At 36.7% G+C, this 975,175-nt stretch overlaps 3 protein-coding genes and 1 pseudogene across 13 annotated transcripts; 2 read left to right on the forward strand and 2 right to left on the reverse strand.

Annotated features, from left to right (window-relative positions):
• Positions 1-2,361: 2,361 nt before the first annotated feature.
• LOC140523965 (proteasome subunit alpha type-1 pseudogene) lies at positions 2,362-3,216 on the forward strand (annotated as a pseudogene).
• Positions 3,217-225,446: 222,230 nt separating this feature from the next.
• MAP2K4 (mitogen-activated protein kinase kinase 4) lies at positions 225,447-428,030 on the reverse strand. 9 transcript variants are annotated; one of them, XM_072645063.1, is made up of 14 exons: positions 427,835-427,939; positions 406,301-406,409; positions 386,435-386,467; positions 355,646-355,742; positions 331,408-331,582; positions 315,268-315,387; positions 306,953-307,072; positions 304,924-304,975; positions 296,808-296,935; positions 282,511-282,588; positions 278,832-278,980; positions 274,288-274,333; positions 272,511-272,611; positions 225,447-225,927 (listed from the first exon to the last, which is right to left on the reverse strand). In XM_072645063.1, exons 5-14 carry the CDS (start codon positions 331,444-331,446, stop codon positions 225,771-225,773), a joined length of 990 nt encoding a protein of 329 aa, XP_072501164.1. In that variant the 5' UTR covers positions 331,447-331,582; positions 355,646-355,742; positions 386,435-386,467; positions 406,301-406,409; positions 427,835-427,939; the 3' UTR covers positions 225,447-225,770. The 9 variants fall into 9 exon arrangements, 8 of the variants coding, with proteins under 8 accessions (XP_072501164.1, XP_072501158.1, XP_072501165.1 ...); XM_072645057.1 differs by lacking the exon at positions 406,301-406,409 and having other exon boundaries at positions 427,835-428,030; XM_072645064.1 differs by lacking the exon at positions 386,435-386,467.
• Positions 428,031-473,727: 45,697 nt separating this feature from the next.
• ZNF18 (zinc finger protein 18) lies at positions 473,728-512,207 on the forward strand. 3 transcript variants are annotated; one of them, XM_072645066.1, is made up of 7 exons: positions 473,728-473,849; positions 477,747-478,220; positions 481,594-481,813; positions 482,300-482,391; positions 502,531-502,615; positions 503,069-503,176; positions 505,458-512,207. In XM_072645066.1, the coding sequence occupies exons 2-7, from the start codon at positions 477,840-477,842 to the stop codon at positions 506,249-506,251; spliced, it is 1,680 nt and encodes a 559-aa protein (XP_072501167.1). In that variant the 5' UTR covers positions 473,728-473,849; positions 477,747-477,839; the 3' UTR covers positions 506,252-512,207. The 3 variants fall into 3 exon arrangements, with proteins under 3 accessions (XP_072501167.1, XP_072501168.1, XP_072501169.1); XM_072645067.1 differs by having other exon boundaries at positions 477,818-478,220; XM_072645068.1 differs by having other exon boundaries at positions 473,729-473,849; positions 481,594-481,774.
• DNAH9 (dynein axonemal heavy chain 9) lies at positions 507,589-967,035 on the reverse strand. Its single transcript, XM_072645065.1, has 69 exons — positions 966,616-967,035; positions 961,783-961,979; positions 957,410-957,568; positions 954,778-954,908; positions 949,380-949,591; positions 949,023-949,256; positions 924,742-924,909; positions 914,813-914,929; positions 913,685-913,835; positions 905,688-905,802; positions 889,521-889,589; positions 876,387-876,513; positions 874,148-874,403; positions 869,776-870,017; positions 868,539-868,674; positions 859,270-859,463; positions 858,747-859,171; positions 855,113-855,335; positions 845,388-845,554; positions 842,105-842,975; positions 836,416-836,546; positions 836,023-836,149; positions 822,224-822,376; positions 818,704-818,829; positions 817,627-817,866; positions 816,983-817,143; positions 810,778-810,934; positions 807,256-807,360; positions 797,657-797,814; positions 794,948-795,086; positions 778,294-778,581; positions 773,726-773,936; positions 766,989-767,116; positions 762,630-762,738; positions 761,678-761,825; positions 750,644-750,818; positions 736,185-736,358; positions 735,699-735,906; positions 725,021-725,186; positions 722,680-722,782; positions 719,088-719,327; positions 715,705-715,866; positions 709,885-710,081; positions 687,172-687,334; positions 685,140-685,263; positions 681,560-681,702; positions 678,376-678,537; positions 677,877-678,110; positions 666,204-666,464; positions 662,913-663,338; positions 649,996-650,115; positions 640,460-640,648; positions 634,381-634,616; positions 630,390-630,512; positions 626,871-627,075; positions 621,737-621,901; positions 614,970-615,110; positions 607,752-607,922; positions 592,357-592,479; positions 574,494-574,687; positions 573,158-573,306; positions 565,197-565,324; positions 562,003-562,230; positions 559,096-559,287; positions 556,714-556,905; positions 543,342-543,512; positions 539,316-539,498; positions 514,539-514,928; positions 507,589-508,015 (listed from the first exon to the last, which is right to left on the reverse strand). The coding sequence occupies exons 1-69, from the start codon at positions 967,012-967,014 to the stop codon at positions 507,788-507,790; spliced, it is 13,440 nt and encodes a 4,479-aa protein (XP_072501166.1). The 5' UTR covers positions 967,015-967,035; the 3' UTR covers positions 507,589-507,787.
• Positions 967,036-975,175: the final 8,140 nt, after the last annotated feature.

Raw genomic sequence — 975,175 nt, forward strand, 5'->3', positions numbered from 1 at the left:
TGAAAAGTATTTACTTTCATTTTATGAAATGTTATTTAAATGCAAAACTTAAAAAGCCCTACATGATAAAAGAAGTTCTTGTGTTGCTCACTGCTATTAAAATGTCAGAAATAGTTCATGGAAAACGTATGTTGATAAAATTTGTAAAACTCCTTTCTGGAACGATACTGTTTCCAACAGAATTTCTGTAATTAGTAATGACCAATTCCAGCAGTTTATTACCAGGTGTAAGAGCAGCTCAAAGTTTGCAATTCAGTTAGATGAAATAACTGTTATTTCTAACATGGCACAGTTGTCACTTTATGTAATGTGCTTAAGAAGGAAGCATGCATGAAGAATTATTGTTTTGTCACATTTGGGAAGGCACATAAGAGGGAAGATATGTATCTTAATGTTGATTAATTTTTCACAAATGAAGGTTTACAGTGGAAATAAATTCCTTTGGAATCTGTACAGATGATGCTGGAGCAATGATGGGTGATATTATTGGATTTGTAGCAAAAGTTAAAGTTGGTGGCAATAAACATATTTTTTTTATTTCACTGCATGATCCACTCATAGCCAAAAAAAAGATCACTAAAGTTAGATGCTGTGCTTTGTGATAATGTAAAGATCATTAGCTTCATTAAAAACTGTGCTTTTAACAGTTGTTTTAAACCTTTGGAAAGACATGGATTGCATTTACAAAAGCTTATTACTAAATGCAGAGTTAAGGTGGCTCTCAAGAAGATGAAGTTTAAACAGATTATTGAAACTGAAAGATGGAGTTGTTATATTTTTGATTGAGAAGAAATCCAATTTTGTTAATTTTTTTATAATGACTTATGGCTTTCAAAACTGTGTTATTTGTTGGATATTTAAAAAACTTAATGATTTAACATGTTGCTTCAAGGGAAAAATTGTAACATATTTATGTTAAAAGATAAAATTGAAATTTCACTTAAAGTTACCATATGGAAGAATAGGATGGAAAATGGTTCTTTGTAAGAGCTATAATTGAATATTTGAAGCACCTGGGAACACAATTTCAGAAATATTTCCCTTCAAATTTTGATTCTAAATAGCTAAGTAAACAATAAACCATATTCTATTGAAGTAAAAAAATATCAGTCATCTGTCATTAAAAGTTCAAGAAGAGTTTGCCAAGTTAGCAAGTGACACAGGTGTAAAACATAATTTTCAGCAATTTCTGAAATGGTCCTAAACATACTTCTGCCATTTTGTACTATATATTTATGCAAAATGGTGTTCTCCTCATCAATGATTACAAAACAAAAATATCAATCAATTCTGAAAAACATTGAAGATATTCTATATCCTCTCTGTCCAGAATATCAAATATTCTACTAAGATAAAATTCTTTATGTAAAAATAAACAAGCACATCCACCTCATAAGAATGCAAATTTTCTTCCATATTTAATCAATGGCAAAATTATATGTATGCCAAAGAATTGTTTTAAAATAAATTTCTTTATGATTTTTTTGTGAGTAAATATTTGATTTGTATGCTTGTTTTATATACCTATATACCTGTGAGTGGAAATAGTTTAAGAAACACTCATGTGTCCCTCAGGATACTGTCCTGGGTACTCTTCTCTTCTCCCTTTACACTACTTCACTTGGTGATTTCATTAGCTGTCATTAATTTAATTGTAATCTCTATGCTGATGATTTTCAATCTTCGTATCTCTGCTCACCTCCAATCTTGCATTTCCAACTGCTTTTCAAGACACCTCAAACTGGATATCCAGTAAACATCTTAAAATCAATATATACAAAGAAGAATTCATTATCTTCCCCCTCTCCACAAAAGACTGATCTTTAATAATAGAGAGGCATTTTAAAGTTTTTGTTAGGAAAGAAAACCAGACCTGAAGAGATTATTTGCTTATTACAAAGACAAACAACAGAAATTCAGGAGTGAAAAATGCAGCAGACAAGGACAGGAAAAACAAGAACGACAACAGAGATGTTTTTCTTACTGTACACAAGGAAATAGGATAGAAATCTAGTAGCACTAACAGTGAAGAAGTAGACAGAGGGCATTTAAGAAAGAACCTGGCAACAACTTGCCTCCAGGTGAATCAATAGGTTTTTGTTGTTTTTGTTGTTTTATCTTTTGTTGGACTACATTAAAACAGAAGAGAATATATGAAAGGGAGTTAAGGGAAGAGGGGAAGATAGAAGAGTGTATGATGTTCTAAATCCAGGCCTAGCAATGAGGAAAGGATGACTACTGTAATCTCAGAAAGAGAAGACCTGACAGCAGCAGCAAGTGGCTCGCCTGGTACCGCCTCCGACCCACCTGGTCCTTCTGCCCCCCTCTGCTGGAGGTCTCTGCTCCACCATCACTGAGAAAATGTTTCTAAACCAATATGACAAGGACGCGTCTATTTGGAGCCCTCAGAGCAGAATTCATGAAAAAGAATATGCACTGGAAGCTGTCAAATAAGGCTCAGCTACTGAGGGCCTGAAATCCAAAATCCATGCTGTATTGGTTGCTTTGAAAAGGGCACAGTCAGAACCCACGGCTCATCAGAAAAACAATTCTACATATTGATAATCATATTGGAATTTCAGTTGTTGCTGATTAACACTGCTGATGTTAGGCTGTTATTCAACTTCATGCTTCAGGAGTGTCTAGGTTCCAGATTTGAGTTTGACAGACCTCTTCCAGTGTCTGGCCTCTAATAGGAAGTAAGACCCAGATACTGACACAGAGTGATAGCTGGGGACAACATGGAATGAGACTGCTCATCACTGGTTATCGTGATATGGGCCCTCACATCTTCCAAACCTGTCCGTCTGCAAACTATATTGACTGTCTGGCTATGCCCATTGGAGCCCGCTCTCATTAGGCCAGCACTTACTTGGAAAGGTGCAAGTCCAAGTTCAGTGACTGTAATTTGAATGATCTGGTGAAACATGGTCTTCCTGCCTTGTAGGAAACATTTCCTGTAGAACAGGACCTAACTGCAAAGAATGTTTCCTTTGGAATTGTTGGGAAAGACTTGGAGTCCACAATCTATGATGATGTGTCTCCTTTCCTGGAAAGTCTTGAAGAAAGACCACAGAGAAGAGCACAGCCTGCTGAGCCTGCTAAGGAACTTGCAGAGAAGGCTAATGAGCCCATGGAGCACTGATCTGTCTAAGCCAGTCTATATTAGCAAGTTTAAAAGGAATACTTCTGTCCATATGCCAGTTATTATGCTTTCAGCCAGTTGCAGAGTTATAGAAAGAGATGTTTAGAAATCAGTCCTGGAAGGATTTTCCCAGAGGTTATAACTGGGTACATTTTCTTTCGGAGGGAAGATGTGATCATTTTCTAGAAAGAATGAGGTATCAGCATTACTGTTTTTATATGAAGAACATATTGTTTTTGTGATTTTAAAGGCAACTGTGAAGTAAAATTGTTTCAACTGAAAAAAAAAAGGAAAGAGAAGACCCTAAAGGGGAGTAGGTAAGGAGGAGGGAGGAGGGCTTCACAAAGGGAGAAAACAAAGTATGTTTTACTTTGGTGGTAGGAGAGGGTTCCACTGATGAATACCCTTAGGGTTTAAAAGAGATGGTCTATGAAAGGAGATGGGGACCTTACACTGGGTGTGGCTTGTTGGATTTGGAAGGGGAGGAGTTGGTACTCCTGAGACCAACTGGCACTAGGGAAAGTGGGAGAACATGGACATATGGAGGAGATTATGAGGTTAAATGGGGGAAAAGGTAAATAGAAGATAGTACAGATCAGAGGTAGGCTGCATAATCCAGTTTGTAATGGAGGAAGAGCCCTACCATGGGGCAGTGTACTCTCTGATATCTACAATATTTAGCATTGTAATGAGATTGAGACACAATAGAAAAGAGAAATCCTTGGGGTAAGGGCCACAGGGCAGTTGCAGAAACTTCCTACAGGAGAGAACTTAGAATGGCTACCTTGGAAGCTTTAGTTTCATGAAGAATACAAAGAAAAGAGAGAGACCGGGTAATTATAGGTATAATGAATTAGATTGAAGGTCTAGAGTGGATAGAAAAAGAAGATCAATAATGAAGAGAGTAAAAAAATCCTTTTTGGAAAGGGGTGCAAAGATGAAACTTAAAACCTTTACAAATGAACATATTCTCTTTTTAATGTTACTGGTTTTTACTTCTCTTTTTCTATATTATCCTTCATTCTGATGTATTTGCACTCCCAATCAATTGTTCTCTCTCGTTTCTTTGATGAGGTTTGCCTTCGCAGATTCCATTTTCCTGTTCTGGCCATTACTTTTGCTGTGCAGGCCATAAATTCTGCTTTCATCATTCTGACTTTTCTATTGAACCACCCAAGAACAGTGTGTTGAGTTCCGTATTCTCTTCATAATCCTCAGGGTCTCATCAAGTGTTGGATCATTTTCCTTCATTTTGTAGTATTACTAGATCCAGAAGTCATGTTTCTTTGTGTTGATACTATTTTTCTTGTTGATTTATCTGCTTTTGTTCAAGATCTTTGAATCTTCTTAGTGAAATCCTTGCTTATTTCAGTCCTCCCTCCAATCCCTCCCACCTCTGATTTTCCTTTCTCATGCACTCCAACTCCCTGTAGTTTCTTTGGGGGCTGGATCTCAAAACATCTCAGCCTCTACCAAACAGTGCAATGCATGATTCTCCAGCATAGATATTTGCCCCAAGTAGTGTCCCCAGCTGAATGCTGCGTTCTTTCCATCAAACTTGGTGTAGTGCTACACACACATCCCCCAACCCACACACAGTGTCCCACTCCCTATATTCCTTAGTTCTTTGACTTCATACAGGTAGTACAGAACTTTACAACATATACAGGTCTGCAGTAGGTTTTTGCTTTTGAAGGACTACACTGGTTCTCTGTTATAGCCAGGATAAATTTCTGTAGCTGAGAGCTACAGCAATGGAAGGAGGATTTGGAGGTGGCTTTTCTTGAATTCCTGTGCTGTGTCTTTGGTCTGCTAGAGAAGCCTCACTATCAGTAGCATGAGATATGAGCAAGAGGTGCTGAATGAGCTCAGGTTTAGTGAGACATCCCTTTGGATTCTGGGCATCCTAGACTATGAAGACAGCTGAAGTTGTTGTATGTTTGGCATATAATTTCTGTTTTGGAGAGATTTGAGAAGTTGTATCAGAGAAAGTTTCTAGTCCTCCATCTTGTTCACATGACCTAATGTTCCTTGAGAAGAGATTTTTAAGAAGAGAAAACTACAGAAAAGTCAAGAAAAACAAGAGCTAAGAAAAGGCCATTAGATTTGGCAATTTAGCAATCATTAGTAAACTTTGGAGAGAGGTTTCGTTTAAATAAAAAAGTTAGAAGCCAGACTGCAAAGAATTAAGAAGAAAGAAGCTGTGGGGTTGGATTTTTTGTTTTGTTTCTATTTTTTGTTGTTTATTCCTTTTAGGTTTAACTTTAAAATGTGGAGTTATTCTCTTATAGATTTGTGTCTTAGACATCACTTTGTCCATGATAACTAACTCTTTCATGGTCTTATTTTTGCTTACTTCTTTCAGGGTTACTTCCTGTATTAGAACTTTGTACACTTCTAGAGAAAGTATTAGGCCCTTCTTCATTCCTGATCTGCAGTGCCTGGTATCTTGCTGCTGCTTTCTCTGGATAGTGAGCATTGTATTCTTCAAGGATCTCAGTCAGAGACCTGGAAATTTTAGTGGGGCCTAAAGAGTTTTATCTAGAGTGAAGTATGATTACTAACACTGCTTCCCTATCTGACCTTTGTATGATTCTGACCTTGGTTTATTTCTAGGGGACACAACTTCAAGCTTGTTCCTTGTTAGAACTTAATAGACAAGTGCTGGTCACAGTTCCTATCAGCTAGATAGATGAAATGTTCAACAGGTTCAGAACTATGGGATTTCCCTTGGTCTGATCTCCCTGTCCTAATTATTCAATTGCAGGCCTTACTTTAGGTCTATGTGTTGAATATGAGATTCCGCTCTGAAGTTAGAGTGACATAATTGCTGACACACTCTGTTCCCTGCTCTTTGCTCAATAGGTTCAAGCAGTCCTGGATACATGACTGTGCTCCTTAGCCTTTTATACTTTCCCTCTGTCTATTCTGATCAAAGACTCCATTTAGGGAACAGAGTAACAGTTGGCTGTTTTCCATATTGGATTCATCTCTATTACTTGTGCTATGATAGAGTCACCAGTCCACACCTAGTCCCTAGGCTGGAAAGCTCTGCATAGATTTTCCCACATGGAAGACCCTCTCCAGTGCTCTCAGGTTTCTAATTATCTTCCTATGTTAACTAACCTAGACTTGGAAAAAATGACATACTGTGGTTTCTTCTTGAATTTTCAGTCACTATTGGCATAGTGTGCTTCCTTCATCTTTGTTGAAGTGATAAAATCAAGCTAGGAGGTACTTCTTCATCTTATTCCACTATCTTCACCAGTATCCATAGGTCTTTAATAGTGTTTTCAACCTGCTTTTGCTTCCACGGTGGTATTCTTCTCTTAAACAATGACATTTTTCCTGTTATTTAACTTATTGTGTAAATAGCTTACTTGCAGGCTATGTACACTGTTATGTGTGTGTTCTAAAATATTTTTTATATTTTTCTCAGATATTACGGTAGCATGTGATTCCAACCTTTTAAAAATTCCTGTTTCAGCATATTAACTGGATTCATGCCGATACTTGATAAGGACTTTTTGAAATTCCAGTCTTAAGTGTGCCTGTCTCCTTTTCAGAATAATTAATAATGTTGTTTTATGATCCATTTCATTCTTAGGTAGAATATAAAGATTTTCTGTTAACTGTAGATTCTGCTTCTTCAGTTTTTCCTTTTTTACATTTAGCTACTAATTTTTGCTCTCATTTACTCTCACCTATATTTAGCAATGAAAGTTTTCTTTTACAATTGTCCTTCATTGATTTTGAAATAATTGTTATCATACTTGGAACTACAAATATTATTGACAAAAAATAGTATAGTCTTTGTAACTACTAAGATGTTTTCAATTTTATTAAGAAATAACACTGGTGCATAATAAAATTATTCATATCTTCAGTCCATTTCAGGGACACTCACAGCTTGCCCCTTTAGTGGTTAACACCATCTGCACTAAAGCATTTTCAGCCAACTGGAAGTTCAGTATGTTTCTCTGAACCCAGGACCTCTGTAATCCTGCGACAATTTGGAATAGTATTCACTATGCTGTCTGTGCTGCTAGATGACACAGTGGATAGAGTGCAGGGTCTAGAGCCAGGGTGACTCATCTTCCTTAATTCAATTTCTTCCTCAGATGCTCACTGTATGAACTTGGGTAAATCATTTAACACTATTTGCCTCAGTTTCCTCATCTTTAAAATGAACTGGAGAAAGAAATGGCAAACCATTTGGAGTCATGAAGAGTCAGACATGAAACAACCACCACCAACAACAACTTTTATTTACTCCAGCTTATCTTGACTTTTTATGGTATATATATAAAAAGAAATAGCACTTCTCACCCTGACATCATTACCACAATGATTTTGATTAGGACTAAATTGAAACCAAAGCTGGTCTATTTCTCATTCAAGGAAGCAGTTATATTCATTATGCCTAGGGTTCCAACCAAGACAATGGTATCACCAGAGTCTAATGGGTCTTCATTTCAGGGTTCCTGCTAAATTTTTCACAAGTACTGTAGCAGTCTCAGGACAGGCAGCAGTCATTATGTAAACATTGGCAAGCACCACCTTACTGTGCCATCATCTAGCCCTCAAAATATGGGTATTTGGGCTTAGAAAGATTTAAAATCCACACTTAACAAAAACTCTTTAGTATTAACATGGCAGTATCTTATTTGTGGTGAACCTACAGAAAAATAGTAGGGAGAAATTTAAGTAAAGAGTTGATAGGGAGTCTTTCCCTGGAAATACAGTCATGAGATAAATATTAAAATAGTAGACTGACAATAAAGAATTAAATCCAAATGTGCCTGTGCCAGCCATTAGAATAATTAGGATGAGAAGGAATTTGCCAAGAATTGTTAGGAGGAAGGCAGTATGTTGAATTTAGAGTCAGAAAATTGGCTTCCTTCCTACTTGTGTGATTGTAGAAGAGTCACTTAAACTCTTTAGACCTTTACATTTAGAGACGTATTCATTTATGACAAAATTCTATGCTCCTTCTAAGCCTTAAGGTTATAGGTATAAAATCCTGTGGGAGTCACATGTCTGAGGCCCAATGAGGTGCAGTGACTTGCCCTAGGTCACAACCACTTTCTTGTTAAGATTTTTAAATGTCAAGGTTTTATGATAAAAGTTGACAAATAGAAAGAACTAGGCTGAGGCATTCCAAGCCTACCCTTGGCAACTCATCTTCTTGTCTCTGTGATGCTATCAATAGGCCTGTACAGTGCTTTTCCATTTAGAGTTTCTGGACTTAAAAGGACCCAATTCCAACTATTTGTAACCCTCAAGGCATTTACAATGATAATTTTGACATTATGGGTAGAATAATTTCTTATTCTCATAAGGGAATTGCCTTAGTAAGTTTTGAGAGTCCACTGTCCAGAGAAATGCCTTCTTCTCCCTATTACAGAGACTGGAACCTCTCAGCTCTCATTTATTAGAACTGTTTATACTATCACTACAGTCATGATTCATGTATTTATTAAGAAGTTACCTATCTTGTAACTCTAACTATTTGGAAAATAGCTAAAACCCAAGTTATCATCATGGGGGGCAATTAGGTGATACAGTGAATAGAGTGCCAGACTTGGAGTCAGGAAGACTCATCCTCTTGAGTTCAAATCTGGCCTCAGAAACTTTCTAGCTGTGTGACCCTGGGTAAGTCATTTAATCCTGTTTGCCTCAGTTTCCTCATCTTTAAAATGATCTGGAGAAGAAAATGGCAAAACAATACAGTATTTTTGTCATGAAAACCCCAGATGGGATCACAAAGAGTCAGACATGACTGAAATAACTGGAAAATAGTAATAACAACATGATGTTATGATAATAATTTTTAAAAGAATTATGAATAGCCAAAATAGATGCCACAAAGTCTATGCCCTAAAGCTTCTGCACATCATCCAAGATACACCCAAGAGTATTTACACATGTTCCAAAGCAACTGAGCTTGTTTTACATTTTTTGCCATGGCAAATTAGGAGTAGAAAATAGAAAATAAAAAAGTCAACAAAAAGCAGATTTTCTGATACCAATGAGAAGTAAAACCAGACAACAGAGGAGGAGACAGAAAATTATAAAAAAGTATCTACACTAATCACAGATTATCATGGAAGATATCCAAGAAACTTTCCCATACCTGAACATGAATACCTGCTACAAGACCAATAAGGGATCATCTGGCCTTAGCCAAAATCCTCTTGTGAGACAAAACCTCCTCAGACAACCAATTCAACTTTTTGATAAAGAACCAAGAAAGCACAGGATCAAAAATAGCCCTTTATGTTCAGTAGTTCTTGAGGACATTGCTGGATTATAGGGATGATTATTATAATGACCTTGAATCATATTTAGTAAAATGTGTATAAGAAGAATGAATATGTCTAATATAAACAACAAAGATTACAATCCCAAATAACTTAATAAAAGTTTAGTCACTTTAAAAGGTAAAAGTAATTTTCATCATGAATTTTTCGATGATCTATGGATTCTGTTATACTTTGCTTATTTTTTGATTCAATATAGGTTTAATAGGATATAGACCTGAAAATGACTTTAGAGATTAAACAGTCACCTTCATCTTGCAGAGGAGGAAACTGAAGTCTAGAACAATTAATCTAGGCATCTAGGTTGAGCAATGGGTAGAGCTCTGGGTCTAGAATCTGAGTTCAAATCTGGCTTCAGACACTTATCAGCAGTGTGACCTAAAGCTAGTCACAACCATTTTCTTCCTTAGTTCCCTTAACTGTAAGATGGGGACAAAAAATAGTACCTACCTTCCAGGACTGTTCTATGGATGAAATGAGATATTTGTAAAGTGCTTACCACAGTGCCTGCCACATAGTAAATACTATATAAATGCTAGCTACTAATAATAAATAAATAATCATAATCATAATAAATAATCATAATCATACAAAACAACTTGCCTGAGTCTATGAGTAACAATTTTGAACTCAGTTATTCCTTTTCTAGATACAGAACATTTTTCATTTTACTGTATAGTCTCTGAATTGTCTGGATAGTTAGTCATGTCTTCCAATAATCTGAGGAAAAAAAGGATGATTGCTACATTATGGGATAAGTGTGATTTAGGGTACTCAGATGCCCTAAATTCATACCTTGACTCACAGTCAAACAAATAGAAGGTGAATAAAAACAGTGACCAATTTCATTTTTTGTCTTGTTACCATGGAGGCAACTCTTGCTTCTACTTCTTTTTTAAACTTTTAACCTTTTAATTAGCTATTTATTTTGAACATTTTTTAAAATTTTGAGTTGCAAATTCTCTCCTTCCCTTCCATTCCTTCCTAGATCCACTGAGCAGGCAAGAAATATTATAACAATTGAATATGCAAAATCATATAAAACTTATTTCTATTTTAACCATATTTCCAAAAAACCAAGAAAAATTGAAAAGTAAAAAAAAAATTATATTTCAATTTGCACTCAGAGTTCATCAATTCTCTGTCTGGATGGGGATAGCACGTTTTTATCATTAATTTTTTAGAAGTGCAAAACTGCACATATATGATCTACATTGAATTGCTTGCCTTCTCAGTGGGGATGGGTGGGGAGGGAGGGAGGGAGAGAAGTTGGAACTCAAAGTTTTAAGAACCAATGTTGAGAATTGTTTTTGTGTACAACTGGGAAATAAAAAATATAGGTAATGGAGTATAGAAATCTATCTTTCCCTACAAGAAAAGAGAGAAGATGGGCATAAGGGAAGGGGGGTGTGTGTGATAAAATGGAGGGAAAATTGGGGGAAGGGGTGATCAGAATGCATGGCATTTTGGGGTGGGGGAGAGGAGAGATGAGGAGAAAATTTGGAACTCAAAATCTTGTGAAAATGAATATTGAAACCTAAAAATAAATTAATTAATTAAAATTTAAAAAAAAAACAATGATAAGCCCAATGATTTTAGAAAAATTAGGAGACTTATATGAAATAATGTGAAGTGAGTAGAACCAGGAGACCATTGTACACAGTAAAAATGCTATAAGGACTATCAGTTGTGAAAGACTTAGCTACTTTAATCAAGACAACTATCCAGGATGATTCCAAAAGACCCATGATAAAAAAAATGCTATCTATGTCCAAAGAAAGAACAGATTTAAATTTACTTTCTTCACTTTCAAAAATAAAAAAAAAAATACCATATCCCAAGCTTTCCACTCCTTTAATGTGGAAACTGCTGAATCTTGTATAATCCTGACTGTGGTTCCATGATATTTGAATTATTTCTTCAGGACTGTTTGAAGTATTTTCTCTTTGAACTGGGAGCACTGGAATTTAGCTGTGATTTTCCTAGGAGTTTTCATTCGGGATTTCTTTCAGGAATGGATTCTTTCCACTTCTACTTTGCCCTCTGGATCTAAGATATCAAGGCATTTTTTCTTAATAATTTGTTTTCACTAAGATTGTCAAATTTGTGAGCATGCAGTTGGCAAAACAGTTCCTAATTGGTAGAGCCAAGATGGCAGAATGAAAACAGGAACTTGCCTGAGCTACCCCCAAAGCCACTTCAAATGCCTTCAAAAAGTAACTCTGAGCAAATTCTAGAGCATCAGAACCCACAAAGAAGAAGAGTGAAGCAGATTTCTAGTCCAAGACAACCTAAAAAGTTGACAGGAGGAGTCTGCTGCACCAGACTGAGAAAGGAGTGCAGTCTGGTTAGTGCAGACCACACCAATAAAGTCAAAGCAAAGCCAGAGGAAGCCTCAGGAGTGACTGAATTGGCAGCAGCAACAGCAGTGGCTGCAGCAGTGGCCATGGTAGCAGCAGTGGCTGGCTGTGCCAGGAACTGTCAGCACACAGATGAAATATTTAAAAGTCACCTATTTTGACTTTAAGGAGCCAAGATGGCAGAGTAAGCAGTAAGTTGCTATCATTCTCCTTTATGGATCTTGAAAAACCCAGAGAATATTACCCCAGAAAAAATTCTGAAATAGTGAAGCTAGCAGAAAGATGAGGAGCAGTCTTTTAGTTTGGAAGCTAGAGGGCTTAACAGGAAAGGTCCCTCTTACTGTGCCTGAAAGGGAGAACTACAGGATGAGAATCATCCCAGCAAGACATTGGCAAGACCCACCTCAACAAACCAGTACATCAGCCCGCAGTACAAGAAGCCTGGATGAGTTCCTCTTGTGTCCCAGAAGCAGAAATCAACTTTAAAAGCCGGGAAAAAGGCAAATAACATGAGCAAGAAGCAACGAAGAAAAACAATGACCACAGAGAAATATCTTGGTGATAAGAAGTTCAAAACAAAAATTCAGGAGGGAACAGCATTGTCAATATACCCATATCTGAAACCTCAAAGGGGAATATGCACTGTTATCAAACCCCAAAAGCCTTCCTAGAAGAGCTCAAGAAGGATGTTAAAAGTCAAATAAGAGAGGTATAAGAAAAACTTGGAGAAGAAATTAGAGGTATATAAGAAAGAGTCAATAACTTGGAAAAGGAAGAACAAAAATTGACTGTGGAAAGCAAGTTCTTAAAAAAATACAATTGGCCAAATGGGAAAAAAAAGTAGAGTAAAGAAAACAGCTCCTTAAAAAGTAAAATTGGTCAACTGGAAAAAAAGAGCACAAAACCTCACTGAAGAGACGAACTCCTTAAAAAGTGAAACGGGCAATGTGCAAGAAGGCAGAGTAAGCAGCAAACTGCTTTCACACCGTATGCTGGAAAAAATGAATCAAATACTGTAACTAGGGCATTAATAGATATTGGAGTGGAGGCCTCCGTTACATATGGGAATCATGATAAGTTTAAACATGCAACTCCTATCACCATCACAGGATCGAAAGGGGCTGAGACATCAGCCAGACAAGTCAATCTAAAGATAAAAATTAAACAATTACCTAAGAAAGAATATACCATGGTAATGGTACCCATTCCTGAATACATCATTGGAATAGATAAATTGAGAGGTACGATTTTAAATTTACCTGAGGAGAGGCACCAATTTGCAGTAGGGAAGTTAGGAATTAACACAGTTTTAGTGAGTTAAATAAATATAGACCCAATCACTTTGTCTGAACCTTCTGAAGTGAAATTTTAAAACAGCATCGTGTACCAGGTTGGCAAGATGAGATGACCAATACTATAAAGGAATATGTTGAGGCAGGGGTATTAGTGCCTACAACCACTTGATGGAATAATCTTGTCTGGCCAGTATGAAAGTCAGATGGGACATGGAGGATGACAGCAGATTATAGACAATTGAATAATGTCACTTCTTCCTTGTATGCTACCATTCCAGATACTATTACTTAACAGAAAAGATCCAGAAATGTGATGTGACTTGGCACACAGTTATTGATTTAGAAAATACTTTCTTTACTATCCCCAATAAATTCAAAACAATGGGACCAATTTGCTTTCACTTGGCAGGGCCAACAATATAGTTTTACACTCTTGTCACAAGCAAATAGCCCCACTATTTTTCATGGAATTGTGACTGAATATTTGGATGAATTATAGCTACCTGGTATACAGCTTACCCACTACATAGATGATATTATGATACTGGGGAAAACTGTAGGAGAAGTAAGGAAAAGTTTGACACTTTTAATTAAGCATATGATGTTGGGGGTGTAAGTTCAGTTCCATGTGGACAGTCTCGGGCAGGTAAAGGTGAGAGCTTCTAAACCTTAGAGTTCTCATGAGGCCCCCCAGGAAACAGCAGGGAATTTAGGAGTGAGATCTCGTGTATTTCCACCTCTTCCCGTGTGAACGTGATGGGAGAGAGCATCCCCGCCCTCGAGACTGGCCTGGATCTGGGCACACCTATTGTTATCTAACAGGCACGGTATTCAGGTGCAAACTATGTGGCAGGAGAGCTTAAGTAGGGTCAGGAAAGCCCGAAGGCGCTCTTAGCGCTGAGGGGCCCTTACAGGACAGAAGGCCCCTTTTCCTCTCTTCGCTCTTCCCTCCCCCCTCTCTCCCCACTTCTGCTTCCATTCTCTTACTGTAAGATCTTTGCCTCCTTGGGAGATTTCTCTCTCTCTCCTAAGGAAGAGTTCCCCCTCCACATGTAACCAGGACCCTGAATAAAGCCTAACCCTTGTTCGACTCCGGAAAGTCTCTTCTCTCATACGTTTATCCGGTTTGGCCAGCCGAAGACCTGCGATATAGGTAAGGTAAGACTCGGGTAGCCCTCAGGCCTCTAGGCCTGGCAATATGAAAAGCAAACAGTCAGAGATTAACCCTGCAAAGATTCAAGGGCCAGTGCAAACCGTAAAGTTTTGGGGTATACAATGGAATCAGGGGCTGCAAGAGATTCTCCTGCAAGTCCAACGTAAGTTTCATAATTTTCTTATCCCCACCAATAAAAAAGAGATCTAAAAGTTTATAGGATTATTTGGATATTAACAATATCACATACCACATCTAGGACAAATTTTGAAACCTTTATATAAAACTACTAGGAAAAAATATGAATTTGATTGGAGACTTGAGAAGAACAAAGCTTTTGAGGAAGGTAAGGTTGCTATTCAATTGGCCCTAGATTTATAGTCTATGTAAAGTGACCCAATAGAATTACAAGTGACTGTTCAGGATCAATATGCAAACTGGAGTTTTTGGCAAAAACAATAAAGTCGAAATGTACCCTTAGGATTTTGGTCTAGAACACTCCCTTCATCTGGAGACCAATATACCCTTTTGAAAAGCAGTTGTTAGCTGCATATTGAGCTTTAGTGGAGACTGAACAGCTGACTTTAGGCCATGAGGTAATACTAAGGCCTAGAATCCCAGTTATCACCTGGGGTAATGAGTACACCAGCTTCTCATAGAATTGGACATGAACAAGAAACTAGCATAATTAAATGGAAATGGCATATTCAAAATAGATCTAAAACAGGCAAAAGTGGAGTTTCTGCCTTACATGAATCTATAGCAAACATAGATACTGAAGGAAATGATACACCCTCTGAACCAAAACAAGAATTGTTACAGTCCTTGGTAAAATGGAATGAGGGATATGATGCATTAACTGAAGGACAAAAGAGACATGCTTGGTTTACTGATGGAACAGAAAAATATATGAGCCACAAAAGACATTGGAAAGTGATAGCCTATGACCTATGTACTAGGCAGACTTTGGAAAGTACTGGGATAGGTGGAAGTAGTCAGTATGCTGAACTTATTGCAGTACATCAACCTATCAAAATAGAACAAGGAGGATAGTGCCATATATTCACTGATTCATGGGTGATAGCTGATGAGTTAGCTATGTGGATGCCCATGTGGAAAAACAGAAGTCAGGAAATTCATAGCAAACAAGTCTGGGGCAAAGGATTATGAAAAGATATATGGGACATATCTTGGGTTACTAATTTGTCAGTTTTTCATGTAGATGCTCACGTGGCCCTTACCATGCCAGAACATGAGCACAATGCACAAGCCAATCAACTAGCAAAGACTGCTACTCAACAAATTATCCGTACTCTGACACCAACTGATGATCCAGTACTAGCAAAATGGGTCCATCAAATAGCCAGTCATTTATGGGGCCAGGCCACACACCAGTAGGCATAAGACTGAAGTATTAGTATCTCTCATTCGTTGTTAAAACAAGTAGCAGAGGAATGTTATATAGGTCAGTTGGAAAAGGAATGAACTGTTCCTTGGGCAGTAACTGGAGAGATAGAAAGGGGAAAAGTACCAGCCCTAATCAGACAAATAGATTATATTGGACCCCTACCCCAAGATAAAGGATGCAAATTTATATGTACTTGTGTTGACACTCCTAGCCAGAATGATGACACCAAACATGGAAATGAGAAAACAACAAATACATAAGACCCCAAATGTTGAGTATTGGAGTGAGGCCAGACCTTCCAGCATCATATCCAAGGACACCTGGTTTGGCAGGATATGATTTAGCTTGTTTAGAGAACTTTTTGTTGGATAGAAAAGAAATAAGGAAAATCTCTACTGGAATATGTATGAGAATCACTAAGAATCATTTTGGATGGATATTCTCTAAATCAGGGATTAGCAACTCAATGAATATATGTATTGGCTGGAGTGATAGATTCTAATTTTCAAGAAATTATTGTGACATTCCAAAATTTAGGTGATAAACCCATACCTTTTTGTAAAATTGATAAAACAGTTCAAGTGACTATTATTCCTTCTGAAACAAGACCAGTTGTAAAAACTGACCCTCCTTCTGAAATAACTAGAAGAACTGAAGGATTGGATTCTATTGATAGAATAAAGTTGGAAGTTAAAGTATGGGTAAAATGGAAGCCAGACAACCTTCCAAAGGCTGCAGAAATTATAGCATATGGAAAAGATAATAGCATAACTGTTGTCTCTTCAGAAGAAGATAATTACCAGATTGTACCCTTAACTCATATATTCTACCACGAATAAGGCTATGATAGTGGGTTCGTGTATTCCAGAACCACAGGTGACCCTATATCCCTACTTCTGGTTAATTTTTCCTTTTTTGTTTTTGGCTTTTTATCTGTTAAACTTGTTGCTAGATTTGTTTCCTATAAGGTTAGTACCTTTCACCTACAGATGTCTTATTGCTTAAGCCAGATGTCACCCCCTATGCATGACAGTGATGTATGATTGCTGGACCTGAAGTCAACCAAACTCCAGATGACAGCTGAAGAACTGATCTCTCAAATGGTACCTCCTGGGGCAGGGACAGCTCTACAGCCAATCTCCGCAGGAAGTTATGTTATGGAAGAAGAGAACTTCACCCTTTACCCCCAAGATTTTGGACCCCATTTGTTGAGGGGGAATTATGGGGCATTTGTGTTCAAGCCCAACCCTAAAATATTGTTTTATGTGCTCATTTTGTGTGATCCCTATTATACTGTTGTAAAGTTCTGTTGACACTAGTTGCCTAAGATATTATTCTATATGCTTATTTTCTATTATCCTGGTTAAAGTTCTAATACCAGCTGCCCCACTGACCTGTGTAAGGAATATGACAGATCTTGGGGCTATATGTAATAGCAATTTAAATGGAACGATCTTTTTCATTCATTAATAGGCCCATATAATCTGCTTAAATCACCTGGAAACCTAAGTCACAAGTGGTGCGAGGAGCTTGCTGAACAGGAAGAAACAGGAAAGGTGGAACAGAACCAGGAGGAAGTGAGTGAGCACAGTCGGGACAGAGGAGAGGGGACACAGACAGGTAGGCACGGTTTAGGCCTGTGAGTGTTTACTTGCTTGTGAGGAGGTCCTGGCAGACAGGGGGAGGCTTAGGAATGACTTTACCCCCTGTGATGATCATGGTCATTGGTGTCGTGGCTACCATAACAAATTTAACTTTCTGGTACTGGGATTTAGCTCTCTGATGTCTGAATAAATGTTTTTCTTCTGCCTTCTGTATGTAGAGTCTTTTACACTGTGATTGAGAACTATACAGGCATATTCATCATCGCCACCAGTGCTGTGAAAATTGCCTTATATTTTCTGGCATTTCAGAGGTCAACAAAGGAGGGTGAGAATGATTTGCTTCTTACTTTGCCATCTTGGCTGCAGTGATTTCTTGAAACTTGATATCTAGGCTCTTTCTTTGATCATGGCTTTCAGGTAGCCCAATAATTCTTAAATTATCTCTTCTTGATCTATTTTCCAGGTTTTTCTGATTTTTCATATTTTCTTCTACTTTTTTCTTCTTTTATGACTTTGCTTTTTGTTTCTTGATATCTCATGGAGTCATAAGCTTCTACTTTTTCAATTCTAATTTTTAAGGAATTATCTTCTTCACTGAGATTTTTGTGCCTCTTTTTCCATTTTTCCAGTTCTGTTTTTTAAAAAATCCTTCTGAAGGAATTAAGAGGATTAAGATAGCAACGGCTGGTAGGAATTGGGTGAACCACATTGACTCCATCTTGCCACTCAGTTCTAGAGCTAGGTCAGTTTTTTTTTTCTTTTTTTTTTAAATTTATTTATTTAACTTTTAACATTCATTTTCACAAAATTTTGGGTTCCAAATTTTCTCCCCATTTGTCCCCTCCCCCCACCCCTAAACACCGAGCTTTCTAATTGCCCCTATCTCCAATCTGCCCTCTCTTCTATCATCCTTACCTTCCCTTGTCCCCATCCTCTCTCTTGTCTGGAAGGGCCAGATGACTTTCTATACTCCATTACCTGCATTTCTTATATCCTAGTAGCAAGAACAGTACTCGACAGTTGTTCCTAAAACTTTGAGGTTCAACTTCTCTTCATCCCTCCCTCCCCACCCATTCCCTTTGGGAAGGCAAGCAATTCAATATAGGCCATATCTGTGTAGTTTTGCAAATGACTTCCATAATTGTCGTGTTATGTAAGATTAACTATATTTCCCTCCATCCTATCCTGCCCCCCATTGCTTCTATTCTCTCTTTTGATCTTGTCCCTCCCCAAGAGTGTTGACTTCTAATTGCTCCCTCCTCCCACTGCCCTCCCTTTCATCATCCCCCCCCCTTGCTTATCCCCTTCTCCCCCACTTTCCTATATTGTAAGATAGGTTTTCATATCAAAATGAGTGTGCATTTTATTCCTTCCTTTAGTGGAATATGATGAGTAAATTTCATGTTTTTCTCTTACCTCCCCTCTTTTTCCCTCCACTAAAAAGTCTTTTGCTTGCCTCTTTTATGAGAGATAATTTGCCCTATTCCATTTCTCCCTTTCTCCTCCCAATATATTTCTCTCTCACCGCTTAATTTCATTTTTTTTAAGATATGATCCCATCCTATTCAATTCACTCTGTGCTGTGTGCGTGTGTGTGTGTGTGTGTGTGTGTGTGTGTGTGTGTGTGTGTGTGTGCAATCCCACCAACTACCCAGATACTGAGAAGTTTCAAGAGTTACAAATATTGTCTTTCCATGTAGGAATGTAAGCAGTTTATCTTTAGTAAAGTCTCTCATGACTTCTCTTTGCTGTTTAACTTTTCATTCTTCTCTTCATTCTTGTGTTTGAAAGTCAAATTTTCTTTTCAGCTCTGGTCTTTTCATCAAGAATGCTTGAAAGTCCTCTGTTTCATTAAAAGACCAATTTTTCCCCTGAAGTATTATACTCAGTTTTGCTGGGTAGGTGATTCTTGGTTTTAGTCCTGGTTCCTTTGACTTCTGGAATATCATATTCCACGCCTTTCGATCCCTTAATGTAGAAGCTGCTAGATCTTGTGTTATCCTGATTGTATTTCCACAATACTTGAATTGTTTCTTTCTAGCTGCTTGCAATATTTTCTCCTTGACCTGGGAACTCTGGAATTTGGCCACAATGTTCCTAGGAGTTTCTCTTTTTGGATCTCTTTCAGGCGGTGATCTGTGGATTCCTTGAATACTTATTTTGCCCTCTGGTTCTAGAATCTCAGGGCAGTTTTCCTTGATAATTTCATGAAAGATGATGTCTAGGCTCTTTTTTTGATCATAGCTTTCAGGCAGTCCCATAATTTTAAAATTGTCTCTCCTGGATCTATTTTCCAGGTCAGTTGTTTTTCCAATGAGATATTTCACATTATCTTCCATTTTTTCATTCTTTTGGTTTTGTTTGTGATTTCTTGGTTTCTTATAAAATCATTAGCCTCCATCTGTTCCATTCTAATTTTGAAAGAACTATTTTCTTCATTCAGCTTTTGAACCTCCTTTTCCATTTGGCTACTTCTGCTTTTGAAAGCATTCTTCTCCTCATTGGCTTTTTGAACCTCTTTTGCCAATTGAGTTAGCCTATTTTTCAGTGTGTTATTTTCTTCAGCATTTTTTTGGGTCTCCTTTAGCAAGGTGTTGACCTGCTTTTCATGCTTTTCTTGCCATTCTTTTTTCTATTCAGTTGTAGTTCTAGTCCAATTTCTGTCTTGTGCAAAAACTTTATTCAATTGTGGAAACTGTAAGAAAAAATTATTGCAATATTTGAATCTTTGAATGACTGGGAAGCTGCACCTACCTACTGCTTAGGGACCTTTAACTAAGGACTATGGGGTTTATAATGACCAGAACCCAGGTCCAAAGATTAGTGCAGTGAGTTTTCTCACAGTTACACATATCAAACAATCCATATTTCTTATCTGAAAACGGGTCCCATAAGGATCAATTAGCTATTGTTTCTATGTTCCTTTGATTCAATGCAAACACTTGGGGAGAGTGGAACATCTCTTTTTCTGATTTTAGGGAATTGCACCTGTTCATTTTCCCCCTCCCTACTTGAAAAGCTTCTAATCTTTCCTCCAATTAGAAATCAGTTTACCTAATTTTATATCCTGGTTAATTGCTTTCTTTTAATTAATTGGTCTTATTTGATTAATTGCTTTTAAAACATAAAAATCTGTCTCCCTTTGTATTCTGGGTCCAGCACTAAGCTGACAATGCCTGGTCCTGATTTGTTAGGTATTTGGAATTCATTGCCTAAAAAACTGGTTTGCTTGGAGGTTCAAATCTTTGTTTCTTCTGTCAATCACCACACTTTTTCAGTGGATTGTTGTGTCTTTTTTATTACCATTTTGCCAATTCTGTTTTTTTAAATGTTTTCAATATTTTTTGTACCTCCTTTACCAAGCTGTTAATTCTCTTTTCATAATTTCCTTTCATCACTCTCATTTTCTTTCCTAATTTTTCTTTTAGGTTTATCTCTTATTTTAACTATTGCAGGAATTCCTATTGGGTTTGGATCCACTCAGCATTTTCTTTGAGAGTTTTGTAGCTGTTTTCACATTGTTTTCTTCTTATGAGTTTGTGTCTTTGTCTTCCTTGTCACCATAGTTTTTCATAGCTTCTTTTTGCATCATTTGCTCATTTTCCCAACCTATTTTCTAACTTTGAATTTTATGTTAAAGTTGGTCTCTGCTCACCTTGGGGTGGAAAAGTACTGTCCCAAGTTTCAGGCATTTTTGTGCTAATGTTTTTAGGACTAGTTCTGGGGATCTGCAAAATTTTTGGTATCTCCAAGCTGGTGTGATTCTGAGAGAGGTATGGTCACTGTTCTCCTGGTGTGTGCTCTGCTCCTTACCCAGGAATGGGTGTCCTGAAGCTATAGCCACAAACACTCCACTTTCCTTTGCACCTGTGACCAGGGCCCCTGCTTCCTTGTGGCCAACTACTAAAGCTGCTTTTTGCCCTAGAACTGTGACCCAGAACTGCATATGGGCAATGAAGTTTCCAATCAGTGCCGGTTCTACCCAGTGCCAGCAAAGAGTCCACTGTAATCTCTTTTTGACCAGTTGTCTGAACTTTACTATCTCTGGACTGAGAGCTCTGAACTACAGACAGGCCACAGGGTTACAAATATCTTTCTGTCTCTTAAGTTTTCTTGGGAGAGGGAAGGGAAATGTCTCACTCCATCATTTTGTTGGCCACTCCAACATTTGATTTCAGGTGTTATTTTAAAATTGTTTGGAGAAGTCTGTTGGGAGAGTTTTTCAGGATGACCAATCCTAATATGCCATCCTGACTTTGTTTCTGACCAATATTATTAAAAGCAACTAAAATGTTTATAACACATGGGCAGCACTGGAAATAATCCATCAATAGTATATCAAAACATTAATAGAATGAAAGCTGGAGACCTTGTAATCAGATATTACAATTTGCCACTGATTCAGATTATCAGGCGCCCAAGCATAATAGTGTGAGGTTTTAGAACTCTATATTGTTGTATCGTTAGAGTTCTGTTACTGCATTATTCATTGACATTTCTATATCATTTTCATTCAGATCTGATCAAAATCCACATACTTCAAATCAAATGAATTATTTTTGTTAAACACTATGCAATGTGCTAGAGATATAAAGACAAAAATAGAACAACCCTTTCCTTTATGGAATTTTCATTCTATTGAAACTGATGTTTTACTTTGCTAATATGTGCTGAGGTATGAGGGAGACCCTGCTAATTAATGGTTGTTTTATAATCTGGCAATCTCTGCAAATTCATAAGGATCCTAATTTTGTTCTTAACACTAGACATAATCAAATATTAAAATAGGTAACTACAAACAATAAGAGATTGACCAACAATATAAAAGATCATCCTTGGCCTACCTTCCAAGTCCTCAGAGGGAGAAATATAATATTTTTAAAGCACTTGCATCACAAAAAAAGGTGTCAAATTGAGATTCAGAAATGAAATGGGCCTCACCATTTCCCCTGTAATCCTTTGCTTTTAAGATGTAGCTTCTGCTGATGTAGACTTAGCAAACATTTGAGGCAAACTTCTTGAAACCCCCAGAGTGAAGTTCTTTTTATTCAATTATCTAATTATGAAATCAAGGTATGCATGTTTGTTTGCGAAAATATTGCAAACTAATTCATATGCTACTTCATATTTTTCATCAACTTTGCCTTTTAATAGAGAGAGTTTCCTCATCTAGGTATTACTTATAGAAGTGAAATCACAGTCCTTATCTTTAACAATAGCTAATATTTATTTGATGCCTTAATGTTTATAAAACACTTTACATATATTATCTCATTTGATCCTCACAGCACCCCTGTAAAGTAGATGATATTATTATCCTATTTTTTTAGAAGAGGAAACCAGATCATAGGGTTTCATTGATTTGGCTCATAAAAGAACATGTTTTTAAATCCCACCTCTGACCATCATCATGTATATGACAGTGGAAAAGTCACTTAGCCTCCCTTGGACTCAGTTTCCTCATCTGTAAAATCAAGGGATCAAAGCAAATGGTCTCTTGGGTCTCTTCTAGCTCTGAAGCTGAGGATGATTTAGTGTCTTCCCCAGGGTCACATATCTCAACAATAGGATTTAACCTCAAGTATACCTGAGGCCAATCCCAGCAGTCTATCCATTGTACCACACTATATTCCAATGGTCCACTGAGAGAGAGAAGAGAAGGGAAGCCATGGGAGATTTGGAAAGGGATGAAAAGATTTGGAAGAGCTGCTAAGAAGAGTGAGACAGTGAGCTGATAAAGTAGAATATTAGAAATGACTAGCAATAGTGAAGAAATAGTGGTGTTAGAGCAGGAACGTAGATGGAAAGTGATAGATTAGATGTAGAGAAGGGGAAGGTTTTAGAAGGGCAAAGCTTAGGAAGAGGTGGAATGACAGGTAGATGTGTTCAAACAGAGGAAGTTTTGAGCTGTGTTGTGAATGAGGACAAGGGTGTGATCCTGTGTGTCTAATGTAGAGAAAAGGTTTAGATAATGAGAACTAAGGAGGTGGATTAATTTGGAGTAAAATTATTGAAGGGAATGACAATATATATATATATTGAAGTCTCCCAGTTAAGGGAAGGACGTGGGGTATAAAGAAAGATTTTAAATCAACATAGAGAAATGAGGAATCAAAAAGCCACCAAGACCTGAATAGGGTGACCTATCCAGCTACGTGGACTTCAAAAGAATAAATATTGATTGTGTGTGTAGGTTTTCTCTGTATTTCTGTGTATTCTTGTGTTTATAATGTCTTTTTTAATATCTTTGTGTGTGTGTGTTTCATTCTGTGTATCTGTTTCTTTTTTATCTTTAGTGTTGAAGATGGGGATTAAATGAAAAAGATTACTTTTTAATCTTTCCACCTTAGAAACCCAATAAATCATGGAGATCATTATATATGACAGAAAAAAAGATACAACTCCAGAAACCAGTTGATAGATTTTTCAGGTTGGGTTTTGATAGTTCTAGGTAGAAGCCCATCTACTAATTGGGCATTCCTGCTCTAGCTAAAGATAGCTGTGTCAAATACTGTAAGGAAGGAGAGAAGGATCTCCCATTGTTTGGAACTTCAAAGAATCTCAACTGGTCTTTAAGGCCCCAGAATTGTTTGCATTACTAATCAAAGAACTCCACTAAATTCCATTTCTTGAAAGTAAGCTGCAAATATCAGAACTATGCTACTTCATTAGATGTTTCTTAATGCCTTTTTGCTTCCAGAGTATTGATATGTTTGCTGTAGTCTTGCCAGAGTTTGACTTTCTACAATTTTGAAACATACCCGAGGACAATGAATGATAAAATGTTACTTACAGAACTTTAAATCCCTAATAAATTCCTTAGTTGTGGTTAGCACATCAGACTATTTAGACATAACCCACAAATTGTTTGGACTGTGATAGGGGTTTTGGCATTCTTACTGCTTTAGATGGCTGACTACATAATCTGCTGACATAAAATGGCAGTCTCTATGAGAAGAATATTTATAGTTCTTCTCATGGATTAGAGAATCTTAGCGCAAAAGGAACCTCAGAGGTCATTTAATCCAACATGCCATTCAAATCACCCTCAGAAGTAAAGCAAAAAATAGAAAGGCATCAAATCTATAGATTTTCATACATTTATCAACACACTGACAAAAACTTTGCGGGGTTTTTTATTTCTTTCTTTTTTTGCAGGAGAATGCAGATGAATCAGTTGAGGCATAAGGCTACTTATTATTATGGGGATAGCAACTCTCCTTTCCCCAAGGTTGTCACAATTAGAAAGAGCTGCATGATCTAGATCAAGATCATGGAGGCACTTTGGGATAAGAGAGGGTAAATGTTCTGAAACCAAGGCTAGATCTCAAGAAGTTAGTCATGAAGTAAATTCTGAGCATAAGCTGTATTTTCTTTGCTAACTCTAGAAGTGAAATAGTGACTACTTCCCCATTCCTGGGCCCAGGGAGCCTTCAGAATCCCAAATCAGTGGTGATTTTCCTTTTGTTTAAAATTGAGGTTTAAAAAATGAGGTTTTAAAGAGTGTACATGAACCGGTAACAAAATGATGTCTGTCAATAGGTGGGGAGTATAAACGAGGTTGGAAGAATTGTGTCAAGTGAGAGACCTGAGTGAGAAAGAATAGAAGTGCAGGAGAGAGATAAGTACACTGAAAAGTGGAATAGGATAATCTATCAGGAGAGAGACTGCTGTGATTGCTGATCAGTTACACCCATGCTATGTGTCCTCATGTTAACTTGGCAATTATAATCAATTGCAATTGATATCTAGTATTCCCTAGAAACTTTGAAAAAGGTGGGAAGATATTTGTGATGGGTCCCAATAATTTCATTACTTAATTCAATGACTTTGATTTATTTTGCTATGTGGTTTTGATTGTGTCTTTTGCTTTGATTAAATGTGTTTCATTCTGGTGTGGTTCATACTAAGAATAAACAGTCAAAGAAAGTGTGGAAACTGGACTCAGAATCAGAAAAGTAAGGCTTAATTACTATATATATATTGTTTGTACTATATATAGTTTGATATTAGTTAAGTCTCTTGATAGGAATACATCTTTTATTCCTTGCCTTCCTATCTTCCCCATCTTTTTCTACTAGTTGTTCCCAAAAATTGACATTTAATCTCCTTTTTTTAACATTTCCCTCTTAAGTCCCTCTCATCATCGTTCTAGTTTTCTTCCAAGTCAACTCAAGGGCTACTTATTATGTTAGACTTTTCTTTTCCTCACCTCCTTTTCTAACTTTACTACATTTTCTCACTCAGTTGGTGATTTTCTTTCACTCTCAAAATATTTCATATTTATTTATATGTTTATATAACATGACTACAGAGGCCAAGTCTTTCTGAGCCTTATTTTTCTCATCTCTAAAATTATGACAATAATGCTTGTAATCTCTACATCATAAACTTCAAAGAGATAAAAAAAAAAGACCTTATAGTCATCTAGAAGCAAAAGAAAAAGGCATGGCTTTGCTAATAATTCCAAATGAAAGAGAAAAGAAATAAAACTGTAGGAAAATGATCCCAGGCTGAGCTTCCCACTTTATACCACAGGGTGTCAATGTGGAACCCAAGAGTAGGATATTACTTTGCTTTACCCTGCAGGTGGAATTTTGCCTCCAGAACCTGTACTGAAGGGTGTACTCAATGGCACCATGCTTCATTTTTTCATTTTTTCCAGGGGAAATCTAAGTAAGCCCTAAGTTCAAGTTTTGGGATTCTGTATAGAAGAGTTAAAAAATCATTCATTAACTTAACCTGTTATTAATAGCTCTGGGCAGATAATAACCTCCCACACCAGAATGCTAGAGTCCTAACACTGATAGTGAAATAGCCCAGCAATGAAGTACAAAACCCTTCAGAGGTATTACCAAACAGTCTTTCTTAAAAAGAGTCATGCCCATAGGCAATGGGATGAAATAATTTATAAAAGGAAATTCAGGCTTACTCTCAAGAAGTAGTGGAGAGCACAGATGGAATTTTTCAGCTCTGGCTAATCAAAATGAGGGAAGGGAGAATAAAGAAGATAGATCATACCCATTCCTGTCCATCTACTATGGAAGATGATATTGGTTATCCCAAAGACAGACCCACTGTTTTCTCTTCCTAAACAAACTACCCCATTCCATTTTCCAAGGGCACAACCAACCAGTCTTCCTCCAGCTTCAATCTTCTTTCACTCTTTCAATTCCCTGAATTCTTGCAGCTATTAGATCTGATCCCTTCCAAGAAATTTCAGTAAATATCCCCTTCCTCTTGGAAACATGCATGTCAATAAACCTACAATTTCATGTAAATACATTGTACAGGGAAAACCTTATCATTTTTTCCTGAAAATACATGCCAATGTTTCAAAAATTTTTACCTCAGACATTATAAGCTAGTCAAATCATTACTCAGATAATGCAAACTCTTCTCTTGGTGACTTATTTGTGCCTATGCCTACGCTAGTAGATAGTATGGGCTCATCATAATTCTCATAAGACCAAAGTTTTGTCCACCTAAGCCTGAAATTTGAAAAGGCCTAGGATGGGTAGCAGTGATTTATATCCTGAAGAATGTGTGTGTGCTCTAGGAGACTGCTGCAGAAGTAGCAGAAAGAAAAGGTGCTGTGTTTGCATTCAGTTCTTATATATCATTTGAACTAATAATGGTGGTATATATATACTTAGAGTCTTCTTTACCTGAAATAGGTTTCATTTGTATTTTCTGGCTCTGACAATCTTTATATGACCAAAAATTATTATCTTTTGCTTAAAGTCCACTGCAATCAGTCTCAACCTATCCATTTAGTGAATTTATAGAATTCCTCCTAATCTCTACTAATATTTTGTAAATAGGCTAGTTACCCTGTTTCTCCACAGGCAGATATGGAGTAACTTTGCACTAATCTACTCTCTTGTATATCCCATAAACATTTAATTTTGTTTTTAGCAGAACTCCATCACTTTGTTGCACATCATAACAATGGATATATCGTAACATTTGTTATTTCCCTCAGAATTCTTACAAGTTTCAGTATTTTCATTGCTGTTCAATTGTTTCAGTTATGCCTGGCTCAATTTGGAGTTTTCTTGAAAAGATTACTGGAGTGAGTTGCCATTTCCTTCTTTAGCTTATTTTACAAATAAGAAAACTAAGGCAAATAGAGATAAGTGACCTGCCCAGGGTCACTCAACTAGTCATGAACTAATTTGGACTTTACTCTTGTGTACAGTGTCAAACATTTGTCCATGCCTAGTTTCTGCCACACTGTTATCCAATTTTCCCAACAATTTTTATGAAACAGTGAGTTCTTATCCCAGAAGCTGGGGTCCTTGGGTTTATCAAACAGTAGATTGCTATTTTGATTGACTACTGTGTCTTGAGCATATAGCTTATTCCACTGGTCTACCCCTCTGTTTCTTAGCCAGTACCAAGTGATTTTGATGCTTATTACTTTATAATGCAATTTGAGATCTGTTAGAGCTAGGCCACCTTCCCTAACATTTCTTCTTATTAGTTCCTTTGATATTCTGGACGTTTTGTTCTTCCAGGCGAATTTTGATGTTATTTCTTTTTCTAGCTCTAGAAAATAATTGTCTGGTAGTTTGATTGGTATGGCACTGAATAAGTAAATTAATTTAGGTAGAATTGTCATTTTTATAATATTAGCTCAGCCTACCCACGAGCAACTGATGCTTTTCCAATTACTTAGATCTGACTTTATTTGTGTGAAAAGTGTCTTGTGATTGTGTTGATATAGTTCCTGGGTTTGTTTTGGCAGGTAGACTCCCAGATATTTTATAGTGCCTACAGTAGCTTTAAATGGAGTTTCTCTTTCTGTCTCTTGTTGTTGGGCTTTGTTAGTAATATAGAGAAATGCAGATGATTTATCTGGGTTTGTTTTGTAATCTGCAACTTTGGAAAAGTTGTTTATTATTTCAAGTACTTTTTTACTTGATTCTCTGAGATTCTCTAAGTATATCATCATGTCATCTGCAAAGAGTGATAAATTAGTTTCTTCTTTGCCTATCCTAATTCCTTCAATTTCTTCTTTTTCTCTTATTGCTACAGCTAGCATTTTTAATACCATAGTGAATAACAGTGGTGATAATGGACATCCTTGTTTCATTCTTGATCCTATTTGAAATTCATCTAGCTTATCCTCATTTCATATAATGCTTGCTGATGTTTTTAGGTAGATATTGCTTATTATTTTATGGAAAGTTCCATTTATTCCTATGCTTTCCAGTGTTTTCAATAGGAATGGATGTTGTATTTTATTAAAAGCTTTTTCTGCAACTATTGAGATAATCATGTGGTTTCTGTTAGTTTAGTTATTGATATGATCAATAGTGCTAATAGTTTTCCTAATATTGAACCAGTCCTGCATTCCTGGTATAAATCCTACCTGATCATAATATATTATTCTCATGCTAATATCTTATTTAAAATTTTTTCTTCTATATTCATTAAAGAAATTGGTCTATAATTTTCTTTCTCTGTTTCGTCTCTTCCTGGTTTAGGTATCAGAACCATACTTGTATCATAAAAAGAATTTGGTAGGACTCCTTCTTCAGCAATTACCCCAAATAGTACATATAGTATTGGAATTAACTGTTATTAAAATCTTTTAAAGAATTCACTTTTAAATTCATCTGACCCTGGAGATTTTTCCCTGGGGAGTTCATTGATAATTTGTTCAGTTTCTTTTTCTGAGATGGAGTTATTTAAGAACTCAACTTCCTCTTCTGTTAATCTGGGCAATTTATGTTTTTTAAAATAATCATCCATCGGCAGAGCCAAGATGGCGGAGTAGAAAGACACACATACGCTACCTCCGAACCCACTGCCCATAAAATACGTGTAGAGAAAAGAATCACCGGTGAATTCTGGAGCAGCAGAAGCCACAGAATGGAGCGGACGAGATTTCTGCTCCAGAGAGCATGAAAACCTCTCACAAAAGGTCCCTCACGCCCTGGACCCGAAGCAGAGCCCAACCCTGCCTCAGGGGCGCAGCCCCGAAAGGAGCAGATCTGAGCAGGCTTCAGGGACGGAATCTCCAGCAGCCACGTGGGTCCCTCCACCCACAGGTGACAAGGGTCGGTGAGAGGGTCTCTTTGGTTGGTCGAGAGGGGAGTGGGGTGCCCCCATAACTCAGGCCCCCTCGGGAGGTGGCAGTGGAGGCGGGAGCAGACGTGGGCTCCCCAAGCAGGCAGGACCCTGGATACATTGTTGAAGGTCTCTGCATAAACCCCCTGAGGGAACGGAGGCCGTGAGGCAGCCCTGCCCTGACTTGAGCACCTGAACTTAATCTCACACTGAATAGCAGCCCCGCCCCTGCCCAAAGCCCTGAGGCTGGGAAGCAGCATTTGAATCTCAGACCCCAAGTGTTGGCTGGGCGGATCTGGAGGCGAGGTGGGAGTGGAGAGGACACTCAGAAGTCAAGTCACTGGCTGGGAAAATGCCCAGAAAAGGGAAAAAAAATAAGACTATAGAAGGTTACTTTCTTGGTGAACAGGCATTTCCTCCCTTCCTTTCTGATGAGGAAGAACAATGCTTACCACCAGGAAAAAATGCAGAAGTCAAGGCTTCTGTATCCCAGCCCACCCAATGGGCTCAGGCCATGGAAGAGCTCAAAAAGGATTTTGAAAATCAAGTTAGAGAGGTGAAGGAAAAACTGGGAAGAGAATTGAGTGACATGCAAGCAAAGCATGAAAAACAAGTAAACACCTTGCTAAAGGAGACCCAAAAAAGTGCTGAAGAAAATAACACCTTGAAAAATAGGCTAACTCAATTGGCAAAAGAGGTTCAAAAAGCCAATGAGGAGAAGAATGCTTTCAAAAGCAGAAGTAGCCAAATGGAAAAGGTGATTCAAAAGCTCACTGAAGAAAATAGTTCTTTCAAAATTAGAATGGAACAGATGGAGACTAATGACTTTATGAGAAACCAAGAAATCACAAAACAAAACCAAAAGAATGAAAAAATGGAAGATCATGTAAAATATCTCATTGGAAAAACAACTGACCTGGAAAATAGGTCCAGGAGAGACAATTTTAAAATTATGGGCCTACCTGAAAGCCATGATCAAAAAAAGAGCCTAGACATCATCTTTCATGAAATTATCAAGGAAAACTGCCCTGAGATTCTAGAACCAGAGGGCAAAATAAGTATTCAAGGAATCCACAGATCACCGCCTGAAAGAGATCCAAAAAGAGAAACTCCTAGGAACATTGTGGCCAAATTCCAGAGTTCCCAGGTCAAGGAGAAAATATTGCAAGCAGCTAGAAAGAAACAATTCAAGTATTGTGGAAATACAATCAGGATAACACAAGATCTAGCAGCTTCCATATTAAGGGATCGAAGGGCATGGAATAGGATATTCCAGAAGTCAAAGGAACTAGGACTAAAACCAAGAATCACCTACCCAGCAAAACTGAGTATAATACTTCAGGGGAAAAATTGGTCTTTTAATGAAACAGAGGACTTTCAAGCATTCTTGATGAAAAGACCAGAGCTGAAAAGAAAATTTGACTTTCAAACACAAGAATGAAGAGAAGCATGAAAAGGTAAACAGCAAAGAGAAGTCATAAGGGACTTACTAAAGTTGGACTGATTACATTCCTACATGGAAAGACAATATTTGTAACTCTTGAAACTTTTCAGTATCTGGGTAGTGGATGGGATTACACACACACACACACACACACACACACACACACACACACGCACAGAGCACAGAGCACAGAGTGAATTGAATAGGATGGGATCATATCTTTAAGAAATGATATTAAGCGGTGAGAGAGAAATATATTGAGGGAGAAGTGGAATGGGGCAAATTATCTCTCATAAAAGAGGCAAGCAAAAGACTTTTTAGTGGAGGGAAAAAGAGGGGAGGTGAGAGAAAAACATGAAGTTTACTCTCACCACATTCCACTAAAGGAAGGAATAAAATGCACACTCATTTTGGTATGAAAACCTATCTTACAATACAGGAAAGTGGGGGGAAAGGGGATAAGCGGGGGCAGGGATGATGGAAGCGAGGGCAATGGGAGGAGGGAGCAATCTGAAGTCAACACTCATGGGGAGGGACAGGATCAAAAGAGAGAACAGAAGCAATGGGGGGCAGGATAGGATAGAGAGAAATATTGTCAGTCTTACACAACATGACAATTATGGAAGTCATTTGCAAAATTACACAGATATGGCCTATATTGAATTGCTTGCCTTCCCAAAGGGAATGGGTGGGGAGAGAGGGATGAAGAGAAGTTGGACCTCAAAGTTTTAGGAACAACTGTTGAGTACTGTTCTTGCTACTAGGAAATAAGAAATACAGGTAATGGGGTATAGAAAGTTATCTGGCTCTACAGGACAAAAGAGAAGATGGGGACAAGGGAAGGGAGGGATGATAGAAGAGAGGGCAGATTGGTGATGGGGGCAATCAGAATGCTCGGTGGTTTGGTGTGGGGGAGGGGACAAATAGGGAGAAAATTTGGAACCCAAAATTTTGTGAAAATGAATGTTAAAAGTTAAATAAATAAATTAAAAGAAAATGAAAGTGGAGTTTGGGAAGGCCAATGACTATACAATAAACCAAGAAGCTACAAAACAGAATCAAAAAATTTAAAAAAAAAAAATGGAAGATATGTGAAACATCTCATTAGAAAAACAAATGACCTGGAAAATACATCCAGGAGACAAATTAAAAATTATGGGACCACCTGAAAGCTGTGATCAAAAAAAGAGCCTAGACATCATCTTTCATGAAATTATCAGGGAAATCTGCCCTGATATTCTAGAACCTGAAGGCAAAGTAAATATTGAAAGAATCCACTGATCAACTTCTGAAAGAGGCCCGAAAAGAGAAGCTTCTAGGAATATTGTGGCCAAATTTCAGAGTTCCCAAGTCAAGCAGAAAATATTGCAAGCAGCTAGAAAGAAACAATTCAAATATTGTGGAAATACAGTGAGGATATCATAGGACCTGGCAGCTTCTACATTAGGAGTTCAAAGGGCTCGGAATAGGATATTCCAAAAGTCAAAGGAATGGGATTAAAATCAAGAATCACCTACCCAGCAAAACTGGGTATAATACTTCAAGGGGAAAAATCGTCATTCAATGATATAGAGGACTTTCAAGCACTCATGATGAAAAGACAAGAACTGAATAGAAAATTTGACTTTCAGACACAAGAATCAAGAGAAGCATGAAAAGGTAAACAGGAAAGAGAAATCACAAAGGACTTTCTAAAGCTGAACTGTTTACATTCCTACATGGAAAGATATTTGAAACTCTTGAGACTTTTCTCAGTATTTGGGTAGATGGAGGGATTATATATACGCATACACACACACACACAGAGTACAGGTTGAATTGAATGAAAAGACATGACATCCATAAAAAAATTTGAAAAAATTATGGGGTGAGAGAGGAAAATATAGGGAGGAGAAAGGGAGAAATGGAATGGGACAGACTATCACTCATAAAAGAGATAATAAAAATCTTCTTCAATGAAGGAGAAGAGAGAGGAGGTGAGAGCAAAAAAGTGAAACTTACTCTCTTTATATAAGGCTTAAGGAGTGAATAACATGCTCACTAAATTTGGTATGAAAATCTATCTTACACTACAGGAAAGTAGGGGAGAAAGGGACAAGTGGGGTGTGGGGGATGATAGAAGGGAGGGCAAATAGGAAAAGGGATTAACTAGAAGTAAACACTTTTGGAAAGAGACAAGTTCAAATGAGAGAATAGGAAAAAAAGAGAGGGAACAGGGTAAGATGGAGGGCAATATAATTAGTCTTACACAGTCTTATTACAGAAGTCTTTTGAAAAAGGACACATCCACAGCCTGTGTTGAATTGCTTGCCTTCTCACTTGGGATGGGTGGGGAGGGAGGAAGGGAGAGAAGTTGGAGTTCAAAGTATTAGAAACGAACTTTGAGAATTGTTATTGCATATAACTAGGAAATAAGAAATACAGGTAATGGGTTATAGAAATTTATCTTGCCCTACAAGAAAAGACAGAAGTGGGGATAAAGAAAGGGTGGGGTGTGATAGAAGGGAAGGCACACTAAGGGAAGGGGTAATCAGAATGCAAGGTGTTATGGGGTGCGGGGAATGAAGAGATGAGAAAAATTGGAACTCAAAATTTGTGGAAATGAATGTCAAAATCTAAAAATAAATTAATAAAACAATTTTTAAAAATTGGGTAAGGAGTCCTCCCAAAATCTTTTTTATGATACAAATATCGTTTTGATACCTAAACCAGGGACAGATAAAACAGAGAAATAAAATTATACACCAATTTCTCTAATGAATATAGAGGGTAAAATTTTAAATAAGATTTTAGCAAAAAGAATACAGCAGTTTATCATGAGAATAATACATTATGATCAGGTAGGATTCGTATGAAGAATGCAGGGCTGGTTCAGTATTAGGAAAACTATTATCATTATTGATCATATCAACAACAAACCTAACAGAAACCACATGATTATCTCAATAGATGCAGAAAAAGTTTTTGACAAAATACAAAACCCATTCCTATTAAAAACACTGAAGAGAATAGGAATAAAGAGAATTTTCTGCAAAATAGTAAGCAGTATCTATGTAAAACCCTCAGCAAACATTACATGCAATGGAGTTAAGCTAGATGCGTTTCCAATAAGATCAGGGGTGAAACAAGGATGTCCATTATCACCACTATTATTCAACATTGTACTAGAAACTTTAGCTGTAGCAAATACAAAAGATAAAGAAACTGAAGGAATTAGAATAGGCAAAGAAGAAAGTAAGTTGTCACCCTTTGCAGATGATATGATGATATACTTAGAGAATCCCAGAGATTCAAGTAAAAAACTACTTGAAATAATAAACAACTTTGCCAAAGTTGTGGGTTACAAAATAAACCCACACAAATTTCTGCATTTCTATGTATTACTAACAAAGCCCACTAGCAAAAGATAGAAAGAGAAATTCTGCTGGGGATGGAAGCTCAATTCCATGTGGACAGTCTCGGGCGGGTAAAGGTGGGAACTTCTAAATCTTAGAGTTCTCACGAGGCCCCCTAGGAAACGGCTGGGAATTGAGGTGAACCGAGCTATCTCGTGTATTTCCGCCTCTTCCCGTGAGAAACGTGATGGGAGAGAGCTCTCCCCGCCCTCGAGACTGTCCTGGGTCTGGGCACACCTATTGTTATCTAACAGGCACGGTATTCAGGTGCAAACTATGCGGCTGGAGAGCTTAATTAGGATCAGGAAAGCCTGAAAGCGCTCTTAGCTCGGGAGGGGTCATTACAGGACAGAAGGCCTCTCCTCCCTTTCCCTCTCTTCGCTCTTCCCTCCCCCTCTCTCCCCACTTACACTTCTGCTTCCAATCTCTTATTATAAGATCTTTGCCTCCTTGGGAGATTCTTCACTCCCTCCTAAGGAAGAATTCCCCTGTACTTGTAACCAGAACCCTGAATAAAGCTTAACCCTTGTTCGACTCTGAGAGGTCTCTTCTCTCATAAGACTATCTGGTTTGCCCAGCCAAAGACCTGCAAGAAGTAAGGTAAGAAGACTCGGGTAGCCCTCAGGCCTCTAGGCCTGGCAAAATTCCATTTAAACTATGATAGACACTATATAATATTTGGGAGTCTCCCTGCCAAAACAAACCCAGGGACTATATGAACACAATTACAAGACACTTTTCAGACAAATAAAGTTAGATATAAGTAAGTGGAAAAGCATCAGTTGCTCATGGGTAGGCTGAGCTAATATAATAAAAATGACAATTCTACCTAAAATTAATTTACTTATTTAGCACCATACCAATCAAACCATCTGATAATTATTTTCTAGAGCTGGAAAAAATAACATCAAAATTCATCTGGAAGAACAAAAGGTCCAGAATATCAAGAGGACTAATGAAAAGAAATGCTAGGGAATGTGGCCTAGCTCTACCAGATCTCAAATTGTATTGTAAAGCAGCAATTATCAAAACCATTTGGCACTAGCTAAGAAACAGAGGGGTTAACAAGTACAATAATCTAGGTAATCAAGACACAGTAATCAATGAATATAGCAATCTATTGTTTGGGACCCCAGCTTCTGTGATAGGAACACACTATTTGACAAAAATTACTGGAAAAAGTGGATAACAATGTAGCAGAAACTAGGCATAGACCAATGCCTGACCATGACCATAAATAAGAATAAATTTCAAAAGAGTACATGATGTAGGTATAACGATTGATATTATAAATAAATTAGAGGAGCAAGGATTAGTGTATTTATCAGATTTAAAGAGAAGGGAAGAATTTTTGACTAAAGAAAAGACAGAAAGCATTATGAGGTGTAAAATGGATAATTTTGATCACATTAAACTGAAAAGTTTTTGCACAACCAAATCCAATGCAACCAAGATTAGGAGGGAAGCAGAAAACTGGGAAAGAATTTTTGCAACTAGTGTCTCTGATAAGGGCCTCATTTCTAAAACATATAGAGAATTGAGTCAAATGTACAAGAACACAAGTTATTCCCCATTTGCTAAATGGTCAAAGGATATGAACAGGCAGTTTTCAGAGGAAGAGATTAAAGATATCTATAATCATATGAAAAAAACACTCTAAATTCCTATTGATTAGAGAGATGCAAATGGAAACAACCCTGAGATACCACATCACACCTATCACATTGACTAACATGACAAAACAGGAAGATGATAAAGGCTGAAGAAGATGTGGGAGAGTTAGAACACTACTACATTGTTGGTGGAGCTGTGAGCTGATCCAACCATTCTGGAGAGCAATTTGGAACTCTGCCCAAAGGGCTACAAAAATATGCATACCCTTTGATCCAGCAATACCACTTCTAGGACTGTATCCCTAAGAGATCATAAAAATGGGAAAGGGTCCCACATGTACAAAAATATTTATAGCAGCCCTCTTTGTGTTGGCCAAAAACTGGAAACCAAGGGGATGCCCATCAGTTGGGGATTGGGCAAATAAACTACGGTATACAAATGCAATGGAATATTGTTGTACTGTAAGAAATGACGAACAGGAAGACTTCAGAGAGATCTGGAAAGACTTATATGATCTGATGCTGAGTGAAAGGAGCAGAACCAGGAAAACTTTGTGCACAGCAACGACCACAGTGTGCGAGAGTTTCTTCTGGTAGACTTGGAACTTCACTGCAATGCAAGGACTTTCCAATGGTCTTTTAAGGCAAAATGCCTTCCATACTCAGAGAAAGAACTTTGGAATTCAGTCCCAGAATGTAGCAGATCATTTTCTTTTGTATTACGTTTTGGTTTGCTATATGATTTCTCCCATTCATTTTAATTCTTCTACGTAACATGACTATAGTGAAAATGTATTTAATAGGAAGGTATGTATAGAACCTATGTAAAACTGTATGCCATCTTGGGGAGGGGAGGGCTAAGGAGGGGGAAGAGAGGGGAAAAAATATTCTAAGCTATATGGTAGTGATTATAGAACACTGAAAACAAATGAAATAATAAACAAATTTTAAAAACGAATAAGGCTAGGGGAGGTGATGCAATTCCAACTCAGTTTATTTAAAACCCTAAAAGATAATGCTGTTAAAGTGTTTCACTCAATATGCCTGCAAATTTGGAAAACTCAAATAGGGGCCAATGGATTAGAAAAGATCAGTGTATGTCCCAATCCTAAAGAAAGGCAATAATAAGGTATGTTCAAGTTACTGGACAATTGTGCTCATTTCACATGCCAGCAAGGTTTTGCAAGATGAACTTCAGCAATATGTGAACTGAGAATTACCAGAAAAGCAGACTGGTTTCAGAGACCAAACTGATGAAATTTGCTAGATTTTGGAGAAAACAAGAGAGTTGCAGAAAAACATTCTTCATCAACTATGCTGATAAAGTTTTTGACTATGTAGATAACAGTAGAATATAGCAAGTTCTCAAATAAATGGGAGTACCAAATCATCTTACTTGTCTCCTGAGGAACCTGTATGCAGGCTAAGAAATAATAGAACCAAACACAGAACGGCAGATTGGTTTAAGATTGGAAAAGAAGTACAACAGGGCTGTATGATGAATCAAAAGCCAAAATTACAGTTGCCAGGGAGAAATAGCAACAATTTCAGATATACAGATGATACTATTTATATACAGTACATATCATGTGAAATGCCATGCTGGATGAATCAAAAGCTGGAATTAAGTTTGCTGAAAGAAATATAGGCCATCTCAGATATGCAGATGATACCATTCTGATGGCAGAAACTGGAAAATTAAGAAGCCTTTTGATGAGGGTAAAAGAAGAAAGTATAAAAATCTAGCCTTGAAGTTTAATATTTTAGAAAGAGAAACTAAGATCATAGCAACCAGTCCTATCTCTTCCTGGCAAATAGAGGGAGAAGAGAGAATCAGTGTCAGATTTTATATTCTTGGGCTCAAAGATTATTGCAGATGGCAACTGCAGCCATGAAATTAAGAGATGTTTGTTCCTTGGAAGGAATGGCAAATCCGGACAGCATACTAAAAAGTAGGACATCATCTTGCCATCAAAGTTTCATATGATTAAAGCCATGTTGTTTTTTTTTCAGTAGCAATGTGTGGCTGAAAGAGATGTAATGTAAGGAAAGGTGAGTGTCACAGAGTTGAGACTTTTGAATTATGGCACTGTAGAAGACTTTTGAAAGACCCTTGGTTAGCAAGGAAATCAAATCAATTAGTACTTAAAGAGATTAATTCAGGATATTCACTGGAAGGTGGAATACTGAAGCTGAAACTTAAAAACTTTGGCCAAATGGTGAGAAGATAGTCTCATTAGAAAAGACCCTGATGTTGGGAAAGTTTTAAGGCAAAAGGAGAAAGAAATGCAGAGGATGAGATGGATAGACAGTGTCATGGAAACAACTAACATCAGGTTGGCCAGACTTCATGAAATAATGAAAGATACAAAGGCCTGGTGTGCTATGATCCATGGAGTCACAAAGAGTTAGACAAGACTAAACAACAAGAACAGCAACTTCATGAGTCCAGATTCATTGCCCTATCCACTGTGCCACCTCGCTGCTCCTAAAAAATGCCTAGGGATAAAAAGTGGAGTGTCTTATTTGTGGAGTAACAAGGAGGCCAGTGTCATTGGATCATTAGTGTATGATAGAGTGTAAAACATAAAAAGACTGGAAAGTTGGTGGGGGTGGGTTATAAAAGACTTAACCAAATTTTTTATTTGGTCCTGAGGGTGATAGCAAGCCACTAGATTTCACTGATAATGGGGTTAACATAATTGGAAAATCAATCACTTTACTGTCTGATAGAATAGGCTGCAGTGGAGTAAGATCTGTGGAAGGCGGACCAACCAGCAGAGTATTATAATAGTCCAGTTATGGAGTGATAAAGGACTGACCTAGACTGGAGATAGTATGAGAGGAGAGAAGGGAGCATATTTTAGAGATGTTTCAAATGTTCAATCAACAGGTCTTAGTAACAGATTGGATATTGTGGGTGAAAGATAATGAAAAGCTGAGCATGATACCTAAGTTTTGATTCTAGGAGACTGGAATGGTGGTCATGCCTTTAAGAATAGTGGGAAAATTTGGAAGGGAGACAGTTTAGGAAGAAATATAATGAGTTCAGTTTTGGACAGTTTGAACTTAAGATGTTTATTGGACATTCAGGTTGAGATGCCTTAAAGCAGTTCAAAATGTGAGACTAGTGATTAGCAGAAAAATTAGAGCTGGACAACTAAATCTGAGAATCATTTGCATAAAGATGATTATTGAATCCAAGGGGATTTATGAGACTATCAAGCAAAATAATACAGAAAAAGAGGACAAGACAGCCCAGGACAGAACCACGTAGGATTCCCATTATAGCTCTGACCTGGCTAAAGATCCCACAAAGGTGAAAGACAAGGAGTAGTCAGCTAGGTAGGAGGAGAATCAGGATAGTATTATCTCCAAAACCTACAGAGTAAAGAGTATTACAGAGAAGAGAATAATCAATATTTTCAAAGAGATGTCCAAACAAATCAAGAAGAATGGTCCCATTGCCCTAAATTCTGCTGTATCAATGTAGTAGTCTCTTCTTGGGTAAATGTTTTCTATGGCTGGTTATCTTATCCAAGGTAATGATGTGAAGAAAGCATGTCTATCTGATTTTTTCTTGAAGATGCTCCACTGTATCAGTGAATCATGGTCTCCATTTCTGTGTTCTAGTGCCTTTTGAAGGAGACTGTGTGCTGGCCATAGAACTCTCCCTCAAAACTCCACTATAATTGATTTTTCTCCCACAACATTAGTGAAACTAGATTTAAATCATCTCCCCAAGATGAAGCTGCTATTTCATACAGGAAACACATCCCCCCAGGAACTCAGAATCATTCACAGAAGAGTGTTTTTCCTCACAAAGGTCTTAGTGTAACATTCTTTTTAGGTGACAACTCAAATGTATTTATAAACTTGAATCTCAGTTGTGGTGAGGATTCATGATATTTCCTCATTAATGCTACAAGTTTATCACATCACTTTTCTCTCTGAGAGGATTTTGTAACAACTTCTTGTAACTACTGTCCCATAACTTTTTTCAGGACTTGTAAATGATCAAATGAGTGTGGTAATCAACAGTGAAATTATTCCTTAGTAGGTTCCCTGACCTCACTCTCATATGTACTTTTCTACAATCCTCTAACTCTCTCACTCGGAACTTTATTCCTATAAATATTAATATCCATAAATCAGCAGCATTTTCTAAATATCACCTTCCTATCTTCAGGATATTTATCTAATCACTAAAGAGTAATGTGACGTTTAACAAAACTTGGTTAAATTACAAGGTAAATTAACAGCAGATATTTAAATAAATATCTGGATTAAAATAGAAGCCATAAAACAGTTAACATACTATATTTACTGCAAATCATCAAAGGACTAGCATTAACATTCATAAATGTAAATGGGGTTTAATTAGCTGCAAACAAAACAGAAATAACATTGAAAAACAATTCAATTAAAAAACTAAAAACTCCTCCCTCAAAAGAAAAGAAACAAAGCAATAGCATTCATAAAAAAAAGAAAATCTAAACAACAATTTCAGTGAGGAAGAGGAAAATGTAATATTTTTATTAAAAAATGAAATAGTACATCGAAAAAGAACAATATCAAAATCAAAAGAATAAAATTTTTAAAGTGAAAAACTAGTATTACCAAAAAATCCAATACATGATAGCCTTCTTCAAAAGGAAGTTGTATTGTACTAAATTCATCACAAGTCATAAAAGAAAAAAATGAATAGATGAATTACTAAAATGAAAAATCTAAGTAAGGAAAGCAAAATCCAAGATCTACATTAAAAACTTTTTAATAGTGGTAAAATAAATCCTTGTATAATAATAAAAATATGTACCCTTAGGGTCACATGGCCAACAAGATGGAGGATTACACACTTTTTCAAATTCTCACGGCTTCTCAAACATCTCCAAAATAAGAATTATGCACAAAGAAATAAAACACTTTCAGCTGTCTCCACAGACTGACACAAGGAGTCTAAATAGATAACGACTCAATAAGCTAACAGCAGAGGGTACTAATCTCAAATCCCTAATGTGTTTGCTCAGCACTGCCTTCTCCTGTAGTCACCATGTTTTGGCAGGATTACATAAGCCAACCCACTGGTTTGCAATCAAAGTAAACTCTGCCTTCTCTTCCCTATGCCATGGGAAAATGGTCAAACACTTCTCAAAAGAAAAATTATAAAATATCAAGAACTTAATAAAAATTGCTCCAAATCACTAATAATAAGAGAAATGTACATGAAGATAACCCTGAGAATTCATTTCACAACTTGATGACAAAAAAAGCAAATAGTCCACATTAGAGGGATTGTGTGATGACAGGATTACTTATATATTGTAGGTGAAGCTGTGCATTAGTACAATCATTTTAGAAAGCCATTTGGAATTAGGTAGATAAAGTGACTAAAATATGTATTCCCCCTATATTCACAAAAATATTTATAGCAGTAATTTTTGTGACAGCAAAGAATTGGAAACAAAGTGGATGTCCATTAATTGAATTATGTCTAAACAAATTGTAGTACCTTAAAGTAATGGAATATTATCATGTAAGGAATGGTAAATGAGGCAAATGCAAAGAAGCATGAAAAGTTCACATAAACTGATACAGAGCTAAGCAAACATAGTCAAGAAAACAATATGCACGATGACTACTCATAAATAGAAAGAAAAAACATACACATATCAGAAGAAATGTGGCACATTGCACGTTTTCAGACTTTTCTATTGTATTGATTGGTTGTGTTAATTTTTTCTCTTTTTTTCTTTATCTTTCTTTTTTTTATAAAATTCAGTTTCTTATATAAGATGGTTCTCTGTGAGAGAAAGTATGAGTGTCACTTAGGAAAACTATATAATGATATAAAAAAACAAGAAACATCAATTAAAATTTTATTTTAAAACTAATGATTTATCACAACATAAGACCACTAAACCTTTTCATAAGTGTCCAGAACCTAGCTCTAACACAAAGTCCCAACCTGCAAACTAAAACTGTAAAAATGAGTAACAATAAAAGATAAATACCTATTATAATGGTAGAGATATATGACACAAACTCGGAAGAGAATATCACTGAAACACGTAGTAGCTAAATCTCAAAGAAAAACACACTTTTAGCGCAAGATCATAATTCCTAGAAGAAATGAAACAAGAGTTTTTAAAAAATATGTTTAAAAATAATAAATTAAATGAAAACACTAAAGAATCAGAAAACAAATCTTCAGAGGAAAGACTGGGAAGAAAATTAATAGCTTACAAGAGGTACATATCCTTAGCCAAATAACAAACTCCTTGAAAATTAGAATTTCTCAAACAGAAGTCAATATTTCCAAGAAACAATAAAAAATATTAAAATAAAGTTTAAAACTTAAAAAAATAAAAAATAAGCTACTCTTATAAACATCTTATCCTTTGTAACTGACCTGGGGAAAAAAGATCAAGGAGAAATAACTTAAGATTCACTACAACACCTTAAAGCTATGACTAAAAAATAAGTCTGGATATTATATTTCAAAAAATCATGAAAGAGTACCAGGAGCCAAGAGAGCGGAGTAGCAGAAAGAAGTACAACCAAGAGTTTCCCACGACATCTGCTCCAAACAAGACTGAACTCTGATTGGGAAATTCAAGAATAAATCTCAGTGATTCACTTCTCAGACCCAGGTCAACTTAGGAAGAAAGATACGCAGTTTGAAATATCCAATGGGCAATGTAGATGTGAGGCTAGAGCTCAAAAGAAAGGTTTGAGCTGGGAAAATAAATCTGAGAATCACCTGAATAGAAATGATGATTGAAACCATAAAAGTCAATGAAATCACCAAGTGAAATAACACAGAGGGAGAAAAGAATAGAGCCCAGGACACAGCCTTGGTGGATGTACACAGTTAATAAGCATGATATAGACAAAGATCCAGTAAAAGATACTTGACAAGGAGCAGTCAATCATACAGGTAGGAGAGAAAGTAGCAAGAATGGTGCCATGGAAATCTAGAGAGGAAAGAGTGATTGACAAGTTGCAGAGAGGTTAAGAAAGGTGAAGTTTAAAATACCTTAGAATTAGAAATATGCAAAATAACCCTGAATTTTCATCTCCTACTGATCAGATTAACAAAAGCAACAAAAAAGGAAAATTTAAATACTGATGGCGCTGAGGGAAAATAGGCACATTGACATAGCTCTTATGCAAACATTCTGGGAAACAATATGGAAATATTCACAAAAATTATTAAACTGTTCGTATTCCTTAACTCAATGAGTCTATTAGTAGGCCTATGACCAAAAGATATGAAAGAAAGATAAAAGGGTTCAGATTTATAAAAACATTTAGAAGAGTTCTTTTAATAGTGGCAAACAACTGAAAACTAAAAGGAGGGAGCTACCTATCAATTGGGGAATGGATGAACAAATTATAGTCTATGAATTTAATAGAATATAATTGTGCTATAATAGAATATAATTGTTATAAGATATCATAAAAAGGATGATTTTAAATGAACCTGAGAAGACTTCAGTAAACTGATACAGAGTGAAATGAGAACTGACAGAAAAAAAATATACCATAGCTGATATTTTTTTAAAAATTAAAGACAAAATATGATTAATACTCATTCTTCATTTTAGTTGCTTCATTGAATACATTTTGACTAATTATTTTCGAGAAAAGCAATGGTGATGAATGCTACCAATCTCTTCACAGAAAAATGATGGAATATGCAGAATAACACACACATTTCTAGACATGGTCAATAGGGAAATCTGCTTCACTCAACTAGCCTTATCTATTAACAATTATTCCTTTTCCTTCCTTTTCTTCTTTCTTTTTCTTAATGGCATTTAGCTAGTTGCAGTAGATAGCATGCTGGACCTTGAGTCAGGAAGACCTGAGTTCAAATGCAGAGTCAAATGCTTGCCATCTATGCGACTGAGCAAGTAATTCTGCTCACCTCAGTTTGTTCAACTGCAAAATGAAAATAATAATAGTACCTACCTCCCAGGGTTGTTGTGAGGACAAAATGAGATAATGTTTCGTAAAGTGTTTAGTACAGTGACTAGAACATAGGAAGTAATTAATAGGCACACATGTATTTCCTTCTTTTTCTTTTTTTCTTATTGGCAGGGGAAATTGGAAGGAGAAAAAGTGAATACCAGACAATTGAAAAAAAAATTTTGTTTAAAAAACTCTTTGGCCAGTCTCTCTCTGATCTCAAATAATGACATATTTACAGAAAATGGGAATGAACTAATTAGAGAATGAGACTTATAAAATACCACCAAGCAGTGGTGAATAGAAAAATAGTACATTGTTATTGGTGTTCTTGTTATAGCTCAAACTAAATGGACAAAGGTGGGAGACAGGGAAAGAGAAAGGCTTGCATTGCTCTTTGCACCAAGAGAATAGAATTTATTATGCATCATAGGTCCTTCATATTGCACACCTGTCTACCTACTGTCAAAAATAATTCCAAGTCTTCCTAAAGAGAGTTGTGTTTTCATTCCATTAAAGATTCTGCCATTCTGTTGCAATTTTCTTCTACTCTTCCAGTCCTCAAAATTCATGTGGCTTCCAGATATCATCCCTTCTGGAAAGGGGAGATATACAACCCTGCTAAAACAATTTATAAAGTTGTTGCGATCCCCCTCTCCCCAGCAACTTGTGGTCAGGCAATATAAGAAGTGTTCCTATTTTGCTACATTTCCTTCAGCATTTGTCTTTTACTTTTTTGTCTTTTCAGACAATATGATGAGTGCAAGGTAGCAGATCAAAGTTGTTTTAATTTTCATTTGTCTAACTAGAAAATTTTTTCTTCTTTGTATTTAAAGCTTTGGTTTCTTGCTTTGAAAACTTCCTATTCATAGCCTTTGACAATATGTCAAATGGGGAATGGTTCTACTCTGTTCCATACATATATTATATATATATTTTGGAAATGAGACATTGTTCAGAGAAAAGTACTGCAAGGATTTTGCTCTTATTTTCTTGCTTGTCTTTCTAATGTTAGCTGCATTGGGTTTTGTTTGTACAATTTTTTTTTAATTTTGTGTAATATAATTTTCCATTTTATCTTTTGTGATTCTGTCTCTTGATTGGTCATGAATGATTCCCCTTTCTTTAGATCTGACAGGTAATTTCTTCCATGCTCCACTAATTTGCTTGGAGTCATGAATAATGTCCTGAACTTGGAATAAAGAAAATGAAATCCTACTTATATTCAGTAACTGTGTGACTGGGGAATGATCACTTATCTTCATTGTGGCTTATTTTTCTCATATGTATAATAAAGATAATAATATCTATACTGTCTGCCTCATGAGGTTATTTCCAGTCTCAAATTTAAAAAAAACTGTTTATTAAGCACTATATATAATAGTACAGATGTCATGATTTTGGCTATATTGTCACATTTACTCACATTTAACTTAAGTCCACTAAAAACCTCAGATCTAAGCTACAGTTTAGGAAGGACATTGGTAAGCTGAAACACTTCTAAAGAAGGACAACTAGAACAGTCAAGTTCATGCCATGTGAAGATCTTATCAAGGAAAAGAGAATAATTAATTACCAAGGACATAACAGTTATTTTCTAGTTCTTTGTAAAAATGACTCCTGGAAGAGATATTTGACTTGCCCTCTTTGGCCAAAACAATAGAATTAGGAGCAATGAGAGGAAGTTACAACTAGGCAGGTTGAGATTGCATGTTTGAAAAATGTTCCTAGTTTCTACTTGGAGCTACCTATGACAAAGTAGAATGGGCTACCTTGGGAGGTACTGTGTTCCCCTTCATTTCAGGTCTTCACTGAAAGATTAGATGTCCACTTGTTGGGCATGATGTAAAAGAAATTCTTTTTCAGAAACAGGTTATCAGGATTAAGATCAGGATTCTTAACCTTTTTGGCTCTCCTCCATCTTGTTCTCATGCTGGTGACTGTCGCTCCCCTCACCTTTTGAAATTTTCTTTTGGGTGTTGTTTTCTCCCATTAGCTTGTAAACTCCTTGATGTCAGGAAGTGCCTTTCTCTTATTTATATTCCCAGCTCTTAGCATAGTGCCTGGCACATAGTAGGTGCTTAATAAATGTTTATTACTGACTCAGACTCCTTTGACCATCTCACAGAGTCTATAGACGCCTCAGAGTGTTTTTAATAAGCTGAAATAAATATGATTACAAAGGTAATCAATTATATTAAAATGTCATTATTAAGATATTAAAAAGTTTCAAGTTCACAGACACCAAATAAAGAACATTTGAACACTAAATTTTCCTTCCAACTCTAAAATTCTGTGATTTTGGAAGAAAGGCTTGGGTTTCAGTGCTGGCTTTGTCAGTAATCATGTGACTTTCCTCAGTGGTAAAAAATGAAAAGAATGATATTCATGCTTCATGGGTTTATTTGTGAGGATAAAGATATGTGAAGTTCTTTTTAAATACTTAAGGGCTATATAAAGTCAGTTATCCTAATTTGTAGTAGTAGTAATGATATCATTAGTAATCCAAGATGAACCTAAAAAAGATCATTTGGTACCACTTCTTGCTCAATCCATAAAACTCAACGTATCTGATAAGAGGTCTACTCTCACACTTCCAATGAAAGAGAGCTCACTGCTTTGTGAGGCATTCCATTCTATTTTAATAGTTTTTTGCCCATACAAAGTTGAAAATTATCTCCCTATAACTTTTGCTTTTTGGACTGAGAGATCAGAAGAGAAGAGAGAGACAGAATGTGAAAGATCTGTAATCCTAAAGTACTGTATAAATCGCAATTGTTGTCATAGTTTTCTGCATAATTTGTATTTCTAAGATTAAAAACAATTATATAAGGTGACACTAGGACAATCTAGCAAAATATACATGTTTATTTTAAAAAAGCTCATTTGGGCAGAACATGATTTTCAAAAAAAATTATCAGGGATTTTCTGATGGAGAAATTGAATCTAAATGATAGATTTATATGTGTTATGGTTGTTTATGGCTTTGAAGACTTGCAAGCTCTTCAAGGCAGCATGAGTTTAGAAATAAGAATTGGCTAAGGCTGCCACATTATTTATATTAAATCCTTTTGTTAATACTGAGAATTTTCATTTTCAATATGATTACCAAAGTCCTGAATTTCTAAACTAGAATGTTATGCTATTGACCTCAAAGACTCTTACAACACACTAAGCTCTTTACTGACTAAAGCTTCTCTTTTTCTACAGTCTGATTTAAGCAGAAGACACACACTATGTACTGTTTACTTGCAGTTGTTAGATTTTATTTTATTTACAAATCTTAAGCACATGTTGAGTCTAAGAGCACATGTCTCCCTAAGCAGTATTGCCCACCCAGAGCTAGATGATTCACAGAATAATCAGGGATGTGATGGATCAAGTGAGGGTTTTTGAAGATGGGTGAAGACATAGGTGTGTTTGTGGGCAGCAGGAAAGAAGCTAGTATACAAAGAGAGACTGGAGATAAATGAGTAGGGATGATAGAGGGAGCAATGTGCTGGAAAAGGTGGGATGCAAAAAAGTTCATTTGTGCATTTTAGTAGAGTTTACCTTGACAACGAAAAGAGTCTTCTCTTTATGTGAAAGAGGAAGGGAAGAGATAGTAGAGAAAAGTACCTGAGTGAGTGAAGTAGAGAGAAGAAGAGGATGCTTTCAAAAAATGCAGTCATTTTATTCAGTGAAATTTGAAGCAAGTTCTCAGCTGAGAGGATGAGAGGAGGGAAAACCATTAGAGATTTAGGGAGAGATGAAAAGGTTTGGAAAAAGTGCTGTGATGAGCAAGATAGTGAACCAGATAGAGAGTTATAAAAGGATTACCTTGCTACAGTGAATGCCAAGTTGAGCCTAGGTCATCTCATGATATGGAGGTTCCAGGCAAGGACTTGCCTTAGGGTAGAACCATCCCAGGACTTAGTAGTTTGTAGTTAAAAGCAGGGGTCAGGGTTTGGGGTGAGGTGGGGGGCTACATTCATAGGGGTGAGGTAACTACATAATGTTTGTATGGAGCTGTAGCATGTCAGAAGGACTGACAAAATAACCCATGCAAGAAATTAAATCACAAAAACAAAGAGATAAAACTATGACAATGAATGAAGCATTTATTACACAATTATATGCAAAGCACTGTACTAAGTGTTGGGGATTCAAATAGTAAAATACTCTGTGCTCCTAGGAAGCTCACATTTTAATAGGAGAGATACCACACTAGGTGGTGCAATGAATAGAGCAGCAGGTGTGGAGTCAGGAAGACTTGTTCAAATACAACCTCAGACACCAGGAGTATGATCTCAGATAAGTCACTTAACCTCTGTTTGCTTCAGTTTTCTCATCAATAAAATGGGGGTAATAATAGCTCTTACCTCTTAGTGTTATGGTGAAAATCAAATGAGATAATAATTATAAATCACTTAGCATGGTGCCTGGCACATACTAAGTGCTATGTAAATGTTAGCTATGATGAGACGATGGTGGTGGTACAAAGTTTCAGCTGCAAGATTGATAGAAATATCTTATGTGCCTCTTTTTTCAGGAACATAGCAGACACTTAACTCTAGCCTCTACTACAGCATAGAAGCCTGAAAGAACACAACAAGAACAGTAACAAGAACAGAAATCCCAGACTAAGTATTTCAGTGGCTCTGAATCTACAGAATTTCCCAGAAGACTAATAGCGGATAAGTCTAGCAGCAAGCTGCTGAAACTTCCAAACAGGGGCAAACCAACAGACCCAAATCTGAATCAGGACAGTGAATAGACCTCACTTTGAATCACATCATATTGAGAGCATTGAAAGCTTGTGGACTTCCAGCATGAGTTGTGAAAATAGCAGAACATTTAAGCTCTGGTCAGATATACTCCCCAGAAGTGAACAGAGTATTCTTCTAGGAGACTTCTAACCTTAAATTGTTTCTACACATCCCATCTTTGAGATCAATATCTTTTGCTTATATTAACAGATTGTCCTTTACCTCTTTGTATTTTTATTCCCAAACATCTGTTCTTTCTTTTCTTTCTTTGGTGAGATTTGCTGATGCAGATTCAGTTTTTTCTATTCTGCCCATTATTTCTGCTTTGCTGACCATAACTAAGCTAACACAATTCTCACTTTTCTTTCAAGCCACTCAAAAACAGCATATTCTGGTTTGATACTCACCTCAAAGTCCACTAATTTCTCTGTTTTATCTGGTATTGAATAATTTTCTTCATTTTACAATACTGAGGGGATTGTGTGAACTAAACTTACTCCATCTTGTAAAACTAACTCCATTTTGAGACCTAGGTTTCATTTTTTTATAAATTCCACCTACTTGCTAATCATGAGAGTTGCGTGACATGCTGTTTAGTATCCAGAAAAGGTCACCTGTTCACTCTCCCCAACCCCAACTCTCAAAATTCAGTCATCCCCCTCCCAACTCAGAAAATCCTTACTTAATCTTTCCTCCAATTACAAATCAGATGACCTAATCTTGTATCGTGCTTTGTTTCCTGTTAATTGTTTATTTTTAGCACATAAAAATTTGTCTCCCTCCCAACTCCACCCCATATTCAGGGAATAGTAAATCTTGAGAAAGAAACAGGGTTAGATCATTTTCTTTAGGAAATATGCACACACATACACACACACATACACGCATACACACACACACACACACACACACACACACACTTCCAAATGTTTCTAATATGGAAATTCAGACTTTGGATATGTTTTAGTAACAAGGTCTCAAAATTGGATTAAGGATTTTACATACAAAATCATATTCATAATGGCAAAGAAAGTGAAATTATTTCCTTATTCTAAAGTATGTGTCTGATAATTTTAACAGACAAAGGATTCATTTTATAAGTTATACCCTCATGAATTTAGGTTTTTTAAAAAATAGTTCTTATATTAGTTACAGGGTTTAGGTAAAGAAAGAAATAACAAGTGGTATACAAAAAATGAAATTTTCTGAAGTTTCAGGTTCAGAGAACTAAATTTAAGAAATTGTACTAAACTGTATTACAATCATTGAGTAGTTTAGTGTATAGAGTGCTGGGTCAGGAAGACTTGTGTTTGGGAGTGGGGAGCAGAGCCAAGATGGTAGAGTAAAAGCAGGGACTTCCCTGAGCTCTCTCCCAAAGCCCTTCAAATACCTGTAAAAAAAAATGACTCTAAACAAATTCTAGAACTACAGAACCTATGAAATTATAGTGAAACAAATCCCCAGTCCAAGACAACCTAGAAAGTCAACAGCAAGCGTCTTTTGTACTGAGCAGGGAGCAGAGCGCAATCTGTGTTAGCTGCACCAGTACAGACTGGTCAAAGCAGGCATCAGGGGACTGAATCATTGCCAGTTGTGGCATTTTTCAGATTTCTCAACCCACGAACACCAAAAAGGTCAATGGGAAAACTCTGTGGGATCTGGGTGAAAGAGGAGTGTGTTTTGCTGGGTAACAGACTCTTGGTTTTAGTCCTATCTCCTCTGACCTCTGGAATATTATATTCCAAGCCCTCTGATCCCTTAATGTAGAAGCTGCTGGATCTTGTGTTATCCTGATTGTATTTCCACAATATTCAAATTGTTTCTTTCTGACTGCTTGCAATATTTTCTTCTTGATTTGAGAATGCTGGAATTTGGCTACAATATTCCTAGGAGTTTGCCTATTAGGATCTCTTTCCAGAGGTGATTAGTGGATTCTTTCAATATCTCTTTTACCCTCTGGTTCTAGAATATCAGAGTGGTTTTCCTTGATAATTTCTTGAAAGATGATGTCTAGACTCCTTTTTTTGATCATGGCTTTCAGGTAGTCCAATAATTTTTAAATTATGTCTCCTGGATCCATTTTCCAGGTCAGTTTTTTTTCCAATAAGATAATTCACATTGTCTTCTATTTTTTCATTCTTAGGAAGATTCTGAAGATCACGTAGCAGGATAAGGTACCAGACACTGAGGTCCTTGCTTGAACTAAACTGCTAAGCATTTAAACTATGCTTCAGAGAGCACAAGTCCAATGGGCTGGCCACGTTGTTCAAGTGCAAAATGCATACTTGCCAAAAAGACATGAAGAACTTGCATGGGGCAGGTGATCACATGGTAATCAGAAGAAGCAGTACAAGGACACTCTCCAGGTCTCTCTCAAGAAATTTGAATTTGATTGTGTAACATGGGAGACACTGGCACAGGATTGCTCAGCATGGCATGGCCACATCAGAAAGGGTGGTGTGCTCTATGAGCAAAGCAGAATTGAAACGTCACAAAGGAAACATAGGATGTGCAAATTTGGAGTAACCACCCCAAATGTTCATGCAGACTAATCTATGGTAGAACATTCCAAGTTCATATTGGTCTGCTCAGCCACAGCTGTACACAGTGAAACTTCACTTTATCAAGGTGATGTCATTTTGGTCTTCTTCAAGAACGAACAACAACCATTCACATGAAGGGATCAGAGGGCTTGGAATATGATATTCCAGAGGTCAGAGAAGCTAGAATTAAAACCCAGAATGCCCTACCCAACAAAACTGAGTATAATACTGCAGGGGAAAAATGGATATTCACTGAAATAGAGGACTTTCAAGCATTCTTGATGAAAAGACCAGAGCTAAATAGAAAATCTGACTTTGAAATACAAAATTCAAGAGAACATGAAAAGGTAAACAGAAAAGAGAAATTATAAGACTTATTAAAGCTGAGCTGTTTACGTTCGTATGTGGAAAGATGATATGTGCAACTCGAAACCTTTCTCAGTATTAGGGTATTTAGAGGGAAAGATAGATAGACAGACAGAGAGACAGATGATAGATAGATAGATAGATAGATAGATAGATAGATAGATAGATAGATAGATAGATAGATAGATAGATAGTTAGATAGATAGACAGACAGACAGACAGACAGACAGAGAGATAGACAGATAGATAGATAGATAGATAGATAGATAGATAGATAGATAGATAGATAGATAGATAGATAGATAGATAGATAGAGGGCGGAGGGTGAGTCAAATATGAAGGGATGATATCTAAAAGTAAAATTAAGGAGTGAAAGAGGAATATATTGGGAGGAAAAAGGGAGAGACAGAATGGGGTAAATTATCTCACATAAAAGAGGCAAGAAAAAGGTTTTACAATGGAGGAGAAGAGCAGGGAGTGAGAAGGAATGAATGAACCTTACTCTCATCAGATTTGGCTTAAGGAGGGAACAACATACACATTCAATTTGATATCTTACCCTATAGGAAAGTAAGAGGGAAGGAGATAAAGAGAGGGGGAGGATGATAGAAGGGACAACAGATGGGGAAGGGGTAGTCAGCAGTAAACACTTTAGAGAAGTGACAGGGTCAAAGGAGAAAACAGAATATTTGGGGGATAGGATGTGTGTTCGTCCTTCATTGCCAAAGAAGACCATGCCATCATAGAAATAATGACATGACTTCTACTTGACTTTGTTTTGAGTGAAGGAGGGCTGTGCAAGTCACCAGTCTCACTTCTCCTCCAGAGCCATCCAGTGACAAGATATTCATCAGGATGACTGGAGTTGACCCAGGATGGGTTAAGTGACTTACCCAAGGTCACACAGTTAGTGAGTGCCAAGGGTCTGAGGTGAGATTTGAGCTCAGGTCCTCCTGATTCCTGCACTGGTGCTCTATCCATTGCACCACCTAGTTGTCCATGGGGGGTAGGATAGGATGGCGGGAAATACAGTTAGTTTTTCACAACATGGCTATTACGGAAGTGTTTTGCATAATTGCACATGCATAAACTACATTGAATTACTTGCCTTGTCAATGGGGGTGGATGGGGAGGGAAGAAGGTAGAGAATTTGGAACTCAAAGTTTTAAAAACAAATGTTAAAAAAGTTGTTTTTACATGCAACTGGGAAATAAGATATACAGGCAATCTTATCCTTCAAGAAAATAAAGGGAAAGGGGATAAGAGGAGGGGATGATGAAAGGGAGGGCAGACGAGGGAAAGGGGTAAGTCAGAATGCATGCCATCTTGGGGTGGGAGGAGGGGAAAGATGGGAAGAAAACTTGAAACTCAAAATCTTGTGGAAATGAATGTTGAAAACTAAAAATAAATTAATTATTAAAAAAAAATACCTGTGTTCACATCCAGTTTCAGACACTTACTAGTTGTGTGACCCTGAGCAATTCACTTAATCTCTGTTTGCCTCAATCCACTGGAAAAGGAAGTGGCAAACCACTTTAGAATCTCTGCCAAGAAAACCCCTTGGCCTACTATGATCCATGAATTAGTCTGCAGAATCACAGTCAGACAAGACTGAATCACTGAACCACAACAATAAAATTGTATTAAGTCTTGCTATTGGCAGATTTAACATAATTTTCTAACAATTTCTACAAGTGATTTGGAACCAGAGAAGAAGTCACTTCAGAATTATCCTGAGAATGAGACCTATTCCAGAATGTCCAAAAGAAAATATCCAAAGACGAGACAGCCATATGGGACAAATGATATTCAAGATGAAATGATTAAATAGACATTGGGACCAGGTTATTAGGACACAGGGAAATTTGATGTTAGTTAATATTGATGATTATTGTGTTACTTTAACCTCTGGTTTCATGTTGTTTGCTGAGTTTCCTTGGTTACTTGGTTACTTTGGTGAGAAGTAACATGTAATGTGTAAATGGCATGTAGATCTTCCCTCTCAAACTAGTCCATTGTGAGTCCTTTAAATAGTTTGATTTGTAGTCTGACTTATGTATTATGAATATATGGAAAACCTTATTGATTTGATTTATAGGTAAGTGATTCATGGAGATCTCATCCTCCAGGAATCCAAGTGGGGAGAATTGAAGGAATTGTGGGATTTAAGTGTCCTACATCTTGTGACTTAATTCTGGATCTAGCACAGTTCCCTTTCTATCCAATTATGGGTCTAATCCAGTTTCTGTATTGTGAGAAATCTTTATAATATATGAAATAATTAATTGAGAAATAAATACAGGGGAAGAGGAAACACAATGATCACTTTTGATGATAATACCATTGTCTTTGAAAGAACTTAGAAATCTAAATAAAAATTAGTTTAAACAATTACTTCAATAAATTTGCAGAATATAAAATAAATCAACACAAATTTTTTCCTATATATGGAAGGAATGGACCATGCAATACATTAAATGTATTTATTAATATATCATATTAATTTCTATATAAGATAACATTAACTATATTTTAATGCATTATATGCAATATAGTATATTGATTATGTATAATTCATCAATAACAATGTAATTATTAATATTAAAATAAACTTAAAGTTATTGTAATAATAATAAAAATATTATCTAATTTTTTTTAGTGCCATAAGAAATCCAGTGACTGAAAAGTTGCTTTATAAAGCCAGGAAAAAATTAATAAAATTATCTGAAAGAACAAAAGATAGACTTTCAACTGTAATGAAAAAATTAGAAAGAAAAAATGACCAGAAGCTCCAGATATTAAGCTATATTATGGAGTAGTAAATACTATTTGATTTAAATAGATTTAAACCAAATATATTTTGGTTTAAAAAGAGGAAAATTGATCAACGGCACAGATTTAGAGCACACTAACCAAAAGCAAATCAACTAAAATACAATAGTACTTGACACAAATTACAATGTAATAATATTCAATCAATCCAAAGATACCAACTACTGGGGAAAAGAGCCATATTTTAACAAAAGTGCTCTAGGAACACTTGATGAAGAAACTCTCTGTGTATTTCTCTTTCTCTGCCTCTCCCCACCCCCAACTCCGTGTGTGTGTGTGTGTGTGTGTGTGTGTGTGTGTGTGTGTGTGTGTATACTTTGTGTAGTAGCAAGAAAAGTATTGGAAAAAAAGTTGATACCCATCAACTGGAAAAAGGTTGAACAAACTGTGGTACATGAGTATGACAAAATATCACTGTATGGAAAAAAACAATATGATGAAGATATATGAAATGATGAAAAGTGGATTAAGCAGCATCAAGAAACAACATACATAATAACAGCAACAATGTAAATGAAAAGAATAACCAAAATTAAAAACAGAATGTTGTAGAAATTATAAAGATCAAGTTTGGCCTCAAAACACAAATATAAGATTGTACATAGAGAGTTCTCTGGATATGGCATATACATATCATATTGCTCTTGGTTGCTTTATTGGTTAATTTTGAACAATCTATTTTTTTCTCTTTGTTATTCTTCATTACAAAAGATAGTTCTCTAAGTTGGGAGTGAGAGGGATATGTTGGGAAACAAGACATAGAAACTAATGATGAAATTTTAAAAAAAGAAACCATGGGTCTGAACTCTCCAAATGTCCTTGTTTATACTGGAGATGTAATGCTAAGGCCATTCCAATTCGAATATTCATTTACACAGCTGTTGAGCAACATTATGGGGATAGAGTTTGGACAAGCTGCCTTGTGTATACATGGGAATGAGAAGAAAACAAAGGCTACGTAATACTATTTTTTTTATAAATACATTTATTTAATAGGAGGGAATCTGGATCTCCCTAGAATTTAGGTACTGATTTTATGATCATTTTGATCATATACACTAATGAAAGTTTGAGATTGCATGTAAATTCACATGGACTATAATTTTTAACCCTCGAATAATAGCCACAAATGTCCTATAAGTCTGGTGAAGGGGAGCCCTTTTATGGGCTTGAAATGGTAGCCATTGCTCTTTTTATCCCTACCAGCACCCCAGTATTAAACTATAGACCAAAGACATTCAGATAATTTAAATGGCGAGAAACTACACTCACATTTCACTATTTGATATCCTTAGAGAATGAATGAATTTTCCAAGTAGCCCCAAAGTATTCTTTAATCACAATTTTGGATAAATATTTTAAATGTATCACCCTCTTTCTATATATGCTTCAATGTGTCTGTGATATCACAAATATTACTCTGATCTTTTGTCTATATCCTCTTATAAATCCTGCATAGGGGATTCACCAAAAATGTTGGGACCTTTTTCTAGTTCTAGGTCCTTTAATATCACTAGGGTGTCAATACAGTATTTTTCCATAAGTTATATTTGTTCTTACTAAATAGCCAATACAATTTTTTCCCCAACTTTTCATCTTTTTTGACATCTTTCACATTATTTTATCTACACAAATCATTATTTACATAGTAACATAGTAGAGCCTACTTTTGCCCATCTTATGGTTCTCCATTGCCCTTTGAGTGAAATGCAATTTTAGTTTTTCAGAAACCCCCGGAATTTAAGGATTTCAAGGGAAATCAAAGGCCATCGAGTCCAACCTTAACTTTGTCAAGAATCCTCTCTATAAAATTCCTAATGTGACAATTCAGCCTTGCTCAAGGACATCCATGCAACAAAAACCTCCTGCCTGCTTTCCAAGGTGATTCAACATTGGTTTAGGTCTAATTGTTAGGAAGTTGTTTTTTATGTTATACTTAAATATGACCCCTTTGAAGACCTCAGCTTCTGGGATAAGAACTCACTGTTTGACAAAAATTGCTGGGGAAACTGGATAACAGTGTGGCGGAAATTAGGCATAGACCCATACCTGACACCGTACATAAGAATAAAGTCCAAATGGGTACATGATTTAGGTATAAAGATTGATACCATGAATAAACTGGAGAAACAAGGAATAGTGTATTTATCAGATTTATGGAGAAGGGAAGAATTTTTTACTAAAGAAGAGATAGAAAGCATTATGAAATGCAAAATGGATAATTTTGATTACATTAAACTGAGAAGTTTTTGCACAACCAAACCCAATGCAACCAAAATCCAGAGGGATGTAGTAAATTGGGAAAGAATTTTTATGGCTAAGCTCGGGGATAAAGGCCTCATTTCTAGAATATATAGAGAAGTGACTCAAATGTATAATCATACAAGTCATTCCCCAATTGATAAATGGTCAAAGGATATGAATAGGCAATTTTCAGAAGAAGAAATTAAAGATATCTATAATCATATGAAAAAATGCTCTAAATCACTTTTGATTAGAGAGATGCAAATCAAAACAACTCTGAGGTACCATATCACACCTATAAGATTGGCAAACATGACAGAACAAGAAAATGATAAGTGCTGGAGAGGATGTGGGAGAGTTGGAACACTAGTTCATTGTTGGTGGAGCTGTGAGCTCATCCAACCATTCTGGAGAGCAATTTGGAACTATGCCCAAAGGGCTACAAAAATGTGCATACCCTTTGACCCAGCAATATCACTACTAGGACTATATCCCCAAGAGATCATAAAAATGGGAAAGGGTCCCACATGTACAAAAATATTTATAGCAGCACTCTTTGTAGTTGCCAAAAACTGGAAGTCAAGGGGATGCCCATCAATTGGGGAATGGCTGAATAAATTATGGTATATGAATGTAATGGAGTACTATTGCGCCATAAGAAATGATGAGCAAGAAGACTTCAGAGAGGCCTGGAAGGACTTATATGACCTGATGCTGAGTGAAAGGAGCAGAACCAGGAGAACTTTGTACACAGCAACAACCACAGTGTGTGAGAGTTTTTTCTGGTAGACTTGGAATTTCGTAATAATGCAAGAACTTATTTAAAAAAAAATCCCAATGGTGGATGTCTAAGGCAAAATGCCTTCCCCACTCAGAGAAAGAAATATGGAAGTCATTTGCAGAATGTAGCAGATCATATTTGTGTGTATGAGTGTTTTTGTGTATCATGTTTTGATTTGTTATATGATTTCTTCCATTTATTTTAGTTCGACTACATAACATGACTATAGTGAAAATGTACTCAATAGGAAAGTATATGTAGAACCTATACAGAATTGTATGCGGTCGTGGGAGGGGAGGGGGGTAGTGGAGGGTAGGTGGGGGGGGATAAAATCTTAATTTTATGGCAGCGATTGTAAACCATTAAAAATAATGAAAAATAAAATAAAATAAAATAAAATAAAATTGATTGGGCACAGTGTTGTTGCTACTGCATACAAAAAAAAAAAATATGACCCCTTTGAAAATACTACCTATTGCTCCTATTTTTCCCTCTGGGGTCCAGCAGAACAAATTTAATCCCTCAGTCATATAATATAGCCCTTTCAATTCTGGAAGACAGTTCTAACATTCTCCTTAACATAATAATTTCTTAAACATAACATTCTTCCTCGGTGCACTTAATATTTATTTCAGTTGGTCAGATCTGATTACAAGGCTGTTCTACATTCTGGTTGCATTGCTCTACAGAGTCTGATTCATCAATGTCCTTCCTAAAATGCATTTCAGAAAAGAGCACAATATCCCAGATGTTGTATAAATACAGTGCTAAGTACATTTAGACTATCCCTTCCATGATGAATTTAATTTGACTTTTTCTTGTTGACATAATTGTAAGTATCAATTACTGTGCCATGTTGCAGTACAGTGTTGTTCTCAGGACCTGTTGAGATTTGTAGGATTGTTTATTCCTCTATATCATGTAGCTGTGCTTTGGTATTCCTATGTTTAGTTGTATTTTTCTATCTCTTAATCACTTCTTCTTGATATGAGTGTACCTAAATCTAGTTGAGCTCCTCTTATTAATTTTTTAAAATCTCCTCTTGGTTAGGAAAATAAAGAGGCAAATTAGTTGTAAGTGTGTGTGTGTAAAGAACAAGTTAACATACTTTGCTCACATTGCTCTCTGTGTCTGCAATATTCTCCTTTAGGACCACATCACTCATGAAATTTCCCATCATATGCAGCCATTGAGGCTCCACATAGTATTTTATTTTATAGCTCTTTAATGTGCTTTCATGTAATGTTATGCTTTTTACACTTATCTGTTTTTGTCTTTGTCCCCTAAACTTAAAGTCCCATGAAAGCAGAAGTTATATCTTTAAAATGTGTATCTACTGCCAGAGTGTACCATCTTTGTGCCTAGTAGATGCTTAATAAATGTTTATTGAATGAGTTAGTGAATGTTTAGATGAGGAAAATACCCTATTAAAATCAATATAAGCTCTTAATGCATGCAATTGTAGCATTTCGTTGGCTTCTCAGAAGCTTTTTCGTTCATTTGTTACATGGTTCTTTGTCAATTTTCAAATAATTCAGATTGTTAAATGAGTGACTTTTAGGTGAGGAGTTTATAAAATACTACATGCCAATGTGAGAAACCTAAGGGTACAAATTATATAAATATTGATAAAAATACAGCTTAATGAAACCATTTACTAAATGCAGGAAGCAACTGTTCTATATATTTAAAATCATTTAAAAGTTATCAGTAGAGGAATAGAGGAATTTATCATTTTTAATGGGGAGACTGCAACTGTTTGTAAAATTGTAGAGCCTACAACAAACACAATCATAAATTGCTGTATATGACATACAGCAAAAAAAAATAGGAAAGATAGAATAGTAACTCAATGAATTCTTCTTTGTAATCATACTCATAACCACAGGGTCAGGAGGGAACTTGCACAAGTAGGGGAAACAAAACAGGATGTTTTTTATTTCCTCTCCATCATTTTTATTCTGATCTGAGAGGGGAAAGATCACAACTCAAATGGAAATTTTAGAAGCTGCCTGATTACATGCTTATGGAATATAAGAAGTGGATGGGAATTTGGAGGTCTAATCCAACACTCTTATTTTGTTAGGTGAAGAAACTGATGCATCTGGAAGAAGGTGAACACTAAGTAGAAAAGATGGGGACCAGAGATATACTAACAAATAATTCACAAGACCCTCTTCTGGAAGCTTTTTGAAGAATGTGCCGAAGTGGCACTTTGAATGGGCTATGATTTGCAAGAGTGGTGGAAGTATTCAGATCAGTAAATTCCCAGATAGCACTGTAGTATAGTACAAAGAGCTTTAGATCACAAGGCAGAAAATCTCAGTAATAGTTCTAATTCTACAAGTTACTAAATGTGTATGATTCTTCAACATCTATCCACTTTGAAAACACCTTCATTTGATCATAACATTATTTCAATTTATTTTCCTATCGCTTTCTTTCCTTGTACAAGTTCTTTATAAAAAATATCATTTAAACTCATTGCTTCCACTTCTTCACACTGAACTCATTTCTCAACAAAACTTGCTATCAGGTTTCCAACCCCACTATTTGAATGAAATGCTTCTTTCCAAGAATTCTTTTTAGATGTTCCACAGGCATCTCAAATTCAACAAACAGAACTCATCATATTTCCCCAATCCCACTCCTCTTTCTGACTTTCCTATTCCTGTCAAGTGCATCCCTAGCCTTCTAGTCACCCAGGTTTACAAACTCAAAGTGATCTTTTACTTTTCATTCTCCTTCAATCTGCCTATTCCAAGTATTGTCAATTCTACTCCCACAAATTCTCCTGTGTCTCTGCTTTTCTTTTCTCATACAGCTAACATGTAGATTAAGGTCCTCCTTACTTCTTACCCTATTAGAATGGCCTCCTAATTGTTCCCTCTGCCTAGAGAATCTCCTGTCTAATCTTCACTAAGCTGCCAAAATGGCATTTCAAAAGAACAGATCTGACTGTAGCATTCCTCTGCTCAAGAAACTTTAATGACTCCCTGTTTTCTCTTAGCCTATCTTTCTAGGCATTTCATATTACTCCTCCTCAAGGACTTTACTTTCCAGGCTAATTGGACTATTTATTCCTTGTAAATGAAATTTCCCTCACTGTGGCTTTAAAAAGTCTATCTCCTACACCTGGAACACTCACTGTCTTCATCTCCATTTCTTAGAATCCTTAGTTCCTCTCCTCAAGTGTCATTTCCTGCATCATGCTTTTCCTGATCTCCCTAGTTATTAGTTTTGCTTCTCCCAAAATTACTTTGCCTATAATTTGTATTTGCTTATTTTTGTATTCCTACTTATCCTGACATAGCACTTTGCCCTTAGAATGGTCAGGAGAAGGTCCTGACCATTTAGCCATATGGAAAGCTTTTTAGAGTGAAATTCCCTCTACTAATGCAGAACAGGTATTCAACTATAATTTTTAGTTTTAGCAGTAAAGCCAATTGCCCAGGATCATATAACTTATAAGTCATAAACTGTTGTGTCAGAAATGGAAATTAAACGTAGATCTTTCCAACTTAATACATAAGCACTTAATAAATTTTAACTGAATTGAAGTCAACTAATCTTTCTCAAGACTTTCCTCATCTATAAACTGGTCATAATACATTCATTGGCAACATCACAGGAAAGATGTGAGGATTAAATGAGATAATGCATTTGAAAATATACAGCATAAGGTTCTGTATAAATGACAATTTTTAATTAAAATGGAGTTTCTTTTCTTTCACTGAATTCTCATTATTTGATGCTAAAGGCAAACATCAGCATGCACCTTATTATCTAGCTCTCTGTTAATTTGCACCTATAAAATTTCTGAAAGAACATATTTTCTCTGAGTATTTGAAGGTTTAATTTAGTAAATAGGGATGTTAATAACCTGTATGGAATACATATTTCTGTCTTATTCTCCTGGCTGTTGGGAATAGCAACAGAGTTCCTGATCAAGTGGTAATACTAATAGACACAGTACAAAAACGGTTAGATGAAAAACATGCTTCATTCTTGGACTAGGACATGGTATTTATTTTTCAGGACCTTCTCAATGAGTGAAAAGCAAAAGTGAAAACTTTCTTATTCTTTCTACTAGGCCATATGGTTTTTCTCTACTTGTACCCCTTCACATATGTCCCCTGGGTATACATGTTATCTATGTATATGTGTCCACCATCATTTAAGGATCTGACATTTATGCACTAGGAGACTTTTTCTTGTCACTTCATTTTCTATATAATATTATTATCTCTTAATTTGAACTAATGTGTTCTCTAGGTGATTAGTAAAATAAGACATATTGATGGGCATTAGTGAGCTATGGTTTTGAGTGGCTGTTGAAACACAGAGTGACTTAACTTGGGTAGATTTTGTAGGAGTTGACATTCAAAAATAGACCTCAAGAATAGATATTCTTATGTTCTTTGTAAAGTAGGCACTGGATAAATGTTTGTGAAACATTAAAGAAATACTTGAGAACTGATGATAGAATTCATTGGAATGTAATTAAGTTCAAACAGCATTCTAACTAGGTAGAAATCTTTCCTTAAAATTTTTTTTGATTATTCACATGGAATGAGAAACAAATCTATCTGTGAATTCAAAGAAAACTTTGCTTCTTATGAGGAAAAGAGAAAAAAATGCAGTTTTTTACCAAAAAATTGTAGCTTACAAATTTAACTGTAAACCAGGCTATTTGTAGAAAATAACTCCTATTCAAATTCATTGCAAGTCAGTGGAAGAATAAAAAAATAAGTAAAACAATGGGCCTTACAGAAATTAAAGGCTGGATCTTTGAGTAGACATTCAACAAAACCCTGAAGTGATTTGATCTAAAAGGTGTATTCAAAAGTACATTCAGAAAACAAAGGTCTACCCTTGAATTATATCTTTCTCTTCCTTAAATATTGTAAGTTTATGACAGATATGTCAAACTTATGGGGCTGAGGAGGTGGGGAAGAGGGAATCCATGTATCTGCAAAACTCACATGTAGTCAGGGGAACCAGACTAAAATGGTAGTGATAATTTCAATTTGATTTTGATATCACTGATCTAGGGAATAGAGTTTTCACTTTCAAACTAATCTCCTGATTGCTGTTTCTTAATGGGGAAAGTGAGGCCCCAGCCTTTATATCCAAGACTTATCCCCCTTGCCATGAAATACCATTTTCACAGTGAACATACATAGCAGGTTGCAAGGAAACCTATTTATTCAAGTTGATAGTAAAACAGAAATCAGAAAAAGTACAGATATGAGAACATATATCAGACAATATCGATTGAAGGAGTCTCTTTTGGGGAGTAAGGCACATCAGATATACTAGAAGAAATGGTTCCAGATCTTACTCAAAGGGAAATTCCCTTAAGAATCTAGTTTAGCAAGATATGAATAAGAACATACTTGAAGAAGTTCTACATGTTGATTTCTTCCCAGTCTTTTTCCCATCGTGACCTTGAAGAGAGATGTGTCATGACCCATCTTCTCTCTTGAAGCTTATTCCCAAAGAGAGTGAAGAAAACATATCTGTCTTCTTTCAGAATGTCAACATATCTACCCCTCATGCAAGAATGGGTCAGTGATCTCCATGAACAAGGAGAGAGTCTGATACCAATTTGCTTTGGAGTTTGGGTTATAGACAAAAATATTATTAATTGTCAAAAAATTAACTTAGTAACATTTAATAAAACAAAAAACCATTTCAGCACTCGAACTGGATCGAATAGAGTGTCTAAAGAAGTGATTGAAATTTAAAATCTAGGAAAAGATGAGGAAAAAGGATCCACTGAATGAACTTCACTCTCATCAGCTGGCACAAATCTTGGTTAAACTTTCCAATTTGAGTCCATAGTAAATACATTCCAATCTTGCTCTCTAGTCTGCACAATCATCTCCCTGCATCTCATTTGCAACTCTATCTCCCCAGTCTATTGCTCCCAAACTTGAACAGAAGTTCCTTCTTCAAAGTTATAGGAACACTCAAATAATTTGAAGTCTCATGATTGTCTTTGAAAAGTTTAGACTGTGGATTATTCATCATCCTGGGAAGGGCCTTCTATGACTCTTTAATTATGGGTCAGTGAATTCATCTAGGCATTGTAGTAAGCAATTTGGAACTATGCCCAAAATGTCACTAAATTGTTCATACTCTTTGACTCAACTGTATTACTATTAGGCCAAAGAGATAAAAGAAAGAAGCAAAGGAATGTGTGTGTGTGCTATGTGTTTACACATGTGTGCACACACATTTGTATTTATATACAAATGTATATATATAATACCAATAGATTGATACTCTTTATAAGTGCTTCTCTTTTAGTGACAAAGAACTGTAAATTAAGGGAGTACACAACTAAACCTAAAAAATTATGGTAAGGGAATGTATGGAATATCATTGCACCATAACAAGTGATGAAATGGATGGTTTCAGAGAAACTTGAGATGATTTGTATGAATTGATGCAGAAAAAGTAAGCAGTAGCACAAAATCAATTTATAAATTAACAGCAGCACTAAAGAAAGAAAAGAAAAGAATTTGAAGAATGACTTTTGAAAGACTTAAAAACTGACGAATCCATTGACCAACCTTGATCCAGAGGACTGATCATGAAGTTTGCTACCTACGTCTTGATAGAGAGATGATAGACTCAAAATGTAGAATATGGCATAAATTTTTGGATATAGTCATTCTGGGAATTTGTTTTACTTGATTATGTATATTTACAAGAATAGCTTTCCTTTTCTTCATTTCTTTTCTAGTAGAGCAGGCTAGGGCAGTAAAGGGTGATAGGGCTAGGACCACTAAAACAAACAAAAAAGAAAGGAAAGAAAGAGCCATTGAAGCAACTTTAAAATAAAAAAAGACAGAGAAAAAAATGAAGCATGACCAGAAAGAAGTTCTAAAAAGCAGGAAAGGTTGATTTTAGTATATTTTATATACTACATATTTTATATAATATATATATCACATTTTAGAAGAAAAGCTTTATGTAACAAAGACCAGTGGTTTTGTGTGCAAGACCTGCTCTTTTTCTTTTCTACATTTTGTTATTGTTTGGTCATTTTTCAGTCATGTCTGACTCTTCATGACCCCATTTGGGATTTTCTTGACAAAGATACTAAAGTGGTTTGTCATTTCCCTTTCTAGAACTTTTTACAGATGAGGAAACTGAGAAAAAGAAGGTTAAGTGACTTGCCCAGGATCACACAGCTATTAAGTGTCTGAGGCCAGATTTGAACTCAAGTCTTCCTGACTCTAGGTCTGACACTTTATCCACTGTGACACCCAACTACCCCTCTGTTCCACTATGTACATGCAAATACCCATTTGATTCAGTGTTTGTCAATTCAGAATAAAAAATAAATAAATTTCAAAAAAGAAAATAACTGAGGTCATCCTTCCCAAACCTCATTTTCTCCAATTCCATTCTTCGAAGTAATTCTGTGCCCTCCTCTATTCTCTGCTCCATTATTCCAGTCTTGGAGGTGAGGTGGCTCTTCTTGTCAGTGCTGCTGTCTTTATACATCCCCTTGATCCCATCCCTTTCTGTCTCTGAGCAGCCTATATCTTCATGCATCCCCTATTTATTTTTAGTATTCAGTCTCTTCTTTCAACTCATTTTGCCATCTCTTTCAAGTTATAATCTTATATCACTCTTTTCTTTCATGAACTCTTTATCCTTGTCACTTAAACTTCCTTACCTCCTAGTCACTTCTCAGCCCTGGGTAATTTGGCTTCATTCTGTGCCACTTGATTAAAATTACTCTATTCAAGATTACCAATGATCCTCACCCCCTCCCTTTTTTTTAAAAAGTACATCTAATGTCCTTTCCTCAATCCTCATCTTTATTGATCTTTTTTAAGTGTTCGAGATTTTTGACCATTGTCTCCTTCTGGATATTTTCACCTCCTTTACCTTTCATGGCACTGTTCTATTGTGGTACTATTTCTGTCTGATACTTTTCAGTGTACTTTGCAATCTCATCATCCACATCCTGTTCCCTATGAGGGTATACCTGATGACTCTTTCCTAGGTTCTTTCTTTTATCTTTACCTTTTCTCTCTTGATGAGAGCATAAGCCCCATGGATTCCATAGATGTTGTCTCTATGCACATAACTCCCAAATCTATATAACCATCCTCTTCCTCTCTCCAGACTTCCAGTCCCACATCTCCAACTTCCTTCTGTATTTCAGATTGTGGATGACCTATAGATATTTCATAATCAATATGTCCAAAACATCTACCTTCATTCACCAGTCTCTCTCTAACTTCTCTAGGTTAACACATTGGTAGTCATTCTTGACCATTCTTACTCACCTTTATATTCAATCAGATGCCAAGTCTTATCAATGTCAGTTCCTCAACATGTCCATCAATGTCCTTTCTTTTTTCTACTCGCGGTACAACCACAGTGGTTTTGTCCTTCATTGTCTTTTACCTGGAATATCAAAATAGTCTCCTATTTGATTTCCCTATGTCTACTCTTTTCTCTTTCTAATCAGTCCTCATCAAATTAGTATTCCTAAAGGGTTAATTTCATCATATTTATAAATTGACAAACTCCAGGGAATCCCCGTTGACTTGAAGATAAAGTATAAACTGTTCTATTTAGAATTTAAAGTCCTTCAAAATCTTGGTCTAATCATGTTGATGAAATATTATTATTCTTCATACAACATACTTCAATAAAACTAGTCCATTTATTTTTCTCTGCATTTCATCTCCCATCTCTGTGCCTTCACACAAGTTTTCCCCAATATCTGTAATGCAGTCTCTCCTCCCCTTTCCTTCTTATATTTCATAGTGTTCAAGGCTCAATTCAAGTATTAGCAGTTCAAAAACTCTTTCTTGATTTTCCCAGTCATTATTTGTGTATTTGAGAATATATTGCATCCTTCTAGTAGAATGTAATCTTCTTGAGGCCAGTCTGTGCCTTGTTTTGTATTTGTTTCTCCAGCACCTAGTACAGTGCCTGATACACGGTGGTTACTTGAAAAATGCCTTTCAATCACTGATTTTTTTAAGACTGAATTTCTTCACTCCATCTTCTGCAAGAGTATTGTAAGGAAAAAGAAGAGGAGCTGGAGTGGTAGCCACTCTACATAGTTTGGTGTCCCAAGTTCATTATTAAGAGACTCAAAACCTAATCTTTCCCACTTTCTCCTTCCTTTGTTTTAGCCAGTCTGGTAGATATAAAATGATATCTCAAGGTTGTTTTGATTTACTCTTCTCTAATCAATAATGATTTACAACATTGTTATATGACTACAAACTGTTTAGATTTCTTCACTGGAAAACTGCCACTAAAATCTAAATAGCATTATTTTAATTATTTCAACTCTAACGCCTCACCGATTGACAACACAGTCCCATCAAATTTGAAAGATGAATGGACTGAGGCTCAGAAAATATAGTGGTTTCAGTAAGGTTTCAGAGATTTAAAAGTTGCAAAGTCAAAGTTTGAATCCAGATCCTCTAACATCAAATACAATGTTATTATCATTGTATAAATGCACAAGTTCTACAAATACCATCCTAAACTAGCAGCTGGTACTCTTTAATAGTCAGCACACTCATTAAATACCTCTGTCCTCCTCAGCAAGGATACTTAGCAAGTATATGCTTAGCAAGGACATTTAGCAAGGATAGAACAAGACATAATGTGAGATTCACAGGAATAAGGCACACATATCCACGTCTCTCCCTTTGAGGAAGCAGTATGATGAAATAGAAAGAATCCTGAAGTCACAGTCTTGGGACTGAAGTTCAAATTCCACTCTGATGCTTACTACTTTTGCCATATTTCATTTATCTGGGACTCAGTTTCCTTACCCTTAGTGAACTCATGAGAATGTTACAAAGAAAACATTTTTCCCATTTATTTAGGAACAATAAATATAACTGTTTCTGAAGCTGGCTGAGTTCTCCTCACTCCCCAATCTACCTAGAAAGAAAAGAGAATATAATTCACCAAGACCACGCTTATCTCTGGCTGTGGGGGCCTGTGAGGACTGAGCCTTCCTTCCTGGTCAGCACTTTCTCTTAACCCTAAAGATTCATGTTAACTCTTCTAGTGATCCACACCAGCCATAACAATAAGCTCCATCAAAGGAACAGAAAACAAAATTCCCAATTTGTTTGTGCCTTTTGAGAGTTATTGGATTATTTTTTTAAAAACAAGATTAACAATACCAATATTAACTTGTGCTACAGTCCCCAAGACGAAGTGATAAACTTCCAGTTAGTGTTTTCCAGAAACCAGACCACCCTTCCTAGTCAGGGAAGAATCAGAATTTGTCCACCAAACAGCTGTTACATTTATGTTACAGAAATGAGCTTTCCTTTCTCTTACTTGTACCTTTACTTGCCTTTCCAAAGAAAATTTATAGTTCATCCTTCCCTTTAGTTGCAAATTCCTACTGTATTTTGGTTTCTGACTTCATATATTTCACTTTTAAATTCAACCTTTTATATTGACTCTGATATGTAGGGGTTTTGTTCCTGATTAACCTCTTGACTTTTGAGCACTTGTAAATTTGATAAGTATAGAATCAATACCTTTATGCTGATCATTGATAGAAATATTAACCAGTGTAGAATCATACACAGTTTCCTGGAGATTTCCTTCCAAAGTAACATTGAAGAATTAGTTTGAAACTAGCTTTTGACTAATTCTAAACACACCCAATTATACCAGCTGTTTTTTTCAATCTCACAAAAATAGCATGAGAACACTCAGAAAATCATGAAGCAAGAGGTAACCTAGAGCAAAATTCCCCCACTTGATAGGACAGCCTCCAAGAATCCATGTAAGTGCTTCTCACTGGAATGTGGCACTTCTGCTGGGGGCATTGCTTCTAATGATCCATGATGATCATATGATGACTGCCGAACATGAATTCTTATTGTTCTTCCGTCCTTGTGAAAGGACTCTTTAACCCAGTGGTTTCCTAGATTCATTATGTCCAAAAAGATTTATCTGAAAATAATAAACTCTTTCTGGACATAGTACTGACTGACTCTCCCTGGCCCTTCTTTCATTATTTCCCCAGAGCAGAGTTGTCTTGGCCTCAAGATCCATGCCTCTTCAGAAGCTCCATACACCTGGAGAAAAAGCTCATGCTGCCCTCAATTGGCAGTTTTCTTTTCCTCTGGAAGGGTTCAGAAACGTTCTTTTCTGAAAGAGCTTGGGAGATCATGTGTTGTTGCTGTTAGTCATTTCAGTAGTGTCCAATTCTTCAAGACCTTCACTGGGGTTTTCTTGGCAAAGATACTAGAGTGGTTTGCCATTTCCTTTTGCCATTTCTTCTCCAGTTCATTTTACAAATGAGAAAACTTTCTTTCTTTCTTTCTTTCTTCCTTTCTTTCTTTCTTTCTTTCTTTCTTTCTTTCTTTCTTTCTTTCTCTCTCTCTCTCTCTTCTTTTCTCTCTTTTTCCCTTTCTCTCTTTCTCTTTTTTTCTCTTTCTCTCTCTCTTTCTTTCTTTCTTTCCTCCTTCTTTCACAAAACCTTAAACCCAGTTCAGGGCCCTGCCTGAGTTCCACTTAATGGCTGTATTTTAGGCCCTCCTAGCTTAAAGTGAATGTCAGTGGTAACTGTTTCTCTTTGCAACAAGAACCCTGAGGGTCTTCCCCTTCCAGCTTGATTTTTTTCTCTAATTAAAGGGGCCATGCCTTGGCTCACTTAATAAAGAGGCCTCTTCACTGAAAGGGTGTTACCTCACTTAAGTGAGTACCTGAAAAGGTTTTAGCCAAAAAAGGCCAGGGTCTCCCATTGCATCCTGGGTCATCTCCAGTCATTCTGATGAATATCTGGTCACTGGATCCAGATGGTTCTGGAGGAGAAAGTGAGACTGGTGATTTTGCACAGCCCTCCCTCACTCAAATCAAAGTCAACTGCAATCATGTCATCATTTCCCTGATATCATGGTCCTCTTCAAAAACAAGGAACAAATACAACAAGGGCAAAGCAAACCCTCTTTTGTTAACTGTGCAATCATATGTACCTCATTTTGTCTCAACATCAAAGCTAAATGGTGTAGAAAATGGTTACCATTTGTAATGTAATTTAAATGGAAAGATCTTTACCATTCATTAATAGGCCCATGTGACATGCCTGAGACACATGGAAACCTGAGTCACATAAGTGAGTCACATGGACCCTGTGGTGGGAGGAGCTTGCTGGAACAGGAAGAGGCAAAGCTAGAGCTGAAAGGAACTTAGTCATGAAAACACTCAGAGCTAGGAAGGATGTAAGCTGCTGGCTAGCATGAGTGAAAGAGCTTGTTTGTGATTTTGTTTAAGGGAACTGAGGTACAGAAAGGTTAAGAAACTTGTCCAGTGTCACATGTAGAGTAGGAATTATAGGCATGATTTTATTTTTCCTAAATAAATTTTTACTGATGTCTTTCGGATATTTTCATGTTACCATAGTTTTCTCCAGTATTCCTCCCTTTCCCCTCCCAAACAGCCACCCTATGTAAGAAATAGAATTTGAAAGAAATTGAAGAGGAAAAATTAGAATAACTGATAAGTACATAAAAAAGTCTGAAACTATGTGCCATGTATAAAAATTCTGGACCTTTTACCTCTCTGAAGGAGTGGATTGGGGGGAATCTTCCAATATCTTTTCTATTAATCCTTGCAGTTTTGCAACATTCACTTTTAATTCCTTTAAATGGTTATTTTTTTCTGTTTACGTTGTTGTAGTCATTGTGTGTATTATTTTTTTGGCTCTGCTTCCTTCCCTTTGTACCAGTTTATGTGGATATTTCTATATTTCTTTATGATCATTATATTCACCTTTTCTTTTCTTCACAATAATATTCTGTCTTATTCAGGTGCCAAGACTGATATCACCATTTCACGATGCATGGGCATTTACTTTATTTCCAATTCTTTGCTTTCACAAAAAGTATTGCTATATTTTGGTTTATGGAGATTTTTTTTTGAATTAATGGCTTTGTAAGGGTATAGGCCTAGTAATGGAATCTCTAGGTCAAAGGGTATGGAAGTTTTAGTTAATTTATTCAAATTCCACTGTGCATATGCTGCCCTGACTGATTTCAGTTCCAAAGTACAAGATGCCTCTCTCAAGTTCATTACTTTTAAACTTACCACCATGCTGCTGAATCAGGCCTTGATTGACACTGAGTCTCTCAGCCTCCTCTTCTTTCCATTTAGAGTGCTGGAGGGTAGAGTACCAAACTCCTCCCAATGCCTTTCTTTACAGAGAGCAGAAAACTGGACTCACAAATTACTCCTCTTTGCATTTGTTGCCCTGACTAGTTTCAACTTCATGGAACAAAATATTCCCTGGTGTCTTCCCTTCCAACCCAATTTTTGCCTCCTTTTGTGCATTGTCTTCCCCTTTAGATTGTTAACTCCTTCAGGGCAGGGACAGTCTTTTTATTAATAATATCTCCATCACTTACTACAGTGCCAGTAATGTCATAGGTACTTACTAAGTATTTACTGGATTAGTTTTATTTGCGTATTTCTAAATTGCTATTCAAAGTGTTGTATTGACAATGCACCAGTGTGCCTATCTTTCCACAAGTCATACAACATTAACCATTCCAACTTTTTTCTCATATTTGCCATTTGCAGAATGTTAGATAAAAACTCCCAGGATAATTTTGATGTGCATTTTTCTTATTGTTAGTGATTTGGAACATTCATATGATTTAATAATTTGAAGTTATTTTGAAAATCTTTTATTCATATCATTTGGTCAATTATTCATTGAAGTATGGCCTTTACTTTTATGAATGTTTGTGTATGCATGTATATATATACAATATATGCAAATATATGTAAGCTGTTTACATATATGTGTATATATATATATCCGCCTATATATACACGTATTAGATATCAAGCCCTTAGAGTATTTTGACATGGATTTTTTTCCCATTTGACAGCTTCCCATCTCTTCCTACTTGTCTTAATTTGGTTTAGATAGATTTGCAGTTTAATGAAAATCAGTTATCTATATTTATCTTTTGTAATTGTCTCTATTTTTTGTTTGGTTAAGAATACATCCAATCTATCACTTTTCCATTTCATTATATTAATTTCACAAACAAAGTTTCAAGAGTTACATTTGTATTTTTCTTCTTTTGTCTTTTTTTCCCATAGTAGGATATTTTCCCTCTTCCTCTATAAACACAGTACTTTATCTCTTCCATTGTTTTTAGGCAAACATTACTATTGGCTTCTTTTTCCTTACTTTTCTAGTTCTGGAGCTTTGCCTAACTTCTTACTTCCTTTTTCTTTCATTCTTGCATGAGGTTGTTTAATTATTCCCCTTTTTTGTTCTTTCGATCAAGTAGTCAAATAGCATCTGCCTCCTCTCCTCCCCTTCCACTTTGGTGCCAGCTAGGCTGTGCAAGATATCATGCTGAACTTGGATTCAAGAGAACCTTAGTTCAAACTCAGCTTCAAAAGCTTACTATCTGTGTAAACCTGGGCAATTCACTTAACTTATGTTTGCCTCACCATTTTTATCTGTAAAAATTATAATGATGATGATGATGATAAGAATAATAATAACACCAAACTCCCAAGATTACTGTGAGCATAAAACAATATTTTTAATGCTTTATAAACTTTTAAAGCATGACACAAACATAGCCGTTATGTATGACTGTTTTGTTCATAAGGTTTTTTTTTTTGTGACTTTTCCTATAAAGACTTTCTTTCTTTCATTCTCTTCATTGATTATCTTCCTTTTCTCTTGGTGCTAGACATGTTTTTTAGTTCATGGTAATTTTAATTATTTATCCCTGCTTTAGTTCCTATATTACTAATGGAATTAAAACTTCAAAGATACCACTTTGACGATCCTTTTTCTAAACTGTTTCCTTGTTATTACCCTGTAGGTTTTGCCCTCCGTCTCTTTTTCTGCTCTGCTTTTCTCTCGGGGATTTTTTTGCAAATGACAGAGAGGTCTTCCTATGTCCTTTACTGTGCAGTTCATCATTAACCTTTGCCCTCCCCATCCAACAAATGCATTAGTTAATCTGTAGGTGGTATGTGGTAATATTTAGTCCATAATGATTCTGGTCTGTTTCTTCACTATCATTTCTATTTGAATTCTGCATTCACCCTTCGTGCCTTGTGCTCATTTAGAAAGAAATCTCTTAATGGTCAGTTGCTATTTTGTTGCTGTTGGTTGTATATTTGTTGATCTTTTTGTGTTTCTGTTGTTTGGTCTGTTTGGCAACACAACAAATTTGTTAATTTCTGATTTTCTTTTAAGAAATATATTGAATCTTCTCTCTCTCTCTCTCTCTCTCTCTCTCTCTCTCTCTCTCTCTCTCTCTCTCTCTCTCTCTATACACCTATCTTTTAAAATCAATGACCTATCTCAAGTCTGCAGGATATTTCATCTTCTGTTGCATCTTGAGTATATTTACTCTGATACTGAACATTTTATTTCATTCCTTTCCGTGGTTTCCAGTGAGTGTAGAACAGTCTTATAGTATTCTGATTCCCTTTCCTTTATTTTTGAAGGTCTTTCTCCTAGTATCTTGCAGAAGTTGTTATTTGTCATTGGATTTATTAAAAGTAGCCATTATGCATCTTAGAGTTTTTACAGTATAGATTTTTTTTAATTATGGAAGAAATCTGAGTTGTTTCAACTGCCACTTCATTTTCTAAGTTCAGAAATTCTGTATAGTTTTATTTTATTATTCCTTGAATTATGTTATTTAATATTTTTTTACTTGTCACATCCTTCAGGGACTCAAATTCTTGAGTTTTCTGTACCCATCCTTTATTCAAGAGGAATAAATTTTGGTTATATGAAGATCATGTTGTTGTTTTGACATTTATTTTGCTTCTCTTCTTCCAGACTTTCCTTCATATCTGTATATTTGCATTCCCAACTAGTTGTTTTCTTGTTTCTTTGATGAGACTTGCCACAGTTAATTCAAGTTTTTCTGTTCTACCCATTTTTTCTGCTATGCAGACCATATACTCTCCTTTCACAATTGTTATTTCTCTCTTAAGTCATTCAGTAATACTCTGCTGTGATTCTATGCTCTCTTGGGAGCAAAAGGCTCTCTGACTCATCAAGAATTGATTCACTTTCCTTTATCTTTTAATATTTATTTCTTGATGTCTGAACTATTTTAGGTGATTTGAAGGCCACAACTTTTTCTGCCAATATCTTCCTTGTTGGTTTATTTGCTTATGTTCAAGGTCTTTTAACTAATTTTTCTTCCTTCTGAGTCTTTTGGTAACTTCTCTTTTTTCTTCTTATATATCCACAGTGATCACTTTTTGTCTCCTGGCACTGGACTTCATATCCAGCTTAGATCTCTCCTTTGCTGAGTAATTCACATTTTACTGGTCTTGTACTCTGTCTCAAGTGACTTTTGTGGAGACAACACTGGCCCTAAGCTGTTATCTAGTCTCTCTTTGTTAGGCTTAATGTAGTAGCACCCAGCAACACAGGTGACTTCCTTAGTTCCCTGGTTAAACCCCACTGTAGCATTGAGCACTGTCATGTTGCTGTCTCAAACAGAATAAGCTTTAGACTTGTGGTATTCTTCAAGATGTGGTAGTGGGGAGGGTTTGCATTAACTGTTGCAAGCTTATTGGTCAGTTTATGCAACTTGCCCAGATGTAGTGATCAGATACTAAGTGAGGAAATAATGGATTAGGGATCAACCTTCTCTCCTTCTAGTTCATCTAATTGTTACCACATTAGGGTCCTTGGCATCCTAGAATACGAATAAATGAAATTACTTTTTTTCTCTTGAACTTAATTCCTATTTGAGGGTGCGGAGGATTGAGAGGTTATAAGGGTTGGAGAAAATGTGTATTTCTACATCTAGTTGGGGCATGTGACCCAAAAATTAAAGGCATGATTTTAAGCTACTTTCTTTGGCTCCAGATCCAGTACTTTAAAACGAGATATAAATAAATTACACAAAAATTATAGAAATCCTTCCCAAAAATATATGCCTAGAAAACACTAGGAAAATTGTCAGAAATAGTGGAGCCTAATAAACAAATACAAATCAATAGAATTCATAGAATAGCAACAGGGAAGAAGCCCCAAATTTTCTGTACCTTCTTTTTGCTTAGTTTGCAATTAATTTTTGACTTTGAAGAGTATGAAACCAGCCAAACTAAGACAACATCTTAAGCATGTAGCATACTACAATAAACCAAAGGAATATTATGAATGACTTTTAAAATCTTCAAGTGCAGAAAAACAGTGTTTTGAGAAATTTATTATTATCAATGAAAATTGTTTACTTACATCTTATGAAACTTCTTATTTAATTGCAGAAACTAAAGAGTCATACATGATAGAAGAAGCCATACATACATGATAGTCATACATGTTACCTGCTGCTATTAAAATGTTAGAAATAGTTCATGGGGGAAAGTATTCCATTCTTGAATGACATTGTTTCCAACAGAATTTCTGAAATTAGTAATGGCCAATTCCAGCAGCTTACTACTCGGCTTAAGGGCAGGTCAAAGTTTGCAATTCAGTTAGATGAAACAACTGATATTTCTAACATAGCACAGTTTTTACTTTACGTAGATTTGCTTATGAAGGAGTATATGTGAGAAATTATTGTTTTGTCACCCTTTGGAAGGGCACACAGGAAGGAAAGATATATGTTTTAAAGTTGATGAATATTTATTTCACAGATGAAGATTTGCAGTGGGAAAATTGCATTAGAGTCTGCACAGATGGTGCTGGAGCAATGATGGGTGAGAATGTTGGATTTGTAACAGAAGTTAAAGCTGGTGGCAATGAATGTATCACTTTTACTCACTTCATGATCCATCAGGAATCACTCATAGTCAAAAAAAATCAGCAGAGTTAGATGTTGTGTTTCTTGATACTATCAAAATCACTAATTTCATTAAAAGCTGTGCCCTTATTATCAATAAATGTTTTATTTGTATATCTCTCTTATACGTTTATGTACCCAAAGCTGTGTAAAAAATTCTAGATCAAAAAGGGGTCATAAGAAGGAAAAGTTCAAGAAGCCTCGCATTAGATAAAGAAGGGAAAATTACTCCAAGTTATCCACCAGTTTGGCCCCTTCCCACCAAATGATAGTCACATTACAAAAAAAGTTAGTGCGTCTATTTATCCAATCAAATAGCAGACGGAAGTCAGAGAAGTTATACGGACTAGACTATATCAGAAAAGCTCTCTTCCTGGAAGTAAGCTGTCTCAGAAAAAAAACAGGAGAGAGGCCCTTATCTTGCCCAAAGGGAAAGTCCTCAAAGTTTCAAAAGGCAAGCTATGAATTGGGGTTATATTTAAGAACCAGTATCCCTTACATGTCTACACTTGCACTTACTAAACTTTACATGTCTAGTCTGTATTCTCTCTCTGTCTCTATCTTTCTCTGTCTCTCTCTATCCCTCTCCCTCCTCTCTAGCCTCTGTCTCTGCCCCTATGTCCCTCTGTCCCTGTCTTTATCTTTCTCAATGTCCTGTTCAAAGAGATCTTTTAAAGTATTGTTTTACTCTGCTAGATCAAAAGATTTTTTCCCTATCAATAAATAAGGAAATGTCAATATTTTCCATATCAATAAATAAGGAAAAAAATTAGTAACTCTAATTTTTCTCTCTGGGATCTGATTAAATCCAAGAAAAAAGCAAATAAGAAGAAAATAGCACTAAACAGTTTATCAGTAAATTAAAAATGTACATATTTATCAGAATGCTATGATATCTTTATAAAAATTAATCCTGTGCTAAAATATAAATATAAATAATATATCATAATATAATTTAAAGATAGTGAATAAGGCAAATATGAGCAAAAGAATAATGCCTAATCTGAGACTCAATAATAACATCATTCATTGGAATGAGACCAAAAAACTGCATAGAAACAACAATCATATTTAACAGAATTGCCATTGTCTTCTCCATCTTATTTTACAGATGAGGAAACTGAGGCAAACAGTGTTAAGTGACTTGCTCAGGATCACACAACTAGTAAGTATCTGGGACCAGATTTGAACTCAGGTCTTCCTCATTCCAGGCTTAGTGCTCTATCCACTTTGTGCACTATCTAGCTACCCAAAACACAAATATACCTCAATTAAAAAACAAGAAATAGAGGCAAAAAATAATCAAAACTTCGTACAAGTTATTGAGGAATAACAGCTGATTGTCCAAAGGAAAGAAATGAACAAACTCCAGATGGATTTACAAGTTTATTTTTATCAAACAGCTAAATAGTATTTGGATAGATTTTCAGGGCTTGTATTGAACCATGTCAATATGACAAAAATGATACCATTTACAGATTTACTGCTCTACTAATCAAACTTTCAAAGGCTTACTTTATGGAATGATCCAAAATGACTAAGATTCATTTGGAGGAACAAAAAACCTATATTCTCAAATCCCATTATAAAAAAAGTAGTAATTGAGAATAAATAATATTAACAGTTCTTACACCATGTTATAAAATGTTAGTCATCAAAATTATTGGATGATTGAAATTTTAAAAAGATCTGCAGCATAGACTAAACAAAAAAGAAAGCAGTACTATAAAACAGCATTCCAGAGATATCAATAAATGTTATTATCATAATTATGTTCCATTATAATCACGTCCTTGATGTACACATGCCATAAAGTCTTAGTTCAAGAGATTGGATTCCAAATATCAGGATCAAGAATTCAGATTGAGCCAGGGATGGAGTTTGTCCTAGACCAGGAAAACAGTGAACATAACCTCAATATCAGTTAGAACTATTTTCTGTTACAAAAGTTGACCAAATGACTTCTTGACATTCAAGTTCAAGAGGAGAATTGTCACTAGTTCATATGAAGCTAATGGAAGTAATGTGATGAAATGATCAATGGTATTGTGTCTGTTTTTGAGAACTGAAGCAAGATGAGAGCTTTATTAACAAGCATTGGTGTTCAAAAAATATTAGAGATACCTGAAGCAGAAAAAAAGAAAAACGTGAATGTGAGATAACACAGTTGGAGAAGAAATTAGAAAGTGCAAAGGCATGTTTTGACAAGAAATCAATATTCATATTTAAGATATAAAGACAAAAAGTGACACTGAATAATCACAAGGAAGACAAAGAGAGAGCACTGAACCAAAATGTAGAACTTCTGCAATTCAGAGCCTTGCCTGTGGAGTCCCCTATGACAGGTAAATAAGACACAGTTTTAGAATACTTTCAGTGAATCTATAACATCAAAAATTTCAAGTGTATATAAAAAAAGATTAATAGAGTATTTAAAAATTAGAACAATGCAACCATGCTAAATTATGATGTTGCTGAAGTAGTTCCTCATGAAGAGAGCTGTTCTTTGTTTAATTATATATAATATTGCAAGGTGTTTTTCATCAATGCTCATAATGTTTCAATATATACATACATGGCTACATGTGAATTAGTCTGCATTTTTGGGCACAGTCTTTTAAGTGATGTTGTAAACTATTATTTATTCATTGTATACAATATTAATTTAGAAATAATGTAACCCAAATTCTTTTTAGGAACAAAAAAACGATTTAGCTGTGTGGATATAATATCCCCTCCTTTGGCAATCAAAGTCATTGGATGAATATTACTCAGAAGAAACAATATAAGTAAAAGGTGGAGGAGGGATATTGCAGCATTGCAAATTAAGAAGTATACTAAGATGAGGAAGTTCAGAAACCAAAGAGATGAAGTATAAGTCTAGTAAGGTCCATAGAAGGAGAAACAGAAGTTATTTTATTATATTTCAGTGAATAAATAGATAAGGAATTTGGGACAGCTAACAAGCCTGGCACAAAGGTATGATATGGTAGTAATAGGAGACTAAATTTACTCAGACATCTATTGAAATGATCTATCTACTGAAAAAACAAGAGCAGCCAATAATTTCTAGACTGTCTTTAATTGATAATTTAATACTTCAAATATTAGAGCAAACAATAAGGGAATTCTATTCTGAATGTGATTCTCACAAACAGAGAAGGACCACTTGCTGGGTCAAAATGATGAGAATCCTGGAGGCAAGAGACCGCTCCCTCCTAGAGTTTATGATAGAGAAACAAATGGAAGTAAGGCATAGTCTGACATGCAGCCTAGATTATGTGAAAAGCTTTCAAAATTTTTAGAGGAAAAATAGATAAGATCTCAGGAATTAAAATGCTTTAGAGGAAGTCAGTCCAGCAGGTATGGGAAGTGCTCAAGAATGAAACTCTTAAAACAAAAAGGAAGTAATTCCAGTTAGCAACAAAAATGGAATTTTTACAGAGTCTGATGCGTCTACATAGAGAACTCTCCAAGAAATTTAAGTTTTAAGAATAAATATGGACAAGTTGAATACACAACCAGGTGACAGGCTGTATACTAAGATATCATACAGTCCTGTAAAAATAGTGAGTTGTGCTAAAGTCCAAGGATTCTTAAAAAGCAATATAGCACATATATCTATATATTAATATAATATGTATACATATATGTCTCTGTGTATATATGTATATATATACACATACACATAAACATAATGTAACTTTACTTCAATATGAGGGGAGGGCAGGGAGGAGGATCAAAGCAGGAATAGGAACTTTGCTTCAAGTTGATGAACTGATAATAAATGACAAAAGACAGAGACTAAGCTGCTCAATTTTTATTTTACTTCTTTTTTTTTTCTATTGAGGAGAATGATACTTCCACTAGACATGACAGAACAAGAATTATAAATGTTATGGGGAGGAAAGTGGTGGTAACCCCAAATAAATGATGAAATGGAATGAAAGTATAAAATTACCCTTAATGAATTCAAATATCCTGGCTAAGATGAAGCAGGACAAGTTACCTGTAGAAGGTAGAATTTTAGCAGGGACTTGAGACAGCCATGATGCAGAGTTGGGGGAGAGCATTTCAGGCATGGAGGAAAGTCACAGTGAAAACACCTGGAGTTGGGATGTGTAGTGTCTTGTTTAAGGATAAGAAAACAGGCCAGTGCCAACAGATTGAAGAATTAGAGGGAGAATGTAAGGTGAAAAAGAGTGGAAAAGTGGTGATAGGGAATAGGTTATGAAGAGCACTCACTATAAATGCAAGAGATACTGAAATGAAGTGTTCCAAAGAGAAATAGAATTCAGGATATACCACAGCTTGACCTGGATTTTCAGGGCAGCTGGGTAGCACAATAGATAGAGTGCTAGGTTTGGAGTCAAGAAGTTCAAATCTCGCCTCAGATACTTACTAGCTGTGTGACTCTAGGCAAGTCACTTAATGCTATTTACCAAAGTTTCCTCATCTGTAAAATGAGTTAGAGAAGGAAATGGCAAAGTCCTCCAATATCTTTGCAAAGAAATCTTCATCAGAGGTCATAAAGGGTTGGACACAACTGAAAACAATTAAAACAACAGTCATTCAGCAACAAGAATGAAACAGCCAATCCAACCCACAGACTTGAAACAGAACACAACCCCATATAGTTTTCCTTCCTTTTTCCAGTTCTGCAGTGATCCAAGCTCCCAACTGCAGAAATTTGATGAGGTCTCAAAAGCCAGGCATTGTAGTATTCTTTGAGGCAAAAAAAGTCTCCGAAAAAGAGAAAAAGAAGAGGATATATATTTAGGTTTGAAATAGACGTTAGCTCCACATATCTTAAATCCCAGAAGCTTGCAGATCCAAACTTAAAATGACAGAAATCACCCCAAACTATAATAGCACCAGCATGACAATGGCAGTGTGAAAATATTGAGGGACCACAGAACTGAGAAACAGGGAGCAGAATGGAATGCTTTTCAAAATGTGGGGAGGGATGAAAGAAGGAAGAAACTGTGTGGGATTCCACTAAGCCCAAGGGAAAGAGCCTACCATCCATCTGGGAACAGTTCTGAATCCATCAAAAATCATATGGGCCGGAGACATAGGGCCTTAATTATGAATTGCTCAGCAAGAGAGGAGGCCAAGACATTCTGAGATGCAATCTCCTGGTAAACATGATCAGATGGAAGAGTCAACAAGTGAACCATAAGGGGGAAAGGAGGAACAGACTGAAATTACCAAAAATCTCAGGACAGAAAAAAACTCAAAAACTTTAAGCATAAGTAGATATACTACCAGGAAAATCATTAACAGCTTCAGGTATCTATGAATAAATCCTGTAAAACAAAGGCAGTTAGGTGGCACAGTGGATAGAGCAATCAAGTCGAGAATCACAAAGACTTGAGTTTAAATCTGGCATCAGATATTTAATAGCTATGTGGTCCTGGGCAAATACTTAACCCTGTTTGCCTCAGCTTCCTCATCTGTAAAATGAATTGAAGAAAGAAATGACAAACCACTCTAATATCTTAGCCAAGAAACCCTAAATGAGGTCATGAAGAGTCAAACATGACTAAACAACTGTAAAACAAAGGAAAATAATTAAACACTTGATGAGACAAAGCATCTTGAGGATTTTAAGAATATGAAACTGCAACACACTGTTCCTCAGTGATTTCAAAGAGAAGTGAAATTTGTGAGAGCAGAATTTATGACCTGCATTGTAGAAATAATTGACAGAATAGAAAAACTTGAATCTCTAATGGCAAGTCTCACCAAGGAAGCAAAAGAAAGGAAAACTGTGTTATAAATAATTATTTTTACACTAATATTTTGGGGAATGTGGTACCATTCATCCAACTTAACATTTTTTCCTACGGGAAAATTTTGCTTTGCAATATGAAAAAATCCTATGATGAACAGAATCTCAGAACAAATTAAAATTGTAAACCAAGGTTCTATTGTACATAGTCTATACATAGACAGAGGGCATGGGTGGGAGTTGAATATAATGTGATGATTATCCCCCAAAAATAAAATTAAGCAGTGAGAAAGAAGGATGTACTTGAAGAAGGGATAAGGAAGAAGTAGAATGGTGTAAATTATCTAATATAAAAGAGATGCAAAATGGATTTTATGGTAGAAGGGAAGATGGTGGAAATGGGGAGAGTGCATTGAACCTTACTCTTATCAGAACTGGCTTAAAGAGGGAATAACATATGCACTCAGTTGGGTATAGAAATCTATCTTATCTTACAGGGAAGTAATAGGGGAAGGGGATAAGAGAAGATGGAGCTGAAAGAAGGGAGGACAGGTTGGGGGATGTGACAGTCAGAAGGAAAACACTTTTGAGGATGAATGGTACAAAAAAATAGAAGGATGAACAGATGAAAAATATGTAAAAACTATATCAAATTGCTTATCTTTTCAATGAGGGAACAGGGAAGGGAATGAGGGAGAAAGAGAATTTTGTATTTATTTTAAAAAGAAATGTTAATTGTTTTTGCATGTAATTGGGAAAATATTTTAAGAAGAAATGTTTCCACTAAAAAAAGAGGTACAAAATAGAGATGTTTATTTTTAGCATTTTCATTGGACAGTGTTAGAAATTCTAGCAATTGTAATGACAGGAAAAATATATTAGAATAATATTGGAAGTGATAAGATAAAGATCATTATTTGTAAATGATATGGTAATATATCTAGAGAAATGTACCTGCCTCAACAAAAATGTTAAAGATCATGTCACAAAAAATGTGAATGGACTAAACAATTCACTAAAATGAAAAAGAGTGATATATTTGATAAGAAAACAAAATTCCACCATCTGTGGCTTATAAGGAACACATTGAAAAAAAAACATAGACATACAAAATAAAACTGGGGGTCTGGGTAAAAAAAAAATTTAGTATGCATCAAGTGAAACCAAAAAAGCATAAGTTGCAACCATGGTGTCTGACGAAACAAAACCAAACAGTCAAAACATAAGATTTAAAAGTAAACCACATTATGCTGAAAGGAACTATAAAGCAGAAATCTCTGAAAATCCCTTAGCATGCAAATTTAGAGAATAAATGCACTGCGCTACAAGAATACCTAGACAATAGCAAATTAGAAAGTGTAAGGTTAATGGGATATAAACTCTTCCCTGCTCATTAATAGACCTCACATGAAGTCCTGGCACAAAGCCAATTAGGTTCTGGGCCTCAGAGACTCTCACACCTTCCCAATTAAGTGCTGATTTTCAAACTTCTCTGCACTAAGCCAATCAAGTGCTGAGTCTTTGATTGGAAACAGGATATACTATATTGCTTTGGAAGAAAAGGTGTGAACAGGGAGAGAAGTAGGTAGAGACAGCAACAGACAGAGGAAAGAACTTGCCCAGGGTAACTTGCTTGCAGGGAGGCTTGACAAAGAGAAATGTCAGTGCTCCCTTGATTCATGAGGAGTATCATACTAAATCTTGTCTGCTTGTATCCCAGTAGGTATGTTTCAAATAAATATTTTTATTTTGTTTTGAAGGAAGAGAGTTTGTTATATTTTGCAAATCAGCCATATATTCATAGCAGCTGCTACAGGTGTCACATCAGCATTACAAAAAACCAAGAACAAAACAAAACATATAAACCTAAAAAGTCCAAAGAGGAGATATTAAAAATCTGAGTAAAAAGCTGGTTCTTTGAAAAGAACAATAAAACTGAAAAATCTTTAGATTATCTGATTAAAAAGAAGAGGGGAGAAAATCAAATTAATAAAATAGCAAGTGAGAAATGTGAAATCACAAAAAAAAAGAACAAATTTTTAAAAATCATAGCCTATTACAAAGTCATACACCAACAAACTGAACGTACAAAAGAAATAAAATACTTTCAGAAATATAAAATACAAAAATGGTAAGAGCAACTAGAGATCTTAAACAACCCAAAATCAGAAAATGAAATAGAATGAGTTACAGGGAACTACCAAGTGGGGGGAAACTCCTGATTCTGGTAGATTCATGGAAGAGTTTTCTGAAATACTTAATATTCAGTTAGTAACAATACTACAAACATTATTTTCAGAAATTGGTAAAGAAAGCAACCATCAGTATCCTTTTACGAGACAATTATAATCTTAATACCTAAACTAAAGAAGACTAAAACACAGAAGGAAAATCCTAAGCCAATATCATTCATATATAAACCCCAAAATTTTAAACAAAATCTGCCAAACTATAAAAATTCATTCAAGAAATCATTGATTATGACCAAGTTGAATTTACTCCAGGAATCCAAGGATAGTTCAACATTAGGAAAACAATCAACATAATTAATCTTCAAAAATGAAAAAAACCCAAACCACATAATTATATCAACTCATGCAGAAAAAGCCTGTGATGAAGTGTAATAAAAGACAATAACTCTAAAAAGTAGAGACACAAAAGGACTTTTATGTTATCATAAAAAGAATCTATTTAAATTCTAAAGAATCACATCCAAAAGGGATGTACTAGAATCTTTTCCAATAAATGTGGGAGTAAAACAAGGATGCCCACTCTAATTTGATATAGTCCTGGAAATGGTAGCAACCACAATAAGAAAAAAGAAAGAAATTAAAGATAATAAATAGGAATGAGGTAAAACTATCCCTATTCATTGATGATATGATCATATACGTGGAAAATCAGAGGGAATCAGAAAGCATACTAATTGAGACAGTAGCTTTAGCAAAATTGAAGAAAACAAAATTAACCCTCAAAAATCAAATGCATTTCTATATGAAACCAAATCCAAGAAGCAATAATAGATAGTTAAATTCCTTTCAAAATAACAACAAAATGCTTATTACATGAGGAGATCAATCTTTCAAAACACACACACACACACACACACACACACATACACACACACAAAAGGCTTGTATAGAATAAAAAGTGCTACTTAAGGAAGGAATATTGTTAGAGGAAAAATGTTAGAATATTTGCTGCCCATGGCTGAATGGTGGCAATATAATAAAAATGATAATACTTCCAAAGTCAATTTATACTTTTCATCCTATACCAATCAAACTACCAAGTGTATACATTCTAGAACTTGATAAAATAATAAAATTGACTTGGAAAAGCAAAAGATCTAAAATATTAAGGGAAACAATGAAAAGAGTTAGGAATGAAGGGGAATAGAACTTTTGGGCATCAAAACATTTTATAAAGCTGCATCTATATAAACTACCAGGTATTAGTTAAAAAACAGAAGTAGACTAATGAAATAGACAACGAAATGGGTGAATTAGAAACAATACAATTCAATAACTTATATTTGATAAAGTAGAAAAATAAATTACCTAGGAAAAAGTCATTTCATAAAAATTGCTAGAAAAAAAGTGGAAAGCAGTCTGACATTGATTATACTTAGACTAACACTTAATTATATATTCCAAAAAGAATTAGAAAAGAAGCAGAACATACATCTTTCATAGCAGATGATTTATTCTTAACCAAAGAATGGAAGATATTACAAAAGAATAAAAAGATAACTTTGATATCATGAAGCTGAAAAGTTTCTACACAGACAAAATTAATGCACCTGGAATTAAAATGAAGGGGTCAAATGGGGAAAAAAATTGTAAAGGATGGGTTTCCATATATACATGCACATGTAAATGTATAGGTGTTCAGTGTATAAAATTATTTCTGTATCATGGAATTATGCATGTGTGTGTATGTGTGTGTGTGTGTGTGTGTGTGTGTGTGTATAAAACTAATAGCCCAAATAGATAAGTGGTCAAAGGATATGAATGAACATTTCTCAAAAGAAGAATTGCAAAGTATTAACAACCACCTGAAAGAATGCTCTAAATCTCCAATAATTAAAGAAAGTAAAACAATATACAACCCTTTTGGAAAGCTATTTTGAGTTGGGTGAGGGAGAGCCCTATAATGTCCAAACCATTTGAAACAGACATGCCACTATTAGGCTAATGCCTCATATACACTGATAACAAGAAAGTTCTCATATATACCACAACATCTGTAGCTGCACTTTTTGATATAGCAAAGAACTAGAAACAAAGTAGAATCTCATAAATTGAGGAACAGACAAAAAAATTGTGGTATATGAATGTGATGAGATATTATAATGCTGTTATAATTGATGTATTTTGTGACTATAGAGAAGCATGGAAAAATCAACTTGAACTGATGGAGAATGAAGTACACAGATCCAAGAAATCAATATATGCAATGGCTATAATAATATAATTGAAAAGAAGAGTCATGCAGAAAATATCAAAAATGAGTGTAACAAAATTATAAAGGAAAAGCATGACTTGAATAAAAAAATATGAGAGGATACCTCCTGTCCACTCTTGTGGAGGTGGAAGATTCACAGGTGTTGCACATTGTACATGTTGTGAGATTTTTTTCAATATATTAACTGGTTGTGTTGATTTCTTCTTTTTTGTCTTTAAGAAAAATCTGTTTATAGGATTGTTTTCTAAAAAATAGGGACAGACAACAGAAAAACTGTGATGAGGTAAAAAAAAACAGTAAAAAACTTGTTCATAAACGTAGCTCCTTGAGGTCAGGGGCTGTCGTTTTGCTTGTATTTGTACTCACATTGCTTAATCAATGCCTGCTTTAACAAATGCATCTTAATATTGATTTTTATGATGATGTCAAATTATCATATTTTAAATTATAACTCACCTTGACATAGTAAAAATAATTGAATAGATTTGTTTGTTAAAAAATAAGTGAATAAATTTATTCTTTTACTGAAATAAATTTTTCCATTTCAGATAAAAAAAACAAAATTAGGTTATTTGTTCAAATAAAAGATTAAAGAATGCACTGCAACTTCTTCCTTGATATTATGGGATGGGAAGGAAGAGGAATGGAAGGCTTATGGAACATTCAGAGTTAGTGGGCATGACGTAGATGAAGATACAGACTGAGGAGTGGTCAGATCAATAGGTAGGAGAACTAGAAGAGAGAAGTATCATAAAAACCTAGAAAAATGCAGATATCAGGGAGAAGAGAGCAATCAGTTGTGTCAAAGGATGCAGAGACATCAAAAAGAATTAAGATTGAGAAAAAAAGTCATTAAATTTTGCAATTAAGGGATCATAAATAACTTTGCAAAGAGTAGCTTTGGTTAAACAAAGAAGTTAGAAATCAAACTATATAGAGTTAAAAGGAAAGGAAGTGGCAACACCTACTATAGAAGGCCTTCTCAAGTAGCTTAGTCACAAAAAGGAGGAGAGATATATCAGGTAGCTAGAAGTGATGGATGGATCAAAGAAGGGGCTTTTTTTTAGGCTAAGACATGTGAAACACATGTTTGTAGACAGTAGAGATATTGGCACTATACAGGGAGATAATAAAGCTAAGTGAGAGTGTGGATGATAGAGAAAGGAATCTGCTAGAGAAAATGAGACAGAATGAGATCACTTGTGCATGTAGAGAGGTTTGCCTTGGCATGTAGAAGGCTCACTTCTTTTTATAAGACAGAGGCAAAAGAGGTGATAGTGCCAGAAGGCATAATGATGATATGAAGTGAGAAGGAAGGGAGAAGCTAGTGGTCTCAGTTTTGTTTTTTTTGCTAAAATAGGAAGCAAGGTTCTCAGTTGAGAGAGTGGTATAAGAGGGAGGTATGAGAGCTGTGAGGAGAGTGAAAAGGTTTAGAAAAGCCATGGTAAGTGGGAGAGTGAGTTAGTTAGGATGTGTTAAAGAATTGTCTTTTAGTAGTAAGAACCCAATCAAAATTATGTAACATAAATTTGAATTGAGTCCAGTCAGCATATGTTCATGATTTTCTCATGCTTTGTTTACCAGCACATAAATAGAGGTGAAGGTAGTAGATGGTGGGAGTGATCAAAGGTTGAGGTCTGGCATAGCAAGGTCAGCAATATAACAAGAGGCTCAGGAAGACAGTGTAGAACTGAACTGGTTCACCAAAGGATCAAAATGGAGAAAAGAGAAGAATATACCTAATGCAGGAATGATGACCTGGGAGAGAACTGAGGAGTCCAAGGATATTGAGAGGTATTTGGTTTTGGAAAGCAGAAGAGTAGGAATAAAAATATGTTGTATTCAGATATGGGAATTTCAGAGTTCATCAAAATGGGAATGAAACAGGAAAGATCAAGGGTAAGACTGTTGGTATATGGTTCAGGTGGTGTAGAAAAGTAAGTCATGGGAAATGAATCATTTGAGGAACTATAAGGTCAGGGTGCTTGAGGGAGTATCAGTATGTGTGTTGAAGTCCCTTAGTAAGAAGGCAGGAGATGAGAGGAGAGAAAAACTATGATCCAGGGACTGATCTTATTGAAGACAGAGGGTAACTTTCTGGAGGCTGATAGAAAACAGGTACCAGAATTTTTATTGAATAGTAGATATGGATTATATGAACCAGTAAAAAGTGATGAGGAAAGTTTTGGGAAAGAAAATACTAGCAGAGACAATCTACTAGAAAAGACTGGGAGATCTAGGTAGAGAGTTTAGTCTTGTTGTGAAGAAAGATCATCTATTCGTCAAAGACTAAAACTAAGGGGGAAATAGGGGGAAATGACATCAAGGCATGGTGCAATAGGATGAATGTCCCCAATTTTGCAATTTTCTGATTAAAGTACATCTTTGTTTTCAGCTGAGTTGATGCAAGAATTGAGATAGAGAGAAGAAAATTCATGGAAAGCTTGATAATTTTAATTTGAATAAGTCTCTGTGGTGAGTGGGATGGAGAATCAATAGGCTGAAATGAGAACACAGTCAAGATTAAACAACATGAAATTTTAGTGGATCAAAATCAAGTCTCCATTGTTGAACAACTTTCTCCAGCTCCAGTCATCATCATGTGAATGTAACAGTGAAGTAAGTGGCTAGTGGAAGTAATCTACAGTTGGTGTTTGGCAAGTTGTGAGTATCAACAGTACAACAGAGCAAGGGACTCGATATGGCAGTGTAGATTTGAACTTGTTCACTAAGGAATGATGACTGACTGGGAAGAGAGGAAAATGTAGCCAGAATAGATACGAGAGAAAGGTCAGACAGATAACAGTTGCAGAACCAAAATTTCAACCCAGACCTTTGACTACAAATCTAGCACAGGTCTTACACTAACATACACGTCACTGTGATCCATTTTTATTTTCTACTTTTCAATCCATGTCAGAGAAACCCAGTAATAGGAAAGTTAGATGTCACGCACATACTCTTTGACACAATACTGATCTGTTTCTTATAGAAAACATCTCATGCATTTTCATGCATTTTTAAGTTATTTTTCCCCATGCCTAGGAATTCTTTCCCTCCTTATTTCTGTCTCCCAGCATCCCTGGCTCCCTTCATGCTTCAGATAAAGTCTCACCTCCTACAAAAAGACTTTCCTAGTTTTCCTTAATTTATCCTGTATATATTATGTTTTCTCATAGTTGTTTCTATGCCTGTTGTTTCCTTAATTAGACTGTCAGCTCATTGAGAGCAAGGTCCCTTTTGTCTTGACTTGAATGGCTGCCTCTTTTCAGTTTCAGTATAGTCCTTGATTACTCATTCCTTCTCATCTTAAATTTCCAATCATTTATATAGAATTTTAAGTTCCGCCTTCATGATATCTCCTGAGTTCATCCCCTTATCTCTACTCACAAGGTCACCCAAAAACCCAGTTCATGACTTTTTCCCCTTTCATCCCTTTGTTATGTGGTTATTTTCGTTACTGAAAGGGCCAGCCAAAGACAGTTGTATAAATAACACTGACAAAATCAGCTTGACAAGAAACAGCCCCTCAGACAAAAATGTTGAGAAGAGACACAGAATGTTCTGAGGACTTAAGAGAAAACTTCCTCTCTGATAAATGTATTGAGAATATCTATTTGAAGGCAGAGTACTAAATTTAAGATAGGGACAGTGAATTTCAGTCCTTCAGATCATTAATAGATGACTGTTTTAAAGAAGGTAACTGATAAAACATAAATTAAATAATTGCTTGGGGAATATAGGAAAATTATAGCTATTGGGTTACTTGATTAAAAGGTAAATTATTTGAGCTTCACTTCCTAAGTTAAAGATGAGTCAGTACTTATATAGGGCCCTTGATTTTGAGACTTCAGAGACAAAGGGATAAGATATGAACAGATGAAGAAGGAAGCAAGAGAGAAAGCTAAGCATGGAAGGACAGAAGAGTCAAGGATAGAAGAAATAGAAAGTAAAGAAAAGCTGCTTAGAGAAATCAGAATACTGAACCTGAAAGTAGCTAACTTGGCACGCAAGCTCTACATTTGTTTTACTCATTACTCTGCAAAGAAATAATTGCCTGAAATCAGTATTGCCCTCTAGTATCATGCATGCATCTTCAGAAAAGGGAAACCTTTTACTTCCAGGGACTGAGAAAGAAAAAGAAATATAGCCTTTGAATCTACTTCACTATAAACTGCAATGATTGGTAAAGAGATGTGACTTGGTTGAGATATAATTAGAGAAAATAGAATCATTTTCTAGTTGACAAGCTAATTGGGAAAAGGCTACATGGCTACACCACTTTCTTCATCTTGTAAGAGAGAAATTCCTCAGAGAAGCATAGCAGATCTGAAGAACTTCACCATTATCCAGCTTAAGGGAACTACTTGCACTAAAATAACCTAAGACTCTGTCAGTGTCCTGGCAAAAATGACTGTGTAAAGAAGTAAAAATAAGTAAGAAAATTACAATTATTTTTACCTTCGCTTTTTCATTTAGTAAATATTAAATAATTAAGGTTCAATTCTGTTATTGAGACCAATTTTGTAGAAATGGGAGCATATCAAAGTGGTTTGGGAGTTCAAGTGGTGAGTAGAAGATCAAATACCCCTCCTACATCAGGCTTACACCTAGTACCCCCAACAGAGTTTGGTCATCGCAGAGGCTGGGCTCCCAATGTGGAATGATACACCCAAAGAGAATCCATGGGAGATAATCAAGCCAGGCCTAGCTAAGAGTGAGAATGAAATTTGGATGCCATGTTGGATGTGCAACATTGCCGTAATGAGTGACTGTGCCATGACATTTTCAGGGACAAAGCCCAGAGTGTGCTGGTAAATGTCTCTCTGAGGAAAAAAGAAAGTGCACACAGCATACTTTTAAGTTTAGTCTGCATTATGCATACTTTCTTAAGTGTAGACAATCAACAAAACAATAAATCAAGCCCTAATTTGGAGTTTTTGCCAATTTCTGAGATGTAAATGTGCACACTGAAAATTTAAGGATCAGACCTGATTCAGGCTGGCTACGGCACACTCCTGATCTTGAGATTTCAATGGACAGACCAGTAGGGATCTAGCAGGTTCTACAAGTTGGTTTTGAATATAGGCTTGGTGGATAACTTGGGTCTTTTGACAAAGAACTAACATAGGTAACTAAATGTGAACCATCTCATTAACAAAACGTTGGTTACCAGGTGAATTTTTTGGTAACATCAACTCATGAAAATAATCTATTACATCAGAAAATGTTTTCCAAATCTTAAAGCATCATGTAAATTTGAATTATAATTCTCCATTAAAATCTTACTCTTCATATAGATAACTTTTCATTGTGGAATGGAGTGACCCTACACCCTGAACTCGTGTACATTGGTAGATTCTTATCCCATAGGGTAGCTGCTACCTTTTGCCATAAGAATTACTCTGAGGGTAGTCACTCCTAATCCTGTAGCTAATGAGCCCTCAATGTGGTTTTTACCATTTTTAATCAGACAGTAGACTTATAATTAACTTTTAACAATGGCATTTACTACAATGTCACAGTTCTTGCAAACATTTCTCACCAAAATCTGGGAAACACTTTTCCACAACGTCCGTGCAGAGAGTAGACTCAAATTTAGAGTACAGGGACAGGGAACTATGCATATAGGAAACTCATAAAATAAAGGGGTTACTCACAACTTCTGGTACTCAGAGTTTTTTCTGAATTCTCAAGTTTCTAGCTTCTCTCTACCACACAGAGTCACACTTCCTGAGGTTGGTTCCTTGTTCAGGTAACTGTCTTTCTGCATTTATCCCTCCTCATTGTCTGTTTATGCTCCTGGCTGGATTTGTTTTTGCCTGTTACTCTAGTCTTTTTAATAACATGGGGGATTGGTTTGGGGGTGGGGATGTAGAGAGATGAGAGAAAACCCCCAAATTTCTTCCTCCCTTCCCCTCAAGAATGATTCTGACTCGAAACGCAAACTGTTGAATTCTAAAGTAGAATTCTGCCACTGGACTGATGAACTGCTAAAATTCCTTCTGACTTCATTCAAAGCTCCCCAGGGGTTTGGACAATTTGCTTGGTTGGACAATTATGCTTTTTCCTTCTTGATCCAAAGAGGTTTACACCTCATAAAAGGATCACAGGACATAAATTCATTTTGTTTACAGATTTACAATTAATGATATATAACTACATTCTGTAATTATATAAGCTGAGCTGAGGTAGGGCAGGGTAGAAACCATCTTCCCTCCCTTACATATGCATATAATAAATACAGATTTATAACTCACTATTCTTCAATACTTTAGTGCTTCAAGGATCATTGGAAAGCCTTACACTGCTTCCGACCCTGTACAGTTCTTTATGAGCTGCTGTGACTACAACGTCTATCATATAAAAGCTTACCTACTAATTAGCTTTGCCAGATTTAATTAAGTTGCTTCAGATAAGAGGCATTCAGTCTATCACCTATCCCATCCTTTCTGCCTTGCTTGCAATCTGTACATACAGCTTTTGAGAACTCAAGCAAATTTCATACTATGATGAGATATTGGACTAAGACTAGAAGGTTTATGTTATCATCACAATGGCATATTTACATCTTCCTATATCAAATAATAATGTCTTCCATACATGTGGTGTTTTTCTGTCATTGGAGAGAAGAAAGGTAGGTAAATGTTGCCTATGCTGTATTTAGCACAATTTATTTTAAGCTAATCAAATATTCTGAATTGTAATTTTTTTTTCTTTTTACATTCATTATTAAATTACTTGCCCAAGGTAATAGAGTTCATTATAGAAATTCATATGTTTAAACTGAAATAGAACACAGATCATCAGACAAATAGTCCATGGCACTTTCCATTTTACCATGCAACCTCCAACATTTCAGCATAACACAAAAAAAATAAAGTATCTTTCTTGAAGTTCTTTGTAAAAATATCTAATCCACACTTTTCAGATGTTTATAGGAGAGAGGTTTAAACCCCCTTTCCCTGCTATTTGATATCTGTCATCTGCTTCTAATGCACCTTGTACCCTTTTTTTAAGAAGGGGAGGGGAATCACTGATTATTTATAATAGAAAGAAAAGGATTAAATATTTACCTTGCAAAAGGTACTAACTTCAGAACTTGGTTAAACAATGAAACTCCATGGCTGGAACATTTTAAAGGAAGGCACACTATGGAAAATCCACTCATTTCCATCTGTGCAAAATTTGGACTGCTAGAGGGTGGCATCTAAGTGAGCTGGCCCAGAGACCAGTTTCACATAAACAGACACGTCTTGATAATAGAAAGTGTACAGATGTTCATTAAAATAGAGATTTCTAGGGGAATTAATGATGTAAGTCCTCTCCAGTATTTCAGGCACTCCTTGACAGTAAAGAAAGCATTTTTACATCTTGTGTTTTAATTCACTGAGAAGCCAGTTTGTACAAAGTACTGGGTAGGACTTGAGTCTCAAAAACTTTTTTCATGTAGCTTAAAAAGATGTCTCTAAGGACTGGGGTCAATAGTTTACTTACCAAGTTAAAAAAATTTGTAATAATTTATTAAATTTATTTTAAAATATGTGAACAATCTTATACATTAAATAAGAATATTGTTATGGAACAGCACAAGATCAATTTTTAAATATTTTGATCTAATGTCTTTTCATCTTTTCTCACCCTGACTGTTCTTCTCCCTGTTGCAGGCAACAGGAAGTGATTAAAGATGAGGCAGCAGTGAAGGGTGCTGTGGTCAATGTCAAGAAGAGGGATGCAGGCAATATGGCAATGATAGGTATGTGCCAACAAAATGAAAGCTCAGAAGTGCTCTGATTTGATCCATAAATCCACACACCTTTAAATAACTGTTCCACAGAAGGAGGCAGAACTGAGAAATAGAAACTCATCTAATACTTGAAAAAAATGAGAAAACTTGGGACTTCCCAAGTACTTTTGACCAGCAGAGAGTATGCACATGCTAGTCTGTCATATGCGTAGTGTCAGTTTCAATTCATAAAGCAAAATCAAGTGAGTGATTAGCATTATCTGCTTTTTAAATCAACAACAGTAATAATAAAAATGACAACTGCCATTATAATAGGGTTCAGTGGTTTTCTCATCCTTTGCCTTCTGGTGTATGAAGACAGGTTTAGCGAACCAGCTTTCTTAAATGTGTGATGGTGTATATTTGTGAACCCTATTTCCCACTTTAAAGCATGCACAGGTATTTTACAACTATTTTTCTGTCTACTTACCGTGTGGAGAAGAAAATCCTGATAACTGGCTGCTAAATCAGAACTAAATGTACATGTTCTGGGAGTGTGTATGTGTGTCTCTCTGTCTGTCTCTCTTCCTCTCTCTCTCTCTCTCTCTCTCTCTCTCTCTCTCTCTCTCTCCCTCTCTCTCTCTCTCTGTCTCTCTCTCCCTCTCTCTCTCTGTCTCTCTCTCTCACCTGTCCCTGTAGGAAAGTTTTTTGAGTGAAGAAGATGAATTGCTGTAAGCCTCCAGGAGGAGAGTCTCTCTCATTTGGTCACCATATGGCTTCGCACACATTGTGCTTTTGTTTCTTCTGTCACTATTTTATTTATTTTTCCCTGATTATAGATAGATAAATGCTAAATATGGAATAATTTTTTGAGCTTCAAAATGTCCAAACAGCCATCGGAGGTCCAACAATAGAAGGTCTTCAGAGAGCCTGTCATACTGCAATAAAAAAAAAAAAGATCCTGGATACACCTCTAAATTTAGCAATTCAAAACTCCAGACTTAATTTCCCAACATACCCTCTGATCTGTTACTAAGGCCTGTTTATTTTTCTACCATCTCTCCAACATGCCTCTTTATCTCCTATGATATTGCTCCCACCTTGGTGTAGGCCCTTATCTCCACATGCCTCAACTATTAGAACAGCCTATTGGTTGATGTGCTTCCCATAAGTTTCTCTGCATTCCAATACACCCTCCATTCAGCTGCCAAAGTTATTTTCCTAAAGCACAGATCAAACTTTGTCACACACACGCACGCACGCACACACACACACACTCAATAAGCTTGAATGGTTCTCTGTCATCTCTGACATCAAATATAAATTCCTCTGGCATTCAAAATCCTTCATAATTTAGTTATCACCACCTCTCCAGTCATCTTATACCTTATACCCCTTTTCCCATGACACTGACTTCCTTGCTATTTCTAGTACAGTTTTAGAACAAGATACTCCATCTCTCAACTTCATATTTTCACTGGCTGCCCCCTCACATATGGAATGCTCTCCCTCATTTCTACCTTCTGGCTTTCCTAGCTTTCAAGTCCCTGCTAAAATCCTACCTGCTAAAAGAAGCTGTGGAGCAGCTAGGTGATACAATAGATGGAGTACTGGGTTGGAGTCAGGAAGATATGAGTTCAAATTGAGTCTCAGACTCTCACTAGCTATGTGACCCTGCAAGTCACTTAACCGTGTTTGCTTCAGTTTCTCCATCTCCAAAGGAGTTGGAGAAGGAAATGACAAACCACTTCAGTATCTGTGATAAGAAAACTTCAAACGGGTCCACGAAGAGTTATACACAACTGAAATGACTAAACAACAGTGAAAAGGAGTTTTTCCTAATCCCTCTTAAATTCCTTCTCTCTTTTGATTATTTCCTTCTTATCTTGATAAAGTTTATTTATATAGAGTCATTTGCATGCTGTCACCCACTTTAGATTGTGAGTTTCAAGAGCACTGACTGTCTTTGAAATTTCTTTATATCCCCAGAACTAAGTAAAGAGCTTGGCACATGGTAGAAGCTTAATAAATGTTTAATTGACTAACTGGCAGATCTGTTCACAAAGTCAAAAATACATCAAAGATTTCAAGGTAACCCTGAGGTATTGATATGATTCTTCTAATATTATCACTCTCATGTCTATATCTGGTATATCTTCCCTATCATTATCATTCAACCAGTAATTAGTGCTCCAATATAAAATTACTTGTTGATTTTTGCATATGTGTTCAATAAACAAATTAACATCAATTAGCTTTTACAATTAGCTGTAGATGGTGACTGCAGACATGAAATTAAAAGACTTGCTTTTTGGAAGGAAAGCCATGGTAAATCTGGACATTATATTAAAAAGCAGAGAGACATCACCTTGTCAACAAAGGTCCATATAGTCAAAACTATGGTTTTTCCAATAGCAATGTTTGGCTATGAGTTTGACTATTAAAAAAATGAGTGTTACAGAATTGACACTTTCAAACTGTGGTGCTAGAGAAGAGTTTTGAGAGTCCCTTGATGAACAAGGATATTAAATCAGTCAATGCTTAAGGAAATTAATTCAAGCTATTCATGGAGTCACAAGGAGTTGACTGAACAACATAAGTGACCAACATAACTGAACAACAACAAAGCTTTTACAAAGGGATATTTGCTGATTAGAGACAGTAAGAACTGAAATACAAAAACACTCCCACTTTTAGGTGAAGGAGTACTGAAGTTCTTTCCCCAAAAGTCATTCACCTACTATTAGCAAGGAATTAACAAAACAGTGACAGAAAAAAGAACAGCCAAGTAGAAGGGAGTAGGACTCTCCGACCTGAAGGTTTAAAGCATGTGATTTTCATTCAAAATGCATCAGGGAGAGAGAAAACATTCTTCTCTTTGTCTTTTGTATGTATATTCAATCGCAATTCAACAACCAATTAAAAGTTTAAAAGAATTTTCTTCACCACACAGTGAAAGAAAAGAAACAGTCACATTATGTTTGTATATCTTCCTCAAGGGCAAGGTCCTATATTATGCATCATTTTACATTTTAGGAAGATGGTTCATCATGCCTCCCTGCACATCTTCAGAAGACAAAGCATGCTCTAAGAAGTGAGCTACTAATACCTATGCAACAACAATTCACTTTTTTTTTTAGAACACTTTATCATATACACGACATTTTCAATTCAAGTCAGTTCAAAAAAGGTTTTATGTGCCTGAATTATGGAATACACCAACCATGGCAAGTGAAATGAAACTAGACAGTCTGTTGTAGTAGAATAAGCATTGGATTTAAAGTAAGAATACTTGAAATCAAATCATGGCTTAGGTCCTTACTAATTTATTTGAAATAATGCATCATTTCTCCAGGTCTCTATTTCCTTGCTGGTGAAGTGACAATGGTGGTACTGGAGAACTTAAGTTTAAATCTAGGCTCTTCCTCTTGCTACCAGTTTCACCTTTAGCAAGTCACTTTGCTTCTAAATACTTCAGTTTTCTCATCTCCAAGAAGAGGGTTCAAAAATAGATAATCGCTAAATTTCTCTCCAGTTCAATTTTTTGAGTCCCTTATTTTCTTCCCTTTTTCTTCCATGCCTTTAAGCAGAGGCCTAGCTGAGCTAGAATGGATGAATTGTTTATAAAGATATGCAGGTCAAGGGATTCCATGGTTTTTCATTATAAAAGGTAAAAGTTGGTATCAAAATAATAAGGAAACAAAATCTTTCATTATTCAATTCAATAAAGAATCTGTTATTGTTGATTTAAACACTTCCTCCCTGCCCAATGCAAAACACTATAATTCCAACTTTCTCATCCTGTGTGATTCTTGTCCCCATCTAACCCATCTTCCAAAGAAAGCTCCACAACACATAAGAGGCCACCCTCTAGTTCTCTTAATCATTTCATGTATAGAAGTTCAAAACTCAAGCTATCACTAAGTCATAGAATCTCACAGTTGGAAGAGAACTGTAGAACCACATAGTCCAATTTGTAGCTGAATAGACATCTCCTCTATAGCATTCAAAACAAATTGTCATCTGGTAGCTGTCTGAAAACTATCAATTAGGGTTCGGATGGATAATTCTGTTTCTGAACAACTCTAATCATTTGGAAGTTTTCAAAATGACTTACTAGATTCTAAATTTTCTTCTTTGTAGTGGTGTGGAGTCCAGTATGGACTCCTGCTTCTTCCTGTTGGGCTCCAAATAGGACAAATCTAATAATTCTTCCACAAAATAGCCCTTCAAAAACTTGAGAGCTACCATATCTTTAAGACTTCTTTTCTCCGAGCTAAAAATTCAATGTTTCTTCAACTGATGTTCAAATTGGCATAAATTCAAGACTTCTCACCATTCTGATCACCTTCATCATGTTACTCAGTAGTTTATCAATGCATTGTCTAAAATGTGGCACTCAGAATTGGATATAATGTTCCATATGTCATATGGACAGGAAAGAGTACAGCAGACCTATCACCTCCCTGATTCTGAAAACCACAACTTTCTTAATACCAATTGGTCTTCCATGCTTTCAGCAATGTTGTCAGAAACTTTTAATGAGAATGAAAGTGGCATCAAGGTCAACTGACACATGGATGTTCAATTATTTAACTTGAAATGGCTATAAGTCAAAATTAAAGTGGAGGGAGAACTGGTGAATAATTTTTTTTGTTTGCAGATGCTTATGCACTCAATGCAGTCTCTGAGGCTGAAATGCCACAAAGTATGGATCAGTTCTCTGCTGCTTGTGCTCATTTGGGTCTAACAATTAACACTAAGAAAACACAGGTTTTCCACCAGGCAGCATAATATCATAGATATGTGGAATCATCAGTTACAGAAAATGGAGAATTTTTGACTGCTATGAATAAATTCACTTATGGATGTACACATAGATGAAGAAGTTGATGTGTTCATTGTGAGAGCTGACTTAGTATTTTGGGAGGTACCAAAAGAATGTGTGGGGAAAAAAGAGGTATTAGACTGCCTACCAAACTAAAAATCTACAGAGCCGTTGTGCTGACATCTTTGTTGTATGCCTATGAAACCTGGACCTATGAGTCCCATGCCAGGAAACTGAATTGCTTCCATCAGAATTGTTTTAGAAAGATTTTTGAAGATCACCTGGTGAGATAACATACTAGACACTGAAGTCCTTTCTTGAGCTCAATTGCCAAGCATTCAAACTCTACTGTTGAGTATGCAACTCCAATGGGTTGGACACATTGTTCAAATGCCAGATGTATGTTTCCCTAAAAGTCTCCTTTATGGAGAGCTCAATCAAGGCAGAAGCAATACAAGAACATGCTCAAGGTCTCTCTAAAGAACTCTGGAGTAAATTGTGACACATAGGAAAGTGTCTCACAGGACTCCCCAATATGGCATGCCCACATCAAAGAAGGTGCTGTACTCTATGAGTGAAGCAGAACTGCAGTAGCTCAAAAGAAACGTGAAATGAGAAAATTTAGAGACATCTCTTTTCCTGATATTAATATAGACTATTTGTCCCTGACCTAGAGCCTTTTGAGCTCATGTTGGTCTGATCAGTCACAGTCAGACACACTGTATCTTGACTTCAACATAGTGATGTCATTTTGGTCCTCTTTGAGAATGAAGGACAACAAGCAACCAACCATGATGTTCCAAAATTGTTTTTTTTTATTACAAGTAATCATCCACAAAAGGATATTCAAATACATAAGCAAAAATAATTTAAAAACAAAATTAATGATATATAAAACCATAAGCTTCTGTTATTTACAGTTTATTTTTATTATGTATATTAACTTTAACAAAATAGCATCACAATGAGCCTGTTTGGGTCCCTTCTAACCTAATTTTTTCCTGGGTGTGCTTTTGAATTTTGTGGAACTATTATTATTTATATAGATGTAAATAATAGATAGGGGGAATATGCTGGATCAATTTGGCACTAAAAATATTGCCAAAAAGATGAAATTCACTATACCTTAATACTCAAGAAACAGCTGGATATTGATACAGTATTCATTTAGAATCACCTGTCTCTATGACACAGGAGTCTACAGAAGAAGTTCAGATGAATTAAAGAAAAGATAAAGGCATTCAATAAACATCTGTGTCTATTATGTGCCAGAACATTGTGGTAGGTGCTTGGGACACACACACACACACACACACACACACACACACACACACACGGATATATATGTATATATATATATATATATATACATATAGATATAGATATACATATGTATATATATATATATATACATATAGATATAGATATACATATGTACATATACGCATATATAATTTCAAATTTTATTTAATAATTTAAATTAAATACTAATTATTTGTTATATATTTTATTAAATATTAATGTTTTATTTGGAGGGAAAGTTGAGTTGACAACAGCAGAGCAGAAAAGGAGTGGGTAGCTTTCAGAGATTTGGTGTACAGCACTGCATTTGCTTACCTGGGTCAGAACACTCACAAACACCAAGACTGGTTTGATGAAAATGATGGTGAAATTCAGAAACTGCTAAATGAAAAATGAGAACTCCACAGGATTTAACAGTAGGATAGTTCATCCACCACTAAGAAGGCAGCATTTAATTCCATCAAAAACAAAGTACAAGCAAAGCTTAGAGAGATGCAGGATTCGTGGCTCAGTAAGAAGGCAGATAAAATTCAGTTTTATGCTGATAGAATCCAAAGTGCTTTTATGATTCCCTGAAAGCTATTTGTGGACCAAAAACCTATGGTGCATCACAACTACTCATTAAGTGTTGTAGAGGAGTAAAAAAAGACAAACACAGAGCCTGGGAAGGACTGGAGATTATTTTGTTCCTTTTTGTTAGTTTTAAGGGAAGGAAGAAAGGAGATGAGAAAAGGAATAAGCAAGGGAAGAAAAAAAAATAGAAGGAAGAACACCTATTATTTTTTTCATCTTGGTTGGGGTATACCAGAAGAAGAACACACAGCATATAAGAGGGAATAAGGGAAGTAAGCATCTGATGAACCTCACTTGTGTCTGAACTAGACAAATAAGGACTGAATACATTCTGAATATGGTTTAGAAATACTTTAAATTCAACATGGAAAAGGGAGAAATGGGAGAAAAAATTAAGGAGAGTAAGTCGAGGAGGAAATAGTCACAGGTAAAACAAATTACAATGTCAGAGAAAAGATCATAAAATGGGCATTAAAAGAAGGAAAAAAATAAGTACACCAACCAGGCTGAGTTAATAAAAGCTGGGTACAAGAGTAGGATAATTATATATTACTAATATTGATCCTATTCTCTCTCTCTCTCTCTCTCTCTCTCTCTCTCTCTCTCTCTCTCTCTCTCTCTCTCTCTCTTTCTCTCTCTCAAATAAAGCAAATGCTAGGACCAAAGAGGGGGGGAAAAGCAAAAAAGGATATGGTGTATGATGTGTTAAACATAATTATAATTAAATACAATTATAATCATGAATGTGAATCAGATGACCTTGCCCATAAAACAAAGTAGGGTAATGAAATGGATTAGAATACAGATTCTAACAATATGTAGTTTACAAGAAACACAATTGAATTTTAAAGGTGTACAAAAAGTTACAGAGGAACTTAACTATATCTCAATACACAATCACTACAGATTTTATGCCAGATTTTTTTTGCAAAAAAGTAGAGTTGTGACCACTATGTGAAACTTAAAAAATTGTGCCAATATTACTTTAAAATCATTTATTAATAAACTGTCTTTAGTGCAAGATTAGGATACATGGAATACTTGTGAATATACGTTGAAATTGAATACTGACAATGTGTATGCACTGAGAATTCTAGGCTCATGGCTCCCAATGCCCAAGAGATAAATGTGTATCCATACATCACTAGTGAATACATTGTGCTCTGTTTACCTTTTAAGTGGCATGACAAACAGAATTATACAATCGTGCAATGAAAGGTTATAAGCTAATTTTTGGACTGAAAAAAAGTGTGATGATTATGTGGTGAAATACAGTAAGCACAATATATTAAGCTTCAAATGAATCTCCCACAGTCATAGCAGCAATCAGGACTTCAGACAAAGCAGAAGTAAAAATTGTCATAGTTAAAGGGACAGAGAATGACATTATGCTTAAAGCCACCATAAACAATGAAATCATATGAATACTAAAAATATTTTTACATTTCCTTTCTGTTCCCCTACAGCTAAAACAACAAAAAAACACTTTTTTTCCTTTTCCCTATCTAAAAATGAAAAACTTTTATATAAACAAAATCATTTTAGATAAAAACAGAAGAAAAGTATCTAACTGGGAAATTGTCATTGAAGATAATTTCACTAATAAAATTTCTTATATTTAAGACATATAGGGAATTGCTACAAATAAATAGGAACAAGGTCTGTTCTCAAAAAACAAATAGGCAAGGACACAATTGGCAGTTTTCAAGAGAAGAAATAAATGCAAACTATTAGCAGCCATATTAAAAATACCTCTAAATTACTATTAATAAAAATTTACAAATTAAAAAAGTACCATTTTTGCAATCAGCAAACAATAAGCACAGAAAGATATCTTTCTGTATCTTTCAGTTATTTTGAAATAGTAAAGAAGCTCAGAAGGGGTCACAAACAGGGCAATTGTATCATTGCTATGTTAAATTTAATACACATTTTATTAACAAATGCCACATAATAGAGGTTGAGATTTTAATATACAATACACTTTTTCTGTTCTTTGCATTTTGAAAAGTTCATGTCAATTTTTTAAAGTCATAAAAAAATCTTTTAAAAGTCTAAGAGCTAAAGGAGGTCCTGAACTACAGTGGTGACTGTATGAGTAGATTCAAATTGCCATGTACAGGGAATGCTACAGAGACACAAAAGGCAAGATTTGGCAACCAATTGGATATGGTTGATGAAAGTAGTCTAGAATAATGCAGAGGCTGCAAACTTCAGTGACTGTAAGGGCAGGGTGTTCCCAGTAGAAAAAGGGAAATTTAGAAGAAGGAAGGACTGGGGGTAAATAATGAGTTTTATTTTGTACATTTCGTTATGATATTTTTAGAACAGAATTTGAAGTATTCAGAGAAAACATAAAGAGAAGACCATAGGACTAAAAGGGGTAGCTATTAAGAATGAAATTCTAAAGACATAAAGAAACATTGCTGATGTAAAGGAAAATGGGGCATTGCTTCAAGAGGGACTAAGATGGAGACACAGGGAATTTATCAAACAAGCTATATTTTTAAGGATATGTACACAAAGTGGAAACAAGAAAAGAGTGAAAATTAATTCAAAGGTGTGATGTAGTCCAGTCAGAAAAATGTCACTTTTCATAAAGCTCAAGATGGGGTGAGGTTAATGAGGAAAGCAAAGAAAAAGGATTGTTTGTTTCCATTTTAGTTCTGTGAGGAAACAAGAAAAGATCAAAGCAAGGATAAGATTGTTTTTCCAAGAGAAAACTATGATGGTTATAGATAGTTCAGAAAAGGCAGAACTACTCAACTATCTATTATTTTATTTCTGATTTCCTGCCAAGGGAAATAATCCTTGGTCCAAAAAGGATGGAGTAAAAAAATGGCATAGTATTTGTAGTGCTTTAAGGTTTTCAAAGAGCTTTATAAATATTATCTTATTCAATCCTTACCACATCACCGAAAGATTGGTGATATAATTAATTGAAACATAGGCCAAGTGGGATGGGAGTAAGAAATTGCTCATCTTCTATCTGTTCATGTCACCAGTTCCAGATAAACTATATCTCAGGATGCTAAAAAAAAAAATGATGCACCCATACAATCAGAGGTAAAGGATGCTGGATTGGAAGGTACTTCCAATGTGTACATTCTGGGACTGAAGTGAGCTTTCAGGATGAAGAGGTTTCTGGGGCATGATAAGAAAGTCTGGAGAGGAAAGGATAATCTTCCATAAACAGTCCAACTCTATTTAGATTTCACAAAAAGAAATCTTTAAACATAGGAATAAAATGGCAATCTTCTCATCCTCCTCTTCCTCTCCTTAATAATAATAATAATGCAAATAGCATTTATAGAGTTTTAAGGTTAGTAAAGAGCTTTACAAACATTTTCTTATTCAATCCTCACAACACTGAGAGACAGGTGATGTTATTATCCTTGATTTTGCAGATGAGATGATTGAAGAAATAGAAGTTAAGTGAATTGCCTAAGGTCACATCACTAGTAATTATCTAAGTTGGATTTAAATTCTGGTCTTCCTGACTCCACATCAAACATTTCATCCACTGTGCCATCTAGGTTAGATCCAGTTAAGTAAAAAAAAAAACAAATGAACAAACAAAAAAGGACAGATTGGACAAGAAAACAAACCCCTACAATCTGTTCTTATAAGAAACACACTTAGGAAAACAAAGACATTCACAGAATGCCAATGAGGATTAGAAAGAAAATTTACTAAGTTTACTAAGAAAGTTTACTAAGTAAACAAAAAAAATCAGTAGTTGAGATTATGCTCTCAGAGAAAGCTGAAACAAAAATTTTACATAAAGAGAAATAAACAAGAAAACTACAATGTGCTGAAAGGGATCATAGACAACAACCCAATATTGATATTAAACTTATATGCTCTAAATTTTTAGCATTTAAATTCATCAGGGAAAGATTAACTGAATTACAAAATATGACAGGGGCAAGGAATTTTAATCTCTCAGTTTTGGATAAATAAAATAGAAAGATAAACAAAGGGGAGAAAAAGAATTGAACAAATCAAATTGCTGGAGAACTGAGAGACTTAAAGAGTCTTATAAATGGACTACAAGAGAAAATACATATTTCCCTATACAACATGAAACTTTTACAAAAATTGACCATGTATTAAGGCATAGAGGCATTGTAAAGAAATGAAAAAAAGCCAGAAATAATAAACATGTCCTTTATAGACCTTGACACAATAAAAATAGCAATCAGCTCAAGGAACACAAACAAAATACTCATACTCAGATAGAGACTTAACAATGACATGCTAAATAATTAGTGGGTCACAGAACAAATCACACAAACAATAAATATGTGCAAACAATGTGGATGAGGCAGGCATGTTTTTGAGAACCATTCCAGCACAGGGTGAAGCTATGCACTAGGGCAGAAAGAAATGCCAGTTTCAGCAAAGATGGTCCTGACCTTGTACAGGGTGGAGATCTGTTATTCAGTGCCCAGTTCTAGGTCACAAATCCAGACAATAAGAAGAGACCTGTGCCTAAGGACAGCTTTCCAGAGTGAGGATCAGTGGCAAGAACTAGGATATATACTGAACAAGATTCAAGTTTAAAAGTAAGCAACAACTATATAGCTCTGACTCCAGGAGTCAGACTCTATTCAAACCTTCAGTCTAGTCTGAAGCTTAGAATGGAATAACCAGGGAAAGAATTCTAAACCAAAGGGAGACATATAATTCTGTCACTCTGAACCAGCAAAGTTTTTCAATTGGCTGATAGTGGAGGAGTATCAGTATACAGCATCAAAACTCTAACCAGGACAAGTTCTTCAAGTGTTGTTCAGACCCACAACCAGGACAGGAAAATCGCAAAACTCAGACAAGGAGGGCAGAAACTAAATTTTCCTTGGATCAATACAATTCAGGAACAATAAAAACCGTCAGGTAACCATCCTAAACTGTCGCTGAGTTTTTGAATAATACAACACTCAATATCCCAAGAAAGCAACACCAAACCTTACCAAACACAAGTATCCTGCCTGATCTTGACATAAAGCCTAAAGTCAGGAAGTAGGTTGGAAGAATGAACAAACAAACAAGCAAACAAAAATAATTCCACCACAAAAAATCTATATGATGACTGGGATGCTCAAGGCACAGACCCAGAAAAAGAGAATGATTCCAAAACATATGCAAACAAAGTTTCCACAGCTTGGGCATGAATTCAAGTAGGATTCTTCTAAGAGATGAAGGAAGAGATTTGACGAAAGAAAGAATTTTCTAAAAATAAAAAAAGATCATTAGAGAAAAAAATGGGAAAGCAAATACAGCCATGGAAGAAAGAATTAGAAAGAAGATTAACAACTGATACAAGAGGTATGAAACCAACCAGTGAATTCCCTGAAAATTAGAATGGGCCAAATAGAAACTGTAAAGTAGGTACTATAATTTTACAGTTTTTTACATTTTACAGTTGAGGTAACTAAGGGAGACAGAAGTTAAGTGACTTGCTCAGAGTTAGTAGCTTGTAAATGCCTGAGGTGTCAGGCATTCAGTCAGTCAGTCCTGAATCTAAGCCTATCCTCCTACCACTATAGTTTATGAACACTTCATTGATGTGTTTCCATTTAAAAATCAACAAGAACTCAACTCTTTAGCAAAGACATTTCTTCAAATGGCATAGCAAAATCAGTAATTACAAAGCATTCCAACTCCAAAACCTGGGGCACACTGTCGAAAAAATATACAGAGACTTTGTGAGAAGAAAAGTGGGAATGAACTTAAAGTACAACCATGTTAGAGCACACTTGAAGAAAACATCTGCTCAAGGCAAATCACAACTGTGAATAAATTGAAGGGCCCTTAATGTCCTTACTTTCTCTGGAGGTTCATTGCTGTGGGAATCATCATCAGTGATGGACAAGTTTTGTTTTTTTATATGGATTGGTTCCTTATGAGCATGGAATCTTAGCTGCACGGGTCAATGCTCTACTTACTGGTCAAGCAATTCTCTTGTTTGTGGAGCTGGCTCCTGATCAGGCTTGCCTGCTGTTGGGCTGGACTGGGCTGGACTGGGCTGGTTGTTTGGCTGCTGTGTAACAGCTGCTACTAGGATAGGCTCACTCAGTCGCTAGGCTCACCATTCTACGTCTTTGTTGTATATGTCCATCTCGTAGACTTCCTGAGCTCATTTTTCAGTGGACAGCTAGTCTTCACTATTTTCAGACTGTGGTTTGGCTGAGTGTCACTGCATTCCTCCCAATTAGAGTGTTGCTGTGCTCTTTCAATCAAGGCAATAATCCTTAGACTAGGACTGGAAGAAGACTCTCAGATTTCCTCAAAACCTCAGATCTGAAGCTTTTCCCCTCTGGGGAGAAGGTGGGAAAAGTCTAGCTTCCCTGGTGGAACAACATTTTCAGATCTTTCCCTTAGTGATGTACTTCACTTTTACTTGAGGGAAGGGAGGTGGTGCAGTAAATAGAATTCTGGTCCTTAGTTCAGAAAAACTTGTCTTGCTGAGTTCAAATCCAGCTTCAGATGCTTACTGTGTCACCCCAGTCAAGTCATTTAACCCTGTGTGCTTCAGTTTTTTTCATCTGTAAAGTGAGCTTCAGAAGGAAATGGCCAACCACTCCAGCATCTTTGTCAAAAAACAAAACAAAAATAAATACCATTGAAAGAACTGAACGACCACTTTTGGGACAAATGTACTGAAGTGATCTGTGCCCTGGGGCAGTCTGGTGCCATAATTGCCTTCAAAGATATAGTATGGTTTCCTTTACATCTGAAAGCACTTCCATTTTATATTGCGTTGTCTTTTTTTTTTTTACTCTTTCATCTTTCAGCTTTGCTAAGTCTATATCTTGGAAAAGACTAAGGGGTACATGATTTCCATCTTTAAGTATTTAAAAGGTTGTCATGTAGCAGAAAGATTAGATTTATTTTGCTTGGCTCCCAAAGACAGATCTAGAAACAACTGGAAGTGGTAGAGAATCTAATTTAGGGATAACTTTCTAACAATTGGAGCTATTCAGAAATAGCAACTCCTGCCTGGAGAATATGAGACTCTGGTTTTCAAGTAAAAATTACATGGCCATTTGTAGAGCATATTTTCAAAGTTTTAATTCTAAGATTCTGTGATTTTTGTAGCATGGGCTTGAGACTCAACTCTGGCACTAGCTGTGTGACAAACTGGACAAGTTTCTAGGCTCACTTTCCTCATGTGTAAAATGGACATAATACTTATACTACCTACATTACAGGGTTCATAGTAGATCATACACCTAGAGGGACCCTAGAAGTCAACTAGTCCAGAATACTCACTTCATAGATGAAGAAACTGCAATTTGTCTATGCTTACATAGACACTAAGTGGCAGATGTGGAATTGAATCAGCCATTGACTCCTAACTCCTCTCTTTTCATTGTCCCAGTTAAGGAATTACATTAAAACATGGAGATAAAAACAAATGTATCACAATTATCAGATTGGCTAACATGACAAAACAGGAAAATGACAAATGTTGGAGAAGATGTGGGAAAATTGGAACACTAATTCATTGGTGGAGTTGTGACCTGATCCAACCATTCTGGAGAGCAATCTGAAACTATGCCCAAAGGGTTATAAAAATGTGCATACCCTTTGACCCAGCAATATTGCTTCTAGGGCTATATCCCAAAGAGATTGTAAAAAAGGGAAAAGAATCCATGTGTACAAAAATATTTAGAACAGCTCTTTTTGTGGAGGCCAAGAACTAGAAATGGAGGGCAAGCCCATCAATTAGGGAATGGCTAAATAAGTTGTGGTATAGAATGTAACTGAATATTGTGCTATAAGAAATGAAGAACAGATACATTTCAGAAAATCCTGGAAAAGACTTATATGAACTGATGCTGAGTGAAGTGAGCAGAACCAGGAGAATATTGTTCACAGAAACAGTAGCAGTGTGCAATGACTGATTTTGATAGACTTAGCCCTTCTCAGTAATGCAAGGACCTAAAACAATTTCAAAGGACTCATGATGGAAAAATGCCATCTATATCCAGAGAAAGAACTATGGAATTAGAACGCAAAGTGAAACAGACTATTTCTTTTTTGTTTTATTTTGTTTTTTCTTTCTCATGATTTCTCCAGTTTGTTATAATTCTTCTATACAACATGACTAATGAGAAAATGAGTTAATAGGAATATATGTGTTGAGCCCATATCAGATTGCATGTCTTCTTGGAGAGTGAGGGGGAGAAAATTTAAAACTTATGGCAGTGAATGTTGAAAACTAAAAATAAATAAATTAGAAAAAATAATAAATGTGACCTCTGATTATAGAATGTGGTTCCTATGAAAGATAGACTGAATATTGGTAGGACCCTACTGAGAGTGAAGTAGATAAGAATAGCAAATAAAAATGAAAGCTTCCTGAAAGGTCCTCTTATTCCCTTACCTTCACTTTCCTGAACCATTATCTACTTGAGTTATAAAAAATGGTACCCTGATAACTTAATACAGAGGATGATATATATCCTTTCTATATCCTTGCATGAGAGGTAATTGAATACCTTAGCATTTTCATGTCATTGTCCCTGTATATGGGGTCAAAAGGTAGGTTACAGTTGAAAGGAATTTGCCAAGTTGAGAAGTCTTAGTTTTAATTCTACTAATTTACCACTGGACCACATTTAAACTTCCTTTTTTGTTGTTTGATTAGGACAGCATGGCAAAATGAAACAAGCACTGGGATTCAACTCTGACTTCATGTTCTTATTTTTTCCCATTCTCTTACTCACTTTATGCCTGATATTTACTTTTATTGTGACTTCTGGTTCCTTGATTAATCCTTAATTTAAGTCTATCTCTTAATCTAGCTTTATTTAGCTCCATACTCAGCCTTGGTCCCATCTATTACTTTATCCACTAGCCAGCACAGTAGAAACCTTGTCCTCTCTCTTCTGCAAACCTTCTAATGTTCAGTCCCTCATTTTCACAAAGCCTTACTGATTTTTCCAGTTCTATTCCCAAGCAGAAGTCATCAAACAGAGCAGCTTTCACTCACTACAAATTTAGGGAGCACATTCTTAACTGAGCCAGCAATACTACCCAACAATTCTCTTCCATATTATCAGCTTCTTATCTCATTCTTCACAGATTGCTTAAAACTTTTTCTTCTCCCCTTAAGCCCTCAAACGTATCCCTAGATCCCATACTTGCAGTATTCACTGAGAAGATTGAGGTCATTTGGAGAGAATTCCCTCATTTCTCCTTCTCTAATTCTTAAAATTTACTGACATTATTACCCACTTGCTCCTCATACCCCCTAGTCACAGAGAAAGAAGTTTTATTTCTTACTAAAGCAAATCCTTCTACCTGTATTCTTGGTTCCATACAGTTACTACCTAAAAGCCTTTACTTGAATATTTTTATCTTTCTCTCTCCATTTGCTTCTTCCTGCTTGTCTAAAAGCATGCTTAACCCACCTCATCCATACACACACACACACACACACACACACACACACACACACACATACATATACCCATTAGTGATCAAAAGAATGAGAGATGCAAAATGAAACAACCAACCATATTGAAGTATAGATTAAGAACACTTGCACTATGCCATCCTCTGTTGCTATTTTACGCAATTGGCACACAATGATTTTGAAGTCCACTAAAATACGAAGTTTTTTTTTTTCTTTCTGATAAACAGTTGTCTAACCTCTGTCTTCTTCCAGGGAAATTGATTTTTTGAGCCCAAGTGTCAGTACTTGAAGCCAAGTCTTTCTGCGTCAATATGTAGTAACAACACAGTGCAGTAAATAGAGAGCAAGCCTTGGAGCCAGTAAAACCTAGATTTAAGTCCATTCCCAGTGCTCTAGGCCAGAGAGACCAAACAATAACTTGGTCATTGTGCCCACAATATTCCCAAGTGTGACCTGAACCTATGTAGATTATGAGTTTTTGTCCACAGGAATGTGTCTAAATGTGACTGACAAAGAGAAGTGATCCTTGGACTCTCATCTCTCTCCAAGGGAGATGTTAATTCCTTCCAGGAAATCAGAAGGAGATCTGAGCCATGAGGTAAGCCATCTCTGCTCTCCTCAGAGAAGAGATATAGTATTAGAACAGACCTTCAAAACTTGGCAGTAGGTGAGGGCCAAAATTAAAATAGGCAAAACAACTTTGGGCTGCAGATAGCTTAGACCACTGACAGATTCACAATGTTTGGTTGCTATGGGTCACATGACAAACAGGAGAGAGTGCACAGTGGTGACCCTACATTTTTCACAGGTCACCCAAAATCCCTTGGCTGACAACAAGCAGCTTGCCTCTATGTGTTGTGCAGGCCTATACTAGAATAATATCTATTTGCTCCTCACTAAGTATTACTAACCTAGGGGAAAGGAAGGAGGGCACCCAGCTATATTCAAAATCTTGAATCCCTTCCCACCTGAATGCCAGAATCATCAAAATATGGGCAGGAGAGGAAAACTGTAAGCCAGGTACTTAGCTCATCGAGGAAAGAATGACCTCAATGGATCCATAGATAATGTCCACCAGAACCTAGATTGTGTGGTATGTTTGAATAGTATAAACTTCAAATGAGAGAGAAGACACAGAAAGGAGGGAGATAAAAGAATTTCTTTCCTCCCCATGTTGGTGCTGTTTCCATGGCTCATACATAGTTCCATGTGGTCTGAGGTTAACATGGTTTGACTTCCCCTTCTCAAGATGTTCACTATCTCTTTAATAACTTGTTCTATAATTGTGCTAATAACCAAAGCCAATTTCATTGCTGTGTAAATTTCAGACTGTTCTCTTTTCCTTTCTTGAAAATTGAGGGACAACACATGTCCTTCCCAAGCCTGTGGCACTTCTTTCTTTTTCCACAATCTCTGAAACAGCACTCACTCTAGCTCTGATTCCAAGTTTCCTGCTCTTTTCTACTATCATACTGCTAGCCAAGAACCAGTCAAGGAGGAATCCCATCTCCCACCTTCACACCTCACCTTCCTGACACGGAAAACACCTCAACTTAATGAGCAAATCTGGCATCTGTCAACTTTTGTAAGCAAGCATTTCACATGGTTTACAGAAAAGTAAACAGAGTTCTGAGTAACAAAAGAGTGGCATTTATGCATTCTTTGATTCACTTTAGAGGATGGTGTAAACTGACTTTTTAACCAAGCATTAGGCAAGATTTGGGCCCAAGCCATTCTGTAATAAACAGTGACATGGCTATATTAAAATATTTACTTAATGTGTTTAAGTGACTTATAGGAAGAGTGGCTACTACATAGAAATCCTAAGTATTAAGGCGTCAGGTGCCACAGCCAGCATAAATATTCTGTGTGCACTTGTTTATAGGAAAACCCCATCTGGATTTGGGTAAAAAAGGAGGCACCCTGTTGACCCCAGTTTTGCTATTGGAAAATACAACATAAGTGTTCACTCATCTAGAATAACTACAGTGGTTAAGTGTCAAAAGATAGATGGGAAGGAATTGGCTTTTCTCAATAAAATCCAGGCTCTCCATTCTGAAGGATTTCATCAGAATGACTTTGGCATTTAAAGACTCTTAGGAAAGATATGCAGCCCAGGATAGTCCATACTTGGCCCAATGAAAGTCAATAAAACACCAATATAAGCCATATCTAGGCATCCAGAGCCAAGCAGGACAAGATTTGGAAGAATGTCTCCCTAATTCAGTATATCCCTCTACAATGGTCCACAAATACTCTGACCCACCACCACATGAAATGGTAAACAGACTGAATTTCATGCTAACTGGCTATGTGACTTACCACATTTAATAACTAAAATAACAGCAACAACAATAACAAAAAAATCAGGCAATTTGTTGAACCAGTGGGTACCTTAATGGCAATTCAATGTAGTCTGAAAGCACCAAGTCAATTTGTTTGTTGGTTTGTTTTCATTCATACCAGGTAGTTTCAAATGTGTTAAGAAACTGAAATTGATTTGATGTCTTCCAGTTCTTATGCTTTTGCATAGGCTGTCCTCCATGCACAGAATGTGCTTCTCCTTGCTTCCACAGGTCAGAAAACTCAACTTGGAAGCTCAACTCAAATGATAGCACTTGCATAAAGCCGTTCTTTATCCTCTGGATTCTACCATTTCCTTTTGAAAAGTTCCTTGAATTCACTTTGTATCTACTACATATATTATTTCCCCTGATAGAAATTGAGCTCTTTTAGGGCAGGAATTGCTTCATTTTAGTCTTGTGTCCTCAGCAACAGCAAACGTGTGGTATGGAATTGGCACTTCATACATACTTGACTATTGATTGATTGGTTGGTTGATTGGGGCAGTAGTAAAGTGTGGTGAAAGGAGCTCTGAACTGGTGTCTGAAAAAAAGTAGTACTGTCCTTCCACTAATCAGCCATGTGAATTCTCACTAAATATAACTAGTCTCTCGGACCTCATTCTACACTATATACTCTCTAAGTCCCCTTTCAATTCTGGCATATTCTGGTTGTATGAGTGAGCACCATCACCTTCTGTAAATATTGTTCAGGTAGCTTTTAGTAGGTAGTAACTGATAACTAGTCTCTTTGGTACCCAGAATTTGCCACAGTTGCAGGCAGGCAAAATTATGAAACTAATCCCTTGTTCTAATCATCTTCCCACCTTTCCTTTCTATTTGCTATACCTTCTCCACTCCTGGAACTACCCTCTCTTCTTTCTCTTGAAAGGCAATGTATGGTTTTAGAAAGTAAAGGGCTAATAATCAAAATACCCATCTGCATCTTGTCTACTTCAGCCAGGACTTGAAGTCTTTCCCTATTACTGTGTCAAAACCTCTTTGGGTCTCAGTTTTGAAATTAATTGGGGGGAATGCTTTCTGGCCACCACTTTAAGTTTGAGGGTGAGAAATGGTAGCAAAGAGTGTGGTCCTGGTATAGGATATTGTAATTCTTTGGTCCTTGTTATTTCTTTTCAATAAATATCCCTTTGTAAAAGTTAATTAGTGTTAACTAGTGATTGGGATAGTAACTGGCGTTTGATATTTTAGGAAACATATTGGATGGAGATTTGTGAGACACCCTCAATCTCCAGAGTTAGGGGTTAGGTCATGAGAGTTAACTTTTCAAACTAGGGAACTGAATAATAGATTGCATCCTAGAGAATAAGAGACAACCTTCAGCAGCACATACATTGGGAAAAGTAGAGGTTGATGAGAGAGTGCAAGGGCATCTGACCCCATTCCACCCTTCTTTCACTTCTCAAATTAAACCTAGATGATTATGTTCTCCATTAATTTTATTTATTCAATTCGAGGCACATTAAAAGCCTACTATGAATCAGATGCTACTTACTGGAGGATACAAAAAGAGAAATAGAATGGTCCCTGACCTCAGTGATTTTAAATTCTGCTGTTCAGCTCATTTCAGAAAGTGCACTCCATGCACACCAGCCCTAATCTCCCACATATACCCTTAATCTTTTAAAACGTATAACCCAAGACTGCCACCTCTATTACTATCCCTGTTTGAGGCATTAAGAACCTTCTCCCTCAATCCCTTTCAGCAGATCAAAGACTGTTCTGACGGGAATCATTCCTGAACACCTGGGTTCAAATTCAACTTACCGTACTATCTACATGATCCTGAGTAATTCATTTAGTCTCTTGGAGGATCAGCGTACATATCTGTAAAGTGGGGATAACTAGTCTCACCCTACTGGATTGTAGTGAATATCAGTGGGATAATGAGTATAAAGTGCTTTGGAAATCATAAATCATGATATAAATATGAGCTATTACCTCATCTGCCAAGTCCCCTGCCATCCTCCAAACATCTGTGATTTTATTAGTATAAGGAGTTCCTAATAAGGAAATTCATTGTCAATGCAGACTGTTAACTATTCTGTTATTTATCGTTTTAAAGGTTTGCTTGTGGCAAGGAGTCTGTATGGATCAGAAGCAGAAGTCTTCATTATCCTGATTCTAGTTAGCACTCCATCTATTTCAACCCATCCTGTCCTGTAGTGTTATGATAATTTCATCCCAATAATTACTCTTAATTAGTTATATGATAATAGTACTACTACTTAGTAGGCATTTCATTCATTGCTAGACACGAAGGAGAATATAAGAAATATAGTCAGATTTACCTTTGAGTAGAGTAGATAAAAGAAAGGAAACCCTCTTCTCTCTCCTTTCTCCCCTCTAAGAGCCATTTTCTCTGAATTTAAAGTTCCTTACACCTTAGGCTAGTCCATAGCTTTCCTAAGTTTATAGGTGACTATACTATGTGTTTTATACATAGCCCAAGAAGTATGACTTGTTCTTTTCTTTTTGGTGTTTATAACTTGTTCTTTTCAACCAATCATAAGACATTTCACATGTGGCATCATCTGTTTTGACCACTGGGTGCAGTGGTCGAAAGTTCTATGATCCTTTCACATTGTTTGTTTTCATGCATTTTGATGATATCGTAGGGAAGATCCTTCACACCTACTTTACTCTTTTGATTGAATGACTGATTGACTGATCAATTGATGTGAGGTTATCAAACTCACTCCCTTAAACTAGTAAAAAATATTTGGAGCACGGCACGAAGACAAGACAAAAAGACATGGTCCCTACTTTTGAAGAGCTCACTATCTAATGACAAGGAAAAAAATATCTATATGGTTTAGAATAGAAAGAGATTTCAGAGATCTTTTAGTACAACCTCCTCACTTTAAAAATCAGGAAAGAATCCCAGAGGTTGAGTTGTGAGTGTTCTGAATTCAAATCCATCACTTTTTATACTATATATGAGAATTTCTGAGAGGGATTGCCTTTAATAATTGAGTCTGAATTTTTCCTACTAAGACCAAAAGTCTATATCTATAAATCAGTCTCAAAATTAGAAACAAGCCTGGGTGCCTCCCAGGTATATATCTTAACACAAGAAGTCATCAAGTGTCTATTAAGCCAGGTACTCTGGAAAGTGTTGGGCATGTAAAGAAAAGCAAAAAAAAGGAAACAAACAAAAGAAAAAAACAGTTCCTTTCTTCTAGGAGCTTGAGTTATGATGGTGGAGATAACATGAAAACAATTCGGTACATGTATGGAGAAGGAAAACAGTGAGACTGTTGGGGTTGGGGAGGGGGAGAAGACAGGGAAGTAGAGTGTTCAAGGAAGGTTTTTTGCAGGAAATAGGATCTGATCTGAATCTTAAATGAATGAGAGAAGCCAGGAGGTGGAGACAAGGAGAGAGAACATTCCTTTCATAGGGGACAAAAGAAAAGGTCAAGAATCAGAAAATGAAGTGTTGTGTGGCAGAAATATCAATAAAGCCAGTGTTGCTGGATTACAGAATATGTGCAGGATGGCAAAGTGTAAGAAATCTAGAAATGTAGATAGGGGCCAGGTTAGGAAGAGCTTTAAAATCAAAGTACTTTATATTTTATCCTGGAGGCAATAGGGAACCACTGGAGTTTATTGAATAAAGCAATGGTCAGAATTGTCTTTTAGGAAAATTAATTCAAAAGTTCAATGGACCTTCCACATCCAGAGAAAGAATTATGGAATTGGATCACAGAATGAAGCAGACCATTTTTCTTTTGTGTTTTGTTTTGTTTCATTTTGTGTGATAGTGTCTCCCATTCATTTTAATTCTTCTATTCAATATGACTATGGTGAAATTGTATTTAATAGAAATGTATGTGTATAACCTATATAAGATTGCAAGCTGTCTCAGGGAGGAAGTGGGGAGGGAGGGAGGAAATATGGGGAGGGAGGGGAAAAATCTAAGATATATGGAGGTGATTATAGAACACTGAAAACAAAACAATTTTTTTTTAAAAAAAAGCTCATTGGATGATGGAGTGGAATAGGGAGAGACCTGAGGCAGGGAGGTATGAGGTAAGTAGGGCCTGAACTATGGTGGAATCAGTACCAGAGGAGAGAAGGGGGAATATACAACAAATGTGAAGAAAGTAAAAATCACAGGACATGACAACTGAATGGATATGCAGCATGAGAGAGAGGGAAGCATCAAGGATAGCATGTAGATTAATAGCTTGGGTGAATTGGAGAAACCTTCAACAGTAATAGGGAAATTAAGAGGAGTGAAGGGTGGAAGAAAATATGAATTCAGTTTTGAATTTTTTAAATTTGAGACATCTTAAAGGCAGGTATAGATGTGAGACTGCAGGTCAAGACAGAGGTTAGGGCTAGACAAATAAATCTGAGAAATATCTGAATAAAGATTTTCATTAATATCATGGGAACAGATGAGCTCACCAAGAAAAATAGTGTAGAAGAAGAGCATCCAAACAGAGCCTTGGGGAACCTCAACTTTTAGCAAGTGTGATATGGATTAAAATCAACCAAAGAAGAGAGAGGAATGGCCAGATAGACAGGAAAGAGTAGAATCAAAAGTCTAGAGAGGAGAGAATATCAAGGACAAAGAGAGTGATTGACAGCGTCAAAGGCCAAGGTCAAGATAAGGTCAAGACAGGGATGGAGCCAAGATGGCAGAGTAGAAGTAGGAACCTGCTATAGCTCTCCTCCCAAGCTCCTTAAAAAATGTAAAAATGATTCTAAACAAATTCTAGAGCAGTAGAAGCCACAAAATGACAGACATGAAAATTTCTAGCCTAAGATAATCTGGAAGATCAACAGGAAGGTTCTATTGCACCAGACTGGGAGCAGAACACAGTTCGATATGGGTCACACTTATGAAGACAGAGCAAGACAGGATCAGTCCTTAGGGGACTGAATAGCTGGCAGCTGCTATGGATTCCTGACTTCTCAACCCACAAACACTAAAGATAGCTTCAAAAGTCAGTGGGAACGGTCTCTCACCTGGTTGAAAGGGGAGTGAGGTCCAGCCCAAGCCCAGCCATTGCCCTGACCCCAGGATGGCTGTAGACACTACTGAAGTGGAGGCTGCTTCTGGAGCCCTCCACTTAATAAAGCTCAAAAGTCAAGTAATTGGCTGGGAAAATGAGCAAACAAGGAAAAAAGAAACAGACTATAGATTCTTATTTTCTCAGTGAAGAGATATTTTCTTATATCATTTGTAATGAGAAAGATCAAAACATACAGCCAGAAGAAGATAACAAAGCCAAAGCTCTGGCTTCCAAAACCACTAAGAAAAATATGAATTGGTCTCAGGCCATGGAAGAGCTCAAAAAGGATTGTGCAAATCAAGTAACAGAAGTAGAGGAAAAATTGGGAAGAGAAATGAAAGTGATGCAAGAAAATCATTTAAAAAGAGGCGACAGCTTGACTTGGAAACCCCCCCCCCCCCCAAAAAATGCTGAAGAAAATAGCAGCTTTAAAATTAGACTAACCCAAATGGCAAAAGGGGTCCAAAAAGCCAATGAGGAGAAGAAGAAAAGGAAAATGGGTCAAATGGAAAAAGAAGTCCGAAAGATGACTGAAGAGCATAATTCCTTAAAAATTAGAATAGAGCAAATAAAAGCTAATGACTTTATGAGAAATCAAGAAATTATAAAACAAAACTAAAAGAATGAAAAATAGAAGACAATGTAAAATATCTCATTGGGAAAAACTGACCTGGAAAATGGATCCAGGAGATATAAATTAAAAATTATTGGATTACCTAAAAGTCATGATCAAAAAAAGAGGCTAGACATCATCTTTGAAGAAATTATCAAGGAAAACTTCCCTGATATTCTAGAACCAGAGGATAAAAATAGAAATGGAAAAAATCCACCAATCACCTTCTGAAAGAGATCCCAAAAGGAAAACTCCTAACACTATTGTAACCAAATTCCAGAGTTCCCAGGTCAAGGGAAAAATATTACAAGCAGCCAGAAAGAAACAATTCAAGTATTGCAGAAATACAATCAGAATTACACAAGATTTAGCAGCTTTTACCCTAAGGGATCAGAAGGCTTGGAATATGATATTCCTGAGGTCAGAGGAGCTAGGATTAAAACCAAGAATCACCTACTCAGCAAAACTGATTATAATACTTTAGGGGAAAAAAAGGAATTTCAATGAAATAAAAGACTTCCAAGCATTCTTGTTGAAAAGACCAGAGCTGAATAGAAAATTTGACTTTCAAATACAAGAATCAAGAGAAGCATTAAAAGTTAAACAGGAAAGAGAAACCATAAGGAATTTATTGAAGCTGAACTGTCTATATTCCTTCATGGAAAGATATTATTTGTAACTCATGAGACTTTTCTTGGTATTAGGGTAGTTGGAGGATATATATGTATGTGTGTGTATGTGTATGTGCATGTGTGTATATGTAATGGTAATTTAAATAGGAAAATCTTTCCCATTCATTAATAGGTCCATGTGACCTGCTTAAATCACATGGAAACCTGTCACATGTGGTGGAAAGAACTGGCTGAGTGGGTGGAACAGGAAGAGTGGAGCAGAGCTGGGAGGAAGTTGGTCAGGCTAGTCAGAGCTGAGAAAGACATAGGCAAATACATACAGCTTAGGTTCCTGAGTGTTTGTTTGTTTGTGGGAAAGGGGTGTGGGGGCAGGCTTGGGAATGGCTTTGCCCCTGTGGTGATAATGGGTATTAATCTCTTGGTCACTATGATGAATTAAGCTTTCTGGTTCTGGGATTTGGTTTTCTGATGTCTGAATAAATGTTTTTCTTTTGCCTTCTTTATGGAGAGTCTGTTATATTTTAACTGAGAACTATGCCAGCCTATTGCCTTGGCAATACAGTGTATATGTATACATGTGTGTATATGTATATGTGTGTGTGTGTGTGTGTGTGTGTGTGTACATACAGAGAGTACAGGGTGGGTTGAATATGCAAGAATGATATCTAAAAAAGAAAATTAAGGGTTGAGAGGAATGTATTAGGAGAAAGAGAAAAGGAAAGGTAGAATGAAGTAAATCATCTTACATAAAAGAGGCAAGAAAAACCTTTTACAATGGAGGGGAATAAGGGGAAGGTAAGAGGGAATAAGTGAGCCTTCCTTTCATTGGATTTGGCTTGAGGAGGGAATAACATGCACACTCAATTGGGTATGGAAGTCTATCTTACCCTGCAGGGAAGCAGGGGGCAAAGGGATAAGAGAGGGGAGAAAATAAAAGGAATAGCAGATTGGAGGAAGAGGTAATTGGAAGCAAACACTTTGGTAGAGGGACAGGTCAAAGGAGATAATGGAATTGAGAGTGGGAAAGGATAAAGGGAAATATAGTTAGTCTTTCACAACATCACTTTTATGGAGGTATTTTGCATGACCACATGTGTGTAACCTTTATCGAATTGCTTACTTTCTCAATGAGGGTGGGTGGGGAGGGGGGAAGGGAGAGAATGTGGAACTTAAAGCTTTAAAAATGAATGTTAGAGGTTGCCTTTACATGAAACTAGAAAATAAGATATGTAGATAATGAGGTGTAGAAATCCATCTTACCCTACAGGAAAACAGAAGAGAAAGGGATGGGGGGGGGGGGGGGGTTGAAGGGAAGGCAGATTAGAAGAAAGGGCAATCAAAATACACACTGTCCTGGGGTGGGGGTAGGGGAGAAATGGGGAGAAAATTTGAAATTCAAAATTTTGTGGAAGTGAATGTTGAAAACTGAAAATAAATAAATTTATATGGAAAAAAGATAAGGTTGAGAATAATGAGAATTGTGAAAAAAAATAGATTTCACAATGGAGAGATCATCAGCAACTTTGGAGAGGGCAGTTTCAGTTAAATGATGAGATCAAGGGGTCTTAAAAGTTAAGAAGAGAATGAGAGGAAAGAGAATGGGAGAACCCACCATAGAGAGTCTTCTCAAGGAGATTAGTCACAAAGGAGAGACAGGATAGAAGACTATAGCTGGAAGGGATGAATACATCAAATAAAGATTTGGGAAGAATGGAGGAAATATAGGCATATTTGTACATAGTAGGCAAGCATAGGGAGACATTGAATATTAGTAGGAGTAGAGATAATAGAGGGGACAATCTACTAAAGAAGAAGAGATGAGATGGGATGATTTGTATGCTTAGAATCGTTAGCCTTGCCAAGGAGAAAGACTCTCTCTTCCTGTGAAACAGGGATGAAAGAGGTAGAGGCAGAAGGCATCTAGGTGATGTAAGGTGAGGAACAGGGTGCAAAGGGAAGCTCTCTAAGAATCTTCAAGTTTTTCAGTAATTTTATGAGGCAAGATTCTTAGCTGAGAGGTGCTCTATGGGAGGTTGGAAGAGGGATGAAAAGGTTTTGGAAAAGTGGATATGGTGAGTAGGACAGAAAATCAATTAAGTAGGTATAAAAGGATAATATTGCCATAGGGAAGGCCCAGGCGAGATTATGTTTTGTTGTTTATCCTTCATTTTTTGAAAAGGGCCAATGACATCACAGAGTGATATCTTGACTCCTGGTTGAATTGGATTTAATTGAGGCAAAGTTGTACAAAGTCTTCAGCCTCCCTCTCTCTTTCAGAGTCAAGTCCAGTGGCAAGACATAAGTCAGGATGACTGACGATGACATAGGACACTGTGGATGACCTTGGAATCTTAGATGTCTGACCAAGCTCTAAGCACTCTACAGTACCTACTTCAGCCACCTTCATAGCCACTGGAACAAATTATTCTCATCCTCCCATTCCACTTGGGGAAGTTAATTCATCAACAAGTTTATGGACCACTAGTTACCCTCAACAAGGTATGGCCTGTCCACCATGATGGTTTTACCGCAATGTGACTGCTGTGCATGTGACAGCTTCTTAGAGTCACAGGTGAGAGTTGAAGTTTGGTGGATACCAAAGGTGGATGAGCAATCCTGAAAATGGCTTGGCAAGCCCTCACACCAGAGGTGCTAGTCCTCCTTGAACACTTGCTTTCTCCAAAGTGTAAGCAAGAGTAATGAGGACCTATACCAGAGTACTCTCTCTAGTGAAGTGTAGAGGATGACAGCAAAATTTTGAGTCGGATGATTGGTGGTGCCCTAGAGAGTAAATGGCAAGTTCTGAAGAGGCAAGAGTTTTGCCAGAAACATAATGTTAAAATTTTAACATATCAAGTTTAAGATGTTTATAGGATATCTAGTTCAATATTCCTAATAAGCAATTGGAGAGTTGAAACTGGAGCATAAAAGACTATGTTTCAATACATATATCTGAGAAATATTTTTATAGAGATGATAATTGAATCCATGATAGATTTCCTATTTATGATAGGATAACTGAGAGGAAGGAGAGAAGAGGATGCAGGAATGAGCACTGGGGACACCCAAAGTTAACAGACATGACTTAGATGAAAATCCAGTAAGGGAGACAAAGGAGTAGTCAAACAGGTAGGAGAAGAAAATGGAAGGAACAAATCCAAGTAAAGCCTAGAGAGAAAAGAGTATCAAGGAAAAGAGGGAGATGAATGGTTTCAAAGGCTGCAAAGAGGTCATGAGGATTGAGAAGGATGAGGACTGAGGAAAAGCCATTGGATTTGGCAATTAAATCACCAGTAACTTTGGAGAGAGCATCTTCAGAGGAATGGTAAGGTCAGAAATCAGATGGCAGGGTTTAGAAGAGAGAGTGTAGGGAGAGGAAGTATAGGCACCTATATTTGGTGGTAGCAAGGAGTTTAGCTTCAGAAAGGAGGAGATATATAGGATTAGAGTTTCTGGGGAAATGAGGACATTTCTCCATGACTTAAAAAGAGTGAAGTAAAAACCCTTCTTTTAGGAAGCCTCTTTTTGTTTCAGAATATAAATGAGAAGTAATAGAATCTATGTGGGGAAGAGACACTGAAACAGAGTTAATTAATACTTCCAAATGGAGGAGTACATGTACAGGGAGAAAACTTTAACAGTTGCATTTTCTTTTGTTAGAAATGTTGAACAGGTCAGAACAAAGCATGGTACATCTGCACTGTCTATAAAGTAAAAAGAAATCTCTTGGTATGAAGCTCAGGGAATTAGTCTCCTTACTTTATAGCCACACCTCATATTTCAGTAGTAAAAGATATGAAATCCTACAGAAGATAAGCAGTAGTAAACCATTTGCTTTGCTAAACGGCAATGCAAATAACATGAAAGTAACATGGGAGATCATAATGAATAAATAGTAATGTATCATTAGGATAGAATGTGTACTCTGTAGACTAAACTTGCTTCTTCATGACAGCATTAGTTTGGATGCTCTCCAAAAGCTCTCTAGAAGAGCCAGAAAAGTTAGGGAAAATGGGAAAGCTACATACAATGCTGGTGCCTTCAAGAAAAAGATTTTAAAGAATAAAATGGTGACACTAAAACTTTCAATAAGGTTTAATGGTCAGGTCCTTACCCAATAAGTGGTCAAAAACTACCAATACTTCTATTATCTCAGGAGTTTGTGGCTGCTCCCAGTATCTAAAAATAAAAAAATAATAATCATTCTCACCCATTATGAAACTGTAGCCTATGACCCTGTCAGTTACTTTTTCTTCTCTTCTCTCTAGGTTTTTGAGACACCACACTCCTGGCTCTCCTCCTATCTGGCATCAAGGCTCCTTTGATGGATCTTCATCCTTATCATGCATGTCCCCAAAGGTTTGATCTTGAGATCTAGTCTCTTCTCCCTTTATACTATTTCTGATCTCATCAGCTCCCTTGGATTCAGTTATCATCTCTCCAAAAAGATCATCTTCAAAGGCAGAACCAAAGATAATAGTGTACCACTTTTTCATTTTCCAGACTTAAAAACAAACCACACACACACACACACGCACGCACGCACGCACACAAGATAATATTAGAAAAGCTCTTTTCAGTTGCTTGAGAACTTCCTTAGCAGTTGTTTCAGGGATATAGTAAGTGAGATTCTTCTCAGCATATCCCTCCCACAACATGGTAGTGAAGCCTTAGTGTGACAGCCTTTGACTCTTATTTTTTTTGTAATAGGAGAATGGCCAGTGATAACTTAGACCTTAGGAGCCTGTGCAGCAAGCTTTCATGTGGAATACAGATCATGTGCAGGACTTTTGACTGTTTCCTATCCATGAGGACCTGTTCAATTGCCTGCTGACCCAGAACTCTTGGTGCATATAAAAAAAAACCCTCCCCTCACAGGAACACTGGACTGGGATTCAGAAAGTCTTATCTCTTTCCATGACTATATTATCTTAGACAAATCATTTCACTTTTACAGACTTTGATACTTATTTTTCTTCAAATTTTCTTCTAATTCTTCAATTAGTGCTTTATTTCTTTTCCAATTACATGTAAAGAAAAATTTTTATGCATTTTTTTAAATTTTGAGTTCTACATTTTCCCCCTAAGATGGTAAGCTATGTGATATGTTATATATGTGCACACATGAATACATATGCATATATATATATATGAACATCCATATATACCCACAAAGATACACACATGCACATACATATGCTTAGTTATATATAATATATAGATATATATGTAATATATAACCATATATGTTAGATATACATAATCATACTCATATAGACATATACATTCATATGCATCTATGTAAGACCATACTATGCTTATTTGTCCTCTGTTTCTCTGAGGGTGGATTACATCTTCCTTCATAAGTCTGAGTCCATATTTTTCTAAATCCACCAATTCATCATTTCCTACACCACAGCAATATTCCAACCTTATTCTGTCTAGTTATTTTAAGTAGTCTAAAATGATATTGATTTATATGACTGACATACAGTGTAGTTTCCCTGTTTTACTCTTTTGATTAAATCTATTTTAGCCTTACCTTCGTCTGAGATCATGATTATTACCCCTGCTTTTTTCCTCTAATAAATTCTATTCCTGATCTTTATTTTATGCTTGTGTGTATCTCTTATTTCCTATTCTTCCTAACTCCTCTACTCTATTTCTACCTGCTACCTTACCCTCCTATTACTAAACCCATCCCCATCCAAAGATCTTTCCCTTATCCTACCATTCTCGTTAATCTAAACACCCTTCTATACCCCATCTTATCCTATTCCCTCACCTGCCCCTCTAAAAATCCCTCCCTTTTCCTTGCTCCCTCCCTATTCCCTTAGCCTTTCATTTCTTTCTGAATTTATATTTGTATACCCTTCTAGATATATACATATATATTACATATATGTATATAATATATATATATATTATTCCCTCTTTAACCCATTCCCAATGAGAGTAGGGTTCCAGAATTACCAGTTCTCTTCCTCCATCTAATTCCTCTATGTCAGTTCTTCCTTTCACACCTTATTTGTATAAGATAATTACTCTTTTCACCTTTTCCCAAACAGTTTTACTTTTTAGAATCATATCATATTCAGATCTACTGCAATCTTTCTTTGGAACTACCCAATTATTAATAACAGTCTTTGACATATATTTTACGTTTTCTAATATAAAAAGTTAACAGTCAGTCGTTATTGAGTCCCTTGTAATTAGAATTTGATCTGTACCTTATATTTCTCTTGGATCTCATATGTCAAATCTTCTATTAAATTGAGGTGTTTTTTTTTTAACAAAATCCTGAAAGTCTGGCAATTCATTGAATATCCTTTTTTTTTCATTTAGGATTATCTACTTTGATTTTTTAGCTGCAAAATGAGAGATTTGTACTAGATGATCTCTAAGGTTCCTTTCAACTCTAACATTATAAGATCAAATCAAAGCTGAGTTAACCTTTCCCCTTGTTCCTCAGTAAACCTGAGGTGCTAGAGAAGCTATGGATAGGGATTTAATTCCCTATTCAAACAAGGGACAAAAACAATTATAAAAGATAAAATATATATTACTTACACTAAATTGAAAAAATTTTGAATAATAAAAAATAATGAAATTAAGATGAGAAAGGAAGCAATTGACAGACGAAATCTTTGTATTAAATATTTCTGATTAGAGTTAACTATATGAACGACAAGCAGAAAAACATAGGCCAAAAGCCATACAACAATAGATTAGTGGTCAAAGGATATGAACGGATAGTTTATCAAAAGAATTTCAAGCTGCTAAGAAAACTGTTTCTCCAGAATAATGGATATAAGTTTTCACCTGGGAACCTCCTGGACCCCGAATTCAATCTTTTTACCATGATTCAACTTTTTTTTTAACATCTTCACCAAACTTGGATTCTACCACGTGCTCCAGCTCTGGTGAGTGAGCTTTTACTGTCTTTTGCTGGGGTTAAGTCCTCCAGGACACTTTTTGGAACTGAACTCATTATACTTCCCTCCCTAATTCCTCATCATCAGCCCTCTCCCACCTTTTCTAGTACCCTTTTATGTACTATATTTCCTCAGTGCTCAGGAACTAGGAAGTAATAACAATAATTTGAGTCTTTAATTCTCTGAGGTAGTTCAGTATTGAGACTCTCAATTTCAATACTTTAGAAGGAAAAAAATAATATAATTTCAATGGAGGGAAGTGTTAGAATATTGATCCTACGTTATCCTTGCCAATATTAACCTTTATATAGACACCCTTGAACCCTTGACTGGTTTGTTTTCAGTTATTTTTAGTGTTTCTTTTAATCATTTTTTCATAGGATCTTTAAAAGTTCCTTACATGTGTATTCAGTAAATGAAGATTGAACTGAATGTACTAAATAATAACTACTATTAATAATAATTATTATTATCATGTTAAATACAAGAATATTTATATTTTCTAGCACATTATTTTGTAGGACATTACTAGAACAAAATTTCTTTAGTTTCTCATTGATAGGTAGTGAGAGTACAAAATTTGTGTGAAACATTTTGTTTATTGGACAAGTTGCTTTTTTTTTTTCCAGACAGAAGCTGTTATATCTATTTACAGTTGCACTAGAGATTTTGGCTTGTGGTAGCTACTTGAAATACTTTATTTAGCCACCAGATGGTAACAAAAGTTCAAGCTACCTCCAGCTCCCTTGGGCATGCTCAAACTCCACTACTGCAGTAGGCCTGCTATAGCTAATCAGGACACCAGGTGGCACTCAAAGTTTGATCTACCAGACTCCCCTTGATTTCATCACAGCTTTTCTTCCAGGGTCCCTATGTCTTATCTAGGTATATGGGCATTCCAAGAAGTATATATCAGTCTCTCCTGGCTCATTCTGTCCATCTTCCCGTATTCTAATCTCTTGCTTCCCTTTTAAAGCATGAACCCAAAGAACTACTCAATCACATAAAAATTACGTGGATTTTTTTTACTTCAGTACAAATGAAAAACCAGTTGAAATTCCATCACATTGCTGCTGCCACTGATAAGATCTGATATCTCAACATCCTTCTTTTCCAAAGATTATATTCATAGAGAATTCTCCCCAAGTAATTTTGCTGTCAAAGATAAAAGTAGAATGGACTATCTTAATTCAGGGCATTTGTCTCTCATTATCTTTATCTTCCCTCTTGTTACTTCAATAGCACTTAACACACATGCTCCTACCCTCCCACTATGTAGAGCCATAGCTCAGTGCTTTCATAGCCCAATCAATTTCTCCCAGAATTTCTGCTATTCAGGTCAAAACAGCTACTAGCTTAAACCCCTGTAAGAGAGATAGTCTCCTGTGAGAGAAAACAAGACACCTAGTAATGTACTGTCCTTTTAAAAGAATTACAGTGACTTGTGATCTTTGGTGCCTCAAGATGCAGAAAATGCAGGAGAAAAACATGGACCTGTAGCACTATTGCAATAAATGATATACAAGTATTATTATCTCCATTCTACAAATTAGGAAACTGAAACTCAAAGAGGTAAAAATGTCTGCAAAGCTACATAATTGTTATTTGGCAAAGCCAGGCTTCAGACTGGAGATTCAATGTTTCTTCCACTAGACTGGAAGATGGAGTTTCTATTTAATTGTCTGGAAAATAGTGGAAGTTCAAAGGAGTTAAATAAAAGATGGAAAATGGGAGAAATGCCATCTCCTAGTCTGAGTAAATCCAAAAGGTTTCTGTTTGATGTTGGTTTCTATCTCTGGCCACTGTGCTCAGCCAATGACAGTGTTGAACTTCTGGGGAATAAGAAATATCTCAGAGAATCTAAATCTCCGTACCTTCCTAGTTCTCTCTTTGCCTCACTGTTTTTATTTCATCTCTCTCCTCTTGTAGTGCAAATGTGCTTTAAAAAAAAAAAAAAAAAAAGGAGCCTTGTTTACTCTGGCTATGAAACCCATGTAACATAAAACAAGACTTTTTCTTTTTATCTGGAAACTCTCAGATGAACTAACCTGGCCCATAAGAATGTTGGCATATTGGCAAAGCAGGGCAGCAGCTTGTTTTACATGATTATCTTTATGAGTTTAGTCTAGTATACTTTTTTGTTAAATAATACATGATTTCCCCACCCACACCCCTCCTCTCTCTCTCTCTCTCTCTCTCTCTCTCTCTCTCTCTCTCTCTCTCTCTCATCTGTTTATGTGTGTCTGTCTCTCTGTGTCTTTCACTCTCCTTGTTCCTCTGTCTCTTTGTCTCTGTTTCTTTCTGTTTCTGTCTCTCTCACACAAACACACACATATTAAATTGCTGGAAATCAATATGCCCTGTCAATTATAGAAAGCACTTAGCAAATACCACTACCCTGCCATGGCCATATTGGGCTATTTGTACCCTGGTATATACATTTGGCTAGGAGGCTTATCATGGTACCTAGACTGGTATGAGAGTCTCACAACTCATGGAGACAGCCTAGAAGTAAGCATAGCCTAAATGTTTTTGGGAGACTTCTCAAGTATTGTTTTCAAAATTCATTTTGCAAATCAACAGGCCCTATGTTGCCCTTTTAAAGATCTCTATAAAGAAGGGGCCAAGACAAAACAAAATCAGAAACAGAAAGGACTGATAGATTGGTAGCTCTTTCTCAATTCTGTGAGGGGTGGTATATAATACTTTTTAGTTGGAGAAATTTATCTTTCAATTCCAATATCAAATGAGACTGTAGCATGCTATGTTAGTATAGTTGCAGTGTGACAGAACTATGACAAAGCCATATGGGTAACATTTGTCACTCATTTTTGTATACTTCTATTTGTGCTCCATAAAACATAGAAGACTCTTCCAACAATGTCACCTGTGCCCAAACCAAATAAATTCTTATTCTCAGTTTGAATGGAAAAAATGTCTTGGAAGGATTGTGGGAAATCTGTGGTGTATAAGGACCTTAAGGAGCTCCGAATTCCAATAAGTATACCAGTAAACCTCTAAAGATGCACTAACAAAATGATAAAGAAAACCCAAAAGAATCTCCTCTAGTCAATGTAAAAAAAAAATGGCTACCAGAATCTTGCAGATGACCTCAATGAAGACAAGCGAGTACTGGTTATATATGGCATGGTGGGAAGCAGATGATCCCTCAGTAGGAGACAAGTCTGGAGGCAGCACCAGATCCCTGACAAGAGACTGGCCCCAAGTAGTGCTCAATGTAGGGTAACAGGAGACAGATTCAGAGCAGTGGATATAAGACCCTTGCTTGATCTAGCATCAAGGAAATCCCAAGACCAATCCAGCATCCAAGAAGAAAAGGATAACTCCATAAATCCAAGTAATGCCCCAAGGAAAAGATTGTCTTAGCTATAAGGAATACAAGAATAGGTAATGAAAGTGATACAATGTGAAGAAACATACAAAGTGGAATACCCAGAGAGGAAAGAAAAACAAAGAAAATTAATAGTTTAAAACAGGTCCTGTTAAACCTTTGCAAAGTTAAAAATTATAGAAATTAGTATGGCATCAACAGAAAATAATGCAATGAAACAGAACTATTTAAAACAAAATCAAAACTAGCAAAACAAAAATTGTGGGGAAGGAGGGAGAAAATGTAAAGAACATAATATCAAAGAAAATTGACATGAAAAATAGGTCAAGGAGAGATAATCCTGACTCATCAAACTCCCTTAAAATCAGAACCAAAAAAGAAAAAGCTTGAATATCCTATTTCAAGAAATCATAAGTGCCTAGATCTCTTAGAATGAGGTGGGAAATTGAAAAGAGAAAGAATCTACTGGCCATTTATTGAATGAAACCCTAAAATCAAAATTCCCAGGAATGTCAGTCAAAATCCAGACCTTCAAAGTCAAAGGGGAAAAAAATGCAAGAAGTGAAAAAGAAAGATTTCAAAAGAACAGCCCATATGATTTTTAAAAAGAGACAGATTCCTTCCATGGACAGGAACTAGAGATTGGGTCCAGGGGTTGACCTCCTCAAAAAGATATAGACTAAAATTATATTTTCCTGCACCTTTAAATATTATTTATCTAGAAGAAATACTTTTAGGTTCAGCCTTTTGAGTAGATTCTCTCATTGGAGGAGGCCCTCAAGGTATGGCTTCACTCCTTTCCAACCAAATGCCAGCTCCACAATGAACACATATAGTAAATAAACCTATGTATGACAACAAACAAAAATCAGAAAAGTACATACAAGAGAATATATATATCAAGTAGTGCAAAGTGTATCAGCTCTCCCATTGGGAGCAAGCTAACTCAGCTCAACCAAAAGAATCTCAGATGTCACCCAAGGGGAAATTCTTCAATGTTTCTAGTGTATTAAGCTGGGAATAAGGATATGATAGATATTACCAGCTTCTCTGTATGTCAACTTTCCCCCAGAATTAGCTATGCTGTATAGAAAGCAATTTAGAACTATGTCTCAAAAGTTACTAAACTATTTATTTCCTTTGGCCCAGTTATGTTATGTTTATTACATTGATAGGAAAACTGAGGTTCAAAGAAGTAAAGTGCTTTGTTCAAATTGATACAGCAAGACAGCAGCTGAGAGAGAGGCTGAGACCAAGTCTGGAGCTAGATCCTCTACTCCAATGTCTCCTCTACTTCAGTGACTGTTCTGCTTAGGGAATGTAAATTGAACTGGTCTACGCAGTTTAAATTTACCCTGTAATAACTTATGACAGTGAACTTCCAAAGATGATGTCATTCTGAAGAGATGTATGAAGGCTCCTGGTGCTATTCAATACCTATAGGAAAGTGGAAAGAGAAAACAGGGAGAGAATGAAGAAAGTGTTTGATCCAAACAGTCCTGGAAGAGGGTGAGAATGATGAATTACTCACTCATATGCAATGAAAAAACTTCTTGGTGAGCCAGATACATCTGTTGAATGTTGAAAGTGAGTAAATGCAGTTCAGTGAAGCTTCGGAAAAAGAATGCCGTGAATCACTAAAGGGATTCCTAAGAACTTTACAAGTACATCTGGACATTGCTTAAGTATTTGCTTTGGTGGTTCATAGAAACATATTGGGGAAGTGATTCTAATCCCTTAAGAAAGGGAGTTGAAGCAGATAGGACAATAAGAGGTAATGAATGATCCTTGACTCAACTCTTGGTAGCTGGAGGCAGCTAGGTGTCTTAGCAGATAGCATACTAGATGCTGGAGTCAGGAAAGTCTTAATTAAAATTCTACCTCAAACACTTACTAGCTGTGTGGCGCTAAGCAATGGCCACAATCTTCAGCTTCCTCATATGTAATATAAGGATAATAACAGCACATACAATGCTATGAAGACTAAATGGGATATCATACATACAGCACCTTGCCAACCTATATAAATGCCACTTGAATATTAAGTAGTAGTATTAATTGTAATAGTGGTAGGTGGCGGTGGTGGTGGTAGGAGTAATTGTGGTAGGAGGAGGAGGAGGAGGAGTAGGTGCTGGTGGTAGTGGTGGTAGTGGAGTGGTATTAATAACTTCCCCATGGGCTATGTAGTGTTATGTGGTAGAAAGAACACTAGAGACTTCAAACAATATGGCTGAATGAATGTTCATGACTTAGCCCAGATTCCTTTATCACCTCAAAACAACAAAAATATCAAACAAAGTAAAAGAATCACAATGCAAAAAAGAAGGAGAAGGAGGAAGTGGAAGATATGGAGAAAGAAATGGAGGAGGAGAAGGAGATGGAAAAGGAGGGAGGAGAAGAAGAAGAAGAAGAAGAAGAAGAAGAAGAAGAAGAAGAAGAAGAAGAAGAAGGAGGAGGAGGAGGAGGAGGAGGAGGAGGAGGAGGAGGAGGAGGAGGAGGAGGAGGAGGAGGAGGAGGAGGAGGAGGAGTTCTCAAGGAGAAAATCTCATGCAAAAAAGAAAGAAAATCAACGAAATTTCACACCCAGGAAAGGATGACCCTAGTGGTGAGAATTTCCAGAGTGGAAGTGGAGTCCCTGGGGAGAATAGTGGCTTAGGAAAAAGAAAACAAAAATACAGGCATAGCAGAACAAATAATAGCAAAAATAACCAGCACAACTGGAAGACTTCAGATCTTGACAAACCAAAGCAAAAGTTACAGAGAATAGTGTTAAGAAAGATGTTCTGATAAATATTGCCGTAACAAAACACAAAGAAATAAAGATATCATATGTCAGTAGATCATATGAGTAAACTGACCAGAAAATTTCAGGGTGCAATTGACAGAATCCATGGGAGGTTGTCATAAAATGTTGAACCAAGAAGGTAATCTTCTAATCTTAATTTCAACGTAAAAGAAAAGCAGTTAAAAATGTATGTATCAAAAGCATCATTTTGAACAGTTCGGGGTTATTCAACAAGTATAAGTAATGAGAGAAGAGTCTAGGATATTATTTTCTATTAGAAAAGCAAGGAAAGTCGTACCTTAGATGGATTATTCTGAAAAGATAAATATACCTTATAAACACTCTTATGAAAATATTTTTCACTGACAGTGTCAGAGATTTTTATTCTTTTCTTCTAAATAACAAGTTGACAAGGCTTTTAATGCAAACCATTCAAATAGCACACAAAAGGGTATATACTTGAAAAAAATAAATAACTAACTGATGGCTCAAGGTTTATATGTTAGAAGAATGTGATTAAAAACTAATAAAATTTTGAAGAACCACTTTGTAATTGAGAGGTGGGAAAAGAGTCATAAACTATGCTCTTATGTTACCTTGGCCAAAATGTGTAAATACAATAGAAAGCAGAAAAATGTAAAAACAATAATTAAACGTAAAAACAATATTTGGTATGAGCAAGAGGAGAGGTTTTGTCTTTGTGTGTTTACTAAGATTAAAACTGGTGTATCATAAGCAAGATTGTGGTGAGTTTCATAAGTAGTATAATGATATTTAATAAAGAGAAACCAAACCACAAATGTATCTTGAACGTTAGTGGTCTAAAGCCACCCATAATAAAAAGAAATGTCATATAATGAATTAGAAGACAAAACGGAAGAATTTGTCTCTTAGAAGATATATGTATAAACTGTAAATTCAAAACAAAGTATTACAACAAATTTCCTTGTGTTTCTACTGAAACAAAGAAGTTAGATTTGCAATCACGATTTAGAATCAAGCAATGTATACAATTAAAAGATAAGTAAAAAATTACAAACATTAAGACGTCATAGATATTTTTAAAATAAACATTAATATGATATACTGTAAGCTCCTTGTGGGAAAAGACTATTTCAGGTTCTTCTCTGTATTCCTGGAACCTAGCACAGTATCTGGTATATTTTTGTTGTTCAATAATTTAGTCACATTTGACTCTGTGAACCTTGGACCATACCAGGCTATGCCCTTATATCCTCCGCTATCTAATACATAGTCAGGATTATTAACAGCTTGATGAAGTGAATTTAATTGACTGTACCAAATGGCAAAATAACCAAGCTCTTAAACGTAAAGTTAACGGAATACAAAATGAAAGTTAACTGAAATGCAAAAAAAAAATCTAGAAAGTCAAGTATTAATTATGAGTGACTTTAACATTCCAGTTCCAGAAGCTGACACATCCAACAGAAAGAGAGGGAAGGAGGGAGGCAAGGACAGAAGAAGCAAAGAAAGAAGAAAAGAGGAAACAAAATTATGTAGAAAGTCGTTTGATGGATTGATAAAGCCTATTGAATAGTTATCTTAAGAATATTCCTAGGCTCATATGAAACTTTTATAAAAATGCATAATGTTCTAAGAGGGCTTGTAAACAAATTTAAGAACTTATAAACAAATGCAGAAAAGAAGACATATTAAATACATCCTTTATAGATCATAATACAATAAAAATTATAACCATAAAAGGAAATACTAAAAATGCCAAAATAAATAAATAGTTTTAGTCTTGAAATAATTCAAATACTTAATGAGTGGATCAAAATCTAAACCACAGAAATAACTAAATACACACATGACCACTTATACAATATGCATTTATTTGAGTGTGTATGCCTGTGTGTGATGTAAGTGAATAATAATCATTAGGCAGCACAATACAATTTCTGGGATCCTGCCTGCAGGTGTCCTTATAGGATATTTTTGTTGTTTTTGTTGTAGGGCAGCTAGGTGACACAGTGAATAGAGTGCTGGACCTGGAGTCAGGAAGACTCATATTCCTGAATTAAAATCTGGTCTCATTTGCCAGCTGTGTGACCCTGGGCAAGTCACTAACCTTGTTTGCCTCAGTTTCCTCATCTGTAAAATGAGCTAGAGAAGGAAATGCAAACCACTACACTATCTTTGCTACAAAAACCCCCAAATGGTGTCACACATGACTAAAAATGGCTTAAAAATGGAAAATGTTTTGCAAATTTTAAAGTGATACATAAATGTGTTTTGTTTTCATTATTATTCTCTTTCTTCTTGTCTTATAAGGTACATATGAAGCATTACCTTTCTACTGAGCCTTTCCAAATCTCCCCAGTTTCTGGTACCCTCCTTATCTAACCACTTTACATTTATTCTATATTTTTTTTCCAAATTTATATTCATATATCTTGATTCCACTGATAGAAGGTAAATTCCTCAAAAACAAGAATTATTTCATTGTTTGTCTTTGTATCTCTAAAAACTAGCATAATGTCTGACAAATAGTAGCTACTTAATACATGCTTGCTGATAGACACATTGAATGACTTAATGAATGGCTGATATCCTAAGGAGGCAGCAGGACAGGTGCAAAGAGAACTGGTTCTGGAGTCAGAGGATTAAGTTTCAAATCCGATCTCTCATGTGACCCTGGCCAAGTTTCCTTATGTGTAAGAACACTGGACTAGATGGCCTCTGGGTTCATTCCAAATTTAGGTCTACAATCTATTATTGTTCTTTTATGGCTAATGTACAATGAACTCATGTACAGGTAGGTAAAATGATATAACTGAATAAGCATTGAGGGATGTAAGCTTAACTTCTACAAGCTCACTGAAAGCATCCTTTGGAACAACTCCAGTAGCAGATAGAACAACAGTGTATTTTATCTTTTTCCTAGATGGATGTATGGGGTGTCAGGGAGGACTAGTACCTCTGATGTGAAGAATTACTGAGCCTTTCTTTAGGGCTACTAATTCACCTTTGGTGTCTACCTGTCACCCAACCCTCACTAGTGGCTCCAAGAAGCTGTAGTATATGTAGTGGTCACACTTTGTAAAACCATCTTGCCAGACAGGCTAAACCAGATTGAGGGTAACAAACAGGCCTCAAACCTATTGATGAGTTATGGGATATCTACCCCAAGCATATGAAGATTTTGCCAAGCAGAATGTGTGGATGAAAACAACTTGTTCCAATAGCCATGAAGGCAGCTGAAGCAGGCACTGTAGAGCACTTAGAGCTTGGGTCAGACATCAAAGAAGCCAAGCTCATCCACTGCATCCCAGGCCATTGCCAGTCTTCTTGACTTTTGTCCTGCCATTGAACTTCAATGACTCTAAAAGAGAAAGTGAGGTTGATGACTTCATGCATCTCTGCCTCCCTTAAATCTAGCTTATGAAGAAGTCAAAATATTACCTAAGATGTCACTGGTCCTCTTAGAAACAAAGGACAAGCTACCTAGATGATACAGTGGACAGGGTGCTTGAATAGGACCAGAAAGACCTGATTCAAAATGTGACCTTAGATAGTTACTACTTCTGTAGCTCAGAGCAAGTCAAGTAATCTCTGTTAGCCTCAATTTCCTCATCTACAAAATGAGGAAAATGATAGCACCTACCTACTAGGTATGTTGTGAGGATAAAATGGAATATTGATAAAGAGGTTTGTAAACTTTAGCTATCTTAGACCACATTTCACTTCAGGTCTTCCTGACTCCAAAGCCAGTGCTCTATCCACTGAACCAACTAGCTGTCAAGTGGTTTTAGATTATTCCAAATGATGGTATCTATTTTGAAAGTTGTCCTTGAATTTTTATGTTCAAATGATTGTAAGCAACCATTTTTCTGCAATAATGTTCTTGTTCCAGTAGAGTTTATTTTCTGAATTCTTAAGAAAACTGGGGGGGAGGGGCTGCACATGTAGTTTTATAGATTTCCATGGCCAATGAAATCCATCATCAAGTATCCCTTCCACAGGGGTCCTGGGTTGGTTTTCAGAAAACAGTAAAATGCTTTCCATAGTGATTGGTAGTAGGTAATTAACAAATATTTGTTCCCATCTTCCCTCCTACCTCCTTGTTTTCAGGGTCTCACTAGAAGCTTTCCCAGAATGCTAAAACCCAGCAGAGCTTCCCCTCCACTGGTATAGCCTTCAAGAACCCAAGGTCACCACCACTCCATCATGAGGCACTGGAGTTGGACTTGGTACAGTCCTACACAACCTTATTCAAGGGAAAAAAAGGAAGCTAGAAAAAAATGGTCGTACATCCTTTGTGGTCCTTCTGTTTCTACAGAGGGGCAGGAAAGTATCCTGAGGTGTTCAGAATTCAAAAGCTGTTAATGCATTGATAAACTTTAATTTGATTATTGGTTTCTTAAATTATTGGATTCTAGTCTAAATACCAACTATTATACATACTGATGGAGGTATTAAATCATACCAATACTGATATTCTTACTCTTAACAAAATCAGTGGAAAAAAAGAAAGAAACTGAAGCTAGATGAAAGGACAATCCACAAGTACTCTTTGGAAAGGGTCATGGTTGATGTGAATGAGTTACAGCATTTAACCAATGAGGAAGTCTGAAGAAGTACTACTAATTAAATACATGCAACATTAGGCAATTTTGAGAGTCTACCCTGTATTCATCAGCTGCAAAAATGACCAAAAGCAATGATAAATATTAGAATGACTGTGGGAAACAGAAACATTTATGGACTATTGGTGGTCCTGTGAGTGGGTATAACGATTCTAAGAAAGTAATTTGGAATTAGGCACAAAAGTTGCTTAACAGTGTATACCTTTAAGCCAGCTATATCACTGTTAAACCTACACCCAAAAGAGATCAAAGAAAGGGGAAACGATCCTATACATACAAAAAAGCAGTTTTGTCAAGGAAAAAAATAAAATAATTCTGAAAAAATAAGAGGATGTCCTTCCATTGAGATATGGCTGAATAAGTTAAGGTATATGAATGTGGTGGAGTGTCATTAAAATTAGTAAATAAATTATCTCATAAAAAAGACTTGAAATGACTTATATGCACTAATAAAAAGTGAATCTGAACCAGAAAAAACATTTATACTATAGCATCAATATTATAAAAATGAACAATTTTGAAGACTTTTATGAACTGATGAAAAATAAATGATCAGAACCAAAAGAACAATTTATTTTTTAAAATACTGTCAAAAACAGCTTTGAAAGCTATGTGAACAATGCAGCATTCAGTTATATAAGATCAATGCAACAACTATTCATTATTCTAGAGGAGTAATGATGAAACATGTTATCCATTATAGAGAGCTGATGCATTTAGGGTATAAAATGATACAAATATTTTTATATGGTTATTGAGAGATTTTTTTTCCTTGACTATGAATATTGGTTTAAGAAATGGTTTTCTTTTCTTTTTATTTTAATGAGATGAGATGAGATAAGGAGAGGAATAAAATTCATTTCCATTAATTTTCAAGTAGAGAATAAAGGTGGTGTTACAGTTATGAAGTGTTACATTACTTTCAAATAAGGTCACTGTATTATTAATTTGACTTAACTCCTTTACTCTATTACAAGTGACCTCTCATAATGTGGAATCATCTTTATGTATTCAAAGTATAAAAACAAAATATGTCAATAAAACTTTTTTTTAAAAAAAAGGACAAGAGTAAAAGCTATCATCAAAGAATTATGGGGGTAGGGTAATGGACTGGTCATGTGACATGAATATGAAATGATAAGTGATCAGCTAGAATGATCCTGTAATGCTCTCATAATTTTAGGAGAAATCAAGGAAGACCTTTAGCATGTTAGGTGGACCACTCTGTTGAACTTATGGAAATACACATACAAGAATCACTCTGTATGGGCAGGCATGGATGGGTTTCTGTTTTCATCATTGGAAGAATTTTCTGAATTGATGAGATCAGTTTCATCTGAGCTATTGAGAGAATTCATAGTAAGAAGATCTCTCATCTATTGGTTTTTATAGATTAATACGCTTCTTTCATACAATTTTATCTACTTGATCATCTTTAGTATTTAGTAGGTCTATATTTTTTTACAACCTGCAATGATATTAATATTCCATTCTCCATCAGCAGCTCTGCCTGGCTTCCACTTCACAGAACAAGTGCCCCTGCAGGGAGCCTCCTAGTGCCTCCCTTAGCTCTTCAGTTTCTTTTTTATGTGTTGTCTTCCTCATTAGATAATGAGCTTCTTGAGGGAAGAGATCTCTCTTTCTACAAGAAGCCTTTCTTGGTCATAAATTTTACTGCCTTTGTTTCCCTTCAGTTTCCTTCCTCACTAGAATGCAAGCTCATTGAGAAGAGGAACTGTATTTTGCCTTTCTTTGGATCCCCAGTGCTTAATACTCGCACATGGCAAGTACTTAATAAATGTTTCTTGACTTTTAAAAACTCCCTCATTGAGGGGTTACCACATATGTACTGTATTGGGTATTGGGAATAATACCAACAACATGTTCAGGTTCACTGTTGAAATGAAATGGGGCACTCACACATCTTTGAACAGTTAAGAAAAAGTGTTGCATTGCCCTACACCGCATGCATGTGCAACAAGAATGCAATTGAAAATAGCTTCTCTGGATGCAGTCTCCCTCATCTCCATATGTTATAATATCTAGTCATTGAGGCATGTTATGGTAACTTGTATGGTCTTCAGAAATCCACCAAATCAGTCCTATCTCCACAAATGGGACTTTAACAAGCGAGCTAGTGAGTCAGAGCAGCATCAGAGACATAATATAGATGATGATACCTCCCGAACAATCAAATCATTCTCATATAAAGTGGTGATGGTGAGTGAAAGAGCATCAGGAACATCAAGGCCACAGCACAGATTGTAACAGTTTTGGCACAGTCAACAATTCATCATGCATCAGAGTCATCAAGAGTAACATGGCTAAGTTATATAAGCCTCTTAAATGCAACAAGTGCAGGGATCTAAGTTTATACCCAGAATCTCTAAATACTGGCACCCACTCAATATTCCCTGGCTCACCCAACAAAACTTTCCCCTTTCAAGGCAATGATATAAAATCTTAATCTTTGTGAAAGTACTGCTTTTTTCTCCCACAGGGACTAAGTAAGGACTTGCACTGGTAATCCAAAAACTCAGAATTACTAATAAGACAGCTACCTGTCAGTTGAGGGAGTGGTGTTGAACTACTTCTCTCAGGTATACAGTCCTCTGACTAGGTGAGGGCCTTCTCCAGTCATCCTGATCTATATCTTACCACCCAATCCATATGGCTCCAGAGGAGAAAGTGAGGCTACTGACTGCCCAGCCCTCCCTCACTTAAATCCAATTCACTTGCATGCCATGACATCACCTCCCTGATGTCATGACTCTCATTAAAAAAGGATAACAACAACAACCTCTGACCAGGAAAGAACCTTGAAATCAAAGCAGCTCTGTGCTGGAAAAGGTTAAGGAAGGGACAGACTGAGTCAAAAAGAACTATACAAAAATATATATTCTTATCAAGTAATAAGAGATTGGAGATTGGACCCCAGTAACCATTAGAACTGGAAAGTCCTTCTTCTATCCCAGAAAAATCTAGGATGTTGGACATCTGATCTGGGCAGTGAAATATATAACAATAGCTGTTGATTAGTAGAGACTAACTACTTGCCATGAGGTTACCTATTATTGCTATAATCAACACAAAGAATGAGTGAATGAAGCCTGTATAAAGTGCTAACTGTGCAAAGTGCTATGCTAAGTGCTAAGGATATAAATAAAAAAGCAAAACAGTTCTTATATATTTAAGGCTATCAGACTAATCACTAGACTAAGTTGTGGCATTATAGGTAAATCTGAAGATACAGTAACTAAGTATCTAGACAACAGATTTGGGAATACTCATGTGAAATGTTCCTTACATATAATTGTGTTTGCAGCTCTGTATGTGGATCACTGCATGTTTAAATAAACTTGTGGATGTTTTCATTTATTTTCTGCTTTGTTGATTTGACGTGTTTTATTATGTTCATATAGCAATTTCTCTTTGTTAATTGTTTTGCATACACGCTACTATTTATGGTAAGGTGTATTTTATATAGGCTTAATAATAGCATTATTGCTGTAGCCAGATAGCACTATTTTGTCAATTAGCTACACTTGTTGTTTGTGATTTCTGTGAATATGTTTGTATTTTTGAAAGGTCTATATGCTATGTGCTGTATGTAGTTAGACATGTTGTCAATGGTCTGTATGATGCCATGTCTATTACATATACTTTCAAAGCATATTTATCTTATTTTAGTTTTAGTGGTACCATAAGTTGGTGAAAGTTTGAGAAAAGAACCTGTGTTCTAGCATCCTACTTGGGAAGAAAAGATATACAGTTCCACATTCTCTTCAGGTGTCTGAAGCAAGAGATAGCTGGGAAGAAACAATGAGTAGAGGAGTCAGTACCTCAGTCATACCCCTATCCTTAGATTACTACATGAGAAACTTCAGGGAATTTTCCCTTGGGCAAAATCTGAGGCTTTCTTGGTTGAACTGAGTAATCTCACTCACAGTGGGAGAACTCATTCACTTTGTATTGTCTGGTGTATTCTCATATGTATACCCTCTGATTTTTGTTCTGCTGTTAACTTGGATAACTTGGTTTATTTGCTATTTGATTCTCTCACATCTTAATATTCTTTGATGTCCAGTCATCAGGACAGGGTATGTTGACTCTTGTGGTCTTTAGTAATCCATCATGTTGGAATGGTCTCAATCCCATATGGGACTTTATATGCCTTTAGATGATCAGAGAGGCAGGAGCCAAGCTAATTCTGGGGGACAATTTTGTTGCATTTTAGGGAAAACTAATATTTTTTGTAAAAAAACAGGGAAACCCTTGTCCTACCATCTGCTTAAAAAATATATAGCATAAGATAAATGTATCTCTATTTGTTACGTACATGTATAGGATGTACTATAAGTTCTATGGCTAGTTGCTTACCAACTAGTATCTAGTTGCTATATTTAAGATATGAACTTCAATTTCTTAGAGTTTATATTCTAGTAAATAATACCACACATATCCAAAGAGCCTCAGCATTTTGCACCAACATCCAGCATCTATATCTTGCCAACAGGTTACATGGCAGCTTCTTCTGTATACTATGTGTCAAATGAAAGTTAAATCCACTTGCTTGAAACCAGACTTGTTTGAAATCAAAATAACATAAGAAAAACATATCTCAAAAAGTGAGCAGACATATATATATTTATGCATATATAATATATATAAATTCATATCCATGCTTATCTGTATATCAGCGATGGAGGATGAAGGTTCCTGCTCACTATCACTTTCTCTAGACAGCCAAGGAGTTTTTGTGATTGGAAATATTTTGTTACCTTTCCTTTCATTGGTCTGACACAGGCTTCCTTGACAGAGTACACCTGTTGCAATTATTCCCAGACCTAAACAATCTCTTTAGACAGCATGAGGTCAATTAATATTCTGCCTAAAATCCAAGTGCGATGATAGTGACTCAGAGTGACTGATAACATATTTTCTGAAGTCTAGTCACAGAATTTTAAGACTTCTCAATGTCTTATAAACAGAAGAAATATTATTGCTAACATAAGAGAAAAAAGGCATGGTTTTGCAACCCTGGAATATACTGGAATGATGTTTTGGAAATTGTTAAGATTATTATGGAGATTCTCCCTATACCACAAATATCTGTGGTTTTCCTATTTGGTTCCAGTCTTGCTTTTCACTTTCCTTCAATGTTCACTTGAGTTCCTTTAAATCTTTTGGTCTGGACCTGTGATTTCATATGCCAGTGTGACTTTATTTCATTTTTATTTTATTGAGTATTTTTTTTTTAGTGAGTATTTTATTTTCTCCTCAGTTACATATGAAAACAATGTTTAAGTTTTGTTTTCAAAACTTTGAATTCCAAAATCTCTCCCTTCCTCCCTCCCCATTTCTCACATTGAGAAGTCAAGCAATTTGATATAGGTTACACATTATACATGTGCAGTCATGCAAATTATATCAATAATAGCCATGTGTGAAAGAAAACATAGACAAAAATAACTCAAGAAAAATAAAGTAAAAAAGTATGCCTCAATCTGTATTCAGAAATCATCAGTTCTTTCTCTGGGGATAAATAGCATTTTTCATCATAAGTCCTTCAGAATTGTCTTGGATAATTGTATTACTAAGAATAGCTAAGTCATTCACAGCTGATCTTCTTACAGTATTATTGTTACACAGTACATTTCACTTTGCATCAGCCTATGCAAGTTTTTCCACGTTTTTTTGAGAGGATCCTGCTCATCATTTCTTACAATACAATAGTATACCATCGTAATCACATATAACAACCTATTTAGCCATTCCTCAATTGATAGGTATCCCCTCAATTTCTAATTCTTTGCCCAGAGAAAAGAGCTACTATAAATGTTTTTGTACATAAAGGTCCTTTTACTTTTTGGTTATTTTTTATCTCTCTTAGCATACAAACCTAGTAGGAGTAGTACTAGGTCAAAGGGTATGCATTGATTTGTAACCTTTTCACATAGCTCTAAACTGCTCTAAGAATAGTTGAATTGGTTCACAACTCCAGCAACAGTGCATTAATGTCTTATTTCCCCTATATCCCCTCCAAAATTTGTCATTTACCTTTTCTCTCCTATTAGTCAATCTAATAGGTATGAGGCAGTACCTCAGAATTGTTTTAATTTGCATTTCTCTAATCAATAGTGAGTTAGAGTATTTTTTCAAATGGCTATAGATAGCTTTGATTACTTCATCTGAAAATTGGTCATATCTTTTGATAATTTATTAATTGAGAAATAGCTCTTATTTTCATAAATTGATTCAGTTCTCTATATGTTTGAGAAATGAGGGCTTCATCATAGAAACCTGCTTCAAAAACTTTTTTCACAGTTACTATTACTAACTGTATTTCCTTCCATCTTATTCCACCCACTCCCGTTTATTCTATTCTCTCTCTCCTTTCACTCTATCCCTCCTCAAAAGTGTTTTGCTTCTGACACCCCCCTCCCTTCTGTACTTCCTTCTATCACACACACCCCTTTCTCTTATCCTTTTCCCCTCCTACTTTCCTCTCTAGAGTAAGATTTTTATAGTCAACTGAGTGTGTATGTTATTACCTCTTTGAGCTAATTCTGATGAGAGCAAGGTTCACTCACTCCCACTTTTCTCCTCTCTTCTGCTCCACTGTAAAAAGTTTTTCTTGCCTCTTTTATTGACATAATTTACCCCATTCTAATTTTCCCTTTCTCTTTCTCCCAGTATATTCCTCTCTCACCCCTTAGTTTTATTTTTAGATAGCATCTCTTCATATTCAACTCAACCCTGTGCTCTCTCTCTCTCTCTCTCTCTCTCTCTCTCTCTCTCTCTCTTTCTCTCTATACATATATATATATATATATACACACACACATGTATGTGTATGCATATGTATATATTCCTTCTAACTACCCTAATAATGAGAAAGATCTTATGAGTTACAACTATCATCTTCCCATGTAGGAATGTAAGCACTTTAAACTTAGTAAGTCTCTTTTCATTTATCTCTTCTGGTCATCTTTTTATGCTTCTCTTGCATCTTGCATTTGAAAGTCAAATTTCTATTAGCTCTGGCCATTCATCAAAAATGCCTGAAAGTCCTATATTTCATTGAATATCCACTCTTTCCCCTGAAGGATTATACTCAGTTTTGCTGGACAGATGATTCTTGGTTGTAATTCTAGCTCCTATGCCCTCCAGAATATCATATTCCAAGCCCTCTTATCCTTTAATATAGAAGCTGCTAATTCTTGTGTTCCATGATACTTGAATTGCTTCTTTCTGGCTGCTTATGATATTTTCTCCTTGACCTGGAAACTCTGAAATTTACCTATAATATTCCTGGGAGTTTTCATTTGGGGATCTCTTTCAAGAGGTAAAAAGTAGATTCTTTCAATTTCTATTTTATTTGTAGTTCTAGAGTATCAGGGAAGTTTTTCTTTGATAATATCTTGAAAGATCATGTCTAAACTCTTTTTTTTTAATCATTGCTTTCAAGTAGACCAATAAGTTTTAAATTATCCCTCTTGGATCTATTTTCCAGCCAAAGGAAATTCCCAATGAGATCTTCCATACTGTCTCGTATTTTTTCATTCTTTTCATTCTGCTTTATACTTCCTTCATTTCTCATAAAGTCATTAGCTTCCATTAGCTCCATTCTAATTTTTTAAGGAATTATTTTCTTCAGTAAGCTTTAGGTCCTCCTTTTGCATTTGGTCAATTCTTCTTTTTAAGGCAGTTTTCTTTTCATTAGCTTTTTGGACTTCTTTTACCATTCATTCTAGTTTGTTTTTTAAGTTATTATCTTCTTCAATATTATTTCTGTCTCCTTTACCACACTGTTAATTCATTTTTCATGATTTTCTTACATCACTCTCATTTCTTTTCCCAATTTTCCTCTGCTTCTCTTGCTTGATTATCAAAATTCCTTTTGAGCTCTTCCATGGCCTAAGACTGATTCATATTTTTCTTGGAGGTGCTGGATGCAGGAGCTTTGACTTCGTTGTCTTCTTCTGAGTGTGGGTTTTGATCTTCCTTGTCACCATAGTAACTTTCTTTAGTTAACGATTCTTTTTTCTTTTGTTTCATTTTTCCAGTCTATTTGTTGACTTTGAACTTTGTTAAAACAGGGCTCTGCTTTCAGGGTGGAGGGTACACTGTCCTAAACTTCAAGGGTTCTGTGCTGCTATTGTCAGTTCTTCCAAGGTGGTATTATCTGAGGACAGGTGTTTACTACTCTCTTAGCCTGTGCTGTGGTGTATAAGCAACCACAAACATTTTTTCTGCCCTGAAAGTGTGAGAATCATCCCTCTCCACTATGGCTGCCAACTCTGCAATCCTAATGTTCCTCCCCACCCTGATACTGTCACCGAGGACTTCAACCTAGATCTGAGAATGTGCCCAAGCCACACAATCCTGCCTCAGTGCTAGCAAAAAGTCCCCTGTAATCTCCTTCTGACCATTTATTCAACCCTCTTAACATCTGTGGACTGAGAGCTCTGGAAGCAACTGCTGCTGATGATGATTCAATCACTCCCATGGCCTGCTCCTGGTTTGCAGTGACCAGGGCTGTGGTGGTATGGCCTGCACTGGACTGTACTCCACACTCTCTGTCCACAGGTGGGGTAAAACTTTTCTGCTGACATTTTAAGTTGTCTCTGGTGTCTGTGGGCTGAGAGTTCTGGAAACTACCACTGTTGTCAGTGATTCAGTAGTCTTCTGGCTTGCTGGGGTCCAGTCTGTGCTGGTGCACCCCACACTGGACTTTGCTCCTTTCTCACCCTGTGCAAACAGACCTTTTCTGCTGACCTTTCAAGTTGACTTGGGCTGGGAATGTGTTTCACTCCATCTTTTTGTGGATTCTGATGCTCTAGAATTTGTTTGGGTCACTTTTTAAAGGTATTTGAAAGGGTTTGGGGGAGAGCTCAGTCAAGTCTCTACCTTTGTTCTGCTATCTTGGCTTCACCTCATCCCATGGGACTTTCTATGAAGAAGATCAGTAATTGTTCTGCAACTTTTAGCCTTAAAGAGTTGTCTGCAGCACTACAAGGTCAAGTAATTTGACCAAGGTCACATAGCAGAACAGGGATTTTAAAGTAAATCACATTTTTCAAAATCCAGTGCTTTTTTCCTAAAAGAATGTGTCTCATTTTCTTGGTTTCTAACAAAGTCCTCTAAGTCTGAAGAGATGATTTACAGAAAGAGCATGGTAGTTCTGGGAGTGTTTTACTTGCTGACATGCTGTACAGGTCAGAATCGTTCCTCTGCTGCTCAAGCATACCTAGCAGCACTCATTGCTTATATCCCTGTTTCTAGTCTTTTGACACTCAGCATGACCAACTTGGGAGTCCATTCAAGAGTCTTAATTTGAAAGAAGAGATAGGGAGAGAGAGGAGAAAAGAGAAATCACAAAGCACAAACTTATTTTTATCCTGTTGAAGGGTTCCTCCTCCTCATTCTCCTCCTCATTCTAACCCCAGAGTGGTGAGGGAAATTCCTTTTCCATGCCAAAGTATCACAATTTGCTCTGTCTTATTTCTGTGAATTATATCATTAAGTTCAGAGTATGTCCACAGAAACGTGAGTGGAGACAGATTCTCCAATATTACAAAGATAAAATAAATCTTTATAAAGCATGTTTATCACAGCTATCTTATGAAGGAAATAATCATTAATCTATAGTGGAAAGGAATCTTAGAAGCCATCTAACCCATCCTCCTCCTTTTACCAAGGCTTAGAAAAGTTTAATAACTTTTCTAAGGTTACATAGCGAGTAAGTGGCAGAGGATGGATTTGAACTCAGGTGCTCCGTGGCAACTCTTTCAATTGTGTCAAGTAAACAAATGGATAATAATATTTTGAATTAATGGCATCAAACTCAAATAGAAATATTTTCCTGTAGCCTGTCTGTTGACTTGGAAAACCAAAAATTAACATCTTCTGTGTTATATTGTATTTTTACTTATTTTTCTTAAACATTTCCCAATAACATTTTCATCTGGTTGCCAGGCACTCCTTGCTCAGGAGTTTTGTTTTTGGTCAACTTGATACCCTTGTTTTAAATTACTTCAGAGTAATTATTTTCTAATAATGAAAAAGGACACATTAAGAAGTCTCTGCGAAAAATCTGGTCTGTAGTTTCACTAAATCATGGGAATTGAATGAAAGAGCAAAAGAAGAAAAAAAGGAACAAAATTGAAGGACAAAAGAGAAGAAATAAACTTAGAATGTTAATTGTTCAGGTTGGAAAAATCTGAAGGAATACACAAAGAATTTGGTGTTAAAATATATTAAAGTCAAAAAAGAGATTGACAAATCCAGAGAAAAGCAGGGGGAGGACAAAAAAGAGAGGGTAAGGTGAGGAAGTAAAAGAATCTTCACCTATGGAGGGCTAATTATAGAAATAGATTAGCTGGAGAAAAATAAATATTACAATCCACTAATTTAGGTGTGAGCCAGAAGAAGAGAAGGAAAGCCGAAGAGTATAGTCAGACCACTTCAAATACAGATTATTATTGATAATATAGTAGGATACAATGGAGGAGAAAATATATCTAACAGTTATAAATATGAATGTGTTTGGGAATAATTTCAACCATAAAATGGTTGTTAGAATCAATAATAAAGTAGAATCCAATAATATAAGAAACAGATCTGAAAGATGAAGATTCAAGAAGAATTAAAATCAGTGACTGGAATATAATCTATTGTGCCTCAGATATTTTTTTTCAAAGAAGGGGTGTAAATCATGCTCTAAGAGAAGGCAACAATAAAAAGTGGTCTGATTAAAGGAGATGAATAGGGAAGCTACATTGTGCTTAAAATCAGAATGGACAAAGAAACAATATCAATACCAAAATATTTGCACAAAATGGCATAGCATTTGAATACTTAATTGAAAAACTAATTGAGCCCCACTCAGATGGGGATCACATTTTGGCTGTGGATATCCCTGATCACAACTCTACAGGTGTGGGCTGACCTAATGGTGAAATTTGAACAGGAAGTTGTGACAGTTGGGGTTTGAGCAAATAATGCTCTCAGTACAAACCTATTGATTTCATTCCTTAGGAATGAAGGGAGAAGTCATAGAATCCACCTCAGAACTTCTAGGTGGGCAGAAAAGGATGACACCATCTCCAGAAGGAACTTTTGGGTGAGGCTTCTGAAACATAAGGTTGATAAGAAAGTAATTGATAGCTAGTATAAGCTTGTATAAGAAAATTAAGCACCAGAACACCAGGTCACATTCAGCCTCCTTCAAGATTGAGGCATCCTACAAAGTCCCTGCCCAATTTGGGTCTGTTAGTCTAGGTAGTCTATGGAGAAAAGGGATGTTGTGGGATAAACAGTTATAAAAGCCCTTTCAGAAACCTGTGGGCATATTACTACTACTTATAGGGCCAAAAGGAAACCATTAGAGTTACCTGAAGCATCTCATTTAGTTAACATTTTATGATATTAGGTCCCCAAGGGGGTGAAACATATTGCTTCTCCAATGCTAGCTATGAAGAAAACTGGAATGCTTCATTATACCAGATGTCCTTAAAAAAAACCCCTGTATTATCTGTAAAAAAAAAAAAGAAAAAAAGAAAAAGAAAAAAGAAAAAAAACATTGGTAGTACCAGATAGTTTACTGTGAACTACAAGATGCTGAACTAAGTTATCATGCCTATCTCTAAAAGAAGGAGGACCCAGGATGAGTGGCATGGGGCTATCAACCTTATCAATGCTTTTTTCTTTATTCCTATGGATGAAACTAGTCAGGAACAGTTTGGTTTCACCTGGGAAGGAATCCACTATGCCTTAAACCCTAGGGCTAACATCTCTTCTTCCTACTGCCAGAGTATAGGCAGAGACCTAAAAGAGGTCTCTGAGACCTTTATTCCTGAGAATATTAGCGTACAGAACTGCGTTGATGACATACTATTTACCAGGCAAGATGAGGCATGGTGGCCTGTATGAGGGATAAGGAGTGGGAAATCTAATCTAAGAAATTAAGGATTTAGTTCATATTTTTTTCATAAGTTTTGGGGTAATACAGTGGATGTGAAAAAAACCAGAGAATGCCAGCAAGAATTCAAAAGAAGTCACTGACACCAGACATTTATTGGATCCTAGGTTTTAGGAAAGTCACATTCATCTGAATATCCTTATGGCCCCTACTTACTAAGTCACCCACAAGTCTATGTCTTTCAAGTGGGCACTAGAATAGGCTATAGCCCTGAAAAAGGTAAAGTAGATTAGTAGTCTCTCCTCTTCTAAACTTGAAACTTCATTATTCTGAAAGTCTTTGTCCATAAAGACAAAACTGAGTGGAGCCTTTGCAGGCACTAGGGGTTGCCAAAATAAGCCACCATTAGACATCTGGGGGTCTGAGCTTCCCAGAGCAGCCGCTCACTGGACTGTTTTTGACCCTTATAAAACCCTAGTTCTAAAGTTGGAAAAGATGATACAGGCTAATACAATCATCTTTGGTCCAGAGTTGCCCACTATGATTTGGGTGGTGCAAGATAGTACCTATGACAAGATAGGTAAAGCATAGGAAGTTCTATTGCTAAATGAAAATGACACATTTGAAATTATGATTGCTAGGTTACTCTGGGGTTAAAGCCCTTCACGAACAAATGGTGACTATGGCAGAGATAGGTCAGACCTTGATTACTCTGCTGGCCTACCAAGTTCCCATCTATAAAAACCTAGCTCCTGAGGAATGTCATTTTGCCAGGTTAACTGGGTTCCATCTTATATAAGATATACTTAGGTGAACCTTAGCATCCACTAATCTGGTAACATGGGATACCCTGGGGAGTAGAAGTACTGGCAGCTCCAACCAGTTGACTCATCTCCAGGTTGCATGGCTTATATATGTGAGAGAGCCTTGAGGGACAGAACAGAGAAAATCTCCATCTATACTACTTCTAATGTCCATGGATCTGACCAAGTGGTCTGGTGCCTGGAGATTAGAGGGCTAGACAAGTCATGGTTCTCCCCTATGAAGTTAAGAAAAATGGATGGATTTTGCTGATGTTCTCCATTGTATACAATTGTTTAAGGGACATGTTGACATTCATCAGAGACATATGCTAAAGAACCAGATTGGAGCTGTTACAAGAATAGCAGATTTTGGAAAGTGGGTCCACTGTCATGCCTGACAATATTATGCTGTGCTGGAAATAGAACCATTTAACTCCCCCCTCACTAAGAACAAGGCAGTTATTCCCAAACCACTGGCCCTCAACCTGTCCCCAAATGGCAAAATGGCATTCTCCAATCTCAGCAAAAGAAGTTTGTCCCTAGCGATGAACAATTGCATCGTTGTACATCTCGCTGACCATGTCAGGTGTCCAACCTCCTAGAAACCATGTCTGTAACAAATCAATGCCACCCTGGAAAGGGAGATGAAAGAGAACAAGAATTATGTATTGTCTACTATGTGTCAGACACTAGGCTAAGCACTTTTTAAAATATTATATCATGTGATCCTGACAACAGTCCTAGGAGGTAGTATTATTATGCCCATTTGATACTTGACAAACAAGATTAATAGAGGCAAACAAATGTTAAGTGACTTGCTAAGGGTTACGCAGTAAAGGTTGGAGGCTGGATTTGAAGTTAAGTCTTCCTGATTTCAAGTCCATTGTTCTGTCCATTGCATTATCAGCAGTCTCTATAAAGGGAGAGGGATCCTTTTCTCCAGCGATTTCTTGTCCAGGAAGATTTACATGATAAGAATGGACTTTTTTAAAATGTAGTTCTGCCTGATTCTTTCCAACCATTACTTATTCCTTCCCCAACACAACTGCCTTGACTTCCAGTACCTTGGCCCCTCAAAGGACTTCACACCTCCTAGAGAAGTGAATCAAAACCCATTCATTTGGCTTCCTTTACTCTGGGATGGTTCAAGAAATTCCTTCCCAGAAAGGGCTTGGGGGACACCAAGGAATTATTGAGAGGTGCCTTGCTTTCTAATAATATGGGGGAAGTGAAACTGTTGCTTTGTAACTATGACAGGTATGTAACTACTGAAAAGAAAGAAGATCCTTTAATTGACTTGGTGGTAATTCTGAGTCACTGGATGAGGGCGAGGGAGAGTCCTTTTTCAGCCACTATGGAAGAAGGAAGCATCCCTTTCATAGAGACCTCTGCCCCTGCTTTTCATTGCCACTTCATGTCAGGAAAAGAAATCTATGACTATACTGGAGGTGTCAACATGTGCGCTGTGGTTCTAATGTTGTTAGTGCTGCCCTAACTCATTATCACCACTTTGCCTTAGGACAACCACAGTGAACTTCACCCAAAACATGAACTTGACAATAAGATTGTTTCTTTGGACAGGACAGGAAAGGTTTCAAATTTTTTGCTTTTCTATTCCCCTGCATTTTTGTTTTTACTTTGGTTTGATTTGATTTTTCCCCTATAATATAGATCTTTCTAGGAGGACTGTCCAGTAAATGTCTTGAGAACTGGTCCTTCTAAAGGCAGGACAGGATTTTCCGGGTTTTGTTCTCCTCTACAATTTTGTTTTAGTTTCTGTTGTTCTGGTTTGGTTTTTATCTTGATTTTTCCTTTTTCCCTTAGCACTATCCATGCTACTAGGAATGTCCAGTAAAATATTTAATATTTGGTCCTTCTATGAGGTAGGTGGGAAATGTCCCCACATTTTTTTTGCTCTGTTTTTGTTTGTTTCTCTTCTCCCTTTCATGCATCCTTTAGTATTACCCATGGCAGGAGAACTGTCCAGTAAATGCCCTATAAATGTGTGTTCATCCTTCATTGCCTAAGAAGACCATGCCATCAGAGAAATAATGACATGACTTGCACTTGACTTTGTTTTGAGTGAGGGAGGGCTGTGCAAGGTCACCAGGCTCACTTCTCCTCCAGAGTCATGTGAATCTAGTGACAAGATAATCATCAGGATGACTGGAGATGACCTAGGATGAGGCAATTGGGGTTAAGAGACTTCCCCAAGGTCACACAGCTAATGAGTGTCAAGTGTCTAAGGTGAGATTTGAATTCAGGTCCTCCTGACTCCTGCACTGGTGCTCTATCCACTGCACCACCTAGCTGCCCCAAATGCCCTACAAATATGCTATAGTAGAATGGTAGAAGGTCCCCTAGAAGATCCCTAGGTCCTTACCAACAAAGAGTGGTATGTGATAAGACCAGAAATTCCTGCTCACTGATAGACCCTTCCCTAATGCAGCTTCTTTGTTGAAAGGCTCTTATGCACAAAATTCCTATCTGTAAGGAGTCTGGAACTCTCAAACTTAGTGGGTACCTGAGACGAGGGGAGTCATATATCCTTAATGACTTACTGAATAGATGCACTTCAAGATGAAGAGTAAGACTGCTCTTGAAATGATGGAGAGTAGGAATGCTGTATTCAACGAAGCCATATCACTGCATACCTGTTGAATATTCTTATTGTTTGGGCAAGGTAAACCTCCTTTATGAAATGTTCAGTGACACGCAAGTGCTTCATATAATTCTGACATCAAACTTGAATTAAAAAGGATGCTAGCTTTTGACCTACACTTACAGATCTGACCTTTGGTCAGACCATAATGTCTGAGACAGCACAAGATAATTTCCTTTGCATTTTCTTCTGTAACTATGTCACTGTACTTACTCAGGAACAAGGCAGTCTCTCTTCATTAGCTATCAAAAATTAAGTTTAGGTAAGCTTTAAATGTAGTGGTAATTTATGAGTCATGACAACAGAACACCATCAACAAAAATAATCCATCCCTACTGTGATACCTGAATTTTTACCAATAGCAATTAATTCCAATAATGATGATGATAGCCCCCAATTACATATCTCTTCAGGGTGTTCAAAGGGCTTTATATCCATCATCTCAAAGAGCACAACCTTTAGCATCAGAGAACCTGGATTTAAATTCCGTCTCTCACACTACCTGTGGAACGTTGAGTAAGTCATGGTTCTTCAATGTACTCCTTTCACATGACCTACTCCTCCACTTCTCCTCAGCTATACACAAAATTGTCATATTCACAATATTGTGATCACCCAAAAAATGCACCACTTTTGTCTTCATTGACTTTGAAATTTTCTTATCTGATCACATTATATCACTCTGCTTTTCCCTTTGTCTTACAACTCAAAGTCCTGTTCTGTGTCTTCATCATGTCCTCCAAACCCTGGAGTCTTCCCAGGCCATCACCACTCAAATAACTATACTCTCCTTCCTTACCCTATCCCCTTCTCATAAGTCCCTTGCCCTACCAAGTCTCAGCCTTGAATTTCTCCAACCATACCTTCCCTGTGTTCTTGTTCATATGTTGCTAAATCAAACTAGAAAAAGTCATGAAATGATACTGACTGGGTACACTACAAACTTGTTTCATAAGCTCTGCTGGACTGCTTCCTTCTGCCTATAAATATGCCTATGTCACTCTCATCCTTAAATAAGCCTTACTTGATCCATATATCTTCCCCAGCTATTGTCCCATATCTCTCTTCAATTTTCTCCTTTATGAGGAAACACCTTGAGAAGACCATCTACAACTGATACTTCCACTTCCTTTCCTCTTGCTCACTTCTTAACTCTTTAAAGTCAGACTCCTGACCTTAACATTAATTTTTCTGTCTAAATATATTTTATTTATTTTTTAAAATATAATTTATTTATTTTCAGAATTCAACATTCACTTCCACAAGATTTTGAATTCCAAATTTTCTCCCCAGCTCTCCCCTCCCTCCTCTAGGACAGCATGTACCTGAACCACTTCTTTCCTTAATCTGCCCTCCCTTCTATCATGCCCCCTCCTCCCATCACCTTGCCCACTATTTTCCTGTAGGGCAAAATAGATTTCTATACTCCATTGCCTGTACAACTTATTTCCCAGATACATGCAAAAAACAATTAATAGCATTCATTTTTAAAGCTTTGAGTTCCACATTCTCTCCCTTCCTCCCTCCACACCCACCTTCATTGAGAAAGCAAGCAACTCAACATAGGTCACACATGTGTAGCCATGAAAAAAACTTCCATAAACTCATGTTGTGAAAGACTAACCATATTTCCCTGTATCCTGTCCTGTCCTCCATTTATTCCATTCTCTCCCTTGACCTGTCCCCTACAATAGTGTTTGATTCTGATTGCACCTTCCCCCAATCTGTCATCCATTCTATTATCCTCCCTCTCCTATCCTCTCCCTCCCTGCCTTCCTGCAGGGTAAGATAGATTTCCATACCCAATTGAATGCATTATTTCCTCCTTAAGTCAAATCCAATGAGAGTAAGACTCACTTATTCTTTCTCACCAGCCCCCCCTCTTCCACTCCATTGTAAAAGTTTTTTTTGCTTTTTTGTGGGAGTTGATTTTTCTACATTCTATCTCTTGCCTTCTCTTTTTCCCAGTACATTCCTCTCAACACAATTTTATTTTTTAGGTATCCTCCTTTCATATTCAGCTGGCCCTGTGTGTGTGTGTGTGTGTGTGTGTGTGTGTATACATAGACATATATATAAACATATACCTACATACATATAATATGCACATACATGCATATACATATATATCTGCATACATATAATGTGCATCTACATGCATATACATACACATATATATACATACATATATATATATATATATACACACACATATATTCCTTCTAACTATTCTTGTACAGAGAAAGGTATGATGAGTTACAAATATCATCTTTCCATGCAGGAATGTAAACAGTTCAACTTTAATGAGTCCTTTATGGCTTCTCTTTCCTGTTTACCTTTTCGTGTTTCTCTTGATTCTTGTATTTGAAAGTCAAATTTTCTATTCAGGTCTTTTCTACCAGAATGCTTGGAAGTCCTATATTTCATTGAAATTCCAATTTTTTCCTTTGAAATATTATACTCAGTTTTGCTGCTTAGGTGATTCTTGGTTTTAATCCTAGCTCCTTTGACTTCTATAATATCATATTCAAAGCTCTCCACTCTCTTAGTACAGAAACTATTCAATCCTGTGTTAACCTGATTGTATTTCCACAATACTTGAATTGTTTCTTTTTGATTGCTTGTAATATTTTCTCCTGGACGTGGGACCTCTGTAATTTGACTACAATATTCCTAGGAGTTTTCCTGTTGGCATCTCTTTCAAGAGGCGATTGGTAGATTCTTTCCAGTTTCCTACCCTCTGCTTCCAGAACATCAGGGCAGTTTTCCTTGGTAATTTCTTGAAAAATGAAGTCTAGGCTCTTTTTTTGATCATGGTTTTCAGGTAGATGAAGTTTTAAACTATCTCTCCTGGATCTATTTTCCAATTCAGTTGTTTTTCCAATGAAATATTTCACATTATCTTCTATTTTTAATTATTTTGGTTTGTTTCATAATTTCTTGATTTCTCATAAAGTCAGAAGCTTCGATTTGCTCCATTCTAATTTTTAAGGAATTATTTTCTTCAGTGAGCTTTTGGGCCTCCTTTTCCATTTGATTAATTCTTCTTTTTAAAGCATTCTTCTCCTCATTGGATTTTTGGACCTATTTACCATTTGGGCTAGTCTGTTTTTAAATGTGTTATTTTTTTCAGCATTTTGGGGATCTCCTTTAGCAAGCTGCTGACTCATTTTTCATGATTTTCTCTCATCACTCTTATTTCTCCTCCCAATTTTTCCTATACTTCTTTCACGGTTTTCAAAATCCTTTTTGACTTCTTCCATGGCCTGAGGCAATTTCATATTTTTCTTGGAAGCTTTGAATGTAGGAGCCTTGACCTTGTGGTCTTCTTCCCATTGCATGCTTTGATCTCCCTCTAGTTGCAAGCTTTGATCTTCCTTATCATAAGAAAATATCTTTTCACCAAGAAGGTAACCTTCTTTAGTCTTATTTTTTCCCCTTTTTGGTCATTTTCCTAGCCAGTTACTTGACTTTTGAGCTTTTTTCAGTGGCACACATACTGCCCCAAGCTTCAGGGGGTTTATGCAGCTGTTTTCAGAGATATCTCTTGGGATCTGTAAATTCTTAGTTACTCTGAAGTGATCATATGATCAAAGGAGAGGTGGTTACTCTGGTCTGTGAGCAATCACAAGCATTCTTTTCTGCCTTGGAACTGAAAGTAGGATTCCCTCTCCATAGCCACTGCCAGTTCTGCCATGCCAGTGCTCCTCCTAGCCCCAGATCTGCAATCCAGATCAGCCACTCAATTTTCCCACCATCTGTGAGATGAGAGCTCCAGAAGCAGCTGCCACTGCAGCAGTGGCTGCTGACACCCTGGGGTTGGGGCTAGGGCTGTACTATATTCCTCTCTCACCCAGGTGAGAGAGCTTTCCCACTGACCTTTGAAACTATCTTTGATGTTTGTGGATTGAGAAATCTAGAAAGTACTACAGCTGCCAGTGATTCAGCATGCTGAGGCCTTCTCTAGTCCCGTCTGTGCCAGCATGGCCCACCCTAGGTTGTACTGTGCTCTGAGCCCAGTGCAATAGACCCTTCTTGTCAGCCTTCCAGATTGTCTTAAGTTGAAAATGTCTTTCACTCTGTCATTTTATGGCTTCTGCTGCTCTAGAATTTGTTTAGAGTCATTTTTACAGGTATTTTGAGGGTTTGAGGGGAGAGCTCAGGCAGGTTCCTGCTTCTACTCCACCATCTTGGCTCCACCCTCCTTAACACTCAATTGAAACTGCTCTCTCCAAAGTCACTAAAAATCTTAATTGCCAAATCTAATGAACCTTCTACAGACTTTAAAATATTATTGATCACCCTCTTTTCCTTGATACTTTATCTAGGTTTCCAGTACATGCTTCCATTCTGGTTCTCCTCTTTTCTGTCTGACTACTCTTTCCTTTGTTCAGGTCATGTCTTCCCTCTACCCCGACCTTTCCAACCTTATTATATACCTTACTCCCCTGCATTCACGAGGCAATTAAGCAACACTGACCATGGTTCTATTCCTTACACAAGACACTTCATCTTCTGACTGTACAGTTTTACCAGATATTGCCCATAACTTGAATTCTCTTCCACCTCATCTAGTTTCCCTGGCTTTCTGTGGTTTCTGGCAAAAATCCCATGTTCTACAAGAATCTGATCTCCCGTAATGCTAGTCCATTCCATCTATCTTCATTGTATGTAGCTGTTAGCATGTTGTCTCTCCTCTTTCAGAGTAGGTCTGTTGCCTCCCATTTTATCCCTTGCCTGGCACATAGTAGGTGCTTAATAAATGTTAATGACTGAATGGCTTAATTTCTCCATGTCTTAATTTACTCATATATAAAATGAAAGAACTGGATTATGCAGTGTGGGGGGAAAGCATTTATTATACTGTTTAGGGGGGAAAAAGCATTCTATTTAAATCCAACCTTATGTGATTAAAGTTTGTCCACAACCAGAATGGAACTTGACCTCAGTAACTCCCTAGTTACTAGTTAGTTCAGTTACTAGTTACTAGTTCAGTAAGAAATGACTATAAGGTGTTTCCAATTCCCCCAGGCTCTGGATATACCCAAAGCATTCTTGTTTTGAGTTGCCACACCCAGGAATTCCTGAGGAACTTCTGTGTTGGGTTATAGTTACTCATATCTATCTCACTCTCCCTTGTTTTCAGGTAACCAATTTGGCAAAATTACTTAAATGCAATTAACATGTGTGGGATTCCAGTATGGGAAACCTATTTCAAAATCCTATATAATGTAAATCTTTCAGGATCTGGAGAAAGGAAGCCATATCTCCTTTCTGGCTCACTGTCCTCTACCAAATGACCTAATAGATTTCTTTCTAAAATTATTCAGACTTTGGGGTCTATTCTCATGAACAACCTTTCCAGTTCTACATTTATGACACTACTATCTTTAAATACCCCCTAAAAAAGGCTACCAGAATGGGTTGAGAGGGGAATGTGAAACAGGGACTCAAAATTAACTTCCCCTATTTCACAATTATTCCTAGGACTAAAATCCATATTTACTGAATATTGAACTTAGATGTACTTTGTTTAAAAAAATAATTGGTTATTAGTCAAGTGGCTTATCCATTGTCTAAAATATAACTTACATCAATAATGCTTACTATAAAAATATTTCAGAGACTGAAAGAATTTCTCTGATGGATGAGAAATCTGTTTTGGAGCCCAGCTGCCTCATCTACTGCAATTGTATTGCTTCCTCAGTAATCTCCAACAAGGGCTCATGACTTAGGAGATTCTGAAAAACTTTAGGAATCTGGAATGTTCCAAAGACCTAGCCAGTATTAAAAGAAACAAACAAACAAAAAATGCCAACAAAAGCCACTTTCAAAGAAATGATGGCTAGAGCACACTAGTCCACTTCAGAAGAAAATAATAAGCATGAAGTTAAATTGTATAGGCACCCACTTAGTTATCCACACAGGAATTGTCTTCCTTAATCTTTTATTTTGAGGATGAAGTGAAAATCTAAAGCCACCTCTTTATGATGGCTTTTCACTCCCTTTGTAAGCCAGCCAAGAGAATTCCCTACAAACCAAGACTCCAGACTTCAAAGTTCATTCTGTTCTGAGCTCCCTTCCTTGTTTTGAACCTAATTTATATCATCTGTTTACCAAAAGAAATGAAAAGTAAAGCAAACCTTGCCTACCAGTATGATCCTAAAAGCTGCAAAAAAATCCTACCAAAGGAAAAAAGATACTTACTCCAAAGGGTGAAGGAGACTGTAAAGAAGTCCCCAGGGAGGTTATGGTAGTTGACTCCTAGCTGCCACTGAGGGTTAAAGTAGCAAAGATAAATGGGGTGCTAATCTCTCTATCCAATATGAACAGCCAATACCTTAGCTGGATCTATGAAAATAAAGGGGCATATGAAAAGAATTTTTAGGTTTTAAGTTATACACACACACACACACACACACACACACACACACACACACACACACACACACACACACACACACACACACATACATAATCAAATACCGATACAAATTGGCACTTTTTTTTCAGTACAGCTTATTTTGGAGAGTTGCCTGGAATACATAGAAGTGACTTGTGCTGGTCACAAAACAAGTATACATCAAAGGAATGCGTAGATTTGAGGCCTTCCCAACTCCAATGCAAGCTCTCTATTAAACCACAATGCCTTTCTTTTTAACATATGTGCACAAAAATCAAGAACAAGTAGAATGTACATAGATTTTCACTTACAAAAATGCATCTATCTAAAAGAATGTTAAGACTACGACCTAAAAGGACTTTAGCCTGTTCTTATCTGGAGACAAAGATGATGTATATAGCATGATAGAATGAAAAGAAGACTGGCCTGGATCCGGAGTCAGAGACCAAGATTCAAAACCCAGAAAGCTGTCATCCATTTGAACTCTATTTTCTCAGGGAGATTTATAGGTCTCCTTTTCAAGGTGTCAGTTTACCCCGGCATATTGACTTAGAAAACCACAAATTAACATAATCTATGTCTTGTTTTACTTTTATTAATTTTGTTAAATATTTCCCAATTGCATTTTAATCTAGTTCCTGAAGTTCTGTCCTTTTCTACACTTCCTGTTTTAGTACAAATATCTCTCACTTTTCATAAATTTGAATATCAAAGTTCCAACCATTAAATGTTGTCCAACAGGGATTTATATATTATTTTCTAGTGGACTACCTAGAAGTTCTAGGAATACCTATGTCAGGGAGCACCTGTATCCTCCCAGGTTAGTGTTCCAGAGAGTCAATTTTCTCTGTATCTTTGGTTTCCTCTCCCTGTCTTATCTGTCTATGTCTCTCTCTCACACACACATATACATATATACACAAGTGCACTCACAGTCATATGCAGACACAGGTACAGGGTTATGTACCCTATTGTGGATTCTTATTTCTCCTACTAATCGCATATTTCTGATTCAACATTTTACATAAATTTGAAATAGTATGGGTTCTTTTAAAGGAACTGACTCAATTAACTATCAAAACCAATAAAAACATTAATCTTGCAGGTCATCAATAAATATTTTTGTTGAACACACAAAGAATTGCATAGATAAGATACAACATTTAAAGTTGCTTAACCATACTTGTGTGTTCCCTGCACATGGAATAAATACACACATGTACATGTGTTCACAGACATGTAGAAAATATGAGGGTAATGCCAGGGATAAACACACTGTCTCTGATAGATTCTAGATTTATTTTATGTAATTTGTAAACCTAAATGCCATGAAGCAATTAACATTTTGGTTTTCAAGCCCTGAAGCAAAAAAGAAAATTGTCTTTCTCTTCTCACCCCAGAATGTGCTGTATACATGCAGTGTCACCGTGTGCTGCTGTCCTCAAGATATATGTACTCAATGTGTTGTTGCCAAGAGACATTTGACTAGCACCCTTTCACATGACATTTGTTTGTTCAAATGTAACACAATTCATCGTCTGTGCAGGAGAGTGTTGGTGCTGTGATATTAAACAGCCGATTACTCCTATGTTTGGCAGTCCATCAGGCACTCTGACTTTTGGAAGACAGCCAAGTCCTTACATAGAAAAGAGCATGGCATACATACATGCACACACACACCCACTTACATGTGAGTGATTCAGGTGACAGACATTTTGTCTCCAATAGATGCTTCATTTCATTTAAATAATTTATTTTCCTCCCCTCTAACCCTCACTGCAGCCATGTTCAGCCTTGTCCTATGAACTGGATTTCTTTTATGTGGTTTTTGTGCTAAGGAGATTAAATCCTTTCCAATAGGCACTGCTTTAATGGAGTTGATAAACTCTTATTGAACTTGAGCACATTAAAATGAAATGTAAACAATAGGTGGTTTGGGCATTGGCACTTGTCTCTTCTAGTCTACACCAAGCCAACATGCCTTTTCTGGAAAACAACAGCTTCAGGTCCAAGATACTTTATGTGCTTAATTAAAATCTATTCCAATAGCATAATGGTGTTTTTAAAAGGTGAACAGAATTTCTACTATTCTATAGAAGTCTAAAAGAAACAGACTGATAGCAAAGAGTTAGTGATCTTTAAATATAGCTGGCAAAAATACATTTTAAAAAAGAAGTCTTTATATTTCACAGAGATAGTAGGTGATTTGGTGTTTTACAACACCACTGTCTACTAATCTGTGATCTGTTTTGTCTGTGAATGGGATTATGATAGTGGTTTATTGAATAAAGGCCAAAAATGATGTTAAATAAACAGTTTATACAAAGCAACTAGGCTGAACAATTCAAACTCAGACTTGTTTCAGGTTTTAACCAAAATAAACTTTATTATACTTTCAATTGGACATTTGAACCTTTCAAGGTATGCTCTCTTTCTTGAATGTTAAGGGGGGGTGAGGGGAATCAGCTGCCCTGGTTCTATTTTGGGATGTTGGAACTGTAATTCTAGAGGATATATCAGCTGGGTTTGCTTTTCTTACAATTCTATGCTGTTTCTTTTGAGTCAGATCAGGTTTTCAACTCAAACATATCTCATTATTTTTTGAGTGAGGCAGCTTGAGGAAGGACTATACTGAAATAAGTCAAGGAGTAGATTTGGGTCTGGCTCCTCAATCAAGGCATTTTCAAGGCTGGTATTGGTAGCTGAGGTTCTTTTATATCTATGATTCAGTGAGGCTCAGTAATAATTTGATGATTTTATAAAATTTCTGCTGACATCTGTGAACTGAATATGTGGGAATCTTCAAAAGTTCTTAATATAAGTTGACAGATTTCAGCAGGTTTGTGAATTTAGAATTATAGAAGTATAACATGTGTACATATATATGTAATTGTACTTCAATTCAACTGATTTCCTTTGTAATGCTATGTTTTATTTTATGCATTTAAAAGCTATATTCTGAGAAGGCATCAATAGACTATTCCAGATTGTCAAAGAGATCCATGATACAAAAAGGTTAAGAACTCTAGATATACTTTACCTAAATTTAAGAAAGGATTTGACAAAGTCTCTCATGTTATTCTTGTGGAGAAAGGTGGAAGAGATAATAATATAATTAGATGGATATGCAATGCTTTGGATAGCTGGACTCAAAGATTAGTCATTATTAAGTTCACCTTAACTTGGAAAGTGAACTCCAAGTTCCCTAAGGATGTATGCTTGTCTATAAACTATTAAACACTTTTATCAATGACCTGAATAATGGCATGTTTATCAAATTTGTATATGACATAAAGTTTGGAGGATAAGATTGTTTTAAAGGGTGTAGATTAGGGAGGTAGTGGTTAGAGGAAGAGGGACAGGGTAAAAAGAAAGACTGAGAAGTATAATAGGAAAAAATAGGATGGAAGAAAGTACACAAATAATAATTGTAACTTTGAATGTGAATGGGATGAACTCACCCATAAATTAGAAACAGAAAAAAGAATATATTAGAAATCAGAATCTAATAATATGTAGTTTACAAGAAACACATTTAAAATGAGAGATACACACAGAGTTCAAATAAAGGACTGGAGTAGAATTTAATATGCTTCATCTGGTACAGAAAAAAACAGGTGTAGCAATCATGATCTTAGATGAAGCTAAAGCTAAAACAAGCTTAATTAAAGGAGATAAACAGGAAAACTACATTGTGATTAAAAGTACCATAGACAGTGAAACAATATCAGTACTAAACCCATATGCATCAAATACTATAGCACCTAAATTTTTAAAGGAAAAGCTAAATGAATTACAGGTGGAAACAGTAACATTATAACAATAGGGGACTTTAATCTTCTCCTCTCAGAATAAGATAAATCCAACCAAAAAATAAATAGCAAAGAATTCAAACAGGTGCAAAGAATTTTAGATAAACTAGATATGATAGATAGCTGGAGAGAACTGAATGGGAATAGAAAGGAATACACCTTTTTCTCAGTGGCATATGATATCTTTACAAAGACTGATCACATATTAAGGTGTAAAAATTTTGTACTTAAAAACAGAAAAATTAAATGCATCCTTCTCAGATCATAATGCAGTAAAATTATATTTTAAAATGATCATGAAAACATGGAATAAAAACTAACTGGAGAATAAACAATCTAATTTTAAAGAAAGGGGGTTAAAAAGCAAATCATAGAAACAGTAATTTCATTAAATAGAATGACAACGATGAGACAAAATATCACAACCTGTGGGATAGAACAAAAGCAGTAATCAGAGGAAAGTTCATATTTCTTAATGCTTATGTCAATAAATTAGAAAAAGAGCCAATTAATGAACTGGGTATATATTTTTTAAAAAACTAAAAAACACCTAAAAATCAACAATTAAACACTAATTCAGAAATCTAAAAATTAAAGAGGAGATCAAAGAATTGAGTGTGAAAAAACCATTGAATTAATGAATAAAACTAGGCATTGGTTTTACAAAAAAAAAGCAAAATAGATAAACCATTGGTTAATATGATTTCCAAAAGGGAGGAGAAAACCAGATCCTTAGTATTAAAAATTAAAAGGTGAATATACCATGAATGAAAATGAAATCAAGACAATTATAAGGAGCTACTTTGCCTAATTATGTACCAATAAATTTAATAACTTCAGTGAAATGGAAAATTTCAACAAAAATATCAACCACCTAGATTAACAGAAGGGAAATAGAATATCTAAATAAACCTATTTTAGAAAAAAAATTGATAGGCCATAACTGAACCTCCTAAGAAAAAACATACCAGGACCAGATTTAGAGGTGAATTCCATCAAACATTTGAAGACCAACTAATTTCCATATTAAGTAAATTATTTGGAATAATAGGTAAAGAAGGGGTCCTACCAAACTCCTTTTATGAAGCAAATATGATATTGACCCCTAAACCAGGAGGAGCAAAAACAAAGAAAGTTACAGACTATATATGTATATTCATTAATGAATATAGATGCAAAAATCCTAAATAAAATTCTAGCTAGAATATTACGAAAGTATCTTCCAAAGATTATACATTACAACAGGAATGCAGGGATGGTTTCACATAGGGAACACTATTAGTATAATTGATTATATCAATAATAAAAGTAACAATACTCTTAAGATTATATCAATAGATGAATAAAAAGCTTTTGATAAATTACCACACTCATCCCTATTTTAAAAAAATCACTTGAAAGTATAGGTATAAGTGAATTTTTCCTTAAATTGATAAGAAACATTTACCTAAAACCATCAGATGATTAGAGAAAAAGGAAAAAGAACCTATATGTTCTAAAATGTTTATAGCAGCTCTCTTTGTGGTAACAAAGAACTGGAAACTGCAGGGACACCCATCAATTGAAGAATTGCTGAACAAGTTGCGCTATATGATTGTGATGCAATACTACTGTACTATAAGAAATGACTTTAGAACAACATAGAAAAAGTTGGAAGAAATAATAAAGAGCAAAATGGGCAGAACCAAGAGAATGCTGTATACAGTAACTTCAATATTCTTTTAAGAAAAACTTTGAGCAACTAAGTCATTTTGACTATTATAAATACTCTAATTAATTACAAGGACCTATGAAGAAAGATGTTATCTGCACCCAGAAAAAAAATTGATAAGTAGAGTTATATATGGCATGCTTTTACATATATACATATATATGCATCTAATGGCAGCCATGAAGGGGGAGATACATAATAACTCCATTATATATTTAAAAGAAAAAGTAAGTTGTACATAATATATGTGCAATCTTCTTTTGTTCTATTATAGAAGTGTTTGGTTTATTTCATAACTTCAGAATAAAAAACAATTCTGAGATATAATTTTACATCTAAAATAATAGAAGGGGAAGCTGAAAAATGTTGAAGGGGATGTGGAAAATTGGGACAACAATTCACTGTTGGTGGAACTGCAAATTTCTCCAACATTTTTGGAGAGCAATCTAGAATTATGACCAAAGAGTTTTTAAACTGCCTATATACTTTGATGCCACTGATAAACAGAAGTATGTATAGTACAGTTTTACATATACATGTATACATATTTATGTCTAATGATAACCATCTCTATGGTTGGAGAAGGGAAAATATAAAAAGTGCACAGCAGAGAATAAGAGAAAATTTAGAAGGAAGCATAGAAAGCAGAGTAGCTTTGAAAGTGGCATGTAGAACTAATTAAACAGTTTCTCAAAAAAAAAGAAGTAAACAGTATGAAATGTAAATTTATGGTTTTATAGTGAATGCTCTGTGTATATTGAACTGTTTATTTTTGGTTTTACATATTTGAATTCAAAATGAATAACAAAAAAGAAGAAATTAATGAAAAGCCAGAAACCTATGAGCAACTATAATACTTTAAAGACAATCACAAGGTTCCAATGGCAATCCATATGAATGCTAAAAAAGCCTAATTTCTTTCTTATTTTCTTCTTAAAAAATAAGAAATAGAAATTTTAATATTTTATTCCTGCTTGCCAATGGATAGCACTGTGTGTTCCTGAAGATGCACACACTCTCATTTGATGAATGTTGATCTGCAAGAGTCATGTTCCTTTTTCTAGATTCAAGGTGACCCATTCTCTATACCCAAACTTATCATTCTTATAGATAGGTTCAAAAGAACAAATATTTAATAAATACTTAGTATGTGCAAAGTATCATAAATCTATCATATATATATGTAGAAAGAGAGAGAGAGAGAGAGAGATACATACACAGGACATTATGCTTAGCACTGAGGATACAAAGATAACAATTAAAAATCTCTGCCCCTAAGAGGTTTACAATCTACTCCAGAAAACTTGGTCATTTCACTGTCCCCAGAAAACACTTTACACTTGCTCAGTTCTGTGACTTTGAGAACAGTATCTTCCAAGAAACAGATCAAATCATGGTATAGAATGGCAGAGTAGTCTAATACAGAGTGGCAGGCTAAAATTATTTGAGTGTTCCCTAAGAGTCACATGATTTCTCTGTATTTCAATTTCCACATCTTTAAAATGAGGCTAATATTTGATCTAACATACTTGTTTTGAAAAAGTGCTTTATGAAGCTCATCGTGCTCTAGATATTTAGCTCTGGGTGTCTTTCCCTATATAATCACCAATATATTCAGTCTAATTCAATTCAACAAATATTTGCTAAGCTTATACTATATGTTAGGCACTGGAAATATAAAGAACAACAAAGCAGTTGCTCAAGAGTTTAGATTCTATAGGAATGATTTATCTGCTGGTCAAGATTGGGAATATTTTGAGGGGATGTATTCTACATAACACACCACCCTACCCTTTAAGGATACTGCATAAGAGTTGGTTGATGGGTTGAAGGTTAAGCAAACTCAAACCAACTTCTGACCTCTGTAAATTTATGCATGGGCCTTTACTCCTTGTAAACATTTCTGAGGGTTGTAATTATTGGCAAAAAAAATAAATAAATGTTTGGATTATATATAAATTGTAATGATTCTAGTTCTCCTTAACTACCATAAATAAATAGAAAGTGTTATTTCTATAAAACCAAGAGATAAAACACCACAATTTTTGAAGGCTCCACTAAGGAAGAGCTCAGTAAACCTAACAATCACATCTCTTTTAGAGCCCTAGACCCCTCTGTACATTTTAGCATTATACCAGACCTAGTAAAGTCATATAATTATAAGGTCCAACTCTGCTCATCATTAAGAAAAGAAGTGTCAGAAAAGCTTCTAGCTTAAAAATAATGAAAAAAAATATTGAGGCCAAAAAGGAAGGCAGACTTCTGAGAATAAAGACAGGGATCCAGAGGTCTAACAATTTACAGACATAAAAAAATCATATAAGGAATTAAAATAATTTTCATGAAAAAAAAACATACAGCAATTCTCACTTTAAAAAACTCCCCAGTGACCCTATTGCCCTATCATTTGCTATGATTGATCATCATGATGGGGTTTAGGTCAGAATCAACAATAACTCTGACTAAGATCACTTATCTCTGTTTACTTTGCTAATTTTATCATTAACTGGAAAGTCTTCACATATTTTATTGTGATGAATGACTTTGGCAAATTAGTACAGCATATTTAAATCTTTGTGCATAAAGTAAAAAAAATTTGGGCTTCGCATCATTTTCTAGAAGTGGATTATTTCTAGAAATTGAGCGTCCCTAAGGCCAACTGAGGCTACTAGGCCAGTCAGATAGCAAAAGTTCAGGCTCCTTACAATCAGGTTTTTGGTAATCAGTTTGAAGTACTATCACTTACTTGCATTTCAAAATCTCAGATTCCTACTAATAACAGAACATTTTTAAGGGAGGTTCAGATGGAATGTTATATGCAAGGAACAACGAGGTAAAGAGGTGTCAGTGGATTGCAGAGTACATGAGGAAATGGAAAATGTAAGAAGACTGAAAAGGTAGAAGGGGCCAGAATATGAAAGGATTTAAAAGCCAAAAACAGAATTTCCTATTTGTTGCTAGAAGCAATAGAAAGTCACCGGAGTTCATTAAAGGGAGTATGGAAAGATATGGTGAGAATTGCAATTTAGGAATTCCTTTGAATTCCCCAATAATTTCATCACAAAAGGTAGGATGACTGTAAGTCTTTCAAAAAGTTGTTAAGTTTCCAACCAAATTCAGAACAGTTAGAATGTAAGTAAGGTAAGATTTTATGCAGTTAGCCTCCTGTGATACTTGGTTTTCTCTCTCACCGCAAAGAGCAGTCTGAGTCATTTTCCCTTTAAATATGTCCTTGAAAAGTCACACTAAAACTAACATAGACCCTTGATTATTTGAAAAGAAGGGATGTATCTCTGTGGTTATAGAACTTTTTGTGCATCAAGATGCCTCTTAGATTAAGTAACCATTGTCAAAAGGTTGGATCTCCCAGAATCCTTATGTATTTCCCAAGAATTATATTAGGAGTAGTGGAAAGCAAGAGTTTGGTGAATGACCATTCTGTTTCAATAGAAGGGCCTCCTCATTTTCCAACCAATACTTAGTCTGGGATTAAGGGACTTTTCCTGAAGCTCGTGTCACCTGATTTCTTCTTTTCACCTGACTATATAAGCAGAAATCCTCTTCCTCTAATTAGGTTGTGGGCCTGTGTTGAATAGAATGTGTATGTGTTTGACCAGTCATACCTAAGGAAGAAAAACAATCTAGAACTCAAAAGGTTAACCCCTCCTTCACCTGTTCATATATAGTCAATTCTGCTGTAAGGCACCATATGCATTCTTAAGCATTACCGTACTATGCAAAAATGTGCAATAAAAACCAGAGGATTTATGGGAGAAATGAGTTTGGAATATAACACTCCAAACTTTGACACTGGCACATAAATAAAGATAGGAACCTAATAAAAACAGGGACACTGTACTATACATGTTAAATGGTTAAGAAATAAAAAAAAAAAAACTACAATGATTATCCTGCTCATGTCATATCTCATCTTGGACCCTGATTCCCATGGGCCATAATCTCACAAAGTCCAGGAGGCTGACCAGGGACTATTGGTTTGGTTGAAATTGAGGGACCATGGATCAATTCTCCTCTGCCCATAACTCCTATTAGATCAGATGATTTATAATAAATATGACACTTTTCCTTGACAAAAATCTCAACTTGACTTCTGGAAGGAACCATCTTTGGAAGAGATACAGGTTGTGAGTTATTGTGAGGTGGCAGAAGGAGAGGTATATCAAATCATATATGAGTGGGTGTTGCTTATTGCCCTCTTTTTTTTAGAGAACAAAATCACACATAAGCAAATGTAAAATTCATATGATGTTCAGATTGTTCCCCTAATATATTAAGCTTATTGGAACAAATTTGCATTTTCAAAAATAAATGTTATAACTACCTGAATTTATTTCCAAGCATGAGAGACTTATGAATAGCTTTCCTTGCAACTTGGCAGTTTCTTAAATGATTCTTACAATAGAGTCTCTATGGATGACAGTTTTCTGATTCAGTCTATAAGTTAGCTTCAGTCATAGAAAACCAACTAAACTGGTTCAAATGATCTCCTAAACCCATTTTAAAGTAGTTAACAGTTCCCAACCTAATCTAAGGAAAAAAGATCTGTTCTCAAAGGCTTCAGAGAGGGAAATAAAAGAAGTAAGCAAAAATTCCTGGAACTACATTGATAAAAAATGATTTTTAAAAATTCTGACTCAAGAGGGGAGGAGCCAAGATGGAGGAGTAGAAAGACACACATACACTAGCTCTTCCCCTACAGCCCATAAAATACCTGTAAAGAAGGACTCTTAGCAAATTCTAGAGTAGCAAAAGCCACAGAACAACAGAGTGGAGGAGATTTCTAGCCTAGAGTGACCTGAAAGACCAATGGGAAAAGTCTGTTGCACCAAACACGGAGCAGAGCCCAGCCCAGCCTTGGCCTCTTGGCACCGGGAAGAGCTGGACCAAGCAGGCTTCACAGAAAGAATCTCCAGCAGCAGCACAGATCACTGAACACACAGGCACTAAAGGTTAGTGACAAGGTTTTTTCGGCTGGCCAAGAAGGGTGTCCCCATAACTCAGGCCTCCTCAGGAGGTAGCAGTGGATAGACAGGGGCTCCCAAGGCAGGTAGCAGCCTGCATCCATTGTTGAAGGCCTCACTGTAAAGCCCCTGAGGGAACTGGGCCCTGTGTGGCTACCCTGCCCCTACCCTGAGCAGCTGATCTTAATCTCACCCTGAATGGAGGCCCTGCCCCTGCCTAAAGCCCCTGGGGGATTGGACCAGCTCATCTGAATCTCAGACTCCAGTGCTGGCTTGGTGGAATTGGAGGCAAGGTGGTTGTGGAGAGGAAACTCAGAATTCAAGTAACTGGCTGGGAAAATGACAAAAAAAAGGGAAAAAAATAAGACCACAGAAGGTTACTTTCTTGGTGAAGAGGTATCTCCTCCCATCCTTTCAGATGAGGAAGAACAAGGCTTACTGTGAGAGGAAGTCAAGACCCCTGCCTCCAGGGCCTCCAAAGGGAACTTAAACTAGACTCAGGCAATAGAAGAGCTTGAAAAACGAGTTAGCAGTTTACTAAAGGAGAACCAAAAAATACTGAGGAAAATAACACCTTTGAAAAGAGGCTAACAATTGGAAAAGGAGGTTCCAAAAGCCAATGAAGAGACGGAAGCTTTAAAAAGCAGAATTAGCCAAATGGAGGAGAAGGTTCAAAAGCTCACTGAAAAAAATAGTTCATTGAAAGAGAGAATTGAGTTCAGGGAAATGAATGACTATGAAATAAACCAAGCAGTTAAAAACAAAACCAAAAGTTTGAAAAAGTAGAAGATAATGTGAAACATCTCATTGGAAAAACAACTGACCTGCAAAATAGATCAAGGAGAAACAATTTAAAAATTATGGGACTACCTGAAAGCCATCATCAAAAAAAGAGCCTAGACATTATCTTCCATGAAATTATCAAGGAAAACTGTCCTGATCTTCTAGAAACAGAGAGCAAAATAAATATTGAAAGAATCCACAGATCACCTCCTGAAAGAGACCCAAAGAGTGAAACTCCCAGGAATAACGTGGCCAAATTTCAGAGTTCCCGATCAAGGAGAAAATACTACAAGCAGCCAGAAATAAACTAATTGAGTAATGTGTAAATACAATCAGGATAACACAGGATCTGTAAGCTTCAACATTAAGGGATCAAAGAGCTTGGAATAGGATATTCCAGAAGTCAAAGGAACTGGGATTAAAACCAAGAATCACCTACCCAGCAAAACTGAGTATAATACTTAAAGGGAATAAATGGTCACTCAATGTTATAGAGGACTTTGAAGCATTCATATTGATGAAAAGACCAGAAATGTGTAGAAAATTTGACTTTCAAACATAAGAATCAAGAGAAGTATGAAGAGGTAAACAGGAAAGAGAAATAATAATAGACTTTCTAAAGCCGAACTGTTTATATTCCTACGTGGAAAGAAAATATTTATAACTCTTGAATCTTTTCTCAGTATTTGGTTAGGTGGAGGGATTGTACATACACACACACATATAGACAGAGAGTACATGTTGTGCTGAATCAGAAGAGATGATATCCACACACACAAAAAAAATAAAAATTAAGGGGTGAGGGAGGAAAATACTGGGAGGAGAAAGGGAGAAATGGAATGGGGCAGGCTATAACTCATAAAAGAGATAAGAAAAATCTTGTTCAATGGAGGAGAAAAGGGAGAAAGGGAAAGGGGAAAAGTGAAGCTACTCTCTCCACATATGGCTGAAGGAGGAATTAACATGCTCACTAAATCTGTTATGAAAATCTTTCTTACACTTCAGGAAAGTAGGGGAGGAGGTGACAAGTAGGGTGAGGGGGATGATAGAAGGGAGGGCAAATGGGAGAAGGGAGTAACTAGAAATAAACACTTTTGGGAAGGGACAAGGTCAAATGAAGGAATAAAAAAATAAGGGGGGGAGTAGATTAGGATAGAGGGCAATGTTGTTAGTATTACACAACATGATTATTATGGAAGTCTTTTGCAAAATGACACATATTTAATCTGTATTGAATTGTTTGCCTTCTCAGTGGGGATGGGTAGGGAGGGAGGGAGGGAGAGAAGTTGGAATTCAAAGTATTAGAAATGAATGTTGAGAATTTTTATTGCATATAACTGGGAAATAAGAAACACGGAATGGGGTATAGAAATTTATCTTGCCCTAAATGAAAACAGAGAAGATGGGACTTAGGGAAGGGTGGGGTGTGAGAGAAAGGAGGGTACATTGAGGGAAGGGGTAATCAGAATGCAAGGTATTAGGAAGTAGGGAGAGGGGAGTGATGGGAAGAAAAATTGGACATATTACAAAGTGATGTAAAATCAATTAGTATTAAAACAATTAATTGAATTAATTACTGAGAATAAATCAAAGACATCTTTAGTTTGGGGAAAAGAATTTCAGTCTAAATTTCCTAGAGGAAGGTAACCTCAGGTAAAATTTGGCATTGATGGAAAAGTTAAGGTTTTAATGGTAAATTTGATTTTATGATTGCTATTTAATCAGGACTAGAACATGTATAGAAAGGCATGTAAGCCACTTAAGACTTGCCTCAAAAGATGTTCCTTAGCCAAAGTGAAATTATAGTCATGTCTGAAACCTGGTTATTGGAACCTGCTATTTTAAGATGCTATGGGACTATTAAGTGACTGTTCTTCTGAGTCTAACTCCAGGTATGGATAGCAAGAAAGGTGGTCTGAGCCTCCAAACCATGAAGCCAGTAAGCCTGTGAGATGCTGGTATGAACTGCAAAAGGTGATCTCCTGGGAAGGGTGGGAGAGCAGCTGTTCAGCCTGGGCTAAGGTAGGATTCTCCTGACTCAATTTCCCCACTGACACCTGGCAGACTTTAAACCTGACTGAATGCAAGTTGACAATCTACTCCTACCTGGAATTGACATGAAGCTGGGGAGATATTGGTTCCCTGCAATGTCCCTACTCCTAGTGGAAATTTCCTGAAGTCAAAAGGTTTGTAAACTTAATACTAGATTTATTAAATTATAGATTGCTGGTAGGGGAACATTCGAGGTTAAGTCTAAAATTAAGCTATTAGGCTTAGGACTTTAGACCAGCAACATTAAGTTAGGGTCCTTTAATTCTTAGTAATACTGTGGAGACAATTAGGTCAAGGGCTTGTGAAGTTAGCATACACAAATATTATTTGTATCTCAGTTGGCTAATGTTTAAAAAAATATTCTTTTGTGGCCTATATTATAAATGCTTTAAAAAGAAGCATCACCTGACCAAAAGCTGGAATTGTTTTATGTGATATGAACTGTATTAAGAATGAAAAATTAAAAAAAAAAAAAACCTAACTCAATCAGAAAAACTCCCCACAGGATTTTCCTTCAAAGCATTTGACAATTCTTTGCTTTGATTCGAAGAGATTGTCTATTTATTTTTACCTCTTTGTTCTCTGTTGTTTAAAAGGCAGTGGTTCCTCCTCTTCTATAAAGGGAATAAAGAACCATAGAAACAGATTTTCTTCCCTGATACCATCGAGAGACCACTGTTGTATTTCATTTGCTTTTATGCTATACAGAGTGAGTTATCAATAGTATTATGCTTTTGATGGGGTACAGACTCTGGGAACCCCCTTGACCTCTCCTTGAATGAAGGTTAGGCTCCTTAAGAGTCTACCCAATGTGATAAATCTTTAATAAACTGCTTTTCTTTGGCTGAATGGTTTGGATAGAATTCATTTGAGCAGCACCTGATATGCCGGTATTTTGGGGTCCCAAGCACCCCAAAACCTCAACATTTTTATTCTGTGTCATTTTTCCAGCTGTCATTTTTCTACTGATCTGACCAGCCAAAGAAAAAAGAGAGGAGAGAGTGTGAACTTTTCAGCTAAAAGTACCAGAGCTTTCAAAGTATATAGTCTTATTATCTCTATGTTATTAATTCTAGCTAAGTTGGGAATGCAGAGAGATAAAATTGTTGAAACATGTTTTAAAACTCTTCTTTAATAAAAACTGAAAATATTTTTTCTAGTCTAAAAACTTTCCCAGGCTTTTCCCTTTAGGAAAAGGGGTAAAGCAAAAGTCTTTCATAAGGAAAATGGATTAAGCCTAGATAAAATCATTTAATTACAGCAGTAGAGATTTGGAGGGACAGGAGAGATTTGGCCATTGACCCATCTAAGAGCAGTTTTCTTTATCTGAAAAGTATTGGCCTGTAGAACCCAGCCAAGGAACGTACCCTTTCCTCCTTCAATGGGAGGCACCTTCACTATCTACTTTTTCAAAAAGGCTGAGAGAGGTGGTACAGCAAGAAATGGATTGGTGGCTTTGCAACTCAACAACTAGACTAATAGTAGATTAAATAAAGTTGTTTACTGCTATTATTGTATTTGAGAAGGAAGGACATTCTTTCCTAATTTGCAGAAATTTATGGCATTGAAAATTAAAAAGAGACTAAAATTATGACCCAATTATAATATGCTTAGTGTGTATTTCTAATGTATAATTAGTATCAATCGGTTTCCTACTGGCTTTGGATTAGGAAGAAGTTCACCTCCTTAGAATGGGTAAAAGCTGAGGCTATGTAATTGTCATACAAATGCATCCAGACTCCTCACTCACTCTCTTCCATGCCTGAAGATTATGATTTCACACACTAGAGAATGTGATCTCCAAGCCCAGATTGATTTCACCCACTAGAGAATGCTCATTCCTTAGACAGAACAGGCAATGGTTTAAAAGTTTTGTCTCTAGTTATAGGGTGGGGAACCTGTGACCTTGAGCCACATGTGGCCTTTAAGGTCCTTGGGTGCATCCTTTTGACTAAGTCCAAATTTTGCACAACAAATTCTTTTATTAAGGAGATTTGCTCTGCGAAGTTTGGATTCAGTCAAGGGCTGTACTTGGCCACATATGGCCTCAAGGCAGCAGGTTCCCTCCTCCCCACACATTCTAGTGACTCTGAAAGCAGAGCAGGGAAAAAGTGATTTTTGTACCTTGAAGTTTCAAAGCCTTACTAAGTCACCTAAAAAAGAAGTCCAACATAACATAGATTCACAAATTCGTAAGTATGAAAATAATGTATAAATGTTTTATTTGACAAAATGAGGAATATTCTGTGAACACTGAAGTTTTAACTCTGATCATAAAAAGTAAAATTTTCCAATGAATTTGAGATGTTTAAGAAAAGTATGTTCATTTGCAAAAAGACAGATTCAATGAAAAAAGACAAGGAAACTGGTTCTGAAAATAATTTGAAATATGATTTGGAAAGAGAGAGGTGCAATGTTAAGAAATTAACAGCATTAAAAAGAAAGTGAAATACTGAACCAATATGTAAAAAGAAATGCAATTATGTGATTTGCAAAGCTCAGTCTAGGTTAATCAGTCAAAAAAATTAAAAACTAAGAACTCAAATTAAAAGGAAATTGGAAATATATGAAGGTGCTCTTAAAAGTAAAAATACAACTCAATTTTAATTTACCAACAGCAGGAAAAGGGAATTAGTTCAACAGAGACAAGACAAGGGTCCTCATCTTTTGACCAGGATTTCAAAAGTTTTAGGAAGTTTTAGACTTCAGTGAGATTGGAGAAGAATAGGACAATTTCCTCGGTTGTAAAGTATCAACTTCACTTGAAAAACTGCTTCAGGAAGGATTTTTTTAAATTTAGTTTTGTTTCTAAATTCTTGATACCTATCAAGTTTGGTCTCATAGATTTTGGTGTTATTGTGATTTGGAAAAATTGCTAGAATCATGCATCAAACTTTAAAGTTGAGCAATCTAAAATTTGAATTTATCTTGAATATGATGAAATAATTGGGGAAAATTATTATTCACAGCAGAGTTAAACTGTGTTCTGAAGGGTAATTACTAAAGCCACATCCTTGAATCTCAAAGAGCAAAAATGAAAGCTATTCTCTACAGGTTTCTGAATGCAAATAGTATATGGAATACTAAACTGGTAGATGAACTGAAAGTTTTTTTTTTCCCATGTGAAGTGATTTGGAGATGTAATCAACTGGATTAATTCCATTTGACTTGAAATAAATTGTTTTTTTCTCTTTTGTTTTGCATTCCATGGTCCATAATATTATTTTACATTAGGGTTATATTTGTAGTTCCTAACATTGTGATTTTGGAATTCACTGTAAAAAGTGCTATTGATTTGGGGGAATGATACTTACACTGTTGCATTTTTATCATTAAAAGATTAATTTTTCTTTTGATCTGAATGTTGATTGCAAAAAACTTGCAGAAAAGATAGTGCTCTTCTCATCTAAATACTCTTAAGCAGTCAAATGTATACATATGTTCTGGTTTATCAAAAACTTAATTTGACTTTGATAACAATACAACAGACTTTGGTAATGGAAAACAGGAAAGTTACACAAGGAATGAATATTTGAAAGTAATATTGGAAGTAATTTTGTGATTTATGTGGTAAATTATCTGACTACTGATTATTATTAAATCCATGGAAATTGGATTAATTGTAACTATCTAACTACAATTTGCTTAGAAAGAGACAAACAAAATTAAGATGTGTGTGTCCACATTTTAATTTCTCTAGAGCTGACTTGACATGCATTGCCTGGGAGTTATAGTCCAGAAAAAGGCTCCCCTAAAGAGCTCAGACCAGAACTACCTCATTTTGGGATTTGGGGGAACAGGGTTATATACCTTTTCAACAAGGGTTGATATAGCCTACAATCATTCTACCTGCTGGGCAGAGGAAAATACCTGTTCTATCAGAACTTCCACCATACTAAACCACTCCCATTCTTGGACTATCTAGGCAGAAGGATCTAATTCTACCCAAGCCTGAGCAGATTAAATCAATTCAGGCCAGGTTTGGAGTTTGACCAGGATTAAGACTCAATGCAGTCTTATTATTAGTAATCGCCCTGTGAAGAACTTTAGAGCAGAAGGGGACTGAAGTGGGGTAGAGCTCTGATCCTAATGAGAGGCATAGCCTTTTCAATGAATCACTAACTGATATGGTCAACACTTCATCAAGGGGTATGGGGGCTTATAATGGGTAAAAATATGGAAGTGGGGAGGGAATAATTGATCTACACATCCAAAGGGGCAATCTCCTTAGTAAGTAAACAAGAAATAAATTGTCCATTTAAGGCTTAGAAGTCTTCCTGGTGCTTGAGACCCCACTCAATGAAGTCCTCAGGTTGGAGTTCAGTTTAAGTAGTCTAGACCAGACTGTAAGACCCCTTGTGGAGATATTCTTTCTTGTGTCCACTCTTCTATAAAATTGATCTCAACACAATTTTAAATTACCTTGCCAATAACCAGATCAAATAATGAAAGTTAATTCAACCTTTATGTCTCTATTATTATAAAATCAAAATTGGAACCTTGGTCAATTGTCATGTCTAAGAAATTCAAATTAGGAAAAAGAAACAGGAAAACTGGAATATACTTCTTTTTATACACCCAGTTTTTTTATGCTTTGCATTATTCATTCCCCTATCAGCAGGATGAAATTCCACTAAGGAATTAATAACAGACTCCAATGTATACATAATATATCGAATGATCAATTTCAAAATAGTACATATCAAGTAATAAAACAATTCCAACTTCTGGTCATGTTCAAATAAATAACCCTTATTTAAAGTGAATGCTTCTTTCAAGGCATTGACCACAAACCATTTTTTTAATATTAACTAATTGTAACAAAACTGAGACAGGTATGATATTAACTAAGTAATAGAATAATATGCTAGTTTCATAAGTCCTCGACCTAATTATCCCCATACCATTTTGAGGAATTAAAGGATCCTAACTTATATAGGAATATTTACTAGTAACAGATGTCAAAGCTAAATACTTGGTTGTTTGGGCTAAAATTTTAGGCCAAATTGCTCAGTCTTACACTTGTATCTTACTATAATAACTCAGAAGTTTCAGTAACAATCTATTATTTAATAGATTTAATAATGCTTTTACAAAACTTTTTGGTTATAGAAAATTGCCATAAAAGAATAGAGATATAACTATAGTAGAGGAACAATGTTTCCCTAATTTTATGCCAATTCCATGCAAAAGTGATACAGATGACCAACTGCATTGAACCAGATTTAAAATCTGCCAGGTGGGATATTCATATTGGGGAAAATGAGTCAGGAAAATCCTACCTCAGTTCATATAGGATAGTCATTCTCCCAGCCTTTCCTTTGAGAACACCCTCTACAATTCATAAATACAGATCCTGGACCCCCCACAGGGTTGCTAATAGTGGCTCAATAAGTAACCATATCTAGAGTCAGACTCAGAATAAGTCAGTTAACAATCCCATAAGGTCTTAAATAGCAAGTTCCAATAATCAGTTTCAGACATGGAACTATAATCTCACATCAGTTGGGAACATCTTTAAGGTGTGCCTTAAGTAGTTTGTGTATATTCCTACACATGTACTAGTTCCTGATTAAACATCAAACATGAGTAAAATCAAATTTCCCATTAACATCATAAGTTACTACTCTAATTGGTTTGCATCACTATTTCTCAAGTTTATTTATCCTTCTCTAATCATACTCAGTCTGAAAGAACAAGATACTTGAATTCTTATACATATGATAAATTCAGACACTAATTTTAACTCTTGTTTAGATCATGGAATGAATTCAGATCTAAACAGAAAGATCTTTCTCCCTTACAGTTCATTACCTCCCATTGAACTGCTGAATCTGACTCTTGTTTCTCTGAAAGCACACATTTAAGGCCAGTCCAAGGATACAAAAATGTAAGAATGAAACTCGAAATCCACAATAGCTTTGGACATAATTGTTATAATATCAATTATTACTGCAACAAATTAGCAGGCAAATCGAAATTTAGTAGACCTTCTAAAAATCACACAAAAGATTTTGTAAAACATTTCTTTATAAATGTGTATCTCTTTCTTAAAACAGATTACAATTTATCCCAATGTTGCTATAACAAACTAAATTAATTACAAGATTTTACAAGGTCCTTTCTTTGCATAATTACCACATTTCTTTCATAAAAATACTTTTGTAAATACTTGATTTAAACAATAACTCCAAGTAGCTTAATAATCAGTCTTAATTTTCATAAGTGATAGCCAAATAATTTTAGCTGAAACTTCCTTTTAAATGTGGACAAAACTTGGAAGTTTATGATTTTTTAATCATAATTCAAAACAACATATGGTCAGATAGAATGACCTAACAACTTCCTGACCTATTCATTCTTTTTCTCTGATAGTACAATTCTTAATCCAACAACATCTAGATTATAAGGGAAATTGCTTTTCTAACAACATAGGTGATACAATGTTTACCAGATTATACAATATAAGGAAATTTTACAAATATAACAATACCATAAATAATTATCATGTACTTAAACTTGAAACAAAACCAATTAATTACCAATCATTTCACTTTAATTTAGTTGGATGTACTTCCAAATTACTTTACATAGAAAATCATTCATCTCATCACTCTTGTCGTACTGATCACACCTAAGAGAACCCATATAAAGTTACCACATATGAAGTAATTACGTTTAAATTTAAACAGTTAGCATTCAGATAGAATTTGTCCTATGCCAAGCAGTGTGCCAAGCACTTTACAATGTTGTGATCCCTACAACATCCCTGGAAATTGGATTCCACTATTATCCTCTTACAGAACACTAAACTGAGATAAATAGAACTTTCTCAAGGCTATACAGTTAATAAATTTCTTAATGCCTGTAACACTAATTAGATCTTCTCCTCCCATTAATAGGTCTCAAGTATCTTTTATTGATTTTCTTATGAGACACTGGTTCTCAAGGGTTGTGATGCCCTCTGGCTCTGAAAGGTGTATAAATACTCTGAGGTGAGGTTTTACTTTGGGGCTTACTCATTGGAAGTGTTTGTTTGGCCAGATGAGACTCTGGGCAGCAGCTAAGGAGCCCTCCAGCTTTGAACACCCAGATGTTGGTGCTTCTCTCTCTGGTAACTATGTATGTATTGCTTATGGTCATACAGTTGGAAGCCCTGTCTATGGATCTTTGTTTCTCGGTACTATCTCTGAAGTTCAGGGTGCTGACTTTTTCGCCCGAACTAAGTGAATGACGTATGTGCTTGATTAAAGTGATTGCTGACCCCTCAAAAGTTGCTTTCATTTTAGAAAAGCAGATCTAAGAACCTGTACAACAGGACCTCCTATATATGTCAGGGTCATTGCTGATATAATGCCAAATTATGCTTAATTCTGATACAAAGAGCACTCTCAGAAGTCATTCTTATTCCTTCAGGACAGATTTGGACTTAAATCAAATCAAATCTGGATTTATAATCACTAATGACAAACATTAAAATTTTTTTAAAATTCCAATACTCCCTTTGAAAGGAAATATTATCGACAAATTCATATATTCCCTTAAAAAGGCTCATAGCTGTATATACTAGGAAATACTTATAAAGTTTTAATAAATAGTTTGAAATCACACCTGCCACCACCAGGCCAGCTCAAAATGTGCATGCTAGGCCAACACTCCAAGACTAGGCTACACTGCAGCTCCTGGCCCAGGCAAAAGGAAACCTAAGGAATTTGAATCCATGCTGACAGGGTGTGTTCAGTTTCCCCCAGGCAAAAAGCTCCAGAGCTTAATAATTACTTGGACAGGACAGGGAAACATTTTAAGATTTTATATAATAATCGCAAATCACAATAACCAATATCTTTACTATTTCCAATATTTATGTCATTTTAGATTCAATAAGGCCATTCTACAGATTTATCCTGAAAGGCAAGTAGACATAAGTCCTTTTTCAAACCAAGCTACAAATTTTCCTTTTCAATCTCTCCACTTAAAGCAAAATCAAACTTTATCACACCCTCTCTACATGCTCAAATCATCTGAAGCTGGCCCAAAGGAATGCAGTAGAACTATCCGGGGGGGGGGGGGGGGGGGGGGGAGGGAGAGCACATGGGCTTGCTGGTGCATACCCCCATCTGTCTCCAAACTGTTTTTTTCCTCTACCCTTCATATTTTTGCTCGAACCATTATTTCTCTTTCCTAATCTTTCAAACCCATCACTCAGACTACCTCCACTTTCCTTTACATTGCAAATTAAAAACCATACTTACCCTATTTTGTCCAGCTTCTCTGCACCAGTTAGAATCTGGAGGGACTTAATGCCTGTGAAGGCACTTAATTTAAAAATCAAAAGAGCTGTATTTCTCCCACACCCTTCACAAACCGCATTATATAACATTAATATACATTCTAAACAAATCACTGAAACGCTAAAGTGATGGCTTAAAAGGCAAAAAATACCCTTATTTTTGCAGTTTTAAACACATTACTTAATATCAGGTACATAGGTGGGAAAGGTGCATAGACACTTCTTTAGATTTCAGTTAAGCATAAAGTACAAATTTTCGCTTTGGGATCTAATTAAGCCTGAATTCAAACTCTCAGCTTTTTCCCTTCTCAGACCTTGCTATCTTGGATTGTCTGCTCTAGATCCCTATCAGTAAAAGGCTGCTAGCTACTGATTTCACCTTCCGCTAACTTCTGGAAGAGTCTCACCCTGCTTTCCATTACTTATTGTCTAACTTAATTCTGGTATGCTAACTTACCCAGTGTTGGGACCCCAAAGAAAAAGAGTCTTAATCTTCCACTGAAAGCCTAAGGTGGGAATTCCTTCCCAGTGTTCTCTCTAATTACAGACCTTATAAATTCCTTCGAATTTTTCTGGTTACATTTGAAATCTTTCAGTATAAACACGAAACATTTTGCAAACACACCGAGAGACACAGAAACAAGGGGTGACAAGACAGTGTGCACAGACCTAATTTTCTTGTTATTAGACTTCAGAGTTACCTTTTAGTTTCATATCACATGCCAATTTACTCTAGCTGACCTATAGCCAAATTACAGAGGATATCCTCTGTAATTTGCCCCCAGAACCTCTTGGAAAAAAATTGACTGCAACCTAATACAAGAAGTCTGATAGATGAGGAGCAGGGATTTGCGGGGATAAGACTTATCTACTGTTCAGGGCTGGGACTTTAGGAGAAAGTCCTGAGGGTGCCCAGTCCCAGCGCAGTTGGGGGAAGAGTTCCCCCAAATCCCAGTCCAAATTCAAGTCATGGTGATGGCCTACAGGCTCCCAGAAATCCCCTTGAACACTCCTTGAAACTTTCCACTAGATCTGGTGTTTACCTGAGACTATAAGGCTTTCATTATGGCTATACCTAGTACCTTCTTCTTCACTTGGAAGTTCAGTTAAAGAGGGATTGATTTTAACCTGAGTTAACACTGTGGAAATGTTCAGCTGCTCTCCCTAGGATCATGTCCTTATCACTAATCAATGTGGCTCCATCAGCAGTGAATAGTTGTGATGCACCATAGGTTTTTGGTCCATAAATAGCTTTCAGAGAATCATAAAAGTGCTTTGGATTGTTACTATCAGCATAAAACTGAATTTCATCTGCCTTCTTATTGAGCCAGGAATCCTGTATCTCTCTAAGTTTTGCTTGTACTTTACTTTTGATGGAATTAAATGCTGCCTTCTTAGAGATGGATGAACTATCCTGCTGGCAAATCCTGTGGTATTCTTGTTTGTCATTTAGAAGCTTCTGGATTTCCCCATCATTTTCATCAAACCAGTCTTGGTGTTTGCCAGTGTTCTGACCCAGATGAGCAAATGCAGAACTGTACACCAAATCTCTGAAAGCTGCCCACTCCTTTTCTGCTCCACTGTTGCCAACTGTGTGTTGGTTCAACTTTCCCTCCAATTTAGCAACAACTGTTCATGCACAGACGAGAGCTCTAATTTGTTGACATTAATTCTTCTGGTAGTCATTTTGCCTTGGGGGCAGTACTTTTAATGAATGCAAATATTTAGCTTGGAAAGGGTCTCTGATCAGTCCACCACTCTGTATCACACATTGCATTTGTCACTCTCACATCTTGTCCATCTCTTCTCCTTACGACCACATAGTCTATCAGATGCCAATGTTTGCTGAGAGAGTGCATCCATGAAGTTTTATTGTGTTTAGGTAAACAGAAGACAGTGTTGATGTTGAGAAGGTCATGCAATGCACAAGTCTTCAGCAGTCAATGACCATTGCTGTTGCTATTTCCAACTTAGGAAAGATTCTGAAGATCACCTGGCACGATAAGGTACCAGACGCTGACAGGCTTGCTCAAACTAAACTACCAAGCACTCAAACTGTGCTTCAGAGAGTGCAACTCCAATGGACTGACCATGGTGTTTGAATGCAAAATGTATGATTGCCAAAAAGACAATTTTATCAAGAACTCTCATGGGGCAGGCAATCACTTGGTGGCCAGAAGAAGCAATACAAGGATACTCTCAAGGTCTCTCTCAAGAACTTTGAATTTGATTGTGTGACATGGGAGACATTGGCACAGGATCGCTCAGCATGGCGTGCCCATATCAGAAAAGGTGCTGTGCTCTATGAGTAAAGCAGAATTGAAACAGCACAAAGGAAAAGTAGAATGTGCAAATTTGGAATAGCCACCTCAAATGTTCACATAGACAATCTGTGCCCAGTCTGTGGTAGAGCATTCCGAGCTCCTATTAGTCTGATTGGTCACAGTCTTACACATTGAAACTTCACTTTATCATAGTGATGACATTTTGGTAACCTAGCCTCACCCTCTATTGTCTGTTATCTTTAGATCACTTTCAGTTTCTTCCCACACTTGATCCTATCTAAAACTCTATTGTCTTGGTTTCTGACTTCCCACCTCTAGCCACTCCTACCTACTGGCCACTCCCATCAAGATCCTCCATAGATCCCTCCTCCAATCACCCCAAACTACTGGGCCAACCCTAGATCCTTCCCACAGTCTTTCTGTATATAAAGTCCATCTCAGTCTCCAAGAAGGTGCTCAGATTCAATCTGGCCTGCTTACATTAACTTTACAAATGCTCAAACTCCTTAAGAATCTACCCAATATGGCAGATCTTTAATAAATCTTGTTTTTCTTCGGATGAAAGAAAACCTGAATTGAATTTATTCAGGCAGGTCCCAGCACCCCTAAACCTCAACATATTACAGTTCCATTAAGGTTGAATGCCAATTTTGCTAAGAAAGAGACAAATGTGTGTGTGTGTGTGTGTGTGTGTGTGTGTGTATCCATGTTTTAACTTCTCTCAAGCTGGCTTGACATGCATTGCATGGGAGTTACAGTCCAGAACTAGGCCCCTCTAAGGAGGGGCAGGGGGGAAGTCCAGAACTGGCTCAATTTGTGACTTGGGGGTACAGAGTTATATGCCTTTTCAAATAAGGACTAATATGGCCCTCCATCATTCTACCTTCTGGACAGAGGAAATACCTTTTCTATCAGACCTTCCACTATACCAGACCACTCCCAGTCTTGGGCTGTCTAGGCAGAAGGATCTAACTCCACTCAAGCCTGAACAAATTAAATCAATTCAAGCTTGGTTTGGAGTCTGACCAGGATTAAGACTCATTGCAATCTTATTAGCAGTAATGTCCTTGTAAAGAACTGTAGAGCAGAAGGGGGCTGAGGGGAGATGGAACTCTGAGTCTAGAAATCATTTTTTATATAAGCCAATTAGTATATATGGAAATTATATCTTTGAGTCAACTTTGGGTAAAAAAAAATAGTTAAAAGATTTTCCTTTTTGTCCTAGAGTATGGCAGAATAAGCTTTTCAGACTGTAACCAAGTCTTTTTGGTTATGAGTCAATAATTATAAATTCATGGTCTGTAAAATCTCAGAATATGAAATTTTCTTAGTTGCTTGTGATTCATATTTTTACCAGAACATATTCAACCAGAAAAGAAAGAAAATACTCTTTAGAAAGATCTTATACATCTTTAATAAGCACTAAAGATAAATGTTTTCACTAATTAGTATTGATTGTGAACTTATTGATATTACTGTTAACTAAAAAAAAATCCAATATCCTATTCAAAGCCATAAGTAGTATCACTTGCTATGTCACCTACAACCCTTTAGAATCTCCAGTCATCCTGACCTACATCTTGCCACTGGATCTGGATGGTTCCAGAGGAAAAAGTGAAGCTGGTGACTTTGCATAGCCCCCATAGCATTTCATGTCATGGAATCACCTCCCTGATGTCATGATGCTCTTCAGGACAGAAGGACAAACAACAGGAACCCTTTGAGACTATAATCTGATGGACTTTGACTATTTTTTTTACTAGTAATCCCTCATTCAAGGAAAGATGCCAAGAGCTACTCAGAAAGAGCATCTTAAAATATAGTCATACAGTTGAGTATAAGAGAAAAGAAGGTCAAATATGGAAAGTCTTACAAAGGTTATAGGAGCACCTTGTTCACCCAGTTTCCACATTATGCTATTTCCTTTCTGAGTGGGAAAGTTTCCTACCTGTTAGATCATAAGCCTGATTATATGGAACTATATACATATATATATATATACACACACATACATACATATACATAAATATATACATATACATACACACAGATATATATTTTTTATATGTATATATACACATCACTACTTGTTAGATCATAAGACTTGGAATAATAGGGAACTCTGTTCAGTGCTTGACTGTTCCAAAATGTCTTCATGACTTTTAGCTGAAATCAAACAGAGCTGAGGGGGTTTTGTTCTGTTATACCTATGAGAAGGCTAAAACAGTCTTGATGTTATTATAACCACATCCTTTCCCCTCCTTTCATATCAAATTTCTCAAAGGAAGCAGAATAATGAACTGCAAATGTATTATGACATCTTGAAAACAGATCTTTCTTTTTTAATTATCAGTTATCTCTGAGCCTACTGTATTAAAAATGAAGAATTTATGAACCTTATTGCTTCTATTTCTTCCATTCTGAATAGGTGGTCACCTTACTATCTTATACAGTAAGGACAAACTAGTTCTTACTTTGATTAACTTAAGAATTTTATATTCATGTATAAAATTGTCTTTAAGGGCTCACATTATCTCTCTCTGAACAATGCTTCCCTTTCCCATGACTTGAAGCTAAGATATGAGAATAAAAAATGTCCTCAAACAGACAGAGATGACACAGATGTAAAAATCTCTAATTCTTAATTAAGTATAAAGCCTTGCTTTGAGAAAGGCAACAAGATCAGACTGGGATTTATGGAGTTGACTTCCAAATATTTCCCAATAGGTAAAGAATATACTTAAAAAGCTTATGATAGTTGCAATCATATTATTATGCTTAGAATTAGTGTTTTGTTGTGCCAGTGAATAAAAAGAGCAAAATGTCAATTAGAGATAGTTGTCCTAAATGAAATACTTTATACTTAGTCTTGAAAGTTATAGGGAATAAGGCTTAAAAATCTAAAGAGATATTTAACATTTTGCACAAAGCCCACAGATAGATCTCACACAATTAACCTAAATTCAAGGGTCTTGCTTGGTTGGTAAATTATTAAGTTGTTAAATTCTCAAGTTATATTAAAGTTTTCACATATATAAATGAATTAATAGTTTAAAGGAATATTTTAAATCACATCTTTTCTGTTTGAAGATTCACTACAAAGTGTTAGAACAGTCCATTTTACAGGTCAAATCACTAAGGATTCTTTTTAAAGATTCTTCCTTCTACCAATAACCTGCATAATTCATTATTATCTACAAGGTTCAGGTAAAAGGATAAATGCTATGTTAAAACTGAAACTTTCAAAACTTTAAGAGGAGTTATAAGTACCCAAGCATGGCATTCTTCCTACAGACTTGACAATTATAAGGTCAGTTCTCAGTCAAGAACAAGCCCCAAGACCTAAAAAATGTTTTCGGAAGAATTTTATCAAGTCAGTTCAACAAAGAAGAGAGGCAGAAAAAGGTGTGGTTCCCTCTCAAATTTCTCATAAGTGTCACATCGCATGAAGTTCAAACAAAAGTAAGCAGCACATAAAAAACAGCTGCACATGGGCAGTTTGCTTGAAATACATATGTGTGTATGTATACATATATGTATGTGTGTATGCATATATGTATGTGTGTGTGTATATGCACATAAGTATAACCATTCACTAAAATTGAGGCAAAGCCAAAGCAAGAGCTAGTGGGAAAACCAAAACAAAAGCTTTGGGTAGAATGTTTTGGGTAGAGCCAAGCATTTCTCATGGTGGTCTCTGGCTTCACTGGAGCATCTCTAATGTCAGTCTAATCTCTGCAGTAAGCTTTAGGTAAGACAATTTCTAGCCACATGGAGCTAGAATCAAACAATACAAATAAATAATAAAGTGTTTTACCCAAACATAGCATTATAAGATTTTCACAAGCTTTGACCATGTGAAATAATTACTGGAAATTCAATGTGATTAGGTTTTGTCAGGCCCTACTAAACAGTATTGTTTTATCACCAGTAGATTTGGATAGCATTTCCCAGACAATCCTGGCAAGGAACTTTGCAAAGCCTGGAATCTGACCAGTGAATCTACTAGAAGAAACACATGCAAATAGGCTCTAGAATCAAGGTGGAAAATACCTATCCTATGAAATGTTAAGAGCTAACACTGCAATTAAAAAGTAGGAAAGTAGGCCAAATCAGATAATTTATAGACAGACTGTAGTCTAGAACAGAACTGTCAGACTCAGAATTGTCAAGGGAAATTTTTCTCAGAAGCAAATGACTTCACAGAGTTGACAGCTAAACCCAAGGTGATGGAAAACATATCTGCTAGAATGTGAACATTAACACACATGTCCTATTACATTTCTTCCCCTTATTATATGAATTTGTTTATAGTCCATGGTCTCATATGGTGTCCTGACACTTTTGGAAGGGTACCTAGGTGCCAGATTTGAGACAAATCTGGAAGTATAATCCTTGTTCCAGTGCAATACAAAAATTTTTGGTAATAATATTTTGTTCTCTGCCTGGGACTCCCTTTGGGACCTACAAAGGTGTTTCTCTTGAGATCCAGGTTTTTTCCTCAAAGTGAGAATATTTTTGTTAAGCAGTTGCTATTATCCAAAACAATAGTTCCAGACTCTGTGTAGCTAAAGAATGATTGTTTTTTTAAATTACCATAACTCTTCATTCTTAGTACAAGATTCTGTTTTCAATACATTCTTTATTCTCTCTCTCAATTATTACAATATGATCAACTGATGCTGACTAAGCAGTCTTTAAGTCATTAAAAGAATGGTTTGAATTTGTTTATGATATATCAACATATTTTTGTTTCATTGCTAGAATAACTGCTTTGAATTGAGCTTCTTAATTTATTACATAAATTGCCTTTACAATATTATCAGTAAAGACACTGAGTGGCCTGGATTTGGTGATACATCAAAAGGAGTATAAAAGGGGAGAACAATGGAGGGAGAACAGACATGCCAATTTCTAAATTATGTAACCGTAATGGCAAGCAAAGTAGGATCTTTTGCCGCTTTTATTTTAGACAATCAATTGCCTCTGACTGAATCTTGCCTTTGAATCAATCAAGAGTCTTTGCCTAGAAATAGTATGTATATTGTAGAGAAGGTTTTAACCAATCAGATGTGCAAGTGGGCTCTAACCTATCATATACAGGTGGGCTCTAGCCAATCAGATGCTGAGTAGAATTATATATAAAGAAAGTGAGAGCTGAGAAGAGCAGATGGAAAGAGTGCATCACAGTGGTGAGCCAGGGCTGAGAAGAAGACAGCTGAGAGGAGACCTCTGAGGGCCAGGTACTATATATATATATATATATATATCTCCCTTGAAGGGGGATGGCATGGATGAGAATGTCTATGCTCCCTACACATGGTTACGGACTCCACTAATGTTGTTCTCCCAAGTGGAGAGAGTGGTCAGTTACCTACCTGCACCCCAGTTCCATTAGCTACCAATAGTTGGATTAGCTTTTACACAGAAATATTTATTTCAAGAGATATGTAACAAAGGCATAAACTTGTATCCTTAAACACATAGGGCACATAATCCTCCTCTGTTTACACCTCAGTACCTGCAGAAGAGAAGATTCGGGGCTTAGCAATGCTGAAATAGTCCCAGATATAAACCCTGAACCCATATAGGTTTGATTCCTAAGCATGCTGGCTTCCATTCAAGTCTCTCTGATTATACCTTCCTAACTGGAATCCTGGCTTCAGAATCACCATTGCTTGAATTCCCAGTGTCCTGGGGATTTTCTCCAGCAACTAAAACTGAGGGCAAACAACACAAAACAAACACACACACCCCTCTCAGGTCCATTTAGAGCCAAGGTAAAAGAGAGAGAACAAGGGACGGAAAATTCTTCCCTTTTCACTGGTTCAGTTTATGAAGTCCTGCTGTGGATGAACTGTGGTCTTACTTTCTGGATGAATCAGTTAAGAGTAGTTAAAAAGAGCAAAACAACAAAGAAAGAGAATAGCTCAGTCTCATGGGTTTTAAAGACACGGGAATCCACCCACTTGCTGGGGTATGAAAAGACTTCCATGTTAGACAATCTAGACATACAACAAATCCTGTCAAAGGCATCTTTATACTAGGTGACCTAGGCATACCCAGTGATGTCCAAGTTAAACATAGAAGCATATCTCTTAATCACTCGTATATCTTAGATTCCAAACACAGTGTGGGAAATCTGATACAAAAAAAATTTTCCCATTAAACCTTTTCTCTTTTTTATCTTAGGTGCCTTAATTTTGTGGGGGTTTTTTACTTAATTTATTTACTTAACTTTTAACATTCATTTTCACAAAATTTTGGGTTCCAAATTTTCTCCCCATTTCTCCCCTCCTCCACCCCAAAATGCTGAGCATTCTAAATGCCCCTATCACCAATCTGCCCTCTCTTCTAACATCCCTCCCTTCCCTTGTCCCCATCTTCTCTTTTGTCCTGTAGGGCCAGATAATTTTCTATACCACATTGCCTGTATTTCTTATTTCCCAGTAGCAAGAATAATACTGGACAGTTGTTCCTAAAACTTTGAGTTCCAACTTCTCTTCATCCCTCCCTCCCCACCCATTCCCTTTGGGAAGGCAAGCAACTCAATATAGGCCATATCTGTGCAGTTGTGCAAATGACTTCCATAATAGTCATGTTGTGTAAGACTAACTATATTTCCCTCCATCCTATCCTGCCCCACATTGCTTCTATTCTCTCTCTTGATCTTCTCCCTCCCCAAGAGTGTTGACTACAAATTGCACTGCCCTCCCTTCCATCATCTCCCCCACCCTGCTTATCCGCTTCTCCCCCACTTTCCTGAATTATAAGACAAGTTTTCATACCAAAATGAGTGTGCATTTTATTGCTTCCTTGAGTCGAATGTGATGAGAGTAAGCTTCATGTTTTTTCTCTTACCTCCCCTCTTTTTCCCTCCACTGAAAAGTCTTTTGTTTGCCTCTTTTATGAGAGATAATTTGCCCCATTCCATTTCTCCCTTTCTCCTCCCAATATATTTCTCTCTCACCTCTTAATTTCATTTTTTAAAGATATGATCCCATTCTATTCAACTCACTCTGTGCTCTGTGTGTGTGTGTGTGTGTCTGTGTGTGTGTGTGTGTGTGTGTGTGTGTGTGTAATCCCACCAACTACCCAGATACTGAAAAGTTTCAAGAGTTACAAATATTGTCTTTCCATGTAGGAATGTAAACAGTCCATCTTTAGTAAAGTCCCTTATGACTTCTCTTTGCTGTTCACCTTTTCATGCTTCTCTTCATTCTTGTGTTTGAAAGTCAAATTTTCTTTCCAGCTCTGGTCTTTTCATCAAGAATGCTTGAAAGTCCTCTATTTCATTGAAAGACCAATTTTTCCCCTGAAGTATTATACTCAGTTTTGCTGGGTAGGTGATTCTTGGTTTTAGTCCTAGTTCCTTTGACTTCTGGAATATCCTATTCCATGCCCTTCGATCCCTTAATGTAGAGGCTGCTAGATCTTGTGTTATCCTGATTGTATTTCCACAATACTTGAATTGTTTCTTTCTAGCTTCTTGCAGTATTTTCTCCTTGACCTGGGAACTCTGGAATTTGGCCACAATGTTCCTAGGAGTTTCTCTTTTTGGATCTCTTTCAGGCGGTGATTGGTGGACTCCTGGAATACTTATTTTGCCCTCTGGTTCTAGAATCTCAGGGCAGTTTTCCTTGATAATTTCATGAAAGATGATGTCTAGGCTCTTTTCTTTATCATAGCTTTCAGGCAGTCACATAATTTTTAAATTGTCTCTCCTGGATCTATTTTCCAGGTCAGTTGTTTTTCCAATGAGATATTTCACATTATCTTCCATTTTTTCATTCTTTTGGTTTTGTTTTGTGATTTCTTGGTTTCTCATAAAGTCATTAGCCTCCATCTGTTCCATTCTAATTTTGAAAGAACTATTTTCTTCAGTGAGCTTTTGGACCTCCTTTTCCATTTGGCTAATTCTGCTTTTGAAAGCATTCTTCTCCTCGTTGGCTTTTTGAACCTCTTTTGCCAATTGAGTTAGCCTATTTTTCAAGGTGTTATTTTCTTCAGCATTTTTTTGGGTCTCCTTTAGCAAGGTGTTGACCTGCTTTTCATGTTTTTCTTGCATCTCTCTCATTTCCCTTCCCGGTTTTTCCTGCACCTCTCTAACTTGATTTTCAAAATCCTTTTTGAGCTCTTCCATGGCCTGAGCCCATTGAATATTTATTTTGGATTTTTGGGATACAGAAGCCTTAACTTTTATGTTGTTCCCTGATGGTAAGCATTGTTCTTCCTCTTCTGAAAGGATTTGAGGAGATATCTGTTCACCAAGAAAGTAACCTTCTATGGTCATTTTTTTTCCCTTTTTTGGGCATTTTCCCAACCAGTTACTTGACTTTTGGGTCCTTTGTCGAGAGTAGGGTATACTCTGGGAATCTGTGAGATCTCAGTTCCTCCAAAGTGGCACGATCTAGCATGTACTGGTCTGGATGCAGAGAGGTATTTTGGTGCTCAGAATCTTAGCAGTTACCTCTCCACAGTCACCTGTCCTCCAATTCTGCCAAGTCAGCACTGGGGGCTAATTTTCAGACCAGCTGGATGGGCAGGGCCACCATTCAGTGTGAGACAAAGACCAGCTTGGCCAGGGCCTCCACCTAGGGCTAAGGTAAGACTCAGATCTTCAGTGCCCCCAAGAGTTTTTATGCTCCAAAAATGGAGTTTCCATACAGACTACTGTGCAGCCTCTGTGGCTGCTGCCTGCTGACAGAGCTATGGGAAGGCCCTTCTTCCTTCCTGACCAGCTGATAAAACCCTGTCACTGACCTTTGGCGCCTGTGGATTGAGGGATCTGAGGACCCACTGCAGCGACTGAAGATTCTGCCCCTGAGGTTCTTTCCTCCCAGAGTCTCCTCACGCCTTGCCGCTCAGCCAAGGCTGGGCTGGGCTCTGTGCTCCACTCATTGTCTGGTGCAACCGATATTTCCATGGGCCTATCAGGTCACCGTGGGCTGGAAATCTCCTCCACTCTGTTGTTCTCCACTTCTGCTGCTCCAGAATTTGTTGAGAGTCGCTCTCTACAGGTATTTTGTGGGCTGTGTGGGGAGACCCTGCATAAGTGTATCTTTCTAGTCCGCCATCTTGGCTTCACCCCCTGGTGCATTAATTTTGTCTATGTAAAAGCTTTCAGATTTTCTATAATCAAAGTTGATTTTATCTTTTGTAATTGTCTCTATTTCTTGTTTGATTAAGTGTATAACTGCTAACCATAGCAGTAGGAGGTATATGAGCTGCTTCTCTTATAATTTTGTTTTATATTTTGATCTCTAATATTAAGGTCAAGTATGCTTTTAGAATGTGCTTTGGAGTATGGTGTAAGATGCTAATCTAATGCTAGTTGTGCCTGACTGCTTTCTAATGTTGTTGGTAGTTTTTATCAGATAGGGATTTCTTTCCTATGTAATTTTTATTTTCTAGTTTATCAAATAGAAGATTATTGATTTTCATTCTTGCTATGTTTTTCTTGTCTAGGAGTGCCATTTCTTTTGTCCCTTCCTCTTTTCATAATTTCCTTTGATATTCTAGATATTTTTGAAAAGTAATTTTATTATTTTTACCAAGATCTATGAAGTATTTGTTTGTTAACTTAATTGGTGTAACGTTAAAAATATAGTTTACCTTTGGTAGTATTGTGATATTAACTATATTTTCACAGCCCAGCCAAGGGCACCGAATAGTTATCCTCCAGTTATTTAAATTGTTTGTTTCTTTTAGTCATGTTAGGTAATTGAAACTATATTAGTATTTTGTGTGCTTTGATAGTTTCATCCACAGATAGTTTAAACATTTTGAACAAGAATTCCCTTTCTATTATTGCCTCTTGAATTTTACTATTATTACACAGAGATGTTGTTAATTTTTGAGGATTTATTTTCTATGTGGCAACTTGACTGAAGCTATTCATTATATCAGTAGCTTTACTAATTTATTAATACTGCTTTACCATTATATCATCTGCAAACTCTTTTTGAACATCTGTCTTTACACCATTAATTTCTTCCTTTTGTCTCTTTATTGTTATAAGTACTTCCAGAACTATATCTAATAATAGTGTAAAGAGTGGGCACCTTTCTTACACTCTTGTATGAATTAGGAAACTGTATAGTATGTCCTCTTTGCATATAATACTTGCTTTTAGTTTTAGATAGATATTTTTATGATTCTTTTTAAGGTCTTCTATGCCTATATTCTATAAGGTTTTTAGCAGAAATGAATACTATAGTCTGTCAAGGGCTTTTGTTGAGATAATCAGGTGGTTTGGGATGTATTTGTTTTTAATATGTTTGTGTTCATTGTTTTCCTCTTTGCAAACTTGATATAAATCTAATGTGGTAACGATAAACAATTTCTTGGGTGAATTGTTCTAGTCTTTATGAAAAGATTTTATTAAAAGTTTTAAGCTGATAATCATAAATGATATTGATATGTAATTCTTGTCCTGCACATTTCCACATTTAAATATTAAGAATTCATTTATCTCATAAAAGGAATTTGGTAGATTTTCTTTCTCAATTTTTGAGAACAATTTGTGAAGTATTATCAGAAATAATTTACACAGACACATACACACTTTGGTAGTTCTTTTACAACCATTTCTAATGAATTTTCTGAGATGAGGTTATTAAAATCTCTCTTTTGACTTACAAAGAGTTTTTTTTTAATTAAATTTATTTATTTAACTTTTAACATTCATTTTCACAAAATTTTGGGTTACAAATTTTCTCCCCTTTTATCCCCTCCCCCCCCAAACACTAAGCATTCTAATTGCCCCTATGACCAATCTGCTCTCTCTTCTATCATCCTTCTCTGCTCTTGTCTCCGTCTTCTCTTTTGTCCTGTAGGCCCAGATAGCTTTCTATACCCCTTTACCTGTATTTCTTATTTCCTAGTGGCAAGAACATTACTCGACAGTTGATCCTAACACTTTGAGTTCCAACTTCTTTACCTCCCTCCCTCTCCACCCCTTCCCTTTGGAAGGCAAGCAATTCAATATAGGCCAAATCTGTGTAGTTTTGCAAATGACTTCCATGATAGTTGTGTTGTATAGGACTAACTATATTTCCCTCCATCCTATCCTGTCCCCCATTACTTCTATTCTCTTTTGATCCTATCCCTCCCCATGAGTGTCGACCTCTAATTGCACTCTCCTCCCCATGCCCTCCCTTCTATCATCCCCTCCACCCTGCTTGTCCCCTTATCCCCCACTTTCCTGTATTGTGAGATAGGTTTTCATACCAAAATGAGTGTGCATTTTATTCTTTCCTTTAGTGGAATGTGATGAGAGTAGACTTCATGTTTTTCTCTCACCTCCCCTCTTTATCCCTCCAGTAATGAGTCTTTTGCTTGCCTCTTTTATGAGAGATTATTTGCCCCATTCAATTTCTCCCTTTCTCCTCCCATATATTTCTCTCTCACTGCTTGATTTCATTTTTTTTTAAGATGTGATCCCATCCTCTTCAATTCACTCTGTCTCTATGTATGTGTGCGTGTGTGCATGTGTGTGTGTGTACTCCCACCCAGTACCCAGATACTGAAAAGTTTCAAGAGTTACAAATATTGTCTTTCCATGTAGGAATGTAAACACCTCAACTTTAGTAAGTCCCTTATGACTTCTCTTTGCTGTTCACCTTTTCCCGGTTCTCTTCATTCTTGTGTTTGAAAGTCAAATTTTCTTTTCAGCTCTGGTCTTTTCATCAAGAATGCTTGAAAGTCCTCTATTTCATTGAAAGACCAATTTTTCCCCTGAAGTATTATACTCAGTTTTGCTGGGTAGGTGATTCTTGGTTTTAGTCCTAGTTCCTTTGACTTCTGGAATATCCTATTCCATGCCCTTCGATCCCTTAATGTAGAGGCTGCTAGATCTTGTGTTATCCTGATTGTATTTCCACAATACTTGAATTGTTTCTTTCTAGCTTCTTGCAATATTTTCTCCTTGACCTGGGAACTCTGGAATTTGGCCACAATGTTCCTAGGAGTTTCTCTTTTTGGATCTCTTTCAGGCGGTGTTCTGTGGATTCCTTGAATATTTATTTTGCCCTCTGGTTCTAGAATCTCAGGGCAGTTTTCCTTGATAATTTCATGAAAGATGATGTCTAGGCTCTTTTCTTTATCATAGCTTTCAGGCAGTCCCATAATTTTTAAATTGTCTCTCCTGGATCTATTTTCCAGGTCAGTTGTTTTTCCAATGAGATATTTCACATTATCTTCCATTTTTCCATTCTTCTCACTTTGTTCTGTGATTTCTTGCTTTCTCATAAAGTCCTTAGCCTCCATCTGTGCCATTCTAATTTTGAAAGAACTATTTTCTTCAGTGAGCTTTTGAATCTCCTTTTCCATTTGGCTAATTCTGCTTTTGAAAGCATTCTTCTCCACATTGGCTTTTTGAACCTCTTTTGCAAATTGAGTTAGGCTAGTTTTCAAGGTATTATTTTCTTCAACATTTTTTTGGGTCTCCTTTAGCAGGGAGCTGATCTGCTGTTCATGCTTTGACTCCATGTCTCTCATTTCTCTTCCCAGCTTTTCCTCTACCTCTCTAACTTGATTTTCAAAATTCTTTTTGAGCTCTTCCATGGCCTGAGCCCATTGGGTGGGCTGGGACACAGAATCCTCGATTTCTGTGTCTTTGCCTGATGGTAAGCATTGTTCTTCCTCATCAGAAAGGAAGGGAGGAAATGCCTGTTCACCAAGAAAGTAACCTTCTATAGTCTTATTTCTTTTCCCTTTTCTGGGCATTTTCCCCAGCCAGTGACTTGACCTCTGAATATTCTCCTCACACCCACCTCACCTCCTGGTCCTCCCAGCCAGCGTTTGGGGACTGAGATTCAAATGCTGCTTCCAGCCTTAGGGCTTTTGGCGGGGGCAAGGCTGCTATTCTGTGTGAGATTAAGTTCAGATGGTCAGGTCAGGGCAGGGCCGCCTCTCAGGCTCAGTTCCCTCAGGGGGTTTATGCAGAGACCTTCCACAATGGATCCAGGCTCCTGCCCCCTTGGGGAGCCCCGGTCTGCAGCCACCTCTCAGCTTCTACCTCCCGGGGGGGCCTGAGTTATGGGGACACCCCACTCCCCTCTCGACCCACCAAAGAGACTCTCTCACCGACCCCCGTCACCTGTGGGTGGAGGGACTTGTGCGGCCACTGGAGATCCCATCCCTGAAGCCCACTCGTATCTGTACCTCTCGGTGCCACGGCCGCGGCAGGTCTGGGCTAGGCTCCGCGTCTGCAGCACGACGGACCTTTTGCGAGAGGTTTGCAGGTCCCTCTGTCGGTGGAGGGACCCGCGTGGCCACTGGAGATCCTGTCCCTGAAGCCCGCTCGGATCTTTTCCTCTCAGTGCCGCGACCGCGGCAGGGCTGCACTCAGCTCCCAGTCCCGGCGCCCAGTCCGCAGCGCAAAGGACCCCCCCGCGAGAGGTTTGCAGGTCTCTCCAGAACAGAAATCTCCCTCGCTCCTGCTCCCTCTGGGTGCAGAATTCGCCGTGAGTTACTTCCCTGTAGCTGTTCTATGTGTTGTGGGTTCAGAGCTATGTGTATGTGCGTCTTTCTACTCCGCCATCTTGGCTCCGCCCCCTTACAAAGAGTTTTTTCTATTTTTTTAAGGTATTGCTTCTTTGTGTTCTCAGTTTTGTTAGCATATAACTATGATATGAACTGATTATTTTTATTTTGTTTCTTCTAGTTTTATTGTAATTTATTTTATTTATTTTTAATTTTATTGATTTGATTTTCTTCTCTCTTCCTAATCAGATTTTAAAGCTAGCTAAAGAACCTTTTTTCTGAACATAAACCACACCTCCTAAAAAAAATCTACAAACATTTCCCTCTACCCAGTAGAACACACACACACACACACACACACACACACACACACACACATACACACACACTGAATTGTATTAGAAATTTTGAATATCTATTTTACACTACCTGCTTTTTAAAAAGTTTATAATAATTCCATGTTAACTTTGAAAATTATCTTGCTTGTCCAGGTTTCCTTCTGAATTTTCTTCTGTTATCTTCTGTGAATTAAAAAAGCTTTTTTTCAATGAAGACTTCTGGCCAAATCACCAACAAGATAAGACATTTCTTACTAGCCACACAACCTCTTAAACTACCCACAAATAAGAATTATGCAAAGTCTAAGACCCTAAGAACCTTCCTAAACTAACAATCTGATTAATAGCTGTTGGGACTGGAAGCTCAATTCCGTGTGGACGGTCTCGGGCGGGTAAAAGTGGGACTTCTAAATCTTAGAGTCTTACGAGGCCCTCCATGAACAGCAGGGATTCGAGAAGGTCAGACTGAGCTAGCTCGGCTAGCTCAGGTATTTCCACCTCTCCCCGGGAGATACGTGATGGGTGGAGTCTCCCTGCCCTCGAGGTCGTCCCGGATCTGGGCACACTATTGTTATCTAACAGCACAGTATTTAGATGCAAACTATGCTGCTGGAAGGTTAAGTAGGATTGAGGAAGCCTGAAAGCTCTCTTAGCACGTGAGGAGCCAAGAGGACAGTAGGCTCCGTTTCTCTTCTCTTCTCTCTCCCCTCCCCCTCTCTCCCCGCTTGTACTTCTATTTCCAAGCCCTTAAGATCCTAGCCTCCTTAGGAAATCTCCCCCTCTTCCTCCTAAGGAAGACCCCCCTGCACTTGTAACTAGACCCTGAAATAAAGCTCAACCCTTGTTCGACTCTGGAACGTCCTTTCTCTCATACGTGCATCCAGTGTGGCCAGCTGAAGACCTCGAGAGGTGAGGTAAGAAAGACTCGGGTAGCCCAATACAGGCCTCTAGGCCTGGCAAATAGCAGAGAAGGCTATTCCATAATCTCTACCATACTTAGCACAGCCCCTAAAATCCCCCAAATTCCTCATGCTGTATCCAGCAGGGCTATAAAAATGACTCCATGACCTTGTGTTCTGGGATCTACTTAGCAATTCCCTTGCAGAATAGTACATGCCAGCTAACCATATATTATCCTTTTCCCCTTATCCCCTATTAATGCCCTCAACTATACCATTCTGAGGCAACAAAAGGAAAAAAAAGGGAATAAATACATATTCAAGACCTGCTGTGTGCCACGCACTGTGCTGAGTGCTTTACAAATATTATCTCATTCGATGCAAGAAGCATAAGAACTCTGTTTTTCTTGCCTTCAATCTATTGATTATTTCCAATTTTATATATAGCTTTTTTGCATGCAATTGTTTGTATATTGTCCCTCTTTAGAGAGGGGAACTACTTGAGAGTAGGAAAAAATTTTTACTTTTCTTTGTATCCCCAGTGCTTAGCAAAGTATTTGGAACATAGTGGGCACATAACAAATGTTTATTGACTCACTTCCACAGAAAAGTAGAAGCTTGTTCTACATGGATTATTGTCATGTAGTGCTCTTTGTTACAATAGTACCGAGCCAGAGTACTAAGGAATAAAGAAAACTGAAGCATAGACCAGAATGCATGTCTTCACCAACCTGAAGGAAATGTATTGTTTTCCAGTCAGGGGCAAGCGTCTCCTCAGAAATCATTTAAGGTAAAGATGGATGCTCTCCATCAGTGCATTGCCAGTGTCAGGGGAAGGTGAGACAGCTTTGAGTTCTATGCCTCCATAAGTACTCAAAGGATATGAGTAAAGAGTTTTCAAAAAAAAAAAATTTAAACTATTAACAATCATATTTTTCAGATCAATAATGATAAGGGAAATGCCAACCAAAATAAACTTCAGGCTTCACCTCATACACTCCAAATTCGAAAAGATGAAAAATGATGGCACAATTAAACAGTTTTAAAGAATAGATGGAAACTAGAGAAGATTCTACTAAAGATTGACAGTACAAACACAATTGTATTGAATCTCAGCTCTTGGATACAAGCTTCTAATTCACACAATGCAAGAATATAGTGATTATGTCGAGTTCTTCTTGGGCAGCAGATGGTAGGTGTGACAATGGCCAATTACGTCATGGAGTTTCTAAGTAAAACAGACCATTGTGTACTGAGAATTCAAGTCCAGGCTTTCTGAAAAGGATATGTAATGTCTAATCAAATTTATGCCGTTTCTCTTCTGTAAGTGCCTAGCTGATACTTGTATCCTCTTGCCTCTTGGGAGGTCTCTCATGTTTCCCTAATGATCTAATGATCGTTTGTCTCTGAGTCATCACTTGAGTTACTAGAGAGATTTCTAAAGAACTTAGGACCTAATTTTCCAGGACAGAGTATTAGTCAGTAGTACTCATTAGAAGATCAAAGATACAGATACAGACCTAGATACAGAGTGTAAGAGAAAAGGCTTCCATTTCATTGTAATCATGAATATTAATACAGACTAATAAGTCATGAAAGATATTTGGTCCATAAGAAAATACATACAGATTACTTTATGCATACCTTTCCATGAAAATGTTCAGAAACAACTACCATACTCTCTCTATATAGCTAATCTTAGGGCCATCTCCAGTCATCCTGATTTATATCAACCCAGATGGCTCCAGAGGAGAAAGTGAGACTGGCGACTTTGCACAGCCCTCCCTCACTTAAATCAAATTCACTTGCATGTTATGGCATCACCTTAATGATGTCATGGTTCTCTTTGAGAACAAAAAACAAACCCCAGCAATCTTAATTATTGTACACAAAAAGAAACAAGAGAATTGGATTCCAGTCCTCTACTTTCAACACACTGTGACTTTCAGTAAATCATGTCTGGGCTCTCTGGGACTAAACATCTGGGCTTCAATTTCCTCATCTATCACAGATATGTTGTTCTAGTGTAAGGGTAGGGTCAGGAAACCACTTCATTTCATTTTAGTCTTGACACATTAACTAAGAGACAAAATATGTCAAACATGAATAGGCCTTAGGTTAAGTATTAAAAAGTCTTTGACCTTGCAATATAGTTAAGAACATCATTTGAACATAGTAAGATATATGTTTGGATAGTATGAGAAAAAATTGGCCACACCCTAGGGATCATCTATAAATTATTACCAAAAAAGTTGGGAAGGGATGAAATTCCAGAAATGTGAAGTTCTAGCTAAAACTATTAAAAAGGAACTACCTGAGGTAGGAAGAAGGGAAAGTGAGATCTTAAGTAAATCTCCTTTCCCCATCACTTTAAGGCTTAAAGAATCTTCCTACAACTCCTATCTTCAAATTGGCATCCAAGCATCATGCCTCCAAAATGGCATTGGCTTCAATTTTTTTTATCACCGTCCTAATTGATGGTCCTAGATCAGCTAGTAGCATGTCTGTATCATTGTGAGCCAAAGATAGACTAGACTCATAGTTCTACAAGGAGCTCAACAAAGAGACTACACAATGCTTAAGGGAAACTTCTAAAGAAAAAGAATTCCAAAAAGGAAGGTTGGTCCTTTGCCACATATATTCTCTAAGCTTGAGCCCACTTTCCTCTCAATCCTGTGTGTATTTAGGGAGTGTGTGTCACTGACATTTAGGAGGATATTTTATATGAATTGTTCTTATTGTATCACCTTAGTAAATACCTTTTTCAAATGGAAAAGAAACTATGAAGGAAGCATACTGTTGGTGGCTCAGGTCAATAGCATTACAGAATCATTCCTGACTCCTCATGAGGTATCCAATGTATAGACAGTTGATTGCGCTTTGCAAACCTGGATCATCTATTTTGAATGGGAATTGGGATCAAGACTAGATTATCTCTAAAAAATCACTAAGACTCCAGGATTTGTGATTTTTAGGAGATTTTTAGTGAAGATTACTACACCCTTGGAAAATATTTTGTGTCTTGATTAAAATACCTTTTAAACATATCAGCATTGTTGGTTTAGTAAAAGTACAGTTTTATAAATCTATATAATAAAAAAAAATGATGAAAAATCTGTTGTCAACTTGATGATATATATCACCAAGCAAAATAGTATGGAAGGAAAAGAGGATAAAGAACAATGCCAGGAGGACCACTCATAGTTAAAACCTGTATCCTAAAGGAAGATTCAGAAAAGGGATCTGGAGAGGAATATAAATGTAGGAAGACAAATAGGAGAGAATGGTGTCTTGAAAACTAGATTATCCCAGAGAAGAATGCAATCAGCAATGTTACAGGCTTCGAACTGGGGCATGAGAGGGATTAGATTTGTCAATTAAAAGATTATTGGTAACTTTGGAGAGAGCACTTTAGGTTGAATAATGAAGGAATTTGTCTACCAATATTTGTTTAAATGAATCAGGGTATTTTTGTTCAGCTTCCTCTTTTAAGACAATACTTTGTCTCTAAAATTATTTTTACCTAATCTACTATTTAGGCAAACATATTTTCATAGACTCTTTCTACTAAATTTTAACCACTCATCTTCTTCCCCTTTGGCAAACCATTCTCTGATTTGGGAGTTTTACATAACTTACCTTGTTGTTTCTTCCTTTCCTTTAGTTATATAATTTTTCCACACCTGTTTTTTTTTTTTTTGTCTTCTATTTTCTATTTCAGTTAAGTGTTTAGTAATTCGAAAGCTTCTCTTTTCTCTTTCCCTGTAGCTCATTTTGTTTGAGTTATTTTTTAATTTGCTTTCCATAACTTTTTCTAAAAGCAACTTCCTTAGTTCATTTTCTATCTTCTAAACTTTTACTCTGTTTACTCTGTTTTTTATATTTATGCTTTTTTTTCTTTCCTTAGTGTCTTTGTATTCCTAATGGGCTTAAAATTTTGAATGTACCAACTATGATCTGCTTCTCTTATTTACTTGTAAATTTTTCCTGTCTCCCCTTTTTCACTGTTCTATCTCACTCTTTGAAGTACTGATTTCTAAAGGGAGGTGAAGAAGACAGAACCATGACCTCATGAGAGAAATTTCCTGGTGTCCCAATTAATTCAGTTCAATTCAGTGCTAAGGAATCTCTCTGGATCCATCTCATTAACTTTTTTAATGGTGTTTGCCTCAATGTTTATTACTTAAATTGTTCTACATTTTCTTTTTCTCCTTTGTCACTTCCTGGTCTAGATATCAAGACCTTATTTGCATAATAGAAAGAGTTTCACATAATCACTTCTTTTCCTATTTTTGAAAGCAATTAATTTAATATTATAATTGCTTATTCTTTTAACGCTTGATAGAATTTATTTATAAATCTATCTGGTCCTAGAGTTTTGCCTTTGTGTCTTTATTTTTTATTTCATTTTCATAAATGGATCATTTTTATAAATGATCTCATTTATAGTTTGTTCATTTTCTTCTGTTATTGGATTCTTTGAATTATTTATTTCTTGGCCTGTTAACAAATGCATACTATACATCTATAAATATTCATCATTTCACTTATTATTGGTTTTGTTGGAATATAATTGGGTAAAATAGTTTCAGATAATTTCCCTTATTTTAATTTCAGCTGTGAATTCTTAATTTATAATGCTATAAATTTTTTTTAATTTAAATTAGCTACTATTTTGAATTTTTTGTTTACTTTCATTTTGCTCATTTAGTCATTGATTTTTAGGATTTCTATTTTGGTGCTTAGTTGCTTTTTAAGGTATTTTTTAGTTATGTTTCCAATTCTTTCTATTTCTAATCTCTTATTTTTATTTTTCATTGATGAATCCATTTAGAGATAAACATTTTCTCACATCCAGAGAAAGAACTATGGAATCTAAACTCAGAATGAAGCAGAATATTTTCTCTTGTGTTATGTTTTGTTTGGTTTGTTTTTTCTCATGGTTTCTCCCATTAATTTTGATTCTTCTATGCAACATGACTGAAGTGAAAATGTGGTTAATAAGAATGTATGTGTAGAACCCATGTAAGATTGCATGCTATCTCAGGGAGGAATGTGGGAGGAAGGGGGAGAAAATCTAAGATTTATGGAAGTGATTTTACAAACTGAAAACAAATGAATTAATTTTTTAAAAAATATTTTCTCAGAAGGGTTGTCTTACATGTATTCCATAAGATTTGATCCTATCTCACTATTGGCATTTTTTCTGATAAACTTTTCTGCTGTATTTGTATTCCTGACCTACCCTTTTTTTTAGAATTAAACTACTCTTCAATTAAATTTTTCTTTTTCTCTAAAAACTCATTATTGAAGCAATATTTATTATATTGTTATCAGCAAAGAATGTGATCAATATTTTCATTTTCCAATGTTTACTAAGATTTTTAAGTTTCAAATTATGGTCAATGAATAGATGAGAACAGAGGGAATATCAGAAAGTATATACAAGCAAAAATGTATGAAATCAAGATTTATGATTTCATAAACAGTACTTAAGTGTTCTGCTATGTACATGGAAATGTGCTTTATCTTGGTATTTATGGCCCAAATAAAAAAAAATAATACTTCTAAAATTTAAAACAGGAAAATAAAGTGACCCAGGTACTTTGACAGAGCTTTGCATGGTATGTCGGCTTGGATTATATCTTGAGCTCCTTTGGTCTTTGAAACAAACTATGCCATTCCCTATTTCATTTTCCTTTGGGTGTAAAATAGTCTTGAATTATCCAAATTTCCTTTCCTATATATTTGAAGGTTTTTCTCTTGGTCTCTTGTAGAATTTATTTGTCAATGGAGTTTTTCAACTTCACCATCACATATGTTAGAGTTTACAGCATGGAATTGTTTTGTTTTTCCTTTTCGCCTTTAGGGCAATCTATCTAGTCTCTTGATTAGCACTTTGTGTTCTATACCCAGAAGTTCGAGGCAGTTTTTTTTTATATTTCTTTATATGTTCTCCCCATAATCATTAAGTTGCCTCCATATACGTTGTCTCCAAAGCCAATTATGCTTTGTTTCTTTGGAGATCATGTGTTCTGTCAATGTTATTGATTTTTACTTCTCTTCCTCCAGATTTTCCTTCATTTCTGTATATTTGGATTCCCAATCAATTATTCTTTTATTTCTTTGGTGAGGTTTGCCACCATGAATTCAGGTATTTCTATTCTACAATTATTTCTGCTATGCAAACCATAAATTTGCTTTGACAATTCTTATCTCTCTTTTAAACCATTCAGGATCATTCCATTGTAGGTCCATACTCCCTTGGAAAAGCACAGGGTCTTTCTCTTCATCACTAGTTGATTTTTTTTTTTAGTCTTTTAATATTTATTCATAAATATCTGTACTCATTCAATTATCTGAAAAACCATACTCCATTCTATTATTAGTATCTTCTTGCAAGTTTATTGGCTTATACTGAAGGTTTTTTATGGAGTTTTCTTTCCTATCATAACTTTGATAATTCTAGTTACCTAATGTTACCATAATGTTCATTTTCTATCTCCTCTTTCAATGGTGGTTTCCCTAGAAACTGGACCTCGAAATTGGCTCAGCTTCCTCCTATACTAGGTTATTCATGCTTCACCGGTTTCTACCCCAAGTGAACTCTTAGGGGACCAAACTGACCCCAACTGGATACTGAGCCTTTTGCAAGACCTGTGTCTTGGGTCCTGACCCTCTATTACTCAGCTACTGATCAATTACAGTAATGATCAAGCTACTGCCATCGTGGGAGGAGTAGGTGCCAATGGATGTTAGAGGAGAGGGAGTGGGCAGAAAGGAAGACTAGAGTTCAGTTCTATCATAAACTCATGGGTCAGTTTTTGCAGGCCTTCCAGTATACGGTGGCTGTTTCTAGGGTTAGGAGCAGGGTGCCAAGTGAATTCATTAGAGGTTAGCAATAATTCTTCTCTCTGACTGCTGCTACTTTTTAAAGAAGATTTTTTTATTCTGAATATAAACATCAAAAGAAGAGCATTTCCATAGACATGGCAGAAGGAAAAAAGGAGTATTCTATATGCAACCATAAACATCCATTTCACTTTGTTTTACTTTTTTTAGTAAATAGTTATATTTTTCAAATAAGTAAAAAATAGTTTTCATTAATTTTTATAAAACATTCATTTTTATAAAATTTTTAGTTTCAAATCTTTCTTCCCCCCCCCTTCATCCTCTCCCCTTCTCAAGACAGCAAGCAGTCTGATGTAAGTTATATATGTGCAATCATGTTAAACATATTTCTCCATTAGTCATGTTGTGAAAAGATGGAACAGAAGGCGAAAACTTGAAAAAAAAGTGAAGAGCATGCATCTATCTATATTCAGACTCTGTAGTAGTCTAGATGTGGATAGTATTTTCCATCTTACATCTCTTGGAATTGGTTTAGTGTATTGTATTACTGAGAAGAGCTGTCTATCATAGTTGATGATCATACAATATTGCTGCTACTACTTAACAATGTTCAACTACTTTTGCTTACTTCACTCAACATCAGTTCATGTAAGTCTTTCCAGGTTTTCTGAAATCCACCTGTTCATTATTTCTTGTAGCACCATAGTATTCCATTACATTCATATACCATAACTTATTCAACCATTCCCCAATTGAGAGGCATTTCTTCAATTTCCAATTCTTTGCCACCAGTAAAAGCTCTATTATGAATATTTTAATATATGTGGGCTCTTTAACCTTTTTTATAATCTCTTTGGGATACAGACTAAGTAGCAGCATTGCTGGATCAAAAGGTATGCACAGTTTGATTGTCCTTTAGGCATAGTTTCAAATTGCCCTCCAGAATGATTAGATTAACTCCACCAACACAGCATTAGTGTCTCAAGTTTCCCACATCTCCAACATTTGTCATTTTCTTTTTTTGTCATGTTAGCCAATCTGATAGTTGTGAGATAGTACCTCAGAGTTGTTTTAATTTGCATTACTCTAACCAATAGTGATTTAAAGCATTTTTTCATATGACTATAACCTTAATTTCTTCATCTAAAAACTACTTGTTCATATCCTTTGACCATTTATCAATAGGGGAATGACTTGTAGTCTTATAAATTTGACTCAATTCTCTATATATTTGAGAAATGAAGCTTTTATTAGAAACACTTGCTTTAAAAATAGTTCCCTAACTTTCTGCTTTCTTTCTAATCTTGGTTGCATTGGTTTTATTTGTGCAACAACTTTTTAAATTTAATGCAATCAAGACTATTCATTTTGCATTTCATAATATTTTCTATTTCTTGTTTGGTCATAAAAATCTTCACTTCTCCTGTCTGACAGGCAAAATATTCCTTGCTCTCCTAATTTGCTTATGGTATCATTTTAATGTTTAAATAATGTATCCATTTTGACCTTCTCTTGGGATATGATATGAGATATTGGTCTATGCCTAGTTTCTGCCAAACTATTTTTCAGTTTTCCCAGAAATTTTTGTCAAATAGTGAGTTCTTATAACAGAAGCTTTGAGTTTATCGAACAGTAATTTACTATAGTCATTTACTACTATGCCATGTGTACCTAACTTACCCCACTACCAAACAGTTTTGATGACTGCCACTTTATAATATAGTTTTAGATCTGATACCACTAGACCACCTTACTTTGCATTTTTCCCATTAATTTCCTTGATATTCTTGACCTTTTTTCCTTCTAGATGAACTTTGTTACTATTTTTGCTAGCTCTATAAGATAATTTTTGGTAGTTTGATTGGTATGGTTTGGCATCACTATTACTATACACTGTCCTCTCGAACTGGCTTTCCTAATTAAAATCCAAGAGGAAAAAAAACCTAAAATGAATAACCCCAGTAAGGAAAAAGAATCCACATATTGTGAAGGTCCAAAAAGAATGCCTCTGTACCTTACATTCATCACTTTTCTGTCATGAACTGTGTAGTATGCTTCATCATATGTCCTATGGAGACATGGTTAATTATTGCATTGATCAGTTTTTAAGGTTTTCAAAGTTATTTTTTTTACAGTGATACTGAGGTTATATAAGTTGTTTCCCTGGTTACATTTATTTTGTTCTATTTCAATTCATGCTACCCAAGATTCTCAGTGTTCTCTTCTTTCATTTCTTATGGTGCAATAATATTCTAGAGCATTTATATACCACAATTTGTTCAGCCTTTCTCCAATTGTTTAAGTTGTTGTCTAAGACTCCTCTTAGGTTCAATTTTTCTACCTTTTTTAATCCAACTTTCAAGATCAGAAAGTTGATGATTCTATGACTCTGTGCTATTAAATTCCCCTTTTAACTTTCCCACCTTGTTTACCTGTTGCATCTTATATATTTTTAAGTCAAGCCTCTGTATGTGTATGTATGAAGGAAAGAGGAAGAGAAAAAGAGGGAGGAGAGAGGAAAAGAGAGGGGAGATAAGAATTAAATCTTATTTTAAAATAAGATAAGAATTAAATAATCATTAATTCTTAACATAAGAATTAATTAATTTCAGATAAGAGTGAGATTCATCAGATGCCTATTTCTGCCACCCCTTCCTCTATGTTGATATATTCAACTGGAATATATACTCCATTATCTCCTCTCATTTATCATAGAAGTTGCTAGATCTTATGTGAGCTTGACTGTGATTCCTTGGCAATTAATCTATTTGCAGTACTTTTTTTTTCTTGGATGTTGGAGCTCTGGATTTTGGCCATGACAGTCCTAGAATTCTTCCTTTTAGGATTCTCTACTTTTCCCTCTCATTCTAAAAGATTTGCACAGTTTACATTTATGATGTCTTGAAATACAGTGTACAGGCTTTTCATTTGCTTATTTTAATCAAGGTTTTTAGGAAGCTCAATTATTCTTAAATTATCTCTCAACTTGTTTTCTAGGTCTGAATGTTTTTAAATCAGAAATATGATAATTTCTTTGATTTTTTCAACATTTTAAAATTTTGTTCTAGTGTTTATTGTTTTATCATGGAACTATTACTTTGTTTGGTCTATATTAATTTTCCAGGAATTCATTTCTTGGAAAAATTTTACTACTTTTTCATCTGAGCTGCTTACTCATCTTACAGTTCTTTTCTCCAAAGTTTTTTGTTTGTTTCTTTGCTTTTTATATTGCTACATTTTTTTTCTATTCATTCATGTAGTCCTTGTGGAAAATCCATTTCTCTCACAACTCTCCTTATAGTTATTAGAACTATTTGCTCCTTTTTTTGAAATATCTTTAGTGTTGTAATTTTTTAATATTTGTTGGTGTTTTCTTTTATTCACTCTTCTCTGTAGATTTGATTGAAAAAGTTGAACCTTGTGCTTCACCTCCTCTTATACTTTTTGTTGGAATGGTTAGACATACTTGGTCTCACCCTGGACCCATGTGTTCCTTTGCTGTCCTCCAACACTGGGCTTAGGTTTTTCGGGATCTTTGAAGGCAACTTCAGTGCCTTCACTGATATCTCAAAGAAAAGTGTCAGGAAGTTCAAAAATACTGGACCTAAACTGTCATGACCTGAAATCCCACACTGGTCACATTGCTGATCACTGCTCAGAGCTTCTAAAATTTCTACCTGGGGACTTTTATAGGGAATTCCATTTTTTCTTTCTTAGCTCTAGAAATAGTCTTGCAAGATGCTCATGTCCCAATAGCTTTTTCTGGAAGAATTTTGTGTTAACACTGGCTTTCCTGGAGACGGTTTTTCTATTGCTTATGGACTTTAGACTTCTCCTGACATTCTGGAGAAGAAAGTCACTTAATGTAGCTTCTAATCATTAGCTTCCATAATCATTATTTTGACTCATCTGAACTTTAAGGTTTTACTGCAGTGTGTATGTGAATAACTAGCTGACCTTACATTATGGTAGCCATTATGTCAGGAAACATCCTCACTGAAACTTTTCAGCTTTCTTTGCTTATTCATTGGTAATGGCTATCCTCCTAAACATGCTTGTTTCTCAAGGCTCATCTCTGGGTCCTCTTCTTTAATTATCTATTTCTTCTCTTCATGATCTTACCAGTTCCCTTAGTTTGATCACTGATATGTGATTATGAATCACAAATTCTTAGTTATATAATTTAGCTCTCTTGAATTCTAGTTCTAAATTGCTAGATGACTGCTGAACATCATTCTATCCCCCCTTTTCCCCTTTATGGCTAATATCCTTGAGAAGAATATCTAAAATAAGGACTCCATTTCCTTTTCTCTTTCTCCCTTCTTAATTCCCAACAATTTGGTTTCCAACCTTACATTAACTGAAACTTTCTATCCAAAGTTAATAATGTTCTCCTAATTGTCAAATCCAATGACTTTTTCTCAATAATTATTCATCTTGACTTCTCTGCAGACTTTGACACTGTTCATCATCTTTGTCTCCTTAATATTCATTTTTATCTAGGTTTTTGAGACACTCTTCTCTTTCGTTTATCTTCTACCTCTGTCTTCTCTTTCTCAGTCTCTTTTGTTGGATCTTCATCCAGGTCACATTAACTATGGATGTTCCACAGGATTTTGTCCTGGACTCTCATCTCTCCATCTATAATACTTATCTTGATGATCTTGTTAGCTCCAATGGACTTAATTACTTTTTTCTATGCCAATGATTCTCAAATATTCTTATCTAACTCTAATGTCTCTGTGGACTTTCAAGTCTTACATCTTCAACTATCTTTCAGATATCCTGAATTGCACATTGTGACATTTTAAATATCTTTGAATCTTACCTCATTACATTTCCCCCAAAAGACCTTCCCATCTTTCAAATGTTACCATTATTATCTCCATCATCTTCCCTCTTCCCTAAGATCACAACCTAGGAGTCGTATGCAATCTGTTGCCAAGGCCTGTGAATTTAATTTTTGCAACATCTCTCAAATATACTTCTTTCTCTGCTCTGATATTGTCACCACTCTGGTGCAGACCCTCATGTCCTCACATGTGAATTATTATTGTAAGAGCTTTCTGGTTAGTCTGCCTGCCTCAAGTCTCATCCATTTTCAGTCCATCTTCCATTCACTCACCAATGTGATTTTCCTAAAGCATCAGTATGGTCATGTCACCCTTATACTCAATAAACTACAAGGTGTCCCAATCATATCAAGGACTGAATCAATATCCAATGTTTGAAGTTCAACACCCTTCATAAACAATATCATTACCTCTATTTTTTCAATCTTCTTACACCTCTATAGACTCTCCTATAGACTCTTTGATTCAATGATATTCTACTCCTTGCCATTTCATGAACATTACATCCATCTCTCAGTTCTAAGTATTTTCACTGGCTATTCCCCATGATTGAAATGACTTCCCACCTTATTTCTACCTGTTGGCTTCCTTGATGTACCATCTACTATCCTACTTTATACAGGAAGCCTTTGCTAATCCCTCTTAATTCTAGGGCCTTCTTTTCTTAATTATGTCTTATTTTTTCCTATATATAATGTGTTTATATATTTTTGTTTGTTGTCTCCCAAAAGGAAAGAGGCTCACAAAGGAAAAGAAGCTTCTGGCAATCCTATGTTAAGAGCTGTTGCCCAGGTTGAAGGACCTTTTGTAACACAAGGGAACAGTAGCACTCCATCTAAAATAAAGAGTGCAGCATTTTCCAGTCAAGGAAGATGGGGAATATAGCAAGTGCTCATAGAAGAGCAAACCAGGAGACCAATGGATCAAAGAAGAACTCAGAGGCAGAACAGCCTATAGCAGCTGCCCAACAGTGGAGTAGCTTGTCCAGCTTGGTCTGACATCCATTGTCCAGGGACTTTCCTGGCACAGTCTGATAGGACCTACCTGAATGATGAAGCCCAAGGGATGATATGTCCAATACTTGGCCTGCCTGGGCAGAAGAAGTGGACCTTGAGAAACTTGTTTAGATTTGTTTAGTCAAGGTGATGGTGAAAAACCTATATATACTTGCACTAAATGCTGAATGCTTTTTCAAAGTATCAGTTTCTGTGGAGAATATAATGGTTTAAAGATTGCTGTATCATGTTTTAAATTTTTGTTGATGTGTTTTATGAGTTCTTTGTGTTTGACGCCTTTCTACTATGGAGATAGGGAATATGTAGATGGAATAAGTATCTATCCTAAGACTGATCTACATTGTGCTCTTTCCCTTACCTTTCTTTTTGAGGAAGATATGAGCTATATATAAGTTCTGGAGTAGGGTATAAAAGTCAGAGAGTGTGGGGGGAGGGATGAAGTCTGAATCCTTTCTTTAGAGTAGAGACTCCTTAGACCAGATTTAGAGGACCTTTCAGATAGGACAAGCTTCTTTGCCTTCCTTTGTCTAGTGCCAATTTGTTGCTACATTTATTTTACTGTGGCAATTCTTCCTTTCTAGACACCTTTCTTTTGTCCATCAATAATATTAACATTTGTTATTTCCATAGCATTTTAAATTTTACAAAACACATTTCATACATTATCTTATTTGTGCTTCACAGAAAACCTGTAAAGTAGGTAATATATATATATTATTATTCTGAATTTCCAGATGAAAAAACTGAGGCTGGGGAAGGTTAAGTAACTTGCCTATAATCAAACACTTAGTAAGTGTTAGAAATAGAATTCAAACTGATGTCTTCTTGATTCTAAGTCCCGCAGTCTCTTCACTACACTATATTACATGATTAGCATATTACCTGATTAGTAGTATTCACTATATTATATATTATATGATATATAAATGTGTACATCATATAAAAAAGAGATTTTTCTCCAGATACTGTTTGAAGACACAATGTGTAAACAACTCAAGGATCAATAAGATCTAGGAGAACATAAGTCAAAAACCTGAATATCATAATTCAAGAAATAATACAAGAAACCTGTTTAAAATTTCTAATCAGAGAACATAAAGTTCCAGCTCAAAGAACACACAGACTTCCAACAAGGGAAAATCATGAAGGATACTGGAAGAAATTCTATGACTCTTTTAAAGACCAATAAAATATATTTTAAAAATCCTATCACTAACACTCACTTTATTGTCTGACCATTAACCCTCTTGCATTCATTTTTCTTACCTAAAATACAGTGAAAATTATACCTGTATCACCTATGTCACCTATCCCATGGAATTATTGTTTTGAGCAACAAAAGAGGTAAATATATATATATATATATGTATATACACATATGTAAAGTACTTCACAAATCTACAAGTTTTATGTAAATGTATTGCCTTCTTTCCTCATCAATAATACTTCATTTCATGGGAGGCTTTGTTGACAATTTAATTCTAGGGAAAAAACAGAGTATGAATCAGGGTAACAGGGAATTGGAAATCTTGGAAACAAGGAACACCCCAGGGCACGAGTCCAATTACTGGATCTATGTTCCTAATATAGTAAGAACTACAAATCAAACTCATCCATTTACATAAGGTTTCCCTAACTTAGTCAACCCTGACTCTCACCATGTCCTTTTAGAGATCTTTCTTAAAGAAGCCTCTGAATAATTTTAATAGCCTGGCAACACTACCCTGGAGAAACAGAAGAGAAGGAGAGAGAACTGAAAAGAAAAAAAATATGTTCCCCTGAATACCAAGAGCAAATTGAGGGAAGAAAAATTCCTGTTGCAAGTAGAAGACCTTATTATTTGGAGAGAGAGAGGAAATGGTCCTGATATAACATAACCTTTATGGGATTAAACATAGAAACTAATTTGAACAATTTGAGACAGACAGCTCCTGCTCTCACTAAATCTACCAATGGGACTTGTGTGTTAGAAAACAAATGCAAAAGGGGACCTAAAACTAAAAAGAGCTTTATATTTTTAACTCTACAATGAACCCTCAAAAACTGACTCAATTAGAGACAGATTAGTGAGCTAGTCCCCTGGGAAAAGGGATGACTACCACATTCTTGAGAAGCCTTGAATTCCAGAAAATGGGGACCAGACTGAATAAAGTGAAATATGGGGCATTGTATGATCTTAGGACTGGGGAACAAGGCAAAGTTCTAGTTACTAAATTAGGTTACTAACATGATAGAGATTGTAAATTCCTTCCATATTTTTTAGAAAAGTGCAAAAAAGAGCTGGCAAAGAGAATAATTAGTAAATGAAAGTCAAGAATCACCTGCTGCAGGAAAGTAGAACTTCACAACATGGCAGCAGAACTGTGCACATAAACTAACATAGATGAGGACTATCTCCTGGAATAAAGCTAAACCATGAGGAGGAATAAGGGCCAAGTAACAACATAAGAGAAAAGAGTAATGACACTTGGTAGAAGGGACAGTTGAGGACAATACCTGTAAGGGGATTAAGACCTGATGGGGTAGAGGCCAGCTACAGCAATTGAGTATTATCAGTGGAGAATAGTAACCAAAGGAGACATCTATAAAACACTCAATGTGATGTAGATGGAAAAATTAAGAAAAGGAATTACAATGTCACATCCAAATGGAGCCTCTTGAAAAATACTGTGTCATGAAGACTATACAGGCCTGTAGGGAAGAATTACTAATTGAGGTAGATATCGTTACTTTTTCTGGTCTCAGCTACAAGCCCCATATGTTACTATTAACTTAAAAATAAAACTGTTTATATTTCAAGCTTTGTAAGCCTGTGTACTTGCAAGGGGAGCTGATAGTTTACCTGGATCATCTTGGTAGAGGTAATAAGTCAGAAAAGTGAGCATCTCCCTAAATTATACTCACCTCCCTTTTATAAAGAAGTATCACCTGAAATAACAGTTATACTAAGCAGATGCTTGATCCAGTTATTAGAACAAGAGTACAAATTCAAAGCAGAAATAGCAGCAAAGCTGACTCAATATTGATTCACCAGAGCTGACAACACAAAGACACCATATATTCACTCTCCCTAAAAATCAGATTTATTTCAGCACCTGAAGAAGAGTGGAAATGAATCGAGTGAAGAGATAGAAATATTGTGAGGGAGGAAAACCCTTTCAATTAATAAGCAATTAACTGAGTTCAGATTTTCAACACCTCTTCCCTAGGTTATATCCTAACTGCTCTCCTAGACTTTCCTCACTTAAACTTACCCTACATACCAAGGTCAGAAGTCTTCTTCTTAACATAACAATGCACTACTCCAAAACTGTCAATATGGCAGTGTCGTTCAATCTAGCCTCTACATGCTTTTAGTACCTTACTCCTACTTCTCTCCTTTACTTATCAAGAACTCAGATAAAACTTGATTAGCCACTTCTAGTCTCATCTACATTGTTGCTCTCTTCCTTTTCATCCATTCTTACAGATTTAGCTCCAATACTACTTCTTACATTAGCCTTTCTATCATCTCCCAAATGAATGTCACCTCTCCCTCCTTCAAAGCTCTAAGCAGTGTCCTGGAATATTTGTATCACTTATTACATGCTATATGGTGTTTTCATTATTTGTACCTCTCCCTTGGTTTCCCCAAAAAAGGTGGTAAGGTCTATGAGAACATGTTCTTTATACTTGTACTTTGCACACAGTTGGTTGTCACTTAATGTTTATCAAGTGACTGAATGATTCTATAAAGCTGACCTCAAGGAAGAAGCATCCTGTGGCAGACCTGTCAGGTAGAAGAAAAAGAAACATGGGTTCAGTAACAAAATCACTTCAGTAAAGTCCATTCCCTTCAGTCATTCTCAAAAGGTCAGACTGGAAAAAATGACCCACTAGATCCTGCTGACTAAAGTTGGCTGTAGCAGAGGCTGAAATTCAACAGTAAGATCCATTTTGTCACTGGAAATACTCCAACACACACTAGCAAGTGAATTCAATTCTTTTTTTTTCCCCGCACCTCATTGTATATATGTTATGTCTAAGAGCTGAATTCTGATAATGTCCAGCAGGGAAGAATAAATGGCAAACTCATTAATTTTCCTTTGGTTTATTCTTAAACTCCAAAGGCTAAATATTAGCTTTAGCCAGACTTGAGGCTTTCTGCAGATGTGCTTTCACATGAAAGTGTTAACTTAGCTTGGTTCCTTTGACCTTAGATTCCATTGTCTCTGGGATAATAGGAAATATATGCAAATTATTGCGCCTCCCAGCTAGATTTCATGACAAATTTACATAATGTTCAAATTCAGAAGTCACTTTAAAAAGGTGAATTGTAACAATGAGAGCATATTTGCGAAACATACATTGTTACCTAACACATTGGTAGCCCCCAGAATCAAACTCTCAGAATTAGAAAGGAATATAGGGGCTATATAGTCTAAACAAAGCTTGGTTTAAAAATGCCTTCTTTAATGAATCCAACAAATAATCATAAATTCTTTGACTGGATATGTGAAATGGGGTGGGGAGAGTCACAATTGTGCTTCAGCTGTGTTTTGCCTTGGTCACAACAGCACCCTTCTTCCATTGGCGAGTTCTTCATGCAGTGTGTAAAAGTGCTAGGCGTAAAGTCAGGAAGACCTGAGTTCAAATTCAGGCTTAAACACTTACTAGCTGTGTGACCCTCAGCAAGTCATTTAACCTATTTTTCTCAAGTTTCTCCAACTACAAAATGGGGACAATAACAATACTGCCTCACAGTTTTATTGTGAGGATCAAATGAGGTGATATTTACGAAGTGCTTAGCATAGTGCTTGGCACATACATGCTATATAAATGCCTATTCTCTTTGGCCCACTACTGGTGAGTTCCTTTCACCAAGGTCCCAGAGCAGTCATGCTTCATTTTCTGGACTCAGTCAATAAACATTTATGAAGCACTTAGTACGTACCAGGCACTGTGCCAAGCACTAGGGATACAAAGAAAGGCAAAAGATAGTCCCTGACCTTGAGGAACATACAGTCTAATGGGGATAGATAGCATATAAATAACTATGTACAAAAAAGCTCTATACAGGGTAAATAGGAAATAATCAACAGAAGGAAAGTATTGGAAATGAGATTTCCTGTAGAGGATGGTATTTTAGTTGGGACTTTAAGGGAGCTAGAGAAACCAAGGGTTGGTGAGGAGAAAAGAGCATATTCCATGCATGAAAGTCAGAGGAAATTGCCCAAAGTAAGGAGATAGTCTAATTCAAGGAACTGCAAGGAGGCCAGTGTCACTGGATTGAAAAGTAAGGGGGAGAGATGTAAGTGTAAGAAACCTGGAAAGATGGCAGCAGGATGGGGGCAATAGATTCTGAAGGGATTTGAATGCCAGCAGATTATATTTGATTCTGGAAGTGATAGGGAGTGACTGGGGTTTATTAAGTAGAGGGTGAGAATTGCACTTTAAGAAAATCACTTTTGACAGCTGAGTGAAAGATCAATTGGAATGGGGAAAGACTTAGAGGAGTCAGAACAAAATAGCAAGCTATTGCAATAGTCCAGGCATGAGGAGATAAGGACTTGCACCATGCTGGTGAAAATATCAAAGGAGAGGAGAATATTCAAGAGAGATGTTGTGAAGGGCAAGAGAATGGATATGAGTAGAAGAGCGAGAAACTAATGACGACACCCAAGTTGTGAGCCTGGGAGAATAGTAGTGCCCTCAATATTAATAGTAAAATTTTGAAGGAGGAAATGTTTAGGGGAAAAGGTTCAGTTTTGGATGGGCTGAATTTAAGATGCCTACAGGGTACCCAGTTCAAGATATCCAACAGGCAGTTGAACATTTGAGACAGGAGGTCAACAGAGAGGTTATGGATGGAGAAGTAAATTTGAGAATCATCAGAATAAAGATGATCAAGTGAAATAGTATTGAGGGAGAATATGAGACCCCAGGATAAAAATTTATGGGACACTTACAATTAGAAGACATAAAATGGAATTCCATCAATGAAGTCTGCAAAGGAGTGGTTAGATAGGTAGAGAAGTGTCTGAAAAACCTAGAGTATCAAGGGAGAGAGAATGATTGATAGAATCAAAGATTAGAGAGAGATCAAGATGAATGAGGACTGAGAAAAGGCTTTTGGATTTAAAAGAATTTTGGTTAAATGATAAGGTCAGAAGTCAGATTGATAAGCGTTAAGAAGAAAGTAAGAGAAGTAGAATCACCTATTGTAGAAGTTGTTCTCAAATTTACTCACAAAAAGGAGAAGAAATATGAGAGAACAGTAGGGATGGAGATGTCAGGTGAGTTTTCTGAGGATGGGGGAGACACAGGAATGACTGTATACATGTAGAGGGTTTGACTTGACAACAAGGGCTACCTTGTCATATGAGATGAGTGAAGGAGGAAATAGTGACAAAGGCATCTGGTTGATAGATAAGAGTGGAAGAGGGAGCTCTTGGCAAATGGCCTCAATTTGAGGTCAATATGAGGTAAGGTTCTCAGATGAGATGGTCAGGGGAAAGAGAGTCATGTTAAGTTTGAGGAGGGATGAAAAGTTTTGGAAGATACAGTAGGGTGAGCAGAATGGTGACTTAATTAGTGGGAAGTAAAAGGATAGCCTAGCAGCAGAAAGGGCCCAGTTGAGGTTAAGTGAAAAAATGTGTAGTAGTTTCAGTCTGTAGATTTACAGTGTTTTCTCCACCTTTGTTCAGCAACATATGCAAAGGCAGCCCATAAAGAGAGTGATACAAGGCTAAGGCTTGGCAGGAATACAATGATGAGGGGCAAAGGACTCAAGTGAAGAGGACTGCATAGAGTTGAACTAGCCAGTATTGGAAAAGACAAGTATAACATGCATGGGATGATAGTGTGAGAGAGAATTAAGGGTCCAAGGGATTGGAAGTCATGGTGTGGAAAAGGACCAGGGTTTGGGGCAAAAGAGAAGAAGAGGAAGTATGATAGTGGATAATGACCAGATAAGGGAATTTCAGAGTCCAAAAACATGGAAGTAGTGCTTTTCTGAGATGACAAGATCTAGAGTATTTTTAAGTGTGGCTGAAAGGGAGGTGGAGTAGGTCCTAAAAATTGAGTAATTTGAGGAACTGGAAGATTAAGGTGTTTGAGAGAATATGTATCTAAGTCCTCTGGTATAGAGGCAGGGGTGGAGGAGAAGAGAAAGATTGTGGACGAGGTACCTAACTCATTGAGGATTAAAAGGGAGGGTGTTGAGGTCTGTAGACAATAGCTACTAGGATTTTATCAGGTGCTATAGATTTTCACAAACCTCAAAGGAGGGGTTACTGAGTATTAGTAGTAGAGGGATATCCTAGAAATGGTCATACGGAGTAAGGACTATTACAACTCCTTTACCTAGACCAGTAATTATTCCTACCTGCCTTACACTCACCATTTTACCCTGTTTTCTACCACATCTCCATTTCCTTCCAGCAAACTATATATAGTATGATTCTAAGACCCTTTATCACCCTGGACAGATGATCTCAAGACCATTCACCATCCCACAACAATCTTCTAGATACTTTCCACCTGTGGTGACCTAACTTTAGCAAGACATTCCAGATGTGTTCTGATCAGGAGGAATGCAACAGGACTATAGACTCCTTGACCTTGAGGCCTCTTTTAACACAGGCTAAGATTGCATTAAGCTAGGGTTTTTTCCCTATATTGTATCCTATTGACTGAACTTTCTTCAGATAAGTATTTTTCAGACGGTTTCCTATGCCTTTCTAGCCACTCCATTCCCATTTTGTAGTGGGAAGAATTTTTTTTTAACTTGTGTAACATTTTATATTTATCCCAATTAAATGTCATCATTTTATATTCAGCCCATCTTACTAGCTTGCAGTCCTGACAGTCATCTAATTTGCTGGTATCCTTTCTAGCTTTATGTCAACTGAAAACAACAAGCATATAGTCTATGTCTTTATCCAAGTATTTGATAAAAAAATGTTAAAGAGCACAGGACACTTCTCTCTTGGACAATTAAGTAGATAATTCTTTCCAAGTTGATACAGAACTAGCAATTAAAACCTTTAGATTCCAGTCATTCAAATAGTATTTAATCCACTTAACTTTATTACTGTGGAGTTCTTAATGTTTCTTGGAAGAGTAACTTGAAGAACCTTGTCAAATTCTAACTGGGCAAATCTGAGTAAATGATATCTATAGCATTTCACTCATCTACTGTTAAAGGAAGACAAGAAGGAAGGAAAAGAAGAAAGAAAGAAAGAATGAAAGAGAAAGAAAGAAAAACAGAGAGAAAGGAAAGAAGAAAGAGAGAGAGAAAGGAAGGAAGGAAGGAAGGAAGGAAGGAAGGAAGGAAGGAAGGAAGGAAGGAAGGAAGAAAGAAAGAAAGAAAGAAAGAAAGAAAGAAAGAAAGAAAGAAAGAAAGAAAGAAAGAAAGAAAGAAAGAAAGAAAGAAAGAAAGAAAGGAAGAAAGAAAGAAAGAAAAGAAAGAAAAGAGATAGAGAAAGAAAGGAAGGAAGATAGGAAGGAAGGAAAAAAGAAAGAAAGAGAGAGAGAAAGGAAGGAAGGAAGATAGGAAGGAAGGAAAAAAGAAAGAAAGAGAGAAAGAAAAAGGAAGGAAGGAAGGAAGGAAGGAAGGAAGGAAGGAAGGAAGGAAGGAAGGAAGGAAAAAAGAAAGAAAGAAAAACTGTTCTTCATAAAGCCAGATTAACTATTTGGAATCACTGCTTTCTTTTCTAGATTTTCACTAATCTTTCTTATAATATTTATTATGGTTTATATTAATTATATTAATTCTGTATGCAACATATACACTCTGAACCCACTGTCTTGGGCCAGAGGGCTACCTTTCACCTTCAGTGTTTTTAGTGAATTGAGGAATCTCTTCATTAACACCGTTATCTCAATTCCCCATTGCCTATGTTCAGTCTGTTTATTAGAGGGCCAGTGACTAGCATAGTTCAATTTAACCATTTAACAGCAGATAGGTTTTTTTCAGGACATTTACTTAGAAAATATATTAAAAATAATCATACAAACATTCCCCCACCACCCAATGCTATGGGAGTATGTCTGCCTACACCCCCTCAGAGTCTGGTTCAAACCTTAGTTCAGTTCCTATGCAGCATTGTTCCCAACATGCTCATGTCCAGATGTGACACATCTTCCCAATAAGTCTTTTTCTCACCTTCGTCTAGGTTGGAGTCCCAAAGGACTCTCCTTGTTCTTCTGGCTGGTAAACCTAGACTCTGAAATGCTGGGATGCTGAGAGAAGCTCCATTCTCTTCACACATTGGGGACATCAATGATGCTGCTCCTGGCTACAAACCTGAACTCTGGAATAATAGAATGCTAAAGAGCCCTCTGGACCTTGTAAACTGACAAGGTTATAGACTTTATTTCCTTCACTGGTCACTAATGTCCAACTGAGCTTGCTAAATAAAAAGAAAGACTGAAGTATATATAGTTATTTTTAAAAAAATAGCTTCAGACAAAAAACTTTATCTTCACTATATTTTTAGCTGACAAAAAGCAGTTACAGAATATTTACACATGGTCCAAGGTAGTTCCCTTACATGTCATCACTATTCTCCTGGAAGCAGGTCCGTAGTATCCTCCATGTAGAGATGCCACCTGTTCCCTAGCATCTTCTATGTGAAAGATACTATCCAAACATTATCATGTTTTCATTCACCCCGAGCAGTGGTCCTATTCTTTCTTTTATCCTTCTCTTTTCCTCAGTATAGATATTTTTTAATTGCACTATATTGTAGACTTAGCTTCCCTAAGAGATGTTAAGTCTCAGCTCTCCTGATATTATTCTTTAAAAATTAGACTATACTTTTTGCATTTATAATCATTACCTCCATTTTCTGTATATTTCTTTTTAAAATCTTAAGTTGCTTAACAAGTTCCCTATACATCAGGAATAGTAGTGTCCTCCTTCACCATTAGCCCTACTTCCAACCTGCCCCATTCTCACCTCCACCGTCAAGGAAAGCAACTTTTTTTTTGGCAAAAGGGGCCTATCATTCCCACTTAAAACCATCAACAGCTGTCTAAAAATTTCCACCAGTGGGGAAAGTAAGTCAACCTGGTTGAAATAGCGACAGGTCCTCAGTGAGAGAGAGGCAGTAGATGCCAGGCAGATCAAATACTGGCCACCACCCTGACCATTACTTCACTTCATAGCTAGGTAGAGAAAGCCCAAGACCATTGCCCAAGAGGTCTAGAAATAACAGTGCCCTCCCAGATGGTCACTACCACTGCAGAAGGACATAAAGGACACCTAGAAATCCAATTCAATCAAAAAACAAATATAGAGATTCTGAATAAATGCATAAGTAAATATTATTCTCACTAATAAAACTTTTGGACAGGGGTGGGGAACATGTAGCCTCAAGGACACATGTGGTCTTCTAGGTCCTTGGATATAGCCTTTTAATTAAGTCCAAGTTTTACTGAACAGAAGGCCAAATGTGGCCTCAAGGCTGCAGGTTCTCCACCCCTGCTTTAGGATGATGATAAAATGTGAGAACTTAAATAAAGATTAGGGACTATCTAGTCTAACTTTCTCAGTTCAAATGTATGGAAACCAAGCCAAGAGAGGGGAAATGACTTCCCTAAGGTCACATAGTTAGTATATTGTATTCAGAAAGAGAGCCAAATTTATACTGAGTATATTTTGACAGGAGTTCTACTGATCTACTGTGACCCTGCAAAGGATTTTTAAACTATGGTGGTCCCCAGAGAGTTTTCCTGGATTTTCATAGGGTTTTCTGGTTTGCTACTCCTCATCCTCCCATTTATATTTTTTTTAATAAAAGGGCCATCCCTTGAGTAACTACTTTAAAATTTTTAGTTTTAAATTCTCTCACTTCCTTCCACTCCTCCCTTACCCCTTGAGAAGACAAGCAATATGATATTAATTATAGATGTGAAGTCATGCAAAACATATTTCCATATGAGTTTTACTGCAAAAGGAAACACATACACACACAAGAAGAAAAAAAACAAAGAAAGTGAAAAAATGTATATTTCAATCTATTCATCAGCTCACTCTCTGGAGGTGGAGAGCATTTTTCATCATGTGTCCTTTGGAATTGTCTTGGATCATTGTCTTGATAGGGTAACTAAGTCTTTCACAATATTGTTATTGCTCTCTGTGCACAATGTTCTCCTGGTTCTCTTCACTTCACTTTGGATCAGTTCATATAAGAGGTCTCAGATTTTTCTGAAGCCATCCCCTCATCATTTCTTATAGCACAATAGTATTCCAACACAATCATATATCACAACTTGTTTAATGATTCTCCAATTGATGGACATTCCCTCAGGTTCCAATTCCTAGCCAGCACAAAAAAAAAAATGTGGCTATAAATATTTTTGCATAAATAGGTTCTTTTACCTTTTCTTTGATCTCTTTGGGGTTACAGATGTAGTAGTGGTATTTCTCGGTCAAAATGTATGCACTGTTTGAGAGTGCTTTGGGAATGTTTCCAAATTTTTCTCCAGAATGGTTGGACCAGTTCACAACTCCACTAACACTAAGAGTGTCTCTATTTTTCTACACATACCTCTAACATTTATAATTTTCCACTTTTGTCATATTAGCCAATATGATGGGTGTGAGGTGGTACCTCAGCTTTCATTTGCATTTCTCTAATCAATAGTGATTAATAATGACTACTGATAACTTTTATTTCTTTTTCTGAAAACTGCCCTTTCATATCCTTTGACCATTTATCATAGATAAAGACCATAGATCTTATTGTTATACACTTGAATTAGTTCCCTACATATTTGAGAAAAAAAGACTTAATCAGAGAAATTGATAATAAAAATTTTCCCCAGTTTCCTGCTTTCCTTCTAATTTTGGTTGCATTAGTTTTATTTGTACAAATTTCTTAAATTTTAACTTTTAATTTCATGTAATCAAAATTATCTATTTCATTTCTTATGATACTTTCTTTCTATTGTTTTGGTCATAAATTCTTCCTTTATCCATAGATATTACAGGGAAATCTTTTTATATTCCCCTAATTTACCTAAGATATCACTCTTTATATCTAAATCATCCATCTTCTTTTGACTATTTCTTGGAATATAGTTTGAGATATTGGTCTAGGTTTCATTTCTGCCAAATTGTTTTCTAGTTTTCCCAGTAATTTTTGTCAGATGATCTGTTCTTGCCCCCAAAGTTTGGATCTTTGGAATTATCAAACACTAGATTACTTCCATCAATTTCTACTATGTATTGTGTATCTAATCTACCCCACTGATGCATCATTCTATTTCTTAGCCAGTACCGGAATATTTCATGATTACTGATTGATAATGTAGTTTGATATCTGGTACTGCTAGGCCATTTTTCTTCACTTTTTTTCAGTGATTCCCCTGATATTCTTAATATTTTACTGTTTCAGATGAACTTTGCTATGATTTTTTCTAGCTCTATAAAAGTAATTCCTTGGTAGTTTGATTGGTATGGCACTGAATAAAGCAAATTAACTTCAAATTGCCATTTTTATAATATTGGTTTAACTTACCCATGAACAATTAATATTTGTCTAATCATTTAGATGTTTTTATTTGCATGAAAAATGACTTGTAATTGCATACATATAGTCTCTGAGTTTCAATGAACACTTACGAAGTGGGTATTATATGCAAGTTATTGTCTTTGCTTCAGCTCCCAAGAAACTTATAATCCAATGGCAGAAGGTCAAGAACAAAAGAAAGTGAAATAAGAGGGGAAGGGGAAGTGTCCAGATAAAATGCTAAGAAATTTGAAGAGAAAGAGTTCACTTTCACCAGGTTTTTTGGGGGGAGGGGAAAGGAAGGGGAGAATACAGGGGTAGAAATGGAGTTATGGAGGATTCCATAAAGGATGTGACATTGAAATTGGACCTTGAAAGAGTTGAGAGATTCCATCTGAAGAAGATGCAGGAAGGAAGGGGTCCATTCTAGAAACGAGTGACTGTCTTGAAGACCAGAGATCAGGATTAAGGAGGAGGTAAGAAATACCATTCGAGTAGAGCATAAATGTATGGAATAACATGATATACTAGACAAGAAATTTAAAAGACAATGTATTAATAGTCTGGGTGAAGGTTCAGGCAAAACAGACTTGATTAGTGATTAGATAGGGAGGCAAAAGAAAATGAGGTAATGATCATTCAATGAAGAGTCATTTACAGAAATGGAGAGATTGGAAAATCAGTCAATTAGCATTTATTAAATGCTTACTGTGTTCCAAGCAAGATGCTAAGTGCTGAAGATACAATGAAAGTCAAAACACAGTCCCATTCCTCAAGAAGCTCATAATCTAACAGGGGAGACAATATGCCAAAAATTTCAACATACCTATTTTACATATGCTACATTTCAAATGTGTACTGAGAATTCATGAATTTCAGAATTAGGTGAGGTAAGCAGGAATACATAAGGCAATAAACTTTCTTTGGGTAAGACATTTCCCTTTTCTGAGTCTCAGACCCCTCAACTACAAATTGTAAGAGTTAAATTACAGTGACTTCCAAGGTCCTTTCCAGCTCTAAGACTACAGATTTCACTCCTTGGAAGTTCATGGTTTATAAATGAACCCTAAAATGGAGGAAGTCCACATCCACCTGAAATAAAGCAAAAATCTGCAAAATTCATGGTCACTTTCTTATGTATTTTCTGAGACTGAAGCTGTATAATACTGATTCCCCACTAACTTGCTCACCAAAACAAGGCCCCAGGAAAGATGCCAGTTGGCCCCAGTCAGGACTTGTAGAGAAACCCTGGGATCCAAAGATAAAAAATATGTGGGTGGTGAGGGAACATGCCAAACTATTTGGTTAGTATGGTTAATCATTTTTGTAGCTTTAAGAACTAAGAGGAAAGAGATGCCTGAATATTAAAAAGTGAAAATAAGGGGAAAATGACCCAATTTTCAGTAGAGCTACTTTTTCAAATAAATGTTGTAGCCCACTGAGCAGTACTTAAGAGTTTCTGGATAGTGAGTGATGGGGGTAGAGAATAAACTTTTACATAGCACCTTTTATGTGGCAGGCACTGTGTTACATGCTTTTCACAAATAAAACATTTAATCCTCATAACAACCCTGGAAGGCATTATCTTCATTCTGTAGTTGAGGAAACTGAGGCAAACAGAGGCTAAATGACTTGCCTACAGCTAACAAGTGAGACCAGATTTGAATTCAGGTCTTCCTGACTCCAGGTCTAGCATTCTACTGTGCCATCAGCTGCCTGGCAAGGGGGAGAAGACAGATGCGTTAAACATAGTTCCAATCCAGCCCTAGAGGAAAGGCCTGTTAGGTAGCCTTTGGGATTAGATTCCACTCAGATCTTGAAGACTCAGGGAGCACTAGAATAAAAAGTTAGTATTTAGTCTTCAAAGGATTAAAACCAAATAGTTGGATGACACTGGTAAATGAATCCAGAGCAAGACTCAAAGCTGTTTCAGATAATTAATGACTAAGAAAACCAGGGGTAAGGGTCATGGTGGTGCACACTTGCAATCTTTATTAGTGGTCAAGGCTCAAGCTGATGAACGTTGCTTAAAACAAAACTAATTTAGGTTCAGTATATGGAAAAATTTTCTAACACTTAGACCTCTCCAAAAATGAAATGATCCACCTTGGTCTCTCATCATTTGAAATTCAGCAAAAGTTTAATAATCACTGGTCAGGGATACCGTGGATAAAATTCCTGCACTGGATTGGAGTAGAAATAAATGAACTCTAAGGTCCCTTCCAATTCTGAAAGTATTTGGTCCTAAATGATCAATCTAATGATTAAGGTGGGTTTGGTACACCAGAATAATGGCAAAACTGCTCAGAATATATGAGAAATGATAGGATATTTGATACAAAAAATTACTGACCTAGAAAGCAGGTCAAGAAGAGATCAATTAAAAATCACTGAACTCCCTGTACACCATGATTTTTCTTTTAAAAGTTTGGACACTATATTTCAAGAAATGATCAATGAAAACTACTCAAATCTATTAGAACAAGAGGGAAAAAATAAAGACAGAACCCAGCAACCATCTCTTGGGAACCAACCCTCCAGAAAGTCTCAAGATTCTCATTGTCATAGCCCAAATCCGGAGTTTCTTCATCAAAAAAAAAAAAAAAAAATTTAATACTATAAGTATCCAGAAATAAGCAGTTTGAATATCAAGTAGACATAATCAAAATCATCCAGCACTTGATACCTTCTATGATAAATCAGAGACTGTCATAGGCTACAATACTTCAAAGGGTATAAGTATTAAGCTTGCAACCCAGGACAGCTGAGTATAATGTTACAAAAAGAAATTGACATTTAATGTAAGAGAACTTTCAAACATTTCTGATGAAAGAACAGAGTGGGAACTTTGAAATACAAATATGAGAGTGGAGAAAAGTCTAGAAAGGTAATTTTGTTTGAGCAAAAGAAAGAAGCTGTATGATGACTCATTGCTGATACTCTAATAAGAGAAGAAATGTGTCCCTTCAGAACTTCAGTGACTTCAAAGGGTATTCAGGGAGTTACAGAACACCTGGAAATGAATTGGCTCTGTTCTAAGGGATGAAAGAGAATAAAGTGAAGGTAGAGCAAAACAAGGAATATACTAGCCCAAAAAGAAAGAAAAAAATGGTGGGATATACTATTTCTTAGACTTGGGTAACATAAGAATAGCAAACAAACAAGAAGGAAGTGGGAAGGGGGTAATCAGATGAACCTCATTTCTGTATCAAAGGACAAAAGAGGATTGAATCCTGCTCGTGGGCATACACATAGAGTTTAGGGTAGAAATACATCAAATTCAATAATAATATTAATTATAATAATAATTAGTACCATTTATATAATGCTTACTATGTGGCAGACATGGTGCTAAGTTCTTTATAATTATTATTTCATTTGATAATAGCTCACCAGGAAAACAAGCAGTAATAAGAGGATGATATCAGTGGGTAGGAAAAAAAATCAGTGAAGGAATAATCCCTTTCTAATCCCGAATAAACTGAAGAAGGTTTGAGAGGGGAAGAGAAGTAGAAGCAAAAAAACCATTGTCTAAGAAGGTACCTTTGATTCTCCATTACAAATCTGGAGAATTGCTAATGAAAGTGTGGTGTATGAATGCAATGCAATGTTATTGCATGCTAGAATAATAATAGTTTGCAAAATATTTTGTATATGATATCTTATTTGTCCTTACAACAACCATTTTAGAGATGAGGAAATTGGGGCTGAGATAGGATAAGTGACTTGCCAGGGGTCATACAGCTAAGTATGTGTCAAATGTGGGACTTCAACTCAAATTTTCCTGACTTGAATTCCAACGCTTTATCCACTTAGCTGTCTATGACAAAAGGAGTGATGTGAACTAACAGAATGAAATGAGCTGAACTAGGAGAAAAATTTAAACAAAATTTTGTAGAGAAAAACAACTATGAAATTCTTAAAAATCTGTGATCAGTGCAATGGCCAACCATGTGTGTAGAGAATTTATAATGAAGCATTTTTCCCACCCCCTGACAAAGATAGCGTAGGGACTTATCTTGTATATATGGCCACTCTCCTTTTCCTTTCACTTGCTTATGTTTATTTGTTACAAGGGAATTTTTCTTTATTCTTTCTCTTAGTTTTCAACTGGAGAAGAGGGAGGACATTGCATGATTGCCAATAGTGATGCCGTAAAATAGAGGACCATTGTAATTTTTTTTTAAATAATGAGAACAGAAGGAAGTTTAGAAGGAAGGATAGCTAAGGACTGTTTTGAAGACAAGGTGGAGAATTTTTTTTAAAAGAAAGTACAATGAAACGAAGATTCACAATTTGATATTGAAATCTTTTTACTTGGTAAAAGCAGAGACTCACCTGAGCTCTCCCCAATTCCCATACAAACATCTTTAAAATAAAGACAAAAAATCAAAATCTGGAGCAACAAAATTAACAAAATGTCAGGACAAGACAAATTTCTAGCCCAAGACTATTTAGATGGTTGTCAGGAAAAGGTTTTTCTTACCAGGATTAGACCTGTTTGTAGCTCAGTGCAATGTAGGCTTGCAGTCACTTACAGGGGACTGGAGGCGCTCGTCTCAGGTCCAAGTCAGATAGGATCATTGACACTTGTAACCATAGGAGGGCAGGAGCCTGAGTCACAATTCCATGGTCATAAAAAGCAATAGCACTTGTGGCCTTAGTCTTGCAGAGATCCTGGTCACAGTTCCAGGGAGGAGAAAAGTACTTGTGGTCCCTCTACAAAACCGGAGCACAGGCCAGGAGAGTAACACACTTCTCTTTAGATCATACCACCTTGGAAGACATGAAAACATACATAGCCAGAACTAGCTCTGAAAACAGCAACATGAAAAACCTAAAGCTTGGGAAAATTTCCCCTTCACTCCAGGAGCAGAACTCAATTTTAATACAAGATTAAAAGTCAAGAAACAGGCTGGAAAAAAATAAGCAAACAACAACAAAAAAACTTGACTATAGAAAGTTACTATGGTGACAAGGAAAATCAAGACACAAACTCAGAAGAAGACATCAAAGTTAAAACAGGTACATATAAATAAAAATATGAATTGGTCACAGGCCCAAAAATAATTTCTGGGAAAAACACAAAAAATGATCAAGTGGGATTTATACCAGAAATGCAGAACTGGTTCAGTATTAGGAAATCCATCAACATAATTGATGTAAAACGGATAATTTTTATTACATTAAATGTAAAAGTTTTTGCACAAACAAAATCAATGCAGCCCAGATTAGCCAAGAAGCTGTAAACTTGGGGGCTTGAGTGGGGGAAATTTTCCAGCAAGTTACTCTGATAAACGTGTCATTTCTCATGTATATATAGAGAAAGAACTGAGTCAAATTTATAAGAATACAAGTCATTCTCCAACTGATAAATGGTCAAATGATATGAATAAACAATTTTCCAACAGAGAAATCAAAGTTACCTATCATCATAAGAAAAAAATGCCCTAAATCACTACTGATTAGAGAAATGCAAATTAAAATAACTCTGAGATATCACCTCATACTTATCAGATTGGCTAGCATGACAGAAAAGGAAAATGACAAATATCAAAGGGTATGTGGGAAAATATGAACACTCTGATGCCTTTTTGATGGAGTTGTCAACTGATCCAACCATTCTAGAGAGCAACTTGGAAAAACACCCAAAGGTTACACAATTATTCATACTCTTTAACCCTGCTATACTATTACTAGGTCTGTAATTTTTTTAAAAAATACAAAGGAAAGAACCTATTTGTAAAACATTTATTTATTTATTTATTTATTTATTTATTTATTTATTTATTTATTTATAGCAAGTCTTTTTGTGGCATCAAAAACTTGGAAATTGAGAGGATGCCCATGAATTGAGGAACGGCTGAACAAGATGTGATATAGAATTGTGACAGACAACTAATGTATTATACTACAAAAAACCGATGAGAAGAATTTTATCAGAAAAACTTAGGAGGACATATGAACTGATGTGAAGTGAAGAGTTATATCAATGTTCTCAGAAATACAATGATCCAAGACAATTCCAAAAGAGTTATGATGAAAAATATTATATACCTCCAGAAAGAAAAATAACTGATGGACTCTGAATGCAATTAATGCAAAGTTTTTTTTAACTTTATTTTTCTTGGTTTGGGGGGGGATGTCTGTATTTTCTTTCACAACATGGCTTATAAGGAAATAGTTTTGCATGAGTGTACATGTATAATCAATGTCAAATTGATTGCCTTTTCATGGAGAGGTGGGGGGACAGAAGTAAGGAAAAAATCTGTAACTCAAAATTTTTAAAAATGATTATTTAAAATATTGAAAAATAAAATATTAAAAAAAAATACAGGCTGTGAAAATAAGGAAAGTACTCTATACAGACCACTGCAAATTTCTTAATTTTCTCCATATTTTCTAGATGTTCAGGTCCATGACATCAATAATAGCTCTTGTAACTGGCATATATGTTTTCTTCTTACTTACTAACCATTGCTGGTATTAGGATTCTTAACCTTTTGTGTGTGTGTGTCACGTTCCCCTTTGGCAGCCTGTAGTTTCATGTCTACATTCATTATTGAAAAAAAAATACTATAGTTAGAAGTTAATAAAAAGCAAAGATGTAATTTTTTTCCCAACCAAGTTAATGGATTCTACCCACCCCGGGATAAGAATGCCTGTGCTAGTAGTTTTAGTTCATTTAAATAACCTTGATATGTGGAACAGTCATAGCACATGACCAATCTCTCCCAAATCAACCTCCACTTTGACTTGAGAAACAGGCCAGCATATGAGCCTTCCCCAAAGACAGTTATGCAATGACTTCTAATCTAACTCTAATAAATTATCAAGGGCATCCTAGAGGTCATGAGAACAAAGGAAGTATTTATAACAACATTCTTTGACTGGAAAGCCACCTCCACCTCCAAATTGGCTTTTTGATCCACTGGTGCCATTATGAGCTGGGACCAACAGATAGCAGAGTTATCAGGTGTGGAAAGATGGAACCAGAAGGATGTGTGGAGGTGAGATACTGAGATGGAATGAATGACTTGAAGTGAAGTGAAAAGTAAAGTTAGAAATTTAGAAGAAGTAGAAATCTTGAGACTTTATAACTTGGTAAACTGTTATCCACTTACTCATAAAATTAAATTCTTAAATCACACACACACACACACCCAACAGAACTTCCAGAACTCTCAAAAGAGAAGAGAACATAATCAAAGAGAATATAAGTGGCCAGTAACCTTGGACCTAGATGCAGGAACCAATACAAGGAGGAATCAAATTACCTTCTACATCTTTCTAGTAGCTCATTGTCTTTTTTAATGGAGAGCAATGAAACTTCCAAAGTATTGATATGAGACTATAAGATCGAATTAGCCATAACCTGTTCTATTCCTACAACCAGTCCTATAGAATAGGCATGAGAAGAGCTGGAGTTCTATGGTCCTATAAGAAATAAGAAAATAGGATTTTTTCAAAAAAATTAGGACATATTAATTAATGCAGGATGAAGTTAAGATGAACTGGAAAAACAATTTCTATAATTCTGAGGACTTAACAAAACTGATGAAGAATGAAAACAGCAGAACCAGGAGAAAGATTTACAAAACAACATCAACACCATAAAAATAAAAAAATTTTGAAAGGTGTAAGAACTATGATCAATAAAATGATCATTCATGATTCTAAAGAATCAATGTTGAAACAGACTTTCCAGAGATGGGGCAGATTTGAGGTACAGAAATATATACACACATATGTATATGTGTCTACACACACAGTTATCTACACATATACAGTATGTATGTATGTATAGATAGATTTGTATGCAGCCATTGTGAGAACTTTTTTTTTTTGACTATACATATTTATTACAAGAAATTTGTTTTTATTTCATTTTGTTTCCATTGGGGTGGAAAGTGGAAAGAAAAAATAATTTAATTTTTTTTAAAAAAGAGGAGTGGTACAAATTTGAAGTAATACATGCACTGTTGGATGAGGTCACTATTATTAATTTTACTTAACTTCTATTTTGTTATGACAGATTTAGTAATCTATAAATGTAAAAAAACAAACATATCGATAAAATTTTTTTTCAGTTAAATACATTCATTACATAGCCAAGAGAAGTCAGGGTGAAGTCTCTCACTGAGGGAATCCAACCCTGGAGTAGGAAGAATTGTTTAAAAGGAAAAATTTGGCCAAAAAGCATTAATTTTGAGGTGACCCTTCTCTTCACTTCTCATAAGCTACTCTTCCACCCCCACTTAAACCCCACATATATATGAATCATTACTCTTGATCTAGTTATCACCTACTTGCCACACACTCTTTGTATGGTGTTAATTACAAGAGATGGCTCAAATCACTCTAAGAGTTTTCAATTAACCTTACTCACCAGTAACATGCATAAAGGCTGTTGAAAGGGAACCCACAGATAATGATTCCCAAGAATGCATCCTCTTTGTGAAAAGAGAAATAAGAATATTCTGGAGTTTGTTTATCTTTGCCAATGGTGCCAGTTCCTAAATCTCTTCCTCACTTCTAATATCATTTAGGCTATCTTATGCCTCCACTGTCTGCAGAATACATTAGAACTAGAATTTCTGGAACTGAAACCTTTGGGTCAGAGACCATATAATGTATTCTTGGCTATGCTCTGTCAGTTACCTCCCCCATCAGGAGAGACCCTTTCAATGTCAAGGCTCCCTGGCCTTTGATTTTTTACTGCACAGTTCCTAAAAGCTGAGATCTCTGTCTCTAGGCACAAGTGGTCTTCAGACATTCAACAAGTTGGAGGAATCCTTTTATAACTAAGAAGAGAGGTCAAAAAAGATAGGAACCAATAGGGCCATAGGGACATCTCCATGAAATTTAGGGAAAACTAATCCCTGTCATGGGAAAAAAAAAGGGTGGGGGAGGCATGGGAGGGAGTATATAATTCATTCTTTAAAAGATTTGGGTTTTGTAGTTTTCAGTATTTTCTTAAGTGTCATTTGGGGTAGTGATACCATCTTTATTTTTTTCCTATTCTTTTAATATCTTCTCTTCCCTATGATATTTTGCAAGGGACTTTCAAGACTATGTCACCTCCACCATGGATTTTGTCCGCGTACTTGGTCTGGTCCAGTTACTTTTCCCAAATTTGTCTTAAGTGCCATTTCAACTTCTTTGTATAGCACTCCAGAGTCTGAGGTGATAAAGTCCAAATATGGTGGGTCCTGTGCCATGATGATGAAAATTACTCATTATAGAAATATTGACAATTTGTTCTGTTTTTCATCTATTTGTCTTCCTCCTGCCAGTTTCATCTATTAATGTTCCTTGGATGATGTGGCTCATTTGGGTTTCATGCCAAGCTTTCTTTAGACTTGTTTTTGCTTTCACTGATTTTCCTGTTTTATAAAGTGATACTGCTCCTTCCATCATCCTTCAGAGTCTTACAAATGAATTTGTATTCTAAACCAGTGTTGCCTTATTTTGCAATTTCTTGCCTCTTGGCAAGGAAATCAAGTATTTGTTGGCTAAGGTGGTTTCTAGTCTTTTTTGGCCTTCTCCTTGGAGTAATCGATTTTCACAGTTAAATTTTGACAGGAAATACTCAATTTTATTTTTTGTGATGTTATGCAGCTCTCATATTGATTACTCACTGCCTTCTGACACTTCTAAAAATGCGTTCATGATGTACAGTTATGAATGTTCCAAGTAGTCTAAATATAGAAGTATGAGTAATAAATGTTCATAAAATTAAAAATTATTCATAAAGTTAAGTGGATGAAGAATGTTTATCATCCAGACCCTGACATACAGTTTTATGGACAACCTATGTAATTAGTCCAGGATAAGGAGTGGGCTGAATTACCTTTGAGAATTTATACAATGCCTTTAATGACTTCAAAATTCTTCCTGAAACAAAAATCCATCACTTTAATAACAATAGTCCTCCAGTAATGCTATATGGTCATAAGCTATGGATTACCACAATCTATTAAGAATTAAGTTATAAAGCCATCTATAATACCACTACCATTGCAAAAGTAGAATAAAGTAGGTAATGACTCCTCCAGAAAAACTACACAAACATGACTGCATTGCCTCCTTTCCTGGGTTGCCTACACATGACTTCCCAGTCACCAGCCTTCTTTTGGCCTGTACTCGAGTCCCCTTCTACCTCTTACAAATATCTAAATATAAGGGGGCAAGCCAAGGACATGAACATAGCAGTCAGATCCTGTTCAGGACTAGGATCTTCTGAGATTTGGGGATGACTGTTACCCTGTTTGCGGAACTTGCCAATATCAGCTACACCTCAGGGAAGGGCCCTCTGAATCCCCACATCCTCAGAAGCATGTCTTGTTGAATTTTCCTTCAGAGGAGGAGCATTGTATGGTCTGTAAAGTTGAAGCTACCTTCCCTGCTCAGGTCATCACAAGTGAGATAGAATCCAGAGCCAATGGCAGCAGAAGGCCAATCAAGTATGACCTCTACATGACCAAGCATATCTAGTGTGACTTCTACCAGGAAATATATCTCACCAACACCATTATTAAGAGAACCAACTTTGAGATTTCTACAGAGACCCGTAAGGAGCTACTTTACAAAAATGATAAAATTCTCAATAACTGGGACAAGCAGGAGGCCAGGATTGCTGCCAACATCTAGGCCAACTTCCTGTATTAGTGAATCTGAATACCTATCCCAATACTGTTCTGTCTGGTCTAGAGTGTGGCAGCTAACATCCTGTCTGTGTATCCCTGAAATAAAGCACTGAAACCTCCCAAAAATATGGAATGAGGTCACACAGAGCTGAAAACCATTTTCTATTTCTGTTTCAAGGGTCATTACCCTTGGAATTACCCCAAAATTCATCCTTAGGACCTAACCTTCTGGCAACAACCTCTTCTATACTTAGCTGTTTCTCAGGTAGCAGAAACAAAATGTTTCTGAGACCATAATCAAAACATTTTCAGTGTGCTGTAGAACATGCCAGAGTTTGTACTTTGTTGGCATAGTTCTAAAGAATACAATGTCATCTTTGTAGAAAGAAAAATTACATTGGGGCTTTTGTGATTTTTCTTTCATTGATGTCTTGAACTTCTAAGATTTACCATCTTAGAAATGCTAGAAATATGAATTATTATATTATTAATATTATATATTATTAGAATCTAGCCACATCATTGACCTGGGCTTCAAGAGGTGAATATAGATAGAAAAATACAGTAGGAACAGTTTGGTTTCTATCTCTTGAAATATTTCTATCACAGAAGAGATTCCTCAGAAAATTAAGGTTCCTCAGAGCCTCAGATTCAGAGAGATCAATGTAAACCAATAAATGACATTCTCCCAAAGGAGTTGGAGGTTTTCTTAATATCATAACTTTTGGATAACTGGCACCATAAGAATTTTCTTTCTACCAATTTCAAGGGAATTGTGTAAAAATAAAGTCAAGTCAACTAGCATTTATTAAGTGCCTATCATGTGCCAGGCAGTGTGCTAAGTGCTAAGAGATACAAAGAAAGGCAAAAGACATTCCCCACTCTCAAGGAACTCACAGTCTAATGGGGAAGACAACATGAAAACAATTGTGTATAAAACAGATAGATGCAGGGTAAATGGGGTAGTCTAAGAAGGAAGGCATTAAGATTACAGTGGACTCCTGAAGGGAAGGGCCTCTCAAAGAATGTGGGATTTTAGCTAAGACTTGAAGAAAGCCAGGGAAGCTAGGACAAGGAAGAAGAAAATTCCAGGCAAGAACACCCAGATATTGAAGATGGAATCTTGTGTGTGAGGAACAGCATAGAGGCCATTGTCAACGGACTACAGAGTAGAGGAGTAAGGTATAAAAAGACTGGAGATGGAGGTAAAAGGATTTTATATTTGGTCCTGGAGTTAACATGGAGCCCCTACAGTTTATTGAATAGGGGTGTGATATGGTCAGACCTATGCTTTAGAGAGGTAATTCTGACAATTGAGTGAAGAATGGATTAGAGTGAGGAGAGACTATAGCAGAGACCAATGGGCAGGCCATTGCAACGGTTAAGTATGAGATGATGAAGGCCTGTAATCAGGTGGCAATGTCAGAGAAAAGAAGAGAGCACATAAGAGAGATAGCATGAAGGTAGACATGATAGAACTTCAAAAAAAAAAGAATTAGATATAAGGGGTGAGAGAGTGAAGAGTGGATGAGGATGACACCTAGGTTATGAGCCAAAGTGACTTTTTATAATATACATATATTTATGTATATTATATGTATTTATAATATATGTAACTATAAGAATAGGAAAGCTAAGAAGAGAGGGGTGCTTGGAAAGGGGAGAATATAATGAGTTCCATTGTAGACATATTAAATTTAAGAAGTCTACGGGACATCCAAGTCAAGATATCTAAAAGGCAGTTGGAGATATGAAACTAGAGATCAGGGCAGAGATTAAGTTTGGAAAAGTAGATATGAGAGTCATCTTTAGAAATGATCATAGATATCATGGGAGCTAATGAGATCACCAAGTGAAATCGAATAGAGGAAGAAGTGAAGAGGGGTCAGGATAGAGCCCTGGTGGATTCTAGGATTCATATATATAAGCTTAAATTGGAGAAAACAGTGGAACCATCCCTCTTCCTTTCAAATTTCATCTCTCCCCCTACAGTTTTTTTTTTTATTTCAGCCAACAATAGTTGCATGCTTCCTAGTTATCCTAGTTATTGAAGAGATATTGGGCAATATAGGAAGCAAAGCTAGAGGATTACTTGTTAGGCGTATGGTACAAGGAATTCTTGGACTCAGGTATCTCCACAATCCAGTCCATACTCCATTCAGTTATTAATCTAAACCTAAACTACAGAAGATTACTATTAACTCCAAGATCAAATATAAAATCCACTGTTTAATTGCATAACCCTCCATTACCTGACCTCTGTCAATCAAAATCAAACATAAAATCCACTGTTTAATTATATGACCCTTCATTACCTGACCTCTATCAACCTTTCCAATTTTCTTAAACCTCACTCCTCTACACATGCTCTTCAGTCCATTGACACTGATTTCCTTGCTGTTCCTCTATCAAAAGAGCACTTTGTACTAGTTGTTTTCCATGGCTGGAATTCTCTTTCTCTTCTCTACCTTCTGGCTTCCTGGGTTTTCCTCAAATCTCAGCTAAAAATCTCACCTTCTGCAACGTGTTTCCCAATCCCCCATTATGCTATTGACTTTATGAGATTACACATTAATCTTGCATATCTTATTTGTATATCATTATTTGCATGTGAAGATAGGGTCTGTTTTTGTCTTTCTTTGTATCCCCAAACATTAGAACAATGCTGGCACATAGGAGGCACTTAAATGTTTATTGACTTGTAAAACAAGGGGGTTGAACTGTCCAATTGCCTCTTCCCATGTTATAACCTGGGATCCTTATAGATTTGAAGCAGGGAAGTAACATGACTAGATCTTGAGAAGGCAGAATAGTGTAGTAAAAAGATGACTGGAATCAAACAACATAGCTTTGAATCCTAGCTCTTCTATTATTACATCTGTGATCTTGGACAAGTTATTTAATTTCTGTTGGCCTTAGACAGCAGGATATGCCCAGTGTTTCCCTGACATGACTTCTTTCCTTCCACTCACAACATAGGGAAGATTTACCTAAGACCCTAAGAGTGTAGTGCCTAATTAGCCTCAGCTTCCTTAACATAGATTCTTCCCTTGCTCTCCTACTCCCACCCCAAGCCAACTAAGGACAAAGCTGTCCCTGAGACCTAACTTCTCTCTCACAGCTTCTTGGTCATCTAGGGCAGGACTTCTTAAACTTTTTTCTAATCACAACCCCTTCATATGGGATATGCCCACATGGAGTGACAATCCACAGTTTAAGAAGCATCGCAGGAGAATAAATAGATCCAATCACATGGAACCTGGGCCCCTGAGATGGATTAATGCCTAATATTACTCAATTTGTCTTGATGATGTATTGACTAAACACATTGCCAGATGGTAATAAGGAGGGCTGCACCAACAGAATCAAATGCCACTGTATCCTAGGTACATTTTCTTGGATGTTAGGGCAAAGCAAATGTCCTTTGTTAAATGGTCAATGATTTATGAGTGCTTTATGCTGTTCCCACATTGAACCTGAGCTAAGAGAAGGAGCTGGCATGAGAATCATGTCTCCAAGAGATGGCTTTTACAGTCTCTGCTAAACCTAAATCTATGATCCCATGATCTTTTCTGACAACAATAATAATTGAGGTTTGGAAAGGCAGAAAACATTTTGGGAGGCTATCAATAAAATGATAAAGGCAGGTAGTGATGAGACCCTTGGCTTATCTAATACTTAGATAATAGATCATAGATCTAGAGTAGAAAGGAACTTTAAAGGCCATTGAATCTAGCCCCCTCATATTATAAGCAAGGAAATTAAAGATACCCCGAAACTAAGTGATTTGTCCCAGGTCACATAGGTAGCAAGTAGCAAAGTTAAGATTTGAACCCACGTCTTTGACTCCAAATTCAGCACTCTTTCCATTGCACCACACCACATGTGCACTCCCATTATCAATTCAAATTGCAACCCTCTCCATGCCTTCTTATGCTGTGTGATTCTCATCCATGCTGTTGGGCAAATAATTTGTAGAGTATCCTAACCTAATGCTTTGGACGCAATAATCTTGTTCTTCTAATACTTAATACAATGCAGCACTTGAACTATCCCATTGGCTCTCATTTTCATTACAAAACAACAACATTCTCTCTGCACTCATCCATGTTACCATCATAAGAAATATCTTAAAAGAAAAATAATCGTTTATATTTACTTTTCAATATGTTGATATTATTTGACTGGGTTTTTTTTTTTAATTTAACAAACCTGTACCACACCACATAGTTCTAATGTTGCAACAAATTTCTTTTTCTTGTGACTCCATTATAGTTTCTTTGGCACTTCCAGACAATAAATCCATAATCCATGAGCATTTTTGAATGCATTTTTAGAGTCTATGCTGCTTCTTTGACTTTGAATCATTAATAATTAATTAAGAATCTAGATGCCACAGTACATAGGACACTGGCCTTGACTCAGCAAGACTTGAGTTCAAATCCAGCCTCAGATACATACTAGTTATGAAACCATAGGCAAATCACTTAACCACTGTCTGCCTCAGTTTCCTCATCTATAAAATAAAGATAATAGTGCCTATCTCCTGCGTTTGCTGTGAGGACTAAAATGAGATGTTTGTAAAGTGCTCTGCAAACCTTAATGTTAGCGATTACTTTTAGCCATTATTAATAAGGACTTTGATTTAAAGAGTTTTATATAGAAGAAGAAAATTTTGGCTGTGTTCCCCTACAAAGTAGATTTGGACAACATATCCAAATGAAGAAGAAAAAAAAGATTGAGACAGTCTCATATTTGACTACATGCTGTTTGTTTATACCCAAAATGACAATTTTGTTAAATTTAATTTGGGGTTTTACACTTTACTGAGTCATACCCAAGTCTCTTAATTACCTGTGGATAGTTTATATGACTATATCCAGTCTGCACATGAGCAAAATGGGACTTTTTAAAGAAATAGTAATTCATTGATATTTTTCTTCATATATATATATATATATATACATATATATATATATATATATAAATTTTCAATTATAAAGGCAGATCAGTGGATAGGGTGCTAACTTCAGAGTAGGAGGACTTGAATTTGAATCTTACAATAGAAGCTAGTTTTGTGACTCTGGGCAAGTCAAATAACTGCTGTGGATCTTAGTTTCTTCATCTGTACCTAACTCAGCGTTCTTGTGAACATTAATGAGATACTGAGTTATAAATTAATTTATTAGTCTTTAATGAGATAATGAGTAAAGAATTGTGCATATCTGAAAACACAGTATACAGAGGCTAACTATTATTATCATCAGAGATGTTTTATGCAATTTTTTAAAATATATTTTTTTTATTTTTGTGGGTTTGGAAGGAGTATTGTTTGTTGTATAATTCTGTAACCTGAGTTGTTGATTTTTGTGTTTCATGGGACTGTTGGAATCAATGTTTCTGTATAAACATTAGGAGGTAAGCAGTTACATACTAATCCGAGTGGTTGGTGTTGGAGGAGTTGGGAACAGAGGGCAGAACCTAGGCAGAACTTGGAAAATAAAGGCTTATGAGAGAAAAACTGGCAGGCCCAGGCCAATGCATGGGCAGCAAGGTTATCCTTAAGAAGCACAGGAAAGACACAGGGAGAGCACTAGTACAGTCTCCACTATCACAAATTCTGTAGTTGAGCTTCCCAAATGTAGGAAAACTGAACAGATCAGGACAGGCAGCTTGCAATGTCTTAGTCTCTCCAAAATAGTACCCTTCCAATCAGATTAAGTATTCTATTCAAGCAATTCTAAATGTTCTAAATTATTGGCAAAAAGGTAAAATCAAATCTGGAAAAGACTTTAAAGACAATCTCATACAAAATCAGTTCCTCATTTTACAACTTAGAAAACTGGGAAAGAGAAGTGATTTGTTCAAAGCCGGGTAACCACAGTTAAGCTCTCAAACTCCTGAGCCAATAGTCTTTTCACTGTACAACCACTTGGCTATTACTTCTTTAGAAAATTATTACATCTGATAAACTAATCAATGGTGAGGTGATACTAGGATTGAAATAACTTAATGATCTTAACCATCCCAGGTAACACATTTGCTTTTTTTAGGGGCTTTGTTAAAATACAATGCCTTTGCTCTTGTTGTTTAGTTGTTTCAGTCATGCCCTACCCTTGGCTGACCTCATTTGGGGTTTTCTTGACAAAGACACTGGAATGGCTTGCCATTTCCTTCTCTCACTCATTTGATAGCTAAGGAAACTGAGGCAAAGAGGCATAAGTGACTTGCCCAGGAACACACAGCTAGAAACTGAGATCAGATTTAAACTCATTCTTGACCCTAGGACCAGCATTCTATCCATTGTGCCACCTAGTTGCCCAAAATACAATGCCCATTTGGGCAGTGACCAACGTGTTAAGCTGCTATTCACTTCTTTCCCATAGAAAGAAATATGATGGGGAAGCAGCATTTACTACAATTACCACTCCAAGAAACTGAAACCCAGTCCTGACCTTCCGTGTATTTCTCTCCATTATGGGATTTTTAGTTTCTCATGGCTATTTAAGTCAGCAGAAGCCATTCATATTAGAAGCAATTCCCATAGGGTTGTGTTGTGGAAATGGCATTGGACCAGAAGTTAGGATGTTTTAACTGGCAGGAGAGGACTCCAGAGAAACATTGCTGTCTTTAAAGATCTGAAATGCTGCAGTGCTGAAGGGGGAGTTAGACTTATTCTATTTAACTCCAGAGGGTAAAGTCAAAAGCCAATGAGTGGAAGTTACAAAGAGGAAAATTTAAGCTTTGATGTGCAGGAAATTTTCCTAACACTTAGGGCTGTCCACAAGCTCAATGCACTCCTTGGAAAGGAGGTGATTCTCTTTCACAGGTGATCGTCATTTCAGAAACTTACCAGCTGGCTCTAGCACACCACTCTCTCCAATCATGGGCAGAGACTTTTTATTTTTGTGTTTGTATCCTCAGCAGTAAGGCTTAGCAGTGGTAGGTGCTTAATAAATTTTTGTTAGTTGATTGATTCACAACTTAGACAAGTCACTTCTTTTGTTTCAGCCTCAGTTTCCAAGAGGATTGAATGAGATGATCTCAGAGGTCCTTTCCAGCTCTAATATTTGTATGATTATAATGAGCAAGGAGACTAGAGTCCTAGGAAACCAAAGATATGTCAAAGAATATGTTCCATGTACTATTCTTAGGAAAAGAAAAGTTTACATAAGAAATTTAAGCTTAAAATCTGCCACCATAAATAATCTATTTTTTCTAGGGCTACAAGTCATTCACTGGCTTGAATTCAACCTCAGAATCTGACAACTGCCTTTGTTGATTGAGTAATTAAAACACTGCAACTAAGTAGGAATATTTATTAATGAGAATTTTACGACTGGGATGTTTTTCCTCCTCTAAGTCTAAAATGTATGGGAAAAACAATGTAACCTTTCCCAGGCTAGGAACCACATTTGAAGAACCAAAGAAAAGGAGGCCTGGGGTCTTTCCTATAAAGCTCAGGTTCTAAAAGTCTGCAAGTCTCAGGTTCTAAGTGTCTCTAGCAGCTTCTTTCTTAAGGAAATTAGAAAACTTAGAAGTAAAGAGATCTGAAAGCACCAGCCCAGCCAGAAAGAGTAAATACAAAGCCTTTAGCCTTCGAAACAGTAAAATTAAAGGAATTTTTTTAAAGCCAGGGTAAAGGAATGACTCACTATAGTTTTTCATTTTGTCAGCCCTAGAAACAGCCAGAACTCCCCCTGACCTTTACTCTGTCATCCACTCCCAGAAGACAGCAATTTTGTTTGGTTTGTTCTCTGGAGGAAATTAATGAAGTGTGTGTGTCCTGCCATAATGTCTCCTGAATTCTAGGGCAGTGGTCAGTTGAATTATTGGCTTTTAAGACAACAGATCCTTTCCTACTAATCCTTTTCACTCACATATGCTCTCAACCCAAATGAACTATTTAACACATGCTCTTTATTTTCCTTCTGCTGGGTCATTGTTGACACTCTTCCCTCTACCTAGAATGTCCTTTTCTCCCAAGTATACCAGTCCATTTCAATCAATTAATCAATAAATATGTTAAATACCTACTGTGTGCTATTGCTGTTATTATGTCATTTCTATTGTGTCTGACTCTCGGTAACCTGATTTGGGGTTTCCTTGGCAGAGATACTGGAGTGGTTTGCCATTTCCTTCTCCAGTTCATTTTACAGATGAGGAAACGTAGGCAAACAAGGTTAAGTGACTTGCTCAGGGTTAGACAAGTAGTAAGTATCTGAGGACAGGACAAGATGACTCTTCCTGACACTAGGCCCACCACTGTTCACTGTTCCACCTACCTGATCTACTATTGCTAGGCATTGTGCTAAATGCTAAGGGCATAAAAAGAGGCAAAAGACAGTCTCTGCCCTCAAGGAGCTTATAATCAGTTTCAATACATTTTCCTCAAATATCACAACCTCCCTATTCAGTCTATTTATTTTTTGTACTTGTATTATCTACCCTATTGCCCATAATAGGTCCTATTCAATAAATGCCTTTGGCTCTTTGCTACCACCAAACCAAATATAAAATCCTCAGTTTGTCTTTTAAAACCCATCATAACCTGGTCCCTTCCTACCTTTCCAGTTTTCTTACTCCTTAATCTCCTCCATCTACTCTACAATTTCTCCCTCATGAAACTGAGAACTCCTTGATAGCAAAGACTTTTTTTCCCCTTTCTTTGTAAACCTAAATACTTAGTACTACCTGGAACACAGTAGGTACTTAATAAATACATGTTGAGGCAGATTGAACCCAAGATAGCAAAGAAAAGACAGGAAATCACCTATGCTCTCCCAAATTCCCCTCCAAACAACTTTTAAAAACACCTCAAAAAAAATCTGGAGTGGCAGAACTCACAGAAGGTTAAGGTGAAACAATTTCTAGCCCAGGATGAATGATAAGGTTAATAGGAAAGGTCTGTCACACTGGGATGAGAGTGGAATACACTCCAATGCAGGCTGTATTCCAGCAAATTCCTTGGGAGTGACTGATTCAGGGGCAGCAATGGTGGCTTCTGGAAATCTCAGGCCATAGACGTCAGACAACTGGTCAGAAAAAGATTACAGGAATCCCTTTGCTGGCACTGGGGATAGGACTCTGTTGCATTGCCCATACTCAGATCTGGCTCACTGTCCCAGCATGAGGAAGAAGACTAGCACACTAGAGCTTGCAGCTCTGGGGAGCAGGGACCCTGTTCACAGTTCCAGGGTAGAAAAGAGTACTTGTGGTCTCTTACAGACCAGAGTACAAGCCAGGAGAGTAGTAAACACACCTCTCCTTAGATCATAGCATCTTGTAAGAACAGAAAACTTATGGTTCCCTAGAAATAGCTTTGAAAGCAGCTGTAGAAAAACGTGGGGAGGAGGGTTCCTAGGAACGAATGGAGCCATGATGGCAGAGTAAAAGCAGGGACTTTCTTGAGGTCTCCCCCAAACCCCTCCAAATACCTGTAAAAATGACTCTAAACAAATTCTAGAGCTGCAGAACCCACAAAATGATGGAACAAAATAAGTCTCCAGCCCAAAATAGCCTGTAAGGTTGACGGGAAGGGTCTATTGCACCAGGCTGGGAGTGGAACATAATCCAGTGTGGACTGTGCCTCCATATATGGGACTGGAGCAGACCTCAGGGGACTGAATCACTAACAGTGAATCCACACTTTTTGGCCCACAAATGCCAAAGAGAGCATAGAAGGTCAGTGGGGAAACTCTGTCAGACCTTAGTGGAGGAAGGGAAAAGGCTAGCCCCAGGCCTTGGGGGAGGGGGTTAAGGGGGGGTGGGGCAGCAGCAGTGGTGGCAGTGGCAGAGGATGCTTCCAGAGCTCCCAGGCAACATATGGTATGGGGATAAAATGGCTGATCAGAGGGCAATTGCAGGGATCTCTTTGCTGGCACTGAGGCAGAATTCTTAGCTTTGCCCTACTTGGATCTGGGTCACAGTCCTTGGTGGCAGTCCTGGGGTGAGAAGCACTGGTGTGGGGGACTTGTGGTTACAGTGGAGAGGGAACCCTCTTCACCATTCCAAGGCAGAAAAGAGTGCTTGTAATCACTCACAGACCAGGAAAGGAGTAAACACCTCTCCTTTGATCATATCACCTTGGAAGAACTGAAAATTTACAGAGCCCTGGAAGTAGCTTTGAAAACAGTTGCACAAAACCCCTGAAGTTTGGGACAGTACATCATCCTTTTCCCACTGGAAGCAGAGCCCCACCTTGACAAAGAGATAGAAAAGTCAAGTATTTAGCAAGGAAAATGAGCAGACAATGTAAAAAAAAAAAAGAACTCAGAGTATAGAATCTTACGTTGGTGACAAAGAAGACCAAGACATAGAACCAGAAGAAGACCACAAAGTCAAAACTCCTGTATCTAAAGCCTCCAAGAAAAATATGAATGGGTCTCAGGCCATGGAAGAGCTCAAAAAGATTTTGAAAATCAAGTAAGAGAAGTAGAGGAAAAATTAGGAAGAGAAATGAGAGTGATGCAAGAGAATCATGAAAAACAAGTCAATAGCCTGATAAAGGACACCAAAAAATACTGAAGAAAATAGCACCCTAAAAAAATCAGCTAACCCAAATGGCAAAAGAGATCCAAAAAGTCAATGAGGAGAAGAATGCCCTAAAAAGCAGAATTAGTCAGATGGAAAAAGAGGTCCAAAAGCTCACTGAAGAAGATAATTCCTTAAAGATTAGAATGGAGCAGATGGAAGTTAATGATTTTATGAGAAATCAAGAAAGCATAAAAGAGAAAAAAAGAATGAAAAAATAGAAGACAATGTGAAATATCTCATTGGAAAAATCATTGACCTGGAAAATAGATCTAGGAGAGATAATTTAAAACTTATTAGACTACCTGAAAGTCATGATCAAAACAAAAAGAGCCTAGACAACATCTTTCAAGAAATTATCAAGGAAAACTACCCTAATGTTCTAGAACCAGAGGGCAAAACAGAAATGGGAAGAATCCACCAACTGCCTTTTGAAAGAGCTCCCAAAAGGAAAACTCCTAGTAATATTATAGCCAAATTCCAGAGTTCCCAGGTCAAGAAGAAAATATTGCAAGCAGTCAGAAAGAAACAAGTTGACAATTGTGGAAAGACAATCAGGATAACACAAGATCTAGCAGCTTCTACATTGAGGGATCAGAGGTCTTGGGATATGATATTTCAGAGGTCAAAGGAGCTAGGATTAAAACCAAGAATCACCTACCCAGCAAAACTGAGTATAATACTAAAGTGGAAAAAATGGACATTCAATGAAATAGAAGACGTCCAAGCATTCTTAATGAAAAGAACAAAGCTGAATAGAAAATCTGATTTTCAAATACGAGAATCAAGAGAAGCATGAGAAGGTAAACAGGAAAGAGAAATCATAAGGGACTTATTAAAATTGAACTGTTTGCATTCTTACATGGAAAGATGATATTTGTAACTTGTGAGACCTGTCTCAGTATTAGGGTAGTAGGAGAATACACACACACACACACACACAGAAAGAGTGAGAGAGAGAGAGAGAGAGAGAGAGAGAGAGAGAGAGAGAGAGAGACAGAGGGCACAGGCTGAGTTGAATATGAAGGGATGATATCTAAAGAAATAAAATTAAGAGATGAGAGATGAAAATATTCAGAGGAGAAAGGGAGAGATATAATGGGATAAATTATCTCACATAAACGAGGCAAGAAAAAGCTTTTACAATAGAGGGGAAGAGGCAGAAGGTGAGAGGAAATGAGTGACCCTTACTCTCATTGGGTATCTTACCCTACAGGAAGGCAGGGGGAAAGGGATGGGGGGGGGGGAATGATAGAAGGGAGGACAGATTGGAGGAGGGGGTAGTCAGAAGCAAACACTTTTAAAAAGGAACAGGATCAAAGCACAGAATAGAATAAATGGGGGGCAGGATACAATGGAGGAAAATATAGTCTTTCACAATATGAATATTATGGAAGTGTTTTGCACAACTCTACATGTATAACTTATATGGAATTGCTTGCCTTCTCAATGACAGTGGAGACGAGGGAAGAAGGGAGAGAATTTGGAACCCAAAGTAAAAACAAATGTTAAAAATTGTTTTTATATGTAATTGAGAAATAAGATGTACAGGCAATGGGGTATAGAAATCTATCTTGCCCTACAAGAAAGTGAGAGGGAGTGGGGATGGGGTAATAGAGGGGAAGGCAGACTGGGGGAAAGGGTAGTCAGAATGCAAGCCATCTTGGGGTGGGAAAAGGGGAGAGATGGGAAGAAAATTTGGAACCCAATATCTAATTGAAATGAATGTTGACTAAAAAATAAATTAATTTTTTAAAAAAAGGTAAGAGGAGGACCTATATGTACCAAAATATTTATAGCAGCTCTTTTTATGGTGCAATAATTGGAAATTGAGGAGATGCCTATCAACTGAGGAACAATTGAAGCTGAACAAGTTATGGCATATGATTGTGAGGGAATATTATTGTTCTATAAGAAATGACAAACAAAATGGTTTCAAAAAAACCTAGAAAGACATACATGAACTGATACAAAGTGAAATGAACAGAATGATAATGTTGTACACAGTAATAGCAATATTGTCCAATGATCAACTGTTAATTACTTAAAGATATACTTAGCAGTACAATAATTCAGGACAATTATGAAAGATTTATTGATGAAAAATACTATCTATCTCCAAAGAAACAACTACTGAAGTCTGAATGCAGATGAAAGCATACTTTTTAGAACTTTATTTTTATTTTTGTTTGGATTTTTGTTTTTTTAGTTTTCTATTTTGGTTTTTCTGTTTTCTTTCACAACATGAATAATATAGAAATATATTTTGCATGACTGCACATGTATAATGTATAGCAAATTGCTTGTCTTCTCAATGGAGAGGGAAAGGGAAGGAGGGGGAGAAGGGAAATAATGGGAGAGGGAAGAAATTTGGAACTAAAAAATTTTAAAAACCAAATGTTAAAAATTGTTTTTACATGTAATTGAAGAAAAAATTAAATCTTTTTAAAAACAAAAAAAAGAAAACAACTGCACAAGAAACCTAAAGTTTGGGACAGTACCTCTCCCCCACAAAGCAGAAAAGCAGAGCTCTGTTCCAACATACAGCAAATTCTCAAGAAGTAGGCTTGAAAATGAGTAAACAGCAACAACAATAAGAGATCCTGATCATAGAAAGTTACTATGGTGACAAGGAAGAAATTCAGAAAACAATGAAGTCAAAACAGCTATATGCAAAGAAAAATGTGAATTGGTCATAGACTCAAAAAGAATTTCTGGAAAACCCAAAAAGGCTTATAAAAATCAAATAAGAGAGGTAGATGAAGAATGGGGAATAGAAATGAGAGTAAAATAAGAAAATCATTAAAAAAGAGTCAAGACTTTGGTAAATGCTGAACAAAATAAGACCCTAAAAAACAAAACCCAAATGGTAAAAGAAGCACAAGAAATATAATGAAGAGAAAAATTCCTTAAAAAGAAGAATTGGCCAAATTGAAAAAGAGGCACAAAAACCCATTGTAGAAAATAATTCTTTAAAAAGAAGAATTGAACAAATGAAAAATGAGGTTCAAAATCTCACTGAAGAAAATAATTGCTTTAAAATGAGATATCAAAAAACAATGAAATAAAATCAAAAGAATGAAAAAATAGAAAAAAATGTGAAATATCTCATTGGAAAAAACAACTGGTCTGGAAAATAGATCAAGGACAGACAATTTAAGAATTATTGGACTACCTGAAAGCCATGATAAAAAAAAAAAGAGCTTATATATCATCTTTCAAGATATTATCAAGGAAAACTGCCCTGATATTCTATAACCAGAGGCCAAAATATTAATTGAAAGAAACTATGGATCACTTCCTAAAAGATTTCCCTAATTTCCCCATTTCATTTCCCCAAAATGAAAACTTCTAGAAACATTATAGTCAAATTCCAGAGCCCCCAGGGTCAGGGAGAAAATATTGCAAGCAGCCAGAAAGAAATAATTCAAATATCATGTAGTCACAGTCAGGATAACACAAGATTTAGCAGCTACTACATAAGAATTAGAGGTCTTGGAATACAATATTTTGTAGGGCCAAAGAGCTAGGAATACAACCAAAAATCACCTACCCAGCAAGACTGAATAATCTATCCAGGAGAAAAAATTCAATGACATCGAGGATTTTTTGAGCATTTGTGATGAAAAGACCAGGGTTTAAAGAAAGTTTGACTTTCAAATACAAGACTTAAACATAAAAACATAAACTGGGAAGAGAAATCATAAGGAATTCAATAATATTAAACTACATTTCTACATGGGAAGATGATACTTGTAACTCCTATTTTCTCATTATTAGGACATTTAGAAGGAGGGTACATAGACAGAGGGCACAAGTATGAATTAAATATGATGAGATAATTATCTAAAAATTCAAATTAAGGGGTAAGAAAATAGATACACTGGGAGAAGAGGAAAGGAGGGGTAGAATGGGGTAAATTATCCTGCATAAAAGAGAAACAAAAGAGCATTTACAGTGAAGAGAATGATGGTCAGGGAGTAGCAGGAAATACTTAAACCTTTTTCTCATTGGAATTGTTTCAAAGAGGGAATAATGTAAACATTCAATTGGGTATTGAAATCAATCTTACCCTACAGGAAAGTAGAAAGGGAAAGTGATTTTAAAAATAGAGGAGCTAATAGAAGAGGAGAGAAGACTGGGGGAGGCAGTAGTCAGAAGCAAAAAACTTTTGAGATTGGATAGGGTAAAAGGAGAGAGGAGGGAATAAATGGGAAAAATAGGACGGAAGGAAATAGTAATCATAACCTTGGTAAAAAAAAAAAATTTCAGCAAGTTTCTCTGATAAAGGCCTCATTTCTCAAATATGTAAAGAAATCAGTCAAATTTATAAAAATAGGAGTCATTCCTCAATTGACAAATGGACAAAGGATATGAACAGGTAGTTTTCAGATGAAATAATCAAAGATATCTATAGCCATAATAAAAAAATGTTCTAAATCACTATTGATTAGAAAAATGCAAATTAAAATAACTCTGAAGTACCATCCCACATCTATCAGTATGAAAAATATGACAGACAAGGAAAATGATAAATGTTGAAGGGGAGGTGGGAAAATTGAGACACTAATGCATTGTTGATGGAGTTATATACTGATTCAACTATTCAGTAGAATAATTTGGACCTATGCCCAAAGGACTACAAAACTCTACATACCCTTTGACCCAACAATACCACTGCTAAGTCTGTATGCCAAGAAATTTAAAAAAAAAAAAAAAAAGGAAAAGGATCTATATGTAAAGAAATATTTATAGGATTTTCTCTTTTTGTAGTGGCAAAGATTTGGAAATTGAGATGATGCCCATCAACTGTGGAATGACTGAACAAGTTATGTATATAATTGTGATGGAATAGTATTGTGCTGTGAGAAGTGATGAGCAGGATGCTCTTAGAAAAACCTGGAAAGACTTAACGTGAACTAATGCAAAGTGAAATGAGCAGAACCAGAAGAACACTGTTCACAGTAACAGCAATACTGTATGATGATCAACTACAAAAGCTATTCTCAGTCAATATAATGATCCAAGACAATTCCAATGGATATATGATAAAAAAAAAATGCTATCATCTTCAGGGGAAGAACTGTTGGAGTCTGAATACAGATTAAAGCATACTTTGGGGGGGGGGAATTATGGGTTGTCTATGTGTTTTTCACAACATGACTGACATGAAAATAGGTTTTGCATGACTGCACATGTATAGCATACATCAAATTGCTTGCCTTCACAATCAGGGAAGAGAAGAGGGAAGAAGGGAGAGAATTTGGAACAAAACATTTTTAAAAATGAATGTTAAAAATTATTTTTACATATAACTGGAGGAATTAAATTATTTTATCAGTAACTCAGATGAAGGCACAATGGTGTATGCCATTGTGCCTTCATCTGAGTTACTGATAAAATGTGAATCATTATTCAGTCAGTCAACATGAATATATTTATATTAAGGAATTATTTAATTACTATTTCCTCCAATTATATGCAAAAATAATTTTTAATGTTCATTTTTTAAAATAATTTAATTTATTTACTTAGGCCGATAATCTAACTTTCTGCCTCAGGGGCCTTCTACTGTTCCTGGCACACTCTTGCCTGTCCAACTCAAGTGTCCTAGGATTATTCTTTTTGATGATATGGTTCTTGTCCAGAGAAAATGCTAATATTGGGCCCATAGTATTTGCATACCTCAGGGAGATATGATCTCCACCTTACTCATAGATGAAGTAAAGTTCTTCAGTATAATTGTGGATATTCAGCCTCTCTATAGCAATATCTCCTGTAATTAGAAAGTCTTCTACTTCTTTAAGCAATTTCTCACTCTCAGAGTGTGGACAAGTCTGAAATTTCCAGAAAAAAATTCTTAGTATCATCTCCTCAGGTGTATTTCCATGGTCAAAGTTCTCAGGCAAGATTAGAAAAACTTCCTGAGTTTCCTCACCTGCCTTAAAAACAGGAGCCTAAAACTTTTTCAAATCTTTCACTTTTCTGACCAATACCCTTAAAATGTCCTCATTCTTAAGGTCTGTTATTAGGAGACCTCTATGTTTTTTAATGGCAAAAACAAGAATATCTCTCAAATATCTTAGCTCTCATTGTTTCTAGATGTTGTTCCATATATGCCCACATTAATGTGGCAATATTAATGAAACTGACAAATGTATAGACAGTACTGCAGCAAGTGGTCTATTGGATTAATATGCCCTGCTTAACAATACAAAAGTATTGCAAAACATTTCGATTCATGAAAAGAGTTCCAAAGACTTTTCTTGTATCAATACGTAGCAAATAATTATTGATTCAATAACATACAAACTTTTAAGAAATGCACTATATTAATAAATGCAAGCAGCTATTTAACAGTAGTATGTAGCCAAGCCAGGATAAACTTCTTGTTCAGTTGTTTTAGTCATGTCTGATGCTTCATGATCCCATGTGGGGTTTTCTTGCCAAAGATACTGGAGTAGTTTGCCATTTCCTTCTTCAGCTAACTTTGCAGATGAGGAAACTGAGGCAAACAGAGTTAAGTGACTTGCCCAGAATTACAGAGCTTAGGAATTGTCAGAGGCTTTAAATTTAAAACTCAAGTCTTCCTGGCTCAGGACCAGTACTCTATCCACTCTATCCCAGTACTCTGTTTAGTTGCCCCAACTTGTTACACTAAATATGTGTGTGTGTGTGTGTGTGAGATAACAATAAAAGAAAAAATTTGGTTTTGCCTTAAAGCTGTAGTCAAGTAGCATCATTCGTAATACAATGGGATGGTCCTGAGGGGGAAAAAATACTTGAATAAGCCCAGAACTGAGAATAAAATTGCCTCAGTTTTTAGAAAAAAAAAATTAACCTTTTAATTGGCTTTGGTACTTAATGTTTTTGGTAATAAGCATAACTTTGTCTACCTTCCTAAGCTCACTCTGCTTTTCAATCACTTTGGTGCCTAACATTAGAGTCTGGCTTTCAGAGTTCTACAGAACTCTTTCATGAACTCATTTACCCCCACCAACTCCTGACAGAAGCCTGATTGCTTCCAAAGTGTCAGTTACACCCTTAACACTCTAATTTCTTGTCAACCTACTTATGGTTCTATTACTTCATTACGCTAGATGTCTTCTTTTCCAATCAGTCTTTACTCAGAATTGTAATCTGTGTTAAATTACATTATCATGTAATCTGTGTTAAATTACATTATCATATAAAGAGAAGCACAGAATCCGAGTCAGATGGATCTTGGAGGTCTTCTAGTTCAAGCTATATTTGAGTGCCTTAAAGGTGTGTTCTCTCTCTTTCATTTGCTCCTTCTCTCCCTCCCTCTTTCTCTCTCTCTCTCTCTCTGTCTCTCTCTCTCGTCATATCGAACAACTAATATTAATAGATTTAGTCCAAAGGTGTAACCTATTAAGATCTTTATAGATTTTAATTATATCACCCAATGTGTTAGCTATACTTTTCACCTTTATATTGTTTGCAATTTTGATAAGCATGCTATCTGTACCTTTCTCCAAGTCATTGATAAAGATGTTGAACACCTTTGGGGCCAAACATAGATCTCTGGAGGATTCTGCTAGAGACCTTCTCCCAGTATAACTTCATGCCATTAATCAACTCTCTTTTGAAGAGTTATTATAAAAACTATGAATGACTTGAACTGTACCATAATTTAACTTACATCTTTCTATCTTGCTTACAAGAATACATGAAGGAATTTGTCAAGTGGCTTGCTAAAAGCTAGGTAAACTTTGGGTGAACCTGTCAAAAAAAAGGGAATTAAGTTAGTCTGATGTGACCTGTTCCTGGTGAGGTCATGATGGCTTTCCAATCACTGCCTGTTTTTAGATGTTAATTAACCACCCATTTAATACTACTATATTCCACCATTTTGCTTGGAGTGAAAGTCAAGCTCACTAGCTTATAGTTTTCAGACTCTCTTCCCTTCCTTGAAAATTGGTGAATTTACTAAGTCTGCTGATTTAAATTAACCACCAATAACAAATGACTATTTTTCAATCTTTCTACTTATATTGGGTTCAATTCCCTCTTCAGAATTTTGATTCTGCTTTTTCAAATTTAAAAATTATCCTACTTTGAAAAGATAGCAGAATGTGACAAAAAAGGAAAATGCTGGATGTTGGAAGGGATGTGGGAAAATTGGGACACTAATGCCTGTTGGTGGAGTTGTGAACTGATCCAAACCATTCTGGAGAGCAATTTGGAATTATGCTCAAAGAGCTATAAAACTGTGTACACCCTTTGATCCAGAAATATGCTGCTAAGTCTGTATCCTAAAGACATCCCAAAAAAGGGAAAAGGATCTGCTTGTACAAAAGTATTTACAGCAGCTCTTTTTGTGATGGCTAAGAATTAGAAATCAAAGAGATGCCCTTCACTTGGGGAATGGTTAAACAAGCTGTGGTATAAGATTGCAATGGAATATTATTGTGTGATAAGAAATGATGAGCAGGATGATTTCAGGATGAACTGATACATAGTAAAGTGAACAGAACCAGAAGAACATTATAAATAGTAACAACAATATTGTTTGATAAGGAATTGTGAATGGCTTAGCTATTCTCAGCAATGCAATGACCCAAGACAATCCCAAAAGACTAATAATGAAGCATACTATCCAGCTCCTGAGAAAGAACTGATATTGATTGAATACAGACTAAAGCATGCTTTTTCACTTTCTTCATTTTTTTCCTTTTATTTGAGCCTTCTCATTTAAAATAACTAATATGGAAATGTTTTACATATTTACACATGGATCACCTATATCTGTTTACCATCTCAGGGAGGGAGAGGGAGGGATAGAAGAGGGATAGAATTTGAAACTCACAACTTTAAATAAAACTGTTAAAAAATTGGGGAGTGGAAAGTAGACAGGTTGGATTTAAATCAGGAATGTAGAGTTGGTTCAATATTAGGAAAACTATAAATACATGAATGTATTAAAAATTATAAAGATTATATATTAGCAATTTAAAAAAAGAAAAATACTGAGTAGCTTCATCTTCTGTGTCACCTCTTATCATTGTCTTCTTCACTCCAAAGAGCAGTTCATTTCTTTGAATCCCCTCCCATCTCCTGAATATTGTGTTTTAAAAAAACAAACCAACAAACTTAAAAGTTTTCAGACTCTCTTCCCTTCCTTGAAAATTGGTGATTTAAATTAATCAGGATTAACAAATCACTATTTTTTATTCCATTTCATTTCCAAACAAACCCTTTTCATTGTCCTTAGACTCAAACTCAGGTCCCCCGATGCCCAAGAGTAGCATGCTTTCCTCTACAGCTGGGAGTTGGACATCTCAAGTTTGGAAAAACAGATATTCCCCTCTGCTGGGAGTTCAGAAGAATTGCGGGCAGATCAAAAAACGATTCTTTGCAGATGGCCAGAGAATAGGAATGGAATGCCAATGAAAAAACAGTCGTGAAAGGAGTTAAGAGACACATTAGAGACAGCACAAAATGGGAAACTTAACTGTGGACAGGATTTGGGGAGGTCAAGTTGTCCATGGGTTAATTTGTTTTGTTTTTTTTAATTTCTCATGATCCCTGATTTAATTTTAGTATTTTTTCTTTGTTTTGTAAATAAAATGCTTCCTTCTTTAAGCCTTGTAAACAGAACTGGTGTTGGCATCTAGTATTCTATCAGAGAGTGAAGCTCCCTAATGGGGTCAAGGATCCAAAATAGTAACAAATCCCCCCCAAATTGTAATGTCCTTCATGTCATGTGATAGCCTCTGCTATAAAAGCTTTGTACAGATGGGCAAAATGAGGCCCAGTAAGGTTAAGTAATTTGCATCACATAGTCCAGGAAGTAACAGTCAGCACTTCTACCTCTATAATCTAACTCTAAATCCAATGTTCTTGCCTCTATACTATATTGTCCAGAGGCAGGTAGGTGGTACAATGGCTAGATCACTGAGTCTGGAGTGAGGAAGGTCTGAGTTCAAATCCAGTTTCAGATACCTACTAGCTCTACGACCCTGGGCAAGTCACTTAACCTCTGTCTGCCTCAGTTTCCCAAGGTGTAAAATGCTATTTCATTTGACTTTCATAACACCCCACATTCTCCCAGGGATGTTATGAAGGTCAAATAAAATAACATTTGAGAATTCCTTTGCATATAGTAGGCATTGAATTCTTGCATATTTATTTATTTCCTTTCTTCCTTCCTTGCCCTCAAGAAGTAGCTAATAGTATTCCATCTCCATTAAGATCTGAACATGAGAAAATACATAAGGTCAGACACAAAAATTAGTGATTAAATGAATAATGTGACATCAGAGTAGATTTCTAAGCGAGGTCATGTAGGATTTCCTTAATACCATTAAGAATGAAATGGGCAATGGTATCAGTGGGATATAGATCAGAATGACCTAGAAGCAGGATTTTGGCAGAATGACTTTCAGAGAATCCTTCCAATGCAAACTTCCTAATTTACCCAGCATAAGTTTGAAATAGCTTACCATCTAGAGAGGTGCATAGGGAGTGATCCATGACTACTTCAGAGATGACCAGTTCACAGAAGTACCATGAATATCATCAATTAATAACAAAGTGGTTGTCCAGCTCAGTTTTATAAGCTTACTTTTCTCTCTCTCAGGTTCATTTTCTACAATCAGCTTGTGAAAGAGTACCAGTGACAATCACGTAAAGAGCACTGCACCAGGTGCTACAAGAGACACAGAGAAACAGCTGCCAAAAAACGAAGGCAGGGGCCTATATAAATATTTGACTTCACTACAGCTCTAAGTAGAAGTAGTTTTCCATCTGAAACACTACATTAAACAATTTCCTGTAATATTCAAATGCTGGGGCTTTTCCAAGGGTTCCAGAACTGAAGGCTGGGAAAACTGAGAAGAGATGGCAGAGAGGGCTTACAGAAGGTGATGTCCCTGGAGGATGATGCCTCATTTGCATCCCAGCTAAAGGGTTATTTTGACTTTCAGATTGTTCTGAACAAACCAAAATGTCTATATTTAGCAGCTCCCAGTTTGATGCAGATTCTGTCTGGAGACTGCGTGGCATCCTGCCCGTGACTAAATTAGTCTATGGGATATCTAGCACCCTGAGTTAACCAATGATCCTGTGATATTTTTAGTAACTGTAATATAATGTTGGTTTAATTGTGCTTTTTATGACTTTGTAAAGTAATCTCTAAAATAGCTGAGTTGTGCCTCTTCTTAACCCTGTAACTGGCCCCAGACATTGGTGACTTCAATGGAAAAATGAACCTAATTCTTCATCTCATGGGGTTTAGGGGTGGGGGAGAGAAGGTGGAGGAATGGTGTAGGCAAGTAGTCATAAATATAACTAGGTCATTACCCTGTGGGCTGGGATAGAAAATATTTTTTCCTGACCCAACCTCCCTTCCCCTGGGCAAAGTTGTTTTGTTCCCTTATCACCTATCCCCACTGCCACATGTTGCCACTTTGATACTTACAGATCTGTGATCCCAGTGACTGGAATATTCTGTTCATTGATGAAGATTTATCTGTGGTTGTTCATGCTGTAGATCTCCCGTTCATACCCATAGGTCTTTCAAAGAGAACTTATACAACATCCTAAAGTTTTTCTCCAGGTCTTTTTATATCAATGAAATTATCAATGAAATACTCAAGAAGTCTATTTGTTACTCCTTCAAAGTTAGAAGGCTTTATCTTGCCCGGTTGCAGTCTCCCCCTACACCTAACTCTCTCCATGCCATGTATCTCAGGCTAAAATCTCTGTCTCTTCACTAGAATAGTAGACTCCACCCCCGACCTTTGTCTCGCATAGGTTAGCATTGGCCTTATCTCTGCCACTATTCCACTTCCAGGCCATATTCATGCTATGATTCTGTGATCATATTCTAATTCCCTCTGTCCCTGTCTTTCAGTTTTCTTTTATGCATTGGTCTTCCTCTATTAGAACATAAAGTCTAGCTTGCATATAGCAGTATATTCTACAATTAGCACAGTGCCTGATAGTAAACACTTAATATTTTATCAACCTACATAGCTATCTAGGTGAGACTTAAAAAGCCATCTAGTCACATCCATAGCGGATCATCTCCAGTCATCCTGATCTATATCTTGCCACTGGACCCAGATGACTCTGGAGGAGAAAGTAAAGCTGGAGATTTTGTACTGTCCTCCCTCACTTAAATCCAATTTACTTACAAGTCATGGCATCATCTTCCTGCTATCATGGTCCTCTTCAGAACAAAGGACAACAATCCATAAAACTGAATAATCATATTACTATAGTTGACAGTTTTATAGTGCTTTAAAGTTTGCAAAGAGCATTACATATGCTATCTCATTTGATTCTTATAACAACCTCATTACATAAGAACAACTGGTATTATTATTCTGATTTCTCTGATAGAGAAGGAAACAGATTCAGAGAGGTTGATGAAAGTATTTAGAAATACAAATTTTTCCCTTGGTTTAGTCTCCAAAGTTTTTCTTTGATGAAATTTTCTATTGTTTCTAGGATTTATGGGTTCTTTGACCCATGAAGTCATTAGAATTAAGTTATTTAGTCTCCAATGAATTTCAATCCTTTCTTCAAAGGAACTTTATCAAATATGATTTTCTCATGCTGTGATCAGCAAGGTTTCCTCCATGAAATGACTGAGATGCTTCTGTGAACACTAACTTGTTGTTGCACAGCTAAAATTTTCTTTTAAAAATACTGCTTGTTCTAAGTCACTATTTACATGGTTATTTTTGCTTTCTTTTCCTGATTTTCTACATATTTTAAATGGTTTGTCAACTGCCATTGGATTAGTATCATCAAGTTGTACAAAAATGTATTGCTCAGAGCAATACTAGGTCTGTGCAATTGTAATAAAAATGCGGGGGACACTAATGATCAGTAAAGGATGTGTTCAATATTTATGCTTTTCTGCAATTGTCTAGCAGGTTTTATGCCATAATTAAGGTGCCATGCACAGTTGAAAAATGCATTCATTGCTTTCTGTTCCTATTAAGTAATTTCCAGAGAGCTATCTAAATTTTCTAAAACTCTATTCAAGTCTCCAACTTCTTCCTTGTTTAGATTTTGGTTAGTTTGTTAATAGGGGTATATTGAGATCCTCAGCTATTTTAGTTTTATTGTCTCTTTCTATGTAGGACAAGGAGGTATTCTGATCCAGCGTGTTTCCTGACTTTTGCCCTCCCAGAGACCAGCATCTCCTTTCGCACTCCCTGTTTCTAAACCCAGTTTTAGGATCAGACTGAGAGAGCTGCAGGGTTTTCTCCTAGATGCTCGCTAGGACTTCTACTTTCTGTCCACCATATAATTTCAGGTTCTGGTTTCCCTGACTGGGTTGGACTTTTCTGTTCAAACGCTCAGAATGGTTCTATAAGAGTAAAGGGACTACATGCAATTCTGTAAAAAGAAAGACTCACTGAACTACCCCAAATTTAGTTTTCTCAAAGGCAGTCCAAATATTGGGGAAGTTCTGAATCTGGAGGACTTTAAGACCCTTATGGAAAACGGTAATCACCAGGAATAGAAGATAATTGTCTTTGTTGTTCATGAACTATTTTAAGTTCCTTATGTGTTTTCTGAATTTCTTTGTGGGCTGTTTTGAGTATTTTTGCATTTTATGCATTTTTATCTGGAATGAAATGTTATCTTATAGTCAATGTGTCCACTATTATTTTGTGTATTTGCATGCGATTTAGGGAGACTTATTTTAACTGAATCTGTTGAAACCTAGATACAAGCAACATTCTTAGATTTCCTAGGATAGAGAGCCAGAGAGATAAGTAATTTTGCTGGGTAGCCCTCAAAATTGAATCCACTCAATTTAGGCCCAGAGCCTGCACTGCTGAGTACAAGGTAATACTTACACAATTTGTTTCAGAATTAGATTGATATTTTAACCTAGGTTTTCTCTTTACTCAGAGTCAAACTCTCTTACACTATGCTACACTATCTCTCTGCATGAATTCACTAAGTGGTTACATAGGCATTAGTCAAAGTGAAAGAGATCTAAGTACTTCTTGAAGTGACTGACTTTTAAAACTTGTAACCACAAGTATCAACAAGAAAATATTTGCATTAAAAAAGAAGCATTTTTGCACCAGGCGGCAGCTTAGGATCTATGAAAAACACTTCACAATTTTCCAAATACTCCAAATACTTCTTCAACCTCCACTCTTGCTCTTATTAAATGCTGGGTCTAATTCATATGTGCCAGTTCCACATATTGATAGACTTGCAGGCAACTTTATGTCATTGCCAGCCTTAGACAACAGATAATTTTTATCTATTTTATTTTTCCTATATAGATTGTTAGGCCAATCTTTTTTGACCAAGGATTCTCAAACTACCCTCTGATTATTTATGCCAAAAGAATTAGAAAATAGAAAGATGTACACTGGTTATATCATGGAGACTGTCCCATGTAAGCTCCAATTTGAAGAGGGGTTTCTTTTTATATCTATGTATATGTATACATATATATGTATAAGTATGTATGTATGTATGTATGTATGTATATACACACACACATATATATATTTTGAAAGCCTTCTGGTATTCTTGCTAGCAGATGTCATCATATGGATTAGATCAAGCTCCATCCACATTATTAGAGGGCTTAATGAGATCCATGATTGCTCAGAAAAGATTGATCCAGCTTATTGACACTTTGGAGAATATTAGCACATTCACATCTACATAATTCTTTAAGGTTTACAAAATCTTCCTTACAAATCCTGTGAGGAAAGTGCCTTATGTTCTGTATATAAATGTTTGTTGAATATAATCAAACTTAAATGAATGTGAGCTATTATGTAAGCTACTATTTCTCTATGAGGAAAAATAAAATGTATTTCTCTCCATTGGAAGCATGGAAAGCTTCCAATGACTGAATTGTTCTGATTTGTAACATATCTGTCCTTTTTCATTTTCCTTTTGAAGACGTTACTAATGACACTTTACTTCTGACACATGACAAATCTATATAGAATATTTAGCTGAGATACCCACTGAGTCCTTCCACCCATAAAACCATAGTTTCCATCATAAACTGTCTTGCCCAAATAATTTCAATAATGCAATTAAAATTTCCCAAACTCAAACTTAAAAGAAAATATTGAGCCTCCAATTAAATAGAAAATGAAACTGTTTTCACTTTAGAAAACATATTAAAAGGATAGAGCTTAAAGATTATACATGTTAAAAAAATTCATATCATGTTGATCTATGAATATGTATACTAATGGTGATCTTGAAAGAATAAATAAAATAAGGGTTGAATTTCTTATGCAAAGCAGAAAAAAAAAAAGTGATGCTCAATCTATAGCTCTTTCCCTAGTGGCAACAAATGCTCCACATCTCTCAACCTTTAAAAATAAAAAACCACCAAAACTCATTCGACCTTATCACCTCTAAAACTATTGTCCTATATCTCCTTTCACAGCCAAATTCCTTGAAAATGTTGTCTACTTGCCTTGCCTTCACTTCTTTTACTTAGTTCTCAGCCAATTGCAATCTGGCTTCTGACCTCATTACTCAACTGAAACTATTCTATCCAAACTTATAAAGATCACTGATTTCTTAATTGCTAAATCTGATGACAATTCTCTTAGAATTTACCTGCACCACTCACTACCATGTAACTTCTCAGACTAAAAAACATCTCTCTGGTCACCATTTGTTAGTATGTTAGTATTAGTTAGTTTCTCTCTCTATTAGAATATAATTTTCTTGAGGACAGGAACTGTCTTGCTTTTGAATTAGTATCTCCAGTGCTTAGTAGACAGCCTGAAAGATATTAAGTGATTAGTAAATGTCTATTCCTGCTCATATATTTCTGTCTCATTCTTTTTATAAGCCTTTTTTGTTTGATCACCATCCATGTCTCTATCTTTATCTACAAATGTATCTTATTCTGTAACTTCTCCGGAAAGAAAAAAAAGAATAACTGACTGAGAAATGATCAAGGATCTGAGGAGAAACAAGAGTAAGTGCATTTCGCCAGCCAGAATAAGCAAAAAGAGAGAGACAGAAATTTTTGAGCATTAGAAAAGGATCCAGAGAGAAAATCTGGGCCACAGCTTATAGAAGACTTCCAGTAAAGACAGTCATAAAGCATTGAGGTCTCAAGCCTAGAGCTGTATACTGAGAGCACAGGGATGGGTCCCTACACCAGAGTCTAGCTGTTGCGTTCATCCCTTGTTTTTGAAGAAGACCAGGACATCAGAGAAATGATGACATGACTTGCAGTTGACTATGATTAGAGTGAGGGAGGGCTGTGCAAGGTCACCAACCTCACTTTCTCTTCCTGAGCCATCCGGATCCAGTGACCAGATATTCGTCAGGAGTCTAGCAAAGAACACCTGAATCCTGAAGCTGTATTGCTCTGACCCTAACCTAATCCAGCTCAGAAGGCTGCTGGACTCAAGCCAAGAGGGTAATACTCAATGTGCATCTTGGTTTAAATCCCAGCACATACTACCCTTGTGAAATACATGGGTTCCAGAAACCCTGGAATAAGAAAATACTCATTTTCCAGGCTTCAGTAATATAAATTAGGACCAAAAAAAAAAAAAAAAAGCCTTATCATTCCTTCTAAAAGTACACAGAAATTGGCCCTGATACAAAGTTCTAATTCATGTAGTAAGGCTGGAAAAAATGAGTAAAACCACAAGAAAATACCACTGACACCTAAAACATAAATCTAGAAGAAAACTCCATAGCATCTACAAGCAAAGCCTTAAAGGAAAGTTAGCTATTTACCACAAGATCTTTTGGAATTGATCAAAGAAATGAAACATTTTAAGAAATGACCACAAAAAAAACCATAAAACTCTACAGGAAAGAAGAGTAAATAAGAATTTCTGTTCTTTCCATACTTTTAAAGTAAATATCCCTTTGTTATGAGAGCTCCTAAGAAAAGAATGGGAATAGAATGAGACCTTGCAAGAAAAGAATGGAAAAGAGAATAAACATCTTAGAATAGGAGGAACAAAAACTTTATTCAACACTCTCTGCAAATTAGATTGAACTAGAACACAGATCAATGACTCCATGAGACTACAAGAGATACTAGGACCAAAGTGAAAGTCTGGGGGGAAAAAAATCAGAAAATGTATGATATCTCTCATAAAACAAAAATCTAACTTGTAAAATGTCAAGGAAGGATAAGCTAAAATTCATCAAGATGTTAACCATAAAAAAGCCTAAATATCATGCTTTAAATAATCAGAGTAAAGTAAAAATAGAAAAAAATCTCCAGTAACCTTCTGAAAGAAATTATATTTTAAATTTACACAATGTACTGAGGATAATTGGGGGCAGATGGGAGAAAGCAATTAAATAGGATGCCTCCTAGGATAAAAAAGACAATGATTTAACACTGAGGTATTTTGTTAGAGCACTGGGTCTGGTTAGGTGCTCTGAAAGAAGAAGAAAAGAAAAAGAGAAAGAGTAGGAGGAGGAAGAGGAAAAAGAAGACACATGGCCCCAGAAGAAGAGGGACCACATGGTCCTCCAAATAACTGACTGTGGTTGCATTGGAAAAATGATGAGTTCTTAGAAAAGGCATAATTTCCCAAACAAGGTGGGGGAGTTTCCAAACTAAGCAGAATCCAAAGCCAAAGAACAGAGCTATGATATGGTGGAGCAACCTTACTTTCTACCAGTATTGTGAGTTGTGTGAATTGTGGAAGTGCATGGTAAGATAACTGATTATCAACATGAACGTCTTCCCCCAACTGGGAACTTCAACACCATTGTAATATTATAAATTGACAGGATTAGGGGAATTACAGTTTCACCAGAGGGAAGTTTTGATGACATACTCCAGTATAGATCCTTTATGTCTTCATATATCCTATTGGGTGAAATAAAGGTTTTCTTGTATTGTTAGCTTCAGTACTTGTCTGGGAACTGAGGCTTGTTCACCTTTTCTGTAGAATCCTAGACACAAATCAAATTTTGAAGTTCCTAGAGGAAAAATCTAACTGAGGGCATGAGATAAAAAGCATGACTATAGAACATGCCCTAATGATTGAACTTAGTCTGTATAAACACAAAGCTTTGTTTGATTCTCAATATGATCTACATTTAGATTGAAGAAGAGAAGTTTGAGGAAAGGTATAAATTGTTATACAATATTTTTTAAAGTATTAGGAGAGAGATTGATTATATTGATTCTGCTTGGCCCCAAGGAATAAAACTAGAAAAACACATGAAAGACACAAGGGTGTTGATTTCAGCTGCACATTGAGTTTCCTATTACTAGACATCTTCCAGTGAAAGCTATATCACCACTAATGAGGATGTTGTAGAAGGAATAAACTAGATCAAGAAGTCAAGGAGGGATAAATAAATTAGATAGGGAAAGTCTCCGTGAAAAGTCTAAAATGTTTAAGACAGAAGTTCTGTATAAAGAGTTTGAAGGATGTGAGACATAAGGGTCCTTGTGCGGAAGTTCAAGAATAAAATAGAGAAGGTTCTTGGAAGGAAGACAGATCACTGGAGAAGGTCCTGGAAAAAATCTATATCTCTCAATATCAGGGGACTGTAATTTTTAGGTGAGTAAGCTCTTACATAAGTGTCTAAGTTGTAGCAGGATCATTATATTGCCCTCAGAGTATCTAAGGAAGAAACAATCTGAGTATTTCAGACCCAACAAATAGTCTCTTTCACAAAGAAAGTAAAACCTTTTGAAGATCAAAGCAGAAATTGTTGTGCACTGCAAATATGAGTACCAGCACCCAAATCCAAACCAGAGACAGGGCCTCATTTTGGCTTCTCTCCAAAATATTTCAAACTAACAAGTACTATTTTCCTACTTTCTAAGTACACATTTTTTGCTCATTTGCTCATATTTTGGCACAAAGAGGTGCAAATATTTAGGAGATGTGAGGATAGGGGCCATTCTATATACAGACCAAAAGCCCTTCTCTTGATTTGTTTCTATTTTTATATGGGTATGTGATTCATATTTACCTCATTTGTTTAAATTCATTAGACAGGAGTTGAAGTCACAATAAAATAAAATAGCTCTTTAAAAGTTAGTGGAGTCATAAAAACTAATGGAGTATTTCGTTCCTTAGAATTATCTTTGCTTTGAATCCAGGAACATCAGCTGCTATGCCACACACACTGACACACAGGTGTGTCATTGTGAAACAGCACTATAGGATCATGGAGTATTCTACTGAGAAGCAGGAGACTGGTTTCCAAGCCTGGTTTTACCACTGACTTGCTCTGTGACTTTTGGCAAATTACCCTTGTTATCTGTAAATGTCTGTTCTGACTCATCCTTGTGCACCTACTTTATGTCAGGTACTATGCAAAGAGGATACAAAAACAATAAAAGAAATGGTCCCTGCCCCCAAGGTGCTTACATCATAGCAGGAATAAAAACCATGTATCCTTATAAGTAAAGAGCCCAACATAACAGATTTTATATGATGACGTAAGGATACAGAAGGCTAGAGGTGAAGCAGGAGAGGAAAGGTTGGAGCCCAGGTTGAACGGACATAGAGGAGGAGAAGCTGCTAGTTGGTGACTCCCTCCTAACCTCTGCCTCATAATTTCTCTGTGTAAGACAGTTAAAGCACCATCTTCCCTATGAAGCCTTTTCTGATCCCTCAAGACTGGTGCCCTTCCTCCAAAACTATGCTAAAATTACTTACTTTCTTATGTATTTATTCACTTTATGTTTATGCTGTGTGTGTGTGTGTGTGTATGTGTGTGTGTGTGTGTATTTATTCCCTATCAAGCATGCAAGTTACTTATAAGGATTGTTTCACTTTGTACTTGTATCGCCAGGCCTCAAACAGTGTAGTCCCATGGCATTAATAATTGTTGATTGACTGATGTTCAACAAATGTCTATTGAATTTGATAAATTCTTTACATAAAGGATTATTTACTTTTAAAGGCTTTTTATCTGTTAAATCAATTTATAAACATTACTTAATTGCCTAGTCTGAACAAGGTGCTGCACTAGGCACATGGATTAGAAAGACAAAAATGAAAGTTACTGCCCTGAAGGACTTTATATTCTACTGGTGGGATACAGTATATACACAGTTAAAGAAAAACAAATGCAATTTAAGAAGGGAGAGAAGACTAACGGTGCAGGATCAGGAAAGACAGTAAAGAGAAATTGGCACCAATGCGGAATCTTGGAAGAAGACAAATTCTGACGGGCAGAAATGAGAAAGAGCATGAGAGACATTAGACATCTAGGCATGAGAGACAGTATAAAGATGAAAGATACAATAGTTTTGAGTTCAAGGCACAGCTATGAGGTGGATTTATCTGCATCTTATGAAGGGGAGTACTATGAAATAAAGGTAGAAAGATTTATTGGAGACAGATTGTAGAAGGCTTGTGCCAGAATGAAGAATTTGCTTTTTATTGTAGAAACAGGACAGAGCAATGGAAGATTTTTCGAGGTCAAACTTGAGCCTTAGGTATTCTGCCAACTGTATAGAGAATACATTGGAGAAAGAAGAGAGTAGAAGCAGTGAGACCAACTAGGAGGCAATTACCATAGTCCAAGTCTAAGGTAATAATCATAATGGCCATCTAAGGGGAAAGAAGACTGATTGGATATATGGAGTACAGGAGATGGAAGGAGTCAAGTTTGAATACAGATACGGCTTTGCTATATGACCTAGAATTTGAGACCCTTCTTCTTTGACCACAAATTCTTTACTGATATTTAATTCTCCAATATGTTCCAGACCAGTTCTTGACTCTCATTAGAAGTTAAAAATTCAGTTAAAAATTTTATGAGTTAAAGTTCAGCCTCAGACACTTACTAGCTATGTGACTCTGGGAAAGTCAACCTCTATTGTTTTCAGTTTCCTTATCTGTAAAATGAGGATAATAATAGTACTTACCCCTCAGGACTGTCGTGAGGATCAATGAGATAATAGTTATAAACCACTCAGCACAGTGTCTGGCACACAGTGAGTGCCATATAAATGTTAGCTATTATTGTTTTCCCTTTCTGTTTCACTCCTTTTGCTCATTTCTCTCATGCTTTCCATGATGAACTGCCTAAAATCCATGGTCAGTCACTTCCACGCTGCACTCACTAACATCAAAAACTCTTTGACCTTTTGTCATGCCTCACATGCCAATCACCAACTCTCCATCATTCCCAATACTCGCTTTTCTGTTCTTGCTCACTTCAGTATATTTCTGGGGAATGTCACAGACTGTTGCTCATCTAGCCAACAACCATTTCATGCAAATTAACCACACTGTAGTTGAACAGTCCTGTCATTCATTGTCACAGCAAGTTGTGATACTCCTCACATTGCTCCAAATTCCCTGTATACTTTTTATTAAAGTATACTCCTTATCCATGACTCACTCTTGGCAGATAATTATGCCTCATACTTTATTAAAAAGACATTCAATGTAATTGTTTTCCCTTTCCACCTCAAAATATCTCCGACTCTTCACATGTGATCTAAGTTGTCTCTAAGAAGGTCCTCCCTCACTCAAAACAAAGTCAAGTGCAAGTCATGTCATCATTTCTCTTAAGTCATGGTCTTCTTCAAAAATGAAGGATGAACACAGACAGGCAAGTTGTCTCTAGTAAAAAATCAAGGTATTCTTCTTCCTTGTTACCATTAACCCTTCAAGTTGCGTCTTCATCCTCTTTCCTTTGCCCTCAGGTTTTTAACTTTCTCAGTGAAGCAGCTAACACTTCTCTTTTCTGGCTCCTTCTTTTCCCTCAGATTCATTCCAAACATATTTAAACCTCCTCCATCTTGAAGATTTTTCTCACTTGACCCCACTGCCTCTATCCACTCCCCTACCCTAACTACTGTCCTAATTTTCTCCCTTTCACTGCCAAACATCGTGAAGAAAATGAAATTTCTTAACCATCTATATTTCTCATTCCAGTTCTAAATCCTATGATCTTGACTAAAATTGGTCAGCTCCCTGAATTTGTTTTTACAGCTCTAAGGCTCCCCTAAATGGTCATAAGTGTTACTGCAAGCTCAAAACATTTCTCTATTTTATTCCAGGTTTGAACAGAAGGTCTGATATAGTCAGCCAGATAGTAAAGTTTTCTAGGGAGGATCACATGAATTGAAAAGTTATTTTAAAAATAGATGAAAGAAAACTAGCCCATTTGTGTGGGATACTCTCCTTTACCCCCAGTTCAGAAAGACTTTCTTCATCTCAGGTGTAAAGGAAGTTCAGGGATATTTGGACTAGATTCATAGGATCATAAAATTTAGAGCTGGAAGGAACCTCAGAAACCACCTAGTTCAGGGGTTGGGAACCTGCAGCCACGAGGCCACATGTGGACTTCTAGGTCCTTGAGCACAGCCTTTTGACTGAGTAGTTTTACAGAACAAATCCTTTTATTAAGGGGATTTGTTCCGTGAAGTCTGGGGACTTGAGGACCTAGAAAGTCACATGTAGCCTTGAGGCCACAGATTCCCTACCCCTGACCTAGTCCAACTTCATTTTGTAAATGAGGAAACTGAGGTCCAGGGAAGTTAATTGTCCAAGGTTGCATACGTAAATAGACTCTTACCACTTACTTAGAGGCTATCATATCAGCCATAATAGGTCTAATGAGCTAATAATGATGATGGTGGTGGTATATTGAAATACCTGGAAGAAGTCCTTCTCTGTGAAAAGAATAATCAACAACTGAATAAGGTAAAATTAACTTTAAAAGAACTTCAACAACCCCTTGGATCACAAATAAGCCAAGAGATATGTAAGTAGAGTATTACAATTGTCAATCCAAAAAGGGAGAGGAACTGAAGTGCACAGACATTCCTAGAGTACTGCTCCCTTAAGAATGACACTCACTTTAGAAATTGTTATACTGATCACAAAATTCAACCTACAATCCTCATAATGGATTTTAAGAAGTTAGATTCATGAATGTCACCAAGGAATGCTTATACCCATGCACTCCTACTATTTTCCTAGTTCAATGTGAAGTAGTTTCAAATGTGAAGTAGTTCATTAGCACTAAATATCCCATTTCAGATGTGTTAGTGGTAATCATACAAATCTTGGATCTAACCAAGAATTTATCCACTTAGTGGGTAAAGAATAATGTACTAGCACCAAGGTAAAATTAACTTTAAAAGAACTTCAATAACTTTTATAGGCAGACATATGCCAAGATATAAAATGCTACTCAGAATCAGACTGCCAGCACTGGAAGGGGCCTTAGACATCCTGATTTTACAGGTTGAGGAAAATTATATCCATACACATTAATAGTACAGTTAAGATTAGAGGCCCTTTATCCCAGGTGAAATGTTACTAGATCTAGAGTCAATCAGCCTTTGTTTCAGCCTTAAAATGTCAGAGCTGGACTAAGTGACCTTTTAAGATTTTAAAATCCCATGACCCTCTCAGTTCAATCCTCTTTCTCCATCAGTGTCTTCCATGATCTTCTATCAATGTACCCTTTTCCTAATGCTACACACCTTAGCTTTACCCCACAGAAAGGTTATTATTTTGTGAAAATTACGCAAAAATCAGATCTTGATTCGTAGAGCTGGAAGGGCTCAGCTCTAAATCATAGTTTGAGGTAGCTAGATGACACAGTGGATAGAACACTGGCCGTGGAGTCAAGAGGACCTGAATTATGGCCTCACACATTTACTAGCTGTGTGACCCTGGGCAACTAAGTCAACCCCACTTGCCTCCACACCAAAAAGTTTTTAAAAATAGAAAGAAATAAATCACATAGTCCAACCTCATTTTTCAAGGAGGAAATTGAGGCCCAGAGAGAACTGATTGATCTAAAATCCACACAGCACTAAGTTTCAAAACCATAACTTTTGACTCCATTTTCAACATTTTGATTAAGGCATACCATTTGGCATCTTAGTTTCATCTCTGACCCCAACACCTCTATATATTCTTCCCTTTGATTTTCCTCTTTCCCCACCTCTCTACCTTATCTATCTGTCTTGCAACATTCTACTAAAGAAACCTTCTAAAGGCTTTAGTGGCTTCCTGCTCACTCTAGAAGAAAGGTTCTTAAGATTTTTTTTTTCATCTATCATGGACCCTTTTAGCATTCTGAAGCCATGGAATCCTCTCAATAATTTTTCAGAAAATCATGTTGAAAGAAATGCTAAATTTCGGTTAAAGAAAAATAAAGATGCAATCTTTTTGTCCATTCAAGTTTACAGACCATGTGAAATCAATTTACAGACTCCTTAGGGCTCTGTAAGTCCCAGGTTAGGAACTTCTGCTCTAGAACAAAATGCAAATTGCTTTTGATCTTTAAAGTAACCTAGCTTCAGCCTACTTTTCTAGCCTACTTTCACAGGGCTTATTCTCATACACTCAATGGTCCAGTCAAAATTGTCTGCTTACTACTCAGATATGGCATGTCATTTATCTCCATGACTACACACAGGCTATCTGTCTTCTATGCCTGGAATTCTCATCTTCCTCATCTCTACCTCTTGAAATTCTGAGTATCCTTAAAAGTTCAGTTGAAGTGTTACCTCCTATGCAAGGTTTTTCCTGATTCACTCAGTAGTGCACTGACCCAACCCACCCTAGCTATTTAGCCACTATTTTGTAATTGTTTATCTGTACATGTTTCCTCCAGGAGAACCTAAGCTCCTTTAGGCTGCGGTTTCATTCCTGTCTTTGAGTATCCAGCATACTGTGTGGCAATAGCGGACACTTAATAAAAACTCATTAGATTTTACTTGCATCCCCTCTTCCCACTTTGAATTCCTTCCTCTTTCATCTTCTTGCTGTTAATGGCCTTTCATATTCCTGGATATATATATACACACTCTGTTCTCAGTGCTCCCACAGGAGACTCTCTCTGCAGCTAACTTACCCTAAGGGCTGATGAGGGAGATAAGCAACTTGGCTCCCAAAATTGCTACCCTGGCCATTTTCACTTGTGCCCCACATCTGTTACTTTTCAGCTTTAGAGACCTGAAATGGCACACAGTAAAGCAGGTGCTTTCAGACTCTGATTTGGGTCTGAGATGGGTAATGGGTCAAAAGGGAAAATACACAAAGCTATTAGGGATCCATGTTAATTCTATCAAGTATTTCTCCGAACTCTGAATTGCCATTGGAATTTTTAAAAATACCTCTGGGGTATTTTGTCTTTATATAAATCTTTGTCTTTATATAAAAAGTCAAAAGTTATAGGGTGCTAAATTTAATGGCCAAGTAGATAATAACAAAAAATTTAGCTATGAGGTTTATTTTTCTCCTGTAATTATTAAAACTGGCTAAAGGGGTAGGAAACAGATTCTTCAAGGAAACAAACTCCATTAATGCTTTGGGCAATGGCATTAATAAAATGAGTAGTTTGCAAAATGACTGTGTATGGTTTTCTCTAGGGAAAAAAAATACACAATAGTCCCTTTGCAACATGGCTACCTACCATTTCTACCACTGCTAAAAAGACTATAGTAAGATTTCTGTTTGTTTCATTTTTCTTATGGTTTTTCCCTTTGGTTCTAATTCTTCTTTACAACATGACTAATGTGGAAATATCTTTAACATAATTGTATGTGTAGCCTATATCAGACTGCATGCCATCTTGGGAAGAGAGGGCAAAAATATTTAGAACTCAATATCTTATAGAAGTGAATGCTGACAAGTAAAAATAAATAAATTAAAATTTTTTTTAAAAGACTATAGTGGAGGGAGTCTAAGTTTGAACATGAGCAACTTGGATTCTAGCTACACATTTTTCCACCATATAGCTATGTGACCACTAAATAATTCAAAATAAAAGTACTTTGAAAAGTCCTACACAGATAACATGGCATTTCAACAAAATGTATATATTTATAAATGTAGTTATTCTTTGCAAAAATGGTGTCTACTAACTGCAAAATAACTCAAATAGAAATCCAAAGTAGCAGATTTACATTTGCTGTTCAAGAAATCTAAGTGAGTTTTAATACATAAGTAGAAAATAGAAGCTGCTGACCAGTGTGCAAAGATGTTGGAGACATGAATGCAAAACTAAACCACCAATTTTGAGGATAATAAGTTGGTGTTGTAGTCTGGCAAATCTAAGTGTAAGTCCCTCCCATGATATAAACTAGCAAAGCAATCAGGGGAAAGTCAACTAACCTCTCACTGAACTAGGCAACTAAAACTATAAGTTGCTGAGAAGGTGTCAACCTGAATTAGTGGAGAGGCTTTTCTCATTTGTGATTCCTTATATTAATGAAATCACAGGGTTTGGTCCCTGTCTGGCGTAGGTTTGAAACAGTCAGAAGAGCTGGATAATTATTTACCCTAGGAAAGTCAGATGAAGACAAAATGTAAACCCATGTGTTCAAGTATGGCATTATGGAGTGTAGGCACAGAAGCCAAAAGAACACCTTCAACATTGACTTCCTTAAAGTGTGCCATTTATCATCACCATCATAGTAACTCAAACCTCAGTTCCCAAAGCAGGTATACACTTGTTTGAAACACCTAGCACAGGATGACATAACTGTTGGTAGAAGTCAGTCCCTGGGTAAACAAGTTGGTTTTTTTGGTTTTTTTCCCACCAAAGACAGAAAAAGCATTGCAGAGAGGGTTACAGGTCCAAAACACTTTTTAGGTGTGCTTTTTAAGACTTCTTCTACTGTCTGTAACATCATATGTGATGTATTACCTCTGGTCTTTGGACCAGAGGGATGTCTTTTGGTGCAGTGTGTATGTATCACTTCTCCAAGTGACTGGTACTACATTCCATAGGTACACCATAGGTAAACATGAAAAACCTGGCTGAAAAGGATTCCTTGTGTTCCAAATCAATTTACGCATCATATATTATCAAAGGTTAAGACACAATTAAACCTTACATGGAATTCCTCAACAATTTGCAGAGGAAGATTCAGCATACCAGATTTGGAGAATGATGGCCTGTAGAGTTTACATAGGAGATTCTGAGTTGCCATTTTCTTAAGGTTGGGCTGCTGAGTAACTATGTTCCATGTTCCACTAGGTCCATCCCTCCCTTCTTATCATACTCCTCAATTCCTTAACTCAGCCCATGCTGTAATTTTCTGGGAAGGATGAGGTACAGTGTCTGTTATCCCTGGCTGAAAGATCTAGACTATTTGTAGACTTTTCCCCCAGAGCAGATCAGCATTATAGCCAGGGAAGTAGTGTATAAAAGATATTTCTTGATAGGCAACTACGTGGAAAGATGAAAATAGCTCAATATCCAGATGAAAATAAGCCTGTTCAGGGTTCTTTCTTCAAATTAGTTTTAGGACTCTCAGTTTTGTGTGTGCTTCCTTCCTTTAGGCCCCATGGGCCTTTCCAACTTATCAACCCCTTAGTGGCAGCTGTGAGAGAATCTGCATGTATCCAGACCAGTACCTGCTTCCAGCCTGGAATCTATCAGCAAAGGCAAAGAATAAAGATGACATATAAAATCACATAGGGATATAGACCAAGATGAGTTTCTAGGGTTAGCTGTGCAATAATGCGGCCATGTAACCAACATTGCCATCCTGACCCCGAGACTCTTCAAGAGCCACACATGAGGGCTACTTAGGGAAAACAGACAACCAGTAACAACCAGCAAATGAACTGGTTTCCCTGTAGAGGTGTTATATCATGCAAGGCACGAAGGGACCAAGGTGATTATTTGATGAGCTTCTCAGATATAGCAACCTATATAAACAGGAAGAAGCAATTGCCACTTCTCAAAGCAGCTTTATTCCCCTACCCCACCCCCAGTTTGAAGGAGATAAAAATACTTTATGGGTATTTAATTCATTTTCACTCTAAATATCTGACCTTAGGAAATCAAATAACAAGGTCATCATCACATCCTAGATTTATTACAACTGACCTGCAGGCAAAAAGGATAGAGCTATTACATAAACACTTTGATTCCATGATATATCTTAAATAGAGAAGTAATTCAAACCAGAATACAGGATAAAATATTCCAAAGCTCTGAGAAGCAGATATGTTACTAAGATCCATTTTACAGACAAATAAGGCAATATCCCTGCACATTAGCTTTTTGATAATTTTTATACATTTTTCTATGGTACAAGAAAAAAAAAAATAACCAGAGCTCACAATGTACAGTTCTTACACTATTTTCACAGTCCGTGAACACTGTATACCCTTTTTTTAAAAAATAAAGATACACTGTAATAAACTCCTTGCCCTTAATAGTTTATAATAATCTATGATGAATACACTAATAAATTGCCTCTTATAAGATCATCCACACAAGAGAATGGTCAGACTAGCTCCTGGACAGTCAGAATTGCTTTCATCTCCATTAGAAAAATAGCAAAGTGACCACGTGCTGAACCAGACAAGAAGAAGTTGACAACAGAGAAGAAAACTCCCCTCAGTAGAGATGCAGGAAAGGGCAATGGCTTAAATGCAGTGGTAGGAAGGCATATATCCTGTCACTTCTCATGTCTCTGACAAGTAGACATAATGACCAAATAGGAAGAACATTTTTAAATTCTGAAATTACAGGCATGTAACTTCCAATAGCACCATTCTTTCTTTATTATTCTATTTTCTAATATTAATATCCATCACAAGCCCTGGGAGGAGAATGAGCAATTGCTGCCATGATTCGGTTCTGTGATGGTATCCCTTACAGACCCAACCATGTCTAATACATACTCTAGCATGCCTCTAACCATGCACAATAATTGTGGCTACACACAGTCTAACTTTTAGTGTCCCAGGATACAAAGAGAAGGTACACAGCTGATACTCAGAGGGGCTGGCTGATACCTGTTAGCACAAGGCAGGAGACTTAAATGACTTTCTAACACTTTCTGTCTTTGGACCTTTCTTATCCACCAAGAATTTCAATTCTAGAAAGCCATTTCAAATTGGTTTGTGGCCAAATTTATTTCTAGTAGAAAAAAGAGATTCTTTTATCACACTATCCAGTGTGCCATTCTTCCTAACCTCTATAATGTTAAAATATATCACAAGATATATTTGGAGCTAAAGGTCATTGTTATGGAAGTTTGGGGTGAATAAAAAAATTCACACATAATGAAAGGTTCAATTAGCAGATTAAGCAAATGATAATATAGTAACCATAGGTAGCCACATGAAGTGAACATTTTAGGAACTAAAGTTCTGGAACAGGGATGACTAAAAGCAAATCCTGTGCTGTTTGTAGGAAACAAACTTCTACCTAATTAATCAAAGAAATTTATTCCTCTACTCTCTCACTGCTTTATGTCTAGAAAAGTATCAGGCCTAGGGCAAGGGAGAGTCAGAACTGGAGTCACTCTAAGTCGCCTGGGAGAAGACCTTAGGGTTACAATAAAATGTTAAACTTTGTCCTTTGCACTGTTTTCTCTTCATTTAGTCCTGGGGGGCTTGTGGTAGGTGGAGCATCATTTTGGCAGCACACTGAATTCTAATAAATCAAAGATTCTTAGGGTCAGCACCTTCTATGACAAGTGGCAAACTCCTGGGTCTTCCCAATGAAGAAAAGTTGTATTGGGAAAGGAGAAAAAGAACACATTCTGTCCTGTCTCAGGGTTTTAATGTTAGTCTCTTTCAACGCAACATTTTTTTGGTAAAGACAGTCACTCTAATTTAATATATTTCATTTGAACAGGAAATTCAGTTGAGCACACTGACCCAGAACATACACGGTGACTGTAAAGCAACAGAACATCAAATCAGTAAATCTATTGCACTTAGTGAAGAAAGTAAACTCCTCCTTTGTCGTTCAACTTCAGAAGGCGCTGTGTGTCTCACTGGTCTCGCCAGTTCTTCTCATTCAGTCCTACATCTCTACATTCGCACATGGCACACTTATGTTGCCTCCTTCTTAAAACATTTGGGAATTTGAGAACACCATTCTAGTAGCTGCATCTCCAAGTTTTGAGTCTAGAAATGAATTTAAAATGCAATCCAATCACTGTCAACAGATCAATTATACTGACTTCCACATATCATGAATATGCTCATCACAAAAGGGCAGGATGAGGTCTCTCTGACCAGCACTAACACTGTGTGATCAATCAGGTATTATAGGGATGCACTTTCTATGTGACAAGAGTATACAGACATGATGGAAACGAACACCAATCTTATTGCACATGGTGTTTGGGCAAGCAATAAAAACACTGTGATGGATGAAAATTCTTTACATCTTGTTTCCTCTCAGCCCTTTTTCTAGAGTTTGACGTAGCAGCAATATCAATCAACATACATGGGAGAGGTGGGAGTTGCTGGCATTTGATCCAGGATTTTACAAACGTAGCATGCAACCTCCACTGCGCGCTCTTCGTACATCAAAATAAAGGGATGTTTCTAAAAGGCAATAAAAAAATTCAAGAATTAATACTTTTGGCTAGGACAATTCAGCACTTTTTATATTTTAACACAACCCAAAAGTACAGGATAGTGTACACATTCAGAATGGTAATAAAAGCAAAATTTTAATGTCTAGTGCCAACTCTGGCACCATTATTTCAAGCAAGGAAAGAAGCTGCCCTCTGCTGGTAACTAATCATCACAATGAAAAAGAGCCAGACCACGTTAAGGGGGAACATCTATCCTTTCTCACTCAAAAGTGGTTAGGCAACATACCGAGGCACCAAAGGAAGTTTTCTGAAAGAAGATTTTCCAATGTTCTGTTGTGGGGGAGCAGGCTTTCCCAAAAGGAGTCCCCTTTGCAGCAATGGTTGGCTTTCTCTAAAACCACTCCATAAAAAAAATGATCAACTTAGCAGGATGTATCAGCAACTTATCAGGATCTTGCTATCCTTGTGATATTTCATCCAGATGTTAAAGCTTTGACTCAAGTAATTTCTTTCCATTTCTAATGTGGCAATGACTCTCCTTCATTGCTTTTCTATATTGTCTTTTGAATTAATACCAGGGAGAAATATGACTCAACCCTGACATGTTTAAAATACTAAGGCTGGTTTTTCAATGTCTTATTGCTGATTTTACCTAGTACTTCCTCCTGTCCATATTTTCATGTGACTGAATGTGATGGAACATAGACACAGCTTCCTAATAAAAGCTGAACAAATGGCAGAAACAGTATAGCTACTTACATATTCAAACTCCCTATAATTTGAAGTTTCCACATCTGTAAAACACTGGTTCTTTAGCCCTAAATATGTGATCCTCTGATACATATGCTGATACATATATATGCTGTATTTAAATATAAAAGTTCTTTTAATGAATGAATAAAAAAAAATTATATGAGCCTTTGACTACTGTTTCTTGGGGGTAGTGGTGGGGGTGAAGTTCCAAAGGATGTTTAAATCTACCCTATGCCTTATAAATGTGAGCAACTATTACCTACAACTGTAGGTTGTAAGTAATGACACAAAATTCAAAAGAGACAAATCAATATTCCCATGAATCTTAATGTTATAGCCTAGTCAATCTGGATAGTTTTCCTGAATTCCTTTTCTTCACTAACAAATAGGTAGAGTTGACTGACAGGCATTTGTCGCCATAAGAACAGGGAGACATTGACAGACATTTTATATGTATACCAGTGCCTCCCCCTTACAGATGTTGTATTTTCATATTTTTCATATTCTAATACTCTCTTGGTTTTTGTGCAGGCAAACTTGTGTGCATGCGTGTAAACGAAGAGACAAGAGTTAGCTAGGGAATGGAAAGGGGGAACCTCCCAAGCAGTAGTTTCCATCTAGACACCTACACCTTTCAGAGTGCTCAATATCTGACAAAGTGATCACAAAGACAGGTTGTTCCTTAAAGTAAACATCAGAATTCAGAAGCATAATTCTAATTCTATGCTACAGCCAAAATTTTCTGCAGAAATGCATTTTTGAAACTCATATAGAAAAACTTTAAAATACAAAAAGTTCTCTTTATACATACCTTTTTATGACTATATTCTAATGTGTCAAACTGTACTCCCCAAACACGTTATCAGTTATAAGAGAGACCTATATTCTTGCAAACCAAACTACCCATAAGTCCTAAAGTCTCACACTCACCAGAAGTTCTTTATACTTTGGCCTTTTGGATTCATCCTTTGTAAGGCTAAAACAATATAAAAATAGGATTGTTAAAATGGAGAGACACTACTATGTTCTTCTTTTCTTAAATGCAATAAACTAACCTTCTTGGACAGAATATCTCCTTTTGGAACAAATATAAAACCAACAAAAATGAAACTCAAGACCTTATCTTGTGATTCATGATCAGGATTTATATTATCTCCTCAAAATAACCTTCCACTTCACTTTTTTTAAATTGCCAGTATAACAGGTACTTTGGTGAGATTAAGACCCAAATCAGTAGTACAGGTGAATTCAGCCTTTACTGAGGAAAACTCCTGGGGGCAACTTACTAATAGTGAGGGCAATAAAGAGTCCATGGCTAATGTCACAGCTACTAAATGCCAGAGGTGGAGAGGTGGAGATTTAGATCTCCTGACTACTAACCCAGTGGCTTTTCCACTATTGTTAAAGTGAATCTTTGGCTCTTCCTTAGACACAACATACTAGATTATTTATTTTTCTGAGAATTATTCTGGAAATTTCTTAAAGAGCTAGTGACTATCCGGCACCTTGATCCTATAGGGCAGGAGCTCTTAAACTTTACTGTATAATGAACCCTTTAGACAGTCTGGTGAAGTTTACAGACCCCTTTTCTCAGAACGATGTTTTTAAATTAATCAAATCTGATACAAAGGACTGCAAAGGAAATCAAAGATTTAATATTTTTCTCATTCAAGTCCCTGGACTCAGGTTAAAAACCTTGTTATAAGGGGTGGGGACAAAAGTTAGAAAAGCCTCTTTCTTTCATTCATCTTTAAGCATGAAGCTCTGCTGCTAAAGCTCTTTGAATTTCTGGATACCTTCAGGTGGGTGAAAGATAACCACATTCATTATGCTATTAAGAAAGTATTTTCTCTTTAAAAAATAAAATTCAATTTCTTTAGAGGCACCATAGAGCACTACAAAGTCTGCTGCATTTGGAATTGTAAGACTTGGATTTGAATTCTAAGCTCTGTCACTACTACCTATTTGACTTTTGACATGTAACATCATCTCTTTAGACCTCAGTATTCTTATCTGTAAAACAAGAGGATTGGGATAGGTGATTTGTATTCTTTCTAACTGTAAATCTGTGACTCCAGGACTCTTATCATGTAGTGGGCTGGGAGCAGGGAGGGAGAAATGTTTTCACATAGAGGACAGTGTTCAAAGTAGGAAGATACCTTAGATATGATCTCATCTTATAGATGAGGAAACTGGCTCAGACAGTATAAGTAACTTGTCCAAGTCCCACAGGCAGCCAGAAGGGCACAGATTGGAACCTGGATTTTATTACTCCAAATCCAGTATCTTTTCCACTATCACTTTATTTTCCTGATACTTAGAGTTTCCTTCTAACATTAAAAAAAAGGTATATATGATAAAATGATAACTACTACAAAAAGCACAATAAAGCAAGCATGAAAGATGCTGAGAGAGGAAAGAGGACAAAAATTTAAAAAACAAAACAAAACTTCTTCTAGCAGGTAAACTAAGATTAAAGGCAATAATCCATATTGTGTCCAAAAGAATCAATAAAACACTCTTTTTTCTATAGAAAGCTCATTTATACAAGGGATGGTTCTGGGAGTGAGTGAGGAAAAGATCAGGAAATATCTGTGTGTAAAAAAATAAAAGGACTTATTAAACTTTAAAGGAATAAGCAAAGATTCCTCTACTTCTTAGAAATATAAATATAGAAAGATCCTGTGGATTGAATGAAGAACTCCTATAGTGTTTTTCAAGCCCTTCTCCACTAAGGAGATCCCTCTGAAGAAGACAACACTCATTTAGGTGTTTAGACTCTGGAATGTATGCTTCAACAACTACCACCTATTATTTATTATTATTTTATTTATTAAACAATTACTATTTATTCCTTATAAATTATAGACTTAAAAAGGGGTAAGATCTAAGGAAAGTAAAAAGCAACCTCCTTTTTTATTAAAGAGAGTGAATAAAGTTCATGCATCTGTATGACCCTGGGTAAAGTCATTTGAAGTTTCTATGCCTCTGTTTTCTAACTTGTTAATAAATTAAGGAACTGGAGTAAACAAGTCCTTTTCCCGTTATAATTTTCTGTAACTGAATGAAGGCATACAAAATTACATGTGACAGGACAGACCTGACTCTGATACACACATTTATGGTATGAGACTGGTAAAATTTACCTTCTCTAAGTAGCAGTTTCCTAACCTTTAAAATAGTTAACATTTATTCAGCGCTTTAGGATTTGCAAAGTGCTTTACACGTATGATGTTCATAAAACCCTAGGAGGCAGATGCTATTGTTATCCCCATTTTACAGGTGAGAAAACTGAGGCTGAGAATGGTCAAGTGACTTGCTCAGGGTCACACGGCCAGTAAGTGTCTGAGGTTAAATTTGAACTCAGGTAAGTCTAGTAAGCATTATATTCATTAAGTCCTACAAAGTGGCCACTAACAGCTACTTCACCAGGAGCTGAAGATCAAATGAACATTGGTAAACCGGATTGAGACCATAATGTATGTATATATTTACATGTGTGTATGCATGCATTCATACATACACGTATACATGCACATTAAGTATTATTTATACAATAAAAATATTTCAGCACCTTTTGTAGGAAGGATTAAAATCAGTAAGAAATTTATTGCAACTTCTGGGATAATGTAAATACCAAGTCAATAAATGAATAATATTTTGTTTTTACTCTGTGTTGTTAAGGTCAGAGTAACAACAGTATAATACAATCCTGACAACATTAAACTCTAACAGTGTTTAATGAAGCTGTGAATCTGGATCTCAGGAAGTAGCAGATCTACTTGTAGCTCAGACTTATTCTTTGAAGTAGCAAGGATCAAATATTCAGAGGGAGAAGGAACCTTGGAGACACTGTAGTCCAATCCCCTCATTTTATAGGTGAGGAAACTGAGGCCCATAGAGCGACTTGCCCAAGGTCACACAAGTAATAAATTACAAAGTTGAGATTTGAATCCAAATTCTTTATTTTAAACTCAGTGCTCTTTTCCCTGTATCGTACCTGCTTGCAGGGAGTCCAAACCTGCTTCAAGAGTCCTAACATAGAAATGCTCAGAAAATCAAAAGAATGCCTAGAATTAGCTAACCTTTACCCTGTATATCACCCAAATCTCTTGGTCTAGTTCTAGGGCAGTAGAAAATTTTCCTCTCACAGCAGCTGCTGGCTATTCCACTGCTCCCTAAGTATATGTAACATTAGATTAAACACTGAGGAGGTTTAAAAAAAAAAAAAAAAGATAAAATCCTTTAATGAGAGTTAAGATATATCATATCTGACTAACAGGTAATAATTTAAGTTAGTCAAATGAGTGCTGCAGAACAGTATTTCCAAATATTCTCTTTCAAGATTTAAAAAAATCCAATATATCAAATATATTGATTTAAAATACATTATGCAATTGCACCTTTGTATTCCCGGTGCCTTGCACATAGGGGCTAGACCTGTTATTTAATTCACACAGAGAACTCCAAAGTGGGGAAACCTTTTTTAGCCAATGCAGGCCTTCTCTGCAGTTTTAGAGAGCTGTTTAAAAAGCTAAAGGTTAAGTGACTTGCACAGGGTCACAGAGCTGAAATGTGTCACAGGTTGAAGCTGAATCTAATTCTTCCTGGCTCAATGGCTAAAGTGTTCTATTCCCTTGGTTATGGTCTCTTGCACACAGGGTTTATTAAATGCCTATTGAATTAATCAATTAATGGATTTATGGACCTCTTGCAGTGATGCTACAAGCCCCCAGTACTCTGTGGTCCCCTCAGCTTGGAAACTACTTATGCTGGTTCCTGAAAGATAGGTAAGGGTTGGATAAGTAGAGGGGAATGGAAAGGATGTTCTAGTCACAAGGAAAAAGCAGGAGCAAACATATGCAATGACTAATAAATTTGTCATATTCAAGGGACAGTGAGAAGCAGAACCTGTATGGAAAAGAAAGTAATCTTTTTATTCATTCACTAATTTAACCAACGTGTGTTAATCATCTACTATGTACAGAGCACTGTGCTAGACAATGGAAGAGATTCAAAAGTCCCTGTCCTCATGGAGTTTATAATTTAGGAGAGAGATAAGACACATACTTAAGACAATTATAATATGAATTAAATAAGCGCACTAAAGAGTTGGAAGGTAGTGGTGCAAACACATTATAGTTAATTTTGAATTCAAGACTAAGGAATTTAGATTTAATTCAACAGGCAATGGCAATCACTTTAGTTGTCGTTGTTTAACCACTTTAGTTTTTGTTGTTTTTTAAAGAGCTGGATAACGTGATGAAATTCATATTGCAGGATAACTAAAATATGCTGGTACAGAACAGATTGGAGAGTGAGAAACTACAGTGAGGAGTTCAGCTGTTACACTGAGCCCTGGTGAGAAACTCTGATGTGAGGATGAGATTTTCAGGAAGGGTCCTCACATTGGCATGAACTTCAATAAAGCTATGACTACAATTACATCAAATTTCAGTGTGTTAAGTACTCACCACAAGTTGACAAAGTTAATGAAGCTTGGGGAAAATTCCCTTTCCTCGGAATTACTCAGCTGTGGGGGGTCTCCTTTTACTACTTGTGTCAGCTGATCAAATACGCTGTTCCACTTTGGGTAAGGGAATCGGCCCGTAGCCAGCTCATACTGAGGAAAGGAGAGAGGTAAAAGCAACACACACTCGGAATCATTTAATAGCCCATATAAGTGGCTTTAAAATCCAGGCCCCCAAACAAGTTTTGGAAAGGCCCTACCTAGGACCCCAAGACAAGATCCCAGTAGGGCCAGGGTAATCATTTTGGGGAAACTGAAGTGTGGAGCCCATAGAAAACTACAATTAGAAATCAGGCAAATAAAAGAAACTGCATATCAGACAAATTCAAGGACTTTGAGCTACAGAGCTACCTTAGAGAAAGGACATGCTTGTGTGTAGGTAGGGCTCCTTCAGTAATCAGCTATCAGATCAGAGATCTAAATAAATCTTGAAGGGACCTCAGAGGTCATATAATCCAACCCCTTCATTTTACAGATGAGGAAACTGAGGCCCAGGGAGGGTAAGTGACTTGCCCAAGGTCACACAGGTAGTAAGCATCAGAAGTAGATTTGAATTCAGGTCCTCTGACTCCAGAGCCAGTCTTCTTTCCACTGTATCATGCTGCCTCCAATTCAGAGACTCCTGAGTCCATCCAGAGTCCATCCAGAGTAGATAGCTCTATCGTGAAGGGCATCTGAGAGGTGAGGACGAGGGAGAAGGTAGGGAAACAGAGTCTAAATGGGTACACCCCCCTAAGGTGGTACAAAACATTTTCTCCATTGAGGGGTTCTCTGAGATAGATCCCAGGTACTTGGTATTAAGCCAACAAAATCAGAGGTGTACCCAAGTTTGAGTAGGAGACCAGGTAGAAGCCCTTGGTCAAGCAGTTCCACAAACTGAGGATTGAACATATAAGATAGGAAAACGAAAAATGAGCTGAGTTCAATGAATGAGTCTTTAGAATTCCTTGTTTTCTTGTCCTGTTCTGTTTTGTTCTGGCTGGGACATCAAGTAATACCTGACCAAAAGCATACCCTCCAACCTCTACCTCATATTTAAAATAATCCTTCAAAACCACCCAAAACAAAAACAGAGTATCTATCTCACATACATCCCTAAAATCCTTGACAATCTCTAATATGTTGATTTCTAACTTTTTTATAGAATTATTTTGGGAGGAATCTAGTCTTGAACAAGAATTCCTTCTATAATATAAGCAATAACTGGTCATCTAGCATATGCTTCACAAACCAAGATATGCTTTTCAGAATGTTTAAAAATTGTTAAAAGAAAGAACTGACAAAATCTGATTTCTTTGTACTACCAGCTAACCAATGTATTACTAAACTACTGGTGGCTAAGCACAAAAATGGCTGGAGAAAAAGATAACAATTGAAGGGAATAGCACACCAGGGACAGTTGTTCCACAGTCCTCTCCAATTTAAGTTAAATTAGAAGGACTGAATTACAATGCTAGTATGCCCACCAATGAAAAGGTAACCTATTATTGAAAATCAAGGCCAGCTTTATAGCTAGGCACAATATGTCTTCATGAAATGTTTACGCTGGGAAGTTCTCTCCCCAAATTCCTTCCCTCCCCTGATCCTCTAGCATGTACTTCCCCACACTGAGCTAAATGCTACTAGAAATTAACTCTTTAACTTTAATATTTATGATGCTATGTTCTGACTATTTCAATAAAGATACAACTCATCTGGACAACATACTTCTTCTTCTTTGCTTAATCTAACAAATTTTATCATCCTCATCCCTAATTTCTGAACATATTTCAACTGAATAGTTGTAAAGACCAGAAAGTTCACTGGTTCTCTACTTAATATTTATTATATATTTATATATAATACATAAAAAATATATGTAACATATTTTTTATGTATTATATATTTATTCCAGAAGGACTTATGAACTAAGTTCTCTTAAAGTTTAATCTCCTACATTTCACAAAGGACTACCCAATCCCATATGCTGCTATTTTATCACTCATTTGCACCCTAATATGAATAAATTTGTGAGATTTTTCTGGAGAATGGGATTTAAAAGATGAAGAAGAAAACAGGAAGACATCCCACTAGATGAGAAGGCAAAATTAGAATGGATCTGGGGATCGCTATGATCACCAGAATTCTTCATTTCTTCTTTATTGATACTTCTATGGAAATTTAGGATCTCCACATTAAAGTATCTTGCTGCTGCTGCTTAAATGACAATTACACTGTATTCATAAGAAACAATGAAAACCAGAAACATCACCTACTAGATGAATAAAGTTCAAGCATTATCACATATAAATGATATGTGATATCTACATAAGTGATAGCTCAGTGACCATTCTAGTTGGGGGTTCCTGGAGAATCCATTAAATCACACTCCTTACTAGATAAGTTTGAAGAAGTTCATCACTATGGGGATGGCTACCAAGTGACATATCTTTTGCTGAACTACTAAATTTGATTATAGACCATTTTGGGGGAAGAGGTGATGTTGGTGGGGATTATTTCCTTTCCACTTGAGGATCTGGTTCAAATGTGGATAAAATGTATGCACTACCTTGCCCCAAAATAGAGGCTAAAGTCTGACATGATCTGGTAGCCAATCCTCCAGAAAGAGATCTCTTCAAAACAACCTAGTAAGAATCAAGGTGGCATCTTAGAAAGATCATTAATGTCAGAAAGATCATTTATGTCAGAAAAGACATGGGTTCAAACCCTGCCTCAAATACTTACTAACTGCATGACCATGGGCAGGTCACCAAACCACTGTAAATTCAATTTCTCCATGTATAAAATGGGGACAATATGCCTACAGGCATATTACTTACATTACATGCTTCTTCTAAATAGCAATTAGATAAAGTGCAGGACAAACTTAGACTCTTAAGTGAAATGGAAGTGTCAGCTACGACTCTTGTTACTGTTGCTGCTACGGCTAGCTAGGCTGGCCCTTGGATGACAAGTATAGTCCACTGAAGGACCCGTGGAAGCAACTTTGTAGAACCAGTACGAGAGTAACCCTACTGGCAAAATCTTTGAGAACTCAAGGTAAATGCTACACCATGATACAGCAGTGGAGGAGGACTGTAGTGTAGAAACCAAGACACTGAAAAAGAAAAACAAAGATGAGGGAAACAGTTTCCCTTCAAATTTTCAAGCAAGTGACAGTGTGAGTAGACAGATACTTTTTTAAATGGTTTGTATGCAAGTAGCAAAGAAAATGATTTTTTAAGTAAGAAAGGTATCTGCTTCAATTTGTTGATATAAGCTGATTTTATCATAATATTATAACAAAGGATTTTAAGTATTCTGGCTATCATAACATTGTAACAAAACTAAGGTGAGTATATCATTTCTGGGTCTTGATCTGCTTCAAAGACTGCACCTTTGTGATCAAATTCGTTACCTGCTGGTATTCACACACTGTCGGCAGTCCACAGATACACCTAATTTAACTTAGGATTTACTGTTTATAGCCAAAAGTCCACAAGAAAGAAAAATGGATGCCTTCTACACTAGCAAAACTTTGCGGAAAATACTTATGCTTATTTCATGCTTTGTTGTTCTTTTTCAGTTAAAAAAAGTATTTTACAATTAGGAAAGTGACTATAAAAAGCAATCATTCAACATACCAACGTGATCCCCAAACTCCACACATCAGAACGGACATCATATCCTTGTCTCGATGCACTTGGGTCTATCCTTTCAGGCTAGAATAGAAATGGAAATCCCAGTCAATATAATAGCCAATTTCAACAAGGTTAGAGGAACTCAGAATAAACAAATAAGTATATTCTAGGACTTCTCATAGGAGATATAGCAGATCATTTGTGATTCCATTTTTTTCTTCAAGAAAGTCAGAGTATTTTACCAGATTATATTAACTGGCACAATCCTTCCAATCCAGCAGTAAGAAAATAAAGGTATCCAGGTCAGTTGCAAGGATAACCAAAGAGATATTTTTCATGCCACTATTAAGGACAAAGAAGCTATTACTGCTAGGGCTGGTAGGTTATTTTTCTGAGAATTTAGAGAATATTATAAGAAAGATAACAAAACACTTGGCAAGTAAATTTTAAATTTTATCACAATGCCTAAGAAAAAGCACAAATAAAAATTACCATCAAAACCTAGGGTCTTGTTTGTTTGACAAAATTATGTCCTACTTCACAATAATGTTGTTTGTTATAAAGGAAATTTTCTAAGATTTAAGTCAGTATAATGAATTCTTCCAATGTAGATAAATGTTTAAAAAAAAAAAAAAGGACCTAACAGTCACTGAAGGATACACCCTCACAGTATTGGCCAATATATTATAACTATATAGCTAGATAACTGAATGAATGAAGGAAGGAAGGGATGAAGGGATGGATGGATGGATGGATGGATGGATGGATGGATGGATGGATGGATGGAGTCACTGGGCATCAACAGGAAAACATATCAGAACTAAAACAGACATACTGTCTTATCCTTGTAGAAAACCTGTATGCCTGTACTTAGAACAGAGTGCCTGGCATAATGACCATTAAATAATTTCTTCTTCATTGAATGAAGACTAGCTATAGTTCTGACTGCTGCCTCTGGAAAAATGCATAATCCAGCTGCCTGGGATTAATAGCTTTCTTTACCATATGAGAATGTTGACTACTGCCATCTCTATTCATATGCCACAAGAAATTGTACTTGGTTCAGTGATAGCTAACATAGTTATCAATGATTGGTGACATTTTTATCAGTAACTTGGAGAAAAACATCAATGGTATGTTTATTAAATTTATAGATGATTTAAAACTGTAACATATGGATAACATGTTGGATATACAAGGAAAAATTCCATAAGATCCTAACAGGTTACGATACTGAGCTAGAGATAAGGTGAAATTTAATAGGGATAAAGTCTTATATTTGTTTCAAAAAACCAATTTCATTGTTCAAAATAGCTAACTAGCAGTTTATTCTCTCAAAAATTTGTTTTTTATTATTTTTGGAATTCTCTTATTTTTAAATTGAGTTCCAAATTCTCTCCTTTCCTCCCATCCCTCTCCCACCAAGAATGCAAGGAAATGATACAAATTATAGATGTGAAATCAAGCAAAACATATTTCCACATTAGCCATATTTTTTAAAAAAGAAAAGTAAAACTTTAATTTGTACTATGTCCATCAGTTCTCTCTCTAGAGGTGGATAGCATTTTTCCATCATAAATCCTTTGGAATTATCTTAGATTATTGCATTGATCAAAGGAGCAAAGTCTTTCACAGTTGATCATCATTACAACATTGTTGTTGCTGTTACATAGCTCTCCTGGTTCTTCTCACTTCACCTTGCAACAGTTCATGTAAGTCTTGTCATAATTTTTTTCTGAAACCATCTCCCATGTTATTTCTTATAGCACAACACTACTCCATTACAATCATATACCACACATTGTTCAGTCATTCTCAAATTGATGTGTATCCTCTCAATTCCCGATTGTTTGCAACCAAAAAAAAAAAAAAAGTTGCTATAAATATTTTTGTACATATAGGTGTCCTCCTTTTTCTTTGATCTCTTTGGGATACAGACCTTATAGAGGCATTATGGCAAATAAGTACAATTTTATAGCCCTTTGGGCATAGTTCTAGATTGTTTTCCAGAAAGATTGGACCAGTTCACAACTCCATCAACAATTCATTAGTATACCTATTTTGCCCTCAAAACCTCAAGCATCTGTCATTCCTCACAGGTGTGAGGTGATACCTCAGTTGTTTAAATTTGCATGTGTTTAATCAATAGTGACTAAAGCATTTCTTCATGCAACTATAGATAGCTTTAGTTTCTCCTGAAAACTTCCTGTTCATAACCTTTGACCATTTATCTATTAGGAAATGGCTCTTATTTTTATAAATTTGACATATTTGAGAACTGAGGTCTTATCAGAGAAACTATTATAAGTAATTTTTATATATTACTTTTAGCAAAATGGGGTTTCCCTGATTATCTCTTTTAATTAGGTTTACTTTTCTTTTTGATTTGTCTGAAATCATGATTGCTACCACTGCCTTTTTTTATTTTTTACTTCAGCTGAAGCATAATAGATTCTGTTCCAGCACTTTAATTCTAGTTGTCTTTTTATTTCAAGTGTGTCTCCTATAAACAACATATAGTTGGATTCTATTTTCTAATACATTCTGCTATCTGTTTCCCTTTTAGGAGGAGCTTATCCCATTCACATTCATAGTTATGACTACTAACTGTGTATTTCCCTCCAACTCATTTTGTTCTGTTTATCTTTCTCAATCTTTTTTTACCCTGTCATTCCTCAAAAGGCTAATTTTCTTCTAACCTCTGCCACTCTGAATCCACCCTTCCCTTTATCATTCTTCCCCATTTTTCTTATCCCTTCCCCTCCTACTTCCTTATTGGGTAAATTACATTTCTAAACCCCCCCCCACACACACACACACACTTTTCCCTTCTTTGAACCAATTTCATGGAGTGAGGTTCAAACACTGCCCACCAACCTTCCCTCTCCCCATCCTGCATTTTGCCCTCCACTATAAAAGCTCTTCCTTGTCCACCTCTTATGTGAAATAATTTACGCCATTCTACCTCTCCTCCCCTTCTTCTCACAGAGCATCCCTTTTTCACTTCTTTATTTTTTCTTTTGGGGGAGAATCATTCCGGCATAATTGACTTACATCTATGCCCTATGTGTAAACTCTTTCTAACTACCCTAATAAAGGTAAAGTTCTTGGGACTTACATGCATCGTCTTCCCATATATGAATGCAAATAGTTTAACTTTATTGAGTCCTTTCTGATGATTACTCTTTCATGTATACCTTTTCATGTTTCTCTTGATTCTTCTGTTTGAATGTCAAATTTTCTATTCAGCTGTTGTTTTTTTCATCAGGAATTCTTGAAAGTCCTCTATTTAATTTTGTTATTCAGTCATTTCAGCCATAAAATGTTTTTGTGACACCACTTAGGGTTTTCTTGGCAAAGATAATGGAGTGGCTTGTCATTTTCTTCTCCAGCTCATTTTATAGATGAAGAAAATTAGGAAAACAGGATTAAATGACTTGCCCAGGGTCACACAGCTAGGAAGTGACTGAGGCCAGATCTGAACTCAGGAAGACTCATCAGCACTCTATCCATTGTGCCACCTAGCTGTCCCCTCTTTTTCATTATATGTCCATTTCTTCTTTTGAAGGATTACACTCAGTTTTGCTGAATTTTTGTTCTTGTTATATCCCTAACTCCTTTGCTTTCTGGAATATCATATCCCAAGCCTTCTGTTCCTTTAATGTGGAAGTCACTAAATCTTGTGTGATCCTGACTATGGCTCCATAATACCTGAATTCTCTCCAGCTGCTTGAAGTATTTTTCTCTTCAACCTAGGAGGTGTGAAATTTGGCTATAATATTCCTGGGAGTTTTCATTTTGGGAACTGTTTCAGGGTATGATTCATGGATTCTTTCAACTTGTATTTTACCCCTCAATGGATCAAAGAGAGCAGGGCAGTTTTCCTTGCTAATTTCTTGAAATATGATATCTGAGCTCTTTCTTTAATCATGCTTTCAGGTAGTCCAATAATTCTTCAATTACTTCTCTTCAATTTTCCAGATCTTTTTTTCTGAGGAGAACTTCACATTTTTCCTATTTTTTTAAAATTTTTTGACCTTGTTTTATTGTTTCTTAATGTCTCATGGAGCCAGTAACTTCCACTTGCCCAATTCTAAATTTTAAGGAATTATTTTCTTTGTGAGCTTTGGTACCTATTTTTCCATTTGACCTTTTCTATTTTTTAAAGAGTTCTTTTCTTCAGTGATTTTTTTTTTGTTCCTCTTTTCTACTGGACCAATTCTGTTTTTTAAGAAGTTATTTTCGGAGGCGGAGCCAAGATGGCGAAGTAGAAAGACGCACATACACATAGCTCCAAACACACAAACCACAGAACGGCTAGAGGGGACCAAGCCAGGGCGAATTCTGCACCCAGAGACCACGGAGTATTGGAGCGAGGGAGATTTCTGCTCCAGAGAGACCTGCGGACCTGTCGCAGGGAGTCCTTCGCGCCGTGGACTGGGCGCCGGGACAGGGAGCAGAGGGCAGCCCTGCCGCGGCCACGACACTGTGAGGAAAAGATCCGAGAGGGCTACGGGGACGGGATCTCCAGCGGCCACGCAGGTCCCCCCACCCACAGAGGGACCTGCAAACCTCTCGCAAAAGGTCCGTCGCGCTGCAGATGCGGAGCCCAGCCCGGACCTGTGGCGGCGGCGGCCACAGCTCCGAGAGGCACAGATCTGAGAGGGCTCCGGAGGCGGGATCTTCAGTGGCAGCACGGGCACCCCAACAACAGGTGACTGACGGGGGTGGGTGAGAGAGTCTCTTTGGCGGGTTGAGATGGGAGTGGGGTGCCCCCAAGGCTCGGGCCCCCCCCCCCCCGGGAGGTGGGGGCTGAGAGGCGGCTGCGGACGGGGGCTCCCCAAGCGGGCAGGAGCCTGGATCCATTGTGGAAGGTCTGTGCATAAACCCCCAGAGGGAACTATGCCTGAGAGGCGGCCCTGCCCATGACCTCAGCACCTGAACTTAATTTAACACTGAATAGCAGCCCTGCCCCCGCCAAAAATCCTAAGGCGGGAAGCAGCATTTGAATCTCAGTCCCCAAACGCTGGCTGGGAGGACCAGGAGGCGAGGTGGGTGTGAGGAGAACATTCAGAGGTCAGGCCACTGGTTGGAGAAAATGCCAAGAAAAGGGAAAAGAAATAAAACTATTGAAGGGTACTTTATCGGAGAAAAGACACTTCCTCCCTTCCTTTCTGATGGGGAGGAACAATGCTTGCCATCAGGCAAAGACACAGAAATCAAGGCTTCTGTGTCCCAGCCCACCCAATGGGCTCAGGCCATGGAAGAGCTCAAGAGGAATTTTGAAAATCAAGTTAGAGAGGTGGAGGAAAGACTGGGAAGGGAAATGAGAAGGATGAGGGAGAAGCATGAAAAGCAGATCAGCTCCCTGCTAAAGGAGAATCAAAAACATCTTGAAGAAATTGGCACCTTGAGAACTAGCCTAACTCAGCTGGCAAGGGAGGTGCAAGGGGCCAATGAGGAGAAGAATGCTTTCAAAAGCAGAATTAACCAAATGGAAAAGGAGAGTCAAAAGCTCACTGAAGAAAATAGATCTTTCAAAACTGGAATGGTACGGATGGACACTAAGGACTTTTCGAGAAAGACAGATATCTCAGAACATACCGCGCAGATTCGAAAAATGGAAGATAATGTGAAATATCTTATTGGAAAAACAACTGACCTGGAAAATAGAATCAGGAGAGACAATGTAAAAATTCTGGGACTACCTGAAAACCATGATCAAAAGAAGAGCCTAGACATCATCTTCCATGAAATTATCAAGGAAAACTGCCCTGAGATTCTAGAACCAGAAGGCAAAATAAATATTCAAGGAATCCTCAGAACACCCCATGAAAGAGATCCAAAAAGAGAAACTCCTAGGAGCATTGTGGCCAAATTCCAGAATTCCCAGGTGAAAGAGAAAATATTGCAAGCAGCTAGAAAGAAACAATTCAAGTATTGTGGAAATACAATCAGGATAGCACAAGATCTGGCACCCTCTACATTGAGGGATAGAAGGGAATGGAACAGGATATTCCAGAAGTCAAAGGAACTAGGACTGAAGCCAAGAATCACCTACCCAGCAAAACTGAGTATAATACTTCAGGAGAAAAAAATGGTCTTTCAATGAAATAGAAGACTTTCAAATTTTCCTGATGAAAAGACCAAAGCTGGAAAGAAAATTTGACTTTCTAACACAAGAATGAAGAGAACCATGAAAAGGCGAACAGCAAAGAGAAATCATAAGGGACTTACTAAAGTTGAACTGTTTACATTCCTACATGGAAAGACAATATTTATAAATCTTGAAACATTTCAGTATCTGGGTACTGGGTGGGAGTACACACACACACACACATGCACACACACACACACATACATAGAGACAGAGTGCACAGAGTGAATTGAAGAGGATGGGATCATATATTAAAAAAAAAAAATGAAATCAAGCAGTGAGAGAGAAATATTGGGAGGAGAAAGGGAGAAGTTATATGGGGCAAATTATCTCTCATAAAAGAGGCAAGCAAAAGACTTATTAGTGGTGGGATAAAGAGGGGAGGCAAGAGAAAAACATGAGGTCTACTCTCATCACATTCCACTAAAGGAAAGAATATAATGCACACTCATTTTGATAGGAAAACCTATCTCATTATACAGGAGAGTGGGGGACAGGGGCACAAGCAGGATGGGGAGGAGAATGCAATCCGAGGTCAACACTCATGGGGAGGGAAAGGACCATAAGAAAACAGAAGTAAAGGGGGACAGGATAGGATGGAGGGAAATATAATTAGTCCTATACAACACAACTAGTATGGAAATCATTTGCAAAACTAAACAGATATGGCCTATATTGAATTGCCTGTCTTTCAAGGGGAAGGGGTGGAGAGGGAGGGAGCTAAGGAGGTTAGAACTCAAAGTGTTAGGACCAAATGTAATGTTCTTACCACTGGGTAACAAGAAATACAGGTTAAGGGGTCAAGAAAGCTATCTGGTCCTACAAGACAAAAGAGAAGACGGAGACAAGGGCAGGGAGGGAGGATAGAGGAGAGAGCAGATAGGTCACAGGGGCAATTAGAAAGCTTGGGTTTGGGGGGGGGGGGGGGGAGAAAAGGGGAGAAAATTTGTAACCCAAAATTGTGTGAAAATAAATGTAAAAAATTAAAAAAAAAAAAAAGTTATTTTCTTCAGTATTTTTTATGCCTCTTTTACCAAGCTCTTAACTCTCTTTTCATGATTTTCTTGAATCACTTTCATTTCTTTTCCCAATTTTTCTACCACCATTCTTATCACTTTGTTTAACTATTCCAGGGCTAGAATACGTATTGACATGAAATTATTAATAAGTACTCTTTAAATCTAGTCATCCACTAATACAATATCTCAAGGTATCTCCCATGTGTAAATCAGAATCATTCAGGATTCCTTGGAACATTAAATAAGAGAAATAACTTATCTTGTTCAATTATCCTCTGATAATAATCACCAGATGAGACATAAAGCAAGGAAATATTTGTATGGCAAAAGTACTGCTCACTGTGATGGAGAAAAAACTTCCTATAAAGCTTGTCCAATAATATGAATATCGGTAGAGAGACTACAGATGGATAAGAAGTTTAGCATAGAATGAAAAAGGAAGAGAATAGGCTAGGTTGCTTTAGGGAAATTGCAAAGCGCTGACCTCAAACTTTCCGTAACAGTAAAACCACATCTTTCCAATACAAATATTTTACTGGTGCTGATATACAACAATGTGACCAGGAACACCACTACCATGAAAGAAAAGCATCACACAAAGGCAGGAATGCTATATTGTAGAGATGAACGAGTTCAATGTGTAACCAATAAGTGGCTCTAAAAAGGAACAGTATCAGGATGTCATCAATATGACAGAGAGGATGGGCTTGTCACGATAAGATATAAGTATGGATGGACCGACCAAGTGCTCTACTGGTACTTTTACAATATCAGGATTTGAGTATTGTAGGGTTCACATATCTCAATCTTTTCCAGAAGAAAACCATGAAACCTTTTGCTAACACTTAGATAAACTATATCAACAAGAGTCTCCTGATCTATTAGTACAGTAGATAACAGGAAATATGGTTATCTTGGCATGATCTTTTCTAAATGATGTCATGATAGCTCTTTGTAATCACTGCTTCATGCTCATCACCCCATTTAGTAATATGTTCCAGAATCTTCTCAGGCATTTAAGTCAAGCTCACTAGCTCATAATTTTGAGATTCCGTTCTCTTGTATTTTTTGAAAAACTGGGACACTTATCCATCTCCAGTCCTGTAATACCTGAACTATTTTCCACAAACTTTCAGATATCCCATCAGTCAGTCCTTTCAGTAACCAAGGATGAGTAACGTGACTTGATGAATTTGTCAAGAGTAGCTCAGTCACATTACTGCTATTACCATACCTAGGATATCAACTCCCTATTACCCATTTTTACATTGTCCTTTCCCATTCAAAGATCATTCTCTTTGGTAATTGAGGAATGCCGCCTTCTCTCTTAGGCCAGTTGCCATTGCCCCAGACTCCCTGAGCAGCAAGTGGTTGTTTCCCTTCTTTAATCTTCTTTCCCCACAAAGTAACTTTTTTGTAGGCAAGTGGAATAAAATGACTTGCCTAGAGTCAAACAGCTAGTAAGTATCTGAGGCCAGATTTGAACTCAGGTCCTCCTGACTCCAGGGTCAGTGCTCTATCCACTGCACCACCTAGTTGTGCACCCCCTTCCTCCTCCAGTAACTTTGTTTGAAAATCTAGAACAACAAAAACCCTATTTTTGTTGTTCTTAGTTTAACTTGCCAGATGTATCCCACTCTTTCTCTGGTCCTTTCTAGAACAATCAACCAAACATTTATTAGTCACCTATGATGTGTAAGGCACTACAAGAGATGCAAAGATAAAAAAATAAAACAATCCCTGCTCTCAAGAAAACTCCATTTTATCAGAGAGATTACTTATACAAATAAGAATAAAAGAATAAATATACAACAGAATAAATAGAAAATAAACACAAGATAGTTAAGGAGAAAGAGTACAAAAGCAGCTGAGGGGGATCAAGAAAGCATGTAGAAGGTGGTGCTCAAAATCTTAAAGGAACTGAGGGATCCTATGAGAGAAAAGAAGTCCATTATAAGTAAAGGAATTATTATATAATAAAGACGGAAACTTAGGTTGTGAAGGGCTATAAAAACCAAACAGAGTAGTTTCTATGTAAGAGGAAATAAATAACCACTAGAGTTATTTGAGTAGGACAGGGACCATAGTCAAATCTGTGCTTAAGGGAAGTTATTTTGGCAGTTGTATAGAGAATGGGTTAGATTAAGGAGTGAACTAAGGCAAGAATACCAATTAGGAGGCCACTGCAATAGCTCATGAGGGAAGAGATAATGACTCTGTGACTAGAGAAAAGAGGACACACAAGAGACATGTTGAGGTGATAGAGAAATAAGATTTGTCAACTAAGTGGGTAAATAGATCTGGTAGTAACTTGCATAGAAGCAGGTAAAAATACTGGAGCTAGTAAGTTCACCAGAAGCATACAAAGAGAAAAGAGGCCAAGACAGAACCCCAGTGTACATCCACTTAGTAATGGAACATGATATAAAAATAAAGAATGCTGAAAAGGAACAAACAGATAAGTGTAGAAGCAGGAAAGAGAAGTATCACAAAAAAACAAAGAAGAAAGAACATATGGGAAAAGTCTCAGTACTGTTAAGCATGAGGGCTAAGAAAAGGCCACTGGATGTGGCAATTAAGAAGTAGTTGTAACTTTAGAGAGTGAAATTTTATAGTTGAGTGATGTCAGAACATCAAAAAGTTGAAGAGTGAGTGATAAGAGCCAAAATAAGATGCAAGGAATGTGTACCAATGCCCCTGAGTTTGTATGAGGCATTGGGGGAGATACATAAGATAAGGGCAGGAAGGGGTGCAAGGGCAAAGGGTAACAGTTTTACTTATACATATGAGGAAGATTTGGGGATTTTTTTTAATTCAGCAGGAAAGGAACTAGTAATTAAGAGGAGGCTGAAGTTTGGGTAAAGTGATTGAGGAGAGAATCTGCTAGAAAAGATAGAAGAAAAGGATCAAGGTCATATCATATATACAGAGTTGATCCTGGCAAGAACAACAGCCACCTTAATATAGATGACTAAAAAAGGAGAAGAGAGTAGAGGATGAAGTACAGTGGTTTTGAGATTAAGAGAAAAGGAGTAGAGGAGTTTATTGGGCAACACATACAAACGCAATGGCTCTTCGCCCAGCAAGAAGGATTCTGCTTTGTCCAATCAGTCCAACTCATTTCTCACAGCAAAACAAATGCAAAGCCTGTTTTTATTGCTTTTTTCTCTTAAAACAGAAAGGGCAATAGTTTAAATTGTATTACAATTCAGCTTTCTTCCAATTAGCTTCCCAGCAACTTCTTCCAGTTGGGAAAGCCTAGTCAACCAACAAAGTAATGCCTCTCTTCCAATAAGTAGGCTCTCTCCACAGCACTTAAAGCATTTCTGTTAGATAACTTTCACTTTGGCAGTTATGTGAAGGATAAATTAGAATGAGGAGAGATCAACTTTTGGAAGTCCAGCTGAGATGTAAGAAAGGATTGAAAATAAGGTGGTGGCTGTATGAGTGGAAGGAAAGGAGAGTTATTATGAAGACAGAAATGACTATATTTGTTAACAGATTGAATATTTAGGGTGAATGAAAATAAAGAGTCAAGGATAACCAAAAGGTTACGAATTTGGGTGACTGAAGGGATGTTAGTACCTCTTTAACAGTATAGAAATTTGGAAGGGTAGAGGATTATGAATTCCTTTTTGGAATTTGAGATGCCTAAGTATTCATGAACACTTAGAAATTTTGTAATGACCAAACTATTCAATGAACTCTTGCATTTTCCTTTTTTAAATCACGGATTTTCCCCCAAATGTCCTAAGTATCAAGATGAGGGAAAGAAGTTTCTACTTAGTTGAAAATGTTCAAGAGAAAGTTGGTGATAAGGTACTGGAATTCATGAGTAAGAGGGCTGGATATAGGGATCTGGGAATTATCTTCAGAGAATATAACTGAATGCATGGTAGCAAATGAAGTCACTGAGCAGATTACAGAGAGAAAACTTACTATGTGCAGTCATTTAATAATGAATATGCATACCCCTACACAATAAACAATCAAAAAGTTTCAGAAGTCATCACCACAGGTTGAAATAAATAGCTTCACCCCAAAAAAGGCACAGAATTTAAGAGCTAATGAACACTGGTATACATTTCAAGGTATAGGACCGATGTTGAGGAGGATAATCATATTTCTCTACATTATATTTCATTGTCAGAGCTATGCTATTCTGCTGCACAGTGTGCTCAGCAATTTTTATATTCCATAAACAGAAACAGTTGCTTCAAATGAGATATACTTAACAATACAGCAACACACAGATGATGATTTTTCCCCTTCTTCTTGGACAACCAGGGCTGAGGGGCAGGGGAGGAGGTAAAGACCAGGAATAGATTTTTTTAAAATGCAAGAATTCAGTGAACAATTTAATCACTACAGAATGTTTGAGTGTTCACAAGTGGTAAAAGGAGAAATGACAGCACAGTGTGGAAGAAATCACTTAGCCAAAACACAAAAGTATTATACTATCTTCCTTATTCCCAAGCACTAAATCTTTTTTCTAAACACTGGTGATATCATTTTGGGTCACTAGGTGGCAATCTCGCACCATCACACAGTAAAATGTGGGCTGAATTTGCATGGGAACCTGGGAAACAATGAATCAGCATCTGAAAATTTGAGAATGTATAAATCAAATCTGTTTTTCCATAGCTGTCACTCATTAGCTGGTACTCTGTCCCCTGGATTAATATAGAATAAGTCAACTCCCTCTTCCATATATCAGCCTTTCAAATAAATACTCAGTCTGCTATTTCAACTATTCTTCATGACATAGAGTCTAAGCCCTTCGCAAACCTATCACTCCCCTTTGAGTAAAATCTAGTTTGTTAATTTCTCTCTCAAAGTATAATTCTCTAAACTGGACTATCTGTTCCCAGAACATGAATTCTCCTATCAGTGGTGTTAAGGCAGGTCCTGATCTTTTTCATATGAACTATTAAGTTCCCACTTCCATCCTCTAATAGTACACTAGTCTGTTATGGCCTAAAGTTATGAATTTATATTTTTGTACATTTGGTTAATTTTGAAGAACCAGTCCTGCCTATGCATGTTTTTTAAAAAATTCAATAGAATAACAAATTGTCACAGCCAGATAGGACCTGAAGTTATCAAGTACTATCTCTACCTGGCTATGAATTCCCTCTAAATACCCAACAAGTGGTCATTTAAAGTTGCATTTGTGTTAAGGCCTCTAGTTAGAAAGAAGCTACTATTATAGGCAATGTGTTACAGCAGAAACAGGAGTCAAAGGACTTGGGACAAATATCACTCAAACTCTCTGTCTCAGTTTCCTTATCCGTAAAACGGGGAGCAGGGGAGGGGAAGGAGTGGGTCCCTGCCAAGGCTACCTTTTTTATTTTTGATGTCTTTAATTGTCAGGAAATTTTACCTTGCATGAAGCCTGTATCTGCCTCTCTGTAACTTCTACCCACTGCTCCTAGTTCTACTCTCTAGGAATATATAGAAACAGTTCAATGTCTCCTATATATGATAACTTTTCAAATTTGTGAATACAGATATAAAATCTTGGCTATGTCTTTTCTTCCTCACTTGGCAATCTCAGAGCTCTCCCCAAGGGGTCACTCTCTTTTAGACACCTTCAGGTTTATCATTACTATAGAAATGCAACTGGTGACAGGACACAATCCATTGCATTCTACCTCTTAATGAAGTTGAAGACAGCATTAGCTTTTTTGGAGAAAATATCAACTGAAGCCTAATAGTGAGCATGTGGTCCCCTAGATATCTCATAATAGTTTATAAACAAATTGTTAAATAAGTACATCTGTACCTGTAAAGTTGACTTTAAAAAAACCCATAAAGGTAAATTACACTTAATGCCTATTAAACCTTCTCTCCTCAGATATTTCCAGTCTTCCAATAGCTATTCCTGCTAGCTTTGTATCATTTGAAAACTGAATAAAGATGATCTGTATATTTTTACTTGTCAATAATTAAAAATGATAAACAGTGGTAAAATTGTTCAATATAATTTATATTATGCATATATTAGATACCTTTCCCATCTCTTTATACAAGTAAATGATATATAATGAGATGTGAGGCACTGAACAGGGTTATACCTTTAGATTTACACCAATCAATATTTTTCAAAGAATATAACCTGAAAAAGAATTTTTTCTAACCCTTATAAGGAACAAATCAAAAGAGGATTAGGAATTGAAAGAGCAAAGTAAGAAAATTTAATAAAATAACACGACCTAGATTTTCAAGTTATAAAGGAACTACCAAAGACCTTAATCCCCATGGAAATATGAGCAAACTCTACCAAAAATTTCATGAGTAATTAATATCTATACTGCACAAATAATTTTCAAAAACTGACCAGTAAAATACTACCAATAGAGTCAAATATGGCAGTAACATCTAACATTTGAAAGGGATAAAACAATGTCAGTAATGAGTACTGATGAAAAATTTTGAAATAAAACTTTAGAAAACGTCTACAACAATATTATTTTGTGATTACCCAAAGCTTCAACTTGTCTCAGCTTGCCTGTGCCATAAAGAACTCCTTAAACCTTTCAAAAAAGTCGCAAGAGAAGGTCCAAGTAGATGCAGTTACTATGTTTCTTCTCTGCAATCTCTGTATTAACAGTGTACATAACATTTGTGGAGCTAAAACCTTAAGGGTAAGTCTGCCCTAAACGAAAATGTTTTCAATACCAGCCAGAGAAACATGAATATCGGCAGCACCGCCAACAAACATTTGCCAAACACCTGTATGCAAAGCACTGCGCTTGGCAAGCACCGCATAATCACAAAGCCTTATAAAACATACTCCGTGTTTGCAAAGAATAAATGAGACTGGAGAGACAGAATAGGCAGAGAGAATGCTAACGAACATTCACAAGACTATATAACTGCTAAATAACAGGCAAAGACAGTAAGTGTCACAGGTGCTCAGAGGAGGGAAAGACCACTTTGGCAAATGGAGGATTTGAGGTGGGTTAGTAGAACTTAGCTAAGTGAAGAGAAATGGGGCAGAACTTTCTAGGTAGGTAGTATGGTGTAAATAGAGGACAGTCCCATAGAAAGTCATGTATCAAAACACATCAGTTCACCAACATGATAAATAACATACACATTAATGAAGACACTAAACTTACTGCCATGTACGGCCTGCACCCAGCATCTCTTGTTTTGGCAATGGAGTCCACAAGCTGTCCACTAATGCCAAAATCACAGAGTTTAATATTTCCACTTCTATCCAGAAGAATATTGGAAGGTTTGATGTCTGTAAAAGATAAATTAAATTCACTACATCAATGTTCATTTAAGAAAAAGAATAATAAAAATGGTACATATGGACTATAAATTAGCAAACATTAAATTAATATTTATCAACTCCAGTGCTTACTAGCTATGTGACCTTAGGTATGTCATTTCACAGCTCTATAATTCATTTCCTCATTTGTAAAATGGGGGAGGAGACACCAGAAAATATCGAAGGTCTTTTCTAGCACTAAGACTAAGTGAGTAACATTAAGTATAATGCTTGATCTACCATTCTCAAAAAAAAAAAAATCCACATAATATTTACTCTAACATTTATGCCCTTAATAGAAAAAGAGAAGAACATGGCAAAAGCTGACTTTACATACAAGCTGAAAAGTCTACAGATACGGATGAAAGGTAACTTTTCCCTCTAAAAGATGTCACATAGATTCTGGAGTATGAAGTAAATATTTAATTTCCATTAAAATTAGGAAAACATGATTTTTCTAAGTGTTGTTCTTTACAAACCATAAATAATAATAAAAACATGCTACAGAAAATATTCAGCTTATGTTTATGTTTTTTTACAGATGAGGGGATGAATTTGGTACAGAGTTTTGTAAGAAATGAGAATACATTTTTACATAAGCATATAAATACACACACACAAAGAGGGAAAGAAGTGTGGTGCATCAGAAAAGTGAGCCTCAAGTCAGAAAAATAGGTATGTGTTCAAGTCTTCCCTCTAATATTTACTGGCTTGTGTCTTAACCTCATAGTGCCCTAGAAAACTCTCAGTTGTCAAGAAGGTAGTAATAACCTGAATTGAGAGGAGTTTTCACATTTGTGAGCTACTTATTCCAATGAAATCACATGTCTAGTTATCCTCCACCCCCACCACCCACACATCTTTGTGGGAGATCCTGGTAAGGAACATCTTCTATCAAAGGTAGGTCAGTACCTTCTCAGCAACTTAAATCTTAAGAGAGTTACCTAGGAAACCTAGAAGCTAAAGACCATGTCTCTCCTTTAGGGGTTACACAGCCAGTATGTGTCAGATGTGGGACCTAACCACTCAACTGAAGTTCTCTCAAGTTAAAAGATATCTCTTAATTGACAAATCTGATGGTCCTTTCTCAGCCTTCAACCTTCTTTCTACATTTGACACTGCTGACTGAATACTCTCTACTCTGGAATTATATGGCACTAGTCTCTAGTGGTTCTCATTATGCCTGGTCACTCACAATCTTGGGATCACATCCTCTAACTTCAGATATTGCCCAAGTCTCACCTAGGCCCTCTTCTCTTTACTACTCATGCTATCATCAGCTTTCATGGGTCTTAGTCATCATTTCTATTAACTTACAATAATATTGAATCCAGATTCATTTTTTCCTCTACACTTCAATTCTATATCACTAACTTCCTACTGGACATTTCAAGCTGGAAATCCCAAAGACATCTCAAATTCAACATGACCAAATATCATTATTTTTCCCAAAAAAACACAATTTAATCTTGCCTATTACTGTATAAAGTACCACCATCTCCACCACTTTCCAATCTTCCAGGTCTGCAATCTTGATAACATCCAACTCATCACTCTCCCTCCTCTCTAATCAACTGCAAAAACTTGCCTCTTCTACCTCTGCAATATATCTTTTATTTAATTTCTTATCTCTATTCATATAGCCACCAACTTAGTTCAGATCCTCATCACTTCACACCTGACTATTGCATTAACCTTCTAAATAGTCTCCATGCAGCAAGCCCCTCCCCACTCAAATTCATCCTCCACACAGCTGGCAAAGGATTTTCCTTAATCACAGATATGATCATGTCACTCTCCTACTCAATGGCTTCCTATTCTCTGTAGGTCACACTATACAACTCCTCTGTTAAGTTTTCAAAGGCCTTCACAATTTGGCCTCAATCTATTATTCTAACTTCATTAAACAAGATGTCCCAAAAGATTTTTTTGAATAATCTGTATTATTACTCTCCTTTTCCAGCTTCCCTGGTAGAGTATTGCTTGAACCTCCTTCAAATATCAGGTACCAAAAAATAAATGAAGGGTAAACTTTTAGCCAAGGCCAATCAAGTAAACTATCTTTGTGCTTTTCTACCACTGTCTCATGCTAGATGGCTTAGGTGGCCCTCAAGTTGATGGCCCTGGGCTGGCATTTAGAAAAATGGGAGATCTTGAAAATGATTTTTTTTTCCTCAGACAGCTACCCTGACAACGATGACTTCTGTGACATGTTGAACCTGGCCATTTCCACAATATTTTAGTTTTCTCAAAGCTGTCTATAGTGATTTCTCTGTGTGAGTTGTGCCTTCAAAAGATCATAGGGATATAAGCACCAGAATGTCAGGGAAGACTTCTGTGTCAGCGAGAAGATGAGAATGCCTTTTTCCCCTTCAGTCCCCAGCTTGTACTGTGGGGCTGTGCCCTGAGTCACACAGCTGCTAGTGAAAAGAGCTAATGTTACACCAGGAAAATGACAACCCTACTTCTCCATAATGTAATGAGAGAAAGGGAAGGAGGGAGAGGGAGAGGGAGAGGGACAAGGAGAGAGGAGAGATGGAGAGGAAGGGGGGAGAGAAAGAGAGGGAGAGAGAGGGAAAGAGGGAGAGAGGGGGAGAGAGAGAGGAAGGAAGGGAGAGAGTAAGGGAAAGACAGAGAGAGAGAGGGAGGGAAGGAAGGAGGAGAGAGGGAGAGGGGAAGAGAGGTGGGAGGGAGAGAGAGGGAGAGAGAGAGAGAAAGAGAGAGAGATAAAGAGAGAGATGGAGAGACAGAGAGATAGAGGAGAAATTCTAGTAATTGCTCTTTAACCTTTTCAAATATATTAAAGACTTGGTTAGTAAAAACCATTCTTGTGAATATTTAAGGAGTCACTGAGAATAAGAAAGTCACGGTTATCCTCAATGTTGTGACTGTTTCTTTTTCTTGTTACAGGACTTCATTTCTGAAACCAGAGATTCTGCATGAATTTGTGGTTCATGTATAATGGAGGCAGCAAGGTATAGGGGATAGAGAAAAGACATGAAAACCAAGAAGACCTGGGTTCAAGACCTACCTCTGACATATGCGAGTTGTGTGATACTAGGCAAATCACTCAACCTATAGGTATGTTAAGCAACTCTCTAAAGGTATAAACTGCAGAGAGGCTGATGATCTGTATTGGAGGGATACTCTTCACCTGAGATTCCTATGCCAATAAAATCACAGATGGACAGATGGATGGATGGATGAATAAAGATCCCTAGTGCGCAGTCACTATGCCTAGACAATGGGGACAACTGGGGGGATCCCCCAATTTGCCAATCTGGGGAACTCCCTATGAACCTGAGCCTACACAATGGCCTTTTCTAGGTGACTCCATGTTTACTTTCCTTCTGATGACAGAGGGATTCTAGTTCCTTGCTAAAGGGCAAACACAACAAGAGATTTACTTTAGGTCTCTTGTATCCTACGATGAGAGATGAAAGGCTATGCCAAAGAAGATTGGTCATGGAGCCAGAAGCCTATTACCCAACAATTCTCAAATTCCAAAGATATTTAAGAGTATTCTTCTGGCATTTAAGTAACCCTTGGTTCTCAAAGGCTAAGCTGGAAAAATTTCAAGACAGATCTACTATCTGAGGACCAGATTAGGTAAGTTCAAAGTGATTCATTTGCTACAAGCTTGGCAACCAGGTGAAGAATTGCATTGGTCAGGATGAATCACAAACTGCATAAAAACACAAAATGACCCCTTTTCCAGTGGTGGAGTAGCAGAAAATGGAATATTAGGAATCAGTCTTTTTCCTCTATGCCTTGTAAACAAAGTCTATCTAATCCACACACATCATTTTACAGACTGGAAAACAGGCCTGGAAAGGTTAAGTGACCTCTCTAAGATCACTGGAATTGGTTTCAAAGTGTGCTCAACAGCAGTGAGAAATATCATTTCATATAATATTTGGTCATCTTTTCTGTCAGTACTCCCAAAGAGTAAAAGCAAACAAAAATAATTGAAGTTTATGAGCCAAGAACTATTTCAACGTATGGATAAGTAGAAAAGTCTATGTATACTATGATAGGATTTTCCAAATCAGGTCAATGTATAATTTGATATTAAGTTGGTTCAATGTGAAGATTGGATTCATGGAAACACTATGAATATAACTGGAAAATAGAAATGAAAGAGGCAAAAAGCCTGTGTGTTATTCAGAAGACTAACATTTGTACCTGATGAATACTTTTCTTCAAGTTGAATCAGAAGGTGCTGCCATGGTGAGCACTACATAACACAGAATACAAATGAACAAACAAAAAACCAAAGTTGACTATACCTTAATAGACAAGAAATGACTGGTTACAGAGGTAGCAGTCATCTCAGAATCAGCTGTCTCTGTGCAGTCAGATCATCAACTGTTTAGAGCAAAGGTCAAAATAAATATGAAAGTGGAAGATTAAGATGAAAAGACATCGTATGTGATTATAGCTGCTCCAACCAGAGCTATTTTAAAATAAGCTGATGACTATTAAAAAGTAGGACAGTAGGACAATGATTAGGACATTTAATCAACACAAAACTGTTACAAATATTAAGAAAAAAAGCCTAGTAACTGTCTCACTCTGCAAATACAATCTCACTGCCAAGGCGCAGGATGACAGCCAGACAGCAAAGGTTTAGAATACAAGCTCATTTGTAAAACATAACTGAAGAGGATGGAAACTAGAATCAGAAGTGCATCACAAAAGATGGGGGGGGAGAAGCAGCTGAGAAGAAAACAAATTTGCAAAGACAGCTTGGCATAGGATCCAGTTAAGGCAGATCATCTCAAGAGCATCTGTAGATTCAAACAGGACAACATACCCAAATTCAGCAAATTAAACACCTGCTACATGCGTGGCATTGTAGAAACAAAAGCAACAATGATCCAATGCTTTCCCTCAAGGAGCTTATAGCCTACTGAAGAGTGGTGGTAGGGGTGGTGGATATGACATGCCCCTAGATAAATATAATATGATATAATACAAGGTTAAGGTAGGGTGAGGACAAAGGAGATATCCTGACAAATTTTTGAGGAAAATCTGAAAAAAAAAAAATGAACACTTTCTCTTGGGAAGGGGACACCTAAAACTATACCTTGAAAGATAAGGATTCTGAATAGTGGAAATGAGAGAGTGTACTACAACCATAAAGGACAGGCAGTATGAATGCATTGGAAGCATTGTGTTAAGTTTTATATTTGGATGGAATAGTTTATAAAGAGGAGCAATGTAAATAAAGGCTAGAAAGTAAGTAGGCGTCAGACTACAGAAGGTCTTATATGCCAGAATAAAAAGTTTGTATTTTATCCTTAAGCAAAAGGCAATCCCTGAAGGTTTTCTAGAGTCACACAACCAGCATGTGTCAAAAGTGGAAGACCATCTTATTATCATCTGGAGATACCATGTCATGTTGTCGCAAACCTTATATGTTATATGAATTTGTTTTTGTGACTAACACTGCTAAAAAGTGTTTTTAAAATTTAAGTGCTATGAAAGAAAGTACAGTCTTTTATGGCAATCTGTGTCAGGATAACTACAATAGTAAGTAAGGAGATCAATGATTTATAAAGAACCAACAATAAACACGGAAATAAGTTTTGACCACTGTATAAAAAACAAACAGAAAAATCAGATTACAAGTTTTATGTGATTCACCCTTAAAGAATCAAGATATTAACATTCATATTCTGATTAAATCTTGCCTCCCCAACCTCTCCCCCAAGTATCCAAATACCAATCAATAAGTGTTTCTTCTGCAAAATAGAGAAGGCTGTGCTGGATATTATGGTAAATAGAAGCAAAATATATCCCTGCCTACATAGAAATAAGACTAATAAAAATTAAAGAATAAGAAAGAATACAAAATGTGTTATGTGCTATGAATTAGCAGGTACTGTAGCCCTCTAACTAGTCTCCAGGTGATTTCCTCATGCTGGTCTCTTCCTTAAGAACCTTCAATGGCTCCACATTACCTATGGGATAAAGAAATTAATATAACTAGGATCTGCAGAATCTGCCTCCAAACTACACTTACGAATTCACTGTCCTGCTACTTCCCTATTTAAAACCTAGTCTACTCACTTTTCCCTAAGTTTCTTGTCTCCTATTTCTCTGCTTTTGTTCAGCTGGAGCAGTGTGTTATATAACTCTGTGTGTGTGTATGTATGTATGTATGTATGTATGTATGTATGTATGTATGTGTGTGTGTGTGTGTGTGTGTGTGTGTGTGTATACGTGTCTTTGGGTCCTGTCACCCAATAATACTGTAAAATCACTCAAGGCAGTAATCTTGCACAACCAGGCTTCATCTTCCTGCTTTGTTTCATCAGTAATGAGATTAATCTTCTTACAATATTTATTTCATTTTTCTACTCCAATCCTATAAAACCTTCATAAAGCAACTTCCAGACCACAGAATAAAATCCAAACTCTTTAGTTTGAAATAGAGTCCTTAACAATCTGGACCCAATACACCTTTTTGACCTTATTCCCACCAATTTCTCACATGAACTTGCCATTCCATTTTGTCTGGCCCACTTATGTGGACCTCTGCATACCTTGACCTTTCCTGCTATTTTGTATCCACCATATAACACAGTGCTATAATACAAATGGTAGGCTCTCAACTGCTATATAGTGAACGAGTGAAAGCAACCTTTAAGAGTATAATCCAAATAGAATGGCAAGTACAGAAGTCAGATTTTAAGGAGACGAAAGAGTAGGTGGAGAGGAATGGAAGCTGCAAGGGCAGATTATGTATTAAGTTAGTTTAGCAGTATAGAAAAGGAAAGATAGAAAACACAGTTGAGGAGGCTGTAGGGAAAAGTGAAGGTGATTTAAAAAAATAGTAAAAAATGTACGTAGATATAAAAATATATCTACATATATATATATACAAACATGGGTGTATAAATGGCAATTTATATATGCATGTGTAGGCACATATACACATACATATTTCTAAAGTCAAAGGAAAATGGAGAGACTAAAGATCCTGGAGAACTAGGTACTAAAAGTGGCAACATTGTCCCTCTGGATAGAGAAATAAATCAAAGGCCAAAGTGAAAGGGCTAGATTTACAGGAGGAAGTGGAACATTATTTCCTTTGAGACTAGAGGGAATAATAACCACTTGTGTTTTTATAATAATAATAGCTTTAGGGTTCACAAAGAACTTTCTTTCAAACAGCCTTGTGAAGAAGATAATATAGCACAAACATTACTATTCCCATTTTACAAATGAGTACTTGTCCATGATCACACAGCTAGAATATGCCTGCTGCAGGCTTCAAACTCAATTCTTTGTTCATCATTCTAAAAATGAAGGATTTCTTGAAATGGAAATGACAGTAAATACAAGAGCTCATGTTACACATATTTTATTTTCTCCATAAAGAAGATGAGAAGCTGGTGACTGGAGAAGAAAGGTGACATGAAACAGCTATTGATCAGATCTAACAAGGAAATAACAAGAGGAAGAAGACCAAGCTAAGTATCTCAGAAGTAAAGTAGTGCCTCCTATTAATGAGAAGCAGTTTTGCCCAGGTTGGTGTATTGGTGAAGGAATATAACAATTTAAGCCACTTAATTCAATTTTGACAGTTTGTGGAATTCTTCATTTGGCAATATTAGTTTTCTAAACTAGCTATAAAGTAGTCATTTACATAGCTATATAGTCACATATCAAGAAAAATTGTTTCACAATGAATGAAAAGGGCACTTTAAATATAAATTGTAACCAAGTTTGAATTCATTTCCAAAATTCATATTAGTGAGACTGAGCTATGTGAGATAAAAAGGATTTTTTTTTAAAAAAGAGAGCTGTGTCTGCTGCCAACAATGCAAAACAGCTTTCAAAAAAAAATTATACCATGATACGTATGGCATAATTTTCAATGATATTTCAAATTAAGAAAAAAAAAAGTTAATTTCTTTTCCACAAAGAGAATGCCCATGCCTACCTACCTCTGTGAATAATTTTCAAGTTTTCTTTTAAGTGGTTTAGTGCTTTCACAGTCTAGGGGGAAAAAAAGTAGAAAGAGAAATGAAATATATGTTAATTAGGAGAACAAGTTACACTTACATACTCTAAGTTTTTAAAAGTTCCTAAGTAAAGTATTTGTAACCTATCATAATTTTAGTTAGAAACGATAACTGATTGCAAAAATCTAGTTTCTTATATTTCTTGCTCTGACAGTTACACAAAATAACTGATGCGTTTAATAAACAAATCAATGAAAGCCGTACTCATGAGCTTCTTTAAGAATAAAAATGTCTAACATAAGACGGATAAGAGGATTATCCCCTCATCTATCTCACTAGACAGGTTTCTATTAGTAACTTAAAAAGAGACAATTCCCCACATCATGAATTTTTTTTTTAAAAAATTTCCTGTCTCTCTCCCCCCCACCTCACCTAGAAAGTCATTATAACAAAGAATTTTTTTAAAGTAAAAAGAAAAAGAAGAAAGAGATAAAATTATCAAAACTGACAATATACACCATGTTCCTCACCCATGGACCCTCCACCCTCACCCTTGCCTCACCTCTGCAAAAGTGGTGTTTATTTATATGCTCATATTCTTTTGGGGTAAAACTTATTCTCTGTAATTTTAAAATATGTATTATTAAATGCTTTGTGGTGGTTTTTATTTCAATTTATATTGTTAAAGTCACTATCTACATTGATTTCCTGGCTCTGTTTACTTCAGTTCATGTATGATTTTCCATGCTTCTCTGGATATTATTATAAATAATATTCACAATTTCTTACAGTACAGTAATATTCCATTCATGTACCACAATTTATTTAGCCATTTGCCAACTGCAGGGCATCTGATTTTTTTTTCAATTCTTTGCTTCTATAAAAGATGCTGTTGTAAACATTTTCATGTGTATGGAGAACTTCTTTGGTATTCTAACAGTAGAATCTCTGTGTCAAAGATATGGACACTATATTAATTTTAGGTATATAATACTACAAACTACTTTCCAGAATGGTTGTATTTGCATGCCTACCGTATTTCCACAACCCAGTGAACATTGACTATTCTCATCTTTTGCTCTCTTTACCAGTTTGCTGGTTAATGTGTTAAAGCCTCAGATTTGTTTTGATTCTTATTTTTCTAATTAATAATTGAAGTATTCTTTCATGTGGTTGCTAATAGTTTACAATTCTCCTTTTGAAAACTGTTTGTATTTTTATATCACTTTTTATATGGCTTTTGGTCTTACATATTTCTGTTAGATATCTATATATGTTGGAGACCAGACCTTTATTCAAGATTTTTTCCCATATGTCATGAACTCTTTGTGCTTTTGGTGAGCCTCAGAAGTTGTATAAACCCACACATTTTTATTCTTTTGTCGCTCTTGTCACATCTGCTTGGTTAGACATAAGAGATCTCTGTTTAGATTATGATTAATCACTAGAAAACTAAGCTGACTAAGGAGAGAAGGAACTAGGACTCCTGAATTAAATTTGATGGTAACATACAAAGTACAAAACACAACCACAGTCATGCTGATCATCTGAGAAATGATAACTACAAAGAGTATTTCATGAAATTTCAGGATAAGTCATAACAAGGTCTACTCCTAATTCACTAAGTCTGTTAAGGCAAAGTGTTTGACAGATACTAAATTTTTTACACAAGATCTCTAAACCTTTCTCCTTTTAAAGGAACACCTCAAATCAGTTTGCCCCAACTAAACTAGTTTCAAAATAATATCATTTACATATTTTAACTAGGACCTTGTGTGAGGCTAGAAACACTGCTACAAAATAATTCAGCTGACAGCCCAGTTGTAATGAAAATATTATTTGACTGCTTTTTATAAACAATCATGTCTGTAAACTACAAATTACTCTCTAAGAACTTTCTGCAAGAAGATACATGGATGTGATACAATTGTACTTTAATAAATTTTTAAAGATTTTAAGAGAGATTTAACATTTGAAATAATTTTTGGAAAAATAATAAAAAAATACTTACTGCTAAAGTGATTTTGCCTAAAATTTCTTCTGGAATAACATCATCTAGAACACTATATACATATTTGTAAAACTTGTCAAACGAGGTAGACATGAGTTCCATACAGATCCAACAGTCACCCTAAAAAAAAAAAAAATCATTATCCTTAAATTATCCACTACCATTACCCAAGCACTTTAGATAATAATTTTTTCCACATGTAGTGATAAGGATCGGAGAATTTTATAATCAGAAAGGCTCACAGAGATCATTTTCAAAATTAGAAACTGAGGCCCAAAAAGGTTAAGAGACTTAAAGAATTTATTTCTTCATTTGTTATGTGACAAGTATTGTGCTAAGTGCAGGAAATAGAAATAGAAGCCAAAAACACAGCCTGTACCCTCAAGGACTTTACATTCTAACTGTTAAAGACAGTACAAAAAGGGGAGCCAGATAGGGAAGGGGTGATGGATAGTGAGACCCAAGCTGGAGCAAAGCTTCTGGGGAATTGGTGGAAAAGTCTCGAGAGTGAAGAAGGGAGCTAGGAAGGATGGGAGCATGGCCCAAATACCTCATAAAATGGGAGTTCACGTGGGAACTTACCAATCAGAAAGGCAGAAAGCCTCTCTAGGTTAAGAAGGTGAGATGGCTGCTGGAAAGGAGGTGGAAAAGTAATTATCTTAGAGGAGTTTTATTAGGGAGGGTATTAGGGTATTAGAGATAGATGAGAATGAAGAGACTTAAAGGCCAAAAATATGGCTATTTCAGCTTCCCTCTCCAACAGCTGTGCAAATAATATACAACAATTCAGAAAGTCTATGAAAAGCTATATTGTAGAGAATCTGTAACCAATGTAGCAGCACTATTACTAATGGTTATGTCCTAAGGAAAAATGAAGAGAGGTTCTGTTACAGAAATGCTTCCTTGCAAATGCCATTCAATCTAACAAGATCTTAGCTCCATCTCTCCAACAGAGGGCCAGGCCTACCTTAGCCACTGACAAATTGTGTAACCTTGGGCAGGTCACCTCCTCTCTCTGAACCTCACTTTCTTCACCTATACAATTGGGAAAATACTTTGTGTAACAGGGTTACTATATGAGGATAAAATGACACAATGTATATTAAGCATCCTTAATCATACAGTGTTACATGGATATAAACTAGTTTTCTTATATGATTCTTTTATAAAGTCCCACCCAGTGGTCTCCATCTTGAGTCAGGGGCAGTCCTGAATTCTTGAAGGTTTTATCAATGGAATACAAGCTTTGACAGATTTTACCAGGTTGATGAGACTTCCAATAAAAATCCTGTTGATAAACTATGTCTGCTTTCCAAGGGCCAGGCTAGATAACAGAGAAGTAGGCTAATCCCTTCGTGGCAAATTCACAGGCCCTAAGAATCCAAGGTAAGAAATAAACAAACAAATAAAACCAAAAAGCCCTACCAAAACTCCCCCAGAAAACAGCTCTCAATTCTGTATATAGCCCACTTTCCACCTTTGCAGTTTTGGTGAGAAAAGGGAATGGGAGGGTCAAAAAACAAAGTTTTTAGAGCATTTATAAGCATTAACTTTAACTGTTGGTACTCTAAATGTCAGATCCTTATCTAATTACCAAGCAGTTATTACTTAAGGAAGTGAACCATTACAATTCTAATATTCTTGTTATAAATAAAACCAAAGCACAAAAGAACTTTGCAGTTAAGTGGAAAGAAGTTCTCACAGGTTCTTGTGGAATTGATTTTACTGTGAATCCCAACATAAGACATATCACATGGTCATCTTATATTGCTGGGTTAATGGTAAACATTTGCAGAAAAACAACTACAAAGAACTACAGCCAATGCACCAAGAGAGGATGAGGAGGTAAAGAACTTCTATAGACAAGTTTAAAAAGTTCTATAAATTAAATGAATATGTACTTTACCTAGTGGCATCAATATAAAGCTGGGAACAGGGTAGAAAGGGAAAAATATATTGGAAAACGATTTCAGAATAAGAAACAAGAGGGGCCACTAAGTTATAGACTTACTGCTATTTATCTTCAGTATTTTCTTCAAAAAGAGAGTCAGAATACTCTACATAATGGACAGCACCAAATAATATCACAAAAGTAAAAGTGATTATATTCTAAGAGGAAATTAATAGTTATAAAGGTGGGAGTCACTTCTGAGTAAGCTATTTTTGTACAGTAAGAAATACTATTTGCTTATTAGAGCAAACATTGAAATCAGTACCAAGCTAAAAGAATTAAAATGTAATTAAAATTGCTCCAACAACCTAAAACAAACAAGTGGGTACTTACTAAAAGAACAGATAGCAACACATAAAATTACAACTTCCTAACAAAATTTAATTCATATAACTCAAACATCACAACCAGAAGACCACAAACAAGAAACTGCCTCAGTCAGCAAATATTTGCTCTCCTTGCCAGGTAAACAAAGATGGCAGCCAAAAGCAGCATCAGTTTAGAATATAAAGTCAAGTCTTATAGAGAGGAGTAGGATGTGATTATGAATAGTGATGTATCATAAAAGAATGAAAAGCAATTAAGGAAAAAATAAGGTTTACAGAAAACTCAGACATAAACTTAGTAAAATCAGATCAATCCAATAATATTTAAAGATGCAACTGGAAAGATCACAAACATGAGAAATGTAAAAGATCTGCCGAGATTATTCTAATAATTTCTATATTAATGAGATTTGGACAAGCTATTCGTACAGTTAATGTTAGCCTCCCTGCCTAAGTGAAAAAAAGGCATCAAAATGGCAGGGAGAAGAAAAGATGGGAAGAGCAGCAGGGCAGAGTCCAGAGAAGACCAAGTATACAAGGAAGAGATGCATGCTGGAGACAACATACAGGCATCTAGAAAGCAGAAAGTGATCCTTTCTAGAGACACTGCAATAAGGAAGAGTATCAATTGCTTGAGGAAAAAAAATCTCAAACCAAAAATAAGATTCATATACCCACTTTCTTTTTTAATTTTAATTTTTAACTTAAATTTAAATTTTGTTATTCTGAACATCATAAATACCAACAAACAAGAGGGTCCTCACCATCTGCCCAGAATCCTGGGCCCTGGATCCTGGAATAATGGGCAAAGAAGTACAACCTAATCAAGGGCTGGGACAGGCCAGCCCCTTTGGTCATGGTAGATTGGTGGGCTGATCCCAGGAAAGAGAAGCATAAGTTTGCGGAGATCAGAGGAGGTAGTACCAGTAAACTGGCAGCTATTATCTAGTTTGTCCAGTCCTATTTTGTCACAGATCATGATAATGGAAGATTCATATGCCAAGCAGCACAGTTGGATGCAGCAGGACAAGAGTATGAGGCAATGAGATAACAACACAAAAAGACTGGAGGGAGTTTTCATGCTGGTCTTTTTCAGTGGAGAGAGGAAGCTTTGAGTATATATTTCTATATATTTCAAAAAGAGATTCTCAAAGTAAAGGAATATGATGAATTGGCAACAATTCTAGTTGGCTATAAAGTAGATCTTGATCATCAAACACAGGTGACACAAAAATAAAGATGGCAGCTTTCATGGCAACTAAAAGTTTCACCAAATGGTATAAGCAAACCAGGAGATTCTGTTCCTATTCTGTTCCTTTCTTCTCCTTCAGTTTATCCTCACTGTATCTTGCTTGTACACAGTTGTTTTCATGCTGCCTCCTCATTTAGATTGTGAACTCCTTGAAATCAGGGACTATATTTTGCCTCTTTGTATTCTCAGCACAGCTCAGTGTCTGGCACATAGTAGGAGCTTAACAAATGCCAAGTAACTGAGTAACCACTATTTCCATACACAGAAAAGAAAATGAGGGTCGCACATGTAAATATGGACCTCTATCATAAATAGTTTGCATTTTGAAAAAGAATATAACCAATTCAATTTAGTTTCAAGGATATCTTGCTAGGCTTTTTTAAATTTAATTTTTGTGTTGTCTTCAATGCATTTTTTCTTAAAATGCTACAATGACCCTTTTCCTTCTTTTTGGCATCACTATATAGTGATATAGTTCTCTCTTCCTCTGAAATCCCTCTCTCCATTAAAACACATCACACACACGCATGCGTGAATGTAACAAAGAAGCATGGTCAAGCAAAATACATCAAACATTGGTCCAAAAGTTACTATCTTAATCTGCATGGGAAATCTCTCTCTGTCAGGTGGAGGGCATTATGCTTTATCATTAATCCTTAGGAATAGTCTAATCAATGCAATTCATTGCAATGATCAGAGTTCTTAAGTCTTTCAAAGTTCTTTTTCTTTACAAATTGTAGTCAATGTATAAATTGTTCTACTTTAATTGTTTTAAACAAATAGTTTTCTTATAAAAAAGTTTTAAGTATTTATTTGCTTTCTCTTCTATATTCCTCCTTCCCCAAATGAAAAAAAGTAAAACAAAACCCTTGTAATAAATATACGTAGTAAAGCAAAAGAAATTCAAATATTGGCCATGTCCAAAATGCATGTCTCATTCTGCATCATTGTCTGTCTGTCAAAAGACAGAAGGACATGGAGGGAATTATAGTTAGTCATACACAACATGACTATTATGGAAGTCATTTGCAAAACTACACAGATATGGCCTATATTGAATTGCCTGACTTCCCAAAGGGAATGGGTGGGGAGGGAGGGATGGGGAGAAGTTAGAACTCAAAGTTTTAGGAACAACTGTTGAGTATTGTTCTTGCAACTAGGAAATAGAAATACAGATAATGGGGTATAGAAAATTATCTTGCCCTACAGGACAAAAGAGAAGATGGGGACAAGGGAAGGGAGGGATGTTAGAAGAGAGGGCAGATTGGTGATAGGGGCAATTAGAATGCTGGGTGTTTTGGGGTGGGGGGAGGGGAGAAATGGGGAGAAAATTTGAAACCCAAAATTTTGCGGAAATGAATGTTGAAAAGTTAAATTAATTAATTAATTTTTTAAAAAAATAGAAGTACATATATCATCACCAGTCACCTAAATGAGGACTTCTTAAACTTTTTCCACTTGTGACCCCTTCAGTACTTCTTAAGCTGTGGGTTGCGACCTATTATATGTTTCTATGAAACTGCTCCTTTAGCCATTTCTTACAGCACAACAATATGTTATTACATTTATAAACCATACTTAGCCATTACCTAATTCACGGGCAACCCCTCAGTTTCCAATTTTTTGCCACCAGAGAAAGAGCTAGTATCAATATTTTTGTAGCTATCGATTGTTTTCCTTTCTTTCAATTCTTTGGGGTATAGGCCTAGCAGTGATATAAAATATATGTGTGTGTGTCTGTGTGTGTGTTATAAAATGATACATACACAAAAGGAAAAAAGAGGACTACTGTATGACTATTGTTAACAGGATGCTTACATTTTAAAATATATATTAAGAAAAATAAAAACAATACTCTAAACTCTGTAAAAGGAAAATCATTCCTCACTGTAATTCAAAATATAACTTTCAAAGCTGTCTTGATTTGCAAATTTATCTAAGATTTTCTTAAACATTTACATCTTTATATTTTTACCCTTTTATGAACTAATTTGGATATGGCTAAAATCATTAAATAAAACAGTACATAACTTGTTTACCTAAACTACTTTCTTATTGAAATAACAGCTCACTAATTCTCATATTTTGGACTAGCTGATCAAATTCACTTTTAGCTTTGTAAATGGTGATTCTATAAATGTTGATTTTATCCCTGTCTCAAGTGTTGAATAAATAAATCTTCAGATAAGTCTGAAACTGATTCTTATCTTGGTCTGTAAAGTTTAATTAAATGCACTTGCCCCAAATGAAACTCATTTGTTCCCACGGAACCTCATTGGTTCCTCACTCAGCTATTTCTGTTTTCTCTGATTTAAGCACTCCTTTTTCAAGATGTGACTGCAGCGGTGGGGTTAAACTAATTACAAGAGTTTTTAGCTCTCAAATATAATGATCTTTGCTTCACTGGAAACCAGTGAATGAAAACATCAAATACAATCATCTGATGAAAAGGGTTTGGCTAATGACAAAAAAATGCCAAAAAGCAATACCAATACCTCTAAGGTATACCAGGTCAGATTCAACAAATATTTATTACTCAGTGTCTACCCTATCTAGTCACTGTACATATATTTTCAGGCACTGAATGTATATAAACAACTTTCAGTCAAAATAAATTTTTATTGAGCGTCTATAATGTGTAATGACAGGTACAATGGGAAAATTTTTCAAAGTTGATGACATAATTCCTTGCCTCAGTAAGCTTTTCATTAAATTGGAGAGATAAGACATATACACATAAACAGACTATTGAAAATACAAAGAAGCATATGATAAAATCTTAAAGGGAAAGAAGGGAACAGGCATTATAAGAATAAGTAGCTATTGTATGTCAGGCACTGTGCTAAGCACTGTATACAAATACTTACATTTGATCCTCACAATAACCCTGAGATACAGATACTATTATTATCTCCATTTTACAATTAAGGAAACTGAGACAGAGGTTCAGTGACTTGACTAGGGTCACACAACTAGTGTCTGAGGCAAGAATTGAACCTGGGTCTTCTTGATTCCAGGTCCATAAGTTTATCTATTAATGCCACCCACTTCCTCTCATTAGCAAAATATGAGCTCTGAAAAGGCAAAGGTTTTGTTAGGGGAAAAGAGAAACTGGAACAGGACACAGGAAATAAGAGAGGCAGGGAGGAAGAAAGAGGCACATTATGGGGCATGAGAACAAATTCAGCAATAAAGAAGCAGGAATTCTTAAAGCATATACAGGAGAAAGCAGGTTGATCAGGCTTGAGAGGAAGATTTGTACAGGTAAGGTATTTCTGGAAAAGTAGAATCGGGCTAGATTGTGAGAGTCCTTGAATGCCTGACTAGAAACCATCTTGGATACATGAAGATTGTCAGAACAATGAACATGAAAGCTATATTTTAGGAAAATTAATATGCAGTCCTATGCAGGGAGAAAGAATTTAAAATGCAGGTGACCTACTGGCAGCTAGTACAATAGTCTAGAAATGAAGTATTAAGGGTTCTAACACTAGGCAGCAAAAGGGAAATTTTCCACTCTTTTCCAAAAAAAGTCAAATATAAGATATATTACAAAGGCATGAGAGTAAAAGAGGAATCAAAGATGACTCCAAGGTTTCAAGAATAGGTGAAAATGCCATTAATAGAAACTTTCCAGACCCTCAGTTTTTCCATTTTAAAATACAGAGACTGAACTAGATGATCTGAGATACTTTCAAATTTTAGATCCTATAAAGTTATGAGAATGAGAACTGAGAAATAGACACTAGGAGAGTTACTTTATGAATGGAGCTTCAGTGGGATACTAGGGGCATAAAGTCAGATTTCAGGGAGTTGAGAGACAAATGTGCAGTAAGAAAAAAAATCAAGTTGTAGAAAACACTGTTCTACCTTCCATTTAACAAACTGAAATTGCCTTCCTCAAGGAATACAGACCAGAAATAGAAGCAAAGAAAGCATAAGGTGGAGGTTTATTTACAGAATTGGAGATTGTATGATAGACATGTCAAATGACAGAGGGACAAGAAGAGTCTAGGATGGTGATGGGTACACATAATGCTGAAACAGTCATCAAACCAGTGGAGGTAGTGGGAATTTAATTCATCCCTACTTTGAGTGCAGGATAAATTATCATAGGATCCAATGAGTATACAAAATAGATCCTATGGATTTGGAGTTCTCAGAGAAAAAAAGAATCATTCATAAATTGGGAGACAGAGTAATATTTGATATAATCAGGTCAGCAGGGAACTAAAGCCAGGTGATTCAGAACAGTGAAGGAAGGTGAGGAAATTTGTATATCATAAGTCATTAATATGAATATAGAAGTAATCAAGGATAATAGTTGACAAAAGGTGAAGGAAAATAAGGAAGCCAAAATAATAGGTAAACATCTGTCAGAAGTGCTATAGAAAAGATTCCTATGCTAGGCAGGAGGACAGACTCACTAAACCATCCCTTAAGATCTAAGATTCTAATTATTTAAGTGAGGCTGAGTTTTCTTAAATGTTAAGTGACAGATTGGACCTGATGATTTCCCACAGTCCTTTCCATCTGTTATGAATATCCATCCCAATTATCCCCACGTCCTCTGAGATCTTATGTACTAAAAGCTTTAACCAAAAACAAAGAATGGAGCTGCACATAGCCAATAATAGTCTCTTAACCTCTCTATATGTTTCCCAATCTATAAAGTGAGGAAGCTGGACTGATATCTTAAGTCACTTTTACCTCTAAAGCTCTGATCTTTAATCACAATCATCAACTGCGCAGTATTTTGTGGAAAGCCACAGATATGTATTCATACCTCTCTGAAGAGTGCTCCATAAAACTGAACAATATATGGGCAATCACTACTTCGCATGACCACATCCAAGTCCATAAGAAGCTGTTTTTGTTCTTTTTCATCCACTGTTGACCGAATCCTCTGAAAAAGTAATGATCATGAAACGTTATTTCACAAAAACAGAAAATAGTCATTTTAGGAACCAGTTTTTTACCACAAACAAAAATTAAAAACAAAGACTACTCTGAAAGTTCACAAATAATATTCTAAGTCATAAGAAAACTTTCCCAAAATGAAAAAACAATTCAGTAATTTATTCTAACTATTCATTGCTTGAATCTACCACAGACATTTTAGAAATTCCTTTTTGAAATAGCTATAGGAATCTGACACCAAAACACATATTGATAATGAGAGTTACGCAACAAGACATGTATGCTGTGAAAATCAAAGCTATTATGGCAGTTAAAAAGAAACTAAGGAAAAGAAATACAGGAAAAATTATAAGAAATTACATTTTAAAAGATTTTCATAGGAGAAACTATGAGCACATAGACATACCAATTGTAGGATGTTAAAACTGGATGGAGAAACTCAGTTGATTAAGATGATTTGTTTTAGGCCACATAGCTACTTAGGGTCAAACCTGAACTAAAATCTACTTCCTGACTCCCAGGTCTTTTCTCTGAGACCAGGTTAAAAGCAAAATTCATCAAAACTATAGATTAGACTTCAGCCTAGCATAAACCTGTATAGGGGAACCTGGAAGTGAGAAAGAATGCTTTTGGTAAGTCATCACTCTCTCCTTAAATTGCAAACTCAAAGACAAAGGAAACCAGAGAAGGATTTCCCCTTATGGTAGAAAAGCAGTTAAAACAAACAGGATAATAATGCTTTTTTTAATTCAAGAAAATTTATTTTTTCTTCTCATAGTAACATTCACCACCTCAATTTCATTAAGGCACCTCATATATCAAATTTAACAAGAAAGTCAGTAGTCAAAAAAAAAAAAAAGATAGCATAGTTTTCTAAGAATTTCAAGGCACTGCTCCACAAGTGCTTGAAAGAGGAAGGCAATCACATGAATTTCTATTTCATAGATGACAAACCAAATGCACAGAGAGACAACTGACACTCCTGGGGGTTATAAGAAGTATGAACAGAAGAAGCAACTGCTTCTCTTGCTCTAAGACATGTCAGATGAAAGGACTGTAATTTTATTGTTCACTACTTCTTCAATGGCTATTATGTTTTCTATGTGAGTGAACTGATTAATCATTATAAGCTTATATTTGCAAATCTCATTTTTTATTTTATTTCCCAAATGAAAAATAAGAAAAAAAGATAAGATCAAATGCTTAAAGAAATCAGAAATTATTTGCCATCACTCCTTTACTGCCTCAGTGTTTTTATTCATTTAACAGTTGGAAACTTTGGGGGTGATATTAATAATATTCATCTTTCAGTCAAAAAGAGCATTTCAGAAAGGTAAAAATTACTAAAACTCAGTAATATAGAAAGTTGTTCATAAACTTATAGTGTTCATTTATGCAAAAAAGTTAATTACATTATTTCCTGGAAACAAGTTTTTCTAATATATGATAACCTTATTAGCATCTATATTGTGTACCAGAATCAGAACAGCAGTCCCAGACTACTGACAAGGGGGTGTGAGGATTGGGGGGTAAAGGGGAGGGGCACACGAAGTGACCAGCTCCTGCCAGCAATGAAGATGAATGATTTATTGGGGAATGAGAGCAATGCTAATTTGCTGCAGGGCAGGGGGAAAGAGGCTTTTCATTACATATTTCTTTAGACATGTGAAAAAAACACCACTATGAAAAACTTTTATTGCTATGGATATTATTAATGTCATAATCACTAAAATACTACATTTTCCTAAACTGGTTCTTTATATAGGTATGTCTGAAACTTCAACTATTTCCCCTCTCTGGCTTCAATTTCATCATGTGTGAAATGAGGGGATTGTATTAAATATCATCTATCTAAAAGAATCATCCATCTCTGAATTCTGAGTTCTAGAAACGTAATAAATTGTATGTTATGGACAAAACTTCAAAAGAGGTATAAAAATTTTTTTGGCTAGTCATTAAAGTTTGTTTTTTCTAAAAATAATGTTTCCTTTAGTATTTAAAGTAGTGTTCTGTATGTAGATGGGAAGTATTTAATAAATGTTTTAATGAATTAACAAAAAGGATGAATAAATTGGACCAATGGCTTGCAGGCCAATATCCAGGAGACTAGGTGGTGCAGTGCAGAGGTAGTAAGTTCATACTGGCTATGAAGCAGATTAAAACAAAACTGGTAAATGTTTAAATAAAAATACAATACAACATAGATTATGTTAATCTGTAGATGATTCATTTCTATTTGAGTTTGATAGTACTGATAGCAGGACAGACTTGGGAGTCAAGAAGACAAGTTCAAATTATGCTTCAGACACTAGCTAAGTGTCCCTGAATAAGTTTCAGTCTGAATTTCCTCATCTGTCCAATGGGGATAACAATAACAATTATTTCAAAGGATTATGATTATATCTGGAAATATGTATTATAACATGTATATATATATATATATACATACACACATGTATACATTATACATAATATGTAAGACAGATGTGTGTATATATATATATGTATGTATGTATGTGTGTATATGTATATATAGCTTTACAAACCCTTAGGTGCGATATAAATATTAGCTATTACTATCGTACCCAAAGATATAGTTCCATCAGCAGGCAGTACACTCATTTCAAAGTTGGCCAACCCCTTAATTTTTAGTGAGGCCCAGGAAGGGGATATGACTTGACCAAGCAAAATACCTGTTAAAAATTACAGTCAACTTTGTGACTCAAACTATGCAGATATAATCATGGCAGAAAAGCATTTTCCCTACTAAAAATGACACTATGGAATACTGAGATTGAAGGCAGGACCAGATTGAATTTGCCATTTCTTAAGGTTTAATGTGAGATACTAATAGCTAAATTTAAGCAACACTGCTTTTAGATTACCTGGATTTTACCCATTTTCTACAAGAATCATTTATACATAATTAATACTTCAAGAGCATTTCTAATTATACAAAACATATGCATATATTAACATTATCTTATTTCATTGCTCAACTCAGTGATAAGCAATCTGAATTAATCCAGGCTCCATTAACTTGTAATCTATGAGAATTTAGATTGAGAATTTACTTTTCCTACACAAATATTTCCAGACTGTATAAAAGGTCAAAAAACGTCTTGAGAAAAGTAAATAAAATTATCAAACAAGTTTGAAGTATTTAGAACTACTTTAAAAACATCCCTTTGCTCACAACTGAGTTTGCAGTTTCAATAATTATTATGTTTTCTGTACAAGAAGTTCATCTCTACTTGCCAACATTTTCTTTCCCTAGGTTAAGACACTATACAGTTGAAAGTGATACCACATTCTTTTAAAATATGCTAAAAATTCAGAACTTCTAGCAATTATAACTGGATATTTCCCTCAATTTAAGCGAAGTTTTACAGTATCAAGAAATTTTTTAAGGTAGAACACCAAAGCCTTAAAATAGAGACATGTCTAAGATACACATATTGCTAATAAAATTCAATTCAACAAATATTTATTATGTTTAATATGTACGAGGCACTATGTTATCATGTGGGGGTATAGTCACAAAAGAAAATATTCTACATGAATGGAAAAAGTCAGCCTTGGCAAGTAGAAAGATCTACTATTCCTCAAAGACCGGAACAAAAGATAGATTAACCTTGAGAGAGTATTTTTAAGTGTGATAAGTAAATTGATAATGGGTGAACTCCATCTTCTCAGTAAATTTCAAGGCAATGTTGTTTGGGGGACCTTAAGGAGAGAATGTTGAAACAGTCAGGGAACATGAATTATTAAGAGAATAATAGGATCTAGCATCAGTGAAGACTCAAGTTACGATAAGTCAATCCATCAAAGATTAAGTGCCTACCATTTGTAAGGTACTGTTTAGGGCACTAAGTATGACAAAAACGAAATTGTTCCTCACTTTAGTAGAGCTTATATTTTACAGGGTGGTGGTGGAGGCAACATATAAATAAAACTAGAGGAGAAATATAATAGAAATTGAAATAGAGAACACTAAAACTCAGGGGATCAAAGAACATTTCACAGAGGTGATATGTGAAGGAAAATAAGGATGATGAGAGGCAGAAATGAGGGAAGACATACCAGGCATGGGGAAAGACATGCAGTGTTCAGAGACAGGAGATGAAGTATTGAATTTACAAACTACTAGTCCAGTGTGACTGAAATATAAAGCGTGAAGAACAACTATGTGAGATAAGAACAAAAGTAAAATTTGGAGCCTGATTGTGGAGGGGCTTGAAAACTAAACTGAAGAATTTGCATTTCATCCTAGAAACATCAGGGAGCTACTGCAAGATTTTTTAAAAACACACACATACATGCACATGCATGCACATGCGCATGCACGCGCACGCACATACACACACACACACACACAGGCACTGACTTTCTAAGTACAATATGTGAGAGGAATGGTTAGACAACAATTAGTCTGTAAAAGTCCTATAGTTTTTAATGAACTCTAAGTCAAGAGTGGGATACAGTAATTTAAAAAACAAAACAAAACAAAAAACTTGTTCCATTCAGTTCAGAAGACAGAACCAGAGGCAATGGATGAAAGCAGCATGTAGGGAATTTTGGCTTGATGACTTCCTAATGATTTGTGGGATTTTGCTGCTTCAAGAGCTAGAAGGTTTTCCTCTAGAGTCATCGGTGGTGTTTAAGCAAAAATTCTATCACCACTTGACAACTATATCCTAAAGGAGATTCTTTTTCAGCTATGGGCTAGGGGTAAGGAACATGTGGCCTCGAGGCCATATGTGGCCCTCTTAAGTCCTCAAGTGTGGTGGCCCTTTGAATCCAAACTTCATGGAACAAATTCCATTAATAAAAGGATTTGTTCTGTGAAGTCTGGATTCAGTCCAACCTTCTCATTTTACAGATGAGAAAACTAGAACACTTAAAATGTGCCTTAGGTCACATACTTAATAAGTAGCTGAAGCAGGATTTAACCAGGTCTTCCTGACCCCCAAGTCGAATGTTCCATCCTGCCTCTTACAACAGGCACAATGAAACCTGAAGGGCAGAGTAGACTATAGACTGACTAAGGTGGAGACTGTGTGACAAATAGTAGCTCTGGAAAATATTTCCTCATCAGGCAACAGAAATTTTGAATTACAAGGATAAGGAGAGCAGGAAGCAGTAATGTATCAGCTACAGGGTGAAAAAAAAGAGAGCTGATAGAGATTCCTATGCACACTTATCAGCTTCCACAGTTAAATGTTGGAAAACTAGGGTGGAGATGAGGATGGCGTGGAGGAAGCAAAGAATTTTGGCCAGTCATCTAATCTAGTAAAACCCGCAGATCTGATCATCAGTTCTAAGACTAAACATATATTGTGCCAGCTCAGTAGTGTCATCGAGGTTGTGAAGGACCTGTATGATAACCTATACATAATACAATCTGCACCACTCCACCACCTCCAATTACCAGCAGACCTAATATCAGAAAAATGGAGGTCACATGGAGCAAGGTTACTCTTTAACTCAATTTTAAAACTCAAATTTCAACATCACTTACAACCTCTCCTTTGTTCCAGTGTTGGTAGAAGAAGTAATCCTTCTTACCCGCTCTCTACATGTGCCTTGATCCCATTACCCCCCTTCTCCAGAAGTCTACCTTTTTGATCATTTCCCTTCTCCTTAACTTTCTACTGATGAACCAACCACTAGTTCCTTCCCTGGTATCTATAAACATGCCCAGATCTCTGCCTTCACCATTCCTGAATTAGGTTATCCTTCTCAATCTTTTACAGCCTTTCACATCCTCCCTTTCACAGCCAGACCCAGAAAAAAGCAGTCTCCATTCATTGCCTCTACTTCTTTACCTCAAACTTACCTTTCAATCACTTGAAATCTAGTTTTTGTTCCCACTACCAAAGTGAAACTTCTTTCTCCAAAATCACCAATAGCTGCTTCCTTTGCCTTTTCACAATCCTCATCCTTCTTGACATCTGCCGCATTTAACAATGTTGACCCTTCCTTCTAGATACTCTCTCCTCTGTGGGTTTTTGTGGCACTGCTTTCTTAACCTTTTCAATTGATAAAAAGAGAGGGTCATCCCTGTCTCCAATGTGTGGATTTATCCCAGGTATGTGTCCTGGGCCCTCTCCTCTTTTTCTACTTTTACAGTAAACAAACTACTTTTCATCCTGGACCTCCGGAGTCTCACAATCATTCTATTAGCTCTCACAGAGTCCTGAACTCTGCAACACTGAGGAGAATACTGCATCTCTACATATCCTTTTCAGAAGTGGTTGTACAGTCTCTTATATACCCTCATTACATTAGTTGTGGAGAAGAAATACAAATATTTTTTACTCTCTCTTGTGAATTCCAGGTTTTCCCCTTTTGTCCTTCACTAACCTTCCCTCTTTTGAAGTTTACACAATTAAAATTTTCTACTCATCAAAATCATGATAGCTGCAGCATACTTACCTCCAAACCATTCTCCCTTCTTTCTCAAGGAGTTCAGCACCTGTCTTCACCATCTTCCTCTCCCTCTAGCCTTTATATTGGAAGATTTTAATACTTAAGTCACTAAAAATTTCCTAAACTCCTACTCCCTAATTCTTTAATCTCCAGGATCTGCTCTTTCACTCCACCTCAGCTACACACAGGGAATAGTCTATATACCTAATCTTGCCACAACACACATATGTTCTGCTTCCCTAATTAGAAATCCCTTTTTCTGACCATAACCTATTATTTATTCCCAATGGTTCACCACCTTTTCTTAGATCCCTGATCCCATTAAGATCTTTATTCCCTCCATCCCTCAATACTTTACCAGACCATTACCCCTGTTCTGCTTTCAATCTTCCTTTCGAAACTCAATTCAATAGTTAGTAATTTAGACACTGTACTGTCCTCCACTGAATTCTTGTTCCTCTATCCTAGCACCACTTTTCTCTTACTAAACCTTAGCCTTTGATTACTCCCACCATCAGCTTCCTCCATTCATGATCACAAGTTGTTGAACAAAGCTGGAAGAAAAAGGAAGGGAACAAGCATTGATTAAGCAACTACCATGTGCCCTGTACTGTGCTAAGCACTTCACAAATACAGCTCATTGATCCTCACAACAACCTTTAGAGGTAGGTGCTGTAATTATCCCTTTTATAGTTGAGGAAACTGAAGCACATAAAAGTTAAGTGACTTGTTCAGAGGTGCACAGCTGGTAAGTATCTGAGTCCAAATTTGAACTCAGGTCTTCCTGACTCCAGAATGCACCCTGTCCACTGTGTCTCCTAGCTGCCCCTCACAACAATGCCCATTGGATATATTACAAATTTATATTATTCAGCTTCATCTGATACCTCACTGCAACAAGGCAGTCAGTCTTTTAATTCCTCCTTAGCTGATTCCTTAAGAACTCCTTATAGAACCAATTCAGGGGTTATCTCCAGGTATCCAGATCTATATCTTGCCACAGGACTCAGATCACCCCGGAGGAGAGAGTGAGGCTGGATGACCTTGCAAAGCTCTGCCTTATTTAAATCCAATTCACTTGCAAGTCAAGACATCACCCTCAAGAGGTCATTGCTCTTCTTTGAGAACAGGCCAAACAATAGCACCTATTCTAAAAGCTTCCCATCCCTCCTAAAGTTTTGCTCTGCATTTTTGGCCACAGAAACTGCTCCTGGGTTTCTTCAGAATTCTTCATCATGCTCCAATACCTTCTCATGTCCTTCTCCCCAACTTTTCAGCTTTCTTTTGTATGTTCCCTTCTCCCATCAGATTGTAAGCCCTTGAGGGCAGGGACTATCTTTTTATTTGTATTTATATACCCAATGCTTATTAGCACAGCTGCCAGCAAATATAGGTGTTTTAAAAATATTTATTGACTGACAGGTCCTGTCCTCCCTACCCATGCCCCAGGTGAAAAAAAAAAGTGAAGCTATTCAACATAAGCTCCTTTTATGTCCATTCTTCTCGGAGTTTTTGTCTTGGGAACCCCTTTCTCTCTAATAGCTCTTTACTGTGGGAGCTCGTCTATAAACTCATTATTCCAGCCTTACTTCTAAATTGGAAAAGCCCAACTCTGTGCCATTCTGGAACAAATGTCCGGGCCTTATTTGGTTGTGTGTTGCATTCCCTGGGAACAAAGGGTTTTGTTATTCAAGGATCTCAAGGGCAGTTCCAGTCTGGGACCTAAAAACTTTGAGTGAACTCAAGACAGTCTAGTCTAGGACCAAGTCCAATTATTGCTATCCTAGTCCAATTTTTGCAAACCCCTGAGTCCAACTTGAGTTTGGGTAATGCAACTTAGTTCATGTCAGCTACCTGGAAAACTTTATAGGTCTGAAGCAAAAGAACTCCAGGTTTCTCGTTGGTCTGAGTTCCCTGTCCTGGTCACTCAGCTACAGGTCTAAGACCTGGCTAGAGCCTGAATCAATGACAGCTACTGGGTTAGTGCTAGATGTAGCTGCAACTTGCTTCTATTCCTATTCTTGCCCAGTATATAGCCTCAGGTCTTTGACTGCTCTTTGCCCTTGTCCATCCCCTTACTCACCTTGGCTAGAAAAAAATAATTCGTTGAGCTTTCTCCTTGGATTTCCCAACCAATACTTGGTCTGGCATTCTTTCTATGTCTTTGTTGGCAAGTTATACAAGAGAGCTGGGGCTGTACTGCTTCCTCCTGTTCTACCATCTTTGCGGCTCATTTTTTCTAGCCCATTTTTTCTCTGAGTTTCAGCTTCTAATTTTAAGAAAGGATATTTTGCTTCCACAAAAGTTCTTGAAAATCCTAGGCAGTAGGGAGCTTGTGATAAGATAAGCATGCACAACCTGTTCTGTAGGGAAGATCTTGGCCTCCGGGGGAAACTAGAAGGATGAGGGTGTGACAAACAACTCAGAACCTCCCTCACTACCACACCTACTTAATCTGCATAAGGAGGGAATGTAGGGAAATAAAGTGAGGAATTTGACTAACCCTAACTCTACCAGGAAGAACAGAATGGTACAATCTCACTCTGGCTTCTTTATCTGTATAGGTGTACCAGCAAGCACCACACCTACTTCTTCCAGAAAAGCATAAAATTAAACTTATTTCTTTGCCCACTCTGTCTCTGAATTCTTTCAATGAGAATGAGTCTCACATGGGTCTTTCAGAGGGTACTCTGGGACAGGAAGCAATGGGCAGTGGCATCTCATCCCAGGCTAACGACCTTGCCTGAGAAGCCCTGTGATTGCCCCAGCTGTGTTGAGGGGCATATCATGTGGGTTCTACTAAGGGCATGCTACCCTGCCAGGGAAGTCCTGTGATCCCCACAGTAATGTTAAGGGGCATATCACATGGATTCTCTTAAGGGCATGCTACCTGGGAAGCAGTAGACAGTGGAAGCTAGTCCAGGCTAACTCCTAGACCCTGCCTGGGAAGTGATCCCCACAACAACCATGTTTCTCATATTATCACCAACTGCCTGTTGGGTATTTCAAACTGGATTTCTGATACATTTAAAACTCAACACACCTGAAATGGACATTATCTTCCCCTTCCAAAAAAAAACCCAAAATAAACAAAATAAAAAACACCTTTCCTCTTCCAAATTTCCTATTTCTAATGAAGGCAGACAATCCTTCCAGTCTGACTCCTTCTCTCCACTCTCACTGCTACGTTGTTGGAATAACTTTCTAATTCCTCTCCTTGACTCACTTCTCTCACCTCTCCTCCAGTCCATTCTACACACTTGCCAAAATAATTTGCCTTGAGTGCTGATTTGACCATTCGATACGCTTACTCAATCAACTCCAGTATTTTTCTATTGCCGAATATAAACTCTTCTATTTATCTTTTAAAGCCCTACACAACATGGCCCTAACCTACTTTTCCAGTTTCACTGGACATTACTCTCTCCTGCAGCGTAATTCTGCCAGTCTGGCCTTCTCTGTTCCTTATTTTCAATGCACCATCTCCTGTTTCCATCCCTTTGCCCTGGCAGTCCCCCATGACTTGAATGCATCCTCCTTACCTCTGTCTCACAGAGTCCCTCTCTTCCATTAAAATGAAGCCCAGACACCATCCTCTGCATGAATACAGCCCTCCCTCCTTACAATGTACTTAACTCTCAAAGTATTTAACTATTTTGTTTATATAAAAATATACATACAAATATATATCATATATATATTTGTATATAAAATGCATACTTTGTATTTATGCGGTACATTTTATGCACTAGTTATCTCCTCCCAATAGAATGTAAACCCACTGTAAGTAAGGTAATTCTTTGTACTTATATCCCCAATGCCTAGCACAGTAACTGGTAAATAGCTGGCACTTAATATACACTTGTTAATTTATTGATTAATACACTTTCTCCTGGTGATCTCATCAATGCCCAAAGCTATTATCTCTAAGCAGATGACTTTTGAAGCTACAAATCCAGCCCTTATCTTTCTCTTAAATTTAAGCACTGCATCTCCAACTGCCTGCTGATTAACTACATATCTCAAATTCACTACATGCAATATCAAACACATCATCTTTCCTTAAATCTATGCCTTCTAACTTCCCTGAGGTCACCACCATTCTTTCAGTCATCCAGGTCTGCAAGCTAGGAGCCATCTTTAATCCTTCACTCTCTCTCTCACTCACCATAGCTGTGTCTTACTGATTTCATTTCCACAAGAGCTCACATATTCCTCCTCTCTAATACACCATAAAATTGTAATTTAGTCCTTCAACATTGTTCATCTGGACAACTTCAGTAGTGTCTAATTGTTTGAACTCCTTGAATCAAGCTTCTCCCTTTTAATCCATCAATGCAGATATCAACTTGATATTCTTAAGGGAAAACATGTCTGACCATGTTAACTTCTTGGTCAAGAAACTTCAGTGGATCCTTGTTGCTTATAGGAAACATATACACTCCTCTGTCTGGCATTTAAAGTCCTTTATAATCTGATTCCACCTCAGCCTTTAGTTTAGTTAGTTTACTTATTTACTCCATCTTCTATCACCCACACAGAAACATTCTTGTGTTCTTACCATACTGGACTACTTGCTGTTTCATTTACCTGGCAATCCATCTTTCAGCTCCATGCCTTTAAACAAGGTTTTCCTGTGACCCCCTAGCTTCCTTCAAGGTTCAATTCAAGTACTACCTCCCTTTTCTCAATCTCCCCCCAGCTGTTACTATTCCCTGCCCCTAAATTCACTTTTAAGCTGTTAAGACTTTTATAACACCCTGTATCTTATGTCACAGTGCTTACCATATAGTAAGCACTATACAAATGGATAGATAGATAGATAGAGAGATGTATATATGTGTGTATATATATAATATATGCTATGATGAATGAAAGCTCCTTGAGGGTAAAGACTGACTGGTTTTTATACCTGTATCCCCAATATCAAGCAGAAGTTCTTGCCACACGGTGGGTCCTTAAGATATGTTGGTTTAAGTGAACTGAATGCATAGCAAGTGCTTATTTCCTAGTCTCATGGTCTCCAGCAGTACAGATTCCATAGTAACTTTGATATTCTGGGTCTTGAGATTTCTGATGGATATGGAATGCCCTTGGTGAAAGGTCCTCTAAACGGCTTGATTGTGCAGCAAACCCTCTCTAGAAGGCTGCAGATTTTTTTTCTATAGTATCTAACATCAGGGGAATAGCAGCAGAGAAGAAAGATAGTATCCAGGACTAGCAAGAAGTATGTCAGCTTTTCTACATAGACTAATATGTTGGGAAGCAGGAGATGAGGAGCAACTAGCTCTAGAGAGTCAGGGAAATCTCCTAAAACCTGCTAGGTTTATATGAGTGTGAGAAAAACTGATCTAAGAGGGACAGTTTGTTAATAATAAAGCAGGGCATCAGAGAGAGGGAAGAGTAGGGTAGGGGTCTGAGATTCTCCACTTGGTCCTCCTACCCTTCTATATGTAAGCAACACATACTGCTCTGAAGAAGAAAAAAAAGAGAATTATTAGCAAAATCAGAACTCAGTATTGCTCTAATAGCAGTGCTTTCTTTACATATTTCTAGATTTAAGAAGACATCACAAATCCTATGTAAATTTATAGGTAGGTAACACCAAAATATTACACATGCAGTAAACAAAACAAAAAAAGATGAATGAAATTATTTTTCTGGTTCCAAAAAATAGCCTATTAAAGTAGTTTTTGTCTAATAGACAAGGTATAGTTAATACTTCATAAAAAAAAAAAAGCACCTGATTCAACTCTTTTGCTGGTGGAGCTGCTGCATTGAAAAAAGGTGGGTTTCAATGATGAGGGGTTAGTCATCCCTGTAAGCTAAGAAAATGTGTAACAGTCACCTCCAGGCCTTTCCCACCTTCTTACCTATGTCTACTGTGGGAAGAGCTCCAATCACATAAAGGTCTGAGAGGTCTACCCTAAGAGTAATGTGGAAATGGTCTTATAACTACTTTCTTGAGTGTAAAGATATTTTTACTAATTACATCATGCAATTTAAACTTTTTTTTTAATTTTCACATTATTCATATTGTAAAGAATTAGAAGCAATGAGAGGAACCATGAGAAAGAAGAAATAAAAAGAGAGAGTGCAAATAGTATGCTTCCATCTGCATTCAGATAACATAGCTCTTTCTCTGGATATGGACAGCATTTTCCATCATGAATCTTTTGGAGTTGTCTTAGATCCCTGCATTCCTGAGAAGAGCTAAGTCTATTGATTAGTCTTCCCACAATATTGCTGTTACTGTGTACAATGTTCTCCTGGTTCTGCTCACTTCATTCAGCATCAGTTCATTTAACTCTTTCCAGGTGTTTTTAAAGTCCATCTTGTGGAACAATAGTATTCCATTACATTCATATACCAGAACTTGTTCAGCCATTCCCCAATTGATAGGCATCTCCTCAATTTCTAATTGTTGGCCAGCACAAAAAGAACAGCTATAAATATTTTTGTATGTGTGGGCCTTTTTCCCATTTTTATGATCTCTTTGGGATACAGACCTATCAGTGGTACTGCTGGGTCAAAGAATATGCACTATTTATAAAAAGAGCTATAAAGTTCTTTGGGCATAGTTCCAGCAATTTAAATTTTTAAGAATTCCAATTTGTTATCTGGTCAGGTTCAACATGGGATCTTCAAAGTTTAAAAAGTGCTGGCACTGAACAAAGTTAAAATCCTACAAAGTCTAAACAGTTCTGTTTGTCTATTTAAAGCTCTGTTGGAACAGGTAAGTAAAAGAATTTAATACACTGACCCTAGCCCCTACTTGGGGAGAGAGGGAGATTACCTACTGAAAGGCTTCCAAATGTAATGTGTTAACTCAAGATGTATTCCAGACATTCCAAGACATGACTATATGATTCTGCCATAAACCCAAATCACTTATATTGCTATTATTTTTATTCATGTCTGACTCTGCATGACCCTATTTGGAGTTTTCTTGGCAGAGATACTGGAGTGGCTTGCCATTTTCTTCTCCAGCTCATATTACAGATGAAGAAATTGAGGAAAACAGGGTTAAATTACTTGTCCAAGGTCACACAGCTGGTGTCTAAGGCCAGATTTGAACTCAGGAAGATGAGTCTTTCTGACTCTAGGCCCAACACTCTACCCACTGTACTAGTTAGTTGCCCAAATCACTTCTCCATAATTTCAATTCTTTTGGTATGGAAAAGAGAATACTGCTACTGAAACTGGGGTAAGTAATGCCAAGTATAAAAGTTGAAATTGCTCTTCTACATATAAGGAGAAGTGATGCATCTAAAAGACATTTAACAATAACCTAGTTCCTAATTTTTTTTTTTACTTTTAGATTCATACTCATTGTACCATATACCTGATTGTGAAAGACAAGAAATGGTGAGTTATCTTAACCACTGCTACTACGCTAAATGTGTATACAACAAGTTGAAAATGATTCCATGGCAAGTCAGGTGATCATTAGGACAGCTCTGAATATGATTTTCTAAATACTTACAAGCCTCTGCTATATGATCAGGAAGTAACTAGTGTACCAAAATTACCTCTGCCCAAAAAAAAAACCTCCTCAGGAACCTTTAATAATTTCTTAATTAATGTTTACAGGCTTATTACTCATTGAGTAGTGAAATACATGGAGAACTTTAAATGCTAAGCCAAAAAGTTTATATTTTATCTCAGAAACAAGGTAAATTACTTCAAGCTTTTCAAGTAGGAAATTAATATAGTCAGAAATTTGATTTAGGAATATTATTTTGGCAGCTATGTAGAAGATATATTAGAGAAAGTAAAGATTAGAGGCATGATTGATTAGGATTATCCTGTGTTGCTCCAGAAAAGACAAAGAGGGCCTAGGGAGGCTGTTGTGCAAATGGAAAGAAGGAGATTGAAAGACAGTGCAGAAGTAGAATCCACAAGACTTTTTAACTAATAGGATGGGGGTTGGGCAGAGGAAGGGAAAAATAAAGAACGATTCCAGGATAGTAAAACTGAGTGACCGGGAAGACACTGGTGTCCTAAATCAAAATAAGGAAGCTCATCTGGTATAAATGACTCACCTTGTTTCCCAAAAGTGTTCCTTTGTTCTAAAATGGAGTATCTTTCTTAGATACATATTCTCAGATACATACTTAAATTGTTCAGTAAAAATGGGCATTTATTATTCTGTACATTAATCACTCAAATAAGTATTGCTAGGTCCACACAAACACAGGGAGAAGGAAAAGAAATCAGTTTCCTCCCTACCACATGGATGAAACATATAGAATCTCAGCTCTGTATTGAATAAACAGCTATAAGTTTCACTTTTGGCAAAAATGAAGATTTAGCTATAAATCTCGAGCTAACTGAATCTGGTTCCCATTCATACATAGTAATCACACTGAAATAATGTCTCTTCTTCTCAAGATAAGATGGCTCATAGCATGTATCTCAAGTAAATTAACACACAATTCAAAATGCTCTTCTAGGGAATTATAAAATATTTTTTCTAGGTTACCATTATTAATTTGTCTTTTTTACATCTCACATGTTCCCCAGGAAATGCCAACAAATTAAAAAGTTACAACCAGACTTATTTCAGCATAGACTACTATACCCATTATTGTATATTAGTTTCACAAAAATGCTAAGACAATGAAAGGAGAACACTGACCACTAATATCTAGTTACAGTCAAGTGACAAACTGATCTTTTCTCATCCAAATATCCTACTATACTTCCCATAATAACCACTTCATGGGATAAGGGAATAACTTGATTGAGGGGAGGAAAGAGAGAATGTCCAAATTAATTTTCTAATTTCTTAAGAAGGGAGAAAATAGTCACAAATCCACTAGAAGTTTATCTGAAAACCACCAAGTATTATTAAGAAATATATCAGTCCATTTTTTAATAATTTTTGGCTACTACCAATTGGCCATAAAAGCCCTTTATTATATTTATTTCTGGGCACTGAGGGAGGGAGAGGGACAATGAGAGAAAATAGATAGTATATCACTCTCAAACTGTGTAGAATCTGATATGATTATCATCAACTACACATTTTGATATGACTGTAAAAGCTAGGTAAACAGGGCAACCTTGAGGAAATAAATCTAGTCAGCAAGGCCGGTTTAAGGCTAAATTTACTGGCAGCAAGAAGAACATGGTTCCACAGAAACCATTTCTGCAGTTGCTGTTAACCCTTGCCCTGCACCTAACCTGCTCTTCCATGCTTTCCTAGCTCTTAACTTGTCTCAGTGAAACACTGCTCTTCTCTCAAGAGGTCACCATCATGGTCAACACCCATTCATGACAAGTGGTAGAACCTTAAGTCTGACACACATTAAGGAGTCCAGCCAAAATTACTTCATGTATAAACAATTACACATGCAAGCATATGTGACAAGGCACTTGTCATATATAAGCTTGTCTGGGTCAAAATATTGCAATACACCTTTAAAATAAACAGTTTGTTAGGCACTATATTTACAATAAACATATCCTTCACTTAGAATATAACTACAACAGAAACAGCATTACTGCCCCATCAAATTTCACCACCTAATGGATTAAAGTACCAAAAGTAATTATGGGCATCACCTACTTTAACTGCCATTATTTGCCCACTTGGTTTGTGGACCATTTTGTTGACAGAACCATAAGCTCCTCGTCCAATTTCTCCAAGGTCTTTCAAGTCCTCTGCAGTGAAATCCCAGTGCTGTTCGGGGGAGATCTTCAGTTTTCCTGATGATTCAATGCTGTGTGTTCTCAGTCTCTCTCTGTTAAAATATTGGGAAGCAATTTTTCCACATTTTAAATAAGTTTTAACTTTTTCTTTTTGGTAGCACTGAATAAATGTGTGGGAATGCTTGGTTTCTCAAAAGCTACTGAAACATTCTGACCTCCAGGTTTTAAAAATATGAATAAATTTTAGAAGAACTGTATTTATATTTGCAGTTAACTTTCATGTCTCCTCTGCTCAAGCACAAAATTCTTTTTCTGCTTCTGATAAAATTAATTCTACAAGCTAGTTTACGCTTCCAATTACTGAGTTATTTTCTAACTTAACAAAGCTAAATCATCAAATGCCTGCAAGAATTTTCAGATCTGCAGAATCTCAGAAGATGGAAAATCTCCCTTTCGGAGAGCATTATTACCCTGCTATATAGTACCCTAGAGATTCTATTTAATGCCAAGAAAAATGCACAAAATCCTAAGCATATGCAGAGCCAACTGACCTTACCAGAACAACTGTCATTTACTTAATTTAAATAAAGTGTTACATTCCTTCTTCAATTAATGAAGAGAATACATATAGACAGAAAGTAGGCAAGTGGCAGACAAAAAATACGCCACAGGAGAGTGTCCTGTCACTACAATTTCCTATTAAAGCAACAAAGCTGACTATAAAATTCCAACCTGGAGATTAAGGGTAAATTGAATTTTAAAAAGTGAACAGTGCAGCTATGTGCTGGTAAAAAGATAAAATTAATGAAAAATATTGTAACATGCACAGATGTACAAAAGTAAGCACAAAAACATTCTCCTTTAACAAGCCAGTAGAACAACCTATATCAAACCAAGGATATACCAACAATCTCCTATCTAGTATTTAGCCCAAAACATCACTATTTATTCCCTATTTAAAAAAACCCAAAACATTTTTGTTAAGATGCCAAGACACATGAATGAAAGAAATTTAATCTTATAGTACCAATGAAAAGGTTTCCTTTCTTCTCCAAAGTTTTAAGAATGTTTCACCTGAAACCTTTCTTTTTTGGTCACTACTTTGTTCTCCTTGGACTTCTAACTTTAAAAGTATTACTCGAGTCCCATTCTAACGTAATGAGACTATTTCACCTACTATAAGTAAGTATCCGAATTGAAAGTTTTAAGTTTGAAAGGCACCCCCCAAAAATAAAAACAAAATCAGTGAGCAGAGCAGCATTTTTATTAACTAGCTCCCCAATGGCTATACATACCTTCTAGCACCTGGAACCCTCAAAAATTCAAAAGTTACAATCAGAGGCTGAGTAGATTTTACACACAGATGGTCCAAACATCAACACTCAAAAACTGCCTACATGAAACATTCAGACAAAAGAGGAAAAAAATACAAGACACCTTGAAAGTTTTTATTTTTTATCAATTACCATCATCAGGGGAGATTCAAAAGGGCAGAAAATCCATAGGGACAAATCTAGTTCAGAAACATCTACGAGGAACAAACTCCACTTCCCAGAAGGATTAAATTATTACCTACACCACCACCCCACTTCATCCCCACCAAAATATGTGTATATATTATTTTGTCCTTTTGCTTTCTATTTACAGTCTTTCAACCTACAGAATCTGCCATTTGGAGGTACAGACTGGACTTGTGATTTCACTGCTTTAGGGAACTCTCAGTGAAAAATTTCCTATACTAATGCAGTTTAACATCTTTTCTGAAACTTCAGGTCTTGCATACTTGCCCAAGGAACACACAGCCAGTATAGATCGGAGACAGAACTTGAACCCAGGTCTGCTGGCTTTCAGGCCAGCTCTCTTTCCATTATGCCATGCTGCCTCTGAAAGTAACCTCTCTCTGTCACTTTGAACTAGGGAGAAATTTAATCTCTAATCAACCAAGCAATACAAGGGAAAATTTCAGAATCACAGAATCTCTGAGCTCAAAGGAGTATTAGAGGCAATTCAACTCATCTGTGAACAAAGAATCTTTTCTGAAATATATATATCAAAAATGGCCACCCAGACTTTCCATGAAAACCTTTACGTTATGGGGAATGCCATCTCACTACACAGAGTAGTTCACCTTTCTTTAGATTCCCTTAATGATTAGGAATTTATTTCACAGCATCAAGACTTTACCCACTGTATCTTGTATTGTCTTCAATAGACAACTAGCACAAGTCTAAGCCCTCCTTTCGTATGTGAGAGTCCTTCTGATGCTTAAAGATAGTTATCATGTGACCTGATCCTATGTTCCAAGTCTTATCTTCCTCAGTTTCTTTAAAGAATCTCACAAAGCACAATCTCAAACCCTCTTGCCATCCTTGTCACATTCCTATAGAAACTTCAGACTATTAATATTCTTAAAATGTTATGCCCAGAACTAAGGACAATAGTCTAAAGATAGTGTGAGTAAAGGAGGGTATAGGAAGAATGTACTCAACCAAATCCCTACACCTAGACTACCTGTCTTACAAAGGGCTAAGGTTACAGGAGCTCTTTTTGACTACTACATCACACTATTGACTCATATTAAAATAGTCCATTAAAAATTCCCTCTTCACTCATCATGTTTACATGAAGTTACTTTTCTCAACCTAAATATAAGATTTTACATTTATCCCAACTAATTTCATCTTTCCAGATTAGGCTCTGTATTTAACACATTTACACTCATTTTGGCCAGTGAGTACAAAACACTTCCTCTCGGTTCCAGGCAGTTTCTCTAGATGTTTGTCCTTCACAGCTGGAATGCTTTCCCTCCTCATTTCCACTCTGGCTCCTGTTTTCTCTCCTCCCCTCTCAAATTCCAACTAAAATCTTTTCCAACCTCTCATTACTTTCTTTTTTGTCCTGTCTACAGGTTTGTACCTATTTGTTTGCTTGTTATTCTCTCCCATTACATTGTGGGATCTTTGAGGGCAGAGACTGTTTTTTGTTTCTTTTCTGTATCCCCAGCACTTAGCATAGTGCCTGGCACGCAGTTAGTGCTTAATAAATGCTCATTAGTCTGAATGATGGACAAATCCAATATGTTAGCTATGCTTGCTGGCTTTGTTATCAGCCAATATTTTGTCAAGCATTCAATCTATGTCTTTCTTCAAGTCACTGACAAAAAATGTTCAACACAAGCTTCAGGATACATCAAGTTATTACTCAATGTGTGTCTGGCCATTCAATCAGTTCACAAATACACTCACATGTACTTAAGCATTTCCATCTTGTCTACAAAAATGGAATAAGCAAATTGATCAAATACTTCATTAGAATCTCCACAAATTGTAGTATAGAATTCCCTTCATTTTAGTAATCTTGTCAAAAAATGAAATCTGGTTAGCATGGCCTGTTCCTAATTGCCCCCTTTCATTTATTTAGAGACAGAAGGACCTCTAAGGGTCATCAAGTCCAACCACCTTCTCTTACAGATAGGACTAAAGCCCAGAAAGATCATACAAGATCATACAAGTGACTAAGGTAACAAAAATCCAAATACAAAGACCCACAACCAGAAATCCAGTGCTCTTTCTAGTATACCACACTGTTCCTGAATAATTTATTGTAAATACTAAGAATAATTCATTTGATCTATTGTCAGTTATCAAACAGTTTTCTTATGCCTTCTTCAATATAACTCAAAAAGTCCTTTTTTATTGACCTTAGTTTTTCACACAAGTCTATGTTTATCAATCAACCAATATTTACAAAGCATATACTATGTGGAGCCACAGTGCTCAGCACTGGGGGTACAAAAGGTAAAGGTGAAACAGGTTTTGTCCTCAAGGAGTTTGTATTATAATGGGGAAGATAGCTTGGGTTGCTGTGTGAATTTACACTCTTGGGGAAGAGGAAATACTAACAGCAGGTGCTAAGAACGAATGTAGTGCAGACATAAGTGCAGCCAGTGAAGAGAACAGAGACAGGAAATGAAGATATGTGTATGAAGGACAGTGTAGAACAGTAAACCTGTACTGCTAAGGTGTGGAGAGGGAATACATTATGTAAGAAGACAGATAGGGGCCAGGATGAGAACAGAAGAATTTGTATACACGTATATGTATACACACATGCACATGCGCACACACACAGACACACACACTTCTAAAAAATATCCTAAAGTCAGTGTGGTATGGAGAACTGGTGTCAAAACCTCTGACAGATACTAGCTTACTGTGACCTTGGACAAGACACAATTTCTCAGTAATCTAGGCAACTGTCTGGAGGGTGCCAACCTGAATTAGTGGAGGGAGTTTCCTCACAACCAAGTTTCCTGTATCAGTGAAATCAAAAGCCTAATTCCTTACCATAGAAGGAATAAGGCTCCACTGAAGTTTGTTGTTTTGTTTTGTTTTGGGTGGGAGAAGTTAGGGGGGAGGACATGGAACACGAGAATGTATTGGAATGGGGAGAGACTTGAAACAGAGAGAATGGGAGGCTTCTGCAAGAGTCCATGTAGGAAGGGATGTGGGCCTGAATCAATATGTTGGTTGTGGGAGGTAAAAACAGGACAGATACAAGAGATGTTAGACAACAGGGTTTGCCACCTAATTGGACATGGGGGTGAGTAAGAGGGAGTAAGGCACCATGAGAAAGTTGGCAAGAACAAGAATGTTCAAGAAATCTGGTTTTAGGGAAAAATAATATTCTATTGTAAACATTCTAAGTTTGAGATGGTTAAGGAACCTCCACTTCAAATGTTCCATGTACAATGGGTGATCCAAAATTAGAACTCAGGAGAGAGATTCTGGCTGGTTAGAGAGATTCAGAAGTCATCAGCATAGAGTTAATTAAAATCAAAGAAGTCATTGAGGTCATTTAATGAGAGTATATAAAGAAAAAAGTTCCCAGGCCATCATTTGGAGAAATGCTCTGAACACTACATTTATAGGACCATGCCACTTATGTATTCATTCTCCATTGGCTGATTTTATTTATACCTTCTATACGTCTTTCTCTTTTTTTCTTGGGGGAGTACTGCCTAAACACCTAAATTATCATTTATAGTCTCTCTGAACATCAACTCAAATTTTTCCTAATTATCAAAATTGTTTCTCTTTATCTCTTGAAAGTCTGATCTCTCCTGGGATTACCTCCCGACAGTATTTTTGAACATGGAATTCTACCTATCCTTCCTTTGAAATCTTTGAAATATGCTCTCCTAAAATAAGAGCAAAGCTTTCCTTTCCTTTATTACAAATTCTAAGACAGAGTGATGATCATTTCTAACCAAGGTTCGATCATCCCCAAACTAGTAACTAGTTCCTTCTTGTTGGTGAGAATAAGGTCCTGAATATAAGTCTCCTCTGCATTTTAAAGAATGAAATTATTACTAAAGTTTGTTTTTTTTTAAATTAGAAATTCTGCTTTACAAGAGAATGTTCTATAATAGATTTGTCTAGATCAGGGGTGGGGAATATGAGAAACAAAAGAAGGAATTTTGTTTTCACTGGATTAAAAACTACTCCCAACTTTTCAGGAGTGATAACAAGATGTAAGTCAGAGGTTCTAATCAGAGCTGTGACCTAGCAGAACCAGGCTTCTAATTAAGTAAAAGGTCAGAAGCTTGCATATATGCTTAAGGAACTGTTTAATATTATCCAACACACTCCCAGGGCAGAGCAAGATAATTTAAATGCACATGATGAGGCAGGGGAAACATATCAAGAAAGATAACATGAAGTGGGCAGTTCTGGAGGTTGTATCTAGCAAGGGGAGAAATTTGAATCAGGAACAGAAAATAAATAGCCTTGCATTTCTCTGAGCAAATGTGCTCCTTTAGGGAGTTACTCATTCACAAGGAATGTAAAATAGAATGAGAACTTTCCTGGCTTCAGAATGAGCATTTTCTTTCTAGAGCAAACATGTTTCTCACAGGAATCTGTAGCCCTGAGGCCACTTGTAGCCTTCTAGATCCCTGGGTATCACCTTTTGACTGAGTCCAAGTTTTACAAAACAAATCCTGTTATTAAGGGGATTTGTCCTGTGAAGTTTAGATTCAGTCAAAGGGCTGCATCTGAGGAAATAGAGGGCTACATGTGACCTCGAGGCTGCAGGTTCCTCACACCTGGTCTAGATAATTGACATCAATATTACTACTCTACCTTGCCCCACTGCTACATTTTTCATCTGTTTCTCAGTCTTCATTTATTTTTCTCTGTCTACTTTTTTCTGGTACTCTGTAATATCTTCCAATGATAACCTCTGTTTCCACCTCTATTGGTTCTACTAAATTCTAAATTCTCCTCCTCTTTAGTTCTGAGATTTCTTTGCATGAATAGGTCCTCTTAATATATGATGCTTCTTTGCTTGAATTATCTTCTTTCTTTTGAATAAGGTATAGCCACCCAGAGTCATATTCTAATCAAGAGTCTCATTTCTACTAGGTCTCAATGATAACTATGAGGTCAAATTTACTTTCCTACATTAAGTTCAACTTACCTTTTATTTATGTATATTGAATCCGAAGAAATGAGATTTTTGCTGGCTCCTTTCTTGGATTTTGTTGTCCATGCATACTGAACAACTATACTGCTATTCCTCTCCCAACATTATAGTTACTCTCTTTGGAACAGAAGTTGGTAGATATGTACAGGCAACATTTCCGTTTCTTTTCAGTTGAAAGTCATTTTGATTAGATTTATAACAATCTATACAAATACCTTCTTACCAGCCTTGTTAGTTGTACTCTATCCCCAGCTAGGAGCCTGCTATTTTTATATAGTTAAGTGACAGAAGAGAAATCCAGTTCCTGTTTTCAAGATATGAATTCCAAAACAAGCTTTCCATTGTTACTTTACACAAATTTGCAAATTCAACTTTATGTAAAAAATCCTTAAAGACTAGTTGAGGATAATATTGCATGCTATCATCAGATATACCAAGAAAAAAAGTCATTGTCCCCTTAATAAAAAGAATTGTTCTGTAACACTTGGACTCAGTCAAAAGGCCACACCCAAGGACCTAGAAGTCCACATATGACCTCAAGGACAGTTTCCCTACCCCTGGTCTAAACATCTCTCCATAGCTTCCCAAAAAAAGTTGTGAAGCCAACTACCAATGCACCAAGGCTAGGTGCAGTGAGTGGTGAAGGGGCAACATACAGCTGCTGTGCACACTTTATCAATAACTTTACTTTTCATTTCAGAATTATTTATGATCATGGTATAGTATTTAATATGTCTGCATTTTAGCACATTTTATGACTTGTGCAAAAATATCATTTTTAGTATGTAAAGACATGATAATATATAGGGTAAGTCAGTGGGAAGGGAGAAATTCACATTATATAAAAATCATTTCATGTAAAAGTCTATAGCAAGTCCACTAACATAAAGCAAAAACTGCCTATATTCCAGAAGGCAAAAGATGTAGGCTTACAATTAAGAATAACTTAATCAGCAAAACTGAGTATAAGCCTATAGGGGAAATTGACTTTTAATGAAACAAAGAACTTCCAAGCATTCCTGAAGAAAACACCAGAGCTGCATAGAAATTTTGAATTCCAAACAAAGAAGTCAAGAGAAACATAAAAAGGTAAACATGAATGAACAATCACAAGGGACTAAACAAACTCAGACTGATTACACTGCAATATGGTGAGATAATATATGTATCCCCTCCGAAATTAATCATCAAGAGCCATACATACATACATATACAGAGTACAGAAATATATTTTGCTCAACAGAGAAATAGGAGGAAACAGGCAGAAAAGCGAAAGGGAAAGTTGAAAGAAGGTCAATTAAGGGAGGGATTAGTCTTAAGCAAAACAAACTCTAGGGATATTTAGAAAAATATTACAAAAATATTTATAGCTCTTTTTACAATAGCACAGAATTAGAAACAGGAGGTGTCATCAGTTGGGGAATAGCTGAACAAGTTATAGTTATGCTGTGCTGTAATAAGTAAAAGACATGATTTCAGAGAATCCTAGGGAGACATGAATGACCTAGTGCAGTGGGATAAAAATCAGGAGAACATATTAGGCAATGACCACAATATTATTTTAAAAAGCTAACTTTGAAAGACTTAGGAATTCTGAAGAGCATAATGATCAAACATGAATCTAGAGGATTCATGATGAAAAATACTACCCACCTCCTGAAAAAGGATGAAGGACTGAATGTAGTCCTTTTTTGTGACACTGCTAAATTTATCTGATTGGATTATACATGTTTGTAACAGGGTTTTGCTTTTCTTTTTCAACCTAGGGCTGGGGCTCAGGGGTTGGGAGGAAGAGAAGACAGATTTTTGCTAATTGTAAAAACATATATGAAAAGTCAACAGACAACATAGGAAAGCAAAAGAACCTTGAAAAAATGTGTTTTCTTATATACTTAGAAAAGCAAGCTATTCAATAAGATTCATAACTTCATGTCCAGTTCTTTTTTTATGTTCTAGTTTGTATGCAGAAATTCTCATTTCTCTTAATGTTGGTTAAGTTCTGAATTTAAAAAAAAAAAATCTCTTTACAGCCAATTTTGATGGCTATTAAAATTAGTTTTATAAGTTAATTACATATTATTTAAAACAGGGGCTTCAAATATGCTTTTTAAAATAGATCTCTTGCTTTTATTTGTGATGAAATGGATCTACAGTCATTTAGATACAGTATGCAGTTAAGTAGCCCAGCAGATAGAGCATAATACACAGAGACCAGAATACCTTTGAATACTAGCTGGGTGACCCTGGACAAGTCACAACCTGTCAGCCTCAGAGCAGATAGGTGCTGCTGCGGATAGAGAAATGGGCTTGGAGTCAAGAAGACCTGAGTTCAAATCATGCCTCAGACACTTACTAGCTGTTGTCACTCTGGGCAGGTCACTTAACTTTTATCTCCCTCACCTTCATCAATTGTAATAGAAGAATAAAAATATGACCTACTTCACAGAGTTTGTGTGAAGATCAAATGAGATGATACTGGCACTGTGATTAGCACAGAATAGGCACTTAATAAATACTATAATGAAGTCTTCCCTGATCTCTCCACAGGGAAAGTTTTCTTCCTTCCAGCTCACACAGCACTGTCTTTATGACTCTTTTCCACTTATCTTCTATTTTTTTAGAATAGTTATTTGTGTATGTCTTATAAAGCACAATCTTTTAAAAATCATGATTTCTTCCCCAGGAGCTACTGCAGTGCACTTCATAAAATAGCTATTAAATAAATTTGCTGCATTTAATTAAATTGATCTTGCTTAATAATATTTTGCTTAGCCATTTAAAAATTTTAGGGCCTCAAAATAATTTTAAGACTACATGTTGCCCTGAGGAACTACTTAGTTGTAAATTCAAACTTCAGCAAAAAGAATTACTTCATTATCAACAACAGACTTTTGCTAAGTTCTTTTGTAAACTATAACATCAGAAGAAAGGACTAAACGTGTGGGACGAAATCAGATGGGAGATGACAATCAGACTGATTGATTTCTGTAACTGAACTGGTTTGATGAATTTGGCATCCTATGGCTATGCCCTTCATGTAACCTTTTAAGAGTTTATTAAGTCAGTTTTAAAAGGGCAAGGTATATGAAAGCTTGGAAAATGCAGGCAGTTTTTAAAATCCCATGTCATGAAGTATCTCTAAAAAAAAAAAATGACTAAAATTGGGTATCAATTACCTTTTTCAGAAGTAACAGTTAATGTTGTACAATAACAGCAACACTGTGTAATGATCAGCTATGCTTGACTTAGCTCTTCTCAGCAATCCAAAATGATCTAAGACAATTCCAAAAGACTCATGATGGAAAATGCTGTCGACATCCAGAAAAAGAATTGATGGAGTCTGAATGCAGATCAAAGCATACCATTTTCACTATCGTTTTTTGTTTGTTTTTTTCCTTTTGCTCTGTTTCTTCCTTTACAACACAACTAATGTGGAAATATGTTTTACATGACTGCATGTGTATAACTCATCAGACTGCCTAAGACCTTGGGGAGTGGGAAGGGAAGGAAGAAAAATGTGGAACTCAAAATCTTATAAAAAGTGTTTAAGTTTAAGTGTAAAAGTGTTTATAGTCTTTACATGTAAATTTGGAAAAAATAAAATATTATTTAAAAGAGAAGTTACTAGCTTCCTAGTAGAAATGTATCTAACATATATACTATATGTCACTTTAGAACCCTGGGTGTTTTGTATGTGACAAAATAATGACTGGAGAACACCACCAGGATGGTTATAATAATCCCTAAGGACCAGCCTCTTCAGAAATATTCTTCAGAATAGAACTACAAAGGTACACCACACCCAGAGAAAGAAAAGAGGCTGTCGTAAGACGGATACACCTTTTAAGAATGTGACAAATTATGAAAAACTACAAACATATGTAATGGGAGAAAAATCACTGTGTCTTCAGTTCTATTTTGTTTCTCCAAATTTTTTTTAACATTTTGCTTTTATGCTTGATTAATAAAAAATATCTTATATTCAATTGTTGAAACTGTCCATTTCTCCTTCAGAATGAAAAATTCTTTAGAATAAAGAATATTATCTTATCAGCATAGTCACAAATGTAAGCCATTCCCTGTTTTCCCTTCCCTGCATTTCTGTATATATTTGAACTGAAAATATGTGAAAATGACGTAAAGAATGGAGAGGCCTTCACTATGGGCATATATATGTCTATGAGGTCTGAAAGCATATCTTAGTTGTACTTTGGATAGGGTTCCTAGATGTCAAAAATAGCAAGGCTCAGGCCCTAACATCCCAGCCCCTAAATTGGTTCCATAACCTGTGTCATACCAGATACGGTCCTTTTAGGCACTATAGGTCACATGACTCCAAAACCTGATCCTTCTTCCTTCCCCCTAAGACCTTACTAGCCTCTTCAGACTTCAAAAACAGGAACCTAGGAAATTACAGGCAAAGAAAAGAATCAAACCAGTTTATCAATAAGCAAAAATGAATTAATTAACAGATAAATAAAAAATAAATTTACTTCTCAGACTATACACAGGATTCTGGATATCACACAGACTTTTAATAAATTGAATAATTTCTGAATAAATACCCAGTTCCAAATAAAGTCCATGAAGACATACCTCATTATGCCAAAATGAAAAATGGTAAAAATAATTAAAGAATTTAAAAACCAGGTTTCTTGAATAATACTTTCTTGACTAAGCACTATTAGAAATGTTTGTTCTGCTATTTCCTATTGTTATACATTTAATCATACTAAAGTTAAATGTCAATCTGGAGAGAAATATAATGAGCCCTGTTTTAAACACAGTGAGACTGAAAAATCTATGGGGCTTCTAGTTTGAAATGTCCAACAGACAGTTGGTAATTCATGACTTAAGCTCAGGAGAAAAACTAGGGCTAGATCAGGGGTGGGGAACCTGTGACCTCGGGGCTACATGTGGCCCTCTGGAGCCTCAAGTATCATACATCCACTGAATCCAAACTTCATAGAACAAATCCCCTTAATAAAAGGATTTGTTCTGTAAAACTTGAACTCAGTCAAAAGGCGTGCCCAAAAACCTAGAAAGTCACATGTGGCCTCAGGTTCCCCACCCATGGGCTAGATAAACAGATATGGGAATCATTCACATAGAGATAATTATTTGAACTCCTGGGATTTTATGAGATCAGCAAATGAAAGAATATAGAGGGAAAAGAGGGGTCAGAACAGTCTTGACGGATAGTTAGATAAGACAAGGATGATGATTTAACAAAAAGGTTTGAGGAGAGATAAGTGTCATGATTGACATCACTGTCAAAGTCATCAGAGAGGGTCAAAACAATTAGGGCTGAGAAAGGGTTATTGGATTTGGCAACTGAGAAATCATTGTCAACTTTGGATAGGCAGAAGGTTTAGAAGAGACTGAGAGGAGAGAAAGTTGAGGCAATGATTACAAATGGCTTTTTCAAGGGCAGTTTAGATAAAGAAAGTATAATACAAATACAGGGCATTTCAAAAGTTTTGGTGAATAAAATGCTTGGCCTGGAGTCAGAAACGCCTGAGTTCAAATTTGGCCTCAGACATTTACTACCTGTGTGCCTCTGGACAAAAGTCACTTAATATCAGCCTGCCTCTTTTTCATCAACTGCAAAACAGAGGGGTAGACCAGTGAAATAGGCTAGGTACTCAAGACACAGTAGACAATCAATATGGCAATCTACTGTTTGATAAACCCAAGAACTCCAGCTTCTGGGATAAGAATTCACCGTTTGATAAAAATTGCTGGGGAAACTGGATAACAGTGTGGCACAAATTGGGTATAGACCAATGCCTGACACCATACACAAAAATAAAGTCCAAATGAGTACATGATCTAGGTATAAAGACTGATACTACAAACAAATTAGGGGAGCAAGGAATAATGTATTTGTCAGATTTATGGAGAACAGAGAAATTTTTGATCAAACAAGAGACAGAGAACATTATGAAGTACAAAATGGATAATTTTGATTACATTAAGTTGAAAAGTTTTTGCACAAACAAACCCAATGCAACCAAGATTAGGAAGGAAGCAGAAAACTGAGAGAGAATTTTTGTAACTAGTGTCTGTGATAAAGGATTCATTTCTAAAATATATAGAGAAAACTGAGTCAAATTTACAAGAATACAAGTCATTCCCCAATTGATAAATGGTCAAAGGATATGAACAGTTAGAATTAAAGCTATCTATAGTCATATGAAAAAATGCCCTAAATCACTATTGATTAGAGAGATGCAAATTAAAACAGCTCTGAGGTACCACATCACACCTATCAGATTGGCTAACATGACAGAACAGGAAGATGATAAATATTGGAGAAGATGTGGGAGAGTTGGAACACTAATTCATTGTTGGTGGAGCTGTGAGCTCATGAAATCATTCTGGAGATCAATTTGGAACTCTGCCCAAAGGGGTACAAAAATGTGAATACCCTTTGACCCAGCACTGTCACTTCTAGAACTGTATCCCAAAAAGATCATAAAAATGGGAAAGGGTCCCACGTGTACAAAAATATTTCTAGCAGCTTTCTTTGTGGTGGTCAAAAACTGGAAATAAACTGGATGTCCATCAATTGAGGAATGGCTGAATAAATTATGGTATATGAATGTAATGGAATACTATTATGCTATAAGAAATGATGAACAAGAAGACTTCAGAGAGGCCTAGAAAGACTTTATATGAACTGATGCTGAGTGAAAGGAGCAGAACCAGGAGAACTTTGTACACAGCAACAATCAGTGTGTGAGAAATTTTTCTGATACACTTAGTCCTTTACAGCAATGCCAAGGACCTAAAAAATTTCAAATGGACTCAAGGCAAAATGCTTTCCACATCCAGAACTATGGAACTGGACTGGAGAATGAAGCAGACTGCTTTCTCATGTGCTGTGTTTTGTTTTGTTTTATAGTTTCTCCCATTCATTTTAATTTTTCGATGCACCATGACTAAAGTGAAAATGTATTTAACAAGAGTGTATGTGTAGAACCTATATAGGATTGCACGTTGTCTTGGGGAGGGAGTAGGGAAGGAGGAGGACAGTAAGGGAGTGAAGGGGGGAAGTAGGGGGAGAGAGGGGAAAAAAATCTAAGATATATGGAAGTGATTGCAGAAAACTGAAAACAAATAAAATAATTTTTAAAAAAAGAATTTGCAAAAATATTACCATGGATGGACACAAGACTTAGATATAAAAGGTGACATCATAAATAAATTAGAAAAGCAATTGCCTTTCAGGCTTGGAAGAGTTCATGGCCAAACAAAGGATAGATAAAATCACAAAAAATAAAATAGAAAATTCTAATTATAAATAAGCTTTTGCACAAAAAAAAACCATGAATATAAAATTAGAAGGGGAGCAGGTAACTGGGAAAAATCTTTGCAGTACGCTTCTTTAACAAAGGTCTTGTTCCTAAGAAGAGAGATTTGAATCAGAGAACTATAAGATCCATTCCCGAAACTATAACTGGCAAATGGTCAAACATTTCTAAGGCAGAAATCCAAGCTATCAAAAATGACATGAAAGGAGGACAGTAATAAAGATTTATAGAGCACCTACTATGTGCCAGGTACTGTGCTAACACAACTTTACAAATATTATTTCACTTGATTCTAATGAGTGTCTTGTGAGGAGGTACTATTGTTAACCTCATCTTACAACTGAGGAAATAGAGGCAAACCAATATTAAGTGACTTGCCCAGGGGTAACACAAGTAGTAAGGGTATGAGGCCAAATGTGAACTTGGATTTTTCTGACACCAGGCCCAACATTTTATCTACTATGCCACGTAGCTGTCACCTGAAAAAAAATGTTACAGATTACTAATAACTAGAAAAATGGAAATTAAAGAAACTTTGAGGCCATACTTCATACACAGCAGATTCACAAGACTGACAGAAAAGGAAAGGGACAAATGTTGGAGGAGACTGTGAGAAAATTAGTTGCATGAATGCACTACAGGTAAAGCTGTGAATTGATCAAGTCATTTTGGAAAGTAATTTGGAACTATGCACAAACTTACTAAACTATGAATACCTTTTGACCCTTTTGGGCCTATATCTCAAAAGAAGGGGATTCACAGCTCTTCTGTGGCGGCAAAGAACTAGAAACAGGCTACCCATCAAAGGGGAAAGGCAGAACAAAGTACTGTATGAATAAAATGGAATACTATTTTGCTCTAAGAAATAATGGAGGCAGTTTCAGAGATTTGACTTGTCTGAAATGATGCAGAGCGAAGTGAGCAAAACCAGGAGAATACCTGATATAATAACAATATTGTGAAGACAAACAACTTTGAAAGATGTAAGCAACAAGATCAATGCAATGACCAGCCATGGGATTCTAGAAGGTGCATGATAAAACACACTATTCAACTCTTGACAGGGAGGTAAGTTCGAGAGTACAGAATGAGACATATGTTTTATGGACATGACCAATGTGGGAGTTTGTTTTGCTTGATTAAGCATATTTGTTACGTGGATTATATTTTTTCTTTTTTTCCCCAAATAGGGGAAGTAGAAGACAAAGAAAGAAAATTTTTGTTAGTTGAAAAAAAAATTTAAAACACCATAACTACAATGATTAATCTTGATTTCAAAGGACCAATGATGAAACAAATTTTCTTCTTCTTGACAGAGGCTTGATGGCGTACAGGTGAAGAAAGATGAATGCTTTGCCAGATATAGTAATCCTGTCAGTTGGTTTTGATTAACTTTTCTTTATTATTAAAGGAGTTGAAAGGGGAAGGTGGTAAAAAAAAAAAAAAAAGTAGTGATCCTGATACAAAAAGCAACAAAATCAATCGAGAGAAATAATTATTTCTCTCTTATGTTAATAACTAATTATTGAATAAGGTTTTTCCTCTTCCTATTTCCTCATTCAGAAGTCAGCCCCTGTAGGTTACCCAGTCAGACTGACAGGGCTGATATGATGAAATTTTGGGTGAGATGCACCCAACAAGGAAAATTTAGAACTGATCAAAAGGTAAAGAAATTCTAGTGTAAGGGAAATGGTGAATTCTAGCTCACTGTGTTTTAGTCAGACAGGTCTGAGTAGAAGCAGATCCCCCCTGTTGTCTACATTGCCCTAGACAGGGGATGGTCTGGGAAAGATAAGGGCTCTTTGTCCAAAATGGATCAATCCATCCCATCCTCCAGACCCTCATTAGAATAAGCCCACCTCTCATAATATTCTTTCTCTCATTACTTGTTAACCAATCAATTGATTTCCACCCTCAGCAATACCCACTCTTCCAAGGAAATATAAGTGCTGAGTGGGTTCCATGAGGGGTCTTTGATTCATGAGAGACAACTAAATGATGCCTTTTTTACTAACTACTTGCTAGCCATAATCAATAAAATTACAAATTATCCAGAAATTATGTCTCTCAAATTTTTTATACATAACACAATAAAGCACTTGAAAAAAAGAGAAACACATTTTTAACTAACTTCAGTAAAATAACTTCGTGAATATGTTGCAGAAAATGAGAAAATGGAATTCTATGAAAAACTTAAGACAATTCAAGTCCACATAACATATAATATTGAGTGGTTTATACCCTTAAAGGATAACTCATGATTTGGACTTTAATGACAATGGTGTTTCAGGATTTATATCGATGTATATGGCATCATTAGAAAATATGGACATTAAAGTAATGAAATATTTATTTCAGGGAGAAGCTTTGACTGAATTTATTGTACAATTTCCAAACTGCAATCTAACCCAGCAGTGGCATGGTAGAGTGAAAAGCGTTCTAGGACTGGAAACCTCCCAAATGTATAAGAATAGAAGACATTCCCCAATTGAGAAAGATGAAGAAATTAAAGCTACCCACAGTCAGATGAAAAAAAATGCTCCAAAAGACTGGAAGCCTCCTAGTGTAGGCTCTCATTTTCCACTGTCAATTAGTAAATATTTATTTTATCAAGGGGTCTCAGGATAGTCAGTACACATAAAAGCCACGGCCACAAGTGATGAGCTTAACAGGCCCTTGATACTTACTGACCCTCTCTTGCAGTTAGGCATGGTCATCTATATATTTTCCCATAGAAACTGGTATGTAAGCATATGATTTTAGAGAGAGAAGGAGACTGGGAGCCTTGCTTTTATTTAGTTCCAGCTATATGACTTCGCAAAAGAGTCATAAAGGAAGTAGATGTAGAGAAAGAACATGAAAGACTAACTTCATTTTCTTTTTTTCTGATAGGATTAACAGATAGGAGGATGTCGCAGAAATAGCAATATACCATAATGTCTGACAGAATGTCTTATGACATCCTTATTTTAGAAATGATGAAACGTATGTAGGTTGATAATAATTAGATGGGCTCAAAAATAGTTGGAATGATCAGATCCAAAATACGGTTGTTGATGTCAACCTCTTCCCATCCTATTTGGATCTATTTTGTTAAACATTTTTATTGAAGACTTGAATGAAGACATAGGTGAAATAGTTATCAAATTTGCAGAATTTGAAACCAGAATAGGGCAGCTAAGAATCTAAGTGACAGAATCAGTCAGTATTTTTATTAAGTGCCTCTTATGTGTCATGCACATATGCACTAAGGATTAAAAAAAAAAAAGGCAAAAACCAACCCTTACTCTCAAGGAACTCACAGTTTAATGGGAGAGACAATATACTAATACCTATATACCTATAGGATAAGTTGGGGATAATCTCAGAAAGAAGCCACTAGCACAAAGGGGAATCAGGAAAGTGGAGTTTCAGCTAAGTTTTGAAGCCAGAGAAGCCATGAAACAGAGATGAAGAAGGAAAGAATTTCAAAGTTAGGAGATGTGTTAGGGAAAGAACAGCAAGGAGGTCAGTATAACTGGACTGAAGAGTATATGAAGGAGAGTAAAGTATAAGGATTAGAAAAGCTACACTCTTTTCCCCTCACCATTCTGACCCTTTTGTGAATCAGTCCCTAGCCCATTTGTTCTTTGAAGATCTTGCCCTTTCAAACCCCCAGTCTTAGATTAGACCATTTACTGCCTTCACTCCTACTGCTCAATAAAGTCTGAAAAACCACAAAACCGAGCTGAGTCCTCTACTTACGAGTTTGTTACATCATCTAAACTGGACCCTTACTGAAGCAAGGCAATTCTTTTACACCTCCCTAAATCTATTTACTGAGGACAACTAGTGGTGCAATCGACTGAGCACCAAGTCTAAAGTCAGAAGACTCCTTTTCCTGACTTCCAATCTGGCCTCGGATACTTACTAGTTGTGTGACCCTGGGCAAGTCACTAAACCCTGTTTATCTCAGTTCCTCATCTATAAAATGGGCTGGAGAAAGAAATGGGAAACCACTCCAGCACCTCTGCCAAGAAAATCTCAAATGGGATCACAAAGAGTCTGACATGACTGGAATGACTGAACAAATAAATAGTAAATAGACATTATTTTGCTCACCATGGCACCTTTTCCAAACAGTTTCATCCTACCTCAAAGATCCCATGGCTCACCCTCCTTCCACTTCAACAGCTAGGTAAACTGCCTCAGTTTTATTTTTAAAATTGGGGCTATTAACCCAGAGCACTCTCTTCGCCCCTCCTCATCTCAAATATCCTCCTTTACTATTGTTTCACATGAAGAGGTGGCCCTTCTCCTTACCAAGTCACAAGTGCACAAGTGATCCTGTTACATCCTATTTTCTTCAATAGACTGCCCCCCCATCTCCACACTGTCTCACTAATCTTCAGTCTCCCCTTGTCCATGTCCTTTCTTTTTAACTCTTATACCATGGTTTTTAACTTCAACATTCAATTGAACATGCTCTCCCCAAAGTTACCAATGATCTCTTAAATGCCAAATCTAATCATCTTTTCTCAATCCTCATTCTACCTCATCCCTCTCCAGTCCTTGACACTGTTGATCACTGTCTTCTCAACATTCTCTTCTCTCTGGGTTTTTGTGACATGACTTTCTCCTGTTTCCCATTCTGTTTGACCACTTTGTATTCTTTGATGCAAACACCTTCTAACTGCGGGTTCTGGGCCCTCTTCTCTTTTCCTTTTCTACTATTTTACTTAGAGATCTCATCAGTTCTCATAGTTTCAATTATCATTTCTACTGCAAGTGACTCTTCTATTTCCCACCTTAATCTCTCTCCAGATCTCTAATCTCACATCTCCACCTGCCTTTAAGACATCTTAAATGCATCATGTACAAGATGAATTCATTAGGTTTTCCTTAAAACCTTCCTCTTTCCCTAACTTTCCTATCACTGTTGAGGGGACCACCATTCTCTCAGTTACCCAGGCTCCCAACCTATGTGTCTTCCTCAACTCCTCACTCTCTCTCTCTCTCTTACCTTCAAATCCAATTAATCATCAAATCCTATTATTTTACCTTCATAACATGATATTAATCACCATTGTGTAGGCCCTCATCACCCTTAACCTGACTTACTATAACAGCATGCTGCTTGGCCTCCATGCTTTGTCTCTCCCCACTCCTGCACATCCTTCACTCTCCTGTCAAACTGACCTCCCTACTCAATAAACTTACCTGTACAATAAATTACAAAATCCTCCATTTTTTAAAGCTCTTCATAATCTGGGCCCCATCTAGTTTTCCAGTCTTTGTACAGTATATTCTTTTCCACATACTTTGCAATCCAGTGATAGGGGCCTCTTTGCATAAGACATTCCATCTCCAGACTAAGAACATTTTCAATGGATGTCTCCCAGGCCTGAAATACTCTCTCATCCTCATTTCTGTCTTCCAGTTTCTCAAGTTTTCTTCAAGTCTCCACTAAAGTCTTACCTTCTACACAAAGCTTTTCCTAGTCCTCCTTAATTTTAATGATACTTTGTCGGTATCAGAGAAACTTACTAAATATATGACCATAGGCAAGCTGTTTTAGCCATTTTGGCTCTCAGTTTCTCCAGTAAAATGGGGATCTACCTATCTCAAAGAAACACTGAAAGAAAAATGTCAATCTTAAAGTGTTGAAAAATCATAATTACTATTATATAATTCTTACTGTTATTTGAGCCTAAGGCTCATTCTTTTTAATGTCTTAACAGCAAATCATACTCCTCTGACTGTAGATTTGATTTTTTTTAAAAGTCATATCATAAAAGAGCATAGATTTAGACTTGAAGGAACCTTAGAAATTATCTAAGAGATTTTTAACCTGAGGTTGGTAAACATGTTTTATAAATACTTTCATGAACTTATTTCAAAATAATTGACTTCCTTTGTAATTCTATGTATTTTATTGTATGCTGTATTATTCTGAGCAGGGGTCCAAAAGTTTCACCAAACTACCAAAGAGGTCCCTGACACAATAAAGGATTTTAAGAATCATTTACCTAAATCAGTCTGCTCAGTGTATCAAGGAGGAAACAAGAAGACATACAAAAACAAGTAAATAATTTGCAAAAGGCTACACATGTAACAACAGAATTTCAATAGCGCTTTGAGCTTGGAATCATCTCAAATGTGAGGTCTCCTGCAAGACTCTCAATACCTTCAGGCCTTACTTTCCTCATTTATAAAATGAAAGAGTTGCATGAAATGACATTCTCTGCCATGAGACAGAGATAAAGGTTAGAATTCCAGGCATGGGGGACAACCAGAGAAAACGTAGAGTTATTAATGTGATAGCCTGGTCTCTCTAAGGAAATATTTTTCTTTTCTTTTATATTTTTCCTCATCTGATAGTTGTAGAAACAAAGGTCTAATCACTAGACTCAACAGACACAGCTTTAGACCTGTTTCTTCTAAATCAAAATATTCTACATGGAACCAAAACACAAGTAGACTCCCAAGGAGAGGGTCGATGTGAAAGATAATGTCTGCTAATTCCATGGCAGATACTTGCTATGTGTCTTTAGGTCCTACCCTCTTCCCATTCCAGAAAGTCCCTGAACCAAGTTTTAACCATAGGAGTCTGTGACAATAACTACCAGCAAGACCTGGGTCAATGGGTCACTCAACTTTGGGGATTTCTCATAAGGGATGCCAAGGAGAAACTGGTTGGCAAAGCCCACATTGTAGGCTGGAATCAGGAAAATAAGTAGTACTTTAAGATTTGCCAAGCATCTCACTTAATCTTCACAACAACCCTGCAATGTAGGTACCATCATCCCCATTTTATATATGAGTAAACTGAGGCTTAGAAAGTTTAAGTGACTTGCCCAGGATCATAATGCTGGTGACCAGGTTTCAAATTCAGTCCTTCCTGATTCAACAGCAGGTGTGAGATAGCTATGTGCTATTGCTACAGATCTCCTGTTTTATTGTTGTTTTTTCAATAAAACTTACTTAATTCTACAAATCCAGGTCCTTTACAAGATCACTTCTAGGACCTTCTGTAGAAGAGACACAAGTCTACAAAGAGGTATGATTCCGTAATTGTACTTCAGTTTCCCAACTGCTCATCTACGGGCAGGTACAAACCCAGAGTATATTTTGCAAAGAACTTTTATTATCAAGTATCATTACTCCTTGAAAATTATTTTTTAAACAGATTCCTCCTTCTTCTATCCTAGGTGACACTCCTGAGCTGATGAAATCTAAGACTGTAAAAAATAATTTTTATAATGTTAATTCTAGTATTTTGGGGGTAACAAACTGCAAAATCCCGGTTCAAATATAGTATCACAATATGGACCCACCTTAGTGTACTTAATCACTTTTTTTAAACCTGTGTAGCCTTAGGCAAGTCAACTAACCTATCTTGGTCTGTTACTTTATGCGCAAAATGAAGCAGATAGATGGCTAAGGTCCCTTTCAAACTATAAATCTAAGACTTCAGACTAAAAGTAAAATATTGTATTACAATCTAGCAAGCATAAAATGGATATTTTCCCCATGTAAGGAATACTATTTAATTGAAAATATATAACTCCCTGTTTCTAGAGATCATGAGTGACTTCCCAGTCACACCTGACTAGATTTACTAAAACACCAAGTTCACAAGAAAGATGTACTTGCCAACAATCAGTTCCTGGAGAAAAAGAGTGAGAATGGCCAAAAGAAGAAAATGCTTCTAATAACACACCTATGAGTGATAATATGGTATGGTAGAAAAAGTACTGGATGTGGAGTCATAGGAATAGCAAGTCATTTAAAATTCTCTGAGCCTAAGTTTTCTGCTCTGCAAAATTGGAATAAAAATAATAAATAATACAGTAACAACTTAGGACTCAGGGGGATTTTGGTGATTTTACAAACTTTTAAAAAAAAGTTATACAAGTGTGAGCTATTATTATCTACAAAATGTTCTATCACTAGAGTATATGGGCAGGGCTAGATTGACAATAAGAAGAGAAATGCTTTTTGGAATTGTTAGCAATTCTAGAAAACCCAGAAACTCCTAAATCAAAGAGGAGAGAATTCATTTACAAAGGTCTTCCCCACCATCCATACCTTCTTTGGTTATCTGGAGCAAACAGTGGTTGAAGCCAAGCTTCCCCACATTGCCATTTAAAATTTTTCTGTACAACTTCTGTAGTCGATACAACACAACAAAGCAATTTCCATGTCCTGGATGAAAATTCATACTAACATTTTTTGGTTAATATGAATTTAATAAATTATGTGGAATTTAAAAAAATTGGGACACATGCAACCGTTCCTTAATAATTCAGCAAATAATCTGTTTTAACAAAAATGCATTATCATAGGAGAGGGGAAGGTAATAATATCTAAAGAGCATTTCTTAGTTTTTTTTCTACAATATGCTCAGCCTGACAGCCTATATAAGAGAGTTTCCATACCCTGCCACAATCTATCACTAGCTAAAATTTGATTAAAATGAAAGGGACCTCTAAACATCTTATTGCTAAGCAGAGGTCCACAACAAGTAGTATGACAGCTACCAGTCCAAGAACCAATAGAAAATTTCCAAAACAATAGAGAAAGATTGCCCTCAAATCTCTGAAATATTTTTAAAGTTATACCAAATTTATAGCACTTGATTCCTAATGTAATCTGCATTTGGGGAAGGAATTTCCCACAATAATGAAATTACAAATCCTTTACAAATGAAATGAAATTAAAATATTTTACTTAAAATAGCAATGTAATAGATGACCCTTTCCAGGTCTGTTTTTTTAAACTCTGTAAAATAAAAACATCTCCTTCTGCTCAATACATCTTTCTTTAATAGTAACTTGGGGAAGTAGTAAACACCATAGGTTTAAACAAATTAAAATCTTTAGAAATAAAATAGTGTGCTCCTTTTTTCAATACACTTACATGTTAAAAGAAGTGTGGGTGCATGGTTCCTATCAGTATTTTTTTTTTTACCATGACACTTACTACTTGCTTATAGTTATCTCAGGAGTAGTTCCAATTATTCCAGTTAACTCATGATTATGAGAAACTCTAAAGTTCCAGTATATCTCACTCTGGGTCCATTCCTATCACCAAACTCACTCAGAAGACATTCATCCAGGTAAACATTCACTTAGGTTTTTGGCCTCCTGCCCAGTCTACTGCCCTCTATCCAAAGAAGGAAAAAAAGGTACCAGCAATTGGCACCTAACTCCTGAATTCATGCCAAGTTCATACTGGGTCTTCAGGGTACAGATAAGATAAAGATAAGGAAAAGAAACAAGTTGAAGAATGCTATCAGGCAAAGGAAAGGATAGGAAAGAAAGGGGAGAAAAAACACACTGGCAGCAAATTGTGAGTGAGGAATAAGATTCAAAAAAAGTAGAAACTAATATAAGAAAGAAAAGCAATTTGTAGAGCATCTGTAAAGAAAGATAAATTGAAACCCAATCCTGACAACATCAATGTTCAATATTACCTTTTTTATTTTTGTAATATAAATTTCGTTAAACAAACATTTATTGTCTACTATACATCACTTATTTATAGCATTCAAAGACACAGAGTATAATCATTCCTGTTACATAAGCACATACAACTACTGTTGTAGTAGCTGCTTCAGGGGTAAGCAGAGTGCCTAGGAGGAAATATAACCCCAAGAGGCAAATGTTGCAGATAAAATCTAAGAAATAATAACACATCATTGATATTAACACACATTGCATCTATTTAATAATGAATGAATTTTATGATTCAACTATGTAGCAAAGAATTCCATTTATCTTGGGAGGAATTAAATGAGTAACTTTATCAAAAACCAAACTAAAATCAAGTCTGTGATGTTAGCTCCATAACAAATTTTTTAAAATAAAATGTTACATAACTATAGCAATCACATTTCATTCACTGAACAGCAACACGTGGATATGGCCTCATTTCAGTAATAGTCACATGGAAAAAAAGTCTTAAAGGGAAGTTACCTTACAAAACATGAGGGTATATTATGCTATCAAAGGGGAGACTAGGAGGGAGAGGAATCTGTGGAGAACTATAGATAACTTTTCTCTATATGACTGAATAAAAACTATAGGCCTTACTTCAGGTTCAGAAACTAGAAAGTAGCACAGGCTACTACTAGTAGGAACAAGCAGAGTTGTCTTGAATTTCTCCTCTTTTCCCTCACTTAAATTTACTAAAGTAAATCTACAAAATACTACAATATTATATGTATACGTGATTCACATTTGGATTAAAATAGCAATGTAATAGATGGCTAATAGATTACCTTTGCCTTCAGAAATTCTCTAATATATAATTTCAGAATCCTTGCTTAAGCTGGGCATTTACTTTCATTTATAAGGAAAATATACTCACATGTGTGGGTTTTGGACTCCTGAAGGATTCAAGGTAAATCGTGCTGTAGATTTGAAAGGTGGATTTGCAAAATTCAGCTTCAGTGCTTTACGTTTACCTAGAAAATGCAAATAAGAAATAAAATTGTGTACCATAAATAAGCATGGACTATTTAGAGAGCATATGATGTTCTGAGGCCCAGGAAGACTAAGAGAAACGTTGAGTAGGACAAGGAGGAGGGCAGTTGCCCCAACAAAGGGCTTATCTATGATTTCTTTTTTTTTTCCCCAATTGTATTTTGTTTTCAGTTCTAAATGCTCTCCCTCCTACCCATTGAAAAGGCAAGAAAAACAAACCCCATTAGAACATGTATAGTCATTCAAGAGGAAAGGAGGAATGAAGAAAGGGGGGAGGAAGGAAGGAAGGAAGGAAGGAAGGAAGGAAGGAAGACTGAAGATATATTCTGAATCTATCTGTTCTCTATCTGAAAACTGATAGAATACACCACAGAAAGTTCCTATAAATATTTTTCATAAATACAGATCCTTTGCCTCCCTCTTTGAACTCTTTGGCATGCAGACCTAGTAGCGGTACCACTAGGTTAAAGATTTAATAGCTTTCTGGGCATAGTTCCAAATTGCTCTCTAGAATGGCTGGACCAGTTTACAGCTGCACGAGGAGTACCTTAGCGTACCTGTTTTCCCACATCTTCTCTAGCTATTGCTATTTTCCTAACCTGTCATCATAACAGTCTGATGGGTATAAGATGATATCTTGGAGTTGTTTTAATTTGCATTCCTTTAATTTATTAATCGTGTTAGAGCACTTTTTCATATGGCTATGGATAGCTTGGGTTTTGTCCTCTGAAAACTGCTTATTCATTGCCTTTGTCTATTTATAAATCAAAACTTTTATTCTTAAAATTCTGACTCAGTTCCCTATATAACTTGAAATAAGACCTTTATCAGACAAACTTCTAGAAATGTCTTTTTTCCCCAATTTCCTGCTTCTCTTCTGATTTTAGCTGTATTGGTTTTCTTTGTGCAAAAATTCTTTAATTTTATGTAATCAAAATTGTACATTTTACTTTCTGTGAATCTTTCTACCTCTTGTCCAGTCCTGAACTCTTCCCTTATCTATATATAGATCTGAGAGGTAATTGATCCCATGCTCTTCTAGTTTGCTCATAATACTGCTCTTTCTCATTTGGGGTTTATTTTAATACATAATAAGATGTTTATGCACATCTATTTTATCCTCCAATTTTTGCAGAGCAGTGAGTTCACGGCTGGATATTTGAGGTTTATCAAGCATTAGGTTACTGTGCTTATTTGCTTCTCTATATTGTATACCTAATCTATTCTCCAGATCTACTTCTCTGTTTCCTACTGAGTATCAAATTGTTTTGAAAGAGTACGGATTTATAATATAGTTTTGAGATCGGGTACTACTAAGCCTCCTTCTTTCCCATTATTTTTCATTATTTCCTTGATATTTTTAACCTTTTGCTCTTCTAGATGAATTTTTGCTGTTTTTTTCCTACTTCTATAAAGTTGTCCTTTGATAGTCTGATTGGTATGGCACAGAATAACAAAATAAATCTAGGGAACATTTTTATTATATTGGCTCACCCTAACTGTGAGCAATAAATATTACAGTTATTTAGATCTAACTTTATTTGTGCAAAGTGATTTGTCACGAGCAATAAAATAAAGAACCAGACATTTTCTCTAATCCCCATAACCTCTCACCTCTCCAAAACAAATACCATGCACCAAAGATAAAGGGAGGTCATTTGTCTCCATGGTCTAGGATACCCAGAATTCAAAAGAAAGTTTAAAAAAAAATGAATTGAAGCTTTCTGACCCTAGCCCCCTCAGCACCTCTCTTCCAACTCTCATGCTATAGGTAGCAAGAATGTATGAGAAGATCCAAACACCTGACAAAGAAAAACCTACCTACACCAGGACCCTCCCCTTCCCTCTTTTCAATGAATGCCAGACCCCAGCTGGAGCCCATGGAAGTTTGCTCAGGCTACCTTAGGGCAGCCTTTCCCAAACAAAAGTCTGCTGCAGGGCTACAATCCTCTAACACTAGAAGTGAAAGCTTTGAAATGCCAGTGATAGGGCAAACAGCACTGCAAAGAACTGCATTTCCACTGCAAAGTCAAAAAAGTGAGGAATGGAGGGAGTAGGTCAGGCAACCAGGTCAGGCAGGACATTGTGTGTTGGGGAGGGGGAAAGAGAGGGGTTGTTGCTGTGCAGAAACCCATTAAGCCTGACGGCCAGAACACCTCATCCAGCTGGGGTCAGTTCCAACCACTCAAGATTCACTTGGGACATAAGAGTTTTGGCTGGTGAACATGAATTGCCCACCATGGGAAGAGGCTGACATGTTTGAAGATCCAGCCCCTAAAGTAACCACCATCAGAATGTGAATAGGAGAAAAAGAGGAAAAAATTTGAAGGGTTCAAACTACCAAAGATTTAAAGAAGAAAAAAACCCAAAGGCTAAAAATATGAAAATAAATCAACACAGAAAATATTAACCGAAGGAAACATGACCTCCAGATCTAGTAAATAAATTCAGGAATCTACAAATAAAAACTGCAAAATGGACAAAATAATCCAATACATGATGAGACAAAGTAATCTATGGAATTTGAGAAGAACATGGAATAAAAACATGCTGTTCCTGAGTGGTTCCAAAGAGAAATGAGAATTATTGAGAGCTGAATTTATGGTCTGTACAGCAAAACTAATTGGCAGAATATAAAAAGTGAAATATGGCAAGTCTCATCAAAGAAACAAAAGAGAACAACAGATTGAAAATGCAAATAAAGAGAACTGAAAGACAATCTAGAAGAGAAGTCAAAAACAACAACATTAAAAGAAAATACGCTCACTATGCAAGCAAAACATTGTGCTTAAAGATAAGATGTGTAGAAACAACCTAAGGATTACAGGTTTTCCAGAAGAACATCACAAAACAAAAAAAACTAAATACCAAAATACAGGAAATAACAGAAAAGAATGACAAGATTTCTGAAGAAAAAAAAAATGAGATATCAATTGAACAAAATCATGAAACAACTCTGGAAAAAATCCCCAAGGCTGTAAACTCCAAAACACACATATTAGTTAAATTTAACAATTAAATTCAGAAACAACAATACAACCTATCAAAAGAAAGACTTTCAAATACAAAAGAAAGAAAACTCAAGTAACACAAGACTCTTCTGTACCCACCAGAAAAAAGGAGGAGGAAATAGAATAATGTGTGCCAGAGACTAATGGTGCTCAAGGTGCAACCAAGGGTGACATTACAAATCTGAGCTTAACCACCCATGAAAAGAGATGGACATTTAATAACAAAGAAGCATTTGAAACATTTTTAGAAAGAAAACCAAAATGAAAAGATATGCTTCTGAAATACTCCAAAGAAAAACATAGGAGATGTGAATAAATATGAGTCAACAAAAGCAACAGCAATGGAATGACAGCAGAGAGATCAGTAAGAAACTTTTTTCTAAATGTACACAAGGAGGCAGAGGGGTGGAAGCAGAAGTTTGGTGGTGGTGGTGGTCAGTTCAAAGTCAAGTTTCAGTGTGTTTTTAGAAGCAACAAAGGTAGGCCTTGGGCATTATGGACAGAACCTAGTTGACAGTCTTCTTTCCAGCAAACCAATGGATTTTTGTTGTGGTAGTTGTGGTTTAAATAGGACTACATTACAGCATGGGAGAATACATGAAAGGGGACACAGGGGAGCAGGATAGAGAGGACTTTGCAATGTGCTGGGGTCAAACCAGAGGTCAGCAATTAGTGAGGGTGACACTCCTCTGGTGTCAGAAACAGAAGATCGAACAGGGGAGTGGGTAAGGAGCAGGAGACAAGAATTGAAAAGGGGTGGGGAGGGGGAAGGGGGTCTTGTTTTGGTGGTAGGAGGTAATGGGAACAACAACACTGTAAAACAAGACTACAGTAAAGTAACTAAAAAAACACAGTACTATATTCATATAATATATGAGAAGGGAAAAACATAACGAAAAAACTATTAGAGACAAATGGAGGAAAATATAAACCTAACTGTCATGTTTTAAAGTCTAAATAGTCTAAGGCAGACTTAGGTGGGGAACCAGTAGCCTCAAGGTCCCGTCTGGCCCTCAAAGTCCTCAAGTATGGCCCTTTGACTGAATCCAAACTTCACAGAAAAAAACCCTCTTCATAAAAGGATGTTACGTAATACTTGAATCAGTCAAAAGGCAGAACCCAAGGACCTAGAAGATTCCCCACCCCGGTCTAAACAATCCAATGAAATGAAAACAGAGTGACAGATTGGATAAGAACACAAAGCCCTAAAATATGTTGTTTATAAGAAACATTAAAAAAAAGACATATAGGAAATAAAACTGAAAGGATGGGGGACAAACTACTATTTATCAAAAGAATCCAAAAAAGCAGGATCTGCAAACATGCTGACAAAGCAAAAACAAATACTCAAAAAAATATAAAGGGGCAAACAAGGAACTATACAATGCTGACAGGAATCATCATCAAAAAACCAATAGCAGTAATAAACTTTATACACTCCAAATACCTTAATACCCAACTCATTTAAAAGAAACAGAGTTATGAGAGGCACATAGAAACACAATACCAACAGGATACTTTTTAATTTTGGATAAATTTAAAATAAACAAATGAGAAAATATGGAACTGAAGAAATTTCTGGAAATTTTACAAATGAAAGACTTAGGGTATCTTGTAAATAAGACAGCAAAAGAATATACTTCTTTCTTAGTACTACATGGAAATTTTACAAAAATTGATCACATATCAGGACATAGATATTGCAAATAAATGCAAAAAGGTAGAAATAGTTAATAAATTCCTTATATACCATAAGACAATAAAAATAGTAATTAGTTCACGAACCACAAGCAAAAGATACAGACCCAAATGGAGACTTAGCAATGAAATCTTAAATAAGAAGGTCAAAGAAAAAAAAAACATAGAAAAAAATAACATATAAAGATAATGATGAAACAACATAACAAAATTTCTGGGATGCATCAAAAGCAGTTCTCAGGAGGAAAATCATATTCTTACAATATACATTACCAAAACAGAAAAAGAGGATTAATTAAATTAAATGCGCATTTTAAAAAACTAAAAAGCCAACAAATAAAACCTAAACTAAACACAAAAGATGAGACATTAAAATTTAGAAGGCAGAAACAGATAAATTAGAAATAAAAACCACAGAAATCATAAGTAAAACTAAGAATTGGTTCTTTGAAAAAACTAATAAAAAATGATTTTAAAAGATTTAGTTTAATCTGATTAAAGACAGCAGAAAATGAAATCTTTAAATTGAAAATAAACAATATGAAATTTAACAAAATCAAAAAAAAATAAAAAGAATAATCAGAATATATTATACAGTTATAAGTTAACAAAACTGAAGAAACAATATAAAAGAATTTCAAAATTATAAAACAGCCAACCTATCAGAAGACCAGATTAAGAACTTAAATAAACCCAATCTCAGAAAAGAAAACAGGTTTAGTTGCAAAAGAACTACTTTAAAACAAACAAACCTCCAGGTCCTGATGGATTCTATTTAATGTCTTAAAAAAGACCCCAATTATCAAAAATGGAAAAAAGTACCCTCCCATAATCCTTTCAAGAAACAAATATATAGGAATCTTCTTGATAATACCCAAACTAAGGAAAGATAAAACACAGAAAATATCTTTTGATGAACACTTAACTCAAAAACTTTAAACAAAATCCAGTCTTCTATTGCTCTGCTATGCATTACCATCCTTAGAGTTAGTCAGATTTGACAGTTCAATTCCCCATTCTCCCTCATTCCATATATTCAATTAGTTACTAAGTCTTGCTAATTGTATCTTTATGACACCTCTCACATCCATTTCTTTTCTCCACCTCCCTGGACTAATGTCTCTTAATTGGTGTGCTTGCTTCAAGTTGCTCCCCTCTATTCTCCACAAAGTTGTCAAAGTGATTTCCCTAAAACAGACATGTTACTCTCCTGCTCCAACAGATATTGTTGAATACTACTGCCTCTAAGACAAAATATGGCATTTAAAACCATTCACAATCTGGATCCAACCTATCTTTCCAAGTCTTATTGTATATTGCTTCCCTTCATACATCTTACAATACAATCTGACCTTCTTTGCTTTTCCTCACACAAGACACTCCATCACTAATACAAACTCACCTCATAAACAAATTAAAAGAGTAAGGAAGAAAATACCTTTCGCAACTATGAACAGGGTAGGAATTCATGACTAAATAAGGAATTAAAAGCAATAAGGATAAATCAGGAGCATTTCCAATAACATCAGGACTGAAACAAGAATATTCATTACCATCACTGTTCTTCAATATTGTACTAGAGCTGATAGCTTTACCAGTAAGAGAAGAAAAAGAAATTGAAGAAATTAGAACAGGCAAAGAAAAACTAAAGCTCTCACTCTTTGTTGATGATATGAGGCAGTATATTTAGAGAATCTTAGAGAATCAAGTAAAAAAATACTTGAAATAATAAAAAATTTAGCAAAGTTTCAGGATATAAAATAAACCCTCATTAATCATTAGCATTTCAATATATTATTAACAAAGTCCAACAGCAAGTGATAAAGAAATTCCATTTAAAGTTACTGTAGACATTATAAAATATTTGAGAGACCAGTGGCAAAAACAAACCCAGAAATTATATGAACATAATTACAAAACACTTTTTATACAAATAAAGTCATCTAAATAACTGAAAAAGTATCAGTTGCTCATGGGGTAGACTGAGATAATGTAATAAAAATGACAAGTGAATTAATTTACTTATTCAGTGACATACCAATCAAACAAACCCCCCAAAAAATATTTTATAGACCTAGAAAAAGCAGTAACTCAGTTCATCTAGAAGAACAAAAGATTCAGAGTATCAAGGGAATTAATGAAAAGAAATGCAAGGGAAGGTGACCTAGCTGTACCAGATCTTAAATTGTATTTATAAAGCAGCAATCATCAAAACCACTTGGTACTGGCTAAAAAATATAGTGGTGGATCAGTGGAATAGGTTACATATTCAAGACAAAAAAGTCCATGACTACAGTAATCTACTATTTGATAAACCAAAATATCTGGGATAAGAACTCACTATTTAACAAAAAAAAAAATGATGGGAAAATGCAAAAATAGTATTGCAGAAGCTAGGTATAGACCAACATCTTATACCCTATACCAAGATAAAGTCAAAATGGTTACATGATTTAGATATAAAGACTGAAACCATAAGCAAACTAGGGGAGCGAGAAATAGTTTACCTGCCAAATCTATGGAGAAGGGAAGAATTTAAAATCAAACAAAAGATAGTGAACATTATGAAATGTAAAATGGCTGACTGATTACATTAAATTGAAAAGGTTTTGCACAAAGCCAAGATTAGAAGGGAAACAGAAAGCTGGGAAACAATTTTTACAGACACTATCTCTGATAAAGGCCTCATTTCTAAAATATATGGAAAACTGAGTCAAATTTATAAGAATATAAGTCATTCCCAATGGATAAATGGTCAATGGATATGAACAGGCAGTTCTCAAAGGAAGAAATTAAAACTATCTATAGTCATGAAAAAAATGCTCTAAATCATTGGAGAAATTAAAATCAAAACAGCTATGAGGTACTACATCACATGTATCAGATTGACTAATATGACAGAAAAGGAAAATGATAAATGTTGAAGAAGATGTGGGAAAATTACGACACAAATGCAATGCTATTGGAGTTGTGCATTGATTCAACCATTCTGGAGAGCAATTTGGAATGATGCCCAAAGACAATCAAACTATGCATACCATTTGATCCAGTAATACCACTTCTTGGGCTATAAGAGATCATAAAAAAAGGGAAAAGGACCTACATGTACAAAAATATTTATAGCAGTTCTTTATGTGGTGGAAAAGAATTGGAAGTTGAGGGGACACCCATCAACTGGGGAATGGCTGAACAAGCTGTGTTATAAGAAATAATGAGCAGGCAGATTTCAGAAAATCCTGAAAAGATTTACATGAATTGATGCGTTATAACTGACTTAGCTCTTCTCAGCAATACAATGATTCAAGACAATTCCAAAGGACTAATGATGGAAAATGCTCTCCACATTCAGAGAAAGAACTATGGAGTCTGAACGCAGATTGAAACATAATTATTTTCACTTTTTTTGTTGTTTTTTGTGACTTTTCCCTATTGTTTCAATTCTTCTTTCACAGGATGACTAATGTGGAAATATGTTTACATGACTGCACGTATGTAACCTATATTAGATTGCCTGCCACCTTGGGGAAAGGGATGGGGGAAAGGTACAAGGGAGAAAAAATTTGGAATTCAAAATTTTATAAAAAATCAAATGTTGAAACAATAAAGTAGTGGCTTTTGAATAATACAAAGTGACAGTTGTTTCTTCATTCCCTATGCTTATTCCTTCAATGGATGTTTCTTATCTAATTGTTATAGCTAGATTTCCTAGTAAAATATTGAATAGTAATGATAATCTACATTCTTGCTCCACCCCTGATCTTAATGGAAAGGCTTCTAGCTTTTCCTCATTACAGATGTTTGCTCTTGGTTTTGGATAGATACTATATAAGAAAAGCTCTGCTTATTCCTGTGTTTTCTGGTGTTTTTAACAGAAATGAGTGTGCTATTTTGTCAAAAACTCTTTTTTCAATACCCATTCTTTAGAATTGTTTAGTTTCCAACCTATTTTTAATTTTTACTACTGAATCCAATTTTTATTGCATTATCATCAGAAAAAGATGCATTTGATAGTTCTGCTTTTATGCATTTCTTTGTGAGACTTTTATGCCCTAATGTCAATATTGGTGAAGGTGCCATTTATATACAAGAAATAGATATATTCCTATTTCCACTCAATAATTTCTATAGGTCTATCATATACAACTTTTCAAAAATCCTATTCATCTCCTTAACTTTTTTGTTGTTTATTTTATGGTTAAATTTATTTAGGTCTGAGAAGGGGTAAACTGAGGTCCTCTACTACTATAGTTTTACTATTTATTTCCTCCTGTGACTCAAAATTTTGGCTCTATGTCATCTGCTGCACATATTCACACTGATATTACTTCATTGTCTATGTGTGGTACCTTTCATCAAAATGCAGTTTTTCTATTTATGTCTTCTTTAGGTCTATTTTTGTTTTTCTTTTGTCTGAATGATTTCTACTCTCACTTTTTTCACTTTGGCAGAAACATAATAGCTTCTGCTCTAGCCCTTTATCTTAACTCTATGTGAATCTTTCTGTTTCAAGTGTATTTCTTATAAACAATATATTGTTGGATTCTGATTTCAAATCCATTCTGCTATCCTCCTGTGTTGTGGGTGAAATCATCCCATTCCCATTCACATTAATGATTGCTAACTGCAACTGTATATTTTCCTCCTTTTCCTTCTCTTTTTTACAGTGTATCCTCTTTAAAATTTGGTTTTCCTTCTGATCACTGTCTCCCTTATTCTACCTCTTTCTTATACTTCCCCCTCTTCCTTTTCCTTCCTATTGCTTTGTTGGCCAAGATGAATATCTGTATTAAACTGTGTGTATCTGTGTATTCTTCCTTTCCGGAAGCAGTTCCGATGAAGTTAAGTGTTGTCTACTCGTCATCAAAGTTTTATAAATTCTTGCTTATGTACCCCATCTGTGTGTGATAATTTTCCCCATTCTTCCTCTCCTGTATCATCTCCTAATGCATTCCTCTTCCCTACCCTTCAGATCTTCTGAGATCATCCAAACATAATAGAATCATACCCAGATTCTGTCTGATTAGACTCCCTCTAAGACTCCTGGTGATGATAAAGTTTTAAGGGGTTACAAATATAATCTCCCCCATATAAGAATGTATAAGTTTATCCTGTTTAAACTCTTATGATCTCTCATTCTATCTGAATGCTATTCAGTTTCTGATCTTTTCATCAGAAATTCCTGAAAGAGCTCTATTTCAATAAATATCCACCTTTTTTCCCCTTGTAGGATTTTATTCAGTTTAGCTAAGTAGGTTGTTCTTGGTTGTAATTACAGATCCTTTGCCTTCTGGAATATCATCTTCTAAGTCTTCCATTTCTTTATAATGGTGTCTTAAATCTTGAGTGATCCTTACTATGGCTCCATGGAACTTGAATTCTTTTTGGAATATTTTCTCCTTGACCTGGGAGCTCTGGATTTTGGCTGGATTCTCAGGAGTTTCCCATTTTCAAGGTTTCTTTCAGCAGGTGACTTGGTGGATTCTTTTAATCTGTATTTTACCCTCTGATTCTAAGATATCTGGCCAGTTTTGAAATATGATGTCTAGGCTCCTTTTTTTTCCCCATGGTTTTCAAGTAAGATCAATGAATCTTACAATATTTCTCCTTGATCTATGCTTCAGATCAGTTGATTTTCTTGTCATAGTTCATTTTCCCCCATACTTTTTAGTGTTTTGATTTCATTTTATTATTTCTTGATATCTCATGGAGTCATTAGTTTCCACCTAGCCATTAAGGAGTTATTTTCTTCAGTAAGATTCTGTGCCTCTTTCATAATGCTATTAATTCTCACAATCCTGTGAGTAGATGCAACTGGCTGAATGGAGACCCAGCTAGGTGGGCAACTCAACTCCTACTCTCCTGTCTGCCTCCCCTGTCCCCTTCCTTCTCCTCTCCAACAGAAGGTAAATTTGGATGGCTAAAAGATGCCCCGTTGACTTGAACTTTACTGGCTCCTCTCCTCTCCTCTCCTTTCCTCTCTTTTCCTTTCCCAAAACCTTAAACCTCTGAAACTGGGACACCAATGGGCCCCTGCCTAAGGGCTCCTCTGGACCCTCCTAGCTTTAGAGTGATTATCAATAGTAACTGTGGCTATTTCCCACTGAGCCCGAAGTCTTTCTTTTTCTTGGAATCATTAATGGGGCCACACCCTGGCTACTTCTTAAACAGGCTCATTCAATGAATGGTCATTGCCTCACCCTGAATGAGTACCTGCAAAGACCTTGGCCTAAAGGGGCCAAGGTCTCCCAGTGCATCCTAGGTCATCTCCAGTCATCCTGATGAATATCTGGTCACTGGATTCAGATGGCTCTGGAAGAGAAGTGAGGCTGGTGACCTGCCCACCCCTCCCTCACTCAAAACAAAGTCAAGTGCAAGTCATACCATCATTTCTCTGATGGCATGGCCTTCTTCAGCAATGAAGGATGAACACAATTCTCTTTTCATAATTTGTCTTTCTTGTATAGTTCTCATTTCTCATTTTTTCCTCTACCACTTCTATTTAGTTTTTTTAAAAATCTTTTTTGTTCTCTTTTCTAAAATCTTTCTTTAGCTTTTTCTTCACTTCTAGAAATTCTTGTTGGGCTGATTTCCAAACTACATTTACTTTGCAATTTTGCTTGTAGATGTTCTCAGGTCATTGTCTTCTTCTGTATTTTTGTCTTGAGTTTCCCTGTCACCTGTCATGTTCTATATGGTTGGATTCTTTTTTTGTTTACTCATTCTTCCAGTCTACTTCTTGACTCTGGATTTTATGTTAGCCTTCTGCTCTTCTTAATTATTGAGGGGTAAGGGAGAGAGGGGATGATTTCTGGCCGGAACTGGAGCCACTTTCACTCAGCTAGGATCTACAAGTTCTCAGTGCTTCCACAGTGGTGTGACCTGGGGAGAAATCTATGCACAGCCCTCCAGGTAGAGAAGTTTCTGACTCAGTTGTGAGTCTATTGTTTTGTGTATAGTTTATTCAGTGCACTGCTGTTGGATTCAGCCACCATTATCTCACTGCAAGTATCTGAAGATTCAAAATGACTGAACTGCTGCTTCCCCTTGGCTTTTGGTCTTCCCTGGTTTTTCAAGTACAGGCTTATGTGCTAGATGAAAGGGTAGAACCTTACCCTCAAGTTCCAGTGCTCAGAGCCACACAGGTAATTTTCTAGAATTTGTGCTCAGAAATCAGCTAGGGCTCTACACTTGGTTGAGGCTACTCCTCTCTGCCCCTGATCTGTGACCTGGAACTGGATAATGATGACAGAGCTGTGAGATATCTGGCATTCATTCCTGTTCCCAACACTAGTTCAAGGATCACCTGGCATCACTTTGCGCTGTGCTCCCGACCAGTTCCACCCTAGTATCCATAGACCTCTGGATCCTTCTAAGCTACCCTGGTTTGAAAAATAACTCCCTGTGACTTTTTCTTGGCCTTCTCAATCAGGATTTCATGATTGCTACAGGGGAGAAAATGTTGATGCTCATTCCACTATTTTTGACTCCACTCCTGACCTGACACTATATTAAGTAAATTTGTTACACATATTATATGGCAAATACCAACAACAAAAAAGGTATGTCAAACCATTTCCCCCCACTACTTTTCATTTATGTTTATGTCATTATAAACATTTAGATTTATATGTCTAGCACTAAAGAGAATTATTTGCTTGTGGTCATTTGTCAATACTTAAAATGTTGCTGATATTCATTCTTTGCTTTTGAAAAGTACTGACATCATATGCTGATATCTTAACTTGTGTGCAAATAGGATTTAAGTAAGGCAGAATTCATGAAGTCATCAGATTCTCTTCCTGAGTCATCAAAGTCCAGCGGCAAGATTAAAGTCAAGACAACTGGTGATGGCCTAGGAATGCGGTGGATGACCTTGGTGTCTTTGATGTCTGAACAAGATCTAAGAATTCCACAGCACCTGCTTCAATGGCCTTCATGACCATTGGAACAAATTGTTCTCATCCACCTATTCTGCCAAGGGAAGTCTTCACATGCTCAGGGTAGACATCCTCCTAACTCACTAACAGTTTTTAGATCTGTCGTACTCTCAATCTACTTCAGCCTCTCTAATGAGATTATTTTACTGGGGTATGGCTGCTGTGCATGCTATACCTTCATGGAGCCACAAGTGAGAGGACTAGCACTCTGGCATGAGATCCTACTAAGAACTTTTCAGGGCTGCTCATATTTAGGATGATATATCTCTAGGCAAATATCTAAAACATCTGAATGTAAAAACAATGACTTTAATCCAAGAGGTGCTTAAAATCCATATGAGAACAAAAAGGAGCTGTTTTTAAAGTTAGAAATTTTTGTTTTGTTGAGTTTCATTGAAAATAAACACCTATATTTCCTCCATGAAGTCTGTTTCTGATAATAGGCCATATCTCCCTAAAATAGGCAGTGGTTACAAAAAGCAACTCATAGTCTAGCTTACTTGAAAAAAATGATTTTGTTAGAAACACTGTGGAAAATAGATTATATTTGGAGACTAAAGAACTGAGTTCCCATTTAGTTCCTTTTGGTGGTACTGAAGAAAAAAAACTCATAATAACAGATCTCAAATTCTGATGGAGAAAAAAACCAAAGAATGATTGTTGAAGAGGGACAGAAAATAAAGAACTGTCAATGACTGATTGCCAAGAAAGGACCACTTAAACTGTCAGGATTTCAATGCTTCCTTTCTTCAGACTTCAACAAACTGTGTTGAATATCATGTTTACTGTGTTCTCTGAAAAACTCAATGGGATATAAAATTTGGATCAGATTTCTTCAGAAAATTCTCAGAGTGAGAAACACAAAAGGAAATAGTCCTCAAATTGTTCACACAATGGCTATAAAGGTTATACAACCAGAAAATGAGTCTTCAGGACAAACTCTTATCCAAACAAGTGATAGAAGCCTCTTTTAATTTTGTATTTTCACTTGCTATCACCCAACTCTGTCTCCTGGCTTCCCTGATGTTCTTCAGGTTCTAGCTAAAATCCCACCTTGTGTAAGAACTCCTTCCTGATCCCCCTTTAATGCTAGTACCTTCCCCAGATGACTATCTCCAAGCTATTCTATAGTATAGGTCTTTTTAGCACATAGTTTAATCAATCAATAAATAAACATTAAGAGTCTACTATGTGCTAGGGGGCAGGAGATGGCTCAGATGATAGATGAATGAGTCTGGAGTCAGGAAGACCTGAATTCAAATCTGGCCTCAGACTAGCTGCATGACCCTGGCCAAATTTTATTTAACCTCTCTTTGTCTTAATCCACTGAAGAAGAAAATGGCAAACCGCATCAGTATCTCTGTCAAGAAAACCCCAAACTGGGTCACAAAGTGTCAGACAAAACTGCATAACAAGTGAATGACAGGGAGCTACTGGAGTTTACTGAGTAGGGGAGTGAAGTGTTTTTTTTTTCTTTGTTTTAAGTTCTGTTGAACTATTTCTTTTCCTCTTTCTTACATTTTTTGTTATAAAGGACGGTTCTCTGGGAGACAGCAGGATACACTGGGAAATAGAGGTGATGTGAAAAAAAACACAATAAAACTTTATTCTAAAATAAAGATAGACCTTCATAGAGAGCGGTTTGGTTTTAAATATGCTCTAGGACTATCTTAGCAAAATCTAATGGAAACAAATGTTGACTTAGAAAACCACAAACTAACATTCTCTATGTTGCCTTTTTATTATGTTTAAACAAGTCCAAAATGATTATCTGTCCTTCTAAATATGGCCTTCCTCCAAGTTTTCTAATTCTTCTTTCAAATTATTCCCCTTCTTTACCCACCTCCGCACAGTCATTCAGTTTGTCCTTCATGCCTGAAATGAACTTGCCCATCTCTCTTATAAATTGAACTTGCCCATCTCTCCACTCCTATAAATCATTAGCTTCTTTCAAAGCTCAACCCCAAAACCACCTGATCCCTTATTTAATTTATGTTCTCTTGCTTCCCAAAATACCTTATATTTGCTTTTATGTGTTTGCCTTCAGTAAAACCTGACCTCCTTGGTTTTTTTTTCCTAGGCTTCAGAACATACATAATAATACACCTGAAAAAAATATAGCTGTTGAGCTGAATTAAAGAACCAGGAATTTAAATTTCAATACGGGGGAGTAACATGATAAATGTTTATTGAATCTTTAATTTTTTAAGGGATAGGTTTTTTCCTTCAGAAAAAAAAGGAATACAACATAAATATTACAATATAACTATTGAAAACAATATTTAAAAAAAACAAAAATGGATTTTCTCCTACCTCCCCTCTTCCCCATACACAGTGGGAAAGAAAAATATGTATTTCATTTTCACAACATGGCAGCTAGGAGCTGGAGTGGATAAGAGTGGCTAAGAGCCCAGAATCAGGTCATTCTGAAGTCTTCTTGACTCAGACATTTTCTACCTGTGTGACCTGCAGCAAGTCACTTAATCTTTGAATGCCTCAGTTTCCTGAGATGAATGAAAAGCCTGAGACACAAAGTTTCTGGGTAATCATTTATTAATTTGGCTAAAAAATAATTAATAAATTGATGGTCAATGGTCTCTCTCTGAAACCAAAACAAAACCATGGAGATCACATTTAAATACCTTTGGAAAAGTGGGTACCCCAATACACAGAGATCAACCCTAATAGGTGAACAATTAATGAGGGAGTGGACCAGGAGGTGGCCTGAAAGTCTTCAGAACCAGCTGAGAACACAGATTAATCATGAGACTGAGCAGACTGCAGCACTCTGGACAAAGATTTCCACAGACCACTCTCTTTCAACAATGGGGGTTGGAGTGAGAGAGGGAACATTTCAAAGCCTGAGGCTAATGCTTTTAGGTCTGGAATTAACCTAGATTAGATTCTCTGAGTGAGGAGGTACCTAGGCAATCTCATCTATGAGCAGTATCCTTCAGAAACTGACTGCTGACCTTCAGGGATTGATCCCTCAATGAGGAAATAAAGTGGAAAAAAAAAAGCCAGATCCTAATTTAATAACTGGTGTTTGATATAATAGAAAAATAATAATTGCTCTCATTCCTCATATGTAAAATAGGGGTAATGGTGGCACCCACCTCACAGGATTGTTATGAAATATTTGTAAATAAAGCACCTTTACCACAGGGCCTAGCACATAGTAGGTAGTAAATACATACTTCTTTCCTCTGCTTCCCCATGTGCCCATGTTACACATGAAAAGTCCATTACTAGTGGGGTAGCTAGGTGGCACTGTGAATAGTGCACCGGCACTGGAGGATATGAGTTAAATCCAGCCTCAGACACTTGGCATTTACTAGCTGTGTGACCTTGGGCAAGACACTTAACTTCAATTGCCTTGACTTCCTCCCTCCACAACAAGAAAAAACACACACATACAACAACAACAACAACAACAACAACAAACGAGTCCATTACTAGTACAGTAAGAAAACAGAGTGAATTTCATTGCTGGTAAATCTGTGAATTAGAAAGTAATTTGGAACTATGCAAAAAAGTTATTAAACTGCATATTTTTTCACCCTTTTATACTACTACTAGGACTAAAGATATCAAAAGAAAGAAGAAAATGACCCATAAGTACAAAAATATTTGTAGCAGCTCTTTGTGGTGACAAGGAACTAGAAACTAATTATTTGGGGAATTCTGAACAAACTACTGAAATATGAATGCAGGAGAGTACTACTGTGCTATAAGAATGACAATAAGGGATGGTTTCAGACAAACTAAAGAATTGTGTGAATTGATACAGAGTGAAACGAGAATTTTTTTTAAAAAATAACAATACAATAGCAACATTTTAAAGACAAAAAAGCAGGGGCAATTAGATGGTGCAGTAGATAAGAACACTGGGCTTGAAGTCAGGAATATTTGGGTTCAAAATCAAGCCTCTGACACTTACCAGGGGGCAGTGGAAGCATAAGGAAAGAGAAAAGAAGAAAATTTTGAAAAACCATTCATACATATTTCATCTGCCGTGTAACAGAGTTAAAGTAGTAGTGATTACATTAATTTCCAAATAAACACATAAAATGCAAGTTATAACTAATAAGCAGTCAGATCTGCTGACAGGACTTAACAAGCAAGTGTTGACAGGCGAACGTGCTGGGCATTGTTGGGAAGTCCAGCATGCATCAGCAAGAACATGTGCATGTGATGACGCATTTACAATACAATACTATACAGCTACATGATGCAATATTGCATCATAAAAATCTCAATGTAGGAAAAAAACCATAAGTTTACAATAAATTATTAAATTGATAATGCATCATTTTTTTAAAAAATATAATTTGTACTTTTTTGAAGTGATGCAAAATTTTTTAAAATTCCATTACAAAGTTAAAGAAAGTAGATTTCCAGGGGGCCACCAAAAAAAAAATTTTTTTTGAAAAGGGGCCAGTAGGCCAAATAAATTTGGGGACCTCTGCTCTATACACTCAGTTAAAACAAAACCTGGGGCTGACTGTGGCTTAGATCATGAGCTTCTTATTACGAAATTCAGACTTAAATTGAAAGTAGGGAAAACCATCAGAACACACAGGTATGACCTAAATAACATCCCTTATGAATATGAAGTTGAAGTGATGAATAAATTTAAGAGATTAGATCTGGTAGACAGAGTGCCAGAAAAAGAGGTTCACAATATTGTAAAGGAGGCAACAATAAAAAACATTACAAAGAAAAGTAAAACAAAATGGCTGTCTGATAAGGCTTTACCAATAGCTGGGGAAAGAAGGAAAGTGAAAGGTAAAGGAAAAGATATACACAACTGAATGCAGAATTGCAGAGAATAGTAAGGAGAGATAAGGTTTTCTTAAATGAACAATGCAAAGAAATAGAAGAAAATAATAGAATGGGGAAGACATGAAACGTCTTCAAAAAAATTCGAGATAACAAGGCAAAGTTTCAATAAAAATGAACATGATAAAAGAAAAAAATGGACTTTACAGAAACAGAAGAGATTCACAGGTGGTAAGAATATACTGAAGAATTATCCAAGAAAGCTCTTAAACTTCAATGATAACCACAACGGTATGTTTACTGATCAAGAGAATGAAGTCAAGTGGGCATTAGAAAGCACTGCTAACAATAAGCCTAGTGGAGGTGATGCTGTTAAAGTGTTCCACTCAATATGCCAGCAAAATTTGGAAAACATTAGTTTAAGTCCCAATCCTAAAAAAAAGGATAATGCCAGAGAATGTTCAAATTACCAAACAACTGCCCTCATTTTACATGCCAGCAAGGTTATACTGAAGATTCTGCAAGCTCAGTTTCGGCAATATTTGAACAGAGGATTACCAGAAGAGCAGGTTGATTTTCAAAGAGGCAGAGGAGAGGGCAGAGCCAAGATGGGGGAGTAAAGGCAGGGATTTGCCTGAACTCTCCCCCAAACCCCTCCAAATAAATTTCTGAAATGACACTAAATAAACTATAGGGCAGCAGAACCCACAAAAAGACAGAGTGAAACAAATTCCCAGTCCAAAACAACTTGCAAGATTAGCAGGAAAGGTCTGTTGCACCCAGATGAGAAAGAAGCACAGACCACACCAGCACAGATCGACCCAAGCAAACCCGGAGCAGGCCTCAGGGAAACTGAATCACTGGCAGCTCTGGGGTTAGTCCAGACCTCTCAGCCCACAGACACCACAGACAATTTAAGATCAACAGAAAAGGTCAGTCCCACCTGGGTGAGAGTGGAGTGCAGTCCAGCACTGTCCCAGCCACAGAAAAACAGCAGCAGATTCAATAAGTAGCAGCTGCTTCAGGTGCTCTCAGCCCACAAATGGTAAGGAGGTTGAACAACTGGTCAGAAGGAGATCACAGGGATCTCTGTGCTAGCACTGAGGCAGGACTTCATTGCTTTGCCTATACTTGGATCTGAGTTGCAATCCTGGGTGCCAGTCCCAGGGTGAGGAGAAGCACTAGCAGAGCTTGGAGCCATAGTGGAGGGGAGATCCTCCCCACAGTTCCAGGGCAGAAAAGAATGTGGTCACTCACAGACCAGAGCAAAGGCCAGGAAAGTAGTAATGCTTCTCCTTAGAACATACCACCTTGGAAGAACTGAAAACTTAAAGGTCACTAGAAGTACCTCTGAAAAGATTTGCACAAAACCTTTGAAGCTTGGGACAGTACACCCTCCACCCTGGAAGCAGAGCCTTACTTTAACAAGAGGTTAAAAGTCAGGTAGTAGACTGAGGAAATAAACAACAAAGGGGAAAAAGTCTGACTAAAGAAAGTTACTATAGGAAGATCAAAACCCACACTCAGAAGACAACAAAGTCAAAGCTCCTACGTACAGAACCTCCAAAAAAACTATGAATTCATCTCAGGACATGGAAGAGCTCAAAAAGGATTTTGAAAATCAAGTAAGAGAAGTAGAGTAAAAATTGAGAAGAGAAATGAGAGCAATACAATAAAATCATGAGAAAAGCGTGAATAGCTTGATCCTTAAAGGAGACACAAAATACTAAAGAAAATAACATTTTAAAAAACACACTAGGCCAAAAAGCAAAAGAGGTCCAAAAATGTAATGAGGAGAAAAATGCCCTAAAAAGCAGAATTGGCATAATGGAAAAGGAAGTCCAAAATCTCAATGAAGAAAATAATTCCTTAAAAATTAGAAATGGAGCAAATGGAAATGGAAGCTAATGACTTTGAGAAATCAAGAAAAAAAATCAAACGAAGCAAAAAGAATGAAAAAGTAGAAAACAACGTGAAATATCTCACTGGAGAAACATCTGACCTAGAAAATAGATACAGGAAAGATAATTTTAAAATTATTGGACTATCTGAAAGCCAAAAACAAAAAAGCCTAGACATCCATCATCTTTCAAGAAATTTTCAAGGAAAACTGAACTGATATTCTAGAACCAGAAAGTAAAATAGAAATTGAAAAAATTCATCAGTCACCTCCTGAAAGAGATTCCCAAAATGAAAACTGCCAGGAATATTATAGTCAAATTTCAGAGTTCCCAAGCCAAGGACAAAATATTGCAAGCATCCAGAAGGAAACAATTCATATATGGTAGAGCCACAGTCAGGATAATACAAGATTTAGCAGCTTTTACATTAAAGGATCAGAGGGCTTGGAGTATGATATTCCAAAGGGCAAAGGAGCTAGGATTATAACCAAGAATCACCTACCCAGCAAAACTGAGTATACTCTTTCAGGGGAAAAAAAATTGACGTTCAAAGAGATAAAGGACTTTTAAACATTTCTGAGGAAAAGACCAAAGTTGAATAAAAAATTAGACTTTCAAATACAAGACTCAAGAGAAACATAAAAAAAGTAAACAGGAATCATAAGGGATTTAGAGTGCTTCCTACATGGGAAAATGATATTTGTAATTCCTATGACCTTACCCATTATTAGGGTATTTAGAAGGGATACACACACACACACACACACACAGAGGGCACAGGGTGAGTTGAATATGAAGGAATGCTATCTAAACAATAAAATGGAGGGATGAGAGAGGAATGTATTGGGAAAAAGAGAAAGGAAGAGGTAGAATGGGGTAAATTACATCACATAAAAGAGGCAAGAAAAAATTTTTATAGTGGAGGGGAAGAGGGGGGAGGTCAGGAGGAGTAAGTGAACTTTACTATCAACAGAACCGGCTCAAAGAGGGAATAATGTGGACACTCAATTGAGTATAGAAATCTACTTCACCTTACAGGAAAGCAGGAAGGGAAGGAGATAAAAAAAGGGGAGGGGGGCAGAGTTTGAAAGGAGAGCAGATTGGGGAAGCATGGAGTCAGAAGCAAAACACTTTTGAGGAAAGACAAGGAGAAAGAAGAGAACAGAATAAACAAGGATGGGGGAATAGGATGGAGGGAAATACAGTTCGCAACTGCAACTATAAAAAAAAAATTTTGAAGCAAGTTGCTCCAACAAAAGTCTTATTTCTCAAACATATAGAGAGCTAAGTCAAATTTATAAAAAATAAAAGCCATTCCCTAACTGATAAATGATCAAAAGATATGATCAGTTTTCAGATGAAGTAATTAAAGCTATCTATAGCCATATAAAAAAAATATTCTAACTCACTATTGGTTAGAGAAATGCAAATTAAAACAATTCTGAGGTATTACCTCATACCTATTAGATTGGCTAATAGGACAGTAAAGGTAAATGACCAATGCTAGAGAGAATGTGAGAAAAATGAGCCTTTAATATACTGTTGGTGGAATTCTGAACTGATTCAACCATTCTGTTGAACAATTTGGAACTATGTCCAAAGGACTACAAAACATATACCATTACTAGGTCTGTATCCCAAACGAGATAAAAAAACAAAAGAGAAAAGGACCTACGTGCACAAAAGGATTTATAAGTGACTTTTCTTAGGGTAAAGAATTAGAAGTTGAGGGGATGCCCATCAATTGGGGAATGGATGAACAAGCTGTGGTATGTGAATATGATGGAATACTATTGCAGTATAAGAAATGATGAGCAGGATGCTCTCAGAAAAACCTAGAAAGAAATGTGCAGTGTACAAAGTAATAGCAATATTCTAAGATGATCAGCTGTAACTGACTTAGCTATTCTCAACAACATAAAGATCCAAGCTAATTCTGAAGGACTTAGGATGAAAAATGCTATCTATCTATCCCCTGAAAAAGAACTGATGATGTCTGAATACAGATAGAAGCATACTTTTTTAACTTTGTTTTTCTTGAGTCTTTTTTGTCTATGTTCTCTTTTACAACATGATTATGGATATGTTTTGCATGATTACATATGTATAATGTGTATCAAATTGCTTGCCTTCTCCACGGGAAAGCAGAGAGGAGGTGGGGAGCAAGGAAAGGAGAGAATTTGGAACTCAAAGTTTTAAAAATGAATGTTAAAAATTGCTTTACATGTAACTGGGGAAAAATAAAATACTAACTAAAAAAAAAAAAGGAAGAGGAACCAGAGAACAAAGTGCCATTTGCTGGATTATACAGAAAACAAGCAAGTTCAAGAAAAACATCTACTTCTATTTTGACTGTATGGATCACAACGAAATGTGGCAAGTCCTCAAAGAAGTGGGAGTACCAGATCATCTTGCGTCCTGAGGTACCTGCATGCAGGCCAAAAGGCAATAGTTGGAACCAAACATGGAAGAACTGATTGATTTAAGACTGGAAAAGAAGTATGAAAAAGCTATATATTAGTACCTTGTTTATTTACCTAATATGCAGATGCCAGGCTCAATGAAGTAAAACAAGTGTCCAACCTTCTTACAAAAAATGTAAAGACACATACATACTTGAAATCTCATTTCTACACATATGTTCTGCTCTAGAAAGTGGGGCATGTTACATGTTTCAATTAATATAGAAAAGAGTCTTATTTATGGGGTTAATATCCTTGCAGTTTTTAATACTACCAAGAAAAGTCTTTAAAACCATGCTGCAGGGCAGCTAGGTAGTACAGTGGATAGAGCACCAGCCCTGGAGTCAGGAGGACCTGGATTCAAATGGAGTCTCAGACATTTACTAAATGTGCAGCTCTGGGGAAGTCACTTAACCCAGCTGCCTCCAAAAAAACCAAAAAAACAAAAACAAATCAAGAAAAAAATAATGCTGTATTTTTCCAAATGTAAGCATAAGTATAATCAATCTCATCTGCCTCTCCTCCCTCTAAACCATTTGAAATACACCCAGAACCTAGAATGCACTCCAAATTATGTCTTTAGGATTATTTCACTCTATATTGAAGAGCACTCAGATATAAGAGAAAAAGGCATTTCCTTTTAAATGTGAAAAATTTACAACAATTGGGAAAATCTCTGACCATATTCAAACCTTCAGTTTGATTTTGCACAATGAATACGCAAGGTACAGTGCAAAATTCTACAAAAGAAATCAGTTTAAAATAATAAAACTCTGCTGTCAAGACACAAAGAGAAATCATTCTGATGAGAAGAAAAATGAGATTTGTCTGAAGATACCAATGTGAATACACAGGGAACTCAGAAACTAACTTAGATTTTTTTTTAAAGATGTGTGCAAGAAACAAGCAACAGCAGGTAATAGAAGGTGAATATAAGAGTGGCATAGTACCATAAAAAAATACAGACACAAAAAAAATGACTAATAGGAATTGATACTCCAAATAAGAAATTAGTTAATAAGAGAGCACCTAGCTGCTCCCTTGGTAAATTTAAGTCCCTAGGTCCAGATGAATTACATATCCAGTGGTTGAAAGAATGGGAAGGTTTTATTTCTGAGCCACTTATAATAATATATGAAAGACTGTGGAGAATGGGGAAGAATGGACAAGAAAAATATCCCACTTTTCAAATAAGAAAAGAAATGTTCAGTGAGCTTGACTTTAATTTCTGGGAAATTTTTAAAACATATCATTAGAGAAATAGTTAAATAAACATCTAGAAAAGGAAAAATAACTTCAAAGAGGAACAGGTCATATACTCATTTTTTACAAATCTACTAAATTGGTGTTTTCATTTTTCATAAAATATTTGAAAAAGTATCTCACTTCATTTTATGGAAAAGAAGGAAAGATGTTCTACATGATAATTGAATCAGATGGTTTCAAAAGAGAGATATAACTTAAACTAAACGGCTACTGATAATCTATTCCAATTCCAAAGTTGTATGGTTCTGTGAAATGCTCAATGGGATATAACCTTCCCAAAAAAAGCCAAGAATTATCTCACAATAAGGCTACATAAATACTATTTCCTTTCTCTAAGAAGCTGATATTACAAAATCTTACTTTGAAACTTGCAATGTTTCCCCACTCTTATAACTACCACTGCAAATATTCAATCCAAAGCAAGAGTGAATGCTTCCAGATTATCCAAATAATGATCTGATAAAATTTTTAACTTTTGAGATATAAAAATGATGCAATCAAAATAAAGGTGTAAGGAGGCAACAAGTTGGTTTCCTGGTGCCTGAAGTGTTCCATTTCTCAAACAACTGTATAGAAGGCCTATTTGCTTAGAGGATATGGAGTACTTGATAGAAACCAGAGCTAGGTGAGTCTAAATTCTGAACCCTCTATAAATAACTAATTTTTATTTCTGCTTGATATGAACTAAGTAGCTCCTTGCATAAGGAACCCAAAAGAGGAAAAGGCATGGACATCGATGTCCCAATTACTTTTCATTCTTTCTAAAGCTAGATTAATAACAATGATTTTAAAAGTGACTGACTCTAGTTTTCCTTCCCTCTAGTAGCACAGCGTTTTACAGCAGGTAACTCAGAATGTTTCCTATACTACTACTCTTGTCAAAAACAAAGGGATCTTATGGGGAATCTTTTTGTCACCTGGAATAATCATTGCTTAATTGTATCTGATATAAGATGTTGCTGTAGATCAATAACGGTATCTCTGGCCTTTGCTCATCCAGATCTATAAGTTATCACGTCATAGATTAAAAGATCCTGGAGCCCCATGCCTAGCAAAGATCATATCAGGTCATACCTATCACGCCACTATAGCTTGTGGCTCCCACTATGAGCTTTAAAAAGAGAGACAGAGAAAGAAATAGCAGTGAGTGAGTGGCAAGGGCAGCATCATATAAGTAGGAAAGCAGTGGTCTAGAAGTCAGAAGACCTAAGGTTTAGTTCAGGCTCTATCATTTTTTTAGCATTATAAGACAGAGAATTTGTTTCATCTCTGAAAGCCTCAGTTAACCCATTTATAAATGGAATAAATACTTATTATATCTCAGATTCATTAAAGTAATAATGGGACATTTTTGATACTAGCTTCCTGAGAGTACTGTCAGATTTTGTCTCTATATTCTCAAAGTCTAGCATATTTGGTTTGCAAAGAGTAGGCACTTAAAACATGTTGAATTAAAGTATGAATCTTTGTTCAGAGTTGGCTTTTTTAATCAATTTGTTAAAACCTAATGACCTGAAAATAATATAAATTATATGACTATTATAGTCTCAGTTTACAAAACACTCCAGTACTTTCTAAGCAATTCTGAATATATATATTCATGGATTTCCATAAAAAAAAATAAAGAATTCTCTCTTTATTGATTTACTTCAGAAAATTATTTGGTGTCACTGTAGCAGGGTGGAGCCTCTGGACCCCTTATCAGAATGATGTTTGTGGTCTACACTCTTAATGGAAGAAAATGCTAAATTTCAGTAAGCATTATAATGAAGACAAAGATAAATTTTTCCCCAATAACATTCATGAACCCCTTGAAATCTACCCAAAAACTCTGGGTGTTTAATTCTAAATTAAGCTAAAGATTCTGTCTTAAGAAAGATTAAAGCATAAAGTAGGCATATTTGTAAGTATAATCACCATATATTTACAGAGTATTGGGCCTTGAAGTTATATGACAGCTTTATACCACTAAGAGTTTTCTATACCGTTCCCCAAGAATCATACCAATTAAATTAATACACAAAATAATAACTCTTTCATTCAGAATCTTATGGGTTCCCCATGTTTACTATAAAAAATTTGGGAAAACATTCTGAATATACCTTGCCCATTTTTTCTTTGGTCTAACTAAAATGCCCATTTAACATGCAGGAGAGGTCAGCAGAAAGGAGCCCGCAGTTTTATGCTTCAATCTTGTCTAATACAGGATTTAATGCAGTCTAAAAAAAATAACTTCTTTCAGTTATCTTCTTGATAGTAATATTAAGCAGAATTACGGGAAGATGATGAAGGATGGTGATGTTATTAACAAAGGAAGGGTAACAAATAAGAGTACTAAGCTCTAGGGCATAGTCTACAAAAATGTCATGTTGATGATGGCATTAGTGGTGGTTAATACTTATATAATGCCTTAACATTAGAAGAGCATTGTCCGTACACTATCATGTTTCCTCTCACAACAATCCAGTCAAGTAAGTACCACAAGTGTTGTTATCACCATTTTATAAATGAAGAAACTAATATAGAAATGCTAAATGGCCACACTGCTAGTATATGCCAGAGGTATAACTCAAACCCAGGTCACTCTAGACTCCATGGTAAACACACTTTCAGCTACAACACACTTCCTTTCAAGAAAGCTGTTCATATCTCAATATTCTCAATTAACGGAACATTTTTAATGAAATACTAAAGCGCATCAAGTAAGACTGTCTACTTTCTTCTAAAGTTTTCTCTTGAACCAATAGTGGTTCAGATTCCTGATTTAGTAAAAAAAAAAAAAAAAACCAGCCTCATAAATCTATGAATATATAAATAAAAATGCAATATCTTGTGTGAAAACCAAACTCTTTTCTAAATTCACAAACCAAACTCAAAACTGAAAATTTCTTATTCAGCAGGTTTCACTTATAATTTGCTCTTGAAACTGCACACTAAATGAGAAATATCTAATGTGGGTAACACTCATGACTGTATACAATTCTCCAAACTGGAATACATATAATTCATAAACTAGAGAAAAAGTATACCAGAGAAAATTTTACCTAATTACTTTTGACATATATCTGAAAATCAGAACTTAAACACCAATTTATACTGGCTCCCAAATTTTGAGTATGACCCCTTTTTAAAGTAAAAAAATATGAGCCCCTCCACCCAAACAGTAGTTGTACAATTATTCACAATCACTGATTGATAAAACAAAGGAGGGGCAAAAGAATGCTATGAATTCAGTAATGCTTTTTATATTGATTTGAATTTTATTAATTACATCAGTATCTATATATCTATATATATTTGAAATCTAGTATATATTTATGTGAAAGATATACTGTTGATTCAGTATGCAGAAGTCATGTTTGCTTATTGAAGGATTCACAAACTCCTTTTAATAACCCAAAGACCAATGGTTGGGAATCAGTACACTGAAGAATTCTGATTTTATAAGATAAAGCAAATTATATTGCAAAAGAATGAGATGCACAAATTAACTCCATTGATCTGAATGCCATTATATGATAATCCAAATGTGTCACAAACCACAAAAGCATCTTTATCACAATAGCAATATATTCTTAAACAGCAATTGATCAAACTGTCATAATGGCAATTGTAAGGATTCTACACAATTTTTTTCAGAAAATGTGTTTTAAACATTTAATCATGTTTGGCACCTGATATTACAAGTTCATAAAAATCTCTGTATCAAAAAAGCATTTATTACTATCTAGTATCAGTATTATATGCCTACAAAACTGATCAAATATAAGCAAAAATAAAGATATAAGTATATGTATAAAAAGGCATACAAAATGAAATGTTCAGTGGACTTTTACTCAACTCCTAAAGAAATTTAGTGCCCAGAAAAAAATTGTGTAATCCCAAACTATAATTATTCTCCAATAAAATTCACCAACTTATAAGAGGTGATTGTGGTGATGGTTTTTTTTTTTAATTGAGTAACATAAAGAATAGAAGTTATATGAAAGTCAGACAATAAAAAAAAACTTCAGAGCTTCCATTAGTCATCACAAATGTCTTATAAGTCATTTTAAAACTGTATATTTTGAGTTTTCAGTAGTGATTTTGAACCTCACCGAAATTCCCTTACCTGACCTATAAGCACTTGGTTTTATACACCATCTCCTAAAAAAGGTATATGATACTGAAGTAAAATTTTATTCTGAAGGGGTTTCAGGGAGGTGGGGGCAGGGAGAGGGCCCAAAGAATAGCGAGTTGTGGAAGTTTTTTGTTTTATTTTTTGTTTTTGTTTTAGAATTTTTCCACATATCCAAGGTGTAGCTGTAGAAACATTAGTTTTAAGTAAAACAATGTAGAAAATTAGTTTCTTAAAATTTTAAATGTCTAAAAAGATGGAAGATCAATCTTTTAAAATTCCTTATTTTTAGGTACTGTACTTTGTGAAGGGACTGTTAGATTTGCTGAGACTTGTATCAAAAGAAAAAAAAAGCAATGCAGGTATTCTGTGTGACCATTTCAATCAGCAATAATAAGAAAATTATGTCTATCCTTCCAATGCAAACTGAGAAATTAAATTTTTCAAAACATAATTATACAAGTTAAAATGGATCAACAGACCCAGCACCAGAAAGAAATGTTTGCGGGGGCAAGTAATTTTAAAACGATGCAAGCTGGGGTTTAACAACCCATACCATATTGCTCCAGAGAGCTGATGGTATAATTTTTCTGAAGCACAGCTCCATCCATGTCACTTCCCCGTTTAATGAGCTCTACTGACTCCCTATCACCTCCAAGATCAACTATAAAGTCTGCTCTTTGACATTCATACCTTGACCCCTTCCTATCGTTGCTGGCTTCTTACACCCTCTTCTGCCTTAACACACTCTGTCCAGTTACACTGGTCTACTTATAGTTTCCAGAACAAGACACTTAGCTCACTACTCCATGCTTATGTATGGTGGTCTCCTGTTACTAAAACACTCTGCCTCTTTATCTCTACCTCAGAGTTTCCCTGGCCTTTTTCAAATGCCATTTTCTGCATTTCTGCAAGAGATCTTCCCAATTCATGAATGTCTCTTACCCTTTCAGATTACCTTCCTCTACTGCCTGTGCTTTTTATATACCCAGTTACTTATGAGCTATCTCTACTGTAATATATCCTTCTTGAGGTCAGGGACTGTTTTATGCCTTTCCTCATATTTCAGCACTACAGTAAGCATCTAAAATATGTTTGCTGACTGATTTCCAAATTTAGGGTCAGCTAGCTTCTTCCAACTCCTCCTTCATCTATTCCTTTTCCATTAAGACAGGGGCTCTTGACCTATCAACTTTTAAAATACGTATCTTTTGATAACTGTATTTCAACATAATTGATTTCTTTTGAAATCCTGTATATTTAATTTTTGGCTTTTAAGAACATTATTCTAGCGGGCAGCTAGATGGCACAGATGATAAGAGCACAGGCCTTGATCTCAGGACAACCTGAGTTCAAATGTGGCCTCAGACTTGACACTTACTAGCTGTATAACCATGGGCAAATCACTTAACCCTATTGCCTCACAAAAAAACAAACAAAAAACCGTTAATCTGATAAGAAATAGCTTCACCAGCTGCCAAAAGGGTTCTGATACAAAAAAGATTCAGAATGTCTGCCATGGGAGGTCTCTGGTGTGTCTACAGCTCTATCCAGAGCAATTGGCCCTGCTGCCAGATCCTTAAGTACAGAGTTAATGAAAAAGAAAAGTGATCACCAAGACCACCTTCTTTCTCCATGTCCTTCATATTGTTCATTCCTGATTGAGTGCTCATGGCATATCCCAGTCACACCTAAGCAGTCAGGCTATTTTTAATATGAACCTGATGTAAAGCTAATTTAGAAATATTCCAGAACCACACCATCAGACAATAACAAGAATGGCTAACTCACTTGGCAGAAGAAAAATCACTGAGAAAAAATTTCTCAGGAAAACGGAGCCAGGAGTAGAGGAATTGTTGAATGTTATAAACAGTAAATTTGGAGGTAGCAATAAATAGATACTTCTCCCACAGCATAACTCTGGAAACTAACTAGTTTTGCTTCTAGTACTTTTCTGGTTCCCATAATACCCAACTTAGTAGTCATAGGATAAGACATTTAGAACTGGAAGGACCTTTAGAAGCCATCTAGTCCACTCTCCTCCTTTTTCAGAGAAGGAAACTGAGACATAGAGGTTAAGTGCCTTCCTTTCTCAGGGTTATGCTAGTAGTAAGTGTGAGGAAGAATTTGAACTCAGAAGTCTTCCTGACCCTAAGTCCAATGCCCTATCCACTACTATCCACTACGAATCTTACAATTTAGTGCAAGGAAGGGGGGGGGGGGAGGGGGGGGCAGGGAGTGCTATTGACTGATGGCCATCTGCAATCAACCCCTACCCATGACAACAGAGTTCAATGGCACAAGTGAATGGGTTGTTCATACTTTGGGTCTAATGAGAAAATACCTCAGTTTAAAATATCTTGCCAAGTTCTGGCAGACTTTTTATATGATCTTTCTTCTAGCTTTTAATCTGCCTCACTAGATCACGGTGTTCTTGACAGTAACACATAAAATATTTTTAAAAACAAAAAAATCTTCTTTCTGTAATTTAAACAAAAGGAAAACAACTACTGTTGTAGGATGAGAAGGAGAGGAGGGGGAAAAGAGTTCATGCTATTTCTTAAAGTTCAAAAAGCAAAATTTGGGTGTTATTTGTCTTGGGGGATGATAAGAACAGTGTCCAGTTGTTTGTTTACTTAAACTGGATTTTATGTGTGTAAAAATGTTGCTTAAAATATATAAAGTTTTATTTTGAAATATATTTAAAGCTCAGAAATAGTATCACAGAAAGAATAACATACACTAACTACATGTCATTATAAAATTCTTATAAAATCTATTTTAAAAGTTTTACATATCACATTCTGCCATTTGGGTGAGGAGGGAAAGGTGGAAATAGTCTTAATAGGCGGGGAATTGGAAAGAGAAAGGTCTAATTTGAAGATCTTGATTAAATAGTCTGTCATTTTAAGACCATATTTACATAATCGACATTTTAAAATTCAAATATAAAAAACCTTTTCCTTAAAACAGTTTAGTTTGATGTTTTGTTTTTAAGATACAGAACATTTAATCTTCTCTTGTTAGATAAAAGAATTTCAATATCTTGTTTTGGGACAATTGTTTTCACATCACCAACTAGCAAAAAGAAATTCTGAAAATCTGCACAATAAACCATTTTTATAGTTTATGGTTTTATGATATGCCCACAAATTTTTTTGAGAAAAATTGCTTTAAACACTATATATATGAGATTATTTTTTCATCTATAAAAGTGGGTTTTAACTGGTGAGATAAATTATGATTTAATATCAGCAATCTGAATGTCATACATCTTTATTTTACCATTGTAGTTGTGAAAATTTTAACTGGAAAGGGGTAAAATGTTTTATGATAAACAACTCTAAGAGAAAATGTTTGTACTTGATTAAAGAATGAAAAATGGAAGCTCTATTAAAGTAAAATCGCCATGGTTGGTTAGTTGAAACAACAGTGGACACATTCCCAATACCAAGATGGATATGAAAAAAGGAGTATAACTATAAAATGTATAGCTTACTTTGTGCCTTTTCACAGAAGTTTATCTGAAAGCCTAAAGTAAAAGAGATAAGTTCCAGTTCATTGACTGTAATTCAAAGAATCACACCAAAATTAAAATAACAAGACATTTAGTTTTCAACTTTCAATAAAATAGTTTTTAAAAAAAGGAAAACCAATTCACATTACCACATTATGGCTGAAATATTGTACACATGGAATTTCCTAAAAACGTAACTTCAGATTTCTTGCATTATCTACATATCAGTAAATGGGGTATATCTCACAAAGGTGATGCTTCTTCTTTCTTTTAATTTCAAATTCATTTAAATGTTATTAGTGATTGGGAATCAAAAGGAAATTTTCTTGAGAGTTACCTCAGTATCTTTCCCCAAAAATCCATCCCTCCTCCAAACTTCCCTCTTTTTCCCAATCACCCAGGAATGCAATTTCAGAATCATCTCTCCCTCAACCCCAATATTCAACTACTTCCTAACTTCTTGACTCTCCGCCCACAGTATCTTCATACTATATATAACCTCCTCTCCACTCAAACATTCACCATCTCAATTCAGGCCCTCATATCTATCTCCTGGATTATGGTAGTGGCCTAATTGTTCTCCTTGATTCCATTATCTACTTTTTCAATTCACTTATAACTTCCAAATTACTATTCCTAAAACATATGATAATGTTCTTTATTTAAAAACCTTCAATGTGGCAGCAGCTAGGTGTCACAGTAAATAGAGCACTGGCCCTGGAGTCAAGAGGACCTGAGTTCAAATCTCACCTCAGACACTTGACACTTACTGGCTGTGTGATGTTGGGCAAGTCACTTAACCCCAACTGCCTCATCCTGGGTCATCTCCAGTCATCGTGACGAATATATCTACTCACTGTATTTAGACGGCTCTGAAGGAGAAGTGAGGCTGGTGACCTACACAGCCCTCCCTCACTCAAAACAAAGTCAAGTGCAAGTTATGTCATTATTTCTCTGATGGCATGGTCTTCTTCGACAATGAAGGACAAGCACACACACATACACATACACACACACATCTACTTTTTTGAGACATTTCCCATTACTGTCCTGTCCATTCTAGACAAACTGTTCCCTTAACTTTTCCCTGAACACACAGTATGTGCCACCTCCCTTATCAATGACTATATATATGTTGTAACCTCCACACCTAAAAGTTCACTTTCTCCTCACCTCCATCTCTTAAAATCATTTCAAGATTTGTTCAGTCATTCCCCTATTGAGAGGTACCCTCTTTATTTCCAGTTCTCTCCTACAACAAAAAATTGCTAAAAGTACTTCTGTACTTGTTAGTCTTTTTCCTTTCTTTGATCTCTTTAGGGCACAGATCCTACCAGTGGCACTGCTAGGTGAAAGAGTAAGCACAGTTTAGAGCTTACTGGAGGTATAATTAAAAATTGCTTTCTAGAATGGCTGGATCAAACCACAATTCCAAAGTGAACCAGTGTGTCTGTCTGCCCACAGTCCCTCTAACAAGTGTAATTTTTCTTTTATGTCATCTTTACATATCTGATGAATATCACGTAGAACCTCAGAGTAGTTTTAATTGCACTTCACAAATTAATAGTGATCTGAAGAATTTTTTCACATGGTTGTTAACTGCTTTTGATTTCTTCTTTGAGAACTTCCTATCCTTTGATCTACTGGGGTATGACTGAGTAAAGTATGGTATACAAATGGAATGGAATACACTATATCTATAAAGAAATGATGAAAGAGGCAGTTTTAGAGAGAAACCTGGGAAGACTTGTATGACCTTTCCTGATGAATGAAGTGGGCTGAACCAACAGAAGAAATCATACAATGAACCACACTGTAAAGAAAAAAATTTTGAAAGACTTAAGAACTCTGCTGAATGTAACAGCCTGCCACCACCACTCCAGAGGAAGCATGCTGCTTGTCTCCTGACAAATGGAGTGATATATAAAAGGTACAGAATTTGACACATTTTTAGACAGAGAAATGTATGGATTTGTTTTGCTTTACTATGTTTCTTTAGTACAAGGACTGTTTTTTTCTTTATTGGGAGAAACTTGGGATAGAGAAAAGAGATAGCACAGTTGGGTTATAGAACAAAAAAAAGTAAAAGAAATAAAAGACAGTCATTAAAGCATTTTTAATGTATAAAAGAGAAACAAAGCAAATCCAGAAGTAAAAAGAGGTTAGGGTTGAAAGTAACATGTTAAATGTATCATATGTTTATCAATAAACAAGCCAACAACACTCATATAAAGAAAAATCACTTGGAAAGACTTAAAAACTCTAATCAACGTAATGATCATCTATGATTCCAATACTGTCTGACATAGATACCTGACATAGGTGATTCCATGTCTTATGGAATCCATAAGACAAAGTATGCTACCTGTATCCTGACATAGAAATGAAGGATTTAAGTTGCCCTATAACACACAAAGTTTTGGACATGACCAACGCAAGAATTTGTTTTGCTTGACTGTGTATTTATTACAATAGTTCTATTTTTCTCTCTTCAGTGGGAGGTAGGAGAGAGAAAGGAAGTAGTAATGGGGTTCCAAAAAGAGAATAAATGGACTGAAGGAATCACAAGAAATCATGAGATTTTAAAATTACACATATAATTTATTATATACTTGAAAAGAAAAATAAGCTCTAAATGACAGAAATTTAGTTTCATGTACAATCCTTTCTTGTTCTATAATGGAAATGCAAATTTTATTCAGTATTTGTTATATTGAGAATTCAAAAAAAACAAATTATATGAAAGTATGTGATCCTCTTTTTTCAGTTTTTAAATATGGAAATGTTTCTCTTTTTTTCCAGCACTCATTAAATTCACTACAAAATAAAATATAAAGAGATAAGAAAATAACAATAAATAGATTTAGTTCAGGTGTTCCTTCCTACAAGATACTTTTCCTGATCCCCTAGTTATTAAGAGCTCTCTCTGCCTCCTAAAATTACTTTGTATTTATTTATCTGAGTACACGTTATATGCCCCTAGGAAAATGCAAGCTCTCTGAGTAACTGTTAGCTTGTGTTTCCTTTCTTTTACCTCTAAATTGTGGCTTAATCATGTGGCTTGTTTCTGTGTACTTTGAAATGTATTCCTAATGTAAGTACATTAGATGAAAACATGCTTGATTTGGGCACACTGTGATATACTTCAGAAAGTGCTGGATTAGGAGATAGGGAAAGAGTTTCAGTTCTCTCTATTAGCTCTATGATTTCACACAAGTCAATTAGTAATCAGTCCTAAAGAAACATTAAATACATTTTTTCAACTACAAGTATACTTTGTTGTATATAGTACATGGCCTAGTAGAACTAAAGATAAATTTGATTTTTTTATAAATCAAATCATTTTAGTGCATTTAGGTGAGATGGCTCATGTAAGAGGCTACTCTGTGTAATAAACAATAAAAAGGTCAGTACTAACGGACTGTATAGTATGGATGAGAGTTAAGTCTAAGAAGACTGGAAAGGCAGGAAGGGCTTTAAAAGCTAAACATGGGACTGTAAAGTCCAACTATCAAGTTGGTCCCAGAAGTAACAGGAAGCCAGTGAATTGTACTGACTAGGGAGGAGATGTCTTTGGCAGCTGAATGGAGGATGGACTAAAATGGAGAAAGACTTGAGGAAAGAAAGACTGAGAAAATACTGGCAGTAAACATAATAAATATCTGACATCTAAAATCTACAAGAACAGATAGAGATCTATGATGTTCCTCAATGGAGAAACAGGCAGAGTTTCTGAAAGAGAAAATACAAACTGTCAATAATCACATAAAGAGATGCTCAAATTCCCTCTGATAAAAAAAATGCACATTAAGACAGTCTTAAAATGCCACCTTTCATCCACCATAAGACTAGCAAAAATTATAATAAAATTCTACATTGCTAGAGCTGCAGGCAGAAGTACTGGAAAGACTGTGGGCTAGTGCAAACATTTTGGAGAAAAAAATATAATCAGAATGACAAAACTGATTATATTTATTGACCCAGAATTTCCACTGCTAAAACTTTAACATAAAAATATCATTAAAAGGGGGAAAGTACACATTTATATAAGGCAGTTAGGTAACACAGTGGATGGAGTTCCGGCCTAGAGTCAAGAAGACCTGAGTTCAAATCCAGCCTCGGACACTTACTAGCTGTGTGACCCTACACAAGTCATTTAACCTGTTTGCCTCAGTTCCTCATCTGTAAAAGGATCTGGAGAAGGAAATGGCAAACCACTCCAGTATCTTTGCCAAGAAAACCCCAAATGATGTCATGAAGAGTCAGATGCAAATGATACAAATCTAGATATTACAGACAGATAGAGGATGTATGTGTGTGTGTGTGTGTGTTCACTTGCTAGACTGAAGAAATGGAAAAACCTTTGTCTTACAAGTAAGTGCAAATTGATGAATTATATGCAATAGAATAAAATAATAATAGAATAAATTTAATAGACAATTGGTATGACAAAATATTATCAATATTAAGAATTACAGGAAGTGATACAATGGTCTATCAGCAGAAGCAGAACTATGTTAATCAACTATAATTTATGATATTTTTGGATAAAGTCCCAATAAATACATGTTTGTATACACATACTTCATACTTCTATAAGTGTAATATAGAGTGTATGTGTGTGTGTGTGTGCGCGCGCGCGCATACAGGAGCAACTAGGTGGTAAAATGGATAGAGTGCTAGGTCTAGAACCAGAAAGACTTGAGTTCAAATACACACTCAGACACTTACCACCTGTGTGACCCTAGGCAAGTCACTTAACTCTGTTTGCCTCAGTTTCTCATCTGTAAAAGAAGCTGGAGAAGGGAATGGCAAACCATTCCAGTACCCTTGCCCAGAAAATTGTCACAAAGAGTCAGACATATCTGAAACAGCTCAACAACAACAATATATCTATACAAACACACAAAAAATATACAGTCAGTTCTGCTGTAGTAGATGTACATTCCCCAAAAGCACTCCAAATAAATCAAGCACTATGTAATTTATAATTATCATACTTTAGAATAAAAGCACTATGTAAAATCTCAATAAAAACCAGTGTCTATGGGGTAAGTGAGATTGGGGTACAATACTCAAAAACTTCATCAGTGATACATTAAAAGAAGACAGGAACCTAATAAAAAGTATAGCACAGTTCTGCAAATGATTAAGAAATACATAAATAATACAATGAATAGTGGCTGCAGTGGGGGTCAGGCTGGCAGTCCAGGCTGATAGTCTCACACAAGTTGGGCAGGTTGAGATTATGAAGTGCCAGTCAGTGGATGGGGATCATCTGTATTCTGGCCACAGTTTGTTTATATCAGAAGATATATAATAAATATAATATGTCCCTTCACCTTGAAAAAGACCTAACTTTGTGAATTGGGAATCAGAAAGGTTGCATGTAGCTTGTGAGTTAAAGTGAAGTGGTATAATTCTCTGTGTTATCTCACTGTTTCTTGGGGAAGAAATTACATATTTGCAAACACAAAAATCAAGTTATACTCAAAATATTCCCTAATATATCATTCTCATTGGGCCAATTTTCAAAACTTATTCAAAATTTTATTGTTTCAAAATAAGCATTACAGTAGAACTAACTCTTTGTGTATACATATGTATATGTGCATACATATATGTATTTGTATGTATGTATCTAATATACACACAAGTAAATTGTAATAGCCTAAGGGGAACTTACTTAACTCACAAATTAGAAAAAAAAAAATACTTTCAGCAACTAAGATCTATGAGCTACCCCTTTGCCACATGATCTCTAAGCAAGAGCCCACTTTCTCTTTGTCTTGTGCTGCAGTTATAAGTACATCAAAAACTTTGGGAGGTATGTTTTATATCAATTATTCTTACCATACCAACTTTAGTAAAAATACTGTTTTTTAAAAAACTAGTTAAGACTAGCTGACAAAATGTTTATCAACTGATAATTTTGGGGGGAAGCTCACCAGGAGGGCTTTGAGCCAAAGACATTAAAGAATCACCCTGACACCTCATTTTTAAAGAATCTTTACGGGAGATGTAGCCAGTTTAGCTCTGGAAATCCCACTAGTCGGCAGGAGTAGGAGTTGAGAGAAAGATCCCCAGAGTTTATTTGGAATACAAAAGATACTGGGGTTATGCCCTACTGAGACCTCAAATAAGAAGTGAGGCGAGATTCAGCTGGATGAATGAGACTGGTTTTGCCATGGTGAAATGCATGCAGGTCCAGAGGAGCACCCTGAAGTTCAAAAGGGTATCAGAATTGGGCCTGATAACAGGGAAAAAATAAGGGGTAAATAAAAGTATTAGGCTATGGAGCAGATCCTGACAAATGAGAAAGAGCAGTTGAAAAGGCTGAAAAAGCAAACCTTGTTGCAGCTAAACTATCAGAAGTTGTAGAGGAGATAAATGTTAAGAATCTTGGAGAAAGCTTCCAAAACTCAGTTGTGTTTGTTCTGGATTACTGTGGCACATTCTGTAAGTAATTTTTTTTCTGTTTTGATGTTTCCAGCTAAGAATATTTTCAAGGTCCTATAGCCTATAATCATGATACAGAATAACTTGTTAAAGTAAGAATCAAATAGTTAGTGAATTAAGTTTCTTTGTGACACTTAAATTTTCTGATCTTTAATTAAACTACTCTATAAGGTCAATGAAACGTGGATTCTGTTAAACTAGTCCCATTAATCTGGACTCTTTACTAGGAAGGTGATATAATTCATCCTCTAAACTAAAAGTTACTTTTGCACTATCTGTAAAGGGGAAAAAAACTTGCAATATCAATGTCAACAAACTCTAAGGTATTTGTTTCCGTTATTTTTTATTACTTTTCTACTTGAAAGTAATACAGTTGCTTCAATTATTTTAAAACATCTAACATAACTCTAAAGTTAAATAAGAAGTGACAATGCTATAATGTTCAGATATTAACATATTACCCACAGAATGAAAGATAAAAAGAAGCAATAGGATATAAATAAGTAACAAAAATAATTAGGATTTCACCTTCACCTTTTTCTCCCTTAGGAGACAATGAAGAAAAACCTGACTACTGGCTAAAAGAAATTACTTTCCATCTAAAGCTATAGTGATTACTCAAGTCTTGCCCAGGAGTTAAAGAATAAGCAGGAGAAAATATATAGGTAAAAAAGGAGAAGGAACAATAAAGATATGAAATATCTCTCATACTTAATGCATCATATTCTGATGGTGACAAGTTGGTAGGAAACCTTGTCAGTGTGAAGAGAATTTGCAACAGAGTATACTAAAACAAGGCTGCTTTTGTTATCTGATGATAGGACATTTCATTTTCCTTTGCTACTTTGGCCTTATTGCCAACTTATTCATTTTCTAAATGTGGCATGCCAAAACTAACATAATGCTCTTGTATGACCAAGGCAAACACCTAATTCTGGATACTGCATACCTCTTAATGCAGGTTAAGATTACATTTAAGATTACATTACATTTAGCACAGTGCCTAGCACAAAGCAAACAATAAATGCTTGTGGACGTAACTTCCCACTTAAAGAACATCTGTGCTTTTGTTAAATTTAGTAGATATTATCCCTTACTTATGCAGATGATAAAATTCCTCCTGAAAGTCAGTGCAAGAAAGAAGTCTCTAGACTTTTTGTTTATTTATTGAACAATAAAAACTACAAAGTTTAATTATGTTTCCCTTCTTGTCTTAAATAAGAAGCTCAAAGTTAAAATCAGGGTTTTAAAGTAACTAATTCATAATCTATTACTAGAAGGAGTACCACATCCATCAAAGTATCGAAGTACTTCTAAACATCTATTTCTTTGTTCCTTTAAAACTCTTTTTGTAAGCACAGTGATTTGTACTCTTATGGTTATACAGTATTATTTTCTAAACCTAACAAAAAAAGAATTTATGAAGCAAGTAGATGATTAAATATATTGCTTAAATATTCAGACATATTCCTGAAACTCTAAATCTTTGCTTCAGGGTAAAATTTCACACAAAATTGCTAAGTTAAAAAGCAAAAAAGCAATTCTAGAAACAAGTCAATTGGAATTGCTATTCCTTTATTTTATCTGTTTGTTATAAAATGACTCAATGAAAGATCCTAAGATGTCCTCTCCTGATTCTTTACTCTTAAAAGAGGAAAGAACTATTCACTGCTATCCTCAGGCTACTTCATTAGTCTTTGAAATTCTCACCCATTTAGTAAAAGAACAGTAACTTACTCAAAATTAAACTACAAACAGTAGCAAGTCTATAAAAGTCCTTACAGATTTCCTTTAGCAAATCTCCAAGTTCTTGAAAATTGCATAATAATACTGGCAAATAAGAAAACTGAATATCAGAAAGGGGAAGGATTTATTTGGCCAAAAGTAGAGCCAAGAATCAAAATCAAGGCCACCGACTTCAAATCTAGTTCTCCTTCAACTACATTTTAGAGAACATGAATGAGGGGTATCAACAATCCTATACTTCCAGTGCTGGAGAGGTGGGGGAGGTTGAGAGGAATCAAGAGAAGAAATTGGGAAAGAGCCAAATTAAGGGTGGGAGGGAAAGTTTGAACACTTTCTTATAATATTAAAGCACCTTCATTTTAGAAATCTCTCATCAGAGATCAAAGGATTTAATTTAATAATCATAGGATTTACCTTTCAAAGCAACCACAACCACAAAAAAAAAAAAAAGGAACAAAAAGTTCATGTTGGAAAAATTATCTTTTAATTTTGTCAAAAAGGAAAGGGGCCAGAGTCCTTTTTTTCTTCAAGAAATATCAAGAGAATAAATCTGAGAGAAATGTAAACAACAGTATGTAAAAAAAGGCAAATGCAATAAAGGCTCGATTTCAAGCCCAATTACAATATATTCCTTTAAATTATACTTAAATATATCTACATTATATACATATAATTTCTGAATATACTAAATGTTATACACGAAAATGTGTTGAATAGTTCTGTAAAACTGTGAACCCCAGAGCAATGCAATATGACTAAATCACTTGCCTTATGCATTTGGTTTACCAGTTCAAATTTTTCATAAATCAGGGTTGCTATTCATACATTTAATCAGGACACACCTATAATTCACAGCTAAAAAGAGACCTTATAAATCTAGTCCACCCACCCTTATTTTAAAGATAAGGTTAATGAGGTCCACAGACTTGCCCAAAGTAACTGAGACAGATATAATCATTAGGTTTAGAAGCCAAGTTCTCAACTTTCAAAATCATTACTCTTTCTCTAGTCCCACACTGTCTAGGGCTATGGTACACAAACTAGAATACAAAAGAAGATCTAATGGGATGAGAGAAAAAAATGAAAATTTTTATTTATATTTCTTTTTTCTCAATATAAAAAAGAACTTAAAATTTATTCATATGCAGTCTATGGTTGACAACAGTATCTTCACTTGACCTATAGTCAAATGTGTCACATGGTTCATAAGGAATCCTGACTTAGGAATGGTAGTTCTACATGATGGAGGAACTGACAATGGTATCTTCAGGTATTCATTCATTTTTCATCACTTTTCATTCAACGTACTCATTTTACATGTGCCTACTAGTAAGTGGATTTATAGGTGATATATATAATTAAACTATCCAAAATGAACAAGTGTATCAGATTACTACAAGAAACCTAAGGATTAAAAATACTAATAATAGGAGCACAAGAGAACAACAAATGACAGAGGGAACATTATCCTAATCCTTTCCAGTCTAGGTTCTTCCTCAGTACATGAAGGTAGTAAAAAGTAATGACTATATAATCAGATCTGAGAAAATGGACAGATAAATGTGAAATTATTAAAATTTCACTGCCTTTGCCTTGAGTGTGTATACATATATATAACTTGAGATAATATTCTGAAATCATGCTGATGTCAGATTTATTCAATTTTTTTTATTATGACATTTAAAAACTAAGTCTTCATTAGCAAAAACAATGTGTGATACCTATAAGACTCACATGGCCGCACATTTGAAAACTTTTGAAGATTTTTATACCTCTTTTACAATCTTCCAATAAAGAATTTCAGAAGGCTTTGAATCACTTATTAAAAAATGCAAAAATGTAACACCTTACTAGTTTGCAAAACCAATTAACTGTCATCAAAGAAGACAAAAATTTATCAGCTAAAATAAAACAAAAACTTTCTCATAATTGATAAGTGGGATTGAAAAATGACTATCACCTCAAACAGAACAAACTGACAAAGATTACAAAAGATGAAAATAATGTTATCTGAGTTGTGAAAAAATAGGCATGCTAATGAATGTATTATTGGTGGAGCTGGGTTGTGAATGAACATAAACATTCCAGAAAGCAAACTGGAGTATACTAACAAAGAAGCTACAATATCCATACCCTGTGGCACAGAGATTCTGATGGGGTGCTAGGGTGCCTGTGCTTGGACCCCAATTCTAAAATCACATTTCTCTTTCAAAATCACACTTCTCCCTAACCTCAAAACACTGTCTCAGGCAGTTTCTCTCCAGCTCGAGGACAACTTGCCCCAGCAAAAAAACTTGATCTCTTTTCCTGATGCAGTAGCCAGCTGTACCTACAGAATTTGTTACTTTGAACCAGCTGTGTACTGGGGCATAATGATATTTACTTACATTCATCTTGTCTAATAAGACACTGATGAGAGCAGCCTGGGTGTTAGTTAGTCTTGACCATTAGTTGTGAACTTTCAGGCCTAAAACCACACTTCCATGTACCCCTGTCTTGGGCTATTTCCCAATGAACTGTGGGTAAAATGCCTGTGCAGTAGATACTAAAAGTGCATGTTCCTTTAAGGACTAACCATTCTTTAACTACTCCCTAATCCCACCCTGAATCACCTAGGTAGCATATTTGACATGTTATACTACAAAATATTCTATATAAACTTTAAATGTATCAAGGTTGCAGGTTCCCTAAGAAATCTTGCCTGCTGAAAAGTGTAACAAGTCTTCACCACCTTGACTTCAAGAAGGCTCAAGTCCATGAATTCTTTTCCAGACAGCCAAGGCAGGGAACTCCAATCTTGGGGTTCCCCTATCTTTCCAGCCCTCATTAACTCCAGTGCTACATACTGCAAACCAACCTGAGCCCTCCATCACCTGAAAAAGGCCTAAAACCTGATCAATCAAGAGAATGATATTTTGGCCCACTCTGAGTTAAGATACTATAATTCTCGGCATACTCTCTGAGTAAACCCAAATGCTCCTTTACTACGTCAGCAATCACAAGGCTGAATGAAGCTGACCAGGAACATTCTTCTGTTTGTGATTGATAAGGACCAGGCACCTTGAACTGGACACTATCTTGATATTTCTCTTACCTTGATGTTTTATGGATACTATCCTGTTATGACATTCATGTTTTATGACATTCCCATGTTTAGGGCTGACAGATATGAAAAAGGCATGGGGGGAGGGGGAAATGACCACTTTCTAGCTCTATGGATATATGGTCTCCTTCAACTAGTCTTTCTTTGAGGTGTTTAATTTGACTTCATGCCTGCATGTTTCGCTAGCTCAAAGAGAATAAACTGTAAATATATCACCTAATTTCATTTGTCTCTTTTTGACCAAACTCTAGAGATTGACAGTTTTGGTGCCATGACTACAGATGGAATTGATGGAGCAGAAAAACGAACCACCCCTCCACCCCAACAAAGGTAATGGCTCAGCCACAAGACATTTTCCTGGAGTCTTAATTTTTTTGGGGGGAGGGAGGAAGTTAAGTCTCTATTCCCAACTTTCATTCCGAACTCCCACTAGTTAGGTTAAAGTCCATAATTCTCTCTGAGCTAGCTCTGGGGATGGGGATCACACTGCTCTGAACTGCATCGCTCTGCACTGTGTAGATCTTCTCTATAATCAACCTCTGCAATTCAGCTTCTGAATCCAACATCCTCTACAAAAAAAAAAAAAAAGACAAGGATGAAAGTGTCCATGACTAATTCTAAAACAGCACAGCAAGAATCAAAAGCTTCTTTCCTTAAAACTCATAAGGCCACTTCAGCTTTAGTACCATTTTCTTACAGGCATTTAATCTCCTTCCCCCTCCCCTTTTCCTTGAGGGCTGCAGTCCTGACAGAGGCAGACTACAGCCTCTCTATGGACTAGATTCCTGAACTTAACCTCACTGAGACCTGTCCCTTTAAATCCACAACCTTAAGGGTATTCTGAGGAAAGTTTGCAGGATCCAGCTCCGTCTGTCCCTCTTTCCCCCTCTCTCAACTAGAAGAAGTGTAGAAAATCATCTCATTTGCCACCTTGGTGGATACAGAGGTCACCCTCCTGGTCCTGGAAAATAAATTCCCCATCCTGCTTCCTCAGAGTAATGATAACCTATTCATGATCCCTGTCATTCTATGATTAGATTTGCACACTACTTTATTTGTTGTGTCAATTATACTTTGTCTGTGTCTTTGTTTCAGTGTCATGTTTGTGCTGTGAACTAGATGTTGTTACCCTGGAAGATTTAAAATGCAGCCAGCCAAAAAAAAACTTGTTAGTTAGGCCTGAAAACTATGTGGCTTGCCAAGGATTTCAGGCAGCCAAGGAGAAATGTAGGGGATGTAAAGGAAAGTAACAATGTAACTAATGCTTTGTCCACGCCCCACTTAACCTGCCCTCCACTAGTCATGTTGTAGCTGTCTGTCATGTCTGTTACTGCTACCAGGGCACAACCTCTCCTGTTTGTCATGTGACCTGCAGTAACCAATTGCAAGCAAATAACATTAATGTGATTTCATGACAAATAAAAATCTTAAGTAATAAGTGTAATTAATTTATATTAACTGAAATTTCTTTTTTAAGTATATTTTATTTGCAAAATAGTTTAATCATTATTTATACCTTTGCTTTCAAAGTGAGCCACTAAAAACCTATCTGTAGCCTGAAGAAGTTTAGCCTTTGTTAATTTTGGCCCCTCCCTATTGCCAAGTTGTGTAATTCTATTCTAAGAGTTGTAGCTAGAGAAAACACTGAGAAAGATTAATGCAGGTTCTAGAGGTTTTAAAATTAATCAATAATGAGTTTGGAAATTAGTCATTTTAAGATTGTAGGAGAAAACTCCTAGGACTTTGGGGTAATTCCAGGAGCTCACCCCCTGCTGAAACACCTCCCCACAATCCTGATCACCACTCCTGCCCCCAAAGGCAAGTGTATCTCAGTGCAAACAGCCTCATGTTTTTCCCTCTTAATCTCTCACCCCAGATCAGATTAAGAAAGAGAATAATGGGGAATTATATGAGAAACTTGGATCACCCTTCCTAACCTGACAGGAGAGGGAGAGGGGCAACAGTCACAGGGAGAAGGGGGGGAGGAGTAAGCACTGGCAGTGGCCCCAATGCCTCTCTGTGCTCCTGGGCACACTGCAAAGTACCCTGCTAAGGAAAGTCTGGGAGTATCACCTGCAGTACATTCTACCCACACTGTCCCAGTAGCTGCAAGTGGCTCCAGCTCCAACAGCATCTGCAGTTGTGAGAAGGGAGAAAGAGGGATGGGTCAGGTCCCATAGTCAGCATTCCCTGAGCCCTGTCACCAAGAATTACTACTACTGGTAAGACCCTGGCACCAGCCATCCCAGCCCCTAGGCAGTGCCCTCTACTGCATCCCTCCAGCACCCAGCTGCTGTCTAGGAGAATCCAGGTTACCCCTGAGAGTGCCTGGATTGTCACTATAAGGTAGGGGAACCAGCCAGCCTCTGCCCTTGGTAAGCCCCCCCTTCTTTGTTTCAGTTAAAGAAATGTACCAGTTATGTAACTTAGGGCAAGCTATTTTATCTCTGTTTGCTCTGTTTCCTGATTTGTAAAGGGAAAAATAATAATTGTGGTTGTTGTGGGATCAAAATGATAAAATGATTGTAAAGTGCTTAACAATGACTGGCATATGTAATTGTGCCCTACCTGACAATTTTAAGGTAGTTTTAAAATGACAAAGGGGATAAGATCAATAATTTCTATTTGTGGTTATTTGGAAATGCAATTGATATCCTCTGAAGTTTATTGTTTGTGTTATTTTATTTTTAAATTGTACTGCATTTCAAAAATTCTTTTATATCGTAAAATCTGAGAGATCATTGTGAGGCAGCAATGGTGCTAGACAAAATAATTTTTAATCTAGACTTCTTTGTATATGAATTTGGTTCTTAGAAGGATATGATAAAATCAAATAATCTGAAAACTGTTATATGTTTTAATGAGGTAAATTTAGTTATAAACAGGCAATAATGATATTTACTATAATAGCAAATTTCTATTTGAAAATCTATTATGAAAGTATATAAGGTAGTTTAAAGATTTAACTTCAACATATTAATGATGAGATGAAAGATTTTCTGTGAAAGACAATTTGGAAGTGCAGTCAGCTAAATCAATAATGGGTTTGTTCCAAGTTTTAAATACAGAATATTTTTTAGAGTATTGCTACATTTCTAAATTTTCTTGTATTGTGTGACTTGGTAAACAATTATATCAGCTATGTTGTTAGAAAAGCAATTCCTCCTATAATCTAAATGTTAGATTAAGAAAAGGGGGTGAGGAATGAATGGGTTAGGAAGCTGTTAGGCCTGCTGACCATGTGCTATAATATTCTAAGATACTATAATTTAAGGAAAATTATAAACTCCCAAAAGTTTTGTCTATGTTTAAGAGGAAGTTTCACTTAAAATTATTATCAACACTGTGCAAGTGTTTTCTGTGTTGTGAAATTCCTACTGAGTAAATGAGAATCCTTACATAAAACAAGAGTGTGATTTTCAAACCTGCTTCATTTTAGGATATACATATACGTGTGTGTGTGTGTATCTTAATTTGGAGATTTGTGAACTACCACATTTACTATGTGAGATTCCAGAATGTGATTATTTTCTTAATTTTGAGTGATATATTTAAAGAAAAAGAAAGAAAAGATACTGAGTAAATTATTAAAGGCTTGATAAGCTTTGTTATTGTGATAAGGCTGATAAAAACTTAATTTACTCCCCATTACAAAAATGTTTTGACTAGAGGAAGATGGCAACCAGGAACTTTGTGATAACTAGGAATTTAGTTTGTTATATAGTGCTTTGGGAATTTATATTACTTAAGGACATTTTACATAAACTTAGTTTTGATACATTCCAATTATAAAGATTATAGTTTTAAGGTGGAAAAGAGATGCCTATCATTTTATAAATTCCCAACTAATTTAGTGCATAAAAGTTAGAAGACCTTCTAAATTTTCATTTGCAAGCTAATTTATTACTAAATTATTATAATGAACTGTAGGTGGAAGATATAATGTTGTTCTTATCTGAATTTGTAGTCATTTTCTGGCCTTAGCAAGAATCAAATGAGTGTTTAAACTTATTATGTGCATAAAATTCAATTCTTGAAGTAACTCATTCTTTCAGAGTGATGAAACAAGCCCGTGAAACAAGGATGTAAATCTATCAAGTTGTGAGGTTCAACTCAGGATCTTTTGTTTTTGTTTAAGAAACAGGATTTTGGTACAGATAATTATGTTAATGAAAAGTAGTGACTTGTGAGTTATCTTAATGGCAAATCTGATTTTACTCAGGTCTGTTATTTAATCTGAAATTAGAACATGTGCAGAAATATATGCAAAAATACTTAAGACTCATCTTGAAGATGTTTTGATTATTTAAAGGGATTCTGAGAGCAGTAGCATTTTTCTGTGATGAAAACGCTGATTATTGGAACTTGCTATTCAAGACTTTATGGGACCATAATTTACTACAGTTTTGAGTGTGATTACAGGGATAGTTGTCCAAATTATCATGAAGCCAACAGTAGAAAACGGCAAGCACTGCAAGCTGAGGACTGCTACAGGTCGATGTCTGTGTCTGCATTATCTCCTTTCTGGAAAGGAAAATTCCCCACCTGGTTAATCCTGAACTCTACTTTTAACATCTTATGATTACATGATTGGCAGTCAGATATGACTCATGCCTAGAATCAAACAGAAGCTTTTCCCTTCTGTTATGATATATGACACTATAACTATGTCTCTCTTTTTTCTTTTATAGCAAATTTCTATAATCAAGAAATTCTGTAAGTAAAATATTAAAACTATTAAACATTTCTGAGTCACTTTAATAGGGTATAAGAATGAATATCTACAATTTTAACCTGTATTTGTGGTCAAATAGTATTGTAGGGATAATATCCTCCTAAGAGAGACGTGATTAGACAAAATAACAAGATGAAGATGTTAATATGATAGATTTCTAATTAAATAGTAAATTTTCAGAAAAACAATAGGATCAGACTGTTTTCTCTAAGAATTACATACAAAGGCGTATGATTGGCTTCCAAAATATGAAATTCAGGCTTTAAGCAATGTTTTGGTAATAAATTCTCAAAATTGGATTTTTACACACAAATCCAATGATAAAGAAAGTGAAATTATTTTCCCATTATTAAAGTATCTGATGATTTTAAAATGCAGAAGAGCTTATTTTATAGTTGGACCATCAATTTTTTCTTAAAAAAAGATTCTTATATCAGGCACAGTATTTAGGTAAGAATAGAAACAGCAAATGGTACATAAATTGAAATTCTCTGAAGTTTCAAAATTGGAAAAACTTTTAAGTGATTGTACTAAATTATACTAAGTCAGAATTTTCTAGGAACCTCTAGATTTGAAGCCAGAGAAGCAGAATCCCATTTAGAGATGTTCTATTGCCCAAGAAAGGAAAACTAGCGACCAGATTACCATATGAGATATCTGAGACTCAAAAGGTGCTGATTAAATGGACAGTGAGAATGGGTTACTGAGACACAAGGAGACTTGATATTAGTTAACAGTGGTAATAATGATTGTATTGCTTTGCATGATTTATGTTAAAGTTTTCTTGTTTATCTTGATAACATGTAAGTCTCCCTTCTCAAAACTAATCCACCGTGAGTCCTCCAAGTAGTCTGATGTGTACCTACCTTAATGTAACTACGCAATTATGGGAATTATGAAAAAAAACTTTATTGTACTGTTTGAACCAAGCCTTGTGTGGCTGGGAAACTAAACTATCTCATCTTGGTCTCTTCAACCAAAGACCTACATTATGGTGTTTTCTCTCAGTTGTCAACCCATGTGTCTTCTAAGACCTTAGAAATCTTTCTGACTACTCCCACAACTGCCAATTTGTGGGTGTGGACTCCTGGATCATCAGATGACAGCCCCCGCACCCACCCAGTGGACATCTAAGCCCTTGTCCTCCAGTTCCATAAAGGCCTAAAGACAACATCCAACACAAGCTGCTTTCCCAAGGATTCACAGCAAGCCTGAGAGAAAGCATTCCCTCCCCACTTGAGGATCCTTGCATGCCATTTGTCCATATCTCTAGGTTGCCCTAGTTTAGGTTGTCAGAGTTTATGATTTTCTTTTGCTGTGCCTGTCATTCTCTTTACCTTGGGCTCCCTTTTTCTTTACTTGCCTTTGTTTCCATTGCAAAGAGTTGCTGAAACTCCCCTTCTATCTCACCGAGGAAAAGTGAGGCTTCCCCATACCTTCCTTGGTCTGGCACCTTTGACCAAAAGGTGAGTTAATGTAAACCAGTTTGGGCCCCCCAACCCCATCACCTGAAAAAAGCCTAAAACCTGGATTGGTCAATCAGGAGAAAGACATTTTGGCCCACTCTAAGTTAACATACAATAACCCTTTGCATGCTCTCTGAGTGAACTCAAATGTTCCTTACTTTGTCAGCAATCACAAGGCAGAATGAAGCTGACCAGGAACATTCTTCTGTTTGTGATTGATAAGAACCAGGTGCCTTGAACTAGACATGATCTTGATTAACAGCACTCCTCTTATCTTAATGTTTTATGGACACTATTTGTTTTAACATTCGTGTTTTATGACATTCCCATATTTATGGGTGATAGATATGGAAATTATAATTTTGGCTGACACAAGCATCCTGTTGAGGGGAGCAGGAGGAACACTTTCTTGCTCTATAAGTATAGTCCCCTTCAGTTGGTCTTTCTTTCAGTTCAGTTTAATCTGATTTCATGCATGCATGCTTTGCTAGCTCATAGAAAATAAACTGCACATATATGACCTAATTGCCTTTCTCTCTTTTAAGACTAAACTCTGAAGGTTGACCTAATTTCATTTGTCTCTTTTTAGACCAAACTCTGGAGATTGACAGTAGAAAGGTACAGACAAAAAGAAAGCTCTATATATACCAAAATATTTATAGAAATATTTTTTGTGGTAGCAAAGTACTTAAGGGGAAGAAAGTGCATGTTCATCAAGAGGGGAATGGCAGTAAGAATTGCTGATTATGATGAATACAGAGAAAATGGAAAGATTTACGTGAACTAGAGCAAAGCCAGGAAACCTGTACGTATGCATATGGTATATGTATGTGTGTAAATATACACTACACAATGAGAAAAATATAAATGGAAAGAACCAACAAAAACAACAGAAAATGAATTTTTAAAGTAACCAAGAACAAGTTGGCCACAAAGAAGAAATATAAGAAGATGCCTTGCTTCATCCCATCCCTTTGCAAAGATGAAAGAGGTCTATGGGTTTACAACACACATTTTAGAGGATTTTTTTTGTACTGATCAATTTTATTAACTTTTCCCTTTTTTCTTTCTTTAAAAAAATATTATATGTTATTTGGGATGCTTATTTGTGCTGGAAGGAGTGCTGAGAGAATTCTAGTGACGTGAAAGTGAAAGATTTCATTAAAAGTTTTAAAAAAGAAAGGAAAATGACCATTGCAAAATTATGAGAAAAAAAAAAAAAAGACTGGACCCAAAGTAGAGAAATGAGAAGGTATCTCCTTCTATATTCAATGCCAGAAAGGAGTAGGTATGATGTGGAACAACTACATATAATGCCAAAATTTTTCAATGTATTGATCATTTTTGCTCAATTTTTTTCCTCTTCTTCTTTTCCTCGTCTTTTTTTTTTTTTATTCTTTTTTATAGAGGATACTCTGGGAAGGAGGAGATATAAAGAAGATACAGGGGGAAAAGCTAGGTGATGTAAAAAAGGCAAAGATCAATATAATTTTATTTTTAAGAAGAAAATGAGTATAAATGACTTAGTAATAAGCAAAGTCGCAGCAAGATATATTTCTTCCATTTTATGAGGTATCTTTTTTTTTTTTACCAATGACAGCCATTAAATGCAATTATCAAAATAAACTGAATTCTCACAAACTGTTAAACTAAGATTTTAAGAAATAATAAAGTATATTCAATTACCCTGTTCTTACTTAAAATACTGTTAATAATTTGAGAAGAAAAAAGTTTTAGGCCATTAGAAAATAAAAAGTATTTTTAAAATATCAATTATTTCTTTTCATCCTTTTCAATTAAAATACAAAGTTGTAGTAAAAGAGTACATGCATATAATTTGTAAATAAATATTTATATACTGGGAGCTGTATATGCTCAAAAAACTTTTACCTACAAGGTTATGCAATCAAAAAGTTTGGCAAGACTTAAGGAAATCAGGAAAGGGTGTAAGGGACTGGCATAAAATAAGAGTAATCTGATAGTCCACATGTCTGACACACTGGTAGTCCTTAATTAGTATAACAGTAAAAATAAGTCTACCACTGAAACAGATACAACCTAGTCATTGGAAACAAAAATAAATTATCACCAAAGCTATGTGCCGGCTCAAGGTAGGGCTAGCAACTTCAACACTACAAGGAACTCATGAATTCTGTGATCTGATTTAAGGTTTCAGGAGAAAAAAAATTAGCCCTGAACAGATGTGGCCTTTACATCAAGCTGTAGCCAAAATGGCCAAACACAAACAGAAAGGTTTCACATACCCTTTTGAAAGACTAATCTATCTTTTAGACCATTAATCTCATCATAAAAAAGAAAACAGAGCCAAAGACAATTACCTCAAAGTCTGCAGGAATTCCCTCACCCAGCACCAATCCTTTCTGGAACTACAACCTGGAATCACAGTACCACAACAGGGTCACTCTCCAAAGGGGACTCATACAAACCCTGAAACCAATCACAGAGGGATAATCAGCATCAGGGTAAGGGACACTCAGAGCTAAACATACTAAGTATCACCAACCAAGGCAATTCTCAGCCTCTCCAGGATAGCTAAAGTAAGTCTTCCGAATCTCCCTTTTCTTCCCTCACTATAACATTTCTAAGAAATTTCATTTAAGAGGACTTTAAGAAGAAATAAAGGGAATTAAGCATAAATTGATTACTGTGTTTAAATTCAACAGATTGTGCCTGTGCCCATCACACAGAGCTACAATAGAAACTGAAAATACAATTCCTGCTCTACAGAATTTTGTAGTTAAATAAGTCAGATAAAAAGGAAATAAGTCAATTTAAAAAAAAAATACAACTAGAGAACATCACCAACTAACAAAGAATAAAGTGTATTAGGTAATTAAAGAACAAGTTAGGACTGATGTCCATGAACAGAGAATGATTATTAGAGGAGGCAGATTGAGTCAATCATTCTACCGTAAAAGAGGCCTAATATGTTTATCAGATAAACATTATATCTACTGAAATAAAAAAGTATAAACAAAGGCTGGAATCTTCTTAGACTCAATCAATCCAAAGCAACCATATAAGAAAGGGAAGGGAGAAGAGCAAAGATGGTGGAGTAATGGCAAGGACTCGCCTGAGCTCTCCCCCAAACCTCCCCTAATGCTTTTAAAAATGGCTTTCAACAACTTCTAGAGCAGCAGAACCCATAAAAAGACAGCTGAAACCAATTTTCAACCCAAGACAACATGGAAGATTGGCAGGGAAAGTCTGCTGCACCCTGGTAAAAGAGGAGCATAGTCCAGCATTAGGCAATGCAGATGAGGCCCCAGCAAACCCAGAGCAGGTTTCAAGGCAACTGAATCACAAGGAACAGAGCAGTTTCCAGACCTCTCAGCCCACAGATGTCAAAGACAAGGTAGAAGGTCAGCAGGAATAGTCTGTCCAACCTGGGTGAGAGTGGAGTGCAGTCCAGTGTAGGCTACACCAGCAAAAACCCAGCCACAGCAATTCAGGAGCAGGCCTTGGGAGTGATTAAATCAACAGCAGCAATAATAGTGGCAGTAATTGCATCTATAGCTCTCAGCCCACAGTCTGAGGGGAATCAAACAATTGGTTGGAAGGAGATTACAGTGGTCTTTCTGCTAGCATTGAGCCAGGAATTTGCTATTTTGCTCATACTCAGATCTGGGCTGCAGCCCTAGGTGGTAATCCCAGTGTGAGGAGCAATAGAATAGCAGAGCTTGCAATCATCCTGGAGAGGGGAACCTCCTGGCAGTTCCAGAGTGGAAAAGAGAGCTTTCACCACTCATAGACCAGAGCACAGGCCAGGAGAGTAGTAAACACTTCTCATTAGAACAAACCATCTTGGAAGAACTGAAAACTTACATGTCCCTAGAAGCATCTCTGAAAATAGCAGCACAAAACCCTCAAAGCTCGGGACAGTGAACCTTCCACCCTAGAAGCAGAGCCCTATTTTAACAAAAAGTTAAAAGTCAAGAAGCAGGCAGTAAAAATAAGAAAAGGAAAAATAACTTTGACTAAAGAAAGTTACTATGATGACAAGAAGATCAAAACACACACTTAGAAGACAACAAAGCCAAAGCTCCTACATACAAAACCTCAAAGAAAAATATGAATGGGTCTCTGGCCATGGAAAAGCTCAGAAAGGATCTTGAAATTTAAATAAGAGAGGTGGAGGAAAAATTGGGAAGAGAAATGAGAGTGGTACAAGAAAATCATGAAAAATGAGTTAACAGCCTGATAAAGGGGACACAAAAAAATACTAAACAGACTAAGCCAAATGGTAAAAGAGGTCCAAAAAGCCATTGAGAAGATTGCTTTAAAAGAAAAATGTCCCAAATGGAAAAGGAGGTCCAAAAGATCAGCAAAGAAAATAATTACTTCAAAATTAGAATGGAGCAAATGGACGCTAATGACTTTATAAGAAATCAAGAAGCAATAAAACAAAACTGAAAGAATGAAAAAATAGAAGACAAAGTGAAATATCTTAATGGAAAAACAACTGACCTGGAAAATAGATCTAGGAGACACAATTTTAAAATTATTAGGCTACCTGAATGTCATAATGAAAAAAAAAAAAAGGGCCTAGACATCCTCTTTCAAGAAATTATCAAGGAAAAATTGTCCTGATATTCAAGAACCACAGGGTAAAAAAGACATTGAAAGAATTCACCAATCACCTCCAGAAAAAGACCCTAAAAAGAAAACTGCCAGGAATATTATAGCCAAATTCCAGAGGCCCCAGGACAAGGAGAAAATAGTGCAAGCAGCCAGAAAGAAACAATTCAAGTATCCTGGAGCCACAGTCAGGATAAAATAAGATTTAGCAGCTTCTACGTTAAAGGATCAGAGTGTTTGGAATATGATATTACAGAGGGCAAGGGAGCTAGGATTACAACCAAGAATCACCTACCCAGCAAAACAGAGTACAGCAGAACCTCAGTTTATGAGGAACCTGGTTTATATACGCTTCGTTGGACAAGGAAAAATTTTTCACAAAATCTGTCTTTCAGGATGAACATAAATTCACAGTATGAACACCATGTTTGGACTTGAATGGCTCATGAAGGGATGATGCTCGAGTAGAGCAATTTTTTTTTTTTTGCAAAAGTGCAACATTTTGTTGAAAAACATCACCCAAATAAGGCTGTAGGAATGAGTCGTGAATATTTTTAATGATAATGCAATGTCACATTTCTGTGACAATCTGAAAAAAAGTCAAAAACAAGTGTCATTAGATAGATTCCTAGTCAGAAGAAAACATAAAGAAAAAAACTCAGGGAGTCAAAAAGTGATCCTAAAAAATGAAAAATAAGTGAAGGCAGTAGTGTTAGTCTTACTTTCAGTGAAAGTAGCTTAAGAGGGAACACTTCTGACATTGAAATCCCTGGTGTTCTCATAGGAGATTCTCCTTCCAAGGAATAACCCCTTCCTTCCTCCTCCTCCCTCTCACTTCCCTCATGCCAGTCATGACTCTTCTCAAAGGTAAAGTGCAAGTACAGGGGAAAGGGATAAGCAGAGGTGGGGAGGTGAGGGAGATATTAGACGGGAGGGCAAATGGGAAGAAGGGGTAATTAGAAGTAAATACTTCTGAGGAGGGACAGGCAAAAGAGAGAATTGAATAAATGGGAGGCAGGATAGAATGGAGGGAAATATAGTTAGTCTTTCACTTCATGACTATTATGGAAGTGTTTTGCATGACTACATATGTATAAGCTATATTCAACTGCTTGCCTTCTCGGTGGGGATGGGTGGGGAGGTAGGAAGGTAGAGAAGTTGGAACTCAAAGTTTTCAAAATGAAAGTTAAAAACTTTTTACATGCAACTGGGAAATAAAACATACAGGCAATGGGATATAGAAATCTATCTTGCCTCACAAGAAAATAGAGGGGAAGGGATGAGAGAAGGGAGAGGTGTGATAGAAAGGAGGGCAAATTTGGGGAAGGGGTCATCATAATGCACAATCTCTTGGTGCAGGTGGAAGGATAAGATAGGGAGAAAATCTGGAACTCAAAATCTTGTGGAAGTGAATGTTGAAAACTAAAAATACATTAATTTTTTTAAAATGAGATAAATAATAAAACCTGCTTCCCAGAATTGCAAAGATATCCTTTTCTTTCAAGCATGTAGATGCTATGCTATTTTGTGCATATATGCTAAGTACTGATGTTGATTTGGGGTACCATTAAGTACAAATACAGATTGCATGCTTATTTCTTTTTATTGCAATTACATTTACTACAGCCTTATGTAAAATCATGTTTTCTACTCCTTGAAAACTTTGAGTTTATTCAAAGGAAAAGAGATATTTCTTTTGTCCTTCATTTTAACTCTGTGAATCTTTATATTTTAAGTGTATTTTTTTTGTAAGCAACACTGTTAGAGTCTGCTTTCTAATCCATTCTGCTATACTCTTCCATTTTATAAGTTAGTTCATCCCATTCACAATTATAATAATTATGTATTTCCTTCCATTTTGTCCTCTTATACTCTTCCTCTTTGTTCCACCTTCCTCTCTACAAATAAGGTAGTAAGAGAGGAAGTTTGCCTAACAGATGTGATCTATAAATGAAGTAATCTATTTCCACTGCATTGTCCATCTTCTCTTTCTCTTGCCCTACCCATCATCATAGGTTTTCACTCTCTTCATTTCCTTTAAATTTCCCCTGGATGCCCACTGGTTATGTTGGAGTTTGTTTGCTTACAACCATTACCTTACCTATTTATCCTGTCCTCCCTCTCAACATATGCCCTTCTCCCCTCTGTCCCTTCCTATATTATTTTCCCTTTCAAATAAATGTACTTTGATCTTTGGAGGCATTGGAAGGAGGTGGCCTGTATGTAGTTGTGTTCAACCTTTGGTTCATTTCACAAAATACTTTTTCTCTCACTCCTTCACCCATTCCTAAACATTCTTCATCTTCATCCTCCATTATGTGAGGTAAGGATTTTTATTGTGTGAGATAATGATAATGATATCCCTTTCCCTTCTTAACCCCATTTTCTTTAAGAGGTCTCTGTTTTGTAACAAAGGAAACAAAATTAAGTAAAACTAACCATAGTGACTTCATCTGAAAAGGCATACAACATTCCACACCTATAGTAAGTGGAATTGTTTGTAGGAACCTCCCCCCGCCCTTTATTGGTTTGGGCTTTTTTGTTTCACAATTTTTTTAATTAACTGAACATTATTTACTCTCTTCACCTCATCCACTTTACTGAAAAAAAGAGAAAAAACAACTAAATTCCTTGCAACAAATGTGTACTGTCAAATGAAACAAATTCCCTCAATGGCTGTAAACTAAAATCTGTCTCATCAAAGCTTACTATTTTCTTTTTATGTTTCTTTTTTCTCATGGTTTTTCCCTTTGGTTCTAATTCTTCATTACAACATGATTAATGTGGAAATATCTTTAACATGACTGTACACGTATAGCCTATATCAGATTACATGCCATCTTGGGGAAAGGGAACAGAGAGACGGGGAGAAAATTTAGAACTCAAAATCTTAATAGAAGTGAATACTGAAAACTAAAAAGAGATAAATAATTTTTTTTAATTCTGTCTCATTTTGTACCCTAAGTCTATCACCTCACTGTCAGGAGGTGGATAGTATATGTTACATTAATAAGAGTTCTCAGGACTTTCAAAGACGTTTATCTTTTACAATGTTGTGATTGTACTAGTTGCTTTCCTGGTTCTACTCATTTCATTCTTCATCAGTTTATAAGTCTTCATTATTCCCCCACTGATAAATGGTCAAAGGATATGAACAGGAAGTTTTTAGAGGAAGAAATTAAAACTATCCATAGTCATATGAAAAAATGCTCTAAATCACTATTGATTAGAGAAATGCAACTCAAAACAACTCTAAGGTACCACTTCACATCTATCAGACTGGCTAACATGACAAAACAGGAAGATGATAAATGTTGGAGAAGATGTGGGAGAGTTGGAATACTAACTCATTGCTGGTGGAGCTGTGAATTGATCCAGCCATTCTGGAGAGCAATTTGGAACTATGCCCAAAGGGCTATAAAAATGTGCATACCCTTTGACCCAGCAATATCACTTCTAGTACTGCATTTCAAAAAGATCATAAAAATGGGAAAAGGACCCACATGTACAAAAAATATTTATAGCAGCTCCTTTTGTGGTGGCCAAGAACTGGAAATGGAGGGAATGCCCATCAACTGGGGAATGGATGAACAAGCTGTGGTATATAAATGTAATGGAATACTATTGTGCTAGGCAAACTTAAGAAAAACCTGGGAAAACTTATATGAACTGATGCTGAGTCAAGAGAACAGAATCAGGAGAACAGTACACACATTGTGCATTGACTGACTTTGACGGACTTAGCTCTTCTCAGCAACGCAAGGACCTAAGACAACTCCAAAAGACTCATGATGGAAAATGCTATCCACATGCAAAGAAAGAAACATGGAGTCTGAATGCAGATCAAAGCATACTATTTGATCTCTTGATTATGTTTTGTTTTGTTTTTTCTTTCTCCAGGTTCCTCCTATGCATAACAATTCTTCTATACATCATGACTAATGTGAAAATATGCTTAACAAGAATGTATAAGTAGAACCTATATCAGATTGCATGCCATCTTGGGGAGGGAGGTGGAGAAAATTTAAAACTTATGGTGAATGTTGAAAACTAAAAATAAGTTATTTTTTAAAAAGGCTTCAAAAATCGTTCATTTTTGTAATACTGATGTCATAGTAGAACTTGTTCTTCTATTTGCTTCACTCTGCATCACTTCATACAAGTCCTTCCATCTCTCTTTGATATCATCTGTTTCTTCATTTCTTACAGCACATATTCCAACACATTCACATACCACAAATTATCCAGCCATTCCTCAATTGATAGGCATCCTTTTAGCTTTCAGCGGGTTTTCGCCACCACAAAAAAAAAAACAAAAACCTGCTATACATATTTTTTATATACAAAAGACCTTTTCTTTTTTCTTTGACCTTTTTGGAGGTAGCCTAATAGTGGCATACCTGGGTCAAAGGGCATGCACTGTTTTGTAACTTTTTGTGTATAATTATAAACTGCTTTCCAGAATAGCTGCGCCCATTCCCAGGTCCACTAACAATACATCAATTTGCCTGTTTTCTCATAGACCTCTGTTTCCAAATGTGATGGGTATGAGACAGAGGTTCAAACCTGCTTTATGTTTCTCTAATTATTAGTGATTGGGGCATTTTTAAATCACTATTGCGAGAAACTCATCTGTGGGGATCATAGGATTTCCCAGGCAGGGTCAGGGAGCTAGCACAGAACAAACTGCCAGCTGCCTCCCTGGTAGCATGCCCTTAAGAAGATCCATGTGATATGTCCCTTAGTACAGTAAACACCTTCTCCCTGAAAGGACTTAGAAACAGAGTGGGCAGAAGAAGGCATTTATTATGCTTCTCTCAAATAAGCAGGTGAAGTGCTCACTAGGAACACTCAGAGGCAGGAGTAAGTGAGGTTACCCAGTTCTGTCCCTCCAGTTAGTTAGGGTGAGTCAAATTCCTCAAATTCTTCACATTCTTTTCCCTGTGTAGGCGTGGCCTTACCGGTATGACCCCCTCAAGCTTGAACCAGTTTTTCCAGTTTAACCTTTCTAATCCCCTTGGCCCCTGATGGTCATTGTTTTGGTAAACTAAATAAACTTCTCCCCCCCACCCAGCCCCCATCCTTATTATTTCCCAATAACTTTTGTAGAACCAAAACAAGATACCATAATATCTCTTCTCACACTATAGACAACCTGGATTTCACCACTTGAGAAGTGTCTGTTCACATCCTTAAACAATTTCTCATTTGGGAAATGGCTCATATATTTGAATGAGTTCTTTATATATCTTGGAAGTGATATCTTTATGGAAGAAAAGTTTATTCCCCATCCTTCACCCCAGTTTTATTTTCTAATCTTCTCTTTACTGGATTTGTTGGTATAAAAATTTAACTTTTTGCAATCAAAATTATACATTCTTTCTTCTGTAGTCTGATCTATTTCTTCTTTGTTCATTAACTTTTCTTCAACCCATTGTTCCAATAGTTATTTTTTCTGTGTCTTTATAATATTTATGACATGACCTATAAATTTAGATCATATAGATCTAGATTACATAACCATATGGAGCTTATTTTGACATAAAGTGTTAATTTAAATCTAATTTTTTCCATACTACAACCCAATTTTCCCAGCATTTTTTGTCAAACAGTCTTTATCCTAGTAGTTCAAGTCTTTGTATTTATCAAATACTTTGGTACCAAATTAATTTGCTTCAGTAATGTGAAGTGTACTTAACCTTTGCACAAACTGATTTCTATTTTTTTTTTTTTTTACTAATCCCAAATTGTTTTGAGGATAATTACTTTGCAGTACAGTGTAAGTTATGGCACTTTTAGGCTCCCTTCATTCTCTCCCTGTTCCAGGCCATTCTACACACAGGTGTCAAAGTGATTTTCTTTAAATATAGAATTGATTATATTACACCTGTCCCCCATCCCAGCCCAAATCACCCAAATACAGTGACTTCCTACTACCTCTAAAATAAAATATTGACTCTCTGTGTAGATTTTGAAGTCCTTCACAACTGCTCTAGGTTTCTAGACTTACTGCACATTATTCCCCCTTCTGAACTCTGTTATCCAGTCAAATTGGCTATCTCTATTTCCCTTATTCATGACATTCCATCTTCCATCTCATTGCCTTTGGACTGTTCCCCCTGCCTAGAATGAACTTCCTTCTCATCTCCCCTTCATAGAATCCCTCCCTTCCTTAACAGTGTACCTCAAGTACCAGGGGCAGCTAGATGGTGCAGTGGATAAAGCACCAGTGCAGGAGTCAGGAGGACTTGAATTCAAATCTCACCTCAGACATTTGACACTCACTAGCTATGTGACCTTGGGGAAGTCACTTAACCCCAATTGCCTCATCCTGGGTCATCTCCAGTCATCTTGATGAATATCTGCTGACTGGATTCAGATGGCTCTGGAGAAGAAGTGAGGCTGGTCAAGTTAAAACCACTCTGAGGTACCACATCACACCCATCAGACTGGCAAACATGACAGAACAAGAAAATGATAAATGTTGGAGAGGATGTGGGAGAGTTGGAACACTAATTCATTGTTGGTGGAGCTGTGAGCTCATCCAACCAATCTGGGGAGCAATTTGGAACTATGCCCAAAGGGCTACAAAAATGTGCATACCCTTTGACCCAGCAATATCACTTCAAGGACTGTATCCCCAAGGGATCATAAAAATGGGAAAGGGTCCCACATGTACAAAAATATTTATAGCAGCACTCTTTGTAGTGGCCAAGAACTGGAAATCAAGGGGATGCCCATCAACTGGGGAATAGCTGAATAAATTATGGTATATGAATGTAATGGAATACTATTTCACCATAAGAAATGATGAACAAGAAAACTTCAGAGAGGCCTGAAAAGACTTACATGATCTGATGCTGAGTGAAAGGAGTAGAACCAGGAGAACTTTGTGCACAGCAACGACCACAGTGTGTGAGAGTTTTTTCTGGTAGACTTGGATCTTCATAGCAATGCAAGGACTTAAAAAAAAATCAAAATTCTCAATGATCTTCTAAGGAAAAATGCCTTCCATATCCAGAGAAAGAACTATGGAATTCAATCGCAGAATGTAGCAGATCTTTTTTTGTGTGTGTATATTTAATGTTTTGGTTTGTTATATGATTTCTCCCATTTATTTCAGTTCTTCTACACAGCATGACTATAATGAAAATGTATTCAATAGGAATGTATGTGTAGATCCTATATAGAATTGTATGCCGTCTCGGGGAGGGAGGGGGGGAAAATCTAAGTTTTATGGTAGTGACTGTAGAACACTAAAAATAAATAAAATTAATATATATTAAAAAAAAAAAAAAGAAGTGAGGCTGGTGACCTTGCACAGCCCTCCCTCACTCAAAACAAAGTCAAGTGCAAGTCATGTCATTATTTCTCTGATGACATGGTCTTCTTTGGGCAATGAAAGATGAACACACACACCTCAAGTACCCAGTTCTACATAAGGTCTTTCTTGAACTTAAAAGCTGCTAGTGTCTTCTCTTTATATTTATTTAGTACAGGTTTACATATGAACCTACTGTTTCTCCCATTAGAATGTAAGATCCTTGTATTTATATCCCCAGTGTCTAGAACAAAGTCCTGGTACAGACTAGAAGCTCAGTAAATATTTGTTGGTAATTGTTGTTTGCTCTTAACTTCATTTCACTTATCTCAGAAAAATAAAAGAAACTGAGACTGGTTAAGGTTCACCGTCTGGTTCTTAACTTAGTAAACAAAAATACATTATAAGTTTAAATCTAAAAGATATATGCAATACATTTTAATTGCTTGTCTTACTCTAAACAAGCAAACATTTCTTTTATGGTACAAAAAATAAAATTTTAAAATATCTTCTAATTAATGTTGGTAAAGGGCTCAGATCAGGGTTAAAAGGTTTGGGAAACCTATCACTGAAAGCCAAATCTGAGGCTCTTGTACAGAACGTGTTACACTTTCTGCTACCCACTCTGCAGGACCTGTAGGAGTTAGGGAAAATGGTACGGATTCATGGTAGATTTATTGTAAGTTAATTCTCGTGACTAAAATATTCAGAATTAATTTCCTATAAGCATTATTATAACTTTCTGTTTTAATACGTATTTGTCAAATATTCCATTTTCCAGAGCAACTCCTAGTTTTGTACAAATTAATCAAACATTAAAAAGTAATCATTTCTATCCATTTTTGGACATGGCAAATATATGGACTTGCTTTGGACATATGGACTATGCTTATTTGCTACAATGACTATATTTGTCTTTCCATGGTGGGGAGGGAAGAGAAGGAAGAGAATTTTACTGATTATTTCCAATTTATCATATTTCTATTTTGATTTTATATAATTGTTTGTATGCTGTCTCCCCCATCAGACTATGAGTTCTTTGAGCATGGGGACTGTCTTTTGCCATTTTTGTTGGGAGACTAGCATGGTTGTAGTAAGAAAAAAAAATCACAACAGAGTTTCTCACAAGTGAGCAATAGAAAGCCTACAAGTCCCCCAAGAAATGACAATTTTTTACTATTTTTTTAAATTACAAATTTAACTCCAAAAAAGTGAACTTTTTCATATACATAGTAGAATGGAAAAAGAGGATTAAAAGTGAAACTGTGAATTTCTATTATGCTACAATTCTCTTTAAAAGAAAATATATAAGAAATTCAACATATTACTTTTAAAACTGTCCTGGCTAAACAGATTCTTTTTAAACTTCTGTTCTCTTTGGTGCATTATTTAAAAATGCCTCAATGACCCACTTTTCATTCTTTTTTGTGTGGAAAAGAGGGGAAAGGAATGGCACAACAATCACGTTGGAAGCTATATTGAAGAGACTTCAAAAAAGAGTATGATGAAATGAAGTGGAGGTACAGACTGTGGTATTCTCAAGTTTAATTACAGCTTTCAGAAACAGCAGAATCAAGTGAGGGTTTCTGTGGATGGAAAAGACATAGGTATGTTTCTAAGTAGTAAGGAAGCAGTCAATAGATGGAAAGTGATTGAAAATCAATTAGAAAGGAAAGATGATAGGATGATCTGCTAGATAAAACACAATGGAATGGGATTACATATGAATGTAAACAGTTTTGTTCAAAGGGCTATCTCTTCAAATAAGATGGGGTGAAGGAAAACACATACTAAAAAGAAGAAAAATGTGTGTGTGTGTGTGTGTGTGTGTGTGTGTGTGTGTGTGTGTGTACACAAAGGGCACAGGATAACCTGAATATGAAGGGAGAATACCTAAACAATAAAATGTACTGTTTAGTGGAATGTACTCAGAGTAAGAGAAAGGGAGAGGTAAAATGTAGCAAATCATCTCATGTAAAAGAGGCAAGAAAGAGCTTCCCACAATGGAGGGGAAGAGAGGGAAGATGAAAGGGAATAAGTGAGCCTTACTCTCATGGGATTTGGCATAAAGAGGAAAAAACACACACTCAACTGGTTAAGGAAATCTATTTTATCCTGCAGGAAGGCAAGTGGGAAGGCAAAAGGAGGGGGAAGATAACAGGAAGCTCAACACGTTGGGGAAAGGTATAATCAGAAGCAAACACTATTGTGGGAGGACAGGTCAAGGGAGAGAATGGAATAAATGGAGGTCAAGAAAGGACGGAAGAAAATGTGGTTAGTCTTTCACAACATAACTATTATGGAAGTATCTTGCATGGCTACACATGTTTCCCCTACATTGAATTGCTTGCTTCCTCAATGAGAGTGGGTGTGGAGGGAGGAAGGGAGACAATATGGAACTCAAAGTTTTAAAAATGAATGTTAAAAATTTCTTTTGCATGCAACTGGGAAATAACATGTACAGCCAATGGGGTAGAGAAATCTATTTTGCCCTACAGAAAAATAGAGGGGATAGGGATGGAAGAAGTGGAAAGTAATAGAGAGGAGAACAGACTGGAGGAAGGAGGAGATAGGGTGTATGCCATCCTGGGGTAGGGAGTGGGGAGAGATGGGTTTTGAATTCAAATTCTTGTAGAAGTGAATGTTGAAAACTGAAAATAAATAAATAAAACAAATAAATAAAATATATATTTTTAAAAGAAAGCCAATGATGGGAATTAACTTTAGCACAATATCTCCATATTGTACTTTAAATATATTCATTGAATTGAAATGAATTGTAGCAGAACTTGGATATCAATAATTCTTACAAAGATGAAATTCTATCAACTTTGGGTTAAATTACAAGGACTCTTGGTAGAAGAAAACCAAAATAAAACAAAACCCTCTCATCTTTTAATTCATGTAAAACATTTATCTTTGAGAGGAATTTATTTTTGCTGTTTGTATGATAGTACAAACCTATATGTATGTCTTCGTTTTAGAAAATTTAAGGGACCTGAAAAGTTTTGCTTCCCTTGCTATATTACTTATTCAAATACAGTCAGGATTAATATTAAGTTTGCTAAAATGCAAATAAAAAATATTTCCTAAAGGAAAAAAAAAAGACTGTCAATAGTGAAGAGACTATAGGAAAGCAAGCACACTAACACACTCTTGATAGGGCTGGTCCAACTCTTCTCAAAAATTCTTTGGAATTATGCAAGAAAAGGTAACAAACTGTTCATACCATCTATACCAGTGATCACCCTGCTGATTACATTCCCCATGGAATACAACATGACAACTACACAAAGACACACAAAAAAATCTCATCCTATATGTACCAAAATAAATGAGGTCCCATCAAGAAGGGAATAGTTACGGAAATATAAGACTTTTAACAAAATATAAGACTTTAATGCAATATTATTATGCTATTAAAAAAGAAACAAACATGAGAAGTTCAGGGAAACATAGGAGGAATTGTGTGAACCACTACAGAATGATGTAAGCCTAACCAGGAAAACAATATACACAATACTACAAGTCTGGGCATTCCACAAGAATGAAAGGCTACAGTTAGGACACATTAAGTGAAATCTCCAAGACAGTACAATTCCAGAGGTAGGAGGCCTCCAAATCTATTTCCTAAGCATGGCTGGGTCACCCACACAAACTCTTTCGAACCCAGGATGGGTTCATCCTCATCCTACCCTTTCTGCCAGGATTCCACACTGCAGTCCCAAACCATCTTTACAACCAGACCAAAGTGAAGGATAGGAAATAGAAGGGAAAATGCCCAAATAGCACAAGTTTGGTACTACAGGGAATATCAGATATGACCATCACAAATTAGATAAGGAATAACTATGAGGGAAAATTAATGAGCCATATCATTTATCCATGTTTAACTAGTTCTTTTCTGATCAAAAATCTTTCTGCTATCCTTTATTTGCTTCTCCTGCGCAATTCTCTTTAGGCAATAAATTGTAGCGAGGAAGGCAGTGTGGTGTACTAGATGGACCAACTTTCACATTAGGAAGACATATGTACAAGTCCTTATCATAATATATAATTTGTAATGATGTAAAACTTACTAAATTTCTCAATTCTCCAGAAACCTCTCTAAGATAGCACAATTCAAGTTATTAGAGGGGAAGTATTTTAAGAGTTCCCTGTACTGATGAAATCATAAATCCATACCCCCCAAAAAGTTAATGTGTGTATATACACATGTATACATATAAAAGACTATAAAATTTTATGTATACACACGTATGTTGCACTCTCCTGAAGCACACCACAACCTTCCATATTATAGTCTTAAGACTGTTTCCAAAACATAAATGAAGGTCAGTTCAAATCTAAAAGTGCCATTCCTAGTAGCACCATATTCTCCATTCCATTCAGAAAATCAACAGAAACAGCTAAAACTATATAGTGGCAAATAGGAATGATAAAATAGTAAAGGGCACAGGGCATATCACAGTGTGGTACAAAAACTACTCTGAATACATGATATCTAATCAGATGCCCAGAGAAGTTCTTAGCAGACAAAGGTTATAGAAGTATAGCCATAACATTAACCTGAATCAATAGGCTGGGTTTTATAAATTAAATTATGATTAATCTATCTTCATAATCCTTCAGGCAAGGAAATATCACAAGCAATTTCTTAAACATTCCTATTTTTAATAATTAGTGTATAATTCAGAATGCAAGCACCAGCCTCAGAACAAAACCTCATATAGAGGTATCACTCTACCACAGTCACTACAAAGAAATATACAGTCACCTCCTAAATCTCACCATCATCCATAACTATGCTATATTCATGATCCAAAGCTCTGAAATTCCTCTTTTCAATTATAAATTAACCACTTATCCTAAATCTATTCTTTGTCATCAGAGGAACTTCCAAAATCATAGATTTAAAGATGGAAGGGACTTCAGGGGCTTTCTGGTTCAACTCCTTCATTTTACAGATTAAAAACCTGGGGTCCCATGAGGTTTTCTAACATTTCTGATGTCACACACTTAAGGAGAGTCATGATTCAATTTCAGGTTTTCTGACTCTAAATGGGTATTCTTTCCACTGTACCAGTTCTCTAAATCAATTACCCCTACTCATCTCTTTCCAGTCTTGATCCTATATTTAATCAGTTGCATGATCCAGTGTCTTTTAAACTTGATGCCCTTGTTTCATTAATAATAGTTTACATTAATAAAGGCTGCAAGGTTTGCAAAGCACTTTACATACATTACCTCATTTGATCTTCTAAACCACAAAAAGAGGCAGATGCTATTCTCATCCCCATTCTACATATAAGGAAACTGAGGTTAATACAGGTTAATCTGTTTGCCCAAATTCACACAACTATTAAGTGCCTTCAGTGGGACACAAAACCAGAAAATATCTTGACAAACCCCAACCCTCTTTTAGCCCTACCTATCTCCTTCTCTCTTCCTGGCTACTAAACCTGATGGAAAAAGTTACATAAACTTGCTGAATAGGACTTCTAGAAAGTTATGTAAACTAATCTCAACTAGGCCCTAACAGCTGTGGGGCAATCCTTTTAATCTCTCTCTACCACAATCAGCTCTTCTAACAGCTGTTCCAAATATTCTCTTCTCAAGTCGCCCACACAATTCTATCACTATTCCCTCCCAATAGAAGACCTCATCACCTAATTTACTTGGAAAATAAAGCAATCTCCTATGAACTCCCAATTTTCCCTAAATCCACACCAGAAAATCATGGTACATTGTTCTCCATTCAATCCTCCTTTTCTAGGCTCTAGAAGGATGTCACCCCTTTTCTTGCCAATCTTCTTTTTCATCCTTCCTCTCATGCTCTTTCACTCATTCCCTCTCTCAAATCCTTGATTTTTATCAGTTGTTTTATTTCCTGGTGCCTACAAATATGCCCAAGTCTTCTCAAGGTTTTAAAAAATATTCATTTGATCCTTCCATCCCCTCACTTTATCAGCCTATCTCTTCTCCCTTTCACAATCTCCTCACCCCTGGAAAGTTTTCTACACTCTGTGCCTCAACTTCTTCCCCTCTCAGAACTCAAAACCTTGCAATCTGGATTAGATCCCATCGTCTCAAATAAAAAAAAAATTTCCCAAAAAAAAGTTATCAAGGATCTCTTACCTACTAAATAAGACAGTCTTTTCCCAGAACTCATCTGCAGATGCAGCTAGGTAGTGCAATGGATAAAGCACTAGGTCTGGAGACCGGAAGACCTACACTGAAATCCAACCTCAGACACATATTGGCTGAATAACACTGGGTAAGTTCACTTAACCTTTCTCTGTCTCAGTTTCCTTCCCTGAAAAATGGGGATAACACTTATCTCACAGAGTTGTTGTGAGAATCAAATAAAATAATATTTGAAAAGGGATCAGCACAGCACCAAGCACGTAATAAGTATTTATGTCCCAATTTCTTCTCTTACCTGTCTAGCTTTTCTTTCTCAATCTCCATTCATTCAAACAAGAAGCACTTATTAAGCAATGTACCATCAATCAACAAATATTTCCCTCAGTCCAATGTCTAATCAGTGGCAAAGGTAAAACTAGATACCACCACCCCTCCTTCTCTGCTAACAGCTACCACTTTAATTCAGGCCCTCATCACTTATTACAATACCTCCTAATCAAAGTCCCTGCTTACACAATATCTCCTTTCCAATACATCTTTAGGATCACAGATTCAGACCTGGAAAGGATTATAGAGGCTATCAAGTTCAAACTCTTCATTTTACAGATAAGGTAAATAAAATCACAGAGACATTTAAGTGGATTGCCCAAGTGAATGTCTAAGGAAGAAGATGTATGAACCTGGTTTTTCCTATCTTCAAATCTAATGCACTACATCATACTGTCCCCTTCATACAGCTAGCAAAAATAATCCTTCTAAGTAATAGATCTGACCAAACCCATTCCCAAATCACAATCTTAAATGTCTCCTACTTTTTCTCCTGGACAAAATAAATTCCTCAACTTGGTATTAAGGTCAATCAGGCTCCAACTTACCTTTCCAGTTTCATTTCCTACTCTTTCTTTCCATAGATTCTAGGACCAAGCAAAAGTGGACTACTAAGAATCCTGAATTCAGTGTGTTATCTCTAAGTACATTTCCCCTGATTCCTGAAATATACTCTGTCCTCATTCCATCTTTCAGAATCTCTAACCTTCTTTTAATGCTCAGCTAAGGTTCAATTTCTTTCCTAGCTTTCCTATATCTACTCAGGCAGTGCTGTCTCCCTAAATTTAGATAGTATTATTCTTATTAGTGTGCATGAACCCATCTGTAAAATGAAGGAGTTGTACCTGTAATGTCCTTTCCTATGATCCTACATATTACCACAGTAATGGGAAGTAACTATTAAATTTTGTGTGTACTTGACTCTCTAGGACAATATTCTCTAGGCAGACCTTTAATAAACAATTGTTAAACTGAGTTGATGCATCAGGACTAGAAATATCCAAGTAAATGGAAAAACTAGATAGTGTCAAAAGGTATGAGTCAAGTCTCACCACCCCAACCCACTCCCATCCTGGGAGAAGGTTTTGGCGAAAGAATGTATTGCATGTAAACAGACTTTTGATCCTATAAATATTCTTTCTCAAATTTAAAAGAACAATAAGATCATAACATTTTTAAATGGCCTTAAAGATGATCTAATCCAACATCCTCATTATATAGCCTAGAAATCTCAAATTCAACACCTTCAAAATGGAACCTATATTTATTCCCAAACTGTTCTCTCCTCCAGACTTCACTATTTCTGCTGAGTGACCATCATGCTTCTGATTACTCAGGTTTCCAAAGAAAAAGTCATTCATCCTCACCTCTTCCTTTTTCCCTTATCCCCACAATCCAGTCAGTTGCTAAGTCTATTTGATTCTACCATATCTCATAATCATTCCCTTCTCTCTAACATTTATCACCCAAAGTACAGGGAAACTGTTGCGATAGTCTGCCAATTTGTTTCTCTGACTCCAAAAGCAATATTCTTTCCACCGTACTAATTCTTTAAATTGATCACCCCTACATATTTCTTTCCAGTCTTGACTCTATATTTAATCAGTTCCATAACACACTGTTTCTAATCTTGATGCCAATCCAGCCTTCATATAGCAGCTAAATTAAGATTTTCAGACACAAGTGTGACCATGTCACTCCCTATTCAAAAATTTTCTGTGAGTCACTATTACCTCTGGGAAAAATAAAAACTCTTCAGCTCATATTTTTAATGCCTTTCACAAACTGGATCCCACCTATTTTTTCCAGAATTGTTACATATTCTTCTTCATGCACTTTCTATTCCAGCCAAATTGGCATAACAACTGTTCTTAAAATTCAACAGGGCACCTTCAAGCTTTTGCCTTTTTCAGATTGTCCTCTATGCCTAAAATGCACTTCTTTCTGCCTTTTAGAATCCTTAGAATCATTCAAGGCTCAGCTCAAGCGCTCCTTCCTACATGAAGTTCAAAATGATATTCTTGATGCACACTCTATCTCTCACACCCCTTGCCTTTGCACAGGCTGTCTCCCAATTAGACTGCACTCCCTCCTCATCTCCACTTCTCAGAATCCCTAGTTCAAAAACTTAGCCTAAGTGCCCTTCCCACACCAAGTCTTTTTTCTGATCCTGACAGGTAATACTTACAATTCTCAAATTACCTTGTTATTTATTTTACATATATTTATTCGTATACATAATGTTTCTCCCCCCTTCATGGAATGTAGGCTTATATCCTTAGCATCTAACATATAATAGGCACTTTATAAATGCTTGATTCACAGTATCACAGAATCTGAGAGTTGGAAGGGGCTGTTATAAAGACTGATATAACCTCAGTAAAAAGCCCCTTACTTGTTTTTGTTCAATTGTGTCCTACTCTTTATGACCACGTAGACCATTACATACTGTCCATGGGGTTTTTCTTGGCAAAGATACTGGAGTGATTTACCATTTCCTCCTACCATGGATACCACAGATACCAAGGCAAACAGAAGTTATGTGACTTGCCCAGGGTCATACAGCTAGTGTCTGAGGCAAGGATTTTAACTTAGGTCTTCCTGACTCCAGGCCCAGCCCCCTACCCACTAAACCACCTAGCTGCCTCCCCCCTCAAGAGTAAAGGCTATTTTTTCTGGTTTTTTGTATCACTAGTGCCTAGCACAGAGCCTTCCCGGCACACAGACACTTAAATGTTTGTTGAATTTAAGTAACTGTCCCAATGGCACTAAGTAGCAGAGTCAGAATTTAAACTCAGATCCTCTGACTCTAAATCCAATGCTCTTTCCACACAGCTCCCCCAATGTTCTGCTACTTCCTAGACACTTCTGGGACTAGGCATTTTACAGGAAATGCTTTATTTAATATTTTTTTTAATAATATCTTCTTAAATTAAAACAACAGAATACTCATAAGCAATCCTTGTGACCTCTTTACAGTTTAAGACCACTTCAAAGGTCTCTCTAGGATTGTTTAGTCTTTCAAGTTATTAGAGTTAAGTGAAGTGAGTAGTATAAATAAAGGCAAGGTTTCATGAATCCTTAAAACAAAGGTGTCAAAATGCAGGCCCTCCTCAATGCAGTGTGAAGCAGATTAAAATATAACTGGATAATATTTAACAAAATAAAGAAAAATACAATAACACATAAGGAATTCTTAAGTATAGTTTATTGGGCTCCTATCTCCATTTGATTTTGACACCACTGATTTAAAGGTTCATAGACGTAGGAGTGGAAAGGACCTCGGAGTATTCTAGTCCAACAGCCCCACCCCACATTTTACAGATGAGAAAACTGAAATTTAAGTAACTGGCCCAAGGTCACACAGGTAGTAAATGGCAGAGACAGAATATGAACTCTAGTCCTTGACTGACTCCAAGTTCAGCATTCTTTGCACTACAAGGCTGTCTCTAGACTTCATCTGACACTTTATAATAATTTGTCTTATTTAACTCTTTGATGTTTGACTTTTTCACCCACTTAGAATATAGTGCCACTGAGAGAAAAAAATTTATCTAACAGATGGTTGATCCAAATAGGTTGTACTTCCAGTTATGACATACCTAAAAAGAAATAGCCTAAGAGATATCATCAAGGAGATACAAGATCCAAAAAAGGTTAATGGATCAAGTATTGACAGGGAAAGATAACCAATAGCTAGCCCAAATGCCATAACATTTTACAAGCCCCAAAGAAAACCTCTGGCAGGCAGGATAGATCCCTTGTGGAGGGTCTATAAAACATAAACAAGAAGCACACAGGATTAAAATATACAGATGAGTCATGATCCGTACTGATGGAAGAAATAGGAATATTGATAATGTCTGAATATTAAAATAAATCCACAGAACAGTGTACTTCTGATGGACAGACAGAAGTTAAGAAGTATGGGGGTGTCTACTGTCCAAAGTAAGTGTTCTCCCTCTTATCTCCAACTTCCACTATTCCTTGCTTCCTTTAACTTTCAGCTGAAATCTCACTTTCTAAAAGTAGTCTTTCCTGATTTCTTTTAATACTAGTTCCTTTCCTCTGATGATTATTTCCAATTTATCCTGTATCCTGTATCCATCTTCTTTGCAGATAGCTGTGAACAAATACAACTGCGTTTTGTCTTACCCATTTAGACTGTGAGCTCCTGGAGCTGGGACTTGGGACTACCTTTTTGCCTTTCCATATATCCTCGCCACTTAGCACAACGCCTGGCATATAAGAGGCACTTATTAAGTGCTTATGGACCGACTGAAAACCAACTCTTTCAAGACAGCAAAATGTCACAAGAGTCAATATTGGCTAACGTGGAACTGTCCCCCTGGTTCTGTTCATTCAACGAAAGAAACGTGTAAAAAATTACCAGAGATTTCCAAGGCTACACAAAGCACACTTCCTGCATTTAACAGCTTCCCAAACCCCAAGCACATATTATTACAACGATGAATTCTGTTAAAGACTACAGATTTGGGGGGGGGGGGAGGGGGGGCGGGGAGGACAAGAGCTCGGATGGAAGCAAGGGTGGGAGAAGGATCAAGACTTAGGATTTCACCCTAGCAATTTATCTGTAGTTTATAATTTCAAGAGAATTGCCCGGGGCACTAATTGATCAAGCGCCTTGCCCATGGTCATACAGCTAGTATGGGTGTCAGAGGCACAGCTTGAACCTATTTCTACATCTCTTAAGATCAGTTATCATGGCCAAAAACAAACAAACAAAAAACACCTTCTTAAAAGATGTTTTCATAACGCTAGGGGACTACAGGAGAGGCAGTGTCATAACAATGCACATGTTTGTGTTCTTTGGTTTAAATAAAGTTTCCCATTTTCTAATATCCAAGTTCAAGCAAAAAGGCCTGCATGGAAGGGGCTGTCACCACAACCAAAAAAAGAAAACAAAACCCCCAAAACACCTTCGCATCTCATTAGCAGGAGCAGCTCCAGGAGAAGCCGTGAATCTAGGTTCGATACCCCTTCCCCCACCCCCAGCCAAAAAGCCAATTGACTTCAAAGTCATGAAGCATTTGTTCTAAGGAGAGTTACGAAGGAGAGGCAGTTTAGGATCATAGCATGGCCTTCCTCTTCCTCTTCCTCCTCCTCCTAGCCTACGTCCTGGGGGAGGGGAGGGGGGGAGGTGTATGAAACCATCACCAGATTGGAGGGCACTGCTGAGGGCACCGATCCATCCGGGGCCTGAGCCGCCGGGATGCCGGGTGAAGCAGAGGCCGACTCGAGTCGGGGCCAGAAGGAGGTTCCAGGACCGAGGCTAAGGGAGGCAGCTCCGCGGCCGCCAGGACAACCAGGCCCAAGAGCGGCGCCTACTAGGCCGGGAAAGCCCGCGGCGGGGGAGGGGGGACTGCGGGGTGGGGAAGGAGGGGGGCAGAGAGCGAGGCCTCGGCCGCCACTGGCAGCTCGCGGGGGTCTTGGGGCGGGGCGAGGAGGCGCTCCTTACCCTGCATGCTGCTGACGGCCGTGTGGCCTGGCCCTGGGGGCCCCACGGCGCCGGGAGAGCCGCTCCCGCTGCCGCCGCTCGGGCTCGGAGCCGCCATTGTTATCCGGGAGGAGTGGAGCGGCGCCGCGGCGGCTGCAATGCAGCAAGTTCGGCCTCTCTCCGCCTGCGAGGGGCGCGGCTAGTGCCCGCCTCCGGCCCGTCCCCCTGGCCCGCCTTCCCCGCCTGCTCCCCAGCGCCGAGGCCGGACCCACCCACGCCCACCTCCGGCGTTCCAGATACCAATCAGTTTCAGCCTGGCCCTGGGCTCGCTCCACCCTTGCAGACTTGCCCAGACCTGGTCTCCCGGTACTTCTGCAGCCCTTCCGACGGGTAAAGAGATACACACCCACTCTCCCTTCTGACCCCCGGTAGTTTCATTCATTCTGTCAACAAACGTTCTTTGTTGTTAGTAAGTGTAATTCTAATGCAACTCAATTCAGCAATCAAATTAAGTGCTTTCTATGTGCGAGCCTTCGAGATTAGAAACTAATAGTCCTGACCTTCAAAGAGTTTGAGCCCTCGTGGATATTAGTAATAGTACTTAAAAATAAGTGACCCCTTCCCAGAAGAACAAGAGGATTATAGGTATGGAGTGTAATGTATACTGTCATACTCCATTCATGGATCTGCCCTAAATGCCAGGGATTATTATTAAAAATAATAATAGTATTGATAATAACCCCTGCTCTCTAGGAGCTCACAATAATCCAACCCTTTCATTTCTGAGATGAAGAAATAGGGGCCAGAGAAGTGACTTGAAGTCACATAGGTATCATGGGTTGGGTGTAAAATTTGAACACAGATCTTCTGATAAAGGGCTTCCTATACACTTCCTGCTAAGCTGTCTTTTTTTTTCTTTAAGATAAAAATTTGATAAAAATTCAGAGTAATAACCTCCTCTGAATGAGTTGGGAAGGAGAGAGATATATTTTGAAATTAAAGTGATGTTAAAGAGCATCTATTTGTTTTTAAAGAAAGAAACAGAGGGGAAAAAACTGATGATCTAGTTTTGGAGAGGGGGTAAGGATTGACACATGCCTACACTACCTAAGATGGCAGGACCGGCTTCCAAGAGACTGTGGGACTGGGACATAAGTGAACATTCTGTATTAGCTACTATGTAGTTTGGAGCAAACTTTTTCCAATGGCTCAGCAACACCTGGCCTTTTTCTTGCATTCCCATCTAAGAGTGAAGGATACTTTCATTCACACCATGTAGTAAATGATGTGGATACAAACAGCGCCCTAAGAGTTAAAATAATATTAAGGATTGACTTTGTGAAGCCCCTGGTTTATTTTCTAACCTGAAGGCACCCTTAAGTCTATCCCCCTTATCCTGAAACACCTTAAAACTTCTCCCTTATCCTGGACCTTAAAATTCCTTATGTCCCCCATCCTGGGTTGTAAAATCTTATCTGTCTCCCTTCTTTTGTGTCATCCATCTTCCTCATCCAATTCCTAAATCTCCAACCCCTATTAGAAACCCTAAAATTTACATCATCACCCTAGAGCCCGTGTATATCAGTCTGGTCCTTGTCCTATATCACTGCCTTTTATAGATCCGTGCTAAATTTCAGACCCACTGCTTTTGTGTCAATGAATGTGATAAGTCAGTGAAGACTTCTCAGGGACCTAAGTCAAAACTGAAGCGGACATAATGCCTGAGTTTCAGTTTATCAAAAATCATATGATATTGGGAAACTTGAAGTTGTGAAACCGACTGTCACCCCTCTCCCCAGTTTCACTGACTCCCATTTCCCTATTTCTGAAATAGAGACTGCTAGCTCAGGCTGCTGAGTCCCATTTCCTTATTTCTAAAAATAAAGACTGTTCATTCAGGTTCTTGACCAAAAGGGTAAGAGGTGTTTTGTGGTCGTCTGCTATATAACCTTGCATCTGCTTCTGTAAAATGCTTCCCCTCCTCCAATTTGCTTGGGGAAGGGTGAAGTCCAGTATAAAGGATTTTCTGTGTATACTCTGAAATGCTTCTGAGTAGTCAATTTGAGTAGGGGTCTCACCATCCCACACATCAATAAAGCCCCCTTTGGCCACAGAGAAGGTCTAAGTGAATTCATTCACATCTGAACCAGCTCTCCCATCTCTCTCTCTTCAACAGTAAAGCTAGAGGGACTTTGGGCCTCTTTTTTCCCCACTGGATCGATATAGGTCCTGACTTTTGGCATTTTCCTTCCTCCTTTTCTGTTCTAGGTAAATGGAGTACAGTATCAGACCCAGATGTTCAAGCCACAGGAATTTGTCACTCCAAGAGGGGACCTGGGATGCTAGCCCAGCAGGGATTTTTTTATCTTGAACTTAGTAGGACTACTGCCGTTTATGAACTATCTGAATTGTCAAAGACCAATGCAGAAGAGGTTTGGAGAGGGGGAGGGGAAGGGGATTATGTTCCAGAGGTGTTGGGGGAAGTGTCAATATGTTTGTCCTTGTTATATCTTTGAAATAAATATCCCTACTAGTTTAATCTTGACTGGTTAAAAGACTCTGAGATACTAGTCACTGGGCAAACACAAGTAGGGTCAGAGAAAAGAGATACTTCTACTGCTTAGGGTACCAGAGAGCCCTGTGTGGGTATAAAATGTAACAAGCCTCGGAGGAGTCAGAGAAACTATGTTACACTTATTTTACTGAGAAAATGGAGGTGTTCTATCTGAGATCCTTTTTCTCCACTTCTCTTTACCTCAAAATCTTCAAATGTCTCTTCCTTTTCCTCAGTGACCCCTTTTTCTTAACAAGACCAACCCTCTACATATGCCTTTGATCCTTTCCCCTCCAATCTTCTCTCTAGAAGACTGAAACCTCAATCATCCTCAATCCTTTTTAAATCTTCAACCTTTCCTCATTGACTAGTTCCTTCCTATTAATTCCAAGCATGTCCAAGTCTATCCTTACTGTCTTTCAATCCCTTCAAGTTACTGTTTTATATCTCTCCTTCCTTTATTAGTCAAACTACCTGAAAATGCTTTCTACACTCACAGCCTCCAAGTCCTCTCTTCATATTTATTCCTCTATGCTTTGTAGTCTGACTTCTGACCTCAACATTCAACTGAAGTTTTTTCAAAATTATTGATGGTCTCTTAATTGCTAAACATGATAGTCTTTATTCATTCAGGCCTCATCCTTCTCAAACCATGTACTCTATTTGACATTGTTGATTTATTCTCTCCTCCTGGACACTTTCCACTCTCTCGAGGTTTATGATACTACTTTTTCCTAGGTTCTACCTCTTCTCTAACCATTCCTCATTCTCCTTTGCTTGTTTGCCATCCATATGTTATCCTCTCACTGTGGGTATCCCCCAAAATTCTGATCTAAACCCCTAAATTTTTTTCTCTTTACACTGTCTTAATGACTTGATAGGTGTAACTACACACATACATACATACATATATACATACATACACACACTCATATATATACATACATATATCTTAGTGACCTCATGGGTTTAACGATATAAATATATATAGATATATACATGCATACATATATATTTCTTTATATGTACGTATGCACATGTGTGTATATATACATATATACATTTATATATATTCAGCCCATGACTCCCCCCAAGCTTTAATTCCCCAGCACAATTTGTCCATTAGACATTTTAAACTAGATGTCCCAAAGACATCTCAAATTCAACATATCAAAAATTGAATTAACCTTTCCCCAAAATCCCACCTCTCTTCCAAACTTCCCTTTTATTTGAGGATTATAACCTGAAAATTATCCTTGACTCATCATTCTCCTTCCCCTCACATATCTAATCGATTGCAAAATCTTGCCATTCCTACCTCCTCATCTCTCAAAAATGACCCTTCAGGCCCTCATCACCTCTCACTTGGACTATGCATTATAACAACCTCCTAAATGGTCTGTGTCCCTCAAGTCTCTAGCCCAGAGGTTTCCCAAGTAGGCAATACTACTGCCTGGGGGGCACTGGAATGATCTAGGGGGATCGTAGCTGCTTCAGGTACAATTGGGGAGTATCAAATAAATATAAGGGGGCAATGGAAGCATAAGGAAAGAAAAGAAGAAAATTTTGAAAAACCATTCATGCATGTTTCATCTGTTGTGTAACAAAAATAAAGATATCATGATTACATTTTTTTTTCCAATTAAAAACACAAAATGCAAGTTATAACTGATCAGTGGTCAAGTCTGCTGACAGATCTTAACAACCAAGTGCTGGCAGGTGAGTGCGTCAGGCATTGTCATGAAGTCCAGCATGCATCAGTAGGAATATGTGCATATAATGACTTGTTTACCATATCATATGGTTAGAAGACACAATATTGTATCATCACCATTTCAATGCAGGAAAAATCCCACAAAATTAGAAAAAAAATATTAAATTTAAAATGCATCTTTGTAAAAAAAAATTACATTTAAAAAAATGACACAAATTTCAAAAAAAAATGTTAAAGGGTTAAAGAAATTAGATTTCCAGGGGGTGGTGCTGAGTAATTTTTTTTGAAAAAGGGGTGATAGGCCAAATAAATTTGGGAATCTCTGTTCTAGACCCATTCCAGACCATCCTATATGCCTATGTACCATAGGATTTTCTTTAAGCACACTTTACCATGTGATTCCTGTACTCTACCAACTCAGTCTCCCTTTGTGATAAAATATAAACTCTTTTGTTTGGCTTGAAAAGTCCTTTACCACCTTGCCCCAACCTGTCTTTCTAACTTCATTATACATTATTTCTCCTGAATTCTGCAGTCCAACCAAACAGGCTTTCTCTTTGTTACTCCTACACACCACTCACTCACTCTCTCACTCTCAGGGTCTAAAATGCTCAGCAGTCACATTTGTCCATCAGTCTTTGTCTTCCAGAGCTCTTTCTCTTAAACCTAACTTGTATTGAACTGCTTTATATTTATTTGTATTGTTGTCTTTCTATTTTTTCTGTATAAATCAGTAAATCTAGTTGTGCCAGAGCCAGGGCAAATGCACAACAAACGAAACAATCCCCCCTTGCAAGAAGCTTACATTCTAATGAAGGAGACAAATATGCCAGTTCACAGATACAGCACAAATTTGAAGTGAACCCATGCAGATACCTACAGAGTAGTTGAATACAATGTAATAGTAGGGTAGGGTGGAGGATACCAACAGTTGAGGAGATTAGGAAAAGCTTCACTTATCAGTTTTCATGTATAGACTTCTAGATATCTTTGTTGTCCCCCATGTTAAAATTGTATCTTTTTCTGGTCTCCCTAACCACCACCACCCTTTCTAGTGAATATAATATGTAAGGTTATAAGTAGCTAGTATAAAATTGCAACAGCAGGAAACAAGATTGCAACATAGAACCTGGAAGTCATACACAAACTATCCCAAAGACCAAAAAAGGAGTGAATATGATGGGGTTCAGACTCTGGGAACTTCCTTGAATTCTCCTTGAATTGCCTCACTTAACCTGGCTTTTCGTACTCAAATGGAATTCTCCTTTAATCTCCCCATTTAACCTGGCCTTTCATACTCAAATCTGTGATAATTATCTGTTACCTCTTGATTGTCCCACCTGCTTCCCACCCAAGCCTTCCATTGTCTGATTCTCCTGATTATATCTCCTGATTGCCTCTAACTGTTTCCAATCCTTGACAAGTCACCCTAGTCCCACTGAGTTCTTCCTTGGACTTCTCCTCAAGACCCTCCCTAATCCCCTCCTCCCATCACCCTAGACTACCAGACCACCCCCAGATCCCTCCTATAGTCTTTTCTGTATTTAAGTTCCATCTTTCCTCCATGAAGGTGCTCAGATTCAATCCAGCTCAGACTTTGTCTAGTTGAGATTCTATCTGGCCTGCTTGTGAATACAAGCGTTACAAATGCTTAGGCTCCTTAAGAGCCAACCCAAGATGGTGAATCTTTAAGAAACTTTGTTTTCTTTGGCTTTAAGAAGGCTTGAGTTGAATTCATTTGAGTAGGACCTGGACTGTCGGTATTTTGGGGTCCCCAGTACCACTGAACCTCATAAAATAGAATGTCATACCTAGAGTCAAGAAGACCTGAGTTCAAATTTGGTCTCAGACACTAGCTGTGTCACTTGAACAAGATTGTCTGAGTTTCCTTGTCTGTAAAATGAGCTGGAAAAGGAAATGGCAAACCAGGCTCAGTATCTTTGCCAAGAAAACCCCAAAAGAGGTCATGAAGAGTCAGATACAACTGAAAAAACCAACTTAACAACGAAACAGTCATATATTAACCAAAATTCACATCCTGGTAATATGTACTGAATCAGGGGAAGTCATCTCAGTTCTGCTTATTAAAGTTTCTGATCCTATGATATGTAAATTCAAACAAAAGCCAGACCTCCATAGTTTCAGATGAGCAGAACATCAAAAAGTTGTTGATGACTTTTGTAAGAAATGAACTAAACTTCTGTTTTCACAAGAAAATATGTAATCTGCCAGAAGTCTAGTATTTTCTGGGGAAGGCAGGGAACAAGGAATTAGAAACTGGAAATCAATGAGGATGTGGGCCTCTGCTTATTAACATATCTAAAGGCCAACCACTTTTTCTTTAGATAAAATCCACTACTTCAAAGGCTAGAGAAGAATTTCATTATTCTTCATGTGTAAATGGTGAAGGAACCTAAAACATCCTGGGCTTTTATCAATTAAGGGAATTCTTTTAATAGAAATTATAACATGATTCTATAAAGGAAATGAGGAATGTGTCAGGAATGAAGATCCACATGGGGTGGGGTTTAGTGAACACTGAAGTGCCTAGCCAATGGGAGGCAGGCAGGAAATTCGAATTGGAAACAGAGCATTAAAAAGGCTTGTATTTGTCTGAATAAATGTACCAGTCCGTTAGGAACTACCCATTCATTCAGGAAGGGGAATGAATGTAAAATAGAATAAAATCTTTCCTGGCTTCTCTAAAAATGTTGTTCTTTGTTTAAAGTGAGTATGTTTCTCACACTTTGAAATGTAATTTTGAAGTTATACCAATAACTCTGAGATGATTTGGACATTTTAATGAACTAACCCCACCTGAGGTGGCATAGAGAGGAGTTGATTTGTTTCCCCTCCCAAAAAAAACCTTTAAAACTGAAACCTCCAACACCTCCTTCTCCTCCCCTCCAGGGCTCTTTCTTTTTCATGGAGTCCACACCTAGCACTCCTAAACAGCTCTAATCTAAGTTACTTGAATGACACTTTCTGCCTTTCCCCATCCTCATCCTCTTCCTGACACTGTCTTCCATCACCACCCCATCCCTCGTTCCCACACTATCATCTACTTCTGTGCCACTTTTCACTGCTTGTCTCTGCTTTTCTGTGCTTTTTACCCCAATACCTTATGTTTAATTAAAGTGTGACTGCTACTGCATTTCCTGCTGCCAATTGTGGGAGTAACTAAAGAACCCTTATTTCATAATTTCTTAAATTATCAATTAATTCCCCCTCCTAGAATAAAAGTTCCTTGCTGGTAGGGATTATTTCATTCATTATAGGTATATATCTCCAACACCTAGGGGCAGCTAGGTGCTGCAGTGGATAGAGCACCAGTGCAGGAGTCGGGAGGACTTGAGTTCAAATTTCACCTCAGACACTTGACACTCACTAGCTGTATAACCTTGGGCAAGTCACTTAACCCTAATTGCCTCATTCTGGATCATCTCCAGTCATCTTGATGAATATCTGGTCACTGGATTCAGATGGCTCTGGAGGAGAAGAGAGGCTGGTGACCTGCACAGCCCTCCCTCACTCAGAAACAAAGTCAAGTGCAATTCATGTCATTATTTCTCTGATGGCATGGTCTTCTTCACAATGAAGAACGAACACATGTATCTCCAACACCTAGGATAGTATCTTTTCATTCCAAAGGAACTTAATATTTACTTATTCATTGATTATGTGTAATAACTATAGACATTGATCTCAATATTTATATTATACTATAAGATTTATGTGATAGTGCAGATTCATTTATATTCCTCATCCATTTCCATCATAATTCCATCATTTCCATCATAATTGCATCCTATTAAAATAATGTAGCAGAATTTATTTGACTGTTCCCTTATTTTTGGATATTTAATTGCTTACATTTTTTATTATAAATAAAGCTGCTTTAAAAAACAATTTTCTGAACAGATATCACTCTTTTGAAGATAGAACAGAACAGGCCAAGCCATGATGGCAGAGTACCAGCTTCCCTTAGTACCCCTTAGCTTCCCTTAGTACCCCTCTCTCTCCAAAAGATGGGAAAATGTAGCAGATAGAGTCCAGATCATAAAACCAAGAAAAAAAATCACAGTGAATCATAATTTTAGCCCAGGTCATCACAGGGGAAAAGACAGAGAGGTCAATGGACAGTGAGGAATCAGGGACCCTTAACATATAGAATTTCAGTGCAAAGGAACTTGATAGAGGATTGAGGCTATACACCAGACCAAAAAGAGGTTCAAGACTCATACAGGAGGGCTCCAACTTTATGCAGGATGCAAGAAAAAGTGCTAACTAGCAATTCTATCCTTCAATAACCAGTTCCAAATCAAAGATTCAGAGCCAACTAAAGAGGGGCCCTACAATGGGGTTGGGAGGAGACAGTACAGAGTGAGAAGGAATGGCAGGTGTGTGTGCTGAGAAAAGAGTTTAGAATCTAAACAGCAGTTGTGTGATTCTGATCCAAGGAGTGAAAAGGGCCTCAGGTCCAACATCCAGCACAGTCTAAAATCTTCAAAAGAATAATGACCAAAGGGGACGCTGTAGTTATGTCACTCTGAACCTGCATAGCTTTCTAGATGGCTGATAGTGATTGAGTCCAACAACAATCTACTAAAACTTCCAGCAAGCCATCAGGACAGTTGCAAAGGCCCCAAACCCAGAGCAGGAACTTGCAGAGTTCAGAGTAGAAGAGCAGTGAGCAACCTTTACCCTAGATCACTTTATGAGCACTAAACACTTGCATATCTCTAGCCTGAGTTATCGCATGAATCTTGGAATAACACAATATCCCAAGAAAGCAGCAAAAGAACCCAAGAGGGCAAAAACTCAAACCAGACTTTCTCCCCACAAGTATGCAGAGGCCAGACCAAACATAAAGTTCAAGTTCAGAAAGTAGACTAGATTAAGAAGAATCAGTAAACACACACACACACACACACACACACACACACACAACCATACCATATATACCTATTTTAGTAACAAGGATACTCAAGAAGCAAACCCAGAAGAGAAAAAGGACTCCAAAACATCTATAAACAAATCCTCAAAGACAAATACCCAAGTTTGGACCCAAGTCCAATTAGAATTCCTGAAAGAGATGAGGCAAGGGTTTTTAAAAAGAGCTTTAAAATGAGTTTTAAAACCAAAGGAGAGCACTAGAGGGAAAAGCTGGAATAGAAATTAAAACTATGGAAGAAAGAATTGGAAAGGGAATTAACAAATTGACCCAAGAGATATAAAACCTTTTATTGTTGCCCAAGAAATGAACTCCCTGAAAATTAGAAATGACAAAATATAAACTAATGTCCATGAGACAAGAAGAAATGTTAAAATAAAGTCATAAGACAGAAAAAATGGAAAAAAATGTAAGATATTTCATAGTAAAAACAAATGACCTAAAAACATAGGTCAAGGCAAGAAAGTTTAAGAATCATTAAACTATCTAAAAGCTATTACCAAAATAATCCCATTTACCATATTTCAAGAAATCATAAAAGAAAACTCTCCAGAATTCTTAGTACCAGAGGACAAAATGGAAATAGAGAAAATTCACTGAGCACCTCCTGAAATAAACTGCAAAATGAAAACTGACAAGAACATCACAACCAAACATGACTGTAAACGTGATTGAGATTAACTCACTTAGAAAATGGAAGAAGATATCAGAATGAATTAGAAGTCAAAACCCAACAGCTATATGTATTTACAAGAAATGCACTTGAAACAGATTCATACAAAATTAAAATGTTGTAGGGCAAACTTTATTATGATTATGCTGAAGTAAATAAGGCAGAGGTAATAATTCTGATCTCAGACAAATCAAAAACATAAATACATCTAATTTAAAAAGACAAATAAGGAACTACATTTTGCTGAGGCATCTAGGTAGCTCAGTGGATAGAGTACTGGACCTGGAGTCAGGAAGACCTTATTTTAAAACCAGCCTCATACACTTGCTAGCTGTGTGACTCTGGATAAGTCACTTAACCTCTGTTCCCCTTAATCCACTGGAGAAATAAATGGCAAAGTACTCCAGTATCTTTGCCTGAACAACACATTTTGCTGAAAAAAAAAAAAACAAACCCATGGACAAAAAAAAATTAATATCAATACTGAACATATATGCTCTAAATGGCAGCCACCTAAATACTTAAAGGAAAAGTTAAATGGAAGAAGAAACATTTAAACAACCACAATGATAAAAGCTAGCATTTATATGGTCCTTTAAGGTTTGTATATATTATTTTATTTAAACTTCATAACAACTTTGGCAGATAAGTACTATTATTATCCCCATTTTACAGAGGAGGAAATTGAGGCAGACAGGGTATAATTTTTTCAGTCACATAGCTATTAAGTATATGAGGCTGGAATTGATTCAGGTCTTCTTTACTCCAGGTCCAGTACTCTGTTGTGCTATCTATACTCCCATAATAGTAGGAGTATAATAACAAGCAACCTCAATTAATGGGAGAGAATGTAATAGAACACACATTTATTAAGCTTGTACTATGTGCTAGGCACTGTGCCAAGCATTTTACACATCTCATTTGATATCTATTACCCCTTTCAAACCAAGATAAATCTAACCAAAAAATAAATTAAAAAATAAAAAGAAGTGAAGGACAGGAGCACACACACACACACACACACACACACACACACACGAAACAGTAGATATGCTAGACCTCTGGAGATTATTGAATGGGCATGAAAATGAGTATACATATTTCTCATCTGTACATAACACCTTCTGAAATCAGTCATACGTTATGATGTGAAAATCTCATAAACACAGAAAAAAGAGCAGGAATATTAAACATATTTTATATACCAAAATATAATAAAACTTATATTCAAGAAAGGACTACCAAATAGATGATTAAAATTAAATGGAGACTAAATAACAATTCTAAAGAATGGATAGGTTAAAGAAAAATTTTAGAAATAGTAAATAATTTCATTAAAGAAAATAATAAAGAGACAACGTAAAATTTTGGGGATGAAATTAAAGCAATTTTTAGGGGAAATTTTACATCTTTAAAAACTCTGTCATTAAGATAATGATCAGGTCAACAACTTGATCATTCAACTTTTTTAAAAAACTGGAAAAACAACTCATCAAAACTCCCCAGTTATATCCCAAAATATAAATTCTGAAAATCAAGGGACAGATTAACAAAATTGAAAAAAAAATGAACGAAACAGGGAAATTATTTTTTGGAGGGAATACAATAAAATAGACTAAATCATTAGCTAACTTGATGAAAAAAAAAACTTATTACTATATCAAAAACAAAAAAGGTGAATCATGACCAACCAACTAATAAGGAACTATTTTGCTCAGTTTTGTGCCAATAAAATGGGCAATCTAAATGAAATGGATAAGTATTTACAAAAACATGAAATACCCAGATTAACAAAATAAGAAATGTAAGGCTTAAATGACTGAATTTTAGAAAAAGAAATTAAAGCCATAAATGAATTTTCAAAGAAAAAAAATCAGGAAAAGATGGATTTGCAAAATCTATTCTATTTTTTTAAAGTGTAGATAGTATTGCAACTAGTTTCTTAAATATGAATAGTGCAGGAAATTGTGTCTTATGAAATTCTTTCTGTGAAACAAATATAGTCTTGATCACTAAACAATAAGAGTCAAAACAGAAAGTAAAATTTAGATCAATATCCCTAATGTATATTCATGCAAAATTTTAAATTAATTAGTAAGGAAACTACAGGAACATATCACAAATTACACATACACATTATTGCACTATTTACAGCTTAAATTTTTATCAGAAATTCAAGGCTAGTTCAATATAAGGAAAAATATAGACATATTTGGTCTTATTAAGTACAAGAACAAAAAATATTTCATTATATCCATAGATATAGAAAAACTTTTGACAAAACACCCTTTCTACTTTAAAAATAAAACAAAAACCACCATAATAAACAGATTTTCTCTTAATATGATAAGTGGTATTTATCTTATACCAAAGGACAACATTATATTTAATAAGAATAAACTATAGGCCTTTCCAATAAGATCAGGGTTAAAGCAAGGGTATCTATCATCAGCATTATTATTCCATTTCATGCTAGAAACTTTAGCCATAGCAATAATGGATGGATGGATGAATGGATAAGTGAATGAAGCATTTATCTGGCACTAGATATGTGCAAAACATGCTAAACTGTAGGGACAGATATAAAAGATATAGTCCCTGGTCTCAAGGAGCACACATTTTAATGAGGGAGATAACCCTTCTAAATTTTCAGCTGCATGTCAAATTGAATTAGTGTGTAAGTTCAATGATCCTTAGGGTACTGAAGCAAAGCAGAAGTTAATACTTCTTTAATGTCATTTGCCCTGGTTAAATAATATAAGCAGCTGATATTGAACTATTTAATAGTGACAAAGACTTTTGTGGCAAGAACTTTTCTTTCTTGTTGTTTTGTTGTTTTTGTGTTTGTCTTTCATTCTCAAAGAGGACCATGACATCAAGATGATGGCATGACTTGCAGTTGACTTTGATTTGAGTGAGGGAGGGCTGTGCAAGGTCACTAACCTCACTTTCTTCTCCTGAGACATCTGGATCTAGTGGCCTGATATTCATCAGGATGACTAGAGATGGCCCAGGATGCAATATGAGACCCTGACCCTTTCAGGTTAAGGTTTTATCAGATTCTCACTTTGAGTGAGATACATCCATTCAATGAATAGGTTTCTTTAAATAGTTACTCAAGGGCTAACCCTTTTAATCAAAAGAAAAAAAATCAAATTGGGAAGGGAAGACCATCAGGGTTCCTGGGTAAAAGAGAAACAATTTCTATTTAGCAATTACCTTCACTCTGTGCTAGGTGGGTGAGGACTTTTTGTCTAATCTATGAGCTCCAGAGTGAATTGGGTTTAAGGCTTGATCTTTGAGCAAGAAATGTAGTTAGTAAACCCAGAGGAAAAAAGGCAGTTTTGAGGCATGGAATGTACCTTCTCCTGGGGAGAACACTAGAGAAAAGGAGCAGTAGGAGGAGGAGAAGGAGGAGGAGGAGAAGGGGAGCTGCTACTCACTCACAGGTTGTGTTTGTCCTTCGTTCTAGAAGAGGACCATGACATCAAGATGATGACATGACTTGCAGTTGACTTTGATTTGACTGAGGAAGGGCTGTGCAAAGTCACCAGCCTCAGGAGAAGAAAGGTCACTTTTCTTCTCCTGAGCCATCTCAGGATCTTGGATAGCTATGGCTGTAGCCCTTTGGACTGGAAGTGTGGTATTTTGGTGGTGAAAGGAGGTCACTGATACTCCCAAGACTTTGGTCTCAGAGTTCTGGACTATCTCCATCACAGCATAACGGGAGATGGTGATTAAGGAGGTGGTAGTGATTTAACTTACTTAGCACAATGCCTCTTGTCTCAGGGTGCCTTGACTTACCTGCCCTATGTGTGACAGCTGGTTGACAGTTGGTGGGGATGACTGGCCTTTTCCCCATAGTAGTCACTTCTCCAGAAAATGGTTGTGTAGGATAGTCTGGAAGAAGGACCAGTGGAAGTTAGTTAGCACCTGTTGTTGGTAGTGATAAGGAAGGTAATCTCCAATAAGGTAAGGAAAAAAATAGAAAGTATAAGTATAAGTGAAGAGAAAACATAATTACTGCTTTTTTTATATGATATGATAATTTTTATAAACAACATAAAACATGATTTTATTATAAGATACAGAAAAAGCTTTCAACCAGATATAACGCCCATACCTAAACATACACTGGAGAGTGTAGAAATAAATGGAGCTTTCTGTAAATTGACAAATAGGATATATCTAAAACCAAGAGAAACATTATTCTGTAATTGGGATGAACTAGAAACCTTCTCAAAAAGATGAGGGGTAAAGCAAAGATTTCCATTATCACCATTGCTATTCAATATAGTGCCATGTTAATAAGGCAAGAAAAAGAAATTGAAAAAATAAACATAGGCAAAGACAAAAATCATTACTTTTTACGAATGATACAAAGGTTTACTTAGAGAATTCTAAAGAGTCAACGGACAAAACTAATTGAAATATTAAGTTCAGCAAATATGTATGTGTGATCAAATTTTATTTTGTTTTGAGGTTGTGAATGACTTCTAAGTTCCTCTTTGCAATCATATTTCCTATTGTTACCTTATACTAGCTACTTATAAACACTATGTTACCTGCAGGGCGTTTGGTTGGTAACATAATAAATTTATAAGTAGCCAAGTGTATCACCAAGGCAATATTCACAGCACTGGTGGCACATGAATATGCCAACATAGTTCTAAATAGCCAAGTATAAGACTCTTCGTATAGAAGGCAGAAGAAAAACATTTATTTACACACCCTAAAGCCAAATCCCAAAACCAGAAAGCAAAATCTGTCATGGGGACCAAGAAGTTAAAAAAAAAAAAATGATCACAGCAGGGGGCAAAGTCATTCTCAAACTTCCCCCACCCCCTTCAGCCAGGGCCTTCTCACTATAAATTGTCACAGCCTGAGCCTAGCTGTGTTGGTTGGCCTGGGTTATTTCCCCTCTGACCCCACCCCACTCACTTCCTCCCAGTTCTGCTCTAACCTTCCTGTTCTGCCTGTTCAGCAAGCGCCTCCTACCACATGTGATTTAGGCTTCCAGGTGATTTAATTAGATCATATGGGCCTATTGATGAATGAGAAATGTCTTTCCATTGAAATTACTATTACATTAATATAAGGTAACATTAGTAGGAAATACATTGCAAAGGGGAACTTAAAGGTCACAACCTCTCCCATATATTAAGGGAGCCTAATAGTTACTTGCAAACTATCTGATAAATTAGGGGAGCAAGTATCTCATAAATTAACTAAGATCACATCCTGATATGATGTATTAAATTAGAGGAAGTCAGATAGGCCTTAATATAACAGCTCCTTGGTCCTACTAACCACCCATTATGTGTAAACTTCAGATTAGCTCCAGACATGTTCAATAAGGCCAGAAAAACAGTAATGGAGAATTTTGGAAGAAGATGGATTTAGAGAAGAAAAACAGTGGATTCTATTTTGAGCATCCATACCATCCCATCCTGGGAGAATTTTGTCCATGTCCTCCCATACATCTTCCAAAAGGGATGTGTTGAGAGAATTTCTCCAGTTCTTTTAACATTATGTGGAAACTAATAGAATATAATTCCTGCTCTTATACTAAGGCACTTCAATCAATAGCTAATTTTTCCTCAAATAATCTAAGTCCCCTGTCCTAAGCTCAACTCCCATGGATTATTCCTCTATTTAACCTCATCTACTCATTAGGATCTTTATACCCTTGATTTTGCCCACCCACAAGTGAACATTTGAAATTAGCAGATTGTGTAGAGATGAATTGGTTAACTAAGAGTTCCAAATTTTCAAGTGTGAAAAATAAAAAAATTAGAGCGGAGGTTTTATTAAATCAAACTTTTTTCATTAGCAAAAATCTTTCTCTTCTCCCTTCCTACACACCCTCCCACACACACACCTCCACTGAGAATGAAAGAAAAACAAAATTCCTGTTACAAATGTATACAGTCAAGCAAAACAAATTTCCATATTGGCTATATCATTTATGTATATGTATTTACATGTGTATCTAAGTATATCTATCTACACATTAAACATATATACACATACACATACACACATAGCAATATATGTGTATGTATATTTATATATGTACATGTTACATATGTATATGTCTCATTTTTCACTGTCACCTAGCAGGAAATGGATAGCATTATTCATCAGTACTTCCCTGGAGTTGTGGTTAACCATTACACTAGAGTTCTTAAGCTTTTTTTTTTTTAAAGCTGTTTGTCTTACAATATAAACTGTTCTTGTGATTCTATTTACTTCACTCTGCATCAATTCATAAATTCTTCCTAGGTTTCTTTGAAACCACCCCCTTCATTATTTCTTACAACATAATAGTATCTCATTGTATATTATATGCCATAAATTTGTCAACAATTTGCCAATTTATGAATACCCCCTCAGATTCCATATCATAAAGAGCTACAAATATTTTGAGAAGTATATCTTTAGTTCAAGTTTGTTTTAATATCTCTCTTAATCTAAGATTTCTCTTTCCAATTTCTCCCCTTATATTTCCTTGTCAAGTAAAGTATGAAAAATTTCTGTACCATACTGTGTGCATACTCTTCCCTCATTTAACAAATTCAAATGAATTATTTTCAAGTGGAAGGTATTCCCCAATTCCTTCCTCATTGTTTGTATGGACTTTTACCTGTGTACTCTAATTATATAAAATGTTTTCTTGACTTTCCTTTCCCTTCCCCCCTGTTGCATTCCTCTTTCCTTCCTTTTCTGTTTTCTTAAGATCAAGACATAACAAAACCACCTTTTGTCTAATTAACTCTTTCTATGACTGATGGTATTAAGGTTCAGAGGGGATACATGTATTGTCTCCCCATAATGTAACAGTTTTGCTTTGTCTAATCCTTTTTCATTATTTATTCATATTTACCTTTTTATGTTTTTCTTAATTCTCTTGTTTGAATTTGGAAATTTCTACACAATTCTGTCTTTTTAAAATCAAGAATGCTTAGAAGTCCTATATTTAATTAAGGTCTATTTTCCCCCTCTAAGATTATATTCAGTTTTTCTGGGTAAATTATTCTTGATTGTAGGCATAATACTTTGTTTTCTGGAATATCCTGTTCCAAGCTTTCCACTCTTTTACAGTGGTAGATGCTAAATTGTGTTATTTATTGGTACTTGTGATTCCTGTGATTCCTTGGTACTTGAATTCTTTTCCCCCCAGCTATGTGCAATATATATTTTTAAAATTTAAGAGTTCTAGATTTTTGCTATAATGTTTAAAGGAGTTTTTCATTTTGGAGTTTCTTTCAGGAGGTAACCAGTAGATCTATTTCCACTTTGCCCTCTCAGGAAGTTTTCTTTTATGATTTCTTGAAATAGGATGAGTAGGTACTTTGGGGTTGCTTTTGTTGCTGTTGTTTGTTTATATGTTTTGTTTTATTTTTGTTTTCACAGCTTTTAGGTATTCTCCCAATTCTTAACTTTTCTTTCTTGATATATTTTCTATGTCACTTATTTTTGTGATGTGATAATTCATATTTTCTTCTATTTTTTTCAGTCTTGATTTTGTTAACATTTCTTATGGATTCATAGGGTCATTACCTTCTATCTTATCTCTTCTTATGTTCCAGAAATTTGCATCTTGGGCAAGGTTTAGTACTTCTTGGGTCAAGGTGTTAATTCCCTTTTCAATTCTTTGTTCCATAACTCAGTTTTTTTTCTAGCACTGTAATTTCATTTATTTTTTTAAAAAATATTTTAACTCTTAAAACAAAAACCTCTTACCTCATCTATTCCAGAAATTCTAGTCCAATTTGTGCCCACACTTTGTTTTTCTTTGAGGCTTTTCTTGTAGGTATTTTGGAGTCACTCTTCAGACTTTCCATCTTAAGCATCCATATCACCATAATAGCTTTTTACAAACACAATACCATTTTTTGTTTCCTCATTCTTCTATCCTACTCCTTGACTTCAGACTTTATTTTAGGGCTTGTCTCACTTCTGGAGGAAATATCTAGGCTAATTAGGTTGCTGCTTTTTTCACATATTGAGGGTTACAGTGCCAATGTGATATTCACAGTGCCCATGGGCAGCCATGAATGTCACCACACAGTTGTGAATTGTGAAGTACAACAGACTGTCCACATGAAAGACAGACCCAAAACATTTATTCAGACACCAGAAAGCCAAATTCATACATAGTAACAATGCAGAGAGCAACACCATCCCCAAACCTTGCCCCTGCTAGACTTCTCATAAACCAGTTCCCTTAAATAAATCACAAGAAGGATTCCCTTAAACAAATCACAAACAGGCTTCCCTTAAAAAAATGCCCTTCTCACACTTATAGTCTACTGTAGGCTTGCCTGCATCCTTCAGTTCTGACTGCTCTGACCAAATTTCCTCTCAACTCTGCTCTAGCTCCACTTCTTCCTGTTCTACCCATTCAGCAAATTCCTCACACCACAGGCTTCATGTGACTCGAGCAGGTCATATGGGCCTATTAATGAACTGGAAAGATTTTCCATTTAAATTACCATTATAGCTCTCAAGGATTAGGCTAAGTACCTAAAAGCTTTCAGTGCTCCCAAAGTGGTCTGATGCAGGACAAAATCTGATCAATGCCCCCTCTGGTCTGATCTCTGCAAATTCCTGACCTGGATTTGGGTCTCAGCAACATCCTAGATCTGAATATAGAAACTGGATAGCAGACAATCACAAGGTACCAATTGGTATCTCTTCCTTCATCCTATGCATATTTAGGCCTCTTTGTGCTGGATCTGAGACCCTTTTTTGCCTTTCATGCACAATTTCTCTCTTTGCTATGTTGAAAACACACTTGACGCTGAAAAGCCTCAAGGAAAATTTATTAGCGTTTAGAGGAATTGAATGCCTTGGCCAAGGTGAACTCCACCCTTATTCCGAAAGGAAAAAAGAGAGATATATATAGAGAGATGGAAGTAAGGGAATTTTTATAAAGTTAGTGTAGGACAGATCCTCCCATAAGAGGATGGGGTCCATTCTCTTTCAGGTCACAATCTTTTGAGATGCCCACCATACATCATTAACAAGCACAGTTGGATTTTTAGGTGGCCCCTTACAATGACTTCATGTTCTCGTTTCTAATGGACTTTCCCTTAAAAGTCAAGCCTATGCACAAGTTTCTGACCTTCTACCTGACCATATTAGGTCACAATTCCTTGTTTCCCATAAAATCCCCCTTTTTTTCTTTATTAAAATTTCTGTTTCCACACCAAAATACAATCAATACCTCCTCACTTTCTTTCCCCTATGAATTCTTCCCTTCATCTATCTCCCATTTATATAACTATGGGAAGGGAACAAAGATGACTGACACATTGACAAATTGCAAGAGGGCAGTCCCCTTTCATAAGTACAGCTACAGAGACTCAGAAGGAAAAGGCAAATCAATGAATTGTCCTTTTAGAAGTTCCTTCTCATGTAGCAGACTGAGGAGGAACATAATTTGATGCAGTTTTCTGGTCTGGATGCTCCTTCAGGCCATCTTCAGCACAGCATCTTAGCATCTTCTTCTCTTTATCTTCTTGCAGAAATCCCTAAATCCACTTTCCTACAAAATTGACCTCGATACAATTTTAGATTACCATTCCTAAGCCTTATACCCTTATCATTATTACATAATCAAAATTGGAACTTTGACCAATTGTCATGTTTAAGAAATTCACATTAGAACTCAGCTATTCCAGTGATCCACTATTTATTTCCCCATCAGGAGGATTAGATTTCACTAAGGAATTAATAACAGGCTCCAGCACATACATGATACAATAAGTAATCATTCTGAACACAGTATATATCACGTCATAAAACAATTCCAAATTCTGGTCATATGATACTTCTTTTAAAGCATTTACAAGATGGATGACAAATCATTCTTCTTTTAACATTAACCAACTGAGACAAAAATAATATTAACTATGTATGTTAACTTCACAGGCCCTCAATCTAACTGTTCCCATGCTATTCCTAAGAATTAAAGGAACCTAACTTATTGTTGTTGGTCTAAAATCCTAAGCCTAATAGCTTAATACTAGACTTACATCTTAACCTCGGGTGTTCCCCTACCAACAATCTATTATTTGATAGATCTGGTATTATGTTTGTGAAACTTTTGCTTATAGGAAATTGCCATTAAGAGCAGGGACATTTCAGAGAAACATCTCCCTAACTTCATGTCAATTCCATGAAAGAGTAAATTGGCAACTGGCATTTAGCCAAGCTTAAAGTCTGCCCAGTGTCAATAGGGAAATTGAATCAGGGGAATCCTACCTCAGCTCAGGTGGAAATGACATTCTCCCAAACTTCCTATGAGATCACCTTTTTGCATTTCATACCAGCATCTCACTGACATCATTGATCAGTGGCTCAGATAGCCTTTCTTACTGTCCATAAATGGAGTTAGACTCAAAAGAACAGTTAATAATTCCATACAATCTTAAGATAGCAAGCTCCAATAATCAGTTTCAGATATATTTATAATTTCATATTGGTTGAGGAATATCTTTAAAGCAAGTCTTAAGTAGCTTGCATGACTTTACATACTTGTTGTAGTTCCTGATTAAATAACAATCATAAAATCAAATTTACCATTAAGGTCATAAGTTATTGCTCTAATAGATTTGCATCTGTTTCCCAATCTTCTCTATTCCTTTCTAACCATGCTCGGTCTGAAAGAATGAGTTACACATATGATAAGTTCAAGTAGTAACTTCAACTTATGTTCATGAAATGAATTCAAATCAAAACAGAAACATTTAACTTTCCACTAACGCAAAGTATTACCAGAGGTTACTTTCATCTAAGAAATTACACTGAAATTCTTTTTCCCAAACTGAAGATGTCTCTGATTTTGTCTGAATAATTAATTCAGTCAATTTTATTAACACCCAATTGCTCTTACATCACTTTGAAACCTACAAGGCCCTTATTCCAAGTCAGGACCTTTGTCCCTTACCCCAAAAGAGTTTTAGTTCCATTTGTTTAAAGGGCCCTGAAAAACCTCACCTTGAAAGCTCCTTGAATTTTCCCGCTTGATCTGGCTAGAGGCACATAAGCTTTTCCCTATTGCTATGCCCTATCAATCCATTTCTCCAGACTACTGGCTACTGCCATCAAGACCATCCCTGGAAACCCCAGACTATCTGGGGCTACCCCTGAACTCCCTCAGCCCCTCTGTAAATCAGATCCATGAAAGTTCTCTGACTCTACCCAGACCACTTATATTAGCACTATAAAGGGCTTTTCAGAGGAACACAAGGAGGAACCTGAGCCAGGAAGATCTCATCCCAGGCTGAGGACAGGATTGTCCCCTTAGAAAACTTCTGCCTGTAACAGTTACATTCTTCTCTGAGTAGTAGAACACAACTAATAATGGTTTCAGAGATTTTCACATCAGATGGAAGGTTTCTCTAATCAAAAATTTTACCGGGACTTACATCTTAAATTTATCCTAAAAGCCAATCACTAGAGATTATTTATCACCAAAACCAGTTTCTTATTTAGAAATTCCATATACAAAAAGTGTACACTTTACATAGAGATTACAACTGTCACAGGTGAGCTCACCCAAGTCTGAGGTGCCACTACTTTCTAGCCTCAGACACTATAGTCACTTTGGTGATGCTTTCAGGCTTTTCCAGCCTTAGGGACCCAGGGTAGGACTGGCACACATCCTTTCCTTCAACAACAGGAAAGAATTAACATCTTTTTTTTTCTTAGCTCTGAGTTCAAATTAGGTCTTAATAAGTCCTTCTGTAATAATGACTGGACTTTGGAAGTGAATGAGGAGATTGTCATGAGGCTATCTTAAATTTATCATAGAGCTTCCAGGAGCCATAAAATTCCTGGTCTCCCAGGCCATAGGGTCATTTCTCACTGGAAGTAGCAGAGGGACTCTGCAGCCCCCTGAGTATCTGAGCAGCCTTTTAAGGATCACACTGCTCATCTCCTGATGTGAGGAAGAGGGCTAGAAAAGGTGCCCTAAACATTGTCTGCTTACCCAACCCTGGCCTGATTACCATGGCAGGTGGGGAATCCCAATACGTGGTTGAAACACAAAAAAATGTACAAAATGTATGAAAATATCTGCAAAGATGATTCCACTCACCATCGGCACATGGAATGTGCACACACTAATAGACAACACAAAATCCAGTAGACCTGAAAGAAGAACTGTTCTTCTTGCAAGAAAACTCAGCAGGTATCGCATCCAAATACCAGCCCTGAGTGAAACAAGGTTGGCAAATGAAGGCCAGCTTACTGAAGTTGGAGCTGGATACACCTTTTTCTGAAGTGAGTGCAGTAAAGGGGAGTGCCATGAAGCTGGTGTAGGTTTTGCCAGCAGGATAGTTCATCCGCCTCTAAGAAGGCAGCACTTAATTCCATCAAAAGCAAAGTACAAGCAAAGCTTAGAGAGATGCAGGATTCCTGGCTCAGTAAGAAGGCAGATGAAATTCAGTTTTATGCTGATAGTAACAGTCCAAAGTGCTTTTATGATTCCCTGAAAGCTATTTATGGACCAAAAACCTATGATGCATCGCAGCTACTCAGTACTGATGGAGCCACATTGATTAGTGATAAGGACATGATCCTAGAGGGGTGGGATGAACACTTCCATAGTGTTCTCAACAGACCATCATCAATCAATGCTGATGCCATTGACTTTATCTCAGGTTGAAGTCAATCCCTCCTTAGCTGAATTAACAACTGAAGAAGAGGTTTTGAGGGCCATTAACCTCCTTTCATGTGGCAAAGCACCTGGTGCTGATTCTATTCCAGCTGAGATTTACAAGGTAGGGGGACCATTGCTCATAAAAAAGTTGGCTGAAATTTTCCAGGTTATAGGGCAAGAGGAGATATCCCCCAGGAGTGCAAGTATGCCTCCATTGTCCATCTCTATAAGAGTAAAGGGAATAGATTGCCCTGAGATAATCTCTCTCAGTAATTGCTGGCAAAGTTCTTGCTAGAGCCCTCCTTAATAGGCTGATCCTTCATCTGGAAGATGGTCATACACCTGAGAGTCAGTGTGGCTTCAGAAAAGGCCAAGGAACAGTTGGTATGGTGTTTGCTGCTCAACCACTCCAAGAGAAATGCCAGGAGCAGAACAGAGGTCTGTACACAACATTTGTAGATCTGACCAAGACCTTTGAAACTACTAATCATGAGGGCTTATGGAAAATTATGTCAAAATTTGGTTGCCTGGAGAAGTTCATCAGGGGGCAGAGCCAAGATGGCGGAGTAGAAAGACACACATACACTAGCTCTTACCCCACAGCCCATAAAATACATGGAAGGAAGAACTCTCAACAAATTCTAGAGCAGCAGAAGCCACAGAACAATGGAATGGATGAGATTTCTAGCCCAGAGTGACCTGAAAGATTGACGGGAAAGGTTTGTCACACCAGATGCGGAGCAGAGCCCCGGCCTTGCAGCACTGGGAGAAGCAGAACCAGCAGGCTTCAGGGACAGAATCTCCAGAGGCAGTGCAAATCCTTTAACCTACAGGTGCGAAAGGTCAGTGACAGGGTTTTTTTGGATAGTTGAGAAGGGAGCAGGGTGTCCCCATAACTTGGGCCTCCTCAGGCGGCAGCAGCAGAGGCAGCAGCAGACAAGGGTTCCTAAGGCAGGAAGCAGATGAGGAAGAACAAGACAAACTGTCAGAGGAAGTCAAGGCCCCTGTCTCTAAGGCCTCCAAAGGGAATTTAAATTGGACTCAGGCAATAGAAGAGCTTGAAAAACAAGTTAGTAGGTTACTAAAGGAGAACCAGAAAAATGCTGAGGAAAATAACACCTTTAAAAAGAAGCTAACTCAATTGGAAAAAGAGGTCCAAAAAGTCAATGAGGAGAAGGAGGCTTAAAAAGCAGAATTAGCCAAATGGACGAAAAGGTAAGCTCACTGAACAAAACAGTTCGTTGAAAGACAGAATTGAGTTCAGGGAAATGAATGACTATGAGATAAATCAAGCAGTTAAAAAACAAAACCAAAAGTTTGAAAAAATAGAAAATAATGTGAAACATCTCATTGGAAAAACAACTGATCTGGAAAATAGATCCAGGAGAAACAATTTGAAAATTGTGGGACTACCTGAAAGCCATGATCAAGGAAAGAGCCTAGACTTTATCTTTCATGAAATTATCAAGGAAAACTGCCTTGATGTTCTAGAACCAGAGGGCAAAATATATATTGAAAGAATCCACAGATCACCTCCTGAAAGAGACCTGAAAAAAGAAACTCCTAGGAGTATTGTGGCCAAATTTCAGAGTTCCCAGATCAAGGAGAAAACACAGCAAGCAGCTAGAAAGAAACAATTTGAGTATTGTGGAAATACAATCAGGATAACACAGGATCTGGCAGCTTCAAAATTGAGGGATTGAAGGACTTGGAATGGGATATTCCAGAAGTCGAAGGAACTGGGATTAAAACCAAGAATCACCTACCCAGCTGATCTGAGTATAATACTTCAAGGGAATAAATGGTCATTGGAATGATATAGAGGACTTTGAAGCATTCATATTAAGGAAAAGACCAGAACTGTATAGAAAATTTGACTTTCCAATACAAGAGTCAAGAGAAGCATGAAAAGGTAAACAGGAAAGAAAAATCATAAAAGACTTTCTAAAGCTGAACTGTTTACATTACTACATGGAAAGAAAATATTTATAACTCTTGAATATTTTCTCAATATTTGGTAGGTGGAGGTATTGTATACACACACACACACATATAGACATAGAGTACAGGTTGTGTTGAATTAGAAGAGATGATATCCACACAAAAATAAAATAAAATAAAAATTAAGGTGTGAGGGAGGAAATACTGGGAGGAGAAAGGAAGAAATGGAATTGGGCATGCTATAACTCATAAAAGATATAAGAAAAATTTTGTTCAATGGAGGAGAAAAGGGAGAAGGGGAGAGAGGAAAAGTGAAGCTACTCTCTCCACATATGGCTGAAGGAGGAAATAACATGCTCACTAAATTTGATGTAAAAATCTGTCTTACACCACAGGAAAGTAGGGGAAGAGGTGACAAGTGGGGTGAGGGGAATGATAGAAGAGAGGGCAAATGGGAGAAGGGAGTTACTAGAAATAAACACTTTTGGGAAGGGACAAGGTCAAATGAGGGGTGGAAAAGAATGATATGGACTTTACTAAAAGGGAAAAACACAGGAAGATCAAACAGGTTCAAAAAGGAAATCTTGTGTCCTTCATGTAGTAAATAAAGACTTCTGTAAAAGTTTGACAAGGAGCTAACTAAAACAGATGGCATCTAAGTGCAAATGAGGGATTTGAGGAAAGGTAAAATTAGGAGGATACAAAACAGGCAGCTGCCCAGGATACAATAATGAGTGACACTTTTTAGTATTATTTTTATTAGTTTGTATATTCAAAATGGTAAAAAAATAAAAAATAAAAAATAAACCCTTTCCCTCCTTGCCATGCAGTAATTAATTTTGAGATGCTTCATTCGTTCATCATATTTCTATCCTCAGAACCTATTTATTGTCTGATATAGAAATGTTTACCAAATACTTACTGATTGATTGATAAATCAAAAAAAAGTTCATCAGTATTGTACATCAATTTTATGATGGCATGTTTACCCAGATTCTGGATAATGGGCAAAGTTCTCATGCCTTCCCAGTCACCAGTGGAGTGAAACAGGGCTGTGTGCTTGCTCCCATGCTTTTTAGTATGTTTTCAGTCATGTTGACAAATGCTTTCTATGAGGATGAACATGGCATCAAGGTCAACTACTATACTGATGGCAAGTTCTTCAATCTGAAAAGGCTACAAGTCAAGTCCAAAGTGGAGGGAGTGTTTGTGCATGATTTTCAGTTTGCAGATGATTGTGCACTCAATGCAGCCTCTGAAGCTGAGATGCAACAAAGTATGGATCAATTCTCTGCTGCCTGCGCTAATTTTGGCCTAATAATTAACACCAAAAAAACACAGGTGCTCCATCAGCCACCACCACACCATCCATCCATGGAACCATCGGTTATAGGAAATGGAGAAGTTTTGAATGCTGTGGATAAGTTCACTTACCTTGGTAGTATACTTTCCAGTAATGTACACATTGACAATGAGGTTGATGCATGCATCGCCAGACCTAGCCCAGTGTTTGGGAGGCTCCAAAGAAAAGTTTGGGAGAGAAGAGGTATTAGACTGACTACCAAACTGAACATCTACAGAGGTATTGTGCTGACCTTATTGTTATATGCTTGTGAAACATGGACAGTCTACCAGTGCCATGCCAAGAAATTGAATTGCTTCCATTTGAACTGTCTTAGGAAGATTCTGAGAATCACCTGGCAGGATAACATACCAGACACTGAAGTCCTTGCTCAAGCTGAACTGCCAAGTATTCAAACTGTGCCTCAGAGAGGGCAACTCTGATGGGCTGGTCATGTTGTTCAGATGCAAAATGTATGCTTGCCAAAAAGACAATTTTATGGAGAACTTTCATGGGGCAAATAATCACATGGTGGCCAGAAGAAATGATACAAGAACACTCTCAAAGTCTCTCTCAAGAACTTTGGATTTGACCATGCAACATGGGAGACACTGGCACAGGACCACTCAGCAAGGCATACCCACATCAGAAAGGGGGCTGTGTTCTTTGAGCAAAGCAGAATTGAGACAGCACAAAGTAAACACAGGATGAGCAAATTTGGGATATCCACCCCAAATATTCGCATGGACTATCTGTGCCCGTGGTAGAGCATTCCAAGCTCATATTGGTCTTATTAGCCACAGTTGGACACACTGAAATTTCACTTTATCATGGTGATGTCATTTTTGTTCTCTGCAAAGATGAAGGACAACAACCAACCAACTCTCTCTCTCTCTCTTTCTCTCTCTCTCTCTATGTGTATATATGGGTTCTCATTTTTTCAGTAGGAATTCTACAACATGGAAACTCTTACACAGAATTCAGAACAGCTTCTTTTTTTTGTTTTGTTTTTCTTTTTTTTTATTTTATTAAATTTATTTATTTAACTTTTAACATTCATTTTCACAAAATTTTGGGTTACAAATTTTCTCCCCTTTTATCCCCTCCCCCCACAAACACCAAGCATTCTAATTGCCCCTATGACCAATCTGCTCTCTCTTCTATCATCCCTCTCTGCCCTTGTCTCTGTCGTTTCTTTTGTTCTGTAGGGCCAGATAGCTTTCTATACCCCTTTACCTGTATTTCTTATTTCCTAGTGGCAAGAACATTATTCAACAGTTGATCCTAACACTTTGAGTTCCAACTTCTTTACCTCCCTCCCTCTCCACCCCTTCCCTTTGGAGGGCCAGCAATTCAATATAGGCCAAATCTGTGTAGTTTTGCAAATGACTTCCATAATAGTTGTGTTGTATAGGACTAACTATATTTCCCTCCATCCTATCCTGTCCCCCATTACTTCAATTCTCTTTTGATCCTATCCCTCCCCATGAGTGTCGACCTCAAATTGCACCCTCCTCCCCATGCCCTCCCTTCTATCATCCCCCCCACCCTGCTTATCCCCTTATCCCCCACTTTCCTGTATTGTGAGATAGGTTTTCATACCAAAATGAGTGTGCATTTTATTCTTTCCTTTAGTGGAATGTGATGAGAGTAGACTTCATGTTTTTCTCTCACCTCCCCTCTTTATCCCTCCACTAATGAGTCTTTTGCTTGCCTCTTTTATGAGAGATAATTTGCCCCATTCAATTTCTCCCTTTCTCCTCTCAACATATTTCTCTCTCACTGCTTGATTTCATTTTTTTTAAAGATATGATCCCATCCTCTTCAATTCACTCTGTGCACTCTGTCTCTATGTATGTGTGAGTGTGTGCATGTGTGTGTGTGTGTAATCCCACCCAGTACCCAGATACAGAAAAGTTTCAAGAGTTACAAATATTGTCTTTCCATGTAGGAATGTAAACAGTTCAACTTTTGTAAAGTCCGTTATGACTTCTCTTTGCTGTTCACCTTTTCATGGTTCTCTTCATTCTTGTGTTTGAAAGTCAAATTTTCTTTTCAGCTCTGGTCTTTTCATCAAGAATGCTTGAAAATCCTCTATTTCATTGAAAGACCAATTTTTCCCCTGAAGTATTATACTCAGTTTTGCTGGGTAGGTGATTCTTGGTTTTAGTCCTAGTTCCTTTGACTTCTGGAATATCCTCTTCCATGCCCTTCAATCCCTTAATTTAGAGGCTGCTAGATCTTGTGTTATCCTGATTGTATTTCCACAATACTTGAATTGTTTCTTTCTAGCTGCTTGCAATATTTTCTCCTTCACCTGGGAATTCTGGAATTTGGCCACAATGTTCCTAGGAGTTTCTCTTTTTGGATGTCTTTCAGGCGGTGTTCTGTGGATTCGCTGAATATTTATTTTGCCCTCTGGTTCTAGAATCTCAGGGCAGTTTTCCTTGATAATTTCATGAAAGATGATGTCTAGGCTCTTGTTTTGATCATGGCTTTCAGGTAGTCCCATAATTTTTAAATTGTCTCTCCTGGATCTATTTTCCAGGTCAGTTGTTTTTCCCATGACATATTTCACATTATCTTCCATTTTTCCATTCTTTTGGGCTTGTATTGTGATATCATGCTTTCTCACAAAGTCCTTAGCCTCCATCTGTGCCATTCTAATTTTGAAAGAACTATTTTCTTCAGTGAGCTTTTGAATCTCCTTTTCCATCTGGCTAATTCTGCTTTTGAAAGCATTCTTCTCCTCATTGGCTTCTTGAACCTCTTTTGCCAATTGAGTTAGCCTATTTTTCAAGATGTTATTTTCTTCAACATTTTTTTGGGTCTCCTTTAGCAGGGTGCTGATTTGTTGTTCATACTTTGACTTCATGTCTCTCATTTCTCTTCCCGGCTTTTCCTCCACCTCTCTAACTTGATTTTCAAAATTCTTTTTGAGCTCTTCCATGGCCTGAGCCCATTGGGTGGGCTGGGACACAGAAGCCTTGCCTTCTGTGTCTTTGCCTGATGGTAAGCTTTGTTCTTCCTCATCAGAAAGGCAGGGAGGAAATGCCTGTTCACCTAGAAAGTAACCTTCTATGGTCTTATTTCTTTTCCCTTTTCTGGGCATTTTCCCAGCCAGTGACTTGACCTCTGAATATTCTCCTCACACCCACTTTGCCTCCTGATCCTCCCAGCCAGCGTTTGGGGACTGAGATTCAAATGCTGCTTCCAGCCTTAGGGCTTTTGGCAGGGGCAGGGCTGCTATTCAGTGTGAGATTAAGTTCAGGTGCTCAGGTGGGGGCAGGGCCGCCTCTCAGGCTCAGTTCCCTCAGAGGGTTTATACACAGACCTTCAACAATGGATCCAGGCTCCCGCCCGCTTGGGGAGCCCGGGTCTGCAGCCGCCTCCCAGCCTCTACCTCCCGGGGGGGGGCCTAAGTTATGGGGGCACCCCACTCCCCTCTCGACCCGCCAAAGAGACTCTCTCACCAACCCCCGTCACCTGTGGGTGGAGGGACTTGTGCGGCTGCTGGAAATCCCGTCCCTGAAGCCTGTTCGGGTCTGTTTCTCTTGGTGCCGTGGCCGCAGCAGGTCTGGGCTGGGCTGGGCTCCGCGTCTGCAGCGCAATGGACCTTTTTTGAGAGGTTTGCAGGTCCCTCTGGAACAGAAATCTCCTTCTCTTCACTGTTCTGTGGCCTCACTGCTGCAGAATTCGCCGTGAGTTACTTTATACCGATGTTGTATGGGTTGTGGGTTCGGAGCTATGTGTATTTGTGTCTTTCTACTATGCCATCTTGGCTCCACCCCCCCCAGAACAGCTTCTTAACCAATTTATCATTAATTTAACAATGTAATTCCTAATATAATAACTCTCAGATAAATTACCTTTTGACAATATATCTTATTACATGTTTAAACCTTAAAATAACCCATCATCCATTCAGGTGAATGCATTTCCATATCACCTTGCATAGAAATTCATCTCCTTACAGCCACGTGGGTGCACACTACTGCCTGATAATCATTTAATATAACTTTTTTTATTATAAAAATTTGCTGTAAAAGAAAAAGAGGGACAATGTCATATATCTTTAGAGAAGAAAAGAACTTCCTTAGTTCTCTTCGATTCCAGGAGTGAGTCAGTACCTAACAGCCAATCATATGGTCACCAGGTGCTGAAAGCAGGGCTTAGGAGTAATCAAATGGGGAAATTTTCCTTTTTCAGGAAGGACATAGCAAAGTTGGGAAATAGAGTTAGGAAGATCCTACCCAGGCCATGTTCATGGTCTTCAAAACTCTCCCCAAATATCTGCATTTAGTAGTTCTCAGCCTGCAGTTCATGTCAATCAACTTTATGATAACTCAGACAATTTATTCCTGTAATCAGAGGTTAAAATGATGGTAAATCATAGTTCCATAAAGCTTTAAATAGCAAATAAATATTGGCTTGGTATCTTTTCAAATAGAGCCATCTCAAATTTGATTGAGCTGTTAATTATCAAATCAAGTTACATGATTTTTCTGTCTTTTTAAAATACTTCCTCACACCTGCACAGGTTACTAAAACCTCCTGAACGTGAAACAAAGGTTCCTAAACCTTCTTGTCTGCCTTTCATATTTTCAATTAAACCTTTTATTTATTTTTCCAAATCTCTCAATCCCATTACTCAGATTATCCAGCTTTCCTTTATATTTTTACCATAACTGCATTGGAATCGCATTCCAGATTAAACAAGCAAAGAGGTTAATGACTAACCTTCTTGGCTGATGTTTTCACAAACTTGTTTATTCTTTCCTAATTACACTCACTCAGGAAGAATTAGACACATCAGGAATTAAATTTTTAGCCAAGATTTCAAATGGAAAATCTACTATTATATAAGAAACATCAGCATTATCACTGTTTATTTATAACCAAACATAAGCTTCAAATTATCAAATTTCTATCAATACTTTTAAAACTCCAGCCTATATATAACAAAATCCAAATTTAAAAATTGTGACAATTACATTAGATTAATTTTGCATCTAACATATTCCCATCCTTATGTCAAGCCCTTTACAATCATAAATGCTAGATAACAATGTATTTTTCTGCTCAATCCAGACAGGAAGAACTCTCTCAGATGCTGTTCTTCATTCCTTCAGAACAAATTTTGACTTGAATCATATCAAATCTGTATTTATAATCACTAACAACAAACATTTTAACCCTTTTTTTCTTTTTAAGTCAAATACTCTTAATACTTAAAAGAAAACTTTATTCATAACTTCACATAATACCTTGAAGGAACATGTGGAGATGATTCTCAGTTCTGAATAGCTTTCCCCCCCCCCTATATTTCCTTAAAGAGCTGAAATCCCGTGTCCCCCTTGAGTCTCACCAGACAAAAAGCTCTCCCAATTCCATTCCACACCCCTTGGGAATTTCAGGCTAGGAAAACCATATAAAGTTCTACAGAGTTTGAAATCACACCTGTTCTCCTCAGGTTAGCTTAACATATACCAACATTCTAAGACTAGGTTTTTGATCCAGGCAGAGACCTAAGGAGTTTAATTTAACGCTGACAGGGCATTGCCAGTTTCCGCAGGTAGAAGCTTCCATCATTTCAAAGGATTAAATAATTGACTGCCCAAGTACTCACTCTCCTTGTCTTCATCTTTCAGAATCTGGAGAGAGTTAATACTTCTAAAAGAAATCACTGAAATTCTAAAGTGAATTTGCAATTTTAAATACATTGTCTGGTATCAGATATATTGAATTAATTTATACATAAAGTTCAGGTTACAGCTTTGAGATCTCATTAAATCAAAATCAACTTTTCACTCCAGACTATGTGTCTGAGACTCTACTTTTACTTGCTAATTTCCATTACAAAAGAGACTCTCCTTCGGTGAGGTAGGGAATGGCCTGCCCTTTCCCTGTCTGAGGGGAAAAGACCTTCCCAGTTCCTATTAAAAAACGTTTTGCATCAGATTAACTAAAGAGCCTACCTAGCCCAGACAAAAGGCCTAAGTAATTTAATTTAACACTGACAAAGTGTGACTTCCTAGCATGGCGCTTGAAAGCTTAATAACTAATAGTAGTAATTACACATCACAGTAAACAATTTTTAAATTCGATAACCTTCCATAACTTTGTCTATTGGCTTCCCAATCGAGCTAAACATTTTCTAAAGTGGGAAGGGAGTAACTTCCCCTTGTGCACAAGGTCGGAGCACATTTCAAACAAACTAAGTACCCATTTCTTTCAGCTTCTTTGTTCCTTAAAAAAAAAAGACACCTTACAAGTTAAGAGCCTAACAATTTATGTATATATATACTCTGACTGATTTCTAATCAATTTTAAAGATTAAATCCCTGCCTAATAGGCATCCTCCTCAAATGTCATGAGGGGTACCACTAACTTCTTTTTCCTTCAGGGCAGTCTCTGCTGAAATGTTCTGACTTTCCTCATTTAAAACATTTATTTTTTCCAGGCCACCTTTTCCCTCCATTCTTATTAGCTTTTCCTCTCCTCTGTCCTTGGTGTCTTTGTTCCGATCTTGGTTCGCTCTTAGTCCTTTCTGACTTTACCACTTCCTTGACAGTCTTAACCATGATCCTGGTCTTCTGCTTTTGCTTCTCATCTTCCCTTCTGGCATGTAGTTTTTGGGCTTCTCTAAATAACTCTTCTAAAGATTTAGTACTCCATTGTTCTAATTTTTGGAGTTTCTGGTTTGTATCGGGCCAAGAATTGGCCACAAAGTGTGCCTTAAACATTCTTTCTGCAAGGGCATCTTGTGGATCTAATCCAGAGTATTTCCTAAAATTTTCTCTCATCCTTTCTAAAAATTCGGAGGGAGATTCTTCCTTCTTCTTTGTTTGGCTTAGGAAAATGCCAGCCACTATTGAGACTAAAGTCCCTGGGACCCAGCAACCAGTATAGTCCTTTTCTTCTTCTGAAGCCTCCCTTTTATTATTTACATGTAAGTTCGATAACTGGCAGACCTAATCCTCATCTGATCCAAATTTTGGTCAAAATACTGAAGGTGTCAGAATAAGTCCTTTGGTCCACTCCTGACAATATTTTATCATCTTTTCATTATTCTTTCCCTTGGTCCTTGGAGCGTCCTCCCAATATATTAGTAAGTTCCCCAGTGGACTCTCTGGAGGTATGTTTTCCTGGAGATTAAGTTTAGAATTCCTTCTTCCCCCTTGCTCCAATTCCTGGGACTCTGTCCAAGTTCACTTGTCAGTTTAAGGCCAACCAGGAGACTCCCAGACAGCAATATGACTAACAAAGAGATTGCAGCACCGAACCTCACTCCATAAGTAAAAGACTGACCCAGAATGCAAGTTCCTGGGCCAGCATGATATATCAGCTTACCTGGTCAGCCAGGAAGTTTCCTCCCCAATTCCTTTGAACTCCCAAAATGTGGTTCAAGGTCACGTGGTTGAACAGAGTAGATTTGACTTACAGGGACTATAAAAAAATTTTTTTTTTTTTACAAGAGTGCTCTCCCTATTAGTATTTTATCTCATTTTGTCCAAGTCAGGGAGTCAACCCCCATGTTTGGCACCAAGTTGTTAAAAACAAATTTGACATTGAAAAGCATCAAGAAAAATTTATTAAAGTAGAGTTCAGAGGAATTGAACACCTTGGTCACCCTTCTTCAGAAAGGGAGAGAGAGAGAGATATGGAAGTAAGGGCATTTTTATAAAGTTAGTGCAGAACAGAGCCTCCCATCAGAGGATGCATTGGTCTGTTTTCTTTTGGGTCACATTTTTTTTGACACACCCATCACACATCATTAACAACCACAGTTCAATTTTTAGGTGGCCCTTTACGATGACTTCATGTTATTATCTCTCATATATGCCATCTTTTATCTGTCACCTATAGAGGTCCTCATCACCTTTTGCCTAAACAATTGCAATAATCTCTTAACTAGTCATTTCCTTCTCCAACTCATTTTACAGATGAGGAACTGAAGCAAACAGAGTTAAGTGACTTGCCCAGGGTCACACAACTAGTAAGTGTCTGAGGCTAGATTTGAACTCATGAAGATGAGTTTCTTGACTCCAGACCTAGCAATCTAGAGGCCCAAAACACTATAGAAATGCAAGCTATTATTATTTCTTGACAGCTGCAGCAACTCTGAGTTTGTTGTTTTTAACTATTTTTGCTTACTTGATTAGTGTGCAGTAGTATTTAATAGGTTGCTTTTATGTAGTACTTAATTGCCAAATCTAATGTCCTTTTCTAAATTTTCATTTTCCTTGAATTCTCTGTAACCTTAACACTGTTGATCCTCATTTTCTTCTGGATTCTCTTTCCTTTCTAGGCTTTTATAATACTATTCTCTCCTGTTTCTCCCTCAGTAGTATACAGGTAGTATGGTTACTCATTTTCAGTCTCCTTTGCTAGATCTTCATCTAGGTCACATTCATTAACTGTGGGTATCTCCCAAGATCCTGTCATGAGCCCTCTTCTTTTCCCCTCTATGTTGACTTAGCTCAGTTACTTTTTTAGATTCAAATATCAGATCTATGCAGATGATTCCAAATCTATATATTTAATCCTAGTCTATCTCATAAGCTCCATCCTAACTAGTCTCCCTACATCAAGGCTGTCCTCACTGCAATCCATTCTTCATTTAGCTGCCAAAGTAATATTCCTTATTTATAGGTCTAAATGTGTCATTTCCTTATTCAGTAGATTTCAGTGGCTCACTATCACCTCCAGATATGTAAGGTGCTCTATTTAACATTTAAAACCTTTTACAATCTGGCCTCTTCCAATCTCTTCAATCTTTTCAAACTTCATACCCCTCCATGAAATCTACAATCCAGCTACACTGGTTATGATAGGACCAGGATTTCCATTTCCCCCTGAAAAAAATGATCTGTTCCATTAAAGGTAACAAATTATTTATCCTTGACACAATCTCCAATTACTAAAGTGCATAAAAAGTACCTCCCACACTGGAGTGGGGCCCTTCTCCCTTGACAGATTTCTGAACACCATACGAGTTACCCTACCTTGCCCTGCTGACAATGGAGGCAAAGGAGCCCTATGCAGAGAAGTTAAGTTCCACTAGCCTCATGTCCTTACTATGTTATAGTAAAGCAAACTTCTTTTTGTAATTGTTCAATGATTTATGAAGAAAGTCAGTTCTGCTATAATGCTTATTTCGAAGATGTGCATTTTTTTGCATTGCCATTACATATTAGGAAACATTTTGAGCATAACTCAAACTTTGAAATCAAATTATTTTCCCCAAGGAACATCAAGAATACAGAAAGTGTATTACTTCACAGTAACTTACCAGCTGCATGCAACCCTTCCAACACCCACTTCCACAAACAAACTTTAGGCATTTATGAAAGTAAAGTGAAATGTATCTTCTGGAACAGTAGGAGTTGTGAGTGGAGGAGCTGGTCTGTACCTCTCCTAGTCCTTTCCAGACATGGCCTCCAGCTTCAAAGCCTAGAATTGAGTGAAAAATGAAGAGTCTTAGAGTTAGGAGATGGATTATTTTGTGGAAGGAACAGCAAGGAGGCCAGTCTTGGGTCACAGAGTATACAGAGGGAAGTAAGGTATTAGAAGACTGGAAAGGTAGGAAAGAGCCAGGCTGTAAAGGATTTTAAAAGCCAAACACAGGGTTTTATATTTGATCCTAGAGGTAATAGGGAACCACCAGAGTTTTTAAAAATGAGGGGTGACATGGTTATATCTGTGTTTCAGGAAGATTAATTTGACAGGGGAGTGGAGGGTAAATTGGAGTTGAGAGAAACTTGAAGCAGGGAGACCAAATAGCAGGCTATTATAAAAGTCTATGTCTAAAATGATGAGGGCTTTCACCAGGGTGGTGGCAGTGTCAGAACAAAGATGTTAGGTAAGTAGAAACAATTGGGCTTGAAAACTGATTGAATATGGATGGTGAGAAAGAGTGAATAGTTGAGGATGTCACCTAGGTTGGAAGCCTGAGTGACTGAGATAATGGTAATAATGCTTTCAACAGAAATAAAAAGTTAGGGGGAAGGGCAGGCTTGGGGGAGGAAGAAGATAATTAGTTCATTTTTGGACATTTTGCATTTAAAATGTTTAAGGGACATACAGTTCAAGATGAAAAATAATCAGTTGATGATATGAGACTGGGGATAGAGAGAGAAAATAGAGCTGGACAAGTAATTCTGAGAGTCATTGGGATAGATATCATAATTTAAACCATAGTAGTTGATGAGATCATCAAATGAACTAGTGTAGAATAAGAGAAGGTGGCCCAGTATGAGATCTTGGCGGATATGTAACATAAGCAGTTATGATGTGGATAAAGATTCAGCAAAGGAGAAATAGAAGAAGCATTAAGACAGGTAGGATGAGAACCATAAAAGATATATCACAAAAACCTAGAGAGAAAATAATATCAAAGAGAGGAAGGTGATCCACAGGTCAAAGGCTGAAGGGAAGTCAAGAAGTACGAGGACTGAGAAAACGTCATTAGATTTGACAATGAAGAGATCATTATTAATTTTGTAGAAGACAGTTAAATGATAAGGTCAGAAGCCAGATTGCAAAGAGTTAAAAAGAGAGTGAGAGAAAAGGAAGTGCATTCACTGATTGTAGATGGCCTTCTCAAATGAGGAGAGATATAGGATGATAGACAGCAGGAATCGATGGATCAAGTGAGGGTTTTTTGAGAATGAAGGTGTCAACTAGCAGTCAGGGTTGACTAAGGAATGCTCAGTCTGCCACCCATCAATGTCTTGTTTGACAAGATAGATGTAGGGAGTATACCTGTCTAAAGTCTAAGGTATACATAATGAGGAGTCCAAGATGTAGATAATGAGGTAGGTAGGTGGTATAGATAATCCAGTGGAATTCTTATAGGTACTGCTTGTTACTTGTACCAGGGAAAGAGACAAATATTTGACTGGAGTTCACTCATGGGTAATTATTAGGCATAGTGTCCTTGGGCTGGGGAGAAGCTGCTAAAGATAGTGTTTTGCGACTAGGGAGAAATATGATTTTGTAATTGAGGTCCAAGCACAGGCACCCTAGCACCCCATCACTGGGATGTTTAAAGAAACTCAAACTCAAATCTGATGAGTCACTGGAACATAGGCTTCTAAGATGTGGTCTAAAACATCTGTGGAATTATGATTTTAATACTAATTGATATGATTAATCAGGAATGTGGAACCTATGGCCTTGAGGCCACATGTGGCCCTCTAGCAGTCTTTTGACTGAATCCAAACTTCACAGAACAAAGCTCCTTAATTAAAGGATTTGTTCTGTAAAACTTGGACCCAGTTAAAAGTTCACATCCAAAGACCCAGAAGACCACATGTGGTCTCGAGGCTACTGGTTCCCTACCCCTGGAATATGCCAATAGATTAGATTTTTCAGAAATGCCTTATGACTTGAGTCAGATTTAAAATGCAGCTTGAAATGATAAATCATAATTTGACAATGCTCAGAATCACTGGCATCCTAGTGTGAAGGCACCTTAAGTGAAGCAAATCAAAGATTGTAGAACCTGTTCCTGTCACAGAACTTTTGTCCTGTGACCCACCAAGTAATGACCCCCAAAGACTTGAACAATGCTGTTCCCACAGAACTTCAAGATGCCTTAGTGATTGTGGGCTGGTCATGGGAAACCATTCTGATCCTAGGAATCTAGTAGACCCTAGGTCTGTAATCCATCTTCCCCCTTCTCTTTCCATTGTATATAATCTCTGTCTTCATTATAGTATGGTGGAATTCTGATCAGGAGAATTAATTCCTGATTCACAAATCTGTGAATAATAATAGTGAAATTAATTAATTAAAAGGCTACCTGATTACTGGCACTTTGTCTCTGATCTGCTGTTTTGTCATTTTCAGGTTAGAGACTGGCTCAGTAAAATCCTGTTAACAGACCCAATACAGCATCTTGAGGAGAGTGTAATGAGCATGAGCAATAATCCTCCATTTTGTCTTTAAGTAGTTGTTATGATACTCTTTTTTTCTGTAATATAAGGGTCTTCCTCAAATATGGTAAATACCTTCTAGTGACCTGTGTTCCCAAATCTGGTAAACAATGATAAACATTTGTTAATGACACAAGGAAACTGAAGTCTTAATCAATAGCTTCCTCTTATTATAAGCTATATAGGTAATTGTTCACCAATAAGAACTTAGATGTAACTCATAAACTCTTAGCCAGAATTGTAAATATTGACTGGATGTCCCAGTCATTAGCCTAGGTCTCAACTAGAACAGATTCCTGAATTCTTTGAAATTGGAAATCCATCAGACTGTAAACTCCTTGAGAGGAGGGACTGTCTTTTGCCTCTTTTTAAAAAAAAATCTCTAGTTCTTAGCACAATTCCTGGCATATGGTAGGCACTAAATAAATGTTTATTGAATTGAATTGAAATGTGAGCATCCTATGTTTACTGCAGAATGCCATCAGAGGGAGACATATGGCCTCTGGCTAGGCAGAAAGGAAACTTTGTTAAGAGCACCCTTATGCTTACTGGGACCTTTAGGGATGAGGTTTGTGGTTCATTCCTAGAGGATTTGATGTTTGTGTTGTTGAACAGGCAATAAAATTCCCTGTATTGATGAATTATTATTAGTGTATTAACTATAATTATGGTGTGTTAACACTAATAAGCCTCCAGATGGGTTGAAATGGGGAAATTAACACTTGGCCCCATAAAGATAAATTCCCATTGCAGCTGGTTCCCTTAGGGATCTACAAGGGAGGGAGTGAAGTTCCTAAAGAAAATATATTGTATTGATTGGATTTATGTGACCCCTCTGCTGCTATGGACTGCTTGGCTCTATACCTAGCCTGCCTCAGGGTCAATTAGATCTTACCTTCTGGGTGGAGTCCTAACAGAATGACTTCAGATTTTGGCTATGGGTTTTCCCAGTGACACAACCATACTGATATGGGTTGATCAACTTATGAAATTTGAGCAGGAGGTCAGGACAGTTGTGACTTGGATAAGTACTGCTTTCAATACCAATAAGCACTCTGGGAACAGTGGGAGGAGTCACATCTCCTGATGCCCTTTGAGGTGGTGTGAAACTTTGGGTGTGAAGGGTAGAGTTAATAAGAAAATAATTGACATCCAGCCTGGGGTGGGAAGCATCCTAGTGGCTCTTCAGTTCCACCCAGGTCTAAATCCCCTGCCCAATTTTGAACATTCATAAGGTACTACAGACTCAGTGTCTGTGTTGGCCCTTTCAATAAGTTCTATAAATGTTATTGTTGTTCCTTCTTCATTCTTAAAGAGGACCAATGACATCAGGATGTCTTGATTTGCAAGTGTGTCTGATTTAAGTGAGGCAGAGCTGTACAAAGTCATCAGTCCCGCTTTCTCCTCCAGAGTCATCAGAGTCTACTGGTAAGATATAGGTCAGGAAGACTCTCTATAAATATTACTGTGGGTGGTGCCAAATGCAAACTATCCATGCAGTTAATTTCAGATCCATGGGGGGTAAAAGCGATGGCGATAAAAGGAAGGTAGAAGTACGTTGTTATACCCATAACAATTCTTTGTTGTCTATGAGAATGACAAACGGTACCTGGTAGCTTGTGGTGAATTACAGGGAGCTGAAAAAAGTTGCCCTGCCCACTGCTATAGCTGTTTTTGACCTTGTCAGTGTTGTAGACTAGGAAACCCAGATCCCAGGTGAGTTTTATAGAATTTTTTGTTTAATATTTTATTTGTTTTAATCAGCTAAGATTTGGCATCTCATCCTCCTTCCTCTTCTCCTCTCCCTCTCCCAAATAAGAACATGAAGAAAGTAAAACCCATTACAAGCAGGTATAATCAGTCAAAACAAATTCCCTCATTGACTGTGTTCAAAAAAATTTGTCTCATTCTGCATTCTGAGTCCTTCATTATCATGAGGTGGATGGCATATTTGATCATTAGTTTTTTGTAATTCTTGTTGGTTATTACGTTGATAGATTTTAGCACAATAGTATTCCATAAATTTGCATAAAATAACCTGTTCATCCAATCTCCAACTTATGGCCACTCCCTCAGGTTCCCATTCATCAACAAGCTCAAAAAAAGTTGTATTGTATACCTAAAAGTTTGTTTTTCTTAGAACTAATCCCTCCATTACTCTAGCCTATCTCTAATTTCCCCTACCCTCCTTTCCCCTCTTTCTCCTTTTCCCTCTTATTTTTTCATTGAGTGAAATGGATTTTTGCACCCAATGTGCATGTGTGTGTGTGTGTGTGTGAACGAATGTGCATTCTTCCTTTTTTTTTATTAGTTTAGATGAGAGTGAGATTCAAATGTCAACCTGCTCTCCACCACCCACTCTTTGTATAGATTATATCAGGGCACACTTATGTGCCCCGATTATGTGAGATAATTTCCCCTAACTTTGCTTTCCCTTCTTACTCCCCTCATTGTATTCTTCTTTTCGTTATTTCTTAAGATCAAGACACAACAAAACCACTTTTTAGGCCTTATCTAACTGAACTCCCTCTATGAGCCTGATAATGATGGAGATCATCATGGACACAATTATCATCTTCCCATATTTGAGTGTAAGTAGTTTAGCCTTGTTTAGTCCTTTATCATCGTTCATTCACATTCATGTTTTTATGTTTTGAGTATCAGAGTTTCTATACAGCTCCTGTCTTTTCATAAGGGGATGCTTAGAAGTCCTTTATTTCCTTAAGGTCCATTTCCTCTGCTGTAGTATCATACTCAGTTTTGCTCAGTAAATTATTCTTTGCTGTAAGCCCATATACTTTGCCTTCTGGAATATTGAATTCCAAGTTCTCTGCTACTTTATAGTGGTAGTTGCTAAAGCATGATTGATTATGACTGTGGCTTTTTTGTACTTGCATTCTTTCTATCTCACTGCTTGCAGTATTTTTAATTTGACCTGGAAGCTCTTGATTTTGGCTATGCTATGAAAATTCTAGGGCTTTTCATTTTGAGGTTTCTTTCAGTGGGTAACTGATAGATTATTTCTATTTCCACTTTTGTCTTTGGTCCTAAGAAACTGGAAAAGTTTTCTTTTGAAATTTCTTGTAATAGAATATCTAGACTTTTTTTGGTGGTAGTATTCAGCTAATCCAGTGATTCTTAAGCTTTTTCTCCTTGACCTGTTTTCTGGGTCAGTTGTTTTTGCTATGAGACACTTTATGTTTTCTTCCATTTTTTCAGCCTTTTTACCTTGTTTTGATATTTCTTCTTGCCTTATGATATCATTGGCCTCATTCTATTTGTTCCCTTTAAATTTTTGTGGAGTTGGTTGCTTAGGTAAAATTTTGTACCTCATGATCCAAGATGATAATTTCCTTTCAAATTTTTTCCTTCTGTAGCTCTCATATCCTCTCCAATTTTTTCCTTCAGTGCGCTGAATTTCAGACTGTAGGGCTACCATGTGATAGACCTTGAGGAATGTAGTAGAGATCATTATCTATACTGTTATCAGTGGCCATGAATTTGGCCAAGTGGTCCAGGACCTGGATAGCATAGGTCTGGACAATCAAAGGCTCTTCTCTTTCATGTCAGGAACAATGGGGGAATTTTTTTTCTAACTTCTCTCATTGTATACAGTTGTTTTTGGGGCATAGTAGAATCCAGAGACATCATATGCTAAACAGTCAGGTTGGAGACATCATAAAAACAGTGGAGGATAGGAGTGGGCCCATTGCTAATATGGACATTGGAGTAGTGATGCCATATTGTACTGGGCAATGGATCATATAATCTCCTTAATTAAGGACAAGGATGCTATTCCTACACAACTGGGCTGTTTCTGCCTGTCAGAGAATTCACCTATCTGTCCCCAACATTCTCCTATTTCAGGGCAATAGATCTGTTATCTCTAATCAACACCTGAATTGTTATATACCTGATTGCCCAGATCATATTTCTGACCTCCCAGGAGCCATGTGTATGACAAAGCAATACTACCCTAAGAAAGAGAAGTACTTGCTGGTCTAGTGTTTTCTGAGAGCCAGTGTCTAGGAAGATTTAAATGATAATAATGACCTATTTTTAAACATAGTTCTAGCTGATTTTCTCTAACCCTTTCTTATTGCTTCCCCAGTACAAAGGAATCTTTGCCTTAAGGTCCTTATCCCTTCAGAGGGCTTGATACTTTCTGGAGAAGTAGCTCAGGTCCTCCTCAGTTGATGAGTTTCCTTTTTTCTGGGATGGCTCCCATGGGGGATGAAGGGGTAGTATTATTGGGCCTTGCTTTCTGATAGCATGGGAGAGGTATAACCATAGTTATATATTTATTGTGGATATGTCTTTACTTAGAAGAAAGGAGATTCCCCTCATGGACTTGGAGGTATTTCTGAATTCCTGGATAGGGGTAAGGGAGAGACAATTTAGTTACTATGGAGGAAAGAGGCAGCTCTCTATAGAAGTCTCTAAGTGATGGTATTGAGAGTACCTCAATTTCAACTTAGATACCAGGACAAGTTGTATGCAACTGGACTACTTGCTGTAATTTGAGTGGCAATTTGGCTTAGTAGCTAAAATGCCGGACTTGGAGTCAGAAAGACCTGGGTTCAAAAATCTCAACTCAGAATTGCTATTATTCACATACAACATACTTTCTTTGCCTTTACATTTATTATCCTCCATGTCATAACTTAGAGGTGGCTAGATGGCTAAGTGGATAAAGCGCTGGGCTTGAAGTCAGGAGGACCTAAGTTCAAATCTAGCTTCAGACACTTTCTAGCTGTATGACCCTGGGCAAGTCACTTAACCTCTATTGGCCTGTATTGATAATGCCTTTTTGCTTATTGTTAACATGATTTTGCTTCTTCATGGGAAGATCTTTCCCCTCCATTAATATGCCCATGTGAATGTGACCTGCTTAAGTCACATGGAAGCCTGAGTCATATGAGTCTAGGAAAGTGTGGAGCAGGAAGGGTAGAACAGGAAGAGGCAGAGCTACAGAAGAGTTGAAAGAAAAATTGGTCAGAGCAATCAGAACTGGAAGGATGTAGGCAAGCAGGCAGCTGGCTAGTGTGAGAGAACTTGATTGTGATTTTAAGGAAGCCTGCTTGTGATTTGTTTAAGGGAACTGGTTTGTGGGAAGCCTACCAAGGGGAAGGCTTGGGGCTGGTGTTGCCCTCTGTTAGTTATTTCAGAAGAAGGGGCAATTTTCACAAGGGGTATTGTTTCACAAGGAATAATAATCACTTGAACTTTTCTATCATTTTTATAAAACTGTATGAGTTCTTCACCTAAATTTTTGAATGTCACGATAATTTCGCCTTGATAATTAGAATCTATCACTCCAGTCAATACATTTATGCCTCCAGCTGCTGATCCTGATTTAGGTAAAATCTGTCCAAAATGATTTTGGGGGATTCTAATACATATTCCAGTACAGATTTTTCTTATTTCCTTTCTGTCCAAACTAAAGTCCTCTAAACAATGTAAATCATATGCTGCTGAACCAGATATCTCTGAATATGATTCTGGGACATCTGGCCTCACAGTCCATTACTCAATATTTTGGATCTTATGTGAAGGAAATGACAAACTACTCCAGCATCTATGCAAAGAAAACCCTATACAAGGTTAGGAAAAGTCAGATACAACTAAACAACAACAATGCTACAAAATAGGGTTATGATACATATAAAGTGCTTTGCAAATGTCAAAATGATACACAAATATCAGTTATTATTAACCTAACCATAGACTGAAATTTGAAGTAAGAGGGTTTTAGTTAAAACTGCTTTAGTTGCTCATGCCTTTTTGCCATGGCAAAAATCAACTAGTCCAAGTTTTCACAGTGAACACCAGCTCTCAAATCAGAGAACCTAGGATTAACTGCCACTTCTGACACTTGCTACCTGTATAATTTTGAACAATCACTTAGTATCCTTGGCCCTCAGTTTCCTACTATTTAAAATGAGGGGCCTTGATTAGATGGTTTCTGAAGTACCTTCCAGCTTTAATTCTATGATCTATGATTCAAATTAAGACAGGATATACTCATACTTTTCTTCTCCTTACCATATTCTTGGGCAAGGGCATTTTCTTGACTCTTAATTTTTTATGTACATATTCTTCTTCATGTCTTTCACATATTTCCTCTTTCAAAGTTTCTATTGATAATCCTTATTCTGTCAACTTTTTTCAGATTACCTTTATCACATGTAGCATGGCTCTGCTTTTTGATATTCCTTCCTCTTCACAAGCTTAGTTCTTTCATTGAAGTGAAATTTGGATTAAATGGTGCTTATTAAATCATGTAAACAATTTCATATTAAATATTTCTGCAAAAGTCATCCCTAAACCACAATCCTTTATTAATATATATATACATACATATATATTTATAAACATATACACACATGTATATTTATATATTATTGTTTTCAGTCATTTCAGTCATGTCTGACTCTTCATGACCCCATTTGAGGTTTTCTTGGAAAAGGCACTGGAATGGTTTACCATTTCCTTCTCCAATGGATTAAGGCAAACAGAGGTTAGGTGATTTGCTCAGGGTCACACAGCTAGTGGGTGTCTGAGGCTGGATTTGAACTCATAAAGCTAAGTTTCCCTGACTCCAGGAAAAATAAAAATGATTTCATTGGGGGTTGGGCCCCGTTTCACCACTTAGTTAATTTTCTGGCTGCTTCTTTAGTTTCTGCCACCTCACCCATCACTTAGCCCTTACTCCATCATTCTGAGGAAATAAGCAACAGAACTCATCTCTGCCCCCTCTCTGTGTGGAGAAGGTAGAGAAACATGAAAGTAGAAGATTGATCTGTAAATGGGTCTGGCATCCAACTGAAGAAGTTGTGTCCCTCTCAGTCATTTGAAGCAGGGAAGGAGACCAGTGAAAAGTAAATTCTCCATTGTGAGAGGAAGCTGAGACAGCTTTAAAGATTGAACAATAGCAAATGTACTTAAGAAAAATCAATTTTATATTATTTTCAGGTCTGCATTCTTCCCAATCTATATTTCCCTCCTCTCCCACCCCTCACTGAGAAGCAAGGAAAATAAAATTGTTATACACATGTATTTTCAAGCAAAATAAGTTCCCACAATGGCCATGTCCAAAATATGTGTGTATGTATATAAGCTTATACATAACATACATCTATATTATGTATGGTGTATAGTGTGAAATTATGATTGTCATAATAGATACGATATGTGTAATGAATATACTGACTTTGCAATTGTTGTATTTTCTTCCATTTATGGGCAGATCATGGGAAACCACTCAAAGCCCTGGAAATGATTGTAATCCATCTTGCCCCTTCTATCACACTGTGATTTATGCATATAATCTGTCTTCACTTCAGCAAGGTGAAATTCTGATCAGGACAATTCCCCAATTTGCAAATCTGTTCCTCATAATGAAACTAATTAGTTAATCTGCTACTTGATTACTGACACATCTCTGACCTGCTGCTTTGTGATTTTCAGATTAGAGACTGGTTCAGTAAACTCCTGTTTACAATAGTTCTGTCTCAATCTGAACTTTGTCAGTTAATGCTGTATTGGGGATGGTGCAATGCTTCATGAGGAGTCCCTTGGGTTTGTGGTTAGTCATAATGCTGATTGGAGTTCCTTAGTCTTTGGAAGTTGTTTGTCTTTATAATATTGTTGTTCTTTTGGTTCTTGCTTCACACTGGGTCAGTTCATGTAAGTCTTTCCAAGTTTCTCTGAAACCTGCCCCTCTGTCATATAGCACAATAGAATTCCTTCACATTCATATATGGCTTGTTCAGTCATTCTCCAATTTCTAATGTATGTTTAACTTCCTATTTTATATTATAGTTTTCTGAGTGTTCTTATTTCCAAATTTAATTGTGAGTTGGCCAAAGGTGGGGTTCAGAATCCCAGAGCTGTTTGGGATCTCAAAGGCCCATCTGTTAAACTTGCATGAGAATATAGCCAGACCCTGCAGGCAGTGCCTAGGCCTAGGTGGTGCGGGACTGAGATCGATTACATCACCTATTAATCCTTCAAGATGACCCCACCCCCTCCGGGTGCTACTTACTCTCAGCCCCACTCTCAATGACTCCACCCCTTGGGGTTTCTGACACTAGACTGGGGATGCGTGCGCAGTTTGGACTCCTTGGCCGGAAGTGAGTGTTTGGATCCCAGTCGGTGTGTGAAGAGCCTTGGTGGTGGGCCGCAGCTGAAGCCGGAGCCGGAGCCGGAGCCGGAGCCGGAGCCGGAGCCAGAGAATCCTGGTAGGAGCCTGGGATCTCCTGTCTCCAATAACTCCGCACATGCGGGGCTTGAGCTTTTGTGCCTTTTCATTTTCTCCCGCTTCAGAGGCTAAGGGAGCCCAACGGAGCTATGATCCATCCATCCTCCTCCTACCCCCTCCTCCCCTCCCCGCGCTGGGCTTGTGTGCGGGATGGGCAGGTGGAACCTTGGGGGTGAAAGTGAGGAAGGTGCCGAGAGTTAGCCGCTTTTGGGAACACCACCTCTTTAAATCTCTGTGTGTGGGGCTCCGAGGTTTCTGGTTGGTGGAGGAGGGGATGATTTTGCGACTGGAGCTTAGCGCCCCTGATTTTACCCTTGCTCATGTGTTTAATTTAGCATCTGGTAACCTCTTGGCAGTGTGGAAACTAGCCCCAGGAGAGTTAGATGGTGTGGTGGAAAAAATACTCAGCATGAATTGTAGTCTGAGTTCTGCTACTCGGTCAACAAGTATTTATTAATCGTTTGCTCTGTGGTAGGGGCTGTGATGAGCATTGTGCATACAAAGAAGGGCCAGGGAGAAGCTCGCTTTTTAATGGGGGAGGCGACATGTATATTACAACATATAGTCGATGGAAGGTAACCATAGATGGGAAGGTTGCACTGCAGATGGTGGGATTTGAACTGAGTCTTTAAAGGGAGCCAGGGATTGGGGGGAGTGAGTTTGGATTGTAGAGTGCATGAAGAGGAGTAAAGTGTAAGAAGATTGGAAGGTAGTAAAGGGATAGAAAATGAAATGCTACAGGCAGTTATACAGTGCCCCAAAAATCTTAGTGCAATTTAAAGCTTAATTTTATTTGATCCTGGAGGTAATAGGAAGCCACTGGAAGTCGAGTAAGGGGTTGGAGGAGGATGAAAGGTTAGAGCTCAGTTTCTGAAAAATTCCCTTTGGCAGCTGTGTGTAGGGTGCGTTGGATTGGGGAGAGACTTGAGATGGGGAGACCGGTTGCACTAGTCCAAATGAGAGATGATGAGGGCCCCAATTATCGTAGTGGCTGTGTTATTAGAAAGAAAGGGACATAGTGGACTGAAATTGTGGAGGTAGAAATGACAAGATTTAGGTTGGGTTCCATTGGCTTGAATTGTGAGATTAAGAAGTTGAGGAAAATAACTGAGGTTGCAAACCTGGATGATTTGGGAGGATTGCAGTACTCAACAATAATAGACAAGTGGGGGCAGTAATAGGTAAATTCTCTGGGGGAGAATTTGAGGGAGAGGTAATGAGTTCTCTTTGGGGTATATTTAGTTTGAAATGTCCACAAGTCACTTGGTGATGTGGGATTGAAGTTCAGGAAAGAGACTAGGGCTGTATTTCATTCATCGCTCTATGACCTTCAGCAAGTCTGGTGTTGGACAGTGAAAGAACACTGACTGGCCTCAGAGAACTTGAATTCTCATCCCAATTCAGATGCTTACTACCTTTTGGAATGTAGGCAAGTTACATAATGTTTGCTTAGTTTATTCATCCGTAAAATGGCAATGGGAATATAGATGACTTCAAAGGCCCCTTTAAGCTCTAGATCCTCTAGTCAGTTATTAAGGATTTATTATTAAGTGCCTAGGATGCTAGTCTATGTGCTAGGTTCTGATAAAGAAAGACAAATGAAACAATCCCTACTCTCATGAAACTTACTTTCTATGAGGATAAGACATGTGCATACTTTAAGTACCTAAGAAATACATACTAGATAGGGAGAGAGGGCACTAGCAATTGCAAGGATCAGGGAAGACTTCATGTAGAAGTGGCTGCTTTTTGCTGAATCTTAGCAAAAGAAGGATTCAATTAGATGGAGTTGAAGAAGGGAGTGACATTTTTGAGGAATCAAAAAAGGTTAAGCTTGTCTGGTTTGCAGAGTACAGAAAGTGGAATAGAAGATAAAGATCCCAGAAAGGTAGGCAGGAGCCAGATATCAAGACCTTTAAAAAGGCAAGCAGAAGAGTTGATTCTAGAGGCATAATTTCTGTTTTAGAGAAGTTTGAGAGATCTCGGAGAATCAGAGAAAATGTCTAGTCTGCCTTCATGTTGGTCACATGACTTGCAAATCAGAAAAATTTATGATGAAAGCAAGTTTGTTAACCATGAAGAAGGCATTTCAGAGTTTGTAGTGGAAGAGGCAGGTAGATTTGGAAGGGGACATTTGGAGGGTGTAGTTGAGGGAGATGGGAGAGGGCACAGGCACTGGAGTTTGGGGAATGGGATTTGTACAGTGACAGCCAAGTGTTCAAAATCATTGAGATGGGAACAGTAAAACAGAGTAAGAATATGCTAACTACAGTATTGAGGAATGAATCCAGGTAGTTTCAGTAGCTTGAGAGAGGTCCATCTAGGGAGGTAGTTGATTAGAATGTTCAAATCCATCCCTTAAGGTCCAATATTATTAGATGGTTATAATGTGAGCTTTTAAGTTTATTTTGCTTTGAAACAAATTGTTTTAGCCAAAGCATTTCAAATGCATTGATTTAAAATGAAAGATATTATTAGAAGTACTATTAGCTTAGTAAGCCCCTTGAAGGCTGGTGACACATTTTTTTTATCTTTGAATCTCTAGTAGTTACTTCAATGCTGCCTTGTGCAAAATAGGCATCTTACTGTTTGAAGAATTAAAACTGAAACCAGCGCCAGTCATTTGTATAGGGTAGGTCCACACAATAGGTAAGTATGCTTAGAAGTCAAAATTAGAGTTGGCAGAATCCCTGTTAAATTAAAGGAAAAGCAATATGATATTTTGTGGGGTTCTCTTCATTGTGATATGATGAATTGCCTTTCATCACTCAAGTAAAAATGAGTATCTGTTTCCTGGAATCACACCACACTCTTCCTTGGACAGTCTAGAGGCTGGTACCTGTATTAGACTCTACATTTCATTAGGCTTAACATAAACTACCTGCTTTCCTTTATGATAACAGGAGGAAGGGAATAAGTATTTATATAGCACCTCCCACATACCATGCACTGTGCTTAAGTGCTTTACACATATTTTATTTGAGCTCACAACAATCCTGGGAGGTAGTTGCTATAATTAACCCCATTTTGCAGTTGTGGAAACTGAGGCATACAGAACTTAAGTCACACATTTAATGTGTGTGAGGCTGGATTTGAACTCAGGCTTTAATGACTCGAAGTTCAATGCTTTATCCACTGTATCGCCTAGCTGCCCTTCTTACAGTTGAGTAGATTATGGTCTTCTTTAAGTTAAATTTTTTGGATGAAGGATAAAGTGCTAAACCTAGAGCCTGGAGCCCAGAATCCTGCCTTAGAAGCTTAATACTAGCTTTTATCATCAAGAGCAAATCATTTAAGGTCTTAGAGCCTCATTTTCTTCATCTGTAAAATAAAAACACTAATACTTGTATTATTTACCTTATAGGGTTAGAAAGAAATGCTTTGTAGGAAATATAACAAGCAAAACATTTTGTAGACCTTAAAGTGCTTCAGATGTGAATGACTGAATTTTAAATTGACATCTTTCTTGGAAAGATAGGTACCCTTAGTTACTTGATAAGATTTAAACAGCAATCTCAGTCTCTTAATTATATTTGAGATACATTCTAGGCTCATCAAGTACTCATTCATAAATCTGTTAGGGTGGATTACTTCTATAACTGCTTAATCTCATCTGTTTTAGGTTCACTCTTATCATTTTCCATTTTTAAATTTCAGACTTTTGCCTAAGAAATCTGGGGCTCTTCTTTGGATGGGGGCTTATAAACTCTTGTTGATGGCTAGTTTGATTTGTTCTCTCAAAAAAGAATCTCTCAGAAATCTGTAGATTAACCATGCAGAGGTCTTTTGCATAGAGCAATGGACTTGTCTGTTCTATTTCTTATTTATCATTCTTCACAGTTTTTTGGGTCTCTTTTCCTTCAAATTTCTTTTTCAGAAGCTCTAAAATTGTTCAGAAGGAGAAAAATTTGAGCTCAAAATCTCAGACCTCCTCTTCCATTTCCAAAGGTGGAGTAGCCTTTTAAGTCATATGATGCCTACAGCCTTGTGTTCCTCAATCCCTACAACTCCATTGATGAAGAGAGAAGATGATTCTTTTTCTGGACATGATTTTGCCCTGAGAGAGGACAACCCTGAGACAGCTCGACAACACTTCAGGCAGTTTCATTACCAGTTGATGTCTGGGCCCCATGAGACTATGAGACAACTCAGGAAGCTCTGCTTTGGGTGGCTTAGGCCGGAGATTCACTCAAAGGAGCAGATCTTGGAAATGTTGATGCTGGAACAGTTCCTAACCATCTTACCTGGCGAGATCCAAACCTGGGTACGGAAACAGTGTCCAGAGAGTGGAGAAGAAGCAGTGACACTGGTAGAGGGCTTACAGAAAGACCCTGGGAGATTGTGGCATTGGGTAAGTAGAGGAAATTATACTCTGGTAAGTGAGAGGGTTGAAGGATTGTGATAGGATTGTGGTAGGGCAGGGTGTCAAGAAAAAACTCTTCTTTCTAAAATGAGCTTTTAAATTAAATTTTAAAAAGGCCTTGAGAGAAAGACTAGGTTTAGATTCTTATGGTCATCCTATAAATTGTTTTACTTCTTTCTCCCATTAGTTTCTACAAATCCTCCAATATTTCTTTAAGTTCTTTGTATTCATTGTCATGTTACTCCATTATATTTTGTGTATTAAATAAATTAAATAATTTTTCCTTGGACCTAACAATGGAGACCAATAACTGACTTGATGAACCAATGCCATAATGTTGATCTGAAGCACTTTGGGTTTGTCTTTTAAAAACTATAATTTGTCCTGGGATAATAAAGGAAATAATTCTTTTCTTTGTGATGACTTTTTTGAAGGGAGTGGGAAGAAAGCATCTTAGTCCACTTTGGATATAAGGTACCACTTCTGGGGTTTATTTTTAGGCATTGCAAATATATTTACTAAGCATTTAATGTTACAAAAAAAAAATCAAGATTTTTGTACAGTCATTTAGAACTGAGGAAATATGTTTATTTTTCCATTTTGCACAAACTCCAGAGTGGTCATGGAAAAAGTAACATAACTTTCATTGCGTCTTTTTGGATAATTGTTGGGGGTAGAATTCAACTCTATCCTGTTTTTCTTATTCTAGGTTCAAAATCTAGAAACAATTATGTTATAATGTTATTTATGTATAAAACTGTTATAATAGTATCTATTTCAAAACATTAACAGTTTCTTTTTTGAAGTAGATACAGTTATAGAAATAATATTGCTATTAAAGTTGAGCAAATTTTATAATAGTTTAAGCCAAATGTATTCTAATACTAGTTAAAGAATTCTTTTTACCTAGGATTTTTATAAATGAAGTCGTAACACTTCAATAGTTTACTTTCTAGTAGTTTAGTTTCTTAAAGGATAGGAAGGAACTATTCTTTCATTTTAATGTTAGTACCAATCAGTCAATAAATAAGTATTTATTAGGCTGAGTCTTGAAGGAAACCTAGCATTTTATGAAGTGGAATATAAAGCAGGGAGAGCATTTCAGGCATGAGTGATAGCCCTACAAATGCATGGAGGTGGGAATTAGTAGGAGAGCATGTGGAGGACTGTAGATTCTAGGAAGAAGCCAGGTATTGATGAGTTTTAAATATTTGATCCTAAAGATAAAAAAGAATATTTAGCATTTACTGATTAGGGCATGACATAATCAGATCAATATTTTAGGAAAAATCCTTTGGTAGAGAATGATTTAGAGTTTGGACAGTCTTAAAACAAGGAGACCTGTTAGGGGGCTATTAAAAATAGTCCAGGTTAAAGGTGATAAGAACCTGAAAAAGGAAGGTGGCTGCATGAGTAGAAAGAATGATCTATATAGGACAGATATTTTGGAGGCAGAAATGGAAACATTTGACAGCTGATTGGATATATGGGACTAGTGAGGAGTGAGGTTAGTTTAGGTGGGGTGGGAAGGGTGTTGGTACCTTTCAAGGTATTGGGGACGTTCCAAATTTGGGGGGAGGTAAGGAGAATGTGTTCTATTCTGGAAGTACTGAGTTTGAGATGCCTAGAGGGCAGTCAGTTTGAAATGTCTTATAGGCAATTGGAGATGTATTCCTAGGACTTGAGAGAAAGACTAGGATTGGAGTCTTGTGGTCATCCTGTAAATTGTTTTGCTTTGTTATGTTTACTTCTTTCTCCATTCTGTTATTCAGTCATTTTTTAGTTATGTTGATGGAATCTTAATAAAGCTTAATAAAGTCCCAATATTCTAATTTCCTTATGGGCCTCACTGAACAGCAAGCATGCCCTGATTTAGCCACATAATATGGCTTTAACTACTCCTCTGGCCCCCAGACTCAATGTAGCCCACTGTCCCTAGCAAGCCACTGCCCTTAGTTCAATCCTTGTACTCAACCATAGTCACATCCATTTAACCCAACAGGACCACAATACCTAACTATCCATTTTGACCAGACAGGACTAGTCAGTCAGAAAGCAGCACAGCCAGGATGTCTGACCATCAAACCATAGAAGAGACCCCTCCCCTATTAACTAATCCCTTAACAAATCCCTCCAGCCTTTTTAATATTCATAATTTCTGTTGTGCAATCAGCATCATTGCACTATAAAATTGCTTGTCTTATCTTACTAAGTTTCTGATTCCTCTTAGAACCTAGCCTGCTTCATGAGAGGCAGCAATCTCAATAAATGCCTATACTTGGATTACAGATGGTTTGACTCTGAATTCTTTGAGGTGGTTCCACCACAACCCCTCGTGAAACTGCAACAATATCTGTCCCTTTATTGACTTCTTGGAGTTTTCTTGGTAGAGATACTGGAGTGGTTTGCCTTGCCATTTCCTTCTCCAGTTCATTTTACAGAAGAGGAAACTGAGGCAAGCAAACTTAAATGACTTGCCCAAAGTCACATAACTAGTAAGTGTCTGAGGCTAGATTTGAACTCAAGTCTTCCTTGACTCAAAGTCTGGTGCTTTCTATCCATTGCATCATTTAGCTGCCCCCTTTCTCCATTAGTTCCTACAAATCCTTCCATGTTTCTTTGAGTTTTTCATAATCATTGTCATGATACAATAATATTCCATTATAGCTATATGTATCACAGTTTGCCTACTCATCCACTACTTGTTAGACACACAGTTTGTTTCTGATTTTTTGCTGTTACAAATAGTAATTCTATGAATATTTTTGTATTAAGGCTTTTTATGGAGTGAATGGAGTAGTGGTTTTGTTTGGGTCAAAGGGGCTGAACAACTTATAATTTTTCTTGCTTAATTCCTGATCATTTTCCAAAATAGTTGGACCAGTTCATGGTTCTATCAGCAGTTAAATAGGTTTTCTCTTCTATGACAAAATAATGAACACTGGTTTCCATGGTGACTTGATTTTTTTTTTACATTCTTTGCTGAGAAATCTTGTTAAAAGTTTTTCTGAAGTCTAAATACTATACATTAATTTCCCACCTAGCTATCATTATTTATTACTTCCAAGAACTTAAGTTTGATACTTTTAATTTCATTTCTTGGTTTTCCCATAATCCTACTGAAATTGAATTATTACCATTTTTTACTGTCTACCAATTTTTGTGAGATGACATCATGAATTTTGATTTTTTTAATAGCAATTTTGAGCATATTTTCAGATAGATCCTAGGTATTTTGAAAAGAGTCTCTGGTTGTTATCTGATTTCGTATGTCTCTTCTCCCCACTCTTTCCCATTCCTTAACCCCAGTGTCACATCATCTCATACCTAATCATGGGGGTTGGGCTTGGGTGTTTCATAGATCAAAGTCCAAGTGCTCCGACAGGAAGCTCTTTCAGAGGAAATGGAAGCACCAGATGTCCAGGTGGAGCCTTTTGCTAAGGTAACACTTCAAGAAGAAGGCACACAGAATTCACACTCAGCACAGCAGGAACAGCTGAACCACAGCATCAAAGAGGAGTCTGAAAACTCACTGGAGTTTGGTGAGGATCAATTGCTTCATTCTGAGAGAGAACCTTCTAGTGAGTAAATTTGCGGGGTTTGGACAGTGGGCCCATGATAGTGAGCCCACAGATAATAAGTTGAAAATGAACTTAAATGATTTCAGCAGATGGCTAGGAAGAAGTTGCTGTCATTGTCCTTCTGGGGTTAGAGAGCAGTAGTATAACAAGGTTGGCCTCAATCAGCTACTTTAGTTTGGGGATTTTCATAATGTTTTGTCAGTGGGCTGGTCTGTCTTGAGTTTGGCAAACTCATTTTGCTTCAGTTGTATCAACAAGACTGGGGAAAAGATGGTAGAGAGGGACAGTCACTATTTAATGTAGTATAAAGGGAATTTGTTTTTTTAGGGGAGTGGTAAGAACTGGCATATCAGAGCTATTTTCCCAATTTTTTCGCAGAATGCCATGATACAAGGTGCTATAGTTTTGTGTGGTTGAGAATAGCTCTAATAAGGGGATAGCATGGAACAAATCCAATGTTTTAATACCTCCTATCTCCTGCCCTAGATTTGCCAATTTCCCAGCTTCCTACCTTTCCTGAAGGAAGGCATACCAGAGACAAAGATGAGGCAGCTTCACTTCATGCATCTGGATCTCAGGTCAGTGCTGGTTTGCTTCTCACTGAACCAGACTTTGAGGATTCAAACTTGAGTTTTAATTTAATTATTTTGTTTTGTTCCAGGCACTGTTCTAGGTATATGGAATACAAAGATTTTTTTTTTTTTTAAAAGTCAGTCAACAAGCATTTATTCAGCACTTATTACATGCCAAGCACTGTGCTAAGCTAGATAGGAATACAAATAGAAGTAGAAAAATAGTTCCTGCTCTCAAGGAGCTTAAATTCTAATGGGAAAATACAACACATAAGAACACATAAAAGACAGCTGATAGTGGGAGTAGGTTGGAGAAAGTGGGGAGAGACGTGGTAAATTTCTTTTTTTAAATTTATTTTTAGTTTTCAACATTCTTTTTATTGCATAACCTTTAGCTTTTTTTTTACAGTTTCTATTTACACCATTTTCATAGTGCATATTATTTTCATCATTTTGCTTATATTGCTGTCAGTTCATATGAATCTTTTTATGTTTCTCTGAATTTCTCATATCATACATGTGTTTTTATTATCTCTTATGACTTAAGAAGCTGCCCAGTGTATTTTTCAGCTCTGTGTTTCTCTACAGCCTTCCACTCTTTTAAAAAAATATATATAATTAATTTATTTTTCAGTTCTCAACATTCATTTCCACAAGAATTTGAATTCAAAATTTTCTCCCCATCTCTCCCCACCCTCCAGGACAGCGTGCACCCCATCCATCCCTTCCTCTAGTCTGTCTTCCCTTCTATTACTCCTCCTTCTTATATCTCCCTCGTCTCTATTTTCCTGTAGGGAAAAATAGATTTTTATACCCATTGAGGCTTGGTAAATTTCTGTGGAGATGAGTCAACAATGCAGCCTAGAAAGGGGATAAAGATATCTTTGGCCTGATCTTCCTCCTTAAATTGCTATCGTGGAAATTATTTTCAAATACAAATGAATATATTATTAGGTAGAATGTTACAGGGGTAAAGGAGCTATCTTTCTCATTCAGGATCATCTTCAGGATCATTATCATTGTATAAGAAAGTTTAATCATTAAAAGATCTTAAGAGTGACTGCCAATAAATATGACCCTTGTGTATATTGTTGACACAGTAAATGTACTCCTAAAAAGTGATGCTCATTGTAAATTGAATAATTCATGATAAATTCTTTTTCCTGGACAGATTTATCAGAAATTATACATCCAGTTAAGTATTGTTCCCTTCAAAATAATCAGCACTGGTGAGGGGGAGGGTGGGAAGTGGGGGTTGGGGCATACTCTTTTTTTGTTTAAAAAAAATTTTTTTTGGAAGTCTTACATGGAGGTTAGCATCTTTTATTTATTTATTTATTTTAAAAAAATGTTTATTTATTTAATTTTAGTTTTCAACATTCATTTCCACAAAGTTTTGAGTTCCAAATTTTCTCCCCATCTCTCCCTTCACCCCCACCCCATAATGCCTTGCATTCTGATTACCCCTTCCCTCAATATGCCCTCCCTTGTATCACACTCCTCCCTTTCCTTATCCCCATCTTCTCTGTTTTCTTGTAGGGCAAATTAGATTTCTGTACCCCATTATCTGTATTTCTTATTTCCCAGTTGTATGCAAAAACAATTCTCAACATTCATTCCTAAAACTTTGAGTTCCAGCTTCTCTCCCTCCCTCCCTCCCCACTCAGTCCCAGTGAGAAGCAATTCAATATAGGCTATATATGTGTAGTTTTGCAAAACACTTCAATAATAGTCATATTATGTAAGACTAACTATACTTCCCTCCATCTCATCCTGCCCCCGATTTATTCTATTCTTTTTTGACCTTATCCCTCCCCAAAAGTGTTTACTTTTAATTACTCCCTTCTCCAATGTGCCCTCCCTTCTGTCATCCTCCTACCCTACTTGTTCCCTTCTCCCCTACTTTCCTGTAGTGTAAGATGGATTTTCATACCAAATTTAGTGAGCATGTTATTCCTTCCTTAAGCCAAATGTGAAGAGAGTAAACTTCACTTTTTCCCTCTCATGTCTTCCCTTTTCTTCTCCATTGAAAAGACTTTTTTTGCCTCTTTTGTGAGTGATAATTTGCCCCATTCCATTTCTCCCTTTCTCCTCCCAATATATTCCTCTCTCACCTCTTGATTTTATTTTTTTAGATATCATCCCTTCCTATTCAACTTACCCTGTGCCATCTGCCTATGTGGATATAATCCCTTCAACTACCCAAATACTGAGAAAAGTCTCAAGAGTTACAAATATTATCTTTCCATGTAGGAATGTAAACAGTTCAACTAGTAAGTCCTTTATGATTTCTCTTTCCTGTTTACCTTTTCATGCTTCTCTTGATTCTTGTGTTTGAAAGTTTCTATTCAGTTCTGGTCTTTTCATCAAGAATACTTGAAAGTCCTGTATTTCATTGAATGACCATTATTTCCCCTGAAGTATTTTACTCAGTTTTGCTAGGTAGGTGATTCTTGGTTTTAATCCTAGTTCCTTTGATTTCTGGAATATCATATTCTAAGCTCTTTGATCCCTTAATGTAGAAGCTGCTAGATCTTGTGTTATCCTGATTGTATTTCCACAATACTCAAATTGTTTCTTTCTAGGTGCTTGCAATATTTTCTCCTTGATCTGGGAACTCTGGAATTTGGCTACAGTATGCCTAGGAGTTTCTCTTTGGATCTCTTTCAGGAGGTGATTGATTCTTTCAATATTTATTTTGTCCTCTGGTTCTAGAATATCAGGGCAGTTTTCCTTGATAATTTCATGAAAGATGATGTCTAGGCTCTTTTTCTGATCATGGCTTTCAGGTAATCCCATAATTTTTAAGTGGTCTCTCCTGGATCTCTTTTCTAGGTCAGTTGTTTTTCCAGTGAGATATTTCACATTATATTCTATTTTTTCATTCTTTTGGTTTTGTTTTGTAATTTCTTGGTTTCACATGAAGTCATTAGCTTCCATCTGCTGCATTCTAATTTTTTAAAAAACTATTTTCTTCAGTGAGCTTTTGAACCTCCTTTTCCATTTGGCTAATTCTGCTTTTTAAAGCATTCTTCTCCTCATTGATTTTTTGACCTCTTTTGCCAATTTAGTTAGCCTATTTTTAAAGGTGTTATTTTCTTCAGCAAGCTGAAGCTTTAGCAAGCTGTTGGCTCACTTTTCATGATTTTCTTGCATTGCTCTCATTTCTCTTCCCAATTTTTCTTCCACCTCTCTTACTTGATTTTCAAAATCCTTTTTGAGCTGTTCCATAACCTGAGACCATTGCAAATTTATTTTGGAGGCTTTGGATGCAGAACCCTTGACTTCCTCTGATGGTAAGCATTGTTCTTCTTCATATGAAAGGATGGAAGAAAATATCTGTTCACCAAGAAAGTAACCTTCTATAGCCTTATTTTTTTTCCCTTTTTTGTACATTTTTCCAGTCAGTTATTTGACTTTTGAGTCTTTTGTCAAGAGGAGGGTATACTCTGGGGACGTGTAAGTTCTTAGTTCCTCCAAGGTGATACAATGAAGGGAAAGGAATTTACTTCTCTTTTGGCCTGCACACTGGTCTAGGAGCAACCAAAAACTTTTGTGTCCAGGATGTGTGAGTAGTAGAATTCCCTCTCTACAACTGCCTCCAGCTTAACCATGCCAGTGTTGCTCCTCACCCCTGGGCTGGGCTCAGGGCTGAGATTCAGATCAGCAGCTCAGTTCCCCCAGAGCCTTTAGTTGGAGGGCTCCAAAAATGGATGGTGCGTCTGCAGTGGCTGCCACTGGTAGTCCAGACCGTGTTCCCTTCTCCTGGGTGAAGGAGCTTTCTCACTGACCTTTGAAACTGTCTTTGGCATTTGTGGGTTGAACAGTCTGGGAACTGCTGCTGCCACTGGTGTCCTGAAGCCTGTTCTGGGTCCTGTCCCTGCCTAGCTGTATGGCACCCTGGACTGTGTCCTTCTCCGCGCCTGGTGCAATAGACCTTTCCCGTTGGCCTTCCAGGCTGTCTTGTTCTGGAAATCTCTTTCACTCTGTCATTTTGTGGCTTCTGCTGCTCTAGAATTTGTTTAGAGTCATTTTTTACAAGTATTTTCTGGGGGAGCTTCTACAGGTCTGTCTTTCTACTCTGCCATCTTGGCTGCACCCCCCATACTCTTTTTTTTTTTTTTTTTAATGAAGAAGCTGTTAAAAGTATTTTCTGAAATTATGCTTTGAGAATTGTCTGGACCCTTGTAACCAGACTATTCAGTGGTGTTAAATCATTCTGTGAGAGTGTACAAATAAGTATGGTACATGAGTGTGTTTGAGAGGTGCAAACTAGTGGTACCTGAAGTCTGAGGAAAAAAAGGTCAATATTCCTGCCTTGATATCTTCTCCAAAGAGTAGCATAATTCTTTGCACTCCAGTGTAGCAGACGGCCCGTGTCCCTACACGGCTTGGTGATGTGGTTGAAGATAAGAGACACGGGAGGCGGGAAAAGATAGACCAGTTCCGTTTATTGATCTGAGGGTCAAGGTATTTATAGACAGAAACTGCAAGTCTACGTGAGATTCTGCTCATCTCCAGTTCCCAGAGATTTGGCCAGTCTTATTGTCTTTAAAGACTGTTAGCCTAGAGGACATCTATTTTACATATTCCTTGTCTTCTGTAGTTCCCACGTTTGTCTCACGGAGACAACAACATCTGGGGGGCATGGAGAGCCATTCCGGATGATAATGAGCATAGTCTCAAAGAACAGTTTCTCTGAAAGTCTTTCCTGATCTTGTCAACAGCACTCCACCCTGGCCCTCAACACTCCAGGAATACTCAAGGAACTGAACTGAATTACTGCTGATTATTAGTTTACTTCATATTTTCCTCTGGCTTATAGATGCTTTATCTTAATTGGTAGGTGGTACAGTGGATAGACCATCGGGCCTGGAGTTAGGAAGAACCAAGTTCAAATTTGGCATAAATTCTTAAGCTATTTTGCCTTTTGTAATATTATACTAAGATCTTTGGTTTTTAATAGAAGCTGTCAGATTTTACATGGTTTCTTAATAAATACTTGAACTATTTCTTTGAGATACTTATGATATTTTTCATTTGATGTAGCAACTCTGAAGTTTGCCATAACATGCCTGAGAGTGTTCCTGTTGGGGTTTCTTTGAGGAAGTAATTTGTGGGTTCTTTCTATCTTAACTTTGCCTTTTGATGCTGATAGATCTGGGTGATTTTTGTGATTTCTCAAAATATAATTTCCGGGCTTATTTTGATCATGATTTTTAAGGAGTCCAATGATTCTTCTCTCTCTCTCCTCTCTCCCTACCTTAGCAAAAAAAAAAAAATCGTCAAGCAAAACAAATAATTCCATTGGCCATGTCCAAACATACGTACCCTGTGTTGGTCTCCTCTGTTATGAGATGGGTAGCATGTCTAAACATTGGTCCTCTGAAATTGTGAAAAAGAGCTTAAATCTTTCAACATTGTTTTCCTTTACAGTTGTTGTTTAAACTATTTTGATTCTGCTTACTTTACTCAGCATCAATTTATACAATTTTACCCAGGTTTCTTTGAAACCAACCTCTCCATTTCTTATAGTGCAATAGTATTATATTCATAAAATAGAATTTGATCAGCCAGAATTATGCTGGGCTTTGGAGGAGATATCAAGGCAGGAATATTGACCTTTTTTTCCTCAGACTTCAGATAACACTAGTTTGCACCTCTCAAACACACTCATGTATCATACTTATTTGTACACTTTCGTAGAACGACTTGCCATCATTGAATAGTTTAGTTACAAGGGCCCAGAAATGGAAGCAATGTCAGATTTTATATTTTTTTATATAATATTTTTATAATTAAAAATACAATTTTTTATATAATATGTTATATTTAGAGACTATTGCAGATGTCCAGTGCCATGAAATTAAAGGGAGCCAATTAAAGAGTATTGGCTCTCCAATTCTCTAGTTTTTTTGGCACCACCAAAAGAGGTACTCTAATTATAAGTATATATAGGTCTTTTTCTTCTTTCTTGGTTCTCTTTGGGGTATAAAGCCTAGTGAAGGTATTGCTAGGGTATGCACAGTTTAGTAACTTTGGGGGAATTATTTTAAATGCTTTTCCAGAATGGCCCGCCAGTTAATAGCTATAACAATAGTGCTTCCCTACCACATTAGTCTTTTCCTTTTTTGTCAACATTGCTAATCTGAGGGGATGAGGTGAAACCCTTAGAATTGCTTTAATTTGCATTTCTCTAGTGACTTGGAGTATTGTTTCCTATGTCTGTTGATAACTTGTATTTCTTTCTTAGAAAACTATTTGTTTGTATCCTTTGACCATTTGGGGAATGACTTTTGCCAAAAGGCAAGAAAAAAACGTTTTACAACTGAAGATATCCTTATTTGGAAGAGCTAAGTATAATACTACAGGAGGGGAAGTGGATTTTTAAGGAATATAGGATTTCCACGCATTCTTGATGAAAAGACTTTGTAGATATTTACAAATGGAAATGTAGGCAACAAGAGAAACGTATCATGATACAGTTGAAAGGGATTACATGGGGATACATAGTAAAATGTTGCACTTCCTCAAAGAGATGGGAGTACCAGGTCATACTTGTTTCCTGAGGAACCTGTATGTGAGTCAGGAAGCATCAGGTAGAACTGAACATGGAACAATTAGTTGGGTTAAGATTGGAAAAGTAGTACAACAGCTGTGTATTGTCAACTTATTTATTTAACTTATATGCAGAGTATATTATGTGAAACGCCAGGCTGGATGAATCAAAAGCTGGAATTAAGATTTTCAGGAGAAATATCAGCAATCTCAGATATGAAGACAGTACCACTCTGTTGGCAGACAGTGAAGAAGAATTAAGAAACCTCATAATGAGGGTGAAAGAGGAGGGTGTAAAAGCTGGCTTAAAGCTTAACATCAGAAAAACGAAGATCATGAGAACTGGTCCCATCACATTTTGGCAAATAGAAGGAGAAGAAATGGAAGCAATGTCAGATTTTATATTCTTGGGCTTAAAGACCATTGCAGATGGCCACTGCCATGAAATTAAAAGGTGCTCTTTGGAAGGAAAGCTAAAGCATACTAAAAAACAGTGACATCATCTGCTTACAAAGGTCCATATAGTCAAAGCTTTCGTTTTTCCAGTAGCAATGTGTGTCTGTGAGAGTTGGACTATGTGTAAAATTGAGCACTGCAAAATTGATGCTTTTGAATTGTGGTGCTGGAGAATACTTTTGAGAGTCCCTTGGACAGCAAGGAGATCAAATCAGTCAACACTTAAAGAAATTAATTCAGACTATTTACTGGACGGCCAGATGCTGAAGCTTAAATACTTTGACCACATAATGAGAAGATGAAACTCATTAGAAAAGTGCTTAATGTTGGGAAAGATTGAAAACAAAAGAAGGTGATGGCAGAGGATGAGATGGATAGTGTCAGGGAAGCAATGGGCATAAGCTTGGACAGACTTTGGGAGATAGTGGAGGATAGAAGGGCCAGACGTGCTATGGTCCATGGAATCACTAGGCGTAGGAAATGACTAAAATGAAAGAACAACAGCAAATGTGAGGATGAATTGTTTGTTAATAAGGGGATAACAAACAGATGTTTTCTCAGAGGCTTAGTATTAAATCATATAGAAAAAAGTTAAAATGACAGAGTGAGGGTGGTATTGTTTTGTTTTAAAGGCCTTTGGAGAAGACAAATAGGAGGGATGGTTCTATAATGAGTAAAGGAGGAAGAAGGGAAAGGAATCAGTTTTGCCTAATAGAAATGCATAAGATGAAGATATGTAGCCATGGAGAAATGGGTGAGGGAACAGAAGTTTATCATGGTATCTGGTATACAAAATAGTGCAAACTAGTCTGTGATTAGTTTCTGCCAGACTATTTTCAGAGTCCAGTGATTTTGAAATACTTTTTTCTAGCTCTATAAAATTTTGTTTTGGGAGTTTGATTTCTCTAGTTCTCTGGATGTCTCTGGTTTTCTGGTTGATTTTTCTTTGGTTTTCTGGTTGTCTCTGTTTTTCTGGGAGTTCTCTGATTTTCCCTCATTCCTGGAGTGTTTTCCCTTCCACTCTAACTGCTGACCTCCCTAACTGCCTTTAAATCTCAACTAAAATCCCTCTTAATTGTAGTGCCTTCTCTCTGTTAATTGTTTCCTATTTATCTGTATATAAATTGATTTGTATGCATGTTGTCTCCCTCATTAGATTGTAAGGTCTTTGAGGTCCTATGCCCGGGGCGACTCCCAGGCCTTCGCCTTCTACTTACCTATCCCTGGTCTTCGGACGTCTCCGGTCTCTCTCCCGGTTGGGGGAGGGCAATAAACAGGCAGAGCACCCGAAAGGAGTTGCAGTCAGCAAGCTTTATTGCGTTTCTTCTCCTAGCTCTCGTGGTCATCCCCTTTTATTATCCCCTGTCTCCTCCCCCGTACCTCCCCTGGGCAGGCGAGCTCCTCCCAAGTGCCTCCCCGTGGGTGGAGCCAGCCTGTTACCAGGGCCATCCCAGTACCCCCACAAGGGGGCAGGTTCGGACCCTCAGGTGTCTCACGGTCCTCACGGGGGACCCCGGTCCAGAGCTGTCCCCCAACAGTCCTAGACTGTGTTTTGTCTCTTTTTGTATCCTCTGTGCTTAGTAGGTGCTTCATAAATGCTTATTGATTGGTATACTGAATTTAAAGTGTTTAAATAGTATTTAATAAAATTGATAGATCTGTAGGTGAATTTCAGAAGATATATGTAGTTTATGATCCTTGTAGTTATTTTGAATGGAATTTCTCTTTTTAATCCTTGTTGCTGCTTTTTACTGTTATATTATAGGGAAGCTGATAATTTCTGTAAATTTTTCATCTGTCTTGTAACTTTTGCTGACAAAATTTTATTTTGAAATTATTTTGAATAATTTTCAGTTGACTTGCATTTTCTTTGAATATATGTATTCCTGCAGTTCCTTTTTTTCTTATTTCTATAGTTAGCATTCTTTTCACTATATTAAATAGCAGTAGCCAACAATGGGCATCCTTGTTTTACACTCACTGGAAATATCTCTAGCTTTAGTCCATTGTACATAATTTTTACTCTTGGATTTTTTTTTAAGATTAGCCATATTGTGAAAGAAAACAAGGCAAAAATCCCCTAAGAAAAGTAAAGTAAAAAAAAAGTATACTATCAGCATTCAGATTCCTTCTGTTCTTTCTCTGGAGGTTGATATTTTTTTTTTTTTATCATAAGTCTTGGATCATTGTATTGATGCGAATAGCCAAGTGATGCACAGGTAATCATCATACAATATTGTCGTTACTGTGTACAGTGGGTGTCCAGTGTTCTCCTGGTTCTACTCACTTCATTTTTTATCAGTTCATATAAGTTTTTCTAGGTTTTTCATAAAGTATCCTGCTCATCTTTTTTTTGGGGGGGGGGGATCAGAATAGCATTTTATTTTTTCTTATAATATGTGTAGTTTTCAACATTCATTTTTTATAAATTTATAAAATTTTGAGTTTTTTCCCTTTCTCTTAACCTCCTCCCCAAGATAGCAAGCAATCTGATATAGGTTATATATGTGCAATCATGTAAATATATTTCCATATTAGTCATGTTGTGAAAGAAGAAATAGAACAAAAGAGAAAAACCATGAAAAACAAACAAACATAAAAATACCTGAAAATATTTGCTGATCTATGCTGTGGCTAAGAGTCTTTCGCTAGCTTGTCTGGACACTTTCTGCACTGGGCTGTGCTCCATTTTTGCCCAAGTGAGGCAGACCTTTCCTGAAGTCCTTTTAATTTATCTTAAGCTGGAAAATTGTTTCACTCCATCATTTTGTAGGTTCGATTGCTCCAGACTCTGTTTAGAAGACTTGATTTAATGTTTCTGAGGGAAACTGGGGGGAGCTCCAGCAACTTCTGGCTTTTCTCCACCATCTTGGTTCTGCTTCCTAATTCTACTTTTAAGGTGTTATTTTCTTCAGATTTTTTTTTTTGTGCCTCTTTTACTAAGGTGTTAACTTTCTTTTCATAATTTTCTTGTATCACCCTCATTTCTTTTCCCTATTTTCCTCTATCTCTTTTTTTCCCCAGCTCTTCTAGGAATTCTTATTAGGCTTGTGTTCAATCTGCATTTTTTTCCCCTTTGATTCTTTGCTTGTTGCTGCTTTCACAACATTGTCTTTTTTTGAGTTTGTGTCTTGATCTTTCCTGTCACAATAATAACTTTTTTTTTGGTCAGGTTCATTTTTGTTGTTATTTGCTCATTTTTCTGTTCCATTTCTAGGTTTTGAACTTTATATAAAAATTGGACTCTGCTCACCTGGGGTTGAGCAGGCACTTTCCCAGTTTTTAGTGTTGCTGTTTTCAGAGCTAGTTCTGGGAATTGCAAGTTTTTGGTGCTTTCAAGGTAGTACTGTCTTGGAAGAGCTGTGGTTACTGCTCCCTTGAGCTGTACTCTGGTGTTTAACTTGCAAACCCTAGGGATTCTCTTTTGTCTGCAGTCACTGCTTCACTGCAACTGCAGCCATTCTTTACTCTCTTGGAATTGTGACCTGGAACTATGTGTGGGCAATGTAGTTTCCAAAGAGTGCCCAGTCCTGTGCCTAGTGCCAGTTCAGGGTCCCCTGTAATCTCTTTCTGACTTGTCCAATCCTTGCTGTCTCTGGGCTTAAATTCCTGAAGCTGCTGCTGCTGTTTTTGTAGCTATCTTCAAGGCCCACTGCTAGTACTGCTGTAACATGCACTCCAAGCCAGCCCCCATACCCTAGTGTCATGAACTTTTGCTTCTGACTTTAAGCTGGAAAAATGTTTCATTGGCTGTGCTTCTCCAATATTTGATTTGACATGTTATTTTAAAGCTGTTTGGAGGAGAATGTTAGAAGCATTCAACTGGGTTGCTCCCTGTGTCAACTTGACTTTGCCTCATCTTTAGTTCTTTTTTTTTAAATTAATTAGTTTATTTTCATGTTCTACAATCACTACCATATAACTTAGATTTTTTTCCCCTCCTTCCCCCTCCCTCCCCGAGACTGCATACAGTTTTATATAGGTTGTATACATACATTCCTATTAAATATATTTTCACCATAGTCATGTTGCATAGAAGAATTAAAATGAATGGGAGAAATCATATAACAAACCAAAATGTAATACTAAAGAAAATGATCTGCTACATTCTGCGATTGAATTCCATAGCTCTTTCTCTGGAGGTAGAAGGCATTTTGCCTTAAAAGACCACTGGGAATTTTTTAAGTCCTTGCATTGCAATGAAGTTCTAAGTCTACCAGAAAAAATCCTCACACTGTATTGTTACTGTGTACAAAGTTCTCCTGGTTCAACTCCTTTTTGCTCAGCATCAGATCATATAAGTCTTTCCAGTCTTCTCTGAAGTCTTCCTGTTCATCATTTCTTATAGCACAATAGTATTCCATTACTTTCATATACCATAATTTATTCAGCCATTCCCCAATTGATTGATTGAAATCCCCTTGATTTCCAGTTTTTGGCTGCTATAAACATTTTTGTACATGTGGAACCCTTTCCCATTTTTATGATCTCTTGGGGATATAGTCCTAGAAGTAGTATTGTTGGGTCAAAGGGTATGCACATTTTTGTAGCCCTTTGGGCATAGTTCCAAATTGCTCTCCAGAATGTTTGGATCAGCGCACAGCTCCACCAACATTGAATTAGTGTTCCAACTCTCCCACATCTTCTCCAACATTTATCATCTTCCTGTTTTGTCATGTTAGCCAATCTGATAGGTGTGATGTGGTATCTCAGAGTTGTCTTGATTTTCCTGTCTCTAATCAATAGTGATTTAGAGCATTTTTTCATATGACTATAGATAGCTTTAATTTCTTCCTCTGAAAACGGCCTGTTCATATCCTTTGACCATTTATCAATTGGGGAATGACTTTTATTCTTGTAAATTTGTCTCAGTTCTCTATATATTTTAGAAATGAGGCCTTTATCACAGACACTAGTTGCAAAAATTCTTTCCCAGTTTTCTGCTTCCTTCCTAATCTTGGTTGCATTGGGTTTGTTTGTGCAAAAACTTTTCAACTTAATGTAATCAAAATTATCCATTTTGCACTTCATAATGCTTTCTATCTCTCGTTTAGTCAAAAATTCTTCCCTTCTCCATAAATCTGATAAATTCCTTCCTTCACTAATTTGTTTATAGTATTAATCTTTATACCTAGATCATGTACCAGTTTGGACTTTATTCTTGTTTATGGTGTCAGGCATTGGTCTATACCTAATTTCTGCCACATTGTTATCCAGTTTTCCCAGCAATTTTTATCGAACAGTGAGTTCTTATCCCAGAAGCTCGGGTCCTTGGGTTTATCAAACAGTAGATTGCTGTATTCGTTGACTACTGTGTCTTGAGCACCTGGCCTATTTCACTGGTCTACCCTTCTGTTTCTTAGCCAGTACCAAGTGGTTTTGATAATTGCTGGTTTGCAATAAAATTTGAGATCTAGTAGAGCTAGGCATCTTTAGTTCTTGATACAGGCTTTGTGCCAGGGCCACACTTTACCCCATATTGTACTTTTCCCTTGGTGTCTGCACTGACCTGGGGCAGCTAGGTGATACAGTGGATAGAGCACCAGTGCAGGAGTGAGGCGTACCTGAGTTCAAATCTCACCTCAGACACTTGGCACTCACTAGGTGTGTGACCATGGGTAAGTCACTTAACCCCATGTGCCTCATCCTGGGTCATCTCCAGTCATCCTGATGAATATCTGATCACTGGATTCAGATGGCTCTGGAGGACAATTGAGGTTGGTGACCTGCATAGCCCTCCCTCACTCAAAACAAAGTCAAGTGCAAGTCATTATTTCTCTGATGGCATGGTCTTCTTCGGCAATGAAGGATGAACAGTGCACTGAGCTGTTTCTTTTTTCTCTGACTTAAATTGCCTCCCTCCTAATTTTCCTGCCCCAACTACACCCTCTGACCCCACCTTGAACTTTGAGGATCTTCAGGACCCTCTGTGGCATCTCAGGACAACAGTGTATTGGAATTCAGAGCTTTTTTGGCATGGGGTGGCCTGGTCTGAGTTCTGCTGCACTCTTTTGGTTGGTGATTATTTTTTTGGGTGTCTTCCAATGACTCACCTTGGGGCTTTCCAGGGAGACCTTCTGTTTTTGCTCCTTTTGGATATAGTAACTTGCAAGTTACATGTATCTTTGGCTCATTTGTGTTTGCAATGAGATACTAAGTTTGTTTACTTGCACTAGCATCCCTTTCCTTTTTCCTACCTTCTTTTGGTTGACTTACTAGTTTCTTACTAGAAAGTAACTTACTAGTTTCTCCCTGAGTTACTTTATGATTAATGATTCAATCTGGTATGAATTTTGGGATTTTGATGGAGTATGTATATGTGAACTAGGTGGTCTACTTTCATTTAGACAGCTATCTTAAATAAAATTCTCAGTGGCCTTGACACTATCAGTTATCCTTTTCTCCCACATTTTCTCTCCTTCCTTGCACTGTGAGATACTTTTCTTTCATTTCTTGTTCTACCTCTCTGAAAAATTCTTTCTCCGTCTTCTTTAGTGGATCATAATTTTATTTTTGCACACTAAGTATGGATATCTACTTTATCTCTGTGCTGGTTTCTCTACATTATAGCTTGGTGATCTTATCAGCACCCATGGGTTGAGTGGGTTCAGTTGCCTCCATGCAGATGATGCTCTTATTTATACATTCATCATTCTTCTGTGAGATTAATCACATCATCAGCTGTGTGTTGAACATCTCCACTTGATTGGTTCATAGACATCGCAAACTAATATCATAAATACTGCTCATTTTGTTTCTCTTACAACCTGTCACTTCAAACCTTTTTATGTTGGGGTCACCGTCATTCTTACGATTAACTAACTTCACCACTTTGGAGTCATTCTCAAATTTACTGCTCCTCATTTCCTCCCTTACATGTTGATTCAGGTGCCAGATTTTGGCAATATTATTTCCCATAAAATCTGTTCACATGGCTACTACTCTTATTAACTCTTGCCTAGAGTATTCTGCCATACTCCCAATTGGATTCCTTCCTTCCACTCTCTGTCCTCTCCAGTCCCTTTTTTGTAGCTACCAAATTGGTTCCTTTAAAACACAAGTCTGACCACATTATGTACCTGCTTAGGAATCTTTTGTAGTTTCTTTATGCCTCTAGAATAAATTATGAATTCATTAGTCTGGCCTTTCAAAAGCCATCCGCAGTCTGACAATTCACAATTTTCACATTACTCTCCTTCATATCCTCTCCATTCTAGTCAAATTGCTCTATTACTTATTCCCCATATGCTGTATTCCATCTCTCATTTCATTACCTTTGTAAGGGTTGTTTGCTATGTTGTAGTACACATTTTCCTGTTGATTTTTATAATGTAGAGAAACTAGCACAGAGATAAAGTAGATCATACTTAGTGTGCAAAAATAAAATAGGATGTAAACTCTTTGAGGGCAAAAACTGTTTTGTTTTACTCTTTGTATCCCTGGCTAGATGATGCTGGAAGATAGAATTCCAGATAGAATACTGGACCTGGAATCAGGGAGACATGAGTTCAAATCCTGTCTTTCACAAATACTAGATGTGTGATCTGAGCAAGGCACTTAAACTCTGTTTATCTCAGTTTCCTCATCTTTAAAATAGGATAATAATAACACCTACCTTCCAGGATGATTGTGAGGATAATATTAGAGTGTTTAGCACAGTGCTTGGCACACAGTAATTTTATTTTTATAATAATAGAGTTATTATAGATTGACTAAATTCAGTTCGAAATCTTTGAACTTAAAGCTTAGGCAAAAGTACAAAAGAATTCTACTTAGGGAATACAACATAGTATTGTTGTTTTTATTATTATTACTATTATGTAATATATGTTGATTTGATTACATTGGAAAAAAAAATACTTCAACTAAAACATTTACAAAGCTCCATGGTGGCAGTGTAGCATAATTGAAAAATGCATTAAATTTAGAGTAAAAGGACTGGGGCTCAAAATTCCAACTTTTCTCTTTGTTATTTTTGACTATGGTCAAGTCACCTCTTGGCCATATTTCCCTTGAGGTAATTTGACTAGGTCAGGAGTTCTTAACATCTTTTGTACTATTGTCCCCTTTGGCAGTCTGGTGAAGCCTATGAATGTTTTCTCAGAATATTTTTTAAAAGCATTTAAGGATACATATCCACACATATATACGTACATGTGTGTATAAATATATACACATATGGGATTACAAAGGCAATGAATTATATTGAAATGGTTATAAATATATTTTCAAAAAGTTTGTAGATCCTAGATTAAGAATGTCTCAGTTGGATGGTCTCCAAGGTCCTTTTTCTGCTCTAAATTTTATGGTCCAGTGATAGCACTGCCAAGTTCTGGTGAAGATACAAGGTGTGGATAAGATGTAAACTTCCTTTATGAAATACAAAACATTGGTACATATTAGGATCCTTTTGTACTGTGGTACATCAGATAATGAGATAGATAAATTCCATAGTGAGATTTATTTTTCAGAGGTAGAATTAACCTATAGGGAAGTATTCCAGCAATTTATAGAAGAAATTGGTAAAAACTCCATTTATACCTCAGACTTACATAATGTGTATGGTGCGAATACTAACTCCACACATGCAGGTTATGTTTCCTCTGCGCTTTGGCCAAAAGCTTCCTCATTATGTAGCTCATCTGGAAGAAACTTTATATTCATCCTAAGATGAAGCATATACAATCTGTAACCAACCCACACTTGAAACCTTCCCAGGAATCAACCCAGGCTGATCAGGCCTACAAAGAGGGCCCACAGGCATAGCCTTCAAGACCTTTGGGTTCAGCCTATTTTGAAAAACATGTGGTAAATGACTTTAAGTTATAATGTCCTAAAAAACCCACAAGGTGGAGCTATTTCCACATTTGTCTTCAAATACAGACTCTTCTCCAGAGCAAGGTATTAGATATTTCCTCAGTTGAAGGTGAAGAAAAGGCAATTTTGTCCCAATTTTGTTTCTGATTTTCTTTAAGAGATTAGATTGAAACATACTCTGTTATCTGCCACTTCTTTTTGGAGTTTAGTTTCACATTTTATGTGCTTTCTTATTTTTCTCTTTCCCAATGCATTCCAATCTCATAATACCCTTGTGTTCCTGAATTTCCCTGCAGTTAATAGACAGGATGCTATATGAAACTTGAACAGTATACTCTTTCATCCAGTACTTTTAGAGCGGAAGGGAGGGGACCAAGTAATAATGTATAGTTTTCCTGAAGTGAAAAGTGATGTGACATCAATACCGTCTGCCACCTTCAGTTCTCAGCCTTGTGAGTGGGAAGCTGGTGGTATGAAGGGAATGGAAGAGGTAACTCCTCTTCATTCATACCACTGACAGATTTATAGAATCTTGGAGTTGCCACAGGTCATGTGTTTAATTACAGATAGTTCTCACTTTACATACGTAGACTGTTCTACAGACCTCAGGGTGATTTTATGTGGCAAATTTCCCTGCAGACACAGGGAAGCAGGGGAGGAAGGGATTCAGGAAGGTGACTGTGTGTTGGTGGAGGGAGGAGGCCAGCACATTGTTCATGGACAAGTGGGGTTTGGGAACAGAGTAGTGAGAGCTGGAGGAGGAACATGCAGGGGCTGAGCCAGCCACATAGGGGTATGGCTGGAACTGAGAAGAACACCGAGGGCTAGATGTAGTTACAGGTAGGAGAGGACAGGTGACATACAGGGTTTGGGGACAGGCAAGACCTACCCAAGTACAGATGGATAAAAGATAGATATGTGGGGGCCATACATGCAATCACATAGGTGGAACAGGGCACTGGAGGTCTCGAGCCAAGTCCTGGATTTGGTGGTGGTGATGTAACAGTAAACACCCCTGACATACACAGCCAGGGGCCTGCTATCGCAGGTTCTTTGATCTGCTTTTCTTAAAGGAAAGGCAACTTTTGAGGGGTTAGCATTATCTCCTTTAATCAAGCACATATATCATTCACTTAGTTCAGGATATCAACAGACAGCGCTTCCAAACGGTCTGACATAAGCAGTACATATATCACAAATCAACAGACAGGTCTAGCTATCTGACCATAGTTGCCAGAGAGGGAAGCACCAACATCTGAGTTTTCAAAGTGGGGGCTCCTTAGAGACTTCCCAGAGTCTCATCTGTCACACAAAGTTTCTTCCAAAAACTAAGCCCCAAAGTAAAACCTCACCCTCAGAGTATTTATACCTTTTTTAGAGCCAGAGGGCATCCCAACCCTTGAGAACCAGTGCCTCATTAACTACAAATCTTCCCTAATCAAACTCCCCTTAATGGGCAGGGAAGATCTTTAATCATATTAACAATACAAATACATATACTGTTTCTAGTTAAAGAAAGAAACTTTCCTTTCTGCACTTTTACTCCTAGTAAAGACTCTTGGTTGATAAAGGCAAGATTCAATCAGAGGCATTTGATTGTCTAAAATACAAACAACAAAACACTCTACTTTGCTTGCCTTTATAGATGGCTGCTTCTCTGCTTGTCTGTTCTTGCTTTCACCTTTTTTTTTTTAAAGGTTTTTCTTTTGGTAAGGGAGTGGGAGACTGTAGAGAGAGAACACAGTAGTATACACTAAGTAAATATAGGTGTTTTTTGAGGAGGTGGATTTCTTTCAGAATTCTTTATGTGAAGTCCCATGTGTGAAATGCATATTTACATAAAATGAGAATTACCTGTATCAATTATATTCAGGTGACTGATGAAATATGAGGCACGGTTCTCGGCTTTAGAAAGTGGGGAGAAGGGAGAAGCTATGGAAGGTTTGAGGATGGGTGAAAAGTTTTAGAAAAGGAGCTGTGGTGAATGAGATAGTGAATTGATTTATAGGTGTAAAAGGATTGTCTTGCTGCAGTCAGAGCCCAGTTGAGATTATATAACAGATTTCTAATGGACTCAGTCAACATAATTTTGTGATGTTTCTCCAGCTTCATTCAGCACTTTAGTAGGAGCAAAGGCAGCAAATGGTGGGAGCAATCTAAGGCTGCACTTTGGTAGGGCTACATCTTTAAAAGGATAAAAAGGCAAGGAACTTAAGAGAAAATGACAGTGTACAGTTGAATTGGTTCATCAAGGGGTCAGATTGGGGAAAAAGAGGAGAAGATGGGTAGTGCAGGGAAAGTGCCTGGGAAAGAACTGATGAGTAGAGGGAGGTCATAGTGAGGGTGAAGAAAAGTTTGGAGTTGCAAGGCAGAAGGCAAGGTATGATGACAACAGATTATGACATGATAAAGGAATTTCAGAGTTCATGTACATGGATGTAGAAAACTTGTGGGTGATTACAAGATTACCATCTCTTACGTAGCTGTGGTGGGATAGAAGAAGTAGTCATAGGAAATGAGTAATTTGAAGAACTGAAAGGTTAGCATGTTTGCAGGACTATTAGTATATATGTTGAAGTCCTCTAATATGAGGGCAGGAATTGGGGAGAAGAGAAAGAGGCAGGCACCAAGTTCATTGATGAAGAGAATGAATATCCTGTTTCTTGGTAGACAACAGCCACCAGAAAATAGATTGGTTGTTACATATGAATTGAGTGAGAGGTTACTTAGGTTACTTAGAAGGAGAATCTGGAGGTGGTGGTGGAGAATGAGAAGTATTCTAACTCCCTCACTTTGACTAGTGCATGGGAAGTGGGGGGTGGGCGCAGTGTACAAATGAAAGTGCAACGTATCCTGGAAAAGGTAGTGAAGGAACCTGTTATCTTCAGCAGAGAGTGAGGTCTTAATGAGTGCAAGAAGGTAGAGTTAGATTGGAGAAGGTTTAAGATGAAATTCAGTTTATTACCAATGCAGCAGGCATTTCAGAGATTGCAATAGAATTGTTGGGTAGCTTTAGAGTGAGAGGTAGGGGACAGGCTTTTGGGTTGAACTGAACCCCATGAAGAACATGAGGATAAAGGAGAGGGAGAACTGGGGAGTTCAGAGTCACTGACTTGGGCTTGGTGTAAGTGAATGTAAATATGTTAATAGTTGGGGAATGAGTTCAAGTAGGTTATCTTGTCTACAGGGATAGAGCCTTGGGTGGAGTTGCCCCAGGGCATCAAGCCCCCAATATTTGGGGGTAGGGAGGTAGTGTGGAAGGTGCCAGGGCTTGTGCCAGGGCTCTAGGTAGTTTGAGAGGGTGTGTGTCTGTAGTGTCATGGGTAAAGGGTGAATGACTGAGTTGCTTGTGTCTCCTCTCATGTAGTTTCTGAGAGGTTGCCTTCTTGCTGAGGAGTTTGAGATTTCAGCCTGAGAAGGAGCCCTAGCTAGATAAAATAAGTCATTTTTATAATGCTCACATATAATTTCTTCCAAAAGAGTTGTTTGTGAGAGTACAAGAAATCAAACCCATTTTAGAGATTCTAAGTAATTAGTCTTGAATAAGGACGGTGAAACAGCTGGTTAAGTGTTGGAGTTAAGAGACTTGTATTTGGTCCAATGTACTTTGCATTGTCATATTACCTTCAGTCAGACTCTCATTGTCTTTGAGTTAGATAATGGCTATTACCTAGAATCTGGAGATCTCATATTGCTAAGAAAAATTCTTCTGGGAAGCCCACAAACTTCCCACTATTGAGAAGCAGAAATGATTTGAAATAAACTCAGCAATATTTAGCATGGAGTGTGTAGCTTGCCTCTCCCCATGGAGAGGTTTGTCTCTTTCAAGTACAATATCCACTCTATACTCAAATGTTGAGTTTCTGCTCTTCCAAAGCCAGTAATTTTTTGAGAGATCAGGAAGTCAGAAAGAATGTAATAGAGAAGCAATAGGTTTTCCAGGGATTCATTGTCTACAGTGGAAAATAAAGTCCTAAGTAGATGAAAATTTAAAAAATAAATTTGAAAAGTAGACCCAAAACTTCCTAGTAGGAACTAGTCATAGACAGATATAACATTTTCCTCATCGTTTTAGGTATTGGATCAGAGGCAAGGTTTGTAGGTCTTTGTAGTGAAATACATGGTGCACCTGGAGTTAGAAGGATTAGGTTTGAATCATGGCTCTTACCCTAATTGTGTGACTGTGAGTAAAAAGCACGCAGAGCTGAGAATATTTTTAAAATATTAAGGCATTATAAAAATGTGAGCTACTCTTTAGAAACTATTTAAAAAAAAAACAACCTTTTTTTTCCCTTCATACATGTTTGTTTCTAGGAGCAGTGGCAGTGCCTGAATCACACTCAGAAAGAGCTTTACTGGGATGCCATGCTGGAAGATTATGGGAAAGTGGTTTCATTAGGTAAAAATTTGTAACAGCACAATTCTGGAGGTGGGATTGTCCTAATTGGGGCAAATGGTCAAAAAAATATCATGTGACTTGCTGTAAAGTGAGCAAAGTAGATAGGAATAAGCAACACTGTGCCCTCTTAGAGTTATTATGGGTCCAATTTGAAACTGTTTAGATGGAGTATCACTTGGAAGCCCAGCCATCTGGAACAGTTATGGTGGATCCTAGGTGCTGAGGTAATAACTAAGTGGCAGACAGAAATAGTAAATGAGGACTAAGGCTGATTAATCATTGTGTAGCCTTCTTGATTGTGTCTGAATCTGCTTAACTTCTCATTGGTCCTATTTCTTGCACTGGGTACCAAACAGAATAGGTCTCTCCTCTAAAAATCCTTCAAATATTTGAAGACAATGATTGTTTCTCCCTTACTCCACCTAAATTCATCTCTATCCTTCCTTGTCTCAGGAATTCCCATTTCTAAATCAAACCCAACTAACCTGGTAGATGGAAGGGAAGAACCTGATGAATCACATTCTCACGCAAATGAAGTGATACCAAGAATTATTTGCATAGGTGAGTGATACTTCCCTCCTTCCCTAGCCATTTTTGTCTCTCCTTGCCTTAAGGTTAAGAGAAGAATTAGATTTTTTGTTTTTCTTATTTTGGTTTATAGGTAACAGTCTGTCTTGGAAATGTATTTTTTAAATCTTTTAGCCCTAGGGAAATCCTTGCCTCCAGGCCCAGAAACTGCTGTTTCACGTGAGTTACTCTTTGTTTTGAATGATCAGAAGGTATAAAATACTTTTTTTTAACATCATATCCGATACTGTTCTGGTGTTTTTGGTTTTGTTTTTTCCAGTAGGACGAACACAGTGATTACTTAGCTAATAAAAACAGGCAAAATTCCATTACAGTGGTTTCTATTATGACTTTTTATTCCTGGCATGACAATCCATGGTATTTGTTGAGGTCTAGGGGTGTCAGGAACCCTGAAATTCAAGCTTTCTTTGAGTCAGAGACAAGGTTTATTAAAACACTGGTTGAGGTGAGTGAGATTTTAATATTCTGAGTGTTTGTGACCCTTGTATTGTCTAGTGGGCCAGATTTAATCTGAGTGATTTAATGGGAGGCAAACTAGACTTTATACACAAGAAAGACTTGGGGAAGATCTAAATGTGACCAAGGAGTGACCAATAGCTTTGGGGCCCACTGAGAGGTGACAGGAAAGATGGAATCCAGGCTGGGAAGTGGCCTGGGGCCATCCAGACAATGTAAGGGCTGGGCTAGGTTAGGGATAACTGAGAATTGGAGGTTTAGGTGCTGTGCTCTTCCTTTGTTCTCAAGAGGACCATGATATCAGGATGATGACATGACTTGCAGTTGACTTTCATTTAAGTGATGGTGGACTGCGCAAGGTCACCAGCCTCATGCTCTTCTCCAGAGGCATCTGGGTCCAGTAGCCTGATATTCATCAGGATGATTGGAGACGGCCCAGGAAAAGTGAGATATAACCATTCACCTCACCTCTCCTGTAGTGTTCTAAATAGGGGAAGTTACACTACTATGGCCCAAAACTGCCTTTTTTCCTTTGAGTTTACCGGGTAAATTTATTGCTTAAAGACCAAGCTTTAAGCCCAATTCACTTTGGAGCTCATAGATTAGACAACAGGTCCCCTCCCACCTAGCACAGAATGAATGTAAATACTAAATAGTAACTATTTCTCCTTTACCCAGGAACCTTGAGGGTCTTCCCCTTCCAGTTTGATTTTTTTTTTTTTAATTAAAAGGGGCAATCCCTTGAGTAACTACTTAAAGAGGTCTATTCATTGAATGGGTGTATCACTCAAAGTGAGAATCTGATAAGAACTTTGCTTAAAAGGTCAGAGTCCCACATTACATCCTGGGCCATCTCCAGTCATCCAGTCAGGCCACTGGACCCAGATGCCTCTGGAGGAGAAAGTGAGGCTGGTGATCCTGCACAGCCCTCCCTCCCTCAAATCAAAGTCAACTGCAAGTCATGTCATCATCTTGATGTCTTGATCCTCTTTGAGAACAAATGACAAACACAACCTGTAAGTGAGTAGCAGCTCCTCCCCTCCCCTCCCGTCCCCTCCCTTCCTCTCCTCTTTCAAATCTATTTTTCTGTGGGCCTGTGTACATTTTTCAGGAGAAAGGTGGGAAAAAACAAACTTGGGAGACCATTCTGATTTAATATAGAAGCATAAAATAATACAAAGGGTAAAATTTAGCGAATACATGTCATCATAATGAAATAACAAGAGAATAATTAGCATAGTATCAAAATTAGCATAGCTATCAAAATCCAGCTTCAGATGGAAATATCTACTCAGACTTCCTCTTACGCTACCACATACATACATGCACACAATATTGGCCTGAATATAGGCCACGTTTTTCCTCTAAAATGTGGCTGGTATTAAACCTCGGTGTTGCCTATTTTTATTTTTTGCCCATTTTCTTATTTTTATTAAATACTTCTCCCTTGTTTTCAGAATAATATGTATTGGTTCACCCCTGAATGCCTGAGAAGAAAAGACTCTTTGAATCTAATTGAGCTCAACTTCTTCTGAAAGCTGAATCCATACATATTTGTTGCAGAGTAAACACAGTGGTAAATTTAATATATAGTCATTCCATAAGAAGCAGGAGAAAGGTCATATGCTTTGGTGAAACTAGTATTTGGTGAATAATTATGTATATGTCTTTACCTTCTGCCTTTTGACTTAATACTGAAATCACCTACAACTTTCTTTATGATAGCCCTGATTCTGCTTGGAAAATCAGGTTTATAATGTTTATTGAAGGATCTATGTTGTTATCTTTTTTCTTCCAGGAGACAGGAGGGAGAATGACAAAGAGAATCTTCACTTGGAAAATACAAGGGACCAGGAATCTCAAAAGATCTCTTGCCAGAAATGGCAAGCTTCAGAAAAGGCACCTTCACAGACTTCCTTGAATGAATTCCTTGAGGATGATCCAAGAAACTCTGGAGTAAGAAAAGATTTTATTATTCATGAGAATTCTCAGGATAGAGTAAAGGCAGGGAAAAGCCTTACTCTAGAAAGGAGTTTAGGGAAACCCCTAGGTCAACATTTGTCTAGTTCAGTGGAACAAGATTTCTCATGGAGAGAGGAAAAGAAAGAGGTCTGTCAGAAAGACCAGCCACGAACCCTTGCAGGACAAAAGTATAATGTTACAGATATATGTATGGATTGTGGGAAAAGCTTTGCTTGGAAGTCTCATCTCATCATCCACCAAAGAATTCACACTGGAGAGAGACACTATCAATGTTCTACCTGTGGAAAAAGCTTCAGTCGGAGCTCAGACCTTAGAAAACATCAAAGAATCCACACAGGGGAGAAACCCTATAAATGTGATTATTGTGGCAAAGGTTTTAGTGATTTCTCAGGATTACGCCATCATCGAAGAACCCATACAGGAGAAAAACCATACAAATGTTCTATCTGTGGGAAAAGTTTTATTCAGAGGTCAAACTTTAAGAGACATCAGAGAGTTCACACAGGAGAGAAACCTTTTAAATGCTCTTGCTGTGGGAAATGCTTCAGCTGGAGCTCAAGTCTTGATAAACATCAAAAATCCCACATAGGAGAAAAGTCTTTTAAATAACTTAAGAGATACTAGGTATCAGTAGAGAAATCCCATTTCCAGTCAATTAAAAAAAATTCCTTAGCACAGAGAAATACTTCAGAAGGAATTATGCCCATTAATGGATATTTTTATTCTTGAAAATCATTTCCTTCTGATTGGATTAAAGGGGAGGGGCTAGAATCAATTTTGTCAGCCTAAACATGAATAATGTGGTTCAAGACTGGGTGTCAGGCTTTGACTAGATTACATTTTCCATTGTGGGTAAAAGATCATGGGCCTCATCCCTCAACTCATTTCCCTGTATTGCTTCTTGCATTCAGTTGAATCTGTTAAGTCACACAATTAACCAAGATCATTTTTATGTGGGTTTAGCTACAACCTTATAACCTCATTCTTTCTCTCATTTCTCTGAGATGGCAAGAATGGTGGTGGCATCCAGAAAGCCATCTTCAGGTACATAGGTGAACCTACAAATTTACCATGTGGAGTTTAAAGTGGTTAAAGGGTGTCTAATGTTCTGCCTTACCAAGGCAAAGGTTGGAAAAGTTAAAGAGATGCAGGGCTCAGGAATTCTCTATATTCAAGTGGGAGTGGATCCTTCAGTTTAAGGAAAAAATTCTCCATGAATGGAGAATGAGGTAAAGAACTAGGCAGGAGATAGTGGGGAGGGAAAAGAGCAAGTAAATATAGTCAGTTCAGCAGAATTCATAGAAGATTTAAAATACTCTTTAAATAGTTTTTTCATAGGGAAGTAGGAAGGGAAAATTTTTTTTCCCCTCCTCCTTTAAGTAGTAAATCCATAAGGAAAACTCCTTTTTTTTTACAGGCTGGTCTCCCTCTCAAAAGACAATTTTTTCTTCTTATATTCCAGTTTAATTGTGAGCATAGAGATCAATTATTTTACTTCCCCTGTATCCCCTGTAGCACCAAGGACAGTGCTTGTTTAATAAACACTCATTGTTGGTCTCTTTTTGTCTCACTGTATTCAGTTATATCAGTGCTAGTCTCAAAGTTTGGGGAAGATAATCATTTAAGAAGTTAGTAAATTTCATCGTGTTTAAATCATGCTTTCCCTTCCATCCACCCCTTTGGTGAATTTGAGGAGTTCCTTGGGGATTCCAGAATACTAACAGGGTAGGTAAAGGGCATGAATTATCATTATTTGCAGTGAAAAGGACAGTTAATTTGCTTCTAAGTTTATTCTCATTACCCACCTCAGAAATTTCTAAGGAGTTCAGGGAGTAGAGAGTAAAATGAGAGTAATGGTACTCTAGGGACAAAGCTTTGAGTATTAAGTGTGGGTGAATAAATGGTCTGAAGCCTTATTCTTCTGACCTTTAGGGGTATCTCTCTGATACCAGGACAGCCTCAGCCAGGGAAACACTTTCACTTTTGCAACTGAAGCCACAGATTCAATCCTTAGATCCATTTAAACACCTGTTTCCCTTTCTCATCTTAGCCTATGGCCAAAGCAAGCTGTACAGTCAGCATAGTCTATTCCCTTAGGAAATTTCCAGAACAGGCGTCATTGCCTTCAAGAGCTTCTGGCAGAAACTAAACCTGCAAAAGCAAGGCCACACCAGCTAATACCCATTTGGATGCAGCTTCTTTAGTTTTCAGACCAAATGTCCAAACATAAGTGGGTCCCCTCTGACGTGTCTTGTATACTGGACAGGGATAGGTACTTCGGTTATCTTGCTTGTCCACCGGGACAGCTCTGATGAATATCACAGGCATGGGAGGAGTCAGATCCTTCAGCCTCGCCTCTGTAATGATTCCTGCCTGGGAAGAGGAAAGCATAAGGATAGCCATGAAACTACTCCATTCCAATATCTTCCAGAGCCACCAAGGAAAAGATTGTGAGAAGGTATAAGTATCTGTCCTGAGGTCATCCTATCTATCAGTTTAATCTCCCCAACATCTATCCATTCCTTTATTCCTACTGTTGCTACTCAAATACTGGCCCTTGTTACTTTTCCACTAGACCAGGGGTCCTCAGTCTATGGCCTTTAGGCCAAATGTGGCTTACCACTTGTTTTTGTATGGACTGGGAACTAAGAATGTTGGTTTTGTTTTACATTTTTAATACAGTTTAAGTAGTTTGCTGATTTCTGTCCTAGACTGTTGCAATAATGTAATATCCTCCTGCCTCGATTTTCTATTCCTTCTAATTCATCCTACCTAGTTTTTAATATATGTATCTAGCAGAATTATTTAAATGTCCTATTAATTAGCATATGAATTTGGAACTCTACCTGCCACAGTTTAGACCCATGCTACCTTCCCAGCCTTATTTCATACTATTCCTCTCCATGGACTCTATATACTAACCAAACCAGACTACTTACCATACCCTGAATGTTCCTATCTCCAAGTCTTAGCTCATCATATTTCAAATTTTCCTCTTCCCTAACCTTGTGCCTTCCTTCCACATAAATTCTTATTTATCCTTTACAGTCTTTGATCTTAAATGTAACTTCCCCAATGAGATTTTTCCATAACTTTCCAGTAAGTGTTTACTTTTCTCATTAGAGACCTCATGTAAGCAATTTGTAATGTATTAACAATGTAATAATTTGTCTTATTCCATGGCTAGATTCTAAGGGGAGATATACTGTCTTATCTAAATTTAGTATTTCACCTAATGAATAGAAAAGTGTTCTGCACATATTTAGGTGCTTGATATTTGTTGAATTTTTTTTTAAAAGGTGGGAACACTCCTCACCTTTTTCTTTCTGGGTCCATTATGGAGCTATTATGCATGAATTTACCTATGTATTGGAAAAAAACCTACACCATTTAGCCTATACCAGGAGAAAAAAAATCATTTTTATTAGACCAGTGTCACAGTTTCAGATTTGAAAGGCAATCTAATCCAACCTACACTAGAAAATGAGTCCCTTTTACAACAAACTAAAAACCTCCAGTCATTTTGAGGTATTCTCGTTTTAAGAAAGTTTTTTTCCTTACATCAAGCCTAAATGTGTTTCTTTGCAACTTCTATCCATTACTCCTGGTTCTGCTGCCTGCGGCCAAAGTGAACAAGTCTAATCCCTTTCCCACACAGTTGTGAAGTACTTATAAGAGGGCTGATCCTCCATCTCTTGATCCATCTCATTTTCAGGCTAAACCTTCCTAGTTCTTTCAGTCCTTGCTCAGGAGAGTCACACAGCTAGACAGTCAGTCTCTTTTGGTTTGGTGAACCAAACTGCATATTTTTCATGCTTCTCCATGTGAATGGTTTTAAAAATATTGCCAAGGTTCTTAGAGAACCTTTTGTGCAGAGCAGCAGATGAGGTCAGTGTTTTAAGGAAGCACTGTAATGTGACTTTAAAGATTCTTATGCTGGATTGTAGCTCATTTATTTTCAACCTATAACTATTTCCTCCAGTTATGAAGGGAAAGGGGCCTTTGAGCAAAGCAAATCCTCTGAGAAGTTGATAAGGGAGGGCGAGTGAGGCAAAGCCTAAGTGAAATATTCATCATAATGAAGATGGACCAAACAGTGATCCCATTTCTTCTGAAATGAGAGGGAGAGTAGAACTAGGACTCTGGTGAATAACTTCCTGTAGTGAGGAAAGCATTCAACAGCATATTGTTACTAGAAAGAAAAGCATATATTAATAGCATTTCTGTAGTCTTTAGAGAATGGAGCACCATATTTGGTCTGAGCAAAGTATGCTACATGAGTAAGGGAAAATGGCACTTAAAAGTATTGGGAATAGTGGGTGAATCTGATATTAAGGGAATATACAATTTTAAAACCACTTGGATTGTTTTTCAAGCATCTCAAAGAGGGAAAGATTCTGCCTTCCTCAATGGGAAAGATCATGGATAGTTTTCCAAAAGTTGATTAAGAAGACATCAACTACTGACCTATGTTCCTACTTTATCATCTTTATTAGATCTTTAAGAATGGTTTAGGGTATCTTTGATGAAAATAGAAGGAAACAGTAAGCTTTCATAGACTATAGTAGAACACATCTTCATAGTCACACTATTAGTTAAAAGATGGAATAAAAGATACTTCTGATTAGAAAATAGTTCGATGCAACAAAAAGGCCTTTCAACAAAGTGGGCCTGATGTTGTTCAGTCATTGAATTATGTCTGACTCTGTAAGACCTTGTTGATTATACTGTCCATGGTGTTTTCTTGGCAAAGATACTGGAATAGTTTGTCATTTTTTTCTCCAGTGGATTAAGGCAAATGGGTTAAATAACTTACCCCTAGGCCACACAGATGGTGAAGCCTAGTGCATTTAGCTACCTGGCTGCCTAGGCCCTATGTATATGTTAAATTGTGCAGGATTCCTTGACAGATGCAATCACAAGGATGATTTTTGTTTAATGATTTGTATCAAATAGGCACAAAACATGCTTAGCATAGGTGGTTGCTTATTTCATGAAGGATATTCTGCATAAAGTCCAAGTGGAAGATTGATTTCCTATAGATGGTAAAGTTAAGTGTCTCTCTTGCTGTTTTTGGACAACTTTGTTTTGATTGCACCAAGTCCTGGGATATTATAGGGCCTTTTCAGTGAGATTCATGGCTCACGATGAGCTGATCACATAGGAAAAAGCAAATGAATGAAAAGTTACATTGCCAAGATGGTGATATACATTTGAATGGACAGCCTCTCAAATTAGTCCCATTACTAGATGTCTTAGGAACTGAAAATAAATATGCCAGTTCTACCCAAAATAGTATGGTTAGAGGAGTGGACCAGATTAAATATTGAAATGCTTTCAGTGAATCCAAGCTGCTCACTGATGCAAGAAGTCCACCAATATTATCCTACTCACACTATGGCTGCATAGTGTGGAATATGGATTTTCCAAGAGTTCTTTTTAGATCCTCTGCCATTTTCAGTGGAAAAAATGCATGGTGATTGGATTATATGTAGGCTATGTAACATTTTATCAGTGATCCCTTATGTTTAAGAAAAGATATAAAAGATATAAAAAAAGATGAGTTAGATATATGGTGATAAAGATTATAGTACCTACAAGATATTGATATCCATGATATCAATGACATTACCCAGAAGAAGACCTTTAACATAGTGGGTAGATCCTCTGGAAAATTTATTGAATGATCTGGCTAAAAATTTCACAGAATGAGAGGGCAGATGGGGTAGTGATTTGTACTGGTTGATGTAGTTCCCTGTTGAAATAGCATATCTGATTCCATCCTCTTTTCCTGGGTCTACTTAATCCTCATCCATTTCTGCTTGGTCCATTCACTGTACCCCAGTTGTGATCAAGCTCTCCATAGCATCCAACCTTTCCTTAAACATTCCTTTCTCCTCCTTGAGACAAAAGAAACCTGACTTCCTGTGCTGACAGTTTCCCCCCACTGAAACTCTGTCCAATGGAAATTATTCCTCTCATTGTTTCTAACGCATCTGGTAATGAGTACTTTCCCTGCTTTAGACCTTTGCTTTAATATTTTCAACCAACTTCTGATTCCCACAACTATTTATAACACCTTTAACATGTTTTTCATTATATTCAAGATAGAACGTATAAGGGAAAGAACACAACATTTGGTGATGGAGAATGTGTGTTTGAATGTTGATTCTGTCATTCATTACCTGGGCAAATCACAGTCTGGGACACAATTTCTTTACCTATAAAGTGAACAGATTGGACTAGATGATCTTTAGGTCTAATTCCTTATAGCCTAAAACAAGAAGCCTACATAACCTCAATGGGATATAGCTCCCCCTTTTAATTAGGATCTGATTGCAAAGATCACTGTCCTTAAATTTATGTTCCTATGGCCTCTTTTCTCCATTATGGATTCAACTGGAAAGGCATGATCAGCTTCAATGCTTTCTACAATCCTATTGTGTTCTCCTTGAGTATCTGTAGCCCCCATAATAGTGATTGTCTCTTGGACTGTGTTATAATGTTTTTTTATGAAATAAAAATATGCATTTTGATTTGGCTTACTCCAGCCACAGTTAAAATTCGTTTGGGTAAGATTTTGTTGTTTTTGAGTTGTGTCTGACTTTTTATGACCTTGTGGACTATAACATGCTATGGGGTTTTCATGGGAAAGATGCTGGAGTGGTTTGCCATTTCCTTCTCCAGTTGATTAAGATAAATCAAAGTTAAGTGATTTACCCAGGTCACAAAGCTATTAGGTATCTGAGATTGAATCTGAATTCAGGTCTTCCTGACTCCAGGCCCAGTGCTCTATCCACTGAGCCACCTAGCTCCCTCTATAAGATTTCATTGTACTTCTGTTCAAATAAAACCAGTTTCTCTGTAAACTGGCCTTTCAAAGAAGATAACATCAAACAATTAAAAACTTGGTTAATTTCAAATATGTTTTATTTAACTTTTATAGTAAACTGAATTTTCCCCAGGATTATTTATTGTAGGGCAGTTGGATTCTTTTAGTTTTATTCTATAGTCTGGAGTTCTCTATCTTTATTCAGTCTCCCATCTGCAAGAAACAAACCACCTCTTTTTTTTCTTCCTGCCCAAATTTGCATTTTCCTCTTTTTCTCCTCCAGAGGCTAGCAGTGTGCCATACATATAGATGTTGTGTGAATTTCAGTTACTTTGGGAGGTAACCAGTTGGGAAACTAGGCAGCAATACCACTGAAAGGTTACCTGAAGTGTTCCAGACATGCCATTAATTTATAAGATCCCTTACCAGCATCAAGGTACTAAGTTTGACTTCAGAGGATTCTTTCTCCACAGCTTCATCAATTAGGGTGCCTTCTGCTCATTTACAACTTTTTTCCCCATCAGTGCCATCCTTGATTTTCATTTTAACAAAAATTCACATATTTTAAAATATTATGGGCAAGTCTGGAGGATTAATTTATTCCAAGCCCTGTGCTTACCTTGTTGAGAGGTGTCATAGTATCATAATACTGGTTAATAGATGGTAATCTTACTTCTCAGATCTTTGTAACTCCTTCCTTAGGAATTTCCTTATGACTCTAGCAGCTTATGGCCTCTATTCAGTTAAAATTTCTAAGATAGAATGCCTTCTCAACAGATGGGGTCCAGTACACAATCTTAGAACTTTAGAGCCTTGTTATAAAAGTATGGTAGCAGAAACTTAGAGGTTTAATAGAAGGGAAAACCAGGCTTGCTAAGTCAAGGCTTTATTAGGTTCCTACTGTGTACTTGGCACCTTGCTAAGCACTAAAGATACATATAAAGGAAGGAAAAAAAAACAACCAATGCTCTCAAGTAACTCACAGTCTAATGGGGGAGACAATAAAACAACTATGTAAAAACAAGATTATAGCATGTCCCAAGTTTCTTACTTTAACTTTAACTTTTGGGTCATCCTGTGTATAAGATAAATTGGGGATAATCACAGAAGACACTAAGATTAAGGAGGATTGGAAAAGGCTTCTTATAGAAGGTGGGATTTTTTTTTTAGGCAGACCTGAAAGAAGCCAGGAGGTGAAGATGGGGAGGAAGAGAGTTCCAGGTATGGTAAATAAATACCTAGAGGAAAGGAAGATGTAGGACTGGAAAGTCTTGTAAGAAGTAAGTAGATTGGAAGGAGCCATAATGTGAAGAGCTTTAAAACAGAATATTATATTTGATACTCAAAATCAAAGGAAGCTCTTTGGAGTTTACTGAGTAGGGGCATGACATGGTCACGTCTGTGCTTCAGGAAAATCAGTTTGACAGCTGAATGGGGAGAGACTTAAGACAAGGAAACCAGTGAGCAGGTTATTTCAGTAGTCCAATTGTGGGGTGATGAGAGGACCTGCATCAGGGTGGTGGCCATCAGAGGAGAAGGTATATATAAGATGCATGAAAGGCAGAACTCACAGGACTTAAGTGAAATAACTTTTCCAAGGTCATGTAGTTAGAAAGTCACAGAATCACAATTTGGTCCCAGGCATTCTGGCTCCTCATCTCTTAGTGACTTTCCCTACTCCAATAGAACTATCCTTTGCACAACTATTAAAAACAGATCAACATGTTGGCCATATCTCACAATCTCAGTTTATACTCATACCCTTTCCCTGCTCCTAACATTACTTCCCCAAGAAACTTCTGGTATTTTTTCCAAATGTATAGAGCAGCACAAAATGTAATGTGGACTGTCCTAAAGTCTAGAACTATCTACCTTCAATCATAGTGGTGGATCTTGTTTGAAAAGGTACTGCTATATAGTCTTGTCTGACATATAAGAAAGTTAAGATTGGCAAGTTAGAGTGATCTGTTGTGAATATTTCTGATTATTTTGCTGCACTTGAAGACATCTTAATCTCAAATGCCTGTCATAAATAGCATTTTGATTAAAGTCCCTAATTATTACCTGTGTATCCCAGCAGGCTCCTTCCATGAAGAGACCATGGATGTAGGCCCCTTCCCGAGGTGGGCTGCTGAAATCTTCTCGGCTTTTCTTAGTCACTTCACACTGCAGGGCCATTTTATCCAGTGGCCACTCATTCTTATGAGCCATAGACTGCATGATGGCTGTCAAGAATGACTGGGGATTAAAAAAGCCTGCTAACCAGACAGCAGAGGGCAGTGTAAAGTCTCCCACCCATCTCTCCAGTTCTTTGATTCGGTTGAGCAGATCCACAAACCAACTTGCCAGGCCTGATGTTGATGGGTATGCCTTCCTGGCCCATGACTCTGGTACAGTATCCAGGTACAGAGCACTCTGTAAGCTCTCCATGTTGCTGGTCATGGTCAGCTCACCCTAAGGATAACAGAGCCAGAAAATAGAGACAATGAGAAAGCATAGACAGGACAGTGATCCTACTACTATAGGATATCTTTGTCTTGGTTCTCAAAGACGTGTCATTTGCCATCACTTTGGATTTTTGTGGTATGCCTTCTACAGATTAATTCCCTAATGTCTGCAACTATAGTAGTTGACACCAGGTGAATGGTGATACCTGAAATGGTGCATAGACTTCTCATTCACTGATGAGATTAGTGTACATAGATCTACGTATAGTTTATGGTTAAAAATTTTTAAAAGCCGTTAAAATAAATTATCTAAATATATAGGCTCTAAGGTTTATAAAATGCTTTTCTCGCAACAACCATGAGGTAGATAGCATGAATATTTTAATTTCCATCTGAAAGATAACCTACCACAATGTCTGATACATAGACACTTAAAAATGCCTTTTGATTGATTAATAAGGGAAACAGTCTCAGAAAGGTGAGAAGACTTGATCACATTTCTAGGAAAGGGTAGAGCCTTTTATTCCAAATGCAGCACTCTTTCCTAACACCATGCTATCTAAAATACTTGGATCATTAATAGCATTCTGACTCAGTTTACTTTCTTTTTGCATTAATTTAAGCATTCTCACTTCAGTATCAAAGGCTCAATTCAGACTTACAAATAATTCTTTTTCTGCACTCAAGAAGTAAAATGCCCCCAATTAAGGGCAACAACAATAATGAAACAGAATAGAATCTGGGAAACAAAGATATATTAGAAATTCTGGTACTTTTAAACAATAATCAATATAAAAAACCAAAGGTTAATGGAATATAAGGAGTCTTTAACACTGATTTAAACAAAACAAAACAAACCACCCTATACTATAGAATCTTGAGAAGGAAATAAATTACAGGAGAGACAGAACTGGATAAGAACAAAGTAGAAAATTTCTTGTTTGTCCTTTGTTCTCAGATAGGTCCATGACATCAGGGAGGTGTTGCCATGACATGCAAGTGAATTGGATTTAAGTGAGGGAGGGCTATTTATTGAACAACTAGAAATTAGGAGACAGGAAATCAAACACAATATAAATAGAAGTTGGATCAAATGTGAAACAGAAACTCTGTGTACCATTGAAAAAATGAATGATGAATGGTTAGGTCAAGGGAAGTGACTGAACATTTAGTGTGACAGAAAGAGTGTTTTTGAAAAATTGGAAAGGCTTGTGTAAGCTTCATTATTGGCTTACATGTTTGACTGTGGTACATGAATTAATTGCAGATCACTCCACCAGCTTTCTCTCTGATGCAAGCCTGATTCTTTCTTTCTTTACAGAAGGCATCATGTTTGTAATCAAAACATGAGAATGCCAGTAGCCTCTTAAAATATAGACTAATTACATGTTTATGTACTTTATACAAAACAAATTATCTCTATTGCTCAAAAATGCATAAACACACAAACACGCAATACACAAGTATAAGGGGTATTCTGGGATTCAAAAGATTAGCTATCAATTAAGTGATTATTTAACAACCCACCTGAAAGAACCATAACATTTGCACAGCCTTCATTGATTAAAACAAAGCCTTTGACTCAGTCTTACATTCATGGTTTAGTTAAATCATTTTCTACAAATATGCAAAATAGACCCAAGCACAGTGACAACACTAGAGTATTTAATGTATGCATGGAAACTGTCTCTATTTGAAAGATAACACCACCACAATAATATTAAGAACAATGTAAATAAAGAGTGGCAACTTCCAGACAGACAGTTTAAGGTTGATATGATTCTTGTTCAGTTGTTTTCAGTCATATTTGACTCTTTATGACCTGATTTGAGGTTTTCTTGGCAAGGATACCAGAGGATACACTTCCTTCTCTAGCTCATTTTGAAGGTGAGAAAACTAAGGCAAATAGGGTTAAAGACTTGCATAGTAAGAGTCTGAATCTAGATTTGAATTCAACAGGATGAGTCTTCCTGAATGTAGGCCCAGCATTTTATTGTGCCACCTAGCTGCCCATGTTGTTCACTTGTTTCAGTCATGTATGACTTTTTGTGACCCCATTTAAGGCTTTCTTGGCAAAGATATGGTTCTTCCCAGCCTTAAATTCATTATCATCACTGTACAGAAATGCAGAAGTAAGTGTGGCTTTTGAGTGAGAGGGGATAATACCAAAATATCAAAATCTTTTGATATAAATGAAAAACATACATTAAATAGTTACTTGTTTATCCTGTGGAAGCTTCCCATATCAAAATATTATTTGGATTCAGTAAATATAAAATTCTCAAAGGACACTAAAGAAGACTGGGCCGAAGATTGAGTTTCTCAGATTCCAGAGGTCAAAATGAAACATTGGCTGAAGGCAATACTTAACAAATACTTTGGATTTTTGCTGGCAACACATATCCAGCATAAGGCTATCCAGGAGAAAGCTGGTAATGGTTATGTTAAGAATTGTACTGGAAGAGGTGGAATCAAGGTGATGGAGAAATTTTAATTGGAAGTGAATCATTTTTTTAACCCAACGTAGCTTACTTAGGGAGACAGAGACATCTGCAGACTCTGGGGTGGGAGCTGGTCAGGAGTGCAACAGCAGGAAGCTTTCTAACTCCCAGAGATGGTAAGACAGGACACCAAGGCAGGAAGCATTGGAGCAGAAAGAGATCCCAAGGGACCCCTGAATTAGCACTGTGAGTGGGAGGAGGTGGAATCTGATAGCATATAAATTCTTAAAGGAAAGGTTAATTGAGATATAGAAGGAAATACTAAAAATATAATAGTGGTTAACTGCAATTTATACCCCTCAGACTTAACCATAAAATAAACAAGAAAGGAGTTACAGACCTCAATGAAATTTTAGGAGAATTAGATATGGTAGATCTCTGGAGAATACTGACTGGGAATAGGAAGGAGTATGCATATTTTTTAGTTATGCATGGCACATTAAAAAAAAAGATCATGTAACTTCAAAAAGAAATGTAAAAAAGCAGAAATATTAAATGCATCTTTTTTCTGATGATAATGCAACAAAATTACTTTCAATAAAAGGGTCTTTGGAGCATACGTTAAAAACTAATCTGAAACTAAATAACTTAATCCTAAAGAATGAGTGGATCAAAGAACAAATCATAGAAATAATAACTTCATTAAAATAATTACAATGAGACAACATACCAGAGTTTTTTCATTTGGCCAAACAGTATTTAGGGGGAAATTTATATCTTTAAACACTCATATTAATGAAAGAAAGAGCAGATCTAAAAATTGGACATGCAACCAAAAAAAAACAAACCTAAACCTAGAAAAGCAACAAATTAAAACCCTCCAATTAAACATCAAAATAGAAATCCTGAAAATTAAAGAACAGGTTAACAAAACTGAAAGTTTATAAAACTAATAAATAAAATTAGGAGCTATTTCTTTTTTAAAAAGATAAACCATTTTGCAAATTTGATTTAAAAAAGAAAATCAAATTATCAACATCAAAAATGAAAAAGGTGAATTTACAACCAATGAAGATGAAATAAAAGCAATTATTTGTAGCTATTCTATGACACAAATGTGTCACAGATACTAAAACTAATGAGATTCAAAACAGAAAGAAAACTATACATCAATTTCCCAAATGAATATTGTTGCAAAATTTTTAAATAAAATAGAAGCAAAGACATTATAGCAATACATCACACAAAGATCCTATACTGTAACCAAGTTACCACATAGTAATCAGTGTAGGAAAATCTTATTGCAGTGTTTGAACCTAGCCCAGATTAATTTCATACTTAACTCAGGACCTAGGTTATGCTGACCAGAAGCCCAGTGAGATCTGAAGAGTGATCCAGGGAATGTGAAGAGTTTTCTCCCAGTATACATCTCAAGCATCTCAGGTGTCTTGTTTGCAAACTGCACCTGTGCTGGCCAGTCAGCTACTGTTTCTTTGTTCCTTTTTTTTGAATCCTATATAATGTGTAACTTATGGACACTCAGGGGGAAGTGAGCCAACCTTCTTTTTTTTCTCCCCTCTGCTGGATGAGTTAATAAACTTTGAAATCATCGCAATTTAGGAATCTTTTTTCTCAGCTAAGAAACTGGTGGGGTCTTTGATGGTCAATCCAAAAGGTAGGATTTATCCTAGACAAGATGAGTGTACAGAGGTACAGTGAGAACCCAGTGACTACTTCTGTGGTTCAAGAGGAACTCAGTCAATTTGACCCCTGGTCCTGGACTAGGTTTTAGGATAAAGGACTCTGGCTGTCCAGAAATCTAGGGTGCTGTGTACCATCTTAACTTGGGAATTACTCAGGGAGGGTTAGAAACTAGCCTAGCTACCCTTAAGGACAAACGAATATTCTTCTTGGACTGATCTACTAAGTGTGTATGTGTGTATCTGCCATCCATTATTTTGACCAGTACTCCAGATCTCTGTCTCTCTCTCATACACACACACACAGACACACACAGACACACACACACACACAGACACACACACACACACACACACACACACACTTTCTGTACTTCTCTTACCCTCCTGTGACTATTAGAAAAGAAGCCAGATATCTGGTCTATGACTATATACTAGCAGCAGCAGATTCAAGGACAATTAGTTGAACCACATGACCTGCCAACAGAGAATCTTTTATTCATTTAGTTGATTGATCAGTCCTAAAGAACTGATTGCCTAACATCAGTACTATACTCTTTCACTTAGGATTATGTTAGAGTAATAAGGGAAGCTAGTATGTGTATTAGTAAAAATAAACTATTGTTCAGGGTTGAATATTCACAGGCTGAATGTTCTTCTTAGGAAAATCTTTTTCTTGTGTCATGTCTAGTATTATTTGTAGATTCTGATACCTTAGATTTGTAAGAGGAATATGCAACCAGCCAGAAAGACTGCTATAAAAACCTACAACCAGACAGTTTAGAATGCTGGAGAAGATTAATACAATTTTATACCTGAAATAGTTCTTCCAGCTTTGTGTATTTTGATGCTAAATTCTCCATCCCAGTAAGCAGGGACTATCTCCCACTTTAGACTTTTAACAGTATATAAGGTTTTAGGAGGGAAAAAAAAAACCCTGAAAGATACTTTTTTTTTTGTCATTTTAGCCCTGGATAGGTTGGGATTACAGTGAAGCAAAGAAAGGAAAATGTTTTCCTGGTTCGTAGGAATTTCTGGCAGTACAAACTAATTAGACAATACATTTGTAATTGAAATATAATATCTTTGCTATAATTGTCCAAATTATGGTTTGAAGATTTTTGTAAAGGCTGAAATAGAAGAAGGAGAATGTGAAACCACTACTGTAAATCTTTGTAATGGAGTTAACTGAAAGAACTGGGCTCTATAATTTGAAATGCTAGCAGCTAATGGTAATACTATTTGTGATTATAAAACCAGATTTGTGTTTGTCCTAAAACTAATTTGTAATAGGGTCTCATTTAAACTGAAATGTGTTCTATTAAGATAATTGTGATGTTTGAACCTTTATAGGTCAATCAGACCTTAATAGAAAATACTTGATATTTGGCATCAAGGTGATATGCTTAGAAACTGCATGAATAAGAATAAAAAATCTAAGTACTCTATACTGATCTTCTGAATGTGATTAGTATAAAATGCCAAACTGATCAATAGATGAAGTGATTTGCTATATGAGATGATTTGGACACACATTCAACTGAATTGATGTTATTTGACTTGCAAAAAAGTTTCGTGGTATGTTTTAAAAATTCATGATATTGGTTATGTTACTGTTAGGCTTGTCCTTTTTTTGTCCTGTAATTTTTGGGAAATCATTGACAAGAAATGCCATTAATTTGAAAATCAGTACCCAGAGGATGACATCATTCTATAATTAAAAGGTTAACTTTTTTTTGATAGAGACTACTGTTATAGTTTTTATTTAACTGTCAAATATTTAATTGGGTCTATTTTGTTCTAAAATAAATAATAATAATGTACTAACTTTGAGTTTTGGAAATTACCATAGACTTTGTAAATATTTGAGAAGGAACTTGCCAGATTTTCAGTCCCTTGAATCTTTAGCCTTAGCAAAGTCATAAATCTTATTAATTCTATGTGAGAGAAGTTGTTGAAGGAATGTTGTGGAGTTCTAAAATAATGAAGTGGTTTAATGAGAAAGTAGAATCACAGCTGAAGTAAAGGGGCTTACATGTTTATTTTATAAAGAGAGGTTTTTATTTGAAAGATTGTTTGGACATTACTTATGAAAATTATAAAAGTGCACCTGGAATAGTATGAATTGAAGTTACATCTTTGAGCTATCCTAGTATCCAGAGATCCCAGTTTTAAAGATTTTATTTTGGCCGTAGGAAATAATATGCAATACTTTCAGATAGTGGATCTCTATCAGCCTAAAGGTTGACAGTAGCCAGTGTATTTCTGGGTTTTCAAAGAACTATCATGTATTCACTGTTTGTGTACAATCACAGAATGTGATTATTTTCTTAATTTCTAATGACTGATATCTGTTTCATCATGGATTTAAACCAGAAGGGAAAACTTGCATATATTTATTGTTAACTGTTTTTGCCACTACATGAGAAAAATCATAATAAGTGGGATTAGTAATTTGAGGTAAAATCTCTTGAGACTATAATTTGATATTCTGAGTTTTTTTTCAGGTATGATTGTCTGAACTGTCATAGAGTCAATAATCTACCATGTAAGGGAAATGTCAAGTGCTGTTCAAAGAGAGTACAGTCTGAAAACTGCTACAGATGGATGTCTACATCTGGAAAGGTTGAGGAGACAACTTGGCATAGATAACAGTAGAATGTTTTTGACACAGTTTCCTTATTGTGTTATTTCCTTCTGAACAGGAAAATTTCCCACCTGGTTAATTCTCAGTCTGGCTGTGGTACCCAATGAATAATGTGGAACTTCACCATATGACAGGCTGTTCTAAAATAAAAGCTAACTATAACTATTACCTGGAATCAAGCAGAGCTGAGGAAACTTTATGCTAATGTTAAGTCAGTCTGTACCTTTGAAGAGACAGTCTTGATATTATTATCATGTCCCTTTTTCCTATCACAGCGAACTTCTATAACAAGGGCAAATAAATTGTAAATGTTTATATATTTAATTAATCCTGTTGTTGCAATACTGAACATTTATAAGTTACTGTACTGGATGCAAGTATGAAAGATTTTATTGTTTTTAATATTTTCTATTCTGAATTTTTGATTGCTAATAGTTACATATTCATATATAAGATTAAATTCTTAGAGTATTTCCTTCTTTCTGGATAATTTGAGGATAATGTATCTTTAAAGAGGGGATAAGACAATCAGGACAAAAATGTGTGATAAAGATGTAAAAGTTTTCAATTTTCATAGAGTAGTAAACTTTAGTTTGAGAAAAGCAACAAGATTACATTATTTTCTCTAAAAATGTATATATATATGTATACATATACACATACACACACATATATAGCTGTGTTTCAAATGTTTCTATTAAGAACAATGTCTAAAAAATAAGTATAAGGACATCTCCATAGCTACCTGAACTAGTTGTTGGAAAATCAATTTAAGAGGAACACTCTTCTATAACTACCTTATAAATGAAGACTATTCCAGATTTTCCAAGGGAAAATGTTTTCAAGTATCAAATGGCCATATGGAACAGCTAAGACCCAATCTGTAAGCTGATTTACTTTACCTTCAAAAGCTATTTAACTAGGTTTGTTTTCTTAGGAGATATATAAGATTATGACTTTGCTTAACTAGGTTTGTTCAATTTTTATGACATTGAAGAAAGCATGGGATTGTGAATTTATATTTAAAAGAAAAAAACTTTTTATGAAATATATGTTCCATTAATGTATGGGAAATCTCTTTTTATTGTGAAGCACACTTGTTTCCTGGTACAAGCCTAAGTCCTCTGACTTAGAGCATCAGATGCTTATCTGATTATTGTAAATCTCAACCTAGCTATCTGCATGTGTAATTGTGTTTCTACTAGTATAGGAATATTGGGCTTAAAACCCCAAAGGGAGGAAATTGCCAGAAAGCTTTATTGCATTGTTTGAACCTAGCTCTGCCTGGCTGGGAAGCCAGACCTATTGTTTAGACACCAGATTTGTTTAATGCTTAACTTAGGACCTAGGTTATGTTGACCAGAAAACCATTTAGACATGAAGATTGATTCTAGGAGTGTAAGGAATATACATTTGAAGTAACCCATGCTTCTTTTTTGGCTAATCAGCTACTGTTTCCTTGTTTCTTTATTTGAATCCTGTATGGTGTATAATTTACAGACACTAGGGGAGTTGGCCACCCCTTTTTCACATCTCCCCTTTTGTTGGATGACTTCAGCTAAAACCAGTTAATAAATCCTTATTGTTGATTTGATGTAATTAACATTTCACTTAATAGTGACTTGGTGTAATCTTTCTTATGGTTACCAATAGTTTATAATTTGAAGCTTTTCATATCTTTTCACCATTTACCTAGATTTTAGTGAAACAAAAAACACTTCTCATGTTATTCTTGGGAATCAGAGGGAGAATATGGTAGAGTTGAACATGGTGGCATTTCAGTCATTTTTCATTTGTGTCTAACTCTTTGTGATCCCATTTGGGGTTTTCTTGGCAGAGCATAGTTTGCCATTTCCTTCTACAGACCATTTTACAGATGAGAAAAGTGAGGCAAACAAGGTTAAGTGTCCAGGGTCACATCACTAATGACTGAGTCCAGATTTGAACTCAGAAAGATGAGTCTTCCTGACCTCCGGCCTGGCCCTCTATCCAGTGCACCACCTAGCTGTCCTAACTTGGTTGAATAGGTGGATCCAAAGGGTGGTCATTAGTGGTTCTGTGTCACATTCAAAGGAGAAATCTAACAGAGTGCCCTCAGGGATTGGTATCTGCCTTTTTGCTGTTTAATATTTTTATCAATGATTTTGAGAAATAGTATACATATCAAATGTGTAGATAAGCTGGTTAGGAAGGATAGCTAATACGTTATATAAGTCAGGATTGAGAAAGATCTGACCATGTTAGGGTACTGTACTGAATCTTAGAAGAGAAAACTTAACAGGGATAAATGCACTCTTACACTTGGGAAAAACACACACACATGCACACACACACACACACACACACACACACACACACACACACACACACACACCCCCTCTCACCCCCCCACCGACTGACACACCCACATTCCCAAATGGTGAGGACATAGCCAAATAGCAATTTATTTGATAATGTGGGAAAATATTTTATTATATTTTTCAGAAAACTTTATTATTATATCATTTAAATCTAACTTTATATGACTGAAGATTATTAAAAGTTAGAATATCCACTGACCTCAGTGATTCTCTAGTAATGCTAGAGATCGCTCTAAGAAATGCTTTGAGTTTTCCCAGGTCCTTGATCCACCTAAAACATTTGTGTTTTTGGTCCATCTAACGTTTATGTTTTGAGTTTCCCAAACTATATTGAAAGTCTATATTTACTTGCTGATATACATCTTGAGCAACTTTACCTGGAAACAGTCCTGTTCTTGAAATTGCCTAATTCTCTACATGCAGTTCACTTAGCTGTTCTGTCCTTGTGTGCCCTTGATTTCTCTCTATATAATATAACCCCACAAAGATTTGAAAGGGAGCCACATCTTTTCCCAGCTTTGTCTTCTGCCAAATGATCCAATATAGTTTTTTCTAAAACTTTTTTGGGTTTTGGGGTTTGTTCTCCACTGACAATTAGGGTTAGAGGATTTCAGAGGGCTGAAAGTTCAATATATCAGTAGTGAAACAGCAGCCCCAAATGGAAATGCACTATTAAGTTTGCACTGAGTCAAGTAGCCAGGGATAGGGAGATCCTATGCATCAACAAAAGCTGTTTCCCATATTTATCTATATATCTATCTATCTTGGGTACCAAAACCTAATCTGAGGAATTTGATACAAAATTTTTTCCTATTCAATGCTTTTCTTTTTGACATAAATGTATTACTTTTGTTTATGTAGAAGTTTTTCAGTTTCATGTAATCAAGGTCATCTATTTTATGTTTTAAGAGCCTCTTTTCCATGTTTGGTTAAGATTACTTCTCCTACCCATAGCTATGAAAGGTATATATTTTTGCTTATTTTTTTGTAATTTTTTGTATATTTTGCTTAATTTTTTGTGTGGGATGAGCTTTAATATTAAGTTCACATATTTATTTGAATGCATTGTGGAATATGGTAAATGTTTAACTAGCTGCATAACATATTTGTAAGTCACATGTACATGATTAACAACTTCTCCATCATATTCTTAAGTCTAGACAATTAACAAAACAATAAATGGAGTCCTGATTCATAGCATGTGTTGATTTCTGAGCTGTAAATGCTCACACTGAAGATCTGACAGTTGGTTCTTGTGAACCAGTCTGAGTTGGCTCCAGTACGTCCTTAAATATGATGTAGAATGTTGGTTTAAGCCTGTTTTCTCTCAGACTGCTTTCTACTTTTCCCAGCAGTTTTTAATCATTTAGGGGAGTTACTTCTTAAGTAATTTGTATTTTGCAATTTTTTGAACACTGGGTTATTGAGCTCCATTTTTTCCTGATTCTCCCATTGATCTACTTCTCTGTTTTTAACCAATACCAAATGGTTTTTGATGACTGTTGATTTATGATATAGTTTGAGGTCTGTACAGGTTATTCTTTTTTTCATTATTTCCCCTAATGTTCTAGATCTTTTGTTTCTCCAAATAAATTTTGGTATTATTTTATCAAAATTTTTAAAGTATTTCCTAGATTGATTGCATAACACTAAAATTAAAATTAGCTTTGGTAGTATTTTCATGTTTATTATATTGGCACAGTCTAGTCATGAGCATTGAATACGTCTTTGCATATTTATTTCTTAAAAGACCACACCGTAATTGTATCTATACAGTAGTTTGTCTTCTTTGGTGGATTGATTCACAAATATTTTATTCATTTTGTAGTTATTTTAAAAGGGATTTCCATATTTATTACAACCTCTGAGTTTTGTTATTATCATATAGAAATACTGTTAACTTTTCTGGTTTTATTTTGGTCCTGCAATTTTGCTGAAATTATTTTCTCAGTTATCATCTTTGTGGATTCCCTACGAGTTTCTAAGCCCTCAACTAGAAAGTAGGGATGGTCTTACTTCCTTTTTGCCTGTCTCTACATCTTTAATATCTTTCTCATGTCTTATTTGTTTTGCTAGCATTTTCAAAACTGTATAAAGTAATAACAGAAGACGAGGCATCCTTGCTTCTCTATTTATTGGGAAAACTCCCACATTGTATATGATAATTACATGAGGTTTTAGATACTTTATATGATGTTTGAAAAGTTCTCTCAATGCCTAGATTTCATAGTTTGTTTTTCTTTGAAGCATAAATGAGTGTTGTGCTTTGTCAATATTTTTTCTGCATCTATTGAGATAACTTTGTGATTTTGAATATTTTAAAATATGGTTAATTATGTTGATTATTTTCCTCATGTGAAATTTACCTCCCTGGTATAAATCCAACCTTGTCATAATAAATTATTTCTTGAATGGATTGCTATATTCTGTTTGACAGAATTTTATTTAAATCTGAATCAATATTCATTAATGATATAGGTCTATTGTTCTCTTTTGTTTTTTTCTTCCCTGGTTTAGGTGTTAAGACTCTATTTAAGAGTCTTACATAAAAGGAGTACTTTCTTTCTCAAAAAGTTTTTTGGAGGCAATTGGATTAAGTGACTTGCTCAGGGTCACATAACTAGTAAGTTTCTGAAACTGAATTTGAACTCAGGTCGTCTTGACTCCAGGGTTGGTGCTTTATCCACTCCACCACCTAGTTGCCTCTCTCTAATTCTTTCAGAATAATTTGTATGGTATTGATAATCATTGTTGTTTAAAGTTTATCAGAATTGATCAGGACCAGGAGTTATTTTCTTTCCTCTACAGATTCTTCTATAGGTAGTTCTATTTTATTTTCTAAGATTAGATTAATTAAGATATTTATTTGAGTTTTGGGTATTTTATATTTTGAAAGTATTCTTATATTTCTATTTTGTTCTCAGTTTTGTTAGTATATAATTGTGAATAATAAATTCTGATCATTCTTTTTATTTCTTCTGATTTTGTCATGACTGTATCTCTGTCAATTACTAATTTTCAATTATTTCATCTTTTGTACTTATTTTTGCATTATTTGTTGGTTTTTTAATGTGCATTCAATTCATTAATCTTCTTTTTCTATTTTATTTGTTTTTTAATGGAATACACAATCTTCTTCCTGAGGACTGCAGAATAAGCTGCATTCCAGAAATTCTGGAATGTTGCTGCCTCCTTATAATTTTCTTTCTCATAATTATTAGGTGTTACTATGATTTGCTTTTTGACCTGTTCATCATTTAAGATTTCATTGACAAGTCTTCATTTTCTGCATTTTTTGTTTGTTATTTGTTAATTGATTCTCATTTTTATTGTGTTGTACTCTATAAATGGTTTGTAGATATTTATTCCTTTTTACATTTATTTGTAGTTTGTACGTAATACATGGTAAATTTTGATAAAACTTTCATTGATGCTGAGAAATGCATATATATTTTTAGCAGTCCTATTTAGAAGATGCTATAAGTATGTTAGCTTTAGTTTTTTAAGTTATTTTTAAAAATTCATACTTTTTCCTTTTGTTTATTTTTGTGTTAGATTTGTCCAAAACTGAAAAAAGGAAATTCAATCTACTACTCCACTGTTACTGTCTAAATCTTCTTATAATTCAGTTTTTTTTCCTTAATGAATTTAGATGCGAAGGCATTTGGAACATTTAATACCGTCACTGATTTGTTGTCTTTGTTTCTTGTCAGCACATTGCAGGGCTTTCTGATAGTATAATTGTTATTCCTGCTTTTTTTTTTCATTTACCTTGTGAATAATAAATTTTGTTCCAGCCTCTTATTCCATTTATAGTTTTGCTTTATTATGGGCATTTCTTGCAATTAACTGATTTGGGGGTTTTGTTTTCTAATCACTCTCATTTTATTGGATTTATTTAGTTCATTTACTACTGAAGTTATGAGAGCTGATTTTATGTTTTTCTCCATTTGTAACTTTTTTTACTTTTTAAAATTGAATTTTATTTTTTGCTTTAAATATTATTTTATTTCCCCCACAATTACGAATCAATAAAAATTTTTAGCATTAGTTTATACAAGATTTTGAGTTCCAAATTTTTTCTCCCTCCCTCCTTCTTCCCTTTTCTGAAAGACAGTTGGTAGTTTGATATAGTTTATACATATGTCATTATGTAAAACATGTTTCCATACTCATCATGGTTGTGGAAGAAAAAAACAGATCAAAAGTAAAAAAAAAATATGAGAAAGAATAAAGTAAATGGGAAAAAACCTATGCTTTAGTCTGCTTTCAGAGTCCATCAGTTTTTTATTTGGGCATGGATAGCATTTTCCTTTGTGAGTCCTTTGGATTTATCTTGGATCATTGTGTTGCTGAGAAAAGCTGAGTCATTTATAGTTGATCATCATATGGTGTTGCTGATACTGTATATATGTCTTCCTGATTCTGTTCATTTCACTTTGCATCAATTCACAGAAGTCTTTTCAGGTTTTCCTTTACTCTGTGTGCATCTCTCTACTTCAAGAATGTTTTTTGTAAGCAAAATATTGTAAGATACTGATTTTTGATCCATTCTGCTGTCTGTCTCTGTATAATAGGAAAATTCATACCATTCACACTCACCATGATGATTACTTCCTGTGTATTTCTCTTCATCCTATTCTTCTCCTGTCTGTCCTCTCTCTCCTTTCACCCTTTCCCACCTCACCAATGTTTTGCTTCTATCTACCACCTCCCCTGATCTGCCCTCCCCTCTGTCAGACCTTACCTCCTTCCCCTTTATTTAATCACCACCCTTCCTACTTTTCTATTGGGTAAGATAGATTTCTATATTCATCTGACTGTGTACATTATTCTCTCTTTGATCCTGAACTGATGAGAGTAAGGTTCAAGTAATGCCTATCATTCCTCCCCCCATCTTCGTCTCCGTTGTAGTAGGTCTTTCTTACCTCTTCATGTGAGATAATTTACCCCATTCTACCTCTCCCTTCCTTCTGCACTCATTTTACTCATCTTTCTCATTTCTTATTTTGTTTTTATATAATTCCCTGAGATACACCTTATACCTGTACCCTGTGTCTGTTTATTCCTTCTATTTGTACTGTTAGTGATACAATTTTTAAGAGTTACAAGTGTCATCATCCTATGTAGGGATGTAAACCATTTAGCTCTGTTGAATCCCTTCTGTTTTCTTTTCTCTTTTTACCTATTTATGCTTCTCTTAGGTCTTGATATTGGAGGTCAAAGTTTTCATTTAGTTCTGTTCTTCTCCTCATGAAGTCTTGAAATCCTTCTATTTTGTTGAATGACTATTTTTTCCCATGATGTATTATGCTTAATTTTGCTGGGTAAGTGATCTTGATTGTAGTCCTAGCTCTTTTGCCTTCTAGAATATAATGTTCCATGACTTCTGATCCTTTAATGTTGCAACTGTCAAGTCCTGTGTAATCCTTATTATGACTCCTTGATATTTGAATTGTTTATTTATGACTATTTGCATTATTTTTTTTCCTTTACCTGATAGTTCTGAAATTTGACTACAATGTTCCTTGGGGTTCTTATTTTGGAATATCTTTCCTGAGGTGATTGGTTGATTCTTTTAATGTCTATTTTGCCCTCTGGTTCCAGGACATCAGGGCAGTTTTCTTTGATAATTTCTTGAAAGATGCTATCCCTGGTTCTCCTTTTGATTATGGTTTTCAGGTAGTCAAATGATTCTGATAGTACCTTTCTTGGATCTATTTCACAGGTCAGTTGTTTTTCCCATGAGGCATTTTACATTTTCTTCCATTTTTTTCATTTCTTTTTGAATTTGTTTCATTGATTCATAATGTCTCATAGAGACAATTCACCTTGCCCAATTCTAACTTTTGAGGTGTTTTTTTTCTCCCAATTAGCATTTGTGCTTTCTTTTTCCATTTGGCCACTTGTACTCTTTAAGGAGTAGTTTTCTACTGTGGGTTTTTGTACCTCCTTTTCCATGTGGTCAATTCTACTTCTTATTTTTTCTGATTTATTTATTTATTTATTTATAGTTTTCAACATTCATTTCCACAAGATTTTAAGTTTCAAATTTTCTCTCCATCTCTCCCCTTGCCCACCCCAAAACACTATGTATTCTGATTACCCCTTTCCCCAATCTACCCTCCCTTCTATCGCACCCCTCCCTTCCCTTATTCCCATCTTCTCTCTTTTATTGTAGGTCAAGATAGATTTCTATACCCCATTACCTGTAATTCTTATTTCCCAGTTACATACAAAAACAATTCTCAACATTCATACCTAAAACTCTGAGTTCCAACTTCTCTCCCTCCCTCCCTCCCCATCCATCCCCACTGAGAAGGCAAGCAATTCAATATAGGCTATATATATGTAGTTTTGCAAATGACTTTCATAGTAGTCATGTTGTGAAAGACCAACTATATTTCCCCACATCCTATCATGTCCCCCATTTATTCTATTCTCTCTTTTGACCTTATCCCTCTCCAAAAGTGTTTACTTCTAATTACCCCCCTCTCATTTGCCCTCCCTTCTATCATTCCCCTCACACCCCACTTATCCCCTTCTCCCCTAGTTTCCTGTGGTGTAAGATAAGCTTTTCATACCAAATTGAGTGTGCATGTTATTCCCTCCTTTATCCACATGTGATGAGATTAAGCTTCGCTTTTTCCCTTTCACCTCCCCCTTTCCCCTTCTATTGAAAAAGCTTTTTCTTGTCTTTTTTTATGAGAAATAATTTGCCCCATTACATTTCTCCCTTTCTCCTCCCAATATATTCCTCTCTCGCCTCTTAATTTTATTTTAGTTTTTAGATATCATCCCTTCCTATTCAACTCACTCTGTGCCCTCTATATGTGTATGTGTGTGTGTATAATCCTTCAACCTACCTAAATACTGAGAAAACTTTCAAGAGTTACAAATATTATCTTTCCATGTAGGAATGTAAACAATGCAAGTCCTATATGATGTCTCTTTCCTGTTTACCTTTTCATGCTTCTCTTGATTCTTGTGTTTGAAAAGTCAAATTTTCTATTCAGCTCTGGTCTTTTCATCAAGAATGCTTAAAAGTCCTCTGTTTCTTTGAATGACCATTTTTCCCCCTGAAGTATTATACTCAGCTTTGCTGGGTAGGTGATTCTTGGTTTTAATCCTAGTTCCTTTGACTTCTGGAATATTATATTCCAAGCCCTTTGATCCCTTAATGTAGAAGCTGCTAGATCTTGTGTTATCCTGATTGTATTTCCACAACACTTGAATTGTTTCTTTCTAGCCACTTGCAATATTTTCTCCTTGACCTGGGAACTCTGGAATTTGGCTACAATATTCCTAGGAGTTTCTCTTTCTGGATCTCTTTCAGGAGGTGATTGGTGGATTCTTTCAATATTTATTTTACCCTCTGGTTCTAGAATATCAGGCCAATTTTCCTTGATAATTTCATGAAAGATGATGTCTAGGCTCTTTTTTTTGATCATGGCTTTTAGGTAGTCCCATAATTTTTAAATTGTCTCTTCTGGATCTATTTTTCCAGGTCAGTTGTTTTTCCAATGAGATATTTCACATTTTCTTCTATTTTTTCATTCTTTTAGTTTTGTTTTGTTATTTCTTGGTTTCTCATACAGTCATTAGCTTCCATCTGCTCCATTCTAATTTTTTTTTTTATTAAGATTTACTTGAACTTTATTTCCATTGAAGGCACTTTGTTGCTATGAATTGACAGTGATATCCATTCCATATCAGTAACAGGTAATGCTGACTTTCCTATATTGCATCAGAGAGTAATACCAAAATGAACATTTTCCCATATTCAAACCTTTCCTTCTATCACTCTTTTTTGTGGTACCCCAAGAATCTGGGATTTATTACTGTGGTTACTCCTACAACCTTTCTATTCTTTAGTAGGCTGCTCCTAAGCTTAGGACTAGGTGTGACTAAAAAAGAAAAACAGTATGAGCATCAGGTGGTCAACCCACTAATGACTAGCCTTTCCACATTTAGTTAAATTGGTGTTCTGACAATAGACACATAGCCCATAGGCAAAACTTTTGCAGCTTGGCAAAAATCTGGTAGAGTTTGTGCTGTCTATGCATAGACTTCCAGAATTCCAGAGTCATCTCCAGGCTATGAAGAGGTACTGAAGAGGAACTTAGCCAAGTCAGTAATTCAACTATTCATCAGTTGAACAGTGTAGGTATTCCCTCCACCCATATAGATCACAACCTTTCTAGTTCTACAGTCAGGGATAATGTTGTTATCTCAAAAAGATTTGGCATTCAAAGGCATGTGTAGCTGCAGTAAATTTTTTTTTTTAATAATTAAATTTATTTATTTAACTTTTAACATTCATTTTCACAAAATTTTGGGTTACAAATTTTCTCCCCTTTTATCCCCTCCCCCTGCCCCAAACACCAAGTATTCTAATTGCCCCTGTGACCAATCTGCTCTCTCTTCTATCATCCCTCTCTGCCCTTGTCTCCGTCGTCTCTTTTGTTCTGTAGGGCCAGATAGCTTTCTATACCCCTTTACCTGTATTTCTTATTTCCTAGTGGTAAGAACATTACAGTTGATCCTAACACTTTGAGTTCCAACTTCTTTACCTCCCTCCCTCTCCACCCCTTCCTTTGGAGGTCCAGCAATTCAATATAGGTCAAATCTGTGTAGTTTTGCAAATGACTTCCATAATAGTTGTGTTGTATAGGACTAACTATATTTCCCTCCATCCTATCCTGTCCCCCATTACTTCTATTCTCTTTTGATCCTATCCCTCCCCATGAGTGTCGACCTCAAATTGCATTCTCCTCCCCATGCCCTCCCTTCTATCATCCCCCTCACCCTGCTTGTCCCCTTGTCCCCCACTTTCCTGTATTGTGAGATAGGTTTTCCCACCAAAATGAGTGTGCATTTTATTCTTTCCTTTAGTGGAATGTGATGAGAATAGACTTCATGTTTTTCTCTCACCTCCCCTCTTTATCCCTCCACTAATGAGTCTTTTGCTTGCCTCTTTTATGAGAGATAATTTGCCCCATTCAATTTCTCCCTTTCTCCTCCCGACATATTTCTCTCTCACTGCTTCATTTCATTTTTTTTTTTAAGATATGATCCCATCCTCTTCAATTCACTCTGTGCACTCTGTCTCTATGTATGTGTGTGTGTGTGCATGTGTGTGTGTGTAATCCCACCCAGTACCCAGATACTGAAATGTTTCAAGAGTTACAAATATTGTCTTTCCATGTAGGAATGTAAACAGTTCAACTTTAGTAAGTCCCTTATGACTTCTCTTTGCTGTTCACCTTTTCATGGTTCTCTTCATTCTTGTGTTTGAAAGTCAAATTTTCTTTTCAGCTCTGGTCTTTTCATCAAGAATGCTTGAAAATCCTCTATTTCATTGAAAGACCAATTTTTCCCCTGAAGTATTATACTCAGTTTTGCTGGGTAGGTGATTCTTGGTTTTAGTCCTAGTTCCTTTGACTTCTGGACTATCCTCTTCCATGCCCTTCGATCCCTTAATGTAGAAGCTGCTAGATCTTGTGTTATCCTGATTGTTATTTCCACAATACTTGAATTGTTTCTTTCTAGCTGCTTGCAATATTTTCTCCTTGACCTGGGAACTCTGGAATTTGGCCACAATGTTCCTAGGAGTTTCTCTTTTTGGATCTCTTTCAGGTGGTGTTCTGTGGATTCGCTGAATATTTATTTTGCCCTCTGGTTCTAGAATCTCAGGGCAGTTTTCCTTGATAATTTCATGAAAGATGATGTCTAGGCTCTTCTTTTGATCATGGTTTTCAGGTAGTCCCAGAATTTTTACATTGTCTCTCCTGAATCTATTTTCCAGGTCAGTTGTTTTTCCAATGAGATATTTCACATTATCTTCCATTTTTCCATTCTTTTGGGCTTGTATTGTGATATCATGCTTTCTCACAAAGTCCTTAGCATCCATCTGTGCCATTCTAGTTTTGAAAGAACTATTTTCTTCAGTGAGCTTTTGAATCTCCTTTTCCATTTGGCTAATTCTGCTTTTGAAAGCATTCTTCTCCTCATTGGCTTTTTGAGCCTCTTTTGCCAATTGAGTTAGGCTAGTTTTCAAGGTGTTAATTTCTTCAACATTTTTTTGGGTCTCCTTTAGCAGGGAGCTGATCTGCTTTTCATGCTTTTCTTTCATCTCTCTCATTTCTCTTCCCAGTTTTTCCTCCACCTCTCTAACTTGATTTTCAAAATTCTTTTTGAGCTCTTCCATGGCCTGAGCCCATTGGGTGGGCTGGGACACAGAAGCCTTGATTTCTGTGTCTTTGCCTGATGGTAAGCATTGTTCTTCCTCATCAGAAAGGCAGGGAGGAAATGCCTGTTCTCCAAGAAAGTAGCCTTCAATAGTCTTATTTCTTTTCCCTTTTCTGGGCATTTTCCCAGCCAGTGACTTGACCTCTGAATATTCTCCTCACACCCACCTCGCCTCCTGATCCTCCCAGCCAGCGTTTGGGGACTGAGATTCAAATGCTGCTTCCAGCCTTAGGGCTTTTGGCAGGGGCAGGGCTGCTATTCAGTGTGAGATTAAGTTCAGGTGCTCAGGTGGGGGCAGGGCCGCCTCTCAGGCTCAGTTCCCTCAGGGGGTTTATGCACAGACCTTCCACAATGGATTCAGGCTCCCGCCCATTTGGGGAGCCCCTGTCTGCAGCCGCCTCTCAGCTTCTACCTCCTGGGGCGGGGCCCGAATCATGGGGGCACCCCACTCCCCTCTCGACCCGCCAAAGAGACTCTCTCACCAACCCCTGTCACCTGTGGGCGGAGGGACTTGTGCGGCCCCTGGAGATCCCGTCCCTGAAGTCTGCTCGGGTCTGTTTCTCTTGGTGCCATGGCCGCAGCAGGTCTGGGCTGGGCTGGGCTCCGCGTCTGGGCTGGGCTGGGCTCCGCGTCTGCAGCGCAATGGACCTTTTGCGAGAGGTTTGCAGGTCCCTCTGTGGATGGAGGGACCCGCGTGGCTGCTGGAGATCCCATCCCCGTAGCCCGCTCAGATCTTTTCCTCTCGGTGCCACAGCCGCGGCAGGGCTGCACTCAGCTCCCAGTCCCGGCGCCCAGTCCGCAGTGTGAAGGACCCCCCGCGAGAGGTTTGCAGGTCCCTCCGGAACAGAAATCTCCCTCGCTCCAATATTCCGTGGCCTCTGGGTGCAGAATTCGCCGTGAGTTACTCCCCTGTAGCCGTTCTATGGGTTGTGGGTTTGGAGCTATGTGTATGTGTGTCTTTCTACTCCGCTATCTTGGCTCCGCCCTCCATTCTAATTTTTAAAGAACTATTTTCTTCAGTGAGCTTTTGAATCTCTTTTTCCATTTGGCTAATTCTGTTTTTTAAAGCATTGTTCTCCTCATTGACTTTTTGGACCTCTTTTGCCATTCGAGTTCATCTATTTTTAAAGGTATTAATTTCTTCAGCATTTTTTTTTTGAGTCTCCTTTAACAAGTTGTTGACTTGCTTTTTGTGATTTTCTTGCATTGCTCTTATTTTTCTTCCCCATTTTTTTTCCACCTCTCTTACTTGATTTTTAAAATCCTTCTTGAGCTCTTCCATGGCCTGAAACCATTGCATATTTATATTGGAGGTTTTAGATGCAGAAGCCTTGACTTTTAGGTCTTCCTCTGATGGTATGCATTGTTCTTCCTCATCCGAAAGGATCGAAGAAAATACTTGCTCACCAAGAAAGTAACCTTCTGTTGTCTTATTCTTTTCACCTTTTTTGGACATTTTCTCAGCCAGTTTCTTGACTTTTTAGTTCTTTGTCAAGAGGAGGGTATACTCTGTGGACCCATAAGTTATCAGTTCTTCTAAGATGGCACAATCAAGGGGGAGGAGCTTACTCCTCTCCTGACCTGCACTCTGGTCTGGGAGCAACTACAAGCACTCTGTTCTGCCCAGAATCTGCCAGGAGAATTCCCTGTTCACAACCGCCTCCAGCTCCACCAGGCCAGCCAGTGCTCCTCCACACCCCAGGGCTGCCACTCAGGGCTGAGATCTAGATCAGCAGCTCAATTCCCCTAGGGTCTTTATGGCAGGGCTGCAACAATGGAAGCAGCTGCCACCTGGGGCCAGGGCTAGACACATGCATTCCCTTCTCATGCAGGTGAAAGTGCTTTCTCACTGACCTTTGAAGCTGCCTTTGGCCTTTGTGGGTTGAGGAATCTGGGAATTGCAGCTGCTGCCAGTGGCACCTTGAAGCCTGCTCCAGTCCTGTCCCTGCCATGGTGCAGCCAAGGCCAGGTTGTGCTTTGCTCAGTGCCTGGTGCAATAGATCTTTCCTGTCAGCCTTCCTGGCTGCCTTGGGCTGGAAATCTCTTTCACTCTGTTGTTTTGTGGCTTCTGCTGCTCTAGAATTTGTTTAGAGTCATTTTATGGGCTGTGGGTGGAGGGTTTCTAGAGGTGCGTCCTTCTACTCTGCCATCTTGGCTCCACCCCCTAATTCCACTTTTAAAGTAGTTTTCCAAGCTATTGAGTCTTTTTTCATAATTCTCCTGTATCACTGTCATTTCTTTCCCCCATTTTCTTCTACCTCTCTTATATGATTTTTATGTTCCTCTTTGAGCTCTTCCATGAGTTCTTTCTGGTCTTGAGATGACTTTCCATTTTTTGGGGGGTTATGCCCATAGGTGTTTTGACACTGTTGTTCTCTTCTGAGTTTGTGTCTTGGTCTTTGCTGTCACCATAATAACTTTCTATGGTCAGATTCTGGTTTTTTTTTCCCCTGATCATCCCCTGTCCCCCTATTTTGTCCTTTTCCCTTTTTTTTTTTGAATTTGAGCTCTGCTCCCAGGGTGGAAGGGGCACTGTTTCTGACTTCTTATGATAGTGGCTGTAGACCCTGAATGTTCACCTGGTGCTGTACTGATGTTGCCCTGAGTCCCACTGGGGACCCTCGTGTTTGATGCTGCACTGCAGGGGCAGAATGGGAGTTGATTGATGCTGCTGGAAGATATAGGAGTCTGGCAGCTTACCTGGTGCTGAGTTGGGGTCCTGATGGTGGTGTATGGTATGTGCTGAGTCTGGGTGGGGTTTTTCTGTGTTTCCCTGGGGCTACACTGAAGCATGGGGAGTTCTGGCTCCTGGAGGATGACTGTTTCCCTTGGGCTCCACTGAAGCATATGGAGGCCCTGGGGGTGTGACAAAGCATGTGGTGGTCCTCAGAGCTGGAGTTTGTGGTTCCCCTTGGCTATGCTAAGGCATACAGGTCATGGTACTGGTGTTTGCCTGCTCTACCACACTTGGACTCGGGCTCTTCCACTGGTTTGTTGAGGTGGGGCTTGCTGCCGGCTCTTATCCTGGACTGCATTCCCCTCTTACTGGAGTGAGAAGGCCCTCTCTTGCAGATCTTCCAAATTACCTAGGCTTTACCCCATCTTTCCACTGGCTTTTGGATGGCAAGATTAAATTAGTTAATACTTTAAAACATTAATTAAGGCTGCAAGGTCAAATGCTGAAACTGAAACTTAAATACTTTGGCCACATAATGAGAAGACAAGACTCATTGGAAAAGACCCCAATGTTTCAGGATTTGTTCTGAGGGACTCTTTTATGGTTGTTTGGTTTTTTCAAGGTGAGTATAGGAGAGACAACAATTTACTCCCTCCATTTGTCCTTAACATTGCTTTTTCTTAATTAGGATTTTTTTTTGTTTCTCTTCCTCTTTCTTCATTAATTTGCTTCCATTTCTGTCTTTTCTAGATTTTTATTCTTTGATTCATAGTCTTTATACTTATTTATCCCTTCTTTAGGAAATTACTTAATTCCATGTTCTTCAATACCTGATTTGAATTCCATCCTTTCTGTGGAGTTGTCGATCTTTTGTCTTTCTCCTTTTCTGTTGTGCTCAGAAGTACTCTTAGAAGTATCAATTTTTACAGGAGGTAGAGAGAATAGGAGTATTTCTCCATGGTAGAAATTGTCTCATTATTTGGTCTATTTTTACCTACTGCCTTCCCCATAATCATCTACTTTTCTATTTGTCATTAATTTTTTTCTCTGGGTTTATGTTTTCTCACTAATCTGGATGCTCGTTGCCCCCAGGATCTTTGATTCTCCTCTTCTGAAGCAAGATATTATCCATTGAGGCAACTTTAATTTTAAATATTTTTCTGCATGTTATCTATATATTTTACTTTTATAATCACACTTACTTCCAAATATATACCTCCCTACTTCACCTACTTAGTGATCCTTTACCTATTCAGTGAGCCTTCACACTATCATGGAATGCTACAATTTTTGAATGTTTAAATTTGATGGTCATCCAAAGGACAATGGAGAGGGGAATGGTAGGTGGGAGTAGGTTACAGTATATTACAAATGAAGAATTGTGGAGGACCTATTGGTCACTCAGCAAGAGCAAGTGATAACTAATAGGCAACTTGAATATTCCACTGGTATTGGCACACCTAAAAGGACTAAAAGAAGACATGTTGGGTGGACTTCATGAAAGATTTGTGAGAGGATATGTCATATAGTCACATATGATGACAGGATAGATAGGTTGAGACCTGCATCTTTTGAGTCCATAGTTATATTGAGAACATAAATGTAGTGCTTAAGATCATAGAATTTTAGAGTTTGAAAGGGGTCATCTTGTCCAAGTCATATGTGGAAGGACTCTTCAGTGTAATATACCCTAGAAGTGATCATTCAGGCTTACTACTTATTTAGCCTTGGATATGCCACTTAACCTCTCTGGGCCTCAGTTACCTTATTTCTAAAAGCAAGGCTTGGATTAGGTAACTTAGATAATTAATTGGGTAATCTATGATACTATGATAATAACAAAGGTCAAAAAAGGAGGAGAAAAAAATAGACTAACCAACATTTCAGCCATGCCTTATAGTATTTGTGACATTTCACATCCATGACTCTCCTATCTTTGCAATGAATGGAAGGAGGTGAATTTTTTCAACCATTTTTTGGGTCAACTGTGGTAATGATGTAATTTTTTTTTTGTTTGCTTCTGTGGTTAGTTTATGAAACTAGCTTTCTGGGATCAGTGGAATTTCCAGGGGCTGCTCTGAGCTGCATTGGATCATTGGGCCAGCCTTGATAATCAACTTTAGCTTCTCTGCTTCAGTCCTCCTAGTGTATTCTAGTTATCCTAAGCATCATTCATTTCACCCATTACTGAACCATAGTCTTGGACAAATTTACCTTGATTTGGAACTGTTAGTTTTTTCTCTCCATATATATTTCTTTCTTCCTGTGAGGCCCAAATATGCTTTCTAGCAATGAGCCCACACAAGGAGTTCACTTACCTTCAGGCCCAGATCTAGTTCTTTCAATGAGTTCTGAATTTCTTTGATAAGGAGGTTCATTCGTTCACATTCTTGGAAGGTGACCACAATGTAGGGAGTACGTTCTTCCACCCGAGCCATCAGTTCAGCAATGTTAAACTCTTCAGTTATCCTCTCTAATATTTCAGTGAGAAAGATTTTTACCTGCCCCAAGGAGAGAGACACAGAATCAGTAATGAAGAAGAAGTCTGAAAAGGCTATAGACCTCACTGGAGTAAATTTAAAGAAAAAATCAAGATGACTAATTTTTTTTTGCCTTGTATATTTTGGCCAGACATCTGACCTGGTCTGGTGATGCCTAGGTCTGTCAGTAATGATAGCTCTCATTAATATTATTTTGTGGTTATAGAATGCTTTCACTCTTCTATTTTGATCATTAAAATAACACTCCCAAGCAGGCAGTATGCACAGTATTATCATATTTCCATTTAGAAATTGTAATTGGTCCAAAGTCATGGCCCAAGTTAAGTAGCAGGGTTAGGACTTAAAGCATTCGGCCACCATGTCTACTACCTTTTCTACTACCTTACGCTGCCTGTCTGGGGAGATAGTTGATAAGCATTATAATGCTCACATAAGTTTGTCAAATTAAAATTTGAGAAAGATGAGATTTTCATCCTGCTTTTCACTCTTGTCACTGACAGCACAGAAATGCTGTTTCTAGGAAAAATGCTGATGCAAAAAGCCTTCTCATAGTTAGAAAGGGGCTTTTGGTCTGCCATAGCAAAAAATAGGAATGGGCTTTAAATGACACCTGAAAGCTGTTACTGATGATTGGATAAAATTGCCAAAATTATATCACATTTCTGATTCTAGAGCTGAATGTGGAGAAAACATAAATGTCTTAGTGCCCATTTGAATATTATCTACAAGGAGATGCAAAAGACAATCTGGTGGGTTGTTTTAAAGTGTGCTTAATTTGAGTAAATGGAGTTAAACCTCATGAATGAAAGCTCTTTGAAATGGTTAGGGGACTGACAGGGCAGTTAGAGAAGAGAGAAAGAAAAGTGATTGCAGAATTTGTGTTTCTATTAAAATCTGAGTCTCAGTAATCCTGGAAACCCAGGCCTCACAAACTACTAGGAGTACCATCATGAAAAGTAGGAATACAGATATGGTGAAACTATTATAAAAAAATCACCATTGTTCTGTTTTCTTCAAATAGACTTTTCAAGTATACAAAAGAGGAAAGGCAGCAGAAAAGTAGGTTGAGATCTCAGAAGCTGCAGAGAAAAGCCATTCAGTGTTCACTGAATATTGATAAAGAAGAAAAAGGAAGTGCATAATTGAAAAATAAACTTTTCCTGAATGAAAAAGAGTTATCTTCTTAGAATCAAACAGATAGGAAAAGACAAGAAAAAGAAAGAACAGACATGTGCTCTTCTGTTTTGTAAAACAAAACCCCCCAGCAAACTGGCCATAGAAAGTAGAACAATATAGTTGCATGCATACCAAGCAGCTATTTTTATCCTTAAAGAAACTAATAGTGAGCAAGAACCAAGTTCTGAATTGCAGCAGTGTAGAGAAACCCAGGTTAGCAATGGGTTTATCTGTAGCAGTGACCTGTAAAGGGTTTTGTAGCAGAGACCTGTTAAAAGGCAAGTAGTCTGTTAAGCCACTAGGACTTTTAAACGAGAAAAGCCAAGGGGTTAGTTCAATAGTGATGGAACCAGCTGAATTTCATGAGTTCAATTAACTTGTATGTAACTCTTTAACTCTCCTTCTACCTTTGCAACTAGTATTAAAGTGAGTGAGTGAGTGTGTGTGTGTGTACACGTGTATAGTTAATGTGTATCAGCTGTTTAGACAAACTCTTGCTGGGGAGAGGGTAGGGTGGCACTCTGGCTATAAAAGTCCCAGTTGAGGCAAGGAGAGACTTGACAAAGCACTAGAGATAGAAAAGAGTGGGGCCTGTTACTAGCAGCGGAGCTAGAAGTCAGTGAGGGCAGCTTCTAAGGTGGTTTTCCCTCTCAGGACACTAGGAGAAGTATAAAGACTGTTGTATATTTTTGTAACAACTGTACAGAGTAGTCAGGACAGGAGACTTGTTAGGAATGTGAGGAAAACGAACTTCCTTCACTTGTGCATTAACAAGCTTTGGCTTGCATTTGATTTTCATGAGCTGTTTTACTTTATACCAACTTTTGCTCTATAAAAATTTAGTCGGCCCAGACATATGTATTTTCTTGTGTCCCTTTGTGGTCTGTGTGTAGCAAAACAGTTCTGGTAGTTTCAGTATTGATTGGTAATTCCCTTCTTGGTTGCAGGCTGGAAACCCTAAACCCTGGTCCATTATTAAAGACTGTCTTACTGGGAGCATGTATTAATAGTTTTCTTATACAGTATTTTCACTAGTTCTAAGCTCCCCAAAGCAGACAGGACCCGTCACTCTCTAAGACTAATGAGCCTGATTTTCATTGTGATATCTCAGTATTTTAAATGCTAATAAGGACAGAATAGGGTGCTTGGCTGGAGTGAGGAAGACTCAACTTCCTGAGTTCAAATTTGGCCTCAGACACTTACTAGCTTTTAAGTCACTTCATCCTGTTTGCCTTAGTTTTCTCATCTGTAAAATGAGCTGGAGAAGGAAATGGCAAACTCCTCCAATATCTTGGCCAAGAAAACTTCCAAAACAGGGTTACAAAGAGTTGGATGCAACACATCAACCTAGCAGTTATATTGCTGGGACAATTATCCTAAGAATATTGTTAAAAGGGAAGAAAAACCTCTAAAATATTTATAAAGCAAAACAAGAAAAATGGTAAATAAACAAATAAAAAACCCAGTAAACTCACTTGTGCATGTGTTGGAAAATAGTTAAATATACTGTGGCATGTAGGCATAATAAGATACTATTATACAGTTAAATGGAAAAAAAAATCCTATGTGGAATGACATAAAAAAGAAAGCAGAATTAGAACAACATATATTTATATTATATTTAAAATATATTTATTTGATATTTATTTATATATATTTAAATGGGTCACAAGGATATACTTCAACTTTTCTGTCATGTTCCAGAAATCTCTTCATCCTATAAGATAACTTCAGTCCTGGGATTCACATCTCATTAGTACTCTCTGCATCTAGGGCCCCTCCTTCATATTGAAAAGTAGAGGAATCCTCCCAGAATCTCCATTTAAGAGGAGTGCCCAAGCTCCCTCCAAAAGAGACCAAGTGGTCATTTTTTTCCCCACCAGATTGCATTTCTCTGGAATTATGTATTATGGCCCTGCACCAAAGTACCTTCTTCTCCCCCTCCCCTATCCCTGCTTCAACTTGCTTTTACTAGTTATCTCCTTTAGAATGTAAGCTCCTTGAGGGCCTAAACTGTCTTTCTTTTCTTTCCTCATATATGTATTCCCAGCATTTAGCACAATGTCTGGAACATAATAAGCACCTAATAAATGCCTGTTGATTGATTAACTCTTGCATATGTGATGACCATCCATATTTGTCCAAATAGTGTGACTCTGTTCCATAAGTTCTATATAGTGAGGTCACTCAACATACTAAGAGAAGTTGTATACTAAACAATCAAGTGATTAAAAGTGAATTTTAAAAAGTTGTTTTGTTAAAACTGTCATTATCAAACATAATTTTACTAGAGAATTCAGTTCTATATTGTTCATTCTGTATTTCTTGAGAATATCATTAAATTTATTATACAAATAATTACAAAAAATAAGGACTTCTAAATTGGGGGGGAGGTAGGAAAATAAAGCAGACAAGATTGTGGCAAGTGAACGAAGGTGAGAACGTGAGCAGGCATAGCAGAGACAAGTTCAGGAGTTTTGGGTCTGAGTAGTATGTAAGAGACATAAGTTGTGTGCAAAGGTATTTTATGCTGTGAGGTCAGACAATTGTGTACCTTAGGGAGAATTATAACCACAATTAAACCCTCTATTTGAGTCACTCATTGTACCACCAATTTACTCAAACAATTCCTAGCAAGAAAACTCAGAGTGGCTTCCCACCATTTACCTTTTCCTCTCTTGTGATCCCTCCTCCATCTCCATCCTGGCTGTCCTGAGGCTGCATCTCTAGCACAGTGTGGAAAAGCTTTTCTGAGGTCTGGGTCAGAAAGCCAATCTCAGCATTAGGGTGGAGCCCGTACAAGTATGGTGACTCTGCAGGTAGCATGTCATCAATGTACTGAAAGAAAAGAATATATTCACTATATGATGAAACCTGGGGTGTGCTCTTTCTTCTCCCCAAATGATTTGACATTTGAAGGGAAATTAAAAAGTCAAAACAGTTTATAGGGAACATGCTGTGTCTCAGGTGCCTGAAGTGCTTTCACTAAACCAGAGAATCTCATTTGGGAAACAGCTTAGTGAAAACTTGTGTTTGGTACTTGTGCTTTAGCTTTTATCCATTTGCCAATCAATTATTGCCTATTGACACAACTTACAAATCCTATAAGTATCTCCAAAATTGTCTCTGGCCCCTCCCACCCCAAATTCTTACAAACCTTATTAGGTTGGATAGGTACTCTAACTTAGCTATCACCCTTCAGTGCCTTCCAATCAATCATATCATTAAACACCTATAAACCATTTGCTTTATGCTTTGTCCTATGCTAGGCACTGAGAAAAGAAATAGAAATAATCCCTCCTCACAAGGATTTTATATTCTAATGAAGGAGATAACAATCACATTACATGTATGTATTCATATATATGTGTATACACATATATACATGTGTACAAAAACCTAAGATCTTGGAAACTGGTCCCATCACTTCCTGCCAAATAGAGTGAGAAGAAATGGAAGCAATGTTAGATTTTATATTTTTAGGCTTAAAGATCACTGAAGACAGGAGCCATGGAATTTTTAAAAAAATGCTTACTGCTTGGAAGGAAAGCTGTAGCAAATCTGGACAGCATACTAAAAAGCAGAGACATCACCTTGCCAACAAAGATCCAAATAGTCAAAGCTATGGTTTTTCCAGTAGCAATGTATGGCTGTAAGACTTAAACCAAAAGGAAAGCTGAACACTGCAAAATCAAGGCTTTCAAATTGTGGTGCTAGAGAAGACTTTTGAGAGTCTCTTGGACAGTAAAATCAAATTAAAAAAATTAATCCAGGCTACTCACTGGAAGGTCAAACACTAAAGCTGAAGCTTAAATACTGTAAAAACAAGTACCCTGACATACACAGATGGGCCTGCTATCACAGGTTCTTTGATCTGCTTTTCTAAAACAAAAGGAACTTTTGAGAGGTCAACAGTCACATTTGTCATACACTTAGTTCAGGGAAATAATCAGCACCCTGAACTTCAGAGAAAATACAGAGGAATCAAAATCAACAGACAGCTCTTTCAACTATCTGACAGTAAGCAATACATCACACATCAATAGACAGATGACTGTATGATTATGATACATACATAGTTACCAGAGAGAGAAGCACCAACATCTGGGTTTACAAAGTTGGGGGGCTCCTTAGTGGCTACCCAGTGGCTACTCTGGCCAAATAAACACTTCCAATGAGTAAGCCCCAAAGTAAAACCTCACCTCAGATTATTTACATACTTTTCAGAGGCAGAGGGCATCACAACCTTTGAGAACCAGTGCCTCATTAACAAAAGGTGTGGGCCTTCCTACAAATCTCCTGTAATCAAACTTCTCTTAATGGGCAGGCCCATTAATGGATGGGGAATATCTTTAATCTCATTAGCATTACAAATACTTTGGTCCATAATGAGAAGAAAGGACTTATTGGAATAGACCCTGATGCTGGGAAACATTGAAGGCAAAAGGAAAATGGGATGGCAGAAGATGAGATGGACAGATAGTATCATGGAAACAATGAACATGAACTTGGACAGATCTATATATAGTGGAGGATAGAAGAGCCTAGTGTACTATAGTCTATGGGGTCATGTAGAGTCAGATATGAATGAACAACAATAACAACAATATTCCTCAATAGAGAAGTAGTTAAATGATATTAACAAACAGTTCTGAAAAGAAGTATATGTGTAAAGATGGGGCTTTCACTGTGTGGTGTAAAGAGGCAGATTAAACATCTCTAGCCTCTTCTACCCCTACCCTTCTCCAAGGCAAAGTTTAATTGTTGCCAGGAGGGGAAGCAGGAGATTGGGGGCAGAGATCACTCTGCTTTCCTCAGAGGGGTTGGGGTACCAGGGTAGAACTATATCTCCCTTAAATATTATTAGTTTAGCAGGGGTTGGGAACGTGCAGCCTCAAGGCCACATGTGGAGCTCTTGGTCCTCAAGTGCAGCCCTTTTACTGAATCCAAACTTCACAGAACAAATCCCCTTAAAAAAAGGATTTGTTCCCCTTAATCAAATCCACTTAATAAAAACATTCATTTCGGTGGTGCTTTGAATTGGTTCATCTAGAGAATAGTATCTTGAACACCCTAAGGGGAGATAGTATTCAGGGGAAGAGAGTGTTCAACAGTTTCAAAGGATGCAGGTTAGAAGATGAGGATGAAAAAAAAAAACACATTAGATTTGGCATTTAAGAGTTAATTGCTAATTTTGGAGGACAATTTCAGTTGAATGATGACTGACTTCAGACTGTAGTGTTTTGAAGAAAATGAGAAAGTGGAGGCTTCAATTGCAGAGAGTTTTATCAAGAAGTTTAGCTATGAGGGGGAGGAGAGTTATAAATTGAGAATTATCAGAATTATCAGGGATGATCAGATTAAATGAGACTTTTTAAGGATGGGGGAGAGATGAACATATTTCTAAGTAGCAGAGAAGGAGCTAGAAGACAGAAATTGAAGATTAGTGAAAGAGTGGGTATGATAGAAGAAACAATGTTAGAGATGATGGAATAAGATCAAGGGTGTATTTAGAGGAGTTTTCCTTGGCAAAGAGAAGGGCCTCTTCATTTAAGATGGGTGGAGGAGGAGATAGTAGGAGAGGATAGCTGGGTGATGTGAAATGAGCAGGAGAGGAGAAGAGGGAGCCTATATTTTTCAGTGAAGTATGAGGCAAGGTTCTTAGCTGAGAGGTTGGGAAGAGGGGTGACATTGGGAGAACTGGGGAGGAAAGGTGTGGAATAGTCACTCTGGTTAAGAACTATAAAAGAATAGCTCATGCAATATCTGTATATTCCCAGACTTTTGTACCATTGCTATAAGTGAGGCTTACAGTTTGATGATACTGTTAATGACTACTTTTTGCAGATTGTTTCTGAGATCTTCCATCATAGATAGAAGAATCTGCCATGATATCTTATCAAAAAGGTCTATATTCCATGAGATATGTCAGGAGCATTTGTGCAGAGCCATTGTGCTGATCTCATTGTTATATGCTTGTGAAACATGAACAGTCTACCAGTGCCATGCCAAGAAACTGAATCGCTTCCATTTGAACTGTCTTAGGAAGATTCTGAGAATCACCTGGCAGGATAAGGTACCAGACACTGAAGTCCTTGCTTGAGTTGAACTGCCAAGTATTCAAACTATGTTTCAGAGAGTGCAACTCTGATGGGCTGGCCATGTTGTTCAAATGCAAATGCTTGCCAAAAAGACTATTTTAAGGAGAACTTGCATGGGGCAGGCGATCACATGGTGGCTAGAAGAAGCGATACAAGGACACTCTCAAGGTCTCTCTCAAGAACTTTGGATTTGACTGTGCAACATGGGAGACACTGGCAAAGGACCACTCAGCATGGCATGACCACATAAGAAAAGGTGCCGTGCTCTTTGAGCAAAGCAGAATTGAGACAGCACAAAGGAAACGCAGGATACACAAATTTAGGATATCCAAGTATTCATATGAACTATCTGTGCCCAACCTGTGGTAGAACATTCTGAGCTCTTATTGGTCTGATCAGCCACAGTTGGACTCACTGAAATTTCACCTTACAATGCTGATGTCATTTTGGTTCTCTTCGAAGACAAAGACAACAACCAATTCCATGAGGTGAATTTTGTGAGCTGTTCTTCCAACATATTTCACGTCCCATTCTTGCAGTGAAAAATAACACTCTCTCGTTATCTCGCTATTGATCTGTTCTTCTATTCTTCAGATATCAGAGCTACCCAAGTCAAACTTCTTTGTATCAATCCCTGAGTTGAAGACATCAATGCCATGATGATATTCTCTACCACCACTTGCTTCCCTTTTCCTGTATGCTCACATACATGGTGGTCAAAATATTCAGGTAATGAGTTCCAGAGTGCTGATTATAGTATGTTAATCCTAATCAAGGCTGACATACCAGGGAGGTCCCAGGTCAGTACCTAAAACTTCTTTAGCAAACTTCAGGCTAATTCTAGTGAGTCCAAATATGAATAGTCCTTGTCATCTAGTCCATAGAGACTAACCCTTTCATAAGATTAAATGAAAAGTTTCTCATGTATCTTTTATAAATAGATTGAAACAATATGGTCACTTGAGACCCACTATAGAAGTATACATCACAGTATAATTTTTGCTGTCACTTCAGGATGAAGTTCAATCCAGGTAGAATTGACCTATACACAACTGAAGGTGACACTAAACAATGCTTTTGGAGATTTGGGTGCTCTGCTTCCCTTGCTCCATCTATGTTTCCTAAAGATGATGATCAGAGATTTAGCTTCTTGCATAACAACTCTGTATTCTTCTCCTGAATGAATACATTTCCCATATGTCCATCTAGTCCATTGTTGTAGCAGAAAGTAGCTCTACCTTTTTATATGCTCTCTGTTGGCAGTGACTTTTCATTAGATGGTCATGAACTCTGGTTCGGTGAATTCTGGCTTCTTTTATTTATTTTATCTCTCAGCAGTTTTTCAGTAGGTTCCTGTCCTTTGGTCTTTAGGTGGTCTCTTGTCTGATTTCTTTGACCCATACACAGGAAGGTGCTGTTGGAGCTTGGTTATCATAAATAATATCATTCTTTGAAGATCAGAAATCATACTAAATCAGTTTACTGTCACACCACTGATGAATATTTGGCAGCTTTTGTTTACTGAGAACTAGGTAGGTATTCCTTTGGTTTTTGAGGGTATAGAGTATCCTTACATACTTGCTTCAGTTTTATTACTCCTCTGTTATAAATTTGAAAGGGTTTTCCACTTTTTTAGAATTAATTTTTAGTTTTTAGCATTCATTTCCATAAGATTTTGAGTTCCAAATTTTCTCCCCATCTTTCTCCTCTCCCTCAGTTGGCATGTATTCTGATTATCCCTTCTCACATTCTTCCCTCAAAAGTACTTGCTTCTTACTACCCACTCCCCCAATCTGCCCTCCCTTCTATCATTTCCCCATCCCCTTCCTGTTACTTTCCTGTAGGGTAAGATACTCAACTGAGTATGTATGTTATTCCCTCCTTAAGCCAAATCCAATGGGAGTAAGGTTCACTCATTCCCTCTCACCTTGCCCCTCTTCCACTACATTGTGAAATATTTTTCTTGCCTCTTTTATATGAGATAATTTACTCCATTATATCTCTCCCTTTTTTCTTCTCCCAATATGTTTCTCTGTCACCCCTTAATTTTATTTTTTTAGATATCATCCCTTCATATTCAACTCACCCTGTGCCATGTATCTATCTGTCTGTCAGTCTGTCTGTCTGTATCCATCTATCTATCTATCTATCTATCTATCTATCTATCTATCTATCTATCTATCTATCTATCTATCTATCTATCTATCATCTATCTGTATGTATTTCTTCCAACTACCTTAATACTGAGAAAGGTCTCATGAGTCACAAATATCTTTCCATATGGATTGTTAATGTATTTTTTTTGTATAATGGGAAGATCTTTTCCATCCATTAATAGGCCCATATGACCTGATTGAGTCACACGGAAGCCTGAGTCACATGAATCTGTGGTGGGAGGAGCTTGCTGAATGTGGGGAGCAGGAAGAGTGGAGCAGAGGTAAGAGGAAGTTCGTCACAGCAGTTAGAGCTGAAGGACAGAAAAGAAGCAGGCAGTGAGATGTGAATATTCGTTTGTGGGAAGATTCTAACAGGGAGAAGACTTGGGGATGATGGTGCCCCCTGGATTGTTATTGTGTATAGATTTCTTTGTTGCTATGATGGATTCGGCTTTCTGGTGTTGGGATTAGGCTTTCTGGTGTTTAAATAAATATTTTGGTTCTGTCTTCCGTGTGGAGAGTTTGTTTTGTTTTGTGATTCAGAATTACACTAGTATATTCATAGCTGCCATAGGCACTGTGAATATTGCATTGGTGCTATACCATGTAGGAATGTAAACAGTTCAACTTTAATAAGTCCCATATTTGTTTACTTCTTGTTTACCTTTTCATGGTTCTCTTGATTCTTCTTGTATTTGAAAGTCACACATTTTCTATTCAGCTCTGGCCTTTTCATCAAGAATGTTTGAAAGTCCTCTTTTTCATTGAAGGTCCATTTTCCCCCCTTATGGATTATACTCAGTTTTGTTGGGTAGGTGATTCTTGGTTTTAATTCTAGCTCCTTTGACCTCTGGCATATCATATTCCAAGCTGCCAGATCTTGTGTTATCCTCATTGTATTTCCACAATAGTCAAATTGTTTCTTTCTGGCTGCTTGCAATATTTTTTCCTTAAACTGGGAACTCTGAAATTTGGCTGCAAAATTCCTAGAAGTTACCTTTTGAGATCTCTTACAAGAGGTGATTGGAGGATTCTTTCAATTTCTATTTTACCCTGTGGTTCTAGAATATCATGGCAATTGTCCTTGATAATTTCTTGAAAGATGATGACTTTTTTTTTTTTATCATGGCTTTCAGGTAACCCAATAATTTTTAAATTATCTCTCCTGGATCTTTTTCCAGGTCAGCAGTTTTTACAATGAGATATTTCACACTGTATTCTATTTTTTCATTCTTTGGTTCTTGATTTTTTATAAAATCATTAACTTCCATCTAAGCTCCATTCTAGTCTTTAAGGAATTATTTTCTTCAGTGAGCTTTTGGACCTCCTTTTCCATTTGGCCAATTCTGCTTTTTAAGGCATTGTTCTCATTGGCTTTTTGGACCTCTTTGACAATTTGGGTTAATCTTTTTTAAAAAGTATTATTTTCTTCAGTATTTATGGGGGTCTCCTTTTGCAAGCTATTGACTGGTTTTTCATGATTTTCTTGCATCACTATCATTTCTCTTCCTTTCAATTTCCTTTTGCTTTTACCTTTTGCCTTCAGTCTTTCCCAATGTCACAGCTTTTTTCCCCCAATAAATCCTGTCTTCTTGTTATAGGCCAAAGTATTTAAACTTCAGCTTTAGTATTTGAACTTCCAGTGAATAGTCTGAATTAATTTTTTAAAATATTGACTGATTTGATCTCTTTGCAATTCAAGGGACTATCAGATGTCTTCCCTAGCACCACCCAAATTGAAAACATTGATTTTGTGGTGTTCAGCTTTCATTTTGGTCTCTCACAATCAGATGTTGTTACTGGAAAAACCATAGCTTTGACTATTTGGATTTTTGTTGAGAAGGTGATGTCTCTGCTTTTTAGTATGCTGTCCAGATTTGCCATAGCTTTCCTTCCAACGGGCAAGCATCTTTTAATTTCATGGCTGTAGTCACTGTTTGTAATGATCTTTGAGTCTAAGAATATAAAATCTGACACTCCTTCCATTTCTTCTTGCTCTACTTGCCAGGAAGTGATGGGACTATTTGCCAAAATCCTAGTTTTTTTTTTTTTTTGATGTTAAATTTCAAGCCAGAATTTACACTCACATCTTTCACTCTCATCAATAGACTTCTTAATTCTTCTTCACTTTCTGCTATCAGAGTGGTATCATCTGAATAGCTGAGATTGTTGATATTTCTCCTGGCAACCTTAATTCTGGCTTTTGATTTGGAAACAGAGTAGCCTTTATAGTCAATAAAAGGGTGAGAAAAGACGTACTAGGGTGTAATCTAAAAAATTGACATGGTGATATCTGCTCAAATACAAGGCAATTCATCCAACATCATATAATACAAGTTTCAGCTCCAACCACTGATGTTGAAGAGGTCAAAGCTGATTAGTTTTATGAAGACCAACAATATCTTGTAGAAATAACAACAACAAAAAGGTGCCATATTCATCATAGGGGATTGGAATGCTAACTGAGGAAATCAAAAGGTATTTGGAATAATACACAAGTTTGCCCTTGGAGTACAAAATGAAGCAGGGCAGACACTGATAGAATTCTGTCAAGTTAACTCACTGGTCATCCAAAAGGTGACTATGTACATGAAGATCATCAGATGGTCAATATCAAAATCAGATTGATTATATATGTTGCAGCCAAAGGTGGAAAAGCTCTATATAATCAATTAAAACAAGACCTGGAACTGACTGTGGCTTAGATAATGAGCTTCTTATTACAAAATTCAAACTAAATTGAAGAAAGTAGGGAAAATCATCAGACCACATAGGTATAACCTAAATATCATCCCTTATAAATATGAAATGGAAGTAATGAATAGATTTAAGGGATGAGATCTGATAGATAGAATGCCTGAAGAACTATGTGCGGAAGTTCAAAATATTGTACAGGAATTATCAACAAAAAATATTCCTAAGAAAAAGAAGAGCAAGAAAGCAAAATCACTGTCTGATGAGGTTTTATAAATAGCTGAGGAAGGAAGAAAAATTAAAGGTAAAGGAGGAAGGGAAAGATATACTCAACTGAATGCAGAATTCTAGATAATATTAAAGCAATATAAGATTTTCTTAAATGAGAAATGCAAAGAAATAGAATAAAATAGTAGAATAGGAAAGACAAGGGATCTCTTCAAGAAAATTAAAGATTTCAGGCAGAGTAAAAGCAGAGACTTGTAGAGCTCTTCCCCCAAACCTGGCCAAATACTTTAAAAAAATGATTCTAAAATTCTGGAGCTGCAGAACCCATAGAATGATGGAGTGAAGCAAATATCCAGCCCAAGACAGCCTGGAAGATCAAGAAGTGTCTATCGTACTGTGCTGGGAGCAGACAACAGTTCAGTGTGGGCCATGCTGCCACAGATGGGACCTGAGCAGGCTTTAGAGGACTGAATCTCTGGCACCTGTGGCAGTTTACAGACTTCACAACCCCAAAACACAGAGGACAAATTGGAAGGTCAGTGGAAACAGCCTGTGGGACCTGTGTGAGAGAGTAGAGTGGTCCAGCCCTACCATCAGTGTGACAGAAGGGGTGGAGAAGCCTGCAACAGCCACAGCAGCAGCAGCAAGGGTAGTGGCAGCAACTCTTTCTAGTGTTCTAGACTCACAGATTGTGGGGGGATTGAGAGGCTGAAAGTACACTCCCCCCTCCCATACTGCAAGCAGAGATCACTGGAACCTTGACAAAGAGATAAAAGTCAAATAAATGGCTGGGGAAATGAGCAAGAACAAGAAAAAGAATCAGACTATAGAATCTTATTTGGTGACAAGGAAGCCCAAAATGTACAAACAAAAGAAGACAACAAGTCAAAGTTCCTACATCCAAAGCCTCTAAGAAAATATGAATTGGTCTCAGGCCATGGAAGAACTCAAAAAGGCTTTTGAAAATCAAATAAGAGAAGTAGAACAAAAATTGGGAAGAGAAATGAGAGTGATGCAAGAAAATCATGAAAACCAAGTTAACTGCTTACTAAATGGGAGCCAAAAAATGCTGAAGAAAATGACAACTTAAAAATAGAATAACTCAAATGGCAAAACAGATCCTAAAGGCCAATGAGGAGAAGAATGCCTTAAAAAGCAGAAGTGACCAAATGGAAAAAGAGGTCCAAAAGCCCACTGAAGAAAATAATTCTTTAAAGATTAGAATGGAGCAGATGAAAGCTAATGACTTTATAAAAAATCAAGAACCAAAGAATGAAAAAATAGAAGACAATGTGAAATATCTCATTGGAAAAGCCTGCTAATCTGGAAAATAGATCCAGGAGAGATAATTCAAAAATTATTGGACTACCTGAAAGCTATGATCAAAAAAAGAGCCTAGACATCATCTTTCATGAAATTATCAAGGAAAACTGCCCTGATATTCTAGAACCAGAGGGTAAAGTTGATATTGAAAGAATCCCCAGATCACCTCCTGAAAGAGATCCTAATTATAAGAATATAATAGGCAGATTCCAGAGCTCCCAGGTCAAGGAGAAAATATTGTGAGCAACCAGAAAGAAACAATTCAAGTATTGTGGAAATACCAGCAGGATAACACAATATCTAGCAGCTTCTACTTTAAGAGATGGCAGAACTTGGAATATGATATTCCAGAGGTCAAAGGAGCTAGGATTAAAGTCAAGAATCACCTACCCAGCAAAACTGAGTATGACACTTCAGGGGAAATAATGGACATTCAGTGAAAATAGAGGACTTTCAAGCATTATTGATGAAAAGACCAGAGCTGAATAGAAAATTTGACTTTCAAACACAAGAATCAAAAGAAGCATGAAAAGGTAAACAGGAAAGAGAATTCATAGGGGACTTACTAAAGTTGAACTGTTTACATTCCTACATGGAAAGATCATATTTGTAACTCTTGAGACTTTTCTCAGTATAGGGTAGTTGGAAAAATTATATACATATAGACAGTGGGCACAGGGTGAATTGAAAATAAAGGGATGATATCTAAAAAAATAAAATTATGGAGTGAGAGAGGAATATATTGCAGGGAGAAAGGGAGAACTAGAATAGGGTAAATTATCTCTGACATAAAAGAGGTAAGAAAAACCTTTTTCAGCGGAGGGGAAGAGGAGGGAGGTCAGAGGGAAAGAGTGAACCTTATTGTCATCTTATTTGGCTTAAGGAAGGAATAACATGCACACTCAATTCGGTATGAAAATTTACCTTACACTACAGAAAAATAGGGGGGAAAGGGATAAGCAGGTGTGGTGGGGGGAATGACAGAAGGGAGGGCAAATGGGAGGCAGGAGGTCATTAGAAGTAAACACTTTTGAGGAGGGACAGGGTCAAAAGAGAGAATAGAATAAATGTGGGGCAGGATAGGATGGTGGGATATAGTTAATCTTTTACAACATGACTATTATGGAAGTGTTTTGTATGACTACACACATATAACCTATATTGAATTGCTTGCCTTGTCAGTCAGGGAGTGTGGGGAGGGAGGGAGAGAAATTGGAACTCTAAATTTTCAAAATGAATGTTAAAAATTGTTTTTACATGCAACTGAGACATAAAACATACTGTCAATGGGGTATAGAAATCTGTCTTGCCCTACAAGAAAATAGAGGGGATGAGGATAAGAGAATGGATGGATACAATAAAAGGGAGGGCAGATTGGGGGATGGTATAATCAGAATGCATGTTCTCTTGGGGTTGGCAGAAAGGAGAGATGGGGAGAAAATTTGGAACTCAAAATCTTGAAGAAGTTAATGTTGAAAACTAAAAATAAATAAATTTAAAATAAGAAAGTTAAAGATATCAAGGAAAAGTTTTATGCAAAAATGGGCATGATAAAAGATAAAAAGGGTGAGGACTTCACAGAAGCAAAAGAGATTAAGCAAAAGTGGCAAGAATCCACAAAAGAACTATAGAAGAAAGATCTTTCTATGATGAACAGCTGTGAGTGACTTAGCTATTTTCAGCAAAACAAAGATGCAAGATAATCCCAAAGAACTCATGATGAAAAATTCTATCCACTTCCAGAGAAGAACTGATGGTGTCTGAATACAGACCAAGCACATTATTTTTCACTTTCTTTCTTTTTCTGTTTTTAGTTTGCGTTTTCTTCCCCAAAATGACAATGTGGAACTATGTTTTACATAACTGCACATGTATAATCTACATCAGATTACTTATCATCTCAGGGATAGAGAAGGAGAGGGAGGAAAAGAGAATTTGGAACTTAAAGCTTAAAAAATATAAAAATTGTTTTTACATGTAATTGCAGTAAAAATAAAATATTATTTACTTATTTAAAAAAAAACTATTTACATTACCAATAATCACAATGATGTAGTTACTGATCTAGAGTCAGACATCGTGGAGAATGAAGTCAAGTGGACCCTCCGAATCATTGTTAACAATAAGACTAGTGGAAATGATGGAATTCCAGTTGAGATATTTGAAATGCTAAAAGATGACGCTGTAATAAGTCCTGCACTCAATATGCTAGCTAATTTGGAAAAATCAACAGTGGCCATTGGATTGGAAAACATCAGTTTATGACCCAATCCCAAAGAAGAGAAATGCCAAGTGACATTCAAATTGGTGAACGTTATTATTGCTCTCATTTCACAAGCTAGCAAGGTTATGCTTATGCTGCACTCCTCTGGACTTCTTCATGCCCCCACATTAGACATGTTCCACTTTTCCCCGCATTTCAACTTCTTTTTATGTTATCTTCCCCCATCAGACCATAAGCTCCTTTAATGTAGAAACTGTGTGTCTCTAGTGTTTGGTACAGTGCCTGGCACGCAGAAGGAATTTAATGAATAGTTATTGACTGATTGACTTAGGAGTATTATTTTAGTGGCACAAAACACATCTCCTTATATCTTTGTAGCCTCATAGCACCAAGACTTGTTGATTGACATTAAAACAAATCAGAACTCTGGAGAGTGTGATAACTAATTGTGCTTTCAGTGAAGTGTTAGGGGTTTTATGCCACCCTCTCAGTGGACAGATGGTGTGGATTATGGATGTGGAATGAACTATTTTCTGATATTACCAATACAATGGTTTGTTTTGCTTTAGTTCTTAGTTTTCGTGTTCTAGGAAGTGTTCTATTGAGGTGAGGGTGCCATTGGAAAGTGATAATGGTAAAGAAAAGAACATAGATAAAATATTAACATAAAATACTTATTGATTTCTGAGTAATAAGTTGAACAGGAAAATTTCCTCATTAGTTTTCTCTTCAAGACAAATCAGGCTTAGAGCACATAAGGAATACAGATATTCCTCAGAAATCTCTAAGATGGTATTGTTTGTTGCCTATCCTTTAGCTCAGTGGTATGATACTCAAATAGAAATGGAGGGCCATTTATCTGTACATAAGAATTCCCATGGGCCTCATGCTGACTTAGTTTTAAAATGCAAAATTATCTGTGTCTTATTAGACTTCTATTTTGTCATTTACATTTTAATGTGGCATGGCGTGCACTTATGAGTCATGTGTGATCTGCATATGTTTGACACCTCTAGCGATTTAGTTAGAATGTACCTGGAGGAATTCATTAAAGCTGAGTTTAGGAATTCAATAAACTTTCTTAAGCAGGAAAAGACAACTCTGAGAGTCATTCCAGCAAGGCCATTCCAAAATGACTGAAAGTACTTCTGGAACACCCTAAAAGCATTATGCTTTCCAGAGAATGTTAGGCTGTAAGGAACCTTAGGAACTTTCTAGTCCTACCTCTTATCACTTCATTGTAAAGCAGAGGAAACAAACACAAGGAGGTAAAGTTCACATAGCATAGCCAGGACTATAAATGGGAAGATTACCTGGTGATAACTCTTGTAGTCCATATTGCCTGGAATTGGGAACCCTGGAGCCAGAAACATTTCTCCTTCTAATATTTCTGGTTTAATGAATTCCTCCAGGTATGTTCTACATAGCCGCCTGTCCCAGTCATCTGTGATGTGGCCTCCATACATGATCTCACCAAAGAGGTAGCGCAAGTCATCATAAGGCACCTGAGAGACAGGAGAAGAGAATGAAACTAGACCGAAATGACTCAGCATAGGAATTTAGGTGTAGATGCAATAGGTTGATGCCTAAGGAGTGTGATTTCAAGTACAATGAAATGTAATGGACATCAGCACTTTGACTCCTCCCAAATGACTCACACTTTACCATCTATTTCTTTTCCATCTACTAACATCTGGTTGAATGTTACTGGAGGAAATCACACAACCATGCTGACTCTATTACACATTTTTGCTCTCTAATCTCAACTGTGGCCTCACTCCTACAAAATACTCTTTTACTCTCTGCTAATTGATGCTCACTTTTCCCAGGGCAGCTGTTCTAAATCTCTTCCTCAAGTTTTCCACAACACTCTTTAACTCCTCATTCTCAGCAGAGGATGCTGCCTTATATTTTACTCAGAAAATAAAGGTCATTCAACATGAGTTCTCTCTTTTCCTTTCTTCTACATACAAATTCCCTCATATTCATTTCTCATATTCTCTTTTGTTCTCTCATAAAGAGGTGGCCATTCTCACTAAAGCCAACACTTTACTTAAACCTTGGATCCCATTCCCTCTCTCTCCTCTGGAATTTTGCTCTTTTCTGACATGTGATGGAAGTGCATCCTTGAACATTTTGTAACTTGTTCCAGTTGACCAGCTCTGTGTTTGGAAGTAGCCTTAGGTGGTAGGTTGCTTGTATGGTTGGACCTGTTACATTTTCAAAAAGGCCTGAGTTAGTTTCAGCTTTTTCTTTGTTGTATTTAAATTGGAGGAGCAACATAATTCTTTACTCATGGTTTTTGGTAGGGACCCTGGAGGAAGGGTTGTGGAGCTTTCTACTCCTAAGGCCACACTGCCCCCAAGCAACAGGGTCTGTTCTTGTTTGTTTGTTCCTTTTCTTTCCAGGTATTTTCAGTGGAGTTTCCAACCTTGAAAGTGTCAAAGGCTAGGAGAGCAAGACATAGGAATCTGGGAGTTAGAACCCAGGCTACATTTTGTAGCCAGCTCTGCAAATGCCCAGAAGAACCAAGAGCAGGGAGCAATTTTCCGAAGGGATCTAAAGGGCCTAAATCCAGTGGAAGGACTCATTTGTCAGGAATGATGACTTTGGATGTGAACTTGATGGAAGCAATGCCATGTAGGACAAAACTAAGTTTATTTATTCATAAATGTAAAGCTTGAACAAATTATGGTATATGCTATAATAAAATGACAGAAAAAGGAAAAATGCTGAGAAACCTGGAAAGAACTGTATGGCCTGACATAGAGTGAAGTAAGTAGAACAAGAAGTATTATTCAGTGGCCCAGCTTTATAAAGGAAAATAACAATGAAATATGATCTTGTAATGACCAGTGACCAATAATGAATGACTCCAAAAGACTGATGGTGAAGCATGACACCAGATTCTTGGTGGAGAGGTGATGGACTGTGAACATATTTTCAGATATTGTTAATACAACACAAATGTATTTTGCTTGGAGACACTTGTGGAGGAGAGTCGTGGACCACAGATAGTGATATAAAAGAGAAGAAAGGAAAGGAAAGAGTATAAATGAAACATTACCATCTCAATAAATTATATGGCCAGAAATATTGGTGTTTGTCTAAACCTATCAGTTTGATATAAGAACAAAATCTTCTATGGCATAAATTATTTTTCTAGCTTGTTTTTAAACTGGGCTGGGGACTAAGAGCTAATTAATTAAACAAAGAGATTCTACATTTCTATTAACTTATGAAGAAATATCAAAACACAAAATTTGACTACCTCAGGACTTGGGCAGAGAGTTAGAAAGGGAATGAGTCAGTAGTAGACAGAGAAAAGTGAGACTTGGTGTGTTGGTCCTGAAAAATTACCTGAGAAGTATTGCTTAACAATTTATGCCATAATGTAGCCTCATAATCTATGAGATTACTACATATGGTTAACATGAACCTTGTTATACATGGATTAGTTGTCACCTAATATGTAAACCTTGCACTCATGTCAAGGTCATTGTCCCATACCTCTTGTTAGAAAGTTAGAAAGTTCTGGTTAATAACCCTTCATTGGAACTGCTTCTCTTCTCCCACTAGCAAATGGCACTACATTTTACATCCTAGTTGAAATTATGGAAGGGACAGACTTGGCATTCCTGTATAGCTCTACCGATCCTGGTTTAAACATCCAGGATTTCATTCATTATCCTTACCTTGGCATTGGCCTCAAGGAAGTTATAGAGCACATTCACTGAGATGGTGAGGTCTCCTGTGTTAAAAGGGTAATAGCGATTCCAGCCTTGAGGTCCAAATTTGCGCCTTTCTACTACTACGGCATGAAAGTAACAAAGTGCAAATAAGATACTTTTAAACTCTGTCTCTCGGCTACACATCTCCAGAGTATCCTGAAAGAAATAAAATTGCTTCAGATTTCAAAGCACAATAGAGCTCAAATCAGGCAGTCTAATATAATGAAAAGAATCCAGGAAGATTTGGAGACAAGGACCTAGACACGAATCTCAGCTTATTCCCCGTAGGAACTTGGCCCAGTCACAATCACTTCTCTGTGCCTCAGTTTCATTATTTGTACAATGAAGGGCTACATAGTAGCTTGGCATTGAAAGTTTCTGCCTGCCCTGCTTTGCATAAATCAAATAGTCACACTTTGCCATGGCATTATTAGAACATCATAAATTTAAAACATGCTTTGACCTTTGAGTAGGAGAAATACTCCAAGCTGGAAAGGCTTGTGGAATTTTATTTCTTTCAAATGATTTCCCCTGAGTAGGATGCTTTGTATTCAAGGATAAATGTGTTGGTAGCAGAACAGTTTCTATGACACATTTTTAGGACAATCCCACCCATAGATTTCCTCCAGGGGCAATTCTACACACTTTGTTCACTGAATCAAAAAGGCAGATGAAGAATCTCACAAGAAAAGCTTTTTTTGCAGGTGAAGCTTATGACATCCTCTCTATCCTTCAGATTTGTCACCCTCATTCTGGAGTTCTCTTATGACTGCTGTATAATCAACCTGACCATCTACTATTCTCCACAATCTTCCAGGAATTGAAAGTGAAACAGAAGCCAGTGCCAATTTAACAATATTTTCTTAAGGTTGGTATTCAAGTTCGTTAGGCCTATTGGAGGATTTAATTGTATTTTATTCCTTTGTTTTTAAAAATGAATCCATGCTTGAAAATGCCTCTAAGAGATCAAACAAAAAGGTAAAGGACCCATATATGCAAAAATATTTATAGCATTTCTTTTTGTGGTGACAAGAATTGGAAACTGAGGGAATTGCCCATTAATTAGGGAATGACTGAACAGGTTATAACATGTGCTAAAAGAAATGATGAAAGAGATGGTTTCAGAAAAATTTGGGAAGACTTACATGAACTGATGGAAAGTGAAGTAGGCAGAACCAGAAGAACAGTGTGCCCAGACAGGGTGATATTGTAATGATAATCAACTATGAAAGACTTAACTACTCTGGTCAATACAATGATCCATGATGAAAGGACTCATGATGAAAAATGCTATCCACCTCCAGAGAGAGAACTGATAGACTCTCAGTGTAGAATGAAGTATATTGTTTCCTCTTTATTTTTCTTGTTTCTTCTTTTTTTTTTTTTTGACAACATGGCTAATGTGGAAATATGTTTTACATGACTTCATGTGTGTAACGAGAAATGACTTGCCTTCTCAATCAGTAGGGGATAGCTAAAGGGAAGAAGAGAATTTATAATACTGAATTATATTTATTTTTATTTATATATAAATTTCAATTTATAAATTGAAAATAAAAAAAGAAAATGTCTCTAAGTGCAAACAGAAGGAATTTTGTGTTGAAATGTTACAATCAGCTCAGAATAGGATCACAAAAATGAAGTCAGTCACAGAAATGTCACATGACTGCATGCGCATTGGATGAGGCCAGGTTTTAAAAAATGGCCCTTGAACTTTGCTCTCAAAATAGTTAAGCTCGGGGCTCTATACTAATGCTTTGGATAAAGGCACAGACACCATGCTTGTCAAATCTACAGATAACAGAGCTGGGAGAGAAAACCAACATACAGGACCCAAAAGTATCCTGACAGGGTGGAAAATTGGGCTGAATCTAACCAAATTAAATTCAGTTGGGATAAATGTAAAGTCTTGCACTTGAGCAAAAAAATCAACTTCCCGAGTATGATATGGGCTAGAGAGTAGTCTGTCTAAAAGAGAATTGAGCTTTTTAAATGATTTTTAATAGTAGGCAACACTATGATGTGGGAGCCTCCCTCTGTCCCCCTCCTCCTCAAGAAAGCTAATGCTGTTTCAGCCTTTATTAAGAGAAGCACAACTTTCAGGGTAAAGGAGATGAGTTCAATTGTACTTTGCCCTGGTAGGAGCACAAATGGTGTATTATGTTCAATTCTAGCTGTCCCAGTTTAGGAAGGACATTGATAAACTGGAGATTGACTACAGAATAATAGGAAAGAGGTTAAAGGGCCTTAAGAGTATGTCATTTTCTGATAGACTGAAGGAATTAGTGATATTTTGCCTGTTTCTAATCTCCCCTCCCAAAAAAACCTTTTTTTTGGGGGGATCATTATAGTTATGTTCAAGTACATGAGGGGCTATCATGTGAAAGAGGGATTAGACTTGTTTTGTTTGGCCACAAAGGACAAAATCAGGACAATATGGAGTTTCAAAAAGGCAAATTTAGGTTCAATGTCAGGAAAATCTTCCTGATAATTAGAATGTCCACAAAGGGAATGAGATACTTCAGGAGATAGTGGGCTCCCTTTCCTGGAAAGTTTGAAGCTGAGTCTAGATGGATATGGATTGTTAAAATGGTTGTGGATGTCCCTTCTAAAATTCTGTGATTCCCTGATTTTGTGACATATTCCCATTTACTTCCAAAGAAAAATAAATGTAAGATTTCTGGTCCCTCCTCACTTTGAACCAGGGAAATGTTATAGGGGCACAACAGATGCAGGATAAAGATTATTTTAAAAAGAACAGGCTCTTCTCTTCAGCACAGGCAGACCTCATTCTGAACACATCCTATAGTTAGATCCCAAGTGTGCACCGGGACAGTTGAAGCAAATTATCCACAACTCCCAGGGTGGTACCTGAGTAAAGTTGTCCAGAGCGTTGTGCAGTTTGGCTTGCATGCCCATGGGAGGCTCGTTGGTGATCTTGATCGAATTTTCTAGGATGCCTTGAGGAATGATATGGCCATCAGGAGAGGTTGCAGGCTCAGCACTCATGAAGACCCGGAACTCATGATGACTACTCTTGCTGTGCTGCTCCAATATCTTCTCAAGGGAACTGAGCCATTTGGCGACCAGGTGGATGTTCTAGCAGGAAGAGAGTTATTTGCTATGCTTTCTGTTAGCACTGAAGCAGCCACCAGGTCTGTAGCTGACAACAAAGATCCAACCTTGATTTTGATTTCTAAGAATTTATAACCTAGCACAAGGCTGGCAGGTCAGCTAAATTAGATAGCTCCCCAGAGAGAACCTCCTTAATCTTTTGGTTGCCTGGGCCTTCCCTTAAACAATCACCACTAGAGAATCCAGGCTTTTATTATCTTGTGCCTAGATGACCCTAATAGTCACTAAGGATGTTAACCTTCCCTTGAGGCTCAACTCTCTTCAATACATCTTGCCTATTGTTCCAAGACTAATTTTCCTAAACCTTATTTTCATCATGCTACTTCTCTGCTCAAGAATAAACACTGACATTTCCTGTCCATGTGCACATCACACTGTTTGCACTCTGGCCATCATCTCTCTCTCCTGCAGTGGAAACAGACTTTATCCCTGGGATATTGTCTCTGATAGGAGAACTTTTGCCTTATTTTGCTGGAACTAGGTCTACATGACACTTCTTAGCCATTTCTACGCTATGCTGCAGGTAGAATACTTCTCCTCTCTACATTCCCCCTCTTTCCAGATCCCTTTTATGTGTTGTCTTCCCCCATTAGATTGTAAGCTCCTTAGGGGCAGGGGCAGTTTGTCTTATTTATATTTGGATCCTCAATACTCATTATCCTGGTACATAGTAACCACTTAATTCTCTCTCTCTCTCTCCTCCCCCCCTCTCTCTCAGCAAACAGAAACCACCAAGTTCTAACTTTCAGCTTCTTCCATGATCTTATCACAATCTTAAACCTGGTGTAGTGGAAACTGTTTAAGTTAGGAATCTAGAGGTACAGGTTCAATTCTGCCTTTTTACTAAGCAAATCTGGGCAAATCACTTCACTTGCTTGGGCCTCAATTTTCTGCTCCTTACAGTATGGAGGAAGGGTAGAGTCAGTGATCTTTAAGGTTCTTTCTAGGTTTTATATTCCATATTGCTTATGATGTCCCTCCCTCCTAGCCTGAAATATCTTATCCAGTTACTCAAAGTTCTGGATCAACATCTACCTGTTCCATAAATACTTTTATTATGAGCCCAGTACGTAATGGTCTCTTGTTCCTGTGTGCTCTGTTTCACTTACAATCACTAGTCCTTTAGAGTTTAATATATGTATGTGCATATGCATATGTTTATGAAACTGTGTATGTAACCAACTAGACTATAAGCTCCTTGTAGGGTCCAGGCTGGTTTATAGATCATTAGAGGCATGATTATCTTTCTGAACTAGAGTCCAGGAATTCATAGAGTAAAGGGAATATTTTAACCAAAATCTCCATTTGCTAAACATATGCCAATGACCCATGAGTGAGTAACAAATACTTGGCTAATTCTTTGAGGAACACATTCATGATGTTGTCTGGTTGCAGGTGGAGGAAAGTTTTGGTCTGTACTTGGGGGTGCTTGTAGTGCATGAATCAAGGATAATCCTGGGGGGCCTAATTTCCCTGAGGGTTAAGGAGGTGAGCCATGTGGGGAGGTATTTCAGTATCTGTGTGGAGAAGGGAGCAAGCAGCCTGTGCTAAGTTTGGATTGGGTCCTTATCTAGAAAATTTCATAAAGATCTTCAAGGATACTCAAGATTCCAAGCTGCTCTGGAGTACAGTTCTAAAGAATTTCAGTTCAGTTTAGTTCAGAACCTTAGAGAATTTCTGGAATTGATGAGTTCCTCTGGAAGATTCAGAGGATTTGGAATCTGGATTTTAGAGATCAGCTTGAATTCAAAGCAGTTGTAAGATAAGATGTTTCTTGGAGCCATGTCAGGTAGGACCTAAAACTTTGCGGCAGTGTAGGGCACTCTACTAGCCTGCCTCAGAGTCTAGGGACATTGCTAAGTGCTCTCTGTCCTCTGAAAGTCTGTTATTGTGTATTGTACATTCCCTTGAAGAGCTCCTTAGAATGACCAGGGAGCCTTAGAGGCAGTTACTTTGCAATGAGACAGAACAATTTATTAATTGTATCTATTTCCTTTTCTTTAGTTGTTTAGTTCCCTGTCAAGGTCTCCAGACATATGCAAGGAAGGAAGCAACGCTTACATAGATTGTGTCTGCATGATACGCCATTTCCAAAATGTCAAATTCCCAGCCAGCAGGGCCAGAAAACCCTTGAGTGCACTAAACTAAATTAAAATGTAAATATCTTCCAATTATGTGTAACAAAAAATAAGGTACAATAAAACATAGATAATGTTAATTTGTGTTTTTTAAAGATAATATGCAGTCTGCAGCGATCAGTTTCTATTTTGCATTTGACATAATTGTTTTAGTGCTTCCTTCCATCAAATAATCAGGCACCCTAGATGTTTGGCATCATGCAATCAAATTCATAACCTCAGAATTGCAAAGTAACTAAGAATAGGAAACCCCCCTAAGAATTCTGAGTGAATGAAGGCTCAAAAATTTGAGTGTATCAGACACACAGGGTTTGTAATTTTTCTGTTGCTGGTTGGAGCTGAGTGAGAGGATCATCCCTTTATGGGAACAAGTGTGGTTAATGACAAGCAATTTTCTTGTTTGCTTTGCTAAGCATACTTCAGAATTATAAGTTCACCACCCAATGAGTACCTGGTTTATGGAAAAGCCATTCCTTTCCTAGCACTTTGACAACTCAACAGGATTAGGAGGCCACCCATCCCCTTTTCTCCAAGATTTATTGTTCTTGGAGGAGATCCCTCAATGAAAGGGTAGATCTCTCAGAACTTGAACCCAAAACTAATAAAGAGTTAACTGAATGTGAAATTCAAAATCAAATTTGACAATTTCTTGAAACCAAAACAAATTATTTCTCCTTTATCCCAGTGTTGCAGAGCTATTGATTTATGAAGAAAATAGAACAGATGGAAGGAGGACAGTAAAGTTTATAGGAGCCTCTATAATTAGGGTTGGGGGCTTAAAGTGGGTGATACCTGCAAGATAACCCAGTGACCATTCTTGGCAGCCAGATCCAATGCAGCTTCTGCCACTACCTCTTGTCCTTGACCCAAGGACACATTATGGAAATTTTGATTGTTGAATGTGTAACCAAGTTTCTTCCCTAAAAAGGAATAAGGAAATTTTCATAATTATTTCACTTGTCTTACTGTTCCATTATACCATTTATCTCTCATATAGGCACACACACACATATCCTTCCAGACGGTCACATGTAAACATATACATAAACATACATAGTATCATACCAAATGTATTTTCTTACTCTGGATTTTGACCAGTATCCCCTCAAGTTTTGCTGGGATATGTTCCTAATACAAATTATATAGGTATAAGAAATATTTTAAGAATATATGCTTGTATGTTATACCAATTTAGCTGTTACACAGTAAGACTCACCCTAAGCAGTCGCCAAGAATTAGCAACCCTGAAAAGAACCCCCAATGACCCCAGACCCGGGTATAAATAAATAATAAATAAATGAAAAAAGCATTTATTAAATGCTTACTATTTGCCAGATACTGTTCAATGCAGAAGATACAAAATAAACAAGAAGTCTACTCTTTTCCCAGTAATAAAAAGTAATAGAAAATACTAATGACCAATTATTTAATAAACTTACAGAATTATTTAAGAAGAGACTGTCTATAAGTTATGACTATATTTTTTAAATTATAAAATAAATAATTATATTATTGCTTAAATTATAATTAAATTGTAAAATAGTTTAGCAAGTTATATGTCTAGTGAGGAAGATATCATACAAAGAAAATCTGTAACTTTGCCTGGAATTGAGTTAAGTTCAGACAAGTAGGTGGAGATCTGAATCCAGAAGCAAGCAAAATTTTCCTGCATAGTACCTCAGGTATAGACACCCCAAGAGTACAGATACATCTTATAGGATGTAGTAGCATTGCTAAGACATCCTGGACCTTTTACAAGATCAGGTATAGGGGCATACAGTTCAATAGGCTTTGAGATATTGGCTGCTGCCTCAGTTTGGGGGTAGGTGGGTACTGCTTTACTATCTTCCTCTTTTTTCTCCTGCCTCTTCCTCCACTCTTCCAACTTTTAGGTATCTTCAGTTAAACTATGAAGCCTTTTATTAAACCATGCCTATTGCTTTCAGTATTGACTGATTCATCTAATCATGTAAAGCCTCCCTTTTAAATCTTAGGAAAACCACAGTAACATTGTATAGGTTTTAACAGGCTTTCAGAAAAAACAAAAATCAGTTTAATCAAAGTATCAGGTTCTAAAATAAATGCATAATATAATCAGTCTTTTAAAAATTAGCTCATTATTGCTATGCCGATGCCATCCTAGAATCTGCCAGTACTGACATTGTGGAATTGAGGGATTTTAGGACTGTTTCCAGTAGAATCTGGGAGAAAGTTCCTCTAAAGAAAGTGCAGAAGCAGGTTTGGAGTTAGTGTGTCATTCTTTATCTTGATGCCATGCAGAGCCTAGGCATTTTGCCTTGTCCTCACCTCCCCCTTTCAAAAAGACTAGAATGAACTGCTGAATTGCTGTGGCTAATGAGGGTGTTTGCTGTGATCATAAGGAAAATGATTGGTAAATTAACCCCAAGTGCCCTCAGGCCTCCAAGTCAGGGAAAGATGCTATTACACTGTCAACTGAACAAGTCCTCCCAGGTCTGTTTCTCCCTCCTTTCCACAAGGGAAAGGAATCTAAGCTGAAAAGTCATTTTCTACTCTTGTGGTCAGAATTACTGGAGCGGTCTGCTCTAAATCCAACATATCATGTTTCTTCATCCTTTTGCTTTCCCTCCTAGTAATAGCAGTAGCTGTCGTTTATAGAGTCCTAAAAGGCTTGCAAAGCACTTTACAAATATTTCATTTAGTCCTCATAACAACCCTCTGGGAGGTAGGTGATACTGTTTACGCATTTTACACACAAAGACACTCCAGTGGATAGAGGTTAAGTGACATGCTAAGGGTTAAACAACTAGTGTCTGAGGTTAGATTTGAACTCAGGTCTTCCTGACGACAGAGCCAATGCCCTATCCACTGTGCCACCTAGCTTCCTCTAAGTATTGTATTGTTTATTTCTCTTCATATTAAATAAATTAGCAGCAGCTGATTTCTTTGTCTAACAATGGAAATAAATGGTATTAAGGAAAAGAAGAATAGTGGGAAGACAGGACTTTTATCATTTCTCTTGGTCCTTCATCATCTGCTTTTGGTGCCAATTATTTATTGAGACAACTGAGATAAGGAAGGTTGATTCAGTGAAACAAGATTCATATGTGAAACTGACATGCTTTCTGATGGATGACAAATTTGTGATAATTTGTTCTAGAAAAGTTCTTGAGTCTCAAGATTCTGTAGACCTAATTCAGAAGTGCTTTTACCTTCTCTGGCAAGTGCTCACACCTTGGGAACCACATACATAACAGAGGTTCTGTAAAAGTGACATTTGTCTATTGATAGATCACCAGTTTTCCTCTGGCTAGTCCAACATTTTCATCAGTTCTCATGTTCTTTCAGAGTTTTACAAAGAAAATGATGGTATCAAGGCATACCAACACTTCTCAGGTAGTCTATGTCTCTCTTCCTCTCTCTCAACCTTGCCCTCTCCCCTTCTTTTTTCCTCCCCAAAGGTAAATTTTGTTGGCCAGAAGTTGCCCAGTTAACTTGGGGTAGACTGGCTAGATTTCTTTCCTCATTTTCTTTCTTTCTTTTTGTTCCTTCCTTCCTTTCCTTCCTTCCTTCCTTTCCTTTCCTTCCTTCCTTCCTTCCTTCCTTCCTTCCTTCCTTCCTTCCTTCCTTCCTTCCTTCCTTCCTTCCTTCCTTCCTTCCTTCCTTCCTTCTTTCTTTTTTTCTTTTTCTCCCCAAAACCTTAGACCCAGTGCACCCAGTGCAAGCCCATGGATTGAACAGTAATGGGTCCCTGCCCAACCTCCACTCAATGACTGTTTTGAACCATCCTGGCTTAGAGTGAATGACAATAATAACAGTTTCTCTTCAAAACAATGACCTAAGACTCCTGCCCCTCCTACCATGATTTATCCATTTTTTTCCCTTTTCTATTAAACGGGCCATCCTCCTGACTACTTTTAAAAGAGGCACATTCACTGAATGGGCACTACATCACTTTGAGTGAGTACCTGAAAAGACCTTGGACCATGGCATCCTGCACCATCTCCAGTCACGCTGAAAAATATCTGGGCACTGGATCCAGATGGCTCAGGAGGAGAAAGTGAGGCTGGTGACCTTGCACGATCTTTCCTCACTCACAACAAAGTCAAATGCAAGTCATGTCATTATTTCTCTAATGTCACGGTCCTCTTTGAAAACAAAGGACGAACACAACAACTTTCTCCATCAACCACAGCACACAATCAGACTGGTAAAACATCCATCTAGACAGATGAAAGCAGATATCTTTTCTACCTCAACCACAGAAATAGGATGGTATCTACTATACAAGTCTAAGTCTTAAAATTAATTACTGGCTGCTTAGTAAGCAATCTAGGACAACTTAAACCCAGTCATTGTGTCCACATTAGGTGTTGTTGTTGTTGTTCAAAATACAATAGTCTATTCATGTTCATATCTTTTTGCCCTTCTTTGCTATCATCACTATGGTTATAAGGGCTGCAGGGTTGTGATGATGTCATTAACCAACTTTCTTTGAGATGGTTTCTGAGGTCCTCCATCATGGATAAAGGAATCTTTTTAGATTTTTCTCAGAATAGTCATGAATCAATGAATTAGATTCTGTGGATTGCTCCTCAGGAACATCTCCCATCTCACTCATGCAGTAGGAAAATGCATGGCCTCTTGCTGAGCTGTCCAACCGATCCCTACATTCTTCTAGTATTGGAGAGCCACCAAAGCAAATACCTCGAGGTCCAGTTCAGAATTTGAAAGGTCAGCATTTTTTTGATGTTCACTGTCACTTTTTGGTGTCTCTACTCTTTTAGGTTTCTGTATAGTCTGTGTAGATGGTCAGTGTGTAAGAATTGGCATTCAGCTTACTGCTTGCATTTTTCTTTTAGTAATTTGAATTGGTTCCAATTAGTGCTGACACTTCAGTGATTGTTGGTGGGTCTGGACATTCTAAAGCTAAAATGTCAACTTTTCTGTTGATAACTACTTCCTTAAGGAAATTTAAGCTCACTTTGATATATTCTCAGGTATCTTTGTCATTGAATTCACCAAGTCCACATCCTTTCATAGACTTTAAAAGTACTTTCCTTTAAATGTTTCTCATAGACTGGAATAAAATGGTAATGAGACATCCATTACTTAGGACTGCATTGCAGTCCAGTTTCTCCATCTTCACCATCACCTCTACATGGGGTCTTATGAGTCCAGGAAGAATAGATTTATATGTAATCAACAAAGAGGGGAATGTAACTCCTCAGGACTTGGTTGTACTGAAACTGTTAGCTAATTTGAAAGTCTAGCTCTAGTACAATGTTCACACTTGTGCCCTCTCCCTGCCCCCAAATCCAAACATCCTTAAACTAAGGATGGCTGTGAAGGTCACAGAAGATATAGGTAGAATCTCAAAATAAGAAGACTGAGAGGCAATAGAGCAACTCCCAATTATGTCTTTACTGGCTGCTCAGGGGCCTGGGTACTCCCGACTGAGAGCTGGTAAATTCCTTGAGGAGCTCTAGGCATTGCTCCAACATCATATTAACTGTACTAACTGAAAGCAAGCCATGCTCACCTTTACTGATGGCTATCCTCCAAACTTATCAATTAGGGACTTGACTGCACTATTATATAGATGACATTCTACTAGGTGGAACTTCAGAGGATGCTTTGGCCCAGGATCTCACCACCCATTTGTAGAGCAGGGCTCCTGTCAGTGTCCACACATAAAATTATTAGCTCCAGCAAATCTGTTAAATTCTCAGGCCTTAATGACCCTTCAAAGGAGGATAATTATAGCTGCTACCTTGCCTTCTTGTTAGCTTCCCTGGGCAATGAATTTATAATCAAATTCATCATGCTGCCCAATTATCCCTCATGTAGTCTCAAGGCCATAATTGGTGTACTTCTTACCTATGGGCTTCAGTTGTTAAAAAAAAAAAAAAACAACTTTCCATGGATGTACTAGAAGAAAGAGAAAGGGAGAGGTAGAATGTTGTAATTCATCTCACATAAAAGAGGCAACAAAGGGCTTTTACAATGGAGGGGAAAAAATGAGAGGTGAGAGGGAATAAATGAGCCTTACTCTTATTAGATTTGGCTTAAGGAGGTAATAACACATTCAATTGGGTATGGAAATCTATCTTACCCTGCAGGAAGGCAGGGGGAATGGAAGCAAAGGGAGGATAATAGAAGGAACGGTAGATTAGGGGCAGATATAACCAGAAGTAAACACTATTATGGGGTTAAGGGAGAGAATAGACTAAATGGAGGGTAGAACTGGATAGGGGAAAGGTTGTTAGTCTTTCACAACATGACTGTTATGGAAGTATTTTACATGGCTAATTATAATCATTTAATATCATTTTTGGACTTTAATAAGGGCCAGAAGAAGAGCCTGGACCTCACAACCTCTTTGTTCTCTGAGTAAACTCAAAGAAACTTCTTCCTATGTCAACAAGACCAGATGGGGCTGACTTAATTGTATTTTTCCTCTGTTTAAGCATGTGACCCTTAACCTGAGACACTATCTTGAATAATGGGACTTTTCCATATCTTAATATTTTATGGTCATATACTATGTTATAGCATGTTAATGGTAAAGAAAACACAGATATCCTGGATCATAATTTCAATTGACGCTTTGTCAACTCTCTTATCTTATTGTATTTACAACTTATTCAGAAAATTCCTTTCTCATGGTATAGTTAAAGACATATGGGGACCAGACATCTGAGGAACACAGACATTCTGGGATTGTTCTAAAACAGATTTAAGCCTGGTCATTCTTTTATTAAACAGTCAGAAATTTCATTCTGGCTCCATGATCATGTATCTGCTAGCTTTAAGGGAAATAAACAATATGGATTTACATTTCAACTAACCTGTTTACCTCCTTTAACCAGACTTTCAGGTCAATATTACACATCTATGACCTGTATTGAATTGTTTGCTTTCTCAATGAGGGTGGGTAGGAGGTAAGGAAGGGAGAGAATGTGGGACTCAAAGCTTTAAAAATGAATGCTAAAAATTGTTTTTTCATGCAACTGGGAAATAAATTATACAGGCAATGGGGCATAGAAATCTATCTTGCCCTACAGGAAAATAGATGGGAGGAGGATGGGAGAAGGGAGAGGTGATAGAAGGGTCAGAAGGTGGTCAATTCCCATCCCCTCTGGCCTGAACAACTGGCAGCTTAGAAGACTGAAGAGACACTATTCTCATCCTTGAGGATATAAGGAGAAAAAGGGGTGTCATTCTCAATTTAGGGGCCAAAGCACGCATTTACTTCATGAATAGTATTGTACCATCATATTTAATGAAACAAATGACCTATGGCTTCTGCAAGGGGTTAAACTGGGCTTAGTTCAGCAAAAGATCTATTAAAAAATTGTCAGGTCCATCACATTTGCCAAAGTCCTGAGAAAAAGACAGAGTCTAAATGTTATTGATTCCAAGGTAGCAGCTGACAGATTTGCAGTTTGGACTGGCATTTGAGATAAAGGTTGACCAAGGAGCATTGAATTTCCCTTAACAGCCTGACTCTAAACCTTTCCCTTCCATCCACACCCAAATTAATTCTTCCTAAAAAGGATTTGGTTAAAAAATGTTAGGAAGGGGAGGCCAAGGGAGGTGAAAAGTGTTTTAGTTTTTATTGTTGTTAATGTTTTGTTTTTTAAGTGCAGACAGCTGAGAATTAATTGCAGGTTGCTGCCATTAAGATAGCTTTCTATGGAAATTGCCATGAGGTGTCTGACAAATCATACCATTATGTCCTGAACCTTAGGAGCTGACCTGTATGCCATGAACTGGGCTATACAGTTTCCATCAATGCCACAGAGAACCACAATTTTGCCCCACCACATTCCCTCTATTTTTCTTTTGTTTCCACCACCTCTTTCACACTAAGATTATAATTTCCTTCATTCCACTATTTGGCAATTGTCAGAGGTAGATGGTGTGTGTGTGTGTGCGTGCGAGCACGCACACACCCATGCCTATATCTTGCAAGCCACTTCCTGTACCTTGCAGGGTACCTCATACTGCTTCTGGATCAGTAACAGGAAACATCAGCAGGCACATAACTTCCATCAGGAACAGGACACAATCAATCCAAAAGGAATATAGCCACAGAGATCAGAGACATTAGGACAGCAGTAGATTTGTTCTTCTGGTTCCATCTGAGGGGCACTGGTTGCACTGGAGCTTCTGGGTGGACTGGGTAAGGGAGCCATTGCAGGGAAGGCTCATATAAATGCTATGTAACTGACTCCTAGCCTAGGTGGGCACTTGGATTCCTTTCTCCTCCTCTCAGTGCCTTCCCTTCCCTCTCCACCCCTCCCCATGCAACCAGTATGAATGAGCACCAATATCCAGGTCCAGCCTCCTCAGTCTCTTTTCCATTTGTTTGCCTTTTATCTGGTCCTGCTTGCCTCAGTTGAGAACACTATAAAAACTCATCAGATTTTACTGTGCCCAGTTCCACTCAGAGCCCCAGTGGACCTGACTATCGTTCTTGATTGGAAGTATGTCCCCTCAATAAAGCTGTCTTGTTATGCTTTTTCCTTGCACTGAACATTACTAAACTTTGATAAAACAACTGCATGTTAGATCTAATAATATTCAATTATATTATTACTTAAAAGAAAAAGCAAGCTACTATGTAATATTTCTGGTTTCATATCTAATTCTTTTTCTGCTCTACTTTGCATACGGAAATATTAATTTTATTTGGTGTTTGGTGAAAATATTTTTTTAAAAAAGTGTGGTATTGGCTTGGTGTTGGTTCTGATATGAATTCCTCTTACCTTCTTTCTCTACATCCTTCAGTGGGTCAACACCTGGAGACAGGATGAAGAACATGGGAGTTGCAGGTCCTGATTCTTCAAAGGAGGTAGAGAAATCTAGTGTTCTGCTTACCACATATTTGCTTCCTAACTTTTCCTCTACAAAATCTCTACCAGGAAAAAGTAATAACAAGTGACTTAAAGATGAAGAAGTCAAGTCAGAGAAAACAACTTTCCTAAGGTTATACATATAGTTACTGTTAGAGTGAGGACTAGAATCAAGGATTCCCAACTCACAGTTTAGTGATCTTTCCTTGAAATACTAATGTGAGATGAGTTTTTACTATATTTCATAAAACCAAATAATTTAAAACATGGAAAAAGTACAAAGTAGCTCAGACCCAAAGTCCTAGGATATTTCAGATGAGTTCCACAAAGCAGGGAATCTTTGCAATATGATAGGTTGTGAAAAGTGAAGAATGAGAGATGAATTCTCCCAGAAATACCAAGATCTTAGAAAGGAAGTCTTCTAGTTTGGTGTTTTGGGATTACATAGGAAAAAAGAAACCTGCCCCAGTATCTCTAGCACATTTCACTAATGGATGAAGTAGAGAAGAATGACTGAATTTTCACTATTAATTCAATGATGCATTGCAAAGAAGTGATCAGAGTGTGACTGGATAGAGCAACTGTCTTGGTACATATTCTGGAAAGCAGAGGGTAAAGAAGTTAATCAAACTGGTAATACAGAAGTATTTTCTATAACATTCCATTGGATAAACATCATTTTCATTTGTAAAATGAGAAGATCAGACTAAATAATTTATAAGGTCCCTTCTAGCTCTATAGCTATGATCACCTTTGATAACTTTAGAGACAGAAATGAGTATGTCAATATGACATGAACATATACTTGACTTATAGGTTCCATGACAACCTCAGAGTAAACTGACCCATTCTGTCAACACTGTTCCAGTTTTCCACTACTCTCTATTTCCTTGTTCATCTCCACTGATCAAAGTGTGATTAATATCTACTCTTCCTCTTCATATTCTGATTACAAACATGTCCCATCTACTCCTCTCAGGTCTTAAGAAAATAAATTGGAACAGCAAGGGAATCTAAAAATTAAGTATTATGAGGAATGACAGTATTGAGAGCTAACAGTGCATAGACTTTATGCTACTATATACTCATAAATTCTAACCCTAATCCTTCCTTTGGATGGTTTTGAGACTTGAATAAAGTGGAGACTCTGAGGCTCCTACTTAGTTTTTCTTGAGTGTTCCCTTGGTTGTCTTGATGTCCCTCTTGTGACACACAGAGGTTAGCCTTTGTGCCAAGCTGGGACCTTTACCTCATAGCATATGTCATGCGGTCAGGTCTCATTGTCCTCATTACACACAGTTGTTGCAGAGATGATTTGTTTTTCCACTCCTGGGGGAATTTCTCTTTCTCAGGGCATTCTGACTCCACAAATTTCTTCCAACGCTTGGCAGATCCCTCAATGTCCCTATCCAGATTACAGAATTCTTCCATTGATGAAAGAGCCTGGGAAAGTTCAGAGAACATAGGTAAGAAATGTACTTCCTATCTCATAGGAAAAACAACTGACTTGGAAAACAGATTAAGGAGAGATAATTTAGGAATCATTGGACTATCTTGAAAGCCATGGGAAAAAAAAGTTTGGAAATCATATTTCCAAAAATCACAAAACCGTTCAAATATCTTAAAAACAGAGGGCAAATTAAATATTGAAACAACCTATCAGTCACCTTTTCTGAAAGAAATCTCAAATTGAAAACTCCCAGTAATATTATAACCAAAATTCAGAGTTCCCAAATCAAGGAAAAAATGTTATAAGCAGTCAGAAAAAAATGTTATAAGCAGTCAGAAAGAAAGAATTCAAGTTTCATGGAGTCACAATCATGATCATGCAAAATTTAATGGCTACTAAATAAGCAGAGAACTTGGAATATGAGATTCCCGAATGCAAAGGATGTAGGTTTACAACCAACAATAACATATTAACAATACTGAGTATAATACTACAGGAAAAAATTGATCTTTAATGAAAAAGAGGACTTCCAAACATTTCTGATGACAAGATCAGAGCTAAATAGAAAAACAGACATTCAAACACAGGACTCAAGAGAAGTATGTAAAGGTAAACATGAATGAGAAATCATAAAGGACTAAACCAGGTTAAACTATTTACATTCTTGTATGGGGAAATAATACATAACCCCTCAAACTTAATCATCAACAAGAGTTTTAGGGTGAGTCTATTAGACAGAGGACCTAGGTGAGATTCTAGTTATTGTATTATATTTGGATGAACTCAAAAGAAGAGTTGAGGAGCAGGAAATGGGAATGCACTAGGAGAAGGGGGGAAGGAAGAGAAAGAATGGGGACGTTTATCTCACATAAGTGGGGTGTGCAAAGAGGAGTTTATATAACAAGGAGGGGAAGGAATCTTGCTCTCATCTGAACTGATTTAAGAAAGGGAAAATACACATACAGCCAGATTCAGAAATACATCTTACCTAATAGGGAAATAGAAGGGAAAGGTCTTAAGAGAAAGGAGGAAATAAGAAGGAGGGTACAGTGGGAAGATTAGTCAGAAGAGAAATGGACTTTTCAAGAGGGGGCAGGGGAAAAGAAAGAAAAGGAGTAGTATAAGAGATAGAATAGAGAGAAATACATAGTTAAAACCACAAGTGTGAAGATGATTAAACAAATTCTAGAGCTGCAGAACCCACAAAACAATGGAGTTAAATAAGTCTGTAGCCCAAATAACCTGGAAGGTCAACAGGAAAGTTCTGTTACCCCAGGCTGAGAGAGGAACTCAGTCCAGCAAAGGCCATGCCAGCACAAACCAGGCCCCAACAAACGCAGAGCAGGATGCAGGGGACTGAATCACTGGCAGCTGTGGCCTGCAAGCAATTCATATTTTTCTTGGAGGCTTTAGATGCAGGAGCTTTGATTCTGTTTTCTTCTTCTGGTTGCATGTTTTGATCTTTGTCACCAAAGTAAAATTCAATAGTCTGTTTTTTTTACATTGTCTGCTTATTTTCCCAGCCAAGTACTTGACTTTCTAACTTTTGTCAAGGTAGGACTGTACTTCCAGTGGGGGAAGGGCAGTGTACTATTTCAAACTTCAGAGGTTTTGTGCAGCTGTTTTCAGAGATGCTTCTAGGGTATCTGTAAATTTTCAGTTCTTCTAAGGTGGTATGAGCACAGGAAAGGTGTTTACTCCTTTCCTGGCTTGTGCTTTGGTCTTTGAGTGACAACAAACATTCTTTTTTGTCTCGAAACTGTAAGAAGGATTCCCTCTCCACCGCACCACAAGTTCCACCACACCAGTGCCCCTCCTCGCCCCAGGACCACCACTTAGGACTGTGACCCAGACCCAAGCAGGGCAAAGCAAGAGAATCCTGCCTCAGCATCAGCAAAGTGATCTCTGCAATCCCCTCTGATTAGCTGCTTGATCCCCACACCATCTGTGGGCTGGAAGCTCCAGAAACAGCCTTTGCTGCTTCTGCTGCTGTTGCCACAGTCACCACCTCTGCCTCTCTGAGGTTGGGGTTGAATCACATTCCTCTCTCTCATCCAGGTCTGACAGAGTTTTCCCACTGACCTTCTATACTATCTTTGGGATTTGTGGGCTAAAAAGTCTTAGACTATGGAAGAGCTCAAAAAGGATTTTGAAAATCAAGTAAGAGAAGTAGAGGAAAAACTGGGAAGAGAAATGAAATTGATGCAAGATGAGATATTTTACATTGTCTTCTATTTTTTCATTCTTTTGGTGAGGCAATAAAATCATGAAAAATGAGTCAACAACTTGCTAAAGGAGACCCCTCCAAAGTACTGAAGAAAATATCTTAAAAATAGACTAACCAAAATGGCCAAAGAGGTCCAAAAAGTCAATGAAGAGAAGAATGCCTTAAAAAGCAGAATTGGCCAAATGGAAAAGGAAGTACAAAAGTTCACTGAAGAAAACAATTCCTTACAAATTAGGATGGAGCAAATGGAATCTAATGACTATGAGAAATCAAGAAATTATAAAACAGAACCAAAAGAATGAAAAAATAGAAGGCGATTTCACTGGAAAAACAACTGACCTGGAAAATAGATCTAGAAGAGATAATTTAAAACTTATTGGACTACTTGAAAGTCATGACCAAAAAAAAGAGCCTAGACATCATCTTTTAAGAAATTATCAAGGAAAATTACTCTGATATTCTAGAACCAGAGGGAAAAATAGAAATGGAAGGAATACCTCTTGAAATCACCTCTTGAAAGAGATCCCCAAAGAAAAACTCCTAGGAATATTGTAGTCAAATTTCAGAGTTCCTAGGTCAAGGAGAAAATATTGGAAGTAGCCAGAAAGAAACAATTTGAGTATTGTGGAAGCACAACATGACAATTATGGAAGTGTTTTGCATAACTACACAGTATAACCCATATTGAATTCTTTGCCTTCTCAATGAGGGTGGATGAGGAGCATAGAAAGGAGAGAATTTGAAATTCAAAGTTTTAAAAATAAATATTAAAAATTGCTTTTACATGCAATAAGATACACCGCAATGGAGTATAGAAATCTATCTTGCCCTACAAGAAAGTGAGGGGTAGGGGGACAGGAGGGAACTGGGAGGTGATAGAGAGGAGGGCAGACTGGGGGAAGGGGTAATCAGAATGCACGCCATCTTGGGGTGGGGGAGAGGGGAGAGATGGGGCAAAAATTTGGAACTCAAAATCTTGTGGAAATGAATGTTGACTAAAATAAATAAATTAATACAAATAAAAAAAATGCAACTCCCTCCTCCAAAAAACCCCCACATAACTGTGAATTTGAATGGACAAAATCACCCATAAAATGGAGGAGGGTAGGAGAATGGAATAGAGACCAGAATCAAACAATGTTGTTTATGAGAAACACACTTGCAACAAAATGCTACACTCAGAAATAAAACATAAGGCTAGAGCAGACTGTATTATCATTCAGGTGAAGTAAAAAAAAAAACAGGCAAGGGTAGCAATGATTTCACTTGAAGAAAATGCAAAAAACAGACCTAATTAAAATAGAAATAGAGAAACGACATTTTGCTAAAAGATACCATGTTGTTGTTCAGTTGTTTCAGTCTTCTTCAACTCTTTGTGGCCCTCTTTGGGGTTTTATTGACAAAGATACTGGAGTGGCTTGCCATTTCCTTCTGTAGTTCATTTGACAGATGAGTAAACTGAGGCAAACAAGGTTAAGTGACTTGCCCATGGTTACATAGCTATTAAGTATCTGAGGCAAGATTTGAACTCAGGAAGATAAATCTTTCTCACTACAGGCCTGTTTCTGTGTCCACTGCTCCATCTAATTACCAAAAATGTACCACAGACAATGAATTCATATCAATACTGAAGATATAAGCATCCATGGCATAGCATCTAAATTCTTAATAGAAAAGTTAAATTATTATAAAAGGAAATAAATAGTAAAACCACAATGATGGAGGGACCTCAATTTACTCATCTCAGACTTAGCTAAATCTAACAACAACAATAACAATAAAACCCAAAAGATGTTAAGAATAGATTTTGGAAAATAAAATGAATAGAATTTTAGAAAAGTCAGATATGATAATCCTCTGAAGAATACTAAATGAGAATTGAAAGGAATATTTCTATCTCTCAGCTGTATATGGCACCTTTGCAAAAACTGACCATGCATTAGGGTATAAATTTCGCAAACAAAAGTAGAAAAACAGAAATATTAAAAACATCATTTGCCAACTATAATGCAACAAAACTACATTTACTAAAGAGCCTTTGGAATAAAAGTTAAAAGTCAATTGAAAACTAAATGCCTTAGTTCTAAAGATTGGGTGGCTCAAAGAACAAATCATAGAAATAATCAATAATTTTGATAAGATGATGTCAACAATGAGACAATATACAAAAGTTTGTGAGATGAGGCCAAAGCAGTACTGAGGGGAAACTTTATACATTTAAATGCTTTCGTCAATAAAAAGAGATAGAACAAGTCAACAAACTAGACATTCAACTAAAAAAACCTTAGAGAACCAACAAATTAAATACCTTTAACTAAACACCAAAATAGAAATCCTCAAAATCAAAGGATATACTAACAAAATTAAAAGTTAAAAAATTGAACCAACTAATAAAACTTATAATTATTAAGCTAATTAGTAAACAAATTGCTTTTTGAAAAAACCAATAAAATAGAAAAACCATTAACTAACTTAATTTTTTCTAAAAAAGAAGAAAACCAATTACCAGGATCAAAAATAAAAAAGGTGAATTCATAGCCAAAGAAGAAGAAATACATGCAATTGTTAGGAGCTATTTTATTTTTAACCATATACCAAAAGACCTTGATAATTTAAATGAAATGTATGAATATTTACAAAAATATAAATTGTTCTGAATAGGAAAGAAAATAGTTAAATAACCTTATCTTAGAAAACAAAATTTTATAAGCCATAAATGATCTCCTAGAGAAAAAACTCCAGAAACAGGTGGATTTACAAGAGAATTCTACCAAACTTTTAAATAGTAACTAATGATAATATAAACTTTGAAAACAATTGGTAAGGAAGGGATCCTACCAAATTCTTTCAATGACACAACTATGATCTTGATACATAAATCATGGAGAGTCAAAACAGAAGGATAAAAACCCTATGAAACAATTTCTCTAATGAATATCAATGCAAAAATTTTAAATAATATATTAGGAAGGAGACTGTAGTACTATATCACAAAGATCATACACCTGACTGAATTTATTCCAGGAATTCAGGGCTGGTCAATATTAGAAGAACTATAAACATAATTAGTCATATTAAAAACAACAAAAATCGTGTAATTAGCTCAATTGATATAGAAAAAGTTTTTGACAAAATACAACACCCAATTCCTGTTTTAAAAAAATAACACTAGAAAATATAGGACTAAATGGAGTTTTTCTTAAAATGATAAGAAGACCTATACAAAACCAAGAACAAACATTATCTGTAATGGGGATAAGCTAAAAGTCTTTCCAATAAGATTAAGAGTGAAGCACGGATGTCTGTTATCACCATTATCATTCAATATTGTACTAGAAAAGCTAGTGAAAGCAATTAGATAAGAGAAAGATATTTAAGTAATAAATAAAATAATAGGCAAATAGGAAACACAATTTTTGCTTTTTGCAGGTGTTATCATGGTTTTCTTAAAGCACCTTAAAGAGTCAAATGAATAAGTGATTGAAACAATTACAGCAAAATTGCAGGATATAAAATAAACCTGCACAAACTACACTTCTTCACATTGACAACAAAATACAACAGGAAGAGACAGAGAAATTCCATAAAAAAACCCAAAAAACTATGCATACTATATACTTGGGAGTCTATCTGACAAGATACACATTGGGACTCAACTATAAAACACTCTTTAGACAAATAAAGAAAGATAAAAATAATTAGATCAATACTATTGCTCATGAGTAGACTGAGCCGATATAATAAAAACGACAACACTACCTAAATTAATTTACTTATTCAGTGTCATGTCCATCAAACTACTCAGGTTACTTCATAGACTGAGGAAAAATAACATCAAAATTCATTTGGAGGAATAAAATGTCTAGAATATTAAAGAAATTAATTTGAAAAGTGGGATAGGGACCTACCACTACCACATCTCAAACTATTTTACAAAGCAGTAGGAATCAAAGCATTTTGGTACTGGTTACGAAATAGAGAAGGGGAAGAATTTAGAACTGACAATAAAATAAGATTGAATAAAAAAATTGCAACAAATTTTACTTGTATCCCTAAGTGCCCACAACAGTGCTTAACACATGGTAGGCATTTAACAAATGCTTGTTAATTTATTGAATTTTTCCTTCACAATGTCTCTCACATCGGTCCTTTTCTCTCTATTCCTAATGTCAACACTGTAGTCTAGTCCCTAGACTACTACATTTTTTTCTTAAGTGATCTTTCTGACCCCAATTTTCTCTTTTCTAATACATCCTGCATCATTCTACCAAATTAATCTTTCTATGGCATTGATTTTATTGTGTTACTCCACAGCTCAAACATCTCAGATAGTTTCCCATTACTCACAGGATACAATTCAAATTCTATATTTTCCTCTCCTACTTTTGATTTGTCCCCATCTTGACCCAGATATAACAGGTATGGCTCACATGTCTTGACCCTTTTCAAATTGAAAATTAGTGAGATTAAAATTATAACTGGGGCAGGGGAACTTCTTTTGGTTGGGAACAGCTATTAGAATTGGAAACTTCCAGGTCCCTCTGTCTTTTGTCTTTTGGCCACCTTTAGACTCGGTGCTTTTAGGAGCTTTTCTAGGACTAGGAATCCAAACATTCCTGAAAAGTATAATCTCTTTTTCCTCTCCTTTCGATGTACTCTTGATGTGTAAGTGTTGCTTAAGGTTTGGTAATAAAGTTAAAATTCCCCATACAAAGAAGTTATTTCATAGATTATGTTTTGGTTGGACATGAAATTTCCTGAAGTATTTGTGTGTAGGTGTGTGTGTGTGTGTGTGTGTGTGTGTGTGTGTGTGTGTGAGAGAGAGAGAGAGAGAGAGAGAGAGAGAGAGAGAGAGAGAGAGAGAGAGAGAGAGAGAGAGAGAGAGAGAATTTATTTGGGTACAATTTGCTGAACAAACATTATAGCCAATGCTGAAAGATTTACAAGAGTAACCATGGTAGATAATTTGGGTACAAAACACTTAGGAATAGATCCCAGGTTATCTTCACAATTAGTTCAGTATTCATTCTGTTCCTATTCTGCTTCATCAGTTTTTCATTCAAAGTGACTAGTACTCAAAGAGAAATATCATTATAGCTATAAATAGTACATAGCAAACACATACTGCTCTGATGACTAAAAGCAACTCTTCTAACTTATTTTCTTATATCTTAATTTACATCTTAGTAATGGAGTTTCATGATCCATCCTCTTTTAATCACAATGTGAGCAATCAATCAATGAACAATCATTTGTTTACTACGCTAGGTAACTACACTGGGGATACAATGACTAAAATGAAACCATCCCTGATCTTAAGGAGTTTACATTATGTTGCACCCTGCCAAGTTGCAGTCTTGGATCACTCCCACCTTTACTACCTTTCTTTCCTAACGGCCTGCCGCTAAACAAAGATGAAGACGAGCATACAATCATTCTGATTGAGTCCATTGCAAATCTATGTTGTATAGCCTCATTTGAGCTCTGTCACTGCTCCTTGGCAATTCTACTATACCATCTTATTAATCCACTGCACCACTTTTCACAATGACTCTTCTAAACCTTTTCACTCCTCTTCAAACTTCCCATGGCTCCCCTTCCTTCTACTCTCTCAGGTGAAAATGTTGCTTCATATTTTACAGAAAAATTAAAGCCATTTTCTGTGAACTCTCTTCTTCCCTCTTTTTCATTTCATATTACCTTTTTTTTCTGATTTCAGGGAAGTGAACCTTTTCACTCTCTCCCTCACAATTTGGAAGGTCCTTAATTTTTCCTCCAATTAGAAATCAGATTACCTAATGTATCCTGAATAACTGTTTCCTTTTAATTAAATGGTCTTATTGGATTAATTGTTTTTGATGTTTAAAAATTTGTCTATCCCTGTCTTTGCAGTTCAGTGCTAAAGATGAGTTCCAGATTTGTTGGGTGTTTGCCATGCATTGCCCAATAAGTCATTATGCTCAGAAATTTGAACCTTTGTTTCCTCAATCTTTCACCTGCCACATGAGACAACAGTCTTTCCAGGTTCTCCTGCTAACCCCTACTTCTCAGTCTCCCCTGGTGGATATTCTTGCAGATCATGCCTTCTTACATAAACGTCCCTGAGGATTCTATCCAAAGACCTCTTCTCTTCTCCCTCTATGCTACTTCACTTGGTGATCTTATCAGCTCACATGAATTTAATGACTATCTCTATGCTGATGATTCTCAAATCTATCTTTCCTGCCCAAATCTTGCTACTGACCTCCAATCTCATCTCTCCAAATGCCTTTCAGTCATCTTGAACTGGATGCCCAGGATATATCATAAACTCAACATATTTAAAACTGAAATCATTATTTCCTTTCCAATTCCTAGCCTCTTCTTCCATTCTCTATTATTGTGGAAGACAAGAGAATCATCACAGTCCCTTAGGCTTGCAACCTGGGAGTCATTCTGGATTTCTCACTATCTTTCATCTCCCATATCCAATCTGTTGCCAAGCCTGCCAATTTCACCTTTACAACATCTGTGGAATAGGTCCCCTCTCTCCTCTGACATTGTCACCACTCTGGTACAAGCCCTCATCACCTCACACTGTCCACCTCAATTCTTTCTCCACTTCAATCCATTAAGTCACTAAAGAGATTTTTTGAAAGTGTAGGATGATCACGTCACCCCCCTACCTGATATTCAAAAAACTCCATTATTTCCCTATTACTGCCAGGATAAAATGTTTTATCTTCTGTTTGGCATTCAAAACCCCAATCCTCTCCTACCTTTCTTGACTTCTTATACCTACTCCCTCTTCTTTGATCTAATGGCAATGACTTCCTGGCTGTTCCTTGAACAGGACACTACCTCTCTTGGCTCCAATTATTTTTCTCTGGCTGTCCCCCATGCCTGGAATGTTCTCTTCTTCAGCTCCACCTTCTGGCTTCCTATAAGTACCATGAAAATTGCAAATTTTAGAGGAAGCCTTTCCCAAACCCTCTTAGTTCTGATGCTTCCCCCTTCAAAATTATATTCTATTTATACTGTATATAGCTTGTTTGTACATACTTGCTTGCTTGTTGTCTCCCTCATTAGACTGTGAATTCCTTGAGGGCAGGCACTGTCATATGCCTCTTTTTGCATCCCCAGTGCTTATAATATAGTGTCTGGTACATACATAGTATGTGCTTAATAAATATTTATTTGCTGACATGTTATAGGGATAGAGAACATGCACATATACAGACTATATACTACACAAGCTAATATTTTGGAAGGGAAGGGGGAAAGTAAAAACATTCGGGGGAGGAGTGAATCAAGAAAGACTTCATGGAGGAGGATATGCTTAAGCTGAATTTTGAAAAAAATCTAGGAATTGCAAGGGCATAAGGAGGAAATGAGGGACAGCTAGTATAAAAACACAGAGATGAGAGACGTATCATTTTGAGGAAAAGTAAGACATCGAAAGGTAAAAGTAGACAAACTGGAATTCACTAACTCTGACTCTCAGAAGACAATTCCTGTTAATTCATGTAATACATGTCTTTGGATTGGGATGGGGTAGTGGAGGAAATTTTCTAATTCCATCCCCCAAATACCAAGTTTTCCTAAGCAGGCAACTAGTAGGAAGAACCATGATTATCAAATGTCCAAGGAAGGAAATATGATACAGTAGGGGAGTGTGTGTGTGTGTGTGTATGTGTGTATGTGTGTGTGTGTGTAGAGAAAAAGAGAGAGAGAGAAAGAGAGAGAGAGAGAGAGAGTAAAGTCAAGACACCTAGATCCAGTTCCTAGCTGTGCCATGTGGTGATTGTGTATTAATTGTGTAGTAATTATGTGATCTTATGGAAGTCACAACCTCAGTGAGGCTGTTTTGCAAAATGAGAGGACTAAAGTTGATTTCCTTGATGGTCCCTTTTAGCTCTGACAGTTTATAATTTTATGGAAAGTTGAGATGGCTACAACAATTTTGATGCATGTGGCAAAACATTGTCATCTTCCTGAATTCACATCTTTTTGCTTAGTCTTTTTCAGCTGCTGATTCCATGAATCTCTCAGTACAGCGAACATACCTTCCATCCACAGGGTTACTATCAAATGTGGAAAATCACACTGAAGTCCACCTCAGTTTGAAGCAGGTATATGTTGCAATAATAGAATATTGTACTTGGAGTCAGGAAGACCCGAGTTTGAATTCTGCTTAGTCACTTTCTATTTGTGTGAATTTAGTGAAGTCATTAAACCTCTCCCTAACTTTCTTCATCTGTAGAACAGCGTCTACCTCACAGGATCCAATGAGAAAACATGTACAAAGTGCTTTGCAATCACTGAAGTATTACATAAATGGCAGCTTAAAAATCATATTTTATTGGAGTTCTATTCTGAACCTCACATTTAATCACCCAAGGGGAAGAGGGAGGATGTCAGTCTTCTACTAAACTAAATGGAAACCATGACTAAATAAGCTAATTCTATCAGATTATGTGCAAAAGACAATTGTGATAAATTGGTGTCCATAGTAACTGGAGCTGCTCAAAGACTAATAAAGTGATGCATAACAGATTAGATTTACCAATGAACTATACAACAGCCCCTTTACACACACACCCACCCACCCACACACACAGAGTAAACCTTACACACATACTGACAGAGTATTTAATGGAACTCTGACAAACCTTAAAAGAGGGCGTTTCATCATTCTCTCTTTTTTTATTTATTATTTTATTTTCCCATAGTTAAGTGTAAAACCAATTTTTAACATTCCCCTTTTAAAACTTTGAGTTTCAAATTCTCTCCCTTCTTTCTTCCCCTCACCCCTTATTGATAAGGCAAGCAATTTGATATAGGTTATACATGTGCAGTCATGTAAAACATATCCATAATAGGCATGTTGTAAAAGAAAATGGACAAAAACTCCCTCAAAATAAAATTTTAAAAAGTATGCTTCAATCTGCTTTCAAATACCATCAGTTATTTCTTTGGAGGTGGATAGCATTTTTCATCAGAAGTCCTTCAGAATTTTCTTGGATTGTTATATTTCTTAAAGTAGCTTCATAGTTGATCGTCTTACAATATTGCTGTTCCTTTGTACACAGCACATTTCACTTTGCATCAGCCCATGTAAGTCTTTCCAGGTTTTTCTGAGATGATCCTGTTCATCATTTCTTATAGTACAATAGTATTCCATCATAATCACATACTACAAGTTGTTCAGCCATTCCCCAATTGATGATGATCATCCCATCAATTTCTAATTCTTTGCCCCTTGAAAAGAGCTGCTACAAATATTTTTGTACATTTTTTGTACATTTTCCTTTCTGTTTTTTATTTCTTTTGTGATATAGACCTAGTAGTGGTATTGCTAGGTCAAAGAATATGCATGGTTTTTATAGTCCTTTGGGCATAGGTCCAAATTGCTCTTCAGGATAGTTGAATCAGTTTAGTACTCCACCAACAGTGCATTAATGCCTCATTTTTTCCCACATGCCCTCTAACAGTTGGCACTTATCTTTCCTGTCCTATTAGCCAATCCAATAGGTATGAGGTAGTACCTCAGAATTGTTTCAATTTGCATTTCTCCAGTCAATAGTGAGTTAGAGTACTTTTTTTAAAATATAGCTATAGATAGCTTTGATTACTTCATCTAAAAAAGATCATATCTTTTGATCATTTATCAATTGGAGAATGGCTCTTATTTTTACAAATTTGATTCAGTTCTCTCTGTTTCTAAGATGAAGCCTTTTTCAGAGAAACTTGCTTCAAAATTTTTTTCACAGTTATTTTTTACTGTCCTATACCTTCAACCTCGTTTATTTTATTTTCACTCTCCTTTCATCCTGTCCCTCCTCAAAAGTGTTTTGCTTTAGACTACCTGCTCCCCTAATCTGTCCTCCTTTTTATCATTCCCCCCCTCAATCTTCTCTCATCCCCTTCACCTCTTTCTTTCCTGTATGGTAAGATAGATTTCTGTACCGAATTATGTGTATATGTTATTCCCTCTTTGAGGTAATTCTGATGACAGTAACTTTTACTCATTCCTTATACTTTCCTCCTCTTCCCCTTCACTGTAAAAGCTATAATTTACCTGCTTCTACCTGTCCCTTGGTTTTTCTCCCAGTAAATTCCTCTCTCACACCTTAATTTTATTTTTTAAATATCATCCCTTCATATTCAATTCACATCTGTGCCCTCTGTCTATATATATTCCTTCAAACTACCCTAATAATGAGAAAAGTCTTGAGTTACAAATATCATCTTCCCCTGTAGTTAATGTAAACAGTTTAAATTTAGAAGTCTCTTTTCTGTTTACCCTTTTATGTTCTCTTGAATTTTGTGTTTGAAAGTCAAATTTTCTATATAGTTCTGGTCTTTTCATCAAGAATGCTTGAAAGTACTCTATCTCATTGAATGTCCATTTATTTTCTCCTGAAGGAGCATACTCAGTTTTGCTGCATAGGTAATTTTTGGTTGTAATCCTAGTTTCTTTGCCCTCTGGAATATCATATTCCAAGTCCTCCAATTCTTTATATAGTAACTACTAAATCTTGTGTTATCCTGACTGTGGCTTCATGAGACTTGAATTGTTTCTTTCTGGGTGCTTACAATATTTTCTCCTTGACCTGGGAACTCAGGGATTTGGTATGATATATGATATTCCTGGTCATTTTCATTTTAGGATCTCTTTCAGGAGGTGATTGGTGGATTCTTACAATTTCTATTTTACCTTTTGGTTCTAGAATATCAGGGAAGTTTTCCTTGATAATTTCTTGAATAATGATGTCTAGGCTCTTTTTTTGATCATGGCTTTCAGGTAGTCCAATAAGTTTTAAACTATCTGTCCTGGATCTATTTCCCAGACCAGCAGTTTTTCCATTGAGATATTGTCTTCTATTTTTTCATTCTTTTGGCTTTGTTTGATTATTTCCTGATTTCTCATGAAGTCATTAGCTTCCATTTGCTCCATTCTAATTTTTAAGGAATTATTTTCTTCAGTGAGCTTTAGGACCACCATTTTCATTTGGCCAATTCTGTTTTTTAAGGCCTTCTTCTCCTCACTGGCTTTTTGGACCTTCTTTTTTGTTTTTTTCTTTTTTTCTTTTTTTTGGCCATTTGACCTAGTCTGTTTTTTAAGGTGTTATTTTCTTAGTATGTTTTTGTGTCTCCTTCACCAAACTCTTGACTCATTTTTCATGATTTTCTTGCATCACTCTCATTTCTTTTCCCAATTTTTTCTCTACTTCTCTTACTTGATTTTTACAATTCTTTTTGAGCTCTTCCATGGCCTAAAACCAATTCATGTTTTTCTTAGAGGCTCTGTATATAGGAGCTTTGACTTTGTTGTCTTCTTCTGAGTATGTGTCTTGATCTTCCTTGTCACCATAGTAACTTTCTTTAGTCAGAGTTGTTTTTTTTTTTTTTTGTTTATTTCTCTAGCCTATTACCTAACTTTTAAGTCTTTTTCAAAGTAGGGCTCTGTTTGCAGGGAGGAGGATATATTGTTCCAAACTTCAGGGGTTTTGTGCAGCTATTTTCAGAGATACTTGGAGGGACTTGTAAATTTTTAGTTTTTCCAAGGTGGTATGATCAAAGGAGAGGTGTTTAGTACTACTCTCCCAGTCTGTGCTCTAGTCTGTGAGTGACCACTCTTTTCTGCTCTGCAACTATGAGAAGGGTCCCCCTCCACTGTGGTTACAAACTTTACTATGCCAGTGTTCTTTCTTATAACCCAGGAATACACTGAGTATGGGCAAAGCAACCAAGTACTGCCTCAGTACTAGCAAAAAGATCCCTGTAATCTCCTTCTGACCAGTTGTTTGATCCCCTTACCATCTGTGGTCTGGGAGCCCCAAAAGCATCCATGGCCACTGCTGCTGGACTGCTCTCTACTCTCACCCAGGTGCAACAGACCTTTCCTTCTGACCTTTTAAGTTGTCTTGGGCATCTGTGGGCTGAGAGATCTGGAAACTGCCACTGCTGCCAGTGATTCAGTTGCCCTGAGGCCTGCTCTGGGGTTGCTGGGGCCCTGTCTGTGCTGGTATTGCCTGTTCTGGACTGTGTTCTTCTCTCATCTGACAGACATTTCCCATCAAACTTCCAAGTTGCCTTGTGCTGGAACTTTATTTTTGTGGGTTCTGCTACTTTAGTATTTGTTTAGAGTCATTTTAAAAAAGATATTTGTAGAGTTTTGGGGGAGAATACAGGGGAGCCCCTGTCTTTACCAATTTGGCTCCACCACACCAATTATTCTTTTTCTTAACCTGAGATATATTTCTTCTAGAAAGCACATGTAATCTAGTTTCATTATGGACTAATATTTTTATTTTTTATTATTTGTATCTTTTCAGTTTTAACTTTATTTGTTTGGATAAAAAAAGAAGTGCTAGCATACTCTTCAGATGTCCTTGAACATTTTATTTGTAAAACTCCTATGTGAGTATCATATTTTATTTTGCATTGTAGGTATTTTTTTTAATATCTTCCCTCTTTCTCCCCCCTGGACCAAAACCTCCATTAGGGAAAGTTGATATCTTTTTTTTTGGGGATGCTCAATGAGTATCTATCAGACTGCTTGACTCATGATAGGCACTTAATATAAAGCTGCTAAACTGATTTTAATGGTGACATAGTAAAGACTTTGATACTGTGAATTAAAATCTCCATGATATTCGATTGTGAGGCACCATGGCACAGAGCATAGAGAGCCAGGAGCTTGAAGTCATCCCTCAGCTACCATCCATTTTCTCTACTCTCCTTCACAGTCAAATTCCTAGAGAAGTTACTCACCACCTACATTTTCTTACCTCCCACTCACTTCTCAATCCTTGATATTTGGCTCTCACACCCACTATTCCACTGAAACCACTGACTGTAAGGTTACCAATGATCTTTTATTGCTAAAGCCCATGCTTTCCCCAGACTATGAAATTATACAAGAAGGATGGATTAAGCCCAGGACCCCAAGCCCAAGTGACTCAGGTATAGCAATCTAGCTGAGGGAAATAGTTCTTGTGGATAAGGGACCTGCTATCCTTGATAACACCAACACTCGTCTCCAACCATCCTGCTACCAATTGGCATGTAAATGTAAGAGCCACAGGAATAGCAATGCTCCTTCTCTGCTTCTCAAACGTTCCACTAACTTTGCTTACATCCTGGCCTCCATGGCTGAAGACCCAGAAAAGAAAGTTCTTACTGTCAAGGTTTTGGCATTGTTAATATTCAACCTTCAGAAAGAGATATAGTTTTTGTTAATGAAATACCACTATTGTACCCAAAGGACCATTGGCATCTTTCCATTAAACCATATTTATACATACATACACACATACATATATATATATATATTTTTTTTTTTTCCTCCCTTTTTTATAATGGGAGCTCTGGAGAGTAAAGACTATTTTGCTTTCCTATTTGTAACTTTCTTCATACTGCTTTTTATGTAGTGAGTACATAAACATTCTTATTCATTCATTCATTCATTCCTGTTACCCATGTCATAACCTAGGAGTCATATGTGGCTAAGATTTTAAAACTCCATTTTCTTATTATCTCTTGAATCTATTCCCTCTTTTATACTACAATCACTGAGGTCAGGCACTCATCCTTTTTTGCCTAAGCAATTACAGTAGACTGATCATTGCATTCTCTATACATGTATCAAATTTGTATCTCTAACACAAAGGTCTGGCCATATGTCTATCCTGCTCAAGAACAGTGATTTCCTATTCCCTCTAGGATAAAATATAATTTTCTTTTTTTGCATGTAAATCCTTTCACAATCTGGATCCAGATTATATATCCAGTGTATCTACATATCCTGACTGATGGCACATTTCTACCTCTTTGTTGTAATCTAAACTGTAACCTACTTGCTGTTCCATGTACTAAACACCCCATCTCTCATTCTGCTTACTTAGAACTCCTAGTTCTAACCAAAGCTAGGCTTATTTCAATTCAAGCCTAGTTAAGTCAAGACAAGAAGCACTGGAGTGAGTATAGGGGGCTGACAATTAGTCTAGGTGGGTTGAAATAAAGAATACATAAGGAAGATTAGAAATGTTAGGTGGTACCCAACAGTAGAAGAATATGAATGCCAAGTCAGGGATCTGGGATTTTATTTGGTAGAAAGTAAGGAGCTATTGAGGTTTTTAAAGCAATAGAGTGATGTAATCATATCTGTACATAAGGAAGATTAATCTGGGCACAATATGAACTATGAATGGGAAATCAGAGAGGGGGAAAACAGGTTAGAAACCTATTGCAATACTGCAAGAGAGTGATAAAAGGGGCTCTGAACTAGTGTTTAATAGTATTCCTAGGCTATATAGGAATAGAAAAGAGAGGGCAGGTGTGAGAGAGGTTATGGAAGTAGAATTTACAGGACTTGGTAGCTGGTAGCTAGGTAATACAGCAGATAACATGTTATACTTGGAGTCAGGAAGACAAGTTCAAATCTGATGGCCTAAGACGCTTAATGGTTGTGTGACCCTGTGTGATCCTTAACCTCTGTCTAACTCGGCTTCTTCATCTGCAAAATGAATATGAGAATAGAATTTATTTTGTAGGGTTGTGAGGATCAAATGAGCTTGTAAAGAGCTTATCACAGTGCCTGGAACACAGTAAGTTCTATATAAATTTTAGACATTGTTATTATTACTATCTATAAAATGCTTCAAAAACCCAGAGTTTTTATGAGGACAAAATGAGAAAATATTTTAAAAAGTATTTATAAATGCTGTTGATGTTACCTATTATTGATTGAATATAGGAAGTTAGGGAGAGTCCATGGGGAATACAGTCAGTAGGTGGTAATATCCAGAAGGAAAAAAAAGGTGCTATTCAGATATCACAGAAAAACAGTTAAATGGAGCTTGCTAGGTCCAAATTCTGTTTTTCTCTCCACTTTTACATTGAGCCTAGTAATAAGCTGGGATCCAGATGCAGGCTAATATCATTGCTTCTCCACACTAAAATTTCAGCAGGAGAGACCATAAAAGTAAGATGATTAGCATGAGCATAGCAGAGTAAGCAAGAAAAAAATCTTTGGATGTGTTAGATCATTCTTTGCCAGTCACTTGCAGAAGTAGGGTAATACCCTCTTACAAACAAAACAAGGCAGGTGGATTGACCTTAGATGATGGATATTGTTATTACCTTAAGAAAATCAATTATCTAAGGGGTAGCAAGTTGGAGGAATGACTTTGAGGATTTCACCACTCATTCTTCCATTCTGAGGCTGCTGATAGGCATCCAATAAAAACAAAGAGCTACTATAACACAGACTGCCAAAAGAGGGTATCTCTTATGGCACTAAAGGCATTGAGCGACAAATTTAGCCTTGGGGTTGAATGTAGTGAGTGGGCAGGATACAGCTCCCTCCCTTATCTTTTCAAGCCATGATGATCAATAGTAGCAAAGCATTTAGAGAGAATTTTCATTTTTAAAATGAATAATACTAACCTTGATACCACCCCAGGATTGGTGAGAGAGGAAATCCACAGGACTAAGGACACCGGACTGTGCTGGGTACCGAAGAAGGAAGTCCAATTCAACAGCACTGATTTCCTGGTTCATTAAAAGGATCTACAAAATTGAATGATAGTGTATATTTGTAATATGTAGTACTGTATCTATATTTCCTCAGAGATATCATACACCTGGGTTCTTATAAATATTCAAGGTTTTATTCCTTATATTCAGTCTTACTGTCATCACTTGAACCATTCTATCAAATTCCATTCTTAAGGAGGGTTGGAGTAAGGTTGGCATTATGTACACTGTTTTTATACTTTGGATCTTTCCATCGTGCCTTCCTTCCCTAGGAAATTCATCATTGGGAATACTCATTATGCCACAAAAAGGAATTCACCACATATCATTTGTACCTTCTGCCCCACTGATTGGACCCTTTGACTGGAGGGCAGGACCATGGGCTCAAGGGCCTCTATTTAGAATTTTTTCTTCATTTTCTACTAGTTATACTGCTTTTTAGAGTTCCATCATGCCTTTGCATCAGATACCTTCTCTCCCTTCCACAACCCCTCTACTTTTCAGTTTCTTTTTGTGAGTTATTTTCCCCCATTGGATTGTGATTTCTTTGAGAGCAGAGGCTACTTTTGTTTTTATTTAGATTTGTATCCCCTACACTTAGCACAATGCCTGACACATTAATTAGGTGCCTATGGTATGTTGAAAATTATAGTATTACTAGGGGAAAATAGAAAAGAATTTGAAGATACATTTTTTTGTCTCTGAAGCCAACAAATATTTATTAAGCACTTACCATGTTTAAGGCACTGTGCTAAATACTGGGATATAAAGAAAGGCAAGAACAGCCTCTATCCTCAAACTGAAAGGGTTTATGGTTTGACACAGAGATGAATTATGCATATGAAATTCTTGTTATTTACAAAGTCGCTATATAAATACATGGAAAATGGAATGCATATGCAATGAAAAGTAAAGGAATGGTGAAAATTTGGAAGAGAAAGAGAAGGAAGTGATTAATCTGGAGAAATATTTTGGGTAGAACTTAGTTTTGAGTTAGGTCTTGAAGAAAGGGTGATTTTGGATAAATCACAATCTCTTTGGGCTTCCATTTCTTCCTCTGTAAAATATGAAGGTTAGACCAGATGTATTCTTAAGTTCCTTCCAGTTCATGTATATGATCACTTCATCCTCTAAGTAATGGACATTGATGATAATTTAATACCATTTTTGAACTTTAGTAAGGACCAGAGCCTGAATTTATCAATCAGAAGAAGAGCATGGACCTAACAGCCTCTTTGTTCTCTGAAATAAAGTCAGAGAATATCTCTTCCTATGTCAACAAAGACAGATGGGGCTGACTTAGCATTATTTATGAGACCTTTAATCTGAAATACTATCTGGAATAATGGGACTTTTTTCATATCTTAATATTTTGTGGACATATACTATGTTATGGCATATTAATGATGTGTTTGTCCTTCGTTGTTGAAGAAAAACATGCCATCAGAGAAATAATGACTTTGTTTTGAGTGAGGGAGGGCTGTGCAGGTCATCAGCCTCACTTCTCCTCCAGAGCCATCTGAGTCCAGTGACCAGATATTTATCAGGATGACTGAAGATGACCCAGGATGAGGAAACTGAGGTTAAGTGACTTGCCCAAGGTCACATAGCTAGTGAGTGTTAAGTGTCGAGTGTCAAGTCTCACTCTGGGGTGAGACTTGAACTCAGGTCCTCCTCACTCCTGCACTGGTGCTCTATCCACTGCACCACTTACCTGCCCCCATATTAATGATAAAGAAAACACAGATATCTGAAGTCATAATTTCAATTGACCTTTGTCAACTTTCTTATCTTATTGTACTTACAACTTATTCAACTATGAAAATTCCTTTCTTATGGTATAGTTAAACACATAGAGAGACCATAAATCTGAGGAACACAGATATCCTTGGATTGTCCTAAAACATATTTAAGCCTGATCATCCTTGTATCAGACAGTTTCCTTCAGGCTCCAAAATCACATATTTGCTCTCTTTAAGGGAATAAGCAATATGAATTTACATATCACCAAGCCTATTTGCCTCATTGACCAAACTTTCAGGTCCTCAGTTATGGTGCTGTGACTTGGATGGAACTGATTGACGAGGAGAGAACAACTCCCCACCTTGCCAATGCCAAAGACTCAGGTGCCTCAAGATTCATTTTTACTGGAGTCTTAACCTTGATGGTGTTGGGTAAGTCCTTCTATTTCCACCTTCCAAAGGATTCCCACTAGTTTGGTTGAAGTCTGAATTTTCCCTTTAAAGAAAGTTCAGGAGGCAGGGTCAAGTCCTCTATATAGATCCCCTGTATGGATTGATCTTAGGAAAAATTAGCGCAAGTATTGCTAGCACTAGTGTCAGTTAACTAAATGTAGCCCTAAATTAGGTTGATCACGACAAGGATCTTTTGGACTGGTCAAAGTTACTATATTTTAAAACCAAATGAAGTTGAAAGGCCAACAAAACATCTATCCAGAAGTGGGAATGTTTTTTATCTTGGGCTTGCTGAAATGGCTGAAGTAGAACAAAAGGCAGGAGACTCTTCCCTTAAGGCTCACAAAGCAGCTTCATCACCAGCCCCAATACTTGTTAATTCCCTCTACGCCATTCTTCCCTCTTTCCAACAACCCCATGCTGTCTTTCTCCTCCAACCTCTGCTCCTCCTCCACACTATTTCTTGCTTCCTCCTTCCCTCGCCCCATTCTCTTAAGAAGTTCCTGAAGATTATAGCTGAGCTGGCATCCCAGCTTGCCAAAATACTAGAAACACAGGCTGAGGAGGACCTTAAAGCAAAAAAGGAGCTTTGAACAGCTTCCATTCCAATCCCTACCCCACCCCTAAGGTGCAAGAGACCACAAATCTGGTATTTGTCACTATTATAATAAACCACAGCATTGGAAATCTGAATATAGGATCTTTCTCAAGGTTATGGAAAGTCAGGAACTTCTGCGGCACCAAGGCTCCCCCACAATGACTGTAGGGGAGCTCCACATAAAGGTTGCAGGATCCACCCTTATTCTGTTAGATCTTGAATCCTTGCAACCCCCTTTCCTCTGAATAATAATAGCCAATTGATGATGGGAATTTCTAATTCCCCCTCTCTCTATAGTTAATTGTGAGCTCTCTTTGTATTTGTTCTGTTAATTGTGAGTTCTGTTTGTATCTGTCCTGTCAATTTGCCTGTCAGTGTATCTCTTTGTAGGTATCATGTGTGCTGTGAACTAGTCTATTATCTTGTAAGATTTAAAATGCAGGCAGCTAGAGACTTCTAAAGGCTGCAGCTAGGGAAATAAACAAACAAAAACATAAGACTTTTTTCTTTGTTGTTTTGGTCTGGTCAGCCTAGAATTACAATGGAAAGTTAGATATAGCTAAAAACATCTTAGCAGATTCTGGGATTAATCATAAAACATTTGAAAACTGATCATTTGGGATTGCTGGAAAGAATTCTTGAGACTGTGGGTAGGTCTAGGAGCTCATGTTTGTTAAAATACTCCCTCCCAATTCTGATTACCTAGCCACTCCCTCCCCAAGAGTTAAGAAGATATCTCAGTTTAGAGATTTTTAACAGTCACAAGGGTTCATGTTAACCCCTCTCATCCCAGATCAAATTATAGAGAGGAGAATATAGGAAAAGTGTAGGGGGAACAATCTGCAGACTGGCAGTGATTCTAACAGTCCTGTGACCCTGGGCTCCTTGTAGTCCCCCCTTTCTGGGTAAAGTTTGGAAATGCCACTAGGTCCTATACATTCTTTCCAGCCTGTCCCCATAGCTGCAAACTGCCCTAGGCTTAGTAAATTCTGCAGCTGTGGGAGAAGGGAGAGGTAGATGTGTCTGGTCTATGGTGAGCATTCCCTAAACTCTGCCTACAAGAATTATCACCACTGGGACAGCAACCTCTCTACTGTTGATAAACATCTCACTTCTCTGTTCCAATAGCAAAAAATATATTTTATCTCTATTTGACCCATTTCCTGATTTGTAAATAATAAATGGCTGCTGAAAAATAATAATGGTTGTTGTTATGAGATCAAAATGATATAATAATTGTAAAATGCTTAACATAATGACTGGCATATGTTACACACAATATTATTATTCTCTCTCTAATTTAATGTAATTGTTAATTTTGAAGTGGTTTTTTAATTATCAAGGGTAGTAAGATCAATAATTCCTACATGTGATAATCTAGAAATGCCATTGATGTCATCTGAAGTTACTGTTTGTATTATTTCTAAAATTGTATTGTGATTATAAATTTCTCTTAGATTGTGAAATTTGAGAGACCATTGTGAGGTAGAAATGTTGTTAAAGCAATTTTAATTTGGATTTTGTTACATATGAACTGGGCTTTTAAAAGGATATAATAGAATTAGATAATTCGATATTTACTATGATAGTAGATTTTTCCATTTGAAATCTTGACTGTTACTGAAAACATATATGTATATGTATATATATACATACATATATATATGTATATATATGTATATATATATATGTATATATACATATATACATATATAGTGGTTTAAAGTTAGAATTTCCACATTTTAATGATAAGATGAACGATTCTCTGTGTAAGGTGATTTAGGAATTCACCAAAAGTTCTTAGAAACTCTGCAAAAGTTTTTTGTGTTGTAGAATTCCTATTGAGTAAATGAAAATCCTTGAGAAAAAATAGGGGTGTAATTTTCAAGCTTCTTTCTTCTAAAAAGATATATTTAAGTATGTTAATTTGGAGGAAATACTTTTAGAAGAAATGTTCTGAAAAATCTTGTGTGATTTTTAGAAGACCTACTAAATTTACAAGATCATTTATTACTAAATTAATGTATTATGAACTATAAAGCAGAAGAGGTCTTGTTGTTTTGATCTGAAATTGTAGTCATTCCATGACTTAAGCAAGAGTTAAAATTAGTGTTTTAACTTATCATATGTAAAAGATTTAATTCCTGGAGTATATCATTCTTCCAGAGTCAGAATAATTAGAAAAGGATAAGCAAGCTTGTGAAACAAGGACATTAATCCACCAACCTCTGAGGTTAGCCATTAACATCTTTGCTTTGTTTAAGTTGGAATGGAATTCCAGTACAGACAGTCATGTTAGTAAAAAGTAATAACTTATGAGCTATTGTGTCTTATGGTTAAAGCGTAAAGGAAAACTGGATAATCTGAATAATGGAATTGAGAGATTTGGAAAGATAAATAAAGGTTTGATTGAAAATATGGAAAGCAGATAAGAAGGTTTGGGAACAAATTGGGGTTATTCAAACCCCTCCTGCCCCTAGACAGTTGTCCTGGGTACCTTTTGATCAGTTTTGGATGGTTTGAGTATGTTGACAGACAGTGTGAGGAAGTATTTTAAGAAAAGAGAAAAATTATATAACTTGATTTGATAATTGATAGCTCAATCAAATTTGAGATGGCCCTATCAGAAGGATACCAGCCAATATTTATTTGCTATTTAAGACTTTATGGGATTGTAATTTACTATTGTTTTAAGTTTTGATTACAGGAACAGTTGTCTAAGTTATCATAAAAGTTATCATTCTCCAGGCTGAGAACCGCTAACTGGATGTCTGGGAAAGTTTTGAAGACAATCTTGGACATGGCTTAAGTAGGATCTTTCTAACTATTTCCCAGGTGTGCTATTTCCTTTCTGAAAAATGAAAATTCCCCACTTGATTATTCCTAAGCCCTACTTTCAGCACCTAGTAGCTACATGATTGCCTATCAGATATGACTCATTCCTGGAATCAAACAGAGCTAAGGAATTCTTTCCTTCTGTTAAGGTATATGACATTGTCCCTCTTTTGCTTTTTCTTAATTTTTTGAAGCAAATTTCTGTAGTCAAGAAGTTCTGTAAGTACAATACTAAGTCTATTAAATAAATTAAATAAATAAATTGAAACATCGCTGAGTTATTATAATAGGATTCAAGAATGAATAGCTTACAATTGTAACCTATATTCATGGCTAAATAAATGTGATATGGAGATAATATCCTCCAAAGGAGGAAATGATTAGACAAAGTAATACGACAAATATGTAATGTGATAGATGTCTAATTAAATAGGATAGCAAATTTTGAGGAAAAGCAACAGAATCAGACTGATTTCTTTAAGAATTATACACAGAAGTATATGATTGGCTTCTAAAAGTTATCATGTTTTGGTAATAAGATCTCAAATTTTGATTTTTGCACAGAAATTACATAAGATAGTAGTAAAAGTAAAATTATTTCTCCTTTATTAAAGTATCTGTCGAATAGTTTTAAAAGGCAGATGAGTCAATTTTATGGTTAGAACCCTCACATTTTAAAAGATTCTTATACCAGGTACAGGATTTAGTTAAGAATAGAAACAACAGATGATATGTGAACTGAAATTCTTTGAAGTTTCAAAAATGGAGAACCAAATTTAAGTGATTGTACTAATTTACGTTGTCAGAATTATCTGGGAACTTCTGGATCTGAACCAGAGAGGCAGAACTCCCTTTTTGAACTGTCTGAAGAATAAAACTCTTTGTCAAAGAAAGGATGTCTAGGAATGAGATAACTACATGAGACATCTGGGATTCAAAAAATGCTGCTTAAATGGACATCGGGAATAGGTAACTGGGGCACAAGGAACTTAATGGTAGGTAACATTGGGAATAATAATTGCATTAATTTGTATGGTTCATGTTTAAGCTTTTCTTGTTTATCTTGGTGACATGTAAATCCCCCTTCTCAAAACCAGTCCACTGTGAGTCATCTAAGTTTGATCTGTGCCTGACTTAGTGTAATTATGCAATTTTGTGAGCTGTGAAGAAAACTTTATTGTATTGTTTGAACCTAGCCCTTTGTGGTTGGGGAACTAAATCATTTCTATGTGCCTTTAGCCACATTAGTTATGTTGTGCTGTTTGCTCTCAATTACCAAATTTTTTGTTTTTTGGGAGCCCCTGTCAAGTCTATTTGACTATAAGGACTCTTGAATTCATCTGTCACATGTTTTACCCCTACTTCTGAGTGGACATCTGAGCTCATAGGAGATCTTGCCCTCTGGTTTTGAAGGGGCCTGAAAAAAACAATATCAGATGTAAACAGCTTTCCCAAGAGTCTGGATCAGACCTGCATGAAGAACAGTTCCCTCCCTACCTGAGCCCCTTCCATACCCAGGACTGGTTACCTATATCTTTGGTAGCTTTAGCTTATTTTTACTTAGTTGCTCTATGTTCCCATGATGCTCCTTACCTTGCCTTGGTAGCCTGCTCCTTTCATTTGTTTGCAATTGCCTCAGAGTACCTGGTCACCTCTCTTCTGACCAAGAATTCAACCTTATCTTTAGTGCCCCTTAAGTGGTTAGGAAAAAGCTGAATCCACTCAGATAAGAATTTTTAGAGAGTTCCCCCTAAAGAAGAGGGAGGATCTTCCATACCTTCCTTGGTCTGAAAGTGAAGCCTTTGACCAAAAGGAGGAAATGATAATCATATAATATCAATTTTGGACTTTAATAAGTGCCAGAGCCTGAATTAATCAATCAGAAGAAGAGCCTGGACCTAACAGCCTCTTTGTTCTCTGAAGTATTCTCAGAGAATACCTCTTCCTATGTCAATAAAGACAGAAGAGGCTGACTTAGCATTCTTTATGAGACCCTTAACCTGAGACATTATCTTGAATAATGGGACTTTTCCCATATCTTAATATTTTGTGGACATATACCATGTTATAGCATATTAATAGTAAGGAAAACACAGATATCCAGTGTCATAATTTCAATTGACACTTTGTCAACTCTCTGATCTTACTGTATTTGCAACTTATTCAACTAAGAAAATTCCTTTCTCATAGTATATATGTAAACACATATAGAGACCATAAATCTGTGGGACACAGACATCCTTGGATTTTCCTAAAACATATTTAAGATGATCATCCTTGTATCAGATAGTCAGAAGTTTCCTTCTGGCTCCATGATCATGTATCTGCTCTCTTTAAGGGAATAAATGATATAAATTTACATATCACCAATCCTGTTTGTCTGTTTGACCAAACTTTCAGAATTGCCAGAAAGGAGAGGAAGGACATTTTAGGAAGGAAGTGAATCAAGTATACACATACAGAGGAAGGAATTAGCAAAACACTAGTAGGACATGTCAAACACTTTGGATTAGTCAGATAACACTTGGGAGTGTGGAAAATTTTTTTTTATCTGTTTTAGTTTAGTTCAGTGAAGTCAAGTTTCTCCGCTAAAGTTCTCCTTCGAAGCCTCATTATGACATGGAGGTGACCTTGTATCCTCAAAGACTGTGCCAGTAGAAACAAGGTCCTGAAATGTCTCCCCCGTCCCCCAACTTGTCAAGGTGTGAAGTATCAGCCAAATGATGGACTAGGTTTCCATAATCCCCAGATCAGCTCAAGTTTAAAGAGGATCCTTATCAGGTTGACAAGAAGATGATGAATCTTTTGGCCCTGGTAAATCTTTTAGACTGTCTGCTAATTAAGTCATAGAAGAATTGTGGTTTGGAAGGTGAAGGAAAGAAACAGTGACACCAAAAAAATCGCATATCCTGGAGGGATTGAAGTTTAGTTGAATTATCCTTAGAATATTTATGTTTTATCAGATGCTGATGGTGTGGAAACTTCCTCCATGAATACAAAACAGAACTTCAAACCTCTTCATCCTGTGTAACTATTGCCATACTGACAGTTTCAACATTGTGGCTATTATTATTATCATTTGGTTTTCCTTCCTCTCTTAAAATAGTATTTTGTCCCTGCAATTGGTGTTGCTTAATTTGCTTTAGTTCAACCTTGTTACCTTATTTAAGTCATTTCCCCCCATTGTCAGCACTTCCCCTTCTTTTCTGTTAACTCTATCCCTAGTTTTGGAGTTTTTCTCAATTTACTGATTTTTTTATTAAAAAAAAATTAGTTATCTAATCTCCCTATCTTCCCTTCTTTCCTTTTCCCTCGTTTAAGCAATAAGTTCAAAATCCCCCTTCATTTTCTCTCTGCAAATCTTTTATGTGTTAAGTTTTTTGTTTTTCTGTGCCTAAGAGTTTCTTTACCTTGTTCTTATAACTAATTCTCATACCTTTCTATTTTGAATCTTTATTCTTTGATTCATGGTCAATGTATTTATTCCTTTAAAAAAATCTCTTCGCATTCCTCATGCAATTAAAACTTCTGAAGCACTAAGGTTTTGTTTCCTCTTCTATCTCATTGCCTTTGTGGATCTTGCTCCATCAACCAGTTTACTGATTTGTTTTTGTTTTTGCTTGATAAGTATTGATTCATGATGAAAGTGATGAGGACAAAAACTTTCTCTTTGGCAATAGTTACCCTGTGTCTCAAATAGTTTGGCTTAGTTCTGCACCCTGCTTTCCCTAATGATCATTCTGGAAAAAATGGTTATTGACCAACTGACTTCCCAATCTTGTGTCTGAGACCATGTTTTACCACCCTTCTGTGCCAGTAACCCTATGAGGTTTTACATCTATGAACTGCAGGAGATATTCTCATGGGAAAGGCTGGGAGAATGATTATTTGTAAAAGCTGAGGTAGTATTATGAAAGATAATATCCCTGGAATAGGACATTCTTTCTAAATGCTATGGGAATAATTACATAAAGGAAAGGAAACACAAGTATAAATGTAATATTGAATCATTGTTCCATAGAACAAGACCAGGATTTAAAGTTAACTCTAATAATGGTGTATCTGTATGGAATTGTTGAGGGTGGGGGTGCTTGGGACACCAAAATAGTGACATGCTGGGTCCTGCTCAGATGAATTCAACCCAAGCCTTCTTTCAGCCAAAGAAAATAAAAGTTTATTCAAGTTTCTCAATGTTGGGTCAGCTCTTAGGGAGTCTGTGCATTTGTATTGCTAATGCCAGTGGCCAGATTGAAGCTTGAGCCTTTATAATGCTAATACTAATGTAAGCAGACTGGATAGAGTCTGAACACTGTCAGGGAAACAAAATGGATCTTATATACAGAGGGACGAGTCAAGGGGTAGCCAGGTGATCTTGGGGGTTCTAGGGATGGTCTTGAGGGAGTGAGCACTAGCCTGGAGAATTGAATTGATAAGATTAATGGTGGGAAGTAGAACATAGATTTGGATATAGCAATTAGGAAAAGCTTGTGGGCCTCAAGAGAGCCAGATCAAGTAGGGAAATCCAAACGGCTTTCAAGGTGAGGCTTTTCAGGGCCCTTTAGACAAATGGGACTAAAACTCTTTTGGGGTAAGGAACAAAGGTCCAAACCTGGGCCTATACCCCATTGGAATAAGGTCCTTGCAGGTTTCAAAGTGATGTAAGAGGAATTTGGTATTAATACAATTGACTGAATTAATTCCTGAGACTAAATCAGAAAGATCTTCAGTTTGGGAAAAAGACTTCAGTGTAGTTTCTCATAGGCAGGTAACCTCCGGTAATATTTTTGCATTGATGGAAAAGTTAAATATTTCTTTTTTTGATTTGAATTCATTTCATGAACATAAGTTGAAATTAGTGTTTGAACTTATCATATGTGTAACTCATTCTGTCAGACTGAGAATGGTTAGAAAGGGATAGAGTAGCTTGGGAAACAGATGTAAATCTATTAGGGCAATAACATATGGTTTTAATGGTAAATGTGATTGTATGATTGTTATTTAATCAAGAACTAGAACAAATATAGAAAAGCATGCAAGCTACTGAAGACTTGCTTTAAAGATGTTTCTCAGCCAATGTGAAATTATGGTCATATCTGAAACTGATTGTTGGAGCTTGCTATTTAAAGATTTTATGGGATTATTAACTGACTGTTCTAAGTCTAACTCCAGGTGAGGAAATTAAGAAAGACTATCTGAGCCAATGATCAATGATGCCAGTGAGCCTGTGAGATGCTGGTATGAATTGCAAAAGAGTGATCTCATGGGAAGACTGGAAGAGCAACCTTTCTGCCTGAGCTAAGGTAGGTTTCTCCTGACTCAATATCCTCAATGATACCTGGAAGATTTTAAGCCTGGCTAAAATGCCAGTTGACAATCTACACAACTTCTACCTGGAATTGACATTCTACTTTAGGAAAATGCTCCCTTGCTCCAGCTATGTCCTTACTCTTAATGGCAAATTCCTATAATTAAAAGTTTTGTAAGCATAATACCAGACCTATTAAATAAGATGTTGATAGGGGAACATCTGAGGTTAAGATGTCTAAGTCTAAGTCTAAGTCTAAGATTAAGGTATTAGGCTTAGGATTTTAGCCCACTAACAATAAGTTAGGGTCCTTTAATTCTTAGTGACATTACGGAGATAATCAGATTGAGGACTTGTGAAGTTAGCATACTTAATATTATTCTTGTCTCAGTTGGCTAATGTTAAAAGAAGAATGGTTTGTGGTGTATCTTGTAAATGCTACTGGACATCCTGTCTGAAAAGTAGTTAAAGATGTGAGATTAGAGGGCAGTAGAAAATTAGACAGAAAAAGTAAATTTGAGAATCACCAGCAGAGAGATGTTAATTAAATGCATAGGAACTTGCAAGATCATGAAGTGAAATAGTGCAGGGGGAGAACAGAAGAGGACAAAGGGCAGAATTAGCAAAAAGATTTGAGGATTGGTCAGATAGGTCGGAGCAGACCCAGGAGAAGTTGGTATCCTGGAAACTTTCAGAGAAGAGAGTTTCAAGGAGGAGAAAATGATTACCAGTGTCAAAGGCTGCAGAGAGGTTAAGAGGAATGATGATTGAGAAAAGATCATTCACAATTAAGGAATCAATAGTAACTGGAGAGAGCAGCCTTGGTGGAATGATAAGGTTAGAAGCTAAATTTAAAGGATTAAGAGAGTGAGAGGAAAAGTAGAGGTACTTATTGTAGATAGCCTTTTCGAGTTTAACTGCAAGGGGCAGAAAGAGATTTAGGATGACAGTAGTTATGAAGGAATCAAGTGAGAGTTTTTTGATTTATTTGACTTATTGATTGATTCTTTCAAATGGTGCTTATTATCTATATTCAGAAATTCTGGGGAGTTTCTTGTATTGTCAACTGCATTATGGTTTTCAGATTTTTTGATTTGTCATGTTCTTTTGGGAGACCTATGATCTTGAAGTTTTTTTTTATCCTGTCTTCATGATCAGTGATTTTTGCTCATATAGAGATCATGTTCCTTTAGTATTTTTGCCTTTTGATTTTATTCCTCAGACTGTCCTTTACTTCAGTATGTTTGTACTCTAAATCTGTTGTTCTCTCTTTAGCTTCTTTGGAGAGATTTGCCACTGTAGTTTCAAGTTATTCTACTCTGCTAATGCTTCTCTGTATTCATAAGTTCTGTCATTTATTCTTTTCTAACCTGTTCTCTTATGTTTTTCATTTCTCTTTGGAATCATTATGGAATATCTTATGGTTTCATGTTTGTGTTTCGTTGAGCATTGATTCAACATCCTGTATCTTGTAATCTATTTAGAGAAGTTCATAATCTTTTTGATGTTTGAATATTCATCCTTCCTTCTAATTTTAATATCCTCTCTATTTGTTTACCTGATTGTGCTCTAGGTTTTTGATTGTGTTTTCATTCTTTTTAAATTTTTAGTGATTTTAGCTTTTAAAATATATTCCTCTACTCCTTCCTTTTTTACTCCTCTTCCTTTGATGGTATGTATAAGCCCCATGGCTATACTACAAAACTTTAGCCTCCTCTCTTATTGAGAAATTTATTGCTTTCCCCCAACCTTAGTATCTGCCCTAAGTAGCTGAGGAAGTGGGTAAGGGATGACTCCATCTGGATTTCAATTCCTTTAGGATTGGAGCAGCTTAACCCATTTCTCTTTTTTCTTTCTTTCTTAGGTTGGGGTAAATCAGTGTCTGACACTTTTTGGAGCTTAGGAGAGTGAAGGATAGGTATTTGGGATAGAAGGTCTATAGCCTTTTGTTTCCCTAATCTAAAAATCTATCCAAGGCAAAAGGAAGTCTAATTCAACCTTCTCTAATTCTGATGCACTCGTCATGTCGCAAGGGAGAATTAAAGTCTCCTACTTGTTGCAAATGGGTATAGATTGGGGGCATGGGCAGGGTGGGGATGGGGATGAGCATAGGATATATTAACAGAGTCTCTGTAGCAATAGTCCCTCTATGGGTCCCAAAGCACAAACTCTTGAGCTGGTTTGTATGTCCTGATGAAGCATGAGTCTAGTAGGGAAAGAATATTGAATGTTTTCCAGTGTTGATACAAATTTAGAATTAATGCTTTCTGGTGTTTGTTTTAGGCTGTTATTTGTTAGGCTTCTTGCATTCCTTGTCCTGTTGATTCAATTTTAATTGTCCTATCTATGCAATGTAATTTCTAGTTTTTTTTTTTTAATCATTAGTGGGACTGGATAAAATGACTAGTCCTTCATTTTGTTGATGAAATTTAGAACCAGACGATATGATTCTTAGGAGCTTTTGCTGCTTTTCTTGTAATTCTCATTGAGGAATAGAAAGGGATCATACCAGACTGAGGTCTATTTGGTATTATTGTCCATTGGATGGACTGAGGTCTATTTGGTATTATTGTCCATTTGGTATTATTGTCCATTCTGCCAAAACAGAAACAAAAGTTCTGCTTCAATAGAATTCAAGCTTCTTGAGGTCACTAACTTTCATTTTTGTTTTTCTATCCTCATTGTCTAGCATAATACCTAGCATGTAGTAGGCACATAATAAGTTTTTATTAATTGATTCCCTCTCAGCCTTCAGGTTTAAGCCCTTCTGTACTTAGCTAGGCTGGTATATGGACAGCAAATACATTCAATTGCCAGGCCCATGTGTGAAGTTATTCTCTCTTGGCAGGACTTGCCAGAGTTTGTATCAAACAAGAATATACTTTTGATAGGATGGTGGGACCTGGAGCCTGAATTTTCCCATAAATTTCAGCAACCCAATCTCTGAATTTTCCCACACAACTCTGGAGTCTCACCAGAGGCATTGGCCCACCCTAGCCTACCTAATCACTTAATTAACTTACTTGTCAGTCCTTTCACAGTAGTTTTTGAGCCACCCCAGACTATTTGCATATACTGCCCACTTCTTAATCCCATCTATATCCTTTCCTGGTTGCAGGTTATTGCCCCAGGTTATTGACCATTCCTTAATCCCATCCAAATCTTCACATAGTCTTTTTTTTATATGTAAGTATCAATTTCACTCCCATTGAGGCACAGATTCACTTAGAATCTAGTCAGCTTCTATTAGTGTTAAAATAAACTCTGTTTACTCTGACTGAAGGACGGTTTGAGTCATTGAATTCTTTTCAAGTGGACTCGCCCTGTACCCTTGCATTATGGGGTTCCCAGCAACCCCAAACCATGTCATCCAGATTCTCAGTATTCCAAACCACATCACTTTTGACAACCCAATGTTACCTCCATGCTTCAGGAGAAATAGGATTTCATAGAAGTTAAAATATTAATAAAGAAAAAAGTTTAGTAAATAAACTTTAAAAAGTATCAAATAGGAACCAAGGCTGTAAACTGAGTTAAATGAAGGGAATGGAATAGATAATAGCTAAAGCCTCTTCTGGCATTAATGTTTTATGGTTCTATAACTCCTTGGACCTAAAGTAGAAAAGAAGATGTAAGATATAGATTCATTATTCATTAGGGTGGAAGTATAAGATCCACCACAAATATAAGTAATACAGTGAAAATATTATAAGATCCATTTGGCATGGATATATAGGGTGGATTGGATATAGATTATCGATTGTCACAGGGAATTTTGCTGCTTACTCCGGAGTGATTATAAACAATTCACCTCTGCTCTTTAGGCCTCATTTGTCTTTTTTGTCTTTAAGATTCCTCCTAGCACTAAATCCTATTGTCTCTTAAGATGGGGTGTGCTTGGGCCATTTAGTCCAACACCTCTGCCTAATGACTCATGAGCATTCTGAATATGATCACAGCAAAGGCTTAAAAATATGTAGATGCACACATCCACATATGTATGTAGATATACACGTCTATATACATATTTATGTAGATGTGCACATCCATATATATATATATATAGATATCCATATACATGTAGATATGCATATCCATATCCATATATATGTAGATATACATATCCATCTATCTATCTATAGCTATCTATCTATCTGTTGGGAGACACAGAGAGAGAGAGAGAGAGAGAGAGAGAGAGAGAGAGAGAGAGAGAGAGAGAGAGAGAGAGAGAGAGAGAGAGAGAGAGAGAGAGAGATTTATGCCCAACAGAGTCTTTGATATAGTAACTGTTTTTACCTTTTCTAGGACCTTTAAGACATGGGGCAGTTTTACCAAAACAAAAAACACTCCCAAAATTAAGTCATGTGCTTACCTGAAAGGTGAGTTGGGTGAGGTAAGTCAACTTGTCACATTCAAAAAGCCCCCGGGTGGTGTACTGATACACAGAGAAGGTAATATTATCAATCAAACTGGCTATTCTCTGTTGGAGGTTTTCATTGGGATCAGTCCTCTGAACAGCTTTTTGGAAGACAATGCTGAATGCCTAGAGGAGACAGAGTTGGGGTAGAGGGGTTGCTTCAAAATATGATCATGTGATTGAACTTTTAAAATGAGCAGACTTCTTGGTTCTCTTGGAGATGTGGGGAACTCTGCATGAAAAACACTGTATATGGCCTTCATATTTTATTGATTTTACTTAACTGGGTTTTATTCTTTTTATTGTTGTTGTTAAAGGGAAGCTTTCATTGCATGGGAGAGAAGGTAGTTCAGAAAAGATTGACATAAAAATAAAAGGCATCAATAAAACATAAAACAAAAAAGTACAAACAATGTACTAGAGCCAAAAGAAGTTTTCTTAGTCTGCCCTTTTCAGAAGATGTAAGATAATTAACACGTATGCTTGATAAGAATTACAACATACTATAGTCAAGCACATAACGGACTAACTGACTGACTGGAATTCAAGCAAAAACCTACATCTAATCAATGTGGAATGAAAGTGACAAGGAAAGGACTTATTCTAGCAGCTTCACGCATGATTTTCTGTTCCTTAACAATTTCGGTAGGCTCCTCTGCATGCACTCCACAGTATGCTATGTGTGAATTGCAACTCTTGTATAAGCAGGACTATAACATTTATAGTTCCAGACGATGGCTTTCTTATAATGTAGCCTGAATGAAGCAAATCTTTTGACTTCTGTATCATATAATCATGTCATTCAACAGTATCATATGATGGAAAACTCATATTGAATTTGTAGTCCATTAAATCTAAACTAAATATCTGCTTCCCACGAACTGTTGTCTAATTATACAGATAGTCTATACTTGTGCTTTTGAAGGGTTATTTAAACACAAATATAGGACTTCACATTAAATTTTTTATTAAATCCCATTTTATTTGATTTGGAGCACTGCTTTAGCATGGTCATTTTGGATTCTGATTCAGTCATCTAAAGTGTTGACTAGCCCTTTCAGCTCTATGCTGCCTGTAGATTTGATAAAATGCCATGTTTAATAGCCTGAAGCTGGGGGGCACTCCACTGGAGACTACCTCCTAGAGCAGGGGTTCTTAATCTAGGGTCTGTGAATTTGTTTTAAAAATATTTGGTAACTATTTCAATAGATTTCCTTTGTAATTTAATGTATTTGGAACATAATTCTGAGGAGTCCACAGGAATGATTAGATTTTCAAAAGAAAAAGGTTTTCTATTTGAGACACTCTCCTGGCCAGACATGCACTTGCTCTTGCTAATTGTGAGGAACCTCCTCATTTTCTCAGTTGAACTCCTTGAAAAAATGACTATATTTCTTCTTCTCTTGCTTGCAATATAACTTCTGAACTCATTATTAAACTGAAACTCTTCAAAGTAGCTAATTATCGCTTAATTGCCAATCTAATGACCTTTTCTCAGTCCTCATATTTCTTCACTTCTCTGCAGCATTTCACATTATTGAACCTTACTAAAAACCTGGCTTTCTCTTGATGATACAGTCTCCCTGGTCATCCTTTCCAGTATTGGCTAGACTCATTTTTTTAGCTCACTGGTCAAAGGTGGTGGCAGCATTGGGATACTCCTTTCTTCCCTCTGTCACTTCCAGGTTCTCTCCTTTCTTCTGTCACTCAGTAAACTCTTTTCCTTTGGGGATCATGCTATCACATCTACCACCTAATCCAAATCCTGATGGCTGTTGTCCAAAGACCCCAAGGTTACTCCTCTTCTTTTCTCAGTGATTTGATACTTGACTTACAGTGTTTCTCCTCCCCAACTCCTGCCCTCATATTAAGGGACTTCAACACACATATTGATGCTCTCTCAAACACCCTAACTATTCAGCTCCTCAGCCTACTCACCTCCCATGAATTCCTCCTCCATTCCACATCAGTCACATATAAAGATTGTCATACCCTCAGTCTTGCAATCAATACCTCCATGTTCAAGAATTCTGAAATCCCCTTATCTGACCATAATCTATTGGCTTTTTGCCTCTCTGCCTTTCCTTACATAATCTTTCTCTTCATCTGCACCTTGACATCCAATCCCTTGACCCCTCAATTCTCTCCCAGGCCATTTTCTCTACACTAGTCACTGTCTCCTCTCTATCTTGATCCCTTGTTGAACCAATTCAACTCTACACTGTCTTCCTCTCTTGAATCCCTAGCCTTTTTGTCATATCACTGATGATGCTCAGCTAGACCATTCCCACCATTTGTTATCTTTGTTCCTACACATATACTGCTGAACAAAGATGGAGAAAAGCAGGGAATTGTTCTGACTGGATCCACTAGAAATTTATGTTACATAATCTCAACTGGGCTTTCACTGCTGCTAGGCAATCCTTCTATACCTTCCTTTTCAACTTACTATCCCACACTCCACAGTGTCTCTTCCAAACCCTTTCATCTCTCCTCAAATGTCCCATTACTCTCCCTTTCCTTACTCTCTCAGTTGAGAACTTTGCCTCATATTTTACAGGAACAAAAGGAAGTCACTTGCCATGAGCTTCTCCTTGTTCTCTTTTCTTCAATGTAGATAGCTCAGGTGCCTTCTGCCACTATCTCTTAATGAAATGATGTTACTCTTTACCAAGGCTAACCTCCGTACTCATTCAAGTGATCCTATTCCATTCCATCCACTCCATGAGATTGTTTCCTCTGTCATCCTCATTCTTTTACTTATTTTTAATCTCCTCTTTTCTACTGGCTCATTTCCTGCTTCCTGCAAACCTGTCTCCCCTATCCCAGAAAAACACTCACTTGATCATTCCATCTTTGCTAGCTGTTGTTCTATATTTCTTCTGCCCTTTGCTGCAAAATTCCTCAAAGAAGCTATCTATAATAACTGCCCCCACTTTTTCTCCTCTTGCTCTCTTCTTAGCGCCTTACAAGCTGGTTTCTGATCTTATCATTCCATTGAACTTACTCTCTTCAAACTTATTAATGATCTCTTAGTTGCCAAATTCATTGGCCTTTTCTTTATCCTCATTCTCCTTGAGCTCTTTGTAGCATCTGACACCATTGATCACTCCTCCTTGATACTCTCCTCTTTCTAGGTTTTCAGGACAACACTCCCTCCTGGTTCTGTCTATCTATCTAACTATCTACCTATCTAACTACTCCTTCTCTTTCTCCTTTGCTGGATCTTCATTAAGATCATGCCCTTTAACCATAAGTGTCCATCAGGATTCTGTCCTAGGTCCTCTTCACTTCTCTCTCTATTCTGCTTCACTTGGTGATCTCATCAGCTCCTATGGATTTTTTGACCACTTCTCTACTGATGATTCTCAAATCTACCTTTCCTGCTCCAATCTCTGTTGACCTCCCATCTCACAACTCCAACCATCTTTCAGACATCTTGAAGTGGATGTCCAATAGATGTCTTAAACTTAATATATCCAAAACAGAACTCATTATTTTCCCCCTAAATCCTCCCTCTTTCCTACTTTCACCATTAGTGTAGAGGGCAACACCATCCTTTCAATCCCTTAAGCTCACAACTTAATAGTCATCCTATATTCCTATGTCTTACACTCACTCCCACCCCATATCAAATCTGTTATAATGGTCTATTGATTTTGCTTTTGTAGTATCTCTTATATATGTCCCCTTCTCTCTTGACACTGCTAACACTCTAGTACAGGTCCTCCTCACCTCAGGCCTGGGTTATTTTAATTGTTTACTGGAGGGTCTGCCTGTCTTAAATTTTTACCTACTCCAATTTAACCTCCATTCAGCCCCTGAAGTGATTGTCCTAAAGCACAGGTCCAATTATGACACATACCATCCCTTCCCACCTCCTCCCACCCCACTCAATAAACTCCATTAGCTTTCTATTACCTACAGGATGAAATATGATATCCTCTGTTTGGCATTCAAAGCCCTTCATAACCTAGCTCCTTCCTGCCTTTCCAGTCTTCTTATGCTTTGCTCCCCAACATGTACTCTTTGATCCAGTGACAATGGTTTTCTGTATATTCCATAAACAAGACATTCCATCTCTTGATCTGTTGCTCTGCACATTTTTTTTTCTATTTCCCATGCTTGGAATGTTTGCCCTCCTCTGCTCTGACTACTGACTTCCCTGGCTTCCTTTAAGTTTCAACTAAAATTCCATCTTCCTCAAGCCTTCTTAATTCCATTGCTTTCCCTTTTAAAATTATTTTCTATTTATCTTGCTTATATGTATTTGTATATAGCTCATTTTGTATATATTTATTTGCATGTTGTCTCCTGCATTATATTCTAGGTTCTTTGATGGCAGGGATTATCTTGTGACTCTTTTTGTACCCTCAGTGCTTAGCACAGTGCCTAGTACATAGCAGGTACTTAATAAATATTTATTGATTGTCTTGTGTACTCTCTAGGTTTTCTGACAGTGATCTCTTGGTTCTCTGTCTGTCTGACCACCCCTTCTTAGTCTCTTTTGTTGGCTCTTCATTCATGTAATGCATAATAATAGTAAACATTCCTTATGGCTCCATCATGGATCTTTTTAAAAAAAAAAAACAACTCCTATTTAGTGACTCCATTAGTTGTTCTGGGTTCAATCGCCATCTCTATGCAGATAATTCCCAGATCCATATATTCAATCCTAGTTTCTCTTGAGTTGCAAGCCTACATCAACAACTTTTCTTTTCTTTTTTTTTGGAGGCAATTGGCATTAAGTGACTTGCCCAGGGTCACATGGCTAGTAAGTGTCTGAGGCTGGATTTAAACTCCAGTCCTCCTGACTTCAGGGCTAGTGCTCTATCCATTGGACCACCTTGATGTTCTCAACAACCTTTTTTTTTGGATATTCTAAGTTGGATGTTCCATAGGCATCTTAGACTCAACATATATAAAATATAACCCACAATCTTCTGCAACAAACCCACTTCTCTTCCAAACTTAACTACAGAGTCATTGTAGTTACCCAGTTGTAATCTCAGTGTTATTCTCTGACTTCTTACTCTCATTCACCTGAATCTGTTGCTAAATCTTGTCATTTCTTTCTCTGATTATCTTATGCATATGTTTCCAGTCATATAGACACCATCCTTGTACAAGACCTCCCTCTTACCAGGACTATTGCAATAACCTTTTAACTCCCTTAGTTTCTTTGCCTCAAATCTTTTCCAATTCCAATTCATTTTTCATTTAGTTGCCAAAGCATAAGTCTGATTATGTCATCCTTTACAACCTGACTCCTTCCTTCCTTCCTTTCCAATCTTGTTACACTTTACTCTCCTTTATTCCTTCTATAATCCAATTACACTGAGCAGCAACCTGATGCTACTTCATCTCATCTTTGTATCTCTGCACTAGCTGCCCCAGGTTTTGGAATATTCTCCCTCCTTACCTCCTTCTCCTGACTTCCCTTTAAGGACTCAAGTAAAATAATAGGACCTATCTGACTCTTCCAACTGCTGTCTGAGTTTATCTTCTTTCTATTCTCTATATACTAAGGGTGCTGAAACCTTGGGGCTTGCCCCAAACTCCTAATATACAGGTACCCTGTTTCTTTGAGTTCCCATACCAAGTAGGTAATCTCCTTTGAGTAGCTACATAGCTGGAATAGACTGTATCTTTAAAAATGATCAGACTAGGACTGCACTCTTTTCAGCATGCTCTTTCTTACTGTACCCAGAGGATGAAGATCACACACAGTTCACCCACAGTTGAGGATCCATGAACTGAACTGGGAAGGGGAATACCTACCTTTGCCTTTCTATTATTCTGGCTCTAAGAAATGGACCTAGGAGGAGGAAGAGAGTGTTTGTTTCTGTTTTATCTAATTTGTCCTCAGTTATAGATACCGGTGGTGATTTGCACTGGACAGGAGTTTGAGCCATGATGACCTTGGAGCCAGGATTCCAGGGAGACTAACATGCAGGCAGCCTGGCAGAGAAGCCTGGAGAAACCAGGCTGCCTGGGATTTGAGCCTGAAGTGTGTGTGGGTTTAGACTTAGCGACAGGGACTGCCTTCTAGACAAACTGAGAAAAGCTATGAACCTAATGCCCTTCTCCCCTCCAGACGGTAAGGTGACATAGGGGCAGAAGGATTAAGTCCCATGTATTAGGAAGTAAGCTATTGGTTTATTTGTTAATATGCCTTTGAAGAAAATATATTTTTTCATAAAAGCAAATTTGACTGTTAGTGGTTAAATGAAACAGGTGTGCAGGGGATCTCCCCTACAATTGGGAGAACTGGAACAATTATTGGAAGCTAGAACCATTAGCAGAGAGCCTAGACACTTTCAACTCTTAAGGGAACCAGAGAACCTTGTGGGAAGGGTGAAATGTAATATACCTAGCCTTGAGGCAGAGGAGTACTCAGGTTAGTCAGTGTTACATTATATATCTTGAATATGCACCTAATTGTTTTCATGTAACCTCTGTCATTAGAATGTGAACTACTCAAGAGCAGGATTGAGGCCTAGAGGGTAGTTGCTAGGAGAAAGGCCACACTTCAAGCTGCCCCTAGTGGGCAAAGCTTGATGTGACTTGGAAGGATTTGGACTGTGGCCTTTTCTGTTGGGTATGGGAAATGAGGAGAGTTAGTCAAATAGTTTCTAAATGATGCCTAGTGGCATGTATATATAAATAGATAATTAATATCATAATAGTATATGCCTATAATTTATAAAAAAGTCTATATACATATTTAGGAATTCATCCTTTTTTTAAACTGATAGGGATGAATAATCATAAACATTTCCAGACTGTAAGATCTCTATTTCAAGGACAGGATGATAAAAAATTTGTGTCTCTTTTCTATTTATTTTTTTCCTCCAGCTTTTCATCTTTATGCATATTTCCTTGCTTAGTCTAGTAGGCTCTCAAAAACATAAGTCAACATCATTTTCTGGCTATTTAATGCTGTAAATTCTGCTCATATACAACCCTGAGTCAATCAAGAAGGTGGGAGATTCATCAGAGAATTAAAAGCAAAATAACTGCTACCTTGCTGTTCATTTGAAAGATTTGCAGCAGATAATCACTAAAATGGGCAATCCTCATAGATTGTCCTCCAGTGGAGAACTATTGTTGTTGTTTTAAGTAATAATGACTCAAGGAATGTTGAACAGTAAAACCGTAATGAGAAATCACCTTGAGAGAAAACTGATACATAGGATGGATTTTACTGAGGTCGTTCATGATGAAGTAGAGCAAGGAGGCACGTGCTGCCACTGGCCGGTAATGTTCTCTGGCATCATTGAGTTTTACTTCTGTTATCTTGGCTTCCTGAACCTGTTAAAAAAATTAAAAAGTACTTGTTTTATTTAGAATATTTTTCTTCTTTCTCAAATAAAATATTCCATACAAACAAACTGTAGAGTATTAACTTGTCTAGAGAAAAAGAAGTTTTAGGGAAGTATTTCACAAGAATCACCCTGATCCTCCAAATATTTCCTCTATAATATGAATTTATTTAAAATTTTAAATTAATAATTGTATTATTATTTTAAAATTACTTTATTTAATTTTAATTAATATTTAATAATAAATAAATAAATATATAAAAATAAAAACAAAGACTAAATGAACAATAAAATTAACAAATGATTAAATATATAAATAAAAAAGAAAAGATAAATAATAAAATAATTTTGATTAATGTAATTAATTTTAATTAATATTTACATTTATTCAAAAATATTAACAAAAATTATTAATACCTTCACAAACCAAACATATAAAATAACATATTAAGTATTCATCATAAACCATAAATTTACAATGTCCTTTTTAACTTTCCTTTTGTCCATTCATTGCTATATGTTTATGGGATTTTTTTGGGAGGGAGTAATTCAATCAGTCTGAGGCATCTTCCTGTGTAGAAATTCCCTCCATCAATGCAGATGGGCAACACTCATGTAATTTAGAGACTTGGATAGTTTTTGGGGACGCTGAAAGGTTAAGTGACTTGTCCATGGTCACATAATTTCTTCTTCTTCTTGTTGGGCAGTTATTCAGTTGAGTCTGACCCTTTGTGACTCCATGGACCATGAAGTCTAGGCTCTTCTATGCTCTACTATCTCTTGAAGTCTAAGTTCATATTCATTGTTTCCATGATACTATCTGTCCTTCTTATCTTCTGCTGCCCCCTTTTCTTCTGTTTTCAATTTTCCCCAACATTAGGGTCTTTTCCAATAAGTCTTGTCTTCTCATATGTGGCTCAAGTATTTAAGCTTAAGCTTCAGTATTTGACCCTCCAGTGAGTAGCCCGAAATAATTTCTTTAAGTATTAACTCATTTGATCTCCTTGCTGTCCAAGGAACTTTCACAGGTCTTTCCCAGCACCATTATTTGAAAGCATGGATTCTGCAGTGTTCAGCTTTCCTGACAGTCTAACTCTCACAGCCATACATTGCTACTGGAAAAACCATAGCTTTGACTATATGAATCTTTGTTGGCAAGGTGATGTCTCTGCTTTTGAGTATGTTGTCCAGATTTGCCAAAGTTTTCCTTCCAAGGAACAAGCATCTTCTAATTTCAAGGTTGCAGTCACCATTTGCAGTGGTCTTTGAGCCTAAGAATATAAAATCTGACATGGTTTCTGTTTCTTCTCCTTCTATTTGCCAGGAAGTAATGCAATGATTTGCTAAGATCTTAGTTCTTTTGATACTTAGCTTCAAGTCAGCTTTTATACTGTCCTCTTTCACCCTAATGAAAAGGCTTCTTAGTTCCTCTTCACTTTCTGCCAGCAGAGTGGTATCATGTGCATATCTGAGACTGGTGGTATTTCTCCTGAAAAATGTGTTTCATTCTGGCTGCTTGTAATATTTTCTCTTTGTCCTAGGAACTGTGGAATTAGGCTACAATATTCCTAGGAGTTTTCCTTTTGGGATGTTTTTTAAGAGGTGATCAGTGAATTCTTTTCATTTCTATTTTATCCTGTGGTTCTAGCATATCAAGGCATTTTTCCTTGATAATTTCTTGGAAGATGATGTCTAGGCTCTTTTTTTGATCATGGTTTTCAGGTAGACCAATAATTTTTAATTATCTCTCCTGGGTCTATTTTCTGGGTCAGTTGTTTTTCCAATGAGATATTTCACATTGTCCTTTATTTTTTCATTCTTTTGGTTTTTATTTTAGAATTTCTTGGTTTCTCCTAAAGTCATTAGCTTCCATTTGCTCCATTTTAATTTTTAAAGAACTGTTTTCTTCAGTGAGCTTTTGAATCTCGTTTTCCATTTGGCCAATTCTACTTTTTAAAGCCTTCTTCTCATTGGCTCTTTGGACCTCTTTTTTCACTTGGGTTAGTCTATTTTTAAAGGTGTTATTTTCTTCAGCAATTTTTTGGGTCTCCTTTAGCAAGCTGTTGAGTTGCTTTTCATGATTTTCTTGTATCTCTCTCATTTCTCTTCCCAATTTTTCCTCCACCTCTCTTACTTGATTTTCAAAATTCTTTTTGAGCTCTTCCATGAACTGAGACCAAGCCTTGGCCTGGCTGTCTTCTTCTAATTCTATGCTTTGCTCTTCCTCATCTGAAAGGATGGAAGAAAATATCTTTGCACCAAGAAAGTAACCTTCTCTAATTTTATTTTTCCCTTTTTTGGGGCATTTTTCCAGCCAGTTACTTGACTTTTGAGCCTTTTCTGAAGTGGAGGGTATACTACCCCAGGCTTCAGAAGTTTTGTTCAGCTGTTCTCTGAGATATCTCTTGGGATCTGTAAGTTCTCAGTTCCTCCAAGGTGGCACATTCAAGGGAGAGGAGTTTACTCCTTTCCTGGCTTGTGCTCTGGTCTGTGAGCAGCCACAGGTACTCTTTTCTGCCCTGGAACTGCAAGAAAAATTCCCTCTCCACAGCTGCCATTAGGTCCGTCATATCCATGCTCCTCCTCACCCCAGGACCACCACTCAGGACTGAGACCAAGATAAGCCACTTGATTCCCCCAGGGTCTTTTTGCAGAGGGCTCCAAAAGTGGATGCTGCTGCTGCAGTGGCTGCTGCTGCCCTGGGGCCAGGGCTGGGGCTGGACCACGCTCCTTTCTCACCCAGGTGAAAGAGCTTTCTCACTGACCTTTGAAGCTGTCTTTGGCATTTGTGGGTTGAGAAATCTGGAAAACTGCAGCAGCTACCCATGATTCCCGGCCCTGAAGCCTGCTCCAGTCCTATCTGTGCTGCATGGACCACACTGGGCTGTGCTCCACTCCAAGCCTGGCATGATAGATCCTTCCTACTGGGTTTTCAGACTGTCTTGGGCTGGATATGTCTCATTCTGTCATTTTTTGACTTGAGCATCTCTAGAATTTTTTTAGAGTCATTTTTTTATGGGTGTATTAAGGGCTGCAGGGGGAGAATTTGAGCAGGTCCATCATTCTACTCAGCCATCTTGGCTCTGCCTCCCATGAACTTATTTTAAAACATTAACAAATCTTTAATACTTTTCTAAACAATATATAAAATATCCATCAAAAGCCATAAATTGTTACAAATATGTCCCTTTTAACTTTCATTCCCTCTATTGATCTCCATATATTTATGGAATTTATTTTTTTGGGGGGGTCCAGTAATTCAATCAGTCTAAGGAGCTTCTAGTCTAATCTATTATACTGCTTCATCACTCTGTTTTAGCCAGTATCTAACACTGGCTAAGTAGCCAGATATCCCATACCAGGGTAAGGATATTGCCTTTCTTTATGATTGGGATGTAAACTTAACTTTTCCAATCCAGTGGCCACTGTTGAGTTTTCCAAATTTTCTGGCATATTGAATACAGCACTTTAACTGCATTATCTTTTAGGGTTTTAAAAAACTCAGCTGTAATTCTGTCACCTCCACTTGACTTATTGTCAACAATGCTTCCTGAGGCCTGCTTGACTTCATCCTCCTGGATGTCTGGCTCTAGATCAGTAACCATATCATTCTGGCTGTTGGTGAAGTTACAATCTTTCTTGTATAGTTCTTGAGTGTATTCTTACCATCTCTTCATAATCTCTTCTGCTTCTGTTAAGACTCTATCATTTTTGTCTTTTGCCATGCCCATTTTTGCATGAAATTTTCCCTTGATATTTCTAATTTTCTTCAAGTGATCTCTTGGTTTTCTCCTATTGTTATCTTCTATTTTTTGCCTTGATTATTTAATTTCCTTGCTGTTCTTTGGAGTTCTGCATTCAGTTTGGGTATATCTTTTCCTTTCTCCTTGCTCTTTCCTTCTTTCCTTAGCTCTTTGTAAAGCTTTATAAGGCAGCCATTTTACTTTTGTGCTTTTATTTATCTTTGAAATGTTATTTTTTGTGTGACTGTCTCCTATATAGCATTGTGAACCACTCTCTATAGTTCATCAGGCAGTTTATCAGATCTAGTGCCTTAAATCTATTAATCACTGAAATTTCATAGTCAAAAGGGATTTTGTGTTGGTCATACCTATATGGTCTGATAGTTTTTCCCTGCTTTCCTCAATTTAACTCTGAATTTCACAATAAGAAGCTCATGATCTGAGCCACAGTCAACTCCAGGTCTTGTTTTAACTAACTGTATGAAACTTCCACCTTTGACTACATAGTATATAATCAATTTGATTTCTATATTGAGCATCTGATGATGCTCATGTGGAGATTCTCCTTTGGGTTGTTGAAAAAGAGTGTTTGCTATGAACAATGAGTTATCTTGACAAAACTCTATTAATCTCTGCCTTACTTCATTTTGTATTCCAAGGGCAAACTTGCCTATTATTCCAATTATCTTTTCATTTCCTAATTTAGCATTCCAATCCCTATGATGAATGTGAAATCTCTTTTTGGTGTTATTTCTAGAAGATGTAAGTCTTCATAGAACTGATCAGCTCTGCCCTCTTGAACATCAGTTGTTGGAGCACAGATTTGTTTTACTGTGATGCTGAAAGTTTTGTCTTAAATTCAAACAGATATCATTGTGTTATTTTTAAGATTTTACCTTAGTACTGCTTTTCTCACTCTTTCATTGGTATGAGGACTACTCCATTTCTTTTAAGGTGTTCTTGACCACAGTAGTATACATAGTGAACACCTGAATGGTCACATAACTAGTATATGTCAGAGGAGGACCTGACCACAGATCTTCTTGACTCTAAGATCAGTTTTCTAGTCATTGCACCATACTGTTTCTCTTTTTATGACTTTATTTTACTTTAAAAAACTGTAACCATTGTGTATTTTTGACCTTGGTTTTTGGTTCTTTCATTTATTTTTTTAAATTTTAATTTCTTTATGTGACTGATACATGTTAAATTGAGTCTGCCTCTTAGGAGTTCTCTCTTCTCTCCATTTATACCCATTTGATATCTTTAATAGCATTCCCAAATTCTTCCTTCCTTTGCTTCTGTCTATGGGGAAAAGATGATTCTTCCTGCCAAGACAAACCACTTTTGAGCCTATTCCTTTCTATCTCCTCTGGAAGATTATACCTTCTGTCATCTTTCTTCTCTTTCTAATCTTTAATTTATCTTCAGCCATTGTCTCCTTCTCTTCTGTTACAAATATGTCCAAATCTCACCCATCCCTAAAAAACCCTTTTCTATCCCTTCAATCCACCATGGTAAAAACCAAAACAAATATACATACATTGTCTCATCTTTCTCACATCACACTAATTTCTTAACCTCTTGTTCTTGGTTTATTGTCCCCATCACTTGATTGAAGTTGTTTTCTCAAAGGCTACCATTGATCTCTTAATTATTAAATTCAATGACCATTTTCTTTCTTCAGTCTTCTTTATCTGTATGAAGCTTTGGGCTTTGCTAAAAAATCTCCTTTTTGCGATAGGCTTTTACAATGCTGTGTTTTCATGATTCTATTTCTAACTGTCTGACCTTTCCTCTTTAGTCCCATTTTTTATATTATCATCCACATTCTGCCCCTTTAGTAAAAAGGTATCACAGGACTCTGTCCTAGGCCTTCTTCCCTTCTTTTCTCTATACTCTCATGATATTTCATAAGCTCCCATGTTTATAATCATTATTTTTAGGAAGGTGACTCCAAAATCTATATAGGAAGCTCAAGGAGGAAAGGAAGAAAGAAAAAAACAAAGAAAGAAAGAAAAAAAGAGAAAAAGATCTAGCACAGCATTGGATGTGCACTTAATATTTTACAATTCAATTCAACCTACTTATATTAAACACAGATAATGTAGAGGACTATGATCTATATATTGGGTAAGATACAAAAATTCAGATCACATAAGGCCCCTACTCTTATGAAGCATACACTCTAACAGGGGGAAATGACTTATATGTAAATAAGTATGATGCAAAATAATGTATATTATTGTCCTCGAGCAGTATAAGCAAAGGCTTAGGGGTATTCTGGAAGTAGAAAGATCATTATTGCTTGAAAGAGATTAGAAAAGTTTTCCTGGAAAAGAAGGTATTTGAACTGTGTTTTAAAGGATGTACCTTTACATCTTTTTACAAAAAGCCTTGTATGTCAAGGATTAGGGCATAGAAATATAAGCATGACCTAGAAAAGCTATGCACATAATTTGCTAAATGTGAAGAAAGAATGAACATCTCAGTTACCATGAGCTTGTCTGCAAAGATAATCTATTTAGCCCCCTGACCCTTAACAAAAAATCAGGTTGGGCATGGTAGCACAATCCTGTGGTTGCACAATCCCCCCCACTTATTGGGGGAGGCTAATTCAAGTGGATGATTTGAATTCTGGAGTTCTGAGTTCAGTAGGGCTAAAGCTGAATGAGGGTCCACACTAGGTCCAGAAACAATATGGTGATCTCCTAGAGAATGGTATTGTAAGGAAGGCTGAACCTCTGTTTGGAAAAACAGAGTAGGTTAAAAGTTTCCATGACAACCAATATTGGGACTGGACCTGTGAGTGCCCAGGGAAAGAGAAGGTGACCTATTCTATAAGAGTTCTTGTTTGCCAGTCAATTTTTACCTTTGTCTGAATTTCTGCAGCTGTCTGTTTGGTGATCTCCAAGTTTTCTACTAAGGCTGTGTCTCCCAGGAAGTTCCCAGATGCTGAGGAGAGGCGAGACAGCAAGTTGTCTTCCAAGGTTTTCAGGGTGATCTTGAATACATTCTGTTGCTTTGTCAGATCTGACTGCAAATGTCAAAATAAGATGAAGTTAATTATTAGCCCAGAGCTTTTGATAACTGCGAAATTCTCACCTAACTTTTCTTGTCAGATTTTCAGTTCCACAGTGAGAGGATAATATGGTAATGTAAAGTCATCAGCTAACCTTTCATTAATCTCCTGGCCTATGATTTTACCCTTAGTCTATGAGAGTGACCTTCCTGCAAAAGGCAACAGTTTCATCTTTATGATTTTTAATCGATTTTTTCAGCTGATATGCATTTGTTTTCCCTTATTCCCACCTCTTTCCATTCAACCTCCCCACAAAGGAAAACAAAATCCTTTTAATGAATATACATCAAGAGAAAAGATTCCTATGTTGTCCGTGCTCAAAAATATGTTTCATTCAGCATCTTGAGTCCATTATCTCTTTGTTAGGAAATAGGAAGGAGTAAAGGAATGAAGGAAAGATGGAAGGAAATAAGCATTTATTAAGGGCCTTAGTATGTGCCAGGCACTGTGCTAAGCACTTTACCAATATTATCTCATTTGATTATCACAATAACTATGGGAGGAAAGTATCATTATCCTTCTCGTTTTGTTGTTGTTGTTCAGTCATTTCAGTTGTGTCTGATTATTCATGACCCCATTTGGGATTTCTTGGCAAAGATACTAGAATGGTTTGCCATTTCTTTCTCCAACTTATTTTATGGTTGGGGAAACTCATGTACAGAGGTTAAGTGGCTGCCCAGAGTCTCATAATTATTGAATCTGAGGTCAGATTTGAATCAGGTTTTCTTGAGTCCAAGTCCAGTGCTCCATCTGCCTTCCAGACATTTGCTATAATTATTAATTCAATTCTCCTTTGAATACTGTTTAAACACCTCATGTGCAAGGCACTCTAATAAATCTTGGGATACAAAGATAAAAAAATTAGACAGTTTTTCCCTCCAAGAAGTTGACATTAATAAATAGTTTACATTTTAAACAATCTTATTATTTAAGATTTCCTCATAATTGAGAGGTAGGTTGCACAATTATCATTATTCCCATTTTATAGAGGAAAAAATTCATAGAATTTCATCTTTCATGGAAGTGAAACGGGAGTCAGAGCTCTTGGGTTGATATCCCAACTTTTCTGAGCCTGACATCAGTTTTATATCTGTAAAATGAGGGGATTAGACCATATGATCTCTGAAGTTCCTTCTTGCTCTTGATTTATAACTCCATGATCCTATCACTTGTCAAAGATCATGGAGCTAATACGTATCAGAGCCAAACCTTGAACCTGTATTTGACTCCAAGTCCAGTGTTTCTTTAATACCATCATGCTGCTTTGTCACTTTTAAAGTATAAAGGGATGGGTTCTTAGCTTTGCTATGTATATTTCACTTGGCTTTGGTTTCTCTGGGCTCATAGTTTATTTTTCAATCATTTTCAAAAGTAATGAAAAAAAGAAGAAAGAAAAAAGACAGCTCCTAAAATATAGTAGAACCTAATTTATTTAAATTTTTTAATTAACAAAAATCTATTTTCTCTCCTTTCAAGTCCCCACTGAAAAATAAAAGTAACAAAAAATCATCATAACAAATATGCATATTTGAGTAAAACACATTCCCACTTTGGTTATTTCCAAAAAATATGTCTCATTCTGCAGTAGGCAGCATCCTTCATTATCAGTCTTCTGCAGTTGTAGTTGCTCATTGTACTGAACATATTTCTGGAGTCCTTCAAAATGTTCGTTTTTATAATATTGTTGATATAGTACAAATTTTCTTCTGGCTCTACTTTGAATCAATTTATACAAGTATTCTCAGATTTCTTTGAAATGGTCCTGTTCAAAATTACTTAGAGAAGTTATGTTCAGTTTTGCTCCAACTTTTGGCCCAGACTAACACAATCAAGATGATCTTCGAGTTCTATGCTTGTCCTCTTCTACCTCTGATCATTGGCTAAGTATTGCCAGTTTCAAATGAAGCTGCTCATGCCTCCATCTCTCTCTTCTCCTCTTTCCCCCATATTGAGAAAGCAAGAAAAGCAAACCTCCTTTTATAAACATATGTAGCCATGCAAAACAAATTTCTGTATAGAATATATCCAAAAACTGTCTCAATAATCTACATGTTGAGTCCATCACCTCTATCAGTAGGTTGACAGCATGTTTCATTGGGAGTCCTCAGGAATTGTGGTTAGTCCTTGTATTGATCTGAGTTCCTAGGACTTGAACAATATTGTTGCTGTTGTTTAAATTGCTCTCCTGGTTCTATGCATATCACTTTGCATCAATTCATGCAAATCTTTCTAGGCATTTCTGAAACCGTCCCCTTCATCATTTCTTACAGCACAATAGTATTCCATCACATTTACATAACATAATTTGTTCATTCCCCCATTAATAGAAATCTCCTTAGTTTTCAATTCTTTGTCACCAAAAAATGCTGTTAAAATATTTTGTATATATTGGTTCTTCTCCTTTTTCCTTGATCTTTTTGTGGGTATACATCTAATAATGGCATTACTGGTTAAAAGGTTATACATAATTTAATAGCTTTTTATTGAAGCAGTTCCAAATTGTTCTCTAGAACATTTGAGTCTATAGTTGTGAATGACCGCAGGACATTAATATTCCTGTTTCCCCCCAGCTCCTCCAGAATTTGTTCTTTTTTATTTTCCATCAACTTTGCCAGCCTAATGGATGTAAAATGGAACTGTAGAGTTGTTTCTAAAATTTTATTTTATATAGATTTTATTGGTCTTTTTTCTCAAAAACTTCATCATATTTATCCCTTAAATTGTTTCTTCTCTCTTTCTTGGAGAGCCATAATATATAACAAATTTTATATTTATCTTTCTATCTATCTGTCTGTATATATACTCTAAATAATATTTTTTTAAAGATAAGAAAAGAAAGAAAAGGAAGATTAAAAAAACGAGCACATCTTATCAATACATTGAAAAAAAAATCTAAGAACATGCAATATGTAATAGCTATGGATCTCTTGCTTCCATAAAGGGGTGGATTAGGGCTTTATTTCCATATTTATTCCTTTAAGTCATGCTTGACATTTACAATTTTATTACATTCACTTTTAATTTTTTTGCATGTGTATGGTTGTTCTTTCCATCTGCATTGTTGTAATCATTTGTGTAAGTTGTTTTCTTGGCTCTGTTTACTTCACTCTCCATTGATTCATACAGATCTTCTCATGTTTCTCTGTATTCATCACATACATCATTTCTTACAGAATAGAAATACTCCATTACATTCATGTGCCACATTTGTTTAACCATTTCCCAACCAATGGACATCAATTCTGTTTCTATTTCTTTGCTATCATAAAAAGGTGTGGCTACAAATATTTTGATGATAAACCTATATATTTTGTTTCTTGAATATTATATTCCAAGCTATCTGTTCTTTTAGTATGGTGGCTGCTAAGTCTTGGGTCATTTTGACTATAGGTTCTTGACACTTGACTTCTTTCTGACTGCTTTTAATCTTCTTTATTTGACCTGGAAGCTCGGAATTTTGACTATAATATTTCTAAGAGTTTTCACTGTGTGCTTTCTTTCAAGTAGTTTCTTTCTATTTCTATTTTTACTTCTCTGGTTCTAAGAGATATGAGGAGTTTTCTTTTGTATTTTCTTGAAATATGTTTTCTAGGCTCTTTTTTCAGTCATGGTCTCATGATTCTTAAATTCTCTCTCCTTGATCTATTTTCCAGTTGGTTGTTTTTGCTATGCAGCATCTTATGCTCATCCCTTTCCCATTCTTTTGACTTTATTTTAACATTTCTGGTTGTCTTATTGAGTCATTAAATTCTATTTGTAAAATTTTAGTTTTTAGGGAGTTTTCCCCTTTTCGGTAAAGTTTTGTACCTTTTGTTCTAAGTTCTTATTTCTCTATCCAAATCTTTCTTCTATAACTCATTCCTTCCATAGCTTATTTCTTTTGCCATTTCCCCCATTAGTCCATTCATTTTGCTTTTAAAATCATTTTAGCTCTCTCTTTTTAAACTCTTGCTTCATATTTTGTACAAATTCTCATTGTACTTTTGTCTAACTTTGTTTTTCTTTGAGGCTTTGCTTTGGAATTTTGGAGTCCTCTTCTTCTGAGTTTGTGTTTTGAACATCCCTGTTACCAAAATAATATTCTTCATGATAGGATTATTTTGGTTGGTTTGCTTATTTTTTCAGCCTACTTCTTGACTTATTCTAGAGCTGAGTTCAATGCCCTTTTGTGGAAGAATGTTTTGGTTGACATTTTAACCTCCTGAGTACTGCTGCTTTCTTTGGAGTACTATTGAGTGCTATGTTATTCCAGGTCTAGAACACATGATCACTCCTTATCTTGTCTTCACTCCTCCCAGTATCTTTCACCTGGGACTGGGTAATGAAAAGTTTCCAGCTGGCCTCTGCTTTCACAGGGCACATGTTTGGGATACTCTCCCTTAATTGGGTTTGGGATCACTGCTTGTCATTGGGTACAGCCTGGGTCTTCTTTCAGTACCTGTGAACTTGAATGCCCAGATTCCTTCCACAGTGTCCACAGACCTTTATGTCCAAATTCCTTTGCTAACTGATGCTGGAAAAATGACTCACTGGGATTTTTTTTTATGGATCAGGATAGATGAGGACTCAGTCTGGTGTGTTTTCTAGATCTTTGTAAAGAAGGTCTGATGCAGAGTTCAGCTATTATTTTCCTTTTTACTCTGCCATCTTGGCTTCCCAATTTTTAGTCAAGGTTAGTCTTTTCACTTTGTTATTGCAGTGGGTAGCTATTTAGAACTTAAGCTTTCCCCAGCTTTTCTGGTACTGTACACATGGCCATCTCTATGACAGATTCCCTGCTAAATTTTTCATTGACATGACAGCAGTCTCACTTTGTTTGCAGCGACATAGCTAGGACAATAAATATTTTTTATACTGCAGTTTCCTTAGGTCAAAAAGCCTGCTTTGTTTTCCCAAAATGTAATCCCATCTGAGACCTACTTACTCTCAGTTCCTCTAAGTCTGGTCTCTCCATGCTGACCACTGCTGCTAGAAGCTGGTCCTCTAAGCCATCTCTAGTTACAGTGAAGTTGATAAGAGTTGCTTGGGCTTGGAGCTCAGGCTGATAGTGGGGATTGGCAAGCTTGGTATGAAGAATGAGGCGGAATTTGGGATTATATTCACATTCTTTGTCTCCAATTTTAATGAACCTGGAACATAAATGGATTGAATGAATGATTAATACTTAAAATTTTGAAATATATTTTATTTAATATTTTATCATTTCCCCAGTTACATGTACAATTTTTAACGTTCACTTTAAAAAAAGTTTTGAGTTCCAAATTCTCTCCTCCCCTCTCCTTACCCCTCTTGAGAAGACAAGAAATTTGAAATAGGTTATATATGTGCAGTCATACAAAACACAACATATTAGTCATTCTGTAAAAGAAAACACAGATAAAAACCCAAGAAAAATAATGAAAATTTTAAAATTTTAAAAATTTGCATCCAGAGTCTAGCAATTATTTCACTAAAGATGGACAGCATTTTACATCATGAATTTGTCTTGGATCATTGTATTGCTGATAATAGCTAAGTCATTCACAAATGATTACTGTATAATATTGTTGTTACTGCATGCAATGGTTTCCTGGTTCTGCTCATTTCACATCATGTAAGTCTTTTCAGATTTTTGTAAGAGCATCCTGTTCATCATTTCTTATAGTACAATAATATTCCATCACTATCATATACCATTACTTTTTCAGTTATTCCCCAATTGATGGGCATCTCCTCAATTTCCAATTATTTGCCACCACAAAAAGAATTGCCATGAATATTTGTGTACATGTAAGTCTTTTTCCTTTTCTTTTAAAAAAAAATCTCTTTTTCGATAGACCTAGAGTATTGTTGGGTCAAAAGGTATGCATGGTTTTATAGTCTTTTGGGCATAGTTCCAAATTGCTCTACTGTTTATCAACTGGACAGTGACTTTTATTTGTATAAATTTGACTCAATTCCCTATATATTTTAGAAGTAATGTCTTTATCAGAGAAACTTGCTGTAAATTTTTTTCATAGTTATGATTATTATGTATTTCCCTCCATCCTATTTTTCCTCCTGTTTATCCTACTCTTTCTCTCCTTTCATCCTGTCATTCCTCAAAAATGTTTTGCTTCTAACTACTACCTCCTCCAATCTACCCTCACTTTTATCAGCCTTTATCTCCTTCTTTTATCATTTCCCCTCCTACTTTCCTGTACGGTAAGATAGATTTCTATACCCAACTAAGTGTTGTCTTCTTTGAGACAATTCCAATTAGGTAAGGTTCAAGCATTGCTCCCCCTCCATCTCTTTTACCTTCCCCATCCACTGTAAAAGTTCTCTTGTACCTCTTTTATGGGAGATGATTTACCTTATTTTACCATTCCCAGTGCATTCCTTTTTCTCTCCCCTTAATTTTATTTTTTTAGACATTGTCCCATCATATTTAGATAACACTTTTGAAGCTAGTTCGGGATCTTGGTGCTGCCAAATGTGGTTCTGTAGCATCACTGAAATTTCTGATCATTGTAATGGCATCTTCTTAGTGACTGACATTTCCTGGGAGTGAGCACTGCCTCACCCACCATCTTATGCATCCTAAAGTCAGTAATGGAAGAGGGGAATATGTGTATCTGTCATTCATGGGCACAATATTGGTTGAAGGTTCAATGCCAAACATACACTTGCCTAAAACACTATTTTATGGAGAGCTCACATGGAGCAAGTGGTTTATGGTGGTCAGAAAATGCAATATAAGGACGCTCTCAAGTTGTCTCTTAAAAACTCTGGAATTGATTGCATGACATAGGAGACACTGACACAGGATTGCCCAGCGTGGCATGCCCTCATCAGAGAAGGGGCTGTGCTCTATGAGCAAAGCAGAATTGAAGTAGCTCAAAAGAAATATGAGGTACAAATTTAGAGAATACACCTCAAATGTTCATATGGACTATTTGTGTCTGACTGTGGTAGAGCATTATGAGCTTGTATTGTTCTGATCAGCCACAGTTGGACACACTGTAACTTAACTCTAACATAGTCATGCCATTTTGGTTTTCTTTAAGAACTAAGAATAACTATCTATCTGTCTATCTATCTATCTGTCTATCTATCTATCTGTCTATCTATCTGTCTATCTATCTATCTATCTATCTATCTATCTATCTATCTATCTATCTATCTATCTATCTATCTAGGTTGAAGGGATATGACTGAGGGATGGCATAGGCCTTCCATAGCTTATTTGATGCACAGCAGGACCACCTTAAGTTTTATATTTATATAGTAGGGAGTCCAATAAGCCATCCCAAGCAATCAATAGCATATAATCTAGAGATTTTAGAGCAGGGGCAGGGAGTGTTGGAATATCAAGACAACTGTTAGTGGTAACTACCATTCCTTGCCAAGTACACTTACTTATCTTCTATATCTTTATTCTTGTATTTTATTTCTTTCCATAATTTTTTTCTCCTTCACTGTTAATGTCTTTGGCTTGCCATAGCAATTCTTAGACCAACTGATAGCACCTGGGGTTAAAGAGGTCAGTGGCCCTTGACCCAAAGAAAGAATGGCTGGATAAAGGAATGGCTCTACACAGTAGATATGGGCATATGTGTTGGTATGTTTGTGCATGTCTGTGGGGATGGCAAATGTGTGATCAATACCTAAAAGGAAACCAGACCTAACAATATCATCTTATGTAGAACACATTCAATAATAGAAAGTTCAACAAAGAGCTAACTCCTAGGGACATAACAGGAGGCTATAGGAATGTATTGAGATGGAGGATGAGGAATACACCTTTTGTATTGAGAAATTCCCTTTATGCTCCTGAAGTCAAAGGATAGAAATGCTGCAGGTTCTTGGTTTTTATGAACATGTATCTCAAGTGATGCCTCTATGGAAAGTACTCAAACAAATTGATGCAGGAGTATGAAGGTGCCATATCATTATGACTCTGGTTGTCACAAATGGATATAAACAAGGAAGAATCAAGAGGGTACCCCTGCTTAGTTTCTGTCCCATATTCATCATCATTTAGGCTAGATCTATAGGGTACCAAACCAATAATAAAGAAAATGGTACAGAGTAAGATTCCCCTTGTTCTAAGAGAATGAACTGGATAAAGTATGCATATTGGCAGATCACTTTTGAGACCACAAGTAGGTCTGTGGAAGATGGTAGGAGGGGAAATAACCCATATGTTGGTAGGGGGAATAGTAGTGGAATTTGGATACTTTGGAGGGTCCTCTTTGCTACCGAGCCAAAATTAATATCTTCCCCATGTAATTTTATCACCACTGCTTCTATAATTTCTAAATTTCACCAAAGTACTGTAACATGGGTGAAGATTTCCAAGTAACTTTGCTACATGAGTTGGGAAGAGAATATACTCTAGGAGGACAAGACAGTTTGAGACATCTCCGAACAACACTGTATCTCTCTTTAACAAAAGGCCAACAATACATAGAAAACTTACCTTCCTTTTTTAATTACTTCTCTTCCAAGCAGGGGTCCTAGAACAGGGTCCACTGACTCTCCCATGTTTTCAATCAGCACTACATCACCATTGGCTAGAGCATGTTCTATGACGTCAAGGTATCTGAGGGGTCAAAGGTATAGTAGAAGTATAGTATAGTATATACTATATACTATATACTTATATATATATAAGTATAGTATAGTATATATATATGTGTATATATAAGTATAGTGTAGTATAGTATAAGTCTAGAGCAGGGCCTAAAGAAGGATTTTTAGATCCAAGGTCCCTTAACAAAAATTATACTGACCCCTAAACCTTAAAGTACATAGTTTTATAGGACAAACTATGTCCTCACATTTTTTTTGGGGAAAGAAAACCTCTTAGTATTTAGTGGGAATACAAAACAGTTGAGTAAGCATCCTAAGTGGATCACTAAGTTGTCAAGTTGTCCTTGACCCTCTTCATAATATTCATAACCATCACTGTCAGGAGAATTTGCAGTGGTCTCTAAGACTTTATTTCGATAAAATATAGAGATATAATTAAAGGTGTGAAGCTCTGGTCCCACGTCTAGTTGAAATGGATAGGACATCAAAAGCTGTGGAAAGGCACAAGCTATTGTTATTGGACAGAGCAATGTTATATAAAAGTGGCAAGTTTAGTAGGAGAGAGTATTTAATTTCCAAAGACTTGTTTATTTCATTAAAACTTGCTCTATAGTATATCTTGGCTTAATATTTTTGCAAATGCTAACAATCAGAGATTAGTTATAAAGTGTGTGCTAATTCATTTTAATGTGAATAACAACAAATCAACGAACATTTATTAAATATCTGTTATTTTCAAAGCACTGTTAAGCTTGGCAGTACAAAGACAAAAATAAAAATCTCTGTGCTCAAGAAGTTTGCGTTCTACTGGGGGCAGGTAGGATTTAACATGTACATAGAAAAGTATAAGTCCCAGAAACCAAGTCCTAAGACCTCAGACAACAGATCTATAGGAAATGCATGGTCTTGTAGTCTTGTAGGCTGCCATCTTCAGTTCAACTCAAATTCTGAGGAATCTTTTGCTAGACATTTACTGAGGTAGATGCCAGGACAGATTCTTGACTGTTTTCCTATCCAGATCCCCGGTGTATGAGGAGTCAAATACTTCCCAATCCTGGAGGCTCCCATTCAAGTGGTACTTCAAGTGCCATATGTTTTCTAGAGCTAGCACAATCCTACTTCCCTACTATCGATGATTTACAGTTACCATCTATTGAGGAAAAAAAATCAATCAATAAGCAGTTTATTCACTGCCTACTGTGTGGTTCTCCCCATTACCTCTTTCCATAATCTTACCCCCACGTAGCCCAAACATACTCCTCTTCCCAGGCTTATTCAACCCTCCCCTCCCCTTCTATGTTCTGGTATCCTTACACTATCACTAACAAACCCTCCTAGATCCTGATTTTTTTCTCAAGCTCAATCTTTCCATCTTCTTGCTGGCTCTCTGATCATTATCTCCCAAGTTTCCATCTTTCCCTCTACCTCATTATTCCTTTTTATCCTCACCATGACATCCTGTCCCTCTATTTCTCCCTCTTCTCTGAGCCAGTCACTTATTCTGGTCCCACTTTCTTCCCTGCATAGGCTTGATCTTATAGTTAAACAATTAATTAGAGATTTTCCTCAGCTCTTGAACACTTTGCCTCCTTGCTGAGCCATTATTCACTCCATGCCAATCTTCAAACTTGGATCACCCAGGGTATTCATGTTGCATCCCTTCAGGAGAATATAAGCTCCTTGAGAATAATTTTACTTTTCTCCTTGTGTCCCATAGTGGATATTTATATATAGTCTTTGCACATAGCAGGTATTTAATACATATTTGCTAAATTGAGCAGAGACATGAATTATTTCCTGATATCTAGACACTCAATATAGTGAATACCACCAGCACAGTGCCAGGCATATCATAAGAGCTTAATAAATGTAAATTGATTGATTGATCCCTGCCTTCCTTCACTAATTTCACTGAAGTTCACATGACATTTCTTCAAGTCCAGAGAAGTTCCCAGAGAAGTTCTTTACAACTAACTAGACAAAAGTCTTCATTTTCTCCCAAGTCATTTTTCAAAGCTACTTTCATTCACATGTTCAAATTTCACTTTCTTTGATTTCCCTCAATTGTTCAATGTTCTCTTTATTTTCAAAATCCCTTATGGTTACTTCTCAGCATTGATTTTTCTCCTAGAAGAATGTAAACTCCTTTGGGACAAGGACTGTTACACTTCTGCCTTTGTGTCCTCTGTGCATGGCAGGTACATAATAAATTTTAAAAAGCCCCTGAAATTGAATTGAGTTGGACTTTGGAGTATTTTAACAGTATGTAATGGAGATGGGAGATCATTTCAGGTGGAATCTCAGAGCTGGATGAGACCTCAGAGATGATTTAGTTCAATTTGCAGTTGAAAAACGATCCTTTCAGAAATATATGCAGCAAATGATTGGTCATATAGCCCTTACTTAAGGAGGAAATAAGGAGGAACTTACAACTTCAAGAAGAAGCCTACTCCACTTCTGAAGTTTTTCCTTAAATCAAGCATAACTCTACTTTTTTGAAAAGTGTTGGACATGTATAAGATCAGTCAGTCAACAAGCATTCATTAAGTTTACATCATATGCACTGAAGATATAAAGGAACTTACATTCTAATGGGAAAAACATATAAATAACTAAGTACATATAAGATATAGATGGAAGGAAATCTGAGAAGAGAAGGTGCTAGAAGCAAAGAGGGACTAGGAAAGGCCTCCTGCAGATGAGAGATGATAACACATGAGCTAAATTTTGAAAGAAATGAGGAAAACTAAAAAGTAGCACCAATAGGGAAAAAACCAACAGCAAAAAGAAAAAGGGAAACATTCTAAGCATGGGGGACACGAGAGCAAAGACATGGACATGGCATACTGAGTTGAAGGAACACTAAGGAAACCAGTGTAGCTGGATGGTTTAATAAACAGGGGTAAGAAGACTGGAAAGACAGTAAGGGGTCAAGTCATGAAGGTGTTTTACATGACAAACAAGGGGAGTTTCTATTTGATCATGGAGGTACTAAAACCACTGGAAGTCAATGAATGGGATATAAGGAGAAGGGATATGAGTGTGTGTGTGGGGGTGAGCAAAACTGATGTGGTCAGACTTGTGATTTAGAAAAATCAACTGAACGGTGGATAGAGAGAAGTGAAGAGGTGAGATTGGAAGACAGCTATTGCAATAATCCTGTGGTGAGGACCTGAACTAGGACAATTTCTCTGTGACTGGAAACATATATGAGAGATGCCATAACTTGTCAAGTTTGGTAGTACACATACAGAAAATAATACAAGATAGGTGAAATGGTCTTGAATTGTAGTCAAAGAAGAACGGATTTTATATAAGTAGGTTATGGGAAGTCATTGAAGGGTTTTGAGCAAATGAATGAAATGAACAAATCTGTGAATAACAAAAATTTATCAGGTGGTGATGTAAAAGACCTATTTTGTGGGGGAAAGGCTGGGAAGATGAGCTAGGAAGGTATTGCAGCACCCCACACAGTAATAAGTGTATTAATGTGGTAGTAGTAGTGGGAAAAGAAAGGACATAAATTAGATAGCTATTATGAAGGGTATATATTCAAAAGTTGGTGACTGCTTGGGTGTGGAGGGCAGAGAGGGAAGAATTAAATAAACACCAAGGTTTCAACCATGGGAGACTGGTAGCAACATTGACAAAGATAGAGACTTTAGAATTCGGAATCAGTTGGGGGGGGGGGGTTATGGAGACAAAGCTCCTGAGTTAGAGGTGCTATCACCATTATTTCCAGATGAAAATGCCTAGCAGATAATTGGAAATGAGGGTTTGGAGCTCAGAAAAGACACTTCAGTACGAAGTACAGATTTGGGAGTCATCTTCTTATAAGTGATTGTTGAAAAATGCGAATTCCTTTGCCAAGCACCTACCCTTTCTGGCCAATCTGGATGACTCGAAGATCTTGACCATATTTCTTCTTGATCCATTTCACTCCTTGTAGTTGAGGGTCAACTATAAGTGGCCATCGTTCACAGTTTATAAGAATTGTAGCATTCTCTGTGGACATCCGGTCAGCAGGCAGACCCTCATTTTGCCAGGTGGCTATGTCTGCATCATCAGTCAGCATCTTTAGAGGATCCAGGCTGGAGGTGACTGGAATAGGCACCTGATAGAGAAAAAATATGAAAAATGGGAGAAAAGTCAGTCACATTGGCATGTAGATGGGCTTGGCAGACTTTCTCATGAAGATTTAGCTTCATTAGAAAGCAGATATAATGTGTACAATGCACAGTATACCATAGTGTATTGCCTTGGAGTTGAGAGGATCTGATCTCTGACACAACTAGCTTATGTAACCATGGGCAAGTCACTTAATCTCATGGTACTGAAAACAATTTTATAAGACTATAGAAGAACAACTGCAAGAATGTTGACAAAGATATCACCAATCTGTTTTACTTGAATTCCATGTCCAAACCCAGCATAGGTGGGATGCCTTCACTCTTTGGAAAGTCTCCCAATTTATTTTTGTACTTTTGGAGCACCCTTTCTTGCTCAGCATAAGCAGGTGACCATCTTATGACCACTTATTCAGCAGGGATGTCCCATGTGTTGCCCAACCTATGATTCCTCTGCAAAGTCATTTTTGATCTTCAAGAGCAAGGCCTATCAACCAATGAGATTCTGTATTTTACCCTACCTCTTTTACATATTTGAGTATCACACCCTACAAAAATAAGATCCTGGGGACCAGGGGCATCTCAGATTGTGAGGAAGATTTAAGGTCCACTTCATTAGAGGGGCCATACACCCTGTAATAAAGCACTATTACTTGGAGCTCTGTCTCAGTGATTTTTCTTGTAGTTTGGACAATTGTGGACCCCACAGGCTGGAAATGATCTGGGAGATTATAGGGATCTGATGAGGTGTGTGTGTGTCTGTGTGTCTGTGTGTCTGTGTGTCTGTGTGCCTGTGTGTGTGTGTGAGAGAGTGAGAGAGAGGATAAAACAGAAAAAAGACAGTCTAGAGTAGAACTTTGAGGAACATGTACAGTTATGGGGTATGATCTGACTGATGAGCTAGTAAATGAGAATGAAAAAGCAGTCAGACAGTTAGTAGAAATACCATGAGAAAATGGTATCATAAAACCTAGAGAGGAAAGAGTATATAGGAGGTGAGGGTGATCAACAGTGTTAGATGCAGCAGTAAGGTTGAGAAGGATAAAGACTGAGGAAGGCCTGGAAATTAAGAAATCATTGTTTACTTTGGAGAGAACAGTTTTGGTGAGTGATGAGGTAGGAAGCCTTGTTGTAAAGGATTAAGGAGTGAGAGGGGAGGAAGTGGAGGAAGCTAGGGCAGACAATTTTTTTTCAAAGCATTTATCCAGCATTAGCCTCTCTTCTCAGCTTCAGCCACACATCAGTTGTCTTTTGGACATTTTGAAGTGAATGTCCAGTAGGTGTCTCAAACATAGCATGTCTAAAATCAGAAATCATTAGTCAGCACTCCTGTGCCACCCCCTCCCTCAACCTTCCCTATTACCGTAAAGAACACCACTAGTCTTCCACAGTAACCCAGGCCTGGGACCTTGTTGTCATCCTTGACTCCTCACATTTGCCACACGTATCTAATCTGTGGAGAGATCTTGCCCTTTCAACCTTTCCAATGTTTCTTATATATGTCTCTTCTGTACTCACATAGCTGCAATTCTCCTTGAGGTTTTTACCACCTGTTTCATGGACTATTGCAATAGCATTCTAACTAGATTCTCTGTCTCAAGTCCTTCCTACTTTGTCAATATCCCACTCAGCTACCATGGGAATTTTTATATATTGTGGGTCTAATCACATCATTCTTTTGATTAATGAAATCCACCGATTCCCTATAAGCAATAGGATCAAATATCAAGTCCTCTATTAGACACTTACTGCTTTTTATAACTTGGCCCCTTCCTATCTTCCCAATCTTTGTATACGTGCTTTATGTACATAGTCCTTAGGGGAAGCTATATGATGAAGTTGAGAGAGTGCTGGTCCTGGAGTCAGGAAAACTCATCTTCCAGAGTTCAAATCTGGCCTCAGACACTTACTAGCTGTATGACCCTGGATGAGTCACTTAACTCTGTTTGCCTCAGCTTCCTCATTTGTTATATAAGCTGGAGAAGGAAATGGCAAACCATTTCAATATCTTTGTCAAGAAAACACCAAATGGGGTCACAAAGAGTCAGATAAGCCTGAACAACACACACATACTCCCTTCTACATACTCAGTAATCCCACAAGACTGGCTTTTTTGTTGTTCCTTGAACAGAAGACTCTACCTCCAGATTCTGTGCCTTTTCACTGTTCCCAGTGTCTGAAATGTTCTTCTCACATAATTTTCCTCTATTCTCTGGCTTTCTTTAATATTCATCTCAAGTCCCATCTTCTTCAAGAGGTTTTTCCAGGTCCCCTAGTTGCTAGTGTCTTCTCCTCTGATTACCTTTCAAGTTCTCCATATATATCTTGTTTTGTACCCAATCATTTATCCCTCATTAGAATAAAAGATCCTTGAAGGCGGGAACTGTTTTTGCCTTTCTTTGTACTCGTGGTACTAAGAATAGTGTTCCTGCATAAATGCTTCTTGAGTGGTTGACTAAGTACTCAGCCCATACAGCCTGCCTTCTCTAACTCCTTTCATATTTATTTTCTGTTCTGCAGAAGGAAATCCTTCATTCAGATAAAAGCAAATCCCAAGTGTGTAAGTGTACCATATGTAGAAATGTCCCATATGTGTGAAAAATATAATGCTTCCCACTGTCTTCACTCCTCCTCCAGAAACCGCTTCATGGTGAACTACACACTCAAATCAAGGGCCACTCACTTTGGCGAGCAGCCAAGCTATTGTAGGCTGATTGGACCACTTGGTGACTCAGAGCTGAGAGTGTGATTCAATATCACTCCCTTTTCCCCTCTTTTATTTCTCTTACATCTTTTTCTTCAGTTCCTTGCTTTGCTTCTTTTTCCTCCTCAACATTTTATTGCTCAAAGCAATCTGTTCCTCCTCAGGCTCTCATTTTTCATGAATGTACACACAGTTGCCAATACTTCAAATTTCCTTTCTTTTTTTTTGCCTTTACAATTCCTACCTAGTTAGCTCTAGAAAGCCTCTTTCCTATTTTTGTCTCTTCTCTATTTGTTATTCAAAAAGGCTGCTTTATTTATGGATCATAAATATGAAAAATAATACTCCCATGAAGAATAGATCATAAATTTTCAGTTGAAGTTAAATATAACAGAACTGGTACCATGAAAATAATAAACATAAAAAAGAAAAAACAGAAAGACCTATGTGACTGATGCACAGCAATATTAGCAGAATCAGAAATGTATTCTCACTGACTGCTACTATATTTCCACAAAAAGGGAAAGAAATGAAGAAGCAAAAGGGAAAACAAGAAACTCTGGGCAGTCTGAAAGGAGATATGGAACAAAGCATTTTCTATGTTAATTGATTTCCTTATGGGTGGCTAAGGGTTAAGAGTTTTGGGTTAGATCCTGCCATTGTTTTATGTTTCTTTGATTGTTTTTGTTGATGGCTAATATGTTTATAATCTTAAGGAATTAAGAAATGATATGTTCAGTATTTAACAAGACAGAATAAAATCAATAAAGAAATATTCAAAAAATACTTTTATTCTACATCCCCTTCCGGGTCTATTAAACTCTTACTTTGAGCTTCCCCTTTATTCTCTTCCCTTTCCTTCTCTCTCTCTCTCTCTCTCTTTCCCTTCTTATATATTTGCTTGCAAAGTGTAAAGGGCAGCTAATTGCTGCTGTGGAGAGAATGCTCAGCTTGGAGTCAGCAAGACTCATCTTCCTGAGTTCAAATCTGGCCTCAGATATTTACTAGCTGTGTGACCCTGGGCAAGTCACTTAACCCTGTTTGCTTCAATTTCCTCATCTGTAAAATGAGCTGGAGAAGGAAATGGCAAGTCCCTCCAGTATCTTTGCCAAGAAAACTCCAAATAGGGTCATGGAGAGTTGGACATAGCAGAAAAATGACTGAATAGCAACAAAAATTTATAATATATATATATATATATATATATATATATATATATATATATATACAGATATATATATATATATATATATACACACACAGTTTTGGTTCAGTTTGATTCAATTTGATGTTCAAATGAACAAAAGCATATTCATTATATTCTTATTTTGTTTAATTACTAGCATTGAAATAATGTTAAAGAGTGTAGTGGATGCAGTGCTAGGCCAGGGAGACTTGGCTCTAAGTCTTGTCTCAAATATTATGTTTCCCTTTACAAGCTGCTTAACCTTTCAGTTTCCTCACCTACAAAAGGAAAGGCTTGTACTTGATAGCTTCTGTGTTTCCTTCCATATCTAAATCTATGATATCATGATCCTCTGAACCTTTGTGATCAGGAATCGTATGTTTCACTTCTTTTGTGCTTTCCACATACTGATTAATTCCAATCCTATTGATTTTTTTCTCCTAATTTTCTTTTTATTTTGTTATGAATTTGACAAACATGAACCTTTTTAATTGCAAAGAATAAAAATGAGCATTGTATATGAAGCTATGAATCTCTGTTTTCATTTTTAAAATAAACATACAATTTAGCATGATAACTCCAATACTGTCCTGCTGATTTCTGTCACCTTCTGAACATCATTGGCTTTCTTTTGTATATTTTTAAAATGTTTCATTGACATCTTCCTTTTCTTTTTCTTTTTTTGTATCTCTATCACTTCCCCTCTTTCCATACCACCCTTCCCCAGTAAAAATAAAACAAAACAAAAAACCCTTCCACACAAACAGGAAAAAGGAGGGAAGGAAACAATTATTTATATAGTGCCTTCATGTACCAGAAACTGTGCTAAGCACTTTTTACAAATATTATTTCATTTGATCTTCACAATAACCCTGGGAAGTAGGTGCTATTATTTCCCCCATTTTATAGTTAAGGGACCCGAGGAAAACAGAGGTTAAGTGACTTGCCCATGGCTGTACAGCTAGTAACTCTCAAGAGGTAGAATTTGAACTAAGGTCTGACCTGATTTCAGGACCAGCCCTCTATTAACAATGTTACCAGCTGTTTCTCCCTTATAATAATGAGTATACTCAAGCAAAACAAAATACACCTTGGATGTGTCTGAGAATGTCTGCCTTATTGACCATTCCTTCTTTGCCAAGAGGTGGAAAGAATGCTTTATTGATTAATTTTCTAGAGTCATAGAGTCAATGGTCATCAGATGCTATTGATTTAATGTTGTTATAGTCAAATGAGAATATGCTGTAACTTGAGGTTCAGTTCACTTTAGATCATCTAGATCTGGATCTTTTATTCAAGGTAAGGAATCAAAGTTGTCTAAGTTTATTATACCCTTGATGGGAAGGAATAGGGGCCAAATGACAGTCACACTCAGGAGACAAAGTATCCATTCAATTCAAGGATACATCTCTCATCATTCCAGTGTAGCAAACAACCTTTAAGAAAAAACTCTGAGAATTTAAAGGGAAAAATATCACTAAACATAAAATTCTTGGTTGTAGGAACTCTATTTTATTAGACAGTTTTAGGACTCAGTGGATACTCTAGATCAAGAGTTTCCCCCCTTTTTTTCTTGGCTAAGAGGAAAATTCTTATAGCTCAAGGACTGTCAAGAATTTAGAGAGGGGGCACATCTTTAACACTTGTAGTCAGTAGGCCCCCTAAAGGAGGGGATAAATGAAGGATATTTTTACCAATGATTACTACTCTCCCTTTCACCCTTATAAGCAAGAGTATTTACTATTATTGCTGCTATTACCACTGGTCAGAAATGCTGGAATAAATCGTTAACACAATAATTCTTGCTGTGACACTGGGAAGGTCACTTAGCCTTTTGAATCTTTACTTTCTCTGGTATGGAAAAGGGAATACCACCATATCTGCCTAATTTCAAAAGTCTGAGTTATGATCATCAATCAGTTATTTCTTCTGTTCCTTACTTTTAATTGTTTCAGGTAAGGTCTCCAGTTACTATCCATAAGGCTCTGACGGTATTTCTTGGTAAAGTATCCCAGGTAAGAAATGAAAGCTGTAATCAGCAAAATGTCTCCACATAATGTACTCTTTTGTTGTCTGAATTTCTTGATAGCTTCTGCCCATCTTACATTTTCAGAGGCAAGACCTCCAACCTAAAGTTTCAAAGATTGAAAAGGAGGAAAGACTTTAATACTGTGTATTATACACAATGACTTTGGACATATAGAACACTGACTATGAAGGACATTTCTGGAACAGGAAAAATGTGATCTGCTCAAGTTATCTTCCCTGCCCTCCCCATTCACTATGGACTTGTGCTCTACAATTTTTGGTTCGAGGTACAATTCAATGTGACACGTTCTTCTTTTAGAAAAGGATTCCATAGACAGACTTACTTCCATGAGAGGGCTTGGATGTCCATTCTAAAGATGGGGGGTTAACTACTGTATCTGAGGTTTGGGTAGTTATTTCATATTTACCTCTTTTGCAAATTATGAATTGTTGGTACTAAAAGGAGAAGTGTGCTGGAACCAGATTATACTGGCTTGAGAAAGCCAATTTTTAAATTTTCAGTGTGAGCATTTATACTTCAGAAATCAGTAAATCATGCAAACTAGGGCTTGATTTATTGTTTTGTGAACTGTCTAGACTTTAGAAAATGATGGAGAAAATCTTGATAATGCAGATTAAATTAAAAAGTGTGTATGGGTATACTTTTTCCCTACAAGAGTCAGTTATTACACATTTATCATCCCACTCTTGGCTGGAAGGGACCTTGAAGATCAATTCCCTAATTTTACAGAGGAGGACACTGTAGCTCAGAAATTTAAAGTAAGTTGCCCAAAGTCATGTGATAAGTTAGTAAGAAAGTCAGGACTAGAACTCAGATCTTTATTTCCAGTCCAGTGCTCTCTACATTGTATGATGGTGACTCATTGATAGACTACTACAAAAAACCCCCTAGTCAGTGAAGTTGGAATGTTATTCCTTACTTAGAACCAAACAGAGATTTAAGGAGAATGTGATAGGATTTTGGCATTTAGTTCTACTTTTCTTCAAGATTTGGTTCCCCACCAATTTGTTTTTCGGTATGAAAGGGTAGTATCAAAACCACTTACTCATTTAAAAACATATATTATTTGTTTTAATCAGCTAAGTTCCACTTTCTTACCCTCTCTGGTTCCTAATTAGAACACAAGGAAAAACAAAAACCCATTACAAACTTACATACATATATCAAAATAAATTTTCACATTGTCCTCTTCCAAAAAAAAATTTGTCTCATTCTGCATTTTGAGTCTTTCATCTCTCTATTAGGAGGTGGCAGCATGCATCCTCATCAGTAATCCGAGATCCTTGTTGATCATTATGTTGATAAGAGTTTAGCACAACAGTATTTCATCATATTTACATACTATAACTTATTCATCCTTTCCTCAATTTCCTCAAATATTCCCATTCTTTGTTACCTTAAAAAGAGCTATACGTATTTTTGTATATCCTTAGAGTTTCTTTTATTTTGAACTATTCCTTCCGTTAACCTACCCACTTTTCAATTCCTTTTCTCCCTTTTCCCTTTTCTGTTGTATTTCCATGTCAAGTGAAAAATATGTATATTTTCTGCATGTATTTCTCCTTCTTTTGACCACTTCAGATAAGTATGAGGTTCTAATGTCAGTCACTCCCTACCATTGCTTACGCTGACTTTGGAACATCTTTCTTTCTCAGTATACTGTCAAAGGGCTCTCTAACTGTAACATTGCCCCCGAGCACAGATCTCCTGCTCTGGAAGATCCTCCCACTTTTGTCCTAGATCAGTGACCCAGAACTAGAAGGGGGACAACAAAGTATCAGGTTGTCATCTGTCTCTGTTATGGCATTTCTTTCATACATATGCTGTATGGCATCTCTGTGTTTTTCTGATCACTCTAGCAACTGAAAATGGAAAACAAGGGGTATGGTATACAAAAAGAACCAGGAAATCAATTAGTCAACCAACAAACATTTCTTATGCACTTATATGCCAGATGCTATGCTAGGGATTTTGCTAATGACAAAAATAAAATATTCCCTACCCATTGAGGAGCTTATATTCCACTGGGAGAGATGACATGCATAAGGACAACTTCCCACACTCCCCTATGAAGGAAAAGTAAACTAAGAAATGCTTATTGATTACTTGGTTATAGGATTAATTGATTATAGGATCAACAGATCATAGATCTGGATCTGGAAAGGACCTTAGGGATCATCATGTTGAATCTCTTGTTTTACAGATGAGAAAACTGAAGCTCACAGAAATTAAATGACTTGTCTGGGGTCACAAACTAATAATAGTTAGGATAACAACAAAAACTAGCATTTAAATATCGCTTTAATGCTTCTGAAGCACTTTGTAAATATCATCTCTTTTGATCCTCATAACAATCCTGGGAAGTAGATACTATTATTATCTCCATTTTAAAGATGAGCAAACTGAGATAGAAGTTAAATGACATGCTTGGGATCACACAGTAAGTATCTAAGGCTGGATTCAAATTCAGGTCTTCCTAAGTCCAGTGATGCATATCCACTAAGCCACTACAATTGAATCTTTGTTAGGATGTTTACTTGATGCCAGTAGTAATATAGGCAATGGAGGACAGAATAACCTGGACAAGACATTCAAGTTATTGAGGTTTCATAAGCCTAACTTGAGCTTGCCAGTACAAACTGTCTGACGGTTGGCGCTTAACTGAGATTAGTAGAAGGCAATAAAGAGTGATAAAGAGAATAGCCTGCAGGAGCATATTTCTTCTGATTCATGAGCCAATAAGAGGTCCCAGGATGCATGTGGACCAAATGCTGCCACTCATTCTTTTTCCCTGGGAGGCAACAGCAAAACTAGTATTGGACTTGGAAAGATAAAGAACCCCCATGAAAGGAAAGGGGGTGAGTTTCTGGTTAAAGGAAGTACTGTTGAAGGAAGAATAAGCTAGGAAAAAGAGCATGTCTCCCTAAAGAGAAGAGCGAGGGAGAGTCCCTTCTTCCCCTTTAGGGGTATGCTGGAGTCAGCTCAAACTGGTGAGTTGATTATTAAATTTTCTGTGTGAACATTCATGCCTCAAAAATCTGCAAATGTTACAAATTGGGGCTTTATTATTTTGTTGATTGTCTACACTTAAGAAAATGATGGAGAAAATTTTAATAATTGAGGTTAAATTTAAAAGTCTCATATATAGATTTCCCCCTTCACAAGAATCCTGCTTTTTAATATTTACCAGTACATCTTGAGTGGAAGGTACCTTAAAATTATCTTGTATAGAGCCAGCTAGATGGCACAGTGTTGGGTTTAGAGTCAGGAAAATCTAATTTCAAAATCAGCTTCCAACACTAACTAGTTACGTAATTCTGGGCAAGTTACTTAACCTTAGTTTGACTCAATTTTCTTATTTGTAAAATGAGAATAATAATAGGGTTATTGTGAGGATGAAATGAAGTGATATCTATGAAATGCTTAGCATAGTGCCTGATACATAATAGGTGCTTAATAAATGTTTATTCTCTTCCCTTCCTCCTTTACCATCACTCTACTAGGATAGTCAATCACATGGTGGTCTGAGGAAGTGTTACAAGGACACTCTCAAGAACTTTGGATTTGATTGTGCAACATAGGAGACACTGCCACAGGACACTCAACATGGTGTGCTCACATCAGAAAGGGTGCTGTGCTCTATGAGTAAAGCAGAATTGAGACAGCACAAAGGAAACGTAGGATGCTCAAATTTGGAGTATCCATCCAAAAAATTCATATGAACTATCTGTGCCCAACCTGTGGTAGAGCATTCCGAGCTCGTATTGGTCTGATCAGCCACAGTTGGACTCACTGAAGCTTCACTTTATCATGGTGATGTCATTTTGGTCCTCTTCAAAAACGGACAACAACCAACCAACCAACTAACCAACCAACTAGAATTTCCTCTATGATACACCTGACAAATATTCATCTAACCTTCACTTGAAGATTTTCAGTGAAGAGAATAGCTTTAATTGTTCATTTATCTTGACACCAGAAATCTGTGACACCATAACTTTCACCCATTGATTTCATAACAGTTCTTCACACAGTGCCTTGTTCAGTCTCATTAATCCCTTTGCCATAAGACAGTCAGTTAGTTAGCATTTATTAAGCACCTACCATGTGCTATGGACTGTACTAAGCCCTGGGGATATGAAAAGTGTTAGAAAGACAGTCTGTGGCCTCAAGGAGCTCACAATCTAATGGGGGAGACAATACGCAAACAAACATGTACAAACAAGCTAACTACAGAGATAAATCTTTCCTGATGCCCCACCCATTAGTGATCCCATCCACAGGTGACTTTTATAGTTAGCTAATCTGTATTTATTCTCTTTATATTTATTTTGCATGTATACATATACACACATGTATATATGTACATATGCATGCACACACATATATATTTGTCATTTCTCCCATTAGAATACAAATTCCTTGCATGTAGAAACTTTTATCCATTTATTGTACTGTACCGTACAGTGATTGGCACATAGCAGGCACTCAATAAATGCTTGTTGATTGATCAATTGATTTCTAACACTTGTTTGGTCAAGAACTCTTCCTTTACAATTGTGAAAGATATCCCTTTTTCTTCTAATTTGCTTATTGGGACTAATTGTGATATATTGTATTAAATATTGATCAATTGATTAATTTCTTCTAAATACTTTTTGCAATTTTTCTAGAATTACTTGTCAAATAGTGAGTCCCTATTCAGGACTTTTGTGTCCTTGGGTTTATCATACACTATGCTACTCTATTCAATTGCTTCTGGATATTATGTACTTAATATGTTCCAATGATAAATTTTTCTATTTTTTAATTAGCAGAAAATAGTTTTGATGACTATAGTTTTATAGTATAATTAAAGATCCAGTACTCCTCCTTTCCATTTTTTTTCTATGATTTCACTTGAGATTCTTTGACATTTGGTTATCTGTTTTGTTTGACTATACATGTTTATAATGAGTTTTGATTTTTTTGCTTTCTCAGGGGAAGTGGAGATGGTAGGGAGAGAATCCAGAACTGAAGATAAAATAAAACTGAATTTAAAAATTAAAATAAAAAAAATGCTTTATGCTATAAATACTCTTTTTTCTCCCCTAAATTCTAAAAGCATTTTGTTGATACAATTTTTATGGAGTCAAAATAACCTAGAATATCACTTCCTTGGAGTCATGTACTATAGCTAACTTATCTCCATATCTTGTACATTGCCCAGCTGGACTCAGAGTACTTATTAGCTGAATACTGAATGTTAAGAATTCCAGTGAAAGAAATATCTAGCTGGAGGTTGTTGAAACGCATACCCAGCAATGGTCACATAAGCTATCAATACTCGGAAGAAGGTATTGGAGGAAAACTAACCCTGTAACAGCAATGTGTCTGCAAAAATAATCAGTGCATTTTAGTGAATTAGAAATTCAATACGTTTCAATACTGTGATTTTTGACAGCCAAAAAAGCTAATGGAATCTTAGGTTGCATGAACAGAAACATTAGTTCAGGAGCTGAGAGGTGATAGTTCTATTGGTCAGATCAAATCTGAAACTCTGTGTTCAGCTTTGGACACCACATTTTGGGAAAGTCATTGATAAAATGGAAAGCATCCAGAAGAAGACAAGCAGGACAGAGATTTCATGTCATATAAAGAGAATGGTGGGAGGAATTAGGAATACTTAACCAATGTCACTGTATCACAGAGTGTGATGGGGAATAAGAAAACTGGAAAGAGACTTGGGTGAAGGAAAGAAAAATATTTGTCTTTAAGCATTTAAAGGTTTGTTACGTAGAAGTGGGATGAGAATTCTTCTTGGACCTAGAGCATGGAAATAGATGAATAATGAGTAGAATATGAAGAGGCTAAATTTAAGGTTGATATCAGGAACACTACCTAATGATTAGAATTCTCCTCATGGTGAATGGGCTATCTCAGAAGGTAGTGAGTTTCCTCTCCTTGAAAGTTTTCAAGGAGAGGAAAGATGACTATTTGTGAGGTATATTATAGAGGTGACTTTTTTCATATATAGGTTGGATTAGAGAGTCAATGAAGCCTCTTCATTTTTTTAAATTTTGAGATACTTCAGAATATTGGTTGGAAAATATTTTGGTTTGGTTCTAGTTTGGTTGTTGTCCTTTGTTTTTGAAGAGGACCAAAATGACATCACCATGATAAAGTGAAGTTTCAGTGTGTCTGACTGCCTAATGTGAGTTCTCCTTAAAATAGTCTTTTTGGCAAGCGTATATTTTGCATTTGAACAACGTGGTCAGCACTCTCTGAAGTATAGTTTGAATGCTTAGCAGTTCAGCTTGAACAAGGACTTCAGTGTCTGGTATCTTATCCTGCCAGGTGATCCTCAGAATCTTCCTAAGATAGTTCAAATGGAAGCGATTCAGTTTCCTGGAAGGGCAGTGGTAGACTGTCCATGTTTCAGAGGTATACAACAATGAGGCCAACACAACAGCCCTCTAGACCTTCAGTTTGGTAGTCAGTCTAATACCTCTTCTCTCCCAAACTTTTCTGCAGAGTCTCCCAAACACTGAGCTAGCTCTGGCAATGCATGCATCAACCTCATTGTCAATGTGTACATCTGTGGAAAGTATATTACCAAGGTAAGTGAACTTATCCACAGCATTCAAAACTTCTCCATTTGTTGTAACTGATGGTTCCATATATGGATGGTGTGGTGGTGGCTGAGGGAGCACCTGTATTTTCTTGGTGTTAATTTTTAGGCCAAAATTAGCACAGGCAGCAGAGAATTGATCCATACTTTCTGCATCTCAGCTTCAGAGACTGCAGTGAGTGCACAATCATCTGCAAACAGAAAATCATGCACCAGTACTCCAAAGTGGAGGGATGGCATGTTTGCCTGGGTTTTGGATAGTTCAGTAGGAAAATATTTTATAAACTTTACGAAGTTATATAAATGTGAGTAGTTTTCTCTTTTATTAAAAGGGGGTGGTAGTCTGGACTACATTATTTTTAAAAAACTTTCCAGTTCTAAAATCCTATGAAGTTACTGTCATTTTTGAGATTGATCAGTTTGAAGGGAAAACAAACTTTCAGGGGAATAAATGGGAGCCTATGAAGAGGATATGATGGCATGAATAATTTGCATTGGTAGAAATAATACCTATGCGGATGATATCACGGATACATTAAAGTGAAAAAAATGAGACAATATTTTATACTGATCATTCAAGGAAGGGATGAGAGAATCATGAAATATTAGAATTAGAAGGGATATTAAAAAGTGTTGTGTGCAAATTTCTTATTTTACAGAAGGAGGGTGACTTCCCTAAGGTCATATAGCTAGTAAAAAGTAGAAATGACAACAGAATTGAGGTTTCCTGCGTTTCCCTGAGTAGTAGCTCAGTACTCTCTACCTCACCAACTTGCTACCTACTTTAGTCAAAGTAAATAAAATTATTTTAATTTAATTTTTTTAACCACAATAACTGTGACTGATCCACCTAAGCAGCAGAAATCAAAGAATACTTCCAATTCTTTACTTTGTTCTTTCAGTGGTATTGAAAGTACTTAAAGGACATTTCCTCAATCACTTACATTAATTCAGGCAACAATGTGAATATCAGATGTATAGATTTGGACCCCAAGTTTGGAGAAGCTCATTTTTATTTAACAGTAATTTTGGTGCTTGTGGGGTTAAACTAGAATAGTCATAGAAAACATCACCTCTTCAAACTCCTAAAAATCCAAAGCCCCTCTCTTTTCTTGCCTTTAATTCCTAAAACTCTTTTTCTTCATCCCCTCCAAAAAAGTTGATGATCACTGTTCTACATGATGGTAAACTGATTTGTCTCATTTTCTCCCCTTCCTCACCTGAATTGTATAGCTGTTTGTTATTACTGACACAAGCATGAATGGTTTTCTAGGTTTCTAATCTTCTTTTATCCAATGCTTATCACCTCTCAGGTTCCTTATCTATGAGCTAAGCCTGTGTGTGACAAAATAGCAGCCATTTACATGATGAATTCATTTTCAGAATGTAAAGTGAGGGTCACATTTTCATTTATAAAGCCAATAAAATGAGATTCCAGAATCCTGCACCAAATTCGGATGACTCAACTATAAAATAATGACCCTGATTTTTAATTTTTATGAAATCAGATGCCTCACCATTCTTCAAGCTGGTCCCTAATAGCCTCCTCAGCCCCACTTCCTACTCCCTTTGTCTTTCTTCTCCATGGTTTTCTGGGATTCTTAGTGAGATAATAACTGCTCAGTAAACATTTATGAGCCACGGGAATGATATTCCATGCTGATGATACAAAAAAAGGAAAAGACAGTGCCCTGTCTCAAGGATTGCACAGACTGATGGAGGAGACAACATGCAAACAATTCATCTACAGGATGAACTGAAGATGATCTCATTGGGAAGGCACAAGGATTAAGGGGAATTGGGAAAGGCTTCCTGTGGAAGGTAGTATTTTAACTGGCATTTACTGGGATCCAGGAAAACTGAGGAATTGAGACGGATATATGAGAGGATAGACAGTGAAAATATCCAGAAATAGGAGTTAGAGTACTTTATTCAAGGACTAGCAAGAGGTCCAGTGTCACTGGATCACAGAGTTGTTGTTGTGTTCGTCCTTCATTTTCAAAGAGGACCATGACATCAGAGAAATGATGACATGACTTGCACTTGACTTTATTTTGAGTGAGGGAGGGCTGTGCAAGGTCACCAGACTCATTTTCTCCCCCTGAGCCATCTGGATCCATTGACAAGATAGTCATCAGGATGACTGGAGATGGCCCAAAATGCTGGAAAACTGAGTATGGTATGGAGTAAGAATACTGAACGATTGAGGGGAAGGGGGTTATGAAGGTCTTTGAATGAGAAAAAACATTTTATATTTGATCTGGGAGGTGATAATGAACACTATGTCAGTACCTGCTTTTGTTGTCCTACCTCTCAGGAATGCAGGTAAAATTTAACAATAGCTATGCAAAGGTCAACAAATTGTCAGTGTGTATCAATTGTCTCTCTCTCTCTCCCTCCATATACACATGCATATACACACATGGATATATGTGTGCACACACATACATGTATGTATGTACATGTATACATACATACATACACATATATGTATATATGTATATGTATGCATAAACCCATAAAAGCTGGGGAAAAAAAGCCTGACATATACATAAACCCAGATTATAAATTTACATAGCTATAAAGGACTAGGAGATCTAAATTCCCTCACATTAACAAGGATTTATATAATTAAAACTATATTTAAGTATTACTGTTCTTTCACTCAGTTATTTATAACAAACTTTTCTATATTAGAACACATTTCAAAATATTCTCCAAAGTAAAAATGTGCCATTTTGTATTTACATATTATGAATCTCTATGGCGATTGACAGGCTGCTCAAATAATTAAAACTCTGTCTGTTGAGACTTACCAGGCGATTTGCAAGTGAGATGGTACCTGTGGTTATTTCAGCTTCTTGCTGACATTTGAGTTTTTCCACAGTTGCTATCTGAAACTTGGTTGTAAGTTTCGCCAAGTTTTCATTAAGGAGCTGTTGAGAAAGAAACAGAAAATACATAAGCAAGAAATTCTACTTCAAGCACAAATCAGGGACTCATGCTTTAAGTTGTTTTGGACATGTTACTGCATTTGTCCTAGTGTTCCAAGAAAAAGTAGCTCAAGGGCCTGAAAGTCAGGGACCAGAGGAAACTGGAGATTTAATTTTACTTAAAAACATTTTTTTTTTTGAAACTGGAGATTTCAGAAGAAAAGGAACTGAATCACACAGTGGCCAATCATTTTGGTTTTCACTAGAATGTCTTTGTGGAGTTGGATTGAAGTCCCTGGATTCGTCAATGCCATAGTCAAACTAGAATAATGAATACCCAGTGATAGGGATAATCTGGATTAATTTCTTGGAAAAGGATGTTTTCTGTATTTGATCCTCACTAGTTCTGTCATTTTAGAATTAGCTTTTGAAACACAGAATTCTATTTTTGAGAAAAATATCTAATTAGGGAAAACTTCTTGTTTTTAATATGAATATGTTTCAATATGCCTCCAAAAACTAAAAGCAGTTTTTAAATTTGGAAAGGGGTGCACCGGCAGTCATAGTTCATGTATGAAGTTTAATCTCTGAAGACCAGAGGCTTAAGGCAGTATTATTACTAATTTGAGATTAAAACATGGAAAAAAATACATCTTTAGGTTTATATCAATATGTGTACATTCCTGTAGACTTTTACATTTGTACTGACAAGACCTAACTTTAAATTGTCCCAAGAGGAAAGCAGGGATGAGGTTTGGTTTAAAGCTAATAAAGTCAAAACCAAAAAATAATCAAATGGTTATGGTGTCTCTACATCTGATTTTATTTATGTTGTGCTGTATCAGCTCATATCTTTTCCCTTGTTTCTCTGTCATGGTTTAATAATGTCCCATTATAATCATGTACCAGAATTTACCTCACTATTCTCTAATCATTGGACCTCCATTTTGTTGCAATTCTTTGTTTTTGAAAAACCTCAAACAATGAATATTTTGTTATGTATAGGACTCCTCTTCCTATCTTTCTGTCTATATGCATAGCAGACGGATCTATGAGTTAGGAGGGAAGGGTATTCTGGTAATGTTTTTTCATATATGTCCAAATGGTTTTCCAGAATGTTGTAACAGCAAGGAATCCAGCATACACAGGAGGGCCTGCTGTACAGGTTCTTAGATTTGTTTTTCTAAAAGGAAAGCAACTTTTGAGGGGTCAACAATCACTTTAATCAAACACATGTATCATTCACTTAGTTTGGGGGAAAAAGTCAGTACCCTGAACTTCAGAGAAAATACAAACCAAGAAATAAAGGCCAACAGACAGTGCTTCCATAACTGTCTGACCATAAGCATTATATCTGTCACAGATCAACAGACAGATCCAACTGTCTGAGCATTACATACATACATAGTTACGAGAGATAGAAGCACTAACATCTGGGTTTTCAAAGCTGAAGGCTCCTTAGTGGCTACCCAGACTCTCATCTGGCCAAACTAACACTTCCGATGAGTAAGCCCCAAAGTAAAACCTCATCTCAGAGTATTTACACACTTTTCAGAGTCAGAGGACAAGACCCTCTGACCCAATGCCTCAACAGAAATTAACAAAAGGTACTGAGGTCTATTAATGGGTAAGAAAGATCTTTAACTCCATTAACCTTACAAATGTTTGTTCCAATTCATAGCTGTACCAAAGGTATACTGGGGCATCTGTCTTCTTGCAACTCTGTCAGCAGAGTCTTTTATCCATGTTTTATTATCTTTGCCATTTTACTGGGTAAAGGAGGAAGATCAGTCCTTTATGTATAGTTTTCTAAACAACCTGATAACAGAGAGTAAAGGAGGTGCCAAACAAAGTGTTAAGAAGTTCTTCAATCAATGTGATGGCATGATAGGGCATTAGCTTTTGGATGAAAGGCACTGATGAACACACTACTTGGTTGAATGAGATCAGATATAGTCTTTGTGGCCTACATAAAAAGCAAGTTGGTCCCATTTTAAGTAACTCAGTTCTGAAGTAAAGATTCATCAGAGGTCATTCTTTATCTTTTCCCTTGCTCCTCTTGGAGTGTGCAGTAAGGTGGGTTGATATTTCTCTGTCTTCCTACCTGCTCTTTTCTTCTCCATGGACAACATCATTTGTCAGAGCTGCATTTGGCAGGATCTAATGGAAACACAGTCTAATTGCAGGGTAAAGTTGAATCAAATTGATGAGAGCATCTTAGAGTCCCACTTCTGGAAGAGGCTTTGTGCTCAGAAGATAGCAGACCTCATAGCTAAGACTCCTGTTGGTCCTCAGGTATGGCTTTTAGTACTTTATGAATGAACACAGCAGTACCCTAGGCCATGACTGTAGCTGAGATTGAAGCTGGTGACAGAGGAGGCTATGACCAAAAATCAGAAACATGAGACTTGTCTAGGTCCAGGCTCAGTATAGCAATTTGAGAGTAGAGATCTGGGAAGACCAATTGATACACAATATGAGGAGACACTCATTGGGGTAGGGTTGCATGTGTGCTTACATGTGTGCCTCTCCACTTATGAACATTAGAGATAGCCTCTCCTTTTGTTGATACTGGGATATTTGTGGGAGTGTACACTCTAAGTTTGTGGGGGGATATTTTGTATATCATTTCAGCAAAATGCCTTTGCTTTGAGCTAATTGTGTCATCTTGCTGTGTGCCAACTTGTGAGCTACAGTTTTAGGAGTCTGGTAGGAGATTTTTGAAGGGGTAAAGGTAGTTGTTCCTCAGGGGAACGAAACTACCCTGAAAGTTAGGGGGTTGTTTGCACAACCAAAACATGTGGACATGAGCCCACAATTAGCTCAAAGCAATAGAATGTACAGAAATAGCACAGTAAGAAAATTAGCTACAAGACATCTGCCTTAATACTCTGTATTAGTTGTATCTCCCACTAATCAGTGTTTCCCTGTATTAGTGCTCTTCCACTAATACACACATTAGTTGGAAGAGTATACACCAGGAGAATTCATAAATGGAGAAGTACACATGTAGGGAACACACATGGTTAAGACAACTTAGACTTTTCACACTACTAAGACTCTCAGTATGTCTTCCTGTGATATCTTCTCACTGTTCTCCTTGGAATATGTCATCTCTGCAGGATCCTCTGCACATGCTTTGGGGCAGGTCTTAGAACTCTGGTGCTTGGAATTTATCTCCACTCTTTCCATCTTTGGATTTAGCTGATATCCTGGTATAGGGTACTACAATATAAGAAGCAACTAGAATCCAGAACCTAGGACCAGAAAATCCTGGGCCAGAGACTGTGTTGTCTTAAGCCTCTAGCTCAGACAAAATCCTGATGTAGGGCACTATTATATTCATTCAGAAAGAACCAAATCCTTAGACTCGGAAGGGGAAGTCCAGGTGCTAGACTTTTGAGTCTTTTCATTGATGCTATTTGATTTGACTTGATTATACAGGAGAATTTGGCTCAATTACATGTTGCCAGATGCTGTTCTACTAGATGTCTAATTTCTGCTGCAGCACTGTACAAGAGGAGTGAGGGAAAAGATTAAGAGAAAACTCTGTAATGGAGTCCTTTCTCCAGAGGTGACTGACTCAAAGTGGGTTTAGCATGCGTTTTTATCTAGGTTACAACAGGCATATTTGATTCTCTCAGTCAGTCAGTGGAATTTCTCTGTAGTCATCAATAAGATTTCCTTTATTCAATGGACAAAGCTCTATAATTCCATCATGATTCCATGAGGGAACATGCATTTATCAAGCAACACTGTACGAGGTGCTAGGGAGACAAAAGAAAACTTTAAGATTTCTTTGCTCAAAGAGCTTATACCCAACTGGGGGAGAGAATACATCTATGCAAAATAAATATGAAATGAATGCAAGAGAGTTTGGAGAGAGAGGGCACACTAGTAGTTGGGAAATTAGTTAAAGTTTCATATAGAAGGTAATATTTGATATGATCCTTAAAAGGAAGTATAAGATTCTATGAGGCAGAGATAAAGAGAGATCATGTACTAGGCAAGGGGGAGAGCCAAAGTAAAAGCATGGAGATGGGAGATAAGATGTAGTATGTGAGTAATAACAATAAAGCCAATTTGGCTGGACTATAACATGCAGGAAGGAGAATAATGGATAATGAAGCTATGTGCTTGGATCTCACCTGAGCTATGGTCTCTCTCTCTCTCTCTCTCTAAAGCAATGTATAAATCTTTACTGTTATTATGATGATGACTAAAACCAACACAGTATAAGAGATAGGAAGTCAGTCTCAAAGCCAGGAATTCATGGATTCAAGTCCTATCCCTGACAAATATCAGTTATGATTGTGTGACATGCAACAAGCCAGTGAACCTCTCAGTACTATAGTCAAGTGTCTCAGACTATAGAGAAGACACTGGCCTGTGTCTGTAGGGGGAATTTGCTCATGGAAGAGCCCACTGCATAATGAAATAATAAATTCAGTGTTCATTTTCAGTTCTTATCTTCTCTGCCCTTTGAAGGGTAATAAAGTTTTGTCTTCATATTAGGTAATGGTGGTATAAATAAGACAATCACAAATTTACAGTTGAAGAAACTGGGTCTCAGAGAGATTAAGTGATTTTCTTGTGGACACAAAAAATAAGCATCAGAGAATGTATGTTAACTCATATTCTTGACTCTTTCTACCATGTAATAATGAATCTAAGAGAGTTCCAGCAAGAATTTCACATTTGATTGACACAAGTGAAAATTTAATGATCTCAGCATTTTTTAAACTTTTAAAAAATTAATTATTACCTACTAAATCTTGAATCTTCATATATTTTTAATTAATTTTTAGTTCTGAACATTCATTTCCGCAAGATTTTGAGTTCCAAATTTTCTCACAATCACTCCCCTCACCCCTGCAACATGGCATGCATTCCAATTATCCCTTTCCCCAATCTTCCCTCCTTTCTATCACCCCTCATTATGCCCTTCCCTTTTACTTTGTTGTAGGGCAAGATAGATTTCTTTACCCCATTGCTTGTACATCTTATTTCCCAGCTGCATGCAAAAACAATTTTTAATATTTGTTTTTAAAATTTTGACTTCCAAATTCTCTCCTTTCTTCCCTCCCCACCCACCCTCATTATAAGGCAAGCAATTCAACATAGGTTTATATGCATGTAGTTATGCAAAACACTTCCATAATTGTCATGTTATGAAAGACTGTATTTCCCTCCTCTATCCCATTCCACCTCTCACTTCTTCTATTTTCTCCTTGCCCCTCTCCCTTTTCAAAAGTATTTGCTTCTGAATACCCCCTTCCTCAATCTACCCTCCCTTCTACCATCCCCTCCCCCTTATCTCCTTTTCCTTTACTTTCCTGTAGGGTAAGATACCTAATTGGCTGTGTATGCTATTCACTCCTTAAGCCAAATTCGATGACAGAAAGGTTCACTCATTTCATCTCACCTGGGGAACTCCACTGTGAAACTTTTTCTTGCATCTCTTATGAGAGATAATTTACTGCATTCTGTCTCTCCCTTTCTCCTTCTCCCAATATACTCCTCTTTCAACTCTTAATTTTGTTTTTTGATATCATCCCTTCATATTTGACTCACCCTTTATCATCTATCCATCTATCTATCTATCTATCTATCTATCTATCTATCTATCTATCTATCTATCTATCTATCTATCTATCTATCTCCTCCAACTACCCTAATACTGAGAAAGGTCTTATGAGTTACAAATATCATTTTTTCCATGTAGGAATGTAAACAGTTCAACTTTCATAAGTTTCTTATAATTTCTCTTTCCTCTTTACCTTTTCATGCTTTTCATGCTTTTCTTGATTCCTGTTCAGCTCTGGTCTTTTCATCAACAATGATTGAAAGTCTGCTATTTCATTGAAATTCCAATACCCCTCCTCCCCTCCATGGATTATACTCAGATTCGATGGGTAGGTGATTCTTTTTTTTAGTTCTAGTTCCTCTGGCCTCTGGAATATCACATTCCAAGGCCTCAGATCCCTTAATGTAGAAGCTGATAGATCTTGTGTTATCCTGATTGTATTTCCACAGTACTTGAATTGTTTCTTTCTGGCTGCTTGCAATATTTTCTCCTTGACCTGGGAACTCTGGAATTTGGCTAAAATATTCCTAGGAGTTTTCTTTTCATGATCTTTTTCAAGAGGTGATCAGTGGATTCTTTAAATTTCTATTTTACCATCTGGTTCTAGAATATCAGAGCAGTTTTTTTGAAAGATGATGTCTAGGTTCTTTTTTTGATCATGGCTTTCAGATTGTCCAATAATTTTAAAATTATCTCTCTTGGATCTATTTTCCAGGTCAGTGATTTTTCCAATCAGATATTTCACATTTTCTTCTATTTCTTCATTCTTTTGATTCTGTTTTATAATTTCTTGATTTCTCGTAAAGTCATTAACTTCCATTTGAAGAAATTATTTTCTTCCTTGAGCTTTTGGACCTCCTTTTCCATTTGGCCAATACTGATTTTAAGGCATTCTTCTCTTCATTGGCTTTTTGGACCTCTTTGGTGTAATATTAGTGTAAGGCTAATGGTGAGTGTGTAGGGTGGTGATGGGAGAACAGTTAAAGATCTTTCCTGCCTATTAATAGGCCTCAGACATCTTTTGTTAATTTCTAATGAGGCACTGGGTCATGAGGGTCATACCTTCCAGTTCTGAAAAGAGTACATATACTCTGAGGTGAGGTTTTACTTTGGGGCTTATTTTTGGAAGAAGGTTCCTGTGCCAGATGAGACTCTGGGTATCCACTAAGGAGCCCCCTGACTTTGAAAACTCAGATGTTGGTGCTTCTCTCTCTGGTAATGATGTATGTATTGTCTATGGTCAGATAGTCTGTCTGTTGGTCCTTTTGTTTGTAATTTCTGCTTGTAATTTCTGTTTGTATTTTCTCTGAAGTTCAGGGTGCTGACTTTTCCCTCTGAACTAAGTGAATGATATATGTATACTTGAATAAAGTAGGTTGTTGACCCCTCAAATGTTGCTTTCCTTTTAGAAAAGCAGATCTAAGAACCTTTATAGCAGGCTCTCCTGTGTATGCTGGGGTCCTTGGTGTTATATTTGGCCATTTGGGTCTATTTTTTAAGGTGTTATTTTCTTCAGTATTTTTGGAAATCTCCTTTAGCAAGCTGTTGACTTGTTTTTCATGATTTTCTTGCATCACTTTCATTTCTCTTCTCATTTTTTGCTCTACTTCTCTTCCTTGATTTTCAAAATCCCTTTTGAGGGCTTCCATGATCTGAGACCAAGTCATATTTTTCTTGGAAGCTTTTCATGTAGGAGCTTCGACTTCGTTGTCTTCTTCTAGTTGTATGTTTTGATCTTCTTTGTTACCAAAGTAAGATTCTATAGTCTGAGTCTTGTTACACTGTCTGCTCATCTTCCCAGCCAAATGTTTGCCTTTTTAACTCTTTGTCAAGATAGGACTTTACTTCCATTGGGGATGGGGGTGGGGTTTCAGGCATTTTGTATCAGCTGCTTGATCCCCCACCATCTGTGATCCCAGAGCTCCAGAAGCAGTCACTGCTGCTGCTGCTGCTGCTGCCACAGTCACCACTTCCTCTGCCCTACAGTTGAGGTCTGACCCCATATAGTCTGCACCCTCCTCTTTCACTCAGGTCCCACAGAGTTTTCCAACTGACCTTCTATGCTCTCTTTGGCATTTGTGGACTGAGAAGTCTGGAAACTGCCACAGCTGCCAGTGATTCAGTCCCCTGAGGTCTGCTGCAGTCCTGTCTGTTCCAGTACAGTCCCTCCCAGACTGCACTCTGTTCCCAGTCTGGTGTGATATGCCCTTTTTGTTAAGGGTATAACATATAAGGTTATAAGGTTAAGACAATCTTCCAGGTTGTCTTTGGCTGGAGATTTGTTTTATTCTGTCATTTTGTGGCTTCTCTAGCTCTAGAATTTGTTTAGGGTCCTGTTTGACAGATATTTTGAGGGGTTTGGGGGGAGAGCTCAAGCAAGTCACTGCTTTTACTCCACCATCTTGACTCTGTTCCCCTGAGCTACAGTCTCTTATCACTAGCTGCCTTTTGGACATTTTAACTGGATGTCTCATAGACATCTCAAGCTCAATACATCTAAAACAGAATTCATTATATATCACTCAATATCTTCCTTGCTTTCAAACTTTCCTATTATTCTCAAGGGTACCACTACCCTCCCAGTTCATTACTATACACACTGTCATCTTCAATGTTTCTTTGAGGCATGCTTTACATATTCAATCTGTAGCTAAGTTTTGTCATTTCTACCTTCACCAGATCTCCCATATATATCTTCTCTTTGTTCCCTTCACTCTTGGACTACTGTAAAAATCTTCTATTGAAGAGGAAACAAAGAATAACAGAAGTAATAGTATAGAGAAACAGATACTTAAAATATTTTTAAAAATTAGCAAAAGAAGAAATTATATATATATGTATATACATATACACACACACACACACACACACACACATACACACACACACACATATATATATATATAAAATCCAGTAACAGAAAAAGAACTTGAATAAGTCATAAGAACTCCAAGAATAAAATCTCCAGGACCAAATTAAGTAAATTCAATAAAATATTAAAAGAAAAACTGATTCCATTAATGGAATACTAATAAAGCTGCCCTCTAGCCCCAATATTCTAACTTCCTTATAAGCCTTACTAAATAGCAGGGATGTCTTGATTTAGTCACACAGTCTGGCTTTGACCACGCCACAGGGCCCTCAGACTCAATACAGTCACTGCTTCTAGCTAGCCACTGCCCCCAGATCCAATTCAAGTATTTGAGCAGGTGTGTCCTTGGACTCAACCATAATCATATCATTCATTTAGCCCAAGAAAGGATCATAAGATCTAACTATCCATTTTAACCAGACAGGCTCACAATAGGTAGCCAATCAGAAAACAGCATGACCAGGATGTTTTTTTACCACTGAACCATAGAAGGGACCTTTCCCCTATTGTCTAACCCCTTAACAAACCCCTCCTGCCTTTCTAATATTCATAATTTCTGTTGTGTAATTAATACCATTACACTATAAAAATTGTCTGTTTTGTCGTTCTAAGTTTCTGATTCCTCTTGCAACCTAGCCCTCTTCTGAGGGGCAGCAATCCTCAATAAATGCCTGTACTTGGATTAGAGGTGGTCTGGCTCTGAATTCATTCCAGATTACCCCCACAACACATCATGAAACCACAGCACCATTACCACATAAATTATTTGCAATAATATGAAAAGAAAGTACCCTTCCATGCTCTTTCTAGTATGTAAATATGGTTTTTCCATGTAATCTAATAAGAAAATTATAGGCCAATATCCCTAATAAACAGCTATGTAAAAATTTAAATACAACATATTAGAAATATTACACATTATGTTTAGGTTCTATACTAAGAATGCTGCTTCAACATTAAAGAAGAAAATAATTACAACAAATCATATTATTAATATAAATAATAAAAGTCATATGATTATGTCAATAGGTTCTAAAAAGACACCTATTCCTATTAAGGATTTTAAAGAGTACAGGAATAAATGGAGTTTTTCTTAATATAGTAAGATTTATCTAAATCCTAAAATGAAGGTCCCACCATGTCAAACTACACCCCTGACTCCCATTCAATAAACTTCAATGGCTCCCTACAAATATAAAACCCTCTGTTTCACATTCAAAGCTTTTCCCCCTTCCTCCCCTCTTTCCTATCTTCTTATACCTTACTCTGTGATCCAGTATGACTAGTCTCCCTGCTGTTCCTCAGCCAAGATTCTCTTCCTTCTCATTTCTCCTTCCTGGCTTTCTTCAGGTCCCAGCTAAAATCTCATTTTCTACAGGAAGCATTTCCCAATCCCCTTAATTCTAGTGCCTTCCTGCTGTTCTGATTTATCTTGTTTATAATTTATTTGTACATGGTTATTTGCATGTCCTTATTAGAATGTGAGCTCCTGGAAAGCAGGGAATTTCTTTTGTATTTTTTTTTTTTTACTACCCTAGCACTTAGCATGGTGCCTGGAATATAGCAGTAGCTTAATAAATATTTGTTGATGTACTGAGAAAACATTATATGTAATGTAAGAAAAGTAGGAAGCCTTTCCAATAAGACCAGGGTTTACAAGTATGCCTATTATCACAACTTCTACTTAAGTTAGTAATGGAAATATTCATTAAAGAAAGACAACAAAAAAAGTTGAATAGATAAGCACAAGTAAAAGGGGAACAACATTATCACCATCATGATATGATGGTATACTTGGAGAATCCTAAAGAGTCAACTAAAGATTAGATAAAATAAAAGCAAAATTGCAGGATATAAAATAAGTTCACCTAAATCTTAAATACAGACAATAAATCAGAAAGAAGGGCTACAAAGAGAAAACACATTCAAAATAACTCAGAAGCTATAAAATATTTGTGATTGCATCTGCTAAAATTCATCTGGGCACCGTATGAATTCATCATTTTTTAGCAGAAAGAATGACAGGTCTAAATTATTGGAGAAACGTTCATTGCTCATGAGTAGGTTGAGTCAATATAAAAAAGACAATACTAGTCAACCTAATTTGCTTATTTATCACCATGCCAATAAAACTCCTGAAGGAATATTTTAAAGTATGAGAAAATTATATATTACATAAAAAGGGAAACAGGTAACTAAAGAATTGATTAAAATTTCTAAGATTAAGAGCTATTCTCAATATATAAATTTTGGTCAAATGACATGAACAGATAGCTTTGAAGGAAGACATCCAAACCATCACAGTTACATAAAAAGGGTTTAAAGGTATAAAAATATTTAGAGCAGCTATTTTTGTGGTAATAAAAAAAAGTAAAAATGAAGGGACTGCCCTCCCATTGGGGAATGGCTAAATAAATTGTGTTATGTAAATGTAATGAAACTTTATTGTGCCAAAAGAAATAATGAAATCGCTTTAGAGGAAAAAGGTAGATTTCCATGAACTAATGGAAAGTAAAGTGAGTTAGAATGAGGAGAGCAATTGTTACAATGACAACATTATAGAGAAAAATGAATGAAAGTCTTTAGAATTCTGATCAACAAAATGATGTACTAGGTGTCCAAAAGAAGGGATATGAGACATGTATTGATTTCCTGGAAGAAAGGTGATAAAATTAAAATTCATAAAGAAACATTTTTGGCAAGGTCAACAAATGAAATTTCTTTCATCAGACTGTGCAACTATGTGCTGAGATTTTTATTTCTCATTTCTTTTTTTTAAATGCTAAAGGGGGGTTGAGGGAGATAATGGAAAAGAGAGATTAATTTAAAAATAGAACAAATGTGGTTTAAAAAAAAACACGTGGTTTAAAAATGGGAGGGATGATTGAGTGGCCATTTTTGAAAAAGGTGGAAGGGCATAAAGAAAACAGCAAATAGAAAAGTTGGCCATGGCAAGGAGAAGGATCATTTCATTATGGTTTTTGTCCTTCATTGCTGAAGAAGATCATATCATCACAGAAGTGATGACATAACTTGCACTTGACTTTGTTTTGAGTGAGGGAGGGTGTGTGCAGGTCACCAGCCTTCTCTTCCAGAGCCATCTGAATCCAGTGACCACATATTCCTCAGGATGACTGGAGATGATCGAGGATGCACTGGGAAACCTTTGGCCCTTTACTCCAAGGCTTTGTGGGCACTCACTTAGGGTGAGGCAATGCCCATTCATTGAATAGATATTTCATTATTAGAGATTAGAGGAAAGGAAGAAGGAATAGGGAATCATGTCAAGGGGTACTGAGGTGAAGAGAAGGGGAAGAGATTGATTTCACATTAAATATTAAGCCTTAATTTTCTCAGGGAAGTAAATGGTGAAGAGAGGGTAGGGGGAGAGGGAAGTGTGGGAGAGAAGAGGAAATTTGGAATAGATTCTCCAGGTAGCAAGACAAAAAATTAACTAGGGAAGATTAAAAAGATTGCTGTGCTGAAGTGAGAGCCCAGTTGAGGTTACATAGTATATATTTGTAGTGGACCCAGTCAGTATGTTTGTGTAACTTCCTACTGCGTTATTGAACAGGATTAGGTATGAATAGAGGGGGGGAAATGATGGGAGTAATCCAGAGTCTGAATTTGCCAAAGCATGAATAGGATAAAGGGGCAAGGGACTTGAGAAGAGAGGACAGTGTGGAGTTCAAGTCCTCAATTTTAGGGTCTAGTGTGTATACAGGGATGGAAGCAAAGTGAGAGAGAACACACAGAAAAGTAGAGAGATTAAAGGATTGGCATGTAATTCTTTCACATTTCTAGGATTATTATTCATTACTCCTTTTCATGCATTCTCTATCCCAGCAAAGCTGGATTCCATACATAAACTTCACACAAGACATTTCATCGCCTGTCTCTGTACTTTTGCTCATGCTGTCTCCCATACTCAGAATGCCACTCTCCTCTTATTCCTGACTTAGAATCCTCAGCTTTCTTCAAACTTCAACTCAGATGCCATCTCCTCCTAGAAAAATAGCTTGATCCCTTTCCGTTGTTTTTGCCCTCACCTACCAGACATCATTTTGTCCTGTTATTTCATTAGTACTAGGAATTCCAAGATGTCTGTCTGTCTGTCTGTCTGGCTAGCTACACACATATATCTGCACAGATATAATAAAAAATTTTGGTGTACATTATTTGCACCAAAAAAATGAAAGCTCCTTGAAGGCAGGGACAACCTTGTTTTTGTCTTTTTATTTCTATAACTTTAGTACCATTCCTGGCAAATGGTAGGCATTTCATAAATGCTTTTGAATGAATTAATAACAATAATTGCAAGAGGGTTCTGGTTTCACTTACAGTAATCTTGCCTTTAATGGCTGCCAACTTTTCTTGGGCAGTAAGAAGATCCGAACTTGCTTTACTCAGGGCTTGACGCTTGGGTTCCACATCACAGAATACCTCATAAAACCTCACAATATTTATGACCCAGGAACAGAGGCCAGCTGCTGCATAAGACTTAGAGGCCACAAACTCAGGATTAAATTCTGGATCTTGAAGATACGGTCGGATAGCTTTCAGGCAGTTCTCATGTATGTCCTCCTTGTTAAAGTTCACCAGGGAGTCCAGAAAGCCATCAACTCGGGCCATGGTAACCTTGGCAGCTTTCCAACTTCGATCTCTGGGTACTCTCCCTCCAGGGGCCATGAGAACCATTACTGCAGCAGTGACATTGCTGACGGCCAAAGGTGGTGAGCCAAAGGATTTCAGTTCTGTTAGGTTGGTCTGAAAGGAGATGAGTTTGTTAGAAGTCAATGAATGGGGTTTGCTTTGTACCTAGTCAGTAATTAAGCTAAGTTCCAGAGTTATCCATCTGAAAGAACAGTTCTGAAACCTGAAGCAGCCTTCTGAATTTTAAATTTCATGACTCATCAGAGGGAAATCAATGGCAGCTCTATAGTGATTTCACATATTTCCCTGAATGATTAGTTGAAAATCAGCGATGTATTTTCAACATTTCCACAAACTCTCAGCCCATTAAAAATATGCAATTATTTTACATTCAACTGGAAACAGAAGTTCACATTCTTCAAGATATGTAGCATGTCATGAATAAAAGATAGGATTATTATAAATTAATTTTCATTCTACATGCAAATGAACCACCCTATAACCCAACTAGACTTTATTCTCTTTAATTAAACTGCTTTGTTCCATGGGGTATTCTAACTACACTTGACTGTCTTGATAGCAAAGTGTTATTTTTCTACACAGAGATATTTACAAGACAGGAATTCATGTTTTTCCAGCTGTCTTTGCCTAGACTCCAGGTCCCTCTCCACATTTGGGATCTATCTAAAGTTAACATAGAGAACACATATATGACTTTTCAGTCAGACATACATGGTTATTACAGATGGGCATAAACACAAATGACTTGTGAAGGTCAATGATCAGGAAAGCCCTTGTGGTTTTCAAGTACAATCCCTTGTGTGAGTCTTTTCCCCCAAACCACCCTTTCTTCTCAACTTTCCTATTACAGTTAAAGGGAACCACCACCCTCAAATTTACTGTTATTCTCAATTCCTCTCTCATACTAGCTCTACATATCCAATCCATTGCCAAGTCTCATTATTTCGACTATGACAATATCCCTTGTTCTCACCTTTGAACATTCTAGGGCGGGCTGTCATATATCACATTTGAACTATAGCAGTTGCCTTCTAGTTGGTTTCCCTGTCTCAAATCTTTCCATGTCCCAATCCATCCTCCATCCACCTGCTAAAGTAATTTTCCTAAAGTTCATAGTCTACTCATTTCAATAAACACCAGTTATTTCTAGGAGCAAAAATAAAATTATGTGTGACATTTAAAGCCCTTCACAACTTGGCCCCTCCTCCCTTTCAAGTTTTCTTATATTCTATCCTACCTAACATAGTCTATGATCCAACTACATTGGCCCACTTGATATTCTTGACCCTTGACACTCTGTCTCCCTGCCCTATAACTTTCCATTGGCTATCTCCCATGTCTGGAATGTTCTCTTCCTCCTAACTTCCCTGGCATCCACCAAGACTCAGCTCAAATTCCATTTTCCGTAAGCGATCTTTACTTTCACTTCCAGTACCTTCTCTCTGGGATCCCTTTCCATGTACTCTGCATATATCTCATACATACACAGTTGCAATGGTCTCTTCCATTACAATGAGAGAACAACTTGAGGGCAGCAATGACATTTTTATCTTTCTTTGTTGTCCATTGTTTAGGACAGTGCCTAGAACATAGTATACACAATACTTATTTATTGACTATCTGATTCTTATAAAATGTAGCCTCTAGTCCTCATAGTCCTGCTTATCCAACTCTCCATGCCCTCCAGGTGGTTAATATTTCAAGGAGTTACAACTCCTTAATCAGTGAGGATATCCCTACCACTAATCTTAATCATAGTGTGTCTATAACTGAATAGATGGTCTTAGAGATTTGCTATGATATGGATACCCTCTCTCCTTAACCAATGGAGCAGACCACAATTCATTCATGACTTTTTATCTTTTGCAACTGTTGTCTATATCCTTCCGTAAAATCAAGAGGGGACGATGTCAATATGTTATGAAGCTTCCTCTCAATTTCTTGATATTAAATATATACCAAATGGAGAATATGCACTCCTTTTGTCATATTTCACTCCAGGCATGTGCTGGAAGCAGCTTGAATTCAATGTGAGCATTTATACCGTGGAAATTGCCATATGCCACAAATCAGATTTTGATTTATTATTTTGTTTTTTGTCTACACTTAAGCAATAGCAAAAATGTTAATAATGAAGACTAACCTTAAAATGAGTCATATACAATTTTAACGGACTCATAAAGTAAAACAACTGATGGAGTCTGAATGCAGATTGAAGTATAATATTTTTCACTTTGTGTGTGTTTGTGTGTATGTGTGTGTGTTTTGTCTATGTTTTCTTTCACAACACAACTAATGTGGAAATATGTTTTGCATGATTGCACATGCATAGCCTATATCAAATTGCTTACTGTCTCAGGGGAAGTAAGGAAAGGAGGGAAAGGATTCAGAACACAAAATTAAAAAAAATGTTAAACTTGTTTTTACATGGAATTGGGAAAAATAAAATCTTCTAATAAAAAATCATGTACCCTGCATACCCACCTCCTTCTCACTACCCCATTAACCTAACTCTTTTTCCCACATATTTTAGATGAGACCTTTTCCAGTGCCTTTAGTGCAAATGATACCTACTATCAAACTGAAGTATTAATTCCTCCAATAGCTTATGCTTCACAGCCATAAACATAACTAGGAGAAAGCAGGCATTAGAAAGATGCGCCTTTGTGCGAAGGCAAAATTTGGGGCCGTTTAAAATACTGCCTAACTTCCCAAATACGAATGATTCTCTTCTTTGTGTTCAATCCTAGGACAGGTTCACTGTTTATCTGCAGAATCTGCCCAAGTCATATAAACTGGTCCAGTCTATTCAATTGCAAATTCTAGTGGGAACACTGGTTAGTCTTCATTTACTTGGTTTTTCCTGTGTGGATACTTAGGTCAAACCCTTTTGAGTGATTAAGGAACTCATCGAGGAGGCTGTAGAGTGTTGTGGGGTTTGATGCTTTATTTCCCTACCTTATTGAGGGTGTTGAGAGCTGCTTGGGCTGCTGTGAGAGCTGGCTCTGCTTTGGCTAAATCTTCCTCACAGTCTGTTTGCTTCTGCTTGACCTCCAACATGATCAGAGCCACTTTCTGTTCCTCTTCGTCAGCAATGGCTTTCTCTTTGCTCACTTTTTCTGTCTCCACTCCTACCACTTGAATTAGTTTGTCAGCATCTTCATTCTTTTGCCTGAGCTCTATTTCCTGGAGGGCCAGTTTGGCTTTCAGGTCATCTACCTGAAATTTGGAAATATGTGGCATGTTAGTTGCAAAAAACCAGGGGGAACATGTATCAACCACAACATTGTGAGAAAGTCTGAAGAGAAAACAAAGGAACGTGGATACTCCAGGAGAAACATGCTCAGTTCTGACAGCAATTTCTCTTGAAGCAGTAAGTGAATGCTATTGATGTTATGAAGTAAAAAGGGTCACAGAATGATAAGACTTTTGGCCTGCTCCCTGAGAGAATCTTAGATGTTAGGAACAGAATCCTGCCTTCAGGCAGGTAAAGTATAATTACCCCGATTTTAAAGGTAAGGAAACTGAGGTCCAGAGATTGAGGGCTAAGGTTTGCCAAAGTATGACTGGAAATAGGAGATAAGAGTGAGAAAAAGTGCAGAGTTGGATTTTATTTTTTTTATTTTTTTATTAAATTATTTGATTTGTTTTCAGTGTTCTACAATCACTTCCATATATCTTAGATTTTTCCCCCTCCTTCCCTCTTCTTCCCCTCTCCTTCTCCACTCCCTCCTTGAGACAGTGTACAATCTTATATAAGTTCTACACATACATTCCTGTTAAATACATTTTCACCTTAGTCATGTTCCATAGAAGAATTAAAATGAATGGGAGAAACCATACAACAAAACAAAACAAAACATAATACAAAAGAAAATGGTCTGCTTCATTCTATGATCCATTTCCATAATTCTTTCTCTGAAGGTGGAAGGCGTTTTGCCTCATGAGTCCATTGTGAATTTTAGAGCTGGATTTTCTAAGTATAGAGTCAGGGTGGGAAGGGAGAGGAAAGTGCAGTTAGAGCAGGGTAATGGTTTGAGAAGGTACTGGGGAAGGGGTGCAGAAATTGGAGGTCCCATTGATGGCAAAGAATATGTTTAAGAGAATTGGGGCATATGGAGAGACTGGATGATAGGAGATTATGGGAAGATAAGGGAATGTCAGAGCTTTGCTTAAAGAAGTAGAATACTGGTAGGCAAGAGTGAGATACAGGGTATGACTCTCAGTGTGTGTGACTGAGGAGCCAAAGAGTAGGCCATGGAATTTAAGGAGACCTAAATAGAAGTGCTATGGGAATACATAGCACTTGAAAGGATATATGCATAATATGATATGTGGTCCCTGATCCTGAAGGTGTAAACCTAATATGAACATATGGGAAAGCAATAAAAATGATATATTTTATTGTACTGTTATTACATGCAATAAGAATTCATAGAAAAAAGAAAATCTGATGGGAAGTCTGGAAAGACTTCTTGGAGGAGGTGAGATTCACAGAATTTCAAAGTTGAAAGGGATCTAGTATAACTCACCCTCCAACAAGAATCCTCTTGATAGCACACTCAATACTCATACAACCTTTGCTTTGAAGATGCCAATGAGAAATAAACTACTCTCTTTCAAACCAGCCCATTACACATTTGGTTTGCTCTGATTATTAGGACACTTGCCCCAATAGCAAAGCAAAATATGTTGCTTTGCCACTTCTACCCTTTGTACCTAGTTTTTCTATATAGGGTCAATCCTCTATACTCTTCAAATATTAGAATGTAGTTAGTGTCTCTCTTCTTTTTTTTTTTTTTTCTAGACTGAACATCTCCAGATTTTTCATCTGTTTTTCATACGGCATGGTCTCAAGGCCCTTCCTTCATGTGGCCCCCACATCATTTCATAAAAATTTATTTCTAAACAAATTTGTTTCACAGAACTAAAAATAATACTCCACATTTGGTCTGCCTAAAGCATAATGTGCAATTATATTAAAACCTTCCTAGTTCCATACACAATACCTCTCAACATGACCTAAGGTCACATTAGCTTTCTTGGCTGCCATATCATGCTACTGATAAAAATAAAGCTTACAATTCACCAGAAGGTCCAAACAATTTTCAAATGAACTGCTTCCCCATACTTTGTACTTGTGAGGTTGATTTGAATCTGCATTGAAAACTTTGCATTTGTCTCCTTTAAATGTTAACTTATTAGATTCACTCAAATGATTTAATCCATTGGGATCTTTTGGGATACTGACTCTATCAACCCATATGTTGGCTGTCATTTTTAGCTTTGTATTATTTGCAAAAATAAGCATGCTAGTTGTGCCTTTATTAAACTCATTGATAAAACTTAATGAGCACAGGGCCAACCATTTATCTCTAGGGTAATCCATCAGAGACTCAAATTAACTTTAGACCACTAACTCTTTGTGTTCGGTCATTGAAACTTTGAATGTGCCCATGTATATTGTCATCTAGCACAACTCTCTCCAACTTGTCCACAGGAATAATATGAGACTTTGACAGATGCATCATTAAAATTGAGGTAAATGTTATCTACATCACCTCTCTGATATATGAGCAACATAACTCTGCCAAAAATATGAAATGAAGTTAGCTAACAGGACTTGGTATTGATGAAACCAAGTTGGCTTTCAGTGAACTTAATTCCCTTTTCTAGGACTTGATAAATCATTCCTTTAATAGCCTCCAAATATTAATAGACCGGTGATCTCATTGATATGAATATTTCCTTCAGTGATGTAGACCATCATCCAACTACGCCTATCCATTCTATCAATTCCTTTCCATGGCCTCTCAGAGGTTTATCATAGGAGGAGCTTCCTTTGTTTTCTTTTAACATCAAAAAAAAAAATGCTAGTGGAGCACATAGGATGTCCTTTGGTTATTTCTCAATTTCATGACATGACCAATCTACCCTCTTTGCTCATATATTCTTCCACTTCTGTTTTGTATTGTTTGTAATGTATTACACCTTACTCAAGTCTATCATGTACTTCTTCAGTGCTATTTGAGTGATCCTCAATTTCATTTATATAGAGAATATAGTGTTCCATAACTTCAAGTCATATAACATTTAACAAATAATTCACTTTAAAAGCATAGACCTTTATTTTAAGAAGATTGAGTTCATTAAAGTAACTGTAATTTCCCAAAGGCAATTGAGGCAACTTCCCTCTTCTTAAAATTTGGGCATAGCTCACTGTCCATTTGCAATATCTGTTCAAAATTATGTGTCTAACTGTCAGTCATCATCTATCTGTTTAATATACAAACTCAATAGATTGTCCATTCAAACTCATATCACAATTTGGACAATAGATATTCTTCATCCACTTGGTTTTCTTGTGTGGATGTTTAAGTCAAACTTTTTGTACTGATTATTAATCTTAATCATGAGACCTTATAATTTTCTGGGGCTTAATACACTCATCACAGTGTGATTCACAAACAAGATCATATGGAAGACCTAATTATTTATAGGTAATTTCTCTTCACTATGGACTCTGTGTTGGAGAGTGGTAAATATCTTTGATGAACATCTTTTTTTTTGCATTGTCTCATATTATTATTAAAGGGTCCTCGAGTAAGATTGTTAACTCATCTAAGAAATCTTGCATAATTTTATAACTTGCATAATACATTCTATAATTTTACTAGTAATTTAAATAATTATAATTTATAAACTTTACTCTTTTCCTTTTATAAAAAGAGACATTCACCTTTCTTTTGTTATGTTTGCTGCAATATTTCAAAGATAACAAGATGCACACCATCCACATCTGCCAGTGCTTTTAGAACACTGTATATAGTTTGCTGCAATCTGGAGATCTTAACTTATCAAGGGCAGCAAGACATTTTCTTACTGTCTCTGGACAAATTGGGTTTCAACTACCTAGCCATTTTTATTCTTTCCTTTTCAATTCAAAAATAATTCTCCTTGGCAGAGAAAATAAGAAAAATAGGAGGTAACTTGCTCTAGCCATTATCATTATCTCTTCTATCCCAAGCAATAGTCCCATTTGTTCTTTGATCGTCTTCCTTCACCCTCACCCGATAAAGCTGAAATCTCTCATTGTCCCTTTTGTTTTCTTTAGTATTCCTTATGAGTTTCTATTTATTATGAGCTTTATTGGCTTTTTTATATATTTTTTTCTGTGTATGGCATATCTTTCCTGTTCTGCCCTGCCCCTTCCCCCCCCCCCCCCCAAAGTGAGACTCATGCACAGATACAGAAACACAAAACATCCAAAGACCCCATTAGACATGTTCTGGAAAGTAAACACATTTTAGAGGCCCCTGAACAAGTATTCCCCTCTACATGGATTTGCATTGTCTGAGTAACTTAGAGGGCAACAGCAGGGTTTGAAAAGTCTCTTCCTATCCTACTCCTCCACCACACAGTTTTGAATGAATTTAGTTCTTTATTTGTAGCATGATCTTCTTCCTTAACTAATTCATCAGGCATTTAGCTCCCACTAAGTACCAAGCAGTATGCTAGGTTTGGGGAACATAAGGATAAAAATGAAGCAGTCCTTGCTCTCAAGAAGCTTATATTCTTAGGGAACCAACACATACACACATACAGACACACACACACACGAAGAGTACATACAAAGTAATTTTGAAGAAAAGGACACTTGCCATTGGGGAAGGGAAGAGATCAGAATAAACTTCCTGTAGGAGGTAGCATGAGTTTCAGCTTTGAAGGAAGCTAGAGATGCTATGAATCAGAAGTGAGGAGGCAGTTCATTTTGGACATGGGGAAAACATGTGCAAAAACAGAGACAAAAGATGGAATAAAATGTATGGAAGTCTGTTATGTATATAGTAAGCCAAGTAAGATGGGTTGGGGCTAGATTGTGAAGTCAAACAGTAAAGTTTATGTTTTATCCTTCCTTCTGATGAAGCTTCTTGATTAGGGAAATGATATGGTTTGATTTGTACCTTAGGATATTGATTCGGCAGTTGTATAAAGGATGGACTATAGAGGGGAAAGCCTGTAAACAAAGGGATCCATTAAGAGGCTACTGCAATAATCCAGACTTTAAAAACCGTATAGTGGAGGTTCGTAATTTATCCTCGAGGCAACAGGGATCCATTAGAGCTCACTGGGTAAGGGAATGACACAGTCAGGCTTGTGCTCAATGAAAAATAATTTTGGCATCTTCATGGAGGACAAATTGAGGAGATGAAGCATGAAGTTAGGAAGCCATTGCAATACTTCAGGCAGAAAAGAAACCACACAAGAAAAATGAAATGGTTGGAGAATGTCTATTTTTTCAGATTATAATATACGGTTATATAGATAATCCATTGAGTTAGCCCATCTATACATATGTCTTAGACTCTGGAGATGGATAAGTTAAATCTGGAATTGAACAGGAAGAAGAGAGAAGGATGGATTCCATTTTGAAAACTGTGCAACACTATGCCTCTTGGCTTTCTGACTTTCTGCAGATGATTCAGCTGTAAAATTAAGGTTCACCTCTTCCAGTTCTAAATTCTGCGATTCTGAGAAAAAATTTCAGAGTGGACTTAAAAAAAGGGAAGAGCCAAAGATGTTTACAAGGTTTCCAGCCTGGAAGATATTGCAAATATTTATAGACATAAATAGGGCAAATGGGAAGGAAAGTAAGAACTGACAGTTTAAGAAGACAGGAAAGTTTGGAATCCATATTTTTCCTTTCCTATCTACTGAAGCACTATGCTTGAATCATTACATAAGGAGTTATCTTGTCCATAGTTTCTGCCCATTCAACACATCCTACGTACTATTGTCAGATTAATTTACATTGAGCACTACTGCCTTGTTATTCCACTGCTCAGAAGCTCTTAATTACTTGACAGAGTCTAAAATCCTTAGCCCAATATTCAAGGTCATCTATAATCTCACCCTAACAAGCCTTTCCAATTTCTTCAGCCAACTTGTTCTGCCCGCTGTGTCCTGTGACTCATTAGCCCATTCCTTTTGAAATCTTATTTGTTCATGTTTCCAAGTCTTTCTTTTTTTGGCCTATTTCTAGACTTTCCTGACTTAAATAATGAAGACTAAGTATATACTATCTTCCAGGCGCTGTCTTACATTCAGGGAATACAAAGATAAAAGCAAAACAGACTTTGCCCTCAAGGAGCTTATAGTCTAACAGGGGAGAAAATATTTGCATATATGAAACACATATATAAGGACATACAAAACATCTATAAAGCAGATAAAAAGTGTGTGTGTGTGTGTGTGTATGTGTGTGTGTGTGTGTGTAGGGGGAGAGGAAGTTGAGATTAGGAAAGACTTTGTGTAAAAGTTGGTGCTTGAGAAGAAGTGGAAGGGAGGGGAAGTATAGAGGCATGGGGAGACAGCTAGTACAATGATGGAAGATGGAATTTTATGTGTAAGCAACAAGTCGGCTGGTATGGTTACTTTGCCAAGTGAACTGAGGGAAGTAATATGTAAGAAGTTTGGAAAGGTAAGATGGAACCAGGTTGTGAAGAGTTTTAAATGTCAAGGGAATTTATATTTGTCCTAGGGGTAACAGAGAACCACTGGAGTTTATTGAAGTGTGTGTGTGTGTGTGTGTGTGTGTGTGTGTGCATGTGTGTGTGTGTGTGTGCGTGTGTGTGTGTGTGTGTGGTGATGATGATGATGATCTGAGTTTCACTTTTAGGAAAAACTTGGCTAGACTTGTGGAGTATACACATTGGAACAGAGAGAAACTTGAAGCTGGGACAGCAGTTACTCTTTTTGCAGTAGTTGATTCCTATTCATTCTTTAAGGTCTAATTCAAATTTCACTACTTCATGAAAGTTTCTCTGACCCATCCCAACCTGAAATAATTTTTCCCTCCTTTGAACTCCTGTAACTCTTAACTGGTGCTTGTGTTACACAATGCTCTATTGCTTGCTATCTGTTCATGAATCTATGTCTTACTTCCATAATTTTATTGTCAAGTTTCTTGAATCTGTAGGGGCTTATCTCTCTCTATGATGTGCACCTATCACATCATAGTACCTCATAGCTCAGGATCTTTCATATGGTAGATACTAAATAGATATGGAGATAAATATGGATGTTAGGCAATATGGAAAAATATTATGAAGTTAGTCTAGAAAGTCACTAAGATGAAAAAATAAAAATTTATGAATAGCAGCTAGAATCAGTTTGAAGTTGGACTGCATGTATATATACACATATATATGTATATATATGTACACGGTATGTATGTATATGTAGGTTTAGGGGATACAAACCTACATGTATGTTTATATGTATATGTACACACATACACATACATATATATATACACACATATACATATGTGTGTGTATATTAGATCGAAGCTCAGTTCTCTGTATTCCTCCAGCAGAATCTGGTGACTGGGAAGAAGAAATAGTATATTAAGTCACCAGTACCTAAAAAATAATTATTCTCTTTTGAGTAAAGGGAAAATTCTCTGTTGTCAGGAAAGTTATTGCTGGAGCCCTTCCAGGAAAGAGAAGAATCAGTCTCATTTGATTTCTGGAAAGTAAAAAGGGCATTTATATTTGCAGTACAGAATATATCTCTATAAAGCAGAGTAACCACTGAGTTTCTTATTCTGTTGCTGTTTATTTCATATAGCAGTCAAAGATTACTTTAGAGCTCCTGGAACACATCAAATGAATTCAAAGCCTTTATAATGCAAAATGTATAAGGAGAAAAAAAAAATAAAACTGCGGCTTAGACTCTGTTGATAATTTCTCTTTCATGCCAGATTTAAAAAGAAAAGAAAAAGATTATTCCGTAATATATTCTTTAATTGTAATTGGTGTTCACTGTAGACTTTGTGTTAACTTCAGATGGAGTCCTGCTTCTTAGAACGCTTCTTGTTGGATGTTATTTTGTTCAGTTGCAGAAGGTTATTTCCACAAGGACAAAGACACAATTGTAAATCAAAATGATTGAGTCACATAATCACTCCAGTCAGCAAACTCATTTTTTTGTTCTTTTTTAAGTGTTGAGGGATTTGAAAAAACTCAAGTAGGAATTGCTTTGTATATGTTGATTGCAGCTATGGCTTATGACCTTAGGTCTAAGTAAGTAATCACAGCTAATGTGAATAGCATTTTACAGGACTTAAGGTGTTCCATAGAGTCAAATAAGGCATCTATAAGTCAGACTTAGATAACTCTTAGCAAATTACAGAAAAAGAGTGGCTTTAAGCACATTGTATAGCACCTCTGCTATAGAACAGGAAATTTAAATGAGTTGCTGTTAAATCTATCCCTCTCTCTCTTCTTTTGTATATAATCTTATACACATAAAGTCATATTTGTGAAGAAACTCACAAATCTGGACCTAGCAAGGAAGCACTTCATTTGTGTTTTTTACTTTCTGCCTGTTTTAATGACTGTCTTCAACCAATGGTTCCTTCCCTGCAATCTATAAATATATCCAAGGTCCCCTCTGGTCTTAGAAAACCTTTACTTAACCTTGCCATCCCTTGAAGTTATCATTTTATATATTTTCTCCTGTTTATACCTAAATGCCTAGAAAAAGCTGTTTACACTGTGTTCAATTTTTTTCATATTCCCCTCATTTCTTAACTTGTTTCACTATCTTCCAGCCCTACTACTTGATTGAAACTACTCTCTCCAAGGCTGCCACTGATCTCTTACTAAATCCAATAACCTTTTCTTAGTCTTTATCACTTGCCTATCTTTTTACATTTATATATATAACATTAATATATATTACACGCACACACATATACATATATATGTCACTTCTTTCCCTGAACAGTCCTTCCGTAAAACAATTTTTCCTGTTTTACTGTCTCAGTCTCTTTCTCTGGACTATTATGTCACTCTCTAAGTACAGATATACTCTTACACTTTTATGGGTTTATCTCTACAAACTCTCTCTTGTTCATTTGGGTACATGTCTTCCAAATCTACATGTGCAACACACACACACACACACACACACACACACACACACCTCCTTAGTTTCATGGCCAAATTAACAGCTTATCTCCTGGATAAACTCAACAATGCTTGCTATCTTTCCCAAGAAACCTACCATTCTTCCTAACTTTATTATTTCTCTCCAGGACACCGCTCTCTCATCTTTCAAACTAACTTTGTCACCAAGCCTCATTAATTCAATCTCTGAAAACTGTTTTTCAGACCTGTTGCTTTCTTTCTATTTACATGGCCAGACACCTGTCCTGGTCCAGGCTCTCATCATCTCTAGCATTCATTACTGCATGCAATTTTTAATATCTTTCTTTTTGCAAAACTTTCCCCAGTTTCCCTCCTCCTCTCAGGCAGTTTTATAATATTCCTATGATAATCTCTAAAGATGTGATATCCTTTAAAGAAAAAAGGAAAATAAAAATCAGCAAAGCTAATCAACACACTGAAAAAAGTCTGAATATATGTGCAATGCACCACCTTCTATAGAAAGATGTGTCTAAAACTGAACTCATCTTTCCACTCAAAGTCTTCCCTCTTCCTAAATTCTCTATTATTGTTGAGGATGTCAGCATCTTCCTAATCAACCATCCTCAAAATTGACATGTCATCCTTGAATCCTCAATCCATCTCACTTCCTGTATTCAATTAGTTATTGAGTTTGTTTTAATCTTGGTAACATCTCTCAGATAGTCCTCCTTCTCTCCTTTGACACTACAAACACCCTGGTGTAGACGTGTATCATCTCATGTCTGGACTATTGCAATAGCCTGAGGCTTGTTAGTCCTGCCTCAAGTCTTTCCACACTTTGTATTTGTTGTTATTCTTTAGTTGTTGCCAACTTTTCTTAACTCTGTGGACCATAGCATGCCAGACCCTTCTGTCCTTCACTACCTCCCAAAGTCTGTCTCATATTTATTGGTTCCATGACATTCTCTATCCACTCTATCCTCTGTTGTCCCCTTCTCCTTTTGCTTTCAATCTCCCCTAGCATCAGAGACTTTTCCAACGAGTCCTGTCTTTTCATTATGGGGTCAAACTATTTGCCTTTTCCAGTGAATTGATGTTCAGTTACTTTGGTTATGTCTGACTTTTTGTGACCCCATTTGGGGTTTTCTTGGCAAGGATACTGGAGTATCCTTGCCATTTCCTTCTCCAGCTCATTTTACAGATGAGGAAACTGAGGCAAGAAGGGTTAAGTGACTTATTGAGGGTCACATAGCTAGTGAGGCTGAATTTGAACTCATGAAAATGAGTCTTCCTTTTTTCAAGACCGGTGCTCTATCCTCTGTGCCAACTTTTCCAGTGAATAGTCAGAATTAATTATTAATTGATTTTCAATCCCTTTGCTGTCCAAGAAACTCTCAAAAGTCTCCAACACCACAATTCAAAAGTTTTGCTTCTGTGGTGCTCAGCTTTCATTATAATCTATCTCCCCATTTTTGTCAGTTTCAAATATAAACTCCTGTTTTGTTTTTTTTAAGCTCTTTATGACCTGACCTCTTCCTACTTTTCTAGTATTCATCATATTCCCTTCCACCCACTCTAAGATCTAGAGACACTAACTTCTTTGCTCTTCTTGGCATAATACATGCCATCTCTGACTGGTTGTCACCCATGCCTGGAACTTCTCCCTCTTCATTTCTATCTCCTGATTCCTCTGGTTTCCTTCAAGACTCACTAGGTTCCACCTCTTGCAAGGAAATCTTTTCCAGTCCTGCTTACTCTTTAGTGTCTTCCCTTTTGAGATTATGTCCAATTTATTGGTGGCACAGTGGTCAAGGTTGGGTCTGGAGTCAGAAAGATCTGAGTTCAAATCTAGTCTCCTACAATTACTAGCTGTATGACTCCTGGTAAGTCACTTAACCTTGTTTGCCTCAGTTTTCTCATCTGTAAAATGAGCTAGAGAAGGAAGTGGCAAACCATTGTAGTATCTTTGCCAAGAAAATTCCAAATAGCGTCATGAAGAATTAGCTATGACTGAAACAACTGAACAACAACAAATATTTCATTCATAAATAACTTATTTGAATGTTATCTCTCCCACTAGCCTTCTAGTTACCAGGTCAGAGAAAAGAATCTTGAGCACAAAAATAGAACTTTATGTTCCAATAGCCATTGCATTGCCTAATTTATATTCTCTTTGAATCAAGAACAAACTTAATCTAGAAAAAAGCATAACTGAAGTACTAACAAAATAGTAAGAACATATTATCAAAAGGATACAGAAACTTAGAATTTAAATCTCCACCATTTCAGATAGAAAAGAGAAGAGATAATTGCTAGCCAGCTGGATTTCCTTAGAAAAGACTAATCTCTTATCTTTCCAGCAGGATTTTCAGAGCTATGACCAAAAGCTGCTGCTCATTACTTACCATATTTCCCATTCAAGGTGTCCTCCTTCAGCAACTCTGTTCTGTAGCTACTATTCTTCCCATTGAAGAGATATTAAAAATTCCTTGGTTTCATACTCCCATCCCCATCTAGTCCAAAAGTGTAGCATCAATCATGTCTCTCCTCTGGTTGGGGAGATTATGCAATCTTCTTGAGGCACTGGACTACATTTCCCAAGATCCTCGAAGTCCAAAGGTTTGGACATTGAATCCGATTGGGACAACTCAATGACTCAAATTAAAGTGACTGAAAACTACTAAATACTGCTCACCTGGGCAGATGTGCTATGAAGCTTCTGTAGACCATTCTCAAGTCTTTCCATTTTAGATGTCAGTTCTTTGCCATTCTTGACCATCAGGTTCTGATAGAGTCTGATCTGCTCCAGGAAGGATTTGGGTGTGGTGTAATTATAGCGCCGTTCATTAGTCAGGTAAGACTGGGACATTTGGTTGACACTTGTGTGTACATAAGCCATGAATTTACTAATTGACTCCTTTACTCCTGGCTAAAATAAAAGATAAGATTGTTCAACAGCTTCCCATACCATAAACACAGATTGCTTCTTCCCAATTCTCCGTGGTTCCCAAAAACTTGTGGATTGGCTTCTACTCTGTTCTAGGCAGGATAGATCCTTATGCTGATAGCATGGGTTTCACCCCACCCTGGAAATTTTGGGCAAGGTCCTACTATCTAGAAGCAATAAAAAGCTGCCCTCAAAGGTGGCAAAGTTCTCAGGGAATGCCAACTTGGCTTTCTTTTCCCATGCTTACATCAATGTTCTCCATGTTTTGTAAGAAGCGCAGTCCAACTGACTCAAGTGCCTGCTGAGGCCACTCGTGAAACCAATCAATGGCTGTGCAGTTCACAATGGCGGGAAATTTCCTGCTGCAGATTCTTAGCTTATTCCCCACAGGGGAGAAGCAGAGGGTAACCTGAGAATTTAGAAATGTCAGAGAATGAAGAAAGAACAAGGGAAATACTAATCAGAGAAATAGACATGGCCTCAAGCTTCTTTATCACCTGGAAAATAGAAAAATGAACCTTAAGGTTGCTTTATAGCTTTAAAGACTTGCAGGCCTTTCTGTCCCAGAAACTGAGGACTTGTCATGTGCTTCTTTGGTAACAGGGTTCCCATGTAGTCATAGATCTCACATATTTGAAATTGTCATGTCAATAAGGATTTATTAAGGCTCTATTGTGTGTGAGGCACTTTGCTAAACACTTTGTGAGGATATAAAGAAAGGCAAAAGACAGTTCCTACTCTCTCTTTTTAGATATTAATTTTACTTTCAGTTCACAATTCTCTCTCTCTCCCACCTATTAAGAGGGCAAGAAATACAAAACACATTACAAATATGAAGTCATGCTAAATAAATTTCTATATTAACCCTATCCCCTCAAAAAAAAGAGAAAAAAGGAAGGAATAAATATGCTTCAATTTGCACTCTGAGAACTCTGAGGATGATAGCATCTTTCAACATTAGTTCTTTGGAACTGTGAGAGGTTACCATGTTGGTCAAAGTTACGAAGTCTTTCATGGCTGATTAAATTGCTTGGTTCTGATAACTTCATCAGTTTTGTATCAGATCATACAAGTCTTGCCTGATTTTTCTGAAACCATCCCCTTCATAATTTCTTATAGGAAAATAGTGTTCCATCACATTCCTATACCATAACCTGTTCAGCCATTCCCGTATTGATGGGTATCCTCTCAATTTCAATTCTTAGCCCCCACAAAAAGAATTGCTATAAATATTTTTGTATATATGAATCCTTTTCTTTTTTCTTTGATCTTTTTGGAGTACAGACCTGGTAGTGGTTTTTTTTTTAAGTTTAATATGTTTATTATGTTTAATAGCTTTTGGGATAGAGTTCCAAATTGCTTTCAGAAAAGTTGGACTGTTCACAGTTTCATCAACAATGTATCAGTGTGCCCATTTTCCCATACCCTCTCTAGTGTTTGTCATTTTCCTTTTCTGTCATTTTAGTCAATCTGATGGGTGTGAGGTAGAACTTCAGAGCTGTTTTAATTTTAATTTTTCTAATTTTTAGTGGTTTGGAGTGTTTTTTTATATGATTATTGATAGCTTTGATTTCTTCCTCTGAAAACTGCCTGTTCATATCCTTTGAACATTTATCAATTGGGGGATGGCTATTATTCTTATAAATTTGGCATATATATATATATATATATATATATATATATATGTGTGTGTGTGTGTGTGTTTTTGTGTATGTGTATATGTATACACATACACACATCTGTATCTTTGTCAGAAAAAATACTGCAAAGCTTATTAGTTCCCTACTTTTCTACTACTTTCTTTTCCTATTTTAGATGCACAAGTTTTGTTTGTGCAAAAACTTCTTGATTATATGTAATCAAAATTATCTATTTTAGCTCCTATAAGCCTTGTTATCTCTTGTCACGAACTCTTCCCCTATCCATAGAAGTGAAAAGTAATTTCTTCTAAACTCCACTGACATGCATACAATATCACTCTTTACAACAAAATTTTGCATCCATTTTGAGCTTATCTTGGTGGAAGCTAATTTTCTTCATCTTTTTATTTTCTTTATTGCCTTTGCATTGGGGAAGGCCATTTTAAGTATCAAGATAGGTACTTGTTAAGTATTAAGCAAGTGTAATCTTTGTGAAATGTTCTTTGTTGAACCTGTATAACTTTTTATTTGGGTACAGATCTGACTTAAATCTTGACTCATTGACTATTTTGGAGGTCTTTCCTATATGGTACTGGGCAAAGATGTGAAAAGACAATGATTTTTTTTTGGTGTACAATATATTTATTTCTCAGTTCATTACATGAAAGATCTTGGACCTCAGTGGGCTTAGCACTGTTGGTCCCAGTGCTCTGTAAGAATGCCAAATACAAGATGTCTCCTACAACCCAACAACACCAAAGGGGGCAAGAGGGTGAGAAAGAGAGAGAGAGAGAGAGAGAGAGAGAGAGAGAGAGAGAGAGAGAGAGAGGGAGAGAGAGAGAGTGAGAGAAGGAGTCAATAACATGAATCCTAACATCACCATAGGAAAACTGAGAGAGGCTATCCACCGGTGGCCTATCCATGATGCCACTTTTCTTCTGGGCAGCCAATTTTAACCAAGTTAAGGTGAATTAAAAAAAAAAACAAAAAACAGAAGCCAGTTAGTGTTTTCCTCTGGGAGAACCTGCACAGAATTGTGATGTGTAGATAAAGGAACAAACGGACAGAGCACATAGTAAAATTCAGAAGGTGGGAAAACTTAAACATACAGAACACACCAACATGAGGTTCTTTCCTATTTGGCACTGGGTAAGTAAGTGAAAGGAGAATGCTCACACCTCCCTGGGATTTCAGAAAACCATCCTGGAATGGAGACATGGATGATGTGTTCAAAATAAATCCCAGCTGAGAGTGGAGTCGAGCAGGGTTGAGCAGTCAGCCTGTCCAGCTTCAGTGTCCCAAGGAATGAGGAAAAACTTGTCAGGACTTATCTTTGCAGAATCTGAAACATGGACTCATTCAACAGCTATGTTGTATTTGAAGGTGAATGTGGGAGTAATGCTGTGCAAAAACTCTAGTACATCTAAGCCCACTCAGGGGACAGTCTCTAGTCTTGAGGAGGTCACGGTTTAATTGGGGAGACAATATGCAAATAACTACATATAAGCAGGATACATAAAAGATAAATTGAAGGTGATTTCAGAGAATTAAGAGGGACTGGAAAGGCAAAATGTGGAACTTTAGCTGAGACTTGAAGGAAGTCAGGGAGGCCAAGAGGTGGAAATGAAGAGTAATAAAATTGTAGGCCTCTCTACTTGTGCTTATGGTAAAGATACTAGACCAATACAGTCACTGGTAATCAGCAGAGATTACTGCACCTAGAACTGCACCCAAGTTAGTTCTCCCAAGACATATCTAGTTTCTGATTCTTGTAGGACAGAACATCCTCACCTTCAGTTGCCGTTGGACCCTTTCTATGAAGAACTTCCAGCAATTCTCCCTGCTGTCAAACAACCCCCGACTCTTGACTTCATTTCTCATGTTACTTATGATGTTTTCAACTTCATCATCAGAGTAGAGATCTGGAATCTCTCCTGGAAAGAAACAGATTACAGATTTAAAGGTTTTGACTCATTCTCCAGCAGTTACATTCAAAGGTAAGGAGGACATTCTTTTCCATGGCAATGAGCAGATCATTTGATTTTATACTCTGATTCCAAATGCATTTCTCTTGTTGAGGATATGATTTAGAAATCACATCTTCTTATGATGCTAGTAACATAGGAATATGATATGATTCTATGGACAAACACTTCTATAGTTTCAATCTTGTCCTAGAGTAAAATACTAGATTATCAGAATGTTCATTCCCTGGAACTGGATGTCCTTCTCTTAATCCAGGACGTTTTCTGGCCCATTACTTTTGCCTTTGCTTCACCACCCAAACAGGACCATTAGAGGTCATGCTTGTGAGGAACTGCGGCTGTGTACTCCTGGGCACTTGTGTCTTCATCTTTATTCCTCCTATTTTCTGTCCCACTTGCCCCATCTTGGAATGGTAACGAAACCAACGTGGATACAAAGGTACATGCCTGAGGGTTAATATTAAGGATTGCTTTATCAGTGTCTTGTGAGGCTCCTCCTGAGCTTGAGGCCATCCTAAAGTCTCTTCCCTTTATCTTTAAATACCATAAAAGTTTCCCCTTATCCTGGACCACAAAATTCCTTGTCTCTCTCATCCTGGGTCATAGATTTTCCCATTTCTCTCTTATCCTGTCCTTATGAAAATAAGCCCCTATCCCTTTGTAAATTACTAGTCCTTTTTCCAGGGCTAGCCCACAGCTTTTGCATCAGTAAAGCTGCCCTTGATTAGGAGAAAATAATCTAAATGAATTCTTTCACATGTGTACTTGGTGTATCAACTACAACCTCGTCAAAACCACCACTAGATTGCCTCTTCAAAGGATGTTAGTTGACTATTCTACAGTTTCATAGTTTATTATCTTTGTGGTTTCCCAGATCACAGTTCCCTTCCCTGGTCATTAAAACCCTATATGTTTTATTTTTCCCATTAGAATTTAAGGTTCTTGAGATTAGGAATTATCTCATTTTAGTATTTGTAACTCGAGCACTTATATAGTACTTTGCTTGGACCAGAGTAGCAAACACTTAATCATTTTTTTCATCTATCCATTCATGCAGATTTCATTTATTCAACAAATAATTACTCCCCTACACTTTTAAAAGAAGCAGCTGACAATTGCCTCATGGTGAGGTATTTTGTTCATGATGGTTTCATCACTGCAAAAAGCCTCTCTTGCCCTTTTGTCTTCATCAAAGTAGCAAAAATTAAAAGCAAAACAAATAACTGGGAATTTTTCTTTTGGTAACAAGTTTCTCTGATAAAGGTCTCATTTCTAAGATATCTGAGGAAGTGATTAGAGTATCTAAGAGTGATAACTATTTCCCAGTATGGAAATTTTGGTCAAAAAATAAGAACAGGTAGTTTTCAAGGGAAGAAAACAAAGCTATCATCAATAACATTTTAAAAATGCTCTAAATCATGAATAATTAGCAAAATGCAAAGTACAGCATACTTCTTAGACTGGCAAAGATGACAAGTGTTGGAGGAGAAGGAGATACACTAAGAGCACAGTTGGTGGTGCTGTCCAACCATTCTGGAAAGCAGTTTGGAACCATAACCAGAGAGTTATTAAACTCTGCGTATCCTTTGATCCAGCTATCTGACTAGTAGGCTTATACCCCAAAGAAATCAAAGAAAAAAGAAAAATATCTGAGTGTACAAAACTATTTAAAGTGGTTCTTTTTCTGTGGTAGCCAATAATTAGAAACTAAATACATGTTTTCCTGTTGGATGATATCTAAACAAACTATGGTACATAAATGTCATAGAATTTATTGTGCCATAAGAAATGATGAAACATAAAGATTCAGAGTAAAAGATATATATATAAATGGATGCAGAGCCAAGTAAGTGGAACTAGGAGAACAATTTATACAATAACAATAATATTATGAATAAAAAGAACTTTGAAAGACTTTAGAATTCTCGTCAAAGCAATGATAAACTGGGAGTTTAAAAGAAAGAAGATGAAACATTTTATTCATTCCCTGACAGACAAGGGACTAACTTAAAATGCAGAGACATAGATTTTCAGACATAGTCAATTTCATAATTTATTTTTTGATGGACTGAGAAATTATAAATGAAGTGGAGGTGGGAAGTAGTGAGAGGGAAAGATTAATGAAAATACTTGTTATTTGACATAAAAATAATAAACTATAAAATTTTTTTTTTAAAAAGAACAGGTTATATTATTTTCGTATTATTTTCAGGTAGATGTGTATTGCCCAAGACAATCTTCTCTCTAAAGAATCATCCAGTCTTCTTTACTATCTTTACTAGCTACAGAAGAACAAGACACACAGACATGCAAAATGTCAACAAAACAAAGATTGAACAATGTTGAAAAAAAACCTTCCCATTTCCTGCTTTTTAGTATGGAAATCTTTCCTAGAGTTCCAAATGAGCCTTAAGATCAACTAGTCCAACCATCAATTTACTGACAAAGATACAAAGGCCCAGAGATTTGCATAAGGTCACACAGCACCAGTAACTAGTATAACTATTTTAACCCAAGTCTTTGGAGGCAAAATACATGACTCTTACCCTCTATCATACCATCATGTAATACCACCAATCCAAAGCATACGTCTCATATTTAATTCTCCTATTCAATTAATCCTATTAATTCTCCTAGTCCATGTCCAAGGGTGGGTCCTTACTAATGTCCTTACTAATTTATATATGAAATGTGTGTGGCCACTTGCCATCTCCTAGGAATGGGTCCTCTTTACTTTTTTCCTTCCTTCCTAACAAAGGTTTAGGAGTAAGGTGTCATGAAATATGGACAAAAGATCTATTTCCCTGAGACTTGACTGGCATTCAGTTTAATTTTTTTAGCTTGTTTCTTGCTTGGGAAACTCCAAATTAACTTCAATCTCTGACTAGCACTTTTTGTGATTCTCTGACTTTTGCTTCCAGAGTGATTATTTCCTTTGTTTCCAAGAGCATGGGAGGACAAGCTCCTCAGAAGAAAACATCCTTGGGATAAAGAATTCTCTTGTTCAAATCTTGTGAAAAACTATAGGATTTCAGAATTGTCAAAGATCTTGGAGGTCATCTCATCCAACCTGTATCTGAACAAGAAGCTAAAAAAGTGATTTTCCGTATTTTGATTAAAGGCTTTTAATCAGGAGAGCATGCTACTTCCTAAGACAATCTATTCTTTTTTAAACAGTTCTGATCATCATTTCTTTATATGTTGAGTGAAATTTGTCCTACTGCAGTTGCTACTCATTCTTTCTAGTTTGCCTCTAGGGTCAAATGCAACAAATTGAATCAACTTCTTTCACATTATTAGCCTTTCAAAAGATACTGCCCACAGATGGGCAGTGTCTTGGTCCTCTCAGGAGTTAAGACAATGGAGAAATAGTTAAGTTTTCTTACCAGATGCTAACAGATCATTGATGAGGACAAGGAATCTTTCATCAGCAATTTGGGCATCTGTCATGAGAAACACAGTGCTCGTATTCTTTACTCCAGCTTTTAGGCACTGGTTGGCCAGATCCATCTGTGGAGACAGTCATGAAGAACACTAAGAAATGGTGGGTTTGTTTTGTCTTCTTGTTTATATCAGTGGGGAATTTTTCAAGACGTTAGTAGGTGGCAAGAAGAAACTGCTTATTTTGGACATGGCCAATGTGGAAATTTGTTTTGCTTGATGATGTATATTTGTTAGATGGATTTGTTTTTCTTTTCTTTTTTTTCAGGTATTTGGAATAGGGATTATAAAGGAGAGAAAATCAATTTTTGCTGATTGAAAAAAACCCCAAATTTTATTTTTAGAAATAAGCTGCTTAGTACTATACTTCTGGTCAGTAAAAGTTCACTCCCATCTGGCCCATCACACAGTAGCTATAAGAATGTCATAGTCCTTACTTCCAATTGAAGAATACAAACTGAATTAGACAGTATTACTCATTTCTAGGTACCACAGTTGTTATGATTCCTGTAGAAGCTTTTGGGACCCTTGCTTCTTGACTTCTCACTGAAGTGATGGCTTTGTAAAGCATGGGGTTTCTTCCTCAGTCATTGAAAACATTCATTACTATAACTAGTCATCAAAATTCTACTCTATCCTTCATTCCAGGATCAAAGAAATTTCTCTTGTTCTTTGTTCTCACTTTTACTGGTTATAACTTCCACTTTTCTTTAATGATCCAGTCCAAGTGCTATCTCATACATGAGGTCTTTTCTGCAGAAGTTAATGCTTCCCCAGCAAAATTTCCCTCTTGCCTTTCCTTCTTTTCTTCCTCCTTCCCTTCCTTCCTTCCTCATTTCCTTCCTTCTTTCTTTTCCTCCTTCCTTTCTATACATATATGTGGGCATATGTCGATAATATATACATATATGAATGCATGCATGATGTTTCCCCCAGTAGAATAAAAGTTCTTTGAAGGTAGCAATTATTTCACTTTTTGTCCTTGCATCCTTGGTACCTGGAAGATAACAGGCGCTTAAAAAATGCTTGTTGATGGACAGAGGAAACATATTACTAGGACTACAGACTAAGTAACTATGTATATGTGCTAGAAATACCTTGGTTTCCTGTGACTCCTGTCTTGGAAAATGCTATTTGCTCCAAAGGTCTTTGTCGAGATGATATATAAAATATCTCAAGGTTCAACTAGTCTAAGTGACTATAGGGACTACAATGTTGAGCTTTGAATGAATATAACAATCAATGCTGCTTTCTTTAACTGTATTTTCCCTCCCTAAAGTCTCAAGCATATCTGTTCCTTTAGTGTTCACTTTGTTTTTGCTCTAGACAGAAACTTTTCTTAGTGATTTCACTTCCTTAAAATAAAGTTAACTTGGTGCCCTTTATGAATCACCAGGCTCATCTTTTGGAATCTCAGATTAAACTTACAGACATCATACCTTTCCTCTATAATTTCTGTAGTTAATTACTTTTTTTGAAACTTCAGAAGCAATGATACCTGACTTATTGAGAAAAGTCACATTAAAGGGAAACCTGGAATATAAAGGAACACTATGGAAAGAAGAGTAGTAAAGACTTATGAAGTGTGACAAAAAGTAGGGAACTAGAAAAAAATTGTAGACTACAGGGCATAGGGATTGGATCTATGATTTCCCTGATACAGGGAATTACCAGGTAAGGAAGTTCACTCTATCAATACATATTGGCCACTTCTCTGAAACTTGAGAGTCTTAGAGAGTTGCTTAAAGCACTGAAAAGTTAAGTGACATGACCAAAGTCTCTTGACTAGTGTGTTTCAGGGGTGCTTGACCTCTGATACCTACATTCAATCTTGGCTCTGAAGCCATGTCTCTGTCCATTACTTCATGTTGCCTTTTGCTATAGAATATAAATGTTTTAAAATCAGATATCCAGAGCAAAGGGAGATGATAGGAAGAAGAGAGGTCTATGCTCTTCCTGACTTTACTTTGTTCTTACCTTAAGATCAGAAATAGAATAACCTTTTCTCAGAGTGATCTGGAAAACATCCATGGAACTGATGAAAGCTGCAAGTCTCGTGAGACTCTGTTTGCCACTTCCACCTACTCCAACCAGCAAAGCATTTCCCCTTGGGGATTCTAGGAGGCGATTGATACGACAACTAAAGAGAAGTACCGAAAAACCAACCAAACAAAAAACTCATTAATTTACCTTTTTAAAAATGTATTTTTTGTTTTTTTTAGATTTTATTTTCCTTCTACATATTGCTAAATGTTGAGTTATATGAAAGAAATGGAGATAACCAGGGCCCAATGGTGTAAGAACTTGTCTGATTTAAAACTCATTGATTTTTAAATGTCAGTTGAGAAACGGTGGGAAAAGCACTGACCTGGGAGTCATGAGTCATAGAAGCTGAATTTCAAGTCTGCCAATAATTCAACTTAATTTAGCAAACACTTATTAAGTATCTTCTATGTACAAGGCACTGAGCTAAGGAGTTAAAGACAAAACAGAAATACTATCTTCCCTCAAGGAATTAACATTCTTGGCAGGAAGGGGATACGTTATATAAATAGGTGAGTCAATACAAGATAATTTGAGAAGAGAGCCTGAACAACCAGGGGGATCAAAAATGCAAAATAGGAGATGACATCCACTTTGAGTTTTGAAGGATACTAAAACATATACAACAAACATGAACTTGGCCAGTCTTCCAGTGATAGTGGAGGATAGAAAGGCCTGACATGCTATGTATGGTCCATGGGGCCACAAAGGGTTGTGACTGAATATATAGTTATATCACTGAACAACTGAACAACACCAAAGGGTTTACATGGTGGAATTAAAGAAGTGTATTCCAGGCATCAGGGACAGCGTATCTAAAGATATACAGGAGGAAGAAGAAATGCTAAACTCAGAGAATGGCATGGAGGTCAGCTTGACTGGAATATATAGAATTCCTGAAAGGGAATCAATGTAAATTACATCTGAAAAATAGACTGGAGAGAGAGTGTGAACTGTTATTTGTATTGTATCAAAAAGGCAACAGAGAACCAAAGATTCCGCTTGTTTTCTGTTTTATTTTTATTTTTCCTACTTGTATGGCGAAGAGCCAATCTTGGATTGGATTTTAAGGTCTAGGTTCAAAATTTGATTTAATAGTGAACACATCCATTGCATTACATGCTAATATTTGTGGGAAAGTGAACTTATTTGTCAATTTTAGAATTTGTTTTGTTGTCTCCTGTAGGTAGCAGGTCCTCACTGGGAGACCCTCTGTCCATCTGGTATACTATTACTGATCTACTTCTGATAGTATGAATCATGCTTCTTAGAGCCAAGATGGGGCTGATGATCAATGACCTAATCAGTGCTACCTCAAACAAGATGTCTGGACAACAGGAGTTCTATCTTTGGTGCTCCCAGGAACGGCATTGAGAAGCTGCTTTTTATGAATTGCCAAAGATTTTTCCTTAGGAGCTTGGCTGACTTGATTCTTTGCCATTCTTTGCCCCCCACCCCATTTCCTGGCTTCTTTGTTCTCGGCTTCAAGGCATTTCTTCACATATTCCTTCAAGTCATGAGGCGCACCAGGTACTACCTATGATACAACTGGGGATATCAATACTATACTTAGAGATGATATGGGCATATTCAATGACTTTCATTTCCTTGTGAGTGAAAACTCTTTGATTTTTACCTGTTCCTGTCTAGATAAGGATGTCCTACTTGTGGTTTATTTGCCATTTGAATATGTCGTCTATGAACTCTTCTCAATGATTGGAAGATCCAGGCTATAAAAGCTTGGTATTACTAACTTAAACCCTACTCTCTGCACACACTGAGCCCTAATCCCTCAGTGATGAGAAAGCCCATGGGGGAAATTAATGCAGGATAATTAAATACAGTCATACTAACTAGCTATGTGACAGTGGGAAAATCATTTTATCTCTCTCTGAGCTTCTATTTCCTCTTCTGTAAAAAAAAAAAAAAATTAGAGTTGGACTAAATAATTTCTAAGTTCGTTGCTAGCATAAATAATTGATGATTTCATATTTATAAAATTATCGTATACTAATTTTTCCCTTTCCTTCATCTCTGTTCATTTATTCTTAATTTATTTTTAAATGAATATTTATTGTTTTCATCATTTAAATTTCTCCCAGTATCCTTTCCATTTCCACTTCTTAGAGACTCATCCTATGTGAAAAAGAATATTTTAAGAGAAAAAAAGAAAAAGTCAGGGAGAAGAGAAAAAAAATCCTGATTAATACAGTGGAAAAAAATCTAAAAAACTATGCATTGTTCCATATCTGTATAATTCCTACCTATGCAAAAAATCAGGGAAGGTATTTTTTCAAATCTCTTCTTTGGGGGTCATGTTGAATTCTTTGCATACACACATATGTGTATATATATATATATATATATATATATATATATATATATATATATATATATATATATATATATATATACACATACATACATGCATACATACACACACACACACACCGAGTGCTTATAGGATATGGACAGGCATTTCTCAAAAGAAGAACTGCAAATTATTAGCCACATAAAAGAATACTCCAAATCATAAGAGAAATTCAAATCAAAATAACCATAGGTTTCATCTCAGGCCCTGCAAACTAGAAAAGATGATCAAAAAATGGGTGTGTGGGAGTATGTATGTGTGTGTTTGTACACATATATGTACACACACATACATATATGTTTGTATATGCACATATACATGTGTGTGTGAAAACAGAATCATTAGTACATCTTTGGTGGTACTGTGGTTTGGGCTAATCATTTTGGAAAACAGTTTAGAATTATGCAAATAAAATAACAAAAAAATTAATATCCTTTGACCCAGAGATCCCATTGCTAGTATTATACACCAAGGAAGTCACTGATAAGAAATATGCTATAAAATATTTATAGCAACACCTTTGTGGTAGCAAAGAATTGAAAACTAAGTTGATGCTCATCAGTTGAGATATGGCTAAACAAATTGTGGTACATGAACATAATGAAATATTACTATGCTGGAAGAAATGATGAATGTGATAAATACAGATAAATGGATGATTCTACATGAACTGATGCTGACAAAGTAAGCAAAGCCAGGCAAATAATATATAGTGACTACAACAATATAAACAGAAAGAACATAACCAAAAAATTAAAAGTGAATGTTCCAAAATTATAAAAAACAACCATGGCTCAAAAGAAAAGATAGGAGAGAACATTCCCTTTACAAAGTTGGGAGGTCCACAAGTGTTCACTGCATATTTTTTCAGACTTTTTTGATGCGTTGATCAATTATGCTGTTTTTTTCCTTATTTCCATTTTTCTCTTTAAAATTCTATTTGATATATTTAATGACCCTTTGGGATAGAATAGGAAATTATATTGGGGAAAATAATAGTGATCTGAAAAATACATCAATAAAAACATTTTGAAAAGTTAAGTTATATATTGGATACCAAACCCTTGTAAAAGAAATTGAATACAACTTTTTCACCCATTCAACTGTTTCCCTTGTTATAGTAAAAGTGCATTAATTTTGTTTGTACAAAAACTTTCAGTTACTTTTAACCAAAATTATCTATTTCACCTGTAGAAATTGTCTCTATCCATTGTGTGGTTAAGAATACATGCCCTGTACAATGGTGCCCTAAGTCTTAGTCAGTTTTTGGTATGAGTGAAAGTGAGTCACCTTCGTGAGATGGGATTGAGCAGAGCTTGAGATGAGTGACTGAAAAAAAGGAGCTGGAATGGTTGTCTTATCGAGGTATAGTCACTGAAAAGGGAGTGGGTAAAAAGAACTTCTTAGACCTATACTCTCTATGTGGCCATAGACACTAGGTGAAGCTAGAGAGAAAATGCCTCATAGGCACTGTCACTTTCACTTACTACTTCTCTTCTGAGCCAAACCATTATTAGCCAAAGAGAAAAAGTGAGCAGAAGAGGTAACCTTCTTCCTGGTTATCAGAATCTAGGCTTCTCCGTCTGGCATGCCAGGAGAAGTTATAGCACAGTTTCTGTGTACTGGCAGGTGAGAGAGTGACTCAGAAATTCAGCCTTAGGGAGACCCTATTAACCAGTCATCTGGGAGTTTCCATCCATCACATATATTTCTATGAATTTCAAGTGTTGCTTTGCCCCCAGAACAAGGAAAGACTGATATCTACTAGTCGAGGTCTCATTGGTATCTATTTGTCTGTGGGAATGGGAGAAAATCTAGAGACTTATGATCTCCTGGGTACAAAAGGTCCTTGGGTACAGATTATAATAGTAAGTCATCTATTCTGAGAACCAACTGCCCTACTATCAATGTGTATGAATTTTATGTCCCCTTTTCCCCTCCCCACTGTAACCCCCAATTTCTACCTCTTGTTTTGGGATAGGGGCTGGATTGTGATTCCATTGGCGTAGGCAGCTCCAAGATAAGGAGACTCCTTTTACCAATAAATATCAGCAACTTACGCTAAGTGATACCCAGGGTCACAAGGCTAGTATGTGTCAGAAGTAGAATTTGAACCAAAGTCTTCCTGGGTTTATGGTCGGCTTTGACTATGACATATTATCTTTCTTTGCTCTGGGGACCATATTCAACTAACACTATTGTTGTTTCTGGAAAAATTATCCATCCATTTCTTTTGCTCTAATTACCATTTCCGTGTCTTTACCCGATGAAAATACTCTTCCTTGGTCACAAATTCCTTATACTTATTGGTCTAACATTAGAATGATTAATATTGTGCATCTGAATTAATGCTTAGAACAGTATTTGGCACACAACAAAAACTTTTCATTCATTCATTCATCTTTTTTCTTTTGCTAATTCCATTTTACTTTGAATCATATGTATGTATGTGTATGTATCACTCCATTAGATTGTAACTCCTTGTGGCAGAGATTGTGCCATTTCCGCCTTTCAATCCATAGCATTTAGCTCAGTCTTTTGCATTTAATAGACATTTGTTGAAATGAGGAAAAGGGAAGCAGAAGACAAATGAAGGGGAAGAAAGGACCGGAGTTTGGGAATGAATTACACCTACTAATAAGCAAGGGACTAGAAGTAAAACCACTAAAACAAGAAATAGAGTCTTTTATTTCCCCCCCATGTAAAGCACTAAAGTTGGATACAGAACTATTCATGGGAAAAGTTTGGCTGTTAAGACCAAAAACTTCAGTTTTGAGCAAGCATTTGCCATGAACGGCTCCTGGTGTTCTTAAAACTGCAGAGTTTTCTCAACAGGTTGCTATTGAGACTTTAGGGTCTGCATGTATAAAGCAATGTCAGAGATATAAGGGACCTTAGAAATCATATAATCAAACTCCATTTTACAGCTAAGGAAATTGAGGCCCCAGAAATAATAACAATAGCAATAAGAATAATACACTGTAAATATAATGCTTGAAGGTTTGCATGCATTTTATACCATTTTATCTTCATAACATTTTCAGGTAGGTACTATAGATCATGTTATCTTCATTTTATAGATGAAGAAATGAGCCTCAGAGAAATTAAGAGATTTGCTCAAAGGCACACAGCTACTGTAAAAGGCAGAATTGAAATTCACTAATAAGAATCAGAGCAATGATTTTAACCTCTGACTCAAAATCAAGAATTCTCTTAACTATATGATGTGAATAAATTGTGGGTTAGGTGACTTGATGGATAGAATGCTGGGCCTGGAGTCAGGAAGACCTGAGTTCACATCTGGCCTCCCACACTTACTAGCTGTGTGAACCTATGTAAGTTACTTAACCTCTGTTTGCCTTAGTCCACAGGAGAAGGAAATGGCAAATCACTCCAATATCTTTGTCAAGAAAACTTCATGGACTCTACAATCCATGTGGTCATGAAGAGTCAGACATGACTGACAATAATCAGACCTACTGTATCTCCTAAACTCCAGTCACATTGTCAAAATGGCTATGAAGTATTTTCTTCTGAATGTCCTAAAAGAATATAAAATTCCTCATGTCCAAAAGGGAATGCATATCTTCCCTCTTAAATCTATCTCTCCTCTAAACTTTTCTATTTCTTTGAGAGCAACCACTATCATCATAGACACCCAGTTTTCCAACTTCAATCATTGCTGACTCTCTCTCCCTCACCTTGCCACATCCAATGTACAAATTTTTTTGATTCTGCTCCCACAATTTTTCTTACTTCTATGCCCTTCTCTCCACTTACAAAGCCTTTACTCCTCATCAGACCCTCAAGACTTCTTGCCTGAACAGATTGTCTTGTAACAGCTCCCTACTTGGTCTGTGTTTTCAATCCCTCTCCTATCCTCTACATAACTGTCAAAATTTTTTTCTGTCTGATCATGCTATATTTATGTTCAAGAATCTTCATTGTCTATAGAATAAAACACATATAGAATACTTATAGAATGAAATAAAACTTCTTACCCTGGCATTCCAGAAGCTCCATTATAAAGCTCCCACCCAACCTCCCAGGTTTCTTTTCTATTACTTCTTCTAGTGAATTCTTCATTCCATCCAAACTGGACTGCTAGCTGTTCACTGAACTCAGTACTTCATTTCTTGTCTGCATTTACCAGAAAAATATCTGTGTGACCTTGGGTAAGTCACTTAACCTGAGCCTAAGTTTTCTCATCTGCAATCATATTTACACTATCTCAGAACATTTAATTTCTCACCCAGCTGCATTACTCTTGGACATCTCTGACTTCAACATGTGCCAAGAAGCTCATTATTTGGATCCTGCAAGAACCTGTTAGTCTTGGTTCCATCTTATCACTACCTTTTGCCCCTTTGATTGAAAGGTATGGCCATGAACTCCAAAACCTCTATTTAAGTCAGGAGCTCTGCTCAGAATGTTTCCTCATTTTTCACCTGGCTGTATTATTTGGAACATCTCTGACTTCACCATGTTTCGGAAAGCTCATTATTGGGGAAATCTTATCATCCTGCAAGATCCCATGAGTCAGGGACTTCTGGGATGTGTGAGGAACAAGATGAAGGACTAGATATTTTCCCCAATCCCCATAACCTCTTAATTCTCTCCAAAATAGAAATTACTTGCAAAACAGAAAGCAACTTCAGCTGTTTCTGTGGTCTAGGACATTCAGAATCCAAAAGAAGTAAAACAAACAAACAAACAAAACAAAATGAACCAAAAAAAAAAATCACCCCCACCTTTCATGTGGAGGCTGTATTAGCAGAACCAGACCCAACACACACATCACACGCAGGCTTTTAAACAAAGCCTAACTCCACACATGTCCTCCCTCCCTTTTTCCAGTGACAGTCCGAGTGTAAAGGCGGGAGTAGCATGTGTGCGTGTGTGTGTGTGCGTGTGTGTGCATGTGTGTGTGTGTGTGTGTGTGTGTGTGTGTGTGTGTATAAACCCATATTAGCAGTTTGACCAAACCACAAACTCCTGGGGCTGGTATGGAAACCCATATTAAAAGAGCAGCAGAATTGAGGAACAGATGAACAGGACATTGCTTGTGGGGAGGGCAAGGAGGGTGGTGCTATGCTGCATCCCACTAAACCTGAAGGAAAGAACTCAGAAACTGGCTGAAGTCAGTTCTGTCCACCCAAAAGTCAGTTAGGGCAGAGACTTAGGCTGGTGAACCATGAATTGTCTAGTGTGGGAGCAGACAAAGAAGCTTTGAGACGGAGCCTCCAAGGAAACCATCATGACAGGGGGGATAGAAAATGAATAATCATAGAAAATAAGGAAAGAAAAAGACTGAAATTTTCAAAGACATTTTTTTTAAGGAAGAAAACTCAGACTTCAAACCTAAGTAGAGAAATCAGCAGAAAAAACAGTAACAACAGAAGGAAATATGACCTCTAGATCCAGAGTTCAGGCATTTATGAATAAATACTGCAAAAGGAAGACAAATGAGGCAAGGCTTGATTGGAGAGGACCCTGTGGAATTTGGTAACATGGAACTACAACGTGCTCTTCCTGAGTATTTCAAAACAGAAACGGGAATTATGAGAGCAGAATTTGTGGCTTGCACAGGAAAAATATATGCATAACAAAAAATTATGTAATTTGTAATCTGTAATGGCAAGTCTCACCAAAGAAATCAAAGAAAAAACAATAGACTGGGAATGGAAATAAAGAGAAGTGAAGTACAATTTGGAAGAAGAGAACCCAAACCCCCAATAACATTAAAAGAAAATATGCTCACACCCTGAGCAATACATGAAAGACAGGATGTATAAAAGCAATCTAAGGGTCATAGCCTCTCAGAAGAATAAGACATGACAAAAAACCTTAACACCACAATGAAGGAAATAATGGAAGAGCACTGCTTAGAACTTCTGAAAATATAAAATGAAATACCAATTCAAAGAATGCACAAATAGTGATCAGGAAAAATACCCTCAACTACAAAGGAAAAAACACTAGAATAACACAAGACTATTTTGCACCCACTAGAAAATGGGAGGGGATGGAACAAAATGTTTTAAAGAGTAATGGAGCTTAGAGTACATCTCAAGGTGACCTACCCTCTATATTTAAGCTTAAACATACATGATAAAAGATGAAAATTCAGTAATAAAAAAGTATTTGAAATATTTTTCAGAAAAATGTGAACTGAAGAGATTATTTGTATTTCGAATACCACAAACAACAGGAGAAGTGAATAAAGGCAGTAACCAAGGACAGGGACAGCAATAGAGTAACACCAGGGGATCAGTAAGACTTTGTCCTAAATGTGCACAAGGAGATAGAGGTGAAGGTAAATATTGAATGAAAGGTAACAGTGAAGAGATGTAAAAGAGGCATCCTATGGATACAGCCTGGTATCACTCTGCCGACAGGTAAAACAATTTTTTTTTTGTGGGAGGGGAGACTACATTACAACATGGGAGGGTACATGCAAAGCAAGGAGGGGAGCAGGGAGATAGAGAAAAATGTCTGATGTGTTGGGATCAAACCAAGGGGTTAGCAATGAGGGGAAAGTGGTTCCTGCTGTCTCAGAAGAAAAGAGTTTAGAGGGAATTGGGTGAGGAGAGGGAAGAAAGAATTGAAATGGAGGGAAAGGAAAGAGGTCTGACTTTGGTGGTAGGAGTGGGTTCAACTGATGAATTTCTTATGAATGAAGAGAGATTGTCTGTAAAAGGAGATGGAAACCTTGCACTGGGTATGGTCTAGGAGATTTGATGTTTGAAAAGCGCCTAAAACCCACTGCTACAGGAGGGGAAGAGTTGGAACCCCTGATGACAACTGGCACTTGGGGGAGTGGAAAAACTTGGGCCCAGGGAGGAGATTTTCAGGCAAATGGAAAAAATAAAAAGTCACGAAGGGAGGGTATAGATTAGTGGTGGGCTGCATAATCAGGGAGATGGTGAGGGAAGAGCTCTGCCATTGGGCAGTGTCCTCTCTGATATTAGCATTGTTCTGAGAGTGAAACAAAATGGAAAGGGGGAATCTGTGGGACAAGGTTTACAAAGCAGTAGTAGAAATTGACTAGAAAGGAAAATCTAGGATGGATACATTGCAAATTTTTATTATCTGAAGAATATAGAGGAAAGTGATCAGATGATAATATAGGTCATGAATCAAAGATAAGGGTCTAGAGTGGAGAGAAAGAGAAAATGAATAATGAAGAGAGTGAGTTTGGAAAGAGCACAAAAATGAAATTTAAGAAGCTAATAAACAGAATAAGTTTTATAGAACTTGATAAAATAATAACAATATTCACTTGAAAAATAAAAAATCTTGACTATCAGGAAAAATTATGAAAAAAAGTAAGGATGAGATAATAGTACTTCCAGATCTCAAACTATGTTATAAAGGAGCAGTCATCAAAATCATTTGATATTGGTTAAAGAATGAAGAGAGAGGAATAAGACAGAGTAGACAAGGGAAAAACAGAAATAATAGCTTCTGGCTCAACAAGTCAATGTTTGATAAGCTGGAAAATATTAATTACCTAGGAAAAATTTGTTTGATGAAAACTGCTGGGAAAACTAGAAAGCAGTCTGGCAAAAATTAGACTTAGACCAATGCTCTACCATATTCCACAATACAGTCTCAATGAATATGGAACCTTAATATTAAAGATCATATTATAAAAAGCTTAATAGAGAAACAGATCATATACTCATAGCTGTGGGTAGGAAATATATTTCTTAATTTTTATTAATTAATTTATTTTTGTCTTCAACATTTATTTCCACAAGATTCTGAGTTCCAAATTTTCTCCCTATTTTTCCCCAACCCCCCAAGATGGCACACATTCTGATTACCCTTTCCTCCAGTCTGCCCTCCCCTCTTTCATTGGCCAAACCTCTCTCCTTCACTTTTCTTTTTTTTTTGCTTTCTCGAAATTTTCTATGCCATTTAATTAGAAAACTTTCACATTACGTCTTTGTTTTATTACTTTTTTAATCATTTCCTCCTTAGGAGGATATCATACTTATAATTTGATTACAAATACAGGTTAAAATTGTAAGATACTTGTATCTTACTATTATAGTAACTCAGAGACATTTCAGCATCAGTCAATTATTTAATACATTCAAGTTAAGCAATATCAGCCTACTTTAAAACATAAAATTTAACATCCAAATTTTAAGCATATTGTATAATTAATTAATTAATAAACGAACATATATTACTAAATCACAAAATTATTTTTATATTTTCATAACTTCATTCCAATATACTACACTTCCTTCATCATCCCATATATTTTATTTCACATATTTAAAAACATTGTTCTTTTTTCTTTTCAAAAACATTGTTTTTTTGTTTTTGCTATATTTTTAATGTTTATTTATTTTTAGTTTTCAACATTCATTTCCACAAAATTTTGAGTTCTAAATTTTCTCCCTCTCTCCCCTCTCCCCAACCCCTAATGCCTTGCATTCTGATTACCTCTTCCCTCAATATGCCTTCCCTTTTATCACACCCCTTCTTTCCCTTATCTCCATCTTCTCACTTTTCTTGCAGGGCAAGATAGATTTCTATACCCCATTACCTGTATTTCTTATTTCCCAGTGCTACATAAAATCAATTCTCAACATTCATTCCTAAAACTTTGTGTTTCAACTCTCCCTTCCTCCCTCCCCACCCACCCCCCAGAGAAGGCAAGCAATTCAATATAGGCTATATACATGTAGTTTTACAAAAGACTTCCATAATAGTCATGTTGTGTAAGACTAACTATATTTACCTCCATCCTATCCTGCCCCACATTTACTCTAGTCTCTCTTTTGACCTTGTCCCTCCCCAAAAGTGTTTACTTCTAATTACTCCCTCCTCCCATTTTCCCTCCCTTCTATCATTCCCCCACCCCACTTGTCCCCTTCTCCCCTACTTTCCTGTACTGTAAGATAGGTTTCATACCAAATTGAGTGAGCATGTTATTCCCTCTTTAAGCCAAATGTGAAGAAAGTAAGCTTCACTTTTTCCCTCACCTCCTCTCTTGTCTCCTCCATTGAAAAAGCTTTTTCGTGCCTCTTTTATGAGAGAAAATTCACCTCATTTCATTTCTCCCTTTCTCCTCCCAATATATTCCTATTTCACCCCTTAATTTTATTTTTTTTAGATACCATCCCTTCCTATTCAACTCACCTTGTGCTCCCTATCTATACATATATATGTATATGTGTGTGTGTGTGTGTGTGTGTGTGTGTGTGTGTAATCCCTCCCACTCCCCAAATACTGAGAAAAGCCTCAAGTTACAAATATTATCTTTCTGTGTAGGAATGTAAACAGTTCAACTTTAGTAAGTCCCTTATGATTTTTCTTGCCTGTTTACCTTTTCATGCTTCTCTTGATTCTTGTGTTTGAAAGTCAAATTTTCTGTTCAGTTCTGGTCTTCCCATCAAGAATGCTTGAAAGTCCTCTCTTTCATTGAATGACCATTTTTTTCCCCTGAAATATTATACTCAGTTTTGCTGGGTAGGTGATTCTTGGCTTTAATTCTAGTTCCTTTGACTTCTGGAATATCATATTTTAAGCCCTTTGGTTCCTTAATGTGGAAGCTGTCAGATCCTGTGTTATCCTGATTGTATTTCCACAATACTTGAATTGTTTCTTTCTAGCTGGCTTGCAATATTTCTTCCTTGACCTGGGAACTCTGGAATTTGCTACAAGATTACTGGGAGTTTCTCTTTTTTGTCTCTTTCAGGAGGTGATTGGTAGATTCTTTCAACATTTATTTTCCCTCTGGTTCTAGAATGTCAGGACAGTTTTCCTTTATAATTTCATGAAAGATGATGTCTAGGCTCTTTTTTTGATCATGGCTTTCAGGTACTTCAATAATTTTTAAATTGTCTCTCTTCGATCTATTTTCCAGGTCATTTGTTTTTCCAATGAGATATTTCACATTATCTTCCATTTTTTCATACTTTTGGTTTTGTTTTCTAATTTCTTGGTTTCTGATAAATTCATTAGCTTCCATCTGCTCCATTCTGATTTTTAAAGAACTATTTTCTTCAGTGAGCTTTTGAACCTCCTTTTCCATTTGGTTAATTCTGCTTTTTAAAGCATTCTTCTTCTCATTAACTTTTTGGACCTCTTTTGCCCATTGAGTTAACCTATTTTTAAAGGTGTTATTTTCTTCAGCATTTTTTGGGGTCTCCTTTAGCAAGCTGCTGACTCACTTTTCATGATTTTCTTACATCACTCTCATTTTTCTTCCAATTTTTCCTCCACCTCTCTTACTTTATTTTCAAAATCCTTTTTGAGCTCTTCCATGGCCTGAGATCATTGTATATTTATTTTGAGGCCTATGATGGTATGCATTGTTCTTCTTCATCTGAAGGGATAGAGGGAAATACCTGTTCACCAACAAAGTAACCTTCCATAGTCTTATATTTTTTCCCTTTTCTGGGCATTTTCCCAGTCAGTTACTTGACTTGTGAGTCCTTTGTCAAGTGGGGGGTATACTGTTGGGACCTGTAAGTTCAGTTCCTCCAAGGTAGCACAATCAAGGGAGAGGAGTTTACTCTTCTCCTAGCCTGGGCACTGGTTTGAGAGCTACTAAAGCTTTTCTGCCCAGGGTCTGCAAGTAGAATTTCCTTTCCAGAGCCTCCACCAGCTCCACTCATGGCTGAATCCCAGATCAGTGACTCAATTCCCTCAGGGTCTTTTGGCAGAGGGCTCCAAAAATGGATACTGCAGCAGCTGCCACCAGTGCTGCCTCCTCCTCCTCTGCAGCTGCAGCCATCTGGGGTCAGGGTTAGGAGAGAACCCTGCTCCCTTGTCATTCAGTTGAAAAAGCTTTCTCACTGACCTTTGAAGCTCTCTTTGGCATTTGTGGGTTGAGGGATCTAAGAACCACCACTGCTGCTGGGGATTCCACCCCTGAGGCCTCTTCCTAGTCCTGTCGCTGCCACACCATACTGTGCAGACCACATGAGGTAGACCTTTCCTGTTGGCCTTCTAGGCTACGTTGGGGTGGAAATCTCTTTCACTCTGTCCTTTTGTGGCTTCTGTTGCTCTAGAATTTGTTTAGAGTCATTTTTTAAAGGTATATATGGGCTGTGGGGGAAGAGCGTATGTGCATCTTTCTACTTTGCCATCTTCTCCCCCTCACTTTCTTGTAGGGCAAGATAGATTTCTATATCCCATTCCCAGTACATTTTATTTCAAAGTTGCATGTAAAAACAATTTTTAACATTTGCTTTTAAAACTTTGAGTTCCCAAATTCTCTCCCTTCTTCCCTCCCCACCCACCCTCATTGAGAAAGCAAGCAATTCAACATAAGGTTATACATGTGTAATTATGCAAAACTCTTTCATAAAGTCATGTTGTGAAAGACTAACTATATTGCCCTCCATCCTATTGCATCCCATTCATTCTATTCTCTCTTTTGACCTTGTCCTTTTTCAAAGATGTTTGCTTCTAACTACCCCAACCCTTCCCCCAATCTGCCCTCCCTTCTATTATCTCCTCCCTCTTCATTCCTTCCCCCTACATTCCTATAGGGTAAGATACCCAACTGAATGTGTATGTTTTCCTTCCTTAAGCCAAATCCAGGGAGAGTAAGGTTTACCCATTCCCTCTCACTTCCTCTGTCTTATTCTCTGTTGTAAAAGCTTTTCCTTGACTCTTTTATGTGAGATAATTTACACCATTCTATCCCCTTCCACTTCTCCCAATATACTCATCTTTCCTAATTTTATTTTTCAGATATTGTCCCTTCACATTCAACTCACCCAGTGCCCTCTGTGTGTGTGTATATATATATATTACAATAATTGTGTTATATGTATATACACACACACACACACACACACACACACACACACACACAATATATTCCTTCCTACTACCCTTAGCACTGAGAAATCTCATGAGTTACAAATATTATCTTTCCATGTAGGAATGTAAACAGTTTCAATAAGTCCCTTATGATTCTCTTTCCTGTTTACTTTTTCTTGCTTCTCTTGATTCTTGTATTTGAAATTCAAATTTTCTATTCAGCTCTGGTCTTTTTATCAGGAATGCTTGAAAGTTTTCTATTTCATTTGCATTCCATTTTTTCCCCCCTCAAGTATTATACTTAGTTTTTCTGGGTAGGTGATTCTTGGTTTTGATCCTAGCTCCTCTGACCTCTGGAATATCATATTTTAAGTCTTCAGATCACTTAATGTAGAAGTTAGTAGATCCTATGTTATCCTGATTGTGTTTCCACAATATTTGAATTGTTTCTTTCTGGCTGCTTGGAACATTTTCTCCTTGACCTGGGAACTCTGGAATTTGGCCATAGTATCCTAGGAGTTTTCCTTCTGGGATCTCTTTTAAGAGGTTATTGGTGGATTCTTTAAATTTCCATTTTTACCCTCTGGTTCTAGAATATCAGGGCAGTTTTCCTTGATAACTTCTTGAAAGTTGATATCTAGGCTCTCTTTTTTTTGATCACGGCTTTCAGGTAGTCTAGTAAGTTTGAAATTATCTCTCTTGAATCTATTTTCCAGGTCAGTGGTTTTTTCCAATGAAATATTTCACACTGTCTTCTACTTTTTCATTCTTTTGGTTCAGTTTTATAATTTCCTGATTTCTCATAAAGTCATTACCTTACATTTGCTCCATTCTAATTTTTAATGAATTGTTTTCTTCAGTGAGCTTTTGGACATCCTTTTCTATTTGGTCAATTCAGTTTTTTAAGGCATTCTTTTCTTCATTGGCTTTTTGGACCTCTTTTGCCTTTTGGGTTAGTCTAATTTTAAAAGTGTTATTTTCTTCATTATTTTTTCGGTCTCCTTTAGCAAGCTGTTAACTTGTTTTTCATGATTTTCTTGCATCACTTTCATTTCTCTTCCCAGTTTTTCCTCTATTTCTCTTACTTGATTTTCAAAATCCTTTTTGAGCTATTCCATGGCCTGAGACAAATTCATATTTTTCTTGGAGGCTTTGTTGTCTTCTTCTGGTTGTATGTTTGGATCTTCCTTGTCACTAAAGAAAGATTCTATATTCTGATTTTTTTCTGCTGTTTCCTCATTTTCCCAGTCAATTACTTGACTTTTGAGCTCTTTGTCAAGGTAGGTCTTTGCTTCCAGTGGAGTGTGGTGTTGTATACTGTCCCAAGCTTCAGGTGTTTTGTGCAGCTGTTTTCAGAGATACTTTTAGGGACTTGCAAAATTTCAGCTCTTCCAAGGTTGTATGATAAAAGGAGAGGTGTTTACTTCTTTTCTGGCCTGTGCTCTCATCTACGAGTGACCACACTCTTTTCTTTATTGGAACTGTGAGGAGAATTCCCTTACCACCACTGCCACAAGCTCCACCACATCAGTACTCTTCCTTGCCCCAGGACTGCCACCCAGGACTGTGATCCAGATCCATAAGCAGGGCAAGGCAAGAGAATCCCACCTCAGCACCAAGAAAGAGATCCCTGCAAGTGCCCTCTGATCAGCTGCTTGATCCCCCCACAATCTATCAACCTAGAGCTCCAGAAACAGCTGCTGTTACTGCTCTGGCCTCCAAAAGCTTCACTGTCCCCTTTACCATCCAGGGGCTGGGTTCGAACTATGCTCCTCTCTTATCCAGGTCAGACAGTTTCCCACCGACTTTCTCTGCTGTCCTTGATGTTTGTGGGTTGAAAAGTTTGGAAACCACCAAAGCTGCCAGTGATTCAGTGTCCTGAGGCCTGCTCAAGCCCTGTGTGTGCCAGCATGGCCCACACTAGACTGTGCTCTGCTCCCAGCCCAGTGCAATACACTCTTCCTGTCAACTTTCCAGGTTGTCTTGTGCTAGAGATTTGTTTTACTCCATCATTTTTTGAGTTCTGCAGCTCTAGAATTTATATAGAGTCATTTTTTACTGCATTTGGAGGGATTTGGGGGAGACCTCAAGGAAGTCCCTGCTTTTATTCCATGATCTTGGCTCCACCCCATAGAAAATATATTCTTGACCAACCAAGAGATAAAGGGAATCATAAAAGAAAAATTTGATTACTTGAAACTGAAAAGTTTTTACACAGATGACATTAATACATTTAGAATAAGAATGGAGGTGCTCAATTGGGAAAAGAATTCTTGGAATAAATTTCTCTTATAATGATTTAGTATCCAAGATATGTAATCAATCAATAAATATATGTAAGAATAATGCCCATCCCCTAACAGATAAATGGTCAAAGGTTCTGACCAAAGAATTTGCAAGAATTAGGAAATATTCACAATCACATAAAAATGCTCATTAATAAGAGAAATGCGATGCAAATGTAGGAGAAAAAAATGATAGTCATTTCTAGCATCATGTCAGGATAGTAGGAAGAATACTTTTTGGCAAGGGGATGTTCAGCCCTCCTCAAATCATACCATAACGTTGAAGGAGAGAGAAAGATAGTTACTTCACATAAGGCTGACTCTGACTAGGGTAACAAAAGAAACAAAAAAAAGAGGTGGAAAAAAAGCATTTTCAATAAGTTTTTAATTCAAGTGAAAATTCCTTTATAAATCTCTAGATGAATTCAGGAAACTGAAAGGAGAAACATGGACTGATGCAAGAAAAAGAGCAAGAGCTCTTGGGGAAATAATATCCAATAGTACTACTACTACTACTACTACTACTACTACTACTACTACTACTACTACTACTACTGCTACTACTACTACTACTACTACTACTACTACTTTTACTCTTGTATCAAACTACTCTCTTCTTTCTATTTTAGAAAAGACAGTGTGATGACATGGAAAAAATAAACTGGAATTGGAGTCAATAGACCTTCTTTGGAGTTTGAGGTCTGCTCCAGTTCTTTACCTTTACTCTGTATATGTAAACAATAAATTCATTTTTTTTAATCTACTCTACTATCTACTGTTTTATGGGTGAGTTTATGTGGTTCACATTCACAGTTATGATTATTAACTATGTTATTTCCCTCCATCCTATTTCCCTCATTTTCTTTTCTCTCTCTGTAACTGTCTCTCCTTCACCCCATCTCTTTTCAACAGTGCTTTTCTTCTGACCCCTACCTCCCCCAATCTGCCCTCCCTTCTATCAGTCCATCCCTCTTTCATTGTCTTCCTCCCCCTCCACTTTTCTATGTTGTAAGATAGATTTCAATTCCCAAATGAGTGTGTATTTTATTCCCTCTTTTAGCCAATTCCAATAAGAATAAGGTTCAAGCAATGCCTATCACCCCCCCCATCTTTCCCTCCACTGTAATAGATCTTTTGCATCTTTTCAGGTGAGATAATTTACCCCAATCCTACCTCTCCCTTCTGTCTTCTCTCAGTGAATTGCTCTTTCTCACCCCTTAATTTTGTTTTCTGGATATCATCCTAAGAAAGTCAACTTATACACATTCCCTCTGTCTAAGTATACTTCTAACTGCCCTAATAGTCATAAAGTTCTTAAGAGTCTAAGTATCATCTTCCCATGTATGGGTATAAACAGTTTAACCTTACTAAAACCCTTGTATTTTCTCTTTCCTGCTTACCTTTTTATGCTTCACTTGAGCCTTGTATTTGAAAATTAGATTTTTCTGTTTAGCTCTGGTCCTTCCATCAGGAATGCTTGAAAGTCCTCTATTTCACTAAATATCTATTTTTTTTCAGCTGAAGGATTATATTCAATTTCTCTGGTTAAGTGATTCTTGATGGCCATCCTTTGCTTTCTGGAATATCATATCCCAAGTCTTCTAATCTTTTAATGTAGGAGTTGCTAAATCCTCTGTAATCCTAACTATTGCTCCATGATGTTTCGACTGTCTCTGGATGCTTGCAATATATTCTCATTGACCTCAGAACTCTGGAATTTGGCTATCATATTCCTGGAAGTTTTCATTTTGGGATCACTTTCAGGAGATGTTTGGTGGATTCTATTTTATTCCCTGGTTCTAGGATATTAGGGCAGTTTTCCTTGATAATTTCTTGGAAGATAATGTCTTGAGTCTTTTTCTGATCATGGATTTCAGATAATTCACAATAATTCTTAAACTATTTCTCTTTGATCTATTTTCCAGATCAGTTTTTCCAATGAGATATTTCACATTTTTTGTCTATTTTTCCATTATTTTGATTTTGTTTGATTGCTTCTTGCTGTCTCATAGAGACATTAGGCTCAAGTTACTTAATTCTAATTTTTAAGAAATTATTTTCTTCAGTGAGTACCATTTTTTCCACTTGGCCAATTCTTCTTTTTAAGGAGTTTGTCTTCTTCAATGAATTTTTGCATGTTTGCCCCTTCCCACTTTTTGTGCTTCCATCATTGAGCTGTTGACTCTTTTTTCATGATTCTCATGCATTGTTCTCATTTCTTTCCCCAATTTTTCCTCTACTTTTTTATTTGGTTTTAAAAAGCCTTTTTGAACTCTTCCAGCAGTTCTTTTTGGGCCTGAGATCAATTCCCATTTTTAATTGTGCTTTATATGTAGCCATTTTGATATCATTGTCCACTTATGAGTTTGTGTTTTGGTCTTCCCTGTCACCAAGAACTTTCTGTGGTCAGTTCTTTTTGTTTGCTTTTTTGCTCATTTTCTAGGCTCTTTCATGACTTTTAGTTTTATGTTAAAGTTGGACTCTGTTCTTGGAGTGAAGGAAGCATGGTCTCAAATTCTTGTGCTGTGGATGCAGGGCCTCACTGCTAGCCTGTGTTGGGACTTAGGGTCTTACATCTGACATTCTGGGATGCAGCCTGCTGCTGCCTTGCCTGGATGCCATCTGCACTAAGCTGTATTCCCCTTTTACTGGAGGAGTGAGATAGACCTTTCCTGCTGACCTTCTAAGTTGTTTTGGGCAAGAAAATTCCTTCACCATATTCTTTTATTGGTTCTGCCACTCCAGGATTTGTTTTGAGGAGTTATTTTATAATTTTTTTGGAGGTGAATTTCAGGGAGTTCTTGCCATCTTGGCTCCATCTAGAATCTGAGATCTGCCTTTTTTTGTTTGTTATGGTCATGAAGCTTCAGTTTTCTCACTGGCAATAAAGTCATAATAATGCTCCTTCTACCAATTTCTTAGGATTGAAATGAATGAGAAAAGATGAGGAGTATAAAATGTTTTCTAACCGGGAGTGTGCTGGAGTCAGCTTTAATTGGCTTGCAAAATTCTATTATTAAAATTTCAAAGTGAGCATTTATACTTTATACTAAATTTGACAAATGATACAAATCAGGTCTTAATCTATTGTTTTGTTAATTGTCTAGACTTAAAAAAGTGATAGAAAATATTAATAATGCAAATTAAACTTAAAATGTATTATGCATATACTTTTTAGGAGAGCTGATAGTTGAATATTTTGCTAGTACACTCCCACCTGTAACTTCAAAAAGCTATTAAAATGTAAGCTTTTATTATTACACACAATAATAACAAGGCCCAGACTCAATTCATCATGCAACCGTCTTCAAAATGGTATAATTACTATTATGTTTAGAATAAGTAATAATTCAGCTCAAAAAGATAAATCCAGTCTACTAATTCAGTTATAGACTTTTCATGAGGATTCAGCTATACATCTGCCTGGATAACCTTTAACAGGATAAAAGATGACATTTAAGTTATAAATAATATTTTTTAAATAATATTTTTTAAAAAGAAAGTCATATATACATATTTTTGAAATTGAAAGGATGCCCATCAACTACAGAATGGATAAACAAGTTGTTGTATATGATTGTGCTATAGGAAATGGCAAGATGGATGAGAAGATTTGTATGAACTAATGCAAAGTGAAGTGAGCAGAACCAGGAGAACACCGTACACAGTGAAAAAAATAATGTAAAAGTGGTAACTGTGAAAGTCTTAGCTACTTTGTACAATGATCCAAGACAATTCCAAAGGACTCATGATGAAAAATGCTATCCAGCTCCAGAGAAGGAGAGAACTTATTGACTATAAGGACAGATTAACCATACATTTTTCAATTTCTTTATTATTTTTCTTGCTTTTTTTCAATATAACTAATATTGAAATATGTCTTTTCATGACTTCCCATGTATAACTGATATATTGCTTGCCTTCTAAGAGCTGGAGGGAGGAAGAGAATTTGGAACTCAAAATGAAGAAAAAAGAATGAAAAATGAATAAATAAATAATAGACATTTTTACAAAGTAAGTCATCTTCTTAATGTTTTCTATTTGCTACTTGACCAATTGAGTTTAAGCCAATTGTTAACAGTCTACAGGATAAATAAGACAATAACCAAAATGTAGCAAGAAAACCTAAAACATAGCCAGATAACCTTTTCTTTAATTCCTTCCCACCCCACTTACTGAAAAAAAAAGCAAATCACATACACATAGGAAAAAACTAACAAACAACTAGAGATACATATGGCACAAGCTAACTCATATCAGAAGAGTATGTGAAATGCTCTTCATTCCCAATAACTATAAATGGAGGTTAAGGAATAAAATAAAAAGATAAAGGAAAATACAGAACAGATGGACAGGATGAACATTAGGAAAGGACTGATTGAAAGTAGAAATAGAAATGAGAAATCTGGGTCTGGGAAAAAATGACAAAGTAGAAAAGTACAATTGTGTTTTTGAGGAAAGAATGTAAGTGCAAAATTTAAAATAAGAGCATGAGGTGATAATGAGTAGAGAGTAATAAAATCCAATAGGAGCAGAAAGAACACACAGAAAAAAAACCCTAGAGATCTTGAATGGAGATCTATAGAGAGGGAAACAAAGTCAGAATGACTCCTTTTGCTGATCACTTACCTAAGTCCCTCAATTCTAAGAATTTCTGAGTTTTCACTTCAGAGACATTTTCTCATTTTGACCTTTAATCTATTTAGTTTTTGAGGTTCAGATTTGTGATTTCATTGGTGTAGATATAGACATACTGATACAGATGAAAAATCAGTCAATAACCAATAATCTGAGAAAGTTGCCTGGATCATTCAGAGGTTAAGGCCACAGTATTAACATAGCTAATATATGTCAAAGACAGGATTTGAACATAGGTGCCTATCCTCTATCTATATGTCATATTGTTTACTCCTTTATTGATTGATCCAAGATTATCATTATTCCAATGGAACCAGTTATCCATTTGAGCCTCCTTTGAATCATAAATGGATTTCATTTTTAGGAAAAAACAGAAACAAAGGAACCAAGTCCAGTGAATAAAGTGAGATGAATTAGATTATATCAGATTAAATACATATTTTTGGTAATAAACAAATGGATTTTTTTCTAAGTGGCCCCCAAATGACATGTGAGTCATAGAATCCTAAAAGATATGAGCTAGAAAGAATTTTAGCAATTCCCAATCTATGCCCATTATTTTACAGATGTCAGAACTAGGCCTTTAGGTATGAAATGTTTGTCCAAGGTCACACAGATAGTAGGTAGCAAGATTAGGATCAGAAGATGTATATGTTCTGGTAAATTTGCTTTAAAATAATAAAAATAAGTTTTCAAATTCAATTACTACATAGTCATGTCTCACATGACAAGTGTTTAACTAGCTATCTCTGGTCCTTTTGTTATAAAACCATGATCATTCATTCAGTGTTATTATAGCTATATACCCATTTAAACTTCTCAAATATACCCATTTAAACTAATGAGGGAGGATATTTTGTATTTATTTTTTATATCTTGAGGGTACAATTTGTGCGCTCAGTACATGTTGCTTGGCAAATGTTTAATTATTTTATATTCATTCATTAGGATAAGGTCAAGAATCGCCTTTAATTTGTTGGGTTACACAAATGTAGGCAGTAGGAAACAGCAAGAAGTTGGGCAGAGAACACAACAGAAGAACAGGTACTTGGTGCTCCAATTTCTTTCTGTGCTTCTGAATCTGATTTTCTGCCCTCCAGAGTGATTTCTCACAAAGATTGTAGAAGAGGTGGGTGGAAAAAGCAATGATTTTAGATAGGATCAGTTTTCCTTCCATCCCAGAGCTCTCAAGGATCCAAGAGAGAGAGAAATAGAAAAGAGGAGTAAGCATTTAGTAGTGCCAGAGGTATGGACACAATATGAATAAAACCTTTAGCAAATACCAAACTTTTCATTTTACTTAATTTTATATCAATGAGGAGGGGAAGTCAGCTTCTCCAGGCTGTTTTCATATTATATCATCTGTATAATAATAATATTCCCCTCAGGATATAAGTTATGAGGGGAAGCTTTCCACATTGGCAAAGTCAAGAATTATAGCTTTGCTAGTAGCTATCATGGCTGTTTTCCTGTACTTTCATCAAGTCTTGTCAAACACCCAAGTGGAGGCTTTGAAATTGCAAGGTGAAGGAAACACCACAATAGAAATATACTTACACATGGCACATGGCATCCTCAAAGAGAACCAAGTTCATCACTTGGTTGACCTCATTGTGGTTCTCTAAGGCTTGCACCAGGATTTGGGTCAGAAGTTCCCATGTCTTCACTGGCATATATTTTGGCTCACCAATACCATTTGCAAAATGGCAGAACATGTTGAGTCTCCTGGTTTCCTCCAGAGTCTTGTCCATATCCTATTAATGAGATACAAGACCCAGGATTCAATTTTACTGATTGCTCAGAGGCAAATAACTTGGTTTGCTTTTAGTTACTGGGATTTCTTTAGAAATAGGTAGTCGTATTGACTTCTACCCTCTCTCTTAACTTCCTAAAAAATTAGATGTTCTATAACTGAGGTTCACAATGCCTTTGAAATTAGTACCCTCAAAAGTGGAAGTGGTGACAGGTCTTTTTTCTATGTGGGATAGAAAGACATACTTTGGAGTCTTTGAAGATAAAGGACTCATCTTCACATATTTGAGGAGTCCCTCTGCTAGTAGAAGCATTGTTAGGGATAACTCTGGGGGATGTGCAATTTTGTGGCAGGTAGATGGCACAATGGATAGAGTGCTGGTCCTAGAGTCAGGAAGATATGAGTTCAGACTCCGGATGCAACTTCAGACATTTACTAGTTTTGTGATCCTGAACAAGTCAGTTAATATGCTTGCCTCAGTTTCTTCACCTGTAAAATGGATATAATAACAGAACCTACTTTGCAAGGTTGATCTGAGGATCAAATGAGATAATTTTAAAGTACTTAGAACAGTACCTGGCATATAAGTGCTATATACAAGTTATTATAATTAATAATTATTATTATATACTCGGGTTCAGATCTGAGTTCAACAGTCTGATAACTGGAAGAACTCCCTCAAATCTACTCTTTTTTCATAGCCTCCAAAAAAATATGACTAAAATCATCTTAAATGTAGCAGCTGGACTTTATGTTTTATGTGGCTAGTTTCTGTCTAAATGTTTACCCTGGAAGGAAAATCTGACTTCTGAGGAAAGTGCCATCAAAAACTCTTGGGGTGTATATGGCAGTATAGGAGCAATAATGATAGTTATTTCCTAATAGTCTTAAAATATTTACAGATCATAGATTTATAGTTCAGAGAGTGATAAGGTATCTTAGAGACAGTCTAATGTAAACCCTTCATTTTGCAGATGAGGTTTCCTAGAGACCTAGAGAGAGGATATAGTTCACATAGCTTATACAGGTGCAATTACAGGGAAGCTCCTTTTTAACAAAGATGACTTTACATGAATTCAGGTATACTAAAGGATAAAGTATATATCCTGAAATTACTGATAACGTACACTATAAAAACCTTATAAAATGTAACTAACCTATGAAAACAATAGTAATGCTAAACAGTAAAAGAATAAATAGACCTGTTCTAGCCTTAGACAAATGAAGAGCGACTGCTATTTTTTTAGAGAATGATAAGATGAAGCAAAATATCTTGTTTGGGTCCAGATGCCTGACAGATGAGACATAAAGTCATAAAAAAATGATGGAAGATCAAGTTTTCAGATCTTCCAAGAAGAAAGAACAGGTTTTCTAAGAAGAAGGAAGATTCACTAATCTAAATAGCTATGGAAGCACAAACAATCAGACCCATTTAAAAGAGGGGCGTATGTGGTCTGATGAGAAAACCTTAGGATACAACTAGATAGGATTACAACTCCCTCAAACTAAGACATTATAGAGCTGAATTTGGGAGATAAGGAGGACTCTTCAAATTAGTCACAAGGAAAAGGAAGATAAAACTTTCTGATAAACTATACGAGCTACCTGGGACAAAAACAAGGGTGTATAGGAGAGAATGACAATGCAGGAGTAATTTAAGAGAGGATAAATAGATGGTTAGCTCCAATAGGGTTTAAATTTGAGAGATATAGTTAAGTCTAACATATAAGAGGGATTAATCATTTCCTATCAGTAGGCTCAGGGGGCAGGACTAGGAACAATGTCTACAAGGTATGAAGAGGCAAAATTTTGGCTGGATGGAAGGAAAATCTTCTAAAGATTCTGTCTATTCTAAAATAGAATGGGTTGCCTAGGGGAGTCGTGAGTTTTTTGTCACCGAAAGTTGTCAGACAAAGAAGTTTGGACAATTACTTGTCAAGTATGATGTAAACAGGAAAAGATTTCCTGAGCAAGGGCTCAGTTTTGGATTGTACCAGATGAACTCTGAGGTTATGCACAAAATAATTATACATATAGATTAAAAAGCATTGAAAATACAAGAAGTATGGAATGCTAGACATCTGGATTAGCCCTAAATTCAGTGCAATAAGAGATGCTGTTTCCCTGGGAAAAACACAGGAAAGGGAATAAAGGGCCCATTTACTCACTTAAAGAACGATACAACACAGAGGACTGATTCTGACAGTACTAAGCTAATTTATATTAATGAACCAGCAATGCAAAGCTGAGTTCTGAAAATCCTGGACCACATGGCCAAAATAATATCTTCTCAGATTTTAATATATAGATTTGGCTATGAAGAAGGGACCAAAAGCAAATAGTCCCTAAAATATAGCTGGCACTCCCTCCACTGATGTGGACTACAATTTCTTCACATAGACAACTTAATGACTTGCTGTGACTAACAAAAAGTCATAGAAACATAAGATCAATGATCTAGGGCTTGCAGGGACTTTAGAGATCATATAGTATAATCCCCTTATTCTGTGAATAAGGAAATTGCTTAATGGCTAGCCCTGAACTTAGGTGGATAGTTGGATGATGTCAAGTCTATACTTAAAATATTTCCTTCTTGAGATCAGAGATTGTATTCCTTTGTGCCTTTGAGAACTTGAGGTCATCTCCACATGATGAGACATGGAGTAGGACTTTAGCAAAAGACAGTGTACAAAGTGATATCCAGATGGGCTTTGGGGGTGGGGGTGGGGCAGAATTTCATTTTTAGTCATTCAAAATAAGTAACTTGATTTTAAAGGTAAAATCAAGGTTGAATGGGTTCTTTTATGCAGATTGGGCAAATTTTCCTGGATATTAGGCCACTTGATTAGGTTTTCACATTGAGGAGGGGTTATGAGGAGATAGAACTGAATGTGAAGAGCCCAGTTCAACTGAAAAATTTAAACTTTGGAAGGAATTGCTCATTTCTAGCCCAGAATTCTTAATATTTCCTGGGTATCTGGCTGGGAATTACAGTGTCTGCTAACCTTACCTTGAATTTTTTTAACTTTTTCTTACTCCTTCCACATTTCCCCTCCTCAGTTAATTTTCCTTCCTTTGTTAGGTATGAAAATAGTATCTACGATCTTACCTTACCACAATAACATTCAGTCTTTTTGACAGAATTGAATGACCAGTCTACCATCTTACTTCCTGTCCTCTCCTTTTGGTTCTTTGTAGCTGTTGTAGCACTTTACCTTAACGTTTTAAGTATCACAAGGAATAGAATAGCAAGAGGGCCAATGATCCACCAACACAGGACCTCACTCATCTATCAGAGATCCTATGTTGGTGCATCATTGGGCCTCTTGCCATCTCATTCCTTGGGGTCTACAAAGAGCTAAAAGAAGACAGTAGGAGGTGAGACTGAAAGGTCTTCAAGGGATTTTAGATCAAACGTAGGGGACATGGTTAAACTGGTGGTGAAAGGGAAATGACTGGAAGCCACTTAGCAAGAAAATGATATAGGATGCCAGCATGATGCCCTGTTTTAAGGCTAGCCAGATAAATTTTCTATTAACATCCCTCTTCCCCCCAGTCAAATGCAAAGCTTCAGGCAGAAGAGTCCTACTATACAGAGTGAGAATTTTAAAATAAGACCAAATGACAAGGACAATCTGCTTATGGAACAGTTGTATTTTGGATTAAGCATAATGTTGTTAGGTAACCATCCATTCATCTTCCCTTGCTTTTTTCCTTTCCATTCTCTATTCTATCTCTTTACAAATTCCTTCTCTTCTACACTCTGAAGTACTCTTTCTTGCTGATCCAATCTTACTTATTACATATTGTAACTAAATATTTAATAATTAAATAGTCTCTATGGAATCACATACTATGATACAAAATGAAGTGAGCAGAACCAGGAGAGCAATTAATATAATAACAATACTCTTATAAAGATAAACAACTTTATAAGACTTAGGAACTCTGATCAACCACAAATCCAAATATCTCATGATAAAGCATGCTATCTACCTTCAGACTGAGAGCTGATGGTCTCAGAGAGTGTGGCTCAAGGCAAATTTTTTCTTTCTTCCTTTTTTTGAATATGGCTAAGGAGCAGATTTGTTTTTCTTGACTATTTTTAAAAATAGTCATTTAAAATAGGATATAAATATTGGAAACAAAAAAGTATGGAATACAAAAAATCCAAGAGAAAAATATAATTCTCCTTCTTTTGTATTTTTATTTTGCCATTCTTAAGAATTTTCTTCTTTTTTGCACATATATATGCATGTATATATATTTTATATAGGTGTATGTATGTATGTAAGGTAATCTGAACAATTCAGAATAATAAACACTTAAGAGTTAAAGAGTTTTTAGAGGTCATCTAATTTACCTTTGATATGATGTAGGAATTTTTTTTCTTCAGTACCCTTGACAGGTGGTCATATAGTCTATGTTTTAACACTTTTAGTGATTAATTCATTACTTTGTAAGGCAGTACAGGTAAATTGTTAGCAAGCTGTCTCTCATAGCTAACCACTCATTCTTGAATGTCATTGTGACAATATGGTACCCAAGACATGATAACTGCCTCACAAAAAATACCATGAAAGTGTAGGGAAAAACACCAAACTATCCTCATTGACTTTACTATGGCCTTTGATGTTATTGATAGGTCAAGAGTCAATGTGTTGTAGTGAACGGAGAGAGGGTTGGCCTTGTCGTCAGGATGTCCTTGGTTCAAGACTTGCTCCTGACGTAACCTGGTTGTGGGATTCTGGTCAGGTTACTTATCATTTTAATACTGTAAGTACCTGTCTAAGACTACTAGTTTACATCAACAGCTGCTGATCTACATTGGTAGAGGGTGTCCCCTTCACAGAAGAAATCATAGTTTAGGACCAAAGAAGCAAATAAATATGACTGGAACCTTTGAAGAAAACATGTTAGATTTAAACCAGTAGAGGGTGGTAGGATATGTCAGAGGGAATGGTAACTTTTTTATAGCATTTTATATGGAATCTCATTTAAATTGTCATTGGAATATGCTTCTGGACACCTGTGAAATTCTTTAAACTCAACATATTAAGAAATAATTATACTTGACAGATTATTATATTCTCATGGCACACATTCAAGAAAACATTAAGATACCTAAGGAATGCTTGGAAGAGAAAGACTGTGTATAAACTGCGGACTGAATATAAATCTAAAGAAGACCAAGATCACCTTTTATTAAGTACAAGGGAAACTCTATACAATTCCTCACCATTAACCTAAGGTTAAATTCTGCCATTCAGTCAGAATAGAATGGACTAACTCATAAAATAGTGAGCCTCTCTCTTCCTTGCTCTCCCCATTCCTGGAAGCATTCCAGCCAAGGCTAGATGCACATTTATTAGGCACTTGGCAGAAGAAAGCCTTGCATTGTATAAGGCTCCTTTTTTCATTCTAAGATTTGATTCCTATGATTAATGCAGAGTTTACTTCTTAGCCTTAAATTTTTCAGATGGGCAATAAGATGGCAAATTCCCCTTCTCTTTCACAGAGCTTCAGAATTCCCTCTTCAACCTGTGAGCTGAATGTCATCATCTGCTTTCTCTCATTTGCAAAGTTATTTGTCACCTAAATATCCCATAGCACTGGATACTCACATCAAAGAAATTCTTTACCACTTCAATTTGAATTTTATCAAAGATGTCAAAGTCTTTTTCTTCAACCATCTTATCCCGATAAACCCGATTGGATTCATGGAGATAGAGTTTCACAAGGTCTGGTGGTGATCTGATACTTTCCACTGTGGAAAAGAGAATGCCCTGCCAGAACAGAAAAATCATTATACTAAAGGGGCAATTAGTTTTTTAACAGTGTTTCTATTCCACAAGTACTACCAGTAAAATCTAGATTGTTTCATTTTTCACTAAAATTCATTTATTCAGGAATCATTTATTGAGTACCAACTAATATGAGGCAGTATGGCATGGTAGACAGAATGCTGACCTTGGAGGACCTGGGTTCAAGTCCTACTCCTGACACATACTGGTTGTGTGAGATTGGGAATCACTTAACTTCTCAGTGCCCTGGGTGACTTTCTAAGAATTATAAATTGCAGAACAATTACTCATCTGGATTGATAGAGGGAATTTTTTACTTGAGGAAATCATATCTTCAGGCCAAAAAAATACTGTTTTGCAGCACAGGGACTGAGAGAGAAAAGAAGATAAGTAAGATATAATCTATATTCTTACAGAGTTTACAATTCAGTAAGGAAACCTATATAAATGGAATACAAAAATTTCCTAAGAGAAATTCCCACAAAGTGCTACTGATTATGCAAAATTTGAATTTTGCAACAATGGTTTAGACTAGATTTTATATATAGTTCTAAATCATGGTCTTATATCTAGTCTATAAATTATCCCCAAATATTAGGTATTTGTATTAAGACATTTGATCTGACATAATCTTTGGGAAATACAATCAAGACTAAATTTAGCTATTTTCAATAACAATGTTTGTTGAATATTCAAAATGTGAGTTTCTGTGGGAGCTGGAAGTTGTTTGAGGGAAGCAAACTCTGCTGTCCTTACCGAAGTAAGGCCCATGTTTATAGTAAAATGCATGTACTTATGGCACACTCCTGACACCTGCACAGCAGCATCAAAGTAGATACAATTCGCAGAGAGGTATGAACATGGGTAACGGTGGTGCAATTTAAAAGTAACTTAACATATGCCAGAGAATAATTGTAGTGACTGAAGGGATTCCAGGAGGGTGACACTGTAATTATATGAAAGGATCAAGGAAAGAGTCCTGGAGAAGCTGCTACTTAAGGTAGGCCTTGAATGAACATTGAGATTTCAGTAGGAGAAGTTGTAATAGACCTGGGGTCAGGGGAGCCTTTGCATTTATAAAGCTGTGAGGTAAGAGAGAACAGAAATATGCTTATAGACCTCTAGGAAACATTTTTAACTCGACATAGTAAGAAGCATTCCTCAAGAGCTGATATATGCTGATGATTTTATTCTTGGAGCACATATGCAAGAAGACATTTGAATGGCTGTGAAATGCTTGGTAGAGTTTGGCACAGAACTATATGGACTGATGATAAATTTGAAGAATAAATTCATACATCAGTCTGTATGGGAAAACCCTATAAAACTCTTCAAGGTCAACTTGTAGTTGAAAGGTATCATTGAATTCCACCATTCAGGCAGAATATAATGGACTCATAAATAGTAAGCCTCCCATCACAGTATATGTTCAAAGCAAGGTTGAATATATGTGTGTGTGTGTGTGTGTGTGTGTACATACATACACACACATATACACATAATTTTGTAAAAGAGAGACTTGAACTCAATCAGAATGAGATTAAGGAAAGATAAAATGCATAAAGAAGTATATCATCAATTAATAAACCAAGACAAATTTTATTGTCTCCATTGTATGCAGACACTGTCCTAGAATGCTAGGGATTCAAAGACTAAACTATTAAAAATTTACATTCTGTCAGAGGAGATGTGTGTGTGTGTGTGTGTGTGTATGTATAACGTATCTATATGTATCTGTACAAAATATATACAATAATGCTCGAGAGGAGGGAGGAGGAAAGTACTCACGTACCCCGGGGAGTCAGGACAGATCTCATGTAGGGGAGGGTACCTGGGATTAGTTTGAAATAAATTAGGAATTCTGTGGGGAGGGAGTACAGTCTAGGCATGGGGTAAGATAGTCTTGTCTTTGCTGGGAAGACAGAATAAGAACGACAAGGTTGGAACTAGATTGTGGAGATCATTGTATGTCAGGTAAGGAATTTGATTTTGTTCTGTTTCCATAAGCAATGCGTTGTCATTTAGGGGTTTCTGAGCAGGCCAGTAACATTGTCAGACCTACTGACTAGAAAAATCACCTTGGCAACTGCATAAAGGATGAAACAGAAAGGAGACGAAGGCAAGTAGATGGATGGAGTCAATGAGACCAGTTAGAGGGGGAGAAATAATGAGGACAAATACTCCAGAATCCTTGAGTCTTCAGCAATCCTCAGGGCTGAGGGTCACATTCCAAGAAAGATAGAGTTGATACATTTTAGGAGGTACTGGAGTGGGGACAATTCTTTAATGAACCCACTCCAAAGGTAACGGAGGTTTCAGTGATCTACTACCAGAAAAAGACAAATGACTTTGGAATCCTGTTATTCCTTGGCATCATTTTCCTTCCTCAGACAGACATGGAATCATCCCACCATACCCAAGACCTAGAAACTCTTTCCTGTACCATTACATAAGAAAGAAGGCTTTAGTATATTTTTTTATTTTACTGAGACAATCATCTAGAAACAGCATGACATAATGAAAAAAAGGACTAGTCTGGACACCAGGAGATCTGGGTTTAAATTCCAGATCTGTCATTAAGTTGCTTTTTGATCTTGGGCAAGTGACTTCTTTCTGTACCTGATCTTCCTAATTTGTAAAATCAGGTATTTGGGCAAGATTTCTGCTGACGATCCTTCCTGTTGTAATGTTTAATGATAATATCATCAAATAATGATGATAGTGTCACCAAAGCTCTTGTTTATATAGCCCATAAGATTCCATCTGCCTATTATTGATTATGTGGGGCTCCCTCTGAAGCTGTGCACATACCAAGAGCTTTGGCATTAACATTTGCTTTAGTAATCAATGACAGTGATCAAGGGTCAGACTCATCCTTGAAAACAACCCTATACTTCTCCTTCCCAGAGCCCAAGAGTCATTATGGAAAGATAACAGTGTATACTAGGATAAGTGCTGGACTTGGAGTTAGGAGAGACTTAGATTCAAATTTAAACTCCTATATTTATTAGTTGTACGATCACGGGCAAGTTATTTAACCTCTTCACATCTCAATTTATCAGCTATAAAATAGAGATACCATTAGTATTTACCTCACTGTCATGATGATTAAATGAGATAAGATTTGTAAAGAACTTTGAGACCCATACTATATAAATGTTAGTGATGATGAATGAAGATGATGATGATGATGATGTACTCACTTGGAAAATGTTGGAGAAGTCCCGGAGGTTGAAGATGTAATGGAATTTTATTGCTGTGGGAAGAAATGTGGTAGCAATTTTCTGGTGGAAGGTAATGGCTAAGTTGATGAGTTGAGGGGTGGACTTCAGCAGTGATGATGGAAAGTTACCAAGTTTTAGATGTTGAGTCAAGATGGTGCTATAGATTGAAGACAATGCATCTACTCCTGGGAAGGAGAGCACAAAGATGCTAAAATGACGCTGCACAAGAAAAGAAAAAGGAGTTGGAGGAATTAGATGTTCCTTTGTTGCCAACACAAATTCCAACTGAGGATGAAATATTTTAATAAGCATTGTACTGGGTACCCTTGCTACACAAATAACACATGATGAGGAACTTGATGGCCTTGGATTCTGTGTGAGCAAGATATGCTTTACATCTTCCATGTCCTGAAGTTAAATGACAAAATATCATAAAGGAGAGTAGAGAGGTTAGTTTATCCCCAAGTTAACAGATTAACTACTTGACAAGAAGCTATTTAGCTTCTGGTTCACTTTCCCCTTGCTTTCCCTTTGCCCTCTCTCCTGGCTCCATTAGGTGTGAATGGCTGGTGAGAAGATACACCACATCTTGCATTGCCTTCCTTGTATCCCTAACCCCATCCATTGGTGACCTAGATCCAGTGGAACAGCAGGAGAAGACATGGCAATTCACACTATTTGGAAGAATTTAGAGTCAGCAATTCTATTTTTTCTGGTGAGAGGGAGAATTTCTAGGTCTTAGCATCCTACCATTCTCTCCTAATCTTCTCCTGGTCTGACCATCAGTCTTGCCTCCAGATCACTCTCTCACCTGACCTTCCACTGTTGGATGTCCCATCAATGGACCTTTAAGACCTTTGAGCCTTCCTATCCACCTTGTAGAACTCTCTTTTATGTATTTTCTTTCCTAATTAGAATGTAAGTTCCTAGAAAGTATGGAATTTTGTTTTTCTACTTGTATCTCCAATGTATAACATAGTACTTGGCATATAGTAAATGATTAACAAATTTTTTTATTCATTCATTCATGTAAGGAAGTTGGCCTAAATGACTTTTGATATTCCTTGGAACTCAGATTCTGAGATCAGTAGTCTCTTCTGCATATGAAAATGCCAGTCCTTTCTCTTCTTCTAAGGATAATCCTGACTAGTTTATTGTCTTTGAAAGATGGATACTGCATAAAACACAATGAGAATTATTGCTCAGGAATAAGTAGTGCTGGAATTGGTAAGATAATGGTTGAAGTGTAAGGCTATCTCTGTAGCTAAAGAGCATGATTGTAAATACTCCTTCCCTGGTTAATCTCTCTACTTGTGTCTTTGATCCAATTCCCTTTTATCTCCACCAGGAACTTATTCCTTTCATCATTCACTCTCTACACTTAAATTTCAACCTCCTTTACTGCTATATGCATATATGTCCAGATCTCCCCCATCCTTAATAAATTTTCACTTGGCCCAACCATCCCTTCAAGTTGTTGCATTTATATTTCCTTCCTTTCACAGCCACAATCAGGAAAGTTAGACTTATTACCTCCATTTTCTTCTTATTTCTCAGCTTTTTTCAGTCTGGCTTTTGTCCTTATCACTTGACTGAAATTGGTTTTAACAGTCACCAATGACATTTTTATTGCTAAATCCAATGACCTTTTTTTCAGTTTTTATCCTTCTTAATTGCTTTGTTGAATTTGAGACTGTTAACTACCCTTTTTCCTAGATACTCTCTCTTCGTCAGGTTTTTGTGACCCTGCTCTTCTGTGCTTTTCTTCCTAACTGATCGATCTTTTTGTCTCCTTTGCAGGGTCATTATTTATGCCCTACTGCATTTATGAGTTTACTGACTCTATCCTGAGCCCCCTTCTTTTCTCTAAATACTCTCAGTGATCTTATTAGGTCACAGAGATTTAACTATCATTACATGACTTTTATAGGTATACAACTCAACTTTTTCTCCTGAGATCCAGTTCCACATTGCTAACCTCCCCACTGGACATCTCCAACTGAATATCACCATAATATATTCAAGACAGAATTCTTTGTCAATTAGGCAATAAACATTAAGAGACTATTCTGTGTGAGGCTCTGTGCTAAGGAATGAGGATACAATAAGGCACAAAATGTGTACTCTCTCCTAACTTCCTGGCCTGCAGCTTCCTTCCTTCCTTCCTTCCTTCCTTCCTTCCTTCCTTCCTTCCTTCCTTCATATTCCTCCCTCCTCTCCCTCCACTCCTTCCCTCTGTCCACATAGGGAATCATAATTTTTACCTTTGGGTACTCTGCCCAAAGGAATATAAATTTTGATTGCTGAAACTTTGCAAGATATCTTTGAATTTATGGGCTAGAATTCTTTTTTAAGGACCATACCTTAAACCTAAATCACTCTGACTCTCACTGATTGCCACATAATAGGTCTTACCACATGCCTACCTTGGTTATTGTTTGAGTTCTGATGGCTCCAAGCGAAGGTAAATTGTAATTGTTTCAGTTTTGGCCAGAAATCCTGAGGGTCTTCCTCTCCTAGATTGATTTTTTTTGACTAGGTAAAAGAGGGCATTTCTTGTCTTTCTTTCTTACCTAGCTTTAATCACTGATTAGGCATTATCTCAGTCAAACTGAGAAACCTGGGAAAGACCTTAGCTTAAAAAAAGCCAAGGTCTCCCATTGCATCTGGGACCATCTCCAGTCATCTTGATCTGTATCTTACCACTGGATCCAGATGGCTCCAGAGGAGAGAGTAAGGCTGGTGACTTTGCATAGCCCTCCCTCACTTAAATCCAATACATTTGCAAGTCATGACATCACCTTCCTGATGTCATGGTCCTCTTCCAGAATGAAGGACAAACAATAACAACAAGGAGTCATCTGAGAGGTTTTTTTCTCATCCATCCTCCATACCCAATCAATCGCCCAAACTCAATGATTCTACCTCCTAAACATCTGCTTCCCACTGTATTCTCTCTACTTATTCTATAACCACCTTCCTTCTGGCCCTTCTCACCATTGCAGTAGCCTCCTCATTGATTTCCTTGTGCATACTCTTTTCTTCCTTCAATCCACACTCCACACAGCTGCCAAATTAATACGTCTAAAGTATAGGTTTGACCGTATTACTACCTTGCTCAAAAAGCTCCTGTGGTTCTCCACTACATTTAGGGCAAAATATATGCTAATTTCTTGGGCATTAAAGCCATTTACAACTTGGCTATAGTTTAGTTTTCAGGCTGATTGCACATTACTCCCTCTTACATACTTTTTGTTCTAGCCAAATTAGCCTTGTACACAACATCCCATCTCTCATCTCCATGCCTTTATATGGGTTATCTCCTATTGGTGGAATGTTCTCCTTGCTAATCTCTGTCAAGTCTCAGATCAAATGCGAATTCTTCAAGGAGGCTTTTCCTGACTCTGTCGTTAGTACTCCCAGGCCCATCACTTTTAATATATTTTGCATTTATCTTGAATTTATTTACCCAAGAACATGTATCCATGTCCCTTTCCCTTCTCTAATAGATTATAATCTCCTTTAAGGAAGATATTACTTCCCTCCTGTATTTGCAACTCCAGATGCTTACCTGTAGCCGAGGGTTAATGGTGAAGCTTCCAGCTGTGGGGTTCATACAGGCCACATATTGCACATTCATGACTTCCTTAAGAAACAATTTATTCCGGTCATACCTGCAACATGAAAGCATGCCAGAAAGTAGGAAAGAGGTGTGGACACTCAGATGGATTTCATTCATTCATTCAGTCATTCATTATCTCTTCAAGGATATGGAAAGGATAGGTAATGTTTACCTAAATTTTAGGAAATTTGACAGTTTCCCTTTCAACTTTTGTGGAATGATGGAAAGATGTAATCTACAAAATAATATAGTTAGGGGGATTCATGATGTGATAGAGTAAATGTTCAATATTGTTATGAAAAACTAGAAAAAAGGAATAGATGGCATGTCAAATTTGCAGATGATACAAAGCTAATACATGGGAATAAAAAGTCGAGGTTAAAAATTATCTTAGATTACAACACTGGGTAGAATCTGATAAGATTAAATATAATACAAATGAGTATAATGTCTTACATTTGTGTTAAAAAAAGCAACTTCACAAATATAAATAAGAGGACATGTTTCTGGTTAGCATTTTGTCCAAAAATTTTGGGAGTTATAGTGAACTATAAGCTCAGTAGGAAGCAACAGTATAAAATGGCAGCCAAAAAGGGAAAATTTAATGTTAGGCAACTTTAAGAAAGGCACAGCGTCTGATACCAAAAGGCAGATTTTCTGTTCTTGACTCTATCACATCTGGAGTATTGTGTAACGTTCTGGGTACCCTATTTTAAGAAAGACACTGATAGGCTGGAGAAAGTCCACAGAGACTTTTGTAAGAAGGATGGCCATGCCACACAAGGATCAGTTGAAGGAACTAGAGGTATTTTATCTGCAGAAGAGATGACTTAAAAGAGATATTATGGCTGATTTCAAGTAGCTGAAGCAATGCCAGATGCAAGGTGGATTAGATTTGGGAAACCTGGCATCAAAGGTCAGAACTAAGAGCATTGGGTGAAACTGGAAAAAAAAGTGGGTTTAGGTTTGTTACAAGAAAAAAAAATCCTTACTCATAGTTATTCAAAAGTAGAATGTGCTACCTTAGAAGGCAGAAAGTTTTATTGTTTTATGAGGTGTTCCTCCAGAAAGTCATGCTCCTCTCTCTCACTGTGGTACAGAAGCAGCTTTGGTGACCCTGGGTTCTTGAAGGCACTGCCAGTCATAATGATCATAAGCTTTAGCAGGTTCTGACATGGTGGTCCTGGTAAGAAACTAATACTGGCTCTGATAACAGACCAAGTTTGTTTACCAAGGATCAAGTTTGCTAAGCATGGAAAGGCACGTTACCTGGTGATCATTCTCCACCCCCACCCCCACCCCCCTGCTTCTTTTTGTCATGGCAACCCACAAAACAAAGGAAAAATTTAAATTTATGTGTGGTCTTCCACTTTTGCAGTGATTGTATCAGAGGTGGGAAAGGAGTTTTTCTTTGGGACTTTGTTTACAGGTGTTTTGTAGTAATTTTCTTATTCTGGTTTTATACCTTGGACATCTTTAGAACCATAACAGTTCTTTATTATGGGAGTCATTTTTGTTGGTTTGTTTGCTTTTTCCTTATAGCCTTACTTCCACAGGAACTTTGGGTTAGGGCCAGGCTCTCTGCAGTTCTGAAGAGTTTGGTATTTATTGATTTATATTTGTTAGGGTCCAGCTGCTGCTGTCTTCAGATATTAATTTCTGTGTTCCTCAAGGACCACACTGTGGCTTGACTCAGTGAGCTGCAAACCTTCAGCATGCCCCAAGTCTATGACAGCCGATATCTCTCCTATCCCTTTCTAAACTTCAGTATAGCTTATGGTCTGTAAATTGTGCATTCAGTAAAAACATAAAAAAACTACATAAATGGAATTGAAATTCTTTTTCTCAGTAGGCTGATTCTGACAATGGGAAGGCAGGACAGCAAGGGAAATCACTCCCCCATGGTTGGCCACAACTGTCAAATCTCAAAATTTAAATTTCAGCAGAAATTATCAATCTTCTCTATCTGACAAGGTTAAACTTGTTACTCATTAAGAATCATGCTAACATAACTTGAATATAACTTCTAGAAGATATTTCCTTGTCTCATACCACCAAAGGATTGATTTTTTTAATGTCAGTTCCTGAGTATTGTGTAACATGTTTTCAGGAAGAGAAAATTTAAAAAGAAATATAATCAAGCTGTTTAAGAGATTTCTAATTATCAACAAGTGAAATAAAGTTTATAACCTCAGTTATAAGCTATCATAACACACATGTACTTCTTACACTTCACATCCCCTTTTCCCCCATTACCTCATTTAATGAATTTCAGCATCTTAGTACTTACCAGTGTCCATAGTCCATATGCTGTCTGATGAGTGTATGAGGTTGCACTGTTCCATATGTGTCTACCTCAGGCATATTCATGTCATCAATGAAATAGATAAGTTTCTTGGTGCCAGGTGGACCATAATTTCTGCCGGCCTTCTTGTCCAGAGGTTTCTCTAGGACAGCTATTAAGACACCCAGAGAGTGAGAAGAGACAACTAAGATCTTAAATATCTCTGAGTCAACTGAGGCAACACAAATTCCAGTTCTTGGCATCAAATTTGATGGCCACTTAGGGGAACAGATGAAAGGGGACACTTATGAGAATGCTGCTTAACCTTTCTAGGCTTCGGTAATGTCATACAAAAGGACTAGACCTAGTTTATTTTTTTAATTGAAATTTACTATATTTTCAGTTCTGAAGTCCCTCCCTCCCTTCTCTTCTATCCATCAAGAAGGCAAGAAAAACAAAACCCATTACAATATGTATACTCATGCAAAATCACCCTAATTAATTTCCAAGGAACCTTCAAATTCTAAAATTCCATTATCTTTTCAACCATAATCTATCCTTTATTCTCAAGTCCCTTGTCCTATTGCCTTGCCAAACTTGGATTACTCGTACCACATACCTCCTTTACTTCTGTTCATGCACTACTTAATGACAGTAGAAAAAACAATTGTGAAACTGTGCTGATTAGGTTTACTACAAATTTATGTTATCTTTACTAAAAAAAAATTGCGATCATTTGCTGAGCTCTTCTTGCTTCTACACCATCTCATATTCTTTTGATATTCTGCCCCCCTCTTTCCTCTCTTTGCCAGGGCCAACCCCTCCACATGAACCCTTCCCTTCCTGTCTTCTCCACTACCACTGCTACTCTCACTTTAATTTTTATCTGCTGGCTCCTTCCTTGCTACCTGCAAATATGCCTGTGACTTGATCCATCCATCTCCTCTAGCTATTTTCCTATTTCTCTTTTCCCATTTATGGCTAAATTCCTGAGTTACTTAGTGGCTCAGCTCAAGTTCTACCTTCTGAAGGAGCCCTTTTTTTGTTCCCCCAGATATAATCCCTTTCCCTCTTATGTTACCATCTAATATGCATACATATATGTATATGTATATATATAAATTTATATGTACATATGCATGTATATATGTATATGTATGTTCTTCCCATCAGAATATGAACTCCTGCTTTGTACCCCCACTTCTTAGCACAATGACTTGTACACAGCAAATGTTTAATAAATGCTTATTTGACTGAGTTCTATCCTCAGGGAAATCTCTAAGTTGGATCTTGCTTTCTATTAAGCAAACATAAAAGAATAAAAGGCCATAGTGCCTGTTATGAAAGTGCATTTAGTTCCTTGGACTGCTTGTAAAATGAGAATCTCAAAGATTCTTCTGGTACCCCAGGAGTGCTCATTATATTGCAAACATTATTGTCAGAGTAATAATCTTATCAGAGTTTTGGAGATGGTAGAAGGGCAGACACCTTTGTGATTCTCTAGATTTTTATCAGAAGTTGTATAAAAAAAAATACCCATTATTGCTTCTCTTGTCTCATCCCCTTTAATAGTCCCCAATCTTCTTAGTTCCCAAAGAAAGTAATACTTTGATACTCTGAAGAGTAAGTATAAAAACATACTCTAGTTTTTTAATTAGAGAATTAGAGAGAATCAACTCAACAAGGCAATATTCTAATCTGGGCAAAAAATTTTTGTAATAGGGTACAAGTATTTTTCTCAGTAAAGTAATTAAAGATTTATATAATAAAAGAATCAACACTTGTCCACCACATTTGGAAGTGTGAAAATCCATTTGATATCTTCTCTTATAAATCCAAAAGCCTGTGTACAGGGAAAAATGTCAACAGACATATATTTGAAGGTGACAGGTTGGAAAGATAAACTTTTCCAAGAAGTCAAAATATTTTAATGTTCTGGTACTGAGTTAAATTAAGTGTTTCAAATATGAATTTAATTAGCATTTAATTACAATAAAATAGCAACCAATTAATCATCCAACACTTTCTGTCAACCCCACTGCTAACAGATCTAATATATACATAAGGGATCTGTCAAACTGAAATGTACTGGCTTGCCAAGAAAATAGTTGTGAATGCAATTCCTCTTTAATACAGGAAAATATTTTCTTGGAAGGACTTGTTTCTTTCTCAAGGCAGTGGTATTCAAATCAACCTTTGAAATTAAGGAATGATTGTAATTTGTACTGATTAAACTCTTTATATTTCTAAGAGACTGAGAAGAATAAGACTTTGAGAAATGGCCTTGGAGTACAATTTGGTTGTTGATGTCTTTTCAGACTCTTCATGACCCCATTTTGGGGTTTTCTTGGCAACGACACTGGAGTGTTTTGCTATTTCTTTCTCCAATTCATGTTATGGATGAGGAACTGAAGCAAATAGGGTCAAGTGACTTGCCCAGGGTCACTTGTCTGAGGCCAGATTTGAACTCCTGAAGATTAGTCTTCCTGACTTCAGGTCCAGCACTCTAAATGGCAGTCCAAGCTCTGGAAACCCCTCTGAAGTTTCCTTGAATCTTCTCACTTGATCTGGCATTAGTCTGAGGCTATAATCCCCTCAAATGGTATTTCATTATCACTATGCCTCAATTTTGTTACCTTTAACCTAGCCCAGGCCTTCATTGTCTGTTATCTCTGGATTGCCTCTGGCTACTTCTCCACCCTTGATCTTATCTACACTTCCTTTCCTTGGTTCCTGACCACTCCAATCATGGTCCTCCCTGGACTCCTCCTCCAGTCACCCTAGACTACTGGCCATTACTTGGCCAACCCTAGATTCTTCCCACAGTCTTTTTGAATATAAGATCCATCTTGACCTCCATTAAGGTGATCAGATTCAATCTGCCCTGCTTTCATTAGCATTACAATTATTCATATTCCTTAAAAGTCTGGCCAATGTGGCAGATCTTTAATAAACCTTGTTTTTCTTTGGCTGAAAGAAGTTTTGTGTTGAATTCATTCAGACAGGACCAGCATGTTGCAATTTTGGGGTCCCAGTACCCCTAAATCTCAATATATCCACCTAGTTGCCTTATACCATGGAATGCAATGGATTATCTCAAATAAACAGTTTTGATCTACTAAAGAAATAGGAGCACTTCTGGGAGATAATAGATTCTATTCCTTCTAAGGTTAACTTAGCTTCTTAAATTGAGGACTGGACATATCATAAATAGAAGAGCTAGAAATGGGCTACAATTTCAGGACTGCAGTTGTGGTTTGTCCTTCATTCTTGAAAAGGACCATCATATCAGGGAGATGATGACATGACCTGCAATTGACTTTGATTTGAATGAGGGAGGGCTGTGCAAGTCATCAGCCTCAAGTTTTACTCCAGAGTCATCTGGGTCCAGGATAGTTTAAGATGACTAGAGATGATCCAGGATGAATTTCAGGACTAGATAAATGCAGAAGCCTCTGAATAGATTAGGGTGGTTACCAATTTTAAAGGAACACCTCTATTTACCACTCCTACTCCAGTCTTGAGCCCACACCTAGTTCTCTACATGACCCATGGTACCCATCTGCAAAATGGCTTATGAAAATTAGATTGGTAACCTGAATTCCATGGGATAAGCAGAAGTTCACTATGAGGATAAAATCTGCCACTTTGGTCTCACTAGCACCACGATTAAACCAATAGAATTAAATTTGAGTTAATATTTATTGTGTTAACTATATGCATAGTCCTTCCTGATAAAAAGATGAATAAGAATAGAATTAATTGCCTCTTAGGAGAGATGAAGTAACAATACCAATCACTGAAATACAAACTGGAACATGATAAGTGATGGGGTGCTAGGACCCCAATTCTTAAATCACATTTCACTCTCAAAAACACATTTCTCCCTAGCCTCAAAACACTGTCTCAGGCAGTATCTCCCCAGCCCAAGAACACAGCTTGCCCCAGCAACAACTATTCTCTTCCTTTCTGATACAGCAGCCAGCTGCACCTATACAACTTATTAGTGGGAACCAGCTGCTTGCTGGTTGAATTGGTCATAACGATATTTACTTACTCACTGACCAATCATATGTATCCTAGACTTAGACATATATATACTCCCTTACATTTATCTTGTCTAAGAAGACATTGATGAGAGCAGCCTGGTATTCCTTATTCAGCCCTGACTGATAGTTGACAGTGATGGTTTAGGCCTAAAACCACACCCCCATGCTGCACACCCTTGGGCTATTTCCCTATGAACTATGAGTAAAATACCTGTGTAGTAGATACCAAAAGTGCATGTTCCTTTAAGAACTAACCACTCTTTAACCACTTCCTTATCCCACCCTGAATCACCTAGTTAGCATATTTGGCACATGTTTTACTATAGAATATCCTATATAAACTTTACCTGTACCTCTCTAAGGTTGCTGATTCCCTAAGAAAAGGGTAATAAATCTTTACCTTGACCTCAAGAACACTTGAGTCTTCGAATTCATTCCAGGAAACCTGCCCCTGTATTCTGGTCTTTGCTAGGGAGGAGAGGGGTCTTATCAATAAATACTTAAGAACTGAGGTACTTGTTCCCTTATCCTGTTGTTAATCATGACTTGCCAAACTCCAACCTTCAGTTACTCCCACATTCCTGGGTTGTTGTTCCTCTTCCCATGCAACTGAGACATGGGAAAGACCTTAGTTTAAAAAGGCCAGCGTCTCCCACTGCATCTGCAACTATCTCTAGTCTATAGATCTATATCTTGCCACTGGACCCAGATGGCTGGGGAAGAGAAATCAGGCTTGTGACTTTGTACAGCCCTGCCTGACTTAAATCCAATTCACTTGCAAGTAATGACATCACTTTCTCCCTTGTTGTGGTCTTCTTCCAAAAAGAAAGACAAATAACAAGAAGAATGCTACTTGTGGGAAAAAAAGGAAGGAGTTCTGTTTCCAGGGGGTTAAAACTCCTCCCAGTTTTAAGTGATAGCAGTTAATCAGAGTTGTGACCTAGCATGGTCAGGTAAAAGATCAGAAACTTGTGCGCAGGCTTGATGAGCTGTTTGAGGGAAAGCCTGCCACAGAGGATAACAGGAAGTGACCAATAGATGGTGCAGTGCAAAGTCGATTTGGGAACAATACAAAAGGGATTGCATTGGTCTAAACAAATTGTAGTCTTCCTTGGGAGCTACCCGTTCATTCAAGAGGAATGAACGTAAAGATTAATAAAAGCTTTTCTGATTTCACAAGGATTGTTCTTTGTTTAAGGCGAGCTTGTTTCTCCCACTACTGAATCCAGCTGTAAAAATGGACAAAGTCATGCTGTCTGGTTTCACTAGAAATTTAAGGTACATAATCTCCACTGGATCCTCACTGAAATTAGGCAGTCCTTTTATACTTACCTGATTCAGAATCCCACTCACCACAATGGCTTTTCTAGACCTTTCATCCTTCCTTAAGCCTCCTACAGATCTCTATCCACACACCTTCTCAAATGAAGAACCTAGCCTCACACTTTGCTGAAAGAAAATTATAGCTATTCCCGGAGTGCTCCAAGAGTCCCTCCTTATCTCATGTTACTTAGATGTCTCCATTCACTATCTCTTCCTTCATTCTTATGAAGAGGTTGTGCTTTTTGCAAAGTCTAACCTGACTCCTCACTCTCTCTCATCCCCAATATCCAAACAATTGTGAAATCTTGTCATTTATATCCTAGCAACATTTGCATAGGCTCCCTTCTATCCTCTAACACTGCCACAACCCTGGTGCAGACCCCCTATTACCTAATTCCTAGACCACTGCAATAGACTGCTGGTTGATATATGTGCCCCAAATCTCTCTCTACTCTAGTCTATGGTAAAATAAAAAAAATCCTGTTTGACTTTTGAAACCCTTTGTAACCTGCCTCCTTCCTGCCTTTCCAGTCTTCTTATACCTTACTGATTTCCATCTACTCTGCAATCCAATGATGCTGGCCTCCTTCATGTTCCTCAGATGTGACATTGCATTTCTCAACTTGATGGGGTACAGACTCTGGGAACCTCTCTCCTTGAATGTTCCCACTTAATGTGGCTTTTCATACCCATATCTGTTACCCTTGCCCTAGCCTGGTCCTCCATTATCTGTTACCTCTGGATTGCCTCACCTGCTTCCTAACCCAGCCCTTCATTGTCTGTTATCTCCCAATTACCTTCAGCTGTTTCCCACCCTTGATCAGTCACCCCAATCCCATTAAGATCCTCCTTGGACTCCTCCTCAAGACCCTTCCAAAACCCCTCCTCCCATCACTCCAGACTATTAGACCACCCCCAGATCCTTCCCATAGTCTTTCTATATATAAGTTCCATCTCACTTCCATGAAGGCACTCAGATTCAATCCAGCTCAGAGTGTTCTGGTCCACTTGTTAATACAATCCTCACAAATGGGGAGGCTTTTTTAAGAGTCAGTCCAATATGGTGAACCTTTAATAAACTTTATTTGACTTTGACTGAAAGAAGGCTTGGGTAGAATTCATATGGGCAGGACCTGGGGTGTGGGTATTTTGGGGTCCTAAGCACCCCAAACTTCAGCATCATGGTTCCCTGATCTTAAAAATCTCAGAGAATTTTCACTGGCTTCCCTCCTCCCTACCCCCCACCATACCTGGACTTCTTTCCCTCTTCATCTCCACTTTTTATTTTCTCTGGCTTCCCTCGTGTTTCAGATAAAGTTATATCTTCTGTAAGAAACTATTCATAGTTTTCCTTAACCTTAGTGCCTTCCACTGTGGGACTGTCCTTAATTTATCCTGTACATATCTTGATTGCATGTTGTCTCCTTAGACTGTGAGATCCTGGGGAGCCAAGACTGACCTTTTTTTTGTTTGTTTGTTTTTGTAGCTCCAGTGCTTAGTACAGTGCATGGTACTTAGCAGCTGTATGATAAATGCTTGGACTTAACTTCATGCACCCTTGATCCTATTCCACCCTGTCTTCCTCATCAGATTGCACTTTCTATCATCCCCAATTACTCATTAATATTCCATATCTCCCTGTCAACTGTTTGCTTCCTAGATGCATATAAACAGAAGTGGGGGGAGGTAGTAATGGAGAATGTCTCTTCCATACTTAAAAAACCCTCCCTTGATCCATTTATCCCCATTAATTATCATTCTATATCTCTTCTCCCTTTCATGACTAAACTCCTTGAGAAAGCCATCTTCACTAGGTGCCTTTACTTCATCTTCTCTCATTCTCTAAACTCTTGGCAGTCTGGCTTTCATTCTTATCACTCAGCTGAAACTGCTCTCTCCAAAGTTATCAGGAATCTCTTAATTGCCAAATCTACTGCTGTTTTCTTTCCTTATACCCTATCCTTCTTGACCTCTATTCAGCCTTTGATACTATTTTCTCTAGTTTTTCATGACACTGCTTTCTCCTGGTTATCTTCTCATTTGTCTGATTGCTCCTTTTCAGTCTCCTTTGGGATCTTCAGACAGGTTATATATGCTAACCAGAGGTGTCCCTCATGGTTCTATCCTGGATCATTTTCTCTTCTTTTTCAATATGATTTTGTGTGATCTCCTCAGCTCCCAGTTTCAATTATCACCTCTAGGTGATTATTAGATGTTTATACAGCCCTAACCTCTCCTAACCTCCAGTTTCCCATCTCCAACTGATTACTGGACATCATGAACTGGATGTCCTATAGACATCTTAAACTCAGAATTTCCAAAGCTGATCTCATTATTTTTTCCCAAAACTCTCCCCTATTCCCAACTTTCCTATTACTTTTGAGAATACTACCATCCTGCCAGTCAACCAGACTCAAAACTTAGATGCTATCTTTAACTCCTTACTTTATATCCCATCAATTGCAAAGTCTGGTTAATTCTACATTTACAACATCCCCTCCTTTGACATAGTTGCCCTTGTACAGGTCTTCATCACCTCATGTCTGAGCTACTGTAATGACCTTCTTGGTCAGACTTCTTGCCCTAAGTACCTCCCCACTCCAGTTCATTCTCTATTCAGCTGCTAAAATAGTATTTCCAAAGCACAGAAATGTCCATGTCACTACCCTACTCAAACCATTTAATAAATATTTATTGACTTGATTTGACTACGTATGTGTGTTCATCCTTCATTCCCAAAGAAGACCATGCCATCAAAGAAATAATGACATGACTTGCACTTCTCTTTGTTTAGAGTGAGGGAGGGTTATGCAGGTCACTAGCCTTGCTTCTCCTCTAGTGTCATCTGAATTCAGTGACCAGATTTTCATCAGGATGACTGGAGATGACCCAGGATGAGGATGAGGCAATTGGGGTTAAGTGACTTGCCCAAGGTCACACAGCTAGTGAGTGTCAAGTGGTTAGGGCAGCTAGATGGTGCAGTGGATAGAGCACCAGTGTAGGAGTCAGGAGGATCTGATTTGACTGGTAAGCAAAACAAGAAGGGAAAGAACACTTTTTGCTGATGGGAATTGTTGTTAATTGTTCAGTTATTTCAGATATGTCCAACTCTTTGTGACTCCATTTGAGGTTTTCTTGGCAAAGATATTGTAATAGTTTGCCATGTCCTTCTCCAACTCATTTTACAGATGAGGAAACAAAGGTTAAACAAGGTTAAATGACTTGCCCAGGGTTGCACAGCTGATGTCTAAGACTAGACTTAAACTCAAATCTTTCTGACTCCAGACCTGGCAATCTAGCCACTGCACCACTTAGCTGAGGGGGGAATTAAAGAAGGATTAATAGAAAAGATGGAACTTGATCTAGGCTTCTCCACCTAAAAACAAAACCTCCCACTTCCTCTCCACCTAACCAAATCCTTCAAGATCTAGCTTGACTCATTCCTCCATGAAGCCTTCTCAATATCTCTGAGGAGGGTTCTCTTATTTCTCTGATTAATAGTAATTCTTATTTTGCTTATATAGAATTAGAGGTTTTCATCCCATCCCAACTAATATAATTCTGGAAGGCCCAGGCATCTCCACTGAATAATTTAGATCTAGACAAAAGGGGTACTTCATGAGGACTTCCAGTAGTCGAGAATTCAGAGTTTTCCACTTTGTTACACATGTTCTCTACTCATATACCTTACTATGGTTTTACCTTAAGTTTGTGCTTCATAAAACCCTGGGTGTATTTGTGGGAGATTGAGGGAGAATGTATTTTAGGCTTTTAGGGGAATCTTCTTTGTACTAAATATTCTTATTATACACTAGTAAATATATTTTCTACAAAGCTAATTAAGTCTGGCTGACTGATAATGAGCATCATACAAGATGGGGGCTTATGAGATAGTACTAGAAAACCTAGTCTCTCAGTATTGCTCTTTAAACCCTTAAGAGAGACAGAGTCATTTCCCTCTGAGAACCTAACCTCCTCGTCCGGTGTGAGTTGGGAGAGTAACCTCTGAAGGGTGACTAGACAGACTCTTAGTAATCTCTTAGACAGAATGCTGCACTTGGAATTGGGAAGAACTAGGTTCATATGCTATCTCTGATACTTACTATCTGTTTGCCCATGAGCAAATCAACCTTTCTGAGTCTGACTCCTCATCTGTAATATGGGGGTAATGCTTGCAATACATATTTCCTAGTATAATTGTGTGAAGCTGAAATAAGATAATGTGTGTAAAGCACTGTGCAAAATTTAAACCACTGGTTAAAGGTTTATTGATAATAATCCTTGGGGAAACATCTTTGTTATCTAGTTTCTAGGCAGAGAGGAAGTAGCCAGGGGAAAGTGAAAAGGAGAAACTGAAGAGCCAGAGAGTACTGGGGGAGCAATTAAGAGAAGAAAGAGAGGGGAACGGAATCAAAATATCATCTGGAGGATTTAGGTTTAGAAAGACTGAGGGAAACTTTAGCTCTGAGACTGCAGAAAGGGAAGAAAAAGTATAGTAACTTAGAAGATCAAGAAAATATTGATCTTTTAAGTTAAGTAAAAGGAAGAGGCAAGGGGATCGAACTGAGTTATTGAGAAACCAGAAACAGTAAGGAGAGCTACTGTAGGGAATCAAGAAGAGATTAATAAAATATTGTCAAGCAACAGAGAGAACCTAATTAAAGTTATTCAGCATTAATGTGTAATGGGCTAAATGAGTATAGCTCTTCCAACATCATTCATTACTTCATTCATTTGGTCAATGAGCATTTATTAATCTCCTAGTATGTGCCAGATACTGTGCCAAGTGCTGAGGGGGATAAGGAATGGTGTGCAAACCATAAAAGAGGTACGCACAAAATTTTATATGAGTGTAGAGATGAGTGATCACTTTTGGTTGGTGAAGATTATCAATTTAATTTCAGGTTTTGTTTTTTTTTACCATCATGAAGAGGCTAATCTATGACTTAGTTAAATGCTCCTCCATATTTGTATTTATCACCCACAATTAGGAGTATATCTATCCCTGAAGAATGGTGTAAATGATTTCTTCTTCATTTTCCTTACTTTTTTTTGACAAAATTCCCCTAGATTTTATCTTTTAGGGTTTGGGAGGATATGGAAAAAGAGAAAAAGTAAGGATCCTAGGAAGAAATGACACTGAGGGATGTAGAAGGAAGGAAGAGTTGACAGAAAAGAGATAAGAAAGACCAACCCTGGAGAATAAAACAAAGATATTCACTATATATTCTAACTATGTAGCTAATGTAGCATGATGCATTTTAATTAAATGGAAAAGCTGGCACTTTTTACTTCCCTTAGTTCTCTATTACCTTGTAGCATTGCAGATGTGGTATAATAATTGAATGGGACATTCTTCACCATGTATTCATCTGCATCCAGAGAGGACAATTTTGCCCCTACCAGCACAGACTTCCCAGTGCCTGCATTCCCCACCAGCATGATAGGCCTCTGATGTTCTAGGAGCCGCTCCATAAAATAGCACACACGAATGGTCTCGACAGTATGTACCAGGCAGGCCTGAAACATAATAAAAAAAAGAGCTAGAGGACCATGTGAATTCTTTACTCTATTACTCCACTAAAACATACCCTTAAAAATACATGAGTGATGGGGACTCTCACTGACTAGGAGAAAAGCTGCTTTCTCTCCTAACTTTTAGAGGGATCTCCCTGGAGTCACAGGAACAGAGTTCTGTGAAGATGTGATGAAGAAATCCTATTAATGATAGCGAAGGCTGGGGAACCTATAATATCCTGGGGCAATTATATTAATAATGTCTGCTTACTCACACTCACCTGCAAAGGTAGGTCTGGGTCAAATTCAAATTTGGGGATGAGTTTGGACCAGGACTCAAATTTCTTTGTTTCTGGATCTATGTAAAAGTCAAATATGGTTCCCTGGGAAGGAAACTTGATAGTCTTGAATTCAGTTATCCACCATTTACTGAACTCTGCTCTGTAATCCACAAGCTGTAAAGACAAATGTATCATAGGTAAGATTTAACAGAACCCAAGAAAGGTGGTAATAGAGTGAGCTGACATCATACAAATAATCAGGAATCAGGACAGGAGATAATAAAGTCACATTGACTGAAGGATGTAACCAAACTTATTAAAATGGACCAAGTCATCTTGCCTCAAACACTTACTAGCTGTGTGACCTTGGGCAAGTCATTTAACCTGATTGTCTCTCCACTCCCCCCAAAAATGGACCAAACCCCTCTTGGAAGGAAGATGAGCATTAAATCACACATCTCAGCCTTGCAAAGCCTTAGTCATGAAAAAGAAACCTTGAAGCTAGTTTTCTTTCTAGAATGAGTAGTAATGTCATTCCCTGAGTTGAAGATTTCAATGGACTAAAAGTTTTCCAAAATTTCATCATTTATTTATTTTTATGATTTTTTTCTTTCTTTTTTAAATTTTGAGCTATAAATTCTCTCCTTCCCTTTCACCCCTCCCGCTCCTACTGAGAAGGCAAGTGAAATAATATCAATGATACATGTGACATCATGCAAGACATATTTCCATATTAACTAAATTTAAAAAAATAAAAAGTGAGAAAATTATACTTCAATTTGCACTCAAAATTCATCAGTATTTTCCTCTGGAGGTGGACAGAATGTTTTCTTCGTGAGTCTTTTAGAATTGTCTTGGATGACTGTATTATCAGAGCAGCCCAAGTCTTTCATAGTTGATTATCATTAAAACATTGCTATACACATATATTCCATATATATAATACATATATATATGTATATGTAACAATTATATTCCAGTTCTCACTTCATTTTGCATCAGTTCATATAAGTCTTGCCATGTTTTCCTAAAACCATCCCTCTCATAATTTCTTATAGCACAATAACTGCTCCATCACGATAATATACTACAACTTGTTCAGCCATTTCCAAACTATTGAACATTGTTGTTCACTCGTATCTGACTTTTTATGACCCTGTAAATGATACTGTACATGGGTTTTCTTGGCAAAAATACTAGAGTGGTTTGACATTTCCTTCTCCAGTGGCTTAAGGCAAATAGGTTAGGTGACTTACCCCAGGTACTCTCTGAATCTGGATTTGAACTCAGGTCTTTCTGACTCTAGACTCAGTGCTCTCTAAACTAGCTGCCTCCTAATTGATGAGCATTTCAATTCTTTGCCACAAAAAGAGCTGATATAAGTATTTTAGTACATATAGGTCCTTTTCCTTTTTCTTTGATATTTTTAGGATACAGACCTAGTAGTGGTACTGCTAAATCAAAGCTGTATACACAGTTTTATAGTTCTTTAGGCATAGTTTCAAATGCTCTCCAGAATGATTGGATGAGTTCCCTTTTCCCCTCATCCCATTCCATTTGGCCTCCAGTATTTGTCATTTCTGATATGTATGAGAGTGTTTTAATTTGTATTTCTCTAATTAATAGTAATTATATTATTATATGATTTTTCATATGACTATAGATAGTTTTAGTCTCTTCCACTGAAAAGTCCCTGTTCATACCCTTTGACCATTTATCAATTGAGGAATGGCTCTTATTTTTATAATTTGACTCAGTTCACTATATTTTTGAGAAATTAGGCCTATGAGAAACTTGCTGTAAAACATTTTTATGTAAAACAAATTATGATACCTTTTAACAAAATATAATTTCGCTGATTATTTCTTTTAATTAGAACTATTTTTGTTTTTGTTTTCTCTGAAATCATGAATGCTGTCTCTGCCTTTCTTACCTCAGCTAAAGCATATTAGATTCTGTTCCTGTCCTTTATTTTAACTCTGTGTGTCTTTGTTTCAAGTGTATCTTTTGTAAACAACATATTGCTGGATTATGGTTTCTAATCCCTTCTGTTATGTTTCCATTTTATAGTTGAGCTCATCCCAATCACATCCATAATTATGCTTAATTGTGTATTTCCCTCCATCCCATTTTCTTCTGTTTCTTTCTGTCTCTATCTCTCTCTGTGTCTCTCTCTCCCCTCAAAAGTGAATTTTGTTTTGCCTCACTTTATCCGCCATCTCCTTTATTTATTTATTATTTTACATAGTTGTTTCCCTTCCCCTCTTTATTTCTATGTGGGTAAGATATGCATATATGCATAACTGAGTATGTATATACATTCTTCCTTCTTTGAACCAATTCTGATGAGAGTGAGGTTCAAGCATTATCCAAACTCCCTCCCTCATTTTCTCTTCACTGTAAAAACTCTTCCTTGTTGTGTACATCTCTCATGTGAGAAAAATTCCCCCATTCTACTTCTCCCTTCCTCCTTCTCCCATTGCATCCATATATCTCACCCCACCTTTTTTTCTAGTTGCTCAAGATATTTTCTCCTTGACTTGGGAAGTCTGAAATTTCGCTATCATATTCTTGGCAGTTTTCATTTTGGGATTTCTTCAGCAGGTCACTGGTGGATTTTTTCAATTTCCATTTTACCCTCTGGATCTAATATTTAAGGAAGTTTTCCCTGATAATTTCTTGAAACATGACATCTAGGCTTTTTTTTTTTTATCATGGCTTTCTGGTAGTCCAGCAATTCTTAAATTATTTCTCATTTATTTTCCATATCAGTTATTGTATAAGATAGTTCACATTTTCTTCTATTTTTATTCATTCTTTTGACTTTATTTTGTTTCTTGATGTCTCACACAGTCATTAGTTTCCATTTGCCCATTTCCCCCCCTTTTTGCTTTTTTCCCCATAATAGTCCAATTACATGTAAAGATAGTGTTTGACATTCATTTTTGTGAAATTTTGAGTTCCAAATTTTTCTCCCTCCCTTCTCCCTTCTCCCAAAGACAGCAAGCAATTTGACATAAGTTATACATGTTCAATCATGTTAAACATATAATCATATTTCTACATTAGTCATGTTGTGAAAGAAGAAGAACAAAAGGGAAAAACCACAAGAAACAAAAAACAACAAAAAAAGTGAAAATAGTGTACTTTGATTTGTATTTAGACTCCATAGTTCTTTCTCTGGATGTGGATAGCATTTTCCATCATGAGTTTTTGGAATTTTCTTGGATCATTGTATTGCTGAAAAGAGCTAAATCTGTCATAGGCAATCATCACACAATGTTCCTGTTACTGTGTACAACATTCTCCCAGTTCTGCTCACTTCACTCAGCATTAGTTCATGTAAGTCTTTTCAATTTTTTCTGAAATCTGCCTGTACATCATTTCATATAACACAATAATATTCCATTACATTTGTATATCACAACTTGTTCAGCCATTCCCCAAATGATGTGCATCTCCTTGTTTTCCAATTCTTTGCTACCACAAAAAGAGCTGCTATAAATATTTTTGTACATGTGAGTTCTTTTCCCTCTTTTTCTGATCCTTTGGGATATTGACCTATTAGTGGTATTGCTGGATCAAAGGGTATATACAGTTTTGTAGCCCTTTGGGCATAGTTCCAAATTTCTCTCCAGAATGGTTGGATCAGTTCACAACTCCACCATCATTTGCCCAATTCTAATATTTAAGGAATTGTTTTCTGAAGTGAACTTTTGTACTTCTTTTTTCATTTGGCCAATTCTGCTTTTAAAGGAGTTTTTCAGTGAATTTTTGTGCTACTAACCAATTCTGTTTTTCAAGACTTTTTTTTAGTATTTTTCTTTTATGCCTCTCACCTAGCTGTTAATTCTTTTTTCATAATTTTCTTGTATTACTTTCATTTCTCTTTCAAAATTTCCCTCTACCACTCATCTCTTTAACACATCCAGGAATTCTTGTTGGGCTTGAACCTAGTCAGAATTTATCTTTGACACTTTGCTTATAGGTGTTTTTATCTTATTTTCTTATTCTGAGTTTGTCTTGGTCTTCCCTGCCACTATAGTAGCTTTTTGTGATGAAATTCTTTTCTTGTTTACTAATTTTCCCAGTGTATTTCTTGACTGTGAATTTTATGCTAAAGCAAGCTCTGTTTACCTGAGGGTAGGAAGTCATTGTCCCAAGTTAAGGTTTGTTCATGCTACTATTTTCAGAGATCTGGGTGCCTGCAAGTTTTCAGTGCTACAGAGATTGTGTGATCTAGGGAGAAGTGCAGTCACTGCTCTCCTGGTCTGTGCTCTGGTTTTTACTCAGGAAGGGCCCTAATCCCCTGTAGGCACAAGCACTAGAGCTTCTCTTAGCCCTAGAACTGTGAACAGGTCCCTTTTTCTCCTGCAACCACTTTGCTAGTGTTCCTGTCTACCTTGGAACTTTGACCAGAGCCTCCTGGTGATCAACCACAAGCATTCCTCTCTGCTCTAAAACTGTGATGTGGAACTGTATAATCTGTTTCTGACCAGTTGTCTGCTTCCCTTATTGTCCCTGGGCTGAGAGTTCCTGAAGTTGCTGCTGCTGCAGTTGTTGCCATCATGTTCCTACACTCTATGTAGACCTCTACACTTGTGTTATAGATCTCTCCTGCCAATCTCCTAAATTTTGCTAGGTAAGAAAAATGTCTTACTCTGACTTTTTGTTGGCTATGTCACTGCAAAAATTTGACTTTAGGCATTATTTTAAAATTGTTTAGTGGAGAATATTGAGAGTTCAGCTAGGTTGGTGCCTAAGATCCATCTTGGTTCCACTATCTCAGAATAAAAACCTTTTAAGGGCAGGAATGGTAACATTTATGGGTAAGGCAAAATCTCAAAGAAAGTAAAAAATCTATGAACAATAAGCATATTTAACGCAACCCTGAAGTGTTTGACCAATTCTTTCCTAGTAAGGAATTTGTGCTCTAAAAATTTCCTTAAATTGGGTGGGATGCCTAATACAATACAGAACAGAATCATGATCCTCAAAGAATTTAAACGAAAAGGAAAGAGTGGTTTTGGAGTATATTAGAGTCTTCCTTTTGGGGTAGCTAGAGTCTTTGCCCTCAGATACAAAGCTTAGTATTTGAGGGCCAGCTTCTTTTTCCTTTCCTGAACCCTCTTCTTTTTGTCCATTTAGGTAGAGCAGAAAGCCCTGTATAATTTGGAATGGTTTTTTTGCCAACTGCGAAATGATATTTGATGAACTGCCTTCTGGCTACTTGCAAAGGTTAAACTTGGGGTTTCTTTCAATAAGCATCCTGTAGATTCTGTATTTCGCCCCATTTCCACTAAGACTGACAATTCTCTTGCGTGGTGTTGTGAGTGTGATATTCAGGAGACCAATAATTCTCAGATGGTCTCATCACATTATATGTGTGCTCTCACATGTTCAAATTTTGTTGTCTTGATTTTGTTCTGATGACTCAAGCTCCTGGGTCAGGGAATCTATTCCCACTGCCTAGAACTGCAAAGAACAAACAAAATAGACCCAAATCCCAAGGCCGTTTCCTAGGGCCCATAGCCTTAAGGAAGGGGGAAATAGCTCTCAGGCTCTTTCCTGATTAATGAATATTCTCACCTGATGTGAGTGAATGGGTCCTTCACACCTGGATGTTGCCAAAAGGAGAAAGTGTCCCAGTCAGTTTTAAAGATGCAGCCTATTCCAGCTGTATAGCCAATGGAAAGATGCTGCCAAAAGGAGCATGCTGGAGCCAACTCAAAAAAGGCATATGATGGCTGATTATTAAATTTTCAGTGTAAGCATTTGCATCTTAGACATTTGCAAATACTAAAAATTAGGACTTGATTCACTGTTTTTTTTTTTTATTTATAGATCCAAGAAAGTTGTGAGGATCAAATAAAGTAATACCTGTAAAGTGTTTAGTGCAGTTCCTGGTACACAGGTGCTATGAGTGCTAGCTATCATTATTATTATTATTGAAATGATGGATAACATGTTAATAAGTGCAGATTATTATGTCATGTGTATATTCCCCCAACAGATTGTTGTTAAAATTTACCAGCAAAGCTCTAGGTTGTAATGTCTACTTCTGTTCTAGTCCTCATGTTTCCCAGAAGCAGGTTCCTCACATCTTCTACATAGGTGTCTCCATCTTAGGTGATGTACCAAAACCTGGTACACTTCCATTTCTACATTTTTGAATTCTAAAATTGTTGATAGTTTTTTCATTGTTAACTGCTTTAATATGCTTTTCTGCTATTTGTTTTAGATTAATCTATCCTTTTTTCTTCGTACATTCTTACTTGTAAGCCCTGATTTCCATCCCTTTTCTTACTTTCTTATTTTATTGAACATCAAAAGCACTCTGGAAATTTTTGTGGTTGATTTGGTTACATTCTCTCCTTTGGAGGGCTAACTGTGGTTATGACAGTTTTTTTTTAACTTCTTGATATTTCTGTATGCTTTCTTTTACTTTAGAGTATTTATTGTATTAGAGCATTTTTTGCATACTCATTTATTTTGTCTCTGCTCTTTTGGAGGGGTGATGTTTCAACTGTGAGAATTTCTTCTTTTTCTTCTTTTTGTTTCTATAGGGCTTAGATATGACTAGTCATCTTGTTGGAAACTTTTCTGATTATAGATTCTATACCATTTTCAGTATAACATGTTTCAGAGAAGAAGAATGTCAGAAAAAAAGGATTGGATCCAGATTATAGACACTGTTCTGTTACTATTTGAGCTCAGGCAAATCATCAGTTTTCTTATCTGAAAAACTATATGATCTCTAATGTCTCTTCTAGATCTAAAATTATAGTAGAAGTAGAGGACAACCTGGTTAAGAAATGTAGAATAGTAAGAGGGTACATACAACTTTATACGCACACACACACACACACAAATGACTGAGTGTTCACTTTACTTCTTGACCACTACGTTGTCTGAGAATAGATTTTTTTATTAGTTGTTCTGCAGCTTACATAGTGGATAGGCCAATGCTATAGACACAATGGATATTCAGAACTTATTGTGGTACCAACGAAAGGTAACCCGACAACTAGTGATCATTGCAAAACTATCCTCAGAGACACTTGCTATTGTTTACTGATCAATGTAACAACAACTGACTGAGGTACAGTAACCATACTATTGGATACTAAAGGTAGGGTGAAAAAATATGTTATAAATCACCCTTTATACACATCCATTAGACTATGACCCCCTTGAGAACATGGACTTCCTTTTACCTTTCTTGGTATCCACAGCATTCAGCACAATGTCTGGCATTTAATTTAAGCATTTAATAAATATTTGTTGACTGAGTGACTGACACAAATGAAGCAGATGCTTTGGTTCCTAAGGATCTTTCCTGCCCTACAGTTCCAAAAACAGACCCACTGACAATTTGTCCTTTTAAAATATTCACTAATATTTGGAAAGTGAGGTCATGATAGAGTTTAAAATGTTTACTGGGCCAAGGAATTTGTAAATTCAATAAAGAACTGAGATTCATAAGTAATAATTTTATTTATTTCCTATCTCTTCTCTAGGTAGGACTGAAATTCCAACCTTAAAGTCAAAATTGACATTTGGTTTGGACCTTGATAAAACTGGACAAAGTATTTAGTGTTATTATTATTTGACTGAAGATTTGGCTGAACATGATAATCCCTACATTATTGAAATTTTCAACAAGAAGACTTAGAAATTTCTGTATTTTTAATTCATAGAGAAAACAATGTAACCCACAAAAACTTCCAATTCCCTATTAAAATAATATATTTCACATTTGTTTTGCATATCTCACTTTAAGTCATTTTTGCTCTCTGGTCCTGAGTTTCCTCATTCTTGCAATGATGAATTTAGACTAAATGGTCTTTAAAATAGCTTCTACTCTATCCTCTAGAGTTGTAAATGATAATCAGAATGAAGCCAGTTTACTGAACACATACCCTTCTCCACACCAGAATACTGCTACTTTGATCAATTCCTGAAATAAGATATTGGTTTGCCTTTGGGTCTACATTTTCTCCTCCTTTTAACCCTGATTTCTGACATCACAATTTCAGTAAAATAGGTCATTTTAAAACACTGTTCTCTGAATTTTTTTATTATGTACCCTTATAAGTAATTTTTGAGCACGTCCCAATATTTGTATTTACTTATTTGTAGATTGTAATATGTATACTATACTATAAATAATTTTGTATATTATAAAACAAAAAATATAAATTTAAAAGGATGAGATAAAGTAGTTTATTAAAAACTTTTGAAAATTATTCAGTAGGGGACGGTCAGACTTCTGCTTTAAGAAAATAACTTTGGCAGCTAAATAGAAAATGGACTGGAGAAGTGAGAGATTTGAAGCAGGAGACCAATTAGGAGTCTATTGCAGCAGTCTAGGGTAAGGATTTGAGGACCTGAACTAGTGATGTGAATACAGAGAAGATGAATTTTAAAGATAATGTGGAGGTAAAAATAATAAGATTTGATAACTGACTCAATCTGTGGGGGGTAAGAGAAAATGAGAAATAGAAGATGATGCTTGGGGAGTCTGAGACAGTAGTACCACAAATGGTAATAGGAAAGTTTCTAAGAAGGTTAGATTTGGAAAGAAAGACAACGTGATGCTATCCATGATGTAGCTCACAATCCTATGCTTGCTTATCTGGCATTGCCCACTTTGACTTAACCAAAATGAAGAGTGGGGAGGTAAGGGTCTTACTTATCAGTAACTTCTAATCTTTAAGGGAACCTGCTGCAGTCATGAAATGATCTGAGAGCCAGGGGTTGAAGGTGAAATCTTTCCCAATGAGAGCCCATGTAGGAGCCAATAGCAGAGCTCACCAGGAGATAGGCTTCACAATTGGCTATATTTTCACCCTCCATCTATTTGATCATATATTCCTTGCAGTAAATCCAAACCCCTTGTGAGGTAAGTCTGAGACTCTACTTTGAAGACCACTGCTCTAGAAGACCATGTAGAATGCTTTCCTATTCAACTCATTTTTTTTTCCCCTGGCACACAGGGATACTTCACATGTTTTCCAAAATTATTCTTCCTGATTCTCTTCCTCATTTCCTGGATTCTCTGACTTAATACTCTCTTGTTTCTTCTGTTTTCTAACTGTATCAACTAGAGATTTGTCACTGTGATCATCAGAGTTCATTTTGGCTTGGACCTCTCTGTTAGAATATGAACTGAGACTACCATATCATATTCTTAATTTGCTTTAAAGACAACGTCTTCATTTAAGTAGAAAGTAGACCTAATTTTGCTTTTGCTTTGTCTGAGACCATGATTTGCATACCTGCTTTTTTCTTTTTTAACTTTCAATGAAGCATAATAGATTTAGCTCCAGCCCCTTATTTTGACTCGGTGTGGTTTTCTGTTTCATGTGTGTTTCTTCCAAATAACATATTGTGTGATTCTAGTTTCTAATCCATTCTGCCACCCTCTTCCATTTTATGAGTGAGTTCATCCTACTCACATTCACAATGATAATTGCTAACATTCCCCTCCATCCTATTCTTTTAGAGTTATCCTCTTTTCCCCTCTCTTTAGACTTGCTTTTGACCATTGCCTCCCTTAATCTATCCTTCTTCTTAATCCTCCTTCCTTCTTTCTCTTAACTCCCATTCTTCCTAATTCTCTAAGATTAATTTCTGTAGTCAAAAGTGTATATTTATATATCTTTCCTTGAAACAATTTAGATGAGATAGAAATTCAAATATTATCTGTTTCCTCTCACTGTCCCCATTGCATAAAATATTCCTTGCATGCCCCATTTATGTGAATTAAATCTTCCCATTCTTCCTCTCCTTTCCTCCGTTTCCCAGGATATCTCTCTTCCCCACTTTTCCACTTCTTTTTTGGGGGGGAATCATCCAAACATAATAGAGTCAGACCCAAGCCCTGTATCTAATTAGACTCCCTCTAAGATCTCTGGTGTTTATAAAGATCTGAGGGGTTCTTACATGTTTCTTCTCTCCATATAAGAATGTAAACAGTTTCACCTTTTTTAGTTCCTTATGGTTGCTCAATCATGTTTAACTTCTTATGCTTCTCTTGAGTCCTGTGTTTGAATATCAGATTTTCTTTTCAACTCTGGTCTTTTTAAAATCAGGAATATCTGAAAGTCCTCTATTTTGTTAGAAGTTCATTTTTCCCATGGTATTATCCTCAGTTTGATTGAGGAGGTTATTCCTGTTTGTAAGCCTATATTCATTACCTTCAAAATATCATATTCTAAGCCTCTCCTTTAAACAGCACTAGTGTGAATGCTAAATCTTGAGTGGTCTTTATTGTGGTTCCATACTTTCTTTTTGGCTACTCGTAGTATTTTCTTCTTGACCTACAATGAATTCCGGATTTTGACTATAATGATATTACTGGCAGTTTTCATTTTGGAGTTCTTTCAGGAGGTGACTGATAGATTCAGTTTCTACTTTGCTCTCTGGTGCTCTGGGTAGTTTTCCTTTATAATTTCTTAAAATGTGATACCTAGGGTCTGTTTTTTTTGTTCCTGCCTTCTAGGTTAGCTGCTTTTCTTATGATATAGTTCACTTCCTTCCCCCCTATTTTTCAGTTTTTTCTAACTTGGTTTTACTATTTCTTGATGTCATATGGAGTCAACAGCTTTTATTTGACCAATTCTAGTTTTTAAGGAGTTATTTTCTTCAGTAAGGTTTTGCAACTCTTTTTTTACCAAGCTGTTAATTATTTTTTAAGAACTTGCTTGCATAATTCTAATTTCTTTCCCCATTTTTCCATCTACTGCTAATTTTAAGTTTCTAAAACCTTTTCCCCCTCTATTTAAAAGAAATTCCCCCTTTTTTAACTCTCAGGAATTTTTTTTTGGATTTGTGTCCAATCTTGAGGCTTTGCTTGTAGATGTTTTCCAGATTATCATCTTTGCTGTTTGTGTCTTGAGCTGTGCTGTTACCACAAGAGTTATTTATGGATGGGTGCTGGACTCTACACATTTCATGGTGGTGGTGAGGAAATTTCTGGCCTGAATTTCTGTCCTTTTATGTCTTTTTGCCACTTTCACAGGTCAGCCTGGGAGCCTATAGATTTTTGGTATTTCCAGGGAAAGGTCTGTTCAGAGTCTTCTTAGTATGAGCACTGCAAGTCCTTGACTTAGGTTTGGGTCTATTGGCTTGTGTGTGGTTGAATTGTAGCTCACTTGCCAGTTCTGCAGGTTCAGAACAACTGGATTGCTAACTACCCTTTGATTCCTTGTCCTGGTTATCCCACCGCAGGTTTACGTGCTGGACTGAAGGTTAGAACCAAGTGACTGCTCTGCTCTTGGGCTCAGAGGAATGCAGCTAAGTTTATGGAACTTGTTCTTTGCTCAATACACAATCAAGGCACCTCTTGCTTGTAACTGCCCCTTTCTGCCTTGGAACTATGACCCAGAATTGGGTAATGAGCAGCAGAGTTAGTTATGAGATGGTACCTGGTTCTGCTTTCAATACTAGTTCAGGCATCCCATGGGTTCTATTTCTGCCCTGGTGCTCTGTCTCATTCCTCTTTCTGTCTTTAGATGCAAGAAGGTATTCTGTCCTAGTTGCTGCTTCCATTGCACTGTGTTCCTGGCTAGTCTCTATCCTAGTGTCTGTAGATCTCTCTGTCTTCTTAAAATTCCCTGGAAAAGTGACTCACTGTGACTTTTTCTTGACTTTCTCAATCACAACTCAGTCTGGCATATTTTCTAGGTTATTGTGGAGGAGATATAGTCAGTGAGTTAGGCAAAATCCTTCTCACTTCGCCATCAGGACTTCCCACTATTCCATTCATAGAACTATTTTCAGTGTTATTTAATGCAAGTTGTATATGGTTCTTGCTGAGGGAGAAGTTTCCTGCTGCTAAAAGCTTTCTCACTTGTCCTCTCTCCATGTCTCAGCATGTCTGCTTATAAGTTACCATTCTCTAAATGCATCAGAGCCTAAAGATATCTTGGATGGTTGTTTTCTACTGGGCTTTTAATGGAGTCAAATTCACTTAAATGTTTTTCAAATGTTCTTGTATAGAAATGGAAACATTGATTAAACATCTCTTTCTTCCGATGACCCCCATAGCCTACCTTACCACAAAATGGGGAAGAAACTCAGGGGTGGTCAATAGTCATTGAAACTGATAAAAGGTCAGAACAGAAACCCATCTATTAGAAAGAAATAAACAGCTTTCACTTATATCCCTTCACAACGCTTTACAGCTAGTTTTTTTCTCAGACCTGATAATTTTGTCCCTTTCTATTTCCATAAAAGGAGGTAAGCATAGCTTAGGGAAAAATTCTATGACTATGGAAGACATCATGGAGACATAGAATTTCAGTTTTAAAAGAGATCTTAGAGGTCACCTGTACCGTACTTGACCAGCAATCCCCTCTACAGTAAAAAGCCATTCAGGCTCCATTTGAAGATGTACATGTAGAAGGATCTTGTAATTTACCAAAATGTCCATTCCATTTTTTCAACAGCTCTAAATTATTTTGAGTTTTCCCTTACATACGTATGCATTTTGCTTCTCTGTAGTTTCTAGCTACTCTCTTATTTTAGCCAAGTGAGGCCAAGCAAAACAAGTCTCCCACATGATGTTGATTTAGATATTTAAAGACAACTATGACATCTACCCCCCAAAATATTTCCAGGCTATTCTAAAAATTTAACTGAATCTCAATGAGATATTTAATGAGAAAAAAAATGCCAGTCTGTCGAGGTAGAATGGATCTCATAGTCAACATCCCAGGAAAAGTAACTACCAGAAAAGTTAGAGATGACTTCTAGAGAAAAGGAAGAGTTAAAGAGTAATTTCATGGGGGCCCACTCAGTCCTTAGACTCTAAGCTCAATCAATATAACACATATAGCACCAGCACACTTTCCCATCTGAGACCTGTAGGTAAAAAGTATATAAAAATCATGATTGTTTTGTTCCTATAAAGAATAAACCATTTTTCACTGTCTCAAAATAGAAATAGAAGGTTATTATCAATAGTAACTATTATTAGAAGAGAGATTTTATCATTCTATACAGTCTTAGGAGGTATATGCTATTACATATTACATATTACATTTTACAAATGAAGAAACTGAGGGTAAGAAAGGCTAAGTGACTTGAAGAGGGTCACACTGCTAGTGAGTATCTGCGGAAGGATGTGAACTCATTTAAGTCAGATTCTATCTGCTATTTCACCTAATTGCTTTACATAATAATATAATTTTATTAATGCTGTTACTACCCTAATAATAAGATCTGAACTCCAGTTCCCTCATCTCATCCTTCTAGTTTCCCTTTCATTAGGATACCTTGAGAACGATGGAAGGAGAATGAACAAGAAGTCATCTTACCATAGATCAAGAATATTATTAACATTACTGAAGCCACACTGAATTTTGATCCAACTCTCAGTGAGATTTATGCTTTTGAGATGTGAAGGTAAATTTGGCTCTTGCTCTGAAAAATATCCAGGAGGCTTTTAATTTAATTTAAATTGGGTCTCCCTAGCTATCCTAGGACAGGAACACAGTGGCTACTGATAGTCCAATAGCATTACTGATTAGCATGGGAAAACTTTGACCTGCTTTGTTTCAGATCTGGGCTAGTTTGCCCCTCCTTAGGCAACTTGGCCCCTCCTCCTTTGTGTCTCCCCCACTCCCCCAGTCCCCACTTCCAGTAGGCTTTTATATGCACTTTGTAGGTACATCCAATTGACTTAGCCCATTGAAATTCAGAACTCCCAAACTTAAGAGATCCTCTAGTCTCAACTTCTCTGGTAGCAGGGATTATTTACAGGAGCCAACACTATGATTGATGACTCACTGATTATATTGATTGTAAAGGTACTCAGGAGTTCTGGGATCACCCTACATTAGGGCTGGCTTACTCCAAGTAAAGTAAGCCTTTTCCTAGGGCACATGAAGGAAAGTGAAATTCATTACTTCAAACATTACTTTTTATAAGCACGTATGTTTTTAATGCAATAAAATTCAATTTTCCATGGCATGCAGATACTTCTTTGGGGATGTGAAATCATACATATTACATTAAAGGCTTCAGGTCTAAAGGTTAATAGCACAATTTTCAAATCTTGCCTAGAATGTATAAATAAATAAGTCAGTATACATACTGACTCTTCCATAGAGTTATTGTGGTATCTAAGGGAATCACTACTCTATATATGTGGTCTCTGGCTTGGTTCCTGGATGTCTTCTAGTCCCCAGCAATTGTAAAGGTACATTTCTCTTCACTAGACTTCAATGTATGAAAAGGGCTGTATATTGCCTATGGAGTAAAGTTCAAATACTTTAGCCTGACATTTAAGAAAACCTGCAATTTGCTGTTACTTCATCTTACTAGCTTTATAATGAACTTTTTTGTCTTTCTTATTGCAAAGCCTGGTGCTTTGCATTCTGTAGATGATCAATATACGTTTATTAGAATAAAAGTCATTACATCTGTCCTCCATCGATTTATTCTCTTACCTGGTCTTGGATCAGCACTCCACCAAAAGCCCAGATAGTAGCAAACACAAAATAAAGTTCATGAATTTCCTTGGGACAATCTGCAGGACTGTTTTCTTTTGTTAGAAGACATTCAAGAAGGTAACATAGTGTTTGAATCAAGCTCTGCTCTGGTATAGGAAGAATCTTTTTAAATCTGAAGAGAGAAAACCAAATGTGTATATATAAAACAGGATTGGAACTGAGGTTCTAGAGGCTTTACTGAACAAACCTCATGAGGTTTCTAGTTCTTTGAAATTGTTAAAATCCCATTTTGTTTCCATGGGTTGATAATTTTTCCATCTAGACAAAAAAGAAAGTTAATAGAATCCTTTATAGGCAACCTTTCTCTACCAATTTGTTAAAAACCCAACTTGTTTCTTATAGAGAAATAAAGGGACATTAATGTACAGTCTTTGCAACTCTTGTGGTTGCAGTTTCAGTGCCAATTTCTCTTCTTCAATAGCCTTATACCCCATATGCCTCTTCTTTTATACATTTATACCCATAGGCACTGATAACTTGCAACAACAACAAAAATATGCTCCTAATTTCTCATATAGAAATTCTCCAGTTGCCAAAAAGTAAAATATAAGAAACTCTCTCACCCCCAAAATGTTTCTCTCAATTAAGATTTTTGCAGTTTAATTATGACTTTGCATAGGATTATAGGCTTTCAAACTATTAAGGGCCTTAAAGATTATCTAGTCCAAGAGATTCTTAACCTGTAGACTGGGAACTTAAACATTTTTTTTGGCATAACTGTTTCAATATGATGTGTTTCCTTTTGTAATTTCATGCATGTTGTTTTATTCATTAAAAACAAAACAAAAGCTATTCTGAGAAGAGAACCATAGATTTCACTAGACTACTGAAGGGTCCACATCAGAACTGACTATAATACTTGAGACTAGAATAGAATGGTTCAGGACTATCACTTTCCATGTTCAACACATCATATCTTTCTAAATGTAGCCTGTGATCATATTATTTTCATCTTCCATTTAGCTTTTGACCTTGAAGTCCACTAAATGCATGCACACACACACATAATGAAATGTGAATTCCTTGCCTCCCCATCTTGAATTTATAAAGTGAATTTTTAAAATTAGAGTGAAGAAAATTATATTTAACTTTTAAATTTATTCTTATCATACTAGCTCTTTGAGGTTTTTTTTTGAATCTTGATGATTGCAATACAGTTACTTAGCTGTCTTGCTTATTTTTGTGTCATTTGCAAATTTGATAACTATCCACTATTATTTGGAATAGTCCCAGAAAAGATAGTCATTAAAATAAGACAACAAAAGTAAAGATATAAATAGCAATAAGGAGATAAATTTATCACTATTTGTGGACAATATGATGGGTGCTTAGAAAACCACAGAGAATGAGTAAAAAAAAGACCAAAACAAACTTCACTGACATAAATTATAAATTCAGTAAGGTAGCAGGATGAAGCATATATCAAAATCAATATTTGTATTTAATGCTAATCAAAATGAGGAAAATAAGAGAAATTTCATTCTGAATTATCATAAAAAATCTAGGAATTAATCTACTAAGACATATAAAAGATTTGTATTATTGTATTGTATTATTATATTATTCGTTACTATGAAACACTCTTTAGAGAAACAGAGACAAGTAATTGGAAAAATTTTTACTGATTTTGGTTGGTCTAGCCAACATTATAAAAATGATAATAGTATTTAAATTAATGTACAAATTTATTATTATACCAATGAGATATGGAAGGGGGAGTTAGAGAACTGAGAAGAATAACAAAAGGAATTTGGATGAATAAAAGACTTAGAATATCAAGGTACACAATAAAAAAAGTTCAAGTGAAGGTGACATAGCATCACCATATCTTAAACAATATTATAATGGCAGAAATTAATATTATTATTATTTTTCTATTAATTAATTTCAGTTTTCAACATTCATTTCCACAAAATTTAGAGTTCCAAATTTTCTCCCCATTTCTCCCCTCCCCCCACCCCAAAATGCTGAGCATTCTAATTACGCCTATCACCAGTCTGCCCTCCCTTCTAACATCCCTCCCTTCCCTTATCTCCATCTGCCCTTTTGTCCTGTAGGGCAAGATAAATTTCTATACCGCATTACCTGTATTTCTTATTTCCTAGTTATAAGCAAGAACAATACTCAACAGTTATTCCTAAAAATTTGAGTTCCAACTTCTCTTCCTCCCTCTCTCCCCACCCATCCCCATTGGGAAGGCAAGCAATTCAACATAGTCCATATCTGTGTAGTTTTGCAAATGACTTCCATAATGGTCGTGTTGTATAAGACTAACTATATTTCCCTCCATCCTATCCTGCCTCCCATTTCTTCTATTCTCTCTTTTGACTTTGTCCCTCCCCAAGAGTGATGACTTTTAATTGCTCCCTCCTCCCATTGTCCTCCCTTCCATCACCCCCCCACCCTGTTTATCCCCTTCTCCCTCACTTTCCTGTATTGTAAGATAGATTTTCATACCAAAATGAGTGTGCATTTTATTCCTTCCTTGAGTTGAATGTGATGAGAGTAAGCTTCATGTTTTCTCTCTCACCTTCCCCCTTTTTCCCTCCACCAAAAAGTCTTTTACTTGCCTCTTTTGTGAGAGATAATTTGCCCCATTCCATTTCTCTCTTTCTCCTCCCAATATATTCCTCTATCACCCCTTGATTTCACTTTTTTTGATATGATCCCATCCTATTCAACTTACCCTGTGCTGTGTGTGTGTGTGTGTGTGTAATCCCACCAACTACCCAGATGCTGAAAAAAAATTTCAAGAGTTACAAATACTGTCTTTCCATGTAGGAATGTAAATAGTTCAACTTTAGTAGGTCCCTTATGACTTCTCTTTGCTGTTTACATTTTCATGCTTCTCTTGATTCTCATATTTGAAAATCAAATTTTCTTTTCAGCTCTGGTCTTTTCATCAAGAATGCTTGAAAGTCCTCTCTTTCATTGAAAGACCATTTCCCCCCCTGAAGTATTACACTCATTTTTTGCTGGGTAGGTGATTCTTGGTTTTAGTCCTAGTTCCTTTGATTTCTGGAATACCATGTTCCATGCCCTTCAATTCCTTAATGTAGAAGCTGCTGGATCTTGTGTTATCCCGATTGTATTTCCACAATACTTGAATTGTTTCTTTCTAGCTGCTTGCAATATTTTCTCCTTGATCTGGGAACTCTGGAATTTGGCTACAATGTCCCTCAGAGTTTCTCTTTTTGGATTTCTTTCAGGAGGTGATTGGTGGATTCTTTCAATATTTATTTTGCCTCGTGGTTCTAGAATCTTAGGGCAGTTTTCCTTGATAATTTCATGAAAGATCTTGTCTAGGCTCTTTTTTTGATCATGGCTTTCAGGTAGTCCCATAATTTTTAAATTGTCTCCCCTGGATCTATTTTCCAGGTCAGTTGTTTTTCCAATGAGATATTTCACATTATCTTCCATTTTTTCATTCTTTTGGTTTTGTTTTGTGATTTTTTGGTTTCTCATAAAGTCATTAGCCTCCATCTGTTCCATTCTAATTTTTAAAGAACTATTTTCTTCAGTGAACTTTTGAAACTCCATTTCCATTTGGCTAATTCTGCTTTTGAAAGCATTCTTCTCCTCATTGGCTTTTTGAACCTCTTTTCCCAATTGAGCTAGACTATTTTTAAAGGTGTTATTTTCTTCAGCATATTTTTAGGTCTCCTTTAGCAGGATGTTGACTCTCATTTCATGATTTTCTTGCGTCACTCTCATTTCTCTTCCTAATTTTTCCTCCACCTCTCTTACTTGATTTTCAAAATCTTTTTTGAGCTCTTCCATGGCCTGAGACCATGAATATTTATTTTGGATGTTTGGGATACAGAAGCCTTGACTTTTCTGCCTTTCCTTGATGGAAAGCATTGTTCTTCCTCATCCAAAAGGATGGGAGAAGATAGCTGCTCATCAAGAAAGTAACCTTCTATGGTCTTATTTTTTCCCCCCTTTTTGGGCATTTTCCCAACCAGTTACTTGACTTTTGGGTCCTTTGTCAAGAGTAGGATAAACTGAGGGTCTGTAAGATCTCATTTCCTCCAAGGTGGTACAATCAAGCATGTACACTGGTCTGGGAGCAAGTAGAAATTTTTGTGCCCAGAATCTGAGTAATAGAGTTTCCTCTTCACAACTACCTTGCCTCCAGTTCTGCCAAGACAGCACTGGGGGCTGAGATTCAGATAAGCTGGATGGGCAGGGACACCATTCAGTGTGAGATAAAGATCAGCTGTTGAAATCCCCCAGGAGTATTAGATGGGGACAGGGCCTCTACACAGGGCTGAGGTAAGAGTCAGCTGCTCAGTGTCCCCAGGGGTTTTAAGATCCAACAATGGATGCTGGTTGCTGTAGGGGCTGCTGTGGAAGCTGCTGCCACCTGCCCAATGTGGCTGGTGTGGCAACTGCCTGAGGCCAGAGCTATGGGAAGGCCCTTCTCCCTTCTTGGTCAGCTGAAAAAACCCTGTCACTGACCTTTGGTGCCTGTGGGTTGAGGGATCTGTGAACCGCTGCTACTGCAACTGAGAATTCTGCCCCTGAGGCCTGCTTGCATCCTTCTCTCAGAGCTGTGCCATGGCCAAGGGTGGGCTAGGCTCTGCTCTACATCCAGTGTGACAGATATTTCCTGTTGGCCTTCCAGGTCACCCTGGGCTGGAAATCTCTTCCACTCTGTTGTTCTGTGGCTTCTGCCACTCTAGAATTTGTCGAGAGTCTTTCTTTACAGGTATTTTATGGGCTGTGGGGGAAGAGCTAGTATATGTGTGTCTTTCTACTCCACCACCTTTGCCCCCCCCCAATTAATATTATTTTTAATAGAAAAAATAAAAGTGTATCAGTGAAAGAAACTAGGGAAAAACAGTTAAAACAGTATCTCAGTGTTTGAGAAATTCAAGAATGAAAATTAGTGATGAAAGGACACCCAATTTGATAAGAACTATGAGGAAAACCAGAAAGCATTCACCACAGAAAGCTCAAAATGCATATGCAATCTGAACATAAAGGATCAATTCATAAAAAGAGAGGAGCAAGATCATGTACCTTTAAACTATAGCTGAGGGGATTTGATCATGAAACCAAGAATTGATTCATTTTCCTTCATCATGCCATACTTATTTATAGATGCCTTAACTCTTTTCCTTAATCTGGAGGTCCCTTCTGTTATTGATATTTTTCCTATTGGCTTATCTGCTTATGCTCAAGGTCTTTGAGCTCTTCTTCTCCTAACATATTTGTTAACTTCAGGCTTTATTTCCCCCTATTCCTCACTTTTTGACTCCCTGCTCTTTGATGGCAGTTTCCCTGGGGGGCTGGATCTCAAACTTTTTCAACTTCCTTTCATGCTGGTCAATTCATTATTGATTTGACTACGTCTCTGCCCTGTGTGTGTTTATCTTTTGTTGTCAAAGAAGACCATGCCATCAGAGAAATAATGACATGACTTGCACTTGCTTTGTTTTGAGGGAGGGAGGACTGTGCAGGTCACCAGCCTCACTTCTCCTCCAGAGCCATCTGAATCCAGTGACCAGATATTCATCAGGATGACTGGAGATGACCCAGGAGGAGGCAATTGAGATTAAGTGGCTTGCCCAAGGTCACACAGCTAGTGAATGCCAAGTGTCTGAGGTGGGATTTGAACTTAGGTCCTCCTGACTCCTGCACTGGTGCTCTATCCACTGCACCACCTAGCTATCCCTAAGTCTCTACCCTAAGTGACTTCTTAATGACAGAACTGGACCCAGACGAATGCTAAGCTCTTTTCTCAGGCTTAGTGGAAAGCCACAGAGGCCACACATATGAGTCCTCCCCTGGTTTTTTCTGTTCCTTAGTTCTCTGACTGAGCTCTGTTATGGCACAGACTGTTAACATGCCTTGCTGCCTTTATGCTCTTCATGAAAGGCCGAGCAGATTTCTGTCATTTGAATTTTCACAGCACTGCAAGAAGGCATGGGGCAGAGGGTAGGGGGAGAGGAGTGTTAGTGGCATGTAGACTTGAATCCTGCTGCCTTGCTGCTTTGAGCATAGTTGGTGGAGTGGAGGTGGTATTTTAGGAGCATGTTGGAGTTTAGGGATTAGTCTTTAGGGCCATTAATCAAGTTTTTACCTTGTATGTATACTTAGTGTCTTAGACTGTAGAGAAAGCTAAAACAGTATTATCTCTGAAACATAACATCTAATTTGCAGAAGTTTGAGGTACTAAAGGTACTAAAGATAGAAAATCTCTAATCCTCCATCTTGTTGCTTATATCACCCAGCAGTCTCTCTCATAGGCTTTTCAAAGACTTAAATATATATTTAACAAATTTTTAGCTTAGTAAGATCTACTATACCTGGTCTTCCCAGAAGTAACTTTTCAAGGAACACAGATTACCTCTGTGCCAGAGATTTTTGTAGGCTAGTACAATGTAGACCTGGTATAGAAGAAGCAAAAAGAACTTGCAATAATGCATTTTTTACATTAGCAGGAAGAGTCCTTGTAACATCTTCCTAATTTACAATTTTCTTCCATCAATTCCTCCAACTCCATATTATGATTTCAGCAACCTCACCCTACCTCCAAACTATTTTATATTCTAATTTTTAAGTGTTAGCCTGCATATAATGCTCTCCTTAGCAAGCAGAAACTTTTATGACTTATCTTTAGTTCAGAGCTTGGAGATGAAAGACAGAGAGAGAGAGAGAGAGACAGAGACAGACACAGAGACAGACACAGAGACACAGAGACATATAGAGAGAAAATGAAAATGTATGTGTCTGTATCTAATGAATTCAGTTCTGAATATGTTGAGTTTAAGATTTGTACAGGGTATTTTATTCTACTGTGCGATACATGCATATCATGTATAGACATTTACAAAGCAAGTATGAGGTAACCTTGGATGGAAAGACACTATCAGTTGGACCAAGAGATGTTTCCTGCTGAAAGTGATGCTCTGAAGAAAACCAGGTATTCCAAGAGGTAGAGGTAACAATGGAGATCATCCCAGGCATGGGGGACAGACACTATAAAGGCATGGGAATGGGATGAATTCTTTATAAGATTTCATTTACAAAACAAACAGTTTATAGGATTTTAAAACAAAAAAAAAAGATATTAAAAGAAAAACTACTTTAGCATCCTTTTGCCAACTCTTCACCCCTATCTTGTTCCATTGAAATTCCAATTAAATGCATGGAAACTTGAGTTGACTTTGTTTCTGTGTGATGAGGAAGATGTGCCCTCCTTTATTCCCACCAACTTCCAAACAAACATAAATTCTGACTGCTATTCCACACGATGACTAAGAATTATAATTCTCCTGAAGAAATCTCCAACACAATTTCTTTTAGAAATTATGGTACACAAATTTCATTCACAAAGCTAAAATTGCCATTATAACTTAGTAGAAATTTTAAGTAGTTGTCCCATTAGCTGTATTAAGTTCTTATTATGCCAAGGGATTTAAAAAGAAAGAATTCTTACTAGTAGCCATGTTTGCAAGTTGGTTTGGTGACATTATGTTGTTCATAGCTAAGGATTTTGCTTTTCATAAAGTTGCTTGCGCAAATAAAGAAATTAAATTTAATAATATTATACTTTTTATGGAAAAACTTTAAATGGAATTGTGACAAGAGAAAATAAAATAAGAGTAAGCTCTATATTGAAGTTCTGGATATGTATTTCTTATCAGTCTTCATTGCTAGATCACCATCCATTTTATATCCCCTAAATTTGCTGTTATCTAAAGGTCTGGTCTAACATGTCTTGTCATGTAATGACATGTATTGTCTTCCCTTTCTTTTCATCCTTTCCCTTTTCTTTTCCTCCCATTTAACTATTATATCTGTGTAGACTACTTATAGTATGAAGCACTTGCCAACAGATTCTAAGATCTGTGATGATGATGATGGCTACTACTACTACAATATCCCATTTAGTATAAGGATGAACCTAGATTTTAAAAGGTTATTCCATAGAGTACAATATCTGGAAGGTCTTACACTGAACCAGAATGATCTCGCATAAGATTCCAGAAAACAACTTTCTTTTGAAAACTGTAGCTTAAATAAATCCTACAAAACATCACACCAGGAGGTTAGCCAATAAGTTATGATTATGAATTTTTTGGCCCAAAATCATGAATAATCATCTACTAAGGCAAAGCAAGTTTGCAATATGAAGTGAATCATGCAATTTAGAGCTTTTAGAGATTTCTAGCTCCACTCTTTTTTGTTTTAGAGATAGGAGAACTGAGGCCCAGAAATCTTATGAAGTATTAAAAAACATCCCATAATTTTAATAGTTGAAGCATTCAAGAAGCTAGATTCTCCATTCCTTAAAGGCATTACATTTTGGTTTGGGGTAGGAGAAGTGGTATGGGTGTGTGTTTTTGTGGATACAAAGTGCGTGTGTGTGGTGATTTGGTTTTCAGGTTGTTCAAGCAAAGGATGAAAAAATAATGATAGGTAGGTTTCCTTGACATGGCATGGGCTGGCCTGCCCATCAAAAGCATTAAAAAAAACCCATCCATAAACATTTATGCAAAGTGCCTGTAGGCCTCTGCACATCCTTGGTAACCAGAATCATACTGAATCCATCCAACCAGATAAGATATTTGCTCGTGCCAAATATCCATGTCCTACAATTCTCTCTCACATTCCTTCAAGGCTTGACCATGCTATCGAGCATGGAAAAATAAGAACCAAAACCAAAAAGATTTTTTAGAAAGACACAGGAATGATGTATATTTACATTCTGTAGAGATTGTCTTTTGGATGAATATATGTATCCTCAAAATGAGGATCAGTGTTACATACATCTATAGTACTTCTCCTTTCACATTAGGGGTAATAAAAGCATGTGACAAAGCATGTGATAAAGGCAATTTGAGTCAGATCTAAAAATCTGAGATAAAAATATCCCTCAGATAAATATGCTGAGAGGACTTGTACAAAAGTAGCTCAAAGACATAAGTAGCGACCAAAGATTGAGGTGTCTGCAAGGCATTACTATGTATCAGTTCATTTACATATGGTATTTTTGGGGGATTTGAAGATAAAGATGAGAAACTATAAATCACAGGACTGTTTGGGTGCCTTGAGAAGTTTATGGTTATTCCTGATACAACTATGGATTTTGAGTTTGTCACCTGAGACATAGATAATCACTGCTTGTTAGGAGGTCCTGAATTGACGTATTAAAAACTACAGGAGAAGAAAATAAGTGAGAAGATGAGAAGACATAATGACAAGATACTACAATAACCTCCAGAGAGAAGCTGATGGGAGATATTACCTGCTGCTTGAAAAAATGTCAGCAAAGTAGGAGCTGCTTTAGCACAGATATGTCAGAGAGCCGACAAAAGCCAAACAGGCTCTTTTAGCTCTGGAGAGTTAATTGGAGAGAAGCAAAATCTCTCAGTGGTTTGTCTGCAATGCTTTTTACTGGCATGTATGACTTGAGAACTCTTCACAACCCATAAAGAACAGACCTGTTTAGCTTGCCAGATTCCAGACACTAGAGGACTGCTCCTTCAATGAAGGTATATAATATTGAGGATTTACTAAAGGAGCTTAACAGTGCTTCGATGGCAGAAAAATGCCTTCACCTCACAGAAGAACATAGAGTTTCAGAAAAGGAGCAGGTGATGTGTGGTGCAGATTATTTTCTAAAAGAAACCACTGACATCCAGTCTGGAGTTCATTCCTGAGTTGCTCTGGTCACATGAATTGCTCTACTTGTGTGCTTTGTACTGAATAAGTCTGGTCTCCTTCAAATCCTAGATAAAACTCCCTTTTTGAGTAGAAAAATGTTCTACTTCTGTAGAATATACATTAGACTTCTCTTTGTCATACTGTATAGCTTTCTCTACTTGTGTGCATCATTTCTAAGTTTCTATAACTATATATCCACTTCACTCTCTCAGACACTGTGCACTGGTATGAGAGTATGACCCAAGTTTGTGGATAAACAGCTATACTTTGGTTATTTCTGCTTGTCCCTTCTATTGAATAAATATTGTGACTATTCTTGCTTCTCCTTATTGCTTAGTAAATGTTTTATGTTTAAGTGACATTGTGACTGACTGTACATAGGAAGCATATAGGTGAGTTACAATGGTGAGTAGTAGGAGTGTAACCCCACCCGCAGGAAGGTTATCCCTGGTACCCTGAAAATGAATAGTAGTTACGTGGCCACCTTTCTGAGGATACCACCTTGAGCTGCTGGAATGAGCACTGAAGTGGAAAGCCTAGAGGAGAGAGTTGGGATCAGTATGGCATGTAGATAACACATATATACACCGAATTTAGTAGAAAGTACAAAATCAAAAGTGAAAATGCCCTGAGTTTGGGCAACTCTACTGCTGGAGTGATAAGATGAAGTGGGAAAAGACCATTAACATACCAGTACTAATCTAACTCAGAAAGCTGTTCACATCTTTTTAAGAATAATTAGCATTGCATGAAGGGAAAGAGACAGAGAGAATGGCAACCCTCACAGGACTGGGAGTGGTATTTGAATCATCTCCCACAATGGCCTTCATCCTGAATCCCAGAGGAGGAATATTCCTGAATAAGATTCTGGACATATCCAGAATCAGAAAGCCATACTTATTCCAAGCATACAGCTTCCTTCTTCATCTCTAGGTTTGCTTATGGATCAGTTGCTAAGGTCTCTGAGCCCTCCGCCTCTCAGACTAAGACTAAGCAAGCCATCAGACCATATTAAGGAAGGGTCACCCTTCTTAGCCTGAAAGATTTATGCGGTAGTCACCACCATGGTGTTAGTCATGATCCAGACCCCTTGTTTGAGTCAGTTAAGTAGCCAGAAGAAGATAAATCTCAATGTACATCACTCTCTGCCATTTGACTTACATTAGAGAACAACTTAGGACATACAGATTCAAGAATAGGCCAGAATATTAGCAGTATACTTGAGGTATTTGACAGAATTGGAAATGTAGGGTATATTCCAGCTTCTGAGAGGTTCTTTGTTCTTTGATTTACCTTGTTCTGAGAACATCCAGGCAAGGTGGCAGATATTTGTCAAACAGAATGGTCAGGTTAGCTCTTTCAGATTGTATATCCCTTTTGTCAATCCAGCTGCTCACTGGAGGATTCCAACCCAGGTCTGTGGGGTTTATGTACAGTATTCCTGATGGCATAAGAAAGAGAAGTCTTATATGTGTTTGTGTTTGTATGTGTTCATGAGTGTGCATGTGTGTATTTATTCTATAGAAGTGGAACATTGTTTCTTCACACAAGAGATTTTTATCTAGGATATGAAGGAGACCAAATTTACTCAGCACAAAGCCATAGCTTGAGGTTGACGAAGGGCCTGATGCTAAGAAAGCCTTTAGGAATCTCTCATATTTGGATGGAGAATAAACAAATCATTTCTCCCCATTCTACTGTCAGAAACAAGGAGAGCTGAGAAATTTCATATCTGGAGGCCAAGGAGGCTAAAATTCACTAATCTCAGATGCGAATATCTCCACTAATATTTTCTAATAAAATTGTAATGCTACTTTATATTTCATGATAGGGTGTCCATGAACTAGCTACAAACTACTTTACAGGCACCTGCCTTCATATTTTTAATGACCTTTGGGGGCAACTTCATTCCTCAATCACAGTTATCTCAGAATATTATATGCTGGACACATGTATTGGTTCAAGAACGTATTCTGCTTGTCTCGTATCTGAATATTGAAATCTTATGACCAAAGGACAAAACAGATAATTCTCTTGTAGTTAGTATTATCCAGTATTTTGTACTTTAAACTGAAAAATAATCAAACTGAATCCAGATTTAGGCAGAAAGCTAGGCAAGATCTGGGTTTTTCTGGTCTTGTTAACACCCAATCCTTTTATTAACTCGCCAGGAACCAACAAAAGCATGTGTGAAAGTTGGAGAAATCATTCTCCGACTTGGTATTTCCATTTATCAGAGATATACCTGCTCTGGAGACGGTAGCAGGGGTGGCTGTGTGCAAGTGGTTAACTTCAAACAGGAGCCTCATAGTTGGATTCAAGGAGATTCTTTCATTGCTTGCCAGAGTCAGAACCTGGAAACAAAAGTGTGGAGTTCAAAGGTTGCTAAGGAGGCTTTCTATCCCAGATTTCACTCTTGAAGGAGGAGATTTGGAATGATGGCCATTCTCAAGTACATTCATGCTGCTAAGGCTCAGGTTGAAAGTCTGATTCCTACCGAGTCTAGTTAGGTTCATAACACAAACTATTACTTGGGTTTTTCATTCAAGATTCAGTCCTAGCAAATGATATTTAAAATGGCATTTATAAATTATTTAACAAAAGAAGAGAATCAGAACTATTTCCAAACTGGTATTCTGTGAAATTTTTTACTCATTTACTACTTTGTACTACTTACTCCTATGGCTTCTTCTCTTTTTCTCCTTATCAATAACAAGATATTTAGGAGAAGCCTGTTTCAGCCCCATCATCCATTCTCCTGGATTCTAGCCTATCCATATTCTACTCCAACACTGTTCATCCATTCCATTATGTCTCCTGGAATTTCTGATCCAAAGTCAACAAAATCCCCTTCATCTTCCATCCTCTCCTCTTGCATTCTTTCAGTTGATCAACTCTTATTGAGACTTGGCTCCCCTCTAATGACACTACAATACCTGTTTTCCTCTCCAGCACTAGTTGTACCTTTTCTCATTTACCCAACACTTTAGTACTGAAGGGATAGTTAGAGGCAGCAAGGTGGTACAATGGGTGGAGCACTGGACTTGTAGTCACAAAGATCTGACTTCAGATCTACCCTCAGAAACTTCCTAGCTGTGTAACACTGGGCAAGTCACTTAACTTCTGTCTCAGTTTCTTCATATGTAAAATGGGGATAATAACATTTAATTTCTAAGGTTATTGTGAATATAAAATGAGAGAATACATATTTGCAGTTTGCAAATCTTAAAGCAATATAGAAATGCTGGCAATACTGATAGCTATATTAATAACAATATCTGACAATAATAATAACTAATAGCTTTTGCTCTGTACTCTTTACCTCTTTCATTCTATAGCCTATTCTTCTTTGAAACATACTCAATCAAAATTTTCTGCTCAGTCCAAATTTACCCTTACCAACCTATTCTCCTTTCTTCTTTTTTGACTTTAAATGTTTCTTTATTTTTAGTTTTCAACATTCATTTCCACAAAATTTTGAGTTCCAAATTTTCTCCCCATCTCTCCCCTTCCCTACCCCAAAACACCTTGCATTCTGATTACCCCTTCTCCCAATCTGCCCTCCCTTCTATCATACCCCTCCCTTCCCTTATCCCCATCTTCTCTCTTTTCTTGTAGGGCAAGATAAATTTCTATACCCCATTACTTGTATTATTTCCCAGTTGTATGCAAAAACAATTCTCAACACTCATTACTAAAACTTTGAGTACTAACATCTCTCCCTTCCTTTCCAACTTCTCTCCCTTCCCCTATTCTCCTTTCTTAAGGAGCTCAGAACCTGGCTAATAGTTGTCTTACCACCAACTCTTTTGTTTTTACTAACTATTTTCAACATCCACTTAGATGCTTCCACCTACTCCTTATTCTCCCAAGTTCTCAGCCTTGACCAAATTCTTCCTTCTACCTAGCTATATATATATATAGATTGCAATGTTACCTATAAATGTTTCATTTCCTTAATTAGATACTTGGATATTCCTCCTTCTGATCATAACCTTCTATCATTTCAACTTTCTCTATACCTAAAGCCCCCTAAACCTATTCATCAGCCTTCATCAAAAACTCCAGTCCCTCTAACCCTACCATTTTCTCAGTGCATCACCTCTACTCTCAGTTCATTTTCCTCCCTCTCTAACACCAACCAAAGAGTTAGCCATTTAGAGGATACCCTGTTCTCTCCTCTAAGATCCCTTGACAGCAGTACAAACATTGCTCATCCTTTGGCCAAACCTCAGCTCTGAATTATTTCCACCATCCTCCTTTTCCCCTGCTACTCATACACTCCCAAATGCAGTTGAAAGAAGTCTTATAACCAAACAGTGTGATACAGTACAAATTCAGGTTATCCAATTTCAGTAGGGCCTTCATTACTACTGAAAGGCTGTCCTTTTCCTCTTCTCTAATTGATTTCCTATCTCATTCCCCCCAAAAGCTATACCAAACCTCCTCTTTCCTTTTCAGCCTTCCAAAACTCCTATTTTCCCTCTCTCAGCTAAAGATTCCCTCTTACTTCACTGAGAAATCTGAGACCATTTGATGTAAGTTCCCTCTTGTCCCATTTTTTTTTTTTTACTAATTTTTTGAATAAACACATATTTATCTTCTCTCTTTCCTACTATCCTGTTCAGGAAAAAAAAAAACAAAACCCTTCCCTCCTCAGGTACTTTTTACTTCTGTCAAAGTGACCATTATTCTTTTAGGCTCTGAGGTTCTTAACTTTATCTTGGATTCTTATTCCCCCTTGCTCCACATATCTGATCAGTTGTCAAATCTTGACCTTTCTACTTTCATATAATCTCTTACATTGGAACCACTTCTCTCCTATCAGCTTAATTTAGACACTCGTTATCTCTCATCTAGATTATTGCCACAATTACCTAATTGGTCTCCCTCCCTCAACTCTCACCACTTCAGTCCAACATACACACTACTACCAAACAAATTTTTCTTAAATGCAGAACTCAGTGTGTGCTTGCTTTACTTTATCAATTCCATTGGCTTTCTATTACTTCTGGGATCAAATATAAATTCCTCTGTTTGGCTTTTAAAGCTCTTCACAACTTGTATGTTTGGAGACTCATTACATATTACTCCATGCCTTAATCTACCATCTGGTCAAACTGGCCTTCCTTCTGTTCCTCACATATAACACTCCTATGTGCCATATTTCCAGTGGTATTCTCATATCTAGAATGTACTCTTTTCTTACCTGTCCCTCACAGAGTATCTTTTTTTTTTTTTTAAGATACAATTTAAGTACCACCTTCAACATTAAACCTTTCCTTATCCTTCCAGCTGCTAGTGGTCACCCTATAATATTACTTGTATTTAACTTCTTTGTTTGTATTTGTACTTGCTAACTTTATATTTTATTATAAATTGAATATAACATTTTCTATATACTTGTCTCCCCCATTTGAAGGTAAGCTCGTTGGAAGTAGGCATTATTTTAATCAATTAATCAATCAATATCTATTAAGCACCTACTATGAGCTGGCCTGTGCTAAACACTGGGGATTTAAAAAGAGAGAAAAAAAATAGTCTCTGCTCTCCAGAAGTGCACAGTCAAATGAGGGCAACAACAAACAGAAATATGCAAACAAACTTTATACAGGATAAATGGGAAATAATGAATAGAGGGAAGGGACTAAAATGAAAAGGACTGGGAAAGGATTCCCATAGAAAATGGGGTTTGAATTGAGACTTAAAAGGAATCCAGGAAAGCCAAGAGGCTGATATGAGGAAGAGCATTCCAAACATGAGGGATAGTCAGAAAAAAATGTCAAGCACTGAGAGATAAGAATATCTTGTTCAAGGAACAACAAGGAGGCCAGTGTCACTGGATCAAAGAGTATATGATTTAAATTCTACCTCAGACATTTAGTAGCTTTGGGACCCTGGGTAAGTCACTTACCTTCTATAAAATGGGGATAATAATAGTACCTACTTTGCAGGGTTGTTGTGATGACCAAATATACCTTGAGAAATAATACATGTTTAGATATATCTACCTTGTTTACTGTGAAGGGGACAACACTTATTTTGAAGCATATGTTCTGGTATTAAAACAAAATAAACCCCATCACATTATAGCTACAAGTAATGAATACAAATAGGCATAGTTATTTCCAGATATACATCTCATTCAAAGCAAGGGATAGTTCCCATGAAACATGGAAAGACTTGTATGAACTCATAAAAAGTAAAATAAGCAGAACCAGGAAAATAATTTATACAATGAGAACATTTAAAAACAATTCTGAAATACTTGAGATCTATGATTAATACAATGATCAATCATGATTCAAGTGAACTGATGATGAAGTATACTACCTGAGCATTCTAACTGAGAGGTGATGGACTCAGGGTGCAGAAAGAAACATATCTTTGGAAAATGGCCAGTGGGGAAATTTGTTTTACTTTACTATGAGTATTTGTTGTATGGGTTTAGTTGCTTTTGTTTTTTTTTAACATGTATAGAAGAAGGTGGGAGAGAAAGCTTTTGTTAGTTGAAAAACTGAAATTCAATTAAAAATAAAAATATCAATTTTAGTTGGTCTCTTAGGGATGACTCAGATTTTTTTTTTTTGGTCCTGAATTATACCTTGTTATCATCCATGACAGTGTTCAAAGATTCAATCCACATTGGATCAATGTCACCATCCAATAAAATCCACTTAGGCCCATCATGTGTTATATTGGCAAGTTCACGTAAGATGGATGAGAAAAGTCCTAAGAGAAATGAATCATGAGTAAATGAACCAATCTACATTTATTAAGCACCTGCTATGTATCAGACACTATGCAATACACTGGAGAAACAAAGATAAATGCAATAGTTTCTACTGTTATGGAGCTTACATTCTCTTCAGAGAGGCAACATGTATATCTTGAAGTATACTATATTTATATATGTATATGCATGTATGCATGTGTATTATATGTGTATACATATGTATGTATGTATATATGAATGGGGTATATGGTATGTTCAGGGAAGGCTAGTACTTTTGGTGTGAAGGCTGCTAAGCCCTTTTTAGGGATGCTCATCCATGTTTGGTGTCCACCTGATGCACCCAGCTCTCACCTGTGGCTCCAAGAAGCTGTAGCATGTGCAGTGGCCACACCCAGTAAACCATTTCAGCAGATAACTTAAACCAGGTTAGGAGTAATCAAGAGGTCTTAAACCCTTCAGTGAGTTAGGAGGTGTCTACTCCAAGCATGTGAAGATTTCCCCCAACCCGTAGAATGGGTGGATAAGAACAGTTTGTTCCAATGGCCATAAAGGCAGATAAAGCAGGTACCATGGAGTACTTAGAGTTTGGTTAGACTTCAAAGACACCAAAGTCATTCACTGCATCCTGAGCCATTACCAGTTGTCTTGACTTTATCTTTCAACTGGGCTTTGATGACTCTGGAAGAGAGATTGAGGCTGACAACTTAGCACAACTCTGCCTCACTTAAATCCAATTTATACATGAATTCAAAGACATCACCTATGCCATTTTACTATTTTTACCTATCTCAAAGTCCGGTGGCAACAGGCATATAACAAAAGCAGCAGGTGCAGATACACTGGGAGCTGTAGTCAACCCTGCAAACAGGCAGCCCAGGCTATAGGGTCATCTTCTCATGAACAGGAACTGCAGTGGGATTCAGCATTCCACTGGTGTCTGAGCAGATTTTTAAGGATTGCACTGCTCACCTCCTAGTGTGAAAAAGGAGCTTCAAAAGGTGCCTTAAAATTGTCTGTTTTACCTAACCCTGGCCTGCTTACTATAGCAGGTGGGGATCCCACCATGCAGTTGAAACATACACAAAAAATCATACAAAAATTTCCACAAAGATGATTTCACTCAACATTGGTACATGGAATGTCAACATGCTCATGGACAACATGAAATGCAGTAGACCTGAAAGATGAACAACTCTTGTTGCAAGAGAATTCAGCAGGTATCGCATCCAAGTAGTAGCCTTGAGTGAAACAAGGCTGGCAGATGAAGGCAAGCTTACTGAAGTTGGAGCTAGATACATGTTTTTCTGGAATGGTCACAGTGAAGGGTAACACCATGAAGCTGGTGTAGGTTTTGTAATCAAAAGTAATCTAATCAACAAGTTTGTATATCAACCAAAAGGAGTGAATAACAGGCTCATGACAATGTAATTGCCACTGGTAGGAAAGCACCACACCCTCATCATTAGTGTGTATGCTCCCACCACGATGAACCCTGATGATGTCAAAGAAAAGTTTTATGAAGACCTGGAGACTCTTATCATCAATGTGCTGAAAGACAACAAGATTGTAATTCTGGATGACTTTAATGTGAGAGTAGGCACAGACTACCAAACGTATCAAGGAGTTGTTGGGCAAAATAGAGTCAGAAACAGCAATAGCAATGATCTATTAGTACTACTGAAGATTTGTGCATCTGATGACCTTCTCATTACCAACACTGTGTTCCATTTACCTAAATGTGAGAAAATTTTGTGAATGCATCTTTGTAGGAAACATTGACATTTAATAGACTATGTTACTATAAGATAAAAAGACAGACAGGATGTGAGAGTGATGAAGGCAGTGTGTGGTACAGAGTGCTGGACTCATCATAGACATCTTTTCCAACCTAAATATTCAAATTCAACAAAAGCAGTAGTCTCAAGGCAAGATGACTACCAGAAAACTTAATGTCAACAGATTAGAGTGCTTCTGTAGGTGGGAAGTTTGTTGCTAACTGGGAGAGAAAGTTGAGCCAACACACAGTTGGCAATAGTAGAACAGAAAAGGAGCAGGCAGTTTTCAGAGATTTGGTGTACAGCACTGCATATACTCATGTAGGTCAGAACTTTAACAAAAATCAAGATGGCTTGACAAAAATGATAGAGAAATTCAGAAGCTGCTAAATGAAAAACAGCAACTCCACAAGTTTTACTAGCCAGATAGTTCAACTGTCTCTAAGAAGGCAGTATTTAAGTCCATCAAAAGTAAAGTATAGGCAAAGTTTAGAGAGATGCAGAATTCTTGACTCAGTAAGAACACAGACAATATTAGTTTTATACTGATATTAATAATCCAAAGTGTTTTTATGATGCCCTGAAGGCTATTTCGGTTTAAAGACCTATGGGGCACCTCAAGTACTCAGCACTGATGGAGCCATATTGATTAATGATAAAGACATGATCCTGGAGTGATGGGTTGAATACTTCTATAGTGGGTCTGTTACAGTGGTCTGTTGGCCAGCATTAATCAATACTTAAGTCACTAACTGAATACCTCAGGTTGAAGTCATTCTCTCTCTAGCTGAATCTCCATCTGAAGAAGTTTGGAATGCCATTGGGCTCCTCTTGTATGATAAAGCACCTGGTGCTGATTCTATCCCAGCTGAGATTTACAAGGCAGGGGGTCCATTTCAAACAAAAATTGACTGAAATTTTCTAAGTTATATGTGGCAAGAGGAGATTATCTCTAAGAAGTTCAATGACCCCTCCATTTTTTATCAAATGGTTGTCCTTCCATCAAAAAGAAGAGACACAGGAAATCTCTTAATTAGTCATTGCTGGCAAGATTCTTGCCAGAGTCCTTCTTAATAGTCTCATCCTTCATCTGGAAGATGGTCATCTACCTGAGAGTCAATGTGGCTTCAGAAAGGGCTGAGGAATGGTCAATGTGGTGTTTACTACCTGACAGCTCCAGGAGAAATGCCAGGAGCACAACAGAGGGATTCTATAAAGCATTCATCATTCTGACCAGTGTCTTTGATACTGTCAGTTGTGAGGGCTTATGGAAAATTATCGCAAAATTTGATTGCCCAGAGAAGTTCATCAGTATTGTATATTAGTTTCATGACAGCATGCTTTCCTGGTTTCTGGAAAATGGACAATGCTCTCACACTTTCTCAACCACCAGTGGAGTGAAGGAAGGCTATATGCTTGCTCCTGTTCTTTTTGGCATGATGTTTTCCACAATGTCATCAGAAGCCTTCAATGCAGATGAAAAACAGCATCAAGGTCAGCTACTACACTGATGGTAAATTATTTAACTTGAAAAGGCTACAAGCCATGACTAAAGTGAAGGAAGAATTGATACTTAACTTTTGGATTAATTCTCTGCCTCTTGTTCTAATTTTAGGCTGATAACACCAAAATTCTCCCTCAATCAGCACTGTACCACCGATATATGGAACCATCAGTTACAGAAAATGGAGAAATTTAGAATGCTGTGTATAAGTTCATTTACCTTGGCAGTATATATTCCAGTAATGAACACATAGATAAGGTTGCTGCACACGTTGCCAGAGTAAGCTCAGTGTTTTGGAGGCTCCAAAGGAAGGTATGAGAAAGAAGAGGCATTAGGCTGTCTACCAAACTGAAGGTCTACAAAGTTGCTGTGCTGACCTCATTGTTGCATGCCTGTGAAACCCAGACAGCATACCAGTGCCATGACAGGAAATGGAAGTTCTTCCATTTGAACTGTCTTAGGAAAATTCTGAAGATCACTTGGCAAGATAAGGTACTGGCCACTGAGATTCTTTCTCAAACTGAACTGCCAAGCATTCAAACTCTACTGCAGAGAGCACGGTTCTGATAGGCTGACTATTTTACAGAGAACTCACACGAGACAAGCGCTTACATGGAGGTCAGAGGAAGTGAAGCAAGGATGCTCTCAAGATCTCTCTGAAGGATTTTATAATAGATCATGATATAGAAGACACTAGCATAGGACTGCCCAGCATCAAAGAAGGCACTGTTCCCTATGAGCAAAGCAGAGTTGTAGTAGCTTGAAAGAAATGAGATTGTGCAAATTTAGAGACCTCTCCCAATGTTCATATGGACTGTTTGTACTCGACCTGTGGTAGAGTCTTTCATGCTTATATTGGTCTGATCAACCACAGTTGTACACATTGTAACTTGACTCCAATATAACGATGTCATTTGGTCTTCTTCAAGAACAAAGGACAACAAAAACGTATGTATATATAAATTCCTAGGTCACTTTTTTTTTTTAGATGGGTGGCATTAACAGCTGAGGGGATAAAGAAAGATGCCATGTACAAGATGGAACTTTAGTTGAGTTTTGAAAGAAACTTCTTAGAGGCAGAGGTGAGAAGGAATGAATTCTAGGCATTAGGGACAGCCAGTATAAAGGAAGGAAAGGAGATGGAGTGTTGTGAGTAACGATCAGGAAGAGGCCAGTTTGGCTGGACTGTTGAATGCAAGAAGGGGAAAATAGGTTAGGGTCAAATTTTAAAAAGCAAACATCTCAGTTCCCAATTCCCTCACTCCTGATTGATGCTCTGTGTGTGTGTGTGTGTGTGTGTGTGTGTGTGTGTGTGTGTGTACTTTTCCAAATGACTGGCAATGGTTTTCTCTATCCTCAATTGGAGGATTGAGATAAATATGGATAAAGCTCCAGGAATTCTCTCTGCTATACCATTTGCAAGATTGTAGGTTTCATTATCTCTCAGTACAAAATATGTGTGAGTGTGTGTGTGTGTGTGTGTCTGTGTGTGTCTGTGTGTGCATATAAAGCTATATAGTGGGGGGGGAGGTAAAGTGTGTGTACATGCCGCATACACCTTCTCCTCCTATATAATGTTGATATTGTACCTGGATTTGCCACATGAAAATGGCCAAGATGCCACTTCTTTGTGCCTCTTTTCTATTTTTTTAAACTGGATATGCAATTTTATTGACCCAACAGCTTCCAGTAAGGAAGATTCTCTATTACTGAAGATATGAATCTTTTTTTTCCCATCTTAGAGTCTTAGAAAGTTACTTGGGAGAACTGAAGGGTTATATGATTTGCCCAGGATCACACAGCTGGCATATGCCAGTGGCAGGATTTGAACTAACTCTGACCCTGCGGCAAGCTATTTATGGACTATAACACACTGACCCATTTCTAACATCAAACATATAATATTGACTTTCCATATTACATAGGTACTGGAGGATAAATAAGTTCATTAGCTTCCAATGAAATTTGTAACACTGAGATGAGAGGATAAATAAAAAGTTGAGAGAAACACCCTGAGGTGCTACATTCTCCACAGAGGGAAACCTGTGTCAGTTCTTGAAAGCATGTTCATTAAATTCAATCAATCTGATTAAGGAAAAGCAAGGGATAACTTGATGGTACAGTGGATAGAATGCTAGACTCAGAGTCAGGAAGACCTGAGTTCAACTTTTGCCTCAGATACTTACTAGTTGTGGGAACCTGGGTAAGTTGCTTACCTTTTATCAGCCTCAGTTTCCTTATCCATGAAATGGGGTTAATAGTAGTGCCTACCTCACAGGACTGTTGTCATGACTAAATGAGATGACATATACAAAGAACTTTTCAAACCTAAATTCACTATATAAATGTGAGCTATTATTAGAAACTAGTGGGAGTGATTGACAGATGCTGAGAACATCAAACACAAAAGATAAGATTAATATACTTTCATGATCAATAACCTTCCTTTTTTTCCTTATAAAATCCAATTCAGCGAAGAACTTCTCCAAATGACTAACAATTGTTTTTCCTTGTTCTCAGTAAGAGAATTGAGATAAATAGGAATAAAGCTCCAGGAAATCTCTCTGTTAGACTTTTTGTAGGTGGAAGTTTTCAGCACTTCTCTGTAGAAAGCACTGTGGGAATGTATTCTATGTCAGTTTTGAGGCTTCTCAGTTATTAGCAGATTTCTAATCTGTGGGGCATGTAGTAGGAAGATGGACTATAGTTTGGAACTGTCAAACTCACGGTCTCAAAATTTTCAGTGCTGCTGAATCTGATTAAAATATATTTAAAAAGATAAATAAAAATATAAGATATATAATGTTAATTTGTGATTTTCTAAGTTATATAAATTCTACAGAGATCCTTTGCTATTTGAATTTGATATCACTGGACTACCCTTAACTTTTCCAGCACTTTTAACAGCATGCTTACTGCCCACCCCCTACCTGCCACAGATTCTCAGTTACATGGTGTGACCAAAGTAATAAGGCAACTACCTATTATGTATTCTTTATTTTCTCCAATTTCCTCTTCCACTCACCTTGAAGGCTTAAGAAGATTACATAGAAGGAGAGAAGGAACAAATATAATACAGCTTAAAGGAACAAATACAATTTGTTAAAAGTCCCCTTCCTGATCCTAATGGCTTATCTCTCCCTCTACAGGCCTCTTTGCCCTTTCATCAGGTCTGTCTTGTGTTTTTCTTTTCTGTAATCCATGCCAATTTTCCTAACTCTGATGAATGTAAAGGAAATGAATGCCGTCCTATAGAAGCTGAGTCACAAGATCATACTGTTTAAAGTAAGTATAGTGCTTTCTCTCTGGTCTCAGGTTTTTCTTACCATCCTTCCATTCTCGTGTGGCTGGGTTGATGATGCCAAATAGTTCATCATTGGTGACAGCTTTGGGGTTGAGGTCAGTCCAGACTGGTCGTCGTTTCATATTCTGGTATGTCTTATGCAAAGATCTCAGTACTTGGGACTTGCCTGTACCAGCATTCCCCACTACAAACACAGAGTGTCGCACAGCCAAGAGCTCTTCTAGCTGTACAACCTGAAATAACATTAGACTCAGGTAACCCATCAAGCAATCGGTAAGTATTTATTAAGCTTCATTTGTGCCCAATGCTGTGCTAGAGATGTAAATATAAAAGAGAGAAATCCTCCCCTCAAGGAGCTAATATTCTAGTGGGAGGGACAGAGAGAAGGGAGCGCAACTATTTCAGAGATACATAAATACAAGTTATATACAAAAAAATGCAAAGGAAAATCAGGAGGATGGGGGAATCAGGAGACACCTTTAAAAGGAGATGGCACTTGAGCTGAGCCTTGAAAGAAGGCATGGTTCTAAGTGGTGGAAAGTGAGAAGGAAAAAGCATCTTAAGTACAGGGAGCCCTATGCAAAGTCATGGAAAGCATCAGATGGAATGTTAGATATGAGAAAGATAGAGTAGGTTAGAGTAGAGTTGAAACACCAAACATAGCAGCTTCCATTTTATTCCAGAAGCAATGAGGAGCCTCTGAAAACTTATGAGCATAGTCAGACTTGTTTTTCAATTCGGCAGCTGTGTGTTGGATGAATTTGAGAAGGAAGAGACCAAGGCAGGGTGACCAACGAGGAAGATATTGCAATAGTACAGGTGAAAAATGATGAAGATTTGGCCTAGGGTAGTCATGATGTTTAAGGAGGTGGATGGGAGAGGTGTTTTAGAGATAGAGTTAAACTGACTGGGTATAGATGTAATTGAAAATGAGTCCAGAATGGTTCTGAGTTTATGAACCAGGATGATATGAAGTACGGCAGTACTGTTTGGGCTTGGATGTGTTGGGTGTGAGTTATCTATGAAATACTAGATGTCATTTTGACACTAGAGCTCAGTAAGGAGGTGAAGGTATATATAAAAATTTTGGATTTCCTCATAGAGATGATAGTTGAATCCATAAGAACCAATGAATGCAGTAAAAGAAGAGACAAGAGAGAGGAGACAAGAAGGAGAAGAAAAAGGCCACAGGAAAGCATTTGGGATGATAACCACAGATGGATAGGACATAGATAATGTTCCAGGAAAGGAGATTGAGAAGATTCATTTAGATAAGAAGAGAAACAAATAGATAAAGGTCATGAAAACTCAGGGCAAAGAAAGGAGCCAGAACAACAAAATGGTCAAAAGGGTCAAGTACAGCAGAGAAGTCAAAAAAGGTGAAGACTGAAAAAAGGCCATCAGATTTAGCAATGAAGAGATCTTTGGTGACCTTGGAGAGAGCGATGGGGACAGAAGTCAGATTGCAAATGATTGAGAAATAAGTAGAAGGTGAAAAGTGGAGGCAACCAGTACTGACAGATTTTCCTAATTATTTGATTGTGAAAGGAAGGTAAAAAATAGTATAACTGCTTGAGGGGATGGTCAGATGAATTTTTTTTTTTAAAGATAGGAAGATCTGTGCATGTTTGTAGACACAAATGAAGTCAATGGAATCAACAGATAAGGGAAGGATGATAAATTAGGTACAGAGAAGAGATTACTGAAATTGAAATTTTTCTTCAGAGGAGAAATGAGATGATTCAGAACTGAAGACATCAGCATGAATTTCAGGTAGAAAGCAGTTTGTCAATCAGAATTCATATCACTACTATACAACGCTCTGTCTTCTCACCTCTGCCTCTTGGACACTCTGGCTTCCTTTAAGACTCAGCTCAAATGCTACTTCTGCAGAAAGACTTTCCCTGTGCCTTAAGATTCTTGTGCCTTTTCCGTATACTGTATATTTCTTGTATGTAGCTAATTTTTATAAGCTAACACCCCCATTAGAATGTACATTCCTTCAGGGAAGGGATTGTTTTTCCTTTTCTTTATGTTCTCAGCATTAGTGCCTTATCTAAATAGTTGCAGGTGAATTTTTGCATAGGGTGTACCACCTCTCTTGGGCTTCCTATACTGGTGAAACTATACATATAGAAAAAAAGGGAAAAAAGAAATTGACATGATAATTTTGTTGTATATTTGAAAGGAAAGCAAGTTGTCCATAGCAGACTTGCAGTTTCATGTGCAATCATCTTTTATTACACTTTTTTATGGATAGGCTAGTTCTATTCTGTAAATTAAAAATGAAATAAATTTTTAAAAAGGATGAATATATGAGGTGAAAGGGAATGAGGAACACAGTATAGGGCCTAAATTTTGCACCTGAGAGACTGGAAGGATGATGGTGTCTTTCATAGAAATAGGGAAGCCCAGGAAAGGGGAAGGTTTGGGGGAAAAAGATAATGAGTTGAATGAATATGTTGAGTTTAGGTTGCATCTAAGGCTGCATATGCATATGTATGTGTATGTATACACATCTACACATATTAGTGTATTGTGTGTATATCTATATATGTATAGCTATATATATATACATATAGGCATATGTGTGCATATGTGTCCATATAACTTTGTGAGTCATCTGCAGAAATAATAGTTAAACCAATAAGGTTACCAAGAGAAATATTGTAGATGGAAAGGAGATGAGAGCCTGGAATAGAATCTCAGGAAACACCCATAGTCAAAAATCATGTTATGGTTGATAAACAAGCAAAAGCAATTGAGAAGGAACAGTTAGACAATGAGGAATTGCACCAAGTGAGAATAGTGTCATAAAAACCCAAAGAAGAGAAAGAATTCAAGAGAAGAGGATGGTCAATGCAGATAATTTGAGAAGCCCCATCAGTTTTGAGGATTGAGAAAAGACCATCAGAGCCGGCAACTTTGGAGAGAGAACAGCTCAGTTGAGGTAAAGAAAGAAAAGGGCAGCTAGGTGGCACAGTGGACAGGGTGCCAGGCCTGGTGTCAGGAAGACTCATCTTTACGTGTTCAAATCTGGCCCCAGACACTTACTAGCTGTGTGACTCTGGGCAAATCACTTAACCCTTTTTGTTCCAGTTTCCTCATCTCTAAAAGAAGCTGCAGAAGGAAAAGACAAATCACCCCAGAATCTTTGTCAAGAAAATCTAAATGGGGTCACAAAGAATATGCAAAGGTAGGGGAGATGGGTACTGAGGTTCCAATCTGCTGGAGAAAACAGCAGGGGATGGGATCAAGTAAATTTGTAGAAGAGTTGGCTGTGGCCATGAGACAAGCCTCCTCTTTGTCAGAGGAGGAGGAGGGAGTGAGAAATAATGTCAACTGGTTTTGAAACAATTATAAAGGAAAAAGAGAGAGCTCAATTTTAATAGCTTTAATTTTTTTTTAGTAAAGTAGGAAGCAAGGTTCTCAGCTGAGAGAGGAGAAGGGGAGGTGTGGAAAGTTGGATGAGGGAAGAGAAGGTTTCAAATAATTTTTGTCGGTAGTGAGGCAGGTAATCATTCAAGGAGAAAAAAATCCTGACACTACATAGAGTGAGGTTGGATACCTGGAATTTGTAATATATCCAAGTGTATTACAGTTGTGAGCCTTCCTCTTTCTTCTTTTAGCAGCTAGTGAATGAGAGAGAAAGTGGATGTTAGGAGTAATTCATGTTTTGATTGAGGTTTGGCAAGAGATGAGTGGTGATAGGACAATAAGAAAAGGGATTTCAGAGTTAGTTGAAATAGTTAACCATTGGTTTGAGATGGTAGAGGGAAGAAAGTGACATTTGCCTGAGAAAATACTGAAAAGTAGAGGAGAATGGAGAATTGCAATAGGAGGGGTGAAAGATATGGCGAGGAAGAATGATGGGAGGCTATGGTCAGACAGGGGAATGTCAGAGTTTCTAATTAGGAAAGTGCAAGACTTAGAGGGTAACAGTAAATTCTAGTATGTGACTATCCCTCTGTGTAGCAGAGATAAAATGAGAGGAGGTCATGACTTAATGGGGCTAAGACCAAGTTCCTCTACTCATTACCTTAAAACAATCATTTCCCCTTTCCAGACTTCAATTTCTTCTGGAAATGAGGGGATTTGGCTATATGATATTAAAGCTTTTTCTAGTCTCTAAAGTCATGCGTTACTATATCTTTTGAACCTTATTTTATCTAAATAATCTCTCAAGGAGATTATTTCTAATAGTGTCTAATATCCTTTCCTTTCTTTATTGAAATACTTTTATTTACCTTCATTTGCAAATATTTCCTCTCTCTTTTCCCACTCAAAAAAACCCCCACACTATTCCTTGTAACATAATAAAAAAGAAAAATTCATTCAGTAAAGCTAAACAACATGTCATCCATGTCTGACTGGATATGGGGCATTTTAACCCCATAACTCCCCACCTCTACCAAGAAGAGGAGGTAACTTTTCTTAAATCTTTATCATTAATCAAATATTTGCGTATCAGCTCGCTCTTAGTAAAAACCTATAAAAATTCATGAGCAAAAGAAATATTTCAGTAAAAGATAAATTCTGGGACAGAATTTATGAATTCTGAAATTATAAAGGGAGAGTAATGTCACTCACCTTGAGCACAAAGTTGTCCTCAGCCTGAAGTTTTAGCTCTAAAACTGCCTGTTTTACAAAACCTTCAAAGTCAAGATCTCTCTTTCTGGGAATGTCCAGGGCAGGGAATAGGTCTCCAATCAGGCCCATAAACACAGGCATGTCATCAGTTGTGATCTTGGGGATATTGAAGTCTCGGAGAGAACGCATTAGGACTTGGTCCTCAGGTCGGTCGGGGTCTCCTCTCTTCAGCGATCCAGCTACCACAAGCACAGACTTGATAGCTCGCAGACCCCAGTCGTAATGATCCTATGGAGATGAAAAGACAGGGTTACTCAGAGGTGTTGGGAGTAAATTTGATACCTTGGAACAGAGATCTTTGTTAAAGGGACTCAGCAGAGTCCTGGCAGTGAGGAAATGGCAAGGAGGTGGTGATGGTGGTAAGAACTGATTCAGTTTGGCATGTAATAGATACACTGACAGATGGGCTTTCAATAAATGTATCACTTGTGCCAGAAGAATGAGGTTATTGGAGAGATGACAATCATGCCATATGCTAGAGCTAATCTAAAATGGTTTTATACCGGGTCATGTGAGCAACAAGATGGAGGACTAGACATTTCCTCTGATCTCCACAACTTCTCAAGCCTCTACAAGACAGGAGTTATATGCCAAAGAGAGGTGACTTTAACTTATCTTTGCCTCCATGGTCTGGGACATCCAGAATCCAAGAGAAGGTTTAAAAAAAAAGGCCAACCCAGCAATGAACTGATGTTCACTGGCCCTGAGCTCACTCAGCACTCCTCCTGACCCTGAGGATGTGCTAGTAGAAACAAAGACCAAACTAACTCATTCATTCACTCACTCTTCTCTCTCTCTCTCTCTCTCTCTCTCTCTCTCTCTCTCTCTCTCTCTCTCTCTCTCTCTCCCTCTCTCTTCCTCTCTCCCTCTCCCCCTCTCTCACACACACACACACACACACACACACACACACACACACACACACAGACACACACACGAAACCCAACCTCCCATTCTCTCTTTCCAATGCTGGAGAGAATCAGGTTTCAGAATGCATAAATTTGCTCTCCAATATGCAGTTCCAGGTTGCAAGGGAAGGGGCACATATAGTCACAACTTCAGCAGACAAACATTTATTAATAGCATGGCAAAGCTCCAAACTACAGGAGGCAGTATGGATAACCCTATACCTATAGCATAGCAACTCTCTGAACTAACTATTGGTGCTAGCCAGAGTGATGGATTATAGGCTCTGGGAACCCCCTTGAATTCTCCATGAATCTTCCTACTTGATCTGCCATTCACTTGAGGCCATAAGCCTTTTGTTATTGCTGTGCCCAAATCTCTGTTACCTCTGGATTGCCTCCAGCTGCTTCTCACCCTTGACCCTATCAAAATCTGATTCTCTTGGTTCCTGTAGTCCAATCTCTAGTCACCCCAGCCTGCTGGCCACTCCCATCAAGATCCTCCTTGGACCCCTCCTCTAGCCACCTCAGACTACTTGTCTACCCCTAGATCCCTCCCACAGTCTTTCTGTATATAAGCTCCATTTTGCCTCCATGAAGATGCTCAGATTCATTTTGGCCAGCTTGTCAATACAAGCATCACAAATGCTCAGATTCCTTAAGAATCTACCCAAGATGGCAGATCTTTAATAAACTTTGTTTTTCTTTAGCTGAAAGAAGGCTGGGGTCAAATTCATTCAGGCAGGATTCACATGTCCTTAATTCTTGGCCTCAGCACCCCTAAACCTCAACACAGAGAACCTAGGAAGTGATACCAGACATCATGCAGGAGGGATGGTATGGAAAAGGGAGCCTGTGCAGCATTCCACTAATCCTGAAGGAAAGCACTAAGCAACTGACTGGGGCCACTTCTGTCCACCAAAAAGTCACTGGGGCAGAGATTTAGCCTAGTGATCCCACAAATTGCCCACTGAGATGATTTGAGACACTGCCTCCAAGAAAACCATTGTTAGTGGGGAGATAATCAGAAAGTGAATACAGTAGAAAATAGGAGGGGAGGAAAAAGAATTAAATTACCAAAGGTTTCAGGAAAAAGAAAAATCAAAAGACTTTGAACCTACGTAAATAAATCAACAGGAAAAATATAAATAAGAGAAGAAAATATGGTGTTTAGATCTAGTAAATAAGCTCAGATATGTATAAATAAATATTGCTGATTAAAAGAAAACAATACAACACTTGATGAGGTAGAATACATTGTGCAACTTGAGAAGAACATGGAACAACAACATACTGTTCTTGAGTATTTCAAAAGAGAAATTAGAATTATGAGAGTAGAATTTATGGCTTGCAAAGGGAAAATAATGAGCAGAATAGAAAAATAGATCCTGCAATGGCAAATCTCACCAAAGGAATAACAGTGAGAACAAAAGGTTGGAAATACAAATCCATAGAAGTGAAGGTCAATCTAGAAGAAGAGATGCACAAAATAATAACATTAAAAGAAAATACGCTCACTATCCAAGCAAAACATACAAAGACAGGATACATAGAAACAACTTAAGAATCATAGACCTTTTAGAAGAACATGACATGGCAAAAAACCTTGACACCATAATGTAGGGAGGAAAAAGTGCAGAACTTCTAAACAGGAAATGGAACTCCAGTTGAAAGAATTCACAGATCACCTCCCTACCCCAAACAAACAAGCAAACAAACTTAAGACGGAAAACTCCAAGACACACAGGGATTAAATTTAACAATTCAGTTCTTCCAATAATCAAGAGAAAGATCTTCAAATACAAAGGAAAGGAAATTTAAATAACACAGGACTATTGTGTATCCACCATAAAATGTATGCAGGAGTAGAATAATGTGTTCTAAAGAGCAATGAAGCTCAGAATGCATTTGAGAGTGACATACTATGAAAATGTGAGTTTAATGACACGTGAAAAAGGTTAGATTTCTAATAATAAAGAGATATTTGAAATATTTTTAGAAAGAAAAGCAGAACTGAGGAGGTTATTTGTTTCTTGAACACCTCAAATAAGAGAAATGCAGGGGAGGGAATAAACACAACATTTTAAGACAGCACCAATGATAGGGTGACAATAGAGAAATCAGTCAAAAACTTCTTTCTAAATGTACAAAAAGAGATAAGGGTGAAAGCAGAAATTTATTAGAGGCAACCTGTAAGGGACATAATGGATAGAAGCTGTTGATATCCTGCGTATAGGTGAATGTGATTTTTATGTGACTACATTACAAAATGGGAAAGTACATGTAAGAGGTAGTAGGGAAGCAGGTGTATGGAGAGGAATGTACGATGTGCCAGAGTCATATCAAAGACTAGCAATGAAAGAGAAGAACCTAGAGGGGAGTGAGGGGAAGTATGTAAAAGAAAGAAGCTTTATTTTAATAGTGGGAAGGGATTTCACTGATGGGTGAAGAGAGATGGTCTGTGAAAGGGGATGGGGACCTTACACGAATTGTAACCTGGGGCATTTGGTGTTTGAAGTCTACCTGTCCGTCAGGATGGAAAGAAGTTGGACTTCCTAGGAGCAGCTAGCACCTAAGGGAATAGGAGGTCATGGACTCAGAGATTTTGAGGCAAATGTGGAAAAAATGGTAACCAGGGAAGAGTAAGGATCAGGAGGTAGAGTACATAATCACGGACACTATGGGAAAAGGGCTTTACCATGGGGTAGTCTCTTCTCTGATGCTTGCAATAATTGGCATTATTCTGATAGTGAGGCACAATGGAAAAAGGGAATCCATGGGATAAGCTCTGTGAAGCAGGGGTAGGAACTGCCTAGAGGGGAGACCCTAGAATAGATACTTTTAACAATCCTTTTTTTTAAAGTTTTGAGTTCCAAATTCTATCCCTTCCTCTCTCCTCCCTCAAATGATAAGCAATGGGTTATACATGTACAATCGTGTAAAAAAATCCATAGTAGTAATTTTGTAGAAGAAAATTTGAACAACAAAAAAAGAAAGTGAAAAATAGTATGCTTCAGTCTGTACTCAGATGCCTTCAGTTCTTCCTCTGGAGGCAGATAGCATTTTTCAACATGAGTCCTTTATGATTGTCTTGGATCACTGCATTGCTGAGAAAGCTAAATCAAAGAACAGATACTTTGTAAGCTTTGATTGTATGATAAATACAGAGAAAAGAGAGAGACCAGAGAGGCGTATTAGAGAATAAGGTTCTAGCATTATTGTGTTTGTCCTTCATTGTCGAAGAAAACCATGCCATCAGAGAAATGATAACATGACTTGCACTTGAGTTTGTTTTGACTGAGGGAGGGCTATGCAGGTCACCAGCCTCACTTCTCCTCCACAGTCATCTGAATCCAGTGACCTGATATTCCTCAGGATGACTGGAGATGGCCCAGGATGCACTGGGAGACCTTGGCCCCATTAGGCCAAGGTCTATGCAGGTATTCACTTAGGGTGAGGTAATGCCCATTCATTGAATAGACCTGTTTAAGTAGTAGCCAGGGCATGGCCCCTTTTATCAGGCAAAGAAAAGAAAGACCTCAGACTGGGAGGGAAACAGCCACAGTTACTATTGATAATCACTCTGAAGCCAGGAGGGTCCAGAAGGGAGCCTTTAGGCAGGGAGCAGGGGCCCCATAGTGTCTGAGCTTCACAGTGCAGTAGGCTCAAGGAAAAGGGAAGGGGAGGGACAAAAAAAGGGAAGGGAAGGGAATGGAAGGCAGACTAGCCAGTAGAACCCAAGTCAAAAGGTGCTAGAGTAGACAGAGAGACAGAGAAAGGACAATGAAGTCAGTGAGAGAAATCCTTTATGGATGGAGACAATATTAACAATGCAGATTAATTTTAAAAGCGTGCTGTGTGTTCATTCTCATCCCTCCTACCCCCACTGAAAAATGGTTGTTAAATATTTACTATCGGCCCTGGTAAAGAGGCACCTAAAAATAGAAGTGACAATCAAGAGGATGAATGTCTTTTTGTAGAATATATCAGTGACTAAAATCCTATTGGGAAACTCCTTGCAGGGGAGAGGGGGGATCATGAAGAGGGTAAAAAAAGATTAAGAACCTGTAACCAGGGTCCATGAGCAGGGAAAAAGAAAGGAACAAAGGAGTAAAGTAAAGTGCATCAAGCACGGAGCAATGGTGCTGATCATGTTTCTTTCTCATCACTTTTTTACTTCTTTGCAAAGAGCAGATATAAAACAAAGAGAAGAAAAAGTAAAAAAAAAAATAAGATAACAGGAAACATACAGTTGAAGAAAATAGGAATGTGAATGGGATGAATTTATTCATAAATGTAAGACAGCAGAATGAATTTGAAAGTAGAATCCAACAATACATTGTTTATAAGAAACACATGTAAAACATAAAGACACAGAATTAGAATAATAAATGTTTGGAGTAAAATCTATTATTTTTCAGCAGAATGCAAAATAAAAAGGTAGGCATTGTAATCATGATTTCAGACACAGCAGCTGCAAAATAGATTTGATGAAAAGGGATAAACAGGAAACCTTTAGGATGTATATTTATCATAAATGCACCAAATGAAATAGCATCTACATACTTAAAGGAAATGCTAAGTAGAGAGATATAGAAATACTAAATAGAGAGAAATAGACATAAAACTGTAAGAGGATCTTCAAAGTACCCTGTTCAGACCTAAACAAATCTTTTTTAAAAATTTTATTTATTTATTTATTTTTAATTTAACTTTTAACATTCATTTTCACAAAATTTTGGGTTACAAATTTTCTCTAAACAAATCTTTAAAAAAATTAAGAGATAAATTAAGCACTGAATAGGATTTTAGAAGTTAAATATGACAGATTCCTGGCAATTTTAAATGGAAATAGAAAGAAGTATACACACATACATATACATACATACACACATATCTATATAAAATCTGCATGATGCCTTTACAAAAACCCTTTATGTCTTGCGACATAAAAGCCTCACAAACAAATGCAAAAAAACTTTAGAAAGAGTTATTGTACACTTTAGAGATCACAGTGTAATAAAAATATGTATATAAAGGACTTCTGAAGAATGGTTTGAAATCAGTGACTAAATAGTAATCATAAGGAATTGATGAATTAAAGAAAGAACTATAGAAACAATATATAGTTAAATTAAAGATTGACAACAATGAGACAATAGACCAAGATTTGTGGGATGCAGCCAAAGCAGTCCTTATTTGGAAATTTATAATTCTTAATACTTCCATCAGCAAATAAAAAAACAAAGCAATGCATTGGGCTAAATGAAAAAACAAACACCCAAATCAGTAAATTAAAAAAAAGATTAAACATTAAAATAGAAATTCTGAAATGCAAAGAAGTGATTAGTAAAACTAAAAGCAGATTACTTTAAAAAAAACTTTTGAATTAGTAAGCTATGAACTTTTTTGGGGGATACAATTGCTAATATGATTTTTAAAAACAGGAAAACTGAATTACCAGTATCAAAAATGAAAAAAAGGAGAATTTTTCAATAAAGGAAGAGGAAATAAATTAAAAAATATTTTGTTCAACTATATGCCAATAAATCTAACAACTTAAATGGAAAAGATGCATATTTGGAAAAATGTTAAATTCCCAGATTAACAGAAGAAGAAATAGAGAATTTTTTTTTTTTATTAATTTTTTTATTTTTTTTAATGTTTAACAATCACTGCCATACAATTGCGATTTTATCCCTCCCCACCCACCCCCCACTACCTCCCTCCCTCCCCACGACTGCATACAATTCTGTATAGATTCTACATAAGCTTTCCTATTGAGTATATTTTCACTATCGTCATGCTGTGTAGTCAGACTAAGATAAATGAAAGAATCCGTATAACAAATCAGAACATGATACACAAACAGATACACATACACAAACATGATCTGCTACATTATGTGAGTGACTTCCATATTTCTCTCTCTGAGTGTGGAAGGCTTTTTGCCTTGAGGTCCACCATTGGGATTTTTTTTTTTTTTCAGAAGTTCTTGTGTTATTACAAAAATCTAAGTCTACCAGAAAAAACTCTCACACACTGTGGTTGTTGCTGTGCATAAAGTTCTCCTGGTTCTGCTCCTTTCACTCAGCATCAGGTCATATAAGTCCTTCCAGGCCTCTCTGAAGTCTTCTTGTTCATCATTTCTTATGGCACAATAGTACTCCATTACATTCATATACCATAATTTATTCAGCCATTCCCCAATTGATGGACATCCCCTTGATTTCCAGTTTTTGGCAACTACATAGAGTGCTGCTATAAATATTTTTGTACATGTGGGACCCTTTCCCATTTTTATGATCTCTTGGGGATATAGTCCTAGTAGCGATATTGCTGGGTCAAAGGGTATGCACATTTTTGTAGCCCTTTGGGCATAGTTCCAAATTGCTCTCCAGAACGGTTGGATGCGCTCACAGCTCCACCAACAATGAATTAATGTTCCAACTCTCCCACATCCTCTCCAGCATTTATCATTTTCTTGTTCTGTCATGTTTGCCAATCTTATAGGTGTGATGTGGTACCTCAGAGTTGTTTTGATTTGCATCTCTCTAACCAATAGTGATTTAGAGCATTTTTTCATATGATTATAGATAGCTTTAATTTCTTCCTCTGAAAATTGCCTGTTCATATCCTTTGACCATTTATCAAAGAAATAGAGAATTTAAATAATCAAATATCGCAAAGATAAGTTGAATAAGCCATAAATAAACTAAAAATATTTGGACCAACAAGAGAACTCTATTAACTCTATTAAACTTTCAAATACCAGTTAATTACACAAACTGAAAAATGGGAAGAAAGAAGGCATTCTACTAAATTTTTCCTTTGGTATAAACATGGTATTGAAATAATGCAAAAATAAGGTACATGAAGACAGTATTGGAATTAAGAGTGGCAGAATTGTTTAGCACATTTGTAGCAACAGCCCACCTCTAGCTACCATTTTTTCTCTGCTTGACCCAGTGTCAACTGAGTTGGATATTAGATTGCCCATACCACTTCCCAGGAAGGCAGGCAGTCCCACCTATCTCCAACCCCTGACTCACTACACAGCACAATATTCTCTCCTTGGTTTGTGTTGTCAATAATTAAAGTAAAATAAAATTATTTTAAAATGATTTGTTTCATTTTCATTTCATCCCTCTAAAATTTCTCTTTTTTTGTGCTTTCCAACATGCATAGTATTTTACTAAAGCAAACATATATCCATTAAATACCTGGAATATACAAGGCCCTCTGCTGAGTATAAAGACAAGGTAAAAATTAAACAGTTCATGCCATCAAAAGAGGGAGACACTCTTTCTAGGGAGATGGCATAGATATAGAATCATATGTAAATTGTTCACAAAATAAATATAGTGAAATGTTGAATGGAGGGCACTAGTAGCTGGAGGGATAAAGAAAAGCTTCATGGAGAAGGTAATTTGTCAACTGGGCTTTGAAGGAAATAAGCAATTCTAAGAGGCTGAGGAGGGGAGAAAAGGATCCTAGGTCTGGGGGATCATGAGTACAAAAGCATAGAGATAGGAGATGGCAGGTTGTAGGTGAAGAACAAATAGCAAGAAAGCCAGTTTAACTATACTGGTGAGATCAACCTGCTCAAGGCAGTGCAGTAGATAGAACAGTTGGAAGTTAGGCCTGGAGTCAGGAAGACCTGATTTCAAATCTGGCCTTAGATCCATCTATGTAACCCTGGGCAGGTCATTTAACTTCTGTCTGCTTCACTTTCCTCATCTGCAAAATGAGGGTGATAATAGCACCCTACCTTGTAGGTTTATTGTGAGGATCAGATAGTTCACTTAAAATAATAAACACTTTATAAAAATGAAGTATTTATAAAGTGCTTAGCACAGTGCTTGGCCCATAGTGGGCATTATATAAATGTACATCTTTTCCCTAGCTTAAAATAGTAAAGACCTTTTAATAATATAATGAGTACTTCATATTGCATAATGCCCATAGTAGGCACTATATAAATGCATTTCCCATATCCAGTAGGAGGACTAATGCATAATAAAGCAAGAAAGAATACACTGGGCCAAGTTGTGACAGGCTTTAAAAAACAAAAAAGAGAGTTTTGATTTGATTCTCGAGGTGATAGGAAGTCATTATAATTTACTGAATAATGGCTTGACACATTAGATGTGTGCCTTAGGAAAATCACTTTGGCAGGTATGTGGAGCATGGACTTGAGTAGGGAGAGAACTGAGGCAGTAAGACCTATTTGGGGATCTCTGCAATTGTCCAAGCAAGAGGAGATGAATGTCTGAACTAGCCTGGTGCTTATATGAATGACTAAAGAGAGAACAAGACAAATGTGAGAAATGTTACGGGGGTGTAAATGACAAGATTTGGCAGCTTACTGGATATGTGGGTTGAGAGTGTGACAAGTTGAAGATACTGTCAAGATAGCGAAGCTGAGTAAATGGAAGAATTTTTGTGCCATCAACAGAAATTGGGAAGCTCAGAAGAAGGGTGGGTTTTGGACATGAATCAATCAGCAGTATTTATCACAATACTGAGTGTCAAGCACGATGGAAGCTACTTGGGATACAAATATAAAGAATGAAACAATCTCTACTTGTGAGGAACTCACATCCTATCAGGGAGGACAACAAATACACACACATACTGTATTATATTGTGTTACATATACAAAGAATAAATTTAAACCAAATATAAATAATACAAAATAGTTAAAATTTAGTGATTATGGTCACTAGAATTGGGAAACCAGGAAAGATTTTATACGGAATGATGGTGAGCTGGGTTTGTAAGGAAAAGAGAGATTCTATAAGATGGAGGCAAGGTAGAAATATATTCTAGGAATGGGAGACAGGGTCTACAAAGGCAGAGAAACAGGAAATGTAGTCACATGTGAGAAATAAATTGGTTGGATCACAGACACCTTTATATATGATTCCTCTCAGACCATAAAATAAGGAGGTAAAGATAATTTTACGGCTATAAAAATTTATAGCTATAAAAATTCCATGGTTGGAATATAAGAAATGAAAAAGTAAATTCTTTCAAAAGAAAAACACATAATAGATAGGGGAGTAAGGACTATGTTTTAAAAGGGTATGGAGAAAGGCAGGGACTCACCTGAGCTTTCCCCCAAACACCTCCGAATACCTTTAAAAATGAGTCTAAGTAAGTTCTGGAACAGCAAAACCCACAAAAAGACAGAGTGAAACAAATTTCCAGCCTTAGAAACTTGGAAGGGTGGCAGGAGGTGCACCAAGGTAAGAAGGTAACACAGTCTAACACAGGCTACACAAGCACATGCCAGGACCCAGCAAACCTGGAGCAGGTCTCAAGGTGAGAGTGGCAGCAGTGGCAGTTTCCAGACCTCTCAACCCACAGATGCCAAAGATAACTTAGAAGGTGATCAGGAAAGGTGTGTGGCACCCAGGGGACAGTGGAGCATAATCCAACACAGGCTGCACCAAATAGCCCAACCCCAGAAGACCAGGAGCAGGTCTTGGGAGTGGCAGTAGCTACTTCCAAACCTCTCAGCCCACAGATAGTAAGGGGTAGAACAACTTGTCAGAAGGAGATTACAGGGATCTTGTTGCCAGCACTTAGACAGGACTTTTACTCTGCCCATGCTTCAATATGAGTCGCAGTGCTGCAAGGCAGTGAAGAGGAGCATTAATGTAGTAGAGCTTGTGGGAGCATTGGAGCAGGACTGTTCTTACAACTTCAGGGCAGAAAAGAGTACTTGTGGTCACCCACAGATCAGAGCACAGGCCAAGAGAGGAGTAAACACCTCTCCTTAGATCATACCACCTTGAAGAACTGAAAACTTCTATAAGGTTTCTTTAATTTTTTCTAAGGTCCCTAGAAGTATTTCTGAAAACAGCAGCAGAAAACCCTTGAAGCTTGGGACAGCTCATTCTCCACCTGACATTACCATAACAAAAAGTTAAAAGTTAAGTAATAGGCTGAGAAAATGAGCAAAAAATGAAAAAAAAACCCTCTGATTATAAAAAGTTACTATGGTGACAAGGAAGATTAAAACACAAACTCAGAAGAAGACATCAAAGTCAAAACTTCTACATCCAAAACCTTCAAGAAAAATAAGAACTGGTCTCAAACCTTGAAAGAACTCAAAAAGAATTTTGAAAATCAAGTAAGAGAGGTAGAAGAAAAACTGGGAAGAGAAATTGAGAGTGGTGCAAAAACATCATGAAAAATGAGTCAACAGTTTGGTAAAGGAAACACAAAAAATACTGAAGAAAATAACACCTTAAAAAATAGACTAGGCCAAATGGTAAAAGAGGTCCAAAAAATCAATGGGAAGAATGTCTTTTTTTTTTTAAATTTATTTATTTAACTTTTAACATTCATTTTCACAAAATTTTGGGTTACAAATTTTCTCCCCTTTTATCCCCCCCCCCCCCAAACACCAAGCATTCTAATTGCCCCTATGGCCAATCTGCTCTCTCTTCTATCATCCCTCTCTGCCCTTGTCTCCGTCTTCTCTTTTGTCCTGTAGGGCCAGATAGCTTTCTATACCCCTTTACCTGTATTTCTTATTTCCTAGTGGCAAGAACATTACTCGACAGTTGATCCTAACACTTTGAGTTCCAACTTCTTTAGCTCCCTCCCTCTCCACCCCTTCCCTTTGGAAGGCAAGCAATTCAATATAGGCCAAATCTGTGTAGTTTTGTGAATGACTTCCACAATAGTTGTGTTGTATAGGACTAACTATATTTCCCTCCATCCTATCCTGTCCCCCATTACTTTTACTCTCTTTTGATCCTATCCCTCCCCATGAGTGTCAACCTCGAATTGCACTCTCCTCCCCATACCCTCCCTTCTATCATCCCCCCCACACTGCTTGTCCCCTTATCCCCCACTTTCCTGTATTGTGAGATAGGTTTTCCTACCAAAATGAGTGTGCATTTTATTCTTTCCTTTAGTGGAATGTGATGAGAGTAGACTTCATGTTTTTCTCTCACCTCCCCTCTTTATCCCTCCACTAATGAGTCTTTTGCTTGCCTCTTTTATGAGAGATAATTTGCCCCATTCAATTTCTCCCTTTCTCCTCCCAATATATTTCTCTCTCACTGCTTGATTTCATTTTTTTTTTAAGATATGATCCCATCCTCTTCAATTCACTCTGTGCACTCTGTCTCTATGTATGTGTGTGTGTAATCCCACCCCAGTACCCAGATACTGAAATGTTTCAAGAGTTACAAATATTGTCTTTCCATGTAGGAATGTAAACAGTTCAACTTTAGTAAGTCCCTTATGACTTCTCTTTGCTGTTCACCTTTTCATGCTTCTCTTCCTTCTTGTATTTGAAAGTCAAATTTTCTTTTCAGCTCTGGTCTTTTCATCAAGAATGCTTGAAAATCCTCTATTTCATTGAAAGACCAATTTTTCCCCTGAAGTATTATACTCAGTTTTGCTGGGTAGGCGATTCTTGGTTTTAGTCCTAGTTCCTTTGACTTCTGGAATATCCTATTCCATGCCCTTCGATCCCTTAATGTAGAAGCTGCTAGATCTTGTGTTATCCTGATTGTTATTTCCACAATACTTGAATTGTTTCTTTCTAGCTGCTTGCAATATTTTCTCCTTGACCTGGGAACTCTGGAATTTGGCCACAATGTTCCTAGGAGTTTCTCTTTTTGGATCTCTTTCAGGCGGTGTTCTGTGGATTCCTTGAATATTTATTTTGCCCTCTGATTCTAGAATCTCAGGGCAGTTTTCCTTGATAATTTCATGAAAGATGATGTCTAGGCTCTTCTTTTGATCATGGCTTTCAGGTAGTCCCATAATTTTTAAATTGTCTCTCCTGGATCTATTTTCCAGGTCAGTTGTTTTTCCAGTGAGATATTTCACATTATCTTCCATTTTTCCATTCTTCTCGCTTTGTTCTGTGATTTCTTGCTTTCTCATAAAGTCCTTAGCCTCCATCTGTGCCATTCTAATTTTGAAAGAACTGTTTTCTTCAGTAAGCTTTTGAATCTCCTTTTCCATTTGGCTAATTCTGCTTTTGAAAGCATTCTTCTCCTCATTGGCTTTTTGAACCTCTTTTGCCAATTGAGTTAGGCTAGTTTTCAAGGTGTTATTTTCTTCAACATTTTTTTGGGTCTCCTTTAGCAGGGAGCTGATCTGCTGTTCATGCTTTGACTTCGTGTCTCTCATTTCTCTTCCCAGCTTTTCCTCCACCTCCCTAACTTGATTTTCAAAATTCTTTTTGAGCTCTTCCATGGCCTGAGGCTATTGGGTGGGCTGGGACACAGAAGCCTTGATTTCTGTGTCTTTTCCTGATGGTAAGCGTTGTTCTTCCTCATCAGAAAGGAAGGGAGGAAATGCCTCTTCACCAAGAAAGTAGCCTTCAATAGTCTTATTTCTTTTCCCTTTTCTGGGCATTTTCCCAGCCAGTGACTTGACCTCTGAATATTCTCCTCACACCCACCTCGCCTCCTGATCCTCCCAGCCAGTGTTTGGGGTCTGAGATTCAAATGCTGCTTCCAGCCTTAGGGCTTTTGGTGGGGGCAGGGCTGCTATTCAGTATGAGATTAAGTTCAGATGCTGAGGTTGGGGCAGGGCCACCTCTCAGGCTCAGTTCCCTCAGGGGGTTTATGCACAGACCTTCCACAATGGATCCAGGCTCCTGCCTGGTTGGGGAGCCCTGGTCTGCCACCGCCCCTCAGCTTCTACCTTCCGGGGGGGCCTGAGTTATGGGGGCACCCCACTCCCCTCTCGACCCGCCAAAGAGACTCTCTCACCGACCCCTGTCACCTGTGGGTAGAGGGACTTGTGCGGCCGCTGAAGATCCCGTCCCTGAAGCCTGCTCGGATCTGTACCTCTCGGTGCCGCGGCTGTGGCAGGTCTGGGCTGGGCTCCGCGTCTGCAGTGCGACGGACCTTTTGCGAGAGGTTTGCAGGTCCCTCTGTGGGTGGAGGGACCCGCGTGGCTGCTGGAGATCCCGTCCCTGAAGCCCGCTCGGATCTTTTCCCCTCGGTGCCCAGCCGCGGCAGGGCTGCACTCAGCTCCCAGTCCCGGAGACCAGTCCGTGGCACAAAGGACCTTTTGTGAGAGGTTTGCAGGTCTCTCTGGAACAGAAATCTCCCTCGTTCCAATATTCCGTGGCCTCTGGATGCAGAATTCGCCATGAGTTACTTCCCTGTAGCCGTTCTATGGGTTGTGGGTTCGGAGCTATGTGTATGTGCGTCTTTCTACTCTGCCATCTTGGCTCCGCCCCCTAGACTTCCGGAAGAATGTCTTAAAAAGCAGAATTGCTCAAATGGAAAAGAAGCTAACTGAAAGTGCTTCAAAAACTTACTGAAGAAAATAATTTCTTAAAAATTAGAATGGAGCAAATGGAAGCTAAAGGCTTTAAGAGAATTCAAGAAACAAAACAAAACCAAAATAATGAAAAAAAGAAGACAATGTGAAACATCTCATTGGAAAAACAACTGACCTGGAAAACTGATCCAGGAGAGATCATTTAAAAATTATTGGGATACCAGAAATCCATGATAAAAGCAAGAACCTAGACATCATCTTTCAAGAAATTATCAAGGAAAACTGTCCTGATATTCTAGAACCAGAAGGTAAAATAGAAATTGAAAGAATCCATTGATCACCTCCTGAAAGAGATCCCCAAATGAAAACTCCCAGGAATATTATAGACAAATTTCAGAATCTCCAGGTCAAGGAGAAAATATTGCAATCAGCCACAAAGAAGCAATTCAAGTAATGTAAGACACAGCCAGTATAAGACAATATTTAGCAGCTTCTATATTAAAGAATCAGAGAGCTTGGAGTATGATATTCCAGAGAGCAAAGCAGCTAGGTATAACCAAGATTCACCTTCCCAGCAAAACTGAATATAATCCTTCAGGGGGAAAAATGGATGTTCAATGAGATAGAGGACTTCCAAAAATCCTTGATGAAGAGGCCAGAGTTGAATAAAAAATCTGACTTTGAAATATGAGACTCAAGGGAAGTATAGAAAGGTTAATAAGAAAGGGAAATCAGAAGGGACCTAATAAGGTTAAACTGCTTTACATTCCTACATGGGAAGATGATATTTATAACTCAAAAGAACTTTCTCATTATTATGTTAGTTAGAAGAAGACAGAAGGTATATGTGGGAACTGAATATGAAACAATGATAAATGCTAAAAAATACCATGAAGGGGTGAGAGAGGAATGTACTGAGAGAAAAAGAAAGGAAGACGTAAAATGGAGTAAATTACATCATATAAAAGAGGCAAGAAAAGAATTTTACAGTAGAGGAGAAGAAGGGGGAGGTAAGAGGGAGTGAGAGAACCTTACCATCATCAGAACTGGCACAAAGAAGGATTGACATACACAGGCAATTAGGTATAGAAATTTATCTTACCTTATGGGAAAGTAGGAAGAGAAGGGAATAAGAGAAGGGGAGTGGTGGTGATGGAAGGGAGGGCAGATTGGGGGAAGGAGTAATCAGAAGCAAAAAACTTTTGAGAAGGGACAGTGTGAAAGAAGAGAGAGAATAGAATAAGTGGGCAGAGGGGACAAAGATGGAGGGAAATACTGTTAGCTATAGTTACTGTGAAAAGAAATTTTGAAGCAAGTTTCTCTGATAAAGGCCTCATTTCTCAAACATATAGAGAACTGAGTCAAATTTATAAAAATAAGAGCCATTCTCCAACTGATGAATGATCAAAAGATATGATCAGTTTTCAGATGAAGTAATCAAAGCTATCTATAGCCATATGAAAAAAATATTCTAACTCATTATTCACTGAAGAAATGTAAATATCTATTAGACTGGTTAATAGAACAGAAAAGGTAAATGACAAATGTTGGAGGGGAGGTGGGAAAAACGAGACTTTAATGCATTGTTGGTGAACTGATTTAAGCATTTTGTAGAACAATTTGGAACTATGCTCAAAGGGCTATAAAACCATGCATAACCTTTGATTTAGCAATACTACTAGTATAGTCGTCTGTACCCCCAAAGAGATTAAAAAACAAAAAGGAAAATGACCCAGATGGACAAAAATATTTATAGCAGCTCTTTTCTAGGGGTAAAGAATTAGAAATTGAGGGGATACTGATCACTTGAGGAATGGCTGAACAAACTGTGGCATGTAATTATGATGAAATACTAATAGATTCTAAGAAATAATGAGTAGAATGTTCTCAGAAAAACCTGGGAAGATTTGCATGGGCTGATGCAAAGTGAAATGTACTGTACACAAAGTAACAGAAATATTGTTAGATGATCAGCTATGAATGACAGATATTCTGAGCAATACAATGATCCAAGAAAACTCTGAAGGATTTATGATGAAAAATGTTCTCCATCCCCAGAAAAAGAACTGATGGTGTCTGAATACATATTGAAACATACTTTTTTACTTTATTTTTCCTGAGAAATTTTTGTCTACATTTTTTTCTATGACTATTATAGATTTGCTTTGCATGACTACACATGTATAACCTATTTTGAAATGCTTTGCCTTCTCAATGAGGGGAGATGTAGAAGGAGGGAGGGAGAGAATTTGGAACTCAAAGTTTTAAAAACGAGTGTTAAAAATCGTTTTTACAAGTACATGGGGAAAAATAAATAAAATAAAAAAATAAAAGGTTATGGGACTATAGTAACTGCAGAGGTAGGTGGTGTTATTACCAAAAAGTCTTTTTTGTAACCTGCTTATTAGGGAACTTACCTGTTTGGAGAGGAGCTCTTTGCAAAGCTGGTATAAGGTAATGAACTTTTTGGCCAATAAGCGTGCCTCAATGAATCCTTCAGCCACTAGCATGATTTCACAGATCATCTCAAAATCTGGTACCACCATAGCACAAGGCCTAAGTACATACAGAGAGGAAATGAGCCAGTTTTAGAGTTAAAACAAGACAAAATGTCTTAAATTGTAACAGGAAGAGTTGAGGTTAGTTATAAAGAATAATTTTGTGATAAAGCAGGGTGCAGTAACTGGAAGGGATAGTATCTCTTTCTCTCTGAATATTTGAATAATAGAAGATTCTTTATATATCCTTCTTACTTTCAGTCATAATTGTCTATGACAATTTATTGGAACAAGTTGTCCAAACCTTTCATTTTCTGAATTCCTTATGCATGGTAGGCACCATATGAATGATACTCAAGAACTATTCCTTTTTTGACCTTTTTACAAAGGGAAATGACTAGAAATGTAGTTGGCCATGTTCCCTATTAACTACATAAAAGAACTCAATTTCTTTTTTCTCTGGATACAAAGAATCTGAGGTCTAATTAAAGCTGACTTTGAATCCTATAATAGACTGTAGGTAAAATCATGCTTTTAATGAATATAATTGCATTTTACTACATCTGGTTCTATGTAACAAATTTGTTACACAATGGAATTCTGAGGTATTAAACAGTATCCCTCTCATCGCTTCTCATCTTTGGAAGTCCATTTCATTTCTCTGTATACCTCTAATCTACCACCAGTGTTATATAGTACATACAAAGTTTCATTTATACCTTTCTAGAGAAAGCTCTTGATGGTGGTAAATAAATTGATAAGTAATTTCTATCTATTCTGTCTGTTGACCATGGGAAACAGAGATCAGTACATGTTATCATCTGTTGTCATTTTTGGCTTCCCTGCCAAAGATGGCTTTGGGTGGGAGGTTTGGGAGGAGGAGACGAATACCAACAATCTATCCACGGATCCTCCCTCTAGTCTAGCCCATGAACACTTGAAATACCATTAAGACAAAGACCTAACTTTTTTCTCCTTTCACATTCCAGGAGAACACCAAAACAAGAACATGATTAGTTGCTGTGGCTGCACAATTGACCATGTCAGTACATGCTGTTGACTGGTTGTTCATGAACAAATTGTTAGGTACTCCTGACCTAATCCAATCTCCTTATTTTAGAAATAAAACAGTGTCACAAAAGTGAAATGATATTCAAATTCATGCAACTAGTTAGTGGCAGAATGGGGACTAGAAACTAGATCTTCTGATTCCCAGTACAGTACTTTTAATATACTAACATGCTTATTTTAGAGACACAGTATGAAGCTGGAGAGAAAGACCTGACCTCAGAGCCAGGATGACTTGACATACTGATTATGTGACTCCCAACAACTCATCAAACCTAATGTTTTAGGCAGCTCTCTAAGTTGATGGACTTAGAGAACCACTGATGGACTTCTCAGAACTTATTTTTTCCCCTAAATTTCTACTTAGTTTTTCTTATTTGTGTTCTTACTCTGCTGAGCCTTCAAGAAACCAGAGTTAAATGTTTATTAGCTCTGAGTGCTAGGTCTTATTTCTTTTTAAGAAATATTTACTAAGTGCTCACTTACACCAGGTCTTTTCCTGATACTCAAGGCTCTCTATAAACTAGCTCCAGCCTACTATTCCAGCCTTATTTCACACTATTGTACTTTGGATTCTCCATAATCTAAAAACCAAACCACCACAACAACTGGGCAGCTTGCAATTTCTTGACTGTGTTCTCCCTTTTCCACTTCTGTGATTTTGTGCACATTGTTCTCCAATCCTGGAACAGATCTGTGCTCTTTCTCTTTTTCTAACTTGACATCCTCCCACTTTTTAGGACTCAAATGAGATAGTACTTCCTTCATATACCATCACTGACTTCTACAGCTAAAAGTCATCTCTCTATATTAGAATCACTCAGGCTATGCTAACCTTTGCATTTCACATTACAGCTTTTATCATTTTAAAATTATATTAAAGCTATTTAATATCCTTCAAATCTTCATTTCTATAGCTTTGGTGGCTAACACACATTAAAGACTAGGGTTCTGTGTAAAAGGTAGGAGAATATCATAAAGTTCCGGTACTCCAGGAGTTTAACTTTTAGGGGTCAAGGTATAAGTATAAGATATACGTATAATATATAAGTACAAATAACTATGAAACAATATAGAATAGCAACAGTGGAATAAAAGAGGTAGAAAGTGCTATGATATTTAAACGGGATGAAAGATTTCTTCTTAGTGGAATAATCGGAGAAGACATCACGAAGTGGAATTTGAAGGATTGGCAGGAATTGAACCTGTGGAACAAGTGGCAAGAAAAAACATTCTAGATCGAGATGTGGAGATGAGACAATAGGTTGTATTCAGGGAAGGACAAATGATACAATATAAATGGAATGAAAGGTACTGAAGCAGAATAGTAGGAAATAAGACTGAAAAGGTCAGCTGGAACTACATTGCAGTGGCTCTTGTATCAGGGCAAGTAGCGCAGTGTTTGAGGCAGCTGAGAAACCATCGAACATTTGAAGCAGAGGCTGAAGTAAGATACTAATATAATCATGATAGTGTATCATACATGCTTCTCCTCAAAGATAGTCAGAACTTATATTTACTATAAAATGTAGCTGCCCCCTCAAAAATTACAAACTGTACCTGAAGAGAGCCTTGAGGTTCTCTGGAAGTTCGGTACGGCCAGCATAGCCTGGGTTCATAGTGATGAAGATTCCCACTGAGGGATTCAGTCTAATCTCCTCCCCAAGGAAGTTGAAATACACTTTCTTATCCCTGATTGCATCTTGGATACTTTTTACCTGGTGGAAAAAAATCAACATTTTATAATCAATGCAATGGATTACTGTAGTCAGGATGGATCAGTTACCATTCTGTCAGTAGAATGTGTCCCTTCCATTATGATTATTTTCTCTCAGACTTCAGAATTTGATTGACCCAGAAAAATGTGCCCCAACACCTTCAATACATACATATATACATGCACATATGTATACATGCACGTATGCATGCACTCATCTATATATTTAGTGTGAGTTGTAGCATTATGTAGTAAAAAAAAAAAATTCTAGATTTAAAGTGAAGTAAGGATATGGCTTTAAATCTCAGTGGTGTTATTTATTACCTAGATGACCTGGGGCAGTTTACTTAATCTCTCTGGGTCTCAATTTTGTCACCTCTAAAATTAGGGAATTGAACCAGATAATGTCTAAGGCCTTTCTAGCTCTAAATCAGTGGTTCTGTGTGTGACAAATGTAGTGTAACAACCTATTCCATTTGGGTAGACCTTATATGCTTCTTTCTGAATCCTGGGTTAATTCTATATGGCTACCACCTAAGTCCTTCCTTCTTTCCTTCCTTCCTTCCTTCCTTCCTTCCTTCCTTCCTTCCTTCCTTCCTTCCTTCCTTCCTTCCTTCCTTCCTTCCTTCCTTCCTTCCTTCCTTCCTTCCTTCCTTCCTTCCTTCCTTCCTTCCCTGGAAATACACCAGACACTCAAAAGTCTGATCCTAAATACCAACCTACACAGAAACTCTTTTTCTGACCCGAACCAGCATTCACCTCTCTTTGGACAGGCTGGGGACCATTCTGCTCCCAGGAATTCACCATATTAGTGTCAAACTTGATGTGGTGACACAATCAGCTTTAGTCCTACTGCAGTTTAGAATTCATGAACTCAAGCAATCCACCCACCTCTCTAGCAAGGAGGAATACAGGTATGTGCCATTACGTAGGCTGCCAGTCAATTTCCTGCTTTTTTATTTAGGCTCCCAACTATAAAATATGTATAGCACTTGTCTTGCTAGGAAGTATATTTAAAGTTTACAAATTGCTCTGAAACTGAGAGTTGAGGTAAATGTCAACTATCCTTTCTGATATGCAGCCTGACTCAGCATTCCCTTCTGCTACAAAGGATCTGCAAAACAAAGCAGTCAGCAAAAATGTACCTGTAGAGGAGAAAAGATATCTGTATTTCTGTGTAAAATTCTATAGGAGATGCTTTATGAAGAATCAGAGCAAGTCTGAAAGTGCAATTAACTCATAAATGTTAGCACTTAATAGAGGTGTACATAATTATAGATTACATAAAACAACAGATTATTTGCCTAAATTTTCTTCATTACCACAAGAGCATCTGAGTCCAAAAATTAAATAAGTGATTCAATGGCATGTGAGCTAGGGAGCTGGGAGAAAGTACTAAGTGCTGTGAGCATCTTGTTAAGACCTAGGGGGCAAGCATGTGGTTTGGGTATACAAGAAGCTAAACTGTGATGCTGCTCAGGTATAGGTGAGGACACTGCCAGGTACAACTTGGTATTTAAGGCTTACAGATATTTTCCTCATTGCTTAGAGAGTACAATTTTTGGGAGTTTTAAACCTTTGAGAAAGTGATAGAAGTATTATTTTAAAATTTGTGGAAATGTTATCATCTCTAGGGGGAAGCAAAAAACGGAAATTTACACTATAACCTTTTTATGGATTTAAAAGAAATAGCAAGTTTTATATGAGACTTGCAGTTTCATGTAACATCTCTCAGGGGGCAGCTAGTTGGCACAGTGGATACAGTACTGAGCATAGTCAAGGAAGTTGTCAAAGAAGACTATGAGTTCAAAGACACTTACTAGTTATGTGACACTGGGCAAATCATTTAACCCTGGAGGTTGAATTGGAGTGAGGAGAGATTCAAGGCAGGTTAACCTACAAGCAGGCTACTGCAATAATCAAAGCATAAAGTGATAAGGGTCTGTGCTAGAGTGGTGGCACTGTCAGAGGAAAGAAGGGAGTATATTTGAGAGATTTTATTCAGTCTTTTCAGTTACGTCTGACTCTTTGTGGCTCCTTTTATGTTTTTCCTGGCAAAAATATCTGGAGGGGTTTGTCATTTCCCTCTCCAGCTCATTTTACAGATGAAGAAACTGAGGCAAACAGGGTTAAGTGACTTGCCCAGGGTTACACATAGAATAAGTTTTTGAGGCTGAATTTGAAATCAGGTCTTCCTGACTCAAGGTCCAGTGCTCTATACACTACACCATTTAGACTTATTTATGTTTCAACTAAAATCCTGCCTTCTACAGGAAGCCTTCCCCAATCCCTGAGTTCCAGTGCTTTCCCTCTGTTATTTCATATTTCTTATATGTAGCTTACTCTGTATATATTTGTCTCCATGTTGTCTCCTCCTTTAGACTGTAAGTTACTTGAAGCAGGGGCTATCTTTTGCTTCTGTTTTATCCCCAGCATTTAGCAAGGTGCTTGGGCCATAGTAGGTACTTAATAAATGTTTATTGATTGGTCTGTTTCCTTTCCTAAATCTCCCCCACCTCCAAGTGTTTCTATATCTGATCTTTTGACTCTTTGTTTCTTCCTCATACCTCAAATCCAATCAGTTCTCTTATTTATTGTATCTCTTACTTATTACAGACTTATTTATTATTCTTCCAAAACATCTCCCTCATATATGTCCCCTCTTCTCTACTCCAGCTGCCATCCTAGTTGAATCCCTTTTTATCTTTATCTTGGACTATTATGGTAGTCTGCTAACTGGTTACCTTGTTTTTAGGCTCTCTACTTTCTATTCCATCATATGAATAATAAAATACTCTCTCTAATTCACGGGTATGATGATATAATTCCCCTGCTCAAAAATCATCAGAGGTTTCTATTGTTTATAGATACAAGACTAACTTCTTAGGCTGGCGTTCACAATCTCATTCCCATCTGTCTTTTTATAATTGTTTCACATTACTTTCCTCTCTGCATTCTATTTTAGCAATATGTGACATTTCCCACATCTGTGAATTCCCTAAAATGAACTTTCTTTTACCCCCACCTTTTGGAATATTTCAATTCAAAACTTCGTTCAGACAATCAGCCTTCTCACATCCCTCCAGATGTGTGAGTTTTCTCCTCAAATTTTCTTAGAGCATATTTTCTAGAGCTCTCCTTTGTTCCCAACATATTTTTTTTTTAAAGGAGGAAAGTTAGTATAGACTAGAGGGAAACAAAGAGAAGAGGAAGAAAAAGGAAAAGAAGACAATGTTGACTTAAAGAATACTTAGCAGTTGATAAAGTTTTTAAATAAACATATTTTCTATCAGTGTTCATCTTTCCACATGGGTTTTGGGTGTTGGGGCATCCACTTATAACATCTGTTAGAACCCGGTTAAAATCAGGGAAAAGTGCCCAAGCTGAGAAGATACAGTGACAAGCCAAGACCAAACTAGTCAGGCAGGGATACAAATCCTAGCAGGATACAAACTACCTGACTGGTACTCTTCTCTGATCCCTGCTTTATCAGGCCTATCTCTTCCATAACAACTCTTTGCTTCCTTCAAGACTCAGCTCAGTGTCCACCTTCTGCCTGACTGACCTTATTCCGCAAAGAGGTTTTCCATCATCTGATTTCTATAACAATTTAGAGTGTTTCCATCAGATAATTTCTGTATCACATATTTGATTGGCTATTCCCTTTCTCTGTTGTCTAGTTGCTTCATCATTTACTCATGATCTTTTCAAGTGACTATAAGGTAGCATGCATAGCAGAAAGAGCTGAGCTCAGAATCAGGAGTCCTGGGTTCATATTGAGTGGGATAGGTTTAGTGAAGACTTCTCAGATTGTAGTTATTCTCCCAGGGGTGAGGTAAGACTGAGAGGCTCAAGGTTACTGTATTTTTAGAACAGAATAATTCCATATAAGGATATAAAACTGTGTAGTACATTAGGGTCTCAATGATTGGATAAAGTTTACCTAATTCTTCAATGTCTTCATTTCAAAAGGGATTGGTTAGATTTCATGTCTAGAATGTAAGATCATATTCTCAGCTAATGAGAATAATGGTCAGTGGGGGGGGGGGGGGAGGGACTTGCGTTAGAGTCTGTATAAATCACTGCCTTTTCTTTGTCTTCGGCTTTCCTACTCCAGGTGAACTGCTGTAGGATTGTCCAGATTCTCGAGAATTGAATAAATCTCTTTTCTGTCATCACTTTGAGAGGCCTCTGAGTAATTGATTTATGTAGGGACCTGAGCCATCCCACACAATATTTTGACATTATACTTATTAGCTGTGTTACATTGAGCAAGAATCCTAATATCCTTGAGTTTCAGTTTCCTTCTCTGTAAAATTACCTGTACCCATAGGGCTGCTATAAAGCACAAAGTGTTACATAAATGTGAGTTGTTATTGTCATCTTCTAAGTGTTGAAGTATATTCATGTTACTATAAGGAAATTGCTTTTTAAAGGTAAAGCACCATATAAATATGAGTTATAATTATTTTTATTATCTTCAATGGTAGGGGCTATGTCTTCTACTTTTATATCCTCCATAATGCCTTGGATAGCTTTTGATATACCAAATATTAATAAAAGTTGTTTATTTTAATTGGATTGAAGTGAGAATGAGTGTCCACTTCTTAGCCAGACAGAGAGCTGAGTGACCCTGTTGGCAACTGTCACTGAAACAAGTTGGGTACTCTTGAAGGCAAGAAGTTAGGAAAGAAGGAGAAAGCTGAGGAGGGCTTGCAAGAAATAAAAGAATATGAATCCATTGCTTCCTCTTCCTCCTCTCTCACTCACTTGGACACTTTGCAACCTGGATTCTGATTCTTATCACTCAACCCAAGCTCCTCTGATCTCTTAATTTGTGAAATACAGTGACCTTTTTCAGTCATCATCCTTTTTGACTTCTTTGCAGCACTTGTAGCTATTTATTATTCATTCCTCCTATATATTCTCTCCTCTCTGTGTTTGTGTAACATTGATCCCCCTGCTTCTCTTCCTCTCTGTCTGGTCGCTTTTTGTCAGTCTCTTATGTTGAATCAACGTCCATGTCTCACTCTCAAAGTGTAACTCAGAGGTCTTTCCTGGATCTTCATCTCTGTCCCTCTGGATACCTTCTCTTTTGCTTATCTCATTAGCTTCCATGGGGTCAGATATCATCTTTACCCAAAGATCTACAGATTGATTCAGCCATAGACTCCCTCTTTAGCTCTGTATCACCAGGTACCTATTGGACATTTTTAACCGGAAGCCCTGTCTTGCTCAGAAAACTCCTGTGCCTCTGGAATAAAATGCAAACATTTTTTCTGTCCTTCCTTCTGTCATTCCTTTACAAAATTTATTATAAAATACTTCCCCTCATGCACTCCATATTCCAGCCAATCTACCTACAATACTTGCTATTTTTATGTGGTGCAGTGAACAGAGCAATGGGTATAGAGTCATGAATGGGGACAGATTTAGTGAAGACTCCTCAGGGGTATGAGACACCTCCCTAGAGTAGAAGACACCTTAGGCCCAGGTTTTGATTCCTGCAGGGTTAGATGATTTCCATATAAGGCTATACAGTGCATTAGGATTGGCTACGATTCACTAACTCCTCAATACCTAATTTGCATATGCCCACAAAGTCTGCAGTCCTCACTCTGGTCTGCCTGATTTGCATAAGTTCTCAATGCCCAGTTTGCATGAGTGTCAATGCTTCATTTGCATATGTTTTCAATGCCTAATTTGCATATGACGACATGTATTTTCACGGGCTTTGTAATGTTTGGGGAGTGGGAAATTTGAACCAAGTTCCAAAAGGGATTGGTTAGATTTCACGCCTAGAATGTAAGACCATGCTTCTCAGACAATGAGAATAATGGTCAGCGGTGGGAGGGGGATTTCCACATCAGGGTCTATATAAATTGCCACTCTGCATAAAGGGGATTTTCAGTTTTTACTTTGAGACACCTCTGAGCAGTCAATTTGAGTAAGGGGGGGGGGGGGGCATGCTATGGCACACAGTCAGAAAGTCCTGAGTTTAAATCCTGTCTCTGACACTTGCTAGTTATGTGGCCCTGGGCAAGTCATTTACCCTCTCTCTGTTTCACTTTCCTCATCTGTAAAATGGAGATCATTATAGCGTCTACCTCCCCAGGGTTGTTGTGAATATAGAAATGAAGTAATATTTATAAAATAATTTATAGAACACTATATAAATGATAGTTATCATTATTGTTATTTCTCTCTATATCTTTGCATGGGTTGTCTCTCATATCTGAAATGTATTCCTTTCTCATCTCCACCCTTTAGAATCCTTTGTTTCCTTCAAAGCTCAATTAGATCAATTTCTGGGCACACAAACTACAGAATGTAGTAATATTAAGCACTTGGGCTTCTAAGCTCAAAAAGCTCTTAGTCTAAATGGAATGTCTATTTATAAAGAAGCTTAGGCTAGCACAGGTTGTCCCATTTCCTACACGAATCTTTTCATATAATTTTCCCAGCTGTTATTGCTTCCTTCCATAACCTTTTCTTGCATTTATTTTGCATATATGTTATTAGTTATACACGCTCTTGTTTTACCCAAGAGTATATTCATTGACAGCAAAAGTTGTTTTAGTTTGTCTTTGTATCCACAGTAAGCTGTGTATAGTAGAAAATTAATAAATGCTTGTTAATTGAATATAGAAATGAGGAAGTTATTTAATGCAGTATATTTTCAATAGGATAAAAGAGAAAAACTACAGATGAGAGGGTAGTCATATTAGAAATGTAAAAAAATACTATTACTGCAAATTGTTGGAATTTGCAAGTCTTCCTGTGCTCCATATAAGCCCATGCACCAGAATAATGGCACGTGTGGCTGAAAGTAAATTATTCATTAAAATTTTTTTGAATCCTCCACCAATTTTATAATCTTAGTATCTAACTTTAAACCAAACTAAGTATGCTAGATTTAATCTATTTTACTGGAGAGCTGTTCAGCTTCCAAGAGTGAATTTGGGAGACTGTCAAAAGCCTTTTACAGAAGCACCAATTCACTTGTAAATGTTTAACTTTGTAGTGGCATAGTCTCCTTTGAATTGTAGATTCACAACCTGGGTTGTGGAAAGTATGACACTGAGATAATTCTTTGAAAAGGACATATCTTACTTTAATACCTCATCATAATTCTAATAACTGACATTTTGATAGCATTTTAAGGCTAAAAACATTTGATATACCTTATTAGAAAGGCTGTGTAGTGTAATGGATGGGGGGGGGGGGGGAAGACCCAAATTAAAATCCTACTTTAGAGCCTTAAGTACCTTTGTGATCACAGGCAAGTTATTTAATACTGAAAATACCCATTTCCTCATCTTCCAAACATGGATCATGATAATAATGATACTTGTAGGATTTCTATAGCACTTTAAGGTTTAAAAAGTTCCTTATAAATATTATCTCATTTTATCCTCACAACAATTTTGGGAAAATGGGTGCTTTTAATATCCCCATTTTACAGATGAGATGGGGCAATGGAAGCACAGAGATTAAGTGATTTGCCTAGAATCACATAGCTAGTGACCGAGACTGGATCTGAACACAATTCTTCCTGATATCAAGTCTAAAAGTCTATACACTGTCCCACATAGCTGCCACTTATTTATACCATCTACTTCATAGGAATTGTGTAAAGACAACACATTGAAAATCTTAAAGTCCTATATAAATGTGAAATATTGGTATTATTTCTTTTCATTTTCAAAACAGAGCTGTAAACTAGGTAATTATAAGGAAACGGAGGCACAGTTAGTCAATTAACAATTTGTCTAAGGTGACATGACTGTTAGGCGACAGAAATGGATTTAAACCTAAATTTCCTGATGTTAAGCACAATACATTTTCCATTGTACCCTATTGCTTTTCATTAAGACTATAGAAATTCAGTTAGTCCTTTAAGGTCTGATTCTAATGCCACCTCTACTACTACTCTGTTGCCTTTTGTAATTCTTCTCTAGCCTTTATCCCAGACATTAAAGACACTTTTTCCTAAACCATACATAGGACACATCCCAGAAGTATTTATCACAAATTACTTTGTATTCTAAGGGTTGCATGCCTGCGTGTCTGTGTGTGTGTGTCTATCCTCTGTCAGATTATAAACTCTATGAAGGCAGTGACTGCATCTGATCTAAACTTTGTGTCTCCCCTATAGCCTTGATGTGTGTTCTCTATAAACACTATCTGCTTTATAAATGTACGTTGAACAGAATCAAAATCACAATATACACCATGTCTATCATAACATACAGAAAAAACAATAATGGTCCCAGAGAACATTCTTGGTAAAAACCAAAAACCATCAACATAACATTTTAAGAAGACATGTCTGTTGAACTGAAATGAATTTTCCATTATAATTATTTGTGTATGAGTTGTAATCTACCAGATTATGAACTCCTTGAGGACAAAGACTATGATTTACTTAACCTTCATAACTCCTTTAGCCCCAAGCATAATCTTCTGCACACAGAATGTGCTTAATAAATGCTTTTTGAAGATGAAGTTAGGAAACCTAGGTTAAATCCTTATTAGTGGTGTGATCTTTATTAGCCCTATGACTGTTGGTTAGTTAACAAATCTCTGTATACTACAATTTTCTCACTTCTAAAACAGAGGCTCCATTATGCACCTTATTGACTTGTCATGAAGACAATGGATCTTAAATTGCAAAATGCCATATAGATGTCAAATAAATGAATTATAGTAAGGAAGGATAAGGAGACATGACATGCTTACATCCCACATCACCTTACCTAGACACTTGCAATAGCTGCCTAATTGTTCCCTAGCCAATCTTCCATTTAGCTTCCAAACTGATATTCTTAAAGTACAGGTCTGAGCATGTCACATTCCTGGCTCAAGAAGCTTCAGTGGCTCCCAACAGTTTCTGGGATAAAATACAGACATTAAAAGTTTGATATTTTTTAAAGCCTTCATCATCTAGATCTAGTCTGTCTTTCAGGATTAATTTCACATGACTTCCTTTTCTTCATTCTATTTCATCCAAATGGACCTACTTGCTCGTCTTCCTCCAAAACATTTCATCTTCTGCCTTTTTGACTTTACACAAGCTCTTCCTACCCATTGATTCTGCTGGAAATTTCCAGCTCACATACCACCTCCTTTGAGAAATCTTTCCTCATTATCTAAGTTATTAGCTCTCTCTTCCAAGCATTTACTTATCTTTATACAAATTTCATATTCCCACCAGCATACAAGTTCCTTGAAACCAGGGATTACTTCATTTTTGTATCTACCAGCATGGTCTAATACAGTGTTTTGCACATAATACACACTTAACAAATACTTGTGCAATTAAATTGAAGAGTAACATGGCTGTTAAGATAAAGAAAGGACATGAAATTGAAGTCTGTATTGGGAAAAGGCTAAAGATTTTGGAACAAAAGATGAGACTTCCCAGTTTCTGATTCCATACCTGTACTGCCACCACAGAAAGGACCTCCACAGAAATTCTGTTAAATTCATCAAAACAGCCCCAGGCACCAGTCTGAGAAAGGCCTTTGTAGATATTGCCACAAGACTGTAATGAAATGTAAAAAGATTAAATTATCAATTGAATTATTTGTTTTAATAAATGGATAATTCCTATTATTCATGAACTCTTTTGTTATTATGTAAACTGTTGGTCAAGAACCTGTAGCAAAATTTCAGATGTGTTGCATTGTGATGGTTATAGAATGGCAACACTTCAGTCACAGGATCAAACAAAACCTTTTTATCAAAATCTCTTAAAATGTCACCAGTACAGAATTATTGTTGGTTTTGTAGCTTCAGAAATTCCCCAAAATAAACAAAAGATGATTCCTCTGTGGCTCAGACAAAATTTCTTCCATTTAACCTCATGTCACAGTCTGAGGAAAAAGTCTGACTTGCATTTTTAAACATTTGCACAGACTCTGTACTTTGGAGAAATGAAGAGGTGGGGACAATATGAAGTAAGTGTATGGAGTGATACAGAATGTGCAGAGCAACTAAGGCCAATCTTCATGAACTTAAGTGAAATAGAGATAAAGGAGGAGAAAATCAAAAACACAAAGTGCACTTAAACAAAGAAATTAGTTCTCCACGGACTTAAGTTTCTTCATTGGTAAAATTGGTGAATTAGTCTAGACAAGCTATGAAGTCCCTTACAGCTCTAATAGTTTTACAATTTGATTCTAAGTTTCTCCAAATTCTAAATGAGATCATAGCTTTAGAGATAGAAAGGACTTTGAGGACATCTGGCCTAAGTCTGGCAGTGTACAGCTGAGGTAGCTGAAGCTCAGCAAAGATAAATGAAGTCAAACCCACAAGGTAAACAGCAAATGTCAGAAGTAGAGGTGGAACCCAGGTTTTTTGTCTCCAGAAGAACAGTACACTGGACATAGGGATAGGTTACTAACAGCTATTCATATGATCATCTACTGGTTAGTTCAGGGACCAGACTGTAAAAATCTGTGAATAATAGATGGGATGTTATTCATTTATCTCATTATTATTAATCCAGCATCTGCTAGGTATTGAAAGTATTCTACTGGACACTATATGAGATGAAGTGGGGATAAAATAGATATATAATACATGGCTGAGGAATAATTCAAGACTTAAATGGCCAAATGAGTGATATGACAATAGTGCTATAGGAATGTAGAGAAGGGAAGGATAGCTGTGGGACAGAGGAGTTAACTAAGCTAGACTAAAAAGGATGAGTAGGATTTAGATAAAATGATAAGACTGGGGAAGGATATCTTAGAAGGGAGGAGAAACATGTGCAAAGGCTTGGAAGAAAAACCAATGCATTTTTAGGGAAGAGTGAGAAGACCAGCATGTGTGCAATGGTGTATTGGAAACTAAGTAGAGAGGTAGAATGCACTGTAGAACACCTTGAAAGACAAGCTGGCAAGTTGGACATACTTCTATTAACAATAGGTAGCCATTAGTCTTTGAGTGTATCACATCATGAATTCGGTATTACATTATAATTATTCTGATGTGGTACGTATAATAAATGGGAGTAGGTAGTGGTAGAGGTTGGAAAGGGGCAAAGCAGTAAAAAAAGTTGTTGCAGTATAGACAGAGTAGCTCCTCCTTTCTCATTCCAACTGCCATAGCTTTAGTTTGGGATCTGAACTCAATCTCCTAACTGGGTTGCCTTACCTCCAGTCTTCTCCTTCCTCAATCCCCTCTCCCTTCCAACGCAACCTACCTATCCACCACTAGACCAATTAAAAAAATGCTGACTCTAATCTCTTTCCTGTTTTTTTTTTTAATATAGCTTATTGCCAAGTTAATCTTACTCAGGATTAATTTTAATCATGCCACTGACTTTTCTAAAAATTATTAATGGTTCCCTTGATAAGTATAAACATGAACAAAGGCTTGGAAAGAACATGCTTTTTGTGAAGAGTAAGAAAACCAGCTGGGTCAGAGCATATCAGATGTTAATCTCCAACCACCTTCCCCACTTCGTTGCCTTTACTCTTCCTAGAGCATGCTCTTAGCCTCATGCTGCTTTCTGTCAAAATCCTACTCATTCTACATGGTTCAGACTATATTTTACCATATATATATGGTATATATATATAAATATATATATTCATATATATACAAATAAAATATATATATATTTATATATATATATTCCAGTAGGAAGCAAGTTCTCCTGCCTCTACATTCCCACAGCACCCTGTCTCTCTATCTTTTTTACTTTAGATTGCATTATCACAATATTTGTGTATGTCATATTCCCTATTAGACTATAAAACTTTTCAGGGGCAGAGACTTAGAAAATCTGGAAAAATATTCACACTTAACATTCAATAAATATTGTTGAACAAACTAATTCATACATTTCTTTTGAAGTCTACTTTCTTCTAGATTGTGGCAATGGAGAAAAAAGAACAACAAACTTTTTGCTATGTTAATCAATAAAAGTCACCAGATTAGGATGCCATTTAATGGAGTAGAATAGACATTTTTAGTCTAAATTTTCAGTTCAAATTATTCTCTATGGAAGACAATACCAGGAATATCAAATACTCTTTATCAAAGGTCACTGGATAATGCAACCCTCTCCATTATCTAAAAGGTCAGTCCTTTAAAGATGATGTTACACTTAGAGATAAAGTGCTTTCCATATAACAAAACTACCAACAGAACTTATTCTGGATTTAATTTTAAATAAAATATTTTATGATATTCATGGTACATTATATATAATAGAAATATTAATCTTTGAAAATTCATTATTTCCCTCTTTACTAAGTTTTTATAACTGCATAAATGGAATTCCTTGGAAACAGTCAAAATATATGGGCTCCATCCTTTGCTTTTTTAAGTTGAGTGATCTAGGCCTTTTTCTTGTCCATTGTGATCATCATACTCTATGCTGAGTTAACCTGACATCAGGTACCTTGCAGAACTAAATAATTTTATACTTTACGGGAGGCTCAGTGATGTGATTATAGCAATGTGTCTATGAATAAGGAGTTTTTAACTGCATTTTTACATTGACCTATTAAGGCCAGTTAAGGGTTAGTTTTAGGGATTCTAGATTCCAGAACATGGAATCTTGGACATGGAAGGATTTTAGAGATGACACAGTCAAACTGTGCTATATTATGGATGAGGAAACTGAATGTGAGGGAGATCATATAACTTCTCCACAGTTAGTGGCAGAGACAGGATTAAAATCAAGTGCCCTAATCCTCAGTCCAATGCTCATTTTACAATACCATGCACCTTTCTCATATTAGAGAAGATTAAATAGGAGATTTTTTTAAAGCTTGATACTTATGAAGGCCTATAAAAGGTTTCTAAGAAATGGGCATGAAAGGACATATTAGCTCCCTGCCCCCAACCGAGGGTGCATATACTGTAGGGGAAGGGGAAAAACATCTAATTATCTATTGGTTATTCAATCAGTTTTCTCCTCTAACAGGAAAATAAGACCTTGTACCTTGTAGTCCATTTGCTCAGAGCAGTTAAACACATACACCATGATACCCAATGCTCGACCCAGGTCCTTGGTAGTCTCAGTTTTGCCAGTGCCTGCAGGTCCTGCTGGAGCCCCACTCATGGTCAAATGCAGAGACTGTGTAAGAGTAATATAACATCTGCCAAGAAGCAAGGAAGCTCAGAGTCAAAATGAATATGAGGTGCAAAGGATGGGGTCAGGGTAGGAAATCAGAGGAGCTTTGTTGACACTGCTGTGTTTTGGGGAAACAGCTTGTTAATGCTGTTTACAAATAGGGAATTTCAGTGATTCTAGAAGATTTCTCTGTAAACCAAAACACCAACTTTGGAAAGAGTAATTGCATTTGCCTGCCCTCCCATGACTTGTTTTAAATGATTGGTGATGGAAGAGACTTGGTACCAAGTCTGATTCTCATCTTTCCAAAAGCAGGATTTTTACTTACAGTTGGCCCAAGCTAAAAATGGACTTACCAGATCAATAGTAAAATATTCTCATGGTATAAAGGAAGCTGATTGATTTTATTTGAAAACAACAGCAATTATGGCAAAAAATAACATAAAATAACCTGCTTACAAAAGAAAGAACATTCTCTTCAGACACCAGGCAAAACCTAACTAGAGATAAATCTGATTTTGTATGTTAGATTCATAAACTCGGAGTTGGGTGGACTTTGGAAGTCATCTTGCCTAACCTTGCATCCAAGAAGGAAGCCCTTGAGAGAGTCAGCTAGCATATCCAGTGATAGGAAGCTCACTACCATACAACATAGCCCATTTCATTGATGATGGTAATTGTTAGAAAGTTCTTTTTATATGTAAAACCCTTCACTCCATAAGCTGATTTTCACCCCTTCAAAGGACTGTCTGGCATTAGGCTGGAGAGTAGAGAAAAAGTGTGACAGAAAGTGATGTCACACAGCAAGAGGAAAGGGTTACTGCATGCAGCAAATTAAAGGTTTCAAGGCTGATCAGATGATTACTGTTCCCTAGATTAAGTCATTGAGTTTATCTAACCTGTTCTACAACATGTGAATCAGTCAGATATCCCTGAAAATGAAAGAACAACATAGACTGACCTCCATGAGTCATAGTTTGTGATAGATCCTGTGTTCCTATACAAATTAGAGTTCTTTGTTTTGAAGGGCTTGTCTCTGAGACTATGCAGGGAGCTCAAAATCAAGTATGACTGAAAAGTATCTCCTGACTAGCATTTTGACCAGTATTAAGTTGGACATACTGCCTATCCAAGATAGGTAGCAATCTTAGTTAACTAAAAGTTCACTGTGCATTAAAGGGTATGCAAATCTTCTGTCTCACAGACCATGTGACTCTGAAGCTAAGGTGACTCCATAAGAATGAAGACAATTTGTGATATTCAAGGAGATGGACCTTTGTCACAAGGTTATCTGAGAATCTGGGACTTCCACCAACATACTATCCTTGTTTATAAACTTTGTTACATTGAACCAATACACTTTGCCGTAACTGTACTTCAAGGACTGGCAGTGGGAGCAACTGCAGGATAAAAAGGTACATGAAGTGATACAAGCTAAGAAGTAAAGGTAGGCTATTTGGAGACTCAAACTAAATTCCCTAGAGGATACTTTACTCTTGATGGAGTAGAAGAAATTGCAGGTATGTAATACAGTTCTTTCTATACCACACCATAATCTCACAAATGGTACATAGTTCACTCTATGACTATGATAGCACCATGTAAGTACTATTGATGACTGGATACTTTGGTAAAGAAAGTTCATTTGAGATAGTAAGAAACAGATTTTCCTGGCCCCTAGTAGTAGCAGATATCTATAAGAAATGTAAGACTTGTGTCTGATGTTATCAAACGAAAGTAGTGCCAGTTCATGCTGCCTCCTGCAAAAATATAAGTACTAGCAAACTTTTATACTCTGTGTAATTTGTGATTCTATTTCTGGAAGAAGATATTAAGAATATAATCTGCATCCTAGCAGTGACTGAAGATTTCACCTGATATTCAAAGGCCTACCCAACTAGAGAGTTTCTACAGTGGCTAAGGTATAGTGGGAGAAATATTTTTCTGTATATAACAGCTACCAGGATTAAGTATGATCAAAGTTGAGAATGTGAAAGAAAAAAAAAACTACTTAAAAAGATATTGGACTTGACAATAATTGAGAACCAGCACATCTCTTGATTTAGCTAGAGGAAGACTATTGTCTAGCTGTGGGTTCAGCTCAGAAAGCTCTGATATGCATCAAGTAACAGTATTAGATTGAATTTGTTGTCAAGATCTTCAATAAAGTGATGAAATTTTGTTAAGGAATCCTCATGTGCATGAACACATAGGTTAGCAGACTAATAAAAAAGCATTCCAAGTCAAATGGTTGGAAGACTGGACAACCCATCTTTCTAGGTAATAGTCTTGGAAAATAGCCGAAGTCACTTCCAGTTCAACTGACTTGCAAAATGTAGAGCCAGACATTTTCTCTGATCCTTATAAGCCACTCAGACTAAAGCAGAAATTATACATGAGAGAAAAGTAGTTTCAGCTGCCCCAGAGTCTAGGAGACCAAGAATCAATAATAGGTAAAAACTCAATGAATTGAAAACAGAGAACACTGATAATTCCTAACCCCTAAAACACTCATTCAGCACTTCCTCTCTTGATGCCCACCACACTCTCACACCAGGGTGGCACAAGCTAACTCATGAGTTTACAACAGAACAAAACTTTACACCTTCCTTTTCACTCCCATGCTCCTGGTACCATGGAAATAACAGTGTATCTGTGTTAATGCCACAACAGTCAACCTAAGACGTAAGGAACAGCAGGAAATCGGGTAGGATATATGTGTGTGGCACTTCACAAAACCTGAGAAAAGAAGGCTAGTATTCAGATGGAGGCAAATCTATCTCCATGGAAATCACTTGAGGCAGAGATTGAGGCCAGTAAATCAGCAACTGCCCAGCATGGGATGATATTAAGACAACTTTGAGGTCTATCCCTCAGGGGAAACTCACCCAAAGGAGAAAGAGTGAGAAAGTGAACAATAAAAGAGTAAAAAATAAGATTGAAATTAACAAGGAAAACTCAATTAAATATCTTAACCAGATAAACTGTAGGAAATAGATTAGTAACAGGAAGGAGTATGTTCTACATATTAGGTAAAAGACTCCAGAATCTGTTAATGAATACTGCAAGAAAAGGAAAATGAATGACAATGGAAGAATCTACTGATCACCTCCAGAGAAACAAAAACAAAACAAAAAACTGTTCAACCCTCTAGGTACATAGTGATTAAATTTAATAATATGATTGATAAACAATAAATTCTGTAAGTAACCAAGAGAAAGACCTTTAAATATAAGGAAAAGGAAACTGGAGTAATAAAATAATTTTGTGCTATGCAGGAACTGCAAAACCAGAAGTGACAAAAAGAATAATCAGATCACATTATGCACAGCTATATGTTAAAAAATACTGAGAACAGAAAAGAAAAGAGGAATACCTTCAAAAATATAAAATACCTAAACTGTCAGAAGACCAAATAGAAATTTTAAATAACCTAAACTCAGAAAAGGAAATAGAACTAACTGGAAAGGATATGAAGATAATTATGAAGCAATTCTTGCCCTAATGGAGCTTGCATTCCATTGAGGGATACAACGTATACACACATACATGTAAGAGGGAGAGGTCCATCCTCAGAGCCTGTGCAGTATGCTCTGCTTGCTTCCAGTATGTAGAAGAGACAGACGAACTTCTAGAAAGGAAGGAGACTACTCTCTAACTCAGAACATGATGAGTAGGTATTCTGATTGTTTCTGGATTGGAGAATGCTTACAAAGGTGCAAAATGACCAAGGCAAAGCTTGTTTTCTGCCTAGCTGTGACCGAGGGAATATAAATTGTTCTAGGACTCTGGGTGGGCCTTTAATCTCCCTTCTGGGACCATGCTGGCCATGAAATTGGGCTTCAGTTCTTTTTCTCTTCATGCTTTTTATTTTAATTAGAGAAGTACTAGAGATGGTCTATAAATTTGTGAACTTCAAAATGCTGGCAGAACAGAAAGTCCATAAACATGAAGGAGGAGGCAGTAAATCCAAAGATTGACCTGCTTGTCCTAGTTCAGGAGTAATGAAACCAGAACTCCCCTTGTGGCTAATTCCATATATGGAAGTAGCTTAGTAGAGCAAGTCCTTTGCAGCTCTTGCTTTAAGTGAACTCTCTTCCCAGAGACTGAGGTAATATGACATTCCCTTCCTTTCTCCTCCATTTTCTGCAATCCCCCTTCCCCCCCACGCCCCACCCTGCTCATTCAGGGAGAAATGTTTTGTGATTTCTCTTCTTGCTGTATACATATCTATCTATATAGACAGATAGATACCTATATCTATCTATATATTAGTAACATATGTCCCTCTGTAGAAGCTCATTGATGTTAATTAGTTAAAAAAATGGGGTGATAATCACTGGTGATTACCATTGGGGAGAACACATTAGATTGAGGCCTTGAATGAATGCTTTAGAGGACAATTTTCTTTCACCTCATTTCCCAATAAGTACTTTCAATGCAGTGATATTGGCCTTCTGACAGTTCCATAAACAAGATACTCCATTTCTCAACTCTGGGAATTTTCTCTGGCTGCCCCCCATGTGCAGGGAGAATGCTCCCCCTCCTTTGTTCCAACTATTGACTTTCTTGATTTCCTATTGATGTTATCTCCTCCATTAGATCATAGGCTCCTTGAGGTCAGGGTGGTCTTTTGCCTCTTTTTGTATCCCTACTACTTAGCAGAGTGCCTGTCATTTTTTTTTGTTTTTCATTCGTTTCAGTTGTGACCAACTCATCACGGCCCTCTTTGGGGTTTTTTTGGCAAAGATATTAGACTGGTTTGCTATTTCCTTTTCTAACTCATTTTACAGATGAAGCACTGTGGCAAACAGGGTTAAGTAACTTGCCCAGGGTCACAATGCCAGTAAGTGTCTGAGGTCAGATTTGAATGCAAGTCTTCCTGACTCCAGGTCTGGCACTCTATTTACTGTGCCACCCAGCTGCCCTATTCATTATTTATTTATTTATTGATACCCTAACTCTTCAGGAATACCCCAGAACCCTGAAGCAGACTTGCTCAGGGACTAACTGTGTGAGATCTGGAATTGGGATAAGGATCCTTAGGATTTAAAAGAGCTACACAAGAATATGCAAAATATTAAAAAAAAAAAACAAAAGCAAAGTAATTGGTGGGAAAAAATTACTAGAAGGCAGGAGAATCAGGAAAGGCTTCATGTACAAAGTAGAGTTTGAACTGAGCTCTGAAGGAATAAAAAGATTCTAAGAGACAGGTAAGGAAGCAATATGTTCAGGCATGAAGGACTGTTAAAGTTATAGAGAAGGGAGTTAGGGCTTTAGTTGTGTGAGGTATAGAAAGAAGGATGGTTTAACTGAACTGAAGTTTGCAAGATGGGAACAATTTATAATATGGCTAGAAAGGGATTTTGGAACCAAATTTTGAAGTGCTTGAAATACCAAACAGAAGAGCTTGTACTTGATTTTAGTGAGTACAGGGAATCGATGGATTTTACTGAGCTGGGGAACTAAATTATCAGATGTGCTATGGGAAAATCACTTTGGTAGCCATGTAAAGGATGGATTGAAGACAAAAGAGAATAGAGAGAGGGAGATGATTTTCTGTCATGCCAACTGTGGTCACAGGATCACAGAATTTCATAGTTGAAAGAAGAACTCAGTAGCCATCACTTCCAATTCATATACAAAAAAGAAATTCTATTAAAATATATCTGACAAATGATTTTCCAGCCTCTGCCTAAAGAGATTCAGTGAAGGAAAAATTTCCCGAGATATCCTTTTCCACTTTGGACAACTCTATCATTAAGAAGATTTCCCTGATGTCAATTTCAAATTTACTTTTTTCTATCCATTACTCCTTTTTCCACCCTCTTGGGACAAATAGAACAAATCTAGTCCTTCCACAAGACAGCATTTCAATTACTTTAACAGTCATTACATCTCCACCTAAATCTTGTCTTTCCTAGACTATACATCCCCAGTTCCTACAACATATTTGCACAGATGTGATGTAAGATTTATGGAGCAAATTATTTGGTAGTTCTATATATTCTTCCTCAGTCAAGACAGGCTCACAATTTCTGTTTGTGAGAGAACAGAGGAATCTAGCACTCACCGGTCTGTCAGAGGGGTAATAACCAGGCGGGGTGTGTTACCCAGGTACTCATAGGAATACAGGAATTCAGCATCACAAATATTGGCAAAGCAATGTTTCTTCTCATCATCCCACCGATGGCGCAGCTGGGACAGCCAGAGAAAAGCCTGGGTGCTCTCTATCTACAGAAAGCAACGGAGAAAATAATAGAGGTTTATGGTTTTAATCGGACATCTATTAGCACTTTGGGCACACAGCATGCAGGACTCATTTGACAGGTGAGGAAAACAAGACTCAGTGATGTGAACTGCCTTGCCCAACATTACAAAGTAACCTAGTTCTAGGGTCTAAAATATCATCTTTTGACCCAGGCTTAACAAACAGTTGTTTTCAGTATGTAAAAGCATCAGCAAACAATTGCCTTTGGCAGGGGAAAATACAGGATACAGTATAGTAATTTTAATACATCATTTAGTAAGGGAGTTTTCAAGAGGGGACTGTATTCATATTACTATTCTCTAGCCCTTCCCCTTTTGTTCTGACTATGTACAGACTTAGGTTACCTATGTTTTCTAGGTTTATATCTCTCTAGAACCCTAAACTTCATTTGGACAAAGTAGGCACAGCTCCCACATGCCCAGGTGCCCAAGGTGCCTGAAGCCAACCTTCTGAGAGATCATCTTGGCCACTACATCCCGGGCATGTACATCAATAGTACAGATGGTCATGATTTTTTGTCGGTCACCCTTGGAGAGCTGGCCAATTAGCATGGTGATCAGGGTGTTAAGTTGAGTAACTTGCTTTTTATGATACTCCTTCATGGCATTTTCATACCCTTCCTCCAGCCTGGCAAAGGCAATGCCCACCTCAGTGGTCCACCAAATCTGGGTGCAGGTTAAGGCCACCTGTGGGGTAAAGAATCATTTGGGTGAGCTGATTAAATGTCTAAATCCTTAGATAAACTCTCTATCAAATATCAAAGACCTATGGTGTTACAAATCCTTCTCTTGCCTATTTAATTTGAGTTAATATTGAACACTTGGTGAACTAGACTACTTAAATAAGAAGCACGAAAAAAGTCTTGGCTCCTGGGAAGCCAAGGTGAGGTGACATAGACATGCTTTATCTAGTTAGTGAATTTCAAAAACTGTTTCACTGATCTTAAGGTCAGCTGCTTTCTTGGAATATTATATAGTTACATAGTTAAATTCTACTGGGTGGCACATTTCAATAGGCCACATTTTTTTTCTTTTAGCATTTATTGAATTTAATTTAAAGAACTTATTGAATACTAACATAATACTTTATGCAATAATTACATTTCTTAAAAGTTGCATGTAAATTCTACTTTTGAAAATTAAATTTTATTTTGAAGACAATTGGTTAAATTTATTTTTGAAGACTGAGGTGACTCTTTTGCCATGCAAAATACTTTTGTAATACAAATAGTCACTATCAATTTATCTGTCTTGTTGATTAATATTTTTGTACAATGAATTTTATATATTTTATTAAAGCAGGGTCACCTGCTATGAGAGCCAAAGCTAGAAAGCAAAGCTAATCCTAGAGTATGGAAAATCAGAACAACTAGCTCTAGAAGACACTGGGAAATGCCATCAGAAGGGGGTAAAATGAGGTAGTTCTGCTGCTTGAGGACTAAACCCACTTTTGAAGCTACAACAAGAGAAAGAGGTGGAGAAAATTTCCAGGTACAGAAAAGCCCTTTTAAGGAAAATAAATACCTGAGCAGGGTAATCAAAGAGCCACTGTTCCCTAGGTTTCTCTTCATAGGCAGTGACACCTTCTGTCATTTCATATCTCACAGTGGCCCTCATGTGATCCAGCACACGATTCAACCAGATTTCGACCTAAAAGAATTCAAGAATTCAAGCTTCTAAACACTTAGGTGGTTGTGATTATCATGATATAACAGGGGGATGAGCAGTTTGTAAGAAGAGAATTTACTAGGATGTATTTTCAACTTAAGAAAATAAAAGGGGATCCAGTTCAGCTTTAATCTATCTTTGGGGTATGAACCCAAATTAGGAAATTTAGGAAAGTGGCTATATTGAAGCTGGACCTGGAAATCACAGTATTAGAAATTTAAGATTTAGAAAGGACCTTGGAGATAATCTACTTCAATGCCTTTATTTTCTATGAAGGAAATTAGACCCAAAGTAGTTGAGTTATTTATGGCTATGGCTCAAAGTGGGTAAAGTCACACATCAATAAAATGTGTCCTCTTTCACACCTCCCAAAGTAACTTAAAGCTTTCAACTGTATTGAGCATTTAGTATATGGGATAGAAAATTGTTGAAGGGAACTAAAGGGTGTATATGTCTTTGAATTTGAAATAATTATGGGATAGAAAAGTTAGAAGGGAGGAACTTATGGTAGTTTGCTGAGAATGAATTAAAATATATTTATTAAGGAATTGCTATGTGCTGGGCACTGGGCTAAGTATTGGGGTTGCAAAATAAAATCAAATATAGTCTCTGTTGTCATATTCATAGGAGAATGGTAGCCAGGGAGGATATTTTGGTTTGGAAAGTTACAAGGGAGTTACAATTTTGTGCTTCTTTTGACTCTAGGTTGATTCAGAACTCTGACCTCAATCAGATGGAACCAAACTGAATGTTTTTGTTCCCAACTTTAGTCAAGTGAGCCCTAGGTTTTGTATCATGAACGTATGTTTTATTTAATCTTTTGGTTGTGTTTTTTAATTCTGTGGTTTTCAAGAATGGAAATTACTCCAAGAAAGTGAGAGAAATTATTATTTTCAATTACATTAACAACCAATGACTAAATTAGTATTACGGTTTTTTTCTCTCTATTTCCTCATTCAGGGACCAGTCCCTGTAAGTCAGTCAGTTTAAGAGGGATCTGATTTTCTGAGAACTTGCTCCTCCATCTCAGAGGGGATCCCAGGCACCTAAGAGACCTTATTTCTGTTTAGAGAGTAAACAGAATCTAATCCAGGTGAATTCCTTCACCAAAACATCAAGCCCATGTCCTTGTTCCCTCCCATCCATTGAAGTTTAGGGTAACCCAGCTCATGAAGGAGAAAACCAACCAGAGCGATCTGGATAGGGATTTGTCCATTGTCCAGATTGCTGAAGGTGGCTGAGTCTCACGGTCAAGTCAAGTTCTCAGCAGAAGGAACTAAAAGCTTTCAGTCCACCTCCTCATTTGAAAGTCCACCCCTCATTAATTGTTCAACAATCAGGATTGACTTTCACCTGTCAGGGATATCCCCTTTGCCAAAGGTATTTAAGCATTTGGTGATCTCCATGATTTTGTCTTTGGTGATTATCAACTAGCTTAATTATTAAATTGATTATTAATTGCCCAGAAACTCTGTCTCTCAGGTTTTTTATTCATCTCAGAAACATGCAGATTTGTACCACTTAAAGATCATACTTCAAAGATCTAGATATTACAGCAACTGTCTGTGGCTGCTGGTCAAGTGTTTCAAGGATCATATAAGTCCACAGTGAAGTCCACACTAAAGAAGAAAGGAAAGTATGGTTCAAAATAAAACAACTGATATATCATTTCTCTGATAGAGCATAAGTCTTCAGAAAATAAGCAAAGAACTTTAGAGGAAACTGAAAGGTCCCAGGAGGAGTTGTTATTGATTCATCTACAGTGTAACATAGATTTCTTGAAGTTGGATGAACAGTGACAGCACCAGGAAAAAGATAATTTTTACTGATGAAACTAAAGTTTCATTCACAGTTACACCAAAACCAGTCAGAAGAACGCCAGATGAACTTTTAAGATCTGAGTATCTCATTAGGTTGCAATATATCTATCCCCAAAAATATGTCGGAGAATTTGTGCTTTTAGTGGGGACAGATGTCTTGTCCTCATTAAGGGAATGATGAATTTTGATAGATATCTTCATCCACTAAGAATCAGAATTATTCTCAAATTGTAGAAATTCCTATCTAGACATGTAATAATGTAACAGCACCTTGTACCATACCACATGTCTTCAATAGTGAAAGAATTTATCCAAGAGATGGAGATAAATACATTCCAGTGTCTGGGAACTCTTCTGATTTAAATTTTACTAAATTTCAACTTTAGTAAAAGTTTTAATTAAATTAATTAAGCAAAAATAAATAATTTAGTTCAATTTAAATTTTATTAAAATTATGATCTAAAATCAAGTCTAAATATGGAAAAAACCAAGTATTTGTCCAATGTGATATATGGTTTCATGAAGAAGAATTAAATAATAGGTATCAAAAATCTTGTGAACTTGATGGTACTTCAGGAGGAGGGATTTTTTTTTCTGAGGGAAGAAGAATATTTGCTATAGATGAGGGTATCCTAGGATGAGATAATACAGTGGATAGAGAATCAGACTTGCAGGTTGCTATGAGGATCAAATGAGATGTCTGGCACATAGTAAATGCTATATAAATGTTTGATATTATTTTTTGGAGTTTCTTCTGGGACAGAAAATCCAAAGTGGTCTGTCCTAATATCATATTGCACTGCACAATCATAATAGATTTTATGCCAATTTTTTTTGCAAAAAAGTGGGGTAAGACCATTATGTGAAGCTTAAAAATTGTACTGGTATTAGTTAAAAACCATTTATTACTAAACTGTCCTTGGTGCAAGATTAGGATGCATTGGAATATTCTGAATATACATTAAAATTGAATACTGACAATTTGCATGTACTGAGAATGCTAGGTTTCTGCTTGCAATATGTAAGATAAGCGCATATCCATAAGCCACTCATGAAAATCTTGCTCTGTTTACCTTTTAAGTGGTGATGAACACAATTATGACATGCAACAATTATGCCATGAAAGGTTATAAACCAATTTTTGAACTGAAAAAGGTTGCATGCGATGATTATGCAGTGGTGATGATTATGCGGTGAAATACGGTACTACTGATCACTGATAATTTGTACATTCCTATCTCACTGATTTGAGTTGTATGATTTGTTTGCTCCTTTTTGCATGTGAATAAGTCTTTGGAGCAGAAAGAGATGTGAATTTGTGAATAACATCCAGCATTAAAGTGGTGGTGAAAATTTATAGGAAAGATATAACCTTTTAAAAAATTTTTCACACAGTAGTTGAAGGGAAAGTAGATAACAGTTCTGTCCTACTCATAAATGTCCAGCTCTTTAGGTTAATACTAATCATCTTAGACCTTAGCACTTTTTTTAGGACATCTACAAAGTGGGGGGGGGAGAGGAGGATGTGAGGGAAAGTAAGTGCTTCTCCACTTTACCTGGCCATTACAGTCACAAGGCTCACTGAAATTCACATACTCCTCCTCTTTACTATACATGCCAAGACTTTTCTTGGTTGGTTTTTGGCTGGAGTCCATCTGGAATTTCATTCTAGACATACTGTCAAACAGTTTGGAAAGATGACGCTGAACCTACAAAAGAAGGCATACAAAAGCTGAAAGCATGTCAACAAGGTTAATTATCAGCTTAAAAAATACCAGTGAAAACCTATCACTGGGCAAGATACTGTGGTGTATACAGCAGAGAGACAAAAAAAGATACAGTTTTCATCCTTGAAAAGTTATAATCTAGTTGGTACAGTGGAAAGGTAAAGACAGAAAGACAGTGGCATGTGGGGCAAGAGGCAGGAGACTAGTAGGGGTGTGAGAGATTAAGAGATGTGAGACCAGAATGCCACTGCCAAAAAAGGTCCTTAACTCACTTTTGTGAGATAAACTGACTTTCACCAGTACCTCATGCTTCTTTTACTCTGAGATATTTTCTTGTCTTTGCTCCATATAGAACTCCACTCTGGCTTTGGACCTTTTCTCCAGGTTCAGTATACAATTTTCTGACAACCTCTGGACAACTGTCCATCGATTCACAGGTTTGACCTTATCATGATAGTCTGTTTGTTCTTTTGTTATTGTTTTTAATGTTTATTGTTTGTTTTTGTTTTTATATCACCTTTATTTCCAAATATATCTTTCACCTCTCCCTAGATCTCTGGATTTCATCACCTGCCCTTGTGTCTGAGTACTTGGTGTCCTGTAGCATTTCTATGTCAAGTAAATTAAGCCTCAGTACTCAGGACAAAGAATCTGGTATCCAGGGTAAGACAGGGAAGATCCTGGAGTGTAGCAACAAGATGAATCAAGGTCAGTAGATCTCACTGAACAACTACCTTGTGTCTAATGACAAGGCATCTCTATTTGTATTAAGAGAAGCATCATCCTTCCTGTCAGGAAGCTTTACTGCTTTGGAATCATGTTCTTTCCTCCCCATCAACCTCCTATATTCAATCAGTCACCAAATCTTATTGATTCTACCTTTACAAATTCTCTAACATTTATGTCTTATTTCCAGTTATGATGTCTCTATCCTAAGTCAAACTTTCATCATCTCTCACTTGGGCTATTATAACAGTCTCCTAATTGGGCTTCTAGACTCCAGACTTTCCCCTCTCTAATCGAGCTGCTAAATGACCTAAAATGCATTTTATTCTATCTCCCAACTAAAAAATATTTTAATGTATTCATACTGCCTTTCTAGTAAAAAAACAAATTACTCGACCTGGCATTTAAAACTCTACTTAGTCTAGCTTCACCTATCTTTTTTGTCTTATTGTACGTTATTCCCCTTTGCACATTTTCCACACCAAACTGGGCTTCTCAAAGCACAACATTGTAGCCTCTACCTCCTTGCTTTTGCACAAGTAGTCCTTTATGTCTGTAAGGCTCTCCCTTCTCAACTGTGCCTTATCGACTGTGTATTCTTCACAAGGTCTATGCAAGACCTTTCTTGACACTCCCAATTCCTTGTACTCTTTCTCTCTTCAGATTACCTTGTTATGTGGTATATATTACTTGGGTATATTTTATTATCCCCATGAATAGAATGTAAGCATTTTGATGGAAGAAAGTTTCCTTCCTTCCTCCCTTTTTACTTCCTTCTTTCCTTCGTTCCTCTCCTCTTCCTCCTCCTCCTTGCATAGTGTCTGGCTATAGTAGACATTTATTAAGTCTGTTGAACTGGATTTGATAGCAAGGAGGATTTTGCTATGAGTTGCACAATAGGGGTGTGTTATTTTTTGTGGTTTATTTTTCTTTCAATACTACTATGTAACACCTACATATTTAAAAAGCAAAAATTGGTCTCTAAGAGGAATTCATTTTTACTCTTCAGTCTATTAAGGAAAATAAAATATTCCTTGATGGAATGGAAAACAAAGGCAGGAGGAAGAAATAAAATATAAAGGAAATAAGATGTTAAGGAGAAATAAAATATAAAGGAGAAGAGGGGAATTCTGTGTCAGAAAGTATCCACCAAAATTTGTAGGCTTATAACATGTATGAAGTCCTTCCTACAGAGATAAGAGTTGGATCATCTCTGGAGGAAGCAGCATCTTGTGCTCCAAGAAATGCTGATGTGGATCCATAGGTGCCATCAGACACAATGTCATCCATTAATGGTTAATCAACCAATCAAAAGGTATTTATTAAGAGTCTACTATGGAAAATCAAAAAGAGCCTACTATGGTCCAGAGTCTGGCTGAGGGATACAAAGGCAAAAATGAAGTAGTTTCTGCCATAAGGAGATTATATTCTATTAGGAAAAACAACATAGATGTGCATGAGTATACACGTGTAGCAGAGTAAAAATAAATAAGAGTTGGGGCACAACAGGGGTCTTGCAGGGACAATTCAAGAAGATTAGAAGAAAAATCTCAGGAAGAGGTTTGGTCCTGGAGAAGAGTAAACACCTCCAGGCTAGGTTCTGTTTTAAAAACAAGTTGCAAGGCACTTAAGCAAAAAGCAGCAAGCCCTGGAGTTATTTTGTTTGCGAGGCTGCTTTGGGCCCCAACCAAAGGAACTTTTATCCCCAAGTTAGTGAGGGCAGTTGGGTCAGGAAAATCGAGGGAACCTCTGTTGACAAGGAATGCCAGTCCCCACAGTGCTGTGAAAAGCTATTGGGGGAAGAAGGAAAGAACACACACCTGGTGAGGGCAGAAGCAGTGGGGTGGGATGCCCCTAGCTGTAGGCATTTATAGGAGGTTGGAGATTTGGCTTTGGTTCCAGGTTAGAGGAGAGAATTGAAGTTCTGGGGTAAGAGGTACCATTCCCCATACCCCAGGGCTAGGGATGATTACAAAAATTAAGCTACTATCACAAAAAATCGACAGGCAAAGGAGAAAGAATCCAACCATACAAAGTTATTATGGGAATAGAGAAGAACAGGGTTCGTCTTCAGAAGACGAGAATATTGAAGCAAGATAAACCCCCTTTACCTAGAGTAATGCCAAATGGTTACCTGCCCAAAAAGAATTCATAGATCTTTAAAAAGATCTTAAAAATCAAATGACAGATATGAAGAAAATACCAAAAAAAAAAAAAAAAGAATAATCTAAGAAAAACAAGAAGATTATGAAAGGAAAGTCAGTTAATTAGAGCAGGAGATCCAGAATCTTAAGGAAGAAAATGACACCTTGAAAATTAGAATTGGGCAAGCTGAAGTCAGTGAAATTATAAGAGATCAAGAAATAATTAGACAAAATATGAATAATGAAAAGATAGAAGAGAAAGTGAAACATCTTGTAAGAAAATGAACAGATCTGGAGAATAGATCAAGAAGAGAAAACAAAAAAAAATTGAATTAACTGAAAACTATGATCAAAAAAAGAGTCCTAATTCAATAAAAGGAAGAAATAATTAAAGAAAATTGTCCTGAAGCATTAGAACAAAGGGGAAAAGTAGAAATAGAAAAAAAACCATCAATCACCACTTAAAAGAGGAAGACTCATAGGAATATTATAGTCAAATTCTGAAACTCCCAGCTCAAGGATATAATATTAAAAGCAAAAAGAATAAAACAATTTAAACATGATAGTGGCACAATTAGAATTACACAAGACCTAGCAGCAGAGACATTAAAGGACCCCAGGTCTTGGAATACTATATATTGAAGAGCAAAAGAACTGGGGCTCTGGCCAGCAATATCATATCCAGCAAAACTAAGTATAATCCTGAATGGAAAAAAGTGGACATTTGATCAACTGTCAGACTTTCAAGACTGTTAAAAAACTGAACTTAACAGAGTATTTGACATACAAAAACCAAGAAAAATATAAGGAATATACCAAAGACCAATTACAAGGGATTTAATAAGGATAGATGGTTTACTTTTAATATAACTAAAATGTAGAACATATGCCTAAAATTCTTATTAGTAATTGGAGAGCTCATAGAAAAGATTGGGGTCAACCTGAGTATGATATGAATTTAAAAAGTGAAACCATTTAGGAGCAGCTAAAAAGAGTAATTATTTTACACAAATGAGGTGCAAGAGGAAGAATAGATACAGAGGAATTAGATGGGGAAAGAAGGCTGGTAGTTCTGGTAACCTACTTGTATCAGGAATGGGTTTAAGAGGGAAAAATACATATATATTTAGAAGAGTATAAAAGTCTTCTAAATTCAGAAGAAATTAAATGGTAAGGGAATCGGGAGGGGGGACAAGACCCTTTGGGGGTGGTGGTGAGGGAATAGGTAAAGGGGATATTGAATGGTGTTTAGATCAATGGGAATAAGAGGATAAGGGAGGGATCTCTAGAGAAGAGGGTGAGGGAATAGGTTATAGGGGACTATAGAAGGGTCTTTAGATTTTTGGGAATGGGAGGATAGGGAAGGGATACTAGAGGGGTGTAGGCAAGTAATAGAAGGGTAAGGTAGTGGGTAGAAATAAAGTAGAGGAGGTAGGAAGGATAGCAAACAAGAGACATGCACAAACATAAAAACAGAGATCAGGAGTAGAATGTGCTTGGGAAAGTATATGTCCATACATGTATGTATATGTTTATGTATATGCATATATCTGTAATTGTAGAAAAATATATCCACAATAAATTGTAGCCTTCTGGGGGAGGGGAAAAAAGAACAAAGTAAAAAAGTATACATCAGAGAACAAAAGAAAATTTAAAAGGAAGCAAAGAAAAGATGGATAGCTCTCAACACTATGCAGTATTTATCATACAGGATTACTTGAAATGCAAATTTATTGTTACATATTTTGAATCCTTTCATATTTTGCTATATACATGACATGGTTTTTCCCCCTTTCTTACATTCTATTTACATTGAAGTTTGTGGTATGTTTTTGTTTTTGTTTTTTTCTCTCTATTCTGTATTTGTGTTCTGGCACTTGAGTCTAAAATAAAATAAAAAGTAGAGAATAGTCAGCACAACATGCTGTCTTCTAGTGGGACCACTCTTTTGAGCCTCCCTGCTCCCTTGATGGACAAAGCTATTTTCCTTCACAGTGAAGCAATGTTAAGCTCTTTTAACAAACAGCAACCTTAGGCATGAATTCTGTGAAGCCACTTGTAGGTGTGCTCCCTTCTGTGGGGACCGAAGCTGTGTTATATACTCTTTCAGTGAAAAGCAGGTCCCTTAAAGCCTGGGATGTTAAAAATTAATCATGCCTGCTCTATGGAGTTTGAACAGTTTTCCCCTTCCCAGTCATAGAAAGCAGTAAAGGTGAAAGTAAGCAAGTTTCCAAGGGGCTTTCCCTCTATGAAGCTGTAGGAGGCATTAAGAGGAAATAAAACCTTTCCTGGACAGCGCATCAAGCAACAGGTGACTCTGTTTTCCCCAGTGAGCTCACAGGGTTTAGAGCTTTCTTCCAAACAGATCACTTCCATGAATTAACTGCAAAGCTTGTCTGTCTCTATCCAGTTCAGTAGTGCTTCTCTCAGCTCTTTTACTCCACCAGCTTTTGTGCTTTTATCCTCTGGCTTCTACCTCAGCTTCTGGAAGTAGTTTCTCTTGTCAGCTTCTACCTTCTAGTGTCTCTCTTGCCTCAAATCATATCCTCCTCATGTGTAATGACCCACCTCTATCTGATGGTGAAAAACCTGAAATCCACACTTCTGCCAGATATGACACAAATACAATATATCACTTTCCCACACTCTTGAGCAATTCTTAGATTGAGAATTTCCTAGAAATGAACTTCAAAGCCTTCCTCCTTCAACCTCCAAAGTGATTTATAAATTAACTGCTGGGAAAAAATTCACTGTTAGGACTTTGTTCAGGGAGGAGCTGTTTTCACTAAGATCTCACAACTGTGCTTCTCCTCAAGGTGTTCTTCTCTTTGTTTCTCACACATAAGTCCTTTTTCTGCATCTTTCCTTAAATTATTGTTGTTTGTACTTGTTTTTAGAAGACCAATGACGTCACAAAGTGATGACTTCCACGTAAGCTGATGTAAGGGAAGCAGTGTTGTGCAAAAGATGTCAGCCTCACTCTCTCTTCCAAAGTCATTGCAGTGCAGGAGCAAGACAAAAATGAAGATGACTAACAATGGCTTAGGATGCAGTGGGTGACCAAACTCTAAGCGCTTCACAGCACCAGCTTCAGTCATCTTCATGGCCATTGGAACAAACTGTTCTCATTTGCCCATTCTGCTAGGGGAAGTTTCCACATGCTTCAGGTAGACATCCCCTTAACTCACCAATGGATTCAGTAGACCTTTTTGGCCAAGAACAGTAACTGTATGAACTGGGAAGTCAAAAGACCCATGTTCATTTATTTCTTCCTAATCCTCTTTGACCCACTGCTTGTTCAGTTGCTCAGTCATATCTCTTTGTGACCCTGTATGGGGTTGTCTTGGCAAAGACATTGTAGTTTGCCATTTCCTTTTCCAGTGAATTAAGGCAAAGAGAGGTTAAGTGACTTGCCCACACAGCTAGTGAATGTCAGAGGCCAGACTTTGTGATTCCGGGGTAGGTAGGTGGCCCAGTGGATAGAATACCAAGCCTGGAGTCAGGAAGAATCATCTTCCTGAATTCAAAGCTAGTCTCAGACACTTACTAGCTGTGTGACCATGTGTCACTTAACCCTGTTTGCCTAAGTTTTCTCATCTGTAAAATGAACTGGAGAAGGAAATGGCAAACCACTCCAGTTTCTTGGATGAGAAAACCCTAAATGGAGTCATAAAGAGTCCCACATGACTGAAACGATTAACAATAACTTCCTGACTCCAGTCCAGCACTCTGAACTAGAATCTCTGGTGTAAGGGATTGCCAAGCTCTTTTTAGGGCTGTTCATCCACCTTTGATGTCTACTTTTCCACCAACTTTCACATGTGGCTCCAAGAAGCTATAGCATGCATAGTGGACACACCCCAGTGAAACATTCTAGGCAGACAGTCTAAACCTTTCATTAAATAAAGTGTCCTTATAGGAAAGTAGCAGTACTTTTCATGAAATGAACACAAAGTATTTGGTGTATGAGTGGAGGGGGTGAGGTAGCACTAGATACCATCTAGGGGAATCAGAAAAAGCTTCATGAAATGAGTAGAACCAGGAGAACACTATACATAATAACATTGTAAGGATGAGCAACTGTAATAGACTTAGCTACTCTGATTAAGACAATGAAGCAAGACAATTCCAAAGGACTCATGATAAAAAATGCTATCTCCAGAGAGACTCGAGTGCAGACTGAAGTATACTTTTTTAAACTTTATTTTTCTAGGGTATATGTGTGTGTGTGTGTCTTCTTTTGTAACAAGACTAATATGGAAAAATATTTTGCGTGACTTCACATGTATGAATGATATATTGCTCGCCTTCTCAATCAATGGAGGAGGCGTGGGTAAGAAGGAGAAAATTTAGAACTCAAAATTTTTAAAAGTGAATGTTAAAAGTATTTTTACACGCAATTGGGAAATATTTAACAGAATAAATTAAAATATTTTTTTAAAGGAAAAAGCTGTTCGGCAGAGGTGGCGTTTGCCCTGAGTTTTAAAAGAAACTAGGGAGTCTAAGAGGAAAAAGAAAGGGAACATATTCCAGGCATGGAATCACTGAAAAAGTACAGAGACAGAAGGTGGATTGTCATGTATGAGGAACAGAAAGGTCAGTTTGTCTGCAATGCAGTGTGTGTGAAGATAAGACATATCTTATATAACATAATATTATATAATTTGTCTGGAATGCACAATATGTGAAGATATAATGTATCTTATATAATAAGACTGGAAAGATAGGCTGAAGTAAAATTGTAAAGAGCTTTTAAGGGCAAGCAAATTACTTTTGTATTTTATCTCAGAAGTAATATGGAGTCACTGTTAAGGAAAGAAGGAAGGGAAAAAGGAAAGGAGCATTTATTAATGCCAACTATGGCCAGGTGCTATGCTAAGTGTTCTATAAGTATTATCTCATTTGATCCTCACAACAGCTGTAGGAGGTAAATGATATTATCCTCATTTTATAGTTGAGGAAACTGACACAGACAGAAATTATGTGACTATTCTAGGGTGACACAGCTATGTCTGAAGTTGGATTTAAATTCAGGTCTTCTTGACTCGAGGAGCTCTATCGAGTATACCACATATCTGCCTTAGGGGAGTGATATGGGTTAGATGAGCTTTGGAAGATGTTTCAGCAACTGCTCAGAGGCTAGTTTGGAGAGAGGGAGACCAATCAGTAAGCTACAACTCTCTTTCAGATGAAAGAGCCTGAACTAGAGTGGTGGTCATGTGAATGGGGAGAAGGATATGGATACTCACTATATTTCAATATGCCCCAAATGAAAAGAACTGAAGTCATCAATACCAAACTATGTTTTCAATTTTAGAGATTTCTTTGAGATTTCTGTGATGCCCGTGACATGTTTACAGCATATCAAAGCTTGCACAGTGCTTTACCTACATCATCTCATTCAAATCTCATAATATTGTGGGGTAGGGACTACAGATATTATCTTAATTATCTAGATGAAAAATCTTATGCTCAAAGAGCACAAATCACTGGCTCATGGTCAAATCATTGTGAAAAGTAGGATTAAAAGCAAGTTCTTCCTGAACTAGTCTAGTATTCTTTCCATTACACTATGTTCTATCACAATTTTAATTGTGGGAGCATAGAAGTAGCAGGGATATACTGAAAAGCAGGAAGATATTCCCTATCTGTGGATAGTTTTTTGGGGGGTGGAGAGGTCTAAGAACTTGAGTAGGAAAAATACATTTTTATTATTTAGATAGTTTTCTTTTTAAAAAATTTATTCAGAATTTTATGTTCCCCCAATTACATGTAAAAACAATTAACATTCATTTTCAAAACTTTGAGTTCCAAATTCTCTCCCTTCACCCTATTCCTGCCATTGAGAAGGCAAGAAATTGATATAGATTATACATGTGTAGGCATGTAAAACATAGCCATAATAGTCATGTTGTGAAAGAAAACACAGACAAAAAAACCTCAAGAAAAATCAAGAAAAAAGTATGCTACAATTTGTATTCAGACACCATCAGTTCTTTCTCTGGGGATGGAAAGCATTTTTCATAAATCCTTCAGAATTGTCTTGGAATGTTGTATTGCTGAGAGTAGCTAAGTCATTCACAGCTGACTATCTTATAGTACTGCTATTACTTTGTAGATGGTATATTTCATTTCCATCAGCCCATGCAAGTTTTTCCAGTTTTTCTGAGAGCATCCTGCCCATCATTTCTTATAGTACAATAGCATTCAATTGTAACCACACTGCACAATTTATTCAGCCATTTCTCAATTGATGGGTATCCCCTTGATTTCTAACTCTTTGCCTTCAGAAAAAAAAGCTGCTATAAATATTTTTGTACATGTAAATCCTTTTCCTTTTTGTTTTTTATCTCTTTGGGGATATGAACCTAGTAGTGGTATTCCTAGGTCAAAGGGCATGCATAGTTTTGTAGCCCTTTGAGCATAGTTCCAAACTGCTCTACAGCATGGTTGAATCAGTTCACAATTCTATCAACAGTGGATTAATGTCCTATTTCTCCCACAATCCCTCCAACATTTGTCATTTTCCTTTTCTGTCTTATTATCCAATCTAATAGGTATTTGCATTTCTCTAATCAATAGTGAGGCAGATAGTATTTTTTCATATGATTATAGATAGCTTTGATTATTTGAAAATCGATCATATCTTTTGATAATTTATTAAATGGGGAATGGTTCTTATTTTTATAAATTTGACTCAGTTCTCTATATGTATGAGAAATGAGATCTTTATCAGAGAAACTTGCTTCAAAATTATTTCTACCGTTATTGTTGCGAACTTTATTTCCTTCCATTCTATTTCCCTCGTTTATTCTATATTTTCACTCCTTTAACCCTGTCCCTCCTCAAAAATTTTTTCTTCTGACTTCCCTCTCTCCAATCTGCTATCCCTTTTATCACATCCCTGCCCCAGCCTGTTCCTCTCCTACTTTGCTGTGGAATAAGATAGATTCCTACACCCAGCTGAGTGTGTATGTGATTTCCTCTTTGAGGCAATTGTGATGAGAGTAAGGTTTACTCATTCCTCCCACCCCTCTTCATGCTAGATTGTGATCCTTTCTTATCCTGGTGCAAGAGATCTTTCTAGCTGACTTTCCAACTTGTCTTGGGCTGAAAATATGTTTCACTCCATCTTTTTGTGGGTTCTGCTGCTCTGGAATTTGTTTAGAGTCATTTTCAAAGGTATTTGGAGGGGTTTGAAGAAGGGGTCAGGAGAATCCCAACTTTTACTCCCCATCTTGGCTTCACTTCTATTTACATTTTCATTTTGACTAAAATTTGGTTTCTTTGTAATCATATCTATCTGTGTGTGCATATATGTATTCACCTGTGTATCCTTTCTGAGAAGGGATCCATAGACTTCACCAGACTAACAAAGAAATTCATGATAAAAGGTTAAGAACCTTGCTTTAGACAGAAGAATTAAATAAGATGTTTGGGAAGTAACTCATCAGCTTTGAATAAAAGTAGATACCATAAGGTTTCAACTATCTGGACAACTGTTAGGATTCTTTCTGCTGAGCAAATGATACATTTATTACTTGCCATCGTGATGAATTTATTCTTCAAGAGGAAGTGACAAGGGGATCTGGTATTCTTTTTCTACATATTTTTCTAAGAATAATTTCTTTAGCCCCTTCTCTTCATTAGTTCCCTTCCCTTTCTGTATAATTTGAATTTTTCATTCACAGCATATATATTTCTTTATTCATTAATCTTTTTGTGGCCCTTATGGAGAAAGCTTTTGAAGTACTATTTCAGCTTCCTTCTTCTAACCAATTTTTGTTATTGCTTGTATAGCTCTTGCCCCACTGTCCCTTTTATCTCTTGTTCTTTTGTGTCAATTCATGAAGAAAATGGTGGTGCAGGATAGAGTGCTGAGCCTGGAGTCAGGAAGACCTGAATTCAAATCCAACCTTAGACACTTATTAGTGATGCAACCCTGACTTTAACTCTTCTGTTTCAAGCCCTCCCTCCTGGCACCTCTCCCATTCTCCTGTAGCCTCTCTTTTTAATGAGAGGAAGTCATCTCCATTTTTGTGGTTGTTGTTCACTCGTGGACTTGATTAAGGTACATCACACATTCTCTTCTGGCTTCCTCCTTCCTCCATCCTCCTCCCCAATTACACATCCTTTAATTCTATAACATCATCCCACAAAATCCACTGATTCACCTGTAGAGAAGTTGTGATATTTAGTTTATGACAATTATGACCTGCTCCTCCATGATCATTCCTCCTCCATTTTAAATTTCTACTTTCATTTTTATCTCCTTATATATTAAAAAAACCTCTTAAATATTCTCTCTGTCTTGTTTTGTTTGTTTGGAGCTTTTTACCCCAATAGGTTAATTTTACCTCTCTTTTTTTTAAAAATAAAATAATCTCTAGGGATGAGGTACTTCATTTTATTACTTATTTTTCCTGATAGTTATACTTTTCCTTTATATTCCCTTGTTACTTTCGAATTTCTTCCTCTTTGATGATAGGTACATGCTTGAGTCAGACTGCAATATTTCCTCTACCTCTTTCCATGCTGGAGAATTTGGTTTTCCTCAGACTTGGCCCTTGCCCCCAAGCAAATAAGTGACCAAAGAAATGATAAACAAATGGCCTGGTCACTTGAGAATTTGTTTGTAGAGAAAATTGAGTCTAAAAGAATTTGTGGAAATTCAATTATGATGGCAATGGTGGGTGCCACCAGAAACTACAGAAGAGTTATCCTTAAGGACTCAAGACTTAATGACCAATGTAGATTATGCAAGGAAAAGATAGAGCCACAGTAACATGTCAAGACAGTGAATATCTTGTAAGACATGACATGGTAGCTAGAATCAGAAATTCTCTCTGGGGGAGAGAACTGGCCCCATCTAAATTTCAGTCCCCTTTTTGTCAGGCCTGATGTAGTCATATATACTACCCTTCCTTACTCTTCACCTCCCCTCTCCCTCTCCCAGCCTAGGTCCATCCCTGGCATTCATTCTTCTCTGTATTACATCTGTTTCTGTCACTTTTTGGAGAGTTGGAGAAAGGCAGATTAAGTGTTCTGGACAGAATCTCTTAAGCTTTGGGGTTCCCCAAACTAAAGACTACTCTAAACAAAAAGAAGCCCTATCCACCCTCCATTTCCCTTTCCCTTCCTCATTTGAATGGACAGAGCCAATATCTGTTGTTTATAGCAATGTGGTGGGGACAGGAGGGAAATTCCTGAGTGCGTTCCAAGTACAACTGAGGGAGTCAGATTTTACTCCATGCCAGAGGCTAGTGGGGGATGGAGAACTCAGTGAATGCTTTAAGAATTTGAGCTTGTCATTGTTAATTCTTAAGTCTAACTTCTGTTGAACATCTTGCTTTCTTTTCCTGTGGATTCAGATGCAATCACTTTCCTTTGGGGCATTTGTGAGAATTGATGGGGACTGGATAAAATGTTTAGTTTACCATAATTCTGGTTATATGACCAGAAAATATGGAATTGATATTCTTGATTTAAGACTTATAAATGATGAAGAACTAGTTGCATATTAGGAATATCCTGAATCTTGGGATCAAGAGATGTTGGATTTCATGAAAGGTGAGAAGAAAGCCAGACACACACATCTTTGAAAATAACATCTTTAAAAATTCCTGAAGAAAGCACAGAAACTCAATAATATTTTACAGAGGAAGTTGGCTTAAGAAAAATAGGAACAATCAAGAATCAAAATCAAGCATAAATTACTCCAATGAGAAGACAAATAGAACAATTCAAAAGAGACCAATGTGCATACAAAAGGAATCATTATCCAGTTTATCATTTATAAAGACATGTCCAGAAAATGGAAGTAAAGGCAAGGCACCAAAGATAAAAACAAAAACATAGCTCAAGCATAGTGCTATAAGAATTGTCTCATGACCATCCAGTCTAGAAAAAGCTGAGGCTGCTAATGTATGTTAATTTAAATGTCAGTTTTTTTTTTAAAGTTAAGTTGGGAGCAAGTGAGGTTTTACAAAAGGGAAAAGACTGCTGGTGGGAGATTGTGGTAAGATGATGGTAAAAGTCATGATGGTGAGAGGGCTAAATTATTGAATTCTTGTTTTGATTCCTTGGATTGGAAAGGATAGAAAAAAACAATAATACTATACTTCATAACTTCAAGACTTCATGGATAGCCATTGATTGTTCATACTGAACTTACATGTTAGATATTATCATATCTTATCTCAACGGAAGACAAGGAGATAATATACTTTATCTACATGATAAGATTCTACCAGGTAGAGTACAAAGAATTTCAGGGATAAGTGTGGTATTTCACTGGCTCATGGAGAAGATACTAGGAACCATGAAGTTCCTGAAAATACTGATATACCTAGACAACATTATCATCTCTGGAAAGATATTGAAAGAGAAAAAGGCCAGCTAAGAGGAAGAGGTTAGGGTTCTCCAGTTACCTAATTGAAAATTTTTCTAGCAATACAAGTTGTCCCAAAGTAGAATGGGCTACCAGGATGTAAAAGGATGTCTTTTACTGGAGGCTTTTGATTAGAAGCAAGAGGACCACTTGTTGGGGACAATGTTAAGAGGATTCTCAATAAATATATTTTGGACTAGCTAGATTGATTCTTATGTTCTTTCTAACTCGGAGATCATGAGATTCTGTGATTGTGTCTTAATTGAGTGAAGGTGAGAGAGAAAGGGCAACTCCAGTGATGACCACTCATGGCTTACTCATTCTCCATAGGTTCTTTGACACTTTATCAAAGACACCCAATAGCTTACTTGTTGTGGATTCATGCCATTGGAAAGTACATCTAAGAGGTCTGAAGAGGACAGGAAGTAAAACCTGGGGAAGGCCAGTCTCTTGGTGTCTAGATATTCAGTCAAGGCTTTCTCACACTGACACAACCTGAGGATACAGAATTTAGATATTCATAAACACAAATATAGATACACAATTACATACACACAGAAAGCAATATACATGCAAACACAGTCACTGACACACACTTGAAAGGAAATTAGCTCAGATGTTCAAAAAAACAAATACTACAACACAAATATCCATTGAAATATACATAAACATATTAATCTGTCATAACAAAGCCCAAAAGTAGCCTGTTGAAAAAAACCTCAATTTCTTATGTCCAAAAAAGATAGCAAGAAGGAACTTACCTATTCTGAAGGTCTTCTAACTGTTCATAAACACCTGGTTTGTTGGTAGATTCTACGACATTTGGGGTCTTCTGGGCATCATAAACTAGCTCTTTAAAATCAATATCAATGCCTTCAAAATATTTAGAATCCTATAAAATAGAAATATGGGAAAATTCTTATTTCTATTTTGTTTTCCAAGAGAATTACTTAAAAGTATGAAAATTTCCCTAGCAGGAATCAAAAAACATTTCTGTTCTTTTCCATAGAACTTTAGCATTAAGGAAAGACAGCTCTGCTAAAAAAATTCAACTAACTTACAATGATTTCTTATCGAATCATGTCTATAAGAAGCATAATATTTATTTCTGGGAATTAGTCTGGCCCTGTTGTCTGTAGAGTTCATGTAAGTTTTTCCTTACTAAAAGTATGTAATGTTTAAATCATTAAACCGTATAGCCATGTCAGGATAAATATCTCAGGTCAGATTCTTGAGAGAGATGCATAGATATTAACTCATCTGAATGGCCTTGCACAGTTCTAGACACAGAAGCTATAAGACTTCTAAACAATGTTGTTATGGTCAAGTTTTCAGAAATAACTTCTGAGCCACACATGTGAAAAGCAAAAAATAAAAATGTATTTACTACTTTGGTTGCCAACTTTATTCACAACACTGAGTTCTGAATGAGTTTTGATGATTTTTAAAAAATTGTCATATTCACCTGAAAGAGAGAATTTGCTACTAGTGGGGCATTCAAAAGAATGTCCTACAAGGCTTTGAAGAAAATTTCTAATGAACAGGGCAACTAGATGGCACAGTGGATAAATACCAAGCCTGAAGTCAGGAAGACCTGAGGTCAGATTCAGCCTCGGACACTTACTAGCTGTGTGATGCTGGATAAGTCACTTAATCCTGTTTGTCTCAGTTTCCTCATCTGTAAAATGAACTGGAGAAAAAAATGGCAAACCACTCCAGTATCCTTCCAAGAAAACCCCAAAAGGGGTCACAAAAAGTCAGAAATGAGTGAAAAATGACTAGACAACAACCTAAAGAACAATTCCAAAGAGGTTTACTTTGAGTAGAGGTATCATTGTTGGATATATGAAAATATTTATGTATATATGTGCACTATACATAAAATATATATGTACATAAATATGCATGTATATATACATAAATGTAATATATGCCCCTATAATAAAGTCAAGCAACTTGTTAATTAGCAATAATCAAATTAGTAGATAGAAAAATAAAGGTATCAACACAAACTAAGACTATTCATTAATGCGCTCATTGAGGACTTTTAATGCTACTTGTTGAACATGGCAAATCACAAATTGTTCTGTTTGCTCTTTTGTTTTGTGGTCAAATCACTTTTTTATTTTATATATTATGTCATCCTTGCCTTCTCTCCTCACCTCCCTCCCTGGATCTCGGCCATTCTAGAATTCATCTAGAATAGTTAGTCATCTAGGAGACCAACTACTACCATGAACATCCTCTCCCCTTTCCCCTTCTCAGGTTGGTATATGGATTCTTGACTGCTCTCATGGCTTGGATGAGATGAGTCACCAATTTCATTCTTTCAATAAGATGGAAGGCTTTGCCATTTGCCCTCTATGCCATGAAGACCTCCAGTATTATTATCATCCCTAATGAAGTAACCCAAGGATTTCTGGTTCTTTCCACGTGTCTCAATCCATCACTGCATGCTTAGGACGTCTCAGAACTCCATTTTTCATATTCCTTGTAGCTGAACTTTCTTTCACATGTTGTCTCCCCAGTTAGAGTGTGAACTCCTTAACAGCAGGGGCTGTCTAGCCTTTCCTATTTGCATCCTAAGAGTTTAGCACAGTGCATGGCACAAAGAAAATGCCTAATTTAGGCCATTAGGTAGTTGAGTGATACAGGGGATAGAGTGCTGGGCCTGGAATGAGGAAGATCTGAGTTCAAATCCAGCCTCTGATACTAGTGGTTGTGACCAAGATCAAATCACTTAACATCTCTTTGCCTTAGCTTCCTCAACTGTAAAGTGGGCATACTAATAATAATACTTAGGACCAAATGAGATAATATTTGTAAAGTGATGACAGAGTAGGGCACTTAATAAAATGCTTGTTTTCTTCTTTCATTCATTTTTCTCTTAAAACTTTGTTCTTTTTGAAAAATGCTTTTAAAAATTCTTTCTGGAAAAAATCCTAGCCCTTTTTAGAAATGTTCTTCTATAAATTGACATGTTTTTGTTGCTGTTACTTCAAGCTCTTTCAGAAAGAAGGTGGTTATAACGAGACAAGAGTTTATAGCTGATCCTGTATAAGTGAAAGAAAGAGGTGGTTGCTAAGCAGACTAAAGCATGTAGATATAAGGTGAATACCTAATGGAAACAGGGAGCTAGAAGCAAACTTCTTTTGAAAGGAAAAAAGGGTAAGTATTGTAAGGGAGATAAAAAGCTTCTGAGTATTAAAGATAATCATGGGAGTTTTTTATTGTGAAAATTCAGTACTTGTAATCTTTTCAATAAAACTGTATGCAATAAAGCAAGAGAGTTTACAGGGGCGTTGGAAAGACAAGGCCTCTCCTATCTTCCAAACATGTTAAAACAAACAAATTTTTTAAAATACCTACATATGACTCAGGTATTGGAAGATCAAAGGTAAGTTACTGTAAGAGATCTTAATATGAAACTGGCCTGAACCAACAGTCTATACCAACAGCATATTCTGGCATGGAATTTTTACCCAGTTGAATGCTTGTGAGCTTGATGATAGCATTCTTATCAGGTCCAGGAAGAATAATAGGTTTATACTAAGCAGTAATTGAACAGTTAAAAATTGATGAGAAAAATGCTAAATTATGCCTACATATTTTAACTCATTATATTTAACTCTTTAGAACTATTTACTCAACTTCTATGCTTAGATGTTTAAACACATAAATAGAACTATATACATACACACACACACAAACATACACACACACACACACACACACACACACACACACACAAATTGAGCATAAAGGCTAACGATTCTTTACAACCATACCTATGCAGAACCTGAATGTTTGGACTTCAAAGCCCAAAACAAGTTTGCCAGTGCTTTTCAGGAGGCAGTTTTTCCCCATCTCTCACTGCTCACCCTTCTCCCTGCTTTAACTGCAAAGTATCCAAGAGAAAATAATTAACTTGCTAATAACTCTAAGACATAAGTCTCAGTTCTAATCGTTGGTTTCTAAACATTATTTGTGTGCTTTGTTGTCCAGTAATATCTGATTCTTTGTGATTCCATGGATCCCATGGGATTTTCTTGGCCAAGATGCTGAAGTGTTTTGCCATTTCCTTTTCCAGTTTAAGTGTGCTAAGGGCTTCTAACAAAAAAATGCCCTTTATTAAATAAACAGACCATGAATTTGACAGAAGTATCAATAGTTTAATAAGAACTCTTACGTAAAATTGTTTTCTCCCTTCATATCCCCATCTCTACTAGACACATGATGACTGAAGTAAACATTGTGGGAAACAGAAAAGAGATTGAAGATAGAGTAAAGCAAAGAGGACAAAAGATTGCTTGTTCTGTGAGTAGTTGGAAAAGGAGGCTTTCATCTTGCCTACGAGAGGCAGGTTTTGGTGGCACCTAGTAGCTAAGAGAAGCAGTAAGGTAGAGAAGAAAGGATGTTGTAATTAAAATTAGAAAACTTGAGTTCTAGGGCTAATTTTGTCACTTACTAGAAGAGTGACATTGGGCATTTAACCTCCTAGGCTTCAGTTTTCTCCTCAATAAAATGGAGGCATTAGATTTGGTGATATCTAAGGTCCCTTCTAGGTTTAAATGACATATTCTTGTGCAAAGAGTATATCCACCCATTCTTTTCCTATTGGAGTTGGCATACTAGGATCTCCTAGTTAAAGAAGTCTTTCAGTTAAGGTTATTTTGTTCTTCCTCTCACATTCTGTAAGAAGACAGATATACTAAGGATGAGTACATATATATATACATATACAAGTCTAGACCTCTATGCCTTCCCTAACTTCATGGAAGGTGTCGACTTTTGGTGTGTTTCTGAGTTGGGCTAAGGGAAAGAAGAAGAAAAGAGGAAGGGGAATTTTAAAATGGGATAATTTGATCTTGACCTTGATAGTATAGATTGAAAAGTAATTTGTCTCCCACACCTCCCTCATAATAGCAGGGGCAGCTCTCAAATCTACAGACACACTTCCAGACTATGCAGGCTGGCATGGAATCTTCAGCAGCTGTTTTGTTTTCCTTTCCATCATCCAAGTCATCTAACATTCCTACTCACTACTCATTTGTCATTAGGTTACTGTTTTATTAGTATTGCAACCCTATTGCTTTCCATTATTTTTTCATTGTGCATATACAGTATTTCAAGAAAACTATTGGTTAAATGGCATTCTGTGGGCTAGTCCAGGTACCTAACCACCATTTATGATATTGTTTCTATGGGAAAATGTGTGTGTTCATCCTTCGTTGCCAAAGAAGACCATGCCATCAGAGAAATGATGACATGACTTGCATTTGACTTTATTTTGAGTCACTTCTCCTCCACAGCCATCTGAATCCAGTGACCAGATATTCATCAGGATGACTGGAGATGACCCAGGATGAGGCAATTGGGGTTAAGTGACTTGCCCAAGGTCACATAGCTAGTGAGTGTCAAGTGTCTGAGATGAGATTTGAACTCAGGTCCTGCTGACTCCTGCACTGATGCTCTATCCACTGCACCACCTAGCTGCCCCTATGGGAAAATGTACTTTAAGCTTGAAGTAACTGAATGATGTTGTAGAACATGATCATTTGCAAGATGGAGTCTTTTGAACTGAATTAATAAATGACATACATAGCAATAGTTAGTCTGTGAAAAAAAGCAGCTGCACAAGTGCTCTAAGGGTCAACTGATATAAGGAAAGGGTAAGGATATACTAATTAGAATAAATTCAAAGGATAATTAAAGATAAGAATAAAGGTGAAAACTCAAGGAAGGGAGGACAATAGGTAATAATGAACAGAGAATATGAATTTGTTGTCTTGACTGTGTATAGTGTGCAATTTAACATTTGGTTCATTTTATAAATCCCAGTACTTTATGGAAGTACCTAATTGTGAAGGAACTTGTATTTGGCTGGCCACGGATTTCACTTTGAATTAGGCACATGGTAGAGAGCTGGGCCTAGAGTCAGGAAGATCTTAATTCAAATTTGACTTCAGACACAAGCTGTATAACCTTTAGCAAATAGTTTAACCTCTTTTTCCTTCAATTTATTCAGCTGTAAAGATGACAATAATAACACCTATTTTGTGAGATCAAATAAAATGACATTTGTCAAGTGCTTGACATAGTGTCTGGCTATATAAATGCTATTATTATTATTATTATTATTATCTCAATTACTGGCATAGGGCATTCCAACAGCCACCAATTCCAAAATATAATTAGATTTTATTTCGAACTTCCTTTTCTCCTAAAATTTTCCAGTTGTTATTCGGTGAATAAAATCATCTGTCATGAATTTTCCCTCCTCTATTTCCCTTATTTATTTTTTGATGGTGTCAACCTTTGGTGGAAATATTTCTGAGCTAGGACAAGGGGAAGGAAAAGAAAAGAGGAATGGGAATCTAAAAGTGGGACAATTTGATCCTGACCTCAGTAGCGCCCATTGAAAGATAATCTGTCTCCATTACCAAGTACCTTAGGAAGCTGTGCTCGTATATCTTCAGACCCAATGAAAATGCCTTCCAGATGAGACCACGTGCGCTGCACTTCAAACCAGATTGAAATGACAGCGTCAGCGGTGGAAAGCTTTTTCTGCCAGTCAGACACTTCTTGCAGGAAGAAGGCTATATACTTGGATGTCATCAGGTTCTGCAGCTGAACTTGGTTATCTTCAAGTATCTCAATAAGGTCTTCATCAGACCTCAGCAGTGGGACAGCTGTTCGTGAGTGGGGCTCATATTGAAATTCCATACCTGTCCAAGTGGTTTTTAGTTCCTTTAGAACTTTCTCCATGTCCATCTCTTTGACAGCTTTGTCCACTATGCCCTGAATCTCCTCCTCAAAGTTATGTAGCTCAAGCTTAAGTAAATCTTCAAGGGTGGTGTCATCATTCATGATGAACTTCACACCTGTAGCCTGCATCAGCTGGTTCCAATGCCTCTCTCTGATGGCTGGATTCTGTAGTTCAGCCACAGCCCTCAAGGATGTTAGGGTGTTCTTTACAGTGTTGTCCAGTCCTATGAAAGCATCCCAAGCCCTCATTTCCTTGTCAAGTTTCCAGATTTGTTTAGCAAAATTTTTGCATTCTAAATCCATATTCTCCACATTAATATTCCTCCATTTGGTTACCTTCCAGTTACTGATGCTAGAATTCACCAGGTCAATCATATCCCAAAGTTCCTTCAGCAGGCAGATCTCCTTTCTGCATTGTTTTAAATGTTTGTAATCAGGAATGTTGACTTCAAACAACCTTGTAGAGTCAGAAATGGAGGACATGAAAGATTCCATCTGTTGGATCTGAAGGTTTTTGGCATCCAAAACTTGGTGAGGCTTAATGCTATCATACCTAGAAAACATAATTTATTTCCTTAAATAAAAAAGCAACTTGTTTAGTTTAAAATGGAAAAATTCCCAGAGTCTCCCCTATAATATCAGTCTGAAACTCAAGCTCCTGCCTCTAAAGATTGAAGAGCAGCAGGGATTTCATAATATTTTGAATCATGGAGAAAAATTATAGTAAAAATGGATGGGAAGCTGGGGTAGGAGTAGAGCTAATTCAAGAGGAACACTGTGTGGATATTTTTCCACACACCTGCTAGGGCAGAAGCCAGATACAAAAGCCTTCTTTTATCCTCTTCCCAGATTTTTCCTTTATCCTTTTGCTTCCATAAACTGACTTGATATAAACATATTTATACACTTCAGAAGATAGATGATAAAAGCACATGCCAATGAATGGTGCAGAAGCTATTAAGTGGGAGAAGTGGCATTTATTGACACCCACCAACTCTACTCTTGCTTGTACTCAGGTCATCATTGCTTTTTAAATGTCAGATATAGATCATATTTGTCCTAAATGAAAATAAGTTCTCAAAACAATATGTATACATGTCTACTTTACTTTATTGAATCACTCTCAAACAGTATGTATTTCTGTTTTTCTTCCAAAAATTTCCCAGCAATTACTTAAACATTTATTAGATATTTATTAAGTTCAAAGCACTGTTTTAGATACTATGTGTGAAAAGATGAAAAATTATAGACTTACCTATCAACAAACTTACAATTTAACTATAGAGGATAAGCATGAACAGAATTAAATATGCTATAAAGTTAATGGCAGCCATCTCTGGGGTGGGGTTGGGGGAGGGAAGGAAAAAAATTTACATGATAACTGTGTTGTATATTTAAAAGGAACAGCAAGTTGTAAATAGCAGATTTGCTATTTTCATGTGAAATCATCTTTTTTGTTATACTGTTATGGAAATGTTTGTTTTATTTCATAAATTAAAAATAAAGTAAATATAAAAAATAGATATCTAAAGACTGATAAGAAATTTGAGGAACAAGAGCTCAATATCATTGGAAGAACTGAGAGAAGGTTTCACAAATGACAACACCTGAGCTGAACTTCAAAAGCAGAGCTGTAAAGGGATTGTGTTCTAGGTATGAGAAATGGTGAGTGTGACTGGAATATAGAATGCAAAGACAAAATCAAAGAATAGTTATCAATTGGCTAGAATGGAGATAATTAGGATAGGATATGGATCTCTTGAACATAAATGGAAGGTGCATATTAGGGTGGAATTGATATCTTAAAATTTCAGGAAATACAGAAGGCTACTGGGGGAATTGTCAGTAGAAAGTATACAAACAATACTAATTGCCTTAATCTTGATTAGAAGGCTATCTACCAAAAGTGGATGTGCTATGTGCCAGGCTCTGTGGTAAGTACTTTACAATTATTATCTCATTTGATACTCACAACCCTGGAAGGTAGATGCTTTTATTATCCTCATTTTAAAGTGAGGAAACTGAGGCAAAAGGGTTAAGTGATTTGCCTAGGGTCAACAGTTAGACAGTGTCTGAGGCTGGATTTGAATATCAGTTTCTCTGAGTACAAATTCAGCACTCTTTTCACTGTGCCATCTAGCCAGTATGTTTCTTTTCTCTCTTAAAAAGAAATAGAGAGTATATTTATAGGTTTAAGATTTCATGTTTTTGTACTAATTTATTGTTGGTGGAACTGTGAATTGGTATAACCATAGTGGAATGCAATTTGGAATTATGCAAATAAAGTGACCAAAATATTCACATACTTTGCCCCAGAGATTCCACTGCTTTGCTTACACCTTAAGGAAGCTACTGATAAAAAGAAAGTCCTCAGATACAACAAAATATTTATAGCAGCACTTTTTATGATAGCAAAAAATTGGAAACAAAATAGATGCCAGTTGATTAGGAAAAGAATAAACAAATTGTGGTACATGAATAAAAATGATGGAACCTCAAGGGGCATCTAAGTCAACCCCCTCATTTAACAGATAAGGAAACTGAGGCCCAGTTATGTCAAGTGATTTGTTCAATGTCACATAGAACCTGATGAAATCCAAGTACATAGCTTTCTTCCTGGAATTTGCAAGTCCTCTCAGTCCAAAGAGGGCTCTTTTGCTTGTACCACACAGCCTTTCTTCATCTTCACTATTAGACTACATGGTGGCCGGTACTTGACAGTAGCAACTGCATCATCTTTTATCTTTTTATCTCCATGGACTTGCGCAGTGCCATGCCTACAGTAGACACTTCATACATGTTTGTTAAACTGCTGGTTACCACTGATTAATCTTTATTCTAAAATAGAGTATACAGTAGAAAGGTCACCAATACCTCGTAGCTGCAATTACCAAGGACAGTTTTTCTTTTAACTGAAATTGGAAAGCAGGCATCAAGGGACAGCTTAGATGGATTTTGCCAGTACCTGAAGGGAGCTTCTTTGTGGAACTGCTCTCGGAATGTAGACTGTTCAGTACCAAAAGCTGCACATTTTTGACGGAGAGCTGTTACTTCATCTTCCTGCAGGGGAGCTACATGCTGTTTCACAATGACTGCCATCTTCTTTATATTGTTCCATTTCTCTGGCAATTCCTGCAAGGAATATCTCAGTATGATCAAATTATACATCCTTCCCTGCCTTCTCATATAAAGTCTCAGAGCAGAAGGTAGCCTACTCTACCAGAAAGTGTTAACATAATGTGGCTATCATTCAATAACCCTACTAACTCCTCTGCCTCTCTCTTCATACCTTTGTTTCCCATTTTTTAATTCCCCCATGTCAACGTCAGCACTTCACTTCCTTGCTTCATCCTATAACCCTTTTACCACTTCTTGTTCAGCTATTTATCTACTTTCCCATACATATTTTAAAAATATTTTTTCAATTATATGGAAAAACAACTTTTCACATTCTTTTTTTTAAACTTTGAGTTCTGGGGGGCAGAGCCAAGATGGCAGAATAGAAAGATGCACAAACTATAGCTTCCCCCATAGCCCATAAAATACCTGTAACAAATGACTTTCAACAAATTCCAGAGCAGCAGAAGCCACAGAAGGACAGAGTGGGGGAAATTTCCAGCCAAAGGTAACCTGGAAGGCTGACAGGAAGGGTATATCCCACAGGACACTGAGAGGAGCAGAGCCCAGCTCTGGCTATGCAGGAGTGGGAGGAACAGGACCCTAACAGACCTCCAGGGCAGAATCCACAGTAGGGAGGGTCTCAGTTCCCTCAACCCACAAGTGCCAAAGAAAGCTTCAAATGTCAGTGAAAGGGCATTCCCACCTGGGTGAAAGGGGAGCAGGGTCCCCCCCAGCACAGACCCCAGGCAGCAGCAGCAGAAGGAGCAGAGGAGCAGCACTGAGTCAGGCATCAGCTTCCATCATGAGAACAGCTCAGCTTAAAGCCTCTGGGGGAACTGAGTTGCTCATCTGAATCTCAGCCCTGAGTGGCTGCCCTGCCCCCACCTAAAGTTCCTGGGGGAATTGAGCAGCTGATCTGAATCTCAGCCCTGAGTATAGTCCTGGGGTGAGGAGGAGCACTAGGACCCTCCTCCTGACAAAGGATTCAGGAGTCAAGTAATTGGCTGGGAAAATGCCTAAAAAGGGGAAAAAATAAGACCATAGAAGGTTACTTTCTTGGTGAACAGGTATTTCCTTCCATCCTTTCAGATGAGGAAGAACAATGCATACTGTCAGTGAAAGTCAAGGCTTCTGCATCCAGTAACTCCAGAATGAATATGCAATGGGTTCAGGCCATGGAAGAGCTTGAAAAGTGAGTCAACAGCTTGCTAAAGGAGACTCAAAAATGCTGAAGAAAATAACACCTCTAACTCAATTGGAAAAAGAAGTCCACAAGGCCAATAAGGAGAAGAAGGCTTTAAAAAACAGAATCAGTCAAATGGAAAAAGAGGTTCAAAAGCTCACTGAACAAAATAGTTCTTTAAAAATGAGAGTGGAGCTGAGGGAAGCTAATGACTATATGACAAACTAAGAAATTACAAAACAAAACCAAAAGAATGAAAAAGTAGAAGATAATGTGAAATATCTCATTGGAAAAACAACTGACCCAGAAAATAGGTTCAGGAGAGACAATTTAAAAATTATGGGACTACCTGAAAGCTATGATTAAAAAAAAGGATAAGATGTTATGCTTCATGAAATTATCAAGGAAAACTGCCCTGATATTCTCTAAGCAGAGGGCAAAATAAATGTTGAAAGAATCCACTGATCACCTCCTGAAAGACAACAGAAAAGAGAAACTTCTAGGAATATTGTGGCCAAATTTCAGAGTTCCCAGGTCAAGGAGAAAATATTGGAAGCAGCTAGAAAGAAACAATTCAAGTATTGTGGAAATATAATCAGGATAACACAGGATCTGGCAGTTTCTACATTAAAGGTTCAAAGGGTTTGGCATAGGATATTCCAAAAGTCAAAGGAACTGGGATTAAAACCAAGAATCATCTATTCAGAAAAACTGAGTATAATACTTCAAGGAAAAAAATGGCCATTCAATGATATAGAGGACTTTCAAGTATTCTTGATGAAAGGACCAGAACTGAAAAGAAAATTTGACTTTCAAACACAAGAATCAAGAGAAGCATGAAAAGGTAAACAGGAAACAAAAATCATAAAGAACTTTCTAAAGCTGAATTGTTTACATTCCTACATGGAAAGATAATATTTGTAACTCTTGAGACTTTTCTCAGTATTTGGATAGGTGGAGGGATTATACACACACATACACGCACACAGACACACACACACACATAGACAGAGAGCACAGGTTGAGTTGAATCAGAAGGGATGATATCTACAAAAAAATAAAATTAAGGGGTGAGAGAAGAATGTATTGGGAGGAGAAAGGGAGAAATGGAATGGGGCAAATTATTACTCATAAAAGAGATAAGAAAAATCTTTTTTCAATGGAGGAGAAAAGGGAGGAGGAGAGGGGCAAAGTGAAGCTTACTCTCTTCACATATGCCTTAAGGAGGGAATTACATACTCACTAAATTTGATATGAAAATCTATTTTACACTACAGGAAAGTAGAGGAGAAGGGGACAAGTGGGATGAGGGAGATGATAGAAGGGAGGGTAAATGGGAAGGGAGTAACTAGAAGTAAACACTTTTTGGAAGGGACAAGGTCAAATGAGAGAATACAATAAAGGGGGGACAGGGTAGCATGGAGGAAAATATAGCTAGTCTTACACAACATGACTATTATGGAAGTCTTTTGCAAAATGACACATATGTAGTCTGTATTGAATTGCTTGCCTTCTCAGTGCGGATAGGTGGGGAGGAAGGAAGGGAAAGAAGATGAAATTCAAAGTATTAGAAACGAATGTTGAGAATTCTTATTGCATATAACTGGAAAATAAGAAATACAAGTAATGGGGTATAGAAATCTATCTTGTCCTACAAGAAAAGTGAGAAGATGGGGATAAGGGAAGAGTGAGGGGTGATAGAAGGGAAGGCACATTGAGGGAAGGGGTAATCAGAGTGCAAGGTGTTATTGGACAGGAGGAGGGAAGAGATGGGGAGAAAAATTGGAACTCAAAATTTTGTGGAAATGAATGTCATAATGTAAAAATAAATAAATAAATACATGAAAAATAAACTTTGAGTTCCAAATTCTCTCCCTTCTTCCCCTCTCCATTCATTGAGAAGGAAAGCAACTTGCCAAAAACTATATATATGCAGTTATGTAAAACATTTTTCCATATTAGTAATGTTGTAAAAGAAAACAAAGACCAAAAATTTAGATCCAAGAAAAATAAAGTTTAAAACTATATATATTTTGATTTGTATTCAGATTTCATAAGTTCTTTGTCTGGATGTGGAGAGCATTTTTCACTGTAAGTCCTTCAGAATGTCCATTGCTCACTGCATTGCTGAGAATAGCTAAGTCTGTCCCAGTTGATTATCATGCAATATTGCTGTTACTATGTGCAGTGTTCTCCTGGTTCTGCTCACTTCACTTTGCATCAGTTAATGTAAGTCTTTCCAGGCTTTTCTGAAAGCACTCTACTTGCCATTTCTTTTTCTTTTTTTTAAAATTTTAGTTTGTGGAATAAAACAAGCATCCCATAACACAGTATAATAAAAGAGATGCACATGAAACTGAAAATCTATTATGCACAACTTACCATTCCTTTCAAATATACAGTAAAATTATCATGTAAATTTATTATTTTCCTTTTTTCCCTCCCTCCCCCAGAGATGGCTACCATTAGACACAAATAGATGTGTGTGTATATGTGTGTGTTATGTAAAATTATTCTATACATATTTCTATTTGTCATTTCTTTGGATACAAATAGTATCTTTCTTTATATGTCTTTCATAGTTACCTTGGGTATTTATAATATTCAAAATAATTCATTTGCTCAAAATTGTTCTTAATACAATTGTGCTGTTACAATGACGTATACAATGTTCTTTTAGTTCTGCTCATTTCATTCTTCACCACTTCGTGCAAATTTTTCCATTTTTTTTGTAATACCACTGAGCTCATCATTTCTTTTAGCATGGTCATATTCCATCAATTATATATTACAACTTGTTCAGTCATTTCCCAATTGACAGGCATCCCCACAATTTCCTGTTCTTTGCCATCACAAAGAGAGCTGTTATAAACATTTTAAAACATATTTTCCTTTTCCCCTAATAATCTTTGGAAATAGAAAAAGTGGTGGTATTGCTGTGTTGAAGGATAGAGGTAGTTTAATAACTTTTTGAGCAAAATTCCAGATTGCTTTCCAAAAAGGTTGGATTAGTTCACAATTCTACCAACAATGAAGTAGTGTCTCAATTTTTCCACATCTCTGATAGCATTTGTTACTTTCCTTTTCTATCAATTTAGAAAATTTAGGAGGAACATGATATGTCAAGATTGTTTTAATTTGCATTTCTCTAATCAATAATGATATAGAGCATTTTTTCATATGACCATAAATTGTTTTCATTTCTTCACTGGAAAACTTCCTATTCCTATTGTTTGACCATTTATCAGTTGGGGAATGACTTGTATTCTTACAGATTTGACAAAGTTACTTACATATGTTATATATGAGACTTTTATCTGATAAACTCTCTTTGAAGTTATGCCCCTCCCCTTCTGCTTTTCTCCTTATCTTGGCTATATTCTTTTTACTCGTACAAACCTTTTTTAATTTAATGTAATTGAAATTATCCATTTTACACCTAATTTTGCTCAATAATTTTTTTAACAAAGTCTTGTTTACTAATAAATTGTCCACCTGTCCATAAGTTTGCTAAAGAATATGTTCTTTGCTCTTCTAATTTTCTTGTAAAATCTCTCTTTATATCTATGTCATGTGTCCACTTTGGCCTTATCTTGGTAAATGGTATAAGATATTGGTCCGTGTCCAGTTTCTGCCAGACTGCTTTCCAGTTCCTGTCATACTGCTTTCCAGTTTTCCTAACAATTTTTACCAAATAATGAATTCTTATCCCAAAATCTTAAGTCTTTACAATTCTCAAACACAAGGTTATTATGCTTATTTACTGTTGTAAATTGCACCTCTATTGTATTCCATTCATCTATCTATCTAATTCTTGGCCAGTATCAGATAGTTTTGATAATTACTGTGGTATAGTATAGTTTAAGATCTCATACTGTAAAACCTCCCTCCTTTACATTTTTCTCATTATTTCCTTTGAAATTCTTGACTTTTTGTATTTCCAAACGAATTTTTGTATTTTTTCCAATTCATTAAAATTTTTTTGGTAATTTCATTGGAATAGTGTTGAATTTGGGTGAAATTGTCATTTTTATTACATTGGACCTGCCTAATTATGAAGAATGAATACTTCTCTAATTATTTAAATCTGATTTTATTTGTATAAAAAGTTTTTTAAAATAATTTTGTTATATAGTTCCTGGGTTTGTTTTGGCAGGTATACTCCTAGGTATTTTATACTGTCTGGAGTTATTTTAAATGGAATTTTTAAATTATATCTCCCTGCAGTGTTTTATTTGTGACATGTAAGAATGCTGATGATTTATGTGGATTTACTTTATACCCTGCTACTTTGCTATATTTTAAAATTGTTTCAGCTAACTTTTTAGTTGAATTTTGAGATTTTCCAAGAATATCATCATATCATCTACAAAAAAGATAAAGTTTTATTACCTCATTCTCAATTTCTTCAATTTTTTTCTTCTCTTATTGCTATTGCTAGGATTTCTGATACAATGCTGAATAATACTGGTGACAGTAGGCATCCTTGTTTCACATCTGATCTTACTCAGAACACTTCTAGTTTATCCCTATTACAAGTAATGCTTACTAATAGTTTTAGATGAATGCTTTTTATCAGTTTAAGGAAAAATCCATTTATCCCAATACTTGCAATGTTTTTAATAAAAATTAGTGTTGAACTTTATCAAAACCTTTTGCTGCACTTATTGATATAATCAAATGATTTTTAAAGCTTTTACTTTCTGTGTAATCAATTATATTAATAACTTTCCTTATGTTAAACCATTCCTGCATTCCTGATATAAAACTCACTGGATTTATAATCTTTGTAATATATTGTGGCAATCTTTTTGCTAGTATTTTATTTAGGAATTTAGCTTGGCATTACTTATAGTACAATAGTATTCCATCACAGTCATGTACCTCTACTTGTTCCTCCATTCCACAATTGATTGGCATTCCCAAATTTCCAATTCTTTGCCACCACAAAAGAGCTGCTATAAATATTTTTACACATATAGATACTCTTCCTTTAAAAAAAAATCTCTTTTGGATATCAACATAGTAGTGGTATTACTGGATTCAGGGGTATGCATGGTTTTATAACTCTTTGGGCACAGTTCTAAATTGCTCTCCAGAATGGCTGAATCATTTCACAATTACACCAACTGTGGTTTACTTTTTTAATTTTTCCACATCTTCCTGAACAATTGTCACTTTCTTTTTCTGTCACATTAGCCAATCTGATAGGTGTGAGATGGTACCTCAGAGTTGTTTTAATTTGCATTTCCATAATTAATGGTGATTTAGAACATTTTTTCATATCTCTGTAGATAGCTCTGAAAAACTGCCTGTTCATATTCTTAGAGCATTTCTCAACTGGGGAATACTTGTATATTTTATAAATTTGACTCAATTTTCTATATATTTGAGAAATATCTTTATCAGAGAAACTTACTGTAATTTTTTTCAAAGTTATTACTACAGTGTATTTTATTCCATCCTATTTTTCCACTGTTTATCCTTCTATTTTCACTGTGTCCCTTCCCAAATGTTTTGCTTCTGACCATCACCTACCCTGTAGTGTCCTTTCTTGTATCAGCCTCACTCCATCCTTCTTTTATTTACATTATCCTCCTACTTCCCTGTAAGGTAAGATAGATTTCTGCACCCAAATGAGTGTGTGTTATTACTGTTTGAACTTTTATCCGCATTGTCTACCAATTCTCCATCTTTCCTCCACTGCAAGAGTTCTTTTGTGCCTCTGTTATCTGAGATAATTTACCCCATTTTACTTCTCCCTTCCTCCTTCTCTCAATGCATTCCTCTTTCTCACTTTTTAATATCATTTTCTTAGATACCATTCCATCAAAGTTAAGTTATATCCATGCCTTCTGTCTAGTTACACTCTTTCTAATTGCCCTGATAGTGATGAAATTCTTAGGAGTTGCAAAAATCCTCTCTCTATGTGGGAATATAAACAGTTTAAGTTAAAATTTAATCTTATTGAATTATATCTCTTTTCTGTTTATCTTCTTATGCTTCTTTTGAATCTTGCATTTGAAAGTCAAAATTTCAACTTAGCTCTGATCTTTTCATCAGGAATTCTTGAAAGTCCTTTATTTCATTCAATATTATTTTTTGCTCTGGAGGATTATACTCATTTTTTCTGGGCTGGTCATTCTTGATTGTAATCCTAGCTCTTTTGCCCTCTGGAATATCATATTCCAGCCCTCCAATCCTTGAATGTACATTATCCTTCCTTGGCTTCATGAGATTTGAATTATCTCCTTCTGGTGCTTTCAATATTTTCTTCTTTTACCTCTGGAATTTGTTTGTAACATTCCTGGAAGGTTTCACTTTTTAATTTCAGGAGATGATCAGTGATTTTTTTTCAATTTCTATTTTATTTTCTGGCTCTATGGTATCAGGGCAGTTTTCCCCAATAATTTCTTGACATATGAAGTCTAGGCTTTGATAAAATCATCTCTCCTTGATCTATTTTCCAGATTTTTCCACTGAGATATTTCATGTTTTCCTCTATTTTTTTTTTCATTTTTTTCATCTTGTTTTATTGTTTCATGATGTCTTATGGAGTCATTAGCTTCCACTTGCCCAATTCTAATTTTTAAGGAATTATTTTCTTCAGTTAGTTTTTGTTACCTCCTTTGCCATTTTACCAATTTTACTTTTTAAGGAGTTTTTTTATTCAGTGAATTTTAGTACATTTTTTTCCATTTGGTCATTTCTGCTTTTTAAGAAGTTCTCTTCAGGGGCAATGAGGTAGCACAGAGGATAAAGTGGGCATGGAGTAAGGAAGATCTGAGTTCAAATTTAGCCTTAAAAACTTACTAGCTGTGTGACCTGTCCATTTGCCTCAGTTTCCCAATCTATAAAATGAACTGGAGAAGTAAATGGCAAACCTCTCTAATATCTTTGCCAAGAAAATCCCAAATGGGGTCATGAATAATTGGACATGACTGAAACAACTGAACAAGAATAATAACAAAATCTCTTCAGTAAATTTTTATACATCTTTTCCCATTTGGCTCATTTGCTTTTTTAAGAAGTTATTCTCTTTAGTGAATTTTTGTGCCTTTATAACCATTTGGCCTATTCTGTTGTTTAAAGTGTTATTTTCTTCAGTATTTTTTGTGCTTTCTTTACCAAGCTATTGACCCTTTTTTCATTATTTCCTTACATTACTCCCATTTCTTTTCCCAACTTTCCTCTACCTCTCTTATTTGATTTTAACAAGCCTTTTGGAAATGTTTCATTAATTCTTTTACGGTCTGAGACCAATTCAGTTTTATTTTCAGGTTTTGAATGTAGCTGTTTTGACTTTGTTGTCTTTTGAGTTTGTGTTTTAACCTTCCCTGTCACCATCATGACTTTCTATGATCAGGTTCTTTTTTTTGTAGTTGTTGTTTATTCATTTTTGCAGTATCTTTCTTGACTTGTAACTTTATGTTAAAGTTGATCTGTGCTCCTGGGGTAGAGAGGGAACAGTCCCAACCTTCAGGGTTTTCATCATACTGTTTTCAGAGTTAATTCTGGAGACCTGTGAATTTCTTCTAAGATGCTATGATCCAAGAAGAGTTGTGGTCAGTGCTCTCTGGGCCTGGTCTGTGAGTGGCCACAAGCACTCTTTCCTACTCTAGAACTAGGAACTAGGTCCTAGTTCTACTGTGGTCACATGACATGGTGTGCTAGTGCTCTTCCTCACCTTGGGACTGCAACCTGGAACTTAGAAAAAAGTGTCTCTGTTATTTCCTGACTAGTTATCTGACTTCCTTGAAGCTACTGCTGCTGACTTGCTGCGACATGGCCTGTGCTGGACTGCTTTTCACTTTCACTCCAGTGAGACACACCTTTTTTTGCTGACTTTCTTGTGCTTGATAGTTATTTGACCCTGTCCTTTTATTGGTTCTGCCCTTCCAGAATTCATTTTGAGGCATTATTTTAAAGTTGTTTGGATGGGAATTTGGGAGAGCTCAGGCAAATCCTTGCCTTTTTTCTGCTTTCTTGGCTCTGCCCTTATACACATTTTTTAGCATTTGATTGTACATTTTCTCCTCTTCTTATTGCTTATTTTTATTTTTGGCATTCATTTCATTCTAATACTAAAAAGTTTTGTCCACTCCAAAACCAGATGCCTATTACAGTGCCAATATGTCCATTGAACAGTTTTTATGTATATAGTCTTTAATTAACCCTCAAATCCTTAGTTTCTCTTTCACCCCAAATCACCTCATTATGAAATCTTGATATATATATATATATATATATATATATATATATATATATATATATATATATATATATATATATATATATATGTATATATACATATATACATATATATATATACCTAATTATATTTTTCTTGAATTTGCCATTCATGATTAGAAAAACCTTGTACTTACCTCTAGCTGTTTAAACACTGCATCAGGCAATTCTTGTTCATAGATCTTCAATAATTCAATTGTGTGTTTCAAGGGCTCAAACATTTCATCTGTGCTACTCTGTCGTTCCTTAAGAGCCACAAGGAGTCTCATAGTAGCAACCAAACCAGTGAAATCACCTTTTTCTACCCTCTTGCTCAAACCACTCTCACCATTTCTTATGAAGACTTCCAGGTCTGCCAAGCTAAGCAGAATTAACATTAAGTGAGATCACCTCTCTTTATGTAGCATATTATTGCTTCAAGAAGCCTATCACATAGTAGGTATTTAACAAATATTTTATAAACTGATTCACAATCTGTATGATGCAATATAGAAAATGTGCTTTTAGGATGGCAAAATATCAGCGTTTGAAGGGCTCTTGGAAATCATATAATTCAACCCTCTCATTTTACAGAGGAGTAATCAAGACCTGGAAAAATTAAATAAGTTGCCCAAGGTCAAAAGGTACTCACTGATACAGGTCTCTTTATTTCTGATAAAAGTTCTTCCCATTACAAATACAGTCACCTTGCTTCTTCCTTTTAGGAAATGAATGCTTAAATGCAAACTGTTTGATTACTTATCAACAACTATTTGTTAGAGATTTTTGACTAGTAAATAATAACCTAATGATAGATTTTAAATCTTAGGCTCATAGATTTTTTAAGCTAATGCCACCACATTTTCTTTTGCTCAACCATCCTTCTTCAGTCTTTTGGTATTTTTATTGAAGAGGAACAGGGAGTGTAATTGCTATTCCACTTTTAGAATCAATGAATTTCAGAGTTGTAAGGGATCTCAGTGTTCATCCAGTTCAATTTACATTTAAAAAAGAATGACCTCTACAACATACCAAATGCATGCTCATCCATCCTTTCTTGAAGGCTCACAATGAAGGATAGAAGGGAGAGCATATTTAGAGAAGGGGTAATCAGAGTTGAAGGCATTATGGGGTGGAGGGAGGGGAGAGATGAGGGATGGGGAGAAAATTTGGAACTCAAAATTTTGTCGAAATGAATGTTGAAAATTAAAAATGAACAAACATTAAAAAAAGGCTTACAATGAGGGAGAATGTACTATCTCAGAAAACAGCTGATTCCATTTTTGGATAGGTCTAATTATTAATAAGTTTTTTCTTATACAAAATGTAAATTTGTCTTTTTGCACCTTCTATCCATTGCTCTGAATCTAAAACCTCTTCTAAATGAGAGCCCTTCAAATGTAGGATCTTCCCAGCTTCCCATGAACTTTTAGATTAGTACAGAGCTAGACTGTCTATGATCATTTTAGAATGGGACTATATTCAAACTAGATCAGAAGAAAATGGCATTGAGGAATACAGGACTTTTCTGATCAATATATGTTCCTGCATGAGAAATAGACCATCCACTCCCCATATATCTACCCCAGCAAAATCCCAATGTCTGCACCAGATCAAATAATTATCAAGAAACTGGATGAAAGAAACTACTTTAAGTGACTTTTTCTATCCCAGAAATGCATGAAAGATACCCAGAGGCCTACAGAAAATAGGAATGGTTGCTACTAGCAAAGCCAGCACCAGTGCAGGGTAGTTTGACCACAGACTGCCTAGGGGCAGTTGTACTATATAAGGCTCTGGGTTCAGAGGCAGCAAGAACAGAGGCTTCCCCTGAGTAAGCCCTATTGTGGAGACCTGGGAAGCCTGGGGGAGCTGTAGTAGAGAGCAACAAGGACAATGACATAACAAAAATGAGGACACTCCAAGTCCAGGGGCTCTATAGTCCCCAGAAATGTCAAAAGATGCCTGAGAAGGCCCTAAATATCCACTACTATGAAATTCAAAGGAATCCAGGAAGCCTTAGGATTTTCCCAGAAGGTAGAGGGCAGTGAAGAAATCCAGGGAATTCAGAGGAACACTAAACAGGGCTGACCAGTAGAGCAGGGAGTCCCTGATTCAGAAACCAGAGGTAAAAATATAAGTAAATCAGAAAAAATACTGAACAGTAGGAAAAATTATTGTAGAAATGTATAACTATTCATCATGATGATGTAGTGCTAACATTCTAATAAGAGAAGAAGAACTCGGCAGCTCTTAAGAATCTTAATGTTCTTTATGTTCAAAGGGCTATAAAACTATGTATACCCTTTGATCCAGCAACACCACTACTAGGTTTGTATCCCAAAAGAGATAAAAAACCCAAAAAACAAAAGGACCTACATGTACAAAAATATTTATAGCAGCTCTTTCTGGTGACAAAGAATCAGAAATTAAGGAGATGGCCATCAATTAGGGAATGTCTAAACAAGTTGTGATATATGACTGTGATGCAATACTCTTGTGATATAAGAAATGATAAGAAGGATGCTTTAAGAAAAACCTGGAAAGACTGACATTAACTAATGCAGAATATGAAATAAGTAGAACCAGGAAAACACTGTACACAAATCACTCATTACAGCTTTACTTTCTTTAACATCCTCTGCACTTTTCATGGGCCACCTGAAATCCTTTGGTATGCTGTAAGCAGCCTGTGGGCCATATGTTGTGCATGTCTGCTCTGCTCCTTTGCAGTCTCCTTTGCTGGTCCTTCATTCATGTCATGCCAACTAATCACATGTATCCCTCAAAGCTCTGTCTTTGGATCCCTTCTCTCTTTTTTTTTAACTTTATGCAATTTTATTTGGTGATTTTATTAGCTCCTATTGGTTAAATTATTATTTTTATGCAGGTGATCCCCAGATACACATATCCAGACGATAACTTTGCTGAGTTACATCTACACATTTGCAACTGCCTCTTGGATGCTCTCACTTAGCTCAGATCCTACATCCTACAGAAGGCTATGAGATGCTAATGCTTTCCCCTTTCAGATTATCTTTATCATCTACTCTGTTCATATCTTGTGTTACTACTCATATGCTGTCTAATTCATTAGGATGTATGCTCCATGAAGATAAGAATTGGTTATTTTTTTTTGTCTTTTGCCTTTCTTTGTAGTCCAAGAACTTTGGACAGTGTCTGGTACATAGAGCTTAACAAATGCTTTTTGATTGACTAAATAATAAGCATTTTTCATCAATCTGCTTGGTTTTATGTGGATTTTTAGGCCAATCTATTTTAAGTAATTATGGATCTCACTAAAGAGATGGAATGTTTTCAGGTTTGGTGCAATTGGCAGAGTATGATCCACAAATGAGATCACCCGGAGGACATGCTCCTTCTTCAAGGTGGATGTTGAGGAAGGACATTCTCCATAAAAATGTTGAACATACAACTCCCAGTTTTATACTTCACTGAATATTAATAATCAATGATTCACTGAATAATTATCTTTGTTGTTGCATTTATCAAGGAGTCTTGTATGATCTGATCATAGGTATGATTCTCCCTGATCTCCAACAGCTTTCAAGGCTGAATTTTGCTCTCTGAATCAAATACTTTTTTTAAATAAACAATCAAGCACAGGCATATTCTCTGTGCCTTTCAATCAATTGTGTGACTATAAATGTGATGTATTTTAGAAAAGTGTTTCTGAAAGCCTAACTATTTTTAAACATCTAGTTTTCCAGGAGCCACACACAAAGAATAAAATGAAAAAGGTAAAAGGGAAAGAGACATAGACAACGTTACCTGTGTGTGACATGATCAATGAGATGTTGTTTAAGCATGAGGCTCCATCTCTTAATTACATTCAAGAGAGACATCTTAAATGGACGAATATCAATTTTCATCCAGTTGTCAAAAATCTTGAAAGGCTCCAGCTGATTCACCTCTTCATAGATCTTTTCATAGGAATCAATCTGCAATTTAAATTGCTGAAGAGTGGGAGGATTCTCAGGGATCCTGTCTTCTCCATGGGCTTCTAACTCCTCTGTAGTGAGCATATGTCCATATAATAGAAAATGCCGCATAAATTCCTTCCGGTCATCCATGTAAAGGAAAGAGTACTGATCAAAGGAGTTCCGATAGTCACAGCAGGTGGTCATCATACTCTTGACTCTTTCATTTAATAGATCCCTAAGGTTTGACAAATCTCCTATATCTTCTATGTCAGCCTATGAAAGAGATGAAATTAGAAAATCAAGATTACAAATACATTTTGAAATATTACTCTAAATATGGGAGGGTGAAATGATGGCTGCCAAGTCAGTACCTGGTAATGAGGGGAACTTTTCTGAGCAAGCCGTGGGACCATAGAAGATATTTTGAAAATATCATTGATAAGTCCCTCAACAATAGTATGAAAACCATCTTTAGCAGTGCTGTCCAGAGAGGGATAAAAGATTAGTTCTTGTATAACTAGGTCCAGCTGTGCCTCAAAAAAGGGAGGAAGTCTGGCTTTAGAATCTGAAAAAGCAAAAGGAGTCAAGGTAAATGAATAAAAAAGGGAACATATAATATAAAAAAGCTAAAAAAAAGTACATATTACAATAGTATTATAATATACACTCAAAGAGATGACACACAATTCCAAGTGGATTCTCTTTATCTCTCCCATCAATGAAGAAGAAGAACCCTAAACCATATGCACACAGTCATGAGCAGGATTTGCTAGAAGAGAAAAAACTCTAAAGGAGTTTCTGCACACAGTGGTTATGTGAGCAAAGTGAATCTGTAGCTGGGCTAAAATGAGTCCACTACTAGTTGAATACCAAAAATTTCTAGAACTAAGCCAGAAATTTCACGAGTATCAAAGTTGTGGTGTTGGAGGGGAGGTGGGGTTTCATAGTGCAGCAAGGCAGATACAGACCAAGAGGAGTTATCACAGAAAGAAAGGGCATGGATCACCAAGGGAAAAAAGAGAGCAGCTGATTAAAATTGTCCTGGGACCTCTGAGAGCAGTGCATGAAGTAGACCCAACCAATTAGTACTCTTTTTTAATGTGAAGAAACCTGGGTAGAAGAAGGGAAGGGAAAGGAGGAAATGGAACTCCCTCAGAGATGTACTGCAACTGTTCCTGTGCTAACTGCCTGTGTTTGAGTTCATTTTGGGGTCTTTACATGAAAGACTATAGAAGATCTCTGACAGAGCTAGAAGTAAGTCACATTCAGATGTTCCCTGGATTAGTGCTGAGTTATCACTGAGTACTGATGCAAAGAACCCATAACTGTGTGAGTCATATAGGCTATTCCCACCCTGGTAAAGATAAATGTATTATTTGCTAAAACTCTACAAAATGTGGGTGAGATCTTATGGACCACTTATGTTTGGTTATAGAAGATCAAATCTGTGAAAGCTTTCGATAGAGTGTAATGGACTAGGCATCAAAAGACCTGTGTCCTATTTCTAACTCTGCCATTAACTAGCTATGTGACCTGGGACACGTCATTCTGGAATCAGTTTATTCATCTAGAAGATAGGAGTTTGGACAAAATTATTTTTAAATTTGTTTTTTCAGGTTTAGCCTTAGCATTAAGATAATTATTTCCTCTGTAATTTCACATCTGTAAATCAACTTGCGAATTGTGTTATGTATTAATAGCTTTAGAGGTTCAAAGGACAGAATCTTATCAGGTGTGAAAATAACAGAAATAGTACATAATCTGACCAATGATTTTTTTTTTCACAAAAAGAATGCAACTAAAATAATTGCTTAAGTCAGAGGTGTGAAACATGAGGAAAACTCCTCAGTGCTATCTAAACCAGATTAAAATGTAGTTGGGAAATAAATAACAAAATAAAAAAAAAATTCAATGTAACATGGATAATGTTAATATGAAGTTTTGTAAGTCAACATACAGCCCTCAAGAATCATTAATGTACTGTTCAGTGGCCTCCTTTTTATTTGAGTTTGACACCACTGGTTTAAATCACTATCAGATCTCTATTATATTACTTTATTTTACAAACTTAAAAATGTTATTCAGATTTGAAGAAATACAGACATTCAAGAAAACATTAAATATCTTACTTAAGCAAATTTAAATTGTTGTCGATCACTGTTCAACTAATCACGCCTTTGCTCTCTATTCAATCATAAATAATGATTGAGTATAGAAACTAAGCTTAGTGATACAAACATATGTGACCCAGTCCCTGATTATGCATGAATAACTACAATGTAAGGCAATATGTTTTAAATGCCACAATTACGTACACAAAAAAGCTTTGTGTGACTTTAGAGGAAAGAGAGTTCACTTATGCCTATTGTGATCAGAGAAAGACTTCACTGAAGGAGGTAACATTTACACTTGGCCTTGGAAAATGGTTATAATTTAAATAGATGAAGGAGAGAAAATGGTAAGATGCGGGAATGGAATGAGAAAGGCCAAAGAGGCAGAAAGGTACGAGTTGGAAGAGCAAAAGTCAGCTATTACAGTTTGGTTGAAATATAGGGTACTAATTTTAATTTCCCTTTTGTCAGGAACTATGTGGTTCTCCCTTTTTATTTTTTCTTTTCTTCCTATTACGTATAAAAATTTATCCCCATAACTTTTAGAAGTTACATAATAATAACATATAGGGGACATATAATGTATAATAATATAAGGGTTACATAACAGAAAAATATGTAATTCTGTCCATACATTAATTCTGTAGCTAGGTGGCAGTGTGGATAGAGCCCTGGGTTTGGAATCAGGAAGACTTATCTTCCTTAGTTCAAATCTGGTCTCAGGCATTTACTAGCTGTGTGATCCTGGGCAAGTCATTTAACCCTGCTTGCTTCAGTTTCTTCATCTGTAAAATGAACTGGAGAAGGGAATGGCAAACCACTCCAGTATTTTTAGCAAGAAAACCCCAAATAAGATAATAAAGAGTCAAATGTGACAGAACAATAAAAATTTATTAACTTCACTTTCGACTTATAGGAGATCTCTTCCTCAAAAGAAGCAATGTCAAAATCAGGCTGGTTGCTTCCCTACCCTTCACCTAGTTCCACTTGATACGTCTCTTATACATATCCATTTCTCATATCTATGCTTTTGCATGGGTTATCTTCACACCTGGAACTTACTCCTTTTTTACCTCCATATTTTTTAATACTTCCAGGTTCAAAACATGTCATATTCTATGGCAACCTTTACCTAATCCCCCTAGTTATGTGTTCTGCCTTTTCAAAGATTGTTTATTTTTACCAACACATTATCTAATATTTCTATATATTTAATACATTTATAAATTATACATATCATATTTTATACATTAACCATGATAGTAATAATAACAGTTCATGTTTATATACCATCTATTAATTATCAGTTACTGCACCAAATGCTTTACAAACATCTCAACTGATCCTCACAATAACCTTGTGAGGTAGGTGCTGTTATTGCTATTTTACAGATAAGGAAACTGGGACAAATAGTGATTTGCTCAGAGTCACTTATTAAGTGTCTGAAACTGGATTTGAAATCAGGTCTTCTTTTTTTTCCCTAAAAATTTAATATTTGTTTTCGGTTTTCAACAATCACCTCTATTAGTTCCAAATTTTCTCCCTCTCCCTTCCCAAGACAGCATGCAATCTTATATGGGTTCTACATATGCATTCCTATTAAACACGTTTTCACATTACGCTTCTTGCATGAAAAAAAAAAAAAACTAAATGAATAGGAGAAACCACGAGAAAAGCAAAACATAGCTAAGGAGAAAATGATCTGCTTTATTCTGTGTTCTGACTCCATAGTTCTTTCTCTGGATGTGGATGACATTTTGCTTCATGAGTCCTTTGGAAATGTTTTTGGTCATTGCATTGCTGTGAAGGACTGTCTATCAAAAACAATCCTCGCACACTGTGGCTGTTACTGTATATAATGTTTTTCTACTCTGCTCATTTTACTCAGCATCAGTTCATATAAGTCTTTCCTGGTTTTTATGAAGTCTTCCTGTTAGTCATTTCTTACAGCACGATAGTATTTCATTACATTCATATACACAACTTGTTCAGTCATTCCCCAATTAATGGCCATCCCTTCAATTTCCAGTTCTTGGTCACCACATAAAGAGCTGCTATAAATATTTTTTGTACATGTGGGTCCTTTTCTCATTTTTAAAATCTATTGGGATATAGCCCTAGAAGTGGTATTGCTGAATCAAAGGGTATGTACATTTTTATAGCCCTTTGAACATAGTTCCAAATTACTCTGCAAAATGGTTGGATAAGCTCACAGCCCCACGAACAATGAATTGGTGTTCCAACTCTCCCACATCTTCTCCAACATTTATCATTTTCCTGTGTTTTTCATAAAACCAACTCTTAGCTTTGTTTATTAGCTCAACATTTTCTTAATTTCAATTTTTCCTAATATCCCTTTGGTTTTCAGTGTTTCCAATTTGGTGTTTAATTGTGGATTTTCAATTTGTTCTTTTTCTAGTTTTTCCGATGCATGCCCAATTCACTGATTTCCTCTTTCTCTATTTTATTCATGTAAGCATTCAGTGATATAAAACTTCTCCTAAGAATTGTTTTCACTGCATCCCCTAAGTTTTGGCAGGTTGTCTCATTATTGTCATTCTCTTGAATGAAGTTGTTGATTGTTTCTATTATTTGCCATTCGACCCACTCATTCTTTAGGATTAGATTATTTAGTTTTGAAATTGTCTTCCTGATTCCAGGCCTGGTGCACCACCCACTGTGCCCCCTATATTTATAACTTGTAACCCAAGGAGAATGTAACCTCTTTGAGAGCAGAATCTTTTACTTGTCTTTGTGTTACTATTACTTTAGTATGTTGAGTTGCACATTGTAGGCACTGAACAAGTGCTTGTTGATTGGGTCAAGTCCCTGATTCTTGGGGTTCTCTTGGACCAACATATATGTAAATTTGTTCCCATCTTGTGGTAGAACATCCCAAGCTCATATTGGTTTGATCAACCATAGCTGGAAACACTATAACTTGACTCTAGCATTGTAATATCATTTTGATCCTCTTCAAGAATGAAGGACAACAACCAACCAATCATTCTGCCTACACACTTCCACCTGGTCTGGAAGTCTGGAGACTAGTTTCTGCGCACTGTCCATGTTCCTTCTGTTGTGGCCATGCCACTCTATAGCAGAATCTCAGTCTTGCTCCCTGGTCATATTAGGGTCCTCACATGTTCTTGACCTGACCTGGCCTGTTTTGTGCCATGGATACATCACATCTAAATCTGAATTCTGATATCTTCCAACTTTCATAAAAATCCTTAACATATTCCAAGTGAAGCCTAGCTACAGCTCCCACAGCAGTTCATTGACTCTATCACTAAAATCTGTAACTACCTAGCTACACCTTTAGAGTCATTAATTGCCTTTTTAACTTAACTTTCTATTTCCTTAAGATATTTTTAAACTGTGTATTATTATTTTTTTTGTTTATTCAGTCACCATGATTTCCTCCAGTGTCCATCCCTCTTTTCTGCTGAGTCAACCCATATAATAATATTTTTTAAAGGAAAAAAGAGGGAAAAATCAGCATAATTCATTAATGCATAAGAAAACTAAAATTTTTGCAATTTACCACACTTAGAGACCTTCCAACTCTGCAAATGAATCAGGGAGGGTATCTTCTCAAATCTCTTCTTCAGAGTAATACCTATTCATTGTAATTTTACATTAACATTTGATGTGTGTGTGTGTGTGTGTGTGCGTGTGTGTGTGTGTGTGTGTGTGTGGTAGTTCTTTCTATTTACACTGTTCTAGTCATTGAGTATATTGTTTTATTGCCTTTGCTTACTTCACCCTGAATCACTTCATGTACTTTCCATGCTTCTCTGTAAATACCACATGCATAATAATGTTACATTTCATTCCAATGCCCCAATTTGTTTAGCCATTTCCCAGTCAATGGGCATCTGTTTTGTTTCTAGTTCTTTGCTTTCACAAAAGTGCAGGTATAGATATTTTGGTGTATGTGGAGGGCTTTCTTCTAATCAATAGTCTCATTGAAGTATAAGACTAGCGAAGAAATCACTAGATAAAGGGTATGGACATTTTAATTACTTTACTTACATAATTCCAAATTGCTCTTCAAAATGGTTATACTGATTCATTCCTCTAGCAACAACACACTAATGTACCTGACGTCTAATAACTCCTCCAACACTGACTATTTTCATCTTTTGTCATCTTTGCCAATTTGTAGGCTGAACTTTCAGTGTTCTTTTTATTTGAATTTCTCTTATTTTTATTGTTTTAGAGCATATGTTCATATGCTTGATTACTTTGAGAACCGTTTGTTTTTATCTATGGTTTGTGTATGTGTGTTTGTGTGTGTTTATTGTTTATTATATTGGATATTAAAACCTTCCCAGATAAATTTGATGCAAATATTTGTTTCCCATTTGACCACTTCCTTCTTATCCTTGGTGTACTAAATTTCTTTGTGCAGAAGCTTTTTAATTCCATAAAAAGTTATCTACTTTTACTTTTGAAATTGAATCTACCTTTTATTTGGTTAAGAATTAATTTACTACTCATATCTATGAAAGGTATATGATTCACTGTGCTACTAATTATTTCAGAGTATGATTTAGAAAGTATTATGAAACATGATGCAAAGACTGCTCACTAATTTTCTCAGTAGTATATTTTAAATGGGAAGATCTTTCCTAAGTAATTTATGTTTTCCAGTGTGTTGAACACCGTGTAACTCAGTTTCATTCTCCTCTTATTCCATCGATATGCTTCTCTAATTTTTTTACACAAAAATTGATGGTTTTTATGATTTCTGCTTATACTGTAGAATGAGGTCTTGAAGTGTGGTTCTCCTTTCATCTCTAGCTATTTTCATTATTTCCCTTAATATTCTAGATCTTTTATTTTTTCTAACTGAATTTTGTTATTTTCTCAAGTTCTGGAAAGTATCCCTGTGCCAACAGTTGGCATAGCATTTAAATGCAAATTAAATTCGTTGATATTGTCATTTTTATTACATTAATATAAGCCAGCCATGAGCAGTGACTATATATTCTTCCAGCTATGTTCTTATTTATTTCTTTAAGGAATACTTTGTAATTGTATCAACCCAAGTATTTTGAGGGTTGTGGTAGATTGATCCTTAGATATTTTCTGCATTTTATAGTTTTTATAGAATGAAATTACCTTTCTATTATTTCCTCTTGGACTTTGCTAATATTATAAAGAAATATTGTTAATTTTAAGGATTTATTTTATAGCTTAAAACTTTGCTGAAATTATTGTTTCAATTAGTACCTGTTAAGAACTATGATTTTTCTAAGTAAACTATTTTGTTATCAATATTGTTATAACAATAGATATAGTTTTATTCCCTCTCTGCCTGTATTTATATCTTTATTTTTCCCATCTTACTGCCATTTTCCATCAGTAAATCAAATGATAGCAGAGAGAGTGGGTATTCTTATTTTACATTTATATTTATTGGTAAAGTTACTAGTACCAGATATAGAAGTTGCACGTTGTGGTATTAGATATTTTTATGATGTTAAAAAGTCCATCTATGTCCACATTTTATAGGGATTTTTAGAATAAATGTATTTTCTCAAATAATTTTTTTGCATCTATTGAGATAATCATGTGGCTTTGGATTTTTTTTGTTGTTCTAAATATGGTTAAGACAATTGTCCTAATGTTGAACCATTCTTGCATCACTGATCCAAATCCAATTTAGTCTTGAATACTTTCTTAAAGATACTGCTTAGTAGGATTTTATTCAAAACTTTTGAATATTAATTCAAAGTAGATATTGTTCAATGTTGTTATCTTCCTGCCACTTTAAGTATTGAAAACATATTTGTCTCATAAAATGAATATGGAAGAGTGCTTTCTTTCTCAAATTTGAGAATAATATGTGTAGTATTGGCCCTAATTGTTTTTTTCAAAATTATAATAAAAGTTGTAATTCTTTCCTTCATTCTTTTCATTACTTATTTTCCAACTTTGTCTCTTCTATTTTCTTATTCTTTGATTTGTGCCCTTACACTTCTTTATTCTCTGTATTCATCATAGAAATAAACTTCTAATGGAACTATTTTGGGTCTCTTCTAAACACTTTCTGTGTTATAGCCTTATAGAGCTTGTCCCCGCCACCCCAGTCCCCTTTCTCTGTGGTACCTTACTCTTAGAAATACTAATTCATTCAGATGATTAAAAGGATATTGCCAGCTGTTAGAAAATTTCCTATATATCTCCTCCTATTGTGCAGTTCATTAACTTTTGCCCCTCCCATGGTCATCCTCCCCTGCATTTGCCTTGAAATCTCCTCCCTGGAGCCATGTGCTCTGCTGCCCTGGAAGTTTTGATTTTTCTTCTTCTGAGGCAGGATGAGCAGTTTCTCTATGTACTAAATCTTTATAAGGTCTCTATCTCCATTTATAGAATCTCTCTTCCCTAAGAGAGAGCTTATCATTGATACCCCTTCCCACCACTGAGTTCCTCTTTTTGCAGTCCCTCCCCCTTTACCTCCTCACTTATGTGGAAGAGACTGGGGAGCTTGTTTTCAGAAAGTTTTGATGAGGTAGGCTTAATGGAAGACCCATGTAAAAATCTGGAGTATGCTCAGACAAACATGCCAAAACTAACTTTGACCTGTCAACTACATGATGAAAAGAAGCTTTTTAGTTGGTTGTGGAATACTGGTATATTTTGAAAAAGGCACTTTTCAGCTAGAGACTGTTCTCTTGTGGGGTCTTTCTAGACTTTCTGGCATTGGAGAAAGAAAAAAAGCTGCTGAGTGAGGATTACCACATAGGGCAGGCGTAAGTCCCTCTCAGTTGAAGCCAGCACAAAGCTGTGTCTCTTTTGTTTCCATTCTTTCCTGCTTTTAAAAGGAGACTGGAGATGGTTATGATCTTGTGAGTTTCAGAAAGTCAAAAAAAGCAAGCCAGTGGCACTTCTGGGAGCAGAGTACATGCTAGTTTCGGGGTCAGTCATTTCAGTACTAATGCCTGGCAGAGCAATGTTCTGGACTCAGCCCCAGTGGTCACTGTGATTGTGAGACTGTCATATTTGGACATGAACTTGGAAGGATGATATGTAGAAATCTGCATTAAGTTGGAGTTCAGTCTCCCAAGAGACAAAGGTAGTATTGAGGAGGGTATACCCTGAAGTGATGGGGCAGGAGAAAATTTTGTACTCTTGTGCTTGCTATATTTGTTTGGAAAAGCTAATTGATGTTAGTTAGTTAAATGGAACTGAGGCATTAATTACTGATGGGAAATAGTGGGAGGTACATACCAGGAAATCACATAGGTAGAAAGTGTGGCTAATAAGAAATGAACACGTTAAAATTAAAGAATGATACAATGAAGTGGCAATGTAGTCAATCTTGCTATAAGTGGAACCTCTAGTATAAAAATCAGGTCCTCTGAATTTGGAGGGAACCTTAGATAGAGTCACCAACTGGGACTTTCATTATTTGATACCGTAGTTTTCAGGAAACAGATTCACCATCTTCCATCTAGGAGATTTTTTATCAATATCCATATTCCATAATAATCATTCACAGACAAAAAGTCATTTACCAGTGTTTTCCAGGAGATACTTGAGGGAAGATTCAATAGCAATGAATAATCCTTGAAGCACCATGTTATCAAGATAGTCAATGTAAGCCTTCCACTGAGTGGATGCTGAGTCTGCAAGGAAGAGATTCAGGTTTTCCTGGAAAAGAAAAAAAGCATGGAAGTATTGGCTCAGGTGACAGGATATAAATAATAAAGCGACAAATACCAGGTAGCCATTGCTTACTAAGGCATGCAGAAGTTAAGATCTGTATCACTGGAATGTGCATATCAATGAAATCATAGGCCTTTTAGTGTATTTTAAATTTATCCCCATATTTAATCCCTGAACATGACAGCAGGGCAGGTAGCAACAATGATGCATCAGGTTATAAGGTCTAACAATTAAATTATCCTTTTATTGGATAACGTTTATAATCCTGATAATTTTACTGTCATTGAACATAAGGCTGACTTTTTAACCTGGTGAGCTGTCCTCATTAGCCTAAACCTATGCAGAGAACAACCTTTGGTCTGTGCCTATTGTTTTCTGGACCTTTTTCTATTTACAGCTGTTTCTCTTGGTTTTATCAATAAGATTACTTACTCAAAATGAATATTCAGTCTTTGAGGACTAAATGTCATACTGATTAGTCACCAGTTAATGGATATTTCCCATTACTTGAAGTGGTTCACTGTAATTTTCTGCTATCCCATGTCTTCCCCACACAAAAGCAGATGCTCCCCATAAATTTGAAGTTCCTTAGAGAACACAAAGATATCTTTCCTCTTCCCTAGTTTGTCTAATTGGCTTTAGGTTATCACGAAGTTTATGGAGATGGAACAGTTTGATGTGTCTTAGCGTTCTGTGGCTGATGACACTATCTTTTCATTTAGTTTTCTTTGGGGTATTTCACATATAGGTTGAACCATGCCATGAACTTGAAGACTAAGCTTGACCATTCACTTTTGAAATGAATTGGTTTTAGTCCTTTTTATTTTAATATAAATTTAATATAATATAATTTTATAATAATATAAAAATATAAAATTTAATATAAATTTTTACCAATTGATTGAAAATTACAAAATTCAGTGATGTCTTTCATTTCTGAATTACCTATAGAATACACCCATTATGCATATACATATATAAATATACACACAGAAACTTTTATATATAAAACACAGGCCTCACTCTCTAGCTTCTTAATACCACTTTTCCCCATTCTTGGTAGGTGTGTTTGAATATAGTCATTACCTGAACAAGGGCATGGATCTTAAGGCCAGACTCTTTGATGAAAGAATAATATTTTTCCAGTTGTTCTTGGCGGTCTTCCAGATAAAGTAGAGATTCCTTTTTTCCATCTTTCCTCTTAAAAATGGGAGATTCCCAGCTTTTCATGATATTCTGAATTTCATCTACATTGTCTTTTGTTTTTTGAATCCTTTGTTCAAGATCATGGACGCTAGCAGTGATTTTTAGAACATAATCCCAAACACCTGCTCTCCCCCAAAAAGAAAGAAAGTCCATTGAAGTAGCTCAGTCTTACACAGATATTTAGATTTAACTGCCTTAAAGAAAATATAAGTTCAGTGATTCTCATATTTTTTTCCTTTTTTAACATCATGAGAAAGCAACTTACATCAAGAACTCAAAGAATCAGTGGAAAGCGACTAGGAGAAGAATCTTTATGCTTAGACCTCAGACTAATAACCAATTTAAAGTTTATCAATCAGTATTTAAACTATCAAGTAGGTACTCAGTCCCAAATAAAGTCATTTGAGGAGGAGATAGAGTAGCTACATAGACCAGTAGAGTGCCAGGCCTGGAATCAGGAAGAGTCATATTTCTGGTGTTTAAATCTGGCCTCAGATACTAGCTGTGCAACCCTGGGCAAATAACTTAACCCTGTTTGACTAAGTCTCCTCATCTGTAAAAAGGGATTGAGAAGGAAATGGAAGACCACTCTAGTATTTTTGACCAAGAAAACCCTAGATGGGGTCATGAAGAGTTGGACACTACTGAAATAACTGCAATAACAACAGCAAAACATTTGGGAAGGATCTGGAAGAGCTTCAAATGGCCCTTGGGCTGAAATGGTGTCACATGAAGCAATTAGAGAAAAAGCATGTAATCTGTAAAATTCAATGTATATACATCATCCTTTGGTATAGTCTCAAATGCATCTGTACTTCTGCATCCTGCGATGTAATTTATGTCCTACAAAAATGTTCCACAAAGAATCCAGCAAATATACTGGAGGCCTTCTCTAGAATTTAACATTTTGTGAGTTTAGGACATCACTCAGGCTGAACCTTGCTGTTGTTATATGGTCTACCTTTTCTGACCACACCTTTCTTAGATTTCTAGAACCTTTACTCTTTTTACTTCTTCTAAAAGAATATTTATTCCTAAGGAGTTTATTACTATTCAATTTTGTACAATTTTTCTATGAGGCAAGTGGGAGTAAGTACAATTTCATTTTATAAATGATAAAGGTTAACTTAAAGGTAATCTTCTTCCCCAGTATATCTACCACATAGTAGGTAATTGATAAATATTTGTTGAATTAGTTAATCCAGTCGAAAATTACTTAGGTCGTCTAATTCTTGGTCTTGGGCAACGATGTCACCTATGGACTTAGAAAACTGCAAAAATACATTGACTATGCTGTATTTTTTAATATTTATTTGGTTAAACATTTTCCAATTACATTTTAATCTGGTTCATGATGCACTCAGGAGTTTTGCCAGCCCAGTGAGTTTGAAACAGGGGTTCTATTCAAATCTACTCATTTTATAATTGAGGAAACTGAGGCCCAGAGAAAGGATGTGACTTGCCCAATGTCACACAAGGAGTAAGCGGCAGAAACAAATTATGAATCCAAGTTTTCTGACTCCAAATCTAGCACTCTTTCTCATCGGTCAGTTAGCTAGCATTTACTAAGCACCTTTCTACTTACTACTTCTAAAATAAAATACAAAATCCTTAATCTAACATTTAAAGCTCTTTATAGTATATCTTCCCCTGATCTTGGATCATGCCCTTAATGCTTTCTTTGTTTCAGTTAAACCAGTTGTTTCAATACCTTTGCACTGGTCACTCCCTACCCCCATCCCACTACCACTTCATTCCACTTGATATTATGTCTAAAATTCATTCCCTCCTCACCTCCACTTCATAGAATCCCTGAGTTCAACTTTTATGGCAAATCTTCCTGTTTATTTCAGTCATTAGCTTTTAAATTACTTTGTATTATGTTCATTTATACATCATATCCTGCCTACTAGAATGTAATTTCTTGGAGGGCAAGGTCTATTTTGTTTTCAGTTTGTACATAGTAGTTGCTAAATTAATGTTTGTTGGATTGAATTACTGAATTTTGCCTAATGATGCCGTTAATTTTGCTAACTCAGAACATAACGTTTCTAAAATAAAGATATTTAAGGATGTGATTATGTATAAACTAACTTTAGATTTACTGTTCTGTGGGCAATACTTTAACATACCTTCAAGCATAATTTTAGTTTGCTGTTAAATATATGTAGGGATTAAATTCTAGCCAGATTTTTAAAACTGTTAGACACCAATTACAAATTTAAGAGTTCAAAGGAAGGAAACAAGCATTTGCTAAGGGCTTCATAGATATCTTATTTCATCGATGGTTGAGAGAGAGAAAGAGAGAGAGAGAGAGAGAGAGAGAGAGAGAGAGAGAGAGAGAGAGAGAGAGAGAGAGAGAGAGATGAGTATAGTTTGGAGGTTATAGGGCTTGACCTGGATCTTGAAGGATGTATATAGTCTAAACAGACAGAAAAAAAATGGAAGAAAAGTAAAACTGCAATAGAAAGGGTAAAAATGAGTATGACACACAGAAAAGTATAAAACTAGCTTGAATAGAGGAGAAGGTGTTTGCTAAGACTATGGAGACAGGATAAGGCTAGATTAAGGAAAACCTTAAAAGAAAGCATTTTGGATTTGGTCAGAAAAGAGAACTACTATAAATTCTTGAGTAATGTAATGACACTACACTGATCATAATGCATATACATATACACATGTGTGTGTATGTATGTGTGTATTTAGAAACATTTATTGAGTAAATACTACATGCATGGCATTATGCTAAAATACTATAATTAGAAAGATAGACTTGCTATAAGTCTGCTCTCAAACAAGTTAAAGCCCAAACATAGGGAAAATATAGATGTACAGAAAGTACAAGGGAAAATGATATAAGCATAAGAGAAAGGTACAGACAAAGAAATAGGGAGGGAGTGGAGGTTTTATGGAGGAGGTACTTGATTTGGGAAAATTTGGAGGCCTCCCTTCCAAGTAAGAGGATAATGTAAATAAAGAACAGTAATAGAAATATGTGGGAAAATGATAGGAACTAGAGTGGAATATAGTCTGGTTAGACTATGTATGTGTGTGTACATCACATATATATATACATACATATATACATACATATACATATACACACATATATACCACATGGGGATGGCATGTGTATGAATATGTATATATACATATAGATAATGCATATATATATATATATATATATATACACAAAAATATAAAGCAAATTTTGAAGGAAAATCTATATCAGATAAGTAATATGTGTCTGTGTGTATACATATATGTATAAAAATATACAGCAAATTTGAGGGAAAACCTATATCCAGACTGTCACCAACTATTACCACTAGATGGAGAAGCAAGCAGGCTAGAAAAACTGGTATAATCTGCAAACCAGGGTAAAATGTAGTAAACACCAGTAGAAAGCATCTGGAATTTAAAGCCCTAATCCTCTCTTTGTTGGCAAAGCCTTTGTTGGCTGGCCTCTCTAGTTTTAGGTCAATCCAGTCACTAAATCTGAATCTTGGTGTTTCCCCTAGCCCTCCTGACTTTGATTTCCAGCATTTCTGACCTTGTTTCTTGTTTGTCACATCTACTTTCCATGCTCACACCCTCATTCAGTCTCCATGTTTCCAATCTTACTCTGGTCACCTGACTGTTAACTTGTGATTGCCCTCTTTACTCAATGGGTTAGCTCAACATTCTTGATCTGAATTTCTAATAATTATCAGTCATTTGTAAAAACATGTCTGATCACCTTTCCTTGATGGTAGTGAATAGAAAACAAAATGAGAGAGATGGAAAAGGGTATCTAAATATAGCAGCGGGAAGGTGGTAGAAGATGAATTTTTCTTGTATGTGCTAGATTTGAAGTGTTTATAGAATAGCTAAGTGGTGGTGCCCTATAACTAGTTGAAAATATTGGGCTGTCATATAGTTGAAATGTCAGGACTAAAGATGTAGATGTGAGAGACATATAAATAATGACAATTAGTCTATTTTTTCAAGATCTTGATGTGAAGATTGCTTCTCCAGGTTAGATTCTCATTTGAACCACTGGAAACTGGTTGATGTTTCATGACCATCACAAACATTCCAAGTCTTCCCAAATGGAAAAAATAAATGGCTCTGCAAATAACAACATGCAAAAAGACAGGCCTATTTCAAATCTTAAACCTGTTTTCTTGGTAGGAGAGAAAAGAAGCAGTTAACAGGGTTCTCCTAGTCTCATTAACTTCCCTCAGATTTCCATCTGAGTGAGTTCTGTTACCTTCTGTCTTCCAGTTCAGTGTTTCTTCTGATGCTCTTAGCTGGAGATCAATAACCTCCAGCTGTTCCTCTACCAAAGGAAATTCCACTTCTAGCAAGGTTTTCAGAATCTTGTTGTACCAACTTGTCATCAGTTCTAAATTAGCAATAAGTTGCCGATAATAATCCTTGGAGGAAAAGATTTCTGCTGCTGTCTCAGGAATGTGCCTTGTCTTTATCATTTTGAGGTAATTCATTTCTTTCAACACAGAAATCAGCTAAAGAAAAGAAGCAACACAAGTGGGGTAAAATTCATTTGCATTCTAGGTCCAGTGAAGTACTGTCCTGGGGTGGGGGTGGGGGGGAGTGGCGGCGTGCTTTGCCTCTGTTAATATGAAGAGATCATGGCACTGGGTAAGTAATACAATTCATTGTGACAGAAGAGTCCCAAAGTAGTTTTGACTCTGTGGCTGACTTTGGAGCCCTACTCATTTTATGATGAAGATATGAATTATCTTTTAAATTTTGGTCTCATAGTTGGCAACTTGGTAAAGGGCCATTCACTTTACTCAACAACTAATAAGTTCTCAGTGTGCAATGTCTTGTATGCTAAGCTTGGTTGCAAGGATATGAAAATAAAACTTTCCTCAAGAAGTTCATAGTTTTGTTGAGCAAATAAGGCATGTGCACAAATAATTATAATAAAATAAATGCAAATGAGAGGTCCACATATAAATACTATGAGAAATTTGAGAAGGAAGGGGTCATTTCCAGATGGGATAAAAATAGGGAAAGCATCATAGGAAAGGTAAGCCCTAAATTGAGTCTTGAAGTGAAGGATTTCAACAGGTAGAGTTAGAGATGGAAGGGGAACATAGATAAAGGGAGTCTATTACAGTGTAAGCAAAGGTTTAAAGATGGCAAAAGGCATTATGAAGTTGGCTAGATCACAGGAGATATGAAGATTGTTGTGAGATAGGACTGGAAATGTAGTGGATTCAAATGTAGAATATCTAACTAAAAGCTACCTAGGGCCTCTCCCACTTTCATTTTTCAGGTATATAAGTCATAGTTACAAAGCAGGAGGAAGAAGAAGGACAGAAAGAAACATAGGAACAGCAACAATAGCATAGAAAGCACTTTATCACTTGGGCCTGTGCCTGAAATAATACAGGCATTGGATGAACAGCAACTTTTAAAAAAAGGAGTGATTTCACAGTCAAGTGATGGATTTTTTTCTGACATGATTAGATAATCATTAATATTGCAACAGTGACACCCCATGTATAATTTCTGGGCTTTCCCTTCCATGTTCTAAGTTCCCATGAAAGAATTATTGAATGAATGAATAAATAACACTCAAAAAAAATTTGTTAAGCACTTCAATGGCAAGCTATTGTCCTTTACTTTCCAAGATTTTCCTGTGGCCATCCCCTTGTGATAAGCAAAGGCTTGACTTGAGGAGGGAAAATGTGAGAGTTAGTTTTCTTATATACATATTCTTGACTAGAGCAGAGCTTCCTGAGGTCAGGAACATCCATATTTGCCTTCATAGACTCACTGCCTAGCATACAATCTTAACTTAAATGCTAGTTGAACTGAATTGTATCCTTTACTACCTGGTACATAGCAAGGATTCAATAAGTGGTTTTTGATTATCATAATTTTTATAAAACTAGATCTGTGATTTCACTGGTGTGGGGAATTCTTAGTGAGGAAGCACTCTTTATCAGTGCAGACTGGTATCTTTCTTGAAACTTAGAGTCTTAAAGAATTGCCTGGAGCATTGAGAGGTAAAGTGATTTGCCTAGAGTCTCACAGGCACCACATGTCTGAGAAAGGACTTGAACCCAAGCCCTCCTCGCTCTGAGGCCTGCCCTCAATCCACTATGCCACACTGAGGTAGACCTACTAAATTATCAAAAATTTCTTGTAGATTTTTTAAAACTTACATCAAACCATGTGAAACCACTGGGGAAACCCTAAAAACCAAACAATAACCAATATTTATTAAGCACTTACTATTATTCATTGTGTGCTTTCTTTAGTACAAAAGCATATACAAAGCCTCTGCCTTCAAATATCTTCCCTTCTATCAGGGAAACACAAAATCTTTCTACAGGAGGCAAACTAGAGAAAATACATTACTTACTCTCCCTCATTCATTCTAACTCATTTTGCTAATAAAATCAGAAAGATTAAACAACTTACTTTAGAGTATCAAAGTGGATTACTACCAGTTGTCTCCATAGCTTGCTTACCTGTGGGTTAAAGTTGACAGTGATCTGCTTGGTTTCTGGATCATGACAGAGGAGTGGCTGAGTGAGATTGTACTGTGACTTCTCAGATACTGTCTGGCACCAACTGTCATAGAGCTTTGTTTCATAGCTGCAAGGGTATAACAAGCTTCTTATTAGTACCTCCATCTTCCAACACTGGGTGCTGAGAATGACAGCTAAATATGATATAAACAATATTGGTTTCAAAGTGAGGAAAGTTTGGGTCTTTCCCTATTGGTGCCAATGACTTAAGCCATTTCATCAATTTGAGCCTGTTTCCTCATGAAAAAGTTGTTCTAGGTCAGGGTTACCAAACCATTTTTTATGCCATAGGCCCCTTTGGGGACCCCTTCTCAGAAAAATGTTTTTAGATATATAAAATAAAATATATAGGATTACAAAGGAAACCAATTCTACTGAATGGTATCAAAATAAGTTCACAGATGGGACTTTTGGAGGCAGAGCAAGATTGTGGAAAAGAGAAAGTGCTCACTTGAGCTCTTCTAACATTCCCTTCCAAACAACTTAAAAATAATTCCTCAAATTGAATCTGGGAGTAGCTTTTTCCAGTCATACATAAGGTAGGAGATCAGAATGAAAGATCTGTAACACAGGGGTGGAGGCTGGCCCAAAATCAATGCAGATGATACAACAGTGGTAGGATCAGGTGGTGGTAACAATGGCAACAGCTTCAGGAGCTCCCAAGCCAGACACAAGAGGGGAATCTGGTAACTGATCCAACAGAAATTATAAGGTGCCCCTGTTCTAGCACTGGATGCAGTACCAGACAATGTTTGGCAACACCACTTCTATACTTATTTCTGGAACATAGTTTAAGGTCAGATAAGAGCACTTTCAGCCAAACGATAGTGGAGAGCCCTGAGAGGCAGTATCATTTCTGGTCCCAAGGGATCAGAAGTCCTTAATGAATTCAGACCAGAGTGTAGACCAAAAGAGCAGTGGCCACATCTCTCTCCAAATCATACTACCATGGAAGCACTGAAAATTTCAAAACTCACAGAACTAGCTCTTAAAATAACAGTAGAAAAATGTCTGAAGCTTGAGACACTGCCCATTTCTCCACCCCCATGCTGGGAACACAGCCCAATATTATTATAAGTTCCAAATCAAGAAAGAGGATGGGAAAACGAGGGAAGAAAGTAAAAGAACCTGACCATAAAAAACTACTATGGTAACAGGGAAGATCAAAACACAAACTCAGAAGAAGACAGTGAAGTCAAAACAGCTACAAGTAAAGCCTCAAAAAAAAATTGGACACAAGCCAAGTAAGAATTCCTAGAAGGGTTAAAACATTCTTTTCAAAATAAAATAAGAGCAGCAGAGGAAAATTAGGTAAAGAAATGAAAGTAAAGGAGGAAAATTATGAAAGGGCAATTAATATAACCTGGTAAAGAGGAGCAAAAAACACTGAAGAAAATAACATCTTAAAGAAACCAGAATCAGCCAAGTAGAAGAAAAGGTACAAAACTTCACTGATAAAAATAACTTCTTTAAAAGCATAACTGGCTAAATGGAGAAGTCAACAAAGTTCACGAAGAAAATAATTCCTTAGAAAATAGAATTGGGCAACTGGAAGCTAATGCCTCTATCAGATATCAAGAAACAATAAAAGAGTCAAACAAATAAAAAAACAGAAGAAACTATGAACTATCTTATAGGAAAAAGAACTGACATGGAAAATAAATCAAGGAGAGATAATTTAAGAATTACTGAATTACTTGAAAGCCATAGAAAGAGCCTAGACATTATATTTCAAGAAACTGTTAAGGAAAATTACCCTAATATTTTAGATCCAGAAGGTAAAAATAGAAATTGAAAGAATTCACTGATCACCTCTTGAAAAAGATCCCAAAATGAAAACTCCCAGGAGTAATATAACCAAATTTCAGAGCTACCAGATCAAAGAGAAAATACTTCAAGCAGCAAAAAGGGAATCATTCAAATACCATTTAGCCACAGTCAGTATCACACAAGATTTAGCAGCTACAAATTACGGGAGTGGAAGGCTTGGAATATGGTATTCCAGAAAGTAAAAAAGCCAGCTTATAATAAAAAATAACCTACCCAGAAAAACTGAGTATAATCATTCAAGGGAAAAGATGAATATGTATTGAAATAGAGGATTTTCAAGAATTCATGATGAAAAGATCAGAACTGAATAGAAAATTTGAGTTTGAAATACAAGATTCAAGAGAAACACAAAAAGGTAAATACAAAAGAAGTTATAAGGGACTTAAGGTTAAACTGTTTATCTTTCTATAGGAAGATGATTCATATGTCATCTAAGGTTTTTGTCATTATTAGAGCAGTTAGAGGTACTAGCACAGAGTGAGTCAATTATATTGAGATGACGTAAAAAAAAAAAAATGGAGCTAGGAGAGGAATGCCCTAGGAGAATGGGGAAGGAGGAGGAAGAATGGGGAAAATTATCACAAATAGAAGAGGCACACAAGGAAGATCTTTTATAGTAGAGGGGGAAATAGGGGGGCATGAGTCAAACTTCATTCATTTCTAAATTGGTTCAGAGGGAAATACACACACACACACATACATACATACATATACATAGACACCCATTTGTTGTTGTTGAGTCATTTTTCATTCATGTCCAACTCCTCATAACCCCATATGGGGTTTCCTTGGCAAAGATACAGGACTGGTTTGACATTTCCTTCTTCAGCTGATTTTACTGATGAGGAAGCTGAAGCAAATAGGGTTAAGTGACTTGCCTAGGATCACACAGACAGTAAATATTTGAGGTCAGATTTGAACTCAGGAAAATTAGTCTTTCTGACTCCACATCTGGTACTCTATCTACTGTAGCACCTACTTGTCCATATATTAAAAAAATGCTTAATTGGTAATATAAATCTATCTTACCCAACAGGGAAGTAGGAAGAGAAGGCGATAAGAGAAAGGGGGGGGGGTGATAAAAGGAAGGACAAACAGAAGAAGGCAGTGGTCAGAAGAGAACAGATTTTAGAGAAGGGACAAGATAAAAAAAGGAAAGAAAAACAGTAGAAAAACAGAAGAAAACAGTATTCAGGGAAATTTACAGTTAGCAATCATGATTGTGATTGTGAATGGAATGAATTCATCCATAAAATGGAAGCAGATAGCAAAATAGATTAGAACCCACAATACAATAATATTGTACAAGAATATTTGCGCAGCTCTTTTTTTGTGGTGGCAAAGAACTGGAAATTGAGGGGATGTCCATCAATTGGGGAATGACTGAACAAGTTGTGGTATATGACTATGATAGAATATTATTGTGCTATCAGAAGATGAGCAGAATGCTCTCAGAAAATTCTGGAAAGACTTCTATGAACTGATGCAAAGTGAAGTGACCAGAACCAAGAGAAAATTATACCTAGCAATAATAATAGCAATATTGCATGACGATCAACTGTGAAAAACTTAGGACTCTGATCAAGACAACGATTCAAGACAATTCTGAAGGACCCATAATTAAATTAAAAAGCTCTCCTAGAGAGATAACTGACTGAAGTATACTTTTTTTACTTCCTTCATTTTTATTGTTTTATTTTATTTTTAATTTGCAACCTGACAATGGAATGTTTTTTAAAAGTTCATAGATCCACTTTGTTCTAGATGATTTTCAAGATGTCTCCTAGCTCTAAGTTTTGTAATTCTGTGATTCAATCTGAGTTGGAGGTTATGGTCAAGACAATTCCTTAAATATATTTCTACTATTTCATAGGCCTACCTAGGGATGCCATCTATCATTGGGGAGTCTTATAAGGGAGTAACAGCAGAGGTGAGGTGGGAACTCATAGTGTACTGCTTAAAATGGTTTTTGTTGGATGAAAGATGAAGGGATTTAGTAGGAATAGTAGTACAATCTTTACTTGCTTCCACACTAGTTTCAAACCCTTTATGTACCTCTGGATCAGTTCTTATCATGGAGAAAAATCTTCTGAATTACTTTGGGTCTACAAGGGTCAGAGAAAGGAGAGTTTGGAAAAATATGGGATCTAGTGACAAGGGACTATACTGTACCTCAGTCATGACTCAATTAACAGTTATGTGCTTACCGCCTACGTGCCAGGAATCATGCTAGACACTGGCTATAAAAAAAACAAAAAAGAAACAGTACTTATCCTCAAAGTGTTTGTATTTTACTGGGGATGGATGATATATACCTATTTAAGCATATTCAAAATATATACAAAATAGAGAAACAGACGTTATCTTCTATTTGTTGCATAAAATTAAAAAGTTTCTGAACAAACAAAACTAATCCAGCTAAAATTAGAAGGAAAACAGGAAAGTTGGACAAAATTTACAGTATGCTTCTCTGATATATTTTTATATTTATTTTGTATGTATTTTGCATATACTTACATAGGTATACAGAGAAACACAGAGGACAGTGATACAGAAAGGCTTCATGTAGCAGGTGAACTGAGTTTTAAAGGTATAAAGGGGTTTCACAATATGCCCTTGTCACTAAAATGGAAACATTTTGCATCTTTCTACCATGTGGGTAGAAAAAGGAGCAGCCTTCGACTGACTGTGCAGTCTATAAAAATTGCCAGACTGGGTCAGTCTCTCTTTCTTATGTACTCTTTACTGTTATAGACAGAGGGTGTAATCACAGATTACTTATGTCATGAGGTGCTATGAACTAGATTAAAAAGAGATGCACATTACCCTTTTCTTTTATCACTATTCCAAGAAATAAGCCTGTGCAGCTATCTGTTTCTTTTTTCTTTGTCCTTCTCCATATTAGATGCCTGTGTTGGACTTGGAGTTTGAGCCAGAATGACTTTGAAGTCAGGATTTCCCTGGTGGTCTGTCTGGCTACAACATCCTACTTGCAATCCAGCTTTGTTGGGGTATAACTGCCAGTATCTGAACCTGAGGAAAATTAATGTAAAACAGACATCAGAGCCATGTTGGGGGAACAGAGCAGGGGTAAAAGATTTGGGGGAAGATATTACCCCCTTCTAGTTCAATTCATGGTGCTTGGGTTTTGGGTGAACTGTGACCTTCACCCTCTGAACGCATAAGAAAAGAGTGCACAGGAAAAGAGAGACTTTCTCAGTCTAGTCAGTTTTAAAGAGGAAGTCTTTTCTGGCTGTATAACCAATTTTTTCCCCCAATTACATGTAAAGATAGTTTTCAACATTTACTTCTGTAAGATTTGGAGTTCCAATTTGTTTTCTCCCTCCCTCTCGTCCTCCTCCTCCAAAATGGCAACCAATCTGATATAGGCTATATATGTATAATCATGTTAAACATTTCCATATTAGTCATGTTGTGAAAGAAGAATCAGAATAAAACCAAACCCTGCTTTCTCTGACCCTTGTATACCCAAAGAAATTCAGAACTTTTTTTTTCTATTTTAGGTGATATGGGCATATTGTGAAGCTCCTTTATGCCTTTAAATGATTAGGACCTATCCAGAGGTACATGAAGAGTTTGAAACAACTGTGGAAGCAAGTAAGGATTATACCACCATTCCAGCTAAACCCTCAGACCCTTCATCTTTCATCCCCAAAATACCTCTTTTAGACAGAAGACAGACTGCACCCACCAACATTGTAGGAAAACATAGGATGCAAGGTACTACCATGTTAGGACATCTGAGTTTGCCCTTACAAAGGAAACTAGATATTCTTAAAAGGTAGAAATGAAGGAGTGCTTCCCAGACACGTGGTGCCCCTTGTGCAAAGGTGAAGAGAGAGGGGAATCAAGAATGTGGGAGGAACAGCAAAACTTAAGATTAACTGGACCTTATAGAGAGTAAAGAGGAGTAAGACTGGAAAGGGAGGTGGAAGCTGGTGGAAGGACTTTTAATGTCAGACAGAGGAGTTTGCATTTCATCCTAGGGAAAATACAGAGTGAAAAGAATATAAAAACTCAAATTCTTTTTATATGCTTAAAACATATAGGTTTACTAATGGAATTGTTTTTAATTAATTGTGTTTAATTGTTTTTTAAAAAAGAATGATAATATGTCTCCTCCTCCTTCCTCCTTCCTCCTCCTCTCCATCTTTACTTCCATCTCTCCCTTCCCTTTCATCTTCAATATTTTAGTGAAGGCTTAGCCTTGCTACAATTGAGGTGTCATCAGATTTCTCCTTAACAGGGGCTATTGGAGTTAAATCTGTAGTGGATTGACATGTTAAGAACTGCATTTAAAAAAATTATGTTGGCAATTGGATTAATATGGGAAGGAAGAATTCTGAACAAGGACACCAATTAAGAGCCTACTGCAGCACTCTAGGCAAAAGGTAATAAGGGCATAAACTAGGATGATGGCCAGGAATAGAAATAAGGAGTTGGATGCAAAAAAAAAGTTATGGAGGTATAAATGATAAGATTTGACAACTGACTGGACATGTGCAGTGAGAGAATGAGTAGTTGAGGATGATACCAACGATGTGGACTTGTGTGACTGGGAGAACAGTATTGTCCTTGACAGAAATAAAAACCTCAAAAATATGATTGATTTTAGGGAAAGGTGATTTTGAATGTGTTGAACTTGAGAAGCATAGGTAGGGGATCAAATATGAAATGTCCAATACACAATTAATTGGTGATGTGGGACCAAAGCCCAATTTCTCTCAAATAAACTTACTGTAAAATCTTATGTAAAGAAAAATTTCTAGTACTCCATACCATTTTCTCCATACTATTTTCTCCCAGACTACTCTCTGTGAAGAAGTGACATTAGAAGTAACACAAATCAACATTTCTTTTTATCATAAAATATCATTTACCCTGGCTATTGAAAAGGCTCATTTATTGAGATTCTCTCTTAACATACAATTTTTGATGTCATTAAAATTGCTCTATATCAATAGTCATTAAAAACAAAAGTTCTGAAAGACTTGTTTTCAAAGGAGATGGCCCCTGAGATAATAAATTACACAAACTTCCAACACATGGAGGCTTTAAATTAAAAAAAAAAAAACATAATACAACAATCTATGTTCTCTCCCTCCAATCTCCCCTCTTTGTTGCAGGAACGGGGGAGAAAAAAAAGGAAAAAACATTTATTACAAATAAAATGTCCACATATACTATGTCCAAAATATATGTCTAATTCTATAACTAGTGATCTGTCAACCATTAGTTGAGCAGCATGTTTCATCACAGTCCTTTGACATCCTGATTGGTTATTGCAATGATCAAAGTTCTTAAGTCTTTCAAAACTTTTTATCTTTGTGATCTTATTATGTGTGTGTGTATGTGTGTATGTATATTTGTATGTATATATGTATGTAAACACACACATATATATGTATGACCTATATGTATAGCCTTTGAAAACAAGTCTTTCAGAATTTATGTTTTTAGTGAGTATTGATACAGAGCAATTTTAATGACACTAAAATTGTATGTTAAGTGAAAATCTCAATAAATGAGCCTTTTATATATACATATATATACACATACATATACACATACATATATACACATCATTCATACAAGTCTTTCCAAGTTTCTCTGAAACTACTCCATCAATTTTTCTTTACAGTACCACAGTATTCTATCATATTCATATACCATAACTTGCTTAGCCATTTCCTAACTGAAGGATACTTACAAAAAGTACTGCCACATTTTTATTCTTTTTTGTTTTTGCCATTTAACAGTATATTTTTCCAATTACATGTAAAGATATTTTTCAATATTCACTTTCACAACAACTTTGAGTTCCAAATTTTTTTCTCCCTCCTTCTCCTCCTCCTCCTCCCCAAGATGGGATTCTATCTGATACAGGCTATACATGTACACTCATAGTAAACATTTCCACATTAGTCATATTGTGAAAAAAGAATCAGAACAAAGGGAAAAAACCATGAGAAACAAAAACAACAACAAAAAGAGAAAATAGTATCCTTCAATCTGCATTCATACTCCATACTTCTTTTTCTGGATGTGGATAACATTTTCCATGAGTCTTTCTCAGTTGTCTTAGATCATCGTATTGCTTTACAGTTTTACAGCACTTTGGGCGGTTCCAAATTGCTCTACAGAATGGCTGAATCAGTTACCAACTCCATTAACAATGCATTAAGGTCTCATTTTTCTCACATCCCCTTCAACATTTGTCATTTAACTTTTTTGCCCTATTAGCCAATCTAATAGGTATGAGGTAGTAAATCAAAATTGTTTTAATTTGCATTTCTCCAGTCAATAGTGAGTTAAAGTATTTTTTCATATGGTTATAGATAGCTTTGATAACTTCATCTGAAAACTGGTTATACCTTTTGATAATTTATTAATTGGGAAATAGGTCTTATTTTTGTAAATGTGACATAATTTACCCCACTCTACCCTTCCCTTTCTCTTTTTCCCAGTATATTCCTCTCTCACCCCTTAATTTCTATTTTAGATATCATCCCTTCATGTTCAACTCACATATGTGCCCTTTGCCTTCATAAATTCCTAACTACCCTAATAATGAGGAAGGTCTTATGAGTTACAAGTATCATCTTCTCCCATAGGAATGTAAACAGTTTAACCTTATCAAGTCCCTTATGACTTCTCTTTCCTGTTTACCTTTTTATGCTTCTCTTGAGTCTTGTATTTGAAAGTCAAATTTTCTATTCAGCTTTGGCCTTCTCATCAAGAATACTTGAAAGTCTTCTATTTAATTGAATGTCTATTTTTCCTCAAAGATTTATACTTAGTTTTTCTGGGTAGATGTTTCTTAGTTGTAATCTCACATCCTTTGCCTTCCAGAATATCATATTCCAAGCCCTCCAATCTTTTAATGTAGAAGTCACTAAATCTTGTGTTATCCTGACTGTGGCTCCCATGTATTTGAATTGTTACTTTCTTACCGCTTACAATATTTTCTCCTTGACCTGGGAATTCTGTAATTTGGCTATAATATTCCTAGAAGTTTGCATTTTGGTATCTCTTTCAGGAAGTGATTGGTGGGTTCTTTGAATTTCTATTTTATCTTCTGGTTCTAGAATATTGGAGCAGTTTTCCTTTATAACTTCTTAAAGGGCTCTTTTTTATCATGAGTTTTAGGTAGTCCAATAATTTAAAAATCATCTCTCCTAGATCAATTTTCCAAGTCAGTTGTCTTTCCAATGAGATATTTTACATTACCTTCCATTTTTTCATTCTTTTGGTTTTATTTTTATTACTTCTTGCTTTCTCATAAAGTCATTAGCTTCCATTTGCTCCATGCTCATTTTCAAGGTATTATATTCTTTAGTGAGCTTTTGCACCTCCTTTTCCATTTGGCCAGTTCTGATTTTTAAGGCATCTTTCTCATCATTGGCTTTTTGGATCTCTTTTACCATTTGGCCTAGTCTTATTCTTAAAGGGTTATTGTCTTTAGCATCTTTTTTTTTTTTGTGTGTGTGTGTCTCCTTCACCAAGCTGTCGACTCTTTCTCATGATTTTCTTACATCACTCTCATTTCTCTTTCCACTTTTTCTTCTATTTTTCCTACTTGATTTTCAAAATACTTTTAGCTCTTCCATGGCCTGAGACCAATTCATATCTTTCTTTGAGGCTTTGACTGTAGGACCTTTGACTCTGGTATTTTCTTTTGAGTGTGTGTTTTGTTCTTCCTTGTCACTATAATAACTTTCTATAGTCAGAGGCTATTTTCCCCCCATTGTTTGCTCATTTTCCCAGCCTTTTATTTGACCTTTAGCTATTTTTTAAAGTAAGGCTCTGCTTCCAGGATGGAGGGTGCACTGTCTCAAGCTTTAGGGGTTTTGTACAGCTGTTTTCAGAGAAACTTCTAGGGACCTGTAAATTTTCAGCTCTTCCAAGATGGTATGATTTAAGGAGAGGTGTTTACTTCTCTCCTGGTCTGTGCTCTGGTTTGTGAGTAACCACAATCACTCTTTACTGTCCTGGAACTGTGAGGAGGGTTCCCCTCCACTGTGGTTGCAAACATTACTATGCTAGTACTCCTCCTCACCCTGGGACTGCCACCCAGGACTGAGATTTGAGTATGGGTAAAACAACAGTCTTGCCTCAGTGTAATCAAAGAAGCCCCTGTAATCTCCTTCTGATCTTACCCCCTTACCCTCTGTGGACTGAAAGCCCTGGAAGCAGCTGCTGCAGCTGCCACTACATATTCAGTCGCTCCAAAGGTCTGCTCTTTGCCTACTGGCCTGAGGTGCCCCTGGTGTCTATGGGCCAATAGATCTGGAAACCATCAGTCACCACAGGCCTGCTGTAGATTTACTGGGGACTGTCCATGCTTGCACTCCTCTCTCAGCCTAGTGCAACAGACTTTTTCTATTGACCTTCCAAATTGTCTTGGTGCTGAAAATTTGTTTCACTCTTTCTTTTTATGGGTTCTGCTGCTTCAGAATTTGTTTAGTCATTTTTAAAAGGTATTTGGAGGATTTTGGAGGAGGGTTCAGGTGAGTCCCTGCCTTTATTCTGCCATCTTGGCCCCATCTCTTGATCAGTGGATTCCTTTAATGAATTATATTATGTATAATTGTATAATATATATACATATATGTAAATATATGTGTATATATATATATATATATATATATATATATATATATAATTCTTTCAATTTTTCTAGCTCAATAAAGCAATCCTTCAGTAGTTGGATTAGAATAGCACTAGATAAGCAAATTAATTTAGGTAGTATTATCATTATTATATTGCCTTGGCCTACCCATGAGAAATGATTAATTCCTCAGTTAATATGGTCTATCTTTATATGTTAAAAGAGTATTTTGTAGTGGTATTCATATAGTTCCTACATATGAATTGGTAAGTGCACTCTCAAATATCTTATTCATTTTGTAGTTATTTTAAGTGGAATTGTTCTATGTCTTCCTGATGAACATTGTTGGTAATATACAGATATGGTGATGATTAATTAATATCTTGGAGCAGTTGAAGTTATTTTTTCAATTAATTTTTAGTTGACTCTCTAGGGTTCTCTAAATAAACATATCAACTATAAAAGATAATAACTTTATTTCCTCTTTGTCAATGCTTATTTACTCAGTTTCTTTTTCTTGTCTTATTGCTAGAACTAATATTTCTAGCCTTATATTAAATAGTAATGGTGATAATATATGCAATTAAATATTAATGGGGATAAACATTCTTGCTTTACCACTGATCTTACTGAAAACCCATCTGGTTTATAATCATTATGGATAATAATCTTAAGAAAAAATATATTTATTTCTATTGTTTCTATTGTTTTGTTTTTAAAATATAAATATGCCGTGTATTTTAAAAAGCTATCTATACATAGAGACGTCAAATGTTTTATGTGTTCGACAAAAAATATGTATACTCAATTTCTACTTAACAAACTGCAGTAATTTCTTGCTATTTTCGAGATCAAATGTAAATTCCTCTGTTTAAAGCTTTTCACAATCTGACACCATCCTACCTTTATACTCTTATTATGCATTACTTCCATCCTTATACGCTATGGTCCAGATAGTCAGACAGTCAGTCAATAAGCATTTATTAAGTGTCTACTATGAGCTAAGCACTGAGATACTGTGCTAAGTCCAGTACACCTAGACCATTACTCTTCCTAATACACAACATTTCATGTCTCTATGCCTCTGCTGGAATGCATTCTACCTCCACATCTTGGAATCTTTATTTTTCTTTCAGATTCAGTTCAAGTGCCATACATTTCATGAGACCTTTCCTGGTTCCTCTAGCTGCCAGTGTCTTCCTTCCACAGGTTACCTTTTATCTGCCTTGTATAAACACATATCTGTCTATCTATCTATCTATCTATCTATCTATCTATCTATCTATCTATCTATCTATCTATCTATCTATCTATCTGTCTGTCTGTCTGTCTGTCTGTCTGTCTGTCTGTCTGTCTGTCTGTCTGTCTGTCTATCTATCTATCTATCTATCTATCTATCTATCTATCTATCTATCTATCTATCTATCTATCTATCTATTATTGTTTCCCCCATTAAAGTGCAAGCTCTTTGCAGTCAGAAATCATTTTTCTTTTGCCTTCATATGCCCATCCAGTGTTTGGTACATAGCAAGCCCTTACTAAATACTTGTTGATTAAAGGAAACTAGGTGACACAATAGATAGAATGTGGGACTTGGAGTGGGGAATATGTGAGCTTCAATCCTACTTCAGACCCTTATTAGCTATGTGACTATCAGCAAGGTATTTAACCTCTTTTGTCTTTTTCCTGACAAATTTCTGATCATAGTAATAGAACTTACAGTATTGTATAAATGTTGGTTATTATTATTATTATTATTGATTGACAGTGGAGAGAGTACTGTTCTTGGAGTCTCCCTAAGCCTTATTTCCTTACCTATAAAAATAGAATATTATCAGAATTTAAGGAAATCATGCAAGTAAAACACTGCCTAAGCTTTAAAGAGCTATATAAATACTAGTCATTATGATGATGATAATAATGAATAAATCACTTTACTGTCATAAAAATAGTGCAACATTCTAGGCTTGCTGAAATTTGTTAAAGATTTGCAACAACAAAGTGATTTTCCTAGAGCTCAGGTCCAACCATGTTGCCCCTCTACTCAGTAAAATACAGTAGCTCTCTATTGCCTCTAAGATCAAATACAAACTATTGTTTGACATTCAAAGTCCATCATAACCTAGCCTTCTCATACCATTCCAATCTCTTTACACCTTATGCCCTACCATGTACTCTTTAATCTAGTGACATTAGCCTCCTGGGTATTCCAGAAAGAAGACATTCCATCTCTCAGCTCTGGGTATTTTCTCAGGCTAGCTTCCCTAGCTATTTTTAAGATCTAACCAAAAGGCCATTTCCATAGGGAAGTCCTGCCCAATCTCTCTTAATTCTAGTGCCATCTCTTTCTTATTTCCTATTTTTCCATTATATAGATTGTACATATTTGTTTGTTTGTTTGTCATTAGATGGTGTGCTCTTGGAGAGCAGAGACCATCTTTTGCCTCTTTCTGTATCCCCAGTGCTTAGCATGGTACCTGTCACATAGTAGCACATAAATTCTGAGACAGAGTGAGTGACAGCTAGAGAGAGAGAGAGAGAGAGAGAGAGAGAGAGAGAGAGAGAGAGAGAGAGAGAGAGAAAGAAAGTAATTGACCATGTAATTTACATACTTTTCCAGCAACTGAAGCATGTCTTTATACTTTCGTAGCGTCTCTTTGCCTTCAGTGGATTCCATACAGCTAGTAACAACAGATAACAAAAAGAAACCATATAGGATTAGTGAAGTTGAAGCAATGTCTACAGAACAAAAGGACATCTTCAAATGGTTAGTGGATGAAACAATTGCTTTAAATAATATTAGATTTCACAAAGGTTCCAAGTAAATTAGCTCTCTATCATCTGCACATCCAAAGATGTTTTGTGGTTTGGTAGCAGCTCTAATGCCTCTAAATTAATAGTCTACCCTAACTGCAGTGCCCAACAGAAGTCCCAAGTAGGGAAGTTAGCCCATGACTCAGACTTACAGTCCACATTGCCCTAGAAAGACCAATCATGCTGACTTCAGAAGGGCTACCAATCAACAAATTCATAAATTAAAGTCACATTTATACAGCAATTTAAAGTTTACTATAGCACTTCATTTAAGACAACCCTTAACAGTTAGATGCACATGTATTATCCTCATTTTACAGATGAAGAAATGAAAGTTAGGAAAGTAAAAAGATTTACTCTTCTCTACAAAACTATCTAAATATCTGATCTGGGTTTTGAGTCAAATCTTCTGTCTCCTGAACCTGAGTCCCAGTTCTCTTTTGTGATCTTTGTGATTTTTAAAATACATTATTTGATATGAAAGCTACAAGTAATAGGACTCTAATATAGAGTCACTTGGACTAAGTGTTCTAATGATCATATACGTATAAACTATCATGGAGAGCCTATACTTTTCCACTCTCCTGATTCATTCTGATCCTATCAAAACTATAAACAATCACAGCTCTTCACTGGACAAGGTTCCTGGACAACTGCAGTAACTATGTGCCAACACATTTCAGGGATTCTCAATTATGGATTCAAACCCTCATCTAATGTCTGCAACATGCCCCCACTTGAATCTGGCCTCAGACACTTACTAACTGTGTGACCCTGGGCAAATCACTCTACTGTGATTCTCTCAGTTTCTTTGTCTATAAAACGAGTTGGAGAAGGAAATGGTAAATCAATGTCTTTGCCAAGAAAACCTCAAACCATGTCACAAATGTCAGATATGACTAAAAAATGACCGAACAACTACAACAAAAAATTGCAATTTGGTAAAAACACATCATACCTAAGCCATATTGAGACTTCTGTAAATAATAACATATATGCCTAGTATAGTTTAGTGTAGTGGTTATGGTGATGGTCAAGGGAATTGTCAGGGAGAGGAAGCAACTGAGTTCTGCTCCCCCTTCCCCTTGAAGAGAGAATGACTTTATGAATTTTGAAAGGCAAGAAGAATTGGACTTCCTTTAGGGTTAATAGCAGTATTCTGAGAAAAGCAGTGGTATCTGGTAGTTGAGAGGACACATCGAGGACAAATGGACACACAAAGGCATCCTCAGGACTCTCTGAGGACACTGACCTTTAGAGAAAAGGACTGGAAGGAACTTAAAGCTGTAAGTTATCCTTTTGCCATATCTAGTTTATAAGCTTGAGCCTAGTTAAGTCTGGATGATAATAAAGGGAATGCACGTCAGATGCATGTCAGATGATGAGTGACAGTACTAAAAAGTCTGAGCATGTTAGGGATACTTCTAGAACCCCAAGAGGAGAAACATTCATTTTCCCTCTGTGATCTGGGTCCTCCAGTGTCAGTTGGGTTGGAATAGTGATACTAAAGGTGGTACTAAATAAATAACAACTAGAAGAATAGGAAAAACCTATCAGATTGGCTAACATGACAAAAAAAGGAAAATGATAAATGTTGGAGAAGATGTGGGAAAGTTGGAATATTAACTCATTGTTAGTGGAATTATGAACTGATCCAACCATTCTGGAGAGGAATTTGGAACTAGGCACAAAGGACTATAAAAATATGCATGCACTTTGACCCAGGATGACTACTTCTAGGGCTGTATCCCAAAGAGATAATAAAAATGTGTTTTTTCCCATTTTTATGGACCCACATGTACAAGAAATATGTATAGCAACTGTTTTTGTGGTGGCCAAGAACTGGAAATTGAGAGAACACCCATCAACTGAGGAATGGCTGAACAAGTTGTGGTATATGATTGTAATAGAACACTATTGTGATATAAGAAATGATGAACAGGTGTATATCAGAAAAACCTGGAAAGATTTATATGAACTGATACTGAGTGAAGTGAGCAGAACCAGCAGAACATTGTACACAGTAACAGTCACAATGTATGATGACTGACTTTGATAGACTTAGCTCTTCTCAGCAATGCAAGGACTTAAAACAATTCCAAAAGACCCATGATGGAAAATGCCATCCACATCTAGAGAAAGAACTATGGAGTCTGAATACTGAGTGAAGCAGACTATTTTCCGTTTTTGTTTTTTTTCTTTCTCATGGTTCCTACTATTCATTCTTCTATATAACATGACTAACATGAAAATATGCTTAGTAGGAATGTATATGTAGAGCCTATATCAGATTGCATGGGGGGGGCAGAGAAAAAAAGATGGGGAGATTTAAACCTTATGGAAGTGAATGTTGAAAACCAAAAACAAATTTTAAAGAAAGAACTGTGGGAACATATTTCCCATTAGTTCCCTTATCCTCTTCCCCTAACCTCCACCCCATCCCCCAACACACATTATATAACATATAGCTATAGATACAGATCTGAAATATGACTTCAGCTCCTCAGCTGGGAAGGTGGGGAAGGGTTGCCATGGGATGCTTAAGGAAAATTATATGATTTGGAACAGTTGCTTTGAGGTGTAAGATAGCCAACTAATTAAGGAGAAATATATTTGCCTTGATTATGGAGCAACACAGGAATGAAAAAGCATTTACTAAGTGCTTACTTTCACAAAATACTCTGATAAGTATTAAAGATATTTAATGCAGGAGACAACCTATGTAAAAGCTTTCAGCTGAAATAAGAAATTTAAAGAAATAGGAAGAAATACTTTTCAGTGATGAAGGACTTCTGATGAGTCTTTAAGGTAGGAAGACAAAATAGTGCAGTGTAAAGAGCACTCACTGACTCCAGAGTTAGAGGAGGACCTAATTCAAATTCCATTCCCATCACTTATTATTTTTGTGACTTTGGGCAAGTCGCTTAAGATTCATGGGCATCAGTTTTCTTTGCCACAAAAAGAAGAAGTTCAACTATATGGATTCCATGGGCCTCTTCCAGCAATTTGGAAAACTGTTAAGTTTTCCAAAATTCTAATTTTTACATGAAATTTAGAATTTTATCATTAACAATGAATACTGTCAGTTGTTTTCCTTGAAGCGATAGGCTCACTTCATTAATTCTCAAGAAAATGTCTGTCAAATATCCAAGAATGAATAATAAGATTGTCATTCATTCTTACATGCAAAACTGGTGTTCCATGAAAAAAGTGCCTAGCTTAGCTCGCAACTCAATTGCTTTTCTTCAAGACTTAATGCTTCAGCAGGTAACAGAAGTGCTTCATGTGAACTTCCTTTTCCATCACAAAGACTGTTAAAAGATATATACTCTTGAGTTGAGATTTTATAAACATTGATAATTTTTACTGCTTCATCAAGGACATTCTTAGGTGGAATTCGCATTAAAAAAAAGCTATGAATGCGTGATGGTAGAGAGGACAATGACCATTAGTACAGTTTAGTGCCACTGCTTTGATTCATTTTATGGTACATCATATGGTACCCACTATGCTTTTGTACCATTAGTGCAATTGTTGTTGCTCAGTTGTTTTCAGTCTTATCTGATTCTTCATGATCATATTTGGGTTTTTTTTTTGGCAAAGATGCTGGAAAGGTTTGACATTTCCTTTTCTAGCTCATTTTACAGATGAGGAACTGAGGCAAACAGGTTTAAGTGACTTGCCTAGGGTGCATACCTAGTGTCTGAAACAAGATTTAAACCCTAAATGCCACCCAGATACTCTACCATTATGAGATTAAAAAAATTACTTAGCATTCTGAATATTTCAGTACAACTAATGTGTGTTGCCAAGCATTCATATAAAAGAACTTCAATGATTAGTTGGGCTGATACTAGATGAATACAACAAAACAGCAAGTGCACCCACATTTGCATTTATCCATTTGTAAGACAAAATTATAATTCTGCTGATGAGATATTAACTCATTTTTTTTGTCTGCACTTAGTAGGGACTTAAGTTTATTCTCTTACCCTTCCCTCTACCTAAATCTTTCATCCATAGGTCATACACATAGCCTCTGGGAAGTGTCACTTTACATTTGTGAGAGAATGTGACTAAAAAAGACAAGTAAAATACTAGTGTTATTATAAAAATACTTTTGACTCCTCTAAAAGGTATCAGAGACCCACAGGGCTCCTCAGACCACACGTTGAGAACTGCTGACATAGGGAAACCCTCTAAATTATCACTAGTTAGAGAAGATATGATTTAAAAATCCCTACATAATCAATCAAAGTTAAGTGAAACAATAACTTTAGCAAAGTAGGATATAGATAAAGCAATAGAAATGAACAGTTTTTCTCTTTCTAACCAACAGCATACAATGAGAGGACATAGAAAAAGAAATTGTATTATGTATGAAATGTCTTGAAGTTAATTAACAAAACACTCTAGCTGCTTACATAAATACATATATAAGATAATCTTTAGAGAAACAAAGGAAAACCCATATAGTTGTACAGATACTGATGTCTCATGGTTGAGTCCTTCCAATATAATATGTTGACATTACCTCAATTAAACCACATACTTAGTATTATAATGATCAACTACCAAGTGATTACTTTGTACAACTAAATGAAACAATAATAAAATTCATCGGGAGGAATAAAAGATTAAGAATCTCAAGGGACATAATGACAAAGAAGTAAATATGAAGAGGATTTGAACAGCATCCCATTTCAAACTATACTAGAAAACAACAATTATTTTGTAGTAGTTTAAAAAAAATAAGAAAGTGTTATCATCTTCTCAGTATTATCAGATTAGGCAAAGAAGGCAAAAAAGCAACTAAACATAGAAGGATAGCATTCAGTAAATTCTAAGATAATGCTCTATTTGGCAAAAGATGCTGGGAAAACTAGAAAGCAGTTATCCAATTTAGATCAGGGCCTTTCATTATATAATAATAAGCTCGAATTGGAAATAGAATATAAATGTAAAATACAACTTCACTTAAAATTAGAGAAGTTAAGAATATACCTTTTGCTACTATGGCTGGGGAAGGATTCTTAACTGAACAAGGGATTGTGTTGATCACAGAAGATAAAATGGACAATTTTTATTATATAAAATTGAAATATTTTGTGCAAAAAATCAATACAATTAGAAACTGAAGAAAAACAGTTAAGTGGGAAATATATAGCAAATTTCTTTGATAAAATGTTGATATCTAGGATATATAGGGAATTAATATTCCTCCATAAGTAGTAAGTCATAAAGGTATATGAATAAGAAGTTTTAAATTAAATAATACAATATATCACAATCATGTAAAATACTTAAGATCACCATAGAAGAGAAATGACAATTAGAACAGTTTTGCTTTTCTACCTGACATGCATCAATTTGGCAAAAATGACAAAAAGATGAAAAAGGCAATTATTGGAGTGACTGTGGGAAAATAAGCACAGTGGAGCTATAAGTTGCAATTTGGAATTATATCCACAGAGTTGCTGACCATACATCTCTCAGAGAGGTCAGAGAGAGAGAGAGAGAGAGAGAGAGAGAGAGAGAGAGAGAGAGAGAGAGAGAGAGAGAGAGAGAGAGAGACGACCTATAGGTACAAAAAATATTTATAGTAGAACTTTTATTGTAGCAAAGAACTAGAAACAAACTGGAAATCAATTTGGAAATGACTGAACAATTGTGGTATATGAATGTAACAGAACTGTACCTATAGAAATGACACATATAAATTCAGAAGAAACGATTGGAAGACTTTTGAGTAATGTGATAGAAGGAATGACCAGAACCAATAGAACAATTTATATGATGAGTACTATAATGTAAAGGAAAGTGACTCTGAAAGACTGTACAACTCTGATGAATCTAGTGAAATAATGAAGCATACCTCTCATCTCTTAGAAGAAATATAATTGATGTAATAGAGGTACAGAATAAGGATTTCTAGTAAGAATTAGTGTACAGTGATAGTAATGCATCTTCCTCCCCTAAAGACAAAAAATACAAGGACACAGATAAAACATTATACATTATTAAAACTTACAGAAGGAAACTAAAGAAGTTCAAATTTGTCACTACTTTGTTAAATGTAATATGTACTAAGCCCTAAACTATATGTAACAAAAGTTTATGGGTTAATATACAATCTTTGTTGTTGTTCTTAGCATCCTCCCAATTCTATTTTCGTAGTATTTTACGAGAATATGAAATGCAGGCAGGTCTATTTGCAGGTGAACACACTCTACCCCAAATTCTTCAGTACCCATGACATTGAACTTGATGGTGAAAGATGGTATGCCAGGATCCATGTGGAACCATGTCCACATGGAAGAGTGGGATTTAGCAATGAAGGTACACATAGAACAAATCTAATTTCTCTCTTATCTAACAATCCTTCCCTAGTCTTTTTCTACGCTAAATATCACTAGTTCTCTCAGCAGATCCTTATTTGGCATAATTTCAAGGAATTTTAACAGTCTGGTCAACTTCCTTCTAATGCTTTCCAGGTAATCCTAAAATGTGGCACCCAAAACTGAGCACAGTACTTCACCAAAGTTTGACCCAGGTAGAGTTGAAAAATCTAGACTCCTACTCTATAGCGACAAATGTTAACTAACCCTTCCTGCTCTTGAACTTTGGCATGTATGCCATCTATAACTTTAGCCTCTTTATTCAAGTAATCGATGAAAAATGTTAAACAACATAGGGCCAAGCACAGATTCCTAGGGCTCTCCACCTCCTTTCTTTGGATCAGATCAGTTGTGCCTAGTTTGTTTTTTTTTCTTTTAGTCTGGTCACACAGCTGGTATAGAGTTCACTTAGCTGTACAGTCATCTAACATCTTTCTATCCTGTCCACAAGAATAACATGATTAATTTTATCAAATGTTTTCCCATATTTTCGATATACTTTATCTATATTATTCTCCTCCCAACCCTGTAGATTGACCCTTCCTTTTGACAAAGAAAAACAATTAAGGAAAGATATTCAAAAGAGCAAATGAATCTAACACTATATGAAGTATTGGGTACTAGCAGTCCTCTCTCTATCTGCCAAGAAGTGAGGAAGGTATCTTTCATTATCTGTGCTCTAGGATTTCAGTAGTTTTTTTTGGTTGTTGTATTTAGAATTCAGCTTCCATTAAGTGCTTTTTTCATTAATAATCTTCAATAATACCATATACTGTTCTCTTGATTCTGTCTCTACACATCACTACATATAAATCTTTCTATGTTTCCCTGAAATTCCAATTTTCTTTATTTCTTACGGTACAATAATGTTCCAATCACGTTCATGTACCACAGTTTTTCAACCATTCACCAATCAATTGGAATCTATTTTGTTTTAGTTCTTTGCTCAATGTTGCTGTGAATGTTAATCTATAAAATGGATATCTGTTTCTTTGTTTTACTTCCTTGGAGTATATTCTTAGCTGTGGGATCACTAGTTCAGTTTAGCCACTTTTCTTGCATCATTTCCAATTGATATCCAAAATGGTTTTACTAATTCACAGCTCAGTCAATTATTGTGCATTATTGTCTTACCCAACATGGACTATTCTCATTTTTGCCATCTTTGACAACCTGTATGACATGAGATGAACCCACAGAGTTGTTTTATTTGTATTTTTCTGTTAGTGACTTGGAGTATTTTCATGTCATCACTTATAGTTTAGATTCCTTCTTTTGAGAATTCATTATCCTTTGATCACTCATCTTTGGAGAACAGCTCTTGAAATTGTCATGTTAATTTGATATAAAGGATGTTCCAAAAGTTTATGAAGTTTGAAGCTTTTACACAAAGACTTTTGGAACACTCTTCATACTGTGGATTTCATTAAGGTGATATTTGATGAAATATTTCACCCTTTTATGGTTTCTACTCTGTCTTTACTGATTTCATTTGCACAAAATTTAAAAAAAAATTGTAGTCAAAATGATCTGTTTTATCTGTATAATCTCTTCTAGACTTTTTCTTTTTTAGTTAAGAATTCTCCCCTAGGCATGGTTATGAAAGTGAGTAGAGTATACCAAACACACACAACACAGGGGTTGTGAGGCTCAAATGAGAGAATAGATATAAAGAATAGATATAAAGAGAACAGATATAAAGTACTTTACAAACCTTAAAGTGATACACACATAGATTTTACATATACATACACACAACATGCTATATACATGTGTATATAACATGCATGTATATACACGTAAATGTGTGCATATATGTGTGTATGCACATGTATTTAAGGTTTGTAAAGTACTTTATAGCCATTATCTTATAGCCTCATATCCCCTGTTTATGCAATATGCTAACTTTCACAAAAAATAATATATATGTGTGTGTGTTATTATTATGTATGTATATGGAATATATGTATATATTTCACAAATATATGTACATAACTATATTTTCACATAAATGTATATATTATTGATGTATGTATGTATAAAATATTAGCCAATAGTCACCAGACTTCCATCCTGGGGATGACTTCATTCCTTGAGACTTCTACTGCACTAGTGCTGAACTCAAGTAAAGTTTATAGAGTAATACATGGGTGTGCTGTTTAATGTTTAACAACTGGATTCTCAGGGAAAAAGTATGTGCATACATGTAAGTTTAGTCTACATTATTAATGCTTTCTTAGATCTAAAAGATCAATAAAACAATAACTCAAGTCCTGATTTGTAGCAATTGCTGATTTCTGAGGTTTAAATGATTATTCCAAGCTGGACAGCTCAGTTTCTCTATACAAACATCAAGCCTCTTCCAGGATAAGCTCAGAAGATTGATTCAGCTTTGATACTCAGCCTCTCCTCAGTAACCTGTTACCTTTTCTCTCCGATTGAAAGGCTGGAAAGGGGAGCAATAAACTCTTTTCCCAAGCTCACTTTTATAGAGGACTCAATTCTCCAGCTAACTTCATTTCACTGTCAGCTGCTGTGCTTGATTCCAGCTCCACAAACATCATGTCTCCTCCTCATTAGATTTTAAGCTTTTTGAAGGCAAGAGCTGTCTTTTTCTTATTTGTAGCTCCATCACTAAGCACAGGTCCTGGAATATAGGTCTTAATAAATATTTACTATTTGACACTGAAAATTTAACAATTGCCTTGTACAAGTGAGTTAGAGCTGGTTCCTGTAACATACTCCTGTAAACAAAAGGCTTTATAGTTGATCCTGAGCAGACTCCTGCAGCTCACTAGGTAAGGGGGTGACATGGCAGATTTAAACTTCAGGAAAATAACTTTGGCATCTGAGCCAAGGATGAAGTGAAGGATTGAAAGATACGAAGTGGGGAGACTTCCTGAATACCACTGCCTTGTCCTGTCAAGAGGTAATATCTTTTGGCAGACTAAATTCTACACATATTGTAATTATTGTTTACTTGTACTATAGTTATTTTGAGTAGAATTCCTTACTTCTTCCTTTGGCTGTGTTATATTTTTTTTTGAAGAAATGGATCAATTTTCCTTGAATTCCCAACCTTGCTGGCATGTAATTGTATGTGGTGGTTTCTAATAATCAATCAATAAACATTTATTAAGCACCTACTACATGCCAGGCATTGTGTGAAAGAAGTGCTGAGGATATAAAAAGAGGTAAAGACAATCCCTGCACTTAAGAAGTTTAAAATCAAATGGTAGAGACAACATGAAAATAAATATATAAAATCAAACTTTACAAAGGATAAATAGAAAATAATTGATAGAAGGAAGGAACTACAATTAAGCAGGGTTTGGAAAAGCTTCTCATAAAATAAGGGATTTTAGTTGAGACTTGACGTCAGTCAGGGAGGTCAGTAGACAGAGCAAGGAGGAAGTGTGTTGCAGGCAGGAGGGACAGTCAGAGAAAATGCCTAGAGCTGAGTAAGAGACGGAATGTCTTGTCAGTAGAACAGCCAGGAGGCCAGTGTCACTGGATTGAAGAGGAAGGGTGTTAGAAGATTGGAAGGGTAAGAGGGAGCTAGGTTGTGAAGGGATTTGAATGCCAAACAGAGCATCTTGTGTATCTTGGAGGCAAAAGGGAGACAGTGGAGTTTACTGATTGGGAAGGGGTATGGGTCACAGTCAGGCTTGTGCTTTATTTTGGTGGCTGAATGGAAACATGGAATCAAGTAAGGAAAGAATCGAGGCAGACAGACCCAACAATAATTCTCAATAATTCCTCTCTATTGTGAATTCAGTTTTACTCTTTTTTTTTTGCCTGAATAATTTTTCTTCCTTTTTTTTGATCAGGTTGGCTAATGTTTAACATTATTTTTAGTTTCTAAAAATAGCCTAGCTTACAGTTTTTTACAACATTTTAATTTTAAAATTTCTCTATTTTCCTCCAATTTTCAAGATTTATTTCTTTTGTATTTATTATAAGGTTACAAATTTGGTTATTTTTCTACTCTATTGAATGATCAATGCATCAATCATCTTTTTCCTATTTTTGAAAAATATATTTTCAGAAATAAAGTTCTTCCTCTAAAGACTTTTTTAGTTACAACACTCAAGATTTGGTATGTTATGTCATTATTATTATTATCTTTAACATAATTATTTAATGTTTCTTGAATATATCCATTTAAATAATAAATGTTTTTCACTGATCATTATTCAACATGTTATTAATTAATATCCATTTAGGCCTGTATCAATTATACTATTTCATTTATTATTATTTTTATTGTTATGATCTATGACTATTACATTTATTACATCTAACATTTGATGATTTTTCTTCACGTTCCAATACTGATTCTTCAGATTTTTCTCTGTCATGCCACAGCATGGCCTTATCTTTTGGGTCCACTTGAAACTTTGTTTCTTTACACTCACATTTCTCTAATTTTAAAGAAATAACAGATCTTTTGCTGCTTTTTTACAGTTTTAAACTGTTCCCCAAGCAAGTGAGACATCACTCAACCTTGTTGACAAGGAATTCTAAATCTTTAAATCTATGTTTCAGATCATTTTCTCTCCCAAATGGCCCAAAATTAAAACTGAAATCTGTTTGTTCATACACATTTTAACAATATGTTTTAAAACAAAATTCTTTTTATATTGATATAAGACATCAAAATGATTAAAACAATGAAAAATATCTATATAATTTGGCAAACAATATTCTTCCTTTACACAAAAACACTTTTTTTCTTCTCTTTTCATCATTACCCGTTCCAATGGAAAGATGGATTTGACGAGAGTATAATTAGCTTCAAAATCTGTTGGATAGCTAAACTCAAAGAGTTAATGATTTAATGTCTTAGTAAAGTATGAGAAGGACCACTGGAGTTGGAGAAAACCCAGGCTAGAGTCTCAACTATTTTTCTTACTGTGTGATTTTGTGCAAATTGCTTTCTTACTCTGAGCTTGTTTCCTCATCTGTAGAATGGCAATCATACTCACACTACTTTCCTTCCCAGGCTGTTGTGAAAATTAAAGGAAATAATAGAGGTGAGAGTCTCTACAGATTGTCCCTCTGTAGAATTCTCCATTCTACAGATGAAGAAATAGATTCAGAGTGAGAAAGTGATTTGCACAAAATCACATAGTAAGAAATATAGTTGAGACTCTAGCCTGGATCTTCTCCAACTCCAGTGGTCCTTCCCATACTTTACTATGATATTAACCCATTAACTCTTTGAGTTTAGCTATCCAACAGATTTTAAAGGTAATTATATTCTCATCAAATCCATATCTTTCCAACTGTGATGTTTAAAAAGTTTGAGAGACATAATTTATGGGTAATTAGTCATTTTATTAATAATGGCAGCATTTTTCATAAAAGGTCAATGACACTGCTGAATACCAAAGACCCTCATGGCAATGGGCTCATGGTTTATATGCTCTTGGAAGAGGAGAGGTATTCCTGAGGGCAATCAACTCTGATTGGTTAAAAATTAATGAGAGAATGAATATTACAATGAGGGACTGAGAGTGACATGTCAAAGAGAAATTATCCCGATACCCAAACCACTCCCAGTCTTTGGCAAGCTATTCAAAGAATTTATCCCCACCCAAATCTGAGTGGAGCACAATGACTCCCCATCTGGGTGGGATCTGAACAACATTTTAAGAAAGTTAATCCAATCTCATGATCAGTAATGTTTTTCCAGAGATTGAACTTTTGAAATGAGGACTTTAGAAAAAGGGAGGATCTCTGGATCTCCCCAAATCATTGGCTATTAATAATCATTTCTCTCACACCTTCTCCACAGGAATAATGTGAACATCAAAAGTTGTGCTAATCTTGGTAAACTATATCCACAACATTGTCCTCATTTACTTATGTAGTAATTTTATTAAAAAAGGAAATGAGGTTAGTCTGTCTCAACCTGTTCCTGAAGAAACTATAGTTTGTTTTTTCTTACACTTCCTCCCTTTTTAGATATTTACCAACTATTTCTTTAATGAGCAACTGTGGAACCATCCAAGAAAGAAAAGCTAAGTTGAAGGCACTATAACTGTTTCCCTTCCCTTTTTTTTTGAAAATAAAGATAACATTTTCTCTTTTCCACACTCTGGTATGTCTCCTGGTTTTCATGATCTTTCAAATGTTACTGACAAGGTTAAACAATGACATCTGGTTACTTCACAACTTAAGCATGTAATTTGTCTGGTGTCTATGACTTAAATTCATCAAGGATAGCTAGATGCTTTATCACTAACTCCTTACTTATTTGGAGTATCAATTCCTTAATTAATTTCATTCTGTACTTTCAGTACAAAGATCTTTTTGTCAGAGAAAATAGAAACAGAATAAGATTGGAATATCTCTAATTTCTCTCTGTTATTATCATAGTCCCATGCACCCTAAGCAGAACTGTAGACTTTATTTGCTCCTTTTTCTTAATATAGTTAAATATATGTATATATATATATGTATATATATATAAAACTACATATAAATGTTTTTAAAAAACAAAATCCTTGATTAGTTTTTAGCATTCATGACAGTATTTTATATGACCATCTAAAAGAGCAAAAATCTCTTACATTCATTCATCCTGGTATTGTGTTCATCTTTTGTATATTTCTTTCTTAATTCTAAGTTGGTTGGTGAATTTCCTTTGTATCTACATAGTCCCTGCAGACAAATCCCATTTTCCTTTCTTGTTAGTATTATTGTCCTTTGTGTCTTCAGAATTTCACTTAGGAGCATCTCTTATCCCTCCTTGACTGATTTTTCCTATAGCATTTTAATGCATGTGATGTCACTTCTCTTTTATCTGAGCCCTTTGAAATCTACTTTTTAAATTCTAGGGTGCATGTCAAATGAGACCTAGATTTTTTTTTCTCTGTCACAGAATCTTAAAGGGAATGGTCAGTTCCCTGACTCCCCAAGGTTACCATCATATCGACCTTAGTAACCAGTAACCTTCTGTCTTAAGAATAATTAGATTCAGTATAGAATTTCCCTTTGTTTGTTGCTTTACCTTTTGAAATAGGAAGTTATCACTGTGGCAAGTAAATAAATTATTTGCTACTTTGATTCAACACAAAGAGTCCTCGCAGATGTTGGAAAAGATCCACCACCACTAGTATATTATGTCTCTGCCAAGTTTGTGATCTATTTTTTCATGTATTTCCAACTTCTTTACAGTTGGTGTGTAGTATACTTCAAAGATAAATTGGCTTCTATTTTTCACTTCAATGACTTTCACACAAATTTTCTCTATCATGCTCTTCCTCTCTGGTTCCTGGATTTCCTGACAAGGAGTTACATTACTTAAAATACAATGCTATTTCTTCCTGCCCCCTTTAACATACCTTGTTTCTTCTGAATAACATATTCATAGCCATGGTCCAATCATGACTTTCATTATATCAAGTACCAATGATGCCTCTGACTTCAAATTTATCTTCTTGTTTTTTGGACCTCTACTTCTTATTGTTCATTACCTAAACTGTGGGTGTTTGTGAGTACGTATTTGAGGATATGGATTTTACTAGCTTCATGCTTGAGTTCTTTTCTCCTGTTAACTTCTGGTATCTCAACAGTTATTCTTCTTCTTTCCTAATAGTTATTTTTTATAATATCCAACTTAGGAGATTTATATAGGTAATCTTTTCTCTTTATCATCCTTTCTAGTTTCATTTTTGCCAATAATCAAAGTCAAATTTCTTGGTCTATGAATTCACAGATTTCATTCTCATTCCTTTTTAGACAGCTGAAATAACTGCTTTTCTGTATTCTCAGGACACCTCTTCAATCCTCCATATCTATGCAAGATCCCTGACAGTAGTAGCTCAGTAATAATAGCCACCATTTTTTCAGTACTCAAAAATGTAACTCATCTGGGCCTGTTTACTGGGGGGTGAGAGAGGGAAAAGTGAATAAGTGTGTGTGTGTGTGTGTGTGTGTGTGTGTGTGTGTGTGTGTGTGTGTGTGTTACTTGAGGGAAGAAATGGTTTCAAAGAATCTGAACGTTCTGGCAGCACCGAAAAGAAACAAGCATAGATTTAAAGGAAAATTAACCCTGGCATTTGGGAGCACATATGTGAAGAAAAACAGGCCCAGTTAGCCCAACTGAGTGGCCAGCCCAACAGAGGTGTTGCAACCAACGGGAACACTGCAAGGATACCATTAAATTAGAAAGATCATTGGGACTTTACAGTATCAGAGATCTGAGTTTCTTCGGGCCTATATGTTCCCTCTATGTATGACTCACTACTAAAATACTTTACGTAATTCCCATTCTTCCCATTGATTCTATGCGTATTTGTGGGAGAAGGTGTTCCAAGTTTATAGGGGAAATTATATGCAACAATGTTCTTCTACTCCAAGTAAATGCTTTTGTTTTGAGGTAATTGTGTCTGCTGACTGCTAAAGGTAAATGCATCAATTGGAGCTTATAAGCTATTAGTTTTAGGAGTATTGACCCAGAGAGTACCTTAAATATAGGAATGACTAGTCACCTCTCCTAGGGAATCAACTTACAAATCTGTGACTGCTGAACTGAGGAAATAGCTCACAGAGAGGGTTGCATTAAAATTAAGGACCTCGTGACTACACTGATTCCTTGGCCAACTTCACCTTCTTCTTCAATTACCAGTCTAAAACGTCGTTCCTAAGCAACTATGGGCCAGATAGAAATGGTTGTGGGAGAAAAAAAAAAAAGGAGCGAAGCTAAGAAAATCCTCAGGGCTTGAATACAATTTAACTCATACTCTTCTGAAAATTGACACTATTATACAGAGGAAAGCTTGTGTTTGTCCTTCATTCTCGAAGGGGACTATGACATCAAGATGATGACATGACTTAGTTGACTTTTATTTGAGTGAGGGAGGGTCTGTGCAAGGTCATCAACCTCACTTTCTTCTTCTGAGCCATCTGGGTCTGGTGGCCTGATATTCATCAGGATGACTGGAGATGGCCCAGGATGCAATGTGACACCATGGCCCTTTCAGGCTAAGGTTTTATCACAATCTTACTTTGAGTGAGAAATACCCATTCAATGAATAGGCTTCTTTAAGTTACTCAAGAGATGGCCCCTTTAACAAAACAAAAAAATCAAATTGGGAAGGGAGACCCTCAGGGTTCCTGGGTAAAAGAGAAACAATTACTAATTAATTATTACATCTACTCTGTGCTAGGTGAGTGGGGACTTGCTGTCCATTCTATGAGCTCCAGAGTGAATTGGGTTAAAGGCTTGATCTTTGAGCAAGAAATGTAGTCAGTAAACCCAAAGGAAATCAACTGCAAGTCATGTCATCATCTTGATGTCATGATCCTCTTTGAGAATGAAGGACAGACATAGGAAAAGAGGTCAGTGTTGATTGTATACCTATATCACCTGATCTTAAATTCATCTTCAAACAAATTTTTAAAACATAATTAATGTCTTGCCAAAGGTGAATACTGATGAAAAAGAAAAAAGAAAGATAATTTTGATATAGCGGTTGTAACACTCCCACAAAACTTGAAGTTCACAAAAAGATAATATAATATCTTTTAAAAAATGTCTTGCACTGAGGTACTCACGGGTGACTGATTTGTCTTAAGTTATTGAATGAAAGTTCAATTCGTTCCCTGAGTTCTTGAGCCCAGCAGAGACCACCAGCTACTGCTGGCATGTTCTTGTGTGATTGAGAAAACCCTAGAGAAACAAAGACAGATACAGCTTAAACCAAAGATCCAGAAACCACAAATGCTGCTCTATCACCAACAATGCATGTATGTAAATTTCACTTTTTAGTTCATTTGCTTTCCATGATTCCAAATTACCCTGGAGACAAATTGCAATGGAGAAGGCTTGAGACATTGTGCTAAAAGATAATTTAGCTTACAAGAGACAGATATGGGGCTTGTGGCTGCTTTTGTTCAGTCACTTCATTCATGTTGACCTCTTTGTGATCCCATCTGCTTCTCCAGCTCATTTTACAGATGAGGAAACTGAGGCAAGGAGGGGTAACTTGCCCTGGGTCACACAACTAGCAAACATCTGAGGTCAGATTTGAACTCAGGAAGATGAATCTTCTTGATCTTACTCCTGCCATTCTATCCACTGCACCACCTAGCTGCCCCAAAACATGGGGCTAAGAACTATCAACTTCTTCTTAAATGATGGCTTGTGTGGCATCAAGTTAAACTGAGGTATAATGATGATGAAAGACATAATGCTAAATACTTTATATACATTATTTCATATAATCTTCTCAACAGTCTTGTATGTACTCCCCATTTTATCAGAAGGGAAAATGAGACTCAGAGAGATTTGTACATGGTCAAATAAATATCAAATGTCAAAGGCAAGATTCCTCACTGTACACCTGGTGCAATTTCACCTATTCCATGCTGCCAACTCCCAATACAGCTTTATAATAAAGGAGCACAAACTAGCTTAAGGTTTTTGAAGAAATAAGACTGAGGAAACAAGAGAATTAATCATAAAAATTTTTTACTGTAACACCATAGAACTGATAATGAATTTTTCAGGCTCCTGTTGTGCCCTCCTGGCAGCTGATTTGTTGGAAGATTTGCAGAACCTAAGCAATATAGAAATATTACCATATTTCTTAAAGCCAAAACTTTTAGACTGGTACAAACCTTTGGTGGATTTAAGAGAATTAGAATGGAGTTAGTGACATTTATCAAGGGTTCACAGCATATCAAGCATAAAATGCAGACACATACGAGCATCATTTGCTCATTAAAAATATAACAACAAACTTTTAGATGCCGTCTACAACAACAAGAATACATTTATGCAAGGTTTCAAAGTTTACAAGGTACTATTCTCACGAGTCTATAAGGGAGGTTGAGTAGATATTGTAGTTTCCATTTTACATATGAGGAAACTGAGGTTTGGAGAACTAAAATTATTTTGCAAAGTTCCTATCGCTGGCAAGTGTTGGAGCCGGGATGTTAACCCAACTCTCCTGATTTAAGTGCTAAATTGTTCTTCCCTATGCTGATAAATAAGAAAAGGTCCATGTACTTAAGGACTAATTTAGGTAGTATAAACAAAATAGAGATATTTCAATACTATGCTAAAGTTATAGAAAAATAACGATAAGTATATGTCTAAGTTGCTGTTTTTATTGTTATTTTATAATTATAATATGGATACGTATATTGTTACATCAATACACTTTGAAATGAGAGAAATAAAGCATAATGAAAGAAATGAGATGAAAGGTCAGGTACGTCTAAGAAAATGTCAAAAGGCTTTATGAAGGGGAACTAAGCAGATATACACACAAATATGTATTTGGTCAGCTAGGTATATGAAAGGATAGAATGTTGGACTTGGAATCAGGAAGACTTGAAATCAAATCTGGCTTCAGGTACTTACTAGCTGTGTGATCCTGGAAAAGTCATTTAACCTTCGTCTATTTCTTCATCTGTAAAATGGGGATAGATAACCTACTTCACAGAGTTATTGTGAGGATCAAATGAGATGTTATATGTAAAAAAAACTTTGTAAATCTTAAAGTATTATAAGATACTGCCTATGACTTCTAAATAATAGAAGAAAGGAACAATACAGCAGTGAAGCATACTAGAGGAGAGGGAATAAAGTTTTGAAAAAGCCAAAATAAAGTTAGTAATAGTAATAAGTAACATTTATAAATAATTTTAAGGCTTGAGGTTATATATCATCTCATTTGATTTTTTCAAATAATAGTTATTAGGATGATAATAATCATATGAGTAACTCACATCTTAGTGTTCTCCCTTAGGAAGTGAGTTTCCAGATCTTTCCCTTGGCATTGGTTAAAGTTAAAAGCAAAAACAATTTAGGATTCTTTGCTTTTCAATTTCCTCTGCATTTTCATTCTTTTGCCTTATGTCTCTAAACTGTTGAGATGTCTGTGTCTTCAAAGCTGTGATATAATGTTTAGCTTAGCTCACACTGGCCTTGCTGTTTCTCAGATATTATAATCCATCTCCCCACTTTGACTCTTGACACTGGTTTACCCAATGTTTGGAATGCTCTCCTTCCTCAGCTCTACCTCCTGACTTTCTTGGGCTCAAGTACTAGCTAAAATCTCTCCCTCTATAGGAAACCTTTTCTGAGTTCCCTAATTCTAATGCTTTTCCTCTTCTGATTTGATTATTTCTGATTTATCCACTATATATCTTGTTTTTACTCAGTTTGTGGCCCCTACTAGACTTTTCCAATCCTCATTCTCCTTGACTTCTCTGACATTATTGATCCCTTTTTTCTCCCTGGTACTCTCCTCTCTCCACATTTTCAGGACACTACTCTCTCCTGGTTCTTTTCCAGTCTATTAGACTGTTCTTTCTCAGGCTCCTTTGCTGGATCCTCTAATGCCCTGTAACCACAGGTGTCCTTCAGGGTTCTGTCCTAGGCCCTTTTTCCTTCTCACTCTTTACTGCTGCTCTTAATAATCTCATCAGCTCCTAAAGATTTAATTACCACCCTATGCAAATGATTCTCAAATCTAACTATTTTGTCCTAACCTCTCTGCTGATTTCCAATCTTGAATCTCCAACTGCCTTTCAGAGGTTTCAAACTGGATATCCAGTAGATACCTTAAACTCAATATGTCCAAAATGGAAATCATATTTCCCTGTAAATCCTTCCCCACTCCTATCTTCCTTATTACTGTGAAGGGTAACACCATCCTCCCAGTCCCTCAGACTTAAAACCATGTCAGCCTTGACTCCTTACTATCTCTCATCCCCTATATCCAGTCTATTGGCTAAGGCCTACTGATTTCACCTTTATAACATCTCTCAAATATACCTCCCCTCTCTGATACTGATACTTCTAGTGGATCTACATGCCTCAAGTCTCTCTCTGATTTAATCCATTCTACATTTAGCCACTAAGTGATTTCCCTAAAGAACAGGTCCAATCATGATACCCTTCTTCTCAATAAACTGTAGTAGCTACCTGTTGTCTCTAGGATCAATCCAAAATCCTCTGCTTGGTGTTCAGAGGCTTTATAACTTAGCTTCCTCCTACTTTCATACCTTGCTCCCTGACAGGTGCCCTTCAATCCAGTAACACAAGCATATAAGATATAAGCATTACTACCAGGGAGAGGAATAGGACTCTTAGATCTAATATCTATGCCTCAGGGGAAGAAAGCTCCTCACTCTTATGATCAAGGTAAGGCTCATAATCCTCATGATACAAAGACTTAGCTCAAGACAGAAATTTCAGTAACATATCATCTTCATCTGGTCTGAGACCTCTATTGGCTATAATGAATATCCTCCACTATCCTCTACATGTGGCCCTCTAGGTCCGCAAGTGTAGCCCTTTGACTGAATCCAAACTTCACAGAACAAATCCCTTGAATAAAAGGATTTATTCCATAAAACTTGGACTCAGTTAAAAGGGTGCACCCAAGGGCCTAGAAGGCCACATGTGACCTCAAGGCCTATAGGTTTCCCACCCTGGTCTTAGGACTTGACTTTCAGGTCTTTTCTATCTACTCTTTAGCTAAAGCATCAAAACAGAGATGTGTTTGTCTCCCATATATAAAGTGCTCCTTAATAAAGGGCCTGACTCACTTTTCTTTTTGTATTTGCAGTGTTTGGCACATAGTAAGTGCTTAGTGTTTTTTCATTTATTTACTTATTTTTCACACATTGTTTTATACTTCCTAGAGTACTTTTCAAATAACTATCTGTAATGATAAGGGAATTTGAAGATCTTCCCTGTTCCTTAATAGGCCCATGTGACCTGCTTTGGGGTTTGGTCCAGCCCATAGCCTGAGTCACGTGGAGGGGATGGTGGGAGGAGCTTGCTGACTGGGTGGAGCAGGAGGGGTGCAGCTGAGAGGGTGTGAAACAGAACTGGGAGAAAGCAGGCAGAGCAGAGCAGCTAGTGTGAGGGAGAGAGGGAGTGATTTTGCCTAAGGGAGCTTGTTTATGGAGAGGCCTGCCAGAGGGAAGGCTTGAGGATGCCCATGCTCCCTGCATTGATAATGTGTATAGATTTCTTTGTTACTTTGATAGATTTGGATTTCTGGTGTTTTAATAAATGTCTTGGTTTCATCTTTAAGGAAGAGAGTTTATGTTTTACAAATTTACCCTGGAAATACACATGCATATCCATAGTGGCTGCTGTGGGTATCTCATTGGCATTACACTATCCTACCAGCTAGGATGAATATTACTATGCTAATTATGCAGAGGAGAAAATTGAGACTCGAACAAGTGATTTGCCAAAGGTCAACACAAGCATTAGAGTCAAATCTTAGGCCTAGATTACCCCTGAGGGCAGCTAGATGGTACAATGGATAGAGCACTGGGTCTGCAGTCAGGAAAACCTGAGTTCAATCCTGACCTCAGACACTTATTAGCTGTATGATGTTGGGAAAGTCATGTAATCTCTGCTTGCCTCAGTTTCCTCATTTGTAAATGGGGATAATAATACATCCACTTCCTAGCATTGTTATGGATCACATGAAATATTTGTAAAATGCTTAGCATAGTGCCTGGCACATAGTAAGTGCTGCATAAATGCCATTATTATTATTATTGATCTGACAGACCAGCACTCTACTACATAAGTGTGAGCTCAAAGCTTCTTTGGGTTTAGTTAACTTCATCTCCATCGGAACAGCTAGAAAGGTAGAGAAGAAAATGACTTTGACCCTAAGACTTAACTTTAAATAACAAGGAGGAGGGTAGGATAGGATGTCTACTTTTCAGAAATCCAAAGCAGGAGGCATAAAAAATGCTCATTATAAACTAGAGTGAGATCTCTGAGAGAAAGATACAAGCACCTGGCCCAAGAAATTTAATTAACAAACCTGAGAATATGTTACTCTGCCCTTCTAAAGGGCTTAGTGCCTAGGAATGAGAGTCTCCTGCTTAAGATGAGAAGTCTTAATTAATGTAATGTGGAAATCAAATGAAATAATATTTGTAAAAAGCCCCCTAGCACAGTGCCTGGTATACAGTAGGTGCTACATAAATACTTCAGGGATTTAAAGATAAAAGCATGGTCTCAGCCTAATGGAATTCATTCATATGGTGGAACAAATGTAAAAAACTGTATTTCAAAACTATATGAAAAGTTAATGGAAGTTAAACTCAAAGGAAAAGCATTAACAGTGGGAAGACTCAGATGAGTTGGACTAGAAAATCCTCCAGCAGAAGGCAGAATTTAATCTTAGTCTTGAAAGAAGCCAGGGAAACCAGCAGGTGGAGGTGAGCAGAGAGAACCTTCAAGCCATGGGGGATAGCTGATGAAAAGGTGTAGAGTCAGAGGACAGTGTGTAATGTGTGAGAAACAATAAGAAGGCTAGCATTCTGGGATCCTGGAATGCAGGGAGGGTAGTAAAGTATAAGAAGAATGGAAAGGTGGAAGGGATCAGGGTATGAATGACTTTAACAGTCAAACCGAGGATCCTAAAAGGTAACAGGGGATGACTGGAGTTTACTGAGTAGGAGGAGATGGGAGTGACATGGTCAGATCTGCAATTTAGGAAAGTCACTTGGGCGACTAAGAGGAAAATGCATTTGAGTGGAGGGAGGCTTGAAGAAGAGAGGGAGACTAACCAAAAGGCAACTGAATAATTCAGATGTGAAGTGATGGGGACTACCACCAACGTGGCAGTTATATGAGTAGGAAGAAGGGAACATATATAAGAGATGGTGTAAATGTTGAGTGTGAGGAATGAGTTGAGGAAGACATTGAGGTTATGAGGCGACTGAGAGAACTGTGATACTCCCAACTGTATTAGGGAAATTCAGAATGGGAATGCTTTGTGGCAAAGAAAATTAATTCAGTCTTGGGCATGTTAATTTTGTCTAAGGGAAATCCAGTTTGAGATGTCTAAGAGCAGGGTGATGATGTGAGAGAGGTTAGGACTGGATATAGAGATCTGGGAGTCATCTGCCTAAAAATGATAACTGATTGCATGAGAAGGGATATAAAAAGAAGACGGTCCATTTATCATCTCCTGAAAGAATGCCCAAAATGAAAATTCCCAGTAATATTAGAGTCAATATCCAAAGCTTCTCCAGATCAAAGAAACAATGCTGCAAGCAGCCAGAAGGGAAGAATTCAAGTACCAAAGAACTTCAGCCAAAATCACATAAGAGTTGTCAGAAGCTATAATAAAGGACAGAAAATCATAGAACAAAACATTCCAAAAGCAAATAATAAAGGCTTACAAGCATAAATAAGTTATACCATGCTAGAAGACTGATTATAATTCTACAGAAGGAAAAATGGCATTTATAGGCGTTTTTGAAGTCTTCCTCATTGAAAGATCAGAGCTAAGCAGAAACTCTGAAATGCAAACAGAGGAATTAAGAGGCAGATAGAAATTTAAATACCTTTGAGCACTGGAAATGGATAAAATAATGATAGAAGTCTTGTATTCTATTAGTTTTAGTAATCCTGTCGAAAAAGGAAATGAGAGTACTCTAGCTGTTCATGATGAAGTCATGTAATCTTTGTAATCACCATTTATCTAAATGTTTGCCAACTTTTATTATCCATTTTAGAATTTTTTCCAAGAATTGAAATCAAGATTTTTAGAATAGAAATAGAGATTTTAGACTTTAGAATTCTAGAATAGAATTTTTAGACTCTATTCTCTTCCCCTACATTTCTTTTTAAAATTCAGGTTGGTGGAGGAATCTCCTGGGCATCTATCTCTGTCTCATCAGACAAATCGCATTTTCCTTTCTAACTTGAATTGGTTCTTCTTTGTGCAGTCAGAATTTTATTCTTGAATATCGGACATTCCTCCTAGGCTACCTACTCCTGTATAATTTAATTCCATGGTATTCTAGCTTTTTTCATGATGGTCAACCGTAGTCACCCAAATTACAACTCAACTGGAAAAATAAATAATACATCGATATTTGAATAAGCAATAAGTGATAATAATGCCACAATTCTACTTCAAAACCTGATATTTTAAGAAGATCTGAAGTGTTTGCAAGGTACATCAGGAGCTTGCATCAGAATGGAGATAAATACTTTGCAATATTTCTCTGATAATGCTATATATTCAAAGTTGCTAACTGTAACCTGTTAATTTCTTCATTAATTACTTCTATATTTATTTAAGTACAATGAACTTGGGGGCAGAGGAAGAAGATGAGGAAAAGTGGTCGGAGCTGCAATTTCTCCTTGACAGTGAGATAGATAGTCTCACTGCCAGCCCCAACATCATTGGAGTTCTAGCTACTGAGTCAGAAAAACTTTGAGCAATTGAGGAGTAGGTAAAATTCCATCTTGAAGACCATAATCATTCAGGACTTGTGACTACCCTCTCCTACTTTTCTCACAATTTTTGCTATCTCAATATATTAGCAAGGCTTTTCTTGACCAGTAGCAATGGGTATTCTACTGTTCATTGCTCAATGTGTTTCTCTCAGACATAGATATGAGCAGTTCAAGGTGCTCAGGAATTCAAACAAATGGGAAATGTTCTTGCTTTCTCCTGAGACAAGTTATAGTGATCATAACATTTCAAAGGTCTAAAAGAGATAATAGAACATTTCTCAGAATTTCTTGAAAACTAAGATCATACCAAATTCTGACTCCTCTTGGACACGCTGACAATAGATTGTTTTAATGGCATCCAGCTCACTGCTGAACATGCCGATCAGGACAGGATATTTATCAAATGCATCCATTGCTACTACTGGTCTTTCAAGCAGACTCCCAAATATCTCAAGAAGCTGCAAAAAAAAAAAAAAAAAAGGTAAAATAAGAGAAGGAAATCCAAAGAATTTGTTTAAAAAATCAGTTCCAGGAATTCTAAGACTGCAGATGAGGACTTGGAGAAAGAAGATATAGAGACTAGCCCTGAATCAAGAACTCTGCCAAAGTGTGGCATAGCTCTAAGACTCAGGAAGAGTTCTGAGGCATTCTAATCTTTCCTGAAGTGGCTAAAAATCCATGAGGTACTTAGAAATCACCATTTCCTGACCTCAACTGGAATAGAACTGTGACAAATAGCTGCTAACTAAAGTCATTCTCCTGAGGCTGTTCTCATTGAAACCCACAGGTTGGGGTGGTCGTAAAAGATCCCCAAAGTCTTCTCCGAGTACAGAAATATGGATTGGGACATTCCTTGTAGCTTTGAGCATGGCACACCAGAACCATTCATGTCCATCTGCTGTCCTATAATATAAATCAATATCACAGATTTAGAACAATTTTATTACTCAAGTATGCCAAGTTCCGTATTTTATAAATGAGGAAACTAAGGATGAGTCATTAAGTGACTTGGCCAAGTTAAGAAAAGTCATAAGTGGACTAAATTCAGCACTCTTTCCATTGCCACACTGCCTTTCATCATCATATTAAGAGTCACTGTGTCTGGATGGTGACCACAGTCTCATTATTTTTAATTTGATGGGCCATACTACCCATTGAACCAACTTAAAAGAGTTTCAAAGAAAACTTTTTTAGTCACCCTCAGAATTTTAAGAATATTTTCATACATCCAAAATAGGCTGAAATAAACTATATTTCCAGTCCAGAGGAGCCCCAATTCTGTTCTTCTCCAGGAGTCTCAGTGGGTCAATAAATCTTAACACTGCAGGAACACAATAATTACATAGATTCTCACTAACAGGGTCATTCAGGATAGCACTGCCATAGTGCACTGACCATACACAATGGGAATGGTTCCTTAGCAACAGATACATACCTTAAAAGCATGCTCTAAGCCAGCTATATCATCAAAAGCTTGGATAAAGACCATTCCTAATCTTCGGTCCAAATCTTCGACTTTCTGGTTAAATTCAGAGACAGAATTTTCAAATTCCTGAAGAGACAAAAAAGTATGCACAAAACAATAATGAAGACAATGACAGGTAACATTTATACAGCACTTTAGAGTTGGATAAGGTTTACATAACCTCATTTGATCCTCACAACAACATTGTGAAGTAGGTCCTAATAAGTTCCCATATTATAGATGGGGAAACTGAAGCTGAGAAATGTTATGGGACTTGCTTAGGGACAAAGACCTAATGAGTAGTATCTGAAGTAAATTTTGAACTAAGGTCTCCCTAACTACCTTCTTTGGCTTTATATTTGGAGTACTCTTATGCTTAAGGATTTCTTAATTTCCCCCAAACAACTGTACTATGGCATGATTTTCTTTACATATATGGTCAAATCATTCTCGTAATATTGGACAGAACTTGAAAGTAGGTGAAATTTATCTTTGGTACCCTTCCACCTCCACTTCTGTGCCCCTTCTAACACTTCTATCACACAGACCAGCATTATTATGAACATCTTATCCCTTCATCCCCACTCCCACATCCCACCCCTATGGTATCCAAGGCCTACTCTGTATATCAGTTCTTCATTTTCCAAAATTAATTTTTCGTTCTTCCCAATCAATTGAAACTGCATTCTTTCACCATAAACTACTTAAGCTAGGTCTCAAGAGAAAATCAAGGTGATTAAATTAATTCACATTAAGATGTAAATAACCAATAAGCTTCATTAAATGCATCTGGAATAAATCCATATTAGAAAGGATAACTGTTAACTCCAAATTACTGATCTCTGTCTCTTTCTTTTAACTCCCCACCATTTTCTCTATTCCAATTGTTACCATCCATCTACCTTTCCCATTGCTGCTGGATTCAATTTAACAACTTAATTTAATAAAAATTTATGAAGTTCCTTTCATGTCTTAGGTACTGTGCTCAAGTGGGGCAGCTAGGTGGTACAGGGGATAGAGCACTAGTTCAGGAGTCAGGAGGACCTGAGTTCAAATCTCACCTCAGACACTTGACATTCACTATCTATGTGACCTTGGGCAAGTCACTGAACCCCAATTGCCTCATCCTGGGTCATCTCCAGTCATCCTGATGAATATGTGGTCACTGGATTCAGATGGCTCTGGAGGAGAAGTGAGGCTGGTGACTTGCACAACCCTCCCTCACTCAAAAAAACAAAGTCAAGTGCAAGTCATGTCATTATTTCTCTGATGACATAGTCTTCTTCGGTCTCAGGTGCTAGGATTACGAAGACCAAAATAAAGAATTCCCTACTATCAAGGAGCTTACACTCTATTGAGAGAAAAAAATGTCCAAAGATAAGTAAATACAAAATATTTCATTGGATGGGAGGGGAATAATGAAGAGAGAAAAACACTGACAGTTGGGGAAAATTAAGAAAAAGCATTTAAGTTGAATCTTAAAGGGATCTAGGGATTCTCAGAAGTGAAGATGCAGAACAACATTTCAGGCATACAGAAAGGTTTATGTAAAGGAACAGAAATGGGATATGTAAATAGGGCAATAATTCTCAAACTTTTTGGTCTCAGGACACCTTTACATTTTAAACAATTATCGATCTCCCAAAGAGTTTTTGTTTATATGGATAATATCTACTGATATTTACTGTGTTATTATTTACTGTCTTTGCATTATTATGAAAATTGTTTTGACCTTGCAGACCCCACCTAACAGAACCCACAAGGCTCCCCACACCACAGTTTTAGAACCAAATGGAGGAAGAGCAAGTGGGCCAATTTTAATGGTACATAGAAAGCACGAGAAGGAGAAAAATGAAATCAGCCCAGAAAGACAAGGTTGGAGACAGGTTGCAAAGGGTTTTAAAATGCCAAACAAAGGAATCTGTATTTGATTTTAAAGATAAAAGGGAACAACTTTTGTTTATTGATCAGGGAGTTACATGGTCAGATGTGTGCTTTTAAGATGATCAATTTGGTAGGTGTGTGGAGGATGGATTATAGAATAAAGAGACAGAAGGCATGGTGACCAATTAGGAGGCTACTTTAATAGTCTGAGGTGATGAGGTCCTGTCCTAGGGTGGCAGCACTGTAAGTGGACATAAGGGGACAGATGAAAGCAATATTACTGAGGCAGGGTTAATAAGATGTTGCAACTACTTATGCATGGTGGTTGTTGAAATCATAGTATATATTAATTTCTAATGCTTCTTCATACTATGTTAGTTTATGTAAATTTTTTCATGTTTCTCTGAATTTTTATACTTATCATTTCTTAAGGCACAATAATATTCCATTATTTCCTTTCTCAGGATATATTTAACCATTCCCAAATTTCCAGTACATTGGCACTTCCAAGAGAGTGACTGTGAATATCATGGCATATATGGACCTACTTTGATCTTCTTTGGATATAAGGTAGAGTAGAAAGTGCTGCATTTGAAGTCATTTTGGAGTCTGGGTTGAAATCTTGGGCAAATCACTTAATCACTCAGGGCCTTAGCAGTTATCTTTAAAATGGAAGGCTTAGACTAGATCAGAGGTGTCAAACTTGTAGCCTCTGCACAAGGCTGAACCATATTAAAATGTAATTGGGGAATGTTTAACAAAATAGATAAAAATACCATTCAGCACAGATAATGCTAATTAGCACTGTTCTAAGTCAATATGCCACAGAGATCTATTTCTATTTGAATTTGACATCATTGGACTAGATGATCTCTGAGGTACCTTCCAGTTCTATATTTATGATTTATGAACTCACAGTTCTTTTCTTGGGAACTATTTGTTCATATTCTGTTATCACTTGACATTCTGGGATGGCTTCTTTGTCTTATATATTTTTGTTAATTCCCTCATATAGGTTCCCAAAGTGGGTGATACTGCCCCTAGGGGGCACTGAAATGACTAGGGTGGGTGGGCAGTAGTAGTTTAAGTGACAGAAATTTTTTTTAAAAAGTTAAAGGATTAAAGAAAGCAGATTTCCAGGGGGGCACTGAGTAATTTTTTTTCCTTGGAAAGGAGGTGGTAAGCCAAATAAGTTTGGGAACCTCTGCATGACTTAGATAACTGATACAAAGTCTTATCATAGATACACTTGATTTATTTTTTGCAAAAACTTTTCAATTTTGTGCTATCAAAATTATCTCTTTTAGCTTTTGTGATCTCTTGTATTTTGTTGGCTAAAATTTCTTCTGCTCACCACAGATGAGAAAAGCCCTTGATTATGTTCTCTTCTACTTTTTAAATGGTGTGATCCTTTATAAATTTGTAAATTTATAAAATTTGTAAATGTAAGTTTGTCAATTCTTTTTAAGCTTATTTTACTATGTGGCATTTTTCATTCCTGCCAAATGACTTTCCAGTTTTCCGAGAAGTTTTGTCTAACAGAAAGTTCTTCTGCATGTAGTTAATATTTTTGAGTTTACTGAACACTAGATAATTCAATTCAATCAGTTTTTATTCTTACTTTTCTGTTCTATTCCACTGATCAACTTTTCTATTTTTTAAACCAACATGAAATACTTCTGATGATTAATGCTTTATCATATAATTTGAATTCTGGAAATATTATACTCTTTTTTTCATTCTTATTTATTTTCATTATTTTCCTTGAGATTTCAGACCTTATGTTCCTTTAAATGAATTTTGTAATTATTTTGTCTAGCTCTATAAAGAAACCTCTTGGTAGTTTGACACAGCACTATATCTGTAAATTACTTTATGTATTATCATCACCTTTACGCTATTGCTACAGCACACATGAGCAGCAAATGCTCATTTGTTAAGGCATTCTTTATTTCTTTAAAGAGTGTTTTATAATTGTAGTCAATGTGTTACCTTGTTAGACCAAGTCTCAGATTTTTTTTTTCATTTTGTAGCTGTTTGAATGGGATTTTGCTTTTACTCTTTTCCTTCTCTATCCCGGTTTTTAATCAATCAAATCCTTCTGAGATTTTCTTCAATTTATCCTGCATACATTATGCCTGTATATACTTGTTTGTATATTGTCTCCCCATCGCTCTGTGAGCTTACTGAAAGGAGTAATTTTTGTCTTTTTAGTATCCCCAGTGCTTAGCACATGACATCTTGATAGACTAACAATTCCCCAACTACCAAGTGACCTAACGTTAGAAAGTCTTCAACCATTCTGCAAAGCCACAGTAAATTAGATGGTCTCAAACACTGTTGTAACAACTACTTAATGCTCTTGGATAAGAGATACAGCAGTGGTGCCTAAAAAGACCACTCTCACAATTGTGAAAGTCTTTGATCTCTTCCTCTCCTCTTTTTAACTTAAACAGGGGATGTTTTCTTCTTCTCAATAAATCCTACCACTTGCATTTCCAATAATTCTCCTTTGACTCATCCCCTCCTTCTTTACCCCTTCCTCTCCTGTTATTTGTCTATCCTAAGATTCTTCAAAATACTGCTGATTGTGCTGTAAGTACAATGTACTGTACTATAAGTACAATGTAAAATGTACTGTAAGTTGATAAGCATGGAAGGTAACAAAAACCAAATCTGTACCCTAGGGAACCAGATTTCCTATTAGTGAGAGCAGATTCAGTAGCATGCTAATAAAGCTCTTTACTTTCAATCTGGCCTCCTATTTGTGACCCACAGTCCCTGGACTTTTGCTGACAGGACATTTCCCCCAAGAATTTGAGGGAATAGCCCAATAGTACTCTGCCTGGCACATAGTAGGTGCTTAAAAAATATTGTTGATTTGATTATTGGATTTTGTTATTACTATATTAAATGCATATTGTTTTGTGGATTTATGCCATATTGTACTACTTTACTAAAGCAAATTATTGTGTCAATTATTTTCTTTGCTATTTCTTTGAGAATTTTTAAGCAAATAACTATGTCACTTTCAAAAAGGGATAATTTTATTTCCTTTCGGCCATTGTTTAGCCTTTCTTTCCCTTATTGCAATAGTGAATATTGCTAGAAGGACAGTAAAAATACTGGGGAAAGGGACATCCTTGCTTTACTTTTGTGTTAATTAGGAAAGATCCCCATACTTTCCTGTTACAAATAAAAATAACTTTTTGTTTTAGATATATATTAATTATATTAAAATGATATTTCTAAGACTGCAGTTTTAAAGTTTTAATTTTAAATGAATGTTGTACTTTGTCAAAGTCATTTTTCCTATATCAAATGATATAATTTGGGGGTAGGTGAGAATATGATTATGTTAGTTGTTTTCCTCCTACTGTTGGTTTATTCTTGCATCTTTGGTGTAAATCCAACTTGGCAATAATGAGGAATTTTAAAAATATGTTAATGTATAGCTTGAAAATGTGCCACATTTTATTTAATTTTTTTGGATATGTATTCATTAGGGATATTGGTCTATAGTTCTCTTTCTTTGCTTTATGCTTCCTTGGCCAAGATATTAAGACTATATTTGCCTCATAAAATGCATTTGGTAGAATGATTCTTCTCTCTAATTTTGAGGATAATTTATGTCACATAGGTATTAATTACTTTTATAATGCTTGTTAGAATTCATGTGTAAATTCATCTAAACCAAAGATTTTTTTCAAAAATAGTTCCTCTATGCCTTATTCAATTTCATTTTCTGTAACTGAATTCTTTAAGATTTCTGTATCTTGTTCTGTTATGAATATTTTATGTTTTTGTAGATAATCTCCACTTCTTTTAAATGATTAATTTTGCTAGTATATAGTTCTGTAGAGGAGGTTTTCATTATTCTTTTTGCTTCTTCTTTGTTATTTCATTTAAAAAAATTGGTAATGTGATTTTCCTTTCCTTTTTTAAAAAAATAAGGTTTTTCAAAGACTCATCAATTTTCTTAGTCTTTCCAAAGAATTGGCTTTTCTTTTAGTAATTTAACTTGTTATTTCTATAATTCTTTCATTTGTATTTTATCTCTTCTCAAATTTTACAGATTTCTTTGTGCTGAAAGGAGTCTGGGAAGATGATGGAGTAGGGTAGATAATTCCAAGCTCTCAAGATTTTCCCCCACAAATGAGATAAGATAACATAGAGGGGTAAAAACAAGTAAGAGTAGGGCCAGAACAGGAGTCCTCCTGGAACAATGAGAGAAGATTTGAAGAAAAATCCCAGGACTAGGTGTAGTTCCTGTGCAGATTAAACACCTCCTGGCTAGGACCACTTAAACAACCTGCAAGCCCTGGGGTTAACTGGGTTGGGGGCCACCTTGGCCCCACTCACATGAACTTTTACCCCCAGGACAGTGAAGGGAATTGGGAGTGTGAGCTAGAGAAGACTGAGAGAACTTTTGAGAAGGAATATCAGATCCAGCTGTGTTGCAGAGAGGCAGCCCTGGACGAGAAGAAACCAGCACAAGCCAGTGTGTACAGAAGTAATGGGTCGTTTGCTGCTGGCTGTGAGCACTTACAGGAGGCTGGAGGTCTTGATTTCAGTTCCAGGCCAGAAGGGAGAACTGAAGAAGGATCTGAGGCCAGAGTTATCATCCCTCATCCTCAGGGTTAGAGGTGATTAAAAAAACTAAACTACGATAAATTTTTTTAAAAGATCACAGGCAAAGGAGAAAGAATCCAACCATAGAGAGTTACTGTGGGAATAGAAAAAACTGGAGTTCATCTTCAGAGGAGGAGACTGAAGTAAAGAAACCCTCTTCTGTGCCAAAAAATAACAGCAAATGGTCACCTGCCCAGAAACAAGAATTTTTAAAAAGACTTTAAAAATCGAGAGAGATTGAGTAAAAAAATTTTAAAATTCTAAGAAAAACAATAAGATTATATAAACAAAGTCTACAAATTAGAAAAAGAGATCCAGAATCTTAAGGAAGAAAATGACTCCTTGAAAATCAGGCTTGGGTAAGAGGAAGCCAGCAAAGTTATAAGAGATCAAGAAATAATAAAACAAAATATTAAGAATGAAAAAAATAAAAGAGGATGTGAAACATTTCAAGAGAAAAATAACTGATCTGGAGAACAGATCAAGAAAAGAAAACATAAGAATAGTTAGACTACATGAAAGCTACGAACAAAACAAGAATCTTGACATAATAATTCAAGACATAATTAAAGAAAATTGTCATGAAGCATTAACACAAGAGGGGAAAGTAGAAATCAAAAAAAATCCACTGCTCACCACCTGAAAGAGATCTTATGAAGAAAACTCGCAGGAATACCATAGTTAAATTCTGAAACCCCCAGCTCAAGGATAACATATGACAAGCAACAAGAGAAAAACAATTCAGATGTGGTGGTCCAGAATTAAGATCACACAAGACAGTGACACTAAAGACTACAGGTCTTGGAGCACAGTTATCTTGAAGAGCAAAAGAACTGGGGTTCTAGACAAAAATATCATACTCAGCAAAGCTAAGTATAATCCTGAATGAAAAAAAAATGGAAATTTAATGAATTGTCAGACTCTTAGGGCTTTGTTAAAAAAAACAACTGAACTTAATAGAAGATTTGACATACCAGATTTAAGAGAAATATAAAGTACATATCAAAGACCAAAGACAAATACAAGGGACTCAATAAAGACAGACTGTTTACTTTTCTTATGCTTTTGTAAAATGTATGTTTAAGACTGTTATTAGTAATTGAGCAGTTTGTAAGAAAGATTGTGGTAGACCTGAGTATGATAAGAAAATTTTAAAATGTAAAACTGTTCAGGAACAGCTAAAAATAGTAATTATCCCTGTATACAAAGGAAGTGCAATAGAAAGAACTGACACAAAGGAATTAGATAGGGGAGGAGGGCTGATAGTTCTGGAAACCTACTTTCATCAGGAATGGGTTCAAGAGGGCATCCATATATATCTAGAAGAGTATAAAAGTCTTCTAAAATCAGAAAGAAATAAAATACTAATTGAATAGGGAGTGGGGAGAGATTAAGTAAGGGATCTCTAGAGAGGAAGGTGAGGGAATAGATCAAAGGGGAGTATAAAAGGGTGTTTAGATTTATGGGAATGGGAGGACAGGGGAGGGATCCTTGGAGAGGGCAGGGGGGCAAGGGTATAGATTAAGTAATAGGAGGGCAAGGTAGAGGGTAGAAGTAAAGTAAAAGAGTCAGGAGGGATAGCAAATAAGAGATATGTACAAACATAAAAACAAAGATCAGGAGTAGAATTTGCTAGGAAAAGTATATGTCTATATACGTATGTATGTATATATGTATTTATATGTGTATATGTATATAAATATCTATATCTATGAACTGAAGCCTTTGGAGGGGAAGGGGAGAAAAAGAAAAGTAAAAAGTGCACAGCAGAGAACAGAAAGAAACATACAAGAAAGCAAAGATGGATAGTTCTCAACACAATGTGAAGTATTCATTACATAGGTTTTCTTGAAATGGAAATTTATTGCTATATATTTTGAATCCTCTCTTATGTTCTGCTGTGCACATGACATACCTTTTTCTTTTCTTATTTTGTACTTAGATGTCAATATTTTAAGTTTATAATGTTTTTTCTTTTGTATTTAAGTTTTAGTATTTTAAGCATAAAAGTATAAAGAAATGATTCCTTTGTGCCTATTTTTTTAAAAAAATGTCATTATCTGGTTCTTTATTTCACCACTTCATTGAAACTCTTTTTTTCTAATTTTTCCATGAATATACTTTAACTGTATCCTAGAAATATTGGTATACTGTCTCAACCATATCATTCTCTTTCATAAAATTATTGTTTCTATGAATGGTGCTTTGACCTACCATTATACATTATCATAATCTCCATTTGGTTTTGGATCTTTTGCTTGTGTTTGTATTAATTAATATTTTTATTGTGTTTAAATACTAAACAAAAGACAATTAATTTTATTAAATGCTTCCTATGTGCCAGGTACTGTGCTAAGCACTAGGGATGCAAATAGAAGTAAAGAGAAAGACAGTTCCTGTCCTCAAAGAGCTTATATTCTAATGGGGGAAACAACACACAAAAGGAAACTGAAAAGGGGGTTCAGGCTCCCCTGATTCTGGCAGTGATCTATGACCATAATCAGTATTTTAATGCCTTTATTAAAAAATCGTGGGAAGAATTCTTTTACTATTCCTGCAGTACAGTTTATAGGGTTACTTTCCTTTTTAAACTTGTCAGGTTCTTTTAGGAAACTAATTATCTTTATTATTTGTTTATTTCATGATCTGTAAAATAAGGATAATAATAGAGTCTCCCTCCCAGGGTTAACGGGAGTATGAAATGAAATAATATTTGTAAAATGCTTTGCCAACTTCAAAGTGCAATATAAATGCCAATGACTAAGTTATTGCTGCACATTATCTTCAAGGTCAGCTACTTTGTCATCTTATAGAATTAATATTTTTTCTTTAAAATATTTGCTCCTTTTCCTTCTCTTCTGCCAAATTATCTTTCAAAGTTGTATTTTTGTATAATTAATCTGCCATTTAATCTTTAAAGCCTCTACTTCTTTGGAGAGAATTCTATCTTATCTTTGAAGTTCTATATTCTGTATTTTTTTTCAATTCTACAACAAGAGCTCTGATTTCTGACCTAATTTCATTTCTAATATCTTATTTTAACAGTTTTATTTCCTTTTTGAATCAGCCTAGAGTTTCTTGCTGTTATTTCATGATCTCTGGGGAGACTTCCGAATTCTCTTTTTAGTTTGAGAGTTGGGGCTCAGTTTCCTTTATACTTGCTTATACTATTCTGGACTTTCTTTAGGTTTTTATTCATTCTTCCTTCTGCCACTGTGAAACTCTTGGTTTATCTGCTTCTCCTAACTTAATAAAGTGGAGAGAGGAAGCAACAGCTTACAGCAGAAAGACAAAAATCCATGGGACTAAGTGCTGCAAGCAGATAGCTTAGTTATGTGCCCATTCAAAACAATGGAAATGAAACTATGAAGCCCCCTACTTACTGTGTGTGTAAGGTCCAGACAGTCATAGGAGCATTCTGAAAAGGCTTTGTACACATTCTGGAATTCCTCATACATGTTCTGGACCTGTTGACTCAAAGCATTCCCTCGAATTCCACTGAATTCAAGCTTCTCTAACTTGAGAAAATCCAAGGCTGTCTTCAGAACATTCTGTGGGGATAGTGAATAATTAAAAGACCATTAGGAGAGATGACTGGATTTTTATTGGTACAGGAAAAGACTTAGGAAACTACCTATCTGGGAAAATCTAATAAATGACAAATTTTAGAAACACTGAAAGACAGACTTTATTTGTCCATTTAAATCTCTACCCATATTCTCTATCTACATATTAAAGTAAGAGAATTCAAAAGGGAAAGGTGGATTTCAAAAATAGTAGCTGGTTAAGAAGATTCTATATGAAATTAAGATTCTCTTACTTGGTTTCAAATAAAGAAATGGCAACCTCCTGGCTAGTCAAAGGAGTGCAGCTAGTAAGAACTGACAAAAATGTATTGGCCTTAATCCTACAAAATAAAAAGAAATGGAAAGTAGGAAATTGCCCAAATATGCCCAATAACCTATATACCATAAAGAGTGTAATGTAGGAAATAGATAGTTACACTGAGAAGTTTAAAAGAGAAAAAACAAACCAGTAAAAAAAATTTAAAAACCAGTAAAAAATTTTAAAAAATAGTAAAAGAAAAAAACAGAAAAAAATAAAACCAGTAAACGAATGAATGATAAAATCTTTGGATTCCAACGTACATGCACAAATGAATGACATATTAGTGACAAGTAAACTGTATTATAGTTTCAATTTCCGGGAATCATCACTTCTTGCCTACACATTTGTAAAGTGTTCCAAATTGTCTCAAGTCTCTTTCAGCTCCAAACTATTTTCCACACAACTGTCAAGGTGATCTTTAACAACACATCTAGTCATGTCCATCTTCTAGTAATGTTTAGTAACTTTTTATTTCCTCTGTATAACTCTTCTGTTTAACTTTTAAAGCTCCAATTTGTCCCTGACCTACCTTTTTATTCGCATTCTTTATTATTCCTTTTCCCACACTCTTTTCCCACCCAGTCTGACCTTTCCTCACACATCTCTATGCCTTTGCATGGGCCATTCACCATACTAGAGATGCACTCCCTCCCCACGTCTGCCACGTAGAATTAGCAACTGCCCACAACCACTACCTTCTCCATAAAGCCTTTCCTGATTCCCACAATTGCTACTACCCTGTGTCCTTACTTTATTTGAATTCTCAGCCCTCACGGGTGACTGGCCCCTCATAGATGGTTCCCAATATGACCAGAGCACAACACACACTCCAGTCCATTCTCCTCCCTTACCCATTTTGCAATTTAGTTCACCCTCTAAAAAAAAAAACAAAACAAACCAAAAGCCCACTGAAACACTTGTAGGCAGGAAGTAGTGTTCTATCCACAGTGTGCCAGGCCCACCTCCCTACCATTACCTCCACCTAACTTCTTCTTTCACTCCTTGTATACATTAAAAAGAAGCCTCTTATTTATCTCTCAGTCACTCTCCTGCTGTCCTTAACTGATGCATTTGTTCACTCTTCCTACATTTCTGTTGCCTGGAGTATTTGAGAAGCAAATCATTTCTTCAGTTCTGATTTCCTTCCTAAGGATGTTCTGAATGCCTCTTTATTATGGAACATTGATATTTTTCATTTATGGTTTCATTTATCATTATCAGATTTTCAGCATGTCCATCTTAGCTGAATCATAAGCTCAGTTGTATAGTATTTCATTCTCGCCTGAGTTTTCTGGTGGATCCAGAACAGCCTTATGTTATTCAAATTTCGTTTCTTTTGTACTTGAAGGCCTTTCACTTGGTTTTTTATAGAATTTTTTGTTTGTGAATTGAATTGTTAAAATTTAACCACTTGTGTGTCTTGGAGTTGGGTGCATAAGGTTTTTTTGTTTGTTTGTTTCTTGAGAGTTTTCATGGGGAGAAGATCTCTGAATTCTTTCAATTAGAATTTAATTTTCTATGATCTGAAGTTCTGGGAAGTCTTCTTGCATTATTTCTTGCAGTATGGTGTTCAATTGTTTTGGCTTATGTTCTTCTGGGAGACCTACAATCCTTGTGTTCTTTTTATGCATCCTGTCTTCAAAATCATTATATTTTGCTTGAAAAGAATGTTTTCTTTCAGTATTATTTCTTGTAATTCTCTTCTAGAGTATCCTTCACTTTTGTGTATTTCCATTCCCAATTTATTCTCTTTTTGTTTCGTTGGCGAGACATCTTCATAGATTCAAATTTTTTCTTTCTGCCAATTATTTCTACTGTGTATTCCATATTCTGCTCTTACAATTCTCAGTCACTCAGACACAGTACGGTATAGTTCCATGTTCTCCTTAAAAGCAGAAATATCCTCTGTAATATAAGGTGTCAGATAATTTCCCTTTATTTTACAGTATTTATTCATAGATGCCTGAACTCATATACTAGATCTGGAGAGCATATTTCCTTCTGCTGTTAATGCTTTCCATATTGGTTTGTCTGCTTATAGCCAAGGTCTTTTAGTTTTCTTTCTCCTGAGACCTGTGTTGATGTAAGTCTTTCTCCCCTCATATTTTCCTTGAAGTAAACATGTTTATTATCATCACTGTTTTCTTAAGAATGCTATCAAACCATTTGTTTGAATGAAAGGTAAGGGTGACCATTTGGGACACACTGCAAGAAGAGTTGGAGAAACTGCTGTAACCAGACCTGTTCACCACTTTTCCCAGTCCGCTTTTCTAGGCTCAGTCATCCTCTCTATTTCTGACTTATTTCAGTCCCCTAGAATAATGAGAGGTGGAGGAAAGGAGGGACATCAAGGGAAAAGAAGGATGGTGCTGTTCATGATGGATCAGACTGGAAGAGGGTTTGTCAGAACTAACTGACACTAATAGAAAACAGAAAATGTTGCAAATAGTTTTCTCCTACTCTTCTCTGACTCTTTCTTCTGGGTACCTATTTCCTCCTGTACAATATTAAATGAGAGGCAGATAGGTATAGTAGATACAGAATTGACCTCAGAGTCTAGAAGGCATGTGTGTTAGTCTAACCTCTGACCAGTAGCCATGTCCCTGGATGAATCATTCAACCTCTCAGTACCCTGGCACCTCTAAAATTGTAAGGTGCAGAGCAAGATCTGATCTTTATTGGTAAAGGGAGTTCCTCATGAAATTACATTTCTAGTCAAAACAAGACAAAATTCAAACTTAAATGGTTATAATCACCAACATATTTCTGAGTCCTGCCCACCTTGACAATATTCTCTTCTGGGTTCCATATTCCTTTCTTACACAATTCAATTACTTTCTTCCTCTGAAACCTTCAAGCTAGTTTGATAGCTGGCCTCAATCCATGCCAGGATGGACCCCATCCATCCACCACTTCAGTACTGCCATGAGGTTAATTCCAAAAACTACTGCCTAAAACTGCAGGGACATTGAGGTACATGGGATTCCTCAGGACATCATAATCACCAGCTATGAAAGTGAATGGCATGGGAAGCAGTTGCCATGAGACCAAGAAGTTGATGGTTTTGTTTTGCTATCTTTTCCTTTAAAAATTATCTTGTAATTGGTTCTTGCTGTCTTCTTCATTTTGCTATCATTATTATTTGATCTTGGGATATTTTTCTTGCTTTCTTATGAATGTATATGAGTGTGTGTGTGTGTGTGTGTGTGTGTGTGTGTATGGAATGCATGTGCATGCATGTGCATGGATTCTGTGGGGTGGAACCATGCCCTAGGTTACCTCTAATCTTGAGGCTGATGACACAGTCTTTGCCATGCTATCACACAAAATGCCACTGTCAGAGATGTAGTGGTATTGCTTTTGTCGTGACAGTTTATTAAATATTCAGTGGAAAGTAGTTAAATTTGTTGTGCAACTCATGGGATGAGGAAGTAAAATTGCAAATGATGGCTAGCCTTTCATATTGTAGTAGCCATAACTTCAAAACATAGAACAAATAGACCAACATAATGAACTCTGAAAAATTTATGTTAAAGGCCAGTACCAGTCAAGCATTTGCTGATGAAAATCTTCAAAGGTCATTTGACAAAATATTTTCTTTACATTTTTTGCTCTTATTGACCTTATGAATATAATGGATATCCACATAGCCATGTGGTTGAGAGGAGCTAAAAGGAAAAGGCCCAATTAGACTAAAAATGAAAGAGAATAGAGTAGCTCAAAATTGTGAAAAGAGCAAAAGAAAACAATGTGCATATGAGGTCAGCTTATTGCTTTGCTCCCTGGTAATCACTTTTCACAAAAGCTTAGCAGGAAATCATTTTTCCCAAGTCAAACACAACTTCAGAGCAATTTTGTAATGAATGAAATGGGAGCTTATTCAAAGCTGCTTACTGTATTGTGTAGAGATGTGGGTAGGAGTAAGAATTTAAACCATAAGCAGTAGATCAGCAGATTTTATAATACTATTGCTAAAAATGTAAGCTGTGTTTTAGGGGGATAGAAGTGTACAGCAAGGCAATAAGAAGATAAATAAACTTTCATTTTCTTCCCCAAAATTAACCTATTCATTCAAATTAATATAATAAACACAATCTCATTTACAAACAAGTGCATCCTGAGGAGTTGACCATACTTTACACTGGACATCATTCCAATATCATGCAAACCATTTTAGTAAATATTCATTTCCCAATTTAATGCCTCTGTGAGATTTTAATGATTACATGGCCCCATACAGTTGAGATAATAATCAGAGGGTTGGTTGAAGTCTGTTAGATTTTTCAAATTATCTTATATGATGTTGGAATACACATGGAATTCACTGGGTTGGAGAATACTGAAGGTAGTACTTTGCTCTCCTAAATCTAATGCTTTTTCATGCTGTATAGGATCTTGCATCCTTATACCTTTCTGGATACAACTGTTGACTGTTATAACATTTCATTTGTGAATGCCTGCCTATTCCCTTCTCATACCCTCATTAGGAATGTACTTAATTTGTATGTACACTATTCCCTTAAAACTGTGTAGAGATTAGAAATCAGTCAAATGGTGTTGATTGATGCCATCTTAACTGTTTTTTCAGCATTAATACAATCAGTGCTTATTTCCAAATGTTCAGTATCTTCCCCTCTTTCATATGTCCTCCACACTCTAAAAATTGTGCCTATAGTACAAATCTCATGTGTATACACTTGAATGAGTTTAGCTAAACTAACTCTTCCCTCCCACAGTATAGCAATCTGGGACTGAGTCCAAATGGGGTACACCATCCATCTGTCCTTTATAAATTTGTCAGAGAAAAATCTTTGCAGATCTTTCCCATTTCTATCTGTCTTTGAAAGGTCTAAATGGCCTCGGAATGACTGCTTAGTTGGATCTCTTGACAAACCTTTCTTAAACTTACTTTTCCATCTTCTTTTTCTTACTGTTTTATAAGATGATATTGCTCATAAGCTTCTATTATTCTCTTACTGAAGATTTTATGAATGAGTTTATTTTCTTAACTAGTATTATCCTTGGCTGCTATCTCTCTGCTTGACAAGTAAGACAAGTGTTTGCTGATTAGGAGATGTTTTAGGCTCTTCTGGTATCAATGCTTGATTTATTATATCAAACTTATATACATGTAGAATTTGTACTTACAGAATTTGTATGTATTATATATGCAAAATTTATATATGTACAGAATTGCTATCACAAAACAGATCCACTCATTATTTGGGATTAAAATATTTATGGAGAGTCAAAGCAAAAAATTAACAAAACAACAAAAATTTTCGACAAAGAGAATAAGTGATGTAGCATATCAAAACTTCTGAGATTAAGGTGATAAAATCCTTTAAGGAAAATTTACATCTCTACACACTTTTCATCAGTAAGAGAAGGAAATAAAAGAACAATTAAGTGGGCATACAACTAGGAGAAGTAGGCAAAGGAAACTATCAAAAATATTTTGCCTAATTATTTGTCCAAAACACTGAGAATGCAGATGAAGTGAGTCAATATTTATAAAAATATAAAATATCCTGGTTAACAGAATAATAAACAGATTAACTTAATAACCTAATTATAAAAAATTGAAAAAGTCATAAATGAACTCCTAAAGAGAAAAAAATGAACAGCACAGATGGATTTTTAAGCAAATTCAAGTGAACTATATCAAATATTAAAAAAAAAAATTATTCCCATGTTACACAAACTGGTTGCAAAAACATGAAAAAAGAAGTAATCCTACTAATTATTCTGATATAAAGAAAACCTTGACACCTAAAGCAGGGAGTAACAAAACAGAAAAAAAAGTCATAGAACAATATTCCTAAAGTATACCAACACAAAAATATTAAATGAAATGTTACCAAAGAAATGACAACTTATTAAAAATGTAATATGTCCAGGTTGAATTTATAGCAGGGTTGGTTATACAGTTGATTCAATATGAAGAAATTTGTCAAAATAGTAGATGATATTGATCAAACCAATAATAAAAACCATAATTACAGGCATATCTAGGAGATATGGACTCCAAGTAGTCAGTTATGGACTACTACAATAATGCAAATATCTTAATGAAATGAGTCATGAATTTTTTGGTTTCCCAGTGCATATAAAAGTTATATTTATACTATACCACAATGTATTAGTATGCAATAGTGTTATGTCTAAAAAAGTATGTATCCTAATTTAAAAATACCTTCATTATAAAATAAAAATGCTAAACCTGAACTGAATCTTCAGGAATCTTTTTGCTGGTTGAGGGATCAGGGTGGCGGTTGCTGAAGGTTGGGGTGGCTGTGACAATTTCTTAAAATAAGACAAACAATGAAGTTTGCCACATCAATCTACTCTTTCTTTCACTTGAACATTTAGAAGTAATTGTAGGGTTATTAACTGGCCTAATTGCAATATTGTTGTGTCTCAGAGAATAGGGAAGGCTGAGGAGAGGGAGAGAGTTGGGAATGGCTGGTCCATGGAGCAGTCGGAACAAATGCAACAATTATCAATTAAATTCACCATCTAACATGGGTGCATTTTGTAGTGGCACCAAAACAATTACAATAGTAACGTCAAAGATCATTGATTATGAATCACCATAACAGATATAATAATAATAAAAACATTTGAAATGTTGCTAAAATTGCCAAAATGTGAAACAGAGACATGATATCAATACATGCTATTGGAAAAATGGCACCAATAGACTTACTCAACACAGGGTTGTCACAAACCTTCAATTTGCAAAAAACAAAAAACAAACATAATATCTGCAAAGCACAATAAAGTGAAGCACAAAAAATCAAGGTATGCCTGTATATCAATAGATACAGAACAAAATGATAAAATCAAAATTGTTTCTATTAAAAACAATAGAAGCATAGGAATAAACTTTCCATTATATGCTAGGTGGTAAACCAAGAACCCACAAATGTAATGCAGAAAGGCTACAGGCCAAGGGTAGAGAACCTTGACCTGAGGCCACATGTGGCCTTCTAGGTCCTTGGGTACAGCCTTCTGACTGAGTCCAAATTTTACAGAACAAATCCTTTTATTAAAGGGATTTGTTTTGTAAAGTTTGGATTCAATCAAAGGGCCACATTTGAGGACCTAGAGGGCCACATGTGGTCTTGAGGCTTCAGGTTTCCCACCCCTGCTACAGGGTTTTAATAGGATTAGCAAGGATGCAGTAAAACAAGGATGCTCATGATCATCACTATTATATTATTCCAGTAATGCTAGCTATAGTAATAAGAGAAGATAAATAAATTCAGTGAATAAGCACAGGAAACAAAACTATTGTACTTTTTTGTGATTTTTCTAGAAAACTACATATAGTAAAGTAAAACTTAATTGAAACAATAAATAACTTCAACAGAATAGCAAAATGTAAAAATAAACTTAGATAAACTATAAACATTTCTATATATTACCAACAAAACCCAACAGAAAGAAATAAAAAGATAAATTTAATTTAAAATAACCATATATATATAATAGAATGTATAAAATATTTAAGCATCTCCCTATCAATACACACTTAAGAATTACATGAATGTAAAGAATTATATGAAAGTAAAAAACAAATCTTTCAGAAATATAGACCTAAATAACTGGAGCACTGTTAATTGCTTACGGTTAGGTCTTACCATTAAAATGACAACACAATTTAAATTAATTTACTTACTCAATGCCAATCAAAGCACCAAAGAATTGGTCTAGATAGCTAAAAGAAATCATCTAGAGCAGAGATTCCCAAACTAATTTGACTTACTGCCCTGTTTTCAGAAAAAAAATTGCTCAGCACCCCCCTGGAAATCTACTTTCTCTAACTATTTAAAGTTTGATATGTGCACCATATCACATTGTAAACAAGCCATTGCATGCACATATTATTGTCAATGCATTCTGGATTTCCCAAAAGTGCACAACAGGCTCACTTGCTTGTTAAGACCTGTTGGTGGAGTTGACTATTGCTGGGTTATAATTTGTATTTTGTGTGATTATACAGAAAATAATGTATTCACTACAACTTTAACTCTGTTACACAACGAATGAAACATATATGAATGTTTTTTCAAAATTTTCTTCTCTTCTTTCCTAATGTTTCCACTGTCCCCTTATTTTTGTTCAATGCCCCCCAATTACATGTGAGGCTATTACTTCCCTAATCATTCCAGCATTTCCCAGCAGGTGATATTGTCAAATTTGGGAAGCTATGAATTTTAGAGGAATAAAAGGTAAGAGAAAATTTTAAAAAAGGAAGTGGGAAGGGAATTAAATAGTACCAAATCTTAAACTATATTGCAAAGAAGTAATCATCAAAATTATTTGGTGCTGGCTTTAAAAAGGGTATTAGTGGAATAGCGTAGGAACACAACACGTGTAAGCAAAGAAAAATAGTGATATATTATTTCATAAATACAAAGACCCCAACTACTATGGTTAAAAAATTATTTTAAACTGCTGGAGAAGATGAAAAGCATTCTGGCCAAAATTAAGAGTAGATCAAGATCTCACACCTTATGGCAAGATAAACTCCAGAGGTATAAATAACTTAGATATAAAAATTCATGTAAAAATCAGAAAAGCAAAAAAATAAAATACCTTTCTCAACTGTGCAAAGGAGAAGACTTCAACATGGACAACAGATCAACTGGATCGCGAAAAATAAAATGGACTATTCTGATTACATAAAATGAGCTTTTTGTGTAAATAAAATTATTTAAAATTAGTAAGGAAAGTCAAATGTGAAAAAAAAGAACCTTGCAAAAAGCTTCTCTGATTAAATCTGATATCCAGGATATAAAAGGAACTGATTCAAATATATGGGAGTAACAACTATTCTTCAACAAATAATGATCAAAGGATGTAAACAGAGCTTTCAAAGAAATTTCAACAGCCTTGTAAGAAAATTTTCCAACTTTCTAGTAACTAGAAAAATGCAAATTTGAAAAAAAAATGCAAACCCACCTCCTACAAATTGGATTAGTAAAAATGATTGAAAAAGAAAATGACAAAGGAACTGCAGTAAACTCTGCAGTGTATTTCATGATGCACTAATGGAGTTATAAATTAGTCCAACCATTTTGAAAAGTAATTATGTATGTTTTCTGCTCAAGCAGAAAAAAAAGTCATTAATGCGTCAATAATATTAGCAGAAATATACTTCAAAGAGATTTTTTAAGGTAAAGGGCAAAAATATTTAGAACAGATTTTTAAAAATTTAGGGTGTTTTTTTTTTTTGCTATAAAAATCCTTTTTCTCTCCTACCTCTGTTTCACACAAATTGGAAAAAAAAAGAAAAAGGACCTCCTGTAACAAATATGTAGTCAAGCAAAACAAAATCCCTATATTGACCACATCTAAATATGTAGCTCTAACTATGAAATTTTTTTTGTTTGTTTAGATGGATAGAATGCTTCACTTATGTCCTTTAGAATCATGGTTGGTCATCCATTCATGAAAATTCTTATGTGTTTCAAAGTCATTTGTCTTTAAAATGTTGTTGTACAAACTGTTTGGCTTATTTGGATCACTTCATCCTTCATCAGTTCATACAAGTCTTCCCAGAAAAATATTCCATTACATTCATAAACAATAATTTATTCAGCCATTTCCAAAATGATAAGCATCTCCACAATTTCCAGTTCTTTGGTACCCCCCCCCCCCAAAAAAAGCTGTTACAAATATTTTTGTACTTACAGGTTGTACTTTTTTTGACCTCTTTCTAATACAGACCTAGTAGTGGTATCACTGCATCAAAGTAGACATATAATTTTCTAATTTTAGGAGCCTAGTTCTAAATTGCTCGGCAGAATGGACTAATTCTCAACTTCACCAATAGTGCATTAATATGCCTCTTTTCCCTCAGCCTCTCCAATGTTTATAATTTTCCTTTTGAATTTTTCTCCATAAAAACTACTTGTTCATTTCTTTTGGTTATTTGTCAATTGGGAATCTCTTTTATCCTTACAAATTTAAATCTTTACTTATCTCGGAAATGAGATTGTTATCAGAGAATCTTGCTTCAAAGAATTTTCCTTAGTTAGTCCCTTATAATTTTGTCTACATTAGTTTTGTTTGTGCAAAATATTTTAATTTTATGTAATCAGAATAGTTTAGTTTATATTTTGTGATTCTGTCTTTATATTATTTGATCATGAACTCCTTTCCTATCCATAAATATGGATTTTTCCCCTTGCTCTCCAATAAATATTGAGTGGGAACAGATAGGATTATGCATATTACTCAGTTGTGCATGCTACCTTTACAAAATTTGACCGTGTATTAGGGCACAAAAACTTCAAAAACAAATGGAGAAAAGAAGAAATATCATATCATCTGTAAAAAGTGATAATTTTGTTTCACATTTGCCTCTGATTATTTCCTTCATTTTTTTCTTGTCTTATTGTTCAAGCTAACCCTTTTTTTGAAAATAATATCAAATAATAGGGGTGATTATGGACATTTTTGTTTTACCCATGGACTTCATAGAAAATTTCTCTAATTCATCTCTGTTAAATAAGATGTTAACTCTTAATTTTAGGTAATGCTACTTTATCCAACTGTAGAAATATCTACTTATTCCTATGTATTGTGAAATTTTTTAAAGGAATTGATTCTGTATCTTCTCAAAAGCCTTTTCTGTATCTGGTGATACATTGTTTTTGTGTTCTTGTTATAAATAGTTTTCCTAATATTTAACCAATCCTGAGTTTGTTAGGTAAATTTAACTTGGTCATCATGTAATCCTCGTCATATGTTGTTGTAGTTTTCCTGTTGTTTTTTTTTTTTTTATCTAAAGTTTCTACATCAATGTTCATTGGGGGTATTGAAATATAGTCTTCTTCCTCTGCTTTGATTCTCAGGTTTAATTATTTAGACAATATATGTACAAAAGAAGGAATTTTCAGACTCTAATTTTTATATTATTTATGTAATATTGGAATAAACTATTGGCTGAATATTTTGTAGAATTTGCTTTATAGTCTTTGTAGTTTTTTTCCTTTGGGATCTCATTAATGGATTGTCCAATTTCTTTTTCAGATTCTCTGTTTTTTGTTGTGTTGATCTGAGATTTGTTTTTACTTATGGAAATATTCATTTAATTTAATTCATCAGGTTTATTGGAATATAACTGGTTAAAATAGATTTAATAATTTCATTTATTTCTTCATTTGTTTGGAATTGTTCTTTTTCATTTTTGATATTTAATTTTATTTTCCTTTTTTTAAAAAAAGTTAAACTAGTTAATGGTTTTCTATTTTATTCTGAACACAAATGGCTAGTTTTATTTATTAATTCAATTTTTATTTATTAATTTATTTATTAATTTTTACTTTGTTTTCAATTTTGAAACTCTTGTCAGAAATTTTATTTTGGGGTTTAATTAGATTTTATAAAATTGTTGATTTTCTGAGGGTTATTTTAGTTTTATGTTCAATTTGTTTGGTTGGAAGGCGGGAAAGACATCTATCCTGTCAGGGCTGGGTCGCCAGTGGATTTCCTAGTCAATGTGATTTTTACACAAATGCTCACAAGAAAAGAGACAGAGATGGTGGGTTCTAAAAACTTCTTGCAAAAAGACAACGATCAAACCAAGAACACATTTAAAGGAAAACAGGAAGAAGCTCTGACATAATGAAGATTTGGGGACTTTACCTGAGTCAATGAGTCCAGTAAACTAGGTGGTACACTGGACTGAGCCCTGGGCCTAGAGTCAGGAAGACCTGAATTCACTTACTAGTTGTGTAACCCTGGACAAGTCATGTAAGCATTCCCTGCCTCAATTTCCTCAACTGTAAAATAGGGGTAATAATACCTCCCAAGGTTGTTGGGAGGATCAAATGAGATAACAATTTTAAAGTACTTCACACAGTATCTGCCGCATAGAGGTACAATATAAATATATATTCCCTTCTCCCCCCTTCTCAGAAAACTACTGAACCCCAACCCTTTGAAAGCATTAATGCATTTATGTCTTCCAAGAATTGCTTTCGCTGTATTCCAAAAACGTTGGTATGTTGTCTTAATATTATCCTTATCAATAACGAAATTATCTATCATTTCCATGATTTGTTCTCTTACCCACCAATGGTTTAGGATTATGTCTCCCAATAAATTCTAATAATTTCTTTAATGTCCCTTTATTAAATATTTATTGTACTTTGGTATGTAAAAGAAGTATTTAATAATTCTTCTCTTCAATATTTGTTTCTGAAGTTTTTATGCCCTCATACATGGTCAAATTTTATAATGGTAGCATGCACAAATGAGTAATATGCATAATCCTATCTGTTCCCACTCAATAATCACTGGAGACCCACCACACGTAACTTTTCTAAAATTCTATTCAAGTACTTAAGTTCTTTTCTGTTAATTTTGTAAGATTTATATTTCAGAAAGGGGTATTCTGAGATTGATGAATATTATATTTTACTTTTTATGTTTTATAATATATTTTATATGTTTATATAACATGTATTATATTTTACTATATTTTATTTCTCTCTGTAATTGCTTTTTCTTTTCATCTTTTTTATCTTTTTTTCTTTTCTTAGCATTTAGATGTTACATCATTCAATGCATATATGTTAAGTATTGATATTAATTCATTTCTATGGTACCTTTTAGTATGATATAGTTCCCCTATTTGTCTCATTTAATCAAGTTTATTTTTAGTGTTGCCTTTTCTAACATCATGCTTACCACTTCTGACTTTGATACTTTAGTTTAAATGCCTTTTTTGCTCCTACTCCTTATTTTTACTCTGTATGAATCATTGTGTTTCAATTGTGTTTCTTACATACTATGTATTAATGGATTCTGCTTTTTGAATCCATTCTGTTAATCTTTTCCATTTTTGGTGTGATGTTATCTCATTCACAGTCAGTTATGGTCATCAATTGTGTAGTTTCCCTTATCCTATTAAATTTTTTCCTTCCTTTTCTTCCTACTCTCACTTTACAAAGTAGAAAAGAGTGATGATCTATGCTTGATGGAATACATTTCTTCAGTGACCTTTTCTTTCCCTCACCTACACTCCAATCACAAGTTCTTAATCTTTTTTCAAAAAAAATTTTTTTTAATTTAATTTCTTTATTTTGAGTTCTGAACATTCACTTCCATAAGTTTTAAATGTTCTCCCCCTCTCCTTCCCCAAGACAGTATGGAATCCAATACAGGCTCTACGCATACATTCTTAATAAAAACACCTTTGAATTAGTCATGTTGCCTAGAAAAATTATGACAAATGGGAGAAACCATGAGAAACAAAAAAAAAAAGAAGAAAAGAGTTTGCTTCACCCTGCAATTGAACTACATATTTCTTTCTCTGGATGTGGATGGCATTTTCCATAATGAGTCCTTTGGAAATGTTTTAGGTCCTTGCATTGCTGGAAAGTGATAAGTCTATCAAAATCAGTCCTCATATACTGGCTGTTACTGTGTACAATGTCTTCCTGGTTCTGCTCACTTCCCTCACTATCAGTTCATATAAGTTTTTCCAGGTTTTCCCGACGCTTATAATTTCTTATCTTTTTCTTTTTCAAAACCCTTTTTGTAATCCATGCTCTGTGGTTAGAGTTTACTTTTCACATGACTAATCCACAAATGTGCCCTCTCTCTTACTCCCCAACTCTCCTCTCTCTCTATTTTCCATTTCATTCTATTTCTTTGTTGAGTGAAATGTGTTTCTTTATCAAATTCTGTGTGCATTCTAACTCCCAATAAATAGTTCAGTTGAAAGTAAGGTAAAATGTTGCCTCCTCTTCCCCTTTGCTTAAGTTAATGCTTCAATTTGAATACCCCAATTATGTAAGATAAGTTTCCCCATCCTTTCTTTTTCTTCGCCGAGTGTATTTTTTTCTCTTCACTCCTTTTTCTTTTTCTTTTAAGATCATCAAAATATGACAAAATTATACTTAGGGCTTGTATTATTTAATTATCTCTACGAACCCTAATAATATTAAGGTCCTGAGGGAACACATAATTTTTCTCAGTATATAAACACTTAGTTCTTATTTAGTACCTTCCAAATGCTTGCTTGTATTTTCCTTTTAATTATTCTCCTGACTCTCATGCTTTTGTGTTTCAAAGTTTCTGTTCATCTTTGGTCTTTACATCAGGAATTCTCAAGTACTCTATTTAATTAAAGGACTCCTCCCCCATAGGATTATACTCACTTTTTCTGGGTACATTAATTTTTATTTTAAGATGTTATTTTTTGCCTTTTGTAATACTGTTTGGCAAAATAACATCTCCTTATAATAGTGGCTCCTAAGGCTTGTGCAGTCCTGACTATAACTCTTAAAGTATTTTAATTCTTTCTTTTTGGCTGCTTGTAGTACATTGTCTTTGATTTGTAAGTTCTCTGTTTTGGCTATGACATTCTTGGGAATTTTGATCATGGGGTTTTATCTAAGAAGTGGTTGATCAATTTTTCCTATTTTCACTTTGCCCTCTGGATCTAAGAGATATGCGCGGTTTTCTTAGGTGATATAAGGTCTAGGCTCATTTTTTTGGTCAAGGCTTTCAGGCAGTTCAATTATTTTTTCTATTATCTCTCCTTAATTTGAATTCTAGATAAGTTTTTTAAATATAATGTTAACTAATTATACTTTATTCCATTTTTCTGTCTTTTGACTTTGTTTTAATAGTTCTTGTTGTCTCATGGAGTCATTCATTTCTGTTTGGTACAGTTTAAATGTTTTTAAGTCTGTTGTTCAGATAAGATTTTTGAACCTCCTGGGTTATGCTGTTAATTCGCCAATCAAGTCTTTCTCTCATAACTCTCATTTCTTTTCCAATTCTTTCCTTTAATGCTCATTTTTCACTCATAAAGTAATTTTAAAATTAAAAACAAATTTTGCTCATTTCTTCCAGGAAATCTAGCAAAACATTTTTCTAAGCTGTGTTTCTCTTGGAAATTTTGCTTGCGGATATTTGGGAGTCATTTTCTTCTTCCAGGCTTGTGTCTTGAGCATTCCTATCACCTTACTAGTTTTCAAAAATGTTTTTTGTTTACTTATTCTTCTACCCTTATTTTCTGAATATTTTGTTTTAGGGCCCACTTGTGAAATTCCCAAGTGCTTTGTTTGGTCCTGTTTTGTCTTCTCATGGGTCTTACTGCTATTTTCTTTAATTATTGATTGTTGTGTTCTTCAAGTATTTTAGGGGCAGCTCAGATGGCAACCTGAAACCTTTAAGTGTGCCCAAAGCTGTCTGATGCAGAGCAAAACTTGGTCACAGCCCTTTTGGTCCAAGATTGTCAAGTCCTGAACTGAGTTGGGATTTGGGAAATACTACTTTGAGTTTCATCTTTGTTGGAGTTCTAGTAGACTACTGCTAGCCTTAACTACCCTTATACAGTTGAACATTACTACAGGTTCAGCAGATTTTGAAGATTTCCCCTTGGTCTGAGGACTAAGTCTGCCTAGGGGCTGGAAACAAGATTGTGCTCCAGTATCAAAGCCACAGAGCTGCTGTCTTTTTATATTCCTGTTCATTTACCAGAAAATAGTCTTACACCTATGTTTGCTCATTGCCCTGGTCCACTACCTGTAAGTACAGGTAACCTCATCAGTCTGCATTGAATCTGTAACTTAGTTCTAGAGCATGTGCAATAGAGTTTACAGTTGTCATCTGTTCTAGCTCCTTTTACAGCATCTCTGTGGAAGATCTGGAGCTTCTTGTTACCCTAACACACAGTCTCACACAATAGTATAGTTTCTGCACTATAATGTAAGGCACAGCATCTTCTTGATAGATCCTGTCCCTAATATCCTAGCGGTAACAGGACTGTGTTTTCCTATACCAACTTAGGCTAGAAAAAAAGATTCATATTTTCCTTTCAATTCCTGATTAGGACTCCGTCTGGTGCTCCCTTAGGTCCTTATGGAGTGAGTAGTGGTGGTAGGGAGCTGAGCTATATGGCTTCCTCCTACCCTATCTATACTGAATTGTCTCTCACCTCCTTTTATTGTACCAAAGAACTGAAAATGAAGGGAACGCCCATCAATTAGGGAATGGTTGAACAAATTATAGTACATAAATGTAATGAAATATTTTTGTACCATAAAGAAATGACAAAAAGCACAATTTCAGAAAAATCTGAGACTAGCTTAGACTGAAAAGAGAAGGGAGTAAGTAGAATCAGGTGATTTTATACAAATACTGTAGCATTGTAGAGAAAAAGAATTCTGAAAGAGTTAAAAAAAAACTCTGATCAATGTAGTCACTAATGATGATTCCAAAGGAGAGATGATGAAGTATACTATTGACATTCTGATATAACAATGATGGACTCCAAGGGTAGAATCAATCAATCAATTAATAAGTATTTATTAAATATCCACTATGTGCCAGATACTGTGTTAGGCTCTGTAGATATAAGTAGAAACTAGCATATATTGTATTATCCTGACTGTAGCTTCTTCTTACTTGAACTCTTTTCTTCAGACTGCTTGCAATATTTTTTTTAACTTGCAAGCTCTAAACTCTGATCATGATATTCTTGGATATTTTTATTTAGAGATTTCTTTGAGGTGATCAGTGGATACATACACACACACACAGTTCTTCAGTTCTAAAAGATATGAGTAGTTTCCATTTATGATTTCTTGAAACATGGTATCCAAGATTTTCTTTGGGTCATGGTTGGTCACTGATTCTCAGATTAACTCACTCTGACCTTTTTGCTAGATAAGTTGTTTTTTTTTTAAATATATCTAACAATTTAATCTTTTTAATCTTTAAATTTTCTGATAATACTTTTTATTACCTAATGAAGTCAATGCTTTATGTTTAGACAAGTTTCATTTTCAGGGAGTGTGTTTCTTGTGTAAGGTTACTAATATGACTTATTTCTCTTTCCAGATCTTTTCTCCATAACTTTCATCTCATTTATAACCTCTTCATTTGTTTTTTAATTTTTTCAACCTACATGCATTTTTTTCTTCCTCTCCCATTGAAGAATAAAACCCTTGTAACAAATAGTATAATCAGGAAAAAAACAAATCCTCCCACTGACCATGTCCAAAAATATATGTCTCATTGTGTATCTTGAGTTCATCTCTTCATCAGGAGATAGGTAGCATACTTTGTCATTAGTCCTTTAGAATCATGATTGTGTTGATCAGAGTTCTTAAATTTTCAAGGCTGTTTTTACTTTGTATTTGTTATTGTATAAACTGTTCTCCTTGTTTTGCTCATTTCTGTCTTCATTAACTCACAAAAGTTTTTCTAGGTTCCACAAAATTTGTCCCCTTCATCATTTCTTATGGCACAGCAGTGTTATTTTACGTTCGTATTCCATAATTTGTTCAGCCATTGTCCAACTTATGGGCACCCCTTTAGTTTCCAGTTCATTGGTACTACAAAGAGATGGTATAAATATTTTGAAATCTACAAGGGTCTAGTTTTTGTTAGATATTGGTCTGATTTTTTTTTCTTACAATGTTGATTTAGTGGTTTATATTCTTTTGAAAGTTTTCTCCATTGACTTAACCACTTAAACTCTAGGTTATTAAAGATAAATGCAGAAACTGTATAAACACAATTACAAAACACTTTTAACAAAAATTAAGGCAGATCTAAGCAATTAGAAAAATATCAATTGCTCATGGGTAGGCTACCCAATATAATAAAAATGATAATCATACCTATTCTATTCAGTATCATTACTGACCAAATCATCAAAAATATTTTAAAGAGCTAGAAAAATAATGCAGTTCATCTGGAAAGAAAAGAGGATTTCAAGGTTATCAATGAAAAAAATGTGAGGGAAGGTCATGTAGCTGTATCAAATCTCAAAAGTGGCAATTATCAAAACAGTCTGGTACTGGCTAAGATATCAAATGGTGGATCAGAGAAATAGATTGGGTACACGTAACATTATAGTAAATGACCACAATAATTAAGTATATGACAAACAAAAAGATCTAAACTTCTGAAGCAAAAACTTTTTTTTTTGACAAAACCTGCGGGAAAACTTGAAAAAGGTATGGCAGAAATTAGGTATAGATCAACATCTCATTTTGTCTGCCAATATCAGGTCAAAATGAGTACATGATTTACCCATAAAAGTTAATACCTTAATGAAATTACGAGAACATAGAATAGTCTATTTGTCAGATCTACAGATAAGGAAAGAATTAAAAACCAAAGAAAACATAGAAAGCATTATAAAATGTAAAATAGATCATTTTGATTCTATAAAATTATAAAGGTTTTGCACAAACAAAACCAACGCAACCAAAATTATAAGGAAAACAGAAAATTGGGGAAAATTTTGCAACATAATTTTACAATGATAAAGGCCTCATTTCTCAAAAATATACAGAACCTAGTCAAATTAAAATAACAACAACAACAAAAGTCATTCTCCAACTGATTAGTGGTTGAAGGATATTAACAGGCAATTTTCAAACAAAGAAATCAAAGTTATCTATAGTTATATTTAAAAATGCTCTAAATCACTATTGATTAGAGAGATACAAATTAAAACAACTCAGAGGTGTCACTTCACACCTGTTAGATGGGTTAATATGACAAAAAAGGAAAATGAAAGATGTTGGAGGGGATATGGGAAAATTGTATCACTAATGCACTGTTGGTAGAGTTGTGAACTGATCCAACCATTCCGCAGGGCAATTTGGAACTGCCCAAAGTGCTATAGAACTGTGCATACTCTTTGATCCAGCAATACCACTGCTAAGTCTATATCCCAAAGACATAAACAAAGGAAAATGACTTATTTGTATAAAAACATTTATACCAGCTCCTTATGTGGTGTTTAAGAATTGAAATTGAAGGGATGGCCATCAATTTGGAAATGGTTCAACAAGCTGTGGTATATGATTGTAATGAAATATTATTGTGCTATGAGAAATGATAAGCAGAATGAGTTCAGAAAAATCTGAGCTTACGTGAACTGATGAAAAGGGAAGAGAACAGAACCAGGAAAACATTGTACACAGTAACAGCAACATTGTATGATAAAGAATTGTGACTAACTTAGCTATTCTCAGCTTTACAAGGATTCAAGACAATCCTAAAAGACTAAAGATGAAGCATACTACCTGTCTCCAAAGAAAGAAATGTTATTGTTTGAATATAGACTGAAACATGCTATTTTCACTCTTTTATTCTTTTTTCTTTTATTTGAATCTTCTTGTACAAAATAACTAATATGGGTATATCTTACATGATTGCATATGTATAACCTATATCTGATTGTTTATCATCTCAGGAAGAGGAGAGGCAAGGGAAGGAAGGAGGAGTAGAATATGGAGCTCAAAACTGAAAAAAATGCTAAAAATTATCTTCATATTTAATTAGAAATAAATACATGTTGAAAAAGAGAGAATTCTCTTAAAGACTAACAAATAACAGGATTATGGTTTGCACAATTAGAAATAATTATCAGAGGGGGCAGAACCAAGACAGCAGAGTAGAAAGATGCATGTACTCTAGCGCTTCCCCCACAGCCCACAAAATACCTGTAAAAAATGACTCAACAAATTCTAGAGCAGCAGAAGCCACAGAATGACAGAGTGAAAGAGATTTCTAGCCAAAGGCAACCTGGAAGGCTGACAGGAAAGGTCTAGCTCATGGGATGCTGAGTGGAGCAGAGTTCAGCCTTGAACACATGGGATGAGGAAGAATAGGATCAGAACAGGCTACCAGGGCAGAATTCCCAGCAGGGAGGGTCCCAGATTCCTCAACCCACAAGTCACAAAGACAGCTTCAAAGGTCAGTGTGGGAGGGCTTTCTCAGCTGGGCAAGAAGGGAGAGGGGTTCCCCCCTCCCCAATCTCAGGTGGTGACAGAGGTGGCACCAGAAGCAGCAGCTGGCATCAGGCTGCTATGGTGGCCATGGAAGCAGCCTGGGTCCATTGTCCCAGTGGTTCTGCTTAAAGCCTCTGGGGGATCTGAACCTCAGCCCTGAGTGGTGGCCCTGCCTCCATCCAAAACCCCTGGGGGAATTGAGCAGCTGATCTGAATCTCAGCCCTGAGCATGGTCATGGGGGGAGGAGGAGCACAAGGACCCTTCTCTTGACAAAGGGTACAGAAGTCAAGATACTGGCTGGGAAAATGCCTCCAAAAGGAAAAGAATATAAGACCATAGAAGGTTACTCTCTTGGTGAACAGGTATCTCCTTCCATCCTTTCAGATGAGGAAGAACAATGTATACTGTCAGAGGAAGTCAAGGCTTCTCCCTCCAGTACCCACAAAATGAATATGAAATGGTCTCAGGGCATAGAAGACCTTGAAAAGTGATGTCAGCAACTTGCTAAAGGAGAATCAAAAAAATGCTGAGGAAAATTACACCTTTAAAAAGAGGCTAACTCAACTGGAAAAAGAGGCCCAAAAAGCCAGTGAGGAGAAGAAGGCTTTAAAAAGAATTAGCCTTATGGAAAAGAAGGTTCCAAAGCTCACTGAAGAAAATAGTTCTTTAAAAATGAGAGTGGAGTTCAGGGAAGCTAATGACTACACAATAAACCAAGAAGTTACAAAACAAAACCAAAAGATTGAGAAAATACAAGATAATGTGAAACATCTCATTGGAAAAACAACTGACCTGGAAAATAGATCCAGGAGAGACAATTTAAAAATTATGGGACTATCTGAAAGCCATGATCAAAAAAAGAGCCTAGACATTATGTTTCATGAAATTATCAAGGAAAACTGCCCTGAGATTCTAGAACCAGAGGGCAAAATAAATATTGAAAGAATCCACCAATCACCTCTTGAAAGCAACCCCAAAAGAGAAACTCCTAGGAATATTGTGGCCAAATTTCAGAGTTCCCAGGTCAGGGAGAAAATATTGCAAGCAGCTAGAAAGAAACAATTTTAATATTGTGGAAATACAATTAGGATATCACAGGATCTGGCAGCTTCTACATTAAGGGATCGAAGGTCTTGGAATAGGATATTCCAGCAGTCAAAGGAATTGGGATTAAAATCAAGAATCATCTACCCAGCAAAACTTAGTATAATACTTCAAGGAAAAAATTGTCATTCAATGATATAGAGGATTTTCAAGCATTCATGGTGAAAAGACCAGAACTGAATAGAAAATTTGATGTTCAAACACAAGAATCAAGAGAAGCATGAAAAGGTAAATAGGAAAGAGAAATCATAAAGGACTTTCTAAAGCTGAACTTTTTACATTCCTACACGGAAAGATAATATTTATGACTCTTGAGACTCTTCTCAGTATTTAGGTAGGTGGAGGGATTACACACACACACACACACACACACACACACACACACACACACACACACACACACACAGAGTACAGGTTGAGTTGAATCAGAAGAGACGATTTCCATAAAAAATGAAATTAAATTAAGGGGTGAGAGAGGAAAATATTGGGAGGAGAAAAGGAGAAATGGAATGGGGCAGACTATCACTCATAAAAGAGATAAGAAAAATCTTTTTCAATGGAGGAGAAAAGGGAGGAGGCAAGAGGGGAAAGTGAAGCTTACTCTCTTCACATATGGCTTAAGGAGGGAATAGCATGCACACTCAATTTGGTATGAAAATCTATCTTACACTACAGGAAAGTAGGGGAGAAGGGGACAAGTAGGGTGAGGGAGATGATAGAAGGGAGAGTACATTGAGGGAAGGGGTAAGCAGAATGCAAGGTGTTACGGGGTGAGGGGAGGGGAGAGATGGGGAGAGAAATTGGAATTCAAAATTTTGTGGAAATGAATGTTGAAATCTAAAAATAAATAAACAAAACTATTAAAAAGTAAAAAAAAAAAAGCAAAAGAAAGATACTGTCCAGGATATTTTTTTGATTATGGTTTTCAGGTAGATCAATAATTCTTAAATTCTCTCTCCTGAATCTATTTACCAAGTAAGCTGTTTTTTTTTTCCAATGATATAGTTTACATTTTTTTTCTATTTTTCATTCTTTTGATTTTGTTTGACTCATTCTTGTTGTCTCATAGAATCATTAGCTTTCATTTTCCCGATTCTAATTTTTAAAGAATTGTTTTCTTCAGTTAGCTTTTGTACCTTCGTTTCCATTTGGCCAATTCTACTTCTAAAGTATTTCTCCTCAGTGAATTTTTATACCTCCTTTTCCATCTGGCCAATTCTATTTTTAAGGGGGTCTCCTCTTTAGTGTGCTTTTGTAACTCCTTTTCCTTTTGGCCAACTATAGTTTTTAAGGAGGTATTTTCTTCAGTTTTTTTCTTCCTTTTCCAATCTATTGACTCTTGTACATCTCTCATTTCTTTTACCAATTTTTCTTCTACCTCTCTTATTTGACTTTAAAATCCTTCTTGAGCTCTTCCAAGAAGACTCCTGGGGCTTGGGACCAATTCTTATTTCCCTTTGAGATTTCAAATCTAGGTATCCTGATAATGTTGTATTCTTCTGAGTTTGTGTTTTGATTTTCCCTGTCCCCATAATAATCCTCTATGGCCAGTGTTCTTTTTCTGATTTTTGCTCATTTTGTTTGCCTATTTCCTGGCTTTTAAAGTTGAGCTGTCCTGCTGGAGCACAGGGGGCACTATTCTATGCTTCCTGCTGGGGGCCAAGGGCCTGGTCACTGACTTTGTGTGCTGAGGCCTCAGGTGTTGACTACTTACCTGGTGCTGAGTTAGGATCCCAGTGGTAGTTTCTGGGGTGTGCTGAGGCCAAGTGGGGTTCTTCTGTGTTTCTCTGTTGCTGTATTGCTGCATGTGGAAGTTCAGCTTCTGGAGGACATCTGTGCACCCATACAGCTGCTCTGAGGCATGAGGGGTTTGGCTACTGGAAGATGCCTACCAGCCTGGGTCTGCACTGAAGCATGAGAACTTGACTTCTGGAGGATGCCTGCCCACTGGGACTGTGCTGAAACACAGACCAGCCAGCCACTGGAGGATCCCTGCCTGTTTTGGTCTGCCAGTTTTTTTGCACTGGAGCTCATGGTATTTCTCTAACCTGGAGTACACTGGTCCCCCAGCTATGCTAAGGCATGTGAGGGCTACTGGTGTTGGCATTTGCCTGCTCCACCACCCTGGGACTCAGGATCTCCCACTGGTTTGCTAAAGTGGGGCTTGTTGCTGGCTTGTTGGGCTCCTGTCATCCTGGACTGCACTCCCCTTTTTACCTAGGTGAAATGAAACTTTCTTCATGATCCTCCAAGTTTCCCAGGTGAAAAGACTGTTTCTCTTTGTCTTTCTACCTTCTCTGCTGTTCCAGATTTTTTTCCAGGAGCACTATTTTTAAGGGGTTTTTAAAAGTAAAAAAAGGGAGATTGAGAGCAATTTTCTGCTTACTCTGCCATCAAGAGTCCTGGAAATCCCCTCTTCCAGCTCATTTTACAGATAAAGAAGTGAGACAAACAGGGTTAAATGACTTCCCCAGGGTCACACAGCTAGTAAGTGTCCGAGGTCAGATTTGAATATACAAAGATGTCTTCCTGATTCTTGATTGCATGCCCAGTACTACCTAGCTACCCATTACAGGTAGTAAAGCTAAAATTAAATTTGTGTTGTATATCAGTAAGTCAAAAACAACATCAAATAAAAGCATCTTTTCTTTCACATACTGTATGTTGCCTGACTTTTTGAGTATCCTTCTTAAGTGATTCTATGAACCTCATAAACTGAATTCTGTTTTCAAGAACATAGCTATTTTATGATAAATAATAGATTTATATATTCTTACACTTACATATTCTTCCAAAAAAATAACTCATGCATCAATTATTTTCTACAAAACTATTTGGATGTGTATCCCTTACTTATTTAGCTGGGATCCTGGCTATTACCCACCTCTACCATTTTGAGTCTCCTCAGGAAGCTATTCAGTCGCACACAGACAATAGAAGAATTGAAATCCCATTCCCTGACCTCCTGGTCCTGTTTGAAGTAAGTCTTGAGATTGTCCCTTCTGTCTTCAAACATTTCTTTAGAAAAGTTAAGAATATCCATTACCACCTGTATTTTTCGCTGGCTCTCTTCTATCTCTCCTTTCAGGAGATCTTCTGGGCTAAGATACGTACATGCCTGTAATGACAAAAGATATGCATTAAATCACCAGATTGCAAGGATATGATACTTGACTATATTTATTTGTGCTAACTGACCCCTAAGTGCTTCTAGGTTTTTGGAGATACTGGTATCACCCACCTGTTGAATGAAAAGATTATACATCTCCTGCAGCAACACAATGATCCTTGCTGGGCAGCAGTAGTATTTGGATGTGGCCCAAATCAAGCAGATTATGTGAAGTAAAGGTCCCACTAGTGGTTTCACTTCACTAAATTCCATATTCTCTATGTTTTCCACATGGCGCTGTAGGGGTTTCAGGTGCACATAGATATCCTGGGCCTCTCTTAGAGCTAGAAGAAGAATCATAAACATAGTCACACTTCCTTGCTGAGGACACATGTATACATTTGAGACCTGTGCTCTGGCAGAGGTGGACAAGGCAGCACTTATCCAGGAAATCTAAAAAGTAGATATTGGAGATATTCAAAATTAAAATCCAAAAATAATATTGCTTAGTCTAATTCTAGAAATATTAGGGAAAGAGAATATGTCACTGGAATCACTTTTAAAATCTCTCTCTAGTGTAAGCAAACAGTGCAGTTTCTAGATTTCTGCTTAGCTCCCGGTTTCACGTTTCTTAAAACCATCAAGCACTAACATGAAATTATACACAAATACATATGTTTACATATATATATATATATATATACACACACACACTTATGGATATACAGACACACATATATACACACACACACACACATATATATACACCCTATATATACAATATATGTGTATATATGTCTGTATGTGTATTCTATTTATGGAATGAATATGGTACTAGGAATTTGCTATAAATATTTTTTTAATTCAGCAAGAGTAGAAACTGATGGAGGAAGACATAAAACTACTCATGCTTTAATATAATTTTATTATACTGTGATCCAGGAAATAGGTATATACATATGTTTATTCCTCTCTGTTTCCATTCAGTATGCTTAACTTCTCTAAAATTCCATTCAGGTCCTTAACTTCTGTCTTGTTTATTTTTGGTTAGATTTGTCTAGGTATGAGGAAAACACACTGAGATCCCTATTAGAGTATCACTGTTTTCTTCCTCCTAAACACTGATGAGCTTTTTCTTCAGAGACTATGTTATTTGTGTACAGGTACTTGTATGGGTATACACACATATACATAAAGTGTTGATATTAATTCATTGTTTGTGAGCCCATTAAACATAATATAGTTTTCCTATTTATTTCTTTGAATCAAGATTATTTTTACTGTTGCCTTGTTTGTGATCACTATTAGTACCTCTGATTTTTTTATTTACCTGAAACATCATAAACTTTTCTTATAGCCCCTTATTTTAATTCTGTGTGTATCTTTAAGTACATTTCCTATAAGTTAAATGTTATTGCCTCTGCTTTCTTGGTTATTCTATTACCCTTTTCTATTTAATGGGTGAGTCATTTCATTCTGTCCATCATATGTTCACACACATTTCCTTGATTTCTGTTTCATTTGTCACAAGAGAAATTCTGATAGACAACGTTCTCAGCATGATCCATTTATTAGTAAGGCTAGCAATTACCAATAAATGATGTCAATGGTCTCTCAATGACCAAAGGCCCTGAGTGAGGGCCAACAATATCTTTTAACAAGATGACAGATTAAAATTTGAGCAACATAGATGTGAAACGGAATTACTACAATAGTTTAAACTTACAAGATGTGACCTTTTAGGTTAGTCAGGTTTCTCTGGAAAGCAAAGAGGGAAGCTTTTCTTGATCCATTGTTTTCAATGAGGACCAATCAACCTCCCTCCCTCTCTTCTAGAGTCATAGAAGTCCAATGGCCGGACAAAAGGAATGGCAATGGCCCAGAACTGTAGTGGATGACCTTGGCATCACTGATGTCTCACCAAGCTCTATACACTTCATGGTGCCTGCTTCAGCTGCCTTTATGGATACTGGAATAAATTGTTCTCATTTACTTAGTCCACTAAGGGAAGCTTTCACATGCTTGCGGTAGACATCCCCCAAACTCAGCAACTGTTTTGAGACCTACTTATTATCCTCAACCTGGTTTAGCCCATTGGCAAAGCTAAGGTGTGGCCCCTGCACATGCTACAACTTCTTGGAGCCACACATGAGAGTTGGGTGAGAGGTGGATATCAAAGGATGATGAACAGTCCTGAAAAGGGCTTGGCAAGCCCTCACAGCAAAGATGCTAGTCTTCCCTGAATACCACATACACCCCACTGGTGGAGGTAATTACAAGACAAAAGCTTGACCTTTAGGTAAGTTTTTCTGGGGTATGGGTGGTGGGTGAAGTTTACAAGGGGAAAGAACCTTGAAGGGACATATTAAATTTGACTTGAATTAAGTCTTAGAAAAATAGAATTAAAATCAATTTTCAATTTTACACCTTTACAAAGAAGATGTTGTAAAGAGAGAAGTGTATTCAACACTAAGCATCTGTATTTGATTCAATTAACTTCCATTCCACTTTTCCTCTTATTTTCCCTACATCTTTGATCAAAGGTTTTTACCTATAATTATTTCCTCCCACCAAAATATTCCTTTATAATTTCTCTTTACTTATTTTTCCATCCTTACTACCAGATTTGACACTTTGTGTCAAGGTCAGGCATTGTACTTCTGAAAGGAGTAAATGGGTTTTCTTTGGTGCTGAGCTGTATCATGCAGGATCTTGTTAAAGAATGCCAAGAATAGTTAAGCCATTGGTTTCTGACAGAGTGGTCTTCCACTTGTGGTCTGCACCAGAGTGGTCTGTGCCAGATCACTGTCCTCCCTGTTCTAGCCCCACAGGCTCCCAAGTACCAATTAAGCTCAGATCAACATAGCTACATACTTCAGGCATCCTTGTCTATATCCTGATCCAGTCTCTCAACTCCCTGCCCCTATTACATATCTTGAGATTATATACTGGCCTTTTCCTGGATTCTGATGCCAGAAGACTTCTATGAGCTGTGCTTGTAGGCTGATTTTTTTTTTTTGTCTAGACCCCTTCTCTAATGTCCATAAGCTTCTGGTTATCTTTTTGTATGGATATAGACAAACAAAATGGACTTACTCTAGTTTCTTCTTAGATTTCTTGATCATGAGAGACAGAATTTTTACCATATGACAGGTGCTATACTAAGTGCTATGCTAACTATACATATTTCTCTCTATATATAATATATTAATAATATATAATACTATGGTCTCTTTGCTACTGGAGTAGTGATATGCTTTTTTATAAAAATGGTAGATAATTGTAGCCTTTTAGAAGCTTTTCTAGTTTTGTTCCCTTGACTAGGCTCTGAGAGGTTTTCACTTTCCCAGAAGGTAGTAATAAAGAGAATTATAGTCTCTTTTGTCCAACCAGTTCTTCCAGACATCAGAAGTCTGTACATATGAATACAGCATCTCTTTCCTCACATACAGTCCTAAGGTCTATTTTTAATCCAATTCTGGTTCAGAGCTTGGCTCCCTCAATGAGTCGATCTTAATCTAACTTATGGTGATCACACAGTACATTTACCAAATCCTCAATTTTGCAGGCTGGGCCATAACCAGAGAATAAACATTTGCCCAACAATAACAAAACAGTTCTGGGAGTTTAAAATTCCTCAGTTTTTAATATTAAAGTTCTCTTATGGATCTTATGCAAATGGGAGGCTGGAAAATAAAGTACAGAGGTAGTCTTTGCCCTTTTGCTCTGAGTAGCTGCATTGCCCTGTATGTTGCTCTTGAGAATTTTTTCATATGTAATTCTCAAATGTGGCTTTGTGCTTGTCTTTTCCAATCAGCAAACTTTCTGGAATCTGAAAAGGATACTTCCTTATACTAAAAATCAAACACAGACTTCTCAAGGAGTCAGGGTTCAAGAAAGACTTGGTTCAGGAATAGCCTAAAATGATATGATTGGCAAGAAGTGTCAAAACTAGAGGATTTCTAAGCAAGAATTCTTTCTTAAACTAGACATAGCTTTACTATACACTCTGTGTGCCTGTGGAAGCCCACTTGTACGTTTGTAGTATTTGCAGCATTCTAGACAACTGGCTTAAATGTGTGTCAACAATCCTGAAAGAAGAGATGTAACAGAAGAAGGAAAGAGCTATCCATGTTCCTTAGGTCATAAGAGGTACTCCAAGGACCAAGGTGATAGCAGCAAAGCCAGGAGGCTTGGCCATGCCATCATTATGGCTGTTATTAAAAAGCATGATCCATGACTGTTTCTGTCTAAATATACTCAATTAACAATTACCTTAAAATTGAAATAGAAGCCATAATTAATCTCTTAAATAATCATATGGAATTCTGTTTTAAGATCAAGCAAAAGGTAATCAAATAGTCACATAGTTTGGTTAGGTTTGGAAGCCTTGAAATGAACATTTGATACCCCTTTTTTAAATGCAGAGTTCATTTTTGTGTTTCCTTCATCAAAAAGGCTGATCTTCCTTAGCAAAAAGAAATACAAATTTGGAATAACCTTTAGTAGACTGTTTCATGAGTTACTCTGCCACTCCATTTATCCCCATAATTAATAACCTGATAGCCAATCATCTGGCTTAACTAAACTTAATTATCTAGGCTAGCCATCTGACAGCTGACACAGCCTATCACAAGGCCTACACTTAAATCTTTTTTGGTTTGTTAGAACCTGCCACTTCTAGCTGAACTCACATTTCATAGGCATGTAGCCTTTGAGAAACCAGGGTTATCACCTCCACAAACATTAAGACGTCAGTTATCGGCTTTCATAGAAGAATTATATTTGGGGAAAGCCAATGTGTGATAATAGCCATTATTTCTAGACATAAAACTCATGATGTTCCGAGATGCAATAAGTATTTTCTTTGTATTAATAGGAGAGGCAATAGAAGATATATAGTATCCTGGAAAAAGCACTTGCCTTTCAGAAATCAGCGAATCTGGTTTAGCTAGCTAGCTACCTAGCACTAATTAGCTATGTGGTCTTGACTAAGTAACTTTACTTTGATGCCTCAGAGAATTCATCCATAAAATAAGGTTGATCCCTAAAGTCTCTTCCATATTAAAAAAAGTCTTTGATTATAGATAGATCTTCAGTGTTTATACTGCAGAGATAAGAGCTACCATTTGAGGTTCTCTTATGAGCATGGTTTAGATGTGGTAAGAGATTATCCATTCCAAATTCATTCTACATAGAAAAAGAAATGAGTCAGATTGAGGTGAAGATCGGAGTGGTGAGAATAAACAATCACAGAAGCTTTAATCTGCCTAAATTATATCATAGGATCAATTGAAAAATACCTTAAGAATCAACTAGTCTAACACTTTCATTTTGAAGGTGAGGAAATTGAGGTTCACAGAGAAGAAATTACTTTTCCAAAGTCACAAAGGTCAGAAGTGCCAAAACTAAAGCAAAGCTCTGATGCTAAATCTAGCATTCTTTTCACTGAAGAATGATGGTCATTTGAATTCACCATTAAATCAAACGTTTGTACCAGACTATTGTGAAATTTAATGCTGAAACTCACCTGCTATGACATCTCTGAACATGGCTTTGAAGGCCGGGAAGTAGCTACTCTGAAGTCTGTTTAGAAGTGTAGCCATGCCCCTCACTTTTATGGCTCTCAGTTGATTATAAATATACTCCAGATCATCACACCTAAAAAGCCACAGCAGAGAGGAGATTTCAAAGACATGAATACTAAAAAGTTAGTAAAACATGTACTATCTATATTCATAAAGATACTGATGATATAAAAATAGTTCTGTAGAGAACTATATCAATGCCTACCCAAAGAGAATGATCCATTCCTAGAAATAAGAGTGTCATTGGTTCACAGGACAGTGACAATAAAATCCTTCATAATGAACTTAATGTATGAGGTACAATTCCAGGAGGTAAATGTTGGGTTTGTCCTTTGTTTTAGAAGAGGACCATGACATTAGGGAAATGATAACATGACTTGCAATTGACTATGATTTGAGTGAGGGAAGGCTATGTAAGGTCACCAGCCTCACTTTCTTCTCCAGGACCATCTGGATCCAGTAACCAGATATTTATCGGGATGACTAGAGATGCTACAGGATGCAATGGAAGACCATGGCCCTTTTAGGCTAAGGCCTTTTCAGATACTCACTTAGAGTGAGGTAATGCCCATTCAGTGAATTGGTCTCTTTAAAACGTGACCTAAGGGATCACCCCTTTAATTAGAAAAAAAGAAAAAAATCAAGCTGCTAGGGGAAGACCCTCAGGGTTTCTGTTCCAAAGAAAAACAGTTACTGTTGACATTCAGTGTAAGCCAGGAGGACACAAAATACAGTCATTAACGGAGCCTGGACAAGGACCTACTGTGGTCCAATCTATGGGCTTCAGAATGAACTGTTTTAAATTTATAAAGAAAGAAAGGAAGAAAGAAAGAAAGAAAAGGAAAGAAAGAGAGAGAAAGATCTAGGCAATAAACCCCAACTTTAAGGGCATCTCCTGGCCATCGGAATTCACCAAGAGGTAGTGCGTTCTTGAGGGACTGTTCTAAAGATACCAAACAGGATGAAAAAGAAAGAGGAATGAGAAAGGTGGGGCAAGAGCAGAAATTAAAACTCTTTAGGAAATAACTTTGTTGCTGGAACCTGTCACTGAGTTCTCTTTATGGTGGAATACAACCTGTTCTGGGATAGAGCACTGAATCGCCCAAAATTCAAACATCCCTTAATTTCTCCCTGGTCTCATATTTACTTGTACAACTACTCTCTCCTTGTGGATACACTCTTCTCTCTTGGTTTTCATTTCATTACATTACTCTTTTCTGATTCTCCTACCAGTCTGATCAGTCCATGTCCCTTTCCTTTGCCAGTTCAACATTCATATTATATCCCTTAACTGTGGTTGTATCCCACGATTCAGTTTGTGGTCTTACCACCATAGCTATATAAATGATTCACAAATCTTTATCCCATCCCAAAGTGTCCATTTGATGTTTCAAACTAGATGCTATGGAGACATCTCAAACTAAACATATACAAGATTTAATTCATTATCTTCCCTCTTCCCCAACACATCTCCTTTCAAACATCCCTATTTCTACTAAAATAGCACAATTCTTCTAGTTTACCATGTCCATCATCTTGGCCTTATCTTTGGCTCCTCACCCTCATTAATCCATTGCCAAACCTTGCTACCTTTTCTATTCCTATAGCGTCTCTATCATACCAACTATTCTTGCTACAACAGCTTTTTAAAGGGGTCTCTCTGCCTCATCTTTCACCATTCCAGTTCATCCTTAACATGCCAGCCAAAGTGATTTATTTTCCTTTAAGTACAGACCCATGTGATTCATCTACTCAATCAGCTCCAGTTACTCAGTTGAGAATAAACTAGAAATTATTTACCTTTTAAAGTCCTTCACCACCTAGCCCAAACCCATCTTTCCCACCTCACTGAACATTATTATTCCACCCACACTCTGTTATCTAGCCAAACTGACCATCTCTGTTAGTCACAAGTATCTCATTTCCAGACCTTTGGATTGGCCATCCCCCTTCCTTGGAGTATAGTCTCTTCTCACTTCCATCTTAAAAAAATACTCTTCCTACAACAAGGAAATTAAATCAAGCACAACTACAGGAAAGCTTTCCTGATGTCCCCAACATTTAATGCCCTTCTCCCAAACAACCTGATATTCATTTTTGATTTACTTGTATTTATTTTCTTTATATATTTATTCTATATTTACTTATATATTATTTGTTATCATCCTTATTAAAACATAAGTTCCATTTGAGTAAGACTGTTTCATTCATTGTATGTGTATCCCCAGAGTCTAGCACAGTGCCTAATACACAATATATTCTTAATAAATGCTTGCTGATTGACTAATGTACATATAACAGAATTAATTTTATACAACATGCCACAGGATACTGCCCAAGAAGTAATGCTGTCTATTGGAGATAGAAGAGTATTTTCATTTCAGCGTTTCAAAGAACCTAAACCCTGGGAAGAAAATGTATTCTTCATAAATGATGGTAAATCAACAGAAATCTACTAAAGACAAAACTTGTTCATACTGGAAAGATGATGAAAAGAATGAATGCAGGTTTGCTAACCAACCCCAATGGACAATAGTTCTCCCTTTTCCTTGTATGTATATCTTCCACATTTACCTTCTCTTCCAGAACTCCACTTCCACTTTGGGGGTGGGATTTTCCCCCTTTAAGAGTGGCTCTGAAGACTCCCTCATTAATACTACTTGGATCTGATGACTCCATTTGATCACTGTTGATTCGATGACATAGATAATTGACTTATCCATGGAATCCAAGCTATAAATAAGAAAAAAACCCTGAAAAATCTGGAGAATAACACACATTTGATTGAGCACATTTAATTTCAGAAGAGAAGACTTATTTTTTAAGAGTCCTCAACAGGGTACAAGGTGAGGCACTAAGGGAAAGAAATATAAACCCATATATTCTCTTGCAACTCTCCTCACAGATATGACCCTGCTTTCTAGGATTTGATTATCTAGGTAATATAATAATATATAAGGGAAGGGACAGTGGCACTCAACACAGTGGCTTGCACACTGTAAATACTTAATAATATTTGTCAAATTTAATAGATATTTAATGAAGAGCCTACTTTGTGCAATATACTTTGCTAAGCATTGGAAATAAAACCCTCTGCCCTTGAATTTGCATTCTATTGGAAATACAGCATGTATACAAATAGGAAATGATTTCAAAATAAAAGTACTAATAACTGGGAAAATGAGGAAGGGACTCATGTAGGAAGCAGCACCTGACCTGCACTTTGAAGGCAGCTAGGATTTATATAAAATAGAAGCAAGAGAGGAAGACAATTCATACATGAAGAACCACTTGAATCTTTAGAGGCTAGAAATAGAATATTATATATGGGGGAAGAGCTAGTAGGCCTCTATGACTTAAAAAAAATTATAATAAATCATTTTTTTTTTTTTTACGAACACCAGCAAAGGGAGATGGAGATCTATGGACATCTATGAAATTCTGACTTGGGGCATACCCTAGAGAGCATTCCAGTGTTCAGAAACTGAAAGAAGACTGAGACTGTGTAATTGGACAAGAAGAGGTGCCACAGGGAGCTAGACTTTGTACAGGGGGCAGAAAGAGGTGCCAAGTGGTAACTGGACCTCACTACCTAGTTCCAGGGCATAGACTCAAAGCAGACTGAGGAAGGGACCTATGACTCAGGGTATTGTTTTAGGGTAAGGAGAGTCCTGAGGCCTAGACTGTGTTCTGAGTCAGTAAGAGGTTCAGGAACAAACAGTAGTAATGTGGCTCTGCTGCAGGAGAGGAATAGGGTCTCAGTTCTAACCTTCAATGACTTGCTCTGTATGTGGTCAAAAGGCTTCCTGTCCACGTATAGCTTACTGCAATACCTTCCAAATCTGAAATTCTGAGATTCTACTATAAATGATATGAAAAATTAGGGGAATATATGGACTTAATGGCCTGGTGTGAGAAACTGGGAACTCCATGGCCATGCTATAGAAACCACAAATAATCGCAAGGAGAGGGAAAACAAATTCTACTTGTGTCCCACCTTGTCCTTAAAGAAGTTCGAAGTTATAAGCCATGCTGGGAACTTGAAAGAAACTAGGAGAGCCCTCATATTGAGAACTATAAGTGATTCTGAGGATCTATATACAGCTTTGGGACTAATAACCCCTCATTCTATAACTTCTGTTTTGCTTCCTTTTTATTCCCTGTCCATTTCAGTAAAACTTCTTTGTATAATACTGTGCATATTGAAGGTTAGGCTCCATATAAGAGGAAGTGCCAACTAGGAGCCAAAAGAAAAATAAAATCCCTGAGAGGATGCCTGGGCTTTTGATGTCAGGAGATTCTCTTGCAATTATTTCACACTGCTGCCCTACTATTCAGACAAAATGGATAATGCTTTCCCCAGACTATACCTTAATATTTTCCTGCTTCTGCAACTTTCCCTATTTCCTGTGTCTGTAATGTCACCCTTCCCATTCTTCATCTACTGATGAATCTCATAAATGTCAAATATGATATTCTTTTCAGTTCTTACCCTTCTGCAACAATCTGGGGAGGGAAGGGAATATGCATTTATTAAGCACCTACTATATGCCAAGCACTAAGCACTTTTACAATTATTACCTTATTTGATAATTGCTATGCTTTATACTGTTGACTATCTTCTTCTCCTGGATACTCTCTCCTCTCTGGGCTTTTGCAATATTGCTTCATTCTGGTTTTCTACTTACTTTCTTTTTCTCAGGCTTCTCTGCTGATTCATCATCCATATCATGTCACCTAATTGTGAATATTTCCCAAGACCATCTCCCAGGCCTCTTACTCCTCTCTTAATATTCTCCCTCAGCTCCCATGAGTTTAATTACTTCTCTAAGCCAATAACTCCCAGATCAATATATCAAGCCCCAATTTCTCCCTTGGGTTTTAAGTGCTCTTCATCGATTGACTATTTTACATTTCAAATCAGATATCCTGGGGATATTTAGACCCAACACATTCAAAAGTGAACTTACTATCTTTATCTCCAAAGTCACCTCTTTCTCTATTTCTGTCAGACACTAACATTCTTCTAGTATCCCAGATTCATAACATTGGTGGCATCCTTGACTTCTCATTCTCTCTCATCCCACATATCCAACCTGTTGTCAAATCTTGCTGTTTCTCTCACCACAGCATCCCTCACAAACAAACCCTTTTCTCTACTCCTATAACTACCACCTTAGCTCAGGCCTTCATCACCTCTTGCCTCCCAGTTGATCTCCCCACCTCAAATATTTCTTCCAACCCATCCGCTGCAAAAGCAACTGATTCTTAGATCTACTTATCCTGCCCAAACCTCTCTCCAAACCTCTAGATTTATATCTTCAACTGTCTATTAGACATCTCAAACTGGATGTCCCATAGATATGCTAAACTCAAATATTCAAAACTGAACTTAATTTCCCCCCTTCATATTTTCCTTGTTATGTCAAGGACACCCTCCTCCCAAATCACCCAGGCAACCAAAACTTGGTGTCATTCTCAGCTTCTTACTCTCTCTCATGCTCCTTTCTGTTGGTAAGTCCTTTCTGTTTCACACTCATAACATGTCTTGTATATATCTCCTTTTCTTCCCTGCCACTGTTCCTACCCTGCTGCAGGTTTGCATCACCTCTCACTTAGACTACTGTAATAGCCCACTATTCGGTCTGTTTGTGCCAGGGCTCCTTCCATTCCATTCCATTCTCCATTTACCTTCAAATTGATCTTCCTAAAGCACAAGTCTAACCATCTAACCATGTCACTACCCTATTCAATTAACTCTAGTGACTTCCTTTCACCTTTAGAATCAAATATAAAATCTTCTTTTAGGAACTCAAAACCCTTTACAACCTGTCTCCCCCCCTCCCCCATACCTTTCCACTCTTATATCCATCATGCACTCTTTGATTCAGTGACAGTCACACATTCAGTATCATTCCATGCTATTTCATGAAAAAAACAAAAACACAAAACTCTGTCTCGCAGTTCCTGGCATTTTCTTTGGCTGATCACCTTGCCTAGAAAAATTTTTTTGGATTCCTTCAAGTCCCAGCTAAAATTCCACTTCCTCCAGGAAGCTTTTCCTGATCACCCTTAATTCTAGTGCCTTTCCTTTGTTGGTTATTTCCAATTTATCCTGTACAAATTTATTTGCTCATAATTGCTTTTATGTTGTCTCCCCCATTTTATTGTGAGTTCCCTGAGAGCTGAAACTATCTTTTGCCTTTCTTTGCATTCTTAGTGCTTAGTACAATTCCTGGCACATAGTAGGTGCTTAATAAATGCTCATTAACTGACTCTGATATGTGGTTAAAAATGTCTACAGAATAGAATGATGGGATATCTACTGCTATCCAGTTACATATCCTGGACTCCCATTATACAAAGTTTCTGGGCAAATCTTAAGGAAATAATCAACATGTGTTGGGGTTTTGAGTTTATGCGTCCTTCAGTTCTTTGCAAAACACAGATATCCAAGTGCAGAAAGATTCATTGATATTTGAGCTGAAACCTGTTCTATTGTGACTGGGGAAGAATAGATTTAGGGAGGCATGTAGGTAGAAGAGCTATCTTCAAATATGTAGATGCCATGTGAAAGAAAGAATAGATGTGTTCTGTGTAGTTCTACAGGCCAGAACAATAGGCAATAGCTGAAATTTAAAGGAAGGTTATATTTCCACTTAACATTAAGCAGAATTTTCTAGTAATTAGAGCTATACAACAATATCATGGGATGTTTTAAGAGATGGTGACCTCAAGCCAAGCAAAGACTAGCTAATTCCCTGCCAAGCATGCTACAGAAGGAATTCCTGAATCCAGGTGGGGGTGAAGAAAAGTTGTATTAGATTATCTCTAAGTTTTCTTCTTTCAATCCTAGAATTTTATTAAAGATCTAAAGAACATCCTGGGAAAAACCAAAGCCAGCATCTACTATATCTCAGAAGACAAAACTAACACATTGCACTTACCCTTTCTCACTTTCACAATCCACCGATTCCATGTTTTCTGAGCCTACTGGAAGAGGCAACAATGTTTTCCCTTTTACTTGCCCCAGGAGGACAATGAGGTCACTCTGTAGGCTGTGGATGTGTCGTCTTACATCCTGATATATGGCATTTGGCCAGTCTTGATGATTCTTCTCATTAGTCAAGATAGGCATCACTACCTGTAATATATATAAAACAAATGAGGCAGGTATACTAAGTGTGGAAAACAAAGCATATATAGCTATGCACATAATATCCAGTAGCTCAGCTTTAATCTTGTCCATAATTCTGAACAATGCTATGATCATATCTAAAATAAGAAAAACTGGTGAAGGATATAAAATAGTGTAAAGGACAGATTAGAGGGAAAAGAGAGAGGAAGGGAATAAATCTGTTGGGAGGCTATTTCAATAGTTCAGGACAGTGATAATGAAGACCTATATAAGTGTAATGGCAATGGTAACAGAGAGCAAGGAACAGGCTAAAAGAGATATTGCTCTAATAACCAACTGGACACAAGAGGCAAAGGAGATGAATGAGTTTAAAATAACACTGATATTATAAACACAATTGGCAGAAATTGTTAAATCAGAAGAAGAATATATTCAAGGTTGTGTAGGCTAAGTTTGAGGTGGAACATGCAATCAGTGATGCCTTGAAGGTAATTTGAAATATAGAATTTGGGAGTCATATGTATAAAGATGATAAATAAAGAGGGTAGAGGGTAGAGATAGATAGATAGATAGAGGGTCTTTGCTGAAGACAAAATCTTGGAGAATTTTCTACTTTAAAGGGTCATGAAGAGGACAAAGGGCTAGAAAATGAAATAAAGAAACAGTAAGAGAGGTAGGTAGAATAACCAGGAGAGCAAGTTGTCTAAAGCCAACAGAGGAGAGATCATCCAGAAATAGAGAGGGATCTCAGTGTCAATTGTTGCAGAGAGCTCAAGGACAATGATAATTAAAAAAATATTGGATTTGGTGCTTAGGTCATCACTGTTATCTTTTGAGAAAAGAGTTTTAAAAGTGATGAAGTAGTTGAAGCCATATTGCATGAAGCTGAAAAGAAGTGGCTGTTTAGCTAAATTAGCCTCATTCAGATCCAAGTTCAAATCTCACTTTCATTTCTCAACTACTCCAGACCCCTTTTCCTTACTATTCTTTTTTTCCTTACTATTTTCTCTACCATTCATTTAAAACTTACAAGAAATATTGCTATTGCTACTTAAAGTTTCAGATCTTTTAAATTATATTATAAATTTATAAAGAGTGGCCTTCTACTTTTTGCAGAGTAAATACCCAATAAATGTTCATTGGTTGAAAAAGCAAATATAGACTCCCAATTATAAAACTGTAACTAGGGTACAGAAATTTTCCTTCATCACCTAAGGAAAGGTGACCTGAAATGTTTGAAAGTCAGCAAGGAGAATACTACACTAACAAGGAAATTCTACATCCTCCTCACCCTTGATTTCATAGTGTTGGGTTGACTATTAACTATTCTAGCCAGGGAAAATTTCTGCCATTTGGAATTTAGATAATTATGATATTAGGAGAAGGCTGGGGTCAAGGTGTAGAGTTGAGTTTTATTACAACCTCAGACACAGGTCCTGTCCCACTGCCTCTGTTCTTCTACTCCCCTGTCATTCTGGGTATTGCAATCTTGGGAAATTTCTGCAAATTTTAGAGTCTGATCTCCACGGCAATAGAAATATGGAGAAGGGGTCAGGATATGCAGTTGCCCTCTGTTGCAAGCCTGTGTATCTTTTGGCTAGTATAGCCTTTCTGGAGTTGCTGGAGTGTTGTGAGTCATAGGGGAGGAGATAATGATTGAGTAACAGTTACGCATTAGTTCATGGCCAGAGAACTAAGGAACGGAGGGAATAGGTTAGAACATGATACGTGTGGGGAGGAGCTGTGTGACACTTGAAGAAGCAGTAGGGAAAGAAGCTAATATTCACCTGGGACTAGTTCTATCTCTGCAAATGCTACCTGGGGCAGAGACTTAGGCTAATGAAATGTGAATTATCCAGTGTGGGAGAAGGCTGGGAGACTTAGAGATTCATCTCCCAGGAAAACTACCTCAGAGGGAAAGGAGTCAGAAAGTGAACAATAGGGGGCATAAAGGGGAAAAAGACTGGAACAGATCTTAGGAGGAAGAAAATTCAAAGACCTTGAGTATAAGCATATAGATATACCAACAGAGAAGACATTAAAAGTAGAAGAAAATTCCTGCTCTATTAAATAAGATCAAGCTTTTATGAATAAATATTGCAAAATAAAGGAAATTTCAATACCAGTTAAGGCAGGAGGCCCTCTGAATTTTATGGAACTACACAACATGATGTCCCTGATTGGTTGAAAGGAAAACTAAAAATTATAATATCAAGTTTTGTGGCCTATATAGTAAAATATTGTTCAGAATAGAAAAAAAAATGAATCTATGGAGCCAAGTTTCACTAAACGAACAAAAGAAAGGATGGTGAATGCAAATACACAGAAGTGAAGGCCAATCTGGAAAAAGAAAAGCTAAAAACAATAACATTAAAAGAAAACATGCTACCCATATAGGTGTTGGGTTTAAAGAAGCTGCCTTAGGGAAGAAGGGGGCTGCTTATATAATTGGACTTTCAATCAAATATGGGTCATTTTGCAAGCTGCGTGTGCAAGGAGACATGACTGGATTACCAGAGAAAATGCTAAAATGTTACTTCCCACTTGTGTAAGTGGTATAGTTGGCACAGTGCTACATGGAAGAGAGACATTTAGTTCAAGAATCTCTTTGTGAGAGAAACATAGAGAGAAAGACTTTGAAATCTGCAGGCATATAAAAGAAGCTCCTTAGGATGTCTCTGACCTCTAGCTTGCCTCCTCAGAAACTTTTCCTTGGGTGAGATTAGGATGTCTCTTTCTGTCTGGATTTTATCTTTTATCTTACTCCTAGCAAAAGAGTTTATTCATTTTTGTGTATTTTCTGATCTCTAGACCATTTGTTATTTCTGTTTGATTAGATAAACAGGTTTACATATGATTCATTATTTATGATGGTCTTTTAAAAAAATGAAATGTTTGGTGGAAACAAATTACACTGACTAGTATAAGCTAAGGGCTGTTTTTTCTTCTTAAAAGTGAGGAAGCCATCTTTTGTTCTGAATGTATGGTAACACTAGACCAGCAATACTGGATAGGAGAGGAAGAACAGAGATAAATATAGTCTGATGTCCATCTTGAAGCATCCATGGACTTTCTTCTATTCCCCACAAGGAAGATATTGAAATAACCCTTGAAGAGGGATGGACTAGGTTCTAGAATTATCTTGCTGAAACACTTGCAAGTGCATACCTATACATTTAGAAAACCCATGTGGATATGCATATATATGTATGGACATAATACACATACTTTATATAATGTTTCTATGATGGCTTTAAGGCATGAGCGAGTGTTGCTGCAACAATTTAAAGGGGTTGAATTATTGGTTTTAAACTGCATTAAGACTTCTGGGACACTGTATACATGTATATGTATATATAGTCAATGAATATGCTTAGAAAGGCTGGAGAGGTTTATTAAAAGTGTCCATTGACTTTTGAGTTATTATATATATAAAACTTGTAGGCTTGCTTCAGGGAACTTTACTACATTAATCTAATATTTACGATGTATTGTACTAAGCCAATGGACATGCTTAGAGGGCATGTTTAGGTGACTAGGACACAACTGCTTTTGTGGAAAATAGTGTCAATGAAGAGGACAGGATACTGATTTCCCCATTCCACCCCAGCCCCCCTACCAATAAAATCATGAAATTGGATAACCATGTTTTGGTGACCAAAATATGTCACAAATTTACTCTACCTTCCAGATAATCCTGGGGAAAAATGAGATTTCTCTGTGGGAGCAGTAACACCTGGGCTGATTTCCCTTTAAAGGGACAAGGCAGTCTGGGTGGAATTTGGTTGGTCCCAGCGACTAGGGCTTGACTTTTTGGCCTTCTTCCTGTTTGTCTGAGACGAAGAAAGCCCAGTTTATGGAGAATGTGTGCTCTTCAGGTTTTAGCAAATTGAATGGTCAGGTGGAAGGGATTAGAATTTTATTTTACTTATGAATTATGTCTTTTTAAAATTTTGTCACAAGTACAAATTTTTTTTAAATTGCATTTTTTGATCCACAAGTGTCTCATTCCATCTTAATCTGAATTCTAATTCTTTGGACTGTCCTTGAATAGCATGAACGTGCAGGAAAAGAGACAGTCACATAGAGTTGGGAAAGTGATTTAAAACTTAGTGGGATAGGAGCAAACATGAAATACTGTCAGGAAGATTCATGGCACTTAGACTAGACTAGAATGGGATGGGACTAGACTAGAAAAGGAAAAAAGCGGGTCTCATCTACACCTGCACAAAAAGGTTGAAAGGAAACTTAGATAGGAGGGAACTGGAGCAGCTGGAGATCAGCGCACCCTCTGGTGGTTTACACGGAGTGGGAACCTTAAGTAACTTACAACCCTACCATATAAAGTGTTCCCCTGGCAGAGCGACTCCCTCACCCCTACTCCACTCCGGCTTACAGTTTTCCCTTTCAAGCCTTAATTTTCCTCTCTGCAACTTCTACTCACTGCCTCTACCTTTCTCTCCAGGATCAAATGATCCCTCAAGTCGAAATCTATGGAAACCTATAATTTATAATCCATAAACTTCTAGCCACACCTCTTCTGCCCCATCATGACCATGCCTTCTACCCTGGTCCAGGCCGTCCAGAGATCCCCTTCCCATGCGCCCCGCCCGGGCTCTTCCAGAGAGTTGAGTGCTCTCACCTCAGCCACCAGCGTGGCCAGATGCTCCAGCGGTGCCGGGGCCAGCTCCCCGCAGAACACTGAGCCTCTGGGGCCCAAGGGCCCCGGGGGCTGGGGAGACCCGCGCAGAAAGAACAGTGCTTTGGCTGGAGGCCGGTCGGAGCCAGGCCCCGAGCTCAGGTGCAGCCCTCCACCCCCTGGCTGCACCACCAGCATTGACTCCTGGGGGCAGTTGCCTGCCAGGAAGGCTTGGAGCAAGTGCCCTGATTCGGCCGTGCCTGAGCAGCGCTTCCAGGCGCCTGCCGCCGGCCGCAGGCACCGAATCACGTAGCTGCCCAGCAGCTGAAGCCTAGGGTCTGGCCCTTCCTCGCCATCTCCATGCTCAGCCTCGGAGGACATAGCTGCCACCTTTGCCTGCATCCTGCTGCTACAGGCTGCGGCTTGTTGCTGCTCGGGTTTCCATAGAGATGGAGAAACCGCCCCCTCCTCCTTCCCCGACCCGCCTCCTCCTCCTTTCAGGTCTTCTTTGCTCCCCTACTACCCTTTCCGTCTACTTCTCCCTCTGACTCCTCCTTCCAGCTCCTCTTGGCCGGAGGGAATGTAGAAGGATGGGGCGGGCAAAAAGGGAGAGAGAGAAAAGAGAGTGAATGCGCTGTCTCTGGGTACTTTTCTTAGCCCTCTTAATTCACAAGACCCTGAAGCAAAAGGAATAGAAATTAATGTGTCCTCTAGTCCTTGTATAGCAATAAAGCATAAACTCATTACATCTGAGGCAATAGGCTGGTTTGTTTTAACGTAAAAATGTGCATTAGCATGCAAAGATCAAATCATTGACCCACCAGGGCACACGATTGGCCTATTGCTACTTTTAGAAGGTAGGGCTTGAAACACCTAATATTTCCCCAAGGTATTTTGGCGTTCAGAACCTTTCTTTCCCCATTTCAGTATCTGTGGACACTGTAGCTTAGGTACTCAAAGGTGACAACTGTTAGGATGCCTGGATAGTGGACATCGTGGCCCAGGGGCTGATCTGAGCTTCTTTCCTCCCCACCAGTTCAGAAACTCTATTAACGTGACTAACCCCCAAGGAGGCATCTTTTCTAGGTTAAGCAGAATATTTATAATCGGCTTCAAAGAAATTTGAACAGAACAGGCTTATATCAGAGGCAACCTAGTAAGCAGGGAGCCCCCTCAGGAAAACTCTTGTGGCAGGTGGCATAAACGACCTCATAATAATTGGGACACAAAGGTTGCTCTGATGAGAAAGTCCAGATTTAAAGTAAAAGAAAGAAGAATCAGGTTACTAGTTAGTTTTATCACACGAACAATCACACAATTATGTACTTTCATCTAAAGAATTGCTATGGCTTAATATGACATGTTTATGATGCGAAGACAAATTCTTATCACACAAAGAAGACATTATTACTGTTGTCAAATATATATGATTATGCAAAATTTTCAAAATTATACTACAATAAATCTAGAACCAAAATAAAAAACAAAAATAACAGATTGGGGAAAATTTGCATAGGACTATACGAGAAACAAAACCCAAATATCTGCAATTTACAGAAATTGATAAAAGATTTTAAGGGCAATATCCTAGTAACCAAAGGATATTAACGGATAACTTACAAAGAAACACAAATTTTAAGGAACATTTGCCAAGCAGTCAACCTCAATAATAACGAATTGATCATGAAAACAACTTGGCAGTACCACCTTAATCCACCAAATTGGAGGAAAAAAATGAAATGCCAAACTCATGGTGGCATGATGGAGAAACCATACACTCATACATTGCTGATGATTTGCAAAAGAATGCAATCTTTTTGGAGGGCAATCTGGAGGTTGGAGAGCATGCAACAAGAGTTTATAAACTGATTCCCAATCTCAGTACTATGAATACAGCCCAAATGTGATTTATAAAGGGGGAAAATTATTGTAAAGACATTTACAGTTGTTTTGTTTGTAAAAGAGAAAAAATGGAAGTAACCTAAATGTTTAATCTTAGTGCACTGACTGAACAAATTAGCTAAATAAATGTAATAAAAATTATTTCTCTATCTAGGTTTTGAATGTTCTTTGATTTCAACCCTACGTGTACTCCTTTCACTTGAGTAGTTCACAACTTTCTCCTTAACATTTTACAAATTATTATAGAGTAAATGCTGTTAGTGGTGGCCAATTCTTTAATTATGACCTACATTGAATTTATCTAGGCTGATCATCAGATGACAGACTGAAACTTCACTGAAACTTTAATTGAAGAATTTCTAATTTGAGTGCTACCTTCCCGAACTTGTTAGGAAACTTTCTGGTGAAATACAGTTATATCATATCATATCATCCAGGTGACATAGTGGATGAAGTACTGGGCCTGGAGTCAGGAAGACTTGTCTTCTTGAGTTCAAATCTGGCTTCAGACACTTGCTATCTGTGTGACCCCAGGCAAATCACTTAATCCATGTTTGCTTCAGTTCCTCATCTGTAAAATGAGATAGAAAAAGAAATGGAAAACCACTCCAGTATCTCTGCCAAGAAAACCTGAAATGAGGTCACAGAAAGTCAGATATGACTGAAAAAAATGACTTAATAACAAAAATTATATTATAGTGCAGTATACTAATAATATATGCTAGCATGGTGTCTTGCATGTATTAAGTATGTGATACCTGTGAGCTCCATGCCTGTTACTTTGTGGGTATACCATAAGATCCTGGGGGTACTATATTTGTAATAGTAGCCTATGTTGTCTTTTGTACTGTGTTCCTTAAAGCCTACAGAAAGGCAATGTTTCACTACACTAATTGTTCAATGAAGAAGTTTTATAATTTGAGTTGTCCAAGAGATTGTCCTATATTTAAGCTGTTTACACTCTAGTGTTCTCATTATAATCTCTGGTGTGCATGAGTGAAAGCATTCTGTACCACCAAACAGAACAACTTTGTGCAAGGGACTCAAGTTGACACCTGTGCAGCCTAAACTAAAACATGTAGTCTACAATAATATGAAATATTGTTAGTAATTATCAAAAACAGAAAATTTATGGCAACTGGACTTACCTAGCTCTGTCAAATGATGCTGAAAATTAGAGAACACAAACAGTCAGCATTATTGCCACACAGGTTATCAGATATAGAAAAATTAAAAGAAAAAACTTAATTGCTTCCCATGGGAGATCTAAATCTCCAAATGGTACTTACCTGAAGATCATGGAAAGGAAATAAAGAATATGTTTATGTGTACAGGGCCACAGCCTGGGACCTCAGAGCATAAGTTTCACCAGACTTTATGAATTTGTTGAATTGATGGGAGACTTCAGATCAAGACTTTTGTTGAATATTGTGCTATCATTAAAATTTTGTCTGTGATATTGACCCCCAAACAGGGCCCTTTGGTTATGGGGCTGGAGTGCTGCCTTTCAGCCTACAAAAGGACAGCATGCCACTATGTTAATTAACCAGCAAGAGAGTTTAATTATCTGAGTGTACTCTCAATTTCAATCAGGTAGGGCATTTGGCAGTGCCTCAGGCAGGCTGAGCCTCCAGCCTTGTCAGCTCCTCAGAAGTATGCAAAGAGATAGCCTTCTCTTCAGAGCCTACATTATTCCAAACAGCCACCAAAGGATACTAACCTGGCAAACACCAAGGCTATTCTCCACCTCACCCCTCCCAAGCCCTCAAGAAGGCAGGAAAAGGATAAAGCAAATTTTCCATCCCCCATGAATCACTATAATGAAAGAAGGGAAAAAAGAAAAAATGTGGAAAACAAAAATCAGAAATTCTAGGATTTTACTTCCCTTTCTGAAAGGATCAGTTCTAAAGTCTCAACAATTATGAATCTGACTATCTAGATGAAGTACTTGACCTCCAAGAAATCATTTTTGTAACAAATCAATGACACCCTGAGAAGAAGAAAGGCTTTCTGTTCCAGTCCATGTTGTGGGTGATGCCAACTCTTTGAAGTCCATAGTGAGTTTCCTGATTTGTGAAGGTGAACTAGAGAGAAGTCAGGAACATCAGAGCCACAAGACAGAGGATAATACCTCCACTAGAGCTGAAAATTTTTTCTGATTTTGTAAGAGACTGACAATGAGCAGGAGCAGCTCCAGGAACATCAGGGTTATAGTATGAACAATCCTAGCACAGTCAGCAATTCGTCACACATCAGGATAGTCTGTAGTCAAGTGGCTAAAAGATTGTAAATCTTTTCCAGGTATTCAAGGATCCTTTCATTCAAAGATATAAGTTGTTACTGAGACTTTTTCTGTGCTACCACCTCTTCGGTGTTTCCTGGTCCACCTCTCAATACTTTGATGAGAACTACTGTATGGTTAATAGAATGTGAAGATCTTTCCCATCTATTAATAGGTCTATGTGACCTACTTGAATTACATGGAAGCCTAAATCACATAAGTCTAAATCATATGGAGCCTGTGGTGGGAGGAGCTTGTAGAATGGGTGGACCAGGCAAGGGTTGATCAGAAATGGGTAGAACAGGAAGGGTGGAGTAGAGCTGACAGGGAGTGAGTGAGAGAGGGAGTCATTTTGCTTAAGGGTTTCTAGGAAGGACTGATAATGTGCATAGACTTCTTGGCTACTATAATGGATTTCTTTGTTACTATGAGGGTTTGGCTTTTTCATGTTTGAATAAATGTTTTGGTTCTGACTTTAATTAAGAGAGTCTGTTATATCTTGTGATTCAAACCTGGGAATATGCTGGCATATTCACAGCAGCTGCTGTGGGTATCACCTTGGCAATATATTTGGAGTCACAAACAGGATCAGAAGATATAAAACCTCTACCTGGAGGCAGGAAGGCTCTAGGGAAGGAAATGGGTATCCCAGGATGGGAGGATTTACCTTATTCCTCCCTGGAGAAAGAATTGGCTAAACGCATAGGGCTCTGTGAAAACTGAAATTGAGGCTACAGAAGGGATAACCCAGAGATTTAAAAAGGTGTTTGCACAGACTATCAATAGAACTAAGGAAAGAAATGGCTGCGGTGTGTAGGAGAGGATGGACCTTATTGACAAGTTATCATACTATATGTAAAAGTAGAGACAAATTACTAGAGGAAAAGGTTCAGATGAAAAAGGAGTTAGCTTATTTGCATGAGAAGTTTTCTGTGCTACAGCATTCGAACTTTTCTTTAGAGGAGCAGAGCATGTGTGTCATCTGTTGCAGTGACTTCCAGGCATGGCAGCTGCTGCACATCCTCCCATGCAACCACAAGTTTCGTGCCAAGTGTATCGATAAATGGCTCAAGGAAAATTGGACCTGCTCAATCTGCCAGAAAGTCATAGGCAAGGTGCCCTGGGAGGCTGAAGTGACTCAGTGAGCCTGGGGAGCAGAAATTCAGAGGGGTGCACCAAAGTACAAAGCTACATCCCAAGTTCTTCCCCCACGCTACCACAAGCTCAGCCCCCTCCTCTGGTTCAACAGGATGCGATTTACATTGTTTAGAAGACTTTTGGTTGGATAGAAAAGAAGTATGGAAAATCTCTGCTGGAATATGTATGACCATTTTAAACAGATATTATCTAAATATGGATTAGCAGCTCAAGGAATACATGTATTATCTGGAGTAGCAGATTCTAATTAAAAGGGAGAAATTATTGTGGTGTTCCAAAATTTAGGTGAAGAACCTATATAGTTTTGTAAAAATGAGAGAATGGTTCAAGTGATGATTATTCCTTGTGAAACAATAACCCTTGTGAAAATTTGCCCTCCTTCTAAAATAACTATCAGAGCAACTGAAGAGTTTGGTTCTACTGATAGTATAAAATTGGGAGCTAAAGTATGGGTAAAGCAGAAACGATATGATATTTCAAAGGCTGTGGAGATTATAGCACATAGGAAAGATAATATTGTAACTTGTTTATTTGAGAGAACAAGATTACCAAACTGTGCCCTTAATTCATATATTTTACCATGATACTATGATAGTGGGTTCATGGACTCCAAAAGCATGGCTAATGCTGTATCTACTCTGCTTCTAGTTATTGTCTCCTTATTCTTTATAGCTTTTGTCTTTTCAACTTGTTTGCTAGCTTTGTCTCCTGCAGGCTTAATACCCTCCACTTGCAGATGCCTGACTACTTGAGCTGGATGTCACCCCCTTGGATGTCATAGTCCAAGACTATGCTGTGTCACCCTGGACCAGGCAATGACCAAGCTCTAGATGCCTGCTAAAGAACTGATCCCTCAAATGGGACCTTTCAAGGCAAGGCAGCTCTATGTCCAAATTCAGCAGGAAGTAGCTATGGAAGAAGAGACCTTCACCCCTTACATCAAGAGATTTGAGGACCCATTTGTTTGAGAGAGGAATGATGGGATGTTTGTGCTCAAGCTCCACCCTAAGATATGATTTTATGTGCTTATTTTGTGTTACCCCTATTATATTGTCGTAAAATTCTGTTGATACCAGTTGCCCCATTGAACTATGTAATGGATATGAAAGATCTTGGTGCCATATGTATTATAAATGTACTGTTAATGGAATGGGAAGATCTTTCCCATCCATTAATAGGCCTCTGTAACCTCTTTGAGTTACATGGAAGCCTGAGTCATATAAGTATAAGTCAAATGTAGCCTGTAGTGGGATGAGCTTGTGGAATGGGTGGAGGAGGAAGGGGTAGAGCAGGAACGGTGAAGCAGAGCTGACAGAAAGTGAGACAGAGCAGGTAGAGCTGGAAATGAGAGAAGAAGCAAGCAACTAGCTGTGAGTGAGAAAGGGAGTGATTTTGCTTAAGGGCGTTGGCTTGTGGGAAGGCCTGATAATGTGCATAGATTTCTTGGTTATTATGATGGATCTGGCTTTTTGGTGTTTGAATAAATGATTTGGTTCTGTCTTCAATGAAGAGAGTCTGTTATATCTTGTGATTCAAATCTGGCAATATGCTGTCATATTCATAGCAACTGTTGTGGGTATCAGATTGGAAATATAGCTACATCAAAGGAATAATGCAAAATATTTGACCTCTTAGGATCATCTGTTGGAGAGGAGGAAATATTCCCTTCTTCTGCTGGGGCTAAATAAAGTTTTTCCCATTCAATCCAATGACTCAGAATTACTGTCAAGTAAGCTAAGGGATTCCCTTTCCTCCAAGTAAATACAAAACCATAGTTACATAGTGACAGGTTCACTTTTCTTATATATTAGAAAACAAAACATTTCCCCCAAATACCATCTTTTGGTTCCCTGACCCCTTTAGGAAAAGAGTTTCCTAAGGAGTTTCCCAGATGAGTGGAAGGCCATCAGTTAAGGTGGACCTGAGCTACTTCTCCAGGGTATATTCCTCTGAAGAGGAATAGACCTTGAGACCAAGTTATCTCTGCACTGGAGAAGGAATGAAGAAGAGCAAGAAAGAATCAGTCAGAACTGTGTCCAATTGCATTCCAGAAACCACTGAAAAAGAGAGCCTTCTCCCTTCCCAATGTATCATTAACATAGACATGACTCCTAAAAGGTTAGATATCTCACCTAGAGAATTAGATTTATAATGATGCAGTTGATGATTAGCAGAGATAAACCTCTTGCCTTATTTTGCCAGTTGAATTAAGCAAGTTCTCTGCCACAAGAAGCCCAGGTGGGCAAGAAAAACTGCCTTATCTTTAGGGAAAATCATAAATTTCTATGCCTAGAACAACCACTCCATAGTCCAAATTCATCCTGAACACCCAAACTCTGTTGTTTTTATGTCTCCAACCTGGTTGTTATCATATGAAGTCTCTGATAGATGTTTACATGCCCATAACACAACTGTATACAGTTGGAGCAATAGGTAAAATTCCTCCATTGGTTCTGAGCTCAAAGGGGAAGAGTTTTTGATTGTTTAGTCCTATGCTATAAAGGGTCCAGACCTATTGGAAAGACCCACAGCCAGTGTCCAAGAATTACTGTAAATGAAGATCTTCTCTGTGCCATTCCAAAAAGCATTCACTTGCCAGTCCTGCAATTTGAAACTGGGCTCACTTCAGGACCCTCATTCACTAGGGTATCCCCTGTTACCAGATTAATGGCTATTGAAGTCAAGTCTCTTATGCCTCTTTCCTACTGTATGGAACTATCAATCAACCAGGCAAAATGTTCCTAAGAAGCTAGGAAGTTGTAAGTAGGGACCCATTAAGTCAAAATTGAGGCAGAGTTTTGGGGTACAGAATGAAACTGGATGCCTCAGTCTCTGGCAGAGTCATCACCTGTTTGTGAAGGTCGCTAAGCCCAGAGGGACCTAGGCAAATGGGATTTTTATGTTTCATTTCCATTTAGCAACCTAATCTTAGGAAGCTTTCTGTGTTCTTCCCTCTTGTTAGAGGAAGCAGCTTGCATCATTCACTCTGTAATGGGCAACTCTGGATTGTATGACCCTTTGTTTTTTCAGTAATAGAGTTCAGTAACAGGCAACTTTTAAAAAAATAGATTTTTTGGGGGGAGGAGCCAAGATGGCAGAGTAGAAAGACACACATATGCTAGCTCCAAACCCACAGCCCATAAAATACCTGTAAAGAAGAACTCCCAACAAAATCTGGAGCAGCGGAAGCCACAGAATAATGGAGCAGAGGAGATTTCTGTT

This window comes from Notamacropus eugenii, chromosome 2 (genome assembly GCF_028372415.1).
Source record: "Notamacropus eugenii isolate mMacEug1 chromosome 2, mMacEug1.pri_v2, whole genome shotgun sequence".
Lineage (NCBI taxonomy): Eukaryota > Metazoa > Chordata > Mammalia > Diprotodontia > Macropodidae > Notamacropus > Notamacropus eugenii.

Bases quoted from the DNA above. Each gene is read 5' to 3' on its own strand.
- MAP2K4 (XM_072645057.1), bottom strand. From the start codon at position 427,931: ATGGCGGCTCCGAGCCCGAGCGGCGGCAGCGGGAGCGGCTCTCCCGGC. The intron at 296,936-304,923 runs GTAGGTAGGCAT...TATCTTTTACAG, and splicing joins CTTGAAAATTATTCACAGAG to ACATCAAACCTTCCAATATT. The intron at 282,589-296,807 runs GTAAGTTTAGTG...TTTCTATTCTAG, and splicing joins GGTGCAGGCCGTACATGGCA to CCTGAAAGGATAGACCCAAG.
- ZNF18 (XM_072645066.1), top strand. From the start codon at position 477,840: ATGATGCCTACAGCCTTGTGTTCCTCAATCCCTACAACTCCATTGATG. The intron at 481,814-482,299 runs GTGAGTAAATTT...CTCCTGCCCTAG, and splicing joins TTCTGAGAGAGAACCTTCTA to ATTTGCCAATTTCCCAGCTT. The intron at 482,392-502,530 runs GTCAGTGCTGGT...GTTTGTTTCTAG, and splicing joins TTCATGCATCTGGATCTCAG to GAGCAGTGGCAGTGCCTGAA.
- DNAH9 (XM_072645065.1), bottom strand. From the start codon at position 967,014: ATGCAGGCAAAGGTGGCAGCTATGTCCTCCGAGGCTGAGCATGGAGAT. The intron at 845,555-855,112 runs GTAAGTACAAGG...TATTCCTTGCAG, and splicing joins CAGTGTTTAAACAGCTAGAG to GAATTGCCAGAGAAATGGAA. The intron at 562,231-565,196 runs GTATCACCCACT...TCTTCCTGCTAG, and splicing joins GTCACTGGGTTATCTTGCAG to AACATCCACCTGGTCGCCAA.